This window comes from Lithobates pipiens, unplaced genomic scaffold, assembly GCF_037356315.1.
Source record: "Lithobates pipiens isolate NorthernLeopardFrog02 unplaced genomic scaffold, aLitPip1_a1.2 Scaffold_18, whole genome shotgun sequence".
In the NCBI taxonomy this organism is placed as follows: Eukaryota; Metazoa; Chordata; class Amphibia; order Anura; family Ranidae; genus Lithobates; species Lithobates pipiens.
This window is the reverse complement of record NW_027507758.1, coordinates 480793292-481946724: the sequence shown is the minus strand read 5'-3', so window position 1 is coordinate 481946724 and position 1153433 is coordinate 480793292. Positions and strand designations below refer to the sequence as shown.

Sequence of the window (1153433 nt, the reverse complement as noted above, 5' to 3'; positions counted from 1 at the left end):
TCTATTTTGTTTCAACTGGCATTCAGAATATTAATTTTCTAAACTGTGTGGAAAAAAATGAAAGTTAGAAGCTGATTGGTTTTTAAGGGCAGTGGCACCCGTTAAGATTAATCTGAGAGTCTTTTTATTAATTCCTACCATTATCTCCCATTTAACCTCTAGTGTCTGACCAGTATTTTACCACTCTGTACAGTAAAAATTTTGACTTGCTGGCAATATTATTAGGAAAATAATACTTAAAAATATGGTAAGGCTAGTATATTTTCCAGAAAAAATAGCAAATCTACCAGTGTCAGACTTGAAATTCATTAGATGCGTCATCTCTAACGCTAAAGACTCAAAAGCATGGTGAAGTAGAACAAAGAGTGTGAAGCATGCAGTCAGATTTAAAGCAGAACAAAAAAGGTAAAACTGCTTACATATAGTATCTAACAAAAGTGAGCACACCTCTCACATTTTTGTAAATATTTTATATCTTTTCATGTGACAACACTGAAGAAATGACCCTTTGCTACAATGTAAAGTAGTGAGTGTACAGCTTGCATAACTGTGTAAATTTGCCATCCCCTGAAAATAACTCACAGCCATTAATGTCTAAACCGCTGGCAACAAAAGTGAGTACACCGCTAAGTGAAAATGTCCAAATTGGGCCCAATTAGCCATTTTCCCTCCCTGGTGTCATGTGACTTGTTATGCCGCGTACACACGACTGGAATTTTCGAGGGACTAGGTCCGACGGACTTTCGGCGGATTTCTGTCGGAGTTCTGACAGACTTTCCGAATGAACAGACTTGGCCACACACAATCACACCAAAGTCCGACGGATTTGAACGTCATGACGTACGACCAGACTAGAATAAGGAAGTTCATAGCCAGTAGCGAAGGTCCGATGGAGCCCACACAAGATCGAATTGTCCGACGGACTCTTGCTGTCCAAATGTCCGGTCGTGTGTACGTGGCATTAGTGTTACAAGGTCTCAAGTGTGATTGGGGAGCAAGTGTGTTAAATTTGGTGTGATTTCTCTTACTCTCTCATACTGGTCACTGAAAGTTCAACATGGCACCTCATGGCAAAGAACTCTCTTAGGGTTTGAAAAAAATAATTATTGCTCTACATAAAGATGGCCTAGGCCAGTGATGGTGAACCTTGGCCCCCTAGATGTTTTGGAACTACATTTCCCATGATGCTCATGCACTCTGCAGTTTAGTGGAGCATCATGGGAAATGCAGTTCCAAAACATCTGGGGTGCCAAGGTTCGCCATCACTGGCCTAGGCTATAAGAAGATTGCCAAGACCTTGAAACTGAGCTCCAGCACGGTGGCCAAGACCATACAGCAGTTTAACAGGACAGGTTCCTCTCAGAACAGACCTCGCCATGTTTGACCAAAGAAGTTGAGTGCACATGCTCAGCATCATATCCAGAGGTTGTCTTTGGGAAACAGATGTATGAGTGCTGCCAGCATTGCTGCAGAGGTTGAAGGTGTGGGGGACCAGCCTGTCAGTTCTTAGACGATACACCACACACTGCATCAAATTGGTCTGCATGGCTGTCATCCCAAAAGGAAGCCTCTTCTAAAGATTATGCACAAGAAAGCCCGCAAACAGTTTGTTGAAGACAAGCAGAGTAAGGACATAGATTACTGGAACCATGGCCTGCTGTGGTCTGATGAGACCAAGATAAACTGATTTGGTTCAGATGGTGTTAAGGGTGTGTGGCAGCAACCAGGTAAGGAGTACAAAGAACATACATGAATGTGTCTTGCCTACATTCAAGCATGGTGCTGTGAGTGTCATGGTCTGAGCTCCATGAGTGCTGTCAGCACTGGGGTGCTACAGTTCATTTAGGGAACCATGAATGCCAGCATGTACTGTGACATACTGAAGCATAACATGAGCCCCTCCCTTAGGGGCTGGGCCGCAGGGCAGTATTCCAACATTATAATGACCAAAACACATCACCAAGATGATCACTGCCTTGCTAAAGAAGCTGAGGGTAAAGGTGATGGACTGGCTAAGCATGTCTCCAGACCTAAACCCCATTGAGCATCTGTGAAGCATCCTCAAATAAAAGGTGGAGGAGCGCAAAGTCTCTAACATCCATCAGCTCTGTGATGTCCCCATGGAGGAGTGGAAGATGACTCCAGTGGCAACCTGTGAAGCAACCTGTAAGGTAGTGCTGAAAAATAATGATGGCCACACAAAACATTGACACTTTGGGCCCAATTTGGACATTTTCACTTAGGGGTGTACTCACTTTTGTTGCCAGTGGTTTAGACATTAATCGGTGTGAGTTATTTTGAGGGGACAGCAAATTTACACTGTTATACAAGCTGTACACTCACTACTTTACATTGTAGCAAAGTGTCAATTTTTCAGTGTTGTCACATGAAAAGATATAATAAAATATTTACAAAAATGTGAGGGGTGTACTCACTTTTGTGAGATACTGTAAGTGCCAATGGTCCGACAAACAAAGTTCATTGCCTGCACCAGCATCTTCTCCCGGCTTCTTCCAGCTGCCGGTCTTTGGCCATCTTGATTGGCCAGTGTAGGATGATGTCACTCCCATGAATGCGCAGAAGTGCAGTCATCCCAGCACCCAGGCAGCGTGATGGAATGTAAACTGGCCTGCAGATGTGCAGCTCAGTGTACATTCTGCAATTGTCTAATTTTTTATTTTATTTTTGACCTTTGTTTAGCTTTAAGAGAAAGCAAAAGAGAGAAAGATGCCAACATAGAAGGAAGACAAAAGAAAGAAAAAGAGAAGAGATGGGGGAAGAGAAAAAGCTATCCTCACTATTTGTTACTTGATCTCCAGTAATATTTTCTGAATAAAAAAGGGGCAGCCTAGGACACACCTCCAATGTGCTGCCCATGTGTCTATATCGGAAGTCCAGATTTGATGGATGGGCTTTACTGCACTGTACTTCTCACCACTGTTTGAATATCCACCATTTTATTAACATAGCTCCCAATTTTCCTTAATTTAGAAAGAATGTCCACCTTCCTCTCTTTCCTCCTCAGTTGCCCCTCTTTGTGGTCTGATGTATAAACCTTTTTAAATTTTTTTACTATACTAAACTTTTATCCAACTTAACTATTAATGTACTAATTGTTGCAATATTGACAAAAGGTAATGGTGAAAAGTATTGTAAGTTTACCCAATCATTTTTGAGTACCAGGGAGCTTATTTGGAGTGTAGCCTTTGCCTACTTATTTTTTTCTAAATGGCGTCCCTCTTTCTAATCTCAAAGTCGAAACGTATTCATTAATGTAGATGCTTTTTACTTTCTTCAACAGAGAGTTTATGCTAGTATCTACAATGATTTAGCACTACGGTTGAAATTTGCAACTAAGAAGCACTGTCTGCTTTTTCTTGTGATTTCAGGCTTTACTTGTCCATGTTAAGAAGTTTTTCTGTGGTGGAGTTCTTATTCACCCATACTGGGTCCTCACCGCAGCACACTGCTTCAAAGGGGCTCCAAATAATGCAAAGTACTACGTACGGCTCGGTATGTACCTGTTTATCCTACCTATTTATTTGTATTGTGCTTATAATGCCACATACACACGATCAGACTATCTGGCGGACTTTACAGTGGAGGTCCGAAGGGCCCCCCCCATGTTAAGGGAACACGGCCTGGTACGGCTCAGGAGGTGGGAGGGGGTGCTTGATTGTTCCCACTCCCTTTCCTGACTGGCCGGGCTGCGTGCTCAGATAAGGGTCTGGTATGGACTTTGGGGGGCCCCCCCATGCCATTTTTTTGGCGTAAGGGGTTCCCCTTTAAATCCATACCAGGAGACAGGGCTAGCAAGGTGTCAATCTCACCAAAGGAAGCAGCGATATTAACTTCCTTCACTAGTTCCATCGACCTGAAGTCACGTTAAAATGAACGGACTTTACTCTGTGTGTGGTTCATTTAAAAAGTCCAGTGGACTAGCACACAGGCGGGCGGATTGTCCGCCGGACTGCCGAGTCCAGTGGACAATTTTGAGTCAAGAATCCCGCCGGAGCCCACACATGGACAGATTGTCTGGTGGACTCTGGTCTGCCGGACCAAGTCTGCCGGATAATCCGATCGTGTGTACACGGCATAACTTGTCCAAGAAGTATGGCAACATGCCAACATGCCAGATATGATCTTATGACAATCTGTAGAATTTTAACTTCCCCTCATAAAACAAATTTTTATTAGAACAGCCTCCGTTTAGACCAATTTGACCGATAAAAGAAATGCTATAGAAGATTTTACCTCATTGCTCTGCATTACTGGCTAGATACGGGAGAGTTATTGTTGGTTCTGTACCATACGCCTTGGTTAGGGGTCTGCTGGTTTGTCCGTCCCCTTGACACATTTCCCCTCTCTCCCCATCCTCCCTTTTTTTTTCTTCCCTTTTCACCCTTTCTTTTGATTAAATCCATAAAAAAAATTAGATGGCATTGGGAAACAGACTCTGGTTGGCAGCAGGCCTTAGAGGTCTTATATACATATTTGGCTGCAAGTCTTAATCTTTATTTTGATTTCCTTGCATTTTGTTCTGTATATCCAACGGGAGGTCGCTGGCCTTTACAATATAATTGTAAGGCAGGCAATACACCATGAGTTACAGGAAAGAAAGTCACACGATTCCCCCATCAACACAGGCAGTGTTGACAGGGTAATCAGCAATTGTCTTCTGGCAGGGGTGAGTGGTGGAAGCCATCCCCACTGGGAGAAGACAGTGATTATCACTAGCAGGTATAGCAGCCGCTAGCTATAATCACAAGAGAATTCAGCAGGCTGCTTGTACCCAAATTTCTTGCTCGATCAACTTGGTACATTCAGCCTGCCCATTAACAGTTTGAATCTCGGCCAGATTTGAAACATGTATGGCTGGCCTAACAGTCGTTGGGTTGGATTTGTCAAACTATGTATTTAAAAAAATAAAAATAAAATAAAGAATTTTCCCTGTTATTGCTTTAGAGCACATTGAATTTGAAATTATTAAAAGATGAAGAATATTTTGTCATTAAACCACTTCACTAATTTTTACAAACTTAGTGCATACAAAATAAACTGACCCAGAGATATTGTTAAAACTGTTATACTTCAGTTTTTTGCTAGTGGACTCTCTATTCAAAAGTATCAGCTAAAATAATTTAAATCTTGAAAAGATTTACATCATTTACTTGTGGGTACTTTTTAACACAACTGTGGCCTTCCTTTAAAGACTGGAAATAAAAAAAAATATTTCTGTATTTAAATTGTTGTAGTCATTATTACGGTATCATAGCTATATACCAGCTAAAAAGGTTATTTCTAATATCTACCCTCTCTTATTCTTGAAAAACATTTTATTACAGGTGAATATGACCGCCGGATTCTGGAAGACACAGAGCAGCAAATTGCAGTCACCAAGGTCATCCTTCATCCCAAATATGACGCTGCGGCAGTCAATAATGACATTGCTCTTATGCGTCTTAACCAGGCAGCTGTGTATGACAAATATGTGCTGCCCATTTGTCTACCAAGCTATGGACTTGCTGAAACAAACCTGACAGTAGAGGGCACAGAGACAATTGTAACTGGCTGGGGGTACCAGGATCAAACCTTTCGCAACCGCACGATGGTCCTTAGCTACATACAGGTCCCTATAGTCTCCCAAAAAAACTGTTCGGAAGTTATGCGTGGCAGAATAACAGATAATATGCTATGTGCAGGAACCCTGGGAGACAATAAGGATGCATGCACTGGGGATAGTGGGGGGCCCATGGTGACTAGATTTGGTGATACCTGGTTCCTTACTGGGCTTGTGAGTTGGGGAGAGGGTTGTGGACGGCTGAATAATTTTGGAGTCTACACTAAAGTTCATTATTACCTCGAATGGATCGGTCAGACAATGGCAACCTATGAGACCCAGTTAAAAAAAGTGAAGCCGAATCCAAAAGAGTCGCAAAAATAAAACGGAAAGATAATCGTCTATTAGAAAACAACTACTACAACCCATCTAAAGCCAAGTGCGATAATTTCCATGAAAAATATTGTTTTAACTATTCGCCAGCATTTTATAAAGAAATGCAATAAAGATCATAACCAAATGCCATACTTTTTCTTTATTATTGTAAAAGAATAGAGACTTGGGTGCCAATAATTGTTAAATGGCCTTTATTCACATATCAGTGTTATGTCTGTTTAACCCTTACTTGCCATCAATTAATGGTGAAGGTGTTTTTGTAATGTCCTTATAAATTTTTAGTTATACTTTTTGATTTGATAGCCTATTTTTAGCCTAAATCACAAGTAGAAAAAAAAAGGCAAAACACTCTACTAAATGTGAGTTGTGTCCCTCGTGCTGATGTTTATGTTTGTATTTTAGGCTAAACTTAGGGTTTAATATTTATCATGTATATGAAACTTATTAAAATAGTGAAAAAAGGGGGGGAAAAGAGGGGAAGGAATAGAGAGAGGGGTGTAGAGGAAGTAGGTGATGGAGGGGCGAATAGGCAAGGGGACAAGGGGGTTGCAGATGGAAGAATACTAGAAAGAAAATAGAAATATGGATAGTGACTCAATGTAAACAGTGCCTTTAAACTAGTAAAGTGCGTGATAGGCTAAATAAATAAAAAAATGTTAAAATCAATCATAAGTAAATGCCTAAGCACATAAATAATAAAATCCAAAAGCTGTGCAAAACTGCAATATAATGTGCCAAGTGAATATATAAATTAAGTGACAGTCCAAGGTATGTAACCAAATTTCAACAATCTGCATACACTCACATAAGCACAATACCATGTGGCATGCCAAGTGAAAAAGAAAACAAATCTCAATAAATCCAATAAAAACACAAAATTAGTATTCCATGCAGTGCATTACATTGTGCAAATTATGCTAGCAGCAATACAGGACGTAACCATTGCAAGTGAAAAAAATTTATAAAAAATAAATAAAACGAATAAAGTGCTAAATAATCAATATGAACTATTCAAAAAATGTAAACGTGCAGTGTTCTAAAGGAACATAAGGTGGGGATAAGGTAGTAAAAAACATCCCAGACCCCCCTAAAAACAATTTTTCATTCTTCTCTGGAAAAGGTTTTTTCCCTTGCAGACGATGCAATGCTTGTTTAAAAACTGGATGCCAGAATAAGAAAAGGAAGGATTTTACATCTACAACCACTGGAAACACGTATGAGATAAAGGATTTCATAAGTTGCAATACTGAGGGAGCGGTCTACGTGTTGTAATGTGACTGCGGCCTCCAATACGTGGGCCGCACAAAAAGACCCCTGAGAGTACGCCTGAAGGAACACGTGCAGAACATTTCAAAAGGTTTTGACAAGCATAGTGTATCGAGACACTTTGCCTCTGTCCACAATAAGGACCCATCCCAGCTGAAATTTTGGGGCATAGAACCTTACGTTAAACATTGGCGCGGGGCCATAAAGTTAGAACATTGAGCCAATTGGAATCGAAGTGGATTTTTATCTTAGACACTTTTGCACCTCAAGGGTTAAACATAGATTTTGACCTGAATTGTTTTATCAGTGATTTTTAATTTAAATATACCTACCATTCACTAGACTCCTTTCACTTTATCCAGATATTGGTTTTAACTTTGCTTTTTACTAGTTTTTTTTATCTTCACCTTTCTCACTTTTTACTATTAAGGTTTTAATCCCAAAAATATATTTTTTAACAAGCAGGGGCTGATTTAGACAATTTTTCACTATTTATTTATGTATGTGCGCATTGACGTAAACATATATATTTTCTCCCCATTTTACTTTATAGATTATATATATATCCCTGCGCGTTTTATTTATTTTATATCTGTAGATTTTTTAACTTGACTTTTTTCTGATAGTTCCTCTCTTCAATATATATAAATGTCTTTTTAATTATTTACATTTGTGATCTAAGCTGTACATGCAATTAGATTTATGGTGCTTGAGTAGACTCCTGGTGTCACTGCTCCTCTAACCTGGGCGTAGCAAATTTATGCTATTAAAACCTCCAAATCAATGCCTGTCGGTCTATTTCCGGCGACATAACTCACAAAAAATGGCCGCCACGAGACTTCCGGTTTCGGACTACAAGAAAATGGCCGCCGTAATGACTAATTTTTAGCATAAAAAGGCAATCCTTTTCTCTCTACTCATTCCCTGAAGAAGTCACGTGACGGTGACGAATGCGCAAGGAAGGAAGTGAGAGAGACACTAGGAAGGACGCTGGAACGCACCGTTCGTTGCTCTATGTGTTGCTCTATACACCGCTTTACATATTTACTCCTCAATGTGAGTACCCTGTTATTTTAATTCAATAAATTGGTTTCTTCTAAACTACTACACTATGGATTACCATCTCCTTATTTTGTGAGGCACACCTACCCTAAGGTCATAGGAATTGGAGCAAGCTATACATCATTATTTCAATAAGGCTGTAACCTCACAGCCGTGAGGTAAGGGCACATCCGTTCATTCACTGGATGACAGAAAGAAAAAGTCACTGCACCTATATGTTTGCACGTGTCACTGGAGTCTGAAGCAAAGAACTTTTCCTTTAGAACACTGCACGTTTACATTTTTTGAATAGTTCATATTGACTATTTAGCACTTTATTCGTTTTATTTATTTTTTATTAATTTTTTCACTTGCAATGGTTACGTCCTGTATTGCTGCTAGCATCATTTGCACAATGTAATGCACTGCATGGAATACTAATTTTGTGTTTTTATTGGATTTATTGAGATTTGTTTTCTTTTTCACTTGGCATGCCACATGGTATTGTGCTTATGTGAGTGTATGCAGATTGTTGAAATTTGGTTACATACCTTGGACTGTCACTTCATTTATATATTCACTTGGCACATTATATTGCAGTTTTGCACAGCTTTTGGATTTTATTATTTATGTGCTTAGGCATTTACTTATGATTGATATTAACATTTTTTAATTTATTTAGCCTATCACGCACTTTACTAGTTTAAAGGCACTGTTTACATTGAGTCATTATCCATATTTCTATTTTCTTTCTAGTATTCTTCCATCTGCAACCCCCTTGTCCCCTTGCCTATTCGCCCCTCCATCCCCTACATCCTCTTCACCCCTCTCTCTATTCCTTCCCCTCTTTTCCCCCCCTTTTTTCTCTCTTTCTCTCCCCCTCCCCCCCGCCTACTTTTTTGTACATTGCGCAACACTAAAATCTTTAAATAATATTTCTTAGGGAGTAGGTCAAGCTCCTCTCTAGTGTTTGCAGCAGTTTTTCATTTTCCCTGTTTGGTTGGTTGGCGCAGAGGTATTTTATATATCAATTATTAAAATAGTGTTTATAGTCTACACTTGTGGTTGGGAGGGAGGGACAGGTGATAAAAACATGTGGATGAGAGGCTTTTTTACTTCTCCCAACTGTTCCCTATATGCTGCTAAGGCAGCAACATGAGGATATACACGTACTGTGACACAGCAAAAATTATCCACATTGTTGCATTTTTCAGGCAGTTCCTTTCGCCAAATGCCCCCCATCCATGTGAATAGGGCCATGCCACAACCATGAAATAGGAGGGCTTAAGGCTTTGAGCCCGACAGCATGGGAATGCGGTCGCCCCTCCCTTTATTAATAAGAGAATAGAAGCAATAGTGTAAATATTTAGGGCTATATACAGGTTAATGTATTTGGGTTAATGTCCCTTTAAGAGAATGGCAAATTGGGCTGGGGGCGGGGTTAAGGGTTGCAAGGCTATTGGTGATATCCTAAATGGTCATGTGACCCATGGGGAATGTTCTGGAAAGGGGCTTATTATATATAGGAATCTCTCACAGGTGCACTCACACCTGTTCCCAGCCAAGCAGTGAAGGTGCAACAAGCTTTGCAACAAGCTCAGTGAAGGTGAAAACAGGCTCCTGAAGTACTTCATTCATGGCTATGAAAACCTTAATGAGGCAAGTGTTGGAGAAAGCTGGGGATAAAGGTGGAGAAGAAGGACTTAGAAAATGACTGGCTTCGGCAGAGAATGATAATGAGCAAAGTGTTTTGGCTGAGGTAAATTCAGTACAGTATCCGATGGTATTCCCCTGTAGTCAGAGGTAGAACAGCTGTTAATGACATTCAAAACCGCCGGACCCGCTGCCATAAACCGTCTCCGCAGCTGCTGGTGTCACAGGACAGAGAAGACAGCAGCACAGCATGGCTGAAAAAAACAGCAGCCACTATGCAGCATCAGGTCAGCTTGAGAGAAAAGATATAGAGGAGGGTCCGGTCTAGTGATGGACGAACTTCCGACGGGACGTTTCGCGAAAGCGAAATGCGAACGGACCCAAACGTTCGCGAAACCGAACGTTCGCCGCGGGCCCCATTGACTTCAATGGGAGGCGAACTTTGCAAACCTTCATGTCGAATTTGCGGCCACGTGGTAATTATTAGGGGGTAAAACGTAGTCCCACCATCTGGACAATGACATAATACATGTATGAGGTGAATTTGGGATCGATAACTACAAGCATTTTTATTTTATTTGGGAAATTGTTCTAACAATTCAGGACTATGGAGCTAATGAAGGCAATGGAGGAGAGGGAAGGTCAGGGACCAGGGTAGGCAAAGAAGAGGGTGCAGGAGATGATCACCAGCAGCGTGACATACCGGAATGACACATGCACCGTGATAGAGGCATCTGACAGCAGCACCGTAATACAGAGCACTGACAGCAGCACCGTGACATACAGCGCTGACAGCAGCACCGTGACATACAGCGCTGACAGCAGCACCGTGACATACAGCGCTGACAGCAGCACCGTGACATACAGCGCTGACAGCAGCACCGTGACATACAGCGCTGACAGCAGCACCGTGACATACAGCGCTGACAGCAGCACCGTGACATACAGCGCTGACAGCAGCACCGTGACATACAGCACTGACAGCAGCACCGTGACATACAGCGCTGACAGCAGCACCGTGACATACAGCGCTGACAGCAGCACCGTGACATACAGCGCTGACAGCAGCACCGTGACATACAGCGCTGACAGCAGCACCGTGACATACAGCACTGACAGCAGCACCGTAAGCAGCCCCAGGAGGAAGTCAGCACAGCACAGGGATGGTGTGATCCCCTCATAATAAGAACCCCCAGGAGGAAGTCAGCACAGCACAGGGATAGTGTGATCCCTTCATAATAAGAACCCCCAGGAGGAAGTCAGCACAGCACAGGGATATCATAAGCAGCCCCAGTAGAAATATGACACCGCTCAACCTCTTCAAAGAGGAGGGTAGGGGCATATAGTACGGTGTGCTTTTTTGGGTCAAGGAAGTGAGCAGACTGTACGTCAGTCCCTATACCGCTGAAGGACTGCTGCAGTATAGGGCAGCGGTCAGCAGTGGTGCACGTCAACCCTATCTATTGTGGACCGATAGCGGTCCTTACAGAACAGCAGACTGTACCGCACTCAAGCCTATGTACCGTAGCACCCTATACCAAGTTACCAGTCCTTATAAGAACTTTTGTGGAACAAGTGAGTTGTGAATGTTTAGCAGACTGCAGCAGAAGGGCAGCAGTCAAGTATAATATCCTTTCTATATTTGGAAGAAAGAATATTATACATGTACAAGCCTATTACTGTACCACTGATACCAGTCCTGAAAAGAACCTTTGTGGAACTAATAATAACAGCAAGTCTTTAAAATTACCCTCACTGCCTGACAACACTGCTTCCTTCCTGTCCCTATACAAATTGGCAAAAAAAGAGAACGATTAGTGGTTACTGGAACAGCTCTTTTGTGGACCTTGATAGTAACAGCTAATGATGATGATGATGATGATGATGATGAAAGACTAATCTGGCTGTCCCTGTAGCATACACCGTCCTTTCCCTTTCTCTAAACTAACAAAAGACACTCAGGCTGCTGCAAGAATCAGCAGCACAGCAAACCTATCAACACCTAACACCTATACCAGTCCTGAAAAGAACTTTTGTGTACCAAATAGCTAGTGGTTTATCTCTCCCTACTCCACACAGGAACCTGTCCCTATCGTAACAGAAGAAAGAATGTAAAATGGCCACCGGATCGGGTGTATTTATAGGTTAGGGGGAATGTCCAAGTGTCCATGTGCTGTCATGTCTCAATTGGCTGTCCTGTATCACATGATAAACGTGTCACCAAAGGTTAAAGTTCTTGTATACATTAAACACGTAAGTCCGCCGCGGCGAACGACGGAAAAAGGCGTTCGAACGTGCGGACCGCGAATGTCGGAAATTCGCCGCGAAACGACCGCCGGGCGAAACGTTCGTCCATCACTAGTCCGGTCCCCATCGCCGCCCAGAGGCAGTGCTGGGTGGGCTAGAGGAGCGTCAGCTATACAGAGGACAGAGGCAGTGTCTGCGGTTGTGAGGAGAGACAAACCCTGCCCAGTATTACCACAGCATGCGGCTGCAAGCAGTGTGAGTATCACAGACATCCCGCAGATGGCCACTGGAGGCAACAGAGAGCAGCATTATGCTGCTTCAGATATAACAAATGCTCCAGCGCCCCCTGGCGGTATAGGTAAGTTAGCACACACTTAATAGCATTATGGAATCCATTAACAGATTAGCTGACACTATGAATACACCTGCAATTTAAACTAGTAATTATTGTAATGTATGGTCTAATCAAAATAGACATTCTGTCAGCTTAAGCAATATAGGTAATGTTAATAACAATCAGTCAGCTAATGTTAATTCACAATATCTATTACCAGCTGAGATTAATATATCTAGCGCATCGGTACCAGAAGTGTGCTTTAAAGAGACATTACCATGTGAGATCTCGCCATTAGGTTACCACCTTACTCCTCAGACTAAGGAAAAAATATGGAAAGGTCAATTTGTACATATTCTGTCACTTAAAAAAAATAAAAAAATAAAGGAATTTGTCAATAGAAATAAAAAAATAAAAAATCAGATGAGAAAGATGAGGGTGATAGGAGAAGACCTGTGGCGAGGTCTTTTAATAATTGGTGTCAGTCATTTGCAATATACTCCAGTGTGCTAGGTGAAAAGCACCTGGAGTATTGCAGCGAGCTGTTTCAACACATGGAGCATGTGCTAGAAGCGTATAAAGTTTTGTGGGTTTAGAATGGTTTCAATATGATGAGTTCTGGGCCCCACCCTTTGATCAGGTGTTTCAAAAAGGAATTCCAATATTCAAAGCTCCCAGAGGGATATTTATGCAAAAAGCTCACACCCCAGTGAAACTAGCAAGTATGCAGCAATGGTTGGACATATATCCAGACCAGGAGACAGCCAAGTTCCTAATTGAAGGTTTCTCCAAAGGTTTCCCTTTACCAGTATTTCAGGGTGAAGGGTGTGAGCCAGTTAAAAATGTAAAGTCAGTGGATACTTACGCACACAGTGTTAAAGAGAAGTTAATTAAGGAAGGTAGGATAGCAGGTCCATTTGATTCCCCTCCTTTCTCACCGTTTAGCATATCGCCGTTAGGCATCATACCCAAAAAAAGAGAGCCAAATACCTTTCGCCTAATCCACCATTTATCATTCCCAAAAAGTAGCTTGTTAAATGATGAAATAGATGCTGGCATGTCATCAGTATCATATTGCACATTTGAAGAGGCTATTCAGCAAATTAGGAAGTTTGGGAAAGGTGCGTTGCTTGCGAAAGCAGACATAAAGGCGGCCTTCAGGCTGCTACCGATTGGCAGTAGCTTTCAACTCCTTGGGTATGTATTTTTAGGTCAAATACTACTTTGATATGTGCCTCCCTATGGGATGTGCCATATCTTGTGCATATTTTGAAAAATTTGCAACCTTTCTCCAATGGATTGTGGCTTTTCAATCTGGCTACCAAGGTATATTACATTACCTGGACAACTTTTTATTCATTGGTCCAGCGCAATTTCCTGTCTGTTATTTTATGTTACATCTGTTTAGTGCGGTAGCGCATCATTTCAGTATCCCACTAGCTAGCAAGAAAACAGTTTTTCCTTCCTCAATTATAGCATTCCTAGGTGTCAAGATTGACACTGTTAATCTGATATTTCAGTTACCTGAATCTAAAATCTTTAATTTCAGTGTTGATTAGGTGTAAAAAAGTGTTATTAAAAGAACTCCAATCTTTATTAGGCCTTCTGGCATTCGCGACAAGGATTATGGCAGTTGGTAGAATCTTCTCGTGGCTCTTGTACTTGACCATGTCAGGAATGAAATCACCATTTTCCCACATCAGATTGACAGTTGACCTCAAGGAGGACCTGTCAGTTTGGTTTAAATCCTTTGATATATACAATGGCAGATCATTTTTTCAGGAACAATTTGTGTCCTCATCCGGCCTTCAGCTATATACAGATGCTGCAGGCTCATATGGATTCGCAGCTATTTGGAAGACTCACTGGTGCTGTGGTAAGTGGCCTGTGAGTTGGGAGACGAATAAAGTCACCAAAAGCATAGTAGTGTGGGAGCTTTTCCCTTTAGTGGTTGCGACAGAAATGTGGGGTGAGCAATTTGCAAATAAAAGAATCCTGATTAATTTGGATAATAAAGGGGTCATATATGCTGTGAATTTGTTTGTCAGCCAAATCTACACAAGTGGTCAAATTACTAAGATTCTTAGTGTTTCTTTGTCTTAAATTTAATAATTGGTTAAAGGCCAGGCACGTCCCAGGGAAGGAGAATCAAATTGCGGATGCATTATCTCGATTTCAGGTATACCGGTTTCACCAACTCCTGCAGAATGCGTACAAGGAAGGTAATGTGTGTCCAGAAAATCTGTGGAGCCTAATTTAGAGGTTCTTACAAATGCGATAAGACACTCTGCGGCAGAAAATACATGAGTTGAGTACTCAACCGCATGGAATGGGTGGTATAATTTTGCTATGAAAATGGATTTACAATTTGTGTCACATTTCCAAAATCATGGCCGGTTTATCTTTTTTCTTCAAATTAAAAATATTTGTAATTAAAAAATTACGGCTATATTATTTAATACTGCATTTGTACTAGCCTTTCTGGGGCTCTCAGAATATCTGAGTTGCTGCCAAAAAACAAAAAAGTAATGGTGGGTTTACTAAAAAAGAATGTGATTGTCTCGGTCAAATTGTTCATCCCTGTGTCAAAAAACATATATTTTAGGAAAAGGCAGTTGGGTACCTTTAAGTCAATGTGGAGATGAGGATATATGTCCAGTTAGAGTCATAAATGGTTACCTGGCAGTTAGGCCAATAGGAGAGGGGAATTTATTTATTTATTTATTTTTTGGTAGATGCTGATGGGTCCCCTCTTACTCAGTATCAATTCAATTACATATTAAAGGCTTGCTTGAGAAAATTGAATTTGCATCAATTTAAATTTACGTCTCATTCTTTCAGGATCGGGGCAGCTATGGAAGCTGATAGGATGGGATTGGATGATGCAATAATCAAACGGTTGGGGAGATGGGAATCTCAACGTTTTCAGATTTATGTCAGATCTGCTCTTTTTCTTTAAATTCTAGGTAATAGAAGATATGTTTGGATCCTGAGCCACTCTTTTGTATACTGGGCTAATAAAAGAGCCAAGAAGCGCTACTATATGTCCAATTTGTCTATGGATCCTGGAGAAATTTCATGAATTTCCAGAATTTTCTGGAAAGTAATTAGAGGTCTTAAATGGGCTAATTTATTTATTTATTTTTATGTCTCTAGATTGATTGAGTCATGGCCAGTTCCAGATGCATTAACAGTACACCTAGGGGGAAATTATGTGGGGAAAGTTAGAACTCTGGACCTCATGTCGTTTTTTAGACGTGAGCTAATTAAGGTTAAGTTATCTTTTCCGAATACCAGAATTATCTTTTCGGAGATAATCCCTCGGCAAGTATGGCTCCAAGAAGTACATTTAAAAATTTTTGAAGAAAATTAGGAAGAGATTGAACAGGTTTATGGAAAAATTTATGCTGCGCATTTGGTTAAAAGATTTATGTATGCTCGAGTCCTTTAAGACTGAGCTGTTTTGAAGTTGATCGTTTGCAATATAAGAATTTTATGAGGCAATAAAATTATCTGAATATGGTTATTAATTATGCGCATTGGAGGTTTCTCATATAGACACATTAATATAGAGGGTGGTTTCCCTGGATTATATAGAGCAGATGGAGTTCACCTGTCCGATATAGGTTTAGATATATTTAATGTAGGATTGCAAAACTGCATTGAATTGGCCGCGGTTGAGGGGTAGGCCGGGCTTGAAATTCTCAAACCCGGCATGTGGGGACTTTGGTTAAAAGATTTATGTATGTTCGAGTCCTTTAAGACTGAGCTGTTTTGAAGTTGATCGTTTGAAATATAAGAATTTTATGATGCAATAAAATTATCAGAATATGGTTATTATTTATTTATTGATTTGAATATACCAATAAATGTGCAGCGGCCAATTCTTTGCCAATAAGTGTGTTGAGTATTATTTAAATAGGCTAGATAAGTTTTGGTATTCGGGGAGGGTAGGTGCAGCCTGCATTCCCATGAAATAGGAGGGCTTAAGGCTTTAAGCCCGACAGCATGGGAATGCGGTCGCCCCTCCCTTTATTAATAAGAGAATAGAAGCAATAGTGTAAATATTTAGGGCTATATACAGGTTAATGTATTTGGGTTAATGTCCCTTTAAGAGAATGGCAAATTAGGCTGGGGGCGGGATTAAGGGTTGCAAGGCTATTGGTGATATCCCAAATGGTCATGTGACCCATGGGGAATGTTCTGGAAAGGGGCTTATTATATATAGGAATCTCTCACAGGTGCACTCACACATGTTCCCAGCCAAGCAGTGAAGGTGCAACAAGCTTCCCACCCCCCCTTCCCTTGTCGCTAAGCACGTTTATGTGGTCTGTCACCCTACGTGATGTAGGGGGGACGTTTGGTTAAAAGATTTATGTATGCTCGAGTCCTTTAAGACTGAGCTGTTTTGAAGTTGATCGTTTGAAATATAAGAATTTTATGATGCAATAAAATTATCAGAATATGGTTATTATTTATTTATTGATTTGAATATACCAATAAATGTGCAGCGGCCAATTCTTTGCCAATAAGTGTGTTGAGTATTATTTAAATAGGCTAGATAAGTTTTGGTATTCGGGGAGGGTAGGTGCGGCCTGCATTCCCATGTAAAATGCATGTGGTTGTTGCGTGGTGGTTTGATATTTTGGAGGCTAAAATATGCAGGGAGGTTGTGACATAACACCTCCTCACTATCTGTCAAACAACCTCTGAAGAGCGGTCCACAGTGGATTGCACTTCAGACGCCTAACACAAATGTAAACAAGCCCTTTCTTTTTGTAGCACTGCATTTATTTTATATTAGAAAAATAATTTTTGTGTCATTATAAAAGGAAAACTTGCACAATAAAATTCACACTATGAATGCGTTATAATCTACCTCCCAGATCGAAGAACAATTTTGGTTACCATAATGCTAATTAAAGTGATCTTAAACCCGAAACCAAAAATGTAATATATTGCAGCTTACCAATCCTTAGATGGCTGCATTAGGTTTCTCTTTTTATGCTTTTTGCCCTCTGTTTTCACCTGGTGATCTGGCCAGTAACACGCCTCCTGTATTAACGTGACACCACTCTGGATGTAAGAGCACAGGGGCACCCTTAGACAGCAGCATTGTCAGTCTGGGGGGAGAGGGGAGTGTTCGATGTACTAGCAGATTTAGATACACTAACGCATTGAAACAAAACTCCAGCTCACATTGCAGTTACAGAAACAATTACAGCAACAGTTGTTTTACTTTTGAGATAAAGGTTTTATAGGTATAAATAAAATCTGCTCATTGTAAGCACCCCTGTCAATGATAAATGGTTTGTCTCATTCCTCTAACTGCTACATCCACAAGAGAGCTTATTCTGTTGATAAACAACAGACTTACTGGCAGGATCCCTAGGTTTTCCTCATGCTCAAATTAACTAAATCACACTAGTTTTTCTATATCACAGCAATTTCCCATTCTGTTCCATCCTGTTACCATGACTGTAATGTCTGCACCCTTTCTGCACCCTACATCAAGTTGGCTACTACAGATCCATCCATCCATCAAATCTTGGCCAAGTGAGCACACGTTGGCATTTTAGCCTTGGATACCAGGGACTCTGTCCTGCCTCTGATCATGACATAAGAAAAATTCACCAATTAGTTTCAAGGAGGTGCTTCAATACTGTTATACACTGCCCCAGATCTAGTATATGGCCTCAGGTTTCAGGCATGTAAGAAGGGACACAACAGAGCCTACATGGAAAGTGCACATGTAATCTGCTTTTCAAACATACTTTTATAAATACCTTTTTTTCTAGTATGAGTTTGATTGACTCTCTTCTTGACTTTTCTCTTGGCGGGTCTATTCACACAGTGCAGTGCGACTCATGCATGCGAGGTGGGGAGCCGGCTGTGAAGCCACAGAGAGTCACAGTCGGCTTCCCAGAGTAAAGATGGTTGTGCTGGGGACCCGAAACCCGGCAAGGAACCTGCCCAGGCGAGGACAGCACGGGATCCCTGGACAGATAAGTGCTATTTATTAAGGCATGATTCACACATATGCAGGTTGCAGTTTGTGTATTGAGGGTGCATGTCGTGTTTTTCAATACACATTTTTTATTCATTGAAGCCTATGGAACCAAAAACTGGAAAAAAGTCCTAGGCCCTTTCCATAAAATGCACAGATGGGAAACCATGTTAACCACCTCAATACAGTGCAGTTACACCCCCTTCCTGACCAGACCAATTTTCAGCTTTCAGCGCTCTCACAGTTTGAATGACAATTACTCAGTCATCCTACACTGTATCCATATGAAACTTGCGTCCTTTTTTCCACACAAATAGAGCTTTCTTTTAGTGGTATTTAATCACTAGTGGGTTTTTTATTTTTTGTGCTATAAATAAAATAAAACGTAAATTTTGTGAAAAAAATGCCTTTTTCTTCGTTTCTGTCATAAATATTTGCTAATTAGTAATTTTTCTTCATAAATTTTGGCCAAAATTTATACTGCTACATATTTCTGGTAAAAATAACCCACATTCGTATATATTATTTGGTCTTTGTGAAAGTTATAGAGTCTACAAACTATGGTGCCAATCACTGAAAATTGATCACTTCTGATCAGGCCTTCAGTACATCAGGTGTACCTCATTTCTTGAGACACTAACAAGTCAGGAAAGTACAAATACCCCCCAAATGACCCCTTTTTACAAAGTAGACATCCCAAGGTATTAAGTAAGTAGCATGGTGAGTTTTTTTAAGTTGTCATTTTTTCCCACAATTCTTTGCAAAATGAAGATTTTTTATTTTTTTTTATTTTTTTTTACTAAATTGTCTTATTATCAGGTTATTTCTCACACACAGCATATGCATACAACAAATTACACCCCAAAATACATTCTGCTACTCTTCCCGAGTACGGTGATACCACATGTGTAGGACTTTTACACAGCCTGGCCACATACAGAGCACTAACATTGATGTAGTACCTTCAGACGTTCTACGAGCAAAAATGACGCATCTCATTTCTCAACCACCTATTACACTTTTGAAGGCCCTGGAGTACCAGGACAATGGAATTTCCCATAAAATGACCCCATTTTGGAAAGCAAACACCCCAACGTATAATCTGTGAGGCATAATGAGTCTTTTGAACGGTTAATTTTTTTCCAGAAGTTTTTGGAATATGTGGAAAAAAATTAAAACGCATTTTTTTTTTACACAAAATTGTCAATTTATAAGATATTTCTAACACATAGCATATATATAGCAAAAATTACACCCCAAAATACATTCTGCTACTCCTCCCGAGTATGGCGATACCACATGTGTAGGACTTTTACACAGCCTGGCCACATAGAGAGGCCGAACATTGAAGTAGTACGTTCAGGCGTTCTAGGAGCATAAATGACACATCTCATTTCATTCCTACCCATCACACTTTTGAAGGTCCTGGACCACCAGGACAGTGAAATTACCCACAAAATGACCCCATTTTGGAAAGCAAACACCCCAACGTATATTCTATGAGACATGGGCTGGAGATAGGTACTCGGGTACTCTGATGGCCTGGTGACAGGTACTCGGGTACTCTGATGGCCTGGTGACAGGTACTCGGGTACTCTGATGGTCTGGTGACAGGTACTCAGGTACTCTGATGGTCTGGTGACAGGTACTCGGGTACTCTGATGGTCTGGTGACAGGTACTCGGGTACTCTGATGGCCTGGTGGCAGGTACTCGGGTACTCTGATGGCCTGGTGACAGGTACTCGGGTACTCTGATGGCCTGGTGACAGGTACTCGGGTACTCTGATGGCCTGGTGACAGGTACTCGGGTACTCTGATGGCCTGGTGACAGGTACTCGGGTACTCTGATGGCCTGGTGACAGGTACTCGGGTACTCTGATGGCCTGGTGACAGGTACTCTGATGGTTTGGTGACTGGTATTTGGGTACTCTGAAGGGCGGTGACAGGTACTCATATGGACTGTGACAGGTACTCGGGTACTCAGATGGACTGTGACAGGTACTCTGGTACACAGATGGACTGGAACAGGTACTCGGGTACTCAGATGGGCTGTGACAGGTACTCGGGTACCCTGATGGACTGTGACAGGTACTCGGTACTCTAATGGACTGTGACAGGTACTCGGTACTCTAATGGACTGTGACAGGTACTCGGGTACTCTAATGGACTGTGACAGGTACTCGGTACTCTAATGGACTGTGACAGGTACTCGGTACTCTAATGGACTGTGACAGGTACTCGGGTACTCTGATGGGCCGTGACAGGTACTCGGGTACCCTGATGGGCCGTGACAGGTACTCGGGTACCCTGATGTGCCGTGACAGGTACTCGGGTACCCTGATGTGCCGTGACAGGTACTCGGGTACCCTGATGTGCCGTGACAGGTACTCGGGTACCCTGATGTGCCGTGTCAGGTACTCGGGTACCCTGATGTGCCGTGACAGGTACTCGGGTACCCTGATGGGCTGTGACAGGTACTCGGGTACCCTGATGGGCTGTGACAGGTACTCGGGTACCCTGATGTGCCGTGACAGGTACTCGGGTACTCTGATGTGCCGTGACAGGTACTCGGGTACTCTGATGTGCCGTGACAGGTACTCGGGTACTCTGATGTGCCGTGACAGGTACTCGGGTACTCTGATGGGCTGTGACAGGTACTCGGGTACTCTGATGGGCTGACAGGTACTCTGATGGGCTGTGACAGGTACTCGGGTACTCTGATGTGCTGTGACAGGTACTCGGGTACTCTGATGGGCTGTGACAGGTACTCTGATGGACTGTGATTGACAGGTACTATGAGGGGTGGTGACAGGTCCTCTTTATTGGGGGGGGGCAATCAGTATGATTGGTGTACACTGTATGCGGTAATGAGATGTTACCGCAATCTCCTCCTCACACACGATCGGTGTGTGAGGAGGAGAACCCGGTAACATCCCGTTACCGCAGTTTGTTTACATTTTTGTGATCGGCTGTGAAAGGATCACAGCCGATCACGTGGGTAAACAGCCGGCCAATGGCTGTTTACCAGCGTCCGTGACGAGCAGTGTTCCCGGGGAACACGCCGCCACCGACGTGCACGCGCAGCGCGCTCGCGATCGCGCGCATGCGCCGTGCACGTTCGGGGTGTGACCATCTGTGACCGGCCGTGACTTCATCACGGCCGAATACGTGGTAAACAGCCATAACGAATGGCTGTTCACCCCCTTCGGTGGCGAGCGGTGTCTTCGTGACACGCCGCCACCGAAGAAACAGGGATGCGCGCACACGATCGCGCGCATTCCCTGTTTAAACAGGAGGCCGTCATATGACGGCCTCCCGCCACAATAGGTGCGCCGCCTGGCCGTCATTTGACGGCCGGCGGTCAGCAACTAGTTAAATAGACTGTAGTGTGTTTCTACAAAACTGAAAATTAACTAAAAAATGCAACAGGTGTGAACCAAACCTAAAAGTCAGCAGCTACAGTATTTGTAGCTGATGACTTTTTTTTTTTTTTACAAAGAGACTGATCCACCTTAGGTGATCAGAAAGGAGTATTGGCTTTTTCTAGCCCATTATGTGTCTTGTAAGAGACATACATTTTTACAGAAGCCCACACAGACAAAAAGAAAATGACCTCATAAGAAGGGGAAAGGAAATACAGAAAATGATATGTAATACAAACCACGGTCACAAGTTATCAGTGAGATAAAAAACAACAACCTGAGAACAGGATAGGCTGTATACACAAATACAACTGCAAACGACTACAACAAACAATACATTTTGAGGGGGTGTTGTTTATATTGAAGTGGGAAAGTACACATTTACCATGTACAGGTGTAGTGTTCCGCCCACATTTGCTACAACCCTGTGGATGATGGGAACTGTAGTTTCCTTTTACTTCAGAGAGAGAGGGAGGAGGATATGACACACTTCCTACTGTTACACCTCCTCCTCAGCAAGGAAGGTGCTGTTATCTTTTGAATTATAAAGATGATGGCATGAAATTTTAATTCGACCTTAATGGTAAGTATTTTCGAAATGTTAGTAACTGTTTAGTGTGTAACACCCTGGAGTTTAGGCAGGGATGCCCCTCACAAATGTACTTGCCAGCAGTATTTATCCTGGTTGATTGCTAGAGATCCATTGATTTCTCCCCTAGTTTGGTCTTGTTGCACTTTTACCATTAGGTGGCCATGTAGTTGATGGTACTAGATATGAGAAGGGCAACTCAAGGTCAGATTATGGGTATATGGGGTATCTCAGCCAATGGGCAGGGTTTTCTTGAATCCCCTGGCCTGCTGGGAGAGCATATATATCCGGGTGGAGTCAGGTGATCCATGTTCGGTGCCACTTGAGCGGCTGTCTGGGTGGACGTGTGTTGTATTGCCCGGGCTGCTAGGCTGGAAATTGGGCCTATCCTGGGCCAATCTGGCTGCTAGGCTGTCTGAGGGCCTATCCAGAAGCAAGAGGGCAGCGCAGGGTTGGTATTGCGGCTTGCAGTCCAACCAAAGGTGATGGTTCTGCCAGCCGGAGAACCTGCCAGTGATCGGAGGTAGAGGGGAAGCTGTCGCCAGTAAGGGACTATCCACCTTATTACCAGGGAACTCAGTGAGTAACTGCAGCAAGTATTGGAGCAGTATTCTCGCCAACAGTGAAGAATTGGGAAACTTCAGTGGGAATCAAGCCAGGGACCCAGCCAGTGGAGGTGACGCTTGCAGAGCAGCCTTGTGTGTCAAGCTAGAGACCGAGCAGGCCAGTGTGGGTGGAGCTTGAGAGATATCTAGAGTGCTAAGCTAGAGACCCAGCAGAGAAGCAGGGGTGATGCTTGCAGAAGATACCACCGTGAAAATTGGAGGAGCTCAAGGGATTCAGTGATGGTGAATCAGTGGGTCTAGAGAGAGCCTGGGAGCTCAGTGTATTGAAGATCTACAAGGAGCGATTGTAGTGAAAGTGAAGTAACTGTTAAGTCTTGTGTTTGGAACTTGTAAAGACTGTTGCCATAGGAGACAGCATTCCTGCACGTGCAGATGTGGCATCTTGCTGGATGACTTTCTCTGCATGGCTGTCGTCCTACTGAAGTCTCGGAGTCTGCCAATTAATCTTGAAACTACCTAAGGGTGTCTTGGCCTTAACTCTCTCTCCCCCAAAAATACAAAAAGGACTGTTAAGAGAAATAAAACCTCTTTTGCATTCAAGAAGTGTCTGGCGCCCAATAACTTCAGACCAAAGGAGACCTGGGGCCTTGCTAAAAGGATTTTGTGTATGGGTGGGTAGTAATGGAGGATTTTTTTGCCTGTCCCAGAGTTCTTCTTTAGGTGTACACACATGTGAGGACTGTGTTTTGCCTGCATGGGATGCAGAGGTGTGCCATGCATCTGTGTGCAGGCAGTCCCATTCATATCAATTGGGATGCGGCTACATGGACACAACCAGCACTCACATTTTGACATTTGTGTGGATGTGGGTGCATGTCCCCAAACTCACCAATGTAATCTTTAGGACACTGCTAAGGACAGATTTAAGAAGCCCATAAATCAGTATTTTTTTTTTTTTTTTCATTCAACCCTGCTGAGCTTTTTCTATCTGACAGTGGAGAGATTTCCCCAAAATAAGTTAATTGCTAGATTGCATTCTGTACAACCACCATGGCCATACATGGATTGAAATTTGGTCAGTCCCTGCTGAACCGCTAAATGTAAATCCATATATGGCAGACTTAAAGAGGAAGTAAACCCTGATGAGTTTACTTCCTCTTTTTTTCCCTGCAAAGGTAAAGCATAATGGACTACTATGCATCGCATAGTAGCCCATTATGTGTCACTTACCTGACACAGGAGCCAGCGAAGTCGCCGCTGTCCCCTGTAGTCCGCCGCATCCATCTTGCTTGTGGCGTCTCGCAGCTCCGCCGAATGACAGCGGCGAAGCCGCGATGACGTCACTCCCGCGCATGCGCACGGGAGTGGCGTCTCGCAGCTCCACCGCTGTCATTCGGCAAAGCCGGGATGACGTCACTCCCGTGCATGCGCACGGGAGTCGACAAATGCGGCAGCTCCATTCTTGGAACTGCCGCGTTTAGTGCGCCTGCGCGCCGCTGTCTACGGCGCATGCGCCGTAGACAGCGGTGCCCGTTTTCGGGCAAATATCTCCTAAACCATATAGGTTTAGGAGATATTTCTTGGACCTACAGGTAAGCCTTAATCTAGGCTTACCTGTAGGTCAAAGTGGTTTGTAAGGGTTTACTTCCTCTTTAAAGCTATACACTGTTCTGTTCATCAGAGGTTTATACTGACTATTTGTACCTGTGTTATTAAATTTACACGTATAGTGTGTAATTTATATAAGACCATCATAAGTGGCTTGCAGGCTCCATCTAGCATTCCTTTTTGGTATTGCTGCAGTTGTTCTATTTATTTAGAGTTACTATGTGTAGTTAAAGAAGTTGTCAATAAGCAGGGACTTCTGGGTAGAATTTTCTCAGGAAGTGAACCAGTCACCATTTTTACAAGACATTGCAGGAAGCAAAACATGTCTTTCTCAATCCATGGCCATCACCCCTTAGAGAACTTAAAGTATGTTTTTACTATCTGATCCTATATTGTATTTTATTGTTTCTGCAATGTATTCTGTATTGTATGAAATATTGTACTTATTGAAGTCTATTTCTGTTATTTGTAGTTTCACCTGGCTTGTTCTAATAAAACTGAGATCAAAGAAATATGGTGTCTGAAGTTATTGGGACAAGAAGGTTTAACTATATGTCCTTGAGACAGAACATACACCAGGGGCGGCCAACCAGTGGCATGGGGGCCACATGTGGCCCGCGACCTCCTGCTCTGGAATGGCAGGTTAACAAGCCCAGATCGCAGGCTGCCGACCCGTCATACCACAGCATCGGTGTTGTGAATGAAGCTGGTGGTAGAGGAAGAAAACGGCTGCAGAGCAGAGCCCATACGCTGATGCTTCCTGTACAGCACCGGCTTTTGCCACAGGCAGAGTCTATGGCAAAGTTCAGTTAACCCACAGCACTACCCTGCACCTGCGGTGTGGGTAATCAGTGTGAAAGCAGTTTAGGCCCTTATCAGAAGATCACCCCTACCCAATCGGACCCTCAATTCACCTCTACAGAGTCCGTTTACTCCCATCTGCCTCCAATACGGTCCTAAAAATCTGATAAAAAAAATGGAAGGGAGTTTGCCCCCTTCCATCTGTGTGGATCGGATCGGAGGGCCTATAGAGTAGCCGTGACCTGTCATCCGCCCTCTCCGCTTATTGTAGCCAGTGACTGGTTACCAACTTGCTTAAGTGGCCCTGGCTCTTAAAAAGGTTGGGCACCCCTGACATACACTATGCATAAGATATAGCTGCAGTTTCAAAATAGGTCTGTTGGCAGAGTGTAAAGCTGATGGACAAAGGCCAAATACATCAGCTTGTGAGCACAAAATGTTTATTGGTGAGGTCAAAGATACTATTGAACATACTGAATTAAACATACTGTATTTAGTAAGAATTTCATGAAGGTACAAGGTCCACTTCGAAGCTTAAGTGCAGGCAAACAGCTAAACACATGGGTGAAATAAATACTACATATAGGAGTTATTTTACCTTATGGACAAGTCCTGAGCCTCTAAGCCAGCAAAATGTGATTCTAAGACCCCTTCACTATAAAGCGTCACCCCCAGTCATCCAGGTGGGTGGATGTTTGCAGGTCTTTGCAGAAATTTGGCAGGGTGGAATGGCGGCTGGGTGGGTCCCCTGTACAGTTGCTCAAGTCTGAAAGCTGGAATTTCTACGGTTTCCCCCTCCATGATTTATGCCATGGGTCTTCAAACTATGGCCCTCCAGTTGTTCAGGAACTACAATTCCCATCATGCTTAGTCATGTCTGTGAATATCAGAGTTCTACAATGCCTCATGGGATGTGTCGTTTCGCAACAGCTGGAGGGCCGTAGTTTGAGGATCCCTGATTTATGATTTCAAATGTATTTCTGAATTTGCAAAAAATATTGTTACTTTTGAAAGTTCTCAATCATTTTCTTTCTCAGGGAATGATCATTTTGGTCCCAGAGAATAAAGGGTTCTGCGATTTCTATTTAAACCTCTTTACAGTTCTGAAACAAAAGGGTGATCCCATATTAGATTCCAAATAACTGAAGAGGTTTCCCGGAAGTGGTTTAACCACTAGCCCCTGAAGAAGAGTTTTAAGCGCTACAAACCTTGAAACGCGTCGGGCATCTTTTGACCCAGTTCACTACTGGCCAGATTCAAGTGGTTGTTTGTATATACATCTATATGTTGCTTGATATATTGTAGCTGTTTAACACACATATGCCCCCTACTGTGACTTTTCAATAAGTCCTATTTCTATTTTTAACTTTTCTAATAAAATAAAAATATATTTTCTAAATACTTTTTTGTCAAGGAGTTTCTGCCTTTCAATGTCCCACAAAGGAATTTTCTATATTTTGTATTCAAGTTTTTGGGATGTGGGCAGCGACTTTTCTTTCATAGATCTATGGTACTATTACAGTTATCCTCTCTTCATTTAGGGGATTTCCTGGTACTTGTGAACATAAAGAATTCATACCTACATGTCCCAGTCTTCCCTCTTCTCCAGAGGTTCCTGCAGTTTGCAGCAGAGGACCAGCATTTCCCATTTGTGGCCCTGACGTTGTCCTCTCCACAGCCCACATGACTGTTCATGAAAAGTCCTGGCTCAGATTTTGGGTCTTCTATGGACTCATGGGGTGCATACTCTTGATAGGCAGAGCCAATGTTCATGCCAGCAATTATGCAATTCGGAAGTGGCCCTCTTCTTTCCCGTAACTGCCTGGTTTCTTATATGCACTGCTTGTTTTTAACCACTACAATACAGGGCACTTTCACCCCCTTCCTTCCCTGCCCAATTTTCAGCTTTCAGCGCTCTAGCGCTTTCAGTGACAATTGCGCGGTCATGCTACACTGTACCCAAATGAAATTGTTATCACTTTGTTCGCACAAATAGAGCTTTATTTTGGTGTTATTTATTCACGACTCCGTTTTATTTTTTTTTGCGATATAAGCGCAAAAATAGCGGAAATTTGGGAAAAAAACAATATTTTCTTTTTTCTATTTGAAAAGAAATCCAATAAAATCAAATTTTGTCATAAATTTAAGCCAAAATGTATTCTGCTACATGTTTTTGGTAAAAAAAATTCCGTTAAGTGTATAATAATTGGTTTGTGTAATCACGGACATATGTACGCAAATGATCATGTACATATGTGTGCAGGTGATCACGTACATATGTGTGCAGATAATCATTGGGACATGTGATTTTAGTGGGACATATGTGGGGGACATGTTTTTATTATTAGGGACATGTGTTTTTATTATTTGGGGACATGTATGTTTTGGGGACATGTGTGTTTTGGGGACATATGTGGGGACTGTGTTTGTACTGTGTGGTGTGTTGTGTGTTTACACTACACTGATGATCAGTGAGTAAAAAGCTGTAAAAAGCAGCCCATACTCACTGATCATCAGCCGGCTGCAGTGTTCTGCTCTCCTCTCCTCAGCGGTGACTTCCGTGTGAGGAGAGGAGAGCCGATTGCCTAGCAACCGGCTGTTTGTTTACATCACATGACGGCCGTGATTGGACATGGCCGTCATGTGATCAGGAGGGCCAATCACAGAGCCCTCCTGCCGATCTGAGATGTGCCGTGTCCGGGTGACACGAGCACATCGGGATCGCGCCGCTGCGCGGGCGATCCCGCTACTCCTGAAGGACGTTCCTGAACGTCCTATCAGGAGTAGACGGCTCCCACCCGGCCGTATATATGCATTGGCCGGGTGGGAAGTGGTTAACATACAGTGCATTCGGAAAGTTTTCACAGCATTTCACTTGTTCCACATTTTGTTATGTTACAACCTTATTGCAAAATGGATTAAATTCATTATATTCCTCAAAATTCTACAAACAATATCCCATAATAACGTGAAAGAAATTTGTTTGAAATCTTTACAAATATATTAAAAATAAAAACCGAAAAAAAATCACATGTACATAAGTATTCACTGCCTTTGTTCTATACTTTGTTGAAGCACCTTTGACACCAATTACAGCCTCTAGTCTTTTTGAGGATGATGCTATAAGCTTGGCACACCTATATTGGGCAGTTTCTTCCATTCTTCTTTGTAGGACCTCTCAAGCTCCATCAGGTTGGATGGGGAGCGTCGGTGCACAGCCAGTTGGAAGATTAACTTTTACCCTAGTCTGAGGTCCAGAGCTCTCTGGAGCAGGTTTTCATTAAGGATATCTCTGTACATTAACGCATTCATCTTTCCCTCAATTCGGACTAGTCTCCCAGTTCCTGCTGCTGAAAAACATCTCCATCAGCTGACATCACCATGCTTCACTGTAGAGATGGTATTTTCCAGTTGATGAGCGGTGCCTGGTTTACTTCGGACATGGTGCTTGCCATTCAGGCCAAAGAGTTCAATCTTTCTTTCATCAGACCAGAGAATTTTGTTTCACATGGTCTAAGAGTCCTTCATCTGCATTTTGACAAACTTCAGGCGGGCTGTCATGTGCCTTTCACTGAGGAGTGGCTTCCGTCTGGCCACTGTTTAATACAGGCGTGATATGTCAAGTGCTGCAGAGCTGGTTGTTCTTCTGGAAGGTTCTCCTCTCTTCACAGAGAAATGCTGGAGCTCTGCCAGAGTGACCATCATCTTTCTTGGTCACCTCCCTGACTAAGGCCCTTCTCCCTCAATTGCTCAGTCAGTTTGGTTTGGCAACCTGCTTTAAGAAGAGTCCTGGTGGTTCCAAACTTCTTCCATTTACAGATGATGGAGGCCACTGTGCTCACTGGGACCAGCTGCAGAAATGTTTCTGTACCCTTCCCCAGATCTGTGCCTCGATAGAATCCTGTCTCGGAGGTCTACAGACAATTCCTTGGACTTCATGGCTTGGTTTGTGCTCTGACATGCACTGTTAACTGTGGGACCTTATATAGACAGGTGTATGACTTTCCAAATCATGTCCAATTAACTGAATTTACCACAGATGGACTCCAATCGAGTTGTTGAAACATGCCATGGATCTGCCACCTAGGGGTTAAAATAGTGCAGACTAATTTCAGTGATTGGTAACAGGCTGCCTTATTTAAACACCTCAGCAGCACTGTGACTTTGCTGTCTGGTCTGCAGCTCATACCTGTTCCAGTGACTGTCTGTTCCTGTGATCCGATCTGTTTCCTGTGTTTGACCCGGCTTGTTTGACTACGATTTGATCTCTGCTATCCTGACCTTGGCCTACCTTGTAACCATGCTCTGCTCTACACTGCTTGTTGCCGAACTTTGCCTGTATCCTGACCATTCTCTGCCTGTCATATATATCTACATCTGATCACCTGTTATCAAACCCGGCTTGTCTGACTACGTATTCAGTGTCTCCCCAGCTTACCAGCCTGCTTCCTGCTGCACCAGCTGAACTGACAAGACCAAAGACGAACCAGGCACCCATACACCGCCAGGCTCTTGTGACCACTGTTGCAACATCGTTGGCCCTTTAGCCGGGGTTGTACGAGACAGCCTTCCCACTGCACGTCAGGCTCATTCAGCAGGTACGTAACAGTACCAGACAGCCATGTCTGAGCCTGCAAGTGGGAAGTCGGCCATGGATGACATCTGTCAGCATCTTGCAGCCCTTAGAAAAAGGGGGTTAAGGTGCGCTATGGACACTAAATTATTGCAAAAAAAATTTTTTGATCAAAAAGACCATACAAAAAGTGAAACCAAAATGTGAAAACGTATAAACAAAACAATTAGTGATGAGAGGAGGGGCTGCCACTACCTTACATATTCAACCTGAAAGGTTGAAAAGACGTAGACAAATACTAAGGGGGTAGCTACGGCGCTCGCCTGCTATTAATTATACCTAGTCCCTGCAGGGATCTATTTAAAGAGGAGGGCCGGTTAAAAAAAAAAAAAAAGTCAGCAGCTGCAAACACTGCAGCTGCTGACTTAATAAACACACTTATCTGTCCAGGGCGCCCGCGATGTCGGCCGCCCGAGGCCGACCCGTCCCTCGGCTCTCGGGTCCCGGCGCCGCCATTCCCTCTAAGGGAAACAGGCAGTGGAGCCTTATGGCTTCACTGCCCGCTTCCTACTGCGCATGCGCGAGTCCCGCAGCTACTGCGCATGCGCGAGTCCCGCAGCGCTTTCTGAATGGGACGCGCTGTGTTCTGGAACACACAGTTCCCAGAACACAGCGCGACCCATTACCCAGAAGACGCCGCGACGAAGAGAGAAGACAGAAGATCTCCGCGGAGGAGGAAGAGGAAGATTAGGATTATGTGCCTAGCAACAGGCATTTCTGGTAAGTAAAAAGAAAAAAAAATTTTCTTTTTTTTTTTTTTTAGATTTTTTTGTCATTTTTAACATTTTTTGGTTTTCAGGGTGGCCCTCCACTTTAAGATCAAACAGTGTAACTAAAGTGAATTCTTATTACCAAATTACTTAATAGTAATTTTACACACATAAATAAAATATAAATATAAAAATAAAAATTCCACATGTGCAATATATATATATAACTAACAGATGACAATATGAAACTTGCATGAAAGTGTTATAGAAATCCTGGTTTACATTATCACAAAAATGCTATATATTAGTGCAGAAACTTCAATGTACTTTCTAAAATATTAGAAAGTGCATATGTGCATTTATGCAAATCACACAATGAAAAAAGTGCTAAGTGCTTATAAAGGTGCCACAATTTCAATATATGCTGTAAAAAAGTGCTGTGTGCTTCTATAAGTGCCGCAATATGTAAATACAGTACTTTACACTTTTTAAAGTCGCTAAATGGAAGAATGCAAATATAAGTTGATACACAAGTCCAACAGCAGAAAATTAATATCAGAAAGTCCCTCTGGAACAAAAGTGACAGTGTGCTTCAGTGCTTAGTGGGTTCCTGGATTGCAACCGGTGTGATTTCCGTGCATAAAGACAATATTCTGCACTCACCAGCTCTCCTGGCCCCTTAAGGGATTAATGCGCCTCCACAGTGTGAGCCCCTGTGTCGCTATATAGAGCTGTTCCGGTTACCATCCAGTATTTTCCTCATTAAAAATAGAAGGAAGCATACATAGTGTAAACCAGTTTAAAACCAAATTTTATTATATGCATGAAATGCTACTCACAAAAATGAAGGATAAAATAGCGCCTCAGTGTATATGCTGATCACAGCATTTGAATTCACCGCCGCCGCCATTGTGAGAGAGTGTACACCTTAGGCCACGCCCTACGCGTTTCGTCATTGGACGTCGTCTGGAGCGGCCATCTTGGTGCTCCACTCTCTTAATATAGGGTGTACTGTTTATATGGCGCATGCGCGAGCGCATGAATTACATTTTACTTGCTCAAATGAGGTGTTGAATAGACACACCTGTTTGTTGTGGGCTAAAGTTCATGTGGCGCTTGCGCAAAACCACAGCCTCTGCTATTTTCAATGGAAAGGAAGAAAAAGACACAGACAGCGGTTGTGTCATTATTGTAAAAATGAACGGCTTCATATTTTAAGTGTGCGGCAGTGGTGAAGACAAAGTTGCAATGTAAATAAAACAATTATACAATAGAATTAAAATTATAAACCCCATTATTAATCTGCACTCTAACTAAATGGAAAATAATATAAAAATAAAAATAAATGTAGAATAAAAAATAATAAAAATAAAGATAAAAATAAAAATAAAAATGGGCGCAATTAAATAATGTCCTTTGTATAAAAAATTACAAAAATCAAAAAATACATAATGATTAGAAACAGAGATGAATGAAATAAGATTGAATAAATATTAAAATAAAATAAGATAAAATGTTGGACCCTTATGGGGAAATATATGTATACATAAAAATTCCCTTTACTAGATGAGAGTGCCCCCTAGTATAAATAAGTGAAAATCCCTTGTATCTGAATCAAGTATAAATTCCTATATAGACAAGGTTGTGGAAATATACCACTAATCAAATCTTCTCATGTTACAATATTTTTTTCTTATGTTATATGTAACATTTTATCTTATTTTATTTTAATATTTATTCAATCTTATTTCATTCATCTCTGTTTTTAATCATCATGTATTTTTTGCTTTTTGTAATTTTTTATACAAAGGGGTTTCTGCACTAATATATAGCATTTTTGTGATAATGTAAACCAGGATTTCTATAACACTTTCATGCACGTTTCATATTGTCATCTGTTAGTTATATATATATATCTTGCACATGTGGAATTTTTATTTTTATATTTATATTTTATTTATGTGTGTAAAATTACTATTAAGTAATTTGGTAATAAGAATTCACTTTAGTTACACTGTTTGATCTTAAATAGATCCCTGCAGGGACTAGGTACAATTAATAGCAGGTGAGTCCCCTGCAGATACTAGGTATAATTAATAGCAGGCGAGCGCCGTAGCTACCCCCTTAGTATTTATCTTGCAGCCCTTACCCAAGCAGTCAAATCTCTACAGGGGGGTTATACACAACTGGAACAACATGTACAGACAGGGCTGGACTGGGACAGAAATTTGGCCCTGGACTTCATCCAGACCAGCCCACTTATATTTTGAGTGTCCCATCAGCACTCCCTTACATCAGAGTGTCCCATCACCAGCCCCCTTACATCAGATTGTCCCATCACCAGCCCCCTTACATCAGATTGTCCCATCACCAGCCCCCTTACATCAGAGTGTCCCATCAGCACCCCCCTTACATCAGAGTGTCCCATCAGCACCCCCTTACATCAGAGTGTCCCATCAGCACCCCCTTACATCAGAGTGTCCCATCAGCACCCCCTTACATCAGAGTGTCCCATCAGCACCCCCTTACATCAGAGTGTCCCATCAGCACCCCCTTACATCAGAGTGTCCCATCAGCACCCCCTTACATCAGAGTGTCCCATCAGCACCCCCTTACATTAGAGTTTCCCATCACCAACCCCCTTACATCAGAGTGTCCCATCACCAGCCCCCTTACATCAGAGTGTCCTATCACCAGCCCCCTTACATCAGAGTGTCCCATCACCAGCCCCCTTACATCAGAGTGGCCCACTGAGCCATTGGCCCACCGGGAAACTCCCGGTAGTCCCAATGGCCAGTACATGCTTGTGTACAGACTATAGCTACACCAGCAAGCGCTGCTGTGCCTTCTGCCTCAGTGACTGCAGCAACCTCAGTGGTGATGTTGCCCCCTGAACTCAGAGTTCCAGCACCAGAGAGATTTTCAGGTGACGGGGGGAAATTTCGATCCTTCCGTAACGCATGTGAACTGTACTTCGCCTTGCAACCTTGAACCTTCTCTCTTGAAGCCACCAAAGTAGGATTCATCATGTCACTGCTTCAGGGTGAGCCCCAGTCCTGGGCTCATCGGATGTTGGAGAAGAACAATGTCTTGTTACAGTCCATGTCTGCCTTCTTCGGCGCGATGGCTGAATTATACGACGACCCGCAACGAACCACCACAGCAGAGGCTGCCCTTCAAGCACTCCAGCAAGGCCGCAGAACGACCGAAGATTACGTTACAGACTTTATATGCTGGAGAGCAGACACACAGTGGAATGACGCAGCCCTGCAACACCAGTTCCGCTTGGGGTTATCAGAAGGTCTGAAAGATGAATTGGCACATGTCGGAGTCCCAAATACCCTTTAAGCTCTTATCACACTGACCATTCAAATTGACCAGTGGCTCCGTGAGCGACGATCCGAAAGATCAGCCCAGCAGCCACGTCCGGTCTGGATGATGCTACGGATCCCAGCTCCTACTCACTCTGCACCTGTTTGCTTCACTCCAGTTCAGCCAACTCCTGTTACTATTGCCACCGAAGCACCGGAGCCTATGCAAGTTGGCCTAATACGCCCCTCTCTGTCTCCAGAGGAACGCCTGCACCGACGACAGAACAACCTCTGCCTATACTGTGGAGAAGCGGGCCACTATGTAGGTTCCTGTCTAACCAAGACATGTAAGTGGCGGATGTTTTCTTCCGTTAATAACTTTTCTTCATCTACCAACGCCACCAACCTAACCCTTCCCATCTCTTTCCAGCTGCTAGAAAAGGAAGTGCCAGTTACTGCAATCATTGATTCCGGGGCCTGCAGTTCCTTTATCGATCTAACCTTTGCAACACAACAACATATCCCCTTAAGATCTAAAACACAAGGACTTTCTGTTTTTCTAGCTGACGGGTCATGTATCAAGTCCGGACCTGTGACCCAAGAGACAGTTCCCGTACCCGTGTTGGCCTCCTCCCAACATAAGGAAATCCTAAGCCTCGATGTCATCTCTTCTCCACTATTCCCTGTTATTCTGGGCCTACCCTGGCTGCAGGCGCATAATCCACGAGTTGACTGGGCCACAGGGAGAATTGACTTCCATTCAGCCTATTGCCAGGAACACTGCCTTCCAAGAGCCCCAGCTTCTTCTACAACACTACTTTGTGTGGACTCTGAGTCTGAGGTGCGGCAAGTTGTACCTGAACCATACCATGAGTTCCTGGATGTCTTTAGTAAGCGAGGGGCTGACACTCTTCCCCCGCATCGGCCATACGACTGCCCAATTGAACTACTTCCAGGGTCTGAAATCCCTTTTGGTAGAATCTTCCCCCTCGCTGAACGAGAAGAGGAGGCACTAAAAGAATATATCTAAGAAAACTTGAAAAAGGGGTTCATCCGACCCTCTACCTCCCCAGCAGGAGCAGGAATATTTTTCGTTGAGAAAAAGGACCACTCCCTACGACCTTGTGTGGACTATCGGGAGCTCAACAAAATTACATTTAAAAAACTGTATCCTCTTCCTCTAGTACCCAAACTATTTCAGAGATTAAGGTCGGCAACCATTTTCACCAAACTAGATCTACGGGAGGCCTACAATTTAGTCCGCATCCGTCAAGGGGATGAGTGGAAGACAGCTTTTCGCACCCAATTCGGCCACTATGAATATCTGGTGATGCCCTTTGGACTATGCAATGCCCCGGCTACCTTCCAACACTTTGTCAATGACATTTTCCGAGACTTCCTGGATATATTTTTGATTGTTTACCTAGATGACATCTTGATTTTTTCCATTTCCCTAGACTCCCACCGAGATCATGTCAAAAGGGTGCTGAGCCGACTCCGCCAACACGGACTCTATGCTAAAGGTGAAAAAATGCGAGTTTGAACGAAGCAGCATCCAATTCCTGGGACTGATAATCTCACCTGAAGGCATTAAGATGGACTCTGAAAAAGTCTTTGCTATATTAGACTGGCCTGCACCTACCAACAAGAAGGGGGTGCAGCGCTTCATAGGATTTGCAAACTTTTACAGGAGGTACATTAGGGGCTTCTCCGCTATCATAACCCCTATCACACTATGACTAAACAGAACCTCCACTTCCATTGGACACCCGAGGCACAAGCCGCATTTGATACCTTGAAGGGACAGTTTACTTCAGCACCTGTTCTTGGTCACCCAGACCCGTCCCTGCCTTATACACTAGAAGTAGACGCATCTGTAGTCACTATTGGAGCAGTCATCTCCCAACGCCAAGGCCCTAAGGATCTGATGCATCCAGTAGCCTTTTTCTCCCACAGGCTGTCTCCAGCAGAGAGAAATTATAACGTTGGGGACCGAGAATTGCTGGCCATAAAGGCGGCTTTATAAGAATGGAGGTACCTCCTGGAGGGAGCAACGCATCCCATATTGATCTATACTGACTACAAAAATCTTGAGTACCTGAGGACTGCTAAATGCCTTAAATGTCAAGCATGTTGGGCCATGTTCTTTTCCCGATTTGTTTTCCACATTACCTACCGGCCGGGCTCAAAAAATGTCAAACCAGATGCACTGTCTCGTATGTTTGATGACCCCAAGGAACCACCAGTGGCAGATACCATCTTGTCTGAAAAAAAAATACTTACTTTTACAGGGCAACCTTCTCAACCGAATGAAGCAGGCTTCGACAGATGTTCCCAGCCCTCCAGGGGTCACGCTGACACTCCAGGAAGGATTGCTGTTTAACGGAAGCAAGGTATATGTGCCTGAATGTCTACGTATCACCATTTTGGGTCTGTGTCATGATCATCCCCTAGCAGGTCATTTCAGGGTGCACAAGACGCTTGATCTCCTGAAACGTACATTCTGGTGGCCAGACCTGGAAGAAACCTGTAAGAGATACGTAAATTCCTGTGCAATCTGCAACCGGAGCAAGGGTACAAAGAACCGAGCCTGGGGTCTACTTCGGCCACTGCCAGTCCCTGACAGACCATGGATAATGATAGCCATGGATTTCATTGTGGAACTTCCCCCATCGGAAGGATGCACAGCCATCTTCGTGATAGTGGACCGATTGTCCAAAATGGCCCATTTCTTGCCTCTGAAGAGTACTCTCTCTGCCATGGAGACGGCTGAAGTATTTATCAGAGAGATTGTTAGGCTTCATGGAGTCCCTATGAACATTGTCTCTGATCGGGGGGTTCAGTTCACTTCCCGATTCTGGAAAACTCTGTGTAAAGCCCTTAAAATTGAAAGATCTTTGTCCTCCGCCTACCATCCCCAGACCAATGGACAGACGTTGGAGCAGTATATCCGATGCTTCACCACTTTTGTCCAGGGTGACTGGGTATCGCTGCTACCACTGGTGGAGTTCGCCTACAATAATGCCACTCACTCAGCCACAGGTCAGTCACCCTTCTTTGCAAATTATGGTTTTCACCCATCCTTCTTGCCCGACTTTATTCCGGAGACCACAGTTCCTGCTGTCCAAGACACAGTGGATTTCCTCAACCGCAACAATAAGTTACTTCATGAAGTGGTTACCAAGGCACAAGCAACAAGCAAGAGGGCTTTTGACAAGAAAAGAAGGGGTGAACTGATTCTCCACCCGGGAGACCAGGTATGGCTGTCTACTATGAATCTCAGGTTGGCATGTCCCTCAAAGAAACTGGCACCTAAATTTGTGGGACCATTCCCAGTCAAGAAGAAACTCAATAAGGTTGCTTATGAATTATCTTTACCTGATTCACTTAAGATACATCCTGTCTTCCATGTTTCTCTCTTGAAACCCGCAGTCCCTGACTCTTTCCCAGATAGAGTATCCAGGCCACCAGAACCTGTGACCATCAATGGCGAAGAGGAGTACGAGGTAGAGACCATCATAGACTGTAGGAAAAGAAGGAATCGGGTACAGTACCTAGCTAAGTGGAAAGGTTATGGCCCAGAGGATAACTATTGGGAGGCTGAAGAGGATGTGCACGCCAGAGACTTGGTTAATGCCTTTTTTCGCAGTCATCCACAGAAGAAAGATCTGTTGGGCACCCGGTGGTTGCCCGTAAGAGGGGGGCAATGTCATGGATCTGCCACCTAGGGGTTAAAATAGTGCAGACTAATTTCAGTGATTGGTAACAGGCTGTCTTATTTAAACACCTCAGCAGCACTGTGTCTTTGCTGTCTGGTCTGCAGCTCATACCTGTTCCAGTGGCTTCTTCCTGTTCCTGTGATCCGATCTGTTTCCTGTGTTTGACCTGGCTTGTTTGACTACGATTTTATCTCTGCTATCCTGACCTTGGCCTGCCTTGTAAACCACGCTCTGCTCTACACTGCTTGATATCCTGTTGCCGAACTTTGCCTGTGTCCTGACCATTCTCTGCCTGTCATATATATCTACATCTGATCACCTGTTATCAAACCCGGCTTGTCTGACTACGTATTCAGTGTCTCCCCAGCTTACCAGCCTGCTTCGTGTTTCCTGCTGCACCAGCTGAACTGACAAGACCAAGGACGAACCAGGCACCCATACACCGCCAGGCTCTTGTGACCACTGTTGCAACATCGGTGGCCCTTGAGCCGGGGTTGTACGAGACAGCCTTCCCACTGCACGTCAGGCTCATCCGGCAGGTACGTAACAAAACAACTCAAGGATGATCAGTGGAAACAGGATGCATCTGAGCTAAATTTTGAGTGTCATGGCTAAAGCTATGAATAATTATACTTATATACATGTGATTTGTTCGTTTTCAAAAAACTTCTTTCACATTGTCATTAGTGGGTATTGTTTGTAGAATTTTAAGGAAAATAATGAATTTAATGTGAGTACTTTGACTTATTTTAATAAAATCAGCTTGAATGGTGTTACGGTATGCGGTACCCTTGGTATTTATTTTTTCAATTGAGAACCGGAGAGTGACCAGCAGACCTGAGATGAATGATTTCTGTACCTTTTGACAGGAGCCTGTTTTAATCAAATGCTATTTTACTTTTCTAATACAGGGGATCAAATCTTTCTGGTAAGTGTGTTTAATATAGCATACAGTGGAGGAACACTGTACTGATGTGGCTCTGGGTTTGAAGAGTTTCACGTTTATTGGTTGAACCTACCGGAAGTATACACTGCAATCAACTTTCATCACATTTGTTTGTATATGGTGAACTTATTCTGTGGACTTATATTGTTGGGGATTTTCCTCTTTTATGGTGTTCATTTTCTTCTTTATGTTTTATGAATTGGTATTAATGCAGCACTTGTTTATGTGAATCGTTTATGTGAATTAATTTATTGATGTTCTAGCAGTGTGAATTTATTCCACTCATCAGTGCGATTATCATTTTCCATTTTTCCCATTCTGGGTTACCTGAATGATTTGCTTTTCAGGGAGCAATCTGTTCATCTTCTGGAGCACAGCGTATCATTCGTGGTAAAGGTGTAAGTAGAAAAGATATACTCCTGCGCTAGTACAGAGGGCCTTAGTGCGATTATCAGTGCGATTATCATTTTCCATTTTTCCCATTCTGGGTTACCTGAATGATTTGCTTTTCAGGGAGCAATCTGTTCATCTTCTGGAGCACAGCGTATCATTCGTGGTAAAGGTGTAAGTAGAAAAGATATACTCCTGCGCTAGTACAGAGGGCCTTAGTATAGATGATAGTATTTCCTGGTAGTGGAGTGATCATGCATATCCCCTAGGTCAACTAGGGGAGGTCGGAAATGCTATGTAGAAAAAAGAAGAAAGGAAGGCACGTGACTTGATGCATGAATCATAATTAGGGATGAGCTTTGAGTTTGAGTCAAACTCAAGTTCGACTCCAACATTGCCTGTTCACCGAACAGCGAACAATTTGGGGTGTTCGTGGCAAATTTGAAAAGCTGCAGAACACCCTGTACAAGTCTATGGGAGAAATCTAAAGTGCTAATTTTAAAGGCTTATATGCAAGTTATTGTCATAAAAAGTGTTTGGAGACCTGGGTCCTGCCCTGGGGGGACAAGTATCAATGCAAAAAAAAGTTTTAAAAATGGCCATTTTTTCAGCAGCAGTGATTTTAATAATGCTTAAAGTGAAACAATAAAAGTGTAATATTCCTTTAACCACTTGCCGACCGCCGCACAACGATATACGTCGACAGAATGGCACGGGCAGGCATATGGGCGTATATATACGTCCCTGCCTTCCCGCGGGTGGGGGGCCTGATCGGGCCCCCCCCCGGTGCCAGCGGCGGTCGGTATCCGTTCAGGAGCGATCCGGGATGAGGGGGCGGCCATTCGTTCATGGCCACCCCCTCGCGATCGCTCCTGACGAATGGAAGTGAGGCGTGACATCACTTCCTCTCCTGTAATGTAAACACAGGCAGAGGAAGTGATGTAATCTCTCCTCCGTGTCGGTATTTTTCGTTCCAGCACCGAGGAGAGAGGATCGGTGAGTTGCACCAACACGACACTACACAGTAGAACATGCCAGGCACACTCTCACCCCCCCAATCACCCGTGCCCCCCCAGTCACAGTGACACCAATTGCATTTTTTTTTTTTGCATTGGTGTCATTTGTGACTGTAATAACTGTTAGGGCAGTTAGGGTTAGCCCCCTTTAGTTCTAAGGTACCCCCCTAACCCCCCCCCAATAAAGGTTTAACCCCGTGATCACCCCCCGTCGCCAGTGTCACTAAGGCTGGGTTCACATTGCAGCGGTTTATGAGAACGGATGTGATTCGCACCGCACTGCAGTGCAAATCACATCCGATCTCTGTGCGATTCGAGTTCAGCCATACAGATAGTATGGCTGAATTTGCGCCGCACCCGCCGCAAATTCGCAGGGGACCTTTTTTTGGTCCGCAGCAGAATCGGATCGCATGGGTGTTCACACAATGCGATCCGAGTTTGCAGATCGCACTGCGATATGCGAACTGATCTGGGGGTGTCATTAACATTTCACTGACATTCCCAGCAGTTCGCATAGGGCAGTGTGAACTGCCGCCGGGAGGCATGCGATGCGGGAACCCGCCGTGGATTCGTGGCGTTCCTGCATCGCTCCAGTGTGAACCCAGCCTAATAAGCGATAATTTTTCTGATCGCTGTATTAGTGTCACAGGTGACGCTAGTTAGACAGGTAGGTATTTAGGTTCGCCGCAGCTTTTTAAAGCGCCAGGGACCCCCATATACTACCGCATAAAGCCCTCTGATTGCCCCCTAGTTAACCCTTTCACCAGTGATCACCATATAACTGTTACAGGTGACGCTGGTTGGTTAGTTATTTTTTTATAGTTTCAGGGCACCCGCCATTTATTACCTAATAAAGGTTTAACCCCCTGATCACCCGGCGGGTGTCATTTGTGACTGTAATAACTGTTAGGGCAGTTAGGGTTAGCCCCCTTTAGTTCTAAGGTACCCCCCTAACCCCCCCAATAAAGGTTTAACCCCGTGATCACCCCCCGTCGCCAGTGTCACTAAGGCTGAGTTCACATTGCAGGGGTTTATGAGAACGGATGTGATTCGCACCGCACTGCAGTGCAAATCACATCCGATCTCTGTGCGATTCGAGTTCAGCCATACAGATAGTATGGCTGAATTCGCATCGCACCCGCCGCAAACTCGCACGGGACCCTTTTTTTGGTCCGCAGCAGAATCGGATCGCATGGGTGTTCACACCATGCGATCCGAGTTTGCAGATCGCACTGCGATATGCGAACTGATCTGGGGGTGTCATTAACATTTCACTGACACTCCCAGCAGTTCGCATAGGGCAGTGTGAACTGCCGCCCGGAGGCATGCGATGCGGGAACCCGCCGCGGATTTGTGGCGTTCCCGCATCGCTCCAGTGTGAACCCAGCCTAATAAGCGATCGTTTTTATGATCGCTGTATTAGTGTCACAGGTGACGCTAGTTAGGCAGGTAGGTATTTAGGTTCGCCGCAGCTTTTTATAGCGCCAGTGACCCCCATATACTACTGCATAAAGCCCCCTGATTGCCCCCTAGTTAACCCTTTCACCAGTGATCACCATATAACTGTTACAGGTGACGCTGGTTGGTTAGTTATTTTTTTATAGTTTCAGGGCACCCGCCATTTATTACCTAATAAAGGTTTAACCCCCTGATCACCCGGCGGGTGATATAAGTTTGAGGGTCAGATAAGGTCTGCGTCGCCCCAGGCAGCGTCAGGTTAGTGCCAGTACCGCTAACACCCACGCACAAAGCATACACCTCCCTTAGTAATATAGTATCTGATCAGATCTATATTAGCGTCGCCAGCAGTTTAGGTTTCCCAAAACGCATTGTTAGCGGGATCAGCCCAGATACCTGCTAGCACCTGCGTTTAGCCCCTCCGCCAAGCCCAGACCAGCCCACCCAAGTGCAGTATCGATCGATCACTGTCACTTACAAAACACAACACGCATAACTACAGCGTTCGCAGAGTCAGGCCTGATCCCTGCGATCGCTAACAGTTTTTCTTGTAGCGTTTTGATACAGTCGCTGACAGCCTAGGTGCTTTTTTACCTGTGAGTCTCACTAGTGTACCCCTAAATTTAGGGGTGTCTACTTTCCAAAATAGGGTCATTTGGGGGGGGGGGGGGGTTTGTGCCATCTTGGCATTTTATGGCCTTCAAAACTGTAATAGGTAGTGAGGAGTGAAGCCAAAAATTTACGCCCTTAGAAAGCCTGAAGGCGGTGCTTGGTTTTCGGGGCCCCGTACGCGGCTAGGCTCCCAAAAAGTCCCACATATGTGGTATCCCCGTACTCAGGAGAAGCAGCAGAACTTATTTTGGGGTGTCATTTCACATATGCCCATATCATTTAGTGACAACTTTGTGAAAAAAAAATAAAAGTTTGTAATTTTCCCGCAACTTGTGCCAAATATAAAATATTCCATGGACTCAACATGCCTCTCAGCAAATAGCTTGGGGTGTCTACTTTCTAAAATGGGGTCATTTGTGGGGGTTTTGTGCCATCTTGGCATTTTATGGCCTTCAAAACTGTAATAGGTAGTGAGAAGTGAAATCAAAAATTTACGCCCTTAGAAAGCCTGAAGGCGGTGCTTGGTTTCGGGGCCCCGTACGCGGCTAGGCTCCCAAAAAGTCCCACATATGTGGTATCTCCATACTCAGGAGAAGCAGCAGAATTTATTTTGGGGTGTCATTTCACATATGCCCATAGCATGTGTGAGCAATATATCATTTAGTGACAACTTTGTGTAAAAAAAAAAAAATATATATTTTTTTGTCATTATTCAATCGCTTGAGGCAAAAAAAATAAAATATTCAATGGGCTCAACATGCCTCTTATCAATTTCCTTAGGGGGTCTACTTTCCAAAATGGGGTCATTTGGGGGGGGTTTTGTACTGCCCTGCCATTTTAGCACCTCAAGAAATGAGAGTCGTAAACTAAAAGCTGCGTAAATTCCAGAAAACGTACCTTAGTTTGTAGATGTGACAACTTTTGCGCAAACCAATAAATATACAGTTATTGACTTTTTTTTTACCAAAGACATGTGGCTGAATACATTTTGGCCTAAATGTATGACTAAAATTGAGTTTATTGGATTTTTCTAATAACAAAAATTAGAAAATATCATTTTTTTCAAAATTTGCGGTCTTTTTACGTTCATATCGCAAAAAATAAAAATTGCAGAGGCAATCAAATACCATCAAAAGAAAGCTCTATTTGTGGGAAGAAAAGGACGCAAATTTTGTTTGGGTACAACATTGCATGACCGCGCAATTACCAGTTAAAGCAGCGCAGTGCCAAATTGTAAAAAGACCTCTGGTCATTGACCAGCAAAATGGTCCGGTCTGAAAGTGGTTAAACTTCATACCTGGGGGGTGTGTATGGTATGCCTGTAAAGGGGTGCATGTTTCTTGTGCTTAGAACTGTCCCTGCACAAAGTGTCATTTCTGCAGGAAAAAAAGTAACTTAAAAGCACTCGCTGCTATAATGAATTGTCGGCTCCCGTAATACAGAGAACAGTCATTGATAAAAAAAAAAAAGTGCGGGGTTCCCCCTAATTCAATTACCGGGCCCTTCAAGTCTGGTATGGATATTAAGGGGAACTCCCACGTCAAATAAAGAAAAAAATGATGTTGGGTTCCCCCCAAATATCCATACCGGACCTGAGGGGTCCGGTATGGATTTTAAGGGGATTATTAAAATCACTGCTCCCGAAAAGTCAGCCGTTTTGCATTGATACATGTCCCCTGGGGCAGGACCCAGGTCCCCAAACACTTTTAGGACAATAACTTGCATATTAGCCTTTAAAATTAGCACTTTTGATTTTGAACCTTTCAAGTATCTTAGACTTTAATAGGGTTCGAAGTTTAGGTCTGTTCGTAGGTTCTGGTGCGAACCGAACCGGTGGGTGTTCGGCTCATCCTTAATCATAATAAAGAGTTTAATATAAACAAATGAGTTAATACAGGGTTGTAAATAATAGTAACTAACTACAATGTTGTCACTAGATCGACTGACATAAAAATAATACCCATATAAAGGATAAAATTTAATGAATACTTGGCTAATGCGCTTCGACGGTTTACCTCTTCATCAGAGCCTTGGTTCTGCGTGTTATAATAGAGAAACAACTAGATGGGTGGTATAACTGTAGTTGAATGGTGTAACCATATGAGCGAAATATCCTTCACCATAGGGATTTATCCTTCCACATCGCAGTGTTCTATATTGAACATACACCAAACAGACATATGTAAAGAATTGCAGATGTGAGAATCATAATATATAAAATGTGGATTATGAAAAACATTGATATACTTGCATATATCTATGGAAGACAGTATAAAATCTATCCAGAGTGTAAAAAAAACACACATTTATTTATATATATATATATATAGGGAATGGAGCCATCTTAATGTACACTACAGCAGTCGATTCGACTTCAAAAACGGTTCCTGCACGACGTCAATCCGACTTCTAGGTGACTTGTACCCATTGATTTCAATGGAAGTCGCCTCCAAGTCAGATGTCCATCTATATTGAAGCGACAATGTCGCCTCTCTAATATCTCTAATATCTAATTAAAAACCGGCATGGGTTCCCCCTCCAGGGGCAAACCAGGCCCTTAGGTCTGGTATGGATTTTAAGGGGAACCCCCTACGCTGAAAAAACGGCCTGGGGTCCCCCCAAAATCCATACCAGGCCCTTATCCAAGCACGCAGCCTGGTCAGCCAGGAAAGGGGGTGCGGACGAGCGAGCGACCCCCTCCTGAACCTTTACTAGGCTGCATGCCCTCAACATGGGGAGTGGGTGCTTTGGGGAAGCACCTTGTCTCCATGTTGCTGAGGACAACCCTGGCCATTGGTTGTCACGGCCTGCGAGCGGGGGGCTTAATTAATAAGGGGACTCCCAGATCCCGGCCCCCCACCCTATGTGAATGAGTATGGTGTACATCGTAACCCTACCCATTCACCTGGGAGAAAAAATTGTCACTAAAAAAACACACTACAGGTTTTTAAAGTAATTTATTAGTCAGCTCCAGGGGTCTTCTTCTGACTTTGGGGGTCTCTTCCAACTTCTCCACTCTCTTCAGCCTCTTCTCCCGGTGTCTGACCTCTTCTCCCGCTCATCCAGTTCTACCGCCTCCTGCGTTATCTTCTTCCAGCTCTTTTGCTAGCGGTGGCCTGGGCTTCTGCGTCGTCTTCTTCCCTCTTCTCTTCCTGCGATGTTGACACGATGCTCTCTCCCACTGTAATGCTGTGTGAGCGGTGTGCAGCGACATATATAGGCATGGGGCATGGTCATCCGGGGACTTGACGTCATAAGGGGCGGAGTCATCGTGTGACATCACCTGGTTACCACGCCCATATAAGTCGCTGCACACCGGTCCGGGCTGCGTGCCCGGATAAGGGTCTGGTAAGGATTTTGGGGGGACCCCATGCCATTTTTTTGGTGTAGGGGTTTCCCCTTAAAATCCATACCAGATCTAAGGGCCTGGTATGCTCTTAGAATGGGAACCCATGCCGGTTTTTTATTTAAAATTTGCCGTGGAGTTCCCCCTCGAGAGCTGATTATTCTGTGATTGGCCATGGCCAAAGTCGCCTGGCCTGGGGGCGACTTAAACTCGTGTTGTAAGTCGCCCCAAGTCGTGTTGAAGTCGCGCTGTTATTCATACTCAAGTTGTGTTCAAGTTGCCTCCAAAAGTCATGCTGGAAGTCGTGTTGCACCTGTGTGAGTAAGTTAAAAAATTAGTTAATAAGTTAAATATTGGTAATTGGTAAAACTTGAACTTCCAGGCACTGATCCCTGGCCAAGACACCTGAACTTATCACTAGATGTCAGCTGTAGTGCCAACGCTCTATCTCATCCCTATTAATTAATAAACAAATTATACCTAAAACATGTGCTGCAAAGTATTGATTAGGAAATAATTTAGTAGCACTCATGAAATAAACAAATGTAAATGAATAAAAACGTGATGGGGAAAGTTACATTCAGTATCAGCAGACCAGTGTCATCCATATTAATGTCTAGATATTTTAACCACTAGGCGTCCCCGCTATAGCCGAAAGACGGCTGCAGTGCGGTCGCCAATTGCCAGGAGGCCGTCCCGGGATGTCCTCCTGTTTACTTCCGTGTTGCGCGCTCCCGCGAGCGCGCATCAGGGAAGTTATGTGCTGGCCGTGTCCCCTGGACACAGCCAGTCATAGATCGCTGTAAACGACCAATCACAGTACTCTCCACTCCTCCCAGTGCTCCCCCCAGTTCCCTTCCCCCCCCTGGTCCCCCTTCCCCCCCAGTGCTCTCCCCCTGTTCTTTCCCCCCAGTGCTCTCCCCCCCTATTCTTTCCCCCTGTGCTCTCCCCCCCATTCTTCCTCCCCAGTGCTCTCCCCCCTGTTCTTTCTCCCCCCCCCCCCGTGCTCTCCAGCTCTCCCCATCACTCTCCAGCCCCCACCCCAGTGCTCTTTAGCCCCCCATTCTCCCCGCCCCTGTTATTTCCGGCACCCTGGTGCTCTCCAGCCCCCCAGTGCTCTCTACCCTCCGTGTTCTCCACCCCTGTTCTTTTTGGCTCCCCCCCAGCCCTCTCCACTCCCCACCCCCGTACTCTCCACTCCCCCCAGCATTTTGCCCCCACCCATGTGCTCTCCAACCCTGTCAGTACTCTCCATCCTCCATAGTGCTCTCCAGACCTCCGTGCTTTCCACCCCTGTTCTTTCTGGCCCCCACTGGTGCTCTCAAGCTCCCCCCTATTGCTCTCCATTCCCCCTGCTCTTTGTACCCCCCAGTACTCTCCAGCCCCGTGCTCTCCACCCCTGTTTTTCTGCCCCCCTCGTGCTCTTCACAACCCAACACTCTTAGCCCCCCCAGTTCTCTCAGCCTACCGTGCTCTCCACCCCTGTTCTTTTTGGCCCCCCAGTACTCTCATGTTCCCCCCAGTGCTCTCCGCTCCCCACCCCTGTGATCTCTACTGCCCCCTGCTATTTGCCCCCACCTAAGGCCGCGTACACACGCGCGGACTGTTTGCCCAACCTTGTTCGTCAAACAGTTTCGTCAAACAGTCCGCTCAAAATTTGCATGAGCGGACTTGCCCACACACGAGCGGACTGTTTCAACGAACTGTTTGCCAAACAGTCCGCTCAACTTTTGAAATGAACGGACTCGCCCACGTAAGGCGGAGGCAAATCCGCCCATTTCGAGCGCGTGTACAGGTAGGCGGAGCCCGCGAAGGAGACGTCGCGGGCTCCGCCGCCTGGAATGGGCTTAAAGGGGAACCCCAACGCCGAAAAAAATCGGCGTGGGGGTTCCCCCAAAGTCCACACCAGACCCTTGTCCGAGCACGCTACCCGGCCGGCCAGGAAAGGGGGGCGAGCGAGCACGCCCCCCCTCCTGAGCCGTACCAGGCCGCGTGCCCTCAACATGGGGGGTGCCTTGGGGAAGGGGGGACCGCGCGCCCCCCCCACCCCAAAGCACCTTGTCCCCATGTTGATGAGGACAAGGGCCTCTTCCCGACAACCCTGGCCGTTGGTTGTCGGGGTCTGCGGGTGGGGGGCTTATCGGAATCCGGAAGCCCCCTTTAAGAAGGGGGCCCCCGGATACCGGCCCCCCACCCTATGTGAATGAGTATGGGGTACAATGTACCCCTACCCATTCACCTGTGAAATAAAGTACAAAAAAAAAACACAACACAGGGAAAAAATATTTTATAGCACAGCTCCGGGGGTCTTCCGTCTTCGGGGGTCTTCTCGCCGGACTCCTCCGCTATCTGTGTGTAGCTCTTTTACTAGCGGAGGAGTCCGGCTTTCTTCCTCCCCGCCGCCGGCCTCTTCTCCCGACTTCGGGGGTCTTGTCCCCCTCTTCGGTTCTTCTGCCGGGCCACCGCGCCTTCTTGTAGCTCTTTTGCAGGCGGTGGCCCGGTCTTCTGTCGCCGCTGCCTTCCGTTCTTCTGTCGCCGCCTTCGGTTCTTCTGCCGGGCCACCGCGCCTTCTTGTAGCTCTTTTACAGGCGGTGGCCCGGTCTTCTGTCGCCGCTGTTGTCGCCGCCGCCGCCGCCTTCCGTTCTTGTTCTTCTTCTTGTTGTTCTTCTTCTTCTCCTGGAGATGTTGACTCGACGAGCTCTCCGGCCGGAATGCCAGAGCCGCGCTGTGCGGTCACTTATATAGTGACAATGGGGCGGTGTCACATGGTATATGTCACATGGGTTGGTCACATGGTGACCCCGCCCCCTTACGATGTCATAGTCCCCATGTGACATCAACCCATGTGACCAACCCATGTGACATATACCATGTGACACCGCCCCATTGTCACTATATAAGTGACCGCACAGCGCGGCTCTGGCATTCCGGCCGGAGAGCTCGTCGAGTCAACATCTCCAGGAGAAGAAGAAGAAGAACAAGAAGAAGAACAAGAACGGAAGGCGGCGGCGGCGGCGACGACAGCGGCGACAGAAGACCGGGCCACCGCCTGTAAAAGAGCTACAAGAAGGCGCGGTGGCCCGGCAGAAGAACCGAAGGCGGCGACAGAAGAACGGAAGGCAGCGGCGACAGAAGACCGGGCCACCGCCTGCAAAAGAGCTACAAAAAGGCGCGGTGGCCCAGCAGAAGAACCGAAGAGGGGGACAAGACCCCCGAAGTCGGGAGAAGAGGCCGGCGGCGGGGAGGAAGAAAGCCGGACTCCTCCGCTAGTAAAAGAGCTACACACAGATAGCGGAGGAGTCCGGCGAGAAGACCCCCGAAGACGGAAGACCCCCGGAGCTGTGCAATAAAATATTTTTTCCCTGTGTTGTGTTTTTTTTTGTACTTTATTTCACAGGTGAATGGGTAGGGGTACATTGTACCCCATACTCATTCACATAGGGTGGGGGGCCGGTATCCGGGGGCCCCCTTCTTAAAGGGGGCTCCCGGATTCCGATAAGCCCCCCGCCCGCAGACCCCGACAACCAACGGCCAGGGTTGTCAGGAAGAGGCCCTTGTCCTCATCAACATGGGGACAAGGTGCTTTGGGGTGGGGGGGCCGCGCGGCCCCCCCTTACCCAAGGCACCCCCCCATGTTGAGGGCACGCAGCCTGGTACGGCTCAGGAGGGGGGGCGCGCTCGCTCGCCCCCCTTTCCTGGCCGGCCGGGTAGCGTGCTCGGACAAGGGTCTGGTGTGGACTTTGGGGGAACCCCCACGCCGATTTTTTTCGGCGTTGGGGTTCCCCTTTAAGCCCATTCCAGGCGGCGGAGCCCGCGACGTCTCCTTCGCGGGCCCCGCCTACCTGTACACGCGCTCGAAATGGGCGGACTTTCCGAGCGGGAACAGTCCGCTCATTTCGAAAGTACAGCGGACAGGCCCACACACGGGCGGACTGTTCGCTCAAACACAGTTTCAGCGGACAGTTTTTCGGAATTTCCGAAAGACTTTGTCCGTCCAACTGTCCGCTGAAACTGTCCGCTGAAAGCCCACACACGAGCGGACTGTCCGCCCAAACACTGTTCAGCGGACAAGGTTGGGCGAACAGTCCGCCCGTGTGTACGCGGCCTAAGTGTTCTCCAACCCTGCCAGTACTCTCTGCTCCCCCTTCTCTCCAGCTCCCACCCAGTGCTCTCCACTTCCCCGGGACCAGAGGACAGGCTGACTGGGGCCGGAAAATGAGGATGGCTGAAGGTGCAGGTGGTAAGGGACCACTTCATCTCACAGCAAACAGATCCTCTGGAAGGAGCACCGTCCCCATCCAAAAAGAGAACAGACCCTGCCTGCTGCTGGCCATAATGGATATCCTGCTGGCATGCATGGTACCATACCAGGCATCAACAACACACCTTCCCACAGACAGAGACTGCAGACTGGGACATGGGGAACAGGAGGGGCTGCAATGATGGGCACAGTGAGACTGCATTCACAGCACAGCGAGGCTGCATTGATGGGCACAGTGAGGCTGCATTGGTGGGCACAGTGAGGCTGCACTGGTGGGCAAAGTGAGTCTGCATTGATGGGGACAGTGAGGCTGCATTTGATGGGCACTGGTGAGGCTGCATTGAGCTCTTGCATCAAGTCTGCAGCCAGTCTCTGACCATCTCCTGCATCACTAAGGGAGTCTGGAGAGGAGTCAAGAGTGGGAGCACCACCGAGATGGTGGTCATGGGAGAAGTCAGACTTGTGTGGACTGTGGGCAGGAGACTATAGGATAAAACCAGAGCCACCAAGCTGGAGCCGACTGACTGAGCCCTGCACAATGCACCTGAGAGGAGGTCAGTGACAGTGCCGCCAGGCCAGTCGGGGGGTGGGGGTCACTGATGTAAGGGGGTAGTGAATACAATAAAGTAAGGGGGCTTTGATATAAAGGGTTTCCTCCTTATATTTCATATCCCTATATAATACTCTCTTCATGAAATGTGATTTAAAATGTATGGTTTTCCCTTTCATGAACAAGAAAATAATGACGTTATGCTGTTAGGCTGGTATAATAATGCTGAAATTCCAGGGCTGGTTTTTATTCCCAGTCCGGCCCTGTGTGTATGTATGAGTATCTGTGTATGTGTGTATATATATATATATATATATATATATATATATGTATGTGTTTTTTTTTTACACTCTGGATAGATTTTATACTGTCTTACATAGATATATGCATGTATATCAATATATTTCACAATCCACATTTTATATATTATGATTCTAACATTTGTATTAGCGTCTCCAATTCTCAACATATGTCTATTTGGTGTATGTTTAATATAGAACACTGCGATGTGGAAGGATAAGTCCCTTCAGTGAAGGATAGTCCACTCATATGGTTACACCACTCAACTAGAGTTCTACCACCCATCCAGTTGTCTCTCTATTATAACACGCAGACCAAGGCTCTGATGAATAAGAAAACCCTCGGAATGCGTTGGCCAAGTATTCATTTCATTTTATCCCTTATATGGGTATCATTTTTATGTCAGTCCATCTAGTGACAACATTGTCGTTAGTTACTATTATCATTTTAATTTTGAATACGCAGTATCAACCCCTGTATTAACTAATTTGATTATTATAGTAAACTCTGCATTATGATTCATGCATCAGGTCACGCGCCTTCCTTTCTTCATTTTTCTATATATTCATGGTAAGCTCTCTAGAGTGGTTTGGCTGGGTCCTCAATTTCCAGAAAATTGCATTGATTCTAAGCCAGCAGTTGGAATATCTCAGTCTGAACCTGGACACTGCCCAAGTGAAGGTCATTTTGCTGCCAGAGAAATGCCTTGTTCTGAGGAATCAGTGGGCTTTTCTCAATTTCTCAATATCCCTCAATTTGTCTCTGCATGAGGATCTTTGGAAAGAAGCTTGCCTCTTTTGAGTCAGTTCCCTTTGTTCAGTGGGGTGGGGGGGCTCCCCGGGCACAACATTTAGAGGGGCGCAGTCTTGTCTTCACAGCCTGTCACCTTCCTATGTATTAGTGCAGTGCTGGGTGTACTGACAGGTACCGCTCTGCTCACTCCTTGTTTACTTCCTTGGCAGCACATAATATTGAACAGGTACCACTCTAACAAATGACAGGTGAAACCGGGGAAAGCCCCGGGCATGGACGGCTATTCCCTTCAATACTACAAGACACTTCCCCCAATACTGGGCCCACACATGGTCAACCTTTATAACAAAGTTGGCTCAGGGGGGGACACTTACGAGAGACGCGCTACGAGCCCACATCTCCGTAATACATAAGGAGGGAAAAGATCCTATGTCCTGCGGCAGTTACAGGCCAATCTCCCTGCTAAATGTGGATCTTAAACTGCTAACTAAGATACTGGCTACCCGGCTGACACACCACCTCCAACAGCTGATCAATTTAGACCAGGTCGGTTTTGTCCCCTCTAGAGAGGGGAGGGACAATACGACAAAAGTGTTAAACCTCCTGCATGTGGCACAATCCACGAACACCCCATGTGTCTTTTTGAACACCGACGCCGAAAAGGCTTTTGACAGGGTGAGTTGGACATTTATGTCTGCAGTGTTGAGACATGTAGGTCTGGGGGAGGTGATGCTCGATCGTATAGCTGGGATCTATTCTAATCTGCCCAAGTAAAAGCGAATGGGGTCCTATCAGAACCCTTTTGCATACAAAATGGTATCAGACAGGGATGCCCTTTATCCCCTCTCTTATTTGCATTGTCCCTAGAACCATTCCTATCCACTATCAGACTAAATCCAGATATTCAGGGCCTAACAGTAGGAGACACCCAGCACAAAATATCTGCATACGCTGATGACACGATGTTCACACGGACGAACCCGGCAATCCCAATGTAAAAGCCTGAGTGCTTTCACACTGAGGTGCTGGCGCTGGCAGGGCATCAAAAAAAGTCCCGCAAGCAGCTTCTTTGCAGTGCTTTTGGAGCGGTGAATACAATGGTGGGCCACCTTCCCTCGATCACAAATCTGGAGGCATGTTTACTGTTGGTATTTCGCAATGTTTGAAATGCCGTTGGTGACAGTCCCAGAGAAAAGCAGGGATGTCCCAGTATCGGGGTCAATGGTAATTCTTTGGTCGTTAAAGAGGCTTTCAGGGAGGCCCTGGAGCACTGTGTTAATGTATTTCCTTGTAGTGGGTGTGATCTAACTTCTTGAGGTAAAGAATCATAGCACCAAACTGCACTTTCTATTGGAATTACTGATTGGTTCTTTTCTATTTGCGCCCAGAGTTTAAACTCTGAGTGACGTCCCCAATCGATGATTCTACTGAGGTGGATCGCCTGGTAGTATCTGCGGATATCTGGAAGTGCTAAAGTATGAGTGTCCCCACAGTGGAGGCACATGCATTCTAATGGGTAGATGAGGTCAGGTGGACTGAAGGGGAGCCCACCCCTTCTTAAAGGTACATGCAGCACACCAAACACCCAGCATGTAGCACAATGGCAGCAAAGGTGTTGGTGCATTGCTGGACCAATACAAATACTATATGAAAAAACTCGCCACCGCCCTCATCTATAGCTGGCTATAGCAGTAAGTGGCATTGGAAGGCTAAATCAGATAACAAGGCCTGGGGATTGCCCAGGAAAAATCCAAGCCTACTTACCACCAGCTTGCAGACAACCAAATTAACCTGTCTAACAGTACGTTAAAAACAGGGGTTTAGTCTGCACGCATTTTTATTTCTCTGTATGTACGACAACTAAAATAAAGAAATATAAAAAAAAAAAAGTTTTGATTTCTTATTCACAATGTGTAATTGGCAGTGTACAGCAAGTGGCCATCAATTTGCGCAATTATTATCATCATCTTATTTCTCTTGATGTAAGAGTATAAAGCTCATCCAGGGGATTCCCTGGCCTGGTACGATTCAGGAGGGAGGGGGCCGCTCTCTCGTCCCCCCCCCCCCCCTCTTTTCCTGTGGCCTGCCAGGTTGCGTGCTCAGATAAAGGGTCTGGTACGGATTTTTAGGGGGAACCCCACATCATTTTTTTTATTTGACGCTGGGTTCCCCTTAATATCCATATCAGACCTGAAGGGCCTGGTAACTGAATTTGGGGGAACCCCACACTTTTATTTTTTTTTAATCAATGACTTTCAAGAAGTGCTCTCTGTATTACGGGAGCCGACAATTCATTATAGCCGCGAGTGATTTTATATGACTTTTTTTCCTGCAGAAATGACACTTTGTGCAGGGACAGTTCTAAGCACAGGAAACATGCGCCCCTTTACAGGCATACTATAGACACCCCCAGGTACGAAATTTAAAGGAATATTACACTTTTATTGTTTCACTTTAATTATTATTAAAATCAATGCAGTTTTTAAAACTTTTTTTTTGCATTGATACATGTCCCCTGGGACAGGACCCAGTTCCCCAAACACTTTTTAGGACAGTAACTTGCATATTAGCCTTTAAAATTAGCACTTTAGATTTTTTTAACGTTCGAGTCCCATAGACTTTAATAGGGTTCTAAAGTTCACACGAAGTTTAGGTCTGTTCGTAGGTTCTGGTGCGAACTGAACCGGGGGGTGTTCGGCTCATCCTTAGTGACCATAGCATAGAATGCTGTTGCATCCAGAGGTGGTGTTTAGCTGCCTCTGAATACAGAAAATGTTCTGCAGATATGTGCTCATGCGTAAGCAGCCTTATATGTTCATACTGAGTACTTACACCTATTTTTCTCCCATTGACCCACATTTATCAATATTTTTTAGTGTTACATTACTGATTCACCCTTCACTCCCCCTCAATGACCACTTGCTCAAGATACAATACCGCATGTTTGATTTCTGTCCCCTGTCAATATTTGTCTGGGATGATGATTAACTAGGGGTGATTGCAGACCACAGGAGTGCTGCCCACTGGTAGTGCTAAGCTACATGAATTACACATATAGGAACAGTGACTAAAGAGCCTACCTCAAGACCCTCCATAGCACTCCCACCAAGGTATGTGATGGATTACATCTTTAAACTGGTAATTCTGTGATAACATTTGTGGGGACTTAAGGAGAACATCTAAACCATGGTTTCCCTGGCACAGACACATTAGGCTGAACATGCAGCATTCAATCCTAAATTTTAGAGGTACAGTGTAGTATGTATTTACTGGTATATCTATAGTTTTTTTTTTTTTTTTTTTTTTTTTTAATAAAGTAGTGCAGAAAGCAATTAAAATGTGCAGATTTCAGAAACACATAACATGCAATGAGCGTTCCATTAATGAAAAAGGAATTCTGTTTGGTTGCCAAGGGCACTGTACTTTGTACACTGCTCTTTGCCTTATACTAACATGAATGGGTAATAAAGACTGATGCTGCATCTCATCACTGCATGCTTTCATGTCTTAACCTTGGCTCTTCTTCCATAATTTTACAAAATTCAATTTTTAAAAATAGATTACTAATCCTAAAGGACGTGAGAATCCTTTAGGATTCTTTTTCATTTTGTTATTAGATCTATTAGACCTACTGAACACTTTCACCCCCTTCCAGGCCAATTTTCAGCTTTCAGCGCTGTCACACTTTGAATGATAATCGTGCGGACATGCAACGCAGTACGCAAGATACATTTTTGTAATTTTTTTTGAGAGAGATAGAGCTTTCTTTTGGTGGAATTTAATCCCAACTGGGTTTTTTTTGCTAAACAAATGAAAGAAGGCTGAAAAATAAAATAAAAAACAAAAAAACATGTTTTTCTTAGTTTCTGCTATAAAATGTTCTAAATAAGTAATTTTTCTCCTTCACAGATGTGTGCTGATGAGGCTGCACTGATGGGCACTGATAGGCTGCACTAATAGGCACTGATGAGGCTGCATTGATATGTGATACTGATAGGCTGCACTGATAGGCACAAATTGGCAGCACTTTGGGCACTGTTGGGGCTGCACTGATTATCAGTACACTGATGATCAGTGCCCTGATTATCAGCGTAAATGTCCCCTGTGTGAATTTTCAAGTTATTGGCTGCCCCCGCGCAATGTCAGCGTGAGGAGAGGACTGCTGATAAACGGCAAATACTGTTTACGCAGTGATTAGCTGTGACTGGACAAAGCTGGTGCCGATGCATGCTGCAGAGGGTGCACAGGAGGCGTGATCATGGCAGGATGTCCATAGACGCCCTCCTGGCAATGTGAGATGGCAGTGTAGCTGTCTTTCAGCTATAGCCAAGGTTGGAGGTGGTTTAAAAAAGTCAAAGAAAAATATGGGCAACTGCCGTTGCTTGTTTCCTTTTGAAAATGCTAAGTGACTGACTTTTAGCCTTCAGTGCTTTCTGAGTCACCGACTCCATCGGGAAAGTCAGAAAAATTCAGAAAGCCTTAGGCCTTGTTCAGATGGGCACTGGCCCCCCATACTGCATGCAGTCTGCCTTTGTTTTGGCATCTACATCAACCCCAAGCTGTGTGCAGGCAGTCTATAGAGGTAGATGTAGGCACATGGACATGTCAAAGTTGGACAGCCGTGCATTCTTGCTGTGCTAGTCATTCAAAGCCATGATGTCAGAGGGTCAATGGCAGTTACAGACAGGCAAATAGCATTTTCTGAATGAAAAAACAGCAATTGAAAACGCCATATTTTTTAGTAAAAGTATCCTTTTAAATGCACATTACTAATTAAAAACTGTTGCCAGAAAACACAACAAAAGAGCACACTGTCCCATAGTTCTGGAACAATTTCACAATGTGTATTCTTTTCTTATGTTTTGTAATCATCTCATCATAAACTTACACAATGAGCTGTGACATAAACAGAATCAGCAGTAAAGCTGGGTACACATGATTAGAATATCGTACAAAAAAAAAAAATACACAGCTTTCGTCAGAAATTTTCTGAAGGTACCAGATCGTAAGATTTTCGTTTAATCAGTACAGTTTTCATCCTAAAATACAATAGAAATACAATGCATCACTTCCAAATTTCTATGCTGTCATACAAGAATTTTCGTACTTTAGTAACCTATTTGTTTTTTCGATATGAGAATAGCATGCAACAAAAAAACAAACTATCATTCATCCGATAATCTCATTGTGGGCTTAAGTATAATTTCTACAAAACAAGTATATGTATTGGAAAACTCCCACATCAAAACAAAAGCGTGTCTAAACCTAAAATCAAAAATGTTTTTAAATTGTGGCATATCAATTACATGATGTGGTGGCTGCTTTGGTTTTCAGTTATTTTGCTTTTTTCTTTCTTTTATTGTCACCTGTTGATCTGGCCTGTAACACGCTTCCTGTAATGGGGTGGCTCCTTTATCTGTGAAGGAGCAACAGAGACACCCTTGGACAACAGCGTTGTCTGGAGAGGGCAGTGTTCAGATGGACTTTAGGTGACTGACCAGGGCTCAAGTCCTGCGGGAACGCATGGGAACGGAGCTCCTGTACTTTTTCCACAGCAGGAACTCAGCAGCCGTGTCCTGCAAGACTTTGAAGTATGTGAGCTGTGTGGCAGGTGCTACACCAGCAGCCGCCGACACAGCTTGCAATAGTAAGTGCCGCACAACAGAGATGGACTGACCATTCAGGCATTGCCAGTAGGGGGCCCCATGACAGCTTCCGCTTCGATCTACCTGTCAATCACAGCTAGCTGACGGGTAGATCAGGTCCCTGCTGCTAAGAGATTGTATTTAGTCAGACCTCTCATGATGCACTCCTCCATGCCGGCCCCTCCTGATTTTCTGTCTAATCACCCCCCCCCCCCCCCAGTCTCCTGCATACTTGCTCTGTGTGTCCTGCTGAATCCCCCCCTCCTCCTCTATCTTCAGTACCATATGATAAGAGAACCCAGAGGAGGAGCACAGCTATTCTGCTCACAGGACATACAGGGGGAGAGGTGAGCTGAGGGAGGAACATCAGTTTGGGGTGGTAAGCTGAGCACAATACCTGGCAAAGTTTAATGCCAGGAAGGAAGTTTATGTGGAAATATGTGAAGGGTTGGAATAGCAGCGAGTGTGTGTTGGAGCCCTGCAGAGTTTGCAGCCTCCCCCCCCCCCCCCCAAGCTAACATACATCTCCTAAGCAGGAACACATCACTATCTCCCCAAGCATTCTGTCCAGATAATGTGCAGTTAATTGATGACCTTTTCATTTAACCCTGTGTTATCCACACTCTGTTTAATGAAAAGTGTAAACTCACCACATAAACACTCTATATACAAAATAAAATTCCCCAGTAAAGATCAGAACCTGATGTTCACATTTGCATGGAAGCACAATTGAATGAATGTTGATTATTCAGAGAATTACCGTATTTATATTTATTGAGGATTGTTGTTTTTTTTATGTACTAACAGCTAATCTTCATACACACAATATGAAAATTGGATGAAAAATACCAGGGCATTTTTTATAATATGACGCTGTTTTTGGTAAAAAAAAATCCCAATAAGCGTACATTGATTGGTTTAAACAAACATTATAGCAACTACAAGCAATGGGATATATTTATGATATTTTTGTTTTTCTATTTTTTCATACTAGTAATGACAGTGATCAGTGGCTAAGGCCGCGTACACACGGGCGGACTGTTCGTCCAACTTTGTCCGCTGAACAGTGTTTGGGCGGACAGTCCGCTCGTGTGTGGGCTTTCAGCGGACAGTTTCAGCGGACAGTTTGACGGACAAGGTTTTTCGGAAATTCCGTAAAACTGTCCGCTGAAACCTTGTTTCAGCGAACAGTCCGCTCGTGTGTAGGCTTGTTCGTCAAACAAAGTTGCGCATGCTCAGAAAGGATTTTCACGCCGAAAGCTATAATGCAGTGTATAGGACGTCGTATTTTTCGTCCCGTCGTACGTGCCGTTCACGTCATCGCGCACGGTTTCAGCAAACTGTTCGTCCGTCGTGTGTGGCCATGTCCGTCCATGCTAAGTTTGAGCGGACTGTTTGCCGAAACTGTTGGACGGACAAAGTTGGGCGAACAGTCCGCGCGTGTGTACGCGGCCTTATAGGGGACTGCAATAGTGCAGTGGACAATGTGACACTAACTGACACTTTTGACACTTTTTGGGAACCAGTGCCTTGTTTACCTAGGCAGATCCCCCATCTATGTAGTTTACCGTCGATTGGCTGGTGCCGGAAGACACAGATCGGCCTCTGCTGCACGCCCTTTGGAGGCGGAAGTCCAGAATCACGTATTTATACATGATCCGGCGCACAGCTGCCGCTCTGTAGCAGTATAACTGCTATAGGGTGGATGGCAAGCGATTAATTTATATTGTCCCATCTATTTCTGTATGTGAATGATGGCACTATAATTATTTTAGTTTAAAAAAGTACCTTTTTCCTAAACGATATATAGCTTTCACAGGAAAACATAAGCAGGAGCAGCTTCTAGTCCTCTGCTGCTGGTCACATGTTCAATATAAAAAAAATGTAATATCAATAAACTGTTTAAATTGTCATACAAATATATATTTGAAATCAAATCTTTATTATTTTTTGTCAATAACATGGTGTGGGTGGATTTCTGCCAGTCACAGTCTGTCATGCCTGTACACACGATAGGATTTTCCGATGGAAAATGTGTGATAAGATCTTGTTGTTGGAAATTCCGACCGTGTGTAGGCTCCATCACACATTTTCCATAGGAATTTCCGTCATACAAAAATTGAGAACTGGATCTCAAATTTTCCAACAACAAAATCCGTTGTTGGAAATTCTGATCATGTGTACACAATTCCGAAGCACAAAGTGTCACGCATGCTCGGAATCAAGCAGAAGAGCAGCACTGGCTATTGAACTTAATTTTTCTCAGCTCGCCGTACGTGTTGTACGTCACCGCGTTCTTGATGTTCGGAATTTCCGACCAACTTTGTGTGACCGTGTGTATGCAAGACAAGTTTGAGCCAACATCCATCGGATTTTGTTGTCGGAAAATCCTATCGTGTGTACAGGGCATTAGAATAAGAGGGAGCTGAAGCCTCCATCAACCTACCTGTAATATCCTGCCCCATTGTGTTTAGCTGGTTAGTGGGCATGGAAGGAGCGAGGGAGGAAGTGGGTTGTCATTTACCACTGTGTATACGCCCACATGCGTGACTCTATAGTTGCATGGGCTGCTCAGATGCAGTGTTAGTTTTGTTGACTAAAACATTTTCGTCTACTAACCTAAATCTATTTTGGTTGACTAAAATACAACTAAAACTAAAACAATTGAGATGACTACAATATGACTAAAACTAAAATGGCTTTTTAGTTAAAAGACTAAAATACAACTAAAACGAAAATAGCATTTTAGTCAAAAGAGTATGACTAAAACTAGATTGGAATTTGACGTCAAGATTAAAACTGGTCTGTAGTGCATGTTCAAACCTAAGTACCATTCATAATAACATATTCGAGTGGGAAACATGGGTGGCACAATGCGGAACAGGCGTGTGTGCTGAGAGCTCTGTCTGACCAGAATTGCCAGGCCTAAAACATACCAGCACCCCTGGGGAACATGGTGGTGCTTGCATTCCAGCAAAAAGAGAGGTAAACGCCACTACGGACACTCACTTACCAACTACCTGCTCAGCCTGGAACAACAAAGGGGGAAGATGTCCCAAAATGGCGCCGGCGCACGGGCTGCATCAAACAGCTCCACACTGAAACAACCACAACCACAGCCTGCAAAAGAATGCGAGTACAACTCCCCCCAGATCTAGATGCAAGTCTCCCCACCATATATGAAAAATTAGCTGATAAAATACAGCTTGAACTCCATAAATCAACAAATGCATTAACACAGATGAAGCCATACAGATGTACTAGAGACTAAGCATGAGGAACTCTCCCTTGCACACAGTGACCTCAGGAGAGATTATGAAACACTTGCTGACAGCTTTTCCTATATGCAAGCACACATAGAAGATTTGGACAACCGAAACCGCAGGAACAATATTGGAGTGCGTGGTATCCCAGAGTCCACCATAGAGCTATTCCCTGCAGTGTCAAGGGTTTTCCATATGCTCCTGCCAGATAGGCCCACATCAGCCTTTGCATGTGACAGGATCCACAGAGCACTTCGCCCCAAACCACCTCCTGATAAACCTCTGCGCAATATAATTATGTGCATGAAGGATTTTCTCACTAAAGAGGACATCATGAGGGCATCCAGAAGCACACCAAATATTGAGCTGGATGGCTTCAAATTACAAATCTATCCTGACATCTCTCCAGCCACTCTAGACCATAGACACAGGATGAAAGAAGTTACTACAATCCTGCAGACAGCCAGAATCAAATATAGTTGGCGTTTCCCTTTTAAGTTGTCGGTGATGCACAATGGCACCACGCACACAGTCTACAACATCATAGAAGGAAAAGAACTACTCATCAAGCTGGGCCTGCTAGAACCTGAACCCCCGAACCTTCTTCCTGTAACACCTCGATCTTCACCTATCTGGACTACTCCCTCCACTCGTCGTAATCCAAGGGACCAGACAAGATGGCGCCAGGACCAGGCCTAAAGAATTTTTTTTTTGTTATTCCTTTTTTTGTTTTCCTTTTTTTGCTTTTTTTTCTCCAACTTCCCTGTCATGTGCTCCAATTTAGAGTATATGACTGCCTACTTCTAAAAAGAAATTCCTAACGCTGACTTTTTTATTTTAGAGGAAAACAATAGTTGGTAAGGTAATGGGCACAATAGTCTTATAAACTTTTTAATTACTTAACCTAACTCCCCTATGGCAGCTTAAATTCTAGGAGCCATTAGACCCTATCACATAAAAACCTGCTGCAATTCTAATTTACAAAATGGGAGGCTCCACCACTCCTCCTCCAAAGCTCAACGGCACGCAAATCTTGATTTTTCCCTACCCCACGGTATTTCAAATTCTCTCAATATTAGGTATGGATCATCAGGTCACCCCTGTACTCATGGGAAAGGGAAAACAAGAGTAAGGAGTGTTGGGGTTTGCTTCCCTCCTCCCCCCTTTTTTTTTACCTCGCCCACTGTTCTCTTTTCCCTTAAGGAAATATGATTGACTTAAAGGGTATTATAGCGTTAAAGCTACATGTTTGCACTCCATAGCACCCGTTAAATCTTTATGTATATGCTTAGATTATTACTCTTAACATGCACATAGTTGATTTGTTCAAATAACTTTACCTGGCACATCCGCCACCGCTGGTTTGACCCCATACTCTCATCCGTTGCCCAGTGCGGCACCCCCATTGGTTTGGGGGCCGTGCTGGGCCTGGTTTGTGAGTTTAGGATTTTTTTGTCCTCCTTTAAAATTTGTGTAGCACTGACCCCCGAAGGAGCTGCTGGTTTTATTGGGCTTACTGTTACCTCCTTGTTTGCTTCTCCGTCTAGGGATTCCCGTGATAGATGGCCCAAAGAATGTGGAAACTGACACTGAATCTTCTTTTGGGTTATTTATTTGGAACAGAAACAGAGTCTTTCAATAAAGGGTAGAGGGTTAGGAGTAAGTTCAGGTACTTTAGACTGCAAAAATAATGGAAGTCCTTATAGAAAATCCAGAGAATAAAGACAGTTTCACAACTGGATTTAACAACCCCCAGATATACCTCCCCTCACTAGGCCTAGCAGCCGGTAGGGTGTTCGACAAAGTCTCTGCCACAGACTTGTGATGTACACTTGGGTGTTACTGAGGGATGAGATAAATTTAAAGAGCTAACATACGGTACCAGGTTCTCTCAGCCGATCTGGCGATACCATATGTGTTTTGATCCAGGTTGTGTCCTTCAACTAAGCCTCCAGGCTCCTTCAGAGAAGCCAGCCTTGCGTACGACCCTCTCCTGAAGAGTCCTCCCCTGGGGCTCCTCAGTTGCTGGACCTCTCCCTTCAGATGAGATGGCACCAGACCACCCTCAGATCAGTAGGCCCAGAAATCCAGTCAGGCCTGTCCCTGCAGTTGCGTCGCCTCGGGCTAGCCGGCCTGAGACTTGGGATGCATGGTTCCGCACCCAAGGCCAGGAGGGCCATGGGAACTGAACAGACAGAAAATAAAGGTGCAACCCCGAATCACGTGGTGCCAGTACCTTAAATACCACCTCCCAGAATGCACAGCAGGAAACACTTCCACTGGGCTTGTTCAGAGAAAACAATGGCATTCAATACACCTAGATAGACTGCGTTTCTACTCTTGCCGGCGGTGACAGCGACACCTGCGGTCAAGGAGAATCCAGTGCAACCCAGCTGGACTGGTACTGAAACCAGAAATTTTGAGAAATAGTCCTGGAACCCAACTGTGGTTTCAGGCAAATTGACTTCAAAAAAACATATTGCATGCTCGTCAGGAGCCAGCACTACATTTGTAAGGTCAGAGGACATTGAGTCCTCTGGCCCCCTTATGGTATTTTACAAACTAATTTTTGTTGCCCTTATGGCATTTTTTCTAACTAGAATATTTTCTGGACGATTCCATCCTTATATTTTTATAGGTCTACTCATGAGGAAATTCAAACTACTGTATTACAGATGTTCTCTTATCATAAGTCATAGCCTTAATCTATATTATACACTGTTTACCTCTATATGTTGTGTCGATAACAGTTATACCCTGTTATATCTTACTATATATACATTATGTACTCATGGCTCACTCCTTTCATAGGTTTTTCTATATAGTGGTTTAATAATTAGTGATGGACGAACGTTTCGCCCGGCGGTCGTTTCGCGGCGAATTTCCGACATTCGCGGTCCGCACGTTCGAACGCCTTTTTCCGTCGTTCGCCGCGGCGGACTTACGTGTTTAATGTATACAAGAACTTTAACCTTTGGTGACACGTTTATCATGTGATACAGGACAGCCAATTGAGACATGACAGCACATGGACACTTGGACATTCCCCCTAACCTATAAATACACCCGATCCGGTGGCCATTTTACATTCTTTCTTCTGTTACGATAGGGACAGGTTCCTGTGTGGAGTAGGGAGAGATAAACCACTAGCTATTTGGTACACAAAAGTTCTTTTCAGGACTGGTATAGGTGTTAGGTGTTGATAGGTTTGCTGTGCTGCTGATTCTTGCAGCAGCCTGAGTGTCTTTTGTTAGTTTAGAGAAAGGGAAAGGACGGTGTATGCTACAGGGACAGCCAGATTAGTCTTTCATCATCATCATCATCATCATCATCATTAGCTGTTACTATCAAGGTCCACAAAAGAGCTGTTCCAGTAACCACTAATCGTTCTCTTTTTTTGCCAATTTGTATAGGGACAGGAAGGAAGCAGTGTTGTCAGGCAGTGAGGGTAATTTTAAAGACTTGCTGTTATTATTAGTTCCACAAAGGTTCTTTTCAGGACTGGTATCAGTGGTACAGTAATAGGCTTGTACATGTATAATATTCTTTCTTCCAAATATAGAAAGGATATTATACTTGACTGCTGCCCTTCTGCTGCAGTCTGCTAAACATTCACAACTCACTTGTTCCACAAAAGTTCTTATAAGGACTGGTAACTTGGTATAGGGTGCTACGGTACATAGGCTTGAGTGCGGTACAGTCTGCTGTTCTGTAAGGACCGCTATCGGTCCACAATAGATAGGGTTGACGTGCACCACTGCTGACCGCTGCCCTATACTGCAGCAGTCCTTCAGCGGTATAGGGACTGACGTACAGTCTGCTAATCACTAACACACAACCTGCTTGTTCCACAAAAGTTCTTATAAGGACTGGTAACTTGGTATAGGGTGCTACGGTACATAGGCTTGAGTGCGGTACAGTCTGCTGTTCTGTAAGGACCGCTATCGGTCCACAATAGATAGGGTTGACGTGCACCACTGCTGACCGCTGCCCTATACTGCAGCAGTCCTTCAGCGGTATAGGGACTGACGTACAGTCTGCTAAACACTAATACACAACCTGCTTGGTCCACAAAAGTTCTTATAAGGACTGGTAACTTGGTATAGGGTGCTACGGTACATAGGCTTGAGTGCGGTACAGTCTGCTGTTCTGTAAGGACCGCTATCGGTCCACAATAGATAGGGTTGACGTGCACCACTGCTGACCGCTGCCCTATACTGCAGCAGTCCTTCAGCGGTATAGGGACTGACGTACAGTCTGCTAAACACTAATACACAACCTGCTTGGTCCACAAAAGTTCTTATAAGGACTGGTAACTTGGTATAGGGTGCTACGGTACATAGGCTTGAGTGCGGTACAGTCTGCTGTTCTGTAAGGACCGCTATCGGTCCACAATAGATAGGGTTGACGTGCACCACTGCTGACCGCTGCCCTATACTGCAGCAGTCCTTCAGCGGTATAGGGACTGACGTACAGTCTGCTAAACACTAATACACAACCTGCTTGGTCCACAAAAGTTCTTATAAGGACTGGTAACTTGGTATAGGGTGCTACGGTACATAGGCTTGAGTGCGGTACAGTCTGCTGTTCTGTAAGGACCGCTATCGGTCCACAATAGATAGGGTTGACGTGCACCACTGCTGACCGCTGCCCTATACTGCAGCAGTCCTTCAGCGGTATAGGGACTGACGTACAGTCTGCTAAACACTAATACACAACCTGCTTGGTCCACAAAAGTTCTTATAAGGACTGGTAACTTGGTATAGGGTGCTACGGTACATAGGCTTGAGTGCGGTACAGTCTGCTGTTCTGTAAGGACCGCTATCGGTCCACAATAGATAGGGTTGACGTGCACCACTGCTGACCGCTGCCCTATACTGCAGCAGTCCTTCAGCGGTATAGGGACTGACGTACAGTCTGCTAAACACTAATACACAACCTGCTTGGTCCACAAAAGTTCTTATAAGGACTGGTAACTTGGTATAGGGTGCTACGGTACATAGGCTTGAGTGCGGTACAGTCTGCTGTTCTGTAAGGACCGCTATCGGTCCACAATAGATAGGGTTGACGTGCACCACTGCTGACCGCTGCCCTATACTGCAGCAGTCCTTCAGCGGTATAGGGACTGACGTACAGTCTGCTAAACACTAATACACAACCTGCTTGGTCCACAAAAGTTCTTATAAGGACTGGTAACTTGGTATAGGGTGCTACGGTACATAGGCTTGAGTGCGGTACAGTCTGCTGTTCTGTAAGGACCGCTATCGGTCCACAATAGATAGGGTTGACGTGCACCACTGCTGACCGCTGCCCTATACTGCAGCAGTCCTTCAGCGGTATAGGGACTGACGTACAGTCTGCTAAACACTAATACACAACCTGCTTGGTCCACAAAAGTTCTTATAAGGACTGGTAACTTGGTATAGGGTGCTACGGTACATAGGCTTGAGTGCGGTACAGTCTGCTGTTCTGTAAGGACCGCTATCGGTCCACAATAGATAGGGTTGACGTGCACCACTGCTGACCGCTGCCCTATACTGCAGCAGTCCTTCAGCGGTATAGGGACTGACGTACAGTCTGCTAAACACTAATACACAACCTGCTTGGTCCACAAAAGTTCTTATAAGGACTGGTAACTTGGTATAGGGTGCTACGGTACATAGGCTTGAGTGCGGTACAGTCTGCTGTTCTGTAAGGACCGCTATCGGTCCACAATAGATAGGGTTGACGTGCACCACTGCTGACCGCTGCCCTATACTGCAGCAGTCCTTCAGCGGTATAGGGACTGACGTACAGTCTGCTAAACACTAATACACAACCTGCTTGGTCCACAAAAGTTCTTATAAGGACTGGTAACTTGGTATAGGGTGCTACGGTACATAGGCTTGAGTGCGGTACAGTCTGCTGTTCTGTAAGGACCGCTATAGGTCCACAATAGATAGGGTTGACGTGCACCACTGCTGACCGCTGCCCTATACTGCAGCAGTCCTTCAGCGGTATAGGGACTGACGTACAGTCTGCTCACTTCCTTGACCCAAAAAAGCACACCGTACTATATGCCCCTACCCTCCTCTTTGAAGAGGTTGAGCGGTGTCATATTTCTACTGGGGCTGCTTATGATATCCCTGTGCTGTGCTGACTTCCTCCTGGGGGTTCTTATTATGAAGGGATCACACTATCCCTGTGCTGTGCTGACTTCCTCCTGGGGGTTCTTATTATGAGGGGATCACACCATCCCTGTGCTGTGCTGACTTCCTCCTGGGGCTGCTTACGGTGCTGCTGTCAGTGCTGTATGTCACGGTGCTGCTGTCAGCGCTGTATGTCACGGTGCTGCTGTCAGCGCTGTATGTCACGGTGCTGCTGTCAGCGCTGTATGTCACGGTGCTGCTGTCAGCGCTGTATGTCACGGTGCTGCTGTCAGCGCTGTATGTCACGGTGCTGCTGTCAGCGCTGTATGTCACGGTGCTGCTGTCAGCGCTGTATGTCACGGTGCTGCTGTCAGTGCTCTGTATTACGGTGCTGCTGTCAGATGCCTCTATCACGGTGCATGTGTCATTCCGGTATGTCACGCTGCTGGTGATCATCTCCTGCACCCTCTTCTTTGCCTACCCTGGTCCCTGACCTTCCCTCTCCTCCATTGCCTTCATTAGCTCCATAGTCCTGAATTGTTAGAACAATTTCCCAAATAAAATAAAAATGCTTGTAGTTATCGATCCCAAATTCACCTCATACATGTATTATGTCATTGTCCAGATGGTGGGACTACGTTTTACCCCCTAATAATTACCACGTGGCCGCAAATTCGACATGAAGGTTTGCAAAGTTCGCCTCCCATTGAAGTCAATGGGGCCCGCGGCGAACGTTCGGTTTCGCGAACGTTTGGGTCCGTTCGCATTTCGCTTTCGCGAAACGTCCCGTCGGAAGTTCGTCCATCACTATTAATAATGGGTCTTAAAAAAATGTCCCACAATATCCAAGGGTTTAACTCCCAACACAAACGCAAAAAAGCATTCAGACACTACAAAAGACTGGGTGCTGACATTATCCTTCTTCAAGAAACCCACTTCTCCTTTTTTTGAAACCCTAGACCGCTTTAGCTCCCCCAATATAGTACTAGAAGGAGACTTTAACTTAGCCACACACCGCTCCTTAGATAGAAGCAAAGTTATTTTCACATCAAAAGCCTTCTCTTCTCTTCGTCAATTAATCTCTCACTCAGCAAATTTCAATTGATTGACTCGTGGAGAGCTCATAACATTGGCGTGAAAGCATATACCCACTACTTTCATCCTCATGATTGTTATGCCAGACTCAATTATATTTTCAGTACTCCCATCCTTTTGGCAAACTCCTCGTGAGCTCAAATCTACTCCTGTCCTTAGTCTGACCACGACATGGTTGCATTTGAAAACTCTCATGTTGGTCTTGCCCCCACCCCATATAATTGGCCTCTGAATGACTCCCTCTTATCTGATCCATCCACACTCCAAAACGTAAACACACACATAGAAGACTACTTCATTAATAACTCAACGGATGACCTCTCTCCTACCTCACTGTGGTTGGCGCATAAGATGGTTCTTAGAGGACACCTGATTAGTATTGCAGCGGCCAAAAATAAAGCTGAACTTACAGAAATTAAGTCTCTAACCAAAGACCTAGATCTCCTATACATCAAGTTAGGCCAGTCACCTTCCCCCTAAATTACAAAAGAAATTCAATCTAAACTCCAAGCTTTAGATACGATCCTTTCAGCAGACACTGAAAAATCCCTTCTATTTTCTAAGGCCAAATGTTTGCTACATATCAATTCTACTTCTAACATGTTTGCAAAAAAACGTAACCTAACAAGAACACAAACCCCCCTCATATATACAAGCTGCGTAACCAAACTGGTAACTTGGTCACTCACCCCGAGAGGTCCTAGACATTTTCTCGTCTTTTTACAAAGATCTTCTTTCGGGTCCCCAAACTCAGCCCCCTCATACCTCAATCAACTGGCTTGACAACATACATCTCCCTACCCTCAATGACCAACAAGCCTCCATTCTCAATGATCCCTGCACAGATCAAGAAATCATGAATATCATTAAATCACTTAAAACTTCAACTGCTCCTGGCACAGACGGGTTCACTTCATCATGTTATAAAAAATGGGCACCTTTACTAGTACCCAGACTAACTAAGCTCTTCAACCATATCCTTATGGGTGGCCATTTCCCTGAAGTTATGCTCCTAACTAACCTACCTCTTATCCCCAAACCTCTCAAAGACCATTCCCTCTCTCAAAACTTTCGCCCTATCTCAGTCCTTAACAATGACTTGAAAATCTTTGGCAGACTTCTCGCAGACAGATTGGCATCAGTTATCAGGTCCCTTATTCACATTGACCAATCGGGATTCATACCCGGTCAACAAATTACTGATCACATTAGACTTGTTACCAACATAGTTCAAGACACTAATCTTTCCTCACGCCCAGTCTGCATTCTCAGCTTTGATATACACAAGGCATTCAACGGTGTAAACTGGTCATACCTTAACCATTTACTTCCTAAATTTGGCATCACAGATAAATGTATCCATGGATTTAATGCCCTCTACCACCTCCCCCAAACCAGAATTAAAATCCCAGGCCACAACTCAGACTTTCTTTTCTTAAAGAGGGATTCCACCAAAAAAAAAAATATTAAAAGCCAGCAGCTATAAATACTACAGCTGCTGACTATTAATAAATGGACACTCACCGGGTTCCAGCGATGCCGGCAGCCGAGGCCGATCGATTGCTCGGCCCTCGGCTGCTGCTGCCACGATTCTAGGTGAGGGAATCAGGAAGTGAAGCGAATCGGATTCACTTCCCGGTTCCCTACTGCGCATGCGCGAGTTGCGCTACGCAATAGGAAATCTCCGCGCTGTCACTGGGACCCGTGTGTGTCCCAGCAGACAGCACGGCAGGGCAGGAAATGGCGTAGACTCCCACGGGAGTCTATGCCCGGAAGTGGGTGTAAATACCTGTCTTTGACAGGTATCTCCACCCCCCTCCCCCCTGAAAGGTGTCAATTGTGACACCGGGGGGGGGGGGGAGGGATCCGATCAGCGGAGGTTCCACTTTAGGGTGGAATCCCACTTTAAGCAGAGGCACTAGACAGGGCTGCCCCCTTTCCCCACTTCCATTTGCTCTAGCAATAGAACCCTTAGCACAAGCCATAATAAATAATTCAAACATCAATGGATACAACAAAGGTTCAAATTAATTCAAACTTTTGTAAACAAAAAAAATAACATATTCGATTTTTCACTCCAGAAGTATATACACTCTCGTGCCCCTAAAACTGCCCAAATGAGAATCCTGGGTAACACAAACACCTTTTTATATTGTGACAGTGCATCGTATGTATGTGACAAAAGTAGTTATAATTCCAGTGTACACAATCTAGGCTATACACGTGAGAGCAACTCAAAGGTAACATAGTATTTCCACAAGTCATATCCCTAGTTGTGCTTTTTAGAATAAAGTATATTGCAAACAACTTATTGTTTCTATAATAAGGATATTACATTACCATCTTGTGGTAATTTATGATTCTCAAATGATTTGTAGAAGAAATGTAGAAATATCAAGAATATTCAGTAGCACTGATAAACACTATTATTTTGATGACTATAATGTAATACAAATTCTATGTTACAGACAGGAAGAATGAAAATATTAAGCCACAACCTTTATGTTACTCTGTTACTTCTTTCCACCGTATCATGTTACAAAGGTATGATTAAATGTAAAGTATATCTAATAGCAAAGCATTTTATTTTTTGTTTGTTTGTTTTTTTATAGAGTAAGATTTAGAATATCTGAGTTTTTTTTTTGTCTAGGTTTTCACTGGGGAAATTCCTCCTCCCATTGTCACCAGGCTACAATGTGAGGAGAAATCCCAATGTTAAAGCTGTTGCCAAAAAAGAAGTAAACATTAAATATTCCAGTGGGGACTACCGTTCTGGTAACAACTAATGCCCTGTACACACGGTCGGACATTCTGATGACAAAATCCGTCTGATTTTTTCAGACAGATTTTCGCCCAAACTTGTCTTGTATACACACGGTCGCACAAAGTTGTCGGAAAATCCAAACATTCAGAACACTGTGACGTAGAACACGTACGACGGGACTATAAAGAGGGCAGTAACCAATAGCTTTTGTCTCGTAATTCATTCTGAGCATGCATGGCACTTTGTCCGCCATAATTGTCTACACACGATCAGAATTTAAACAATTGGATTTTGTTGTTGGAAAATTTTGTATCCAGCTCTCAAACTTTGTGTGTCGGAAATTCTGACAGAAAAAGTCAGATGGAGCCCACACATGATCGGATTTTCCGACAACAAGATCCGATCGCACATTTTCTGTCAGAAAGTCCGACCGTGTGTACAGGGCATAAGAGTGGATTTCTGATTACTTTGTAGAGATTTCCTCTCACTTAATTTTCTGTCAACAGGAAGTGAAGTGAAATCTCTCTGATGTGAAAGCCAGCTAAAAAAAAAAAAGCGTTGGCTATGATCTTATGTTAGTATTTTTATTTTGTACTGTTGTTTATCAGAATGCAACATCTTATATACGTAAAAGAATGATAAAAACCATACATAGAATCAAGGAAAGGTCACATTTGCGGAACCTTCAGCCAGCTGTTGGACATGTCTCCTGTTCCTCCTAAGATCTTACCACCCTGCCGCCCTAAATTCCTATTAATTGTCACAGGTTTATTGGTTGGGTTTGCATACCCATTTTTTCCCACCTATTGACAAAAGTATGTAGGCATAAGACACACCCCCGCCACGTCCCTCTTAACCTCCCTGGCGGTAATCCCGAGTCTGGCTCAGGTTGGGATTTTACTAACAGGAGCGGTAACCCCGAGCCAGACTCGGGATCGCATCGCTGGATACAGGGAGGACACAGGGAGAGTTACTTACCTTGTCCCCTGGATCCAATATCCTCCGCGCTGTGTGATCGAGCTGTCCTCCGCTCGATTCACAGTGCCGAATGCCGCCGAGCTCCGTTCCCTGCGACGTTACGGCGCACGGGAGCGGAGAACGGCGGCAAATTCAAAAAAGTCAAAAGACACAAAACACACACAGCACTGTAATCTTATAGATTACAGTACTGTATAAAAAAATTACACACCCCCTTTGTCCCTAGTGGTCTGTGCAGTGCCCTGCATGCACTTTTATATTATAAATACAGTTTTTTCTGCCTGAAATTTGGAGATTGTCCATAGCAACCAAAAAGTGTCCCTTTTTCAGTGTTTTAGGATTTGATTACATTATTGAATAATTTTTGTTATTATTTATTATATTATAAACGTTATCATACCCGGGATGTCTACTAGACTCTGATTTGAACAGATTTAAGAGAGTTATTCCTAAGAATTACAGGACTACAATATAAAACGCCAAATTTCCATGCAAAATAATTGTACCGCTTTCAGCACCTAAAACCAGAATGAATCATACTGCCAGGGAGGTTAAAGGAGAATTGTACAAAAATTATTAGTTAAACCCACAAGTGCTTTTTTTACCACTACTATTCCTTTATAGTGGTTTTTGGAATTTACAAATGCAGCAATTTCGAAATTGGATGAAAGGTTTAGCACTGTAAAAAAAATTGATAAATAAGTAGTGTATTTTATGTACAACTATATAGATCAGACCAAGATGAGGGACAAATGAGGAAGAAAGAGCGACGGAGGGACTTTGTTCTGAATGAGGGACAGTCCCTTGAAATCCGGGGCAGTTGGGAGCTATGGGTTTGTCTTGTCAGCAGCCTAATTGGTAATTAGTGATGAGCCGAACACCCCCCGGTTCGGTTCGCACCAGAACTTGCGAACGACCCCCGCGTTCGGTACGAACGTTAGAACCCCATTGAAGTCTATGGGACTCGAACGTTCGAATTGGAAAGTGCTCATTTTAACGGCTAATATGCAAGATAGTATGCTAAAAAGGGTTTGGCGATCTGCCTCCTGCCTCAGGGGACATGGGTCACTGCAAAAAAAAGTTTTAAAAACTACCGTTTTGGCGGGAGCACTGATTTTAATGACGATTAAAGTGAAAAAAAAAAGTGAAATATTCCTTTAAATATGGTGCCTGGGGGGTGTCTATAGTATGCCTGTGAAGTGCCACGTGTTTCCCGTGTTTAGAACAGTCCCTGCACAAAATGACATTAAACGGAAATAACACCATTTAAAACTGCTTGCGGTTTTAATGTTATATCTGGTTCCTGCAATATGGTTGAAAATCATTCAGAAAAATGGCATGGGTAGCCCTCCCTGCCCATTACCAGCCTATTTGGGTCTTGTACGCACATTAAGGGGAACCCTGTACCCATATTAAAAAAAAGGAAATGCGTGTGGCCCCCAGGCCCTATATACTCAGAACAGCAGTATACAGGCGGTGCAAACAAGACAGGGACTGTGTAGGTTTGTTGTGTTAAGTTGAATCTGTTTGTCATTTTCAACCGGTACATTTTTAAAGTGTAGCTCCAGTCAAAAAAAATATCTTTAAGCTTTTTGGAAAACATAGGGAAGGGTTATCACCCCTGTATAATTTGTTTTGTCGTCCATCTTTTTTCATCTCACTTGCTGTTGTCTCCTTCCGTTTGCAAGTAGGAGATGTTTGTAAATTGGATATTTGAAAGTAGGGGCCTGCCCTATATGCTCTGCAGAAATGGCGGAACAAGGTGTTGGTTTTGCAACAACATTGTAAGCCCTCAAAGTGACTCTTGGTGGCCGCTGGAGCGCCCTGCTGTGAACGATTATATCAAGAATTGTAATTACATGCCATTGTTGAACAGTGGTAGAAAAATTGACCTTTGGTGGTTGTGGTGCTGGTGCCACAACACTATAAGTCCTCACAGTTACTCTGGGTGGGCACAGGAAGGGGCCCTCCTGTGAAATATTATATCAAGAATTGTAATTACATGTCCCTGTTAAACAGGGGCAGAAAAATTGGGCCTTAGGCACTGGTGCCATCACACTGCAACCTCTGCCATACACTCTAGTTTTTTTGCAGGAATTAGCCCTGCTGCAAAGCATTGCATCAAAAATTTTACTTAAACGCCCCTGTTAAACAGGGGCAGAAAAATTGGGCCTTAGGCACTGGTGCCATCACACTGCAACCTCTGCCATACACTCTAGTTTTTTTGCAGGAATTAGCCCTGCTGCAAAGCATTGCATCAAAAATTTTACTTAAACGCCCCTGTTAAACAGGGGCAGAAAAATTGGGCCTTAGGCACTGGTGCCATCACACTGCAACCTCTGCCATATACTCTAGTTTTATTGCAGGAATTAGCCCTGCTGCAAAGCATTGCATCAAAAATTGTACTTAAACGCCCCTGTTAAACAGGGGCAGAAAAATTGGGCCTTAGGCACTGGTGCCATCACACTGCAACCTCTGCCATATACTCTAGTTTTATTGCAGGAATTAGCCCTGCTGCAAAGCATTGCATCAAAAATTGTACTTAAACGCCCCTGTTAAACAGGGGCAGAAAAATTGGGCCTTAGGCACTGGTGCCATCACACTGCAACCTCTGCCATACACTCTAGTTTTTTTGCAGGAATTAGCCCTGCTGCAAAGCATTGCATCAAAAATTTTACTTAAACGCCCCTGTTAAACAGGGGCAGAAAAATTGGGCCTTAGGCACTGGTGCCATCACACTGCAACCTCTGCCATATACTCTAGTTTTATTGCAGGAATTAGCCCTGCTGCAAAGCATTGCATCAAAAATTGTACTTAAACGCCCCTGTTAAACAGGGGCAGAAAAATTGGGCCTTAGGCACTGGTGCCATCACACTGCAACCTCTGCCATACACTCTAGTTTTTTTGCAGGAATTAGCCCTGCTGCAAAGCATTGCATCAAAAATTTTACTTAAACGCCCCTGTTAAACAGGGGCAGAAAAATTGGGCCTTAGGCACTGGTGCCATCACACTGCAACCTCTGCCATATACTCTAGTTTTATTGCAGGAATTAGCCCTGCTGCAAAGCATTGCATCAAAAATTGTACTTAAACGCCCCTGTTAAACAGGGGCAGAAAAATTGGGCCTTAGGCACTGGTGCCATCACACTGCAACCTCTGCCATATACTCTAGTTTTATTGCAGGAATTAGCCCTGCTGCAAAGCATTGCATCAAAAATTGTACTTAAACGCCCCTGTTAAACAGGGGCAGAAAAATTGGGCCTTAGGCACTGGTGCCATCACACTGCAACCTCTGCCATACACTCTAGTTTTTTTGCAGGAATTAGCCCTGCTGCAAAGCATTGCATCAAAAATTTTACTTAAACGCCCCTGTTAAACAGGGGCAGAAAAATTGGGCCTTAGGCACTGGTGCCATCACACTGCAACCTCTGCCATACACTCTAGTTTTATTGCAGGAATTAGCCCTGCTGCAAAGTATTGCATCAAAAATTGTACTTAAACGCCCCTGTTAAACAGGGGCAGAAAAATTGGGCCTTAGGCACTGGTGCCATCACACTGCAACCTCTGCCATATACTCTAGTTTTTTTGCAGGAATTAGCCCTGCTGCAAAGCATTGCATCAAAAATTTTACTTAAACACCCCTGTTAAACAGGGGCAGAAAAATTGGGCCTTAGGCACTGGTGCCATCACACTGCAACCTCTGCCATATACTCTAGTTTTATTGCAGGAATTAGCCCTGCTGCAAAGCATTGCATCAAAAATTGTACTTAAACGCCCCTGTTAAACAGGGGCAGAAAAATTGGGCCTTAGGCACTGGTGCCATCACACTGCAACCTCTGCCATACACTCTAGTTTTTTTGCAGGAATTAGCCCTGCTGCAAAGCATTGCATCAAAAATTTTACTTAAACGCCCCTGTTAAACAGGGGCAGAAAAATTGGGCCTTAGGCACTGGTGCCATCACACTGCAACCTCTGCCATATACTCTAGTTTTTTTGCAGGAATTAGCCCTGCTGCAAAGCATTGCATCAAAAATTTTACTTAAACGCCCCTGTTAAACAGGGGCAGAAAAATTGGGCTGCTGGCATCACCCAGAACCAAAAATGTTCTTCCAACATATCAGCGGAGGAGGAAGAGGATAGACAATCAACATAACAGGACAGTCACTCAGCATCAGCATAGGCAGTCTTGAAGGGATGTGGTATTTAAAAAAAAATTATTCGGTTACATCAGCTTCAGGTGCTTGGTAGCTGTGGGTGATCCAAGACTGATTCATCTTGATGAAGGTCAGTCGATCAACTGATTCGGTGGACAGGCGCACCCTGTGATCGGTAACGAAGCCACCAGCAGCACTGAAGGTGCGTTCCGAAAGAACGCTGGATGCAGGACAGGCCAGTAGCTCAATTGCATACTGTGCAAGCTCTGGCCAGTGATCCATCCTCAAGACCCAGTAAGCCAGAGGATTTTCAGTGGGAAAGGTGTCCAAGTCTGACCTTGCCCCTAGGTATTCCTGCACCATGTAAATTAGACGCTGGCGATGGGTGCTGGAACCAATCATACCTTGGGGCTGCGGACTAAAAAATTGTCTGAAAGCATCAGTCAGACGGCCACCTTCTCCACCGCTCCTTCTGACTGATGCCTCAGCAACACGTTGTCCAGGACCAGGAGTTTGTGACCTCCCAGTCTCTGGGAACGCGTTGCACAGAGCTTTCTGCAAGGCCTCCCGGAGATGTCTCATCCTCTGCTCCCTCTGCGATGGCAAGATAAGGTCGGCAACCTTACCCTTGTACCGTGGATCAAGGAGAGTGGCCAGCCAGTAATGGTCCCTCTCCTTGATCCGAAGAATACGAGGATCCTTCCGCAGGCTTTGCAGGATCAGGGAGGCCATGCAGCGTAGGTTAGCTGAGGCATTCGGTCCGGAGTCCTCTGGGTCACTAAGGACAACATGATCCGCAGCTACCTCCTCCCAGCCACGTACAAGTCCACGTGTTTCTTGGGACTGTAAATCATCCCTATAAGACTGCTGCTGCTGATGTTGAGTGCCAGCCTCCACCTCCATGCTGACACAATCATCCTCCTCCTCCTCTTCCTCCTCCTCACCCTCTTCCTGTGTGATGGGTGGCACAGCAGGAACACTGTCTGGATAAAGGGGGCCTTGAGAGGCAAGGAAGTCCTCCTCTTCCTGCCTCTGTTCTGCCTCAAGTGCCCTGTCCATTATTCCACGCAGCGTATGCTCCAAGAGGTGGACAAGAGGTATAGTGTCACTGATGCATGCACTGTCACTGCTCACCATCCTTGTGGCCTCCTCAAACGGTGACAGGACAGTGCATGCATCCCTGATCATGCCCCACTGGCGTGGTGAGAAAAAACCAAGCTCTCCTGACCCTGTCCTGGTGCCGTAGTCGCACAGGTACTCATTGATGGCCCTCTGCTGCGTGTGCAGCCGCTGCAGCATGGCCAATGTTGAGTTCCATCTGGTGGGCATGTCACATATAAGGCGGTTCTTGGGCAGGTTCAACTCCTTTTGGAGCTCAGCCAGCCGAGCACAGGCATTAAATGATCGGCGGAAATGCACACAGACTCTCCTGGCCTGTTTCAGGACATCCTGTAAGCCGGAGTACCTGCCCAAGAACCGCTGCACCACCAGATTAAGGACGTGAGCTACACAGGGCACATGGGTCAGTTGTCCCTGTCGGAGGGCGGAGAGGAGGTTGGTGCCATTGTCGCAAACCACCATTCCTGGCTTAAGCTGGCGTGGCGTCAACCACCTCTCGGCCTGCCCCTGCAGAGCTGACAAAACATCCGCCCCAGTGTGGCTCCTGTCCCCCAAACAAACCAGCGCAAGCACGGCATGGCATCGTTTTGCCTGCGTACTTGCGTAGCCCCTGCAACGCCTACGGAGCACCGCTGGTTCTGAGGACAGAGCACTGGAAGAGGCCATGGAGGAAGAAGAAGAGGAGGGGGTGGAGGAGAGAGGTGTGTCACAACCAATAGTAGCATTTTGGAGGCGTGGTGGCGGAACAACCTCCAATACTACTGCACCTTGTCCTGCATCCTTCCCAGCAGCCAGAAGAGTGACCCAATGGGCCGTGAAAGACAGGTAACGTCCCTGTCCATGCCTGCTGGACCATGAGTCAGCGGTAATATGCACCTTACCGCTGACCGCCCTGTCCAGCGAGGCAAGGACATTGCCTTCCACATGCCGGTAGAGAGCCGGAATTGCCTTCCGTGAGAAAAAGTGGCGTTTGGGGACCTGCCACTGAGGAACCGCACATTGTACAAACTCACGGAAGGGGGCCGAGTCTACCAACTGAAAAGGCAGCAGTTGAAGTGCTAGCAATTTAGCCAAGCTAGCATTCAACCGCTGGGCATGTGGATGGCTGGGAGTAAATTTCTTCCGCCGGTCCAGCAGCTGGGGCAGGGACATTTGTCTGCTATAATCGGACGTGGATGTACCACTAGCAGAGTTCCCGGAAGCACTTGGCTGTGACACACCTAATTCTACACCTTCATTCCTCTCAGAGCAGGTTTCAGAGAGGACTGAAGGTCTAGTGGGGTTGGAGATGCCAGCTGATGAGGAGCAAGGAGAGGTCCGCTTTGTTCTTTGGTGTGGGTCTTTGAGGTATGCTTGCCAACGAGCTGCATGGCAGGTCAACATATGTCTGGTCAAGCATGTGGTGCCCAAGCGGCTGATGTTTTGGCCACGTGAGATACGCTTGAGACATATGTTGCAAATAGCAGCGGTGCGATCTGATGCACTCGTCTCAAAAAAGGCCCACACCAAAGAACTTTTAGAATAACCCGCAGAGGAAGCGCTCTGCGCAGAGGAAGCGCTCTGCGCAGGCGGAGCTCTGCGGTGTGATTCAGTCGGTGTGCTGCCCCTAAGCTGGCCCCCGGAGGGCATCCTGCCTCGTTGGACATGTGCCTCCTCCTCCTCCTCCTCCTCCTCCCTCCTTCCAGGCACCCACGTGGAGTCAGTGCCCTCATCATCCCCTCCCTCTTCATCGCTGTAGCAAACCTGGCAGTATGCTGCAGCTTGTGGAACATGACTGCCAGATTGCTGTCCTTCTTGAGCATCCCCTCTCTCTGTGCTCACGCTACTGCCTTCCTCTAGCTGAGTGTCATCATCAGAGCCCACCAAACACTGGGCATCCTCCTGGAGCATGTACCCAACACTGTGCTCAAAGAGTTCAGGAGACTCCTCAGGAGGACGTGGTGGGTCTAGGGAAGGAGTCACTGATGATGACATTGAGAGGAGGGACGACGATGTGTTGGCAGCTGCTTTTCTACTACCCTGAGACTGGGTGAGAGAGGATGAGGAGGATGAAGAGGGCTTGGTCATCCACTCTACCAAGTCGTTGGCATGTTGCGGTTCAACATGTCCAGCTGCAGAAAAGAAGGACAAGCATGTCCCATGGCCACGTGCTGATGACAATGCACCGCGTCCCCGACCAGCACTGTTGTCTCTAGACACAGAGCCTGCTTGCCCTCTTTTATCGGCTCGCGCCTGTCTGCCTCTCCTTGCTGGCCTTCCAGACATGGTAATGGCCTGAAGGGAGTTGGGTAAAACAGTAGTTGGGTAGTTTATATTGTGCTGGAGGCACACAACACCCACTAACTCCTGCAGATGCCTTTTTTATAGAACAGCAGAGTTAAAGGGGTATATACAGATGTATACTGTGCTGTGCTGGAAGCACACACAACTTCCAATAACTCCAGCAGATGTCAATCGGGCCCAAATAGAGAACAGCTATGTAGGTGGATAATAGCGGTATGTACTGGGTACAGAGGAGGCACACAGCACGCACTATCTCCTGAGTGACACTGCTGACTGCAAGCTCTATTGTTAAAGATGGACCACTAGCTATATAGGTGAGGTGAATATCACGGTGTATACTGCGGTCAGGGCACGCAGACAATAACCAGAAAACAGCAGAGTTAAAGGGGTATATACAGATGTATACTGTGCTGTGCTGGAAGCACACACAACTTCTAATAACTCCAGCAGATGTCAATCGGGCCCAAATAGAGAACAGCTATGTAGGTGGATAATAGCGGTATGTACTGGGTACAGAGCAGGCACACAGCACGCACTATCTCCTGAGTGACACTGCTGACTGCAAGCTCTATTGTTAAAGATGGACCACTAGCTATATAGGTGAGGTGAATATCACGGTGTATACTGCGGTCAGGGCACGCAGACAATAACAAGAAAACAGCAGAGTTAAAGGGGTATATACAGATGTATACTGTGCTGTGCTGGAAGCACACACAACTTCCAATAACTCCAGCAGATGTCAATCGGGCCCAAATAGAGAACAGCTATGTAGGTGGATAATAGCGGTATGTACTGGGTACAGAGCAGGCACACAGCACGCACTATCTCCTGAGTGACACTGCTGACTGCAAGCTCTATTGTTAAAGATGGACCACTAGCTATATAGGTGAGGTGAATATCACGGTGTATACTGCGGTCAGGGCACGCAGACAATAACAAGAAAACAGCAGAGTTAAAGGGGTATATACATATGTATACTGTGCTGTGCTGGAAGCACACACAACTTCCAATAACTCCAGCAGATGTCAATCGGGCCCAAATAGAGAACAGCTATGTAGGTGGATAATAGCGGTATGTACTGGGTACAGAGCAGGCACACAGCACGCACTATCTCCTGAGTGACACTGCTGACTGCAAGCTCTATTGTTAAAGATGGACCACTAGCTATATAGGTGAGGTGAATATCACGGTGTATACTGCGGTCAGGGCACGCAGACAATAACAAGAAAACAGCAGAGTTAAAGGGGTATATACAGATGTATACTGTGCTGTGCTGGAGGCACACACAACTTCCAATAACTCCAGCAAATGACAATCGGGCTCAAATAGAGAACAGCTATGTAGGTGTATATAGTGGTATGTACTGGGTACAGAGCACGCAGACAGCACGCACTAACACTACTGACTGCAAGCTCTATTATTAAAGCTAGATCACTAGCTATATAGGTGAGGTGAATATAGTGGTGTATACTGCGGTCAGGGCACAGACAGTAACCACTACACAAGAGCAAAATAGTAAATCAGCCAAAAACGATTGGTGTGTAACTGTGTTGAAGGTACACAGAACACCCACTGCTTCAGATGCTAACAAACACTACACGAGGCCGCCTGAAAGGCAGCTTTATATAGTGTGGGGCGTGCACTACACAGTCTGAGCTATGATTGGCCACAGGCAGGATGCCTGTGGCCAACCATTGCTCTTCCCGCTACTGGCGCTGCGATTGGCCAAGCATGCGGGGTCACAGTGCATGCTTGGCCAATCGTGAGACAGCAATGCATTGCGCCATCGCAGTGCATTGTGGGCCACACGAATTTTGCCGCGAACGGCCCAAACGTTCGGAATTCGGCGAACGCACGAACGACCGATGTTCGAGTCGAACATGCGTTCGACTCGAACACGAAGCTCATCCCTATTGGTAATGATTTAAACCTTCAACAGGCCTTTGTTAACAGATGTCTGTCCTAAACTGTTTAGGACAGACTTTTTGTCCATGCGACATGGCTTGCCCACAATTCAGCTGTGGCTGCCACTGGTTAATTTTAGGTAAATGTAAGTTATCAGTTTGACATTATCATTGGAACAAATACGCTTTGTAAATCAATAAAGCTATGGCCTTGTACTTTCAACTATATAACTGAGTAGTATTTTATTTGGTGGTTTACGGGCAGAAATGCTTATCAGCACTATACAGATTATGCAAAAACCCAGCAGTCATACAATCTTTGCAACCCTTCTTATGCTTTAAATGAAAATCTGTGCTAGCTTTTTTCCATATGCCTAATTTCTCTTTGCAAAATCTAGTGTTAATAGAGAAGGAGAAGGCACATCATGTGCTTAGAAAACGTGCCAATCATTTCCTAGAGGAAATTCTTCCAGGAAACCTAGAGCGAGAATGTTACGAAGAAACATGTTCTAGAGAGGAAGCCCGAGAAATTTTTAAATCACAGGAGAAAACGGTACGTGAAATAAGGTTTAAAAAATACAAATATTAACAAATATATGTATATAGGACACAAAGATCCAATAAAACATCTGTAGCACCCCCCTCCCCCATCCTGACCAGTGGATGCATGTCAGGTAACCCCAGAGAAAGGGTGGGCTTGTATTTTCCCAGTCCATGCCTGAAAGTTATAGTTATAGTTTAGCACCAGTCACTTTAAGAACTTTTTTTTAAAGATTTCATTCCTCACAGCAACACATATGAGAGAGGTAGGAAATTCAGAACACCCTTACTGGCTTGCAAACTCTCTGACCACATCCATAGAACTTAGTACAGGTAAAAAGTACCCAGTTATATATGCTGCCACCCCCAAATGCACCTACCTGTAGAAGTAAATCTCCTACTGGTTGACCATGGATAACATAAATATTCATAGAGTATTACTGTGGCATCCCACTCTATTGCTAGAGGTACTAGTGACACCTACTGACAGCAGCGGATAACAGCAACACTGGGTTTAGGGGAAAACCAAATGCGTAAATAAACTAGAAATCAGCATGGCCTGTCTAACAACCAGCAAGACTCAGCCCTCGTTCACACTGAACTGATTTGTCATGCGATTTGACAGGTCAAGTCGCATGACAAGTTGCAGCCTATTGCCAGCAATGGCACCCTATCCAATCGGTGCGACGTGGAAGTAGTTCCTGCACCACTTTTGCTTATTTCAGGTGGGACTTCAATAGACATCTATGCATGAAGCCGCACAGATGTCTTTTAAGTGGAAGTTGCACAATTTCAAAGCTGTGTCCAGTGGGAACGAGGGCTCACCTCTTCTTAGACTGAATAAAAATGTGTAAATCCAAAGCGGATGATTCAGATACATGGAAAATGGCACAATAAATAATTTCCTTAACCTCCCAGGGATTCATTTTGGACTTGTTGATTGATTTTCTTATTTAACATAGAGAAAATAAATAAAGTGTGAGAAATACCGTGTTATGTTGTAAAGGAGGCAGAGCTAGGACCTACCGAAGAGAGTCCCTGAGTAATATAAGAAGCCAAGGGGCACGCCGCACATACAACCCATCAGCTTCTGCCTATAGTTAAAGTAACCGACAGCTGTTATCATTTATTCATCTATGAAATTACATTTTTGATTACTCACTGCAATGCCGACAATTGCACGGTGCACCCAAACAAAATTGACATTCTTTTTCTTGTGGTATTTCATTGCCTCTGCGGTTTTTATTTTTTGCGCTATAAACAAAAAAAGAGTGACAATTTTGAAAAAAAACACAATATTTTGTACTTTTTGCTATTATAAATATCCCCATTTAAAAAAAAAAAAAGATATTTTTTCTCAATTTAGGCCGATATGTATTCTTCTACATATTTTTGGTAAATAAAAATCACAATAAGCGTATATTGATTGGTTTGCGCAAAAGTTATAGCGTCTACAAAATAAGGGATAGATTTATAGCATTTTTATTATTATTTTTTTTTCACTAGTAATGGTGGCAAGCTGCAATTTATATTGTGACTGCGACATTATGGAGGACACACCGGACAATTTTGACACATTTTTGGGACCATTGGCATTAATACAGTGATCAGAGCTATAAAAATGCATTGATTACTATATAAGTGTCACTGGCGGTGAAGGGGTTAACACTAGGGGGCGATCAAGGAGTTAACTGTGTTCCCTGGGAGGTGATTCTAACTGAAGGGGGAGGAGACTGACTAGAGAAAGTGACGAATCGTGGTTCCTAGCTAGTAGGAACACACAATCTGTCACTCCTCTCAGAACAGAACAGGGAAGTGTGTGTTTACGCACACACTTCCCTGTTCTGTCCCTTATGCTAGCGATCGCTCGTGGCCAGTGGTCATTGTGACCGTCAGCCACGAGCACCGGCACCCCCGTTGTGCAGCGGGCGCACACGCCTGCTATTCCGTCCACAAGCCGACGTATAGCTATGGCGGCTCACGCAGGGGAGCCAACCTGCTGCAGTTGCGCGTTTGGTCGGGAATCAGTTAAATCGGACCTTCAGTCATTTTTTCATCTTTCCATCTATTAAATCTTCTGTCTTTTTTTTTTTTTTTTTAAACTTTAGATAGTAAAACATTTAGTTTCTGCCAGTGAATACCTTATACAGCCCACTTCCTGTTTCTTGTCTAGTAAAAAGTGTAGGCTTATGACATCATGCACAGGTCTCTCTCTGTCACTCTAGTGAGAGTTTGCCAGGAAGGGAGGGGGGTGAGTCACAAGAGGGCAAATGAGAGCTGCACAGCTGGAAGTGTGCCTCTTTGTAAATCCAGGAAGTGAACAGGCAGCAGCTTCAGCTGCCCACAGTTAAAATGGATGCAGCCACACTCAGTAGAGGGAGATTTCTGCAGCATATTTGGCAAGTACAGAATCACAGTATATATAAAATAATATTCAATGTGGGTGGAGGGAAGCTTCAGAATAGCAAAGATGTTTTTATTATAAATTATGTGAGCAGACTGCAGTTCCTCTTTAATAAAGTAAAGGATACCCTTCTCTTTTGATTTATGTGCAATTGCATTTTATTTTCCCTTTCTGACATAGACTGTGTCTCTTTTTTTATACATTGTAGACAGAGTTTTGGTATCACTATAAAGGTGAGTGAAGAAAACTGTTTGGCTTTGGGAAATGTTATGTTATTTTTTTTCTTTAGCTTTCAACTAATATTTAGAATATGTTTTTACAATCTATATACATTTTTGACGTGACAAAATACTCTAGAACACTGTGGGCTATCAAAAAAGACAGCAGAGTAGACTAACTTGTTTTGCAGCTCTCTTTCTCATGTAGAAACCTCAGACCTCAGGTATCTGCAACAACTTAACCATTTGAGCTCTGGTAGATTTTACCCCCTTCATGACCAGGCCATTTTTTACTATTTGACACTGCGTTGTCAAGCAACACTGTACTCAAACAAAATTTGTATAATTTTTTTCACATGTGTAAGGTGTGCTGCTTTTTATTAAAGATCTATCAGTTTCTCTCAAAGAACTCTCAGTTTCTACTCTGTACAAAGCTCCATGTTTAACAACACAGAGCTCTGGGCTGTAATTGCACAGAGCCGGAACTTGCTGAAAAGCTCCCACATTCTACAACCACAGCGGCCGCTAGGCAGGGGGCACACACGTGCATGCCCTAAACCTGGAAGTAGGCGGCGACACATGGGTTAGTCCGTTTGCCTACAGCGGCTGCTTGCCCGCAGTACATTGCGGGTGAGCAGTCGCCAAGTGGTTAAAAGAAAACATGCTGCATTGTTCCTGCACTGGACTGTACTGGATACTGTAAAGCGCACTGGAATGCACCAGAACACACCAAAAAGCACTGGAACACGTGTCCTTATTTAGGGCCAGTTCACACCATAGAAACGCAGTCCAGATGCGTTCCAAATGCTTTTCTGAATGTGCGTGTTTGACACATTTTTGATGCGTTCCAGTGCATCCCCCCCCCTTTTTTTCTTAACTTTAAAGATGTGTGTTCCAGTGTGTGTTTGGTACGTTGAGGTCAGTTCCAGTGTGTTTTTGGTGCATTTTACAGTGATCCAGTACATTCCAGTGCAGGGAAAATGTAGCATATTCTACTTTTTTCTGGAACAGGATTGCACTGGAACTGCAAGCACTGGTTTGAACTATGCCATTAAAAACATATAAACTACTTTCCATGCTTTTTTGATGCAGAAAAAAATGCACTGGACTGCATGTGGTGGGAACTGGCCCTTAACACTCTACACTCCATGTGTAGAGCCCGTCAGGAAGTTGGAGCAGTGATGCGCTAATCACAGGCAGTGAGACATTTCCCGATCTCTGCAGCCGCACATCGGAAAACGTCTCACTGCCTGTGATTAGCGCAGTGATGCGCCGACTTCCTGACGGCTATGCATGCCAAAGTTCATCCTTAGCCCTTAAGGTTAAGAAAAAAGAGGGGGAAAAATGCACTGGCCTTCATAAAAAATGCTTCAAATACGCATTGGAACGAGTCAAAAACGCACATGCAGAAAAGCATCTGGAACGCATCTGGACTGTGTTTCTATGGTGTTAACTGCCCCTCAATTCAGTTGACGGACAATTTTTGTAAAAAATTACCCATTTTGGCATATAAGAATTGAGACCTATGAAATAAGGATGCTGGGGAAATGTTATTTAAAACACTAAATGGTTTTTGGTCAACGCTATTTATTTGAAATGTATACACTTTTTAAACTGATTAAATATATATATTTCCTTTAATTCGTTCGTTTATTGTAAATTTAGCAGCAAAATGTCTAAGCCCACACTAAGAATTACTAGAAAAATACATTTAAAATATATTTTACATTTACATTAAAGCGGGAGTCCACCGGGACTCCGCGTTTTTTTTTTTTTTTTTAAAAGCCAGCAGCTACAAATACTGCAGCTGCTGACTTTTAAATAGTGACACTTACCTGTCCAGCGCGCCCGCGATGTCGGCACCCGAAGCCGATCGCTCGCTCGGCTGCCGGGTCCCGCCGCCATCTTGGGTATGGGAATCAGGAAATGGAGCCTTTCGGCTTCATTTCCCGGTTCCCTACTGCGCATGCGCGAGCCGCGCGGCGCAATCCGGACGGTCCCCGCTGCCTCTGGGAGCTGTGTGTTTCCCAGCAGGCAGCGGGGCACTTGCTGAAGGGGGCGGGCGCTTGCGGAACGGGGGCGTAACCTACGCTCGTTCCGCAGAGAGCTAGCCCGGAAGTGGGTGCAGTTACCTGGATTATCCAGGTAACTGCACCCCCCTCCCCCCTGAAAGGTGCCGATTGTGGCGCCGGAGGGGGGGGGATTCCGATGAGCGGAGGTCCATTTTAGGGTGGACCTCCGCTTTAATTTCCAAAAAAAGGGGGTTCTTTACAGATTAAAAGGGAGTTCAACCAGTATTATAAAGCTTTTTAGTCATGTGTTTTTATGGCACATCTGATTATCTTAACCACTTCCCATCCGGGCCAATTCGGGAATTTCACTCCTAAATGTAAAAATCATAATTTATCTGCTAAAAAATTACTCAGAACCCCCAAACATTATATATATTTTTTTTCAACAGAGATCCTATATAATAAAATGTGGTTGTTGTCATATTTTATGTCATAAGGTATATGAGCAGCAATTTTTCCAATGGAAGTTTAGTTTTTGGAAATAATACACTTTAATGAATTTTAATGCAAAAATATATATATATAAAACCCATTTTTTTAAGTAAAATATAAAAGATGATGTTACGCCAAGTAAATAGATACCTAACATGTCAGGCTATGTATGGTACTAATTTAGACTTACAGAGGGGGTCTAGTGTTAGAATAATTGCTCTCGCTATAACGTTAGTGGCAATACCGCTCACGTGTGGTGCAAACATTGTTTACATTTGTGGATACGACCTTCCTATGCATTCGCTTCTGCATGCGAGCACAAGGGGTTGGAGGGGCTATACATTTTTTTTATTAGTATTATTTATTTTATTTTTATTTTTTTTACACTGTCTCTTTAACTTTTTTTTATAAAATTTTTTTTATTCCTATTACAATAAAGGTAAACATCCCTTGTAATAGGAATAAGGCTTTACAGGTAGTCTTTTGTAGACATCTTGGGTCAATAAGACCACAGATATATTCACTACTCTGGAAAGCAGGAGATCAAAAAAAAAAAGCTGGTCGTTGCTTTTAGTCTCCCAGGATCATAGAGCTCTATGGTAATCCAGCGCTGCTGCTGGATTGGGTCTCCTAGTCCCCGATTACAAGGGAGAGCCTGGAGAGGTGCCATTGGATGGGGGAAGGGGGGCCGTCTCCTCCCGCTGCCTGTAAAAGCAATCCAGCAGCTAATCAACTGTTAGGATGGCTTTTACAAGCAAATATATCTGGATGATGCCTGTAGTTGCAGGCATCATCCGGATATCACCACTTCAACCTAAGGACGTCATATGACGGCTCTCTTGCGGGAAGTGGTTAATCCAAATAATTTTTTTTCTGAAAAAAAAAAAGGTATTCGTAATGGTTAAATAAAATCCCATTAGTGATATATGTTTATAGTGTTTTTTTTTTTTTTATAATGTGTTATTGTACCTTTGTAGATCTTAGCCCTTGCAAAGAAAACCCATGTCAAAATGGAGGAATCTGCCAACAGTATCACTACACATATACTTGCTTGTGCCCCCCTCGTTATGCTGGGAGACACTGTGAAAATGGTAAGTGGACTATTTTTATGTTTATAGGAAAGCTCATACAATAAACAGGCATCTAGTATTCATTCAAACATTCTTTCTGTGTATTAGAGATGGCTGCAAATTGTTGTAAAAATGTTCATTACAAAATAAATTTCACTGCACTTTATGAGTGCTGGATGCTCTTCACATGTGTTACATCAAAACCTTTCATCTCAATTACTGATGACTGATGAGCACTGTCCCTTGGACTAATTGGATGCGACCACCCCAGCTGGATGGGCACTTGGCAGAACTACAGAGGGAAGCTAATTTTCTGTCTGGCAATCTAAGGCATACATTGTATCTTTCAGAGCATTTCTACATGGTGTAACGTGACAGAGAGGATATTATGCATGTAAAGCTTACTGATCTGGGGAAGTACTATCATTTATCTAGCCACCAATGAAGTCAGTAGTTGCAACTAACAGAACAACCTTTTTCTAGTAAAACAACCTTTTCCTTCATCACGTTGTATTAAGCCAGTTTGACCTGTTTATTGACAAGCACTTTTGAACCTTTTGTCCAAACTAATGATAATCCCCAGAGTTGTCATATAACTCATCAGAAAGAAGTCAATGTATTCTCCTAATCTCGCACAAGGTACCAATAATTTATACCAATCCCAAAATACATAAAAATGACAAAAAACCCCCTGGTAGACCTATAGTGAATGGAATTAACTCTGTTTGTGCGAGATTAGGAGAATACATTGACTTCTTTCTGCAGCCCATAGTAAAAGAGACTAAATCTTTCTTAAGGGACACTAAGCATTTGATTCAACTAATAAAGGATATCAGATTGGATGATGGACCCACCTACCTAGTTACTGCCGATGTGACTTCTTTATACACTATTATCAATCATGAAGAGGCAGTTCAAGCTACGAAATGGGGTTTAAGAAATTTAAGTGATCTGAAATGTAGGCAAAGAAAGCTTATTGCTGAATGCTTACGTTTTGGTTTAGATTCGAATTACTTTTGGTTTAACAACTGTTATTACAAACAAATATGCGGCATTGCAATGGGAGCAAAATACGCACCCAGCGTAGCGAACCTATATATGGCACAGTGGGAGGAGGAAATGGTATATAAAGATCTGCCTAAACAAGTTATACTGTATAAAAGATTTATAGATGACCTTATTTTAATCTGGTCAGGTGACAGAGAAAGTCTAAATGACTTCTGTTTTAATCTCAATATGAATGAAAAAAATATTAAATTGGTGTGGGATATTAATGAAGAAAAAATAACCTTTTTAGATTTAGTGATTGAGAAAAAAGGAAATTCACTAAATACGTTGACCCATTTTAAAACAGTTGATAGAAATAGCTATCTTCCCTTAGATAGCTGCCATCATCATAGATGGCTAGATAATATTCCCAGAGGGCAATTGATCAGAATAAGACGCAACTGTTCCAATGAATCAGTGTTTTTTGAACAAGCTAAACTTATTGGGGATAGATTTATTCAAAAGGGCTATCATACTGATTTTATTGAAGACCAAATAAGAAGTGTAGCATCATTAGATAGAGAGAAATGAATACAGGACAATATATCTAAATCAGAGAAAGAAGATAGGATATCCATTATTATGGATTTTAACATTCAACATAAACAGGTAGAAAAAATAATAAAAAAACATTGGGAGATCATAAAAATGGATCGCCATCTTGGAAGCATCTTACCAGAAATACCTAAATTTGTATATAGGAGATCTCCTACTCTGAGGGATAATCTGGCAAAAAATGTCCTTGATCCTCCAAAAAAATCCTTTTCGTTCTTTGAGGGAAAAGGGTTTTAAACTTGCAAAAGGTGCTACGCGTGTAGACATATAAATGAAAATAAGAAGAAGAAGTCATTTAGATCTGCAGTAACGCAGAAAGAATATTTAATAGATGACTGTATCACCTGCCACAGTGAAGGTATGGTTTACCTATTAGAATGTCCTTGCCACATTCAATATGTGGGAAGAACGAAAAGAAAATTATGGAAAAGACTTAGAGAACATGTTCAGAACATCAAAAAAGGTTTCGACAAACATAGTTTGTCTAGACATTATGCAATATTCCATAAAAAAGATCCTTCGTCATTGACGATTTGCGGTATTCAAAAGTATAAACCTCACTGGAGAGGTGACAATAAGGTGATTAAAATTAGTCAGGCCGAATCTCGGTGGATACATGAACTCCGTACGCTAACACCTTTAGGACATAATGTGGAGTTCGATTTAAACTGCTTCATCTCTAATTTTTAATATAATTATTTCTATTAAGACTATTCGAAGTACCTGATTAAATATAGTTCCTCCTATATGGTTTTAGTATATATATAATTTATTTGTATTGTTATATAGTTTTTCCAGTACTGTATAGTTCTCGTTTTTCGGCACTTTATGGAGAATAATAATTTTTAATATACAATTTTTAAATATATTTTAAATTTTAGTTATACCCATTGATATATATATATATATATATATATATATATATATATTTTTAGGTTATTTATTTAATAAGTAATAGCTACTAATAGCCTGGAGAAATATGAATTTTTGGATTTTTAGTAATATGTGGAATAACCAGGAAGTTAGTAGTTAGATCTTTTATATTCATATGTTCTTAAAAAGATTTTTTCTCATTTTGTTCTTCAATATTTCATATATATGGTTTTATTATTTGAAGAGCAATTTTGAAGTTTAGCCACTAGATGTCGCTCTCTCTTGGTTATCATACACCATGGTTTTATTTTTATGTTATTCAGAATATATAGGCAGGAATATGCCAGTTTATATGTTTAAATATTAGGATACCTCGAGTTCTGTATATAGGCAAATACTGAAGTATGAAACGTTATTTTGAATAAGATGTATATGTGTATACGGAAGCGCCGCCGTCTGTGGTTGTTATGACGACGGCGCTGTCCGCATATAAGCTCCAATGACACCTAGTTCCTGTGACCCTTTGAAAAAGTCACGAGGTTGTGACGCAACACGTCAGGGAAGGAGCTAGGTGTTGCACTCAACACTTCCGGTCGCGGCCGAGACCGGAAGTTCGGATCTGATACGAGTTTGCTGTCATTTTTTTAAATGTAAGTGATTTTATACTGTTCCATTAAAGCCATGTTAAAATACTACACATGAGAGCCCCCCTTGTTTTCTTCCATCCCATATGTACCATCTATCTTACTGGATATATCCGGAGAATTTGAAAAAGCAATAACTGTATATGTACAGCGGTATATTGAGGCTGAATGGATGAGGCTGCAGTGAGATCTGGGTATATACAGCGTTTGTTTGCCTTATACTTGAGGTGAGAGGCTGGGGGAAACTGGTGGTGCACAAGTTGAGCACTGAAGTTTGCAGTGGATTGACACACATTGGAAATCACTTTATTAGTTTTTTATGCATGGACTTGATTTTATGCTCACTTATTTGCATGGACATTTTGCTGATGATCACCGTTTAATATTGCATTTTGCACATTATTACGTATTCTGCATTTCTATACACTTTTTGGAAATTTTTTTGGAATTTTTTGATTTTTTTGATTTTTATTTCACGGATGAATTTTTAATATATATGCACATATATGAATATTTGATATATTGTATATTAGATGCACTATATTTATTGTTCCATTGGTACACTATAGTGAGACAGATTCACTCTTGCACTTGTAGTTTATTTATTTAGTAATTATTAGTAGTTATTGCACTTTATATATTTTAGGCAGCGCCGCATTTATTTATTCCATATATATTGTCAGGTGTAGCGACCATCTCAATCGCATCACAGGGCATAGCAACTGTGGAGCTTGCAGACAAGTTAGCCTGGCTGTGCGTCCAAGGGAGATTAGGGACAGGCAAAGGTAAATGGTTATGCGAACTGGAGTGAATGATCGACTCAGTTTCATAGGTGGGCCCCTTATCCAGAGTACCACATGACCTAGAGAGTGCATCAGTCCGACTATTGCAGGACGCATCCCAGAGATTGCTATATACAGCGGGAAGAGCAGAAGATACTGGGATGGTGGTAACAGGAAGTTTCTCCTTTGGGGTACCCTTGAGTAGGCAGGAAGAGGAACAGGAGGAACCCCAAGCCAGGATCTGTCCAGCAGACCAGTCAACGTGTGGAGATTGGAGCCATAACCAAGGAAGACCTAATATGATAGGAGATAAAGTCTAGGGTAAGACAAGGAAGGATATCCACTCCTGGTGGAGTGTCCCTACTGACATCTTAACAGGAAGAGTCTGAAAGCGGATAGGGCCCCCTGGGAGAACCGTGGCATCAATCGCCAAGACCACCAATGGTGTTGTAAGGGGCAAAAGGGTAAGTCTCATGGAGGATGCAGTTTCCCAATCCATGAAATTGGCAGCGGCTCCGGAATCCAGATGTGCTGAGACTGAACGAGAGGAAGCACCGACATGAAGCAACACAGAAAGGAGAAGACGAGAAGGTGAAGGTGATATTTCAGGGTCTAATACTCCACCTTCCAGATGTATTAGCCCTGAGCGTTTTTCCGGACAAAGAGAACAAGTGTCACGGAAATGACCTTTGGCCCCACAATAGAGACATAGGCCCAGAGTTCTGCGCCTAGCACGTTCTTCGGGAGATAACTTAGTCCAGCCCAACTGCATAGGTTCCTCAGTAGGCAGGGGGTGCTCCTCGGATCGAAGAGAAGGGACTGGGGGCTCAGGCTGCCTAAAGAACGGGGAGTGCTGGCGTCTTTTTTCCAGGGCCCTTTCCTGAAAGCGAATATATCGATCTGGTTACACGAGGTGATGACACTGTCCAGATCAGCAGGAAGGGATCTTCCTGCTAATTCATCCTTCACTCTATCAGAGAGGCCATGTAAAAAGGTTGCAACTAGGGCCTCATTATTCCAGCTCAATTCAGCTGTGAGGATACAGAACTGAAGAGCATACTGTCCCACAGACGCGGACTCCTGACGGAGACGTAAAAGAGCGCTAGCCGCTGAGGAGATACGACCCGGTTCCTCGAAGATATTCCGAAAAAGTTTCAAGAAATCAGACAGGCTAAAAACCACTGGATCATTCAGTTCCCACAGAGGGGCAGCCCAAGCTAACGCCTCGCCGGACAGGAGGGATTTGATATATGCAACTTTTGCCTGATCGGACAGGAAGTTTTGGGGCTGAAGTTCAAAATGAATTGTGCACTGGCTAAGGAACCCCCTGCAAGCCTTGGAGTCCCCAGAGAAACGAGACGGAGCTGGCAGTAATAATGCATGCGTGGATGTGACTGGTGCGATAGGTGCAGCTGCTGACTGTACTTGAGGCTGCAGGTTCGGGGCTCCCAAAGAAGACTGTAGCTGCTCGAAGCGGGAAGCCAGATCTTGAAGGAATCGCATCACCTGGGTCTGATGCGATTCTTGGGTCTCAAGTCTGCGAACTAAGCCCTGCAACGGATCGACTGTAGGAAGCGGCACGTCAGCCGGGTCCATGGCTGATCAAACTGTCAGGTCACCTTGAGGTGAGGTGACAGATGCACTCCGTAGGGATCAGGAGTGCACCGCAAGGTTGTGGACCCTACGGCTGACTGCTGCAGACGGGGGCCAGATCCCACTGGGGTTAGAGTGTAAGATTCCCTGGGGCGCGGAGTCTAAGAGCCAGCAGGTGTTCACCAGCGCCTCTAGTGGTGAGGATGGACTTGGCTGCAACTGGCTCCAGGTTGCGACCCCCAGGGTCCCCCAGCTCACACCCACAGTAGGCAACAGGAGGACAGGGATAGTGAGGGACAAAGCCAAGGTCGGGGCCACAAGCAGACAGGAATAGTCAGGGACACGCCAAAAGGTCAGGATCACAGGCAAACAGGGATAGTCAAGGACACACCAAAGTCGGTAACGGAACAACAGAAGAGCACACGGCAGGTAACAGGATGCTAACACACAAAGGAATACACAATGGTTGATCAGCACTGTTGGCTTGCAGTGCACAGGTTAATATAAGGTTCCCTGATAGGGCCTGGGGGTGGAGCCATGCTTAGAGGAGAGGTTATAAAAACCACCAGGTGGAAGTGGCTGGCCTCTTAGTCTGAACACATGAGGGGAGGTAAGCAAACAGGAAGATCACTGCATAACCATGACATTAACTTAGCACGTGTGTAGAGATCTGCTGACCTTTACTGTCTGAATTTGTACAGTAAATGCCTCTAAATATATTTTGTATGCACTTACTGTCCCTGGGTTGTTGGCTTTGAAACCCCAGAAGGAGTAAGTGGAGGAAGAGAAAAAAAACACTTAGCCACATGTTTTATCTGTGCTACTAAACCCCAAGCCATGAGGGACTATTATGCAATTATTCTTATGATCTAGGAGTTTAACTCTAAATCCTTGTGACAGACAGAATTTCTCTGACCTGTCCTTGCTATCATACCACATGCACAGTTCCAGAGAGCTATTTGTGTGCTACTGTATGTATGTATGTATATATATATATATATTGCAATAGAGTTTATATGCAGTTCCTGTTATGTTAGTTATATGCAAATCTTGTTATTCTAGTGTAGCAAAGTCCCGGGGCACCTGAGGCCTAATGGTGACCACCAGGGACAGCTGACATCCTTCAGTGTCAGATCACGGGTGACTGGCAGACATCGGGTCCACCCCATCTGCTGTTTGGCTCTCCCCGCTGGCCAGTGGGCACGCACACACCCGCAGCCAACGTACAATGATGGCAATTTGCGTGAACGAGCCAACAATGGCTGGTCGGCAAGTGGTTAAAAGAGCTTTAGCCAAAGTTCTGCATTTTCATTACAATGAAAGAAATAAAAACTAACAGGAAAATTAGCTTTCTTTAGTTCCTGTCCCCAGACTCCTCCATCCTTCCTTTCCTATTCATGGATTCCTCCTTCCCTATCCCCTGACTCCTCCATCCTTCCTTTCCTATTCATGGATTCCTCCTTCCCTATCCCCGGACTCCTCCATCATTCCTTTCCTATTCATTGATTCCTCCTTCCTATCTCCAGACTCTTCCATCCTTCTTTTGATTCTTCCATCCTTCAGTTCTTCTGACTACTTGAATTTGTTGATGAAAACCATGGGCAGTAATCGCGATGCATCGCGGAATCAAATCAATTTGTTGACAGGATAATCAAATCAAGACCACTGAAAATGCTCACTTCTAATATATACCCAGGTATATGCACTCTACCAGGACTCCTATCAGGCCCTTTTGCTTATGATTCCAGTTTATACATTGGATGTAGGCACTGTTATTAATCATTTTTTTTTAAATAAAGCTTGTATTTCTATACTGGTGTGCATCTATGTAGTTATACTTAATGTTATATGCTGCTTGCAGTAGTTCTTCTTCTCCAAATTAATTTGTTTAGATTACTGATTAATTTACCAGGAAGGCAATCCCCTCTGTTCAATGTGTTGCATTTAGATAGGCCTTCTAGAGTTACATCTGACCTGTCCCTTGCACAACTGGTTTATTATATGAATTGTACAGTTTAGAATTCAAAAAATTATAATTTGGTGTTGTATCGTATGGGTTTCCACTTTTGCATGGAAAATACGTTACTTCTACTTCTGGTTTATAGGTGACCAGCAGAAGTTTCACCATTCAGACTTACACAAATGAGCTGTTCTCCCCATAAAAAACATTAAGTTTAATGGAGTGCATTGCACAAATAAGATTTAGACAAAAAAATTGCATTTCAAAAGCTACAACTCTCAGCAAAGAGAACACTAATAGCCTGGGTCTAAAAAGTGCAGCCATTTAAAGGAAATCTGCAATGAAAGGAACATGATGAATGCAATTCTCCTTATTTGAGGCACATTGCATTCGTCTTTTATCTCCAGTTTCTGTAAGAATAGCTGTAATATACCAGTCCCCTGGAGCAGGATCAGCCTTTCTTGATGGCTTCCTTGATCTGCTTGGCTACCCTACTTTCTCTCTTCTGAAATCCCCACAATCATTCTTGGTGATTTTAACATCCCTGTTAAATACTAACAATCCTTCTTCAGTACTTCGCCACCTCAACCCTTCTTTTCTCTACTCTGCTACTGACCACCTCTATGATAAAATATCATCCCTGTCCTGACCCATTTAGCAGCAACTTTTGACTACAACACTTCACTCTCATCCTCCCTAGACACACTGTCCCCCCTCACTACTCACAGAATCGGGCCCCGATCTCTACAACCATGGCAAACAGATGCCACCAGAAGTTTAAAAAACAAAGCTGTGTCATTGAGCGCCTGTGGCATAAGACCAAGTCTCATAAGGATTTCAACCAATATAAATCTACCTTCCAAAAATTACAATTCCTGCCTCCTCACTGCCAAGCAAACCTATTTTATCACTCTCATTAACAACTTATCATCCCGTCCCCACCAACTCTTCTCTACCTTTAACTCTCTACTTCCTCCTCCACTGCTTCCACCCACTAACTCACTCACTGCTCAGGAGATCGCCAATCACTTCAAACATAAGATTGATACAATTTGTAAAGGAGATCTCCGTTGTACAGATATATTCTCATCTTAATACTCATGTCCACAGGTACAATTATTACTTTCTTCACTTAACCCTGCCACTATAGACGAGGTTGCTAAACTTTTCTCTAACGTCCACCTAACCACACGCCCCCTGGATCCTGTTCCCTCGCAAATGCTATTGTCACCCTCTTCTTAATTTACACCTCCTCCCTGGTCAGGTAATAGCCTCCCTTTGCTTCCAATACTATCTGTATGCTGATGACACCCAAATCTATCTCTCTACTCCTCAGCTCACTACTTCAGTCTCCTCACACATCACTAATTTACTAACATACATATCAGCCTGCATGTCACATCACATCACTTCCACAAACTCAATCTATCCAAAACTTGAGCTCCTAATTCCCCTCTCCAATGTGCCTCTTCCCCTGGTTTCTCTGTCAAGATCCATAGCACTGCTATCCCCACATGCCAAGTTTCTAGGTGTAATTCTGGACTCTGAACTATTCTTTTGGCCCCACTTCTAATCACTGTCCAAATCTTGCCGTCTCAACCTTCGTAACATCTCCAAAATACACCCCTTGCTAACCAATGACACCACAAAGCTCCTAGTTCACTCTTTTGTCATCTCCAGCCTCGACTACTGCAACTCCCTCCTCACAGCATTACCTTTAAATAGGCTATCCCGTCTTCAGTCCATCATGAATGCTGCTGCCAGGCTCACTCACCTTACCAACCATCCAGTGTCTGCTACTCCTCTCTGTCAATCCCTCCAATGGCTTCCACTCACCCAACAAATGAAATTAAAAATACTAATAACAACTTACAAAGCCATCCACAACTTTGCCCCCAGCTACATCACTAACCTAGTCTCAAAATACCAACCTACCCATTCCCTTTATTCCTTCCAAGACTTCCTGTTCTCTAGCTCCCTCATCACCTTCTCCCATGCTCGGCTCCAGGACTTTTTTCGAGCCTTTCCTATCCTATGGAACTCCCTACCCCAATCTGTCCGACAGAGTAGGCTTTGTTTGGTTTTAGATGATCCCTGAAAACCCTCCTTTTGAGAAAAGCCTATTCTGCCCCCACTAACTTCTGTACTTTTATTTTCTCCATCAGCTCATCCCCCACAGTTATTACCCTTTGTATCACGTGACCCTCCCTCCCAGATTGTAAGCTCTAATGAGCAGGGCCCTCTGATTCCTCCTGTGTTTAATTCTATTGTAACTGTACTGTCTGCCCTCATGTTGTAAAGTGCTATGCAAATTATTGTCGCTAGATAAATCCTGTATTATAATAATGATAATTCCAGAGTTCTTTGAAGAGATGATAGCTGTCTTGCTATTTTTTACTTTAATATTACAAGAGTTATTGAATCAGAAGAAGAATTCAGTAAGCGTTAGAATTCCTATGTATATTAAAAAAATAAAAAAATCCTGATCTGCATATGTGTTTCAAGTCTGTTACTTACAAAGTATGGAAGCCATTGGATCTGTGTGACAGCCAAACAAGTAGCAATTTCAGCAGGAACTCGGCAGTGGCATTCTATATACTTCTTTTACTATAGGTTAACTTGATAATGTTACCGGCCTCAAAATGTGAATTAAGAGAGCCGATGGTTGTAGACGCGATGAGATAAGGTGATCAGCTTGGCGTGGACTGCAAAGAATCACACAAACAGCATGAGATATGACCACTGACTTTATGGCTGGAAGTAGTTTTATTTTTACATACAATACATATTTTACATTTTTATAGTCACATGTTTATAACCATTAACAATATATATAATACCGATTTTAACTAAAGTATTTTAAAACGTAGTTACAACAATGAACATTACTAAATTTAATAACATATATATCCCTGTTATTCAGTGTTATAGATAATTATCTTTATCTCTCTGGTACATTTTAAGTGTGCAATAATCATACTAGCAATGCATTGCTTTAATACAAATATTTTCATGGTAGTACTCTTTTTTAACCACTAGATGGTGCACATTGCATGTCTGTATGATGCAATACATAAGCTTTACATACAATAGGCTTTTTTCTATATTAAATAACAGAAACCATGTGCTTCTATAAATCTATGCCATTTCCAATAAATCAGGTTTAAATATACCTATTTAGAACGGTTTAGTGTTTATCATAGACATTTGTTCTGACTAATGCAGTATTTTCATGTTCTTATGCACTTTTCACTTGTTTCTCACACATGCTGTTTTAAACTTCTAATTACAGCAAAACTATAGCATAAAATCTGCTGAGACTTTTTCTGCATCTGCTCAAGATGTTTAGGAATCTTTCTATCACAGGTTAATACAGATTAGAAACAATTTAGAGTACATACCTGCAAAGAATCACACAAACAGCATGAGATATGACCACTGACTTTATGGCTGGAAGTAGTTTAATTTCCAGTCACATGGTGTGTGGCCTTATATAGACTTTGTTTGTGTACCTTCTCTGCCATCTACTGGTTATTAATAGAATAGAAGGGAGATGTTTAGAAATATAAAAAAAAAATGAATATGTACTTTGCTTTGGGGTGTCTGTTTTGTGACCATATAAACCCTAGTCCGTCACAATAACTATAAAAATTGCCCTGTCTTTCTGTTTACTAGTGCGACAAGAGTGCTGGTATAAGAATGGAGGATGCTGGCAGTACTGCACAGACACCGCCCGAGCACTCAGCGTGACCTGCTCCTGTGCAAATGGCTACACCCTGGAAGAGGATGGCAAGAAATGTGCCCCAGCTGGTAAGCTGGATAGTTGCCTAAGCTGTGCAACTATTAATGTAACACAACTCCCTTTACCTTTTACCAATTATAATTCTGAATAGGTCAAATGGTTGATAATTTTGCTAAAGTGAAACACTATTGAATGACTGTGCTTGATGCCCAGTGCCAAGTTGTAATGCTACATAGTCAACTTGGCCTTCCCACCTGCTTTTTCCACTTACTGTATTGAAGGTATAGTGAAGTCTTGATGTTCTATCTATTCTGCTATTAATATCTTTGTTTATTGTGCCAACCTGGCTGATGGTACCTCCAGAATACTTGGAAATATGCATCTGCATCTGCATCATTTTGGTCTCCCTCGTACTTACTCGCACAATTAGCCTTTGGTGTTCTTGTTACCACTGAACATGTAATAAACAAAACGAAATACACCTGCTACATGTAAAGGAAACTTTTACAAATAATTTCAACATACACTTAACATTGTTTTTTTTTTTTTCCTCTCATGAACTACAGGCATGATGGTAATGATTCAAATTTCTACTTAAATTCCAGTTAAGTTTCCTTGTGGACTGACAGCTGGTTCATCGCGCTCTCTTCTGGATCTTGAGTTGGAATCAGATGAACTCTTCAATACTGACTACAACATCACTACTCGTTCCCCACCCAGTAGGACACCAACTGTGACAAAAGCAAGAAAATTAAATGAAACACTAGAGCTATTCCTCAGTAATGAGACTGCATCAGCTCAAACAATGAACAATACATCAGCAACTACGTCATCTCAGAACTTAGGAGAAATAAAGAATGACAGCAACAGTTCATATATAAGTGTCGGTGGTTATGGTCCTCTTGAAAATTCAGTGACTAACATGAATCATACAAACAGAACAGACAATGAATATGGTTATTCTGAGATCACCCTCCCAGATGAACATGCCCGAATTATTGGCGGCATGCTCTGTGAGTTGGGGCAGTGCCCATGGCAGGTCTGTTAACCTTTAAGTAGATTTGAGATATACTATAAAATTTGTCAACTTTGATACTTGTAAAATGCAGTGATCTCTCATCTGTAAAATTTTGCAATATTATTTGGAAAGCAATCATGTTGCAGGTAAAAAAATAACCTGGTAATAGTTAATACAGCTATGCTTTTACCCGGGTGGAATATACAGCCAGTCTGCTGCTCCTTGAATTCATTATGTTTACCATGTATAATTTGTTTTATAGTCATCCCAAGGTTCCATGTCCTATGCAAACACTCTTACTGTTAAAATATTTTTTATCAGTGTTTCTCAACTCCAGTCCCCAAATATCGAACCAAGTACTGCTAACATTAAACACAGATTAAAATACCTATGCAAAATGAAGGAAGTCCTCAAAACATGACCTATTGGAGGTCTTATGGAACTGGAGCTCAAAAACACCTTCATCATTAAACACTTCACTGGCCTCAAATGCTGTATTTTTAATAGTTTAGAAAAGGACACCTTTTTTTTTTATTTGGTTAATATAAGATTTCAGATGCAAATCTTGTAACTTGGGTCATAAGCCTGATTCTTTCTTTAGCCTGAACACCTATCAACTCCAGACCTAACATTTTTCCTCATAAAACCACTTACATTTCTTGCTTTGATTGATCAATACAGAAATCTACAGTATAACATTCTTAAAGTAATCGTAAAGCAATTTTGTTTAATTAAAATAACAACCATTTTATACTTATTTGTGCTTTGTGGTAGTATTGCACAGAGCAGCCCTGAACCTCCTCTTCTGAGGTCCTGAGGTTCCCCACCAGCATTCTATGCTCCTCTTCTTCTCCATGAGCCCCCATAACAAGCCACCTGCCATGGGCACACTCATGCTGGTGTACTCCGAAGCCAGACTGTGTGCATCCATAGACTCACACAGGGTGAATTGGCCCTGCTTCCACTCCCTCCTGGATTTGACAGAGTGCAGCACTCTCAGAAAAACCCAGAAATGCAGGAAGAGAAGAGAGTGGGGCTGATGGCCGGGATAATGCTGGATCAAGAGTGGTATTATGTAAGTGTTAATGGAGGGGGAGAGGCACAGACAGTAGAAGTTTTTTTACCTTAATGCATAGAATGCATCAGTGGCGAGCATCTGTGCAGCAGGCATTCGGGCAGCTGGCATCCATGCAGCAGGCATTCTGGCAGAGGGCATTTCAGAGAGCATGCATTGGCTCCTGTGTCCTCTCCTCCTCGCTTCTGCCATGTGGCTCCTCCCCTTCTCCTAGGCTTCCGATAGGAGCACCTGTCCTTTCAGCCAATCGAGTGGCAGGTCTCATACCTGCTTCCTGATTGACCAGTGTTAGAATAGCGAATATTCATTCGCTATTCTAACACACCTATATAGGCTGTGAGCGAATTCTCTGCGTCCGGAGTCCACGCTATTTTGAAGACTATTAGAGCCTCTAGCTCTAATCAGTGCTTCAAAAAAACACGCCCGCCACTGTAATTCATGGATAAGGGGGGTGGCGCCCGTGTGCACTTAATGGACAGGCCGCTCCTCAAATTAAGGTAGAAAAACTGCCTTTAGAACCACTTTAAAGTTTAATTGAATATTCAGCTAAAAGCAGGCAAACAGATTTCAGGTTCATCAAAACTAAGCGTGCAAAGTTTGTTTTCTTTAGAAAGTGACCATAGTTTGAGTTGAAAAGCTTGTTCACTGTCAGCATGCTGCAGATTGGGACCCTTGCTTTCTGTGTGAAAGGTATGACCCCCCCCCCCCCCCCCTCCCCCAACTGCTGAGTCAGAGCTAGAGCTCTCAAATCAGCAGAAATCAGAAAATATTAGTTTTGACATGAAATTACCAAAATGGGATGGGAGAATTAAACCATAGCTGATTTTAGTAGTGGATGCTAAGGATTACTGCATTTTCCTAGTGCTATACTCCTTAAAATGTTACTTTCTTTATAATTGTTAACAAAAATTTGTACTTGTTCTGTGTTCATGATGTTGTTTCTTTCAGGTCTTAATCCGTACAATCCGAGGAGTAGATTTCTGTGGTGGGAGTCTTATTAGCGCACGCTGGGTGTTGTCAGCTGCCCACTGCTTTGAGGATGTTGTTCCTCATCATGTTACCATTGGTGAGTTATCATACTACACATAATTGGTATACTGTAGATATTGTATTTTTAAGCTGAAGACTTACAAAAATGAAATTATATATTTTTTCCATAATATTGCACAAAAATTTTACTAGCAGTCCCAAAACTGTGCTTCAGCTCCAAAGCCAGGTATAAGGTAGATGTAGAGATTGGTACTGCAACCCGGGGTGCTGATCCCCAAACAAGCGATGCTAATCCATAGGGATGAGCTTGGTGTTTGAGTCGAATGCATGTTCGACTTGAACACCGGCTGTTCGCCCATTTCCGCAAGTACCAAAAGTTATGGACCGTTCGCAACAAATTTGTGTGGCGCTCACGGCCCACAATGCACTGCGCCATCAAAGTGCATTGCTGGCTCGTGATTGGCCAAGCATGCACTGTGACCCCGCATGCTTGGCCAATCACAGCGCCAGCAGCAAGGAGAGCCATAATTGGCTACAGGCAGGATGCCTGTGGCCAATTATAGCTCAGGGGGTTTAGTACACGCCCCACACTATATAAGGCCGCCAGCGCAACGGCCTTGTGTAGTGTGTTCCGACGTGCAGGGAGAGAAGGATAGGCAGGGACAATGTGTTCTTTTCTCAGGCATCTGCAGGAGTTAAAGTAGGTGTTGTGTGCCTCCAGCACAATATACACCTGTATCTACCCTTTATCGCTGGTGTTCTCTAATACAGGCATCTGCAGGAGTTAAAGTGGGTGTTGTGTGCCTCCAGCACAGAATACACCTGTAGCTACCCTTTATTGTTGGCGTTCTCTAATACAGGCATCTGCAGCATTTACAGTGGGTGCTGTGTGCCTCCAGCACAATATAACCTACCCAAATGCTGGTTTTCCCATCTCCCTGCAGGCCATTACTATGTCTGGAAGGCCAACAAGGAGAGGCAGACAGTCATGAGCCAATAAAAGGAGAACAAGCAGGCTCTGTGTCTAGAGACAACAGTGCTGGTCGGGGACGCAGTGCATCATCATCAGCACGTGGCCATGGGAGACGCTTGTCCTTATTTTCGGCAGCTGGATGTGTTGAGCCGCATCATGCCAAAGACTTGGAAGAGTGGATGACCAAGCCCTCCTCGTCCTCTCTCACTTAGGCTCAGGGTACTAGCAAAGCAGCTGCCAACGCGTCCTCTTCCCTCGTCTCAATGTCATCAGTCACTCCTTCCCTGGACCATGTCCTCCTGAGGAGTCCCCCGAACTGTTTGAGCACAGTGTTGGGTACATGCTCCAGGAGGATGCCCAGCGTTTTGAAGGCTCTGATGATGATACCCAGCTAGAGGAAGGCATCAGCGTGAGCTGGGGATGCTCAAGAAGGAAAGCAATCTGGCAGTCATGTTCCACCAGCTGCAGCATACTGCCAGGTTTGCTCCAGTGATGAAGAGGGAGGGGATGATGAGGTCACTGACTCCAAGTGGGTGCCTGATAGGAGAGAGGAGGAGGAGGCACATCTTCAACGAGGCAGGATGCCCTCCTGGGGCCAGCTTAGGGGCAGCACACCGACTGAATCACACCGCAGAGCTCCGCCTGTGCAGGACGCTGCCTCTGCGCATTATTCCAAAAGTTCTTTGGTGTGGGCCTTTTTTGAGATGAGTGCATCAGATCGCACCACTGCTATTTGCAACATATGTCTCAATCGTATCTCGCGTGGCTAAAACATCAGCCGCTTGGGCACCACATGCTTGACCAGACATATGTTGACCTGCCATGCAGCTCGTTGGCAAGCGTACCTTAAAGACCCACACCAAAGACCAAAGCGGACCTCTCCTTGCTCCTCATCAGCTGGGATCTCCAACCCCACTAGACCTTCAGTCCTCTCTGAAACCTGCACTGAGAGGAATGAAGGTGTAGAATTAGGTGTGTCACAGCCAAGTACTTGCTGGCACTCTGCTAGCAGTACACCCACATCTGACTGTAGCAGGCAAACTGCTGCCTTTTTAGTTGGTAGACTCGGCCCCCTTCCGTGAGTTTGTGCAATGTGTGGTTCTTCAGTGGCAGGTCCCCAAACGCCACTTTTTCTCACAGAAGGCAATTCCATCTCTCTCCCGGCATGTGCAAGGCAATGTTCATGCCTCACTGGACAGGGTGGTCAGCCGTAAGGTGCATAATACCGCTGACTCATGGTCCAGCAGGCATGAACAGGGACGTTACTTATCTTTCACAGCCCATTGGGTCACTCTTCTGGCAGCTGGGAAGGATGCAGGACAAGGTGCAGTAGTGTTGGAGGTTGTACCGCCACCACGCCTCCAAAATGCTACTACTGGTTGTGACACACCTCTCTCCTTCACCCCCTCCTCTTCTTCTTCCTCCATGGCCTCTTCCAGTGCTCTGTCCTCGGAACCAGCGGTGCTCCATAGGCGTTCAAGGGGCTACGCAAGTACACAGGCAAAAAGATGCCATGCCGTGCTTGCGCTAGTTTGTTTGGGGGACAGGAGCCACACTGGGACAGATATTTTGTCAGCTCTGCAGGGGCAGGCCGAGAGGTGGTTGATGCCACGCCAGCTTAAACCAGTGTGAGGGCTTACCTAGGTTGGAGTCCATGGTGCAGAGATGTATGCTCACCCTTGAAAATACACACAGCTAGATAAGCTACCTGGGCTGTGAATCTATACACGGGGGCTTGACAGGTATAGCCAAGGGATAGTGAAAGTAAAGCTATAGTCAGGGATTCCAGAAGTCAGAATAAACGATAAGCAGAGCCAGGGTCAGAAGCTGGAGTCAGTCTTAGCCCTTGTACACACGGTCGGAGAATCCGTCGGAATGTGTCCTATCAGACCGTGTCGTCGGATAATCCGACTGTGTGTGGTATGCATCGGACTGATTCCATCGGAATATCCGTCGGACCCAATTTTCCAACATGTTGGAAATATTTCCCGACCAACTGGGCCAGTCGGACATACTCCGATCATGTGTAGAGAATTTTAATCGGACCAAGTGCCACGCATGCTCAGATTAAATTCCTACATCAAAGCTATTGGCTACTAGCCTGAATGTAGTCCCATCGTAACGAAATTACGTCATCACGTTCTGAAAGATGGGATTTTTCGCCAACTTTGTCCGACCGTGTGTATGCAACAGTTTCGGACAAGATCCGACGGACAAAATCCGACGGGCAAAATCCGACGGATTTGGTTGTGGAAATCTCCGACCGTGTGTACAGGGGCTTAGAATGCTGTAACTGGAGCACAGGAATACTGTAGCCTTAGGCAAAACAGGAGGCAATGAACTGACAAAGCAGGTGAGTGAGTGAGGCAGTGTTTTATACCTAGCTGATTAGATAACCTGCCTCAGCTGATCCAGGAGTGACAGGTACTAAACAACAAGATCCAGAGTATGGTCCTAGTGTTTTATGCAGAACTGTGCAAAGCTGGAAAGCAGACTGAAAGGAACTGAGGTGTGGCTCAGAGGTAAGGTAACAGGAGCACTAAACAAACAGTTATTAGTTCAATACCACCCAGAGCCACTTGGGGCGCGACCACACCTGGCCATCTAAAAGACACGGTAGGGACCGTGACAGCCAAGAATGGTGGTTTGCAACAATGGCACCAACCTCCTCTCCGCCCTCTAACAGGAACAACTGACCCATGTGCCCTGTGTGGCTCACATCCTTAACCTGGTGGTGCAGTGGTTCATGGGCAGGTACCCGGGCTTACAGGATGTCCTGAGGCAGGCCAGGAAAGTCTGTGTGCATTTCTGGCGATCATTTAATAGCAGTGCTCGGTTGGCTGAGCTCCAAAAGGAGTTAAACCTCCCCAAGAACTGCTTTATATGTGACATGCCCACAAGGTAGAACTCAACGTTGGCCATGCTGCAGCGGTTGCACACACAGCAGAGGGCCATCAATGAGTATCTGTGCGACTACGGCACCGGGTCAGGGGAGCTTGGTTTTCTTTCATCACGCCAGTGGGGCATGATCAGGGATGCATGCACTGTCCTGTCACCATTTGAGGAGGCCACGAGGATGGTGAGCAGTGACAGTGCATGCATCAGTGACACTGTATCTCTTATCCACCTGTTGGAGCATACGCTGCATGGAATAATGGACAGGGCACTTGAGGCAGAACAGAGGCAGGAAGAGGAGGACTTCCCTGCCTCTCAAGGCCCCCTTTATCCAGACAGTGTTCCTGCTGTCCCACCCATCACACAGGAAGAGGACAAGGAGGAGGAATGTGTCAGCATGGAGGTGGAGCCTGGCACTCAGCATCAGCAGCAGCAGTCTTTTAGGGATTATTTACAGTCCCAAGAAACCCGTGGATGGGAGGATGTGGCTGCGGATCATATTGTCCTTAGTGACCCAGAGGACTCCGGACCGAATGCCTCAGCTAACCTATGCTGCATGGCCTCCCTGATCCTGCAAAGCCTACGGAAGGATCCTCGTATTCTTTGGCTCAAGGAGAGGGACCATTACTGGCTGGCCACTCTCCTTGGTCCACGGTACAAGGGTAAGGTTGCGGACCTTATCTTGCCGTTGCAGAGGGAGCAGAGGATGAGACATCTCCGGGAGACCTTGCAGAAAGGTCTGTGCAACACGTTCCCAGAGACTGGGAGGTTACAATCTCCTGGTCCTGGACAACGTGTTGCAGTCACAGAAGGAGCAGTGGAGAAGGTGGCCGTCTGACCGATGTGTTCAGACAATTTTTTAGTCCACAGCCCCAAGGTATGATCGATTCCAGAAACCATCGCCAGAGTCTGATTTACATGGTGCAGGAATACCTAGGGGCAAGGTCAGACTTGGACACCTTTCCCATTGAAAATCCTCTGGCTTACTGGGTCTTGAGGATGGATCACTGGCCAGAGCTTGCACAGTATGCAATTGAGCTACTGGCCTGTCCTGCATCCAACGTTCTTTCGGAAAGCACCTTCAGTGCTGCTGGAGGCTTTGTAACTGATCACAGGGTGCGCCTGTCCACCGACTCGGTTGATTGACTGACCTTCATAAAGATGAATCAGTCTTGGATCACCACCACCTGAAGCTGATGTAACCGAATATTTTTTTGTTGAAATGTCACATCCCTTCAAGACTGCCTATGCTGATGCTAAGTGACTGTCCTGTTATGTTGACTGACTATCCTCTTCCTCCTCAGTGATCCTGCTGATATCTTGGAAGAACATTTTTGGGTCTGGGTGATGCCACCAGCCCAATTTTTCAGGGGCGTGTAATTACAATTTTTGATGCAATGCTTTGCAGCAGGGCTCATTCCTGCACTCCAACTAGAGTATATGGGAGACGTTGCAGGGTCGTGGCACCAGCAAGCAGTGCCTAAGGCCCAATTTTTCAGCCCCTGTTTAACAGGGGCATGTAATTACAATTCTTGATATAATATTTCACAGCAGGGCCCGTTCCTGCGCCCACCGAGAGTAACTGTGAGGACTTATAGTGTTGTGGCACCACCACCACCACAACCACCAAAGGCCCAATTGTTCTACCACTGTTCAACAATGGCATGTAATTACAATTCTTGATATAATCGATCACAGCAAGGCGCTCCAACGCCCACCAAGAGTCACTTTGAGGGGTTATAATGTTGTGGTAACACTAAAACCTTAGGCCTCCATTTCTGCAGAGCATATAGGGCAGGCCCCTGCTTTCAAACATCCAACTTACAAACGTCTCCTACTTGCAAACGGAAGGAGACAACAGGAAGTGATATGAAAAAAGACGGATGGCAAAAAAAATTATACAGGGGTGATAACCCTTCCCTATGTTTTCCAAAAACTGGAGCTACACTTTAAAAATGTACCAGTTCAAAATTACAAACAGATTCTACTTAACACAACAAACCTACACAGTCCCTGTCTTGTTTGCGCCACCTGTATACTACTGTTCTGAGTATATAGGACCTGGGGGCCCCACGCCTTTCCTTTTTTTAATTTTGGCACGAGGTTCCCCTTACTATCCATACAAGACACAAAGGGGCTGGTAATGGGCAGGGGGGGCTACCCATGCCATTTTTTTTAATGATTTTCATCCGTATTGCCAGAAGCAGATATTACATTAAAACTGCAAGCAGTTTTAAATGACTTTTTTCCGTTACATGACATTTTGTGCAGGGACTGTTCCAAACACGGGAAACACGTGCCACTTCACAGGCATACTATAGACACCCACAGGCACTATATTTAAAGGAATATTTCACTTTTTTTTTCACTTTAATCAGCATTAAAATCAGCGCTCCCGTAAAAACGGCTGTTTTTAAAGAAAACTTTTTGGCATTGACCCATGTCCCCTGGGACAGGAGCCGGGTCCCCAAACCCTTTTTAGGACAATATATTGCATATTAGCCATTAAAATTAGCACTTTTTATTTCGAACGTTCGAGTTCCATAGACTTCAATGGGGTTCTAAAGTTCGCACAAATTTTCAGTCCATTCGAAAGTTCTGGTGCGAACCGAACCGGGGGGGTGTTCGGCTCATCCCTACTAATCCATGATAGGAAGGTGCACATCAAATATATGTCCTTGCTAAAACATAGCTTTCATTAGCAGAACCAGTAAAATTGTAGCAAGGGAAGCTTACATGTTTCGCCAAACATGTAAGCGTGTTAATCATAGTACAATTAAAGCTGTTTGCGGAAAAAACACGTAAACTTCTATTAATGCAGATTTAATGGTTCTGCTAAACAAAGCTATGTTTTAGCAAGGATAAATGTTAGGTGTGCACCTTCCTATCAAGAATTTTACTGTGTGTAGTAACAAAATAATATTATATATTTTATAATTTTTACATTTCACTGTGCTCAGCTGGAAATAACTGTCAGGTTACAGTGTATTTGTCCCATTGCTTAGGGCTGTATTGTCCATAACCACATCAGGTACAGTATTTTAGGAGTTTTATGTGTATTTTGTTTTTAAATAACATTTTATATTTTGTTATATTTAAATAGATATGTGGGCATATGCTAGGAGTATTCATGTGTGGTTTCATTGAGAAGTGTTTTATTGCTATGGATCTGGATAATATTTCCATTCCATTCCATTAGGGATGGAGACATAGACCTCCCCACGTCTCATTTAAAGTCCTACATTTTCCTTTCTATCTATCTATCTATCTATCTATCTATCTATCTATCTATCTATCTATCTATCTATCTATCTATCTATCTATCTGTCTCCACTTTGAAGATATTTACTTTTACTCCCTGTTAAAGTGACAGGGCAGGAAAGGAGGGATAATCTTCCCAGCAGGGCCACAGACAACAAACAAAATCAACATTTATTAATTATTCCCAATGTATGTACAGTAAAATGACAAAAACATTTGTTGAGGTTCCACTTCAACATGACCGGGAACAACCCTGTTATGGCAAATAGAGCTTAGGAGGGTTGATTTACTAAAAGAGGCGGTTTACCTAGCAAAGTTTATGTTCTCATTGCAATATGAACATTAGTCAATAAGATGAACCTGTGTTCACTTGGATACCCAACCATGGGAACTGAAAATTGAAAAACACTTGTCCTGCTAGCATATGATATGGTATTCAAAGTGAAGACATCTTCTCCTTATTCACTAACATTTACTTTGAAAAGCGAACATCCACACCATAACTCTTTTAACTCTTTTCCCAACTGTATTTTTTCAAAGCCCTTATGTAGTAGGAGTAACATAAAAGTGTGTGTGTGTGTATATATATATATATATATATATATATATATATATATATATAGGCTTCAATCCAGTCGAACAAGACTTCTTACTGGAAGACTGGGCAGTGTAGTCCACACATGCTTTAAATTATGGCTTCCTGGAGGGCAATAACGTTCATGCCCAAGTTTTCAGAGGAACAGAAACCAAACCTAAACCAGGTATCTGCTTCTGCTTGCTCAAATCACCACACTGCAGGAACTCAAAGATGTTTCTAATGTCTATTAGGACTAGGGATGAGCTCAGGCGTGTTTGCATGCTCCACGCGCAGAGCTCGCCAGGAAGTCAGCGCAGCGCTGCACTAATCACAGGCAGTGAGACATTGCCCGATCTTTGCAGCTGCACATCGGGGCAATGTCTCACTGCCTGTGATTAGTGACTTCCTGGTAGGCTCTGCATGTGGAGCATGCGAACACGCCTGAGCTCATCCTTAATTAGGACAAATACATGCAGTGCAAGTGTGATGGCACACAGTTGAATGTTCACCAGTCTGCAATGAGTCGTGCAGTGTTTTTCTACTATGTATGAAAAGTGATGCAAGCAAGTGATGCTAAAATGATATTGCTTCATTTGCTTTTATTTGGCCATGTACAGTGTATGTTCTCTAAGTTGCTATGCTGTATCGATGGTAAGAGAAAAATTCTCTTCTCTGATATTTATCTTTTCTCTAACTTTATTTTTACCAAATTTTTAGGTGATTATGACAAAAATCTGCGGGATAGGGATGAACAGAAGATTCTCGTCTTACAAGTTTTTTCCCATCCATATTACCTGGGAGAATATTATGATCATGACATTGCACTTCTGTACTTACGCAACCCAGCTGTCTTTGGTGAATATTCACGACCCATCTGCTTGCCTAGTCCTAGCCTTGGGCGTTTACTAACGCAGGAAGGGGAGGTAGGGCAAGTAAGTGGCTGGGGAACTACACGCTATCTAGGGCGTGCTAGTCGTTTCTTACTAAAGGTCCGGTTACCTGTTGTCAGCCAAGAGGCCTGCATGGCATCCACTGAAAATGTGTTAACAGGAAACATGTTCTGTGCTGGATACAGCATTGAAGCCAAAGATGCCTGTAAAGGGGACAGTGGAGGTCCATTTGCTGTATTATACCGCAATTCGTGGTACTTGGTGGGGGTCGTGAGCTGGGGAGAAGGATGTGCAGCAGAAGGAAAATATGGTGTATATACAAGAGTGTCAAATTATATTTCATGGATAAAAGACACTATCATTGAAACAGAGGGATTTGATGAGTCACTTGTCCAGACATTATGACCTACCACTGTTATCCAGAATTTTTTTTTGTCATGTAGAATAAATTATATTAGTTCTTATATACAGAGAAAAGAAAAGATTTTGAAGTTGCAATTACATGTCTGTACTGAACTATACTGTATCTGGTAACAGAAGACTAAACTAGATAACTTTGTGCATAAATAGCTGCAAACAAAAATATACAATTTTTCAACCCTTAAATTCCTGACAGGAAGAAAAACTTTGCACCAGCTCTTAACACCCCAGCCTCCACTAGCTGTGTGTAAGTCAAGTCAGACATAGTTGGCAACCCGGTGACCAAACGGCACAGCAGATTCTTTAATTTCTTATTTATTTTTTCCAATACTTTATTTAAAGTGGAGTTCCAGCCAAATATGGAACTTCCGCTTTAAGTGTAGCTGACCCCCGACATGCCACATTTGTCATTTCGTTTTTTTGGGGAAAGGTGCGGGTGCCCTGTTTTTATGGGTGCCCAGCTCCCACTTCTTCCCCGGTGCCAGAAGGAAGATCACCTCTCCCCCTTCCCTCCCTGCAATCTTCTGGGACATGTCACAGGTCCCAGAAGTTTGCCCAGCCAATCACAGTGCACAGCGCAGCTTGCAAATGCGCAGTGCGCACCCCGCTGTGAAGCCACAGCCGGGGGTCCACGGTAACAATGCTGGTGCTGTGGAGAAGAGGGGGAGAGGAGCGGGGGAGAGGACAGGTGACTGTCTGAATATTAAAAGTCAGAAGCTACACTTTTTGTAGAAGCTGACATTTAAATGGGTGGAACTCCGTTTTAAAGAGAGCACACAGTAAATGCAGAAACCACATCTGTGATATGTATAACAAGTAACAGTTCCAACAATAATAAGTTTACAGCACAAGCAAACCTCTACATGTAAAAATGAGAACACTTAAATGAGATGCAGGCTTTGAGCATCAGGATCTAGAAAGTCTCTGTATCCCGCATGACATTTTAACAACAGTTAACAAGAACAACGAGAGACCAGAAAAGACCCTCAGGGCCTCTCAGCAAGGAAAAAGGAGGGGAAGAGAAGAAGAAAAAGAGATACAAAAAGGGGGAGAAGGGGAGAGAAAAGGAGGGGGGTTGTGGACAAAGTACCACCAGCCAGACACTCCTTCCAAGGCTGAGGAGCCAACATTGTAGTCCCTTACCCGTGGAGACTTACGTCACCAGTTCCGTGTACTCCCCAGAGGGCAAATTCTTTATATTATAGTAGGGGCAACAGCTCCAGTACACATAAAGCCACTGATGCATTTCAGCCCATAAGGGCCTTAACCATATCTATGATTAAGGCCCTTGTGGGCTGAAATGCGGCAGCGGATTTATGTGTATTGGAGCTTTTACCCCTACTGGAATATATATAAAGGATTTGCTATGCTATTTAGTCATTGAGTTGCTCAACACAGTTTACTTGACTGCGTAAATGGTTTGTCATATCAGCCTGTGCCAAAGTGCTCACTTTCACAATCCATTTTGTATTTATATGTGACATACCCAAAAAACACATAAACATACTTATAAAAAAAGAGTACACAAATCAGGTCTTCAGTACACTACTCAGCACCAAATTATCCCTTCAATCATGAGTCCCCTTCTCAGTATATACAAGCAGAACAAGATATGCAATATTATTAATAGCAATAATGCTATAATGCCAATAATCCCTTTAATCTATCAGGGATCTAGTGAGATAGCAGCCGTTTAAAGTACAATACTAGGAATAACCGTACCATACAGTGATAAAATAACCTAAAATAGAAACATATAAAAACAGTCTAATCAATAAGCATTCCAATGTTAAAACAGCACTAATGTAGGATAAGTGTCCAACTCCACAAGTGGGTGTATTATTCACTATGATGATGCAGCAAAATTAGTTTATAATAATAGGTGATCCTAGGTAGTGGATTGTATGTGCACCCTACACTGATTCCCAGTCTTCACCGCGTGAGGCACTCTCCCCCCCAATTTGGTTTGAACTCACCAAAAGGTTGAAAATAGCATGCCTTAATCAAACAATTCCTTCAGACAGACTCCCATCATCATCTTAGAGAGCAGGCAAATGTTGTACTTCAAAAGGATTCATAAAAAAGAAAAATGCTGACATAGCGTAATCCTGCTTTTATTAAAGATACCCATAAAATACAGCCAACCCTACTTCCAATCTACGTACATTTATAAGCTTATTAGATGAACATTTAAAAAAACAGAGTGTGTAGTCACCAATCCCCTGGTCCCAGACCCGCTTGTGTTACATAATGGTGTTTACGATCACTTCCTGGTTGCAAACAGCTGGTGGTGAAGCGCACTCGTCACTTCTGGTTATGCCATAATAGCCATGTGTGACGCGTTTCGTCACTTCCTGGCTTCAACAGAGGGTGCGGCTAGACCGCATTTCAGCGGAGATTATATTGTTCCACCTCCCAGATGATTGGACGACACATCGTGCCCTACCTACTCTAATTGGTGCACCTCAGAGAAGTAACACTACACGCTGGTTATCTTCCGACACACAAGGACATTACATTCAACTTGGTCATATAATACAATACCGATCATAAGTATTTACATAAGCATATGTTCAATATTCAATGTACATATTATGCTAAAATCAAAGACAATATAAAAAATATAAAATTGCATCCCAAATTAAACATAAGAGCATCACGAAGAAAGATATCCTCAATGTAAGCATATGTAAACATTTTTTTCTTTAACCGGAGATACAACACATTGCTCTTTTTTGTGCGACTTATGTACATTAATTTACATGGACATTCCAATATGTAAACTACATGGGAGGTATTGCATGTTTTAAATTCTTTTATGGAAAACTCTTTATTATTGGAAGTAGAGATAAAGTTTTCCACAGCCCTCATTGGTCTATCCACTTCCCTGCATGCACGACATTTCCTGCACGCGAAGAAGTCGTCCCTGTCCCAAAAAGAGAGAGGTCTACTAGGTGGATCAATCACCTTTTTTACTACCCTATCTCCATAGCTTAAGGCCTTCCTATAAATTAATTTAGGTCTAGATGGAATACTGTTCTCTGATCTCAGAATTAATACTGATCTCAGAATTATCCTCCATTATATTATCCAAATTTGTCTCACTATATCCCTTTTCCATAAATTTATTTTTCAAGATCAGGGCTTGGGACCTATAGTCATCATCATTAGAACATTTACATCTCACTCTCATCATCTGCCCTTTAGGTATATTTTTTAACCACATAGGGTGATGCCCACTTTGAGTAGGGAGATAACTATTAGAATCTGTGGGTTTGAAATATACCTTAGTACTCAATTTATCCTCGCATCTATATATATTGACATCTAAAAAGTGAATACTTTGTTGATTGTACTCACTAGTGAGTCTAATATTATGGGTATTGGTGTTTAATTTACTTAAAAAGTTCTAAAGGGAGAGTGATGATCCTGCCCAAATAAGGAACAAATCATCTATATACCTCCTGTATAAAATCAGTTCTTCTCTCTTTACAGAAAAGATGACTTTATCCTCACACTCTGCCATGAACAAGTTCGCTATACTTGGAGCGAACTTTGCTCCCATAGCAACGAGTAGAGTAGAACGAGCTGCTATATCAAAAATAATTATGACTCAAACAAAAGTCAAGGGAGTTACATAAAAAAACTTTCTGGTCATATGGAAGGTCGTCCCTCTGACACAATGCCCAATTCAGGGCCAACAAAGCATCATCATGCTGACAACCGTATAGAGGGACGCCACATCTGCAGTGACCAGAAATACCTCTCCCTTCCCAAATAAATCAATATCCTGTAAGAGTTGTAATAGGTTTTTTGTATCCTTCAGGTATGTTCTCGTTTGTGTCACACTTTTCTGCAGATACTTATCTAAGTATTCACCCATACGAGATGTGATTGAACCAATTCCGTTTACTATTGGCCTAGCCGGAGGACAATTTAGATCCTTATGAATCTTTGGCAAGGCAATAGATGGTAGGTATCCTACTGCTACTTGGTACAAGATATCTCTTCTCCTTGATAGAGAGAGCTCTTGTTCTGTAGGCCATCTCGACGAGTATGTTGAACTCTTCTTCATACTGTGGGGTGGGGTCCCTTTCCAACTTTCTATGTTTCATCATCAGTTAACATATCCATCAACTGACTATGGTAAAACTCTTTTGTTAAAATCACCACCCCTCCCCCTTTATCAGCAGATCTAACAAAAATATAAAAAAAATTTCCAATAGCTCTATTCCTTCTTTAATATGGCATGGATTCACATTCTTTTTTGGTATAATCAGCTCCAGATCAAGTAAAACTAGGTCTTTAAAAACGTCTAAATGCTGATTAGCTCCATTCAAAGGGTTAAATAATGATTTATTTTGCAGACCACTATCTGTGGGTACAGAAGAGACATTTGTGACTGGGTTTAAATTCTTATTCAAAAAATACTTTTTCATATTCAACCGCCTCATATATTTCTGTACCTCAATAAAGACGTTAAATGTATTTATCGGTCGCTTTAGACCGCATTTCAATCCCAGGTGTAAAATATTGGTTTCCTTATGAGTTAAGGTGACATTACTCAGATTAAATATGCCCTCTAATCTTGTTCCCTCCTTCTTTTTTTCGACCCTTCACCCTTCATCACCTATTATTATAGACTCATTTTGCTACATCATCATAGTCAATAATACACCCACTTGTGGAGTTGGACACTTATCCAACATTAGCGCTATTTTAACATTGGACTGTTTATTGATTAGACTGTTTTTGTATGTTTCTTTTTTAGAACATAATAAACATGCATGGAATTACAAGTATTTTATTTTGCATACTCCTGCCTGCTTTAACATAGGTACAAACTTACACTCCCACATCCAATGCTTCTACCTTTCTGCTCTCCCATCCTGGACATCTCAGGGTTGATCGAATTCAGTCAGGACCACCCCTAAAGGTACAGAAATTACAGTGTGCCTGGCAGGAAATGCTTGGTTGCCATTTCTTACAAACACTGGAGCAACATAAGCAGTCTTCAGACAGCACTTTTTCATCTGTTCAGGATATTTTACATCTATTGAGCTGATCTACAATTCCTGTTTCTGTGTTCATGAGTGCTTTTTCACCTTAGCATACAGAAAGACTTGTGTGTTCAAATTTGATAGCTGATACTAAACGAAGGCACAGAGGGCATACACAATACATTAAGGATTTACGTGGACATGGGACAGTACTATGAGTGCAGGAAAGGGAACTTTGCATGATCACTCTTCCTCCTCAGCAGCTAAAAGCTATCAGTACTGAGGCACAGATCCCCTGCATTTCCAATGATCCTAAATAGTGGGGGGGCACAGACAAAAACGAGACAGTCTGTTTTAGAAACTGACAAGCTAATGTACTTATTAGCATCCCAAATAAAGAGAGAGTCATAACTGTTACATTATATTTGTAAACAATTTAAATAGGTATACCATTAGAAACTACAAAAGAAAATTCAAACCGAAATAGCTGCACCTTTGTCACATCTTTTATTTCTCAAAAAGCTTTATTGTAACATTGATGAATTCACAACAGGGCCTGGCAGGGGTGAAATGCTTAAGAGCAGAAGGAGTAGGGTCTGGTGGAGGGCAATGTGCTTGGATCTGGTGTTGTGAAAGCTTTTTGAGAATAATAAAAATGGCAGAGGTATGTATTTTTCTTTTTAAATTCTGCAAGCCGGTGAAAAACGGACCCCATTTGGTCAAGCACCCATGCTAGGTGGCATTGAGAAGCTTAATTTGGCCAACACCTGCTGCCACAAGGACAGGAAGGTTGTGGATTTATGAATGGTAGCTCGTCCTGGTATTTGGGAAGATACCATGGCTGAGATGTTTCTGAAGGTAACAGGGGGTCATCCTATTACATTCCTCATGGCTCATTAGCATATGGGATGTCCAACATCTCACATACACTTGTTTGTTCCAGGTAGCACCATAAATAGTGAAGAAAGCATTAAAAAGACAGCCATGAAGTTTGCATATTGAAGAACAATCAGCAATAGCAGCTTTGATATTCTATTCTGATTCCTTATTATATTAATAAAATCCAAAAGTGGTCTTCATCCAGAGATAGGCTCCACTTCATAGGGAAGTAGGTTACTTTTCGTAGGTTACTTTTATTGAATATTTGTGTGACAGGTTTTACTTTACTGTTTATCTTTATTTTCTTAACCATGAGAACATTTCTATTTGTTGGTATACTCATTTTGTATATTTTATAAAACTTTAAATAATTATACATAAATGTTATGTTTCTATGCCTCCGTTTGGCCTATGGCCTTTTGTCAAACAACATTTTGGTTTTAGTAAACTGTTTATTGATCTTTCTACATGATTTGGTTATGCAGTTCACCCTTGTGCCTGCATATATGGATGCTATTCTCTGTCTTTTGTAGCCACTGTTTGTGCTATATTCTACTTTCATACCTGTCTATTGTTTACTTTAATGCTCAAATACTTTGTATTTGATTTGAAAACTAATAAAAATACAATTAAAAAAAAAAAAAAAAAAAAAAAATTATACATAAAGTGACATTGTACATGGATGGTGTATTGTTGATTAGTCCTGTAATCCTCATACTTAACCACCTCTCACGTGGCCTAGAGTAAAAAAAAAACACCCAATCCTGAGAGGACATCATAAGACATCCTCCCATCCCATCTCACTCTAGGGGGCATTCAGCACGATCTGTGATCCGCTGTGTCTACCATGGCACTGGTACTGGTACCATGCGATCAATGTGACCAATCAAAGCAATCACATGTCAGGTGTCAACAATGCAACAAAAGGTAGGTAGTCGGATTTCAAATACTCCTCCAGTGATCACACATGTACACTTATGTAAGAAAAAATATGTACAAAATCTTTATTTTAAACAATAAAATATTTAAAAACATGTATCAATTTGTCATGGCTTGCACACTGATACCAGCAAAACCATATCCACTACAAACATATATGGCTGTTTGCCAAGATGAAGGACTAGGGTCAACGTATTTGGTGGAAATGACCACTTCTTCATGACATCTTAAATGTACATGATCACAAAAGTAGATTCTAAGAACAAAATATAAATATGAGTACAATTTGCAGACCATCAAAAAACAATGACATATAATAATCATTGAGTCAGGGAAAAAATCAAAATACCTATCCCCAAGGAGAGACTGAGAGCGGGGGAGGGGGAGAGAGAAAACAATCTAAATATTATACCTTTTTCCGGAAGATTTCAATGTAAAAAATTTTCATGCATCTTGTAACTAAACCACGCAGTATACAGAGCTGTACTGGTGGTGGAATATCCAGTGAGGCATAATCTCAAAAAGGAAAAATCTCGCCCTGGGACTTTACATGAGGTGGGCACCGCTAAGCCAATAAAAGTAACAACAGTAAATACAGTGTATATTTATTAGTAAAAGTATTACATGCATTGATGTCATCAGAGAAAGCCAAATCATACAGAGTACATATAAATGGGTGGAATAAAAATTATAATAGTAGTAATGGTACATTTGTGTATGAACAATCACATAGCATAGAAACATCAGGTGTACCCAACATGTTTCGCGAGTCCCAGCTCGCTCTTCAGGGGTAGATGTGTATGAATTGTACCACTACACATAGCCAAACCAACTGGTGTGCAGCCTCCAAACAGCGGCGGTAGGTGTCTCGCCAGGGAGCTGAGGAGGTGAAGCCAGAAGGAACCCCACACAGGGCAGATTGGAGGGAAAGCATTGCATGGATGAAAAATGTGTATCCCTATTGGTCTGATTATGTAAGTGTTGACTCAGATCAGTATGGCTCTCCCAACAGATTTGTTTACAGGTTTCCAGTTTAGAGTTACAAAGGAGGTCTGGTGCTAGAATTGTTGCTCTCACTCTAACGCACGTGGTGATACCTCACATTTGTGGTTTGAACAGCATTTGCATATGTGGGCAGGACTTACGTGTGCGTCTACCTAGCTTTTATTGCAATATATTTACTATAGGGATGATACCCCCACTGGCACATTTTTCTAGTTGATGACCTCCTCTATATATACCCAACAAACACACAAAGAAACTCTGACAGTTGTCAATAATGGCTTTCATCCATAGCCATTATCAAATAAATAAAAACGAATTTCGGGAGTAACTAAATAAATGTATTTTTCGGACGAAAACGAAATTTCAAAACAAAATATTTTAGTGTGCACATGTTTATTCATAATTAAGGACACTGGAGGAAGACAATACACACCGATAAAACCCATGGCACTGTGAGTCTACCTTCTCTCACTTCACCTTTGTACATTGTTACAAATACTGGAAGCTGTGTGTTCATTGGATTCTCTATGAGAACAACCGCTGGAATGTAACCTAGAGACAATACTAGTTGAGGTACTTCTTGTTAGAAAATAATTTGCCTAACTGATCCGTTATTGGATCCTGCTTTCCCAGGAAGTAGACTGCTGTTAACTGTCTGTAAGTGGCTCTCCGCCCAGCAAAAAGTTTATGTTACAAAAAGTAACAAAAAAAGACAGACACTTGGTGCACCCTTGGTGGGCAATGTAAGCTGCTGCTATGTTGTCAATCATCAACTTCACATGGGTAAATTGAAAAGCCCCCATGAGCCACCTGGCCCAAGGCAGCACTAGAATGGCCATAGTATAATGTCCCAACTGCAATCCACAGGTGGCCTGGAGCAAGACCAAAAAAAAACCAAGAATACCTTAGTGGGGAGGGCCTGTCTTTTATTTAGCTAGTAAGAGGTGGTCCTGTGGGTGCCAGGTGAGGCGTTAACCCATTGTACATCCCAGGATACAGAGCTTTATGCTTACTACCGTTGGGACATCCCAAACAATATTATGAGGGTTGGGAACAGGCTCTACGGGGCTGCCTGAAGGACCTTCTGTTCAAAATTTGCACCAGTCAATACTTTAAAATTAACTTTATAGAATTTTGTAAAGGTACCAACGACCAGGTAGCTGCATTACAAACCTGAGAAGCTGAGGCCTAATGTTGAAATGCCCAAAAACACGTATGCCCCTCAAAAAGATGCACTTTTACTGGAAAAGGAGGAACTTCCCCTTGGAGGTTATAACCCAAATAAAAGTTAATTAATAATATCGGTGCTTCAAAAGTGCAAAGTGAAATAATATATCTAATATATACCAATTCATCAGTGCAAAAAAAATGTGTTAAAGTGCGACCCTAATATGAATTAAAATATATATTAAAAAAATCAACAAAGTGTGAATGTCTCATTTACAAAATGACATAGTTGTGCAATTACCATAGACTATGTAAATAACAAATATGTACAAAAGTGCAAATCTTAAATAGACACTAAAAATTATACATTTCCAAAGAAATGTCAATCGACACAGCAGTTTCTGTAAAATTCTGTGAGTTCTTCCTGTGAGTAAAGTGCAACTATAGTGCCATAAATCAATTTTCATGCTCAGGTGTCCACCATGTGGTGGACACCTGAGCATGAATATTGATTCATGGCACTGAGCACAAATTTTGCCTTCTAGCATGAGCTTTGTCTAAACATTCTAAAGCCACTTCTTTAGCTATTTAGGGTCAGGACAAAAAAAGGTAGATCAATGTCTTGATTAATGTATATGACCAAAGATCCTTAGGCAAAAATCCTAACTAGACCTTATATGGCGATGAAGATTTGTCCCAGGGTCTTCTCCCAAATATGTGCAATGGCAGCCAGACACACAGCAAGGGTCACACTACTGGCTCAATAAACAGTCAAGAGATTGCCTTTTTATGAATTTATTGCTGAGTAACTTGGATAGAACTCAAGAAGCTGTGGAATTCTCCAGACTGCCGAACAGTAATAATAGGACACTCTTCTCTCTGCAGCTACTTCTTAGAACAGTCCCCTCAATAATAGCTCAGGGCAGGAACATCACTGGAACACTAAAAGCAATGCTCCAGGCCAGGCAAGCCTTAGTATAATGCACCAGGGGGTTAGCAGCAGCAACCTTCAACCAGATGCTGCACTCAGGTCTGTAATCCCAAGTCCCTGTGTAATTGGATGCCTCTCTCCTGTGTCAGGCAGACATGTCCATAGTGGAATCCTCAGACCAGATCCTAATTGAAATCCCCTTCTTTTACCTTCAGATATTTTCAGAAGATAAGCCCCCTAGCTCTAGCTTAGCTTGGACCTTGATTAGCTCTTGGCAGCAGTCCTCCAGGCTGGGAACTTCTCCTCCTGGACAAGAACACTGACTGCTGTAGCCCCAAACTATTTATGTGCTCTGCCGCCACCTACTAGGCACACCTCCCCAGGGATTGGCTGAGACTCTATAAATATTCAGGCTATTCATTGACCTGCTCCACTCCTATGTTCTGGAGCTTCCCAAAAGGCAGGCAGAAGCTATCAAACCTACAGTCTCTGGTACCCTGATCAGTCCAAAGCAATCACACACTCCTCTACGGATTACAGAGGAGTAAGATTACTAAAATTACCTAACCAACTTAGCAATTTATTGTAGAGGGTGCTACATCTAGGACAACCTTTATGTAGAATCAAGAAAAGCACTTTACAGGACAAGGATGCCAATTTGGTACTCTATTCATCAAAAAGATCACTTTTCTGGTAAGATCAGAGAGAGAGAAATATGCTACTCGCAGGTTCAAAGGGAGAATTTTCCAGGGCTGACAACACTAGGTTCAGGTCTCGTTATATAAAAAGGCTTATGTACAGGAGGAGCTACAGTATGTGCTTGTTTGCCTGGGGGTACATGTGTATGTGCTTATTGGCCTTGTACTGCATACATAAATGCATGAATGGCAAGAATACTGGTATACCTGCATGTTTGCATACCTAGGTACTTGCATACCTAAGGGGTTGCATAGAGGTAAACCAACATTGTTTTAGGCCTGCATCCTTGGAGGACTGTATATTAGGTTGGCTAATATAGTTACTGCATTATCTACCTGTTATACCAGTTAAATGGTTCCAGAAAAGAGAGGCAGCTGGGGGAGGCAGGGGCACCACTCTCAGGTTCAGGGATCTGGCGGTGTCCACATCTCCCGATGGACAGTGGTGTCGGGTGCATCTGAGCCACTGTGGTGTTTGGCATTGCAGTGTGTCCTGTCATCTTTTGTCAGACTGCGGCTGCATCACGTTGATCATCCTGATCTTGGTTGATCGAAGCCTAAGCAGGATCAAGCCTGATTAGTATATAGATAGGAGACTGCCCTTGAATACCAGATGCTGTAAGCTTTCCCCACCTGGGTGAGGGAGGCAGCTGAGGCTGCTGTGTTTTGAGAGTCAGGCAAGAAAATCTCAAGACAGTCTCTGAGCAGGGGCGTACCTAGAGCGTTTGGCACCCGGGGCGGATCCTATATCTGGCACCCCCCCCCCCACCATAAAATGTAAAAACACCCACCGTGTCCCCTGCATACCTCTGCATCCTTCAATATCTTTTTGTCACTACTGTGTACTCTCCCTCTCCACAACTGCACCTCTGGACCCCTTTAAATTACACAGCACCCTGCACCTCTGGACCCCTTTACATTACACAGGACCTTGCACCTAAGGACCTCTTTACATTACACAGCAGCCTACACCTCTGGACCCCTTTACATTACACAGCAGCCTACACCTCTAGACCCCTTTACATTACACAGCAGCCTACACCTCTGGACCCCTTTACATTACACAGCAGCCTACACCTCTGGACCCCTTTACATTACACAGCAGCCTGCACTTCTGGACCCCTTTACATTACACAGCAGCCTGCACCTCTGGACCCCTTAACATTACACAGCAGCCTGCACCTCTGGACCCCTTTACATTACACAGCAGCCTGCACCTCTGGACCCCTTTACATTACACAGCTCTTGTACCTCTGGACCCCTTTACATAACATAGCACCCTGAACCTCCTGACCCCTTTACATTACACAGTGCCCTGCACCTCTGGACCCCTTTACATTACACAGCACCCTGTACCTCTGGACCCCTTTACATTACACAGGACCTTGCACCTAAGGACCTCTTTACATTACACAGCAGCCTGCACCTCTGGACCCCTTTACATTACACAGCTCTTGTACCTCTGGGCCCCTTTACATAACATAGCACCCTGAACCTCCTGACCCCTTTACATTACACAGCGCCCTGCACCTCTGGACCCCTTTACATTACACAGGACCTTGCGCCTAAGGACCTCTTTACATTACACAGCACCCTGCACCTCTGGACCCCTTTACATTAGACAGGACCTTGCACCTAAGGACCTCTTTATATTACACAGCAGCCTGCACCTCTGGACCCCTTTACATTACACAGCTCTTGTACCTCTGGACCCCTTTATATAACATAGCACCCTGAACCTCCTGACCCCTTTACATTACACAGCCCTTGTACCTATGGATCCCTTTACATTACACAGCACCCTGAGCCTCTGGACCCCTTTACATTACACAGTCCTTGTACCTCTGGACCCCTTTACATTACACAGCACCCTGCACCTCTGCACCCCTTTACATTACACAGCCCCTCACAGCTCTGGACCCTCTGCATGTTACACAGATCCCCTACAGTGCAGACCCCCCTCCCTACCATACAGACCCCCATCTACAGTGTAGACCCCCCTACAGTACAGAATCCTCCCATACAGTGCAGACCCCTCCACCCTATAGCGCAGACCCCCCCCTACAGTGCAGACCCTCCTACAGTACAGACCCCTCCCCCTACAGTGCAGACCCCCCTACAGTACAGACTCCCCTACAGTACAGAATCCTCACCTACAGTACAGACCCCCCTACAGTGCCGAATCTTCCCCTACAGTACAGACCCCCCCTACAGTGCAGGACCCCTTCTACAGTGCAGGACCCCCCTACAGTGCAGGACCCCTTCTACAGTGCAGACCCCCTACAGTGAAGACCCCCTACAGTGCAGGACCCCCCTACAGTGCAGGACCCCCCTACAGTGCAGGACCCCTTCTACAGTGCAGGACCCCTTCTACAGTGCAGGGCCTCCCTACAGTGCAGGACCCCCCTACAGTGCAGGACCCCCCCTACAGTGCAGAACCCCCTACAGTGCAGGACCCACCACAGTAAAGAACCCTCCTACAGTGCACAGCCTCCCCTAAGGACCCATAGTGTACCTCGAGCCCAAGGCAGCGGCATTGCAGGGGGGAGGTGTGGGCAGCACCCTAGTGGAGTGTCACCTGTCGGCTCAGTGATCCGAGACCCAGCGCAATAATCCCCTTCTCTCTGTGGTCACGTGACTCACGTTGCGCCATTCTGATCAGTCTCGGGCAGCGGCTGTCACTCACAGCCGAGCAGAGTGAAGCTGCCTCCCCCTCCTTGTCTACACAGTGCTGTGCATGGAGGAGGGGGAGGCGGCTTCACTCTGCTCGGCTGTGAGTGACAGCCGCTGCCCGAGACTGATCAGAACGGCCGCGCGACGCGACTACAGAGAGAAGAGGATTATTGTGCCGGGTCACTGAGCCGGCTGATGTCACTCCACTCGGGTGCTGCTCGCACCCCCCCCTGCAATGCCGCCCACTGCCAGTGCCTCGGGCTCTCTCTGTGTGGGCTGCGAACCTGAGGCACGGCACTGTCTGACACTTCAGTTGCGGGGGGGGGGGGCGCTGGCCTGACACCCCCCCCAGTGTGTGGCACCCGGGGCGGCCCGCCCCCCCGCCCCCCCACTTAGTACGCCCCTGTCTCTGAGGTGGTTTGTTCCATCTTTAGTCAACAGAAACCTGGTAGGTTAAGTGCACCTCTTGGGACTGTCTGGGTCTGTCACACAGTCATCAGTCTTTTGCCTTGCATTTGCTCTTGGAGCAGAAGTTATGGGCTCATTATTGTGAGACAAAAAGGAAAGCGACAGGGGAGAGAAAGGGATTATTATGGTGCAAAAAACAAAAGAAAAAAAATTTGAAAAAGAACAAAAAATTATAATATCTAATTTTTAATAAATATCACACAGAATATTAAAAGAATAACAATACAATAGACAATACAAATCCAGCATAAACAATAATGCAGTTACATACTCAAACATACAATGTATATATTCTATCCAGTTATCAGACAGCCTTAAATATAGAGCATGTTGGGCACAGATGGTATTGGCCTTTAGATTCTGTCTGATCAATCTTTCCCTACATGTTTCGCCATACAGATGGCTTCCTCAGGGGCAAATAGAATAGAATTCCAAGAAGGATAACAACAATTCTGCAAAAATAAAAATAAAAAAAACAAAACATAACAAAAGAAAAACATATACTGATTAGAATGTATGAAGAGAAAGAATTGCACAGTACATGTGGGCCAACGACATAGGCTTAGAAACATCAGTTCATCCATCCCTGCATGGAATAATGGACAGGGCACTTGAGGCAGAACAGAGGCAGGAAGAGGAGGACTTCCTTGCCTCTCAAGGCCCCCTTTATCCAGACAGTGTTCTTGCTGTGCCACCCATCCCACAGGAAGTGGATGAGGAGGAGGAGGAGGATGATTGTGTCAGCATGGAGGTGGAGCCTAGCACTCAGCATCAGCAGCAGCAGCAGTCTTGTAGGGATGATTTACAGTCCCAAGAAACCTGTGGACTTGTATGTGGCTGGGAGGAGGTAGCTGTAGATCATGGTGTCCTTAGTGACCCAGAGGACTCCGGACCAAATGCCTCAGCTAACCTATGCTGCATGGCCTCCCCGATCCCGCAAAGCCTGCGGAAGGATCCTCGTATTCTTCGGATTAAGGAGAGGGACCATTACTGGCTGGCCACTTTCCTTGATCCACGGTACAAGGGTAAGGTTGCCGACCTTATCTTGCCATCGCAGAGGGAGCAGAGGATGAGACATCTCCGGGAGGCCTTGCAGAAAGGTCTGTGCAACGCGTTCCCAGAGACTGGGAGGTTACAAACTCCTGGTCCTGGACAACGTGTTCCTGAGGCATCGGTCAGAAGGAGCGGTGGAGAAGGTGGCCGTCTGACCGATGCTTTCAGACAATTTTTTAGTCCGCAGCCCCAAGGTATGATCGGTTCCAGCAACCATCGCAAGCGTCTGATTCACGAGGTGCAGGAATACCTAGGGGCAAGGTCAACTTAGACACCTTTCCCACCGAAAATCCTCTGGCTTACTGGGTCTTGAGGATGGATCACTAGCCAGAGCTTGCACAGTATGCAATTGAGCTACTGGCCTGTCCTGCATACAGCATTCTTTCGGAACGCACCTTCAGTGCTGCTGGTGGCTTTGTGACTGATCACAGGGTGCGCCTGTCCACCGACTCAGTTGATCGACTGACCTTCATCAAGATGAATCAGTTTTGGATCACCCACAACTACCAAGCACCTGAAGTTGATGTAACCGAATCATTTTTTTAGAAATATCACATCCCTTCAAGACTGCCTATGCTGATGCTGAGTGACTGTCCTGTTATGTTGATTGTCTATCCTCTTCCTCCTCCGCTGATATGTTGGAAGAACATTTTTGGTTCTGGGTGATGCCACCAGCCCAATTTTTCTGGTCCTGTCACCAGCACCAGTGCCTAAGGCCCAATTTTTCTGCCCCTGTTTAACAGGGGCGTTTAATTACAATTTTTGATGCAATGCTTTGCAGCAGGGCTCATTCCTGCACTACAACTAGAGTATATGGGAGAGGTTGCAGTGTCCTGTCACCAGCACCAGTGCCTAAGGCCCAATTTTTCAGCCCCTGTTTAACAGGGGCATGTAATTACAATTCTTGATATAATATTTCACAGGAGGGCCCGTTCCTTTGCCCACCCAGAGTAACTGTGAGGACTTATAGTGTTGTGGCACCAGCACCACAACCACCAAAGGTCAATTTTTCTACCACTGTTCAACAATGGCATGTAATTACAATTCTTGATATAATCGTTAACAGCAGGGCGCTCCAGCACCCACCAAGAGTCACTTTGAGGGCTTACAATGTTGTGGCAAAACCAACACCTTGTTCCGCCATTTCTGCAGAGCATATAGGGCAGGCCCCTACTTTCAAACATCCAACTTACAAACATCTCCTACTTGCAAACGGAAGGAGACAACAGCAAGTGAGATGAAAAAATACGGACGTCAAAACAAATTATACAGGGGTGATAACCCTTCCCTATGTTTTCCAAAAAGCTTAAAAATAGATTTTTTGACTGGAGCTACACTTTAAAAATGTACCAGTTGAAAATTACAAACAGATTCTACTTAACACAACAAACCTACACAGTCCCTGTCTTGTTTGCACCGCCTGTATACTGCTGTTCTGAGTATATAGGGCCTGGGGGCCACACGTATTTCCTTTTTTTAATATGGGTACGGGGTTCCCCTTAATATCCGTACAAGACCCAAAGGGGCTGGTAATGGGCAGGAAGGGCTACCCATGCCATTTTTCTCAATGATTTTCAACTATATTGCAGGAACCAGATATAACATTAAAACCGCAAGCAGTTTTAAATGACGTTATTTCCGTTAAATGTCATTTTGTGCAGGGACTGTTCTAAACACGGGAAACACGTGGCACTTCACAGGCATACTATAGACACCCCCCAGGCACGATATTTAAAGGAATATTTCACTTTTTTTTTTCACTTTAATCGTCATTAAAATTAGTGTTCCCGCCAAAACTGCCATTTTTAAAAACATTTTAGGCATTGACCCATGTCCCCTGGGGCAGGAGCCAGGTCCCCAAACCCTTTTTAGGACAGTATCTTGCACATTAGCAGTTGAAATTGGCACTTTTAATTTTGAACGTTCGAGTCCCATAGAGTTCAATGGGGTTCTCACGCTCGTATGAATTTGGGGTCCGTTCGAAAGTTCTGGTGCGAACCGAACTGGGGGGTGTTCGGCTCATCCCTATAGCAGGCACAGCTCCTCCTCTCACTCCCTTCTGCCCTTGTAGCAGGCATAACTTTTTCTCCTTTTCCTCTCTCCTCCTTTTGTCGCAGGCACAAATTCTCCTTCTCTCATTCCCTTCTGCCCTTGTAGCAGGCAAAGCTCTTTCTCCTCTATCTCATTCCTCTTGTAGCAGGCATAGCTCCTCCTTCTCCCACTACCTTCTCTTTATAGCATGCACAGCTTTTTCTCCTCTTGTAGCAGGCACAGCACCTCCTTCTCTTGCTCCCTTCTCCTCTTGTAGTAGGCTAAACTCCTTCTCCTCTCACTTCTTTCTTCTCTTGTAATAGGCACAGCTCCTCCTCCTCCTCTCCCTTCTCCTCTTGTAGCAGGCGCAGCACTTAATTTTCTCATGTGCTTCTCCTCTTGCAACAGGCACAGCTCCTCCTCCTCCTCTCACTTCCTCATTCTCTTGTAACAGGCACAGCTCCTCATCCTCTCACTTCCTCATTCTCTTGTAACAGGCGCAGCTCCTCCCCCTTTCACTTCCTCATTCTCTTGTAACAGGCACAGCTCCTCCTCCTCTCACTTCTCCTCTTGTAGCAGGCACAGCACTTAATTCTCTCATGTGCTTCTCCTCTTGCAACAGGCGCAGCTCCTCCTCCTCTCACTTTCTCATTCTCTTGTAACAGGCACAGCTCCTCCTCCTCTCACTTCCTCATTCACTTGTAACAGGCGCAGCTCCTCCTCCTCTCACTTCCTAATTCTCTTGTAACAGGCACAGCTCCTCCTCTTCTCACTTCCTCATTCTCTTGTAACAGGCACAGCTCCTCCTCCTCTCACTTCCTCCTCCTCCTCTCACTTCCTAATTCTCTTGTAACAGGCACAGCTCCTCATCCTCTCACTTCCTCATTCTCTTGTAACAGGCGCAGCTCCTCCTCCTCTCACTTCCTCATTCTCTTGTAACAGGCGCAGCTCCTCCTCCTCTCACTTCCTCCTCCTCCTCTCACTTCTTCATTCTCTTGCAACAGGCGCAGCTCCTCCTCCTCTCACTTCCTAATTCTCTTGTAACAGGCAAAGCTCCTCATCCTCTCACTTCCTCATTCTCTTGTAATAGACACAGTTCCTCCAACTCTCACTTCTCCTCTTGTAGCAGGCACAGCACTTCATTCTCTGATGTGCTCCTCCTCTCACTTCCTTCTCCTCTTGTAGCAGGCAAAGCTCCTCCTTCTCTCACTCCCTTCTTTTTATAGCAGCTGGAAAGGAGAGGACAGTGTGCAGCCGGTGGAGAGCAGCTAGTGACAGGCTTGGGCAGCAGCGCAGGAGTGAGGCAGAGAGGATGAGAACAGATGGCAGACATGGCCACGGGGCTGGAGGTGGGTTTCCGGCTGAAGAAAAACCGCCAAAGGTAGTTTCCTCACCCTCGGGATGTTGTCACCCCTGTAGTGGGTGGCAGCCGGATGCAGACCGTACCCCCGCCTCACCTCTAGCGATGCCACTGAGGAAGAGGAGCTGTGTCTGCTATAAGAGAAGAGAGTGAGAGGAGGAGCTTTGCCTGCTACAAGAGAAGAAGAGAATGAGAGGAGGAGCTGTGCCTGCTGCAAGAGTAGAAGGGAGTGAGAGGAGGAGGAGCTCCTCTTGTAGCAGGTACAGCTCCTTCTCTCACTCCCTTCTGCCATTGTAGCAAGCATAGCTCTTTATCCTCTTCCTCCCTCCTTTGTAGTAGGCACAGCTCCTCCTCCTCTCATCCCCTTCCTCTTTTGTAACAGACACAGCTACCCCTCCTCTCACTCCCTACTCCTCTTGTAGTAGGCTAAGCTCCTCCTCCTTTCCCTTCTCTTGTAGCAGGCACAGCTCCTCCTCCTCTCACTGGCTTCTCCTCTTGTAGTAGGCACAGCTGCTACTCCTCTAACTCCCTTCTCTTGTAGCAGGCACAGCTCTTTATTCTCTCACTCCCTTCTGCCCTTGTAGCAGGCATAACTTTTCTTCTCTTCTTCCCTCCTCCTTTTGTAGCAGGCAAAGCTCCTCCTTTCACTCTCTTCACTTGCAGCAGGCACAGCTCCTCCTTCTCTCACTCCCTTCTACCCTTGCAGCAGGCACAACTCCTTCTCTCACTCCCTTCTGCCCTTGCAGCAGGCACAGCTCCTCCTTCTCTCACTCCCTTCTGTCCTTGCAGCAGGCACAGCTCCTTCTCTCACTCCCTTCTGCCCCTGCAGCAGGCACAGCTCCTCCTTCTCTCATCTTCTATCATCCAATCACGTGCAAGAAAAAATGTTTTTTATTTTCATTGCACGCCCCCCTCAGATTTACAGTGACTGCACTTCCAATGCACTTGTAGTGCAAAATAGATTTGCCTTTAGTAAATAAAGTATGAAGGACACATCCTTGCCATTGCTTCTGTTACATGGCCCACAAAATTATAATTTGCTGAAAATGATTGGTTAAGCCACACAATTGCTTTTTTTTACCTCTCTTTAAAAAAAATAAGAAATGCAGTGCTATAGAGGTTGTGCTATAGAGGTTTAGTGCAGTGCTATAAAGTTTACTGCAATATAACACTAAACTGCAGCTTAGTGATCATGTGACAGCATCAAAGCTCCTGCAGATTGGTTATTAAAGGGGGGTAAAGAAATGTTTTTAACAAGACGTTTATTAGCCTTTGCTCTCACTTTAAATAATCCAGACACATACATTTTAATGCATTAATATTGATTGTGTATAATTGTTTTAGCTTTTCATTATTTATTTATTTTTATGTTTTCCTATACTTGTAATATTTGTCTTTAGGCACTTAAAGATGTAAGGGCAGCTTTTGAACATAACTATGTATTGATACCGGCACTCAAAACTACCTCTTTATTACTGTGTTGGTTCGCTGCAATCCCAAATGCTCCCCCATCTGAATGAGGTAAATGTGTATATAAACTGTATTTGGGGATTGCGCCCCCTATTGCTAATAATAATACTATCCAAAATTCCTATAGTGCTTGTGCTATATATACACAGTGCCTTGCGAAAGTATTCAGCCTCCTTGAACTTTGAACTTTTCAACCTTTTGCCACATTTCAGGCTTCAAACATAAAGATATATAATTTTTATTTTTTGTGAAGAATCACCAACAAGTGGGACACAATTGTGAAGTGGAACGAAATCTATTGGATTTTTGAAACTTTTTTAACGAATAAAAAAATGAAAAGTGGGGCGTGCAAAATTTTTCGGCCCCCTTGCGTTAATACTTTGTAGAGCCACCTTTTGCTGCGATTACAGCTGCAAGTCGCTTGGGGTATGTCTCTATCAGTTTTGCACATCGAGAGACTGAAATTCTTGCCCATTCTTCCTTGCAAAACAACTCGAGCTCAGTGAGGTTGGATGGAGAGCGTTTGTGAACAGCAGTTTTCAGCTCTTTCCACAGATTCTCGATTGGATTCAGGTCTGGACTTTGACTTGGCCATTCTAACACCTGGATACATTTATTTGTGAACCATTCCTTTGTAGATTTTGCTGTATGTTTGGGATCATTGTCTTGTTGGAAGATAAATCTCCGTCCCAGTTTCAGGTCTTTTGCAGACTCCAACAGGTTTTCATCCAGAATGGTCCTGTATTTGGCTGCATCCATCTTCCCCTCAATTTTAACCATCTTCCCTGTCCCTGCTGAAGAAAAGCAGGCCCAAACCATGATGCTGCCACCACCATGTTTGACAGTGGGGATGGTGTGTTGAGGGTGATGAGCTGTGTTGCTTTTACGCCAAACATATCGTTTTGCATTGTGGGCAAAAAGTTGAATTTTGGTTTCATCTGACCAGAGCACCTTCTTCCACATGTTTGGTGTGTCTCCCATGTGGCTTGTGGCAAACTTTAGACGAGACTTTTTATGGATATCTTTGAGAAATGGCTTTCTTCTTGCCACTCTTCCATAAAGGCCAGATTTGTGCAGTTTACGACTGATTGTTGCCCTATGGACAGACTCTCCCACCTCAGCTGTAGTTCTCTGCAGTTCATCCAGAGTGATCATGGGCCTCTTGGCTGCATCTCTGATCAGTCTTCTCCTTGTCTGAGCTGAAAGTTTAGAAGGACGGCCAGGTCTTGGTAGATTTGCAGTGGTCTGATACTCCTTCCATTTCAAAATGATCGCTTGCACAGTGCTCCTTGGGATGTTTAAAGCTTGGGAAATCTTTTTGTATCCAAATCCGGCTTTAAACTTCTCAACAACAGTATTACGGACCTGCCTGGTGTGTTCCTTGGTCTTCATGATGCTCTCTGCGCTTTCAACAGAACCCTGAGACTATCACAGAGCAGGTGCATTTATACAGAGACTTGATTACACACAGGTGGATTCTATTTATCACCATCAGTCATTTAGGACAACATTGGATCATTCAGAGATCCTCGCTGAACTTTTGGAGTGAGTTTGCTGCACTGAAAGTAAAGGGGCCGAATAATTTTGCACGCACCACTTTTCAGTTTTTTATTTGCTAAAAAAAGTTTAAAATATCCAATAGATTTTGTTGCACTTCACAATCGTGTCCCACTTGTTGGTGATTATTCACAAAAAATAAAAATTTTATATCTTTATGTTTGAAGCCTGAAATGTGGCAAAAGGTTGAAAAGTTCAAGGGGGCCGAAAACTTTCACAAGGCACTGTATTTATCCCAAAAAATTAAAATCCGCAAAATGTATTAATATCTATCTACCATTTCATGGTTCAGACGACGCAGATACTGCGAAACGCATAGAGGCTGTAGGAAAAAGATTTGCTACAAGAGGAGCCAGAGACAGGTTGGCCGAGTGGAGGGAGGAAGGAACCACCTGCGGAACATCATTAGCTTGCCCAATCCTATGCTGTTTACATATGGTTGAATAAGCTTAGTGTCGGCTAGAAGACACATTGAGATGTGAGTGCAATATGTTTTTTAAGTTTTATAATTAAAGGTGAAACCGTTTTACACTATGTTGATTTCATTTACTTTTTTATGAATATACAAATAACTGAGTTGCTAAGCGGAGAGCGTATTAAGGAGTGGTTATCCATTGAATGAACCGAAGGCGCATTGTAACAGTGAAGTCTGGTGAGTGGCCATTCTACAAGTTGGTGGTGGCACGATTTGGCTTTTCTGGTGATATACTGTATGAGAACAGAAGGCTTTGGGAGGAGATTTAATAGTGGATTACTAATAAGAGAGTGAATTGGATCCATATTACAGCAGGGTGATCTGGACTAAAAAACCATTGCATATAAGGACTATCATTTAATTTTATATATATATATATATTTATTTTTATTTTTTTATTACGTATATATTTTTTTAGGGTAGATGTTTGGATTGTGAAATATTGAACACTTGGAGGGGTTCTCAGAGGTAATATTAAACCTAGAGGAATATATGTTGTGAACCATGAAATGGTAGATAGATATTAATACATTTTGCGGATTTAAATTTTTTGGGAGATATATATATATATATATATATAGCACAAGCACTATAGGAATTTTGGATAGTATTATTATTAGCAATAGGGGGGCGCAATCCCCAAATACAGCTTTTGAACATAGTTTGGCTAACTGATCTCAAACTGATGTGTACAGTGCCTTGAAAAAGTATTCATACCCATTTTCCACATTTTGCCATGTTACACCCAAAAACATAAGTGTATTTTATTGGGATTTTATGTGATAGACCAACACAAAGTGGCACATAATTGTGAAGTGGAAGGAAAATGATTAAATGGTTTTCAAATTTTTTTTACAAATACCGTATATACTCGAGTATAGGCCGACCCGAATATAAGCCGAGGCCCCCAATTTACCCCCAAAAAACTGGAAAACGTATTGACTCGTGTATAAGCCGAGGGTGAGACATGGCTGTCCATCCCTGTGTGTCCGTCCATCCCTGTGTGTGTGTCCATCCATCCATCCCTGTGTGTGTGTCCGTCCATCCATCCCTGTGTGTGTGTCCATCCATCCATCCATCCATCCATCCCTGTGTGTGTGTCCGTCCATCCATCCCTGTGTGTGTATCCATCCATCCATCCCTGTGTGTGTGTGTGTGTGTGTGTATTCATCCATCCATCCATCCCTCTGTGTGTGTGTGTGTGTATCCATCCATCCATCCATCCGTGTGTGTGTGTGTGTGTGTGTGTGTGTGTGTGTGTGTCCGTGTGTGTGTGTGTGTGTCCAGCCTACCTGTGTCCCAAGCCTCCGTCCCGAGCCGCCGTCGTCCCGAGCCTCCTCCGTCCCGTGCCGTGCCTCCTCTGTCCCGTGCCTCCTCCGTCCCGTGCCGTGCCTCCTCCGTCCCGTGCCGTGCCTCCTCCGTCCCGTGCCGTGCCGATGGATCGCCGCTCTTCTCGGCGGCCATTCTACAATTCAAAATTCCGCCTCCGCCTGTGATAGGCGGAACACTCAATTTCCCAGCAGCCTGTGTTCCGCCTATCACGGACATCCTCTCATACTCGTCCGTAGTATGAGAATGAGCGGATGTCCGTGATAGGCGGAACACTGACTGCTGGGAAATTCAGTGTTCCGCCTATCACAGGCGGAGGCGGAGAAGGAGGCGCGGCTTTTGAATTTTAATGTCCGCCATCTGTCTGCTCGATACGCTGATCGAGCAGTCAGACAGCGGTGACTCGAGTATAAGCCGAGGGGGCACTTTCAGCCTCAAAAAAGAGGCTGAAAATCTCGGCTTATACTCGAGTATATACGGTATATATGTGGAAAGTGTGGCGTGCATTTGTATTCAGTTTCCCTGAGTCAATACTTTGTAGAATCACCTTTTGCTACAATTACAGCCGCAAGTCTTTTTGGGTATGTAGGTCTCTACCAGCTTTGCACAACTAGAGAGTAACATTTTTGCCCATTCTTTGCAAAATAGCTTTGCCACAGATTCTCAATTTGATTTAAGTCAGAACTTTGACTGGGCCATTCTAACACATGAATATGCTTTCATTTAAACCATTCCATTGTAGCTCTGGTTGTATGTTCAGGGTCGCTGTCCTGCTGAAAGGTGAACCCCCAGTCTCAAGTCTTTTGCAGACTCAGGTTTTCTTCTAAGATTGCCCTGGATCTTCCCTGTCCCTGCTAAAGAAAAGCATCCCCACAACATAATGCTGCCACCATGTTCAGGGTGGGGATGGTGTGTTCAGGGTGATGTGCAGTATTAGTTTTACGCCACACAGCGTTTTGCTTTTAGGCCAAAAGGTTAAATTTTCGTCTCATCTGACCAGAACATCTTCTTCCAAATGTTTGCTGTGTCCTCCACAAGGCTTCTCGCAAACTGCAAATGGAACTTCTTATCACTCTTCCATAAAAGCCAGATTTGTGGGGTGCATGACTAATAGTTGTCCTGAGGACATATTCTCCCACCTGAGTTGTGGATCTCTGCAGCTCCTCCAGAGTTACCATGGGCCTCTTGGCTGCTTCTCTGATTAATTGCTCTCTTTGCCCGGCCTGTCAGTTTAGGTGGACGGCCATGTCTTGGTAAGTTTGCAGTTTTGCCATACATTTTTGGATGATGGATTGATCTGTGCTCCTTGAGATGTTCAAAGCTTGGGATATTTTTTTATAACCTAACCATGCTTTAGGACCAAGCCTAATTTTCCCACTTGATGTTTACAAGTTAAAATCAGTTTTTATTTTGCTAGAAAATTACTTAGAACCCCCAAACATTATATATATTTTTTCAGACACCTTAGAGAATAAATTGGCGGCCATTGCAATACTTTATGTCACACTGTATTTGCGCAGTGGTCTTCAAACTAAATTTTTGGGAAAAAAAATATGCTTTTTTGAATTAAAAGATAAGAAAACAGTAACGTTAGCCCATTTTTTTATATTGTGAAAAATAACTTTACGCCAAGTAAGTTGATACCCAACATGTCATGCTTCAAAATTGCGCCCGCTCGTGAAATGGTGACAAACTTTGGCACTTAAAAATCTCCATAATCGACATTTAAAAATGTCTACAGGGTATCAGTTTTGAGTTAGAGGAGGTCTAGTGCTATAATTTTTGCTCTTGCTCGAACGATCATGGCGATACCTCACATGTGTGGTTTTAACACAATTTTCATATGTAGGTGCGACTTACGTATGCGCTCGCTACTGCACGTGAGCACGGAGGGACAGTGTTCTTTACATTATTTTTTCTTATTTATTTCACTTTTTTTTGTAAGACTGTCCTTTAAAAAAAAAATGTTTGGATGTAAACATCTCTTGTAATAGATAAAAAAGCATGACAGGACCTCTTTGTTGTGAGATCTGGGGTCAAAAAGACCCCACATCTCACATTTACACTTAAAAGCAATAAAAAAAGTATTTTTTTTCAATAAAAAAAAAAAATGGTCCCATTAAGGCCGGAGGGGGAAATGACAGTTGATGTTGCTCCCGTCCTCCAAGAGCATAGAGTCGAGTGTGGGCCATCATTCCCTCACTCGACTTCCTGCCCATCAGGGCAAAGGATACGATTATCTCTGCTGCTACCGACGGATCTGGTAAGCGGCGGAGATTACCTTTCCCACGGCCCATAAAAGTAATCTTGGGGTGAATATGCTGCAAAGACCACTTTTATGCTAAAGCGAACTGCCCACTGTTGGAAAAAAATACCAGGGTTATGGCAGCTATCTGCTGCCATAACAACGGTATTAAACGTCAAGTAGACAAAAAGTACGTTTGAGACTTTAAATGAGGCTATTGACATATTTTATTGGCATGAAAGGATGTTGAGTACAAAACAATGGTACGAAACATGTATACAAATAACTTCATATACACACATTATATATATATATATATATATATATATATATATATATATATATATATATATATACATACACACATGCACACGTGGCATGGACATCATAAATTAACAGATATACATGTCAGCTTGGCAGCACATGACAATAAAAAGTTGTTGGTAAAATTGTGTATATATATATATATATATATATACACACACACATACACACACACACACACACACACACACGTCATCTTGACAGCACATCACAATACTGTATAAAATGATAAACATAATTGATTGGAGATAGTAGATCTGAAATGGATCCCATTGAATGCTTATAGCTACATCCTAAATGTATGAAGTGTTTAGTGTGAAAACACTTTCTCAGGGATATATAAAATGGAGTACAATAGTAGTATTTGTGGGGCCAGGGCCAGAGAGGTCGTCTGTCCCAGGAGCTGAGGTAGTCTAGAGGCACGTACCAACAAAGCGCATATGCATTGTCACCAGAACATATACAATCTCCATGGTGTATCAGAAATGATGAGCAGAAATTATGACTATCAAAAGGGCCCAATACTTTTGGAAATATATTGTATGTGTCACTTTGTGTTGGTTTATCACAAAAAATCATAATAAAATACATTTACGTTTTTGGTTGTAACATGACAAAATGTGGACAATTTCAAAGGGTATGAACACAATTATGCAACACAAGCAAACACCACTATGAGAAGAAATTCACTCCCATCTTCTAGCCTATCTCCAGAAAAAGATCTACCTTAAAGCAGTATTAAATCCAAAACAAAAAATGCAATATATTGCAGCTTATCGATCATTAGATGTGGTGGCTGCATTTGTTTTCTTTTTAGGCTTTTTTTTTTTTCACCCGTTTTCACCTGTTGATCTGGCCAGTAACATACCTGTTTTTTTCCCACAAATTGAGCTTTTTTGGTGGTATCTGATGACCTCTGCGGTTTTTATTTTTTTACTTTTTGCTATAACCAAAATCTTAATTTAAAAAAAAAAAACACTAAATTTTCTTCAGTTTAGGCCGATATGTAATCTTCTACATATTTTTGGTAAAAAAAAAAAAAAAAAAAAAAAATTGCAATAAGCATATATTGATTGGTTTGTGCAAAGTTATAGCACCTACAAAATAGGTTATTGATTTATGGCATTTTTATTATTTATTTATTTATTTTTACTAGTAATGGTGGTGCTCTGCGATTTTTATCGGGAATGCAACATTGCGGTGGACAGATCGGAGACTTTTTGGAAACCATTGAAATTTATACAGTGATCACTGCTATAAATAGACACTGATTACTGTATAAATGTCACTGGCAGGAGGCGATCAAGGGGGTTAAATGTGTTCCCTCACTGTGTTCTGTGTGGGAGGATGGGACTGACTGGGAGAGGAGACCGATCGTTGTTCCTATATACTAGGAACACACCCCATCTGTCTCCTCTCCGCTGACAGGATTTGGATTTGTGTTTGCACACAGATCAAAGTTCCTGCTCTGTCACAAGCGATCGCGGGTGCCCGGTGGACATCACTGCGGCCGGGCACGTGAATTGGCTCTTCAGTGACGGGGCGGGCGTGCCCCCTATACCCCTTAACGCGTCTGTCGTACAGCTACGCCGATTCACGCAGAGGAGCCATTCTTCCGATGTCAAACAACAGCAAGTGGTCGGCGTGTTGGTTAAGGTTGATATTCTTCCCCATTTTCCCGGGGACAATCTCTATTGTGAGGTGTAGGTAACGGCATCCCTGGGAGCTGGGTATTGTAAAATTTTAGATGCATAGGCTATAACTCGTTACACAGTGAAAGTGTCAATTCAAAGATTGCATGGCTAGCAAACTCTGTGCATTTATGGAGATTCAACCTGCTGCATACTTGCTGACTGCACCAATTGTGCTGTTTTAGATTGATGCTTGCATAGTGTGATGAATTAGAGCCTGTGCATTCAAAGTTTACACTACCCGGTTCCCAGGAACAATGCTAGACCCTGGGAATGATTAACTCTTGAAATCTGTGAATAACTTGCTGCTGACCTGATCCCTGAACTCTGTGGGTTACCTATTCCTGACAGATGAACTATCTGCATTACAGAGAACAATTTAACTACAATTTTCTAGCCTGCATCCAGAAAGATCTAACTTTAGATTGCCATTTGTTCCCTTTACCCGGGACAGTCTCCATTGTGAGGACTTGTTACCCTTGAAATCCCTGTTACCCAGTTCTGACCCCTGAACTCTCTGCATTACTAAATCCTGACCCCTGAACTCTTTGCCTTGTACACACGATTTCCACCAAAAAAAGTGGAATTTTGTCCGAAGGATGTTGGCTCAAACTTGTCTAGCATACACACGGTCACACAAATGTTGGCCAACAGCTATGAATGTAGTGACGTACTATGTGTTTTTTCAGCTCTTTAGCGTTCCTTCTGCTAATTTCGTGTTAGTAGAAGTTTAGTGAGTGTTGAATCGCACTTTTTTTTCACGTTTTTCATTTAGCACTTTTCAGTTTGTTTTTAAACGGGCGGTTGTCAACCAAACATGTTGCGGAATTGGAGGAGATAACATGTTATTTATTATTGGCCTTGGAGTTATTGCATTGACTTTGTTTGGTTGAATAATGATTTGATTTGGTATATATCCTACATTTTTGGATGCGTAGAATGCACTTTTTGGTTAAATTCTATTGGCAGATAGCATGTCTAATTTTATTTGTTTTCTTTTTTTAATGCACAATAAAAAAAAATTGTGTAGAATAATACGTGGCTATGTGTTTTACTTCATATGACAGTTTGGGAGTAGGCAGTTACATTTAAAAAAATACAATGTAAAATTGACAAGGGACACCAACATAGTTGTATCTTTGATCTCAAATCTTAAACTATGGGCTAATGAAGTTGTGTTAACTTGCCCTAATATAAAAAAATAAATAAATAAATAAAAATATTATTATTCTTGATATCAATAGAAAAAAAACCTTTGAAAATGTGTTTGCAATAACTCCATCAGTATCACCAGCTTCATTATTATACCATTAAAGAAGAGAATTGTGCTCTGCATTTGGAGATTTCATAATTTGCCACAGCACGAATCTTCTGCTTCAGAGTGAGCGAGTGTTTGTACTTTGGACTTTTGTACACACGATCAGAAAATCCGACAACACACATTTGTCCATGGAAAATTTGAGAACCTGCTAGCCAACATTTGTTGGCGGAAAATCCGACAATTGTCCGATAGAGCATACACACGGTCGGATTTACCAACAGCCTGTCATCGAACATTTCCCGTCAGAAAGGCCAATCGTGTGTACGGGGCTTTTGATTTACTTAATTCTGACCCCTGCACTCTAGGCTTGATCCAAAAACCAGAATAGTTCAGACTTTTATTTACCCATAACCTTTTAAGCCCTACCCATTGCTACCAAATTTTGGGTACACCTACAATGAATTGCGGCACTGCATCATTCCCCTTGTGGTTCCAGTAATCCATGTCCTTAGTCTGCTTTTCTTCAGCAAAATGTCTGTGGGCTTTCTTGTGCATCATTAGTGATGGACGAACTTCCGACGGGACGTTTCGCGAAAGCGAAATGCGAACGGACCCAAACGTTCGCGAAACCGAACGTTCGCCGCGGGCCCCATTGACTTCAATGGGAGGCGAACTTTGCAAACCTTCATGTCGAATTTGCGGCCACGTGGTAATTATTAGGGGGTAAAACGTAGTCCCACCATCTGGACAATGACATAATACATGTATGAGGTGAATTTGGGATCGATAACTACAAGCATTTTTATTTTATTTGGGAAATTGTTCTAACAATTCAGGACTATGGAGCTAATGAAGGCAATGGAGGAGAGGGAAGGTCAGGGACCAGGGTAGGCAAAGAAGAGGGTGCAGGAGATGATCACCAGCAGCGTGACATACCGGAATGACACATGCACCGTGATAGAGGCATCTGACAGCAGCACCGTAATACAGAGCACTGACAGCAGCACCGTGACATACAGCGCTGACAGCAGCACCGTGACATACAGCGCTGACAGCAGCACCGTGACATACAGCGCTGACAGCAGCACCGTGACATACAGCGCTGACAGCAGCACCGTGACATACAGCGCTGACAGCAGCACCGTGACATACAGCGCTGACAGCAGCACCGTGACATACAGCGCTGACAGCAGCACCGTGACATACAGCACTGACAGCAGCACCGTAAGCAGCCCCAGGAGGAAGTCAGCACAGCACAGGGATGGTGTGATCCCCTCATAATAAGAACCCCCAGGAGGAAGTCAGCACAGCACAGGGATAGTGTGATCCCTTCATAATAAGAACCCCCAGGAGGAAGTCAGCACAGCACAGGGATATCATAAGCAGCCCCAGTAGAAATATGACACCGCTCAACCTCTTCAAAGAGGAGGGTAGGGGCATATAGTACGGTGTGCTTTTTTGGGTCAAGGAAGTGAGCAGACTGTACGTCAGTCCCTATACCGCTGAAGGACTGCTGCAGTATAGGGCAGCGGTCAGCAGTGGTGCACGTCAACCCTATCTATTGTGGACCGATAGCGGTCCTTACAGAACAGCAGACTGTACCGCACTCAAGCCTATGTACCGTAGCACCCTATACCAAGTTACCAGTCCTTATAAGAACTTTTGTGGACCAAGCAGGTTGTGTATTAGTGTTTAGCAGACTGTACGTCAGTCCCTATACCGCTGAAGGACTGCTGCAGTATAGGGCAGCGGTCAGCAGTGGTGCACGTCAACCCTATCTATTGTGGACCTATAGCGGTCCTTACAGAACAGCAGACTGTACCGCACTCAAGCCTATGTACCGTAGCACCCTATACCAAGTTACCAGTCCTTATAAGAACTTTTGTGGACCAAGCAGGTTGTGTATTAGTGTTTAGCAGACTGTACGTCAGTCCCTATACCGCTGAAGGACTGCTGCAGTATAGGGCAGCGGTCAGCAGTGGTGCACGTCAACCCTATCTATTGTGGACCGATAGCGGTCCTTACAGAACAGCAGACTGTACCGCACTCAAGCCTATGTACCGTAGCACCCTATACCAAGTTACCAGTCCTTATAAGAACTTTTGTGGACCAAGCAGGTTGTGTATTAGTGTTTAGCAGACTGTACGTCAGTCCCTATACCGCTGAAGGACTGCTGCAGTATAGGGCAGCGGTCAGCAGTGGTGCACGTCAACCCTATCTATTGTGGACCGATAGCGGTCCTTACAGAACAGCAGACTGTACCGCACTCAAGCCTATGTACCGTAGCACCCTATACCAAGTTACCAGTCCTTATAAGAACTTTTGTGGAACAAGCAGGTTGTGTGTTAGTGATTAGCAGACTGTACGTCAGTCCCTATACCGCTGAAGGACTGCTGCAGTATAGGGCAGCGGTCAGCAGTGGTGCACGTCAACCCTATCTATTGTGGACCGATAGCGGTCCTTACAGAACAGCAGACTGTACCGCACTCAAGCCTATGTACCGTAGCACCCTATACCAAGTTACCAGTCCTTATAAGAACTTTTGTGGAACAAGTGAGTTGTGAATGTTTAGCAGACTGCAGCAGAAGGGCAGCAGTCAAGTATAATATCCTTTCTATATTTGGAAGAAAGAATATTATACATGTACAAGCCTATTACTGTACCACTGATACCAGTCCTGAAAAGAACCTTTGTGGAACTAATAATAACAGCAAGTCTTTAAAATTACCCTCACTGCCTGACAACACTGCTTCCTTCCTGTCCCTATACAAATTGGCAAAAAAAGAGAACGATTAGTGGTTACTGGAACAGCTCTTTTGTGGACCTTGATAGTAACAGCTAATGATGATGATGATGATGATGATGAAAGACTAATCTGGCTGTCCCTGTAGCATACACCGTCCTTTCCCTTTCTCTAAACTAACAAAAGACACTCAGGCTGCTGCAAGAATCAGCAGCACAGCAAACCTATCAACACCTAACACCTATACCAGTCCTGAAAAGAACTTTTGTGTACCAAATAGCTAGTGGTTTATCTCTCCCTACTCCACACAGGAACCTGTCCCTATCGTAACAGAAGAAAGAATGTAAAATGGCCACCGGATCGGGTGTATTTATAGGTTAGGGGGAATGTCCAAGTGTCCATGTGCTGTCATGTCTCAATTGGCTGTCCTGTATCACATGATAAACGTGTCACCAAAGGTTAAAGTTCTTGTATACATTAAACACGTAAGTCCGCCGCGGCGAACGACGGAAAAAGGCGTTCGAACGTGCGGACCGCGAATGTCGGAAATTCGCCGCGAAACGACCGCCGGGCGAAACGTTCGTCCATCACTATGCATCATCTTTAGAAGAGGCTTACTTCTGGGACGACAGCCATGCAAACCAATTTCATGCAGTGTGTGGCGATGGTCTGAGCACTGACAGGCTGACCCCCCCCACCCCTTTAACCACTTCAGCCCCGGAAGGATTTACCCCCTTCCTGACCAGAGCACTTTTTGCATTTCGGTACTGCGTTGCTTTAACTGATAATTGCGCGGTCCTGCGACGTGGCCCCCAAACAAAATTGGCGTCCTTTTTTCCCCACAAATAGAGCGTTCTTTTGATGGCATATGATCACCCCTGAGTTTTTTATTTTTTGAGCTATAAACAAAAAATAGCGTCAATTTTGAAAAAAACGCATTATTTTTTACTTTTTGCTATAATAAATTTCCCCCTAAAAATATATAAAAATATGGTATGAAAAAAAATAATAATAATAATCGCAATCAGCATTTATTGATTGGTTTGCGCAAAAGTTATACCATCTACAAAATAGGGGATACGTTTTATGCCATTTTTATTAATAATGTTTTTTTTTTTTTTTACTATCAATAGTGGCGATCAGCGATTTCTATCATGACTGCAACATGATGGTGGACACATCGGACAATTTTGACACATTTTTGGGGCCTTTGGCATTAATACAGTGATCAATGCTTTAAAATTGCATTGATTGCTGTAAAAATGTCACTGTTAGTGAAGGGGTTAATCACTAGGGGGCAGGGAGAGGTTAAGTGTGTCCTAGGGGAGTGTTTCTAACTGACTGGGGGATGGGCTTGTGTAACGTGGAAAACGATTGCTGCTTCCGATGACAGGGAGCAGACGATCAGTGTGCTGTCATTAGGAAGACCAGGGAAATGCTGTTTACTTTGGCATCTCCCCGTTCTTGAGCTGACACAATCACGGGTATCCCCACGGCGTTCGAGTCTGTGGGTCCCACAGTCACGGAAACTCGCGGCAGGAGCGCACGGCAGGAATTTCAAAGTAACGTATGGGTATGTTACTTTGCCCAGCCGTGCGATTCTGCCGACGTATATTTGCTGACAGCGGTCGGCAAGTGATTAAACTCTGCATCAATCATACGTCTTTTTCCCAAAGACAGCCACTGAATATGACGCTGAGCACGTGCACTCAATTTCTTTGGTCAACTATGGCAAGGCCTGTTCTGAGTGGAACCTGTCCAGTTAAACCACGGTATGGTTTTGGCCACCGTGCTGCAGCGCTCAATTTCAGGATCTCAGCAATCTTCTTATAGCCTAGGGCAGCCGTCATTAAATTGCGGCCCGCAGGACGCTTCTGCCTGAACCACCAGGCCGAGCTAGTGTAGAAGCAGTCATTGGTTTACTGGGACTGCGGGTTTCCGTGTGTGCGTGTGCGTCCCGCCTCCTGCTCCTCACCGCGGCTCTCACTCTCTCCCAGCTGGGCTTGTGAGATACTGTAAATATTATCGATCCTTCTAAAGGCTGGGCTAATTACACAAAGATCTTTGCATAAAGAAAAAATAGGATTTTTGTACTCACCGTAAAATCCTTTTCTCTGATGTTCATTGATGGACACGGCCTTTTAATCTTGACCTTAAGGTTATATCACCACCTTTAGCAGAGGACTAGGCAGGACACATATTAAAAAAAAACAACCCAGCACCGCCCAGGGGTGGTCCTACTGGCTGTAAACCCTCACTCTGCTTCCAGCGGCTCAGTTTGTCAAAAAGCAGTACAAACATAAGTGCTGTGTCCATCAATGAACATCAGAGAAAAGGATTTTACGACGAGTACAAAAAGCCTATTTTCTCTTTCGTTCATTGACAGACACAGCACTTTAATCTTGACCTTACGGACGTCCCCAATCAGTGTCAAAAATAAGGGGTCGGAACAGAAAGAAAATAAAACGCCACCCATAACAAAAAGAACTCCTCAAAGGAGTCGCAACCTCAAACGGCCGCCTGCAAAACCTTGCGGCTGAAGCACGCATCTGAAAATGCACCCACATCAACCTTGTAAAATTTGGTGAAAGTGTGAATGGACGACCAGGTCACCGCCTCCACACCTGGGAAATGGACGCTTGATGTCGGAAAGCTCAAGAGGCACCAAATGACCTGGTAGAAAGTGCCGTGACAGGAAAGGGGGGCACCTGCCCCCTTATGGCATAAGCCTGAACCATGATCTGTCTGATCTATCAAGAAATAGTGGCCGAATAGACCACCAGGCCCTTCTTGCACCTCGCAGATGTAATAGCCACTAGAATGACACTCTCTCAGAAAGTAGTCTATAACAGGATCTTTTTCATTTTTTCGTTTTCAAACCGCGGTTTTTGAAGCACCAAAAGCACCAGATTCAAATCCCACAGGGGCAGTGGAGGTCATACCGGAGGAGCCACATGCTGAACCCCCTGAACAAATGTACCCACCAATGAGTTGCCAACGGTCAAAAAAGACAGCCAAAGCGGATATCTGCCCCATAATGGTGATCAATGCAAGTTTCTGATCCATTCCTCGCTGCAAAAACAGCAGGATCCTGGAAACGGAATATGTACATGGACGCCACCCCATCTCCGCACACAAGGAGGATGTAGGCCTTCCACACGCAATGATAAATCTTCCAGGGAGAAGACTTCCGCGCCCTCGGCATAGTGAAGATTACAACAGACAGTCCTCGGTCCCTCAGTACCTGGCTTTCAACAGCCATGCCGTTAAAACCAGCAACGGCAAAGTAGGATGAAGTATCGGACCTTGCAACAGCAGGTTCTCCCGCATCGGCAGCCGCCAAGGAATATCTGCCACCTTTCGTATTATATCGGCGTACCAAGGACGTCGAGGCCAATCTGGGGCAATCGATAATGCCCCCATGGAGCCACCAACACATCTGGCGCATCCGCCCAGGGTTCTCTTGACCTGGCCACAAACCTCTGTACTTTCTGATTGAGCTGAAAGGTTAAGAGATCCACATCCGGCATACCTCACACCTTAGACAAAAAACTTCCGGATGCAGTGACCATTCCCCCGGTCCAGCAACTGATGACTGAGGTAGTCTGCCAGTTTTCTACACCCCGGAATGTATACGGCTGACAGAGCCGGCATGCACTGCTCTGCCCACTGTAGGATGTGAGAGACCTCCAGCGCTGCAGCTGAGCTCCTCGTCCCTCCTTGATGATTAACACACGCCATGGCATTGTCTGACTGGATCCTGACCGGACGCCCCTGCGATCCTGTGGAGAGGCACCGCCTGCTTGCCCGAAAATCCAGCACATTTATCGGCAAGTAGGATTCTTTCTGCGTCCAGCGAACCTGGGCCAACAGGATGCCCCAGTTCCCCCCCACAGCCGGTCAGACTGGTGTCCGTCGTGATCACCGTCCAATGAAGAGGAAGGAATGACTTCTCGGACCGAATGGCTGGAGACCTCAGCCAGCAGAGAAGCGAATCCCTGACTAGCTGGCTCACCCGAATTTGACAATCCAGGGATGTCAGAGATTTGTCCCATTTGGACAGGATCCCTTTCTGCAAGACTCGAGTGTGGAAATGAGCATACGATACCACCTGGAAAGTGGCTACCATGAGACCCAAAACTCACATACAAAGACGCAGCAACGACCACCTGCGGGACGTCAATAACTGCACCACAGATTGAAGAGTCTGCAGCTTGTCCGAAGGGAGAAAGACTCTCGCCTCTGAGGAGTCCAGAATCAACCCCAAGTACTCCAGGCATTGAGTTGGCACCAACACTGACTTCTGGAGGTTCAACACCCAACCAAACTCCCAGAGAGTCTGTATGGGGATCGCCACATCCTCCCTTAATTCTGAGGCAGAAGCTGCTCTTAGGAGGAGGTCGTCCAGGTAACCCACGATTGCGATCCCTCATTGTCTCAGCAATGGCCGAATTGGTAAATATAAACCAAAGAAAAGGGGGTGAATGGCACTACCTGTATACTGAAGAGCAATCTGCCAGATCGGTCTTCAGTCGCTTAAAGCAACTCAAAAATGTGGTGAGTACACAGTGAGGGTAAACCATCTACCTCTACCTCAAGAGTATAAAAGAGTGTATTGGTCCACCCTTAGCTTTATTCCCATATCAGCCAACAAACTGATCCACGTCCTAACCAAGAGAATACTACTTAAACTATACTGGTGCCTGCAATGTGACCAGAATGCTGTGATGTATACTATATATATATATATATATATATATATATATATATATATATATAGAATACCACTTAGCGATAACCTCCATAGTGCATAAATGCCAATCATCAAAATAAATATATATGCATAAAAGGTGTCCACAAAACTATACATGTTGAGATATTATCCAAAAATACAAAATCCACAAGAAAAGGTGTGGTGAACCGTTTTTTGTTTTTCAGGTTCACCACACACCTTTTTTGTGGACTTTGTATTTTTGGATATCTCAACACAAAATATAGTTTTGTGGACACCTTTTATGCATATATATTTATTTTGATGTTTGGCATTTATGCACTATAGAGGTCATCTCAAAGGGGTATTCTATATATAGTATACATCACAGCATTCTGGTCACATTGCAGGCACCAGTAGTTTAAGTATTAATCTCTTGGTTAGGATGGGGAACCCCTATGTGGGCTGTTTGTGGCCTGATAGATTTATTCACATAAGGGTGGACCACTATACTCTTTTATACCTTTGGGGTAGAGGTAGATTGTTTACCCTCACTGTGTACTCGCCACATTTTTGAGTTGCTTTAAGCGACTGAAGAGCGATCTGGCAGATCACTCTTGAGTATACGGGTACGCCATGCATCCCCTTTTCTTTGGTTTATATTTACTACTTAGAACAGGGGTCTCGAACTGGTGGCCCTCCAGCTGTTGTGAAACTACAAGACCCATGAGGCATTACAAGGCTGACAGTTACAGGCAGGACTCCCACAGGCAGAGGCATTATGGGACTTGTAGTTTTGCAACAGCTGGAGGGCCACCAGCTTGAGACCCCAGACTTAGAACTTTCATTAGGGGGTTTTATTGGGGAGGCAGCAACCTTTAGAATTGTCTTAAGCGCGGTGAGGGTCTATTTTTATCCAACCGCAGAATTGGGGCCAGCACCTTGGTGAAGACCCTTGGCGCCGTCACTTGGCCAAAGGGAAGAGCTACAAATTGGTAGTGCTCATCCCCGACCGCAAATCACAGAAACCTCTGGTGTCTGATGCATATGGGGACATACAAGATGCGTCCTTGATGTCCAGAAGATGCCAAGAAAAATCCCCTTGATGAAGTGCAGCGACCACGGAACGAACCAATTCCATCCTGAACCTTTACAAAGCAATTGAGGGCCTGGAGATCCAGGACCGGACGGGCCGCTTCCTTCTTCGGGACTATAAACAGATTGGATTAGAATCCCTGAAACCTTTCCGATGTCAGTACCGGTACTATCACTCCCCGGAGCAGTAAGTCCTGTACTGCCCCAAACAGGGCCTCCCGACGATCCGGAAGAAGATGAAGGTTGGAGGGGAAAAAAATAGGACTTTTGTACTCACCGTACAATCCTTTTCACTGTAATTCACCGACCGACACAGCTCCTCTCTGTAACTAAATGGATTTGTTAGCCTGCCATTAGAACTAGGCAAAAATTGTAACAATACACAGAACGTTAGTCCCGTCCTGGAGGGGGGGGGGGGGAGCAGACCCTGTGCTAACAACCCTCCTTGCTCCCAGGCAGAACTCAGAACATCAACAAGCAGTATAACAAAGAAAAGGAGGGGTTGGTGCTGTGTCGGTCGGTGAATTACAGAGAAAAGGATTTTATGGTGAGTACAAAAATCCTATTTTCTCCTATATTCACCGACCGACACAGCTCCTCTCTGTAACTAAATGGAACGTCCCCAAGCAGTGCCAAACGATGGGTGGGAAAAAAAACAGTATTACAACTTCATCCACCATGGCAAGTGGGAACTATTGAAACTAAACCCACAAAAACACAGCAGTTTACGGAAAACACACCGCCACATAACCAGGTATTCTTGACAAGAGAGAACCCCAACATTGCAACCTTTTGCGGAAGTAATGCAACCGTGCATTAACAAAACAGTACTGCGTTTTTATCAAAACCAGGAAAAAGCTCAATTGCAACTACACGGCTGCCTGCAAAACTTTGCGGCCAAAACAGGCATCAGCCGATGCACTGACATCTACCTTGTAGAACTTGGTAAACGTATGGACAGACGACCAGGTCGCCGCCTTACACACCTGAGCAGACGCTTGGTGTCGGAAGGCCCAAGACATTACGATTGCTCTTGTAGAGTGGGCCGAGACTGGAAAGGGGGGCACCTGCCCCTTCAAGGCGTAGGCCTGTACTGCAATCTGTCTGATCCACCTGGAATTGGTGGCCGACGAGACCGCCATTCCTTTTTTGTAACAGCCACCAAAACAAACAAGGAGTCTGACTTCCGAAAGTGAGCCGTAGCAGACAAATACACCCTCAGAGCCCGGACCAGGGAATGTAGGGCCACCTCCTTAGGATGTATTGGTTTAGGACACAGAGATGGTAACACAATGTCTTCATTGATGTGGAACGCCGAAAATCACCTTTGGCAGAAAAGAAGGTTGCGGACGCAACACCACCTTATCCTTGTGGATAACCAGATAGGGCGATTTGCAAAACAAGGCTGCCAGTTCCGAAACCCTCCTGGTCTATGTAATGGCCACTAGGAAAACCACTTTCTGGGAAAGAGCCAATTCTCAAATGGCGGTTTCTGAAGCGCCGATAACACCAGGTTCAGATGCCACAAGGGTAGCGGTGAGGCACCGGAACTACATGTCGGACCCTTGAACAAAAGTTCTCACTAGAGAGTGAGACGCCCGGGGTCGCTGGAAAAAAAAAAAGGACAGCCAAGGCTGATATTTGTCCTTTAATGGTGCTTAAGGCCAATTTCTGGTCTACTCGCTATAAAAACAGCAGGATCCTGGATATAGAAAAGGAGCGCAGACACCAACCTTTCTGCTCACACATGGAGATGTAGGCCTTACAGGTACGATGATATATCTTCAGAGAAGAAGATTTTCTTCCAGCCACCGAAACAGTGAGTCCGCCTTCCGAAAGGGAGTCATGGCAGACAAGTACACCTTCAGAGCCCTAACCACATTGAGAGCATGAAGGGCCACCTCTTTGGGGTGCTTCAGCTTAGGACACAACTATGGTAATACAATGTCCTCATTAAGAAAAGGGGAAAAAGGGGATACGAGATATCAGGAGGCACTATTGTGGCTAGTTAGTGGATATCTCAGGTATAACAGTATGAAAGGGTGCCATCATCCTTAATGAATAGAGATTACAGCGAAAATGGGTGGGGACTTTGGATTTTAGAGGCACCAATAATATGTTCAAAAGAAAATTATTTGTAATCAATCAATATTCTTTATATATAAATTTATTCCAAAAATAAAATATACAGAATAGAAAAGGTTAAAAAGATTGTTTGACACAAGAAATATGTCTACACGCATAGGAAAACTACATCAGATACACATCAAGGTCCATAAAATACAGAGATTCCAATTCTATACAGGAGAACTAGTCACCCAGAGTAGAACAACATGGATCAATGTAGATGGGTGCTAAAGTGAGGAGCTGATGCAGGATCCACAGAAATTGCCCGACATGTTTCACGTTATTAGAGGAACGCTTCTTCTGGGGCGTGGTTAAAAACACCCAAAACTTTCTGTAGGTGGCGCTGATAGTACACAATAGAGATGGTAATATACTGTAGTAACTGTTTCGTATAGGTAGAGCAATTAAACAGGTACATTCTATGCCAGCCAGAGAGATGGGGGGAATACTGATGTCCTTATTTGGTTAATTTTTATTATGCAGTGGAGTAGAGCTGCATAAACGAAGTCTTATGTGTGTATTGGCGTGAGGAATCCGCCATACCACACATGTAGCTTCGGCAAGGGTGAAAAGGCATCAAATGTCCTCATTGATATGAAAAGCCGAAACCACCTTCGGTAGAAAGGACGGTTGAGGACGCAACACCACCTTATCCCTGTGGATGACCAGATAAGGCGACTTGCATGACAAGGCCGCCAATTCCGAAACCCTCCTGGCCGATGTGATGGTCACTAGAAAGACCACATTCCATGAAAGGGCCAACAGGGGAATCTCCCTGATATTCTCAAATGCTGGCTTCTGAAGCGCCGACAACCCCAGGTTCAAATCCCATGGGAGCAACGGTGGACGTACCGGAGGGACTAATGACGAATCCCCTGAACAAAAGGTACTCACTAATGAGTGAGACACCAGGGGTCGCTGGGAAAAAAAAAAAAAAAAAAAAGACAGCCAGGGTTGAAATTTGCCCCTTAATGGTGCTCAACGCCAATTTCTGGTCTACTCTTGCTGAAGAAACAGCAGGATCCTGGATATAGAAAAGGAGCACGGATGCCACTCTTTCTCCTCACACATGGAGATGTAGGCCTTTCATGTATGATGGTATATCTTCCGTGAACAAGATTCCCACGCCCTCAGCATAGTTGGAATCACCGCGTCCGACAGACCCCGGTTCCTCAGCACCTGGCTCTCAATAGCCATGCCGTTAAAGCCAGCGATGGTAAAGCAGGGTGAAAGATTGGACCTTGAGATAGGAGGTCCTCTCGCAGTGGCAGTCGCCAGGGAGCGTCTGCCACCAGACGCAGCAGGTCTGCGTACCAGGGCCGCTGAGGGCAATCTGGGGCAACCAGGATTACTGGGATCCCCTCGGCTTCCACTCTGCAAAGCAGACGTGGCAACAGTTTCAGTGGAGGAAAGGCGTAGATCAGCTGGTACTGATCCCACGGAGCCACCAGCGCTTCCGACGCGTCCGCCTATGGATCTCTTGTCCTGGACACGAATCTTGGCACCTTCCGATCGAGGCGGGAGGCCAATAAATCCACATCTGGTGTGCCCCATTTCAAGCAAAGCAGCATGAATATCTCCGAATGCAATGGCCATTCTCCTGGGTCCAGCATCTGACTCCTCAGATAGTCCGCCTGACAATTTTCCACCCCCTGGGATGTAAATGACCGACAGGGCTGGAACATGTCGCTCTGCCCACCGAAGTATGTGAGCGACCTTCCGAGCAGCGGCCGAGCTTCTTGTTCCCCTTTGGTAATTTATGTACGCCACAGCCGTGGTGTTGTCTGACTGTATTCTGATCGGACGCCCTTGAAGACACGTCGACCACGTGTGGAGGCACAGCCTGATCGCTCTCAATCCAAGCAGCTTGATCGGCAACCTGGATTTCATCCGTCGACCAGAGGCCCTGAGCCGACCGAATCCCCATCACTCCACCCCAGCCTGAGAGACTGGCGTCCGTAGTGATCACCGTCCATTTCAGAGGAAGGAACGATTTTATGGACTGAATCACCGGGGACCTCAACCACCAGATCAGAGAGTCCCTGACTGGCTGGCTCACCTGGACCTATCGATCCAGGGACAACGGAAATTTGTCCCATTTTGCCAAAATCTCCTTCTGCAGGACTATGGTGTGGAACTGGGCATAAGGTACTGCCTCGAAGGAGGCTACCATGATCCCCAGTACTCGCATGCAAAAACGTAGCGACGACCACTTGCGGTTCATCGGGAGTTTGACCGCAGATCAGAGAGTCTGCAATTTGTCCGAGGGGAGAAAGACCCTCGCTTCCCTAGAGTCCAATAGTAAACTCAGGCACTCCAGATGCTGGGTCGGCACAACCACTGACTTCTTTAGGTTCAACAGCCACCCAAATTCTCGCAGAGCCTGCATGGTGATCGCCACATCCTCCTCTAACTCTGAGGCGGAAGATGCTCTCAGGAGATCGTCTAGGTAACCCACGATCGCGATCCCGCGTTGTTCGTAGCAACGCCAAATACTGGAGCCAGTACTTTGGTAAAGACTCGAGGGGCTTATGCCAGGCCAAAGGGAAGAGCCACAAACTGGTAATGGGCTTCCCCGACTGCCAAACGCAGAAATTTTTGATGCCGAAGGCATATGGGTATGTGCAGGTACGCATCCTGGATCTCCAAAGACGCCAGGGAGTCCCCTTGATGGAGTGCAGCGACTACTGAGCAAACTGATTCCATTCTGAACATCTGCACTTTTACAAAGTGATTGAGGGCTTTTAAGTCCAAGATTGAACGTACCCCTTCCTTCTTGGGAACCACAAACAGATTTGAGTAGGACCCCTGGAAGCGTTCTGATTCTGGAACTGGTACAATCACCCCCTGATTCAGCAAGTCCCTCACTGCCCCTAGCAGGGCCTCCTGGCGAACCGGGTATGCTGGAGGGGAAGAATCTGTTTGGCGGCCAAGAGAGAAACCATCTTGTAGCCTGTGGAAATCAGGTCGCAGACCCATTGATCGGATAACCGGGAGGTCCACTGGGCTGCAAACTCCAGAAGGCAAACCTTCATGCAGTAGCACTTTTGTTCGCAGGCTTGTTAGGTTTGCGGTTCCAGGGACGCCTTTGACCGTCCGTGGACGTCCTGTCGGGCTGGGAACGTTTTGTCAAAGCACCGGGTGGACAAAAAAGCCGCTTGTGAGCTGGAAAAAAAGGGCCCTTGCCTGCGGTGTGGCTCCTTAGCCTTCCTGGCCTGTGGGAGTAGTGTACTCTTACCACCCGTGGCATTTTTAATAACGTCATCTATCGAAGCTCCACAGAGCCGGTCGCCAAGGAAGGGAAGATCCGTCAGGGCTTTTTTGGATGCCTGGTCAGCAGACCAGAATTTAAGCCAAATCAGGCGCCTCAGCACCACAGCTGACATTGAAGCCCTGGATAACAGAGGGAGAGAGTATCCAGCGCCGCGTCAAACGTACTTAAGGCCTTGCACTAGTTGGTCTGCTAGTTCCACGCAGACAGGGGAGACGTTTTGTATCCCAATTCGCGGTGCAAATGTTTTGCCCACTTAGTCAGTGTGACACCAGTGCAGATGCCAGTACTGGTCGCACGGCTGACCCCACAACCGTAAACAAGGAACGAGCCACTGCCTCGGCCTTCCTGTCCGTGGGATCCTTGAATGCAGGTGTCCCCTCTACCGGGATCGTGGTTACTTTATTTAACCTGGATACTGGGGGGTCCATGACCAGAGGAGCCGACTATTTCTTGAAAAGGCTTTACTCAAAGGGGTAAGGCACTGCCATGTTTTTGGGGACCGAAAGGGTCCTTTGCAGCTGACCCCATTCCCTGTAGATTAACGTGTCAAAATAAGCCAAATACGGGAACACCTTTAGGTGAACGTGCTGGCTTGCGGGACCCAAAAGGGACCGATGCATCAGCAGAGGGATCCACTGGCTCCTGTATCTTCAGGGTATCACGCACAGCTGTGATAAGTGCTCCAACAAGCGCTTTGTCCTGCCCGGACCCAGACGGGGAATCATCCTCACTGTCTGAATGGTCCTGGTCAGCCTCGTCTGATAGGTCAGAGCAGGGGTCACCAGCCGCAGCAGGGCCCGAGCCTGCATCAGAGCTCTCCCCAGAGGACGGGGGGGGCCTTTTACGCACACCTTTCCTTCCATGCACCGCCTCCATTTTAGCAACAAAAGAGTTAAGGACTGCCGTCACGGTGTCCAAGGGGACAGCGCTATCCGGAGGTGACCCCGTTGCAATAGCCTGGATTTCGGGGGAAGAAACACCAGTGTCTGAAGCCATGCTGACCCTACCCTGTCTGCCACCTGCAAGGGGACTTAGGACAGTGAAGGTCCCACCCTCCTGCTGCCGCTGCGTGGGGAGGGGGGGGGGTGTATCTAGCGTCACTCACCACTCTGGAGCGTTCTGTGAATGTCACTAGCCGTGCCTGTAGTTCCTAGGTTACCCAGTTGCAGAGTGAAGAAACTGTCGGCAGCAACTGTATAGAACAGCGGTGAAACGATCTGCAGAACTTGGACCAGCATTCAGGGAAGAGCAATCCAGCATCCTGTATACACAGTGGACACAGGAAACAGCATGTGAGAGCACATGTAAAGCTGTCACAAGAGAACTGCGGTGAAAAGAGCGCGCAGGCTTAAAAAAAATGGCCGCCAATGCAATAGGAAAATCCTATAGAAGACGGCTGCTGAGGCTCACAAGGGTAACCTGCTTTTCCCACAGTCCAAATGGCCGCCGGACAGCGCCATGCGGTGACAGGAAAAAACACAGAGCAGTGCTGCCTGCATTCAGCAAGAAGACCTCCGCAGACACCTTTTGGGACCCCCCAGACCGGGACCAGCCGCACAGAGCCCCCTACAGGTGAGAGACCCAGCAAACCACACACACACACACACACACACACACACACACACACACACACACACACACACACACACACACACACACACACACACACACACACACACACACACACACACACCGCCCGCAGCACATGCAGCCCCCCCCCCCCCCGGAGGGGAGATGGGGATGTGGGAGAGAAGAGAAGGAGGTGAGGTGGCCCCCGAATTGACCTCCCAGGGAATGCCCAGCCGCTCACCCCACCGAAGCAGGGAGAGCTGTACTTACTAGTCCTGAAGAGCTGGGAGACATTCCATCACAGACCTACTCCTGCGCAGTTACAGGGTAGCTGCTGGCCCAGTATACTGTGATCCAGACATCAGTAGCCCGGTCATATGTATACCCCGGAGCATTGAAGCTCACCGACCACCTCTGGAGCCGAGGTATGTTGTGGCCTGCCGAGCCTTAGCTGCGGCCTGCACAAGCTCGATGGCCGGACTAGGGAGACTACAAGGATAACAACTAGCCTGTCACCCAGCCGGCAGTTGATAGAAGATCCCATGATCTTTCATCTTGCGCAAAAAACATCAAACCTGCAGCAAAAAAATGGACCAAAGGGCCCGCAGGGTTCCTAGGTCATTCTCCTTCACTAGGCAAAATAAAACTCCCTGCCTGGGAGCAGGGAGGGTTGTTAGCACAGGGTCCGCCAGACTAAAGTTCTGTGTATTGTGTTACAATTTTTGCCTAGGTCTCCTAATGGCAGCTAACAAACCCATTTAGTTACAGAGGAGCGGTGTCAGTCAGTGAATATAAGAGAAAAATCTGTTTGACAAGAAAAACGATATAGCCTTACGAAACCAGTTCTCAGACCCACTGGTCAGAAAGGAAGGAGGTCCATCGGACTGCAAACTCCTTAAAGGAGACGACCACCCCCCCCCCGCCCCCTCGAGAGTCAGGCAGGGGCAAACCTTCATGCAGCAACAGATTTGCTCGCAGGTTTGTTCCGCTTGTGAAACCAGGGACGCTTTTTGTCCCTCAGCGGGCACCTTGTCGGACTGGGAATGCTTACCTGCTGTCCCAGGCTTACAAAAAAGCTGCTTCTGAGCGGAAAAAGTGCCCCTGCCTGCGGCGTGGCTCCTTACCCTTTCTGGACTGTGGGAGCAAAGTACTCGTTCCGCCAGTAACATTCTTAATGTTGTCATCCAGCGAGGCTTCAAATAGCCTCTCACCTTGGAAGGGAAAATTCAACAAGGCTTTCTTAGATGCCTGGTCCGCAGACCAGCATTTGAGCCAAATCAAGCAACACAGCACCGCTGCCGATACTGAGGCTCTAGAAAGCAAAGGGGCCGTATCCAGGGTCGGATCACAGATACTTGAGGCTGTGCACTAACTGGTCTGCCAGTTCCACGCAGACTGGGGAAACCTGTTCCTTTCCCTACTCGTGGTGCAACAGCTTAGCCCATTCAGTAAGCATTTGTGACAACAGGGCCATGGCCAACACTGGCCGCAATGCTGCCCCACCAACAACCGGAGATGTCCATTTTTTCAGGAAACTCTCCTCAAAAGGGGAAACGCACCGCCATTCATCTCTGGACTGAAAAGGCCCGCTGCAGGCTTCCCCACTCGTAGAAAATAAACTTATTTTGAGAAGTTAAATAAGGAAACACCTTAGCAGTGCGGGCCGGCTTGTGGGACCCAAAAGGTACGAACACCTCTGCAGATGCCCCCGCCGTAGCCTCTATCTTTAAGGTAACCCATGCCGCTGTGATAAGTAGGGGTGCACCGAATGGGTTTTTTGGTGCCGAAACCAATACCAAAAATGAAAAATACACTAGGCAGAAAACCGAAAATGACTGTATACATTTTTATATAACACATTGCTAATAGTATTAGCAAGATTTCCATGCAGTATGCCTCTAGCAGACACGGTGCAGGAGACGGTCAGAGGCTGGGGACACGGTGCAGGAGACGGTCAGAGGCTGGGGACACGGTGCAGGAGACGGTCAGAGGCTGGGGACACGGTACAGGAGACGGTCAGAGGCTGGGGACACGGTACAGGAGACGGTCAGAGGCTGGGGACACGGTACAGGAGACGGTCAGAGGCTGGGGACACGGTACAGGAGACGGTCAGAGGCTGGGGACACGGTACAGGAGACGGTCAGAGGCTGGGGACACGGTACAGGAGACGGTCAGAGGCTGGGGACACGGTACAGGAGACGGTCAGAGGCTGGGGACACGGTACAGGAGACGGTCAGAGGCTGGGGACACGGTACAGGAGACGGTCAGAGGCTGGGGACACGGTACAGGAGACGGTCAGAGGCTGGGGACACGGTACAGGAGACGGTCAGAGGCTGGGGACACGGTACAGGAGACGGTCAGAGGCTGGGGACACGGTACAGGAGACGGTCAGAGGCTGGGGACACGGTACAGGAGACGGTCAGAGGCTGGGGACACGGTACAGGAGACGGTCAGAGGCTGGGGACACGGTACAGGAGACGGTCAGAGGCTGGGGACACGGTACAGGAGACGGTCAGAGGCTGGGGACACGGTACAGGAGACGGTCAGAGGCTGGGGACACGGTACAGGAGACGGTCAGAGGCTGGGGACACGGTACAGGAGACGGTCAGAGGCTGGGGACACGGTACAGGAGACGGTCAGAGGCTGGGGACACGGTACAGGAGACGGTCAGAGGCTGGGGACACGGTACAGGAGACGGTCAGAGGCTGGGGACACGGTACAGGAGACGGTCAGAGGCTGGGGACACGGTACAGGAGACGGTCAGAGGCTGGGGACACGGTACAGGAGACGGTCAGAGGCTGGGGACACGGTACAGGAGACGGTCAGAGGCTGGGGACACGGTACAGGAGACGGTCAGAGGCTGGGGACACGGTACAGGAGACGGTCAGAGGCTGGGGACACGGTACAGGAGACGGTCAGAGGCTGGGGACACGGTACAGGAGACGGTCAGAGGCTGGGGACACGGTACAGGAGACGGTCAGAGGCTGGGGACACGGTACAGGAGACGGTCAGAGGCTGGGGACACGGTACAGGAGACGGTCAGAGGCTGGGGACACGGTACAGGAGACGGTCAGAGGCTGGGGACACGGTACAGGAGACGGTCAGAGGCTGGGGACACGGTACAGGAGACGGTCAGAGGCTGGGGACACGGTACAGGAGACGGTCAGAGGCTGGGGACACGGTAAAGGAGACGGTCAGAGGCTGGGGACACGGTAAAGGAGACGGTCAGAGGCTGGGGACACGGTAAAGGAGACGGTCAGAGGCTGGGGACACGTTAAAGGAGACGGTCAGAGGCTGGGGACACGGTAAAGGAGACGGTCAGAGGCTGGGGACACGTTAAAGGAGACGGTCAGAGGCTGGGGACACGGTAAAGGAGACGGTCAGAGGCTGGGGACACGGTAAAGGAGACGGTCAGAGGCTGGGGACACGTTAAAGGAGACGGTCAGAGGCTGGGGACACGGTACAGGAGACGGTCAGAGGCTGGGGACACGGTAAAGGAGACGGTCAGAGGCTGGGGACACGGTAAAGGAGACGGTCAGAGGCTGGGGACACGGTAAAGGAGACGGTCAGAGGCTGGGGACACGGTAAAGGAGACGGTCAGAGGCTGGGGACACGGTAAAGGAGACGGTCAGAGGCTGGGGACACGGTAAAGGAGACGGTCAGAGTGTGGTGCTTTTTTTTACCTGTCACATTTTCCATGTACGCTTTTAGATCTTTTTTTAGATGCTAGCATTAGATCAGTATGCATCTTTTATAAAGGCGAGGTGGTATGCAGGAGTTTGATGCACTTTCATGAAAACATTTACTTTTACATGGCATGCTGGAAGTTGTAGTGCTACCTTAAACTTGTTGCTCCTCTTCCAGTCAGGGCGTGCCGAGACCTGTAGCCTCCTCCATCACCTCTCGAGTTCCCAGATCTGGAGTTTGTAGAACTCCTTGCTCTCCTCTGCTGCCGCCTTCTTCCCACCCACGTTCTTTTCCCTCCTCCTTGGACGCCGTCACACGATAGTACCTTACGCCACCACTTCACCATCTACAGCGTCCCGTTGCTAGCAACCACAGGGGGAGGAGCCGCAGCCGGATACCGACACTGTGATGGTAGATTGGGCGGGCTGAGGGTAGGGTTTTTATGAGCAGGGAGGGAAGCTGGCATTCCTATGATGAAGCAGGTGACAATCCACCCCTGGGTGGGTGTGCCCACACTAGTGCCCCTGCTAACACAAGGAGAGCAGGAAAGACACTCCCACAATGGGCGGCACCTAGGGCAGACCACGTCCCTTTTCGGTATCGGCTGTTTTTGTCATTCGGTTGAATGACAAAAAAACAAAAAAAACTAAAAAGTTTTCGGCAGCCGAAATTTCGGTGCACCACTAGTGATAAGTGCTCCTACTAGCGCTTTTTCCAGTGCTGACACCGACGCGGAGTCTTCCTCCTTACTGTCCGAATGGTTATGGTCCGCACCCTCTGAAACATCAGAACAGGGGCTGCCTGCCACAGTGGGACCAGAGTCTGAATCAGAGCTATCCCCAGAAGACGTGGGGAGGGGGAGTTTTTAACCCCTCTTGCACCCGTATGACACTTCCACCCTGGAAACAATGATTCCAGGACTGCTGACAGAGCGTCCATAGGCACCTGCAGGTGCAGGGGAACCGGTTGCTATAACGGGAGTGTTTGGAGAACAAGCGCCAGCCTCTGACGCAATGCTCAACACACGCTCACCTGTCACCCTTAGGAACCTAAGGCAAGCAAACACAAAATGTCCACCCTTCTAGCTGCCACAGACTGAGGGGCCCCCCACAGGACTCGCCACCCTGACTCAGGTGCTGCCGCCGTACGCTTTCCTGTCTGGCCATTTCGCGATGTAGAAGTCTAAACCCAGAGAAAATGGCTGCCGGACTCCCACGGCAACCATTACCCCCACATGGCGGCACACAGACACTCAAAATGGCACCAAAAACAGGAAAAACGAGCGGACCACCAACCACCCAGTGCAGCCCCCTGCCAGGACCCAGAGGACCCCCGGCCAGGTACGTGCTCCACACCCCCTATGCCCAGTCACACTGCAGTCCCTTAGAATGGTGAGGAGGGAAATAAGCAGGGAGAGAAGAAAGGGAGAGCGACCGACCCCCTAGTAGACCTCCCAAGGAATGCCCAGCTGCTCCATCCTGCCGAGACAGGTGGAACCATTCTTAAACCTCCTGCAGGGACTGCTGGACACACTCCACAGACCCATCACCTGAGCAGTACGGGGTGGCTGTGGGCCATGGCACACCGACTCGGACAGCAGTAGCCCGGTCATGTGTGCGCCCCAGAGAATATAGCTCACCGGCCACCCCTGGACCAGAACGGGACCTGTCGTAGCCGACCCAGTGCGTAGCTAAGGTCTGCAATCGCTCGATGGCCAGGCTGGGGAGACTACCAGGATCTATATTATCCAGTCTGTCACCCAGCCCAGCTGTTGATTGTAGATCACAGGAAGCAAAAACAGCAAAAAAAAGAAAAAATTCCAAGGACCATTGATCCCCACAGGGAGCCAGGTCCTTCTAGACTAGGAAGAAAAAAAAAAAAAAACTTAGCTGCTGGAAGCAGAGTGAGGGGGTATAGCCAGTAGGACCGTCCCTGGGTGGTGCTATGTTTTTTTTGTGTTCTGCCTAGTCCTCTCCTAAAGGTGGCAATATAACCCTAAGGTCAAGATTAAAGTGCTGTGTCCGTCAATGAACAAAAGAAAAAAAAAAAAAAAGTTATAATGCGTGAGAATTGGCCCTTTTCTTCTTTTAATTTTTGCAGTCCTTTAGTACCAACAGCTCACTCTGCAATAAAAGCATGCTCATTATTTTCTACAGAATCTGCCATGTTAATTTCTGTCCATCTAAGTGACCTGGGAATATACAGACACAATCTTAATTTAAAAATGTCCCCTCATTCATAAAGGTTTTAATCTTGCATGTAAAAAAAAGAAAGCCGCCCCCCCCCCCCCCAAAAAAAAAAAAAAAAAAAACACAAAAAACAAAACCCATGAAGAAATAATTTTCTATTTGCACTAGAACCACATTCTCTAAAACTTTGTATTAGGATTGTTTTAGAAAGAACAAGAAAGCATTAGAAAAACAAGATAGAATTTTATTGTCCGAAATCCAGACACTGAGGTACGAAGAGAAATTAATCTGTACAAACAGCATTAAATATGGCCCAAAAACAGGGGCCTAGTTCTCTCCACGACTGGGAAAGCACAGAAGAAGCCAGGTCTCCTGAAAGGCATAGAACACATTTACACGGAGGAGGGAAAATGCATTAAAAATATTGCAAAAGGCTCCACAGAGTCCAGTTTAGCGATAGTATAATGGGACCAACAAAGTTCATAAAGAGGCCCATCACTATCCTTGACACACAAGAGAACAGCAGGTGTCACAATGGCATCTTGTTCCCCTCTACACTGATCTTCACAGCATGGGCAGACTGGCTCTTCTTACGGATGTCTGTGAACTTCCTCATCTGTTTGTCCAATCGACTCACTCCTTTCTTTGGACCTCCCTGATAAAAAAGAAAATATTTTTTGTACACATCAGATTCATAAAAGAAAGTGCAAAAGTAAACCTTCCCCTAAAGCAATGTAGGCCTGCAACATCACTGAAAAGCAGGCACTCACTGCTGCCTTCATACGCTTTTATTTTTTTTATTAGATATTAAAACAGGATTTGCATTTGGACAGGCATCTTTGAGAAGCAACCTTAAGGTGTGATCTACTCCTCCCTTAACCTATTACTGGCTATTAAGTCTAATCCACTTTTAAAACCGTCAGTAAAGTGCCGTACACACGGGCCTAATGCCAGGTAATATTGGCCTGTTCAATAAAACCGGACCCGTGTACGGTAGCCAGTATGTCGGACGAGCATGCTGGGAAACAAGCATCCGACCAGCTCAGACCAATGGGTAAGAGTCATGATCGGAGTGTTCTGGAAGGGGGGGGGGGGGGTGGGGGATGAATCTCCCTGTCAGAACACAACAGCTCAGCGGGGGGGCTAGATCGCCGTACCAACGTCTTTGTCCAACCTCGCTGAAAACGAGAGGGGAAAAAAAAAAAAAAAAAAAAAAAGAAAGAAAAAAGTGTGTACCAGTATTAAAAGTAAATGTTTTAGTTCCCAAATCATGTCTTTGCATATCAAAATGACAGTTTTTAAAGGGTACCAGGGAGTTTGAGAAGACATTAAAAAAAGGTCTGTATAGGCACTAGATGGCATCGGCCTTCACGGACAATGCAGGTTTACATTTTTACATGGAAAAGTTTACTTTAACTGCTTGCCGACCAGCCACCGCAGTTTTACTGTGGCAGAATGGCAAGGCTGGGCGAAACATTACCTTACCTCACTTCACCTTTTGGCCACTAGGGGTGAACGTGCCCACAGCTGATGCGAGTGCCCGGCAGGCGAGACAGAGAGAGAACTGGGATCTGTGTGTGTAAACACACAAATCCCAATTCTTTCAGGGGAGTAGAGACAGATTGCATGTTCATACCAAGTATGAACACCAATCTCTTTCCTTCTAGACAGTCCTACCCCCCTACAGATAGAACACACCTAGGGAACACAGTTAACCCCCTTGATCGCCCCCTAGCGTTAACTCCTTCACAGTATAGCACTGATCACTGTAGAATTGTCAAGGTCCCAAAAATGTGTCAGAAGTGTCCAATTTGTCCACCACAATATCACAGTCCCGATAAAAATCGTACAACACCGCCATTACTAGTAAAAATAATAAAAATGCCATAAAATCTATCCCCTATTTAGTAGACACTATAACTTTTGTGCACACCAATATACACTTATTGTGACTTTTACTACCAAAAATATGTAGAAGAAAGGATATTGGCCTAAACTGAGGAAATTGGGGATATTATAGCAAAAAGCAGTGTTTTTTTCAAAAATTGTCACTCTTTGTTTATAGTGCAAAAAATAAACACAGATGATCAAATACCCCCAAAAAGAACGCTGTATTTGTGAAAAAAAAAAAAAAAAAAAAAAAAAAAAAAAAGGACGTCAAATTTGTTTGGGTACAACGTCGCATGACCACACTATTGTCAGTTAAAAGTGCCATATCGCAAAAAAATTACCTGGTCATTGAGCAGCCAAATCTTCCGGGGCTGAAGTGGTTTAAGAGGAAGTAAACCCTGATGAGTTTACTTCCTCTTTCATTCCCTGCAAAGGCAAAGCATAATTGGACTACTATGCATCGCATAGTAGCCCATTATGTGTCACTTACCTGACACAGGAGCCAGCGAAGTCGCCGCTGTCCCCTGTAGTCCGCCGCATCCATCTTGTTGGTGGGGTCTCGCAGCTCTGCCGCTGTCATTTGGCGAAGCCGCGATGACGTCACTCCCGCGCATGCGCACGGGAGCCGACATGCGCGGCAGCTCCGTCGCTGAGAATGCCGCGCTCAGTGCGCCTGCGCCGTAGACAGCGGTGCCCGTTTTCGGGCAAATATCTCCTAAACCATATAGGTTTAGGAAATATTGCTTGGACCTACAGGTAAGCCTTAATCTAGGCTTACCTGTAGGTCAAAGTGGTTTGTAAGGGTTTACAACCACTTTAAGGAGCTATTTCCAACACTGATGCCTATGGCATAGCACATACCATTTCTTATTATGAGCACACACATGCAAGTAACCACCTTATCACAACAGTCCGCAGTGCATGCAAGTTGCATGAAAGCAAATGACACAAGTATATGGCTATCAAGGAATTTTAGTAATAAAAATTCAAGACATTCCCATTTTATCATATATCCTGAAGTTGTGTTAATTTGGGCAGTGATCATTTTGTTTTATTAAACGTAATATTAAAAGCCTTGTACTGAAATATCAGGCAAGTTGCACACATTTTAAAACCAGTTCCAAGATTCTAAGAAACATCTCAATCCTGTACAGCTCAATATTTAAACACATTAGTGCACATAAATGTTCATTATAAGAATATTTCAGTTGCAATTTGTTTTCTTGCAAATGACCTCAAATGTATTATGGATACACTAATGCTTTGGTGCTTTCTGCTATTATACGGCTAAATTGTCTTTGTTATAATGGTGTTATGGTCTTGGTGCTGTGCAAAACTATCTGAACACTTGATAATCTAAAACAAACTGCTGAAAAAAAAAAAAAAAAAAAAAAAGGAAAGGGCTATAAAATGCTAAGTATCTATACAGGCTAAAAGATTAACCGACGAGTAATCTACTTTAATGTAGAAAGTTCAAAGATTGTTTAGAACAACTAGTAAATCGAGATATGGCCAAACTGATGACACACGCATACGTCAAGGCAAAACTAAATTATAGCAATATTTTGCTCCTAAAAGGGAACCCATGCTTATTAAAGTGGAGGGCCACCCTGAAAAAAAAAAAAAAAATACACAAAAAATGGGAAAAAAAAATAAAAAAAAAAATCAGAAAAAAAAAATGAAATTAGAAAATATATATTTTTTTTTTACTTGCCAGAAATGCCTGTTGCTAGGCACATCATCTCAATCTGCCTCTTCCTCCTCCGCGGAGATCTTCTGCCTTCTCTCCTCCGTGCTGCATCTTCTGGGTAATGGGTCACGCCGTGTTCTGGGAACTGTGTCCCAGAACACAGCGCGCTCCATTCACAAAGCGCTGCGCGACTCGCGCATGCGCAGTAAGAAACAGGCAGTGAAGCCGCAAGGACCCGAGAGCCGAGGGACGGGTCAGCCTCAGGCGGCTGACATCGCGGGTGCCCTGGACAGGTAAGTGTGCTTATTAAGTCAGCAGTTACAGTGTTTGCAGCTGCTGACTTAAATTTTTTTTTTTTTTTTTTTTTAACTGGCCCTCCTCTTTAAAGAGGAAGTAAACCCTGATGGGTTTACTTCCTCTTTTTTTCCCTGCAAAGGTAAAGCATAATGGACTACTATGCATCGCATAGTAGCTCATTATGTGTCACTTACCTGACACAGGAGCCAGCGAAGTCGCCGCTGATCCCTGTAGTCCGCCGCGTCCATCTTGCTGGTGGCGTCTCGCAGCTCCGACCAATGACAGCGGCGCAACCGCGATGACGTCACTCCCGCGCATGCGCACGGGAGTCGCGCCTCGCAGGTCCGCCGCTGTCATACGGCGAAGCCGCGATGACGTCACTCCCGCGCATGCGCACGGGAGTCGACAAATCCATTCTTGGATTTGCCGCATTTAGTGCGCCTGCGCGCCGCTGTCTACGGCGCATGCGCCGTAGACAGCGGTGCCCATTTTCGGGCAAATATCTCCTAAACCATATAGGTTTAGGAGATATTGCTTGGACCTACAGGTAAGCCTTAATCTAGGCTTACCTATAGGTCCAAGTTGTTTGGAAGGGTTTACTTCCTCTTTAAGCAATGCTGATGATCTGACTTAGTGGGGCGCATACTTATTAACTAGAGCAGTTACCATGTTACCAGATTCCAGAAATCATTTTTTTTTCTCTAACAAAATGAAAGCTGAACAGTTGCTATGGGAAAGAACCCTAGTTTTTGATTGCTTTAGTTTTCACAAATCAGCCACGTGATGTTAGTGGGAATGTCTCAGCAGCAGTTAAAAGGTGCATGCACAGCACACCCTTATCTTCTGTTAAGTGATGCTACCTCTAATGGAGACTCAGTGAGGTTCTTGGCCCAGTATCACAGGGGCATCCTGTTCCCCTCTATGCTGAATTTGATGGCACGAGTGGTTTTAGTGAGCCTTTTCTGTTCAGCAAAACGCCTTTTGTGCTTCTCCAGACGACTAATACCTTTTCGAGCCCCTCCAAACTGACTCAGGATTCCATCATAAGTGAAAGAACAAAGAAAAGGAGGAAAAGGAAGGGTACAGGGGAGTAGCAAAAAAAGGTTCAGCAGTAAGACACTTCCTTAGAGAGAAGTTCTATTAAAAGGCCACGCAAAGTAAGAACAGTAAAGAGAAAAGTTGTTCAAGTTTTTTATTCAAGTTTATGATCATCAAAAACATGGGCTACTAACTTACCCGAGATCCTTCCATTTCCACATTCCACTTTGGTCGGACTACATAATCCTTGTTGGAAGGCATTGGAACACGAGCACGAGCACAGAAACCTGGGTCACCGGGTCGTAACGCTCTGAACAAAATTGAAAGGACAAGGTTAGACAGACAAGCACTCCCTGTGATACAAACCCCCTTAAAAAAATATATATTTCTGTAGTTAAACTACTTTATATTACACCTTGAAATTGCAACCAAAAAACCGTAGTAAAAAAATAAAATAAAAATCATTCTATATAAAGATGGGGCAGCTGGAACTTTCTCAACACCCTCATGCAAAAGAAGATTGGGGGACCTCAGGGACGTCACATGAGATCGGAGGGACAGTCACTACTCTTGTGGACAAAATACTCTTGAATGAACCATGTCTAGGACTAAGTCTAAGTATTCCAGATGTACTGGGAACAAACCAGATTTCTGTAGATTCACCACCCAACCAAAAATTACACCATCTGATGGGTATTGGATGTCAAGGCCTGAGCTGATTGCTCTGAAAGAAAAAGTCATCCAGGTACTCCAATACGGGCAATACCCTGGGTCCATATAAACTACAGAACCACAGCCAACACACCTTGGTAAATCCTTGGGAGCATTTCAGCAAAAAGGACACTTGCTGCAAAGGATGCCCAAAATCTTGCATCTTAGTGCAGACTTAGGGGAAAATCAGTAAGCCAATCACACAAGCAATAATTAAATTTCTGGGCATTCTGCACGCAATCTGTGTAAGAAAATGACAGCATTGCAGATCGAAAATGAATGTTATCAAAAATGTAACTTTCAATTACAATGTGTTGCAATTCTTTAAGCTATATTTTATTTTTTCCCCAGCATGGAGTTATCCTTTCAAGTTGCTGAATGAAATCCTAAAACACATCATCTTAGAAACAGAAAGCTCTGGGAAACTCCTCCAGGTATTATTGTTTTTATCTGAGAATATGTTTTTCCCCAAAGTTTAATGCTTGGCAGCCACCACCCATCTGAAAAATAGTGGCCGTCTATGCTCAGACACATTGATGACCTCATCATGCATGAGCCATGCAGCTGGACCTGCCCCTAATGAGCATCACCATGCTGTAAAAACAGCCCTACATAGTACACAGGCTGTCCTACCACCAGCATGCAGTCCAAGGTCCCTTAACCACTTGCCGACCAGCTGGCGTCATCCCGTGAATTATCATAGCTGTATGACGGCTCCTTTAAGTGGGAGAGCAGGCACATGCGCCCGCTGCATTGTGGGGTGCCAATGCTTGTGGCCAGTGCTCACGATGACCGCCGGTCGCGTGCGATCGTGGGCACAAGAGGCAGAACAGGGACGAGTGTGTGTGTGTGTGTGTGTGTGTGTGTGTGTGTGTGTGTGTGTGTGTGTGTGTGTGTGTGTGTGTGTGTGTGTGTGTGTGTGTGTGTAAGCAGACAAATCCCTGTTCTGTGAGGAGAGACAGATCGTGAGTTTCTTATAGCTAGGAGCCACAATTAGTCCCCTCCCCCCACAGTTAGAACACACAGTCAGGCAACACAGTTTACCCTTTACCTGTCAGTGACACTTACACAGCAATCAGTGCATTTTTATAGCACTGATCGCTGTATAATGGTCAAAATGTGTCAAAAGTCTCTGATGCTTCCGCCATAATGTCGTAGTCTGGATAAAAATCACAGATAGCCGCCATTACTAGTACAAAAAAAAAATGCCATAAATCTATCCCCCATTTTGTAGGCTATATAACTTTTGCACAAACCAATCAATATATGCTTATTGCGATTTTTATTACCAAACATATGTAGAATATTGTGGAAAAAAATGTTCTTTAAAAAAAAAAAAAAAAAAAAAAATTGGGGATATTATAGTAAAAAAGTACAAAATACAGTTTTTTTCCCCCCCAAAACTGTCACTTTTTTTGTTTATAGCGCAAAAAATAAAAAATAAACGCAGAGATGATCAAATACCACCAAAAGAAAGCTCTGTTTGTGGGGAAAAAAAAATAGTATTTTTGTACTCACCGTCAAAATCCTTTTCTCTGAAACACATTGACGGACACAGCATCTTCATCTTGACCTTAGGGTTATATCGCCACCTTCAGGAGAGGATTAGGCAGAACATGTAAAAACAGCAAAACTGCACAGTACCGCCCAGGAGGTGGGCCTACTCGCTATAACCCGACACTGCATCCAGCAGCTCAGTTAGTCAAAAAGCACTACAAACATACACAGGAGGGGTGGGTGCTGTGTGTCAATGAACTTCAGAGAAAAGGATTTTAGTACAAAAATCCTATTTTCTCTGAAGTTCATTGACGGACACAGCATCTTCATTTTGACCTTAGGGACGTCCCCAATGTCAAAAAACGAGGGGTGGGAACAGCAAGAAAATAACTCCACCCATAACAACCAGAGCTCAACGGAGGAGTTGAAACCTTAAACAGTCGCCTGCAAAACCTTGCCTGGACCACGTCCATGGAATGCCAATCAACTTCTTTGGGGTGCGATGGCCGAGGACATAAGGACGGAAGCACAATGTCCTCATTTAGATAAAAGGCTGAAACCACCTTCGGAAGAAACGAAGGCTATGGGTGCAGCACCGCCTTATTCTTGTGGAGGACCAAGTAGGTATGGAGACTTGCATGACAAGGCTGCCAACTCAGAAACCCTCCTGGCAGATGTAATAGCCACTAGAAAGACTACTTTCTGAGAGAGTGTCAATAAAGGGATCTCCCTGTTTTCAAATGGCGGTTTCTGGAGGCAGCAGTGGTCAAAACAGAGGGGCCACATGTTGAACCCTCTGAACAAAACGTACTAACCAATGAATGAGTCACCAAATGTCGCTGAAAAAAAAAAAAAAAAAAAAAAAAAAAAGGACAGCCAAAGCGGATACCTGCCCCTTAAATGGTGCTTAAGGCAAGTTTTTGATCCACTCCTCGCTGCAAAAATAGCGGGATACTGGAAACTGAATATGTACGTGGACGCCACCCCATCTCCTCACACATGAAGATGTAGGCCTTCCACGTACAATGATAAATCTTCAGAGAAGATGACTTCCGTGCCCTCAGCATAGTGGAGATTACCGAATTCGACAGACCTCGGTCCCTTAGCACCTGACTTTTCACAGCCACGCCGTTAAAGCCAGGGTCTGTAAAGCAGGATGAAGTATTGGACCTTGCGACAGAAGGTTCACTCGCATCGGCAGCAGCCACGGAACATCCAACACCATTTGTATTATGGTAGGTGGAAAGAGGCATAAATCAGGCAATAATGCCCCCATGGAGCTACCAACGCATCCGCCCAGGGATCTTTTGACCTGGCCACAAACCTCTGTACCTTCCAATTGAGTCGAGAAGCCAGGAGATCATCATCAGGCGTGCCCCACCTTAGGCAAAGGAGCTGAAATACATCCCGATGTAGTGACCACTCCCCTTGGTCCAGCATCTGACAACTTAAGTAGTCCGCTTGACAGTTTTCTACGCCCGGAATGTACAGGGCCGACAGAGTCAGCATGCGCTGCTCTGCCCACCGCAGGATGTGAGCGACCTCCAGGGCTGCAGCCGAGCTCCTTGTTCGTCAACATACGCTATCGCTGTGGCGTTGTCCAACTTGATCCTGACCGGACGCCCCTGCTGCCTCTGTGACCATGTGCAGAGGCACCACCGGATCGCCCGAAGTTCCAGCACATTGATTAGCAGATGGGATTCATCCTGCGTCCAGCGACCCTGGGCCGACTGTACGCCCCAAATTCCCCCCAACTGGTCAGGCTGGCGTCCGTTGTGATCACCATCCAATGAAGAGGAAGGGGCAACTTCCCGGACCGAAGGGCCGGAGACCTCGGCCACCAGAATTTGACAATCCAGAGATAAATTGAAATTTGTCCCATTTGGACAGGATCTCCTTTTGCAAGATTCAAGTGTGGAATTGAGCATATGGTACTGCCTCGAAAGTGGCTACCATGAGACCTGGGACTCGCATGCAAAAAAGCAGCAACGGCCACCCGCGGGACACCAACAGCTTCACCGCAGCTTGAAGATTCTGCAGCTTGTCCGAAGGGAGAAAGACTCTCGCCTCTGAGGAGTCAAGAAGCAAGCCCAGGTACTCCAAGCGTTGAGACGGCACCAACACTGAATTCTGGAGGTTCAGTACCCAATCAAACTCCCAAAGAGTTTGCATGGAGAGTGCCACATTCTCCGTTAATTGAGGCCGAAGCTGCTCTCAGAAGGAGGTCGTCCAGGTAACCCAAGATTGCGATCCCTTGATGCCTTAGCAAAACCAGAATTGGGGCTAACACCTTGGTGAAGACCTTTGGTGCCAATGCCAAGCCAAAAGGGAGAGCTACAAATTGGTAGTGCTCGTCCCCGACCGCAAATCTCAGAAACCTCTGATGCCTGACACATATGGGGACATGCAAATATGCGTCCTTAATGTCCAGGGACACCAGGAAATCCCCCCTAATGGAGTGCAGTGACCACGGAGCGAACAGATTCCATCCTGAACCTATGTACTTTCACAAAGCTGTTGAGAGCCTTGAGATCCAGGACCGGGTGGACCCCTTCCTTCTTTGCGACCACAAACAGATTGGAGTAGAATCCCTGAAACCTTTATGGTGTCGGCCCAGGCACTATCACCCCACGCAGCAGCAGGTCCTGTACTGCCCTGAACAGGGCTTCCCGACAAGCCGGAAGATGATGAAGGTTGGATGGAAAAATTCAGTTTGGCAGACAAGAAAGAAACTATCTTGCATCCTGATGAAACCAGTTTGCAGACTCACTGGTCGGAAAGTAGGGAGGTCCAATGAGTTGCAAACTCCCAAAGGCGTTACCCCACCCGAGAGTCAGGCAGCAACAGATTTGCTCACAGGCTTGCGAAACCAGGGACGCTTTTGTCCCTCAGCTGGTACCTTGTCGGACTGGGAACACTTACCTGCTGACTCAGGCGGATGAAAAATCTGCTTCTGAGCGGAAAAGGAGGGCCCTTGCCTACGGCGTGGCTCCTTACCTTTCCTGGACTGTGGGAGCAATGTACTCTTAACCCCAGTAACATTCTTAATAATGTCATCAAGTGAGGCTCCAAACAGCCTTTCCCCCTGGAAGGGCAAATCTGCCAGCGCCTTTAGATGTCTGGTCCGCAGACCAGCATTTTAGCCAAATCAGCGACGTAGCACCACAGCTGATACTGTGGCTCTAGAGAGCAAGGGGGCCTATCTAAGGCCGCATCACAGACATACTTAAGGCCCTGCACCAACTGGTCTGCCAGCTCCATGCAGACCGGGGAAGCTTGTTGCTTCTCCAACTCACGGTGCAACAATTTAGCCCATTGAGTAAGCGTCTGGGACACCAGGGCCATGTAACACTGGCCGCAATGCTGACCCCACCACCGTAAACATGGACCGAGCAACAGCCTCGGCCCTCCTGTCGGCAGGGTCCTTGAAAGCAGGGGTCCCTTCCACTGGAGTCGTGGTCACCTTATGTAACCTGGAAACCTGGGGGGGGATTTGTCAACAAATCTGAGATATCCATTTCTTCCAGAAAGTCTCATCAAAAGGGGTAATGCACCGGCACCGCCATGTGTCTCGGGACTGAAAGGGCCCGCTGCGAGCTTCCCTACTCCTTGTAAATAAACTTATCAAAATAAGTTAGGTAGGGAGACACCTTAGCCATGCGGGCCGACTTGTGGGACCCGAAAGGGACAGACACCTCTGTAGATGCCCCCGCCGCATCCTCCATCTTTAGGGTACCCCGCACTGCTGTGATAAGTGCTCCTACAAGTGCTTTTTCCTTCGCTGACCCGGACACAGTCATTCTCACTTTCCAAACAGTACTGGTCCACATCCTCTGAAATGTGAGAACAGGGGCCGCCTGCCACAGCGGGACCCGAGTCTGAATCAGAGCATTTTTTTACCTCCCTTGCGCCCACATACCATTTCCACCCTGGCAACAAAAGGACTCCAGGACCACCAACAAGGCACCGCACGTGCAGGGGAGCCGGTTGCCATTACAGGGATGTCTGGGGAAGAAGAGCCAGCTTCTGACGCCATGCTGATCCACACTCGCCTGTCACCACTTAGGGACCTAAGGCAAGTCACACAAAATGCCCACCCTCCTAGATGCCAGACTGAGGGGCCCCCCACCCTGACTTAGGTACTGCGCTGTGCTGCCCGCTCTCCCCTGTGTCAGACAAGGTTTTCTGTGTAAAAAGCGTGCTGTTCTAGAAAGAAAAAAAGTCACCCAGTGCAAAACAAGCTGAGGCTACTAGAAAATGGCTGCTCAGGAAACAAAAAAGCCTGAGGGCGCTGGGAAAATGGCCGCTGGACTTCCAGAAAATGGCCAAAAGGGAACAAAAAAACTGGCAGTGGCTACAGGAAAATGGCCACAGTCTTTGCGGTGGCCTCCCCACATGGTGTACACACCAAAATACTCCACCACAGCCCAAGAAACAGGAAAGAGGACGAGCGGAGCGCCCTGCCAGGACTCTGAGCCCCTCCCGGAGGACCCCAAGCCAGGTACATGCACCCCACCCCCATATGCCCAGTCACACAGTGGCCCATAGCATGGGGAGGAAGGAAAGGGACAGGGAGAGAAGAAAGGGAGAGCGAGAGACCCCCTAGTCGACCTCCCAGGGAATTGTCTAGCTGCTCCATCCTGCCAAGACAGGTGGAACCATACTTACACCTCCTGCAGGGACTGCTGGATGCATTCCATGGACAGACCCATCAACCAAGCAGTATGGGGTGGCTGTCAGCCACGGCACACTGACACGGACAGCAGTAGCCTGGTCATGTGTGCTCCGGAGCATATAGGTCACCGGCCGCCCCTGGATCAGATCGAGCAACCTTCCAGAGATTTAAACCAGGGAGATTTATAGGAGCTTTATCGGCTCCTATAAAGTGGTCAACCAGCATAGGCTAGAGTAGCAAGCTAAAGGCCCGTACAAACACACATGATACGAAAACCAGATGGAAAAATTCATACGACAAGCTGCCTGACAATTTTCGGATCGTTAGTATGGTGCTTTCGACAGCCAATTTTGCTTTTTCCTCAGACAAAAGCTGGATTCGCAGACTTTAACCAGTTCCCGACCAGCTCCTGTACTTATACGTGGGCAGAATGGCACGGCTGGGCAAAGTAACGTACCCGTAAGTTACTTTGAATTTCCCACCGTGCCAGCGTGCCTGGCGCGAGCTCCGTGACTGCCCGCGGGTCCCGCAGACTGGATCCCGGTGGGGATAGCTGCGATCGTGTCACAGCGCTCAAGAACGGGGAGATGCCGATGTAAACAGCATCTCCCCGTTCTGCCTAATGACAACACACTGATCGTCTGCTCCGAGCAGCGATCAGTGTGATGTCACACACAGCCACGCCCCCAGGCAGTTAGAAACACGCCCCTAGGATACACTTAACCCCTCCCCTGCCAGTGACATTTTTACAGTAATCAATGCAATTTTATAGCATTGATGGTTGTATTAATGCCAATGGTCCCAAAAATGTGTGTCAAAATTGTCCGATGTGTCTGCCATAAAGTAGCAGTAACAGGAAAAAAAAAAAAAAAAAAAAAAAATCATTGATCTAGTAGAACAATCAAACCCAACCCTTATTGCGATTTTTTTTACCATAAATATGTAGAATACATATCGGCTTAAACTGAGAATTTTTTATATATATATATATATATATATATATATATATATATATATATATATATATATATATATATATATATATATATATATATATATATCTTTGGGGGATTATTATAGCAAAAAGTAAAAAATATTGCATTTTTCTCAAAATTGTCGCTTTAATTTTTTGTTTATAGCGCAAAAAATAAAAACCGCAGGGGTGATCAAATACCACCAAAAGAAAGCTCTATTTGTGGGGGGGGGGGGGAAAAAAGGACGCCAATTTTGTTTGGGAGCCGTGTCGCACGACCGAACAATTGTCAGTTAAAGTGACGCAGTGCCGAATCGCTAAAAGGGCTTGGTCCTTTAGCTGGGAAATGGTCCAGGGCTTAAGTGGTTAATATACACTATAGGATTGTAACAGACCTGGGAAACCTTTGGGCACTCCAAAGAGAAAAGTAATGTGGTGCACATAGTGCCCCCTCACCTTCCTGTCAAGCCCTGTTCTGAGCCACATTCTGTCTGAATAATGTGTCCGGGTTCCAGTTGAACTGAAACCTGGACACATGATTAATTATAGGAAAAAAGTAAAAAAAAAATGACTTTTTTTTTTTCAAAATTGTTGCACTGTTGTGAAGCTCTTCACTTTCAACATGAGACTAGCATGCCACAAAAAAAAAAAAAAAAAAAAAAAAAAACACGTTTGGTCATCCGGAAAGCTAAGCGTGTGTACGAGGCTTACAGCTCTAGAACGAAGCTCAAGATGAAATCTGCATACTTGGCTTGATCAGTCCAATAAAAGCAGGTAAACAAAAACAAAACTAAGAGCCACAGACATTAGAAGGCACATAGATTACTTGTATTAGCTAGTGAAACATTTACTTAAAACGGGAGTCCGCTGGGACTCCACGTTTTTTTTTGTTTTTTTTTTAAAGCCAGCAGCTACAAAATACTGCAGCTGCTGACTTTTAAAATAGTGACACTTACCTGTCCAGCGCGCCCGCGATGTCGGCACCCGAAGCCGATCTCTAGATCGTCTCTCGGGTGCTGCCGCCGCCATCTTGGGTATGGGAATCAGGAAATGGAGCCTTTCGCAGTTTCCCAGCAGGCAGCAGGGCACTTGCGGAAAGGGGCGGGCACTTGCGGAAATGGGCGTAATCTACGCCCCTTTCCGCAGAGAGCTATCCCGGAAGTGGGTGCAGATACCTGTACTGTACAGGTATCTGCACCCCCCTCCCCCCTGAAAGGTGCCAATTGTGGCGCCGGAGGGGGGGAGGGTTCCGATGAGCGGAAGGTCCACTTTAGGGTGGACCTCTGCTTTAAACTTGGTATATATAGCAATTCAAAAGCATTTCAACAATATTCTGCTTTTGTTTTTTAGACTATTGTGCTTTGAAGAGGTTGACTACAACTTCCATTGCCAAGCAGCAAAACTGAATTACTCCACAGTAAAATTATCACATAAAATTTAAAATGTTTTATATGTTTTAATCAAGAACTTTACATCTAAAATTACCAACATCACGTTAAACAGAATATACATTTAGAGAGTTGAAAGAACATTGAATTCAGTAAAAAAACTCACTTTTCTTCTCCCGTTAACACCTTTTCCAGGTCTCTCCGAGGTGTCTGGCCACCTGAACTGCAGAGAAAAAAAAAAAAAATGAACATCGATTCAAACACTGACAATATGTTACCCAACAAGATCTGTAGTTGGGTGGGGTTTTTTTATATACGATCACAGTCAAAAGGGCAATTTACCTACTCATTCTTCTGCGCTGTGGCATTTGCTCCAGATCTCTCTGCTCTCTCTCCTCTCTGGTCATCCCTTTATAGTTGGAACTCAGCCCGAAGATGGGCCGTGACCATTCATCTGAACATATCAGGAATATATTAAATCAGCCATTCGTATTAAAATATTGCACAGATCTGCTACTGCTGGTATACTTATATGGTACCGTCAGGAAAACTTGGCAACAAACATTATTGCAGCAGGTCATTCAAAGCCAGCTAATTAGGTTTGTAAAATGATCTTCAGATGGCGCTGTAACTGGACATAATAACCAGATGTCTACCACTGTACAGAAAAGTAAAAGGCATTCTACCTATTTTATATTCCATCTATCTAAATTTACAACTGTCATTTTCTGAAAGTAGTTCTAAAGTTTTCTTTTTTGTTTTACCTCAATGCATTCCCTGCATTAAGGTTTAAAATCCCCACTAACTGTTCCATTACCCTCCCTTATCCTCTCACCAATCTAGTGCTGTCACAGTTGCAGTCCTTCCCCCTTCACTTCTTGGTGTCACAAAATACACAGGCAGCAGCAAAAGACATAGGATGCTGCTGTGGTCAGTACAATCCTGTGAGGAGGGAGCAGGTGGTGTGGCCATGGACGCACACAGTCCGGCCTGGAAGCAGAAATAAAGGGCAGACAACATGGGTGGAGTACTCAAGAATAGGAGGTAAGGGACTGCTCTGCTCAATACCACTGCACAGAGCAGGCAAGTATAACTGATTTTAACCACTTGCCACCCGCCAAATAGCAAAAGGACGGTGGCAAAGTGGTTTTAATATCCTGACCGGATGTCAAATGAAGTGATCAGGATATTAAGCCGCTGCGCGCCCCCGGGGGCGTGCATCGCGGCGAACGTTGTTGCGGGGTGTCATTCTGACACACCACAACTACGATCTCGGTAAAGAGTCTGACGGAGACTCTTTACCATGTGATCAGCCGTGTCCAATCACGGCTGATCACAGTGTAAATAGGAAGAGCCGGGGATCGGCTTTTCCACACTCGCGTCTGTCAGTATGCCAGTCAGTGCCCACAATGGATGCCAATCAATGCCCATCACTGATTGCCATGCATTATTGTTTGGCACCGATTGGCATCCATCCCTATACAATACTGTACACTCCAATGCCCATCCGTGCCGCCTATCAGTGCCCATCCATGCCACCTATCCATGCCACCTATCAGTGCCTATTTGTGCCACCTATCAGTGCCTGTGTCGCATATCAGTGCCACATCATTGGTGCCCATCAGTGAAGGAGGAAACGTACTTATTTACAAAGTTTTGTAACTGAAAAAAAAAAAAAAAATCCCAGAGGTGATCAAATGCCACCAAAAGAAAGCTCTATTTGTGGGAACAAAATGATAAAAATTTAGCTTGGGTACAGTGTAGCATGACTGCGCAATTGTAATTCAAAGTGCGACAGAGCTGAAAGCTCAAAATTCATCTGGGCGGGAAGGTGTATAAGTGCCCAGTATTGAAGTGGTTAATTAAAAAAACAAAAAAAACTAAAAAGGCTTTAATATTTTTAAGCATTTGTAATCCTGTTAATTTCACTCAACATTCCTTTACTGTAAATAATAAAACTTCAAATACTCCTATTATCCTATAGCTGATGTACTATTCCAGCACATTACAATATATTTAAGTGAATTACGAGGTAACAAGCCCATGATTCTCCAATTCTCAGAGAAATGCATACTCCAATTAAATCTGCAGTACATGTGTTAAAGATTTATCCTACATACTTATTAACTTTCCAGCAATATCCTTGTTCGGTCTCGACTCTTTTGGATGCTTGTACAAATACATAACAGATCTTCCAATGCCACTGTGTTTTAAAGTTTCCTGGCTTACGCTAGGGAGCTGGGGAGAAAACACAAAAAAACAAAAAGGATGAGGGATATCAAAAAGGAAAACAAAATCAGAGCTTGGCTTTAGCCACATGTGTGAAATTAATGCAGGTGACAACATAAAAAACAGACTGCAACCTCACCTCTTGCAAGATCTTCAGCAGTTCCTCCCGGATCTTTAGAGCTGGCAAGCTTCGATCAGGAAGGGGGGTGAGCCACTCTTTAATTGCAGACATAACACCACTGTCAATAAAGGTTTCTTTCAAGTCTTGTCTAAAGGAAAATTAACAATATATATGTGGAAGAACAAATATTAAAAAATTATAGCATTTTCAGAACAGGTATATAAAATGGTATTCTTACTTTTTAAGGTGCATTACTACTGTGGGAAGCAAGGTTAGCTTCTTTAGTGCTGGTTTCTTGTTGGTGTTCAGGTTTCTGTCCTCCTGAAAAACACAATAATTAAAGCAAATCACAGATTATGATCACAAACATAAAAAAACAAAACAAAGAAAAAACAGACAATACTTGTACACATTTCTCAAATCATTTTCACACCAAAGCTACTGTAGACACCAAGATATTCCTTGCCATTTTTTGTGCAATACTTTAATGCAGCCATAATGTTGTAGCATTCAATAACAGAAATATATGTTATGGTATTAACCACTTCCGAGCGCTGATTGGACAGAAGGGGAGCCAATGAGCGGGTTGGGGGGAACCCGATGTGCGTTGGCTACCAGAGATTGCCGGTTTTGTAAATGCAATAACTTTTGCGCTTATTGGGATTTTTTTTTTTTTTTTTACCAAAAACATGTGGGAAAATACATATTTGCCTAAATTGATGAAGAAATTAGTTTTTTCATTGGATGTGCAAGTAAAAAAAAATTTTTTTTTTTTTCAAAATGGTTGCTCTTTGTTTATAGTGCAAAAAATAAAAACCGCAGGAGGTGATCAAATACCCAAAAAATAATTTAAAAAAAGCCCTATTTGTGGGGAAAAAAAAAAGAACGGATTTTATTTGGATACAGCATAGCAAGACCACACAATTGCCAGTTAAAGTAACAGTGCTGTAAATGGCCTGGTCATTAAGGGGGTAAAACCTTCCGGCCCACTAAGGAATCAGGGTCTAATAGATCAGCTCTGTACAGATCTGCATTTACAAATGCACGGGGGTTGGCTCTTCATGCTGGAGTTACAACAGGTAATGATACTGCACATTTCATTTACTAGACAAAAGCAAAGTGAGCAATGAAAATCAGAGCTAAATAGTGTTTAGTTAACTATTTAATGAGGGAAATGGAGTCTCAAATTGTGGACATAGGACATATGACATGTGCAGGATACCCTGTAGTATTATTACTATGCCTTGAGACTTTAGTTTCTAAAAAGGTAACTCACCTCTGCTGCCTCATTCATTTTCATAATCATAGCATTCACTACATCGTCCGCATCGCTTATAAAAGTGCCGCCATCACGGTTTCTCCGGCGCTTACCACTCATGCTCTTCTTCCTCTCCAACATCATTTCAAAGTCAGATTTAAAATCACCTCTATGGAAAATAGAAGACATGGCTATAATTAACAAGATTCAAATGCGCAGTGTAAAAATCCTATTTGTATTGAATTTATCAGCGAACACAGTAAATATGGTGCTTGGCATTAATATTCTGTATACATGGAGGTTAGACAGTAACATGTTCCTCCCCAACAAATAGTCCTCCTATGTTTCTCTCGAGGGGAAATGCGGTAAGAAATCAAGTGACAAGTCACAAAGAAATGCAAAAACTATTCTGAAAACACAGATATTAAAAGTAACTCAAGGCTTTCATTTTGCGTTTTTAAAACATGTCACACTCACATGCTCTGTATAATTTGTTTTGCACAGAGCAGCCCCGGTCCTCCTTCTCAAAAACCCCCTCCCCTCCTGCCAAGAGCCTCCAGAGCAAGAAGCTTGCAATGGGGCACCTAAGCAGGCTTGTTTCCAAGCTGCAGATCTGTGTGTCCATTCACAGAGCCATGGCTTGGCCCCCCACCTCAGATTTGCTCACAGCCAATGAAGAGGAGGATGGAGAGTCCCAGGAGGCTCTTGTGCACATTGCTGGATCGAGATGGGGCTCAGCTAAGTATTGGGGGGCTGGTGCACAGATGAGGTTTTTTAACTTCACGCATAGAATGCATGAAGGTAAAAAACAAAAAACACCTTAAGCCTTTAGAACCACTTTACAATTAAATAATTATACTACACCATGCAAAACCTGGAGAGAAAGTATAATTTGCCTGACCAAGCACTGGAAAGGAAGAGCAGGCAGAAGAGTAAACCATCTACGTCCTCTGTTCCTGCAGTCTAAGCAGAAAGTACAGCCTATAGACCAGAAATCTAAAAGGTGGGATGCCTGCAAAGCCAGCATAAAAGCTGTATTGTGTGATGAATGCCAAAGCAACAGCATAAAGTGCATCCAGAAAGTATTCACAGCACTTCACTTTTTCCACATGTTATGTTACAGCCTTATTCCTAAATGGATTAAATTATTTTCCCAAAAATTCTACAAAACAATACTCCTTAATGACAACGTGAAAGAAGTTTGAAATCTTTGCAAATTTATTAAAAAAACATGTTATACGTATTACGTAGTAAGGACTACTTTTCAGAGAGTGCGAAAAAGGCATTAGATCATATAAACAAATCGCCTGTCGTCCTGCATTTTACAGTGATCCTATATGAAAGTGCTATCCTCACCCCTGCTCCCACAAGCCTCCACATACTGCCCAAAAACATATTTACAGGGGTTTATCCAGTCCTGCTCAACATATCCTGCCTCACCAAGACATCTGTTAATCAAATACATCATGAGATGCATTGGTCTATATTCACTGCTTACATTTTACCAGATTTCATATCAACATCAGAGTCAGAATCTTCTTCTGCTTGTTGTTTTGGAGCCACAGGCTTCTCCCCATCCAGATCCTCTTGGTTAAAACCCTAGGAAAATTGAGAAAACCCTTGAGTGCTGCATAAACATGTACAAGAAACTCTTAAGGGGGAACCTTCTCAATTGCTTAAAGCCGATTGCTTAAATCGGCTTAAATCGGCTGATGATCACCAAACTATAATCCTTACAGAGAATAGTGAACTAGGGGAAAAAAAGGAGAGGTGCAGCACTTTGGTAGCATAAAAGTGACAAAAAATTATATCAAGGTGTAAAATACATAATATATACCTATTCTTATGCCGTTCTAATCAATAAAGTGCTTAGAAAGTGTCCAGAAAATATTTTAAACAGAGCTGCACGATTCTGGCTAAAATGAGAATCACTATTTTTTTGCTTAGAAGATAGATCACGATTCTCGCAGCGTCCTGAGATCATCTTTTACATTAAAACAAAAAAAAAATTGGGCTAGCTAACTTTACCCTTTTTTTTTTTATTAATTGAAGTGTATTTTTCCCCTCAAAAATTGCGTTGAAAGACCGCTGGACAAATACAGCGTGACAAAATATTTCCATGTTATTTCCTAGGGTCACTGAGATATATATATTTTTTTTTATATATGTTTGGGGGTACCAAGTAATTTTCTAGCATAAAATTAGGATTTATTTTGTACTCCCCGTCAAATCCTTTTCTCTGTATTTCGACTGACACAGCTCCTTTCTTAGACCATCAGGTTGTTATGCCACCTTCAGGAGAGGACTAGGCAGAACATGTTAACATGTACAACAAAACCAGGACTTTCTAGTTCCGCCCAAGGGGCGGTCCCTTAGGTAATAACCCCCCAGCCTCAGTACATCAACAAGCAGTATAACGTAAAACAAATAGGAGGGGAGGGTGTTGTGTCAGTCGGTGAACTACAGAGAAGGATTTTACGGTGAGTACAAAAAAAAAAAAAAAAAATCCTATTTTCTTACGTTCACCGACTGACAGCTCCATTCTTAGACCATCGGGATGTCCCCAACAGCATAAAAACTTCACCCACAAAAAAAAAAAAAAAAAAAGAAAGAAAGAAAGAAAGAAAGAAAAAAAAAAAAAAAAAAAACAGACTGCTCCTCAATCTGGGAGTCACTACCTTACAAAACCACCTCAAAAAGCTAGCGGTAACAAAGGCAACAGTGCATTTACTTAAAGTAACTGTGTTTTCGTAAAACAGAAAAAAATGAAGTGCAATTGCAATTACTTTGCGGCCAAAACAGGCATCAGCCGATGCACTGACATCTACCTTGTAGAATTTTGTAAAGGCGTTAACAGATGACCAAGTCGCCTCTTTACACACTTGATCGACAGATGCTTGATGTCGGAAGGTCCAAGACTTTCCAATTGACCTGGTAGAATGGGCCATGACTGGAAAGGGGGGGGGGGGGGTAGGGGAACTGCCCCTTCAAGGCGTAGGCCTGTACTACAATCTGTCTGATCCACCTGGAAATGGTGGCTGACAATACCGCCATGCCTTTGTTGGACCAGCCACCAAAACAAACAAGGAGTCTTCTGAAAGGGAGCCATAGCAGACAAATACACTCTCAGAACCAGGGAATGTAGCGCCACCTCCTTAGGATGTATTGGCGTAGGACAGAGATGGTAACACAATGTCTTCATTGATGTGGAATGCAGAAAACAGCTTCGGCAGAAAAGGTTGCGGACGCACAACCATTTTATCCTTGTGGATAACCAGATAGGGCGATTTGCAAGACAAGGCTGCCAGTTCCGAAACCCTCCTGGCCGATGTAATGGCCACTAGGAAAACCACTTTCTGGGAAAGAGTCAACAGAGGGATCTCTCTGATATTCTCAAATGGCAGTTTCTGAAGCGCCGATAACACCAGGTTCAGATCCCATGGGGGTAGCGGTGGAGGCATCGGAGGAACTACATGTCGGGCCCTTGAACAAAAGTCCTCACTAGAGAGGGAGATGCCAGGGGTCACTGAAAAAAATAAATAAAAAAAAAGACAGCCAAGGCTGATCTTTGTCCTTTAATGGCGCTTAAGGCCAATTTCTGGTCTACTCCTCGCTGTAAAAACAGCAGGATCCTGGATATAGAAAAAGGAGCGGACACCATCCTTTCTGCTCACACATGGAGATGTAGGCCTTCCAGGTACGATGATATATCTTCAGAGAAGAAGATTTTTGTGCTCTCAACATAGTTGGAATTACCGAGTCCGAAAGGCCCTGGTTCCTCAACACCTGGCTCTCAATAGCCATCCCGTTAAAACCAGCGATTGTAAAGCAGGATGGGGAAAAAAAAAAAAAAAAAAAAAAAAAAAAAAAAAAAATCGGACCTTGAGACAGAAGGTCCTCTCGTGATGGCAGTCACCAGGGGGCATCTGCCACCAGGCGCACTAGGTCGGCGTACCAGGGACGCCGAGGCCAATCTGGTGCAAATCAGAATTACTGGAATCCCCTCAGCCTCCACTCTGCGGAGCAGGTGTGGTAGTAGCTTTAGCAGAGGAAAGGCATATATCAGCTGGTACTGACCCCACTGAGCCACCAGCTGGACACGAATCTTGGCAACTTCCGATTGCGACGGGAGGCCAGAGGATCCACGTCTGGAGTAACCCATCGCAGGCACAGTAGCCTGAACACCTCCGGATGCAATGCCCATTCTCCTAGGTCCAGCATCTGGCGACTTAGGTAGTCCGCCTACCAGTTCTCCACTCCCAGGATGTAAATGCCCACTGAAGGATGTGAGCGACCTCCCGTGCGACGGCCGAGCTTCTTGTTCCTCCATGATGATTTACATCATCAAGGAGGCCATGGCGTTGTCTGACTGGATCCTGTTCCGAAGCCCTTGAAGTCTTATCGACCATGTGGAGAGGCATAGCCCGATCGCTCGCAACTCAAGCACACTGATCGTCAACTTGGATTCCTCCTCCAACCAGAGGCCCTCGGTCGACTGAACTTCTATTATGCCACCCCAGCCAGTTAGGCTGGCGTCCGTTGTGATCACTGTCCAATTCAGAGGTAGGAACGACTTCCCGGACTGAAGTGCTGGGGATCTCAGCCACCAGAGCAGGGAGTCCCTGACTGGCTCACAGGAATATGCCGATCCAGGGATAATGGATATTTGTCCCATCTTGTTAAGATCTCCTTCTGCAAGACTCTGGTGTGAAACTGGGCGTACGGTACTGCCTTGAAAGAGGCCCCCATGAGTCCCAGGACTTGCATGCAGAAGCGTAGCAATGGCCACCTGCGGTTCATTAATAGTTTTACCGTGGCTCTGAGAGTCTGCAGCTTGTCTGAAGGAAGAAACACTCACGCTTCCATAGAGTCCAGCAGTAAACCTAGGTACTCCAAGCGCTGAGTCGGTACGATCACTGACTTTAGGTTCAACAGCCACCCAAATTCCTGCAGGGTCTGCATGGTGATCGCCACATCCTCCTCCAATTCTGAGGTGGAAAGATGCTCTCAGGATGAGATCGTCTAGGCAACCTACGATCGCAGACCCGCATTGTCGCAAGCAGCTCCAAAACCGGAGCCAATACCTTGGTAAAGCCTCGGGTGGGGGCTTGCTGATGCCAAGCCAAAAGAAAGAGCCACAATCTGGTAGTGGGCATCCCCAACTGCAAATCACAGAAACTTCTGATGCAGGAGGCATATGGGTATGTGCAGGTACGCATCCTGGATGTGCAAAGATGCCAGGGAGTCCCCTTGATGGAGTGCAGCAACTACTGAGTGAACTGATTCCATTCTGAACCTCCGTACTTTCACAAAGTAATTGAGGGCTTTTAGGTCCAACATTGGACGTACCCCTTCCTTTTTGGGGACTACAAACCGATTGGAGTAGAACCCCTGGAACCTTTCCAGCTACGGAACTGGTACTATCAACCCCGAAACTCGGCAGGTCCCTTACCGCCCCCAGTAGGGCCTCCCAGCGAGCCGGGAGTATTGGTATGCTGGAGGGGAAGAATCTGTTTGGTGGCCAAGAGAGAAACTATCTTGTAGCCAGAGGAAATCAGATCGCAGATCCATTGGTCGGACAGCCAAGAGGCCCACCGGGCTGCAAACTCCCGAAGGTGACCCCTTGACACCTTAATGCGGTAACACTTTTGCTCGCAGGCTTGCGTTTCCAGGGACGCTTTTGTCCTTCAGAGGTCATCCTGTCGGGTTGGGGACATTTAGCCAAAGCCACAGGCGGACGGAAAAGCCGTTTGCGAGCAGAAAACGAGGGAACTTGCCTACGGCGCGGCTCCTTAGCCTTCCTGGCCTGTAGAAGGTAAGATAAGGTACACTTACCACATGTGGCATTTTTAATAAAGTCATCCAATGAGGCTCCAAAGAGCCACTCGCCAAGGAAGGTTAAATCTGTCAGGGCTTTTTTTTATTTTTTTTTATTTTTTTTTAGATGCCTGGTCAGCCGACCTGCATTTTAGCCAAATTGGGCACCTCAGTACCACTGCTGACACTGAAGCCCTGGATAACAGAGGGAGGGTAGCCAGGGCCACGTCACAAACGTGCTTAAATGCACCTTGCACTAGTTCTACGCAGACGGGGCAAACCTGTTCCCCCCAATTTGCGGTGCAAAAGTTTTGCCCACTCAGTAAGTGTCTGTGACAAGTGCGGATGCCGGTACTGGTCACATTGCTGACCCCACAACCGTAAATAAGAAATGAGCCACTGCCTCGGCCTACCTGTCTGTGGGATCCTTAAAAGGCAGGAGTCCCCTCTACCAGGATCATGGTTATTTTGTTTAACCTGGATACTGTGAGGTCCAGGAGGAGCCAACCATTTTTTGAGAAGGCTCTCCTGAAAGGGGTAACACACCGCCATATATTTGGGGACCGAAAAGGTCTGTTGCGGTCGACCCTATTCCTTGTATATGAACTTATTGAAATATGTCAGATATGGAAACACCTTAGTGGACCCACTACATCAGCAGAGGGATCTGCTTTTTCTTGACTTTTCAGGGTATCATGCACAGCTGTGATAAGTGCTCCAACAAGCGTTTTCTCGCACGGACCCGGACGGGGACTTATCCTCACTGTCCGATCGGTCCTGGTCAATGTCACCTGAAACAGAGCAGGGGTCACCAGCCTCAGCGGGGCCCGAGTCTGCATCTGAGCTCTCCCCAGATAGCGGGGGGGGGGGGCAGGGGCCGCTTTTTACCACCTTTGCACCCACGCACCACCTCCATCTTGGCAACGAACATGTTAAGGACCGCTGACAAAGCGTCCAGAGGCACTGCACTGTGTGCAGGCGAACCGGCTGCAATTGCCTGGATTTCGGGGGAAGAAACACTGGTTTCTGAAGCCATGTTGACCCTCCCCTGTCTGCCACCTGTTGGGGACTTAGGACAATGATGGTCCCAATCTCCTAACTGCTGCAGGCTGAGAGCCCCCCACCACAGGACTCACCACCCTGACAAAGTTCTGTGCTGTCCAGGCAGGTGTGTCTATGTCAGCTCCCATGTGCCTGTGAGAGAAAACCACGCTGTGCTGAGCCCCAGAGAACAGCTCTGAACATGAAAAAATGTTCAGGCTTCAACAAAATGGCCGCCGAGCATCCAGTATAAATAATCACAGGGAAAATGGCCGCCGGACTACAGTAACATGGAGTCAGACGATGCTGCTCCCTGGTCACACCAAAAACGGCGGCTGAGCACTGTATGCAATGAGGGACAGTGAAAACAGGCAGGCAGAGGAAATGGCGGCAAACAGCGCTACAGCGATCAGCAGACACAGCCTCCAGACACCCAGGGGAGAGATCTACAGACATCCAGGGCACAGCTACCCAGCGCAGCCCACACCCCAGGTGAGAGCCCCCCCCCCCCCCCCAGGGGGCCCCTGTCTATGGTGTACACACACACACTGCTCAGCAGCCCATGCACCACCCCCCACGGGGGTGGGAGGGAAGACAGGGAGAGAAGAGAGGGAGGTGAGGGACCCCCAAATCGACCTCCCAGGGAATGCCCAGCCGCACCGAGGCAGGGAGAGCTGTACTTACCAGTCCTGACGAGCTGGGGAACATTCCTTCACAGACCCACTCTCCGATCAGTACAGGGTGGCTGCTGGCCTTGCACACTGTGATGCAGACATCAGTAGCCCGGGCATGTGTGTGCCCCAGAGCATTACGCTCACCGGCCGCCCCTGGAGCTGGAGGGCATGTCGTGGCCGACCCAGTACTGAGCTCTGGTCTGCACACACTCGCTGGCCAGGCTGGGGAGACTACAAGGATAAGGGTATCCAGCCTGTCACCCAGCCGGCTGTTGATCACAGGATCTTAATCTTGCGCAAAGGCAAACTTCTGCAGGAAAAAAATAAATAAAAAATCCATGGACCGATGGGTTCCTCCTAGGTCCTTCTTCACTAGGCAGAAAAACTGAGGCTGCAGGAGGTAGGCTGGGGGTTGTTACCTAAGGGACCGCCCCTTGGGTGGAGCTAGCAATTTCTGGTTTTGTTGTACATGTTCTGCCTAGTCCTCTCCTGAAGGTGGCGTAACAACCCGATGGCCCAAGAAAGGAGGTGTTGGGTCGGTGAACGTAAGAGAAATATTTATTTTAACTTAAGAAACAAGTGTCAGAAAAAGATTTAGACTTTAAGTGGTTAAACTTCCTGCATTTACGCGTTCATAACGACGTCGCTTTTTGATCCTTCGATGTCGGCTCTTCCTATCATTGTAAAGCAGAATTCACCAAGCGTTGGATTGTTCACCCACTAATAGGGAACGTGAGCTGGGTTTAGACCGTCGTGAGACAGGTTAGTTTTACCCTACTGATGATGTGTTGTCGCAATAGTAATCCTGCTCAGTACAAGAGGAACTGCAGGTTCAGACATTTGGTGTATGTGCTTGGCTGAGGAGCAAATGGGGCGACGCTACCATCTGTGGGATTATGACTGAACGCCTCTAGTCAGAATCCCCCCTAAAGGTGACGATACCGCAGGTTGGCCTGGAATAGCCGGCCCCCACCACCCCTTCGACGGGGGCCGGCGTGTAGTGCCGCTTGCCTCGGGACCGGAACGCGGACGGAAGCGGGCCGCCTCTCTCCCGAAGCACATCGCATGTTCGTTGGGAACCCGGTGCTAAATCTTTCGTAGACGACCCGATTCTGGGTCAGGGTTTCGTGCGTAGCAGAGCAGCTACCTCGCTGCGATCTATTGAAAGTCATCCCTTGAGCCAAGCTTTTGTAACAAAAAAAAAAGAAAAAAAAAAAAAAAACAAAAAAACTTCCTGCATTTACAAGTTGTTCAAAAACTTGGCAGACTGCTAGAAGTTTCTCTTTAATCTAAGAAGGAAGAGTTAGATACAATGTTTCATCTTAAAAGCTTGGCAGACTGCCTGCATGTTTTCTTTTGACACCTGAGTGAGCAGATAAGTCTCTACTTGTTACATGAAAGAATGGCAAACTCTGCAATAGAGATGTCAGAGGGGTTGAATCAGATCAGGATTTTTTAAGGATTAATTGTGCAGCTCAAACGGGAATCCATGTTGAAAAAAAACATTTGAGCAAAACATTCAATCTAGTGCCCAACACATATAATCCATCGGGACCCTTTAACCACTTCAGCGTCGGAAAGTTTGCCCCCCCCCCCCCCCCACATGACCAGGCCATTTTTGTGATATAGCACTGCATTACTTTAACAATTGCGTGATGCTGTAAATTTGTGTCCCTTTTTCCTACACAAACAGAGATTTGTTTTGGTGGTGCTTGATCACCTCTACATTATTTTTTTGCACTATAAAACAAAAACAGACAGACAATTTTGAAAAAATAAATCCTAATAAGGGAATATTGACTGGTTTGCGCAAAAATTATATCGTCTACAAACTATGGGATATCTTTTTTTTCCTATTTATTGACTAGCAATGGCATGATCAGTGACTTACAGCAGGACTGAGATACTGCAGCAAATAGGACACTAAGCCTTGGTTCACATTGCAGAGATTTTGCATGCAATTTGACAAAAAGTAATTCTGTACTACTTTTGGCGAATTCGGGTGCAATTTCAGTAGACTATCTGTGCAGAAACCCGCACAGATGTCTCTGAAATCGCCACCGAAGTCGGGACTGACATGCAGGAAAGAAATCGTGCGAGCTCAGCTGAACTTGCACGATTTCATTCCTACATGTCAGTGTGAACCTAGGCACTTTTTGGGGACCAATGACACTAATAGATCAGTGCTAAAAGATATGCACATCACTGTATTAATGACACGGACAGGGAAGGGGTTAACAGTAGGAGCGATCAAAGGGTTAAAGGTGTTCCTAGCCAGTGCTTGTGTGGGAGGTGCTTCCACTAAAGGAAGGCATAGATCTGGGTCCCTACTTAGCAGAAACACAGGATAAATGTCCTCCCTACTGACAGAATAGCAGTCAGCCTTGTTTTCTTAGGCAGATCGCTGTTCTGCCTGTGTACTCGATTGGTGGATGCCGGTAGATAAAGTGTAATCACAGAGGGAGCAGACTGCTGGCGGCACATGCACCCCAGACCCAGAAATTTTAGATCACGTACTAGGTACGTGATCTGGCACAGAGCGGCTGCCCTGCCACAGTATATGTGCAGTGGGTGGTCATGACACGGCTGAAGTGCAATTTAGTGAAAACTGTAAAATGGGCAAACAGGCAGGAATTTAAATGCTGAAGAGACATGCTTTGTCTCTTCTGCATTAAAACAACGTACCTGTTTGTCCACCCTTGTACAGGGAGCCGTGCATGCGCAGCTCACAATACAAATTTGACTTTGCTAAATCTGACCAAACTCCCGCGCATGCCCGGAAGTAATGTCATCCCTGCCAATGATACCGGCCGGCGAACGAGACCCCTAGGTCGGCAATCTGAAGAGGTTAGTGGCCAGGCAGAGAGCTCGGGGATGGCGCAACGCTGGAGCTGGGGGGGATGGGGAGTACGTAGCACCAATTTAAATTGTTAGGAAGGTCCCAATGTGCTTTTTGTTGCTTTCTCAGCTCCAGTACAGTATTACAATATTGTGGATGCCTTTGGCTTTTGGCCTATGGTGGCAGAGTACTAACGTTACTGGAAAGAAGGAAGAGGAGCTACATAATCTGGGAAGGTGGAGAAGAAGAGCTAAAAGTGCATCAAGATCTTATTTTAAGTGCATTAAAGACCAAGTTACCTTTGTGCACTTTTTTTTATTCTAAAATTCCAGATCCACTATGTACCAATATAGCATTAAATGTACTTTTGCAAAAATAAAAAACTGCTTTCTATTTATTCTACACATGCTTACCTCACTCTCTTAATGGCGGTTTAAAAACACTTATCCATTACTTCTGCCTTATACCCTGGACAGACTTTAAGCCATGACACAGACACATTGATGCTATATTGGTACATAGGGAAGCTGGAATTTAGGGGGAAAAAAAAAAAGTAAAAAAGAAATAATATGGGTGAACTTAGCCTTTAAGACCAAAATTAAGGGGTTGCTAGATCTGGTGAGGGAGTTTTCAGGGGAGCATGTAGCAACACTAAAGAAGAAAAAAAAAAGTAGCACATCTTTGCAAGTGTTGAATTATTGATTTTGGGCACTGGGCTGGATTGTGTCACACATTTTTTCACACGGATTCTAGTTTAAATCCTATACAGATACTTCTCGTTTAATGACCACTCTTACGACCAGCTCTCCCCACCCAAATGACGTGCTATACATCATTGTATTGTACAGTACAGAATTTTTGTGTTCTGTACTTATGCAAGTTAAAACAACGTTACTGAACTGGAGTAGTGTGTAGACCTTTTTTTCCACAATACAGTACAGTAGTTAAGAGTGCTTAATATATAAATTACTTGCGACTTCTCGTTTAACAACCTGGTCATTTGAACAGAACCTGGTTATGTGAGGGGTACCTGTATATGTTTTCTGGACAATTTACAAGCATTTTATTAATTAGAACTTGCACATTATTTTAAGCCATAAGAATTAGTATAGATTATGTATGTTACACTTGATGGTATTTTTTGTCACCAGAGAGCTGCACCTTTTCTTTTTTCCCCAAATAGTACAAGAATGCACTATATAAATGGCAGGCAATGCCATAAAAACTTTCAAAATACAACTTGCACCTGCAGTGTGACCTGCCAGCTGATAAATCACAAAAACAGATGACAATACCAGTCTGAAAATTAAAAGCTAAAAGCTGAGCCTTCATGACCAAAGATGTAATACATATATCAGTTAGAAAATAAATACAACCTAAAATCAAACACAAAATCACTTGGACAACATGGCCAAGTCTAGACCCTGTTGATTTCTAAATAAAATAAATGAGACTTACTGTAAACTCTTCTTCCTCTTCATCTCCAGATTCTCCAAAAATATCTGCAATTAAGTTCCTGCAGAATGAGATATTAACCTGAGTCAGTAACCACTTAAAGACAGAGCCTCTAAGATTTGTTATTTACAAGTTAAAAACTTTTTGTTTTGTTAGAAATCTATCTACATACACACATATATACACACACAATGTTTGGGGGTTCTAACACCCTAGAGAATAAAATGGCGGTCATTGCAATACTTTGTCGCACAGTATTTGCGCAGCGGTCTTACAAGCGCACTTTTTTTGGGAAAAAACAACAAAAAACTAATTTTTGAATAAAAAAATAAGACCACAGTAAAGTTATCCCAATTTGAACACCATTTTCATATGCGGGCGCTGCTCAGGTATGCGTTTGCTTCTGCACGCGAGCTCAGCGGTATATATATATATATATATATATATATATATATAAATAAAGGTGTCACTTTTATTCCTATTACAAGGAATGTAAACATCCCTTGTAATAGAAAAAAAAAAGCATGACAGGACCTCTTAAATGTGAGATCTGGGGGTCAAAGACCTCAGATCTCATATTTACACTAAAAATGCAAAAAAAAAAAAATTGTCATTTGAAAAAAAAATTTAAAAGTCCCTTTAAGTGCTATGTCTACAAGGAAGGGACCTTTTGACGTCACTTCCACCCTGCAATGATGTGGCGACGGGTGGGGGCCGTCTCCATACCCAGCCAGGAGAAGGATCCGCCTCCACTGCTAACGGGCCCAGTAAGCGGCAGAGGGCACCAGAGTGTGGTGGCCGCAGAGACCACTTTTATCTGAAAGCAGACCACCCGCTGAAGAGGATACCGGGGTTATAGCAGCTAGCTGATGCCATAACAACAGTATTCCTCTTCAAAGTACAATGGGGCGATCCGTAAGTAGTTAAATCTATATTACAGTCTAGTACAGTTCTAACCATCCCCTGTGATGGGGTGGGCAACTACATGGCAAATGAGGTTTAATGTAGAAACATTTTAAAAAATGCATTTGGGTGGCAAAAATATGAATGCAATCTTTACACTGGGGGGAGAACCTCTGGGGTAACCTAAGTTAGAAAAGGACCTGGGGGTCCTAGTAGATGATAGGCTCAGCAATGGCATGCAATACCTAGCTGCTGCTAACAAAGCAAACAGAATATTGGCATGCATTTAAAAGGGGATTGACGCAAGAGATAAAACAATAATTCTCCTGCTCTACAAGACTCTGGTCTGGCTGCACCTAGAGCATGCTGTCCAGATCTGGGCACCAGTTCTCAGGAAGGATGAACATATGGAGCGAGTACAAAGAAGGGCAACTAAGCTAATAAAGGGTCTGGAGGATATTAGTTATGGCGAAAGATTTGTGAGCACTGAACTTATTCTCTCTGGAGAAGAGATGCTTGAGAGGGGATGTGATTTCAACTTATAAATACCGTCCGTACTGGTGACCCCACAATAGGTATAAAAAATATTTTTGCAGCAGGGAGTTTAACAAGACATGTGGCCACACATTAAAATAAGAAAAGAGGTTTAACCTTAAACTACCAGATGAAGTCTTTATAGACGAAACGTATAGGGTTATTACGCTTGCTAAGCCTCTTTTTACTGCACATTTTTATCTGTTCAATTGAACCATTTGTTTACAGTACTCATCTGTCTGGATGTTGGATTTTTTACTACAATAAATATCACCATTTTGTTTTTTTATCTCTTTTCTATACCTTAAACTACCATCATTATTTGGAGGATCGTGGCTGATGATCTTTGTCTTCAATAGCCTATTGGTCAACAAAAGGAGAAGACTGAGCACTTCGTCCTTGGAGTCAGATTCATGCTTATTACCCTGTGGCGAGTTGTATCTTGGATTTCCCATTGGCCAACAAAAGGAGAAGACTGAACACCTCGCCCTTGGACCCCATCCACACTTACTGCATTCCTGTCTATGCCTGATTGATTCACCTCTGCTGGCGTGTGGGTCCACCATTTAGGGTAAGAGTACCCCATCCATAATAACCCCAGAAGATGGAGGCACTATCCCAGGTGTTGCTATAACCATTGATCTTGTGTGAATATTGTAGAGATCAGACGTTTTAAATAGAAAACACCACTTTTATATAATTTTGCATGTCTGCTATGGTGTTATAACATCATGGACTCACAGTTGCTTTTACCTGTGTGTGGTGGATTGGTACTGTTAACAACCTTCAGTGGTACACTCCTGATTATATGCACTAATTATGTTTGTATTATGAACTTTATACACATGTGGTCTATATTTAGCATACAAGTTTGTTCTTTTATTCTTCACTAGAATTGCATACTGTGTGTACACTGCTGTTAAAGCATTTCCCCGTTCTGCCTCGAGAGCTGTGATCACTGTTTTGTGTGTTGAAGTACAGCCCCCTTCAGTCCCCCTAGTGGTTAACACCTTCACTGCCAGTGTCATTTACACAGTAATCAATGCATTTTAATGGCATTGATCGCTGTATAAATGGCAATGGTCCCAAAATAGTGTTAAAAATGTCCGATGTGTCCGTCATAATGTTGTAGTCCCAATAAAAAAAAAGTTTGCAGATCACCGCCATTACTAATAAAATTGCTATAAACCTCTCCCCTATTTTGTAGACGCTATAACTTGCGCAAACCAATCAATATAGGCTTATTGATATTTTTTTTTACCAATATGTAGAAGAATACATATCTGCCTAAACTGAGGGAAAAAAATGTTTTTTATATATTTTTGGGGGACATAATAGCAAAAAGTAAAAAAATGTTTTAATTTTTTTCCAAAATTGTCACTTTTGTTTATAATACAAAAAATAAAAACCGCAGAGGCCATCAAATACCACCAAAAGAATGCTCTATTTGTGGAGGAAAAAAAAAAAAAAAAAAAAAAAAAAAACTTAAATTTTGTTTGGGTACAATGTCGCACGACCATGCAATTGTCAGTTAAAGCGACGCAGTGCCAAAATTGCAAAAAGTGCTCTGGTCAGGAAGGGGGTAAATTCTTCTGGGGCTGAAGTGGTAATAATGCTAATATTGCCCTCAAACCACGTACAAATGATGCAGATCTATATTGGACTGGGTCAAAAAAAAAAAAAAAACAAGCCAACCAAAAAACACCTTTTATAAACAGGCAGTACTCACTCTTCCTTCTCATTTCCAGATTCACTGTCACTGCCAAACAGTTTCTTGTCTGCTCCCTTTGGCTCCTCCTTAGATTTATCCCGGTCTTCATCCTCGCTGTCAGATGACATTGCCTTCTTCTTCTGAGGAGTTTTCTTGGAGTCCGATTCACTGTCAGAATCTTCCCCATCAGAGAGAATACGGCTCTTTTTATTGGCTGTATTAGACATGAGAATGAGTGCAGGCTGTTAATGCTCAGTTACTACACATTCTATATAAAATATAAACACGTATAACAAAGTCATACAATCATATGCACAACTAGGACCAAATTTGTTCTTTCGAAAACGTATAATTGCTGTGACTATCTTGTTGTTGGCATCTACTGTCATGGTAAAGTGGTTTGGAGCTAGCAGATTGTGTAAAATGTTTTTTAGTCATAAAAAGTGAATACTGTCACAGTTTGTACTCAATTGGAGAAGATCTCAGCAGAACAGAGTTTTTTTTTTTTTTTTGTGAACAGAAATCTGAGGATTGTTTTTCAACACCTTGTTAAAATCTATGCCACGAAGAATTAAGGTGAAAAGTGGTCCGACCCGGTGCAAGCAAGGTGTGCCTAATAAAGTGGCCGTTGAGCATATACACTATATTACCAAAATTATTGGGACATCTGCCTTTTCACACACATGAACGTTAACGGAATCCCAATCTTTTTGTAAAATCTTTTTTTTACTGAATTTCCGGTGACATACAAAATCGCCCATGCAGGGGCCAAACATTTCCCACACAGGGGTAATCTTCCAAATGTGGCAACAGGCCACAAAAAGGCACATTACATAACATATATCCTGCCTCTGATGCAGCAACCGACCGCAACAGGGCAAATGAACACAAACATAAACTTATCTATCTATACCCCACTGTGGGGAGAGGATATTGTAGGATAATGCGTGCTAAGTATTAAAATGACCGGATAAGGTGTCATAAGAGCAGGTGGGTCAGCCTATAACCGTACTACATCCATAACGAACTATGGGTTATTCACTACATCCGTTGCAGTAGTGTTATCATCCAACCAGCAGTTCCACACCTTCTCAAATTTCTGTGGGCAACCCCTGTTCAAGTAGGTGGCCCTATAGAGGGGTAAGCTAGCGTTCACCAGGTTTTTCCAGAATTTAATAGAGGGGGGAGACGATTGTTTCCAGGTCATAGTGATGACCTTGCGTGCATAGTAGAGCAACAGGGATATGAGTGTTTTCCTAGCCCGGAGGATTGACATTTGTTCCACCAGCCCCAGCAGGCAATATTTAGGATCGTAAGGAATATTAACCTCAGTGGTCTGAACTATCACCAGGAGAACCTCTTTCCAAAAGCATACAATCGCTGGGCAAGCCCTGAAAATGTGAATGAAGTCTCCCGGCTGATAGGAGCAGCGCCAGCACTCCGGGGAGTGCGTCAGCGACATCTTGTGCAGTCTGTGGGGCGTGTAGTGGACTCTGTGTACAATTTTGTATTGGACCAATTTGTCCCTGGCTGAAACCAAAGGGGAGAACAGAAAATCCCAAATCTCCCTCCAGTATGTCCACCACCCATTTCCTGCGGCGGGAGGACAGCTCGGGGACGGCAGCAACCAGTAGGGACCCGTAAATCTGAGACATGGGTTTCTCCAGGTCTTTTACCCGAAGGATGGACTCAAGCTCAGAGTACTCCAGTACGACCGGTTGTCCCAAAAATTGACAGCGATAAGCATGCGCGACTTGAAGATAACGGAAGTGGGCCCATGTAGGCACATTAAATTTATCACGCAGGATATGAAAAGGAGTAAGTTCCCCGTTGGTAACGACATGCTCGAGCATCAGTATTTTACACTTGGCCCAGGCCTGAGGGTCCGGGATGGTATTAAACTGCGGAAGGCTAGGATTCAGCCACAGGGGGGTGTGAGGAGACCAGGAGTTCGGCAGGGATGCCCTCAGTGCCTCTCCTGCCCTCCACGCCCTTAAAGTGGTGCGCATAGAAGGGGTGAGGCAGTGAGTTTTTGGCCCCCTGGAAACCAACCCCCTTAAGGCCCCCAGAGACCCCACTATAGCTGCCTCCAGGACCGTTGCAGCATTGGTCAAGTCCGGCTGCAGCCACCAGTGGACGGTTACAAGCTGGGTGGCTAGGAAATATTTGTGACAGTCAGGAAGAGCCAGACCCCCACTACCCACAGGCCTGGTGAGCGTGGTGTATTTGAATCTGGGGAACTTGGGTCCCCAGATGGAGAGAAAAAGTTGTTTCAGAGAGTTAAAGAAGGCTTTAGTCAGAAATTGTGGGGAGTTCCTAAATATGTATGTAAGTTTGGGAAGGACCTTCATTTTAAGAAGGTTTATGCGGCCAATAAGAGAGAGAGGGGGAGATTGCCCCAAGCCTTTAATTTGGACTTGATTTCTATCAGAACAGGTTCAAGATTGAGCCAGACAAAGTCCTTGCTCTCTCTTGAAATGACAATACCCAAATAGGTAAACCTATCCACCCATTGAAGCATGGTGGAGGATGGTGAGGTCCTGGCCCCCTCGTCCACCGGAAAGAGCTGAGATTTATGCCAATTCACCTTCAACCCAGTGAAGGCAGAGAAGGCATCCATGATTCCAAGTGCGCCCTGCAGAGAGTCACCGGGATCATTTAAAAAGAGCAGAAGATCATCCGCATAGAGGGCCATTCTCTCCTCCAGCCAGCCCACCCGAAGACCACGGACCTCGGCCGAACTTCGAAGAGCCTCAGCAACAGGTTCCATGGCCAGGGCGAACAAGGCCGGGGAGAGAGGGCACCCCTGCCTGGTGCCCCGCTGCAGGGGGAACGAGGGCGACAGGGAACCAGTTTAATGCATGCCATAGGACCGGTGTTTAGTGTGCGTATCCAGGCAATAAACCGCAGTGGAAAACCCATTCTTCTAAGGACCTCCCACAGATACACCCATTCCACTGATGGAATCCCAATCTTAGTCCCTTTGCAGCTATAACAGCTTCAATTCCGGGAAGGCTGCCCACAAAGTTTAGGCGTGTGTCTATGGAAATGTTTGCCCATTCTTCAAGAAGCAAATTTGTGAGGTCAGGCACTGATGTGGATGAGAAGGCCTGGCTTGAAGTCTCCGCTCTAACTCATCCCAAAGGTGTGCTATCGGGTTGAGGTCAGGACTCTGTGCAAGCCAGTCCCGTCCACCCCAAACTCGCTCATCCATGTCTTTAAGGACCTTGCTTTTATGCACTGGCCCATCATCATTTGGTGGAGGGGGGATTATGGTGTGGGGTTGTTTTTCATGGATCGTTCTTGGCCCCTTAGTTCCAGTGAAGGGAACTCTTAAGGCTTCAGCATACCAAGACATTTTGTACAATATCATGCTCCCAACTTTGTGGCAACAGTTTGGGGATGACCCCCTTCCTGTTCCAATATGACTGCACACCAGTGCACAAAGCAAGGTCCGTAAATACATGGATGAGAGAGTTTGGGGTGGAGGAATTTGCCCTGCAGAGAATCCTGACCTCAACCTGATAGAACACCTTTGGGATGAATTAGAACAGAGACTGCGAGCCAGGCCTTGTTGTTCAACATCAGTGCCTGAACTTATGAATGTGCTTCTGGAAAAATGGTCAAACATTCCCACAGACACTCCTAAACCTTGTGAACAGCCTTCCCAGAAGAGTTGAAGTTGTTATAGCTGCAACTCAATATTGAACCCTACAGACTAAGACTTGGATGCCATTAAAGTTCATGTGCGTATAAAAGGCAGATGTCCCAATACTTTGGTAATATAGTGTATATTACACACACACACTCACTCTATAAATATAGAATACCTGGCTTATCTGCAGCTTCATCATCTTCACTGTCAGAAATAATGTTTTTTCTTTTTGAAACCTTTTCTTCTTCACTGTCAGAAGTCTTCTTTTTCTTTGTTTTTTCACTCTCGCTATCATCACTTCCAGAACTGCGGCGTGGTGACCTTTTCTTTCTGTTCTTTGTTCGTTTTCTTTCCTCCTCTTCATCACTGTCATCTGATGAAACTATTTTTCTTTTCATCCTTGGAAACTCATCTTCTGAATTATTGTCAGCTTGCTTAGCAGGTGTATCATCTTCTGAGTCACTATGTGCTGGTTTGGAAGGACGTTCGTCTTCAGAATCACTATTTACACGTTTCACAGGTGCTTCATCATCTGAGTCAACAGCTGCTCGTTTAGATGGCGCCTCATCCTCTGAGCCACTTTCTGCTTTTTTGGAAGTTTTACCCTTTGCGCCACGTGCTGACTTCTTGCGACGTTTGGCTACACGTTTAACAGGAGCTTCGTCCTCAGAGTCACTAGCTGGTCCCTTCTTAGGAGCCTCATCTTCAGAGTCACTAATAACTCGCTTTGCAGGAGCTTCATCTTCTGTGTCGCTGGCTGTTCGTTTTGAAGGAGCCTCATCTTCTAAATCACTATTTGCTTGCTTGGCAGGAGCCTCATCTTCCGAGTCGCTAGCTGCCCGCTTGGCAGGAGCCTCATCTTCCGAGTCGCTAGCTGCCCGCTTGGCAGGAGCCTCATCTTCCGAGTCGCTAGCTGCCCGCTTGGCAGGAGCCTCATCTTCCGAGTCGCTAACTGCCCGCTTGGCAGGAGCCTCATCTTCCGAGTCGCTAGCTGCCCGCTTGGCAGGAGCCTCATCTTCCGAGTCGCTAGCTGCCCGCTTGGCAGGAGCCTCATCTTCCGAGTCGCTAGCTGCCCGCTTGGCAGGAGCCTCATCTTCCGAGTCGCTAGCTGCCCGCTTGGCAGGAGCATCATCTTCCGAGTCGCTAGCTGCCCGCTTGGCAGGAGCCTCATCTTCAGAGTCGCTAGCTGCCCGCTTGGCAGGAGCCTCATCTTCAGAGTCGCTAGCTGCCCGCTTGGCAGGAGCCTCATCTTCAGAGTCGCTAGCTGCCCGCTTGGCAGGAGCCTCATCTTCAGAGTCGCTAGCTGCCCGCTTGGCCGGTGCATCATCTTCCGAGTCGCTAGCTGCCCGCTTGGCAGGTTCATCATCTTCCGAGTCGCTAGCTGCCCGCTTGGCAGGGGCCTCATCTTCTGAGTCACTATCCACATGCTTGGCTCGAGAGTCACCTTCAGAATCACTAGCTGCAGTTTTACCTTGCCCTTCATCATCAGAATCATTAATGTGCATTTTACTGGGTGTGTCCTCATCAGAATCACTTCCAGAATGTCTAGCTCTTACTTCTTCCTCTGAGTCACTGGCTCCTCCTTTTACAGGCGTATCATCATCACCACTGTTTTTTTGCCTGGTTGGCTCATCATCTGAATCACTGGCAACGTGATTTTGAGCATCTTCATTGTCAGAGTCACTAGCATTACGATTATTGCTACCATTCTCTACATCACTGGAGGTTCGCTCCCTAGGTTCATCATCTTCTGAATCATTTGCTTCATTCTCAGATCCGCTGCCTCCTCCTTTCATGTCTTCATCGCTGTTGTCATTCTAAAAAAAAAAAAAAAAAAAAAAAAAAAAGTGTCATAAGTATTTATAAAGTATAGCCATTACCTTTTGTACCACCACCCCCTCCCTTTAGAATGTAAGCTCTACGAGCAGGGCCTTCCTGTACCTTTTGTTTTGAACTGTACTGCAATTGTGTTGTTCCCCCTACCTATACATTGTAAAGCGCTGCGTAAACTGTTGACGCTATATAAATCGTGTACAAGTAAGTAATCTTGCAAATATTAAATATCAAGGTAAAGAAAAAAAAAAATTACATATTTGTAACACATGCACATTACCCTATGTTTTACCATTTAAACATGCCCCAAATACAGAAAAATACCTGTTTGTGTGCCAGAAATATAACTTCCTCATATTGGAGTACAGTACAAGACACAAGGTTTGTATTCATAGACCATTGTTTTACGCAGGCTGTCGTCACATAATTGGACACTGGTAAAAACTAGCTAGGACCATTCCCATTTAGGCTGGGTTCACACTGCAGTGATGCGGGAACGCCGCGAATCCGCGACGGGTTCCCGCATCGCATGCCTCCTGGCGGCAGTTCACACTGCCCTATGCGAACTGCTGGGAGTGTCAGTGAAACGTTAATGACACCCCCAGATCAGTTCGCATATCGCAGTGCGATCTGCAAACTCGGACAGGAATCGGATCGCATGGTGTGAACACCCATGCGATCCGATTCTGCTGCGGACCAAAAAAAAGGGTCCTGTGCGAGTTTGGGGCGGGTGCGATGCGAATTCAGCCATACTATCTGTATGGCTGAACTCTCATCGCAGAGATCGGATGTGATTTGCACTGCAGTGCGATGCGAATCACATCCGGTTTTCGTAGCCGCAGCAGTGTGAACCCAGCCTAAAGGCTGATATAAACCTACTCACTCCATAAGACTGCAGTTATTTTTTTTGCAAGCAATAAGGAATGACCAGAGAAGACATAGGGTAGAGTGGGAGGAAGGATGTCTCAAGAGAGCCAACTTTCAAAACAAGGGAACCAGCTGCCAGGTACACCCTGAGAGCCCTGACAACCGTCACTAACAATCACTAACCACTTGCTAACTGGGCACTTAAACCCCCCCTCCTGTCCAGAGCAATTTTCAGCGCTGATGCACTTTACAATTGCGTGGTCATACAACACTGTACCCAAATGAGCATTCATTTGGTGGTATTTGATCACCTCTTTGTTTTTTATTTTTTGTTAAAAAAAATTTAAGCGACCAAATTTTTTAAAACATTTTTTATATTTTGTTATAAAATTTTGCAAACCAATTTTTCTCCTTCATTGATGTAAGCTGATGAAGCGGCACTGATGGACGGCAATAATGGGCCCCGATCGGTACTGGTTGGTTACACTGCTAAGGTGGTACTGGTGAGTACAGATGAGGCCGAATCGCCTCTTCCTCTTGCACATAAGCCAGTGATGGCCTTTTTTTTTTCTCCTCATGCTGTCAGAACACATCTAGGTGACACACAATTAACCCCTTGATTGCCCCCTAGTGTTAATCCCTTCCCTACCTGTGACATTTACACAGTAATCTGTGTATATTTATAGCATCGATTGCTGTATAAATGCCACGGTCCCAAAAAATGTGTCAAAAGTGTCCGATCTGTCCGTTGCAATGTCACAGTACCACTAAAAATCGCAGATCACTGCCACTACTAGAAAAAAAAAATATATATATATATATATTTAACAATGACAAATCTTTCCCATAGTTTGTAGACGCTATAACTTTTGTGCAAACCAATCAATATACACTTGAAATTTTTTTTTACCAAAAATATGTAGATTACATATTTGCCTAAACTGATGAAGAAATGTTTTTAAAAAAAATAAAAAATACAAAAAAAAAAACATTTTTGGGGATATTATAGCAAAGTGTAAAAAAAAAAAATTTCGCTTTTTTTTGTTTATAGCACACAAAATAAAAACCGCAGAGGTGATCAAATACCACCAAAACAAAGCTCTATTTTTGTGAAAAAAGGATGCAAATTTTGTTTGGGTACAGCATTGCATGATAAGAGAAGTTCCACCGCTCTAGGCACACAAAAATAGCTTCCCCAGGCAGAGAGATCCGGGTGCGAGCCACAGCATACAGACAATGTAGGTAATTAGAAGACTGGACGGCCGCACTCCAAAACAAAATCGGTGCTTTTATTTAAAAAAAAAAATAATATATCACAGGAACACAAGTGACATCACAGCAAGAAGCAACAACAGCCAACGTGTTTCACACTACAGAGAGTGTTTATTCATAGCTTTGGGTACAGCATTGCATGACCGCACAATCATCAGTTAAAAATGGTAAAAAAGTGAAAAAGTGCTCTGGGTAGAAAGGGGGTAAAATCTTCTGGGGCTGAAGTGGTTAAATACTTCCATACTTTCAGTGGTGATCTCTGAATGATGCCTGCAGCTGTTTTTTCCTACGGGCGATTCCCTGCTCCGCAAAAAACGTCCTTTTCTTTGAACGCTCCATTTTTTGTCTGAACAAGCTGATATGACTTGTCAAGCAGTTGTCATCTGTTCAAAGGGCATTCTCTCAGAAGCATTGTAGCTTGTCAAATTGCATTTTAACAAATTCCAGCTTTTTTTTATGTTCTGTCAATAGTGGCGTCTTCCTCTTTTGATCCCACTACTGCTTAAGAAGCAACGAATGGTACGATCAGACACTGATATACCTTGTTTGTATACAGTACTTATAGAGGTGTGGGTGTATACAATAAAAAAAAAAAAAAAAAAAAAGGGGGGTTCCATAGACAAAGAAGAAATAATGTTCTTATCCCTTAACATTAGGTAGGTGCTCAAACAATATAATCAGGGGAATTAGTGGTACCTGGGCACTGCAAATAAACTCACTCCCCATAAACGAATGTACCTTCAGCTTGTATCTTTAGAAGAAGTTTTCTTTGACTCCTTTGTCTAGCATTCACACTATACTAGTTTAATCTGGGATTGATTATCCGCTTGCATTTAAAAAACAAACAAAAAAAAAAAAAACACCAACCTTCCACTGTCTCCACAATCTCTAAACCCATAGCTGCTTGCTATAGGGGCAGACACAGACAAGAAGCCAAGAGTGCCAGTGGGGGACCCCAGAATTGAAGAGAAACGGCCGCTCCGCACAGAGCAAGTATAAAATATTGTTATTTTAATTAAAAAAAACGAAAAAAAAAACAAAAAAAAAAACACACAAACAACTTTACAATCACTTTAGGTTCATACGAAAAATTACCCTTAAAGTGTGATTACTTGTGCTTCACTACCTCATATCGATGCACTGGACTTTCAACATCTGATCCATGTTGTCTGTTATCATTTCCCTCATCATCAGAGTCACGCTCATCTTGAACTGGGGTTGCACCACCATCATCTGCAACAAGATACAGAAGTTACTAGATAATACAAGAAATAATTAGAAGCAGAGTGGCTTTGATTTAAATCAAGTCGATTTAAATCACTAGTAAAAAAGGCTTGATTTAAATAATATTGCAAGAGCAACTGTCATCTCTGTCCCGCAGTGGCTCCTCCTCTGACCCGCTGTTGATTTACAGTCCCATTAATGGGACATCTGATGATGCTGCAGTGACAACAAGGTGAGGGACGTGGTCGCAGCAGGTGATTGGATGCTTGCTCACATGGCTGCCATAATGGACCTTAAATAACAGGTGCTCTTTAAATGTAAGGACTTATTCTTGCTGGTAGTTAGAATCTTTAATATCTGCAAACAAAATGAAGGTTTCCTATTTAGAATAATAAGCCGTCAGATTAGTAAACCAGTGGTATCAGAATCCATTCAACCATACAGTTTGCAATGTACTTAGATTTGCAAATCGGGATAAAGGAATATTCCTGAACTTTGTTTTATCTCATGGTTACTGTGAAATTGTGTGAATGCGTCAATGCAGTGCATATTATCTCAGCTTGCATTCATTGAACGAGTTTACCAAAAATTTAAATATTGCAGAAAATAAAGCCTCATGCTACATAACTAAGCTCCATTTCATGCTGAATAAACTCAATTATTAACGTATCTTAAATAGATTTTTATTCCAAAAAGCATTTTATTAAAATAAAAAAAACATAGGATTTAATTGCTTGCCGACCGGCCGCCATCATTGTACGGCGGCAGGTTGGCTTTTCTGTGTGAATCGCCATAGCTAAACGTCGGCTCATACAGGCGCAACTGCGGGAGGGTGACCGCAGGTCAAGCAGACTCAATGTTCTCCGGCGACCCACAATCGTCTAGTACAGAGGCAGAATGGGGATCTGCCTTTGTAAACAAGGCGAATCCCTGTGCAGACAGGGGACATGACAGATCCACTGTTCCCAGTCATCAGGAACAGTGATCTCTCATGTCCCTGGCAGCCCACCCCCCACAGTTAGAACACACTTAACCACTTCCCTATCAGTATAATTTTTACATTGATCAGTGCATGTTTGTAGCAATGTAATAATGTCACCAGTCCCCAAAAAGTGTCATTTGGGGTCAGATCGGTCTGCTGCAATCCTGCCAAAACTCGCAGATCGGTGCCATTACTAAACAAAAACAATAAAAAATAAATAAATAAAAAGTCCCTAAATCTATCCCATAGTTTGTAGACGCGATAAACTTTTCCACAAACCAATCAATATACGCCTGTTAAGATATTTTTCTACATATAGTAAAAAAATTAAAAAATAAATAAAAAAATCCCATCAGCCTAAACTGATCAATAAATTTTCTTGGGATATGCATTACAGCAAAAATTTAAAAAAAGTTTTTCAAAATGGTCTCTTTGTTCATAGCGTAAACATAAATTGTGTGGGTACAGAGTCGCAGGACCATGCAATTGTCAGTTAAAGCGACGCAGTGCCATATCTAGGGCTGAAATAACTAATCGATTAATCGACAACTAATCGATTATGAAATTAATCGATTACTATTTTGATAATCGACTAATCGGCCAGTAACATAATGGGGTTAAAAAAAAAAAAATGAGCCCTTTATAGTACAAAAAGAGCAAATTGCTACTGTAAATATTACTTTCACTGTTCTACAGTAAAAAAAAACCCTTACAGTAGTGATTATCTGCTTTTTTTCCTACTATAAAGGGCTAATTTTAGGTTTTTTAACGCCATTATGTTACTAAACATCTTAGAACTAGTTCACATCTATGTGATTATTGGTGCTTTTTGCAGAAATGCACTACAGTTCATTTACATGGTTTCCTATGGGACACGTTTACATCTGAAAGGGTCAGGGACATTTAACGCAAAATGGTGCTTTATTGGTTCAATATATTACAGTGGAGAAGCTGCAGAAAAGCATGTAATGCGTTTTTGCAGCAATTTGTGCTTTTTAATCTGCCCAAAAAAAATTAAAATCTCAGTAAAATCATGTGCACAAAAATCAAAACGCACTGCAGAAACAGATCAAAAGCAAACTGCATAGGTGTGCACCGAGCCTTATGCTGGCCACACAGATCAATTTTCAGATGAGAATATTCAGACGAAAAATCTTTGTACATTGGCTTAATGAAATAATTTTGTTTGAAATTTTCACTTTTTTTAACATTCTGTTTTTAAAATGAATGTCATTTCTGAACGAAAACCATACACTGTCTGAAAATTCCTTTGACTAAGACGTTTTCTATTATCATTTCCAAAATTTGACCCACTTTTTTTTTTAAGGTTATTAACCGATTAATCGATCGAAACAATAATCGGCCAACTAATCGATCATGAAAATAATCATTAGTTGCAGTCCTAGCCATATCGCAAAGACTGGCCTGGTCATTAAGGGGACAAACCCCTTTTGGGGATGAAGTGGTTAACCACTTATGGACTGCCCACAGCAGTTTTACGTTGGGACCCATAGCTTGTTTACATTCCTTGTAATAGGAATAAAAGTGACAATTAAAAAAAATAAAAACCGTGTAAAAATAAAAAATAAACGGTAAAATAAGATTTTTTTTTTTTTAAATGCGCCCTGTCCCGCCGAGCTCAAGTGCAGAAGTGAACGCATATGTGAGTAGCACCGCATATGAAAACGGTGTTCAAACCACACATGTGAGGTATCGCCGTGATCGGTAGAGTGAGAGCAATAATTCTAGATATACTGCCCTGGATCCAAGGTTCAAGTCCCTGCCCTATGCCAGAGGACAAACAGTGACCTCACCACTGAGATTGTGGGAAGTCTGGGCACTGAAGACTGCGATGAGGTAAAGAAAAAGATTTAAAAATGATAAGTTTAAATCTAAATACATTTTTAATTTTCGTAATAATGGCTTATTAAATGTTATTATTTTCATGTTTCATAGACATGAAAACTGTGGCAATATTATCGCCACAGTTTTTATGTCTATGAAACATGAAAATAAATGGGTTTAATTAATCAACAATTTTTTTTCTGCAAGGTAAAGCCGCAGAAGCAACAGGAGCAAACTTGGACTCATCTTCTCCTCCACAAAAGAAGTCAGTGATGGCAGAGCTTTTTGGAGAGACCTTTGCCAGCAGACAAGAGGAGGTGGCATCCTACCCGCTGGCAGCAAGAGGCATTACAGTGGATGGTGAAAAGCAAGGAGTGTAAATACCCTCATATGTGCCAGGCTCTTCAGTTCCTTACAATTGAGTGTTCTCAACAGCAGGGGACATAGTGACTGCAAAGAGGTCCGAACTCTCCCCAGACAATGTAGACATCCTTGTCTTTTTGAAAAAGAATTTGAAATTATAAGCTCAGGAATGCTTTGCTTTCTTTTATTCTTTGATAATGTGAACATACTAGGCTTTCACTATCCATGTTTCAAGGAAGATGATGTGCCTTCTTATGTTGCACTTTAACCACTTCCCGACCAGCGCACGACGATATATGTCGACAGAATGGCACGGGCAGGCATATTGGCGTACAGGTACGTCCAATATTCGATGCCGCCCTGCCATCGGGAGCGCGCCGCCGCCGGCGCGCTCCCGCGCTGGTCGGGACCCCTGTGAGTCCGGTCGCGGGACCCGATCGCCGCGGGCATCCCCGCGATCGTCTCACGGAGCGGCCGAATGGAGGAAATGCTGTGTAAACAACATTTTTCCATTCTGCCTAGCAACTAGTGACACTGATCTCTGCTCCATGTGATTGGAGCAGAGATCAGTGTACACTAAATGAAAGCCCAACCCCCCCACAGTTAGTAACACACCCCTAGGAACACTTAACCCCTACACTGCCACCCACTGGTTAACCCTTTCACTGCCAGTGTCATTTACACAGGAATCACTGCATTTATATAGCAGTGATTACTGTATAAATGACAATGGTCCCAAAAATGTGTCAAAAATGTCCGATGGGTCCCCGACAATGTCGCAGTCACAATAAAAATCGCAGATCGCCGCCATTACTAGTAAAAAAAAAAAAAAATAATAAAAAAAAAAAAAAAATGCTATAAAACTATCCCTATTTTGTAAACGCTATAACTTTTGCGCAAACCAATCAATAATCGCTTATTGCGATTTTTTTTACCAAAAATATGTAGAAGAATACGTATCGGCCTAAATTGAGGGAAAACATTTTTTTATACATTTTTGGGGGATATTATAACAAAAAGTAAAAAATAATGCGTTTTTTTCAAAATTGTCGCTCTATTTTTGTTTATAGCGCAAAAAATAAAAACCGCAGGGGTGGTCAAATACCACCAAAAGAAAGCTCTATTTGTGCGAAAAAAAGGACGTCAATTTTGTTTGGGAGCCACGTCGCACGACCGCGCAATTGTCAGTTAAAGCGACGCAGTGCCGAATCGCAAAAAGTGGTCTGGTCTTTGACCAGAAAATTGGTCCGGTCTGAAAGTGGTTAAGTTGTTTTTGGCTCATTGCCCATTGGTCCATGTTTAAAAGGAAGGCGATGTGCCTTTTTATGTTTTACTTTAAGTTGTCTTTCATTGTGTTAATAAGAGGATATTATGCCTTGTGCACTTGATTTTATATATTTTCAAGTCATTTAAAAGTGTTAATAAACAGACAAAAACAAAACTTATGTTCATCGGGTCTTTTTTTTTTTTGCTGATCCGAAAAATTATCCGCTCCGTGACTCTGATCCAAGGAACGATCCGAACCTTAAGTTTTTTGATCCGTTGTACCCCTATTTGCAACCAAACCATGGTCAGGTAGACCAACTAAAATTTTAGCCACAACTGACAGGAAAATTGTTTGGAAGTGCCCCATCATCATTGGTTTTCCTGGGAGGGAGGGGGGAGAATAGTCAGTGCCCCATTGGTGTTCCTGGGAGGGGTAATAGGGGCCCATTGGTGTCCCGGGGAGGGAATAGCACCCCGCCATTGGTGTCCCCAGGAAGGATAACAGTGCATATAAATATAAAAAAAAAAAAAATCATTTATTTTTTTATAAAAAACTGTACAATACATAATATTACACCCCGTCTCCGCACTTTTTTTGTTTTAACTTCTAGCTGCAAATTTTTTTTATAAAAATGGCAGAGGGTGCTGCTGACCCAATGACCTCACACCTCAAATGGGTGTGCGACCCAAATCTTCTAAGGCATGGGAGCATTTTAATTGAAATGCTGCAAAGAAGGTGGTCACCTGCAAACTTTGTAAAATTGAATTTGCATGGCACGGAAGCACAACAACGATTAACAAGCACATGAAGCGGAAACATGTGGGGTTCACAGTGGAAGGCGAAACAGGACGGCAAGTTAAACCCGAAATTATATATAGAGTTACACAGAAATAGCTTTTCCTGCAATCTAATCAATCATACATATCTTTTTCATTGCAGAAAGAAACAGCGCACCATGACAGAGTTTGTGCAGCAAAATTGTCCGTGCACTCCCCAACAATCAGCAGTTATAACAGATTCTGTCATGAAACTGCTATTCACCGACATGCGGCCACGGTCCATGGTTGAAGACCGAGGATTTAAAAGCATGATCAGTGTACTGAACCCTGGATATACTTTACCATCAAGAACCTATTTTACCAAACTAGTGGAGAGAAAGTACCAGGAGGCATTTCAGAATGTGAAGGATGCCATCAGAGCTAATGAAAGCAGAATTGCCATTACTGCAGACATATGGACAAGTATAGTGACTGAGGCTTTCCTTGGCATTACATTCCACTACATAGAGGATTGGAAGATTTCTATCTGCCTCACTACCATGCCTCTGGAAGACAGACATACAGCAGCAAATATTGCAGAATGGTTGGAGGAGGTCACTGAAAAATGTGAAATTCCGGCTCAGAAAATAATTGCCATTGTGCATGACAATGGAGCAAATATTGTGGCTGCTGCGAATATCCTGGCGGACAAGCATGGCTGGGCCAGTATCCGCTGCACTGGCCACTCCTTGCGGCTGGTGATCAGTGCTGCGTTAAAGAATTCTGGAATTGAGTGAGCCATTAGTGCTGCAAGAGGACTAGTTGAACATTTAAAAAAATAAAAAAATAAAGTGAGCTAGCCAGCAGCAAATTGAAGGAGAAACAAAAGCAAACTGGTACATCTGAGCACAAGTTTCTTCAAGATGTACCGTATATACTCGAGTATAAGCCGAGATTTTCAGCCTCTTTTTTGAGGCTGAAAGTGCCCCCCTCGGCTTATACTCGAGTCATCGCTGTCTGCCCGCTCGATCAGCGTGTCGAGCAGACAGACAGCGGCCATTCTATGATTCAAAAGCCGCGCCTCCGGCTCCGCCTTCGCCTGTGATAGGCGGAACACTGAATTTCCCAGCAGCCTGTGTTCCGCCTATCACGGGCATCGTCTCATCCTCGTACTACGGACGAGGATGATACGACGTCCGTGATAGGCGGAACACAGGCTGCTGGGAAATTCAGTGTTCCGCCTATCACAGGCGAAGGAGGAGGCGCGGCTTTTGAATTTTACAATGGCCGCCGACGAAGAGGGCACGGGACGGAGGCAAGGCAAGGCACGGCACGGGACAGGACGGGACGGGACGGGACGGGACGAAGGCAAGGCACGACACGGGACGGAGGCTCGGGACAAAGGCTCGGGACACAGGTAGGCTGGACACACACACACACACACACACGGATGGAGACACACACACACGGATGGATGGATGGATGGAGACACACACACACACAGGGATGGATGGATACACACACACACACAGGGATGGATGGATGGATGGAGACACACACACACACAGGGATGGATGGATGGAGAGACACACACACACAGGGATGGATGGATGGATGGATGGAGAGACACACACACACAGGGATGGATGGATGGATGGATGGAGAGACACACACACACAGGGATGGATGGATGGATGGATGGAGACACACACACACAGGGATGGATGGATGGATGGATGGAGACACACACACACAGGGATGGATGGATGGATGGATGGAGACACACACACACAGGGATGGATGGATGGACACACAGGGATGGATGGACGGACACACAGGGACGGACGGACACACAGGGACGGACGGACACACAGGGACGGACGGACACACAGGGACGGACGGACACACAGGGATGGACGGACACACAGGGATGGACGGACACACAGGGATGGACGGACACACAGGGATGGACGGACACACAGGGATGGACGGACACACAGGGATGGACGGACACACACACAGGGATGGACAGGCATGTCTCACCCTCGGCTTATACACGAGTCAATAAGTTTGTCAGTTTTTTTGGGGGTAAATTGGGGGCCTCGGCTTATATTCGGGTCGGCCTATACTCGAGTATATACGGTAAGCACAAGATGGAATAGCACTTACTATATGGTTGAACGACTCGCTGAACAAAGGTGGCCGAAAAACTCTGTCTGACCCATCAGTTACACAAAGAGGCAAACATTATCTGGACTTAAAACCAGACCAGTGGAGTATTCTTGAAGAACTTTCCACTGCTCTTAAGCCCTTTGAATGTTGCCTTGAACCCATCCCAAACACTGTAATCCTTTCCTCTGCCCTGGACCCACGATTTAGAAGACAAAAATTTTTATCACCAGAACAGATCATAAACGTGCAGGCAAAAGTACAGACAGAGGCACTTGCTTTCAGAAGTGAGGTGCTGGTGCAGCAGCAAATGACCACCACGTCACCTGTAACTAGAGATGCTGAGCCTTCAACATCTACAGCATCTCATTCTCTACTTGACATACTCCTTGAGTCTGGGGGCAGCAGTGAAGAGGAGGGGCAACTTGAGGTGGATATTCACACACCAGTGCAAAATGAAGTTCAGGGCCTATTTTGCTGGGAAGCCACCTCCGAAGGAGGGAAACCCTTTGAATTGGTGGAAGGGTAACCAAGATAAATATCCTACTTTGGCAAAACTTACGAAATCCTTCTTGTGCATCCCAGGCACCTCCACTCCATCGGAGCGCCTCTTTTCTGCTGCAGGCAACATCGTTTGTAAAAAAGAGAGCCAGCCTTAGCCCCAAGCATGTTAACTTTTTTACAATCAAATGCAAAGTTTCTTGAACAGCTTTAGTTCACCTCTTCTCAGAATGTTTTTGCACTGCTGCAAAGTTATGTAATGTTAAACGTTTTTTATTCTACAGTTTGAGTGTAACACTCAGTTTTTTCATTATTACTTTTAAATAAATAAAAAAATGGCACATTACGTTTTTTATGATTTTATCCGAATAATCGAAAAAATAAATCAGCCAATTAATCGATTATGAAAATAATCGTTAGTTGCAGCCCTAGGTATGGCTGTTTCAAGATGCACAATAAGGAGGCAGATGGGCTGTATGGTCGAGTCGCCTGAAGAAAGCCATTACTGCACAAATATCCCGCTTACAATATGCCAAAAAGAACAGAGACAACCCTCAAACCTTCTGGCACAAAGCCATTTGGAGTGATCAGACCAAAAATCAAGCTCAACAAGGCCTGTGATGTCAACATAGTCAACAAGGCCTATGATGAAAGGTAAACAATTCCTACTGTGAAACACGGAGGTGGATCGCTGATATTTTCGGGATGTGCGAGCTACAAAATGCACAGGAAATTGTAAAAATTGATGGCAAGATGAATGCAGTATGTTATCAAAAAATACTGGTGGACAGGTGACCGACGGGACAGCGGCATACTTATATAGATAAGTGGGAGCGGGATTTGGGGGAGGCCATACCTTTGAAGACATGGCAGCTTGTTTGGTCCTGGGCATCTAAGAGCTCCATATGTACCTTGTATAAAGAAAACCAATATAAAAAAGGTCATGCTTCACTCGTACCAAACCCCGGAACTCCTCCACTCGATTTACCCATTAGCCGATTCCCGATGTTGGCGTTGCCACAGAGCGGTGGGTATGCTGCACCATATCTACTGGACTTGCCCACAGATCATCCCTTATTGGGAAACAGTTCAATCCTTACAAGCCGTTTTTGGGGGTGCAACTACCATTAGACCCTTAAAAATTGAAAAAAAGAGGGACACCCCCCCCCACTGGTCGAACTGCATACCAGAATTAGGGACATCAAACTGATGGAATATATTACAGCCTCCCTAAATAATTCTCTTGACAAACATAACAAGATATGGGAACTTATGTTATGGGGATATCCCCTGTGGGGGCTGCGGGAGGGTTCGAGGTCAGGTGGGCGTTCTCCTTTTTCTTTCTTACCCTCTCTCTCGCTTAATCTTCCGTTTGTCTTGTGTCTATCTATACTAGTCCTCATGTCCTTACCTATTTTTTTCCCACCTCCCTGCCATGTTAATCTAGGTCACATAATTATTGCTTGGATCAGCGGTATTACTCAGGTCTTGAATTCCGCCTTTAAATATGCCTAGGTGGTCATCTAATGTTTAAGTTTTTTGTTTAGTTTTTTTCCATGTTCCCGTTACGTAACCTACTGACCTCTATGGACGAGTCTACAGGTATATGCAACTGAATGGATGTATAGGCGGATAGTTGAAAGTTGCACAACACGATGAGTAACTTTGCATGTGACAACCTCTTATCACTTACTGTATCTTTTAATTTCCCTGCATCTTTGTTGAAGATTGGAAAATCAATAAAATGTCAGTTTAAAAAAAAAAAATACTGGAGGAACATCAGTCAGGAAGCTATGAATGGGACGTACTTGGACATTCCAACATGACAATGATCCAAAACACAAGGCAGAGTTGCCTTGCCTTTCAGCTGCTAGTGGGGCGCTTTTAACCCCCCAAAAAAAGGTTAAAAACTCCCATTCTGCTGCATTTTTCAAAGCAATTTTCTGCCGCTGCCCATTCATTCCAATAGGCAGGGCGTTTTGGGAGCGCTAAATACAGTGCTCCCACCCGGACCCGAAAATGCTGCATGCAGGACATCCCGCAAGTGCACCGCCTGAGTGTGAAAAGTCACATTGGAATAAATGGGAGGCTATTTTCAGGCGCTTAGCAAAGGCTTTCCAGCGCTAAAGCATCTGAAAACCGCCCCAGTGTGAAAAGGGTCATAGGTGAAGGGAACTAAAAAAAAATAAAAAATAATAATAATAATAATAATAATAATAATAATAATGTTGCATAAGTGTGCACACCCTTAAAACGAATACTTTGTTGAAACACTCAGTCTTTTTGGGTACGAGTCTATCAGTATGGCACATCTTGATTTGGCAATATTTGCCAAAAAAAAAAAAAACATTCCAAATCTGTCAGATTGCGAGGGCATCTTCTGTGCACAGCCCTCTTCAGATCACCACACAGATTTTCAATCGGATTCAGGTCTGGGCACTGGCTGGTCCAATCCAAAACTTTAATGTTCTTCTGGTGAAGCCATTCCCTTGTTGATTTGGATGTATGCTTTGGGTCATCATGCTGAAAGATGAAGTTCTTCTTCACCGTCAGCTTTCTAGCAGAAGCATGCTTCGTGCCAATATTGACTGGTGTTTGGAATGGTTTATAATTCCCTCTACCTTGACTAAGGCCCCTGTTCCAGCTAAAGAAAAACAGCCCCAAAGCAGGATGCTGCCACCACCATGCTTCACTGTGGGTATGGTGTTCTTTTGGTGATGTGCAGCGTTTGTGTCAAACATATCTTTTGGAATTACGGCCAAAAAGTTCAACCTTGGTTTCATCAGACCATAACACATGCTTTAGGGAGACTTCAAATGTGTTTTTGCTAAATTTAGCCAGGCTGGGATGTTTTTCTTTGCAAGAAAGGGCTTCAGTCTTTTCACGCTACCCCATAGCCCAGACATATGAAGAACACAGGAAAATGTTGACCCGTGTACCACACAGCCAGAACTTGCCAGATATTCCTGCAGCTCATTTATTGTTGCTGTAGGCCTCTTGGCAGCTTCCCTGACCAGTTTTCTTCTAGTCTATTCATTAATTTTGAAGGGACATCGAGTTCTTAGTAATGTCACTGTTGTGCCACATTTTCTCCACCTGATGATGACCGTCTTCACTGTGTTCCATGGTATATCTCTAATGCCTTAGAAATCCATTTATACCCTTCTCCTGACTGATGCTTTTTAACAATAAGATACCTCTGATGCTTTGGAAGCTCTCTGCGAGTGCGACTGCTTAATTCTGAACACAGTTACATCCCCAGTTATATGAGGGTGTGCACACTTTTGCAGCCACATTATTTTAGTTTTTTATTTTTACTCCCTCACCCCTAAAAGATTTCAGTTTTCAATTGAGTTGTATGGGGAAAGGGAATGGCACACACTGCAATAAGATAAATGCTTGTCAAAAATTCTTTAGTGTCACCATGCCAGACAGATATAACAGGAACAGGGTTGACGTTTCATACAAACATATTGTGCTTGTTCACACTATATTTTCCATAAAGAATTTGAGAAGCATTCATCTTATTGCAGTGTGCGGCCATTCCCTTTCTTCATACATGTGCTATTAGTGGTGGCGATGCTGAACCTTTGACCAGTGTGTATTTTTGTCTGTACATTGAAGGTGAAAAAAGTTCTGAAATGATTTATCTTTGATAGAGATATATAAGGGCTGTTAATGATTAAAATTTTCGATTAATCGATTTTTTTTTTTCTATCGATTCATTTTGATAACGCACATACAGATCCAACTACTTTTAGCTGATCTCCTTGCATTGCAACTCTGCATTAGTCAGTGGTAAATGTGGTACACACTATATACAATCACCCGACACTAGTTAGTTTCCACAATCCATGGCTTAACTTCACAGTTCACACACATACGTTTTAAATTCAAACTGTAGCACTGACGCAAGTTTTTTTTTTTTTTTTTTAGTAAAAAACTTTAAGAAAAAAAAATGTAGAAAGTTAGTTTAACGTTAATTATAAAACTTATCTAGCATATTGACTGTCAGTCACTTTATAGTAGGCAAGTGGGCATCACTTTACCTAGTCACGCAGACATACCAGAGTGTTTACAATGTTAAAAACTGAGGTTATCAAATTTGCCTACACTTAGCTCACTGAATGATCACAGTTAATCACATCCATATTTACCATCACTGTCCAGGCTGTCCGGTGACGTCACGGACATCAACGTCACCGGACTCCTCCCCCCTTCCCTTTGTTAGCAGACGGTGACATTGATGTCCGTGATGTCACCGGATCTCCGATGGAACTCCCTGAAGACTCGGAAGCCGGCGGAGAGGTGAGTACCGAACAAAGGAATTTTGATCAATTGAAAAAAATTAATGATTAATCGAGGAATTAATCTTCCCAGCCCTAAATTATATACACACATACCACTTCTTTTTCTGCATATATGGATGCATTTATCTTTTGCAAAAGGTGGATTTACTCCCTTAATGACCAGGTCATTTTTTGCAATACGGCACTGCATTTAACTGACAATTGCGCAGTCGTGCGACGCTGTACCCAAACAAAATGTATGTTCTTTTTTCCCCCCACAAAGAGCTTTCTTTTGGGGGTGCAAAATGATATTAAACCTACAATTTTTATTCTTTAAAAATAAAAAACATGTTATACATACCTGCTCTGTGTAATGGTTTTTCCTCTTCTTGGATCCCTTGCTGGTATTCTGGGCACCTCCCCCCTGCTGAGTGCTCCCATAGCAGGCTGCTTGGGACATAGTGCATGGCTCAGTCCTGCACCCTGGCTGTGATTGACAGCAGCAAGAGCCAATAAGGAGGTAGAAACCTGGGAGAGCAGCTGCTCTTGTGCACATCGCTGGCTTGTGATCAGGCTTGGGTAAGTACTGGGGGGCAGCAGGGGAAGCTGCATGAAGGTAGAAAACCTTGAGCCTTTAAAACCACTTTCATCTAGCCATACATTATACAATTTCCTTTAGATTTACCTTCAACTAGTAAGTGCTAGAGTCTGCCAGATTGCATACAACTTGAAAGTGTTGAGTTTTAACCTTATATCACATGCTTTTGGTACAGCTAAAGGAAACTTATACAAGAAATTTGTATAATATATGGCCAGCCTAAGAACTGATTCAAGCTGGCAACGCCAATCCCGCATTTACCGTATATACTCGAGTATAAGCCGAGATTTTCAGCCTCTTTTTTGAGGCTGAAAGTGCCCCCCTCGGCTTATACTCGAGTCATCGCTGTCTGCCTGCTCGATCAGCGTGTCGAGCAGACAGACAGCGGCCATTCTATTCTAATTCAAAAGCCGCGCCTCCGGCTCCGCCTTCGCCTGTGATAGGCGGAACACTGAATTTCCCAGCAGCCTGTGTTCCGCCTATCACGGACATCCGCTCATCCTCGTACTACGGACGAGGATGAAAGGATGGCCGTGATAGGCGGAACACAGACTGCTGGGAAATTGTGTTCCGCCTATCACAGACAGGGAGGCGCGGCATTTGAACAGGAAAATGGGCGCCGACGAAGAGCGGTGATCCTGGGACGGGACCGGACGGAGGCTCGGCTCGGCTCGGCTCGGGACGGGACGGGACCAGACGGAGTCTCGGGACGGGACGGGACCGGACCGGACGGAGGCTCGGCTCGGGACGGGACGGGACCGGACGGAGGCTCGGGACCGGACGGAGGCTGGGGACACAGGTAGGCTGGACACACAAGGCCTCACACACACACACACACACACACACACACACACACACACACACACGGATGGACACACACACATGGATGGACACACACACAGGGATGGATGGATGGATGGATGGACGGACACACACACAGGGATGGATGGATGGATGGATGGACGGACACACACACAGGGATGGATGGATGGATGGACACACACACACACACACACAGGGATGGATGGATGGATGGATGGACACACACACAGGGATGGATGGATGGACACACACACAGGGATGGACAGGCATATCTCACCCTCGGCTTATACACGAGTCAATAGGTTTCCCAGTTTTTTGGGGGTAAATTGGGGGCCTCGGCTTATACTCGGGTCGGCCTATACTCGAGTATATACGGTATATGCTTTTAGAGCACAATATATTAACATATCAATTAGGGGGTCGATCAACATCGGTTTTTTCAGGACTGATACTGATTTTTCAGCCGCCTTTACATCCCTTTCACACCAGGGCGTTTTGCAGGCGATATAGCGTTACAATCCGCCCTAAAGAAGCTGCACCATTGTATGTAGTGTGAAAGCCCAGCGGTGCGCTGGCAGGACATCAGGGAAAAGTCCTGCCAGCAGCTTCTTTGGAGCGGTGAAGGAGCAGTGTGTTTACCGCTCCTCCACCGCTGCTCCCCATTGAAATCAATGGGGCAGTGCTGTAATACCGCCGGCAAAACGCCGCTATTGCGGCATATTGCCGGTGGTTTTAACCCTTTCTCGGCCACTAGCGGGGGGTAAAAGCTCCCCGCTAGCGACCCAAAATGCGCCGCAAATCCGGCGGTAAAACTCCGCTAAAAATAGCTGCGTTTTACCGCCCACGCTAATCAGCGGTGTGGTGTGAAAGGGGTGTTAAAGCTGATTGCCAATATCAGGTGTCAATATTCTGTACATCACCGTCAACTGCCACCAGATGCAGCGTGTCACTTGCCACTGTTACCCATATGCAGCTGTCACTTCTTAACCTCCCTGGCAGTATGGTTATTTCAGATTTTTGGTGCTGAAAGCGGTACAATTATTTTGCATGGAAATTTGGTTTTATATATTGTAGTCCTGCAATTCTTAGAAATAATTCACTTAAATCTGTCCAAATCAGAGTCTAGTAGACATCCCGGGTATGATAAAATTTGAAAAACAAAAATCATAAAATTAAAATATAATAAACTAATTATACCAAATAATAAAAATTATTCAAAATGTAATCAAATCAAAAACACTGAAATTTGCTCAGCAAAATTGTCACTGCCATTACTTTTCAGTATTTGATGACGATTTCCCCACAAATCACTATCGCTCAATTCTGTGAGTGATTCTAATTTATTATCGCTGTTTTCTAGCTGGTCTAAACCCGCTTTTGATGTAAAAAGGACAGTTTTGGTTGCTATGGACAATCTCCAATTTCCAGGCAGAAAGAACAGTTTTACTAGGGATGCACCGAAATTTCGGCCGCCGAAACATATTGGCCAAAAATGCCCTTTTCGGCAATTTGCCAAAAGAGAAAAACGGCCGATAATGGAGTGGAAAATGGGGCGTGGCCTGGACTCCACCCGCCGCATCGCCCATCATGGGGGTGTCCTATAGCGCAGGAGAGCCGCCTCTGCAGCCTGTTTGATCACAGCGCCAGGAACATCACAGCTTTCATTTCAATAGCTGTGTGTTCCTGGCTGCTCCGTCACACACAGCCCCTTCCCCTTGTCCGGGCACTTTGATAGACAGATGATCTGTCCATCAAAGTGCCCGGACAAGGGGGGAGGAGCTGTGTGTGACGGCGCAGCCGGGAACACACAGCTATTGAAATGAAAGCTGTGATGTTTCCAGCGCTGTGATCAAACAGGTGGCGGAGGCGGCTCTCCTCTCTTCCCTACACAGGCCGACTGCACAATGGGATACTCTGGCTGCAATGGGGCACAGGCACACTGGCTGCAATCGGACACACTAGCTGCAAAATGAGATACTGGCTGCAATGGGGGACACCTCCTGTACCGTGTCCCCAGTCTCTGACCATCTCCTGTACCGTGTCCCCAGTCTCTGACCATCTCCTGTACCGTGTCCCCAGTCTCTGACCATCTCCTGTATAAAAATATTTTTTTTTAAATATGTTTCGGTATCGGTTTTCGGCCTAGTGTATTTTTCATTTTTGGTATCGGTACCAAAAAACCCATTCGGTGCACCCCTAGTTTTTATATTATAAAACTACATGCAAGGCACGGGACAAACCACTAGGGACAAAGGGGATGTGAAATAATTACATACAGCAATGTAATCTGTAAGATTACATTATACTGTATGTAATGTGTGTGTTTCACTTTTTGAATTATTTTTTATTTATTTTTTTTAAACAGGAGTGCTTTGTTGTCATATACATGTATACAGAATAATGAAACAAAAAAAACAGGGGAGTAGCCCACATCACAGTTGGAAAAAATAAAAAGTTACTATACAGTACAATGCAGATTGCCATACAAGAAAACACACAGTCTTGGCATAGCTCCTATCGTGTAATCAATCATAAAAGGCATTACTCAGATTAAGTAGGTGTACCCAGGCGTAGGCCCCCCCGGGCATGTAGAGGGTGAAGGAGAAAGTGGGAGGAGGGACTTTTTGAATTTGGTGCTGTTCTCCGTCCCCGTGCGTCGCAATGCTTGCAGGAAACGGATCTTGGCTCCGTGAGAGATCGAGCGGAGGATGAGCCACTCACACAGCGGGGGGACATCGCTGGATCCAGGGATAAGGTGAGCATACGCATCCTGGATCCAGTGATGTGATCCTGAGTCTTGGTTTGGGTTACCGCTAATGCCACTGAAATTTCACCCCGAGCCAGACTCAGGAATACCGCCAGGGGGGTTAAACTACTTCTTGCAGCCTCTCCCCAGCGGCGTCCGAACGAGTAAACGTCCACATGTGGGCGGGCAGCAAGAGATGACATAACTATCAAATCCCCACTCCACTGGAGCAGCTGCGGGGGTGCTGACTGCCCGGCAACCATTGAAGTACAACCGGGAGTGGTGCTGAGAGTATCCAGTGTTCGTTCAACAACTGAATAGCAATGTAAAATTGACAGCAAATCGCTGCTAAAAGTAGCGTTCCTTTACCACCGATGCACCCTTTCACACTGGGGCGGTGGGTGCATCGCCGGTAAAGCGACGCTATTTTTAGCAGCGCTTTACTGTAAATTTCGCATCGCTATTCAGCCACTAGTGGGGCGCTTTTACCCCCACTAGCGCCCGAGAAAGGGTTCAAACCAATGCAAAGCACTGCTGCAGCACTTTGCCGGCGGTATAGCCGCGCTGCTCCATTAAATTTGCTCCATCTGACTTTTGTTGCCTGAAAGTTTGTCCGTTCCACAGTCAACAAAAGTCAGATGAAAATCGAAAATGTTTATCCGATGGAGCGTACACACCTTCAGACGTTGCTCCAAAAGAGCAAACTTGCATGTTTGTTGTTAAAAAGTCTGATTGTGTGTACGAGCCTTAAAGGCAAAACTCCACTTTTATACGTTTGGATCAAGCTGACCCAAAACAAACTATTACTGACCGATAAATCTGCTGTCAGCGCTGTATAAACTAGATTTAGCATCTGCTATATACAGTGCTGTGTGCAGGCAGCGCTAGGGGGGGACTTCCCATTCCTGGAACAAAACTGAGTCAGGCCGAGTGCCGCTCAGCCATTCCCATGAAGCCTTGTATTTTTATGAATGAACATAAGACTTCCCCGATTGGCTGGGGGAAAAGCGGCCAGATAATGCCATAATCTCAGAAGTCATAGCTGGGAAGAAAAAAAAAGGTAGCGCACACACACACACATAAGTGGCCAATCATTCCCTGGATGAAGCACAGCGCTCCTCTGACACAAGCCAGGGGGATTCCACACTCCAGGCTTGTACACTGGGACTCTTTACACCACAATCTCTGCATTCACTCTATGTTTTCTTATTTATTTTAATTATTAAATGTATTAATTTATTAATAAATATTAATTTATTTTATCTTTATTAGGATGTTTTTGTTCCTGTGCATTTGCAATGCAGATTTTTTTTTTCCCTTGCATACGCGTTTGTAGTGCATTTGAATGCATCTGATGTAAATGGACCCTTAAAGTTCCAGCCAAGTCCCATGTAATGGTCAGCTCTGCCATTGAACACAATGAGTGTAGAGATCACATACTCACCTACCTGTGTACTGACTACAACCGGCCCAAGCACTGTGCGGGGGATAAACAGAGGACCCCAGAGAAGCACAGCTTTCACCTCTATAGTGGGAGAGCTGGTATCAGCCTCACAAGCCTGGATACATATGGGACCCAGAGCAGATAACGCGCTTCACAGTCCCGCCTCCCCTCTTACCTGAGTGTTCGGGGCTGTAATAGTCCGCTTCCATTGCTCTGCTTCTCCAAACGCTACTTACACTTCCCACCCCCTTACCGGCAGCACGGCTCCGCAGACAAACCACCAGGCCGCAAATCACCGGGTCACGCGTGCGCACTAGAATCCACAACTACAGGGTCACCAGAGAGGAAGGGGCCGACTCGCTGAGTAACACGGCTTGTCACGTGACCCCTTCTATCATGGTGGCGGGAATGGGAGAGGCGTCGTATGTACAGTGTGTGGAGATTGTGAGCAGACGTGGCCGCAGCACAAATAGAGACGTGGGCCGCCATTCATTGTTTTTCTTTCTTTTTTTTTATTTGTAATGTTAGTTCCCGGGATAGGTATAGAAAGGTAAACACCTCCAGTGGTTGTGTAATGTAAAACAATTGTGCTTGTTTGGTGTCATTGGGCTCTGGTTACACAAATCCAACACAGCTACCAAGTTTTTCCAGAAAGAAGGACATTCTCAGCACTGAGTTTTCATAAAAGACGATTGAATTGGAATTGGTAACATTTCCATTTATAGTATTAACCACTTCAAGACCAGGCCTATTTAAGACACTTTATTGCTTACATGTTAAAATCAGTAGTGACCCTAGAGAATAAAATAGCAGTTGTTGCGATATTTTATGCCACACTGTATTTGCTCAGCGGTCTTTCAAACACATTTTTTTTTTTTTAAATACATTTCAATTAATAAAAAACAGAAGAGTTAGCCCATCTTTAGTATAATGTAAAAGATGATGTTACACCAAGTAAATAGATACCGGACATGTCATGTTTTAAATTATGTATGCTTGTGGAATGGCGACAAACTACAGTACTTAAAAATCTCCATAGGCGACATTTCAGCCCCAGATAGGGTTGCCACTTTTTCTTCAACCCGAACCTGAACACTTTAGCGGCGCACATTCATTTTTTTCTTTTAACCGATTAAAACCGCCTCACGCGAAATACGTCGACGGCATGGCTGGGCACTCTAAGTGCCCAGCCGTGGGTCGCGCGGTGCACTCATGACCCAGTCCTGAGCTCTGTGGACCGCATTGCCGCCGGTGTCCCACGATCGGGTCACAGAGCTGAAGAACGAGGAGAGGTAAGTGTAAACAAATCGCTTCCTAGTGAGCCTGTCACTGATCGTCTGTTCCCTGTTATAGGGAAATACGATCAGTGACGTCACATGCCAAGCCACGCCTCCCTACAGTTAAAAAAATACACACACTTAACCCCCTACACTACCCCCTAGTGGTTAACCCCTTCACTGCCAGTGACATTTTTACAGTAATCAATGCATTTTTAATCGCACTGATTGCTGTATTAATGCCAATGGTCCCAAAAATGTGTCAAAATTGTCCGACGTGTCCGCCATAATGTTGCAGTCACAATAAAAATTGCTAGTAATCACCGCCATTACTAGTAAAAAAAAAAATATATTAATAAAAATGCCATAAAAATATCCCCTATTTTGTAGACGCTATAACTTTTGCGCAAACCAATCAATAAACGCTTATTGCAATTTTTTTACAAAAAATATGTAGAAGAATACGTATCGGCCAAAACGGAGGGAAAAAATGTTTTTTTATATATTTTTGGGGGATATTTATTATAGCAAAAAAGTAAAAAATATTGAATTTTTTTCAAAATTGTCGCTTTATTTTTGTTTATAGCGCAAAAAATAAAAACCGCAGAGGTGATCAAATACTACCAAAAAAAAGCTCTATTTGTGGGAAAAAAAGGACGCCAATTTTGTTTGGGAGCTACGTCGCACGACCGCACAATTGTCAGTTAAAGCGACACAGTGCCGAATCGCAAAAAGGGCTTGGTCCTTTAGCTGGGAAATGGTCTGGGGCATAAGTGGTTAATATACACTGTAGGATTGTAACAGACCTGGGAAACCTTTGGGCACTTTTTTTGGAAAGACAAAACACTGAGCTATTCTTATATATATGTAAAGAATATATGGACAGCTGCTAACACAACATCAAGGTATAGAATGTGACGTGATAAGTATTAAATAAAAGTGTAGCGCTTTAAAGACATGGCATATTTACTGCCAATATTACAAATATATATGTTCAACAAATATTCTCAATGTGAAATGGTGCACACACCAAGCAAAATACTATTTGCTATATACAATTATACAGTTGAAATTCAAAAGAAGTGGGTAAAAAAGAATAAAAACGTGACAATAACAAAAGTCTCTTAAATGTCCGTGTATAATTCACAAATGTGTGGAAAGGATCCTACACCTCCTCCATAGAAAAACCGTGCAGTCACCATGTGAGATCCCTCCACCAAGCGAAATGGACGCTTACCGGATTTAGTGGATCCACTCAAATTTATATTTGGAGGATCACATCAGCTCGTACATATATGTAGACTCCTTCAATATTGCACTTTCCAGAGGGATTTCAAATGTGGTTATTCCATTCAAAAAGGTGATTTATCTCCAGCCATATAGGTCCACAAGGATAATAGAGCACATATAAAGAGAAGCAGGGACCACAATAGTGTAATTTCCGTTTTCGTATAAACAATTTAATAAAAGGTTATTAAATTCACATGTATACAGAAGATTAAGCGCTTTTCAATGTAAAATCAGGCTGCAGTGAAGCCCCGACGCGTTTCGTCATGGTACCCCAGATGATGTCTTTTTATGACGAAACGCGTCGGGACTTCACTGCAGCCTGATTTTACATTGAAAAGCACTTAATCTTCTGTATACATGTGAGTTTAATAACCTTTTATTAAATTGTTTATACAAAAACGGAATTACACTATTGTGGTCCCTGCTTCTCTTTATATGTGCTCTATTATCCTTGTGGACCTATATGGCTGGAGATAAATCACCTTTTTGAATGGAATAACCACATTTGAAATCCCTCTGGAAAGTGCAATATTGAAGGAGTCTACATATATGTACGAGCTTATGTGATCCTCCAAATATAAATTTGAGTGGATCCACTAAATCCGGTAAGCGTCCATTTCGCTTGGTGGAGGGATCTCACGTGGTGACTGCACGGTTTTTCTATGGAGGAGGTGTAGGATCCTTTCCACACATTTGTGAATTATACACGGACATTTAAGAGACTTTTGTTATTCTCACGTTTTTATTCTTTTTTACCCACTTCTTTTGAATTTCAACTGTATAATTGTATATAGCAAATAGTATTTTGCTTGGTGTGTGCACCATTTCACATTGAGAATATTTGTTGAACATATATATTTGTAATATTGGCAGTAAATATGCCATGTCTTTAAAGCGCTACACTTTTATTTAATATTTAAAACCTTTGGGCACGCCAAAGAGAAAAGTAAAGTGGTGCACATAGTGCCCCCTCACCTTCCCATCAAGCCCTGTTCTGAGCCACATTCCTGTCTGAATAATGTGTCCGGGTTCCAGGTGGACTGAAACCTGGACACATGATCCAAACCCAAACTGCCCGGGTGAATCCTGGATAGGTGGTAACCCTAGCCCCGGCAGATTTGGCTGCTGAATGACCGGGCCATTTTTTGGGATTCAGCAATGCATCCCTTTAACTGACAATTGAGCAGTCGTGCGGCGCTGCACCCAAACAAAATAGTTTTTTTCCCCCACAAATAGAGTTTTCTGTTGGTGGTATTTGATCGCCTCTGTGGTTTTTATTTTTTGCAATATAAACAAAAAACAAGCGACAACTTTGAAAAAAAACCCACAATATTTTGTACTTTTTGCTAAATATCCCCTTTTTTTTGTTTTAAAAAAAAAGCTAATTTTTTCTCAGTTTAGGCTGATATGTAGTCTACATATTTTTGGTAAAAAAAAATAGCAATAAGCATATATTGATTGGAAAGTTATAGCGTCTACAAAATAGGAGAAAAATTTATAGCATTTTTATTGTTATTATTTTTTTTTACTAGTAATTGTGGCGATCTGCGAATTTTATCTGTGACTGCGACATTATGGCAGACAGAGCAGACACTTTTGACACATGTTTAGGACCATTGGCATTTATACAGCGATCAGTGCTCTAAAAAATGCACTGATTACTGTAAAAATTTCACTGGCAGGGAAGGGGTTAACACCAGGGGGCGATAAAGGGGTTAACTGTAGGGGGAGGGGACTGACATAGAGGAAATGACAGATCGTGGTTCCTTGCTGTTAGGAACTCATGATCTGTCACTCCTCACAGAACAGAGATATGTGTTTAAACTTTACACACACACATCCCTGTTCTGCCTTTCGTGCCCGCGATTGCTTGTGGCTGGTGGCCATCGCGACTGTGGGCCACGAACATTGGCACCCCCGCCATTTATACAGTGTCACTCAGGGTCAAATTTGTTCACCGCAATCCCGCTAAAAATTGCAGATCGCCACCATTACTAGTAAAAGCAATAACGAAAAAAAAAGTCCCTAAAGCTTTCCGCTGTTTTGTAAACACTATAACTTTTGCGCAAGCCTATCACTATACACTTATTGCAATTTTTTTTACCAAAAATATGTAGCAGAATATATATTGTCCTAAACTGATAAATACATTTATTTATATATATATATATATATATATATATATATATATATATATATATATATTGTACAGGACGCCGTGGCTGGGTCCTGGAAGGACGCTATATTTCCCCTCTGTTTGGGTTGTGGTCCTTTTAAATGAATAAAATTGATTAACCCACCTGTTAAGGGAGTGCCTTTAAAAAACAAGACAGGAAGTGGTAGGTGGGTGTGGAGGAGTGGAGAACACATGGTGGATGGTGGATGGTGGATGGTGGATGGTGGATGGCGTTTGGCGTTTGGCGTTTGTTTTGGGTTGCAGCAACTGAAGGGGACAGCAGTGTCCTGTTTGGAAGGCTCCTGGCAGGGGAAGCTACCTGCCATCAAGATCAAGCTCTGTTTCTGATAAAGACAGCTGTTCTGGACTTTGCAAGTCGGTGAGACTACAAATCTTTTTCCTTTTGTTTTTGGCTGCTGTAAAGCTATTTAAGTTAATAAACCCTTTGTTGTATGAAAAGCCTGTGTCCTGCGATCTACTTGGTCCCCCGAACATTACAAGTGGTGCTCGAATGCGGGCAGGACAAAGTAACAGGCGTTTTCTTGCTATATTTTTTTTTTTTTTTGTTTGCTGCATTGGATCTGAACTGACATTTAAAGGGACAGTACAGTGAATTTATGTCCTGGGTTAAAGCTGCACAACTGTTGAAAGCTGAAACAATGGAGGAGCTAATTAAACAGCTGTCCTTAGCTAATATACAAGCGCAGACTCGCCATGAGGAAGCTAATCAGCGCTTAGCAACCCAGCTGGAGGTACAAAAAACGCACCACAACGAGTTGGTGGCCCAGTTAGCAGCCCAGCTAGCGACCCAACAAGAGGTTATGCAGGCTCAGATGGTGGCCTTAAAAGAAGCAGTGCAGCAGCTTTCTCAGGGCCGTGAACAAGTGGCCGTTGCCCCTGGCAACCAGGTGACCATAAGGGCAAGCCATTTTTTGCAGAAGTTGTCCCTGAGTGATGACGTAGAGGCGTTTCTGGCAACATTTGAGAGGACGGCAGAGAGAGAAGGGTGGCCCCAGGACCAGTGGGCCGGCTTAATTGCGCCTTTCCTCACCGGAGATTCTCAAAAAGCCTATTTTGACCTACCACCAGAAGATGCTAAAAATTATCAAAAACTAAAGGCAGAAATACTGGCTCGGTTGGGGGTGACTACGGCCGTTCGGGCCCAACGAGTGCACCAATGGAAGTATCGTTCAAACCGGCCACCGCGATCTCAAATGCATGACCTGGTGCAACTAGTAAAAAAATGGCTGCAGCCCGAAGTGTTGTCTGGCCCCCAAATTGTGGAGCGGGTCGTGCTGGACCGATACTTAAGGTCACTGCCAGATGACCTTCAACGGTGGGTCAGCCATGGAGACCCCAAAACCGCGAACTGCCTTGTTGAGATGGTGGAACGATATACGGTGGTGGAGGATCTGCTTGGCCCCACCAAGCGTCAAGGGCCCAGTCTGCCACGGCCCTTCCGACCAACTGCCGCCCTTCGAAAGGATGTCCCCAGGAGCCCTGGAACCAACACCCCGGAAGGCCAAGAGTCACACCCGTTACCCCCTCAGCGACCTGTTCCTGATCGGAGAGGAGGGGATGTACAATGTTGGCGATGTCATGCCTGGGGCCATACCCAGGCCCACTGCCCATTGCAGGAAGAACCTATGGAATGCGGGGTTCTTCGGAGGGAGTCTTTTTATGCCCATAAAGCGTGTACAACACATCTTGACCTTGGAGAGGGGAAGTTTGAGTGTGAAGTCCAAGTGAACCACCACCCTGCACAGGCTTTGCTGGACTCTGGAAGCATGATAACCCTGGTTCACCCTAGAGTAATTGGGAAGATCGGTCCGGTAAGCAAAAGGTTGCGGGTTGTGTGCATTCATGGGGACACTAGAGAGTACCCTCTCATCTCGGTGTCCATCTCCACAGCATGTGGCACTGGTACTCGAGGTGGGGGTGGTAAAGAACTTGGTACATGACGTTATCATAGGACGTGACTGTCCGTTATTTACAAAACTTTGGAGACAAGGAGAACTGTCTGAAAGGTCCAGAGACTGGGAAGAAACTAGTCCCTCTGTTCCTGTTGTTGAGGGTAATAACCCTGAGATGCCACATATTCGTAATATGGACCCAGTTGATAAAAACGCCAAGACTTTGGTTAATAATGGTGAAAATAGTGCTGATACTGTTAAGGATGTCAATATGTGGGGTTCTCAGACCTACCTGAACACTGAGGGGGGGGAACCTTCCCCCGCTTCAGGTAATGCTGGGGGAAGAGGATGAGGAAATGGCCTCTACCCCTGACTTGCCAGATTTAGGTGTTCCCCAGGGGACATTTGGTACTGCCCAGATGCAGGACCCCACTTTGGCCAGGGCACAGGAACAGGTTGTAGTTATAAATGGGGAGCCCCAAGAGCCAGGTGCTAATGAGCGGTGGCCACATTTTTCAATATGTAATGAATTGCTTTATCGGGTTACTAAAGTGAGAGAAAATGTGGTAGAACAATTATTGGTACCCCAACAGTATAGACGCAAGGTCCTGGAACTGGCCCATGATGATGTTTTAGGGGGACACCTGGGAGTTGAAAAGACGGAGGCACGGATCGCCGACCGGTTTTACTGGCCAGGCTTGAAAGCTGAGGTAAGAAGATACTGTACCTCTTGTCCCACCTGTCAGTTGACCGCTCCGGCGACCCATTTCCGGAGCCCGTTGGTCCCTCTGCCCATAATTGAGGTCCCATTCAAGAGGATAGCCATGGATATAGTGGGTCCCTTGGTAAAGTCGGCTCGAGGTCATTCTTACATACTGGTGATCCTCGACTATGCCACTCGATATCCTGAGGCGCTACCCCTGCGGAATACCTTCTCTAAGGCTATTGCATGGGAGTTATTCCAGTTGTTTACACGGACAGGTTTTCCCAAGGAAATTCTCACAGACCAGGGCACCCCGTTTATGTCGAAGGTTATGGCTGATGTGTGCAAACTGTTCCGGATTAAACAGCTGCGCACATCGGTCTACCATCCCCAAACAGATGGATTGGTAGAACGTTTTAATAAGACCCTTAAGTCTATGCTCAAGAGAGTGGTACAAAGGGATGGGAAAGACTGGGACTGCCTGTTACCAGCCCTCCTGTTTGCTATCCGAGAAGTGCCCCAGGCCTCCACTGGGTTTTCGCCTTTTGAATTGGTATACGGGCGGAGACCTCGTGGATTACTGGACTTTGTTAAAGAAGAATGGGAAAGTGAACCAATTCAGCATAAAAGTGTTCTTGAATATGTCTCTCAAATGCAGGAGAGGATCCGAACTGTAATGCCGCTAGTTAAGGAACATTTACAAAAAGCCCAGGAGGCTCAACGACGGGTTTATAATAGGGCAGCCAAAATTAGGAACTTCCAAGTGGGGGATCGAGTAGCAGTGTTGATTCCCACTGTGGAAAGTAAGTTCTTGGCCAGATGGCAAGGCCCTTTCGAGGTTGTAGAAAAAATGGGAGAGGTAAATTATAGAGTCCACCAGCCAGGCAAGAGGAAACCCTTTCAGATATATCATGTAAACTTGTTAAAGCCCTGGACAGACAGGGAACCAGTGACCTCCCTGGCTAGTACAAAACTTGAGCCTCGGGTTGGGGTGGAGAGTGTCCAAGTAGCAAATACCCTGTCTAAAACCCAAAGTCAGCAGGCAAAGGAGTTCTTGCAGAGAAATAAAGAAAAATTTTCAGACTTGCCAGGGCTCACTAGTGTCATAGAGCATGATATTGTCACAGAACCAGGAGTCAAAGTTTTTGTCCGGCCCTACCGCATCCCAGAGGCTCAGAGGAAGGCCGTTTCAGAGGAAGTAAAAAAGATGTTAGACCTAGGGATTATTGAGGAATCGCAGAGTGAGTGGTCGAGCCCGATTGTGTTGGTACCGAAGCCCAACAGGACTCTGCGATTTTGCAATGATTTCCGGAAACTTAATTAAGTTTCCCGGTTTGATGCCTACCCCATGCCCCGGGTAGATGAGCTTATCGAGAGACTAGGTCCAGCCAGGTATATCACTACGTTAGACCTTACCAAGGGGTATTGGCAAATACCGTTGACTAAGGCCGCTAGAGAGAAAACAGCTTTTTCTACCCCAGAGGGGAGTTTTCAGTACAAAAGGATGCCTTTTGGATTGCAAACTGCTCCAGCCACGTTCCAGAGAGCAATGGATAGGATTTTACGACCTCACCGGAAGTATGCCTCAGTATACTTGGACGATATAGTCATTTTTAGCAAAGACTGGGAATCACATTTGCCCAAAGTGCAGGCAGTGCTGGACTCTCTTTGGAAGGAGGGGTTTACAATAAACCCTGAAAAATGTGCTTTGGGAATGGAGGAGGTGAAATACCTGGGTTATATCGTGGGTAGAGGGGTAGTGAAACCTCAGGTCAACAAGATAGAGGCTATACAGAATTGGCCCCGCCCCCTCACAAAAAAGCAGGTACGTGCATTCCTGGGCATAGTGGGATACTACAGGAGGTTTGTACCCAACTTTGCCACGTTGGCGGCTCCGTTGACCGATCTGACTAAGGGTCGGAAATCGGTCATGGTGGAGTGGAATGCAGACGCTGAGAAGGCTTTTTTGGAGCTCAAGGCGGCGCTGTGCCAACACCCTGTCCTTGTAGCACCCAATTTTTCAAAAGAATTTGTTGTCCAGACTGATGCTTCCGATGTAGGATTGGGAGCGGTGTTGTCACAGGTTATTCATGGCGAGGAACACCCGATAGTCTTCGTCAGCAGGAAGTTAACACCAGCGGAGAAAAACTATGCCATAATTGAACGAGAGTGTCTGGCCATTAAGTGGGCTCTGGAATCCCTCAGATATTACCTTTTGGGAAGGAAGTTTAGGTTGATTTCTGACCATGCCCCTTTAACATGGCTGAGACAGGGAAAAGGGACTAATGCCAGGGTTACCCGGTGGTTCCTGGCACTCCAGGAATTTAAATTTGTAGTAGAGCATAGGCCCGGGAGACTGCATCAAAATGCAGATGCCCTCTCCCGAGTCCATTGTTTGTTTGAGCTTCACTGTTGCCTCCACCTCCTTGGCGTTGGGGCACAGGGGGGTGATATGTACAGGACGCCGTGGCTGGGTCCTGGAAGGACGCTATATTTCCCCTCTGGGTTGTGGTCCTTTTAAATGAATAACATTGATTAACCCACCTGTTAAGGGAGTGCCTTTAAAAAACAAGACAGGAAGTGGTAGGTGGGTGTGGAGGAGTGGAGAACACATGGTGGATGGTGTTTGGCGTTTGTTTTGGGTTGCAGCAACTGAAGGGGACAGCAGTGTCCTGTTTGGAAGGCTCCTGGCAGGGGAAGCTACTTGCCATCAAGATAAAGCTCTGTTTCTGATAAAGACAGCTGTTCTGGACTTTGCAAGTCGGTGAGACTACAAATCTTTTTCCTTTTTGTTTTTGGCTGCTGTAAAGCTATTTAAGTTAATAAACCCTTTGTTGTATGAAAAGCCTGTGTCCTGCGATCTACCTGGTCCCCCGAACATTACAATATATATATATATATATATATATATATATATATATATATATATATATATATATATATATATATATATAAAATTTGGGATATTTATTCTAGCAGAAAGTAAAAAATATTGTTTTTTTTTTTTTTCAAAATTGTTGCCCCTTTTTTTTTTTTTATGGTGATCAAATACCACCAAAAGAAAGCTCTATTTGTCAGGGAAAAAAAGGATGTCAATTTTGTTTGGGCACAGTGTCACACGACCGCACAATTGTTAAAGCGATGCAGTGCTGTATCGCAAAGAATGGAATGGTCATTAGGACCCCTTTCACACCTGGGCGTTTTCAGGTGCTTTAGCTTAAAAAAAAAAAAAAAAAAGCGCCTGTAAAGCACTTGAAAGAAGCCTCATCTGCAGTCCCAATGTGAAAGCCAGAGTGCTTTCACACTGAGATCCCTTTCACACTGGGGTGTTTTTCAGGCACTTTAGCTTTAAAAAAAAAAGTGCCTGTAAAGCGCCTGAAAGAAGCTGCAACAGCAGTCCCAATGTAAAAGCCAGAGTGCTTTCACACTGAGGCGCTGCGCTGGCAGGGCGTCAAAAAAGTCCTGCAAGCAGCTTCTTTGTAGCGCTTTTGGAGCGGTGAATCAGGGATCACCTAAAAGCGGAAAGAGTGGGAGATAGCTGGACAGATTAGGGTAGTTAGGCTCTATAGAAGTACTCGAGACATACATGGGAGGAGGAGGCAAGGGACCTAGAGAGCATGAAGTCTTGAGAAGCGGAGAGGACGGTTTGGGTGATATTTGGAGACAAGATTGGTGATTTAGCTTGGGGCAGAGTTGCAAATGGCTTTGTATGTTATTATTAGTGTTTTAAATTCTATTCATTGGGCAATGGGAAGCCAGTGGAGTGGTTAACAGAGAGGGGTAGCAGACACTGAACGGTTGGCAAGGTGGATGAGTCTAGCAGAGGCATTCATGACAGACTGAAGAGGGGAAAGCCTGTGAAGAGGTAGGCCAATTAAGAGAGAGTTATAATAGTCAAGGTGAGAGATAACAAGTAAGTGAATAAGTTGCTTAGTGGTTTCAAGGGTCAAAAAGGGGCATATTATAGAGATGCTATGGAGGTGAAGTCTACAAGATTTGAACAGTGATTGGATTTGGTGCCGAAAGGACAGGTCAGAGTCCAGGGTTAGACATAGCACCCTTGCATGAGGGGAGGGACTGATGGTTGTATTATTGGCGAGTTTGGCGATGAGTAGTGAGAGAGAGTTGGTCCTGGAAGCCATGGGAGTTTATCAAGTAACTGTAGGAGGAGGTGTAGATGGAGAAGAGCAGGGGTCTGAGTAAAGAACCTTGGGGGGACCCCTACAGAAAGGAAGTGGAGAGTAGGAGACAGTTAGAGGCAACACTAATGCCTCATACAAACGATCGGATTTTCCGACGGAAAATGTGCGATGTGAGCTTGTTGTTGGAGATTCCGACCATGTCTATACCATGTCTATACTCCATCGGACATTTGCTGTCGGAATTTCCAACAACAACTGTTTGAGAGCAGGTTCTCAAATTTTCCGTTGTTGTCGGAAATTCCGTGCGTGTATACCCAAGTCCGAGGCACAGGATTCCACGCATACTCAGCATCAAGTAGGAGATGGAAGCGATCGGTCTGGTAATACTAGCGTCACACTGCAAATTTTTCATTCTTTCAATGCAGCGCATTCTCTTCTTCTTTATAATGCTAGACTAATGAAGTTGCACTGCTGCTGATATTCACACACATTTCTGACAAACTGAGTTCTTTATTATTTCTCGTGATCTCCTGAATAATCTTTTTTATTTTTTTCCCCAGATCTCCAGAATAATGTTTATTATTTTTTTAGAGTGATCTACTTTTTTATTATTATTATTTTTATCAAGATCTCCTGAATTTTTTATGTTTTTTTTTTTTTTTTTATTGTGATCTCCATAATATTTTTTTGTCGCTTTGTGTGTCAAGTTACCATAACACCATTATTATCTTGTTTTTTTTTTTTTTAACCTCAAAGAGGTTGGTTGGTGTTGGTGTCCCTTGTTAATTTGGCCTTGTATTTTTGAAAAGTATCTGCCTACTCACAAACCAACTGTCCTTTTTAAACTAAAACACAAGTATTTGTAAAAAAAAAAAAAAAAAAAATAGTAATTTATTAGGGGTCATAACAAAATAAAGAGAAGGGCAACACTGGATAAACAATTGGCAAAATTGGTAGCCTGAGGATTCCATTTAATAGGGAGAGCACAATACGGTCCAGGACTCTGAGAGATCGGGAGCAGCAGCAGATGACATATATGTCCCCAGGCTGTGTTTTTTTTTGCCAGACTAGACTGAACCCAGGCCATCACTTCCTTCCAGGCTTTGGCAGAAGGTGGAGGAGGAGTATGGTCCAAACACTGACTCCTCCACATCTGAGTCAATACTTTGTAGAACCCCCTTTCGCTGCAATTACAGCTTCAAGTCTTTTTTGGGGATGTCTTTACCAGCTTTGCATAGTTACATAGTTTGCACATCTAGAGAGTGACGTTTCTGCCCATTCATCTTCGCAAAATTGCTCAAGCTCTGTCAGATTGGATTGAGTGTGTCTGTGAACAGCAATTTTCTAGTCTTGCCATAGATTCTCAATTGGATTTAGGTCTGGACATTGACTGGACCATTCTAACACATGAATATGCTTTGATCTAAACCATTCCATTGTAGCTCTAGCTGTATGTTTAGGGTCGTCTGAAAGGTGACCCTTCGCCCCGTCTCATGTCTTTTGTGGTTTTCTTCTAAGATTGCCCTGTATTTGGCTCCGTCCATCTTCCCATCAACTCTGACCAGCTTCCCTGTCCCTGCTGAAGAAAAACATCCCCACAACATGATGCTGCCACCACCGTGTTTCACAGTGGGGATGGTGTGTTCAGGGTTATGTGCAGTGTTAGCTTTTCGTCACACATAGCCAGGGCTGAACTTCATTCAGACTGGCCCACTTTAATTTTGCACACACGCACAAAAACAGTATATAAACTATACGCAATTGCGCAAAAAAGTAAAAACGTTCCACTGTAAGTATAAACAGCTTTTTTTTATTCTTTATTTAGAGAAAAAAATACATTCCAACATTACAGATACCTTTAGAATGACATGATTTAAATGAATGACTTACATCAGGGTCCCCAGAGAGCCTCCCTCTTACCCCAGGGTCCCCAGAGAGCCTCCCGTCTTGCATCAGGGTCCCCAGAGAGCCTCCCGTCTTGCATTAATGTCTCCAGAGAGCCTCCCTCTTACATCAGGGTCCCCAGACAGTCCCTCGTTACATCAGGGACACCAGAGAGCCTTCCCCTTACATCAGGGTCCCCAGAGAGCCACCCCCTTACATTAAGGTCCCCAGAGAGCCACCCCCTTACATTAAGGTCCGCAGAGAGTCTCCCCCCTTACATCAGGGTCCCCAGAGAGTCTCCCCCCTTACATCAGGGTCCCCAGAGAGCCTCCCTTTACATCAGGGTTTACAGAGAGCCCCCCTTACATCAGAGTCCCCAGAGAGCCTCACTCTTGCATCGGGATTCCCAGAGAGCCTCACTCTTGCATCAGGGTCCCCAGAGAGCCTCCCTTACATCAGGGTCCCCAGAGAGCCTCCCCTTACATCAGGGTCCCCAGAGAGCCTCCCCTTACATCAGGGTTCCCAGTGAGCTCCCCTTATATCAGGGTTCCCAGTGAGCCCCCCTTACATCAGGGTCCCCATAGAGCCTCCCCCTTATGTCAGGGTCCCCAGAGAGCCCCCCTTACATCAGAGAGCCTCCCACTTACATCAGGGTCCCCAGAGAGCCTCCCCCTTACATCAGCGTCCCCAGAGAACCTCCCCCTTACATTAGGATCCCCAGAGAGCCTCCCCCTTACATTAGGATCCACAGAGAGCCTCCCCCTTACATTAGGATCCCCAGAGAGCCTCCCCTTACATCAGGGTTCCCAGTGAGCCCCCTTAAGTCAGGGTTCCCAGTGAGCCCCCCTTACATAATGGTTCCCAGTGAGCCCCTCTTACATAATGGTTCCCAGTGAGCCTCCCACTTACATCAGGGTCCCCAGAGAGCCACCCTTACATCAGGGTCCCCAGTGAGCCCCCCTTACAACAGGGTCCCCAGAGAGCCTCCCCCTTACATTACGGTCCCCAGAGAGCCACTCCTTAAATCAGGGCCCCCAGAGAGGCCCCCTTTACATCAGAGTCCTCAGAGAAGCCCCCCTTACATCAGAATCCCCAGAGAGCCTCAGTCTTGCATCAGGGTCCCCAGAGAGCCCCCCACTTACATCAGGGTCTTCAGAGAGCCTCCCCCTTACATTAGGATCCACAGAGAGCCTCCCCTTCATCAGGGTCCCCAGAGAAGCCCCCTTACATCAGGGTCCCCAGAGAAGCCCCCTTACATCAGGGTCCCCAGTGAGCCCCCCTTACATCATGGTTCCCAGTGAGCCCCCTTACATCAGGGTCCCCAGAGAGCCTCCCACTTACATCAGGGTCCCCAGTGAGCCCCCCTTACAACAGGGTCCCCAGAGAGCCTCCCCTTTATGTCAGGGTCCCCAGAGAGCCCCCTTTACATCAGAGAGCCTCTGCCTTACATCAGGGTCCCCGGAAAGCCCCCCACTTACATTGGGTCCCCAGAGAGCCTCCCCCTTACATTACGGTCCCCAGAGAGCCACTCCTTAAATCAGGGCCCCCAGAGAGGCCCCCTTTACATCAGAGTCCTCAGAGGAGCCTCAGTCTTGCATCAGGGTCCCCAGAGAGCCCCCCCTTACATCAGGGTCCCCAGAGAGCCCCTCCTTACATCAGGGTCCCCAGAGAACCTCCCCCCCTTTACATCAGAGTTCCTAGACCTTCATGATGCTGTTTATTCACTAGGATTCTCTAGCAAGGCTCTGAGGGCTTCACAGAACAGCTGCATTTATACTGAGATTCAATTACACACAGGTGGACTCTATTTACTAATTAGGTGACTTCTGAAGGCAATTGGTTCAATTAGATTTTAATTAGGGATATCAGTGTAAAGGGGGTTTAATACAAATGCACACTGCACTTTTCAGCTATTTCATTTGTAAAAAATTTTGAAAAACTTTTATCATTTTCTTGCCACTTTGTGTTGGTTGATCACATAAAATCCTAATAAAATAGACTTACGTTTTTGGCTGTAAAATGTTGAAAATCTCAAGTGGTATGAATAATTTTTCAAGGCACTGTGTACATAAAGAGAAGGTATAATGTAAATTAAACAGTCTGTTTTAGGAAGTGTAAAGGGAACTGTAGTTTAGCATGCATATTTCTTACATGGGTATGTACCCCAACATATTGCACCTCAAATTCATATTTAGACTGCTGTGTTAATTAAACATTTCACAATGTCTCATGTCAGTGCAGTAGTTAATCCCTCTCTAGCAGACATAGGGAGGGGGAGGAAGTAAGAATGTCAGAACATAATGGGATTTCCTAGTAGGGAGCATTGACCTGTTTTCAGCTCCACCACACAGAAGCCTCTGATGTCTGTTGCAGTTACTGCATCCAACAGATAGTGCATCAATGGAATTCTACAAGTGTCTGCTACTTGTTTGCAAAAATCAACTTTATTTCCAGTCATTTATCTGATATTACACGTATATTTAAGTAAGTACATATTTTGCTGTACACATTTGTCATGTTACAATGTTTCTATTGAATTGTGTTTTTTCTTTTATGTACGAGCATTGTTATGTGGTTTAGATTGAATTGAAGAGATGTTTTACAGATTAACAAACATTTCAGTTGGCATTTGTACAGTAAAGTAGCAAAGTTTGCCTGTTTCTTGAATGAGTAAATCAGCATAGTTTATGATACAATTTTCATTAGTTATATGGCTTACTTAGTGTTTTATAATACTTTAGTGTGAACAAAGTAAGATTAACCAATTTCAAGCCTAAAGCTGGCTATACAGTAGTAGATTTTCAAATGAACGTTTGTATGAATACTCATACAAAAATTCTTTGTACATTTGACTAGACGAGTTTTGTTTGAAAAGAACTTCAAAATTGTATTTGCTTTTAAAATGATTGTAATTCCCTGAACAAAATCCACATACACTGCATGAAACTTGTTCACTCGAATAATTAGAAAATTTAGCAAACATACTTCAAATCATTTTTTTTAAAACAAAATTCTGCTACTGTATAACCAGCTTGACAAAACAGAGAATAGTGTATGTGGAAAAAAAGTAAAGTTGTTGTTGTTTATACCAATCAGTTTCTGTGGAAATCCGTAGACAAAATTTGATAATGAAGAAATGGCTAAGCAAGCATACTGTATACAACGGCCAATTCATGTTAAAATTATTTTAAGTATCGGTGCGCCGAATGGAAATTTTGGTGCCGAAAATGGAAGATACACTAGGCCGAATACCGATACCGAAATTACAGTTTAAAAAAAAATATATATATATATATATATAATTTTTTTTTTTTTTTGATATATAAAATTCAAAATTGTGTTATATTTTTTATTATTCATATTTCAACTTTTAATTATCATGAATTTTATGAATAAAAAAATAGTACAATCCAGTGAAGTAAAATAAGCCACATAAATTGGACACAGAAAATAAAATAAAATACAAACTTAAATAAAGAAAGTGATTTAAAGAGGGATTCCACCTACAAAAAAAAAAATATTAAAAGCCAGCAGCTATAAATACTACAGCTGCTGACTTTTAATAAATGGACACTCACCTGTCCCGGGTTCCAGCGATGCCGAGGCCGATCGATCGCTCGGCCCTCGGCTGCTGCCGCCACCATTCTAGGTGAGGGAATCAGGAAGTGAAGCAAATCGGCTTCACTTCCTGGTTCCCTACTGCGCATGCGCGAGTCGCGCAGCGCAATAGGAATTGTCCGCGCTGTCTCTTAGACCCATGTGTGTCCCAGCAGACAGCACGGCAGGACAGGAAATGGCGTAGACTCCCACGGGAGTCTATGCCCGGAAGTGGGTGTAAATATCTGTCTTTGACAGGTATCTCCACCCCCCCTCCCCCCTGAAAGGTGCCAATTGTGACACCGGAGGGGGGGAGGGTTCCGATCAGCGGAGGTTCCACTTTAGGGTTGAACCCCGCTTTAACTTGCAGTAACAGTACACATATGCTGCTGCTGCACATTGCACAATAATAAAAAACTAAATAAAATATTAACAAAAAACAGGCATAATATATGCCAAAGACTAAGAGCCTCTACTTGAGTAGACGTACGGTATTTGCACTGATTACTTTATTGTTCAAAAATAGAAGAACCATATAACAAGACAGACGGTGTACGGGCTATTATACACATCATATTAAGCCGTCAGTTCTGTATCAAAGCTTGTTGTCAAAGTAAAACATCAGCTTTCAGTCCACAATACATCATCAATCACATCACATAATGGGAGTGGGACAACTGGAAAACCCAACAACAGCCGAAGGTGTTTCAAGGACTTGCCTTTTCCTTAGAGCCAGAGCTCTGAGGAGACATGGCAGGGCAAGTCCTTAAAACACGTTGGGTTTTCCAGTTGTCAGCCTGTTGAGTTTTCCAGTTGGCCTAGGCTATAGGTGCTGATGTGATGTATTGTGGACTGGAAGCTTACTTTGACGACAAGGTTGATAGAGTACACCTGTTGATTTGTTGTATATTACTTAAGTTACCATATTAACAAAGAGAGGTCTTCCTTAACCACTTCAGCCCTGGAAGATTTGGCTGCTGAATGACTGAATGATTAGGCTGCTGAATGCTAACTGACAATTGCGCAGTTGTGCGACGCTGCACCCAAAACAAAATTGACATCCTTTTTTTTCCCACAAACAGAGCTTTCTTTTTGTGGTATTTTATTGACTCTGCAGTTTTTAATTTTCTGCTATAAATAAAAAAGAGCGACAATTTTGAAAAAAAACACAATATTTTATATTTTGCTATAATAAATATCTCCATTTTTTTTTTTTTTAAAGCTATTTTTCTCTTATATTCACTGACCGACACAGCTCCTCTCTGTAACTAAATGGGTTGTTTAGCCTGCCATTAGGAGAACTAGGCAAAATTGTTACACAATACACAGAACTTTCAGTCCTGCCCCAGGGGGAGGACCCTGTGCTAAGCAACCCTCGCCACTGCTCCCAGCAGCTTCAGTTTTTATTTTGCCTAGTAAGGAGAATGACCTAGGAACCCTGTGGGCCCTTGTGGTCCATTCTTTTGATGTAGGTTTGATTTTTTTTGCGCAAGATGAATGATCATGAGATCGTCTATCAACTGCCGGCTGGGTGACAGGCTGGTTAATGATTATCCTTGTAGTCTCCCCAGTCCGGCCATCGAGCGTGTGCAGGCCGCCGCTAAGGCTCGGCAGGCCATGACATGCCTCAGCTCCAGAGGCGTTCGGTGAGCTTCAATGCTCTGGGGTATACATATGACCAGGCTACTGCTGTCTGGATCACAGTATACCGGGCCAGCAGCTACCCTGTAACTGCGCAGGAGTAGGTCTGTGATGGAATTTCTCCCAGCTCTTCAGCTCTGGTAAGTACGGCTCTCCCTGCTTCGGTGGGGTGAGCAGCTGGGCATTCCCTTGGGGGTCGATTCGGGGGCCACCTCACCTCCCTATCTTCTCTCCTAATCTCCCCTCCTTGCCCCCTCTGAGGGGGGTGGCTGCATGCGCTGCGGGCGGTGTGTGTGTGTGTTCCCTGGATTCTCACCTGTGGGGCTCTGTGCGGCTGGCGTTGGTCCTGGTCTTGGTCTGGGGGGTCCCAAAAGTGTCTGTGGAGGTTGTTCTGGCTGTAGGCAGGCAGCACTGTTCTAGGTTTGTTCTGTCACCACATGGCTGTGGGAAAGACTGTATTCCCCTTGTGAGCTTCAGCAGCCATCTTCTTTAGGATCTCCTATTAGTTACATTGGCGGCCATTTTCTTGAAGCCTGAGTGCTCTTTCGCCGCAGTTCTCTTGTGGCAGCATTACATGTGCTCTCACTTGCTGTTTCCTGTGTCCACTGTGTGTACAGGACGCTGGATGGCTCTTTGCTGAACGCTGAAACTAGCTCTGCAGAACGTTTCACCGCTGTTATAAGCAGCTGCTGCTGACACAGTTTTCTCCTCTCTGTAACTGGGAACCTCCAAGGGACTACAGGCACTGCCAGTGGCATTCACAGAGGCCCCAGGTTGGTGAGTCTAGTGCTAAGTACCCCCCTACACGGCGGCAGCAGGGTGGTGGGACCTTCACTGTCCTAAGTCCCCTTGCAGGTGGCAGATAGGCTAGGGTCAGCATGGCTTCAGAAACTGGTATTTCTTCCCCTGAAATCCAGGCTATTGCAACCAGGCCACATGTGGATGGTGCAGTGCACGTGGGCACCCTGACGGTGGTCCTTGGCGCTTTTTTTGCAAAGATAGGGGTGGTGCGTGGTAGTAAGGGTGCATGTAAGAGGCCCCTGCCCCCCCTCCTCTGGGCAGAGCTCTGATGTAGGCTCGGGCCCTGCTGCGGCTGGTGAACCCTGCTCTGACTTATCAGACGAGGCTGACCAGGACCATTCGGACAGTGATGATGAGCCCCGTCCGAGTCTGTGCCTGATAAAGCGCTAGTTGGAGCACTTATCACAGCTGTGCGTGATACCCTGAAGATCCAGGAGCCAGCGGATCACTCTGCCAGTCCCTTTTGGGTCCCGCAAGCCAGCACGTTCACCTAAGGTGTTCCCTTATTTGACTTACTTTGACAAATTCATCTACAGGGAATGGGGTCACCCTCAACGGTCCTTTTCGGTCCCCAAAAATTTGGCGGTGCGTTATCCCTTTGAGGAAAGCCTTCTCAAAAAGTGGTCGCCTCCTCCGGTCGTGGACCCCCCTCTGTCTACGTTAAATAAAGTAACCACGATCCCAGTTGAGGGGACTCCTGCATTCAAGGATCCCGCGGACAGGAAGGCCGAGGGGGTGGCTCGTTCCTTGTTTACAGTTGTGGGGTCAGCCGTGCGACCTGTACTGGCATCCGCACTGGTGTCGCAGACACTGACTGAGTGGGCAAAACTTTTGCACCGCGAATTGGGAGAACAGAATGCCTCCCCTGTCTGCGTGGAGGTAGCAGACCAACTAGTGCATGGCCTTAAGTAAGTTTGTGACGGATACTCTCCCTCTGTTATCCAGGGCTTCAGTGTCAGCTGTGATGCTGAGGTGCCTGGTTTGGCTAAAATGCTGGTCTGCTGACCAGGCATCCAAGAAAGCCCTGACGGATCTTCCCTTCCTTGACGAGCGGCTCTTTGGAGCCTCGTTGGATGGCATTATTAAAAATGCCAGTGGGGGTAAGAGTACTCTACTCCCACAGGCCAGGAAGGCTAAGGAGCCACGCCGCAGGCAAGGGCCCTCTTTTTACGCTCACAAGCGGCTTTTTCATCCGTCCTGTGCTTCGTCAAAATGCTCACGGATGGTCAGAAGCGTCCCTGGAACCGCAAGCCTGCAACCAAGAGTCACCGCATGGAGGTTTGCCCCCACCCATGTCTCGGGTGGGGGGTCATCTTCCGGAGTTTGCAGCCCGGTGGGCCTCCCGGTTATCCGACCAATGGGTCTGCGATCTGATTTCCTCAGGCTACAAGATAGAGTTTCTCTCTTGGCCTCCAAACAGATTCTTCCCCCTGCAGCATACCCGTGTCCCCGGTTCGCCGGGAGGCCCTGTTAGGGGCGGTAAGGAACTTGCTGAATCGGGGTGATTGCACCGGAATCGGAACGCTTCCAGGGGTTCTACTCAAATCTGTTTGTGGTTCCCAAGAAGGAAGGGGTACGTCCGATCTTGGACTTGAAAGCCCTCAATCACTTTGTAAAAGTGCAGAGGTTCAGAATGGAATCAGTTCGCTCATTAGTCACTGCGCTCCATCAAGGGAACTACCTGGTGTCCTTGGACATCCAGGATGCGTACCTGCACATACCCATATGCCTTCGGCATCAAATATGTCTGCGTTTGGCAGTCAGGGAAGCCCACTACCAGTTTGTGGCTCTTCCTTTTGGTCTTGGATCAGCCGCCTGAGTCTTTACCAAAGTTCTGGCTCCAGTATTGGCATTGCTGAGACAACGTGGGATCGCGATCGTGGGTTACCTGGACGATCTCCTCCTGAGAGCATCTTCCGCCTCAGAGTTAGAGGAGGATGTGGCGATCACCATGCAGACTCTGCGAGAATTTGGGTGGTTGTTGAACATAAAGAAGTCGGTGATTGTGCCGACTCAGCATCTGGAGTACCTAGGCTTTCTATTGGACTCCAGGGTAGCGAGGGTCTTCAGTCGGCTCAGGGCCTCTGGTCGGTGAACGAGTCCAAGTTGCCGATCAACCTGCTAGAATTGAGGGCGATCAGGCTGTGCCTCCACACATGGTCGACGGGTCTTCAAGGCCGTCCGACCACGATACAGTCAGACAACGCCACGGCTGCGGCATACATAAATCACCAAGGGGGAACAAGAAGCTCAGCCGCTGCTCGGGAGGTCGCTCACATACTTCGGTGGGCAGAGCGACACTTTCCGGCTCTGTCAGCCATTTACATCCCGGGGGTGGAAAATTGGCAGGCGGACTATCTGAGTCGGCAGATGCTGGACCCAGGAGAGTGGGCGTTGAATCCAGAGATATTCAGGCTGCTGTGCCTGGAATGGGGCATGCCAGATGTGGATCTATTGGCCTCCCGTCTCAATCGGAAGGTGCCGAGATTCGTGTACAGGACAAGAGATCAGTGGGCGGACGCGTCAGACGCGCTGGTGGCTCCGTGGGATCAGTACCAGCTGATCTACGCCTTTCCTGCGCTAAAACTGTTGCCACGTCTGCTTCGCAGAGTGGAAACCGAGGGAATTCCAGTATTCCTGGTTGCCCCAGATTGGCCTCAGCGGCCCCGGTATGCAGACCTGGTGCGTCTGGTGGCAGACGCTTCCTGGTGACTGCCGCTGTGAGAGGACCTCCTATCTCAAGGTCCAATCTTTCACCCTGCTTTACCATTGCTGGCTTTAACGGAATGGCTATTGAGAGCCAGGTGCTGAGGAACCAGGGTCTGTGGGACTCTGTGATTCCAACTATGCTGAGGGCGTGGAAATCTTCTTCACGGAAGATATACCATCGTACCTGGAAGGCTTACATCTCCATGTGTGAGGAGAAGGGGTGACATCCGCGCTCCTTTTCTATATCCAGGATCCTGCTGTTTCTTCAGCAAGGAGTAGACCAGAGATTGGCATTTAGCACCATAAGGGGCAAATTTCAGCCCTGGCTGTCTTTTTTCAGCAACCCCTGGCATCTCACTCATTAGTGAGTACCTTTGTTCAGGGGGTACGACATGTAGTCCCTCTGATGCATCCACCGTTACCTCCGTGGGATTTGAACCTGGTGTTGTCGGCGCTTCAGAAGCCACCGTTTGAGAATATCAGGGAGATTCCCCTGTTGACCCTTTCACAGAAGGTGGTCTTTCTAGTAGCATATAAAACTATCTCCCTTGGGGGGAACACAAGGAAGGTTCACCTCCAAAGAAAACAAGGGAGAAAAACAGCTACTTTAGGCTGCAATAAATAGATCTAAATAGATCAATAAAAAAGCGTTCTTTAATTAGCGAAAAATATCGTAATTGCAAAAATTCATAAAGTACAATGACTAGTTCATAAATAATCCTAAAAATGTTTGATATACACTATTGACTTCACACCACCTAAGTGACTATTCAAAAGTTATTTCCATAAACCTACAACCAATATAAAAACTACACATACAAAACAATAGACCACCATAAAACATATACACAGATGGAGGTACCTCACACACCAACCATATCCTGAGATTCCAAAGGGTACAATAGTCCCTTTATGTGTAATCAAATAATAAATAATTCAAAATAATTGGAGTCTCAGCACATGGATTTCCCAGGAATAGTGAATGTCTGGACAATAGTAAAATAGTCCATTTCTTCTTCAACTAGGGAAATTTCTGCTCAGTTAAAAGCTAATTTTTGATTTTGTTTTAAATTTTGATACTTTTCAGGTGTCAGTTGATTTCCAATTTTTCAGGACGTTGAATGCAATTTAAGCAAATCCTCAGTTTAATCAAAGTCCATTGCTCTAAACTAATACCAGTTTTCCATTGCACTATTAAACAGTCAATCGATATTGTTCTTAGTTGTCAAGATAACAAACTGTAGTGCTTCTGAGGGGCATGTAACACAATGTTTCCTTTTGTATACCGTGCACAACTGCATGTATCAATATTCATCAGTTTTTTATATACTTAGCTTTGAGATGGTTTTCCAAGAACTGCTAGCAGATTTCAATAATATATAGGCTCCTCTCAGGTCGCTTCACCTCAATGATATAAGTCAATTGCTGATATCCCGATAGGCAACCTTTCTTGTGTATGATATCAATTGTAATCTATGGTCATACACAGATCCACTTGTCGGCCAATTCAAGTCAACGCCCTGCTCTTTAAACAAGCTGAATATTAGGCTGGCTCGTAATTCAAGTGGCAAAGTCTAGGTCGGTCGTTAACGGGATCGATATCGCCTGTTTTAAGGCTGTATTATTCCGCAATCAAGCAGCCTCTGTTGTTCAAAAAGGAGCACCGGACATAATAGAGGACTAGCTCAAGGGCTAAATGGTCTCCAAGCCAAACAGACGTTCACTCTCCTTGATGGCAATGGTGTAGTGAGAGTATACCTGCCGTTGTTACGTAGACGCGTTTCACAACATCATTGTCACGTAGCTTAAACTGGTCTTTCTAGTAGCCATCACATCGGCCGGGAGGGTTTTCGGAATTGGTGGCCTTGTACTGCAAGTCGCCTTATCTGGTCATCCATCGGGATAAGGTGGTGTTGCGTCCGCAACCGTCCTTTCTACCAAAGGTGGTTTCGGCTTTTCATATCATCATATGGTTAGAGCTCTGAAGGTGTACTTGTCTGCTACGGGCTCCCTTTCAGAAGTCAGACTCACTGTTTGTTTCGGTGGCAATTTTGCCTAGTTCTCCTAATGGCAGGCTAAACAACCCATTTAGTTACAGAGAGGAGATGTGTCGGTCGGTGAATTACAGAGAAAAGGATTTTACGGCGAGTACAAAAATCCTATTTTTTATCAGTTTAGGCTGATATGTATTCTACATATTTTTGGTAGAAAAAAGTATACAAAATAAGGGATAGATTTATACCATTTTTATTTTTTACTAGTAATGGCGGTGATCTGCGATTTTTTTATTGGGACTTCGACGACATGGCGCACACATCGGACACTTTTGACACATTTTTGGCACCATTGGCATTTTTACAGTGATCAGTGCTATAAAAATGCACTGATTACTGTAAAAATGTCACTGGCAGGGAAGGGGTTAACACTAGGGGCGATCAAGGGGTTAACTGTGTTTCCTGTGTGTGTTTCTAACTGTAGGGGGACTAGAGGGAATGACAGATCGTGGTTCCTAGCTATTAGGAACTCATGATCTGTCATTTCTCACAGACCAGAACAGGGATTTGTGTGTTTACACACACACACGTCCCTGTTCTGTCTCTCGTGCCCGCGATCGCTCATGGCCAGCGTTTATCACGGCCATGAGCATCAGCACATTTGCAGTGTTTTTCCGATCCCGCGAGCCAACTTACAATGACAGCGACTCGAGGGATCATGCCGACCTGCCACAGTATAGTGATGGCAGCTGGTCGGCAAGCAATTAATGCACTAGGCTGGGGCGCCTTCTGTCTTGTTTTATTTCAGACAGTGTAAGTATATCCACTGATTTCCCTAGTCATAAGACAGGGTATCAAGGCGAGGCATGTCCAGTGAAGCGAGCAGGGAAAAATATAGGCAGCAGTCTGAGGCCCACTTCCAAGCACCAGGGATTGTGAAGTTAATTTACTAAAATTGGAGAAAGATTTAAAAATTTAGCGCAGCTGAGTACATAAGGCTAGCTAATGAGCTTTGACGTTCTTCGGCTTGTTCAAAGCTTTGATAACCATCGACTTCCAGTTTTTTTTTATTATCAGAGCTGCACCAGATTTTGCACTTTTCCAGTTTTAATAATAGTAAATGAATTGGACATTTAATTTCATATCCCTTTACTTTAATGGCAAAGTTACTGTGCAAAACAAACTTTTATAAAATTAACCACTTGCTTACTGGGAACTTAAACCCCCCTCATGCCCAGACCAATTTTCAGCTTTCAGCGCTGATGCACTTTGAATGACAATTGCGCAGGCATACAACACTGTACCCAAATTTTTATCATTTTTTTTCCCACAAATAGAGCTTTCTTTTGGTGGTATTTAATTACAGCTAGGAGTTTTATTTTTTACTAAACAAACAAAAAAAATGCAAAAAAATAAAAAATCATGTTTAATAGTTTGTTATAAAATTTTGCAAACAGGTCATTTTTCTCCTTCATTGAAGTGCGCTGATGAGGCGGCACTGATAGGCTGCATTGGTGGGCACTGCATTGTCTGCACTGGTGGGCACTGATAGGCATAGTTAAGGCGGCACTAATAGGCACAGATAAGGTGGCACCGATAGGCACAGATAAGGCAGTACTAATGGGCACAGATAAGGCGGCACTGATGGGCAAAGATGGGCACAGATAAGATGGCACGGATGGGTGGCACTAAGGGGCACTGATAGGTACCACTGATAGATGGGACTGATGGGCACTGATAGGTGGCTCTGATAGGTGGCACTGCTGGGCACTGATGGGCGGCACTGATGGGCACTGGTAGATGACACTGATGGGCACGGATATGTGGCACTGGGGTGCAGCACCGTTGTTGAGGCAGACTGTGGGCACTGCTGGGTGGCACTGTGGGCACTGCTAGGTGGCACTATGGGCACTGCTGGGTGGCACTGACGGGGGGCACTTATTTTTTAATGAGGTGGCACTGGCAGGGGGCAGGTGGGCACTGGCAGGGGGCAGATGGGCACTGGCAGGGCTGGCAGTGATCGGGACTGATGTCCCGATCACGGCTGCCGGTGATCGGCTCTTTTTTTTTTTTCTCCTTGCGCTGTCAGCGCGAGGAGGAATAATAGCCGATTACTGGCTCCGTTGTATCACATGATCAGCTGTCAATGGCTGACAGCTGATCACGTGGTAAGGGGTCGGTATCGACCCCTTGCTCGGATCAGTGATCAGGTGAGTCTCATAGACTCGCCGATCACAGAGCGCGCCGCGTGCGCCCCTCAGGGTGCGGGCAGGCCGCTCGTGCACGGGACAACGTCAATAGACGTAGTCCCGGCAAAGGAGGTCCGCGCTGTAGCCGTCATTCGGCTATAGCGCGGGTCTCAAGTGGTTAAAGAGCAACTAACCATAACAGAAATATGGCAGGAAGCCGTAATATTATATAACATTTATGATATTTGTTTTTATTATTTATTTTCAACTTAAATGAGAACTAATTTCCCTAAGTTCTCTCCCTAAGGTGTCAGCGGCTGCATGTGCATTAAAACTGTATGTATGTATATGTAATATGTAGCTGCATGTTACACACACCCTGGGTATGGGCGGAGTCTTCCCGGAACAGTCTGGTCTACAGCAGTGGCGGTCAGCCAATCACAGCAAGCAATGTAGAATGGTCTGTTTATGGAAGTCTCCACCCATACCTGGAACACAGTGCTGTATACTGTATGTATGTAGCCAGCCACAGATACACAACAAAGATACATACAGTTTTGCACATGCAGCGGGCTGACAGCTTTGGGAGAGAGAGACATAGGGGGTTATATACGAAAGGCAAATCCACTTTGCACTACAAGTGCAAAGTGCACTTGAAATTGCACTCAAAGTGCACTTGGAAGTGCAGTCACTGTAGATCTGAGGGGAAGATCTGAAATGAAGGGAAGCTCTGCTGATTTTATCATCCAATCATGTGCAAGCTAAAATGCTGTTTTTTATTTTCCTTGCATGTCCCCCTCTGATCTACAGCAACTGCACTTCCAAGTGCACTTTCAGTGCATTTTCAAGTGGACTTTGCACTTGTAGTTTGCACTTGTAGAGCAAAGTAGACATGGGCGCCGTCAATAAATTCGTTTAGTTCTGTTCCGTTACGGTTCGTATTAAAATTAATTTGTACTTCGTATTTCGTGTTCGAAATTCTGTTTCATTTCGTACGAAATACGAATTGTCGTTCGGTTCGTTAATTTGTATGAATGTTCGTTACGATGAATTTAAAGGCAAAAATATACCTCAATATGATAGTCGATGCTGATGGAAGTTTGGTTTTTATCCGAAATACGAAATTCCGTTGAAGAATTTCCTATCCGAAATACGAATTTTCATTAGATGAGAAAGAGAGAAGCGGATTGTCTGCCATGCACTGCTAGTCCAGTTTTCGCCTGCTCCTCCTGGGGCTGCTTATTATGAGGGGCTCCCACCATCCCTATGCTATGCTGACTTCCTCCTGGGGCTGTACCTCTGCTGTGCATATTATGAGGGGCTCCCACCATCCCTGTGCTGTGCTGACTTCCTCCTGGGGCTGCTTATTATGAGGGGCTCCCACCATCCCTGTGCTGTGCTGATGTCCTCCTGGGGCTGCTTATTATGAGGGGCTCCCACTATCCCTGTGCTATGCTGACTTCCTCCTGGGGCTGCTTACTATGAGGGGCTCCCACCATCCCTGTGCTATGCTGACTTCCTCCTGGGGCTGCTTATTATGAGGGGCTCCCACCATCCCTGTGCTGTGCTGACTTCCTCCTGGGGCTGTATCTCTGCTGTGCATATTATGAGGGGCTCCCACCATCCCTGTGCTGTGCTGACTTCCTCCTGGGGCTGCTTATTATGAGGGGCTCCCACCATCCCTGTGCTGTGCTGACTTCCTCCTGGGGCTGTACCTCTGCTGTACATATTATGAGGGGCTCCCACCATCCCTGTGCTGTGCGGACTTCCTCCTGGGGCTGCTTACTATGAGGGGCTCCCACCATCCCTGTGCTGTGCTGACTTCCTCCTGGGGCTGCTTATTATGAGGGGCTCCCACCATCCCTGTGCTATGCTGACTTCCTCCTGGGGCTGCTTATTATGAGGGGCTCCCACCATCCCTGTGCTGTGCTGACTTCTTCCTGGGGCTGTACCTCTGCTGTGCATATTATGAGGGGCTCCCACCATCCCTGTGCTGTGCTGACTTCCTCCTGGGGCTGCTTACTATGAGGGGCTCCCACTATCCCTGTGCTGTGCTGACTTCCTCCTGGGGCTGTACCCCTGCTGTGCTCAGTATGTCAGTACAGCACAGGAATGGTGGAAACCCCTCATAATGAGCACAGCAGAGGTACAGCCCCAGGAGGAAGTCAGCACAGCACAGGGATTGTGGGAGCCCCTCATAGTAAGCAGCCCCAGGAGGAAGTCAGCACAGCACAGAGATGGTGGGAGCCCCTCATAATATGCACAGCAGAGGTACAGCCCCAGGAGGAAGTCAGCATAGCACAGGGATGGTGGGAGCCCCTCATAATAATAAGCAGCCCCAGAAGGAAGTCAGCATAGCACAGGGATGGTGGGAGCCCCTCATAGTAAGCAGCCCCAGGAGAAAGTCAGCATAGCACAGGGATGGTGGGAGCCCCTCATAATAAGCAGCCCCAGAAGGAAGTCAGCATAGCACAGGGATGGTGGGAGCCCCTCATAGTAAGCAGCCCCAGGAGGAAGTCAGCATAGCACAGGGATGGTGGGAGCCCCTCATAATATGCACAGCGGAGGTACAGCCCCAGGAGGAAGTCAGCACAGCACAGGGATGGTGGGAGCCCTTCATAGTAAGCAGCCCCAGGAGGAAGTCAGCACAGCACAGGGATGGTGGGAGCCCCTCATAATATGCACAGCAGAGGTACAGCCCCAGGAGGAAGTCAGCATAGCACAGGGATGGTGGGAGCCCCTCATAATAAGCAGCCCCAGGAGGAAGTCAGCATAGCACAGGGATGGTGGGAGCCCCTCATAATAAGCAGCCCCAGGAGGAAGTCAACATAGCACAGGGATGGTGGGAGCCCCTCATAATATGCACAGCAGAGGTACAGCCCCAGGAGGAAGTCAGCATAGCACAGGGATGGTGGGAGCCCCTCATAATAAGCAGCCCCAGGAGGAAGTCAGCATAGCACAGGGATGGTGGGAGCCCCTCATAATAAGCAGCCCCAGGAGGAAGTCAGCATAGCACAGGGATGGTGGGAGCCCCTCATAATGAGCACAGCAGAGGTACAGCCCCAGGAGGAAGTCAGCATAGCACAGGGATGGTGGGAGCCCCTCAAAATAAGCATAATGACTGAGTCGTCGATGCGACGACAACTGATCCGAAATTCATAAACAAAAGTTCGTATTACGTACAGAATTCGGACGCATGGCAATTCGTATTTCGGATCCTTCTGAACTTACGAATTTTGGGAAATTCGTACGAATTTGAGATTCGTACGAAACGAATCGCACATGTCTAGTGCAAAGTGGATTTGCCTTTCGTAAATAACCCCCATAGTTTGGCCCAACAAGAAACTATGTGTACAGTAGTTCAAAAGCTGGAGTTCTCTTAAATTGAAGTGCAAAAAAAAAAACTGCAGAAGAACTACAATGAACATTGAACAACCAATGGCACAACTAGACAATTGATTGGAGCATACTATGTTCCAATTGTGTTCAATAGCACAGTCTCACTCTAGTCTATACCAATTAATTTACTATGTTCAACATAGTAAACCAATTGGACTGTGCTACTGATTTCTAATTCTATTTCAGAGTAAAAGTGGCAGATTTCGTTTTAAGAACAAAAGTTGTTCAGCTTTCTCACAGGAGAGACTGTTCCTCTTCTCATCAAGAATATGAGATGCTATACTGAATAGTCTCTCACTCTCTGTACTGGTGCTTGGGGCAGATAAATATCTATGTGCAATCTGTGCAAGCAAAGGAAAACATTGTTTGTTGATGCGCCAGTACTCAAGGGGATTGTCGCTTCTGGTGATAGTAGTTGCACTTGTTGTGGCACTGCTATGGATCGAGGTGGTGCGTTCATGTAAAATTCCTTCAAACATATCAGATATCGAAGGAGTGTGTTCCTCTTTACTTTTATGAGGCTGTTTCTCTGGTATACTTTCCTCTGTGCTACACCTCGAAACTCCTTCACCAGATCACCTCCATTTGTGCCTGTATAATGTCCTGTGCACGCTGCTTTTTCTCTACATTAAAAAAATAATGATCTTTAAATCAAGGATCTAGAAATGTTGCAATGCAGTAAAGCGTGTTGGATTTGGTGTCTTGAAACCAGTTGTTAACGGCCTCCAGTAGAGTGGTTTTAGCCGTTTTTACACCATGGTCAGTTTCTGCCTCTTTTCCTAGCAGACGCTTCAGTGCAGCAATCAAGGGAATAACTTCAGCAATCGAAGCATTATATGAGCTTATTTCTTTTGTCAACTTTTCAAATGGAGATAGAAGAGACAAACTATTTTCAACTAACATCCACTGATTTGCACTCAATGTTGCCAGCAGCTCATAGTCTGCAATGTATGCAGCCAAAACACGCTTTTGTTCAAAAACTTTGCAGCATATAGTAGGTGCTGTTCCAACAAGTGGCTACACCTTTCTGCAGTCATTTCCATGTCATTCCAAACTGTATCTGCAAAGCTTGTAATCTGGAATAAGCAAGCAGAGAATGCTTAAAGTGACCCACAATTTTTCTTCTTTTTGATATGATTCCAGATATGGTGCGCTGACTCAGCAATCCCTCATTCGCAGCCAATTGCAGCGTGTGTGCCATACACTATATGCTTTTAAGTTCACTGTCCTCCATTGCCTTTGCCATGTTCCACGCATTATCTCGGACAATCAAATGCACTTTAGGTTTCCTCTATGTGACAAGTGTCAAGCATGGTTTTTAAAGCGTCAGATATTGCTGTTGAAGTATGTGATCCGAAAAAGTCACGTGCGCTAAGTAGGATGTTTTGCAATTGAAATTTGTCATCTATCCACTGCGCTGTGAGGCTAAGCATGCTCGTTGGACTGACGTCTGAACTCCAAATGTCGGTAGTAAAACAGATTGTTATGATGTCGGTAGTCATGAGCTCATGAACGTGTTTTCTAACACCGCAAAACATTTCAGGTAGACAGGTATCTGCAAAGTAGCGTCTCCTGGGTATTGTGTAAAGCGGCTCAATATGCTGCATGAGCCTATGGAATCCAATGTCCTCCACAACAGAGAATAGCTGGTAGTTTAACCACTTGACCACTGGGCACTTAAACACCCTTAACCACTTAACAACCAAGCCAATACCCTGCAACACTCTGCAATACCCTGCAACACTCTGCAATGCTCTGCAACACCCGCCAATACCCTGCAATGCTCTGCAACACCCGCCAATACCCTGCAACACTCTGCAATGCTCTGCAACACACGTCAATACCCTGCAACACTCTGCAATGCTCTGCAACACCCGCCAATACCCTGCAATGCTCTGCAACACCCGCCAATACCCTGCAACACTCTGCAATGCTCTGCAACACCCGCCAATACCCTGCAATGCTCTGCAACGCAAATACTCTGCAACGCCATACTCTAAGATACCCAGCCATACTCGGAGATACCCAGCCATACCCAGCCATAGTCGGTAAAACCCTGCAATACCCAGCCATAGACATCCCCCCCTCCCGCCGCCCTCCGGTGCTTCTACCGACTTGCCAATACGATCAAAGCCAGAATCTTTTTTTTTTTTTTTTTTTTTCTGGCTTCCCAGCTTAGAGGTGAGATGCGGGGTCTTATTGACCCCACATCTCACTGTAAAGAGGACCTGTCATGCCATATTCCTATTACAAGAGATGTTTATATTCCTTGTAATAGGAATAAAAGTGATCAAAAAATTTATTTTTGGGGCAAAAAATGTCAAACTAAAATAAATAAAGTAAAATGAACAATAACATTTTTTTTTTTTTTTTAAAGCGCCCCTGTCCCCATGTGCTCGCATGCAGAAGCGAACGCATACGTAAGTCCCGCCCACATATGAAAACGGTGTTCAAACCACACATGTGAGGTATCGCTACGAACGTTGGAGCGAGAGCAATAATTCTAGCCCTAGACCTCCTCTGTAACTCAAAACATATAACCAGTAAAAAAAAATTAAATCGACGCCTAAGTAGCGACGTTTGGCGCCATTCCACGAGCGTGTGCAATTTTGAAGAGTGACATGTTGGGTATCTATTTACTCAGCGTAACTTCATCTTTCATATTATGCAAAAATTGGGCTAACTTTACTGTGGTTTTTTTTTTAAGCACAAAACTGTTTTTTTTCCAAAAAAAAGCATTAAAAAAATTGCTGCGCAAATACCGTGCCAGATAAAAAGTTGCAACGACCACCATTGTATTCTCCAGGGTGTTTGCTAAAAAAACATATATAATGTTTTGGGATTCTATGTAATTTTCTAGAAAATAAATGATGATTTTTACATGTAGGAGAGAAATGTCAGAATTGTCCTGGGTGCTCCAGAACGCCTGATGGTGCTTCCTGCATGCTGGGCCTCTATATGTGGCCACACTGTGTAAAAGTCTCACACATGTGGTATCGCCGTACTCGGGAGTAATAGCAGAATGTGTTTTGGGGTGTAATTTGTGGTATGCATATGCTGTGTGTGAGAAATAAACTGATAATATGACAATTTTGTGAAAAAAAAAGTAAAAAAAATCTTGATATTGCAAAGAATTGTGGGAAAAAATTACAACTTCAAAAAACTCATCATGCCTCTTACTAAATACCTTGGAATGTCTTCTTTCCAAAAAGGGGTCATATGGGGGGTATTTGTACTTTTCTGGCATGTTAGGGTCTCAAGAATTGAAATAGGCCATCAGTACTTCAGGTGCGATCAATTTTCAGATATTGGCACCATAGCTTGTGGACTCTATAACTTTCACAAAGACCAAATAATATTCACCAATTTGTACTTATTTTTACCAAAGATATGTAGTAGTATAAATTTTGGCCAAAATTTATGAAGAAAAAATTACTAATCTGCTAAATTTTATAACAGAAACAAAGAAAAATTCCTTTTTTTTACAGAATTTTCTGTATTTTTTCTTTTATAGCACAAAAAATAAAAAACCGAGAGGTGATTAAATACCACCAAAAGAAAGATCCATTTGTGTGAAAAAAAGGACAAAAATTTCATATAGGTCCAGTGTTGCATGACTGAGTAATTGTCATTCAAAATGTGAGAGCACCGAAAGCTGAAAATTGGTCTGATTATTAAAGCGGGATTCCACCCTAAAGTGGAACCTCCGCTGATCGGATCCCTCCCCCCCTCCGGTGTCACAATTGACACCTTTCAGGGGGGAGGGGGGTGGAGATACCTGTCAAAGACAGGTATTTACACCCACTTCCGGGCATAGACTCCCGTGGGAGTCTACGCCATTTCCTGCCCTGCCGCGCTGTCTGCTGGGACACACACGGGTCCCAGTGACAGCGCAGAGATTTCGCTTCACTTCCTGATTCCCTCACCTAGAATGGTGGCGGCAGCAGCCGAGAGCAGAGCGATCGATCGGCCTCGGCTGCTGGCATCGCTGGAACCCGGGACAGGTGAGTGTCCATTTATTAAAAGTCAGCAGCTGTAGTATTTATAGCTGCTGGCTTTTAATGATTTTTTTTTGGTGGAATCCCTCTTTAAGGGTGTTTAAGTGCCCAGTGGTCAAGTGGTTAATAACCAGACCAATTTTCAGCTTTCGGGTGCTCTCACATTTTGAATGACAATTACTCAGTCATGCAACACTGTACCCATATTAAATTTTTGTCATTTTTTTCACACAAATAGAGCTTTCTTTTGGTGGTATTTAATCACCACTGGGTTTTTTTTTTTTGTGCTATAAAAAAAAAAAAGACAGAAAATTCTGTAAAAAAATGAATTTTTCTTTGTTTCTGTTATAAAATTTAGCAGATTAGTAATTTTTCTTCATAAATTTTGGCCAAAATTTATACTACTGCATATCTTTGATAAAAATAAGTACAAATTGGTGGATATTATTTGGTCTTTGTGAAAGTTATAGAGTCCACAAGCTATGGTGCCAATATCTGAAAATTGATCACACCTGAAGGACTGACGGCCTATCTCATTTCTTGAGATCCTAACATGCCAGAAAAGTACAAATACCCCCCATATGACCCCTTTTTGGAAAGAAGACATTCCAAGGTATTTAGTAAGAGGCATGATGAGTTTTTTGAAGTTGTCATTTTTTCCCACAATTCTTTGAAAATCAAGATTTATTTTCCTTTTTTTTTTCACAAAATTGTCATATTATCAGTTTATTTCTCACACACAGCATATGCATACCACAAGACATTCCAAGGTATTTAGTAAGAGGCATGATGAGTTTTTTGAAGTTGTCATTTTTTCCTACAATTCTTTGCAAAATCAAGATTTATTTTCCTTTTTTTTCCCACAAAATTGTCATATTATCAGGTTATTTCTCACACACAGCATATGCATACCACAAATTACACCCCAAAACACATTCTGCTATTACTCCCGAGTATGGCGATACCACATGTGTGAGACTTTTACACAGCGTGGCCACATACAGAGGCCCAACATGCAGGGAGCACCATCAGGTGTTCTGGAGCACCCAGGCTAATTCTGACATTTCTCGCCTACAGGTAAAAATCATAATTTATTTGCTAGAAAATTACATGGAACCCCACAACATTATATATGTTTTTTTAGACCCTAGAGAATACAATGAAAAAAAAAACAGTTTTGTGCTAAAAAAAAACTAAATAGTAAAGTTAGCCCAATGTTTTTGCATAATGTGAAAGATGAATTTACGCTGAGTAAATAGATACCTAACATGTCACCCTTCAAAATTGCACAGGCTCGTGGAATGGCGCCAAACATCGCTACTTAAAAATCCCCATAGGGGACGCTTTCAATTTTTTTACTGGTTACATGTTTTGAGTTACAGAGGAGGTTTAGGGCCATAATTATTGCTCTCGCTCTGACGTTTGCAGCGATACCTCACATGTTTGGTTTGAACACCGTTTTCATATGTGGGCCGGACTTATGTATGTCTTCGCTTCTGCATGCGAGCACATGGGGACAGGGATGCTTTAAAAAAAAAATTTTTTTTTTTATTGTTCATTTTACTTTATTTATTTCAGTTTGACATTTTTTTCCCCAAAAATACATTTTTTGTTTTCAAATCTTCTTTTTATTATTTTTAAAAATTTAACCATAATACATAATGGTTCATTTACATCATCATACATAAAACCTTCTCAATATATACCACATTTATTAACATCCAACATACCGCCATACACTCAGAGAAGAGAAAAAAAAAAAAAACCAACCCTTGCTTCTTATTATCTTTCTTACCTTTCCCCCTTCCTCCCCTATCTCCCCTCCCCCCTAATATCCCTATTACACCTCTCTAATCCTCTCTCTCTTCTTCCCTCTCTCCCACCTTTAAATTATAAATATTCCTTCAATCCATTAGAGAACTTAAATTCTTCCCATTGTTTCCATACAGTTGGTAGTTGATTATTTATATATCCTTCTTCTCTTATTTGTTTTTCCATGAAGCATATTTCGTTCATTTCACATATCCATTCCCATATTGTTGGGCTCGCTATTTCTTTCCATTTACATGCTATTATTGTTCTAGCTGCTGTTGTCATATGTTGTATTATCCCCTTTTTCATACTATCCACTGTATCTGTCGTAGGAGAGAATAATGCTACCTTCACATCTGGAACCATTTTTTTTTCCAGTCACTTTTTGGTATATCTCGAAAACACTTAACCAAAAGTTTTTTACTTTCTTACAACTGAACCAAATATGCTCCATTGTCCCCTTTTCTATCCCACACCTCCAACATTTATCTGTATTTCCTTTTATTCATTATTTTTAATGCCACTGGGCTCCAGTACCACCTCATTGTTACTTTATAGTTTCGTTCTTGATGTTTTAACGCCGTTGAGGTTTTGTGTATTATTCCTAAGATTTTTTTCCATTGTTCTTCTGCAATTATCTCTCCTAGTTCTTCTTCTTCCCACTTTCTTATTCCTGTTAAGTCTCTAATATCTCCTGTGGGTAACAGCGATATATATATTTTAGATAGTTTATTCTTATAATTCTGCTCCTTTAATATTATCTGCTCAAATTTAGTTAATGGTCTATTTATTAAACTTTTGTTTGTTTCAATAAATGTTTCTAGTTGATGATATTGTAACCAGTGTTTTTTTATTTCTAATCCAAGATCACTTAAACTAGGCATATTTCCATCCACCAGGATCTGGACCAATCTTATATTCTACATCTTGTTCCATTTCAAATAGCTATCGCTTTCCACTGCTGGCTTAAATTCTGGGTTGGACATCAATCGGGACAAAGGTCCAGTCCTGGAGGATAGCTTTCCTTTTTTCAGCACTGCATCCCATATTTTTAAAGTAGCTCTCGCGAAGATTGGTAGTTCCTTTTTCTTTCCCCTTAATTCAGGTCTTATCCATGGCAAGAATTTTAGCTGTGTACCCGCAATATCCTCTTCCAACATTACCCATTGTTTATTTTTACTATCATGTTGCCAATTTATAATTCTAACCAGTGATGCCGCTTGCATATAATTTAAAAAATCAGGTAGTCCCAAACCTCCATTTTCTTTTGTTCTAGTTAGTGTTTCTCTTTTTATTCAGGAGTTTTTTTTGCCCATATAAAACTACTTATAGACTTCCTTAGATCTATCATTATCCTCTTAGATGGAGCGATAGGTAACGTTTGGAATACATACAAAATCTTTGGCACAATTCCATTTTTACTATATTTATTCTCCCTAACCATAAGTGTGTTATTTTTTCGTATTTTTGCAATTGTTTTATTACTTTACGTATAGTCACATTATGATTGAATTCCTGTATCTGCTTCAAGTCCTTCGGGATCATAATGCCCAAATATTTAATCATCTCTTTCTGCCATTTAAACGGGAAATCTTTTTGTAAAAGTAGTTGCATTTCTTCTTCTAAAGTAATATTCATCATTTCTGATTTATCGTAATTTACCAAGTTACTTAATTCCCCAAATCTATCAAGTTCTTTTATTATATTAGAGATTGTTATAATAGGGTTTGTTATATATATGTTGACTAGTATTTATGATTATGTGCATACACCTCAATCATTGTAGTAGTATGGACATATACATATCTAGATGTTATATATATGTTGACTAGTATTTATGATTATGTGCATACACCTCAATCATTGTAGTAGTATGGATATATACATATCTAGATCTGAGAGATCTTGTACAACAGAGATAGTTCAATCAGCAATACACATTTATTTATAGGGTTACATAATATATACAAATTACACACCAGACAGTATTTACATCACAATATACAGTGTAGGTCCCCTGGCTTACATGATATTTACAAATTACTCACAGAACCATATTTACAATACAATATAAGGTGCAAGTTCAGAGTTAGATTACCTGTTAACTTCAGGTCAGCCCATGGTGACTGCCGTGTGCTCCCACACCAGAGTGAGTTGGCTTGCTCACAAAGCATTATATCCCCCCCCCCCTACTTTCTGTAGTGTGGCTAATATAATTCTCCCTAATTGGTCACTGTACCTAGTCAATGTATATTGGGAACAGCCTGATTGGATGAGTCAACGAAAGCTGTTGTTTACTTCCCAGGTGAGATGTTATCAGGGAAAACAAAAGGCCAAGCTTTGAAGTTGAACCAATTACAGTAACACCAACACAAACACTCAATACTTTAAATATATATTTAAATCTAATGGAAATATATTTCTAATTACAATATTGTACAGGTATTAATGGAGATTTCACATAAACTCATAAGGCTACAGATGGCCCCTTGTGGCCAGTTGAGAATATGAGACTCGGCCACACATAGAATAATGGTTTATGTGCAATCTTCTTTAATATTTTGAACGTTTGGCTTTGCCCTCTGAAATGAAATAAAACTCTTTGAGAAGAAAAAAAAAACTTTTAAACTCCCCATCTCTACAGTTCACATTTCTGGATCCCAGTATCGGTAGTCCTCACTTGTTCTGAATGTAATAAGTCCATAATAAAATCATAGGATATAAAACACAATAAAAAAAACAAGAGGGATAAAAAAAAACCATGAGGATCCTTGTATTCAACCGTCCAATAATGATAGTGTGAAAGTCAATAATGTCAATCTGGTCATGTTGCCCTTGCTTCTGGGACAGCCTTCCATGGTGATTCCCGTTGGATACCGCATACAGTAATGGCCTTTGGATCAGCTTTCCCGGCTAAGATTATACTTTGTTAATGTGGACAGAGGTAGAGAAAGAAAACCACAAGTACATTTGAGACACATGCATTCAAATTAATGCTCGTCTGGTAAGTCTGAGCAGTTAGGACCTTTTATTAGAATTACCATAGATATACTGCGACATACTAATGAGACCCCTTTCTCAGTGACATGTGTAACAATTTGGTTACAACCTTCAGCCAGGTGTCTGATTTCCATCCCCCATCTTTCTTCCTCCATGGTCATATGCCTGCAAGTAACTCTGCTCTGCCTTCTGCTGTATACCACTGTGTGTCTGTGTATGACCCTTCAAGTGTGCAGGGGGCTCTTGTTGCCATCGCAACTCACCCCTAACTCCTTTAACTGAAGCTATGTTCAGTGCTGGTCCCAAACATTGGGCATACCGCTCCGTCCTTGGCTACCATGTGTAGCTACTGCACGAGCCCTGCCTTTAGCAGGCTACGGAAGAGGTCATCACTTTAAGAGTTCTCATTGCAGATTAGGCAGTGTCGCCTACGCAGACAAACATGACTGGATTTCAGAATACAGATAGGTGTGATGTCACCAGTCACTAGTGGCTTCAGGAAAAATCTAACAAATACTCTTGAGTACAAATGTACTATACTCCCTGCTATTTGCCAATCACTATGAGTCTCACAAGTCCCAGTATATCTATGATATTCACGCAATGCTCTTTGAACTTATTATGGCACAAAAAGGAAAAACTGAGCAACATAAAAAAAAGAAAAATGATCAATGACCACATCTGATGACTGCCCAATATTAGAACTGTAGAGAGGATTGTATGTCACATATACACAGAAAATAGTCACATGGTTGTAGCTAAACCCTAATGTTACTATTGTCATGATAATAGCTACAATGACCTAAATTCATATAAAACAATTATCCAATGTCATAAGAGAAAAACAAAAACTGTCGGATACTCGACCCATCCCCAAAATGCTAAAGGGAAGCTTTTAATATTCTATATCAACATTTGTAATTGCGTTAAATGTTCTCCATATAATGTTCCCCATACTCCCCTCTTTTTTTTTTTTTTTTTTATTTCACCATAGGCAAGCCAAACTGAAGAATCACCAAAAAAAAAAAAAAAAAGGTGATATAGGAAGTAAAGAATAAAAAAATAGTTTTCCTTAAGAGAAAAAGGAGAAGAAAAAAAAAAACTAAACAATAAAAAAACTATTCAGATTGAATGCTGCCCTAACCTTTAATTTGTTAAAGAGCCTTGAATCTGTAATTGTGTTAAACAAAATGATTGAATCTGCCTTCAAACATTACGCAACACCTTCTCTCGGTGGTGATTAACATATTAATTGACTATCAGTGCAAAACAATTTGCAAGTCAAGCAGGCCACAAAAAGTTGTATTAGAGAGAGTAGGACCTCTGTTTATTGACACAGACCGCCCCCAAGAAATTAGAATTTAGTTAGGCCTGACTGAAATTAATTCCATTCAAGGCTTCTCCTTAAAACCAACATAAAATTATGTTTTAAGGTCCTCATCTGTGTTTCACAATACTTTGCCCCGTCTGGGTCCAATCATCCATCCTTGTTTGGGCAGTTACCCTAAAATACAAAACTTAAAAATCATTAACACCTCACTGTACCTCTGTGAGAGGTTCATAATTGTCTAGAATAGTAGTGGATGCTTGGAACAGACTTCCAGCCAAGGTAATGAGTCTATACTTTGACAGACCAAATATGGAAAAACTGGGAGGGTTTGTAAATACTTAAATTCTAAAATGACAACATGTAGATCTATAACCTTCACACATATTAGCATCACATGAGTTAATTGGAAGGAAAAACAAAACACAAGACCTACTGAATCCATAAGATGTCACAAGGTGCAAAGTAATGTATCATGTAGTTTCCGAGTGTCAGAGTGAAAGACCCTTCACTCTAAGCCACAGGAAAGGAGAAAACAAAAATATACACAACATCCCTACAGTTCCTCATAGTTATAGGGATTGAGATTTCATATTTGTGCACAGGTTATTTATTCGCAAGTACATTTAAACTTGTAAAAAAAAATTATAAATTTAAACTGGTACCAGTATTGAGCTCATTTCCAATGAAAAAAAAAATTATAAAATAATCATAAACAGTACAACGCATGCGCATTAGTCTGATCACACTTATTTATGGCCATAAAGCAATGTTGAGTACACCCCAAAAAAAATCTTTGTTTACACATGGACAGTTCATACCCATGCATTCCATCACTCAAACATACACATTCATTTCGATTGCATCCCATACATCCTGGATAGCACTTTGGTAATTGCAAATTAATTGTTATGTGTTTCTGCAAACGGGAGAGAGAAAAATAAAAACAACAACCAAGAACACCAACCCAAAACAAAAAATAAAAATAAACTGAAGCAAGAGTAAGTTTCTGTACTAAGCAACACTTGTACCCTATACCTTTTGAATATTTATGGCAGTCTTCTGATCCTTTGGGGAAGATAAACACCTATATTACTAATAACCAAGTTTGAATACCTAGCCTAATATACATTACCTTAGGTGTATGTATTTATGTATATACATCTATATTGATACACCTGCTTAACATGTAAAAACTTTTTCATGAGCTCCCTGCACCTGGAAAATATAACTTACACAAAAGTTATTACCCTTTTCCCTTTGGCACAAAGAAAGCAAACACTACCACATTGTTACATTTACATATTTACATTGGTATATGTTCACTGACATCCGCACTTGGATCTGGGGAAAATAAATTACTCAGATCATAGACATCTGAATGACACATTAGATCTGGTATTTCTTTCACTGTTTCTACATTGCTTATATTTAAGTTTTGTTCCCCGTAAGGGGAAGTCCTAGCAGATAATAGATAGGTTGGGCCTCCCTCCTGTATTTTCTGTTTGAATGGAATAGACGGTTTTCTGTGGGGTCTTAACAATTTGATCAAAAGATTTTTTTATTTCTTTCAGTTCTTTATTACACTGTACCACATCTGCATGGCATGCTTCATATTTTTCCTTAAGAACATGTTGTGTTGTTTCCATTATTTTATTGGTATTTTCCCAATTATGAATATGTGACTTCAGTAGCTCAATCTCATTTTCAAGAGAGGTAATTTTGGTTATTAACGTAAGTTCTTTCAGAACTGATCTCCTGTGCTGTAATCTGAGATCGCTTTCCATGGTATTTACATTCAAAGGGGAGCATGAGGCTATTTGCCTTTGACTAGTAACTGTGGAGCCATGCCTACAGATCTTATCTTTGGAGGCATTGTAATTGTAATGATGTCTCTTTCTGTTTGAAAAGGTGGCCAATTCTCCTGTAGTGTGACTTGCTAAACAGGTATTGTTTGTACTCTGGTGATAAATCTTTGATTTCACAGAATTAGACCTTCTGGCTAAATGAAAATAATTGTGCATACAATCCATGATACATTGATATGAATCTTTAAGAGGATTTATAAAAAATCCACATTGAATTTTAAATTTTGGATGGGCATTAGATATTAGGAGGGTTTTGTACTCTGGGTCCTCTCTGTTTACATTTCTCCGTTTGCCTACATAGTAAGCTGACCATAGCCTGTTTGCATAAAGAAGTGGATTCTCATTATTTTCCTGTTTTGTTCTAAACGCCGCTATTAAGCCTAGGTCAAAGGGATATAATATTTTTAGCAGTTCATCTACAGTTTCATTGTAATCTGCTCTTCCTTCTTTAACATGGTCTGGTAAGGAAGACCATGTGTCTAAGTTAACTGTTAATAGTAAAACTTTAACCTGATCTCTAGAGTTGGCAACTCCCAGCAATTTACATCGTTGCAAGACATTATCTGCATGAAATGTTATGTGCACTCCTGGCAATAGTTTGCCAATATTGTTAGCTACAAGTAGCACATTTTCTGAAGACTGTCTGTCCTCCCTATCCATCTTTTGTGCTGTACTCTCAATTCCTGTTACATGCACTTCATTCACTGCAGGAACCATCTTTCAAACTTTTTTTTTTTTAATCGACTGAATCTTCATGCATAGAAACATTGGGCAACAGCTGTTTTCATCTCCTTCTAATGTATCTGGACTCTTCATGTACAAATTCTATATTATATTTAGCTTTTAACATAAGTGATGTGTTCCTTAGTATACTAACAGTAGGCTTCCTAATGATCACACACTGTACAACACAGCTATTTTTTATAGCTCATTTCTATATTGAGCACATAGAGCACCCAATGTTACTTTTTAGCATTCAGATGAAAAACCCTTTCATAGTGTGCCTTTTGTAGATATTGCAACCCCTTGAGATATTGCTGAAAGAGACCACCAATTTTTCCTGTCCCTTCGTCGGTCGCCATTTGTTGACTAGTATTTATGATTATGTGCATACACCTCAATCATTGTAGTAGTATGGACATATACATATCTAGATCTGAGAGATCTTGTACAACAGAGATAGTTCAATCAGCAATACACATTTATTTATAGGGTTACATAATATATACAAATTACACACCAGACAGTATTTACATCACAATATACAGTGTAGGTCCCCTGGCTTACATGATATTTACAAATTACTCACAGAACCATATTTACAATACAATATAAGGTGCAAGTTCAGAGTTAGATTACCTGTTAACTTCAGGTCAGCCCATGGTGACTGCCGTGTGCTCCCACACCAGAGTGAGTTGGCTTGCTCACAAAGCATTATACCTCCCCCCCTACTTTCTGTAGTGTGGCTAATATAATTCTCCCTAATTGGTCACTGTACCTAGTCAATGTATATTGGGAACAGCCTGATTGGATGAGTCAACGAAAGCTGTTGTTTACTTCCCAGGTGAGATGTTATCAGGGAAAACAAAAGGCCAAGCTTTGAAGTTGAACCAATTACAGTAACACCAACACAAACACTCAATACTTTAAATATATATTTAAATCTAATGGAAATATATTTCTAATTACAATATTGTACAGGTATTAATGGAGATTTCACATAAACTCATAAGGCTACATATAGTAATAAATCATCAGCGTATACTGCCAGCTTATACTCCTTATCTTTATTATTATTTTGATCCCCTGTATGTCTTTATTTTTCCTTATTGCATTAATTAGGTGTTCCATTACTATTATATATAATAGAGGGGATAGGGGGCACCCTTGACGGGTCCCATTTGATACCTTTATATACTCTGAGAGCATCCCGTTTATTCTTACTTTGGCTCTTGAATTGGCATATAATGCCATAATCCTGCCTAGCATCCTAGGGCCCAATCCTATCTGTAATAATGCCTCCTCTAGGAACCGCCATCCCACCCTATCAAAAGCTTTCTCGGCATCTATAGTTAATAAACAGGCTGGGATGGCGGCTCTCTGAACATGCTCCATCAACGTGCATTATTATGTTATCCCTATTTTCACGCCCCTTTATAAACCCTGTTTGATCTAGCTTTATATATTCCGGCAGTTTTTACTTAATGTATGGTCTTTTTCTGATTTTGGGATAAGTATAATATGAGCTTCTGTACTCTGTGGTACAAAAGTTTGCGTTTTGGTTATGGAGTTATATGTTTTTTCAAGTAAAGGTATAATTAAATTTTGAAATTGTTTATAAAACCTTTATAAAACCTTGCTGTATAGCCGTCTGGTCCTGGGCTCTTTCCCAGGGCCATTTCGGCTATTGCCTATTGTATCTCTTCCCTTGAGATTTTTTCTTCCATTTCCTCAATTACTTCTCTAGAGAATCTAGGCAAAGCTGTTTCATTAACATATTTTCGAATCTCTTCCGCCCTTTCCTCTTTTTTATTTTCCTGCTGTATTTCTATATTATATAGTTTATCATAATAGTTTTGGAATGTTTTTATGATTTCAGTTGGGTCGTATGTTATTTCCCCATTTGTTTTTTTTTCTTTTTTTTGCATCAGTATATAGCACGCCGTAATCTCTCATCAACAAGTTGTGACAAGCTTTGCGCCCTTATTGCTTTAGTTCCCTTCTACTTATCGCCACCATTTTGTCTGTTGGCAGTGCTACTTTCACATCACATGCAATCCTTTTTTTTTTTTTCCAGCATTTTCCTCTATTTTGTTCTTACTTTATTTTGTTAAGGTTTCGAAAAATAAATGTATTACAAAAATATACTTCCTATTCCATTTCCTTATATAACCCCATCCCCCCCCCTCGATCCCTCACCCCCTCCCTCCCCTCTCTCTCTCCGTCTCTCTCTCCCGCTCCCCCCCTCACCTCTCCTCGGGTCCACTCATTCTGAGATATTCCCTTGTTTTCTTAAACTCCAACCATTTTCCCCATTTAATATAATGAGTTTCCACTTGGTCCGCTCTTCTAGATATTGATTCCTCCATTGATCTTAACCACTCTATTTTACCTAACCATTCCCTCGTAGATGGGGGTTCGAGAGTGCCCCATCTCTTTGGGATCAGGCTTTTTGCGGCAATCAATAAATGAGGAATCAGTGAGTTTTTATATTCCCCTAATGTTTTGTCGGTATCATGGAACAGACATGTCCACGGCTCCTTCTTTACCTGTTCCCCTGTTATCCGGTAGATGTTTTCTATTATTTTCTCCCAATATGGGGCAATCTTTCCACACTCCCACCAGATGTGTGCAAAAGTTCCCACCTTGTCGCAACCCCTCCAGCATAATGCTGATATGTCCACCCTCCTCTTATGCGCTCTTTGTGGAACGATATACCATCTTGCCATTAATTTAAATGACATCTCTACTGACATGTTATCCTTAGATATTGTACCTGCTATTCTTAAAATCTTCTTTGTACGTTCCTTATCCCCCAGAGTACCCAATTCTTCTTCCCATTTTTTCAGGACTAGCGGTTCCCCTGGGTCCTTTTCCTCCTCTAGAATTTTATAAATTTTGGACATACTTTTTTTTTTTTTGCAGCTCGAGTCTGAAAGCATTCTCTCCATAGGTCTAAGATCTCCTTCCCCACGAAGTGGCCGCGGTAGGGTCTGAACGATATGTTTAATTTGTGCATATCTCCAACTATCTAGTTTCCTACATCCCCATCTTTGTCTTATTTCACCTAAAGTGCAAAATCTGTCCCCATTCATCACATCTTTCAGCAAAATTTCATCCTTTTTTGCCCATCTGGTAAAGTAAACAAATTCCTCCTTCCCTGGTTTAAAAAAACTTGTGTCCAATAAAGAAATCAAAGGTGAATTATATTGCCAATGGTTTAATTCTCCCACTTTATCCCATATTTTAAACAAATTAATAGTCAGTGGATTAGTGCTACTCCCCAAATCACGATAATCCCGTGGTATCCAAATCCTTTTTCCTAGATTAACTCCGCTTTGTGTTTTCTCTATATTTACCCACCCTTTATCCCCTTTGTCATACACCCAGTCCGCCACTCGTGAGATTACTGCTGCCTGGTAATATCTTCTGAAGTTCGGGGCCGCTAATCCCCCTCCTACTTTCCCCCTTTCTAGAGTCGCATAAGAGATCCTGGGATTCCTACGTCCCCATATATATTTTAAGGTTAGGGTTTTAAGTTTCGTAAAGAACTCCTGCGGAACTTTTATTGGGATCATTTGGAACACGTATGTCAGTTTTGGTAAGATAAACATTTTTAACGCGTTAACTCTCCCTATCAACGACAAGGGTTTATGGCTCATGCTTTTAATACATTCTTTAACCCTATTTAATATATCTGTATAATTGGCTGCGTATATAGATGACAGTGTGGGTGTAATTCTAACGCCCAAGTACCCAAGCTCTCCTCTACACTAGATAAAGGGGAAGGACCTCTGGAGTTCCTCTTGTTCTTTTTTTGGTACTGTTATGTTCAAAATGTCAGTTTTTGACATATTGATCTTAAAATTTGTCAACTTCCCATATCTGTGGATCTCCTTAATTATGTTTGGCAGAGTCATCCTGAGTTCTGAAGCATAGAATAATATGTCATCTGCATACGCAGACACCTTATACTCCTCTCCGCCTATTCTCACCCCCCTTATATCTCCATTTTTCCTGATTGAGGCCAGCAAGGGTTCCAAGGCCAATACAAACAGCATTGGAGACAGAGGACACCCCTGTCTAGTTCCATTATATAACTTTACTACCGGGGAGAGGTTACCGTTAATTTTAATTCTTGCCATCGGGTGGGAATAAAATGCTTTTATCCATCGCAATGTTTTTTCTTTTAACCCCAAATGTCCTAAGGTCTCAAACATGAAGCCCCAGTCAACCCTGTCAAATGCTTTTTCAGCATCCACAGATAACAGGGCGACCGGGGATCCGCTGCTTTCCACCCCATGAATCAGCATTAGGGTTTTAAGGCAATTATCCCTCCCCTCCCTGCCCGTAACAAACCCCGTTTGGTCACTATGGACCCATTGGGGTAATAATGGTTTCAGTCTTTCTGCTATCACTTTTGAGAATATCTTCACGTCCGTATTCAGAAGAGAGATTGGTCTGTAACTCCCAGGGGTTGTTGGGTCCTTCCCCTCCTTTAATATCAAAGTGATATAAGCCATCAATGCTTCTTCCCTCAAATCTTCCCCATCTGCGACTGCGTTCATATACTCACATAATTTGGGCGCCAGTATCTTTTCGAACTTCTTATAATATAGGATTGGAAACCCATCCGGGCCTGGGCTCTTCCCAATTGCCATTCCCCTTATTGCCCTCACCACCTCATCTACCGTTACCGGTGCCTCTAGCCTTTCCAACTCATCCTCTGGGACTGTAGGGAGATCTATCCCTTTTAGATACTCGATGGTATCCTCCTTGTTTCTACTTTTCTCCTTTCCCTGTCCTACCTTATATAACTGGCTATAATAGCCATGAAAAAACGTCGCAATTTCAGGAGTGGAGTGCTTCATTTCCCCCTTTTCATTTTTTATTTTTGATATGAAGGACGCATTTCTTCTCTCCCGCACTACTCTCGCTAACCATATCCCGGGTTTGTTCCCCTCCTGATATCTTATGCTTTCTGCCCAGTGATTAACTCGCACCCTTTCCTTCTCCAATAGACCTTCTAATTCTAGCTTCTTATCTTTCAGCTCTACTTTCTCTGGGATCCCTTTTGGTCTTGTTTGTTGCTCCAATTCCCAAATCTCCTTATTTAAGTCTTGTAGCCTTTTCCTTATTTCCTTTTTTTTCCCTGTCCCAATGCTTATTAAGATTCCTCGGATAAATGCTTTATGGGTCTCCCATATCGTACTCCTCGTAACCTCTGGAGAGTCATTTCTTATAAAGAACTCTTCTAGCTCTGTTTCAATTCTACTTCTAGTCTCCGGGTCCTGTATCAACACCTCATTTAATCTCCATGTCTCTCTTTTGGCCTGGTCCGTTACCAGCTCCAGCTGTGCCATGACCGGGGCATGGTAGGACAAGGAAATAGATTTTATTACTGTATCTTTGAGTGCTGGGAGCATTTGATGTTCAATCAGAACATAATCAATTCGGGTGAATGTTCCGTGCACCGATGAGTAGAAAGTATAGTCTCTGCTATTCGGATGTTTAATCCTCCAAGCATCAACTAACTGAAATTCTGAGAGCAGGGCTTTTATTTTTTTATATCTGAGCCCCGACCATCGAGGGGACCCCGCTGAGGAGTCCACCCGAGGGTCGACGCACATATTCAGGTCCCCTGCCACTATCAATTTACCCTTTCTGAACTCTGCTAATAGGTCCAAGACCTTCCTTAAAAATTTATCTGGGTCCCTGTTTGGGGAATATATGTTCGCAAAGGTGTATACTCCATCCAACATTCTTCCCCTTATGAACAAAAATCTCCCTTCCGGGTCGGCCATTTGTTTCTCAACTTCAAACCTGACACTTCTCTCAAAGCCTATTGCTACCCCCCTAGCGTAGCTTGTTGTAGAGTCGCCGTAAAACCATGTTGGGAACCTCCAAGACGTCAGTCTCCCTTTAACCTCATGTGAGATATGTGTTTCCTGCAAACAGATCACATTCGCCCCATACAATTCTAACTCCTTGTTTACTCTGAATTTTTTTTGGGGCGTACTTATACCCCTCACATTATATGTTATCAATTTCAACCTTGTCATATCTCACTCCACCCCTCCCCCTCCTCTCTCCCCCCGCCCCGCCAGGGGGGGCAACATCCACCCCCCCGTCGGGGGTCAGCATGGGGAGAGAGAGGAGGGGGAGATGAGAGAGCGCGAGAGAGAGTGCATAAACCCTGTCTGAGAGAGAGATTACCCCCTATCCCACCCCCTCACCTCCTTCCCCCCCCTCCAGCCCCCACCCACCCTCCCCCTTCCCCCTCCTCCTCCATTCAGAGGAGTGAACAATTTCCATTTTTGTTCCTCGCTTAGGCGTCCCGGTGACCCACTGGTCACCTTTTTCATGCCTAGCATTCTTTGAGAGGACCGCCTCATTCACAGCCTATCAACGTGCTTGCGCTCCCCCCCACAGCCCACCTCCCCCTCGCCCCCCAGTGATGGTAGTTATACCCCGTCCCTCCCCCCCTGTCCCTGGCCCGAGACCACTGCATAGCTCCGCTAATTCCTTCATTCCCGAGCCCTTCCTCCCATCCTGGTAGTGCTGGTGGGGGGATTTCTAACCTATTACAGAAGTCCATTAAGTCCTCTGGGAACCTTAATACTGCGGAGCGGCCGTCTCTCCTTCCCCTAAGAGATGCTGGAAATCCCCATTGATAGGGAACATTTAATGACCTCATCAGATCTGTCAGGGGTTTAAGGAGCCTTCTTCTCCTCAATGTTTCCCCTGCCAGATCCGAGAATATCTGTAACTCCGACTCCTGAAACAGAATTTTATCCATCCTTCGGATATTCTCCAATACTAACGCTTTTTCCTCATAAAAATGGAATCTGATTATTACGTCTCTTGGTTTTTCTGTGGCTTGGGCCCAGTATCCCGCGACTCGATGTACTCTGTCTATTTTTAATTTTTCATCCTCCGCCCTACCTAGAATGGGATTGAACAAGTCCTGCATCACCCTAGGGAGCTCTTCGTTTTTAAATTTTTCTTCTAGACCTTTTATCCTCAAGTTTTTCCTTCTTCCACGATTTTCTTGGTCCTCGATTTTATATAGGATCGATCTGTTTATTTTTTGGGCTGATTTCACTTGTTCTCTTAGGTCCCTCATATTCTGTTCATACCCATTCGTTCTTTCCTCCATCTCTTCCACCCTACCTAGTACTCAGCCAATACCTGCCTTTATCCCGGCTATATCGGATTTAAGTGACGTTTCAACCTTAGTCAATGCCTCTGTAAATATCTCTCTCAGCATACTCAGGCTCACTTGTGGCTCTGCCAACACTGGGGCTCCTTCTAATTCGGGTTGGATTTCGGGTAGGGGGGAGGCCTCTCCTTTTCTCCCCAATTCTTCCCTTCTTTTGACCTTGTCTTCATCTCGGGAGCTTACCCCCCCCATCCTGGTGCGAGTTGGGCATAAGTCCTTAGGCTTTTCCACTCCCCGCCCTTCTCCCGTGTCCATAGTTTTACTAGTGCCCGCACCTGATTTTCTTAATGTCTTCTGGCTGGGGGTTTCCTGGCTGCTTTCCATCGTACTTGTCTCCCCCACCAAATATCGTTGTATCCCCCCGGGCTAGCAGGCCCCGTACCCCCCCTTTTATTCGTCTTCCCCGGCATTCTCCTTTTGTAACAGATTAACTCCAAGAACCAGGGCCTTCCCCTTTCCTATAACTCTTATGGGGTCCGGATTGATTACGTCACTTTCTGGGGGTGGGGTACCTCAATCCCTTGTACCAGTATGCCAGCGGGCAATGACAGTACAGTTAACGGGCAGAGGACACCAGTCCAACTCGTCGCCCAAGGCTCCGCGCCAGGATTCTCCCTCTCTCTTTTTTTTTTTTTTTTTTAGCCGCAGATATTGGCCATAAGTTAACTCAAGCACTCGCCACCTGTATCAGCCCGCAAAAGTTGCTGTCAAGGAGTGCTGGACAAACAATGGGCGGAAGGATAGACAATTGTAAAATGAGCGCAAATCCAGACCGCTATTTTATACCTCTGTATAAGACTTGTATGTAGAAGAGAAAAAAAAGAAAAACTCTGCATAACATTGCTAATTATCTGTCCTTCAGATGTCCATCCATTCACCTCTCACCACTCCTCCCCCTGCAGGGTTTATGTCCAGCTGATCAGGCAGTGTTGGTAACAATCTGGTGGTCTAGTAGTAGGTGTCACGTTAACAGCAGTCGTTAGCAGGCTTATATATATATACACCTTACCACTTTCCAAGAAAAGTCATTACAGTAATAGCTTCTAGTCAATGATGATGACAAAATATCCAGCTGTCCATCTCCCCTCCTTTCATCCACACAGATTGCTCACCTATCACTGCTCCTCCGCTCTGTCACTGATTATCTCATTCATAACCTTACCGACCTATGGGGGGGTGGAAAGGTCCGTGCCGTCAGGCCGACTCCGTGGTAAGGGAGGGGGGTGCAGAGCTTCGCACAGGGCTGCCTTCCTACCGCTGTGTCTCTGCTTCACGAGGGAGCGCTCTCTGCTCGCTCTCTCTCCTGTCTTGATCCGTCTGCCTCGTGGAGGCGAGCAGCTGACGGCGGGTGGGCGGAGCGGGCGATTCAGGAGGCATGGGGCGGGGGCGGCAGGGGAAGAGGACGCGAGTCGCTCCGGCGGCTGCTACGTGTCAGTGGCTCCTCCCATCTCATTTCCCCATTTGTTTTTAAAATCTTTACTATAGATGTTGTGGACTGTTGATCCCTCAATGTTTTTGTCAATAATTTCCCCGTTTTATTTCCGTGTTGGTACCATTGTGTTTTGTTTCTGTCCCTTATACGAAGAGACTCTTCATCAAGCACGGCTTGCAGCTCAATTCTTTTATCTTTTAAGAGTATATTATCCTCTGACTTCATATTCTGTTTGTGTTTACCTTCCAGTCTCCCAATTTCCAGCAACAGTTGAGTTTTCCTTTGCTCTTTTTCCCTTTTTACCCTACATCCGTGCTTGATGAACAGTCCCCTTAACACGCATTTTAAAGTTTCCCACTGCATGGGAGGTGAGGTATCATCTTTATCATGAATTAACTGAAATTCCCTTATCGCTCGCTGAATATCCTCCGAACATTTTTTATCTTTAAGCAGGTTATCATTCAGACTCCACCTTCCTCTTGTTTTTTTATATTCCGTTATTTCTAATTCTAGATATATCGGTGCGTGATCTGACCATAAAAATCCTCCTATGTTTGTTGTTGGATTCATCAATAGCCCATATTGATTCAAGAAAAAATAATCTATCCTATGATAAGAGTCATGAATATTTGAATAGTATGTGTAGTTATTTTCCTTTTGGTGTTGTGCTCTCCATATATCAATCATTTGATATTTATCTAATAGTTCTTTAAATTCTTTTAGTTGTTTATTTTTTCTTTGAGAATTGGTGTTAGTGGTATCCCTTTTCATATCCATTATAAAATTCAAATCTCCCCCTATTATTATTGTTCCTTCTGCACTGTCCAATGCGTTCCTCAGGATTTTTATCCTTGTCTTAATCTGTTCATAATTTGGTAGATAAAGGTTAATAATTGTAACCATCCTCTCGAATAGCTTAACCTTTACAACTGCAGACCTGCCATCTTTTCCCTTATGTTCCTGAACTATTTGATATAACAAATCTCTATGAAACGCTATTGATACCCCCCTTGATTTGGAATATGGGAATGTATCATGAATCCACTTAACATAGTTCTTGTTAGTTAATTTCCGAATGTGGTCGGAACGAAAATGCGTTTCTTGTAATAGGACTATTTTTACCTTTTGTTTATGGAAGAAGTTTAAAATTTGGTTTCTTTTTGAGGGAGAATTAAGGCCTCTTGCATTGAAAGAACAAATTTTCAACCCCTCCATTTTTCAAGGGGGGGGTGTACTATTCCCGGGAGGGATCCCACCTATTATCTAAAGAGTAGGGAGACAGAGAGAGAGAGAGAGAAAAAAAAAAAGAAAAAAATATGTTTTTGTTTATCACCCGCACTTAAACCTAACGCCCCTTATCCCTAGTTTCCTCCCCACCCCCCCTTATCTCTTCTCCACTCACTCCCCCCCCCACTCGCTCTTTCTCATTCACTACCCTATAACTAACGACTTCAATAAGTCTAACTTACTTAACAAGTAAGATCCCTATTAGGAGGGGAAATATCGGAACTGCTGGTTTAGATTAGCCGTCCAAAGTTTTTTCCCATGCCACTTATACCACCTATCTATTCATAACTAGCTCCCTACTTATGGCTTCTATTGCCCTTTGGCTTATCCCTTACCTTATATCCCTAAGCCTCACCCCTCTTACCCTTGACCCCAACGCTAAAGGAAAAAGAAAAAAAAAAGGGGGCCAAGGTCACAATCTGGGAACGAATGGCACGAGGATGGGGCGAGGGGGAGAGAAAGAGGAGGGAAAGAAAAAAACATTTCTCTTTCTCTTTTCTCCCCCTCCTTACTTTTATTACTCGTGTTTTATATCAACTACAATTACTCTTTAAATCACCCCCACCTCCCTTTATTTAATCTTTTAACTGTGAAAAAAAAAACAAAAAAATAAAAAAATAAGGAAAAAATTTCCATCTATATCTGTGTATTCCCATATATTCATATATATATATATATATATATATATATATATATATATATATATATATATATATATACATATTATTTATTTTATTAATCGTGTTTTATATCGACTTCATTTACTCTTTAAATCACACCCACAAATAAAATTGCCATATTTCAATATATCAAAAAACCTCCTCATCCCTTTTACCCCTAATTGTGACAAAAAAAATAAAATAAAAAAAATAAAAAAATAAAAAAAATTATAATAATTAAGCATGTCAAAAACCTACTCCATTTTAACTCTTATTTATAGCAGGGGGGGGGGGGGGGTGAGAAGAGAAAAAAAAAAAACAATAAATAAATAAAATTTAAGTTAACAATACTTCAATATATTAAAGACCTACTCATCACTGTTACCCCTAATTGTGAGAAAAAATAAAAATTTAAATTGACAATATTTCCATATATTAAAAACCTACTCGCCACTATTACCCCTGATTGTGAAAAAAATAAAAAATAAAGGGTGAATGATATTTCTTTCCCTCTTCTCTTTTCTTAACAATACTCCAGCTTATCAGAAACCCCCTCATCCCTTTTACCCCTAATTTTTTTTTTACTATAATTCAACATATTAAAACCTACCTACCCTTTTAACCCTTTGTTTATAGTGAAAAGGAGAAAAAAAAAAAAGGAAAAAAAAAATTATATAAGTAAATAAATACATAAATATTATTTAAAGAAAAAAAAAAAAGAAATAAATAACCCTTAATAACCATAAATCACAAACTAACCCCCCATCCCTAAATACCCCCTCCCCCTCCCCCCATCCGTTTCCTCAAATCCCTATAAGTCTTTTACAAATTTTCTGTAAGGTTTTGGCCATTCTGGTAAGTCTACTGGTGAGAGACCAAGAGCCTTTACGAATTCCGGTAAATCTTCTAGATTCCTGTAAACTACTGTCAAACCTTCATAATAAACTTGTAATTGAAATGGAAATTTCCATCTGTACTGTAAGTTCCTTTTTCTAAGTTGCTCCAGCAGCGGTTTTAATGCTCTTCTTTTGTCCAAAGTATATTTGGATAGATCCTGAAAAAATGTCAGTTGTTTCCCTTCATATTCTATATTCTCTTTATGTCTTATTGCAGTCATGATTTTATCTTTTATTCGTGCAATTTACAGATGACGTCTCTAGTTTCACCAGGTTTTACCCTTCTCACTCCAGCTAATCTATGCGCCCGATCAATCACCAGATCATCTATGGACAAATCCTCATCCAGCCTTTGGAAGATCCCCTGTAAAACCGATATCAAGTCCCTTGAGTTCACATTTTCATCCAGACCTCTAATTCTTATATTATTTCTTCTACTTCTATTTTCCTGTTCATCTAAAGCAGTTCTAACTTGTACTAAATCATTTTCCTGTTCGTGTAGTCTCTCTTTTAGTTGAGACATCTCTTGCTCCATATTTGTCATTCTTACATCCAGTTTGCCTATTATCTCCTGTGTTCTTTGGGTAGATGTTTTAATCTCTTGTATTTCAGTTTTATAGGTATCCTCCAATCTGTGTATATATTGATCCATGTCTGCCCTAGTAGGGAGGGAGCGAATGTATGTCCTTATGTCCCAACTTTCATTATCTCCTTCCCTTTGTTCTATTAGTGATCCCATTATCTCTATTGGTGAGCTGTTCCTGGGGTGACTCGTTGTTTCCTCTCCTAGTGTCCCCAAAGACGCTGACGTTTCTGTTTCTGTCATTTCTAATAATTCCTGTGATGTTTGTAGCGTGTGCCCTATATGTGATGTTTGCTGAGGCGATTGAGATTGCCCCTGTACCTCTTTCTGTGGATGCATTTGCTGAAAAAACTCCTTGATATCAGTAGTTTGGCTGGCTTGGGCCCCTGTGGTGCCTTTATTTCTTTATTTTTTTATTTTTTTTATTTTGGGGTGTTTTACTACCCCTCTTTGGTGCCATACCTTGTCCTTTAGCTTTCCTGTGGGGTTTTCGGCCCTTTTCTAAAAACCGTTAGTGTCCCTTTAAGAAATTGCAATGCTTGTCAGCAATGGTCTTTAATGATTACTCAATATCCAGTATATCTCAATAGCATTTAAATATAGTCCTCGTATATGCAAACAGTCCATAACAGTCCAAGCTAGATTAACCAACCCTTTATTTTTGTATGTTTAGCATTTTGGGTTTCTAAATTATTTGATCAATCACACTCCCTTAGTTAACCCCTTAGTCTTAACAGCAAACCGACCGACCAGATTTTAATTGCTTTTATATTTCAGTGCACGTTCCTTTTTTTTTTTTTTTCCCTTAACTCTTTTCCAGGATCCTTTCTCTTTTCTTTATTAATATGTATGCAGTCTTTTAACCTTTGGCATCAGAAGTTTTTTTTTTTTTTTTTTTAGCTCGCTGTCCTTAATTCAATATCTTCCATTCTTCCATTATGTTTCCTTTCCTTTTTTTTTTTTTTTTTTTGCTCGATTTCTTTACTTTACCCTCGGGTTCCTCTGGCTCAGCCCTAGAATCCCCCGAGGATTTCAGCTCTCTGCCTCCTCTTGCGGGCTCCCCGCCGCTTCCCCCGAGATTTTACCTGCTCTCCGCCTGGATCCTCCGGGACCGCCGCCGCATGGATGGTCAAACGGCTGTCGGCATCGGGCCGCCGGCTTCCGCCCACGCACCGATACCCTCGCCGGACCTCCTCCACCTCCTCGGCTCAGCTGCGTCTCGTTCCACGGCACTCCACAGGCTGGCTCGGGCTTCCTTTACTCCACCTCCATTGGAGCTTCAGTGACAGGTTGCAAGAGAGCACAGGCGTCCACAGCAGCTGCGCAATTAAAGCAGGTAGGACAGCGTAAGAATTAAATCTTTCCCCGCCGAGCATAGAGCATGCTTTCTCATCTAGGTATAAGCTGGTAAGCGTCTTCTAATCCATACAGCCATATAATTCAGGCTAGAGCAGCAGCAGCAGCAACATTAGGTCCACTCTACGGAGCAACAGCCATCTCCACCAGCAGCTCCGTAGAGTGGACCTAATGCTGCACTTTTATTCCTATTACAAGGAATGTAAACATCCCTTGTAATAGGAATATGGCATGAAAGGTCCTCTTTACAGTGAGATATGGGGTCAATAAGACCCCGCATCTCCCCTCTAGGCTGGGAAACCTGAAATAAAAAAAAATAAAAAAACGATTCTGGCTTTGATCGTATTGGCGAGTCGGTAGAAGCACCGGAGGGCGGCGGGAGGGGGGGGGACGTCCCCTCTCGCCTCCTGTAAGAACGATCAAGCAGTGGAACAGCCGCTATGATTGTTCTTATGGTGTAGGGAATCGCCGGCTGAAAAAGCTGATATCTGAAAGATGCCTGTAGCTACAGGCATCATTCAGATATCGCCGCACAAAGTCAAGGACATCATATGATGGCCGGCGGGCGGGAAGTGGTTAAAATGCATTTTTTTTAACACAAAGTTGTCCATTTATACATTTTTTTTTTTTTTTAAATCAAATAAGTTTTTATTGCAAAACATATATGGTACAAACCAAACATAGACAAAAAATACAGTCGTACAGCAGTATTGGTTCTTACGTCTAAAGGAATACTGGAAATACAAAGTACAAATTGACCCGGTTTGTAGACCGCTGAGACATAGGAAATGTCATTAAAACTGAAAAATAAGAAAAATAAACCGAGAATATAAACAAAAGTGGCATTCTCTCTGAGACCATATTGCATTTTGGGACAGCTATATAAGTACAATGTTATGCACAACGTCCAGCATCCCTCTACCCAGTCCTGCTGGTCCCTCTTCTTACCCCTCATAAATGCCGGGTGAGGGAGAGACATAGAATTAGCCCCATGAAGAGATCAAGATTGTCTATGTACCTCCATGCACATGCCCCTGGACCCACATTCAGCCCTGTAAAAGTCTGTCCTGTATAAGTTGGTGGGGGGCTAGCCCCGGAACCTCGAGCCATCCCTTCCACATAGCATTAAATTTGTGCGGTGCGTTTCTGTGTTGGTATGTTATTTTTTCCCTGATCAGCATCTGGTTCACTTGGTCCGTCCATTGCTGCCTGGTGGGAACCCTGTGTGTTATCCACAATCGTGCTATTAATTTCCTGGCCACATATAATAACCGAATAATGGCAGTATGAGCCGAAGGCGTTAACGATTCTTCGTCTAGGGCCCCCAACAGGCAGACCAGTGGACACCGCGGAATACCAACAGAGAATACAGAAGAGATAGTGTCAAGGATCTCATCCCAATACCTTTTAAGTTTTGGGCACCTCCAGAACATATGCAGGAGATCCCCATGGTCCCGCATACATTTTGGGCAAAGGGGGGATCCCCTAACACCCCAGCTGTGCAGTTTAACTGGCGTCCTATAAACCCTATGCAATAGATATAGATGGGAGAGTTTATGGGAGGCCGATACCGACACCAACGGAGCGGAGGACAAGCAAAGGTTCCAGGTCTCCGCGTCCATAGGCCCCAGGTCCGCCTCCCACTTCTGCCGACATGGGAGATGTGCCGGGTCTTGCATTGCATCAAGAAGCATGTCATACGCCCTAGATATCATACCCTTTCGTTCAGTCTGCATGAATATCCCATGTACTATAGCATGATCCGTCAGGCAAAGCTGCATACTGCGGGCTTGCGCCTGTAGCGCATGTCGTAACTGTAAGTATTTAAAAAAGTCCCTACGCGGTATGCCAAACTCAGCCTGTATTTCCATGAAGGACTTCAGCACCCGGCCACTATACAGCTGCGAGAGGTACCGGAGGCTGCTCCTTCTCCAGTTACCAAATCCCTTGAGCTTAAAAAGCTTGCCATAGTTAGCGTTCCGCCAAATAGGGGTGAGACCAAGGAAGCCACATATTTGTAGCAGTCGTTTAACATGGGACCATAGGGTATTCAGTAATATAATAGTTGGGGAACTCCTGTCCATATGAGGGAAGCCTGCTTCCAACCTGGACAATGCTGTGTCCGGGGCGACAGTGTCATCAAGTATTCTACGTATCGGGTCCAGGGGATCATCCGACCCCCAACCACCTAAGTGTTGAAGCTGCGAAGCCAAGAAATACAATCTAGCATGTGGTAGTGCCAACCCCCCCTCGTCCTTTTTATATTGCAGGGTAAGTAAACTAAGCCTGGCCGCCTTCCTACACCATATTAATTCCCTAAACTGAGAGTCAATTTTATCGAACCAACGTTTCGGAATCCAGGTCGGCGAGTTATGACAAACGTAGAGCAATTGCGGAGCCCATACCATTTTGATGAGATTCACCCTTCCCACTACCGATAGCGGTAGTCTGCACCAAGTTTTACATTTCTCCCTGAACTTAAGTAATAGCGGTAGAAGATTCAGATTGGCGTAGTTCGTCACCTCGGGGGATACCTGTACCCCCAGGTATTTAAAGGACGCAACCGTCTGTATCATGTTTGCGCATGGGGGTAGAGGTGCCGTTAAAGGGGATAAGGGCATTAAGACAGACTTGTCCCAGTTTATCATGAAACCGGATAATGTACCAAATAGGTTAATCAAGTGCATAGTTGCTGTTAGGGAACCCTGTGTGTCCCCCAGGTAAATAAGTGTGTCATCCGCGTATAGTGATACCACATCCGTCCCAGTGGGCCTGCAGAATCCAACAATGTCCGGAGCCGACCTCATTCTTGCTGCCAGTGGTTCGAGCGCCATGGCAAAGGGCAGGGGCGGACTTTTGCTTGATCCCTCACAATCAACTACACGCAGTGGTAGACTCCGCTATAGGACACATTACATGGTCAGACCATGCCCCTATCTACCTTACATACACACTCACTGGTCGAACGGCGTTTTATTCGCGGTTCTGGCGGCTGAATGAGAGCCTCCTCCAATCGCCTGAGATACTAACAGAAGTGAACAAATCGCTGGAATTATATTTTCGGGAGAACGACACCCCTGACTGCGATCCGGGATCGCTGTGGGAGGCGCATAAGGTTGTCATTAGGGGGCTCTTGATCAGCCACGGGGCACGTATAAAAAAAGAAAGATCCGCAACTCTGCGTACACTCCTAAACACCCTAGCCTCTCTGGAGGCACGACACAAACACGCCCCTTCTCAGACCTTAGAAGCAGAATTGAACACGACGCGCAAACAGATTACGGACCTGCTACACTACAGGGCTAAGGCAGCGGTGCAACGTAGCCGGCAAATTACGTATGAATCCGGAGACAAATGCGGGAAGTCGCTAGCTAGAACGATTCGTGTACAAAAACAGGCAGCCTACATTCCTTATATTGCGGGCTCGGACGGCCAGAGGGCTGCCCTGCCGAAACATATCTCGACGGCTTTTTGTGACTATTACAGCAATTTATATAACCTCCCACGAGTAGGCCCTTCCCAGACTGTAATCGATGCTTACGTAGCATCTTCCCAGATGCCCTCTCTCCCGCGGAAGTAAGGGAGGAACTTGAAGCACCGATAAGTTTAGCAGACCTTCAGACTGCCATTAGTGCTATGAAGCCGGGGAAGGCCCCGGGTCCGGACGGATACACTTCTCAATATTATAAGACGTTGTTCCCCGTCCTGGGTCCACGCATGGTGAGATTCTTTAACGCTGTAAGTGCAGACACAGCCCTACCTAGGGATCTGCTAAACGCACCTATCTCTTTAATCCCCAAGGAGGGTAAGGACCCCTCCGGATGCGGGAGTTATAGACCCATCTCCCTGTTGAACACGGATTTAAAATTATTCACTAAAATTCTATCGACACGACTTGCCCGCCACCTGCAGACACTAATCAACTTGGATCAAGTCGGTTTTATACCTAGAAGGGAAGCGCATGATAACACTATAAAAGTTCTAAACCTACTTCACGTGGCCAGTACTAAAAAGTCCCCATGTGTATTTCTTAGCACAGACGCTGAAAAAGCGTTCGATAGGGTGAGCTGGGCATTTTTGTTTTCGGTACTCCGTCATATTGGCCTAGGAGATAGAATGCTCACCTGGATCACCAAATTGTATTCCTCCCCCACGGCACAGGTGAAAGCTAATGGTATCCTGTCGACGCCCTTCCCTATCACAAATGGAACGAGGCAAGGGTGTCCTCTATCACCCTTACTCTTCGCACTCTCGCTAGAACCCTTCCTGTGTAACATTAGACGAAACCCTGACATTCAGGGTATTCAGGTGGGTGCCTTGCACTGTAAAATCTCGGCGTACGCGGATGATTTATTGTTCACTTTGACCAACCCCACAATCTCACTTCCCAACCTCCTTAAAGAATTCGAGGCGTATGGGGAGTTATCGAATTTAAAAATCAACTATTCTAAATCGGCAGCCATGGGTGTAGCTGTTCCCCCATCAATCATGCAATCTATGCAAACCCACTTCACCTTTAGATGGACAAATGTGGCTCTGAAATATTTAGGGACTCAAATCCCCACGGACATCACACGAACGTTCGAGTTGAATTTCCCACCACTCTTGGTCACAATCCGCTCACTCCTGAATGGCTGGTCCAGGGGTCTCCATTCGTGGTTTGGCAGGTGCAACCTCCTTAAAATGTGTATACTGCCTAAGATCCTCTTTCTGCTCCAGGCCCTTCCAATACATATCCCATTATCATTCTTCAAGCAAACACACACCCTTTTCATAAGCTTTATCTGGGCCGGAAAAAAACCTAGGATTAATAGACACCAGATGTCCCTCCCCAAACACCAGGGCGGTCTGGCAGTCCCTGATATTAGGCGGTACTTCCAGGCGACGCACTTGGGTCGCATCCTGGACTGGAGACGGAACGGCGGAGTTAAACTGTGGGTACAGTTGGAACAGGCTCAGACAATTGTCCCACTGAAAGGCGCGCTATGGTGCTACGACTCCTTCCCCTTGGACACGAAACATCACCTCCTCCTGGGGACCATGCTGCGACACGGTAGACAGGTGGCTGTACAACACTCACTAACCTCGCTTAAATCCCCTCTTTACCCAATACTGGGTCACCCAGATTTTGCGCTGGGCCTTCACCCCAGGGAATTTGCTGCTCTGCGTGACAAAGCTTTTGATCATGCAGCTAAATTTGTGATACAGAACCGTTGGCCTACTCTCGCGGAACTATCCGACGGAACGGGTGAGTTCCGACTAAATTTCTGGAAGGCGGTGCAGATACACCACTTCCTGCACTCGATCCCTGAGCCCCAGGACTTCTGTCGTCCACGGACAGTATTTGAGGAGCTTTGCGTAGGCACCGAACCTTTGACTAGTACGCTATCCAATATGTATGTACTACTTAACTCACCCGCCGCTCAACCACACCTGATTGGCCTGGAAAAGTGGGAGAAAGACCTAGACCGAACATTCTCAGACACGCAAAAACAGAGGATGATTAGCTGCGCGGTTACAACGTCCATATGTACTAGAATACAGGAGACAAACTATAAAGTTCTCTATAGGTGGTATCTCACTCCTTCAAGACTTCAAAAATGTTTTCCTGACGTCTCGGACCGATGCTGCCGCTGTGGCGAGGAAGAGGGCACCATGCTCCACATTTTTTGGACTTGCTCCAAGCTCGGAGATTATTGGGGAGCAGTGAGGCGCATTGTTCAGAAATTTGCGGAATATACAATCCCAGATGACGCCGCCTTCTTCCACCTACACCTGTCAGCTATCTCCCTAGAAAAATATAAAAAGTCATTAGTACGCCATCTCTTGAATGCAGCGAAGTCATGTATTCCGCTTAGATGGAAACAGTCCCCGCCCACTGTTACAGATTGGCTGCACAAAGTGGAGGAAATTAGGAAATTAGAGGACTTGGCCCTTACGGCACAGCATAAAAGTGAGCAATTTACGGCGACGTGGGCAATATGGATTGCCTTTATATATTCGGAGGAGGGGACCGCACTACTGGGTTCGTAGTGGCCTTGCGACGGTGCGGGCCCGCGGATAGGGATGACCATCTCCCTGGCTGATGCCCCCCCCCCTTCTTTTCACTCTCTCTTTTCTCCCCCCCCTTCCCTGAAGAGTATATGGAAAATGGAAGGGAGGTTCCCGTCTTGGACTTGAGTAATTACGGTGGGATGATGGGTGGCTTAGCGCATTATCCCGGTTTACTGGCAGTTCACTGTGAGACGCCTGGCCCTGTGATTTTGCTAGTACTGTTTTTAAGTTATGCAAGCACTTCATATGTATGTACCTCTGTATTGATTGTACTGTCGGGATACCTCCCTTTATGTGGTGTTTAATAAAAATTTATATTTGAAAAAAAAAAAGGGCAGGGGCGACAAAGGGCACCCCTGTCTCGTGCCTCTATACAGCATGAATGGTTCGGAGAGTTCCGCATTCGCTCTAATTCTAGCCGTAGGCTTAGCATATAATAGTTGGACCCAGCTAATAAATGTACTGCCCAACCCCATCCTTTCCATCACTTTCCACAGATAAGGCCATTCAACACTATCGAAGGCCTTAGCTGCGTCCAGCGAGAGGACGGCCTGATTACCGGGGTTATCCACAGGGACCTGTAGGTTAAGGAATAAACGGCGAATATTTAGGGCAGTCAAACGTGTGGGAATAAACCCTGATTGATCCCTATGGACCAGTTTATGTATTACCAGGGACAATCTCGTTGCCAAGACCCGAGCAAATAGTTTAACATCCGTCGTGAGCAAGGAGATGGGCCTGTATGCGTCCGGTGATGTCGCTACCTTACCCGGTTTTAGGAGTACAATTATGATTGCTTCGTTCATAGAAGCAGGCAGAACCCCTGTCTCTAGGGCGTTGTTAAACACTTTCAAGAGAGTGGGCAGTAGAACACCAGCGTAACGCTTGTATACCTCGGATGGGAGGCCATCCGCCCCCGGAGCTTTATTATTATGGGAGTGTTCCAGTGCAGAGGCCAATTCATCCTCTGTTATGGGGGCATTCAACAGCTCCCCATCCGACGCAGACAAGCATGGGATATCACATCCGTCCAGGAAGCTCACAATCTCCCCGTCACCGGGCTGCACTTTGGATGAGTACAAGTCTGCATAAAAGGACCGAAATATCTGTAAGATCCCAGGGGCGTCCGAGTGGGTCACCCCCTGCGAATCGCACAGCGAGTGAACCATAGGTGTAGAACCCTGAGCCTTTGCCAGCAGAGCCAGCATATGACCTGTCGATTCCCCTTCCTCAAAGTGTGTTTGTTGTAGGAAAAATCGTTTATTTTCTGCCAGTTGCAGAGCCACCTGTCTGGACATAGACTGCGCCTCCAACCAAGTTCTCTTTGTGTCCTCTGAGGGGTTGGCAATATAGGCCTGCTCTGACTCTCTGAGTGCCCTACCGACCTCCATTTTCCAAGCTTTAGTATTCTGTTTTATACCATTTATAGTAGTGATAAATTGCCCCCTAAGGAAGGCCTTAGCTGCATCCCAGACTACATCTATAGAGGCCGAGTCTAAATTGTCCTGCAAGAAGAGTTTAAGGGTACTCGCTATGGGGTCAGGCTGCGGAAAGAGTGTAAGCCAAAAGGGGTTAAGCTTCCAACTCCTAGGTGCGAGGTCAGTAGATAGGGACATCTCAATCCACAAAGAGGAGTGGTCGGATATGTGTCTATCCCCATACCCAGAGTCACTAATTAGGGGGAGAAGGGCGGAGTTCCCCAGTCCCAAGTCTATTCTAGACAAGCTCCCAAACGCTGGAGAGCAACAGGAGTACAATCGGGTGTGGGGGTGGGTTCTCCGCCAGACATCCACCAACCCAAGTTCAGCTAATAGGGCAGCAAAGGGAGTATCACCATTAGGGCGGGAGGGGACCAAAGGAGGCGTTGGAATCTTATCCCACATGCCATTGACATAGTTATTAAAATCGCCCATCGCCAGTAGGGGTATGCTAGGGAACTGTGCCATAAACCCAGCGAGGCGCCTGAGGATCTCAGCTGAATACGGAGGTGGGATATATACGTTGGCGATAAGGCAATGTACAGTAGCAATCTTACACAGCAAAAAGATGTACCTCCCCCCTGGGTCAATAACCTGTTGGGAGCAAGAGAATTGGGTATGTTGTCTAATTAGGATACTCACTCCCCTTGCATAAGCAGAGTATGTAGAGTGGAATTGCTGGGTATACAGTCTAGGCCCAAGGCTATGCGTACCATCAGGAGCAAAATGTGTCTCCTGCAGACACACAATTCCAGCCTTCATATCTTTGAGGTGTTTTAACACCGCCAGCCTTTTTACCGGGCTGCCCAGCCCTCTGACATTCCAAGAGAGAAATCTAACCTTTGCAATCAGGAATACAAAACATAAGTGTAGATAGGAGTGACCTTATTAACATTCGTAAGCAACTAGGGTGGAAAAATGCATTTAACACATATATAACAACAACAAGCGACTGATAAGTCGCATCACCTGAGATGCCCCAAAAAGGGGGAGAAAAAAGTCCTCCATGAGCAGCAGTACCGAGGAAAAGTCGCCCAGACGGGTGCAGATATGCTGGGATATAGTCCGTGTCCATTGTGGTCCTGAGAGAGAAAAAATTAAGTAAAAGGAAAAAGAAAAGAGAAACAGTTAAACAGCAAAAAACTGTGGTATCTTCTGTATCGAAGCCCGCTGAGCTCCCAAATGGGAGAAGCAGCAGTCTAATAGCCCCCATCCGGAACTCTGGGGCGGGGGGAAGGCCATGGAAACACCCATAGAAGACTCTTCTAGATGGCAAACAGGGTTTCACATGTGCAGGCATCATGTAGCTCTGGTGGGTCTGTAATGGAGCCATAAACCTTTGCCTTCCGCCGGGCCTGAAGAAATGTAAGTCCAGTCATCTTGTCTGAAGGTTTCACTATCGTAGAGGAGATCTTTGAAGCTTGGCGGCTTTGAGTGTGTTGTGCTCCTGGTCAAGCCACTGTGCCGCCGCCGCAGGGCGATCAAAAAAGTGTGTAGAGCCCAGAGCCGTAACCCTGAGCCGGGCCGGATATAGCATACCATATTGAACGTTAAGGTCCCGAAGGCGTCGCTTAACCTCAAGAAATGTTGCACGCTTTTTCTGACGCTCTGCTGAAAAGTCCGGAAATAGCGAAATCCTGGAGTTCTCAATCTCTGACAACCCCCGCGCTTTAGAGAGAATGGTGTCCCTGTCTCTATAGTTGAGGAGTTTAAACAAGAAGGGCCTGGGGCGGTTGCCCGGAGGTAGGGGGCGAGACGGTACCCGGTGGGCGCGTTCCACAGCAAAAAGCGGTGATAAGGAGTCCTTACCAAAGGTGGCCATTAACCAGTTTTCAATAAAGTCAACCGGGTTTTTACCCTCAACACGTTCCGGAATCCCCAGAGCGCGAATATTATTGCGTTTCATGCGATTTTCCATCTCATCAAGTCGCATAGCGTGCTGTTCAGTAAGATGGCAATTATATTTCAGATCCCTTTGCATGGGGGCCAGATCATCTTCTACTGTGCTCAGCCTGCCTTCAAGGGCAGCTGTCCTCTCCCTTAGCTTTTGCATGTCATGGCGGACAAAAGTTATTTCAGCCTTAACCCCTCTGATGTCCTCTGAGAGGGCTGCAATAGAATGATTACAGGAGGTAACAGCAGCAAATATGTCCCTTAGCGTAGGCTCTCCCTCTGGTACTGGAGAGGGGATGGTCTGTGTCTCAGGCCTATCACTGTCTCTAGGTGTACTCACTGTGCGCCATGCTGCGGACAATCCATCATCATCCTCCAAGGGGACTGTGTCATCTGCCTCAGGAGAACTTCCAGGGGTAGCTTGAGGTGAGGGCTGGCCAGCCAGGGCATCTTTATTCAATTTACCACCATAGAGGAGCTTTTGTGCTGCTTCCTTGTACTGGTCTCTGGCTGCACGCCGAGCGCCGGCGCCATCTTGGCCTGGGGGGTCCGTCAGCCCCTTCCCTCCGGTATGGCGTCTGGACATCACAGCGGGGGTCCCGAGATATGTCGCGGTGGTCCGGGATGCTTCTCCTAGCGTGGCAGGAGGTAAGGACTCCAAAAATAGCTTTTCAGATCAGACTATAAGGATGTAAGCACGGATGGCCGGCGGAGCTCAAGGCATGCACGTCCTCCTACATCAGCCGCTAAGCCACGCCCCGTCCATTTATACATTATTTCTAACACATAGCATGTACATACCAAAAATGACACCGCAAAATAGATTCTCCTACTCCTCCTGAGTACGGCGATACCACATGTGTGAGACTTCCACAGCCTGGCCACATACAGAGGGTATCACCGAGTATGGCTGAGCATGGCCGAGTATGGCTGGGTATTGCAGGGTATCACCGAGTATGACTGAGCATGGCCGAGTATGGCTGGGTATTGTAGGGTATCAGAGTATGGCTTAGCATGGCCGAGTATGCCTGTGTATTGCAGAGTATCACCGGGTATGGCTGGGTATTGCAGCGTATCACCGGGTATGGCTGGGTATTGCAGCGTATCACAGAGTATGGCTGGGTATTGCAGGGTATCACTGAGTATGGCTGGGTATTGCAGAGTATCTCCGAGTATGGCTGGGTATTGCAGAGTATCTCCGAGTATGGCTGGGTATGGCAATTTATGGCAGAGTATTGGCAGGGTATTGCAGGCTATTGCAGAGTATTGGCAGGGTATTGCAGAGTATTGGCAGGGTATTGGGTATTGCAGAGCATTGGCAGTGTATTGGCAGGGTATTGCAGAGTATTGGCAGGGTATTGCAGAGTATTGGCAGGGTATTGCAGAGTATTGGCAGGGTATTTCAGAGTATTGGCAGGGTATTTCAGAGTATTGGCAGGGTATTGCAGAGTATTGGCAGGGTATTGGCAGAGTATTGGCAGGGTATTGGCAGAGTATTGGCAGGGTGTGGCAGAGTATTGGCAGGGTGTGGCAGAGTATTGGCAGGGTGTGGCAGAGTATTGGCAGGGTATTGCAGAGTATTGGCAGGGTATTGCAGAGTATTGGCAGGGTATGGCAGAGTATTGGCAGGGTGTGGCAGAGTATTGGCAGGGTATTGCAGAGTATTGGCAGGGTATTGCAGAGTATTGGCAGGGTATTGCAGAGTATTGGCAGGGTATTGCAGAGTATTGGCAGGGTATTGCAGAGTATTGGCAGGGTATTGCAGAGTATTGGCAGGGTATTGCAGAGTATTAGCAGGGTATTGCAGAGTATTAGCAGGGTATTGGGTATTGCAGAGTATTGCTGGGTATTGCTGGGTATTGCTGGGTATTGCTGGGTATTGCAGAGTATTGGCAGGGTATTGCAGAGTATTGGCAGGGTATTGCAGAGTATTGACAGGGTATTGCTGGGTATTGGCAGGGTATTGCTGGGTATTGGCAGGGTATTGCAGGGTATTGCAGGGTATTGCAGAGTATTGCAGGGTATTGCAGAGTATTGGCAGGGTATTGGGTATTGCAGGGTATTGGCAGGGTATTGGCAGGGTATTGGCAGGGTATTGGCAGGGTATTGGGTATTGCAGGGTATTGCAGGGTATTGCAGAGTATTGCAGGGTATTGCAGAGTATTGCAGGGTATTGCAGAGTATTGCTGGGTATTGCAGAGTATTGCAGAGTATTGGCAGGGTATTGCAGAGTATTGGAAGGGAATTGAGGGGTTCATTTTTGGTGAGCAGCGATGTGGGCACTGCAGATCCAGCCCACAGCACTGCTGACACCGATCTCTTCTCCCTCCGCTGTACCAATCGGTACAGAGAGGGGAGGGGGGAACCGGCGTCATAACATGACGCCGGTTTGTTTACAAGTGATCGCTCTGTCATTTGACGGAGCATTCACGTGGTAAACAGCCGCAATGCTCACGGATGCTCTAGAGTGCGCGCGAGAGCGGAATTCTGGGAGGATGTCATATGACGGCCTCTCAGAGTTAAACAACCGCCCTGTAGCCGTCATTCGGCTATGGGCCGGTTGTTAAGCGGTTAATGCAATAAATTCCATAATTTTATCTGTAATGCCGTGAGCTCTGGCCCTGAGGCACTTTTTGGAAGCGGTACTGTTTTCTTGTATTCTGTATGCTTAACTGGATGACGTGTTTTCAGGTGGTGTATGAAACCTGTTGTTGAAACATGCCTTGGCACTGTACCCCCTCTTGAAATTTCTGCTGAGCAAAGACTGCAGATTGCAAATCTGGGGTCTTTATCAGAAACTTTAAAATATTTCCACAATGCAGACATGGTCCACCTTTGCTGGTAGCATAGAAAAATAGCATAGAATGATCTATAGTGGGAGTGAAATCTGAGGGGGGAAAAAAAGGACTAAAATCAATCTAAAAAACTAAACCCCAGGCAGCTATAAAATAAAACTAAACCTAACCACCCATCTTTTTTTTCACAGTGAGTGCACTTCTCTTGCCATGCACTGCAGTACATCTGACTTGTACCGAAGAATATATATTGAATTTGATTTGATTGCATGCTATTTGTGAGATATAATATATTCAGTATTATATTGCTGTATGGTGCATACTGTCATGTTTAAAAAAATGAATGTGCTTGTCAGTGTAGTATTAGTATAACATATGAACAACTGAATGCTATATAAATGAATTGGCGGCGCTCTATAAGTAGTACCTAAATAAAATATAATTATTACCTGGCCTGTTAATTTAGCAGTAGAAGAACTAGTAGAAGTAGAGCTAACTATAATACTACAAATACACATACAGCTGAATATCTCTATTTCAATAAAAAGTTTGTATTGCATATTATTATATAGTACTAGGTGGATTGTTTGTCACTGACAGTAGTTAAAGAGAATGTTCACCAGCGTATACTAGTAATAGTAGCCATTCAGGAGAGACGGTGCCATGTGCAGCCCTGTATGCAGCCCTGTATGCAGCTGTCTCCCGAGTCACAACTGCATTTAGTCTCAACCACGAGAATTGTCCGCGGGGAAAGTGCTCCCAACTCCAGCAACAGGGAACGCCAGTGATAGTGAACTCCAGGGTCTCCACCACAGGGAACCTGCTCACGAGTCTAGAGTCTTAACCACAAGGAACGTGCATGATGTCACACGTTGGTTCCTCGCACCGCTACTGTGAATGCTCAATTTTCAGCATCATTATGGCCAGTTGTTTTTATTTCGGCAATGTACATCTGAATTGTACCAAAGAATATATATTGAATTTGATTTCATTGCATGCTATTTGTGAGATATAATATATTCAGTAGTATATTGCTGTATTGTGCATACTGTCATGTTTAAAAAAATTAATGCGCTTGTCAGTGTAGTATTAGTATAACATATGAAGAACTGGATGCTATCTAATTGATGGCCCTCTAGTACTAGGTGGATTGTCTGTCACTGTCAGTAGTTAAAGAGAATGTTCACCGGCGTATACTAGTAATAGTAGCCATCCAGGAGGGACGATGCCCTGTGCTGCTCTGTATGCAGCCGTCTCCAGCAACAGCGAACGCCAGTGATAGTGAACTCCAGGGTCTCCACCGCGGGGAACCTGCTCACGAGTCTAGAGTCTTAACCACAAGGGACATGCATGATGTCACATGTCGGTGGCGCACCGCTACTGTGAATGCTCAATTTTCAGCATTATTATCGCCAATTGTTTTTCTTTCGGCAATGTGCCGAAAACACAATTTTCAGCGATATGTTTTGGAAGCCAAAATTTCGGTGCATTCCTAATTTTAAGTAATCTACAATTAGAAATCACTAAAAAGTATGTATAATTTTATTCTGTAACCAATACATGTGGACGATTTGATTTTCTGTCATTTTTGTTATCACATCATTTTATAACTTAGAAAAGCCATTTATTATGAACTACCTAAATGCAAATGGAAATGAAAATTTGCAGTGAATGGGATAGGGAAACTTGTAAAAGAACTGCATCATTTCAACCAATCTATCAGAAACTACTGTATTAAAGGGATTGTAAAGTGAATTTTTTTTTTTTTTTAAATAACAAACATGTTATACTTACCTCCACTGTGCAGATCGTTTTGCACAGAGTGGCCCCGAACCTGCTCTTCTGGGGTCCCTCTGCAGCTGTCTCAGCTTCCTCCCACAGGTGCTTCTCACGTTCATGCGAGCTCCCTCTCATGGTGAGAAGCATCTGTGGGCGCGCTCCCGTGATACAGCCGGCGGCTATAGCCGCTCGCTGTATCACACGGCCCTGGCGCTCTGCGTCAGAGGATGTGATTGACAGCAGCACGAGCCAATGGCTGTGCTGCTTTCCATCCATCCACACCAGCCAATCAGCGGCCAGGCTGAATGGTGGAAAGGACGTCGAGGGACGAGTGCGGGACTTTCGAGGGGTGAGGTAAGTAAAACGGGGGGGGGCTGGAGGCGCAGGCAGTGTCAGATGTTTTTTCACCTTAATGCATAGAATGCATTAAGGTGAAAAAACATTTACCTATACAACCCCTTTAAAACGGAGGTGTGTCCAAGTCCGTTCGTTCAGGAGGTCCATCTGACCTCCTCCGAAAGTCCTTCGGGAAGACCGTCGGACCTAGTCCGTCAAAGTCCGGTCGTGTGTATGCGGCATAAGATGGAACCTTTGGAGTACATTAGGTAAAGCTTATAAGCTCTTCCCTTGTTTAACTTTTTTGGTTTAAATTTCAGATTGTCAGTCTGAGATTGTTGGTACAATCCTGATGTCACTATGAAGCTGGACTATGGTAAGCATTGTTATAGTATATATGTGGGAAATGGATGATTGACATTTAGGCACAATAAAGCACATGTTACCCTAACATTTCCTGTTATGTGCCTGCTGTATCATATATTTGTGTGAGAAATTATCCTGTTCTATTTGTATTGTATCCTTTGTGTGAAATACCCGGTGTTCCTGCCAGTCAAAAATATGTAGAATACATATTGGCCTAAACTGGTGCATAATTATTATTATTTTGGATATGTATTATAGCAGAATTTCCCCAAAATTGTCAGGCTTTTTTGTTCATAGTGCAAAAAATAAAAACCGCAGAGGTGATTAAATACCACCAAAAGAAAGCTCTATTTGCTAGAAAAAAAAACAGCATCAATTTTGTTTGAGTACAACGTCGCACGACTGCGCAATTGTCAGTTAAAGCGGCACAGTGACGTATCGCAAAAAATGGTCTGGTCATTAAGGGGGTAAATCCTTCCACGGTTGAAGTGGTTAATATAAGATGGCAGTAACTTGCACAAGTTAAAGTGGTTGTAAACCCTTACAAACCACTTTGACCTACAGGTAAGCCTAGATTAAGGCTTACCTGTAGGTCCAAGAAATATCTCCTAAACCTATATGGTTTAGGAGATATTTGCCCGAAAACAGGCACCGCTGTCTACGGCGCATGCGCCGTAGACAGCGGCGCGCAGGCGCACTGAGCGCGGCATTCTCAACGACGGAGCTGCCGTGCGGGAGTGACGTTGCGGCTTCGCCGAATGACAGCAGCGGTGCTGCGAGACCCCACCAAGAAGATGGATGCGGCGGACTACAGGGGACAGCGGCGACTTCGTTGGCTCCTGTGTCAGGTAAGTGACACATAATGGACTACTATGCGATGCATAGTAGTCCATTATGCTTTGCCTTTGCAGAGAATGAAAGAGGAAGTAAACTCATCAGCGTTTACTTCCTCTTTAAATACACAAATTTAAAGAAGGGAAATCCAGACATCCAAAGGGCAGTGGTAAATGCAACCTAATCCAGCAAATATGCAGACAATAACAGTTCTTTATAATGACAGGGAACATTGGGCAAAATAACAAAAATTAAAAAGACCTAGCAGAGGGGATAACGAACGACTAAGGCTAGATTCACACTTGCGTGGCTCCCCAAGCCGCATTTTGCCTGGACACAACAACCGATTCATTTGAAAGGGCTGTTGTGCCTTCAGAAAATGCAAGGAAATGGTCCCTGCACTTTTTCTGAAAACAGCCCACATGGAAACCACAAGTGCAGTGCCGTTCCCAGTACAGTTAAACTGCGCTGTTTTCCAGTGCATGTGGGTGCCATTAGGATTATTGATACCCCCACGCATCTGCTGAACAGCAGCATGTATTTCTGTGCAGGTGGTTGCAGCTGCGGGGGCAGGTGCGGACCCACAGTGGCAACCAGTAGCGGCCTGTTCATTAGGGGCACACAGGTGCCACCCCCCATTCATGCATCTGGCCCCCTGATCTACATTCAGGACGCCAGTCTATGGATTCCAATGGGGGGTGTCTTTTTGAAGCATGTGATTAGTGCCAGAGACCCTAATAGGCTTCAAAAAAGGGTGAGCTCGGGGCACAGAGCACTGCGTCCCGATCCCACCCAGTTGTGTAGCGATAGCAAATTAATCACACTAAATCTCCTCCCCGCCAATCAGGAAGCGCGTCGTGAAACTGGAATCCATGTGTCCCAAGCCCAGCATGTAGATTAGGGGCCGGGTGCATGGATTAGGGGGGCGGCTTGCCTGCTCCCTGCATGAGCGGCCCCCACTGGTAAGTAAGTGCTTTTCTGGCAGACCAACAGATGGGGCTGAGAGCGTACAGGTGTGAGGGGGACTGAGAGTATACAGGTGTGAAGGGGGCCGAGGCACTAAAGGACTTGGTGGGATGGCTAGTGAGCAGATTCAGTGGGACGGCCAGTGAGCGGGCACTGGAGAATGTTGGCGGTCAGGCTGGGGGGGGCAAGCCTAAAGCTGTGAAAGGGGCCCCACAATTTGTGATGGTTGCCCGGCCTGGCTCAGCCTCACAGCGAGCCACTGAGAGCCTGAGCCAGCCACTCTCGCCCCCTCCACATCCCAGTGCTCCAGTGAGCGTGAGGGGGCAAAGCAGATAGCGGTGACTGACAGTTCACCAGCTCTCTGTTCAGGGAGCTTGGAGAACCAAGCAATCAGCAGTGTTTGATCGCTCGGTTCTCAGTGTTAGAGCCGTCTGCGAACAGATGCAGAATTGGACTGATGCTGCATCCACCTAGGTAAAAAAAAATTCCCATACTTCTCTTTTAAAGTGGAACTAAATTGTATCTGAGCACCACAAACTAAAAATTCTATTTAAAGGATTTTTAATATTCAAAGCAAAAGCAAAGCAAATGTACTCTTTCATCCATGTCTCTATGCTTTATTTGTTGGCATTTATATATGTTGCTTTGAAAAACAACCCCCAAGCCTTTCTAGCTGTGGCCATCTTGAGTAAGAGCAGATTATTTTTATGTATTTACTTCCTGAAATTCATTGGCCCATAGCTCAGACATGCAGGCAGGAGGGTGTGCTTAGCAGCAGGAGGGTATGCTTAGTAAAGAAAACCTCTCCTTCCCTCCTCCATATAAAAGAGAAAAAAAATGCCCATGAAGACTCCTGGGGTGTATAACAAAATTTTGGCCAAGTCCATAAACCAGGAAGCAACTTAAGAAATTAAAAAAAAAATGTTTAAAATGAGAAAATATAATATGCCATTATATCTCTTTCCTAATGCTAGCAGCATAAGGATTAAATATAATTAATGTTGATTTAGATTGAGTTTCAGCTTTAAACCCTCTTGAGCCCAGAGCATTTTCTTTTTGCCTTTTGGCAATGTCTTGGTCCTGCATAATATATCTTTTGTAGTCTACCCTAACATATTATGCATTGTTTTTGTCGGAACAGATAGGGTAGCAAATTTGGCTACATCTTTTTTTACTGCTTTGTTTTGTATTTTGAATACATATTAAAAAAAATTGAAAAAAATAATTTTTCTTATATTCACCGACCAACACAGCTCCTCTCTGTAACTAAATGGGTTTTATAGCCTGCCATTAGGAGAAACTAGGCAAAATTGTTACACAGTACACAGAACTTTAATCCCGCCCGGAGGAGCGGGCCCCGTGCTATCAACCCTTCCCACTGTTCCTAGCAGCTTCAGTTTTTATTTTGCCTAGCAAGGAGAATGACCTAGGAAACCCTGCGGGCCTCTCGGTCCATGTTTTTGCTGCAGGTTTGCTGCTTTTTGCGCAAGATGAGAGATCCTGAGATCTTCTATCAACTGCTGGCTGGGTGACGGGCTGGTTAAGGAAATCCTTGTAGTCTCCCCAGTCCGGCAATCGAGCGTGAGTAGGCCGCACCTATGGCTCGGCAGGCCACGACATACCTCATGCTCCAGAGGTGGTCGGTGAGCTTCAATGCTCCGGGGTATACATATGACCGGGCTACTGATGTCTGGATCACAGTATACCGGGCCAGTAACCTTCCCTGTAACTGCGCAGGAGTTGGCTAGCACAGAATGTCTCATAGCTCTTCAGGACTGGTAAGTACGGCTCTCCCTGCTTCGGTGGGGGGAGCAGCTGGGCATTCCCTGGGGGGTCAATTCGGGGGCCACCTCACCTCCTTATCTTCTCTCCTAAGATGTGGATCTCCTGGCTTCTCGACTCAGTCAGAAGGTATGAAGGTTCGTGGCCAGGTCAAAAGATCCCTGGGCAGACATGGCAGATGCATTGGTGGCTCCATGAGGGCATTATCGGCTGATTTATGCCTTTCCCCTACCCAAATTTCTATCACGTCTGCTTCGCAGAGTGAAGGCCTAGGGGATTCCGGTGATTCTGATTGCCCCAGATTGGCCTTGGCGTCCTTGGTACACCAACATAGTACAAATGGTGGCGGATGTTCCTTGGCGGCTGCTGATGTGAGAGCACCTTCTGTCACAAGGTCCAATACTTCATCCTGCTTTACAGTCGCTGGCTTTAACGGCATGGCTGTTGAAAGCCAGATGCTAAGGGACTGAGGTCTGTCAGATTCAGTAATCTACACTATGCTGAGGGCACGGAAGTCATCTTCTCTGAAGATTTATCATCGTGGAAGGCCTACATCTCCATGTGTGAGGAGATGGGGTGGCGTCCGCGTTCATATGCAGTTTCCAGGATCCTGCTGTTTTTACAGCGAGGCGTGGATCAGAAACTTGCCTTAAGCACCATTAAGGGGCAGGTATCGGCTTTGGCTGTATTTTTTCAGCGACCTTTGGCGACTCATTCATTGGTTAGTATGTTTGTTCAGGGGGGCTCAATATATGATGTGGCCCCTCCGGTTCGACCACTGCTGCCTCCGTGGGATTTGAATCTGGTGCTCTCTGTGTTTCAGAATCCGCCATTTGAAAACATTAAGGAGATCCCCTTATTGACACTCTCTCAGAAAATATGTCGGGGGGACCCTTTAGTTGTTAGTTTTTCGTGGTGTAATTCCTATTTTTAACAATGAACAATATGTATGTTTTATATGTATTACAATTTTTATTTTTATTTCATGTACGTGTTATTGTATCAGTACCGAGATAGTCCACCTAAAAGATAGTCAACCTCAGCATATCCATAAAGCTGGTCAGCAGAGGGAAGCATGAAGTGCTCTAGAATTTCCTGGTAGAGGGCTGACTTTGGACTTGAGAAAACACAGTGGACCAACACCAGCGGATGACAAAGCTACCTAAATATCACTGACTGTGAAAACTTTACACTGGACCTCATGCAACTTGGATTCTGTGGCTCTCCACTCTTCCTCCAGACTCTGGGACCTTGTTTTCCAAATGTAATGCACAATTTTACACAGTCAGTGATGATTTGGGGAGCCACGTCAGCTGCTGGTTTTGGTCCACTGTGTTTTATCAAGGCCAAAGTGCAGCCCTCTACCAGGAAATTCTAGAGCACTTCATGCTTCCCTCTGCTGACCATCTTTATGGAGATGCTGATTTAATTTTCCAGCAGGACTTGGCACTTGCCCACACTGCCAAAAATACAAATACTTGGTTTAATGGTCATGGTACCACTGTGCTTGATTTGCCAGAAAACTTGCCTGACTAAAACCCATAGAGTATCTGTGGGATATTGTGGGATAAGAGTAAGATGAGAGACACCAGACCCAACAATGCAGACAAGCTGCAAACTGCTGTCAAAGCAATCTGGGCTTCCGTAACACCTCAGCCTGCCACACTGACGCAGTAATTCATGCAAAAGGAGCCCCGACCAAGTATTGGTATAGTGCATATTATACCGTACATACTTTTCAGTATGCCAACATTTCTGTATTCAATTTTTTTATTGGTCTTGTATAATATTATAATTTTCTGAGATATTCAATTTTGGGTTTTCACTAACAATATATCACTGTGTATAACGTATTTTTATAAAATATGAGTTTCACTTTTTGAATTGAATAGCTGAAATAAATTAACTTTTTGATTCAAATTTTTTGAGATGCACCTGGAGGTGTGTGTATGCACTATAAATAAATATAAACAAACAAACATATGCACACACACACGTGCCTTTGAGCTCTTCGGTGCACATCCTAAGGCAATTGGCTGTGCACACCTACAGTTTACATACCCTGGCAGAATTTATGATTTCTTTTCTACTTTTCAGAGAATATGAACAATAACACAAAAACTTTTCTTTAAATCATGGTTAGTGTTTGGCTGAAGCCATTTATTATCAATCAGCTGTGTTTACTCTTTTTAAATCATTATGGCAACAGACACCCAAATGACCCTGATCAAAAGTTTACATACCATGGTGATTTTGGTCTGATGACATGCACAGAAGTTGACACAAAGGGGTTTGAATGGCTCTTAAAGGCAACCATCCTCACCTGTGATCTGTTTGCTTGTAATTAGTGTGTGTGTGTGTGTGTGTGGGCATAAAAAGTCAATGCGTTTCTGGACTCTTGACAGATCCTTGCATCTTTCATCCAGTGCTGCATTGACACTTCTGGATTCTAAGTCATGGGGAAAGCAAAAGAATTGTTAAAGGATCTGTAAGAAAAGGTAGTGGAACTGTATAAAACAGGAAATGCATATAAAAAAGATACCCATGGCCTACGCTTGGCGCTGAGCAGACGTGTCTAAGGAGATCTCCGTCCAGCCATCGGCCTAAAACCCTCTGGCAATGCCAACTAAAACATAAAGACCCTGCTCAGCACTCGGTAAGTGGTCCGGGAAAGGCTCGGTCATGCAACGACCCCCCACAGGCTCCATCAAGCGGTACCTGGCCGTGGAAACATCTAGCCCTGCCATGCGGAGTGGACAGGTCTGATCCTTGAAGTCGATTGCATCTCCCTTCTCAAGCGCGGCATCCGTTCGGGAGAGCTCTCCAGTATTCTCCTGCTGCTCAGAGCTCATGGAAGACCCTGGATCCCTGGCTGACCCCACAATGTTGTCCCTGGTGAGTGGGCTAAAAAAAAGAACTCTCATGTATGTTCCATAGCATGGAGAAATCCATTAAGAAAGAAATCACAGCAGTGAGATCAGACATGTCACACCTGCTAGCCAGAATTGAGAACACAGAGCAGCGCCAATACTCACAGAAGGCACCCATTAAAGAACTGAAATAAACCGTCATCCACTTAGCATTTGCCCACCGCTCCTCACTGTATAAGTAAAATCGCAGGAACAATCAGCATTTCCGGAGGTTGCCAGAGGCAACCAGAGATAACGATCTCAGTCCGCGGTATCCTGAACACCATTCTTGGTAACCCTGTCAATGACCCGTTAAGATTTGATCGTGTTCACCACGCTTTGAGACCATGCAATGTTACCACTGACCTACCCAGGGATGTTATTTGCTGCCTTCGCTATTTTGAAGATAAAAACGGCATTATGGTCAAATTGCAGAGCACCCCAAACATTGACTTTGACGGGGCCGTTATTAACATTTTCCCTGACCTCTCGAAGGAAACTTGGAGCGTCGCAGAGCCTCCTAGAGCAACTGAGAACAGATGGGGTCATCTACAGGTGAGGCTTCCTCGCATGCTTGATTGCTACTAAAAATGGCTGCTCTTTCACACTCCGATTCCCTGAGGAACTCCCTAACTTCCCCTGTGACCTCGACATTCCTCAAATGGATCTCCCAGGATACTCAATACCAACGTTATGGGACCCCCTCTAAAAAGAGGCACACAGCTACACCGGGCTCTTCCCAGAAAAATGGATGAGATGCTCTCTACATATCCCCTTTGCGCTCACAGTTACTGTGGCGGTTGCACTGTCCACAAGTTTTTTTTTTTCTTGCTTTGCACCACCTATCCATCTCAGCTCGCTTCTAGAGCACGGATGCCTGATTGATATCGGACACTAACCCAGGTTTTTCCCCTACTCCTTACTACGTTGTTGAAATATTACTTACTGTGGTTCGCTTCACTTATATTATGTAGTTCATGTTTTAGCATTGCTAGAGTTTGTTTTGTTCATATGCATTACATAGGACGCATGCTGACGGGGCCCTGAATGCTGTTTTTACCTTTTCCTATGTTCCTTGCGCCCCCACCTTTTGGGGTTGGTGAGTGTGGGCAGCCCACACACAATGATTGTCAGACTCTCCCTAGACAGCAGGATTCTGTGCATTTACCTTCTGATCCCTTTTAGCTTTTTAGACTGTAATTGTCTACTCTATACATGTTTCCTCTCTTTCTTTTTCCTCTCCAGGTTTATCCCCTTTCTCCTCACTCCCTCCTAACCCACACCCCCTCCTCCCCCCCCCTTCTTTGATGGTATAAATGGTTTCAGGAGCTGAGGGTCTATACACCGCTGATACCATGGTCGCTTCATATAATGTAAGGGGCCTAAATGTAGCTGGGAAAAGGCATTAAGTACTGTGGGAACTGAAAAAATCTTCCTGCTCCATTGCCTTTCTTCAAGAGACACACTTGACACATTCAACCCGGTCAAGTGGCCATTCGGTTCAGAAGCAGTGTAGCCTTTCGACTCACTGACATGTTAACTTATGATTATGGCCACTTTCTCTTTCTCAATGACATTATAGGCAACACTCAATGCACCCTAGCGAATATCTATAGTCCAAACCACAACCAACCCGCCTTTATTACCCAAACTCTCTCTAAACTATCGCACTTCGCGGAAGGGGTTATTATCCTGGCAGGAGATCTAAATATGCCACTAGACCCCATTATTGACACCTCACAGGGTCGCTCGAATATCCCATTTAAACGCCTAGCCCATGTTAAAAAAAAAAAGATTTCTTGAACTTCAACTGATAGATGTGTGGAATTTAATTCAACCCAAAGATAAAGACTATTCCCATTTCTCCAAAATACATCAATCCTACTCCAGAATAGAAATTTCTCTATAGATCACTTCCACCTCCCTCTTCTGCTTTCGGTCTCTATAGGCATTGCATCTATTTTCATGCGCTTGGCCATGCCCACTTTGCCTCAACGCACCTATGATTGGAAACTCAATGACTCTCTCCTCTCCAACCCAACTAAAGTCTCCATGTTATCTTCATCCCTGACTCTGAGAATGCATCTCCCGAAACGGCCCCCTCGATTCTATGGGAAGCCCATAAGGCTACGAGGAGAGGTAGACTCATTGAATTAGGTGTCAGGAAAAAAGAGAGCATGGTCAACAACTTAAAGTTCTTCAACAGGTCACGGACTTAGACAAACAACACAAGCTATCATTACACACCTTGAAGCCCTTACACTCAAAAGAGAAGAGCTTAAAGCCCTCCTATACTTGGAAACAAAAAATAAATTTCCCCTTATTTTGCAGAAATTCTATGAATGGGGGAACAAACCCAGCAAACAACTAGCTAGAACCCTCCATGTAACAAAGACACAATCTTTTATCCCCAAAATAAAACTCCTAACTGGTGAAATGGCACACACCACCCCTCAAATCTCTAAAGCCTTCAGAGAGTTCTATGCTGATATCAGGGAATTATTAGACCAGACTGTGTGACCTGCACAGAGGAAACCCAAAACGCATGTAGGTGAAATAACAAAAGTGTTTATTATAAACGATAAGAAAGTGAAAACAAACAGTGCACTACCAACCACAAACAACAAGTAATATATATACAATAAATAGGAAATACCAGAGTCGTCAACAAAAGCCAGGCCGAGGTCATACACCGGGGAATTAGTAGATGGGTAAGGAAGGGGAACCAGCAGGAGAGGGAGAGGACGGATGGATGGGCTGCAGAGCAGGGATCTTAGGTAACAGGAGACAAGAGGGACAGGTCCAGGATGGGCTCAGGATCAGGAGGGATCAGGTCAGGTAGATACAGGCTCAAGGTCCAAGTTCAGGCAACAAGATCAGGGCACATGGAGAGAGCGATACCAAGTCAAGGATGTGAGGGCTTGCCGGGTATTTATAAGACTACCAATGATTAACCTCACGTAACAGCTGAGCGCAGAAGGTGCTGTCTGCTCCACACTCCCCCGAGTACACCCGCTGGTGGGCACCGGTACTACAGCCCAAGGATCCAACAGTGCCACCAGGAGGTAGGTCCTCTTATTACAGGCCCTGGGTGTTAGAAGACACCCGCTGGTGGACACTGGTACTGCAATCCAAGAGACCAACAGCGCCACCAACGGGTGGACCTTTTCATGACAGTACCCCGCCTCAAAGGAGCGGCCTCCGGACGCTCCAACTAGGTGTAATTGTCCAAAGTTAATGGCCTTAAACTGCACAACGGATGAGGGCACGTCAAGCTGGGTACCGGGTACTTCAAGGTGGGCAGCGGATACTTCAAACCGGACAGTGGCCACATCAGGGCAGACAGCGGCCACATCAGGGCAGACAGCGGGCTCCGGGTCGTCGAGCTGGGCAGCAATCACCGGGTCGTCGAGCTGGGCAGCAATCACCGGGTCGTCGAGCTGGGCAGCAATCTCTGGGTCCTTAGGCTGAACAGCAAGTACTGTAAGGGCAAGCTGGATCACAGGCACTGGCTCAGCAAGCTGAGTAACGGGCCCCGGCTCAGCGATCTGGACACCAGGCACTAGTCCGGCACGCTGAATAACGGGCACAAGCTTAACAGGCCAGGTAATGGACACTGGTTCAGAAGACTGGGTAGCAGGCACCGGCTCCACAGACTGGGTAACGGGCACCGACTCCGCAGACTTGGTAACGGGCACCAACTCCGCAGACTGGGTAACGGGCACCGACTCCGCAGACTGGGTAACGGGCACCGACTCCGCAGACTGGGTAACGGGCACCGAAACTTCAGGCTGAGACACGGGCACTTCAGACTGGAACACCAGTATCCAAACATCAGGCTGGGAAGCTGGCACATCAGACTGGAAATCCGGCACATCAGACTGGGAGGCAAAGACATCGAACTGGAAGGCTGGCACATCAGACTGGGAAGCAGGAACATCAAACTGGAAGGCTGGCACATCAGGCTGGGAAGAAGAGACATCAATCTGGGAAGCTGGCAAATCAGGCAGGGAAGCTGGCACATCAGGCTGGAAATCTGGCACATCAGACTGGGAAGCCGGAACATCAAACTGGAAGACTGGCACATCAGGCTGGGAAGTAGTGACATCAATCTGGGAAGCTGGCACATCAGGCTGGGAAGCTGGCACATCAGGCTGGAAATCCGGCACATCAGACTGGGAGGCAGAGACATCGAACTGGAAGGCTGGCACATCAGGCTGGGAAGCAGAGACATCAATCTGGGAAGCTGGCACATCAGACTGGAAATCTGGCACATCAAACTGGGAGGCAGAGACATCAAACTGGAAGGCTGGCACATCAGGCTGGGAAGCAGAGACATCAATCTGGGAAGCCGGAACATCAGACTGGGAAGCCGGAACATCAGGCTTGGAAGCAGAGACATCAATCTGGAAATCTGGCACATCAGGCTGGGAAGCTGGTACAGCAGACTGGGAAGCCGACACATTGGAATGGAAGGCAGGCAGCAGGACATCAGACTGGAGGGCTGGCACGTCAGACTGGAAGGCAGGCAGCAGGACATCAGACTGGAAAGCTAGCACGTTGGACTGGAAGGCAGGCAGCAGGACATCAGACTGGAAGGCTGGCACGTTGGACTGGAAGGCAGGCAGCAGGACATCAGACTGGAAGGCTGGCACGTTGGACTGGAGGGTAGGCAGTGGGACATCAGACTGGAAGGCTGGCACGTTGGACTGGAAGGCAGGCAGCAGGACATCAGACTGGAAGGCTGGCACGTTGGACTGGAAGGCAGGCAGCAGGACATCAGACTGGAAGGCTGGCACGTTGGACTGGAAGGCAGGCAGCAGGACATCAGACTGGAAGGCTGGCACTTTGGACTGGAAGGCAGGCGACAGGACATCAGACTGGAAGGCTGACACTTTGGACTGGAAGGCAGGCGACAGGACATCAGACTGGAAGGCTGGCACTTTGGACTGGAGGGCAGACACTAGGACGTCTGGCTGGGTAGCTGGAACTGGGACGTCCGGCTGGGTAGCTGGAACTGGGACGTCAGGCTGGGTAGCTGGAACTGGGACGTCAGGCTGGGTAGCTGGAACTGGGACGTCAGGCTGGGTAGCTGGAACTGGGACGTCAGGCTGGGTAGCTGGAACTGGGACGTCAGGCTGGGTAGCTGGAACTGGGACGTCAGGCTGGGTAGCTGGAACTGGGACGTCAGGCTGGGTAGCTGGAACTGGGACGTCAGGCTGGGTAGCTGGAACTGGGACGTCAGGCTGGGTAGCTGGAACTGGGACGTCAGGCTGGGTAGCTGGAACTGGGACGTCAGGCTGGGTAGCTGGAACTGGGACATCAGGCTTAGGTGGGCCACCGGGTACAACTGGCATGCATGCAGGCTGGACCGGGTTGGTTGGTGCGGAGGCGGGTTGGGTTACTGGCAGGATTGTGTGGGTCGGAAAGAACTTTTGTTTCTTTTTTGACTTAGCCACTGCAGCTTTGTATGTAGGTGCAGGGCTGTAAGAAAAAAAAGTATCTGGGCAAAAGGAAGACCAAGGAACCATGGCAGGAGGTGGGTTTTGTGGGATTGTTTCAGGTGGTGAAGAAGAGGCAGGTGGATTGAAGGCAGGATAGGTGCTACACTTGGTGACAGGATAGTAGCATTTGGTAGGAAGTAGAGTAAACTGTGCTGTAGCTGAGGTTGCCATAGGCAATGAGGAGATAGATACTTGGGAAGGCAGGTGATTAATGACAGGGCTGGAATGTTGTGGCTTAGCTAAACCAAAAACGCATGTAGGTGAAATAACAAAAGTGTTTATTATAAATGACAAAATGAAAACAAACAGTGCACTACCAACCACAAACAACAAGTAATATATACAATAAATGGGAAATACCAGAGTCGTCAACAAAAGCCAGGCCGAGGTCATACACCGGGGAATCAGTAGATGGGTAAGGAAGGGGAACCAGCAGGAGAGGGAGAGGACGGATGGATGGGCTGCAGAGCAGGGATCTTAGGTAACAGGAGACAAGAGGGACAGGTCCAGGATGGGCTCAGGATCAGGAGGGATCAGGTCAGGTGGATACAGGCTCAAGGTCCAAGTTCAGGCAACAAGGTCAGGGCACATGGAGAGAGCGATACCAAGGCAAGCATGTGAGGGCTTGCCGGGTATTTATAAGACTACCAATGATTAACCTCACGTAACAGCTGAGCGCAGAAGGTGCTGTCTGCTCCACACTGCCAGAGTACACCCACTGGTGGGCACCGGTACTACAGCCCAAGGATCCAACAGTGCCACCAGGAGGTAGGTCCTCTTATTACAAGCCCTGGGTGTTAGAAGATGCCCGCTGGTGGAAACTGGTACTGCAATCCAAGAGACCAACAGCGCCACCAAAGGGTGGACCTTTTCATGACAGCTGACCTTTACAACGTTAAAGGCGGCTTAGCATACCTATCTCGGAAAGAGAAACGCAAATGCATACTCTTATGTGAAAGCGGCAAAACTTCCCAAACTCTCCCGAACGGTCCTTAGAACTATGGAAACAGACTTCTCTATTGAAGAATTCCAAACCGCACTAAAATCGTCACCCACAGGTAAAGCCCCTGGCCCAGATGGGTTTATGGTTCTACACTACAGAACATTTAGTGACATCCTACTCTCACCGCCAACTCAATTTCCAACACATTAGGTTTACGCCAGGAATCCCTCTCTGCCCATATTACAGTTATCCCTAAACCCGATAAAGATTCTACCCTGTGTAGTAGCTACAGACCCATCTTTTTACTAAATATAGACACTAAACTTTATGCCAAAGTCTTCTTCTCCTCTGCACTGATGCGGAAAAAGCAATAGCAATAGGGTGGGCTGGGATTATTTTAAGACAACCCTACGCTATTTTGGTTTGGGGCCCAAGATGTACCATCGCATTTCTTCCCTGTACTCTCACCGATCGGCACATATTCGTATTAACAGCTCTCTAAGCGACCCATTTACTCTATATAATGGTACCAGACTAGGTTGCCCCCTATCCCCCCTCCTCTTTGCCATCACCCTAGAACCTTTTCTGGCCACATTTAGACATCTGTAATCTAAATCAGAGATCCTAAACATATCTCCTGCTCAGAAGCCAACCAACTAAAACCTCTCTTTCCTTTCTGCTGGGAAACAAAGAGCATAAAATACCTGGGCATAAATCTCACCCCCAGCCTCCATTCTCTTTTCAAGCATAATTATATCCCCCTATTGAATAAGATTAGAGCAGACTTCTGGAGTTGGTCTCACTTATCCCACTCCTGGTTAGGTAAAATAAACATCACTAAAATGAACATCTTGCCCCGCATACTCTTTATTTTTCAAATGCTACCATTGGGTGTTCCTATAAGGTTCTTTTCTATACTTCAAACGGAGATCTCTTGCTTCATTTGGAGACCCAGCCATCCCAGAGTGGTACTCTACTGCTCCAAGTGCTCTGGGGGGTTGGCTCTACCAAATCTTAAAGTGTATTACCAAATGGTTGTTTTATCACGTGTGGCTGATTTTAAGTACGCTACCTCTTCCAAACTATGGGTCCAACTAGAATATGCCTTATGTGGTTCAGACTTACCAATTTTCCAGTGGATACCCCGCTCTTCCAGAGCCATATCCACATATGCCTCACCCATCACCACCTCTTCCCTTGACATATGGGATGCACTACACAAAAGATTCTCCTGGTCATACGACTCCCCCCTGATGCCGCTTCTGCACCACAATCACTTTTTGCCTGGTTCCATGGATCCGGGGTTGAAAACTTGGGTACCAGAGGAACCCCACCTGCTTCACCATGTCCTCTGTTCAAACAACCTCAAGCCACTATCTGAGATACTGGGCCCAAAGCCCATCACATTTATGGACAAATGGAGATATAACCAGATTTAATGCTTCCTCCTGACATTCCCACAGTCACTACGAGGTATACCAGATCTAAATGGGATTGAACTCTTGTTCTACCACAAGGACCCTCCGCTACACTGCGGTTTTGCAGTTCTACAAAGCCCTTCATGAACTACAATGCCCTTCATATCTGGAATTTCTCCTTGAATCCCCTATTACCAATAAGCAAAGGGATAAAATCCTACAGCTTGCACATGTTTCCTCCTTAGCCTAGAGAATGATGGAAACCAACTACAAACTACTCGCTAGATGGCATTATACTGCCTCCAAGTTGCACCGATTGTTCCCCTCCAGATCCCCGTTATGTTGCAGGAACTGTGGAAACAATGCTACTCACGCTCACATTTGGTGGACCTGCCCTCTAATCCACCCTTATTGGGCCGACATTCTCAGGATGATACACCTGATAACAGACATCCACCTTCCTAATGACCCCTGGTCAACACTTTTTTATTCCAGTCCTGAGCCAATTGGCAAGTATAAATGTATAAAGTATTACCCACCACTTGCTTTCTGAAAGCAGCTAAGGCTCTCATACCGGCCTTCTGGGGCCAGCCATTAATTCCACCCATAAAGATCTGGCTACATAAGTTCAGTGAGGTCTGTCTGATAGAAGACCTTACCCATATTGCCAGAGGAGACATTAAATCCCATACATTAACTTGGACCCCATGGATTGAATTTACTTACACCTCTTGCTACCAGGAGACCATTTCCACAACACCACAAGATGTGCAACCTAGTAATACGACTATCTGAACTTATCCACCAACACAAATTTAAGTAAATAACATGCTGTTGTTGATATATATGGGCTTATCTCCTGATCGTTGATGCATTTACCAGCACCCCCCCCCCCCCATACCCTCCTGCCTCCCCCCCTTTTTTCTTTTTCTCCCCTTTTGCTCATTGTCTGTTACTTTCTTTAATTACAACTAATAACCAATAATAAGTCACGTGATTATGTCTCTGTTGGCTCTAATGCCCATCTAGATCTAGGCCTCCACTCAGGTCACTGGCTGTAGATCCTTTTTTATGAAATCTTCATGCTCTTAAAAACCTTTGGATATGTTCTGTTTATATGTTAGATCCCATGAGTATGTGAGCTCCTGTTCATTGTACAAATGACTGTTCTGAATACCCTTGTATGTTCTGCCTGTTCCCTTCTTCAATAAACCGATATTAAACAAAAAACATATATCCAAGGAATTGAGAATCCCAAGAAGTGGAAAATGAGGGGTTCAGTTGAAACCAAACCAAGGTCAGGTAGACCAACTAAAATTTCACCCACAACTGCTAGGCAAATTGTTCAGGATGCAAAGAAAAACCGACAAATAAATTCAGGTGAAATACAGGACTCTCTGAAAACATGTGGTGTGGCTGTTTCGAGATGCACAATAAGGAGGCACTTCAAGAAAAATGGGCTGCATGGTCGAGTCGCCAGAAGAAAGCCATTACTATGCAAATGCCACAAAGTATCCTGCTTATAATACGCCAAACAGCACAAAGGCCAGCCTCAAACCTTCTGGCACAAAGTAATTTGGAGTAATGAGACCAAAACTGAGCTTTTTGGCCACAACCATAAACGCTACATTTGGAGAGGAGTCAACAAGGCCTATGATGAAAGGTACAGAGGTGGATCTCTGATGTTTTGGGGATGTGTGAGCTACAAAGGCACAGGAAATGTGGTCAAAATTGTTGGCAAGATGAATATCAAAAATACTGGAGGAACATGCACTCCTCAACCAGGAAGCTGCGCATGGGACGTACTTGGACATTCCAACATGACAATGATCCAAATCACAAGGCCAAGTTGACCTGTCATTGCCTACAGCAGAATAAAGTGAAGGTTCTGGAGTGACCATCTCAGTCTCCTGACCTCAATATCATTGAGCCTCTCTGGGGAGATCTCAAACTTGCAGTTCATTCAAGACAGCCCAAGAATTTACAGGAACTGGAGGCTTTTGCCAAGAGGAATGGGCAGCTTTACCATCTGAGAAGATAAAGAGCCTCACCCTACAAATACCACAAAAGACATCAAGCTGTCATTGATGTTAAAGGGGGCAATACACGGTATTAAGAACTGGGGTATGTAAATTTTTGATCAGGGTAGTTTGTGTCGCCATTATGATTTAAAAAGAGTAAAAACAGTTGATTGATAATAAATGGCTTCAGCCAAACACTAACCATGAGTGAAAGAAAAGTTTTTGGGTTATCATCCATATTCTCTGAAAAATGGTCAAGAAGGCATAAATTCTGGCAGGGTATGTAAACTTATGAGAACAACTGTATGCTAAGGGACATTGCTCTGTTCTGCTGCTGTTGTGAAGAAGTCTTTATCTGGATGTCATATACACAACCCACCGCTCCTAAGTATTTCTTACTAGCAATTTGAATAAAAGACAACCGGTCGTCCCTCAATCCCCCCTCCCCGTTTTTTTCCTAATTTCTCCTACTTCTTTCTTTCCAGCCTACCACTCACTTCTCCAAGCTTAATTCCTTTTATTCCTTCTCTGACTTCTGCCCCTACCTAACCCTAATGTCCATCTACCTTCCCCCCCTCCCCCCATTTTCTCTATGAGAGCTCTCAGTGTTGCATCCTTTCTTGTTACATGGCCCCTTCTTTTCTTCTGAATCTGCTAATAGTCAGGCCACACCTTAAACCCTTACCCCTCCTAGACACTTTGATCTCTCCCAATTTTTGACCTCTTAATATATACTATACTTCATAGTATGTTAATGTCTGCATGATGTTTTTGTCTCCCCATGTGTTTGCCATCCCAAACTCTGTAATCTTCAATAAAACATTTGTAAAAGAAGACCTAGGTGCAGACCTTTCAACCTAGTTTAATTTTTCATGAAACATGACTAGTAATGTTACACAACACATCTGAAATGGTTAACAGCCATTAATTTATGGCTATGTAAATGAGGCAAGGAACAGGAATTAGCCTGCTAGCAAGGAGGGTAAAGTCCAGCGATAAATGAGACAGTGAGCAGTGACATGTAAATCCTTTTCCTGGGAATCTTGGCTGAGAAGCACACATAAGGTAAAGAAAAACTTTATATAATATAGAAAAGTGCATTTTACTTAGTGATAAAAAACATATCTCATTTCAAGGGAATGGAGTGTGCTACATTTTGTACTTGCTCATCTTCAACTTCGGACACACCACCATAGATTTCCAAAGTGTTATACTGTTTGGTATGCAATTCTAAATACACAGGCTTAGCAAAATGGGAAGCAATGTGTGGCTAGATTAGTAGTTAGAGTGTCTTTGTCTGCTAAATATCGTTTTTACTTCTTAGCAGCATTAAAATGACATCTTGAAAATGAGGCTTGCATTCATTATTATATTAGAATTATATTGTGCAAATATTGCTAAGAAACAGGGTAAATCTTTAAAAATAGGGATTAGGGAGAGTCGCATCTGTAGAACATAAGTCAATATCTCTACCAAATGATAAGAGCAATAAACAGCAACACAGTTAAGTATTTATTCTGCATCAACCTTCTGACATGGTTTGAACAATAAAATTACCCAGGCTTTAAAACATTTGAGCGTTTCAAGTTATGGTTTTACAAAGGAGGCCTTTTGTGTTGTTTGCAACATTGGCAAATATTAAGTGTTCTGAGTTTCCTGGTAAACTAACATGATCAGTGTCAACTAACCACAGGGTTGCCTGTTACGCAGGGAAAACATTAGCCAAATCTAAGTTAGTTAATATTGTATTTATTTGTCTGTAAAAATGCAATTCCCTGTGCATAAAAAAAAAACATCAGGGAGGTTGTATAGAAATCAATCGGTTGATTGACTTTTGTACAACCTCCCTGCCCATACATGGATCGCAATTTGGCTGGTCCCTGTATGACTACCTTTACACCCATACAATAAACTAACATTTCTGGACACCTTATTTTCACACCTATATAAACTTCTTGGACATACCTTTCCAAAACTATGGCCATTAATATGGAGTTACCACCTCATTTGTGTGTATAACAGCCACAACTCTTTTTATAAGACTTTCTACAAGATATTGAATGTGTTTGGGAAATGTTATGCACATTTAACCAAAAGTAAATTTTTGAGGTCAGGTACCTGGCTTACCATTGACATTCCAATTTATTCCAAGGTTTTTTGTAGGGTTTAGTTTAGGGATCTGTGCAGGCCACTCAAGTTACACCACACAAGACTTGTAATACCATGGGAGTGATTTACTAAAGGCAAATAGGCTGTACATTTTGCAAGGAAAGTTGCACCATGTAACAAAATTTCCCCTAGAGCTGAGTGAATGTGGTACATTTTTACTTTGCAAAAAATACCCAATTTGCTCTCCTGGGGGAAATTTTAAGTTTACAAGAAGGCTGGAGGAGTATTTAAACTAGGATCGAGGGGGGAGGGTGAATTAGAATATAATGGGGCAGACAGGTAAGACCCTAATGGTGGGTGGAATAGGGGAATGGCAGGGGATAAGATAAGTCTGGACAAATAGTTGAGTTGGAAGCTATGGTGCACAAAGAGAACTATGATTTAATTGTAATTGCTGAATCTTTGCTTTATTCTTCTCACAAATTGGGCTATTATTATTGCTGGCTGTGCTCTCTTTTGGAGACACAGGGTAAAATGTAAAGGTGGTGGTGTCTGCCACAAGTGATCACAAAACAAGTATGAAAGAGGACCTTGTTGATGGATGATGCTGAAGCATTATGGAGGAAACTGTCTATGAGTGGGAGTACTTCAAAGTTAATTATTGGTGTTTGTTATAGGCCATCAAATGTTATTGAGGCGGAGGAGACGAAACTACTTAAACAGAAAGAGCTGCAAGGGCTGGGACATTGATGATAGTGGGGGATTTTAACTGCCCTGAAACTGATTGGAGTAATGACACTGCTGGAATGGTTAAAGTGGGAGTAAACTCCCTTTGTTAATTTTTACCTTATTATAGGCTAACCTATAGGTACAGTAAATATCTCCTTAAATGTGCACCGTTTAGGAAATATTTACTTTAGAAGTAGCCATTGACGTCACCGTTGCAGATGCTCTGAAGAAACTGCATGCCAGTGCTGGGTAAAAATGGAAGGGCGCCGCTGGACGGCTTAATTTTCACGGAAGTCTGTCGTAACTGTGCTAGTATGCAGTTTTTTGGGGTTTTTTGCTGCGGTTTACCACCGCTTTAAAAAGGTAGAAATTTATAAGCCTAAGAAAATTTTATGCTACACTTGATAGAAGCCCCAACTTGAAATCATGCTTTTCTGGACCTGTTAATCTCAAACCACGCAAAGCTTATTACTAATGTTCAAATAAAGGAACTCCTGGGTAACAGTGACAATAACATGATTTCATTTAATGTTAGCAATAAGAACATACTGGAAAGATAAAAGTACTTAAGGCTTGTGAATGACTTAAGCGTGGGAGGGAATATTGTTATTGAAGAGCACAGGACAGAAATTGGAATTCTTAAAGCTTAAAGGATAAGTCCACCTTTGTACAGAAAATAATAAATGCACATCTTTTTCCAGGTTAAAAAAAAACGTGCATTTATTATTTTTTTGTATTAGGAACCTGTAAAACATTGCACCAGTGATCAGGAGATCGCTGATGCCATGCATATCCACACTGTCATTGTATGGGCTTACCTGTACATCCCATATGGGTAAGCCAATACTCGCTGACAGGAAGACTCAATGAACTACCACAGTGCTCCACAGCACCATGGTAGTTCATTGAGAACTACAAGCCAACAGCCACTAAGCTGCTTGTATGTCATTCATACACACAGAGCTCTGTGCATGAATGACGCGTCTGTGTGGGAGGAGGCCAGCACAACGGTGCTGCTTTCAAAAACTGACAGTACGGGAAAACGTTCAGGGAGGGTGGCAGCAGTTGGTGGCTGCAGCACTGGGAACATGTTACATGTTCCACCCTGAAATGTAACATGTTCCCAAAGATGAACTTATCCCTTAAGTTTAAAAGGCTAAAAATAAAACGAATGTGGCTCATGGCCAAAGGTAAAAAAAACAAATTATAAATAATAAGAAAAAAGCACTATATATATATATATATATATATATATATATATATATATATATATATATCTATATCTAAATCTATATCTATATATGAAGAAACACTATCATTATTTAAAAGTTACAAAAAATATAGCACAATATGTAAAAAGGAAATCAAGGTTGCAAAAATTAATAGCAAATGTCAGGTTGCAAAAGAGAGTAGGTGGCTGGGGACAAAGAGAAGGCAAACTTATTAAATACCTTTTTAAGCTGTATACAAAGGAGCACGGGAGAGCTGAAGTCCATAATAGGGATAGTATTGACATACAGTGCCTTAAAAAAGTATTCATACCCCATTGAAATGTTCCACATTTTGTAATGTTACAACCAAAAACTTAAATGTATTTTATGTGATAGACCAACACAAAGTGGCGCATAATTGTGAAGTGGAAAGAAAATGATAAATTGTTTTCATTTTTTTTACAACTAAATATCTGAAAAGTGTGGCATGCATTTGTATTCAGCCCCTTTTACTCTGATACCCCTAACTGAAATCCAGTGGAACCAATTGCCTTCAGAAGTCACCTAATTAGTAAATAGAGTCCATCTGTGTATAATTTAATCTCAGTATAAATACAGCTGTTCTGTGAAGCCCTCAGAGGTTTGGTAGAGAAACTTAATGAACAAATAGCATCATGAAGGTCGAGGAACACACCAGGCAGGTCAGGGATAAAGTCGTGGAGAAGTTTAAAGCAGGGTTATAAAAAAATATCTCAAGCTTTGAACATCTCACAGAGCACAGTTCAATCCATCATCCGAAAATGGAAAGTGTATAGCACAACTGCAAACCGACCAAGACAAGGCCATCCACCTAAACTGAAAGGCCAGGCAAGGAGAGCATTAATCAGAGAAGCAGTCAAGAGGCCCATGGTAACTCTGGAGGAGTTGCAGAGATCCGCAGCTCAGGTAGGAGAATCTGTCCACAGGAAAACTATTAGTTGTGCATCCCACAAATCTGGCCTTTATGAAACAGTGGCAAGAAGAAAGCCATTGTTAAAAGAAAGCCATAAGAAGCCCTGTTTTCTAGAAGTTATGTGGGGGACACAAACATGTGGAAGAACATGTGGAAGAATATGCTCTGGTCAGATGAGACCAAAATGTAAATTTTTTTTATCCTAAAAGCAAAACTATGTGTGGAGGAAAACCAACACTGCACATCACCCTGGACACACCATCCTCACCGTGAAACATTGTGGTGGCAGCATCATGTTGTGGGGATGCTTTTCTTCAGCAGGGACAGGGAAGCTGGTCAGAGTTGCTGGGAAGACGGATGGAGCCAAATACAGGGCAATCTTTGAAGAAAACCTGTTAGAGTCTTCAAAAGACTTGAGACTTGGGCAGAGGTTCACCTTCCAGCAGGACAACGACCCTAAATTACAAATAATTTGAAAAAATTAAAAGAAATACAATGGATTGGTTTAGTTCTAAACATATTCATGTGTTAGAATGGCCCAGTCAAAGTCCAGATCTGAATCCAATTGAGAATCTGTGGCAAGACTTAAAAAGTGCTGTTCACAAACGCTCCATATCCAATCTGACAGAGCTTGAGCTATTTTGCAAAGAAGAATGGGCAAAAATGTCGTTCTCCTAGATGTGCAAAGCTGGTAGAGACATACACAAAAAGACTTGCAGCTGTAATTGGAGCAACAGGGGGTTCTACAAAGTATTGACAGGTCTAACAGACATCTGGACATGTCAATGCCCAAGGTGATGTAGACTGCTTTAATGGATCCAGCTCATGAGAGGAAAAAAAACACAGGGAATACCACCATTCTGCTTCCCTTGGGAACAATCGGTGGGTTGACTCTTGCTGTGTCCGTTTACAGCAGGAGTGGGTCCCCGGAGGCACATGTGTACAGGTATGTGATTCTTCACAGGAGAGCCGCCTTGCCACGGTATATATATATATTGTATAGTATACAGCCGACAAGTGGTTAAGGAGGAGTGAGCTCCCCCAGGCAAACCTGCCCTTAATTAATCCATTGCTACCCTGTTTCCCCGATAGTAAGACACCCCCGATTGTAAGACATATCGGGAGTAGTGATGGCCGAACGGTTCGCCCGGCGGTCGTTTCGCGGCGAATTTCCGACTTTCGCCGTCCGCGGGTTCGAACGCCTTTTTCCGTCGTTCGCCCCGGCGGACTTACGTGTTTAATGTATACAAGAACTTTAACCTTTCGTGACACGTTTATCATGTGTTACAGGACAACCAATTGAGACATGACAGCTCATGGACACTTGGACATTCCCCCTAACCTATAAATACACCCGATCCGGTGGCCATTTTACATTCTTTCTTCTGTCACTGTAGGGAAAGGATCCTGTGTGGAGTAGGGACAGAGAAAACGCTAGCTATTTGGTACACAAAAGTTCTTTTCAGGACTGGTATAGGTGTTAGGTCAGCAGCCTGAGTTTCTTTTGTCAGTTTAGATAAAGGGACAGAGCGCTGTATGCTGCTATTTTAGGGACAGCTCAGCCAGATTAGTCTTTCTTCATCATCATCATCATCATCATCATTAGCTGTTACTATCAGGTCCACAAAAGAGCTGTTCCAGCTAATCGTTCCAGCCTACTCTTTTTTGCCAATTTGTATAGGGACAGGCAGGAAGCAGTGTGTCAGGCAGTGAGGATAATTTTAAAGACTTGCTGTTACTATTAGTTCCACAAAGGTTCTTTTCAGGACTGGTATCAGTGGTACGGTAATAGGCTTGTACACGTATAATATTCTTTCTTCCAAATATAGAAAGAATATTATACTTGACTGCTGCCCTTCTGCTGCAGTCTGCTAATCATTCACAACTCACTTGTTCCACAAAGCTCTTTATCAGGACTGGTAACTTGGTCTGTCTAGGGTGCTACGGTACATAGGCTTGGGTGCGGTACAGTCTGCTGTTCTGTAAGGACCGCTATCGGTCCACAATACATAGGGTTGCCGTGCACTACTGCTGACCGCTGCCCTATACTGCAGCAGTCCTTCATTGGTATAGGGACTGACGTACAGTCTGCTAATCACTAACACACAACCTGCTTGGTCCACAAAAGTTCTTATAAGGACTGGTAACTTGGTATAGGGTGCTACGGTACATAGGCTTGAGTGCGGTACAGTCTGCTGTTCTGTAAGGACCGCTATCGGTCCACAATACATAGGGTTGCCGTGCACTACTGCTGACCGCTGCCCTATACTGCAGCAGTCCTTCATTGGTATAGGGACTGACGTACAGTCTGCTAATCACTAACACACAACCTGCTTGTTCCACAAAAGTTCTTATAAGGACTGGTAACTTGGTATAGGGTGCTACGGTACATAGGCTTGAGTGCGGTACAGTCTGCTGTTCTGTAAGGACCGCTATCGGTCCACAATAGATAGGGTTGACGTGCACCACTGCTGACCGCTGCCCTATACTGCAGCAGTCCTTCAGCGGTATAGGGACTGACGTACAGTCTGCTAAACACTAATACACAACCTGCTTGGTCCACAAAAGTTCTTATAAGGACTGGTAACTTGGTATAGGGTGCTACGGTACATAGGCTTGAGTGCGGTACAGTCTGCTGTTCTGTAAGGACCGCTATCGGTCCACAATAGATAGGGTTGACGTGCACCACTGCTGACCGCTGCCCTATACTGCAGCAGTCCTTCAGCGGTATAGGGACTGACGTACAGTCTGCTAAACACTAATACACAACCTGCTTGGTCCACAAAAGTTCTTATAAGGACTGGTAACTTGGTATAGGGTGCTACGGTACATAGGCTTGAGTGCGGTACAGTCTGCTGTTCTGTAAGGACCGCTATCGGTCCACAATAGATAGGGTTGACGTGCACCACTGCTGACCGCTGCCCTATACTGCAGCAGTCCTTCAGCGGTATAGGGACTGACGCACAGTCTGCTAAACACTAACACACAACCTGCTTGGTCCACAAAAGTTTTTATAAGGACTGGTAACTTGGTATAGGGTGCTACGGTACATAGGCCTGAGTGCGTTACAGTCTGCTGTTCTGTAAGGACCGCTATCGGTCCACAATACATAGGGTTGCCGTGCACTACTGCTGACCGCTGCCCTATACTGCAGCAGTCCTTCATTGGTATAGGGACTGACGTACAGTCTGCTAATCACTAACACACAACCTGCTTGGTCCACAAAAGTTCTTATAAGGACTGGTAACTTGGTATAGGGTGCTACGGTACATAGGCCTGAGTGCGTTACAGTCTGCTGTTCTGTAAGGACCGCTATCGGTCCACAATACATAGGGTTGACGTGCACCACTGCTGACCGCTGCCCTATACTGCAGCAGTCCTTCAGCGGTATAGGGACTGACGTACAGTCTGCTAAACACTAATACACAACCTGCTTGGTCCACAAAAGTTCTTATAAGGACTGGTAACTTGGTATAGGGTGCTACGGTACATAGGCTTGAGTGCGGTACAGTCTGCTGTTCTGTAAGGACCGCTATCGGTCCACAATACATAGGGTTGCCGTGCACTACTGCTGACCGCTGCCCTATACTGCAGCAGTCCTTCATTGGTATAGGGACTGACGTACAGTCTGCTAATCACTAACACACAACCTGCTTGTTCCACAAAAGTTCTTATAAGGACTGGTAACTTGGTATAGGGTGCTACGGTACATAGGCTTGAGTGCGGTACAGTCTGCTGTTCTGTAAGGACCGCTATCGGTCCACAATAGATAGGGTTGACGTGCACCACTGCTGACCGCTGCCCTATACTGCAGCAGTCCTTCAGCGGTATAGGGACTGACGTACAGTCTGCTAAACACTAATACACAACCTGCTTGGTCCACAAAAGTTCTTATAAGGACTGGTAACTTGGTATAGGGTGCTACGGTACATAGGCTTGAGTGCGGTACAGTCTGCTGTTCTGTAAGGACCGCTATCGGTCCACAATAGATAGGGTTGACGTGCACCACTGCTGACCGCTGCCCTATACTGCAGCAGTCCTTCAGCGGTATAGGGACTGACGTACAGTCTGCTAAACACTAATACACAACCTGCTTGGTCCACAAAAGTTCTTATAAGGACTGGTAACTTGGTATAGGGTGCTACGGTACATAGGCTTGAGTGCGGTACAGTCTGCTGTTCTGTAAGGACCGCTATAGGTCCACAATAGATAGGGTTGACGTGCACCACTGCTGACCGCTCACCTATACTGCAGCAGTCCTTCAGCGGTATAGGGACTAAGAGTTTTGTCACAGGGTCATTTAAAAAATGACATGCAGAGGAAGAGGCAGGCCCTTCCGCAGGGGTGGTAGGGGTAGGGCAGGAGCAACAGGCTTGAGCCAAAGTGGGAAGTTGCAGAAGGTGCGTTCAATTACTTTAAAGGATGCACCAGACTTGGTTGAGTGGCTCGCTCAGCCTTACTCTTCTGCACCCTCCTCATCCTCTCGATCTGCACCCTCTTCTTCACTCTCTGCTATGTGCACCCCCAAAGACACTACCACCAACAACACGACCACCACCACCACCACCACATACCTTCCGCTTGAGTCACTGGAATTATTTTCCGATCCATATCAAGAGGACATTTCTGATGCGCAGCCACTCTTGGTATTGGATCAGGAAGAGGAGGTAGCAACAAGCGCTACTCAGCAGTCTGACGCCAGTACCCAGATCAGCCCAAGGAGGAGGTTGGTCCCCGGTGTTGCTGCCTACTCTACTTATAGCGGTGGGGAAGGTGACGTTGATGATGACGTGTCTAGTGATGTCACGTGGGTGCCCACAAGAGAGGAAGAGGAGGGGAGTTCAGAGGGAGATATGGACCAGCAGATAGGGAGGAGAAGCAGCAATGACTTACATTGCACAGCAGGGACAAAGCAGACTGCAAATGTATCAGGAGCGAGTCATCGACCATGTACGGTCACATCTGGCGCTCCCAGGACACCGGCACATGGCTCCGCAGTGTGGGCTTTTTTTAACGTGTCCGCTGCTGACAATAGCGTTGCCATCTGCAATCTTTGCAGTCAACGCGTTAGTCGCGGTAAGCCCAATACTCACCTAGGGACGACCGCCTTAAGAAGGCACATGAGCAGCCATCACCGAGCCCAGTGGGAGCAACGGAACACACAAAGCCACACTGCAGGCTCTCACCGTCCAGCCTCGTCTTCTACTTCTCCTTCTCCTCTCTCCTCACAATTGTCCTCCACTCCACCTTCCATCACGCCAAGCTCACATTTTTCTGCAAAAAGGCAGGCTTCCGTGGGCCTAATGTTTGAGCGTAAAAAAATGATGACGCCGGATAACCCTCTTGCCCAACGGTTGGCGGCTGGCTTGTCAGAACTCATAGCCCGCCAACTACTGCCATATAAACTGGTGGACTCGGAGGCCTTTCGCAAATTTGTGGCCATTGGAACACCACAATGGAAGGTCCCAGGAAGGAAGTATTTCTCAGAGAAGGGCATCCCAGAGCTATATGGCCATGTTCAGCGGCAAGTGAATGTATCTCTGGCACACAGTGTCGGTGCCAAGATACATCTGACCACAGACACGTGGTCTAGCAAACACGGGCAGGGAAGGTATATCAGTTTTACTGCCCACTGGGTGAACCTTCTGACGGCCGTCAAGCATGTAACCCGTGGCACCCGTGTAGATTTGGTTTTACCGCCACGGATTGCATGCAGGCCTGACTCTTCTTCTCCTCCTCCTACTCCATCCTCCTCCCTCTCCTCCTCAGCTGCCTCCTCCTTTTCCGCTGCTAGCGTCTCTTCCACTGCACCGCCCAAGCTCCCCAGAACCTATTCCACATGCCAGGTGAGACGTTGCCATGCCGTGCTGCGTCTGTTGTGCCTGGAAGCAAAGAGCCACACTGGCCCGGCACTCCTTTCAGCTTTGCGTTCACAGGCAGATGAGTGGCTAACACCGCTCAATTTGACAGTTGGTAAAGTGGTGTGTGACAACGGTGCCAATCTGCTTAGCGCATTGAAACAGGGCAAAATCACGCACGTGCCGTGCATGGCACACGTCTTAAACTTGGTCGTGCAGCGATTCCTTGTCAAATACCCTGGGGTCCAGGACATCTTGCGGCAGGCAAGGAAAATCTCGGCCCATTTCAGAAGATCTTACACGGCCATGGCTCGCCTTGCTGACATTCAGCGGCGACACCATCTGCCGGTCAGACGTCTTATTTGCGATTGCCCGACGCGATGGAACTCAACCTTCTATATGCTTGATAGGCTGCTCCAGCAGAAACGTGCAGTTAACGTCTACCTGTATGAACTCTGCGAAAGAAACGGTTCTGGGGAGCTGGGTTTTTTTTCACCGCGCCAGTGGCTGCTCATGCGCGACACATGCAGACTTCTGCGGCCATTTGAGGAGATCACCAAACTGGTCAGTCGCAGCCATGGCGCCATCAGTGACATGGTACCTTATGCCTTCTTTCTGGAGCGTGCATTGCGTCGTGTCATTGATCAGGCTGTGGAGGAGCAGGAGCGGGAAGATGAGGAAGTCGCAATGCTGGATGAATTCCCAGGGGGGGCTACTCTATCTGAGACAAGTCAACAACAGGAGTCTGATGAGGAGTCAGAGGAGGATGGTGCCGGGGCGGATGAGCAGGAGCAAGAAGAGCATGCTTTAAACCTTTCTGGGATCCCTGTTGTGCGAGGATGGGGAGAGGAGAATGAAGAGGACGACATTATCCTGGATGATGAGCAGGAGCCAGGCCACCACACCGCTTCCACTTTAGTGCAAATGGGGGCCTTCATGCTCCAGTGTTTTAATAGGGACCCCCGTATAAAAAGCATGAGGGTCAAGGACCAGTACTGGGTGGCAACGTACTTAGACCCCCGGTACAAACACAAAATGGCGGAAATGTTACCGCCGTCGCAGAGGGCTGTCAGAATGCAGCACTTCCAGGCCTTGCTTCGAGAAATGCTGCATTCTGCTTTTGCGTGCGCTGGCAGAGGAGCAATTCCCACTCCCAGAGAAGGATTTGCGGGTACCAATCCAACAGCGCCTGCAAGAAGAGGCCGGTTTGAAGATGTGTTGGTGACTTCGGATATGAGGTCATTCTTTCAGCCGACCCATCGACAGGTGTCATCCGGATCCAGCATCAGGGAACGCCTAGACCGTCAGGTGTCCGACTACATTGGGTTAACGGCCGATGTGGACGCTCTGAGGAGTGATGAACCCCTAGACTACTGGGTGGGCAGGCTTGACCTCTGGCCAGAGCTTGCCCAATTTGCAATCGAACTGTTGGCTTGCCCCTCATCCAGTGTCCTGTCCGAAAGGACGTTCAGCGCAGCAGGGGGGATTGTGACCGATAAGCGTACTCGCCTAGCTCACCACAGTGTTAACTACCTCACATTTCTAAAAATGAATGAGGCATGGATCTCGGAGGAATTCAACACATGTGATCAGTAGACCATGTATATGTCTATAAACAATTTTTGGAATCAAGCACACAGACCTTCTTAATTCATTTGGCTCACTTCCCTGACCCAAAAAAGCACACCGTACTATATGCCCCTACCCTCCTCTTTGAAGAGGTTGAGCGGTGTCATATTTCTACTGGGGCTGCTTATTATGAGGGGTTCCCACCATCCCTGTGCTGTGCTGACTTCCTCCTGGGTGTTCTTATTATGAGGGGCTCCCACCATCCCTGTGCTGTGCTGACTTCCTCCTGGGGGTTCTTATTATGAGGGGATCACACCATCCCTGTGCTGTGCTGACTTCCTCCTGGGGCTGCTTACGGTGCTGCTGTCAGCGCTGTATGTCACGGAGCTGCTGTCAGCGCTGTATGTCACGGAGCTGCTGTCAGCGCTGTATGTCACGGAGCTGCTGTCAGCGCTGTATGTCACGGAGCTGCTGTCAGCGCTGTATGTCACGGAGCTGCTGTCAGCGCTGTATGTCACGGAGCTGCTGTCAGCGCTGTATGTCACGGAGCTGCTGTCAGCGCTGTATGTCACGGAGCTGCTGTCAGCGCTGTATGTCACGGAGCTGCTGTCAGCGCTGTATGTCACGGAGCTGCTGTCAGCGCTGTATGTCACGGAGCTGCTGTCAGCGCTGTATGTCACGGAGCTGCTGTCAGCGCTGTATGTCACGGAGCTGCTGTCAGCGCTGTATGTCACGGAGCTGCTGTCAGCGCTGTATGTCACGGTGCTGCTGTCAGCGCTGTATGTCACGGAGCTGCTGTCAGCGCTGTATGTCACGGAGCTGCTGTCAGCGCTGTATGTCACGGTGCTGCTGTCAGCGCTGTATGTCACGGAGCTGCTGTCAGCGCTGTATGTCACGGAGCTGCTGTCAGCGCTGTATGTCACGGAGCTGCTGTCAGCGCTGTATGTCACGGAGCTGCTGTCAGCGCTGTATGTCACGGAGCTGCTGTCAGCGCTGTATGTCACGGAGCTGCTGTCAGCGCTGTATGTCACGGAGCTGCTGTCAGCGCTGTATGTCACGGTGCTGCTGTCAGCGCTGTATGTCACGGAGCTGCTGTCAGCGCTGTATGTCACGGAGCTGCTGTCAGTGCTGTATGTCACGGAGCTGCTGTCAGCGCTGTATGTCACGGAGCTGCTGTCAGCGCTGTATGTCACGGTGCTGCTGTCAGCGCTGTATGTCACGGAGCTGCTGTCAGCGCTGTATGTCACGGAGCTGCTGTCAGTGCTGTATGTCACGGAGCTGCTGTCAGCGCTGTATGTCACGGAGCTGCTGTCAGCGCTGTATGTCACGGAGCTGCTGTCAGCGCTGTATGTCACGGTGCTGCTGTCAGCGCTGTATGTCACGGAGCTGCTGTCAGCGCTGTATGTCACGGAGCTGCTGTCAGCGCTGTATGTCACGGAGATGCTGTCAGCGCTGTATGTCACGGAGCTGCTGTCAGCGCTGTATGTCACGGAGCTGCTGTCAGCGCTGTATGTCACGGTGCTGATGTCAGTGCTCTGTATTACGGTGCTGCTGTCAGTGCTCTGTATCTCCTGCACCCTCTTGTTTGCCTACCCTGGTCCCTGACCTTCCCTCTCCTCCATTGCCTTCATTAGCTCCATAGTCCTGAATTGTCAGAACAATTTCCCAAATAAAAAAAAAATGCTTGTAGTTATCGATCCCAAATTCACCTCATACATGTATTATGCTATTGTCCAGGTGGTGGGACTACGTGCTACCCCCTAATAATTACCCCGTGGCCGCAAATTCGACCTAAAGGTTTGCGAAATTCGCCTCCCATTGAAGTCAATGGAGCCCGCGGCGAACGGTCGTTTTCGCGAACGTTTGTGTCCGTTCGCGTTTCGCGTTCGCGAAACGTCCCGTCGGAAGTTCGTCCATCACTAATCGGGAGTTTCAGAGGGGTCGGCTAATATAAGCCGTACCCCGAAAGTAAGACATATGTCTTACTTTCGGGGAAACACGGGGGTATTGCCGCCTCCCTCTCATCTAGCTGCGCGCCGCCTCCTGCCCACTTCCGCACCGTCCCCCTCTCCATACGTCGCCGCGTCTGCCATTTCCCTCTGATCTTAATGAGCGCCGCCTCCTACCCACGCCTGAGCCGTCCCCCTCTCCATACGTCACCGCGCCGTCCCCTGCACTTGTCACTGCCGCCTCCTGCTTAAAATACGGTAATGCACACAGTATTAATCATACATCAGTAAAACATACACACTGGCATACTGGGGTATCATCTGCTGTATGTAACCCAGTGGGTATCAGCAGGTGTCACACTGGATTAAATACAGCAGGTGGTACTGCATCACACATAAATCTGTTTTATCTTCCAGTATTCCACTGTTCGTTCTTACCATTTTTCATTGTTTTACATGTTATGCAATGTTGTAACAAGACATTCTTGGCACTTCCTTTTATAAAACTGTTTTGTGGTGAATACAATACTGTTCAGGTTGTTAATAAATGTTAATTTTATGGTTAAAACAAAAAATTAGACAATTTTTTTCCAATATAAGACATACCCCGAAAGTAAGACATAGTGGGGCTTTTGGGGATAAAAAGAAAGTAAGACACTGTCTTACTTTCGGGGAAACACGGTATACATACTACGACTTGGAGGCTCTCAAAAATATAGAAATAGGACCACAGTATACAGAGGAGCCTTGACGTGGGCACTATGAGCTCCACATAGAGTATATTTGCAAATGTATGCAATGACACTCTCTGTTTTTACCATGAATTGTTGGGGTCAATTTGGTTTGTTTGCAGGCTGTCTTGTTTGTTTCTCATTAAAGTCATCAGGAAGCCACCCAATCATTTTTATGCCCCCCCCCCCCAGAAGCAATGGCAGCATCCACGCTACTTACCACTTGTCTTCCATTTCATTGGGGAGCCCAGGACTGCAGGAAACGGCTTCCTTGGTTGGTAAAATGTAAAAAACACACACCCCACATAAAAAGAGCAGTTCAGGGCGAGCAGGTGTATGTAAACATTAGTTGCGCCACACATGTGAGGAATCATTGCGAACATCAGACTGAGAGCAATAACTCTGGGGTCATAGTGTACAGTTGACCTGTAAGGCTTTTAAAATGTTGCCTGTGGAGAAGTTTGGGCAACATAGTTTTTTGCAATTCCTCAGACTTGACGTCTTTGGTATCTATTTAATCAGCGCAACACAGCCTTTTATATTTTACTTTAAAATGATGTATAACATTGTGTGTTTTGCACCAAAATTCATTTTGTGTATTTTTTACTGAAAATATGCATTAGATAAATAACTGCGCGAATATCATGCAACATAAAAAATTGCACCTTCCACTACATTTTCATCCAGGGTCTCTGCTTTCATAAAATATATACTTTATAGAGTAATTTCTAGTAAAAAGTGCAGATTTTAATGTGTGCAATATGTGAAAAATTTTCCCCAGTAGACATGTGGTTAGGTTGCAAAGGCAGCAGAAGAGGGTGTACACATGCCAAGGCTGCAGCATAACCCCCTGTCATGTTTGGCAGGCAGTACCACCCACCAAACATGATCTATTCAGGTGAATGGGGCTGTGCTGCAACTGTATGAAATGCACGTGGTTGCGGCATAGTGGTGTTAGCTTTTAGAGGTTAAAAACAAGCAGTAAGGAGGCGGCATAACGCCTCATTTATTATTATTATCATACAGGATTTATATAGCGCCAACAGTTTGCACAGCGCTTTACAAAATGAAGGCATCCATTACAGTTACAATGCAATTTGGTACAAGAGGAATTGGAGGACCCTGTTTGCTAGAGCTTACAGTCTAATATGGAAGGTCAAGTGATACAAAAGGTAATACAGTTGCAAAAAAAGTATGTGAACCCTTTTGGAATGATATGGATTTCTGCACAGATTGGACATAAAATGTGATCTGATCTCCATCTAAGTCATAACAATAGAAAATCACAGTCTGATTAAACTAATAACACACAAAGAATTAAATGTTACCATGTTTTTATTGAACACACCATATAAACATTCACAGTGCAGGTGTAAAAAGTATATGAACCCCTAGACTAATGAGATCTCCAAGAGCTAATTGGAGTGAGGTGTCAGCCAACTGGAGTCCAATCAATGAGATGAGATTGGAGGTGTTGGTTACAGATGCCCTGCCCTATAAAAAACACACACCAGTTCTGGGTTTGCTTTTCACAAGAAGCATTGCCTGATGTGAATGATGCCTCGCACAAAAGAGCTCTCAGAAGACCTGCGATTAAGAATTGTTGACTTACATAAAGCTGGAAAGGGTTATAAAAGTATCTCCAAAAGCCTTGCTGTTCATCAGTCCACGGTAAGACAAATTGTCTATGAATGGAGAAAGTTCAGCACTGCTGCTACTCTCCCTAGGATTGGGCATCCTGTAAAGATGACTGCAAGAGCACAGTGTAGACTGCTCAATGAGGCGAAGAAGAATCCTAGAGTGTCAGCTAAAGACTTACAAAATTCTCTGGCATATGCCAACATCCCTGTTAGCGAATCTACGATATGTAAAACACTAAACAAGAATGGATTTCATGGGAGGATACCACAGAGGAAGCCACTGCTGTCCAAAAAAAACATTGCTGCACATTTACAGTTTGCACAAGAGCACCTGAATGTTCCACAGCAAAGTTGAGTTGTTTGGAAGAAACCCACAACACTATGTGTGGAGAAAAAGAGGCACAGCACACCAACATCAAAACCTCATCCCAACTGTGAAGTATGGTGGTGGGGGCATCGTGGTTTGGGGCTGCTTTGCTGTGTCAGGGCCTGGACGGATTGCTATCATTGAAGGAAAAATTAATTCCCAAGTTTATCAAGACATTTTACAGGAGAACTTAAGGCCGTCTGTCCACCAGCTGAAGCTCAACAGAAGATGGGTGTTGCAACAGGACAACGACCCAAAGCATAGAAGTAAATCAACAACAGAATGGCTTAAACAGAAGAAAATACGCCTTCTAGAGTGGCCCAGACAGAGTCCTGACGTCAACCCAATTGAAATGCTGTGGCATGACCTCAAGAAAGCGATTCACAACAGACATCCCAAGAATATTGCTGAACTGAAACAGATCTGTAAAGAGGAATGGTCAAGAATTACTCCTGACCATTGTGCACGTCTGATCTGCAACTACAGGAAACATTTGGTTGAAGTTATTGCTGCCAAAGGAGGTTCAACCAGTTATTAAATCCAAGGGTTCACATACTTTTTCCACTTGCACTCTGAATGTTTAAATGGTGTGTTCACTAAAAACATGGTAACATTTAATTATTTGTGTGTTATTAGATTAAGTAGACTGATTTTCTATTGTTGTGACTTAGATGAAGATCAGATCACATTTTATAACCAATTTGTGCAGAAATCCATAACATTCCAAAAGGGTTCACATACTTTTTTTGCAATTGTAACTGTGGGAGATGGGCTGATGGATAAAGTAAAAACACAGTGTATTAGTTATAATCAGGGTGGGCTTCTTTAACCCCTTCCCGCCTGCCATATAGCTAAATGACATCGGCAAAGTGGTTGTGTTATCCTGACTGGACGTCATATGAAGTCTTTCAGAATAAAAAGCCATTGCACGCCCCCCAGGGGCGCATATCATGTCGATCGTTGTTGCGGTGTGTCAGTCTGATGCACCGCAAAACCGATCTAGGTAAAGAGTCTCTGACGGAGACTCTTTATCATGTGATCAGCCATGTCCAATCACGGTTGATCACAGTGTAAATAGAAAGTGCCGTTGATTGGCTTTTCCCTCACTTGCATCTGTCGGCTGCTCCTCTGATGGGGGGTCTGTGCTGATTATCAGTGCAGCCCCCCCCCCCAGGATGACCACCAGGACCACCAGGGATGCCCACCACTAGTCACCACCAGGTATGCCACCCATGGCCACCAGGGATAACAATCAGTACCCACAATTGATGCCAATCAGTGCCCACAATGGATGCTTGCCAATCTGATGCCCATCAGTACTATCCATTAGTGTACATCAGTGCCCATGAGTGCTGCCTTTCAGTGCCACCTATGTGTACCCATCAGTGCTGCATATCAATGCCACCTATCAGGGCAACATATTAATGCCCATCATCAGTGCCACCTCATCAGGTCAGTACAGCCTCATCAGTGAAGGAGAAAACCTACGTATTTACAAAGTTTTGTAACAGAAACAAAAAAAAACGTTTTTTCTAAATTTTCGGTCTTTTTTTTATTAGCAGAAAATAAAAAATCCCAGAGTTGATCAAATACCAGCAAAAGGAAGCTCTATTTGTGGGAACAAAATTTAGTTTGGATACAGTGTAGCTTGACCGTGCAATTGCCATTCAAAGTGTGACAGCGTTGAAAGCTGGAAATTGGTCTGGGCAGGAAGGTATATAAGTGCCCTGTATTGAAGTGGTTAAAGAGAAGGGTTTTCTGGGTTTGTCTAAAGATGAATAGATTAGGAGATTTATTGTCTACCAATTACACTCTGAAAAGTGATCCATCACTGATTAGCCCTTCAAGTAGGAGTAAACTCCCATGTAAAATGTTTACCTATAGGTAAGCCTATAACAAGGCTTACCTATAGGTACAGTAAATATCTACTAAACATGCACTGTTTAGGAGATATTTATTTTAGATGCAGGTGGTGACGTCACCAGCGCATGTGCTCTGAAGGAACGGCATGCCCGTGCAATTCCTTCTGTGCCGTTCCTTCAGAGCCGTTCTGTAAACACTGATTCCTGCGCGATTCATAATTCAGAAGCCCGCAAACCCGGAAAGAAGACTGGGCAAAGAGGGGAGCGCCTTTAGCGGTGACAGCGCACCGCTGGAGGGCTTCATTTTCAAGTTAGTCATAATGTGCTAGTATGCGATGCATTTTGTGTGGTTCACTACCACTTTCAGAGGGCTAACAGTGTGTGTAAACTAGCATATACTGAAACATTATATTTTAAGCAGTTAAAAATACTTCTATTTTTGCTGTGATATGTAACATTATTTTGATGTAATACCTGAAACCTACTCTATATCTTTTATCTGACAAAACATTAACACATTTAAAATGTTAGATAATATAGTAGACAGAAACAACGCATAGTTTAAGACTCCATGCACATTTAAGCTCATAAACGGCCGTTTTTGGGAGTTTAGGCATTTTTTTTTTTAACAGCCCATAAACTCCCCTCTATGTTATCCTATGTGTCCATGCACACATGGACATTTTTGGACATTTATCAGCAGCGGAGTTTTTGGGCTGTTTTCTGAACACCATAAAATCGCATTCAGGAGTCGTTTTTAAGACCACAAAAAAGCGCTAAACACAGATAAATGCTCAAAACCGTGGTTCACCATAGTTTTTTAACATTTTTGATCCATTAAAAAAAAAGCTATTAACGTGCAAAAATAATAAAAAATGTTGCAAGACACAGAAAAGCTGTCCAGTTTTACAGCTTTTTTACATTTTTAGTATGCAATGTGGTGCTACTTCTGACTGCACAGTATCACAGTTTTAGAAAATATTCTGATTGTTTTTCAAACTTGTTCTGACTTCACAGATGTTACCTTTTGTTTTAAATCAACATGTATTATATTAGCTACACTCCCTTGGTAAATTTACCTTGATTATTGCCCTCATGGGACAGAACTCTGCCTGGTGATTTTGATGTAAACAGTCTCCCATTTCCATGCTGTGCCTTGAAAGTCTAGGCAGCTTGTTGTATTGGATGATAGATGGGCAACGGAATATAGGAATTTACATGATAATTGTGACTAAAGCTGTCCATGCACTCTAATATCTCTCTATATGACTTAGCCGGTAAAGGTGCAACATATCAGAGAGGGGTAGTCTCTAGGCAAACATGAGCTGTGTTGTATGATTGAATAATAAAACTTTACTGAGCTGCGTGACATTATTGGTCTGCAGCTCCTCCTTTTCCACCACTAGAAGTATTACATTTTCGTCAAGTCATTAGTGGGGTCAAATCAATATTCATTTTCAACTAAGGTGAAGAGAGATTTTGAAGCAGCAGAATGGATATTTTCTCGAACAAACAAATTGATAACAGTGATTATGATTTTCAGGAAATTACGTTAATTCTAAAATTGAATGTTAGGGCCGGTTCACACAGCGAGGTGATGCGAGGCGACACGGCTCGCCTCGCCTCGCTCCCGCAAGTCGCCCCCGTTCTGTACAATGGAACCGTTCTGAGAGGAGCGACTCGAGTCGCTCCGACTCAGAAAAAAGGTTCCTGTACTACTTCTGGGCGACTTCGGGGGCGACTTGCATTGACTTCTATACAGAAGTCCTCTGCAAGTCGCCGCTGAGGTCCCCGCAGGTCGCGGCGAGGCAAGTCGGAGACGCCTCGCCGCGCCTCGCTGTGTGAACCGGCCCTTAAAGAGGCAGTAAACCCTGGTGGGTTTTACTTCCTCTTTATTTCCCTGCAGATGTAGGCATAATGGGCATCGCATAGTAGCCCATTTTGTGTCACTTACCTGAAACCGAAGCCTGCGATGTTACTGCTGTCCCCACTAGCAGCAAGCGTCCATCTTCACCCCTCTTCCTTCCGGGGCCACAAACTCTGGCTCTGTGACTGTCCGGAGTCATGTGACATCACTCCCACGCATGCGTGCGGCAGCCGCCAGTCACAGCATAACTCCTATTAGAAGAGGCGTGATCTGTCCTTTCTAAAGTGCGTATGAGCAGTAGTCATTGCGTTTTTGTAAATATTTCCAGCACCTACAGGAAAGCCTTAATATAGGCTTACATGTAGGTAAAAGTTGTTGTACAGGGTGTACAACCACTTTTGCTTCGTGGCAAAACTGGGTACAGATGACTTGCAATCCTCTACTGTACCAGGTAGAAGTCTTCATTAAAAAAAATGTTCAGGTTTACATCCACTTTAAAGTTTAAAAGCAGCTCAGTAATTGGCTCATCTATCTGCACACCGTATTTTCCTGCTATCTGCATGCTTCTTTTCAGCACATCAACTGATTGGCTCTTTTTGTGCTTCTTTATCTCACATTTCAGCCCTGTTGTGCCGGGACTTCAGGAGTCTGATACCTAGGCAATTTCAGGTACCTGAATTATGAACAGTGGATATAGAAAATAATCAAATTTTGTTGCTTTGCCGCCTGAAATGAAGGCAGCCACAGATTTTGCTTTTTCCAGCTGTAATTACTCAGTGCAACTTATAACATCCAAGTGAAAGATATAACACCAATATGTCAGAAAATAATAAAAAAAAAAATCAAAAACAGAATCACTGAGTTGGCAAAAGGATCACCCCCCTCCTAAAAATGACTTGTAAACTCAATCAGGTGTAGCTAATCACCTTCTCAGTGGCACACAAAGCCATTTGACTTTCAACTCTGATCAGCTGTAGTAATTTTGGTTAGCTTTCCTGGTGCATTTTAGTCACTGGTAGTGAAGCAAACAGTTGACTATGGGTGGCAAGGCAATGTCAAAAGGTCTCCAGGATAAAGTTGTGGACAGGCACAAGTCGCGAGATGGATACTGAAATCTAATGCTAAAAGAAATATTATCCGAGGGATGGTTACAGATTGCCTCTGTTTATTGGATATATGTATTAACTTGTCTATTCCTATAGTTAGCTAGTCTATTAAAACTCTAATAATATTACTGTTGATAAGCATAATGATATAAGGTTAGCTATGAAAACAAACACTGCTTAGTAAAACAACGTCTTATTTATTTCCCAAGAAAATAAGAAAATGTTAACATGAAAACACTAAAGGAAAATATTATAGAGCATATAACAAAAGAACATCAAATATAATTATCGCAAGGCTGTCCTCTAGATATTGTCTTATCGGCTGGGTTCAAAAATGGTAACAGAGAGCCATGAGGTTCAGAGAACCATCAGGCAAGAGCCAAGAGTGAAAAGGAATGATTTCCCTTCTGTGTGCACTTTTTACGCATTCATTCAGACCCGCTCGTAACCACACTCCACTAGCCTCCTGTCCAATGAGATATTGTCAAGAGGCAGCCCTTTTAATATATTATATTTCTGTACGTCCTGCTGTATTGGCCTCTATGGGCAGTATGCATCCATGGCTTAGCTGGCTCTTTGAACTTCTGTAGCAGGACGTTCATCAATCATCTTATCAGCCATGGTCCTTTTTGAAGCTTGCTTGCAGAGTGCTAATCAAGGATTTCCATCTGATTACACCAGTTGGACTGGAGCCAAGCTTTTGTTTTACAAAGCTTTGATGTGCAACTTGTTACATTCCCAAGGCCACCTGTCTGCATCAACCAGGAAATGAAACTCCTAAATATGATATTAAACCATGTTACCTTCCAACAGATACAGAAAAAAATGCATAGGCTTTAATCAATGTCTAGAAGCACAGGGAAGTCTATTTTTAAGAAGTGAAAGGATCAGGACGTTGCTCCAAACTGGATAAAAGAGCCAAGAGGAAACAGGTCATAGAGGCTACCAAGAGGCCTGCAGCAACTCTGAAGCAGTTGCAGAAATGTATGACAAAGAGTGGTCATTGTGTGCATGTGACAACAATATCATAAATTCTCCACACATTTGGCTTGTATGGGAGGGTTGCAAGAAAAAAGCCACTCCTCCTGAGGCCACATGGAAAAAGTGTTATGGTCAGATGAGATGGAAATCCAATACAGCTCACCATCTAAATAACACCATTCCTACAGTAAAGCATGGAGGTGGTAGTATCCTGTTATGGGGGGGTGGGGGGGGGGGGTTCTCTGCAACAGGGACTTGAACAGGAAGGGAAAATGGAGGGGGCAAAATAACATCAAATTCTTGAGGAAAATTTGCTGCCCTCTGCCAGAAAGTTGGCAATAGAAAGAAGGTTTACCGTCCAACATAACAATGACCAAAGCACACGGCAAAAATAATCACACAGTGGTTGAAGGAGAAAAAGGTGAATGTCCTTCCATGGCCTATTCAGAGCCCAAACTTAAACCCCATTGACAATCTGTGCAATGACTTGAAGACTGCAGTCCACAAATGGTCACCATCAAATTTAACTAAATGTGAGCAGTTCTGCAAAGAAAAGTGGGCAAATATTGCAAAGTCTAGATGTGCAAGGTTAGTAGAGACATATCCCAAAGACTGTAATTAAAGCAAAATGTGCTTCAACAAAATACTGACATAAGGGGATGATCCTTTTTCTAACTCAGTGATTCTGTTTTTGAGTTCGTTTTTTTCCTGACATGTTGGTGTTATATCTTTCACTTCGATGTTATAAGTTGCACTGAGTAAATACTGCTGGATAAAACGAAGACTGTACCTGTCTTCATTTCAGGCTGCAAAGCAGCAAAATGTGATTATTTTAACCACTTGCCTACAGGGCACTTACACCCCCTTCCTGCCCAGGCCGTTTTTTAGCTTTCAGCGCTGTCGCAACTTTGAATGACAATTGCACGATCATGCTACACTGTACCCTGTTAACATTATTATAATTTTCTTCACACAAATAGAAATTTTTTTTTGGTGGTATTTAATCACTGCTGGGTTTTTTATTTTTTACTAAAAAAGAAAAAAGACAAAAAATTTTAATTTTTTTCACTTATGCCCCATACACATGATTGGAAATTCAGCCAGCAAAAGACAGATGAGAGCTTTTGGTCGGAAAATGCGACTGTGTGTATGCTCCATCAGACTGTAGCTGGCCGAATTCCCACCAGCAAAAGATTGAGAGCAGGTTCTATATTTTTCGGTCAGAAACAGTTCTATTGGAAATTCTGATCGTCTGTAGCAATTCCTATGCGCAAAATTCCTACGCATGCTCGGAAAGAATTCGACGTATGCTCGAAGGAAGCATTGAACTTAATTTTCTCGGCTCATTGTAGTGTTGTATGTCACCACGCTTGAGCGGAATTCTGTCAGAAAAAACATCCAATATTTTTCCGATGGAAAATCCGCTCGTGTATACGCGGCATGAGTTTCTGTCAGTAAATTTTGTAACTAAGTAATTTTTCTCCTTTACTGATGTGTGCTGATGAGGCAGCACGGATGGACACTAATAAGCTGAACTGGTGGGCACTGATGAGGCAGCACTTACGGCCACTGATTAGGTGGTAATAATATGCCGCACTTATGGGCACTGATAAGTGCCACTGATGGGCACTGTTAGGCGGCACTGATGGGCACTGTTAGGTGGCACTGGTTTGCTCTGATAGGCGGCACTGATAGGCAACACTCATGGTCATTGATGGGCAGGAATGATAGGCGGGACTAATAGCCAGCACGGACTGGCATCACTAATGGGCACTGATTGGTGGCACTTGTGGCAGGCACTGATTGCTGGCAGTGGTGGGCACTCATTCGTATGAATTTCCAAAAATTCGTACATTCGGAAGCATCCGAAAAACAAATTTCTATGCTTCCGAATTGTATACAAAATACGAAGTTTGGTTGACGAATTTCGGATTTAAATTCCATTACAATGGAAACGTAACTGGTGTTTTGTTGACCAATCAGAGGTTTTCTTCTGCTGCTGAATGAGGGTTTGGAAAATTACCTTTTTTAATATGGGAGTGGGAGACTGGTACTGGTAGTCGATGGGAGATTCAGAATCGGACAAAATAAGAATGTTCGTTAATATCATTTTATCATTGTCATAATAATTACGATGATTCGTTATGATGAAGTTAAAAACCCAGTAAGTCAGCACAGTACAGGGATGGTGGGAGCCCCTCATAATGAGCACAGCAGGGGTACAGCCCCAGGAGGAAGTCAGCGCAGCACAGGGATGGTGGGAGCCCCTCATAATGAGCACAGCAGGGGTACAGCCCCAGGAGGAAGTTAGCACAGCACAGGGATGGTGGGGGCCCCTCATCATGAGCACAGCAGGGGTACAGCCCCAGGAGGATTACGCTGACCATGACCGTTCGGACAGTAAGGATGAGTCCCTGTCCGGGTCCGGGCGCAAAAAAGTGCTTGTTGGAGCACTTATCACAGCTGTGCGTGATATCCTGAAGATTCAGGAGCCAGCAGGTCCCCCTGCTGATGTACCGGTCCCTTTTGGGTCCCGCATGCCAGCATGTTCACCTATGGTGTTTCCGTATCTGACAAGTTCACTTACAGGGAATGGGGTCGCACGCAACAGACCTTTTTGGTCCCCAGACACAGGGCGGTGCGTTACCCCCTTTGAGGAAAGCCTTCTCACAAAGTGGTCGGCTCCTCCGTTTGTGGACCCTCCAGTATCCAGGTTAAATAAGTAACCAGGATCCTGGTAGTGGGCACTCCTGCATTTAAGGATCCCGCGGACAGGACGGCTGAGGCAGTGACTCGCTCCTTGTTTACGGTTGTGGGGTCCGCTGTGCGACCAGTACTGGCATCCACACTTGTGTCACAGACAATGACTGAGTGGGCAAAACTTTTGCACTGCGAATTGGGAGAGCGTCAGGCTTTTCCTGTCTGCGTGAAACTGGCAGACCAACTAGTGCAAGGCCTTATGTATGTTTGTGACGCGGCCCTGGATACCTCCCTCTGTATCTACAACTTCAGTGTCAGCTGTGGTGCTGAGGCGCCTGATTTGACTGAAATGCTGGCCTGTTGACCAGGCATCTAAAAGAGCCCTGACGGATCTTCCCTTCCTTGGCGACCGGCTCTTTGGAGCCTCTCTGGATGGCATTAGTAAGAAGGAGGAGGAGCCATGCTGTAGGCAATGGCCCTCCTTTTTCCGTTCACTAACGGCTTTTCCGTCCGCCTGGAGCTTCAGTATAACGCCCCCAGCCCGACAGGACGACCACGGATGGACAAAAACGTCCCTGGAACCACAAGCCTAATAAGCCTGCGAGTATAAGTGCTACCACATGAAGGTTTTGTCCCCACCCATGTCTCGGGTGGGGGGTCACCTTTGGGAGTTTGCAGCCCGGTGGTCCCCTCGATTTTCGACCAATGGACCTGCAACCTGATTTCCTCAGGCTACAAGATAGAGTTGCTCTCTTGGTCGCCAAACAGATTCTCCCCTTCCAGCATACCCATATCCCCGGCTCGTCGGGAGGCCCTCTTGGGGGCAGTAAGGGATCTGCTGAGTCGCAGGGTGGTTGTACCGGTTCCGGAATCAGAACTTTCCAAGGATTCTATTCTAATATGTTTGTAGTTTCCAAGAAGGAAGGGGCACGTCCAATCTTGGACCCAAAAGCCCTCTATCACTTGTTAAGGTGTAGAGGTTCAGAATGGAATCAGTCGCCCAGTAGTTGCTGCACTCCATCAAGGGTACTCCCTGGCGCCCTTGGACATCCAGGATACATACCTGCACATACCCATATGCCTGTGGCAGCAGAAGTTTCTGCGATTTGCAGTTGGGGAATCCCACTACCAGTTGTGGCTCTCCTTTTTGGTCTGACATCAGCCCCCGAGTCTTTACCAAGGTTTTGGCTCCGGTTTTGGTGTTGCTACAGGCAACGTGGGATCGCGATTGTGGGATATCTAGACAATCTCCTCCTGAGAACATCTTCCACCTCAGAGTTAGAGGAGGATTTAGCGATCACCATGCAGACTCTGCGAGAATTTGAGTGGCTGTTCAACCTAAAGAACTCGGTGACTGTACCGACTCAGCGTTTGGAGTACCTAGGCTTGCTTCTAGACTCCGTGGAAGCAAGAGTTTTTCTCCCTTAAGACAAGCCGCAGACTCTCAGATTCAGATCCGTGGTAAGACTGCTGAGGAACCGCAGGTGGTCGTCGCTTCACTTTTGCATGCGAGTCCTGGGACTCATGGTGGCCTCCTTTGAGGCTGTACCATTTGCCCAGTTCCACACCAGAGTCCTGCAGAAGGAGATCTTGTCTAAATGGAACAAAGCTCAGTTTTCCCTGGATCGTCAGATTCAGATGAGCCAATCAGTCAGAGAATCACTGATCTGGTGGCTGAGGTCCCCAGTGATTCACGCCGGAAAGTCGTTCCTACCTCTAAAGTGGACAGTGATCACAACGGACACCAGCCTTTTTGGCTGGGGTGGAGTAATGGGTTCAGTCGGCTCAGGGCCTCTGGTCGATGAAAGAATCTGAGTTGCCGATCAATCTGCTCGAACTGAGAGTGATCAGGCTGTTCCTCTCCACATGGTCAATGAGACTGCAAGGATGGCCGATCAGGATCCAGTCAGACAATGCCACTGCATCACCAAGGGGGGACAAGAGCTCAGCCGTGGCACTGGGGGTCGCTCTCATACTTCGGTGGGCAGAGCGACATGTACCGGTTTTGTCAGCCATTTACATTCCCGGAGTGGAGAACTGGCAGGCGGATTATCTGAGTCGCCAGATGCTGGACCCAGGAGAATGGGCATTGCATCCGGAGGTATTCAGTTTGCTGTGCCTGAGGTGGGGCACACCAGATGTGAATCTTCTGGCCTCCTGTCTCAATCAGAGGGTGCCAAGATTTGTGTCCAGGACAAGAGATCCGTGGGCGGACGCATCAGAAGCGCTGGTGGCAGGGGCGTGGCCTGACCATGGAGGAGTGAAGACGTGTGTCTCCTCAGCTCCGTCTCACCGCCGCATGTTAACAGCGCACGGAGGGTGAATCTGTCCCCATCCTCACACGGAGATGTCCCACAAGCACCGGGCGTCATCCCAGCACTCACGGGTGGATCGCTCGCGGCAAGCACAGCTGGACAATTTCTTCCCGGGGCAGGAGGAGAAGGGCCGGGAGGCCTCCAAAATGGCGCCGGCCGGCAAGGCCCTGAAAGCTGGCAAGGCAGCGCCATCCACGGCCACAAAGTCGCACCGGAGGGATGCCTCGCCGATACCTTCTCCGCAGTCGGTGAGTGATTCGGCCCCCCCGACCTCCCCACGGTCCCCCGGGTTGCTGCCAGAAACCCCTGACGAACCGGACCCCCTGGCTGATGCGGACATCAGGCGCCATATTCTGTCCCTCCCCACCAAAGCTGACCTGGAGCGCTTTGCAGATAGAGTGGAGAAGGCGTTTAAGGAGGACATTGCACAGCTTAAGGCAGACACAGCACACCTGGGGGGTAGGATGGAGTCCCTGGAGCAGAGATTTGAGGAGGCTCTCCCTGCTATAACTATGCTGCAGGACCAATGTGATGTACAAGGCCGCCAGATTGAGGCCCTGCTTTGCCAGTTAGACGACGCCGAGAACCGCAGTCGCAGAGCTAACATTAGGATTCGGGGCCTACCTGAGGCCACGGGAGCTAGGGACATTGTTCCTACCCTGGAGGGTGTTTTTAAGGAGATCCTAGGCTTACCTGCTACGGCTACTGTGGAAATTGACCGTGCACATAGGGCCTTGAAACCCCCATCTCAAGATGTGAACAATCCCAGAGACATTATCTGTAAGCTACATAAGTATACGCTGAAAGATCGAATAATGCAGAAAATGAGAGGGAAACCCTATTTTGATTTTGATGGTGCACACCTGGCTTTTTACCAGGACATCTCAAGGCGCACTCTTATGCAACGCAGGGCCTTGCGCCCACTCCTGCTGGCTATTCAAGAGGCTGGACTGCCATACCGCTGGGGGTTTCCCTTTGCCCTACAAGTTACCAGGGACGGTAAGACCGTGACTCTCCGCACTAAAGATGACCTCCCACATTTTTTGGCTGCTTTGGAGCTGGAACAGGTAGACTTCCCGGACTGGAGGAACCCTTCGGACTTTGCAGCTTTTAGATTACCGACACCGCAACCGTGGCTGCCCGCTAGAAGTCAGAACCGCAGACGACGCCATAGGAGACAATCCAGGGATCCTTCCACGGACACTGCTGCCCTGGGTCCCTGAGGGTATCAAACCTTTCTCCCAAGGACAGGCTCCTGTGATCTGAAGAACTCAGGGTTGACTTGACCTGACTTACTTGGAACTCCCCACGGCACCCTGTGCTGGTTCAGGTTTTTGGTTCACACTGGCAGTTAATACAATTTGTTTTGTGTTTTTTTTCTCTCTTTTTAAAGGCCATAAAAATTTTGTTTTCTTTATTTCTATGGTTCTGCCGTGGGGACCCTGTGAACTGTTAATCAGAACTGTTACTCATTGCTGATTCATGTGTTTTTCCCCTCCTCTATCGCACTAAGTCAGATGCGGTGGGCGGAGATGGGGACCTACTTCCCTCTTTGTTATGGGATTCCACGTACCCCCAGTAGGCTGCCCGTTTTTTTCTTTTTTTTTCTTCTGTACGGGCTTAGATCCTGATGGGGATCTGGAGTTGTGGCTCGGGCCCCACCCCCCCTTTGGGGGGGTGGGGACCTCGCCACAGCTTTTAGTTTTTTTCTACCTCTAGCCGGCCTCGGCCGCTATGTTTTATCAGTTGTACCTTGTATATCTTTAACATATATGTTTTTTCTTCCCCTTTTTCTTCCCCTCTCTTCTCTTGACTGCCCTCCTCTTTTTGACTCTTCTCTTAGTAGGTCTGCTCTGATGCTCAGCCGTCTGCACCGGGCGCACCACCACTTTGCGAGCATGTCCCTGCCTGGACTTTTGGAATGGCTACATTGCGGGTAAGGACTTACAATGTTAGAGGCCTATGCTCCCCTCATAAGCGTAGTAAGCTCTGGGGGGAACTGAAGCGGCTGAGGTCGCAGGTGGTTTTCCTTCAGGAGACTCACTTTACACATCAGTCGTCCCCTAAATTGCCCACCCATCTCTTCAACCAATGGTTTCTCAGCAACTCTCCCTTAGCTAAATCGCGCGGTACAGCCATCAGCATACATAAGTCCTGCCCCTTCCAACCTTCTGCTCACAGGGTTGACCCCCAGGGCAGGTATGTTTTCTTGAAGGGCACTATAGCTGGACAACTCTATACGTTCGCGACACTTTATGCCCCTAACGCTGACCAACTTACTTTTATTGACCGTACCTTGGACCGTCTAGCGGAGTTTAGGGAAGGTTTTCTAATTGTAGGAGGAGACCTTAACGTAAGCCCTGACCCCCAACTTGACACATCCCATGCGAGACCCTCTCATTCCTATAAATTCCTTAAACATTACCGCAAGACTTTGCAATCCCATTTTCTCTCGGACAGCTGGCGGACACTGCACCCCTCTGGTAGGGACTATAGTTATTATTCCACGGTACATGATGTATACACACGGATTGACCACATCTACGTTGACCGTAATATCCTGGAACTCCTTCAGTCCGCGACCATAGACGTTATTTCCATCTCAGACCATGCTCCAGTGACGGTGGCCTTTGCCCTGCCCATGGTTCAGCAGAGGGCCTGGACATGGCGGCTTAACGATAATCTATTGGATGATGGCATAGCGGTGAAGGAGGTCACGGATACGCTGACTAATTACTTTAAGGAGAATACACCGGCTGAGATAGGTGAAGGGGTTATATGGGAAGCTCATAAGGCAGTAGTTAGGGGGGCATTAATCTCTCAGGGGTCTAGGCTTAAAAAAGCTCGTCAGGCGGATTTTACGCGGGTGTATACTGCCCTTCAGAAAGCTGAACTTGCTCATAAGACTAATGGGAGTCCGGAGGCTCTGTTGGCCCTGACGGAGCTACGGGAATTATTTTTGCGGTTATTAGACCGCCAAGCCCGCAAACAATTTCGCTTCTTGGCTCATAAGTATTATGAACACGGGAATAAGTGCGGTCGGATGCTAGCTCGTGCCCTCCGTAAACGCCAGGCCCAGACCTATATTCACAAATTACACGATTCGGCAGGGGTTCCGGTTGTCCAATCCTCTAAAATAGCGGCCGGGTTCCGTGACTATTACACAACATTATATAACTTAGACTCTACAACCTCCCCCGCGACCCGAGTGGATAGACTCAAGGCGACCCGTGCCTACCTGGCGGCGGCTGATCTGCCGAAGCTTACTGAAGAACAATCCGCTGCCCTGGAACTCCCAATTACGGTGGAGGAGATTGGGGCCACGGTGGAGTCCTTGCCCAACGGTAAGAGTCCTGGTCCGGACGGATTTACTAAGGTTTACTATAAAACCTTCCTGCCCCAGCTACAGGCTCCCATGTGTGCCTACTTTAATGCTATCGCTGGGGGCAGTGCCATCCCCCCGGAAGCCCTTCTGGCGCATATTACTGTGCTGCCGAAGGAGGGCAAGGACCCCACCGTCCCCCAGAGCTACCGCCCTATTTCCCTTCTTAATTTGGACATAAAGATCCTGACGAAAATTCTAGCAAATAGGCTGAAGCTCCTTATTCCTGGCCTGGTCCACCCGGACCAGACAGGCTTTGTTGCTGGGAGGGAAGCCAGGGATAACTCCCTTCGAGCGGTCCATCTTATTCACTGGGCCCGCTCCCGCCCGGTCCCGCATCCATATATTGTGCTGTCTACGGACGCTGAAAAAGCCTTTGACCGCATAGACTGGTCCTACCTAACAGAGGTACTTCACTCCATACAACTGGGCCAGCGGATGTTGACGACAATCGCAGCTCTATATTCCACACCGTGTGCTCAGGTCAAAGTGAATGGGATTCTGTCGGCCCGGTTCCCCATTAGAAACGGCACGAGGCAGGGGTGTCCTCTTTCACCCATCTTGTTTGCCCTGGTGTTGGAGCCGTTTCTCCGCACGGTGCGGGCTAGCCCTGATATTAAGGGCCTCCAAGTTGGCAACACAGAACACAAACTCTCGGCTTATGCTGATGATGTGTTGTTTCACCTTACGGACCCCCTGCTCTCTCTGCCAAACCTGATGAGGGAACTGAAACTTTTTGGGTCATTGTCTAATTTTAAGATACATTTTTCAAAGTCGGAAATACTCCCTATCCACTTAGCCCCGCATCTTATAACATCCCTCAAGGCAGCTTTTCCCTTCGTTTGGACGACGTCTTCCCTGCGATACTTGGGAGTGCATTTAACGAACCGCTACGATACCCTGTACTCAGCTAATTACCCACCCTTACTGGATGCGATTAAAAGAGATCTTTTACAATGGACGGGGACGGCGTTTACATGGTTTGGGCGGGTGAGTGTCATAAAGATGAATGTTCTACCCCGTGTACTTTTCTATTTACAGATGCTTCCGATCCCCTTGCCCAAACACTTCTTTGACCGCTTGAGTAGTATGATGTCTCGCTTTATATGGAACGACCGTAAACCTAGAATAGCATTACGGATACTGCGTCGTTCAAAGAGGTGGGGTGGACTGGGTGTCCCCGACGTCAGACAGTACTATCAAGCGGTGGCCCTCCAGAAGATTCTAGACTGGCATTTCCATTCTCGAACTAAACTTTGGGTCCCTTTAGAGAAGTTTCTGGCGGGTAGGAACTTGGCTTACGCGCCCTGGCTGCCCCGGGTATATAGGGGCCTGGCGGAGACGACCTCCCCTCTGACGACCCATGTGTTCTCAGTTTGGGACAGGCTCAATGCGACACTTAAGCTGGCCCCCCCTATGTCCCCGGTGGCCCCATTGGGTGGTTTCCTATGGTTCCCGCCGGGAGAACAGATGGGTTTCTTTGGGAATTGGGCTGATGATGGGAACGCTAGTTGCAGGCAATTCTTGAGGGATGGTGGACTTATGCCGTATGAGGCCCTGCCCGTCGGTAGCTGTGGCTCCCGAATGAACTTCTGGAGATACCGACAACTACACCACTTTTTTCAGACACATGGTAACACTATTAGGGATCCCCGGACCCTTACCCCGTTTGAGCGCATCTTTCTTGCAGAGGAGCCGACTCCACACCTGGTTTCTGAGTTATACCGGCTGTTGGACTCGGCCAGCTCCCAGACTACTCCTGCTTATATTAGACGGTGGGAGACTGACTTGGGGATGACGTTCACGGAGACGCAGTTAGCACACCTTTATTCCCTCACCCATTCGTCCTCTAGAGACTCCAAGGTTCAGGAGACCAACTTTAAGTTATTAGCACGCTGGTACCGGGTGCCGGCGGACTTGGCTTGTATTTACCCCTCCGTATCGGAGTCCTGTTGGAGGGGATGTGGACAGCGAGGAACTCTAATTCATGTGTGGTGGGAGTGCCCCCTAATTCGTCCCTTCTGGGAAGACATACAGGGTCAAGTGAAGGCTGTGACCGGGATTGAGGTCCCTCTCTCGCCGCTGCACTTCCTTCTGCAGGTGCCCTCGGTCCCGCTTAGGGTTTATAAGAATTCCGTGTTGGCACATTTGCTGAATGCAGCCAGACGCCTGATTCCGTTATATTGGAAGCGGCCTGGAATCCCCACTCGAGAAGAGTGGTGCAGGGGAGTGCATGCGGTGAAAGAGGCGGAGCACTGGGTCGCTACCTGTAAAGGCTTAGAGGACCGTTTCCACGATATCTGGAGACCTTGGTCGATGTATGCGTCGGATCCTAACCATATGCCCTCCAGTTTAGACGTGGCTCTGCTGGAACTGGCAGACCCCACCCTTAGAACTCTTAGACTAGGCGGAGCTCGGGGGGGGACTGGATCTCCTCCTGGAAGCTCTTAGCGAAGGCATAATGCTTGTGAATATTGAAGCTGGGGAGTGGTGTGCCCGGTGCGGAAGGAGCGGACATTTGGTGACTATGCTCAGGTAAATTGACCTACTTTTCCCATTCTCTTCCTGTCCCTATCGTTTTTCCTTTCTACCCCTTGCTGACCTTTTCTTTTTCCCCTTCTCCTTCCTCATCTTTCCACCTTTCTTGGGTCAGAATGTCATGTAGCCTGAACTGCCGAAGCGAGTAGGTGGTGGGCTGGGATCCCTTTGTTGACGCTTGGGATGCCAGGAAGGAATTTCTGGGCTTGGCAGAGGGCGGCGTTCCGGCAGACCCTCTGTGGTGACACCAGCTCCCGGGATGCGCTGGTGGTGGAGGGGGCAGCTGGCGGCTGTTGAGGCCCCCCCCCTCTACCCTAGTGCCGGGACGGTGTCCATTTCTCAGGTCCCTTCCTGCCGGGTTTTGTCCCACTATTGGTTGAGGTACTTGTTTCCTTTTTCACCCTGGCACTTATCGGGGTTTCCCAGCCCACCTGCTATGTATGTATATACCCAAGACATTCTCCTTCTCTTTATGGCTCTAAGACCTTTCTCTTTAAGTCTGTTTAAATGTTCAACTTACATGCTGTTATTCAAGCACTAGAATGGCCTTTTTTTTTATTCAGGCCGATAAGTATTGCACTTCAATGTGATGTTGGACCAGTACTGTTTTTTATGTTTCTGTTTCTGTTATATTGCAATAAATACTGATTACACAAAAAAAAAGAAGCGCTGGTGGCTCCGTGGGATCAGTACCAGCTGATCTATGCCTTTCTTCCACTGAAGCTGTTACCATGTCTGATTTGCAGAGTGGAAGCCGAGTGGATCCCAGTAATACTGGTGGCCCCAGATTGGCCTTAGCGTCCATCGTACGCGGACCTGGTGCGTCTGGTGGCAGACGCTCCCTGACGACTGCCGTTACGAGAGGACCTTTTTGTCTCAAGGTCCGATTCTCCATACTGCTTTACCATCGTGGGCTTTAATGGCATGGCTATTGAGAGCCAGGTGTTGAGGAGCCGGGGTCTGTTGGACTCTGTGATCCCAACTATTTTGAGAGCACGGAAATCTTCTTCTAGGAAGATATATCATCGTACCTGGGTGGCCTGCATCTCCATATGTGAGGAGAAAGGTTGGCATCCGTGCTTTTTTTTCCATATCAAGGATCCTGCTGTTTCTTCAGCAAGGAGTAGACCAGAAATGGGGGTTAAGCACTATTAAAGGGCAAATTTCAACTTTGACTGTCTTTTTTCAGTGACCCCTGGCGTCTCACTCATAGTGAGTACCTTTGTTCAGGGGGTATGTCATGTAGTCCCTCTGGTACGTCCACCGTTACCCCCATGGGATTTGAACCTGGTGTTATCGGCGCTTCAAAAACCGCTGCTTAAAAATATCAGGGTTTTTCCCCTGTTGACTCTTTTTCAGAAAGTGGTCTTTCTAGTGGCCATCACATCAGCCAGGAGGGTCTCGGAACTGGCGGCCTTGTTTTGCAAGTCGCCCTATCTGGTTATACATAGGATAAGGTGGTGTTGCGTTCGCAACCGTCCATTCTACCGAAGGTGGTCGCGGCTTTTCACATTAATGAGGACATGGTGTTACCATCTCTCTGTCCTAGGCCAAAATACCCTAAGGAGGTGGCCCTTCATGCTCTGGGCGTGGTTCGGGCTCTGAAAGTGTATTTGTCTACCACTGCTCCCTTTCGGAAGTCGGAGTCGCTGTTTGTCTCGGTAGCTGGTCCCATCAGCCACCATTTTCAGGTGGGTCAGACAGGTTGTAGTACAAGCCTACACCTTAAAGGGGCAGGTGCCCCTCTTTCCGGTTACGGCCCACTCCACAAGGGCAATCGGAACATCTTGGGCCTTTCCGACACCAAGCGTCTGGTGCCCAGGTGTGTAGGGCAGCGAACTGGTCGTCTGTCCACACGTTTACCGAATTCTACAAGGTAGACGTCAGTGCATCGGCTGATGCTTGTATTTGGCCGCAAAGTTTTGCAGGTGGCTGTATAGTTGCAATTGAATATGCAATATTTTACCTTTTTTCCTGGTTTTTCGATAAAAACACAGTACCTTTAGGTTAATGCACTGTTGCATTACATTCTGCAGTTTTTTGTGAGGTTGTGGGTAGTCACTCCTGTTGAGGGTACCCTGATTTTGCGGTGAATTTCTCCATGCACTGTTCTTTTTTGTGGGTAAAGTTTCACTTGTTCCCACTTGCCACGGTGGATGAAGTGTTTGTGCTGTTTTCCCACCCCTCGTTTGGCACTGCTTGGGGACATCCCAATGGCTAAGAGAGGAGCTGTGTCGGTTGGTGAATATAAGAGAAAATAGGATTTTCTGTACTCACCGTAAAATCCTTTTCTCTGTAATTCACTGACCGACACAGCACCCGCCCCTCCTTTTTCTTTACGTTATACTGCTTGTTGACATACTGAGGTCTGCTAGCAGGCAGGAGATTTGATACCTAAGGGACCGCCCCCATGGGTGGAACTGAAAGTTCTGAGTGTTGTATTAAAACTTTGCCTAGTATTTCTCCTAGAGGTAAGGTATACAACCCAATGGCTAAGAGAGGAGCTGTGTCGGTCGGTGAATTACAGAGAAAAGGATTTTACGGTGAGTCCACTGATCCCCGCTGAGCAGGAGGATGGCAGGTCTGTGCCTGCTCTGCTTATGCATATCCTCTATGGGCGGCGGTCAAATGTAAACGGATCCTAGAGCAAGCACAGCACTATTCAAATGAATGGAGAAAAAAGTGATTGTAAACCTTTCATTTTTATTTATTAAAATAATAAACATGTCATACTTACCAGCTCTGGGCTATGGTTTTGCTTAGAGCAGCCCTGATCCTTCTCTTCTGGGTCTCCCTGCCCAGCGCTCCTGGCTCCCAGCCAAGTGCCTCCATTGGAAGCTACTTCATATGGGGGACTCGTGCATGCTCAATCCTAAGCTGGGTTGTTTGCGTCTATTTAAACACACATTCCGGCTTGACCCCATCCCTCTCTTTCTGCTCACAGGTTTTGACTGCCAGCCGCTGTTCTCAGTCAAGCCTTTAAGACAGGGAAGAGGGGCGAAAGCGCTGCTGCAGACATGCACAGCATTGGACATTGATTATTATTATTATCATACACGATTTATATAGTGCCAACAGTTTGAGCAGCGCTTTACAATGTAGGGGGGGAACAGCACAATTACAGTACAGTTCAGTACAGAAGGGACAGGAGGGCTCAGGTGAGTATTTGGGGGAGCAACTATTAAAAGTTTTCTTTTACCTTAATGAAAAGTAATATTATGGTTTTGCACAGAGCAGCCCCGATCTTCCTCTTCTCCAATCCCCTACAAGTGCTCCTGGATTCTTCCCTCTTTGAGTACCCCCCACAGCAAGCGGCTTGGGGGGGGGGGCTACTTGTGTGTGCTCAATCCTGAGTTGACACACATGATGTGGTACGACCCAGTCCTCTGCTCCCTATTAATGGGTTTGATTGACAGCCAATGGCTCCTGCTGCTCTCTGAGTCCAGTGGGGAAGGAGAGCAGCACTGCTCCTCTCATGTACAGCGCTTGACCAAGATTGGCTCAGGTAAGTATTTAGTGGATGCTGCACCTAAAAGGTTTTGTACCGCAGAGAATGCATTACGTTAAAAATCTTTAGCCTTTAAAACTACTTTAACCACTTGCCTACCAGGCACGAACACCCCCTTCATAACCAAGCCATTTTTCAGCTTTCAGCACTGTCGCACTTTGAATGACAAATGCTGGGTCGTGCTACACTGTACCCAAACAATTCTTGACCATTATTCTTGACCATAGGGTTGTTACGCCACCTTCAGGAGAGGACTAGGCAGAACACATGTACAAAAAAACGGAACTTTCTAGGGGCGGTCCCTTCAGTAACAACCCCCCAGCCTGCTTCCTGCAGCTCCAGTTTTTTTCTGCCTAGTGAAGGAGATGGACCTAGGAACCCTGCCGGACCATCGGTCATGGGATTTTTTTGCAGAAGTTTGCCTTTTGTGCAAGATTAAGATCCTGTGATCTACTATCAACAGCCGGCTGGGTGACAGGCTGGATAGCCTTATCCTTATAGTCTCCCCAGCCCGGTCATCGAGCGTGTGCAGACCATAGCTACGTGCTGGGTCAGCCACGACATGCCCCTCAGGCTCCAGGGGCGGTCCCGTGAGCGCAGCGCTCCGGGGGGCACACATATGACCGGGCTACTGATGTCTAAGTCACAGTGTGCCTTGGCCAGCAGCCACTCCGTACTCTTCGGGAGTGGGTCTGTGATAGAATGTTCCCAGCTCGTCCGGATAGTAAGTACAGCTCTCCCTGCCTCAGTGGGGCTGAGCAGCTGGGCATTCCCTGGGAGGTCGATTCGGGGGTCCCTCTCTTCTCTCCCTGTCCCTATCTCCCTTCCCCCGTGGGGGATGCTGCATAGGCTGCTGAGTGGTGTGTGTGTGCCATATGATAGGGGTCCACTGGGGGGCTCTCACCTTGGGTGGGGGTCTGCTCTGGGTGGCTGTGTCCCTGGGTGGCTGTGTCCCTGGGTGTCTGTTGTCTCCCCACTGGGTGTCTGGAGGTCTGCACATGCTGATCGCCATAGCACTGTTCTGCCGCCATTTTCTCTGTGGTTTTTAACTATCCCTCTCTGTGTACAGTTGTTTGGCATCCATGTTTGGTGGGGACTCAGTGAGAAGCATGGTCAGGAACCATTTTACTGTAGTTTGGCGGCCATTTTCCCTGTGATTATGTCCTTTTATACTGGGTGCCCGGTGGCCATTTTGTTGTAGCCCAGCGTAGTTTTTATGTCCAGTGCTGGTCCCTGAGGCTCAGAACAGCGCGTTTTTTTTCACTTTTTCAGCTAACACAGGACACAGGCACTACTAGCTGAACGGCGCAGAACTCGGTCAGGGTGGTGAGTCCTGAGGTGGGGGACCCTCAGCCTGCAGCAGCTAGGAGGGTGAGACTATACACCTGTCCTATCTGTGGTAGCCCAGCGTGGTTTTTATGCCCAGCGATGGTCCCTGAGGCTCATAACAGTGCATTTTTTTCACTCAGAAACCTGTGAGCTGACACAGGACACAGGCACTACTAGCTGAAGGGTGCAGAACTCGGTCAGGGTGGTGAGTCCTGTGGTGGGGGCCCCTCAGCCTGCAGCAGCTAGGGGGGTGGGACTATACACCTGTCCTAAGTCCCCAACAGGTGGCAGACAGGGTGGGTCAGCATGGCTTCAGAAACTGTTGTTTCTTCCCCCGAACTCCCGGCAATTGCAACCGACTCGTCTGCAAACAGTGTAGTGCCTTTGGACGCTTTGTCAGCGGTTATTGATACATTCGTTGCCAGGATGGAGGCGGTGCGTGGGTGCAAAGGTGGTAAAAAGTAGCCCCTGCCCCCTCCCCCCCCATCCTCAGGGGAGAGCTCTCCGCTGAGACTGGTGGCCCCTGCTCTGTCATTTCAGATGATGCTGACCAGGACCAGTGAGGACAGTGAGGATGAGTCCCTGTCTGGGTCCGCGCGACAAAGCGCTAGTTGGAGCACTTATCACAGCTGTGCATGATACCCTGAAGATTCAGGATACAGCAGATCCCTCTGCTGATGTAGAGGTCCCTTTTGGGTCCCGTAAGCCAGCCCGTGCTCCTAAGGTGTTTCTGTATCTGACTTATTTCGATAAGTTCATATACAAGGAATGGGGTAGACTGCAACAGACCTTTTCGTTCCCAAAAAGTATGGCAGTGCTTTACCCCTTTGAGGAGAGCCTTCTTAAAAAATTGTCGGCTCCTCCGGTTGTGGACCCCCCAGTATCCAGGTTAAATAAAGTAACCACAATCCCGGTAGAGGGGACTCCTGCGTTTAAGGACCCCACAGACAGTAAGGCCGAGGCAGTGGCCGTTCCTTGTTTAGGGTTGTGGGGTCAGCAATGCGACCAGTACTGGCCTCTGCACTCATGTCGCAGACACTGAATGGGCAAAACTTTTGCACTGCGAATTGGGGGAGCAACAGGCTTCTCCTGTCTGCGCAGAACTAGCAGACCAGTTAGTGCAAGGCCTTAAAGAGGGATTCCACTGGAAACAAAAATATTAAAAGCCAGCAGCTATAAATACTGCAGCTGCTGACTTTTAATAAATGGACACTCACCTGTCCCAGGATCCAGCGATGTCGGCAGCCGAGACGATCAATCGATCCGCTCTCGGCTGCTGCCGCTGCCATTTTCGGTGAAGGAATCAGGAAGTTAATCGTTGTGGCTTCACTTCCCAGTTCCCTACTGCGCGTGCCCGAGTCCCGCAGCGCAATGGGAATGGTCCGTGCTGTCTCTGGGACCCGTGTGCCTGTGAGCAAAAGTGCTACTGCATGAAGGTTTGCCCCGCCCGTCTCACGGGTGGGGGGTCGCCTTCGGGAGTTTGCAGCCTGGTGGGCCTCTCGGCTGTCTGACCAATGATTCTGCAAACTGATTTCCTCTGGCTACAAGATAGAATTCTTCTCTTGGCCACTGAACAGATTCTTCCCTTCCAGCATACCCTTACTCCCGGCTCGCCGGGAGGCCCTCATGGGGGTGGTAAGGGACCTGCTAAGTCGCGGGGTGATAGTACCTGTTCCGGAGTCGGAAAGGTTCCAGGGGTTCTACTCCAATCTGTTTGTAGTCCTCAAAAAGGAAGGGGTACATCCAATCTTGGACCTAAAAGCCCTAAACTGCTTTGTGAAAGTACAGAGGTTCAGAATGGAATCAGTTCGCTCTGTAGTCGCTGTACTCCATCAAGGGGACTCCCTGGCATCTTTGGACATCCAAGATGCGTGCCTACACATACCCATATGTCTCCGGCATCAGAGATTTCTGCAATTTGCAGTAGGGGACACTCCCTACCAGTTTGTGGCTCTCCCTTTTGGCTTGGATTCAGCACTCCGAGTCTTTACCAAGGTATTGTCTCCAATTTTGGCGTTGTTGCGACGAAGCAGGATCGCGATCATAGGTTACCTAGACAATCTCCTCCTGAGAGTATCTTCTGCCTCAGAATTAAAGCAGGATGTGGCGATCACCATGCAAACCTTGCAAGATTTTGGGTGGCTGTTAAACCTATAAAAGTCGGTGCTTATACCGACTCAGTGTTTGGAGTACCTAGGTTTACTGTTGGACTCTATGGAATCGTGAGTGTTTCTCCCTTCAGACAAAATGCAGACTTTCAGAGCCACGGTAAAACTATTGATGAACCGCAGGTGGTCGTCGCTACGCTTCTGCATGTGAGTCCTGGGACTCATGGTGACCTCCTTCGAGGCAGTACCGTAAGCCCAGTTTCATACCAGAGTCTTACAGAAGGAGATCTTGATGAAATGGAACAAATCTCTGTTATGCCTAGATCGGCAGATTCGGGTGAGCCAGTCAGTCAGGGACTCCCTGCTCTGGTGGCTGAGGTCCCCGGCGCTTCGGTCCGGGAAGTCGTTCCTACCTCTACATTGGACAGTGATCACAACGGATGCCAGCCTGACCGGCTGGGGTGGAGTACTGGAAGTACAGTCGACCCAGGGCCTCTGGTCGGGGGAGGAATCCAAGTTATCGATCAATGTGCTCGAGCTACTAGCGATCAGGCTATGCCTCTCCACATGGTCGATGAGACTACGAGGGCGTCTGATCAGGATCCAGTCAGACAATGCCACGGTATATGTCAACGGCATATGTCAATCACCAAGGAGGAACAAGAAGCTTGGCTGCAGCACGGGAGGTCGCTCACATCCTTTAGTGGGCAGAGCGACATGTACTGGCCCTATTGGCCATTTACATCCTGGGAGTGGAAATCTGGCAGGCGGACTACCTAAGTTGCCAGATGCTGGACCCAGGAGAATGGAGGCTGCATCCGGAGGTGTTCAGGCTTCTGTGCCTGCGGTGGGGCACACAAGACGTGGATCTCCTGGCCTCCCGTCTCAATCGGAAGGTGCCGAGATTCGTATCCAGGTCAAGAGATTTTTCGGCAGACGCATCAGACGCGCTGGTGGCTCCGTGGGGTCAGTATTGACTGATCTACGCCTTTCCTCCGTTAAAGCTACTGCCACGTCTGCTCCGCAGAGGGGAGACCGAGGGGATTCCAGTAATTCTGATTGCCCCAGATTGGCCTCGTGCCCCTGGTATGCCAACCTAGTATGCCTGGTTGCGGATGCTCCTTGGCGACTACCGATGCGAGAAGACCTTCTGTCTCAAGGTCCTATTCTCCGGCCTGTTTACCATCGCTGGTTTTAACAGCATGGCTGTTGAGAGCCAGGTGCTAAGGAACCAGGGCCTATCGGACTCGGTGATTGTTGAGAGCACGGAAATCTTCTTCTCGGAAGATATATCATCGTACCTGGAAGGCATACATCTCTATATGTGAGGAGAAAAGATGGCGTCCGCTCACCTATTCGGTTTCCAGGATCCTGCTGTTTCTGCAGCGAGGAGTAGACCAGAAATTGGCTTTAAGCACCATTAAAGGACAAATATCAGCCTTGGCTGTATTTTTTCAGTGACCCCCTGGCATCTCACTCTCTAATGAGCACTTTTGTTCAGGGGGTCCAACATGTAGTTCCTCCGGTGCGTCCACCCCCCTGGGATCTAAACCTGGAGTTTTCGGCACTTCAGAAACCGCCGTTTGAGAACATCAGGGAAATTCCCTTGTTAACTCTTTCCCAGAAAGTGTTTTTTCTAGCGGCCATTACATCGGCCAGGAGGGTTTCGGAACTGGCGGCCTTGTCTTTCCAATTGCCTTATCTGGTTATCCATAAGGATAAGGTGGTGTTGCGTCCGCAACCTTCTTTTCTGCTGAAGGGGGTTTTGGCGTTCCACATCAATGAAGACATTTTGTTACCACCTCCGTGTCCTAAATTGACACATCCTAAGGAGGTGGCCCTTCGTTCCTTGGACGTGGTCTGGGCTCTAAGGGTGTATTTGTCTGCCACAGCTCCCTTTTATAAGTCAGACTCTTTGTTCGTTTTGGTAGCTGGTCCAAAAAAAAGGAATGGCGGTCTTGTCGGCCACCATTTCTAGGTGGATCAGACAGATTGGGGTCCAGGCCTATGCCTTGAAGGGGCAGGTGTCCCCCTTTCCTGTCATGGCCCACTTGGTCGTCCGTTCACACCTTTACCAAATTCTACAAAGTGGATGTAAGCGCATCGGCTGATGCTTGTTTTGGCCACAAAGTTTTGCAGGCGGCCGTGTAATGTTGCAATTGCACTTATTTTTTTCTGTTTTTTTAAAAGAAAATACAGTTACCTTTGAGTATTATGCACTGTTGCATTGTTGGCCGCAAGTTCTGATGTGGCTAGATAAGGTGGTGACTCCCCTGTTAGAGAGCACTTGTGGTCGTGGGTGAAGTTTTTTTATTCTGGTTCTGGTCGTGGGTGAAGTTTTTGTTTATGCTGTTTTATGCTGTTTCCCACCCCTCCTTATGACACTGCTTGGGGACGTCCCTATGGTCAAGAATAAGGAGCTGTGTCAGTCAGTGAATGAAAGAGAAAATAGGATTTTTGTACTCACCGTAAAATCCTTTTCTCTGAAGTTCACTGACTGACACAGCACCCTCCCCTCCTATTGATTTCCGTTATACTGTTTGTTGACCTACTGAAGCTGCAGGAAGCAGGCTGGGGGGTTGTTACTGAAGGGACCGCCCCTTGGGCGTAACTATAAAATTCTGTTTTTTGTACATGTGTAACATGTTCTGCCTAGTCCTCTCCTGAAGGTGGCGTAACAACCCTATGGTCAAGAATAAGGAGCTGTGTCAGTCAGTGAACTTCAGAGAAAAGGATTTTACAGTACAAAAATCCTATTTTTAGTTTTTTTTTTGTCAGTAAATTTTGTAACTAAGTAATTTTTAGCCTTAACTTATGTGCGCTGATGAGGCGGCACCGATGGGCACTGATGAGGAGGCACTAATGTGCCGCACTGATGGGCACTGTTAGGTGGCACTGATGGGCACTAATAGGCAGCAGCGGCGGGCACTGATAGGCATGGATAGACACTGATGGGCATTGATGGGTAGCACTGATTGCCAGCACAGACTGGCATGGCTAATGGGCACTGATTTGTGGTATTGTGGGCACTGATTGCTGCCACTGGTGGGCACTGATCATTGGAATTATTGGGCACTGTATGCTGGCATTGGTGGGCACTGTGTTTTAGTGCTTTTTTTCTATATTGTAATCAGGGCACTGATGATCAGTGCCCTGATTACTTCCCTAGCTGTCCCCCTGTGAGGAGATGCAACTGATTGGGCAGATTACCGGCATCTCCATGTTTACATGTGACTGTGTTTTCGATCACATGGTTAAAGAGCCGTGGATTTGAACTAGCGACCTTATTTCTGCTAGGTGAAAGTGCTAACCACTACACCACTGTGCTGCCCTCAGAACAAAGGTTTAAACAAATAAATATAGTATACCTTCCTATCCATTTACTAATGCTAGCAGCATAAGCATTAAAATAAGGTGTTAAACACAAAACCAAAAATGTAATATATTGCAGCTTACCAATCATTAGATGTGATGGCTGCATTTGTTTTCTTTTATTTAGTCTTTTTTCCCTCTGTTTTCACCTGGTGATCTGGCCAGTAACACACCTCCTGTATTAGAGTGCCTCCACTCTGGAGGAATAAGAAAAGGAGGCACCTTTGGACAACAGCGGTGTCAATCTTGGGGTAGGGGAGTGTTACATGAACTAACTGTCAGAAACCATGAATCAGACTGAGACAGAAGTACAGTTAAATCACACTTGTGAACAAGAACGGATAGTTAGACAACCCAAAACGTCAGGGAGCCAGAGATGAGCATAGTAGAACAGCAAGCAGGATCTGGAGCCAGAAGGAATGTCAGCCAAGCAAGTCTTTAACAGGAACACAGGAGAGTATCTCTAGAGATGTGACCAAGGCGAAAGCAGAGATCATCTGGACTGGACGGCTTAAGTAGGCAGGACTGATGAGCAGGCTATAATCAACAGGTGAGTCACTGTGGAGAGATGGGAGCTGGCAATTAGCCGACAGCTGAGGAGCCAGCTTTGAGAAGGAAGGGCTGAGCCCAGCCCTGACACTAACCGATTTAACTACACTTAAAGTGATTGTAACATCTCACAGCCACTGTGCCCATCGATTGCCGCCATTGTGCCCATCGATTGCTGACATTGTGCCCATAAAACGCTCCCACTGTGCCATCAAATGCTGCCACTGTGCCCATCAAATGCCACTGTGCCCATCAAATGCTCCCATTGTGCCATTAAATGCTACCACTGTGCCAACAAATGCTGCAACTGTGCCCATCAAGTGCTGCCACTGTGCCCATCAAATTCTCCCTATGGCTCTAATCAGGTGCAAAAACACCCCTGCCGCTGTAATTCAGGTGCCATGGGACCAAAAAGAGGCTGGGCGCCTGAATAGGGGGTGGAAGCAGCTGCCGTAGATAGATTCATGCATTTCATGAATTTATGTATTGGTGATAGAGGGGTGGCTGAAGAGAAGGGGTGGCTGGCGTGCGCCCTAATGGATGCACCGCCACTGATGTGCAGTGGTTTTGCACAAGGCAGCCCGGATTCTCCTCTTCTCTGGTCCCTCTTCGCTGCTCCTGCCCCCCCCCCGTCGAGTGCTCCACAGCAAGCTGCTTGCTATGGGGGTATCCGTGCCCAGATGCAGCTCCGTGTGTCCATTCAGACATGGAGCTGCCACTTGGCCCCGCCCCCTCTATCCCCTGATTGGCTAACTGACTTTGATTTAATATAAAAAATATTGCGCTATACACATAAATAAACACTGGCAGCCAGCACTACAATCTTAACAAAAATTGTGTGACTGAATAAAGTGAAAAGCAACGCTAAGAATCAAATGTTGAGTATTGACATATCAATATACCGTGATATTCAAAATAAATAGTGATCAGCATATACAAAAAACTCTGATATCGTGTACAGATGACCAGACGTTCCGGCAAACTAGGTCCGAAGAGATTAGTCCGTCGGACAATCCGATCGTGTGTGGGCTAGTCCGATTGTTTTTTGTAAAATAAATCTGACGGACCTAGAAATAGAACATGTTTCAAATCTATCCGACGGACTCAATTCCGACGGACTAAAATCAGAAAACCTGTTCTGGACTGGCTATTGAAATTGCTTGTTTAGTTCCATTTACATCATCACGGTCAAACCCAACGGGCTTTCGAAAGGACTTAGTCCGTTCGTGTGTAGCCGAGTCCATTCGTTCGGAAAGTCTGTCGGAACTCCGCCGAAAGTCAGTCGGAAAGACCATCGGACCTAGTCTGCCGGAAAGTCCGGTCGTGTGTACGTGGCCTAACACTATCATCTGATTGATAGTGTCTCTAAATAAAGTGCACTGTGCAAATTGTAAATCAACATTGGTAGTATAGTAGTCCCATTGGCGATTAAAACATTAATCCATTAGTATATATTGATGGGAAAGAATCCAGTAGTGCAGGGCTAAAGGAGGCACCGCTGTGTGTGCATCCACCACCCAAGATTAAATACGCTTACCAGAAGGTAGCATCAATCAGGCCTGTGATATCAAAGCTCTGGATAGCGAGTGGTGCAATTCCTCCTCCTCAGCTGAGCCACCTCAGGCAACCTCGTCCCGGCATGTGAGAATATGGATCAGGGTGGCAATGTGCCAGATGGTAAAAAACCTTCTTCCACCACAGAACCATTTGGTAGGTTTATAGTTAACTGTATCCATAAAAAACAACATAAAGCCTCCACATAGTGAAAAACCATATGATTACGGGTTTATTTTGAATAAAAAGGCTTTACATATATTCCAAGATCTATTGCATCAAGTAAAAAAATCTCCTCTGTGATCACAAAAGCATAAAATTCAAAAAGGCGCAATGGCATGGAAAGGATTAATCAAACCCAACACGTTTCGCCTACAAAGACTTCAGCTGGAGTATGAGTCTATTGCCATGCACTGCGCAATAATATGTACTCAATAATCAATAATATTTAAACCAACCTGTATACAACATAATGACATGTGGCCATATTCAGCATGTGTGTTCCAAGCCTCAATGTGGCCACCAATGATGATAGGTGCTAAACTACAGCAAGGCTTGGATAGAGTCAAGCTCCAGATGTCACTTAACTGCACAGCCACACACAACATGGTATACGGCGTGTGTTCCAAGCTTCAATGTGGCCACCAATGATGATAGGTGCTAAACCACAGTGAAGGCCTGGATGGAGCCAAGCCTCAATGTGACCACCAACAATTGTAGGTGCTAAACCACAGTGGATTCACTATATGGACCACTTATGTATTTATACATGGTGATCATATACTCCTTAATCTCCTTTTCTCAAGAGAGAATAAATTCAGTTCCTCTAATCTTTCCTCATAGCTGGGCTCCTCCATGCCTCTATCGGTTTGGTTGCCCTTCTCTGCACTTTCTCCAGTTCCCCAATATCCTTTTTGTGAACTGGCGCCCAAAACGGAACTGCATATTCCAGATGAGGCCTTATTATATCTATATATAGATAAAAATGATATCTATATCTCTCTGGAGGAGTCCATACCTCTCCTAATACAAGAGAGAATTTTGCTTGCTTTGGAAACCTCAGCTTGGCATTGCATGCTATTATTTAACGTCTTATCTACCAGAACACCCAGATCTTTCTCCACCATTGATTCCCCCCAGTTGTACTCCCCCTAGTATGTATGATGCATGCATATTCTTAACCCCCTAAGTACATAACTTTATTAAACCTCATTTGCCAGATAGTTGCCCAATTAAACGGTGCATTAAAGAGGAAGTAAACCCTGATGAGTTTACTTCCTCTTTCATTCCCTGTAAAGGCAAAGCATAATGGACTACTATGCATCGCATAGTAGTCCATTATGTGTCACTTACCTGACACAGGAGCCAGCGAAGTCTTGGTGGGTCTCCGTGGGTCTCGTAGATAGCAGTGCCCGTCTTCGAGCAAATATCTCCTAAACCGTATAGGTTTGGGAGATATTTCTTGGACCTACAGGTAAGCCTTAATCTAGGCTTACCTGTAGGTCAAAGTGGTTTGTAAGGGTTTACAACCACTTTAAGGTCAGCTTGTAAGTTGAAAACATCCTGTAAGAATGTTATTCCACTGTAGGGATGAGCTCAGGCATGTTCACATGGTCCACGTGCAGAGGCTGCCAGAAAGTCGGCGCAGCGCTGCACTAATCGCAGGCAGTGAGACATTGTCCTGATGTGGGGCTGCAGAGATCAAGCAATGTCTCACTGCCTTAAAAGTATAATTTCAGTCTTTGCAGATGACACCAAGCTATGCAGTAGAATAGGGATGAGCTCAGGCGTGTTCACATGGTCCACGTCCTGGCGGGCTGAGCAGGTGGACCATGCGAACATGCCTGAGCTCATCCCTATTCCACTGCATAGCTTGGTGTCATCTGCAAAGACTGAAATTATACTTTTAATCCCAGACCCTATATAATTTATAAATATATTAAAAAGTAAGGGTCCCAACACTGAACCTTGGGGTACACCACTGATAACCCTAGAAAATTCAGAGTAATGCTGCCCATACACTATACGAAAAATTGGCCGAACCCATTTTCGGAAAAACTAACATTCGGCCACGAGCATAAAACGATAGTGCCATCATGTAATGACCGATAAATCATTCAGTGGATATAAGTGAATGCATTTTTTTTTTTAAATATACCTAGTGCAGACAGTTCGGACGGGAAACACATTAACCTTTCAATTTATCATTCGTTCGGCAGAAAATTTCCAATCCTGTCCTTTGTTTTTTCAGCTCAAAAACGTCCCAACGATTATAGATTTTGTGCCCGTTAACTGACTGAAAAATGAACGAACTGTCTAAATGACTGAATTTCCGATGTTTTTTTGTATAGTGTATGGCCAGTATTAGAATCATTAACCACTACTCTACTATGGTCCTTTAGCCAATTACAAACTGATTTTTCCAAGCCTGTAGACTTAAACCTGCACCTTATTTTTCATTGTCAAAATATCAGTTTATTGTGAAAGATAAGCATGGTACAGAGATACAACCGGGTGTGAGGTGGTACATAATAAAGGCAAAAAAAACAAAAATGTATATTCAAACTGATAACAGTAGCATTGCATCAATAATAGTTATGCTAGTTTCCTTGCCACTAAAATCTTTAGTTATCAAGTGCAGGGCAGATAATGTAGATTGTTGAGAGATATTGAGCTAAGTCTAATGCCCTGTACACACAGTCGGACTTTCCGACAGAAAATGTGCGATCCAATCGCGTTGTCGGAAAATCCGATCGTGTGTGGGCTCCATCGGACCTTTTCCGTCTGAATTTCCGGCACACAAAGTTTGAGAGCTGGATCAAAAATTTTCCGACAACAAAATCCGATCGTTTAAATTCCGATTGTGTGTAGACAATTCTGATGGACAAAGTGCCACGCATGCTCAGAATAAATTATGAGACGAAAGCTATTGGCTACTGTCCCGTCTATAGTCCCGCTGTATGTGTTCTATGTCACCACGTTCAGAGCGATCATATTTTCCGACCAACGGATTTTGTTGTCGGAAAGTTTGACTGCGTGTACAGGGCAGGACTATAATGTACCAAGAGCGGACCTTACTATACCCTTACAGCCATGTGTGGGGAACTGTGTCAAAGACTTTTGCAAAATCCAAGTATACCACATCCACAGCCACCCCTCGGTTCAAGGTACCTCCTCATAGAAATAAATCAGATTTGTCTGACAACTTCTGTCTTTCATCAATGCGTGCCGTCTGTTGCTTAAAATATTTTTTCCAGCTACATTAACTGTAAAAACGTTATTCTAAAAGGAAAAAAAACTGTTTGCTATAACTGCTTGTAAAGTATTAGCTGGAGTTTAGCTTCAAATTGTTAGTGTATCTAAATCTGCTAGTCTATCTAACACTCCCCTTCCCCCAGATTGACAATGTGCCCCCTGTGCTCCTTCATTCACAGGAGGGGCTCCAAATTTTATTAACCACACACACACATACTTTATATAAAATTGTATATTCTGCAGAGAAAGCCTTGTTATTGAAAAAAAAAAACAACATGCTATCAATTACTCACTTATATCTATGTATCTCATATATTTATCATTTTATTTCCAGAAAATACAACAAATACAAAATATTGAAAAGAAATGGTTATTCTTCGAAAGGTATGACTATTCTTTACTCACTTTTCACGAAAGCAAATGTGGCCTTTCAAAGCCTTTAAAACCAATCCAACTTTTAAAATACTCATGTTTGGTATATAGTTCTTGTTCAGATTTCTTTTTAGGCAATATTTTATAGATTTTTTTCCCCCCCATCTTCCCTAACGTGTGCTTGTGTGGTTAGGTCATACAAGCTGCCATTACTGATCCTTTCTTCTTAAAAATGCTAGTTGCTTGGCTTTGAGTTTAATCTCATGGCTTTAGGCTGCATTCCCACTAGTGTGACACAAAAGTCACGCAATTTTGAGTGCGACTTTCATGCGACTTTACACTCCCTGGCACTCAAGTCACAAGAAAGTTGCATGAAAGTTGTGCAGGAATCTTTTCCAATCCGCTGTGACTTTAGGTCGCATAGGTGGGAGCAGGTACCATTGAAATAAATGGGCGGCAACTTGTCATGCGACTTTATGTCCAAAGAGAAAAGGGATACCTGTTCTCAAAGCCCAATAGCTTATACATGTATTTAAACTATCAGATACTAAAGAGGTGTGACAACACATTAACACTACAAATTCTAGATAGACCCTCTGCACACTGTTACACCCTTCCCAGCAAACTAAGCAATGAAAAACACGAAAATGAAATATCCCTGCTTTTCATTGCATAGTTTGCTGGGAAGGGTGTAGCAGTGTGCAGAGGGTCCATTCAGAATTTGTAGTGTTTGTGACCAAAGTCACATGAAAAGTCACGCTAGTGGGAACGGAGCCTAAGGCCGCGTACACACGCGCGGACTGTTCGCCCAACCTTGTTCGTCAAACAGTTTCGGCAAACAGTCCGCTCAAAATTAGCATGGACGGACATGGCCACACACGACGAACGAACAGTTTGCTGAAACCGTGCGCGATGACGTGAACGGCACGTACGACGGGACGAAAAATACGACGTCCTATACACTGCATTATAACTTTCGGCGTGTAAATCCTTTCTGAGCATGCGCGGAACTTAGTTTGACGAACAAGCCTACACACGGGCGGACTGTTCGCTGAAACAAGGTTTCAGCGGACAGTTTTTCGGAAATTCCGTAAAACCTTGTTCGTCAAACTGTCCGCTGAAACTGTCCGCTGAAAGCCCACACACGAGCGGACTGTCCGCCCAAACACTGTTCAGCGGACAAAGTTGGGCGAACAGTCCGCCCGTGTGTACGCGGCCTTAGTGTTTTCTAAGCCACTTATCCAGAACAAACATGCAGATACATACTCCTGTCTTCACTTTAGAGCTGTCTGTTTTCAGCCAGTGACATAGAAAGCACTGAACCTAGAGACAGCCAGCAGTGGTGTTCTTAATGTTTCTGTCGGTATAGGCTTCTTCTGACTACGTCAGTACTGTAAAATTTCACCTCTTCATTACCATGCAATTTTTCTGTTTTCAGTTCTGTGATACAGTGCCTTGAAAAAGTATTCATATCCCTTGACATTTTACACATTTTGTCATGTTACAACCATAAACATAAATGTATTTTATTGGGATATTATGTGATATACCAACACAAAGTATTACATAATTGTGAAGTGGAAGGAAAATGATAAATGGTTTTCCAAATTTTTTAAAAATAAATATCTGAAAAGTGTGGAGTGCATTTGTATTTAGCCCTCTTACTCTAATACCCCTAACTAAAATCTAGTAGAACCAATTGCCTTTAGAAGTCACCTAAATAGTAAATAGAGTCCACCTGTGTATAATTGAATGTCAGTATAAAGAATACATATGTGAAGCCATCAGAGGTTTATTCAGTGGCAGCCCGTCCAATAGGGACGCACGAGCACCGCCCGCCATCCATGCGTTCAGCCCCCTGATCTACATAGAGGGCACTGGGCCATGAATTCCAATGGGGGAGGGGGGTTAAGCATGTGATTAGTGCCAAAGGCTCTAATACACTTCACAAAAGGGTGGGCTTGGGGCGCAGTGCACTGCGCTCCGAGCCCAACCAATGAATATTCGCTATTCTCACACTAATCCTCCTCCTGGCCAATCAGGAAGCGGGTCGTGACCTGGTTGGCTGAAACGAAAGGCAATACTATTGGATGTATAGCGCCTAGGAGGAGGAGAGAGGTGACGCATGGTGGAAGGCCAAGGAAAAAATAGCGCCTGTAAAGAGCCTCTCCTGTCTCTCCAGTCTGAAAGCCCAAGGGCTTTCACACTGGTGTGGTGTGCTTGCAGGACAGTAAAAAAGTCCTGCAAACCGCATCTTTGCAGCGCTGTAGGAGCGCCCCTGCCCACTGAAAACAGAGCTGCACTTTGTCTGCGGTTTTAACCCCTTTTTGACTGCTAGCGGGGGTTAAAACCACCCCGCTAGTGACCAGATAGCGCCGCTTTACCGCCAATGCCCGCCCCAGTGTGAAAGTAGCCTAAGTCTTGCACTGCACAAATCTGGCCTTTATGGAAGAGTGGCAGCAAGAAAGCTATATTAATGAAAGAAAGCCATAAGAAGTTACATTTGCAGTTTGCGAGGAGCCATGTGGGGGACACAGCAAACATGTGGAAGAAGGTGCTCTGGTCAGGTGAGAACAAAATTGAACTTTTTGGCCTAAAAGCAAAATGCTGTTGTCACGTACCTGGTTGGAGGCCGAAATGGCGAGAGGGCTCCCCTTGCGGCTGAGTGCAGTACACCCCTGAAGTTGGGTACAGAGGGTGTAGTGCCCAGAGAAGCACAGGTTGCCAGATGGATTCCGGAGATAAGAGCTGGTGGGCACCTGAAGGACACCAGGTAATGCAGGAAGCACAGCAGAGTTAAAGTCTATAAGAATCCTTGGTAATACTTGGCAAGGTGTGCATAAGGCGCAGTAGTGAAAGCCAGGCCAGGGGTCAAACACAGTAGATCCAGCAGGAGGATGAGGCAGGTTGCAGAAACGGGACAAACCAAAGGTCTGGTATCAGGAAGCAGGCAGGAACAGGTAACTGTAGCGAAGTCCGTAATACTAGCCGGGATCAGGTATAGGAGAAGACAGCAAGTCGGTAAAGCAAGCCAGGGGGTCAAAACCAGAAGAGCAGATCAGACAGGTCAGGAACAAGCCGGGTCACAACAGGAATCCAAATAGTGCTTTCACAGAGGTTCAGGGACACAGGAAGACTGACAAACCAGCAACTGCAGACACCAGCAGACTTCCTTATATAGGACCATGTGACCTGCTGGTAGAGATACTGGGTCCTAAAGTCCTTCTCCTGCCAGAGATTCTGGGTCCTAGAGCCCTTCTTCTGCTGTTGGCTCCCTGACAACTGACACTATAGCCAGTTCTCCTACGGACATTTCCCTGACAGTGCCCCCCCCCAAGGGGCAGCCTCCGGATGCCCCAACGGGCCAATGCTTCGGGATGTCTTCTGTGAAAGTCTCGCACAAGTCTAGGAGCATGCACATTGTTTTCAGGCTCCCAGGAATTGTCTTCGGGAGGGTACCCCTTCCATTTGATTAGGTACTGAACCTGCCTACCCCTCCTCCGGCAATCCATAATGGCTTCGACCTCAAATTCTGTTTCCCCTTCTACCAAGACTGGAGGTGGAGGTGGCTCTTCTCTTCCAGGGAAGGGACTGGGTACAGCTGGTTTAAGCAGGGATATGTGGAACACCGGATGGATCTTGTAAGTATTGGGTAGTGCCAGCTCAAAAGCCACCGGATTTATCTCTCTTTTGATTTCAAAGGGACCGATGAATTTGGGTCCGAGCTTCCGGGAGGGACATGAGAGCTTGAGGTTTACTGAAGAAAGCCATACCTTGTCCCCAATCTTAAAGACAGGATTCCTTCTTCTTCTCTTATCATGGAACTTTTTATAGTCCTCTTGGGCTTTTCGCATGGCCTCCTGTAGCAACCTATAGTTGGATTGAATGAACCTTAATCGATCCTGGACAGCGGGAGCAGAAGTTTCAGGTATAGTATTTGGAAGGAAGGAGGGATGGAATCCATAGTTTGCCCAGAAAGGGGACTGATTGATTGCTGCATGCAAAGAATTATTGTATGCAAACTCAGCACAGGGAAGAAGGGAGATCCAGTCATCCTGCGAGCAAGTACAGAAACACCGAAGGTACTGTTCTAAGGTCTGGTTAGTCCTCTCTGTTTGACCATTGCTCTGAGGGTGGTAAGCTGAGGAAAGACACACTTCTATTGATAGAGATTTGCAGAGATCTCTCCAGAACCTGGAGGTGAACTGTACCCCTCTATCGGAGACAATACTATCTGGTAATCCATGTAATCTGACAATCTCTTTAATGAACATGTTTGCTGTGTCTGAGGCGGAGGGTGTGCCAATCATCGGAAGGAAGTGTGCCATTTTGGAAAGGCGGTCTACCACCACCATGATGGTGGTGCATCCCCCAGAGGGGGGCAGGTCTACTATAAAGTCCATGGATATTTCTTTCCAAGGTTGTTCAGGAATGGGTAATGGCCTCAAAAGTCCCCATGGCTTGGCATTGCAACCCTTGCTGCGCTGGCATATGGTGCAAGAGTTCACATACTTTCTGCAGTCCTGTCTTAGGCTGGCCCACCAAAATGAACGCTGAACGAGTTCAGTGGTTCTTCGTATCCCAAAATGCCCAGCAAGTTTATGGTCATGTGAAATTTTTAGAACCTGGAGTCTGACTGGCTGGGGAACAAAAATTTTATCCTGGTGCCACAAAAATCCATCTTGATTTCTCAGTGAGGAAACTTCTGATCCAGAGCACTGGGTTGAGGCTTTCTTGATTAAGGTCTTTAAGTCAGGTTGGATAAGCAAAAAATTCTGGGTAGATAGGATCGTACTTGGCTCTGTCATTTCAGGGGTGTCCGGAAACATTCGGGAGAGTGCATCTGCCTTCCCATTCTTGGAACCTGGCCTATATGTAATATGGAAATTGAACCTGGAGAAGAACAGAGCCCAGCGGGCTTGCCGAGGTCTTAAACGCTTGGCTGTTCTGAGGTACTCCAGGTTCTTATGGTCTGTAAAAATCATAATGGGATGAGCGGCGCCCTCCAATAAGTACCTCCATTCTTCTAGGGCAGATTTAATGGCCAGAAGTTCTCTATCTCCCACGTCATAATTTCTCTCTGGTGGGCTCATCTTTCGAGAGAAAAAGGCTACGGGGTGAAGAAGAGACTTAGGTCCCTGCCGTTGGGACAGGATTGCCCCTGTAGCAACTTCAGAGGCGTCCACTTCCAATACGTAAGGCAGGGTCGGATCTGGGTGCCGTAGGATTGGGGCGGAAGTGAACAGGTTCTTTAATTTGTCAAAGGCTGTCTGGGCTGCTGGAGACCACTGGAACCGGACCTTCTGGTGGGTCAGCTGAGTGATGGGTGCTATGGTGGTGGAGAAATCCTTCACAAACCTCCTGTAGAAGTTGGAGAACCCCACAAAGCGCTGAACACCTTTCTTGTCTGAAGGAGCTGGCCAGTCTAGTATTGCTTTCACCTTCTTTGGGTCCATTGAAATTCCTTCTGTGGAGATAATGAGACCCAGGAATTGAATAGATGTTTTTTCAAAATCACATTTGTCTGCCTTAACATATAGTCCATGTTTTCTCAAGGTTGAGAGCACCTTTTTTACGTGGATTCGATGAAGCTCCAAAGAGGCAGAGAAAATGAGGATATCATCGAGGTATACGATTACAAAGTAATCCAGGAATTCCCGAAAAATGTCGTTCACTAGATGCTGGAACGTGGCTGGGGCATTGCATAACCCGAACGGCATCACAAGGTATTCAAAGTGGCCGAACCGTGTCCGAAATGCTGTTTTCCACTCATCACCCTGGCGTATGCGGACAAGGTTATAAGCGCCCCTCAAATCCAATTTAGTGAAAATCCGGGCGGTTCGGAACCTTTGGAAGAGTTCAGGAATGAGAGGGAGTGGGTATCTGTTCTTTACAGTGATCTTATTGATTTCTCTGTAATCTACACATGGCCGCAATGTACCATCCTTCTTCTCCACGAAGAATATACCTGCCCCAGCAGGAGAAGAAGAGGGTCGGATAAACCCCTTTTCAAGGTTCTCGTGAATATATACTCGAAGGGTCTCCAGCTCATTTTCAGATAGGGGGAAGATTCGTCCAAACGGGATCTCGGCCCCTGGGAGTAGTTCAATTGGACAGTCATAAGGCCGGTGAGGTGGGAGGACATCGGCCTTTTTCTTGTCGAAAATGTCTATAAACTCATGATAGGCTGGAGGAACATACTGGAGATTACTGAGAGCAGGTTGCACCGCCAGACAGCTAACAGGCTTACTGGAGCTGGGAGTAAAGCAATGCTGCAGGCAATATACTGAAGAAAGAGAGATTTCCTTCTTGGCCCAATTGATCTGTGGGTTATGTGCCTGCAGCCATGGAATTCCCAAGATTATGGGAAACATGGGGGAACATAGGACATCAAATCGGACAAATTCTTGATGGCCGGTATCTGTGGTAGTGAAGATGGGCATGGTTTCCTGGGTGACAACTCCAGAACTGGGCAGGGAACCATCAGCCAAAAGAACCTCAAGTCTTTGCTTTTTTTCATAGAGAGGCACACCAAGTTTCTTAGCCAGAGACAAGTCCATAAAACAGCTACATGCCCCAGAATCAATGATTGCTTGTAGCCGAATCTCCCTTTCTGCCACTTGTAAGGAGATGGGGAGAACAAGGTAAGAATGGCAGGATCCAGAGACTTGGAGATATGTGGAAGTTGGTGGGTAGACCTTACTGGGTCTTATGGGGCAGCTGCGCAAAAAATGTCCGGCCCCTCCACAGTACAGGCAGAGATTGGCCTGTTGGCGGTGTTGTCTCTCCTCAAGAGTAAGGGAGGAACGGGCCAGGCCAACTTGCTTTGGTTCCCTTCCAGAAATTGCAGGGCAAACAGATGTGGGTGCTACAGCAGGAGAAAACTTGGGTAGCATCTGTGTAGGCTGGAAGGATTGAGCACGTTCAGACCGCCGCTCCCGCAGGCGCCTGTCAAGCTGAATGGCTAGGTGAATAAGTCCATCAAGAGAGTCAGGAATAGCAACTCGAGCCAGTTCATCCTTAAGGATCTCAGACAGTCCTTGGCGGTACTGGAACCTGAGTGCTGCCTCATTCCAGTTAGTGTCAGTGGACCATCTGCAGAAATCAGCGGTATAATCTTCCACTGGGCGTTTTCCTTGCCGTAGAGCAACTAAGGCAGATTCAGCGGAGGCCGCACGCTGGGGGTCATCGTACAACAGAGTCATGGCCTCAAAGAAAGTGTCCATAGTATTCAAAGCAGAATCTTTTTGTTCCAGCAGGTTATGAGCCCAGGCTTGGGGTCCCTCAGATAATAAAGAAATGACAAATCCTACTTTCACAAACTCAGAAGCAAAAGTTCTAGGTTGGAGGGCCAGGTACAGTAGGCAGGCATTCTTGAAGGCCCTGAACTTTTTTCGGTCACCGGAGAATCGTTCGGGTGTAGGTATTCGTGGTTCAGGAGGAGGCAAGGAAACTGGAACCGTATTAGAGGAGGATGAACTAGAGTCCACCAAAGCTGGAGCAACAGGCAAATGCTGCAGCCGACCCTCCAACTGGAAATAGCCGTCCTGGAGCTTCTGTACAGCTTGTGTAAGGGTGGTGACTTGCTGACACATCACTTTGAGCGGGGAAGCACCTCCGTCGGCCTCGGTCATGGCTGGTTTGTACTGTCACGTACCTGGTTGGAGGCCGAAATGCCGAGAGGGCTCCCCTTGCGGCTGAGTGCAGTACACCCCTGAAGTTGGGTACAGAGGGTGTAGTGCCCAGAGAAGCACAGGTTGCCAGATGGATTCCGGAGATAAGAGCTGGTGGGCACCTGAAGGACACCAGGTAATGCAGGAAGCACAGCAGAGTTAAAGTCTATAAGAATCCTTGGTAATACTTGGCAAGGTGTGCATAAGGCGCAGTAGTGAAAGCCAGGCCAGGGGTCAAACACAGTAGATCCAGCAGGAGGATGAGGCAGGTTGCAGAAACGGGACAAACCAAAGGTCTGGTATCAGGAAGCAGGCAGGAACAGGTAACTGTAGCGAAGTCCGTAATACTAGCCGGGATCAGGTATAGGAGAAGACAGCAAGTCGGTAAAGCAAGCCAGGGGGTCAAAACCAGAAGAGCAGATCAGACAGGTCAGGAACAAGCCGGGTCACAACAGGAATCCAAATAGTGCTTTCACAGAGGTTCAGGGACACAGGAAGACTGACAAACCAGCAACTGCAGACACCAGCAGACTTCCTTATATAGGACCATGTGACCTGCTGGTAGAGATACTGGGTCCTAAAGTCCTTCTCCTGCCAGAGATTCTGGGTCCTAGAGCCCTTCTTCTGCTGTTGGCTCCCTGACAACTGACACTATAGCCAGTTCTCCTACGGACATTTCCCTGACAGCTGTGTGTTGCGGAAAACTAACATTGCACATCACCCTGAACACAGCAGGGACAGGGAAGCTGGTCAGAGTAGATGGGAAGATGGATGGAGCCAAATACAGAGCAATCTTTGAAGAAAACCTGTTAGAGTCTACAAAAGACTTAAGACTGGGGCGGAGGTTCACCTTCCAGCAAGGCAACAACCCTAAACATACAGCCAGAGCTGCAATAGAATGGTTTACCGTATACACTTGAGTATAATCTGAGTTTTTCAGCACATTTTTAGGCTGAAAAAACCCCCCTCGGCTTATACTCGAGAGAGGGTGCCCATTTGCAGATTTACCTTTGATTACTAAAACAACATGTGTCTCCAGCTGTGTCATGCCCATCTGCAGCTGTACCTTTGATTACTAAAATAGCTGGTGTCTCCCGCTGTGTAATGCAGTCTGTTCGGTGGCCATCCATTGTAACAATGCCCTGCCTCCTCCTTGTCCATAATAGATGGAACACTGAAACGATGCTGGGAAGCTGTATCAGTGTTCCATCTATCACAAACGAGGAGGAGGTGGGGCTTTGTTACAATGGATGGCCGACGAATATACTGCATGACACAGCGGGAGACACCCGCTGTTTAGTAATCAAAGGTACTGCTGCAGATAGGCAAGACACAGCGGGAGCCACCCACTGTCTTAGTAATCAAAGGTAAAGCTGCAGATGGGCACTGATGATACAGATGGGCACAGTGAGGCTGCAAATGGGCATTGTTTACCCAGTAGCTGCTGCATTTCCCACCCTAGGCTTAGACTCGAGTCAATATGTTTTCCCATTTTTTTGTGGTAAAATTAGGTGCCTCGGCTTATATGCAGGTCGGCCTATACTCGAGTATATGCGGTAGATAAAAGTATATTCACGTGTTAGAATCGGTCAAAATCCAGACCTAAATCCAATTGAAAATATGTTGCAAGATTTCAAAATTGCTGTTCACAGACACTCTCCATCCAATCTGACAGAGCTTGAGCTATTTTGCACAGAAATATTTGCAATAATTTCACTTTCAAGATGTGCAAAGCTGGTAGAGACATCCCCAAAATGACTTGCAGCTGTAATTGCAGTGAAAGGTAGTTCTACAAAGTATTGACTCGGGGGCTGAATACAAATGCATGCCACACTTTTCACATATTTTTAAAACTTATAATTTTCTTTCCACTTCACAATTATGTACCACTTTGTGTTGGTCTACTTTAGCACATAAAACCCCAATAAAATACATTTATGTTTTTAGTTGTAACTTGACAAAATTTGGAAAATTTCAAGGGGTGTGAATACTTTTTCAAGGCACTGTACTTTGACTGACAATGACATGATCAAGTAGCACTCTACCTGAGTGTTTTTTTAATCAACGTTTTGAGACATGTAAAGCTATATTTTGGTGGTATTTAGTAACCACTGGGTTTTTATGTTTTTTTTATTATTATAAAAAGGAAAAAAAAATCCTTTTTTTTTAGTGCCACAAATTTTGAAAGTAAAAACAGGTCAGCACTGAGGTACAGACGTACGGCATTGATGAGGGTCTATGTACAAGTCAGATAAAACGACAGCAGAAGGGCATGTACAGGCATATTAATGTACCTGTACATTGCCCTTTAAGATGCTGCATTGCAGGTGCGACGCCCACCGCAAGCTCTGTGAGCGTGATCGTGGGTCCCACAGACTCTATGTCTGCGGGGATACCAGCGGTTGTCTCACAGAGAGGAAGAACGGGTAAATTCTGATTTAAACAAGCATTTCCCCATTCTTCCTAGTGACAGGACACTGATCACAGCTCTGATCGGGAGCAGTGATCAGTGTCTTGTCACACGTAGCCCACCCCCCCTCACAGTTAGAATCACTCCCTAGGACACACTTAACCCATGCAGCGCCCCCTAGTGGTTATCCCCTCCACTGCCAGTCACATTTACACAATCAGTGCATTTTTTATTTTTTTTAAACAATCGGGTCTTCTTTATTGAATAAAACACAGAGCAGAGAAAATACGGCTGATCAGTGCATTTTTAATCTCACTGATCGCTGTATAAATGTGAATGGTCGTAAAATAGCGCCAAAAGTGTCTAATCTGTCTGCCATAATGTTGCAATCACAATAAAAATCGCAGATCGCCGCCATTACTAGTAAAAAAAAGGATTAATAAAAATGCCATAAAACTATCCCCTGTAGACGCTAAAACTATCCCCTTTTGTAGACGCTATAACTTTTGCGCAAACCAATCAATCAATGCTTATTGCGATTTGTTATTACCAAAAATATGTAGAAGAATACATATCGGCCTAAAATGAGAAAAAAAAACTTTTTATATCTTTTTTGGGGATATTTATTATAGCAAAAAGTAAAAAATATTGAGTTTTTTTTTCAAAATTGGCGCTCTTCTTTGGTTTATAGCGCAAAAAATAAAAACCACAGAGGTAATCAAATACCACCAAAAGAAAGCACTATTTGTGGGGGGAAAAAAGACATATATTTTGTTTGGGAGCCACGTCACACAACTGCACAATTGTCAGTTAAAGCGACGCAGTGCCAAATCGCAAAAAAAGATCTGGTCTTTGGCCAGCCAAATGGTCTGGGGCTGAAGTGGTTAACTCACATAATTTTGCTGGTCTGCTGCATAGTTTAAAAAGATACAAATGATGACAGAAACAACTCCAGTTGGTAGCATTGTGTAGGCATAGCACAGGGAAAAAATTATCAATCAACCTCAATTCAGAGGTTCTCAGTGCTGGTTTGCTACAATGCAGCAGATTCCAGTGCAAGAGTAGTGGGTGTACAGATGGGGTTAGAAAATAAAAAATGCTGTGCCAATAAATCTCAAATATTCAATTATAGAGTAGCTAGAATCATCAGCATCATATACTGTAAAAAAAAAAAAAAAAAAAAAAACATAACCATTACATAGCTCAACAAACCAACAATTTGTAAATTAATGATATCAAATGCCACATATAAATTGCATCACTCATACTGTATATACAATGTAAATACCATAAAATAGTTAAATTACACAGTGAAAATCCTCTAATCGTGAATATAGTCTGTGCGCAAAAACATAAAAAAAACACACAACACAGTCCATATTATAGATAGTCACAAAATAGCAAACTATACACATGATTTGAGGATTTTTACTGTATGAATATTTTATGGTATTTATATACATAAGTGTTACAATTTGTATAAGGGGCTTTTTATCTCATCTATCATTTATTTTACACTTGCATGGAATTATTGGTATGTTTATGTACAATAAGATATTGGGTTATGTAGATGTTACAGTATATGTTTTAAGAAGGGACAATGTACATTTTTATTTTTATTTTATTATATTTTAGGTTTACATTAGGAAGGATTTGTGTATGGTTTAATCTTTGGCACTTTTTGTAGAGAGCTCTCTACTAACTACTATTGATTTGTATTAGGCCGCGTACACACGGGCGGACTGTATGGCCAACTTAGTCCGTCAGACAATCCGACAGACAGTCCGTCCTACTTTCGAATGAACGGACTTGACCACACACGATGAACAAACAGTCCGTTGGAAGCTTGCGCGATGACGTGTACAGAACGTACGACGGGACTAGAAATCGGAAGTCCAATACACAGCAATGCAACCTTTCGCCGTGTAAATCCTTTCTGAGCATGCGCCATACTTAGTCCATCCAACTAGCCTACTCACGAGCGGACTGTCCGCTGAAACCAAAGTTGGACGGACAATATTACGGAAATTCCGAAATACTTAGTCCGCCAGACTGTCCGCTGAAAAAGTCCGCTGAAGCCCACACACGAGCGGACTGTCCGCTGAAATGTGTTTCAGCGGACTAAGTTGGACAGACAGTCCGCCCGTGTGTACGCGGCTTTAGACTTCCTGGCACAGCGTTGTGCCTGAAAAATGCAAACAATTATTTAAAATGGCTAGGCCTCAAGAAAATGAATTACTACATAACAATCGGTACACTGATTGTGTAGCTGTATGTTATTTTGTCAGACTGGTGACTTACTGCTTGTCCTGGGATTTTTTGGGAGGTGACAGATTTTCATTCAGTTGTCTGCATAATGTAAATCATTTAATTATCAGTTAAGTATTGGTTACTTGCTGTTATTTAATAGTGTTATCTCTTTTAGTATAATGTTTTACATGCCTTTAGTTACTTTAAGCTCCAAAGTCTCATTGAGAGCTACTGTGCACTGCACACTGTTAATTGCATGCTTCTTCTTTACAGTGATATTTGTCTAGCTTTTTGTCCTTAAATATTTTTTTTTGTCCTAGTCACTCGGTACCAGTCTACAAGTCCAAACTAATCTAATCTCAGCCACCCCATGGCCTCAGTTGAGCAGGCCATTAGTGCCTCCTTTAAACAGGCCAGTATGAATCATTAATAGGCTTCCCAGTAGAATAGTGCATAGTATTATAGCGCTAGCCCACCTTACCTTCCCCTGTTCATCTACCCATTTTCTTCGCTTTAGTCATAGTAATTTATACAAGAAGTTAACTTTTTTTGTTTTTAGTCTTGTGTTATCACTTAGGCCTTAGGTGCTGTGCATTTTTTGTGTGAATGGTTTGCAATTTCCATGCGATTTTAGTGCAGTGAATTCTTGGGATGCGATTTTATTACTTGGGATTGCTACTATTGCTACTGCTACTACTGTCCTGGACAGGAGGGGAATACTTTTTTCTATTCAAGTCTAAAGGCCACAAATCACACTGCATTGCATCAAAGTAGTACAGGACCCTTCCCCCAAGTTCACATCTCAGTTGTGCTGCATTGATATGAACAGCCACCATTGAAAACAAAGCTATTTCCATTGTCATATGATTCGGTGTGACTCAAGTCACATCAGGAATCGCACTAGTGTGACCCAGGCCTTAAATGCGCTTTGATTTTTAAAAATTAACAGTAGCATATTTTTAACTGGGATATGAGTAATGACTTTGTTGCTGTTGGTAATTTATGACTATAGTACAAAGCCAAGCCTAACAAGCACATGGCCCTTCATAAATTGTAATGTTTCAGAGTGAGGCCAAGTAAAATATTAATACATTCTCAGCATTTTAATTTCTTCCACCTATGATGGAAGGAAAGAAAACTGCATAATGTATTGCTTGCTTAGGACTTTCCAGAAATTCTTATAAGCAGTCATGACACCTTCTCTTGAGAAACATCTGAAAGGCATGCACAAAAGACTTGAGACTGGGGCAGAGGTTCACCTTCCAGCAGGACAACAACCCTACTATGAAAAATATATTTTTCATTTTACATTTTACATATGCTGTATGAAAGGTAACACATAACAAAGACATAGTGGGGAATTCTCAAATTTAACTGCAAAAGTGGAAATATGCTTTACAGTATTTACATTTTCAGTTCAGAGAGTTAACTGTAGTAATAACAGGGGCATTAACTGTCAATGTCTATATTCCTGCAGACCTCAGGTGTCACTGACAGACCTCTCTACAGTCCTGCGGCTCTTTGATGTTTGCTGTCTGGCCCTTGGGTCCCAGAAACCAGTGCTTATCAAAGTATAGCACTGCACACTTGGGGGTTACTTAGAATTGCATGTTCATCTGTGCCACTTTGACCCTGTAAACTTTCCAGCCCTCCTGACACTCTAGGTTCAGACATGTTATATGTACCTTTAAATAACACAGAATACAATGCAGATTGATTATCTCTCTGGGATTTGCCTTTTTCAAAAGGGAGAGTCTTGTAACAGGGTATTAGTCAGGTAGGTCCTGGGTAAACAGCCAAAACTCAGTTGAAAAGATCCCCTGTGACAATTAACCACTTCAGCAGAATTTACCGCCTTCCTGACCGGGCCATTTTTTGTGATTTGACACTGCGTCGCTTCTACAATTGCGCGGTCATGAGACGCTGTACCCACACAAAATTGACATCCTGTTTTTTTCCTATAAATAGAGCTGTCTTTTGGTGGTATTTGATCACCTCTGCGGTGTTTATTTTTTACGCTATAAACAAAAAAGAGAGACAACTTTGAAAAACAAACATTTTTTTTTTTACGTTTTGCTATAATAAATATCCCCAAACATTTCTTCATCAATTTTGGTCAATATATTATTCTACATTTTTTTGGTAATAAAAATTGCAACAAGCGTATATTGATTGGTTTGCGTAAAAGTTATAGCGTCTACAAACTAAGGGAAAGATTTATGGCATTTTTTTGGCATTTTTATGGCATTTTTATTATTATTATTTTTTTTTTTACTAGTAATGGCAGTGATCTGTGATTTTTTTTATTGGGACATTGTGGCGGACAGATCAGACACTTTTGACACATTTTTGGGATCATTGATATTTATACAGCGATCAGTGCTATAAAAATGCACTGATTACTGTGTAAATGTCACTGGCAGGGAAAGGGTTAACACTAGGAGTGATCAAGGGTTTAACCCTGTTCCCTTAGTGTGTGTTCTAACTGTAGCGGGAAGGAACTGACTAGAGGAGACGACAGATTGTTGTTCCTAGCTAGTAGTAACACACAATCTGTCTCTCCTCTCCTCACAGAATAGGGATTTGTGTGTTTACACACGTCTCTGTTCTGGTTCTCATGCCCACGATCACGCGTGCCCGTGTTGCTAGGACACGGCAAAACCGCGATCTGTGTAAATAGCTGCTTTTTAACCATGTGATCGGCTGTATCCAATCACAGCTGGTCACATCTACACAGAGATGCCGATAATCGGCGCTCCTCACCTCACACTGACAGAGTGTGAGGAGAAGAGAGCCAATCAGCGGCATCTCCTCACAGGGGACAGTTAGGTATGTAATCAGGGCACTGATCATCAGTGCCCTGATTACAATTAAGTGCCCACCAGTACCAGCAATAATTGCCCACCGCTGTCAGAAATCAGTACCAATCGGTGCCCACAATTGCCACCAATATGGGCCTACAAGTGCCAACAATCAGTGCCCACAAGTGCCAGCAATCAGTGCCCATTAGTGATGCCAGTCAGTGCTGGCTATCAGTGCTGCCCATCAATGCTCATCACTGTGCCCATCAGTGCCGCCTATCCATGACACCTATCTGTGCCCAGTGCCCACCAGTGCCACTCATCAGTGCTCATCAGTGCCCATAAGTGCGGCATATTCGTTCCTCCTAATCAGTGCCCATAAGTGCCACCTCATCAGTGCCATCAGTGAAGCCTATCAGTGCCCATCAGTGTCGCCTCATGAGCGTCCATTAGTGAAGGAGAAAAATGACTTTTCTCTTTCATTCATTGATGGACACAGCTCCAGTAATCTTGACTGTAGGGTTATTATGCCACCTGCAGGAGAGGACTAGGCAGAACATGTAATACATGTGAAACACAACAGAACTGTACAGTTCCGCCCAGGGGACGGTGCCCCTGGTAATAACCCCTCAGCCTGCTTCCTGCAGCTCAGTTTTTTTCTGCCTAGTGAAGGACCTAAGCTCCCTGCCGGGACCTGGGAATTTTTTCAGTTTTTTGTCTTTTGCGAAAGATTTTAAGATCCTGTGATCATCTATCAACAGCTGGCTGGGTGACAGGCTGGATAATATAGATCCTTGTAGTCTCCCCAGCCTGGCCATTGAGCGTGTGCAGAACCTAGCTATGCACTGGGTCTGGCCACGACATGACCCTCAGACTCCAGGGGCGGCTGGTGAGCGCAATGCTCCGGGTCACACATATGATTGGACTACAGATGTCTTTGTCACAGTGTGCTGTGGCCCGCAGCCACCCCGTACTGCTCGGGAGTGGGTCTGTGATGGGATGCCTCCAGCTCGTCCAGATGGTAAGTACAGCTCCTCCTGCCTCGGTGGGATTGAGCAGCTGGGCAATCCCTGGGAGGTCGATTAGGGGGTCCCTCTCCTCCCTTTCTTCTCACTCTGTCCCTATTTTCCCTCCCCCTGTGGGGGATGCTGCATGACTGGGCTGTGTGTGTGTACCTAAGCCATGGGTCCTTCAGGGAGCTCTGATCCTTGTTTGGGGGTTGCACTGGCTGTCTGTGTCCCTGGGCTGTCTGTGATCTCTCTGCTGGTGTCTGTGGGCTCTGCTGCATGTGCTGCCGCCATAGCGCTGTCTGCCGCCATTTTCTATGTACATTCACTGTGTACAGTTGTTTGTCGGCCATTTTCTGTGAGTCTTTGTGAGAAGCATGGTCAGTGGCCATTTTCTCAAAGTTTGGCAGCCATTTTCCCTGTGATTTTCCTCTATACAGGGCACCCGGTGGACATTTTTTTGTAGCCTCAGCGTGGTTTTTCTCCTCAGCGCTGGTTCCTGTACCTCAGAACAGTGATTGAGCACCTTGTTCTAAGGCCCCAAAGGTGGCAGATAGGGTGGGTCAGCATGGCATCAGAAACTGGTGCTTCTTCCCCAGACCTCCCTGCAATTGCAACCGGCTCTTCTGCAAACAGTGCAGTGCCTTTGGACGCTTTGTCAGCGGCCCTTGAAATGTTCGTTGCCAGGGTGGAGGCAGTGTGCGGGCGCACAGGTGGTATAAAATGGCCCCTGCCCCCCATCCTCCAGGGAGAGTTCTGACTCAGACCTGGGCCCCGCAGTGACTGGTGGCCCCTGCTCTGATGTGTCAGAGGACGCTGAGCAGGACCGATCTGACAGTGAGGATGATTCCGCGTCCGGGTCCGCACAAGACAAAGTGCTAGTTGGAGCACTTATCACAGCTATGCGTGATACCCAACAGACCTTTTCATTCCCAAAAACAATGGTGGTGCGTTACCCCTTTTAGGAGTGCCTTCTTAAAAAATGGTTGGCTCCCCAAGTCATGGACTCCCCAGTATCCAGGTTAAATAGAGTAACCACAATCCCGGTAGAAGGGACTCCTGCATTTAAGGACCCTACTGACAGGAAGGCCGAGGCAGTAGCCCGATTCATGTTTACGGAAGTGGGCTCAGCGATACGACCAGTACTGGCCACAGCATTGGTGTCGCAGACACTTACTGAGTGGGCAAAACTATTGCACCGTGAATTGGAGAAGCAGCAGGCCTCTCCTGTCTGCATGGAACTAGCAGACCTGTTAGTGCACGGCCTTAAAGAGGAAGTAAACCCTGATGGGTTTACTTCCTCTTTTTTTCCCTGCAAAGGTAAAGCATAATGGACTACTATGCATCGCATAGTAGCTCATTATGTGTCACTTACCTGACACAGGAGCCAGCGAAGTCGCCGCTGTCCCCTGTAGTCCGCCGCATCCATCTTGCTGGTGGCGTCTCGCAGCTCCGACGAATCACAGCGGCGAAGCCGCGATGACGTCACTCCCGCGCATGCGCACGGGAGTCGCGTCTCGCAGCTCCGCCGCTGCCATTTGGCGAAGCCGCGATGACGTCACTCCCGCGCATGCGCACGGGAGTCGACAAATTAGGCAAATCCATTCTTGGACTTGCCGCATTTAGTGCGCCTGCGCGCCGCTGTCTACGGCGCATGCGCCGTAGACAGCGGTGCCCATTTTTGGGCAAATATCTCCTAAACCATATAGGTTTAGGAGATATTGCTTGGACCTACAGGTAAGCCTTAATCTAGGCTTACCTGTAGGTCAAAGTGGTTTGAAAGGGTTTACTTCCTCTTTAAGTACGTCTGTGCACATACTAAAAAAATCTATTCTCTGTCATCTTTTTAACGCTGCTAAGGCATGTATTCCTTTATGCTGGAAATCTACACAAGCACCATCTATTGGTATGTGGTTTAATAAAGTAGAGGAAATTAAAAAAACGGAGGAATTAATCTGCATAAAACGCCATCAAAAGGAATGATATATTCAAACTTGGACACCTTGGAATATATACAGTGCCTTGTGAAAGTATTCGGCCCCCTTGAACTTTTCAACCTTTTGCCACATTTCAGCCTTCAAACAAAGATATAAAATTTTAATTTTTTGTGAAGTGGAACGAAATCTATTGGATATTTTAAACTTTTTTAGCAAATAAAAAACTGAAAAGTGGTGTGTGCAAAATTATTCGCCCCCTTTACTTTCAGTGCAGCAAACTCACTCCAGAAGTTCAGCGAGGATCTCTGAATGATCCAATGTTGTCCTAAATGACTGATGGTGATAAATAGAATCCACCTGTGTGTAATCAAGTCTCTGTATAAATGCACCTGCTCTGTGATAGTCTCAGGGTTCTGTTGAAAGTGCAGAGAGCATCATGAAGACCAAAGAACACACCAGGCAGGTCCGTAATACTGTTGTGGAGAAGTTTAAAGCTGGATTTGGATACAAAAAGATTTCCCAAGCTTTAAACATCCCAAGGAGCACTGTGCAAGCGATCATTTTGAAATGGAAGGAGTATCAGACCACTGCAAATCTACCAAGACCTGGCCGTCCCTCTAAACTTTCAGCTCAGACAAGGAGAAGACTGATCAGAGATGCAGCCAAGAGGCCCATGATCACTCTGGATGAACTGCAGAGAACTACAGCTGAGGTGGGAGAGTCTGTCCATAGGACAACAATCAGTCGTACACTGCACAAATCTGGCCTTTATGGAAGAGTGGCAAGAAGAAAGCCATTTCTCAAAGATATCCATAAAAAGTCTTGTCTAAAGTTTGCCACAAGCCACCTGGGAGACACACCAAACATGTGGAAGAAGGTGCTCTGGTCAGATGAAACCAAAATTGAACTTTTTGCCCACAATGCAAAACGATATGTTTGACGTAAAAGCAACACAGCTCATCACCCTCAACACACCATCCCCACTGTCAAACATGGTGGTGGCAGCATCATGGTTTGGGCCTGCTTTTCTTCAGCAGGGACAGGGAAGATGGTTAAAATTGAGGGGAAGATGGATGCAGCCAAATACAGGACCATTCTGGATGAAAACCTGTTGGAGTCTGCAAAAGACCTGAAACTGGGACGGAGATTTATCTTCCAACAAGACAATGATCCCAAACATACAGCAAAATCTACAAAGGAATAGTTCACAAATAAACGTATCCAGGTGTTAGAATGGCCAAGTCAATGTCCAGACCTGAATCCAATCGAGAATATGTGGAAAGAGCTGAAAACTGCTGTTCACAAACGCTCTCCATCCAACCTCACTGAGCTCGAGCTGTTTTGCAAGGAAGAATGGGCAGTCTCTCTATGTGCAAAACTGATAGAGACATACCCCAAGCGACTTGCAGCTGTAATTGCAGCAAAAGGTGGCTCTACAAAGTATTAACGCAAGGGGGCCGAATAATTTTGCACGCCCCACTTTTCATTTTTTTTATTAGTTAAAAAAGTTTCAAAAATCCAATAGATTTCATTCCACTTCACAATTGTGTCCCACTTGTTGGTGATTCTTCACAAAAAATAAAAATGTTATATCTTTATGTTTGAAGCCTGAAATGTGGCAAAGGGTTGAAAAGTTCAAGGTGGCCCGAATACTTTCGCAAGGCACTGTATATTTTTTCCAATGAGGGACGGACCCTGTTTGAAAGCGATAGGGCAGACTAAATAAAGGTAATTTAAAGGGGACCATTTAGATTAACAGTGTAAAGGGATTTCTCTTGAGACTGAGTAGCACGGGAACGGGAGCACGCTCACCGCCACCGGGTTTTGTGTTTTTTTATGTGTTTTGGGGTGTTAAATTAGGGAAAATTTGAGGCAAGAAGAACTGGGACATACGTAGTAACAGGATATAATTTAATGGTATAGACAGTTAGTTATGGAGAGATATAATAAAATAATAAGTTGATTGATGGGAATGGTGGGGAGGTATATTATATATTACACTAAGGATTGAAATTGTGGGACTTAGAGGAGTGATATAAGTTCGATATATATATGTTGGAACGGTCGATATTATCATTATATATACCTCCAAATATTAAGAAAAGATGTGTTTCTTTTGTTCTGTTCTGTTTTGGTGTTTTTCTTGTCTTATGAAATAAATAAAAGATTAAAAAAAAAAAAGTACGTCTGTGGCGTGGCCCTGGATACGCTTCCCTTGCTCTCCAGAGCATCAGTTTCGGCAGTGGCGCTGCGGCACCTGATTTGGCTGAAATGCTGGTTTGCAGATCAGGCATCTAAAAAAGCCTTGATGGATTTACCCTTCCTTGGTGAGCGACTATTTGGAGCCTCGCTGGATGAACGTCACAGGTGGGAAGAGCACTTTGCTCCCACAGTCCAGGAAGAGTAAGGAGCCACGCCACAGGCAAGAGCCCTAATTTTCCGCTCAAAAGAGGCTTTTTCGTTCACCTAGCGAGCAAAAGTACTACCTCATGAAGGTTTGCCCCCCCCTTCACTTGGGTGGGGGGTTGCCTTCGGGAGTTTTCAGCCCGGTGGGCCTCTCGGCTGTCCGACTAATGGGTCTGCAAACTAATTTTATCGGGCTACAAGATAGAGTTCCTCTCTTGGCCACCAAACAGATTTTTCCCCTCCAGCATACCCTTACTCCTGGCTCGCCAGGAGGCCCTGTTTGGGGCAGTAAGGGACCTGCTCAGCCGTGGGGTGATAGTGCCTGTTCCAGATATGAAAAGGTTTAAGGGATTCTATTCCAATCTGTTTGTAGTCCCCAAAAAGGAAGGGGTACGTCCAATCTTGGACCTAAAGGCCCTCAATTGCCTTGTGAAAGTACAGAGGTTCGGAATGGAATCAGTTCGCTCCTTAGTCACTGCACTCCATCAGGGGGACTCCCTGGCATCTTTGGACATCCAGGACACCTACTTGCATATACCCATATGCCTCAGGCATCAGAGGTTTCTGCGATTTGCAGTAGGGGAAGACCACTACCAGTTTGTTGCTCTCCCTTTTGGCTTGGCTTCAGCACCCTGAGTCTTTAGCAAGGTATTAGCTCCAATTTTGGCGTTGTTGCAACAACGTGGGATCGCAATCGTGGGTTACCTAGACGATCTCCTTCTGAGAGCAGCTTCCGCTTCCGAATTAAGGGAGGATGTAACGGTCACCATGCAAACCCTGCAGGAATTTTGGGTGGGTGTTGAACCTCAAAAAGTCGGTACTTGTGCCGACTCAATGCCTGGAGTACCTAGGCTTACTGCTGGACTCTGTGGAAGCAAGAGTGTTTCTCCCTTTGGACAAACTGCAGACTCTCAGAGCCACGGTGAAGCTGTTGATGAACCACAGGTGGTCATCTGCATGCGAGTCCTGGGCCTCATGGTGGCCTCCTTTCGAGGTGGTACCATACGCCCAATTTCACACCAGAGTCTTGCAGTCGGAGATATTGGCAAAATGGGACAAATCTCCATTATCCCTGGATCGGCAGATTTAGGTGAGCCAGTTAGTCAGGGGCTCTCTTCTCTGGTGGCTGAGATCTCCGGTCCTTCGGTCCGGGAAATCATTCCTACCTCTTCTTTGGACAGTGATCACAACAGACACTGGCCTGACCAGCTGGGGTGGAGTACTGGGAGTACAATCGACCTAGGGCCTCTGGTCGTGGCAGGAATCCCAGATGCTGATCAGTGTGCTCGAACTTCGAGCAATCAGGCTATGCCTCTCCACATGGTCGATGAGACTACGATGGCGTCCGATCAGTATCCAGTCAGACAACGCCATGGCGGGGGCATATGTCAACCATCAAGGAGGAACAAGAAGCTTGGCTGCAGCACAGGAGGTTGCTCACATCCTTCGGTGGGCAGTGCGGCACATACCGGCCCTGTCGGCCATATACATCCCAGGAGTGGAAAACTGGCAGGCGGACTATCTAAGTCACCAGATGCTGGACCCAGGAGAGTGGTCACTGCATCAGGAGGTGTTCAGGCTTATTTGCCTGCGGTGGGGCACACCAGATGTGGATCTCCTGGCCTCTCGGCTCAATTGAAAGGTGCGGAGGTTCTTGTCCAGGACAAGAGATCCCTGGGTGGATGCGTCAGACACGTTGGTGGCTCCACGGGAGCAGTACTGGCTGATTTACACCTTTCCTCTGCTAAAACTGTTACCAAGTCTGCTCCGCAGAGTGGAGGCCGAAGGGGATTCCAGTGATACTGATTGCCCCCGATCGGCCTTGGTGTCCTTGGTATGCCGACCTAGTACGCCTGGTGGTGGACGCTCCTTGATGGTTACCGATGCGAGGTCCGATTCTCCATCCTGCTTTACCATTGCTGGTTTTATCGGCATGGCTGTTGAAAGCCAGGTGCTAAGGAACTGAGGTCTGTCTGACTCTGTGATTTCCACTGTGTTGAGGCCACGAAAATCTTCTTCTCGGAAAAAGATATACTATCGTACGTGGAAGGCTAATATCTCCATGTGTGAGGAGATGGGGTGGCGTCCGCGCACCTATTCCGTTTCCAGGATCCTGCTGTTCCTACAGTGATGAGTGGACCAGAAACTGGCCTTAAGCACCATCAAGAGACAGATATCAGCCTTGGCTGTCTTTTTCCAATGACCCCTGATGTCTCACTCTCTAGTGAGCACCTTTGTACAAGGCGTCCGGCATGTAGTCCCCCCGTTGCATTCACCCTTACCTCTGTGGGATCTAAACCTAGTGTTATCTGCTCTTCAGAAAATGCCGTTTGAGAACATCAGGGAAATCCCTTTGTTGACGCTCTCTCAGAAAGTGGTCATTACATCGGTCAGGAGGGCTTTGGAAATGGCGGCCTTGTCTTGCAAGTCGCCCTATCTAATTATCCACAAGGAAAAGGTGGTGTTGCATCCGCAACCTTCTTTTCTACCAAAGGTGGTTTCAGCTTTTCACCTCAATGAAGACATTGTGTTATCTCTGTGTCCTAAACCGACACATCTTAAGGAGGTGGCCCTCCATTCCCTGGACATGGTCCAGGCTCTAAGGGTATATCTGTCTGCCACGGCTCCCTTCTGGAAATCAGATTCTCTGTTCGTTTCGGTAGCTGGTCCAAAAAAAAGGACTAGCGGTCTCATCGTCCACCATTTCTAGGTGGATCAGACAGATCGTGGTCCAGGCTTATGCCTTGAAGGGGCAGATGACCGCCTTTCCTGTCACGGCCCATTCCACCAGGGCAATAGGGACATCTTGGGCTTTCCGACATCAAGCGTTAGTCGCTCAGGTGTGTAAAGTGGAGATTTGGTCGTCCATTCACACTTTTACAAAGTTCTACAAAGTTGATGTAAGTGCATCTTCTGATGCCTGCATTGGCCGAAAAGTTTTGCCATGTAATGTTGCAATTTTACACTCTTTCTTCTGTTAAGAGAAAGTTACCTTTTTGAATGTTAATGCACACTGCTGCATATGTTGACTGCAAGTTCTAATGCGGTTAGTTCAGATGGTGACTCCCCCGTTAGGGAGCAGGAGGACGTCCCTATGGTCAAGATTACTGGAGCTGTGTCCGTCAATGAACGAAAGAGAAAATAGGATTTTTGTACTCACCATAAAATCCTTTTCTCTGAAATTCATTGATGGACACGGCACCCTCCCCTCCTATTGTTTTACGTTATAATGCTTGTTGACGTACTGAGCTGTAGGAAGCAGGCTAAGGGGTTATTACCAGAGGGACTGCCCCCTGGGTGGAACTGTACAGTTCTGTTGTGTTTCACATGTATTACATGTTCTGCCTAGTCCTCTCCTGAAGGTGGCGTAATAACCCTATGGTCAAGATTACTGGAGCTGTGTCCATCAATGAACTTCAGAGAAAAGGATTTTACGGCGAGTACAAAAATCCTATCACTTACAAAATGTACTTTGTTTAAGAAAATGATAACAATTTCACATGGTTACAGTGTAGCATGACAGCACAATTGTCATTCAAAGTGTGACAGCACCGAAAGCTAAAACATGGCCTGGGCAGGAAAGGGGTGTAAGTGCCCTATATTGAGGTGGTTAATGTATTATGCTTTGAGTAATATGACATGAGAAAAAAAGATTACAAATAACGATTCATACCATGCATGAAGGGAGTAAGGGCCACGGATGGAAATGTCTTTGCTCTTTATTACCCCAAGCTATTTACAACTGCACACATGATATTGCAGGTTGTCCTTTGTCATTTACGTAGTCTGGAATTAACAAAACACATTCCTTAGAAACGTCACTCCACTTTTGTATCTAGGATACAAGAGCAATTTAAAAAATACATTAATTTGTTTGCTTTATGGATGTGGTTCTATCTTACATACAAGTAGATATCAGATTTTAGCAAGCAAGGCAAGCAAAGTTTGGAATTATATGAGTTGTTAATGATTATGGCAACTGTGACAGAACCAATCCCACACTCCGATTGAGTGCTTCCGTCAGTATACCGCTTCCTAAGTCTGAATATAGTGATCAGATATTCCAACCGCTCACAAGCACAAAGCAAGACGACACTTGCTTAGCTGCTCAACATGGATTCATTTATTAGAACCAAAATGCCAAGTATTTATAATACAGTAGAAGACTAAAACCTAACCTAATTAGCATGAGCTAATTATCTAAATCAACACTCAGACTAGTTGACTGAGAGATAAGACTTTTCAGCTCCTAACTCACTAACAATTCAATAAACATTACCATAAACATAAACACAGGGTTAATTAGCACAAACAACGATGTGTGAATACTCAATACTCAGACTAGACTCATTTACACAACAGACAGGTGGCTGGAGTTCATGACATTAGCATCTAACAGTTTGTGTCCCAACAGCATGAGACAACACACATTATATATACATATATACAGCATTGAATCTGACTAGCACAGATTATAGTGGGGTTCTCATTCACCCTGTGCACCTTAAAATCCAGGGCCCATAATCCGTCGGCAAGAGGCTCGCATTCAGTCCTCTCAAAAAGCCTGTGTCCCGGCTAGGTCTGTCACAGCGACAAATTTGTTTGTCACTGAATTTCATTTTATTGTATACTCATAGCTGTTTACTAAAGGATGGTTACAGCCTTTTCAGTTGTTTTTCTGTTTCTTAAAGCTTTAAATAATTTTTTACAAATAAATAAACTGCATAAAATTAAAAAATCTGCATCACAACCAGGCTACCGTAGCCTATTAGCCAAGCACAAAAGCAAAGAAACATTATTGCCTATATAAATTTTTTTTCTGAACTTTTCTATATAACTTGTATTTTAGTTTCACTCTTTTTGCACAAAGGTTTGCTGCATGCCATGTGAAACATGGTCCAAAAACATCGAATCTACACCACATTACTAGCCTAACATTACATTACACATTACATCAAGCCTACTAGTGCCTAATGCCGCGTACACACGGTCAAACTGTATGACGTACTTAGTCTGGCGGAAAAGTACGCCAGACTGTCCGTCGGAATTTCCGAACGGGCTACTTGCCTACACACGGCACTTTTTGAGCGGACTAATACGGTGTACTAAGTCCGCCGTACTATCCGCCCTACTTTTGAAATGAACGGACTCGCCCACACACGCGGAGGAAAGTCCGCTCATTTCGAGCGCGTCTCCAGGTAGGCGGGGCCCGCGAAGGAGACGTCGCTGGCCCCGCCGCCTGGTATGGACTTAAAGGGGAACCCCAACGCCGAAAAAAATCGGCGTGGGGGTCCCCCCCAAGTCCACAACAGACCCTTGTCCGAGCACGCTACCCGACCGGCCACGCTACCCCCCTCCTGAGCCGTACCAGGCCGCGTGCCCTCAACATGGGGGGGTGCCTTGGGGAAGGGGGGGCCGCGCGGCCCCCCCACCCCAAAGCACCTTGTCCCCATGTTGATGAGGACAAGGGCCTCTTCCCGACAACCCTGGCCGTTGGTTGTCGGGGTCTGCGGGCGGGGGGCTTATCGGAATCCGGGAGCCCCCTTTAATAAGGGGGCCCCCGGATACCGGCCCCCCACCCTATGTGAATGAGTATGGGGTACAATGTACCCCTACCCATTCACCTGTAAAATAAAAGTACAAAAAAAAAACACAACACACGAGATAAAATACTTTATTGCACAGCTCCGGGGGTCTTCCGTCTTCGGGGGTCTTCTCGCCGGACTCCTCCGCTATCTTCTTGTAGCTCTTTTGCTAGCGGAGGAGTCCAGCTTTCTTCCTCGCCGCCGGCCTCTTCTCCCGACTTCGGGGGTCTTGTCCCCCTCTTCGGTTCTTCTGCCGGGCCACCGCGCCTTCTTATAGCTCTTTTACAGGCCGGTCTTCTGTCGCCGCCGCCGCCTTCCGTTCTTCTTCTTCTTCTTCTCCTTCTTCTCCAGGAGATGTTGACTCGGCGCTCTCTCCGGCCACAATGCCAGGGCCGCGCTGCGCGGCCACTTTTATAGGGACAAGGGGCGGTGTCACATGGCTTTATGTCACATGGGTTGGTGTCACATGGTGACCCCACCCCCTTACGATGTCACAGTCCCCATGTGACATCAACCCATGTGACCAACCCATGTGACATAAAGCCATGTGACACCGCCCCTTGTCCCTATATAAGTGGCCGCGCAGCGCGGCCCTGGCATTGTGGCCGGAGAGATCGTCGAGTCAACATCTCCTGGAGAAGAAGGAGAAGAAGAAGAAGAAGAACGGAAGGCGGCGGCGGCGACAGAAGACCGGGCCACCGCCTGTAAAAGAGCTATAAGAAGGCGCGGTGGCCCGGCAGAAGAACCGAAGAGGGGGACAAGACCCCCGAAGTCGGGAGAAGAGGCCGGCGGCGAGGAAGAAAGCCGGACTCCTCCGCTAGCAAAAGAGCTACAAGAAGATAGCGGAGGAGTCCGGCGAGAAGACCCCCGAAAACGGAAGACCCCCGGAGCTGTGCAATAAAGTATTTTATCTCGTGTGTTGTGTTGTGGACAAGGCACCCCCCCATGTTGAGGGCACGCGGCCTGGTACGGCTCAGGAGGGGGGGGTGCTCGCTCGCCCCCCTTTCCTGGCCGGCCGGGTAGCGTGCTCGGACAAGGGTCTGCTGTGGACTTTGGGGGGACCCCCACGCCGATTTTTTTCGGCGTTGGGGTTCCCCTTTAAGTCCATACCAGGCGGCGGGGCCAGCGACGTCTCCTTCGCGGGCCCCGCCTACCTGGATACCCGCTCGAAATGAGCGGACTTTTCTCCGGGCAGGAAAAGTCCGCTCATTTCAAAAGTACGGTGGACTTGCATACACACGGCCGGATTGTCCGCCGAAATGCGAGTACGACAGACAGAATTTTGAAAAAAACGAAATTCTTAGTACGCCGGACTGCACGCTGAAAAAGTCCGCTGAAGCCCACACACGAGCGGACTGTCCGCTGAAATGTGTTTCGGCGGACTAAGTAGGCCATACAGTCCGCCCGTGGGTACGCGGCATAACATTTACTCCTACTATAGTGAAACTCATCTAAGCATTGGAATAGCAAGTGATGTGTAAAGTACTTGAGTTATCATACAAAAAATATATCTACCTATATTCTGAAAACAGGGAGAACATGTGTGGTTCGAAATTACTTCTGAAAGCAAAGTGCACATCGGTGCAGTGGTTAAAGATTCTCACAATGGAGAGACAATGCTTGAAGATGATGATGGCAAGGTAAATGCTCTGTCTATTCACTCCGTTTGTCTGTCTATCCATAGTCAGTTTGTGCTCCAAGAAAGAAGATTTAGATTTTTAGTTTTGAATGAAGTAGTGGGGGAATTTGTCTCCTGCTCAGCAAAAGAAAGAAAATGTTTCTAGCATGCTCATAGACAGCAGTAAAATAATTACATCCATTTCAAGCCTTTTCCAGCTTTTTCCACTTTTTGTGGTCTTTGTCTCAAATGGAGAGTTTCTCATTATTGCCCAACAGAAATATAGACAGAATAAAAAAAAAAAAAAATCTCTCCTACGCTATGAAAAACAAATGTGAAATTGGCTGCAGTTCCACAATAACAATAACATTTGAGAACTGAGCTACGAGCAGCCCTGCACAGGTAGTTGTACATAATTTAACCTCTACGTTTGAGTAATATAAACTAGTGTCTGAGTTACATCAAATTTTACAAGGATGATAAATATAAATAAAAGTTTTACATACAGTATCTCACAAAAGTGAGTACACCCCTCACATTTTTGTAAATATTTTATTATATCTTTTCATGTGACAACACTGAAATGACACATAGGGGTTCACCCTGAGCACATATTATATATTTTTATTTGTGATGTCATCATGGAGGAGTGGAAGAGGACTCCAGTGGCAATCTGTGACGCTCTGGTGAACTCCATGCCCAGGAGGGTTAAGGCAGTGCTGGAAACTAATGGCGACCACACAAAATATTGACACTTTGAGCCCAATTTGGACATTTTCCCTCAAAATAACTCAACACACAGCCATTAATGTGTAAACTGCTGGCAACAAAAGTGAGTACACCCCTAAGTGAAAATGTCCAAATTAGGCCCAATTAGCCATTTTCCCTCCCCGGTGTCATGTGACAACGCCTCAGGTGTGAATGGGGAACAGGTGTGTTAAATTTGGTTTTATCACTCTCACTCCCTCATACTGGTCACTGCAAGTTCAATATGGCACCTCATGGCAAAGAACTCTCTGAGAATCTGAAAAAAAAGAATCGTTGCTCTACATAAAGATGGCCTGGGCTATAAGAAGATTGCCAAGACCCTGAAACTGAGCTGCAGCACAGTGGTTTAACAGGACAGGTTCCACTTAGAACAGGCTTTACCGTGGATGACCAAAGAAGTTGAGTGCACAAGCTCAGCGTCATATCCAGAGGTTGTCTTTGGAAAATAGATGTATGAGTGCTGCCAACATTGCTATTGCTGCAGAGGTTGAAGGGGTGGGGGGGTCAGCCTGTCAGTGCTCAGACCATACGCTGCACACTGCATCAAATTGGTCTACATGGCTGTTGTCCCAGAAGGAAGCCTCTTCTAAAGATTATGCACAAGAAAGCCCCCCACAGTTTGCTGAAGACAAGCAGACTAAGGACATGGATTGCTGGAACCATGTCCTGTGGTCTGATGAGACCAATATAAACTTATTTGGTTCAGATGATGTCAAGCATGTGTGGCGGCAACCAGGTGAGAAGTACAAAGACATGTGTGTCTTGTCTACAGTCAAGCATGGTGGTGGCAGTGTCATGATCTGGGGCTGCATGAGTGCTGCTGGCACTGGGGAGCTACAGTTCATTGAGGGAACCATGAATGCCAACATGTACTGTCACATAATGAAGCAGAGAATGATCCCCTCCCTTCAGAGACTGGACCGTAGGGCAGTATTCCAACATGGTAACGACCCCAAACCTCCAAGACGACCACTGCCTTGCTAAAGAAGCTAAGAGTAAAGGTGATGGACTGGCCAAGCATGTCTCCAGACCTAAACTCTATTTAGCATCTGTGGGGCATCTTCAAACAGAAGGTGGAGGAGCACAAGGTCTCTAACATCCACCAGCTCCATGATATCATCATGGAGTAGTGGAAGAGGACTACAGCGGCAACCTGTGAAGCTCTCATGAACTCCATGCCCAAGAGGGTTAAGGCAGTGCTGGAAATAAATGGTGGCCACACAAAATATTGACACTTTGGGCCCAATTTCAACATTTCACTTAGGGGTGTACTCACTTTTGTTGCCAGTGGTTTAGACATTAATGGCTGTGTGTTGTGTTATTTTGAGGGAAATGTCCAAATTGGGGCCAAAGTGTCAATATATTGTGTGGTCACCATTAGTTTCCAGCACTGTCTTAGCCCTCTTGGGCATGGAGTTCACCAGAGATTCACAGGTTTCCACTGGAGTCCTCTTCCACTCCTCCATGACAACATTACAAATAAACATATATAACATGCGTTCAGGGTGAACCCCTAAAGGGGCTTTATAAAAAAAAAAGGTCACAATACTTATCATAAAGTTCTGCAAAAAGTAATATAATATCCAACAAGGTCCATATGAGATACAATTAAAAGTCAGTGCAGGACCAAGTGGGAGAGGAATAGGTCACAGGTCGAAGTCTGTAATGCTGGTCTACTCAGGGCTAAAGCTTTTCTTAGGGGCAAAGCTGGCTCTGTAGTTGATGCATGAAAAGACAGAATGAAGAGCGCCTCTAAGTGTAGTATTTATTAAACATGGCAAGGATAGCAATGTGTGGGAGGGAGGGAGATGTGATATTGGCTCATCTGTTGGTTAAAACGTCCCGATGAGGAAAGTTCAGCCTGCTACTCCAGGGAAGCCAAGAACGCGGTGTCACAAGGAAAGAAAGAAAGAAAGGACACCTTTACTCTCTGCTTCTTGAGCAAGGCAGTGGTCATCTTGGAGGTGTATTTGGGATTGTAATCATATTGGAATACTGCCCTACTGCCCAGTCTCCAAAGGGAGGGGATCATGCCTTGCTTCAGTATGTCACAGTACATGTTGACATTCATGGTTCCCTCAATGAACTGTAGCCCCCTGGTATCGGCAGCACTCATGCAGCCCCAGACCATGACACTCCCACCACCATGCTTGACTGTAGGCAAGACACACTTGTCTTTGTACTCCTCATCTGGTTCACGCCACACACGCTTGACACCATCTGAACCAAATAAGTTTATCTTGGTCTCATCAGACCACAGGACATGGTTCTAGTAATCCATGTCCTTAAACTGGTAATACATTACACAATTTTCTTGTTCGATTTCCTTTAGATTTACCTTCAACTAGTAGTGCAAGGGCCTGCCTGATTGCTTAAAACATTGAAAGTGTTTAGGTGTGACCTCCTATTATATGTTTTTGGTAAATATAAAGGAAAGCTGTAGAAGTAAATTGTATAATGTATGGCCAGCCTTAGTCTGCTTGTCTTCAGTAAACTGTTTGCGGGCTTTCTTGGGCATCATCTTTAGAAGAGGCTTCCTTCTGGGATGACAGCCATGCAGACCAATTTGATGCAGCTCCCCATTCACACCTGAGACCTTGTAACACTGATGAGTTACATGACACCGGGGAGGTAAAATGGCAAACTGGGCCCAATTTGGACATTTTCACTTAGGAGTGTATTCACTTTTGTTGCCAGCGCTTTAGACATTAATGGCTGTGTGTTGAGTTATTTTGAGGGGACAGCAATTGGACACTGTTATACAAGCTGTACACTCACTGCTTTACATTGTAGCAAAGTGTAATTTCTTCAGTGTTGTCACATGAAAAGATATAATTAAATATTTACAAAAATGTGAGGGGTGTACTCGCTTTTGTGAGATACTATATTATAAATATATAAATTATAAACTGTATCCAAGTTTATTGTGGAATAAAGATCATAATTCAATCTTATTGGTATTGATGCTTACAAACATACAACTACATGCATACATTTTTAACCCTATTCTCCTAGTCTCTCCTACATAAAATATCACATATACAGTGCCTTGAAAAAGTATTCATAAAAGTATTCATACCCCTTGCAATTTAACACATTTGGTCATGTTAAAACTAAAAACTTAAATGTGTATTGTTGTTATTTTATGTGATAGACCAACACAAAGTGGCACATAATTGTGAAGTGGAAGAAAAATGATAAATGGTTTTCAAATTGTTTTACAAATAAATATTTGAAAAGTGTACCAAAATTTGTATTCAGCCCACTTTACTCTGATACCCCTAACTAAAATCTAGTGGAACCATTTGCCTTAGGAAGTCACCTGATTATTAAATAGAGTCCACCAGGGTGTAATGTAATCTCATTATAAATACAGCTGTTCTGTGAAGCCCTCAGAGGTTTGTTAGAGAACCTTAGTAAACAAACAGCATCATGAAGACCAAGGAACACACCAGACAGGTCAAGGATAAAGTTGTGGAGAAGTTTAAAGCAGGGTTAGGGTATAAAAAATATTCCAAGCTTTGAACATCTCATGAAGCACTATTAAATTTGTCATCTGAAAACCAAGACATAACCGTCCACCTAAACTGACAGGCCGGGCAAGGAGAGCATTAATCAGAGAAGCAGCCAAGAGGCCCCATGGTAACTCTGGAGGAGCTGCAGAGATCCACAGCTCAGATGTGAGAATCTGTCCAAAGGAAAATTATTAGTCATGCACTCCACAAATCTGACCTTTATGGAAAAGTGGCAAGAAGAAAGCCATTGTTCAAAGAAAGCCATAAGAAATTCCCATTTGCAGTTTGAGAAGCCATGCGGGGGACACAGCAAACATGTGGAAGAAGGTGCTCTGGTCAGATGAGACTGAAATGTAATTTTTTGGCCTAAAAGCAAAACTCTATGCGTGGCAGAAAACTAACACTACACATTACCCTGAACACACATCCTCACCGGGAAACATGGTGGTGGCAGTATCATGTTGTGGGGATGTTTTTCTTCAGCAGAGACAGGGAAGTGTGTGAGAGTTGATGCGGAGATAGATGGAGCCAAATACAGGGCAATCTTAGAAGAAAACCTGTTAGAGTCTGCAAAAGACTTGAGACTGGGGCGGAGGTTCACCTTTCAGCAGGACAATGACCCTAAACATACAGCAAGAGCTTAAATAGAATGATTTAGATTAAAGCACATTCATGTGTTAGAATGGCCTGGAGATTAAAGTCCAGACCTAAATCCAAATAAGAATATGTGGCAAGACTTGAACATTTTTGTTCACAGACACTCTTCATCCAATCTGACAGAGCTTGAGCTATTTTATAAAGAAGAATGGGGAACAATTTCACTCTAGATGTGCAAAGCTGGTAGAGACATACCCAAAAAGACTTGCAGCTGTTATTTCAGCGAATGGTGGTTCTATAAAGTATTGACTCAGGGGGGCGGAATACAAATGCACACCACACTTTTCACATTTATTTGTAAACAATTTTGAAAAACAGTTATCATGTTCCTTCTACTTCACAATTATGTGCCAATTTGTATCGGTCAATCACATAAAATCCCAATAAAATATATTTACGTTTTTGGTTGTAACACGACAAATGTGAAAAATATAAAGGGGTATGAATACTTTATCAAGGCACTGTATTTATAGCAATGTTAACATGTCATGCTTAATACAAAAGGGTAACAGAAATTAAGCAAAGACATTATCTTTACAGTTGTCAAGAGTTGGGAAGTGTTAAAACCACTACAGTATTAGTTTTTTTTATGGCTGTCTATGTTGCTATTTGGTTAATCACCCCCACTTTTTGTGCACACACAAGGACAGATAAAAGGAAAATCTCTCCAACATGGATACCATAGAAAAGAGAAAGTTAGTCAATGTTATATAGCTGTCTGTGTCCTGGTTGGGTTATTCCTCATTTCCAGTTTGGTCCCTGAGATAAGAAGTGATTGGACATCTATCCAACAGGGACACAGATAACAATAACAACTCAAAAGAGGTTCTAGTTTTTGCCCACTCTATCCAAAACTTAAAAAACTATTTGGTTGCAGTGGCCCTTTAAGCCACAAAAATATTGAAAATGCTATTAATATATTTGATATTAGTGAATATGGTTTTGTCTGTCTCAGGAACACTGGATCTCTGCCCAGAACATTAACCGCATCCATCCCATGCATCCAAGCTCAGCCCAGGGAGTGGAAGATATGATCAGACTGGGTGACCTTAATGAAGCTGGTATTGTCCACAACCTGCATGTCCGATACAAAGATAAAAAAATATATGTAAGAAAACAAGACTTAGAAATATCTGTTTATCTACAATTGCTTGGCAGAGGAAAAGAAGGCACATGCTTAAAGGTGCAGATTTTCAGAAGCAGTAAATGGACTGGGCATGGTGGAAACTTCCATGTCAAATACAGTGGATTATGTGATGTGCTGTACCCAATAAGAGGGCTTATGTTGGATGTATGTAGTACATGCAGATAGATCCACACATTATAATAACTGATCAGTGTTCTAAGGGGTGGTACTTTTTTTCTACTCTGATCTTTTAACTCTACTATACAATTCCATAAAAATATACTGAATTGTTGCGGGTCCCTTTTCCTTGTCTGTGCATCTTTTGGCATATGAATATGCTATTTCTTGGGTTAAAAAAATGTAAGAACACATCTAATAGGTCATTGAAAGCCACTGCTTTTTCATTCTTATACATTTATAAGTAAGGGACAGTTCTTGATTTGAAGGTTACCTGAGCTACCTGCAATTTTCCTGCAAATACATTGGAGTAGGATTGTGGTTCTTATTTATTGCTTAATCCTCATTTTTTTTTGTTTTTTTAGTCGGGTCATGAGGTGCAAATTACTTTGTCATAATGTAATTACCTGTGTTTCAGACATACACTGGCGCTATCTTGGTAGCTGTTAATCCATATGAGGAGCTCCCATTCTATGGCACAGAACAGATCAAAATATACAGGAATCGGCGGATTGGGGAACTTCCTCCACATATCTTTGCATTGGCAGATGCCTGTTTCTTCAGCATGCAGAAAAATAATAATGACCAGTGCTGTGTTATCAGGTATGTCAGAAATAATCAGTGTGATTAGTCACAGGACACTCTAGTTGTTGAGCTCAAATCATCATTACAGTTAGAATGTAATTAGGTCATTTAAAATCCAGGAATACTATACAACACAGTAATGCTATGCAACTATAATCTCATAATGCTTTGGGGAGAGTAGAATCATATTATAAAGTATGCAGCAGGAGAAGTTGGATATTTTTCTGTTGTATAAAAGATATGTAAGTTGCCAGGGGCTGACACAAAACAACACTTTCCACCAATATCTATACCTATATTTCTTGCTTATTTCTCTAATAACGTGTACTTCAGATTGTTTGTATTAAACCATCTTGTTATGTGAAACATTTTAGGGAGTTTGGTTGGCTAAATGAGCTCTGTTTTAGGGTATTGCCTACACTTATTTGGTTGAACAGATTTTTATTATTGACAGAGAATGATAATAGTCTCAATATCCCAAACATTTGACACATGGTTGATACTCAAGGAGACATGATCAATCTACATATCCAAAATGAGACCAAAAATTGATTATCAAAGGCACATACGTTTTGATGTTTTTTTTGTTTTTTTTTTCAAAAAGAGTAAAATAGCCCAGTAACTATACAATCCAACCATCTTGTTATGTGAAACATTTTAGGGAGTTTGGCTGGCTAAATGAGGTCTGTTTTAGGGTATTGCCTACACTTATTTGGTTGAACAGATTTTTATTATTGACAGAGAAGGATAATAGTCTCAATATCCCAAACATTTGACACATGGCTGATACTCAAGGAGACATATCCATCTACATATCCAAAATGAGACCAAAAATTGATTATCAAAGGCATATGTTTTTTTTTTTTTTCAAAAAGAGCAAAATAGTCCAGTAACTATACACAGCGGCTAAATAGTGAGAAAACTGTCATCTTCCTTCATGCTGTATGAAAGATAACTCTGTAGGAAGCTAATCAATGCTTTTATATAGAAGTTAGAATGATATGTTTTTTTATATAAAACACAAAACTGGCACTGAAGTGATAAAACAAGTAAATAAATGATGATAAATTATATGTTGCAGGTGCTGCAAAAAAAGTGCTATAATTTTAAATACGATAAACATGTGGGAGCAGAGCTAGCAAATGGAATCAATGGATTTGGATTCATGTTAATGACATTTGGTTATCATCAATAATCTTAGGAATTTCACTAATTCTATATTTATGGTATTTGTTCACCTATTTACACATGTTGTGTTTCACTTTCTATTTGCTAGTGCTGCTCCCACATGTTTATGATATGATTTTTTAGGCTTGTTCGTTATTATTTTTTAGGAACTTTTTTTAGCCAATATCTATTAAAAATCAGACAATCTACAAATACAAAAACTGGTAATATGTAATGGATGTGAACAGCTATCCACAAATTCATTGTTTGGTCTACACTATTTATTTTAGTGGAGAGTCTGGAGCAGGGAAGACAGAGAGCACAAAGCTAATGCTGCAGTTCTTTGCATTATCAACTGGGCAGCATTCTTGGATAGAACAGCAAATTCTGGAGGCCAATCCGATCATGGAAGGTAAACAGACTAAATAGAGATATGGAGCAGTGGTCTTAAAGTGATACTAAACACACACTGTTTAATTTACATTGTCTATTCTATTTCTGTATGTGGAAGATGGCACTGTCATTATTTTAATAAGTACCTTTTTTCTAATAGACATACAGCTACCATGTGACCCAGCTCTTTTCCAGCCTGTCTGCAGGGAAACAGTGGCAGGAGGAGCTTTTAGTACTCTGCTGCCGTTCACATGTTCAAAATAAAATAAAAAACAGCCTTTGGTATGCATAGTAAACATAAATAATATCAATAAACTGTTTTGAATCATCATACAAATATATATTTGAAATCAAATCTTTATTATTTTTTGACAATAATATGGTATGGGCAGGAAGCCTGTGTCTTAGAATCAAGATGTAATTTCGTTATCGTATATCACGGGACACAGAGCCACAGTAATTACCGTATGGGTTATATGGCACCTTCAGGTGATGCACACTGGTACACCCTAGACAGAAAGTTCAATTCCCCATATACAGTGGTGTGAAAAAGTGTTTGCCCCCTTTCTCATTTCCTGTTCCTTTGCATGTTTGTCACACTTAAGTGTTTCGGAACATCAAACCAATTTAAACAATAGTCAAGGACAACACAAGTAAACACAAAATGCAATTTGTAAATGAAGGTGTTTATTATTAAAGGTGAAAAAAAATCCAAACCATCATGGCCCTGTGTGAAAAAGTGATTGCCCCCCTTGTTAAAACATACTATAACTGTGGTTGTCCACACCTGAGTTCAATTTCTATAGCCACACCCAGGCCTGATTATTGCCACACCTGTTCACAATCAAGGCATCACTTAAATAGGAGCTGCTTGACACAGTAAGGTCCACCAGAAGATCCTTAAAAGCTACACATCATGCCGAGACCCAAAGAAATTCAGGAACAATTGAGAAAGAAAATAATTGAGATCTATCAGTCTGGAAAGGGTTATAAAGCCATTTCCAAAGCTTTGGGAATCCACAGTGAGAGCCATTATCCACAAATGGCGAAGACATGGAACAGTGGTGAACCTTCCCAGGAGTGGCCGGTCGCCCAAAATTACCCCAGGAGCGCAGCGACGACTCATCCAAGAGGTCACAAAAGACCCCACAACAACGTCCAAGGAACTGCAGGCCTCACTTGCCTCAGTTAAGGTCAGCGTTCATGCCTCCACCATCAGGAAAAGACTGGGCAAAAATGGCCTGCATGGCAGAGTTCCAAGGAGAAAACCACTGCTGAGCAAAAAGAACATCAAAGCTCGTCTCAATTTCTCCACAACACATCTTGATGATCCCCAAGACTTTTGGGACAACATTCTGTGGACCGATTAGACAAAAGTGGAACTCTTTGGAAGGTGTGTGTCCAAGTATGTCTGGCGTAGAAGGAACACTGCATTTCATAAAAAGAACATTATACCAACAGTAAAATATGGTGGTGGTAGTGTGATGGTCTGGGGCTGTTTTGCTGCTTCAGGACCTGGAAGACTTGCCGTGATAAAAGGAACTATGAATTCTGCTGTCTACCAAGAGATCCTGAAGGAGAATGTCCGACCATCTGTTCGTGTACTCAAGCTGAAACGAACTTGGGTTTAGCAGCAGGACAATGATCCTAAACACACCAGCAAGTCCACCACCGAATGGCTGAAGAAAAACAAAATGAAGACTTTGGAGTGGCCTAGCCAAAGTCCTGACCTGAATCCTATTGAGATGTTGTGGTATGACCTTAAAAAGGCCGTTCATGCTCGAAAACCCTCTAATGTAACTGAATTAGGACAATTCTGCAAAGATGAGTGGGCCAAAATTCCTCCAGGAGGCTGTAAAAGCCTCATTGCACGTTATCGCAAACGCTTGGTTGCAGTTGTTGCTGCTAAGGGTGGCCCAACCAGTTATTAGGTTTAGGGGGCAATCACTTTTTCACACAGGGCCATGATGGTTTGGATTTTTTTTCACCTTTAATAATAAACACCTTCATTTACAAATTGCATTTTGTGTTTACTTGTGTTGTCCTTGACTATTGTTTAAATTGGTTTGATGTTCCGAAACACTTAAGTGTGACAAACATGCAAAGGAACAGGAAATGAGGAAGGGGGCAAACACTTTTTCACACCACTGTAACTCCTCCGCTTACCGGAAGTACCTCAGTTTTTTTCATTTTTTCGCCAGTGTCTTAAGTGTTGGTCACGAGTAAAGATGTGCTGTGCTGAGCTCCGCTAGAAAAATCTTTGCTGAGGCAGCCCATGCAACCGAATCCATTCGAAGTGTTATTTCAGGCCAAACTGAATGGTACCCAGGCCTCGTGGCGGAAGAAACAAGGTCTTGCCTGTAACGCTTCTCTTTTTAGAGAATGAAAAGAAGTTCCTGGATGGCCGCTTGTCAGATAAATGGCATCTTTATTGGTCAATAAAATCCAAATGCAGTCACATATCAAATATAGAAAAACCAGATAAAAAATCGAACGCATTTCACGCCTTGTTCTGGTGCTTATTCATAGCTATAAAGATGCCATTTCTCTGACGTGCGGCCATGCAAGGAACTTGTTTTCATTTTCTACACTGCGCAGAGCCAACACCTGAGTGTCTCATTAGGGTCATACGTTGGTGGTGTGTCGTGAGAGGCTGGATCGGTATCCCTTTTCATTTGAACTTTATCTTTTTAGAGAGCTGGACCCTGGGATCCAGTGCTTGTTTTTTCAGCCATATTTCCTGGCAAGGTGCTTTACAGGTCCAGGGGTGTGGATCCCCCGATAAAAAGGGACCCCGGTCCCTGAAGGTTTTTTAAAATGGAGCCCACTGTGAGTGGTGAAGATTGGTCTGTCTGGTTTTACCACATAACCCTGCAGCTGGATAAGGTAAGGGAGATTCCTAAGGAATTTTTTTAGTTCTTGTGGGGTTTCTCCTTTAAATAAATGTTGTCGTGCCTAAAGTCGCCACTGGGGGCTGTTAAGAGCATGTACCTGTTTCCATGCTTGTCGGTCTCGCTCTGTGTCCATACAAGCTGCACGCTTCCTCCAGCCCAATCCCTAGGTAAGATGTGGGCAGTGTTTTTTTTTCCTTTCAAATGTCCCCTACCTGGACAGAGGTACCTCTTCTCTCCAGGAGACATGGGCCAGTCAGCGGTATGCAGCACCGCCAGTTATTCGCCCTTCACCTCTCCTCCTCTCCTCCACCCCAGCCCCGCCTCCACATGTGATCTGGTCGGATCGGAGCCCGCTCGCGTGGGAAAACAATCTTTTTTGAAAAAATTGGGGGGCGTGGTGGGAAGTCAGATGGAAGGGGGCGGCGCTTAGCAAAGCGTTGACATACCTCAGATGTTCACAAATGCATGGCTGTGTCTGCTATAAAGTGCACCTTTTTTCAGATGCATTCAGCTGACGGAGGGACACAGAGCAGGTGGGGGCATGTGAGTGCTGGTTACACAGGCATTCCCAGGGCACATTTATTTACCATCAGGCTGAGCATTAATAGCAGTTACAGTTTCTGGACTATTTGCTCCGCAGTGGGTGCATTTTTTCGGTAGTACCTCTGCATTTGTGCTTGGCACTATGACCAGAGGGAGAGGTACAAATACCTAAAAAGACAAGAGCACAAAGGGGTCTCCTTCAGGCTCTAAGGGCCTTCCCTCTGCAACACCATCCCCCCTGAAAGACCTAGGGAGGCTGGTCAGAGCGAGCCATCGGGGTCATCAGGGGTTGCAATTGCTTCCGACAGTCCCTGTCTATACTACTGAGGAGGTTTTTTTCCTCAGCCATGATTGGATTAGAGGAAAGATTAACGGCTTTAATCGCATCTTCACAGAGTGGAAGAAAACGCATTAGGTCCCCTTCTACTACCCAGGACCCTCAAACAGAGGAACAGTGGGAGAGGGAAGATGAATCCCCCTCAGGGAACCGTGAAGAGACTGATGACTCCTCTTCCGAGAGATCAAGTGGGGAAGGACCTTTTTCAACTTCACAAGCACGAGAAATTGCTTCTGCATTCTCTTACTGAAATGGTCCGCTCCTCATTTAAGCCACCCTTAACTGAGTCAGTTGAAAAGCCAATTTCTTGTTTGGGTTCACTAAAACCTCCTCAGGCTTTGCATTCCATTCCTGTCCATTCATTGCTGGAAAAGCTTATGTATTCTGAGTGGGATCACCCAGATAAGCATTTTCCCTCCCCGTCTTTCAGGACAACCACAATGAGAGACCTTGGCTCCTCCTTTTCCTTGGAAACACTGTGCCAGCCCCCATCAATTTTCACCCCCCCCCCCCGCCAGCCTTAGTTATTTGTGTTTCCCCTGGTGGGGAAACACTGCACAGAAACCTGGCCTAACAGTCAGAGAGACTGGGGGCTGTATTTTTATAGTACCTGCTATGGAGACAGGGGTTCTCCCAGGGAGGTGACATGGTACTCTCCGGCCGCATTATTGCCTCCCCTGCTTCACCGAGCGCAAGTAGAAGACCTGGGGACCCGCTATCATAGCTGCAGGGCTTTTTTGGGAAGCTTCATTTTTCCTCCTGTACAGGGTACAGGCCGCTGAATGCAACCAGGTGGGCCGGACGGCGGGTGACGTCATTTCCGGTGGGGTGGGGGAAGTTTTCCCTTCGAACTGCAACTTCCGGTTCCAGGTTTCAGGGCTGATAGGGGGCCAGACAGAGGCTGGGGATGACTCAGAGCACAACACAGGAGGTGTGAACACTCCACAGGCAGCACCACCAGCATGTCGGAAGCAGACGCTCAGCGATGACAGCTCCAGCCATCAGAAGGTAAGAGCACCCTGGAGAACGGTCCTCGCTGCCTAGGATTTCTTCTCCCACCATGGTTCCTGTAGTGGGGGGGGAACCCCTCTAGGGAGTCCAAGTCTCTTATTTTTTAAGAGAAGGGACTAGGTACTCCCCATGGTTTCTCTGTGTGGTGTCTTATGGGGATAATTTTTGTGCTTTTTTTTGTATGTATTTCAGAAAGCTACTGAGAAAAAATCCTCGCATAGCTCTAAGAGAAAGTGCGCCTCCTGTAGGGACACCCTAGGGAAGACTTGGAAAAAAAATTTATGTGAGGATTGTATTGATGCTCTGGTTAGGGAAAGGGTATCAGAGCAGGAAACTGGGTTAACAGCATCGGTTAAAGAATTGTCCTCAACCTTTCAGTCCTTTAAAACTATGTTTGAGGGCTTACAATTTCTTGCTAATCCCTCACCTGCAACACAGAGCACAACCCCACCCCCAGAAGAGGGCTCTGTATCTTCCCTACCTATACCCTCTGCTTCAGCAGAGGAGACTGCGGGGCTTCCAGAGTGGAGGCTAGGGAAGAACCAGACAGTGCTACCTCTGGTTCTCAGGACAAATCTGAGGGAGAGAACCGGGACGGGGAGTCTAGGAAATCCTCAAGATACAAGCTGTCCATTGATGAGGTAGAGGACCTTTTGAGGGCAGTCTATACCACCCTGGGTATTCAGGTGGACAAGAAGCCCCTATCGCTCCACGACCAGATGTATAAGGGCTTGGGAGAACAGAAAAGGAAAGTTTTCCCGGTCCACAAGATCCTGGTAGAGACGGTCAGAATGGCAGGATCCTGAGCGGAAACCCTTCTTTTCCAAGTCCCTGAAAAGAAGATTTCCGTTTTCAGATGCCCTGCATCAATCTGGAACAAAAACCCCAGACTGGAAGCAGCATTCTCGCAAGTTTCCAGAAAAATAGATCTGGCCTTCGAGGATTTAGGGGCTCTAACAAATACCATGGACAAGAGAATTGATTCTCTTCTGAAAAAGGCCTGGGAATCAACTCTGGGTAATCTGAAACCAGAGATGGTGGTCACAGTGGTGGCTCGCAATCTTGAACATTGGCTTACACAGATCCAAGCCCACATCAAGGCAGGTACGGCAAAAGAAACCATTTTGTCATCCTTTCCGACTATTTTGCATGGGGTTGCATATATAGCGGATGCTTCTGCTGAGTTGGTTCGCATATCTGCCAGGGCCGCTGCATTAGCCAACTCAGCCAGAAGGGCCCTCTGGCTCAAAACATGGCCAGGTGACAATGCCTCTTAGATTAAATTATGTGGCATTCCGCTGACTGAGGACCTTCTGTTCGACCCAGGCTGGGAAATGGTATTAGACCGTACGGCCGACAAGAAAAAGGTGTTCCCGGTGAAAAGGAAACCCCCAACTCAGACCAAGAGAGGGTTTTGTCCACAAAAAAGAAAAACCCTCCAAGCCTGGGGGGGTGGGGGGGGGAAGAAAACCTGGGGCCAAAGGTGCAATGGCAAAGGAGGAGCGATTTTTCGCCCTCCTGAGTAGCCCCGTAAAAGCCAGTGACCCACTGGTCACAGTGGGAGGAAGACTGGGGACCTTCCTTCCACAGTGGGAAATAATTTCCCCCAACCAATTTTTCCTGGGGATCATAAGAAGAGGGTACTGCCTAGAGTTTACAGAGCCCCCTCCACGATGAAGCCTAGTCAAGTTTCTCCCCAGATGTGCGGCAAAGGCAGAGGCCCTCTTGGGGGCATTAAAGGAACTAGAACAACAGAATGTAGTTTGCAGGATTCCAAAATGGGACTAACAAAACAAACCCTGACAGGGCTAGGATGGCTACTAAATCTGGAAAAATGCATTTTAATTCCAGCCCAGCAAATCTCCTATCTGCTGTACCTGCTGGACTCAACACAGCTGAAAGTTTTTCTCCCAGCAGAAAAGATACTAAAGTTGGACAGAGCAGTAGCTTCCCTCCAAAGCAACCAACAGGTATCGATAAGGAAAGCAATGTCAACCCTGGGTCTATTGACCTCTGCCATCCCGACAGTCCAATGGGCAGGCCTACACTTCAGTTCCCTGCAGGCTTTTATTCTAAAAGTGTGGGATCACAGCCAGGAGTCTTTATACGCTCTGCTTTCAGTTCCTCCTCGGGTCAAAAGATCCCTCTGGTGGTGGAGGAAGCAGTTAAATCTGTTGCGGGGGGGGGGGGGCGTGGGTTCGACAACGCACTAGAGCGGACGTGAGCTCCGGTGCCGACACAGCTAATTCAGCTTTATTATTGCGATTCCCTCACAGCTACTTCACCCGAAGATGCGACGGAAGACAGACAAGTCCCTAACCAAGAAGGGTGCCTCCACGGGGTCCATTAAGAGATTCCTCTCCGCGGAACCCGAAGATGCGGAGGAGCAGGACGGCCTAGGCCGCTCACCACACTGTGCGCTACTAGGAGTGAGCCCCGCCTCCCGCGATAGGCCGGAACGCAGACCACGCTCGCCTGACTCCTTCACCGACTCGGGAGGGGAGGAGGGCCTGCCTGGCACAGCCAGAGCGGCGACGAAGATGAGCGACCTCCCAACCAAATCTGACCTGGCATCTATGCTGCTAAACCTGGAATGGGTCATCGAGAAAGAGGTCTCCGTGGTCCGCTCGGACCTGTCTTAGGTACTGCTAAGGGTGGAGGAATCCGAACAGCGCTTAGACCAACATGCGAGTGCCATTCGGACACTGCAGAAGACCACCCGCCAACTTGCCATTGCACACCGGACGATCCTCTACTAAATCGAGGACCAGGAGAACCGCAACAGGCGTAACAATATCTGGATTAGAGGCCTGTCTGAAGCGACCGGAGACTATGACCTACTACCGTCCATCAGAGGCATCTTTAACGGCCTCCTAGGCCGAGCGGCGGATGCACCCTTGAAAATAGACCGGGTGCATAGAGCCCTTCGCCCTCGCAACCTCACTACTGACACCCCGCGTGATGTCATTTGCAGGGTCCACCATTATCCAGAGAAGGAGATGATATTGCAGAAGGCCAGAGGCACCACGCCATTTGACTTTGACGGTGCGATGCTCTCCTTTTTCCCCGATCTGGCGAGGGAGACCCTGGACAGACGCAGGGCCCTGCGTCCCCTTACGGAACTGCTCTGGGCGGCCTCCATCAAATACAAATGGGGCTTCCCTGCGGCCCTGATTGCCTCGGCAGACGGTAGAACCGCGGTCCTCCATTTCCCAGAGGATCTGGTCAGATTCTGCAAGGACTTAAATATCGCTGTCCCGGACCTGCCTGGCTGGCAGGATGGCATTCCACCCTTACCAGGCGGCATCAACCACGGTTGGCAAAGAGCGGGCCGCAACCAACGCGCCTCCAACCAGGATCACTAACCTTGAACCCACAGAGAACTATGTCGCTTTCTTATCCAACCGGAGCGGGTTCCTTGGCTGCTACCGCAAGTATACCCCCTTTTTTTGTTGACCCCCCTTTCTTTTTTACCTGGGATCACTTTGTTGCCCTATGGGAGCTAACAACTGTTGTGAGTGTCGCACTCTCCCTGCCCCGCACATATGCTAAGCCTGACTTTTTACCACGGCTGACAAGCCCTACTGCTATGCGGGTAGGTTACTGACTGCCTGCTGTTCCCATGGGCTAAATTGGGGGACCCCGCTCGGGTTTGGACATTGGGTTCTTTTTGTTTTTGGTTTGGTTTTAGTTACTTTTATCTAATTTGTTTCTCTAGATCCGTGCCCTGATTTATGTATTTCTTTTTCACCTACACTAGGATGCTGTGAGTTTTTGATGCGGTGTCAGTGCCGGGCCACTGGGACGCTGCTCGGATCCCCATGGCGTGGTTTGCGCCCAGTTGCCTGAGCTCCGCCTCCCCCTCTCAGGGCGGGATGCCATTTGGCGTGGGGTCCCGGTGCCCTAGCCCCATATGGGGTGACGGGTGCGGGGTCCCTGAGCCGGACGTGCACCGCACTTTTGCACTGCATGATTATGCGTGCACCAATAGCTGTTGTTAGACAGTGTTTATTCTGGTATTTATGTATTCTACTCTCTCTCCTGTTATTCTATCTTTCTTCTCCTTGCTCTTCTTCACTCTCTCCTTTTCTGTTCCCCTCCTTTCCCCTGCCTCTCTCTATATCCTCTCCTATACCCCCTCACCCATTTAGACTTGGTTTTGTACTAATGATATTATGGTGTTCGCGGTTCCACTCCTTGAGACCCCATGGCCACGGTGAACCTTGTATCTTTTAATATCAGGGGCCTACATGCCCCAGGGAAAAGACACAGCCTGTACAGGGAGCTGGGTCGCCTGCGGGGGGACGTGGTCTTCCTGCAGGAGACCCACCTCAAACATACGACCCTGGTCAGACTACATTCCCCGAAGTACCCCACATGGCACTATAGCCTTTCAGATCCAGCTGAACACTTCTTGTTCCTGAGGGGCACCCTGGGCAGCATGCCATGCACTCTGGCTACACTTTATTCCCCCAATCGGGATCAAGCGGGTTTCATTGCCTCCACACTTAACTCCTTGCGGGGTTTTGCCCGTGGCTGCATCCTCCTAGCGGGCGATTTTAATGTTTCGTTGGAACCTACTTTGGACACCTCTAGGGGTGGCTCGTCCTTATCCTGCAAAAATTTTTAATTCATCTGTGCATGGCTCCATGACTTACAGCTGATGGATGCTTGGAGGATTAATCACCCGCGACAGAGATTTTACTTATTATTTCATGGTACATCAAATGTATTCTAGAATTGATTTATGCTTCATTGATCACCAACACTTACCACTAATACTGAGATCAGGCATAGAAACCTCCCCCTTATCGGACCACGCCCCCATTTCCCTAACTATTAAAGTAGTACTACCCCCTAAATCCACTAATTGGAAGTTAAATGAGGATCTTATATCTGAGGAGTTGGACAAAAAATTAATAGGCGAGGAATTGGAATTTTATTTTAAGACTAATGTAAGCCCTGATGTTTCCCCTGGTGCAATATGGGAGGCCCACAAGGTATTTATTAGAGGTAAACTTATGGAATTGGGGTTAGGAAAAAGAAGGAGCGTAGACTACAACAAACCACATTATTGCAGGAAATTAAACGCTTAGAGCGACAACACAAACTAAATCAGGCCCTGGCTCTTTTCCACACCCTGACTGAAAAACGGGAGCCGCTGAAGTCCCTCCTACACCTGGAGCAGAAACAACGCTCTCGGCTGGTATCCCAACGGTTTTATAAATGGGGGGATAGACCCGGCAAGTTGTTGGCCAACTCCGTGAGACAGCGGAAGGCTGCAGCATTTATTGCTAAAGTCAAAACCCCCACAGGAGCTATGACGTCCGACACTCCACACATAGCCAAGACGTTTAGAGAGTTCTATCAGCGTCTATACCACGTACACCAGGCTGTTAGCAATAAAAAAGCTAGAGGGCAACTCATCCGTGAATATATGGCCCATGCAGACCTCCCTAGACTCCCCATGGAGACCTTGGCTTCCTTAGAGGGTGAGTTTAGGCCGGCGGAGCTCCTAGGTGCCCTGAAAGGTATGGCCTGTGGTAAGGCCCCGGGGCCTGATGGCCTTACGGTGGCTTACTATCGCTCCTACGCTGACATACTAGTCCCCAATTTGGCTACCTATGCTAACGGGACATTGACTGCCAGAGCTCTGCGTCCGGAGACTACCCATGCTCATATTACGGTTATCCCCAAGGCGAGGAAGGATCCTAGTGATTGCGTGAGTTACCGCCCCATTTCACTATTGAATATTGACGCAAATATTTATGCCAAAGCTTTTGCAAACAGAATGCTCCCCCTGATCCCGCAGTGGATCTCGCAGGACCAAAGAGGATTCGTCCCGGGAAGGGAGGTGCGGGACAACTCCCTGCACACTCTTTCCTTGATGGCACATGTACGGCGGACCTCCCAGCCCACCTTGTTACTCTCTACAGATGCTGAAAAGGCGTTTGACAGGGTGGACTGGAAATATCTCATGGCGACGTTATCTCACCTCGGAATCGGCCCCTCTTTGCGAGCCCAAATCTCGGCATTATACCAACAACCCACTGCCCAACTACGAATTAATGGAACCCTAAGTGACCCCTTCACCTTACACAATGGCAGGCGCCAGGGCTGCCCACTTTCTCCAATTCTGTTCGCGATCTCCTTGGAACCCTTTCTCTCCATTGTTAGGCAAAACCCAAATGTACATGGTATAGCAGTAGGCAAGACGGAACATAAGTACGCAGCATATGCGGACGACATACTATTCTATATTCAACAACCCCTAATTACTCTCCCAAATCTTATGTATGAATTCTCGGCTTACGGTACGGTTTAAAATTTTTAAATTAATATGTCCAAATCGGAATTATTAAATATATCAGTCCCCGCACGCTCTGTGTCACACTTGAAACAGGCCTTCCCCTTTACTTGGCAGACGAGAAGTATGAAATACTTCGGTATTTACCTTACGCCCACCCCGCTGACTCTCTTCCATACAAACCTCCTGCCCCTCCTTAACACACTTCGGTCAGATATCCAGAAATAGTCCCAGCTGAGGCATTCTTGGATGGGGAGAATTGGGATGGTTAAGGTGAATCTGCTGCCCAGGGTGCTCTTCATGCTTCAGATGATCCCGTTTGGGATACCGGTAGGTTTCTTTACGATATTGAACACTATGGTGTATAGATATGTATGGAATAGGAAGAGACCCAGGCTCCCTAGATCCCTACTTATCTGCCTTAAGTGCGATGGAGGGCTAGCGGTACAGGATTTTAAGCTTTACTACCGCTCCATTGTATTAACCAGGTTCTCAGATTGGAAATACTGCAAGGATGCCAAATTGTGGGTTGATTTGGAGGCAGATCTCAGTGGTACTGAACTTTCTACATTGATGTGGATACCGAGGAAATACCAAACCTTGTCAGCCATTACATCACCTTTAACACGATCAACCCTTATGGTATGGGACTCCCTGTGTAAGGCCGAGGGATGGGCGTACAACTCACCTTTGATGCCCCTGACGGGGCACAACTATTTTCCACCTGGCAATATGGATCCCCAAATTCACTCCTGGCATCTGGGAACTAAAACTTACCTGCATCAGGTTGCTGGCTCCTCCAGCGTTTTACCAATTTCTAACATCATGGGCACCTTTCCCATCTCTTATATGGATCGTTGGAAATACCGCCAATTGGTGGCCTTTGTTCACTCACTCCCGCAACCCATATGCTCCTTCACTGAGCTGACTCCGCTGCAGGTCACGTTCTCAGATGTTCATCCAATAGAGAGGCCAATTTCATATTTTTACCATGCATTACCTCAACCAGAACCCCTACATTCCTGCACAACTGGGAACTGGATCTTCAAATGGAACTCTCTCCGACCCAAAAGTCCACTATTCTCACCTTGGCACACACTTCCTCTGGATCTTCTAAAATGTCGGAAGTGGCATATAAACTCTTGACCAGATGGCACTACACGCCTGTGATACTTCATAGGTTCTTCCCCCAGATGTCACCACTATGTTGGAGGGAGTGTGGGGAGAGAGCTACTCATGCTCACATTTGGTGGCATATGGTTCATATATTTTATTGTACATGCTTCTTTTCTTCAATAAACATTGATTAAAAAAAAAAAAAAAAATCTGTCACAGGGGCGCCTGTAGATCATTCCAATGTCCAGAGTGATTACCACAGACGCAAGCGGCAGAGGCTGGGGAGCTCACTTGGAGTCTCGGCTGGCACAGGGGATGTGGAAAAAAGATTAGCTCATGAGGTCATCTAACTGGAAAGAACTAAAAGCAGTTGGATTGGCTCTCAAAGTCTTCAGAGGGGAAATCCCGGGCCAACATATCCAGGTATGGTCAGAGAACTGCTCGGTCATTGCTTATATAAACAAACAGAATGGCACGAGGAGCATAGTCCTGTTGAGTCTAGCAACAGAGATCCTGAGCTGGGTAGAAGCCAACACACTTTCCCTTTCAGCAGTGTTTCTGAAGGGGGAAGAGAATGTAGTGGCCGACTTCCTCAGCCGAAAGCAACTGAGAGAAAGCGACTCAATCAGATGTTCGACCTTATAGCCAGGAGATTGGGCCCCCCAGAATTGGGCCTATTTGCTTCAGGGAGCAATGCAAAAACCCCATGCTTCTTCTCACTAAACAGATGGGAAAAAGCTCTCGGAGTAGATGCCCTGACACAGAGCTGGCACTTCAAAACTTTTTTTTTTTTAAATCAGAAAAAGTTTTATTGTGTCTCACAAAGTACAGTGCCTTGCGAAAGTATTCTGTCCCCTTGAACTTTTAAACCTTTTGCCACATTTCAGGCTTCAAACATAAAGATATAAAATTAAAATTTTTTGTGAAGAATCACCAACAAGTGGGACACAATTGTGAAGTGGAACAAAATCTATTGGATAATTTAAACTTTTTTAGCAAATAAAAAACTGAAAAGTGGTGCGTGCAAAATTATTCGGCCCCTTTACTTTCAGTGCAGCAAACTCACTCCAGAAGTTCAGCGAGGATCTCTGAATGATCCAATGTTGTCCTAAATGACTGATGGTGATAAATAGAATCCACCTGTGTGTAATCAAGTCTCTGTATAAATGCACCTGCTCTGTGATAGTCTCAGGGTTCGGTTGAAAGCGCAGAGAGCATCATGAAGACCAAGGAACACACCAGGCAGGTTCGTAATACTGTTGTGGAGAAGTTTAAAGCTGGATTTGGATACAAAAAGATTTCCCAAGCTTTAATCATCCCAAGGAGCACTGTGCAAGCGATCATTTTGAAATGGAAGGAGTATCAGACCACTGCAAATCTACCAAGACCTGGCCGTCCATCTAAACTTTCAGCTCAGACAAGGAGAAGACTGATCAGAGATGCAGCCAAGAGGCCCATGATCACTCTGGATGAACTGCAGAGAACTACAGCTGAGGTGGGAGAGTCTGTCCATAGGACAACAATCAGTCGTACACTGCACAAATCTGGCCTTTATGGAAGAGTGGCAAGAAGAAAGCCATTTCTCAAAGATATCCATAAAAAGTCTCATCTAAAGTTTGCCACAAACCACCTGGGAGACACACCAAACATGTGGAACAAGGTGCTCTGGTCAGATGAAACCAAAATCGAACTTTTTGCCCACAATGCAAAATTATATGTTTGGCGTAAAAGCAACACAGCTCATCACCCTTAACACACCATCCCCACTGTCAAACATGGTGGTGGCAGCATCATGGTTTGGGCCTGCTTTTCTTCAGCAGGGACAGGGAAGATGGTTAAAAATGAGGGGAAGATGGATGCAGCCAAATACAGGACCATTCTGGATGAAAACCTGTTGGAGTCTGCAAAAGACCTGAAACTGGGACGGAGATTTATCTTCCAACAAGACAATGATCCCAAACATACAGCAAAATCTACAAAGGAGTGGTTTACAAATAAACGTATCCAGGTGTTAGAATGGCCAAGTCAAAGTCCAGACCTGAATCCAATCGAGAATCTGTGGAAAGAGCTGAAAACTGCTGTTCACAAACGCTCTCCATCCAATCTCACTGAGCTCGAGCTGTTTTGCAAGGAAGAATGGGCAAGAATTTCAGTCTCTCGATGTGCAAAACTGATAGAGACATACCCCAAGCGACTTGCAGCTGTAATCGCAGCAAAAGGTGGCTCTACAAAGTATTAACGCAAGGGGCCGAATAATTTTGTACCCTTAAGAGTGAAGTCTCAGCTCTTTAGAGAAATCCATGGCTACCAGCCCATGGGTGGTCAGATTTTTCAAAGCTCTAGCAAGACAGAGGCCAGTGCAGGTTCCATCCTTCCGTAAGTGGGACCTTTCCCTGGTCTTACAGGCTCTAACGGAGCCTCCCTTTGAGCCTTTAGAAGATTTTTCTCTAAAGGACCTAACTTACAAAACTTTTTTTTGGTGGCAGTGACCACTGCTAGGAGGGTCAACGAAATAGAGGGTCTTTCAGTTAGACCCCCCTTTTGTGTTATTTTTTCAGATTGTGTAGTTTTTAAGACTGATTCAGCTTTTTTACCGAAGGTGGCTTCAAAATACCATAGAAGCCAGGAGGTAATTTTGCCCACCTTTTGCCCTAATCCCTCAAGCGAAAGGGAATTTAGTTCCATTCTTTAGACCTAAGGAAATGTATCCTACGATATTTAGAGCTGACAAAGAGTTTTAGAAAGTCAGACTCTCTGTTTATTTTGTTTGGTGGTGCAAGGAGGGGGCAGAAGGTGTCTAGACGCACCATTGCCAGATGGCTCTGGGTAGCCATTAGCCAGGCCCACAAACTGGGAGGTAAAGAGGCTCCCATGGGAATTAAAGCACACTCTACTAGGGCTATGGCACTTTCGCAGGCAGAAAGAGCTGGAGCAACGCCAGAGCAGATCTGCAAGGCTGCAGTATGGTCCAGTTATACCACCCTTGTGAAACATTACAGAGTGGATCTGGTATCGAGAAATGAGCAGGCGTTTGGGCGAAAGGTTCTGCAAGCCGTTGTCCCACCCTAAATTGGTATGTGCTCATCTATCCTCTCATTGCGGCTGTCCTGAAAGATGGGGAGGGAAAATTAGAGTTACGCTTACCGGTAACGTCTTTTCCAGTAGTCTTTCAGGACAACCATAGTTACCCACCCAAATTTTTTAGGGGGGTCTTGAGGAAGACCTAAACGCAGGCACAATAGTAACATGTGATGGTATGATGTTATGGTGTTCTTGTGTATCCTCAGCTAAGGTGCTCTAGAAAAGCCTCAGGCTGGCAGGGGGAGGTGAAAACTTATGGGAGCTGGCGCAGTGTTTCCAAGGAAGAGGAGTCTCTCATTGCGGCTGTCCTGAAAGACTATTGGAAAAGACGTTACCGGTAAGCGCAACCCAAATTTTTTCCCCCCTGAAAAGTTTTCAATACTTTATCTTATGGAGGAAAAATTTACTAAGATGTGGAGTATAACAGCAATTGATGCTGCTACATCCTCTGTGAATAAAAGTTTGACTTGTCTGGTTGACAATGCGCAAATGTTTAGGGATTCAACTGATAAAAAATTGGAATTCCTGTTAAAAAACATTTTCTCCTTGGCAGGTTCAGTTGCTCAACCTGCAGTGGCAGCAATGGGAGTATGTCAATCCTTGAGAGATCATTTGAAACAATTGCTCAAGGTTTTCCCTGAACAGCAGGCCCAGGATTTAGCAGAGCTGCCAGCGGCTTTGTGTTTTGCAATTGACGCAATCAAAGATTGTATTCTTGAAACCTCCGCCTTATGCTTGGGTTGGTACATATGCATAGAATCCTATGGTTGAAAAGTTGGTCAGCTGAAGCGCCATGCAAAAAGCTCCTGACTGGTTTTCCTTGGTGAAAAAAAATCCACAGTGAAAATCTGTTTGGGTATTATTTGGACAAATATATCCAAAATATATCAAGTGGTGAAAGTACCCCTATGCCAGTTAAGAAAAAGAGTAAACGTCCCTCATTTAAATGGGCTCTTTCTCCAGTGCCAGGGGCATCAGCCTCCAGGCAGTCGCGATGGCCTCCACTGTCAGTTTCAAGAGGTAAACCTCAGGGTCAACCCCAGAGGCAAAAGAAGTCCTGGGGGAGGAAACCTTGCAAGACAGAACGCTAAAGCCTCTTTATGAAGGGACGCCCCCGCTCTTTCGAGTGGGGGGAAGACTTCTGCAGTTCTCAGGGGTCTGACAGGAACAATTTTGAGACAGATGGGTAGTCTCCACAATAGCTCTAGGTTACAAACTAGAGTTCAGAGAATTCCCGGCTCCTCATAGACATGTGCGGTTCGTTTCGTACGAACCGAAAATGCGTACGAATTTCCGAAAAAATCGTACATACGGAAGCATCCGAAATACAAATTTCTATGCTTACAAATTGTATACGAAATACGAAAGTTCGTTGATGAACTTTGGATCCAAATTCTGTTACAACGGAAACGTGACTGATGTTTTGTTGACCAATCAGAGGTTTTCTTTTGCTGCTGAGTGACGGTTGGGAAAATTGCCTTTTTTAATATGGGAGTGGGAGACTGGTACTGGTAGTCGAGGGGAGAGTCAGAATCGGACAAATTAAGAATGTTCGTTAATATCATTTTATTATTGTCATAATAATTACGAGTATTCGTTATGATGAAGTTAAAAACCCAGGAAGTCGGCACAGCACAGGGATGGTGGGAGCCCCTTATAATGAGCACAGCAGGGGTACAGCCCCAGGAGGAAGTCAGCACAGCACAGGGATGGTGGGAGCCCCTCATAATGAGCACAGCACAGGGATGGTAGGAGCCCCTCATAATGAGCCCCGCAGGGGTACAGCCCCAGGAGGAAGTCAGCACAGCACAGGGATGGTGAGAGCCCCTCATAATGAGCACAGCAGGGGTAAAAACCCCAGGAAGTCAACACAGGGATGGTGGGAGCCCCTCATAATGAGCACAGCAGGGGTACAGCCCCAGGAGGAAGTCAGCACAGGGATGGTGGGAGCCCCACATAATGAGCATAATCAGTCTCCGACTGCCATCTTGAGAAAGGTATTTTTTGCTTTTTAAATTCATCATAACGAACGTTTGTAATTGTTTTACGAAAAGTTAACAAACCTAACGAAAATTCGTATTTCGTAGGAATCCAAATTGGATTTCGAATTAACGGCTAATACGAAATGGAATGGAATGAAACTAATTTATTGATGGCACACATGTCTAGTCAGTACGCATGCCTTTCAGCACTAGAGTCACAACCAGGACACTATCTGCATGAGGTTTGCATGTCCTCCATGTGCTTGCATAGTTTTCCTCTGGGTAGTCTGGTTTCCTCCCATACATAAAGCAGAACTTCAGTCATTTTTTCATCTTTCCATCTATTAAATCCTCTTCCCTTGTTGTTTTAACTTTGGTTAGTAAAACATTTTACGAATTAACGGCTAATACAAAACGGAACAAAATTAAACGAATCAAATTTATTGACGGTGCACATGTCTAGCGCCTCATTTCCTCAGGTCAAATGTTCCCAAAGATCTAGAGAAAAAGAGGTTTCTTCTCAAACGTTAGACCAACTTTTGTCGCAAAAAGTGACCATTGTGGTCCCCAAGGAAGAGCAGGGGTTGGGGTTTTATTCAAACCTTTTCACGGTTCCAAAAACAAATGGAGATGTCAGACCCATTCTAGATCTCAAAGATCTAAATCGGTTCCTAAAAATTCGCTCTTTTCGTATGGAACCAATCTGATCAGTGTCTCCATCCTACAAGGAGGAGAACTTCTGGCATCAATAGACATCAAGGATGCATACCTGCATGTACCCATCTTCCCCACTCATCAGAAATATCTGCGCTTCGAAGTGCAAAACCTTCATTTTCAGATTGTAGCTCTGCCTTTCGGGGGGAGCTACTGCACTTCGGGTGTTTACAAAGGTCCTGGCCCCTCCTCTGCCCAGATTAAGGGCCCAAGGTGTAACAATTATAGCTTACCTAGATGACCTGCTCTTGATAGATCGGTTGGTAGCCCGATTAGACCAAAGCATGGTCACCATAGTCAACTACCTGGAATACCTAGGTTGGGTCCTTAACCTAGAGAAATCTTCTTTAAAGCCAGTAAGGTACTTGGGTACTGTTTATAGATACAGCCCAGAAAAGGGTGTTTTTACCCCAGGCAAAGATCAGCGCTATAAAGAAAATGGTTCAGGTGGTCATGGTGAAGAAGGGTCTTTCTATTCACCTTTGTATGAGGTTATTGGGGAAGATGGTGGCTTCATTCAAGACAGTTCCCTATGCTCAGTTTCATTCGAGAATGGTGCAAAACAGTATCCTGTCTGCTTGGAACAAGAAGGTCCAAGCACTAGATTTTCCAATGCGTTTGTTGCCAAAAGTGCACCAGAGCTTCGTTGGTGGAGGATATCCTAGAATCTGCAAAAGAAAAATCCTTCTTACCAGTTACCTGGAAGGTGGTAACAACAGATGCCAGCCTTTTGGGTTGGGGAGCAGTCCTGGAAGAGGCGTCTGTCCAAGGGAAATGGTCCAGAACTGAGAGGACCTTGCCCATCAACATTCTAGAGATTCGGGCAGCACACATAAGCCTAAAGGCCTGGACATTCAGGTTGCGGAATTTTCCTGTCAGGATTCAATCCGACAATGCCACAGCAGTGGCTTAGATCAATCACCAATGGGGCACCAGAAGTCAGGCAGCCCAGGGAGAGGTAAACCATATTCTAAACTGGGCAGAAAAGCATGTGCTGTGCATATCGGCAATCTTCATTTCAGGGGTCCTTAGGCCTCCTGGTTTTTCATGTATATAAATGCTACCATATAGGCAACGTAATTTTTAATTTGTCAACAGTGACTTCTTGAAGTCTTGTTGTGTCTTTTGCCTCACGGAATATGTCGACTAAATGTGTAGATGTATAAGAAAATGACGTGACTTGTTGTATGTAAAGGAAGTTTGCCATAAATAATAAAGGAATTTAAAAAAAGAACAAGGGATCCACTCGCATGCGGGACAGATGTGTTGGTGACCCTGTGGGATCAGTTCTCACTGATTTATTAATTCCCTCCTATTCTGCTGCTACCTTGTCTTCACATGATCAAGCTGGAAAGGAAGTCGGTAGTTCTAGTTGCCCAAAAGATCTTGGCATGCAGAAATGTTAAAGATGCTGGTAGGGGCCCCATGGACCCTGCCACCACATCCAGACCTGCTATCACAGGGTCCAGTGTTCCATCCTACTTTACAAATGCTAAATTTAACAGTTTGGCTATTGAAACCCATATTCTTAAGAATCATGGGCTTTCAGGCTCAGTGATATCTACTTTGATTAATGCAAGGAAGCCAGCTTCCAGAGTCATCTATTGTGTGAATCCAGGGGTTGGCATCCCAGAAAGTATGTCATAGGTAGAATTCTTGCCTTTCTGGAAATGGGGTTAGAGATGAAGCTGGCCTTGAGTACTATCAAGGGCCAGGTCTTGGCCTTATCTGTATTGTTTCAATGTCTGCTTGCTTCGCATTCTTTGGTCCCCCAAGCTTTATACAAGGGGTAACGCGGCTTAATTCACCAGTTAGAGCACCCCTGAACCCTTGGGACTTGAATTTAGTTCTGTCGGCATTACAGAAACAGCCTTTTGAGCCAATACGACATATTCCCTTGGTCCCTTTGACAAGGAAGCTAGTTTTTCTGGTAGCCATTTCTTCTGCAAGAAGGGTATCAGAATTGGCAGCTCTTTCTTGTAAAGAGCCATATTGAATCGTTCACAAGGATAGAGTAGTTTTGCATCTTCATCCTAGCTTTCTGCCAAAGGTGGTTTCAGGTTTTCATATAAACCTGGATATTGTTCTACCTTTATTTTTTCCAGAACCCTATTCTACGAAAGAAAAGTCGCTACCTTCTCTGGATGTAGTAAGAGCAGTCAAAATCTATTTGAAGGTGACTGCTCAGATTCGCAAAACAGATGTTTTGTTTGTATTGCCTGAAGGTCCTAGAAAGGACAGGCAGCGTCAAAATCTACTATTGCCAAATGAATTCGGCAAGTAATTATTCAAGCTTATGGTTTGAAGAGGAAAGTTTCACCTTTTCAAATCAAAGCGCACTCCACTAGGGCTGTTACTGCTTCATGGGCAGTGCATCACCAAGCCTCCATGGCTCAAATCTGCAAGGCCGCAACTTGGTCTTCAGTCCATACATTCACCAGATTCTATCAGGTGGATGTAAGAAGGTATGAGGATATCGCCTTTGGGCGCAGTGTGCTGCAAGCAGCAGTATAAGTCCTCAGGTCTGATTGCACCTTACTTTTGTGTCTCCCTCCCCTCAGATAGCAGAGCCCTCAGTAATTGCAATTACTGTGGCTCTGTGTCCCGTGATGTATGATAAAGAAAAAGGATTTTTATAACAGCTTATCTGTAAAATCATTTTCTTGAAGTACATCACGGGACACAGAAGTCCCTCCCCTCTTTCTGGTTACACGTGTATTGCTTTTCTAAAAAACTGAGGTACCCCCGGTAAGGGGAGGGGTTATATGGGGAATTGAACTTCCTGTCTAGGGTGTGCCAGTGTCCATCACCTGAAGGTGCCATATAACCCATGCACTAATTACTGTGGCTCTGTGTCCCGCGATGTACTCCAAGAAAAGGATTTTACAGGTAAGCTGTTCTATTATCCCACCAAATTGTGTTTAGCTGGTTAGTGGCATAGAGGAGGAGGGAGGGAGTGGGCTGTCATTTACCATTGTGCATATGCCCACAGGTGTAAGTCACATGGGCTGCTCAGATGTGATGGAGAGTAAATGCTCAGCATAGAATCTCACTGAAAACTGAGCATATGTAGAGCTGCCAACACTGCTCTGCAAAAGCCCCAACAGTAGTGGGGACATAGAAAGAAGGGGGAGAAAGAGAACAACAGTATTAAACAGGATTTTTGCAGAATACAGAAAACTAATCCCATAGAGTGAGTATGAACAGCATGTAATACAGCATTTATTGATAGTTTTTTTATGATGTGGGTTTAGTTATATATTAAGAACAAACACTTGCAGGTCATCCTGAGCATTCTGGTGATTAATACAAATAAAAGCAAGTAAATACATAATATACTGTATATATTTTTTTCCTTTTTTTATTCACATATGATACCACCTTCAATTTTAAAAGGCATATTTTGTGGGTTGTTTTGTGTAAGTTTTGACCTTACATTTGCTTTGTTTTACTTTTCAGCCTTTGGAAATGCAAAGACTATCAGAAATGACAACTCTAGCCGTTTTGGCAAATACATAGAAATTCACTTCTCCAAGGACAGTGTGATTGAAGGAGCTCGTATTGACCAGTTTCTCCTGGAAAAATCACGTGTATGCAGGCAGGTCTGTCAGCCTAGACATCAATTATCTACTGCTACCTTATAGCTTGGAAATGAGAGAACTGTACCATTGTGTATAAAAATCTGTCTGAAACTGGCAACACATATTAACCACCTTCAGACCGGACCATTTTGCTGGTCAAAGACCAGACCACTTTTTGCGATTCGGCACTGCGTCGCTTTAACTGACAATTGCGCGGTCGTACGATGGGGCTCCCAAACAAAATTGACGTCCTTTTTTTCCCACAAATAGAGCTTTCTTTTGGTGGTATTTGATCACCCCTGCGGTTTTTATTTTTTGCGCTATAAACAAAAATAGTGCGACAATTTTGAAAAAAACGCATTATTTTTTACTTTTTGTTATAATAAATATCCCCCAAAAATATATAAAAAAACATTTTTTCCCTCAGTTTAGGCCGATACGCATTCTTCTACATATTTTTGGTAAAAAAAATCGCAATAAGCGATTATTGATTGGTTTGCGCAAAAGTTATAGCGTTTACAAAATAGGGATAGTTTTATAGCATTTTTATTAATAATTTTTTATTATTATTTTTTTTTTACTAGTAATGGCGGCGATCAGCGATTTTTATTGTGACTGCGACATTGTGGGGGACCCATCGGACATTTTTGACACATTTTTGGGACCATTGTCATTTATACAGTAATCACTGCTATATAAATGCAGTGATTCCTGTGTAAATGACACTGGCAGTGGGTAGCAGTGTAGGGGTTAAGTGTTCTTAGGTGTGTGTTACTAACTGTGGGGGGGTTGGGCTTTCATTTAGTGAACACTGATCTCTGCTCCAATCACATGGAGCAGAGATCAGTGTCACTAGTTGCTAGGCAGAATGGAAAAATGCTGTTTACACGGCATTTCCTCCATTCAGCCGTCCCGTGAGACAATCGCGGGTATGCCCGCGGTGATCGAGTCCGTGGTCCCGCGACCGGACTCACGGGGGTCCCGACCAGCGTGGCAGGGCGGCATTGAAGACTGGATGTACATGTACGCCAATATGCCTGCCCGTGCCATTCTGTCGACGTATATCGTCGTGCGCTGGTCGAGAACCGGTTAAAATCAGATTTTTCACTTTTATTTTGATTTATCAATAAATAGATTTTGTGCTTTGCATATTCATTGCTGTTGTGTTTCAGTTTAAATATACAGTAAATCAATTAAGTATTATTTATATACTGTATTTTCTTTTTCATTTTTTATTGGATCCAACTGTGGAAAATTATTGATTCAAAAGCATTGCTAGTATGCTGTGCTCCTTATAATCTGATATTTAAAATAAATTTAAAGGAAACAGTATAATATCAGCTGTGTGCATTCCATAATACAGGACTGTACAATTGCAGTTGTGTGAATTCCATTATACTGAAGTGTTTGCCAGTTAATCAGGAGTGAAAAATAAGATGTTTTGGCAACCATATCTATATTACCAACTCTGTAGCAGAAAACTATATAAAGCTGGTAGTTCAAAACACTGTCAGGCTAGGTTCATACATGTGCGTCTGCATTTTAATTTTTCATACATTTCATATATGCTTAATTTCCCATCTGTATTTTTTCCAAGATGCACAAAATAAAAAAATAAAATAAGCTCCATAGAAATTAACAGTAATCCTTTAGCCATTCATTGTTGTGTGTCAACCAAGCCGCATACAGTTGCATGGGGTGTGAACGAGAACTCACTTTCAGCACTTTCACACCTTGTGGTTGGATAGCATGCAACCTCTGGGGCCACTTTTAGTGTGCCATCTACTATCTAGACCCACTCACGGTCGTACCCACTATAAATATTAGAAATTCTGGGTATAGGGAAACAGTGAATACTCTGTTATCAGTCCCACAGTGCTTAGATAATTTTCTGTGTGTCCTTTTGCGAGGCCCAAGCAGTGGCTTGTGGAGTTAATGGGAATGCCTAGCAATGCACATTTAAACTTTCAAATACGGTACATTGATATTTTTATAGCATTTTAGGAGGATGCTGCAAGAGAGGTGATTGGTGGTCAGGCACATTAAAGGTTCTGGGTACCTGACTGCATGGTGCCTTCTACTTAGCTTCTGGGTCACTTTGATTTGTGTGACCCCATACTAAGCTTACTGTGAGTTTTTGATAATGATATAAAGTATAAAAACAGAAGTGTCATGAATAAATTGTGTTGTTTTGTGTATGTATAGTAGTATGTATGTATAGTAGATGGTTGCCTAGAGAAAAGCGTGACAAAATCATTAGCATGTGCTAATTTTGCCTACTTCAGTCACTCTTACACACAATCATTTACAGTGCCTTGATATTTATACCCCTTGAAATTTTCCACATTTTGTCATGTTACAACTAAAAACGTAAATGTACTTTATTGGAATTTTATCTGATGGACCAACACAAAGTTGCACATAATTTTGAAGTGGAAGGAAAATGATAAATGGTTTCCAAATTTTTTACAAATAAATATCTGAAAAGTGTGGCGTGCATTTGTATTCAGCTACCCTGGTCAATACCTTGTAGAACTTGCGCTGCAATTACTGCTGCAAGTCATTTTGGGGATGTCACTATCAGATTTGCATATCTGGAGAGTGATATTTTTGCCCATTCTTAAAATAGTTCAGGCTCTGTCAGATTGGATGGCGAGCATCTGTGAACAGTAATTTTCAAGTCTTGCCACAGACTCTCAATTGGATTTAGGTCTGGACTTTGACTGGGCCATTCTAACACATGAATATGCTTTGATCTGAACCATTCCATTGTAGCTCTGGCTGTATGTTTAGGATCATTGTCCTGCTGGAAGGTGAACCTCTGCCCCAGTCTCAAGTCTTTTGCAGACTCTAACAGGTTTTCTTCTAAGATTGCCCTGTATTTGGCTCCATCTATCTCCCCATCAACTCTCACACACTTCCCTGTCTCTGCTGAAAGAAAAGCATCCCCACAACATGATTCTGCCAGCACCATGTTTCACGGTGGGGATGGTGTGTTCAGGGTAATGTGCAGTGTTAATTTTTCGCCACACACAGTGTTTTGCTTTTAGGCCAAAAAGTTCAATTTTGTTCTCATCTGACCAGAGCACCTTCTTTCACATGTTTACTGTGTCCTCCACATGGCTTCTCACAAACTGCAAACGGGACTTCTCATGGCTTTCTTTCAACAATGACTTTCTTCTTGCTATACTTCCATAAAGGCCAGATTTGTGGAGTGCACGACTAATAGTTGTCCTGTGGACAGATTCTTCCACCTGAGCTGTGGATCTCTGCAGCTCCTCCAGAGTTACCATGGGCTTCTTGGCTGCTTCTCTGGTTAATGCTTTCCTTGCCCAGCCTGTCAGTTTGGGTGGACAGCCATATCTTGGTAGGTTTCCAGTTGTGCCATACTCTTTCCATTTTCGGATGATGGATTGTACAGTGCTCCATGAGATGTTCAAAGCTTGGAATTGTTTATTTATTTAACCTAACGCTGCTTTAAACTTCTCTGCAACTTTATCCCTGACCTATCTGTTTTTTCCTTGGCCTTTATGATGCTGTTTGTTCACTATGGTTCTTTAACAAACCTCTAAGGGCTTCACAGAACAGCTTTATTCATACTGAGATTAAATTACACACAAGTGGACTATATTTACTAATTGATTCTACTAGATTTTAGTAAGGGGTTTCAGCATAAAAGGGGCTGAATACAAATGCCTGCCACACTTTTTAGATATTTATTTGTAAAAAATATTGAAAACCATTTATTAGTTTCCTTCCACTTTATTTGCCACTTTGTGTTGATCTATCACATAAAATCCCAATAAAATACATTTAAATTTTTGGCTGTAACATGACAAAATGTGGAAAATTTCAAGGGGTATGAATACTTTTTCAAGGCATTGTAGGTGAAAATAGTTTTTACATGATGTAGTAATTTAATTACCCTCATTCTTGTCGTTTATCAGGCTACAGGAGAGAGAAACTATCACATATTTTACTGCATCTTACTCGGCATGAGTTCAGAACAAAAGAAGAAGCTAAACCTTGGCAACTGTTCAGACTACAAATATCTCACTGTGGTATTGTCACTCACTTGTGTGCCTCATATTTTCCTTGATGACTATATTTACACAATCTTTTATCTAGATAACATTTTAAATTAACAAGAGAGGAGTAGAACAGACTTAAAACTGAGGAAAAAGTTTACTACTTGAGTTATTAGCTTCTTTTTGGCACGTGTGTTTGTATATTGTCTTACCTTTATGATGATAGCAATGATTTACTTAGATGTAGACTGATGGATCTTTTTCCACATAGGCTGATCATAGACAGGTAGATGTGTCTTTGAAATGGTGGGCAGGCAGACATCTGTCCATCATCAACACCGCTTATCATACTATGACATGCCCAATGGGCAGAAAAAGTCCAGGCTCCCTAACTACCTTAGGTTCATTATTAAATGGCCTAATTCTCACCTGATCATAACATTTAGAAGCCAGATCAAAGAGGCACATAGCGATTTATGGCCAGCTTAATAACCTCCACATGTGGTTAAAGTGACTTGGAACTTTACTTAATGGCTAAGGGTGTGCCAAGGAACTGTTTGAAGCATGGACATGTTTCATGATGGTCTGACCAGAGAGCTATATCAACACAATTTATTTATTAAAATGATCCTTAACACTTGTAGTGTATTGCCCAATATAACTTTATTTTCTCAGATCTAGTGAGTGTACAACAGTATTTCATGGCGAAAAAAAAAAAAAAAAAAAAAAAAATATATATATATATATATTTTTTTTTTGTGCTATCCATTTAGTTTATAAGCTAGCTAGTGAACACAAAATCATCAGCATGATTAGGCTTTCACTATGAAGTACCAGCCACAGAGTAACTACCTGATTATAGTTTTAGTGATCTTCAGAGATCACAATTGTTTTTTTTGTAGAAATCTTGAGAAAAACAATTGATTTAAATCAAATTCCTCCTGATCCTACTCTAGGGCAACTGCATAGAATGCGATGGGCGTAATGATACCAGGGATTATGCTCAAGTCCGCTCCGCCATGAAGATTCTTCTTTTCTCTGAGCAAGATCAGGCTGACATAAACAAACTGCTTGCAGCTATTCTTCACTTGGGCAACGTGGAGCTTCAAAGTATGTAATGTAAAAATAGGTTTTATTGAGTTGTGTAAATATTTTTGTACATGTTACAAAAGTAGTGAAGATGTTTTATATTGTTCTGGGAATGCCCCGTGATCGTGTCATATTGGCATGCTGTTTTTGCTGAAATAAACCTTAGACTACAACTGACCCTAGTACCCACTCCATCTCTAGCATTGCTGGGAATCCCAGATGACGACCAATGCTCTCATCACTCTTAGGCCGCGTACACACGGGCGGATTGTCTGCCCAACTAAGTTCGTCAGACAATCCGACAGACAGTCCGTTCAACTTTTGAATGAACCGACTTGACCACACACGATGAACAGACAGTCCGCTGAAAGCTTGCGCGATGACATATACAGCACGTACGACGGGACTAGAAATACGACGTCCAATACACTGCAATGCAACCTTCGGCCGTGTAAATCCTTTCTGAGCATGCGCCATACTTAGTCCGTCCAACTTGCCTACACACGAGCGAACTGTCCGCTGAAACCAAGTTTGGACGGACAAAACCAAGTTTGGACGGACAAAATTACGGAAATTCCGAAAGACTTAGTCCGTCAGACTGTCCGCTGAAAAAGTCAGCTGAAGCCCACACACGAGCGGATTGTCCGCCGGAATACGGTTCAGCGGACTAAGTTGGGCAGACAATCCGCCCGTGTGTACGCGGCCTAAGCTTCTCATAGCGTATATTTTTTACTATGCAAAGAAAGAAATGGGTGTCCTCGGCCAAGCCTGAGGTGTCTGCCTGGGAAGCTATGATTGATGCAGCTTTAACCCTATATAAAATGACCTACTTCAACAGGGGCTGTCACTTGAAATTTGATAAGGTATGGTCCTCTTGGACCTTGACTTGAGTTCTTCTACAATGGTGTGTTTTGTTTGGGCACTGGACATAACGTCTTCTCTAAACTTGGAAGTTTCACTGGAAGCACTATACTATGTATTGTTTTTTGGTTTGGTTTTTGGTTTGGTTTTTGATGTGATCTCTTTTGTTCTTGCAAAGGACTGACAAGTCCTATATGTCTGTGTTCTAAATATATTACCTTTATGTGATTTGAAAATGGAGAACTACTATTTCTTTATACTGCTGTGTAACCTGCAATTATCAATATGTTGATACTTGAAATACATTTTTCATTTCCTGATTACATATTCCTTTAAATATGACTTTAAATATACTCCATATGAATCAGTAAGACACTTCATCATTGCCAATTCATTTTTTTAAGGGCCCCTTTTGAGTCAATAAAAAAAACTTTTGAATGCCCCGCAAAGGATCTTTATTCATGTACTAGTAGTTGCACGTGGACATCTGAATGAATACCCCTTGAAATTCAGGCCGAGGTTCATGTAGTCCGCTATACAGTGTATATGTACTTTAGTATTTTTATTTATATTTTTCTTCCCACATTAATAATAGCGGTATATATCTGTATATGGTCATGTTGGTTTATTGGTGTTTTCAAGGTTCTTATACTTCACAGAATACACTTTTTTATATGATCTGAATTTTCTTATTGAACATTGTTCATATGCTATGTGAAGTTATCTTTTATTATTTCTGTCCTATACCGTTTATCCCAAACCAGAAGAGCCTGGTTTCTCACAAAGGAGCCTCCATTTTTGATGATGTTGTCTTTAACATAAGTTTGTCATAAGCAAATAAACCCTTTGTCATATGCAAAAAAGCCCTATGTTGATAATAAGCAACATAGGTTTATACTGCCGCTTACAGGAAAAATAGACACTAGGCACATAAAAAACTGTAAGTGCCGATTCACACAGGGGCAGCTTCAAAGTCGCCCAATTCGTAAGCAACATAGGTTTATACTGCCGCTTACAGGAAAAATAGACACTAGGCACATAAAAAACTGTAAGTGCCGATTCACACAGGGGCAGCTTCAAAGTCGCCCAATTCGTGTCTGACTCTGAAAATGCCCTGTACAGCGCGACTTGCAGAACGACTTCTGTATAGAAATCAATGCAAGCCGCTCCGAAGTAAACCCAAAGTAGTACAGGAACCTTTTTCTAAGTCGGAGCAACTTGAATCACTTCTGTTAGAAAGGTTCCATTGCAATGAATGGAGCTTGACTTGTCAGGTGGCTAAGTCGCCTGACAGGTCGCCCTGGTGTGGACTGCCACTAAGGCAGCCCCCTTGAGACTATAACCTCTCATACATGCTCAGTTGTAGCAAGCAACCAGTCCAAAGGGAGAATGGCATATGTAGGGAAGGAATACAAAAAATCCTCTGCTCTCTAGTATCCATTGAGGGACACAGTCTGATAATTGGTAACCTAGGGATATCCAAAAGCAGTCAAACAGCAAGGCACACTAGGCACACTAAAACAATACAGTAGGGAACCAGTCCAACAAGAAGAAACAAAGGGGAAAACAAGAATTAAATAGCTGTTTACAGAACCTTTCAACCAAAACTAGCTTCTGCCAAGTTGCGGTGCTTTATCAAATTTTGAAAATATTTGTAGAGAAGGCCAAGTTGAAGCATTACAGATCTGAGACAGAGAGGCCTGATGACTAAAATCCCAAGAAGTACTTTACAGCCCTAGTTTATTTTGCAACTCAAGCCTGCACAGCAATTTGTCAAATCTATTCAGAAATAAAGGATCTAGAGGCTGGAGAATGTCTTTTTGGTCCTACTAGAATAATAAACAGCGAATCAAATCCATCTATCTAAAAGAAGCATTGCCTAGGAGGTAAATACTGATGGCCATCGCCACAGGCAATGGAGAGAGATCTCCTTGAGGTGAACAAGTGTCGGACACAGGGAACGGAACAAAATATCCTCATTAGGGTGAAAAGTTGGTAAAAAAAAAGGAGGTCCTGGTTTACAAACAACCTTGTCTTTATGTAAGATCAAAGCACAATACTCTGAAACCATTCTGGACAGAGTGCTGTCTACAGAAAAGGCTACCACATGGGATAGAAATGCAAAGTAGAAGTCCCGAATAGGTTTAAATGGAAGTTATTTGCAGCACCGACAACACTCAATTTAGAAGGCAAGTGTGTTTTCAGGGAAAGATCTAGTATCCTGATTGCCCCTTTAAAATGGCCCAATAAATGTCCCCAAGAGATTCATACTTAACTCCTTACCTCGATCTGACAACCATAATCTTCACAAGCCTTCTGGCTGCCCCTGCACACTAGAGCCTCATAGAAAGCTATAGGGCTTGTCCAACTCCAAGTCTAGCCAAGCTGTTTGCTGAAAAAGAAGTCTTGCAAAAGCAGCAGCACCACAAAGCTTATCTGCCACCACCAAAAGCTTCCAGTGTCATTCCTTATGACTGAGGCTACCCCTGTGGGGAGAAAATGTGTGGAAAGACAGAGAGTTTGGGCGTGTACATGCAAAATCTAATCAGTGCTGCATCATGAGAAAATCCACCAGGGAAGAAGCAGTTTGAGCATACATTGCCCAACTGCCAGAAACTAACACAAGAACCTAGAAACGGATGGATCCAGAATCTAGTCTTGGGAGGGGCACTGCCAGAAAATAAATTTTTTTGCAGTCAATTTATCTGGGCAATATCTGGTGTCTGCGCTTCAATCATCACGACACCATGGTTGATATGTTGTCAAGATGATTGAAGCACATTATTTATATTATTACATTGTTATATAAAATAAAATAGTTAAACTCACCATAATGCAGAATCAGTGGGAGCCCTGAGTGTGTCACTTGCCACGTCTCCTGCCTTCAGATGCGGATTGCCATGTCGACTGCCACCAGATGCAGATTGTCACTTGCCACGTCACCTGCCACAAGTTGCGGAATATCACTTGCCTGCCACCAGATGGGGATTGTCACTTTCCACGTCTCCTGCCACCAGATGCAGATTGTCACTTGCCACGTCACCTGCCACAAGTTGCAGATTGTCACTCGCCACGTCACCTGCCACTAGTTGCAGATTGTCACTTGCCATGTCATCTACAACATGTTGCGGATTGTCACTTGCCACGTCACCTGCCACACATTGCGGATTGTCACTTGCCTGCTACAAGGTGTGAATTGTCACTTGCCTGCTACAAAGTTCGGATTGTCACTTGCTGCGTTGCTTATCTGCTACAAGGTATGGATCGTAACTTGCCTGCTACAAGGTGCGGATTGTTACTTGCTGTGTCCCAGAGTGAAGGCAGGCATCAGAGAGATGATGTAATCTCTCTGCTGCCCATGTCTGCACAGTGAGGGTGGAGCTGCGGTGATGCAGGGCGGGTGGTGAGAGATGATGTCCATGAAAGATGACTGGTTTGCCTTCCCTCTCACCTGCTGACTGGCCTGTTCGTCCACTCACTCACCCACCCGCTGACTTTCCTGCCTGCTCACTCACCCGCGACCTGCTGACTGGTCCGCTCTCTCACTCACCCACCGACCCGCTGACTTTCCCGCCCACTCACTCACCCGCCGACCCACTGACTGGTCTGCATGCTCACTCACCCGCCGACTCGCTAACTGGTCTGCCTGCTCACCCGCCGGTCCATCACTACTTTCTCGCGGGGGAGCGGGATTGCCCCGTTGTCACCCCCCTGGATCCGCCCCCTGTACGGAAAGCAATAAAGAGGAAGATTTCTCAACTTGTATGTCTAGGACTAACAATCAAAAAATACACCCAGGCTTATGCCACTTAAGTGAGTGTTCAGAAATGAGGACAGATGAAACTGCCACAGCTTTGGTTCCAAAAAAACTCACTGAAGAATCCCCAAGTACTGGTTGGACCTGAAACTGGAACACTGATAAGTTGTCACTGCCATACTGCTGGACTGTCACAGAACATCAGTATACTTAAAGTGTCATTAAAGATTATTTTTTGTTTGCTAAAATAAAAAAAGGTCTAATATACACCTTCTGTCTGCTCCTTCTTTCTCTGGGTGCCCTCTTAGAAAACCATGTTCTATGGGGGCACCCATGGGAGTGCGCTCCTGAGCCTGGCTGTGTGCATAGACATATTGTACATAGCATTACTCAGCCACACACCCCTCCCCCTCACTTTCTCCTCACATGATTTGACTGTCAGCAGCGGGATCCTATGGCTTCCACTTCTCTCAAAGGTTTCTGTGAGACCAGAATGAGGGAGCAGCAGTGCTGCAGTAGAGACAGTACTGGAGCGTGAGAAGATGAAGTGTTTAGGGATGGGAGGGGATACACAGGTATTGGAAGGTTTTTTACCCTAATGCAGAGGATGCATTAAGGTAAAAAAAAGTTTGCGTTTAGAACAACTTTGTAGTCGATGGCTAAATGGAGAGACTTCCAGCTACAGTAGCTCTTGATAGTAGAGAAAAATCTTCCAGTTCAAATCAAAAACATAGCAGAATGAAAAGAGTATACTAAGCAAAACTGGGCATGTGAGGGGTTATAGTCCCAGGAAGAGTGGCCTCCAGTTTTCTGTGTGCCTAGAGTCTGCTTCTCCTATAGGCAGTATAACCCTAGCTTTCTTACTTTGAAGCTGTGTCAGACAACAGACATTTTATAGCTTTTTTTCTGATAAGCTTAAAAGATTGTTCCCTCATAAGCTTTAAAGTGATTGTAAATGCTCTGTTTTAAAAAAAATAACAAACATGTTATACTTACCTGCTCTATGCAGCTGGTTTTGCACTGAGTAGCCCTGATCCTCCTCTTTTCGGGTCCCTCTTTGCTGCTCCTAGCCTAGGATTGCCTGAAAACCCGGGGACACGCACAACATATATCCAGCGCCTCTGTCCTGGTTTGTCCCGTTCTCCGCCCCGTAGCTTTGTTTACTATGTGGCAGGAGGTTGCTGTGTGCCTCTCTGCTCCTCTCCTACATTTGTCTGTGTAAGAGCTCCTCCTCACCTCATGGAGCCTCACCCTTTTCCTGCTCCACCACAGCTGGAAAGATGAGATATTGAGGTGACTGGGGAGCCCGAGACCTCCTCCGCACAGTGAGAACCCAAAGGTATGATCGCAGCCACCCTTCTCTGTCAGCTCCCCTCCTCTCTGCCAGCCCCCTCCTTTCTGTCAGCCCCAAACTTTCTGTCAACCCCCCTCCTCTCTGTCAGCCCCCCTCCTCTCTGTCAGCCTCTCCTCTCTCTGTCAGCCCCCCTCTCTCTGTCAGCCCCCTACTCTCTGTCAGCCCCCTTCCTCTCTGTCAGCCCCCCTCCTCTGTCAGCCCCCTCCTCTGTCAGCCCCCTTCCTTTGTCAGGCCCCCTCTTCTCTGTCAGGCACCCCCCTCTCTGTCAGCCCCCTTCCTCTCTGTTAGCCCCCTCTTCTCTGTCAGCCTCCTCTCTCGGCCAGCCCCCTTCCACTCTGTTAGTCCCCCTCCTCTTTCAGCCCCCCTTCTCTGTCAGCCCCCCTTCTCTGTCAGCCCCCTCCCTTTGTCAGCCCCCCTCCTCTCTGTCAGGACTATATTGTACATTATACACGCCTGCACTATATACACTATATTGTACATTACACATGCCAGCACTAGATACACTCAATTGCTCATTACACATACCTGCACTATATAAACTACATTGCACATTACACACACCTGCACTATATACACTATATTTTTCATTACACACGCCTGCACTATATACACTATATTGTACATGCCTGCACTATATACAATATATTGTACATTACACACTAAATATACACTATATTGTACATTACACACACCTGCACTATATACACAATATTGTACATTACACACACCTTCACTATATACACTATATTGTACATTACACATGCCTGCACTATGTGCACTGTATTGCACATTACACAACCTGCACTATATACACGATATTGCACATTACACACACCTGCACTATTTTGCACATTACACACACCTACACTATATGCAATTAGCTACTCACACTGTTCACCGATGCACGTGCTGCATTACTACTCCCCAAGGGCACACAGAGGTTTCCTAGGAATTTTACAATCTCATAGTGTATGCTACAAAAAAAATGGCAAGCCACGCTGAAGTGTTTGGGTTTGGCTCGAAGAAAAGGTGGCAATCCTATCCTAGCACCTCCCTCCTTTGAGTGCACTTCAGCCAGCAGCTTGCTACAGGGGGCACCCAAGCCGAGTAAGAACTCCATTTATCCTTTCAGACACGGAGCCAAGGCCTGGCCATCCCCTCTCTCCCCTGATTGGCTGACTGACTTTGACAGCCGTGGGAGCCAATTGTACCCCTGCTCTGTCTCAGTCAATCAGGAGGAGTGTCCTGGATGACTGAGGGGATTGTGGGCATCGCTGGAGAAAGAAGGAGCTGAGGTAGGTAATAAGGTGGGTGCTGCTACACACAGAGGTTTTTTTTATCTTAATACATAGAACATATAAAGATAAGAAACCTTCTGCCTTTACAACACGTTTAAGTATAATACCTTTCAGTTATGGCAAAAACTGATATATAATTTATTTTTCTGATTCAGAAATTACATTTTTAATCTTTTTTTAGTTCAATTTAACATTTCTGTGATTATTTGTATTATGCTTTGCCTCGGTTTTTAGTTTTACTGAATATAGATATTGTCCTCTTGTGACTTGTAGGTGCAATGTATGGAAATCTTGACAGCTGTGATGTCCGTGAGTCCACCCACTTGTCGAATGTAGCTGCTATGCTTGAGGTATTTATAAACATATTTTATTATCTCTCATCTCGATACCTTTTGTAGTGGTCAGTTTGGTTACACAGATATGCAGAGAAAGGCACTTCTAAGTGCAATATGTCAGCAATTGGATGATCCTGAGTCCTCATGCACACTGGACGTTTTTGGATGTTTTTACAGCTGCTGTTTTTGGCTTCAGGTGTTTTTTCTTTTTCTACAGTCAATAAACTTTCCAGCATGTTACCTTATGTGTCCATGCACACCTAGGCTGTTAAAATAAAACCTAGTGGGTTTTGAGAGGAGTTTTTCAGCTGTAAAAACGCTGTCAAAAAATACAGATAAATGCTCAAAAACACTGCTCACCAGCGGTTTTTAATGTTTTTATCCCTTATTAATAGCAGAGAGGTGGATTCTGTCTAAAAAAAAAAACATGAAAACAGCTATTGCAAAAATGCTGAAAAACACTGAAAAATGCACTACAAAGCTACTGCCATTTTTATAATGTTTTTAGAACGTCTAGTGTTCATGAGGCCTGAATGTATATAGCACCCGGAGGACTCTTCTAGCAGAAACGCTCCTACTTACCACTTTCCATGTTTGGTTACACAGGCCAATTGTGAAGGAAAAGTATGACCCGGTAATTAAAAAACTTGATTTGCTATTCATTTCTGAAGGGTTATTCATATGGTATAAGCAGATTTCATTTTGACTAGAAAGTTATTTTGGACTTTTGAACTGCTGCATTAGTTTACTGACTATAGGTATAGCTGTGAATCTTTCTGTTATTAAAAAGGTGTGTTCTTTGGGGACATGGCTAAAGTATTGCCTGGTAAGACATGTCCCGCTGAGCTCTTGTATCTGGTCTTTATTTCAAATAGAGTACACACTATGTCCCCATGATTTACATTTTACATGGGTTGCTCATTAAAGGAACCAAAAGATCTTCTGGATCCCCAGTGTCTCATCCAAAAGCAATCCACTATTTTTTCTACTCCAATGAGAGGCTAGAAACCATGCTTAAAATGGTCCCTAGAGAACACAGCTGCACCTAGCTCCAAGTGACTTGCCAAAGCGCCTAACAAAAATGTGTTGTGCCTGATCTTAGCAGTAAGTCCCACATTTTGCAGAAGTCTGATGTGAACTTGGTGCCTTAGTTACCACAAAAAAAAAACAGAAATGAATGTCCTGCGTGAGCTTATTACCTCCTAAGAAAGACATATAAACACTCTTGCACACCACAGTCACATCAAAGCAATTAATGACCTCCGGAGAGAGACCTCCACACTTCACGACTTGCATTAAAACCGTTTAAAAAGCGATCTCAGAGCTTACCCAATCCCTGCAAGTAATGCACAAAACTAAGGCAACTCAACAGTCTAGCCTAGATGTTGTTTGGTCTTGCCTGGATAACCCGAAGAAGAAGGCATGGCAGGAAGAATATTCGCTTAAGGGGCATACCAGGAACCACTGGTCCTAATGACCTGAAAGTGACAGTGAATGCCAAATATAACACATTGCTTGAAATATCAGTGAGCGAGAAGATTGTACTAGACCGCCTGCACAGTACACCGTGACCTAGATGCACAAACCTAAAGAGGCCTAGGGATGTCCCATATAAGGGTCCATGTTTTCAAGGAGGAAGAAAAGCTTATGTTGGTCATAGAAAAAAAATAAAAAGACAGCGCAGGTATGCTTTTTACCAGACCTGTCTCCCCACACCAGGTCTTCTCACAAAAGCCCTCTAAGAAGCAGGTGTCCAGTCAGAGGTGTAGCTTCAAGCTTGTGGGCTCCGATGCAAAGGTGGACCTGGGCCCCCACACAAAAGTTGACCTGGGCCCCCAGCACTACTTCCAACGTGACTGCAAATATATACACCGCACGCCAAGATACTCAAAGTGGCTTAAGAGTTTTGAGTTCCTAGAGTTCCTCTTTACATCAGAAGACAGGGATCACTGCTGGAGAATCACAGGACAGGGACCCCTTGCAGGGCTCCTTTCCCAACCCAACACTGTATACAGCTTCCTCCCCTCCACATACACACACTACACAGGGCTGAAATCACATTCCTTTACACACAGTCTGTCAGTCTTCGCAGGGCATATCTGTTTTTTATGTTGCTCTTCTGACCTGTGAAATTCTCTGGTCGGAAAGGCAGTGTAGTTGCAGTAGGCAGATACACCCTATGCAGATCGTGGCTGACAGGCTGTGTTGTAAAGGAATGTGATTTCAGCCCTGCGGAGAAGGAACAGTACAAAGTGCTGTAATGGGAAAGGAGCTCAGCATCCGGGAATATCATGCAGGGTGGAGGGGGTGGTCAGGGGGCTTGGGAGGGGACTTAGATCTGGGAGGGCAAAGCCATGAGACACAAAACCTGAAGCAGGGGGGTACAGAGAATCCCAGCTGGTGACTAGGAGAGACACTGAGCAGTGTCATACCTCACCAGTGACATTGGTTCCATTGTGACTAAAGGACGGTACGCTCCTCCTCTTGCCTCACTGAGCTTGGTTACCATTTCATGTTGCCAGCACACAGCACAGACACTTCCCCATCCTGGGCTGTTCTCACCTTGTGCTACTCTCCATTCAGGAAATGTCTCACAGCTTCTCCCCAGCCAATGGGAACAGAGGGGTGGGAACTGTGGAAGGCAAAGTAGAAGCCCAGTACTGGAGCTTGGCTGTGGGGCCCCAGTGCAGATCGAAGCTGGATTTTGTGGAGGATATGATAATATGACAGGGAGGCTGCAGGGGCCTCCTGGAGCTAGGGGCAGGGTTGCGATTGTGACCCCTGCAACCCCTAATGCTACACTCATGTGTCCTGTATTGATGGACTTGCCACTTTCATCTATGCCAGATGGAATTAAATTGCTGACACTCTTCGATCTCCTGCAGACCTACACAAATTCTTGAAGAAGTTGAACCTCCAAATAGAAATATGGCCATTCAGTGACTTGAAAAACCCTCCACAATCTATCACAATCTCTGAGGCACAGATGATTTTATACAACAGCTGATACTCGAGCACCTAACTGCAGCCAAGTAATACACCACTTCCCTTAGCTGTATCCTGTCACTGGAGATCCTCAAAAAACTATACTTGTTCCTAGGTTTCTTTTTTTACTTACATTGTATGCTATACACAGTGTATATGTACACGTGTATCAGTTTTTGGCAACAATAAAAGGTTAAGGCTCGGTTCACACAGGGGCAGCACGACTTGCAGCACGACTCACAGACGCGACCTGCACACGACTTCAGCGGCGACTTGCAAAACGACTTCTGTATAGAAGTCAATGCAAGTCGCCTGAAGTCGCCCCAAAAATAGTACAGGAACCTTTTTTCTAAGTCGGAGCGACTTGAGTCGCTCCTATTAGAACGGTTCCATAGTACAGAACGGAGCACGACTTGTCAGGCGGCTAAGTCGCCTGGACAAGTCGCCCCTGTGTGAACCGAGCCTTAGAGCACTATGTTTTTCTCTTGCAGCTTAATTGTTTTATTTTATTCTGTGTACAAGATTGTTGGGGGATATTATTAATTCTGTCTCAGTGGACACATCTCCCTCTCAAACACAGCAAATGAAATGAGAAATGCTCAGATGTCTCATGTATATTAGACTTTAATGCTAGGAGACTGTTCCTACTCCTGTGACACACTACTACTTAATATCTGCCTTGTCTTATTAATAATATTACTATAAACTGACTCTTGCTGCACGCTTTCTCTTGTGGTGTATCAGGCATTTATCCCACTGGGCTTGTTTGGACCTGACCTTCTCAGGAGAGAGACAAGTTGTGTTTGGCATGCCTCCTCTGCTTATGACCTGTTTGAAAATTGTCTGCTTCCCTGCTGCCAGATCTCATCCCCCTTTCCCCTCTCTTCTTATTTAACCTTTACCTGCACCCCCTCTCCCTTCTATGTACCCCTAATTACCCATTAGGCCAATTTAGGGACCAGGTCCCAACAAGCATTGTGCTTTAATTTATTTTGATAGGTCTAATCCTATATGAAATCAGTATAACTGGGCAGTGAGTGCCTTACAGTTATAGGACAGCGCCAACCTTTTATACAATATGGATCACTGGGTTCATAAGAGCCCTCTAGACTTGGAATATGTCTATGCCCCTACAGAATATAACTTGTTGACATATTCTGTATTTTATCAGAAAGGTCATTGCACATCCTGCTGCACCTTTGAGCTATATGGGAGAAGGCCATTCTTTGCTTCCTTGCCCTGTGCCAAGACATGCATCTACTCCTTAAAGATGGGTTATTCCTGCTTCTTGTGAATGCTGCCCCTTGGACGCACTGATGCAACCTCAACTAAAAGTTGAGAATTTACCTTTTAGCCCCAAGGATAGAAATTTCTAACTCACATTTTATCACATCTTTCCATGAGCCCAACAGGATGCACTTGAGTCTCCTATCCACCTTTCCCACATAGCATAATTCCAGTCTCATAAGATGCCCAATGGAGGTTCTTGCTTAATTCCCAATGGCTAACATACAAATTCTTTGGGTGAATGCAGCAAATAAATGTCCCCAATTCCTTTACAATATGCATAAACTGAAAACACAAATTGATAAAACTCCTGTATTATACAACCAATTCTTGTTTAAATGGGTTCTTAGCTCCAATCCTTGATAAAATCTTGGGGTATAGTTATAGGTCTCTACTCATTCTTGTTTTTGGGAAATAATTGTTGAATGCATTGATCACAAGGGTGCATATGTCTTCCTCAAATGCTCCACCTTTTAGAAGATAATTAATTTGGCCAGCATATACCCCTTCAGCCCCAGAAGGATTTACCCACTTCCCGACCAGGCCATTTTTTTGTGATATGGCAATACGTCATTTTAACTGACATTTGCATGGTCGTGTGATGTTGTACCCTAACTAAATTGACTTCCTTTTCTCCCCATAAATAGAGCTTTCTTTTGGTGATATTTGATCACCTCTGCATTTTTTTTGCGCTATAAACCAAAAAGAGCTACTTTTTTTTTTTACACTTTCTGCTATAATATATATCCAAAAGAAAATTAAAAATAAATGTATTAATCAGTTTAGGCAGATATATATTCTACATATTTTTTGGGGGGAAAAAATCACAATAGGCGTATATTGATTGGTTTGCGCAAAAGTTATAGCGTCCACAAACTATGGAATAGATTTAGGGACTTTTATTTATTTTTTATTGTTTTTACTGGTAATGGCAGCAATCAGTGTTTTTTCTTTTTGGCAGCGACATTGTGGTGGACAAATCTGACCCCAAATTACACTTTTTGGGGACCAGTGACATTATTACATTGATCAGTGCTATAAAAATGCACTGATGAATGTATAAATGACACTGCCATAAGCACTTAAAGGAGCTGATGTACAATGACAGCGATTTGTGTAGTTGTAAAACTGCAGTGGCTGATTTGCAACTGGTTAACCAAGGTCATATCTGTGCCTTGTTGTTCACTCTTATTCACGTGTAACTCTTCACAGGGGAAATACTAATCTTGGGTGGTGATTTTAATTTTGTTATGAATCCTTCATTGGATACCACCTCATGCAAATCTTTCTCGTTCTCCTCACTAAACAAAGAAAAATTGTCTCAACTTATTACAACTTGTTAACATCTTTCAGATTCAACACCTATGACTAAGGATTGTATACAGTATTTTCAAACATACATACAGTTGTGCTCATAAGTTTACATACCTTGGCAGAATTCATGATTTCTTGCCCATTTTTCAGAGAATATGAATGATAACACAAAACTTTTCTTTCACACATGGTTAGTGTTTGGCTGAAGCCATTTATTAGCAATCAACTGTTAACTCTTTTTAAGTTCATAATGGCAACAGAACCTACCCAAATGACCCTGATCAAAAGTTTACATACCCCAGTTCTTAATACTGTGTATTGCCCCCTTTAACATCAATGACAGCTTGAAGTCTCTTGTGGTGTTTGTGGATGAGGCTCTTTATCTTCACAGATGGTAAAGCTGCTCATTCCTCTTGGCAAAAAGCCTCTTGGGCTGTCTTGCATGAACCTTGACTTTATTCTTCTCAGAAACCATGAAATCAGACCGAGATAGAAGTACAGTTAAATCACACTTGTTTAATAATAAAAGTAAAAAGAACAAACATAGTCAAAACATAGCCAAAGTTCAGTCACCGGAAAGGATAGTCAGCCAAGCCAGAAGTCAGGGATCAACGTAGTGGAACAGCAAGCAGGATCCGGAGCCAGAAGGGATGTCAGCAAAGCCAGTCTTTAAATGAGAACGCAGGAAATGATTGTTGTGATGTTGACCAAGGCGAAGGTAGAGCTGCTCTGGACTGTAAGGCTTAAGTAAGCAGGACTGACCAGCAGGATATCAACAACAGCTGAGTAACTGTGGAGAGAGATGGGAGCTGGCAATTAGCTGACAGCTGAGCAGCCAGCTCAGAGAAGGACAATTCTGCTGTAGCCAATGACAGGTCGACTTGGCCTTGTGTTTTGTTGGAATGTCCAAGTATGTCCCATGCACAGCTTCCTGGCTGATGCATGCAAATGTTCCTCCAGTATTTTTTGATAACATACTGCATTCATCTTGCCAACAATTTTGACCAAATTTCCTGTGCCTTTGTAGCTCACACATCCCCAAAACATCACCGATCCACCTCCGTACCTTTCATCATGGGCCTTGTTGACTCCTCTCCAAATGTAGCGTTTATGGTTGTGGCCAAAAAGCTCAATTTTGGTCTCATCACTCCAAATGACTTTGTGCCAGAAGGTTTGAGGCTCGTCTCTGTGCTGTTTGGCGTATTGTAAGCAGAATACTTTGTAGCATTTGCATAGTAATGGCTTTCTTCTGGCGACTCGACCATGCATCCTATCTTCCTTCAAGTGCCTCCTTTTTATGCATCTTGAAACAGCCACACCACATGTTTTCAGAGAGTTCTGTATTTCACCTGAAGTTATTTGTGGGTTTTTCTTTGCATCCCAAACAATTTTTCTGGTAGTTGTGGCTGAAATTTTAGTTTGTCTACATGACCTTGGTTTGGTTTCAACAGAACCCCTCCTTTTCCACTTCTTGTTTATAGTTTGAACACTGCTGATTGGCATTCTCAATTCCTTGGATATCTTTTTGTATCCCTTTCCTGTTTTATACAGTTCAAATATCTTTTCCCGCAGATCCTTTAACAATTCTTTTTCTTTCCCCATGACTCAGAATCCAGAAACGTAAGATGCAATGGCGCAAGGGTCTGTCAGGAGTCCAGAAATGCATTGACCTTTTCTGCACACACACTAATTACAAGCAAACAGATCAGAGGGGAGGATGGTTACTTTTAATAGCAATTCAAACCCCTTTGTGTCAACTTGTGTGCATGTTATCAGGCTAAAATCACCAGGGTATGTAGACTTTTGATCTGGGTCATTTGGGTAGATTCTGTTGCCATTATGATTTAAAAAGAGTAAACACTGCTTCAACATTATATGGGCACCCTAGATGGACTATGTTTCCGACCCAGGGCATGCATCCTCTAGTCTAGACTTAGCAATGCTGGAGTTGGCAGAACAATCCCTTAGAACCCGCCCACAACTAGGCATTTAGGGAGTAGAGATACACCCTCTTGTTGCAATATAGCCTTCCCCACTTCCACAGGAAGTTGTCCAGCCTTGGTGCGGCTCACTCGATGCAGGTCTGAAGATTCCACATAAGAGTACAGGTATGCTCCGGTCTCCTCCTTTCTCTAATCTCTCCACCTCTCTTTTCTCTTCTCCTCTTTATTTTTTGGAACAATGTAAACACTCCTTGTTATGTGGGTTTGGATCTCCACCTCACATTGCAATAGCTGGACTTATGGCTCTAGTGCCTTGCCGCTGCAAGGGAGGCCTCCCTACCAGGGGATGGCATTGCTTTTCCCTTTCAGCGCCAGATGTTTGTATTGGGCACTCCTGACTCGGACAGTGTGCTGGGAGAGGTTAGCTGGAGGCTAATTTGGCCCCCCTTACCCGGTGTCACTGCCGACAGGATGCCCCTATATCCTTTCTTGAATTTCCAGCAGCATGGGCAGACTTAGTGCTGTCTGTAGGGCTTGCTACGGCCCCCATATATAGCCTTGTGCAATTTTAGGATGTTATCCAATGAATGTCACTGCCACAGAAATGTCCCTAACCCCCCATGAGCAAAAACCCTGTATTATTGCTTAATAACATGACAAACGTTGTTCTCCTTCTCTTTTACTTTATTCCCCTGCTTGTTTGTATGTACCTTTTTTATCTTTTTGATACATGCCTATTTCGGTTTAATTCTCGACTATCTGAGAATGTTTGCTATAACATGATATTTTTGTCCTAAATAAAGATTATACAAAAAAAAAGAGTAAACACAGTTGCTTGATAATAAATGGTTTCAGACAAACACTAACCATGAGTGAAAGAAATGATTTTGTGTTATCATTCATATTCTCAGAAAAATGGCAAAAAAATCATAAATTCTGCCAGGGTATGTAAACTTTTGAGCACAACTGTAAATCCTATAGCAAAATCTACTTTTTCCTTCCTACACACCATGCTCTGTCATGGTCCCCTTACACCAAAATTGACATATCATCTGACTCCTCCCCAACCATATTCGCATTACAGATCCCTGACACTATCAAATCTCCCATTAAATGGAAGCTAAGCAAAAAGCCTCTTACAAACAACCCCTCCACATCCAACCTATGGGACCTGAACAAAATATAGCAGCTAATTGATTTGAAGACCCTTTCACACAGGGACCATGCTATGAGTATTTTTAAGAGTATGGGAACATATTCATCAATTTTCTGGCTTACTCTATACAACACCTAAGCGCTTCTACATACATTCTAGAACTTAATTCCAATAACTCAGTTGTAGTCCATAGGGTGGGACAAATTGTTGCAGAATTCTAATGTTTCTTGACGGTTTTATATAATATTCCACAATCACAGTCCTCTGCCACAGAAGAAGCCTTACAAAGATGAACTTAATAACTATCTTAAGCATACCACTTTACCTCACTTACCTATTGATATCGCCACTGAATTGATTCATCCTGTTACAGATAAATTTTACAAGTCAAATAACCTCCCCTCCGTTAAAAGCCCTGACCCAGATGGCCTGACTAATATATTTCCTAGGCACTTAAAAGACTGCTTGACATTCCTACAGCAGATCTTTAATTCTGTTGCTAAAGTTTGCCCATTTCCAAAAGCTGATATAGTAGTTGTGACCCATGAAAGATTGGTGTGCCGCTCAGGCTTGGTCAGCATGGGTATTGATGATAGTGGGGCGCTGTGAATACTATTTAAATGAAAACCTAAATAAATTGATGGGTAAACAAATTCAATAATTATACAACATATATATATAGTGGATCACTGTGAACAAATACTAGTAATTAATAAATATACATACAACATATATATAGTGAATAACTGTGATTAATTATAAGTATGAATAGTCCATATTCTTCAGTGAATATTCCAAAATAAAACACGATTGGTTCAATCAATAAGTGTAGATATCCTCCACCGCTTATAGACATCCACACTTACCCAACTCACCAGACAGCCATGACTTCTTTAGCTGAAAAGAAGGTCAGAAATCATTTGTGCTACAATCTTGCAGCCTGATATGGAATCACAGACTTTCCAAACTGTGCTCTCATCTTCACCACAGAGGGTACATGAGATGAGAAAAGGCAAGGAGGATCCAATAGCGTAATATTGCTTATTTTATTAAAACATAAATAGTCATAAAAATGCTTACATTAGTGTCTGCCTGTGTCCTGGCACTGGGAGGTAAAGCGTGTTGGTCTAATGGACGCCGCAATGTACCCTGCTCACGCTGGGAATCTGCGTGCGTTCCACCGATTTAGCTAAGGTCATGGCTGTCCTGGTGAGCAGGTAATTTTACATAAGCATCTTGGGTGTCTGTGGATGTCTATTTGCGGTGGAGGATATCTACACTTATTGATTGAAAACTCTGAAACTCTGACCAGAGGAGAACACTGCTGATTTGACTCAGATGTGAGGTGGGCAGCCTGTGATACTGGTGGAGGAAAGCACAAGCATTTTGAATTTTTTGCACCGTTGATGTATCGATTCTATGAATTCACTTAAATCAGTCAGAGATGCTATATATGAACTTTCAGCAATATGTTTATTGATTAACATTTTTAAATTTTTATTATTATTATTGATGTTTTTTTTATAGAGCAGCACTGTCTATTGATTATTTGCACCTTTTAAGTGAAGTAAGAACACTTGTTAGTGATAGCAGCTATTATTAATTATTAAAAATGTATTTACATCACTTTATTTCATGATACTGCACAAGTTGATATTCACTTTATATAATTCACCTTGCCTAACCAGAGGTAACCAGAGGCACACTGCAGTAAGTTTTATAGCATAATAAAAGACAAGATATCCCCCCTTGAGTAGTCTAATAATATACACTGCAGAAATATACCAAATTAGCCATCATTGAGCTGAGGTAGCCTATCCATGGTCAAATCCACCAGAGCTAGCCTCGGAACATCCAACCAGGGTTCCTATAACCTCTCAAATTTATGCTCATTTCCCCTATGATGGTATATAAGCTTTTCCATTCTTAACAGCTCACCAATATTCTTGACCCACTCTCTCACACAGTAGGGGGAGCCTCCGACTTCCAGTGTACCATGATCAGTTTGCGTGCCTGGAACAAAGCTCTGAGGATAGCCTCCCTGGTATACACTTCCCAGTCGTACTTTTCTAATATACCCAGTTAGCAGGCTTTTGGGTCTATGGGAAGGACCACCTGGAACACAGAATTAATCTGCCCAGTAAGAATGAGGTTTCAGACACCACCACAAAAGGTGTATTAGGTCACCATGGTCCCTCTTACACCTTGTGCAAGTAGAGTCCGATCTTAGGCCCATGAAGTGGAGCCTGTGAGGAGTAAAATACACCCTTACAAGGATATACAGTTGAGTTAACCTTTGCAAAACATTTAACCCCCGAAGGAGCTGCTGGTTATTTTTGGACTTACCGTTACCTTCCGCTCTCCTTGATGCACATCTAGCAGATGTCCCATGGTAGATGACCCAGTAACTTGAGACTGACAATAAATCAACCTGAATGGATTTTATTTGCAAACTCAAACCATTGAACAGTCTTTTAACTTGGGATCAGAGGGTTGGAAAGGAAATTCAGGTACTCTCAATGTCAAAGTCCAAAAAACGTTAAAGAACTTGTTTACTGTGACTGCATCCAAAGAATAGCCATTCACACCTGGATGAACACTCAGGTTGGACAGTCCCTCTCTCACAAGGCCTAGCAGCTAACAAGGAACAAAGTCTTTGTCACAGACTGTCAGGGCTGGCTTAGCCCTTCCTTCTCTGGGCTGGCTGCTCTGCTGTTGGCTAATTGCCAGATCTCGTTTCTCTCCACAGTTACCAGCTGTTCCTGATCATGCTTGTCTGATCTGCCTACTTAAAGCTGTCCAGCTCACTTAACCTCTGCCTTCGCCTTGATCACATCACAAGAAACCATCTCCTGTGGTTCTGTTTAAACACTGGCTTGCTGACATCCCTTCTGGCTCCTTAACCTGCTTGCTGTTGCTCTACTTGGATCCCTGACTTCTGGCCTGGCTGAATACCTGATCTGGTTATTGAACTCTGGACTGGCTGACTACTCGATCCGGTTACTGGACTCTGGCTATGCTTTAACTACGCTTTTTCTATTTACCTTTTTATTTTTATTTAATAAACAAGTGTGATTTAATTGTACTTCTGTCTCGGTCAGATTCATGGTTTCTGACAGTAGACGAAGGCCATGAATTCAGAAGATACAGTCAATACACTTGTTAGTAATATTTTTTCCAGATTGGATGAGCAAGATCACTGCATTGATCAGTTTGCCATGGCATTACAAACGCTCCTGAGTCACACGGCTCACCTGGAATCCTCCATGGTGGCTGCTCCGGTACAACCTGAGTTGCAGGCCGTCCCTGCTGCTGCGCCAGTCTCTGTGCAGGCACCCGCTTCGAGTATTACCTCTATAAGAGGTATGTCTGGTTCTGCTCCTTTTCCCCAGCGATTTGGGTGTGATCCAGTTCAATGCAGAGGGTTTCTCAATCAGGTTGAGATATACTTCGAGATGCTGCCCCAGGCGTTTCCCACGGACAGAAGCAAAGTAGGTTTTGTGATATCTTTGCTTTCTGAGAGAGCCTTGGCCTGGGCTAACCCTCTATGGGAGACGCAAAAACCTGTTGCCTTGAGTTACCCTGAGTTTGTAGCCTCCCTTAAAAGGGAATTTGACGTTCCCGCATGCTCCGCTTCTGCTGCCGAGTGCCTCATGTCCATCAGAGTATGAGAACTGTTGCCAACTACGCCATTAAATTCCGTACTCTGGCAGCAGAGGTTTCTTGGAACAATGAGGCCCACGTGGCTGCTTTTTCTCATGGTCTCTCGGATTCCATCAAGGAGGAGATAGCAGCCCGAGATATACCCACTGAGCTGGAGAACTTGATCTCGTTTGCCATCCTCATTAACTCCAGACTCAGAGAAAGACTTTCTCTTAAGGAACGCTTGCGAAAGCCTCCTGTACGCTTGACTCCAAGCTTTGTAGTCCCACCCATGCCTCCTTCACCTCCCATGCCTTCTGGTACCAAGTCGGTCAGTGAAGATGAACCCATGCACCTGTGCTTCACACATCTCTCTGCAGATGAGAGAGCCTTTAGGAGGAGGGAGAGATTGTGCCTTTATTGTGGCCAGGCAGGTCACTTTTTGAAGTCTTGTCCTACCCATCTATGGAACGCCCGAGACCTTAGGTGGCGTTGTTTCGTCCCCAGTTATCCAGAAGGATAACCCCCTGGTTTTTGGTCACCCTTTCTTGGGCTGAGTCATCCATCGAGATACAGGCTCTAATAGACTCTGGGGCTGCAGGCCTGTTCATTGATGCTGCATTTATTTCGCAGCACTCTATTCCGCTGCAGCTGCGTGACACTCCACTTGCCATTGAGGCTCTTGAAGGGAGACCTGTACAGCCTGCCCATGTGACTCATGAGACGGTTCCATTGTCCATGGCCATAGGGACTCTTCACCATGAGATAATCCAATTCCAAGTTATTTCCTCACCCAGGTTTCCGCTGGTTATTGGTTATCCTTGGTTACAGAGGCACAACCCCTCTTTTGATTGGTTTCATGCTGAGGTTCTCTCCTGGTCACCACAATGCAGTGAGACATGCTTCCTGAAGGTATCCAAGGTCCTGTGCACATCTTCACTCCTCTCCCTGCCGGGAGGAGTACCGCGATTTTAGCGATGTCTTTGATAAAGGTCAAGCCGATAGTTTGCCTCCACATCGGTCTTATGATTGCGCAATTGACCTTCAACATGGTGCCATACCTCCTTGTGGCCGGGTTTACCCTTTGTCGGTCTTGGAGAATAAGGCCACGGAGGAGTATGTTGCTGACGCACTTTCTCGAGGTTTTATCCGCAAATCCTCGTCTCCTGCTGATGCTGGTTTCTTCTTTGTGAAGAAGAAGAGCGATGAACAGAAACCTTGTATAGATTATAGGGGTCTCAATCATGTCACGATTAAGAATGCCTACCCAATTCCATTGATTACAGAGTTGTTTGACTGCCTCAAGGGAGCAACAGTTTTCACGAAGCTTGAATTGAGAGGGGGATACAATCTCATGTGCATTAAGGAGGGCGACGAGTGAAAAACTGCGTTTAATACCAGAACAGGCCATTATGAATACCTGGTAATGCCTTTTGGCCTTTGTAACGCTCTGGCAGTTTTCCAGCAATTTATCAATGATGTCCTCTGAGATTTGTTGCAGTTATGCATGGTGGTTTATCTAGATGATATCCTCATATTTTCCAAGTCCCTGGAAAGCCACCACACAGATGTCTGTCATGTGCTTCAGAAACTAAGAGAGAACAATCTCTATTGTAAGCTGGAAAAGTGCGAGTTCCATCGTGAACAGGTTACATTCTTGAGCTATGTCATTTCCACTGCTGGTTTTTCGATGGACCCAGAGAAACTTTCGGCAGTCCTACAGTGGCCTTGACCTGTGGGTTTATGTCCTCTGCAGCATTTCCTGGGTTTTGTGTCATGGTTATGCAATAGAGTTGGTCTGCTTACCTGTTTCCATGTGTTCATCTCTAGAGACCAGCCGACCCTCACCTGACTGCTTTTGTAATCCATCCTCTGGCATGACTCCACCCTAGCTCCTATCAGAGAACTCTATATTAACCTGTGCACTGCAGGCCATCCCTGCTGATCAACCATTGTGTATTCCTTTGTGTGTTAGCTTCCTGTTACCTGCCGTGTGCTCTTCTGTTGTTCCATTACCGACCTTGGCGTGTCTTTGACTATCCCTGTTTGCCTGTGATCCTGACTTTTTGGCGTGTCCCTGACTATTCCTGTCTGCTTGTGGCCCTGACCTTGGCTTTGTCCCTCACCATCCCTATCCTCCTGTTGCCTACTGTGGGTGTGAGCTGGGGGACCCTGGGGGTCGCGACCTGGAGCCAGTTGCAGCCAAGTCCATCCTCACCACTCGAGGCTCTGGTGAACACCTGCTGGCTCTTAGACTCCGTGCTCCAGGGAATCTTACGCTCTAACCCTGGTGGGACCTGTCTTCCATCCGCAGCAGTCAGCCGTAGGGTCCACAACCTTGCTGTGCATTCCTGATCCCTACGGTGTGCATCTGTCACCCTGCCTCAAGGTGACCTGACAGTTTGATCAGCCATGGACCCGGCTAACGTGCCGCTTCCTGCAGATGATCCATTGAAGAGCTTAATTCGCAGACTTGAGACCCAAGAATCGCAGCAGACCCAGGTGATGCAATTCCTTCAGGATTTGGCATCCCGTGTTGAAGAGGTTCAGGCCTCATTAGGACCCCCGGTTCAACAACCTCAACCGCTATCTGCTGCTGAACCTATCACATCAGTTGCAGCCACACATTCATTACAATTACCAGCTCCGGCCCGTTTCTCTGGGGACTCCAAGGCTTGCAGGGGGTTAGCCCTGTGCCAGTGCACAATTCATTTTGAACTTCAGCCCCAAAACGTCCTTTCCGATCGGGCGAAAGTAGCATATATTATATCCCTCCTGTCCGGCAAGGCACTAGCTTGAGCTGCCCTTCTGTGGGAACTGAATGATCCAGTGGTTTCTAGCCTGTCTGATTTCTTGAAACTTTTTTGGAATATCTTCGAGGAACCGGGTCGTGTCTCCTCAGCGGCTAGCGCTCTTTTACGTCTTCGTCAATAGTCCGCTTCTGTGGGACAGTATGCTCTTCAGTTCCGTATCCTCACAGCTGAATTGAGCTGGAATAATGAGGCCCTAGTTGCAACCTTTTTACATGGCCTCTCTGATAGAGTGAAGGATGAATTAGCAGGAAAATCCCTTCCTGCTGATCTGGACAGTGTCATCACCTTGTTTAACCAGATCGATATTCGCTTTCAGGAGAGGGCCTTGGAAAAAAGATGCCAGCAGTCTCCATTCTTTGGGCAGCCTGAGCTCCCAGTCCCTTCTCTTCGATCCGAGGAGCGCCCCCTGCCTGCTGAGGAGCCTGTGCAGTTGGGCTGGACAAGGTTGTCTCCCGAGGAACGCGCTAGGCGCAGAACTCTGGGCCTATGCCTCTATTGTGGGGCCAAGGGTCATTTCCGTGACACTTGTTCTCTTCGTCCGGAAAAACGCTCAGGGCTAATACATCTGGAAGGTGGAGTATTAGACCCTGGAATATCACCTTCACCTTCTCGTCTTCTCCTTTCTGTGTTGCTTCATGTCGGTGCTTCCTCTCGTTCGGTCTCAGCACATCTGGATTCTGGAGCCGCTGCCAATTTCATGGATTAGGAAACTGCATCCTCCATGAGACTTACCCTTTTGCCCCTTACAACGTCATTGGTGGTCTTGGCGATTGGTGGCACTGTTCTCCCAGGGGGCCCTATCCGCTTCCAGACTCTTCCTGTTAAGATGTCAGTAGGGACACTCCACCAGGAGTGGATATCCTTTCTTGTCTTACCTAAGGCTTCATCTCCTATCATATTAGGTCTTCCTTGGTTACGGCTCCATTCTCCACACGTTGACTGGTCTGCTGGACAGATCCTGGCTTGGGGTCCCTCCTGTTCCTCTTCCTGCCTACTCAAGGGTACCTCAAAAGAGAAACTTCCTGTTACCACCATCCCAGTAACTTCTGCTCTTCCCAATGTATATAGCGATCTCTGGGATGCGTCCTGCAGTAGTGGGACTGATGCATTCTCTAGGTCATGTGGTACTCTGGAGGAGGGGCCCACCTATGAACCTGAGTCGATCATTCACTCCAGTTTGCATAACCATTTACCTTTGCCTGTCCCTAATCTCCCTTGAACGCACAGCCACGCTAACTTGTCTGCAAGTTCCACAGTTGCTATGCCCTGTGATGCGATTGAGATGGTCGCTACACCTGACAATATTAGTCAGTCGGCCTCTGCACCAGTTATGCCAGTCCAGCCCATGCCCAATGATCTTCCTGCTTCTTGTTCAGGACCTTCAGTGACCCGGCCTCACCCTACTGCTACTATGTCCGTTCAAACCCGTTTAAGAGGCTCAATCCATCCTTTGGATAGACTGCCACATTCGGCCAGGTGGGGTTTTCAATCTTTTTCTCAGGGTTCTCTGCATTCTGTTTGTGTTTCAGCTATCCAGCTTGACTCTTGTGACATGTCACCTTCTAACCAACCTGACCTCTGGGTTCCACTGACCTCTGCCCAGTCTGGTGGTCCTGTTCTAGATGCCCAGCTCATCTTTAAGGGTCTGGGGGACCCTGCTCAGGCTCCTGATCTTCTCATGCCCTTACCCATTCCTAAAAAGGCTTTAGTCCTCAAGTCCTCTCGTCCTCTTCCTACCTCGGTTCCAGTCTCTGAGGATAATCTAAAATACAAGGTTAGTCAAGTTTTGGATTCCTGGCTCTGTAAAGGCATTCTTCAGTACCTCGTACATTGGAAAGGGTTTGGCCCTGAGGAGAGGTCTTGGATCACTGCATCTGAGGTCTTTGCTCCTAGTCTGTTGAGGAGGTTCCATCTGGAGTTTCCCTTTAAGCCTGGAACCAGGCGGGGGAGGGGGAGGCCTCGTAAGAGGGGGGGTACTGTCATGATTATGCAATAGAGTTGGTCTGCTTACCCGTTTCCATGTGTTCATCTCTAGAGACCAGCCGACCCTCACCTGACTGATTTTGTAATCCATCCTCTGGCATGACTCCACCCTAGCTCCTATCAGAGAACTCTATATTAACCTGTGCACTGCAGGCCATCCCTGCTGATCAACCATTGTGTATTCCTTTGTGTGTTAGCTTCCTGTTACCTGCCGTGTGCTCTTCTGTTGTTCCGTTACCGACTTTGGCATGTCTTTGACTATCCCTGTTTGCCTGTGATCCTGACCTTTTGGCGTGTCCCTGACTATTCCTGTCTGCTTGTGGCCCCGAACCTTGGCTTTGTCCCTCACCATCCCTATCCTCCTGTTGCCTACTGTGGGTGTGAGCTGGGGGACCCTGGGGGTCGCGACCTGGAGCCAGTTGCAGCCAAGTCCATCCTCACCACTCGAGGCTCTGGTGAACACCTGCTGGCTCTTAGACTCCGCGCCCCAGGGAATCTTATGCTCTAACCCTGGTGGGACCTGTCTCCCCTCCGCAGAAGTCAGCCGTAGGGTCCACAACCTTGCAGTGCATTCCTGATCCCTACGATGTGCATCTGTCACCTCGCCTCAAGGTGACCTGACATTTTGCCAGCTACTATCGGAAGTTTATTCGTAACTTCTCATCTCTGGACAAGCCCCTGACTGATATGACCAGAAAGGACGGTAACCCACAGAATTGGTCTCCAGAGTCCATTAAGGCCTTTGAGACTCTGAAGGCTGCCTTTGTTTCTGCTCCTGTGTTGGCACATCCTGATCCTACATTGCCTTTTATTCTAGAAGTTGATGCTTCTGAGACTGGAGTTGACGCCCTTCTGTCTTAATGTTCTAACTCTGAGAGCGCTATGCATCCGTGTGGCTACTTTTCCAAGAAATTGTCACCTGCTGAGTACAATTATGAGATTGGTGACAGAGAGCTGTTGGCGATCATTTTAGCCCTGAAAGAATGGAGACATCTCCTTGAAGGTACCACTGTGCCTGTTCTTGTTCTTCCTGACCATAAGAATCTTGTCTGAGGCTAAGCGACTCTCTCCCAGAAGAGCACGATGGACTCTTTTCTTGTCAAGCTTTAATTACATTGTCTCATTCTTACCTGGTACTAAGAATGTAAAGGCTGATGCCTTGTCACAACAATTTTCCTCCACTTCCAAGTCGGAGTCGGTTCAGGTTCCTATGAGTCCTCCTGATCGTATCTTGGCTACGGTTCGCACCAGTCTTACTTCTCCTTTGGGTGACAAAATTCTTGCTGCTCAGGTCCATGCTCATCCTGAGAAACCTTGTGACCACTGCTTTGTCCCAGAGAGTCTCCGTATTGCTGTGCTCCAGACGTACCATTCTCCCAAGGCAGCTGACCATCCTGGGAAGAATCAACTCATTTGGGCCATTTTCAAACAATTCTGGTGGCCTAGTCTATAGGCAGATTTACTGCCTTTGTAGCTGCCTGTCCCGTGTGTGCTCAGAGTAAGACTCCATGACACCTTCCAGTGGGCCTCCTACAACCCATACCCAATGGAGAGAGGCTTACATGGGCTACCCAAGGTGATTGTCTCGGACAGGGGCAGTCAGTTTGTCTCCCGGTTCTGGTGAGCCTTTTGCTCACAGTTGGGACTCTAGATTGCGTTCTCTTCTGCGTATCACTCGCAGTCTAATGGGGCTGCAGAGTGAGCCAATCAGTCCTTGGAGCAATTCCTACGTTGCTATATTTCTGACCACCATAACAACTGGTCAGACCTATTACCATCGGCAAAGTTTGCTCACAACAGTGCCTTGAATTGTGCCTCCCATTTGTCTCCATGAATCCTGAATTATGGTTTCCAGCCTTCCATGCCGTCTGACTCATTTGTTCCGCAGAGTATTCCTGCATTAGAGCAGCATCTCCGTGGTCTTCGTCCCACTTGAGTACAAGTCCAGTAGGCTTTGTGTCATGCTAATGATAGGTACACACTCCATGCTGACCGCAGACGCCTGCCTGCACCTTCCTACCAGGTTGGGGACAGGGTCTGGCTGTCATCTCGCAACCTTCGGGTTCGTGTTCCCTCACTGAAGTTTGCACCTCGGTTTATTGGACCTTTCCGTATCCTTCATACGATTAACCTAGTGGCTTACGTGTTGGACCTTCCTCCTAGTATGCGTATCTCAAATGTGTTTCATGTCTCCTTATTGAAACCGTTGGTCTGGAACCGATTTACCATCTTGGTGCCACGCCCTTACCCTATTCAGGTTGAGAACCATGAGAAGTATGAGGCACAATCCATTAATATAAAGTAAAAAAAGTTACTAATGTGCTCCACCCAATTAATAGCCCTACTGAATATCTACTAATCAGATAACTGAAGGGAAGCTGCCAACATAAAAAGTGATCTCTACACCAATAAAGAAATATTTTAAAAGGAATATGTGGCGCTACCTAAAAACTACAAATTATATATAATGAAAAATACGTGAAAAATATACAAGAATAAATAAATGCAATGATAACCATCTGCAAAAAGCAATTGTGCAAATCACGCAAAAAGTGCAAAAAATATCCACACATAAATAAATATCTGAGAAATACACACAAAATGTGCAATGAATATAATCTATATAAAGTGCAAATACAATATATATATATATTAAAGTGCAAAAGTTCCATAAAGCACACAGATGATCAGTGCAGTGCAATCTCCAATAGAGGGCAGTGATCATATGCAAAGACCATATAGGGAGATAAAAGCTGTAACAACTCCAAATATGTGACAGTCCACCGATGATTCAGTGCTCAGCTTGTGCACCGCCTGTTTCCCCCAGCCTCTCACCTCTCACCTCAAATATAGACCATTAAAGGCCAATACAGCACTGTACAAACAATGATGACCCTCTGCCTCTTCTTTCCCTCCTCGTTAATTCAGTCCATCAGTATAGATATTTCACCAACCATATATTAGATGAGAAAGGGACAAAGGGGGGGGGGGGGGCTCCCATGTGTAGTATATCAAATAGAATGTTTATTAAAACAATATCCACACTTACATAATAGCAGCAATCGCGAATCGGTAAACAAGGAAACTTCCGGTCTCGGCCGCGACCAGAAGTGACACCTGGCTCCTCCCTGACGCATTGCATCACATCCATGTGACTTTATCAGGAGCCCGCCTCTACGCTTAAATAGTGCCCATCGCTTCCCGAAGGGAGGCATCCGTATCTCCTATCATATGAAGCGTGTCGTCAGCATACATCACCTTCTCCTGAACATTCCCGTATCTGAAGCCAACAATACCGGGGTGGGTCCTGATCTTAATCGCCATAGGCTCTATCACCAATGCAAACAAAATGGGTGATAAAGGGCACCATTGCCTAATACCTCTCCTCAAAGAAAAGGTGTGAGATAGTTTCCCAAATTTCCTAATTGTGGCCATTGGTTGCGCATATATAATAGGGTGACCAAATATCCCCGGTTTCAGGGGACAGTCCCCAGATTGAGGACCCTGTCCCCGGACCATTTCGGTCCCCGGTTTTGTCCCTGGATTTGACTTCAACAGGAGCTGGGGCAATTTTCAAAGACAGTCAGTGCAGAATAAAAAAAGAAATCCAATTTCTGTGTCCCTTTCTGATGATGATGTGCTGGTCAGAGCGGATGGACTATTTCTTCAGTTTCTGGCACATGCCCATTCAGCTCTGCTTACATGTTCTTCTGCCTTGTCTCAAATCCCGGCCAGCCGCCTGCCTGATTATCTCCTTGCCTTCCCCGACAGATTAATTTCCCTTCCGCTCCCCAGCCAGTAGTAGCCGGGGCCCGAGGACTGAGATCTGAGCGGCTGTGAGGCAGGTGGCGGCGGCGATGGGCAGATAGAGGCAGCTGAGCTCAGCGAACAATGTCCAGCAGCAGGAATGGAGGGGAAGCAGATTGTGGGGCTGCCAGTGGCTTCAACTGTGTCCATCTCTCTGGTATAAGGGATGATATCAGAACTCACAGGCAGCAGGCACTTATTGGTCATAAGTTAACAAAATCAGCACCCAGCAGCAAACTGCCTCAAATCAATAGAGGACTGGATGACCACTAACTCCCTCCAGCTGAACTAATCAAAGACAGAGCTTCTTATCTTACACCCAAATCATAAGCCCGCAACCAAAACCTCCTGGTCTCCACCAACCGTCTTTGGGCAGACTATCTCCCCAAAGACCAAAGCGAAGAGTCTAGGGGTTATTTTAGATGCACAAATGTCAATGGATGCGCAAATAGGATCTGTAGTCAGGGGATCTCACCATCTGCTGCACATGCTTCGCAGACTCATCCCTTTTATCCCAAAGAATGACAAAGCAGTGGTAGTTGGAACAATCATTAATTCACGACTGGACTACGCAAATTCACTACATAGGATTACCACAATATCAACTTGCGCGATTACAACTGATCCAAAACACGGCAGCAAGGTTGATAACAGGAAAAAATCCTGGGAATCCATCTCTCCTTCGCTGAGGAGCTTACATTGGCTAACCGTAAAAAAATCGGATCACATTCAAGACCCTTTGCCTCACCCACAAATGCGTGCATGGAGAAGCTCCACAATACCTAATGGAGAAAATAAATCATTACACACCAAACTGCAGTCTTCGATCAGCCAACAAAAACCTCCTCCTCGTGCCCAAAGCCCGGTATAAATCCAAGGGGGATCGGAGATCCGCTGTCCAAGGGCCTCGGCTATGGAATGCTCTACCAATCAACATCCGCCTGGAAGAAAATCACCTGGCTTTTAGGAAAAAACTCAAGACTTTCCTCTTTTAGCAGATGATCAAAGCTTGCCACAGCGCCTAGAGGCGATTCAATTCGCATTGTGCGCTATACAAGTATTTCATTCATTCATTCATTCATGTTATGTGACACACTGTGACAGAGCCAGCCAGAGCCATGATAGAGTGCCCGCTGCCTTTGATCACTTATATACGTATATCCTGCATTTCTGGGTGTCAGAGCCAATCTGAGGATCCGGCGGACTGTAAACAAGGCAGTTCGCCATTCTGTCAGTGTGGAAGTCATTGATCCTGTGTGCCTGCAAAGCAGGTACAGGGATCCATGTCTTCCCTTAGTAAAAGCACCTCCCCCAGAGAGAAAACACTTGTTAGGCACACGTTTAACCCATTGATTGCCTTAGATGTTATCCCCTTCCCAGCCAGTGTCATTAGTACAGAGACAGTACATATTTTTAGCACTGATCGTTGTATTAGTGTCAATGGTTCCCACAAAGTTTAAAAGTGTCCCTAATGCCGCGTACACACGAATGGAATCTTTTCATCAGATATTCTGATTGTGTGTGCCTCATCTGACTTTTTTTTTTTCTAAAATTCTGATGGACCTAGAAATAGAACATGTTCTAAATATTTCCGACAGAACCATTTCCTGGTGGGAAAATCGCTCGTCTGTATGCTGTTCCAACGGACCAAAAAGGACGCATGCTCTGAAGCAAGTACGAGACGGAAGCTATTGGCTACTGGCTATTGAACTTCCTTTTTCTAGTCCCGTCCTATGTGCTGTGCGTCACCACATTCTAGACTGTCAGACTTTGGTGTGATCATGTGTAGGCAAGACAGTTTCAGTGGAACTCCGTCGGAAAAACTTTCAGAGTTTATTCTGACAGGAAAACCAGTCATGTTTACACGGCATTAGTGTCCGATTTGTCCACCACAATATCGCAGTCGTGAGTCGATGATTGCTGCCATTACTAGTAAAAAAAAAGTATGTCCCCAGATATCATTTTAAAAATCTGGTCACCTTAATATATAATAAACGTACCCACAAGATGTACTGTGGATAAAACCCAAAACGTACTAGTACCACCCATAAGTAAGCCCAGTCAATGCTATCGAAAACCTTTGTGGCATCCAAGAATAGCAATGCCCTGCTGACAACATTGTCAGCTGTAGACTGTATGTTCAGGAAAAGCCTTCTTATATTAATTGCAGTTGACTTGTTTGGTATGAAACCAGCTGTTGTTGTGCCCGATTGATGTACGGTAATAACTCCATTCCGTCGGAGCGCCAAAACCTTTGCTGGAATCTTTACATTGCACTGTAAAAGCAAGATTGGTCTATACGATCAACAGCATGCTTCTGCAGATCCTTCTTGATTAGGAATAGTATGGAGCAGGGTTACCTCCATCTATATATTCCAATAATGAAGCATTTAAAGTAGACCATGCCATTCGTAAAGACAATTCCATCCAGAGAATTAAGCTTGGCAGATGAGTACTTCTGTGCATCTCCAACCTGAGGATTGGGCTCCCATCTTTATTACATTAGTTTAAACTCTGTGGTGTGGTCAGTTTTTCTAACTTAAACTTACAGAAAACTGAAGCTCTAAACATATATCTACCCCTGGCAGAAATTCTGCATATCATATCACATACTTAGGGTTATATACAGTATTTCATTTGATCTGTACAATCTAAACTATAAACCGTTACTTAGTGATATGATACTTAATTTGCCAAGCCTCAATCTTGGATGAAACTCCACTACACCTAGTTTGGCAGAATTGTTCTCTTTAACCACTTGACCTCTGGAAGGTTTTACCCTCTTCATGACAGGCTATTTTTAGCTATTCGGCAAAGTGCTACTTTAACTGTCAATTGCTAAACCATACAATACTGTACCCAAATGCAATTTATATCATTTGTTTCACACAAATAGAGCTTTCTTTTAGTGGTATCACCGCTGGATTTTTTATTTTGTATTATATAAATAAAAAAAAAAAAACATTTTGTGAAAAATATATTTTCTACTTTCTGTTATAAAATATATCCAATGAAATCAAATTTCTTCATGCAAGAGACTTTTTTGCAGCCTAGGCAGCTACAGTGGCCCAAAGTCCAATGAGCACATTCAGGTTTTCAAGGGGCATTAATTATGCATTGGATTTTCTGACTACTTATCACATTTTCTAAGGTCCTAAAATGCCAGGACAGCATAAACCCCCGCCCCCCGAAACGCCCATTTTGGAAATTAGACACCCCAGAGGCATGTTGAGTCTTTGGAATATCTTAATTTTTGCTGCAAGTTTCTGTAAACTGAAAAAAATTTATTTTATTTTTACACAAAGTTGTTACTTTACTGAGATATTTCTCACACACATAATAGTTAGATGTGGCATTACACTCCAATACACATTCCTCTACTTCTCCTGAGTATGAGGATATGTAAGACATTTTAGGAGCCTAGCCACTTACGGGGGCCCAAAATCCAATGAGCGCCTTCAGGTTTTCAAATGGCGTAACTTGCACATTTGATTTTCTGACTACCTATCACAGGTTTGGAGGCCATAAAATGCCAGGCTAATACAAATACCCCACCAAATGACCCATTTTTAGAATTTAGAAACTCCAAGGAATTTGATAAGAGGTATGGTGAGTCTTTTCCAGATCTCTTTTTTTTGTCAAAAGGTTTTGAAAAATTAATATTTTAGTTTTCTTTCTTCATTTTCCAAAACCTTGTTAGGGCGTATACACATTTGCAAAGTTCTGGGACAGGTAATTTATGAGAGGTCATATTTTTTTCAAGCTGATCATAATCAGGGACTCAGGGCCACCCGGGGGATGACACAGGTTATTGTCACTGAAATTCATAAAACATATCATCATCTTGTCTCTTTTCCTGGCCATTGCAGTAGAGAACATGGGCATATGATGGATCGGGTCTGTAGACCAATATGATCGCAATTTGTTATTTTTTTGTAATGCCTATGTTAAGAGCTAAGCCCAAAAATATTTTAAATTAGGAAAACGTGATTGGTTTCCACTCGAATGGCCTGGCAAGCCTGTGAATTTGGGTTGGCGATGATGTACTGTAGGGCATAAACATTAGTTTGGTCCACAATCAAATTATAGAGGTCTTCTGTAAAAATCAGATCAAAATAATCAAGGGGCTTTGTTAAGTTGGCCGTTTCTACCTGAACCCCTGGCTGGGCTGTGGATTGGGGGATAATGGTTGCTGCTGAATCTGAAGGCGGCTAATTAGGGCAAGCACCTGTGGAAGGCTCTACAGGCCTGTGCTCGAATTCTTAGTGGCTGCAGTTGCATTACTCACTAACTACAGGTTCCTAGTGGCAACCATGGGAAAAAGCTGTTGGCTAGCAATCAGGGACTGCTTGCATGCTAGAAGTAAAATGAACTGCTAGTGCTAGCATAGATCAGGCCTGTTCATGCTAACCATGCAGTCTTGTGGATAATGTATCAGAGGTGGCTGTGATCAGAAATATTATACTGACACTGCACTTGTTGTGGGGGGGACACAAGTGCTGGCAGTGATCTGGCTAACACTGTGTTTTTGGGGGTGGAGCACCATCAGGTAGTCGCATACTGGGCGTAGGGCAGCCTCCCAACATCCCTGCCTCCTGGAGTTCCTGCGAGACAACGCGCCTCTGAGACGAGAAGCGTGATGGGCGGTGCGTGGGCCTTGTACTCTTGTACTCACGCTGAAGCACCCGGAAGGACTGCGGAGAGGACCATCCGTACAGCCCCTCGGGGAGGAGAACCTGTCATTCCCCAGATCATAAGCCCCACAGAGGTAAGGAGGGAGAGAACCTGGACGGGACCTAGGAGACCGGCGAGCGCGGCTGCAGGCGATCACTACGGAGAGTGGCAGGAAGGTATGGAGAGAATGCCGGTAGATAGGTGATCTGCTGGGATAACCCGTGTCCCACGCCAAGCGCGATATTGCCATTTCGGCATCCGTAAGCACCAGTGAGCTGGGAGAGAAGCGTCGGGGAGGGCCACCCAACCCCCGGAGTCACCCAACCCCCGGCGAGGGAGAGAGAGGAATCAGCTGAGCATATAAAGGAGAGGCTGCCGACATCCGAAAATGGACGGGTGAGTGAACTGTGTAAACTGTCAATTGCACTGCTGGTAAACACGTTTTAGCTGATGTTGGGAAGGCCAGGTTGAGTGTGCCGCACCAAGTAAGTCAGTAAAAGAACACTGAATAGCAATCAATGAAGGACATTTTTTATTTTTTTCTTTGCCGCTTCCCTCCGCTTAAAAGGTATTGGAAGGACATAATTGCTATAATAAGTATATGAGCTTAAACCCCAGACACATTACTCCGGAGCATCCAATAATCATCAGAGTACAGTTGGGGAAAGCTTCGGAACTGCTCTGCTCGGAGCATAGTGCTACCCCAAACGTCAACATTATATTGTTACACCATTTCTATTGCAAAACGGGACTCTCATATCACCTTTTCAGAGATCCAGGGGGTTAAATCCGCAGTACATCTAATAGAGGTGGAGTCCGATTTTAAGGTGGCATGGAAGGTCTTCAAATTTGTGCCCCCCCTTTTTTCCTTTTTCCAAGCAAGGACCTACCCCCAGCATTCTTATCAACACTGCAGCCTAAATTGGTTACGGAGAGCAACATTGCCACTGCCACTATCAAGAGAGACTTCCCTACATTCCAGAAAGGTTTCCCACACTTTACTCAGCGTTGTGAGACCTTTTGGAAATCACAGGGATAACCCAAGTGGCGAATCGGGAGGAGGAGAAGGTTAAGGGACTAGGCGGATACAGGGCTGACCCCATTAGTAGAAGTACAAAAGAGAGCGCTATAAGGAGTAAAAATCACTTGTTCATCGGTTGACGTGGCTGCTGTAGGCCTGCCCTAGACGCCTGGGAGGGATTGAAGTGGGGTTGTGGCATTGAGACCAAAGAACTTATTAATGTAACATTTGCAGAACCAAGGTCTTAAAGCCAAGGAAGAAGCGGAGGTGGATAAAGGAGAAAACAAACAAACTAGAAAGTAGATATGGACAAGATTTAAAGACTCCCCCAGATAACATTTGCCAGTAGTTGTCAGTATATGTGGGAAGTGTTTTTTCTCTCCCCCCCCCCTTTTTTTTTTCTTTAATATTGTTGTACCCTTATTTATTGTTTTGCCCCCCCCTTTTTTTTTTTTCTCTTTTTTTTCTCACCCTTATGGAAACCTAACCGTATTGTACTTACCGGTGCTCAGTGGCTAGTGGCACGTGGGAGTAATTGGACCGTAAGAAAGCGGGAGGGTAGAAGAAGTCCACACTAGAATTCGAGAAGCTGGGAGAAGGACGGGGGAGATTCTGGGACACCCGTAGTAGATAACATGGACGTAGTGTAAGAGGGGAGAAGGGAGGAAGGGAGAGAAGGAAAGGAGCGGGACAGTAGAAAAATCTTGGGTGTAGCTAAGGGGGAAAAAATGAGGGGAAAAACAAAAACAGGTAAAAACGCTCCACCGGTATCAAGCCCGGGAGGGATTCAGGAGGTATATGGTAAGCAATACCAGTAATACCAGCACAACAGAGGAGGGGCAAAATAGTCCTAAGTTAGGAACTGTGCGGAGGTCAGGATTAAGTAGACAGAAGACAGTGGAAGAAGGTAAAGGGGGGGAAAGTAAATGGTGTAAAAACAGGGGGGACAAAAGATGTAAGTTTTACCCCACAAAGTAGTGGCATAGCTCACCAGGAAAGAGAGGAGAGGAGATCAGTAGAAGAGGAGGTTGGTGAGGAAGGGAGCTTGCGACTCGCACCCCAGGAAGAATCCCCTTCCACAAAGGAGATGTTAAGGGAGATGTTCGCAAAATGGAGGAGTCCCTAAAGATAAAAATAGCAGGGGTAAGGGCAGACATAGGTCTAGTACTGGAGAGGGTAGAGGAGATAGAGGAAAGGTTAGACAATCAGGACCAAAGGATGGATGAGATAACAGAACAAGTCCAGAATCTCCAGAAAACGAACAGATTTATATTGTAAAGCGCTGCGTAAATTGCTGGCGCTATATAAATCCTGAATAATAATAATAATAATAATCCCTCCTGTATAAACTGGAGGACCAAGAGAATAGGAGTAGGAGGAAGAATGTCCGTATTAAAGGTCTCCCGGAAAAATACAGTAGCGGGGAACTGGGCAATATAGTGCAGCAGGTATTCAATCCGCTATTAGAAAGAGAGCCAGCTGAAACCTTAAAGATAGATAGAGTCCATAGGATTGCGCAGCAGAAGGCAGCAAGGGAGGATTCCCCACGAGATGTGATAGTGAGGCTTCATTACGCAGAAGAGAAAGGGCGGATAATGGGGAAATTAAGGACACAGACAGGGGTGGCCTTTGAGGGCGCAAAGCTGCAGGTGTTCTCGGATCTGGCAGCAGAAACATTAAGGAGAAGGAGACTATTAAAACCTTTAACTGAACGGATGACCGCTTCAGGAATCTCCTACCAGTGGGGTTTTCCAGCTTGCTTGAAGGGGAAAAAAGATGGACGATCTGCAGTTCTGCGCTTTCCTGAAGACCTGAGAGGGTTTTGTGAACATCTGGGTATAACCCCCCCCCCCCCCTTTACCAGGTTGGCAGGAGGAAAAGGAAGTTAGGCCTCCTCAAAGGAAGTTGAGATGGCAGAGAGGAGAGGGGAGGAATGAAGGGAGGAAGGCGAAATAGTATTAGAGAATAGGTAAAACAAGGGTGTGGAAGGGTCCGCGGGAGCAAAGGGCGTGGGGTTAGTGGGAAAGGAGGAGGTAGGGAGGTGGGAGGAGCCCTCCAGTTGGGGAGAGGGGGGGAGGGGGGGTTGTTGTTTTTTTTTGTGGTGTCTTTTCACACCCTCTCTGTCCCTCAGCAAAATGCCCACTGGGTCAGCCTACATAGATCGGTTAACCAATGGAAAAGCAGTAAATGGTAGTTATTAATGTGATATCATATAATGTGAGGGGTTTAAATTTAAAGGAAAAGAAGGTACAAAATTAGCAAGGAGCTCCAATTTATGGGGGGGGGATGTAGTATGCCTCCAAGAGACGTACATCACTAATAATTCAGGGATAAAATTGACATCATTCCAATTTCCACCCTGGTTTTACGGGGACACACCATCTGCTCACTCAAGAGGAGTGGCCATTGGTTTCGATAGATCGTCAAGGTTTGAAATTGAGGAACGTTTGGCTGACCCAGAGGATAGATACTTATTTATAAAAGGGAAATTGGGGGAAATGCATTGTACTATAGTAAATGTGTATGCACCAAATAGAGATCCAGATAAATTCTTAATGAAAGTATTAAAAAGATTGGAGGAGTTTAGAGCAGGTAAAGTGATTATAGCAGGAGACCTGAATTGGTGTCTAGATCCCAAGATTGATACATCGGGGGGGGGGGGGTGCACGGGTGTCAAAACAGAGATACAGAACAGTAAATAAAGCATTGACCAGTGCCCAGTTACAAGACGCATGGAGGATTAGTCACCAAAAAGAACGGGACTATACTCATTTCTCGGCGGTACATAAAACTTTTGCAAGATTAGATTATATACTCATAGAGCATCAATTAGTGGCTAAGCTGAAAAAAGCGGAAATTAAACCTATTACTCTGTCAGATCATGCCCCTATATGGGGATAGGTAGAGCCTGGAAATTGAATAACTCACTCATTCAAGAACAAGGGGTGAGCAGTAAAATTGAACAGGAACTGAGGAATTTCTTTGAGCTCAATGAAACAGCAGAAATCTCAAAACCTACTGTCTGGGAGACACAAAAGGTATTCATTAGAGGCATTCTGATTGGGATGGGAGCAGGGATAAAGAAGGAAAGGGAGAAAAAGAAAGTTCAATTATACAGAGAGATTGAGGAATTGGAGCAAAAAAACAGACCTAGGGGGCTTCAGGAGAGTCAGGAGTTACAAAAAAAAGGGATTTGGAAGAGCTCCTGGAGCAAGAGAGGAGAACAGCTTTTTATAAAATAAATAAGGAGAGATACCAGTGGGGGAATAGGTCAGGTAAGTGGCTGGCAAGAAATGTAAAATAACAGAAAAATAGAACTTACATACCAAAGATTAGGGACACAATTTTCATACTTATTATAGCGCTCTGTATAAAATAGGAGTAAGAGGGGGTGATGGGGGAAAAAGGAAAGAAGCAATAAGGGAATACCTTAGGAACATGGACTTCCCAAAAGGAGAGAGGGAAGAGATGGAGGCACTAGAGGCCCCTATCTCAGTAAGGGAAGTAGAGAGAGTAATTAAAGAGGTAGCCCCTGGAGGGAGTCCCGGGCCAGATGGATACTCCATCCTATATTACAAAAAATTTCAGAATTTTTTAGCACCAAAACTCTGTGAATATTTTAATGCGGTTGGCGAGGGGGAGCCTTTTCGTAAAAAGGCCCTCCTGGCCCATATAGCTTTGATCTTAAAGGAGGGTAAAGACCCTGCAGCCATGGAGAGTTATCGGCCGATATCATTATTAAATACTGACGTAAAAATGTATGCAAAAATAATGGCAGATAGATTGAAAACACTCCTCCCGGGTTGGGTGCATACTGACCAGGTGGGGTTTGTGTAGGGACGAGAAGGGAGGGATAACTCCTTGAAGTCTATCATCTTGATCCAGGAGGCAATTATAAGGAAGACCCCCACAGTGCTTCTGTCTGTTGACGCCGAAAAAAGGCCTTTGATAGAGTAGATTGGGAGTTTATAAAGGAGACCTTAAAATACATAGGACTGGGAGAGAGAATGAGGAGATGGATTAAGGCGTTATATACTCAGCCAAATTCTAGGATCAGAGTGAACGGGTCCCTGTCTCATCCCCTTGAATTATTCAACGAGACAGGGATGCCCGATATCGCTAATTTTGTTCGTGGTTATCCTGGAGCCCCTTTTAGTAGCGATTCGAAGGAATCAGGCTCTTCGGGGAATCTGGGTGGGAGGGAGAGAATACAAGGTATCTGCATTTGCAGATGACGTATTGCTATACATAGCAAACCCTAGAATATCGATCCCCACGGCCCTTAAAGAACTAGAACAATATGGACGACTTTCAAATTTTAAAATAAACCTTACGAAGTCAGAAATCTTAAACTTGAATTTACCAGACATAGAACAGAAAGCGCTGTCCACAAGCCTTCCCTTCAAGTGGTGTAGAAGAGAGTTGAGCTACCTGGGTATAAAATTAACGGCACAAGGGTCTAATTTATATGAAGCTAATTATATTCCCCTCTTAAATAAAATTAAGGTGCATATGAATAGCATGAAGTACAAAGCATTATCATGGATGGGTAAAATAAATGCAATAAAAATGTTTATATTTCCAATTGTAATTTACACATTTCAAATGATACCTGTCCCGCTACCGACAAGTTTTTTTAGAAAGTTAAAATCCTTGGTCGTGTCATTTATATGGGCCCCGAAAAGGCCACGCATCGCGTATAACGTTCTTGTGAAAGAAAAGGACCGAGGAGGAGTGGCATTACCAGATTTTAAAAAAATATTATGAGGCGATAGTAATATCCAGAGTAGCGGACTGGTTACACAATCAGAAAGAGAAGAGCTGGGCGGAGTTAGAAACTAGACTGTGTGGGAGGGATATAGCAAAAATGGTATGGATACCACCGCAATGGCGGAATTTAGGAGTAAGCACTAGTTATATAACAAGACATACACTAAAAATTTAGGACAAAATTAATAAGGTACATAGCTGGACTCACAATTCTCCATTAATGTCACTCTTGGACACAATTTTTTTTTTACCAGGGAAGGAGGAATGCCTATATTTTAGTAGATGGGCAAAGAGAGAGGAAATAACACTAGGGGAGGTGATTAAAGGGAATAGGTTATATACATATAGCGAAATTACACAATAGTGGGGACACAAACAATTGGATAGATGGAGACATACTCAATTATTGCACTTCACACAAGGGCTCCCACAGCCTTTACGAGGAAAGACACTTTTAAGACCACTAGAGAAATTGCTTAAGGATGCACAATGTTTAGTGAAAAGGGTATCGAAAATGTTTAAAATATTAAGGCGGGAGGCAGAGATGGAGTTGCTGGCATATCTGGGAAAATGGGAAGGGGAATTAGGGTCACTAAGAAATGAAGAGCACAGGGTGAAAATACTTAAGATGACTCATATGCTCCCAAGAGATTCCCGTACGCTTGAAATGTCATACAGATTAATAGCAAGGTGGTATATGACGCCCCATAGAATGCGGAGGCTCAGAGGGAATGAGCAATCAACTTGCTGGAGGGAATGAACAGAGCAGGGTTCCCTCAAACATCTATGGTGGGATTGTATTAAAATAACCCCTTACTGGGATAAAATAATAGAAATCATATTTTTGGTGACAGGAAATAGGATTAGAAAATGCCCATGGGTATGTTTATTCCACGACACAGAGAAAGGAGTATCGCAATATAAGGGCACGATAGTCCCGCACTTGTTGAATGCAGCCAAAGCGTTGATCCCATGCCATTGGAGAACTACACAGGTGCCAACAATAATGGAATGGGTGAAGAGGGTGGAACAAATTAGGTTAATAGAAGAATCGATACATAAAACGCAAGCCACAGAAGGGAAATATCAAGGGATATGGCAACAGTGGCTGACATTCCGTGAGAGGGGGGACTGTCGTGCAATATTGGAAGGCTAAAGCCGCGTACACACGGGCGGACTGTATGGCCAACTTAGTCCGTCAGACAATCCGACGGACAGTCCGTCCTACTTTCGAATAACCGGACTTGACCACACACGGATGCACAAACAGTCCGTCGAAAGTTTGCGCGATGACGTGTACAGCACGTACGACGGGACTAGAAATAGGAAGTCCAATACACAGCAATGCAACCTTTCGCCGTGTAAATCCTTTCTGAGCATGCGCCATACTTAGTCCGTCGAACTAGCCTACTCACAAGCGGATTGTCCGCTGAAACCAAAGTACAACAGACAATATTACGGAAATTCCGAAATACTTAGTCCGCCAGACTGCACTCTGAAAAAGTCAGCTGAAGCCCACACACGAGCGGACTGTCCGCTGAAATGTGTTTCGACGGACTAAGTTGGCCAGACAGTCCTCCCGTGTGTACGCGGCTTAAGGGAACAGAGAGGGAGGTGAATGAGAAAGGGGAGAGAGGGGGCAGATCTCTCCCTCTTTTTTTTTGCCCCAGGGTGGAGGGAGGGGGGGAAAGGATATGAGAGGGTTGCTTAAGTGAAATGTAAATGTGTAAAAGTGGGGAAAGAAGACCCCTCTCAAAAAAAAAAGTGTATTACAATTTTGTATAAAGTTGTTTGTATAAAGAGGAAAAGGAAAAATAAAGAATATAAAATAAAAACACTGTGTTTTTGGGGGCATTATACTATTGAGGACACTAGTATCGATCTAACCGTGACCAGGAAAACTAACTGACACTGGATGAGAGGCACACTAACTGACACTGGATGAGAGGCACACTAACTGACTCTGGATGAGAGGCACACTAACTGACTCTGGATGAGAGGCACACTAACTGACTCTGGATGAGAGGCACACTAACTGACTATGTTGGTGCTAGAGACATTAATACAGTGATTAATGATAATACTGTACACTATCACTGTACTGACACTGGCTGGGTGACTGGGGTGATCAGGAGGACAATCAAGGGATGAATTGTGTACCTAACAAGTGTATGTGTGCTCATTTTACTCACAGACTGGCTGGCTTTTGTCCCTGACCTCAGCTCTGAATGGTAAGTGAGATCAGGAAAAATAAACCAGCCAGTTCTGTGTTTACAAACACACTGATCTCTGTGCTGTGGTTGGCCACAGCTATCAGTAGGTTCACAACCAAAATCATTGGCTGGGAGCCTACTGACAAACTTGCTGTGTCCAGCCACAGCATGAGCAGCAGCGGGCACGTGCATGAATGACTGCAAATTTGGAAGTTCTCCCACAGCGTATAGGTACATTGTGGGGGGGGGGAACAACAGAGCTACCAGCCAGCAGTAAAAGTGCAGTAAAAGTGCTGTTGGTCAGGTGATTAAAATGAACCTTCTCCCATGCTTTCTACCCATCTTTAAAATAGTGCCAATCCCTCTCGCAATTTTTTTCTTTTCTAGCCTAGATTTTAGATATACCGCGATATAAGATCTTCACTAAGAAAAATAGAACATGGACGAGTGGCTTTGCCAATGTTGAAATAAAATGAAATGTAATACAAAGCTCTTTCTCTTCTGAAAAAAAATACCTGCTCAGATACGTTATCTAGAGCATTTTGTCCTAGACACTGGTATCCACCACAACTCCCTTCATCCAGGAATGGTTATCAGAATAATGCCATTTAATGAGAAAGATGAACTGATAGCCCATCACTGTGATACCCATGACTCATTTAGGAATAAACTCATAGGTTATAATCATGGGTTTGAACTAGTTCAAATCCCTGTCATCAGCCTGAAAATATCTGCATATTCTGTAAAGAAGAACTATAGGCAAAACTTGATTTTCATTTCATTTTTTTCAAGGGAAGGTTATAACGCCTGTCAGATTTGATTTTTTTTGGGTGAATCTTTCTAACACAGATGGCAATAAAAATCTGACAGGTGTTCTATTCCCTCACCCCTCTGTCCAAAACAAAAAAAAAAGTTTTGCCTTTAGCTATACTTTACTACTGCTCTTTAAATAGAGCTTGAAGTTCATAATCACAAACTGGGGCCTTCTCCCCTTCTTTCCCTCAATCCACCCCTCCCTTGTTTATACCCCAACTTTTTGAGATGGGAACGAGGAACACCTATTAGCAAAAGTAAGTAGGCTAATACCACGCCCGCTTGAAGAACAATTATACAAACAAAAAGTGCTTTTTTTAACACTTTTCCTTTATACTGGCCTTTGACATTTACGAATGCAACAATTTAGAAATTGGATGAAAGGTTTAGCACTGGAAAACACTTTTTGAAAGCTAAATAATGCATTTTATATATATAGATCAAACCAAAATGAGGGACAAATGAGGAGAAAAGAGGGACTTTGTTCCAATTCAAGAACAGTCCTTCTAAATCAGGGACAGATGGGAGCTATGCTTGTTCTCATATGATTGAACCTTAATCTAACCCACATGGATCTGCCTCATCCTGTTTACCTCCCTTCCACCTCCTGTAACTAACACGCTCCCACTGCACTCAGGTGTCCAGTAAACTCAACATATTTTTTTATTTTTCATGTGTTAGTTTGGGATTTTTATCAATACAATCATCAAGATAGCAATTGTAAATAAAGTTTACGCTTATTTTATTCTGTTAAACTTTCTTTTTCATTATCAAACTATATGGCACTGGGGCTGCGCACGACCCTTTTTTTGCATTCATCACGAATCTTTAGTGATTCGATTCAATTGACAAACTATATCCGCTACAATTTGATAACGATTTGCTATGGTTGACAATTGTTTCCGTCATTCGTGTGGGATGCGGTACAAATGTTAATTAGTAGCGATCGTTGTGTTGCCTTGTTGGCTGTGCACAACCTGCTTTTTCCATTTGCTACAATTCGTTAATGTTTTCGATATAATTTGACAACTATATCCGTTACAATTCAATAATGATTTGATAAGGTTCCGAGCATTCACGATTCGATATAAATGTCAATTATTAGTGTTGGTTGCTTTGCCTTGGGTGTACTGAGGCTGCGCATGAACTGTTTTCCTATTCATTATAATTCGATAAGTGATCAGATATAAGCGACGATTATGAGTGACCCAGTGCGCTTCCTGAAGACGTTAATAACGAAACGTACGTCGGAGCGGCACTTGATCACGCTATTCGACGCCATTTCCGGCCCTCTGGTTCGTCGGTCTGCAGGCCTGGAACGCACGCCAATATCAAATGCGGAAGAATTTTTCCTTGAGTTGGAGAGTGATTCATTTTTTTTTTTAATCAGAAAAAGTTTTAATTAGAAAACATAATAATACAAGACATCCATGACATCGACCACGCAATGCACCAACGTACAGAGTATGGAATCTGGATAACAAACATAGTCCCCACATAGGGACTAAATCAAAGGGGTACAATAAGTTTGAATAAGTGAAACAGAAGCGTTGGTATATAAACAAAATAAAAAAAAAGTTGTCAGCAGTCAGGACATCCTCACAATAAACAAAAGGGGAGGAGGAGAAGCTTTCCGTTAATTTACATTTCTTGATTTTTCGTTGTCTGTTTATGTTAGACAAAAAAGAAGAAGAAAGAAAAAAACAGTATTGGGGGGGGGGGGGGGGGGGAGAAAGAGAGTCAGAAATCCCTGAGAATCCTAACACATGGGAGTAGTAGTCTGCATAGTACCCTCACCCTAGCATCATTCAATAACATGCCCCAAACAATTGTGTACAGAAGCTCTAGACAGGTAGTATAGATCTCATGGTAGAGGTTAAGGTCGGGTCAACCCTGCAGCAACCTATTTTGAATTAACTGGTGCGGTGCCAGGCCCGGCAGGTCCAGCCAGTCCTGCCATAGGTTATAAAACTTTTGGGGGGTGTTCCTATGTTGGTATGTCAGCTTTTCACGTATCAGCATCCTATTAACCTGATCAATCCACTGTTGCCTGCTGGGTACCCTGGGCGTGATCCACATCTGGGCTATCAGTTTACGGGCTACATAAAGCAACCGGAGTATCGCCGTGTGGACGGCTGGGGTTAGGGACTCTTCATCCAGGGCCCCCAGCAGGCAGATTACCGGATTTGTGGGAATCACGACTCTGAATACCTGATTAATAGTCTCCAAAATCGCAGTCCAATAGCGAATCAATTTAGGGCACTTCCAGAACATATGGAGAAGGTCTCCATGGTCTCTTTTACATTTAGGGCACAAGGGCGAGTCCCGAAGGCCCCAGTCATACAATTTAGCCGGCGTCCTGTAAGCTCTATGTAGTAAATAGAGATGTGAACGTTTTTGGGAGGCTGACACTGACACCAGGTGAGGAGAGACAAGACAAAGATCCCAAGTCTCTCCATCTATCGGTCCTAGGTCCCCCTCCCATTTACGCCTGCTCGGCAATGTAGCTGAATCTTGGAGCGCACCAAGAATAATGGCATACCCCTTTGAAATGGAGAGTGATTCTTTTGGTCAGAGCGAGCAGTCCCAGTGCCAGGCCAGGCACCTAACCATGTAAGGAGCCTTTTGGCTGTCTGTTCTTTTACTTATTTTTTATTAAAGTCAGTATTATGCTATGGATTTTTTTGTATTTTTTCACATTTGCCGCTTGAGTCTGTGAAGAGAGACACACCATCTACCATCATCTGCATTGGTATCCATATGAGCAGGCGTTATCCTGTACAAGCATTGTTTGACTTACTTTTTAATTAAAGTGGTCAAATGGATCTGGTAAGCAGTTTGGATTTGTATCCTCACTACTGGTGTAGTTCTACGTTCATGGTGGAGGGAGTCGCAAGTTCTCTTCCGACTTGTTGCTAATCGTTGCTATATCACGATTATTATTTGTTTTCCACTTTCCGAATCAGCAGAATTCGACAGAATTCATTCTTTGTAAAGACACGTTATTGGGACTTTACATTGTTAATTATTATTATTATGTATGGTGGTTCACTGATGTCCACTATTTCTCCAGTATAATCATTGTTATTATATATGTACTTTTTTTCACTTTGGTGATGTTCACATTATTTTAAGCACTTTTCTTTCAGCCATTCTGATTCAGTGGTTTTGAAAAAATTTTTTTTTGCAAATTAGTGGTTTAGATTAATATATTTTTTACAGAGCGCCCTTAATCATTGTTATCACTCTACAGGTGTTTGTTTCACTTTTCTAGGGAGCTGATTTTTGTGTATATTTCTTATTTGTTTTTGTTCACATGGCGCGGAATTTGAGCAGTTGAATTGCAACTGCCTTGTTCAAACTATATGCATTGGCTGAAATGTGGTCACCTTGTTTCACACTTTTGTACCCTCATCCCCTTTATCCTCTATTTTAACCACTTGCTTACTGGGCACTTAAACCCCCCTCAGTCCCAGACCAATTTTCAGCTTTCAGCGCTGATGCACTGAAAGCTGACAATTGCGCGGGCATACAACACTGTACCCAAATTAAATTTTTATCATTTTTTTCCCACAAATAGAGCTTTTTTTTGGTATTTAATTACAGCTGGGAGTTTTATTTTTTGCTAAACAAACAAAAAAAGATGCAAAAAAAAATAAAAAATCATGTTTAATACTTTGTTATAAAATTTTGCAAACAGGTCATTTTTCTCCTTCATTGAAGTGCGCTGATGAGGCGGCACTGATAGGCTGCACTGGTGGGCACTAATAGGCTACATTGGTGGGCACTGATAGGCTGCATTGGTGGGCACTGATAGGCTGCATTGGTGGGCACTGATAGGCTGCACTGGTGGGCACTGATAGGCATAGTTAAGGCGGCACTAATAGGCACAGATAAGGCGGCACCGATGGGCACAGATAAGGCGGCACTGATGGGCAAAGATGGGCACAGATAAGATGGCACGGATGGGTGGCACAGATGGGTGGCACTAAGGGGCACTGATAGGTACCACTGATAGATGGGACTGATGGGCACTGATAGGTGGCACTGATAGGTGGCTCTGATAGGTGGCTCTGCTGGGCACTGATGGGCACTGGTAGATGACACTGATGGGCACGGATATGTGGCACTGGGGTGCAGCACCTTTGTTGAGGCAGATTGTGGGCACTGCTGAGTGGCACTGTGGGCACTGCTGGGTGGCACTGTGGGCACTGCTGGGTGGCACTGTGGGCACTGCTGGGTGGCACTGACGGGGGGCACTTATTTTTTTATTATGTTCAGTGATGAGGGGGCAGGTGGGCACTGGCAGGGGGCAGGTGGGCACTGGCAGGGCTGGCCGTGATCGGGACTGATGTCCCGATCACGGCCGTCGGTGATCGGCTCTTTTTTTTTCTCCTCGCGCTGACAGCGCGACGAGGAATAATAGCCGATTACCGGCTCCGTTATATCACATGATCAGCTGTCATTGGCTGACAGCTGATCACATGATAAGGGGTCGGGATCAACCCTTTACTTGGATCGGTGATCAGGCGAGTCTCATAGACTCGCCGATCACAGAGCGCGCCGCGTGCGCCCCTCAGGGGGGCGCGCAGGCCGCTCGTGCACGGGACTACGTCAATAGACGTAGTCCTGGCAAAGGAGATCCGCGCTGTAGCCGTCATTCGGCTATAGCGCGGGTCTCAAGTGGTTAAAAAATGTATGTATGTATATACACACACACACACACACACACACACACACACACACACATATACATACACACACACATACAGTTAGGTCCATATATATTTAGATTTTTCCAGGAATTTATCAAAACATTCTCAAGTTATAGTTATATAATAGATAAGGGCTCAAAGTGCACACGTTCAGGTTTAATTTGATGGTATGTACATACAAATCGGAGGAAGGATTTAGGAATTGCAGCTCTTAAGAATAGCTAACTAGGGATGCACCGAATGGGTTTTTTGATGCCGAAACCGATACCGAAAATGAAAAATACACTAGGCCGAAAACCGAAACCGATACCGAAACAGCACCGATACCGAAAATAACTGTTTTTACAAAATATTTTTATACAGGAGGTGGTCAGAGACTGGAGACATGGTACAGGAGGTGGTTAGAGACTGGCGACAAGATACAGGAGGTGGTCAGAGACTGGCAACATGGTACAGGAGGTGGTCAGAGACTGGCGACATGGTACAGGAGGTGGTCAGAGACTGGCGGCATGGTTCAGGAGGTGGTCAGAGACTGCTGGCATGGTTCAGGAGGTGGTCAGAGACTGGCGACATGGTTCAGGAGGTGGTCAGAGACTGCATGCATGGTACAGGAGGTGGTCAGAGACTGGGGACATGGTACAGGAGATGGTCAGACTGGGGACACGGTACAGGAGATGGTCAGACTGAGGACACGGTACAGGAGATGGCCAGACTGAGGACACGGTACAGGAGATGGCCAGAGACAGAGGACGTGGTACAGGAGGCATCCCCCTTTGCAGGCCAGTGTCCCCCATTGCAGGCCAGTGTGCCCCATTGCAGCCAGTGTGCCCCATTGCAGCCAGTGTGTGCCCCATTGCAGCCAGTGTGTGCCCCATTGCAGCCAGTGTGTGCCCCATTGCAGCCAGTGTGTGCCCCATTGCAGCCAGTGTGTGCCCCATTGCAGCCAGTGTGTCTCATTGCAGCCAGTGTGCCATTTTGCAGCCAGCCTGTGCAGTGAAGAGAGCCGCCTCCGCCGCCTGTTTGATCACAGCGCCGGGAACATCACAGCTTTCATTTCAATAGCTGTGTGTTCCCGGCTGCGCGCCGTCACACACAGCCTCTCCCCCTTGTCCGGGCACTTTGATAGACAGATCATCCGTCCAATCCTGCGGATGATCTGTCTATCTAAGTGCCCGGACAAGGGGGAGGGGCTGTGTGTGACAGCGCGCGGCCGGGAACACACAGCTATTGAAATGAAAGCTGTGATGTTCTCTGCGCTGTGATCAAACAGATGGCGGAGGCGGCTCTCCTGCACTATACACCCCCCATGATGGGTGTCACCAGGGGCGGAGCCCGCCCCACCCAGGCCACGCCACATTTTCGGCTCCATTATCGGCCGTTTTTCTCTTTCGGCAAATTGCCGAAAAGGGCATTTTCGGCCGATATGTTTCGGCGGCTGAAATTTTGTTGCATCCCTATAGCCAACCCCCCCCCCCCCCCCTTTTTCATGGGACCAAAAATAATTGGACAATTTCATCAAAAGCTGTTTCATGGCCAGGTGGGGGCTACTTCTTTGTTATTTCTTCATCAATTAAGCAGGTAAAATGTCTGTAGTTGATTCTAAGTTTGATATTTGCATTTGGAATCTATTTCTGTGGACCAAAGGCTTCAACAGCTAAACAAATCCATCAGAGAGATAGCAGCAACGTTAGGATTGTCCAGATCCTACCAGATCCAACAGTTTGGTACATTCAGTGGAAAGAAGAACACGCTGGTGAGCTCAGCAGCATAAAAAGACCTGGATGTCCATGGAAGACAACAGTGGTGGATGATCGCAGGATCCTCTCTGTGGTAAAGAAAAACCCATTTACAACATCCACACAAGTTAAGGGCACTCTCCAGAAGGTGGACGTATCATTGTCAAAGTCTACAATCAAGAGAAGACTTCACAAGAGCAAATACAGGTGACTCACCACAAGGTGCAAACAATTCATAAGCCTGAAGAATAGAAAAGCATTTAAAAAAAAAGTCAGACCAGTTCTGGAAAAGCATTCTTTGGACAGATGAAACTAAAATGAACCACTTCTGGACCAGCCGCCACAGTTATACTGCTGCAGGTTGGCTCCCCTGTGCGAAGGCTCTTTAAGTCGCCTTTGGTGGCCCGAATCATGTCCCCGGAGCCTATACGAGTGCCCTGTGGCCGCATTGACCACCGGGCACCCAAGATTGCTCGTTACAGAAAGAGAACGGCTCTCTCAGGGAAGATGAGACAGATCTTGTATTCATACCAAGTATGAACACCGATCTCTCTCTTTCCCTAGTCAGTCCCAACCCCCTACAGTAAGAACACACCTAGGGAACACAGTTAACCCCTTGATCGCCCCCTAGTGTTAACCCCTTCCCTGCCAGTGTCATTTATACAGTAATCAGTACATTTTTCTAGCACTGATCACTGTATAAATGTCACTAGTCCAAAAAATATGTCAAGAGTCAGATTTGTCCGCTGCAATATCGTAGTACTGATAAAAATCACAGATCACCGCCATTACTAGTACAAAAAAAAATAATAATAAAAATGCCATAAATCTATTCCCTATATTGTAGACGCTATAACTTTTGTGCAAACCAATCAATATATGCTTATTGCTATTTTTTTTTACCAAAAATATGTAGAAGAATACATATCGGCCTAACCTGAGGAAACTATTAATGTTTTTTTTTTAATTTGGGATATTTGTTATAGCAAAAAGTAAAAGATATTGTGTTTTTTTCAAAATTGTTGCTCTTCTTTTGTTTATAGCACAAAAAAATAAAAACCACAGAGGTAATCAAATACCACCAAATGGAAATTTTGTTTGGGTACAGCATCGCACGACCGCGTAATTGTCAGTTAAAGCAACGCAGTGCCGTATTACAAAAAATGGCCTGGTCATTGAGCAGCCAAATCTTCCGGGGCTGAAGTGGTTAATCTGTACCAGAATAACGGGAAGAAAAAACTGTGGAGTAGGACAGCTCATGATCCAAAGCACACAACGTCATCTGTAAAACATGGTGGAGGCAGTGTGATGGCATGGGCATGCATGGCTTCCAGTGGCACTGGGTCATTGGTGTTTATTGATGATGTGACAGAAGACAGAAGCAGCCAGATGAATTCTACAGTGTTTCGAGATATACTGTCAGCCCAGATTCAGCCAAATGCAGCAAAGTTGATTGGACAGGTCTTCCCAGTACAGATGGACAATTGGTCAAAACACACTGCAAAAGCAACCCAGGAGCTTTTGAAGAAAAAGAAGTGGAATATTCTGCAGTGGCTGAGTCAATCAACTGATCTCAACCCAATTGAACATGCATTTCACTTGCTGAAGGCAAAACTAAAGGCAGAAAGACCCACAAACAAAGAACAGCTGAAGACTGCTGCAGTCAGAGCCTGGCAAAGCATCAGAAAGCAGGAAACCCAGTCTTTGTTAATGTCCATGGGTTCCGGACTTCAGGCAGTCATTGCCAGTAAAGGATTAACATTTTATTTATGACTACTGCTATATTAATTTGTCCAATTACATTTGAGCCCCTAAAAATTGGGGGGATTGTGTATAAAAATGGTTGCAGCTCCTAAAATTTGTACTTGATATTTATGTTCAACCCCTTGAATTAACACTGAAAGTCTGCATTTCAAATTCATTTGAATTGTTTTGTTTTAATTTTATTCCGGTGGAATACAGAGTCAAAAGTATGAAAATTGTGCCCGTGTCCAAATATATATGGACCTAACTGTATATCTATATACAGTATCTCACAAAAGTGAGTACACCCCTCACATTTTTGTAAATATTTTATTATATCTTTTCATGTGACAACACTGAAGAAATGACTTAAGCCGCGTACACACGGGCGGACTGTCTGGCCAACTTAGTCCGCGAAACACATTTCAACGGACAGTCCGCTCGTGTGTGGGCTTCAGCGGACTTTTTCAGCGTGCAGTCTGGCGGACTAAGTATTTCGGAATTTCCGTAATATTGTCCGTCGTACTTTGGTTTCAGCGGACAATCCGCTCGTGAGTAGGCTAGTTCGACGGACTAAGTATGGCGCATGCTCAGAAAGGATTTACACTGCGAAAGGTTGCATTGCTGTGTATTGGACTTCCTATTTCTAGTCCCGTCGTACGTGCATCACGCAAGCTTTCGACGGACTGTTTGTGCATCCGTGTGTGGTCAAGTCCGTTCATTCGAAAGTAGGACGGACTGTCCATCGGATTGTCTGACGGACTAAGTTGGCCATACAGTGCGCCCGTGTGTACGCGGCTTTATAATTGTATAACAGTGTCAATTTGCTGTCCCCCCAAAAATAACTCAACACACAGCCATTAATGTCTAAACCTCTGGCAACAAAAGTGAGTATACCCCTACGTGAAAATGTCCAAATTAGGCCCAGTTAGCCATTTTCCCTCCCTGGTGTCAGGTGACTCATTCGTTTTACGAGGTCTCAGGTGTGAATGGGGTGCAGGTGTGCTAAATTTGGTGTTATCACTCTCACTCTTTCATACTGGTCACTGGAAGTTCAACATGGCACTTCATGGCCAAGAAATCTCTGAAAATAATTATTGCTCTAAATAAAGATGGCCTAGGCCAGGGATATCCAAAGTTTTTTCAAAGAGGGCCAGATTTGATGAAGTGAACATGCGTGAGGGCCGACCATTTTGCCTGACATTCTTTGAACCATTAAAATTCAGTCTAAGTGTGTTCGTCCGAGCACTAATACACGGCCCAACAAGAATTCTCTTGCCTTTGTGGCTGTGTGTGGTGAAGAGATGAACTCAAGTGTATTATTTGGATACACCGTATTTATTGGCGTATAACATGCACCTTCACTTTAAGAGGGAAGCTTCAGGAAAAAAAACCTTAACATTTTAAATAAAGACCTGTGAAGCAAAATAAGGGTCAGTGCCCATCTGCAGACCCACAATTGCCAGGAATGTAGCGCCCACCATTGCCAGGAATGCTGCCACCATTGCCAGGAATGCTGCCACCATTGCCAGGAATGCAGCCACCATTGCCAGGAATGCAGCCACCATTGCCAGGAATGCAGCCACCATTGCCAGGGAATTCACTCACCATTGCCGGGAATTCACTCACCATTGCCGAGAATGCAGCCACCATTGCCAGGAATGCAGCCACCATTGCCAGGAATGCAGCCACCATTGCCAGGAATGCAGCCACCATTGCCAGGAATGCAGCCACCATTGCCACAAATTCACCCACCATTGCCAGGAATTTCACCCACCATTGCTAGGAATTTCACCCACCATTGCTAGGAATTCATTCACCATTGCCAGGAATGCTGCCACCATTGCCGGGAATGCTGCCACCATTGCCGGGAATGCTGCCACCATTGCCGGGAATGCTGCCACTATTGCAGAGAATGCAGCCACCATTGCAGAGAATGCAGCCACCATTGCCGGGAATGCAGCCACCTTTGCGGGGAATGCAGCCAACATTGCTGGTGATTTCACCCACCATTGCTAGGAATGCAGCCACCATTGCCAGGGATTCACTCACCATTGCCAGGGATTCACTCACCATTATCGGGAATGCAGCCACCATTGCCGGGAATGCAGCCACCATTGCCGGGAATGCTGCCACCATTGCAGAGAATGCTGCCACCATTGCAGAGAATGCTGCCACCATTGCAGAGAATGCTGCCACCATTGCAGAGAATGCAGCCACCATTGCCGGGAATGCAGCCACCATTGCCGGGAATGCAGCCACCATTGCCGGGAATGCAGCCACCATTGCCAGGAATGCAGCCACCATTGCCAGGGATTCACTCACCATTGCCGGGAATGCAGCCACCATTGCCACAAATTCACCCACCATTGCCAGGAATTTCACCCACCATTGCTAGGAATTCATTCACCATTGCCAGGAATGCTGCCACCATTGCCGGGAATGCTGCCACCATTGCAGAGAATGCAGCCACCATTGCAGAGAATGCAGCCACCATTGCCGGGAATGCAGCCACCATTGCCGGGAATGCAGCCAACATTGCTGGTGATTTCACCCACCATTGCTAGGAATGCAGCCACCATTGCCAGGGATTCACTCACCATTGCCGGGAATGCAGCCACCATTGCCGGGAATGCAGCCACCATTGCAGAGAATGCTGCCACCATTGCAGAGAATGCTGCCACCATTGCAGAGAATGCAGCCACCATTGCAGAGAATGCAGCCACCATTGCCGGGAATGCAGCCACCATTGCCGGGAATGCAGCCACCATTGCCGGGAATGCAGCCACCATTGCAGAGAATGCTGCCACCATTGCAGTGAATGCTGCCACCATTGCAGAGAATGCAGCCACCATTGCCGGGAATGCAGCCACCATTGCCGGGAATGCAGCCACCATTGCAGAGAATGCTGCCACCATTGCAGTGAATGCTGCCACCATTGCAGAGAATGCAGCCACCATTGCCGGGAATGCAGCCACCATTGCCGGGAATGCAGCCACCATTGCCGGGAATGCAGCCACCATTGCCGGGAATGCTGCCACCATTGCCGGGAATGCTGCCACCATTGCAGAGAATGCAGCCACCATTGCAGAGAATGCAGCCACCATTGCCGGGAATGCAGCCACCATTGCCGGGAATGCAGCCAACATTGCTGGTGATTTCACCCACCATTGCTAGGAATGCAGCCACCATTGCCAGGGATTCACTCACCATTGCCGGGAATGCAGCCACCATTGCCGGGAATGCAGCCACCATTGCAGAGAATGCTGCCACCATTGCAGAGAATGCTGCCACCATTGCAGAGAATGCTGCCACCATTGCAGAGAATGCAGCCACCATTGCCGGGAATGCAGCCACCATTGCCGGGAATGCAGCCACCATTGCCGGGAATGCAGCCACCATTGCAGAGAATGCTGCCACCATTGCAGTGAATGCTGCCACCATTGCAGAGAATGCAGCCACCATTGCCGGGAATGCAGCCACCATTGCCGGGAATGCAGCCACCATTGCAGAGAATGCTGCCACCATTGCAGTGAATGCTGCCACCATTGCAGAGAATGCAGCCACCATTGCCGGGAATGCAGCCACCATTGCCGGGAATGCAGCCACCATTGCCGGGAATGCAGCCACCATTTCCGGGAATGCAGCCACCATTGCCGGGAATGCAGCCACCATTGCCAGGAATGCAGCCACCATTGCAGAGAATGCTGCCACCATTGCAGAGAATGCTGCCACCATTGCAGAGAATGCAGCCACCATTGCAGAGAATGCAGCCACCATTGCCGGGAATGCAGCCACCATTGCCGGGAATGCAGCCACCATTGCCGGGAATGCAGCCACCATTGCAGAGAATGCTGCCACCATTGCAGTGAATGCTGCCACCATTGCAGAGAATGCAGCCACCATTGCCGGGAATGCAGCCACCATTGCCGGGAATGCAGCCACCATTGCAGAGAATGCTGCCACCATTGCAGTGAATGCTGCCACCATTGCAGAGAATGCAGCCACCATTGCCGGGAATGCAGCCACCATTGCCGGGAATGCAGCCACCATTGCCGGGAATGCAGCCACCATTGCCGGGAATGCTGCCACCATTGCCGGGAATGCAGCCACCATTGCAGAGAATGCAGCCACCATTGCCGGGAATGCAGCCACCATTGCCGGGAATGCAGCCACCATTGCCGGGAATGCAGCCAACATTGCTGGTGATTTCACCCACCATTGCTAGGAATGCAGCCACCATTGCCAGGGATTCACTCACCATTGCCGGGAATGCAGCCACCATTGCCGGGAATGCAGCCACCATTGCAGAGAATGCTGCCACCATTGCAGAGAATGCTGCCACCATTGCAGAGAATGCAGCCACCATTGCAGAGAATGCAGCCACCATTGCCGGGAATGCAGCCACCATTGCCGGGAATGCAGCCACCATTGCCGGGAATGCAGCCACCATTGCAGAGAATGCTGCCACCATTGCAGTGAATGCAGCCACCATTGCCGGGAATGCAGCCACCATTGCCGGGAATGCAGCCACCATTGCCGGGAATGCAGCCACCATTGCAGAGAATGCTGCCACCATTGCAGTGAATGCTGCCACCATTGCAGAGAATGCAGCCACCATTGCCGGGAATGCAGCCACCATTGCCGGGAATGCAGCCACCATTGCCGGGAATGCAGCCACCATTTCCGGGAATGCAGCCACCATTGCCGGGAATGCAGCCACCATTGCCAGGAATGCAGCCACCATTGCAGAGAATGCTGCCACCATTGCAGAGAATGCTGCCACCATTGCAGAGAATGCAGCCACCATTGCAGAGAATGCAGCCACCATTGCCGGGAATGCAGCCACCATTGCCGGGAATGCAGCCACCATTGCCGGGAATGCAGCCACCATTGCAGAGAATGCTGCCACCATTGCAGTGAATGCTGCCACCATTGCAGAGAATGCAGCCACCATTGCCGGGAATGCAGCCACCATTGCCGGGAATGCAGCCACCATTGCAGAGAATGCTGCCACCATTGCAGTGAATGCTGCCACCATTGCAGAGAATGCAGCCACCATTGCCGGGAATGCAGCCACCATTGCCGGGAATGCAGCCACCATTGCCGGGAATGCAGCCACCATTGCCGGGAATGCTGCCACCATTGCCGGGAATGCTGCCACCATTGCAGAGAATGCAGCCACCATTGCAGAGAATGCAGCCACCATTGCCGGGAATGCAGCCACCATTGCCGGGAATGCAGCCAACATTGCTGGTGATTTCACCCACCATTGCTAGGAATGCAGCCACCATTGCCAGGGATTCACTCACCATTGCCGGGAATGCAGCCACCATTGCCGGGAATGCAGCCACCATTGCAGAGAATGCTGCCACCATTGCAGAGAATGCTGCCACCATTGCAGAGAATGCAGCCACCATTGCAGAGAATGCAGCCACCATTGCAGAGAATGCAGCCACCATTGCCGGGAATGCAGCCACCATTGCCGGGAATGCAGCCACCATTGCCGGGAATGCAGCCACCATTGCAGAGAATGCTGCCACCATTGCAGTGAATGCTGCCACCATTGCAGAGAATGCAGCCACCATTGCCGGGAATGCAGCCACCATTGCCGGGAATGCAGCCACCATTGCAGAGAATGCTGCCACCATTGCAGTGAATGCTGCCACCATTGCAGAGAATGCAGCCACCATTGCCGGGAATGCAGCCACCATTGCCGGGAATGCAGCCACCATTGCCGGGAATGCAGCCACCATTGCCGGGAATGCAGCCACCATTGCCGGGAATGCAGCCACCATTGCCAGGAATGCAGCCACCATTGCCAGGAATGCAGCCACCATTGCCGGTGATTTCACCCACCATTGCCAGGGATTTCACCCACCATTGCCAGGGATTTCACCCACCATTGCTAGGAATTCACTCACCATTGCAGGGAATGCTGCCACCATTGCCAGGAATGCAGCCACCATTACCGGGAATGCAGCCACCATTGCCAGGAATGCAGCCACCATTGCCAGGAATGCAGCCACCATTGCCAGGAATGCAGCCACCATTGCTAGGAATGCAGCCACCATTGCTAGGAATGCAGCCACCATTGCCAGGAATGCAGCCACCATTGCCAAGGATTCACTCACCATTGTAGAGAATGCAGCCACCATTGCCGAGAATGCAGCCACCATTGCCGGGAATGCAGCCACCATTGCCGGGAATGCAGCCACCATTGCCGGGAATGCAGCCACCATTGCCGGGAATGCAGCCACCATTGCCGGGAATGCAGCCACCATTGCCGGGAATGCAGCCACCATTGCCGGGAATGCAGCCACCATTGCCGGGAATGCAGCCACCATTGCCGGGAATGCAGCCACCATTGCCAGGAATGCAGCCACCATTGCCAGGAATGCAGCCACCATTGCCAGGAATGCAGCCACCATTGCCGAGAATGCAGCCACCATTGCCGGGAATGCAGCCACCATTGCCAGGAATTTCACCCACCATTGCTGGGAAATCATTCACCATTGCCGAGAATGCTGCCACCATTGCTGAGAATGCAGCCACCATTGCCAGGAATGCAGCCACCATTGCCAGGAATGCAGCCACCATTGCCAGGAATGCAGCCACCATTGCCAGGAATTCACTCACCATTGCCAGGAATTCACTCACCATTGCCAGGAATTCACTCACCATTGCCAGGAATTCACTCACCATTGCCAGGAATTCACTCACCATTGCCAAGAATTCACTCACCATTGCCAAGAATTCACTCACCATTGCCAAGAATTCACTCACCATTGCCAAGAATTCACTCACCATTGCCAAGAATTCACTCACCATTGCCAGGAATTCACTCACCATTGCCAGGAATTCACCCACCATTGCCAGGAATTCACCCACCATTGCCAGAAATGCAACCACCATTGCCAGGGATTCACCCACCATTGCCAGGGATTCACTCACCATTGCCAGGGATTCATTCACCATTGCCAGGGATTCACTCACCATTGCCAGGGATTCACTCACCATTGCCGGGAATGCTGCCACCATTGCCGGGAATGCTGCCACCATTGCCACTATTGCCAGGAATTTCACCCACCATTGCTAGGAATTCACCCACCATTGCTAGGAATTCACTCACCATTGCCGGGAATGCTGCCACCATTGCCGGGAATGCTGCCACCATTGCCGGGAATGCTGCCACCATTGCCGGGAATGCAGCCACCATTGCCGGGAATGCAGCCACCATTGCCGGGAATGCAGCCAACATTGCTGGTGATTTCACCCACCATTGCTAGGAATTCACTCACCATTGCCGGGAATGCTGCCACCATTGCCAGGAATGCTGCCACCATTGCCGGTAATTTTACCCACTATTGCTGGGAATTTCACCCACCATTGCCAGGAATTTTACCCACCATTGCCAAGAATGCAGCCACCATTGCCAAGAATGCAGCCACCATTGCCAGGAATGCAGCCACCATTGCCAGGAATGCAGCCAACATTGCCAGTGATTTCACCCACCATTGGCAGGAATGCAGCCACCATTGCCAGGAATGCAGCCACCATTGCCAGGAATTTCACCCACCATTGCCAGGAATGCAGCCACCATTGCTAGGACTTCACTCACCATTGCCAGGAATGCAGCCACCATTGCCAGGAATGCAGCCACCATTGCCATCAGTGCAGCCATGGAGGGGGCAGGACGAGCGCCAAAGACATCCTGCAGGAGAATCTCCTGTTTACACAACTGGCCTCTTTACGAGAAAGTCCCGCCTCCTTTGATGGACAGAATAGTCGTCCAATGGCAGAGATGGGACTTCCTACTACAGAGGCTGCCGTGTAAACAGGCATGGTGGCCAAGATTATACAATGGTTTAACAGGACAGATTCCACTCAGAACAGGCCTCAGCATAGTCGACCAAAAAAGCTGAGTACACATGCTCAGCGTCATATCCAGAGGTTGTCTTTAGGAAAATAGACGTATGAGTGCTGCCAGCATTGCTGCAGAGGTTAAAGGGGTGCGGGCTCAGCCTGCCGGATGAGCCTGACATGCAGTGGGAAGGCTGTCTCGTAAAACCCCGACTCAAGGACCACCGGTGTTGCAACAGTGGCCGCAAGAGCCTGGCAGTCCCTGGTTCGTCTTTGGTCTTGTCAGTTCAGCTGGTGCAGCAGGAAACAGGAAGCAGGCTGGTAAGCTGGGGAGACACTGAATACGTAGTCAGACATGCCGGGTTTGCTAACAGATGATCAGATGTAGATATAGAGTGAATGGCCAGGATGCAGGCAAAGTTTGGCAACAGGATATCAAGCAGTGTAGAGCTGAGCGTGGTTACAAGGCAGGTCAGGGTCAGGATAACAGAGATCAAATGTAGTCAAACAAGCCGGGTCAAACACAGGAAACAGATCGGATCACAGAAACAGGAAGTCACGGGAACAGGTATGAGCCGCAGATCAGACAGCAAAGACACAGTGCTGCTGAGGTGTTTAAATAAGGCAGCCTGTTGCCAATCACTGAAATTAGTCTGCACTATTTTAACCCCTAGGTGGCAGATCCATGACACAGCCTGTCGGTGCTCAAACCATACGGCACACGCTGCATCAAATTGGTCTGCACGTCTGTCGTCCCCAAAAGGAAGCCTCTTCTAAAGATGATGCACAAGAAAGCCCACAAACAGTTTGCTGAAGACAAGCAGACTAAAGACATGGATTACTGGAACCATGTCCTGCGATCTGATGAGACCAAGATAAACGTATTTGGTTCAGATGGTGTCAAGTGTGTGGCCGCAACCAGGTTAAGAGTAAAAAGACAAGTGTGTCTTACCTACAGTCAAGCATGGTGGTGAGAGTGTCATGGTCTGGGGCTGCATGAGTGCTGCCAACACTGGGGAGCTACAGTTCATTGAGGGGAGCATGAATGCCAACATGTACTGTGACTAGGGATGAGCCCGAACACCCCCAGTTCGGTTCGCACCAGAACTTTCGAACGGACAGAAAATTTGTGCGAACTTTAGAACCCCATTGAAGTCTATGGGATGCGAATGTTCAAAATAAAAAGTGCTAATTGTAAAGGCTCCTGCCCCAGGGGACATGGGTCAATGCCAAAATTTTTTTTACAAACTGAAGTTTTTTCAGGAGCACTGATTTTAATGACAATTAAAGTGGAAAAAAAGTGAAATAGTCCTTTAAATATCGTGACTGGGGGTGTCTATAGTATGCCTGTGAAGTGGCACGTGTTTCCCGTGTTTAGAACAGTCCCTGCACAAAATTACATTTAACGGAAAAAAAAGTCATTTAAATCTGCTTGCGGTTTTAATGTCATGTCTGGTTCTGGCAATACGGATGAAAATCATTGAGAAAAAAATGGCATGGGTAGCCCCCCTGCTCATTACCAGCTCCTTTGGGTCTTGTACGGATATAAAGGGGAACCCCGTCCCCAAATTAAAAAAAGGAAAGGCGTCTGCCCCCAGGCCCTATACAATCAGAACAGCAGTATACAGGCGGCGCAAACAAGACAGGGACTGTGTAGGTTTGTTGTGTTAAGTAGAATCTGTTTGTAATTTTGAACTGGTACATTTTTGAAGTGTAGCTCCAGTCAAAAAATCTATTTTTAAGCTTTTTGGAAAACATAGGGAAGGGTTATCAACCCTGTATAATTTTTTGGGCCGTCCGCCTTTTTTCATCTCACTTCCTGTGGTCTCCTTCCGTTTGCAAGTAGGAGACATTTTGTAAGTTGGATGTTTGAAAGTAGGTTGCCAAAACACTGTAAGCCCTCAAAGGGACTCTTGGTGGGCGCTGGTGCACCCTGCTGTGAGCGATTATATCAAGAATTGTAATTAAATGCCATTGTTGAACAGTGGTAGTAAAATTGGGCCTTTGGTGGTTGTGGTGGTGGTGCTGGTGCCACAACACTATAAGTCCTCACAGTTACTCTTGGTGGGCTGAAAAATTGGGCCTTAGGCACTGCTTGCTGGTGCCACGACACTGCAACCTCTCCCAGATACTCTAGTTGTAGTGCAGGAATGAGCCCTGCTGCAAAGCATTGCATCAAAAATTGTATTACATGCCCCTTTTAAATAGGGGCTGAAAAATTGGGCCTTAGGCACTGTTGCTGTTGCCACGACACTGTAACCTCCCCCATATACTCTAGTTGGAGTGCAGGAATGAGCCCTGCTGCAAAGCATTGCATCAAAAATTGTATTACATGCCCCTATTAAACAGGGGCTGAAAAATTGGGCCTTAGGCACTGGTGCTGGTGCCACGACACTGCAACCTCTCCCATACACTCTAGTTGGAGTGCAGAAATGAGCCCTGCTGCAAAGCATTGCATCGAAAATTGTAATTACACGCCCCTGTTAAACAGGGGCTGAAAAATTGGGCTGGTGGCATCGCCCAAAACCAAAAATGTTCTTCCAAGCTATTAGCAGGATCATTGAGGAGGAAGAGGATAGTCAGTCAACATAACAGGACAGTCACTCAGCATCAGCATAGGCAGTCTTAAAGGGATGTGACATTTAAAAAAAAATTATTCGGTTACATCAGCTTCAGGTGTTTGGTAGCTGGTTGTGATCCAAGACTGATTCATCTTTATGAAGGTCAGTCGATCAACCGAGTCGGTGGACAGGCACACCCTGTGATCGGTTACAAAGCCTCCAGCAGCACAGAAGGTGCGTTCCGAAAGAACGCTGGATGCAGGACAGGCCAGTAGCTCAATTGCATACTGTGCAAGCTCCGGTCAGTGATCCATCCTCAAGGCCCAGTAAGCCAGAGGATTTTCGGTGGGAAAGGTGTCCAAGTCTGACCTGGCCCCTAGGTATTCCTGCACCATGTAAATCAGATGCTGGCGATGGTTGCTGGAACCAATCATACCTTGGGGCTGCGGACTAAAAAATTGTCTGAACGCATCTCCACCAAAGCCTCAGCAACACGTTGTCCAGGACCAGGAGTTTGTAACCTCCCAGTCTCTGGGAATGCGTTGCACAGACCTTTCTGCAAGGCCTCCCGGAGATGTCTCATCCTCTGCTCCCTCTGTGATGGCAAGATAAGGTCCGCAACCTTACCCTCGTACCGTGGATCAAGGAGAGTGGCCAGCCAGTAATGGTCCCTCTCCTTGATCCGAAGAATACGAGAATCCCTCCGCAGGCTTTGCAAGATCAGGGATTACATGCAGCGTAGGTTAGCTGAGGCATTCGGTCCGGAGTCCTCTGGGTCACTAAGGACAACATGATCTGCAGCCACCTCCTCTCATCCACTTACAAGTCCACGGGTTTCTTGGGACTGTAAATCATCCCTAAAAGACTGCTGCTGCTGATGCTGAGTGCCAGGCTCCACCTCCATGCTGACACAAGCCTCCTCCTCTTCCTCCTCCACCTCCGCCTCCTCATCCTCTTCCTGTGTGATGGGTGGGACAGCAGGAACACTGTCTGGATAAAAGGGGCCTCGAGAGGAAAGGAAGTCCTCCTCTTCCTGCCTCTGTTCTGTCTCAAGTACCCTGTCCATTATTCCATGCAGCGTGTGCTCCAACAGGTGGACAAGAGGTACAGTGTCACTGATGCATGCACTGTCACTGCTCACCATCCTCGTGGCCTCCTCAAATGGTGACAGGACAGTGCATGCATCCCTGATCATGCCCCACTGGCATGGTGAAAAAAACGTGCTCCCCTGACCCTGTCCTGGTGCCGTAGTCCCACAGGTACTCATTCATGGCTCTCTGCTGCGTGTGCAGCCGCTGCAGCATGAGTTCCACCTGGTGAGCATGTCACATATAAGGCGATTCTTGGGCAGGTTCAACTCCTTTTGGAGCTTAGCCAGCCGAGCACTGGCATTAAATGATCAGCGGAAATGCACACAGACTTTCCTGGCCTGCCTCAGGACATCCTCTAAGCCCGGGTTCTAGCCCAAGAACCACTGCACCACCAGGTTAAGGACGTGAGCCACACTGTCCATCCGCTGATAATATCTGTCTTTTGGTGGGCAGTACTGAGGTCCACCAGCAGGCGTCTCCTGGCAGTTTGGAACTGTCAGGAGAGCTTTTCCCTGCTGATGTTATGTCACCTTTGGGCTGCAGTACTGGCGTCCACCAGAGAATGGATCCTGGCAGTGTGGAGCAGACAGCACCTCCTGCAATCAGGTGTCACTTGAGGCCAATCACAGGCCTATAAATAGCTGGCAAGCACTCACATGTTTGCCTTGGTATTGTCCTTGTGCCCTGACCTGCTGCTGTGTGATCTGAACCTGTTCCTGTGCCCTGAACTTGTGATTCTGTTTCCCTGTCCTGGTCCCTACCCTGTCCCACCTGTTTCTGTCATCCCTGCGCTGCAGTCTGATCCTTCCATCCTCTCCCTGTCCTGTGTTCCTTCCCCCATCGGCTGATCTCCCCGTGTATGACCCTGGCCTGGCTTCGTTTATGATCCTGGTATTTCCAATTTTGTACATATCTGTCTGTTGTTATTTGGGAGTCTCTGTCTGTTGATTGGTTTATTGCATTGTGGTTGTATTTATATTATTCACTTCCCTTAATAAATCATATTTCACTTATACACGTTTGGGTTTCCTCTGTTGCAGTCCACACAGTTCTGGTCTTCTCTGGTACATGACACACACAGGGCATATGGTGTCCCTGTTGGAGGGTGAAGAGGAGTTTGGAGCCATTGTCGCAAACCATTGGCGTCAGCCACCTCTCGGCCTGCTCCTGCAGAGCTGACAAAATATCTGCCCCAGTGTGGCTCCTGTCCCCCAAACAAACCAGCACAAGCATGGCATGGCATCTTTTTGCCTGCGTACTTGTGTAGCCCCTTGAATGCCTATGGAGCACCACTGGTTCCGAGGACAAAGCACTGGAAGAGGCCATGGAGGAAGAAGAAGAGGAGGGGGGTAGAGAGGTGTGTTACAACCAGTAGTAACATTTTGGAGGCGTGGTGGCGGAACAGCCTCCAACACTACTGCACCTTGTCTTGCATCCTTCCCAGCTGCCAGAAGAGTGACCCAATGGGCCGTGAAGGATAGGTAATGTCCCTGTCCATGCCTGCTGGACCATGAGTCAGTGGTAATATGCACCTTACCGCTGACCGCCCTGTCCAGCGAGGCATGGACATTGCCTTCCACATGCTGGTAGAGAGCCGGAAGCACCTTCTGTGAGAAAAAGTGGCATTTGGGGACCTGCCACTGAGGAATCGCACATTGCACAAACTCACAGAAGGGGGCCAAGTCTACAAACTGAAAAGGCAGCAGTTGAAGTGCTAGCAATTTAGCCAAACTAGCATTCAACCGCTGGGCATGTGGATGGCTGCAAGTGAACTTCTTTCGACGGTCCACACCTAATTCTACACCTTCATTCCTCTCAGTGCAGGTTTCAGAGGACTAAAGGTCTAGTGGGGTTGGAGATCCCAGCTGATGAGGAGCAAGGAGAGGTCTGCTTTGGTCTTTGGTGTGGGTCTTTAAGGTATGCTTGACAATGAGCTGCATGGCAGGTCAACATATGTCTGGTCAAGCATGTGGTGCCCAAGCGGCTGATGTTTTGGCCACACGATATACGCTTGAGACATATGTTGCAAATAGCAGCGGTGCGATCTGATGCACTCGTCTCAAAAAAGTCCCACACCAAAGAACCTTTGGAATAACACAGGGGCAGCGCCCTGCACAGGCGGAGCTCTGCGGTGTGATTCAGTCGGTGTGTTACCCCTAAGCTGACCCCCGGAGATGTGCCACCTCCTCCTCTCTCCTATCAGGCTCCCACATGGAGTCAGTGACCTCCTCATCCCCTCCCTCTTCATCACTGGAGCAAATCTGGCAGTACGCTGCAGCTGGTGGAACATGACTGCCAGATTGCTGTCCTTCTTGGGCATCCCCTCTCTCTGTGCTCACGCTACTGCCTTCCTCTAGCTGGGTATCATCAGAGCCTTCAAAACGCTGGGCATCCTCCTGGAGCATCTACCCAACACTGTTCAAGCAGTTCGGGGGACTCCTCAGGAGGACATGGTGGGTCTAGGAAGGAGTGACTGATGACATTAAGATGAGGGAAGAGGACGCGTTGGCAGCTGCTTTTCTAGTACCCTGAGCCTGGGTGAGAGAGGATGAGGAGGGTGAGGAGGGCTTGGTCATCCACTCTACCAAGTCTTCGGTATAATGCGGCTCAACATATCCAGCTGCCGAAAATAAGGACAAGGTGTGTCCCATGGCCACGTGCTGATGATGATGCACCGCGTCCATGACCAGCACTGTTGTCTCTAGACACAGAGCCTGCTTGTCCTTTTTTATTGGCTCGTGACTGTCTGCCTCTCCTTGTTGGCCTCCCAGACATAGTAATGGCCTGCAGGGACATGGGAAAACCAGCAATTGGGTAGCTTTAGGTGTACACTGAGCAGATGGCACAGTACACCAACTGTAATTACTGCAGCTACCTGTCTGTGTTACAGAAACAGAACAACACCAGCAATAAGGGGTAGCTTCAGGTGTATACTGTGCAGGAGGCACACAACACCCACTGTAAATGCTGCAGATGCCGGCATTACAGAACACCAGTAATAAAGGGTAGCTTCAGGTGTATATTGTGCTGGATGCACACAACACCCAATTTAACTGCTGCAGATGCCTGTATTACAGAACACCAGTACTAAAGGGTAGCGTCAGGTGTATATTGTGCTGGAGGCACACAACACCCAATTTAATTGCTGCAGATGTCTGTATTACAGAACACCAGTAATAAAGGGTAGCTACAGGTGTATATTGTGCTGGAGGCACACAACACCCAATTTAACTCTTGCAGATGCCTGTCTTACAGAACACCAGTAATAAAGGGTAGCTTCAGGTGTATACTTTGCTGGAGGCACACAAAGCCCACTTTAACTCCTGCAGGTGCCTGTATTGGAGAACACCAGCAATAAAGGCTAGCTATAGGTGTAGATTTACAAACAAAAATTGACCAAAACCTTCTATCGTTACTGTTGCTATTTATAGTAACGAGAGAAAAGAAAGAAAGGAAAAGGAATAAACCTTCTTATGTCACTCCTCGCAAATCTAGGAGGCTACTGTCATAGCCAATACAAAACATAAAGAGAAAGGGGTTTTTCTCCCCCTCTGAACTCTATTAAGAGAAGAGATGTCCAGAGAAGGACAAAGGTAGCTACTAATGGCTATAGCGTACAAATAAGGAATTTGGCAACAATATCAATAACCAAAACTAGTTTATTCCTATTATACAAAAAGTAAAACTGACCCAGCAAATTTGCTTCACTAGAAGTCAATCCCACGTGTCTCAATAAATAGTCCCTTAAATAACCAAATATTCCCAGACAAAATTCACAGACATCACAACGCACATAAATAGCTACAGGTGTATACTGTGCTGGAAGCACACAACACCCACTTTAACTCCTGCAAATGCCTGTATTAGAGAACACCAGAAATAAAGGGTAGCTACAGGTGTATACTGTGCTGGAGGCACACAACACCGACTTTAACTCCTGCAGATGCCTATATTACAGAACACCAGCAATAAGGGGTATCTTCAGGTGTATACTGTGCTGGAGGCACACAACACCCACTTTAACTCCTGCAGATGCCTGTATTAGAGAACACCAGCAATAAAGGGTAGCTACAGGTGTATACTGTGCTGGAGGCACACAACACCCACTTTAACTCCTGCAAATGCCTGTATTAGAGAACACTAGCAATAAAGGGTAGCTACAGGTGTATACTGTGCTGGAGGCACACAACACCCACTTTAACTCCTGCAGATGCCTGTATTAGAGAACACCAGCAATAAAGGGTAGCTACAGGTGTATACTGTGCTGGAGGCACACAACACCCACTTTAACTCCTGCAGATGCCTGTATTATAGAACACCAGTAATAAAGGGTATCTTCAGGGGTATATTTTGCTGTAGGCACACAACACCCACTTTAACTGCTGCAGATTCACAAGAAAAGAACACACTGTCCCTGCCTATCCTGCTCTCTCCCTGCACGCCGGAACACACTACAAAAGGCCTCCGCGCTGGCGGCCTTATATAGTGTGGGGCTTGTACTAAACCCCTGAGCTATAATTGCCACAGGCATCCTGCCTGTGGCCAATTATGGCTCTCCTCGCTGTCGGTGCCGTGATTGGCCAAGCATGCGGGGTCACAGTGCATGCTTGGCCAATCATGAGCCAGCAATGCACTGCGATGGCGCAGTATGCATTGTGGGCCTGAGCGCCACACGAATATGGCGCAAACGGCCCACAGAGTTCTGGCTTTGCCGAACGGGTGAACAGCTGGTGTTCGAGTCGAACACCAAGCTCATCCCTAACTGTGACATACTGAAGCAGAGCATGATCCCCTTCCTTCAGAGACTAGGCAGCAGGGCAGTATTCCAACATGGTACCGACCCCAAAACACACCTCCAAGATGACCACTGCCTTGCTAAAGAAGCTGAGGGTAAAGGTGGTGGACTCCAGTGGCAACCTGTGAAACTCTGGTGAACTCCATGCCCAGGAGGATTAAGGCAGTGCTGGAAAATAATGGTGACCACACAAGATATTGACACATTTGGCCCAATTTCGACATTGAGGGGTTTACTCACTTTTGTTGCCAGGGGTTTAGACATTAATGGCTGTGTGTTGAGTTTTTTTTGGGGGGGACAGCAAATTTACACTGTTATACAAGCTGCACACTCACTACTTTACATTGCAGCAAAATGTAATTTCTTCAGTGTTGTCATATGAAAAGATATAATAAAATATTTGCAAAAATGTGAGATACTGTATATAGATATATATACACAGTGATATCAATTTTTTTATAAAAGATATAGACTTAAAGGATGACTTGTTGTTTTATTTTTTGTATATATACAAGTGAATGTTGTCAGCCTAATATTATTATATTTTTTAACAATATGTTTTATTGTTTGAAAATCCATTTTCTATGTATACTTTGTTATTTCACATGCATATGGCCATTGTTGCTTATTATATATGTAGGCACTGCTTCCTGCTTATTTATCAATTTTGCACTATGGCTTTGTCTCAGGAATTATTAATGTTTACTTTGAGGACAAGATCTTTGATCATCTCTTCTGTTTTCATGTAGGTCAATGCAACGGAATTAAGAGATTGCCTTATCAAACACACCATTATAGTACGAGGAGAAAGTGTTTCCATGCCTTTGACATGCTCCCAGGCATCTGATGGCAGAGATGCTTTTACAAAGGTATTAACATTGTGTTCTGAAATGCTTAAGTACTAGTTTTTCCCCTGCAGCTATTACCTTTTGTACCACCCCCCTCCCTTTAGATTGTAAGCTCCATAAGCAGGGCCCTCCTATTCCTTCTGTACTTAACTGTGTTGTAATTGTACTGTCCCCCCTTTATATTGTTAAAAACCGTTGGCAAAGCTGGGACGCTGTGTAAAATCTACATGAAAAAACATAATGCAATGAATTTCAAATCTCATAAACCCATTTTTTATTCACAATATAAAATAGAAAACATATCAAATGTAAACTGAGAAAATGTACCATCTTTAGAAGGAAATAAGATAATTTGAAATTGATGGCAGCAGTACGTCTCAAAAAAGTTGGGACAGGGTAGCAAAAGCTGGCAAAGCAAGTGTTACTAACAAGGAACAGCTGTTTTGCAACTAATTAGGTTAATTGGCAACAGGTCAGTAAGTAACATGACTGGGTATAAAAAGAGCATATTAGAGAATCAGAATGTCTCAGAAGTAAAGATGGGCAAAGGTTCACCAATCTCTGAAAAACTGCATCTAAACATTGAACAATTTTAGAAAAAATATTCCTAAATGTAAGATTACAAAGACTTTAAATAGCAAGGGAAAAAATAAAGAAAAATGCCTGTGAGCTTGATTTGTTTAGGTCGCCATGAAGGCTGCCAGCCAGCTAGAACCAGATGCTGTGGACCAGAAAGTAGACTTTCGTTTAAAAAAAGAATGCCAGGGATACTAGAGGGTTGTGTACTGCAGCTTATTATTCTGGTGAAACAGTATGGGTTAAATAACCAGAATCAGAATAAATGCTTGATAAATAATCAATAATACATCAATCATCCAAAAGCCGAAATAAACAACCCGGATATTTTGGCTAATATAAAACAATGAAAACTCACTGGCTGAGCTAGGCTGCCTCCTCAGTGTCAGGCTGGGAACCTGGTAACTGTGAAGAGACTAAGGGAAAGAGAGAGGTGCCAAAGCTGCCATATAGTGTAGTAATATTAGTTATTGACATAGTTAAAATAAAATCATTGCACTCACAAGTGATCAACAGGTCTGGTCATATCACAGTTAACCGAGTGGCCAACTGGGAGAGGGTTGCAGCTTGGATAGATGTGGAACTCCAGAGCCAGGAAGTGTGTAAGTCGCCACTCTGCACCACTGGAACCACCAGAAGTCTCTCACCAGGGATAGGATCGCTGGAGATGCCACTCTTAACCGTGATATGCCCAGACCTGCTTAACTCTTGTGAGTGCAATGATTTTAATTTAACTGTGTGTCAGTAAATAATTTTACCACAATATACGGCAGTTTTGGCGCCCCTCTCTTTCCCTTCTTCTCTTCAAAGACTTTAAATATATATTTTCATCTCCATACAAAATATTATCAAAAGATCCTAAAATTTGGAGAAATCTCTGTGCACAAGAGACAAGGTCGAAACGCAATATTGGATACCCATGATCTTGGGGCCCTTAGACGGCACGGCGTTAAACACAGGCATGATTCTGTGATGGATATCACTGCATGGACTCAGGAATACTTCCAAAAATCACTATCTGTGAAAACAGTTCACAGTGGCATCCAAAAATGCAAGTTAAACTCTGTCATGCAAAGAAGAAGCCATATCTGAACATGATCCAGAAAGACCACCATCTTCTCATGGCCAAAGCTCATTTAAAATGGTCTGTTGCAAAGTTGAAAACTGTTCTGTGGTCAGACAAATCTAAAATGTTGTATTATTTTTGGCACCACATCCGCCGGATTAAAGAGACAAGGGACCTTCCGGCATTTTAACAGCACTCAGTTTAAAAGCCTGCATATCTGATGGTATGGGGGTGCATTAATGTGTATAGAATGGGCAGCTTGCACATCTGGAAAGGTGCCATCAATACTGAAAGATATATCCTGGTTTTAAAGTAACATATGCTTCCATACAGATGATGTTTTTTTCAGGAAAGCCCTTGCATATTTCAGCATGACAATGCCAAACCTCATACTGCATATACAGTATGAAAACAGCACAGCTTCAAAGTAGAAGAACCCGGGTGCTTAATCATTTCCCGCTCGGCCTATAGCAAAATGACGGCCGGGCAGTGGTTCAGTTATCCTGACTGGGAGCCATATGACGCCCTGCAGGATAACAGGCGACACGCACCCGTGAGGGCACGCATCACGGCGATCGGTGGTGCAGTGTGTCAGTCTCAAGCCGGTGGAGGCTCTTTACCACAAGATCAGCCTTGTCTAATCACGGCTGATCACGATGTAAACAGGAAGAGCTATTGATTGGCTTTTCCTCACTCACGTCTGACAGACACCAGTAGAGGAGAGCCGAACAGCGGCTCTCCTGACGGGAGATCTGTGCTGATTGTTTATCAGCACAGCCCCCCTCGGATGCCCACTTCAGACCACCAGAGAAGCCTCCAGGACCACCAGAGAAGCACATAACATGTGGATGGCCAGGTAAAATCCTACATGGCTATCCATATGTGCCAACATATGCCCAATCAGTGCCCACAAATGGTCACTGACTGGCAGCATTATGAAAACAAAAAAAACAGTGATGCTCAGCAATGCCACCCATCAGTGTCATCAGTGCCACCTATCAGTGCCCATCCATGCCCATCTATCAGTACCCATTCATGCCACCTATCAGTGCCACTTATAAGTACCCATCAGTGCCACCCATAAGTACCCATCAGTGCTGCCTATGAGTTCCCATCAGTACCGCCTATCAATGCCCATCATCAGTGCCACCTCATTGGTGCCCATCAGTGCCGCCTTATCAGTGCCCATCAATGCAGCCATATCAGTGTCTGTCATTGAAGAAGAAAACTTACTTATTTACAAAAAAATTTAGCAGAAACAAAGAAAAACTTAAAAAAAAAAATCCCGGTATTTTTGTTATTTGTTGTGCAAAAAATATAAATAGCAGAGGTGATCAAATACCACCAAAAGAAAGCTCTATTTGTGGAAAGAAAATGATAAAAAATGTGTTTGGGTACAGTGTAGCATGACCGCGCAATTGTCATTCAAATTGCGACAGGGCTGCAAGGTGAAAATTGGCTTGGGCAGGAAGGTGTATAAGTGCCTGGTATTGAAGTGGTTAACTGGCTTGTCTGCAGTCCAGATCTTTCACCAATTGAAAATATTTGGCAAATCTTCTTCCGGTGTTTCTGCTGGAGGGAGGGGGGGTAGGTTTAGGTCGCCTGCTTCTGCAGGGGGAGGGGGGTTCGTCCACCTGGTGGCTCCAGGGGAGACGCTTCTCCCGCCCGCCTCCTTCTCCTGGTGGTTCTGCCGGGGGAGGGGGGAGGTTTTGATCGCCTGCCGAGGGGAGGGGGGGTTAGTCCTCCTGGTGGCTGCGGGGGTAGATGCTTCTCCGCCCGCCTCCTTCTCCTGCTGGTTTTGCCAGGGGGGAGGGGGGAGGATTCGGTCGCCTGGTTCTGCCGGGGGAGGGGGGGTTCGTCCGCCTGGTGGCTGTGGGGGAGATGCTTCTCCCGCCCGCCTACTTCTCTCGGTGTTTCTGCCCAGGGGGATTCAATCTCCTGCCTCTGCCGAAGGGAGGGGGGGTTCGTCCGAGGGGAGGGGGGTTAGTCCGCCTGGTGGCTGTGGGGGAGAGGCTTCTCCCGCCCGCCGCCTTCTCCCAGTGTTTCTGCTGGGGGGAGGGGGGATGTTTAGGTCGCCAGTTTCTGCCGGGGGAGGGGAGTTTGTCTGCCTGGTGGCTCTGGGGAGCTGCTTCTCCTGCCCGCCTCCTTCTCCTGTTGGTTCTGCCGGAGGGAGGGGAGGATTCGGTCGCCTGGTTCTGCCCGGGGAGGGGGGTCCATCCGCCTGGTAGTGGTGGTGGTCCTCATGCAATTTACGGTTCTCACGCATGTATGGTTTCCCACGTAATTTTTCGGTTTCTCATGCTATTTTTGGTTTTCTCATGCTATTTTTGGTTTTCTCATGCTATTTTACGGTCTCATGCAATTTATGGTTCTCATGCAATTTACGGTTTATCATGCAATTTACGGTTTATCATGCAGTTTATGGTTTCTCATGCAGTTTATGGTTTCTCGTGCAATTTACAGTTTCTCATGCAAATTTACGGTTTCATGCAATTTGCGGTCTCATGCAATTTACAGATTATTATATAATTTATGTTTTTCTGCAATGTGTGTGTCTTATGCAGTTGACATTTCATGCGATTTACGGTTTCTTACGCAATTTACAGTTTTCTGCAAATTACGGTTTCTTATGCACTTTACAGTTTTCTGCAATTTACGGGTTTTTTTCGCAATTTGCGTTTCTCGTGCAATTTGCATTGCTCATGCGTTTTGCGTTTCTCAGGCGGTTGGCGTTTTTTACACGTTTTATGGTTCTTATATGGTTTTCATGGAATTTATGGTTCTCAGGTTTTACATTTTCCCATGGAATTTGCGTGTCTGATGCAATTTACGTGTCTGATGCAATTTACGTGTCTGTTGTATTTTACATGTCTGATGCAATTTACGTGTCTGTTGTATTTTGCATGTCTGGTGCAATTTACGTGTCTCAGGCAACTTTTATGTTTTTTTTTCGTTTCGTATGTTTCCCATGTTTCTCACATTTTTCCCATGTTTCTTACGTTTTTTCCCATGTTTCTTAAGTTTTTTCCATGTCTCTTACGTTTTTCCCATGTTTGCTATGTTTTTCCCATGTTTCTTACGTTTTCCCTTGTGTTGCGGGTTACATGTCATTGCCCTTCGTTCGCTGCATTTCCGTTAGCTGGTACTTACATCCAGGATCTGTCATGTCTACAGGCCCATACGGGCTGAGGTTTCGTTGTTAATTGATTGTCGTCCCACAATCTTCTCGTCTGTAGTCACATCATACGTATACATTCACCATTACACCTTTTACTACTACCCACCACGGTCTGTGGGTACCTTAGCCCTGAGTGTTCGTTTTAATTTCCTGTCTTGGCACTGCAGGTTGCTCCGGCTCACTGCTGCATTCATTAGGGTGGTGTTATCATCAGGTTCACATTCATGCACTGTTGGTCCTGTCATTTCGGCACCCAAATCTTTATACTTATTTAAGTAAGTCCTTATACTTATCAGGTACCAGGGGGATTGTTGTGTCACGGGCGGGTTGTTTTATTAGGTTTTCTCGTTGTTTCATACAGCTGGGTTGTCCATGTTCTTCCACCGCAGGTTACCCATCACACCTATGGGTTTAACAGATTGAGGTGATCGTTTTTAATTGGCTTGTTCGGTGGCATGTCTCCTCATCTGTTCTTACACTACTCACATTTTGTTTGAACTCATGTTTCTCAGGCAGTTAGTTTCTCATGCGGTTAGTTCTTATGCAAGTACGTTTTTCATGCAATTCACGGTTCTCATGCAATGTTACGGTTCTCATGCAATGTTACATTTCCCATGCTATGTTTCGTTTCTCTCTCGCTATGTTACGTTTCTCACGCTATGTTACGTTTCTCACGCTATGTTATGTTTCTCATGCAATGTTACGTTTCTCACGCAATGTTATGTTTCTCATGCAAATGTTACGTTTCTCATACAAATGTTTTGTTTCTCATGCAAATGTTTTGTTTCTCATGAAAATGTTTCGTTTCTCATGTAATATTATGTTTCTCATGCAATTTTATGTTTCTCTCGTTTTCTAGATTCTCTCGTTTTCCAGGTTTCTGTCATTTTTCCAGGTTTCTCATGTCCCCAGTGTTTTTCTCTCGTGTCCCCAGGGTTTCTCTTGTGTCCCCAGGGTTTCTCTCGTGTCCCCAGGGTTTTTCTTGTGTCCCCAGGGTTTCTCTGGTGCCCCCAGGGTTTCTCTTGTGCCCCCAGGGTTTCTCTAGTGCCCCCAGGGTTTCTCTTGTGCCCCCAGGGTTTCTCTCGTGCCCCCAGGGTTTCTCTCGTGCCCCCAGGTTTTCTCTCGTGGTTTCTTCGATTCACGTTCTCATGTAACCTGCGTTTCTCATGCAGGGGGGGGGGGGGTATTTTTCTTGCAGCCTCTGTTCTTATGCTGCTCATGTTTATCAGCTCATGCTACTCATGTTTCTCGCTCCGTCACGTTTCCTTCTAGCAGGTTGCAGGCTTGTCACAGGTTTCTTTGTCTGCTCACGTTTCTCTCACTAGTTGTGTTCCTGACCAGTTGGGTGTCGTTCCACACTACCTTTTTATTTCCTAGCTGCGTCCGGCCAGGAGTTGCGCAATGGTATGGAACGATTGGTAAATCAGCCTATTGCAGCTTTCACTGGCTCAGGGGCTTTGGTGGATCCCGGGACCCTCTCGGGGCTCGGGTCGGAATCAGTAGGCTAGGGTCTCGGAAGCAGGTACCAGCATTGCACTTTCTCTTCAGTTCCAGTTTCGTGGTGATTTGGTTTTCCATTTGGCTGTCACAGCATCCTTGATCATTAGGTTTGGTTTTAATACCAGGAAGGCTCTTGATACTGCTTGGCATGTTTTCCAGGCTCTCCGGTCTAGGTTTCCAGTCCTGATGGTTAACATCCAGTTTCTATTGTCTTTTTGTTTTTTGCCTCTTCCAGTTTGTAGGCCCAATTTTGAAAAAAAATGCATTGTTTTTTACATTTTGCTGTAATAAATATCCCCCAAAAATATATATAAAAAAACATTTTTTTCCTCAGTTTTGGCTGATACGTATTCGTCTACATATTTTTGGTAAAAAAACCCTGCAATAAGCGTTTATTAATTGGTTTGCGCAAAAGTTATAGCATTTAAAAAATAGAGGATAGTTTTATGGCATTTTTATTAATATTTTTACTAGTAATGGCATCGATCTGCGATTTTTAACGTGATTGAGACATTATGGTGGACACATCAGACATTTTTTACACATTTTTGGAACCATTGTCATTTATACAGAAATCTGTGTTATACAAATGCACTGATTCCTGTGTAAATGACACTGGCAGTGAACCAGATGACACTAGTGTTAACCACTAGGGGACAGTGTAGGGGTTAAGTGTGTCCAGATGAGTGTTTCTAACTGGGGGGGGGGCATGGCTACGTGTGACACATCACTGATCTCTGCTCCCAACACAGGGCGCAGAGATAAGTGACACTGTCACTAGGCAGACCGGGGAGATGCTTGTTTACATCGGCATCTCCCTGTTCTTTCTCTCTGTGAGGCGATCACGGGTATCCCCATGGCGATCGAGTCAGCGGGACCCACGACCCAACTCACGGAGCTTGCTGCGAGCGTGCCCCCTGCCGCCTCTTAAAGAGCAACGTACAGGTACGCTAGTTTGCCTATACAAGCCCTTCTGCCGGCGTATATTGTCATGAGGTCAGTCGGCAAGCGGTTAACTGTTAATTGCCCGGTCATGCAATGCTGTACCCAAACGAAATTTGCATACTTTTTTTCTCACAAATAGAGCTTTCTTATGGTGCTATTTGATTACCTCTGCGTTTTTTATTTTTTGCGCTATACACACAAAAACAGTGGCAATTAAAAAAATTTTTTTTTTTCGTTTTTGCTATAATAAATATCCCCAAAAATGTTTTCAAAAAACAAATTTCTTCATCAGTTTAGGCCAATATATATTCTAATATATATTTTTGGTAAAAAAATTACAATAAGCGTATATTGATTGGTTTGGGTAAGCGTTATAGCGTCTACAAACTATGGGAACATTTTATGGCATTTATTTATTTATTTATTCTAGTAATCTGCGGTGATCTGTGATTTTTATAGGACACTTTTGACACATTTTTGGGACCCTAGACATTTATACAGCGATTAGTGCTATACAAATGCACTCTAGGGGGTGTTTAAGGGTTAAATGTGTGTTCTCTCAGTGTATGGGGATAGGACTGAGTTGGAGAGGAGACATTTTGTTCTTCCTACTTACTAGGAACAAACGACATGTCTCCTCTCCTCTGACAGCACAGGGATTTGTGTGTTTACACACACAAATCCCCGTGCTGGCACTTGTGCATGCAATTGCGCGTGGTCGGTGGCGATCGCAACCACCGGGCCATGCGCAACGCGCCCCCCACTGTGCAGTGGGCGCGCGCCCATTCGTGACTCTTAAAGGAACCCTGTATATGTACGGGGTTTCGCGCAGCGGTGCCATTGTGCCGCAGTATATGTACGGGAGCCGGTCAGGAACCGGTTAACACTCAACTTTGCAGTGAGCATGCATAATGATAAGTTAGCAAACAAATGTGTTACATGTCACACACACTTTGAGAGGCTTGATAGAGCACTTGGTGATCTTGCTGGCCCTGGGTCACAGCTTAACCCTGTCTAGTGGGTTTAACTAAAGTTCATAGACTAAATCGCTGTATCATAGTGTTTAAGTAACATCCAGACTTCTGGTGTGTTTTAGGATCTCCTAGTAAATAAATGTAAGTTAAGAATATATGGTAACACTTAGCCTTGTACACGCGATCGGAGATTCCGACGGAATGTGTCCGATCGGAGCGTTTTGTCGGATATTCCGACTGTGTGTGGTCTACATCGGACTTTTTCCGTCGGACCAAATTTTCCAACTTGCCGGAAATATTTTCAGACAAAATGCTTCGATCATACATACTCCGATCATGTGTAGAGAATTCCGTTCGGACAAAGTGCCACGCATGCTCAGATCAAATTCCTACATCAAAGCTATTGGCTACTAGCCTGAACGTAGTCCCATCGTAACGAAATTACGTCATCACGTTCTGAAAGATCAGATTTTCGGACAACTTTGTCCGACCGTGTGTATGCAACAGTTTCGGACAAGATCCGTCAGTAAAAATCCGAGGGACAAAATCCGACGGATTTGGTTGTCGGAATCTCCGACCGTGTGTACAAGGGCTTACATTTAATCAAATGAGTCTCATGGGGAAAATATTGATATGATTTATTTTTTAAAGGGCTATTGGAAATGAAGATTGGCTGCACAGAAAGAATACATTATTTAACAGGCAGACCCTTTGTCGATTTACTTATATTCCTCGCTAGTGCTGTAGATTAGGGTTCATCTATCATTCTACAAATTTAAACCTATAAAGTTGAAAATTTATTTGAATATTATGGGAGAAGAGCACTACATAAATTGTGTTGTACTGTACTAGTATTATATTGTTTTATATTATATAACAAACAAAATTGTTTTATTATGTCCATAGATAACATAGATAACATTCCTGAGTACACAGTTTGAAGAAAAACAGAACAGTGATCATCTACATAACAGTGTCGTGTTTATATTGTCTATTATAGGGCATTTATGGGCGAATGTTCATGTGGATAGTAAACAAGATCAATGAGGCTATTTTCACGCCGATGCCCAAAGAAAGAGCAAATGAACGCAGGTCTATTGGCTTATTAGACATCTTTGGTTTTGAACATTTTAATACAAACAGGTAATTTATAAAAGAAAATAGAATTGAATTAGTCTTCATGTAGCAGTATCCAGTGTCATGGAATAAAACAGGGCAGGGCTAGTAGAAGGAAGATATTGGTACATTGCTTGCCCAATATTATTAGATAAAAAAGATGAATGTGTATTCTCGTGTCTTTAGACCAACTGCAGCCGCATTTTTTTTTGTTTTGAACAGGGAAAGGGTTACAACATACATCAGTGTTTAAATTATGTCTTTCTCCTTGCTAAGGAGATTTCAGCTCACTTCCTGTTCTGACATGGCGTTTCTTGACAGAAAGTGAGGGAATCAGCATACAGAGGAATGCAATCCTGACAGAGGTGCGACACCTTCCTCGTTCTACTAAAAATTTGTTTTTGGCTGTCCATTAATGGGATTTCCCTGTAATTATTTTCCTATCTGGGTGAGGAGAATCTAAGAAAAGACAGCAATACACAATTCACAGAGATTTTAACCCTGTTTTGACAGATGTGTTGTAATGCATATTACGTTTTCTTTTTCTTTCTTTCTCTTTCTTTCTTTGCTTCTTTTTTTATAGTCCAAGCAAAATAATTGGACATCTGGAAATCAAATATTTTCTTTATAGGCTGTTTTTTGGGTGCAAAAAAAGTATAATAAAACTGATTTTTTTTTTTTACTTTAGAAAAGTTAGAAAAAAGAGGGATCAGAACATCTGTCAGGTTTTTAATGTTCTCTGTGCCCCTGTTATTTTGGGTTGTCACCAGAACAGATATAGAGGAGACATTTATCAATGGGGACACTACTTCTGGTGCCCCTGGTGACAACCAGGTATTCCCTCACTTTTGAGGAATATCCCCTTACTTCTGTTTTCACAGGAAGTGAAGGGAAATCTCCCCAATGGTACACAAATGGCACAAGAAAACTGACCGGGGCTATAATCCTCCCTTCCTTAAACATGTTGTGTTACTTTAGGCCAGCCATAGATGGATTGGATGACAACGAGTTCAGCAGGGACTGGCTGAAATTTGATCCATCTTGGCCAGGCTGATTGTACCCAAGTCGATCCTTTGATCGACTTGAGTACAACCTACATGTCGGATTTTATGCATACAATTATTGCCAGTGGCTATAGCCACTAGCAGTAATCACTGTGTTCCCCTGGATGGGGAAATCAAGCATAATTATGGTTGCAGGAAAGAAAATCGCATAACCTATACCCTGATTTTTTTTTTTAATCAGAAAAAATGTTTATTATGCCAAAAGTCAGCAAAGCTATAATAAAACAAAAGACAAACCATTGGGTATTGTATACTGCACTCCATCAGGGGACATAGGACTTATTTCTGAGAGCGTCTTGCATAAAAGTAACTAGAACCAGTAGTTCCCCTACATTGATAAATATCTCCTAAACCGTATAGGTTTAGGAGATATTTCTTGGACCTACAGGTAAGCCTTAATCTAGGCTTACCTGTAGGTCAAAGTGGTTTGTAGGGGTTTACAACCACTTTAATATGAATAGTTGCCAGACTTTAGCTGAGTAGCTCTTAACCAGTAATGCCATGTTCACATGACAGGTCTTTTTCGACAGCAAAGTTCAGATGGAATGAATCCGTCAGACAATTTGATCGTGTGTGGGCTTCATCTGACCTTTTCTGACGAAAAATCTGACGGACTTTAGAAATAGAACATGTTTCAAATCTTTCCGCCGGAACCAGTTCCTGTCGAGAAAACCGCTCGTCTGTATGCAGGTCTGACAGACCAACAACGACGCAGGGGCAGCTATTGGCTACTGGCTATTGAACTTAGTTTTTCTAGTCCCGTCATCCGTCCGTCGAAAAGTCAGTCAAAAAGTCTGTCAGAGTTCATTCCGAAGGAAAGTCCGGTCGTGTGTACGCGGCATTGAAAAAAAAGTTTCCCCACTTTTAGGGAAAAGTTTCCTGTTCTATTTGAACTGTATTATAATCAGCATAAAGCAGTGTATTTCACAAAAGTAAAAGTCACAATTAGTTAAAGCCATTGGTTTAAAAACAAAAACCTGCTTCTGATTTTTTTAAAGCACAGAATACTAGATAAAGATAATTCTTTCTCTCTGCTGAAGCACTGTTTTATGTGTAATTCAGAATGAAGGGAACTCATACAAGTTAGGGTTGTATTAACTAATCACATATTGTAAACTGTATTTGACCTTCATATCTAGCTACAGTGGTTTGCCCCCTTCCTCATTTCCTGTTCCTTTGCATGTTTGTCACACTTAAGTGTTTCGGAACATCAAACCAATTTAAACAATAGTCAAGGACAACACAAGTAAACACAAAATGCAATTTGTAAATGAAGGTGTTTATTATTAAAGGTGAAAAAAAATCCAAACCATCATGGCCCTGTGTGAAAAAGTGATTGCCCCCCTTGTTAAAACATACTATAACTGTGGTTGTCCACACCTGAGTTCAATTTCTCTAGCCACACCCAGGCCTGATTATTGCCACACCTGTTCACAATCAAGGCATCACTTAAATAGGAGCTGCTTGACACAGTAAGGTCCACCAGAAGATCCTTAAAAGCTACACATCATGCCGAGACCCAAAGAAATTCAGGAACAATTGAGAAAGAAAATAATTGAGATCTATCAGTCTGGAAAGGGTTATAAAGCCATTTCCAAAGCTTTGGGAATCCAGCGAACCACAGTGAGAGCCATTATCCACAAATGGCGAAGACATGGAACAGTGGTGAACCTTCCCAGGAGTGGCCGGCCGCCCAAAATTACCCCAAGAGTGCAGCGACGACTCATCCAAGAGGTCACAAAAGACCCCACAACAACGTCCAAGGAACTGCAGGCCTCACTTGCCTCAGTTAAGGTCAGCGTTCATGCCTCCACCATCAGGAAAAGACTGGGCAAAAATGGCCTGCATGGCAGAGTTCCAAGGAGAAAACCACTGCTGAGCAAAAAGAACATCAAAGCTCATCTCAATTTCTCCACAACACATCTTGATGATCCCCAAGACTTTTGGGACAACATTCTGTGGACCGATGAGACAAAAGTGGAACTCTTTGGAAGGTGTGTGTCCAAGTATATCTGGCGTAGAAGGAACACTGCATTTCATAAAAAGAACATTATAACAACAGTAAAATATGGTGGTGGTAGTGTGATGGTCTGGGGCTGTTTTGCTGCTTCAGGACCTGGAAGACTTGCCGTGATAAAAGGAACTATGAATTCTGCTGTCTACCAAGAGATCCTGAAGGAGAATGTCCGACCATCTGTTCGTGTACTCAAGCTGAAACGAACTTGGGTTCTGCAGCAGGACAATGATCCTAAACACACCAGCAAGTCCACCACCGAATGGCTGAAGAAAAACAAAATGAAGACTTTGGAGTGGCCTAGCCAAAGTCCTGACCTGAATCCTATTGAGATGTTGTGGTATGACCTTAAAAAGGCCGTTCATGCTCGAAAACCCTCTAATGTAACTGAATTAGGACAATTCTGCAAAGATGAGTGGGCCAAAATTCCTCCAGGACGCTGTAAAAGCCTCATTGCACGTTATCGCAAACGCTTGGTTGCAGTTGTTGCTGCTAAGGGTGGCCCAACCAGTTATTAGGTTTAGGGGGCAATCACTTTTTCACACAGGGCCATGATGGTTTGGATTTTTTTTCACCTTTAATAATAAACACCTTCATTTACAAATTGCATTTTGTGTTTACTTGTGTTGTCCTTGACTATTGTTTAAATTGGTTTGATGTTCCGAAACACTTAAGTGTGACAAACATGCAAAGGAACAGGAAATGAGGAAGGGGGCAAACACTTTTTCACACCACTGTATAATTATTTTATTAGTGCATAAAACTACTATTCTAAAGAATATCCCCTTGTTTTTCACACTTTGGTGCAAGAGGTGTTCATGAAATATTTTGATTGAAAGGAACAAGAATGTACAATGTTCCGCATTTGTGGTTTATTTATGTCAAACAGCCCTTCATTTTAGCCATAATAGTACTATGATATCCACATAATTCTCTTCTCAGCTTTGAGCAGCTCTGCATCAATTTTGCAAATGAGCATCTACAGCAGTTTTTCGTGCGTCATATATTCAAGTTGGAGCAAGATGAATATGCTGCAGAGCAGATACAATGGCAGCTTGTGGAATTCTCGGACAACCAACGCACACTTGATATCATTGCTCTACGGCCCATGAACATCATCTCACTTATCGACGAGGAAAGCAAATTTCCCCAGGTAAGGCTCTAGCAAAAATCATCCAAAAAATGAAACCTGACAGAACAATTTCAGTTAAATGTAACCAACCACTACTAGCTATACCAGGATCTGGATAAAAGAGAACTCACAGACATTATATTTTACATTTTACATCTCAGGAAAAGTAAAACCGAATGTATTGCTATTGTAGGCTAAATATAACAGGATGCTTACATAATTTTCATTATAATATATGGGACCTAATATAGTGACACCTAATAATCTGAAAAAGAAACAAGGGGAGTCTTCTCCTAAAAATTCCCTGCACCTTTAAAGCATTGGGTGGCCAGCATCACCCTCACTTTCTCAGCCAGATGCTGGAAGGGCCTGTGCTCCTTGTGTGCTTAGCCACCTAGAATTCTGGACCCCGATGTGGACCATGTATAAGTTAAAAAAAAAAAAAAAAAAAAAGACAAATGCATAAAAAAACTTTACATGGAGTTAAAAAAACATACTTTTTTGTAGTAGCAAATAGAAACAAATACTTTATCTTGTTCTTACAGTTGTATGGAAATGATATAAATACTAACTAGATGACCTTTAATGTGACAAAGCACTGTGTTTTCTAAAAAATAAATGTTTTTTTTAATTCCTGTTTTGCATCTCCGTGTTGCTGATCACCTGCAGTATTTTTATATTAACTTTCTGTCTACATGCATGCTCTCCAGCTGTGTTTATATGTCATTAATCAAGGTAGACTTCCTGATGGTGACAACAGTGGACCATGTCTGCACAATAAACATTGACATGGACACTTCTAGTCTCCATCAGAAACACATTTGACAGGCTGACAATGCATGTGAGCAGTTGGGAATGGGGGTAGAAAGTTGGTATGCCTCAAAAGAAAGTGCATAAACAAGGACATTTATAGCAGTATCACCGGTTCCTATTTTAACGAAAGCTGTAGATTAAAAAAAGATTGTAAGTGACTTTTGAAATTCACATTATGTTAAAAATTTGATTTTTGTGGTTGGGTTTACATCTACATTGCTTGACCTGTGGATAGCATGTAGGATTAGACTTTTTAGTGTGTATTTTAAGGTAATGCAATGATACAATTACTCAAATCACTATATTGCCACATCTGTAAATATACTTAAAAGCAAAAAAAAAAATACATGTAGAAGAAACAGAATGAATACAAGTTTGGGTTTTCATCAGCAGCCAATCAGATTGATTCTCCTTGAAGCTCAGGGTACTGCCTTCATAACCTTTTCCATTTGAAAACTGTTTTTTATTAGATCGTATCCTACATGTAAGGTTGCACACTATCATACTGAAATTTGTAATCACCTATGATTTTTTCTTTTTTTTGTAGGGAACAGATGCTACCATGCTGACCAAACTTAATAGCATTCACAGCAAAAGTAACATTTACATTGCATCTAAAAGTGTGCATGACACAAAGTTTGGAATAAACCATTTTGCAGGAATTGTATATTATGAAACAGAAGGTGAGCATTAGTCACAGGAGTGTGTAAGCAGGTTGTGTCAATGTTGGTTCAGTAGGTTACCGGCTGGCCCAGGCTGGGGGAAAGGGTTAAGTTATGTGTGAAGGCTGAGGTCCGATAGCCTCGGTTGGTTATGTTCCTGCTTTCAGCTCATATCGGGATGGCTGCGCCTTTGCAGTCCACTGAAGGCACCATGGTTCCCGGAGGACACCCAAGTCATGGATATTACCAGCATGGACTATCACCTCATGGAGGTATGCCTGGGGAGCCACACAACTGTGGTTAGGGTTAGGAAATGGACATTGTTCATATTGGACTGTTGAATTTTCTCCATTAACATTACATTAACTGTTCTAAGCCTGGCCTTAAGTTATTCAAAGGGGTACATGTGGGTTCTGGCATATCCAAAGAACCAGGGTCTGTAAAGCACAAAGGGATATGAGGGTCAGTTACTACAAAAGAGTTAGGACAAGACAAGGAAGAGAAATGCAGTTGCTAAGAGCACAAGTTCCAGACACCAAGCGACCAGTCATTAGGCATGGTATCTGGTCCTCCAGTATTGAAGGGATCGTTGTCTGGCCCCCTCCCTTGTGGTCGGTATCTAATAGCAACCAGATCTGAACTCACATTAGAGCGATCTATGGCCTGGTCACGAGGTACGTAAAGGAAGGAGTTCATGAGCACGTATCAGGCCTGCTCTATGTGCTCAGTAGGATTCTGTTACTGAGAGTGAGGTAACAGAGGTACGCTGGACTGGTGGAGTGGGCACAGACTCAGCACATCCCTCCTAATGCAACATCTTCTAAGTTGCAGTGTGTAATGATTTTGGATAGCACTTTTCAGATGAGCTCTGTACTTTAAATACTGTGCACAGTGGAGGCTTATCTCTATGTCAGGAAACGCATTAATGTTAGATTGTCTACATGACTGCAGTCTCTGCCTGGTCCCGGGCATTGATGATTGTGCTCTGCACGGCTCATGTGTAAGGTAAAGTCTACAGGTTTGGAAATATCAGTTTGTAAATGGATAGAAAACTGGCTAAAAGATAGAATTCAGAGAGTAGTGGTTAATGATTCTTCTGATGACTCTGACTGGTGTAAGGTTATCAGTGGTGTACCCCAAGGTTCAGTGTTGGGACCCTTACTTTTTAATATCTTTATAAATGATATTGTGTCTGGGATCAAAATTAACATTTCCGTGTTTGCAGATGACACCAAGCTATGCAGTTGAATAACGTCCTTACAGGATGTCTCCAGTTTACAAGTCGACCTCAATGCTCTGTCTAATTGGGCGACTATGTGGCAGATGAGGTTTAATGTTGAGAAATGTAAAGTTATGCACTTGGGGGCTAAGAATATGCATGCATCATACATGCTAGGGGGGGTACAACTGGGGGAATCCATAGTGGAGAAGGATCTGGGGGTTTTGGTAGATCATAAGCTCAATAATAGCATGCAATGCCAAGCTGCAGTTTCTAAAGCGAGCAAAGTCCTTTCCTGTATTAAGAGAGGTATGGACTCCAGAGAGAGATATCATTTTGCCCCTGTTCAAATCATTAGTAAGACCTCACCTGGAGTATGCAGTTCAGTTTTGGGCACCATTTCTCAAAAAGGATATTGGTGAACTGTAGAAAGTGCAGAGAAGGGCAACCAAACTGATAAGAGGCATGGAGGAGCTCAGCTATGAGGAAAGATTAGAGGAACTGAATTTATTCACTCTTGATAAGAGGAGATTAAGGAGGGATATGATCAACATGTACAAATATATAAGGGGTCCATATAGGGAACTTGGTGTCGAGTTATTCACTTTACAGTCAACAAAGAGGACAAGGGGGCACTCTTTACGTCTAGAAGAGAAGAGATTTCATCTCCAAATACGGAAAGGTTTCTTCACAGTAAGAGCAGTGAAAATGTGGAATAGACTCCCTGCAGAGGGGGTTATGGCCAGCTCAGTGGATTGCTTTAAGATGGGCCTGGATTATTTCCTAAGTGCACATAATATAACTGGGTACTAACATTTATAGGTAAAGTTGATCCGGGGAAAATCCGATTGCCTCTCGGGGGATCAGGAAGGAATTTTTTCCCCTGCTTTAGCAAATTGGATCATGCTCTGCTGTTTTTTTTTTTGCCTTCCTCTGGATCAACTGTGGGTATAGAATTGGGTATGGGCTGGTATGATATTTATTATATATATATATTTTTTTTGGTTGAACTGGATGGACTTGTGTCTTTTTTCAACCTGACTAACTACAGTATGTTACTATACATGGAAGGTACCAACAGGTGATTAGCTCACCCTGGGCCAACAGGTGATTAGCTCACCCTGCAATTTTCAGCAAATTTCTGTGACTAGAATGACACGTGAGTCAGCCTATACAATGTAATGACAGGAGGCATCAGCTATTCATGGCTATTTGCACAGCCAGCGATTACATGCGGTTAGGGACAGGTGACCACGGTTGGACGCTGTCTGCATACATCCATTCATGATCACCGCAGGTAATCACTGGCTGTGCAGACTATCATGAATAGCTGCAGCCACCGTCAGCCTGTCAGTTAATTGTATGGGCTGAGCAGCTGTAGCTATTCATACACACCTGTCATTCCAGGCACAGGATTCAGAGATTCTTGCCGCTGGAAGTGGCAGGGTGTGCTAATCACCCGTGTGAATGTAGCTTTATAAGAAGACAAGACTCTATAATCTATTGCCAAATTTAAGTCATTTTTAAATTTTGGTGACCACCACATTTTATATTATCATTGTCTGCTGTGTAAAACCAATTTTAACTGATGTGAGCTGTGATAAAGTGCTAAGATTCAGATTCAAGATTTGTGGATAATCATAACCTGCATGAAATTCAATATTTTACATTTGCGCTTTAAAAATTGAGTTGCTCTGTTATAGCACATTTAGAGCTACCCTTCTTACTGAGACTTGCCAATACTGAGCCCAGATGGTAGACACCATTCTCCCTCTCAATCCTCTCTCATTCACCCCACACACACACACACACACATGCTTTTCCCTACCCAACTATGCTATCTACCTAACCTCCCCAAACTACATTACCCTTTGAGGAACCCAAATAGAGAAGAGGTTACTTTAGAAGTAACAAACCATGTCACACCAAAACAAGTAACAACCCTTGAAAAAAAGTTCTTAACAGAAGTTTATTGAATATTCTGCATTACCAAACATGCATGTTACAAGCAACATTAGAGTTGATAATGCTGTACTTGTATTCAATGAACAGATTCTGAAAAAAACAATGCAGTTTTATGGATGCATAATCTATTTATTTCTTATTTAGGATTTCTGGACAAGAACCGTGACTTGCTGAGTACAGATTTTATCCTTATGATCCACTCTTCTACCAATAAATTCTTGAAGCAGGTCTTCCAGCTAGATAAAAGTGCTAACAATGCTTCCATTCGTGGAATTATCCGAAACGCAGGCTTCAACAGCCAGAAGGTACTCCTCATTTAGCTCACTGCCTGTAAAGGCTTATTGGGCACATTAAAATGAAACTTGAATAACTTGGGAATTTGTCTTTTTGTTGTTTTATGCACTTTTTGCACGTCTCTGAAAAAATTAATTGTACAAGTTAATACATTATTATTTACAGTTTATTTGCCAAAATAGCTATTTTTAGAGCTCCCTCCTTCCACAGAAACCATTGACCCAACCCTTGATTAACCCTTTCATGACTAAGCCTATTTTTCGCATTTGGTGTTTACAAGTTAAAATCCATATTTTTTGCTAGAAAATTACTTGGAACCACCAAACATTATATATATTTTTTTAACAGAGACTCTAGAGAATAAAACGGCGATTGTTGCAATATTTTATGTCACACGGTATTTGTGCCGCGGTGTTTTAAATGCAACTTTTTGGGAAAAGGGACACTTTCATGAATTAAAAAAAAAACAAAACAGTAAAATTATCCCATTTTTTTTGCATAATGTGAAAGATAATGTTACGCCGAGTAAATAGATAGCAAACATGTCACACTTTATATTTGCACGCACTTGTGGATTGACGACAAAGTACGGTACCTAAAAATCTCAATAGGCGACGCTTTAAACATTTTTTTCGGTTACCAGGTTATCGTTACAGAGGAGGTCTAGTGCTAGAATTATTGCTCTCGCTCTGCCGATCGCGGCGATACCTCACATGTGTGATTTGAACACCGTTTACATACGCGGGCGCAACTTCCGTATGCGTTTTCTTTGCTTCGCGAGCTCGCTTTAAAAAAATTTTTTACATTTTTTTATTTATTTTAAAATGACTAAATTGTTTAAAAAAAAAAAAAAATTTGATCACTTTTATTGCTGTCACAAGGAATGTAAACATCCCTTGTGACAGTAATAGGCGGTGACAGGTACTCTTTATGGAGGGATCGGGGGTCTAAAAGACCCCCCACCCCTCCTTTACACTTCAGTGTATTCAGATCGCCGAAAACGGCGATTCTGAATACCGGATATTTTTTTAAAACCGGCGCGATTGGCAGCCGAGTAAACGGGAAGTGACGTCATGACGTCGCTTCCGTGTTTACTATGAGGAGACTGGAACGAAGCCGATTACGGCTTCGTTCCAGTTCCTCCCCAGCGGCCGGAGGCATCGCACCAGGAATCAGTGCTCCCGATCGAGTGGGAGCACCGGTAACAGCGGCGGGAGGCGACGGGAGGGGGGGACGTCCCCTCCCGCTCCTCCAGCATAACAGCCGAGCGGCTTTTAGCCACATCGGTTGTTATGGCTGGATAGCCAATCGCCCGCTGAACAAAACGGTACTGGGATGATGCCTGCAGGTGCGGGCATCATCCCGGTATACCCCCCGAAAGCCGAGTACGCACATCTGCGTACGCTCGGCGGGAAGGGGTTAATATACAGGCCCACAATGCCCAATAGAGCAATGCTTTCTTTATCATCATTGCTCTACACTGATCTTCCTTAAAGCTCCTTCATCCCATAACATACCTATCGTTTCCCTGCTGCAACCCCTAATTTGCTCCTTAGCGTCTCAACTGTGACATGGGCTGAAGAAGGGAGTGAAATGTCACACAGAAGCATTGACGTATAATGAACACAATTGCCCGGGCTTTCAACTGAGAAGTAAACCAGGATTTTCTATGGAAAGAAAATACCATAAATCTAAAAATAGCTAGTAATAGTAATAAAAAAAAAATCAAAAGAAAATGTCATACCCTGCGTTAAACTGAATAAAAATGTAAAATAGAACTACGGGTCCTTTTGACAGTAAAACCTATTTTCATGTTGCATAAATAATAAAGTAGATATAAAATCAAAAAACACTGCACTGTCAAAATATCCAATAGCAGCTAACACAACAAAATAGATATCTTTGTTCAAACAGTGAAAAAATTACATAAAGTGTAGCGCATACAGCGCTACACTTTATGTAATTTTTTAATAAAGTAGATATAAAAAAACATTGTACCTATTTTCTCTTAAAATTGCTTGCTCCTGGTTGTGCCACTTCACTTCTTCTTTTTTTTTTGTAGTAATGAAATGTGACTACTACTGTTACACATGCAGAGCCAGACAACTGACTATACAAGATTTTCAGTATAAATGAAAACATTCACATAAGCCAGGAACTCAGTATATTGTATTACCATATATGCATATATGGGAAGACAGCGTATTCACCAGTTAGGACGCAACAGTTCAGGGAACAAGCCCACACCAGTTGGGTGGGGTGCAGGGCAGGGAGGGGGGAGAGAGTTATTCTAGTTATAGTTTTGTTGGGTTTTTTTGTGCATACCATATTCGGACAGTAGGTACCGCCTTGTGGAAAGGGGTTATGTGAATTGTTATATATGTTCTGCAAGATATTCATATTGAAATACATGATTTTGCTAATTGATTTCCATGACTTTCCGCCATGACGTCTTTAAAGTTTATCACATGGAATGTGAGGGGTGTACGCGAGAAAATCAAGCGCCGCGGTCCTCGCTTTCCTCAAGAAACAACATGCAGATGTAATAGCCTTGACAGAAACGCATATTGAGGGGAGCATTCAGATGGCACTTCGTCGACCATGGGTCGGTTAGGCGTTTCATTCTACCCACTCATCTCATGCCAGAGGGGTCTCAATTTTGGTTGCCAAATCAGTACATTTTGAGTTGGGTGAGTTATCCACTGACATACAGGGGCAGTATGTATTTCTCTCAGCTAAATTATATGGTGAACCTCTCCTTATATTGGCTTTCTACATACCTCCCCCGTTTAACATCACCGTAATTAAGGACGGATTGTCCTTAATGGCCCGTCACCCCACAATACCTGCAGTCTGGATGGGCGATTTAAATTCTACACTAAACCCAACTCTTAACAGGTTGCAGTTGATTTCGTCCACCCTGAACACTCCCAATGAAACTAAATTATCTAGGCTCATCTCCACCTTTCATTTAACGGACACCTGGAGACACAAATTCCCACACGCGCGCTCCTACTCCTGTTTTTCATCCACACATAATGTCCCGCATAGATCTCATACTTGTCTCTCATAGTTTAACACCTCGCCTGGTGGAGGCTGCATTCTGTCCCAGGACACTCTTGGATCATTGTCCCTATTGGATCACATTGAGTGTCCCAATATTAATAATAGACCGCCAAGGGCTTGGCGCTTGAACCCGTTCTGGCTCTCGCTCCTACCGGAAGATGATGAGCTTGAGAACAAATTTAAGTTATACTTTGTGAAAAACGATGATTCAGCATCACCCTCTGTGGTGTGGGATTCATTCAAGCTCTTCGCCCGTTTGGTGTTGATCACCAGTATTAATAAGATTAAGGTGGATGCCGCTGTTACCTTCGGTAAGGTGATGGCGGATTTGTCCGTTGCTGAGCGAGAGTTTTCTGTGGATCCGACTCCTGCGAAGGCTGACACGCTTAAATTACACACTAGAGCAGCTACCCAACTCCAATTTCAAAAGGCCAGGCAAAAACAAGATGTTTGAACATGGGGAGAAAGCAGGCAAATTACTTGTGTACTTGGTGCATAGTGAAGACAGACCCCCGGTGGTGATTAGACTGCATGGCTCTGGTGGACAAGAAATCACAGACCCACCTACAGTAACCTCCATGTTCAGAGATTTTTTCGCTGATCTTTATAAGACAACAGCTCCCGCTGAGACAGACTCGATGTCTCTTTTTTTTAGAGATATTGATCTCCCGCAGCTCTCAAATGAACAGGCATTGTATAACCACCTCTTTGAGTCACAAGAGCTGCCTTCGTCCATGACAGAGGCAACAATAGTCCTCATCCCTAAGCCAGGGAAAGATCCAGGGTACCCAGAATCTTACCGCACCATATCCTTGCTACAAGTGGACTGAGGTCAAACATGCGAGACTGCCACCCATTGGCCACCACTCTATTCGTGGGTGCCCGGTACAGTAATTGAACCAACGGATATATTTGGGACCAAAGCCATAGCCCTCCAAGCATCTCCAGAGATATCTCCATGCTCCACTCGAACGCTTTTGCCGTATCTAGGGTCACCACCACCCACATTCCCACCTCTTCATGTGTGGCTTGCATGTTGATAAATAACTTCCCAAGATTGAATGAGGTGTTCCTACCCGACATGAAGCAAGGAGAGGATGACCTGATTGAGCCTAATAGCCAAGACAAAATACTAGCCAAAGTCCTCATTCAATCTTGGGAAGTTATTTATCAACATGCAAGCCACACATGAAGAGGTGGGAATGTGGGTGGTGGTGACCCTAGATACGGCAAAAGCATTCGAGTGGAGCATGGAGGTATCTCTGGAGATGCTTGGGGGGCTATGGCTTTGGTCCCAAATATATCCGTTGGTTCAATTACTGTACCGGGCACCCACGAATAGAGTGGTGGCCAATGGGTGGCAGTCTCGCATGTTTGATCTCAGTAGAGGCACGAGATAGGGCTGCCCATTGTCCCCATTACTTTATGCATTAGCGGCAGAACCCCTTGCGATATCCATCCGAGCAGACCCAGAGATTAGAGGACTGAGAGTGGGCTCCTTGATTGAAAAAATTAGCATGTATGCAGATGACAAGCTATTATACCTGGCTGATTCGGGCCTGTCCCTACAGACTGCACTCTGCACAATAGAGCGATTCGGTCTGTTCTCAGGGTTAAAAATTAACTGGGATAAGTCACAAATCCTGCCCCTCGACAGCTTCCCGCCCTCGGAACTCCAAGCCAACTTACCACTACAAAGAGTCAATGTCATCAAATACTTAGGGATACAAATCTCTAGGTCCCCCGCAGATTATATTTCTCTCAACATAAAACCCCTCATCTCCCTAGTTAAAACTAAAGTGAGGATTTGGTCTCAGCTTCCACTTGGGGTTTGGGGTCCCATAAATTTAATTAAAATGGTCCTGCTTCCCAAGATTCTCTATGTACTATGGCATACCCCCGTATTTCTCCCCCTGAAATATTTTAAGTCTTTGGGGGCCCTGTTAAAACCTTTTGTGTGGGGTACCAATAGACACAAACTAGCGTGGCAGACCCTTAAAAATCCAACTGAGCTGGGAGGCATGGCTCTCCTCGATTTCAATTTATATTATGTGGCATCCCAGCTATCGCAGCTATTCCACATTGACAAGACGGATAGTCAGAGATTTCTAACCCTTCTATGTCCCGGGTTGGCGCAGCACACCAAAGACCCACTGTGCGCGATCGCAGTGGGTGCGCGGGTGTTGGAGCGAGGGGAACATAAACACACAAGATTATATCAATACAGGAGAATATGGGACCTAGCCTCTTCTAAACTTGACATTCCACGACATAATGATTACACGCCGCTGTGGCACAACAAACACCTACCCGAATTAACCAAACTGCAAGACACAAGTTTATGGGCCAGACAGGGAGTGTTCTTTTTACATCATATACTAAAAGATGGACGCCTTAAAACCTTTGATTTGCTTAAAGAGGAATTTACCCTCCAAAACCTATTGTTCTTTAGATTCCTGCAACTCCGCCATGCAACACAGTCGCAGTTTCCTGACTCAATCCCAGAATCTGCCCCTAATGCCGTCATGGCAGTGATTAAGGGCACAGACCCCCATAAGTTAATTTTGTCATTTTATAACATGCTCTCTACCCCCATATCTACCAAAATTGCATATAACTTGAAACCTAGGTGGGAGAGGGAATTGGGCTCAATGACAGATGAGGAGTGGGGGGAGGCGCTGGAGACATGCAGGGCAGTATCCCCTAAATTGTCAGACCGTTTGTCACAGCTTTATATTCTGCACAGAGCGTATCTTACACCCCTCAGGGTGGCAAGGTACAAACAAACTCAGTCCACAATGTGCTTGCTGTGTGGACTGGAAACAGGGATTTTTTCAATCTGATTTCTGCCTGTCCCAAGATCCAGGGACTATGGAAGCAAGTAGTAACATTCCTTCATGGGCTCACCCCTAGCACTTGACCCAAAACAGTGCCTCCTTGGAATCCTTCCTGATACCATTGACAAGTACACCAAAATCTTTCTGCATGAGACACTATTCTCAGCTAGGAAAATAATAGCCAAAAAATGGATGAGACAATCACCCCCAAGGATGGTAGAGTGGAAACTTGAAGTGAATACTACTTTACCGTACAAAAAATGTATATACATTAACAGAGGCTGCCCCGATAAGTACAATAAGATATGGGATCGCTGGTTACAAGAGTCTGATACTTGTGTGTAGCATAGCAAAATCACAGTAAATTGAAGCAACTACTATGCCATATACAGTTGAATGTGATACTCCATTTATTGTAATATATGCTTTTATAGAACTCATTCTTATAACTTATCTGAACTATGCAATGCAAAATCTTCTTTGAGTATGTATATGACATCAATATACCATGTATGCACCGTATGTTTAATAAAAACCTATGTTTAACATAAAAAAAATAAAAATAAATGAAAACATTCATATAGTTTCTAAGGGCAGAGATAGATCTCCGAATTTAACCTATCAGGGCAAGTAGGACAACCATAAGTATTGGAACATTACATAGTATTAGGACAACACGACCCATGTTTGCCAAGTAGAAGTTCATTCTAAATTAAGCAGTGTTTAATCCTTTGTGTCCTCTGCTCACCTCCAGATCTCAGACACAAACAAGTCTTTACCTACTCTTGGAGGACAGTTCAAGCAGTCACTGGAACAGCTGATGAAAATTCTGGGAAATTGCCAACCGTACTTTATTCGTTGTATCAAGCCCAATGAGTTTAAGAAGCCATTGGTATGTGTGACCTGTTTTGTAGGTTTGTTTCTAGAGTTGTATATACATATATAAATATATTTGAGAGTAATGTTAATCATCTCCATCTTCATGGTCACTTTTCAGTTCATTACACATCATTTTGTGCATATTAAAATAACACACAGGATAACATGCTTCTCTAGAAGCCTGACGCGAACATAATCTTTTGGCATAGATATTTGAGCACACCTTTTCCGGGTTATCTCAGTACCAAATTCGGTCTTGTAATTTCAGACAAATTTTTTTTTAAATTGTTTGGAACAATATCTGTATCTTTAATGGTATCATTTTTTATTGTTATTGTGATCACTGAAATTATTATGACAAATCTTGAGTTTGGGGTTAGGTTTAGGTCTAGGTTTAGGATTATAAATAGGGGTTCAGCTGAGTTTACAGACCAGTTAACTTACTTAATATCCTTTTTTCAGTGTGGTAAATTAATTTTGTTTGTGATAATTGTGCTCAGGAATATTGTACCAGATACATGAAAATGATATAGGGAAATACTTTTAGTTAAGTGGTAAACAACTAAAATATATCTAAAGCCTTTTTTAACTTTTCAAGGAGTAGGGAATTGTTAGAACCTCTGTCGAGCACTTTTGCTGTCTGTGTCTCAACAGGAAGATTTACTTTAACTTCCTGTGTTGGAGGCATAACAGTGAGTTAAAGAAAATCTCTCAGAAATAAAGGAAATCCTCTTTTGACAGTTATTATCTGAACAAGTGTCCCCAATGAAATATTTTCCTTTCGCTTCCCCTCTCGTTTAAGCAGCAACTTTAACATTTTGAATTTTGTCTCTAAATAGAGTCAATCTCCCAATAGAGACATAGCAATAAAAACTTAACAGGGGTTTTATCCCTTCCTTACCATATCCAACAAAAAAATGTTTTTAGATACACTTTTAAGCCCCATACACACACTATCAGATTTTCTGCTTATTTTTGCTGCACATTATGAGGGGATGGCAGTGTATATAAGTAGCGGTGAGACGTCCTGTCTCTGCCCCTTATTGATGAAGTCACGCCCATTTGACGTAACTCGTATAGGGGGAGGAGTCATAGTTGGTGATGTCATCCTGCGAGTATCTTGTCTTATCTTGTGTTTTTGAGTCCGTACTGCTGAGGTGCTTTGCTTTACCGGAATTACCTGAGGGAGGTCTGAGACTGGTGAAGCCAGTAAGGAGAAAAAGGGTGACACAGTGGAGGAGAGCACCAGCACTTGCAATTGTTGCACACATTTGGTCAAGTTTTCAATTTGGAAGAAACTGAAGACTCATATCACTATTAATCTTAGGAATATGGACTTTTATGTTTTATCATTTATCACTATATTGATACTAAATGTAAATAAGCCTTAGCGCTGATATTGCAAATATGTAGAGATAAGATATAGCGATAAAATTAATAGAAAAAACCCAAATGACCATGCTGCGACCATGTCAGTATTCTGTCACTTTAAGGTTAATATTATATCTAATGGTGCGCTCAAGTCAACTTTCTATTACATTGACTGCTCAAAAAAACTATAAGTGCTTCACACGAGCCCACAATGGCTGGGGCTCCCTTACCAATATGTATCAAGCTATAGTCACCCCTGTGCAAATATACAAAAATAATGTGCAAAACTTATGTAAACAAATATCAAAAGTGCAAGGTGCTGTGCAAATAATGCAATATTAAATATATGCAAACACTAGTATATACCGGGAAATATTTAAGTGGCAAATAGTAAATCTATTAAAGTGCAAATGTGCTGTTTCCCATCATCACACCTGCTAATTAGCGTAAGATTGCAGATAAACCATATATAATCCAAACAATCATACAAATAGCAAAGATAAATATATATATGTATCTGTGCAGACAACTAAGGCCTGAATATTGAGTTCGACCTTAATTGTTTTTTTTCAGATTTTTAGTTGATTTTATACATATAGTTTTAAGATTGCCAATGATGTTTTGTATGATCTTAGTATTTAAATCTAAATACATGGGATATGTATTATATCATTTATTGTTAATTTTTATTGTATCAATACAAGGAGGTTTGAAATAATTATAGTGATATTATAAGTTCGTAATCACTACCCACCTTAAGTTTCATTGATTCTTGATGCTTGTGTATGTATATCTGGGTGCTAATAACATGCTATCCACTAGATGGAGATACTGAACAGATGTATTTGGTTGATAATGAGTTGTGGTTCTCTGTATTTTCTCCACTAGAGGGATATGGATAATGAACTGTTTAGTAATATACAAATACTAAATGTTTTATAGGTTTTAAATATAATGTTTTTTTTTAAATGGTTGTTGTATTAAAAGTGAATTTTATATGGAAGAATGCTGAACAATATGATGCTACATCGGAGAGATCTAATGCCGCGTACACACGGTCGAATTGTATGACGTACTTAGTCCATTGAAACACATTTCAACGGACAATCCGCTCGTGTGTGGGCTTCAGCGGACTTTTTCAGCGTGCAGTCCGGAGTACTAAGAATTTCGGTTTGCACAACAATCTTTCCGTCGTACTTTGGTTTCAGCGGACAATACGGTCGTCAGTATGCTAGTCCGACGGACTAAGAATGGCGCATGCCCAGAAAGGATTTACAGGGCGGAAGCGCTCTGTCTTGTAAAACTAGTGTTCGTATTGAAGCTAGCATATTCGTCATGCTGCTAATTTTGTGTTTTTTTAATATAGCACATTCTTTTCTTCTTCATAATGCAAGAAAAGTGAAGTTGCTTTGCTGCTTATATTCACACAGAGTTATCACAAATGTCTTTATTCATCCTCATCCTATGATTAATATTCCAATTCGAGAATAAATTAAAAAAACAAAAACGGACGAATTAAGCTGAAGTCTGAAAAGCGCGAATCGTCTCTAACCAAACTTCCACTAACGCAAAGTCAGCAAAAGGAGCCCAAAGGGTGCTTTGCTGTGTCTTGGACTTCCTATTTCTAGTCCCGTCGTACGTGCTGTACGTCATCGCGCAAGCTTTCGGCGGACTGTTTGTGTATCCGTGTGTGGCCAAGTCCGTTCGGTAGAAAGTACGCCGGATTGTCCGCCGGATTGTATGACGGACTAAGTACGTCATACAATTCGACCGTGTGTACGCGGCATGAGTCACTATGGCAACCGTCACACTGTTTGCGCTATATATAAACAGCATGAGCGCTCACATGGCTACCCTTGATAAAGTCATGCGACATATGATGCAACGCGTCGGGTGGAGCCAGTGACGTTACCCGTTTGGAGCCTTTGTGAACACAGCTAGCAGGGAAGCCTGTGTGGGGAACGCCTCCTTCCAGCTGATTGTTTGAATGCGCTACTTGGCGGTCATGGTTATGTGAGTGAAATTGTTATGTGTATAGCACGCAGGAATGGTAATCATTGTGTAATGAAAGCTTTCTTTATTTAGTGCTCAGGCCTGGGATAATACTATCTGCTCAGACCTGGGATAATACGATCGTGATTAATATTGTTTGGAAAAGTGTTCATACTTTTGAATAATACGATCGTGAGTAATATTACTTGGAGAGCTATTGTGAAGATAGTAGTGGCACCCTCTTTTGATCGTGACCCAACTGCATTTGAAGCTGCATATGGATATGGATTAAGTGACTATCGTATATGCTAATCTGTGGTCATAGATTGATTTTAAGTATTTTTTGAGCATAGTACACTGCTATAGTTGGCTGCACAGATACATATATATATTTATTTTTGCTATTTGCACGATTGTTTGGATTATATATGGTTCATCTGCAATCTTACACTAATTAGTAGATGTGATGATGGGAAACAGCACATTTGCACTTAATAGATTTACTATTTGGCAATTAAATAGTTCCTGGTATATACTTGTGTTTGCACATATTTAATATTGCATTATTTGCACAGCACCTTGCACTTTTGATAAGTTTTGCATATTATATTGTATATTTGCACAGGGGTGACTATAGTTGATACATATTGGTAAGGGAGTCCCAGCCATTGTGGGCTTGTGTGAAGCACTTAGAGTTTTTTTCGACTTGAGCGCACCATTAGATATAATATCATTTTTATATTGATATTATAGCACTGTTTTGGCTATTCATTTGGTCAGTGCCAGCAGCAACCAGGTGGAGGTGTAATTTTGCACCTATTTGTCAATTTACACTAAAATTGTATTTTTGCACATTTTTTATTCACAGGTTGGATCTATTATATGTTTAGTATCAATTTAAATATTGCACACTATTATGATTGCCAGAACAGCACTGTTTTGGTATATATGTTGATTAATGTGAAGTGTACATGGTTTCAGTGTTAGCAGCAGCCAGATGGAGGTGCATTTTGCAACAATTTGCACAAGATTGTATTTTTTCACAATTTATTTACAGGTTATATATTTTCAGCACTATTCTTTATATATATAATTTTTATTGATATGAGATTGCGCTGATAGAAATTCTGTGTTGTATTGGTTATAGTTTTATGTTTTAAAAGTAGGGGTGGACTGCCAGTTCAGTCCAGTCCAAACCTTGTTCCCGGCTGCAGTGAGAAGAGAAACAGTTAGCAGTGGTGTTACTACTGCTGCTTAATGTAACAGCTTCCTGCTGGAGCCTCCTGGTTGTTGGGGAGCTGGTGGCTGACGGTGTCCTAAAAACCTGTTATATCCACCTGATCCATTCAGCTGTCATCTGGGGTTTCCTGGCTTACAGGTAATTGTAATAAACGGGAGCGGGGGCAGTTTGAAAAAAAAAACTCAAAACATTGTGGAGTTCCCCCCAAATTTCATACCAGATCTTTTGGGCATGGTATGGATCTTAAGGGGAACACTTACACAAAGTGTGGTCCCCCACAAAATCCATGCCAGACCCTTATCTAAACATGCAGACCAGGTAAGGGGAGGGAAGACTGTGTGCCTCCCTTCCTTTCAAATCATACCAGGCCACATGCCCTCAATATGGGGCGGGCACCTTGTCTGGATGTTGATGTGCACAAGGGTTTCTTCCCTACAGCCTTGACTCAAAAGGTTGTAAGGAATGCGGGCAGAGTTCTTATAAGAATCTGGAAGCCCCCCTTAAAAATGGGGGGCATCTCTAGATGCTGGCTTCCTTCCATGTGAATAAGTGGCACATAGCACCCCTTCTCATTCACAAAACAAATGTAAATGGCTAATAAAGACACACACATTTTTTTACAAGTCCCTAAAAATTTTTTAAAAATACCAAAAATGTAGTAGAATGTAAATCCATAAACAATTATGGCATCCATTAATGCAGATCCTTGTCAACAGCATCAAATATAAGCAGAGGGATTTTGGTCTCCCACGTGACATTGACCAAATATGGACATGACCATATTTGGCCAGTGACGTCATAGATTCATCATTATTGACTAGGATCTGCATTGCTGGATGACAGGATTGACAATGGATTTACATCACGGGACATTTTTTTTTTAACAAAGTATTTTTCAAAAAGTGTATGTCTTTATTTACTATTTACATTTTTTTATGAATAAGTAGGGGTACTTTGTACCCTTTATTCATTCACATGGGGAGAGGGAGCTAGTGCCTTGGAGCCCCTTTATTTTTAAATGAGGCTTCTAGATTCCAAAATGCCCCTGCCCACAGATCCTCACATCCTCACATACTCCCAACATGGGGACAAGGTGCTTTTCCATGTGGTTGCCCTCTGTTAAGGTATCCTCCCCATGTTGACAGCAGGGGGCTTGGCATGGTTCAGAAAAGAGGGTGCATGCCCATCTCCCTTTTTTCTGGCCTGCTAGGCTGCATGCTCACATAATGTTCCGGAATAGATTTTGAGGGTCCCTGAGTTTTTTTATTAATTCCTTTTTTTTTTGCCTTGAGTCTCTCTTGACATCCATACAAGACCATTATCAAGGATAAGGATCTGGTATGTATTTTTAGGGGGAACTCTACATCTTTTTTTTCTGTTGGGTCCTCATTACAGTACATCTATATTATAACCTTGTCTAAGATAATTAGGTTATTTATGGTGGGCATGAATTACATTTCTTTGTCGGTTTTTCTGTAGTAGGCTACATACAGGTAGGTTAAGAAAATACCCAGGCATACTGTTTAAATAAGTTGTACATTTTAAAGTTTCACTTTAAGCATAACTTAATTTTCCTCAAAAAAATTTTTTTGCTTTGGTACATGTTCATATTTGTGTATTTAGGAAATTTACTAGACTTACATTCCGGGTCAAAATAGGATTGAGGCTACAATGAATTGATTGAAATGGGTTTAGGGTTAGAGGGTCCACAAGGGTAGCATTAAAATATCTTCAGCAATAAAACATGTTTTCCTTGTGTTTCCCAGCTCTTTGATCGCGAGCTTTGTATTCGGCAACTAAGATACTCTGGAATGATGGAGACCATACGAATCCGAAAAGCAGGATACCCAATCCGTTACATCTTCTCCGATTTCTTTCACAGATTTCGAGTATTGCTGCCATTAAGTTCTGAAAGTCGCAAGATGGTAAATATATCACCCAGTCTGATAAATGATAATGTATAATATTATAAAGACTAGCAACATTGAAAACCTTATATTTAAAAGCCCAGCTCCTGCCCAAACTAAAACAAAGCATCTTGGACTGGGCTGGTAAATTTGCAGTAAGTCAAATAATTGCGTATTGTCTACTTACTTTATAAAACTTTTAGTTTGAGGGGTTTTAATCAATGAATTGAAAGCACGTCATTCCAAAGCAAAGAGTGAAACGTACAAAATCACATTACTAGGACCAGTAGGATTTTTTTTTTTTAACAATATATTTTGATTGAAGTTTAAAGATGTTTACAAAGAGAGAGGAAAAATAACATTAATCAACAGAATAGTCTTACTGTCATCCTCATAAGATCAATCATAAATGACAATTAAGAATAAGCCATTTCAATAATGTTGTACAATAAGTACATCAGGGAGAGAGCCTAATGAAGTTAGTCATAGATTTGTAAAGGTAAGATCCATTTATTAAGGGTTTCTTGGGTGGAAGAGTTTGGACCATCACCAGTCTAATGAAAAAGGGCCAAGAGCGGCCTAGGGTTTAATAAAAAAGTGAGTTAAAGAAATAAAAGATAACTTTAGGAGAGAGGGGTTAAGCAGGAGATGGCTGCCCAGATAAGAGATTCACTCCTTCAGAGTATCAGAGTAAACAGACGTTGGCAGGGTAAAAAGTTGTAGCGTTAAAAAAATCAAAGTGAGCTAACAGTAATGTAGTAAAGGGATCATCACGTTAACAGGCTGTGAAATTCAAGGCCATTGATGAACAGTATCCAAGGAAGCCACACCTAGAACTGTGAGTATCTGTCATACAGGTGTGCCATAAATTTTTCATATGGCTTAAGATATTCAGTTTATCCCCCCATTTCTTCACTGTTATTCCCATATTAGTCACCCTGAGAATAGGGAATGTTTTATATATATATATATATATATATATATATATATATATAGATCTTGTAATGTTCGGGGGGACCAGCAAGATTGCAGGACACAGGCTTTTCACACAACAAGGGGTTTATTAAACTTAAACAGCTTTACAGCAGCCCAAATACAAAAGGAAAAGGTTTTTAGTCTCACCGACTTGCAAAGTCCAGAATAGCTGTCTCAATCAAACAGTACTTGATATTTTATGGCAGGTAGCTTCCCCTGCCAGGAGGCTTCCAGGCAGGACACTGCTGTCCACTTCTGTTGCTGTAACCCAGAACAAACACCAAACACCATCCACCATGTCCTCTACACTCCTCCACATCCATCTACCACTTCCTGTCTTGTTTTTAAACACACTTCCTCTGACAGGTGAGTTAACCACTTTTGTTCCATTAAAGGGACCACAGTACAAACAGAGGGGAAACATAGCGTCCTTCCAGGACCCAGCCATGGCGTCCTGTACATATCCCCCCCCCCGTGCCCCAACGCCAAGGAGGTGGAGGCAACAGTGGAGCTCAAACAATGGACTCGGGAGAGGGCATCTGCATTTTGATGCAGTCTCCCAGGCCTATGCTCCACTACAAACTTAAATTCCTGGAGTGCCAGGAACCACCGAGTAACCCTGGCATTAGTCCCTTTTCCTTGTCTCAGCCATGTTAAAGGGGCATGATCAGAAATCAATCTAAACTTCCTCCCCAAAAGGTAATATCTGAGGGATTTCAGAGCCCACTTAATGGCCAGACACTCTTGTTCAATTATGGCGTAGTTTTTCTCCGCTGGTGTTAACTTCCTGCTGAGGAAGACTATCGGGCGTTCCTCACCATGAATAACCTGTGACAACACCGCTCCCAATCCTACATCGGAAGCATCAGTCTGGACAACAAACTCTTTTGAAAAATTAGGTGCTACCAGGACAGGGTGTTGGCACAGTGCCGACTTGAGCTCCAAAAAAGCCTTCTCAGTGTCTGCATTCCACTCCACCATGACCGATTTCCGACCCTTAGTCAGATCGATCAACAGAGCCGCCAACGTGGCAAAGTTGGGTACAAACCTCCTGTAGTATCCCACCATGCCCAGGAATGCACGTACCTGCTTTTTTGTGAGGGGGCGGGGCCAATTCTGTATAGCCTCTATCTTGTTGACCTGAGGTTTCACTACCCCTCTACCCAGGATATAACCCAGGTATTTCACCTCCTCCATTCCCAAAGCACATTTTTCAGGGTTTATTGTAAACCCCTCCTTCCAAAGAGAGTGCAGCACTGCCTGAACCTTGGGCAAATGTGATTCCCAGTCTTTGCTAAAAATTACTATATCGTCCAAGTACACTGAGGCATACTTCTGGTGAGGTCGTAAAATCCTATCCATTGCCCTCTGGAACGTGGCTGGAGCAGTTTGCAATCCAAAAGGCATCCTTTTGTACTGAAAACTCCCCTCTGGGGCAGAAAAAGCAGTTTTCTCTCTAGCGGCCTTAGTTAACGGGATTTGCCAATACCCCTTGGTAAGGTCTAATGTAGTGATATACCTGGCTGGGCCTAGTCTCTCAATAAGCTCATCTACCCGGGGCATGGGGTAGGCATCAAACCGGGAAACTTCATTAAGTTTCCGGAAATCATTTCAGAATCGCAGAGTCCCATTGGGCTTCGGTACCAACACAATCGGGCTCGACCACTCACTTTGCGATTCTTCAATAATCCCTAGGTCTAACATCTTCTTTACTTCCTCTGAAACGGCCTTCCTTTGAGCCTCTGGGATGCGGTAGGGCCGGACAAAAACTTTGACTCCTGGGTCTGTGATAATATCATTCTCTATGACACTAGTGAGCCCTGGCAAGTCTGAAAATGTTTCTTTATTTCTCTGCAAGAACTCCTTTGCCTGCTGACTGCTGGGTTTTAGACAGGGTATTTGCTACTTGGACACTCTCCACCCCAACCCGAGGCTCAAGTTTTGTTTTGTACTGGCCAGGGAGGTCACTGGTTCCCTGTCTGTCCAGGGCTTTAACAAGTTTACATGATATATCTGATAGGGTTTCCTCTTGCCTGGCTGGTGGACTCTATAATTTACCTCTCCCACTTTTTCTACAACCTCGAAAGGGCCTTGCCATCTGGCCAAGAATTTACTTTCCACAGTGGGAATCAACACTGCTACTCGATCCCCCACTTGGAAGTTCTTAATTTTGTCTGCCCTATTATAGACCAGTCGTTGAGCCTCCTGGGCTTTTTGTAAATGTTCCTTAACTAGTGGCATCACAGTTCGGATCCTCTCCTGCATTTGAGAGACATATTCAAGAACACTCTTATGCTGAATTGGTTCACTTTCCCATTCTTCTGTACCACTCTCTTGAGCATAGACTTAAGGGTCTTATTAAAACGTTCTACCAATCCATCTGTTTGGGGATGGTAGACCGATGTGCGCAGCTGTTTAATCCGAAACAGTTTGCATACATCAGCCATAACCTTTGACATAAACGGGGTGCCCTGGTCTCTGAGTATTTCCTTGAGAAAACCTGTCCGTGTAAACAACTGGAATAGTTCCTGGGCAATAGCCTTAGAGGAGGTATTCCACAGGGGTAGCGCCTCAGGATATCGAGTGGCATAGTCGAGGATCACCAGTATGTAAGAATGACCTCGAGCCGACTTTACCAAGGGACCCACTATATCCATGGCTATCCTCTCGAATGGGACCTCAATTATGGGCAGAGGGACCAACGGGCTCCGGAAATGGGTCACCGGAGCGGTCAACTGACAGGTGGGACAAGAGGTACAGTATCTCCTTACCTCTGCTTTCAAGCCTGGCCAATAAAACCGGCCGGCGATCCGTGCCTCCGTCTTTTCAACTCCCAGGTGTCCCCCTAAAACATCATCATGGGCCAGGTCCAGGACCTTGCGTCTATACTGTTGGGGTACCAATAATTGTTCTACCAGATTTTCTCTCACTTTAGTAACCCGATAAAGCAATTCATTACATATTGCAAAATGTGGCCACCGCTCATTAGCACCTGGCTCTTGGGGCTCCCCATTTATTACTACAACCTGTTCACGTGCCCTGGCCAAAGTGGGGTCCTGCATCTGGGCAGTACCAAATGCCCCCTGGGGAACACCCAAATCTGGCAAGGCAGGGGTAGAGGCCACTTCCTCATCCTCTTCCCCCAGCATTACCTGAAGCAGGGAAGGTTCCCCTCCCTCAGTGTTCAGGTAGGTCTGTGAACCCCACATTTTGACATCCTTAACAGTATCAGCACTACTTTCATCACCATTAACCAAATCCTTGGCATTTTTATCAACTGGGTCCATATTACGATCATGTGGCATCTCAGGGTTATTACCCTCAACAACAGGAACAGAGGGACTAGTTTCTTCCCAGTCTCTGGACCTTTCAGATAGTTCTCCTTGTCCCCACAGTTTTGCAAATAACGGACAGTCTCGTCTTATGATAACGTCATGTACCAAGTTCTTTACCACCCCCACCTCTTGAGTACCAGTGCCACATGCTGTGAAGATGGACACCGAGATGAGAGGGTACTCTCTAGTGTCCCCATGAATGCAGACAACCCGTAAAATTTTGCTTACCGGACCGATCTTCCCAATTACTCTAGGGTGAACCAGGGTCACCATGCTTCCAGAGTCCAGCAAAGCCTGTGCAGGGTGGTGGTTCACTTGGACTTCACACTCAAATTTCCCCTCTCCAAGGTCAAGATGTGTTGTACAGTCTTTATGGGCATAAAAAGACCCCTTCGAAGAACCCCGCATTCCATGGGCTCTTCCTGCAATGGGCAGTGGGCCCGGGTATGGCCCCAGGCATGACATCGCCAACATTGTATATCCCCTCCTCTCCGAACAGGAACAGGTCGCTGAGGGGGTAACGGGTGTGACTCTTGGCCTTCCGGGGTGTTGGTTCCAGGGCTCCTGGGGACATCCTTTAGAAGGGTGGCAGTTGGTCGGAAAGGCCGTGGCAGATTGGGCCCTTGACACTTGGTAGGGCCAAGCAGATCCTCCACCACTGTATATCGTTCCACCATCTCGACAAGGAGGTTCACAGTTTTGGGGTCTCCATTGCTGACCCACCGTTGAAGGTCGTCTGGCAGTGACCTTAAGTATCGGTCCAGCACAACCCGCTCCACAATTTGGGGACCAGACAACACTTCGGGCTGCAGCCATTTTTTTACTAGTTGCACCAGGTCATGCATTTGAGACCGCGGTGGCCGATCTGGACGATACTTCCATTGGTGCACTCGTTGGGCCTGGACAGCCGTAGTCACCCCCAACCGAGCCAGTATTTCTGCCTTTAATTTTTGATAATCTTTAGCGTCTTCTGGTGGTAGGTCGAAATAGGCTTTTTGAGGATCTCCGGTGAGGAAAGGAGCAATTAGGCCGGCCTACTGGTCCTGGGGCCACCCTTCTCTCTCTGCCATCCTCTCAAATGTACCCAGAAACGCCTCTACATCATCACTCAGGGACAATTTCTGCAGAAAATGGCTTGCCCTTACGGTCACCTGGTTGCCAGGGGCAACAGCCACTTGTTCATGGCCTGGTTTTTTGTACCTCCAGCTGGGTTGCTAAGCGCTGATTAGCTTCCTCATGGCGAGTCTGCGCTTGCATATTAGCCAAGGACAGCTGTTTAATTAGCTCCTCCATTGTTTCAGCTTTCAACAGTTTTGCAGCTTTAACCCAGGACATAAATTCGCTGTACTGTCCCTTTAAATGTCAGTTTAAATCCAATGCAAAAAAAAAAATGGCAAGAAAAACGCCTGTTACTTTGTCCTGCCCGCATTCGAGCACCACTTGTAATGTTCGGGGGGACCAGCAAGATCGCAGGACACAGGCTTTTCACACAACAAGAGGTTTATTAAACTTAAACAGCTTTACAGCAGCCCAAAAACAAAAGGAAAAGGTTTTTAGTCCCACCGACTTGCAAAGTCCAGAATAGCTGTCTCAATCAAACAGTACTTGATCTTTTATGGCAGGTAGCTTCCCCTGCCAGGAGGCTTCCAGGCAGGACACTGCTGTCTACTTCTGTTGCTGCAACCCAGAACAAACACCATCCACCATGTCCTCTACACTCCTCCACACCCATCTACCACTTCCTGTCTTGTTTTTAAACACACTTCCTCTGACAGGTGAGTTAACCACTTTTGTTCCATTAAAGGGACCACAGTCCAAACAGAGGGGAAACATAGCGTCCTTCCAGGACCCAGCCACGGCGTCCTGTACAATCTATATATAGCTATACATATATATAGATATATATACACATACACATATAGAAATATCCTTTGAATCGAGATGCTAGATTAAGTGCAGGTGCCTATTTGTCACATATTTTAGGTGCTGCAAATTTTGGAAAGCTCCTTTTTGTTGAAATAATTGATATCAGAACTTTAGATTTATTAAATTATGGACACGTATAGCCTCATGTTGTTGTGTAAAGTTTTTACTATACCGTTTGCATTGTTTGCCTTTCTCTTGCAAAATATATAAATATATAAATTTCTCTTTATTAGTGGGATCACCAGGCTTGCAGTGTTGATATTTGTGGTGCTGTTATTGGAAAACATGAAGACTGGAAAGTAGGAAAAACAAAACTTTTCCTAAAGGTAATAATTAATAATACTTTCTACAAATGTAGTTATAAATGTAAAAGTATGTATCTAACCCTTCGCTGCCAAAGCCGTTTTTGTTTTACATGCATAAAAATAATCATTTGAATCCTATAGATTGGGTAAACCCCCAAACAGTATATCCCTGTATTTCCTGAAAGCAGAGACCCTGAAAAATAAATTATAAAAGCTCTTACAGGCCATTAGTTTAAAGTTAAAGTGATTATAAAGGCAGAAGGTTTTTCTTGTTCATACATCACGGGACACAGAGACTTTGATAATTACTTACCGTATATACTCGAGTATAGGCCGACCCGAATATAAGCCGAGGCCCCCAATTTACCCCCAAAAAAACTGGCAAACTTATTGACTCGTGTATAAGCCGAGGGTGAGACATGCCTGTCCATCCCTGTGTGTGTGTCCGTCCATCCCTGTGTGTCCGTCCATCCCTGTGTGTCCGTCCATCCCTGTGTGTCCGTCCATCCATCCCTGTGTGTGTGTGTGTCCATCCATCCATCCATCCCTGTGTGTGTGTGTCTCCATCCATCCATCCATCCATCCCTGTGTGTGTGTGTCTCCATCCATCCATCCATCCATCCCTGTGTGTGTGTGTCTCCATCCATCCATCCATCCCTGTGTGTGTGTGTATCCATCCATCCCTGTGTGTGTGTGTGTCTCCATCCATCCATCCATCCGTGTGTGTGTGTCTCCATCCGTGTGTGTGTGTGTGTGTGTGTGTGTGTGTGTGTGTGTGTGTGTGTGTGTGTGTGTGTGTGTGTGTGTGTGTGTGTCCAGCCTACCTGTGTCCCGAGCCTTTGTCCCGAGCCTCCGTCCCGTGTCGTGCCTTGCCTTCGTCCCGTCCCGTCCCGTCCCGTCCTGTCCCGTGCCGTGCCTTGCCTTGCCTCCGTCCCGTGCCCTCTTCGTCGGCGGCCATTGTAAAATTCAAAAGCCGCGCCTCCTCCTTCGCCTGTGATAGGCGGAACACTGAATTTCCCAGCAGCCTGTGTTCCGCCTATCACGGACGTCGTATCATCCTCGTCCGTAGTACGAGGATGAGACGATGCCCGTGATAGGCGGAACACAGGCTGCTGGGAAATTCAGTGTTCCGCCTATCACAGGCGAAGGCGGAGCCGGAGGCGCGGCTTTTGAATCATAGAATGGCCGCTGTCTGTCTGCTCGACACGCTGATCGAGCGGGCAGACAGCGATGACTCGAGTATAAGCCGAGGGGGGCACTTTCAGCCTCAAAAAAGAGGCTGAAAATCTCGGCTTATACTCGAGTATATACGGTAGTGGGTTAGATAGTCACCATCAGGTGATTGAACAATGGCAACCCTAATTACAAGGCGAGTTCCACCCCTATATAACCCCTCCCAGATGGAGAATACCTCCGTTTTTTCGCCAGTGTCTAAGGTGGTTGGTCACGCTAAAGATGTGCTAAAAAGAAAGCTCCGCTTGATGGTCTCTGCGGGGGCCTAGGAGCTATACAACCGGATCCATACTTCGGGCCAATAAATATGCCTAAGATGGATAGTACCCGGGCTTCGTGAAAGAAGAAACAAGGTTTTGCCTGTAACGTCTCTTTGAGGACTGGGCTCTGGGATCCAGCGCTTTGGTGCACAAATTTAAGTTGCGCAAAAAGTTTTCCTGGCAGAGTCTTCTACAGGTCCAAGTACGAGGATCCTGTGAGTAGGAACCCTGAAGGTGGGCACAACACTACCCACTGTCATGGGTGAAGGTTGGATCTGTCTGTTCTCAGCAGTTCTTGCGGCCGGGATAAGACCCAAGTGAAGACAATCCTATAGTATATACATTATGGATTATCTTCTTTTGAGTATTTTGCACGTCTTTCCTGGTTTCTGCCACTAGAGGGATTAAGAAACATACCTGGTGTATACTAACATGCCTTCCAGGGTACATGCTCAGTGAAGCTGGTCTGGTCTATGTGCGTACAGGGGGTGCACTTTTTTTACGGTCCTACGCACGAGCAGGGGGTGCGCTTTTACTGTGAGGAAAGAGGGGTGCACATGCGCAAAGCAGCTATGTTTTAAGCCCAGCACGCCAGAGCTCCTGTAAGCAGTGGGACACAGAGCTGTGGACAGTAAGCATCTCAGTGGATTCGGATCCAGGCATACCTAAGACACCTACTTGGCATCAGGTTGTGCAGACTGAGCTAATGTTTATATTGTAAGACTAAGGCACAACAGTGGTTCCATTTGTACTAGTACCTCTGCTTTGCAGCTTAGGACTCTGTCTCCTCGTAAGAGGGCTTCAGGGGGAGGTAAAAGAGGCACTAAAAAAACACGCCTACATCGAGGGGTTCTGGGCATGCCTGCAGGATTCCATCCCCCCTGAAAGACTGGAGGCAGCCTCACAAGATGAGTCTGTGCCCCTGTCAGGCTTTGCAGCCTCTCCCAATGTTACAGTCCCTGTATATGTCACTGAAGACACTATGAAGGCTGCATTGGATGGTTTAGAAGGAAGGATTACTGCTTTTATCACCGCTTTCTTAAAGAAGGAGCGGTCAGATGATTCAAGGAAGAGGAGAAGCTCTCCTCTGCCTCTCAGGCCCTCAAAGTGCAATATTATACTGAGTTGGTGCATACCACATATAGATTGCCCTCTGCTGAGGCTGCCATATCCTCTGTTTCCTCCTTGGGATCCCGGAAATCCCCACAGGCTGCGTATACCTTCCCAATTCATCCCTTGCTGAAGAAGTTGTTGTATGATGACTGGGGTCACCCAAAAAAACTATTTTCTCCTCCTAAGAGGTTTTCCATGCTTTGTGCGGTGAAGGAAAAGTTCACCAAAAATGGGGGGTGCCAGCAATAGATGCAGCTATTTCTTGTGTGAATAAAAGCCTGACCTGTCCTGTAGACAATGCTCAGGGGTTCAAAGATCCAACTGATAAGAAGCTGGAAACTTAATTTAAAGCCTCCTATTCTATGGTTGGCGCTGTGGTCCAGCCTGCGGTCGCAGCAATCGGCATGTGCCAGTTCATCAAGGAACAAATGAAGCAGGTGCTTAGCCTCCTCTCCACTGAGGAGGGCGAGGTTTATACAAACCTTCCTAAAGCCTTGTGTTTTGCAGTTGCTGCCATTATGGATTCTGTTCAGCAAGCACCCCGCCTTTCCCTCCTGCTGGTACACATGTGCAGGGCCCTTTGGCTTAAGCATTGGGCAGCTGAGGCTTCATGCAAAAAAATATTTCAGTGGGTTCCCATTTTATGGGGAACGCCTGTTTGGGGATGATCTGGACAAATATATCCAGAAGATTATCGGGGTAAGACCATGTTGTTACCAGTTAAAAAGTAGAATAAACATCCCTCATTTGGACGTTCTCTGTCCCCAGCCCCTGGAGCCTCGACCTCCAGGCAGTGGCGATGACCTCCCCCAGTCCAATATTAGGGAAAAGGTCCAAGGCCAAACCCAAGGGCAAAAGAAGTCTTGGGGTCCAAGATCTGTTAAACAGAACCCCAAAACCTCCCTATGAAGGGGCACCCCTGCTCGGCTGAGTGGGAGGAAGGCTGCTGCAGTTTGCAGGTGCCTGGCGGGAAGAGATTCAGGACAAATGGGTAACCTCCACGGTGTCTCTGGGCTACAAGTTGGAGTTCCGGGAGTTTCCACCATCTCGTTTGCTAGGGTCAAGAGTCTCCAAAGATCCAGAAAAAAGAAGACCCTTTTTTCTGGCCTTAGAACTTCTACTATGACAAGTGATAGAAGGGGGGGTTTGGGACTTTAGATGAAGCACAAGTAGTGTGCACATGGCATGAGCATAATAAAAGAGTACATATATAACAGCACATGATTATGGTGGTAAGTAGATAGAATAATAATGAGAAGAAAAGACATTTTGGAACTTTAAATGAGGCAGGAACCAAAGGGGTAACTGCCTCCATCCCTATCAGCACAAAAGGAAGTCAAGTGACTGGGAAATACTGTTTATTCATGTTGTATAATCTAACATACAACTAAATGGGTATATAACCTCCAAAAGCATTTGATCATTTACAACATAAGTTACATAGTAGTCCGCAATCATTGAAACAGTTGTAGAACAGACAATGGATACACTTTTATAAACATAGGTAAATTAAAAACAAAACTAAATATAACAAAAAAAAACAAGAAGAGATGAGAAAAAGAAATAAAATAGATAAAAAGAAATAAGCATGTTTCATATACTGAATGATTGTAGACATGAATAAAACCGTAGAGAACATAAATTGGTCCATGGTAGAATGGTAGTAAAATGTAAGGCTTGACGTGTTTCGCGGCCTTATAGTTGCTCATCATAAGCATAAACCATGGAAAATATCTAAAAACAAAAAGTATTAATTCTAAATGCTCAAAAGCGGGGAGATGACGTAGGAACGCTCTAGTAGGAGGGAGGGGTTACGAGGAGGCTGAGAAGGAGAAGGCGTGCGGCGTGCGGAAGAGGAATGCAGAGCGGGAATACGCCAGAGGGTGAGAGGCTCCGGCTATGAATGACAATGCCGCAAATCGCCGCTCCGGAATCTGCCTACCCACCGGTCGGAGATAACAGCTGACACCGCTCTCCTCTCTGCCGCCCCCCATCTCTCTGGAATGTGCAGCTCAAAAGAACGTGGAAGGATGCTTGCAGGCTAGCTGGGATAACCGGAGGGAGACAACTGAAGGCAATCAGATAAGATAAGTGCTGTATTCCTCTACAAGTATTAGTGCTCCTAAATAAATAGTTTGTCTAAACTGTCAGGGGTAAAGAAATGCCTGTAACAGCAGTAAAGGGGCAGCATGAAGGATGACAGATATTTTCTCTGGGACACATAAATATTGTGCTTGCTGTTGGGACTATTTGTAATTAGATACTAGATACAGAGACACCAGGCTATAAACGTGTCAGAGGAATTGTATGAATATCATTAATGCATTGAAAGTGGGCAGCATGACATCAGACCGCTCCCCTCCGTCCTCCCACCTCCTCGGAAGCAGCATAACAGCAGTTTAATAGAGCGCGGAGGATTATTTGCAGGCTGGGACGAGCCGAGGAAGATAAACGAGTAATAGATAAGTGCTATATATCTCTGCAAAACATAATTGTCTTAAATAAAATCCTGCCTAAACTACTGCGGTTAATAAAACTGGAACAAGAGTAAAAAGAAAGCATGAATGATAATATACGCTTTACCTGGGACATATAATCCAGATTAACACTATGCTTGCTACTGAGACTCTCTCTAAACAGATATAAGATATAAGATATTAGGTGGGAATGAGGGGAACGCCCAGGGTAAATGTATGAATATTACTAACCATATTGAAAGCGGTTAATGGGAATGAAATAAGTATGATATTTGATATATTTGATTGAATGAAAGAACATCTCCTTAGCTGCCAATCTTTTCAGAAAATTAATCTGGATCTTTAAATGCAACGATAAGAGTATAATATAAGGTAATCCCCCTGAAAAAAAGAATCGCATGGTCACTTAAAAACTGCACACTCCCCAACATTTGCGCAGAGGTGTAACTCGGTTGAGCAATACAGATACAGCTCGCAGGAATTTATATGAAGGACACCATATGCATGGAAAGCGATCCTATTTTCCTTTTTTTTTTCTCTCCCAGGGAGCCCAGTAGGAAGTTTTCAGAGTAAATATAACTATATTAGTGCGTATGTCCCTATAGAATTGGATGACCTGCTAACAAAGAGGTAAAACACCAGGAGAGGCACAATAGCGAGGGAAACCCACTACTAACCCATAAATGAGATACTATGGCATGTGACCTATAGGTGTGTATTAAGGTAATTGGGACGGAGGACACTATTACGTAATAGATAAATCCTACTGGGGTGTCACATATTTTTATATTGGACTCTCTCTCTCGGTCCCAAAAAAAAAAAAAAAAAAATCATAATAAATGTTTTGGACAGAAATTACTTGCTCCTAACTGACCACGAATTAGGAGGAGAAACATTTATAGCAGTATAACGGCTGACAGACTCAGGGGGGAAAACCGCTCAGCTATACTCAAGGGGCTCTACCCTGGCAGATATACTTAAGGGGCTGATCGGAGGGAAATTTCCGTTGTAAAACCACCTGTCGTGGAAAGAGGACGTGAGGAGATCAGCAAACTGGGGAGACGACCACGTGAAACAAAAAAAAGCAAAATGAGTAGAGCCTCAAAGCAAACTGCCAAGGGGGGCCTCAAGACCCCAAAAAGTTCCATCACGGAAAGCACCATAAAACAATATATGACCCAAGGAGCCAGCCCAAGAGGAGGAGGAAAGGAAAAGGTACCTCCAAATCAGGGGAAAAATAGGGGGGCGGAAAAAACAGTAAAGGAGACCCCGGATCAATCCAGAGACGAACTGACAACGGAGAGCGAATTGGAACTAAGTAAAAATGAAGATCATAGGACGGATGATCTGGGAATAACAAAAGGTGCCATGAGGGAGATGCTCCAAAAAATGGAGAATTCTATAAGATCAGATATTAGTATGCTAAGAAGTGACCTTGGGCATTTGCTAACGAGAGTTGAAGCCGTGGAAGAAAGAACTGAGAACCAAGAACAGAAGTTAAACAAAGTACAGACGCAAGTCAATTCAATCTTTCGGAATCAGAGAAGAATTCTTTATTGACTTGACGACCAGGAAAATAGAAATAGAAGACTAAATCTGAGAATAAGAAATGTCCCAGAGAACAAGAAAGAAGATTTAAGGGAGGTTCTGAAAGATATACTTCGCCCCATACTGGGAAATGCAGAGGAGGCACTCCCTATGTTAGAAAGGGTGCACCGGGTCGGGAGGATAGGATCTGAAGAAACAGGAAGGGGAAGACCCCGTGATATTATCGTAAGGTTTGAACACTATGAAGATAAAGCGGAGATCTGGAGAAAATTAAGGGGAAACCCCCCATTAAAATACGTGGAAACAGAAATACAAATCTTCCCGGACCTAGCATCTGAGACCTTATCCAGAAGACGTCTTCTGAAACCTCTCTTGGAACAGATGAAAGTACGGAATATTAGATACAGATGGGGCTTCCCGGCTTGCCTGTTGGCATTTAAGGATGGAATAACAGCTAGATTAAGCTTCCCTGAAGAGTTAAGAGAATTTTGTGAAAAACTGGAGATTCAAACTCCAAGTTTACCCGGCTGGACAGATGAGCTTGAGGAAATATCTTAAATGTCACTAATCTTAAATGTTAAAATAGAAGAGGAAGAGATAAAAATCTCGGGGGAGATGGGGGGGGAGGGGGGGAGAGGGAAGGGGATGTATGATGTCTGACCGGTGGGGGGGCAGTCCCACTCCCCCCCATTTGAGGAGATACAGCAAAGAAGGGAGGGAAAGGAGGCAATAGGCGAACCCCACCTTAGAGCATGAAGACTTAGAAATGGCCAGAGATTTGAGGCCAATTGATAAGTCGAGGGCCGTATGGTGGCCAAAACCAGGGGGGGGAGGGGGGGGAGGATGGGGAGGTGGGTGGGAGAGGGGGTTATGGGGGGGAAGGGGAGGGAGGGAGATGTCAGTAGTGAAACCCTGAGGGGAAAAAAAAAAAAGAAAGTATGGCCAGGACAGAGAATACGGATAAAAAGAAATTGGAATTCAATTTCCTGTCTTATAACGTTAGGGGGCTCAACACAGCAAAAAAGAGGCACAAAATCCTGGTAGAATTAAAACAACTAGAGGCAGACGTGATCTTTCTCCAGGAGACACATATAACACATACATCAAGGTGTAGGCTCTACTCTAAAGACCACCCAAAATGGTACTATGGGGATACGATCTCAAAGAGGGCAAGAGGAGTAGCGATAGGATTTGGTAAAGATATTCGATTCACTGTAGAAGGAAGAGAAGCAGACCCAGAAGGAAGATACTTATTTTTGAAAGGAAAACTAGGAAATATTAGGTATACATTGGCTAATATTTACTCCCCAAATAAAAACCCTATAAATTTTTTAAAGGGAATACTGGCCAAAATACAAGAATTTAAAAGTGGACATGTAGTCATAATGGGAGACCTGAATCTCTGTCTAGACCCTGTGCTTGATAGTACGTCCCGGGTACTGGGAAGGAGTAGTACTCAATTAAAAAGGTTAACTCAATATTTGAATAAAAACCAACTAGTAGATGTATGGAGGGCACAACACCCCAAAATAATGGACTACACATTCTTCTCCCCAGTACACGGGACGTACTCAAGGATTGATTATATTCTCGTGGAACATAGAGTCCTAGAGATGGTTCTAGAAACAAGTATAGAAATAACAACACAGTCAGATCACGCGCCTATAAAAATGAAAATGCAGATTCCCGGACAAAGTAAATGTGCCTCCAGGTGGCGATTAAACGATACGCTGATTCTTGATAAGGAGGGGGGGGAAGTAGTGAGTAAGGAATTAGAGAAGTACTTTCTGATTAATGAGACCAAAGGAATCTCTGGGCAGGCTCTGTGGGATGCCCATAAGGCGTATATTCGGGGGATCTTGATCGCACGAGGCTCGCAGAAAAAAAAAGAACGCGTAGAAAGGGGTAATAAACTCAGAGAGGAAATTCTCAGAATAGAACAACAACATAAAAGGGGGTTTGCAGATAAAAAGTTATACCAAAAATTAATGTCCAGGAGAGAAGAACTACGTGGGTTAATGGAACAAGAAACTAAAAAATATTATAACCAACTTAATAAAGTGAGGTATCAAGAAGAAAACAAACCCAGTAAATATCTAGCTAGGATGCTTCAAAAGAAAAAAGCTATGAACTACATAGAGAAAATTCAAACAGAAACCGGGGACATGGTATACTCCTCAAAAGAAATAGCCGAATCATTCAAAACATATTACGGGAAATTATATGCGGTAAAAAAACAATTTGACAAACAAAGAAGGTAAACCAAAAGAAATTGACAAATATTCAAATAAGGCGAGACTCCCCAGGATCAGTGAAATTGATAAAGAATATTTAGAAAACCCCATAACGGAAGCAGAAATAAATAAGGCATTAGCGGAATCAGCCCCTGGGAAAAGCCCCGGACCAGATGGTCTGACAATTAGTTACTACAAAAGGTTCAAGAATATTCTAGTACCGAAACTCTGTAAGTATATGAACGGGATTGGGACAGAGTATGCCATGAGTAAAGAGGCGCTATCTGCCTCAATAACGATCATACGAAAAGAAGGAAAAGACGAGACTAAGTGCGCCAGTTACAGACCAATATCACTCCTAAATGAGGACACTAAACTGTTTGCTAAGGTATTAGCAAATAGAATGAAAAAAGTAATGAATATACTGGTACATCCGGATCAGACTGGGTTTATCCCCGGGAGAGAGGGAAAGGACAATGGGGTGAGAACCTTATTGATTCTATCTCAAAGGAAGAAGACGGAACCCCCGGCTCTACTATTGTCAACAGACGCCCAAAAGGCCTTTGATAGAGTCGATTGGGAATTTATGTTCCAGACAATGGATAAAATGGGCATTGGCCCCAGGATGGCCAAATGGATTAAAATGATGTATGACCACCCGACAGCGACTGTAAACATTAATGAGTTACCCTCCTCTTCCTTTGAGATGGAAAATGGGACCAGACAGGGATGCCCACTGTCACCCCTTCTTTTTGTGCTCTCGTTGGAACCCCTACTCGCGACAATCAGAAACAACCCGGAAATAAGCGGAATTAAGGCAGGGCAAGAGGAACATAAACTTGCAGCATATGCAGACGACGTACTGTTTTATATAAGTAACCCGGTAGATTCTCTGCCCAAGATAACAATGGCCCTGGACGAGTACGGGAAACTATCAAATTTTAAAATTAACCAAACAAAATCTGAAATCCTCAATATAAACGTAGGTGTGATGGAAGTACAACTAATCCAAGAACAAAGTAAATTTAAATGGACTAAAGATTTGAAATATTTGGGAGTAAAATTGGCAAATACTCTGGATAAGATATACCGCTTAAATTTTATCCCTTTACTAAATGAAATAAAAACTGAATTCAGAAGAGCAAGTAATAGACCGATCTCTTGGATAGGTCGAATAAATGTGTTCAAAATGTTTATTCTTCCAAAAATTGTATATAAATTCCAGATGTTGCCAGTTGAAATTCCACCTAGCTATTTCAAAAAATTAAAATCAATAATGAGTAAATATATATGGAACAATAAAAAACCTAGGATCTCCCACGGAGTATTAAAACAAGAAAAAAGGGAGGGGAGGATTAGCGGTCCCTGATTTACAATACTACTATCAGGCAGTAGTTCTATCAAGAATTGTCGAATGGGTAAAAGGAAAAAAAAAAAGAGGAAAAAAGATGGGTCAATTTAGAATACATATATAGTAAAGCACAATTAAATAAGATAATATGGAACCCCCCAAAATACAGGGCACTAGACATAGACACAAATAAGATAACACAGATTGCACTGAAGATATGGGATAAGGAGTATAAAAGATTAAATGGACACTATAATTCACCACTGATAACTTTAAAAGACAATGAATACTTCCCCCCGGGTAGAGGGGTGATAGGAGGGAACTGGATAAGACTTGAGGGGTCACAAATAAAAGATATAATTAAAAAAGGGAAACTTCTTTCACATGAAGAGTTAGTGCACATGGGATTTATGAGAAGGGATAGGTGGCGATATCTCCAGCTGACCCAATTCATAGAAAAACTACCCCAGCCGATTAGATCTGAAGAGGATTTGACAGGGGTGGAACAACTTTGTATGGCTGACAGAGCAAAGGGTATAATATCAAAGCTATATGGGCTATTGATACGGGCCAGCTGGAAAGATACGCCGCCATATATAAACAAATGGGAAAGGGAACTGGGGTCACAAAAGGGTAAAGAAACAATAAATAAAATACTAAAAATGACACACTGCTCGGCAAGGGATAATAAAACAGCTGAGATGAACTACAAACTTATCTCCCGATGGTATAACACTCCGGATAAGGTATCTAAATACCAACAAGGCGGGACCGCCGAGTGCTGGCGGGGCTGTGGGAAAACAGGTACCATGACACATATTTGGTGGGAGTGTGCCAAAATCAAGGTATATTGGGAAAAGATCCTCCAAATGATAAAGGAAATAGCTCAAACAACACTGAAACCTGACCCCTGGATAGTACTCTTTCATGGCACGGAGGGTGGGGTTAAACAATATCAGGATACAATTATCCCGCACCTATTAAATGCTGCGAAAAAACTGATCCCTAAAAAATGGCGAGAGGTAGAGTGCCCAACAACATGGGAGTGGGTAGATGCGGTAGAAGAAATATATAATATGGAAAGCCTGAGTCTGAGAGAAGAAGAGGAAAGGGTAACATTTCTAAAAAAATGGAGAAGTTGGAAACAATTTAAGCGAGACTGGAGTTTTTCCGCACAATTAAGACCATAAAGATCAGGATATCAGGAGCAGGGACACTACTGACAAGGGGATAGGGGAGGGGGGGGGGGGGGGGGGCGTAGCATAACTTTAATATAACTTTAGTGAAATAATGGGAGTAAGAAATAAGAATTGTTTTAAGAATATGAAATAAAAGTGGTATATATATATATTTTTTTATATAAGTAAGTAATTAGAAAAAAAAAAAAAAATAAATGCTCAAAAGCATAATTGAATTTAGTTACGTAAATAAAAGAAAAAAATTGTATATAAAGGTTTGTTACCAGGTTGCATATTGAATCTGCATCTGCGCAGCGGCAGTGCAGCATCGAAAGTCGCCAAAAAATTGCAAGGTCTCATGTCCAGGCACTGTGGTCTCCAAAAGGGTGATAGCAACCCTGTGAAAGGAAAAAGCAGTGAGCCTGATGGAAAACCTAAGATGCAAGATAAATGCATAAGAAAGAAAGGTGAATAGTGTAGAATATAAAATGATTATACAGGTGAATATAATGAGTGAGGTGAGCGGTGAGTGATAAAGGGTGTAAAGGAAAAAGAGAAATGGAAGAAAAAAGAAGAGAAAAAAAATTATATAGAATTAAATTTTAAGTTATTAGAAAATGATGACAGAAACACAGGGGGTGATAGTGAATAAATACCTATGAATTACAGATGGAAAGAATGATCAATGTAAATGGAAGTGATCCAGGATGTGTGGAGTGAGAGAAGTGCCTGTGAACTGACCCAACAAAGGTGCCTAAGTAGCTGCATCTACCACAACCCCGCCCCAAGTGTCAGTTGGACAGACATCAATCAAGAGAGGAACGCTTTCACCTGGGCGGCTCAGCCGTCAGGCGATTAGCTCCTGTTAACCTCTCTCGTGTGTCCGCCAATGGGGGACACTTAGACAGGGGTGGCGTGCCACATAAACGCAGCATGATGTTAACATGTGGAGATGGTGCATCCTCCCATCCAACCTCTAAAAGGGGGGGGGGAGGGGAAGGACGTGCTGCACATCACAGTGTTTGGACCAGAGACCGAGACAAACAAATCGACAACGTCAATAACGCACACACAGATGCGCCGATGCAGACATAGGACTGGATAAAACAAGCCTGGATAAAAAAAAATCAAAAAATATATAAGGGAATACGTGATTCTCTATAATGTTGGGGAAAAAGAAACCGAAAAAAATGTTTTAAACATTAAACAAAAATGGATTTTAACTAAAACATAATGGAAATCCATGGCTGTGCGTGAGTTTAAGAAGGCTTTATAATAGACTGCTGTTATGTGCTCCATCCCTAATTGGTTTATAATGAGAATAAAGGAAATTTTGGGACTTTAAATGAGGCAGGAACCAAACGGGTAACTGCCTCCATTTCTATCATTGACTAAAATTGAGAGCAAGTGGTGTGACTTTATATGAAGCACACAGCACAAAAGGAAGTCAAGTGACTGGGAAATACTGTTTATTCATGTTGTATAATCTAACATACAACTAAATGTTGTATGTTAGATTATACAACATATAAACCTTAGGTTGTAAATGATCAAATGCTTTTGGAGGTTATATACCCATTTAGTTTTATGTTAGATTATACAACATGAATAAACAGTATTTCCCAGTCACTTGACTTCCTTTTGTTCTGCTGTGCATCCACACGGCGAATATGCATCCACCAAATAAGAAACAATATAGTATATTTGGATACATGGAATAGTTCAACAAGTATGATTCCGTATGAGATGTAGCTGGGGCATCAAAACATAGCTTGATGCGTTTCGTGGATATTTCTCCAGTCATCAGGAGCTGATGCAGTCAAAATTCCTATGGAATATATATATATATATATATATATATATATATATATATATATAATGAATCATACTAATATTGTAAAGGAAGTAACAAAATAAATAGGCATTTTGGTGTATATAGATAATTGATCAAGCACACTCACCAACCCAGACAGCGCCTGCAGTGCCCCATGGTGGGCGCAAGATGGGCCAGGAGCATAACTTCTCCATGGGAGCTGAGGCAGCATATATGTGGATGCAACATCGGCAGAGTGGGAAGGTACACAATAGCTGAGGTAACCACAAACAAGAGTAGGCTGTACTTATTGGAACAAGTGTATCTGGGGACAAAACATTAAGTATGTGTATAACTTATAATTGTAATATTTTAGGAATGGTAATAATTAATGGTGAACCCAGTAAGTTCCATAAAAAATGTTGATATGCAAAGGAATAATGCAAAATTAAAAAGGCTGTGTGTGAAAGTGCTGGCACTTTAATAAATGTGACAGATACAAGGATTAAGAAAAAATTACTGAAAATTGGGAAAAGAGAGATACAAGTGAGGGGAGAGTAAGGGGACCCCATTAAACACAAAACAAAAAAGCAAAAATCACCAAAAAAGAGAACCCTAAAGTTGCACCCAAACACCACCAGCAAAGCATAGAGCTGGTGTGCAGTAACCCCAGCAGGAGACCAGCCATATACATAGCTCTCCACATGTGGGATATATATATATGCCACCAATGCCACGTGCGTGAAAACGTGGAGGAGGGGCCGCACCTGGGCCAAACACCCATTCAGCGGTCGGCGCAAAAAACTCCTCCATGGAGACACGCGGGTCTGACCTCTAGACATCGGCATGATGATGTAATGACTGACGTCACACACACTGCGTTGGGGACATGTCGCTGATGCACAGAGGGGCATCCGCCCGAACCTCCCGATCACTGTATGAAAGGGGAGGAGGGAGGACTCACTGGCGCATCGCAGCTCCCACGGAGAAGAGAGAAACCAGCACCACTCAAACGCTCCAACCAGCCACACGGGCACAACACTGACCAGGTGAAGAATATGCATGGGTCACCTGTGAATGAACACCTATGTGGCGCATTAAATCGGTGCCAGGAATGCTGCCTTTAAAGAATACCATGTACACAACTAGCTTAATATAAATACACAAGAACAGTATATATGAATATCAACGGTATATAAACCTTAACATGAGGTACCCTATAAATGAGGGCAGACCTTGCACAGGGAAGGCAGGGGAACACTGCTAATCCCATTTATCCAATCCTGGTAATTGTGTGAAAGTAGGGGTGTTTTGGGACTTTAGATGAAGCACAATTAAGTGCCTCCATCCCGGTAATAGGTAAATATAAAGGGATTCCAAGGGGTGATTATAGAAGTGACCCCAGAAGAGCAAGGCTCGGGGTTCTACTCAAACCTCTTTATGGTTCCAAAACTGAACGGGGATGTCAGACCTATTCTAAAAAACCTGAATCAGTTTTTAGACATTCGCTCTTTCTGCATGGAGTCAATCCGCTCAGTAGTTTCCACCCTTCAGGGGGGAGAATTCTTCGCATCAATAGACATCAAGGAAGAATATTTACATGTGCCAATATTTCCCGCCCACCAAAGATTTCTAAGGTTTACGGTGGATCAGTACCACTTTCAATTCATGACCCTACCTTTTGGTCTTGCTACAGCACCTCGAGTGTTCACAAAAATTCTGGCCCTGCCCTTGGCAAAACTAAGGGCTCAGGGCATAACAGTGACAGCTTATCTGGATTTGCTACTTAGAGTACTTAGGGTACCTAGGCTGGGTCCTCAATCTAGAAAAGTCTTCCTTACAGCCCCAAAAAGGCTGGAGTATGTGGGCATGGTCATAGACACAGTCCAAAGCAGAGTATTTTTACCCAGGTCAAAAGCCAAAGCCATAAAGGATTTGGTCCAGGTAGTCATAGCAAGGAAAAATCCCTCCATTCAACTATGTATGAGACTATTAGGGAAAATGGTGGCCTCTTTCAAGGCTGTTCCTTATGCCTAGTTTCACTCAAGGCCTTTGCAGAGCAGCATCCTTTATGCCTGGAGCAAAAGAGTACAAGCCTTGGATCTTCCAATGTGCCTATCCCATGGGTACGCCAGAGCCTCAATTGGTGGTTACTAACCAAGAATCTAAGGGGAAAATACTTTGTTCCAGTTACTTGGAAAGTGGTAACCACAGATGCCAGCCTAGGCTGGGGACCGGTTCTGGAAGAAGCTTCCACCCAGGGAAGAGGGTCCAGAGCTGAAAGGCTCTTGCCCATCAACATTCTGGAGATTCTGGCAATTTGTCTAGCCCTCAGGGTCTGGACTTGTAGGTTGTAGGGTTGTCCTGCCTGGATACAGACCGACAATCCTACGGCAGTGGCCTATATCAGTCACCAAGGGGGCACCAGGGGTCTGGATGCCCAAAAATAGGTGAATCGCATTTTTTCGTGGTCAGAGAGGCATGTTCCCTGCCCATCTGCGGTCTTCATTCCAGGGGTAGAAAATTGGCAGGTGGATTTTCTAAGTCACCAGCAGCTGTGCCCAGGAGAATGGTCTCTACACCTCAACGTATTTCAGACCATATTTCGAAAATGGGGTACCCCGGATATAGACATGTTGGCTTCCAGGTTCCACAAGAAACTGGACAACTTTGTGTCAAGAACAATCGGATCCACTAGCACAAGAGTTAGATGCCTTAACAATTCTATGGGATCAGTACTCTCTGATCTATGTGTTCCCTCCGGTTCCACTTCTCCCACGAGTCAAAAGGGAAGAAAAACAGTAATTCTGGTGGCTCTGGGTTGGCCCAGGTGACCTTGGCAATGCGGAGATCATAAAGATGGCAGAAGGAAAACCTTGAGTTCTTCCGCTGTGCCCAGATCTACTCTCAAAGGGTCCAATATTCCATCATGCCTTACGAAGTCTGAATTTGACGGTTCGGCGGTTGAGACCCACATTTTGAAGGGTCGTGGCCTCTCAGGGCCAGTCCTGTTAATGCTAGAAAACCGGCTTCCAGGCTCATCTACTAATGAATCTGGAAAGCATATGTTTCCTGGTGTGAATCCAGGGGGTAGCATCCTAGAAAGTATGCCATTAGCAGGATTCTTGCCTTTTCTTCAATTAGGTGTAGAAATTAAGCTGGCCTTGAGTGCTATCAAGGGCCAGATCTCGGCCTTGTCAGTATTCTTTCAAAAAACGCTTGCCTCTCACTCGCTCATCCAGCCCTTTGTTAAGGGGGCACTACGCTTGAATCTGCCGGTTAAACCTCCTGTGTGCCCATCGGATTTGAATTTGGTTTTGTCTGTTTTACAGGTACAACCTTTTGAACCATTGCACCATTCTTCTTTAGATCTTTTGACACAGAAGCTGTTTTTTCTGGTAACCATGTCCTCGGCTAGATGTGTATCGGCGTTAGCAGCTCTTTCTTGTAAAGATCCATATTTGATTATTCACAAAGACAGGGTAGTGTTACTTCCTCACCCGACTTTTCTGCCTAAAGTGATTTCAGGATTCCATCTGAATCAAGATGTGGTCCTACCGTCCTTTTTTCCAGATCCGCAGTACACAGAGGAGAAGTTGTTACAACACAGATGTTGTAAATGCAGTCAGAATCTATCTTCAGGCAACGGCTCAGATACGAAAAACTGATTGTCTATTTATTCTGCCAGAAGGCCCCAAAAAGGGCCAGGCAGCGTCAAAATCCACTATCTCTAGATGGATTCAACAGGTTATTGTTCAGGCGTATGGTGTAAAGAAGAAGATTCCTCCTTTTTAGGTTAAAGCGCACTCAACTACAGTAGTTAGTGCTTCATGGGCAGTGCATCACCAGACCTCCATTTCTCATATCTGCAAGGCTGCAACTTGGTCTTCAGTCCATACATTCACTAGATTCTATCAGGTAGATGTAAGAGGGCATGAGGATGCTGCTTTCAGGCGCAGCATGCTGCAGGCAGCAGTATAGTTCCTCTGGTCCGTTGGCGGTCTATATTTTCTAATCTGTGTCTCCCTCCCCTCAATTTGGGCATTGCTATAGGACATCCTACTAAGTAATTATCAAAGTCTCTGTGTCCCATGATGTATGAAAAAGAAAATAGTTTTTTTTAAATACAGCTTACCTGTAAAATCCTTTTCTTGGGAATACATCACAGGACACAGAGCTCCCGCCCCTCTTCGGGATTATACGTTGGGATACTTATTGTTTTGCTACAAAACTGAGCTACTCTCCATATGGGAGGGGTTATATAGGGGAGGAACTCGCCTTGTAATTAGGGTTGCCAGTGTCCAATCACCTGATGGTGACTATCTAACCCATTAAGTAATTATCAAAGTCTCTGTGTCCCATGATGTATTCCCAAGAAAAGGATTTTACAGGTAAGCTATATTTAAAAAGATCCTACTTTTTTATCCTAATGCATTCTATGCATTAAGATAAAAAGCCTTCTATGTGCAGCAGCCCCCTTATACTTACCTGTGCCCCATCTCTATCCAGCGATTTCCATGAGCCCCTCGGCTGTCCGGGACTCTCCCTCCTGATTGGCTGAGACACAGCAGCAGTACCATTGGCTCCTGCTGCTGTTAATCAAAGTCAGTTAGCCAATCAGAAGAGATAGAGGGTGGGGCCGAACCACAGTTCTGTGTCTAAATGGAAACACGGAGCTGCAGCTCGACTCAGGATGCCCCAATAGCAAGCTGCTTGCTGTGGGGGCACTCGACAGGAGGGGGTGGGCATCTAATATGTGTAATGGAATCAACATTTTCATACATACGTGTCCCTGGCATGTGTGTTTATTTACATACGTGCATAGAGCCCAACATTTTTGGAAGGTTTTTAAGTGCTTGGGTGTACTTTTAGCTTTTTATTTATTTTTCACCTAACGTTATTGATAGCACAGCCAGACCAATAGACCGCTATATGATAATATACTGTATATATTGTGACAGGTTCTCTTTATTGAGGCATCAAAGGTCTTTTAGAACTGCAGCTATTGATCAGTGTATTCTGGCAGAAAAGGGTGCATTTCTGCGGAGGGAGGCCTGCTGGTGGGAAAAAGAAACTAGCAGCGTATGACCAGCCTTAGTTCTGCTTCACCATTGGAGTTTCCTTATCCTGGGATATCTGGGTGACATCCTGCTAAAGGAACAGTCAGTTCAGACCCTGACAGTGGTTGGGATCAATCTAAATCCCCAGAAGTCAGCACTGGAGACAACCCACCGATTGTAGTATCTGGGCTTGATCTTGAATGTGGATTGTCCAGGATTTTCCACCACCAGAAAAGCTCCTGGCTCTCTGCTCCCCCATTCAGACCCTATGGTCCAGGAGCTGTCCCACCATTCCCTTTTACATGAGGGTTTTGGGCCTAACAGTAACCTCATTTGAGGCAGTATCATATACCCAATTTCAGTTCATACCGTTGCAACTCACACTCAGCGTGGGTCAAGCAGACTCAGTCTCTGGACCAGCACAATGGGAGGTGTCCTGCACAGGCTCCACATGTGTGACTAGTAAAACTAGTCAAACCAGGTTTGCCCGGGTGGGGTATGATATCCAATATGTTGTTGGAATTGGAGAGCGCCTTTCTCACAGTGACTGGGAAGGTGATCACAATAGATGCCAGCCTGGGGGAGGGGGTGTCCTGGATACTCTCTTGGTTCACGGGTATTTGGAAGAAGCCCAGCTTCTGATTTATAACCTGGAACTCAGGGCAGGCTCTCTCGTAAAACACTTAACCTCTTGGTTGCAAGGTCGCCTGATCTGGATTCAGTCAGGCAATGCCACAGTAGTGGCCTACATCAACCATCAGGAAGGCAACAGATGTTGCTCATATCAAACAGAAGTCTATTTCTTTCTGGCTTGAACAGTAATCCAAGTTCCAGCCCTGACCGCAATACATATTCCAGGCAAAAAAAAGACGAACTTCCTCAGCCATCAACGTCTAGAGAATTCCAGAGAATGGTCCCTCTACCCAGCGGTATTTTTAGCCCTCTGTCGCATGGAGTATTAGGAGTTTTGATCTAGTGTATATCCAGGAGGCGTTATGTCTCTACTATCAAAGCTTAGGTCAAGGCTACTCTGGTGAGCATCCGCGCAGAGCTTGGCCCTCATCCGAGTATATGAATATATTCCATAGCTGCCGGTTTTTGGAGAATGTCTCCTGCCTGTTTTGAGCTGTGAGAATGAGATCTTCCACTTTTTTAATTTCCTTTACCTTTTGGAGCCTTAAGTCAATGGTTGGTGGGTGTGGGGATTTCCAGTGGAGCGGAATGCAGGCTTTGGCTGCATCTAGAAGGTGGCGAATCACGGATTTCTTGTAGACTCTTTCGGGAATGTTCGACGCATGTAAGAGGAAGAATGCTGGCTTGTCTCAGATGTTTCGATCTTTAAATTTTTGCATCTCCTGAACTACCCGCCAAAAATGTTTTAGTCTAGGGCACAGGGTCGGAGCTACCACTAGGCAAACTAGGCAGCCGCCTAGGGCGCACAGATGCCTAGGGGCACCCGGCCGCTGGTTTCCCTACACGTCTGCATGCTCTGCAGCATGTAACTAACTCAGGCCAACCAGTAGTGTAATTAGAGGAGCAGCACTGGAGCCAGCGCTAGAGGAAGCCGAGCCAATGCTTCCTGTATAGTGGTGCCTTCTGTCACATGGGCAGGGCAAAGGGGGTGGAGTCAGGGGTGGAGCCAATGGGGCAGCAAAATGAGGTTTCACCTAGAGCAGTGATGACAAACCTTGGCACCCCGGATGTTTTGGATTACCCATGATGCTCATGCACGCTGCAGTGTAGTTGAGCATCATGGCAAATGTAGTTCCAAAACATCTGGGGTGCCAAGGTTCGCCATCACTGGCCTAGGGTGTCATAAATCCTTGCACCAGCCCTGCTAGGGCATGACCAGAAAATGTGCACCAGAGTCCCCTTGTCTGACAGCACCAACATAGTTCAGATGTTGCCGGGAAGAACTTGTGTAGTAGTGCTGGGGTTCTGTACCATCGTGATAGAATCTCCTGAATAGAATCATGATAGAGTCTCCTGAATTTTAGTACCGATTGAGGATTTGTGCGTGAATCTAAGGCTAAGCTGTCTCTTGTGCATGTCGAACCTGCAATCTAGCTCCCTTTTCCACTTGAGTAGTCCCTCGGGTAGAAATTCTGCTGATGGTGTATTTAAGAGGCTGTATGTAAGCAAAAGCGTGTGTGGTAGCACTCCAGAGTCAGTACAGGGCTCTTCAAATGTTGTGAGTGGTTGGCTGCTGTCGGTGGGGGGCTATATGGAGTTAAGGAAGTGGGGCAGCTGAGGCGATCTCAGGAAGTCTAAGCGGAACTGGCCTGTGGGGTCAGAGAGTTCTGTGATCGTTTTCCAAAGCCCTCCAGAGCTAAAGTGCGAGGCTTGGTGTAGGCCTGTGTCATTCAGACCCTGAAAGACTGCATCATGTAAGCCCGGTGTAAACTGGGCATTCTCTAGTAAGGGGTATATAGGGGAGTTTGGAGAGGAGGGGGATGGTAGTGAAACAAGCTGGGCACAGATTCGTATCAAGTTACCTATCAATGGGTGATGTTTGAGTTTCTGTGGGGAGGGCCGAAAAACACCATGGGGTTTTTCCAAGCGGAAGTATACTTTGGTGCCGACACTCAAGACCAAATTATGGACTCAACTAGAGCAAGCACAATCTATAAGCCTTCCCATGTGCACTGCCTGGTGGTAGGCCCGAATATCTGGCAGTGCTAGACCTCTGTGTTGTTTAGGGAGTACGAGTAATCTTTTGGTAAGCCGAGGCCTTTTCTGGTCCCATATAAACTCTGTGAGTGGTGATTGCACTTGTTTAAAGTAGGTAGCAGGTTTGTGGATAGGTAAAGATTGCATAAGGTAAAGGAATTTAAGGAGGATAGTCATTTTCAGGATGCTGCAGTGACCGAGCCATGAATGTAAGCCCGTGTGCTATTGATCAAGTCAAGTTTTAACTGTTTTCAGAAGAACTTAAGTTCGTAAAGTTGTGAGAATGTTTGGGGGATGTGCGTTCCCAGGTATTTCAAGGCAGTATCAGTCCAGTTCAATTTAGAGCTGGAACAGAGGTGTATAAGCTGCAAGGGTTGTATCCCCATACCCATTGCCTCCAACTTGGAGAGATTGATTTTTAGGTTAGAGAGCACTCCGTATGACATTCTCTGCTAAATCTTCCAAGCCCACGGCTTCTGGGATTCCCCGCAGCCGCAGATTGTTTAGGCGGCTGCAGTCCTCCATTTCTTTCAGGTGGAGTTGCATCTCCTGTGCCTCTACTGATTGAGTGTCTTGCATACATTCCAGGGCCAGTACCCGGGTCTCCAACGAGCAGACCGAGGTCTCTCCAGTGGTCACACGGTCCGTATGGGCCTGCGGCTCAGTTTTTACCTCTCGTATATCCCTGCTATGAGCTTCTTCTATACGCAGGATCAGGACGTCAATGTCTGACCGCGTGGGAAGGGCCTGTAGTATGGGGCGGAGTTTCTCGTCCAGGCAGCTCTGGCTCTGTGATGTGTCAGCCATCACAGGCCATATGGTAAGGTGACCAGATTTTTAAAATGAAATCCGGGACATACTTTTTTTTACTAGTAATGGCAGCAATCAGCGACTCATAGCAGTACTGCGATATTGTGGTGAACAAATCAGACACTAATGCCATGTAAACACGACCAGTTTTCTTGTCAGAATAAACTCCAAAAGTTTTTCCGACGGAGTTCCACTGAAACTGTTTTGCCTACACATGATCACACCAAAGTCTGACCGTCTAGAACGTGGTGACGTACAGCACATATGACAGGACTAGAAAAAGGAAGTTCAATAGCCAGTAGCCAATAGTTTCCGTTTCGTACTTGCCTCAGAGCATGCGTCGTTTTTGGTCCGTTGGAACAGCTTACAGACGAGCGATTTTCCCGGCAGGAAATGGTTCTGTCGGAAATATTTAGAACATGTTCTATTTCTAGGTCCATCAGAATTTTCGAAAAAATAAAAAATTCAGATGAGGCACACACACGATCAGAATAGCTGATGAAAAGATTCCGTCTGGCTTTTTCTGTCAGACATTCCACTTGTGTGTACGCAGCATTAGTGACACTTTTGATACTTTGTGGGAACCAGTGACACTAATACAGCGATCAGTGCTAAAAATATGTACTGTCACTGTACTAATGACACTGGCTGGAAAGGGGATAACATCTAGGGCAATCAATGGGTTAAATGTGTGCCTAACAAGTGTTTTTTCACTGTGGGGGAGGTGCTTTTACTAAGGGAAGACACAGATCCCTGTACCTGCTTTGCAGGAACACAGGATCAATGTCTTCCACACTGACAGAATGACGAACTGCCTTGTTTACAGTCCGCCGTATCCGCTGATTGGCTCTGACGCCCAGAAATGCAGGATCACGTATATAAGTGATCCTGCACAGCGCGACCCCCCTGTAGCAGTAAATCTGCTATCAGGCAATCGGCAACTGATTAAGATCATCAGCATTATGATAACTCATAGGCAGCGGGCACTCTATCATGGCTCTGGCTGGCTCTGTCACAGTGTGTCACATAACAAGGCTGCTGGGTGCTGATTTTGTTAACTTATGACCAATAAGTGCCTGCTGCCTGTGAGTTCTGATATCGTCCATTATGCCAGAGACGGACACAGTGAAATGTAGTCTATTCACAGACACCCCCAAAGCACACCTGTGTTGAAGCCTTGAAGGCATTGGCAGCCCCACGATCTTCTTCCCCTCTATTCCTGCTGCTGGACATCGTCCGCTGAGCTCAGCTGCTTCTCTCTGCCCATCACCGCCACCACCTGCCTCACAGCCTCTCAGATCTCAGTCCCCGGGCCCCGGCTACTACTGGGTGGGGAGTGGAGGGAAATGACTCTGCCGGGGTAGGCAAGGAGATAATCAGGCAGGCGGCTGGCCGGGATTTGAGCCAAGGCAGAGAACATGTGAGCAGAGCTGAATGGGCATGTGCCAGAAACTGAAGAAATAGTCCATCTACTCTGACCAGCACATTATCATCAGAAAGGGACACAGATAATGGAAAAAATACACCCACCTAAGCTAGTAGTTTTTTTTTTTATTCTGCACTGACTGTCTTTGAAAATTGCCCCAGCTCTTGTTGAAGTCAAATCCGGGGACAAAACCAGGGATGGAATTGGTCCGGGGACAGGGTCCTCAATCTGGAGACTGTCCCCTGAAACCGGGGACATCTGGTCACCCTACCGTATGGGTCTCCAGGAGGTTGTCCGGTCCCAGAGAAGATGCAGAGTGGCTTGCTAGCGGTGTGTTGTTGTCCGCCGCCATGCGGATCGCACGAGGTACAGCTACTATGGCGCACTGATGAGGTTCACAGTGTGTCCCTGAAGTAGCGCTGGATTCCGGATTGGAAGGTCTGGAGTCGGGTTCCATGGGTCGCCGATCTTGTCCTGTATCGCTTAGGGGTGCTCATGCCATGCTCACATGAGGTGAAAACTGTGTGATGGCCATTACAAGTCAAGCTAAGCCAGGAGCTCTTCCAGTGCACGTCTTTACCTGGCCATTGCTAAGCCACACCCCCTAGCTTTTTTTTTTTTTTTTACCTGTTGTTATGTGGACCTGTTAGAATTTGTTTGCTTTGCTACCCACTGCTAATTTGGATTGCTTTTGGATGTCCCTTGGTCCAGGACTTTTATTCCTTGTCCTGTAATGTATGATTAAGAGAATAGGATTTTTAACTTAACTGTAAAATCCTTTTCTTGGTGTACATTACACTTCTTGTGTCCTGTAGGGGGAGCGACAAGGACATATCCAGGTACTGATGTGTAGAAAAAGATTTGAACCGTCATGATTGACAGCCCGTTATGTTACAGTAAGTGGTGGCGCAGGTAAAAGCCAGTTGAACCACATTTTCCAGAATTGATCCGGCCCCTGATTTAATGAGGCAGTGGTTTCCTCCATAAGCTGGATTTCAATATATTTAGTAAACCACACACTGATATGGGGAATGTGGGGATAACTACCTTTTACATAAAAAGTTATAGGAGTAGCAAATGCTTATATCAATTCATCGATATGGGGGTGAGATGCAAAAGAAAAATGCTGCATCATCAGACATTTAAACATCCATTAGTTTCATAGTCCAGTGTTTAACCTGTGTCCAGAAACCTTGTATGACAGGGCAAGGCCAGAAAACCCAAGAGCATCGACATCTCCAACGTAGTGGAGAACTCAGAGGGAATACTTTGTGAAAGATCCGGGGGGGGGCTGTACCATCTAGCTAGAATTTTGTGCTCAGTTTCTTGGGTTTTACAAGAGATAGATGCCTTATGTGTCATTTGAGGAATTCTGTCTCTTTGATCGGAAAACGTTATGCCAAGATCTCATTCCCATTTGGTCAGGTACCTTGGAGGTGGAAGATTCTGTGGGTAGGCCAGAATACGGTATGATTGTGATAGCCCATGAGAAACTTCCTCTTTCTCTAAGCATAGGTTGTTTAATGCAGTGGGGGGCGGCAGGAACAATCATTTTCCCCAGTTATGAGTAACAAATTGGCATTGCTGCATTGCCTTTCACATAGGCAAAGGAGTTTCAAACATAGCCTGAATGTCTGATAAGGAGCGCCGATGTCCCTCACTGTGAAAGTGCAAAACCCTGAACCTACGTTCCCGAAGGGTGGCTAAAAATGACCCATCTTGTAACCCTGGGACAAATGGTTATACCAGAGAGGGTCGGAGGTGACAAAATTGAACCCCCCCCCCCCCCCATGTTGATCATCACTGTTAATGTGACATGGTAGGCCTCCCAACAAACACTCTGAGAATGCTTGCTCAAATTGTACCCATCTCTTCTCTAGCTCCGGAGCACACCAGCTTTAAATCTGGGTCATGTGGGTTGCCCTGAGATTTTTGTGTAAGTCAGGCAGTCCAATGCCTCCTAGAGATTTTGGTCTAGTCGAGTTGTTCATGAAGCCTAGAGACCTTTCCTGCCCATAAAAATCTCCCAAACGAACTTCTCAGCTGTCCAAGAAAAGATCCCGGTATATTTATTTTGTGGACCATCAGGAAAAGTTTTTTCTAACTTGATAGAAAATGTTTGCAAGACCCAGTCCCGCTACTGGCGGACTTTACTGGCACCCACATGAGTCAAGTATATATAAAAAAAATCAAACAAATTTCTTTAAAAAAAATCATGCATCATGTGTTTATTGATTCTTTAAAGAAAATACAGCCATAATGTGATACATTTGTGCCACTTGGGACTACCATACATACACCGCCTATAAAATTATCTAGACTTCAGATGCAGAAAAAAGGATGTATTCGTATTTCATGCGCTTGGTCAACACGTTTCGCTGATTGAGTAGCTTCTTCAAGACCAATCAAACAATGTATGATTATGCTGCTGAATGGAATAAGATACATATCAATTTGTTACACATATATTTTTTTTAAAAAAAGAATATATATAAATATACAATATATACAGTGCCTTGAAAAAGTATTCATACCCCTTAACATTTTACACATTTTGTCATGTTACAACCGAAAACTTTATTGAGATTGTATGTGATAGACCAACACAAAGTGGTACATAATTCTGAAGTGGAAGGAAAATGATAAATGTTTTTCAAAATGATTACAAATAAATATGTGAAAAGTGTGGTGTGTATTTGTATTCAGCCCCCTTTACTCTGATACTCCTAACTAAAATCTAGTGGAACTGCCTTCAGAAGTCAAATAGAATCCACCTTTGTGTAAATTAAGCTCAGTATAAATACAGCTGTTCTGTGAAGCCCTCATAGGTTTGTTAGAGAACCTTAGTGAACAAACAGCATTATGAAGGCCAAGACAGGTCAGGGATAAAGTTGTAGACAAGTTTAAAGCAGGGTTATGTTATAAAAAAAAAATCCTAAGCATTGAACATCTCACAAAGCACTGTGTAATCCATCATCCCAAAATGGAAATAGTATAGCACAGCAAACCTACCAAGACATGGCCATCCACCTAAACTGACAGGCTGGGCAAGGAGAGCATTAATCAGCGAAGCAGCCAAGAGGCCCATGGTAACTCTGGAAGAATTGCAGAGATCCACAGCTAAGGTGGGAGAATCTGTCCATAGGACAACTATTAGTCGTGTACGCCACAAATCTAGCCTTTATGGAAGAATGGCAAGAAGAAAGCCACTATTGAAAGAAATCCATAAGAAGTCCCGTTTGTAGTTTGCAAGAAACCATGTGGGGACACATCAAACATGTGGAAGAAGGTGCTCTGGTCAGATAAGAACAAAATGTAACTTTTTGCCCTAAAAGCAAAACGCTCTGTGTGGAGGAAAACTAATACTGAAATCACCCTGAACACGCCATTCCCACCGTGAAACATTGTGGTGACAGCATTATGCTGTGGGTATGCTTTTCTTCATGTACAGGGAAGCCGGTCAGAGTTTATGGGAAGATGGATGGAGCCCAATACAGGGCAATCATAGAAGAAATACTGTTACAGTCTGCAAAAGACTTGAGACTGGGGTGGAGGCTCACCTTCCAGCAGGACAAGACTCTAAACATACAGCCAGAGCTAAAATGGAATGGTTTAGATCAAAGCATATTCATGCGTTAGAATAGCCCAGTCAAAGTCCAGACCTAAATCGAATTGAAAATATGTGGCAAGACTTGAAAATTGGTGCTCTCCATACATTCTGACAGAGCTTGAGCTATTTTGCAAAGAATGGGCACAAATTTCACTCTCTACATGTGCAAAGCTGGTAGAGACATACCCAAAAAGATTTGCAGCTGTAATTTCAGCGAAAGGTAGTTTTACAAAGTATTGACTCAGGTGGGCAGCATACAAATGCATGCCACACTTCTCACATATTTATTTGTAAAACCGTTTATCTTTTTCCTTCCACTTCACAAATATGTGCCACTTTGTGTTGATCTATCACATAAAATCCCAACAAAATACATTCACATGGGGGCGTGGCTTGGCTGGGTCCGGAGATGGCCGCTTAAGTAAAGAGCTCCCGCATTCTGAGGACTGACTACTGCACCTTTTGGGGAACCGCTGCATCTTACCACCATGGGTAAGTCGAATAGGAGTACCTCAGCCTCCCGGACACCGAAAGAGACTGGAACGCAGTTCGGCCGTAATATCCCCGAGCTGTTCCGCTCCCTCCGCTCAGATAACCACGAGGCTGCGCAGGCCTCAGGCCCTTACTCTCCGAGTCACGGCTCGGACTCACTGTCGGAGGAAAGAGAATAACAAAGCAGGCGATCGACTCCCGCGGTGAGCCTCTCTGACCTGCAGAGGGTCGCTGCCGACATTACTAGCAACATCACTAGTACTCTTTCGGCAGCCATTCTTGACCTAAAGAGGGACATTCAGGCGGTGGCTACCCGACTAGCTGACGTGGAACAGACCACACAACTACACACCGCTGCTATAAAACAAGTGCAACGCACGTATGACTCGCAACTTGCTTATCTATTTGACCTTCACCGTCAGGTCGAAGACCTCGATAACCGGGGACGTAGGCACAATGTGAGAGTCAGGGGGGTACCCGAGAGCCTGGAGGCCGGGTCCCTGCCACAAACAATATGTGCCATTTTTAACGATCTGCTGGATCGTCCAGCGGGCTCACCGATCGAGATGGAGAGGCTGCATAGGGCCTTGCGACCCCCACCTCGTGATGGGGAGCCCCCTAGAGACGTAATATGTTGCATTGTAAACTTTCCACTAAAAGAAGAAATATTGCGGAAGGCTAGGGAAAGGGGCCGGATACTACATAACGGTACTGAAGTTAAGCTTTTTCAGGACCTTTCCCCAACTACCCTTCAGAATAGGAGAGCTCTTCGCCCTCTGCTGGATCAACTGAGATCACGCAACATTCCGTACCGGTGGAAGTTCCCATTCGGCCTCTCGGCAGCCTCCAGGGGTCGCACCGCTCTTCTACGCTCACCAGATGATTTGGCAGCCTTCTGTGAACAACTCGATCTACCCCTGACGGAGCTTCCAGACTGGTGTGCTTTCCACTTCCCGTCGGAACCATGGCGACCGGTGTCACACAGCCCTTCTCCGAAAGCACAGAGGCACCGCTCAAGGCGTCGAGGACCGGACCATTCTTCACCCGATGCTCATGCATCCCGCCGGGATCCACAGCACCGCACACCGGGACCTCCTGAGACCCCTCACAGGGATCGATAGGAAGCGTGCGTTGTCTCCAGGACCATAAACCTTGCCTGCCTGTAAGTGCATACTTAATGACTTTTGCTGTTGATCTGTGCCTGCTTGTTCTAGTCAGCCCCTTGCCAACCGAGATGGTGACGTTATCTGCTTAACCCTAGGGGCCGCGCTATCCTGATCACAAGGCTGTTAATAGCACTCTGGCTCATAGTAGCACAGAGAGACTAGGTTGATTGTATGTACAAGACCCCTTGAATGTTGCCTAAGACTCCTAAACTCCCCACTGAGCTGAAGCCAGCTGACCTCATCCCATTGCGGGGCAAAACCCATCCACATCTGCTGACATCAAGATATAGGTCCCAGTGAAACTGCAGGTGCTTGCACAGGCCGCAGACACCGGCACACAGACGGCCACGATCTTGCAGAACAAGCATTGGCATGGATTGGGCCCCCCCCCCCCCTTTATTTTTATTTTTTTTCTTCTCTCCCCCTTTGCTATCTTTATATATAATTTTTAAAGAACTCTGTGTTGTATGCTACATGGACTGAGCCCCTTTTTGCTGGCTCAGATTATAGCTTACGTAGCCTAATAACGGTGGTACTTCCGCAGCCTTGGGACTAAGTGGCAGCCCTCATCCCTTGCATCAACTACCCTACCCCCCGGTACTTTTCCCTCCCCCACTGGAAGAAGAGGGAAAGCAGAATGAAGAATGAAGAGACCTGAAATCTGAAATCCCCCCCCCCCTTTATTTTTTTTGTTGTTTTTTTTTTTCCTACAAATTTTTGTTTATATATAACTACACCTGCTTATGTGTAATGAAGCTTTTGGGCCTTGCCTGCCCCATGGATTGACGATGCAATGGTGCTTGAATGCTGCCCCATCCCACACCTGCAAGCACTCCCATATTGGGGTACACCAATAATATTGTACATCTAGCAATACAGGCCTATTCAGGAATAGATCACAGTTGTAAAGGGCTCCTTTGGCCTACATGCAGATCTACATACCAAAGGCATTGTCAACCCATGGATGTTCCTTGTAAAAAAGAAAGGGAGGGGAAAAAGAGAAAGAAGGGGAAAAATAATTCTCTGAGTTTTTTGTTTATCTCCTAGCTGTGGGGGAGGGATCTCAGCTAATGGGCCCCTGCCTTGTTGAGGAGGGGAGGGCTTAAGAGTCCTCATGTTTTTTGGTATAGCACGGTGATAACCTCACTACGCCCCCTATTCTACTAGCTATAGTACATCTCAATTTCTAAGAGACCTCTGTATAAACTTGGATCTAGACCCGTGGCCCCTGTCCTGGAATCCCCAAGATCACTGGGTTAGGACACTCGCTTCCCTCCAGGGCCGTGTTGACTGGTTCAGCTGAGCTCAGGACGGACTTGATTGTCTTCCCATAAACATGTATGGGTATATTACCCGCCCCCCAAGATGCCACTCCAGCCCCACTACTGATCCGGCCGAACCCCCACCCCCCTCCCCCCTTTTTTTATTTATTTTTTATTTTATTTTTACTTTTTCCCTTTGCAGGGGCCACTGGCTAGACTATGTTTCGGGTGTTAGAATCAAGCCTTCTCTCGAGAGCAGTTAATTGTCGCAGTATAGTACCCCTCTTGCTATATATGGTATGACACTTGCAGGCTGGTAATAATGTTGATCTATTTCTTTCTGGTTTTTCTTTTTTGTTCCTTGTTTTTTGTATTGGAAGTTATGGGTTAATCTTATGTTGTTCAACCTGGTTCCCCTACTTCTCCCTGTCTTATGCTCTGTTGTTCCCCACTCAGCTACTGTTCTCTAGCTCCTCTAGATTGCGGAAGCAGATGTGCCCAGACATTATCAGTGTCCCCCTGCAGCGGATCTATGAAACTGGACCGCTGACCCTCCAGCTCCTTATCTCTCAGGTGGAGCGGTGTTTCCGTCTCCACCTCTGGTAACCTTCTTGGATCCACACCTCGTGGTGCTCACGATCCTCTCCCCCCCCCCCTTTCTTTCTTTCTTTTTTTTTCTTTCTTTCTACCCTCGCCTCTTGGGTCATCTCTCTCTGTCTGTTTCTACCCTCTTTTCTTTCTCATTCTTTCCTCCCCCCCCCCCCCTTCTTTCCTCTTTTTTTTTCTCTCTTTTAATCTTCCTCCCCTTCTCTCTTCCCTTCTGATACCTGCCCTCCCCTTCTCCCCACCCCCCCCTTCCCCACTAGTCACACTTACCCACCCCTCAGCGCAGCCACCTCGGTATAGAGAGGCACTTCTTTATACATTGAACAAGTGTACATAGAAGCTCGTAGCTTTGCTCTTGGATCTCCTCATACCATGCAGATGGACCCGCAGAGTCGCGGTTCTCTCTCGCTGAAGTGTGTGTCGCTCAATGTTAAAGGTTTAAATGTCCCCAAAAAACAATCGCATGTTATGTCCGCCCTTACTAAACACAAAGCTCAGTTTATTTTTCTGCAAGAAACCCACTTCCGCTCGAATTCCATTCCCAAGCTCACTAACCATGTTTACCACACAGCTATCCACTCCTCAAACCCCTCCGCAAAAACTAAAGGAGCTTCCATCTTAATATCCAGGCACGCACCCTTTCAAATCTCAGACTCACTGGTGGATCCGGAAGGCAGGTTCGTTTTTATTAAAGGCCGTTACGCTTCAAAACCACTAACATTAGCAAATATTTATGCCCCGAATGAACATCAAGTTTCTTTCTTTAGAAAGCTTTGTGACCTTCTACTCTCCTTCAGGGAAGGCATAGTCCTCCTCGGGGGAGACTTTAATGTCCCACTGAACCCGGACATTGATACCTCATCTGGCACCTCCTCACTGCCCTACCGGGCCCTCCGACAAATTAAATTACGGCTACAGGACCTAGAACTACATGACACATGGCGTACGTTGTTTCCCACGGTTAAAGACTACACCTTCTATTCCAACCCATTCCAAAAATATTCCCGCATAGACTACTTTTTCCTCTCTCAACCTGACCTGACATATCTTACGCATTCGACGATAGAACCAATGTACCTGTCGGACCATTACCCTATTACGGTCTCCCTGACCTTTCCAGACTCAGCCCCAAGATCTAAAACCTGGCGATTAAATTCTGCATTACTCAAAGACGTGGAATTTGCCACACGCTTAGAATCCCGAATCCGGGAATATTTTTTAGGCAACGCCTCGACAGTTGCATCCCCAATCACTCTGTGGGAGGCACACAAGTGTGTCATACGGGGGGAACTATTAACACAAGCAGCGAAAGTCAAAAGAAATCACCAGGATTCTATACTAAAACTAATAGACAGAATTAAACACCTGGAAGCCTCACATAAACATTCTCAATCACAGCGCTCTTTCCAAGAACTGTCTCACACACGCGCCCTGCTGCTGGAAGAGTTAGGGAAACGCACAAGACGTCGCTATGTTCTTCATCAGAGAGTCTTTTACGAGCAGGGCAATAAGTGTGGACGACTATTAGCTAGAGTAGTGAAAGCCTTTAGACCCTCCAACACTATACACCAGATCCAGAGTCCACAGGGCACACCTTGCTTTAAAAATGAAGACATCGCAAAGTGTTTTGAGAATTACTACAAAAAACTATACAATTTACAACCTACCACCCAGAACCCGGGTTGGATAAATGAGAGGAAAGTGGCCATTAGGAATTTTCTAACTCAATACTGCCCAAATGCTCTCTCAGGTGAACAAGCTGCAGATTGGAGCGGCCTCTTTCCATGGAGGAGCTCCAGAACGCATTAAAGCAGATGAAAACGGGAAAGAGCCCGGGCCCTGACGGGTTTACATTACAATATTATAAATCCTTCTCCACCGTACTGTCACCACAGCTAATAACTACCTTTAACGCCATGGCAAACCCTAAGATCTCAGTCGGACGCATGCTAGAGGCCCACATTACGGTTATACCGAAAGAAGGAAAGGACAACACACGACTACAGAATTACAGACCCATTTCCCTCTTGAATGTAGATATCAAAATTTATGCCAAAATGCTAGCGAATAGACTATCCCCACTTTTACCCAATCTTATCTCTTTGGATCAGGTAGGCTTTGTCCCTGGAAGGGAGGCTAGGGACAACACTATCAGAGCCCTAAACCTTCATCACTGGCTTTCAACATCCAACACTCAGGGTTTCTTCCTATCTCTAGACGCTGAGAAGGCGTTCGATAGAGTGGCCTGGGATTACATGCACGAGACCCTGAAGGCAGTGGGCCTCCAATCTCGCATGCTGGCTCATATCTCATCGCTATACTCTTCTCCGAGTGCGAGTGTGAGAGTTAATGGCCACCCATCGGACGCCTTCTCCATAGGTAACGGAACACGCCAGGGCTGCCCCCTGTCCCCGTTAATTTTTGTCCTGATATTAGAACCCTTCCTCAATAAATTAAGAGATAATCCCGATATAAAAGGCCTCTGGATACAGGATAGGGAATAAAAAGTAGCTGCCTTTGCAGATGATATTCTGCTGTCCCTCACCTCTCCCCTTACCTCTATTCCTAACCTGCTGAAGGATGTAGAACATTTCGGAACCCTGTCCCACCTAAAGATTAATTATGCGAAATCCCATGCCTTAAATGTCTCCCTACCCGTAACAGAAGTAGCACGTTGCCAGGAATCCTTTCCTTTCCTGTGGAATCAGAAAGCCATTACGTATCTAGGCATTCAAATCACAACAAAATTGACTAACCTTTACAACGAAAATTTCCTGACAGCCCTGAAAAAAGCCCAACAAGACTTGAAAGACTGGGGGAACCTTAATGTCTCATGGTTCGGCAGGTCAGCCCTTTTGAAAATGATAGTGTTACCACGACTCCTATATCTCATCCAATGCATCCCCATCAGCCTCCCAGTATCCTTCTTTGCAACATACAAGTTAGCATCGTCATTGTTTATATGGAGGAACTCCCCGCCACGCATTAAATATACACGTTTAACACGCCCCAAACCCAGAGGTGGTATTGGGCTACCAGACCTCTATAACTATTACTTGGCAAGCCACCTTACTCGACTTGTCGATTGGCGCATTCATGAGGCTGGTAAGATCTGGGTGACACTGGAGAAATCTTTTACGCATCTCCCTCTTAGGTCCTTGCCCTGGGTTCCCTCCCGACTTTGGCCTGTAGAGGTCGGGGCACACCCAATCATCTACCCATCTTTAGAAGCCTTCAGAAAGGCAACAAAATCAGCTGCGCTTTCCTCGGTGCCCGGTCCCCTGACACCTTTAAGGGGGAACCCCGGCTTTACACCGGGTATCTCATTCTCTTTTCTTAGACAGGCGTGGCCACAGGAGGAAATCCTAGCTCATCAGTTCTTTGCCCGAGGAGCCCCTCGCTCCTATGAGGATTTAGTAGCGACGTCCCCTTCCAATTCTTTTCCATTCTGAATATATAGACAGATCCGACATTTTCTCTCCACTAAGGCCGCGTACACACGCGCGGACTGTTCGCCCAACTTTGTCCGTCCAACAGTTTCGGCAAACAGTCCGCTCAAACTTAGCATGGACGGACATGGCCACACACGACGGACGAACAGTTTGCTGAAACCGTGCGCGATGACGTGAACGGCACGTACGACGGGACGAAAAATACGACGTCCTATACACTGCATTATAGCTTTCGGCGTGAAAATCCTTTCTGAGCATGCGCGCAACTTTGTTTGACGAACAAGCCTACACACGAGCGGACTGTTCGCTGAAACAAGGTTTCAGCGGACAGTTTTACGGAATTTCCAAAAAACCTTGTCCGTCCAACTGTCCGCTGAAACTGTCCGCTGAAAGCCCACACACGAGCGGACTGTCCGCCCAAACACTGTTCAGCGGACAAAGTTGGGCGAACAGTCCACGCGTGTGTACGCGGCCTCAGGCGACGACAGAGACTTGGACAAGACACCTGACTCCATTTGAGTCGATCTGCACGCGCCTCCCCCCACAAAGACACCTGATCTCCGGTATCTATGAGATACTTATGGATGAAGTCCCTAGTTATCCGGACCCAGCTCGCGTAGCTTGGGAACGTGACCTTCAGGTACCTCTCACAGACGATAATTGGGCCCTTATCAATGAATACGTCCACAAGGGATCTCTTAATGTTGCCATCCAGGAAAACTGTTATAAAATTGAAACGCGTTGGTATAGGACTCCTTCACTTCTACATAAGTTTTCCTCATCCATTCCAGATACATGCTGGAGGTGTAAGAAGGCGAAAGGAACCATGCTCCACATATGGTGGGAATGTGAATGCCTTCAGCCATTTTGGAAGGAGGTGCATGAGCTTATTGCCCACATCACGACTTACACTTTAGATTACTCTCCAGCACAGTACCTCTTACACCACACCCACCTGACCAAAACTGAGTACTATAAGTCCCTCGCCATGCACATGGTAAACACGGCGAGATTATGCATCCTGGCACATTGGCGAACTGCACACACTCCAACAATAGGTGAATGGTTTTTGAGGATTTCCAGTATAGAGGAAATGGAAGAACTAGTACATATTTCTCAGGAACGTATTCAAAAATTTACAACAACATGGGCCTGCTGGATCCACTTTAAATCTATGCAACGCTTTCAGACTTATGGCACTTGAGCATTAGTTGCTGCCGAAATATACCGAGGTGGTTAGCCCGCTCTGGATCATATTGCCTATGGGCATATGACCTTGATAGCAACTATACCTTACACCCCCCCCCCTCCCCTTCCCCTTTTCCATCCCCTGTCCCTTTTCTTGCTCCCCATTCTCCCCACCCCTCTTTTCCCTCTTCCTTCAATATTCTTCCCCCCCTCTTTAAAATCTATCCTCCCTTCCTACTCGTGCACCCCCCCCCCTTTTTTTTTTTTCTCTCTTTATTTCTCTTTTTACTTCTTCATTCCTCACTTACTTTTCTATCTTTTCTCCTACCAAGTATGACAACGTGAACCCCCTTCTGGTTCTGAACTGCTAAGAGGGATTCCCAACGGGCTTAATATCCACATTATTACCATACTTCATGCCGATGCACTGGAATCTCTGCAGATAATGTTTCTTGTTTTCTGTTCTGAACGTTTAAGCTGTTATGTGCAAAATCTAATAAAAAATTCTTTGTGGAAAAAAAAAAAATACATTCACATTTTTGGTTGTAACATGACAAAATGTAGAAAATTTCAAGGGGTGTGAATACTTTTTTCAAGGCATTGTGTGTATATATATATATATATATATATATATATATATATATATATATATATAGTATCTCTTAAATCACTCACAGAATGTATGGCGAAGAATCACTTGTGTCAATGAAAGCCTGGGGGGAGGGTATAGGGGCTAAGACTCCTCAATAGTTCTTAACCACTTAACAACCGGCCCATAGCCGAATGACGGCTACAGGGCGGTTGCTTAACTGGGAGTCTGTCATATGATGTCCTCCCAGAATTCCGCTCTCGCACGCCCCCTGGGCGCGCACTTGAGAGCATCCGTGACCGCCGGGTCCACAGGACCTGGTGCATCACAGATCATGCTGATGATGGAGCAATCACTTGTAAACTTGTAAACAAACCGCCGTCATCACATGTCGGTACAATGAGAGGGGAGAGATCAGAGATCGATGTCAGCAGTGCTGTGGGCTGGATATGTGCCCATAGCCCTGCTCACCAACAATTAACCCCGCAATGCCCTGCTAATACTCTGCAATGCCCTGCAATGCCCTGCCAATACTCTGCAATACCCTGCAAATACTCTGCAATGCCCTGCCAATACTCTGCAATACCCAGCAATGCCCTGCCAATACTCTGCAATACCCTGACAATACTCTGTAATACCCTGCCAATACTCTGTAATGCCCAGCAATGCCCTGCCAATACTCTGCAATACCCAGAAATACTCTGCAATAGCCTGCAATACCCTGCCAATACTCTGCCATAAATTGCTGTACCCAGCAATACTCGGTGATACCCTGCAAAACCCATCCATACTCTGCAATACCCAGCCATACTCGGTGATACCCTGCAATACCCAGCCATAGTCGGTAATAACCCAGCCATGCCCGGTGATACTCTGCAATACCCTGCAATAACCAGCCATACTCGGTGATACCCTGCAATACTCGGTGATACCCAGCCATACTCGGTGATATCCTGCAATACTCGGTGATACCCAGCCATACTCAGCCATGCTTGGCTGTACTCGGCCACTGTATGTGGCCAGGCTGTGGAAGTCTCACACATGTGGTATCGCCATACTCAGAAGGAGTGGGAGAATCTATTTTGGGGTGCCATTTTTGGTATGTACATGCTATGTGTTATAAATATTGTATAAATGGCCAACTTTGTGTTAAAAAAAAATGCATTTTAACCACTTCCCGCCCGCCGGCCATCATATGACGTCCTTGACTTTGTGAGGTGATTCCCTATACCATAAGAATGATCATTGCGGCTGTTCCGCTGCTTGATCGTTCTTACAGGAGGCGAGAGGGGACGTCCCGCCCCCCCGCCACCCTCCGGTGCTTCTACCGACTCGCCAATATGATCAAAGCCAGAATCGTTTTTTTTTTATTTCAGGCTTCCCAGCCTAGAGGTGAGAGGTCTTATCGACCCCATATCTCACTGTAAAGAGGACCTGTCATGCCATATTCCTATTACAAGGGATGTTTACATTCCTTGTAATAGGAATAAAAGTGATCAAAAATGTATTTTTGGGGAAAAAAGTGTCAAACTAAAATAAATAAAGTAAAATGAACAATAAAAATAATAATAATTTTAAAGCGCCCCTGTCCCCATTTGCTTGCATGCCGAAGCGAACTCATATGTAAGTCCCGCCCACATATGAAAACGGTGTTTAAACCACACATGTGAGGTATCACTGCGAACACTAGATCGAGAGAAATAATTCTGGCCCTAGACCCCTGTAACTCAAAACATGTAACCAGTAAAAAAAATGAAAGCGTCGCCTATGGGGATTTTTAATTAGCGACTTGTACTCGTAAACAAACCGGCGTCATCTTATGATGCCAGTTCCCCCCTCCTGTCTCTGTACCTATCGGTACAGTGAGAGGGGAGAGATCGGTGTCAGCAGCGCTGTGGGCTGGATCTGTGGGTCCCATAGTGCTGTTCACTGACAATTAACCCCGCAATGCCCTGCTAATACTCTGCAATGCCCAGCAATGTCCTGCCAATACTCTGCAATACCCAGCAATGCCCTGCAGATACTCTGCAATACCCTGCAAATACTCTGCAATGCCCTGCCAATACTCTGCAATGCCCTGCCAATACTCTGAAAGACCCAGCAATGCCCTGGCAATACTCTGCAATACCCTGACAATACTCTGCAATGCCCTGCCAATACTCTGCAATGCCCAGCAATGCCCTGCCAATACTCTGCAATACCCAGCATTAATCTGCAATACCCAGCAATACTCTGCAATAGCCTGCAATACCCTGCCAATACTCTGCCATAAATTGCCGTATCCAGCAATACTCGGTGATACCCTGCAATACCCATCCATACTCTGCAATACCCATCCATACTCTGCAATACCCAACCATACTCGGTGATACCATGCAATACCCAGCCATAGTCGGTAATACCCAGCCATACCCAGTGATACTCTGCAATACCCAGCCATACTCGGCCACGCTCAGCTATACTCTGTGATACCCTGCAATACCCAGCCATACTCGGTGATACCCAGCCATGCTCAGCCATGCTTGACTGAACTCGGCCTCTGTATGTGGCCAGGCTGTGGAAGTCTCACACATGTGGTATCACCATACTCAGGAGGAGTAGGGGAATCTATTTTGGGGTGCTATTTTTGCTATGTGTTATAAATATTGTATAAATGGCCAACTTTGTGTTAAAAAAAATGCATTTTAACCACTTCCCGCCCGCCGGCCATCATATGACGTTGATGATTCAGATATCAGATTTTTCAGCCGGCGATTCCCCATACCATAAGAATGATCATTGCGGCTGTTACGCTGCTTGATCGTTCTTACAGGAGGCGAGAGGGGACGTCCGTCCCCCCCCCCCCCCCCCCACCACCCTCAGGTGCTTCTACTGACTCGCCAATATGATCAAAGCCAGAATCGTTTTTTTATTTTATTTCAGGCTTCCCAGCCTAGAGGTGAGAGGTCTTATTGACCCCATATCTCACTGTAAAGAGGACCTGTCATGCCATATTCCTATTACAAGGGATGTTTGCATTCCTTGTAATAGGAATAAAAGTGATCAAAAAATGTATTTTGGGCAAAAAGTGTCAAACTAAAATAAATAAAGTAAAATGAACAATAAAAATAATAATAATTTTAAAACGCCCCTGTCCCCATGTGCTCGCATGCAGAAGCGAACGCATATGTAAGTCCGGCCCACATATGAACACGGTGTTCAAACCACACATGTGAGGTATCGCTGTAAACGTTAGAGCGAGAGCAATACTTCTGGCCCTAGACCTCCTTTGTAACTCAAAACATGTAACCAGTAAAAAAATTTAAAGCGTCGCCTATGGGGATTTTTAAGTAGCGACGTTTGGCCCCATTCCATGCACGTGTGCAATTTTGAAGGGTCACATGTTGGGTATCTATTTACTCGGCGTAACTTCATCTTTCACAATATGTAAAAACATTGCGCTAACTATACTGTTTTTTTTTTTTTTAAAGCACAAAACTGTTTTTTTTCCAAAAAAAGCATTTGAAATATTGCTGCGCAAATACTGTGCGAGATAAAAAGTTGCAACGACCACCATAGCATTCTCTAGGGTCTTTGCTAAAAAATATATATAATGTTTTGGGGTTCTATGTAATTTTCTAGCAACTAATTGATGATTTTTACATGTAGGAGAGAAATGTCAGAATTGGCCTGGGTGCTCCAGAACGCCTGATGGTGTTCCCTGCATGTTGGGCCTCTGTATGTGGCGATGCTGTGTAAAAGTCACACATGTGGTATCGCCATACTCGGGAGTAGTAACAGAATGTGTTTTGGGGTGTAATTTGTGGTATGCATATGCTGTGTGTGAGAAATAACCTGATAATATGACAATTTTGTGAAAAAAAAAGGAAAAAAAATCTTGATTTTGCAAAGAATTGTGGGAAAAAATTACAACTTCAAAAAACTCACCATGCCTCTTACTAAATACCTTGGAATGTCTTCTTTCCAAAAAGGGGTCATTTGGGGGGTATTTGTACTTTTCTGGTATGTTAGGGTCTCAAGAATTGAAATAGGCCGTCAGTACTTCAGCCGTGATCAGTTTTCAGATATTAGCACCATAGCGTGTGTATAACTTTCACAAAGACCAAATAATATCCACCAATTTGTACTTATTTTTACCAAAGATATGTAGTAGTATAAATTACCAATTTTTACCAAAGATATGTAGTAGTATACATTTTGGCCAAAATTTATGAAGAAAAATTACTAATCTGCTAAATTTTATAATAGAAACAAAGACAAATTCATTTTTTTACAGAATTTTTCGATATTTTTTCTTTTATAGCACAAAAAAAAAACTCAGCGGTGATTAAATACCACCAAAAGAAAGCTCTATTTGTGTGAAAAAAGGACAAAAATTTCATGTGGGTAGTGTTGCATGACTGAGTAATTGTCATTCAAAATGTGAGAGCACCGAAAGCTGAAAATTGATCTGGTTATTAAGGGTGTTTAAGTGCCCAGTGGTCAAGTGGTTAATATTGTAATAATAAAAGTGGGTATAGACATAACAATCCCTTATAAAGAGAAAGGGGAACATAGTTAGGATACCACAGGAGGCACCATAGAAGGAGACATATTTGGGTTATTACCTATGAATTTACTGGTACTAAGATATATATAAACTATATTACAGGGCACTATTCATAAGTATCCCTATATGTTTTGACCTCTTAATTTGGTCTCTTTGACACCAGGAACCTGTGTGCTATCTCTAGAAGGGTATTCTTTTATCATACATGGATACTTATATATATTGATTTGATATAGAGCAAGGGTTGGTCCTAACTATGTTTCAGATTTCTCCTTATAAGGGATTGCTCTGTCTATACCCACTTCTAGCATTACAATATTGAGAACTATTGAGGAGACATTCATTGACACAAATGACTCTTCGCCATACATTTTGTGAGTAATTAAAAAAAAAATGTTTGTATGTGTAATAAATTGATATGTATCTTATTACATTCAGCAGCATATGATACATTGGTCCTGAAGAAGCTATGCAATCAGCGAATTGCACTGACCAAGCACATATATTACAAACACCTCTATTGTTTTTAATCTGAAGCATGGATAATTTTATAGGAGGTCTATGTATGGTAGTCCCAAGTGGGACAAATGTATCACATGGCTGTATTGTCTTTTAATGAATCACCAAACGCATTTTCCATGATTTTTTTTAAAGAGATTTGTTTGTACAATAAAGTTTTGATATATTTTTTATATATACTTGACTCTGTCTCATGTAGATGCCAGTAAAGTTTGCCAGCAGCAGGACTGGTTCTTGCAAACATTTTCTATTTAGATTTGGGATGTGGCACAGGTAGAGGTTTTCCATATGTTGTATCTTTTCTAACTGGAGCCAAGAAAGGGGGAAAATTTGTAGCAAAAGTATCCCCAACTGCTGGAATGAGAAAAATTCCCAGATATTTAAGGTGATGTGGATTCCATTTAAACAGGAAGTATGAGCAAAGGCTTTCAAGCATCGATCACAAAAGATTTACGTTCAGCGCTTCTGACTTTTGTAAGTTTACCCTAAAATGAGTTTGGCATGTGGCTGAGGTTCAGCTAACAGATTAGGTAACAAAATTATGCGGTGAAGAAAGAAGATTGGACAGCTGCACACCCATATAATGCAGATAAAATCTTCTTTATCCAAAAAATCATCAATAAAAACAGGCACAATGCATTTTGGCAGGGGGAAAAAGAATGGATGCGTTTCACATGTTTTGTTTTTGAATCAAAAAGGTTTTTTATTGCTCATGAAACATACAATATGATCATAAACGAATCACAGTATACTTTGTTTTGTCATTGAATTGTCCAACATACAATCCTTGGCTACATCTTACAGTGTATATATTTAGCCTCTAATCAGAGTAACATCCTGCATACCTGGTTGGATTTTTCGTTTTATGCTACGTTTCCAGCCCTTAACATCTAATCAGCGTTTCCTGTGTCTCTGCCTTTGCCCTAGCATGCTTTCTGATGTCAATCCTCGGAGCTTATTCCTGGTGTATCCAGCCATGCGTCCCATAGCCTATCAAATTTCCCAGGTTTTACCCTGTGCTGGTATATGTACTTTTCCATAATGAGTGTGCTTCCCATGTGTTGAATCCATGTTGTAACCTTTGGTGGCACAACCGATTTCCAGCTCATAAGAATTGTTTTCCTAGCCTGAAATAGTGGTCTGGCAAAAGCCATCCTCATCACCTCCTCCAGGATCGCTCCCTTCATAACCCACAGTATGTAGCCTAGTAGATCAAGAGGAACGTTGGTCTGAAACACCCTATTAAGTGTAGCTAGAACCTCCGTCCAATATCTGTGGAGTTTGGGGCAACGCCAGAGGAGGTGAATCAGGTCCCCAGGCACTGCTCTACACTTGACACACATCGGGTCGGGTGCTCTGCCCATTTTGTAAAGCTATACTGGGGTATAGTGCGCTCTCAGTAGTTAATATAATTATAATACCTTTTGTGACACATTCAAGGAGCATGTATTAACTGCCTGCAGGGCCTCCTCCCACTGTTCCCTTGTTATGAGACCCAAATCTGCCTCCCACTGTGTCGCTGCTTTCATGGGGTGTCCCTCCAGGAATGACAATAACAGCATATGGTAGCATTGAGATATTATACCTTTTGTGTCTGATGTATCCTGCAACATATGAAAGAGAGGAGTGGGGGACTGTACCCAGTCCACTACATCTCCATGTGCCCTGACAGCATGTCATAGTTGTAGGTAATAGAACAGCATGCTGCATGGTAGTGCATATTTAAACTTTAGGTCACTGAAAGAAAGTCTCATTATGGAAAACATGCCTTAAGTGTGTTATTCCCATAGGGTGTCACCTTGGTCCCTGTTGGATTTTGGCAAGTTCTGTGTATGTTTTTGTTAGGTGGTTCAGCCGGCGTCAGGGATTCATGCAGTTGAAAACGAGGACGCAGTTGGTCCGCATGCCTTCTGCAAATGGAACCATCTTCCAGGCAGACCCTATACATCTTGGGTCCCAAAGTCCCTGCAATGACAGCAGGAAGCCAACGGGTGTTGGAAGCCCCATAAGATCGGGCCCATACCTTTTGTTGGGTTGTGAATCGGGGGATCTCATGGTGTTTGACCATCTTGTCCTGGGACTGCAGTACATGTTCCTGGACTGTTTGAGGGCGGAGCATGTCCAAAACAGTCCATGGCTGCCAACCCAGAAGAAGTTCTGCTGGAGTTTTCCCGGTGGTTGCATGTGGTGAAATAGCGCTTAAAAGTCTGCACAAACTGCTCTGCTTGACCATTTGTAGCTGGGTGGTAAGGTGCGGTCAACTTGTGCTTGATGTTGTGGGCAGTCAAGAAACGCTGAAACTCCTGACTGGTGAATTGTGCACCATTGTCTGTGATGATTTCTCTGGGGTATCCAAATGTAGCAGCGAGATGTAACAGTATGGACCTGTTGCCTTAGTTGTTGGCTGAGAAACAGGAATTACCTCAGGCCACTTTGAATGGGCGTCCACTATGATCAAGAAGGTGTTTCCTCTGATCGGACCTGCAAAGTCCAAGTGTAGGCGAAACCAAGGAACCGTGGGTCAAGTCCAGGGCTGGACGCACCCTCGAGGAGGGTCTCTTGCAGTTGGTGCACATCCAGCACAAGCATTCACATATGTTGTGATATCTGAGTCTATGTTTGGCCACCACACATAGCCTCAGACCTTTAGTTTCATACGTGTGCCCCCAGGATGACCAGTATGTAGCAAGTCCAGAATGGGTCTCCGGAATGATCACTCGGTCTCCCCATAAAACACAGTTGCAAGCCACAGTTGCTTCCATACGCCTACGGAAATAAGGTTCATAATCCTGTGTGACGGTTGCAGGCCAACCGGACCGTACCCAGGAGAGTATTGTTTTCAGAAAGGTATCCTTGGCTGTATGGGCTGCTATCTCCCCAGAAGACAAGAAAGACAGGCTGGTATAATGACAACTCTTGACCGGTGGAGAGGAGTCCATTGACCTCCCTGTCAGTGGGGACATTGCGTCCACATTAGCATTGGCCTCATGACCGCGATACTGGATTTTATAACTGTATGCTCCCAAGAACAGGGCATAGTGTTGAAGGCGGGCCGCAGTAGTCTGAGAGATGCCTTTATCAGGGCTAAAGATCTGAAGGAGTGGTTTATGGTCAGTATGGTGAATTTCCTACCATACAGGTAAAGATGAAACTTCTTAATTGCCCATATCAGCGCAAGAGCCTCTTTGTCAATATGTGAGTAATTGCTTTCTGCTTTTGTCAAAGACCTGGAGGCAAATGCCACTGGTTTTTCTGACCCCTCTGGTAAGATGTGAGACAGTACAGCCCCCAGACCATAGGGTGAGGCATCACAAGCCAAGGTCAGAGGCTTCTGGAGGTCATAGTGAACAAGCATGCGTGACGCCAACAGCTTCCGCTTAGAGACTTCAAAAGCATGTTGGCATGCAGCCGACCAGTCCCATCTGGATTGTTTCTCCAAAAGCTTGTTCAACGGAAACAAGGTGTGTGCCAGATCTGGCAGAAATTTGTGGTAATAGTTCAGCAAGCCAAGGTATGATCGCAGCTGCTGGACATTGGTTGGGGCAGGAGCTTTGACTAAAGCATCAACCTTGGCTTCTGTGGTGTGTATACCGTCTGCATCCACAAGGTGGCCACAAAACTCCAATTTAGGCACCATGAATTGGCATTTTGCTAAGTTCACTTTCAGACCCTGCTTTTGGAGTCTTTCCAACACAAGCTCCACGTTTCGCTTGTGTTCCTGGTCAGTCCGTCCCATAAAGAGCATGTCATCTAACAGGCACTGCGTGAAAGGAATGTCCGCCAAAATCTCATCCATCTTTCATTGCCAAATGTCTGGGGCAGAGGCTACACCAAACACCATCCGATTATACTCATACAGTCCCTTGTGGGTGTTGATGGTCAGAAACTTGTGGGAAGAAGGATGAACCTCAAACTGTAAATATGCTTGTTTGAGATCAAGCTTGGTGAACTTTTGCCCCCCTGCAAGAGAGGCAAAAATGTCATCTACTCTGGGTAGAGGATACTGGTCTATTTCCAGTTGGGAGTTCAGTGCCATGCGGAAATCGCCACAAATGCGTAAGTCCCTATTCGCTTTCTTTACTGGTACAACAGGTGATGCCCACTCGCTGTGCTTTACCTTTGAGATGACACCTTGTTCCTCCAGCCGACTTAGTTCTGCTTCCACTCCTGCTCGGAGTGCGAAAGGTACTGTGCGAGCTTTGAAGAACTTAGGCTGGGCGTTTTTGTTTCAGCTTGAGTCTCACACAGTCATGCTTTATTTTCCCCAACTGGTCATCAAAGATCTTTGGGAACCGCTGCTTCAGGGACACCACCCATCCCTCATTATCTCCTAATGGAATTGTCAGTGTTACAGGGATTTATGGCGATGTTTGGCATACCAAAGTGAGCAATCCAGTCTCTCCCAAAGAGAGAGGGTCCCCCATTTTCTAGTATATATAATGGCAGTCTCTTTGTCTGACCCTTGTACAACACATGCACTTTTGCATAACCCAGTGGGTGGAGTATCTGCTTTGAGTATGTCTGCAGTTTGATTGGCATTGGGCGGACAGTTGTTCGGGCCTGAAGTTGTCTCCATTGTTTCTGAGTGATAACTGAAACTGCCGCTCCTGTGTCTACATCCATCTTTAGTTTCTTTCCCTCAACGGTTACCTCTACAGTCATTGCAGAGGGTGCTGAATGCATATGATGTATGTCTAATCTGTGGAGCACTTCCTCATCCTCTGACTCAGATGATGATGTATATCTTGCCACCATATATGTCTTTGTCTTTGGGTTCAGAAGTTGTTTATCTCGCACCTTCTTGCTCCGGCAAACTCGTTTCAGATGGCCTGTTTTACCACAATTATGACAGGTCTGATCCTTAAACCGGCAGACTTTGTGATCATGGTCTGTATTCCCACAACGGTAGCAAGCAGACTCCCGGCTTTGTGGGGGTCTGTATTTCCAGTTTGCAACTGTGGGCTTGACTGCTGTTCTGAAAACTTCCTGTTTCACCTCTTCCCTTCTGCCCTGGGGGTTCAATTCCTCTGTATCTTTTACAGCCATTTCCATCATTGAAGCTATCTCAATTGCCTCTGTTAACAGTCTCTTTTGGCTAGAGTCACAATTCAGTCCCATGACAAACTTATCTCTCAATGCAGTAGGTAGGTACTCCCCAAAAGAACAGGTAGAGGCTAGTCTGCGAAGGGCGAGCACACAAACTTTAATTTCTTCACCTGGCTGCTGCTGCCTCTGATAAAAACTAAATCTTTCTGCAATCTCTAGTGGTTTAGGCTGGAAGTGACCCTCTAAAGCCTCATGCACACGAGACGCAGGTGAAAACTCTGCTCAAAAAAAGCTGAAACGCGCGTTTAGAAACGCGCGTTTTGCCACGTTTGCATGCTGCGTTTAGCCGCGCTTGCGTTTATAAGCATTTATAAAGATAACATCATGTAGACCCTCCCCAAGCTCTCAAAGCATGTTTTTTTTAACTATTTCTGCTATTTTGATCAGAGTGAGCAGCAGCAGCATAGAGAGCATTTGTACACTTGCATTTGCCTCTCTTTCTGTGGTATATATTTTCAAATGGATCCCATATTGAATATATGTCAGGAAATGCTCCTGATGTTGCTCTTGATGAGACAGCATGTCATCGCAAATTTCGTGAGAGGTCCAGAGTCAGAGCTCGTCGATATTGGACCCATCCGTTGATGGGACAGTGAATGTCTGTTGGATATTTCACAAACATGTATGTGTAGCTGCGTACCTACCCCGACAAGTCGGGTTACAAAATGTCATTCTCTAATGCAGAAAAGTGCATGACATTTTGCGATATGTTATAGTGCTAGTTCCACAGTGTCTGCATACCGAATTTGGGGTTCCTGGCAATAGGTGGCCCCAAGATATTGGCCCCCAAAGTCGGATCACAAAATGTCATTCTCAGATCATATTTCTGAGTTTTCAGGTCCAAAAAATTGGGTTCCTTTAAAAACGCTTATAAACGCAAACGCGGCTAAACGCGGGTGCTGCGTTTTGCCGCATTTAGCCGCGTTTTGCATCTGAAACGTGGACATTTTTGCGTCTGAACCCATTTTTTTGCATCTGAAAAAACGAGGTTAAATGCAACTGCATAAAAACTGCAAAAAACGAGACTGTGTGCATGGACATAGGATAACATTGAATGAGTTCAGGGGCAGTTGAAAAAAGTGTCCAAAAGCATCTGAACACGTGTTTAACTGCGTCTCGTGTGCATGAGGCCTAACAGTGTCAGGAGCTCTGCCAATGTCTTAGTTGCTGGTTTTACAGGGAAAACGAGATCCCTAAGCCCCTGTACACACGGTCGGAGATTCTGCCAACCAAATCCGTCGGATTTTGTCCGTCAGATTTAGTCTGACGGATTGTGCCCGAAACTGTTGCATACACACGGTCGGACTAAGTTGACGAAAAATACGATCTTTCAGAACGTGATGACGTAATTTCGTTACGATGGGACTACATTCAGGCTAGTAGCCAATAGCTTTGATGTAGGAATTTGATCTGAGCATGCGTGGCACTTGGTCCGATCAAAATTCTCTACACATGATCGGATTACGTCCGACCGGCCCAGTTGGTCGGGAAATATTTCCAACATGTTGGAAAATTGGGTCCGACGGAGATTCGGACGGAATCAGTCCGATGCATACCAAACACAGTCGGATTATCTGACGACACGGTCCGATAAGATGCATTCCGACGGATTCTCTGACCGTGTGTATGTGGCATTAGAGTGTCATATGTCTGAGCACTGACCACTGTCAGAAATACTGCTACTTGCCTTTCACCTGGGATGGCATTTGCATTGAAATACTGTTCCAGTCTCTCAACCCAGGAACTCCAGGATGTCTGTTCTCCATCAAATTCACTTAATGTCCCGATCAATGCCATTTTCCTGCTGGGATCTGTGATTGCTTTAATCCAGGTGACAATCCACAGTGTCTTTGTCTCTCTCTCAGACTGATAGACACTTTGTAAATCCCATCCTCGTCGCCACTGTTATATCCTTGAGTTGTGAGAGACACAAAACTCTGGTCTGGAACAATGGATGTTTATTTCAGTACTCAGTGTACACTGCAACATGCATCTCAGGACAGTACATCTTATTCGGCTGCTTACATGTGTTCCAAGATGCCTACTATGCCCCTTGACCCTTGTCATCACTCCTGGGTGGAGCCAGCCTTAAAGTGACAGTACATGTGGAACCCTTCAGGTATAACAGTTTTGTTTCACCAGAGTGGGCTGTAAGCTGTATACCCCGTTACGTTCTGTAGCTGTTTAGCTTTGTTCCACACCTTCTGAAGGTGTGTGTAAGTGAAGTCATTTGTTTGTTAGGCCGTTGAAACTGCTGAGAATCTAGGCCAGTGATGGCGAACCTTGGCACCCCAGATGTTTTGGAACTACATTTCCCATGATGCTCATGCACTCTGCAGTGTAGTGGAGCATCATGGGAAATGTAGTTTCAAAACATCAGGAGTGCCAAGGTTCGCCATCACTGATCTAGGCTCTCAGGTACCGGCTCCGCCCCTGAACCAATCAGCATAAGTTTAGCCGATGAGCCTACCGGAGCGGGAGCCATAGCATCTATCAAGTGCTGTAACTGTGCAGCCAGGTAGTATATCCAAGGGTTATGGAGAGCGAGACCCCCTCCCTCCTTTGGGTACTGTAGCTGTTCTAATTTAATCCTGGGGGTTTGGCATGGCATAATAATAACCTAAATAGAGAGTTGACCACTCTAAATATTTTTAGTGTAATAACTACTGGCGTGTTGTGTAGCATGTACAAGAACGGAGGCATTAGGATCATCTTGACAAGGTTTGTCTTTCCTGCCAGGGACATTTTGAGTTTGTTCCATATTTATTTTGTCTCTAAAGTGGGACAATAGGGGATATATATTCAGTTTACAAAACTCAGTAAGTTTGGGGGAGATATATATGCCTAAGTATTTAAAGGAGGTCACTACGGGCCCCGGGCAATAAAGTCACATCAGAGCTGACTTAAGCCGCGTACACACGTGGCGGACTGTCTGGCCAACTTAGTCCGTCAGACAATCCGACGGACAGTCCGTCATACTTTCGAATGAATGGACTTGCCCACACACGGCACTTTTTGAGCGGACTAATACGGCGGACTAAGTCCGCCATACTATCCGCCCTACTTTTGAAATGAACGGACTCGCCCACACACGCGGATGAAAGTCCGCTCATTTCGAGCGTGTCTCCAGGTAGGCGGGGCCCGCGAAGGAGACGTCGCTGACCCCGCCGCCTGGTATGGACTTAAAGGGGAACCCCAACGCCGAAAAAAATCGGCGTGGGGGTCCCCCCCAAGTCCACAACAGACCCTTGTCCGAGCACGCTACCCGGCCTGCCAGGAAAGGGGGTCGAGCGAGCGCCCCCCCTCCTGAGCCGTACCAGGCCGCGTGCCCTCAACATGGGGTGGTGCCTTGGGGAAGGGGGGGCCGCGCGGCCCACCCACCCCAAAGCACCTTGTCCCCATGTTGATGAGGACAAGGGCCTCTTCCCGACAACCCTGGCCGTTGGTTGTCGGGGTCTGCGGGCGGGGGCTTATCGGAATCCGGGAGCCCCCTTTAATAAGGGGCCCCCGGATACCGGCCCCCCACCCTATGTGAATGAGTATGGGGTACAATGTACCCCTACCCATTCACCTGTGAAAAAAAGTACAAAAAAACACAACACAGGGTTAAAATATTTTATTGCACAGCTCCGGGGGTCTTCAGTCTTCGGGGGTCTTCTCGCCGGACTCCTCCGCTATCTTCTTGTAGCTCTTTTGCTAGCGGAGGAGTCCGGCTTTCTTCCTCGCCGCTGGCCTCTTCTTCCAACTTCGGGGGTCTTGTCCCCCTCTTCGGTTCTTTCCGCCGGGCCACCGCGCCTTCTTATAGCTCTTTTACAGGCGGTGGCCCGGTCTTCTGTCGCCGCCGTCGCCGCCGCCTTCCGTTCTTCTTCTTTTTCTTCTCCAGGAGATGTTGCCTCGACTCTCTCTCTGGCCGGAATGCCAGGGACGCGCTCCGCTGCCACTTATATAGGGACAATGGGGCGGTGTCACATGGCTTTATGTCACATGGGTTGGTCACATGGGTTGATGTCACATGGGGACTATGACATCGTAAGGGGGCGGGGTCACCATGTGACCAACCCATGTGACATAAAGCCATGTGACACCGCCCCATTGTCCCTATATAAGTGGCAGCGGAGCGCGTCCCTGGCATTCCGGCTGGAGAGAGCGTCGAGGCAACATCTCCTGGAGAAGAAGAAGAAGAAGAAGAAGAAGAACGGAAGGCGGCGGCGACGGCGGCGACAGAAGACCGGGCCACCGCCTGTAAAAGAGCTATAAGAAGGCGCGGTGGCCCGGCAGAAGAACCGAAGAGGGGGACAAGACCCCCGAAGTCGGGAGAAGAGGCCGGCGGCGAGGAAGAAAGCCGGACTCCTCCGCTAGCAAAAGAGCTACAAGAAGATAGCGGAGGAGTCCGGCGAGAAGACCCCCGAAGACTGAAGACCCCCGGAGCTGTGCAATAAAATATTTTAACCCTGTGTTGTGTTTTTTTTGGTACTTTTATTTTACAGGTGAATGGGTAGGGGTACATTGTACCCCATACTCATTCACATAGGGTGGGGGGCCGGTATCCGCGGGCCCCCTTATTAAAGGGGGCTCCCGGATTCCGATAAGCCCCCCGCCCGCAGACCCCGACAACCAACGGCCAGGGTTGTCGGGAAGAGGCCCTTGTCCTCATCAACATGGGGGCAAGGTGCTTTGGGGTGCCCCAAGGCACCCCCCCATGTTGAGGGCACACGGCCTGGTACGGCTCAGGAGGGGGGGCGCTCGCTCACCCCCCTTTCCTGGCCGGCCGGGTAGCGTGCTCGGACAAGGGTCTGTTGTGGACTTGGGGGGGGACCCCCACGCCGTTTTTTTTCGGAGTTGGGGTTCCCCTTTAAGTCCATACCAGGCGGCGGGGCCAGCGACGTCTCTGACGCGGGCCCCGCCTACCTGGATACCCGCTCGAAATGAGCTGACTTTTCTCCGGGCGGAAAAAGTCCGCTCATTTCAAAAGTACGGCGGACTGGCACACACACGGGCGGATTTTTCCGCCGAAATGCGAGTCCAGCGGACAGTATTTCCAACATTCCGAAATACTTAGTCCGCCAGACTGCACGCTGAAAAAGTCCGCTGAAGCCCACACACGAGCGGACTGTCCGCTGAAATGTGTTTCGGCGGACTAAGTAGGCCAGACAGTCCGCCCGTGTGTATGCGGCTTTAGACCAATTGGTGGTAAGGCAGGAAAAGTGTCAGAAATTTGTAATAAGGGACATTACATGAGCCAATAAACAGGGGCGTACCAAGCGATTAGCAAGACTGGCTCCCACCAGGGGCACAGGCAGGGGGGGCGCCAATTAGCAGTGTTTCAGTCACTTCAACACAGGCGCCAAGCACTGCTGCTTGCTGCTGGGCTAGTGGGCTGGCCAAGTGGCGTACTAAGTGGGGGAGGGCAGGCCGTCCCGGGTCATGGTGCCACACTCTAGGGGGCTGTCAGGCCGGCCGCCGGCGCCCCCCTCCGCCCCCCCTCTGCAACTGAAGCGGAGACTGACTGTCTCACACAACCGAGCAGAGTGAAGCCGCCTCCCCCTCCTGTGTCACTGTCTACACGTGCTGAATGCTGACTGTGCATGTCCCACGCCGCGCTGATGCTGATCATCTGAGCCGAGGTACAGTAACATTATGGGTCCGAAGGGGGGGTCTGTATTGTAGGAGGGGTCTGAACGGTGGGGGGGGCTGAACTGTAGGGGGGGTTGTATTGTAGGGGAGTCTGAATGGTAGGGAGGTCTGAACTGTAGGGGGGTCTGTATTGTAGGGGGGTCTGAACTGTAGGAGGGTCCGCACTGTAGGGGGTGGTCTGTACTGTAGGGGGGTCTGCACTGTGGGGGGGTCTGTTCTGAATGGGGGGGTCTGTGTAGCATGCAGGGGGTCCAGTGTCTGTGTAACATACAGGCATCTTGAGCTGTGGGGGGCTGTGTAATGTAAAGGGGTCCAGTTCAGAGGTGCAAGGTGTTGTGTAATGTAAAGGGGTCCAGAGGTGTAGGATGCTGTGTAATGTAAAGGGGCCCATAGGTGCAGGATGCTATGTAATGTAAAGGGGCTCAGAGATGCAAGGTGCTGTGTAATGTAAACGGGTCCAGAGGTACAAGGGCTGTGTAATGTAAAGGGGTCAAGAGGTGCAGGGTGCTGTGTAATATAAAGGGGTCCTTAGGTCAGACAGACTGACTGATCAGAGTGCTGCCTGAGAGCATGAGCCTAGGCTGAGCCTGCTGCGGCTGGCTAACTCTGAGTGTGCCTGCCTGGTGTGGTGGTGCTAGCTAACTCTAAGACCACAAAGCAGAGAGGAGGTAACCCTCCTCCTCCACTCTGAATGGCCAAGGCTTCAGACGCCAGCATTCAGCCCCCGGGGGGGGGGGGGGGGTACCGATACAGATTCTCACCAAGGCCGCTGGAGACCTTAGGTATGCCTCTGCCAATGAATCATCCACGTCTTCTAAAAAGAGGAGCATATCATCAGCGTAGACCATTATTTTATCTTTACTTACTTTATCTGTGGGCAAGTCCTCACCTGTGCCGGGAGGGGCTCAATGGCCAGTGCAAAAATCAGGGGAGACAGGGAATACCCCTGCCCAGTGCAAAGGCGTATGACAATCTATCAGATGTATGGCTGCCTATAGCATGTCGTATAGTAGCCTCTCCCATGTGATAAACCTGGACCCAAATCCATACTTAGCTAATACAGCCCACAGATACAGCCAGCCGACAGTGTCGAATGCCTTATTGGCATCAAGAGACAACAGTGCTCTATGGCCGGTTGCATCTGATGGGGTCTGCATATTTAAATATAGTCATCTGAGGTTGGTCGCTGTGGACTTTTGTGGCATGAAACCTGCCTAGTCTGGGTGGATGATGGACAGAATAACCTTGTTAACCCTTATGGCCAGTAACTTGGCTAGTATTTTTATATTGCTTTGCAGTAGCAAGATAGGCCTATAAGAGCTCGGCTCTACCAGGTCTTTTCCAGGTTTAAGTAGTAGTATTATGTTTGCCCTTGTCATGGTTATAGATAGCTGTCCTGATTTAAATGATGAATTAAAAACTTCAAGTAACTTGGGTAAAATCACTTCAGCGAATTGGGTGCAGACCTCCATAGGGATCCCATCATCCCCCAGAGCTTTACAGATAGGAAAGGGGGCAGCGGCCTCTTTCAACTCATCCAGCGTTAATGGAGCTTCCATCACCATGCGTGCCTGATGGGTCAGAGCTGGCATGGATATAATGCTTAGATAATTTTGCAGTGCCTTTTCAGTGTAGTTATCGCAAAGGTTTGTATAGGTCAGCATAGAAATATGCTAGTTCAGTGATTATTAGCATGGGTTTGTCCACCAATCACCTCAGGGAGCTACTAATTGCTCCTATGGCTGGAGTTGATTGTTGAGACCTGGCAGTTCTAGCCAGCAATTGGCCGTTTTTCCCCTTCCTCATAAAATGCATGTTTGGTAAAGAACCGTTTACGTTCTGCGGTGGAGGATCTCAAAAGGTCCAGGGAGTCCTGGCCAGAAATCCATGCCTCCCTTGCAGATTTTGACGGATCCATGACATATGCAAGCTCAAGCTGTCTCATCCGGTCTTCCACCCATATCAAAAGAGCTGATGAGTTGTATTTTATGGCCGCTATTTCAGCTATGAAATTACCCCTGAGACAGGACTTAAAGGGATCCCATCTTAGTGTAACATCTGTGTGCAATTGGTTATTATAAATGTATTGTTCTATAGGGATGAGCCGAACACCCCCCGGTTCGGTTCGCACCAGAACTTTCGAACGGACCCCACGTTCGTTACGAACGTTAGAACCCCATTGAAGTCTATGGGACTCGAACGTTCGAAATGGAAAGTGCTAATTTTAACGGCTAATATGCAAGATACTGTCCTAAAAAGGGTTTGGGGACCTGGCTCCTGCCCCAGGGGACATGGGTCAATGCCTAAAATGTTTTTAAAAATGGCCGTTTTGGCGGGAGCACTGATTTTACTGACGATTAAAGTGAAAAAAAAAAAGTGAAATATTCCTTTAAATATGGTGCTTGGGGGGTGTCTGTAGTATGCCTGTGAAGTGCCACGTGTTTCCCGTGTTTAGAACAGTCCCTGCACAAAATGACATTAAACGGAAATAACACCATTTAAAACTGCTTGCGGTTTTAATGTTATATCTGGTTCCTGCAATATGGTTGAAAATCATTCAGAAAAATGGCATGGGTAGCCCTCCCTGCCCATTACCAGCCTATTTGGGTCTTGTACGCATATTAAGGGGAACCCTGTACCCATATTAAAAAAAGGAAATGTGTGTGGCCCCCAGGCCCTATATACTCAGAACAGCAGTATACAGGCGGTGCAAACAAGACAGGGACTGTGTAGGTTTGTTGTGTTAAGTTGAATCTGTTTGTAATTTTCAACTGGTACATTTTTAAAGTGTAGCTCCAGTCAAAAAAACTATTTTTAAGCTTTTTGGAAAACATAGGGAAGGGTTATCACCCCTGTATAATTTGTTTTGTCGTCCATCTTTTTTCATCTCACTTGCTGCTGTCTCCTTGCGTTCGCAAGTAGGAGATGTTTGTAAGTTGGATGTTTGAAAGTAGGGGCCTGCCCTATATGCTCTGCAGAAATGGCGGAACAAGGTGTTGGTTTTGCCACAACATTGTAAGCCCTCAAAGTAACTCTTGGTGGGCGCTGGAGCGCCCTGCTGTGCACGATTATATCAAGAATTGTAATTACATGCCATTGTTGAACAGTGGTAGAAAAATTGACCTTTGGTGGTTGTGGTGCTGGTGCCACAACACTATAAGTCCTCACCGTTACTCTGGGTGGGCACAGGAAGGGGCCCTCCTGTGAAATATTATATCAAGAATTGTAATTACATGTCCCTGTTAAACAGGGGCAGAAAAATTTGGCCTTAGGCACTGCTGCTGGTGCCACCACACTGCAACCTCTTCCATATACTCTAGTTTTTTTGCTGGAATTAGCCCTGCTGCAAAGCATTGCATCAAGAATTGTACTTAAACGCCCCTGTTAAACAGGGGCAGAAAAATTGGGCCTTAGGCACTGGTGCTGGTGCCACCACACTGCAACCTCTGCCATATACTCTAGTTTTATTGCAGGAATTAGCCCTGCTGCAAAGCATTGCATCAAAAATTGTACTTAAACGCCCCTGTTAAACAGGGGCAGAAAAATTGGGCCTTAGGCACTGGTGCTGGTGCCACCACACTGCAACCTCTGCCATATACTCTAGTTTTATTGCAGGAATTAGCCCTGCTGCAAAGCATTGCATCAAAAATTGTAATTAAACACCCCTGTTAAACAGGGGCAGAAAAATTGGGCCTTAGGCACTGGTGCTGGTGCCACCACACTGCAACCTCTGCCATATACTCTAGTTTTATTGCAGGAATTAGCCCTGCTGCAAAGCATTGCATCAAAAATTGTAATTAAACGCCCCTGTTAAACAGGGGCAGAAAAATTGGGCCTTAGGCACTGGTGCTGGTGCCACCACACTGCAACCTCTGCCATATACTCTAGTTTTATTGCAGGAATTAGCCCTGCTGCAAAGCATTGCATCAAAAATTGTAATTAAACGCCCCTGTTAAACAGGGGCAGAAAAATTGGGCCTTAGGCACTGGTGCTGGTGCCACCACACTGCAACCTCTGCCATATACTCTAGTTTTATTGCAGGAATTAGCCCTGCTGCAAAGCATTGCATCAAAAATTGGAATTAAACGCCCCTGTTAAACAGGGGCAGAAAAATTGGGCTGCTGGCATCACCCAGAACCAAAAATGTTCTTCCAACATATCAGCGGAGGAGGAAGAGGATAGACAATCAACATAACAGGACAGTCACTCAGCATCAGCATAGGCAGTCTTGAAGGGATGTGGTATTTCAAAAAAAATTATTCGGTTACATCAGCTTCAGGTGCTTGGTAGCTGTGGGTGATCCAAGACTGATTCATCTTGATGAAGGTCAGTCGATCAACTGATTCGGTGGACAGGCGCACCCTGTGATCGGTAACAAAGCCACCAGCAGCACTGAAGGTGCGTTCCGAAAGAACGCTGGATGCAGGACAGGCCAGTAGCTCAATTGCATACTGTGCAAGCTCTGGCCAGTGATCCATCCTCAAGACCCAGTAAGCCAGAGGATTTTCGGTGGGAAAGGTGTCCAAGTCTGACCTTGCCCCTAGGTATTCCTGCACCATGTAAATCAGACGCTGGCGATGGGTGCTGGAACCAATCATACCTTGGGGCTGCGGACTAAAAAATTGTCTGAAAGCATCAGTCAGACGGCCACTTTCTCCACCGCTCCTTCTGACCGATGCCTCAGCAACACGTTGTCCAGGACCAGGAGTTTGTAACCTCCCAGTCTCTGGGAACGCGTTGCACAGAGCTTTCTGCAAGGCCTCCCGGAGATGTCTCATCCTCTGCTCCCTCTGCGATGGCAAGATAAGGTCGGCAACCTTACCCTTGTACCGTGGATCAAGGAGAGTGGCCAGCCAGTAATGGTCCCTCTCCTTGATCCGAAGAATACGAGGATCCTTCCGCAGGCTTTGCAGGATCAGGGAGGCCATGCAGCGTAGGTTAGCTGAGGCATTCGGTCCGGAGTCCTCTGGGTCACTAAGGACAACATGATCCGCAGCTACCTCCTCCCAGCCACGTACAAGTCCACATGTTTCTTGGGACTGTAAATCATCCCTATAAGACTGCTGCTGCTGCTGCTGCTGATGCTGAGTGCCAGCCTCCACCTCCATGCTGACACAATCATCCTCCTCCTCCTCTTCCTCCTCCTCATCCTCTTCCTGTGTGATGGGTGGCAGAGCAGGAACACTGTCTGGATAAAGGGGGCCTTGAGAGGCAAGGAAGTCCTCCTCTTCCTGCCTCTGTTCTGCCTCAAGTGCCCTGTCCATTATTCCACGCAGCGTATGCTCCAAGAGGTGGACAAGAGGTACAGTGTCACTGATGCATGCACTGTCACTGCTCACCATCCTTGTGGCCTCCTCAAACGGTGACAGGACAGTGCATGCATCCCTGATCATGCCCCACTGGCGTGGTGAGAAAAAACCAAGCTCCTCTGACCCTGTCCTGGTGCCGTAGTCGCACAGGTACTCATTGATGGCCCTCTGCTGCGTGTGCAGCCGCTGCAGCATGGCCAATGTTGAGTTCCATCTGGTGGGCATGTCACATATAAGGCGGTTCTTGGGCAGGTTCAACTCCTTTTGGAGCTCAGCCAGCCGAGCACAGGCATTAAATGATCGGCGGAAATGCACCCAGACTTTCCTGGCCTGCTTCAGGACATCCTGTAAGCGGGGTACCTGCCCAAGAACCGCTGCACCACCAGGTTAAGGACGTGAGCTACACAGGGCACATGGGTCAGTTGTCCCTGTCGGAGGGCGGAGAGGAGGTTGGTGCCATTGTCGCAAACCACCATTCCTGGCTTAAGCTGGCGTGGCGTCAACCACCTCTCGGCCTGCCCCTGCAGAGCTGACAAAACATCCGCCCCAGTGTGGCTCCTGTCCCCCAAACAAACCAGCGCAAGCACGGCATGGCATCGTTTTGCCTGCGTACTTGCGTAGCCCCTGCAACGCCTACGGAGCACCGCTGGTTCTGAGGACAGAGCACTGGAAGAGGCCATGGAGGAAGAAGAAGAGGAGGGGGTGGATGAGAGAGGTGTGTCACAACCAATAGTAGCATTTGGAGGCGTGGTGGCGGAACAACCTCCAACACTACTGCACCTTGTCCTGCATCCTTCCCAGCAGCCAGAAGAGTGACCCAATGGGCCGTGAAAGACAGGTAACGTCCCTGTCCATGCCTGCTGTACCATGAGTCAGCGGTAATATGCACCTTACCGCTGACCGCCCTGTCCAGCGAGGCAAGGACATTGCCTTCCACATGCCGGTAGAGAGCCGGAATCGCCTTCCGTGAGAAAAAGACCTGCCACTGAGGAACCGCACATTGTACAAACTCACGGAAGGGGGCCGAGTCTACCAACTGAAAAGGCAGCAGTTGAAGTGCTAGCAATTTAGCCAAGCTAGCATTCAACCGCTGGGCATGTGGATGGCTGGGAGTAAACTTCTTCCAGCGGTCCAGCAGCTGGGGCAGGGACATTTGCCTGCTATAATCGGACGTGGGTGTACCGCTAGCAGAGTTCCCGGAAGCACTTGGCTGTGACACACCTAATTCTACACCTTCATTCCTCTCAGAGCAGGTTTCAGAGAGGACTGAAGGTCTAGTGGGGTTGGAGATGCCAGCTGATGAGGAGCAAGGAGAGGTCCGCTTTGTTCTTTGGTGTGGGTCTTTGAGGTACGCTTGCCAACGAGCTGCATGGCAGGTCAACATATGTCTGGTCAAGCATGTGGTGCCCAAGCGGCTGATGTTTTGGCCACGTGTGATACGCTTGAGACATATGTTGCAAATAGCAGCGGTGCGATCTGATGCACTCCTCTCAAAAAAGGCCCACACCAAAGAACTTTTAGAATAACGCGCAGAGGCAGCGCTCTGCACAGGCGGAGCTCTGCGGTGTGATTCAGTCGGTGTGCTGCCCCTAAGCTGGCCCCCGGAGGGCATCCTGCCTCGTTGGACATGTGCCTCCTCCTCCTCCTCCTCCTCCTCCCTCCTTCCAGGAACCAACGTGGAGTCAGTGCCCTCATCATCCCCTCCCTCTTCATCGCTGTAGCAAACCTGGCAGTATGCTGCAGCTTGTGGAACATGACTGCCAGATTGCTGTCCTTCTTGAGCATCCCCTCTCTCTGCACTCACGCTACTGCCTTCCTCTAGCTGAGTGTCATCATCAGAGCCCACCAAACACTGGGCATCCTCCTGGAGCATGTACCCAACACTGTGCTCAAAGAGTTCAGGAGACTCCTCAGGAGGACGTGGTGGGTCTAGGGAAGGAGTCACTGATGATGACATTGAGAGGAGGGAAGACGATGCGTTGGCAGCTGCTTTGCGACTACCCTGAGACTGGGTGAGAGAGGATGAGGAGGATGAAGAGGGCTTGGTCATCCACTCTACCAAGTCGTTGGCATGTTGCGGTTCAACATGTCCAGCTGCCGAAAAGAAGGACAAGCATGTCCCATGGCCACATGCTGATGACAATGCACCGCGTCCACGACCAGCACTGTTGTCTCTAGACACAGAGCCTGCTTGCCCTCTTTTATCGGCTCGCGCCTGTCTGCCTCTCCTTGCTGGCCTTCCAGACATGGTAATGGCCTGAAGGGAGTTGGGTAAAACAGCAGTTGGGTAGTTTATATTGTGCTGGAGGCACACACAACTTCCAATAACTCCTGCAGATGGCAATTGGGCTCAAATAGAGAACAGCTATGTAGGTGGATTATAGTGGTATGTACTAGGTACAGAGCACGCAGACAGCACGCACTATCTCCTAACACTACTGACTGCAAGCTCTATTATTAACGATAGATCACTAGCTATATAGGTTAGGTGAATATCGCGGTGTATACTGCGGTCAGGGCACGCAGACAATAACCAGAAAACAGCAGAGATAAAGGGGTATATACAGATGTATACTGTGCTGTGCTGGAGGCACACACAACTTCCAATAACTCCTGCAGATGGCAATTGGGCTCAAATAGAGAACAGCTATGTAGGTGGATTATAGCGGTATGTACTGGGTACAGAGCACGCAGACAGCACGCACTATCTCCTAACACTACTGACTGCAAGCTCTATTATTAAAGATATATAAATATAGTGAAGTGAATAGTGAATATAGTGGTGTATACTGCGGTCAGGGCACAGACAATAACCACTACACAACAGCAAGATAGGAAATCAGCCAAAAACGATCGGTGTGTACTGTGTTGAAGGTACACAGAACACCCACTGCTTCAGATGCTAACACACTACACGAGGCCGCCTCAATGGCGGCCTTATATAGTGTGGGGCGTGCACTACACAGCCTCAGCTATGATTGGCCACAGGCAGCCAATCATGGCTCTCCTCGCTGCTGGCGCTGCGATTCGCCAAGCATGCGGGGTCACAGTGCATGCTTGGCCAATCATGACCCACAATGCACTGCGCCATCGCAGTGCATTGTGGGCCGTGAGCGCCATGCGAATTTTGACGCGAACGGACCAAGTGTTCGGATTTCGCCGAACGGACGAACAGCCAATGTTTCGAGTCGAACATACGTTCGACTCGAACACGAAGCTCATCCCTATTGTTCTATTTGTTTCACCACTCGCTTGTGGGAGGTAAAACGTTTTAGCCAAAAGGCATTCAGCTTCCAGGGGGCTCTGGGCAGAGAAGCAGCTGGACAGGTAATTAAGTGTGCAGCCAGTGGGGTCCGATACCCCCCTAGGAAAATATTTCACCCTGGTGACCATATTTAAAATTTGTGGAGACCCTAAGCAGAGGTCAATACGGGAGAGGGACCTATGTGTTTTAGAGCAGCATGATAATTGTTTGGTTGTTGGGTGCTTTGCACTCCATGCATCTGTCCAGCCCACCTCCTGCAGTAGCCGGCTCAAAATGGTGCCTCTGCCACCCATGGGGGGCTGAGCTGGAGGATGTCTATCCAGTCTGGGATCAAGGTATCCACTAATGTCTCCCTTGATCATGATGGGGACATCAGGTTTATCGACCAGGTATGACAGAAGAAGCTGCAATATCTCTCTAGAAAATGGGGAGGGGGTGTACACAAAAGCAAGTATCACATTTAAAGTAAACAGCCTGCAGTATAGGAATATATATTGACCCAGAGGGTCTATGGTGGAGTTCAATTCCTGGTAGGCTAAGGACTTGTGTACCAGTACACTCACCCCGCGTGAGTATGCAGAGTGAGTGGAGTGAATATTGTAGGAAACTAACCGGATCTTGGGTTTTAGAGCAGGGCGCAACAGCGCAACTGGTGAAAGTAGAAAGAACAATCCCGAACTGCTCTGTCGGGTATTTACTGCATACCCACATGGGGTGAGGGCAAACCGCCACTTACCACCCTCATGCCAAGAAACGATCAATGAACTTGTGCCAACCGGGCACCAATAAACACGTCCCCACAACTGGGACATAGTCTAGTTTCGTGAAAGCGTTTCACATATTTAATACGTGCTTTGTCAAAACCATTTGAACACAATCACCATACACAGATATATATATAAAATATCACATGATTGCACAAGTGTAACTGATGAAGTGGTGAGGTCCGATGATATCTTTCAGCTGTTCCCACTTGAAAAGGAGAAAAAAACACTTCTGGTGCACCCATTAGATAAATATAAACAGCAAAATCTGAAAAACTGAAGCGTAATAATAAAAATATGCATTATATATTACAAAGGAGTAAAACAACATAAGGCTGTGCACATCCCGTTGAAAGCAAAAATCAAAACTTTCTATATAATTAAACTCCTGAAAATAATACTTTTCTTTTTTCCAAAACATAAATAAAAAGGTAAAAAGAAAACTCTGTCTCACCTGTGGAAACCTACACACCACTACAGGTGAGGGTGAAAACAATGCCTCTTCCATATTCAACACACCGAAAAAATGTATGTTCATATATATTCAAAATCCCTGTATCAAGGATATATAGGAGAGGTGGAGACAACTTTAGAATTCTCTGTAAAAGAAACATTTTTGGGATATTTTCCCTTCAAACGAGGATTCCAGGAGGTTTAAACTTTAAGTGGGATTTGACTCACTTTAAGGCTGGGTTCACACTGCTGCGGGGGGAGATCCGGATGTGATTCGCACCGCAAATCACATCCGATCTCCGTAGCGATGCGAGTACAGCCATACAGATAGTAATTCGCATCGCTCCCGCAGCAAACTCGCACGGGACCCTTTTTTTGGTCCGCAACAGAATCGGATCGCATGGGTGTTCACACCATGCGATCCGATTCCTGTGCGAGTCGGCAGATCGCACTGCGAAATGCGGACGGATCTGGGGGTGTCATTAACATATCATTGACACTCCCAGCCGTCCGCATAGGGCAGTGTGAACTGCCGGCGGGAGGTGTGCGATGCGGGAAAACGCCGCGGATTCGCGGCGTTCCCGCATCGCAGTGGTGTGAACCCGGCCTTATGATTAGGATAGTGCTTTTTCCATTTCTTGTTTTTTGTCATACCTTATATGAACTTGTGGTGATTTTTGCCTTTCTTCCACATTATATATGTCTCCTTTTGAGTTTTTGGACAGTAAAGTAAAATATTAAAAAGGTAATGTAATAATTATTGTATATATTCTTGATACAGGGATTTTGATTATACATGTACATACATTTTTTCGCTGTGTTCAGTATGGAAGAGGCATTGTTTTCACCATCACCTGTAGTGGTGTGTAGGTTTTCACAGGTGAGACACAGAGTTTTTTTTCACCTTTATTTTTTATTTATGTTTTGGAAAAGAAAACTATTATTTTTATTAGTGTAATTATATAGAATTTCCAGGATGTGGGCTCTGTTTTGCTTTTTGCTTTCAGCAGAATGTGCACACCCTTATCTTGGTTTTCTCCTGTGTAATATACAATGCATATTTTTATTTTTGTTATTATGTTTGTTTTGCAAATTTTGCTTTTTATATTTCTTATCGTACATCAAGGGACCCAGAGCCATAGTAGTTACTATGTGGGTTATAAGCCATGTTTAGGTGATGGACACTGGCACACCCTGAATTAAAAAGTGCACTCCCTATATAACCCCTCCCACTGGTGGGAGTACCTCAGTTTTTTTGCCAGTGTCTCAGGTGTTGGTCACAATTGAAGATGTGCTATGCTGAGCTCCTCTTGAGCAATCCTTACTGGGGCTAGCCATGCAGACCGACCGGATCCATTCAAAGTGTCTTTTTGGCCGAATTGAATGGTACCCAGGCCTCGTATCCGAAGAAACAAGATTTTGCCTCTAACGCTTCTCTTTTTAGAGAGCTGGGCCCTGGGATCCAGTACTTTTTGGTAGTAAGGCCATAAAGTTTAACTGGTGGAGGTGCTATAACAGGTCCAGGATTGTGAGTTTCTTCGAGGATGCCCAGCTCCTGAAGGTTTAACATAACCCACCATGAAGGATGAAGATTGGGTCTGTTGGTGAGAAAACTCTGTGGCGGGAAAGGTAAGTGGAGTTTTCTAAGAATTTTTTTTAATTTTCTTATGAATGTTTCCTTTAAATTAGTAACTGCTGTCATGCCTATGTGTCACCACTGGGGGCTGTATTGACCACTTACGTCTCATGTGTCTCAGAGAGCGCATGTTTTTCTCCAGCAAATAGCACATTTCTCTCCTCCGGTCAGCAGCAAGACCTCCGGTAAGTCTGTGGGGGTTCCTCTCCCCACCAGACCCCCCCCCCTCCGCCATTCCTCCTGGTGGATCCCATGGGATCAGGAACCTGCTCTCATGTGAGAAAAAGCTATTTTTAAAAAAGGGGACGGGGCTTAGCGCAGCATTGGCATCCTCCAATGTCCAGCGTGGGAAGGTCTGTTTTAAGCACCATTTCTGTTATTACATGCTGCAGGAGAGACACAAGAGCAGTGAGGTTGGTGACACAGGCATTTATTGACACATTTACTGCTGCATCAAGCTGAGCATTAATAGCAGTAACAGAGCTGGACTATTACTCAAGCAGCGCATGCATTCCTTCTGGTACCTCTGCTTTGTGCATTGGGCTTTGGTCAGAAGGGGGGGTGAAAAACAAAATAAAAAAACACCTCAATAAAGGGCTCTAGAAAGACTTCTATAGTCACATGGAAGCCTAGATCCATCCCAGTAAAGATGGCATCCTCCCCTAACATGGCTGGTCAGAGTGAGCCGTCAGGAGGGGCAAGAGTTGCAGCTGCTCTTAACACTGCAGCCCCTGTGTATATTACTAAGGAGGTTTTTTCTTCAACCTTTTTAAGCTTGAAGCAAAAGTTTGATGCTTTAATCGCATCCCAGAGTGGGATTAAGCATAACAGATCCCCATCCATTGCTTGCGACCCTCATACTGAGGAACTAGGAATGACAGATGAAGAATTTCTCTCAAGGACCAGGAAAAGGCTGAGGTCTCTTCTTCCGAAGAACCCGATGTGGAGTATCAGGCTCACAGGAAAGGTTGTTTACAGTCTCTCACTAAATTGGTCCGCTCCACATTTTTACTGCCAGTAACACAGTCAGTCGATGAGCCCACTTCTGCTTTGCAGTCACTAAAGCCCCCTCAATCTGTTCATGCTTTTCCTATCCATTCATGGCTAAGAAAGCTTATGTATTCTGAGTGAGAGAACCCAGATAAACAAGTTTTTCCTCTGAAAAATATCTCAATACTTTATTCTATGGCGGAAGGGTTTTATGGGAAGTTCCAACAATTAATTCTGCTATATCCTCTGTAAACAAAAACCTGACATGTCCATTAGACAATGCTCATATGCTAAATGGTCCAATAGATATGAAGTTAGGGTTCTTTTAAAAAAAATATATATATATATTTCGCTTGCAGGTTCAATCATTCAGCCTGCGCTGGCAGCTTTCAGAGTATCTTAGTCCTTAAAGGACCAGTTTATAGAGGTATTCAAAGTTATTCCTGATCAGAAGGACCAGGATTTGTCTGGCATATCATAAGCATTCTATTTTACAGTTGATGCTATGAAAGATTCTATTCTCCAGGCCTCAGGGCTCATGCTAGGGCTGGTACATGTGCATAGAATCCTATGGTTGAAAAATTGGTCAGCTGGAGCGCCATGCACAAAGCTCTTGGCCGGTTTCCCTTTTTAAGGTGAACGGTTATTTGGAGACGATCTGGATAAGTATATCCAAAGAATTTCTAATGGGAAAAGTTCCCTTTTTTTCCGATTAAGGAGAAGTTTAAATATTAAATGTGCTTCTTTTCCAGTACCAGTGGCATTTGCCTCCAGGCAGTCTCGACGCCCTCCACCGCCAGGTTTCAAGAGATTAACCTCAGGGTCAGTTCCAGGGCCAAAAAAGGACCCGGGGGAAGAAACCCACAAAACAGAATACTAAAGCCTCCTTATGACGGTGCACCCCTGCTCGCTTGAGTGGGGGGAAGGCTTCTTCAGTTTTCAAAGGTCTGGCAGGAACAATGTCAAGACAGATGGATGGCTTCCTCAATTTCTCTAGGTTACAAACTAGAGTTCCGAGAGTTCCCGTCTCCTCGTTTTCTCAGATCAAATGTTCCCAGAGATCCAGTGAAAAATAAATCTCTCTTTCTGGCTTTGGATCATCTCTTGTCTCAAAGAGTGATATCGGTGGTCCCATTGGACGTGCAAGGTTTGGGGTTTTATTCAAACTTGTTCACAGTTCCAAAACCAAACGGGCATGTCAGACCCATTTTAGATCTTAAAGACCTAACCCAGTTTTTGAATATCCGTTCTTTTCACTTGGAGTCAATCCGATCAGTAGTCTCCATCCTACAAGGGGGAGAACTTCTGGCATCAATCGACATCAAGGATGCTTATCTCCACGTGTCGATTTTCCCCGCTCACCAGAAATTTCTACGCTTCAAGGTAGAAAATCTTAATTTTCAGTTTGTAGCTCTGCCTTCATCTAGCTGCTGCACCTCAAGTGTTTATAGAGGTCCTTGCTCCTTCTTTCGCCATGTTTAGGGCTCAAGGTATAACAATATTAGCCTACTTAGACAATCTACTCTTGATAGCTCAATCGGTAGCCTGCTTAAATCCATAATTTGAATGCCACAGTCAGCTACCTGGAATACCTAGATTGGATTCTCAACCTAGATAAATCCTCCTTAGACCATCAAGGAGATGGCAGTACGTGGGGCTGATCATAGATACAGCTTAAGAAGAAGGTGTTTTTGCCCCAGGTAAGGATCAGTTCTATAAAGGAACTGATTCAGCTGATCAAGACAAAGAAGAATCCTTCTATACGACTTTGCATGAAATTGTTGGAAAAGGTGGTGGCTTCTTCAAGGCCGCTCTTTATGCGCAGTTTCATTCAAGACTGCTGCGAAACAGTATCTGTTTGGGAAAAATCTAAACTTCTCCCTGTAAGCATATAATTTCTTTGCACTTAAAAGCACAAAAAGCCCACTTATATAATGCCGGGAAAGCGCACCCTTCTTTCTCTCCAAGTAACACAAACAGTTGTTGATATCACCTTGATCTCAGTATAAAATCCTAAACAAAATAGCCAAGTGGCTTTTATTTATACTAAACACATCGACAACAAAAGAGGCTGCTAACTTCAGAATCAGCCAATCAGACACTTGTATTCATTCAAAAGAACCAATGACACACATGCATATATTCAAACAGAAATACAGTAGTGTCGTGTGCAGACGGTGGTGTGCAAAACCATTTGACAAGCACATGGTTCCGAACACAACCTTGTGCACATTCCCACTGCTACCAGTGATGCGAGACATACCAAAATATGGCCCAGTGGGCCATATTTTTGTATGGTTATACTATGGTTCCCAAATACACCGATCTGCTTACTTAGGAGTTTATATGCGGTCGACATGGAGTGGACAGTTCCTTGGTGAGGCATAAACAAACAACCTTAAAAGAGCAAACTGATCCGCCGTGTCCAAGGGAAGGTTTCTGCATCCAGTGGTCTTCCACCAATGTCTGTATGTGCGAATACCCTCACATGAGTGTATTGCAGCAAAACTGACACTGGGGGGCATCTGACAACATACATTAATACAATTTTCCACAACATATCCTGTCAACTTAAATCTGTTTATCCCCCAGAGTGTGTCAGAGCCTCAAGTAATGGTTGATAGCCAAGAGTCTTCAGAAAGGAAAATCCTTTCTATCAGTTACCTGGAAGGTGATAACAGATTCCAGCCTTCTGGGCTGGGGAACAGTCCTGGAAGAAACATCTGTCCAAGGGAAATGGTCCAAATCAGAGATGACCTTGCCCATTAAAATACTAGAGATTCGGGCAGTACGCCTGGCCCTGAAGGCCTGGACGCTCAGACTACAGAATTGTCCTATCAGGATCCAATCCGATAATGCCACAGCTGTGGCCTATATTAGTCACCAAGGGAGCATGAGAAGTCGTGCGGCCCAGAGAGAGGTGGATCATATTCTATCTTGGGAAAACAACATTCCTTACCGATCAGCAATTTTAACATTCCAGGGATAGAGAATTGGCAGGTGGACTACTTGAGTCACCCACAATTGTTCCAGGGAGAATGGTCCCTCCACCTCGACAGTTTTTTGTCAATATCCGGACGTGGATCTGTTTGTGTCCAGGTTCAACAACAAGGTCGACAACTTTGTGTCAAGGACAAGGGATCCGATGACATACGGAACGGATGCCTTGGTTTTTTCCGTGGGATCAGTTTTTCATTGATCAATGCATTCCCTCCTGTTCTGCTACTTCCGCTTTTTCACGCAGGATCAAGCAAGTAGGGAAGGAGGTGTTTCTTGTGGACCCAGCGTGGCCCAGGAGATCTTGGTTTGCCGAGATCATAAGAATGGCAGTGGGGACCCTTGGAGCCTACCTCTATGGCCAGACCTTCTCTCGCAAGGTCCAGTATTCCACCCAACGTTACAAACGATAAATTTAGCGGTTAGACTATTGAGACCCAAATTCTGAAAGATTGTGGGCTGTTAGCTTCAGTAGTTTCTACTTTTGGTTAATGCTAGGAAGCCGGCCTCCAGAGTCATATTCTATAAAATCTGGAAGGCATATGTCTCCTGGCGTGAATCCAGGGGTTGACACTCCAGGAAATATGTCATAGGTAGGATCCTTGTATTCCTACAGATAGGATTAGAAATTAAGCTGGCCTTGAGTGCCATCAAAGGCCAGATGTCGGCCTTTATCTGTGTTTTTCTCTACGACCACTTATTAACACTCTCTGGTTCGTAACTTTATTCAGGGGGTAACGTGGATTAATCCTCCAGGTAGGTCTCCCCGAACCCTTGGGACTTAATTTAGTCCTGTCGGCTTTACAGAGGCAGCCTATTAAGCCAATACGAGATATTTCCTTGGTCCTCTTGATGAGGAAAATTTTTTTTCTTGGTTGCCACATCTTCTGCAGGAAGAGTATCAGAGTTGGCTGCTCTTTCTTGTAAAGAGCCATATTGGTTTATTCTTAAGGATTAGGTTGTATTGCGGCCTCATTCTGTATTCCTACCGAAGGTAGTATCAGTTTTTCATTTAAACCAGGATATTGTTCTGCCTTAATTTTTTCCAGAACCTCATTCTATGGAAGAAGATTACAACATTCTCTTGATGTGGTGAGAGCGGTCAAGGACAATGATCCGAATAAGGATATTGTTTTGCCTTAATTTTTTCCAGAACCTTGTTCTATGGAAGAAGGTCATTACATTCTCTTAATGTGGTGAGAGCGGTCAAGGTCTATTGATAGTGACCGCTCACATTCATAAAACAGATGTTTTATTTGTGTTGCCAGACGGTCCTAAAAAGAGGACAGGCAGCATTGAAATCTACTAATTTAAAATAGATTTGTCAAATGATTGTTCAAGCTTATGATTTAAAGAGGAAAACTCCGCCTTTTCATATTAAAGCACACTTCTCCATGGCTGTTAGTGCTTCTTGGGCAGTGCATCACCAAGCCTCCATGACTCAGAACTGCAAGGCTGCAACTTGGTCTTCAGTACAAACTTTTACCAGATTATGTCAAGTAGATGTAATAGATCATGAGGATTAGTGATGGACGAACGTTTCGCCCGGCGGTCGTTTCGCGGCGAATTTCCGACATTCGCGGTCCGCACGTTCGAACGCCTTTTTCCGTCGTTCGCCGCGGCGGACTTACGTGTTTAATGTATACAAGAACTTTAACCTTTGGTGACACGTTTATCATGTGATACAGGACAGCCAATTGAGACATGACAGCACATGGACACTTGGACATTCCCCCTAACCTATAAATACACCCGATCCGGTGGCCATTTTACATTCTTTCTTCTGTTACGATAGGGACAGGTTCCTGTGTGGAGTAGGGAGAGATAAACCACTAGCTATTTGGTACACAAAAGTTCTTTTCAGGACTGGTATAGGTGTTAGGTGTTGATAGGTTTGCTGTGCTGCTGATTCTTGCAGCAGCCTGAGTGTCTTTTGTTAGTTTAGAGAAAGGGAAAGGACGGTGTATGCTACAGGGACAGCCAGATTAGTCTTTCATCATCATCATCATCATCATCATCATTAGCTGTTACTATCAAGGTCCACAAAAGAGCTGTTCCAGTAACCACTAATCGTTCTCTTTTTTTGCCAATTTGTATAGGGACAGGAAGGAAGCAGTGTTGTCAGGCAGTGAGGGTAATTTTAAAGACTTGCTGTTATTATTAGTTCCACAAAGGTTCTTTTCAGGACTGGTATCAGTGGTACAGTAATAGGCTTGTACATGTATAATATTCTTTCTTCCAAATATAGAAAGGATATTATACTTGACTGCTGCCCTTCTGCTGCAGTCTGCTAAACATTCACAACTCACTTGTTCCACAAAAGTTCTTATAAGGACTGGTAACTTGGTATAGGGTGCTACGGTACATAGGCTTGAGTGCGGTACAGTCTGCTGTTCTGTAAGGACCGCTATCGGTCCACAATAGATAGGGTTGACGTGCACCACTGCTGACCGCTGCCCTATACTGCAGCAGTCCTTCAGCGGTATAGGGACTGACGTACAGTCTGCTAATCACTAACACACAACCTGCTTGTTCCACAAAAGTTCTTATAAGGACTGGTAACTTGGTATAGGGTGCTACGGTACATAGGCTTGAGTGCGGTACAGTCTGCTGTTCTGTAAGGACCGCTATCGGTCCACAATAGATAGGGTTGACGTGCACCACTGCTGACCGCTGCCCTATACTGCAGCAGTCCTTCAGCGGTATAGGGACTGACGTACAGTCTGCTAAACACTAATACACAACCTGCTTGGTCCACAAAAGTTCTTATAAGGACTGGTAACTTGGTATAGGGTGCTACGGTACATAGGCTTGAGTGCGGTACAGTCTGCTGTTCTGTAAGGACCGCTATCGGTCCACAATAGATAGGGTTGACGTGCACCACTGCTGACCGCTGCCCTATACTGCAGCAGTCCTTCAGCGGTATAGGGACTGACGTACAGTCTGCTAAACACTAATACACAACCTGCTTGGTCCACAAAAGTTCTTATAAGGACTGGTAACTTGGTATAGGGTGCTACGGTACATAGGCTTGAGTGCGGTACAGTCTGCTGTTCTGTAAGGACCGCTATCGGTCCACAATAGATAGGGTTGACGTGCACCACTGCTGACCGCTGCCCTATACTGCAGCAGTCCTTCAGCGGTATAGGGACTGACGTACAGTCTGCTAAACACTAATACACAACCTGCTTGGTCCACAAAAGTTCTTATAAGGACTGGTAACTTGGTATAGGGTGCTACGGTACATAGGCTTGAGTGCGGTACAGTCTGCTGTTCTGTAAGGACCGCTATCGGTCCACAATAGATAGGGTTGACGTGCACCACTGCTGACCGCTGCCCTATACTGCAGCAGTCCTTCAGCGGTATAGGGACTGACGTACAGTCTGCTAAACACTAATACACAACCTGCTTGGTCCACAAAAGTTCTTATAAGGACTGGTAACTTGGTATAGGGTGCTACGGTACATAGGCTTGAGTGCGGTACAGTCTGCTGTTCTGTAAGGACCGCTATAGGTCCACAATAGATAGGGTTGACGTGCACCACTGCTGACCGCTGCCCTATACTGCAGCAGTCCTTCAGCGGTATAGGGACTGACGTACAGTCTGCTCACTTCCTTGACCCAAAAAAGCACACCGTACTATATGCCCCTACCCTCCTCTTTGAAGAGGTTGAGCGGTGTCATATTTCTACTGGGGCTGCTTATGATATCCCTGTGCTGTGCTGACTTCCTCCTGGGGGTTCTTATTATGAAGGGATCACACTATCCCTGTGCTGTGCTGACTTCCTCCTGGGGGTTCTTATTATGAGGGGATCACACCATCCCTGTGCTGTGCTGACTTCCTCCTGGGGCTGCTTACGGTGCTGCTGTCAGTGCTGTATGTCACGGTGCTGCTGTCAGCGCTGTATGTCACGGTGCTGCTGTCAGCGCTGTATGTCACGGTGCTGCTGTCAGCGCTGTATGTCACGGTGCTGCTGTCAGCGCTGTATGTCACGGTGCTGCTGTCAGCGCTGTATGTCACGGTGCTGCTGTCAGCGCTGTATGTCACGGTGCTGCTGTCAGCGCTGTATGTCACGGTGCTGCTGTCAGTGCTCTGTATTACGGTGCTGCTGTCAGATGCCTCTATCACGGTGCATGTGTCATTCCGGTATGTCACGCTGCTGGTGATCATCTCCTGCACCCTCTTCTTTGCCTACCCTGGTCCCTGACCTTCCCTCTCCTCCATTGCCTTCATTAGCTCCATAGTCCTGAATTGTTAGAACAATTTCCCAAATAAAATAAAAATGCTTGTAGTTATCGATCCCAAATTCACCTCATACATGTATTATGTCATTGTCCAGATGGTGGGACTACGTTTTACCCCCTAATAATTACCACGTGGCCGCAAATTCGACATGAAGGTTTGCAAAGTTCGCCTCCCATTGAAGTCAATGGGGCCCGCGGCGAAAGTTCGGTTTCGCGAACGTTTGGGTCCGTTCGCATTTCGCTTTCGCGAAACGTCCCGTCGGAAGTTCGTCCATCACTAATGAGGATATTGCCTTTGGGCGCTATATACTGCAGGCTGCAGTATGCGTCCTTGAGGTCTCTTGGTGCCCTACTTTTGTTGTGTCTCCCTCCCTTCAGTTGGCATTGCTATGGGACATCCCACATAATAACTACTATGGCTCTGTCCCATGATGTACGATAAGAAAATAGGATTTTTATAGCGGCTTACTGTAAAATCCTTTTCTTTGAAGTACATCATGGGACACAGAGGTCCCTCCCTTCTTTGGTATACACGTGTATTGCTATGCTACAAAACTGAGGTACTACCACCAATGGGAGGGGTTATATAGGGAGTGCACTTTTTAATTTAGGCCGTGCCAGTGTCCATCACCTGAAGTTGGCTTATAACCCACGTAGTAACTACTATGGCCCTGTGTCCTGTGATGTATTTAAAAAAAAAGGATTTTACAGGTAAGCTGTTATAAAAATACTATTTTATCTCATGGAGGAATGGGTGCACCAGAAGTGGTTTCCTCTCCTTTTCAAGGGGGAACAGCTGATTGATATCATCGGACCTCACTACTTCATCAGTTACACCTGTGCAATCTTGTGATATTTTGTATATACAGTTGTGTGAAAAAGTATTTTCCCCCTTTCTGATTATTTTTTTGCATATTTGTCACACTTAAATTACTCAGATCATCAAACAAATTTTATTATTACACAAAGCCCATATAACCCAAATAAATACAAAATGCAAATTAAATGATGGTTTAATTTATTAAGGCAAAAAAGCTGTACAAACCTGCCTGGCTTTATGTGAAAAAGTAATTGCCCCCTAAACCTAATAACTGGTTGTGCCACCCTTGGCAGCAACAACTGCAATCAAGCATTTGTGATAAATGGCAATGAGTTTTTCACATTGCTGTGGAGCAATTTTGGCCCACTCTTCTTTGCAGAATTGTCTTAATTCAGCCACATTGGAGGGTTTTCCAGCATGAACAGCCTGTGTAAGGTCATGATACAGCATCTCAATTGGATATAAGTCCGGGCTTTGACTAGGCCACTCCAAAGCCTAAATTTTGCTTTGTTTGAACCATTTGGAGGTGGACTTGCAGTTTCAAATCATGGTCCTGCTGCATAATCCAAGTGTACTTGAGCTTGAGGAACTGATGAACTGATGGTGGGACATTCTCCTTTAGGATTTTCTGGTAGAGCTCAGATATCACCATCAATTATGGTAAGTCGCCCAGGTCCTGAAGCTGCAAAGCAGACCCAGACCATCACGCTACCACCACCATGTCTGACTGTTGGTATGATGTTGAAATGCTGTATTCGTTTTATGCCAGATGTAACGGGACACACACCTTCCAAAAAATTACATTTTTGTCTCATCAGTCCACCGAATATTTGCCTAAAAGTTTTGGGATAATCAAGATTTTTTTTTTTGGTAAATGTGAGATGAGCCTTTGTGTTCATTTCGGTCAGCAGTGGCTTTGGCCTTGGAACTCTCCCATAGATGCCATTTTTGTCCAGTCTCTTTCTTATTGTTGAATCATGAACACTGATCTTACCTGAGGCAAGTGAGGCCTGCAGTTCTTTAGATGTTGTTTTGGGTTCATTTATGACCTCCTGGATGAGTAGTCGTCATGCTCTTGAAGTAATTTTTGTAGGCTGACCACTCCTGGGAAGGTTTACCACTGTTCCAAGTCATCTCCATTTGTGGATAATGGCTCCCCCATGGTTTACTGGAGTTCCAAACCCTTCCTAGACTGATACATTTACACTACTTTGTTTCTAATCTGTTCTTGACTTATTTTTCGATTGTGGCATGAAGTGTGGCTTTTTGTGATCTGTTGGCGTGCTTCACTTTTTCGGACAGCTTCTATTTATGTGATTTCTTGATTCAACAGGTCTGGCAGTAATCAGGCCTGGGTGTGGCAAGTGAAATTTAACTCAGCTTTCCAAAAAATTGTGATTAATCACAGTTCATTCATGATTCAGCATGGGAGGGAGCAATTACTTTTTCACATAGGGCCAGGCAAGTTTAAACAGCTTTTTTCCCTTAATAAATGGAATAATGATTTTAAAACTGCATCTTGTATTTACTCGGGTTATGTTTGTGTAATATTAAAATTTGTTTGATGATCTGAATCATTTAAGTGTGAGAAATATGCAAAAAAAATAAAAAAAATAAGAAAGTGGCAAAGTTTTTCCCCTGCCAATATGCCTTGTGCCTGTTCTTATTGATGATGTTTTGAATAAAGAAGCTTTTATCTGCATTATATGAGTGTACAGCCGTCCAATCTTCTGGAGCAGCAGGATTGTTTTTACTTCTGTTTTGAAGTTATGAGGTGTGTTATAAAAAATAATAAATCATTGACATACCCTGCCTCTTTATGTTCCCCTAAGTTTTTAGGAATGCCCCAGATATTGGGGTTCTTCCAAATCCAGCCCAAAAGGGGCTCTAATGTCAAAATAAAAATAAGGAGAAACAGTGGGCACCCCTGCCTAGTGCCGTTATTACATCAAAAGGGTTAGATAATGATCCGTTTGTTTTAAGTGTAGCTTTTCGGTTACAATATATTGCTCCTATCTACTTCAGAAAATTCACCCAGTCAAACACCTTTTTGGAGTATGGGGAAAGGAGCATGAGCGGCAGTGTCTTAGTACGCACTCAGTGGATGGCGTTTATGGACCGAGTTTTATTGTCTTTTACTTCTCTTTGGGGCATGAAGCCCACTTGGTCATGATGATCATGTTTTTGAATCAGGGGTAACAACCTAGCTGCTAGAATTTTAATAAACAATTTTAAATCTGCATTTAACAAAGAAATTGGGAATTCCTTTCTTTTAGTTGTACAGACAGCAATAAAAACAATCCCTACTCTATCCAAAATGTAAAAAATGTTTTTGACATTGTGCACATGTAAAAAAAGCTAAACACTATAACCACCTCCAGCTAGCAATTGTGCTAATGCCAAAATTAGCCTGCATGTATAGGACGATATAGTTCTGAAAGGGTGGGTAACTGAATAGTAAGAACCTTGCTGCTCTCAATATATTAACAGGTACTGGAAAGTGAAGAAAACAAAAAGAAAGAGAGAGAGCACTATGAGCCTGTGCACGCTCTCTTTCTTTTTTGTTTAAAAAAAGCAAAACAGAACACATAATTAAATGAGCACATTTTTATTGACTCAGATCACCGGTCATAATTATACATATTGCATACAGCGGTATAAACTTGGAATGAAAACTAAGAATTTAGTTTGCTCTGTTATTATATTTACTCTAGATATGCTCAAATATATCACAAAGTCCGAAATATTAGTGCACATTTTTATTCTAACATGTACATAACAAGCCTTACAATTAAGTACTGTTCAATCAGTGTGTGTATATATAAATGTTTCTGCCAGATATTTTTTTCCTAATTTACAACTAATATAGAAGTTTTTTTTTTTTTTTGTTCAGGATTTCCATGACACCAAACTGGAGGTGGAGCGTGAAAAAGCTCTTATTCACAAAGCTGTCATTATTCAGAATGTTTTAAGAGGGTATAAAGACAGGTAGAGTACACATTGCATGTTAGTATTGTTGTACTTTCTTTTCTTTCTCGTGACTGTACTGTGTTCTGTCTCAGCAGTGCAGCAGACTATTAACAGGTCACTATCGTTAATAATCACACAAGCTTTCTGCTCTAACCCCTCCCACTATTTCCTAAAGTGGAAGTAAATTTAAAGCGGGAGTCCGCCGGGACTCCGCGTTTTTTTTTTTTTTTTTTAAAAGCCAGCAGCTACAAATACTGCAGCTGCTGACTTTTAAAATAGTGACACTTACCTGTCCAGCGCGCCCGCGATGTCGGCACCCGAAGCCGATCTCTAGATCGTCTCTCGGGTGCTGCCGCCGCCATCTTGGGTATGGGAATCAGGAAATGGAGCCTTTCGGCTTCATTTCCCGGTTCCCTACTGCGCATGCGCGAGTCGCGCTGCGCAATAAGGACGGTCCCCGCTGCCTCTGGGATCTGTGTGTTTCCCAGCAGGCAGCGGGGCACTTGCGGAAAGGGTTGGGCACTTGCGGAAAGGGGCGTAATCTACGCCCCTTTCCGCAGAGAGCTATCCCGGAAGTGGGTGCAGATACCTGTACTGTACTGTACCTCCCCCCTGAAAGGTGCCAATTGTGGCGTCGGAGGGGGGGAGGGTTCCGATGAGCGGAAGGTCCACTTTAGGGTGGACCTCCGCTTTAAGCTGTTACTCATTGTGAGCAGGCAAACGGTTTTCTCTTTCATTCATTGATGGACACAGCATCTTGACCTTAGGGTTGTATCTCCCCATCAGGAGAGGACTAGGCAGAACATGTTAAAAACAGCAAAACTGCACAGTACCACCCAGGGGGCGGTCCTACTGGCTATAACCCCTCACACTGAATCCAGCAGCCCAGTTTTTTTCTGCCTAGTGTAGGAGCAGGACCTGGCTCCCGGTGGGACCATTGGTCCTGGGAATTTTTTCTTTTTTCTGCATTTTTTATTCCTCTGATCTACAATCAACAGCCGGGCTGGGTGACAGGCTGGATAATATAGATCCTGGTAGTCTCCCCAGCCTGGCCATCGAGTGTGAGCAGGGTCGGTCACAACATGCCCCGTCTGATCCAGGGGCGGCCGGTGGGCTATATGCTCCGGGGGACACATATGACCGGGCTACTACTGTCCGTGTCACAGTGTGCCATGGCCGTCAGCCACCCCGTACTGCTCGGGTGATGGGTCTGTCCGTGGAATGTGTCCAGCAGTCCCTGCAGGAGGGGTAAGTATGGTTCCACCTGTCTCAGCAGGATGGAGCATCTGGGCATTCCCTGGGAGGTTGACTAGGGGGTCTCTAACTCTCCCTTTTTTCTCTCCCTGTTCTTTCCCTCCTCCCCATGCTATGAGTCGCTGTATGACTGGGCATATGGGGGTGCAGTGCACCTACCTGGCCGGGGGTCCTTCGGGGGGGCTCTGAGTCCAGACAGGGGGCTGCGTTGGGTGTTGAGGGTCCGCTCATCCTCTTCCCTGTTTCTGGGCCATGGTGGGGTATTTTGGTGTGTATGCCATGTGGGGAGGCCGCTGAGCGGACTGCGGCCATTTTTCTGTAGCCACAGACAGTTTTTTCCTTTTCGCCCATTTTCTGGAAGTCCGGCCATTTTCCCAGCGCCCTCAGACGTTTCTTGCTGAGGCGGCCATTTTCTAGTAGCCTCAGCTTGTTTTGCCTCTGGCTCTAGGTGACTGTTTCTTTCTAGAACAGCGTGCTTTTTACACAGAACACCTTGTGGCTGACACAGGGGAGACCGGACAGCAAAAGCACAACGTGGTACCTGAGTCAGGGTGGTGAGTCCTGGGGGGGGGCCCCTCAGTCCGTGGTAGCTAGGAGGGTGAGCATTTTGTGTGACTTACCTTAGGTCCATAAGTGGTGACAGACGAGTATGGCTCAGCATGGCGTCAGAAGTTGGCGCTTCTTCCCCAGACATCCCTGTTATAGCAACCGCTTCCCCTGCACCTTCAGTGCCTATGAACGTTCTGTCGGCAGTCCTGGAGTTTCCAGGGTGGAAGCGGCATGCGGGCTCAAGGGGGTAATAAATTCCCCACCGTCTTCTGGGGAAAGCTCTGATTCAGACTCGGGTCCCTCTGTGGCATTTGGCCCCTGTTCTGACATATCAGAGGATGTGTACCAGGACCGTTCGGACAGTGAGAATGACTCTGTGTCCGGGTCAGCGCAGGAAAAAGCGCTTGTAGGAGCACTTATCACAGTGGTGCGAAATACCCTAAAGATGGAGGATATGGCAGGCGCATCTACAGAGGTGTCGGTCCCTTTCGGGTCCCACAAGCCGGGCCGCACTGCTAAGGTGTTTCCTTACCCAACTTATTTTGATACGTTTATTTACAAGGAGTGGGGAAGACTGCAGCGGGCCTTTTCAGTCCCGAAAACGCATGGCGGTGCATTACCCCTTTGAGGAGAGTTTCCTGAAAAAATTGACATCTCCTCCAATTGTAGACTCCCCAGTATCCAGGTTAAATAAGGTAACCACGATTTCGGTGGAAGGAACCCCTGCTTTCAAGGACCCTGCCGACAGGAGGGCCGAGGCAGTCGCCCAGTCCATGTTTATGGTGGTGAGGTCAGCATTGCGGCCAGTGTTAGCCACGGCCCTAGTGTCCCGAACACTTACTGAATGGGCTAAATTGTTGCACCGGGAGTTGGAGAAGCAACAGGCTTCCCTGGTCTGCGTGGAGCTGACAGACCAATGGTGCAGGGCCTTAAGTATATCTGTGATGTGGCCTTGGATACAGCCCCCTTGCTCTCTAGAGCCTCAGTGTCAGCAGTAGTGCTGCGTCACTTGATTTGGCTGAAATTGTGGTCTGCGGACCAGGCATCTAAGAAGGCACTGGCGGATTTGCCCTTCCAGGGAGAGAGGCTATTTGGAGCCTCGCTGGATGACATTATTAAGAATGTTACTGGGGGTAAGTTGCTCCCACAGTACAGGAAAGGTAGGTAAGGAGCCATGCCATAGGCTAGGGACCTCCTTTTCCGCTCAGAAGCAGATTTTTCGTCCGCCCAGGTCGGCAGGTAAGCGTTCCCAGTCCAACAAGGTGCCCACTGAGAGACAAAAGCGTCCCTGGTTTCACAAGCCAAACAAGCCTGCAAGCAAACCTGTTAACACATGAAGGTTTGCCCCAGCCCGACTCTTGGGTGGGGGGTCACCTTCAGGAGCTCTCAGCTTGGTGGACCTCCCTACTTTCTGACCAGTGGGTCTGCGAAATGGTTACATTAGGATATAAGATATAAGAGTTTATTCTTGTCCGCCAAACAGATTTTTTCCCTCTAACCTTCATCTTCTTCCCGCTCGGGAAGCCCTGTTCGGGGCAGTATAGGACCTGCTGCTGCATGGGGTGATAGTGCCTGTATCAATGCCGGAAAGGTTTCAGGGATTCTACTCCAATCTGTTTGTAGTCCCAAAGAAGGAAGGGGTCTGTCCAGTCCTGGATCTCAAGGCCCTCAACAGCTTTGTGAAAGTACAAAGGTTCAGGATGGAATCAGTTCGCTCAGTGGTTGCTGCACTCCAGGGGGATTTTCTGGCGTCCCTGGACATCAAAGACACATACTTACATGTCCCCATATGCATCAAGCATCAGAGGTTTCTGCGATTGGCTTTTGGGGATGAGCACTACCAATTTGTAGCTCTCCGTTTTGGCCTGGTGTCGGCACCTTGGGTCTTCACCAAGGTGCTAGCCCCAATTCTGGCTTTGCTAAGGCAGCGAGGGATTACAATCGTGGGTTACCTGGAAGACCTCCTTCTGAGAGCAGCCTCCGCCTCAGAATTAAGGGAGGATTTGGCAATCACCATGCAAACTCTTCAGGAGTTTGGTTAGGTACTGAACCTCCAGAAGTCGGTGTTGGTGCCTACTCAATGCCTGGTGTACCTGGGCTTGCTTCTGGACTCCTCAGAGGCTAGAGTCTTTCTCCCTTCGAACAAGCTGCAGACTTTTCAAATTGTGGTAAAGTTGTTTTTGTCCCGCAGATGGTCATGGCTGCGTTTTTTTCATGCAAGTTCTGAGTCTCATGGTAGCCACTTTCAAGGCGGTACTGTATGCTTAATTCCACACTCGAGTCTTGCAAAAGGAGATCCTATCCAAATAGGACAAATCTCCGTTGTCCCTGGATTATCAAATTCAGGTGAGCCAGCTAGTCAGGGATTACCTGCTCTGGTGGCTGAGGTCTCCGTCCCTTCGGTCCGGGAAGTCATTCCTTCCTCTTATATGGATGGTGATCACAACAGACACCAGCCTGACCGGCCCAGGGTCGCTGGACGCAGGAAGAATACCACCTGCTGATCAATGTGCTGGAAATTCAGGCGATCAGGCGGTGCCTCTCCACATGGTCACAGAGGCTGCAGGGGCATCTGGTCAGGATCCAGTGGGACAACGCCACGGCGGTGGCATATGTCAATGATCAAGGAGGAGCACGGAGCTCGAGTGCAGCACTGGAGGTCACTCACATCCTGCGGTGGGCAGAGCGGTGCGTGCCGGCTCTGTCGGTCGTGTACATTCTGGGCATAGAAAACTGGCAAGTGGACTACCTAAGTCGTCAGATGCTGGATCAAGGCGGAATGGTCGCTGCATCCTAATGTATTTCGGCTCCTTTGCCTAAGATGGGATATGCCAGACAGTGGCGGAATTATAGGGGTCGCCAAGATCGCCATGGCGACCGGGCCCTTTGCTGCAGGGGGCCCGGAGGGGAGGCTGAGAGGAGCTCCCCGATCATCAGCCATACTGAAATACCGTATATACTCGAGTATAAGCCGAGATTTTCAGCCTCTTTTTTGAGGCTGAAAGTGCCCCCCTCGGCTTATACTCGAGTCATCGCTGTCTGCCCGCTCGATCAGCGTGTCGAGCAGACAGACAGCGGCCATTCTATGATTCAAAAGCCGCGCCTCCGGCTCCGCCTTCGCCTGTGATAGGCGGAACACTGAATTTCCCAGCAGCCTGTGTTCCGCCTATCACGGGCATCGTCTCATCCTCGTACTACGGACGAGGATGATACGACGTCCGTGATAGGCGGAACACAGGCTGCTGGGAAATTCAGTGTTCCGCCTATCACAGGCGAAGGAGGAGGCGCGGCTTTTGAATTTTACAATGGCCGCCGACGAAGAGGGCACGGGACGGAGGCAAGGCAAGGCACGGCACGGGACAGGACGGGACGGGACGAAGGCAAGGCACGACACGGGACGGAGGCTCGGGACAAAGGCTCGGGACACAGGTAGGCTGGACACACACACACACACACACACACACACACACACACACACACACACACACACACGGATGGAGACACACACACGGATGGATGGATGGATGGAGACACACACACACACAGGGATGGATGGATACACACACACACAGGGATGGATGGATGGATGGAGACACACACACACAGGGATGGATGGATGGATGGATGGAGACACACACACACAGGGATGGATGGATGGATGGATGGAGACACACACACACAGGGATGGATGGATGGATGGACACACACACACACAGGGATGGATGGACGGACACACAGGGATGGACGGACACACAGGGATGGACGGACACACAGGGATGGACGGACACACACACAGGGATGGACAGGCATGTCTCACCCTCGGCTTATACACGAGTCAATAAGTTTGCCAGTTTTTTTGGGGGTAAATTGGGGGCCTCGGCTTATATTCGGGTCGGCCTATACTCGAGTATATACGGTAGTCTCTATGCAGGGAGCTTCTCACATTAGGCTAAGTGAAAGCACAGTGTGTGCTCTTTGTCTCCCCCTACAGTGCAGTACCCGGCAGGAAGAGCCAAGTTAAATGTCTGCCGTTTTTTTTTTTAGAAGACTACCTACTGTATTTTTGTGTGTGTGAGCATGCTTGTATGTGTGTGTGTGTGAGCATGCTTGTATGTGTGTGTGTGAGCATGCATGTGTGTGTGAGCATGCTTGTATGTGTGTGTGAGCATGCTTGTATGTGTGCGTGTGAGCATGCTTGTATGTGTGCGTGTGAGCATGTGTGTGTGTGTATGAGCATGCTTGTGTGTGGTGTGAGCATGTTTGTGTGTGTGTGTGTGTGTGTGTGAGCATGCTTGTGTGCTTGTGTGTGTGAGCATGCTTGTATGTATGTGTGTGTGAGCATGCATGTGTGTATGTGTGTGTGAGTGAGCATGCATGTGTGTGTGTGTGTGTGTGTGTGTGTGTGTGTGTGAGCGAGCATGCATGTGTGTGTGTGTGTGTGTGTGAGCATACATGTGTGTGTGTGTGTGTGTGAGCAAGTGTGTGTGTGTGCGAGCATGCATGTGTGTGAGCGATCATGCATGTATGTGTGTGAGCATGCATGTATGTGTGTGAGCATGCTTGTATGTATTTGTATGTGTGTGAGCATGCTTGTATGTGTGTGTGTGAGCATGCCTGTATGTGTGTGTGTGAGCATGCCTGTATGTGTGTGTGAGCATGTGTGTGTGAGCATGCTTGTATGTGTGTTTGTGTGAGCATGCTTGTATGTGTGTGTGTTCATATATGTATGTGTGTGCATGTGTTTATCATCCCCCTCTCTCCAGCCACCCCCTCTATGACCAATGGATAGATTCATGCATAGCATAGCATGAATCTATCCATAGCCACTGCTGCCGCACCCATATTTAGGTGTCCGGTCCCTTTTGCGGTGCGTGCCGGCTCTGTCGGTCGTGTACATTCTGGGCATAGAAAACTGGCAAGTGGACTACCTAAGTCGTCAGATGCTGGATCAAGGGGAATGGCCGCTGCATCCTAATGTATTTTGGCTCCTTTGCCTAAGATGGGGTATGCCAGACAGTGGCAGAATTATAGGGGTCCCAAAGATCGCCATGGCGACCGGGCCCTTTGCTGCAGGGGGCCCGGAGGGGAGGCTGAGAGGAGCTCCCCGATCATCAGCCGAACTGAAATTGGCTCTATGCAGGGAGCTCCTCACATTAGGCTAAGTGAAATCACAGTGTGTGCTCTTTGTCTCCCCCTACAGTGCAGTACCCGGAAGGAAGAGCCAAGGTAAATGTCTGCCGTTTTTTTTTTTTATAAGACTAGCTACTGTATTTTTGTGTGTGTGAGCATGCTTGCATGTGTGTGTGTGAGCATGCATGTGTGCGTGAGCATGCTTGTATGTGTGTGTGAGCATGATTGTATGTGTGTGTGTGTGTGAGCATGCATGTGTGTGTGAGCATGCTTGTATGTGTGTGTGTGTGAGCATGCTTGTATGTGTGTGTGAGAGCATGCTTGTATGTGTGTGTGTGAGCATGTGTGTGTGTGTGTGAGCATGTGTGTGTGTGTGAGCATGCTTGTATGTGTGTGGGAGCATGCTTTTATGTGTGTGTGAGCATGCTTGTATGTGTGTGTGTGTGTGAGCATGCATGTGTGTATGTGTGTGTGAGCGAGCATGCATGTGTGTGTGAGCATGCATGTGTATGTGTGTGTGTGTGAGCATGCATGTATGTGTGTGAGCATGCTTGTATGTATATGTGTGTGTGAGCATGCTTGTATGTGTGTGTGTGAACATGCTTGTATGTATGTGTGTGAGCATGTGTGTGTGAGCATACTTGTGTGTGTGTGTGTGTGTGTGTGTGTGTGTGTGTGTGTGTGTGTGTGTGAGAGAGAGCATGCTTGTATGTGTGTGTGTTCATATATGTATGTGTGTGCATGTATGTGAGTGTGCATGTGTTTATCATCCCCCTCTCTCCAGCCACCCCCTCTATGACCAATGGATAGATTCATGCATAGCATAGCATGAATCTATCCATGGTCACTGCTGCCACACCCATATTTAGGTGTCCGGTCCCTTTTGCGGTGCGTGCCGGCTCTGTCGGTCGTGTACATTCTGGGCATAGAAAACTGCCAAGCGGACTACCTAAGTCGTCAGATGCTGGATCAAAGGGAATGGTCGTTGCATCCGAATGTATTTCGGCTCCTTTGCCTAAGATGGGGTATGCCAGACAGTGGCGTAATTATAGGGGTCGCCAAGATCGCCATGGCGACCGGGCCCTTTGCTGCTAGTGGCCCGGAGGGGAGGCTGAGAGGAGCTCCCCGATCATCAGCCGAACTGAAATTGGCTCTATGCAGGGAGCTCCTCACATTAGGCTAAGTGAAAGCACAGTGTGTGCTCTTTGTCTCCCCCTACAGTGCAGTACCCGGCAGGAAGAGCCAAGGTAAATGTCTGCCGTTTTTTTTTTTATAAGACTAGCTACTGTATTTTTGTGTGTGTGAGCATGCTTGTATGTGTGTGTGTGAGCATGTTTGTATGTGTGTGTGTGAGCATGCTGGTGTGTGTGAGCATGCATGCGTGTGTGTGAGCATGATTGTATGTGTGTGTGTGTGTGTGTGTGTGTGTGTGTGAGCATGCATGCGTGTGTGTGTGAGCATGCTTGTATGTGTATGTGTGAGCATGCTTGTATGTGTGCGTGTGAGCATGTGTGTGTGCGTGTGTGAGCATGCTTGTGTGTGTGAGCATGTTTGTGTGTGTGTGAGCATGCTTGTATGTGTGTGTGAGCATGCTTGTGTGCTTGTGTGTGTGAGCATGCTTGTATGTATGTGTGTGTGAGCATGCATGTGTGTATGTGTGTGTGAGCGAGCATGTATGTGTGTGTGTCTGTGAGAGAGCAAGCATGTGTGTGTGTGTGTGAGCGAGCATGTGTGTGTGTGTGTGTGTGTGTGTGTGTGTGTGAGCGAGCATGCATGTGTGTGTGAGCATGTATGTGTGTGAGCATGCTTGTATGTATGTGTGTGTGTGTGTGTGTGTGTGTGTGTGTGTGTGTGTGTGTGTGTGTGTGAGCATGCTTGTATGTGTGTGTGAGCATGCTTGTATGTGTGTGTGTGAGCGTGCTTGTATGTGTGTGTGTGAGCGTGCTTGTATGTGTGTGTGTGAGCATGCTTGTATGTATGTGTGTGTGTGTATGTGAGCATGCTTGTATGTGTGTGTGTGTGTTCATATATGTATGTGTGTGCATGTATGTGAGTGTGCATGTGTTTATCATCCCCCTCTCGCCAGCCACCCCCTCCATGACCAATGGATAGATTCATGCATAGCATAGCATGAATCTATCCATGGCCACTGCTGCCACCCCCATATTTAGGTGTCTGGTCCCTTTTGGGGTGCCGGGCGCCTGAATTACAGCAGCGGGGGGTGTTTTTGCAGCACCTGATTAGAGCCATAGGCTCTAATAGGCTTCAAAATAGGTGAACTGCGAGCGCCCTGCTTGACGCTCACAGTCTACCCAGGTGTGTTAGAAAAGTGAATTAATATTCACTTTCCTAACACTGAACCGCCTCTCCACCAATCAGGTGTGCGGGTCTGTTACCCTGAACAGATAGGCTGAAACGATAGGCGCAGCTATTGGACCCCTATCAGGAGGAGAGGACGGGAGATGAGGATGGCAGGAGATGCATGGAGGACCCCGCTTATGGCCGTTACCCGCTGCCCCACTAAGACAGGGTAAGTGGCATGCAGACAGTGAGCGGGCGGTGGGGATTCACAGTGGCAGCATTTGATGGGCACACCAACAGCATTTGATGTGCACAGTGGCGGAATTTGATGGGCACAGTGGCGGAATTTGATGGGCACAGTGGCAGCATTTGATGGGCACACTGGCGGCATTTGATGGGCACACTGGCGGCATTTGATGGGCACAGCGGCAGAGTCTTTTTTCTGAATTTTTCAGTTTGCTTGCGCCCCCCTAAAAATTGTGAGCACCAGCTGCCACTGGTTTATATGTGTGTGCATATGTGCATTTATATATATGTGTGCATTTTTATATATATATAATATTATATGTGTGTGTGTTTATATATGTGTGTGTTTACATGTATGTATGTATGTATGTATGTATGCACATTTTATGTAAAATGCTGTTTCCCCCGAAAAGCGATCCATGCTCAGATCGCTTTTCAGGGACATTTGACAGGCGGTAGAGAGGCAATATGTTGCCTACTGACCACCTGTTTTAACCCCTTAAATGCATCATCACTATGCTGCAACTGCATACAGTGCACACAGTTGCAGGGGGTTGGAGTGCAGCCCCATTCACCTAGGGGTATACTTCAAGGGTGCCCTGACTGGAAAAAGATTGTGAAACACCGACATAGAGGAACCCATCTTTCCATTTTACAGATTGGCCTCGGCGTCTGTGGTATGCCGACATAGTACGAATGGTGGCGGATGTTCCTTGGTGGCTGCCAATGCGAGAGGACCTTCTGTCGCAAGGTCCAATACTTCATCCTGCTTTACCGTCACTGGCTTTAATGGCATGGTTGTTGAAAGCCAGGTGCTAAGGGACCAAGGTCTGTCGGATTCAGTAATCTCCACTATGTTGAGGGTACGGAAGTCATCTTCTCGGAAGATTTATCATCGTACATAGAAGGCCTACTCCTCCATGTGTGAGGAGATGGGGTGGCGCCCACGCACATACTCAGTTTCCACCATCCATATTTTTGCAGTGAGGAGTGGATCACAATCTTGCCTTAAGCACCATTAAGGGACAGATATCAGCTTTGGCTTTCTTTTTTCAGCGACCCTTGGCGACTCATTCATTGGTGAGTACATTTGTTCCGGGGGTTCGACATGTGGCCCCTCCAGTTTGAGCACCGCTACCTCTGTGGGATTTGAATCCGGTGCTCTCGGTGCTTCAGAAACCGCTGTTTGAAAACATTAGGGAGCTCCCTTTATTGGCACTCTCTCAGAAAGTAATCTTTCTAGTGGCTATTACAGCTACCAGCAGGGTTTCCTTATGTCCTCAGTCGTCTCACCCCAAAGAGGTTGCTTTGTATTCCTTGGATGTGGTCTGGGCCCTGCTGATGTATCTGTCTGCTACAGCTCTTTTTTGGAGGTCAGACTCGCTGTTTGTATTGGTGGCTAGTCCGAAGGAGGGCCTGGCAGTTTCGTTGGCCATCATTTCGGTGGATCAGACAGATCCTGGTTCAGGCTTATGCCATAATGGGGCGGGTGCCCCCCTTCCCTGTCACGGCACATTCTACCAGGGCAATTAGTGCCTCTTGGGCTTTCCGACATAAAGCATCTGTTTCTCAGGCGTGTAAGGCAGCGACCTGGTCGTCCATTCACACTTTCACTAAATTTTACAAGGTTGATGTGAGCCCATCTTTGGATGCTTGTTTCGGCCGCAAGGTTTTGCAGGCGGCTGTTTAAGGTTGCAACTCCTCCATTGAGGAGCTCTGGTTGTTATGGGTGGAGTTATTTTCTTGCTGTTCCCACCCCTCGTTTTTGACACTGCTTGGGGACGTCCCTAAGGTCAAAATGAAGAGGCTGTGTCTGTCAATGAATGAAAGAGAAAATAGCATTTTTTTACTCACCGTAAAATCCTTTTCTCTGAAGTTCATTGACGGACACAGCACCCCCCCCCCCCTATTTATGTTTGTACTGCTTTTGACAAACTGGTCTACTGGATGCAGTGTGAGGGGTTATAGCCAGCAGGACTGCCCCCTGGGTGGTACTGTGCACTTTTGCTGTTTTTAACATGTTTTGCCTAGTCCTCTCCTAAAGGGGCAATATAAGGGGCGATATAACCCTTAGGTCAAGATGAAGATGCTGTGTCTATCAATGAACTTCAGAGAAAAGGATTTTACGGTGAGTACAAAAATCCTATTTTTTGCAGAAGAGATATCAATGGTCTCGTCTGCAAAAAATCCACTTACTTGCCCATTCTGAATGCTCCCTGGCATGTAAACTGAGCTTTGCATGTGTACCTGCCAAATTCCTGTGTGCTGGGATGATGTCACTCCTTTGCTAGCGCAGGAGCCAGTCATCCCGGCACAATGAAGAAGAAGCTGGTGCTGGCAAAGGACATTGTAGGAAAAGTAAGAAAAGCTCTCTTTAGTTATGTTTTGAAGCTCTTAAAGCAAAAATGCTACAACATTTCCTCACAATAGCATTACACAGAACAGAACAAACATTGCCCACCCAGTTACACTTCAAAACTTGATAACATTATAAAATACATAGTCAGTCATGTGCCTAGGTAAAATTTAGGTGTGTTCTGAACACTCTACAGTTCGTAAGAATGGAAGTGGTTGTCCAGGCCTCCAAATATTTGTGGTTGTGAGGTCGAGCTAGAAGCATCATCCTAAATAAGCCTATAAGGGGTAGTGTTCTGCCTTACCAAATGTTCTGTCTCAGAAGTGAAAACAGACTGTTAGGGGGTTATCTTTATTAATCAAACAAACTTCCTGCTCCTACAACTCCTACTACTACTGTAATATGCATTTTATGAAGAAAATAATGTGGATTATGAATGCTTTGTTTTTTGGTGGCACTAAGTCACATACTGTACATAGTTACATAGTCAAACTGAAAGGAGACACATCTAGTTCAACCAATAAAGAATGTAATAAATAGAAATTTTTCATATGCACAATCTACAGTTGCTCCTTTGGGAAGGAAAGAAAACCCTATGAAGCATGGTCCAGTTCTCTCCGGGGGGCAAAAACCCTTCCACATCCCCCAAGAGGCAATCAGATATTCCCTGGATCAACCATCTCTGGTGTTATTACCTATAAATGTTAATATCCAGTTATAGTTTGTGCATTTGCGAATGCATCCAGCTCTTTTTTTTATAACAATCTATTGTGCTGGCCAGAACTAGTTCTTAAAGGGAGTCTATTCTACTATTTTGCAGCACTTACTGTAAAATTCAGCTAATCTTTGCTCATAGCTGAGCTCCTTCATGCCTCTTATCCATTTTATTGCCCTTCTCTGAACTTTCCCCAGGTCTCCAATATCTTTTTTTTTTTAATTGAAGGCCAAAACTGAGCTGTATTATTAATGATTTGCACAGGGGCAAGATTATGATTCTCTCTCTCTGGAATCTATACTTCTTTTAATACAAGAAAGTACAGGGGTTGTACAAAATTATGATAACAAAAACAAACAGTCAGTTGAGCATGTCGACTGCGCTTTTGCTTATCAGATGACGTTTTCCCAGAAAATGTAAATGCCATCATAACCTTTGATACTGTACCTTGCGACACCGCAAATAAATTGGCAACTTCAGTCACAGAAGTACCAGATAAGTGGCCACCAACAATTTACCCTCTTTGAAACTCAGTAAGCTCTGACATGACTCCGTATTACTAGCAGTGCATGCAGTGAATGATGAAAGTAAGGCTTCCCACCTGTTTGCTAGGTGTGTCCCATCACACAGCGGAAGAAAAAGTATGTTACATCACTTCCACTTTCAATGAGAAACACGTCGTCACTTTAACACCTGCAAATCATGAACTGTAGTGTTTCCATATTTTTGTCCAACCCTTGTTTTTTGTTAGCTTTAGAAAATTCAGCTTAATATTGCTGATCTTTAATCTACCAGAACACCCAAGTCTTTCTATTCCATAGACTCCTCCAGCTGTTCTCCTAAAATGTATGATGCATGCATGTTTTTAATCTCCAAGTGCATAACTTTACATTTATCAATATTAAACCTCATTTGCCACATAGTTAGCCAATTAAATAGTGCATTTAGGTCAGCTTGTAACTTGGAGACACCCTGAGACATTATTCCACTACAAGCTTGGTGTCATTTGCAAACATGATAACTCTATATAATTTATAAATATGTTAAAAAGTAAGGGTCCCAATTATGAACCTTAGGGTACACCACTAATAACCTTATGGCATTCAGAGTATGAATTATTAATCATTACTCAGAATAACATCTTTTTAGCCAATTTTCTATCCATTTACAAACTCAATTTTCTAAGCCTGTAGATTTCAATTTCTACATTAGCTGTGTGGGGAACTATGTCAAACTCTTTTGCAAAATGCAAATATACTTTATCCACAGCCAATTCTTTGTCTAAGGTTTGCTTACTTCCGCATAAAATAAATCAGATGTGTTTGACAACACCCACGTGTCCTCAAAAAATTGAGCTTTGTTATTTCAAAGCCATTGTTTCAAATTTTGAGGGATTTTATAACCATTTGACCTCTGCAAGATTTACCTCCCTTCATGACCAGGCCATTTTTGTCGATACGGCACTGCCTTATTTTAACTGAAAATTGCACGGTCATTTGACACTGTACCCAAATAAAATTTGTAATTTTGTTCCCACAAATATGATGGTGTTTGATCACCCACTGCGGTTTTATTTTTTGAACTATAAACAAAAAGAGACCAACAGTTTTAAAAAGTTGGGGGGGGGGGGCAGATGTGGCAGTGGAGGGGGGATGCAAACAAGCGGAACTTCCCCCTTTGAGTGAAGTTCCGCTATATTAAGAGTTAATATTACTATGTTGCATGTAACACAGATATATGAGCTGTACCAGTGTCATTGGACCCAATATACATACGGTGGGAGGGGGAAGTAAAACACCCAGGACAGACAGTGACATTCAATTATTCTACATAGCTGCTTTAGGCAATAACAGATTTCATTAAACAAAAAAGCAGAAGATGCCACCATCTAAGTGTATCAGTTTATTAAAAACTGTTTAAAAAATGGTTAAAAATTAACTCACAATTGTAGAAGAAAGACAGGCTCATGGTCAGCTCATCACCAGACTCTGGCTAGTGGTTAAAGACCGATGATGAGTCTTTCTATCTTCTACTCTTGTGAGTGAATTTTTAAACATTTTTTACACTGTTTTTAATAAACTGATACACTTAGCCCTTGTACACCCGGTCGGAGAATCCGTCGGAATGAGTCTTATCGGACCGTGTCGTCAGATAATCCGACTGTGTGTGGTATGCATCAGACTGATTCCGTCCGAATCTCCGTCCGACCCAATTTTCCAACATGTTGGAAATATTTCCCGACCAACTGGGCCGGGCGGACCTAATCCGATCATGTGTAGAGCATTTTCATCGGACCAAGTGCCACGCATGCTCAGATCAAATTCCTACATCAAAGCTATTGGCTACTAGCCTGAATGTAGTCCCATCGTAACGAAATTACGTCATCACGTTCTGAAAGATCGGATTTTTCCCCAACTTTGTCCGACCGTGTGTATGCAACAGTTTCGGACAAGATCCGACGGACAAAATCCGATGGGCATAATCCAACGGATTTGGTTGTGGAAATCTCCGACCGTGTGTACAGGGGCTAAGATGGTGAAAACTTCTGCTTTTTGTTTATTGTAATGCACAGAGATCATCCAATACTCTGCTAGAAGAGCTGCAGCCATCATACAAGTGATTCTCCCTAATTGGACCGATTTACCTTGGGACTTTATTCTTCTTCTTTTTGGGGCATTACATTTATTTTTCTGTTTGGATTATCATCATTAACTGTTGATAAAAAAACAAGTGCCATGAAGCATTCCCTCAAGCGCTCACAATCAACTGCTGAAGTTTAATATCAATTTACTGTGGGTGACTCTTGAAGCTGTTAAGAGGTGATATACAGGAAATATACAACTGTCATTGAATTCATGGAATAGGTAACGCACAAGTTCCAATGGAAAGGGGAGGGGTGTATTGGAATATAAAAGATGATCCTCAGCTCTCAGTAATTAAGATCAAGAGGAGATCCACAGTACAATTGCAGTAACCAGGGTGCTGGATCATAAATAAGCAACATTTATTAAAAGTAGCAAATCATTTACCGTTGGCTTAGAGCTGGATGATTATCACTTACTGTTGGTTTACTAACTAAGTTGGAAGCTTTTACCCTCCTAATTTGCAGGAAACAGTTTCTTAGACAAAGAAAGGCTGCAGTGAAGATCCAGGCAGTGTGGAGGGGATTCCATAGCAGGAAAACATATCTGAAGGTACTATTTTTCATGTTTTCGAACTTTGTAATCCAACTGTTTTGGTTTGTGTAGCATCTAAGTCAACATGTGGATTTGAATAAGGTGTGAATGCAGAATTTGGCTATATGTGAACATTTTCACCTGTCACTTTCTTGTGCCTTAGATGCGACATGGTTTCCAGAGGTTGCAGGCACTGGTGAGAAGTAGACAGCTTCGCCAGCAGTATAAGAAATCTCAGTTGGTCATTACAAAACTACAGTCAAGATGCAGAGGTTATCTCCTGCGACAGAAGCTTGTTCGAGAAAATAAAGCAGCATTGGTTATACAGACTTACACCAGGGGTATGCTGGCTCGTATGAGTTACCAGAAACAAAAATACAATGTAAGAATAATCAGTTTATATAACAAGCAATGTTACTGCTTTCCTTTTTGTGTTAGAAGCTCTGTTGTTGAAGTAGAATTGTAAAGTATGGAACCAGGCAGAACTTAAGTAATGCAGGTTTATTAACAACTGATAACATACAGGTTTATGTTCAAAGTATTACAACATACAGGTCTCATTTATACAGTTTCTTACATTGCAAGCATATTAGATATAGGTATTCTTATTCCCTAACCAAATTGAAACAATTGTGAATTGTTCTCACCTTGAACCAGAATGGGTCTTTTCTGACAATTCTTGGTAACCCGTCATCTGCTAGGGACCAGATGATTGGCGAGTGGTCCAGTCCACTCACAGAGTTCTGGGTTCCAGCTCAAACAAGTTTGTGAGGGAAATTCACCTGAGACCACACTCTGGAACAGGTTAAGAAGTCTTCTCTGACTCGTACAAGGATACAAGTTTCGGACAGATATTTGCCCATTGACCTCTATGACCCTTGCAATAGGGTAGCATACACAGAGTTCAGCCTTATGAGCTCCTATCTGACTTGTCTGACTAACAATTGTAGAGCTTGCATTTATATACCATTTTTACAAGCCTTATCTTAATAATCTCGCCTACATATGATTGGACGCTAAGATCTACCTCAATGTGACCAACCATAAATCTGACACCTTTTCTACAACCAGATAAATGTAATTACCCTGAGAATTCCTATATGTTCATTAAAAATGATTTACAACTGCTTTTGTCCAATTAAAGACACCTGTGTAGAGACAGCCTGGCACCCAGCTGTGTTATCAAACCTTCCTTATCTTTTTAAGATTTAACTAAGTTCAAGAACTACAAATTTACGACCTTGAGAGAATGAACTTTCAATAACCCCACCAGATGTGTTATATGTGTTACTGTAGAATCCTATGTGTAAAAGTACTGTATCACCTACAATATATATACATATATATACACACATATATGCAAGGCCATTTACTTATTCAATATTGTCAAATTATTAACATACATAGATATACATAAATATATACTTATATATAATTCCTTCTTCAATGTATTTTAACAGTTTTAATGAGGGCTCAAGCAGACCTTTGTTTGACCCTGTCAAACTTAATTTAATGTTCTTTACATAACTTTTCTGTATTCCACCTAATTGTTTTAACCACCTGTTTTTCTTATCTTTGACGCTGCTTATCTTATCTCTTATTATTTATGCACTGTCAAGTGTTTTCTTTTCTAATTAGTGTTTACTTAAAAACTAAAACAATGAACTTTCACCCAGTAAACTATCTTATAGAAAGTATCAGAAAGAAGCAGAGAGGTAATCTAAAGTTCAACATTTAAAATGAAATATTTCTAAATCTATGGAAAACAAAGTATACGTTATTAAAGAATAATAAGTGTTGCTTTACATATTGAATAATAATATTGATAAGACCACTACTATAAAATAAAAACAATAATAATAATATGAATAGTAATATGAATAATAATAATATGAATAACATAAAATATATATTGGTTAATATGAAATTCTACTACATTGTCTTTAAAGATGTATTGTTATTGGTAACAGGGGTTCGTGAGTCAGCAACAATTGGCCATGCAAGAGCAAAGGAGGATGAAGCAGAAGGAAATGCTTCAAGCCCAAGAGAAGGAAAACATGGCCATGGTGGAGCAAGTCTTTGGTTTTTTGCCTGATGATGTAGGTACCAAAACTGTTTATTGTTAAGGAAGGACTCTGTAGTGGAATATAAGTACATGTTTGGTAGCTATGCTGAATTACAAATAACTATCCTCTTTTCTTTCCAGGACATGGATTCTCCACAGTTTTTGATTGAAACAGACCTAGATGCACTGCCTCTTAAGCTGGGAAAAGACATCGACCACCTGACAGAATTTACTTTTCCCAAGTTTGCTGCAACCTACTTTCAGGGCTCAGCAACGGATAACCATATACGAAAGACAATACACCAGCCACTTCTATATCATGAAGACCAAAGCGATGTTCTGGTACTGGTTACAGTTTTGACAATTATCCTTGTGTTTCAGTCTGTTCTTCTAGCTCAAGAAGTTAAAGAAAAAGCTGTAGGATGAACCAGTATTTTTTATATGCAGAAGTAGCATGTTGGCAGACAACAGCTCCCAGCCTAACTGAGCCTGAACATAAGCTCATTCTGTCTCTTAACAAGGGGTGGAATTCACACACTAAAAATCATATTTAAATTGTCCCGTGTTCCAAAATACACTTACCGTACCTTTTCATTGATTTCTAAATGGTAAAAGGCTATTAAAATAATATGTCCGTTTTTGTTTTTGTTTTTTGTTTTTATGTACATTTATAGGATAAAAAACAATGTTATTTTCTGTTTTAGGCCTCATTAGCTGTTTGGAAAATTATATTACGTTTTATGGGGGACCTTCCTGAACCGGTATTATATGCTGCCAGATCTGCAAGCCAAGGCAGCTCTGTGATAACACAGATTTATGACACCTTAACCAAGAAAGACAAAATTCAAGCTGGAATAAAGGCCAATATGCAAGGAGTAAGTTAAAAGTAAATGTATTTTCCTGTATTTTCATAGTACCTTGAGGCAAAATGGAAGGGCCTTGGGTAAAACTGAGACAAATCAGGGTAAAACCTTGGCAGTTCTTGCTTGGAGTCTATTTTTTTTCTCTGAAATGATGCAGGGATTTAAGTTGCTTGACATCTAAGCACATTAGCTTGCTATTTTGCTAATGCAGAGTAAAACATTAAAAACAGCATTTTCTTTTTAATGCTTGGGGAGCTGAGTAACTTTTTATTCATAATCTAATAGAAAGAATTTTTTTTTAATGATTTCTTATTTTACAATATACAAAGTTATATATATATATATATATATATATATATATATATATACACACACACACACAATATACACATGTAAAGTTACATAAAAGTAGGTAGGCAACGTTACATTACAAGGCACATAACAGAATTGCAAGCCATTTAGAGTGGTCTGTAGTAAGAGTATCAGACAAAACACATCCAGCAGCTTAATTGTGTACAGTAGTAGAACATTAGCATCTTTAAAGCAATGCACATGCAATTACCATCCTTGGATGAGATTTCTCTTTTGTAAATAACAATGAAAAAAAAAATAGAATATTAACACTTGGGTTGGGAAAGAAATAACACAGAGAAAGAAAGTAAATCCTAGTACACACTATAAGAAAATAGAACAACCAATCGTATCATAATGAACCAAAGTGGTTGAAAAGCCTAAACATTTCCATGCATTAAGGTAAACATTTTTTAGGTGTCAGCATCCCCCCTTACCCCCCCTTCTACTTACCTGAACCCGCTTTCGATCCAGCGCTGTGCATGTCCTCTCTACCCTCACTTCAAGGTCTCGCTGGCTTTGCTGGGGCATTTAAAGCCATTGGCTCCCAGTGCTGTCAATCAAAACCAGTGACAAGGGAGTGGGGGCGGGACCGAGTCCTGCTGTCTGTGTCAATGGACACAGCAGCAGGGATCTGTGCGAGCATGCGTGAGTACCTCCCATTGGGTAATTTATTCAAGTTTAAAAAGCTACAAAATGCGCCAAATAGGCCTAAACAGCATTTAAAAAAAGCATTTTTTTAATTAAAAAATGTATGTATTTTGTGGCCGGCCGACCCGCTACAGTACACACGCCCGTGCTTGGGAACAATGGGATGTAGTGCACGTGACATCAGTACATCGCTCCTCTCTCCCACTGAAGTCATTGCACGCTACGCCCCGTTGTTCCCAAGCACGGGCGTGTGTACTATAGCCGGCCGGCCGCAAAATACATACATTTTTTAATTTCAAATTATTTTTTTTGATGCTGCTTACGCCTATTTGGCTCTTTTTGTGGCTTTTTAAACTTGAATAAATTACCCAATGGGTTTTACATATGGTTGTCCACTATTGTCTTCTTCTGAGCCACGTTTGATCCGCCACACACTGAGCTGCATCCAAGCTTGCATCTGATGTTTGGGTCTGCTGTTGTCCGGTTCGGGAGATCTTTCCATAGACACGCCGACTGGATCGGGACTGGAAACCCATTGAAGAAAAGGCCCTGGCTGCGTGTTAGCCACAGGCATTATCTGCCTGCCAGCTGGTAAGCGCACATCTATGCAGTGGTGGGTTCACAAAGGAAGTCACAATTTGTTTTGCCAGAAAGGTCACAATGTTTTGGAACCAAACACAAGTCGTTATCTGTATCAATCTGATAAAGACGTTTTTGAGATTTGTTTATTAACATTGGACTTTTTCACTTTTTTCTATTTTTATTTATTCCATGTTGATCATTCACTATATTTACAGAGTATTCAATTATATCTGCATTACCTAGTTTTGTTTTAGAGCGCAGCTATTTTTGTTTTTCCACAACCAAAATCGTAAATGTATTTTATTGGGATTTTATGTGATAGACCAATACAAAGTGGCACATAATTGTGAAGTCGAAGGAAACTGATAAATTGTTTTCAACATTTTTTACAAATAAATATCTGAAAAGTGTGGTGTGCATTTGTAGAACCACCCTTCGCTGCAATTACAACTGCAAGTCTTTTTGGGGTTGTCTCTACCAACTTTGCGCATCTAGTGAGTGAAATTTTTGCCCATTCTTCTTTGCAAAATAGCTCAAGCTCTGTTAGTTCGGATGGAGAGCATCTGCGAACAGAAATTTTCAAGCAATTTTCAAGTCTTGACACTTCTCAATTAGATTTAGGTCTGGACATTAACTGGGCCATTCTAACACATTACTATTATATTATATTATACACGATTTATATAGCACCAACAGTTTTTACACAGCGATTTACAATGTATAGGGGGTGACAACACAATTACAGTAGCCCTTGTACACGCGGTCGGACATTCCGACAACCAAATCAGTCGGATTTTGTCCGACGAATTTAGTCCGACGGATTTTGTCCGAAACTGTTGCATACACACAGTCGGACAAAGTTGTCAGAAAATCCGATCGTACTTAAGGTGATGACGTTTTTTTGTTTGGACGGGACTACGTTCAGGCTAGTAGCCAATAGCTTTAGTCTAGGAATTTGATCTGAGCATGTGTGGCACTTTGTCTGATCGGAATTCTGTACACATGATCGGACAAAGTCCGATTGGATCATGTTGTCGGAAAATTTTATAGCCCAGCTGGAAAACTTAGTCCGTTGGAATACTCCGACGGGAACAGTCCGATGGAGCCCACACACTGTCGGATTATCCGACAAGGCGGTCCTATCGGACATTGTCCATCGGAATGTCCGATCGTGTGTACAAGGGCTTACAGTTCAATACAAAAGGTACAGGAGGGCCCTGCTCCTAAAGCTTACATTCTAAAGGGAGGGGGGTGGTGGTACAATAGGTAATAGCTGCAGAGAATGATTTGATGGGGGTGGCATGAATATGAATATGCTTTGAGCTAAACCATTACATTGTAGCTCTGACTGTATGTTTAGGGTCGTTGTCCTGCTGCAAGGTGAACCTCTGCCCTAGTCTCAAGTCATTTGCAAACTCTAACAGGTTTTCCTCTAAGATTGCCTGGTAGTTGGCTCCTTCCATCTTCCCATCAACTCTGACCAGCTTCCCTATCCATGCTGAAGAAAAGCATCCCCACAACATGATGCTGCCACCACCATGTTTCATGTCAAAATGTGTGTTCTTCCACATGGCTTCTCGCAAACTGCAAATGGGACTTCTTAAGCCTTTCTTTCAACAGAGGCTTTCTTCTTGCCACTCTTCCATAAAGGCCAGAATTGCATGACTAATGCCGCTTACACACGATTGGAATTTGGGCCAGCAAAAGACCGATGAGAGCTTTTCATCGGAAAATGCGACCCTGTGTATGCTCCATCGGAAATTTGCTCGCCGAATTCCCGCCAGCAAAAATTTTATAGCATGTTCTCAATTTTCCCGATGGAAAAACTTTCTATCGGAAATTCCTATTGTGTGTATGCAATTCCGACGCGCAGAAACTCACACATGTTCAGATTCAACTACGAGATGGAAGTTATTCCTTACTAGGTATTTAACTTCCTTTTTCTAGTCCCGTTGTACGTGTTGTACGTCACCGCATTCTTGGCGGTCGGAATTTGGTGTGACAGTGTGTAGGCAAGACAGCTTGAGCGGAATTCCATCGGAATTCCGACGGGAAAACCATCAGAGCTTTTTCCGACGAGAATTCCGATTGTGTGTACGTGGCATAATAGTTGTCCTGTGGACAGATTCTCCCACCTGAGCTATGGATCTCTGCAGAATTACCATAGGCCTCTTGGCTGCTTCATTTTGGTGAATGCTCTCCCTGCCTGGCCTGTCAATTTAGGTAGACGGCCATGCCTTGGTAGGTTTTCAGTTGTGCCATACTATTTCCATTTTCAGATGATGGATTGAACGGTATTTTGTGATATGTTCAAAGCTTGGGATATTTATTTTATAACCTAACCCTGCTTTAAACTTCTAGACAATTGTATCCCTGACTTGTCTGGTGTGTTGCTTGGCCTGCTTGATGCTGTTTGTTCACTACGATTTTCTAAGAAACTTCTGAGGGCTTCACAGAACAGCTTTATTTATACTGAGATTAAATTACACACATGTGGACTATATTTACTAATTAGCTGACCTCTGAAGGCAATTGGTTCCACTAGATTTTAATTAGGGGTATCAGAGCAAAGGGGGCTGAATACAAATGCACGCTACACTTTTCAGATATTTATTTGTAAAAACATTTGAAAGCCATTTATCATTTTCCCTGCACTTCACAATTATGTGCCGCTGTGTGTTGGTCTATCACATAAAATACATTTATGTTTATTTTCTTACATCAAGGGACACAGAGCCATAGTAATTACTATGTGGGTTATATTGGACCGACAGGTGCCGGACACTGGCATGCCCCTAAAGGCGTGTACTCCCCTATATAACCCCTCCCATTACTGGGAGTCTTCAGTTTTGTTGCCAGTGTCTAAGGTGTTGGTCACAAGTTGTGCTGTGCTGTGCTGTGCTGTGCTGAGCTCCACGGGTAATAATCATTGATGAGGGCTAGCCATGCTGACCGGATCTGTTCTGATATCTTTTCATGGGCTAAATTAATGATACCCGGACCTCGTATCCGAAGAAACAAGGTTTTGCTTACGAACGCTTCTCTTTAGAGAGCTGGGCCCTTGGATTCAGTACTTTTTGGTAGTGAGGACATAAAGTTTTACTGGCAGGGTGCTGTCGCAGGTCCAGGATTGTGCGATAACCTGAGAGTTCTCCGGTTCCTGAAGGTTTCCTATAAGGTCTCAGAGCCTACTGTGAAGGGTGAAGATTAGGTCTTTATCTCTGATAAAACCTTGCTGCGAGGATAAGGTAAGGGAGATTTTCTCAGGAATTTCTCCTTCTATGTATAGTGTATAGTGTTGTCATGCCTATGTGTCACCACTGGGGGCTGTATTGAGCATTCACCATCCTGACGCTGGAAACAGCAGAAGCCTTCACTCTCCTGTCCTCTAGTCGGAACAGACCCTCTGGTAAGAAAAGGGGGGTCTGGTCTCTTCCTGTGCCCCCAGATTGGCTTTATTTCCCTTCAGGGGGCATGCCAAGACAGTTGCCTCTCTTTAAAAAAAATATATATATATTTATATATATATATATAAAGGGCAGACCGCGGCTGCATCAGCGGAGGATTTACCCCCCCCGCCATGCTTACAGGTCCACAGGATGCTGATAGCGTGGGAAAACACCTTCCTGAAAGGAGGGGGGCGTAATTCGTGGGGGTGTGGCTAATGGCGTCAGATGCCAGCCACACATGGAGGAAGCTGGTCCCAGAGCTGTATGTGTCAAAGCTGCTGCTGGCTGTGGAGGGGCAGAGCAGGTGGATGGCTTGGTCAGGTTAGTGTACACAGGTTTATTCCTTTGACACATTATACTTTGCTGTAGCTAGGGTTAATAGCAGCTAATGGTGCTGAACTATAGCCTAGCAATGTACATTTTTTGGCATAGTGCCTCTACTTGCTATGCTTCAGGCTAATGGGACCAAGAACCTCTCCAAAAGGTTATTTGTTTTGCACTGTAAACTAAATGCATTTCCAAAGAATGTCATCCTCCTCTGAAAGGGATACGGCTAGTCAGATTGAGCCATCAAGGGTAGAACTTCAGTCCCTGTATATATCATACAAACGGGTTTTTTTCTTCTACCATTTAAAAATTTGAAAGAAGATTAATGCTGTGATGTCTCTCCATAGTAGGACTAAACATAGCAGATTTCCATCTAGTCCTCAGGGCCCTTTTGTTGAGGTGCAGGAGGCTGGGGATCAGTTTGATCTTCCCAAATATTGGAAGATACTTATTTTTCCCCTTCGGAGGATCCTAACAGGGAGGGAGAAGCGTCACAAGTCAGGTGCTTGTGTACTCCCATACTTAACCCCTTTGTTGCCTGCAGCCCTGCTCTTGAGGTATCTACCTCTAATTAAGTTCATTAGAACCTCCCCCACCTGGGAATGTTTTCCTATTCATGCATAGCTTATGTATTCTGAATGGGAACATTTCTATGAAGAAATGGGGGGTTCCAGCAATTGATGCTGCAATCACCTCAGTGAGCAGAGTCTCACATGTTCGGTGGATAATGCACTGATGTTAAAGGATTCAGCAAATTAAAGTTGGAACTTCGTTTTAAAGACAAGATGTCTTTTGCAGTTCTTGCTGCAATTGGTGTATCTCAGTCTATTAACCCTTTAACGTCTGCTCCACCATTTTGGTGGAGCACATTTTGAGTCATACTAACTCATTGAAAAATGTGGGTGGCTTACATCAATCACCAGGGGGGCACGAGAGGTTGTGCAGCCCAAAAAGAGGAGAATAATGTTCTAGCTTGGGCAGAACACAACACTCCTTGCCTATCGGCAATTCTCATTTTTCAGGCGTACTACTTGAGTCGCCAACAATTATTTCCAGGAGAATAATCTCTTCACTCCGACATCTTCCTTGCGATATGTCAGAAGATGGGGTATTCCAGACATGGACCTATTCGTGTCCAGATTCATTAACAGAGTCAACAATTTTATGTCGAGAACAAGGGGTCTGCTAGCAGGCGGAACAGACGCATTAGTCTTCCCATGGGATCAGTTTTCACTGATCTATGCATTTCCTCCAGTTCTGCTACTTACGCGCCTTCCCTGCAGCATTAAGCAGGAACAAAAGGAGGTGATTCTGGTGGCCCCAGCGGGTCCCAGAAGATTTACTAAGATTGGAGTCCTTCAGACTGCCATTATAGCCAGACCTTCTTGCACACGGTCCGGTATTTCATCCTACCTTATGGACGAAAAATTTGACAGGTCTGACTGTTGAATCCCATTCTATAAAAGATCATGAGTGATCTCCTTTGGTAGTGTCTACTTTGATTAATGCATTGAAGCCGACTTCCAGAGTCACTTACTATAGAGTCTGGAAGGCATATGTTTCTTGGTGTGGATCCAGGGGTTGGCACCCCAGGAAGTATGTCATAGGCAGGATTCCTGATATCCTGCATATGGGATCTGAAATTAAGCTGGCCTTGACTTCTATCAAGAGCCAGATCCCGGCCTTGTCATTTTTTTTATATGGCCTCTTGCTTCCCACTCTTGGTGCGTAACTTATTCAGGGGATAACATGGTCTATTTCCCCTATCAAAGCACCTCTAAATCCTTGGGATTTAAGATTGGTCTTATCGGCTTTGCTGATTCAGCCGTTTGAATCTTTACGAGAAATTTCCTTGGTTCTTTTGACAAGACAGATAATCTTTTCTGGTTGCCATTTTTTCTGCTAGAAAAGTATCGGAAATAGCGAAAAGTATCGGAAATAGCGGCTCTGTCTTGTAAGAGCCATATTTCATCATGCATGGATGAGGTGGTTTTATGTCCTCATCCTGAATTCTTACCAAAAGTGGTAACAGGTTTTCATTTAAACCAAGTTATTATTCTTCCTTCTTTTTCCCCAGAGCCTTAATCTAGGAAAGAGAGGGCACTACATTCTCTTGATGTAGTAAGAGCGATCAGAGTCTATTTAAAGGCGACCGCTCGGGTTCACAAAACACAGGCTTTGTTTGTACTGCCAGAGGGTCCAAGATGTGGACAGGCAGCATCAAGATCCACTATTTTTCAAATGGATTTGTCAAGTGATTGTTCAAGCTTCAGCTTAAAGAAGAAAATTCTTCCTTCTCAGGTTAAGAGCACACTCATCCAGGGCGATTAGTGTCTCTTGGGTGGTGCATCATCAGGCCTCTATGGCTCAGATCTGTAAGGCCGGGACTTGGTCTTCGGTTCATATGTCAGATTTTATCAAATCGATATTAAAGGTCATGAGGATATTGCCTTTGGGCGCAGTATACTGCAGGCTGCAGTATGAGTCCTCTGGCCTCCTGTTTTTTGTTCTGTCCCCCCCCTTTCAGTTGCCATTGCTATGGGACATTCCATATAGTAATTACTATGGCTCTGTGCCCCCTGATGTAAGAAAAGAAAATAGGATTTTTATAACAGCTTACATGTAAAATCCTTTTCTTTGATGTATATCAGGGGACACAGAGGTCTCTCCCTTCTTTGGGATACACTTGTATTTCTTGGCTACAAAACTGAGGACTCCCAGTAATGGGAGGGGTTATATAGGGGAGTACTCGCCTTTAGGAGCGTGCCAGTGTCAAGCACCTGTTGGCCTATATAACCCACATAGTAATTACTATGGCTCTGTGTCCCCTGATGTACATCAAAGAAAAGTATTTTATAGGTAAGCTGGTTGTTACATGACAAATTGTGGAAAATTTCAAGAGGTATGAATACCTTTTCAAGGCACTGTATCTTCCAGGTTCAGGGTAAATGCAGAGTTCCGAACCAGAGACATCATAAATGTAGGCAGTTTGTCATAGTGAGAAATGCAGTCAGTTTTAGCTGCAATGTTCAGGGTTGGGCCATTGATGGGTGACGTAAATAGTGATTTGATGAATGTGACTTCTATTCATGATGGGAGGGATATTGTTGAATTTGCCTTCTCTAAAGAGAGTCACTGTTTGTATGCTGAGTTTCTAGAGTTGGAGAAGCCAATGCCCTCCGTGAATGTTAATTTAAGTGAGAAACTTGCAGGATACCCCATGGGGTGGGATTTGTACCATAGAAAACCCAAGAATATTTAGTGAAGAGACTTTAGGAAAATTGGAAATGTTTGTAAAAGATAAAACTATTTGTTTAAAATTGCATTGAGATTCTGTTTCTCTCCTAACAGCGGCACAATAGGCATGTGACCAAAACATACTTAACTACTTCCTGACCGGCGCTCACCAATGTACGTCGGCAGAATGGCACAGGCAGGCATATTGGTGTACAGGTTTGTCCATTTCTATATGCCGCCCTGCCATCGCATGCACGCCGCCGGCGGCGCACTCCCGTGCCGGTCGGGACCCCCGTGAGTCCGGTCGCGGGTCCCACAGACTCGATCGCCCCGGGGATACCCGCGATCGTCTCACAGGGAGGCTGAACGGGGAGATGCAGTTGTAAACAGCATCTCGCCATGCTGCCTAGCAACAAGTGACGCTGATCTCTGCTCCATGTGATTGGAGCAGAGATCAGTGTTCACTAACACAAAGCCCAGCCCCCCACAGTTAGTAACACGCCCCTAGGAACACTTAACCCCTACACTGCCATCCCCTGGTTAACCCCTTCACTGCCAGTGTCATTTACACAGGAATCAGTGCATTTGTATAGCACTGATTGCTGTATAAATGACAGTGGTCCCAAAAATGTGTCAAAAATGTCTGATGTGTCCGCCATAATGTCGCAGTCACAATAAGTGACTAGTAAAAAAAAATTATTAATAAAAATGCCATAAAACTATCCCCTATTTTGTGAACGCTATAACTTTTGCGCAAACCAATCAATAATCGCTCATTGCAATTTTTTTTACCAAAAATATGTAGAAGAATACGTATCAGCCTAAACTGAGGGAAATTTTTTTTTTAATATATTTTTGGGGGATATTTATTATAACAAAAATTAAAAAATAATGCGTTTTTTTCAAGATTGTCGCTCTATTTTTGTTTATAGCGCAAAAAATAAAAACCGCAGGGGTGATCAAATACCACCAAAAGAAAGCTCTATTTGTGGGAAAAAGGGACATCAATTTTGTTTGGGAGCCACGTCGCACGACCGCTCAATTGTCAGTTAAATCGACACAGTGCTGAATCGTAAAAAGTGGTCTGGTCTTAAGCCAGCAAAATGGAAAGTCTGAAAGTGGTTAAAATAACTACTGTAAAATAATTATAATAAAATAGTAAAATAATACAGTAAAATAATATACTCCCACAGCAACTGATCATCTTGAAAGTGACACACATTTCCTGGCCAGATTTGACATGGTATAGAATATCTCACTGATTGCATCACAGGTCCATATTTCAGACCAGTCATTTATCCCTATAATAAACATGCAGAGTGAGAAAGTATGTTTACAGTTTTTTTTTTTTTTTTTTAAATATCTCTTTATAAGTTTTTTTACATATCCATTATACATTGCTCTCTTATGAGCTTCCATAAAATCCATTCATAGTCATGTCCTCAAATACTACAAAATTATGCATATACATTTATACATTCATATTCCTCTTACCCCTTTTTTTTCCCCTTTTGGTGGGGCTTGTCCTATCTCCATGCTATTTTATTCTGATGCCGTTATGGAATTTTCTATCCAACTTGCCCATACTCTCTCATATTTCTCTCCGTGTCCTCTACTCCAACATGTTTCCCTATATAGTAGTAGATTAGTGTTAACGTTGGGGCTCCCGCCTTCTTCCAATTCAGCACTATTGTCTAGCATGTCTTCCCACTTATATTTGTCATCATGTTGGTGCCATTTCTCTACATGATACAGCGGAATTCGAACATTTGCGGCCATCTGACTTCCCACAAGGAATTTGAGGTTTCTGCCTATGCAGATGATCTGCTTTTATATCTGACCCAACCTCTGTCTTCTCTCACCAAATTTCCTTAAAATGATTCTAAAGGCTGAAGGTTTTTTACCTTGATGCATTCTATACAAGAAGGTAAGAAACCTTTTTCAGCAGCCCACCCAGCCCACCTAATACTTACCTGAGCTCCCTCTCGATCCAGCAATATACATGAGATCACTGGCTCTCCAGGGACTCTCCCTCCTCATTGGCTGAGACAGCAGTGAGAGCCTTTGGTTCCCATGGCTGTCACCCTCAGCCAATAAGCCAATGAGGAGAGGGGGCAGTCCAAGCCACGGCTCTTTGTCTAAATGGACACGCAAAACAGAGGCTCGTAAGTGAGCCTGCTCGGGTGCCCCCATTGCAAGCTGCTTGCTCATGGGGCACTCGACAGGACAGAGGGGCCATATGACCCGAGGAAGATCGGGGCTGCTCTGTGCAAAACCACTGAAAACCAAGTAAGTATTATATGTTTGTTATTTTAAAAATAAAATTGTCTTTGATATCACTTTACGGCATTGGATGAGTTCCAGAATATCACATATTTTAAGATTAACTACTCCAAGTCCTGCAGGCCCTAAATATCCCTTTACCTCCAGATAGCATAAACCAGTGATGGCGAACCTTTGTACCCAAGATCTTTTGGAGCTACTGATCCCATGATGGTCAACTACACTGCAGAGTGCATGAGCATCATGGGAAATGTAGTTCCAAAACATCTTGGGTGCCAAGGTTCGCCATCACGGCCATAGCCCAATGTAAACAAAATTTCCCCTTTCAATGGTTATCGCACTCCATTAAAGAGGAAGTAAACCCTGATGGGTTTTACTTCCTCTTTATTATATATTAAGCCTAATGGGCTAGTGTGCGTCGCAGACTCTGGCTCTGTGCCTGGCTGGAGCCGCATGACGTCATACCCGCACATGTAAGCGGGACCTACCAGTCAGGGCACACAAAGAGGAAGAAATGGCACGGAGGCCATTTCTTTACTGGGCACTACAAGGTAAATATCTCCTAAACAGCGCACATTTCAGTACATATAGAAAAGCCTTATTATAGGCTTACCTATATGTAAAAATGTCTCAGGGGGGTTTACAACCACTTTAAGTACCTGGTGATACATTTACCCTCCGTGCTTTCTGATCCCTACCCAATTAATTTTGCCTAACTGGCTATGTCATATGGAATGATTTACACACCTGCTACCAAATGCAAATTCTACTCGTTCGGCCGAGCGCCCATAGTCAAAATAAACATATTATACTTATTCCAAACCATACCGATTCTATTACCCTGTCACTTTTTTGCCGCGCTCTGACAAAAACATATAATTTTTCTGTGGCACAATTAGAGCCCCAGAGTGAAATACGGCATACTTACACTTGCTAAAGACAGGGGCATCGGCTTCCCGAATATGCAAAAGTACTACTGGGCCTATCACCTATAACGTGTTGTAGACTGGTCAGTACACTCCTCATTGAACGACTGGTCCTACCTTCAGATCCGACATTTCATAAACGATACCCATATGTGTGTGCCTGTCGCACTAGGTCCCCGATGAACATCTCTTCTACCCTACCTACCCACAGACCCATCTCACCTCCAGGACTTATTCTATCTTGCTCTCTGATACACTTCCTGGAGGTGACACTGCATAGGAGGCCTGGAATAATGACTTGGAGACTGATCTTACGGAGGAGCACTGGTCCTGTATAAATTCCAATCGCCTGAAAGGGTCTATTGTTAACATTTAGTAAATTAATTATAAACTCTGTAGCCATTGGTATCATACTCCGATGCGTTTCTATGCTATTTTTCTTGATGTTCTGCAAAACTGTTGGTGCTGCCACTCTGACAAAGGGGAGCTTTTACCCATTTGGTGGTCCTGTTCCCAGATACGCCCCTTCTGGCTGGATGTACACTCTACGATTAAACAGATCACAGATCGGGACTTACATTTTGAACCAGCCACTTTCCTTTTACATCATACTGACAAGTCTCCCTCCAAATACAAATGATCCCTTACCAGCCACATGCTTAATGCCACCAAAACATTCATTCCTAGATTATGGAGATTGACAGAGACACCGGGATTCTCTGACTGGCTTCATTGCATTGATCAGGTGGGAGAACTGGAAGAATTGGTACATAGGAGTAGAGAAACTGTCTTTGTTTCTATCCACCTGGAGGGGATGGTTTGTGTTTAAAGACTTGGATCTTTACAAGCGGCATCGCTCTTCCTGAATGAAATGATCCAGGCTCTGAACTCCACCTCTGGTGGGACTCCTGCCGGTCACTTATGCGGCAGAACGGCCAGTACACCCAGGGAGCCCCTTTTCACTCCCTTCCACTCCCCCTACTCATTCCCCCGATTATATCCATTTTAACACCCAAACCCTCCTTTTATCTCTATTTTATCATCCTCTGTTCCTCCTTTGGTCTCTCACCCCCCTTACCCTCCCCCTTTTTTTGTCTTTACCTCTCTCCTCTCTTTTAAACTCCCTGACCGCCCTTCCTTGGACAACCTCCCCTGTATATTACACCATGATACTCGTCCACTCTGTTACTGAGGTATAATCTTCTTGCTAATGTAAGCCTTTTTGTTTTGTTCTACATTGTTGGTCATGCCCTCCTTAATAGTTGTTGTTTGACATACTGTACCCTTTGGATGGTAACCTGTACCTATTTTTTTGTATTGTCTGGCAAAAAACATTATAATAATGTCAGGATACTGCATAAACAAAAGTGGCTCCATCATTTTGGAGAAAAACATATAGGCATTGTCGGGGGGGGGGGGGGGGAGTGCACTGTAGGAATATGTCTGTGAGAAGTAATAACTACCAGTGAATGTTATGCTCTGTACACACAATAGGACTTTCCGACAACAAAACCGTGGATTTTTGTTTCAAAGGATGTTGTCTCCCACTTGTCTTGCATACACACACGGTCACACAGATGTTGGCCAACAATTATGAACATAGTAACGTACAAGATGTATGTGATATCTCCATTACGAACACTAGTTTTACAAGACCAATCGATTCTGACTTGATTCCGAGCATGCGTGGACTTTTGTTCCGACGGACTTGTGTGCACACGATCGGAAATTCCGGCAACAAACATTGGTTGGAGGAAAATTTGAGAACCTGCTAGCCAACATTTGTTGGTGGAAAGTCCGACAACAAATATTCAATGGAGCATACACACGGTCGGACTTTCTACCAACAAGCTCACATCCAACATTTGTTGGCGGAAAATCCGATCATGTGTATTACATTTACTTGTTACTTAGCATCCATGCACTTCGTGTATAAATATACTGTATATCTGATTTGGACTTATAAACTGAGATCGTATGTACACTTTTACAGTCACAAAGAAACAATCCAAGAGTGAATTTTTCCAGAGAAATTTCCTCCATGAAGCTGAAACGATCTTCAAAATTAGCTGTACAGGTAAAACATAAAAGACCATTAGAAAATAACTTCGTTTACTGGTTTTCACTCTGTGTATCCGATCCATACAAAACCAAATTTTTAAATTTATTGTTTATAATGTTAAAGGTTTCAAATCAGCTGAGCAGTGGAAAAGATATATCAGATGATGAAAGCTCTCTGATAGATAAACCCATGTCCATGTTGGAGAAACTACATTTCATTGCTGGCAATGGAATCCTGCGTCCTGAAATCCGGTGAGAATCATTTTTACATACTTGCAGTCCACATACATCTAACACAGTGAGGTTGATTTACTAGCCCCCCTTGAGCCGATTCAGTTCGCATTTGTAGCACTATACAAGTCATTCATTCATACTAAAACTGGAGAGTGCAAAATCTGGTGCAGCTGTGCATGGTAGCCAATCAGTTTCTAACTCCAGCTTGTTCAATAAAAAATAAGTTCACCTTTTAACAAAAAATAATAAATGCACATTTTGTTTGTCGTTAAAAAATTTAGCATTTGCTATTTTTTTTTCGGAGCCTGTAAAGCATTGCAGAAGTTATCGGCATATCGCTGGTACTATGCAGGACTCCTGCAGACCTTTCAGTGTATCGTTTGTTCGCACTTTGGGCAAGCAGATACTGACAGGAAGAACTACCACAGTGCTCAACAGCAAGCCAGCAGCTGCAAAGCCTGTCGGGACATGTAGTCTCCTGTTTACAAAGGACTGTAAATGAATGATGTGGACGAATGGTTGGAGCAAAGCCCAGCAAATTTGGAATGTGCAACATCCTGAGGCCCTGCCAGGCAACGCTCCCCAGCACTTTTGGCTCCGCCCCCAGAGCTGCCTCCAGAGCTTTCTTATGGGGACCCCACCAGGAAGCTCCGGAGATGGAGTGAATCACGTCAGGGGCTTGGCCTGGCGGAGGTTCAGGCTGAGACTGCCATTTACCATTACACAGCGAGTCTTGTCTTAATGTGCGGCTCTCGGGACATCTACATACTCTTCACCACTGTCCGGAGCAAAGGCAAGCTCCCTTCCCCGTCAGCACTGGTCCGCATGGAACATGTAACATTTTCCAAAGGTGAACTTATCCTTTAAGCTTTAACAAGAAAACCTGGAAGCTGCTTGATTTCTATGCAGAGCTGCACCAGATTTTGCACTCCCCAGTTTTAATAAATCAACCCCAGTATGTCTTTAGAAAGGCTATCTGTTATTTTTCAAGGGGTTGAAGAGTAATTACACCTATCTGTATTGATGATTATCAAAGAGTTGGTACTGTGAAGCCTAATATATGTCTGTATGTCTGCATTTCTGTACATTTGGTAGAATGAACTTTTAACGTATATCATCTATACAGTATGTATCATTCATTTTCACATCAGTACTGTTTTTTCACTTAATCTGCTTTCATAATATCTTCTTTGATCACTTATGAGCAAATCAAGTGAAAGTGATGTTGGCAACAGACTCTCTGCAGCTCAAGTAACATACAGCCGTCATCTTGTTTTCTTGAGGCTCCTTACTGGCGGTGTGTACACACCAGTGGGTGACCTGTAAAAAAATAATAATGTAGTAATAATGTGGTATTTTGGATTCACATCCTGGTTCTAACTTTTGCTGTTTCAGTCACAGACATGTTCAAAAGAGAACCAGAATATATGAAAAAATGCATTTCATATACAGTATATGCTTCTAGGAGATCATGGACACCTAAAAGGAACCTGGGTGCATCATTGAAAGTTTTTATCTTTGCTGAACTACCAAAACATTGGCAATTCACTAACAATAGGTACACACTGTAAGAGCCAGTATGTTAAAAAAAAAAAAATGTTACCACAAAATGTAATATTTCTGATATGTCTGGTGTAAAGTGTACTTTTGTTAAAAAGTATCCGGTTTCACTTTGCATTGCTTCCTTTGTGTGAAATACTGTACCTGGTGTTCATGCCAGTTCTCCTGCTGTCCTATTTCAAACTGACCACACTAGGCATGAGAGCACATCTGTCCCAGTGTGATCAGTTTTCTGGCTAAGCTGGGAGAACAGCCGGCCTGTCCTCCAATGGTCGGACTTGTGCTGACAGACCCACCTTGCACAGCCTTTTATTGAGAAGATCAGTGTACAGCTCTTTCTCCACCCCCAGCTCTTTAATGCCGCGTACACACGACCGGACTTTCTGGCAGACTAGGTCTGAAGGAATCAGTCCATCGGACAATCCGATCGTGTCTGGGTTAATCTGATTGTTTTTTGTTATAAAAATCTGACCGACCTAGAAATAGAACATGTTTCAAATCTGTCCGACAGACTCAATCCCTATCGGGGAAAATTGTTCATCTGTATGCTGGTCCAACGGACCAAATACGACGCTAGGGAGGCTATTGGCTACTGGCTATTGAACTTCCTTTTTTAGTCCCATCTTACGTTATCAGGTTCAAAAAGAACTGACTTTTGAACGGACTTAGTCCGTTTGTGTGTGGCCAAGTCCGTTCGTTTGGAAAAGCCCGTCGGAACTCCGCCGAAAGTCAGTCAGGAAGACCGTCGGAGCTAGTCTGACGGAAAGTCCGGTTGTGTGTACGCAGCATAAGCCCCTTATGCAGCTGAGTAGAGATCATGTGATCACTTATAAAAAAAGAAAAAAGTATTTATAATATATGTGTATATACTGTTTATATATAGTTGTGCTCATAAGTTTACATACCCTGGCAGAATCTATGATTTCTTGCCAATTTTTCTGAGAATATGAAAGATAGTGTTTGGCTGAAGCCATTTATTATCAGTCAACTGTGTTTACTCTTTTTAAATCATAATCGCAACAGAAACTACCCAAATGACCCTGATCAAAAGTTTACATACCCCAGTTCTTAATACTGTGTATTGCCCCCTTTAACTTCAATGACAGCTTGAAGTCTTTTGTGGTATTTGTGGATGAGGCTCGTTATCTTCTCAGATGGTAAAGCTGCCCATTCCTCTTGGCAAAAAGCCTCCAGTTCCTGTAAATTCTTGGGCTGTCTTGCATGAACTGCATGTCTCCCCAGAGTGGCTCAATGATATTGAGGTCAGGAAACTGTGATGGCCACTCTAGAACCTTCACTTTATTCTGCTCTAACCAACGACAGGTCGACTTAACTTTGTGTTTTGAATCATTGTCATGTTGGAATGTCCAAGTATTTTCCATGCACAGCGTCCTGGCTGATGAATGCAAATATTCCTTCAGTATTTTTTGATAACCTACTGCATTCATCTTGCCAACAATTTTGACCAAATTTCCTGTGCCTTTGTAGCTCACACATCCCCAAAACATCAGTGATCCACCTCCATAGCATTCATCATAGGCCTTATTGACTCCTCTTCAAATGTAACATTTATGGTTGTGGCCAAAAAGCTAAATTTTGGTCTCATCTCATCACATAATGACTTTGTGCCAAAAGGTTTGAGGTTTGTCTCTGTGCTGTTTGGCGTATTGTTAGCAGGATACTTTGTGGCATTTGCGTAGTAATGGCTTTCTTCTGGCAACCATCTTTCTTTAAGTGCCTCCTTAGTGTGCATCTTGAAACAGCCACACCACATAATTTCAGAGAGTCCTGTATTTCTCCTGAAGTTATTTGGGTTTTTCTTTGCATCCCAAACAATTTTCCTGCAATTGTGGCTGAAATCTTATGCCGCGTACACACGAGCGGACTTTTCAACATCCAAAGTCCGAAGGACCGAGTCCGTCATACTATCCGATCGTGTGTGGGCTGCAACGGACTTTTGATTCACCAAAGTCTGACGGACTTTAGAATATGGAACATGCTTCAAATTTTCCCGAAGGAACTCCGCCGGACCCGGTCCCCTTCGAAAACTCCGCTCGTGTGTATGCTACTCCGACGGACTAAAACCGACGCTAGGGCAGCTATTGGCTACTGGCTATGAACTTCCTTATTCGAGTCGGGTCGTACGTCATCACGTTCGAATCCGTCGGAGTTTAGTGTGATTGTGTGTGGCCAAGTCCGTTCGGCCGAAAAGTCTGTCAGAACTCCGTCGGAATTCCAGCAGAACTCCGACGGAACTCCTTTGGAAGTCTGTCGGACTTAAGTCCGCTCGTGTGTACGGGGCATTAGTTGGTCTACCTAAACGTGGTTTGGTTTCAACAGAACCCCTCATTTTCCACTTATTGATTAGAGTTTAAACACTGCTGATTGGCATTCTCAATTCCTTTGATATATCTTTAGATCCCTTTCCTGTTTTATACAGTTCAACTACCTTTTCCGGCAGATCCTTTGACAACTATTTTACTTTCCCCATGATTCAGAATCCAGAAAAGTCAGTGCAGCACTGGATGAAAGATGCAAGGGTCTGTCAGGAGTCCAGAAACTCATTGACCTTTTTTACACACACGCTAATTACAAGCAAACAGATCACAGGTGAGGGTGGTTACCTTTAATAGCCATTCAAACCTCTTTGTGTCAACTTGTGTGCATGTTATTAGGCCAAAATCACCAGGGTATGTAAACTTTTTATCAGGGTCATTTGGGTAGTTTCTGTTGTGATTATGATTTAAAAAGAGTAAACACAGTTGATTGATAATAAATGGATTCAGGTGACCGTAATGACAAAATAGCAGACTTCCTTTCCCAATACTGCCCGAAACCGATCACACCTCAACAAGCGCAGGCCTTAGAGCTTCCTCTCTCCTCAGAGGAACTTTTATTAGCAATTAAACAAATGAAGGTGGGAAAAAGCCCGGGTCCGGATGGTCTACCTCTTATATACTACAAAACCTTTACAGACGAACTGACGCCTCCCCTACTACGGGCACTTAATACTCTAGCAGACCCCAACACCCCTCCAGGCCGCATGCTGGAGGCACACATAACAGTTATCCCCAAATCCGGCAAGGACCCAACGCAGGTATCCAACTACAGGCCCATTTCGCTACTTAATGTGGATATTAAATTATATGCAAAAATGCTTGCCAATAGAGTGCTCCCCCTCATTCCCGGCCTGATTTTCTCCGACCAGGTAGGCTTTATCCCCGGCAGGGAGGCTAGGGACAACACCATACGCACACTGAATCTACACCACTGGTTTACCTCTACCCTATCTCAGGGGTTCTTTCTGTCCCTTGATGCGGAGAAGGCGTTTGACAGGGTGGCTTGGGACTATATGCAGGCAGTACTGAAGGGAGTTGGACTCCTACCACGCATGTGCATGCATATTGATGCCTTATATATATATATGTATGCGAACCCTTCAGCCAAAGTGAAAGTCAATGGCCTCCTGTCGGACGCCTTCTCCATCAGCAACGGGACGCGTCAGGGCTGCCCCCTGTCGCCCTTAATCTTTGTTTTGACACTTGAGCCCCTACTCAATAGACTAAGAGCCAACCCTGATATAAAAGGGGTGTGTAGTGGGCGATAGGGAGTTCAAGGTAGCAGCGTATGCGGATGATATCCTGCTCTCACTGCAGTCCCCGCGCACGTCCTTGCCTAATCTCCTCAGTGATTTGAAACAGTTCGGTGAATTGTCAAACTTAAAGATTAATTACTCTAAATCGTACGCCCTTAACGTCTCCCTTCCCCTGCAAGAAGCAACTCACTGTCGGGATTCCTTCCCATTTAGGTGGCAGAAGGATAGCATCCCTTATCTGGGTATCCAAATCACAAAGAAAATTTCTGAGTTGTACAAACGAAATTTTCTACCCGCGCTCTCCAAAATTCAAACGAAACTAGCAGACTGGGCCAACTTAAATGTCTCCTGGTTCGGCAGGGCGGCGCTGGTAAAGATGATGGTCCTCCCCCGGCTCTTATACCTGATGCAAACAATCCCGATTCACCTCCCTCCCTCCTTTTTTGCAACGTATAAAAAGTCCTGCACTACGTTTATCTGGAAGAACTCGATCCCGCGTATAAAATACTCCCGCCTAACTCGGATTAAGACAGGGGGGGGGATTGGCCTCCCTGACCTTTCTAAATATTATTTGGCCTGCCACCTAACCAGGGTGGTGGATTGGCGGATCCACAAGGTCAGGAAGGCGTGGATTGCTCTGGAACAGCATTTTGCGAACGGAGTGCTCCACTCCCTCCCCTGGATTGCCCCGACCCATTGGAACCCGGCCATTAAGACACACCCTTTTATCTTTCCTTCCCTGGTGGCCTTCAACCAAGCGTTACGTCTATACAAAATCTCCTCGCGACCGGGACCCATGACTCCCTTGCGCAGCAACCCGGAGTTTAGCCCGGGAGCAGGCATTGCATTCTTAAGCAGAGAGTGGCCTCATGCGGAGGTTCTAGCACACCACTTCTTTCACAAAAATAGACCACGCTCCTATGACAACCTAGTGGCACTCTCCCCGACCCTCAGCTTCCCCTTCTGGTCGTACAGACAACTGAACCACTTCCTGGCCTCGGTGAACCCATCTACCACGTCGTCCAGACAACTTCTCCCATTTGAACGCCTCTGCCCAAGCACCACTCCTTTGCGACACTTAATCTCGAGCATATACGTACTTCTACAGGAGGAGACGGACCCGGCACTGATGACTTCCACGCGTAGCTCCTGGGAAAAGGATTTGCAGGCCAACATTACCAATGAACAGTGGGAGGATATATTTACTTATGTCCATAAAGGCTCGATGAACGTGGCCATCCAAGAAAATGGGTATAAGATCGCTACTAAATGGTACAGGACTCCTGCCAGACTACACAAATTCTCCCCTACGATTCCCAACACATGCTGGAGATGCCAGACGGCGATAGGCTCAATGATTCATATATGGTGGGAATGCCCCTTGATACAACCCTTCTGGAAGGAAGTTCACTCCATTATCGCACAAGTCACCACCTACACCTTAAATTATAACCCAGCGCAATATCTCCTTCACCTTACGACTCTACCTAAACGGACCTACCTTAAATCATTAGCCATGCATATGGTCAACGCGGCCAGGCTGTGTGTTCCTACACACTGGCGATCTACCGACACCCCTTCTATTAGGGAATGGCTGACCAGGGTCGCTAAGATAGAGGAGATGGAAGAGCTGATATACACCACTCAAGACCGATTACAGAAATTCTCGACTATTTGGGCGTGTTGGAAGCATTTTCAAACCACGGATAGATACAAAACATTCTTTCCCCTACATATATAAACCAAAGAGGCGCACGGTCGGCGGGGGCTGGGGGGGGACACCTACCCGCCCCCTCCTCTTCTCCCCCCCCGAGTTCCTTACTTTCTTTCTCCCTTTACCCCCCCCCCCCTCAATCCTTTTACCCCCTCACATTCTCTCAGTCAAACCTGGAATATTTCATTCTATGGGGCTTGAATAAAGCAGCCGTTTGTTCTCCCACTCGGTCATGAGTGTCGGGAACTACGCCACCCCACGCACCCTAGCGGGTCCGGAAGATACCGGTCCTGAAGGCTGGGGACTCTGGCCCAGCACTACCCGGCACGACCTGAGTAAGCCTCTTTAAAAGATAGGTCCACATTATTTCTGTGTTTGCTAATCAGTTGTGCCTCTGTATAGCAATGTTCTATTAGCCACGACCAATGTAACAGGGTAATAGCGCTGTCTGTATTGCGAGTAGCTAAGGTCGTGGCAGCTCCTTGTGTTTATGATGCTTATATGACTTGCACGTTTGTATGTCTTGCATTTTTTCAATAAAATCTTTTATGGATAAAAAAATAAAAAATAAATAAATGGATTCAGCCAAACACTAACCATGAGTGAAAGAAATTTTTTTGTGTTATAATTCATAGTCTCTGAAAAATGATCATCAATTCTGCCAGGGTATGTAAACTTATGAGCACAACGGTATATATATAATATAGATATACAACACACACAAACACACAAATGTTTTGCCTTTCATTTCTGTTTTATACTGAATGGGTTGTTTTACAAGGTAGAGGTTCACATGCACTTTAATTTTGTCCTCAATCGGTTTCTTTTACAATAATTCTGACTTAAGTGTTAAGCCCCAAACACAATCAGATTTTCTGCTGATTTGTTCCTTTAGATTTACCAAAACCATATAATATAAAGTCAAACCTTAGGAGTTTCAATTTGTATGCAATCAGGCAGGCCCTTGCACTATATGATTTTGGTAAATCTGAAGTAAAAATCTGCAGAAAATCTGATAGTGTGTATGGGGCTTTAGTATACTGATTACAAGATGCACTATCACAGATGTCAAATTGATCAGGAAAAAATCATTGCCTTCTATCTTGTATTTTAGAGATGAGATATACTGCCAGATCTGCAAGCAGCTCTCTGGAAACAACAATAAGTCTAGTTATGCTCGTGGATGGATACTGCTGTCTCTTTGTTTGGGCTGCTTTCCACCTACAGAAAGGTTTTTGAAGGTAAATGTCTTAATGGGGTCCTATAGTAGCAAAATTAATAACCAATTAAATATATAACTTTAAAGTATTCACTGCTCGCTAAACCTGTAAGGCTGAGTTTTGCTAAAACCTTAAATGTAGTTTGTGATTGCAATTTCCTTTTATGACCAGTGTTAATTTTATCCCAGTATATATATTAGATTTGTTTTTTGAATTATCATGCTGCATCTGATCAATATCCCTGTTAATATAAGAACCAGTTCTCTTAATAATAATGATAATTGACTCACATCTGTAATGGAAGGTTTTTAAAAGGTGTTTTACTTTCCCTCAAAAAGTGGAAGATATGTGGTTGTCATGCCTTCAGAAGAGCTGAGTGCACCAGTGTGCACCAATCTATTGCAGAACTTTATTTGTTAAACCAGACAGGTAACAGCGCTCTCTGCAGGTACAACACCAGGTCCACTCACAGGTGCCAAGGCTCAATGTGTCCCAACACACTCCAATGCAAATTTGATGCATTTCAGCAATAGCCTTAGTCGTAGCACTACGACTAATGCTATTGCCGAAACGCGTCAGTTTATTGTTTTATTGTCACTCTGATGTACCAATAAACAACACTTTAAGGATTACAGTGTTGCCGGCTCTTCTTACTACTGTTTTATTTGGTAAAAGACAAATCCACTTTAATAGTGGTTAAAAAATTGCATCTCATCCAACATGGTGAAGTTGCAGTATCTCTCTGGGTTAACAGCATTTATTACACCAAGATGCCGAAAACACGATGAACTGCAGTTGTCATATGTAGGTAGGATCATCACAACCTTGAAAAAGTGGTTTGGTGAACACCGTAGGTTTGTAGAGGAGGACAGTATTAAACAAAGTGATGAGACATTTTGTTGAATTCCATAGCAAATCACAGGGTCTAAATGTTTGGGTGATTGTGCCCATTTCCAATGAGTACACTCTTGCAGAATGTTTTAAAAAACGATGTGAATGAGAGATTAATTATAGATTAGGGCAATGAGGGATCAAGACTAGGCACCACATCCCATTAGATAAATAGGGACAACTGGTAAAGAACAAGCGGACTTTAAAGGTGCCAAAAATAATGTACAGAATATGTATATAAGTTTTATTAAATATAAGTTTATTTAAAATGACAGTAAATGTTAAAAAAGAATATAATTCATACGACAGTGCAGCCATTTCTTACTTACATGTTTCGCTCAGAAGAGCTTCCTCAGGAGCTTTTGAAAGTACTGTATGAAGTTAATACAGATGCTTGAAGTCACAAAAACACTTGAATTAATTGAATAGCTCCGGTTCCTAGACTGTAGCCTGGGTTATACGGGCAGATATGCAACCATAGGGAGAGGATAACATTCTTATTCAGGGTTATAAAAATATAGGACCAATACATTCCTTAATCCCCAAGAGAACGGACATGGTTTATTGCTGGGATGTCTGGTAGAGAAAACAGCAGATGGTATTTGCTGGAACTTTACAAAGCCCAGACACAGATTAACAGCACTCCTGCTGCAATGTCTGTTTTCTTGGGAGATCAGCCAGCACAGTCATGTTGCATGGATCCAAAAGGGAACTTGCTGTGAAGGGGGAGAGAGGGGAGAGACACCCTCTCTCTCTCTCTCTCTATCAAAAAGAATCCCTGTCCACATTGATTCCACATATGTGAATGAGAGATACTGAATCTATACCCTTGATACCCTTAGTCCAAGAGGTTTGAAGGAGGAAATTTAGGTTACTACAAATATGTAGGTTTCATGTATATAACTGGTCAAAAAACCCATAGAACTTATACCTTGAATACCTTCAGTACAAGAGGTCTGAATTAGAAAATTGAAGCTGGCATAACTATTCAGGCTCCACATATACTATAAATGTTTACTGTTTTCCTCCTTTTTTTCTCTTTCTTTTTTCCCCATTAGATATATAATATATTACAATAATAATCTGATTTGATTTCCCTTGTTATACAAAAGAATAATTTATAATTTCCACCTATTGTGCTTCATATTGTATATATTTTCATAGATTTTTTTATATATTTTTATTTATATATTTTATTTTTTTAACATGTATTTATTGGTGTCTCCATCACTTATACAATATTTTATTTAAGATTAATATGATACTATTGGTAATTCCATTATTCATGTACAAAAATTTATGTTGTTTGATTTTATTGGATTCTATAGTATCCTTTATGAAGTATTATAATAACACAATAGTTGATGTGTATCATTTTATTTATTTATAGTTTAATGAATTTCTCTGGATTATTGAATGTGTTTTCAGATTAGTACGCAATACATGAAATCTGATAATTAATTTTACATTATGTTCAGTTATGCTGGGTTTTGTAGACCTTTGACAGCATAAGTAGAGTCTTTCCAATACACAGCAGAGGCTTGAGAAAGGAGTGTTGAAGCTCCAAAATGTGTATCCACACCCCTCTATTTCTTCCTTGCAATGAGGGAAGTCATTAACCGTCCAACAGCTGCATTCCATCATGGTTCTGGCCTCCAGGCGCGTGAAGCTTACTGCTTACAGCCTCATACCCAGTCAGCAGTGGTACATTGGATGTTCTGGTGTGATAGAAGCTTTTAACCCAGAAAGGTATTGCTGCCACTTTATCATGTTAGATGAGATGCGTTTTTTTCCCCGCAATCAGGGCAGCCATCATTATTGGTGAGGTCCCTTACATAGCTGTAGGCCTACCCCCCCAGTCTTGACCACCAACATTCTCCAAGGCCAGCTGGACGTCCGACCGAAGCCGCCCACTGGCTATCCCACCGAGTCCTTTAGTGCAAAAGTGTGTGCCAAGTCACCAGTGCTTTCAAGATTCAACAGTAAGGAATTATATTCTGGCAAAAAATATGAAGCCTGCCATCACGACAAGGTGGACTCTTTTGAGCAGAACCCTACACTAACACTAACTGCACTACTTTTTGAATGACCCCCTACCCCCCCCCCCCCAATCTACCCTTCCGGATCTAAGAAAACAAAAAACCTCTAAACAAAGACTAATATATTCAGCAAAGAGACATCCCAGTCCTGCAAAGAGGCATCCAAATCCAGCAGAGACAGTCCAATCCAGCAGCAGCCCCACTCACGCCTGTACACACTCAGCCCCCTTCACACCTGTACACACTCAGCCCCCTCACACCTGTATGCACTCAGCCCCTCCTCACACCTGTATGCACTCAGCCCCCCACACCTGTACGCACTCAGCCCCTCCTTACACCTGTACACACTCAGCCCTCCTCACACCTGTACCAACTCAGCCCATCCTCACACCTGTACGCACTCAGTCCCTCCTCGCACTTGTACACACTCATTACCTCCTCACACCTGTGCGCACTCAGTCCCTCCTCACACCTGTACACACTCAGCCCCCGTCACACCTCTATGAACTCAGCCCCTCCTCACACCTGTACACATTTAGCCCTCCTCATGCCTGTTTAGCCCTCCTCACACCTGCTTTCAAGATTTAACAGTTAGGAATTATATTTTGGCAAAAAATATGAAGCCTGCCATCACGACAAGGTGGACTCTTTTGAGCAGGACCCTACACTAACACTAACTGCACTACTTTTTGAATGACCCCCTACCCCCCCCCCCCCAATCTACCCTTCCCTAGCAGATCTAAGAAAATAAAAACCTCTAAAACAAAAACTAATCTATTCAGCAAAGAGACATCCCAGTCCAGCAAAGAGGCATCCAAATCCAGCAGAGACGGTCCAATCCAGCAGCAGCCCCACCCACGCCTGTACACACTCAGCCCCCCTCACACCTGTACACACTCAGTCCCCTCACACCTGTATGCACTCAGCCCCTCCTCACACCTGTATGCACTCAGCACCCCCACACCTGTATGCACTCAGCCCCTCCTCACACCTGTATGCACTCAGCACCCCCACACCTGTATGCACTCAGCCCCTCCTCACACCTGTACGCACTCCACCCCTCCTCACACCTGTACACACTCAGCCCTCCTCACACCTGTACCAACTCAGCCCATCCTCACACCTGTACGCACGCAGTCCCTCCTCGCACCTGTACACACTCAATACCTCCTCACACCTGTGCGCACTCAGTCCCTCCTCACACCTCTACACATTCAGCCCCCTTCACACCTGTATGCACTCAGCCCCTCCTCACACCTGTACACATTTAGCCCTCCTCATGCCTGTATGTACTCAGCCTCTCCTCACACCTGTACGCACTCAGCCCCCTTCACACCTGTATGCACTCAGCCCCTCCTTACACCTGTATTCACTTAGCCCTCCTCACACCTGTATGCAGTCAGCCCCCTCACACCTGTATGCAGTCAGCCCCCCCACACCTGTATGCACTCAGCCCTCCGCACACCTGTACGCACTCCACCCCTCCTCACACCTGTATGCACTTAGTCCCTCCTCACACCTGTATGCACTCAGCCCCTCCTCACACAAGTTCACACACTTACACATGTACCCACACACACACTCTTTACTTGTACAACAGCCCTTACTTGTAAGGTGGTCTTCATAGTCACAGCTCTTGTTTCCGCTGAGACACAGAGAGCACAGTCCACAATGGTACAGGCAGCACATATGAAGAGTGCATTTGCAGAAAGTAGCCAGAGGTGGCAGCAAAGAGCTACCATCCAATATGAGCTCAGTGACAGAACAGCAGCAGCTGCCGAATCACATGCATACATACATATTATGTAGTTTATTTAACTGCTTAAGGAGCAGCCACCACAATTGCACTGTGGCAGGTTGTGCGAATTGACATCATTGTAGGTCGGCCATTTTAAATAGAATAGCAGGCACGTGCACCCACGGCGCAACGCCAGAGCAGTTGCACATGGCCAATGGCTATGATGTCCGCCAGCCACCCGTGATCGCTCCAAAGAGTGAAAGAACGGAGACCTGTTAATGTAAGCATTCCATTGTGTCAGGGGAGTAGCGAGTGATCTTCTGTTCCTAGTGATTAGGAACAGCGATCTCTCTCTACTCTTAGGCAGCCCATCAATCATACAGTTAGAAACACCTCCAAGGGAACACACTTAACCCCTTGATCACCCCTGTTAACCCCTTTCCTGCCAGTGTCATTTATACAGTAATCAGTGGATATTTTTAGCTCTGATCACTGTATACATTTCAGTGGTCCCAAAAAAGTGTCAAAAGTGTCCAATCTGTCTGCCGCAATGTCGCAGTCCTGCTAAAAATCACTGATCACCGCCATTACTAGTAAAAATAAAAAATAATAATAAAAATAATAAATAATAAAAATAATAATAAAAATGCCAAAAAATGTATCTATTTTTGTAGACACTATAACTTTTGCGCAAACCAATCAATATACACTTATTGCAATCGTTTTTTTTACCAAAAATATGTAGAAGACTACATATTGACCTAAACTGATGAACACATTTTTTTTTTCAAATATTATTATGGATTTGTATTATAGCAAAAAGTAAAAAATATATATTTTTTTCAAAATTGTCATTTTTTTTCTGTTTATAGCGCTAACAATAAAAACCGCAAAGGTGATCAAATACCACCAAAAGAAGCTCTATTTGTGGGAAAAAAAGGACATCAATTTTATTTGGGTACAGCGTCACACCGTTGCGCATTTGTCAGTTAAAGCAATGCAGTGCCGTATCCCAAAATAAATGGCCTGGTCATTAAGGGGGCAAATCCTTCCGGTCCTTAAGTGGTTAATAAATATGGAAAAGAAGTTATAGGTGGCCCTGTGCAAGTGGCTGTAGGTTACTAAATGGAAATGCTGCCCCTACTGATACAACCAACCGAGTGGAGTATATGGTAAATAAAGAGTTAAGACAGTAGGTGTGGCGCTGTTCTTATGAGTAAAACAATTCTTTAACTAATAATCTGAGTGCTCCAATATCACACTCTAATCAGTGGCTTTAAACCCAAATGTTGGGTTTTATATAAATAAACTTTCCTTGGTACAAAATATATAAATATGTAAAGTGACTGGTGCTTTTAATCCTGCTAGTGATCTAGCAATTAATTATAATGTTTTCTAAATTCATATGACATATGGTGGCATTTGTGCAATTTTAAATAAAGTTACTAGTGCCCTGGTGAAATATTTTTTTTAGATATACACAAACCATTTAAATACATAAACACAAACGGGCTGATTTACTAAGATGAATGCGCTGCGCCGGTTCATACCTCAGTTTGTGCGCCAGATAAATTATTAAGTGAGTGTATGAACATAAGCGCAACAGATGATAATATGCCGGTGTACGCAATAATAGCATCCCATTGATAATAGCGCACACTGTATCATTAACAGTCCATTCACACAGGGGCAACACGACTCCCAGCGCTACTTTGGGAGGCAACTTGGACACGACTTGAGTGTAAATCACAGTGCGACTTGGGGCGACTTACAACGCGACTTTAAGTCGCCCCCAGGCCAGGCGCCTTAAATTTAAAAAAAAAACGGCATGGGTTCCCTTTCAAGAGCATACCAGGCCCTTCAGGTCTGGTATGGATATTAAGGGGAACCCTGTGCCAAAAAAAAGAAACATGGAGTGGGGGCCCCCCTCAAAATCCATACCAGGGCCTTCAGGTCTATCATGGATTTTAAGGGGAACCCCGTGCCAAGACAATAATAAAATGGCGTGAGGGTCCCCCTCAAAATCCATACCAGACCCTTATCTGAGCACGCAACCTGGCAGGCCGCAGGAAAAGAGGAGGGGATGAGAGAGCGCCCCCCTGAACCGTACCAGGCCACATGCCCTCAACATTGGGAGGGTGATTTGGGGTCCCCCCTAAGCACCTTGTCCCCATGTTGATGAGGACAAGGGCCTCATCCCCACAACCCTGGCTGGTGGTTGTGGGGGTCTGTGGGCAGGGGGGCTTATCTGAATCTGGAAGCCCCCTTTAACAAGGGGACCACCAGATTCTACCTACCATTTCACCAAAAAAGTGACAAAAGTGTTAAAAATGACAAGAGACAGTTTTTGACAAGTCCTTTATTAAAGTCTTTATTAAAGTCTTTCTTCTGGTCTTCTTCCTTCTTCTTTCATTCATCCTTCGGTTTCTTCCTCCATCTTCTTCTTCCTCCGATCCTCTGCTTCTTGCTCCAGTGTTCTCCTCCGGCATCTTCCTCCACGGCATCTCTTCTTCCTCGCTTCGTTCTCGGGCCGCTCCGCGCAATGGGAAGCTTCCACTGTGTGACGCTTCTCTTCTTCTGACAGTTCTTATATAATTGAGGGTGGGGCCACCCAGTGACCCCGCCCCCCTCTGACGCACAGTTCCGTTATATTGCGCGGAGCGGCCCTGCATTCTCCCTGCTTTCTTGGTGACAGCAGCTAAACAGCAGGTAAACTAAAACCTCCACATTGCGCCTCCTCTCTTACCGGGCACGGCATGGAGGTTTTAGTTTTCCTGCTGAGGGGACAGGTTTTTTAAGGCAGCTAGCTGGGCTGCCTTCTGGCGGCGCAGGCCCTGCCTGTGCCTCTCTAAATGTTGCACCCTGGGCGACCGCACTGACTGCCTCCATGTTATTGCATGTATCCTATGATGGACATTTATATTTAATTTTGCATCCTTGTTTTTAGGCAGTTTAAATTTGCGCTTTACCTTCAATTTTGCGCCATTTGCCCTATTTTTTTTTTAGAGATCGCATCTTATATCCCTCCACTTTGCTTTTTCCAAGGCAAATGCTGTGTCTTTATCCCTCCATGTGAATTCATATTAGTTAATTGTGGATGTACAGACATTACCATATTTCTGTTTCATCCAAAGATCATTATTTCTCAAGCAAGTCTGTCGCACCTATCATGTTATCAAGTCTTTGGTTTCATTTTTATTCTACAAATGTATATGTGGGTTCTAAACACATAACACACATAAAGACCCCTTTGTTTTAGACTAGAAAACCTTGCAAATTAGATCATTTTAACCAGACTATTATTGCATTTCCTTTTTGCAAGTGCCAAATATGTTTGGCACTTCTAAAGAGGACTGCCCAATAATAGCATTCAAATGCATTTAAAGGTCATCATGTGAGGAAGAACAGGAACTATACTGTCTTCACAGAGAGCACTAGCAGCTAAACTCTTCTCTGCAAACGTGATTATCTTCTTCTTTAATAATGAAAGACTTTTAACCTTTCAAGTAAAAGTGTAGTGTTAATAGTCATTTTATCAGTTCTAGTAGTATCACTCTCAGATGATGTTCTGTCTTGCATGCTACTGCCATCATATTTCTTTCTGAGTCTCATATTATTGGTATGGAGATCCAGGTGACTGGGGAAGAGACAAATGCTTATTTAAAGCCACTTGTTCTGGTGTCAGCACAAAAGAGTAAAAAACATAAAAAAAAAAAAAAAGCTTCAATAAATTGTTTAAAGAGTATAAATAATGGATGGACATACCATTCCATATTGTATGGATTGAGTGAACTGCCCACATATAAATGTTATCTGCTTCTCTTTCATATGGTAGCAAAGTACTCATAGAATTGCTCTTGCCACTGTCCAGATGCTTCTAGTGCTAGCCAGTTTGGCAATTCCCAATTCTAGTCATCCATTCATACATTCAATTATATTATGTAGCTGCTCAACTGTTTCCCATCCATGACTTGCTCAAACTGACAAGTGACAGAGCCTTTATTGCTACAGAAGCTGCTATTTTGACCTAATTTGAATCCCCATATAATTCTGTGTACCGTAACAGATAACTAAGTGTAACAGCGGGTGACCTACTAAAACTCCTTAGCTATGTCAGCACAACTGTCTGTAGGTCTGATTTGTCACTCTCCTTTAATATTCCCATATGGGACAATCCATACCAGTCGAAGTTCCTTTTACTGCGGTTTGGTCCTCTTTAGGTCTCAAATTCACCTACAAAATCTTCACTGATGGAACATTCAGGAGCTTCCAAACTATGCAACTAGAGTATGCACTCCTCGCCAACAAATTCCTGGGGCTCATAGAGGAACTCCAAATCCCTGCATATTCTAAGATCTTTCTACGGGCCTTGTACTTTTATGGCAAAAAGAAAAACTCACTTGAATGAGTTCCTCCTCCCATCTCTAACTAAATGAGATTGATTCATTCTGCCCTTATATTTTGTCATTTAATATATACCAACAGGGGTTCTCCCTAATAGTTTTACAAAATGTGTGGCCTGTGGTCTAAATCCGCACTTACAACATAATGAGAACGCCAGGGGTCTACACTATTGTTTGTCGATACACCCTACCCTACCATGGCTATTGAAACTGTCTGCTTCTAAATGAAGGGAGGACATGAGTCTGTATAATTTAGTTGTTTCCAGACGTGCATTTTGTTTCATTCCGAATCGAAATTCGGATGAATTTTCATTATTTGGACATTCGGATGCATCTGAATTACCGAATTACAATGCTAACAAATTCAAACGAAATTCAAATCAAATTTCAAAAATGACATTTTGCGACCTGAATTTGGGGCTTCTAGCTCCAAGTGACCCCGAGTTATGGGGCCCCAAAGTCAGGGTGCAAAATGTCATTCTCTGCTGCAGAAAAGTGCTTGACATATTGTCCATATCTCGGGGTCACTTGATGCTAGGAACCAACTTGTGGCAGGTGACGTGGAAAGTGGACAATCCACAACTTGGTCATGTGGCACTCATGGCAGGTCACGTGGCACTCGTGTCAGGTGTCATGGCAAGTGGACAATACACAACTTGTGGCAGGTGACGTGAGAAAGTGGACAATGACATACTGCATACTGTATGTACATGCCTTGCGATCGACATCCGTGACTTCTTCAATCAGGCTTGCTGACAACTTCATTGATGTGATAAATATAAATGAAATAAGATGTGTGTGTTTTTTTGCACTGGTACACTGCAAGTATGAGAAGTTGACGTGACAGGTGTATATAAATAAGTAACTAACCATCTTCCAAAATTTCTAATTCAAATAGAAAAGATTTGAAAAAAATATAATTTAATAGAATAAAATAGAAAGAATATACAACCATCTTCTGAAATTCAAATTTCAAATAGAATAAATTAAATTTGGATAGAAAAGATTATAATAAAATAGAAAATAGACTAGAAAAACGATAGAACAGAACAGAATAGAATATATTATATTTTATTCGGTATCATTATATACTAAATTCGAATTTCGGAAGATGGTGGTTTATATATATATATATTTGGTGGTTGGTTGATGGTGGTTATATATATATATATTTCTTTCCAACATTCGAATTTCGTATAGAATGAATTTGAATAGAAAAGATTAGAATAGAAATAGAGAATAGACTAGAAAAACAATAGAAAAGAATAGAATATATTATATTTTGTTCTATTATGTTCTATTGTTTTTCTAGTCTATTCTTTTATATTCTATTAAAATCTTTTCTATTAAAGTCGAAATCATTATATACTAAATGTGAATTTTGGAAGATGGTTATAGACTAGAAAAACAATAGAACAGAATAGAATATAGATACTATCTATTTCATTTTTAATTTCTTTTGCAGATTGCTATTTGTTTCCATAAGATCTCCTGCAGACTATTAGCATCTATTTCATTTTTTGCAGATCTCCTGCAGACTATAGTATCTATTTCGTTTTCTCACCAGATCTCCTGCAGACTACTAGCATCTATTTATTTTTTTATCAGATCTCCTGTAGACTATTAAAAGCCATTTCACTTCTTTTTTTTTTTTTTGCAGATCTCCTGCAGACTGTTAGAATCAATTTCATTTTTTTGGAGATTACTATTTATTTCCATCAGATCTCCTGCAGTATATTAACATCTATTTCATTTTTTTGCAGATCTCCTGCAGACTATTAGCATCTATATCTAAAGGAAATGACTGTTCTAATGCAAAAAAAGAAAAATGAAATAGATGATAATAGTCTGCAGGAGATCTGTAAAAAAACGAAAGAGATGTTAATATACTGCAGAAGATCTGATGGAAATTATTATTATTATTATTCAGGATTTATATAGCGCCAACAGTTTGCGCAGCGCTTTACAATATGAGGGCAGACAGTACACTTACAATACAAATCAATACAGGAGGGATCAGAGGGCCCTGCTCGTTAGAGCTTACAATCTAGAAGGGAGGGTCAAGTTGAAACAAAAGGTAATAACTGTGGGGGGTGAGCTGATGGAGAAAATGAAAATACAGTTAGGTGTGGGTGGGGTAGGCTTCTCTGAAGAGAAGTGTTTTCAGGGATCGTCTAAAAGCTAATAAAGTAGGAGATAAGCGGACAGATTGGGGTAGGGCATTCCATAGGATTGGGGAGGCTTTGGAAAAGTCCTGGAGGCGAGTATGGGAGGAGGTGATGAGGGAGCTAGAGAGCAGGAGGTCTTGAGAGGAACGAAGAGGACGAGTAGGTTGGTATTTAGAGAAGTTAGTGATGTAGCTGGGGGCAGAGTTGTGGATGGCTTTGTATGTAATAAATAATAATAAATAAATAATAAATAAATAGTAATCTGCAAAAAAAAAAAATTGATTCTTACAGTCTGCAGGAGATCTGCAAAAAAAGAAATAGATGCTAATAGTCTGCAGGAGATCTGGTGAGAAAACAAAATAGATACTAATAGTCTGCATGAGATCGGCAAAAAAAATGAAATAGATGCTAATAGTCTACAGGAGATCTGGTGAAAAAACGAAATAGATACTAATAGGCTGCAGGAGATCTGCAAAAAAATTAAATAGATGTAATGAAAGAGTATCTATATTCTACTCTGTTCTATTGTTCTAGTCTATTCTCTTTTTCTATTCTAATCTTTTATATTCAAATTCAAATTCATTCTATACGAAATTCGAATGTCGGAAATATATATATATATATATATATAACCATCTTCCGAAAATTGGAATTTAGTATATAATGATTTCTATTTTAATAGAAAAGATTTTAATAGAATATAAAAGAATAGACTAGAAAAACAATAGAACAGAACAGAATAAAATATAATATATTCTATTCTGTTCTGTTCTATCGTTTTTCTAGTCTATTTTCTATTTTATTATAATCTTTTCTATCCAAATTTAAAATTAATTAATTAAAAAATTTGAATTCATACTATTCGAAATTCAAATTTATTCTATTCAAATTCAAATTTTAGAAGATGGTTGTATATTCTTTCTATTTTATTCTATTAAATTATATTTTTTTTTCTATTCTGTTCTAATCTTTTCTATTTGAATTTGAATTTTGGAAGATGGTTAGTTACTTATACTACTTACTTATATATATCTGTCACATCATCTTTTCATACTTGCAGTGTACCAGTGCAAAAAAAAAACAAACACACATATTATTTCATTTATATTTATGCTATTAATGAAGTTGTCAGCATGCCTGATTGAAGAAGTCAGGGATGTCGATCGCAAAGGCAAGTGCATATACTGTATATCATTGTCCAATTGCCACATGTTGTGTATTGTATTTGTCCACTTGCCACGTCACCTGCCACAAGTTGTGTATTGTCCACTTGCCACGTCACCTGCCACGTCACCTGCCACAAGTTGTATATTGTCCACTTGCCACGACACCTGCCACGAGTGCCACATGACCTGACACGAGTGCCATGGGACCGGCCATGAGTGCCACGTGACCAAGTTGTGGATTGTCCACTTGCGACGTCACCTGCCACCAAGTGACCCCAGATATGGGCAATATGTCAAGTACTTTTCTGCAGCAGAGAATGACATTTTGCGACCTGAATTTGGGGCCACATATCTCGGGGTCACTTATAGCTAGAAACATCAAATTTGGTATGCAAACACAATAGAGCTAGCACTACAACATCTCCAAGTTTGGGCACCAAGTGACCCCGAGATACATCGCCCTAAATTCGGGTCGCAAAATATTTTCTAATCTGGTTAAAATAGTTTAGAATGCGGTTGAAATAATTTCGAATCATGTTGAAATCATTTCGAATTCAGTAGAAATATTTTTGAATTTGGTTGAAATATTTTCGAATGCGACCGATTTTTCGAATTTGGTAGAAAATTAAACAAAATCCGAAAACGAATTTAACAAATATAACTAAACAAAATTAATTAATTGACGACTTAAAACGAAACAAAACTAAACAAATTTTTTCCTTTTGCACATGTCTAGTTGTTTCCTTATTTCTCATATGCTGTACATGTAACATAAAGTACCTTATGGTTTGTGGTTTGTGTTTTGTCATGCATTGCATACATAACTGTTTTGTTTATTTGTATAATCAAATAAAAAAAAATCATCTTTATAAAAGTTTAAATAAATAAATAAAACTAATTTAGAAAGCGCGTTGTGTTTGCTGCATTAATTGCTGTAATACTAATGCATTACTTAGAGCAACAGTGCAAGAGTTGTGGATCAATTTTCATTTTCCATGAAGGCCTCCTGCGCAATATATATAACATTTCAAATAGCGTATCTACATTGTTTATCAGAGTTAAGCATTCCAACATGCTTTAACCCGTATCAAGTGAAAAACAGACACATTTATATGTGGAGAAATCCTACTTGCTGGCATATTTCACAGAGAAATTGCAGACACTATTGGAGAAAGGAGCCTTCAGAAGAGTTCACCCACAGCAAGTGCAAATAAAAGCTTGCTTTCCCTGCTTATCTTGCACTTGCGGGATAGTTTCAAAGTACTAAACTGATTGTTTTGCATTGAGATTCTCCAAGCCTAGACTGCCTTACTGGTTTTAACTTGCCATTCTGATTGTTTTCTTTCTGGTAGTACACAGTAACTGCACACTTTAAATGTGGTTAAAGCATGACATAATTTATATTCTGTTCTTATAGTACTTACAGAACTTTATACGCGGACAGCAGATAGCACACAGTTCTGTGTGCATGAAACAGCTGAATCGTGTTGCAGCTAATGGAGTCCGTTCAGAACCCCCCAGCTGGCTAGAACTACAGGTATTCTTTATATAGCTTATAGCTGATCACTTGCATTTACGATAGGCAATTAACAATTGTAACCCTTGAGATTACAAAGCATTTCCTTCTCCTTTCATTTTATTTCTTGCATGTCCAATTATATATGCTATTTTTTTTATATTGTTGGTTACATTGTGGTGTTGAATGTCCTTAAAGTCATCAGTTCATCATTGCATGGTCCCCTGGTGCCCATGCCATACTTTCACCTACCTATTTTGCAGCCCTGGGATCCTAGCAGCCAGTATTCAGTGTTGCTCATGCCTAGGTGCTCTAATCTCCAACACCTCCTGAATGTCTCCTCCTGACAGTCTCCTGTAGTAAGTCTATATGCTCTGACAGTATCCTTAAAGAGGTTGTAAACCTTCCGTTATTATTTGTACCTATAGGTAAGCCTAGAAAAAGGCTTGCCTATAGGTACTGTAAATATCTCCTAAACGTGCACCGTTTAGGAGATATTTATTATATACTGCGCCGATGATGTCATCGTTGCATGCGCTCTGATTGAACGGCTGCCCATGCCGTTTCCTCAGAAGTCAGTGCCACGACCAGCTCGGGCCAGTCGCGCAGCTGGAGTCCGCAACCCCAGAAGGAAGACACAGGCAAAGATTGGTGTGGTCTCCAGCACAGACGAAGCAGGCTTCATTTGCAGGTAAGTGTCACATAATGTGCAATACATACTAGCACATTATGCCTTTACTTTGCAGGGATGGAAAAAAATAAAAAATGTCAGAGTTTACTTCCTCTTTATGGCTATGCTCACACTGATCCGACATGAAAGTCATATGAATTCTGATCCAAATTTGCCCTACGACTTCATGTGCGACTTCCATGGGACTTCAGTTAATGGGATCCGACTTTGATCCGACCATACCAAGACCTTTGAGTCTGGTATTGATCTTGAGGGAGGAACCCCATGCCAAAATTGGAAAAAAATGGCTTGGGTCCCTCCCAAGACCGTAACAGACCAAAGGGTTTTTAAGGGGAGCCCCCGCGCCAAAAAAAAAAGTTTCCCCCAAAATCCATACCAGACCCTTATCTGAGCATGGAGAAGGTCAGGAAAAGGGGGATGAGCAAGTGCCCCACTCCTGGACCATACCATGCCACAGGCCCTGAACATGGGGGGGGTGCTTTGTAGTGTTTCAAAAAACAAGAGACTGTTTTGGAAGAGTCCTTTTTTAAAAAGTAAGAATTTCCCCCCTCATGTGTCTTCTCCCTCTGCTTCATCTCCCTCCACTTCTAATTCCGCTTCTTCTCTCTCCGGTTCTTCTCCTATTTGTTGTAACACTACACTTTTTTGTGGTGAGTGGGTAGGGGTGCAATGTACCCCATACTCATTCACATGTGTGGCAGACTCTGGGGGCCCCCTTGTTAAAGGGAACTTCCAGATTTCAATAAGCCCCATGCCCGCCGACCCACACAACCACCACTCAGGGTTGTTGGGAAGAGGCCCTTGGGGACAAAGTGCTTTGGGGTGAGGGGCACAGAGCCCCCCTGACCCCAGAGCATCCACCCCCCATGTTGAGGGCATGTGGCTTGGTATGGTCCAGGAGGAGGGCCCTTTCCTGACCTCCTGGCCTGCATGCTCGGCTAAGGGTCTGGTATGGATTTTGAGGGGGACCCACGCTGTTTTTTTTGGCATGGAGTTTCCCTCAAAATCCCTGCCAGACCAAAGGGTTAAAATCATGCCCAAGTCAGACCAAAGTAGTGCAGGGAGCATTTTCAAAGCCAGACCAACACAAGTCGGACCAGTTAAGACGGCTCTTATAGGGAACCATTGATTTTAACAAGTCATACGGAAGTCGGATCGCACATGCCAGATCAGTGTGAACTGGCCCTTAGACTGTGCCAAGATTATGTGCTTTTAGTAGTGTATAGCTACAATTGAAGCTCCCAATATCACTCTTAAGGCTTGTTTTGATGTGCTTTGAAGTTTTAGATACCATGGATGCTCATTAACATGCCTACCATATTAAAATGCATTATTGACATGTTTTACATGCTTTTCAGACACCTTCTCTATGTTAGTTTTCTATTTTATGGATTCTTGTACTATCATGTTGGCTAGTAAATTTTTAATGTATCTCAAACGTGCTGTAAATGGCATAGCAATGTTTGTGCATTTACATTGACATGAGTGGAGGCATTTGGAAAACTGCAAAGCCAGACATTCATGAGGCTTTAAAAAGGCATATGAAATACCTGCTTTTGACGCTTGTGTAAACTTAACCTCACAGTAGGTAATCTGTGGGCATCCACACTGTATTCCTCTACTTACAGTTTCTCATAAGCGTTGTAGGAATCTCACTCCTTTTATGATATGAATTAGGGCTTAAACTGAAGAGGCAAGTATTGGAAATTGTCAATCTTTTTTTAGAAAATCTTTATTGATTTTGATAAAAAATACAAATTGTTGATTTTATATTGGTGCCTTCACAAGTGGTTTAGTGATATGATTAAATTTTTTGCTTATGCTTTTCCCTCTCTATCATATTTCTGACTTATACAGCAAATGAAGGGAGCGGCATCTCTAGAAATACCTATCAAAATCATGACTGGAGAAACTGTAGTCATCCAAGCAGATTCTGCAACAAATGCAAAGGAGGTCTGCAGGAGTATATCTCAGAAGCTAAAGCTGGTGGACACTTTTGGATTCTCGGTTTACATATCAATTTATGACAAGGTGCTTTAAAAGCTTTATTATCATATACATTATGTGTTGAAACTACTAAAGGCTGATTTAGGAAATAAGAGATTTAAACTTAAATATATGTTTCTCTGCAGGAATACATCTTGTTCATGGTATAGCTTCACAGATAAATGTACTCATTGAGACATATAAATATATGACTTTAGGCTGCATTCACACTTTCACGTAGCGGGAACAAGTTTTTGGTAGAGCAATTTTCATGCAATTCTGCATATCACATAGGGCTAGCCTATTCCCTTGAATGGGCTGCCCTATTCACAATTGTTGCCCAAAAAAGAAGCTTCTGCTCCTTTTTGGGCAAGAAGATTTATTCAGTTTTTAAAGACACCTTTTGATGCGATTCTGAAGTGCAGCATTTGGGATGCCATTTAGAATGGCGTCTAAACATGCATTGCCCGTTTTGCACCAATTGCCCTGCAATTTGGAATTGCAAGCAGACTCTATTTACCCTTTTCCTCTAAAGTGCCTGCCTATAATATGCTGTCAATGAGGAAGGAAGAGAATTCCCAGGAGGTGCACATCCCACAAAACCCTCATGAAAGGATTGGAAGCAGCCACAGCCTAGACTCTGTCCAGGCCACACCCCTGACATATTTCCCCCCACCCATGGGGCTTAGTCATGGGAATCATATAATATGGTGCAATCACATGCTGTAAACGGCAGAGATATTAGGAAGAGACAAAGTACCAAAGCTATTATCTGTATGTAGCACTGTGCCCCGAAGGAGCGGCTGGTTTTCTTGGGCTTACCGTTTACCTCCTCCGCCTTGTAGCTTGTCGTTCTTGTCTAGGGGTTCCCGAGGTTGATGGCCCAATAACTGCAGAGACCGACACTTGAATTCCTTTTTGGAATTTTTATTTGCTTAAAACGTTGAACAGAAACACAGTCTCTCAGTTGGGAATAGAGGGTATAGGTATGGAAGCTCAGGCACTTTGAAACTGCTGACACTTAATAAATGTCTCTCTCTAAGTAATTCAGGAAGTAGCCACTCGCAACTGGATATTTCCACTGTCGGATAAATCCTGGTTTATGGACTTAGCAGCCAACACATGACTCAAACTAGCAAAGTCCCTGCCACAGACTTGATTGCAAACTTTTAGGTGAAAACAGAAAGTCTCACAGGAACTTAGTTGTAACAGAAGGGTAGAAATAGGAACCTTCTTGCTGTACCAGTATCTTGCAGCCGGTCTGGCGATACCGTAAGAAATGTGGATTCAGTTAGTGTCCATACAGCTCAACATCCAGGCTCTTACTGAGCAGCCAGCCTCGTGCATGGCCCTCTTCTGAAGAGTCCTCCCCTGGTTGCATGACGAGTTGCTGGGCCTCTCCAAAACCCGAGATGGCACGGAACCACTTTAGAATCCTCCTTTCATTTACTGTGCCTTGGACTAGCCAGTTTGGAGACTCAAAAATGGATGGATCCGCACCCCAGGCCATGAGGGCCTCTGGGGGCTGGTCACGAGCACCAGGACCAAGTAGTAGGAGCATACTTCTGGACCGGAACCCAGAACCACGTGACTTCAGCACCTTAAGTACCCTCTCCCGGAATACACAGCGAGACAACGCACCCACTGATTGGCTCAGAGAGAGAGATTGGTACCTGATGCGTCCAACCAGACTGCGTTCCAATGCCTGTCAAAGGTGCCAGCTACACCTATGACCAGGCAGAACATTAGTACAGCCCAGCCAAACTGATGCCAAAACCACAATTTAGAACAATTAACCCCAAGACTCAACTATAGTCTTGGAAAAAAACTAAATTTACAGACATAGCACGTACTCTTCAGGAGTACCGGCGCTACATGTAACACAAACATTGCTGATAATGGCATGTGCTCAGAGGTACAGTGGGACCAGTACTATCTAGGTCGGGCATGATGAGCAGCTTAAATGAGCTTTCAGGAGGGTAATGACATAATAAATTCACTCAAAGAAAAAGGGCTAAGCCCTTGTACACACGGTCGGAGATTCCGACAACCAAATCCGTCGGATTTTGTCCGTCGGATTTTGTCCGACGGATTGTGTCCGAAACTGTTGCATACACACGGTCGGACAAAGTTGTCGGAAAATCCGACGTGATTACATTATTTCGTTACGACGGGACTACGTTCACGCTAGTAGCCAATAGCTTTGGTGTAGGAATTTGATCTGAGCATGCCTGGTACTTTGTCCAATCGGAATTTTCTACACATGTTCGGAGTATGTCCGATCGGAGCATTTTGTCGAAAAATTTTTTACCAACAAGTTGGAAACTTCTCAGACGGAAACAGTCCAATGGAGACCACACACAGTCAGAATATCCGACAAAACGGTCCGATCGGACCCATTCCGTCAGGAAACTCCGACCGTGTGTACAAGGGCTTAGAGGGACTAAAACTAGAAAAAGCTTGGTGCCTGGAGTTGGGCTTTAAGGTTTGCAATGCTGCAGCAAAGGTAGATTATATCTATAGGTATCAATGTCACAGAAACTGTCTCACCAACTGCATTAAGGCCTTTTTGCATTGTGACTGCAATATAAAGTTTTACTTTGCAGTGCTTTTAAGAATGAGAATGAAATTTCAGATTGATGGTGGCATATTTGCCTTGATCAACTACTGTAGTATTCTGAAGGAGGCATAATTTAAACCCCCTCCCTGTATAAATGAACCCTCCCTGTAACTCTGACCGTAACTGTAGTCTTCCCTATGACCCTCATACTAACCCTTCCTTAAACTGGCTGTAAGCCTCTGACATGAAATACAACAAAGCATATCCCTCTATAGTGTGTACTTGTCTCAATCGCGGGCACCATTTTTTTCTGCTGCCTCATTCCTCTGCTATCTGCATGAGTCACTTCTGACAGCTTTTCCTGACACCAAGAGCAAAAAGTTGACAAGGGAGGGAGATCCAGCACACAGCTTGTGATTGACAACCTCAGCTCTCTTCCTGTTTTTCGTGTGAAGAAGAGCTTTCCTCATCCTCACTGAGCTCTGCAAAATGTAACTTTAGATCCCCGCCACCTGCTTATTAAAAGCTCAAACAAGATGTATATATTCTGCACTTTGAATGGCTATAGAGGACAGAGGGCTGCAGATAGACAGATACAACCTATGTAAAAGGATTTGTTTCATCTCTGTGTATCATTTGAGGCCAGTCACTTCATGGGGTATATGTATGTGTTTACAATCACTTTAACTAAACTTAGCTCCTTTTCTCCATTCTCACTTTTCCTCCATCAGGATCTTTTGTATCAAAGTCCTTCACTTAAACATGGCAGTGCTGGGATTTCAAAGACTCATCTAATGCACAGATTAAACTAAGCATAGGAAGCACCATTGCAAACCGTTAAAATAATTTTCAGCATTTAGTAAGAGAATATAAAATGGAATTGATATTTTCTGCCTTTTTTATTGATTATTTGATTGACTTCTGTGGTTTTCAGCCATGTTTTTATTTCTTTGTATAGTGCTTTGTTATTGTTTTATGGGATGTAGCACAAATGTACAAGTGGGAGTCATTTTGATTTCCACACTGAGATGTTTGTAGTAGACAATATTTCTCTCTATCTCCGATGTTGTGATAAACTTGGCAGGCTGCCAGGATTTTTTTGTCAGCTGTCAGAAGTGAGCAGAGAACTCTCTGCACTTGTTGCATAGAATCGGGAAAATGCTGTTTTAAGATCGTAATGAGAGTTTAATCGCGATCTCGATACTATAATGATTAATCGTGCAGATCTACTACAGAGGTTTATATTTAGTCCTCCTGAATGTTTTTAATGCAGTAGTCTAAAACATGGCCTTACTGTGTTCCTTCCCTGTGTTTCAGGTGTTGTCACTGGGAAATGGGTCAGAGCACCTGATGGATGGTATCTCTCAGTGTGAACAGCAAGCCAGAGACAAGGGCGAACAAGAGAAACACGCACCTTGGCGACTGTTTTTCCGAAAGGAGATTTTCACACCATGGCATAACTCTTCAGAGGATCCCATTAGCACAGACTTAATGTATAACCAGGTCATACGTGGCCTGTGTTTTGGAGAATATCGCTGTGAGAAGGTGAGCTTTGATAAACAGTTATTATTTCATGCAAAGACAAATTGTGTACGAATTAAAACACTGAAATATATGCATTTTTTGTCCAAGTAAAAATTATATTTCAGTTTTTGTGTGGATGCAGTTAGTCTGAATCACTCAGAGACATTTCATATATCTGGGGGACTCAATCTGTACATACATTTCCAGCTCTGTATCCCTCACATCCTTGAAACATTTTTTGTATTCTTTTATTATACATTAGTGAGAATGCACAAAGTGGTTTGTAACTTGTTCACATGGCTTCATAATGACGCAACATGGGGCAGAGCAAGGAAGTGACTGAGAGGAACATTGTTTTTACAGTTTTTTCAGTCATTTAGTATTCAGTTTATAAAAATAAACTTGCATGGGTGCAAACATCTCTTCTTGCAGATTTCTGTAAAATAAAATCTTGCAAATATAATTATTATATATATATATATATATATATATTTTTTTTTTTTTTTTTAAATAAAAAATAAAAAAAGACAGCTAATTGTAGAACTGGGCCTGTGAGTGTAAAGATATCCTTTAGTAGTGTCTCAAACTTACAGTATCTGCAAAACTTTTGAATGCAAGCACATCTTCGATTGGTATAGTGAGCTGTTTGTTTAAGACTGAGATAGCAGGATCAACTACTGGAACAGAACACTTTTTAGTGAACTCTTTTTCCACTGGATAGTATTCAGCAATGCTGTTTATTATATTTGTTTATGAATGGGGAAAGCCTTTACAGATTTTTCAGGTTTCTTTCTACACAAAGGGCCATGGCGAGATAAAGGAGAATTAATTTTAACAATGCTGAGGCTTTTGCGCAAACAGCATATTCACATTAGACCTAAAACCAGAGGTGTAGCTAGAACCTTCAGGGCCCTGGTGCAAGAAATCATAAAGGGCACCCGACCTGAGCCATTCCCTCCAAGCCCAAAGCCCTTCCAACTGATCCCATGACTCTTTACAGCCCACAGTGAATCCCTTTCACAAGTTGTGTAGTCCTTCAGTCTTGGGCTTCGCCATAGTGGTGGAAGCCCGGGCCCGGTCACAATGGACGTGGTCAGTAGAGCAGTGGACATGGTCAGTAGAGCAGCGGACGTGGGTAGTGGACATTGTCAGTAGAGCAGTGGACATGGTCAGTAGGGCAGTGGACAAGGTCAGTAGGGCAGGGGACATGGTTAATAGGGCAGTGGACGGGGTCAGTAGGGCAGAGAATGGGGTTAGTATTTTTTTTTTTTGACCATTTTATTTTATAATTTTATTTTTTATAGTTTTTTTTTTTTTTTACAGTTTTTGCTGGGAGGGAGGCAGTGGAGGGCAGTGTGGGAGGACAGCATGATGGGGGGGGGGGGTAGTATGGGAGGGAGTAGAGTGATGGCAGCACACCTGGAACACTGTGCTCCTTGTAAGCCACTGTCTGTGGCTTACAAGGAACCGATCCTGCTCCTACAATCATTGAAAGACCTGCTGGAGACAGGAGGAGAACAGAGGAAATCGGTTCTCCTATATGCCACCCCGCTGGCCCTCCTAAACAGCCTGGTGCTAGCTGCATCCAGAGTGTAAAGAGGCAAACAGTCTTCCGTACCTAGGACCGCCAGCTCTGCCTCTCAGCTCCGCCCCCCAACTCCGGCTCACACAAGTGTATACAAAACTGAGTGGGGAGCCGCACAGGCCCCCCGCAGCCTAGGGCCGAGTGGCGATCGCGACTCTTGCACCCTCTATAGCTACACCCCTGCCTAAAACAAAATATATGCGGTGCTACTTTTAACTAAATATGTGTACTTGATATACGCAATGCCCAATAAAGTGTTTAGCTAATACTTATGTTACCTCTTCAGTGCTATTTGTGACCCAATAAATAAACAATTAAATCAATTCATAATATTAAATTGCTCCGTGACCAGGTGTCAATTCATATACAGAAATTCATGTATATAATAAAGTGCTTTGTGCCTAAAATAAATCAGAAAAAATCCATAAACATATATATAGTCCACGAGAAAGAGGAGAAAAAGAGCAGTGCCGCTCTAAGCCTAATAAATTAATAAAAAATTTGCTTTAATTATCTTTAAAATACACTCACATTTTTTTAGTGGTGATCAAGCATTTGGTTATAGTTTAGTTCTCTTCAGCTGTGCTGGGTAGTCCTTTGGTTCCAAGCTGGGCAGCAGTAATATGTCAGTCTCCGCCCGCTCCAGTGGTGTCCGTAGCTCTGAGGCTGGAGGTTGTGTAGAGGTGTAGAAGGAGGGCAGTTGGCATCTCTCTCTGCTAAGCAAGAGAGAGGTGTTCTGAATATTCTCCTTAACTTTGAATGTGCCGTACTTCATTGTTATCATTAAAGCAAGTATGTCAGTGGTTAGTTTGTATCTAATCCCTGTCTGTATTTTTTCTTGTGGCTTACTACATTGTGAAGTTACTTAATTATGGTGCCAAGATATTTCCACTGTATATATACTCATATTTCTCTTGCAGGAGGAAGACATGGCAGAGTTGTTGTCTAAACACTACTATATTAAATATGGTGTGATTTTGAAGGATGAGTTCATACAACGTGCTCTGAAAGACTGCATACCATCAAAGCAACTGCCCACTAAAGGCAATCACTGGGCAAATTTGTTGAAAGAAAAGCATGCTACGGTAATACTCTTGGCAACAATTGCTTTGACTAGCATTTATATATGTTTATTTAGTTATATGTTAGTAGTGATGTTTATCCCCACAGTCCAACAAGTTAAAAATGTATGTAAGCAAAAAACCTTAAGATGAGTACAAAACTTAAAGTATATGTAAACCCTTACCTTGTAAAAGAACCCATTCAGTTTTAAAATAGAAATTAAAGGCAAAACAGCAGCACACTGGTCTTCCCAGTTAATGGCTGTGCAAGGGAGGGGGTTCTGAACAAGTCTGATCATTGGAGGAGAGCATGCTCAGTTCCTAGGACAACTAGAAAACTGACCACGCCATGCTTAAATGCCCAGTATGGTCAGTTTTTAATAGGAAAGCAGAGGGTCTGGCAGGGACATTGGGTATTTCACACAAAGGATGCAATACAAAGAGAACTGTATACTTTGTCATACAAGTACATGGTACAGCAGGCACATATCAGGAATATGAAATGTTGGGTTTACATATTCTTAAATGAGTGCATGAAAAGCCTATGAATAAAGGGTGGGTTATTACTTTTCCAGGATCAAATTCTTATTTTGACTATCTGCGACATCTGCTTTCAGTCTTAACTGTAATTTCCTGCATAGTCATGCTGCCCTTCGATTGTCTATGCCTCAGGTTTACCCCACTGTCCATCATTCAATTGCTGTGTCTGTTCTGTACCAATCTTTTATAAAGCTACACCCTGCTGTGAGGTCATCCTCAATATTAGTCTAACCACTCTCTGCCTAAACTTTCTGCTCACGCCATCTTCCACCAACTGTGTCCCCTCCATATTCCTTCCACCCACTTTGTATATGTCATTGTCATCGCACTCTGTTCACTTAATACACTCTTTTTGTTCCATCTTCTGCTCTCAACACCTTTAGCTCCACTTTGCTAACATCACCATTTGCCCTACTCTGTCCAACCTATGCTCTAAGGCCCCTTTCACACTTTGCAGGCATTACAGCGCTAAAAATAGCACCTGAAAAGCACCCTTAATCAGCCACTGCTGTCTCTCCAATGTGAAAGCCCCGAGGGCTTTCACACTGGAGTGGTGTGCTGGCAGGGCCCCAAAAAATGTCCTGCTAGCAGCATCTTTTGGAGCGGTGAAGGAGCCGTGTATACACCACTCCTAAACCGATCCTGCCCATTGAAATCAACTTGGCAGCGCAGCTATACCGCTGGCATAGTGCTGCTGCAGCGAGGCTTTGTGGGCAGGTTTAATCCTTTTTCGGCCGCTAGCGGGGCTTAAAACCGGCCTGTTAGTGGCTGCAAAGCACCGCTAAAACAATGGTAAAGCTGCGCTAAAAATAGTGCCGTTTTACCGCTGACGCCGCTCCCACCCCAGTGTGAAAGGTGCCTAATTGTTTCAGCCTTTAGACCCCTTTCACATTGTGCCACCCCGGGCATCAGCGGTAAAGCGGCTCTATTTTTAGGGCCGCTTGGCGTTTTGTCAGCGGTATGACAGCTCTGCCTCAAAGAAGCTGCTGGCAGGACTTTTTCTGACGCCCTGCCAGCGCAACACTCCAGTGTGAAAGCCCTTAATACTATAGCGCCTGCAAAATGCCCCAGTGTGAAAGGGGTCTTACAGCTTTTCGACCCCACACTGGCCATACAACTTCTACATAGTAATGCCCAAAACATCTTCTACTCCATGCTGTCCACTTTCAGCACCCTCTCACTACACCATGCTTTTCATCTGCAAGGTTTGAGTTTTCCTAGGAAAATATGGACTGTTCAGTGTCAAGTGATTTATGGAATTACTGAGTGGTCATCTACAGTATTCTCCTATAGCAAGGTCTATCCCCAGAACAACCATGTAAGTCTCCATTCCTGGCAGCAATGCTACTCAGGCTCAATTAATATCTAGGGACACAATAACTCTAGTCAAAGTGACATTTGACGCTGCCTTTAAAACGATGCATATATAAAGTGTTTCGGATCCCAGACAAATGTCTGACCGAGTTATCTGCACCTGGTCTAATTCAAATGTCCATGCATGCATGTTTAGAAGGAGTATGTTGACACACACTGTTCAGTGAAAAGCTTCCTTTATTGCTCTGAGCACATAGCTTCCTTTATAGTAAAGAATGACTCATTATTTGCAAAAGCATCATCTCAGGTGTCACGTACCTTTAAGGCAGAGCCCAGAGTGCAGGGAGTGGCTACTCGTAGACCTCTGACTCAAGAGACCCTGGTAGTGATGACAGGGGCTCAGGAGCACAGAGGGGCACAAGTGCCTGACTGGATGGTAGGTGTAGGAAGCAGCAGACCGTTGATGGTGGAGGTGTATTGTAGTCCAGTATCGGAATGCAGGCAAAGGTGAGGTAGGGTTCAGCAGATAGCAGAAGGATTCCTGTAGTCCAGCAACGGGATGCAAGTGATCGCAGGGAACAGCGAACAACGGAGGGGTACTGTAGTCCGACAGCGGATGCAGGTGCAAACGGAATACTGCGGAAGTGGGAAGAGTCTAGTAGTCTGCAGCAAGAGGTAGAAGGCTACAAACGCAGAGAGAGTAACAGCCGGGTATGGTGGAAGACTGGGAGGTGTCCTGTAGTACAACAGCGGTGAACAAGCAACTTACAGTTGACGGATGGTGTAACAGTCCAGGTCAGGCACAGGCGGGCAGATCAGGTACAGAAACGGAATCCAGAAGAGTAGTCGGGTACAAAGCCAAAGTCGGGGGGCAGGCAGCAAACAGCAGAGTCGGGAACAAGCCGGGTTCAATACGGATCAGGATACGGATGCAGGTTCAGGTTCAGATACAGATTACCAGGAAGCACGGGAACGCTGTTGATCAGGCAGCAAGGCAGTGAAGCATGGATCCAGTTTAAATAGCGCTATTGGCGCCAATTTGCGTCAAACGGCCGCGCGCGCACCCGCGTGCGCGCTCCCGTGCGCACGCGCGCACCGCTGATCGCGGTAACGCTCCCGAAATTGCGCAAAAGATCTCCTGCGACTTACGCCGTTCGGACGTCCGTGAGGAGGATCTTCCTGACATCAGGTGCATTCCATGCTGTCAAGCAGAGATTGAAGGACTCTTATCTAAGGGGTCATCTGGCCAATTTCATCCAAGTTTTCTGCTGATGGCTTGTGGACTCCTGGACTCACTCGATGGGAGGGGGGTCTCTGGGTGAGGCATTTTGAGTAAGGAGATTTAGCATGTATATGTATACATAATAGAAATAGTAATTTAATCAATCCATAACAGTCCCCCCTTGAAATGTCTATTTCCTAATCTGTCACTAGTAGGTGGTCTAACTCATCTGTCCTCATGTGCCCTGGAACTTTTTTCTTGCTGTACGCTAGATGGGTGATGGCTGGCCCATCACCCCCCTTGCCACAGTCTTTGCACGTGGATGTCAGATGCTATCCCTATGGCTGAATGATCTTATAATTTGTAGATATGGGAAGTGACTGTAATGGGCATAGGGCTTTTCATAATCCTCATCTTCTGTGTCCTGGAGCATCATCACTGGGGTCTCTTGGTCAACTGTTTTGCCTAGAAATTTCTTTACACACGGGATAACACAACAGAAATAGCTAGAAAGATCAGAATAACTAGTATTAAAGTACCTATCCCAGCCTAGGTCTTCTGCCAACCACTCAACCACCCAAACCACGGGTCCCATGGCTGATCTATACCTGAATTCTTCTTCAGCTCTACAGATAGGCTTTCAAACTTTTTTTATAACCAAGGTGACCTTACCATTTGGACCGGTGTTGTCAGAAATGTATGTACAGCATGTCCCTGTACCTTCTATCATTTTACAAATGCCCCCTTCTCCGCTAAAATCATGTCCAAGGCCATCCTATTCTGAAATGTCATGTAAGATGTGGGTGCTAATTGGTCAGCAATCCCTGTAGGGCATCTCTGGTGTAATTTAAAAACCACTGCTGGTTGTAATATATGTAATGTATCCAGTCTACATTTTTGTTGACAGCGATTATGAAAATAAGAGACTCAAAACCTACCTTAACTTGGTCTCGGGCTTTAAACTCATCCCTTGGGACCCCTATGGCATCTATATGCACATGTGGGTCAAAACTTCCCTCAGGAGCACTCCTCTTAGTGATAGCCATCTGTTGGGCCATCACCAGATTTAACAGGAAAAGGATATGCAATATAGACATCATGGTGCAGTCAATGTTTTGTCCTCCAGACTTGGGACACTGGAAGGGGTGGATTCAAGTGTTTTTCCCAGCCAACTTTACAGATGTGGTTGTGGTCAGCAGGACCTGGAAGGTTCCATCATATGTTGGTTCAAGAGAATGTTTTCTCACAAATTTCTTTACCAGCACCCATTTCCAGGCAGTATTTGGTGTGTTGCTGTATCTAGTTCAGGATCTGGAATGGAATAAAACACCTGGGCACGTATTTGAGCTAATTCTCGTGATAATGTGGTTATATAGTTAGTCAACACATCAGACTGCAGTTATAACTGTTGTGGAAAATAACAACCAAGTCCAGGGGCTAAACCAAACAAAACCTCATAAGGGGATAGGGAGTGTTCTCTCCTTGGTGTGTATCTGATGATGAACAGGGCAATGGGCATACCAGTCTCTTGGGCCATTTTTAACATTCGGTCTTTAATGTGTTAATGATTCTTTCTACCTTGGGGGTGGTAGGCTGTGTGAAACTACTAAGGTGTAATCAAATGTCCACTCTTTGGCATTTGGATGTGGTCAATTTTTATCCGCTGGAAAGGGTACAAGGGCTTTGCCAGGTGTTTCTGTGGCGTCTTCTCTGTGCGTCCCAGCTTACACTTTTCACAAATGGTGCATGACTTACAGAAGTTGCTAGTCAGTGGAGTCATTCCTGAAGCTACATAGTATTTGTTGTTGAGGGAATTCATAAGAGTCTTTGACAGATGGGCAGCTCCATGTGCCCATTGTACCACAGCCGAGTACATATTCCTGGGTAAAAAAGGTTTCTTGTTGCACTCGAATAGTCCATCCTTGAGGGTTGCTCCCCTCCGCTTCCAGCTTTCCTTCTTATCCGGACTTGCTGCTTCTTGTAGTTCTTTCAGATAAACTCTGTCCACTGGGAGAGTCTGTAGTCCAAGCACAAGGTGGTCTTCTTCTACCACTCTACTTTCCACTTCTCGTGGACTGCTGGCTGCCTGTTTGGCAGTTAAATTGGCTACATAATTGCCTCAGGCTTCCTTCAAGTTCAGTTTGCCATGTGCTTTTACTTTCAGAATAGCCACTTGGGTTGGGAGAAGTAAGGCGTCCATCAGGTCTTTAACAGCTGAACTGTGTTTCACAGGTGTTCCTGCAGCTGTCAGGAATCCTCTGGCCTTCCAGATAACACCAAAGTCATGTGCAAAGCTGAAAGCATATCTTGAGTCTGTATGAATGTTGGCTCTTTTTCCCTCTGCCAGTTTATATGCTGTAGTGAGTGCTTGCAGCTCTGTCTCCTGTGCAGACATCCCCGGTGGTAAGGCTTCAGCTTGTAGAACCGTGTTAGGTCTGGATTCTGCAGGGGTATTTCATTCACGTTGGGGAGATGTGTGATTTCCAGCCACATTAACTGAGTCAGTCATGGGATGTACTCACCTCCTCCTCTATTCCCCCCTTGGGAAGTGGAAAAAGGGTTCAGTGTTTGACAACGTAATAGAGTAATGTTGTCCGGTTGAAGGAGGGAACATTGGTGTCTCAAATGTCTGGCAGTGGACAGATGTTTCGGCTGGATTTGGTTGAGTATGGCAGCAATGTCCCAGATGTTCGGATACAAAGAGCTTGAGCGTTTTGCATGAAGATGTACAGGGTATCAGGGCTCCATTTGACACGAGGGCCTTGACATGCTTTGAAATAGCTGCAGATTGGGTTAACTTTAGAGGGTTTCCAGAGCTCAAAGTTTCAACTGCACCATGACTAGTGGCACCTTTAAGTGTCCTACATCCTCAGGTAACACCCAGTGGAGAAGAGACAGTAACACATCCATCTTCGGAGAAGACAATGGAAGCCTGAAGTTTGGACAGTACATCTGCTCCCAAGAGATTGAGTGGACAGGTGGAAGAGACAACGAATTTAGCAAGAAGGTCTGGGTACTTTCCAACTTGTAGGGGGCGGGTCAACTGGTCTGGGAGTTCCATCTATGCCCACACAACATATGTCAATATTGGAAAGGTAGCCGTGGTCAGGTAAATCCTCTTCTCTAATTACGCTTCTGGCTGCACCTGTGTCGCTTAGGAAAGTGGTTGGATGTCCCTCAATGGGTAGGGTCTCCCTCACTAATGGGCCTCCTGAGTTCTTTGAAGAGGTTGCCCTGACTTGGGTTAGTGACACAGGCTTGCCCAATTCCTAGCATAGGAGATCCAGGTGTTTCGAGGTGGGACGTCCAGGATTTTTACAGGTAAGAAGGTGCTTTTATTGAATTTAACAGAGGTAGTTTACAGCATATGCATTTCAAAAAAGTAAGCAGCAGTACATAACATAATGCGGCAGAGCAGATTATAATAGGGAACCATAAGAAGCCAATAACACAGTGAACTTTATATGCATTAGCATACATAATCAGGTTACACATAAACATTGGCTGGTGCATTCAGTGTCATAAGGCGTCACTTCATGGGTACACGATATCACCTTTATGCGAGGGGGAGAGACGGATGTCAGTCTGCCCCCGGCTTACTGCAAGTGGCAGCAGTACTCAACCAGGTGTCCCAAATTTTCCCATACTTGGCCGGGCATCCTCTGTGAGCATATATTTCTTTTTTATAAGGAAGGACCTTATTAACAGCAGATATCCACTCATTCAGTGTGGGGAGTATCGCCTGGAGCCAGCGTCTTGCAATAAGCAGTCTAGCTGTATACAGCGTTTCCTGAAGAAATATCTTGTGAAACTTATCCGAATCTGGATCAGGGAAAATTCCCAGTAGACACTGTTTAGGACATAGTGTCAGAGGCGATCCCATCTCGTCGTGAATAAACCTAACTATTTGAATCCAGTAGTCCTGAATTATTGGGCATAACCAAAGAATATGAAAAAATGTGCTAAGGGGACTATTACATCTGGGGCAGAGGGGGTTGTAATTAGGTTTGTATTTTACTATACGGGTCGGTGTCAGGTACGCCCTGTGTAATATGTACATTTGCGTCAGGCGGTCATATAATCTGGTGGAAACGTTTTTACAGGTCCCAAGTGCATCTTCCCACTCGTCCTCCTCCAGCTCCCCGACATCTCTGAACCAACGGTCCTTCAGCCTGTGTGCAGTCAATGCTGCCTGAGGTCTGAGAAGTAAATGGTAAAGTGTTGAGGTTAGCTTGCGGTGGTCCTACCCTAAAAAGATATTGACCATGTCTAGGCAGTCAACACTGGGGGAGTCCACGCCAAACTGTGTCTGTAGTGCGTGGCGGAGCTGGAGGTAGCGGAAGTGCATAAAGTTGGGGAGATCAAACCCCTCCTTTAATTGTTGAAATGTTTTTAATATGCCCTCTTGATAAACATCCGACAGGTAGCGCACCCCCCATTGAAGCCATAACTGTTGGTCCGGTAACCCCTGTAACTCTGCCAGGGCGGGGTTATCCCAAAGAGGTGTATGGGAGTCTGGTCATGGGAGATTTAATCTACGTTTCACTACCTCCCATACCCTGAAATGGTGGTATAGCAGTCCCTTCCTATCTCCCAGCCCCCCACCACCCACGCTGTCCCTAAGGATAATTTGAAACGGGTGGGTAAGTCCTCGACCGCGGGAGGAGTAGATGAGTGTCAGGTAACGGTCCCGGTCTTGTTTATGCAGATGGTAAAAGTGAGAGAGTTGAGCCGCCCATCTCAGTGGGGTTTTTCAGAGATTGCCATGACAACTTATGGCGGTTGGTGCCCCAAACAAAGGAGTTAAGGAGAGCTTCAATTGATTTAAAAATTCTGAGGAGCAGGTAACTGGGGGCGTGCCACAGGACATATAAGAATCCAGGGAGCAGAATCATTTTTATTAAATGAATCCTCCCCATTATCCCCAGGGGTAATTTGGCCCACGTCTGGATTCTAGTTTTCATATGTGCGATAAGGGGCTCTATGTTTAATTTAATAAAGTCTTCTGGGGAGCGGGTAATCACGATGCCTAGGTATTTCATGGAGCTCACTCTGAGGAGCGGGGAGGAGGCCTGCAATGCTGTGGGGGGTCCAATGTCAATGGGGAGTATCTGGGACTTATTCCAATGTGCCAAAGGACTGAATGATCTCAAGAGTGGCTTGGAGGGACGGGCCCGTGTCGGCGAGGTAAAGCAGCATATCGTCTGCATAGAGGCTAATCCTCTCCTCCAGGTCTCCACGCTGTAGACCCCTAATTCCTGGGTGAGCTCTGATGGCAGTTGCCAAGGGCTCTACAGCCAGGGAGTACAGTAGTGGGGATAGGGGGCCCCCCTGCCGCATACCCCTCGAAAGAGGGAATGACTCCGAGACCCGTCCATTGACCAAGATCCTGGCACTAGGGTGCTGGTAGAGGAGGTGGATCCACTTAATAAAGTGCGGTCCGAACCCAAAGCTTGACAGGCATTTCCACAAGTATCTCCACTCGACAGAGTCGAATGCTTTAGCGGCGTCCAGGGACACCACTGCCCTGGAGCCGGTTAGGTCATGTTGCGCCTGGATTTTCATTTCCTTAGATTATATGCCGTATTTTTAGCAGGCATAAACCCAGTTTGGTCAGGGTGTATTAATGTGGAAATCACTGAATTCAAGCATATCGAAAGAGCCTTGGCCAGGATCTTGATATATAATTGTAACAAGGAAATTGGGCGGTAGGACTCAAGGAGCTCTGGATTTTTGCCTGGTTTGGGAATAAGTACAATATTGGCTTCGCTCATGGAAGGGGGCAAGGACTCAGACTCGTATATGTATAAATATAATTCATGGAGTTTAGGGACCATAGTTTCCGCGTGTGGGGTGTAAAATTCAAGGGGAAGACCGTCGGACCCGGGTGTGACATCCAGGATTTTGATATTGTTGCTACTGCACACGGTACTCCGGTCGGGCCATGGTGAGGCCTTTTCAGATTGACTCCTTGAGGCCTGCCAAGAAGGCTGAAGACAGCATATAGCTGTGTGCCATATTATGGCTTATGAATCTCAAATCTGAAAAAAACTTGTGACAGTCTGGTGTAAAACTTTTCTACTGACTCCGTTTTGTCTTGAGTAACATCTTGGATACCTGAAGCTTGATCAGCCAGTCTGCCCCTTGTCCACTCGCGCAGCTACTCACAGAATTTCACACCAGAATGAAATGTATTGTCATCGACAATCCTTGCATCACGGAGACTTTTCTCCATGATGTGCCAGTAAGCATCTCCAGCTTTAATTTCACATAAACTCACATAAACTGACTAGATCAATCCATGCTGCTAAGTATCCATGCTGCTAAGTAGGGTTTTTTCCACTGCATATTACTCAGCAACTTCCTCTCCATCTCTTCTATTAATTGTTTCCTGTGAGTGGTCTTTGCCACATTTAAAGTAATCAAAACATTCTCAGCCTTTTCTTTCATTAAAATTTGCATATTTCTTCATAACATCCATTCTAAACATATCTTCTCTTTTGTACTGTTTCCTTGTCCAACTACTGTTTTTCCCAACTTGCACAATTCATTTAATATTCTAGCCTGCTACAATAATAACTAAATCAACCTGGTCCTGTATATCCCACACATGCAAACATCACATATTATACCAATAATCTCACAGCCTGTCAACAGTTAACATCCCTACAGACAGTCTCTCATACGGGAATCTGAAGGGAGGGGCCACCTCACTCCCTGCAGTGAAGCACAAGGGTGGGGTTGAGGAGCATAACTGCAGAATGCTTCTGTCATGCTCCAATATGATTCTTCAGGTTTATTTTTCTTTTAACTCTGTGATACTTCTCAAACATATGCATTGCCTGATAAAATTCTATTTTGCTAGACCCATCAGTGATATGCATTATAAAAATTTTGACAGGCTTATAACTATAGCTTCATCATCATACTTTCAAAAAAAATCCTATATTTTCTGCCATTCCTCTGGCTGAAATACCCCTGGAGGAATGGTGATGCCACAAATCTTCGCAAAATAATTTTTTTGCTTTTTTAACATAATTCCCCCCTCTCTCTCTCCATGACTAAGCCACATGCAAGTTTCCCTTTCTCTGGCTTAACCAATTTCTGCCCCATTATTTTCTGTCTTGATGAGTCTACTCAGGATTTTAGACGGGTCAGGAGGTTACTTTGGATTCTGAAAGGGTCTGTTAATTCCTCTATTCATCATCTGGTACCGGTTCAGACTATATCACAATCTCAAGTTAACGAGGACAAAACAGATAGTAAGACAAAGAGAGGTTTTGTCTACAATGCTCGACTGCCACCTGGGTTGCCCCTGATGCATCTTCCCAAAACGTAGAGTTAGTCACGGTTCTGCCTGTCCGAGATGGCCCCAGAATACGGGTCGGGTAGTGTGTGACCACTCACTTCCCTCAACAAGACATTCAACAGACAGATAAGAAGTACAGTAGTTAATATTCAAAAATGCTGAACATCAATCCACAAACACAATTATAACATGACATTTGCATGAATTGTGATAGATGTGTATGCTTGAATTATAACAACCACACAGCCATGCTACCTGTGTCCCTGACACCCCCTTCTGGATGACGTGCTACACCGCACCATCACCTTTAACAAAGGAGTTTATCCACGTCCCTGACACCCCCTGTTCCTGATGCCCCCTTCTGGGTGAAGTGTTACACCGCACTAACACCTTTCCGAAGGAGTTTGACCCAGCTGTGTGTCAATCACTTTCAACATCATACACCATGTATCACAGACCCACACAACACAATCACAGAATCATACAACACAACAACTCAATGTTTTTACAAGCTGCAGATAATCAGAATACAAGTTCAAATAATGGACCTCAGGCAAGTATTACTATTAAACAAAGAATACTACTAAGTCTTTAATAGAGATGTGGTTGTATACAGATGGCTATGTCATACCTTCTTTGCTAAAGCAATATGGGAAAAAATAGGATACAAAGAAGCCCCTGGTCTCCCACAGAGATCAGCTAGTTTTTGCTTAAACAATGCAACCATTAGAACCAGCAACTCCATTTATATGATGAACTAGCAAAAGGTTAAGCCAGGCAAAATGAGTGCCCAGAGGTTTGACAGACAATTTTACAATTTTGGTGTCCATACCCAAAGTCTAGAAGACCCACCTTTATCTCAAGATATAGTCCACTTCTGCAGTCAATTCTTCTGTCCTAAGCTGTTATACATCTGCAGCTGTCACATCTTTAAGGCCCATACACATGATTGGACTTTTTGAGAACAAACATGCAAATTAGCTGTTTTAAGGCAACATACGACTGCGTGTACGCTCCATCAGACAAACTTTTTCGGTTTTCATCGAACAAATGTTGGCTGTGCAAACAGACAAACTTTTCGACAACATAAGTCTAATGGAGCAAAGTCTGATTATATGTACAGAAAACCATCGGACTTTACAAACACAACAATACAGAAGTTGACCAAAGGTGGCGGTAAAGAGCAGAAAAACCACGTGATTTGGTGAAAGTTGGCTGAAAAAGTCAGATCATGTGTATGCTTAACAAGTTCACGACCAACGCCCTTTGTACAGAAATCCACTGGAAAGTTTGTTTAAAGTCCGATCGTGTGTATGAGGCTTTATATGAAAGATGCTTTAATGCTTAATTATATTCTGTCGACTTTCCTCCCTATTTCTCTATTCCAATCACTCATCTTTTTTTATTATAGTAACGTAAACTTTGCATATTTGTTTTAGGTATAAGTTTGCTTCAAATAAAGTAGCGAAAGGTTAGAACGTCTGAGAGATTTTTCATGCTATATTTATTCATTATAACAATTTTTTTCACCTTTTTGTACTGTCTGACACATGGACACATCTGGACAGGGGAAAACTTTATGGGAACAGCAATAAAGTCTTGACAGAGATTCTAAACCAATTCTCATTGTACTATAAAATGTGCTTTTATTTGGGATATCTCTCTACACTTCCTGTTTTGTCTGACTTCTATCAAAAAGATAACCGTTACATGGCTTCTGTTTTTACATGTGACAGCCTGCCTCCCAACAGCTCACACAGATCTGATCTCCTGAGCGACCCCCTCTGAGTGCAGGAGGGGGACAAGATAGATGCAGGTGTCTGGGGTGCAGTGCAGATCCCAACCCCCCCCCCCCCCCCCACTGAATGATCTGCCTGCAATGAGAGAGGCAAAGCCACTTAGAGTGTGCGGGGAGGTACTAGAGCTGGCTGAGTGCTTCATCTTAACACAGCAACACAAGTAAGACATTTAGAAGATGGCAAAGCTTTTAAGGTGGGTGGGGAGAAGATGGGGCTGTGGAGAGGGGTGTTGCATGCAGAGGTCAGAGCTGATGAGGGTTGAAAGTGAAACGAAGAAAAGGGGATGCAGAGGTAAGCAGCTGTGGAAGAAGGCTCAACTCTGCACTCTGTGTGTAGTGCACCCCTGAACTGTGCACTCTGTATGCAGTGCACCCCTGAACTCTTCAATATGTACATAGTGTACCCCTGAACTTTGCACTCTATTTGCAAACCCCCTCAAACTCTGCACTCTGTATGTAATGCACTCCTGGTATTTATCTTCAAGACTCTTCCAATGTTAGTCACATTTGACCACGCCCACTATTTGATGGGGTTTGGAGGGTGTGTGTGTGTATGGGGGGGGGGGGGTCATGGTTAAGTTCCTGCACATATTTTCTGAGAAAAAAAGCGAGAAGAACTCATACTTATACAGGTACACACATAATAATCAAAAGTTCCTATTCTATTCAAAACAAAAACGTTTAGCTAGAGTGGAGCTTATGCTATGCCTGTGTAACCCCTTGTTCAGCTCCCACACAGGCTTTCCTGCCTTAAGCCTATAGGACTGTGTACAAACTTTCCCTTGGATTTTTGTACAAAGGGCGTCGGCCCTGAACTTGTATTGCATACACACAGCAGGACTTTTTCAGCCAACTTTCACCAAATCATGTGGTTTTTCTGCTCTTTACCGCCACCTTTGGTCAACTTCTGTATTGTTGTCTGATCTTTTGCATTGGTTCTGAGCATGCCTGTTTGTACTTTGTACAAAAGTCCTATGGTTTTCTGTACACACGATCAGACTTTGCTCCATCGGACTTTTGTTGCCAGAAAGTTTGTCCGTTTGCACAGCCAACAAAAGTCCGATGAAAACCAAAAAAGTTTGTCAGATGGAGCATACACACAGTCGGATGTTGCTCCAAAACAGCTAATTTGCATGTTTGTGGTCGAAAAGTCTGATCGTGTGTATGGGCCTTTATGCCTCTGAGATAATTGGAAGTAGCTGGAGCACTACATGAAAATACTTTCTAAAGCACCATACACACGATCAGACTTTACAAACTTTCCCATGGACTTTTGTACACAGAGCGTTGGCCGTAAGTTTGTATTGCATACACACGATCTGACTTTTTAGGCAACAAACACGAATGTAGTGACGTTTCAACGTACTGACGACACTTCAAAAGAGGACATTCAATTACTCCAGCGTCACCTTTGGTCAACTTCTGTATTGTTGTCTGATCTTTTGCATCGGTTCTGAGCATGCGTGTTTGTACTTTGTACAAAAGTCTGATGGTTTTGTGTACACACGATCAGACTTTGCTCCATCGGACTTATGTTGTCAAAAAGTTTGTCCGTTCGCACTGCCAACAAAAGTCCGATGAAAACTAAAAAAGTTTGTCCAATGGAGCGTACACGCGGTCGGATGTTGCTCCAAAACAGCTAATTTCCATGTTTGTTGTCAAAAAGTCTGATCGTGTGTACGGGCCTTTAGAGGAATAGTTGCTGACTTTTTACAAACCTAACATACTGTAGCAAGTATTAGGTGGTCTTTCAATTTACGTTTATGTGTTAAAGGCTCAGTATGTGACAAGTAAGACTCCAGTACCAGAAGTAAAGGAGATGGTGGTGGATTACTCATGGCTGCAGTGGCCACTGTTGTTTTCAAAGTTCTTTGAAGCATCCAAGTTTTCTGGTAAGATAGACCTCTACTATAGCCAGTCTTTCATTATACCTGTTGTTTGCTTTGTCATGTTTATTCATCTCAACTATCTCCCACTTCTTTTGCAGGCCCTAGTATCAACAAGAACCATTTTATTGTTGCAATAAACTGGAAGGGGGTTAGTTTTCTAGATGAAACCGAAAAGAAACTACTGGATCTTTCTTTTCCTGAATTAATTGGCATACATACTAAGAGGTGAATTCAGCCTGAGTAGTGATATACCCTGTGATTTTGTTTTAGAATTTTATTATTATACAGGATTTATATAGCGTCAACAGTTTGTGCAGCACTTGGGTGAAATAAAGGGGGATAGTAGAGTAAGGGCCCATTCACACCAGAAACTGCACATACTGTAGCTGTGCGATCTTGACTGCATGTCTACATGCATTTAAAGCGTGCTTGATGTGCACTTGAGGTACACTTGAATGCGTTTTGAACTGTGTTTAGTACTGCATTTGCAGTGCATTTTGCTATAAGTTTTTGGGCTTGGCTTTCCTGGCTTAAAGGGTTGCTGGCAGTGCATTTACAGTGCGTTTTTAGCTCATTCCCTGCATTTGCAGTGCAGAAAATTGCAGCATTCTCTACTTTTTTTTAACTGCACTGTAATGATGTGAACTTTGCCCATAGGATTCCCTTGATTTTGGGCTGTCTATGCAGTTGAAATGTAGTTCAACTGCATCCAATGTGAAAGGGCCCTTATAATACAATTCAAGAAAAGAGGGTTAGGAGAGCCCTGCCTGTGAAAGCTTACAGTCTAAAGGGAAGGGCGATACAAAGGGTAATAACTGTGTGGGGATGAATTGTTAAGGAAAGCAAGCTAAGCTACTGGTATATTGATGGTGGCAGAGAAATATGAGGTCATTGATTTGGAAATGCTGTCTTCATTGGCTATATCAATTTTACTGTGTCCTTATTAATGTTATTTTAATGTTGGAAAAAATAAGGAGTGAAAATAGATTGAATCGATAAATATAGACAGAACCGTCTTGGAGAACAGACATTACAACTTAATTATTTACGTGGAGAACTATTGTAAAATCATAAGATATGTTTTCTAATTCTCTTTTAGGGCTGCAAAGCAGTTTGGTCAGTGCTGTGTTTTAAATACAGTTCGCGGAGAACAATTTGTCCTAACAACACAGAACAGTGAAGAAATCTCTAAGCTGCTTCTTTACTTTGTGGATGGCTTGAAAACCAGATCTGTATATGTGGTGGCCCTTCAGGACAGCTCCCGGACAGCAACATTGTACAACAACAAAACAGGCACGAGCTAATGTCCCTTGCTTTGTAAACACTAGAAACAGCAAACATTAGGGCCGGTTCACACTGCGGCGCGAGGCGAGGCGACACGGCTCGCCTCGCCTCGCTCCCGCAAGTCGCCCCCATTCTGTACAATGGAACCGTTCTGAGAGGAGCGACTCGAGTCGCTCCGACTCAGAAAAAAGGTTCCTGTACTACTTTGGGGCGACTTCGGGGGCGACTTGCATTGACTTCTATACAGAAGTCCTCTGCAAGTCGCCGCTGAGGTCCGTGCAAGTCGCGGCGAGGCAAGTCGGAGACGCCTCGCCGCGCATCGCTGTGTGCACCGGCCCTAACATTAAAATGTATCTAAAGCCAAAACTTCTGTTCCATTTTAGACAAAGTAGGATATGCATAAAACCTTTGCTGTTTTTTTTTCTTGGCACTTTAGTCCCATTGGAGAGACCTCCCCTAATTTCCTTTACTGGATGTAGAATTTCTCTGTGTGAGGGAACTCAATAGGTGTCACTGAAACAGGTGTTTCCACTGGGTGATTATTCTATATTCCTTTTCAGCTATACTTTACAACTCTGGACTTTCTCCTTAATTAAGTCCCAGTGATAATGGTCACCAGGACAAATAGAGAGAACAAATCTCTCCTGTGGGGACACAGACAGCAATAAAGACTGAACAGGGGTTCTAATCCTTCCCTATTCCATCCAAAGCCACACATAGCTTTGGGCTTTATATAGAATCTAAGGGGCTTTTAACTTACAACTTTTGAAGTAAAGCACTTTGGAAAGTACAGTTCTTTTCTGCATCCTAAAGAGATTTTATATCAATAAATAATTGGAATTACTTCTACGGCTATGCAACAATATACGCCACTTTGAAAAAGATGTAGCAGTTCAACCACATTAGGAATCCTGTAACCTTGTAATGTGTGCTAGCCAACCAAAAACACCCTGGCTTTTTTATGGGAGTGTAGGAATGTTTCATACCTTTCGTAGGAGGACTTATAATACAGTTACGTATTTTTCCATATGCACTTTTTTATATTAAAAGTAGCAACTGTCATTATTTCTTCACAATTTTTAGTCATTAATTGTTTCTCTAATAATGTGCACTTAAGGAATGTTTCCATCAAACAATCCTATGATATTTCTCCTCTGTCAAAACATTTGTTTGTGACACCTGCTTTTTCCAACATGTAAACAGATTTTATTGCTTTCCATGTCGGTGAGAAACGTTGTATATGCATTGTATTGTTGCTAACTTCATGAGGTCTGTAGTAAGATAAGTGAAACCACCAACCTATCGGGCTTCATCAACCATTCATTTAGTGTAATCATTATGAAGAATGAATTATGATCTCTTGCTAAAGGTTACAGCAGTTGCTTCTTGTCTTATCAAATGTTTTAAATGAGGCTTTCTTTGAGACTCTATGTAAACACACGCAAGGTAAGATTGCTATTGGCAGATTTTTTTTATTTATTTTTTGCTATTGCCAGATTTTAGTTTGTTGGCTGTATGCACCATCTTACCTATTGGAGCATCATTTTTTTTTATCTGACACATGCATAGGTTTTAATTTACTTCAGATGACAGAGGATGCAGAATGTGCTTAAAGAGATAGCGTTTTTCTATTATTGTTATTTTTACAAACTATCATTATGATATTAACACAGATATATTATTCTTTCCCTAGATGAACCTGAGCTTTTAAGTTTTCAGAGTGGAGACCTTCTGCTGCTTAACAAGAGTCCAGAGTTCCAATCAGGGCCCAACTGGATCTTTGCCAAGAATGAGAGGACTGGCAATAGCGGGGCTGTGCCTCTGGATGCCATCCATATTGTACCAATCCTTAGTAAACCCACCCCTGAGATAATTGTAAGCTTCTGTACAACTTTTTAACTTTGAAACAAACCGGCTTATTAACAAAAGTGGTGCGGGCAGCTGATGATGTTTAGTAGCAAATATAATTCAGACAGATTTCTTGATGAAATCAGATCAGTGAAAGATAAATTCTGGGTAGTAGTGTTGGTAACTTTTCTTTGTGTTTTAGTTGTACTATTGAATAACCTAAATAGGGCTTAATAAAATTCTGTACTACATTAGGAATACAAAATTGTTCATACATACAGGAATTGTCTTCAATTTGCAGTGAATATGTGTATGTGCAGCAGCGGAACTATAGGGGTCGCTGCAGTCGCACTTGCGACTGGGCCCTGCCGTTCTGCCGCTGTGGGGGGGCCCAAGACCTGGCATTTCCCCTGCACCTCTGGCTGGCACTTTAGAAAGCACTGGGGGGAGGTGGAAAGCGGCGATCGGCAGCTCTATGGTGCCTGTGAGCGGCAGGATCTGCCTGGGGCTTGTAGTTCTCTCTTCCCGAGTGTCAGTGTATACAGTGGAGAGGAAAGGGGAGGGGCCTCTGACCCTGGAATGTATCAGTTTCACTTTCAGTGAGTTACGCTGCTTGTACACTGTTTCTGATACATTCCCTGGTCAGAGGCCCCTCTCTTCTCCACTGTATACACTCGGGAGAAGAACTACAAGCTCCAGGGAGATCCCCCTGCCTATGGACACCATAGAGTTGCCGATCGCCGCCTCCCACCTCCACCAGCCAGGTACAGGGAAACCTCTGGAAGGGGGGGTCAGCTGTCTGGGTACCCTGATGTAAAGGGGGGCCCTCTGGGGAGACTAATGTAAGGATGGGGCTCTCTGGGGACCCTTATGTAAGGAGGGGGCTCTCTGGGGACTCTGATGTAAGGGTGGGCTCCTTGGGGACTCTGATGTAAGGGGGGGCTCTCTGGGGACCCTGATGTAAGGAGGGGGCTCTCTGGGGACCCGGATGTAAGGAGGGGGCTCTCTGGGGACCCTGATGTAAGGAGGGGGCTCTCTGGGGACCCTGATGTAAGGAGGGGGCTCTCTGGGGACTCTGATGTAAGGAGGGGGCTCTCTGGGGACTCTGATGTAAGGAGGGGGCTCTCTGGGGACTCTGATGTAAGGAGGGGGCTCTCTGGGGACTCTGATGTAAGGGGGGCTCTCTGGGGACCCTGATGTAAGGGAGGCTCCCTGGGGACCCTGATGTAAGGGAGGCTCTCTGGGGAACCTTATGTAAGGAGGGGGCTCTCTGGGGACCCTAATGTGGGGGGAGGCTCTCTGGGGACCTTGATGTAAGGGGGCTCTCTGAGGACCCTTATGGAAGGGGAGGCTCTCTGGGGACCCCTTATGGAAGGGGAGGCTCTCTGGGGACCCCTTATGGAAGGGGAGGCTCTCTGGAGACTCTGATGGAAGGGGAGGCTCTTTGGGGACCCTAATGTAGGGGGAGGCTCTCTGGGGACCTCGATGTAGGAGGAGGCTCTCTGGGGACCTCGATGTAGGGGGAGGCTCTCTGGGGACCCTAATGTAGGGGGAGGCTCTCTGGGGACCTTGATGTAAGGGGGCTCTCTGGGGGCCCCTTATGGAAGGGGAGGCTCTCTGGGGACCCTGATGTAGGGGGAGGCTCTCTGGGGATCCTGATGTAAGGGGTGGCTCTCTGGGGACCCTAATGTAAGTAGGAAAGTTCTCTGGGGTCCCTGATGTAAGTGGGGGACCCGTACTCAGATATGTAATGACATTTTATATATATATATATATATATATATATATATATATATATATATATATATATATATATATATAATCTCTAATATACATGTGTATGCCCGCCCAAGTGTATGACTTTCTTTTCTTTGCTGCTATGGGCTCTAGCCCCGAGATCTTTTGTAGACCCAGCAACGTCCCTGGTGGGGGCCCTTCATGGTTTCTTGCACCTGGGCCCTGAAGATGCTAGTTACACCTCTGTGTATGTGTAGAATTGTGTTTACTTAGTGATACATTCAGAAAGAGCAGCTTCAGCCAACAAATAAAGTTAGACAGTAAACTACTAGTAGTGTCTAAGAAACACTGCAATTGTCAGAAAATCCCTTCATCTTTGTTGTTCAAAAAGCAAGTGCAGTCAGTTTTGCTGAGCTTGAAAGTTTTTTTTTTTTTTTTAGATAGAACTACAACATCGTGTCACATAATTCTGTGTTGTGCAGAACTTGGTGTATAACGAAAAACAAACAAAAGAGGGAGCACCAGCCTAGTGCATATCCCACAGCATTTCTTTATGATCAACAAGAATAATACTCACAAATTTGTGAATTAAAATCCTTCATCAAGCTACTCATCTATGACCCAGTAGTCCTGGACTAAGCACACTCCAGAGTGCAAAGGGACCTCACTAGGATCCTTTATGCTAACGCGTTTTGAAGGTAACCCCTTCATCAGAGCCGAAACCTGTCTGTCTGTTTACATCCGAATCCCTCTGATCAGTTGGAATTATGGAAAACAGGACCACTATCCATCTTGATTTGGCAGACAGGATCAGATCGGATGGCAGCAAGTATCAGCGGACACTAAGGATGAGAACTTGTGAACAGGCAAAAAAATTTGACGAACACATGAGCACCATTAAAGTCTCTGGGACACGAACATGAAAAATCAAAAGTGCACATTTTAAAGGCTTATATGCAAGTTATTGTCATAAAAAGTGTTTGGGGACCCGGGTCCTGCCCCAGGGGACATGTATCAATGCAAAAAAAAAAGTTTTAAAAACTGACGTTTTTCGGGAGCAATGATTTTTATAATGCTTAAAGTAAAACAATAAAAATGAAATATTCCTTTAAATATCGTGCCTGGAGGTTGTCTATAGTATGCCTGTAAAGTGGCTCTGTTTTCCCATGTTTAGAACAGTACCACAGAAAAATTACATTTCTAAAGGAAAAAAAGTAATTTAAAAGTGATCGCAGCTGTAATGAATTGTCGGGTCTCGGCAATATAGATAAAACTAATTGAAACAAATGGCAAGGGTCCCGTCCCCCCAGTCCATTATATGAATATTAATGGGAACCCTGAACCAATTTTTTTTTTAAATGGCGTAGGGGCCCCCCCAAAATCCATACCAGACCCTTATCCGAGCATGCAACCTGGCAGGCCGAAGGAAAAGAGGGGGGATGAGAGAGCGCCCCCCTCCTGAACTGTACCAGGCCACATGCCCTCAACATGGGGGGGATGCTTTGGAGTCACCCCCAAAGGACCTTGTCCCCATGTTGACCCTTGCCTGGTCGTTGTGGGGACCCAGGTCCCCAAACACTTTTAATGACAATAACTTACATGTAAGTCTTTAAAATGAGCACTTTTGATTTTTCATGTTAGTGACCCATAGATTTTAACAGGGTTTCGAATTTGCCGTGAACATTGCATAATGATCGTTGTTCATCAAACATCCGAACAACCAAAGTTTGGCCCGGACTTATGCTCGGGCCGAACCGTTCGCCCATCCCTAGCGGACATGTGTCCACTGACATCTGCCCCTCCATAGAGGACAATGCAGGGTTGGATCGGGTCTGCCTCCGTTTTTCAGGCGGATCTGATCAGACAACCCGTGGGAAAGGAGCCTAAGTTCGTTTAAAAAGAAACTCACATGAGAGAAACATGAAGCCTGCCACTGCTGTCCTCTCGTTTTTAAAATGATTTTTACCTGGCTGTTATCCTCATGCTTTGGCTTCAATAGTTTGAGTTTCTGACAAATTCCTTTGCAAAGTGAACAGCCTATGTGTCTTCAGTAAATCAACTCCAATATATTCTTATTTATTGTCTATTAATAAATGTTCAATGGGGTTGATTCAATAAATGCAAAAAGGCTGTTCACTTTGCAAGGGAAGTTGCACTTTGCAATGAAATACCCTGGAGCTTAGTGAATGAGGTGAAGATCTTCCCTTGCAAAGATTTAGTAAATCAATTATAATTTACCTCCATAATATTGTCAACCTGTCATCCCGTAACAAAAGAGAACTGCAAATGAGCACAAACAAACACTGGGGTTGTCAACCATTGCTCCACATATTAGTTGAAATGTCTGAGTTAATTTGAGAAAGATATGTGCCTATACAAAAGAGATGATCATCAACCATTTTGGTTAGTTATGGTTGGAATAGGAAGAGCTTTTATGCCTTTTGGCATATTGCAGACACCTTCTAACCAATCACTTTTGAGGAGGGAATGGCTGACCTGCATTTTCTTGATGCTTTTTCTTTGATCTGCCATACTTGAGCTATTAAAAAAATATATATATCATTCCGTGCTGTAAAATAATATAATGTGAAACAATTCAATAAATGATTAGTGCAGCGTTATAAAACTGCTGCTGCATTTATCAAAATGTGCCACTCAAACACATAAAAACAATCAAACAACAAAATGAAAACTATATTCATATATACAGTGGGTATAGAAAAGAATCACCATTACTTTAGCCACTTAAGGATCGCATATATACGGTGGCAGGGCGGCCCTATTGCACAAAATAATTTACCTGTACGTCATTTTGTGCAAAAAATACTGTTGCCGAGTGTACGCGCACACTGCACAGCAGGGGAGCCGATTCCACCGGGCACCCACGATCACTCCTCAGAGAGGCAGAACGGGGATCTGACACTGTAAACAAAGCAGATCCCTGTTCTGCCAGGGGAGTACAGTGTTGTTGTCTGTTCCTAGTGATCAGGAACAGCAATCTCTCTGTACTCCCAGTCAGTCCACTCCTCCCACAGTTAGAAAGTACCTCCCTAAGACACACTTAACCCCTTGATCACCCACTAGTGTTAATCCCTTCCCTGCCAGTGTCATTTATACAGTTATCCGTGGATATGTTTAGCTCTGATCACTGTATTAATGTCACTGGTCCCAAAAAAAGTGTCCAAAAACAGAATCACTGAGTTGAAAAAAGGATCACCCTCTTGTGTCAGTAGTTTGTTACCACGTTTTGCTTTAATTACAGCTTTTAGTCTAATCAGTGCCAATCAGTGCCCACAATGAGCATTACTGATTGGCAGGCATTATTGTTTGGCACTTATTGGCATCCATCAGTACAATACATTACAGTACATCAGTGCCACCTATCAGTGACCATCCATGCCGCATATCAGTGACCATCCATGCCGCATATCAGTGCCACCATCAGTGCCACATATTAGTGCCCATCATCAGTGCCCATCAATGCCACCTCATCAGTGCCACCTCATTGGTGACACCTCATCAGTGCAGCCTTATCAGTGCCCGTCAGTGCAGCCCCAACAAAACTTACTTATTTACAAAGTTTTGTAACTGAAACAAAAAAAATATTTTTTTCAAAATTTTCTTTTTTTTATTTGTTTAGCAGAAAATAAAAATCCCAGAGGTGATCAAATACCACCAAAAGAAAGTTCTATTTGCGGGAACAAAATTATAAAAATTTAGTTTGGGTACAGTGTAGCATGACCGTGCAATTAAATAAAGAGTATGGAAATAAGAGATATCAAAGAACACTTCGTGGCTAGATAGTGGATATCTCGAATATACCAATGTAAAAAGGTGCCATCATCCTCAATGAATAGATTTTGAAACAAAAATAGGTGGGGACTTTAGGATTTTAAAGGCACCAATATATTCAAAAATGTAAAGGATAATAATTTGATAATTTTTATGTAAATTTATTCAAATATAGAAAAGACATACAAGATAAAGTAGTTAAAAAAGTTTTTTGACACAGAAAATGTATCCACGCATATAGGGACCTACCACAGCATTCATATCAACAAATCAGTAGTATAATTACAGGAGGTCTTATCAACCAAAAACATATAAATCAGTATATATAAATGCTATAGTGATGAACTGATGTGGCATCCATACAACTTGCCCAAAGGGGAGTCTGGTAATGGTGCGTGTCTGCACCTAGCGCATCAGGTGTGCTCCGGATCCCCCGCCGCGCCAGTAATGCCACCGCCCGCAGTTCTCCTCAAATCCGTTCCCGGTCCGAGCCTCGCCGCTTAGGTGGTGGGTGCTCCCTCCTCTCCCCGCTCTCTCCCCTCCCTCCGGTCGGGACATACCGTGAGACGCCAGCCGGATGTCCGGCGGAAGATTGGTCTCCTGTTTGCTGGAGGCGAGCTCAGTGTGGTGACGGACGAGCTGGGAGGTACACCGGCATCAATCGGATGCCGAGACCCCTGGCCGCTCGGAGTTCGGTAAATTTCGGAAGGCAGACGAAAAACGCCGGACGCCCTCTGCTGGGCAAGGAGATACGCCACACCCCGAGGATACTGGAAGGTGATTTAAAAATAACAAAGAAGGTCAGTAGAAATTGTGGGAGAATCCCATGCATTTGCAGCATTAAAGCGAAACTTCCTGAAAGCAAGTAAGGGGTAAGTGGATATATGTTATAACATACTAAGCATACTAAGCACTATAACCTCTGTAAATAACAGGACTGTGGAAGACCCCCTATTGAGTATATAATCAGGAGGCAGGTATCCAAGTCTCGGCGCATAATAGAGCAAACAAACAAGCTATGTGTTATAAAGTGACCCACGTAAAATAAAAATAAATAAAAAAGAGAGCTTCATATATTAAGCAAATCCTTCGGAATATCAGTGAAAAGTGGAGAGGAAAAATGAGCAGGGAGAGAGTAGAATAACGGTGTACTATTGTAAACCTGACTGCAATACTGTGATACCGCGACAGTAAGAAAATATAAAATCGCACTGCAGGGGATCGCAAATATTATCAGATAGTACTCAGAACAAAGAGTGAGCCTAGATACAACTAGGAAGAGAGACACTCTAAATTGGTACCAAGGAAGTAATCTAACAAAGAGAGAAGAAAAAGAAGAGATTCATCTAAACAATAGCAACAAGGGTGTCCCGCCATTTCCGTGACAGATGAAGGGAAAGTCAGCGAAGTCAGGGGCTATCCCGAAATCCCCGCGCCGGAGCTTGGTCACTAGCCCTGGTGCAATGAATAAATATGTCACGCAGACAGTGGCAATGGCCAAATAACAAGCTGAAAAGCAACAATATACAAGAACCCAACAGGCTGAGAATAAAACAGACAAACAGACTGAGACAAAAGGGAAAGAGAAAGAGATAAGAAAGATAAAGAGAAAAGAAAGCATCAAATGCAAAACACCTCCGCACAAGATCTAGATACACTACCTGATATACCACCTGAGGAAGAGCCTGACCAAATACTTGAATCAGACCGAGATACAGACACTATACTAACCCATCTGACTTAAGAAGATAATCTCCAAGCATTGCCCACTAAAAATGAGATAATCTCTATGTTCGCAGCCCTGGAAAATACCATGAAAACCGAAATGGAAAGATTACATAAAAATCTCGGACATATTTTGGAAAGGGTAGAAGAGGTGGAAAAAAAAGTGGAAAAGGATACGAATACAATAAATAAATTAGAAGAAGAAATACAATATCTAAAAAAAGCACAACAAGATCAAGCATACAAAGCCGAAGATCAAGAAAATAGAGACAGAAGAAAAAACTTAAGAATACGCAGAGTCCCAGACTCACAACAACGAGAGGATCTGACAGATATAATCAAGAAGATCTGTAACCCCTTAATGAACAAAGATATAACTAATGCGATAAATATAGAAAGGGCGCATAGAGTAAGGAAACCCAAGGGTCTCCCACAAGAAATGCCATGGGATATTATAGTGCGATTTCAAAACGAAGAAGAGAAATATCAAGTATGGAGAAATATAAGATCAAAAGCACCACTAAGATATGAAGGAAATTACATTCAGATATTTCAGGACCTTTCACAAGAAACCCTAAGGAGGAGAAGAGCCCTAAAACCGTTACTGACAGTGTTGACAGAGAATGGAGTTCAATATAACTGGGGCTTCCCTGCATGCTTAATAGGGGGAAAAAATGGTCAGACAGGAAGACTGAGACATATTGAAGAAATAACAGAATTTTGTAGAAAATTAGATGTTCCAGTACCGGGGGGGGGGGAGTGGGGGGGAGACGGGGCAGGGGAACTAGTCCCTCCCCCCCTTCCATGAAGAGGGGGGGAGTGGAAGAGACATGTGAAATATGGAAGGGACAGGGTCCCAATTCTTTGGATGTTTTCCCCGGTTCGTCTCCCCTTCGCCCCTCCCCCTCCCTCCCCCTGGCTTTTGTCTCTGGGGGGGGGGCGAGTCGGGGGGAGGGGGGTGGGGAAGGTGTGGCGGGGGACAGGATGCCCCTGGCGTGCGAGATTACCACCTCGCTAGCAATAGGCGAGATGGATGATGGCACTGCCAAACAGAATTCCACCCCAGGGCCACGGGACAAATGGAACGAGGGTGTTCCTGATAAAATGTCCCGGACCAGTGGGTCAATTTTACATCAAAAGAGGGGGCAGGGAGGGGGGAAGGATGGGAGGGCAAAATCTGTTGGCACGAATCCACTAGAGGTAGTAAAAAGATACCTAGCCTGGTATAATCCTGGAGCTTAAAATAGCAACATATAATGTGAGAGGAATGAATTCTCCAAAGAAAAGGTATAACATTCTTAGGGAGTTGGAGGGATATTCTGTGGATATTGTTTTTTTACAAGAAACACTATTATCTTTAGATTCCAACATTAGGTTATGTACAGTAAAGTTTCCAACGTGGTATTATGCAGACTCGCCGAGCAGGGGCTCTAGAGGAGTAGCAATCGGGTTCTCTAAAAATGTCAATTGGAAAGTAGAGGAAATGAAAGTGGATCCAGAGGGGAGGTTCTGATTCTTAAAAGGTAACATAGCAAAAAAAAGATATACATTGGTGAATATCTATTGCCCCAATAAAGGCCCAAAAAAATACCTAAATCGAATCTTGAACACACTAGAGACATATAAACAGGGTCATATGATCTTGGCCGGGGACCTAAATTTTCCAATGGACCCGACCATAGATAGTACAACACAAGGTCTTTCTCAAGAAAACAAACAACATAGAGCTCTAAAAAAGAAGATACACACACAACAACTTATGGATACTTGGAGAATATTTAACCTAGGAAAAAAAGACTATACATATTATTCTTCAGTCCATGATATGTACGTGAGACTAGACTACATATATGTAGACCATGAACTGTTAGAAAATATAATAGAGGTCAAGATAGGAAATATAAATATAAATAAAACTCAAAGAGCTAGAAACGGAGAGTAGAAAAGGGATATGGAGACTAAACGAGTCTCTATTAGAAAACGTTGAAATTGAGAACATCATAAAAGTAGAGATTGAACAATACTTTAAAATTAATGAAACAGATGAAATCCCTAAAGCTACCCTTTGGGACGCTCATAAAGCTCTGATCCGGGGGAAATTAATTTCCATAGGAGCCGAGAAAAAAAAAGAAAGTGAAAAGAAACTCAATGAATTAAAAAAAGAACTTTACGTACTAGAACAAAAGCACAAAAGCCAATTAGACAAAAACATATATAAAGAGATTACCCATAAACGCACACAACTAAACGACATGATGGAATTAGAAGCAAGAACAATATATAAAAAGGTAGCCAAAGAAAGATATATGTGGGGAAATAAAACGGGGAAACACCTGGCCAGATTAGCAAAGGAAAAAAAAGCCTCAAATTACATAGAAAAGATCAAAAATGTGCATGGGGAAACGAAATTTAGAACATCGGAGATAGCAAATGCTTTTAAAACATATTATAGTGCCCTATACTCAATAAGGAATACTGAGACAGATAAACAGAAAGGGGATCAGAAAAACTAAAATTCAAGAATATCTGAGTGAGATAGATCTATCTAAAATAACCCCGGAGATGTCTAAGAGCCTAGAAGATCCGATCACACAAGACGAAATTGAGAAAGCAATAAAGGAAATGCCGAACGGGAAAAGCCCAGGACCAGATGGTTTCACCATCAGGTACTATAAGAAATTTAAGCAACAGCTGGTTCCAGAGTTATGTAAATTCTGGAATAAACTAGCAGAGGAGGAGGTTATGAGGAAAGAATCACTCTTGGCAAATATCACAGTTATTCCAAAATCTGGTAAAGATAGCTCTATTTGTTCCAACTACCGCCCAATAGCGCTATTGAACACTGATACCAAATTATACACCAAGGTATTAGCCACAAGAATAAAAAATCTATTGCCAGAATTGATCAATGGCGATCAAGTGGGATTTGTACCAGAAAGGGAAGGCCGAGACAATAGTCTCCGGACTTTGTTACTTATTGGGAAAGACAAAGAAACCAATCCCCCAATGGTTTTAATCTCGATCGACGCCGGAAAAGCTTTCGATCGGGTGGACTGGTGCTTCATAATGGAAACTCTAAAGAACGCTGGCCTAGGCCCAAAAATGTTGAAATGGATAAATAATTTATACACTCAGCCGTCAGCTAGAATGAGGGTGAACGGGAGTATGTCGTCCACATTTGATATGTCAAATGGTACAAGGCAGGGGTGTCCCCTCTCGCCCTTACTATATGTCATTGCTTTGGAGCCATTATTAGCAAGGATTCGCAATAACACTGATATAGGAGGGGTTAGAATGGGGGGAGAAGAGCATAAAGTGGCGGCATATGCGGATGATATACTCCTATACATGACCAATCCACGACTGTCGCTACCCAGTTTAATAAAATAAATCAGAGACTATGGTGCTCTCTCTAATTTTAAAATAAATCCAATTAACACAGTTATTCTGAATGTAGGATTAGATAATAGGGAAGAGAAAATGATACAACAAGAATTCCCCTTTACATGGGAAAAAAAAGAAATACCATACTTAGGGATTAAAATCACAAAGACACTTAACGGGCTATACCAAGCTAACTATATTCCACTTGTAAATGAAATCAAAACACTGATGGGAAGAATTAATATATTGAAGATGGTGGTTTTACCAAAAATTACATATAAAATGCAAATGCTTCCAATAAATATCCCAAATAGTTTCTTTAAAATAATAAAAACTCTATTCTTAAAATTTATATGGCAAAATAAAAAACTTAGGATAAAATATAATATATTAACTAGAAAAAAAATAGGGGGGGGGGGAATGGCACTACCAGACACACATAGATATTATCTTGCAATTATTTTAGCGAGAGTGGTGGAGTGGACAAATCCAAGCACTTAAGAGAAATAGGTAAAAATGGAGGAGACACTGAATGGTTCACAATTACAAAAAAATATATGGATTCCACCAAAATTTAGATTAGTTAGTAGTAGGGTACACGAAATTACTTTACTTTAAAAAATGGGATATATAGAAATTACTTTACTTTAAGAAATGGGATATAATACACCAGAAAAATAAATGGGTATATAACTCACCACTAATCCCTTTAGAGGGTACGATTTTTTTCACCCCAGGAAATGGCACACAATTAGGGAAACAAATGAAGGATTTACGAATAAAAGATATCACGCGGGATGGGAAATTAATGTCAAAACAAGATTTAATTAAGAAGCATAGTTGGCAAACTTTAAGGGATTGGGAATACCTACAGATTCAACATTTTATTAATTCTATCCCAAAACCAATAAGAAATGAAAACATGTTAACACCAATGGAAAAACTATGTTCAGGGAAACAGTAGTTAAACATAGTCTTTCACAGGTATATGATATGATTGTCTCTCTGAAATAGAAGGTCAAGGCACCATACTATCCATAGTTAAATGGGAAAAAGATTTGGGCTTCAAAGTAGATGAGACCCAGATGATCAATTTTGTGCATAGCTATGTATCAGACACAAGATCAATAGAGGCTAATTATAAATGCCTGATGAGATGGCATTTAATACCAGATAAATTACATAAAATAGATCCCTCCAAACCTTTGCAATGTTGGAGAGACTGCAAATTACCCGGAACAATATTCCACTTAAAACAATACTGGCAAAATATAATAGATTACCGTATTTATCGGTGTACACGCACAGGTGTATAACACGCACATTCATTTTAAGAGGGAAGTTTCAGGAAAAAACTTACATTTTTGTATTGGCGTATAACACGCACACGCTATTTGCACCCAATTTTCATGGTGAAAAAGTGAGTGTTATACGCCAATAAATACAGTATATAGAAATAATAACAGGGGAAAGATTACCTCTAGGCCCTGGGGAGTGTTTGTTCCTAGGGGCTGATGAAAAAACCAGTAAGCAATTTAAAAAAAGAATAAAAAACACGCTAGTTCCTGTTTTGCTCAACGCGGCAAAAGCCATAATACCTAAAAATTGGCGACAGGTAAAAAAAAACCCCATTAAAGAATGGATACAAAGAATGGAATACATCAATAATATGGAATATCTAAGTAAAATGGAGGAAAACAAAATGAAAAGATATTGGGTAATGTGGGAAAAGTGGAGAATATTTAAAAAGACAAAACATTATATACAAGCATTAACAGAATAAGAGGTAATGGATTCAGGGAGGGCCAACAGATATTGGGAGAAGAGGGTTGGGGGGGAGGGACAGAAAAAATAACTAAAAATAGCCTAGTAAATAAGACAAGCTATCTCATATATAAATGTAAAAGTATTTAAGGAGATGTTTTTCTTTTTTTTTAATCTCTCCCTATTGTTTTATCTTTTTGATATGTAATAAAATTTAGATAAGTAACAAAAATAAGGAAAGAAGGGAAGAGAAGGAAAAGAAAAGATTGCCACAATGATGATAAGTAGAAATAAAGGGATTCTGAGCGTCAAGCTGATTTGAATCCGTCATAACAAAGTGACTTACTGAGATGGCAAAGAAAAAAAAAAAATGTTGGTATGAACAAAGATTTAAAAATAAAATATCCACACATACCTCATCTGTAGGAAGGAAAGTAGCTCTTGCAGATGGACATTCAGAGAGGATGGAGTGTACCCAAAAGGGCTAAATCAGGCCAACAGGTAAAAGCCTAGAATAAACTGAAAAGGGGATAGTATATGATTGAATCAATCATATGATATAAATACCTACTGCACCCTAAAATGCAGTGTAGGACTATATTTTAAGTCACAAATATCATTATAGGCTGGGCATAGACTCCCCAAGATCATTATCAAGGAAATATATATATATATATATATATATATATATATATATATATATATATATATATATATATATATATATTAAGGACGTGGCAGAAAAAGACTGGCTTTACCTCTAGTATGGAGTACAGATAAAAACCATTCACTCAATGCTTGCAGCAGCATAAGACTGGACACACAAGCGTCTGTCTTATATGGTGCTGCTGAGTGGAAAAACCCACTACAGCTGACTGCTAAATTAGGAAAGGAGCTGGACGAAGGAGATGCCCTCCGAGTCCATGGCATGCAGACCCGCCTCCCAACCCCACAAGCAGAGACGACGCTGGAATGAAACAGAGTTGTGACGTCTCGATGAAAGGGGGCGTGTGTACATGGTGGGCAGGTGACTGGCGTCCACATCGGCGGCTCACGACACAGTGGGTGTCATGACAAGGAGGAGTAAAGTCGACTGTGTACACCCAAATCACAAGAGGCCAATTGTATCAATTCCAGTAGAATGACGCAATGGCCCCCGTGTGCCGAGTGAAGGACATTGTCCCAAACAACACATCTCTTCCCAACTGCCAGGGTTTTGGTTCTGATCCGCAGCAGCAAAATAAAAAACCCCAGATAGAAAAAACATACAGACACAGGAAAAACAGAAGGAACAGCATGATTATAAATATAAATACAAATCTAGATATAAATAAGTTATCGTTAAAGATATTCAAGAAGAGTGTATATCTACTTATTAGGAAATTCAAAGCCCTTCTACACACGGTCGGAGATTCCGTCGGAATGTGTCCGATCGGAGCGGTTTGTTGGATATTCCGAATGTGTGTGGTATGCATCGGACTGTTTCTGTCGGAATATCCATCGGACGAAATTTTCCAACTTGCTGTAAATATTTTCCGCCAAACTGCTCTGATCGGACATACTCCGATCATGTGTAGAGAATTCCGATCGGACAAAGTGACACGCATGCTCAGATCAAATTCCTACATCAAAGCTATTGGCTACTAGGCTGAACGTAGTCCCATCGTAACAAAATTACGTCATCACGTTCTGAAAGATCAGATTTTCCGACCATGTGTATGCAACAGTTTCGGACAAGATCCGTCGGACAAAATCCGACGGATTTGGTTGTCGGAATCTCCGACCGTGTGTACAAGGGCTAAGACCATGAAACCAAAAATCAAGAAATCGAAGACATACAAATTTGACAAGCATTATATATCCAATATTCCATATATGAAAAAAGGGTTTGTGACCTATATAACAATATACCTAAAGGGGAGGGATTTGATACATTGACAGACTTAATTAAAAAAGAGAGAAAATATTGATAAACAAATTATTCATGATGTTTTATATTGTATCATAGGCCAATAAGCCTAATTGAAGATATTCAGAATGAGTGAACCTGACTTGCGTCATTGAGGTCACATTCTGATCCCCATAGCCATCCAAAAAGGGTCGGAACGAAATAGCATCGCTTAGGCCCGGGGGTCTTGTTGCGTGAAGGTGAAAGATCCATTTCTGTTCTTTTTGCAACAGGACCTTGTTCCAATCGCTGCCATGCAAACCCGGGTGTACCCGATCCAAAATCAGAAAGGACATTTTTGGAAAATTTCCAGCATGTATATTCAAAACATGTCTGCCCAAAGGGAGGCTGGGGTTACATGATTTCATAGAGGTTATATGTCAATACGTTCACCTCCAAAATTCCAGGCTTGTCCTGCCCACATAAAAACATGTACAGTCGCATAACAGCAAGTAGACCACGCCAAGGGTTCTACAATAAGCGTAATATTTTTCACCATTTGGTATTCGTATATTCTGCTTGGTGTTGTTGCCTAGTATTTATGATTATGTGCATACACCTCAATCATTGTAGTAGTATGGACATATACATATCTAGATCTGAGAGATTTTGTACAAAAGAGGTAGTTCAATCCGCAATACACATTTATTTATAGGGTTACATAATATATACAAATTACACACCAGACAGTATTTACACCACAATGTACAGTGTAGGTCCCCTGACTTACATGATATTTACAAATTAATCACAGAACCATATTTTAAATACAATATAAGGTGCAAGTTTAGAGTTAGATTACCTGTTAACTTCAGGTCAGCCCATGGTAACTGCCGTGTGTTCCCACACCAGAGTGAGTTAGCTTGCTCACAAAGCATTATATCCCCCCTACTTTCTGTAGTGTGGCTAATATAATTCTCCCTAATTGGTCACTGTACCTAGTAAATGTATATTGGGAACAGCCTGATTGGATGAGTCAAAGAAAGCTGTTGTTTACTTCCCAGGTGAGATGTTATCAGGGAAAACAAAAGGCCAAGCTTTGAAGTTGAACTAATTACAGTAACACCAACACAACACTCAATACTTTAAATATATATTTCCCTCTAACTTAAATATATTTCTAATTACAATATTGTACAGGTATTAATGGAGATTTCACATAAACTCATAAGGCTACAGTGTTCATAAACTGGCAATAAGCGCCCCCCCCCCCCCCCCACACACACACACACACACACACACACATTTGAAGGTTCCAGGGCACTTACAGGGATCTAGCTTTCCCCCTTCCCCCAAATATTCGCTCATCACTAGTTGGTTCCTTAGTGATTTTGCCCATTTCAAAGTAAAAGGGATTGTCTTGTACAAAGGGACCAATGGTAGGATCCAATTTCAATACATGCCAGTATCTTTGAATGAAGTTTTTGATGCTTGTATGTAGGTTTGAAAATTTAGTAATAATTCGGATTGGATTGGTTTTATTTTTGGCAGACTTGGGGTTTTATATAAGAAGAAGTTTCATCATTTTCAACCTTGAAACGTGTAGGGCTTTTCTTGTCCTAGACTAATTGTCAGGACAAAGTCAAGTGGTTGTTATTGTATCATTTCAATATTTCCTGTTATTTTCACATACTTTTAAGCTCATGTCTAGTTTTAGAACAGGCTCTTTTATAGGTGAAGAATGTAGATATATCTACTATTCTTGTATCTCAGGGGCGTTTCTGGATGAATAGCAAAGTCTTTGCGTAAATATCTCAGTGTCCTCTCTCCTAGAGGGTGTGTAAAGGTGAAGTGTGTCTGTCTTTATCCAAGGCCGCATCTCCACCTTACTTTTAGGAATTTGTTTCATGTTAGAAATTGTAGAATACTTAGTTTGTTCAATACTTCAAGAAAAGTTGTTTTATTCTTCATAAAGTTAAGCAAAGACAAGACTTACATAATGACATCTGATAACATATGGTATGGTGATGGCTTCAGAAGGAGGAAGAGATATCAGATGTTGCAATGTTACATTCTCCAAAGTGTAGAGTTTCTTCCCTTTCTTCCCACCTCTCTTCCCTCACTAGCCATTCAATCATAAATTCTTATACTGTTTCATAATGTTATGTCAGCATATCCTAGAGCAGTGATGGCGAACCTCGGCACCCCAGATGTTTTGGAACTACATTTCCCATGATGCTCGACTACACTGCAGAGTGCATGAGCATCATGGGAAATGTAGTTCCAAAACATCTGGGGTGCCAAGGTTCGCCATCACTGTCCTAGAGTAACACCCATGTTTGCATATAAGCTTATATGGCTTTGGTTTAAAGTTAAGTTACATAACTCCACCCATTTTCCTGGCATAGTAACTCAGAATAGAAGTACCTACACAGCAAAACAACTTCTCTCTGCCCTCTGTCCAGTAAACTTCAGACACTAACACTAATTACATTATAACATTCAAGTGTTTCATATATTTTTCAGAAACTTTTATCACTTAAAATATTAATTAACTCGCTGCACACACGGAGCAATCCGCCGCCATCCGCACCGCTGTTCCGGATTCCCGACCCGAGACACACATCATCGGGTCCGGGACACTCTGCAGCTTCCCCCCAGGTGGTTATTGAAGGAATTTGGAGCCGTCGAATCCCGCGGGCCGCGAGGAGAACCGGCGCCGGCCGGCGCCATCTTGCCGCCTCGAGGCCTCCCGTTTGCAGCCACACAGAGCCGCTCAGGCAGGTAGGGGACTTTCATCTACACCCCCCTGCCACTCATCTATTGCTGGGGGTCGCTCCGGTGGGATTCTGGGGCCCGTGGGACGCTCGGGGAGGCCGCGGCAGGCTCCGGCCTAGTGCGGCCTAGTGAGGCCTATGGATCCCCGGCCTTTCCTGATCCAGCCACCTGCGGGAGAGCTCCGAGGCCGGCCCGGCCTCCTACTATACATTTCACCCGGCCAAGTAGCCGTCCTGGGGGACGTGGAGTGAAGATGGGCATGTGAAACCGCAAGCTGGAGCTCTGCAGGAGCTAGCCAGGGAACCGGCCGCAAACTCAAACTTGTCAGACGTGGTGGAAACTACATGCCAGGAGGGCGCAGGCACCGGCGGGCCTCGGGGACACCGTCAGGACACGGCATAAGCAACTACTTTCTTCGCCACCACGGGCTCGACTCCCCTGCCGTACCAGCCAAGATGGCGCCGCAGCGCCTCTCATCCACACAAGGTATCGCTTCGCAGGAGACGGATGGTGCAGCAGGGACAGTTTCATCCCACCCGAACCCCCCTCGATCCGAAGCATCTTCTTCCCTGGCCCCCTCCCCTGCCTCACCGGCCTCTCCAAACCTGGACGTTCCCTGCGGTCTAACAGGCGGGGGGGGCACGGGGACTGGGGTGGACGGCCCCTGGCGGGACTTAGTGGCAGGCCTGCCGTCCAAGCAGGACCTGCAGGAGATGGCCGCTTCCATTGTTAATGCCCTGTCTCGCGAGCTACACGACTTGCGCCAACAAGTGGACACTGTTGATGAACGGGTCACCGCACTGGAGACCTCCAGCTCTTCCTCGGAAACCCGCTTGGCCGCCCTTGAGAGCGGGCAGCAAGCCTTGCAGCGACATTTGATTGAAATGCAACTTTGCGTAGATGACGGCGAAAACAGAAGTCGGAGGCACAATCTGCGCCTCCGGGGCATCCCGGAGGCGACTATGGGACCTGACCTACGTACAACGGTGGTGGCCATACTGAATCAAGTCCTTGGGAAGCCCCCAGGTACTGACCTGGAGCTAGACCGGGTCCACCGAATCCCAGGCCCCAGAGTGACTCCGTCGGCATCCAGGGACCCAGGAGCAGCAGACCTACCCCGCGACGTGCTTTGCAGAGTGCACTTCTTCACTGTAAAGGAGGAAATTCTACGTCTCGCTTGGGAAAGGGGCCCTATCGATTTTGATGGAGCTCATATCAGGATCTACCTGGATGTCTCCAGGCAAACGAGAGCCCTCCGGGGTCTTATGCGCCCCCTTCTTGAGGTGATCCGCATGGCCGAAGCTACCTATCGATGGGGCCACCCCTTTCATCTAATAGTCCGGAAGAGGGGAGCAGAGTTTTTTCTTCGCTCTCCTGATCAGTTGCCGAACCTCTTTGGGTTTCTTGGTAGGCCTGCCGTTTCAGTTCCTAACTGGTTTGACTATTTGCTTTCCCAGGAGGCAATCGGACCACCATTGCCAAGGCCGCAGCGTGTGCGCCGTCCCCGGTCTCGTGCGCCCAGCAGAGAGGACACTAGACGTCATCCACTGGCTTCGGAGGACTGATCCTACCCCTGTCCGGGGTTGGGTAAGCAGCTGAACTTTTTCCTCATTGCTACTGTGCTACTTCATGCATTCCTTGGTTCCCAGGACTGTGTCGGTGATGACTGGTGGGGTCTTACTGTAATTGATATTGCTTGTCCCCTTTTTTCCTGTATCCCTTGTTAGTTGCTTGGATGGGGATGGGGTTACTCTTCTGTGTTGCAGGGGGGGGGGGAATTTGTGTCATGGGTGAGGGGTGGGGGGTTCATGCGGGGGGATGGGTTGGTCCGCCTGCCCACGGCGTAGCTGGGGCCCTGTGCCCTCTCCTCCCCCCAGATGCCCGACAGTTGGGATGCCCTTGGTCCTTCTGTGGTGCCCTTACTCGCCCTCACATAGTCATGCCTCACCCGGCAGGATCCGGGGTGCTGGCCCCTCCCTGCGGCCCTTTTGCTCCCTTTTATGAGTCACCCCCCCCACACTGATAATGCTTTGGGCGCGGACCTACCGATCATCCCCAGCTTGCTGACCACCATGGGAATCCTCATGTCCTGATTGGGTTGCTCCTGCTCCACTGTCTCCGGTCCCAGTCTTGGGACCCGGGACAGTGTCATGGGTGGCCGGTTATGTTATGTCATGTTATGATGTGATATGTTCTGCCAGTGTTGACACCTGTTATATATTTTTATGTATTAATGTTTTGTTCGCAGTGTAGTTTTCTAGATTTTGGTTCTCATTGGCTAGTCTCCTGCATCTCCAATGTCTCTATCCCTGATTTTTATCTCTCCACGATCTCTCGAGTGTCCATCTTCGGGAATCCCAGCGTTTTTCTTTTGTTTTTTTACTCCCCCCCACGTTAGGGTGGGCCCTGGTGTGGACACCTAGTGTGCCCAATCGTAGGGCTACGAGTTTAAGTAGCGATCACCGCTGACTCTCTTTTTTTTTTTGCCCCCCTCTTTTCCCTGTCCCGTCCCCGGTGATCCCCTTCTCCCCTTTTCTCCTCTGTTTCCCTTTCTCTCCCCCCTCTTCCCCTGTGTTCTCTGCCCACTCTCTTTTGGGGCTCCTGTGGGTTGTTCCCGTGCCGCCGGGGGGGCAGCGGGTTGGGGATTGCCGAGCTCCTTTGCCGTTGGTCTCCAGTGAGGTGGAATGGGTCTCCTTAAGGTCACGTCCCTGAATGTGCGGGGCCTCAACACCCCGGAGAAGCGCTCGCAGCTGTTGACGAGCCTGCGCAAGGGTGGGTCGCAGGTAGCATTTTTGCAGGAGACGCACTTTTGCGCGGGTTGCACACCCAAATTTACCAATGGGGCCTTCCCCTGGGCCTACCACAGCGTTTCTCCGATCTCCAAATCAAAGGGGGTGAGTATCTTGATAGCCAGATCTGTTCCATGGTGTATCGAGGCGCAGCGGGCGGACACACAGGGCCGTTTTATCTTTCTGAAGGGGACGGTGTTTGGTAGGCAGGTTACCTTTGCCAACGTGTATTTTCCGAACACTGACCAGGTGCAGTTCATGCAGACTCTTATCTCTGAGTTGCTGGAGTTTGCAGACGGGCTGCTGGTTTTTGGCGGGGACCTTAACTTTGCCATGGACCCGGCACTTGATGTATCTAGGGGGGCTTCCCACTTATCTTATGCGCGCTTAAAACGACTGAAAACGGAGCTCCAGGCGCTGCGCCTGGTCGACCCGTGGCGGTTGCTGCACGCACAAACCAGAGATTACACCTTTTTCTCGCAGGTCCACCATACGTACTCCCGGTTGGACTACCTATTGGTGTCGCATAGGGATCTGCCTGCGGTGGTATCCGCCTCCATTGACGTTATCTCGTTCTCTGATCATGCGCCCGTCCACTTAACCCTTCAGTTGGGGTTGGTATCACGTCCCCCGCCATCCTGGAAACTTAACGAGGCCTTGCTCCAGTCTGGGGATGTTTGTCTGGAGGTCCAGACATCGTTGCGGGAGTACTTCTCTATTAATAGGGCCTCGGTGGCTAACCCCCTTACTGTATGGGAGGCGCATAAGGTGGTGATTAGGGGCGTGCTGATGAAAATAGGGGCTCGTCTTAAGCGGGAGAGGATGAAGCGCACGGACGAACTCCTAGCCACGATCCGGAGGCTGGAGACCCAACATAAGGCGCACTTGGCACGGGCGGTTTTTCAGGATCTCCTTAAAGCTCGTGAAGAACTGCGCTCCCTTTTGTTCCAGAAGACTAAACAAAAGCTGGCTTGGGCCCGTCGGACTATGTTTGAGTACTCTAACAAACCGGGGTCCTTGCTGGCGAGGGCCTTGAGGGGCCCGCGAACCCAGACCTACATTCCCCATATTAAATCGGCATCCGGTCAGAAGCTGAGCAGGTCAGAGGACATAGCGGCCGAATTTCAGGCCTACTATGAAGGCCTCTACAATCTGAGGGGGCCCCCTGCGCCTGACCCCCTTGGGGCGGAGGGCACGAATCCTCGGTCGTATTTGGCTGCCTCGGGTATGCCCTCCCTCCCGGGGGAGGTACGAGCTGAGCTGGAGGGACCCATTTCGGTTGAGGAGCTGGGGGTGGCTCTGGCGGAGTCTAAGCCTAGAAAGGCTCCGGGCCCCGACGGTTTCACACCAGCGTATTACAAGACCTTCTTTGGGATACTGGGGACGCCCCTGGTCACTGCCCTCAACTCTCTTGCCGAGGGCACTTCCTTTCCGGTGGACTCCCTCAGAGCCCATATCTCCCTCATTCCGAAGGAGGGAAAGGATCTACTGTGCTGCGGCAACTACCGTCCAATCGCTCTGTTAAATTCGGACCTGAAGCTCTTTGCCAGAATTCTGGCGAACAGGCTGCTCCCGCACATCCCTAGCCTCATTCATAGGGACCAGGCCGGATTTGTCCCGGGGCGTGAACCCCGGGACAACACCATTAGAGTTCTCAACTTGGTCCACGCGGCCAGAACCTCCAAGCGAGCCCTCCTCCTGCTGTCCACTGACGCAGAGAAGGCTTTTGACCGCGTGGACTGGTCATTTATCAGAGCTACCCTGGAACATATAGGACTGCGCCACTCCATGCTCCATTGGGTTTTGTCCCTTTATTCGAGCCCTACTGCGGTGGTTAAGGTTAACGAAACGAGGTCTCCCTATTTTTCTATCAAGAACGGCACCCGACAGGGTTGTCCCCTGTCCCCGTTGATTTTTATTTTGGCTCTCGAACCCTTTCTGTGCCATATTCGGTCAAATACAGCCATTGCTGGTTATGCAAAGGCGTCGGGTACCCACAAGGTGGCCGCATTTGCTGATGACCTAATTTTCTTTTTAACAGATCCCCTTACGTCTTTGCCTATCCTGCTGTCCTCCTTGGCGGAGTACGGTTCTCACTCCCTTTTCCAAATTAATCTAGCTAAATCCTCCATCCTTAACATTACCGTTGGGGATGAGGTGGCACGGCACTTACGGGGGGCCTATCCGCTGAAGTGGGCTACCAGTCATATCCGTTATCTCGGTGTTGAGGTTACCCCTGACCCGGCGTCTCTCTATGCAGCCAATTTTGTACCTCTGGTGGACCGCCTGAAGGCTGATCTCTTGCACTGGCATTCACTAACGCTGACGTGGTTCGGTCGGTGCAGTGCGCTTAAGATGACTTTGTTGCCGAAAATTTTGTATCTGTTGCAGGCATTGCCAATTTACCTTCCTTCCACCTTTTTCAAGCGGATAGACTCCATGTTCCGTGCGTTTATCTGGTCGCACCGGAGACCACGTCTTAGATTGCAGCTTCTGCATCTGCCTAAGCACTGGGGTGGAGTTGGTCTTCCGGACGTGAAGACATACTACAGGGCAGTCCACTTGTCCAGGCTGGTGGACTGGCATTGTCATGAGGGGGCGAAGCTTTGGGTGGCCATGGAGAGGGAGGACTCGGGGGACACGATCGGGAGCAGGCCCTGGTCATCAGCGCCTTTGCCAAGGGCTATACTGGATCATCCCACATTGGGTGGCACCCTGCGGGTGACGAGGGAGGCCTTTCGGAACTCGTCGGTGTCCCCGGTCCCCTCCCCCATGGTGCCAGTTCTGGGAAACCCGGACTTTATACCGGGCTTTCAGAACCCCTGCTTTCATCGTCTGCAGATGGGTGATAGGCGGCGGCTGTGTGACTTTATCGGCCCGGATGGTCGACTCGCCCCGGAGGCAGGGCAGAGGGCAGTGGACCCCCCACTGGACTTTTGGAGCGGTCTGCAATTGAGGAATTTCTTACGTAATTGTTTGCGGACGCCGGGCATCTCTCGCCCCCTCACGGAGTTAGAGCGTATCTGTCACCGGGGGGAACTGGTGCGGCACTGCCTCTCGCTCCTTTACTCTGCCCTGATTCGTCCGGCTGAGGGGTATGTCCCCCCGTATGTGGCGAAGTGGGAGGCAGAGCTCGGCACCCACTTTACTCCAGATCAACAGCAGAAAATTCTCCATTTTGCACAGAAATCCTCTATGGCCACACGGGTTCAGGAGACGTGCTACAAGATCACAACTCGGTGGTATAGAGTCCCATCCGTTCTCCACCGCATCTTCCCCCAGGTGTCGGCATGTTGCTGGCGTTGTGGGGAGGCAGAGGGAACGATGCTGCACGTTTTCTGGGCCTGTCCCAAGCTGGTACCCTTCTGGCACGGGGTGACCGACACGATCAGTCGTCTGACTGGTGTTTCTCTGGAGGGGAACCCTGCGGCCTGCCTGCTGCACTTGTCGGACCGTTCCATTAAAAAGTACAGGAACTCGTTGACTATTCAGCTGCTTAACGCGGCGAAGGCCTGTATCCCTCTGTGCTGGAGATCGGAGAACCCACCGGCTATGGCTCTATGGTTCTCTAAAGTGAATGAATTAAGAGATATGGCAGACCTCACAGCGACGCTTCATAATAGGGAGGAGGCCTTTCGTGAGACTTGGAGGCCTTGGAATCATTTCACCTACACTGAGGCTTACCTTCGGGTGGTAGCTTTAAATGCCCGTTGAGAGAGGGTCTCTGTCGGCTGGCTTCGCTCCCCCCCCCCCCCCCCCCCGCGGTCCGGTGGTACTCACGGTCCCTGTTTCGCTCTTTTCTGTTTGCCTTCCTCGCTTTCGCTCGCCTGGAGCCTTCTCTGTGTTTCTTCTACGTGGTCTGTCTCTCTGTTCTGATACCCCTTCCTTCTCCCTGGCTCCCCTTTCTCTCTGTTTCCCCCTGTAGTCTCTTCCTTCCGTACCCCCCTTTCCCCTTACCGTTTTGCTTTCTCAGCCTTTATTTTTCATGCTTAGATCCTGCCGGTTAGCCCTGGCGGACAGTAGTGGGTTGTGGGCTTCCCTGGGACTGACCGGTTTTCAACGAGTGTTTGTTCTGTCCGCCTGGGGCCCCGGCTCATCGCCCATCTCCCTCCTTTTCCCTTTCTTTATAACACAAAAAATGTGTCCATCTCACTGTAATACATGGCCATGCGATGATTGCTGCTCACCTAGGTGGGATTGGTTTGCTAATTGATGTTGGAGGTCTGGAGAAGGACTCTAGCCCCCGGTCTGGGAATGTTTTTCTTGTTTCGTTTTAAGCCTGTGTTGGGGGTGGTCTCTATATATGTCCCACCTGAGTGATACTGTAAGCTCTATGTTTGAAATTCTGTATGTTTTATTATGATTGTCCATGTGCCTGTTATTTCTTCCGCATTAAATAAATAAAATATTAATTAACTCAAAATCTTCTAACAATTCCCCCTCAATGCACTTTAATCAACAAATAAAATAAGTGCTGTCATCTTAAATAATAAATGTCTCTGATCTTCTTTTTTTTCAATACAAACAGTACAATAAACATTAATACAATTTAGTGTACCAGATATTGTACATAATTATTTTCCAAAACTCTGAAATATTCATATGAAAAATATGTAACTATTTCATTCCACTGAGAAAATATAAATTATTATATTATTTATTAATTTAAATTCATTCTCCATCTACAGTGCCTTGCGAAAGTATTCGGGCCCCCTTGAACTTTTCAACCTTTTGCCACATTTCAGGCTTCAAACATAAAGATATAAAATGTTAATTTTTTGTGAAGAATCACCAACAAGTGGGACACAATTGTGAAGTGGAACGAAATCTATTGAATTTTTGAAACTTTTTTAAATAATAAAAAAATGAAAAGTGCGGCGTGCAAAATTATTCGACCCCCTTGCGTTAATACTTTGTAGAGCCACCTTTTGCTGTGATTACAGCTGCAAGTCGCTTGGGGTATGTCTCTTTCAGTTTTGCACATCGAGAGACTGAAATTCTTGCCCATTCTTCCTTGCAAAACAGCTCGAGCTCAGTGAAGTTGGATGGAGAGAATTTGTGAACAGCAGTTTTCAGCTCTTTCCACAGATTCTCGATTGGATTCAGGTCTGGACTTTGACTTGGCCATTCTAACACCTGGATACCTTTATTTGTGAACCATTCCTTTGTAGATTTTGCTGTATGTTTGGGATCATTGTCTTGTTGGAAGATAAATCTCCGTCCCAGTTTCAGGTCTTTTGCAGACTCCAACAGGTTTTCATCCAGAATGATCCTGTATTTGGCTGCATCCATCTTCCCCTCAATTTTAACCATCTTCCCTGTCCCTGCTGAAGAAAAGCAGGCCCAAACCATGATGCTGCCACCACCATGTTTGACAGTGGGGATGGTGTGTTGAGGGTGATGAGCTGTGTTGCTTTTACGCCAAACATATCGTTTTGCATTGTGGGCAAAAAGTTTGATTTTGGTTTCATCTGACCAGAGCACCTTCTTCCACATGTTTAGTGTGTCTCCCAGGTGGCTTGTGGCAAACTTTAGAGGAGACTTTTTATGGATATCTTTGAGAAATGGCTTTCTTCTTGCCACTCTTCCATAAAGGCCAGATTTGTGCAGTGTACGACTGATTGTTGTCCTATGGACAGACTCTCCCACCTCAGCTGTAGTTCTCTGCAGTTCATCCAGAGTGATCATGGGCCTCTTGGCTGCATCTCTGATCAGTCTTCTCCTTGTCTGAGCTGAAAGTTTAGAGGGACGGCCAGGTCTTGGTAGATTTGCAGTGGTCTGATACTCCTTCCATTTCAAAATGATCGCTTGCACAGTGCTCTTTGGGATGTTTAAAGCTTGGGAAATCTTTTTGTATCCAAATCCGGCTTTAAACTTCTCCACAACAGTATTACGGACCTGCCTGGTGTGTTCCTTGGTCTTCATGATGCTCTCTGCGCTTTCAACAGAACCCTGAGACTATCACAAAGCAGGTGCATTTATACAGAGAATTTATTACACACAGGTGGATTCTATTTATCACCATTAGTCATTTAGGACAACATTGGATCATTCAGAGATCCTCGCTGAACTTCTGGAGCGAGTTTGCTGCACTGAAAGTAAAGGGGCTGAATAATTTTGCACGCACCACTTTTCAGTTTTTTATTTGCTAAAAAATTTTAAATTATCCAATAGATTTCGTTCCACTTCACAATTGTGTCCCACTTGTTGGTGATTCTTCACAAAAAATTAAAATTTTATATCTTTATGTTTGAAGCCTGAAATGTGGCAAAAGGTTGAAAAGTTCAAGGGGGGCGAATACTTTCGTAATGCACTGTAAATCGTGTAATATTAAAGATTTTCTTCCTTCGACTTCATATATTTATTTAACTTCTTGTGAAACTCTTATAACTTTAACCATATCATTTAATTATTTTAATATAAAGAAGAAATAAATATCTTTGAAATATCAAATTATATTGCCTTGTAATATAAATTATTAATTAATAAATAAAATTTCTTCTGTTCCTGGAAATTTCAATAACTAAATAACTTCTCCAATGTAAGTTTTTATACATTATCCTTGACACTGAACAATTATAAACATAATAAGTAATCTACTCTTCTGTAGATACATAAAGAACATAACTTTCCCTTTATTAGATTGTAATTTTTTTTATCTATCTTTCTATTTATCTTTCTATTTATCTATTTATCCATGACCAGCAAGCAACTATTTCTATTTCCACTTTTTTTTTTTTCAACATTCCATGTTATTTAAATCAACAATAACTCTGTTTAGACACATGAAATCATTTTCTTCCACACAAGCCTGTATATAATCTAATTATACCCCTCATTTTTCCTTTTATCTTATCAAATTCATCATTATTCAGACAATTCATAAAACATTCCCATATGAGAATCACATCCCAACTCCCCCTCACTTAACGATCGACCAATCTATATGTTGCTTTTGATGCAAGTCCATGTGAATAAATCATTGAAGTTTACCCAAAAATGATAGTCCTTGATAAGATAATCAAAAAAATTAATTTTGAAAAAAACAAAAAGTAGTAACAAATAGAAGTTTAGTTGTGCTTGTTGCATTGTCATGGAAGAATTTAAAAAAAAAGTCCAGAAAAGAATAGAATCATTTTATTTAAATTTAGAAACAAAAGACATACTGTATCAATAAAAATAAATAAAAACAAGTATCAAATTCTTATAAAAAATTATGTTTTTCTAAGTAATTTTCATTAATCAATATAAACCATTCTAGACTGATAAACCTTTCTGTGTTTACCCATTTTATTCTTATTTTTACCAATTCTTTTTATTTTTACCAATTCTTTTGAAACGAAAATCTATAATTCCAATGTACCTTAAAAATAACAAAATAATCTTCCCTATTGGCATGCCAATTTATATCTCAGTTGGCATCTCTGTTGGCATCCCTGGTACCTTCAGATCTATAATTCTTAACCATAAATTTAGCTACTGGAATACATTACTAAACATACTCATTAGAAATAGAAATCTCATTCAAGACATAATTTCTGTTTAAATTTAGCAAACGCCTAGACATGTTTTGAGAACAAACTTCTGAAATACCTGTACCTGTTGTTTGCAACGACGCTTCTTTCTATACAGCAGATTATATAAATAACTAAGTAAGCTAATCTCAAAAGACATCCTGTCATTAACTCAAAAAGTTAACAAACCCTATGTTTAGAAAATAATAACATTTTTAAGCTAAAACTATAGCAGGTAAATAAGTCACCCAATCTTTACCCTATTCTTGAATCACCTTACCGTATTTAGACTTTATAATACTATTCATACGTTCTACAATACGTTTCATTCATATTCATACGTTCTACAAGAAGATAAGAAACAAAAACTTTACTAAATACCTAAAATTGCATACATGTCCTTCATTGCCTGCCCTATAAAATTTTAAATCGTTATCTGGTTCCATGGTTTGAAATCCAACCCCAATGGAATATGACATAAGTTCACAACAACCTAGATTTTGTTAAAAACATATTTTTTTCTAGAATTACCTCAATTCATTTATCAAAAAGAAACATGAGCTAAAAAAAAAAAAACATCCTTGTATCCTCCTTTAGCAGGTGAAAAAACTAATATAATCAATGTATATAGATTTGCCAAATTCCTCAATACTTTGTAGTATCAGGTTACTCTTTCCTTTTGGATTGTTCTAATAAGTAAATAAAACAATATTCAAAAGTTTGATTACAAAGAAGACCCCAGAAGTATTGCACCGGATATACCCACAAGTATCGAATTTGTGCTGGCGCTGTCAGGGAGCCGAGGGCACTCTGTTACATATATTTTGGGATTGTCCCGGAGTAAAAGATTTTTGGAAGATGGTATCGGAAATAGTGAAGGAAATAACAGATGTGTCTCTTGAGGAAAATCCGGCAGCTTTTCTACTGCATGATGTTCCGTTATCCATAGAGAAATATAAAAAGTCTCTTTTAAGGCATTTGCTTACAGCAGCAAAAGCATGCATTCCAGCTTTATGGAAAACCACGGTGGCTCCAACCAAATCACAATGGATGAGCAGGGTATCGGAGATTCAACAAATGGTAAAATTTGACTATGATACTTAGAGAGCAAGAAGATAGGTATCATGAAGTGTGGAAGCCCTATATTATATATAGGGAACAAAATCCTTACGGTTTTTTTTCTTTTCTTTTTTGTGGGAGGGGGTAGGGGAAGGGGAGGACAAAAAAAATTGTATTTATTTATTTTTTTCCTTTCTCTCTCTCTTTCCTTTTTTTTTTTTGTTTGTTTCTCTTTCTTTAAGACAGATAACCAGGGCAATCACAGGTTAAGGAAAATGTAATAGTGAGTAGAAGGAAATATGGAAATGTAATAGAATAAATTAAGCACGATTAAATGATGAATGGCACTGTGTTAAAGCAGTAGTAAACCCGCTAATGTTTTTTTTTTACCACCTGCAAAGCAAAAGGCATAATAAGCTAGTATGCACCGCATACTAGCTCATTATGAAATACTTACCTTAGAACGAGGCCCCGATATCTGGCCCGATCCACGCTGAGGGAGCTGACATGCTCCCTTGGCGTTTCTTCCGGGTATCGCGGCTCCGACGCTGTGAGTGGCCGGAGCCGCGATATCGTCACTCCTGCGCATGCACGCGGGAGATTTCATCCCGGCCGAGTCCGGCCACTGCCGGACTTTCAGCCGAGAATCCCCTTGTGCGCATGCGCCGCTGCAGTCAGCGGCGTATACCGAGGGGAATATCTCCTAAACCAGGGATATGCAATTAGCGGACCTTCAGCTGTTGCAGAACTACAAATCCCATGAGGCATAGCAAGACTCTGACAGCCACAAGCATGACACCCAAAGGCAGAGGCATGATGGGACTTGTAGTTTTGCAACAGCTGGAGGTCCGCTAATTGCAGATCCCTGTCCTAAACCGTACAGGTTTAGGAAATATTTTTTTTACCTACAGGTAAGCCTTATTATAGGCTTTCCTGTAGGTAAAAGTAAAAAAAAATGAGTATACAACCACTTTAAACATAAGATGTAGGTGTGTACGTGTTTAGATATGGAATACTGTATCACTATATTGCGAAAATAAAGAATAAAAAAAAAAAAGTTTGATTACAAAGCATTCTTAAATGAGTAGTTCAGAATTTATTTCATTAGCTTAAACAAAAAATCAATCAGTCAGTCAGTCAGGTACCTGAATATGCAAAAATAAATATTTTCATTTAAAAATAACTCTATCCATTATTGTTGGAATCAATTATTTTTACAATAACTTTTATCTCCCCTATCAGTCTGTACTGATTCTGACTAAGACAAAATTTCATAGTCCCCTTCTTTATCCTGTGACTAAATTAAATCAAAAGTAAAGTAATAATTTTACCAGATTATTGTATTTTTCTTTACGCTGGCAATTGCTTTAATTTTGTAAAAAAACACTAAGCTCCTCTGCTTCTGGTTTTGGAATTTTGCCTTCTTTGGGAGGGGGTGGATCCTGGTGTCCTCATACTTGCCGAGTCTTCTCTCCCCTATGAAAATGTAAAAAAAGACCAATTATCACACAGAGGGCAGAAATAGGAATATGAAACATTGCTTGGAAGTGTTGTACAATTGTGTTTTTTGTCCGAGTTCCAAGGTATACTTACCTGCAGAACGATGTTTCTTACGAACGAATGAAACCATGAACTTGAAAGTGGCCATTTTAAAATGCACAACATGAAATCAAAGCACATGGAGCATGTATGCAAGCAATAATAATCATGAAAACACGACAACTACTTACTTTTTTGAAGAACACGCTTGATCCTTCTGTACTGATCGTGCTCCCTCAGTTTCAGGTCTGACCAGCGTTTTCTCAGTTGATCCTTGGATCGGCGTACCCCAAAATTCTTCTGAAGACTCTTCACAACTTTAGTCATGATCTTGGCCTTTCTGATATTTGGGTTTGGGTAAGGTCCATACTTCCCATCATAGTCGGTCCTGTTCAATATGTCCACCATCTCCAACATCTCTCCAAAAGACATATTTGAGGCTTTAAATCTTCTCTTCCTGGATCGGGACGTTTCAGGCTCTGGGCCTTCCTCACCTTCCTCCTCATTAGTGGAACTCTGATTGCGCACCTGCATTCTCTTCGCCATGTGCTCTCCCCAATGCGCCGAAAGCGAAGGGGTGGGGAATAGTCTAGAAAGAACGTCAGGGGTGGGCTGAGTTTCACACATGCGCACTGTATATAAAACGCAACACACGTGTGTTGTCCGTACGATCTGTGAACAGAGTGAGGAGCTGGCGCGATGATTGTGCAAACGAAGGTAAAATTTTAAACTTGGTACATCACTAGACTAGACTGCTTCTATCTAGGCTGATGTTGGGACAAGATTAGGAGGGTTTATCATGACATTATTAGTATTTTATGGTTTGTCTTGTGTTGTGTCTTGCAGAGAAGATGGATCCATTCAAAAACCCCAATTTTATGGGTCTATTCCTGGAACTGTACAGGGAGATGCCCTGCCTGTGGCAGATCAACAACCAGTTTTATTACGACAGAAGAAAGAGGAACGCAGCGCTGGAAAAACGTCTTTCTTTGGTGCAGGTCATGGTCCCCACGGCAGACATGGCCTATGTGTATAGGAAAATTCGTGTAATGAAGAGTTCATATCTCAGGGAGAGAAAGAAGCACCTGGAGTCCTTGAGATCAGGAGATCCAGATGCCATTTATTACACCAGGATGGTTTACTTCCAGAGGCTGCATTTTCTGGTCGACCAGGGGGTACCCAGGCCACCACTCTCCAGTGTTCCTTCAAGGCTTCCTTCACCCCCAGCTGAGGCTTCCAAAGTCCAACCTGGGCCTTCCAGGCTGCAACATGTGGTGGGGCCCAGCTTGAGACAGGTATTGCATTGTTGAACATTTTTCTTGTGGTACATTGAATGATGTTAACTAGATATTATTGATCAGTAAGTTGTGATTTAAGTGGTTTAAATATCAATAGACAGTAGTGACCAAAAATGATTGGGACGAGAATGAAAAATGCTGGGCTCAGAATGATAGTCTGTTCTATTTGGTAACATTCAATTTGCAAAAGTCATGAGCTAAAAATTGTGTGATTGATGAGCAAAAAACTAAAACTATGTCCCATTTTCATACACAGGAAGACCTCAGTCTGGGGAAGGCTGTGGCAAGTGGCAGCCAGGGGGTCGACCAACGCCCTCCTTCTCCTCCTCCTGCCACAACTACAGGAGCCCATGCCTGGTAAGAAGTGCCTAAGGAATACGAGAGAGTGATGGCTTGGGTTCAGTCTGGTCTGAAAGAAGATGCAGCCTCTTGAAGAACCACATCCTGGGGACATAGATGGCATCTGCTTTTCCTGATCTCTAGGACTTCTGGACCAGACTTCTCTCCCTGAGATATGTACTCCTCAGGCCACCAATTTATATTTTTCTAATTAGTTCATGTCTGCCCTGAGGGCCAAAGGCTGCGCCAAAGTAACAAGTTTCTCCAGCGCTGCCTTCCTCTTTTTAGTTGTTTGAGACCTAAATAAAGGTTTTTTTTATTTGAAGAAATACTTGAGTATGTGTTTTCCTTCCAAGAGGGCTGTTTATTTGTGAGCAGGCAGGTACATTTCAAAAATACAAAGTGAAATTAATAACAAGGGGCACCAACACTAAACAACCTCCTGTAGATTAAAAAAGAAAATAGTAAAAATATAATAATGTTGTTGTGGTAAGTTTACACACAAAACACACCCCAAAAAATGGAAAGATGAGCAAAATTACAAAAAAGGAGATGTTCATGAAAAAAAACAAACACAAAATTCACCCAAAAAACAATAAGCAAAAAATAAAATTGTGTAGATGTGACGAATTCAAAAATTGTATTGCTGAAATGAGTAAAAAAGAGTCAGGAAATATGTTCGGGAGAAGTGTGTGTGAGACTATGAGCATCAAAAGAAGTTCATTCTTGCAGCATTGTGAAGAACAAGAGAATGCGCTTCATGAAAGAATTTTTAACATTGCAGTGTGACGAATGTGCTATATCGATTACGAGCAGTAGTTTTACCTGAGCGAGAGCTACCATGTCCGAATTTGATTGTGAGCATGCGTGGCACCTTGTCCGTCGGAGTAGGCTACACATGATCGGAGTATGTCCGGTAGGAGCATTTTGTCGGAAAATATTTCTGGCAAGCTGGAAAAGTTGGTCCGTCGGATATTCCGACGGAAACAGTCCGATGCAGACCACACACAGTCGGAATATCCGACAAAACGCTCCAATAGAAAACATTCCGACGGAATCTCCGACCGTGTGTACAAGGGCTAACATGTAGAATGCTTGAACAAAGTCTCTGCCACAGACTTGTTGTAGAACACTTGTTGAGTAAAGTCTCTGCCACAGACTTGTTGTAGAACACTTGTGAATAAAGTCTCTGCCACAGACTTGTTGTAGAACACTTGTTGTAACTGAAGGATGTAGACAATTTAGAGAGCCCTCATATGGTACCAGTATCTTGCAGCTGGTCCGGTGATACCGTACGAGTGTATATTCACTTGGTGTCTTTCAACTAAGCCTCCAGGCTCTTTCTGAGAAGCCAGCCTTATGTGTGGCCTTCTCCCGAAGAGTCCTCCCCTGGATGCTTCTTGCTGGGCCTCTCCACAAATGAGACGGCACCGGACACCTTTGAATCCTCCTTCCAGTTACTTTGCTTCGGGCTAGCCAGCCACAAGACTCAGAATTGGATGGATCCACACCCCAGGCCATGAGGTCCATGGGGGCTGGTCAGGAGGACCAGGACCAAACAGACAGAAAGATCTTCTGGACCGGAACCCAGAAGCACGTGATGTCAGTACCTTAAGTACCCTCTCCCAGAATGCACAGCAGGATGACACTCCCACTGGGCTGGTTCCGAGAAAGAATGGCACTCAATGCGCTTAGCTAAACTGCATTCTCACACTTGCCAGAAGTGACAGTGTCACCTGTGGCCAAGCAGAACCCAGTGCAAGCCAGCTAGACTGGTACTGAAACCATAATTTGATATAATTAAGCCCAAAACCAAACTGCGGTTCTAGGAATTTTAAATAGAAAAAAACCATAGCGCATGCTCTTCCGGAGCCGTCGCTACACTTTTTTCTCTGAAAGCTTTGTTGTGTCCCCTTTTATGTGTTTTAGAATGACACAGGGACAAATTTCTGAGCCTTGAGATGTTAACCATCCCATGTTATCCTTTTATATAAACAAACACATTCACCCCTTGTTCAGTATGTTTGTTCTATGGGCGTTTTATTATTTTGCTGCTGCGGATCAGAACCAAAACCCTGGCAGTCGGGAAGAGATGTGTTGTTCGGGACGAGGTTCTTCACTCACAGGGGCCATTGTGTCATTCTGCTTGAATTGATACAATTGGCCTCTTGTGATTTGGGTGCACACGGCCGAGCTTACCCCTCATTGTCATGACACCCATTGCGTCGCAAGCCGCGGACCCCGGTCACCCACCCACCATGACGGCACAACGCTGTTTCATTCCAGCATCGTCTCTGCTTTTGGGGTTGGGAGGCAGGCCTGCTTGCCAGGGACTCAGAGGGCATCTCCTTTGTCCAGCCCCTTTCCTAATATAGCAGTCAGCTGTAGTGGGTTTGTCCACTCAGCAGCACTATATAAGACAGACGTTTGTGCGTCCAGTCTTATGCAGCTGCAAGCTTCGAGTGGATCGTTTTTATCCATACTCCAAACTACAGGTAAAGCCAGTCTTTTTCAGCCACATCCTTACTATATATACCTATATTTCCTTGATAATGATCTTGGGGAGTCTATGCCCAGCCCATAATGATATTTGAGGCTTTGCTTTTTAACTCCACAGTGTGCTGGACTTATAATATAGTCCCACACTGCATTTTAGGGTGCAGTAGATATTTAAATTATATGATTGATTCAATCATATACTATCCTCTTTTCAGATTATTCTGGGCTTTTACCTGTTGGCCTGATATAGCCCTTTTGGGTACACTCCATCCTCTCTATGCATGTCCATCTGCAAGAGCTACTTTCCTTTCTACAGACGAGGTATGTGTGGATAGATTAATATTTTTAAATCTTTGTTCATACCAACACTGAGCATGATTATTATTATATCCCACTATCCCACAATAACATAAGGTTTTTTCTATTTCTTTTTGTTTTTCCTCCTTGATTTTGTCTGCTCTATTACTCCCCTCCTTCTCCAGATGTTAGGCAAGTAAGGGGTAATTTTGGTCTGTGGTCTTTATCTTGGTCGTGGGGTGCCCTTTGTGTCTGGCCCTGATCCCAAAAACTCTTCCCATGGGGGTTTTCTCCATCGGTCTGATCCTTGGCAGCGAATCCTATCCCCGCTTTTTTCAAATTGGATGCTATTCGGTGACTGTTAAGGAACTGTACGGCTAGGGGATGCGAGAAGGCAGGGGCGAGTGCAGAGGAGTTCCATGAATGCTTCTGTATGTGTGAGTTGGCAGCTGCTGCTCTGTGTCATTGAGCTCACATCGGGCTCTTTGCTGCCACCTCTGGTCATTTCCTGCATGTGCATCCCTCGTGTGAACTGCCTGTACTCAGTGTAATGCATGCTGGACTACAGCTCCTATCTGTGTCTCAGCCACATGTGGAAATAACTGTTGGGACTAGGAGGACCACCTTACAAGTACAGGTTGTACAGGTGAGGGGGGTGGCTGTGTGTGTACACATGCCCTGTGTGTATTGTGTGTGTACGTGTGTGTGTACATGCCTGTGTGTGTGCACATGCCTGTGTGTGTATATGCCTTTGTGTGGCCGTATGTGTCATATATACACATATGAGGGGGGCTGAGAGCATACAGTTGTGATGGGGTCTGAGAGTATACAGGTGTGAGGGGGGCTGAGAGCATAAAGCTGTGAGGGGGGCTGAGAGCATAAAGCTGTGAGGGGGGCTGAGAGCATACAGCTGTGAGGGGGCTGAGAGCATACAGGTGTGAGTGGGGCTGAGAGTATACAAGTGTGAGGGGGCTTAGAACGTACAGGTGTGGGGGGGCTGAGAGCGTACAGGTGTGAGGGGGGCTGAGAGGATACAGGTGTGAGGGGGGCTGAAAGCGTACGCGTGTGAGGGTGACTGAGAGCTTACAGGTGTGAGGGGGACTGAGAGCGTACAGGTGTGAAGGGGGCTGAAAGGGTACAGGTGTGAGGGGGGCTGAAAGGGTACAGGTGTGAGGGGGTCTGAGAGTGTAAAAGTGTGAGGGGGGCTGAAAATGTACGGGTGTGAGGGTGACTGAGAGCTTACAGGTGTCAAGGGGGCTGAGGCACTGAAGGACTCTTGGGAGGACTAGTGGGTGGATTCGGTGGGACAACCAGTTGGTGGGCCCTGCGGAATGTTGGTGGTCAAGCCTAAAGCTTTGTATGGTGCCCCACAATTTCTTATGGCTGCCCTGCATACATGTGTGCAGTAGTACAAAAAGGGGAAGTTTGGGACTTTAAATGAAGCACTTGGATAGTGGAGGAGAATTTTAACCATGTTTATTTTATTCATTATTCGATAAAAAACTATTTATTATAAATAAATCAAATTCATAGTATGTATAGGTATCATTACAATAAAAACATGATATATAGTATCCACATATAGCTGCACATGATAATAATAAATAAATTAATTGAGTAATGTGGCATAATAATGCCTATGACAGCAAGCCCGACATCGACAGATGTATCCATATGGTAAATATGCATCCAATAGATGTAAAAACCAAAGTCAATTTATAGTAAATAGTCAAGAACTGATAAGTCTGGTTCCGTATACAGTGTAACTAGGACATCAAATTAAAAATCTCAACGCGTTTCGTGGGTGTCTCCCCACTCATCAGGAGCTGATGTTACCACAAAGTTCCTATAGAATAAAGTAGGAAATATATAAATAATATACTGACCAATAGATAGAAATAGACTCATGAGAATATGATACAAATAGGTAGTTTGGCCAGGGCGGACTCACCAGTCCGGACGACAAGTGCAGCGCGCGGCGGTGGACGCTGGGTGGGCCAGGAGCACACTCCCTCCACGGGAACTGAGGCGGCAAAGAGATGGACGCGATATCCGGCACGGAAAGAATGCACCAGCATAGGAAAGTGTACCCAAGGATGGAAAGTGTAGCAATTGTTGAAACCAAAATATCTGGGGACAAATTAGTGATTATAGGTATGCACGAAAATGATATTGTTACAAAGGAATTGAAAATAAAAATAAGTCCCACTGTAACCTAACTGGGTGAAAAACAAAAAACAGTGTGATGCTGTGTTGTGGGTGTGTAAAAATAAATATCATCTTGATAAGGTGTAAGTAAGGGGGAATGAATTGAATGTGTACATAGAAGTATGAGTGCGTGAATACAAGTAGGTGAAGGAATTATGGACAAGGTGTGTGTAGGTGGTGATAGACAAGAGGGAAAGACGAAATTACCCATGAGCAAAGATATGTACGTTTAAATAAGAAGAAAGAAAAAAGGAAAAGTTATGCACCTGGATATCGCTCCTAGAACAACGACCAGCAGACCAGACAACTGGTGTGTACAGACCCCATGCAGAGACTAGCCGTGCTGGCAGCTAGCTCCGAGTGGGGTTTAAATATGCCGCCAACACCACGTGCGTGAAACAGAGGGGGAGAGGTAGCAACTAACCCTGGTCATCAACCAGCAACAGGCGTACCAAAACCCCCTCATGGAGACACGGAGAAGGAAATCCCCGAACGTCGGCGTGATGACGTCAAAGCTCACGTCACACCCTCGGCGTGGGTAACGTGGCGCCGATGCGCAAAGTGGAGTCCACCCGAAACTCCCAATCAAAAGTGAAAGGGGAGGAGCTGCAAGCTTCGAGTGGATCGTTTTTATCCATACTCCAAACTACAGGTAAAGCCAGTCTTTTTCAGCCACATCCTTACTATATATACCTATATTTCCTTGATAATGATCTTGGGGAGTCTATGCCCAGCCCATAATGATATTTGAGGCTTTGCTTTTTAACTCCACAGTGTGCTGGACTTATAATATAGTCCCACACTGCATTTTAGGGTGCAGTAGATATTTAAATTATATGATTGATTCAATCATATACTATCCTCTTTTCAGATTATTCTGGGCTTTTACCTGTTGGCCTGATATAGCCCTTTTGGGTACACTCCATCCTCTCTATGCATGTCCATCTGCAAGAGCTACTTTCCTTTCTACAGACGAGGTATGTGTGGATAGATTAATATTTTTAAATCTTTGTTCATACCAACACTGAGCATGATTATTATTATATCCCACTATCCCACAATAACATAAGGTTTTTTCTATTTCTTTTTGTTTTTCCTCCTTGATTTTGTCTGCTCTATTACTCCCCTCCTTCTCCAGATGTTAGGCAAGTAAGGGGTAATTTTGGTCTGTGGTCTTTATCTTGGTCGTGGGGTGCCCTTTGTGTCTGGCCCTGATCCCAAAAACTCTTCCCATGGGGGTTTTCTCCATCGGTCTGATCCTTGGCAGCGAATCCTATCCCCGCTTTTTTCAAATTGGATGCTATTCGGTGACTGTTAAGGAACTGTACGGCTAGGGGATGCGAGAAGGCAGGGGCGAGTGCAGAGGAGTTCCATGAATGCTTCTGTATGTGTGAGTTGGCAGCTGCTGCTCTGTGTCATTGAGCTCACATCGGGCTCTTTGCTGCCACCTCTGGTCATTTCCTGCATGTGCATCCCTCGTGTGAACTGCCTGTACTCAGTGTAATGCATGCTGGACTACAGCTCCTATCTGTGTCTCAGCCACATGTGGAAATAACTGTTGGGACTAGGAGGACCACCTTACAAGTACAGGTTGTACAGGTGAGGGGGGTGGCTGTGTGTGTACACATGCCCTGTGTGTATTGTGTGTGTACGTGTGTGTGTACATGCCTGTGTGTGTGCACATGCCTGTGTGTGTATATGCCTTTGTGTGGCCGTATGTGTCATATATACACATATGAGGGGGGCTGAGAGCATACAGTTGTGATGGGGTCTGAGAGTATACAGGTGTGAGGGGGGCTGAGAGCATAAAGCTGTGAGGGGGGCTGAGAGCATAAAGCTGTGAGGGGGGCTGAGAGCATACAGCTGTGAGGGGGATGAGAGCATACAGGTGTGAGTGGGGCTGAGAGTATACAAGTGTGAGGGGGCTTAGAACGTACAGGTGTGGGGGGGCTGAGAGCGTACAGGTGTGAGGGGGGCTGAGAGGATACAGGTGTGAGGGGGGCTGAAAGCGTACGCGTGTGAGGGTGACTGAGAGCTTACAGGTGTGAGGGGGACTGAGAGCGTACAGGTGTGAAGGGGGCTGAAAGGGTACAGGTGTGAGGGGGGCTGAAAGGGTACAGGTGTGAGGGGGTCTGAGAGTGTAAAAGTGTGAGGGGGGCTGAAAATGTACGGGTGTGAGGGTGACTGAGAGCTTACAGGTGTCAAGGGGGCTGAGGCACTGAAGGACTCTTGGGAGGACTAGTGGGTGGATTCGGTGGGACAACCAGTTGGTGGGCCCTGCGGAATGTTGGTGGTCAAGCCTAAAGCTTTGTATGGTGCCCCACAATTTCTTATGGCTGCCCTGCATACATGTGTGCAGTAGTACAAAAAGGGGAAGTTTGGGACTTTAAATGAAGCACTTGGATAGTGGAGGAGAATTTTAACCATGTTTATTTTATTCATTATTCGATAAAAAACTATTTATTATAAATAAATCAAATTCATAGTATGTATAGGTATCATTACAATAAAAACATGATATATAGTATCCACATATAGCTGCACATGATAATAATAAATAAATTAATTGAGTAATGTGGCATAATAATGCCTATGACAGCAAGCCCGACATCGACAGATGTATCCATATGGTAAATATGCATCCAATAGATGTAAAAACCAAAGTCAATTTATAGTAAATAGTCAAGAACTGATAAGTCTGGTTCCGTATACAGTGTAACTAGGACATCAAATTAAAAATCTCAACGCGTTTCGTGGGTGTCTCCCCACTCATCAGGAGCTGATGTTACCACAAAGTTCCTATAGAATAAAGTAGGAAATATATAAATAATATACTGACCAATAGATAGAAATAGACTCATGAGAATATGATACAAATAGGTAGTTTGGCCAGGGCGGACTCACCAGTCCGGACGACAAGTGCAGCGCGCGGCGGTGGACGCTGGGTGGGCCAGGAGCACACTCCCTCCACGGGAACTGAGGCGGCAAAGAGATGGACGCGATATCCGGCACGGAAAGAATGCACCAGCATAGGAAAGTGTACCCAAGGATGGAAAGTGTAGCAATTGTTGAAACCAAAATATCTGGGGACAAATTAGTGATTATAGGTATGCACGAAAATGATATTGTTACAAAGGAATTGAAAATAAAAATAAGTCCCACTGTAACCTAACTGGGTGAAAAACAAAAAACAGTGTGATGCTGTGTTGTGGGTGTGTAAAAATAAATATCATCTTGATAAGGTGTAAGTAAGGGGGAATGAATTGAATGTGTACATAGAAGTATGAGTGCGTGAATACAAGTAGGTGAAGGAATTATGGACAAGGTGTGTGTAGGTGGTGATAGACAAGAGGGAAAGACGAAATTACCCATGAGCAAAGATATGTACGTTTAAATAAGAAGAAAGAAAAAAGGAAAAGTTATGCACCTGGATATCGCTCCTAGAACAACGACCAGCAGACCAGACAACTGGTGTGTACAGACCCCATGCAGAGACTAGCCGTGCTGGCAGCTAGCTCCGAGTGGGGTTTAAATATGCCGCCAACACCACGTGCGTGAAACAGAGGGGGAGAGGTAGCAACTAACCCTGGTCATCAACCAGCAACAGGCGTACCAAAACCCCCTCATGGAGACACGGAGAAGGAAATCCCCGAACGTCGGCGTGATGACGTCAAAGCTCACGTCACACCCTCGGCGTGGGTAACGTGGCGCCGATGCGCAAAGTGGAGTCCACCCGAAACTCCCAATCAAAAGTGAAAGGGGAGGACCCGCTGGCGCATCGCAGCTCCCGCAAGGAAGGAAAAGACCCAGCACCGCCCAAACACCCAATCGCCCCACACGGAACAACATCAGCCGGCCAGTGGGCGTGTACCAACACCGTATAAATGTCTCACACGGATACTTAGTCATCAGGGTTTGGTACACGCCCACTGGCCGGCCGATGTTGTTCCATGTGGGGCGATTGGGTGTTTGGGCGGTGCTGGGTCTTTTCCTTCCTTGCGGGAGCTGCGATGCGCCAGCGGGTCCTCCCCTCCTCCCCTTTCACTTTTGATTGGGAGTTTCGGGTGGACTCCACTTTGCGCATCGGCGCCACGCTACCCACGCCGAGGGTGTGACGTGAGCTTTGACGTCATCACGCCGACGTTCGGGGATTTCCTTCTCCGTGTCTCCATGAGGGGGTTTTGGTACGCCTGTCACTGGTTGATGACCAGGGTTAGGTGCGACCTCTCCCCCTCTGTTTCACGCACGTGGCGTTGGCGGCATATTTAAATCCCACTCGGAGCTAGCTGCCAGCACGGCTAGTCTCTGCATGGGGTCTGTACACCCCAGCTGTCTGGTCTGCTGGTCGTTGTTCTAGGAGCGATATCCAGGTGCATAACTTTTCCTTTTTTCTTTCTTCTTATTTAAACGTACATATCTTTGCTCATGGGTAATTTCGTCTTTCCCTCTTGTCTATCACCACCTACACACACCTTATCCATAATTCCTTCACCTACTTGTATTCACGCACTCATACTTCTATGTACACATTCAATTCATTCCCCCTTACTTACACCTTATCAAGATGATATTTATTTTTACACACCCACAACACAGCATCACACTGTTTTTTGTTTTTCACCCAGTTAGGTTACAGTGGGACTTATTTTTATTTTCAATTCCTTTGTAACAATATCATTTTCGTGCATACCTATAATCACTAATTTGTCCCCAGATATTTTGGTTTCAACAATTGCTACACTTTCCATCCTTGGGTACACTTTCCTATGCTGGTGCATTCTTTCTGTGCCGGATATCGCGTCCATCTCTTTGCCGCCTCAGTTCCCGTGGAGGGAGTGTGCTCCTGGCCCGCCCAGCATCCCCCGCCGTGCGCTGCACTTGTCGTCCGGACTGGTGAGTCCGCCCTGGCCAAACTACCTATTTGTATCATATTCTCATGAGTCTATTTCTATCTATTGGTCAGTATATTATTTATATATTTTCTACTTTATTCTATAGGAACTTTGTGGTAACATCAGCTCCTGATGAGTGGGGAGACACCCACGAAACGTGTTAAGCTTTTTAATTTGATGTCCTAGTTACACTGTATACGGAACCAGACTTATCAGTTCTTGACTATTTACTATAAATTGACTTTTGTTTTTACATCTATTGGATGCATATTTACCATATGGATACATCTGTCGATGTCGGGCTTGCTGTCATAGGCATTATTATGCCACATTACTCAATTAATTTATTTATTATTATCATGTGCAGCTATATGTGGATACTATATATCATGTTTTTATTGTATTGATGCCTATACATACTATGAATTTGATTTATTTATAATAAATTGTTTTTTATCGAATCATGAATAAAATAAATAAACATGGTTAAAATTCTCCTCCACTATCCAAGTGCTTCATTTAAAGTCCCAAACTTCCCCTTTTTGTACGTATCGATTACCGGGATGGAGGTACTTAATTGTGCTTCATTTAAAGTCCCAAAATTCCCCCCTCTTTGCATATGTGTGCAGTAGTATGTATATATTATTATTAAACAGGATTTATATAGCGCCAACAGTTTACGTAGCGCTTTACAACTTGATGGTAGACAGTACAAATACAATACACTTTAATACAGTAGGAATCAGAGGGCCCTGCTCCTTAGAGTTTACAATCTAAGAGGGATGGTCAAGAGATACAAGAGGTAATAACTGTGGGCGATGTGCTGATTGAGAAGATAAATGTACAGTTGTTAGGTGGGGGCCATATAGGCTTCTCTGAAGAGATGAGTTTTCAGGGATCATCTGAAAGTTGATAAAGTAGGAGAAAATCGGACAGATTGGGGTGGAGCATTCCAGAGGATGGGAGAGGCTCTGGAGAAATCCTGAAGAAGAGCATGGGATGAGGTGACAAGGGAGTTTGAGAGCAGGAGGTCTTGGGAGGTGCGAAGAGAACGATTAGGTTGGTATTTTGAGACTAGGTTAGTGATGTAGCTGGGGGCCAGGTTGGGGATAGCGTTGTAAGTTATAGTTAGTATCTTGAATTTAATCTGGTGACTGAATGGCAGCCAATGGAGGGATTGGCAGAGGGGAATAGCAGACTCTGAGCGGTTTGTGAGGTGGATGAGTCTGGCAGCAGAATTCGTGATGGACTGAAGTGGGGATAGCCCATTTAGAGGTAAGCCAATGAGGAGGGAGTTGCAGTAGTCGAGGCGGAAGATGACCAGGGAATGGATTAGAAGCATTGTGGTGATATTGGTTAGGAAGGGGTGTATCTTGGAGATGTTGCGGAGGTTGAGGCAAATTTTGGATAGCAATAGGATGTGGGGCAAAAGGTTAGTTCAGAGTCCAGGATTACACCTAGGACCTTGGTGTGGGGGGACAAGTTGATAGTTGAGCCGTTGCTATTGACAGAGAAATCAGGGGAAGTGGCACCTGAGGGAGGAAATATCATGAGCTTGGTTTTAGATAGGTTGAGTTTGAGAAAGTAATGTGACATTCAGGTTGATATGTCTGCTAGTAAGTTGGTGATTCGTGAGGAGACAGATGGAGAGAGCTGGAGGATGGAGAGGTAGATTTGGGTGTCATCAGCGTAGAGAAAATTACAGATTAAATATGTACTCTCACAGGGTGACACTGTGAGTGTACAGATAATAGTGTGCCAAAGTCCCAACAATGAGTATAGATAAAATACAAAATTAATGGACATGGACTTTAAAAGCACACGGGTAGGTCAACTAGAGATAGTTAAATATATTTATTAATGTAAAAAAAAATAGGAAACAGTTATCACATATAAATACATATATTTAGAACATTTTATAATGTGTACCCCCCCCCCCCCCCACAGACACTCTGATACCACTTAAGACTGAAAAAGATAAATTGCTACATCCAAACAAGTAGAATTAGCTGTTCCTGTAGTATAAAAATATAAACGTATATGTAGGATACTGTGGGTCAGGGTGTGGGTCCGGGTATAACATGTTCATTTATTCGCTCAACATGTTGCGCGTAACATTATTCTTCCTCAGGAGCTTAAAGTTCTATTAGATACATATAAAGGGAATAACAAATACAAATACATTTTATTGACATAACATACATAATTTAAAAAAATATATATATATATACAGTGCCTTGCGAAAGTATTCGGCCCCCTTGAATTTTTCAACCTTTTGCCACATTTCAGGCTTCAAACATAAAGATATAAAATTTTTGTGAAGAATCACCAACAAGTGGGACACAATTGTGAAGTGGAACTAAATCTATTGGATAATTTAAACTTTTTTAGCAAATAAAAAACGTGGTGCGAGCAAAATTATTCGGCCCCTTTACTTTCAGTGCAGCAAACTCGCTCCAGAAGTTCAGCGAGGATCTCTGAATGATCCAATGTTGTCCTAAATGACTGATGGTGATAAATAGAATCCACCTGTGTGTAATCAAGTCTCTGTATAAATGCACCTGCTCTGTGATAGTCTCAGGGTTCTGTTGAAAGCGCAGAGAGCATCATGAAGACCAAGGAACACACCTGGCCGTCCCTCTAAAGTTTCAGCTCAGACAAGGAGAAGACTGATCAGAGATGCAGCCAAGAAGCCCATGATCACTCTGGATGAACTGCAGAGAACTACAGCTGAGGTGGGAGAGTCTGTCCATAGGACAACAATCAGTCGTACACTGCACAAATCTGGCCTTTATGGAAGAGTGGCAAGAAGAAAGCCATTTCTCAAAGATATCCATAAAAAGTCTTGTCTAAAGTTTGCCACAAGTCACTTGGGAGACACACCAAACATGTGGAAGAAGGTGCTCTGGTCAGATGAAACCAAAATCGAACTTTTTACCCACAATGCAAATGTTTGGTGTAAAAGCAACACAGCTCATCACCCTCAACACACCATCCCCACTGTCACACATGGTGGTGGCAGCATCATGGTTTGGGCCTGCTTTTCTTCAGCAGGGACAGGGAAGATGGTTAAAATTGAGGGGAAGATGGATGCAGCCAAATACAGGACCATTCTGGATGAAAACCTGTTGGAGTCTACAAAAGACCTGAAACTGGGATGGAGATTTATCTTCCAACATGACAATGATCCCAAACATACAGCAAAATCTACAAAGGAATGGTTCACAAATAAAGGTATCCAGGTGTTAGAATGGCCAAGTCAAAGTCCAGACCTGAACCCAATCGTGAATCTGTGGAATGAGCTGAAAACTGCTGTTCACAAACGCTCTCCATCCAACCTCACTGAGCTCGAGCTGTTTTGCAAGGAAGAATGGGCAAGAATTTCAGTCTCTCGATGTGCAAAACTGATAGAGACATGCCCCAAGCGACATGCAGCTGTAATCGCAGCAAAAGGTGGCTCTACAAAGTATTAACTCAAGGGGGCCAAATAATTTTGCACGCCCCACTTTTAATTTTTTTATTAGTTAAAAAAGTTTCAAAAATCCAATAGATTTCGTTCCACTTCACAATTGTGTCCCACTTGTTGGTGATTCTTCACAAAAAATAAAAATGTTATATCTTTATGTTTGAAGCCTGAAATGTGGTAAAAGGTTGAAAAGTTCAAGGGGGCCGAATACTTTCGCAAGGCACTGTATTTAAAAGTATTAACAAATATAGAAGACCGCTATCTATAGGCTCAGTTGGCTAAAGGCTCCACCTAAAGGAAACTGGTAACCTGCCCAGAGTCAGGAAGCAAAGTCTCCCAATTTGGACGTGCATATATAGGATAATGTATGAAAAAAGTATTTATTTAAAAAATATATATTTGTATATTTATATAGATTGGAGCTGAATGTATTCAGCAGGACTGGGATTAACTACGTATCCACTGAAGGCTGGGTAAGAATATCAATAAGATTAAAAATAATTTTAAAAATATGAAAGGTTGATATAAAAATATCAACAAAAATATAAATTAATAAGCAAGCTGGGACCAGTGAGTAATAACTAGTGCTAGAAAGTATCCATCAGTGCATGCTGGCTCAATATAGAATAATACAACTTGTGAGGATAGAAAATATATATATATAGATAAAGATGTTAAATAAGACACAGAGAGGCAATAGATAGACTAAGTCGCAGGGCTTACCATATAGTCATTCAAAACTAAAGTAACGAAGTAGCGTATTGCTGGTGAGCAAGACATTTTTTTAGATACAGAGATGTCCCAAGGAGAGTTAGGTATTAGCACAAAGATAAAGATGCAGGGCCGGTGCTACCACTAGGCGGACTAGGCAGCCGCCTAGGGCGCACTGCAACCTAGGGCGCAGCCACAGTCCCTGGGAGGAAGAAGTTGAGGAAGCATCCAGCAACACGAACAAGCCGGCGGGAGAAGGAACTGACAAGCTGGCTGGCCGGCCATGGTGGCAGGGATGGATGACAGCAGTGGCATAGTAGCGCTGCGCTGGGGGGGGGGGGGGGGGGGGGGTAGCCGGTTCGCTCACCCCAGATCACATTACACAGGATCTTGCCGGAGACACAGGCACCGCCGGACAGCACAGCTTAGAGAGAAACAGCGGCTTTGCAGTGAACAGGAGGCGGGGCTGGGGGATGTCATGATCTCTTCTATCAGCGGAGGGCTGGAGGAGCAAGCGATGATCATGAAGCACGCGGGACCAAGTAAGTCTATGCTTTGAAAATTTCAACACACACAGGGACAGGAGAGTAACGTGGGTGGAGGCATCAACCCCTTACTGTGTGTTCTATCAACGATGAGATCAGAACCGCAGGGCTTCCACACACCAGCCCACTCCCCCCCACCTGTCATATAGCTATGCCATCCTGGGTATCATGATCCCTGTACACTACACCGCACACTTCTCTGTACACTCCACTGCACCGCACACCTCACAGCCCACCTCCACTACACCTCACATCTTCACCACACCTCCACTAAACTGCACACCTCCATCACACCGCACACCTCCACTACACCGCACACCTCCACCACACCGCACACCTCCACCACACCGCACACCTCCACTACACCGCACACCTCCACCACACCGCACACCTCCACCACACCGCACACCTTCACCACACCGCACACCTCCACTACACCGCACACCTCCACCACACGCACACCTCCACCACACCTACACCGCACACCTCCACTACACCTCACAGCACACCTCCACTACACCGCACACCTCCACCACACAGCACACCTCCACCACACAGCACACCTCCACCACACAGCACACCTCCACCACACCGCACACCTCCACTACACTGCACACCTTCACCACACCTTCACCACACCTTCACCACACCTCCACTACACCGCACACCTCCACCACACAGCACACCTCCACCACACCGCACACCTCCACCACACCGCACACCTCCACCACACACCTCCACCACACCGCACACCTTCACCACACCGCACACCTTCACCACACAGCACACCTTCACCACACCTCCACCACACCTTCACTACACCTCCACCACACACCGCACACCTCCACCACACACCGCACACCTCCACCACACACCGCACACCTCCACCACACACCGCACACCTCCACCACACAGCACACCTCCACCACACAGCACACCTTCACCACACCTCCACATCCACCACACAGCACACATCTTCACAACACCTCCACCACACAGCACACCTCCACCACACAGCACACCTCCACCACACAGCACAATTTCACCACACAGCACACCTCCCGCACACCTTCATCACACCGCACACCTCCACCACACCACACACCTTCACTACACCTACACTGCACACCTCCACCACACCTTCACCACACCTTCACTACACCGCACACCTCCACCACACCTTCACTACACCGCACACCTTCACTACACCTCCACTACACTGCACACCTTGACTACACCACACCTTTACTAGACTGCACACCACCACAGGGGGGGTCATTGGAAGGCGCCACAAAAATCTCCACCCCCACCACCTCTACTGTATAGTCAGGGGTGGAGCCAATGGGGGCGGCAACATTAGGTTTCGCCTAGGGTGTCAAAAATCCTTGCACCAGCCCTGTAAAGATGCACCACTGTTCCAACAAAAGCCAAGTTGTATTTGAGAAACCTGGTAGGATATTGTAGAGACATACTGGCTCAGCATTCAAGGGCGCTATTACCTACAATGTAGAGCAATGAGAAAGCATCAAATGAATGTTAGATGAGTGTTAGATAAAAGTTTAGCAACCTCATTAGTAGTAGCAGGGTTAAATGAGGAAAGTAATGATTGTATCTGTGGAAGTGGTGTTTTGCATAGGGAGGTTTTTCCACGTTAGAGATCTCCTCATGAATTCTATCAATCTTATTTTTGAAGTGATTGGCCACCTCGCAGTGAGTCAGTTAGAGGGTGGAGGCAGTGGAGGACAGAGTGGAGTGTTGAAGGTAGAGAAGAGTTGATGTGGACTGGATGAGAAGGTGTTAATGAGTGTGATAAAGTAGGTCTGTTTGGCCTTAATTATATTTTCCAATTTCATAAACATTTCTTGTATTTCGCCTTTTGTTGGTATTTGGGAGGTATCCCTCTGCTCCTTTCTTTTGCCTTCCATGTCTGACTCCATCTCCTCTCCGGAGGTGTCACCCTGTGTCCCGGTTGATTTTCTTGCCTCCTTCCTCCTCTCTCGTATGCCCTGCTGTTTTTTTTCTATGCCAGGACTTTTTTGGCTTGTTTCTTTAAGGTACTTCTGGATCGTGCTTGTATTTAAACTCTCTTTAGGGGCTTTGGGGTCATTAGCTTTTGGGTTTCTTCCCCTCATGTTGTCCCTCTTTGTCTTTCTCCTCCCCAGGGTTCCCCTTTCGCTTAATTGTAACTGAGAAATAAAATACGGGAATAGAGGGAAAGTACCAGGAGGCAAAATAAAATAAAATAAGATACTCCTTTCCTTTATGCCCGCCGTTAACCTATATAGGTATCAGGGATCTCTTCACTAATGGTCAACCAATGGAGCGCTCTGATCACAGTAGCAGTGGGAGAGACCACCTGTTCTTCTCCGTGACCTAAAGTATCTCCCTTATATGTCCATGCCTTAAGCAGTAGGGGCCAAAAATATAAGAAAAAAAAAAAAAAGAGAGAAAACCCCCTTTTCCTTTGTCACATTAGTGTATTCCCCAAATGAAGATATGTTCAAGGGACTAAAGGTGCAGTCTTCTTATACAGAGGAATTACTCAGCGCTATATTTGATACCTTCGGTCCCTCCTACAATAAGGGAACCCTGATGCAGCTCTCAGTCTTTATCATCCTCGGCTTCTCCTCTCATTCTATACTAGGGCGTAAAGTCTGGACTGCGCCGACCTTAAACACAGTGGGTACCCTTAAACTGGGCTATCTTGTTTTAATTCAGGCCATACAGAGGAGAAAAAAGAAAGGGAACAAGCACCATTCAAAAATGTTTCAAAGTTCAAGGCTGTACTTTTCAAGGCTTATTTAGCATGTAAATATTGACATATATTTTCAGGGAAATACTTATCAAGAGCTCAGCTTAGTTTTCAAGTCCGTCAGCTACCTCCAGCCAATTTGCTCCTGAACACGTGTTTTTATAAATGCACGTTTCCACTCCATGTAGCGTAGGTCTGCAGGCTTCCTATTAATGCTTGCTCTCCTGTTTTACTCCTGTATTGCTACTGCTATGTATTTAACTGGTCATGATATAACAGTCCGGATGAATGAAATGCTTGGATCTGACCTGTTTGTAGTCTTCCTTGCTAGCAGGCTCCTCAGCTCACAGGGATATCACAGCATCACAGCATCCGGTGGATGAGTATGGGGGGGGAGAACCGGGGGCTCCGTTCGCTCCAGCGAGATCCTCCGTGCCGTCTGCCGGCGGTGTTCCTCCGAGTCTCGCTGGGGGAGTTCTCAGGCTCGTGCGTGCGGACGTTCGAGTGCGGGCGATGGGGTTAGAGCAGGCATCATTACGAAGCGCTGCGCTCTCTCACCGCTCTCAGCTCCGGTTGGTACGGCGGATCCTCTCCATCCACTAGCGTGGAAGCCGCTGTCAGGCCCCTCCCCTCTCACGTACGCCGCATGACGTTTCAACCGTAAGGGCGGATATGGGCCACCTGTTAAGGAGGATAGAAGAAACAGAGGAACTAACGGGTAAACAGGCCCAGGAAATACTGGAGTTAAAAGCGCAGTCTAGAAAGATGCAAGAGGCTCACAGGGATATCTTATATAGAATGGAGGAACAGGAGAACCAGAGCCGACGTCAGAACCTGAGGATTAGAGCCCTACCTGAACAACAGGGAGAAGACCTAGGAGCAAAAATGGGGACGATATTTAACCCTATACTAGGAAGAGAGGAAGGTGAAGAATTAAAGATAGATCGTGTACACAGAGTGAGGAAACCTCCAGGATTAAGGGAAGAGGTACCAAGAGATGTGATTATAAAATTTCACCTCTATGAGGATAAAGCCAAGATATGGAGCAAACTAAGAGGACTGCCTTCATTACAATATGAGGGGACAACTCTACAAGTCTTTGCAGACCTCTCTGCAGGGACCCTGGCACGGAGAAGACAATTAAAACCTCTATTGGAACAATTGAGAAGAGCAAACATAAGATACAGCTGGGGGTTTCCGACAGCTCTGTTAGTTCAGAGAGAGGGAAGGACTATCAAGTTAAAGTTCCTAGATGAACTAGAGGACTTTTGTAACAAACTGGGAATTTCACCTCCCAAGATCCCCCGAGACTCACGTGAAACTTAATGTCAATGGTCGCTGGTCAATAAGGAGGGGAGGAGGATGATAGTTTTTCTCGCTCTGGTTCTAGTTTGTGCTGGGTTTTTTTTTGTTGTTTTTTTTTTGGATGGGGGTGGAGGGGGGAGGGAGATATTGGGGGGGAGGGGGGAGGGGGTGGGTCGGACAGGAGGAAGGATTGGATGGGCTGACCCGGGCTCCACCACTCCTTGTCTGGAGAGGGTGACTCCTTTTCCCTAGGGGTAGGGGGATAAGGGGTACAGAAGTGGAAGACCGCAGTTGGAGTCACACCCTAGTAGGTATTGCTTGCAGAGGGGAGCTGTGCCCCCCAATGTCAAGTAAAGGCCAGGATTGGGCCAGAGGATGGGGAGGGTGGAGGGAGGAGGGATGGGGGGGGGGGAGAGGTGGGAGAAGAAATGCCTTGCAGAGGGGGGGAACGAAAGAAAAGTGAAAATTATGGGTAGGGTAAAAAGGTGTAGATTAAGCATGTCATCAGACAGTCTTGGATGACCGAGGTAAAATTTATGTCATACAATGTAAAAGGATTAAATTCTCTTAACAAAAGGTACAAACTCTTAAAGGAACTGCAGCAATACAGAGCAGAAGTGGTATTTTTGCAGGAGACCCACTTAACCCAGGATACGAATATTAAGTTATACTCTGATAGCTTTCCGACTTGGTTTTATGGGGACTCCCCAATAAGGAGGGCTAAGGGAGTGGCGATTGGATTTGAGAAACACAAAAGATTCATTCTGCTCAATAGGCTGACTGACCCTGAGGGCCGATACTTGTTCCTTAAGGGAGAACTAGGAAATAGGGTGTTTACTCTTGCAAATGTATATTGTCCAAATAAAAATCCCTTAGGATATATGAAACAGATTTTACGGAGATTAGCAGATTTTAAATCAGGTGATGTAATTTTAGCAGGGGATTTTAATTTCTGTATGGATCCGGCCATGGATAGTACGTCCCGTGCAAGAGGGATGAATGAGAGGACTCTGAAAATAATTAAACATCGCCTGAAACAACATCAAATGATGGACGTATGGCGGATTCAACATGAAAAAATGAAAGACTATACTTTCTATTCCCCCGTGCATGGGACGCATTCTAGGCTGGACTACATATAGGTGGACCACAGGCTGTTAGAGAAAGTCTCAGAAACAAGGATAGGAATAGTGTCTCTGTCAGATCACTCTCCAGTGATAATGAAGATGAAGATACCTGGAATACATAGACAACCTTTTACATGGCGATTAAATGAAAATCTCTTACAGGACAAAGAAACCGTAGAGATAATTCGGAAAGAATTAGAATTCTACTTCTTGACGAATGATACAGGTGAAATTTCGGGTGCCTCCCTATGGGAAGGACATAAAGCATACATCAGGGGTATCCTCATCTCCATAGGCGCAAATAAAAAAAAAGTTAGAATAGAGAAAAGGGAGAATCTGATAAAAGAAGTTCACAGATTAGAACAAGAGCATAAAAAACAAAAGGGCCAACAGCAGGAACTCTTTCACCTATTGATCAACAAGAGAGAGGAACTCAAGGACCTCATGGAGCAGGAAGCAAGGAGGGCACATGAGGGGAGAGTCAGAGAGAGACATTATGGGAAAAATAAAACTGGTAAATATCTAGCGAGACAGTTAAAAGGGAAGAGGGGGACTAACTTTATTGATAAAATTCAGGATAAGAATGGGAAGATGGTCCATACTACTAAGGAAATTGTGGAGGTATTCAGGCAATATTACGAAGCCCTGTACAATGTAGGCCAAAAAGGGGGGCGAGATAAAGGGGATGAGGAAATTATTAAATAATTTTTGTATGATACTAATTTACTGTACTTACAAGAGAGTGATAGATATAATATAGATAGATCTATTACAGAAGAGGAAATTTATAAAGCGTTAAAGGATACGGCATCGGGCAAAAGTCCGGGACCTGACGGGTACACGACTATTTACTTTAAAAAATTTAAGGAGATCTTAGTCCCTAGATTATGCAAATATATGAACGGATTAGGTACAAAATATGAAATGAAGGCTGAGGCCTTGCGGGCCTCGATCACGGTAATACCGAAGGAGGGGAAGGATCACTTACTCTGCTCCAGTTATAGGCCGATAGCATTATTGAATGTGGATACAAAACTATTTGCCAAAATACTGGCGTCTAGACTGAAGGAAAAGATGAGCGAACTAGTGCACCCAGATCAGGTCGGATTTATACCCGAGAGAGAAGGTAGGGATAATGGAGTGAGGGCATTACTCCTCCTCCAGGCCCTAAAAAACAGTGGGTCCCCAGGTCTATTCCTGTCTATAGATGCTGAGAAAGCATTTGACAGGGTAGACTGGGGACTCATGATAGAAACGTTAGAAGTTATGGGTATAGGTCCGAGAATGATCCAATGGATCCAGGTACTCTATAACCATCCGCAGGCCTCGGTAAAGATTTATGGAGAATCCTCTCCCCAATTTCAAATGAGAAACGGCACTAGACAGGGGTGTCCATTGTCCCCACTCCTTTTTGCCTTATCTCTGGAGCCGTTACTGACCTTTATCCGAAACAAGCAGGATATAAAGGGGATCGGGTTCGGAAGGGACGAACACAAACTCGCCGCTTATGCGGATGATGTGCTCTTTTTCATCACCAATCCTAGGATTACGATTCCGAACTTGCTGAGGGCGTTGGAAAAATTCAGCAACATATCGAATTTGAAAATAAACCTCGGCAAGTCCGAAGTTATGAATGTTAATATCAGTAACCAGGAAGAGGAGAAGCTCCGGGCAGAATTCCGCTTCCCCTGGCGTAAGGAGATTAAATATTTGGGAGTCTATCTTTCGGATACCATTAGGAAAATACATACGAATAATTATATCCCCTTACTCGGTGAAATTAAAAGAGAAATAAAAAAAATTTCAACATGTCCCCTCTCCTGGCTAGGACGGATCAACGCAGTTAAAATGATATTGGTCCCGAAGATTATATATAAGTTTCAAATGTTGCCCATTCCGCTCTCTCAGGCCTACTTTAGATTATTGAAAAATATAATTTCTAAGTACATATGGCAACATAAAAAGCCGAGAATTGCCTTGGCGGTGTTAAGCAGGGGGAAAAGACAAGGGGGATTGGCAGTCCCGGACCTAAAAAGATACTACAATGCAGTGGTTTTGTCACGAGTAGTGGAATGGGCGAAAGAGGTAAACGAAAAGAGATGGGTGAGTGTAGAGAACGCAATGAGTCAAGCACTTTTAGGACGCACAATATGGAATCCTCCACAGTTTAGGTCAATAGGACCAAACGCACACGAGATAACACGTTTAGCATTAAAGATTTGGGATCGAACACATTCACAAAATAACTGGGGGTACAATTCACCCTTGATTTTTCTTAAAGAAAATGATTATTTCACACCGGGAAAACAGGAGGTGGGGGGTAATTGGATAATAAAAGGAAACGCACAATTAAAAGATATACTAGTTAACGGTAAAATAGCCTCATTTCAAGCACTGAGTGCGGACACAGAAATTATGAAGATCGATGTATGGCGGTTCCTCCAGCTAAGTCACTTTATCTCAAATTTACCTCAGCCAATCCGTAGTGAAGAGGAATTGAGACCTCTGGAGCGGCTATGCCTGAGAGAAAAATCAAAAAAAAATATAACCCGATTATATAAGATTCTCTCAGAGGGAGATGAGCTGGAGGACCCACCATACATCCAAAAGTGGGAAAAAGAGTTGGGGTCACAATGTAGCACACAAATTCGCAAGAAGATATTTAAACTAATTCACTCTGGGGTAGTAGATAATAAGTTGATAGAGACAAACTACAAGTGCTTAGCAAGGTGGTACGCGACACCCGATAAAATGGCCAAATTTGTAGTAGAGCAATCTGCGGATTGCTGGCGAGGGTGTAAAAAAACTGGGACTATGGCCCATATTTGGTGGGACTGCCCCATTATTAAAAAATATTGGAGGAAAATCTTAGAGATAATAAAGGTTGTAACTAAAAAGGAAATAAGAGAAGATCCGTGGACGGTCCTATTTCATGGGACAGAGGAACCCATAAAGCAATATAAAACCTCGTTAATTCCCATACTGCTAGACACCGCCAAAAATTTAATCCCAAAAAAATGGAGAGAGAACGTAAGCCCTAAAATATCAGAATGGATTTTTCGTATAAATGAAATACAAAAAATAGAACATTATAATGAAGGGGATGAAGACCTAACAGTTGAAGAGGGGGGCTTAGATAAATGGGCATCGTGGGAAGAATTTAAAAAGTCTTGGAGATACGTAGAGGAAATTACACAATAAATACAAGAAGAAATTAATACCCGGTCAGAAACAACGGACATAATTATGGAACCCATTAGAAATCTGCAAGGAAAGGTGGGGGTGGGTAGGGGGGGGTGGAGGAAGGCAGAGGGGTATTTAATGTTATGATGGCGTAGGCATAAACCACAAAGAAATTAAGAAATGTTTGTATATATGTGTAATAAGGTTTTTTCTTGTTCTAAATTGTTTTATATACACTTTGCTGGAAGAAAAAACAAAAACAAATTTGAGATAAATAAAGAATAAAAAAAAAAAAAAAAGTAGGTCTGTTTGGCAGTGTGGAGGCAGGAATAGTATTTTAGGAGGTCAGATTTATATTGTGTGAAGTCTTCCTGGAACTTAGTCTTATGCCACAGATGCTCAAGTGCACAGCTACGTTTTCTGAGACTTCTGGTGTCGTCTGTTTGCCAGGGTTGTAGCAGTTGGGGCCTAATTCTGTGTGTAGCAAGTGGGGCAAGCTTGTCTAGGGAGGAAGAGAGTGAGCTGTTGTAGATGAAAGTGGCTAGTTTGGGGCAGGACAGGGGTGAGATTTTATCACAGAGGTGATCAGTAGCAGAGTACAGAAGAGAAGGGTTGAGGTGGCGAAGGTTTCTACATGTAACTGTTAGGCAGTTGGAGGGAGAGGAGGTGGAAGACAGGGAGAGAGCAAAACTAACAAGGTGGTGATCAGAGAGTGGGAGAGGATTGTTGGAAAGGCTGCACAGAGGGCACAGATAGGAGAAGACACGGTCAAGGGTGTTGCCATTGGAGTAAGTAGGAGCCTGTATCCATTGCTTCAGGTCAATGAGGTTAGACTGAGAAGTTTAGAAGTAGTATAGTAGTTTTAATGTTAACAGGGATGTTGAAGTCACCAAGAATAATTGTGGGGATTTCAAAAGAGAGAATGTAGGACAGCCAGGCAGAGAAGTCATCAAGGAAGGCTTATACTGGTCCAGGGGGGCAGTAGATGAAAGCAATTCTTAAAGAAATAGAATAGAGAGAGAATAGACAAATGCAATGTGCCTCAAAAGAGGAGAGTGTCAGAGAGGGAGGTGAGTAAAGTACCTGATAGGTGCTGCATGGGGCTAGAAGAATTCCCATTCCACCTCCCTTCCGTCTATTTGGTCTGGGGGAGTGAGTCCAGAGAAGGCCACCATGGGAGAGGAAAGCAGGAGAAGTAGTATCTGATTCATGAAGCCAGGTTTCAGTAATGGGAAGTAGGTTAAAGATATTTGTGATAAAGCGATCGTGGAGGGCAGTGAGTTTGTTATAGACAGAACGTCCGTTCCAAAGGACACAGGAGAAGGGGAGGCTGGTTTTGGAAAGAAGAGGAATAGAGACCAAGTTATGTGGGTTGCGACTGCTGACAGAGGGTATAGGGGGATGGGAGCATTGGTCAAAGACAGATGATGGCAGCCTAGGGTTTGGGGATATGTCACCAGATATGTCACCAGAGATTAGGAGAAGCAGGAGGGTGAGGGAGGTAATGTGGGCATGTGATTTATATGAAGAGGCATTCCTCAGAGTTCTGAAGGTTATATCAGTATTTGGATGTAGAATGAGCAAGAGTTGGTAGGTGCAGTAGTAGGGAGAGGACAAAATGCAGGGTGATATATATAAGCAGGGGGGTGGAGAAGAGGGGTGAAGGTAAAAGGGTTTGAGGAGAGAGGACACAAGTGTCAGAAGGATTGGTAGAGAGCGCATGTTACCGAGTGGAAGGAGAACTTAATAGAGAGACAGGGTCACCTGCAGTCTGTTAGGTGCTTTCCAGCGCAGTTTGCTATGTATGTTTGATTTGCGCAATCGCTGAAGTGCAGAAGCCTTAAGGATAGAAGCCCCTGCAATGTGCTCCCCCAGCAATGTGCTGACCCCTTAAGGGTGCTCAAATTTATACTGTTACAAGGGTGGGGTGGAAGTAGCATGCTTGTGTGCCCGTTTTGCATACATGTCTGTATGTTGCAATCGTGTATATGCAAATATAGCTAAGCACTTTAATGAATGCCATGCAGGCGACTCGTCAGCTTTACGTATACAGGGTATAGAGAAGATAGTGGTACCAAAAAGAGGAGGCGATAAGTTTAGATTGCTATGTAAAAAGGAAGTATTCTGGATCTTTTGAATGAATACTAGGAAACCTGCAGGTCTCAACTTTGAATAGGATATTTCCTATTACTATGAATGAGATAATAATTATTTATAGCCCTGGGTTTCTTTATATCCATTTTCTGCTCCATTGTACTTTGACATTTATTCATTTTTTGATTTTTGCTTCACTTTATATATATATTTTTTCAATGCCATTTTCAATATTTTTTTGATATCTGTATACTCTCCAGCTGATACCCTATTGCGTACATGTGTGTAGTATGTATATATGCATGTAGCATGCTTGTGTGCATGTGTTGCATGCATGTATATGCATATATGCATGTAATTTTTCAGTTAAATAGCAACTTTTCCATTATATATATATAAATATATATATATTTTTTATGGACATTTAGATATTGATTGTCCATTTTGGTTGACATGTGGCATATTATATTACATGTTGTTGTTGGAGATATATATATATATATATGTCATTATTTGTGCTTTCAGGGTTTTTGGCCTGTTATTCTGACAGGTTTTATATGGTACGTTCTCATTAGGGTTGTGGCTCTGTGAGACACAATGATGGTGCTTGATTGCCCACATCTGTGTCTCATTAGCTACGCTGGGAGTATTGATCTAGGGGCTAGTTAGACCTGAATTAATATTATATATATATATATATATATATATATATATATATATATATATATATATATATATATATATATATATATAATAACCGCCAAGAATGGGGTGAAACACATTAGTTGTATTCTATACCCCTCATTTGTACATTGTGGATTGTCGTCATGAATTTTCTACATCAATAAAGGTGATTTTATGGAAGTGCAGCCAGCCAGACTTTTTTCACATGGGGATTCCTGTGATATACAGGGCCAGCACCCATCAGTGTGCAGTGGCATCTGAAACAGTGGAGACTCACCTGGCGCCACGTTCGACTCTCTCACATGCATTTTGTCCTGATTGGACGTCTTCAGGAAGCTTGACCTAGTAATAGTGGGTCAACATGATCTGGTGAGTGGATGTACATGTGGGGATACCTGGAGCACTTTTTGAAACAAAAAAAAAAAATATGAAAATTTCCTGTTTTTAAGGGCACCAGCACGGGTTCAATAAGATAACATGTTTTACAGTGGGATCATTATAGGACCTTGAAATAATCATGGACACATACTTTTGTTGCAAACTAGCACTTGTTTGTCAAATTGTGTATATATTTAGCAGCGCAGTTTTTGTTTTGTTATTTGATACTTGAGCCATTGTCAATATTTTCTGCTCTCAGAAGAGACAAAATGCTTAGTTACAGATAATGATTAAATTCTCTGTTATTTTTTTTAATATGAGAAAGTTAATGTGTGCCAGGCCTTTATTATGGTCACCAGTAGACTAAATAGAAATTATAGGCTATCATGTAAACTTATCTGGATATTTTATAATGCTATATTTTGTTACAGAATGGCAGGTTATATTTTCTTTACCTCTTATGAATTTTAAATATACTCAAAAACGTATTTGTCCATTCTGTTTCAGCGACTAATTGCAATGTCTCCAGAACAGCGCAAAACAGAATTTGTTAATACTCAGACTGATGAGTTTGGTGAGCAAGAAGAGGTAAAGCCATACACTTTGGAGGAGTTTGCTATGCAGTATTTCAGGTATTAAAAATAACACCAACAAAGAAACACAGCATCCACACTCAGATTATATCATAATGCCATATACCCTGTATAAATATAATTGATTTGATGATGACATTATGTGTACTATGCAGGCCTCCAGAAGCCGAGTCTGTTTCCAGGGCCTTTCTTCAGAGATCACGAGCTAAGACTCAACTCTGGGCTTACTCCAGAGAGCCCCTCAGACAGCCTCTGCTCAAGAAGGTGTGTGATATTATTGATCTACAGGATTATGCCTGCCAAGCTTTCACTGATATCCTTTACTAATGCGTCAGACTAGTACTAATATAAAGTATATGACCTAGGAAGTGGATTCAATTAAACATATTTAAAGTTATTTAAAAGAAAGAAGCCCGTTGTGAAAAAAATATGAAGATTGCTTTTGCTTACACACACTTGCTTTAATGTTCTTAAAACATTCACTATATGCTGTTTTTTTTTTTTTTTTGCACTTTATTAAACCTTAACATGCTTTACCTATCATGAAGTACATGGGTGACTATCCGTCAAAGCAGGCTCGCTCCCCTGTGGAACTTACAGATCAGATATTCTCAGGCCCCATACGTGAGGAAGCTCTAAGAGACGAAATCTATTGCCAGATAATAAAGCAAATGACAGGAAACAACAACAGGTAATACAAATAATGTAATGTAATGTAAACAAATTCATTGTTGTATAGATATGGGACTATAGCTGGCTATACACTGATCAAAAGTCTGACTGTTCAGTAGGGACGAGACACATTTTGATCAATATGTGGCCTTCCCTGCTTGAAAGAAGTAAATTGTTTGATCAATTTTTGTTAAAGGAATATGTTGGAAATTTTTTGTTGATCAGCGACTGCAGTGTATCCTGATCAGTCTGTTCTGACCATGGTAGGCTCAGCTGTTAGAATACAGTGTCCTAGCAGGGGTTTTCCTCCATCCATCTAATTTTGTGTGGATGGAGGAATCTGCTTTTTGGGAAAGAAATATCACTGTATGGCCAGTTCAAGTTTGTAAGTTAATGAAAACAAGCACAAATGGTTTACGTCTGTGTGAAAGAGATATTTATAGTTGCTAGAAGGAGAAATATTGTTCAAAGCTAAGAACAAAGCCAAAGCCAAGACCTTTTTCTCTTTTGATACCAATAATGTAACTAAAACGAGGGCCTTGGAATATATTTTGGGGAACATGGGAGGAGGCTCTAACAAATAACTACACCATTTCCCAAGTTCTCAGACACTGAATGGCTTAGTAATTTGCAGGTATAAGCACCAATGTTTTGATGGCTTCATTCATATGTCAATAAAACACATCAGAAGTAGCCTATTATCTGAATTTTCCCACCAATTCATCTATGACAGCCTTTGTTTATCTCTATGATATTTGTAGCTTTTATACCTATGTAGTGCATGTTAGTACTGTGGTCCATTTATATGAAAGAAATGCAGCGCTCTCACCAAGGGAGTCTCCTAAGTATGAAGAGTCCACAATAGGGTGCTCTGGCTATTGTGTTCTCCGGGCAACACTAGGCAACAATCAAGATAGAAAAATCTGGGAACTTCATTTCCATATACAAAATGTAAACGTTTATTGGTACATGTAAAAAGATACAAGGGCTGGAACGTTTTGGCACACTGCCTTGGTCACAGCACACAGATAAAAATGACAAACACTCTATATACGGTATAGTAAACAGGAATGGAAACAACCCCACCCACCGCATGAGCAATAATCCAATCATGCTAATGAATCTGTCGGAATGCCCAGCTGATGGAAGTGGAGAGGTAAAGAAAGATCATATACCACTAGTGAAAACATCAAAATATAAACAAAACAAAAATTTAAAATAAAAATGAAATAAACCATGAAGAAAAATCAAAAAGGAAAAAGGGAGAAAAACAAATATAGGAGGAAAATAATAACAAATAATTCCAAATATCTTTATAAACACTAGCATATGAAAAAGTGAGTTGTAACATATATAGATGGGTATGAAGTAAAAAAGATTTTGTTCCTTTATTTATAATTACCAATTCTATAAAAATCCATATACAAGCCCCTAGCACTACTAATTGAATGTTACAAAAAGCTGAAATAAAGGTTTAAAAAACAGCTAATCTTGACTACTATTTTAAAAAGAACTCCACATCATATCTGTTATGTGTATGTGGATCTCCGAATACACCTCCCTGCCGCCCCCCCCCCCCCCCCCCCCGTTCGGTTCGCACCAGAACATGCAAACAGGCAAAAAAATTTGTTCGAACACCGTTAAAGTCTATGGGACACGAACATGAATAATCAGAAGTGCCCATTTTAAAGGCTTATATGCATTGATTTTAATAAAGCTTGAAGTGAAACAATAAAAGTGTAATATTCCTTTAAATTTTGTACCTGGGGTGTGTCTATAGTATGCCTGTAAAGGGGCGCATGTTTCCCATGTTTATAACAGTCTAACAGCAAAATTACAATTCTAAAAGACAAAAATGTATACTATAGACATACTATAGACACCCCCCAGGTACAAAATTTAAAGGAATATTACACTTTTTTTTTTTATATTGTTACACTTTTTTTTTATTGTTTTCACTTTAAGCATTATTAAAATCACTGCTCCCAAAAAAACTGGCGGTTTTAAAAAAATGTTTTGCCTTGATACATGTCCCCTGGGGCAGGACCCGGGTCCCCAAACACTTTTTATGACAATACCATGCATATTTCGAATTTGCTGCGAACACCCAAAAATTGTACGCTATTCGGCGAACTGGCAAACAGCCAATGTTCGAGTCCAACATGAGTTTGACTAGAATATAAAGCTCATCCCTGCTGGCAGCATTAATTATTGCATTCTAAGGGGGGGGGGATCTTCATGGTGTAACAATACAATAACACGGCAGGAGTGATTCCCTCATCCACATCGAAAGTGTGGATATTAAAATCTGATTTTTCGTTCAATCCACTGGTTAAACAAAGCAAATGATTAATGGCCTGCCAAACTCCACAGCAATAGCTATAAAAAGAAAGCCCACCACACTCATTGAGTGTTGCTGCTCTCCAGAGTATGAAGGCAAATATTACAATTACACCAGTACTTCATTAGATGGTCAATCTACCCAAAACTGTTTTATAACTCTAGACTGGGCCATAACTCCCCACCTTTTTTCTTTTATGTCTTTATACATACCTTTTTCCAGGTGTTTCTGGTATAGTCTTTTAATATTTTGGGTTAGGCTGCAGAAAATATCTTCATGTAATGATGAGAGAGCAGCAGGCTCTGGTGAGCCCAGGGCACATTTTTGACATGTGTCCTGGAAGCATCTTTAAACCCATAAAAATTAGAGTTACACTTACCGGTAACATCTTTTCCGGTAGTCTTTCAGGACAGCCACATTGAGAGAGACCTTGACTCCTCTTCTTCCTTGGAAACACTGCGGCAACACTGCGAGCCCCTCTGGTTGGCTGGGGAGCCTCAAGAACACGCTAATAACATACTATCACATATTAATATTGTGCCTGCGTTTTAGGTCTTCCTCAAGAACCCCCAAAAATGCGGGTGGGTAACTAGGCCTGTCCTGAAAGACTACTGGAAAAGAGGTTACCAGTAAGCATAACTCTAATTTTCCCTCCCCGTCTTTCAGGACAGCCACATTCAGAGGATAAGCGAGCACTTACCACTCAGGGCGGGACAACGGCTTCTAAAACCTTTCGTCTAAAGGCCTGCCTACTAGCCGATACCAAATCCACTCTGTAGCGTTTCACAAATGTGGTAAAACTGGACCATACAACTGTCTTGCAGATCTGCTCTGGCGTTGCTCCAGCTCTTTCTGCCTGAGACGCTGGCATTGCTCTGGTAGCGTGTGGTAGAGTGTGCTTTAATCCCCATCCCCACAGCTTGTAGGCCTGGCTAATAGCTATCCTGAACCATCTGGCAATGGTGCCTTCTGTCCCTTTCTTGAAAAGGAAAATGCATTAAAGAGAGAATCTGACTTCCTAAAACACTTTGTCAGCTCCAAATATCACAGGATACATCTCCTAATGTCCAAAGTATGGAACCTAAATTCCCTTTCGTTTGAGGGATTAGGGCAAAAAGTTGGCAAAATTACCTCCTGGCTTCTATGGTATTTCAAAAGCCACCTTCAGTAAAAAACCCAGGTCAGTCTTAAAAACAACTTTATCCGGAAAAACAACACAAAAGGGGGGTCTAACTGAAAGTGCCTCTATTTCACTGACCCTCCTGGCAGTGGTCACTGCCACCAAAAAAAAAACAGCCTTATAAGTTAGGTCCTTTAGAGCACAATATTCCAAGGGCTCGAAGGGGGATTCAGTCAGAACCTGCAGGACCAGGGAAAGGCCCCACTTAGGGAAGGGAGGACCCTGCGCTGGTCTCTGTCTAGAAAGGGCTCTGAAAAATCTGACCACCCAGGGGTTGGTGGCCAGGGATCTCTCTAGGTACACGCTAAGTGCAGAAACTTGGGTCCTAAGGGTACTGGTGGCTAGCCCCTTATCTGCCCCGCACTGCAGAAACTCCAGGACTGCCACAGGGCTCTGCACCTTAAAAGAGTTCTCTAGGCACCATACTCTAAAGCGCCCCCAAACCTTTTGGTATATTTGGAGCGTCTCCTCCTTTTTACTATTAAGGAGGGTGGCTACTAGTTGTTCCAAAAAGCCTTTGTTTTTTAGTATCTCTTCTTTAGAAGCCAGACCACTAAGTTCCAGTGGTCTACCTGGGGACAGAGAACTAGGCTATGTTGATAGGAGATCCTTTCGGGGCGGAAGGAGCCAAGGAGGTTCCTCTGCCAACTGCCCGAGGATTGAGAACCAAGCCCTTTTTGGCCAGTATGGAGCCACTAAAATCAGAGTGGTGTTTTCTACCTGAAATTTCCTTAGCACTGCCGACAGAAGCACCGGAGCACCTAGCGTGTTTTCCCATCTGCTAAGAGAGAAGAAATATGAGGTCTTTGTATTGCTCCTTGAGGCAAAAAGGTCCACCTCTAGGAGGCCTCATTTTCTGACTATGAGGTTGAAAACCTCCTGATTGAGTACCCAGTCTGCCTCTCTCAGCTTCGTTCGGCTGAGGAAATCGCTCCTCCTTTGCCCTTACCCCTTTGGCTCCAAGTCTTTTTCCCCTCTGGTTTCGGAGTTTTATGCTTTTGAGGATGAAATCCCCTCTTGGGTTGGTTTGGGGGCTTTCGTTTCACTGGGAACGCCTTCTTTTTATCAGCGGTACAGTCTAAAACCGTCTCTAGACCTGGGCCAAGGAGAAGATCCCTGGTCAGTGGAATGCCACATAGTTTGATCTTTGAGGCATTGTTGCCTGGCCATGTTTTGAGCCAGAGGGCTCTTCTGGCTGAGTTGGTTAACGCAGCGGTCCTGGCAGATATGCGAACTGACTCAGCCGAAGCACCCGTTATATATGTTACCCCTCGCAGAATAGCCGGAAAGGACGACAAAATAGTCTCTTTTGCCATACCTGACTCCATGTGAGCCTGAATTTGAGTCAGCCAGTGCTCGAGGTTTCGTGCCACCACATTGACCGCCATATCTGGTTTTAGATTACCTGGGGTTTATTCCAATGTCTTTTTTAAGAGGGAATCAATCCTTCTGTCCATGGTATCCGTCAGAGCTCCTAGATCCTCAAAGGCCAGATCTGTGTGCCTGCACACATTTGCGAGAATGCTGCGTCCAATCTGGGGTTCTTGTTCCAGATTGAGGCAGGATCGTCTGAAAATGGGAATCTTCTTTTCAGGGACCTAGAAAAGAAGGGTTTACTTTCAGGATCCTGCCATTCTTTTTTGACCGTTTTTATTAGGACCTCATGAACAGGAAAAACTTTCTTTTTCTGAACCGTGATAGTTTTACCCAACAAATGGGCCCATTTGCTCATGTACAGATGCATAGTCTCAGTTAAAGGAGTTGACCCATGGAGGATTGTGGAAATTAGATGTGACTGGTGGGGACCTTGGGCACAAAGGTGTTCAAAGGAAGTGAGTTTGTCAAGTGTTAGAGATGAAGATTTGGAGTAAAAGAAGTGCCTGACCTGTAGGTAAAAATAAAACATATGATTGGGTATATCAAATTTATCTCGTAACATCTCTAAAGCGTAAAGCTTCCGTGTAATGGGATGCACTAGGTTTCGGAGCTCAAAAAGGGGTGGTTAAGCCATGCGGAGACCCTGCCCAGGGACAGACTATCTGGTATAGTTGGGTTATACAGCACATTCGCGAGGGGAGGTCAGGCTGAGGCGAGAGAGTATCTCTTTTGACATTTCTGGCAGATGTCCAAAGTAAAGGACATTGGAGCCATGCACTGGCACTTAAAAGTGACATCCAGGGAGGGCAGGGCACCCCAGAGTAAGGAGCATGGATGGGTTGGGTATAGAACTCCCTTCTCAATGGCCGCCCACTGACTAGTTGCATGTAAGGAGGACCATGTAGTAATAGCTCTCAGGTGTGTAGCATGGTAGTACTTAACAACATCCCGGGAGCACCCAAACCACCCCTGGATCTGGGCGCGATCACCACCGAGCTCGCTAGACGATGGAATTTGCCATCCCATATAACTTTTAGAAAATACCTCTGAAGTACTTTGAGTTATGAGGATGGGATGGCAACGGGCAGCGATTCAAAGTGTAGAGTAAGCTGGGTAAAATTGAAATTTTTAAGACATTAATCCTTCCCAACAGGGACAGGGGATACTTTGTCCATGACAGCAGGGATCTATTTATATCCTGAACCAGAGGGGGGAAATTAGCTGAGTATAGATAAGAGTAGGAAGGAGTGAGAGAAACACCCAGATATTTAAGGGAGACACTACACCATTTATAGGGATATGTTTCCTTGAGCTGGGAGAGTAGTGCTGCTGAAATGTGTACGAGCAGTGCTTCAGTTTTGGAGGTGTTAACCTTATAGCCAGATATATCTTCAAAGGAGGAGAGTAATTTATGTAGCAAGGGGAGAGAAATAAGTGGATTAGTAATAGTGAGCGGGACATCCTCTGCAAAGAGTAATAACTTGTACTCCCCCTGTCGCATCACCACCCCACGTATGTCTTGGTGAGATGGAATGGCCTTGGCTAGGTGTTCAAGACATAAAATAAAAAGTAGCGGTGATAAGGGACACCAAGTTCCATTCGTCATGGGGAAGCGAGGTGACATGAAGGATGACATCTGCACCTGGGCCGTGACTGTCGAATACAGGGCTCCCAAAGCGCTTAAAAAGGGGCCAGTAAAACTGTATACTTTTAGTGTAGCAAACATATAAGGCCAGCTCAGCCTATTGAAGGCCTTCTGTGCGTCTAAACTTAGAATTAATGCTGAACATTTGGATCTATCTAGGAGGTCTATCAGATCAATTGTGAGTCGTGTATTGCCTCCCGCATGGCTGCTTGGGACAAACCCCACCTGATCTCTTTGGATTAGTTTAGGGATAAGGCCGGACAATCTAAAGGCCAGGATTTTAGTGAATATCTTATAGTCTGAATTTAGAAGGGCTATAGGTCTATAGCTGTCAGGTATAGAAGGGTCCTTACCGGGTTTAGGGATGACTGAAATGTAAGAGTGGGAGAAATGCGGGTGGGGGGTTGTGCCCTTGAGTAGGGAATCAAATAGGGTCAGCAAGTGCGGACTTAATATATCAATGTAGGTCTTATAATATAAATAGGGAAGACCATTAGGGCCAGGGGATTTATGTGAAGGGAGATCCCTTATTATAGCCAAGAGTTCATCTGCCGTCATGGCCTTATTTAAGGTCTCTAAGTCTGATGGCTAAAGTTTGGGGAGTTTTAAGGTGGAGAAAAACTTCTCAAACTCATCTTGAGTGAAATGAAAATGATTCTCCGGAGTCAGGCACTTGTGTATTTTATGGTAAAATTTACCAAAAATGTCTGACATCTCACGAGGGAAATGTGTCTTGGTTCCGTCTGACCGCAAAAGGAAGTCAGGAAATTAGTTAAATGGGCATGGGCATAGCTTGTTAACCAACTTTTTGTGAGGTTTATTGGAAAATTCATAGAATTTTTGCTTTGTCCAAAGCAGGGATTTAGCAGCCTTATCAATTTGCATCATTTTAATTTGTTTTCTAAGTGAGATGACCCGCCGCAATTTTGACCGTATGAGTTCATCTCTATTCGTTTTTAATCTGGAGCTTTCAGCCATGCAGGCACCTCGGCCTTGTGCACTTCCCACAGGGTAGAAAAGTCAGAGACCGTCCCTATTTAATTGAAAAAATTCTGACAGACCCTTTGCCAAAGTAGAGCGTGAGATTTCAGACTGTAAAAGATGGTTGTTAAGCCGCCAATGACAGGATCTAGGGTAAACCTGAGTGAGCATGAGGTCCAATATGATGGGGGCATGATCTGACCAAGTAATAGGCATCACATCAGACTCAACCATATAGGGGATGAGTGGGGCCGAAATAAAAAAGTGATCCAGCCATGAGTACATCTTGTAAGCTGGGGAATAGAAAGTGAATTGTTTAGCGGAGGGGTGTTTAATCCTCCATGAGTCGAAGAGCTGATGGGGCCTCGATGGAAGGAGTTAGCTTGGGACATGAGCTTCTTAGAGGGTGTGGTAGAGAACAATGTTTGCCTATCTCTAGTGGGGGACATGACCAGATTGAAATCCCCACCAATTATCATAAAAGGCTATGCTCAGAATTGGGGGGATTCAAAAAAGCCATTAAGGAAGTCCATCTGATTGGTATTATGAGCATATAGATTGACAAGGGTTAGGGATATGTTTAAGAATTGGCAGTCTAGGATGAGGAACCTCCCATGGGGGTCAGCATGAGAGCTCCTAACCTTGATGGGGCATGACCTTTTAATCAAGATCGCCACTCCTGCCCTGCCGTAGAATCAGAGGCAAGGAAGGATGTGGGGAAATGCTTGGAGGCGAACTTAAGAGAGCAACCCGCCCTGAAGTGGGTTTCTTGTATCATTATCACGTCTGCGCCTGAGGTCCTGAACTCCTTCAGGGCCAGCCAGAGTTTACGGATAGAGCCCAAGCCCTTGACATTATATGACATAATTTTTAGAGCCATATGTATGGGTTGAGTAGGAAAGCTTGGGTACGAGGTACAAAATTATAAACAGAAAAACATAAACAACAATGGGACAGATAGCTGTCTGTCAACAAGCATCATCAATAACAATCACTCTTTGATAACTGGAGGAACCTGGGTATACCCTGTAACAATTCGGCCACAGGCTACACCAGTATAGGCTTTGCACTATCAGTCCGTGGAACTGATCTATAGAGGTGGACATAATAAAGAAAGTGACATTAAACATTAACAAAAACAATAGGAAAAAAATAAACTGAAGATCTCAAAGACCTGAGGGTACATATACCTCAGGAGACCCAGAATACAAACCAAGGTCAAGGGGGGTCGTGGCCAAACGGCTACCAGAAGATTCTGCATGGGTAAATGGGGAGGTCCAACTGCTCACCTTATGAACTCGATAACATTCAAGGTAAATTGACAACAGGAATTCGTTGATAACAAAGAAGACCTATGGGTTGGGTAAGTAGGGCTCTACCCTGAACAAAGGGCAGGGTAGATGTCAAAACTTTATATAGCCAGAACAACAGGATCGTTTCTCTTAATTCTGTTAGGAAATGGAAATGCAGGTAGCATTAGGGGATGGGTCACAGAAAAGCCATTGGAGAGTTCAAGGGGGTTGTTTGGAGGAACGTAGATGCTGGGGTGTGGAGGTGTGCTTCTTAGGTTTGCCCCTCACAGGGTCCAGATGCGGCTTGGGGTGTTGGGAATCGGGCAGTTCTGGACAGCAGAAGAGTGCAGGTCATCATCTGGTAGCAGGGGCAGCCCAAGGTTTTTTAGAAAAGCTTCGCTCTCATGTAGATCTCATAGGGTATATTGGGCTACATTTTTGGATACAACAAGGCGAAAGGGAAAACCCCAGTAGTATGGAACCTTGTGATGTTGTAAGTGGGAAGTAATTGGGTGCAGGTTCCTTCATTTAGCCAGGGTGATGGGAGAAAGATCACTGAAAATTTGCAATTTTGCCCCTTTGTAGACAATTTGGGAGTTGTTGCGTGTGGCCAGGTTTAGTGCCTCTTTACTTTCAAAGAAGTGAAACCGCACTATAACATCCCTGGGCCTAGCTCCAGCTGGAGGTTTAGGAGCCAGTGATCGATGAGCCCTGTCCAGGTGCCAGTCTATGTCCACCACCGTTGGAGCAAGTGTGTTAAAAAGACCCAGAAGATAGGTGCGCAGGTCAGGGTCACCCACCGACTCAGGGATGCCCCTAAAGCGCAGATTCTGACGTCCTTCTCTATTTTCCAAATCCTCCTGCTGTAGTTGTAATTGGGAGACAGAAAGGCGTAAATTATGGTTTTCCTCTTCAATAGCCTGGACATAGCTAATCATCTTATCAAATTTGTTTTCAAGAAGTATCTGTTCGCTTCCTGAGATGGTTTATTTCCCTTCTCAGTTCCACAGCTAGTTTGCTCACCTCAGCCGAGACATTGCTTGTAATTTGTTGAAGTAAAAGCTGTAGTTTAGCATCCAGTTTGGCGTCTAAAATGTCTGGGGTGAGGATCCCCTGTGGGGAGGGTGGGTTCAGGTCAGGACCTTGGGAGGTGGCAACTGAAAGACTATCAGGATTCTCCACTGCCAGGGATGGATCCATGGTGGCAAAGGGATCTGCGGGGTAATTTGAGGGAGGCAATTGGGACCTAGTAACAAAGCAGTCCATATTAGGCCCGCTATACTGTCCAGACAAAGATTGTAATACTCCTGCTGCTGGCCAATTTTGCCCATGGGGTGATCAAGTATGGTAAAGTAAGGATACGCTTACTCCCGGAGCTTTAACTGGCTAAAGTAGTGTTGCAGGGGTCTCGGTGAGCAGATAGGACCATGAGCTCACTTAAATATAATTTTGTGCAATGGGTGCTGCATCCATTATGCTTTAGTAATCCTCCATTCCCCCATCAGTTGTAGTGTAAGTGAGTGGGGGAGTACCTGGAGTAGTAAAATGGCCCCGTGGGTAGGCCGAAGCCACGGTCTGTCCTGAGGATAGTGCCCAAATACTCAGGGCTCTCCTTCTATGTGGTCAGGGCCCTCTCAGCCAGCCCAGGGCGTGCACACCGCCAGTGGCTCGAATATAGTGTCACCCCCGAAGGTCCCAGGCCTGTGGGGAGCCAGGGACCAGCCCCCCCAGGTACTTACTGTGTCCAGTGGCACTGCTCTCCGAAGGCCCCGAATCTTCCGGCAAACACCCGGGCTATCCTCTACCACCCAGCCGGCCTGTCCAGAGCATTGGGGTGAAGGGGATGATCCATCTCTGGACGGAGGGATGGATTGCAGCAATCCTCCGCCGGGTACAAGGCCCCAAGATGGAGCTGGATATCCCGCTGTCCTTATCCAGATGCAGGCTCCAGGGACAGGCTCTGGGCAACCAAAAACAGCCGATAGTCAGTCGAGGACATAGCGGGGTGAGTCTAGGCACTAATGCCAGTGAAGTGGAGGCTCGCTGATTAGTGTAAGCCAAGGATGGCAGCAGATCGGTATCTGTGCAGAGCTCAGCTCCCATTCGTCCTTCCCGCTGGATGTCCGGACACGCCACCCCCTGGTGTACCTGCTTCTAATCAAAACTGCTTTACTCTGCATTTTGAATAGTTATTTCTAGTTATCTCTATCAGAAAACCCACTGCAGTGCTTAGCTTATCTGCATATAAATTAAAACTCTATTCATCACAGAAACTGAGGCTGTCATAACATGTCTTGCTGTATATAAAATACTCAGTGACAAGCTGTATCCATCTGACAAGCATCATTACCCAGAAACATTAGCCTTAAAAAATAGACTGATATTAGTTCATCTATTTTATGAAGCAGCCTCGAATGCATTAATATTATGGACATTTCCATATCTTAATCTGAAATCCGAAATTTTTTAAAAATTTACTAAAACAAAAAATTTTAGTTTCATTTTAGCAAGCCCTTACATAAATACGACAGCTGACACAGAATTTATGGACTAGTGATGTAGTATACATTAACAGGATAGATAATGTGCAATAAACCTGCTACAATTCTCATTTATACATGATGATTCTCCTTTTCTTTTTTTTTTAAATATATAAATCCAGCTCCCCTGTGTACCAATATACCATTAATATACCTCTATTGCAGAAAGATACCAGATTTTTTTATTTTGAGAACAAGGCCTTACCTTAGTAATTAAGAAATGGTGTTGCGCTCCAGCTAAATAAATCTAATTAAACTAAAATAAACTAACATGTACTCAAGTACCAACCAAACAAAAATAAAATAAAGTAAAATGTGGAACTGTATATTTAAATAAGCTCAGACAATGTGCATAAATTCCAAAGTGCAATACCACAGGTCAGATTGTGCACTTAACATAAAAAACTTGACATAAAAAACTTGGTAAAAAAAAACTTGGTAAAAAAGATCTTCTATTGATGATAGTGAGATAGTGTTGAGTGCACACATATATAAATGATATGGTACGGAGAAAAAAATAAAAATAAAATGTGTCGTTATACAAGTGTAATACAAATCAAAAATTGCACAAAATGCTAATAGTCCATGTGCAGTGTACCATGTGTATGAACAGAATACTAATAGTCCATAAACAGTGAAATGTGTTTTTGAACAAAAGCTCCAAAAAAATATATATATAAGGTGAACTACAATTATACAGAGAGCATGTCCATTTGGTGGTAAAATATGTCCATTTAGTGATAAACAAAGCAGTATCCTGCGTGCTCCAAAAACAAGAAGTGAATTCCACCAGTGCTCCTATGCGTATTGTATCCTCACACTAGGTGCAGTAATTACCTTACCTTACTGCTGTAAGGTAAACAGCATTTCCAAAGTAACGCTTGTTGTCCAGTAATGCAGGTACAATAGGTGATGTAATCCTAGACTCTCATTCACCGTGGACACGTTGTAGCATGCAGGAAAAACAAGGGGAACACTCCAATGGTGAAGTATGTATTCACAATTTATTGGGTATAAAACGAAGATGTAGGTACTCACATTTAAAACAATAATAAAAAAGCACAGCTAAACGAACGCGTGTCACGCTCGTGCTTCCGGACGTCACTTCCGGTGTCCTTACTGGCCAATTGTGTTCCTACGCGTATCGTCAATAGACTTCATCAGGGAAAGTCATTTGACGATACGCGTAGGAACACAATTGGCCAGTAAGGACACCGGAAGTGACGTCCGGAAGCACGAGCGTGACACGCGTTCGTTTAGCTGTGCTTTTTTATTATTGTTTTAAATGTGAGTACCTACATCTTCGTTTTATACCCAATAAATTGTGAATACATACTTCACCATTGGAGTGTTCCCCTTGTTTTTCCTGCATGCTACAACGTGTCCACGGTGAATGAGAGTCTAGGATTACATCACCTATTGTACCTGCATTACTGGACAACAAGCGTTACTTTGGAAATGCTGTTTACCTTACAGCAGTAAGGTAAGGTAATTACTGCACCTAGTGTGAGGATACAATACGCATAGGAGCACTGGTGGAATTCACTTCTTGTTTTTGGAGCACGCAGGATACTGCTTTGTTTATCACTAAATGGACATATTTTACCACCAAATGGACATGCTCTCTGTATAATTGTAGTTCACCTTATATATATATTTTTTTTGGAGCTTTTGTTCAAAAACACATTTCACTGTTTATGGACTATTAGTATTTTGTTCATACACATGGTACACTGCACATGGACTATTAGCATTTTGTGCAATTTTTGATTTGTATTACACTTGTATAACGACAAATTTTTTTTTTTTTTTTTTTTTTTTTTTGTTCTCCGTACCATATCATTTATATATGTGTGCACTCAACACTATCTCACTATCATCAATAGAAGATCTTTTTTACCAAGTTTTTTTTACCAAGTTTTTTATGTCAAGTTTTTTATGTTAAGTGCACAATCTGACCTGTGGTATTGCACTTTGGAATTTATGCACATTGTCTGAGCTTATTTAAATATACAGTTCCACATTTTACTTTATTTTATTTTTGTTTGGTTGGTACTTGAGTACATGTTAGTTTATTTTAGTTTAATTAGATTTATTTAGCTGGAGCGCAACACCATTTCTTAATTACTATCACTTAATTTGGGAAGGGTTTACACCCCTGCTGGTGTTTTGCTGCAACCACACTAGTTCTAGGACACATTGATAGGCGCGAGAATACTTTCACTTCCAAGGCCTTACCTTAGCCCTTGTTGTATTTCTTAGAACGCTTCAGAGACTCCCTGGTATACAGACAGAGACAGAGAAGCCAGTAAGACACAGGAAGGAGTTCTCCATGCATGCATTTGCCTGGCTTCCCCAGCCTTCCTTCAGACGGGCTCAGGCTGCATGCTAAATTTGCTGTTGCCACATGCAGCCCACAGGACACCCCTGATGTAGTGCAAGGGCCTGCCTGATTGGATAGATAATGTGTCCTCCTATTATATCCTTTTGCTAAATCGAAAGGAGATTGTACAATCAGATAGTATAGTTTATGGCCACATTTATACACCTAAAATTACCTAGTTGCACTTTCACTGTCATTAATTGTTAACGGCACACCCAACACAGAAGCAAACACACATTTTGCAACATGAAAAAACAAGTGACAAATGCAGTAAAAAATTTGCAACTCATGCACCACGCCAAAATGTCCCACTAGCTATTTTGCCACATGTAGCGCAGCCCATTGAAATCAGTGCTCATGCACCGTAGACAGCGGCCTAAAGGCGCACTGAGCATGCTGCTGCTAAAGGCCATATGCCGTTAGTGGCGGCTCCTATGCACATGCGCGGGAGTGACGTCATCGTGGCTCTGGCCAATCACAGTTCCGGAGCCACAATACACAGAAAGAAGATGGACACTCCATGGAAGAGGGGACAGCGGTGACATTGCGGGCTTCTTTGTCAGGTAAGTGAGACATAATGGGCTACTATGCGATGCATAGTAGCCCATTATGCTTTACCTTTTCAGGGAAACAAAGAGGAAGTAAAACCCACCAGGGTTTACTTCCTCTTTAAAGGGCAACAATTATAAACCTAATACAGGACAATTTTATGGTCCCGTTTTTTGAGACCCCAACCAGGAATGATGCTCTGTTGGACCTGGTAATCTCAAACCATGCAGAGCTTATTACTAAGGTTCATATAAAGGAACATCTGGGTAGCAGTGACCATAACATGATTTAATTTGATGTTAGCTGTAAGCAAAAAACACATACCAGAAAGATAAAAATACTTAACTTCAAGAAAGCAAATTTTCCAAGGATGAGGGCTGCTCTCCAGGACTTGGACTGGGAGGGAATATTGGCATCAATAGGCACAGAACAGAAATGGGAATTCTTCAAAGCGACTGCTTGTGAACTCACTGCAAAGTATATTCCCATGGGCAATAAGTTTAAAAGGCTAAAAATAAAACCTATGTGGCTCACGATCAAAGTTGAAAAAGCTATAAACAATAAGAAAAGAGCCTTTAAAAAATATAAAAATGAAGGAACACTAGTTTTGTTTAAATGTTACAAAGAATATAACAGAATATGTGAAAAGGAAATCAAGGATGCAAAAACTCAAAACGAACGACAGATTGCAAAAGATAGTAGGAGAAACCCCAAAAAATACTTCAAATATATTAATAGTAAAAAGGTCAGGTTTGAGCATGTAGGCCCTTTACAAAATAATCTTGAGTGGAGACAAGTTGAAGGCAAATGTATTAAAAACTTTCTTCAGCTCTGTGTATACAAAGAAGCATGGGGGAGCTCATGGCCATAATAAGGGTAGTAGTGACACAATGGCTCAAAAGGGATATGGTCCAGAAATAAAGGTGGATAAAGCACCTGGACCAGATGGCATTCACCCACAGATCCTAAAAGAATTGAGCTCTGTAATTTCAAAGCCATTGTATCTAATTTTTAGGGACTCATTAACCACTTGCTTACTGGGCACTTAAACCCCCCTCCTGCCCAGACCAATTTTCAGCTTTCAGCGCTGATGCACTTTGAATGACAATTGCATGGCCATACAACACTGTACCCGAATGATATTTTTATCATTTTTTTCCCACAAATAGAGCTTTCTTTTGGTGGTATTTAATTACAGCTGGGAGTTTTAATTTTTGCTAAACAAACAAAAAAAAATGCAAAATAAAAAAATAAAATAAAAATCATGTTTAATAGTTTGTTATAAAATTTTGCAAACAGGTCATTTTTCTCCTTCATTGAAATGCGCTGATGAGGCGGCACTGGTGGGCACTGATAGGCTGCACTGGTGGGCACTGATAGGCACAGTTAAGGCGGCACTAATAGGCACAGATAAGGCAGGACTGATGGGCACAGATAAGGCGGCACTGATGGGCAAAGATGGGCACAGGTAAGATGGCACTGATGGGTGGCACTGATGGATGGCACGGATGGGTGGCACTAATGGGCACTGATAGGTACCACTGATTGATGGGACTGATGGGCACTGATAGGTGGCACTGATAGATTGGACTGATGGGCACTGATAGGTGGCTCTGATAGGTGGCACTTCTGGGCACTGATGGGCGTCACTGATGGGCACTGGTAGATGACACTGATGGACATGGATATGTGGCACTGAGGTGCAGCACTGTTGTTGAGGCAGATTGTGGGCACTGATAGGTGGCACTGTGGGCACTGATGGGTGGCACAGTGGGCACTGATGGGTGGCACTGATGGGTGGCACTTTTTTAATATTTAGGTGGCACTGGCAGGGGGCAGGTGGGCACTGATGAGCTGGCCGTGATGGGGACTGATGTCCCTCTCACGGCCGCCAGTAATCGGCTTTTTTTTCTCCTTGCGCTGTCAGCGCGAGGAGGAAAAATAGCCGGCTCTGTTGTGTCACATGATCAGCTGTCATTGGCTGACAGCTGATCACGTGGTAAGGGGTCGGGATCGAACCCTTGCTCCGATCTGTGATCAGGCGAGACTCATAGACTCGCTGATCACAGAGCGCGCCGCGCGCGCCCCTCGGGGGGCACGCAGGCCGCTCATGCACGGGACGATGTCAATAGACGTAGTCCTGGCAAAGCAGGTCTGCACTATATCTGAATGACCATCTCTAGAGGTTAATGACGGGAATAGTACCACTGGATTGGCGTAGGGCCAATGTGGTGCCTATATTTAAAAAGGGAACAAAGTCTTTACCAAGTAACTATAGACCTGTTAGTTTAACTTTTATAGTCGGAAGGATACTGGAGAGTTTAATAAAAGACCACATAGACGAGTTCTTGCTTTAAAAAAATATTTTAAGCAACAGACAACATGGATTCATGAAAGTCAGAACAAACCTAATTTCTTTTTATGAGGAGGTAAGTAAAACCTCGGACAGAGGGGTGGCAGTGGATGTGGTATACTTGGATTTTGCAAAAGTGTTAGACGCAGTTCCCTACACATGGCTCATGTGTAAGGTAAAGTCTACAGGCTTGCAAATATCAGTTTGTAAATGGATAGAAAACTGGCTAAAAGACAGAATTCAGAGAGTAGTGGTTAATGATTCTTACTCTGAATGGTTTAAGGTTATCAGTGGTGTACCCCAAGGTTCAATGCTGGGACCCTTACTTTTTAATATGTTTATAAATGATTATACAGAAAAGTAACATTTCTGTCTTTGCAGATGACCCTAAGCTATGCAGTGGATTAACATCCTTACAGGATGTCTCCAATTTACAAGCCAACCTCAATGCACTGTCTAAATGGGCGACTGTGGCAGATGAGGTTTAATGTTGATAAATGTAAAGTTATGCACTTGGGGCCTAAGAATATGCATGCATCATACATACTAGGGGAAGTACAACTGGGGGAATCAATGGTGGAGAAGGATCTGGGGGTTTTGGTACATCATAAGCTCAATAATAGCATGCAATGCCAAGCTCTGGTTTCCAAAGCGAGCAAGGTCCTTTCTTGTATTAAGAGAGTTATAGACTGTATAGAGAGAGATATCATTTTGCCTCTGTACAAATCATTAGTAAGACCTCATCTGGAGTATGTAGTTCAGTTTTGGGCACCAGTTCTCAAAAAGGATATCGGGGAACTGGAGAAATCGCAGAGAAGGGCAACCAAACTGATAAGAGGCATGGAGGAGCTATGAGGAAATATTAGAGGAACTGAATTTATTCACTATTGAGAAGAGGAGATTAAGGGGGATATGATCACCATGTATAAATATATAAGGGGTCCATATAGTGAACTTGGTGTTGGGTTCATCACTTTACGGTCAACACTGAGGACAAGGGGGCACTCTTTACCTCTAGCAGAAAAGAGATTTCATCTCCAAATATGGAAGGGTTTCTTCACAGTAAGAGCTGTAAAAATGTGGAATAGAGCTCCAGAGGTGGTTCTGGCCAGCTTGGCAGATTGTTTTAACCACTTCCCGACTGGCGCACGCCGATGTACGTCGGCAGAATGGCATGGGCAGGCAAATGGGCGTACCTGTACGTCCCTTTAAACTTGCCGCCCTGCCATTGCGAGCGTGCCGGTCGGGACCTCCGTGAGTCCGGTCGTGGGTCCCGCAGACTTGATCGCTGCAGGCATACCCGCGATCGTCTCATGGGGCGGCTGAACTAAGAGATGCTGTTGTAAAGAGCATCTCCCAGTTCTGCCTAGCAACAAGTGACGCTGATCTCTGCTCCATGTGATTGGAGCAGAGATCAGCGTTCACTAAAAAAAGCCCAGCCCCCAACAGTTAGGAACACTTAACCCCTACAATGCCACCCACTGGTTAACCTCTTCATTCCCAGTGTCATTTACACAGGAATCACTGCATTTGTATAGCAGTGATTGCTGTATAAATGACAATGGTCCCAAAAATGTGTCAAAAATGTCCGATGTGTCCGCCATAATGTCGCAGTCACAATAAAAATCACTGATCGCCGCCATTACTAGTAAAAAAAAAAAATTATTCATAAAAATGCCATAAAACTATCCCCTATTTTGTAAACGCTATAACTTTTGCGCAAACCAATCAATAATCACTTATTGTGATTTTTTTAACCAAAAATATGTAGAAGAATACGTATCGGCCTAAACTGAAGGAAAAAAATGTTTTTTTATATATTTTTGGGGGATATTATTATAACAAAAAGTAAAAAATAATGCGTTTTTTTTTCAAAATTGTCGCTCTATTTTTGTTCATAGCGCAAAAAATTAAAACCACAGGGGTGATCAAATACCACCAAAAGAAAGCTCTATTTGTGGGGAAAAAAGGACATCAATTTTGTTTGGGAGCCATGACTGCGCAATTGTCAGTTAAAGCAACGTAGTGCCGAATCGCAAAAAGTGGTCTGGTCTTAAGCCAGCAAAATGGTCCAGGGCTGAAGTGGTTAAGAAAGGCCTGGATTCTTTCCTAAATGTACATAATATAACTGGGTACTAACATTTATAGGTAAAGTTTATCCAGGGAAAATCCGATTGCCTCTTTGGGATCAGGAAGGAATTTTTTCCCCTGCTGTAGAAAATTGGATCCTGCTTTTCTGGGGGGGTTTTCGCCTTCCTGGGTATAGGATTGGGTATATGGAATTCTATGATATTTTTATTTTTATTTTTTTTATGTTTTTTATGGTTAAACTAGATGAACTTGTGTCCACTACTGAGAAGGCTGTCTACAAGTTTTAGGAGTGTGTCTATGGGAATGTTTGACCATTCTTTCAGAATCACATTTGTGAGGTCAGGCACTGATGTTGGATGAGAAGGCCTGGCTCACAGTCTCCACTCTAATTTATCCCAAAGGTGTTCTATTTGGTTGAGGCAGGCCAGTCATGTTCCTCCACCCCAAACTCGCTCATCCATATCTTTATGGACCTTGCTTTGTGCGCTGGTGCATTTCCCCAAACTGTTCCCACCAAGTTGGGAGTATGAAATTGTCCAAAATGTCTTTGTATGCTGACACCTTAAGTGTTCCCTTCACTGGAACTAAGGGGCCAAGCCCAACACCTGAAAAACAACCCCCCACACCATAATCCCCCTCTACCAAATGATTTGGACCAGCGCACAAAGCATGGTCCATAATGACATGGATGAGCGAGTTTGGGGTGGACCTCAAACTGCTAGAACACCTTTTGGGATAAATTAGAGCAAAGACTGTGAGCCAGGCCTTCTTGTCCACATCAGTGCCTGACCTCACAAATGCGCTTCTGGAAGGATGGTCAAACATTCCCATAGACACACTCCTAAACCTTGTGAACAGCCTTCCCAGAAGAGTTGACTCTTTTATAGCTACAAAAGGTGGGCCAACTCAATATTGAACCCTACAGACTAAGACTGGGATGACATTAAAGTTTATGTGCGTGTAAAGGCAGGTGTCCGAATTCTTTTGACAATATAGTGTATCATAGAAAGCGAATTGAACTTGTGATTTGATAAAAGTACCATATATATTTTGAGGGCCTGTCGGTTAGGCCCTTGGGGCCCATGATGGTTTGTATGCCACTAATAAGGCTAGGCATATAACGATTGTGACAGGTTTCGTTTTACTACAATTGTCCACAGAAAAAATTGTTTCACCATTTAAAAGTTTAATTCTTCTATTCTGATCTTATATATATATTATACCATCATAACTGTCATCATACCTTTTCAACTGCTGAATGTCAGTTTGTGTTTAATTCCAGCTATAGCATGACCAGTGGATGGCAGTTGCTTTGGCTCTGTACAGGGCTGTTTCCACCCGGCAAAGTTCTCTTGAACCATGTTCAGAAATTTACTGAGAATCGTCGAAAAGAGCCACTAGCCAAGGATTGCAGAACAAGGATGCAAAGAGTGCTACAGTAACATCTATTCATTTTTATATACCGTAGTTTTTTTTTACCAATACACACACATGTAAAGAAACTCATCAGTGCCTAGGCAGAACTTTACCGTGGAAAAGCAGTACTTTACCCACACAACATGATAAAAATATTTTTTTTTAGCAAGTAACATACATTCCACATTAATAATTATGTTACCAAAATGTGTGTGTGCTGTAAATTGCCTCCACCATTGTTACTGTTTCTTCTTGCTGGAGGCTGCCCAGATCCCCAGAGTAGCAGTAAATCTTTAGGCTGTCAGCAGATTGGCCAAATAGTGCCTAAAAATAGACTGAGCATGTGCATAACAGGATAGGCCAGTGTATTACTGTATTTTAAACAGTATAGTCACTTATTTCTATAATTTTACATAGCTATGCCTGCAAAAGGGGCTAGCCTGAATAGATCTAGCAGGACTTAATTTTCTGCCTAAAGTTCCACTTTCATTTGCACAAGGTTTTGTAGAAAAACAGTTTAAAATAGGGTCTCATTCACACAAGTGTACTTCAGCATACATCATGTGTTCCATGCAGTCTCATTTGTGTCCGTTCAGAAGCAACAGCTGCACAGATACAACCACTGCTCCCAATTTTAAATCCGCATGGGTGTGTATCCCCGAACTCGCATTGTCTGTGTTTGGGGCCATACACCCACACAGAGTACAAATTGGCAGCAGTGGCTGTGTCCATGCAGTTACTGCGTCCTAATTGACATGAATAGAACTGGCTGCTCGTGAATGTGCAGAGCACCTGTGTATTCTATGTGGGGCTAAGGCGTTCCTCAGATGGATGTATGCTTAAGTACACCTTTGTGAGCAAGGCCTATCACTCTTGATGTTTCATCCATTTAGTCACATGTAATGTTATACGTGCTGTATATATCAACCGTAGGGAACATTTAGGCAGAAAGTTTACAAATGGTTTGGTAACTGTACTTAAACAGTGTTAGGGAATTAAATTTAACTCAGTATTATAATGTATAAAGGTCAATCCTAACTGTTTATTCTGTGTCTGACAGAACTGGTGTCAGGAAACACCCCCCTCACTTGGTGGAGGTTGAAGCCATAAAACAGATGAGCACCAAGATCTTCCACAAAGTGCTCCTGCCAAATGATACAGAAGAGGTATGAGTGCCCTCTGAGCACATTTGTGATACCTCAGTGCTTGTCATTGACTTTGTTTACCTCCTGAACTAATGTGTATGTGTATGATCAGCTTTTGTACTGTAAGGCAGCTTTCCTGATCAGTGGAGTGTACCTGAATTTCTCTTTTTTTCCTCCAGACAATTGAAGCTAGGACTAACACCAAGGTGAGAGAAGTTTGTCAGACTATTTCCAGCAAACTGCAGTTAAACTCTTGGGAGGGCTTCAGCATCTTCTTAAAAATAGGAGACAAGGTAATTTTAAAAATATTAATCTTTTTCCACTTTTTTTCATACATGATATATCATATTGATGTTAATATATATAGAAGGTGAAGTCCTCATAACTTTGTCAATAGCATGCAGACAATAGGCTCACTCTAGATTTTCTTTTTTTATTACAAACATATTTTACAAAACTTCTTTATACACACAACTACAGCCTTAGCAACCTATGTGGCTGCTATGGGGCCTTATGGCAGAGGGGAACCTAGTCTGTGTCTGTAAAGGGAAAATGAAAAAAATATATATATATATTTTGCTCTCATTAGCTAACGAATGTGTTTCTGTACACTGATCACACATTGATCCACCTGCCTAACTCATCTTAGGTTGATCGTGAATCTCCTCTTATTTGTAACACAGAACAGCAGTTTATGAAGAAGAAGCTACGTTTCTGATAAGCTTTTCCAACACCCCCAAACTATGGAATGTCTCATTCCATTCAGATGAGGCCATAGATGGTGGGATTTTCGATTCTCCCATCAAAACAGTCTGTTGATGGGGAAATCCCTCCCGTAGAGTGATTGTGTTCTCCCGGCGCACGTGGGGAGGGCAGGCAGGTATTGTTTTGTGTCGCCGAGAGAACACCCACTGGCAAAAATCGCATGCTGAAAATGCAACATGCTGGCTGGATCAACTTGGATACAATCAGCCTACCCATAGATTATTTGAATCTTGCCCTGACCCTGCTAAAACAGCTAGGATTCGAACCGTCTATGGCCGCCTTAAGTTTCAAATGTGTCAACCTGCTTCTTGCACAGTCTTCAGATGTTTTATTCTGGTGTTCCCCTTTTTTTATTTTTTTTATAGTTTGTACATTTCTGCCAGCGGCAGTACTGAATTTAAAGTGCACCAAACACCACTTTTCATTAATTTCATCCAATCACACATTTCCCAGTTTCTATAAAATTTGGGTAACCCCCCCACCCCATCATATCTGGGAGTCCAACAAGGAGAGGCAGACGTTCCCATGCCATTATGAGGGGGCCAGCAGTGTCTGTGTCCACAGGCAAAGGTGGATGTAGTTCATCCTCAGGCAGGGCACATTTTTCTCTGTTTAGTGATGTTGCCGTGCTATGCAGCCACAGCATGCAGAGGCGTGGGGAACTGGCTTAGTAAACCATCCTCATCTCCTCATCCTCTATGACCCAAGCTGAGACTATTGCGCAGTCCACCGCAGCTGACAGAGTGGCTTATTCTGTCTCCTTGTCCACAGCTACTCCTGCCATAGCTTCAACATCCCATCGGCAGCATCTGCATCATATGCTAGAAGATTATCTAGGGGCAAAAACAGACTTGGAGAGCTTCTCGGTAAACGATCCACTGGGTTACCAGATCATGAGAATATACTACTGGCTAGAACTTGTCTGGTATCCAATTGAGCTGCTGGGCTGCCCTGCATCCAGTGTGCTTTCCAAATGGGCATTCAGTGCTGCTGGAGGTTTTGTGACAGATAAAAGAACGTGTCTGTCCAAGGATTCCATTAACATTTGTCAAAATGAATCAGTCCTGGATTAGCAGCAGCTATCAAGCCCATCATGCTTATGTCGCTGATTAAGTGTTTTTTATCAATCTGTACTCTCTGCAAGACTGTCTAGGCTGCCTAGCTTTGTAGGTGTTGATTTTATCTTGAAGTAATTTTTTGGTATAGGTTTAATGGCCATAATTAAAAAAGAGATATGGGTTTATGTTTTTTTTTAAATTTATACTCAGAGCTCCATGAGCAGAGAGCTGGTGACTGTCAGTCACAGCTCTTTGTTCTACCCCCTGTTCGCTTACTAGAGTGCTGGGCTGGGGGGAGGAGCGTGGGCAGCCTAGGCCGGGGGGATAGGTAGCAATCTCACCCTGGGCCGCTCTGATGCTTGGTAAAAAGGCTGCGCTCATGGCTGGGAAATGAGGGGCCAGTGACACTATGCACAGCCACCGGCCGTTGCTTTCAAATGCTGTAGTGGAGGGATAGGAATATGCCTGCTAGAACTTTGGTTCCAGCCCAGGGACAAACATTGGGAGCCGAGAGGTAAGTGGTGACGCTGCTTGGACAGGGTTAACACGGCTGCCGCTCACCTCCCGCTGTGCGTCCATGACCTGTGTCTCCTCCGAGGTAGATGGCTGCAGGGCCAGGGGCCAGGGGTCAGGAGTATGTAATGTACAGGGTGCAGAAGTATGTAATGTACAGGGTGCAGGAGTATGTAATTTACAGGGGGCAGGAGTATGTAATGTACAGGGTGTAGAGCTCAGGAGTGGGTAATGTACAGGGTGCAGGGGCCAGGAATATGTAATGTACAGGGGTCAGGAGTAGGTAATGTACAGGGTTCAGGGGTCAGGAGTATGTGATGTACAGGGGTCAGAAGTATATAATGTACAGGGTTCAGGTGTGAGGAGTATGTAATATACAGGTTGCAGGGGTCAGGAGTTTGTTAGGGACAGGGTTCAGGGGTCAAGAGTATGTCATTTTACAGGGGCAGGGGTCCGGAGTGTGTCATGTACATGGGTGAGAGTCATGGTACAAGGAGGGGGTCCCATGAGGACCAGAGTGAATGAATGTTCACTGTACACTCTGTTAGTCTCTAATAGGACCTGGGGGGGGGGGGGGCATTCGAACAGACTCTCTGTTGTACTTTGTACAAAATGTGGGAGTGAGGCCAGGGGAGGGTCATGGACAGGGCAAGGGGGGTCATGGGTGGGGCCTGATGAGGGCCCTTGATTAATTTGGATTGGGGGCCGTGAGTGTTGTCAATCCGCCCTTTTTTTGGGGTGGGAGGTTAATTAATCTAAAATACTATTTGTTATATGCAGCATGGAGGAGGCTGGTGTATTGCTATTGGTCACTGATGCATTCGTGACCAGTGCCAGTTAATTAACCTCTTTGTGCTATATTAGCAGTGGTGTTAGTGTTAATTAACTAATTAGCACTGACACTGGTGCCACTGCCACTAATGCAGCATAAAGGGGTTAATTAACAGCCACTGGTCACTAATGCATCAGTGACCAATAGCAATACATCAAGCTCCTCTATGCTGCATATAACAAATAGCATTGTAGATTAACTAGTTGCTGACCGCCGGCCGTCAAATGACGGCCAGGCGGCGCAGCTATTGTGGCGGGAGGCCGTCATATGACGGCCTCCCGTTTAAACAGGGATGCGCGCGATCGTGCGCGCGCATCCCTGTTTCTTCGGTGGCGGCGTGTCACGGAGACACCGCTCGCCACCGAAGGGGGTGAACAGCCATTCGTTATGGCTGTTTACCACGTGATCGGCCGTGATGAAGTCACGGCCGATCACAGATGGTCACACCCCCTACGTGCACGGCGCATGCGCGCGATCGCGAGCGCGCTGCGCGTGCACGTCGGTGACGGCGTGTTCCCCGGGAACACTGCTCGTCACCGACACTGGTAAACAGCCATTGGCTGGCTGTTTACCCACGTGATCGGCTGTGATCCTTTCACAGCCGATCACTAAAATGTAAACAAACCGCGGTAACGGGATGTTACCGGGTTCTCCTCCTCACACACCGATCGTGTGTGAGGAGGAGATTGCGGTAACATCTCGTTACCGCATACAGTGTACACCAAACATACTGATTGCCCCCCCCCAATAAAGAGGACCTGTCACCACCCCTCATAGTACCTGTCAATCACAGTCCATCAGAGTACCTGTCACAGTCCATCAGAGTATTTGAGTACCTGTCCCAGCCCATCAGAGTACCCGAGTACCTGTCCCAGCCCATCAGAGTACCCGAGTACCTGTCCCAGCCCATCAGAGTACCCGAGTACCTGTCCCAGCCCATCAGAGTACCCGAGTACCTGTCCCAGCCCATCTGAGTACCCGAGTACCTGTCCCAGCCCATCTGAGTACCCGAGTACCTGTCCCAGCCCATCTGAGTACCCGAGTACCTGTCACAGTTCATCTGAGTACCCGAGTACCTGTCCCGGCCCATCAGAGTACCCGAGTACCTGTCCCGGCCCATCAGAGTACCCGAGTACCTGTCCCGGCCCATCAGAGTACCCGAGTACCTGTCACGGCCCATCAGGGTACCCGAGTACCTGTCACGGCCCATCAGGGTACCCGAGTACCTGTCACGGCCCATCAGGGTACCCGAGTACCTGTCACGGCCCATCAGGGTACCCGAGTACCTGTCACAGTCCATTAGAGTACCGAGTACCTGTCACAGTCCATTAGAGTACCGAGTACCTGTCACAGTCCATTAGAGTACCGAGTACCTGTCACATTCCATTAGAGTACCGAGTACCTGTCACAGTCCATTAGAGTACCGAGTACCTGTCACAGCCCATCTGAGTACCCGAGTACCTGTCACAGTTCATCTGAGTACCTGTCACCGCCCTTCAGAGTACCCAAATACCAGTCACCAAACCATCAGAGTACCTGTCACCAGGCCATCAGAGTACCTGAGTACTTGTCACCAGGCCATCAGAGTACCCGAGTACCTGTCACCAGGCCATCAGAGTACCCGAGTACCTGTCACCAGGCCATCAGAGTACCCGAGTACCTGTCACCAGGCCATCAGAGTACCCGAGTACCTGTCACCAGGCCATCAGAGTACCCGAGTACCTGTCACCAGGCCATCAGAGTACCCGAGTACCTGTCACCAGGCCATCAGAGTACCCGAGTACCTGTCACCAGGCCATCAGAGTACCCGAGTACCTGTTCCAGTCCATCTGAGCACCCGAGTACCTGTCACAGTCCATCTGAGTACCCGAGTACCTATCTCCAGCCCATCAGAGTACCCGAGTACCTATTTGCAGCCCATGTCTCATAGAATATACGTTGGGGTGTTTGCTTTCCAAAAGGGGGGCATTTTGTGGGTAATTTCACTGTCCTGGTGGTCCAGGACCTTCAAAAGTGTGATGGGTAGGAATGAAATAAGATGTGTCATTTATGCTCCTAGAACGCCTGAACGTACTACTTCAATGTTTGGCCTCTCTATGTGGCCAGGCTGTGTAAAAGTCCTACACATGTGGTATCGCCATACTCGAGAGGAGTAGCAGAATGTATTTTGGGGTGTAATTTTTGCTATATACATGTTATGTGTTAGAAATATCTTATAAATTGACAATTTTGTGTAAAAAAAAAATGCGTTTTAATTTTTTTCCACATATTCCAAAAACTTCTGGAAAAAAATGAACCGTTCAAAAGACTCATTATGCCTCACAGATTATACGTTGGGGTGTTTGCTTTCCAAAATGGGGTAATTTTATGGGAAATTCCATTGTCCTGGTACTCCAGGGCCTTCAAAAGTGTAATAGGTGGTTGAGAAATGAGATGCGTAATTTTTGCTCATAGAACGTCTGAAGGTACTACATCAATGTTAGTGCTCTGTATGTGGCCAGGCTGTGTAAAAGTCCTACACATGTGGTATCGCCGTACTCGGGAAGAGTAGCAGAATGTATTTTGGGGTGTAATTTTTGCTATATACATGCTACGTGTTAGAAATATCTTATAAATTGACAATTTTGTGTAAAAAAAAATGCGTTTTAATTTTTTTCCACATATTCCAAAAACTTCTGGAAAAAAATTAACCATTCAAAAGACTCATTATGCCTCACAGATTATACGTTGGGGTGTTAGCTTTCCAAAATGGGGTGATTTTATGGGAAATTCCATTGTCCTGGTACTCCAGGGCCTTCAAAAGTGTAATAGGTGGTTGAGAAATGAGATGCATCATTTTTGCTCCTAGAACGTCTGAAGGTACTACATCGATGTTGGTGCTCTGTATGTGGCCAGGCTGTGTAAAAGTCTCACACATGTGGTATCGCCGTACTCGGGAAGAGTAGCAGAATGTATTTTGGGGGTTAATTTGTTGTATACATATGCTGTGTGTGGGAAATAACCTGATAATATGACAATTTAGTAAAAAAAAATAAAAAAAAATAAAAAATCTTCATTTTGCAAAGAATTGTGGGAAAAAATGACAACTTAAAAAAACTCACCATGCTACTTACTTAATACCTTGGGATGTCTACTTTGTAAAAAGGGGTCATTTGGGGGGTATTTGTACTTTCCTGACTAGTTAGAGTCTCAAGAAATGAGGTACACCTGATGTACTGAAGGCCTGATCAGAAGTGATGAATTTTTAGTGATTGGCACCATAGATTGTAGACTCTATACCTTTCACAAAGACCAAATAATATATACTAATGTGGGTTATTTTTACCAAAGATATGTAGCAGTATAAATTTTGGCCAAAATTTATGAAGAAAAATTACTAATTAGCAAAAATTTATGACAGAAACAAAGAAAAAGGCATTTTTTTCACAAAATGTATGTTTTATTTTATTTATAGCACAAAAAATAAAAAACCCACTAGTGATTAAATACCACTAAAAGAAAGCTCTATTTGTGTGGAAAAAAGGACGCAAGTTTCATATGGATACTGTGTTGGATGACTGAGTAATTGTCATTCAAAGTGTGAGAGCGCTGAAAGCTGAAAATTGGTCTGGTCAGGAAGGGGGTGTAACTGCACTGTACTGAGGTGGTTAAAGTGGTTGTAAAAGTTTTTCTTTAATTTATAACAATAACAAACTTGTCATACTTACCTGGGTTTTGCACAAAACAGCCCAGGCTCTTCTTCTGGCATCCCCGCCGGCACTCCAGGCCCCTTCTTTTCATCCTGCCGCCTGTCACCTTAAAATCATCACATAGGGGACTTTTTTCCCCTATATGACGAAAAAAAATAACTTAAGGAAAAAAAAGTTACACTCAAGCACATAAACCCCTGTCCCCACAAAAAATGTTTGAAGCCCCTCCACCCCCACATAAACACTTGTAGAATGTAAAGGCATGCCTCAGGGGAGCCTAGGCATGAAAATATTGATTGCGATACAAGTTACATATTACCATGCACGCCAGAATGAGAGCAACACAAGACCTCCTCCGTAACACTAAACTGATACCTATAGGGGGCTTTTGAATCTTCACCTATAGAAAATATGGGGTATTGAAGTTTTCCACCATTTCACACATGGCGGAAACCATTTTTCACACATTTCACACAAAATTAAGGTTTGACATGTTTGATCTATTTACTCAGTGAAACATCCTCTTTTATATATTACCAAAAATATGGGTAGTTTATTGTGTTTGTTTGCCCTAAATTTCACTTTGGTGTGTTTTTTTACAGAAATGTTGTGTTTCCTAGACCTTTGCAGCAATATCGTGTGACATAAAAAATTGGAACTACCACTATTTTATTATCTAGGGTGTCTGCTTTCAGGAAATATATAATGTTTGGGGGTTTTGTGTAATCTTCAGGCCTAAAATTATTTTTTAAAAGTGTGTGCACAAAACGCAAAAATGGCTCTGGCAATGAAAAAGGTAAACTTACATGAATTCCAAAAGTGGGAGTTGGGAGGAAGCAGGGAAGAGGGAGAGTGGGGCCAGGTCGCTCCACCATGGACATCCGGGTTCTACTTGCCCTGGGCCAAAAATTGCCAGTCAGCCCCTGCCAGGGGCTCTGGAGGGCCACATTGTCCTTCCCCACCTTTGTGATCATGGAAAATTTTAGACTGTTTTCCTTGAGCCATCACTTTTCCACCACCAGCTCTATGGACCACTTGACTGGTCTTGCCCCCAAGCCTAAGGCTGCCAGCCCTCCCCTGGCTCAAGCTATCAGTGGCTCGCTGAGAGGCTGAGCCGGGTGTCGGTCCAGACTCTGGTCGCGATGATGCAGAGCCTGGACCGACTTCTGTGACATCAGCCAAGAGCAGACTTCAGCTCGTTCTCTGCTGAAAGCAGGAGTGCAAAACGCACTGCACTCCTTTGATCCATAGGAGGAGTACAGCCAAACGAGCATTAGCTGTACTTCTCCTTTAATACCCAAGGACCAATTTTTCCACACCTGTTTGACAGATGCATATAATTTTAATTTTTTACAGCAAGGCCAATTCTTGCTTTCATCAAGAGTGCCTCTATAGGGGTTACAGTGTAAAGGCACCACCAACACCCAAACAACAATTTTTCCTCAACTGTTTGACCAGGGCATATAATTTCAATTTTTTTACAGCAAGACCAATTCTTGTTTTCATCAAGAGTGCCTCTATAGGGGTTACAGTGTAAAGGTACCACCAACACCCAAAGCTAATTTTTTTCCGCACCTGTTACTTCTATACAAAGTCTGCAAAAGAGACACCAGACTTTATCCATAAAAATATTGTTAATCTTGGCCTGAGTGTACTATAATTTGGCTTCACATAAGGCTTGTCCACCTTGGTGCAAAACTTTGTTATTTCCATCCAAAGTCTGCCAAAGAGAAACCAGAATTTATCCAAAAAATCTCTAATCTTGTTCTGAGTGTGCTAAATTGTCGATTCATCATATGGACTGGCCCCCCAAGCCATTGTTTACAAAATAAAGAAAGCTTGCAGTAAAAATCAATTTAAATGTCATTTTTTTTTTCTTTTTTTTTTTTTATAAATGTCAGTTTTGCTATAGCAGGTTTTAGTACAGATGCACGACTTTACAGGCAGACTAGGGGGGCCCCAGGTACTATATTTAAAGTAATTTTTCATATTTATTGTTGAATTTAAGAATCATTAAAATCCCTGCTCCAAAAAGTTGCACTGGTACCTGCCCCCATTTAATAAGGTTAGCAGTTCGGGTCTGAAATTTTGCAATGTTTGAGAGTTCTAGTGTGAACTGAACTGGGGGGGTGTTTGGCCCAACTCTACTCCTAAGTTATAATTGTTTGATGCAGGTTATCAGTATGAATGAGCAAGATTACTTCTTTGATTCACTGAGGCAGCTGAATGACTATATCCGGAAAAGCCGTCCCACTGCAGGTGAGCTAAGCACTTGTTTTCTTAGTCTAAAGAATTTCTCTTGTTGTTTTACAATTGTATAGAGATAAAACAAATATATGATTAGAAATTACTGTAACCATACTGCATGTTTTTCCCATTGAATAACATATGGTTTAAGTTTTAGAGGTTGGTTTACCAAGGGCAAATAGGCTGTTCACTTTGTAAGGGAATATGCGTTTCAAAAATTTCCCAATTCAGTGTGCAATGTAATTTTTTTTTTTTTAATTTGTATTTTTGCTTGCATAGCATGTCAGCAGAGCTTCCATGTCATTCACAAAGCTAACAGAAAATTCCCTTTTCAAATGAACTTCCTTTTTGCTTATAATTCAATTCCTAATTATCAAAAATTTCCATAGTGGTCATACACAGTGGATAAAGAAACGTATACCGTATTTATCAACGTATAACACGCACCAGCGTATAACACGTACCCCAAGTTTAGGAGGGAAGTTTAAGAAAAAAAAACTTACATTTAAATGCCCATCAATGCAGCCTTATCAGTGTCCATCTGCAGCCTTGTCCATCATTGCACCCTTGTCAGTGTCATTTGCAGCCTTGTCATGCAGCCTTGTCCATCATTTGCAGCCTTGTCATGCAGCCTTGTCCATCATTTGCAGCCTTGTCAGTGTCCTATGCAGCTTTGTCATGCAGCCTTGTCCATTGTTTTCAGCTTTGTCAGTGTCATTTGCAACCTTGTCCATCATTTTCAACCTTGTCAGTTTTTTCTTGCAGCTTTTCCTTTTAAGAATGGCGCCGCTGGATATCCTGTGTATCTCAGCGGCGCTCAGTAGTTCTTGTCGGCTTTCGGCTGCCGAGAAGGGCCGAAAGTGCTGAAAGCTACCCAGAGGCTCACAATGGCTGGGGATTGACGTATAACACGCATGATTTTCCCCTGATTTTAAGGGGGAAAAAGTGCGTGTTATACGCTGATAAATACGGTATATCTCCTAACCATTATTAAGTGCTTTGAAACATGCCCATAGAAAACCTTATCAAAGTGTAAATTTGCTACTGTAGAACTTTCTTATGCTGAATTGCACATGTTCAGCAGATAGCTTTCACATTTATTTGCTTTTCACTATGTTAAGAAAATAATTAAGAAAATAATTTATTCAGTTTAAGTATCTTAAAAATTTTTACTTTGGTAGATAATTGTTTACATGAGTTTATGTACCAAAGGAAACTCAGAAGCCTTACAACTGCTGAAATAAATATTTGGTGGCTATGGATACCTCTATTTATTCCATATATGTATTAACTTTAATTATAGTCTATTTCTATAATTAGCTAGACTATCAAAGCTCTGATAATGTAACTGGTGATAGTACAATGATATAAGATTAGCTATGAAAATAAACACACTGCTTAATAAAGCAACATCTTATTTATTTCCCAAGAAAATAGGAATGCTAACATAAAAACTCTAAAGGAATATATTACAGAGCATATAACAAAAGAACATCAAGATACTTTACATAAGGTCGTCCTCAGTGGTCAGTATTCTTCAGCTGGGCTCAGTGGCAAGAGAGCTATCAGGCAAGAGAGCCATGAGACAAGATAGGGATTTTTCCATTCTGTGTGCACTTTTAAACTGAATTCAGACCCCGCCCCCCATACACCACACCCATCTAGCCTCCTGTGCAATGGAAAAGAGGTGAGATTATCTGTCCATCCTCCAGGAAGCATGCTGTACTGGGGCAGCGTGTGTCCATGATTTACAGATATCCGACCCTAATCAACTCTTAATAGACTTATATGTCTTTGATCTTCTGTAGCTCAGCCCATCAGTCATCTTGGCAGCAGTGGCTCTCTTTGAAGCTTTGTTTGCAGACGTGTTAATCAAGCACCTTAATCTTTATCACACCAGGCGGTATGGAGCCAAGCTCTACTCCCCTGCCAGGTGGCATGAATCAACACCCTTCTGGGTCAACTTGCAACTTCCAACTTAGGCCACCTGGCTGTATCAACCAGAAAGTAAAACTCCCGAAATATGATATTAAATCATGTTGCCTTCCAACAACTGCCAAACTTCACACACGAAGCCCCAATTTACACCTGAGTGTTTTTCAGCATTTTTTCCTCTACTCACTACACAAAATCATATTCTTTCTAATTGTCCCTGTTCACATTTGTACACTCAGTCACCCTATGCACAAAAAAGTACATGTTCTTTTTTTTTTTTTGCGTAGTCAGGCATTTTTGACTCCGTAGGATTCAATAGAAATGCCCGTAAATGCTAGTTTTCATGCATTTTTATGCCTGAAGAATTCCTCTCCTGCAATCAAACTGCTCTCCTCCCATTGCCAGACCCAGAAATCAAACTTCTGAAGCTTGATACACACGAAAAAAATGTCTATAATATGTCTATATAATGCCTGAGACTCTGTGAATGCAAGCAAAGTCCATTCAACAAAATCAATAGGTCCAACTGATGCATTTTGGGGGCCAAAATATTCCCCATCACTTTCCGCAAATCAGGACCTCTATTGTATGCAGGGATTGCTACTTGGTGGAATCAGTTGGATAATATAATTATGGTACTTAAACTCACAGGAACACTCTTCGGCAGCTAGCACTTCCCGCACCAGCTGTCCTGAGAATTCAAGTACCAAAATGTTATTATCCATCCAGTAGCCATTCTGCATACAACACAAGCTCTATTGAGCTCTATTGAAAATGGCAGTTTTGGGCCCCTGAAACACTTTGGCTGTATCTACAAATGTTATTAAAACAATTTTATTGGAATACATTTTTTTTACATTAACCTCTTGGCGTGGTGTTCCTGTTATTTGCCCTTTCTTCTACTCCATCCTGAAGTTGCTTTGAAAGCCCTTCTTAGCCCCTGTACACATGGTCGGACATTCTGCCAACCAAATCCGTTGGTATTTTGTCCGACGGATTGTGTCCGAAACTGTTGCATACACACGGTTGGACCAAGTTGTCAGAAAATCTGATCGTTCAGAACGTGATGATGTTATTTCATTATGACGGGACTACGTTAGGCTAGTAGCCAATAGCTTTGGTGTAGGAATTTGATCTGAGCATGCGTGGCACTTTGTCCGATCGGAATTCTCTACACCTGATCGGAGTATGTCCGATCGGACCAGTTTGTCGGAAAATATTTCCAAGAAGTTGGAAAATTGGGTCCGACGGATATTCTGATGGAATCAGTCCGATGCATACCACACACAGTCGGATTATCCGACAACACGGTCCGATAGGACACATTTCGACTGATTCTCCGACCGTGTGTACAAGGGCTTAAAGTGTTACTAAACCCAGGACCCTACATAAAGTAAATAGCAGTCTTATGACTTCTATCAGTGTCTGGTTAAAGCTTGTAGAGGGAGTTTTCATTCTACTCTGGCTGTCCTATGAGGCTGCAGGACTCTTGACCATCTGTCTGGACCTGATCTGATTGGCCCTGTGCTGATCACATGCTCCCTCCTAAGAAAAAAAGAAACTCTCTAACAATACATACCAAACTGAGTATGTGCAGCTTGTCCTCAAGGCTCTATTCTATCAGGAGATGTATTGGGGATGCTGGAAGAAGCGGAGGATCAGAGGAGACAGGATCAAACTGCCTTATTTACAGAGTGCAAAGGATTAGGTTCCACAGTGAGTATAACAAGCATTCTTTACTGCATATACAGACTGTTTTTACTGTTGTGGGTTTAGTAACACTTTAACAGCTTAGTAACACTTTAATCCAAGGTTAAAACGCCATAGTTACCCAAATCTACATTACCTGTGAAAGTAAAACCACCCTGAGGGTGTCAACTCTCCCTTTCCTCAAATGATTTCACTCACTCCCAGCACCTAGTAGTGCATAGCAGTATCAAATAACTGAAGCTATTTATTTTCCGCTTACCTACAGGACTGTTATTGTGGAAGCTGGTAGGGCAAACAGTGGACAGGCCAATCACTATCATATTTCAGGTGACCACTGACCCCTGCCACTCAAGCTGAAGTGCCAGGCTTAGACAAATTAATGGTAACTAAGGGAGTAAAAATAAGTGTTCACAAGTTATAATATTTTAAGAATATTCAGATTTGTACGTATACCCAGTGGATTTCTTTAACGCTAAAACAAAATTATATGTTTTTATTGCTTTGACTTCTTCTTCTAAAAGTATTTAAAATGTCAGTTGTGAACCTATGCCATCTTCCTTATCTGTGTAATATAAGCTCATGGCTTACCAGCACTTCTGAAAGTCATGTTGACTTATAGATACAATGTTGAAATAAGAGGGTTTACTGGCTAGCAAATCATTTACATTGGATGTGTTATCAGCTGTCACTGGAGCACATGCAATGCTCAAGAGTGAGCATCTAAAGCCTGGTACACCCTTCATTTTTTCTGTAAAACTGGCCGATACTGGCCAGTATTTGGCCCGTGTGTACCAAGCTTAAGATATGCTGGTAAGTTTATTATGTAAGCTGTGCCTGTTTTAACATGTTATAAAAAAAGGAATGCTATATGAGCGTTTCAGGTCATAATGTTCCTCATTCTAAATGGTCTCTGTAATTTCTGAGAATAGGGAAATGGATTAACAGCATCATGTCTTATCTAGGGGCACCTACATTTTCCAGTTTCCAGTTGTATTTTATGCGGAAGTTGTGGGTCAATGCCAACCCGGGAAAGGATATTAAAGCTGATTGCATATTTCACTATCATCAGGTTAGTAATACCAACAGCAAAGTCTAATCTAGGCTGTTGTAGTTAAGAGAAAACTAAAATAACTTTTTTTTCTAATGAAATTTTATATTCAGGAGCTTCCAAAATATTTGCGTGGATACCACCGCTGCTCTGTAGAGGATGCTACAAATCTAGCAGGCCTGATATACAAAATACAATACAACAACGACCGTACCCAGCTTGCAAATCTAAATAAGATCCAGCGAGATTTAGTTCCAGAGTACCTGCTGCGCCTTGGCACACCAGAAGAGTGGAAGAAGGTCTGTAGTGTATTTTTTCTGCAACTGTTCACATTGCCATTAAATGATTTCTGTTGTATTAAATGTTTTGCTATGAAAAATTGTTTTGGAATGTAACTTTTATTTTTTAATAAGGCTGTGCTGTCATCAATGGGGTGGGCCAGAAGTCAAGCACAGAAGGTGGGAGGGGGTGTACCAGACATGATGAAAACTCCAGCATTAACTCCTACATTAACTCACAAGGTCTGAGTTAAAAATATAGTTACAGCTAGTAGTTATACATATGATAATGTCTAACAGTTTAAACATTTTAGTAATCATATTCCTAGTAGCATTTACAAAATCACAGTAGGAAGGGGGGGGGGGGGGTTAGGAAAGGAGGAGAAGAGAGGGGAAAAAAAGGGGGGGTGACATGAGAGTTTAGTTCTGGTCTCTTGTTTCTGTGCCTCACAATTAATAACCTTGCCTCGTAACCTAATTGCAAAGAACAGTAGGGGGGCTTTGAAGTCTATATTTTAGTTGCCCAGCTCACATTTCTTCCGCTATCTGCAGTTTAGACACTCATTCTATGCTCAGTTTGGTACCTCCAAGCTTACCCTTTGGGCAGGTGACCTTGAGGCTTTACTCCATGATGACACAGGTGCAGTTCTGTTGCCTTGTTTGAATGCCTCGTTGGCCAATGTCCCCCAAATGGATGGTGATTGGGATAATATTTTGGAGGCCCCCTTCATTAGACTGCTATCTGCTAGAGACCACCTCATTCATTACAAGTTCCTGAACAGAATATTTTTGGATATCTAGAACCTATCCTTCAGTCCTCAGGTTTCTGGCATTGTTCTTCTCCCAATGCCAACTTCATTCATATATTTTGGAAGTGTGCAGCCACCCAGCAATACTGGCTTCAGATTGTCCAGTGTATTCAGTCTGTCACAACTTTGGTAATACAGCCTTCTATTGAAACCTGTTTACTGAGTTTGATGGATTCCCTATCCCCCACAAACGTTATACGCACCTCACTTTATTATTTTTCTATGCTAGGAAACGCATCATCCTCTTGTGGAAAAAAAGTTCCATCCTTGTCTACCTGGAAAGCGCTGATAAATAAGGCCCTGCCTCTTTACAAAGCTACATATGCCAACAGGGGGGTACTTGCCAAATTTGAAAAGGTTTGGGGAGGGTGGGCTAACTCTGTGTCTACAGTCTCTGATTAATATGTTGTACCTTATGGTTCCACTTGTATTGGTACTGGCTTGCCTGTGGAGCCCATTAGTTGGTCTTCCGGGTCTCTTATTTGAGCCACCTTTCCTGAGGTGACCATGCTATACAGCTCTCTTTGGGTCCACTGATGTTAGTTTTGTAATCTGTTAACTAGCAGTGGTGGATGTGTAACCCTTTTAATAACCACTGTGTGCATGTTATTTGTTATCTGTAATACCTGAGAATGAAGATACTTGTTATGTATGATGTTATGCTGGCTGCTGGTGCTGTAGCACTGAAATGTTTGTCTGTCATTGACAGTCTGTAAATATTGTTTAAATGTTTTTATTTTTTGTTTAAAAGCAATAAAAAGAATTTTCAAAAAAAGAACAGTAGGGAGAGGGCTAAACCCCACTTCCCTTTCTGAGGTCGGTATTTGTGTATTAATACCCTAGGATTGGAGGCATCTGAATATATTTTCTGAATATATTTCACAGAATACAATTTTTTTTTGTGTGGACAGAACATCATAGCTGCTTATAATAAACATGAGAAGAAAACAGTGGATGAAGCGAAAGTGTCATTTCTAAAGCATATTTGTAGATGGCCAACATACGGCTCTGCCTTCTTTGAGGTCAAGGTGAGCATATAGAATATAGGTTACATTGAAACTTCTGGGGCTGCAGACTGTTCTGGCTATTCAACTATCTGAACGAACATGTTCCAGGAAGTTTATATACTAGAGTGGTTGAGACTTTATAACATACAGATTATAGTGAGATGGGACTAAAGAAACCAGAAATCCCACAACTGTAATCAGTGCACACCACAGTAAAGATTTTCTAAAACATGTCCTATTACATCACATATTCGAAAAATAAGAGAATTGTTGCTTATTTCATGACAGCGGATAGAGCCATATAAATCATTCTTTTACCCCCAAGACAGCCAAGTGCACATCCATAACCCCGGCAGTATAGTGCAAAACATAGCCTGATATTATAAAAACATGCATTATATAACTGCATAAAGCCTTTTTGACCATCATCAGTGCAGTGTTTGGAAACCATGGCTTTTAAGGTATATCACTACATATTAGTTGTTTATAAAAGGATCAAAACAAGTAGCACCCTAACAAACATTTTGAAAATTAACACAGATTTGTATGTGGTCCAGCTACATTTCTAGTCTATGGTCATTCAGTTTGGAAAATGTTCTTTATTTCTTGTGTTATTATTTCTTATATAGAATTCAAAGTATAGAGTTGCCCACCATTCTGTTTTCCAGGGGCAATCATCATTTTGAAGATTTTTGCCTGAGATGTTTTTGTTGATTATCCTAATTTTGGGCTTCATGCCGGCCATACATGGATTGAAATGTGGCCAGTTCATCAGGGACTGGCCAAATTCCGATCCATGTATGGGCAGGGTGATCGAATTTTGTACAACCACCCCATTGGATTTTTGCTACTTGATCAGTGTATTCTGATGGTGGGGCTGTCAGAATAGAATAGCTCAGCGGGTGGATACCTCTATCCACATTGAGTGTCGTTTTTTTTGGTTCAGAAATTACAAATTTATGGGCTGCCTCAGTGTCACGTCCAATTTTTGCCTATATATTGAAGTTGTGCTGGGTTTTACAGAGTCACTGTCTTCTGAGATAGCACTGTTTGTTTAATTTTATGCCCCTGGAAAACAACTTTTAAATGCTGGCACTAGGATAGTAAGTTTTCTCCAGGATACAGCAGATTGACATTAACAGTATCTCACAAAAGTGAGTACACTCCTCCCATTTTTGCAAATATTTTATTATATCTTTTCATGTGACAACACTGAAGAAATTACACTTTGCTATAGTGAGTGTACAGCTTGTATAACAGTGTAATTTTGCTGTCCCCTCAAAATAACTCAACTCACAGCCATTAATGTCTAAACCGCTGGCAACAAAAGTGAATACACCCCTAAGTGAAAATGTCCAAATTGGGTCCAAAGTGTCAATATTTTGTGTGGCCACCATTATTTTCCAGCACTGCCTTAACCCTCTTGGACATGGAGTTCACCAGAGCTTCACAGGTTTCTACTGAAGTCCTCTTCCACTCCTCCATGACAACATCACGGAGCTGGTGAATGTTAGACACTTTGCGCTCCTCCACTTTCAGTTTGAGGATACCCCACAGATGGTCAATAGGGTTTAGGTCTGGAGACATGCTTGGCCAGACCATCAACTTTACCCTCAGCTTCTTTAGCAAAGCAGTGGTCATCTTGGAGGTGTGTTTGGGGTCATTATAATGTTAGAATACTGCCTTGCAGCCCAGTCTCCAAAGGAAGGGGATCATGCTCTGCTTCAGTATGTCACAGTACATGTTGGCATTCATGGTTCCTTCAATGAACTGTAGCTCCTCAGTGCTGGCAACACTCATGCAGCCCCAGACCATGACACTCCCACCACTATGCTTGACTGTAGGTAAGACAGACTTGTCTTTGTACTCCTCACCTGTTTGCCACTACACATGCTTGACACCATCTGAACCAAATAGCAAAATGTAATTTCTTCAGTGTTGTCACATAAAAAAAGTTATAATAAAATATTTCCAAAAATGTGAGGGGTGTACTCACTTTTGTGAGATACTGTACATAACATAGTCCGCAATAAATAACTGATGTTGATAAGTAGTTTCCACACCACACCGCATGCAAAACGTGTGACCAATCCCCCATAGCGTATGCACTCACCGACACTTATTGCCTCACACGGCCATGTTTGGCTCAAAGGCGATGTACACCTCAGGGTTGTGGATACTCCAGCACTGATCTTTAATAGGTGATTTACAGATCTCCCGTATGTATAAAACAAAAATGAACACTCCAATAGCGCAATCCAATTTGATCAAATTATAAAACCTTCAAATATTGCACACACAGGTAACACATAATTGATTTCTCTTTATAGCGCCACTGTTTACCTTACATACATAATGATTAATTAATATCCTTTGCTCAATGTAAATTATTTTTTTTGCACTTAAATTATAAAATACATATTTAATTTTATATCATGCAGACAAAAAAATATAATTTCATTTTTAACAGTTCTCATATTTTAATATGTAATTAATGCATTTACAAAATTAGACCAGAACCCAATGGACTCTTTAGTGCTCATTAATAATTACCTTTTAAAAGATGTAGCTCTTACTGAAGACCTATTTTTTTTAATTTTTAGATACTTTCCCTTAGTTCAAGCCTTCTATGAGAAACTACAGAAACTGTACTTTTGTTCTGTCAGTATGAAGATTATATCCATAAGACTAGAGATTGTTGCTCTGAATTATGTGTGATATATTAGTGGGGAAATAATTTTTAATAAAGCTTTCTTAATTATATAATATTTTTTTTGTCTTGTAGCAATGCTCCGACCCATCATATCCTGACATAGTGCTCATTGCGATAAACAGGCTTGGAGTATCACTTTATCACCCAAAGACAAAGGTAAAATAATTAGGTCTAATGTACAGAGGCTTCTAATCTCAGGTAATGCAGCAGGAGTCCCTTGCCATCCTTGTGTTTTTATTCATCTTAAAAAATAAATGTATTTAAAACATGTTTTAAAATCCAATATATTAGGATATTTAATACCTACAACTAGAGATGTGCTGAAATTTCGGCTGCCAAATCATATCAGCCGAAAATGTCATTTTTAGCACTTTGCCAAAAGAGAAAAAGGTGTCGATAATGGCTCTGAAAATGCACTAGATTTTGCCATGATTTTAACATGATTTTACTGTAATTTGCCATGATTTTACCATGATTTTACTGTCGTAACACAGGTGCTTTATTGATGCGTTAAATGCATTTAAACAGGACGGTGCAATTTTGGTGCGTTTTTTTGTACACTAGAATGTGTCAGTAGCCTGTTTGAGATGGTTTTTGTTATATGTATTTTATATTTTAAAAACGTCAAAATACTTACCGTAATTTTCCTTTCCTGATGGACTCCATGGCAGCCAACGTGTGGGTTTAGTCCCGCCTCCATTACCCTATAGGACGATACTCCCATGAATCTTTGCTCCCTGCCAGAGGCCGTGTTCGGTAACTATCCTACTCCAGCCATTTGGGAGGGAACTCCTGCTGCCATGGAGTCCATCAGGAAAGGAAAATAACGGTAAGTATTTTGACATAAATTTTCAGTTTTCCTGACAGACTCCATGGCAGCCAACGTGTGGGAAATAACTTGCCAAAACACACCCAGGTGGGCAAAATGCTGCTTAACAAAGATTTATTTGACACCTTTAACCGACAAAACTTTAACACCAAAGTCAACTGAGGATAGAGCCGCCAACTCAACAGAATAATGAGACATAAAGGTGTGTATTGAAGTCCACGAAGCCGCCCTGCATATCACGTCAGGAGCCACATGGCGAGAGGCTGCCCACGAGGCTGCCCACGAGGTAGAAAGACTTCTAGTCGAATGCGCCGTCACCGCCTGAGGAGGAGTCAAGCCCTTTTCTCTGTACGCCCACTGGATTGCTTAAACTATCCATGCCGCAATTGACCTGACTGATGCTCTAGTGCCCTCCGGAATGGAGCTGTAGCCTCCAAATATAGCTTTAGTGAGCGCCCAACATCAAGTGGATGAACTTCCGAGGATCTGAATGTGGGTAGAGAGATTTCCTGATTTTCATGAAAAACCGAGGTGACCTTAGGGTTTGAACCCAACATTGGAACTAGGACCACCCTGTCTGGAAAAAAAGTTAGAAAGGGTTCTTTGACTCCTAGAACCTGAATCTCTGATACTCGTTTTGCCGAGGTGACCGCCACCAGGAATGCAGTTTTCAAGGTGAGTTCTCTGATGGAAAGAGCCTTGTTGAAATGAGAAAAAAAGTCCAGAACTAGAGGCAGATCCCATTTAGGGAATCTTGGTTTTCTCTGGGGTCTCAATCGTACTGCGCCTTTGAAGAACTGCTGGATAAGGGCATGCTTGGCCCACGGAACCCCTGTAAATGGAGATAGCCGAGACTTGAACCCGAAGGGAACTAACTGACAAGGGTAAGTCCAAGCCTGATTGCAGGAAACCCAAAACGTCTTGAACTGCAGGTGAAACATAGGAACTAGTTCTGGAAGACATATTAGATACAAATTTGGCCCAGATCCGTTCATACACCTTAGGAAACCCTAGTGCTTCCAGCCTTCCCCTCTCAAGAACCAGGCCCTCAACTGAAGGTGAGCCGGACATGGATGGAGAATCGAGCCTTGGCCCCGTCTGGATGGGAGAGGAACTGGGTCCCGAAAACTGAGGAGGGTTAGGAGAGGAAACCAAGGCCTGTTGGGCCAATGCGGAATTATTGCCAACACCTCCACTTCCCCCCATCTGAGTCTCTTCAGGAACTGAAAGATAATTGGAATTGGAGGGAAGGTGTATGCCTTGTGGAACCACCACTGCTCTGTTAGGGCATCTATCCCGTAGGCCTGCGGATCCTTGAACCTCGAATAGAACCTTGTTAGCTTCCTGTTGAAAGGGGAGGCAAAGAGATCTACTTCTGGAGAAATCCCCAGGGATAGAACCCACTGAAACACATCTTCATGAAGGGCCCACTCATTGTTGTCCAAGTGGACTCATGAGAGAAAGTCCGCTTGGACGTTGAGAACTCCAGGCACATAGGCTGCTGTTAGGTTGGCCAGATTCTTCTGGGCCCAACGCATTATTGGATCCACTTCCCGCAGCAGAGACCGACTTCTGGTGCCCCCTTGCTTCCTTACGTATGCGACCGCAGTCGTATTGTCCAGCCTGGGGACTATGGATGCTCCCACTATCAGATGCGAAAATGCCAACAACGCTAAGAAGGCTGCTCGTAGTTCTAGCACATTTGACACTATTCCCCGAGAGGGAAAGTCCCAAATGCCCTGAGCCACTTCCGATAGACAATGCGCCCTCCAGCCCCTGTTGCTGGCATCTGACGTCACTGAGATCCATTTGATTGGAAGAAGGGAGTGGCAATTCAACAGGTTCTCCCGACGAAGCCACCAGAGGAGAGAAACTCTCATGGTCTGAGTAATCTCGATGGACTGGACCTTTTCTCCCGACCATTGGCGAAGAAAACCCATTTGAAAGGGGCGCATCCTCCACTGTGCCCACTTCACCATCGGTATGGTGGACACCATGGTGCCTATGATCTTTAGGCAATGAAGAGCACTGAGACGAGACGAAGAGAGGGCCAGGTGGATCCTGTCCCGTACTACTGCAACCTTCTCCTCAGGCAGAGAGATGGTACCTTTTGCCGTATTGAACAGAGCACAGAGGAACACGAGAGACTGTGTAGGAACTAACTGTCTTTTCTCCAAATTCAGGAGCCACCCGAATTCCTTGAGGGTTGCGATAACTTGATCCCTGTGTTTCAAGAAACAATCCTTGTCCTGAGCCAGAAGAAGCAAATCGTCCAGATAATGATGAATCCGGATTTTCCTGATCCTCAACAATGCTACAACTGCTAGAAGGACCTTCGAGAATGTGCGAGGGGAGGTTGACAGACCGAAAGGAAGGCAGGTAAACTGTAAATGAAGCTGGCCAATGGAGAAACGAAGAAACTGTTGGAACTCTGTGGCCACCGGGACGTGAAAATAGGCGTCTTTGAGATCTATTGAGACAAGCCAGTCCCCTGGCTGCACTGATTGTTGAATCGTGGACAGAGTTTCCATTTTGAATTTCTCCTTTCTTATGAAGCGATTTAGAAGCGTCAAGTCTATTACGGGTCTCCAAGTACCGTTCTTTTTCTGGACCAGGAAAAGAGGGGAATACATTCCCATGCCACGTTGGTTGCCTGGAACAGGAATAGCGGCGCCTTGATCCAACAAAGATTTTATGTAGGCTAAAAGAATTTGTCTTTTTTCTTCCGACCTTGGAATAGATGTAGGAACACACTTGAGTTTGGGGACACTGCTGAATGACCAAGTGTGCCCGAAGGAGACCGTCTTGATGGTCCAAAAATCCTGGATCGGGGCCGCCCAGACGTGCCGAAAATGGAACAAATGAGCTCCCACCCAGACCGCCTGGACGGGCCCGATCTCAAAAGGATTAAGTAGGCTCCTTTTCCCCCATCAAACTGCCCTTTGCAGATTTTTTGAGAGATGTCTGTCTGGACCTCCAAGATCTGGAAAATTCCCATCCAGGCCTGTAAGTGCGTGCCTCCCTGGCACGGTCTTGACCCTGCTTTCTTGGGAACGATCTCCTTTGACTCTGCAGGCGCCTATCCTGGGTAAGAAACTCTGACTTACCCCCGGTGGCCCGAGTTATAGCACTATCCAGCTTATTGCCGAAAAGGGAAGAACCATCAAAGGGAATACGGCACCAAACCTGCTTAGAAGCGGGATCGGCTAGCCAAGGACGGAGCCACAGGGCACGTTTGGCAGTTACAGATGAGAGCATAACTCGAGCCACCAGTTGGATAATATCGATCGAGGCCTCTCCCAAGATAGCCGAAGCCAGTCTTAGTTCTTGAATGGGAGAACCCTTGGCAAGATCTTCTGAGACGTTTCTGAGTGTTTCATCAACACTATCAGACCAAACTTCCATCGCTCTAGACAGAGCTGCTAAGGCCAGAGCTGGTTTACAGGCCATGCCAGCCGTAAGATAGATCCTCTTCAGGTCAGAATCAATTTTCCTGTCCAGAGCATCCTTAAAAGAGACTGTGTCCTCAAGAGGAAGGGTCACATGTCTGACCAGTCTCATTACTGCCGCATCCACCAGAGGGGAAGACTCCAAATATTTAACTTCTTCCTCCTTAAAAGGGTAAAGTCTCTGGATCTTAGATAAAAGAGAATTCTTTTTCTCTACCTTGCTCCACTCATCCGAGATCACTTCTCCCAACTCTGAGAGGAAAGGGAAGCTAATACGCTCCTTCTTTAATTGTTTAAAAAACTTTCTTTGCTTCGCCGGAGCCACTACTGGCTCTTCCCAGTTCAGCGTTTCCTTGATGGCTTTGACCAAAGAAGGAAGCAAGGCAAAGTCAAAACCCGAACCAGACTCTTCTTCCTCAGATTCACTATCTGAGAGGACAGCAGACGGATGGCTAGGCAAAGAGGAATCCCATGTGTCCTGGGCCTGAGCATCCCTCCCCGGAGACCTTGGAGACTCTATGGGAGACAAATGGGGGGCTTCAAATTTCTTTAGACTGTCCTTGACCAATCTTTCCACCATAGACTTCAGCTGTTGGTCAGAGTCATTCCTTTCACCTGTCGCTTTAACATAACAGGCATCATAAAGGGGCTTGTCAGCAGGAACCTGCATCCTGCACCCCCAGCATAAACCTTCAGCTGCGTGACTTGGACAAGCTGTAAAAGGGCGGGAAGGTTCCCGGCTACGGAGACTAGTTCTCGCAGGAGAATCATGACGTCTGGATCTGGAAGAGGAATGCTGGTGGTGGGACTTAGACGAATCACTTCCTCGGTGAGAACTTCGGCATTGAGTAGACCTAGAAGGGCTGAAAAAGGGAGAAACCAGCAGTGTTAGTGGAACATCCCCTAATGTTCCACTGTCGTCGCCCCCCCCCCCCCCCCCCCCCCCCGGCAGGTAACCCAAAAAAAAGTACCTGCTACGAGAGGGCAGGCCACTAGCAGGCGGCGAGGCATCCAAAGGATCCATCAGGGCTGGAAATAAAACAGCTCCAATTAAACACAGAGAACAGCTAGGATAGGCAAAGATAAACTAACCCATATGGCATTGGCATGGAATGGCACTGCAGGCTTTACAAGCATCCCAGAGGCTCTGCAAGCTGTTCTCTGTTTTTAAAACTCCCGCTTTAATGACGTCACGAATTACGCCATGAAAATGCTAGTGCGCATGCGCGAAGCCTGCAACGCACATGCGCGAACCAAGCCTTGTCCTCACGCCGGTCTCGCGAATGCACAGAACGACCGAGCCGCGAACGAAGAAGTAGCTGGGCGGCTGGAACGCAAGGAAACCAGCCGCCCAGCTTGCCAGATACATCGCAAAGTGATGTATGGGGGAAACAAGAGACACACAGCACGAAAACAAAAAACATACAGAAAATGACACAGAATGGTTGCCATGGACAAACATAAAGCTCACCACTCCTGTACATGAACACCAGCCAAGCTGTGGGCTGCATCTGCGGTGCCCACATCGCTGCTCACCGAATTTAACCCCTCAATTCCCTGCCATTACTCTGCAATACCAGCTAATATTCTGCAGTACCCTGCCATTGCTCTGCAATACCCTGCCATTATTCTGCAGTACCCTGCCATTACTCTGCAGTACCCCCCATTACTCTGCAATACCCTGCCATTACTCTGCAGTACCCTGTCATTACTCTGCAATACCCTGCAATACTCTGAAGTACCCTGCCATTACTCTGCAATACCCTACCATTACTCTGCAGTACCCTGCCATTACTCTGCAGTACCCCCCAATACTCTGCAGTACCCTGCCATTACTCTGCAGTACCCCCCAATACTCTGCAATACCCCCCAATACTCGGCAATATCCCCCAATACTCTGCAATACCCCCCAATACTCTGCAATACCCCCCAATACCCGACAATACCCCGCAATACCCCCAATACTCTGCAATACCCCCAATACTCTGCAATACCCCCAATACTCTGAAATACCCCCCAATACTCTGCAATACCCCAAATACCCCACCAATACCCCGCCAATACTCTGCAATACCCTGCCATAAATTGCCATACCCAGTCATACTTGGAGATACCCTGCAATACTCAGCCATACTCGGAGATACCCAGCCATACTCGGTGATACCCTGCAATACCCAGCCATAGACGCCCCCCACCCCTCACCGCCCTCCGGGGCTTCTACCAACTCGCCAATACGATCAAAGCCAGAATCTTTTTTTATTTTTTTTATTTCAGGCTTCCCAGCCTAGAGGTGAGATGTGGGGTCATATTGACCCCCAGATTTCACTGTAAAGAGGACCTGTCATGCCATATTCCTATTACAAGGGATGTTTACATTCCTTGTAATAGGAATAAAAGTGATCAAAAATTTATTTTTGGGGAAAAAAATGTCAAACTAAAATAAAGTAAAATGAACAATAAAAAAAAAAAAAAATTTAAAGCGCCCCTGTCCCCATGTGCTCGCATGCAGAATCGAACGCATACGTAAGCCCCGCCCACATATGAAAACGGTCTTCAAACCACACAAGTGAGGTATCACCGTGAACGTTAGAGCGAGAGCGATAATTCTAGCCCTAGACCTCCTCTGTAACTCAAAACATGTAACCAGTAAAAAAAATGTAAAGCTTCGCCTATGGGGATTTTTAAGTAGCGACATTTGGCGCCATTCCACGGGCATGTGCAATTTTGAAGAGTGACATGTTCGATATCTATGTACTCAGCATAACTTCATCTTTCACTTTATGCAAAAATTGGGCTAAATTTACAGTTTTTTTTTAAGCACAAAACTGTTTTTTCCCCAAACAAAATGTGTTCGAAAAATTGCTGGGCAAATACCGTGTGAGATAAAAATTTGCAACAACCACCATTGTATTCTCCAGGGTGTTTGCTAAAAAAACATATATAATGTTTTGGGGTTTTATGTAATTTTCTAGCAAATAAATGATGATTTTTACATGTAGGAGAGAAATGTCAGAATTGTCCTGGGTGCTCCAGAACGCCTGATGGCGCTCCCTGCATGTTGGGCCTCTGTATGTGGCCACGCTGTGTAAAAGTCTCACACATGTGGTATCGCCGTAGTTGGGAGTAATAGCAGAATGTGTTTTGGGGTGTAATTTGTGGTATGCATATGCTGTGTGTGAGAAATAACCTGATAATATGACAATTTTGTGGAAAAAAAAAAAAGTTAAAAAAATCTTAATTTTGCAAAGAATTGTGGGAAAAAATGACAACTTCAAAAAACTCATCATGCCTCTTACTAAATACATTGGAATGTCTTCTTTCCAAAAAGGGGTCATTTGGGGGGTATTTGTACTTTTCTGGCATGTTAGATTCTCAAGAATTGAAATAGGCCATCAGTACTTCAGGTGTGATCAATTTTCAGATATTTGCACCATAGCTTGTGGACTCTATAACTTTCACAAAGACCAAATAATATCCACCACTTTGTACTTATTTTTACCAAAGATATGTAGTAGTATAAATTTTGGCAAAAATTTATGAAGAAAAAATTACTAATCTGCTAAATTTTATAACAGAAACAAAGAAAAATTCATTTTTTCACAGAATTTTCGGTCTTTTTTCTTTTATAGTACAAAAAATAAAAAACTGAGAGGTGATTAAATACCACCAAAAGAAAGCTCCATTTATGTGAAAAAAGGACAAAAATTTCATATGGGTACAGTGTTGCATGACTGAGTAATTGTCATTCAAAATGTGAGAGCACCAAAAGTTGAAAATTGGTCTGGTTATTAAGGGTGTTTAAGTGCCCAGTGGTCAAGTGGTTAAATAAAAGGCAGTTTTATCAAAAGATTTTATGTTATGAACGCTCTCTTTCTCCGATCCTCCGTTTATGTATGAGGACACGTTTGCGAGAGTGGGTACTGTGAGGATCTGGATTTTTTTGGAGTGGAGCCAATTATCACTGTGAGGATCAGTATATGTGCAGTTGCTGGTTTCTAACTTGATCAGCCTATGTTTCTGGTGAGTGCATTTATTGAATGGTGAAGGATCACATTGGGTGTGATATGCACAGTGGCATGAAAGGCACTTTTGGAGAAGTTTAATCACATTTATTACAGTAGATATTTTGGCTATTGGGACTTTTTTCTTTTTTCTTTTTTTCCTTTCTGTGTTTCTAACACTACAGAATTATTTTTTGATGTATAGTTTTTTGCAGCACTTTTTATTATGAGCAGATATATATGCACTATAACACTTTATGATTATTTATTTGGTTGCACATACAGCACTTTATGATTCATATTTGTTATGAACACTTTTTTTTGTAAATGTAAAAAAAAATGTATTTCTTGCACCACCACTTTATAGGAGGTTGGTACACAATACAATAAGAGATATTCATTAATTATTTGGGGTGTGGTAGCATATAACCTAGAAGGTGGGCTGTGACCCCTGTCTGGTTTCTGTGGCACTGTTATTTTTACTCTTAACAGTGTGAAGACATACATAGAATTTAAAAGGATGCATTTTTCCTGAGCTAAGGGTGCCGATAATGGCCAACAATAAATTCATATTTATTTAATTTCATGATATTAATTAAAAAGTTGAATATAATACAATTATATATTAAGAAAATGAATATTTTTTTACACTGTGTACAGGACGCCGCGGCTGGGTCCTGGAAGGGCACTGTTTCACCTCTGTTTGGACTGTGGTCCCTTTAAGGGAACAAAAAGTGTTAACTCGCCTGTCAGAGGAAGTGGGTTTAAAACAAGACAGGAAGTTGTAGATGGGGGTGGAGGAGTGTAGAGGAGACGGTGGACGGTGGATGGTGGATGGTGTTTTTTGTGTAAAGCAACAAAAGTAAACAGCAGTGTCCTGCCTGGAAGCCTCCTGGCAGGGGAAGCTACCTGCAGCAGAAACCAAGGACTGTTTAACTGTGATAGCAGTTCTGGACTATGCAAGTCGGTGAGACTGAATTCTCTTTCTTTTGTTTTTGCTGCTGTAAAGCTATTTAAGTTTAACCACTTCAGCTCCGGACCAATAAACACCTTAAGGACCAGAGGTCTTTTTGCAATTTCGCACTGCGCTGCTTTAACTGGTAATTGCGCGGTCATGCAATATTGCACCCAAACGAAATTTGCGTCCTTTTCTTCCCACAAATAGAGCTTTCTTTTGATGGTATTTGATTGCCTCTGCGATTTTTTTTTTTTGCGATATAAATGGAAAAAGAGCGAAAATTTTGAAAAAAAATGATATTTTCTTCTTTTTGTTATAAGAAAAATCGAATAAACTAAATTTTAGTCATACATTGAGGGCAAAATTTATTCAGCCACATGTCTTTAGTAAAAAAAATGTCAATAAGCGAATATTTTTTGGTTTGCGCAAAAGTTATAGCGTCTACAAACTAGAGTACATTTTCTGGAATTTACACAGCTTTTAATTTATGACTGCCGATCTCATTTCTTGAGGTGCTAAAATGGCAGGGCAGTACAAATCCCCCCCAAATGACCCCATTTTGGAAAGTAGACACCCCAAGGAAATTGCTGATGGGTATGTTGAGCCCATTGAATATTTATTTTTTTTGTCCTAAGGGATTGAATAATGACAAAAAAAAAAAAAAATTTTTTTTTTACAAAAAGTTGTCACTAAATGATATATTGCTCACACATGCCATGGTTATATGTGGAATTGCACCCCAAAATATATTCCGCTACTTCTCCCGAGTATGGGGATACCACATGTGTGGGACTTTTTGGGAGTCTAGTCGCGCACGGCACCCCGAAAACCAATCACCACCTTCAGGATTTCTAAGGGTGCAAATTTTTGATTTAACTCCTCACTACCTATCACAGTTTCGAAGGCCATAAAATGCCAAAATAGCACAAAACCCCCCAAAATGACCCCATTTTGGAAAGTAGACACCCCAAGCTATTTACTGAGAGGCATGTTGAGTCCATGGAATATTTTATATTTTGCCACAAGTTGCGGGAATATTACAAACTTTTTTTTTTTTTGCACCAAGTTGTCACTAAATGATATATTGCTCACACATGCTATGGGCATATGTGAAATGACACCCCAAAATACATTCTGCTGCTTCTCCCGAGTACGGGGATACCACATGTGGGGGACTTTTTGGGAGCCTAGCCACGTACGGGACCCCGAAAACCAAGCACTGCCTTCCGGATTTGAATATAAAATGCTATAAAAAACAAACTAACCAGAGTCACCCGTAACACTTATACGGTGATCAGTGGTGAAAGGGTTAACTAGGGGCAATCAGGGGGTTCAAATTTTTATTAGGTAGTATATGGGGGTCCCTGGCGCTATATAAAAACCTGACGGGGAACCTAAATAACTAACTGGCTAACCAGCGTCACCAGTGACACTTATACTGTGATCGCTGGTGAAAGGGGGTGAAAGGGTTAACTAGCAGCAATCAGGGGGTTAAAACCATTATTGGGTAGTATATCGGGGTACCTAGCGCTATAAAAACCTGGCGGTGAACCTAAAAAAATAACTAGCTACCTAGCGACTGTAGCGACACTAATGCAGCGATCAGAAAAACGGGGGGGGGGTTTGTGTGCCTGTGTGTACCTACATGTCAGTGTAGTGTTGGTGCACACTTACTTTTAGTCTTCTCCTCGTAGTCCGGTCAAAAAGACCGCCCCGAGGAGAATGACATCACTTCCTCCTTCCTGTGTAAACAATACACAGGGGAGGAAGCTTCTCATTGGCCAGGAGCGATCCAGAGGGGGTGGCCGAAAACCAACGGCCATCCCCTCATCACGGAGCGCTCCTGGACCGAATCGGACCGCCGTAAACAGCGGGAGGGGGTCCGATCGGACCCCCCACTCGCTGGAAGGCAATCACGTAGATGTACGTGATTGTGCCTGCCTGTGCCATTGTGCTGACGTACAATGGCAATACGGCGGTCCTGAAGTGGTTAATAAACCTCCTTTTGAGTGAAAAGCCTGTGTCATGTGATCTAGTAAACTGACATTCAAAGGGACAGTACAGTGGATTCATGTCCTGGGTTAAAGCTGCCCAAGCCCTGAAATCTGAAGTAATGAAGGAACTAATTAAACAGCTTTCCCTGGCTAATATGCAAGTGCAGACCTCCCATGAGGAAACTAATCAGCGCTCAGCAACCCAGCTGGAGGTACAGCAAGGAAATACTCGCCTGTTGGTGGTCCAGTTGGTGGCCCAGCAAACAACCCAGCAAGGGGTTCTGCAGGCTCAGGTGGCTACCTTAAAAGAAGTAGTGCAGTAGCTTTCTCAGGGTCGTGAGCAAGCGGCTGTTGTCCCTAGCAACCAGGTGACCGTGAGGGCAAGCCATTTTTTGCAGAAGTTGTCCCTGAGTGATGATGTAGAGGCTTTTCGTACTACATTTGAGAGGACGGCAGAGAGAGAAGGGTGGCCCCAGGACCAGTGGGCCAGCCTATTTGCTCCTTTCCTCACCGGAGATCCTAAAAAAAGCCTACTTCGAGCTGCCACCGGATGACGCTAAAGACCATCAAAAACTAAAAGCAGAAATACTAGCTCGTTTGGGGGTGACTACGGCCGTTCGGGCCCAACGAGTACACCAATGGAAGTATCGTCCAGATCATCCACCACGGTCTCAAATGCATGACCTGGTGCAACTGGTAAAAAAATGGCTGCAGCCCAAAGTGTTGTCTGGCCCCCAAATCGTGGAGCGAGTTGTGCTGGACTGATACCTAAGGTCACTGCCAGACGACCTTCAATGGTGGGTCAGCCATGGAGACCCCAAAACAGTGAACCTCCTTGTCGAGATGATGGAACGATATACAGTGGTGGAGGATCTGCTTGGCCCTACCAAGTGCCAGGGGCCCCGTCTGCCACGGCCTATTCGAACAACTGTGGCCCTTCAAAAGGACATCCCCCAGAGCCCTGGAACCAACACCCCAGAAGGTCAAGAGTCACTCCTGGTACCTCCTCAGCAATCTGTTCCTGTTTGGAGATGAGGGGATGTACAATGTTGGTGATGTCATTCCTGGGGCCATACCTGGGCCCACTGCAAGAGGAGCCCGTGGGATGCGAGGTTCTTTGGAGGGGGTCTTTTTATGCCCATAAAGCATGTACAACACATGAGAACACAGAGAAATTTGAGTGTGAAGTCCAAGTGATCCACCTCCCTGCCCAGGCTTTGCTGGACTACGGACGCATGGTAACCCTGGTTCATCCTAGAGTAATTGGGAAGATCGGTCTGGTAAGAAAAACTTTATGGGTTGTGTGTATTCACGGGGACACTAGAGTGAGTAGAGTGATGATGAAAGTAGTGCTGATACTGTTAAGGATGTCAAGATGTGTGGTTCACAGACCTACCTGAACACTAAGGGGGGGGATCTTCCCCACTTCAGGTAATGCTGGGGGAAGAGGATGAGGAAGTGGCCTCTACCCCTGCCCTGCCAGATTTGGGTGTTCCCCAGGGGGCATTTGGTACTGCCCAGATGCAGGACCCCACTTTGGCCCGTGCAGGGGAACAGGTTGTAGTAGTAAATGGGGTTTCCCAAGAGCCAGGTGTGAATGAGCGGTGGCCACACTTTGCAGTATGTAATGAATTGCTTTATCGGGTTACCAAAGTGATATAAAATGTGGTAGAACAATTATTGGTACCCCAACAGTATAGACGCAAGGTCCTCGACCTGGCCCATGACGATGTTTTAGGGGGACACCTGGGAGTTGAAAAAACGGAGGCACAGATCTGGCCAGGTCGGAAAGCAGAGCTACCTCTTGTCCCACCTGTCAGTTGACCGCTCCCGTGACACACTTCCGGAGCCCTTTGGTCCCTCTGCCCATAATTGAGGTCCCATTTGAGAGGATAGCCATGGATATAGTGGGTCCCTTGGTAAAGTCGGCTCAAGGTCACTCCTACATACTGGTGATCCTCGACTATGCCACCCGATATCCTGAAGTGCAACACCTGGGGAATACCTCCTCTAAGGCTATTGTTCGGGAATTATTCCACTTGTTTAGACTGACTTATTTTCCTAAGAAAATACTCACAGACCAGGGCACCCCATTTATGTTGAATGTTATGGCCGATGTGTGCAAGCTGTTCTGAATTAAACAGCTGCGCACATCGGTCTACCATCCCCAAATGGATGGGTTGGTAGAACACTTTGTTGTGCTTTTTAAGGAAATTTCCCGCACAATATTTACTAATTAATTTTTAACGAAGATATTTTTAAGATACAGAATCAGTCTATATGACACAGTCTATACATGTGAAACTTATTCACGGAGACGAGTGATCATACAAAATAGCTACATTTATTGGTTGACAGAAAACAACTATTTACATGAAATATTTAAATACAGATAGCATTTCTCGATCATTTTGACAATTAATGGAAAACACCCTCAAACTGGGTGTAGTAGTACCTTGGACACAATTATCACCATTTTCACTTCTCGGTAGAATCAATAACCTTTTGATACTTGACAATTAAACAGAGTGTCTGTATTTCACACGTCCAACCATTACTATACTGCAGGTAAGTAAGTGGTTAACAATGTGAAATAAATTAGACATTTGTTTGTCAATAAAATTGGCATCTATGCAAAAAGAAATTTATAATGAAAAATAAATTTAGAGAAAAATCTAAAAGGCGGTTATTGATTCGGGAGAAATATTTTCAATAATAGAACATTCAAAAAATCTATATTTAAGAGAACATAGAATAGATGATAAACATATATTTACCCATTTCCAATATGGCTACTAGTGTGGATTGTTGGTTACCAGGAATTTTAAGATGGCTGCCATGGCTTTCAACATGGATTCTCTTACAGAGGAATTACTTTGTGTGACCTCCGAGTTCCAAGTAGCAGGGATCTTCATGAATGTAAAAATGTGTATTCATGCATGTCTTCCAGTGTCCCTTCTCAGGGGGGGTCCCTAAGCTTCCCCCTGACTCTCTCCCCCCAGCTCTCCTCCGAGCTTTCCTTTCCTCTTCTATGGCCATCTTTCTAGTTTCTTAAATATCCTCTTAAACAAAAAGATCATAAAATTATACTAAGTTCTGCCCAGAGGGTAGGTGTCCCTTTCCTATTGGCCGGCAGACTTATGGGAACACCTTTCCCAGTAGTCTCGTGATTTTATTGTAATAGCACCTAAAACCACCAGGTGTCTCACATGTGTTTGGTGTTTTATCTCTTTAAGTTAATATTTTTATTTCTATAATATGCGTTCGTTGTTTATATATGTTCTAACGAATATATCTTGCGTGTTTAGGAATGATAGTATAATATAAAATACACTTAACATAATTTTGAATAATCACTTGCATAAAATGGTGATATATATGTATATCAATGTATATCTGTTAATCTTTAGTCCATTTAGAAAGGACCCAGGTTAGATATATATCAAACAATATCACATACAATTATTATCTATATGGATACATGCATAATTTGGGTATCCAATCAATATTTGTTTATCTAAACATAGGTTAAATTCTTATACAATTATAATCTTGATTATATGTTTTTCATAATACTAATTTGTTGCTAAAACACTTCTACTTATGATCACACTTTCATATATAATCTCTCCATGACAAAGTTCTTTAGATCATTAGATACTAAAATTATAATCTCTGTTGTGACCTATGGATAATTTAAATGGCTTAGAAAAATATGGATGATACTGGTATATGAATCTTACAGCATGTTTTGAGATGAACTCTGAGCTTCCAATAAATGATTAAATGACTTAGTTGTGTCCTTCAATAGGTTTTGTTGGATAAGGTGTCAGCTATCTGCAGAGTTGTATATTGTCCAAATAGTCTTTTTACTTACGCACAATGGGGTTCTCTAGTTAAGGGTTATTTCCATGCGATAAATACTTATGCAAGTTTGGTCTTCTCACTCTAACCAACAAAATAAGTAAACAGCTTTTTGTTTGGTGACAGAAAATACCATTGTTTCAGCGAGTTTCTGTCCCAATGCATGCTTGTAAAAGTTTTCAATAGTTGATGTAGTAAACATGAGATCATGTATTTTGTTTTCTCCAAGAGGGTAATAGTTCAATGATAGCAAAATCGTGGTTCATCTGTTCTTGAGGCCTAAACAAATCTCACCTCTCTGACAGTAAATATTAAATGTATTATTATTATTTTTTTTTTCTTAATGAATTCACAACAACTTTAATAAGACCCTTAAGTCTATGCTCAAGAGAGTTGTACACAGGGATGGGAAAGACTGGGACTGCCTGTTACCAGCTCTCCTGTTTGCTATCTGGGAAGTCCCCCAGGCCTCCACTGGGTTTTCACCCTTTGAGTTGGTATATGGGCGGAGTGCTCGCGGACTACTGGATTTTGTTAAAGAGGAATGGGAAAGTGAACCTATTCAGCATAAGAGTATTCCTGAATATGTCTCCCAAATGCAGGAGAGGATCCGAACCGCGATGCCACTAGTAAAGGAACATTTGCAAAATGCCCAGGAGGCTCAACAACGGGTCTATAATAGGGCTGCTAAAATAAGGAACTTCCATGTGGGGCAACTGAATGATCCAGTGGTTTCTAGCCTGTCTGATTTCTTGAAACTTTTTCGGAATATCTTCGAGGAATCGGGTCGTGTCTCCTCAGCGGCTAGCACTCTTTTACATCTCCATCAAGAGTCCGCTTCTGTGGGACAGTATGCTCATCAGTTCCGTATCCTTACAGCTGAATTGAGCTGGAATAATGAGGCCCTAGTTGCAACCTTTTTGCGTGGCCTCTCTGATAGAGTGAAGGATGAATTAGCAGGAAGATCCTTTCCTGCTGATCTGTACAGTGTCATCACCTTGTGTAACCAGATCGATATTCGCTTTCAGGAGAGGGCCCTGGAAAAAAGACGCCAGCACACCCCATTCTTTAGGCAGCCTGAGCCCCCAGTCCCTTCTCTTCGATCCGAGGAGCACCCCCTGCCTACTGAGGAACCTATGCAGTTGGGCTGGACTAAGTTATCTCCTGAAGAACGTGCTAGGCGCAGAACTCTGGGCCTATGCCTCTATTGTGGGGCCAAAGGTCGTTTCCGTGACACTTGATCTCTTCGTCCGGAAAAACGCTCAGGGCTAATACATCTGGAAGGTGGAGTATTAGACCCTGAAATATCACCTTCACCTTCTCGTCTTCTCCTTTCTGTGTTGCTTCATGTCGGTGCTTCCCCTCGTTCGGTCTCAGCACATCTGGATTCCGGAGCCGCTGCCAATTTCATGGATTGGGAAACTGCATCCTCCATGAGACTTACCCTTTTGCCCCTTACAACGCCATTGGTGGTCTTGGCGATTGATGGCACTGTTCTCCCAGGGGGCCCTATCCGCTTCCAGACTCTTCATGTTAAGATGTCAGTAGGGACACTCCACCAGGAGTGGAGATCCTTCCTTGTCTTACCTAAGGCTTTATCTCCTATCATATTAGGTCTTCCTTGGTTACAGCTCCATTCTCCACACGTTGACTGGTCTGCTGGACAGATCCTGGCTTGGGGTTCCTCCTGTTCCTCTTCCTGCCTACTCAAGGGTACCCCAAAAGAGAAACTTCCTGTTACCACCATCCCAGTATCTTCTGCTGTTCCCGCTGTATATAGCAATGTCTGGGATGCGTCCTGCAATAGTCTGACTGATGCACTCTCTAGGTCTTGTGGTACTCTGGATGAGGGGCCCACCTATGAACCTGAGTCAATCATTCACTCCAGTTTGCATAACCATTTACCTTTGCCTGTCCCTAATCTCCCTTGGATGCACAGCCAGGCTAACTTGTCTGCAAATTCCACAGTTGCTATGCCCTGTGATGCGATTGAGATGGTTGCTACACCTGACAATACTATTCAGTCGGCCTCTGCACCAGTTATGCCAGTCCAGCCCATGCCCAATGAGCTTCCTGCTTCTTGTTCAGGACCTTCGGTGACCCGGCCTCACCCTACTGCTACTATGTTCGTTCAAACCCGAAGAGGCTCAATCCATCCTTTGGATAGACTGCCTAATTCGGCCAGGTGGGGTTTTCAATCTTTTTCTCAGGGTTTTCTGCATTCTGTTTGTGTTTCAGCTATCCAGCTTGACTCTTGTGACATGTCACCTTCTAACCACCCTGACCTCAGGGATCCACTGTCCTCTGCCCAGTCTGGTGGTCCTGTTCTAGATGCCCAGCTCATCTTCAAGGGTCTGGGGGACCCTGCTCAGGCTCCTGATCTTCTCATGCCCTTACCCATTCCTAAAAAGCCTTTAGTCCTCAAGTCCTCTCGTCCTCTCCCTACCTCGGTTCCAGTCTCTGGGGATAATCTAAAGTACGAGGTTAGTCAAGTTTTGGATTCCGGGCTCTGTAAAGGCATTCTTCAGTACCTCGTACATTGGAAAGGGTTTGGTCCTGAGGAGAGGTCTTGGATCACTGAATCTGAGGTCTTTGCTCCTAGTCTGTTGAGGAGGTTCCATCTGCAGTTTCCCTTTAAGCCTGGACCGAGGCGGGGGAGGGGGAGGCCTCGTAAGAGGGAGGGTACTGTCATGGTTATGCAATAGAATTTGTCTGCTTACCTGTTTACATGTGTTCTTCTCTAGAGATCAGCCTACCCTCACCTGACTGCTTTTGTAATCCATCCTCTGGCATGACTCCACCCTAGCTCCTATCAGAGAACTCCATATTAACCTGTGCACTGCAGGCCAACCGTGCTGATCAACCATTGTGTATTCCTATGTGTGTTTAGCTTCCTGTTACCTGCCGTGTGCTCTTCTGTTGTTTCGTTACCAACTTTGGCGTGTCCTTGACTATCCCTGTTTGCCTGTGATCCTGACCTATTGGCGTGTCCCTGACTATTCTTGTCTGCTTGTGGCCCCGACCTTGGCTTTATCCCTCACTATCCCTATCCTCCTGTTGCCTACTGTGGGTGCGAGCTGGGGGACCCTGGGGGTTGCAACCTGGAGCCAGTTGCAGCCAAGTCCATCCTCACCACTAGAGGCTCTGGTGAACACCTGCTGGCTCTTAGACTCCGCGCCCCAGGGAATCTTACGCTCTAACCTCCGTGGGATCTGTCTCCATCCGCAGCAGTCAGCCTTAGGGTCCACAACCTTGCGGTGCACTCCTGATCCCTACGGTGTGCACCTGTGACCTCGCCTAGGTGAGCTGACAGTCCCTCTGCCACACCAATCATCCCCCCAATGTCTGCCCTGTCCTTCTCCTCCAGCCCGTGTTCTCTGGCCCCCTGTCCTCCTGCCCACACTGCGTATGCTGCTTTTTATTTTATCGATGCCTGGGGCCCACTTTTTATCTCCCAGCCAATCACCTGACTTGAATCCAATTGGAAATCTATGGAAAGAACTAAAGATCAGAGTTAAAAGAAGAGGCCCATGGAACCTTCAAGATTGGAAGAATGGGAGAAAATCACAACTGCACAATGCATGCAACTAGTTTCTGTATACAGGAAGCGTCTTCAAGCTGTCATTACCAACAAAGGGTTTTGTACCAAGTATTAAATACATTTTAGTTAGCGTGTGCAATACTTTTTCCCTGTGTAATTCCATTTAATTACACATAACTGCATTTCTGAACTTATTTGTTTTGGTTTCTTTGGGATTGTTACCTACATGTGGTCAAAATTTCACGTCAATAACACCTTTACCTAGAAAAATGGTGACGTGTTCCGTACTTATTTTACTCGCTGTATCCTAAAAATATTGTTTGAATGTAAGTAACATAACCTAAAAAAAACGCTTTAGTGAGTTATAGTGAGTTAGATTTTTGTCTACGATAATTAATCCAAAAAAAAAGGTAAAATGGCCGCTCACCATAAAATGAAAAAATTGAAATAAACAAATGCTGGAGTGTTAAATGTGCCTAGAGTTTATACGTGTTTATAAATGTTCATAACCATTTAACAGCGTTCAACGGTTTTTGTGGTCAGAATTCCCGCTCCTGAGCACGATTTGAAAGTGTTTAGAAAACAGCCTATAAACTCCTTTTCTGACAAACTGCTAAAAATGTCCATGTGTGCATGGACACATAGGGTAACATAGAGGGGTGTTTAAGGGCAGAAAAAAAAAGCCCTTAGGGTCCTTTCACATGGGGTGGATCAGTGCTGATCCGCCCCGTGGATATCCGTTTGCTCAGCGGGGATCACTCCGTCGATCCCCGCTGAGCAGGGAGATGACAGGTCTGTCTCTGCACACTGAGCAGGGACAGACCGGTCACAGCGCCGCTCTCCCCTATGGGAGATCGGATGACGACGGACCGCAGTGTCCATCGTCACCCGATCCGATCCGCAGACGGATGGAAAAATAGCTTTTTCCTCCGTCACACTTTTTCGGATCGGAGCGGGTCGGATGTCAGCGGACATGTCACCACTGACATCCAACGCTCCATAGAGCTCTATGGAGCATCCGTTCAGGTCCGCCTGAAAAACTCACAGGCGGGCCTGAACGGATCGTCAGTGTTAAAGGGGCCTTACTGAGTTTAACAGCAGCAGTGTGCATGAGGCCTTAAACATATACAGTGCCTTGAAAAAGTATTCATACCCTTAAAATTTTCCACATTTTGTCATGTTACAATAAAAAACATAAATGTATTTTATTAGGATTTTATGTGATAGACCAACACAAAGTGGCACATAATTATGAAGTGGAAGGAAAATTATAAATAGTTTTTACATTTTTTAACAAAAAAAATGTGAAAAGTGTGGTGTGCATTTGTATTCAGACCCCCTGAGTCAATACTTTGTAAAACCACCTTTCGCTGCAACTACAGCTGCGGGGTATGTCACTTCCAGCTTTGAACATCTAGAGAGCAAAATGTTTGCCCATTCTTACATAGCGAGTAAATTGCATTAACATTTTTGGCACCCGAATGCATAACTTTACATTTTTCAACATTAAACCTCAATTGGCATGTAGTTGTCCACCACATTTATTTGTTTCGGTCTTCTTGTAGGCTTTCCACATGTCCTTCTTAACTTGTATCATCCGCAAATACTGAGATTGAGCTGTTTATCCAATCCTCCAGATCATTTATGAATTAATTAATTAGGATTGGTCCCAGGACAGAACCCTGGCTGACCCCACTTTCCACAACGGACCATTCAGAGTACTCCCCATTTATCACCACCCTTTGGATTAGCCCCTGTAGCCAGTTTTCAATCCAGGTACTCACCCTATGGTCCATGCCGACAGACCTCAGTTTGTACAGTAAACATTTGTGGGAAACTGTATCAAATGCCTATGAAAAATCCAGATACACCACATCAACGGGCCTTCCTTCATCTAGTTGGCAGCTCACGTCTTCATAGACGGTTAACCACTTCAGCCCCGGACCAATTAACAGCCTAAGCACCAGAGGTCTTTTTACAATTTCGAACTGCACTGCTTTAACTGGTAATTGCGCTGTCATGCAATGTTGTACCCAAACGAAATTTGCGTCCTTTTCTTCCCACAAATAGAGCTTTCTTTTGATGGTATTTGATTGCCTCTGCGATTTTTATTTTTTGCGATATAAATGGAAAAAGACCGAAAATTTTGAGAAGATATTTTCTACTTTTTGTTATAAGAAAAATCGAATAAACTCAATTTTAATCATACATTTAGGGCAAAATTTATTCAGCCACATGTCTTTAGTATAAAAAAAATGTCAATAAGCGTATATATATATTGGTTTGCGCAAAAGTTATAGCGTCTACAAACTAGAGTACATTTTCTAGAATTTACACAGCTTTTAATTTACGACTGCCTATCTCATTTCTTGAGGTGCTAAAATGGCAGGGCAGTACAAACCCCCCCAAATGACCCCATTTTGGAAAGTAGACACCCCAAGGAAATTGCAGAGGGGCATGTTGAGTCCATTGAATTTTTTTTTTTTGTGTCCCAAGCGATTGAATAATGACACAAAAAAAAAGTTTACAAAAAGTTGTCACTAAATGATATATTGCTCACACATGCCATCGTTATATATGTGGAATTGCACCCCAAAATATATTCTGCTGATTCATCCTGAGTACGGGGATACCACATATGTGGGACTTTTTGGGAGTCTAGCCGCGTACGGCACCCCGAAAACCAATCACTGCCTTCAGGATTTCTAAGGGTGCAAATTTTTGATTTCACTCCTCACTACCTATCACAGTTTCGAAGGCCATAAAATGCCAAAAAACACAAACCCCCCCCCAAATGACCCCATTTTGGAAAGTAGACACCCCAAGGAAATTGCTGAGGGGCATGTTGAGCCCATTGAATATTTTATATTTTGTCACAAGTTGCAGGAATATTGCAATTTTTTTTTTTTTTGCAGAAAGTTGTCACTAAATGATATATTGCTCACACATGCTATGGGCATAAGTTAAATTACACCCCAAAATAAATTCTGCTGCTTCTCCCGAGTATGGGGATACCACATGTGGGGGGCTTTTTGGGAGCCTAGCCACGTACGGGACCCCGAAACCAAGCACTGCCTTCCGGATTTAAATATAAAACGCTACCAAAAAAAACTGTTAGCGATTGCAGGGATCAGGCCTGACTCTGCGATCGCTGCAGTTATGTGTTTAGTGTTTTGTAAGTGACAGTGATCAATCGATACTGCACTTGGGTGGGCTGGGCGGAGGGGCACAACGCAGGTGCTAGCAGGTATCTGGGCTGATCCCGCTAACAATGCATTTTTTTTGGAACCCTAAACTGCTGGGGATGCTAGTATAGATCTGATCAGATCAGATATTGATCTGTTCAGATTCTATACCACTACGGGAGGTTTATGCTTTGCGCGTGGGTGTTAGCGGTACTGGCACTAACCTAGCGGTGATCACTGGTGAAAGGGTTAACTAGGGGCAATCAGGGGGTTCAAATTTTTATTAGGTAGTATATGGGGGTCCCTGGCGCTATATAAAAACCTGGCGGTGAACCTAAAAAAATAACTAGCTACTTAGCGGCACCAGTGACACTAATGCAGCGATCAGAAAAACGATCGCTTAGTGACACTGGCAAAAGGGGATGAAAGGGTTAACTATGGGCAATCAGGGGGTTAAAACCATTATTGGGTAGTATATCGGGGTACCTAGCGCTATAAAAACTTGGCGGTGAACCTAAAAAAATAACTAGCTACCTAGCGACACTAGCGACACTAGCGACACTAGCGACACTAATGCAGCGATCAGAAAAATGATCGCTTAGTGACACTGGCAAAAGGGGGTGAAAGAGTTAACTCTAGGGGCAATCAGGGGGTTAAACCTTTATTGGGGGGTGGTAGGGAGCTACCCTGGACCTAACACAAACTGCCCTGACAGTTTTTACTTTTACAACTGACACTGACTGCAGTGATCAGTAAATAAATGATCACTGCAATCAGTGACACTGTGACTGGGGGGGGAGGGGGGGGGGTGATCGGGGGGGGTTTGTGTACCTATGTGTGCCTATGTGTTAGTGTAGTGTTGGTGCACACTTACTGTGTCTTCTCCTCGTAGTCCGGTCAATAAGACCGCCCCGAGGAGAATGACATCACTTCCTCCCTGCCTGTGTTTACTATACACAGAGGGAGGAAGCTTCTCATTCGCCAGGAGCGATCGAGAGGGGATGGCCAGAAACCAACGGCCATCCCCTCATCCCGGATCGCTCCTGCAGCGAAACAGACCGCCGCATCCAGCGGGAGGGGGTCCGATCGGACCCCCCACCCGCTGGAAGGCAAGCACGTACATGTACATGCCATTGTGATGACGTACAATGGCATGCGGCGGTCCTTAAGTGGTTAATAGTTTGGTCTTGCAAGAGCGATTCTTCATGAATCCATGCTGATTACTGTTAATGATACCATTTTAATTACTAAAATCTTGTATATAGTGCCTTATCATCCCCTAAAAATAGCTTGCAGACTACTGATGTTAGGCTAACTGGTCTGTAGTTCCCGGGATATATTTTGGCCATTTTTAAAATATTGGTGCCACGTTGGCTTTTCTCCAATCAGCTTGTACCATTCCAATAAGTAAATAAAGAATATATTCAAAACCTTCACCATCTCTGTCTTTTGTAACCAAATTCCCTTCATCATCCTTTATGGGGCCAATATGATCTGGCCTCTCTTTCTCACTATTTATATACTTAAAGGATTTGTTGGGATTTTTTTTTACTCTGCTCCACTATGTGCCTTTCGTGTTCTATCTTAGACACCCGGCTTGCACCCTTACATTTCTTATTGCATTCTTTGTAAAGTTGGAATGATGATAATGACCCCTCAGCTTTGTATTTTTTGAAGGCCTTATCTTTTGCCTTTATATGGATTTTTATGTTGGAGTTGAGCCACCCAGAATTTTTATTAGCTCTTTTAAATTTATTTCCCCTTGGAATGCACTGAACGATACCTTCATTTAGTATGCTCTTAAAGCACTCCCATTTTTCCTTTGTGTTCTTTGTTCCTAGGATTTCATCCAATTTATTATCTTCTAGCAAAGTGCGTAATTTAGGGAAGTTGGCTCTTTTGAAATTCAGTGTCTTTGTATTACCCTTGTGCTTATTATTTCTGTGATTTATACTGAACCTAATTTACCTTTGGTCGCTGTTTCCTAAGTTGCCCCCTATTTCCACATTTGCGATTAGGTCTGTATTGTTAATAATTAGTAGGTCTAGCAACGCATTGTTTCTTGGTGCTTTTACCATCTGACCCATGAAATTGTCCTGTAAGACATTTAGGAAACTATGAGCCTTAGACGAATGTGTGGTACCTTCCGCCCAGTCTATATCTGGATAGTTAAAAATCCCCCATTATATTGACACTTCCCATCCTTGCTGCCATTCTAAACTGCGATAGGAGGTCCGCCTCCCCCTCCTCCCTCTGATTAGGGGGCCTATAGCATACGCCAAGCATTACTTTCCCCATTTGTTTCTTCCCTTTGGAGCTCCACCCCCTCCCTTGCTCCATTGGTGATGTCATCCCTCACAATCACTTGCACATCATTCTTGATGTACAGGCATACCCCTCCAACTTTTTTACCCTCCCTATCTCTGCGATATAGTGAATACCCCTGGATGGTTGCCAACCAATCATGAGAGCTGTTAAACCAAGTCTCTGAGATTCCCACAAAATCAAAATCCTCCTCGTACATCAGCAGCTCCAGTTCCCCCATCTTGTCAGCCAGACTTCTAGCATTAGTTTACAAGCTTCATAGTTTTGTCTGGTTGTATACTATCTCTTTGTTGGTAATGAGGTTGCAATTTGGATTTGTCAAGTTACTTATCTTGGGTTTAGGTATTTTAGTCTCCTTACCCCCTAATGCCCCCAATATTAACCGCTGAACCTTGTTCAACGCTGGCTATATCTACATCCAGACCCTCCCCGTCACCTAGTTTAAGAGCCCCTCTAACTTTTTGGTCATCTTCAGCCATCTTCTCTCTCAGCTGAGCTGCACCCTCCCCATTTCCTCTTGTTTGTTGGTGGTGATGGTGTATTCAGGGTGATGTGCAATGTTAGTTTTCTGCCACACATAGCGTTTTGCTTTGAGGCCAAACAGTTACATTTTGGTCTTATGTGACCAGAGCACTTTCTTCCACATGTTTGCTGTGTCTCCGACATGGCTTCTCACAAACTGCAAACAGGACTTCTTGTGGCTTCCACAAGAAGCTTTCAATAATGGCTTTCGTCTTGCCACTCTTTAATAAAGGCCAGATCAGTAGAGTGCATGACTAATAGTTGTCCTGTGGACAGATTGTCCCACCTGAGCTTTGGATCTCTGATGCTCCTCCAGAGTTACGATGGGCCTCTTGGCTGCTTCTCTGATTAATGCTCTCCTTGCCCAGCCGGACGGCCATGTCTTGGTAGGTTTGCAGTTGTGCCATACTCATTCCTTTTTCAGATGATGGATTGAACAGTGCTTCATGAGATGCTCAAAGCTTGGGATATTTTTTTTCATAACTAACCCTGCTTTAAAATTCTCTTTATCCTTGATCTGAATGGTGTGTTCTTTGGCCTTCATGATGCTGTTTTTTTAATAAGGTTCTATAACAAACTCTTGAGAGCTTCACAGAACAGCTGCATTTATACTGAGATTAAATTGCACACAGCTGGACTCTGTTTACTACTTAGGTGACTTCTGAAAGCAATTCATTCCACTAGATTTTAGTTAGGGGTGTCAGAGTAAAGAGGGCTTAATGCAAATGCATGCCACACTTTTCAGATATTTTTTTGTAAAGCATTTTGAAAAACATTTATCATTTTTCACTTCTCAATTATATGCCACTTTATGTTGGTCTATCACATAAAATCCCAATAAAATAAATTTACATTTTTGGTTGTAATATGAAAAAATGTGGAAAATGTCAAGGGGTATGAATACTTTTTCAAGGCACCATATGTTATCACATTCTTCATAGGTAATAACCTTGTGTTATTAACCACTTGCCACCCGCCATATAGCAAACTGATGGTGGCAAAGTGGCTTTGATATACTGACCGGATGTCATATGACGTTGCCAGGATATCAATCCCCTGCTCGCCCTCGGGGACGTGCATCACGGCGATTGTTGTTGCGGTTTGTCAGTCTGACACACTGCAACTCCAATCTAGGTAAAGAGTCTTGGACGGAGACTTTTTATCACATGATCAGCTGTGTCCAAACACGGCTGATCATGATGTAAACAGGAAGAGCCTTTGATCGGGTTTTCCTCACTCGCGTCTGTCAGCTGCGAGTAGAAGAGAGCCAATCTGCTGCTCCTCTGACGGGGGAGGGTCTACACTGATTATCAGCACAGCCCCCCCCCCCCCCCCCCGAGGATGCCCACACTGGACCCCCAGGGATGCCACCAGGACCACCAGGGATGTCACCACCAGGTATGACACCCTAGACCACCAGGGATGCCAATCAGTGCCCACAATGGATGCCAATCAGTGCCTGCAATAGATGCCAATCAGTACCCGCAATTGTCATCACTGATTGGTATCCATCAGTACCATCTATTAGTGTACATCAGTGCCCATCCATGCCACCTATCAGTGCTCATCCGTGCCACCTATCAGTGCCCATCCATGCTGCCTATCAGTGCCCATCTGTGCCGCCTTTCAGTGCCACCTACAGTACAGACCAAAAGTTTTGACACACCTCATTCAAAGAGTTTTCTTTATTTTCATGACTATGAAAATTGTAGATTCACACTGAAGGCATCAAATGAATTAACACATGTGGAATTATATACTGAACAAAAAAGTGTGAAACTACTGAAAATATGTCTTATATTCTAGGTTCTTCAAAGTAGCCACCTTTTGCTTTGATTACTGCTCCGCACACTCTTGGCATTCTGTTGATGAGCTTCAAGAGGTAGTCACCTGAAATGGCTTTCCAACAGTCTTGAAGGCGTTCCCAGAGATGCTTAGCACTTGTTGGCCCTTTTGCCTTCATTCTGCAGTCCAGCTCACCCCAAACCTTCTCGATTGGGTTCAGGTCCGGTGACTGTGGAGGCCAGGTCATCTGGTGCAGCACCCCATCACTCTCCTTCTTGGTCAAATAGCCCTTACACAGCCTGGAGGTGTGTTTGGGGTCATTGTTCTTTTGAAAAATAAATGATGGTCCAACTAAACGCAAACCGGATGGAATAGCATGCCACTGCAAGATGCTGTGGTAGCCATGCTGGTTTAGTATGCCTTCAATTTTGAATAAATCCCCAACAGTGTCACCAGCAAAGCACCCCCACACCATCACACCTCCTCCTCCATGCTTCACGGTGGGAACCAGGCATGTAGAGTCCATCCGTTCACATCTTCTGCGTCGCACAAAGACACGGTGGCTGGAACCAAAGATCTCAAACTTGGACTCATCAGACCAAAGCACAGTTTCCACTGGTCTAATGTCCATTCCTTGTGTTCTTTAGCCCAAACAAGTCTCTTCTGCTTGTTGCCTGTCCTCAGCAGTGGTTTCCTAGCAGCTATTTTACCATGAAGGCCTGATTCACACAGTCTCCTCTTAACAGTTTTTCTAGAGATGTGTCTGCTGCTAGAACTCTGTGTGGCATTGACCTGTTTTCTAATCTTAGCTGCTGTTAACCTGCGATTTCTGAGGCTGGTGACTCGGATGAACTTATCGTCCGCAGCAGAGGTGACTCTTGGTCTTCCTTTCCTGGGGCAGTCCTCATGTGAGCCAGTTTCTTTGTAGCACTTGATGGTTTTTGCCACTGCACTTGGGGACACTTTCAAAGTTTTCCCAATTGTTCGGACTGCTGACCTTCATTAAAGTATTGATGGCCACTCGTTTTTCTTTACTTAGCTGCTTTTCTCTTGCCATAATACAAATTCTAACAGTCTATTCAGTAGGACTATCAGCTGTGTACTGTATCCACCTCCTGCACAACACAACTAATGGTCCCAACCCCATTTATAAGGCTTGAAATCCCACTTATTAAACCTGACAGGGCACACCTGTGAAGTAAAAACCATTTCAGGTGACTACCTCTTGAAGCTCATCAACAGAATGCCAAGAGTGTGTGGAGCAGTAATCAAAGCAAAAGGTGGCTACTTTGAAGACCCTAGAATATAAGACATATTTTCAGTTGTTTCACACTTTTTTGTTAAGTATATAATTCCACATGTGTTAATTCATAGTTTTGATGCCTTCAGTGTGAATCTACAATTTTCATAGTCATGAAAATAAAGAAAACTCTTTGAATGAGAAGATGTGTCAAAACTTTTGGTCTGTACTGTATGTGTACCCATCAGTGCTGCATATCAGTGCCACCTATCAGTGCCCATCAGTGCCGCATATTAGTGCCCACCATCAGTGCCGCCTTATCAGTGCAGACCCATCAGTGCCCATCAGTGAAGGAGAAAACTTAGTTATTTACAAAGTTTTGTAACAGAAGCAAAAAAAATATTTTTTTCTAAATTTAAAATTTTTATTTGTTTAGCAGAAAATAAAAATCCCAGACATGATCAACTACCACCAAAAGAAAGCTCTATTTGTGGGAACAAAATGATAAAAATGTAATTTAGCAATTGTCAAAGTGCGACAGCGCTGAAAGCTGAAAATTGGTCTGGGCAGAAAGGTGTATAAGTGCCCGGTATTGAAGTGGTTATGTTTGAATGGGATGTTTCCCATTATTATGACTATTGAATGTCTCATTTCATTCTAGTATTAAATAGATTTATATATTAGTGCTATGTCTATAATGTGTTTTGAATGATTTTCATTATTTTCTAATAAATGTTTAAGCTGGTTGTCTGGTTCTATGATCTAGTAGGCTAGCAATATAAATGAAATTGTGTCAATTGTTTAAACTTTTGATAATTGTGAATATACTGAAGTGTAGATATACTGTATAATCATAGATCTAATATTAATGTATGTTTTTCCTTTACCTGGAATTATGGATTTAAAATGATGAATAATATGTTGTAGTTTTTATTAAAAACACTAGGGTTTAATTTGTTTATTGTGATTGACTATACTGCATGATACACTTGGAGAACAACGATTATTGTTACAACAGAGTTGCTTGTTGGTAAACTTGCTATGGCTAAGAGAGATTGAATATAGAATACCAACTTCATGCTGTTGTGTGGAATTAGTGCTTGAGATTGGTCACTGTGAACTAGTGGGAAGTTAACCATGAGAATCGTCCACCCAGCTCATTAAGGCATGCTGGGAGAAGGCGGTGTGTTTTAGATCTGGATATGAGGACTGTCTCACTGTGCTTTATTCCCTCTTTGATTAAGCTCCTTTTGGAAGTGAAATGCACTCGGTTGTTTGCACCAGGTGGACTTGTCTGGGCATTGTTTTTTTTCTCAATAAACCTAACCTTAGCTTTTATGGTGAGCACTATGGCGAACAGGAGAGGGGGTGAAGCCTGTAGTGGAGCACAATCTTTTTTAAGTAAATTAGTCCAAACCACTTATCCTTGCTGGCAGCATTAAGTTGAATTTTAATGACTTGGCCCTATATTATTAAATGCTTTTACTGTATGCATTCATGTTCTGTGTACACCCCGCCCTCTTATAAACAAAGAAAATATTTTTGCTAGATATGTATAATGTAAATCATGCATATTCACTATAAGGCACAATAAAGTAGGCTCAAACTGTATCTTTGTGAATAGGTTGTATTGTCTAAGAACAGAATACTAAAAGCCAGTGGCGTAACTAGAACCTTCAGGGCCCCGATGCAAGAAACCATGAAGGGCCCCCCTGAACCCCAGCCAGGGCCCTTCCCTCCGAGTTCAGCGGTGGAACTCCAGGGTGTGGTCACAGGTATGACCTTTGAGCCCTGTAGTTCCACCACTGGTATCAGTAGTTTTTTTTATTATTTATTTTTAGGTGCCCCATTGGGGGACTGTCCCTAGGCAGGATGGGGTCCCCGTCTCCAGAAGAGATGAGGTCCTTTTCTCCAGGGCAGATGAAGTTACTGCCCCCATGTTGGCCTGGGCTCCATCCAGTGTGCTGAACGGGTGATCAGCATATCTCCCAGAAAGACCTTTCATCATCTGTGTATGACAGGGGAGGAGGGGGGCTGGCAGACAAGCCTGCAGTGTCCTCCGGGGAGCTGTCTCTCATAGGGCTGGGGTGGGACTCTGGCTGGGGAGAACAGACATCGGACTGAGCGGCAATGCATGGAGCAGGAGAGGGGTACTCTGAGGATCCAGCTGAGGACACAGGTCATGCGGGGAATGCACAACTAAAGAGCAGCCAGTGCGATAGTTGAGCATGGAGCTCTGCTAGTCACCCTCCAGCCACCCGTGTGCATGGTGCACTGGTACCCCTAGCTGCCTATGCTGCTGCCGGCCATATGTAGAGGGGGCTGCATGGGCCCCCTGCATCATGGGGCCCGGTTGCGGTCGCAACTGCTGCACCCCCTATAGTTACGCCCCTGCTAAAAGCTTAGGTCTCATTTTCTGCCAGAATATGACATTTTAATGTCTATTGACTTGCCAGCATGGGGGAGATTTACTAAAACTGCTACACACAGAATCTGGTGCAGCTGTGCATAAAAACCAATCAGCTTCTAACTTCAGCTTGTGCAATAAGGCTTTGACAATAAAACATAGAGGCTGATTGGTTAATATGCACAGCTTCACCAGATTCTTTGTGCATCCATTTTAGTAAATTTCCCCCTATATCACAGTGCTACAACAGCTTGCTTTCAAACTACGAGTGTTATGTTACCATGTCTAATGCCCAGTGCGATGCATACTCTGCTTATGGCCATATTGGTATCTAACATCTTCATTTTGTCCACCAGGAGTTGCTGGTCAATCACCCTTTGAACAAGATTTCTCGCTGGAACAGTGGCAATACATACTTCCAGATGACAACTGGAAGCCTTGTGAGAGACAACAAGATCCTGTGTGAGACTTCATTGGTATGTATGCATTGTGTCTCTAACCAATAAAAAAGTTGTAGCCCTTTCCACTGAGAAAAATTGTGATAGGACCGAATGAAATAATCCTGCCAGGTGTAGATCAGCATCATATATAGAATATGCTAGGCTCACGTGTCTCACCACTTTGAATTCGCTTGTGTAAGCAACCAGAGATGTGGCATTGTGAACAGGCAAAATTCAGCACAGGGATGTGGTGGTGTATGGATTTTGGAATTCTGCTTGTAAGTAATCAGTAATCAATTCAAGTGATTTATGTGGCACTAGTATGAGATTTCCATTGTCATATCTGTCTGTAGAAATCTGTGCAATGGAATTCAATCCTTTTGACTTAAGACAAAAAAAGAGAATCTTCAGAGTAGACCATCAGTTCACCTTTATTTTAAGTGTAACAAAAACAGAATACTGCAGCTTACCAAACTTTTGATGTGATAGCTGCAATGGTTTGAATTTCTATTCCCTTTATTTAGTCCAGAGATCCTGCCGGTAACATACTTGCTATCCAAGGGAGACAATACTCACCATACTGCACTATTAATCTAGAAGAGGACAACAGAACAACTCTATCTCTCCTCTTTTCATTAACATGGGGGGGGGGGGGTATTCTGTAGTCCATAGTTAGAACTTCTTGCAAGATCAACAGTTTTTTTTTTTTCATTTATAGAACAGTTATGCAAAAACACTTTCAATGGTATATTTAACAGACAAAAAGGATGCAAATATAAGAAGTTAATTTGTACAGTTCATATACACTTCATGCTCTTATCAACATTTGTTGGTTTTATTTTGAGTATATTGGTTTTAAGGTCCCACTGACTCCAGTTTATAATGTTTTTATTTTATAATGTTGTAGTATTTTGTTGCTGTTGGTGCATATTTAAAGGACTTCTGTTTTCATATTTGCAATGATAATATCTTTATCTTTGTTTAACGCCAACCCTTTCTATGCTCTTTTCCTATCTTGCATCGTTTCTGCGTAGTCCATTAAACGGTGTAGTGTATGCTTGTTCTGAAGAGTGTTGAGAAATGATCACTGCTTCTGAAAGAGATTCTTTCTATTTTTACTTGTTATTAATATGCTAATTATTATCCTGCAGGGCTATAAAATGGATGACCTGTTGACATCGTACATCAACTACTTTCTGTTAAAGCAGCAAAATGCAAAGGATCCATAGTGCAGCTGTTCTGAGACTTCTAAATATACTCAAACTGAGAAATGAATTGTAGCCAATCTGTGCCTGATGTTGAGTTCAAAATAAAACATGGCAGTCAGAATGGTGACTACAGAAACCAGTCTATCCTTAAATCACCAGCTGGCACCAGCATCTGTCTTATCTGTACTGATAAACATTAGTGCCTAGTGTTGTATTCCGTTAAATGAAGAGAGAAATCTATTTTGTGACAAGCCATCTGGGAGACTTTTGTAATGTCTTTAATTTAACACTGATTACCACAAGAAATATCTGTTCATTGACAAATAAATTGCCAGCCTCCAGCAAAGCAGATGTGCAATGCCTGGCCTTTGTACAGAGCATCCCTGTGCCACATCAGTGCCAGAACCAGTAAACGTCACAAACAATTTCAATTCTTAAAGGCGTTCTATGGTCACAGCATACAGCACTCACTTTATAACATCAGCATTGTAATAGCAATACAGTCAGTAGGTATTTTTGACAATCTGATATATGTTTACTTGAAAAATCTCCTTTCATGCTGCGAGCACTGCCTGTGTGATAACCTGTGCCAGGTTATCTCTTTCACCCAACTTGCTGGATTTCCTGCATACAATACTGATACAGCGCCTAGAGGCGATTCAGTTCGCATTGTGCGCTATTTAAGTATTTCATTCATTCATTCATTCACTGATCTGCTTTTTCATTTAGATTTCTATGGACTACATGTCCCATGGTATCTTGCTCTCTGCAGCTGTGATTCCTGTACTTATATTGCCTTCTGGTGCTCCTCCTCTCAGCACCCCTGTTTTTCAGAAGGCAGTTTATGTGAATTCTGTGACACAGCAGTGCCTATTTACAGGGCATACTAAATACATGTCAGGAATCAAAGAAGTAATTGTGTGGGATTCACAAACGTTTACAAACTTCAAGATCATTCAGATTGTAAGGCGAAGGCAAGAAATAATTCAAATGCAATGTTTAAATGAATATATGATTTGAAATTTTGATCATAGATACTGATAATGCTATAAGTGCTTAAAGTGTAAGTAAGTCATCCACCAATTCCCTGCATCAAACTGCCAGATGATTCAGAAAACCTCTCCCCCTTGTAGCAAAAGAATACTTAAGTTCTGGCTATAGAATCTAACACATGTTGCAAATACTTTAACAGCTGTCACTTAGTAGTCGACAGCAGCGTTTCTCAACTCCAGTCCTCAAGGTTGCCCCAACAGGTCATGTTTTCAGGATTTCCCTCAGATGAAAGAGCTGTGCTAATTACTAAGGCAGTGAAACTGATCAAATCACCTGTGCAAAATAATGGAGAGCCTGAAAACTTGACCTGTTGGGGCACCTTGAGGACTGGAGTTGAGAAACACTGGTCTACTACAGGACCTTTCATTTATTCAAGCTTACATATTGCTTTCAAGTAAATCTCCAACTGGTAAGTAATTGCCAGGAAAGCAGGCAGTATCTGCCCTTCCAAATAGTAATAATACTGATTTGCATATATCACTGCAATTACCAGCCCCCCTCACAGTACAGCTATTAAGCCACCTTCAGGACACCTCCCGTGACTTGGCACCTGTTGCCAGCAACCATTTTGCTGTGAGTTTGAAAGCCTTATACGCTGGTGCCTTTATCAGAAACAACCTATGCAACGAGCATAAAAAAAACCTTGCAGTACAGGACAGACAATAGGATTTGTTTATGTGGCTAATGTAACAATAAAACAGTTTTGAAATATATATGTGTAATCATTAGTCTGTTCTCTGTTATTCAATTTATATACTGAAGGTCACTGCACACTACAGTAGGTCAAAAGGCTATTAAACATCAACAAGTAGTTTCATGACTATATAAAGGCATAAGACCTCAGGTTGGGTACTTTCACACTGGTCAGAGAACTCTGAGTTGACTTCCCATGGCTTATAAAAAAGCATACCTCAGTTTTTTGCTTGTGCCCTTGGAGGTTGGCCATTTTTTCTTCACCTCTGATGATAAAAGTCTAACCATTTATTGGCTCCCTTTTTTATTTATTTTTCAACGTTTTTAAATTAAGATTCCTTGCTAAATTGTTGTGTAAGCTGGTCTCTGCACAGTAGCTATCACGATCAGCCTTTCCTCAGCCATACCTGAAGCCACTGGAATGGATTTTGTGGGGCTAGCCTGGAAGTCATCTATGGGCACTGGGTGGGTGATTTCCAGCCCCTGCTCTTGTAACAAATGACTTTCAATAAAATTGGTATACAGGACAAATAGAAAGGGTGGTTCTCTAAGGGGGGCACAGGCAGCAATAAAAACCTGACAGATTTTGTAATCCCTCTCCCATTTATCCAAAACTAAAAAAAGTTTGCCTTTAACTATACTTTAAACACTTCCTGCCTGCCATATAGCAGAATGACAGCCGGAAAGTGGTTTCATTATCCTGACCAGGCGTCCAGCAGGATAAGCCACAATCGAGTGCCCGTGGGGGCACACAGCACAGCGATCATTGGTGCTGTGTGTCAATCTGACACACCACATCACCGATCTCGGTAAAGAGCTTCTGATGTAGGATCTTTACCATGTGATCAGCTGTGTCCGATCACAGCGTAAAAAGGAAAAGACGTTTATTGGCTGTTCCTCCACTGACAGACGCGAGTAGAGGAGAGCTGCTCTCCTAACAGGGGGGTCTGCTCTGAAAGCTGAAAATTGGCTTGGCCAGGAAGGGGGGAAGTGCCCTGTATTGAAGTGGTTAAAGCATAGAATGCATTAAGGTAAAAAAAAAAAAAAAAACTTCTGCATTTAGAACCACTTTAATTTGGCATGCTAGGTTTGACAGGACTATCTGTCAAATATGCCAATTAAAGTCAATTAGGCACCACACAATTGCAAGTTAAACACTTGGCATGATGTTTTTATGTCAAAAATCCCTAATCCGCTGGAAGAAAAAGCAAAAAAAAGTCAGTTAGGTGGTGGCAGGGTAACCTCCTGAACCCTGGAAGTGGCTCTTCTGCTGCCTGGCTCTGCCCACTGCCAATTGCTTTTTGGAGGGCAATAGAAACTACTGCCCATATGAAAGAGGTCCAACTCATTGGGGCTGTTTTCTTAAGCTGGAGCAAATAAAGTTGAAGCAGTGTTGCTATCTAGAACCAAACAGGTCCTGTAAATACAAAAAAGTGGCTATGGGTAACTGACCCATTTATGTTCCTGATTTTGTCATTTTATCCTAACACATTGATGGGAATTTATATATAGGAGTGAAACCAGAAGCCAGAATCTGGAGCAGCAATCTGTTTATATCTTTAATTTTCAAAGCGTATCTGAACAAACTGAAGCTAGAAGCTAATTGACTACAATGCACAATGGCTTCATATTCTGGCCTTCCCCCTCAGTGTGTCCTACCCTGTAAGTGTAAGGCAGTGATGTATCTTGGTCTTTGCAAAGTTCTTTTAATGACTACAGGTAACCTCTAAAAGAGACATCTCTTACTGATGCTACTTGTATTTCCTACCTAAAGCCCCATGTTCTGCCTTGCATGACCAGAATGCTGTTTGGCAATGTGTATGCAGCTGTGCTGGACAGCAGAACAAGATGAGTATGTGTGAAGCCAGCACATGACAGGGGCTCTTTGATGAGGGGGTTATTATTGGTAATGGCATACAAGGAATGATAGTTTCATCTGACAAAAGTCATAGCCCCCTCTAGCATGTCCCCCCAAGTAACTATGGCAACAGTGCACTCTTCCATTCCCCAGACACACTCCTCTCTTTGTCCTACTGTGAAAAATGCTGCTGTTCCAATGTGATTGAGGGGTGAGAGAGCGAACAGAAATGTGAGGGCGCCCGCCTCTCTATTCAAAGACCTGGATAGCCTACCCTAACAGAGACGCACAGTCCTACTTAAACTAGGGCACGCAGATCAGAGAAGATCATCAGCTATTAAGTGAGGAACTGGGCTTGAAGATTTGAGTGAGCTTGTAAGTATATTACTTTCAGTCAATATGTTAGTTGAATAATACATGTAATATGCTACAAGTATGAATGTATATTTTACCTGGGCTTACATTATCATTAAATTTGTGCTGTATGTTGAGATTACTATATTATTTAGCAGACCATTCATTTTCATAGTTCTAATTATGTGTGCACAAATTTAAGAATCGCAAGATAGGCACAAATAATCTATATTAGACAAAATTTCAATAGGAACCTTTACAACTTTTTTTAGTTTTAGTTCATTAACGACAGTTAACATTTTTATTTAGAATCAACCTGGATTTTTAATAATGTGTGCATTTTCCTTTTCATTTTTATACTGGGCAGCACAGTGCCTTTTTGAATGGCACTTCTGCCTTGCAACACTGGGGTTGGTTCAGATCCCCTCCTGGATGTTATTTGCATGGAGTTTGCATGTGCCCTCTGTGCTTCTGTGGGTTTCCCACCACACTCCAAAGACATATTGGCAGGTAATATAGCCCTAGTGTGTGTGTGTGTGTGTGTGTGTGTGTGTGTGTGTGTGTGTGTGTGTGTGTGTGTGTGTGTGTGTACATGGGAGATAGGCACCCTAGATTGCCATCTCTTTAAGGGCAGGGAATATTGTGTCTATACACAACATGTAAAGTGTTGCGTAAATTATTTGTTATGTAAATGCCTGCAATAAATAAATATTTGGAAATCAGTAGCAGAATACAAAGTAGGAATGGGGCAGGACTATTTAATGATCATTTTTAATGATGGGGAAAAAATTTCAACATTAGTTGATGTGCATTAAATGTACAATATCATACTATTTATAAATGTAACAAGGATTTATGTCCATATATATACACACACACACATACAATATAAAGCTCTCTCTTTTTATACATATACAGTGTGTGTATATAGATATTTATATATTATTGTGACGATCCAGGGTGATTAGGTTCAAGTGGTGCATGCAATTTTCCAGAAACATGCCACTCCAGACTTGCGTTTTAGGGCATGGCAGCCCACTTTTATTTAAAGGTAACAAAAAAGTTCAAACAAACAATCTTCCCTCGCAGGCGGTTCCACCATCACTGTATAACCAAACGATAGCCTCTTGGCTTACCCACTGTCAGCTTCGTGCTGTTTTGGTCACAGGCTACACCTGCCTGATACATACGTACACACAGACTGCCACCTGTAGTCTTAGACTCCGAGACCTCCTGTCTCTTTCTCCTGAAGCCGTCTCCTACTGGAACCTTCCCGACCTCCTAAGCCAGACTTCCTGTCTGCCGGGCAGAGCTGTCTCCAAGCCTGAGCACTGACTTCTATTCCTGGGATGTTTGTGAACCCAGCCTACAGGTGTGCAGTTAGAATTCCTGCCAAAATCAGGCAAACACTGCACATTTGCACCTGTGACATGGGGGTTGCATCTCCACATATCCTTCCCCCCCCCCGTTTTGCACCAGAGGGAGAAATACAAAACCCTTCTTCCTAAAGGGGCACTCCACCCACCTCTTTTTCTGGGTACGTTTCCACCAGCACTTCACCTTGGCACCTCTGTGCCTACTATCAGCAGCAGGAGTCTTAATCTGCCCAACCTTTTTTCTAAAGGGGCACTCCACCCACATCTTCTTCCGGGTGTACTTCCACCAGTACTTCTTCCTGAACCGTGGGCTCCCACTAACCTCTCTATCCCTTCTACCTTCTGGCCATGGGATCATCCTTTTTTTTTTTTTTCCCCATAGACCCACTCTCCCGGGACTGTTGGGGACCAACTTCCATGAAAGTTCTCAGGGACTGACCCCTCTCACTACCTGACCCAACACTGGCCAACAACATCCATTTCCCAGTTTAACTAATCCCTGTGTGGTTACCCTTGGCAACCAAACCATCTGAACTCAACACCACATCCTTCTGTTTAACCTCAATAGCAATGTTCCATAAGGGGTTATTCAACGCAATATTATCATTGTCATCAGGACTTCTTGTCACCTTCTTTGCTAGGACAGTGTCTATGGAGGGACCATCTACAGGCAGGCAGTTGTTCCCTATGGGACCTTCCCACAGTTTCACATCGCCCCCTGTTGTCCAACACTCCATCAGTGACTGTTCTTGCACAACACTTTTTCCCACACCAGTCTTTTTAACCATTTCTTTGTCCACTGGTATTTCCGATACCTCTGCCTTTTCTAACAGGGCTCCAGAGTGCTTGTCATACACAATCTTTGTATGAAGCAATCCAGCACACTGTGAGACAACTTTCCACATCAACACAAAACATTTCATTAAACGATTTAAGCATTTGCGATTTCTGAAAAGTACAGCCTCAAATATCCAGCTCCAACCAGCCATACCCCGTGGTACCAGTTCTCCAAACACAGGAGAGGACAGCAGGATATATACTGGCTGTACACTCCATGATGCTAACATTTCCTTAAGCATGTCTCTCACAAAATACAAATTTTCTCTTTTTTCCCCATTGTGGACACAATTTCCGCTGTGCATTTACACTCGCTGGGACCTTCAGTCATGAGAGGATTAGTCTCTGCAACAACCTGTACACCTTGGCCTATAGGCTGTTCTGCAGACACCTCTCCTGACACAGCAGCCATAGCATCCACTACTCTTTTAGCCGCAAAAGCTTTTTCCAGCATTGCTATTAGTCTTTTGGCCAAATCATCCCAGTAGGTATTGCTCTTTTAGACTAAATCATCCCAATGAGACCTGGACAGACCAAGAGGCTCAACAGCATCTGAAACACTGCTCTTGTCAGTTTTACACTTCTCAACATTAAACACATCTCTTTGTTTTACCCTGCATTGTGGCCACACATTTTCAACCACACCATGTTGCTGTACCCCACCCTCATCAACATGAGCAGATGGAGTTTCATTGCAGACCTCAAGCTTTTTAACTTTAACACTTGCCTCCCCACTGAACAGGGCACTGCAGCAAGGCAAGTCCTTTTTAGCACCAACAGGGGATCTCCCATTTGGGGTCACTTCCACCCCCGTGTGCATAGTCACATATTCAGTCTCTCACCCAGTCTGCAGACTTGGAATCACAGGCATTGCTATGGGCAACCGCTCTCCTCTTGGACTTCCAGTTAACCTGTTACTCTCTCCTGCTGTATTTCTCCATGCAGTTACCAGGTGAAATGAAAGACGCCTGGGCTTCCCAGCCCTCTTTGTGGGAACAGTGAGCCACCTCTTCATAGGAGCCCCACCATCCAGATGACACTTCACTGGTTGCTATGGGAGACTGCCTTCCACCATTGGCCATAGGTCATTCGACCAACGTTGCCTTTGTTGCTACGGCAACAACATGCATCTTTGCAGCAACAGATGCAGAGTTCCTTCAAAAAGTTTTTTGCCATACTGTCTCCTTACAGCTGAGACACAGCACCCATCACTTTGCTTCACACAGCAAGAGCAATATACCCAGTCTCTGACACTCACAGTTTCCGGCATGCGAGGATCTGGACTGACACCATCCATGCCCAATGCCAATTTCTCCACCAATTGTAACGATCTGGAGTGATTAGGTTCAAGTGGTGCACGTTCCAGAAACGTGCCACTCCAGACTTGCATTTTAGGGCATGGCGGCCCACTTTTAGTTAAAGGTAATGAAAAAGTTCAAACAGTAATCTTCCCTCGCAGGAGGTTCCACCATCACTGTATAACCAAACGATAGCCTCCTGGCTTACTCACTGTCAGCTTCGTGCTGTTTTGGTCACAGGCTACCCCTGCCTGCTACATACATACACGCAGACTGCCACCTGCAGTCTTATGCCCTGAACACGGTCGTAAATTCCAACGGAAAAGGTCCGATCAGATTATAATGTTGGAAAATCCGATCGTGTGTGGGCTCTATCGGACTTTTTCCATCGGAAATTCTGATGAAATATTATTAAAATTAGTATTTTGCCAACATTTTTGTACCTTTTTCAGGCATTACCTATTGTAATCCCGGCAGTTTTTTTTCTTCAAATCCGTACTCTTTTTACTAAGTTCATATGGGCGAATAAATGCCACAGGATCAGTAGATGCCTTTTGAGGTTATCCAAGTGCTTTGGTGGTGTAGCAGCCCCAGATGCATTTAAATATTATCAAGCAGCCCATCTTGGCAGAATGATCGACTGGTGCAGACACACAGAATTCCAACTCTGGATAGACATAGAACAACAATCTAGCCCGATACCTTTGTGTAGAGCACCCTGGTGCTACTTAGTCCTCCCCGCCTCTCTCAAAACACATCCTATTATAGGTCCCACATTGCGGATGGGATATGGATTATGTCAGAACTCTAAATGTTCTACGATGCAATCACCCCTGTTCCCAATATTGGGAAACACCAGTTTCCCTCCAGGCGTGGAATCAGGTGCGTTTAACAATCTAATAGAGAAGGGCTATTTTCAGGCATCGCACTTTTTGGACCATGACAATTGGCCTACGGTGGCAACATTGACGTGCGGTATGAATAACATTTTTGGCAGGTGTTGCAGATATGCCACTTTTTTAGGTCCTTGGGATCACCAATAAACTATCTGCACCAATTAACTAAATTTGAGTTATACTGTAATGGAAAAGAACCCCTTCCTCGGTTAATATCTAAGATATATGCCTTGCTTAGGATGCCTTCAGATTATTTTGTGATGCCAGGTATTGGTAAATGGGAGAGAGACCTAAATAGAACTTTTAGCCCAACAACAGAATATTATCTATCTCTCCTTGAATTCTTCAATATGCACACGGATTCAGGATTCTAATTATAAATTATTGACACAATGGTATTATACCCCGGCAAGACTAAGTAAATTTTCTCCAGAGGCCTCCGATGGCTGTTGGAGGTGTAGAGAGGATCAGAGGACATTATTGCACATATTTTGGTCCTGCCCTAAGATTAGACAATACTGGCTGGAGGTACAGAGGATCTGCCAAAAGTTTACAGATTTTCCAATATCAGACGACCCTGCTTTTTTTTCTGTTTCATTGCAGGTATATAAAAGATCTGTGCTATGTCATTTGGTCAATGTAGCTAAAGCCTGTATTACTCTCCACTGGAGGGATTCTAATCCCCCTTTGATAGCTCAGTGGCTAAATAGGGTAAGAAAGATAGGGGCCATGGAGAACCTGGTGTTGTCAGCACAAGATAAAAAAAAAAGCAATACATGATAACATGGGTAGAATGGGATCAATTTGTATACTCAGAAGAGGGGAGGAGACAGTTGGGGAGCATATCTGGGGAATGAGGTGTCTTGCGCCTATGTGTCCTTGTTTTGACCGCACATCTCCTCTGGGATGGTGGAGGGACCCCCCTTTTTTGGGGGGGGGGGGGTATATTGATTCATTTAGTTTTGAAGGTTGGGGTTTAGTAAAAGTTCAAATGAAAAGAAGGTCTGAAGAGTCCATGGAGGTGAAAGTTGAAGTAGTGGCAGAGATACTCTACTTTTTCCTTGTTTTTCCTTTTTTTCTTTGTGGAGACATACACATAGGTATTGGTGAATGAGGATGTATATATGTTCGTTTATATAATCATGGAATAACAAGTTAGTATGAAATGAATATCAGTTAAAAGAAAATGTGTATGTCATTGCTGGAAATGTGATATGACATTTATAGTGAGCAACACAACCCCAAAATATTTAAAATAATCCAGAACCCCCAACATGACCCGCTCCAGTATATGCCAAACATCCTACTTTTCTTTATACCTCTCCTGAGCTTAGTAAATAAACTGTTGTGAAGGGTTTGCTTAAATAATTGTATGTAATCAGAATGGCAGAGAGCATTTTGTACCTACTGGAGTAGGTCACGTTGAACATTGCTGAAAATGCTTTAGGTGTGTTCTTTGTCCAAAACAAAAACTATTGGGTAATAAAACACAGTAAATATTAGCATGTTCTCATATTTATACTTAAAATTATTGCACAGGCTAAAGGTTATTTACCTTATTCTGAATGAAGGTAACCCCTCCCCCCCCTTATTACTTACCTAAGCCTGATCTTGATCCAGCGCTGCTCTCTCTATCTCCTCACAAAACTCAGGGGCAGCAGCAGAAACCACTGGCTTCTGCAGCTGTCAATCAAATCCTGTGAGGAGGGGGAGGGAGATGGAGCCGAGCGGCACTGTTTGTGTATATCAATAGACAAGCAGCTTGCTATGGGGGGCACTCTGAGCGGAGAAGGAGCTGGCGGGGGACACCAGAAGAAGAGGTAAGGGGCCACTGTGCAAAACCATTGCACAGAGCTGGTAAGTATAATACGTTTATTTAAAAAAATAACCTTTACAATAGTTTTTACATTTACAGTCTTAAGTGAACCTGTGTCTAGATCATGCACACTGAAATATATCCATACACTGAACAAACCATTTTCGTTCTGCGCTCCTGTGACCCATTTATAGCTAACAGCGGGCCAAAACCGATCCAGGCTTGGGAAAGAGCCTGACTTAACAGTCCTGATCCATCCAGATACCTGGATAAGCAGCTGGCTCAACTCTCAGCATACCACTGGGAGACTGAGCCAGCCCCTCCCGCCCCTCCACAGTTCAGTGCTCCAGTGAGTGCTGGAGAGGCAGAGCAGAGAGCCAGCGACTGACAGTCACCGCTCTCTGCACAGAACTGAGCGATCCACAGTGTTTGATTGCTCAGTTCTTGGGATAGAGCTGGCAGGGGACAGCTGCAGCTGGTATCAGTGATGCAGCCATCTACGCAAGTTTTTTTTTTTTTTGCTATTCCTGAACTTTTCCTTTAAAATCAGGAGATTGTAATCCTCAAGGTAGAGAGAGTATAAGGGAGCTTTTTTGTACCTGCTAGGATAGGTCAGATTTCCCGCAAGCTGAATCATAACTATGATTCCCAAAAAAGTATAATATACCATAGAAAGCATGTTTGGCACACAATTACTTACAATTGACTGCTTACTGGTGCTTTTCCTAAATCCTTCCTTCTAGTCATAAAATCTGTATAATGAGCTCATTGTTAAAATTCTCAGTGTTGCAGAGAGTTTTAATGAAATGATGTTAATTTGAATTATGCCTGTGGACATATTATTTGATAATAAGGCTTTATGAACATTTTTTACCACTAAAGAGACAGAATTGTCTCAAAAGTCTGCACCCTATTTCACCCAGCTAGCCAATGGAAGGCAAACACTACACAACTCTGGAATATAGTAAGATAGGGAGTAAGCTCTGTATTTAACAACCTGTGAATACCCACACATATTTTAGCAATTTGATTTTTACTGCTTTCTCTAAGATTGATTGGTACTTGAGATGTCCAAACATGCATGTTTATGACAAGATCCTTTAGAAGACAGATCTTTTAGAATGTACATATTTCTATGTCCTTGGTTAGCGTTAATAGGATCCTAATGCAGTTATGAGTAAATGTGTAAAATGCAAATAATTTAATTGAATGCCAACTATTACACTGCTAATCAATGTCTCTATTTTTTTTTTCTAGTTGGGCACATAAAATAGTTGAAGATGAGTGGTTCACAGAACAAAATGTTTACAAATTCCTCTGTATTTTCTTTGGTGGATCCATGTGTACAGGAAACCTGGTTGGAGAATGCTCTTCTGTCTGTTTGCTACCTGATGGGCCTTTTTGTAGGAGGCCTGGGAAACATCCTAGCTCTCTGGCTGTTTGCACGAGATCGCCAACCAAAATCACCATCTGACATCTTTCTCCTCCATCTTGCACTTTCAGACCTCTTCCTACTTCTCAGCCTTCCCAACAGACTCTTATATCATCTCTCTGGAAATAACTGGCCTTTTGGCTCACTGGCTTGTAGACTGTCTGGTTTTGTTTTCTACTTAAACATGTATGCCAGTCTTTATTTTTTAGCAGGGATAAGTATTGATAGGTACTTGGCTATCGTGCACCCTCTCAACTCTGTCAAGATTAGAAAGCCCTTACATGCTCACGTTGCATGTGGCTTTTTGTGGGCTGTTGTTGCATTTGCTACAGCCCCATTACTGTTAGGCAGAGGAGCATCAATGGAAGAAAATGTTTGCCGTTTATTGTATCGAGAAACACCATCTTTGAGGGCGCTATCTTCTCTCAGTGCAGCTTTTGCCATCCCCTTCTTGGCCACAGTCATTTGCTATGGACTTATTTTAAGGCGTCTTAGAAAGGGAGGTGACAGAAAACCAAAGGAGCGTGCAGTAAAGATGGTTCTGCTGGTCTTAACAATATTCCTGATCTGCTTTGTTCCTTACCATCTCAGTCGTACCTTATACCATGTTTTGATGCCTGGTGGTGAAAGCACAGATGTGTCATCTTCCTGTGATTTAAGGCAAGGATTAGCATTGGCTAACAGATTTACATCCTGCCTTAGCACCCTTAATGCTGCCCTAGATCCTCTGGTCTATTTCTTTGCTGTCAAGAAGTTCCGTCAGAGTCTTGTTCAGTTTCCATGCAGACGGGATAGGAGAGACAATGAAAAAAAACGTGAGGAAGGCCGCACAGAGGACAGTTCACTCAGTGCCAAGACAGAAGTATAACAAAAAGTTTAAAAAAGTAGCAGATGACAGTGACAACAAATAATTAAATCACAAACTGTCAGATTTTGCCCTCATACATTAGAGGAAGAAAAAAGAAATAAGGCCTGATTTTTGGGTCGTGAAGGCTGAAAATCACATCATGTGGCAAATTTTGGAGGGGGTAAACAAGCTACAAAGACAAATCACCTAATTAATGCCTTAAACCACTAGTTTTCAGAAAAGTACCACTGACTATACAAACATTCAGTGTAACGTCATCCCTAGAGGAGCTGCTGAATCTAATGTCTCTATGTAATTTGAGATGGCACACCTGGCTCACCTAGCACTTACTGGTACACCTTGGGCACTCTAACAATTTGAATAGCAACAAATTGCAAAAAGACAACTAGCATGTCAAGGAGCACACAAGCAACACAGCAATATATTTTATATGGAGGGAATAATAGCTAAGCACTATAAATAATCTTTTCTAGCAATATGCAACTGTATGTGTAGCCTATACTTAGTATCAAGAGGGGAAAACAAGGCTTATTATAGCAGCTAAAAAGTCCCTTCCTCACTGGCAAGTGGTAGATGAGATAAGCACGTTGGGAAGCAGCGGTGGGGCCCTTTCAGAAATAACATAGTCTAGAGAAGAAAGTCAGCTTGCTGAAGTTTGAGCTCTTGCCAGTCCCACTTTCATTTCCAGAATCTCTATGCATTCACAGAGCTTCAGTTTGGTATAACTTTAGTCATCAGCAGGGGGAGGGGAGGCCCTACCAGGCAGTCCAACCACACAAGATGTTTACTGAATACCTTACACTCTCCCAGGGAGTAGGCTCACAATTTCCAAGCCAATGAAATCAAACAGCAGCTTGTGCCTTGGCTTCCTGGAAGTGTGCTTGGATGAAAGCCATTCTCAACAGGGTCCCAGGATCTCCAGCGGTGGAGTACCTTACAGAGAGGCAGCTCAGCCTCTGCACACTCCTGCACCCTCTTGACATGAGTGCCCTCACTCCTTTGCCTCATCCAGCTCCTCCTTGTCTCTCTTAGATAGAACCAGAAAGTGGCTGCCCCCACTGGTCTCCTTAAAGATGGCTGCCGCATTTCTGTATTATTAAATGTTCAATTAATGGTCTTCTTAAAGATGGCTGCTGCATTTGCTCACAAACAACGGTTCAATATAACTGTCAATTCCATAGAAGAATATTGCAGTAACAACAGAAGGAAAAGCAAATGTCTACAGCAACTATAGTCATGGCTACATCAGCTGAAACCTACATTTTTTATTTATTTTTTGCATTATAAAAGGGTTCAAAGAGGAAATTTAATTTTACAAAGTCATGTGATATATCAGGAATGTATATAAGTAATAGATGCCAATAGCAAATATATCGTCATAACAGCCCATGGGTCCTTGGGGCAAGAGGGACCTAATGCCCTATCCCCCTGTGATTCCTCCTTTCAACTAACAAACCCTAAGGCTTTACTCAGACAGGCATTGCTGTGAAAACCCCTTGCTTATCGCACATCTTACACATAGCTACTTTAAAAGATGTAATTACATGCAGACCCATACATATGGACCAGGCCTTTTTCTGACACTCTTTGTTTACCAGTAATCAGTATTCTTTTTGCTATAAAACTACTTAGAAAAATATATATTCATATTTTTTTTTGCAGAGGCCGTAGAGAATATAATGGCAGTCGTTTCAATTATTTATGTCACACGGTGACATATGCAATTAAGAAAAAATAACTAAAATGTCTTGCTTTAAAATTATGCAGAATGGTGCCAAATTGTGGTACTTAAATTTCCATAGGCGACATTTTAAAAATGTCTACAGGTTACCAGTTTAGAGTTACAGAGGAGGTCTAGTGCTAAAATTATTCCCCCGCTCTGACGTTCACGGTGATACCTCACGTGTGGTGCGAACAACGTTTACATATGTGGGTGGGACCTACGTATGCATTCACCACTGTGCACGGGGAGACGGGGAGGTGCTTAAATATTTTTTTGTTTTCACTTTTTTTTTAATTTTTACACTATCCCTTTAAAAAAATGTGTTTATCACTTTAGTTGCTATCGCAAGGAATGTAAACATTGTGATAATACAGCATGACATGTCCTCTTTTCTACTACCGCTTTAAATCATTTTTTTTCCAATACTATTTTATTAAAGGTGTTATAGGTAGAATTGGATGTCAAAAAGAAAAGCCTATGTAGTAATATATGTATATATTAAAGTGCAGAAAAGATAACAATGTCAAAGCCTCTCTTGTAAGGAGGGCAAATCCCCAACGCGTTTTAATGGCTTGGGTTCCAGCCTTTCACTCAAAACTCAATTATAGATTTCTGAAGCATATACCAAAGGGACATATGTAATGTAAACCCAATCACCTAGAATATGGGGATAATGAGGAAATGGGGGTGAGCAGGAAGAAGAAAAGCAAAAGGGGCTAGAGAGGAGTGAGTAGGAAAATAAACTAAAGAGGGAGAAGAAATAGAAAAGGGAAAAAGATAAGAGGAGAATATAGGATAAAGCCTGTAATGGGCAGAGTCACCATTGAATATGATGCATTGCAGGCACTGATTGAAGTTACTTTGAAAGAAATGTAGGATTTAGAAAGGTCAGATCTTCTAACATTTAAAAAGTGAGTTGTTATGATTAATAACTGACACTTTTTAATTTACAGGGCAGCAGGCCATTTTGAAACAATGCTTAAAATGGGAATAAAAGATTTCTGTTTTTTTTTCAAATGTTTGTTTATTAGGGGGGAAAATACATGTGAAGTTTGAACTGATTGCTGCTACAGGTTGTAAATTTACCAGAGTTTCACATGGGTTCTTGCAGGTAACCTTTACCCAAATCCCAGCTGGCAAAATTGATCCAGTGCCTCTTTATCTAAGGGCAATAACACCAAATGTGTTTCAGAACAACACCAAGTTGCATTCATGGAAGCAATTACTGGAGTTGTCTGAATCATTTAGGGGGTTCTATGCTAACCATAAAGGGGTCCTCTTGTGTGATGTGCTGTGAAGATAATTTGGCTGCTTGAGCCCTATAGCGTTTGGTAAAAAAAAAAAAAAAAAAATCTTCATCGAAATCTAGGTTCTAGATTTTACCCAAATAAGCAGAACACATTTCTGTAGGAGTCTTAAAATATATGTTAGGACCTGGAGACTCTAGTACAGGGATCTCAAACTGGCGGCCCTCCAGCTGTTGCGAAACTACAAGTCCCATCATGCCTCTGCCTGTGGGAGTCATGCTTGTAACTGTCAGCCTTGCAATGCCTCATGGGACTTGTAGTTTTACAACAGCTGGGGGGCTGCCAGTTTGAGACCCCCGCTCTAGTACTAAAAAGATACAGAGTAATTTAATTACTGCTATTCTTCAGTACCCTTTTCAGGTTTCCATAAGGCTACCCAGGGCAATAAATATGTTAAAATTATTTTATATGGCTACTAGTAAGTTAAATGATTCGCAATGGAGAGAAAATTTGAAGGATTCACATGTTGTATGAGATAAAAGACTTTATGACTTGTATACAGTAAATGTTTGTTAACTTGTCCTTAAATAAGTGGTTTAATGGGTTAGTTGCACATTTAAATTTTTTGGTTTTTCTCCTCCCAGAGGGACTTTTCTTTACTCTGAAGGCTCCATTCTACAGAATTATACACTATTTCTTGTTTCTTGTGTTTTACAAATTGCCTCCTCATTCCATACCTAATGCCTAGTCTTCCATTCCTGTCAACCATTGCTCATCTCAATTCACAGATTCTTTTAAAAGTGCCTCTGGAAACAATTTAGGCTCAGACACCTGACTGTTTACTTGCTGAAGGCTCCTTGTATGCAGAAGAAACCAACTTGATCAGCAGATCCAGGCACACAAATTTAAAAACAATAAAGTTACTTTTCAACAGTTGATGCATTTATTTGCAGTTTAACAGTCTCTGCAGCTGCCCCTGAACAGAGAATGTCATCACAACATGGTTTCCCTTCTTGCACTCTCTACTCTAAAGGAGATCCTTTCTCCTCTCCGTCCACCACCAAATGATCTTCACATCTCCGCAGAGTCGGCAACAGGCACTATTTCTAATGGTTGGGAATAGCCATCAACCAGGCACAGAATAGAACTAATGTTACCATATCAAGGAAAGTAGAGTAGATCTGCAGCTCTGCAGTTATCGACAATGCTGGCTGTTGTAGGTAATTGTAGGTGCTCGTTAGGGGGCAATGAGCTAAGTAACACCCTGGTTACATTTAAATACAAAGAAATGCCTAACATGATTTCAGTTTTCATTTCATGGAAGATTTGCTTTTCAGGTTTTCGCCTGTACTGTTAATTATGCATTAATACAGAGCTCTATAGTTCTGGCTAAAAGTGGAAATTTGGATCCCAATACTATAAATTTACACAGGCCTTCAGAGACTCACTATGAAAATCCATGAAGTTACCTTTTCTTGTTGATTTATAAAGCCTGTGTCAAAAGTATGCATCACGTACAATTACTTGTTGATGTTTTAGGAATAACTAAAACTTAACTGCACTTTTTTGTTAGGAAAAAAAAAAAACGTTCAAGTAGAACTAAAGGCAAAACTTTTTAAAATCATTTTGGATAGATTAAGAGAAGGTTATAACCCCTGTCAATTTTTTTCCCACCATCTGTGTCTCAATGGGGAGATTTACCATAGCCAAAACAGGACGTGAGAGGAAATTCCTCCAAAGTGAGTGAATGCCTGGTTGTCACCAAGGCCAATGCCACTAATGTTCCTATTCCTGTTCTGGTGACAACCCAAAATTTGTGCTTTTCTTTTACTTTCACGTAAACAGGGGAAATAGACAGCAATTCAATCCTGACAGATGTTCTAATCCCTCTCAATTCTATTAAAACATTTAGAAAAAATGTGGCTTTAGTTATACGCTACTTCTTAGCGATGCCAAATTTCACAATATCCTTATTAAAAATAAACATTCACAATTGGGAAAGCCATTATGTAGAGAATGTTATTTTTCAAATTTGCAACTATAGCTCCAGTGATAATCTGTCTTCTACAAATGGCTGCCTGCCTACCTTTAACTTTAATGTTGGGTGGCCCCACCAATTGTGAAAGCTTTTTATGTACTTTACCTTTTTTCATCCAGGCAAACTACTGCAATGAGGCATCGATTAATATTTGAATAGGTTCTTATGCAGACAAGCAAAATGTTAAAACATAGTTACAGAGGAAAGGTTAAAGGTGCTTGTAACATCACACATCAGGTCATAAAAACAACCCCTATTTAAAGGATATCCAAACCCAAAAACAATTTATTGCAGCTTACCCATCTTTATATATGACAGCTTTTCAGACTAAAATATTTTCAGGCATACAAATATGTTGTGCTCATTCAGTCTGATGTCATCAGGGGTACCGGTAGAGTGATTTTTCACTTATGTGCTTGCAGCTTTAGTTTAATTTACAATTGGTGTGCAGAGTCACATTCATTTTTTTTTTTTTAGCAAGCACAGAAAAATACCTGTTGGTTCTGCCATAAATCCAGTACCTTCTTGCAAATTGAACTAAAATACAATCAGCTTTATGCAACAGAGATGAGGAGAAGAGAGGGTGTTCTTCAGCCATGTCCTAGGGTGACAACGCTGCTCCTCTATAGGTACAGTGCAGTGAGTGAGTGTTCTTGCCCTGGAGCATAAAGTATGTAACTGGCAGGATTGCCAGATAAAAATAAAGAAAAACAATTAAAAAAGAGAACTAATGCATCCACCGCCTCAAAGGATTTGTAAGATGCAATATATTAAATTAGGCTTCAGATGATGTACATTTATGTGCTTAAAACCCTCAAAAAAAATATGCGACTCCAAGTGCATGATTGAGCTCCTTCAAATATTTAGAATTTATATGTGTTGTATATTTCTTTTTATGGTTATTTTGTATGTATATTGTATATTTAGATTGTTGCATAGTAATATGGACTTACAGTTGTGCTCATAAGTTTACACCCTGGTAAAATTTATGATTTCTTGGCCATTTTCCAGAGAATATGAATGATAACACAAAAACATTTCTTTCATGCATGGTTAGTGTTTGGCTGAAACCATTTATTATCAATCAAGTGTTTTTATTTTTTAAATCATAATGACAACAGAAACTACCCAAATGACCCTGATCAAAAGTTTACATACCCTTGTGATTTTGGCCTGATAACATGCACACAAGTTCACACAAAGGGGTTTGAATGGTTATTAAAGGTAACCATTCTCACCTGTGATCTGCTTGTAGTGTGCGTGTGTGTGTGTGTGTGTGTGTGTGTGTGTGTGTGTGTGTGTGTGTGTGTGTGTGTGTGTGTGTGTGTGTGTGTGTGTGTGTGTGTGTGTGTGTGTGTGTGTGTGTATAAAAGGTCAATGAGTTTCTGGACTCCTGACAGACCCTTGCATCTTTCATCCAGTGCTACACTGACTTTTCTGGATTCTGAATCATGGGGAAAGTAAAATAATTGTCAAAGGATCTGCAGGAAAAGGTAGTTGAACTGTATAAAACAGGAAAAGGATCTAAAAAGATATCAAAGGAATTGAGAATGCAAATCCGCAGTGTTTAAACTCTAATCAAGATGTGGAAAATGAGGGGTTCTGTTGAAACCACACCACGGTCCGGTAGACCAACAAAAATTTCAGCCACAACTGCCATGAAAATAGTTCGGGATGCAAAGAAAAACCCACAAATAACAGGACTCTCTGAAAACATGTGGTGTGGCTGTTTCAAGATGCACAATAAGAAGGCACTTGAAGAAAGATGGCTGCATGGTCGAGTCGCCAGAAGAAAGCCATTACTTTGCAAATGCCACAAAGTATTCCATTTACAATACACAAAACAGCACAGAGACAAACCTCAAACCACCTGTCACAAATTCATTTGGAGTGATGAGACCAAAATGTAGCTTTTTGGCCACAACCATAAACGCTATAGTTGGAGAGGAGTCAACAAGGCCTAATCCATTCCTACTGTGAAACCCGGAGGTGGATCGCTGATGTTTTCGGGATGTGTGAGCTACAAAGTGCACAGGAAATTGTCAAAATTGATAGCAAGATGAATGCAGTATGTTATCAAAAAATGCTGGAGGAACATTTGCATTCATCAGCCAGAAAGCAACGCATGGGACATACTTGGACATTCCAACATGACAATGATCCAAAACACAAGGTCAAGTCGACCTGTCATTGGCTACAGCAGAATAAAGTGAAGGTTCTGGAGTGGCCATCTTAGTCTCCTGACCTCAATATCATTGAGCCATTCTGGGGAGATCTCAAACGTGCAGTTCATGCAAGACAGCCCAAGAATTTACAGGAACTGGAGGCTTTTGCCAAGAGGAATGGGCAGCTTTACCATCTGAGAAGATAAAGAGCCTCACCCTACAAATACCACAAAAGACATCAAGCTGTCATTGATGTTAAAGGGGGCAACACACGGTATTAAGAACTGGGGTATGTAAACTTGATCAGGGTAATTTGGGTAGTTTCTGTTGTCATCATGATTTAAAAAGATTAAACACAGTTGATTGATAATAAATGGCTTCAGCCACACACTAACCATAAGTGAAATAAAAGATTTTGTGTTATCATTCATATTCTCTGAAAAATGGCCAAGAAATCATAAATTCTGCCAGGGTATGTAAATTTATGAGCACAAGTGCATTTAACCTTAACATTGAAATCTTGTAACAGTGTATCTTGTTGCTGATCATTGGTTTGGCATATGGTATTGTATGTCATTGTAAGCAGACTTTTTCTATATTTTTAACTGACAAAGGTTGTGAGCAGAACCTGCACTATTAAAGTGAAACCCCAGCTTCATTATTTATTCACCAAACTTCATGTAACCTTATGTTAAATCAATAAAATTCAGCTGCTTCATTTACCAATATATGCCAGTACTTTTGTGGGTTGGATGCCAGAATTTAATTTAAAAGTTCTGTGTTGCCCTTCACATTATTTCCTTGAGGCTTAATTACATGGAAATTGGCTTTGATTGGGTCTCCAATGTAGTAACCCGGAAGTGACGTTGTGGTTTACTTGGCAGCCAAAGGCGCTGATTTTAAAAAATCCAAGATATTCAAAAATGAAGATTTTGCCATTTTGAATACTTTGAAGTGTAGAGGAGGGGTTTGGAGTCTTTTGGAGCCCAGATCCCTCCATAAAGAGTACCTATCACTGCCTATTACTTTTTTAAGGGAACAGTGTAAAACTAATAAAAAATAAATAAGTAAATAAATACATTTTTAAAGCTCCCTGTCCCCACGTGCTCGTGCACCAAAGAAATCGCATACATAAGTCGTGCCCGCAAATGTAAACAGTGTTCAAATCACACATGTGAGGTATCGTTGTGATCGTTCGAGCAAGAGCAATAATTCTTGTAAAGGACCTCCTCTGGATCTCTAAACAGGTAATAGTTTACATTTTTTAAAGCGTCGCCTATGGCGATTTTTAACTACCATCATTTGTCCCTATTCCACAAGTGCGTACAATTTTAAAGCATAAAATGTTAGGTATCTATTTACTTGACGTAACATCTTTCAAAATATAAAAAAAATGGTTTTCTTTAAGCTGCAAATACTGTGCGACATAAAATATTGCAAAGATTGCCATTTTATTCTCGAGGGTCTTTGCTAAAAAATTATATATAATGTTTGGGGGTTCTAACAAATTTTCTAGCAAAAAATACAGATTTTGTAACCTCTTTAAGCCAAAAGACGGCTACAGCGTGGGCCTAAATTGCTAGGAGGGTGTCCATGTACAACCTCCCCTGCGAGGTGCGCGTGTCACGCTCTATGAACAGTGAGTCCATGAGACTTTGCTGATCATAGATCAGAGTAAGGGGCCGTTCTTGACCCCTTACCGCATGATCATCTGTCAGACAATCACAGCTGATCACATGATGTATTAACAGCTGACAGTGTGAGGAGAAAGAAAAAAGCCGATCACCGGTTTCTGTCAGAGGGACATCGATCCCGAACAGGGAGAGCCACCGTCACCCCATCTGTGCTCACCAGTGCCACCTGTCAGTTCCCACCAGTGCAAATCAGTGCTGCTTATCAGTGCCACCTATTAATGCCCACCAGTGCCATCTATCAGAGCCGATCAATGCTGCCAATCAGTTACCATCAGTGCCTCATCATCAGTGCTACCTATCAGTGTCACCTACCAGTGCTACCGATCAGTCCCCATCAGTGCTGCCTATTAGTGCCATCTATCAATGCCACCTATCAGTGCCCATCAGTACTCATTAGTGCAGCCTCATCAGTGCACATCAATGAAGGAGAAAAATTACCTGTTTGCAAAATTTTATAAGAAACTGTAGAACTAACCCCCGAAGGAGCTGCTGGTTTTATTCGGGCTTACCGTTACCTCACCTGCTTGCCTCCTCATCTTAGGGGGGGCCTGTTGGAAAGTAGCCCAAATGATGATAAATCTGACACTTAGTCCTTTTTGAAGATTTATTTAGGGATAACACCAAAGAAAGACAAAAGACACAGTCCTTCAATAGAAGGTTAGAGGATAAAGGGGAGTTCCGGCACCAAGCAATTGTGGGTTAGAGGTATTAGTCAGATCCAGAGGACAAACAGCTCCATAGACTGGATCCAGCAGTCACTGGATAGGCCCCTCTCACTTGACCTAGCAGCTGATGCGATGCTTAACAAAGTCTTTGCCACAGACTTGTCAATTGAACTTAGAGATTTTGAGAGTTTTAGGAAGAACTACCATACAGTACCAGATTCTTTCAGCCAACCCGGCGATACTGTAAGGATATTGATCCGGGTTGCATCCTTCAACTGAGTTTCCGGGCTCCTCCAGAGACAAAAGCCTTGCGTTCGGTCCTCCACCTGAGAAGTCCTCCACTGGATCGTCCAGTCACTTGGCTTTTCCCCACAGGCGAGACAGCACAGGATCAGCAGGCCCCAAGACATTCCTGGGCCTACACTCTCAGCTGGGAAGCCTCGGGCCAGCCAGCCTCGAAGCGCAGATCCATGCGACACAGGCCCCAGGCCAGGATAGCGGACCTCAAAACAGGGACCTGGAAACAGACCGAAAAAATGGTGTGTCGGTACCTTAAATACCCTCTCCCCGAATGCACAGTAGGGAAACCACACCCAACGAACCATTTCCGAGCAAGTGGTGGTATTCAATGCATCCAGCATGCTGCTCTTCCACACCCACGGTCAATTGGGAATCAGTGCAACCCAGCTGGACTGGTACAGAAACCAGAACTTTTAGAGAAATTAGTCTGAGCCAAACTACAGCTTCAGATAATTAAATTTGAACAAAAATAATAGCGTCTGGCCATCAGGAGCAGGGTGCTACATACTCCCCCCTCCGCATTAGACAATGTCCCCATCGTCTGGAAAAAAATAAAGACTTTCAGTCCTGAAAGTCTGGTACCTGAACTCAAAACTTGGACAGGGAAGGGAAAAGGGAAGGTAAAACAAACACTCAACATATTTGAATAGTTTTACATGCAAACAGGTTACATAACACATAACTCCCATTTTCTAAATCACCCACTCTCCAGCAGCTTGATAGAAGATGTTGTTGCTTTCCTGAAACAAAACACACAGGCAGAAAAACAGAAGCATACAAAATGTGTGACTATAGGAAGCAAAGCCCCATTTCAAAATAAAATAAAATGACACTTTCTTTCCAATATATTTACTGTGTGTCTAAGTGCAAAAATTCCAACCTGTTGTACAAACCTCCCCCATCTAGTGGCGAAAGCGTGGAAGAACAAGTCCTTCATACAAGTACTGTGGCCGGTAAATAGTCTTGACCCGAAGTCTCTTTCCAAGACCCCAAGACAGGGACCCAAAACAGACAAAAAAAAATGGTGTCGGTACCTTAAATACCCTCTCCCAGAATGCACAGTAGGGAAACCACACCCACCGAACCATTTCTCAGCAAGATGTTGCATTCGATGCATCCAGCATGCTGCTGTTCCACACCCACTGACGGTGACAGTGACACCTACGGTCAAGTGGGAATCAGTGCAACCCAGCTGGACTGGTAGAGAAACCAGAACTTTTAGAAAAATTTGTCTGAGCAAAAACTACAGCTTCAGACAATTAAATTTGAACAAAAATAATAGCGTCTGCCCATCAGTAGCAGGGAGCTACAAAACTATGAAAACTGGCTTTTTTTTTGTTTTATTTCCAAATTTTCTGTCTTTTTTTGTTATTTATTTATTTAGCAAAAATAAAAACCCCAGTAGAGATTAAATACCGTACTTGGCCAGGGGACTGTCTGACTACTCTCCGGTGCAGCTTATGCCACGTACACACGTATCAGACTATCGGACAAACCGCCGGACTGTCCGCCAGACTTTCCGAACTAGCTACCTGTCCACACACGGTACTTTTGCGCCAGACTAGGGTCAGCTGACATAGTCTGCTGTACTTTTGAAATGAACAGACTTGCCCACACACATGGAGGAAAGTCAGTTCATTTTGAACGCATCTCCAGGTAGCCAGGACCAGCGAAGGAGGCGTCGCTGGCCCCGTCACCTGGTATGGAGTTAAAGGAGAAGCCTTACGCCGAAAAAACAGCGTGGGGTACCCCTCTAGGTCCATATCAGACCGGATTGTTTGATCGTGTGTACGCGGCTTTAGCCTGAATTTTCATAAAACACACCTACCTATACATTGGAAGCTGAACCCGTTTTGGCTACAGCTATTCAATGACACTGACAACATGCAGAGACAAATTAAGTATTTTTTTGAGACCAACAAACTCTCGGCTGCACCGGGGGTGGCAAGGGATACTCTTAAAGCATTTATTAGAGGTATGTGCATAAAATAATTTCATATAATTAAAACTAAGAGCAGACAATGGGCCAGGGATGTGAATCAGGCGGTGGAGCTAGGGGAGGAACTATTCCTGCGAGATCCCACGCCTGAACATGAGAGACAATGGACAGACGCACAGTAAGGATGAGCCGAACACCCCCCCGGTTCAGTTTGCACCAGAACTTTCGAAACGGACCGCAAATTCGTACGAACTTTAGAACCACATTGAAGTCTATGGGACTCGAACGTTCGAAATTAAGAGTGCTAATTTTATTGGCTAATATGCAAGATACTGTCCTAAAAAGGGTTTGGGGACCTGGCTCCTGCCCCAGCGGACATGGGTCAATGCAAAAAAAAGTTTTAAAAACTGCAGTTTTTTCGGGAGCACTGATTTTAATGACGATTAAAGTGAAAAAAAAAAGTGAAATATTCCTTTAAATATCGTGCCTGGGGGTGTCTATAGTATGCCTGTGAAGTGCCACGTGTTTCCCATGTTTAGAACAGTCCCTGCACAAAATGACATTTAACGGAAATAACGTCATTTAAAACTGCTTGCGGTTTTAATGTTAAATATGGATGAAAATCTTTGAGAAAAATGGCATGGGTAGCCCCCCCTGCCCATTACCAGCCCCTTTGGGTCTTAAATGGATATTAAGGGAAACCCCGTACCCATAATAAAAAAAGGAAATATGTGTGGCCCCCAGGCCCTATATACTCAGAACAGCAGTATACAGGTGGTGCAAACAAGACAGGGACTGTGTAGGTTTGTTGTGTTATGTAGAATCTGTTTGTAATTTTCAACTGGTACATTTTTAAAGTGTAGCTCCAGTCAAAAAATCTATTTTTAAGCTTTTTGGAAAACATAGGGAAGGGTTATCACCCCTGTATAATTTGTTTTGCCGTCCATCTTTTTTCATCTCACTTGCTGTTGTCTCCTTCCGTTTGCAAGTAGGAGACATTTGTAAGTTGGATGTTTGAAAGTAGTGGCGGAACAAGGTGTTGGTTTTGCCACAACATTGTAAGCCCTCAAAGTGACTCTTGGTGGGCGCTGGAGCGCCCTGCTGTGAACGATTATAGAATTGTAATTACATGCCATTGTTGAACAGTGGTAGAAAAATTGACCTTTGGTGGTTGTGGTGCTGGTGTCACAACAATATAAGTCCTCACAGTTACTCTGGGTGGGCACAGGAACAGGCCCTCCTGTGAAATATTATATCAAGAATTGTAATTACATGCCCCTGTTAAACAGGGGCTGAAAAATTGGGCCTTAGGCACTGGTGCCACGACCCTGCAACCTCTCCCATATACTCTAGTTGTAGTGCAGGAATGAGCCCTGCTGCAAAGCATTGCATCAAAAATTGTAATTAAACGCCCCTGTTAAACAGGGGCAGAAAAATTGGGCTGATGGCATCACCCAGAGCCAGAAATGTTCTTCCAAGATATCAGCGGAGGAGGAAGAGGATAGACAATCAACATAACAGGACAGTCACTCAGCATCAGCATAGGCAGTCTTGAAGGGATGTGATATTTCAAAAAAAAATTTGGTTACATCAGCTTCAGGTGCTTGGTAGCTGTGGGTGATCCAAGACTGATTCATCTTGATAAAGGTCAGTTGATCAACTGAGTCGGTGGACAGACGCACCCTGTGATTGGTAACAAAGTCACCAGCAGCACTGAAGGTGCGTTCGGAATGAACACTGGATGCAGGACAGGCCAGTAGCTCAATTGCATACTGTGCAAGCTCTGGCCAGTGATCCATCCTCAAGAACCAGTAAGCCAGAGGATTTTCGGTGGGAAAGATGTCCAAGTCTGACCTTGCCCCTAGGTATTCCTGTACCATTTAAATCAGACGCTGGCGATGGTTGCTGGAACCGATCATACCTTGGGGCTGGGGACTAAAAAATTGTCTGAACGCATCGGTCAGGCGGCTACCTTCTCCACCGCTCCTTCTGACCTATGCCTCAGCAACACGTTGTCCTGGACCAGGAGTTTGTAACCTCCCAGTCTCTGGGAACGCGTTGCACAGACCTTTCTGCAAGGCCTCCCGGAGATGTCTCATCCTTTGCCCCCTCTGCGACAGCAAGATAAGGTCGGCAACCTTACCCTTGTACTGTGGATCAAGGAGAGTGGCCAGCCAGTAATGGTCCCTCTCCTTGATCCGAAGAATGCGAGGATCCTTCCGCAGGCTTTGCAGGATCAGGGAGGCCATGCAGCGTAGGTTAGCTGAGGCATTCGGTCCAGAGTCCTCTGGGTCACTAAGGACAACATGATCCGCAGCCACCTCCTCCCAGCCACGTACAAGTCCACGGGTTTCTTGGGACTGTAAATCATCCCTAAAAGACTGCTGCTGCTAATGCTGAGTGCCAGGCTCCACCGCCATGCTGACACAATCCTCCTCCTCGTCCTTTTCCTGTGTGATGGGTGGGACAGCAGGAACACTGTCTGGATAAAGGGGGCCTTGAGAGGCAAGGAAGTCCTCCTCTTCTTGCCTCTGTTCTGCCTCAAGTGCCCTGTCCATTATTCCATGCAGCGTATGCTCCAACAGGTGGACAAGAGGTACAGTGTCACTGATGCATGCACTGTCACTGCTTACCATCCTCGTGGCCTCCTCAAATGGTGACAGTACAATGCATGCATTCCTGATCATGCCCCACTGGTGTGATGAAAACAAACCTAGCTCCCCTGACCCTGTCCTTGTGCCGTAGTCGCACAGGTACTCATTGATGGCCCTCTGCTGCGTGTGCAGCTGCTGCAGCGCGGGCAACATTGAGTTCCACCTGGTGGGCATGTCACATATAAGGTGGTTCTTGGGCAGGTTCAACTCCTTTTGGAGCTCAGCCAGCCGAGTGCTGGCATTATATGATCGGCGGAAATGCACACAGACTTTCCTGGCCTGCCTCAGGACATCCTATAAGCCCGGGTACCTACCCAAGAACCACTGCACCACTAGGTTAAGGACGTGAGCCGCACAGGGCACATGGGTCAGTTATCCCTGTCGGAGGGCGGAGAGGAGGTTGGTGCCATTGTTGCAAACCACCATTCCTGGCTTAAGCTGGCATGGCATCAACCACCTCTCCTGCAGAGCTGACAAAATATCTGCCCCAGTGTGGCTCCTGTCCCCCAAACAAACCAGCGCAAGCACGGCATTGCATCGTTTTGCATACTTGCGTAGCCCCTTAAATATCTACGGAGAGCTGCTGGTTCCAAGGACAAAGCACTGGAAGAGGCCATGGAGGAAGAAGTAGAGGAGGGGATGGAGGAGAGAGGTATGTCACAACCAATAGTAGCATTTTGGAGGTGTGGTGGCGGAACAACCTCCAACACTACTGCACCTTGTCCGGCATCCTTTCCAGATGCCAGAAGGGTGACCCAATGGGCCGTGAAAGATAGGCAATGTCCCTGTCCATGCCTGCTGGACCATGAGTCAGCGGTAATATGCACCTTACCTGCTGACCGCACTGTCCAGCGAGGCATGGACAGGGACATTGCCTCTTTTTCTCACGGAAGGCGATTCCGTCTCTCTACCGGCATGTGGAAGGCAATGTCCCTGTCCATGCCTGCTGGACCATGAGTCAGCAGTAATATGCACCTTACCATGAGTCAGCTGTAATATGCACCTTACCTGCTGACCGCACTGTCCAGCGAGGCATGGACATTGCCTTCCACATGACGGTAGAGAGACGGAATCGCCTTCCGTGAGAAAAAGTGGCGTTTGGGAACCTGCCACTGAGGAACCGCACATTGCACAAACTCATGGAAGGGTGCCGTGTCTCCCAACTGAAAAGGCAGCAGTTGAAGTGCTAGCAATTTAACCAAGCTAGCATTCAACTGCTGGGCATGTGGATGGCTGGGAGTGAACTTCTTTTGACGGTCCAGCAGCTGGGGCAGGGAAATTTGCCTGCTACAATCGGACATCCGTGTACTGCTAGCAGAGTGCCCGCAAGTACTTGGCTGTGACACACCTAATTCTACACCTTCATTCCTCTCAGTGCAGGTTTGAGAGAGGACTGAAGTTCTAGTGGGGTTGGAGATGATGAGGAGCAAGGAGAGGTCCGCTTTGTTCCTTGGTGTGGGTCTTTAAGGTACGCTTGCCAACGAGCTGCATGGCAGGTCAACATATGTCTGGCCAAGCACGTGGTGCCCAATCAGCTGATGTTTTGGCCACGTGAGATACGCTTGAGACATATGTTGCAAATAGCAGTGGTGCTCACGCTACTGCCTTCCTCTAGCTGGGTATCACCATCAGAGCCTTCAAAATGCTGGGCATCCTCCTGGAGCATGTACCCAACACTGTGCTCAGTTCGGGGGACTCCTCAGGAGGACATGGTGGGTCTAGGGAAGGAGTGACTGACGCGTTGGCAGCTGCTTCGATAGTACCCTGAGCCTAGGTGAGAGGATGAGGAGGATGAGGAGGGCTTGGTCATCCACTCTACCAAGTCTTCGGCATGATGTGGCTCAACACATCCAGCTGCCGTAAATAAGGACAAGCGTGTCCCATGGCCAGGTGCTGATGACAATGCACCGTGTCCACCATCAGCACTGTTGTCTCTAGACACCGAGCCTGCTTGCCCTCTTTTATTGGCTCGTGACTGTCTGCCTCTCTTTGTTGGCATTCCAGACATAGTAATGGCCTGCAGGGAGAAGAGAAAACCAGCAATTGGGTAGCTTTAGGTGCACACTGAGCAGATGACACAGTACACCGACTGTAATTACTGCAGCTGCCTGCCTGTGTTACAGAAATAGAACAACACCAGCAATAAGGGGTAGCTTCAGGTGTATACTGTGCAGGAGGCAAACAGCACCCACTGTAAATGCTGCAGATGCCTGTATTACAGAAACAGAACACCAGCAATAAAGGGGTAGCTTCAGGTGTATACTGTGCAGGGGGAACACAACACCCACTCTAACTTCTGAAGATGCCTGTATTACAGAAACAGAACACTAATAATAAAGGGTAGCTTCAGGTGTATACTGTACAGGAGGCACATAACACCCACCTAACTGCTGCAGATGCCTGTATTACAGAAAAAGAACACCAGCAATAAGGGGTATCTTCAGGTGTATACTGTGCAGGAGGCACACAACACCCACTCTAACTGATGCAGATGGCTGTATTACAGAAACAGAACACCAGTAATAAAGGGTAGCTTCGGGTATATACTGTGTAGGAGGCACATAACACCCACTTAACTGCTGCAGATGCCTGTATTACAGAAAAAGAAAACCAGCAATAAGGGGGTATGTTCAGGTGTATACTGTGCAGGAGGCACACAACACCCACTCTAACTGATGCAGATGCCTGTATTACAGAAACAGAACACAAACAATAAAGGGTAGCTTCAGGTGTATACTGTGCAGGAGGCACACAACACCCACTTTAACTGTTGCATATGTCTGTATTACAGAAACAGAACACCAGCAATAAGGGGTATATTCAGGTGTATACTGTGCAGGAGGCACACAACACCCACTCTAACTTCTGCACTGCAGATGCCTGTATTTCAGAAATAGAACACTAGTAATAAAGGGTAGCTTCATGTGTATACTGTGCAGGAGGCACACAACACCCACTGTAAAAGCGCTAGGTTCCCAAGCAGTACAGACACTGTCCCTGCCTATCGTCCTCTTTCCCTGACCGCCGCAACACACTACACAAGGCCGCCGCACTGGCGGCCTTATATAGTGTGGGGCGTGTACTAAACCCCCCTGAGCTAAAATTGGCCACAAGCATCCTGCCTGTGGCCAATTATGGCTCTCCTCGCTGCCGGCACTGTGATTGGCCAAACATACATGCTTGGCCAATCATGAGCCAGCAATGCATTGTGGGCTGTGAGCACCACACGAATATGGCGCGAGCAGCCCACAGAGTTCTGGCTTTGCGGAAACGGGCAAACAGCACCCACTGTAAATGCTGCAGATGCCTGTATTACAGAAACAGAACACCAGCAATAAAGGGGTAGCTTCAGGTGTATACTGTGCAGGGGGAACACAACACCCACTCTAACTTCTGAAGATGCCTGTATTACAGAAACAGAACACTAATAATAAAGGGTAGCTTCAGGTGTATACTGTACAGGAGGCACATAACACCCACCTAACTGCTGCAGATGCCTGTATTACAGAAAAATAACACCAGCAATAAGGGGTATCTTCAGGTGTATACTGTGCAGGAGGCACACAACACCCACTCTAACTGATGCAGATGGCTGTATTACAGAAACAGAACACCAGTAATAAAGGGTAGCTTCGGGTATATACTGTGTAGGAGGCACATAACACCCACTTAACTGCTGCAGATGCCTGTATTACAGAAAAAGAAAACCAGCAATAAGGGGGTATGTTCAGGTGTATACTGTGCAGGAGGCACACAACACCCACTCTAACTGATGCAGATGCCTGTATTACAGAAACAGAACACAAACAATAAAGGGTAGCTTCAGGTGTATACTGTGCAGGAGGCACACAACACCCACTTTAACTGTTGCATATGTCTGTATTACAGAAACAGAACACCAGCAATAAGGGGTATATTCAGGTGTATACTGTGCAGGAGGCACACAACACCCACTCTAACTTCTGCACTGCAGATGCCTGTATTTCAGAAATAGAACACTAGTAATAAAGGGTAGCTTCATGTGTATACTGTGCAGGAGGCACACAACACCCACTGTAAAAGCGCTAGGTTCCCAAGCAGTACAGACACTGTCCCTGCCTATCGTCCTCTTTCCCTGACCGCCGCAACACACTACACAAGGCCGCCGCACTGGCGGCCTTATATAGTGTGGGGCGTGTACTAAACCCCCCTGAGCTAAAATTGGCCACAAGCATCCTGCCTGTGGCCAATTATGGCTCTCCTCGCTGCCGGCACTGTGATTGGCCAAACATACATGCTTGGCCAATCATGAGCCAGCAATGCATTGTGGGCTGTGAGCACCACACGAATATGGCGCGAGCAGCCCACAGAGTTCTGGCTTTGCGGAAACGGGCGAACAGCCGGTGTTCGAGTCGAACTTGCGTTCGACTCGAACACCGAGCTCATCTCAAATGCTGAGATCTTTTGGTGGGAAAGTTTGTTTGAATACAGTCTTAAAGTGACTACCTTTTTGGATATATCACTTTTTGAATTTCCAGAATTTCAGCTGTAACGTGCTAATAATGTAATATTGCTTATATTCATTACTGTTTTATTTTGCTTATGATAGTCATATGTTGCAAAGTTAGGAAACAAAATTCTGAGTTAGAATATGTGCTTAAGTAAGGTGTTCTGTTCTGGGACCCCTGGTTCCAATCTTTTTTTTTGTAAAATCTTTTTTATTGAGTTTTTCATTGGCATACAGAATTGCCCACGCAGGGGCCAAACATTTCCCACACAGGGGCAAACTTCCAGATGCGGCAACAGGCCATAAAAGGACACATCACATAATACACCCTGGTTCCAATCTTGCTGCAATACTGGGTTTGAGAAATATGTTCAGCTAACTATATATATATTGAATCAATATAGGTCTAGTAATGAAAACTGTTGCTAGGAAACATTTTATTTCTGCATGCTTAATGGAATTATGTTTGAATTAATGAAAGAATATTATTTTTAACACCTGCAATGGTCAAGAAAGGCTTTTCCAAAAGTCGTTTAGGTGATTCTGTAGTTATACATGTTGGCTGGGGAGTATACACCCCCACCCGATTCATGCCTCTATCCAGATGCTCTACTTGAAGATATTACTACATATTTTACATGGAAATCTTTGTTGTTCTAAGCCAGTAAGTCCTGATGAGTAGCTTTGCCAAGCCATTATCCTGGTATGACAGACGTCTCTGCTCTTCATTTTCATTGCTGAAGCAAGCTGACGGTTGAAAGGGACTCCTGGAAAAACAGGATTTTTAAAAACAGCTTACCTGTAAAATCCTTTTCTTTTAAGTACATCAGGGGACATAGAGCCATAGTAGTTACTATGTGGGTTATAGGCCACCTTCAGGTGATGGACACTGGCATGCCTTGAATTAAAAAGCGCACTCTCTATATAACCCCTCCCCCTGGTGGGAGCACCTCAGTTTTGTAGCAAAGCAATACATGTGTATACCAAAGAAGGGAGGGACCTCTGTGTCCCCTGATGTACTTCAAAGAAAAGGATTTTACAGTAAGCGGTTTTTAAAAATCCTGTTTTCTTTTCATACATCAGAGGACACAGAGCCACAGTAGTTACTATGTGGGATGTCCCATAGCAATGTCAACTGAAGGGAGGGAGACACAACAATAGTAGGGCACCAAGAGACTTGAGGACTCATACTGCAGTATACTGCGCCCAAAGACGATATCCTCATGATCTTTTTACATCTACTTGATAGAATCTAGTAAATGTATGGATTGAAGACCAAGTTGCGGCCTTGCAGATCTGAGCCATGGAGGCTTGGTGATGCACTGCCCCAGAAGCACTAACGGCCCTGGTGGAATGCCTTTAAAATGAAAAAGGAGGAATACTCCTCTTTTAAGCCAAAAGCTTGATCACTTGACAAATCCACCTAGAAATTGTAGATTGCGATGCTGCCTGTCCTCTTTTAGGACCGTCAGGCATCACAAACAAAAAAAACTGTTTTTATGCATCAGAGCGGTCATCTTTAAATGCACCTTGATAGCTCTCACCACATCAAGAGAATGTAATGACCTTTCAGAGTATGAAGTTCTGAAAAAAAAAAAAAAAATGAAGGCAGAACAATATCTTGGTTTAATATTAAAAAAAAAACTGACACTACCCTCGGAAAGGAAATTAGGATGAGGCCGCAATCCAACCTTATCCTTAAGAATAATCCAATATGACTCTTTATAAGAAAGAGCAGCCAACCCTGATACTCTTCTTGCAGAAGATATGGAAACCAGGAAAATGATGTTCCTCGTCAAGAGGACCAAGGGAAAAATCCTGAATTGGCTCAAAAAGACTGTTTTTGTAAAGCAGGACTAATCTTAAATCCCAAGGATTTAGGGGTGACCTAACTGGAGGATTTAATCCACGTTTCAACCTGAATAAGTTACGAACCAGAGAGTGAGAAGTGAGTGGTCGTTGAAAAAACACAGATAAGGCCGATACCTGGCCTTTGAAAGTACTGAGGGCCAGCGTTATTTCTAATCCCATCCGTAGGAATTCAAGGATCCTACCTATGACATATTTCCTGGGGTGCCAACCCCTGTATTCACACCAGGAGACATATGCCTTCCAGACTCATTAGTATATGACACTGGAGGCCAGGTTCCTAGCATAACCAAAGTAGAAACTACTGAAGCTGACAGCCCACGGTCTTAATTTAGAATGTGGGTCTAAATAGCCAAACCATTAAATTTAGCATTTGTAAGGAAGGATGGAATACCGGACCTTGCAAAAGAAGGTCTGGCCACAGTGGTGGGGACCAAGGGTCACCTTCTACCATCTTTATGATCTCTGCAAACCAAGAACTCCTGGGCCACAAGAATCACCTCCTTCTCTTCTTGCTTGCTCCTGTGAAGAAGGCACGGAAGCAGAACAGGAGGGAAAGCATAGATCAGTGAAAAACTGATCCCATGGAAATAACACGGCATCGATTTCCCATGCCATCGGATCCTTTGTCCTTGACACAAAGTTGTCAATCTTGTTGTTGAACCCGGACGCCAATAGACCCATGTCCGAAACTCCCCTTGGCATATTGATAGAATGATACCAGGAAGAAGGAACCATTCTCCCGGAAAAAATAGTACTCAAGTAGTCTGCCTGCCAATTCTCCATTCCTGGAATGAAATTGCTGATGGTCAGAAAGCAACATTCCTTGCCTAAGACAAAAAAAAAAATTCACGTCTTTCTGGGCCGCGTGACTTCTCGTGCCCCCTTGGTGATTAAGATAAGCCACCGCTGTGGTATTGATGGATTGAGCCTTTATTCCCAGGCAGTCTTGCATCCAGGTACTAACCAGGCCCGACCCTGCTTAGCCTCTGAGATCAGAAGAGATCGGGCGCTATCAGAGTGATGTGGCCATAGGCTGGATCCTGACAGGACAATAGTCTGAGCATCCAGGCCTCCAGGGCCAGGCGTACTGCCCGAATCTCTAGAATATTGATGGGCAAGGTAATTTCTGATTTGTACCATTTCTCTTGGACAGATGTTTCTTCCAGGACTGCTCCCCAACCAAAGGGGCTGGCATCTGTTACCACTTTCCAGGTAACTGGTAGAAAGGATCTTCCTTTAAGAAGATTTTTGGATATTGCCCATCAATTGAGGCTCTGACACACTTTGGAGGATAAACGCAATGGAAAGTCCAGAGTTTGGATCTTCTTGTTCCAAGTTGACAGGCTACTGTTTTGCAGCAGTTTTGAATGGAACTGCACATAAGGAACGGCCTTAAAGAAGCCACCATCTTTTCTAATAAACACATGCAAAGATAAATAGAAGGATACTTCTTTGTTTTCTGGGGTACAAATACCCTTTAGTGGACTGTATCTATGATCAGCCCTATGCACTGCAATCTTCCTGATGGTTTTAAGGAGGATCTTACTAGGTTGAGAAGCCAACCCAAGTATTTCAGGTAGCTGACTGTAGTAATCAGATCCTGGTTTAAATGGGCTAATGATTTACATATCAAGAGTAGATAGTCTAAGTAGGCCAATATCATTTTACTTTGAGCCTTTAACCTGGCTAAAGGAGGGGCCAGGATCTTTATACACACTCGAGGTGCAGTAGCTAGCCTGAAAAGGTAGAGCTACAAACTGGAAATAAAGATTTTCTACCTTGAAGCGTAGAAATTTCTGGTGAGCGGGGAAGATTGGCACATGGAAATAAGCATCCAGGATGTCGATAGAAGCCTGAAGTTCTCCCCCTTGTAGGAAGGAGACTACTGATTGGATAAATTCCATGCGGAGAGAAAGCCTTCTTTTTCTCTGGATCCTTAGGAATGTTTGATCTGAGAAAAAACGAGGAGATGGGGACTCTTGGAACTGCAGATTGGAGCTATTGAGGAATAGCTTCTTCCTGTCAGATCTATGAGAACTGCAGAAGAATTCCCTCTATTGAGCTAGTGGGGCACCTCCTGATAAGGGGGCTGCAGTAACCCCTAGGATTAAATCTGAGGATTACCTATTGAACCTGACCGTGGAAGCCATCATAACTGCCTGAAGGCTGATGCCCCTGGCACAAACAGAAGGAGCTTTTAAAAATAAAAATATATTTATTCCTTTACTTAAATGGAAAAAAAGGGGGTACTTTTCCCACTAGAATTTCTTTGGATGAATTGTCCAAACATCCTCAAATAGCTGTTTCACCGCAAAGGAAGATTAGCCAGGAGTATCCGAGTTTATCCTCAGCTGATGTGCATTCCTGCACTCATGCGTTTTAGCTGCTTGTGTTTAGCAACAATTTGCACAGAACTGTGTATAGCATCTGCCTATATAGGTACAAAACGCTGTTGGCATCTCAGCAGTTGTGCGTTTGGCTAGTTTAGAAGCCAGCACCTGCATGAGGACCTTGTGAAAGTTCTAAAAGGAACTCACAAGCAATTATTGCAAGCATAAAGCTGCAAGAATTCTGAGCCTGCTGAGCAGGACACCTAAATTGGCCTCACAACGATTAAACAATTGCTGTCAGTAGGCTGCTCAATCTGCCAGAGAAAAAAGTGTTTGTTTTTTTTGTTTGTTTTTAACAGGAATTCCAACTTTATTCGTTGGATGCCTAAGCATTTGAGTATTGTCTGCTAATAACAGCTCTTATTCACAGAGGATATACTGCGTTAATTGATAGTATACCATACTTAGTAAATTTCCTCCACCATAGGATAAAGTATAAAAACTTTCTAAGGAGGAAAATAACATTTATCTGGGAGATCTTCACAGATACAAAAAAGGCTTTCCCGACAATAAATGGACAGGAAAAAGCATGCACAGTCTGAGGAGGCTTTAATGAGCCCAAAACACTCAGTTAAGGAACATAAATGTGGCGACATTGAAACCAGCTGGTTCTCCTGCATTTGACACCTCAGAAGAGGAGTCATACACAGTCAGCTGAGGAAATTAGTCTTCTCCCACCCCTAGTTCCCCCGTTTGAGGGTCGTGGGCAATGATAGAGAACCTGTGCGATTAAAGTCGCTAAACTTTTTTTTTTTTAAACCCATCATGGCTGAGGGAAAAAAGACCTTTGGTAAATTACACAGGGGCTGCAGTGTTAAAAACAAATTGTAAACATTTCATGCCCCTGATGCTTACTATAACCAGTCACTCCTTCTTAGGGGAGGATGCCATCTGTAGGGATGAGTAAGCTTAGCAGAACTGGGGGGGGGACACCTTTAGCTCTATTTCTGGGGGTATTTTAACCACTTCAGCCCCGGACCAATTAACAGCCTAAGGACCAGAGGTCTTTTTACAATTTCACACTGCACTGCTTTAACTGGTAATTGCGCGGTCATGCAATGGTGTACCCAAACGAAATTTGCGTCCTTTTCTTCCCACAAATAGAGCTTTCTTTTGGTGGTATTTGATTGCCTCTGCGATTTTATTTTTTGCGATATAAATGGAAAAAGACCGAAAAGATATTTTCTACTTTTTGTTATAAGAAAAATCGAATAAACTCAATTTTAGTCGTACATTTAGGGCAAAATGTGTTCAGCCACATGTCTTTAGTAAAAAAAAAATGTCAATAAGCGTATATTTTTTGGTTTGCGCAAAAGTTATAGTGTCTACAAACTAGAGTACATTTTCTGGAATTTACACAGCTTTTAATTTATGACTGCCTATCTCATTTCTTGAGGTGCTAAAATGGCAGGGCAGTACAAACCCCCCCCCAAATGATCCCATTTTGGAAAGTAGACACCCCAAGGAAATTGCTGAGAGGCATGTTGAGCCCATTGAATATTTTTTTTTTGTCCCAAGTGATTGAATAATGATAAAAAAAATAATGATAAAAAAAAAAAAAAAGTTTACAAAAAGTTGTCACTAAATGATATATTGCTCACACATGCCATAGTTATATGTGGAATTGCACGCCAAAATATATTCTGCTTCTTCTCCTGAGTATGGGGATACCACATATGTGGGACTTTTTGGGAGTCTAGCTGCGTACGGCACCCCGAAATCCAATCACTGCCTTCAGGATTTCTAAGGGTGCAAATTTTTGATTTCACTCCTCACTACCTATCACAGTTTCGAAGGCCATAAAATGCCAAAATAACACAACCCCCCCCAAATTACCCCATTTTGGAAAGTAGACACCCCAAGCTATTTACTGAGAGGCATGTTGAGTCCATGAAATATTTTATATTTTGCCACAAGTTGCAGGAATATTAAAATTTTTTTTTTTTTTTTTGCACAAAGTTATCACTAAATGATATATTGCTCACACATGCTATGGGCATAAGTCAAATTACACCCCAAAATAAATTCTGCTGCTTCTCCCGAGTACGGGGATACCACATGTGGGGGACTTTTTGGGAGCCTAGCCATGTACTGGACCCCGAAAACCAAGCACTGCCTTCCGGATTTAAATATAAAACGCTACCAAAAAAAACTGTTAGCGATCGCAGGGATCAGGCCTGACTCTGCGATCGCTGTAGTTATGTGTTTAGTGTTTTGTAAGTGACAGTGATCGATCGATACTGCACTTGGGTGGGCTGGGCGGAGGGGCAAAACGCAGGTGCTAGAAGGTATCTGGGCTAATCCCGCTAACAATGCGTTTTTTTGGAACCCTAAACTGCTGGGGACGCTAGTATAGATCTGATCAGATATTGATCTGTTCAGATTCTATACCACTACGGGAGGTGTATGCTTTGCGCGTGGGTGTTAGCGGTACTGGCACTAACCTAGCACTGCCTGGGGCGACGCAGACCCTGACCCTAAAACCTAATTGATATCACCCGCCGGGTGATCAGGGGGTTAAACCTTTATTGGGTAATAAATGGTGGGTGCCCTGATGCTATAAAAAGCAAACTAACTAACCAGAGTCACCCATAACACTTATACGGTGATCACTGGTGAAAGGGTTAACTAGAGGCAATCAGGGGGTTCAAATTTTTATTAGGTAGTATATGGGGGTCCCTGGCGTTATATAAAAACCTGACGGGGAACCTAAATAACTAACTGGCTAACCAGTGTCACCAGTGACACTTATACGGTGATTGCTGGTGAAAGGGTTAACTAGGGGCAATCAGGGGGTTAAAACCATTATTGGGTAGTATATGGGGGTACCTAGCGCTATAAAAACCTGGCGGTGAACCTAAAAAAATAACTAGCTACCTAGCGACACCAGTGACACTAATGCAGCGATCAGAAAAATGATCGCTTAGTGACACTGGCAAAAGGGGGTGAAAGGGTTAACTAGGGGCAATCAGGGGGTTAAAACCATTATTGGGTAGTATACCGGGGTACCTAGCGCTATAAAAACCTGACGGTGAACCTAAAAAAATAACTAGCTACCTAGCGACACTAATGCAGCGATCAGAAAAACGATCGCTTAGTGACACTGGCAAAAAGGGGGTGAAAGGGTTAACTAGGGGCAATCAGGGTTTGTGTGCCTGTGTGTTAGTTAGTGTCAGTTTAGTGTTTGGTGCAGACTTACTGTGTCCTCTCCTCGTAATCCGGTCAAAAAGACCGCCCCGAGGAGAATGACATCACTTCCTCCCTGCCTGTGTATACATTACACAGTGGGAGGAAGCTTCTCATTCGCCAGGAGCGATCGAGAGGGGATGGCCAGAAACCAACGGCCATCCCCTCATCAAGGATCGCTCCTAAAGCGAAACGGACATGTACGTGCTTGTGCCTGTACATGCCATTGTGATGACGTACAATGGCATGCGGCGGTCGTTAAGTGGTTAACCCCCCTTCTGACCTTAGTCCGATGCACAAAGCAGAGGTACCATCAGAAGACATCACAATAGTTCAGCTTCAACACTGCTATTAAGGCTCAGCCTGATGCAGAAGTAAATGTGTCAGGGAGATAACCTGTTTCACCAACCTTAAATGCCACTTTTGCTCTTGTGTCCCTCCATAGTTACACCGGATACACGCGGAGGTATTTTTAAAAACAAACCCTCCTGCACTGGACGTCAGAGGACGCCGGCGCCGCGCTAAACGCCGCCCCCCGCATCACCTCCCTTCCAAAAAGAGCCTCTTTCCCATGTGAGCGGCGGAGCTCTCGAACCTGTGGGATCCCTGGAAGGAAGGAGAAATAGCGGGGGGTCACGTAAGCCCCGAGCGGCGTGCCGTTCGCAACTTTTAATTTTTTTAAATGCAGAGCTTCCTTCCCCAAAGAAGAGGGGAGGGAATTTCGGCACAGGGGGGCATCTGTGAGGAGAGAGAACCCCCCCCAGACTTATCGGAGACCTGTTGCAGAGGAGACGTATGTGCTTCCAAACACATCATGGCCCAGAGAAGCCTGAGATCTGAGTTCTCAATACAGCCTCCAGTGGTGACACATAGGCATGACAGCATTTACTAATTTAAAGGAGAAATTTCATAAGAATTTTTTTTTTTTAATTTCTTAGAAAACTCCACTTACCTTTTCCCACCGCAGGGTTTTCTGTGGAAAACCAACAGACCCAATCTTCACCCTTCACGATGGGCTCCGTTAAACCTTCAGTAGCCGGGGATCCAAAAAGGAGAACTCACAATCCTGGGCCTGCAACAGCACCCTGGCAGTAAAAATCTTACGGCCTTAATACCAAAAAGTACTGCATCCCAGGGTCCAGTTTCCCAAAGGAGAGCATTCACAGGCTAAAACATTGTTTCTTCGGATACGAGGCCTGGGTACCATTCAATTCAGCCAAGATTAGACACTCTGAATGGATCCGTCTACATAGCCAGCCCCAGCAAGGATTGCTCCAGTGGAGCTCAGCACAGCACATCTTTACTTGTGACCAACACCTTAGACACTGGTGAAAAAACTGAGGTGCTCCCACCAGTGGGAGGGGTTATATAGGGAGTGCACTTTTTAATTTAGGGCGTGGCAGTGTCCATCACCTGAAGGTGGCCTATAAACACACATAGTAACTACTATGGCTCTGTGTCTCCTGATGTATGAAAATAAATGTTCTTTTCAAATGCCTAGAGAAAGAGTCATGATACCAACCCAAAGCCTGAGAGTTCCAGTGAACACCACGAGAGAGAGAGAGATCTGAGGTACCAGCCCAAAGACCCAAAACCTAGCCCAAATGCATCAGTTCCAGCCTGTCTGTATAAGTACTGTCCCTACCAAGAGGCAAGTTTTATGGGGTGGCAAACCTCCTCTCTTGATGAGTGGGTACAGAAAAATATGGAGGTGTGTTAAAAAATTATGAAATTAAATTAAAAGAGTGAAATAATGTGGACTTTGTATAATCTGGAAATTCTATGGACATTTACAAGCCATAGAAGAGAGACTTTTTTTTTGTCTTCTTTTCTATTTTTGCTGAAGACTAATTTATTAACCAAAAGACTGTCATGCCCCCTTATTTTTTTTCATGGACATTTGCTATACAGTTGAGATAATGGTTTAAATGACCTTCATTTATCCATCATGGTCTTGTGTTATGGTAATTTTAATGTGTCTATTGTTTTTGTATATATATATATATGCTTATAAAGATCACTTATAAGGAGCACTGCATTTATAGGAAAGTAATACAGGATGAAGCATAGTAGAAGCAGGATTCATAATTGTGACATCATTTGTGACAAAGGGGTGATTGTGAAGAGTTAAATAATTGTTTAAAATAATGATGAATAATATTTCAGGCTGTAGAGTGCTACTTTAGGGCTTGTTTTGAAGCTGTTTGTTCTAAGCACATTTGGGAAAGTTATATAATAAAAGTAAAGCTAAATGAGGAACTTATAAATTCAAGAATAGCCTAGCAGCGAGACAACCAGAGGAAGCTATCAAATGAAAAAGTTTAGGTTAAGGCTATTCTATAGATCATGAATATTTAATATACTATAATATGTGTATTGTTATGATTGGTTAAATGAATAAAGAAGGTCTTCTCCTAATAGTAAAGAAAATATGTAATCTAATGCACTTATAATAATATGCATTATATTGGTATCTGATTGGTGGGCAGGGATGTAAACTTAACATGATGAGCCATGCCCAAAAACAAGTCTCTGCCCTTCACTCCAGTGTGTGTGTCTGTCTGAATAAGCAGGAATTCCAGGGCCCTGAAGTTAAGGTAAGGTTAGGGGAGGCAGATGGTAAGAATTTAACCCCTACAGGGCAGTAGGCCTAGGCAAGAATGCTGTTGCACCTAATCCACAAAGATGTGCAGAGGGGCTCTGCCCAGCCTTCATTAACCAACAGAGACTTTGCACAGATATCTGTGCATGAGCGGGCTCAGATAGTACAGAACTCTGGTATTCAATCTTCATACACACTGAAGTATCATAGCAGATGGTGGCACCAGTAAGGTGGGGTGGGGCCAGCAGTAAGGAGACAGAAGCTGCTTTTTAAAAGGATGATTCATTGAGATGCAGTGAGAAAATTTCTGCATGTTTACAAAGTGGTGTGTTTTACAAATATGCCCTGAGGAATCGAAAAAAAAAAAAAAGCTTGCAGGAGATCCTGGTCATATGAACTGTCTCGTCATGGTGTACTCTCTGCAGTATCAAGCAGAGAATATGTTGTCAGACACCACAGTCTTTAAATTACCTTTTCCATTTTATGTATCAATCATACAATGAAGAGCATAATTCACACACTGAGGTGTCAGTGCCAGAGAGTGGGTAGTTAATAAGTGTCCTATATAAACTGGTCTTCCAATGTCCTTTGAATTGTTTTATATTCAGCTGACTTGCTATCTTTTATCTCTTTCATTTCTTTACCTTATACCCAAACCAATGGCACATTCACCACACAGACAAACCAATTCTGTTAAATAAGGGTAACTGTAAGGCAAGTGTCAAATTTTTTGCTCCTGCAGTGGATAACTATAATAAAAAAAGATCATTAAGTTGTGAAGAAAAATCTTCAACAGGTATATTCTAATAAAAAGCTGAAAGTCTTTCCCTACTAAACTAAAATAATGGGAATTTTTTTTTTGATGCATAGTGTAAAATCCCTTTCTCCAAGTTCATTGGCAGGCATAGCTTTCTCTTCATTCCTGATCATAGGGACGTCCCAAAAATAAATGGGAACAGAATGAAAACAGAAGCCACATACAAAATCTGCAACAAAAAACAGGCAACCCATCAAAAGAAACCCCCATACGAGAAACCAGGAACCTCAAACAGCCTCCTGCAAAACTTTGAGGCCAAAAGAAAGCATCCGAAGATGCAAAAGCACCATCAACCTTGTAAAATATGGTAAAAGTATGCAGGTATGAGGTAGCCACCTTGCAAACCTGAGACACGGAAGCGTAATGTCAGAATATCCAAGTGGCACTAATCGCCCTGGTAGAGTATTCTGCAATGGCGAAGGGAGGAGCCTGACACTTAATGACATAAGCCTGAACCATCTGTCTGATCCAGGGGGAGAATGGAGATAGAGGCAGCCGCCAAGACTTTCTGTGGGCCATCCGTATTCACAAAGAACCCATTCTCCAGAAGGGAGCCATATTGGACAAGAAAACACAAACTGCCCTGTCTATGTAATGGAGTGCAATGCAACCTCCTTAGGATGTGAGGGATGGTGACAGAGAGAAGGCAGGACAATATCTTCATTCAGATGAAAATTGCATACCACCTTCGGAAGGAAGGAAGGATGCAGACAGAAAACCCCTTCATCCCTATGTAAGACTAAATAAGGAGACTTACGGGACAAAGCTGCCAGTTCCAATATGTGGAAGTTACTGCGATCAAAAAAGCAACCTTTTGAAAAAGCGTAAGGAAGGGAATCTATCTAATGTTCCCAAAAGGAGGCTTCTGAAGGACAGAAAACACAAGTCCCACAGTAGCAACAGAAAACACACAGGAGCTGCCACATGACCCCTTGGATAAAAGTACGAAGCAAGGAGTGAGTGGCCAAGAGATGTTGAAAAAAGATCACAAGGGCAGGGACAAGGCCCTTAATGGTACTTGAGGCAAGCACCTATGCTCAACACCCCTTTGTGGAAAGGCCAATATCTTAGCCACTGAGAAGGAGCATGGAGGGACACCCGAAGCCTCGTGCCACAAGATATAAGCTTTCCAAGTACCATCATAAATCTTCCAGGAGGTAGAATTATGGCCCTCAAGCATCGTAGGAATCACCCAGTCTGACAACCTCTGACCCTCAGAGCCTGGTTTTCAATAGCCAAGCTGTTAAAACCAGTGACAGTAAAGAAGGGTTAAAGACTGGCCTTTGGGACAGCAGATCATCCCGTAGAGGCAACCGCTGGGGAATGTCTGTGACCAGCTGCACTACAAAGTTATACCAGAATTGGCAAAGCCAATCCAGGAGCCATCACAATGACCAATATCCCCTTGGCCTCTATGCTGTGCAGCAGACAAGGCAGTGAAACTGATCAAATCACCTCTGAAAAATAATGGAAAGCCTTAAGGACTGATGTTGAGAAACACTGCTCTAGAAACACAATTTTGATTATCCCATCTCTGGTCTTGTTCCATTGCCCACCTACATTGACTTGGCTACCTCTGGCCACCTGCAACCCTCATCAGTATCAGCTGCTTAGAAGTGTGAAACATTGCCTAGTTGCTTTCTGCTACATGGTACAACATGTCTTTCACATTGATGCACAAAGGACATCAGCTGCAATGGGTGACCTCAGCCTAGTACAAATGTTTAAGGCTCTAAGCTCAGTTCTATGCTATGCTCATTAGAGTCTAGCTATAACCCTTCTGAGCTTTCAGCTATTTTTCGTGCCAGAGGTCCCTGTTACCATCTCCAATTCTGATTCAGAGTCCTCACAGTGTACTTCTAGAGAGGCTGTTTTGTGCTACCAAAAGATAACAGATTTACAAGGGGTTGTTTCTAAGCTGGTTGATACTTTGCGTGTTACTCTGCATTTAGAAGTTCTGCCTGCTGTTTCAGGCCTAGGGTCTTTTAGAACTCCCACAGCTGCAAACAGCGTTACATTACACCCTCTTAAGTCATTCCTTTATGAACAACCTCAATAATCCACACCTTCAGTCCCGCAGTAATGTTCAAAATAGCGTTTGGGGACACTGTTTTGGTTCAAACCACCCTCAATGAAACGCCTATGTTCACCAAAGCGCTTACGTAGAGGCCTGATGGTCCTACCTACATAAAATAAACCACATGGGCATGCCAAACAGTATACAACATACCCTGTAGAGTAGTTATAAAATTTATTGATGGGATATGTTTTACCTTTTACTGTAAAAGGTAATTACATAGACAACATATGGTCGTTACATAGACAACGTTGTCATTATTTAGGGATACTACAGTTGATATTGACACTGCATTTGCGGCACCATTGTAACAACAACTCTCTGGGACTCTCCTTCACCTATGTGCAAGACAGCGAGAAACTTGCCTTCTTAGATTTGGAGTTGGCTCATGACAACTCCCATATCTTTGCCCAAAACTTCACCAAACCTAAAGCTGGTAACTCCTATATTCACTTCAAACCGGTCACCATCCTAGATGGATCCAAACTGTCCCAAGGAGTCAATACCTTTGTAACAACTGCACTCATGAGAAAGATTATATTACACATGGGAAACTCCTCATATGGTCGTTACATAGACGACGTTGTCATTATTTAGGGATAGTACAGTTGATATTGACACTGCATTTGCGGCACCATTGTAACAACTCTCTGGGACTCTCCTTCCCCTATGTGCAAGACAGCGAGAAACTTGCCTTCTTAGATTTGGAGTTGGCTCATGACAACTCCCATATCTTTGCCCCAAACTTCAACAAACCTACAGCTGGTAACTCCTATATTCACTTCAAACCGGTCACCATCCTAGATGGATCTAAACTGTCCCGAGGAGTCAATACCTTCGTAACAACTGCACTCATGAGAAAGATTATATTACACATGGGAACCTCCTCACTGAAAAATGTATTGAAAAGCGATATCCTAAACCCCTTGTTCAGGAGGCCTTTCAATTTTACCTACCCCCGACCTGTAATACCAAGAGAACCTCGGTATCCAATCCCATACAGACCCTTCGATTTACCACACAATTTCATGATAAGCATTAGAAAATGGAAAATATTTTGTGTAAGCATTGATCTGTACTTTTGGAGGATCCTTTTCTATCATCTTCTTCCATCTCCATATATCCAGAAATATTAAAAATAAACTATCTTCCAGCAAACTTAAAAAAAATTTCAGGACCCTTGCACCCAACAAACCCTCATCCCTCTCACTGGCATGTAAAGCTTTATGCCTCACTTGTAAATTTGTCCAACATGGCCAGAAGTCATTTACAGTAAAAGGCAAAACGTATCCCATCAATAAACTTTACAACTGCTCAACAGAGTATGTTCTATACCAGTGATATGCAATTAGCGGACCTCCAGCTGTTGCAGAAGTCCCATGAGGCATAGCAAGACTCTGACATTCACAAGCATGACACCCAGAGGCAGAGGCATGATGGGACTTGTAGTTTTGCAACAGCTGGAGGTCCGCTAATTGCATATCTCTGTTCTATACTGTTTGACATGCCCTGTGGTTTATTTTATGTTCATTGAGGGTGGTTGAGACCAACACAGTTTCCCCAGACACTATTTTGAACATCACCAACAGTCAACAGTCAATCAACAGTGAGAAACTTGAGACTCACTCTCTATTATAGACATATTTTATGAGATGAGTCATATAGCACCCATTACCTTATGTTGACTAGACTGGTAACATGCAAGGTAGATTTGGACATATGTTTGTCTGGTAATGTGTGTGTATATGCATCTGTGTATATGTGTGTGTGTGTATATATATATATATATATAAATAAATATATATATATATATATATATATATATATATATATATATACTGTATATAAATCTCTATCTTGCATTCATGTATACATGATTGTATAATATTTATTATTTTACAGGGGATCCTTAAGGTCACCTTCTCCCTCGTGGATATTCGATCCATTATGATTTTTTTTAGAGGGGGGGGGGGTCTTTGTATACATGTCTTCCACTTTACAGGAAGTACTATATATCTGCCAGAAATATTTATATATTATGTTTTTATCCATTTTCCTTCCGTTTTTCATATACTGTTGTCCTTTGTAGTAATTTTTATATGCATTTTATATATTGTTTTAATATTTATTTAAAAAAATACATTGCCTGTCTGATATTCTAATTATGATGTTTTTTTTTATGGTACTGACAATCCTTGTAGTCCTCTGGCATCATTCCCCATAGGCTATTTAATGACAAGCATGCCATTACCAATGTAGGCCTGTAGAAGGAGCCAAATGCTCAGAGCACGTAGCCTTGCCTTTCACTTGTCGGTGATCTCCTGTCTCCGTTTGACGACGTCATACCCGTGGGACAATCAACGCTGCGACTTCCAGGAGTCTCCAGGAACTGTCTCTCTCTCCAACTGAGTGGCTGGAAACCACCCTGGGAAGAAAAAAATGGCTGCACACCACAGGAACATTCCAATGAATTTATTCCAAAAATAGCAAATGACAGCCAACAAAGGCAGAGTGTCTGAACCCAGGAGATGACACGTGCGTTTCACACTGACATCAGTGCTTCTTCAAACCACCCTGCACACCTATGATATTCTCATGATGTAGTCCAGATGACAGCCTGGAAATCTATATATAGATAAGCCCATTTACATTTTTACCTTGTAAGTGTTCTTAATCCTGTTTTTAAGTAATAAATACCTGGGATACTACACTTAGGTAGCACGTACTTCCCTCTCTCTTCTTGCTTCTTTTGATTTTAACAGAGCCATCACAACTCTGAGGACAGCAACCGCAGATGGTCCCTTATCTACAACCTTAGAAAATACACACCAACTCAGCCCAGTGATCCTTATAGACTGCCTCTTTATCCCATATCATGTTTATATGTTTTTAAAGACATTTCTCCTAGTTGGTCTGACTGTTTGAATACAACTCCATCTCCTCCTTATACTGAATAAACTTGAATGACTGTTTGCCCTGTGTAGACAGTGAGCTTAATTTGTGCAACTGTCTCACTTCAGGTTAAACCCCCTTAATGAGGACCTTGCCATCACCAGGGTAGGCCCTCTATTCATTGAGCGTTTGGATTAAATGTCTGGAGCTTTGCATTTTATCTGTGGCAGCCTGTTGCAGGCATCTAAGCTTAAATCTGGCAAGGCGCCAATGTCCATACACATGCTTAAAGCGGGAGTCCGCCGTTTTTTTTTTTTTTTTTTTAAAGCCAGCAGCTACAAATACTGCAGCTGCTGACTTTTAAAATAATGACACTTACCCGCCCAGCGCGCCCGCGATGTCGGCACCCGAAGCCGATCTCTCGGGTGCTGCTGCCGCCATCTTGGGTATGGGAATCAGGAAGTGGAGCCTTGCGGCTTCATTTCCCGGTTCCCTACGGAGCATGCACGAGTCACGCTGCGCAATAAGGATGGTCCCCGCTGTCTCTGGGATCCGTGTGTTTCCCAGCAGACAGCGGGGGACCTTCGGAAAGGGGCGTAGCTTCTGCAAATATCTATGCCGGAAGCGGGTGCAGATACCTGTACTGTACAGGTACCTGCACCCCCCTCCCCCCTGAAAGGTGCCAATTGTGGCGCCGGAGGGGGGGAGGGTTCCAATGAGTGGAAGCTCCACTTTAGGGTGGAGCTCCGCTTTAAGGCACTTTGCCTTTGACTACATGCCAATGATACATCAAACCTTTTTGCCCTTCGAAGGCAGATGCCTCTGCAAACCTGCTCTTGATGTCATTAGCAATGCAACAGGCAGATGGAGTGTGCCATTATATCGCAGGAGGTCGGTGGAAAGGGCGCAATGACCCCCTTTTCCTTCATCCACTACAGCATTAGTAGCGCATAGACAGAGACTTCCCATCATTCAAGCTGTAGCACTCAAAGCCATAGGTCTTCTAATCCCTATGCTTATCCTTCTGCATGAAGGTGCACAACTACTTAGAATTTGGCTGCTCAAGTCATCGCTTGTAGCCTTCAGCCCAGACCCTTGAATTAGGTCTCCTTTAGCTGCCTTCACCCTACTGTGCATTTATCCAGGCTTGCTGGGTTCCCTGCATGCAGATACCTCTGATTACTATCTTTGTAGGAATCAGTCCTTGGGAATGATATAGCACTCAGACTCACATGCCCTACCACAGGGAAGTCCATGTTACTCAGATGTGTTTATACCCCTTTTGATGCTTGACATTCTTCAACTCCATCCCTCCTTAGATGTAATACTTGACCTACAAAATCGACAGGGATCAGTCCCGTCTGCTTTCTTTCTTGGTAAACACCTGACCCTTTTTGCATTCACTAGCAGCCTTGGACTCTGCTTGTAGCACAGGTCCTTATGTCCATCCTAGTGCTTTTTCCTATCATCCCTATTGTTGCACATTTCAGAGAGCACTTGTACGGTCAGTTTCCTGAGCATCCTATCATTTGCAAACTTTTTTTAGAAGTGAAGTGCCACGTAAACAGCGCTGCTAGCCTGGGTTCACCATTGATTGAGGCTGTTTATTTCACATTCTCACTGAGTCCACTTTCTGTGGACCTTTGACTTATTCCTTAAGTATACAATAGTAGACTTTTTCATCCTTTCAAGTTTTGTGGAATTCTAGTATGGTCTTTAAGTTCCTTTCAGCCTCTTGCCCTGTGTTATGGAGTCTGTTCTCTGAAAAATAGATCAGGTCTTCTTAAACCAAGACGTTCCAGATTTTATTTTCCAGTTTCTGGTGGAGTTTGGGATTGTTACGTTCCCCTAACCTGGGAGAACCTCTCTAATGGACATATCTCAGCCTTTGAGGCTGGTTCCTGGAACTGGTTCTAGAGTCCTCCGGGGATTCTTCTGCAGGTCTGTGTTTTGACCTGACCTTCGCTGGACATTACATGGGTGCTGTGCAGCCCTCACCCTTAAAGGCTTGAGAAATGTTCCTTGTGACAACTCAGGTGTCCCGCTTCCAATACTGGACAACAGTGAGTGTGTCATTCGCAACTGCATGCTTTCCTAGAGCCAAGATATGGCCTTCAGGATCTTCTAAACTGATGGTATCTACATTGAAGGGCTATTTTTCTGCTTGCAGGGAATTATATATTGCTAGTGGACAGTCAGCAGTCAGAGCTTGGTGGAACCCTACTGAACATTTCCCTATGGGGGTTAGAGCAAACCTGGTGGACCTCTGAATAAGTCACCGTAGATTGCTTATTTTTGTCCTCAGTCAGGCTCAAGTTCCTATGATGAAAAATGAGAAATGCAAACTGAGAGCCCAATGAGATAAATAGCATGAGGTTACCTCCATACGTAATGGAAGGGTGTGGTCACAAGGCGCATACTGTCACAAAAAGTAAAAAAATTAGATGGTTTTTTTTTGTACTCACCACAAAATCCTTTTCTCTGTAATTCACCAAATGACACAGCTTCTCTCTTTCAACCATTGGGTTGTTATTCCACCTTCAGAAGACTAGGCATTACATGTTAACATGTGATAATGAAACTATAACTTTCTAGCTCCGCCCAAGGGGCAGTCCCTTAGGTAACAACTACTCAGCATGCTACTACAGTCTCAGTACATCAACAAGCAGTATAACGTAAAGAATAATGAGGGGCGGGTGCTGTGGCAGTTAGTGAATTACAGAGAAAAGGATTTTACGGCGAGTACAAAAAAAATCCTATTTTCTCTTATATTCACTGACTGACACAGCTTCTGTCTTTAGACCATTGGGACAGCCCCAAGCAGTGCCAAAACGAGGGGTGGGAAAATAACATAAAACTTCATCCACCATGGCATGTGGGAGCTAGTACAAACTTTACGCACAAAAAAAACTACAGTGTGTGGAAAAACCACCACAACAGGGTGCTCCTCAACGGAGAAGCACTACCCTCCAACCGCACCAAAAACTGCAATAACGAATGCAACAGTGCATTAGCTTAAAAGGTACTGTGTTTTTACCCTAAAAACAGGAAAAAAAAAATCAGATATGCAATTGCAAATATACAGCCGCCTGCAAAAGTTTGCGGCCTAAACAGACATCACCCAACGCACTGACATCTACCTTGTAGAACTTTACAAACATGTGGACAGATGACCAGGTCGCCGCTTTACACACTTGAGCGACAGACGTTTGATGTTGGAAGGCCCAAGACATTCCGATTGCCCTCGTGGAGTGGGATGTGACCGGAAAGGGGGGCACCTGCCCCTTCAAGGCATAGGCTTGTACTACAATCAATCTTTCTGATCCACCTGGAAATGGTGGCCGACAAGACCGCCATGCCTTACTTGGACCAGCCACCAAAACAAACAGCGAGTCTGACTTCCGGAAGGGAGCAGTGGCAGACAAATACACCTTCAGAGCCCAAACCACGTCCAAAGCATGAAGGGCCACCTCCTTAGGATGTGTCGGCTTAGGACACAGAGATGGTAACACAATGTCTTCATTGATGTGAAACGCTGAGACTACCTTCGGCAGAAAAGACGGTTGGGGACGCAACACCACCTTATCCTTGTGGATAACCAGATAGGGCGACTTGCAGGGCACCAGAAAGACCACTTTCTGGGAAAGAGTCAACAGGGAAAACTCTGATATTTTCAAATGGCGGTTTTTGAAGCGCCGATAATACCAGGTTCAGCTCCCAAGGGGACAAGTGGACGCACCGGAGGAACCACATGTCGCACCCCTTGAGCAAAATTACTCACTAGAGAGTGAGACGTCAGAGGTCGCTAAAAAAGGACAGCCAAAGCTGATATTTGTCCTTTAATGGTGCTTAATGCCAAATTCTGGTCCACCCCTTGCTGAAGAAACAGCAGGTTCCTGGATATAGAAAAGAAGTGCGGATGCCACCCTTCCTCCTCACACATGGAGATGTAGGCCTTCCAGGTACGAAGATATATCTTCCGAGAAGAAGATTTCCGCGCTCTCAACATAGTTGGGATCACCGAGTCCGACAGGCCGCGGCTCCTCAAAACCTGGCTCTCAATAGCCATGCCGTTAAAGCCAGCGATTGTAAAGCAGGATGGAGAATCGGACCTTGAGACAGACGGTCCTCTCACAACGGCAGTCGCCAGGGAGCGTCTGCCACCAGGCGCACTAGGTCTACATACCAAGGACGCTGAGGGCAATCAGTATTACTGGGATCTCCTCGGCTTCCACTCTGCGAAGCAGACGTGGTAACAGTTTCAGTGGAGGAAAGGCGTAGATCAGCTGGAACTGATCCCACGGAGCCACCAGTGTGTCTGACGCGTCTGCCCAAGGATCTCTTGTCCTGGACACGAATCTTGGGACCTTCCGATTGAGACAGGAGGCCAGAAGATCCAAGTCTGGTGTGCCCCACCACAGGCACAGTAGCCTGAACACCTCCGGATGGAACGTCCATTCTCCTGGGTCCAGCATCTGATGACTTAGATAGTCCACCTGCCAATTCTTCACACCCGGGATGTAAATGGCCGACAGGGCCGGTACATGTCGCCCTGCCCACTGAAGTATGTGAGCGACCTCCCGTGCTGTGGCTGAGCTTCTTGTTCCTCCTTGGTGATTGCCGTATGCCACAGTAGTGGCGTTGTCTGACTGAATCCTGATTGGATGCCCTTGTAGTCTCATTGACCATGTGGAGAGGCATAGCCAAAATGCTCTCAGCTTGAGCAGATTGATCGGCAACTTGGATTCCTCCAACGACTAGAGGCCCAGAGTCGACTGTACTCCCATCACTCCACCCCAGCTGAAAAGGCTGGCGTCCATTGTGATTACTATCCAGTTCAGATGTAGGAACGACTTCCTGGACTGAAGCCCCGGGGACCTCAGCCACCAGATCAGGGAACTCCTGACTAACTGGCTCACCTGGATCTGTCGATCCAGGGACAACAGAGATTTTTCTCACTTTGTCGAGATCTCCTGCAGGACTCTGGTGTGGAACTGGGCATATGGTACTGCCTCGAAAGAGGCCACCATGAGTCTCAGGACTTGCATGCAGAAGCGAAGCCATGACCACTTGCTGTTCATCAGCAGTTTTACCGCAGCTCTGAGAGTCTGCAGCTTATTTGAAGGGAGGAACACTCGCTTCCATGGAGTCCAGCAGTAACCCTAGATACTCCAAATGCTGAGTCGGTACTATCACCGACTTTTTTTAGGTTCAACAGCCACCCAAATTCTTGCAGGGTCTGCACGGTGATCGCCAAATCCTCTTCTAACTCTGAGGCGGAAGAAGCTCTCAGGAGGAGATTGTCTAGGTAAACCAGGATCGTGATCCCACGTTGCCATAGCAACCCCAACACAGGAGCCAATACCTTGGTAAAGACTCGGGGGCTGATACCAAACCAAAAGGGAGAGCCGCAAACTGGTAATGGGCTTCCCCGACTGCAATTGCAGAAACTTTTCATTCCGGAGGCATATGGGTATGTGCAGATACGCATCCTGGATGTCTGATGCCAGGGAGTGCCCCTGATGGAGTGCAGCGACTACTGAGCGAACTGATTCCATTCTGAACCTCTGCGCTTTCACAAATTGATTGAGGGCTTTTAGATCCAAGATTGTAGTTCCCAAGAAGGAAGGGGTACATTCAAACAGGTTGGAGTAGAACCCCTGGAAACATTTCGATTCCGGAACAGGTACAATAACCCCCAATTCAGTAGGTCCCTTACTGCCCCCAAGAGGCCCTCCCGGCGAGTCGGGAGAACGGGTATGCTGGAGGGGAAGAATCTGTTTGAGAGGAGGAACTCTATCTTGTAACCGTAGGAAATCAGATCGCAGACCCATTGGTCAGACAGTCAAGAGGACCATCGGGCTGCAAACTACTCGAAGGCGACCCCCCCACCAGAGTCATGGGTACTATTGTTCGCAGGCTTCTTAGGCCGCGTACACACGGGCGGACTGTCCGCCCAACTAGGTTCGTCAAACAGTTTGACAAACAGTCCGTTCAAAAATGAGCGGACTTGACCACACACGACGAACGAACAGTCCGCTGAAAACTTGCGCGATGACGTGAACGGCACGTACGACGGGACGAGAAATTCGGCGTCCGATACACTGCAATGCAACCTTCGCCGTGTAAATTCTTTCTGAGCATGCGCGAGACTTAGTTTGCCGAACAAGCCTACACACGAGCGGACTGTTCGCTCAAACCAAGTTTCAGCGGACAGTCTTACGGAAATTACGAAAAACTTTGTTCGTCAGACTGTCCGCTGAAGCCCACACACGAGCGGACTGTCCGCTGAAACACTGTTCAGCGGACAAAGTTGGACGAACAGTCCGCCCGTGTGTACGCGGCCTTAGGCTTGCGGTTCCAGGGACGATTTGGTCCTTCAGCAGTCGTCCTGGGGACATTTAGCCAAAGCTCCGTGCGGACGAAGAAGCCATTTGTGAGCAGAAAGAGAGGGCCCTTGCCTATAGGGTGGCTCCTTAGCCTTCCTGGCCTGTGGGAGTAGAATACTCTTACCACCTGTGGCATGCTTAATAATGTCATCCAAAGAGGCTCCAAAGAGCCGGTTGCCAGGGAAGGGAAGATCTGTCAGGGCTTTTTTGAATGCCTGGTCAGCAGACCAGCATTTCAACCAAATCAGGCACCTCAGCACCACTGCTGACACTAAAGCTCTGGATAACAGAGAAAGGGTACCCAGGGCTGCGTCACAACGTACTTAAGGCCATGCACTAGCTGGTCTGCTAGTTCCACGCAAACAGGAGAAGCATGTTGTTCTCCCAATTCGGGGTGCAACAGCTTTGCCCACTCAGTTAGTGTCTGCGACACAAGTGCGAATGCCAGTACTGGTCGCATGGTTGACAAAACAACCGTAAACAAGGAACGAGCCACTGCCTCGGCGTTCCTGTCCATGGGATCCTTAAATGCAGGAGTCCCCTCTACCGGGATCATGGTTACTTTGTTTAACCTGGATACTGGGGGGTCCACGATCAGAGGAGCCAACCATTTTTTGAGAAGGCTCTCCTCAAAGGAGCAACGCAACACCATGTATTCGGGGAACGAAAAGGTCCGCTTCGGTCGACCCCATTCCTTGTAAATGAACTTGTCAAAATAAGTCAGATACAGGAACATCTTAGGTGAATGGCTGGTTTATGGGACCCAAAAGGGACAGCTACATCAGCAGAGGGATCAGCTGGCTCCTGAATCTTCAGGGTATCACGCACAGCTGTGATAAGTGCTCCAACAAGCGCTTTGTCGTGCACAGACGCGGACGGGGACTCATCCTCCTGTCCGAATGGTCCTGGTTAGCGTCATCTGAAATGACAGAGCAGGGGTCACCAGCCTCAGCAGGGCCTGAGTCTGCGTCAGAGCTCTCCCCAGACAGGGGGGCAGGGGCCGCTTTTTAGCACCTTGCGCCACCACGCACTGCCTCCATCTTGGCAACGAACGCATTGAGGACAGCCGACAAGGAGTCCAAGGGCACTGCGCATTCCGCAGGCGAACCGGTTCAATTGCCTGGATTTCAGGGGAAGAAACAAACACCAGTTTCTGAAGCCATGCTGATCCTACCCTGTCTGCCACCCGAAGGGGACTTAGGACAGTGACAGTCCCACCCTCCTTACTGCAGCCGGCTGAGGGGCTCTTTCCCGCAGGACTCGCCACCCTGAAAGGTTCTGCGCTATCCAGCAGGTAGTGCCTGTGGTCTCTGTTGGCTCCCAGGTGCAGAGGAATCAGTTCTGTGTTGGTGGAAGATGCTGCTAATGGCGCTGAAACCACTCTGCAATGTGCTCAGGCTCAAAGAAAATAGCCGCCCAGCGTCCAGTATAAACACATAAAACACAGGGAAAATGGCCACCAGAGCACAGGGGCACATGCTCCTGCTAGAGAATGCTGAAAAAACGTGTTCAGGCTTCCAGAAAATGGCCATCGGCGTCCAGTATAAGGACAAATCACAGGAAAAATGGCCACCGAAGCCCAGGAGAGCATGCTTTGCCTTGCCCACACCTAAGATGGCCGCTAATGCAAAACCATGAGGGACAGAGAAACAATGGTGGTGAAACAGCACTGCAAAGGACACAGGAACAGCCTCACAGGCACCTTCCCTGGACATGAAAACAGGACTCAGAACACAGCCAGCCAGTGCAGCCCCCCCCCAGGTGAGAGCCCCCCCGGAGAGCCCCTGCACAGACACACACACACCGCTCTGCAGCATCCCCCACAGGGGGGGGGAGATAAGGACAGGGAGAGAAGAGAGGTGAGGGACCCCCGAATCAACCTCCCAGGGAATGCCCAGCTGCTCAGCCCCACCAAGGCAGGGAGAGCTGTACTTACCAGTCTTGAAGAGCTGGGAGACATTCCATTACAGACACACCCTCTGATCAGTACAGGGTGGCTGCTGGCCCGGCCCACTGTGACGCAGACATCAGTAGCCCGGTCACATGTGTGCATAAAAACTCACCGACCACCTCTGGAGCTGAGGTACATCGTTGCCGGCATAGCGCGAAGCTGCAACCTGCACACACTTGATGGAAAGGCTGGGGAGACTACAAGGATAAGGGTATCGAGCCTGTCACCCAGCCAGCTGTTGATAGCAGATCACAGGATCTATCACCTTGCGCAAAAAGCCAAGCTTCTGCAGAAAAAAAAAATGGGCCCGTCAAGGTTCCTAGGTCCTTCTCCTTCACTAGGCAAAATAAAACTGAGGCTGCGGTAGCATGCTGAGGGGTTGTTACCTAAGGGACCTCCCCATGGGGGGAACTATAAAGTTCTAGTTTTATTATCACATGTTAACATGTAATGCCTAGTGTTTTCCTGAAGGTGGCATAACAACCCAATGGTCTAAAGAGAGAAGCTATGTCAGTCGGTGAATATAAGAGAAAAAAATATTAAATTGTACACAGCCAGGGGTCATCTCCTCATTCCAATTTATTGTAAAAATTTTGAAACAGAAGCACAAGAAATGACTCTTAGACATACATCTAACCTCCCTCACAGTGTCCCAACACATGTTATATATCACCAACCCCCGCATGTGCAAGGCCCCACTAAAACTAACCCAACCCTCTCCTCCCCCTGCACTACATGGGACCACTAGACACCTACCCTTCAGAGCTGAAACCAAAAAACTGTAAAGCACCCCCCAACAAAGATGGTACCCCTGATGTAGCACCTGTATTCAAAATACCCAGAGATGTTATTGGGCCAGATAGCTCCCAGTACCGAATAGAAAGCTCTGCACCTTATAGCCACATTGGGCAAATGCAGTAGCCTGATCTAAAACAGGAAATATTGGAGGACTGACTGATAGGTGACCACCCATATGAGAACACCTCCTAATTGTGTCACAGGACCAAGTCCCGAATGAACTGGTGTGGAGAGTCCCAGTGAACCTGTCAGGAAGACAGCAACAAGAGATGTAAATATAAGCTGGTTATTGTAGAATACGAAAAGTCTCTCTGCAAGATGGAAAGGCCCCGCTGATCATCCCACCAAAGACAAGAAAAATGGGAAACTGTCCGCAAATATGGAGTACAAGCAGTCAACGTCACATGGGAGCATAAGTGATTACATCCGATCAGGCCAGAGAATAATTGGGTACCCCGTGTGAACTGCAGATATGGTAGGTCATGTAATAAAGAGTGTACTCACTGTCCTGCTTCCTCAAATGATGACTTTGTATTAGTGAGTGATCAATTTCATCCGCTACTCCGAATCAACAGCTGGATGAGTAAAGTTGAATTAGCTGCGCTGTGGGTCATGCAAGTGATGCTCCTCAGTGAATCCTGTAAGCATATCATTCCTATATAGACTCCATAATAGGCAGTGAATGAAATCTTGTGTGCACTGCAAGGCAGCTAATGTACGCCCATTCAGGCCAGCCATAGGTCATCCAATATCAACAAGTCCCGTGCTGGTTACTTCCTTGGGTTCCTCTCAGACGGCTTGGCATACGGTACATCAAGGGCTGGGGGGGGTCCATTCCTGTGTCCAATTTAGTACAGGAGGAGGGGGTTGATTTTGTTTTAGTGGGGCATTGCACATGGAGGGAGGGAGGGGTGATCTATAACATATAGGGGGGTGGTGGGACAATGGGGAGGAGATTAGAGATACGGTATGTCTAAAAGCCATTTCTTGTGCTGCAGTTTCAAATAATTTTACAATAAGTTGGAATTAGGAGATAACCCCTGGGTGTACACATTTTATTATTATTTTTTCTTTTGTGTCAAGTTCCCAGTAGTAGCATTAGGATGTAATTCCCTTCTAACCTTTCTAATGCTGTATGTAGAGGGATCTCATGCAGGGCTATTTCATGGCAAGATTGGTTGCCTGATCAGACAAGTTTTTTCCTCAGTGTAGTCTCTTTCCCTGACGTAAAGGGTTAAAAATGCAAGCCTTGAGCCTTATTGAAGGCTTGGTTTCCACTATTGCAACCCCAAAGTCACGCAATTTTTTGCTGCAACTTGAAGCAATGCCTGTGTATTCTTGAGGTCTATGGCCCTCAAGTCGCATCAAAGTGGTACCAAAGTAGTGTAGGGACTACTTTGAAGTCGCGCAGATATGAACAGTACTCATTGGAAATCATGGGAAACGACTTGTCATGCGACTTTGCAGTCCCAAGTTGCACTAGTGGAAACCGAGTCTAAGCATACACCCATGTGAGGACTGTGTTTTCCCTTCATGGACTGCATCTGCATGCAGGCAGTCCCCATTTATGTCTATGTGGACACAGCAGCTGTTTCTAATTTGACATCCCTAAGGGAGTTCCCAAACAAAGCGTGTTCAGAGACTCGCAAACACACGGATGTCAAATTGGGAGGCAGCAGCTTGCCCATGCAGCCACTTGACATGAATGGCATTGCCTGCACGCGGATGGACATTATAAAGATTTTCTGTAAAAAATGGCTGGAAAGAAGAAATTCTACCCAATTTTAACTGGCATGCTATACAGGGCAAAATGACAGCAAGAGGTGTGAAGGTCCCAGGGCCCTGGGGCATTTAATTACACATCTGCCTCCAAGTTTGATTACGCAGGCATCTGCAGTTACTTTTCCAAAATCTCCCTCATCCAAGCAAGCAGTCCTGAAAGATTCCCTTTATTATTATAACTAAGGATGAGCGCCGGCGTGTTCGCACAGCCCACGCGCAGAGCCCGCCAGGAAGTCGGATTAGCTCATCCTTAATTATAACTGCCACAAAGTCTAGTGCTCTAGATAATTTGTCTCTGATTAAAAAATAAACCAATATACTACCCTCATCTCTTCTGGTAAAATTCTGAAACATCTACACATTTATCCAAGAATGCTACTGGAACCTCTTCTTTTTATCGACTATATGAAAATATGTAGAAAATGCGTTATGTATGTACTGTATATACACATGTACTCGTAAGAACTGGGAGTGTTTAATGTGGTGCAACTGAAAGGGAAGAGCAGTTCCTATAATAATTTATAATAACTATAAGAGCATTTATCTTAAACAAATAAAGATATTATTCAGCAATTTTGTGCAGACTATCCAGTAGCTAAGTCCTTGTGGCAAAAGGGTGGGAGGAAGCACCTGAGTAACTTATAAAGGGCTCTAAGCAGAAATGGTGGTAAAGGGTGCAGCCTGTGGTGTGATGTAACACCTGGTCATCCACCTGACACAAAACTCTGAGTGGTTAAGTTTTAGCATCAAGTTTGAAAAGTTTACACTAATAGTGAATACATTCCAAACACAGTCCTTTACCGTGATGGTCAGAGATACAGGGTGACCTTGTTTTACCTGTCCAAAGCATTGCATAAAGTGCCAAAGTGAGCACCCCTGCAGGAGGCAGTGCCTGAAGCAACATTACAGCTGTCTCCACAGCATTGGACGCAGGTGTGGTTGTCAGTGTTTTTACAGAGGTTGCACCAAAGCGAAACCACTGCTTCAACTGTTGTACTAGAAGACTGAAGAATCCAAAGAAAAAATAAACTAGTTAGGCTAAGAGTGATTTCTCCGTAAGCAAGAAGAGGTCCATAAGCTTAGCAAGAAACTGAGGACTCATTGAGTGGGGTAGTGTAAAATCAATCACAAGAAGGTACCAACCTATAAATACTCAGCCTGTGTCCTGTAGTGTACAATTAGGGTATGAAAGACAAGTCTACTAATGTGTCTGATCTATTGTCCCACCCACACAGTGGCCAGAAAGGGCGACTGTCACCTCATGCCTACAATTTGCTTAGGGGAGCATTGAGAATCATAATCAAACCATAGTCAAATGTACTTTAGCATACTTACTAACAACATATTGTTCAACAAAAAGGAAATAAAGCAAGAAGAAAAATGTTTACATTATTTGTTGAGAACTTTACATTCCGCATTTCTTACAAAAAAAAACAAAACGTAACAACTATTTAACTGACAAACTGTACAAACTTTTGCAGTTTTTTGTTTTTTCCTCCTAGGATTTTGAAGGAAAAAAGGGCAGGAAGTGACAGCTGTGAGGACCTTAGCACTGATGGAAAAGGACTTAAAAGAAAAACAAATATGGTTGGATTGCTTTTTTCCCTGGAGTTCTATGATGTTTCCAGTGTTCCAGCAATGAAAATAGTTATAGTCACAAGCACAATCCTCTTCAGCACTGATGTCACTGCCATCCTTAAAAGTCCTATGTTTGGTCCAATATGGACTCTTTATCGACTCCTCCCACCTCCGCTGCTACTTCCACTCCCCCGAGAGCCTCCTCTCCACTGACTAGAGTTTATACTGCTGTTAGATCCAGATCCTCCCCGGCCCCAATTTGCCCGGGAACCCCTAGTGGAACTCTCCTCATGTTCTTGGGAGCTGGAACGGCTAAGTCTTTGTGATCGTGGTGGAGGTCCAGACATTTCACGGGCTGTATGATATAAAAATAAGACAGGGGAGAGAGTAAATACCTAGACACTTTATGGTTTTAGATGTGTTAGGTTAATTTCTTTAAAAAAAAAGAAAAAAAATCATATTTTTAAATACCAACACCATAATCACAGAAATAGATTGTAAATAAAAGTACAATGGTGTCCGTTACATTAATCAGCCAGAAAACATTGCTATGTTCACCTTCGTTGAACTTTATTATTAGAAGTCTGACTTCCATGGCCATCAAGCGTGCTTTTATAGGATGGGGTCAGGCAGGAGGGGCTTAGCTCAGAACTCAGGACCTTGATAAAAAAGTCAAAGTGCAAACAGCTTTTTGGATAATAAACCTTGTGGTACCCTTTAAAGGGGTGGTTCCCAACTCCTGTCCTCAGGACCCACTAACATGCCAGGTTTGCAACATAACTGAAATACATCACAGGCAATATTAATTGCTGCTCAGTGATTGCAGTATTCTAGCCTGCATCTCCCCAAGGTCATACTTAAAATATGGCCTGTTCGTGGGTCCCGTGTTGAGAAACACTGCTTTAACCACTTGCTTACTGGGCACTTAAACCCCCCTCAGTCCCAGACCAATTTTCAGCTTTCAGCGCTGATGCACTTTGAGTGACAATTGCGCGGGCATACAACACTGTACCCAAATGAAATTTTTATCATTTTTTTCCCACAAATAGAGCTTTCTTTTGGTGGTATTTAGTTACAGCTCGGAGTTTTATTTTTTGCTAAACAAACAAAAAAAGATGCAAAAAAAAAAAAAAAAAAAAATCATGTTTTAATAGTTTGTTATAAAATTTTGCAAACGGGTCATTTTTCTCCTTCATTGAAGTGCGCTGATTAGGCGGCACTGATAGGCTGCATTGGTGGGCACTGATGGGCTGCATTGGTGGGCACTGATGGGCTGCATTGGTGGGCACTGATAGGCTGCACTGGTGGGCACTGATAGGCATAGTTAAGGCGGCACTAATAGGCACAGATAAGGCGGCACCGATGGGCACAGATAAGGCGGCACTGATGGGCAAAGATGGGCACAGATAAGATGGCACGGATGGGTGGCACGGATAAGTGGCACGGATGGGTGGCACGGATGGGCACTGATAGGTACCACAGATAGATGGGACTGATGGGCACTGATAGGTGGCACTGATAGGTGGCTCTGATAGGTGGCACTGCTGGGCACTGATGGGCGGCACTGCTGGGCACTGATGGGCACTGATGGGCGGCACTGGGGTGCAGCACCTTTGAGGCAGATTGGGTGGCACTGTGGGTGGCACTGTGGGGTGGCACTGTGGGGTGGCACTGTGGGTGGCACTGTGGGTGGCACTGTGGGTGGCACTGTGGGCACTATGGGCACTGACAGGGGGCACTGACGGGGGGCACTTACTTTTTCTTTTATTTTACTTCAGGATGGCACTGCGGGAGGCAGGTGGGCACTGGCAGGTGGCAGGTGGTAGCTTGTATTGCTGGCCGTGATCGGGACTGATGTCCCGATCACGGCCGCCGGTGATCGGCTTTTTTTTTCTCTCCTCGCGCTGTCAGCGCGAGGAGGAATAATAGCCGATTACCGGCTCCGTTCTATCACATGATCAGCTGTCATTGGCTGACAGCTGATCACGTGATAAGGGGTCGGGATCGACCCCTTACACGGATCGGTGATCAGGCGAGTCTCACGGACTCGCCGATCACAGAGCGCGCCGCGCGCGCCCCTCAGGGGGCGCGCAGGCCGCTCGTAACCAGGACTACGTCAATAGACGTAGTCCCGGAAATCTAGGTCCGCGCTAATGCCGTCATTTGGCAATAGCGCGGATCTGAAGTGGTTAAAGTGAATTTGACAGACGTTTAACATCTAATAAAAGTAAGACTTCTAAAAATAGAGTGTACGTCTAGGTTCTGTGGAAAACTACCCTCATTTGTCTCTAAATATTAAAAAAGATGTTTGGGATTCCAAAAAATAGGATTTTTTGCACTCACCGTAAAATCCTTTTCTTTGTAATTCACCGACAGACACAGCTCCTCTCTTAGCCATTGGGTTGTTATGCCCACCAATAGGAGAATACTAGGCATTACTTGTTATACAACACTCAGAACTTTCCAGTTCTGCCCAGGGGGCGGTCCCTTGGGCAACAACCCTCCAGCCTGTCATGCAGTCATTAGTATGTCAACAAGCAGTATAACGTAAAGAGAAAAAGGAGGGGCGAGTGCTGTGTCGGTCGGTGAATTACAGAGAAAAGGATTTTATGGCGAGTACAAAAAATCCTTTTTTCTCTTATATTCAAAGACCGACATAGCTCCTCTCTTAGCCATTGGGACGTCCCCAAGCAGTGCCAAACGAGGTGTGGGAAAACAGCATAGAAAACTTCATCCACCATGGCAAGTGGGAACTAGTGAAACTTTACCCACAAAAAAACAACAGTGCATGGATAAATCCACCACAAAACCAGGGTAACCTCAACAGGAGTAACTACCCACAACCGCACCAAACTGCGGAATGTAATGCAACAGCACATTAACTTAACTGTACTGGGTTTTTATCAAAAAGACAGGAAAAAGGAAATATTTTGCATATTCAACTGCAACTATACGGCTGCCTGCAAAACTTTGCGGCCAAAATAGGCATCAGCCGATGCACTGACGTCTACCTTGTAGAACTTGGTAAACGTGTGGACAGACGACCAGGTCGCCGCTTCACATACCTGAGCGACAGGCGCTTGGTGTCGGAAGGCCCAAGGCGTTCTGACTGCCCTTGTGGAGTAGGCCGTGACCGGAAAGGGGGGCGTAGGCTTGCACTACAATCTGTCTGATCCACCTGGAAATGGTGGCCGACGAGACCGCCATGCCTTTCTTTGAACCATCCACCGAAACAAACAGTGAGTCTGACTTCTGAAAGGGAGCAGTGGCAGACAAAATACACCTTTAGAGCCCGAATCACGTCCTTAAGGTGTTTCGGCTTAGGACACAGAGATGGTAATACAATGTCCTCATTGATATGAAAAGCAGAGACCACTTTCTGCAGAAAAGACTGTTGCGGACGCAACCAGATAAGGCGACTTGCATGACAAAGCCACCAGTTCCGAAACCCTCCTGGCCGATGTGATGGCCACTAGAAAGACCATTTTATGGGAAAGAGTCAACAGGGGAATCTCCCTGATATTTTCAAATGGTGGTTTTTGAAGCGCCGATAACACCAGGTTCAGATCCCACGGGGGTAACAGTGGACACACCGGAGGGACTACATGTCGCAACCCCTGAACAAAGGTACTCAATAATGAGTGAGCGGCCAGGGGTCGCTGAAAAAAATAAAAAAAAATAATAAAAAAAAGACAGCCAGGGCTGATATTTGCCCCTTAATGGCGCTTCAACGCAATTTCTTGTCAGAAAAGGATGCCATTCTTTCTCCTCACACATGGAGATGTAAGCCTTCCAGATACGATGATGTATCTTCTGAGAAGAAGATTTCCGTGCCCTCAACATAGTTGGGATCACCGAGTCCGACAGACCCCAGTTCCTCAACACCTGGCTCTCAATAACCAGGCCGTTAAAGCCAGCGATGGCAAAGCAGGATGGGGAATCAGACCTTGAGACAGAAGGTCGTCTCATAACGGCAGTCGCCATGGGGCGCCTGCCAACAGGCGCACTAGGTCTGCGTACCAAGGCCGCTAATTCAACCAGAATCACTGGAATCCCCTCGACTTCCACACTGTGGAGCAGACGTGGTAACAGTTTCAGTGGAGGAAAGGCGGAGATCAGTTGGTACTGATCCCATGGAGCCACCAGCGCGTCCGACGAGTCTGCCCACGGATCTCTTGTCCTGGACACAAATATCGGCACCTTCCGATTGAGACGGGAGGCCAGAAGATCCACATCTGGTGTGCCCCACCTCAGGCACAATAGCCTGAACACCTCCGGATGCAACGCCCATTCTCCTTGGTCCAGCATCTGGCGACTCAAGATAGTCTGCCTGCCAGTTCTCCACTCTCGGGACGTAAATGGCCGACAGGATCGGTACGTGTCGCTCTGTCCACCAAAGTATGTGAGCAACCTCCCGTGTGGCGGCTGAGCTTCTTGTTCCTCCTTGGTGATTGACTTGTGCCACAGCCGTGGCGTTGTCTGACTGGATCCTGATCGGAAGCCCCTGTAGTCTCATCGACCATGTGGAGAGGCACAGCCTGATCGCTCTGAGCTCGAGCAGATTGATCGGCAACTTGGATTCTTCTGCCGACAAGAGGCCCTGAGCCGACTGAACCCCCATCAGTCCACCCCAGCCGGATAGGCTGGCGTCCGTTGTGATCACTGTCCACTTCAGAGGTAGGAACGGCTTCCCGGACTAAATCACCAGGGACCTCAGCCACCAGTTCAGGGAATCTGACTGACTGGCTCACCTGGATCTGTCAATCCAGGGATAACTGAGATTTGTCCCCCTTTGTCAAAATCTCCTTCTGCAGGACTCTTGTTTGGAACTTGGCATATGATACTGCTTCGAAGGAGGCTACCGTGAGTCCCAGGACTTGCATGCAGAAGCGGAGCGATGACCACTTGTGGTTTTATCAGCAGTTTTACCACAGATCTGAGTCTGAAGGGAGAAAAACTCGCTTCCCTGGAGTCCAGCAGCAAGCCCAGGTACTCCAGATGCTGGGTCGGTACAATCACCGACTTCTTTAGGTTCAACAGCCAAATTCTTGCAGGGTCTGCATGGTGATCACCACATCCTCTAATTCTGAGGCGGAAGTTGCACTCAGGAGGAGATCGTCTAGGTATCCCACGATTGCGATCCCACGTTGCCACAGCAACGCCAAAACTGGAGCCAATACCATGGTAAAGACTCGGGGCGGCTGATGCCAGACCGAAAGGAAGAGCCACAAACTGATATTGGGTTTCCCCGACTGCAAATCGCAGAAACTTTTGATCCCGAAGGCATATGTGTATGTGCAGGTACACATCCTGGATGTCTAAGGATGCCAGGGAGTCCCATTGATGGAGTGCAGCGACTACTGAGCGAACTGATTCCACTCTGAACCTCTGCACTTTCACAAAGTGATTGAGGGCTTTTAGGTCCAAGATTGGACGTACCCCTTCCTTCTTGGGAACTACAGATTTGAGTAGAATCCCTGGAAACATTCCGATTCTGGAACAGGTACAACCACCCCCTGACTCAGCAGGTCCTTACTACCCCCAAGAGGGCCTCCCGGCAAGCCGGGGATACGGGTATGCTGGAGGGGAAGAATCTGTTTGGCGGCCAAAATAGAAACTATCTGGTAGCCTGAGGAAATCAGATCGCAGAACCATTGGTCAGACAGTCGAGAGGACCACCGGGCTGCAAACTCCCGAAGGTGACCCCCCACCCAAGACATGGGTGGGGGTAAACCTTCATGCGGTAGCACTTTTGTTCGCAGGCTTGCGGTTCCAGGGACGTGGTCGTCCTATCGGGCTGGGGACGTTTAGCCAAAGCTCTGGGCAGACAAAAAGCTGTTTGTGAGTGAAAAAGAGGGCCCTTGCCTACGGCGTGGCTCCTTAGCCTTCCTGGCCTGTGGGAGTAGGGTACTCTTACCACCGGTGGCATTTTTAATAATGTCATCCAACGAGGCTCCAAAAAGCCGGTCGCCAAGGAAGGGAAGATCTGTCAGGGCTTTCTTAGATGCCTGGTCAGCAGACCAGCATTTCAACCAAATCAGGCGCCTCAGCACCACTGCTGACACTGAAGCCCTGGGTAACAGAGGAAGAGTATCCAGGGCCGCGTCACAAATGTACTTAAGGCCTTGCACTAGTTGGTCAGCTAGTTCCACACAGACAGGAGAAGCCTGTTGCTCTCCCAATTCGCGGTGCAACAGCTTTGCCCACTCAGTGTCTGCGACACAAGTGCGGATGCCAGTACTGGTCGCACGGTGGCCCCACCACCATAAACAAGGAACGAGCCACTGCCTCGGCCTTCCTGTGCATGGGATCCCTAAATGCAGAGTCCCCTCTACCGGAAATCGTAGTTACTTTGTTTAACCTGGATACTGGGGGGTCCACGACTGGAGGAGCCGACCACTTCTTGAGAAGGCTCTCCTCAAAGGGGTAACGCACCGCCATGGATTTGGGGACTGAAAAGGTCAGTTGCGGTGACCCCATTCCTTGTAAATGAACTTGTCAAAATAAGTCAGATATGGGAACACCTTAGATGAACGTGCTGGCTTACGGGACCCAAAAGGGCCTGCTACATCAACAGAGGGATCCGCTGGCTCCTAAATCTTCAGAGTATCATGCACAGCTGTGATAAGTGATCCAACAAGAGCTTTGTCGCTCACGGACCTGGACAGGGACTCATCCTCACTGTCCGAATGGTCCTGGTATGCGTCGTCTGACAAGACAGAGCAGGGGGTCACCCATCCTCAGCAGGGTCCGAGTCTGCGTCAGAGCTCTCCCCAGAGGACGGGGGAGCAGGGGCCGCCTTTTTTGCACCCTGTTGCCCATGTGCCGCCTCCATCTTGGCAACAAACTAATTGAGGACCGCCGTCAGGGTGTCCAGGGGCACTGCGCAGTCCGCAGGCGACTGGTTGCAATTGCCTGGATTTCAGGGGATGAAATACCAGTTTCTGAAGCCAAGCTGACCCTACCCTGTCTGTCACCTGAAGGGGACTTAGGACAGTGACAGTCCCACCCTCCTTACTGCTGCTGGCTGAGGGGCTCTTTCCCGCAGGACTCACCACACCCTGAGGGGTTCTGTGCTATCCAGCAGGTAGTACCTGTAGTCTGTTGGCTCCCAGGTGCAGAGGAAACCGTGCTGTGTCAGTGGAAGCAGCTGCAAATGGCGCTGAAACCGCTCTGAAGTGTGCTCAGTCTTCAAGAAAATGACCACCCAGTGTCCAGCATAAGGACATTAAACACAGGTAAAATGGCCGTTAGAGCACAGGAGCACATGCCGCCGCTAGAGAACACTGAAAATGTGTTCAGGCTTCAAGAAAATGGCCGCCGGTGTCCTGTATAGGGACAATAACAAGGAAAATGGCCCCCGAAGCCCAGGAGAGCATGTTTTCCCTTGCCCACACCTAAGATGGCCGCCGAATGCCACAGCCATGAGGGACAGGGAGAAACAATGGCGGTGAGTACAGCTCTGCACAGGACACCAGCATAGCCTCACAGACACCTTCCAGGGACATGAAAAACAGGACCCAGGACTCAGCCAGCCAGTGCCACCCCCCAGGTGAGAGCCCCCCCGGAGAGCCCCTGAACAGACACACACACACACACCGCTCAGCAGCATCCCCCCAGGGAGAGGGAGAGAAGAGAGGGAGGTGAGGGACCCCCGAATCGACCTCCCAGGGAATGCCCAGCTGATCAGCCGCACCGAGGCAGGGAGATCTATATTTATCAGTCCTGCAGAGCTGGGAGACATTCCATTACAGACCCACTCACTGATCAGTACAGGGTGGCTGTTGGCCCGGCACACTGACGCAGACATCAGTAGCCTGGTCATATGTGTGCCCCGGAACATAAAAGCTCACCGACCACCTCTGGAGCTGAGGTTTCGTCGTGGTCTGCCTAGTGCAGAGCTGTGGCCTGCACATGCTCGATGGCCGGACTGGGGAGACTACAAGGATAAGGTTATCCAGCCTGTCAACCAGCCGGCTGTTGATAGCAAATCACAGGATCAATCATCTTGCGCAAAAAGTCAAGCTTCTGCAGAAAAAAAAATAAAAACACAGACCAATGGGCCCGCAGGGTTCCTAGGTCCTTCTCCTTCACTAGGCAAAATAAAACTGATGACTGCATGGCAGGCTGAAGGGTTGTTGCCCAAGCGACCGCCCCCTGGGCGGAACTGGAAAGTTCTGAGTTTTACATAACAAGTAATGCCTAGTATTCTCCTAGTGGTGGGCATAACAACCCAACGGCTAAGAGAGGAGCTGTGTCTGTCGGTGAATATAAGAGAAACACTTATACTAACCAAAGTGGATGCAGCACCGATCCTAGCTGCATCTGTCCCCCACCGCTTCTAAAACCAAGAACTGAGCAATCAAAGATGGCTGATCATACAGTTCTCGATCTTCTGTGAGCAGAGAGCCGGTGACTGTCAGCAACCGACTCCCTGCTCTGCCCCTCCAGCGCTCACTAGAGCGCTGATCTGTGAAGGGGTGGGAGCAGCTGGCCCAGTCTCCCAGCAGCGCTGAGAGGCTGAGAAAGCTGCCGGTCCAGGCATCTAGTTGGATCCCGACTGTAAAGTCAAGATCTTTCCTGAGCCTGGCTTGGCTGGGTGACGGTAGCTAACAGCAGACTTTAGCCCGCTGTCGGCTGAACACAGGTTACAGCAGTGCAGAATGAACTGCACGTATGCAATCTCCAGGAGAAGTAGGGGCCAAAAGAGCTTTGGCCCTACTTCTCCTTTAACATTGCCTGGCTTAGAGCATTTTACATCCAATATAATAAATTACAGATTTTGATGACAGATTAATTTTAACTGAAAATAGACAATTCTCTACAGATTTAGCGCTCTTTTTTCTTAGTAGTTCACAAAACAACTTCTCATTCTGTAGAAATCATGTTTACCTTTCCCAGGGTCATCTCCTGGGCCTCCCATTGCATCCATATCTCTATGATCAGGGGTTCCAGGCCCATCATGCCAAGGTCTTTTGCGTGGTGGTAGAGAAGCCATGTCCATGCCTTGTAAAGAGGATGAACGCTCCCTGCTGGCTGGAGAGTGACTTTCTGGGGTTGGAATGTCCTGCTGAGGACTGCCCTGAAAGTGATCTGGACCTGATGGAGAAAACAAGAATGTACATATACAAGATAAGCTTATTGGAAGAGTTTTTCTCAGACAGTGGAAGTTGTAAATACAAAAGAAAACAATTTATGTGCAAATAATTTATATGTAACAAATGCATGGAGCATTCTACTTTAACAATGTTTATATTAGTATACCATAATCGTTTTCAACAGATAGCAGGCCTTCAGTAGGCAAGATCACTTCTTAGGTGTTTTTTTAATGGATTAAAGCAACTATATAGAAAATTCCATTTTGTTTAGCAGTTCTATTTTATAAAGCAAGGCATGTGACATTCAAAAGTGTTGAATCATTCTCCCTATAATAAAAACACAAGGCAGGGACACGGAAAATGTTGACTAGATGATAGGGGCTTGAAATGTACCATAAAATTAAAAATCCAACAGTATATGTATGATGTTACACTGACTAGAAGCTAAATATTTACACTGTAAGATGTAACCAAGGATTGTATGTTGGACAATTCAATGAGCAAACAAAGTATACTGTGATTCATGTATGATTATATTGTTTGTTTCTTGAGCAATAGAACCTTTTTTGATTAAAAAATAAATAAAAAATGAATTTCTTGGGAAGATTAGTGTTCAGTGAACGTCACAATGACTACTGTATAAATGTATTAAAAAAAGAAATTAATCAGATGCCAAACCACAAAAAAAATATGTACACTTACTGTAAAATAAACCCTAACCCTTTCATGGTTTTGTACGCATTACAAGGTAAGGTGAGGATATCTTGTTCATGACAGAAAAAAATAAAATAAGAAAAACCAAGGTCTTCTTTAAAGATAGTGGAACAGTAAAATCCTTACCCCCATCTCTGCTTTGCTCTCGAGACTGGGGATTAGGCCCCCGATCTGAAACCGGAAACCGATCTGGGGTGGGCAGAAGTCCTTTTCTTGCTTCTGGTTGAAAAATACAGGTAACAAAAAGGCATCAACTGTACTACCAGTCCACCAACCAAATTACATCTATAGTAATAGTTCACAAAACGGCTTACATAATGATATGGCAACTAACCTCTCTGAGAACCTCGACCGCGCCCTCTACCAGAATCCCGCCCTCTACCAGGTTCATCCTTCATATCATAGTTGTCTTCAGGACCAAATTCATCTGAATTAAAGAATCCTTCCCTTCCTCTAGAGCCACGACCCTCGTGTCTTGGAGGACCAGACCTGCGGAAACTAATTTTAACAAAACAAATGAAAATCAGTCTTAAAACAATAAAATGTTTGAAACATTTTGGTTTGACTAGTTTAAGTTATAATATGCATCATGTATTTTAGAGAGTAAGCACCAAATGTTGAACCAAAATCATATTTTTACAAAGGTTTTGATGCGTGAGAAGACTTTTTTGTATGGTTCTACATAGAACCTGGATGCTCCCAAAGGATTCCATGTAACTAATGCCATAGTGAAGAACATGTCAGATTTCCAAATATGCAGCAGGTAAACATTTACAGAGATGGCAGTGATGATTCCTGTTTGCACAGGTGGACAAGAGAGGTATATCTGTACTGAGACTAAAATGATGACTCCTCTGCCCTGCAGGGAAGGGGTGGGGATGTAGGGCTCTATTAAGATTCCACTGATGATTACCTGCCCTACAATGGGTGGGTGGTGGTGGGAGTAGGTTATTTCTTCATTAAACAGCTATCCAGCAGGCATGAAAATTTAATTTACAAAGGCATAAAATATCCCCAATAGACATAAATTAGTGCATTTGTTTAGACTTGCTTATGGTCATATGCCAGTTGTTAATTTGAGAATGTTACCCCAACATTTCATATTCCTGATATGTGTCTGTTGTACCATGTACTTTTGTTCTTTGTATTACTTTCTTTGTGTGAACTTCCTAGTGATCCTGCCAGTCCCCCTACTTTCCCATTTCAGCTGGGAAGACCAGTGTACTGCTGTTCTCCAAACCCCCTCAGCTGAGAACAGAGGTCATGTGATCACAAAAAACCCCCAGAAAAGTCTATTTATGTAAAATATATAATATCTCTCTATATATATATATATATATATATATATATATATATATATATATATATATATATATATATATATATATATATATATATATATATATATATATATATATATATATATATATATATATATCCCCAATCTAATCTATCCTTTCGATCCATCTAATCTATCTAATCTATCTAATCTAATCTATCTAATCTAATCTATCCTATCTAATCTATCCTATCTAATCTATCGATCCTATCTAATCTATCGATCCTATCTAATCTATCGATCCTATCTAATCTATCGATCCTATCTATTCTATTCTATCCTATCTATTCTATTCTATCCTATCTATTCTATTCTATCCTATCTATCCTATCCTATCTATTCTATCCTATCTATTCTATCCTATCTATTCTATCCTATCTATTCTATCCTATCTATTCTATCCTATCTATTCTATCCTATCTATTCTTCTATTCTATCTATCCTATCTAATCTATCCTATCTAATCTATCCTATCTAATCTATCCTATCTAATCTATCCTATCTAATCTATCCTATCGATCCATCTAATCTCTCCTATCGATCTATTCTATCCTATCTAGTCTATCCTATCTATTCTATTCATCTAATCTATCCTATCTAATCTATCGATCCTATCTAATCTATCGATCCTATCTATTCTATCCTATCTATTCTATTCTATTCTATCCTATCTATCCTATCTATTCTATCCTATCTATTCTTCTATTCTATCTATCCATCTAATCTATCCTATCTAATCTCTCCTATCGATCTATTCTATCCTATCTATTCTATTCATCTAATCTATCCTATCTAATCTATCCTATCTAATCTATCGATCCTATCTAATCTATCGATCCTATCTAATCTATCGATCCTATCTATTCTATCCTATCTATTCTATTCTATCCTATCTATTCTATCCTATCTATTCTATCCTATCTATTCTATCCTATCTATTCTATCCTATCTATTCTATCCTATCTATTCTATCCTATCTATTCTATCCTATCTATTCTATCTATCCATCTAATCTATCCTATCTAATCTATCCTATCGATCCATCTAATCTCTCCTATCGATCTATTCTATTCATCTAATCTATCCTATCTAATCTATCCTATCTAATCTATCCTATCTAATCTATCCTATCTAATCTATCCTATCTAATCTATCCTATCTAATCTATCCTATCTAATCTATATATCTATCCTATCTATCTACATACATATACACACATACACACATACGCACACAGTATCTCACAAAGGTGACTAAACCCCTCACATTTTTGTAAATATTTTATTATTATTTTAATTATCTTTTCATGTGACAACACTGAAGATATTACACATTGCTACAATGTAAAGTAGTGAGTATACAGCTTGTTTAACAGTGTAAATTTGCTGTCTCCTCAAAATATGGAGACATGGTTCTAGTAATCCATGTCCTTAGTCTGCTTGTCTTTAGCAAACTGTGGGCTCTCTTGTGCATCATCTTTAGAAGAGGCTTCCTTCCTGGGATGACAGCCATGCAGACCAATCTTATGCAGTGTGTACCGTATGGTCTTAGCACTGACATGCTGACCCCCCCCCCCCCCCCCCCACCCCTTCACCCTCTGCAGCAATGCTGGCAGTATTCATACATCTATATCCCAAAGACAACCTCTGGATAGGACGCTGAGCATGTCCACTTAACTTCTTTGGTCAACCATGGCGAGGCCTGTTCCGAGTGGAGCCTGTCCAGTTAATCCACTGTATGGTCTTGGCCACTGTGCTGCAGCTCAGTTTCAGGGTCTTGGCAATCTTCTTATAGCCAAGGCCATCTTTATGTAGAGCAATGATTCTTTTTTTTGCAGATCCTCAGAGTTCTTTGCCATGAGGTGCCATGTTGAACTTCCAGTGACCAGTATGAGAGAGTGATAACACCAAATTCAACACACCTGCTCTCCAATCACACCTGAGACCTTGTAACACTAACAAGTCACATGACTCCAGGGAGGAAAAATGGCTAGTGAAGCTCAGTTTGGACATTTTCACTTAGGGGTGTACTCACTTTTGTTACCAGCAATTTAGACATTAATGGCGGTGTGTTGAATTATTTTGATGGGAAAGAACATTTACACTGTTATACAAGCTGTACACTCACTACTTTACATTGTGGCAAAGTGTAATTTTTTCAGTATCGTCACATGAAAAGATATAAAATATTTACAAAAATTTGAGGGGTGTACTCACTTTTGTGAGAGATATATATATTTCTTGGAATACATTATAGGACACAGAGCCTTAAGCATTTACTTAGTGGGTTATAGCTACCTTCAGGCGTTGACACTGGCAGACCCAATACAGGAAGTGGACTCCCCTATATAACCCCTCCTCCTTCCAGGAGTACATCAGTTTTTGTAGCCAAGCAATACAAACAATATACTTAAACCCCATAAAATAAGAGGGGCGGGACCTCTGTGTCCTTTGATGTACTCCAAGAAAAGGATTTTACAGGTAAGCTGTTATAAAAATCATATTTCCTTTATCGTACATCATAGGATACAGAGCCTTAAGTATTTACTTAGTGGGATGTCCCATAGCAATTCTACTTGAGGGGAGGGAGACAACCCGTAGGGCATCCCCAGACCTTGAGGACTTATAATGCCTGCCTGCAGCACACTGCGCTCAAAGGCGATAGCCTCATTCCTTTTTACATCCAGTTGCGGACTTTCAGATCTGAGCAAAGGAGGCCTGGTGACGCACTGGACGCTCTGGTAGAGTGCATATTAACTTGAATAGGGGGAATTTTACCCCTTAAAGCGGGGTACCACCCTAAAGTGGAACTTCCGCTCATCGGAACCCTCCCCCCCTCTGGTGTCACAGTTGCCACCTTTCAGGGGGGATGGGGGTGCAGATACCTGTCTAAGACAGGTATTTGCACCCACTTCCAGGCATAGACTCCCACGGGAGTCTATGACTCTTCCTGTCCCGGCGCGCTGTCTGCTAGGGACACACACAGGTCCCAGAGACAGCGCGGACCATTCCCATTGCGCTGCGCGACTCGCACAGGAGGTAACCGGGAAGTGAAGCTGCAATGCTTCACTTCCTGATTCCCTCACCCAGAATGGTGGCAGCTGAGCGATCGATCGGCCTCGGCTGCCGACATCGCTGGATTCTGGGACAGGTGAGTGTCCATTTATTAAAAGTCAGCAGTTGCAGTATTTGTAGCTACTGTATTAATATTTTTTTTCACAGTGAAATCCCTCTTTAAATCATAAGTTTGAATTATAACTTGCCGAATCCACTTAGCAACAATGGATTTCGACACTGCCTAACCTTTTTTAGGACCCTCTGGCAACATAAATAAGACATCGGTCTTATGAATCTGAGCAGTTTTCTTTGAATAGATTTTTACTGCTCTCACTACATCAAGACAATGTAGTGACTTTTCTTCCCTAGAACATGGTTTTGGGAAAAACGATGGCAGGACAATATCTTTATTCAGATGAAAGCCTGAAACCACTTTTGCAAAAAGCCTGGACGAGGGCGCAACACCACTCTGTCCTCATGAATAATCAAATATGGCTCTTTACAAGAAAGAGCAGTCAATTCTGAAACCCTCCTTGCTGAGGATATAGCAACCAAAAATATCAGCTTCCTAGTCAGGACAAAGGGAACATGCTGTAATGGTTCAAATGGCGGCTTTTGTAACACTGACAAAACTAAATTCACGTCCCAAGGGGTTAAAGGTGATTTAACTGGTGGATTAATCCGCGTCACCCTTTGCATAAAACTCTGGACTAAAGAATGCGTAGCAAACGGTCTTTGAAATAAAACCGATAACGCTGAGACTTGGCCCTTAATAGTACTTAGAGCCAACTTCATCTCTATGCCCAATTGTGGAAAGGCAGGGATTCTGCCTATAATATATCTCCCAGGGTGCCAACCCTTGGATTCACACCAGGAAACATAAGCTTCCCAAACTCTAATATACAGCTCCGGAAACTGGTTTTCTTGCATTGATTAAAGTTAAGATAACAGACCTGGAAAGCCGACGCTTCTTCAGAATGTGGGTTTCAATAGCCAAGCTATTAAATTTTGCGTTTGTAAAGTAGGATGGCATATCAGCTCCTGCGATAGCAGGTCTGGCCTTAGTGGGAGAGGCCAAGGGCCCTCCACTGCCATCTTTACAATCTCTGCATACCATGACCTTCTGGGCCATGCTGGTGCTACCAGAATTACCAGTTTTCTTTCCAGCTTGATCCTGCAAAGAAGGCAGCAACTGAATCAGGGGAACAGTGTAGATCAGTGAAAACTGATCCCACGGAGTTACCTTTTGCGAGTGGATACCTTGTTCTGGACACAAAGTTGACTAACTTCACGTAGAATCTGGACGCTAGAAGATCTATGTCTGGAGTCCCCCATCTTTGGCAAACAGCCCAAAACATTTTGGGGTAAAAAGACCATTGCCCTGGGAATAACTGCTGGTGACTTAGATAGTCCGCCTGCCAATTTTCTACTCCCGGAATGAACATTTTTGATAGGGATGGGACATTCCTTTCTGCCCAAGTTAGGATATGGTTCACCTCTCTGAGCTGAGAGACTCTTGGTGCCCCCTTGGGGATTGATATAGGCCACAGCCGTGGCATTGCTGGATTGAATCCGGAATGGACAATTCTTTAACCTGGAAGTCCAGGTTTTCAGAGTCCGATACACTGCCCGAATCTCTAGGATGTTGATGAAAAAGAGAAGAAGAAGGGGGCGCCTCTGGGTGTAGATTTTTAAAAGGCAATTTATTCACAGGTAAAACAAACAGATGATGCACTCACATTTTCCAAGGCATAAAAAGGCATGTAGAATACAAGGGGGGCAGTTTTTTCATCTGATTCGTCCGTCACATAGGATCCGGTCCGCGGGTGTCATGTTGTCCTCTCCTGGCGTTACCACGAGTTTGTTGTTAAAAAATGCCGGCTTGGTGGACGCAGAGGATGTGTTTCCAAAGCGAGGCTTGGTTAGCGGTGACATCAGATTGGCCTGATGAAAGAGCGCGGTCGTCTCTCCACCTCAACCTGAACGCTCAGGAAACGTGTCGCCCGCCGTGACGTCACAACCCCGCGACCCGCGTGTCACCGCTAACCAAGCCTCGCTTTGGAAACACATCCTCTGCGTCCACCAAGCCAGCATTTTTTAACAACAAACTCGTGGTAACGCCAGGAGAGGACAACATGACACCCGCGGACCGGATCCTATGTGACGGACGAATCAGATGAAAAAACCGCCCCCCTTGTATTCTACATGCCTTTTTATGCCTTGGAAAATGTGAGTGCATCATCTGTTTGTTTTACCTGTGAATAAATTGCCTTTTAAAAATCTACACCCAGAGGCGCCCCCTTCTTCTTCTCTTTTTCTGCAACAGTCTAGGAGCCTGGTTTCAGCTCCCTGTGGTGGCAGCCCTGCATTCCAAAGACCCACTCAAAGAACGAAAGACACTTTCACGGGACTTGAGAACTAAAAGTTCTCATTCATATCATCGTCCAATATAACTTTATACAGACAGCCCTCTGGAGTATATTATTTTCTGATCTTTTGCGCCTCTACTTGTCGTGTACTCTAGGATGTTGATGGGCAGGGCTCTTTCGAGTTTTGACCACTGTCCCTGGACAGTCGTCTCCTCTAGTACCGCTCCCCAGCCTGAGAGGCTGGCATCTGTCAATACTACTTTCCAGATTATTGGTTTGAATGATTTCCCCTTCAGCAAATTCTGTCTTCGTAACCAATGAGGCTTTGAGACACTCTTGGAGACAGCCGCATTGGCAAGTACAAAGCCTGGATCATCTTGTTCCAAGCAGAGAGTATTCTGTTTTGCAACAGTCTTGAATGGAACTGGGCATAGGGGACTGCTTCGAATGCTGCTTTCCTAACAACCACATGCAAAGGCGAATTGAAGGATTTGCTTTTGATCTGACCATCCGCACCAGCTCTTGTATGGAGTTGAACTTTGCTGGAGGCAAGAACACCCTTTTCTGAGCTGCATCTATGATCAGGCCTAAGTAATCCAGCCTTCTTACTGGTTTTAAGTAAGACTTCTCTAAGTGGAGGATCCAACCGAGACTTTCCAGGTAACTGGTCGTAATGCATTCGCTTTTCTTTAAGTGGGTCACTGACTGGTCTATTGACAATAGATCATTAGGGTATGTCAACACTGTTATGCCCTGTGCCCTCAACCTGGCTAGAGGTGGGGCCAGTATTTTTGTGAATACCCGTGGTACTGTGGCTAGCCCGAAGGGTAAGGCCGCAAACTGAAAGTGCCATCTTTCCACTTCGAATCAGTGAGCAGGAAATATAGGGACATGCAGATATGCGTCGCTGATGTTGATGGATGCCAGAAGTTCTCCGCCTTGTAGGATGGAGACCACTGACCTGATCAACTCCATTTGAAATGAGCAAATATTTAGGAAACAATTTAAATTTTTTAGATCCAGAATGGGCCTGACATCTCCATTTGGTTTTGGTACCGTAAAGAGATTTGAATAGAAACCTAAACCTAGTTCTTATGTGGGGATCTGCATGATTACCCCCTTGAGTCAATAATGAGTCTAATGCTTGAAACAGGGATTGTCTTTTCCCAGGATCCTTGGGAATGTTTGATCTCAGAAAGTGAGATGGTGGAAACTCCCAAAACTCGTTTGTTGCCTAGAGTCACTGTGGAGAGAGCCCATCTGTACTGAGTTTCCCTCTGCCAGACTTTTGCGAAATGCAGAAGTATTCCCCCCACCTTCATGAAGAGGTCTTAGTATTCTGCTTTGTAGTCTTGCTGCTCCAGGTCTTCTTTTGAACCTGGGCCTGACCCTGCGATTTTCCTATGGAATAAGACAGTGGAAGCCATCGCTACAGCCTATAGGCGGATGCGCTTGACGCAGGAGAGAAAGGCTGTTTAAATGAAGGACGTTTGTACTATATTTAGACTGGCAAGAGAGTACTTTTTCCACTGGAAATTGTCTGGATGTATTTATCCAAACACAGCCTTTTTATCAGCTTTTCAGATTTATGCTTGTTTAAACATAACATGTATCCCTATCCACTCAGTTTCCCCATTTAGGGGGAGATGAGACCCCCCCTCCAGCTGTTGAGACACGCGCTGTATTAGCACAGATTTAAACAGGATTTATACACTATTACTCCCTCTAGAGGAGTTTTTAAGGCATTTTACAATATAATTGAAAGAAAAGTCATAGGTGGACTTTGCAGTTCCTATGCTTTCCTCTTACCTTTTCCTCACCGCAGGATACTGCTGTAAACAGACAGATGCATACTTCACCCATCACGGCGGGCAGTGTGGCTAAACCTTCAAAGACTGGGGCCCTTTTAATAGGGGTTCCACTCCTTTGGACCATTTATAGCACCCCTCAGGACAGCTTTAGGTAATGTAGCAAGACCAAAAAGAGTCCTGGTTCCTAGGGTCCAGCCCTCAAAGAGGAGAGTTACACGCAAAACCTTATTCTTTTATGTGAGGCCCAGGTACCATCATGGAGATGCAGTGGCGGGATGGATCCGGTTGTGGAGGCTTTTTAAATCCAGCATGGATCCCGCATGGAGCTCCGCAGAGCACATCTTCACTCGTGCCTACACCTTTAGACACTGGCGAAAAAACTGAGGTACTCCTGGAAGGAGGAGGGGTTATATAGGGGAGTCAACTTTCTTTACTGGGTGTGCCAGTGTTAACACCTGAAGGTAGCTATAACCCAATAAGTAAATACTTGAGGCTCTGTGTCCTATGATGTACGATAAACGTATTTTATTGGGATTTTGTGTGATAGACCAACACCAAGTGGCACATAATTGTGAAGTGAAAAAAAAACGATAAATGGTTTTCAAATTTTTCTACAAATACATATCTGAAAAGTGTGGCATGCATTTGTATTCAGCCCCCTTTACTCTGATACCCCCAACTAAAATATAGTGGAACCAATTGCCTTCAGAAGTCACCTAATTAGTAAACAGAGTCCACCCGTGTGCAATTTAATCTCAGTATAAATACAGTTGTTCCGTGAAGCCCTCAGGAGGTTTGAGAACCTTAATGAACAAATCGTATCATGAAGTCCAAGGAACACACCAGACAGATCGGGGATAAAATTGCGGAGAAGTTTAAAGCAGAATTAGGTTATGAAAAAAATCCCAAGCTTTGAACATCTCAAGGAGCACTGTTGAATCCATCATCCAAAAATGGAAAGAGAATGGCACAACTGCAAACATACCAAGACATGGCCAACCACCTACACTGACAGACTGGGCAAGGAGAGTATTAATCAGGGAAGCAATCGAGAGGCCCATGGTAACTCTGGAGGAGCTGCAGAGATCCACAGCTCAGGTCGGAGAATCTGTCCACAGGACAACTACTAGTCGTGCACTCCACAAATCTGGCCTTTATGGATGAGTGGCAAGAAGAAAGCCATTGTTGAAAGAAAGCCATAAGAAGTGCCATTTGCACTTTGCAAGAAGCCATGTGGGGGGCACAGCAAATATTTAGGAGAATGATCAAATCATTCAGATGAGGCCAAAATTATACTTTTTGGCCTAAAAACAAAACACCATGTGTGGTGGAAAACGAACACTGCAAATCACTCTGAATGCATCATCCTCACCGTCAAACAAGGCGGTGGCAGCATCATGTAGTGGAGATGCTTTTCTTCAGCAGGGCAGGGAAGATGGTCAGAGTTGATGGAAAGATGGATGGAGCCAAATACAGGGAAAAAGCTTGGAAGGAAACCTTTTAGTCTGCAAAAGACTTGACTGGGGTGGAGGTTCACCTTCCAGCAGAACAATGACCCTAAACATACAGCCAGAGCTACTAAGGAATGGATTCAATCAAAGCATATTCATGTGTTAGAATGGCCCAGACAAAGGCCAGACCTAAATCTGATGGAGAATCTGTGGCAAGATTTGAAAATTGCTGTTAACGGATGCTCTCCATCCAATCTGACAGAGCTTGAGCAAAGAAAAAAATGTCACTCTATATGTGCAAAGCTGGTAGAGACATACCCAAAAAGACTTGCAGCTGTAATTGCAGCAAAAGGTGGTTCTACAAAGTATTGACTCCGGGGGGGCCGAATACAAATGCACGCCACACTTTTCAAATATTTGTAAAACATTTGGAAAACCCTTTATAATTTTCCTTCCATTTCACAATTATGTGCCAGTTTGTGTTGGTCTAGCACACAAAACTCCAATAAAATATATTCACATTGTTGGTTGTAACATGACAAAATGTGGAAAACATCAAGGGGTATGAATACTTTTTCAAGGGACTGTACACTTTAAGCCAGTATTCAACTTGCAAGTAACTTCAGTCATTTCAATGTTATACTACATGTCTGATATAGTCATCCATATATAGTCCCTGCAATCAAAATACAACTGTTTTTTCTCCAGTTGAGGTTAGGAAATAAAGGCAGACACTGGATTGGAAAAAACAGACTCCCTTCACTCCTATTCTTATACGTCTACCTGTTTACAAACATTTGTTTTTTAAAGCGGAGTTCCATCCATATAAAAGTCAGCAGCTACAAAAAGTGTAGCTGCTGACTTTTAATAAATCGCACACTCACCTGTTCCATGGTCCAGTGATGCGGGCAAAAGAAGCTCCGCTCCTCTCCCCGGAAAATCTGACTGTAGGTGCCCAGCTGTGGCTTCACAGCCGGGAACGCACTGCACATGCACAAGGCACGCTGTGATCGGCCAGGCAATCTCCTGGGACCTGTGACATGTCCCGAAGATTGCATGGAGGGAGGGGGGAACTTCCTTCAGGCGCCGCAGAGCCTGGGAGGAAGTGGGAGCTGGATGCCTCTAAAAAGAGGTTATCTGCTCCCCTCCAAAAAAAATTACATGCCAGTTGTGGCATGTCAGGGGGTCACCTTCCCTTAAAGCAAAAGTTCAATTTTTGGGTGGAACTCTGCTTTAACTCTATGGTTGAAAAACATATGATGCATTAGGGATTGTTGCTAAGCTAGAGGGAAAAGGATCTTATTGATCGTCCCTTATAAGCAAATTTAATTTTAATCTTTGTGCTACTATATATTACCTTTCATCTCTTTGTCCACGAAACCTTACATCCTCTTCCCTGGGATACTGGTCATCAGAGTGCCTCCGCCCCTCCCATCGGGTTGAATCTCTTTCTCGATCAGGGTAATCTCTTTGATTGGGGGGATATTGTGGGCTAGAACCTCCTCGTCTCCATTTGTCATCTGGTAATGCAGGACCTCCACCTCTCCCATCAAACTCATGTGCACGTGGTCCAAATCGATCATCTGTGAAGTACTCATCAGATTGCTCGTGTACCTCAGGAGCTGTACCTCGTCTGTCAGGAGGCGCTCTACTGTCTCTGGATTCCATCCACTCTTGGCCTCCTCGGAAAGGACTTGGCTCACGTCGTCGTTCAGGCTGGTGGTTTGTAGGGCCACCACGTACATCACCTGAAATTAAATGGGGAGTTTAAATTTTGCTCTTCTTTTTGGAATACTGTAGCCTTAGTGTTAATTTTCAGATATTCTCCGCCACTAATAATGTTAGATCAAAAAAGTGTGGGAATAAGAAATTGCCCAACAATACCACAACATTAAAAATTACTACAAAAAAAAAAATCATACCTTTATTAGAACTTGGTCCTTGTCCATGTGGAGGTGCACGACCCTGTGGTCCTAGGCCAGGTAACAGAGGAGGTGGAGCCTGGCCTTTGCCACCCTTTGAAACAAATAGAATACCAAGTTAAGTTTCTACTAGGCTTTGCACTTCATTATCATAGGTATGGTTGTGTGTATAAATGATACAGCCAGTTGAGATCTAATATATTAAAACTATTAGGTCTCATTCACACAATTTTGTGTCCTATGCTGCTAAGGATCAGCGGTTCTCTGCAGCAGGTATGTACAGGTGTGTGCGATTAGCTGCAGCCAGCAGCCTGTATAAATCAAAGACAAGATGACTATGGTTGTGTAAGTGCAGATGCCAGCTGAAGCTCAGTAGAAGTTAGTGATGCAGCAGGACAACGACGCTGAAGTTGCCCAGCAGAGCTCAGACCTTAACCCCATAGAAATTCTGGGGAACAACTTCAGCATAGCTGTTCACACCAGACATCTTACAAATGTGTCGGAGCTGAAGCAATTGTGTTAAGAGGAATAGTCAAAATGTTCCTCCTGAATGTTGTGCAGATCTGATCCAGAGCTACTGAAAGCACTTGCTTGAAGTCATTGATGCCAAAAGAGGATTGGCCAGCTATCAACTTCAAAGGTTCACTTACTTTTCCCCTCAGCACTGAATGTTTATTGGGTGTGTTCAATAGAGACACACAAAAATGGGATTTTTGTACTCACCGTAAAATCCATTTCTCTGAGTTCGACTGACAGCGCCTCCTTAATCTTGACCATTGGGTTATATCGCCTCTGCAAGAGTAGGACTAGGCAGAACAAACACCTGACTACGCCCATGGGCTGTCCTCAGTCAGTATATAACCCCCTCCCTACTCTAGGTATTCAGATTAGTAGCAAGCAGTAATAGAAGTATCAAAAACTCTATAGAGGGGTGGGCTGTGTCCGTCAATGAAGTCAGAGAAATGGATTTTATGGAGAGTACAAAAATCCCATTTTCTCTTTCGTTCATCGACAGACACAGCGCCTCCTTAATCTTGAACTTTGAGATGTCCAAAAGCAGTGCCAAATAAAAATGAGGGGTGGGCAAAATAACCAAAGGCTAACCACAAGAGCCCCAACCAGGACACAAGTGCCCCATCTGAAACAAAAAAACATTTAAAGAAAAAAACACCCCTTATGAGGGAACCCCTCCCTCTTAAACAGCAGCTTGCAAAACCTTGCGGCCAAAAGAAGCATCTGCAGTTGCCAAAATATCTACTTTATAGAATTTAGTGAAGGTATGCACTGACGACCAAGTGTCCACCTTGCAAACCTGTGATATTGACTCTTGATGACAGAAGGCCCAAGAGGTACAAAGCTCCCGAGTAGAATGTGCCGTGACAGGGAAAGGAGGAACCCCGACCCTTAATAGAATAGGCCTGAGTCAGAGTCTGTTTGATCCATCTTGAGATGGTAACCAAAGAAACGGCCAGCCCTTTCCTTGGTCCTTGTGTAACCAAAAAAAAGTGAGTCTGACCTGCGGAAAGATTCAGTGGATTCCAGATAGACCCGAATCGCACAAACCACATCCAAGGTATGCAAAGAAAAATTCCTTGGGATGAGCTGGCTTGGGACACAAGGACGGTAACACTATGTCCTCATCCAAATGGAAATCAGACAACCTTGGGCAAAAATGACAGACAGGGACGAAGAATCACTTTATCCCTATGGAGTACTAAATAGGGACTACGACAGGATAATGCTGCCAGCTCCGAAACCCTGTGAGCCAAGGTAATAGCCACCAGGAATGCCACCTTCTGGGACAACGTAGGTAAGGGAATCTCCTGAATATTCTTGAATGGAGGGTTCTGGAGAACCGATAACACCAAGTTTAAATCCCATGGTGGCAAAAGAGACCATACAGGCAGAGCCACATGCTGGACTCCTTGAATAAAGGTACAAACTAAAGAGAAGGGCTAGGGGTCTCTGAAAGAAGACTGCTAAGGCAGACACCTGGCCCTTGATGGTGCTCAAAGCCAACTTCTGTTCAACGCCCTGTTGAAGAAAAGCCAATATCTAAGCCACAGAAAAGGATCGAGGATGAACACCAATCGACTCACACCAAGAAATGTACGCTTTCCACGTACAATGGTATATTTTACTCACAGTAGACTTCCTCGCCTTCATCATAGTAATGATCACTGATCCCGACAGACCTCTATCTCTTAGTACCTGGCTTTCAAGGGCTAGGCCTTTAAAACCAGTTACTGTAAAGCAGGATGGAAGCTCAGCCCTCGGTACAACTGGTACTCTTTTAGAGGTAGCTTCCAAGGGACTTTTATGGCCACAGGAAGATTTTTGCCCTTGGTTCTTCACAGGCACCACAGAAGAGGAAGGCGCTGGCCCCACAGAGACACTAGGACAACTGCAGCGTCTACCAGAGGAACTTGTGAGGTTGCCACTAGCCTCAGTTACTTCCCGTTGAACTGAAACTGTTGAAAGGGCCAACGTTTGAGAAGAAAAACTACTAACCTGGTCAGCATTCATTCCAGAGTCAGACCCAGGAAGCCCAATTTCCTGGACAGGGCTAGAGGGGACCTTGGGTAGTTTAGACGTCACCCGAACCTTTACAGGAATTATACCCACACAAGGAGACACAGGGCCCCCCAGAAGTAGACAAATTCTGCCCCCCTTCTTTGGCACCCCAAAAGGTTAAATTCTTAGACTCCCTTAATGCTCACGAAGGAGGTCCATGAATCTGGAAACCAGCGAAGATGTCCCCCCACCCCAGTAATGGGTGAGGGCAGAGGAGTATTGTTAGTGGATCCAGAGAAACCTGCTCTAGGCTTACCAGACCAAGATTGCTGGGAACTTCCTGGGGAAGACTTGAGATCTGTTTCCTTTACCTGGAGCCTGGAAGAATTTCTTATGGGCTGAGAAGGAAGGCCCCCATCTGAGACAGGGCTCCTTCCCTTTCCTAGATTGAGGCAGGAAGGTACTCTTTCCCCCCATGACCCCCTTAATGAGGTCATCCAGGGTAGCCCCAAACAAGCGGTCGTCTTGTAAGGGCAGATCAAGGAAAGCTTTTTTTTTTTTTTTTTTTTTTAGAGGCTTGGTCAGCCGACCAATTCTTAAGCCACAGTACCGGTCTACTCACCACCGCTGAAACAAAAAGCTTGTACAGCACAGGAGCTGCATCCAAGGCTGCATCACAAATATACTGTAGCTCATGGATCAGCTGGTCCGCTAAATCAACATAAGCAGAGGGAACATGCTCACTACCTAGACCCTGGTGCAAAAGCTTGGTCCATTCAGTTAGGGTCTGCAACACCAGGGCCGAGGCCAAGACTGGATGCAATGCCGATCCAGCCATAGTAAACATTCTGCGTGCCACAGCCTCCGCTTTCCTGTCAGCCGGGTCCTTATAGGACGGGGATTTTGCTACTAGGATCACGGTTGCTCTATTCAACCTGGAAACAGGAGGGTTCACCACTGGTGGGGTAGTCCACTTTTTTAAAAGTGATTCTTCAAAGAGGTAGCGTACTGAGAAACGTTTGGGGACCACAAAGGGTGGTTTTGGTTGTTCCCATTACTTATAGGTAAACCTATCAAAATAAGGCAGATAAGGAAACACCCTTGGTGTGCAAGGAGACTTACGGGATACTAATGACTCAAGGACCACCGTCCATGCAACCATGGGAAGCTGGGGTTTTGAGGGGCCTGCCACCTCCATGAGGGGGATCATTGGGTGAGATGTGACCCTGAGGCTCCATAAGAAAGAAGACCCCGTAGTACAAAGGAACTTTGGCACCACTAAGGGACCCCAATAACCAGGGTACCCATCAGCAGAGAGGGAGATACACAAGGACACCCAAAGACTCACCCTACCAAACGGAGGAGCGTTGCAATTCGGACACAGCAACACCAATGTCAGCATCCCCTTCATATATCCCAGGACAGGAAGAGAAGCATAGAGGAGGAACTCTGGCATCTCCATGAGGTTCTGGACCTCTCTAGTGTCTCACTAGACTAATGAAAAATGGCCGTGACATAATTGGCTACACAAACATGGCTGCCAGCTGGAGACCAGCCAGACCAACGTAAAATGGCTGCCATGACCTCATTGGCTACACAAACATGGCCGCCAGCCGGAGACCAGCCAGACTAAGACGTGATATCATCAGACCACCCAAAAATGTCCGCCACAGCTGAAGCATGCTGCCAGGATCCTCTGTGCCTTCCACATTGCTGCACCGTCTGCAAGGGGACCCCCTTCCAAAAAGGTACTGTACCACCAGGCAGGATGAACATTTAAGGGGACACCACCAGGGCAGGACACACACTCTCTGCTGCCTGCCCTGGGACTCCCACCAATCCGTTGGGGAAGGGGGAAGCCCAGTTTAACCAGGGGACTTTAGGATGGGAGGAGGGATCCTGCAGGCAGGTCCGACCATCCCTGGAGGGTACCAGCATCCACTCCAAACACCACACACAAGGGGGAACTGTACCTACTGAGCCATGGTGCTGGTGACCCTCCAGACAGAACTCCTCACCACTGAAGTGGGGGGCTGTCGGTCAAGGGACCACAGCCCGTTTGTATGGGACTCTGCAAGACGTTTAACTCGTGGGCCAGCCCTCATCCATTGAGGCTATGTCGTGGCCAACCTAGAGCATAGCTGCAGTCTGCATGTGGCTGGAATGGGGAGACTACTGGATCTAGATTATCCAGCCCGTCGCTCAGCCTGGCAGTTGATTGCAGATCTCCCAGCATAAAATGCATGTAAAAAAGACAAATTAAAATTTGCTAGGACCCAAAGATCCCAGCAAGGAGCTAGGTCCTGACTAGACAGAAAAAAACTGAATACCTAGAGCAGGGAGGGGGTTATATACTGAGGACAGCCCATGGGCATAGCCAGGTGTTTTTTGTTCTACCTAGTCCTATTCCTACAGAGGCGATATAACCCAATGGTCACGAATAAGAAGACGCTATGTCCATCCATGAACGAAAGAAATTAGAATAGTTTTTGTGTTAGCAGTCTAAGCACATTGTGTTTGTCTATGTTGTGGTGCTTAGATGAGGATCACATCACATTTTATGGCAAATTACTGCAGACAACCAGTTAATTCTAAGGGATTCACATACTTTCTTGTGTATACACACACACACACACACACACATATATATATATATATATATATATATATATATATATATATATATATATATATATATATATACACACACACATACATACATACATACATACACACACACATATATATATATATATATTTTGTATTTATTGTGGCAGAGCGTTGCCCTGCCAGGGTCTAGGAGGAGGGTGTTCTGGGCTTTTAGTAGTGACCTGACCATGGTTCTGGGCTCCACCCCAGCATATAGGAAGTCTGAGTACCAGGAGTCAGGAGGGCTCCACGGGGGAGCCAGTGCAGCAAGAGGCTGCTAGCTGTGTGCACCAAGGTGGTCGGTGAAACAGTCTGTAGGAGACAGACAGACAAGGGCCAGAGCTGCAGTGCTGCAAGTGAGAGCCAACTAGGCTGAATATAGTTTTGTTGATGAAAAGGAATGCTGAAACCCCTGCGAGGGAAACTTATCTTTGTTTGTTGGACTTTCTTTTAATAAAAATGGGCAAACAAAGCCCTTAAAAAGAACCAGCGAGTGGCGGTGTCCTTCAAGCTCTACATTTTATGCTAATCCTAATATATACACATACACACATACATACATATACACACATATGGCCATAATTGTTGGCACCCCAGAGATTTTTCCACAAAATCAAGTATTTCTCACAGAAGAAAAGTATTGCAGAAACACGTTTTGCTATACACATGTTTATTCCCTTTGTGTGTATTGGAACAAAACAAAAAAAGAGGAAAAAAAACAAATTTGGACATAATGACAATGTCGCACAAAATTCCAAAAATGGGCTGATCAAAATTCTTGGCACCCTTTTAAAATTGTGGATAAATAAGATTGTTTCAAGCATGTGATGCTCCTTTAAACTCACCTGGGGCAAGTAACAGGTGTGGGCAATATAAAAATCATACCTGAAAGCAGATAAAAAGGAGAGAAGTTCACTTAGTCTTTGCATTGTGTGTGCCACACTAAGCATGGACAACAGAAAGAGAAGAAAACTGAGGACTTGAGAACCAAAACTTGTGGAAAAAATATCAACAATCTCAAGGTTACAAGTCCATCTCCAGAGATTTAGATTTGCCTTTGTCCCATGGCACTGTAGCTAATTTCTCTGGGCGTGGACGAAAGAGAAAAATAGATGAAAGGTTGCAATGCAGGATAGTCTGGATGGTGGATAAGCAGTCCCAAACAAGTTCCAAAGAAATTCAAGCTGTTCTGCAGGCTCAGGGAGCATCATTGTTAGCGCGAACTATCCATCGTCATTTAAATGAAATGAAAAGCTACGGCAGGAGAACCAGGAGGACCCCACTGCTGACACAGACACAAAAAAGCAAGACTACAGTTTGCCAAAATGTACTTAAATAAGCCAAAATCCTTCTGGGAAAACGCCTTGTGGACAGATGAGACCAAGATAGAGTTTTTGGTAAAGCACATCATTCTGTTTACCGAAAACTGAATGAGGCCTACAAAGAAAAGAACACAGTACTTACAGTGAAATATGGTGGCGGTTCAATGATGTTTTGAGGTTGTTTTGGTGCCTCTGGCGCTGGGTGCCTTGAATGCGTGCAAAGCATCATGAAATCTGAGGATTACCAATGGATTTTGGGTAGCACTGTAGAGCCCAATGTCAGAAAGCTGGGTTTGCGTCCGAGATCGTGGGTCTTCCAGCAGGACAACGATCCCAAACATACATCAAAAAGCACCCAGATATGGATGGCAAAGCGCTGGAGAGTTCTAAAGTGGCCAGCAATGAGTCCAGATCTAAATCTCATTGAACACCTGTGGATAGATCTTAAAATTGCTGTTGGGAAAAGGCACCCTTCCAATAAGAGATGCCTGGAGCAGTTTGCAAAGGAAGAGTGGTCCAAAATTCCAGGTGAGAGGTGTAAGAAGCTTATTTTTTTCCAAAGGGTGTGCAGCCAAATATTAAGTTAAGGGTGCCAAAATTTTTGACCAGCCCATTTTTGGAGTTTTGTGTGACATTATGTTCAATTTGCCTTTTTTCCTCCCTTTTTTTGTTTTAATACACACAAAGGGAATAAACAGGTGGATAGCAAAACGTGTGTTACTGCAATACTTTACTGTGAGAAATACTTGATTTTCTGGAAAAATTTCTGGGGTGCCAACAATTTAAGCCATGAATATATTATATAAACACACACACACACACACACACACACACACACACACACACACACACACACACTATTACCAAAAGTATTGTGATGCCTGCCTTTACACGCACATGAAGTTTAATGGCATCCCAGTCTTAGTCCATAGGGTTCCATATTGAGTTGGCCCACCCTTTTGCAGCTATAAACATCTTCAACTCTTCTAGGAAGGCTGTCCACAAGGTTTAGGAGTGTGTCTATGGGAATGTTTGACCATTCTTCCAGAAGCGTATTTGTGAGGTCAGGCACAGATGTGGACGAGAAGGCCTGGCTCCCAATCTTCGTTCTAATTTATCCCAAATGTATTCTATGGGGTTGAGGTCAAGACTCTGCAGGCCAGTCAAGTTCTGCCACCCCAAACTCTCTTATCCAGGTCTTTATGGACCTTGCTTTTGTCCACTGTCATGTTGGAACAGGGAGGGGGCATTCCTAAACTGTTCCCACAAAGATGGGAGCATGAAATTGTCCAAAATTGTCTTGGTATGCTTATGCTTAAGAGTTCCCTTCACTGGAACTAAGGAGCCAAACCCAACCCAACACCAAATGATTTAGACCAGTGCACAAAGCAAGGTCCGTAAAGACAAGGATCAGTGAGTTTGGAGTTGAGGAACTTGACTGGCCTGACCTCAACCTGAAAAAACACCTTTGAGATGAATTAGAGAAGAGACTGCAAGTCAGGCCTTCTCGTCCAACATCAGTGCCTGACCCCACAAATGCGTTTCTGGAAGAATGATCAAACAATCCCACTGACACTCCTAAACCTTGTGGACAGCCTTCCTAGAAGAGCTGAAGCTGTTATAGCTGCAAAGACTGAGCCAACTCAATATTGAACCCTGCAGACTGAAACAGGGATGCCATTAAAAGTTCATGTAAAGGCATGTGTCCCAATACTTTTGGTAATAAAGTGTATGTTTATATGTAGTTATGATTTGTGCACTAATTTTTTGCAATGAGAGAACCGTAGAGGGTTAACTGCTGAACACTAATGTGAACCGGGACTAGCTTGTATTCACACCACACAGACAAAAAAAGAAGATGGCAAAGATAGCAGAAAATAACCAGGCAACTAGCATTTTCAAAGTAGGTTGGTAATGGCAGAACTCTTATTTCTCTCATTGCAGGTTTATTTTAACACTTCCCCTTCTTTAGTAATACACAGAGTGAAGCATGTACTACTTTTTAATAATGAAAATGTAGACTGCCCAAATTAACTTTCATTTTTAATTGGCTACATTCCAAACACATCAAAACAAAAAGGTGTGCAAAGTCTTAGGCCCCTTTCACATGATCGGCCCACTTGGATCCGCCTGTCCGTTTTTCAGGCAGATCCGATCGGGCCACCCATTGACTTCTATGGGCAGGCGGATATCAGCGGAGATGTGTCCGCTGACACTCGCCTAACATCCAATCCATCAAGATTCACTCAAAACAGACAGATCCAATACAATCGCAATCCATCCAGCGGATCAGATGAAAACAGACAGGCTGTCCATTTTCATCCGATCTCGCCATAGGAGGACAGCAGCTCTGACAGGTCCGTTCGTGCTCAGTGAGCGGAGATGGACCCGTCATCCACCTGCTCAGTGGGGATCAACTGAGCGTTTCCAGCTGAGCTAGAAGAGTCCATCAGAACGGATCGGCTCCATGTGAAAGGGGCATTACAGTTTGTTTTATTTAATAATGAGTATTTCCAAAGTAGAAAGTTCTATCCTCTGCCAGCATGCTGCAGAGAAAGTCCCTCCTGCTGAATCACAGCCAGAACTTTCAGATGAAAAACTAAGATATTGAACACCTTGTTTTGATGGACCTGGTATTTGTTTAGCAAATTCAAACTGAAGTTTTATTTTGGCTTTATGCTGAGAGCAATACAGCGCTGTCATTGATGATCTAGCGCTAAACATGCTAGTTGCCTGTCATACCAATTTCTATGACTTTAATACTTTTGGAATCACTAACCTTGAATAAGCATGCAGTAAAGTTAGAATCTCTAATTTGCATAACTGGTTTGGTTTCAAAATTAAAAAAGGAAGAAGTCAGTTTGTGGGGAAAATTCAGACTATATGATGGTTTCTTGGATAATGGATGGCTTTCCACTGAGTACTGTCCACAACAGGGGGCTTACGATGTAAGCTGCTAACGCATACCAAACATTTTGCTAACTTTGTCTAGAGCTTTTTTTCTCCCCCTCAAGCAACTTTGTAAGGAAATCTCAAACCTGTTGCCCCTCTAATTGAAAAATGAGCCATTTTCTAAAGGGCTCATTCACACTATACATGCATGAAAACTGATGGGAACTGATGGGGGAAAACTCTGCAGATTTAGCTTGCCAGAGACATGAGTTTACATTCGTTTTCATGCACGTTTCAGTGAGTTTTTATGCATGTTGACAGCCGTTTTCACAGTCCATATTACCATCACACACATTCCTAGAATTAGCTGTTAAGGTACTAGGTGCTGTAGCAACCACCAGCTGGATACTGGAACATATACAATAGAGAGTATATATTCACCAGCACACCATAGATTTTCAATTACGTCCAAACATTTTTTTATTGAAGAAAGATCATATCACAAACCGTGTAGTGCAACATTTCAGAGCCACATAGGATCCCTTCCCAGGCATTGAGATTTTTCTTCCATGAAAAAAACTTTGGAAGTAGTTGAAGATCCTTTGTGTGCTAGTGAATATCTACGTTATATCATGACATCAGTTTTCATTCCCATCAGTTATAGGCCCTGTTCACACCAATGTTGATGTCATGTCGGTTTTTTTCTGTGCAGAAAAGTGCATAAACGTGGCACTTTTCTTTTTTTCCTCTGCAGAAAAAAATTGCCACATGATATCAGTGTTGTGGTGTGAACAGGGCGCATATAGAACATTTTTTTTGTGCCCTTACAAAACGCGTTCAGAAAGACTGACATCTCTGCACCATGGTGTGAATGCGGCCTAAGTGCTTCTAAAGCCAAAACATATTCTATCGATTTCCCCCCCCAAAGCATACCATAAAAATATCCTTATACAAATCATGTGAAAAAAATACCACACTAAATCCAGTTTAATATATTGTAATCAGACTCATCCCTCTGGTCCAAAAAACATTTTTGGGGATAGAGTAGGGAAGGGTTAAACATCTTTTTGTTATGGTTTTGTCTGTTTCCCATTTAAATAAAAAGTGTCCCCATTAGAAGAGAACACCTCTGACACATTTTATATTGCACACTTTCGGTTAAAGCAGAGTTCCGCCTGAAATTCTTTTTTTTTTTTAAAGTCAGCAGCTACAAATACTACAGCTGCTGACTTAAAATAAGGACTTGATGTCCTCATCCGAAAATGACCCGCCCCTTGGCTCCAGGTATAGGCACTGGCATTGCTAGTAAGGGAATCAGAAAGTGAAGCCTTGAGGCTTCACTGCCTGGTTCCCTACTGCGCATGCGCAAGTCGCGCTGCACGTTCTGAGCGGTCCTTGCTGTCTTCTGGGACCTGTGTGTCTCCCAGAAGATAGCCAGGGGGACGGAGGAGGGGCTGGACATGGCGTAGCTCACAGCAGATACTTTGATGATCTTTTGCTGGAAGTGGGAGCAAATACCTGTATTAGACAGGTATCTGCTCCCCTCTCCCTCCTGACAATGGAGGTTCCTTTTGGGTGGAACTCTGCTTTAAGGTGACATCAGGACAAATAGGGGGCAAATCTTCAGACAGACAGCAATAAAAACCTGAAAGGAGTCACATCTATTCCCTACTTTATTCAAAAATTAGAACTTTGGCATTAGATACACTTTAAAGTGGTTCTGAAGGCCTTTTTTTTATATTTTTTTTTTTTTTACACCCTAATGCATTCTCTGCATTAAAGTGAAAAAACCTGGTTAGTGCAGCTCTACACCGCCCCCACCCCCAAAAATATTTACCCACCCAATATTAATCCAGTGCTGTGCATGAGCGCAACAGCTCTCTCCCTCCTCATAGGGCTCAGAGACCGCTACAGGAGCCCTTGGCTCTTGCTGCTGTCAATCACAGCTAGTAATGAGGGAGCAGGTCCAAGCTGCACTGTGTGTCTATGGACATGCAGAACCAGCTTGGGGGCGAACACACACACACACACACACACACACACACGAGTGCCCTCATAATGGTAGACCAGGCTCTGTTCCACACCTCTAGATCAATCTGCACATTTGTTATTTCAAGCAATAACATGTTCGTTATTCCAAAAAAAATAAATGTGGGGTTTACAATCACAAAGAAGGTTAGCATAAAAAGATTTGTCAAAATATTATAAAAACAAAACAAACAAAAAAAAAACATCCATACTCGCTTCCATGCTGGAGCATCTATGTGATGCTGCAGTTGTCCCACACTGACTCCAAGACTTGAGTGATGACATGACTGTTGATTAGTTCTCAGCAGTGGCAGCTGGTGACGTTTTAGGATGAGGGGCGCCAGACCCCAACCCTCCCACTTCTCATAAGCCCCTACTTACAGAATCCACCCAGTCTCCTGTAATCCACTAGCTTCCACCCATAGTGTCAGCCCCAGTACACAGTACACAGCCCCAGCACCACAGGGCAGACTACACAGCCCCAGCACCACAGGGCAGAGTATAAAGTATACTCCTGACCAGTATTAATCATCACTCACATAACTGTGTCCTTTTTAGCATTACACTAGCGATGAAAATATTTGTTATTCAACAGTGATGCACTGACACAGATAACAATTCTTTAATGTATTAATTCTGTGTAGACTAATACTGGAACACTGCATTTGACAAACCCACCAACAGCACCCTAGGAATAAGACCATTTTTTCCTTTTTTGTTAGTCTGACTGCGTTTGTACCATTCAATTTCCATGTGCAGGAAATTGCACCTTGTATTTCAGTGCGTTTAGGAGCCAATGGTACCCTTGCACATTTTCTGTGCAGCTGCTTGCCCCCCTTCCCATCTTCTCCAACCACAGTATTGCCCCCTTCACACATTCTCCCCCCGACATTGCCTCCTTCACATATCTCCTCCCACAGCACTGCCCCCTTTTACATATCCCCCCCACAGCACTGCCCCTTTTACATATCCCCCCCCCCACAGCACTTCCCCCTTTTACATATCCCCCCCACAGCACTGCCCCCTTTTACATATCCCCCCCACAGTACTGCCCCATTTTACATATCCCCCCCACAGCACTGCAACCTTCACATATCCCCATGGTTCTCAACCTGGACAGGGGGAGGACGAGGCACCAAGGTGGTAAGGCGGTTGCAGCCCAAAGGTTGTAATAAGGAGACATGAAATACATTTGAGATACACATATTAGAAGGAAGGTCCAATAAGCCACTGAGTTAATCCTGCAAAGAATACGGAGAGGCCCAATAAACCAAAGTGCGTACTTTAGAGAGGGAACATGAAGTCGAAGGTTGCGAGATGACTGCCAAACCCTGTCCCCAACCTAGTAGGAAGCCACAGGCAGTCGTCTAGTAGGAATTGCTCCAAGGACCGATTGGCTCATTCTCTGGCCCCATAAGACTGTGGGTGATAGAGGAGAAAGCAAGCAGAATTCCAAACGGTGCACAAAAGGATCGCAAGAACCGGGAAACAAACTGACTACCCCTGTCCGAGACAATCCCTTTTGGTAGCCCATTTAAGCGGAAGATCTCCCGAGTAAAAATGGAAGCCAGTTCCTTAGAAGTGGGCAACTTCTTAAGTGGAATACAATGAGACATTTTCAAGAACCGGTTAACCACCATAAGGAGAACTGTGTTGCCCTGGGAGTTGGCTAACTCCACAATTAAATCCATAGATAGGTGGGGTCCAGGGCCTCTCTCCATTGCGTATGGGTTGTAGGAGGCCCACTGAAAGGTGCTGTGGAGTCTCACTCTGAGCACACATGGAACAGGCAAATATGAAGGCTGTTACATCAGCACATTGACTAGGCCACCAAAATTATTGTGAAATGGCCCAAAAGAGTTGATTCTTCCGAGGGTGGCCAGCAGCCTTAGGAGAATGGCAAGTCTGGAGCACGGCAGTACGGAGACTCTGGGACAAAGCAGCAGTCACAAGGTTTTTCAGGAGGAGCATGGACCTGAGCAGCAAGGATTTGTCACCCAAAGGAGATGCGAGACTGGTGTGAACCGTAGCCAGAATACGTTCAGGAGGAATCACAGGAACCAGAACAGATTCCATATTGGAAGTGGAGGAAAATTGTTGTGACAAAGCGTCAGTCCTTACATTCTTAGTACCAGCATGGTAAGAATGAGGCAATGTAAATGAAAATAGATAAGAAAAGAGCCCATCGCACCCTTCTGGGAGAGATGCGTTTAGCCTCAGACAAGAATGTGCGATTCTTATGGTCAGTAAGAATGAGAACTGGCACAGTGGTACCTTTGAGGAGATGCCCCTTCTTTCAGGGCTAAAATGATAGCCAACAGCTCTCTGTCACTAATCTCATAATTGCACTCCACAGGTGACAATTTCTTGGAAAAGAAGCCACAAAGATGCACAGCGTTCTCAGAGATAGGATGTTAAGACAGAAGGGCATCAACTCCAGTCTCAGAAGCATCAACCACAAGGATAAAAGGTAAGGTAGGATCAGGATGTGCCAACACAGGAACAGAAACAAAGGCAGCCTTGAGACTCTCAAAAGCCTTAATGGGCAACGGAGACCAACTCTGTGGGTTACCGTTCTTTCTGGTCATATCAGTCAGGGGCTTGACCAGAGACGAGAAGTTATGAATAAACTTCTGATAACAGTTGGCAAAGCCAAGAAAACACTCCAGAGGACGTAGACCCACTCGTCGGGGCCACTGTAGGACTGCTGAAAATTTCTCTGGGTCCATTGAAAAATCTGCAGTGGAAATGACATAACCCAGGAATTTAACCTGTTCACAATGGAATTCACACTTCTCCAATTTACAATAGAGCTTGTTCTCAGTTTCTAACGCACATGAGACATGGGTGTGGTGGCTCTCCAGGGACCACCACACATAACTAACAAATCTCGGAGGACAGATAATAAATTCCACTCGTCGCCCTCCTTAATCCGATTGAGATTGTATGCCCCTCTCAAATCAAGCTTTGTGAAAACGGTTTCTCTCTTGAGGCGGTCAAATAACTCCATAAATCAACGGAATCGGATAGGCATTCCTAACTGTGAAACGATTGAAACCCCTATAATCAATACAAGGTCTCAGTTCACCACTCCTTTTCACAAAGAAACCAGCACCAGCAGGAGACGAGGATTTGGGGATGAAACCTTGAGAAAGTGCATCTGCAACAAACTCCTCCATGGCTTTATCCTCCAATCAAAAGAGGGGTTGTGCCTCTGTAACCAAGGATAAACCATTACCAGTGGAAACTTGAAAAAATTATTTGTGATTGAATTATCTCATGGTGAAGAGCCCCTACAGCCATGGACAACGGAACAGTCATGAGTCACATGGGCAGGCTGTAGAGGTCTCCCGTCAAAAGCCTCAATGGCAACTGGAGTGTCACGCAGCTGCAGGGGAATCAAGTGCTTCGATACAAAGGCAGCATCAATGAACAGGCCTGCAGCCCCAGAGTCGATTAGAGCCTGGATCTCGACGGACGACTTAGCCCAAGAAAGAGTTACCAAAATCAGGGGCTTATCATTCAAGATAACTGGGGACGAAACAACGCCACCTAAGGTCTGTCCATGACAGGACCTCAAGGTTTGGGCGTTCCCTGGAGAGGTAGGACAGTATTTCAAAAAGTGACCTGCCTGGCCACAATAAAGGCACAATCTCTCCCTTCTCCTAAGGGTTCTCTAATCCGCAGAGACACGCGTGAAGCCCAAGTGCATGGTTTCCTCTACACTAACCAACTCGGTACCAGGAGGCATGGAAATGAGGGAGACAAGGGTGGAACTGCAAAGCTTGGAGACAAATGTACAGGAGGCTTCTACACGCGCTCCTTAAAAAAATAAAATAAAAAAAAAAGGCTTTGTGTCTGGAGTCAACGAGGATGGCAAACGTGATTAACTTCTCCAGTTCAGTGGGTATATCTCAGGCTGCTAGCTCATCCTTGATGGTATCTGATAGACCATGAGAAAAAGCAGCCACAACGGCCTCATTGTCCCACGCAACCTCTGCTGCCAGAGTACGGAATTCAATGGCGCAATCGGCAAAAGTTCTCATAATCTGATGGACATGAGGCCCTTGGAAGCAGAAACGAAGCATGCGGGAATGTCAAATACCCTTTTAAAAAGGAGCCACAAACTCAGGGTTACTCAAGACAAGACAAAAGGTTTTTGCGTCTCCCATAGAGGGTTTGCTCAGGCCAAGGCTCTCAGAAAACAAAGCTATCACAAAACCTACTTTGCTTCTACTCGTGGGAAACACCTGGGGCTGCATCTCAAAGTATATCTCAACCTGGTTGAGAAACCCTCTGCATTGACTGACTGGATTGCCCCCAGACCTACCTCTTATAGAGGTAATACTCGAGGCGGGTGCCTGCACAGAGACTGGAGCAGCAGCAGGGACGGCCTGCAACACAGGTTGAACCGGAACAGCCACAGGGGAGATTCCAGGTGAGCCGTGCGACTCAGGAGCATTCGTAATGCCATGGCAAACTGATCCATGCAGTGATCCTGCTCATCCAATCTGGAAAAAATATTACCAACAAGCGGATTGACTGCATCTTCTGAATTCATGGCCTTCACCTACTGTCAGAAACCATGAATCAGACAGAACAGTTAAATCACACTTGTTTAATATTAATAAAAAAGGTAAACCGAGTAAACATAGTCAAAACATAGCCAGAGTTCAGGAACCAGAACGGGTAGTCAGACAAGCCAAAACGTCAGGGAGCATAGTAGAACAGCAAGCAGGATCTGGAGCCAGAAGGAATGTCAGCCAAGCAAGTCTAACATGAACACTGGAGAGCATCTCTAGAGATGCAAATAGGCGAAGGCAGAGATCATCTGGACTGGACGGCTTAAGTTGGCAGGACTGACGAGCAGGATATCAACGGGTGAGTCACTGTGAAGAGATAGGAGCTGGCAGCTGAGCGGCCAGCTCAGAGAAGGAAGGGCTAAGCACAGCCCTGACAGCTGGTCCCACCCCCAGTTCAGAATTGTTCCTCCTTCCACTCCGCTAATGACAGCGGAGGAGGCTAGGGACAAAAGTAGTGACAAAATGGCACGATCGTGGCGGTCCATAAAGAGCAGCAGCTCTGGCCAGACGTGGACAGCAATTTAGTAATGCCCGCTCTACATGCTGCAGTAGATAAAGGAGAAGAGTTTGTTATGCCCTTCCACTTCCTGTATTGAGGTAGGCACACCATCTGACTACAAGTAGCACGGTTAATAACAAAGTTAAGATCAGAACTAAGGAGGCAACTTCCCTTGAAGGACAACCCAGTCAAATGTTGCTTGGACATATCATTGGCATCCCAAGCACATAGCCAAAGTGCCCTGTGCTTCTAAACAGACATCAGGGCCATGCAAGAAACATGCACTGACACTTAGAATGGGCTGTCCCAGCTACAGCACAAAGCTCCAGACATTTGCGCCAAATGCTCAATTGAAAAAACGGCCTCAGGTGGTAGGATCCTCATTGAGGGATTTAATCAAAAGTGATAGTTTTACAAATCAAGGGCATTTCCAACACAAGGCAGAATGTCATTCGAGTTTATTCAAACAGGGATCCAAGCAGATAATTATGAGATTCTGCCATGTTCTCTGGAGGGACCCAAGCTCTTACAGGGCATTTTCAGCCTCCATAAAGAAATGACCCAAACAGTGGGTATAATTTTAAGGTCTTTGCAGCAGTGGGAGCTCTGAAAAACACAGCCAAAATGCAGGGTAGCAACCAGGTTAACGCACATAAAGTGCTTTACGGCTAATGGAGTACACAAAGGTCTATAAAGTAGCACAATGGAGTCCAGACTAGCCTTGCCATCTTCCAGAAAAGGAGGGTTCGGGAAGAACATCCAAAGCTGTTGCTGAGGATATGCCTATCCGGATAGCTGCTATGTAGAGACCAGCTCAAGAAGCGGTGTGGAAGTCTTGAGAGAAGTCATTGAGAAAAATAATCAGCGGTCTAAGAACATTGATTCTTTAATTCTATTTAAAAAAAAAAAAAAATATGACAATAGAAGGCTAGCAATAAAACTGAGGCATGCTGGATTGAAGAGGGGTTACATAGGGACTGGCTTATAAAAAAATAAAAAAAATTATATTTGCCAGTGTCCCAGTCCCCTATATGCCACAGTAAAACATGATTGATTTTTGAATTCCTGCATCCCTCAAATGAATGATAACATAATTATCTTTTTTTTTAAACATAAAAAGGAGCTGCTAATGAATTTTTTGTTTCACTGATAACATCTAGTTAATTTTGCCATCACAGCTGTCTAATCACTTTCTGTGAATTTTCCCCAGTATAAATGTTTGCTGGCTACAGCAGCAAGATTATCAATTTTGCATATCTGTGCAAACCCAATATGCAACCAAGAGTAAGAGGGCCTAAAAGTGCCAAATGTCTTATTAACCACTTCCAGCGGGAGAGGTGAGGGGTTTATTTTCTTCTGTGCAAATGCATAATTTACATTTTATTGTTAGAGACAGTTGCTTTTTTTTTTTTAAAAAATGTCAATACAAATATTTTTTTGCTAAGTTTTTTAATTTGAACAAAAGAGGATAAATTAGAAAACTTGGTCACATGCCTGTCCCAAACCTGTGACTGAACAGTAAAAAAGTAGCAGAATATTGATAGGTCATTCTGCTCTCCTCTCCTGTGCCTGTTCCTATTCCAAACATGTGTGAGCAACACTCCAAAATGGTTCCTACTGATATCCTCTTAACAATCACAGGCTAAATGCTGCTGTACAGGGATTACAAGAGGCTGACACCTCAAGTTTAAAGCGCTTACACTAGCTGTATTTTAAACCACTTGTCCCCCAGATGATTTACCCCCATTCATGACCGGGCCATTTTTTGCAATACGTCACTGTGTTACTTTAACTGACAATTGCACAGTCATGTGACGCTATTTTTTTATATTTTTGGTCTATAAACAAAAAACAAAACAAAAAAAGAGGCCATTTAGAAAATGCAAACTTTTTTTTACTTTCTGCTATAAAACATACCCAATAAAAAAAATTGTAAAAAAAATCTAAAATTTCTTAATACATTTAGGCCAATATGTATTCTGCAACACATTTGTGGTTAAAAAAAATCCCAATAAGTGTATATATTGATGGTAGATGCTATAACTTTTGCGAAAACAAAACTATGGTACTGTCCTTGTACTTCTGACACTGGCTGGGAAGGGGTTAACCGTGTGCTGCTTTTACTAAGGGAAGCGATAGATTTTATTCCCTGCTTAGCAGGGATACAACATCTATCACTTTCCCCCTGTCAGAACGGAGCTCTGCCTTTTTACATAGGTAGAGCTCCTTTCTGTGTCTCTGCCTGACAATTGGCGGGTGCGGGCGGACATCCATTGCTGGGAAACCGCAGATCAGCATTACTGAGTAATCACAGCAGAAGCGGTCTGCAGCCCCTAAGATGCAGAATCATATATCAGTATATGTGTTCCCTGAGTGGTTAAAGTGCGCATCATGATCTTTTAACCCCTTAACACTGGTGCCTCATGATCTTTTAACCCCTTAGCACCGGTGCCTCTGGGCCCTTTAAGAGATTTTAGATGCCGGGAGGCAGAGGTGGGGATTTCGTTCATGTGACTGCCATGACTGACTGTCATAGGATCAGAAAGCTCTCGATCAAGGTTTGTTACCCGCCAGTAACTGTGCTGGGAGTGGGAAGGGTGAATGCTCTCTGCACAGCATTGTTTACATTTTGTTATGCACATATGCAGCCTCTCTGCGTTAAGGCCCACCCGACAAGAGGCGTATATATGCGTACGGCCAGCATGAAGAGGTTAATGAACATGTAACTACATTAATCTGTGTGTTCATATACCTGCAGCTTTAACCCCTTCACAACAGCTGCCCTTTTAGTGGGCTTTAACCGCTTGCCGACCACCCGCCGCAGATGTACTGCGGCAAGATGGCTCGGCTGCGCAAAACACCAGACCAGTATGGCAATTTGTGCACTAGCTTTCCTGGGCTCTGACTGAGCAGTGGGGGAGCCAATCAGCGCGTCCAGCAGACTATGTTCTGCCAGCTGCCCGTGATCATTCCCTGCAGAGACAGAACAGAGATCTGCCGAAGTAAACAAGGCAGATCCTCTTTCTGTCAGAAGATGACACTGAGATCTGTCTATCCCCAGTCACACAGTGATCCATACAGTTAGTAATCACAAACAGGAAACAGTTAACCACTTGATCATTCCTGATGTTAACCCCTTCCCTGCCAGTGTCATTAGTACAATGTGATTGCATTCTTTAGCACTGATCACTGTAATGTCACTGGTTCCCCAAAAAAGTATCAAAAACGTCAGTTAGGTGTCCGATCTGTGTGCCGCAATGTCGCAGTCTCGCTAAAAATCACTGATCGCCACCATTACTAGTAAAACATAATAAAAATGCCATAAATCTATTCAATATTTTGTAGACACTATAACTTTTGCACAAACCAATCAATATACGCTTATTGGGATTTTTTTTACCGAAAAATATGTAGAAGCATACATATTAGCCTAAACTGATAACTAAATAAATGTGTTTTTATATATATATATATATATTTTTTTTTTTTTTTTGGATATGTTTTGTAGCAGAACATTTTGAAAAAATTGGTGGTCTTTGTAGCGCAAAAAATAAAAACCGAAGAGATTATCAAATACCACCAAAAGAAAGCTCTATGTGTGCGAAAAAAGGACGTAAATTGTTTGGGTACAACGTTGCAAGCCCGTGCAATTGTCAGTTAAAAACGCAGTGCCAGATCGCAAAAAATGGCCTGTTCATTACAGGTGTAAAGCCTTCCGGGCTGAATTGGTTAATGTCTGGAGGCAGAGCAGCTTCCTGATCAAGGGTCCACTGCAACAGCTTCTCAGTGCGTCATAACAGATTGATGCCACTCCAAGCCTACAGTATCAGTCTACCAGGTGCACACTGTATAAAGGTACTAGCAGAGAAAGAGCATGCACTCTAAGGAACAATATAACATACAAGTATCGCCGCACACTGTAAATAACTCTGGTGTGACCTAAATGAAAGACATGCTTTGGCTCAATTCCCTGTGCATTGGTCACATCCCTCTGACATGTTGTACCAAAATTGGGCACAATTATAGAGGTAAGCCTGTCCTGTGGAATTATATGCAATCATGGAGCGATACTTGTATGCTACATTGGCTCTCACAGTGGTCACAGAAGCTATTAACTAAGTTTTCAAAGCGCTTTCAGTACATAAAATCACACCACAATAGACTAATATGTGTGACGTCTGGGCGGAAAAGCCTATGTCCCCCTACCACTGCATACATGAATTACACAGTCAGGAATAGGTTAAAGTATAACTAAAGGCAAAACAGTTTTTTTTTTGATAGAGTGGAGAGGGATTAGAACACCTGTCAAGTTTTAATTGCTGCCTGTGTCCCTGTTCGGGAGATTCACTCTCTCGATTTGTCCCGCTTACCATTATTATTAAAAGTGAAAGTAAAAGAAAATCCTAAATTTTGAGTTGTCTCCAGAAAAGTAATACAGGGGAAATTTTCCAATGGGGACACTAGTTATGGTGACCTGGAGTCCCCAAGGAATTCTCTTAATTTGCAGGGATTTACTCACGTTTCCTGTTTGACTAAGACAGCATGTGAATGGAAATCTCTGCAATGGGACACAGATGGCGAAAAAAACAATCTGACAAGGGTTATAACACCCCCTTGCTCTATCCAAAATGAAAAAAATAACATTTTGCCTATAGTTCTGCTTTAAGGGAACACCAATATGAACATACCTTGTAATGTTGCGTAGACCTCTAAACTATACAATCTAATATTTTCAAAAGAGCTATTAACATACAGACTTTCCGGTATCCAAAACTAGTTTGTTGTCTATGACAACATCCGTTCATATACATATGTATGGATAGGGACAATGACAAGTAACTTTTCCTTTACAGAAAGGGCCACAGTTTTTTTTTTTTTTCAGAAAATGCTCATGGATCTTAGCCAACAGGAAGGTGAGCTCAAGCCTTCTCCTGTTCATCCAACTAGATGATACACAAGAAAAACTTGACACTGAGCTGTACATGAACATTTTTAATCTTGAAAATATCAGTAAAAGACAAAGAAGCAAAAGGGGGAAAAAAAAGTAAATTCCCTAGCACAGTTCTCTCCATCCTTACACATCATAGCTCTTATAAGCCTGGTACACACTAATAACTTTTTCTGGGTTGAACAAAAAAAGAAAACCTGACAGCTCTGTTCGGAGCTGCTGTACGAACAGCCTGTCGGACCGGCTGTCAGCCAGTTTTTATTGAACCGGCTGATGTCTCCCAACATTCGGCCCGTGTGTACTAGGCATTATTTTGGGAGTATCTAATTACTATCTGTTATGGCCCAGTTTTTATGTCTCCCCTTCACCTCCCTACATAAACTTGTATGCAGCTGTTGAGCAGGGCAAATGGAAATACTATACAGTGTCAAAGTGGAATAATTCCTCCTAACCTTCACAGCCAAGGAAGCTGCCATCTTTACCTCTGTATGATCTGCAGTTACCATGGTACTGCACATGTGAATAACTATGGCACCATTTTGATGGGTATACAGTTTGACTGACAGCACAAGCAACTGTGACAGTTGGCATTCACTGCATGCCTTGAATGTAAATGGTTTGGGAAATGGTTTAATCAATTTTTATTTAAGCACTTGGGTACCGCGCTATTGCAAAATGACGGCAATAGCGCGGACCCACATTTTCGGGACTACGTCTATTGACGTAGTCCCGGTTACGAGCGGCCTGCGCGCCCCCTGATCGGCGAGTCCGTGAGACTCGCCTGATCACCGATCCGTGTAAGGGGTCGATCCCGTCCCCTTATCACGTGATCAGCTGTCAGCCAATGACAGCTGATCATGTGATAAAACGGAGCCGGTAATCGGCTAGTATTCCTCCTCGCGCTGACAGCGCGAGGAGAAAAAAAAAAGCCGATCGCCGGCGGCCGTGTTCGGGACATCAGTCCCGATCACGGCCAGCAATTTAAACGGACACCTGCCCCCTGCCAGTGCCCACCTGCCACCCGCAGTGCCATCCTGAAATAAAGTAAGTGCCCCCCTGTCAGTGCCACCCAGCAGTGCCCATAGTGCCCACAGTGCCACCCAGCAGTGCCCACAGTGCCACCCAGCAGTGCCCACAGTGCCACCCAGCAGTGCCACCCACAGTGCCACCCAAAATCTGCCTCAAAGGTGCTGCACCCCAGTGCCGCCCATCAGTGCCCAGCAGTGCCGCCCATCAGTGTCCAGCAGTGCCGCCCATCAGTGCCCAGCAGTGCCACCTATCAGAGCCACCTATCAGTCCCATCTATCTGTGGTACCTATCAGTGCCCATCCGTGCCACCCATCCGTGCCACTTATCCGTGCCACCCATCCGTGCCATCTTATCTGTGCCCATCTTTGCCCATCAGTGCCGCCTTATCTGTGCCCATCGGTGCCGCCTTATCTGTGCCTATTAGTGCCGCCTTAACTATGCCTATCAGTGCCCACCAGTGCAGCCCATCAGTGCCCACCAATGCAGCCCATCAGTGCCCACCAATGCAGCCCATCAGTGCCCACCAATGCAGCCTATCAGTGCCGCCTAATCAGCGCACTTCAATGAAGGAGAAAAATGACCCGTTTGCAAAATTTTATAACAAACTATTAAAACATGATTTTTTTTTTTTTTTTTTTGCATCTTTTTTTGTTTGTTTAGCAAAAAATAAAACTCCGAGCTGTAACTAAATACCACCAAAAGAAAGCTCTATTTGTGGGAAAAAAATGATAAAAATTTCATTTGGGTACAGTGTTGTATGACCGCGCAATTGTCATTCAAAGTGCATCAGCGCTGAAAGCTGAAAATTGGTCTGGGACTGAGGGGGGTTTAAGTGCCCAGTAAGCAAGTGGTTAAATAAACTGTCAAGTGACAGGGTCTCTAAGGAGTACAGGTCACCAAAGGTGATTTTCATGTTGCAAATCATCACCACTTGTGTCTAATTCTACCTGCTAGTTGCAAAATTTAAGAAGAAAAAAAAAGTACAAAAGGTCACAGGCAGGTTAGGACAGCTATATAAATTGTGCAATGACAATCAGCAAAATTTAAACAGTAAGCAGGGCTGAGGAACTTTGTAAAAGCAAAGGATATATAACCAAGGAAAGTAAAAAAAAAAAAAAAAAGTAACTAAAGAGAACTAGTCTTAGGCTCTTATGCGGTCACTTTAGTCCATGTTTATTCTGTATAACCGTGTGCTCTTTCATACAAAATGATTTTATCATGTAGCTTTTATTAGGGCCTGTGTCGACGGCATCAGAGTGACATCAGTTTGAGATTCTTCCAAGATCATGCAGAATTCCTTGCATTTTAACCAACCTACCTTGTATCAATCCTTTTAATGTAAAACAAAAGCCCTTGACACAAGCCCTTACTTACCAGCCTAAACATTTAGCTGGAATATCAAAGAATTCTCAAGTTTGACGTCTGACAGATGGGAGACAGCGTATGACATGTGGCAGTTGACTCTATGATAGCCTCAGCAATGGCAGCTTCAATATTTCTATCATGTCATATGATAGAAACTAACCATCGGCCATCTCCTTTTTTGAAAAACTGTCGACTATTTTAAATGCATAAGGGAGAACCATATCTGAAGAGACTAATGTATGAGAAAGATATAAAGCTTAATTCACAAAACTTTAACACTAGCCAAAGGCAATCCATTTTCAGCCATTTGACTAGTTTTCAAATTATTAAGTTATTCGTACTTGCTCTAAAATCTCTCGGAGTCCACTGTAGGACTCAGGAATTCAGAAACAGTCCAGTTATACTGCTGCCTACAGGAAGTTAGGACATTGGCACATAGAAAAATTGTTACCCTCCTCTACCAAGGACGCTTCAGTGTCGTGGAAAAGCAGTACCAGGGCAAAAAACACAGATGAGTGGGACTTGTGTACCTCAATGGACTCCAATAAATTTTTTATTTTTTTTTTAAGATTGGTACAATCTTATTTTCTCTCTCTCATTCACTAAAGAACACAGCAATCCAGAAATATTCAGAAAGAAATCCCACAGGGTGGACAACAACCACTGACAGGCAACATAAAGAGATTGGGAAGAGTCTATAATTCAGAACTACCTGAAGGACTAATGCCCAGTTCTGAAACTGAGAAGAAGCCTCCTGCAAGCACAGGTGTGCTCAGCCTATTGCAATAGGGTGTGCACATCTAAACTCAAACACACGTGTGTATGTATATAGAGAGTATGTATACACACACACACACACACACACACACACACACACACACACACACACACACTTTCATAAAAATGTAAAAAATAAAAAAATTTAATTAAGTTAAAAAATGTATTGAAGCATTTTTTTTTTTACTGCAAGCTTTTTAACTTATCAAAAATTTGGTGAGGCCAGTCAGTGAGCAGTGTGCGGCGAGGGCAGCCAGTCAGTGAGCGGCGAGGGCAGCCAGTCAGTGAGCGGTGTGCGGCGAGGGCAGCCAGTCAGTGAGCAGTGTGCGGCGAGGGCAGCCAGTCAGTGAGCAGTGTGCGGCGAGGGCAGCCAGTCAGTGAGCAGTGTGCGGCGAGGGCAGCCAGTCAGTGAGCAGTGTGCGGCGAGGGCAGCCAGTCAGTGAGCAGTGTGCGGCGAGGGCAGCCAGTCAGTGAGCAGTGTGCGGCGAGGGCAGCCAGTCAGTGAGCAGTGTGCGGCGAGGGCAGCCAGTCAGTGAGCAGTGTGCGGCGAGGGCAGCCAGTCAGTGAGCAGTGTGCGGCGAGGGCAGCCAGTCAGTGAGCAGTGTGCGGCGAGGGCAGCCAGTCAGTGAGCAGTGTGCGGCGAGGGCAGCCAGTCAGTGAGCAGTGTGCGGCGAGGGCAGCCAGTCAGTGAGCAGTGTGCGGCGAGGGCAGCCAGTCAGTGAGCAGTGTGCGGCGAGGGCAGCCAGTCAGTGAGCAGTGTGCGGCGAGGGCAGCCAGTCAGTGAGCAGTGTGCGGCGAGGGCAGCCAGTCAGTGAGCAGTGTGCGGCGAGGGCAGCCAGTCAGTGAGCAGTGTGCGGCGAGGGCAGCCAGTCAGTGAGCAGTGTGCGGCGAGGGCAGCCAGTCAGTGAGCAGTGTGCGGCGAGGGCAGCCAGTCAGTGAGCAGTGTGCGGCGAGGGCAGCCAGTCAGTGAGCAGTGTGCGGCGAGGGCAGCCAGTCAGTGAGCAGTGTGCAGCGAGGGCAGCCAGTCAGTGAGCAGTGTGCGGCGAGGGCAGCCAGTCAGTGAGCAGTGTGCGGCGAGGGCAGCCAGTCAGTGAGCAGTGTGTAGTGGGAGGGATGGGAGCAGTTCTCCAGTTCTTTGTGTGCAGTGTAAGGGTTGAAGCAGCACAAATGGAGTATGGAGGGAATTCCTGCAGGGAAAGCATAAACCTCTCCCCATTAACCACTTACCCCATGGCTGAAGGATTCCCAGGCTGTCATCTCTGCTCTGCCTCCTTACCAGTTTCAGCTGCTCGATGAGCCAGGGCAGCCACATGAGAGTGTTCATGTGGGATATTTTGGCCACACCCTGCCGACCACCTTGTCAGCTAGGGGAGATACTGCACAGCTGAGTGTCCCTGCCGACTGCAAGCCTCAGCATACTGTGTGCCAGGCAATAGAGCCGTGGGAGAAAGTCAAAAGGCAGACCTTGCTGACCCAATGACAGAGATGGTCGCAGAGATAGGGGTGAACCCAGGCAACCTCCTGGAGCTGCCCCTGGATTAGGGTGTGCCCAGGAACACCCCCTGCGCAGACCTATGCCTGCAAGACAGAGGAAGCTGTGAACCCCTAAGAAATGGCCACAGAAGATCAACCTGACCAGGACAGAAGAGATCACTGCCAAAGAGGAATTACTTTAGCCAAAGAGGAATGACTTTACCCAAAGAGGAATGGAACCTGAACCAGAGAGGGGAAGTAAAACCAAAAACCCACCAAGCACAAGTGGAACAACAAAGCTACTTTATAAGGAAGCAGCAAACCAACAGCATAGCGCGATTAAAAACAAAACAAAAAAATAAATAAAAAAAACACACTGGAATAAAAAAAGGAAAAGAAAAGCCCACAAGAGAAGACCTGCTGGTCAACAAGTGAAGGCCCAAGCCTTACACTGACAGGCTTTAGGATGCAAGGAAGGTAGATAAGTCAAAAATTTGGCGAAAATAGAATATAATATTTCATAAAAATAGCTAAGTGATCCCCCTGAGACAGGTAGAGAACTCAAGGGTACCAAGCCTGAAGTCAGTCAAACCTAAAAAAAGGAATATGGTGCAAAAGAAGTACCCCTACAAAGATAGGCAGGGATTAAAAGTATATCACAAGTACATACCGGTGCAAAGGAACACCAAAACAGCAAGAGGATAAACAAAACCATCAACATCAAAACCGAGAGGTGTGTCTAGGGTCTGACAGAAACTATGCAGGACTGGCCTAATCTTAAGCACAGAACATGGTTCTAAAAATCTCTTGACCTGGCCCTGGTCCTAAGTATTTTTAGTTATGGAGTGATGGGCTGAAAACTTAGTTGCTTGACTGAGGGCAGAACCAAACATAGAATCAGGGGAAACATCCTCAAAGAGGTTGCAGATCAGCCACACAAGGTGGACTGTTTAAGTAATCAGATCCCACAAGTTTTTGCAGATACTCTGAAGCAGGTACCCCCTTTAGAAAAACACTGGTTTGGGTCACAAAATGACCAAGGGGATGGGAGGACCACAGCTATGAGGATCAATTACATAGATTACAGTTTTTCACATTGGAGAAGAGGCACTTACAAGGGGATAGGATTACAATGTCTAGTAACTATAATTGGCTTATGCTTAGGTTCCCGAAGAGGACATGTGGCCATTATTTGAGAAAGGTGTAACTTCAGATTTTGGAAAAGCTGCTTTTACGGTTTGAGCAATACAAATTTGAAACTCCCTTTCCCAAAAAATAGTACTAGCTGAGTGTGTTGATTTTATAAAATGTTTAGTGGTCTTACTCAGGAAGCAGAATATAGAGGGCTATTTGCTAGAGAATAAAAATAACAGCTATGCATAGTTTTAACTGGATGGGCCTGTATCTTTTCTTCAGCCCAAAAAACTATATAACCCAACATGGTCTGCTTGCTGACAATCCAGGGGGCAGGGTCTCAGATGACTTTGAATGCTGCCCAACACAACATCATAAACTTACTTGGTTAGATTTTTTTTATTATTCTTTGTAAAAAAGAGTTTACACTTAGTGAGCATATGTGGTAGAATAAAAAATGTACAGTATCTTTACTGGACTTTTATAAAAGTTATCTTCCCAAAGAAAAATATCTCCCTCTTCCAAGCACGCCTTATCCATGTCATCAGTTTTCAGTAGCACCTATATTTGTGAGCAAATATTTTCAAGGATTAAACACATGAAGGGCAAAATTAGAACCAAAATATCTGATGCGCACCTTGAGAATTCATTGAGCATTGCTACTACATCCATCGAAAAAGATATTGATGTGTTAGTTTATCAAAAACATAGCACGATATCTGACAAAGTTCTATGTTGACTTCTTTCACCTTTATAATAAATGATAGTACAAAAAAAAAAATCGTTGTATTACTCGGGTACATTATCTAGATCAGTGATCGTTAACGTGTGATCTGCCCGACTTTTTCTGCCCATCAGCTATCCTTATTGTTAGTGTGTCTTATGTGTGGCCCAAGTCTTCTTGCATTGTGGCCCAGGAAGGTCAAAAGGTTGCACACCCCTGACCTAGTTGATGTCCAACAGAGTCCAACTCAGGAAACTGACTCATTGTGAGATCCTCCAGTGAGGAAGGAGCTGTATTTTCTGGGAAACCAAACAAACCATGGGTATGTAAAACAAAATCAAAAGAAATTCCCAACTCAACCCAACTCAGTTTTACATGTGTTTCCCTTCCATGTGTTCCTTGCTGCAAAGGCCAGTTATAGGTGAGGGTAGTGGCCATTTGTTTAAACCATGGGTGTGGGTTCACCCCAGCAACTGTGATCCCCTCGAGGTATAGGGGGAATCACCCTATTCACCTAAAATGACTGATGGGACGTGCCAAAGACTTCCTGCATAGAGGCTTTCTGAAGGTCTTGACCAAAGCACATGATCCCAGCAATATAAGGGGAGGCTAAAAAGGACCAAGAAGAGGAGGAGAACATAACATGCTGGAAGCTTGTTTCCCTAATGCTCTATATTCCCCCGATGGGGAAGAAAGGGTAATTTCCATGACAGATAAAGGGTCCAGTGACATTATTGGATATTATTTTAGGGAGGGTTTAAGTTGAATGGCTTCGCCCACTGGTTCCCAATAGTTACCAACAATAGACACCTGCAGGAGCTTCAAAAGAGTTTTGAAGAACCGACCCTCTTTAGAGAAGGTTACCTGAACAATCCACAATGGAATGCCAAGAAAGGTACTAGTGTATACATAGGGTCCAGCACTCCAAGACATAGCAGGTGTCTCTTAAGGACATTAAAGGCCCAGGTTCTCATTAGGGCACAGAACAGCAGACCTAATACCAGTCAGTCATGTAGCTCAGGAAGTCCCCTGGAGAGGAGGGATGCGGAGGGGTACCAGGTACCACAGGAAATTCAATAATATCCAAGATAAAGAATTCTCCCGAAAAGGGAGTGGAAGTGCCGAAGGAGTACATCTCCAGATGCTGAGTTACCACTTTGACAGGGGCAAGGGGTTCTAGGATATCAGGAAACCCAGAAAGGCCTGGGAACACGTTTTTTGCACAAGAAGGGTATTGAAAGGCAACTGAAGGAAAAAAATGTTGGCCTGTGGGCTAAAGAGGTATACAAATAACTAAATGCCAGGGAGACATTTGAAAAGTCTTGGCAGCTGCAGGAGCTCTATAAGACTGGAGCAGAAGGCGGATCATCCAAAAGTAGGGTAATACGCAAAGAATCAAAGTTTGAAAAAACCCTTGTAAATCTGAATGAACAGCAGGAGACTGCGGTGACTCAAAAGTCTCCTCAGAGACGGACTCTAGGGACTCTAAAATTGAATTAGAAGTAGCAATGGACCACAGCTTCAACAGTAAGTGTCGATGGGGGAATACTTCCCACACAGCTATTGTGTTCTGCCAGCAGGGAGCCTTCCCTGTCGGCAGAATACAATGATCACTACAAGCTGCTTTACCTGCCGGCAGCGATTGAATGCATAAAATCCGACAGGCTGGTTGTACCAAAGTCAATTGATGGATCAACTTCGGTACAATCAGCTTGCCCATAGATATATCGAACCTCGCGCCAGTCTCTGCTGACTAGTTGGGATTTGATCCATTTATGGCCAGCTTAAGAAAAAAAATCCCCTATACTATCAGAGGAGTATAGGTTGAGGTTACCTGCGGCAGAGGGGTTGTCTTCTATGTTGCTTCTACAAAGCGAAATCTATTTCCAAAGTGAGGCAATGCCTCAGGTACCGTACTTAAAAACTCAGACAGCTGAGTGAGATAGCACCAGATCAGCCTCACACACCAAATCCTTAGAGACAGGGTCATGACCTGGGACTATGCCACGGCTGCAGACCTGGAAAGTGGTCTGTGGATAACTAACAGTACACATAGGTCTGGAAATTTCCAAATGCCCAGAGATCGCATACCAGACTAGTCCAGCATGACCCTAATGAAATGCCAGTTGAGATAATTGCTATATAGGAACCAGCTGAAACAGAACCACAAAGCAGAGAAAACTAGCAAAAACAGACTTTCAAAGGAGCTGAAAATAAATGCCCAAACTCCTAGGACACTAGCAAAAACAGAGGCATGCTGGGTAGAGGAGGGGTTATATGGGGCCTGGTTTAAAATGTTTTAGATTTACCAGTATCTTAACATCCCGTAGACTGTTTCTGAATTCATGTGTCCCTCATTTGATAAAAAAAAAAAAAAAAAACTTTTTGGAAATAATGACTTAACCTGGTGTGTTGGCCTCATCAATGAAGCTCTATATGAATGTATTTAAAAAGGTAAGAAAAAGGCTAGGACGTGCAGTAAACCTTACAAAGCACAGATCAGGTGAATGCCGTTTACTGTAGTTAGGGCAATCGACTGTGTTTTGCTGCACTACGCATACTATGTTTTGGCTTAAGCAAAGGGTAAAAATCTTCTCTTGCTAGCTAGACAACAGTGCCCAAAAATGTACTTAGGTGATTAGACAATAAAAAGACATCTACCTGAAATAAGAGGCTTTCCATAGTACAGATTTCACTTGATGCAAAAATGTAAAATTTATTGTTACTGAAAATGCAATACCTTTTTTCTTTTATAAATATAAGCCATATAAATATATTTTTTTACTCAACATTGACAACAGACATTGTAAGGTTCAGTAGATTCACCTGCAGCAAAACTAACTGAAAAGAGTAAGGTACGAAACTTTACAGACTTGATGGCCTTTAAATTGTTTTGTATACAGTCAGAAGCAGTTTAGTATGGAAATACTGGAATGGAATACTGTGCCCTCTACGTTCAATTTGCAGAGTCAGGCTTTTTTATGCATATTACAGACTATTAAATTGGTAACATATTACTAAAATTGTGACTGGAATCAGTTAAACTGCTCCTAAAGGGACTTGGTAGACTGTATATGCAAATTTTTGTAATTTCTTTCCTAAGCCCACTTCTGAAATTAAAGGGTAAGTGAAAATATAAGTTAAAGCTCCTATCCTACCCCACCTTGCCCTCCTAATCAAAAAAAAAAATTTGATTATAGAGCTTAGATTCAGACAAATTATTCCCCAATAACCCAGTCTACTCACAGTTTAAAAGCCTTCTGACTCGTGTCACCTGTTCTCCCTCAAGATCATTTTCAGCTCAGCAGGCATGTGCTGGGTTTGAATAATGGCTGTTTTGTATCTGACTTAACAAATGTGCCCTGACCTGCCATTAGGAGCTGGGCTCAAAGCATGCATAATGAGTGAAATACAAAGTCAAGGAAGAACAGGGCACTAACAGTTGGAAATGCTGCCTGGCCCTTGGCAGGCTGTGCAGTAAGCATATCAGTGCTGTATTATCATCTTTAAATATGATCAGGAGAGTGGCGGGATTAGATGAGACTCATTTACAAATTCAGCTACCCTTTAATACTGACGTCTCCTAGCAAAATATTTCCTGTCAGTATTAAAGGCAGTTACCTGGTTGAAAGGCCTAGGACCATCTCCCAATAAAGAGGCTTTCTGTGATGGGGGGTGGGAAGCCCTCGGTGGGTTCTGTTGGGAACTTCCTGGCTGTCCTTGGGGCACTGATTGTCCACGAGTATCTTGAGGTAGTCCTAAATTTGTCCCTCTGCTTTGAGGACCTCTAATTTCATGAGGGCCACTCATATCTGGAGGTCCTCTAACCTCTTGAAGATTACGCAAATCCTGAGGACCCCTCATATCTTGAGGACTTCGTATGTCTTGAGACGCATGCATATCAGATGATCCCCTTGAGTCCGGTGTACCTCTCATATGTTGTGGACCGCGCAAGTCATGAGATCCTCTAATTTCACTTGATCTCCTCATGTCCTGAGGTCCTCGCATCTCTGGTGGAACCCTCATATCCTGCTGACCACGCATTTCTGGTGGCCCTCTCATATCATGAGGTCCTCGCATATCATGTGGCCCTCTCATATCAGGGCCACCTCTCATATCCTGTTGGCCACGCACATCAGGACCACGCATTTCAGGACCTCCCCTCATATCCTGTGGACCGCGCATTTCAGGACCACCCCTCATATCTTGTGGGCCACGCATTTCAGGACCCCCCCTCATATCTTGTGGAGCGCCTCTTATATCCTGTGGGCCACGCATTTCTGGTGGTCCTCTTATGTCAGGAGGACCTCGCATATCCTGGGGTCCACGCATTTCAGGAGGGCCGCGCATATCAGGTGGACCTCGCATATCCTGAGGTGCACGCATGTCAGGGGGACCACGCATATCTTGAGGTGCACGCATGTCAGGGGGACCACGCATATCCTGAGGGCCACGCATGTCAGGTGGACCTCGCATCTCTGGAGGTCCCCGCATTTCTGGAGGACCGCGCATATCCGGGGGACCACGCACATCAGGGGGAGCTTGAATATCCTGGGGTCCATGCATGTCTGGAGGGCCCCGCATATCTGGGGGGCCACGAATGTCATATGGGCCTCGCATATCAATAGAGTTACGCATATCAGGTGGCCCCCTCATGTCCTGAGGGCCACGCATGTCTGGTGGTCCCCTTAATTCCTGAGAGCCACGCATATCTGGTGGTCCTCGCAAGTCTGGGGGACCTCTGATATCCTGAGGTCCATGCATATCTGGAGCCACTCTCATATCCTGAGGAGGACCTCTCATGTCAGAAAGGCGAGGTGCATGTACTTCAGGAGGTCCTCTCATATCTTGAGGTCCACGCATATCTGTAGGGCCTCTCATTTCCATTGGTCCATGGCCAATTAATGGTCCAGATGGACCTCTTAAGTCTTGTGCTGGATGTCCCATAAGCATACCTTGATTAGGCCCCTGATTATCCCGCAGTCCATGAGGGCCTTGGGCTCCTCTAGGAGCCACACCCATAAGTGGCCCCTGAGGACCCGGTGCTCCTTGCATGCCATGATGAGGAGCCTGTACTCCTAGAGGACCTTGTGTCACTTGAGGACCCAAATGACCTGGTGGCCCGGGAGCAGCTTGAGGACCCTGGGGTCCCATTGGTCCATGAGAAACAGGAAGTCTGGGCATTCCAGGATGCATTTCTTGAGGTCGTATATTCTGTGGTCCAGGACCCATGAAACCCTGTGGACCTGCAGATAGCGGAGGCCCTTGTGGTCTAAATTGTCCTTGAGGGCCAGGTGGCATGCTCATTGTCATCTGTTGGGGTGGAAGAGGTTGCTGGAAACTTATTGGAGGTTGAGTCTGTGGGCCAGGTGGAAAAGCAGAAGGCATCTGAGGAGGTACGCCCAAAGGAGAAGCAAGTCCCTGTGTCTGACCTGGAGCCTCTGCCTGCTTCTGGGCTATTCTTTCAATTTTCAGTTGCTGAAAAGAGAAGAAATCATGAATGTATAAACTTGCAACACTAACAAAGTAAATATAAATGTACACAATAAAAGGACACACTATAAATAGAATATTTTGTGAAGACGGAAACCCTAGGCAACTAAAAAAATATCCAATGCATTGGACCATGTCTTCACTGGGTAACTTCTGATTTTGGTCTACAGGAATGAAAAAAAAAATATTTTACTTACCCGTTCCTCTCCACAACTAGACCGCTTCCCACAGCTGCTTCTCCCTCACGCTCCAGAGGTCTAGGGTTCTGACATCAAGACCAAAGCAGGGTCTATAGCTCTGCACTGGACGAGATGCCAAAGGACAGTCCACCTCCAGAGCGTGGGAGAGTGCCCTCTGCTGAGGAAGATCAGGTAAGCAAAACTCTTTCTCCTATCCCCTAGGCAAAATGAGCTACTAACCCATGAAGTGTAGGTGCATGCTGCTAGGGATAGGTTTTTAGCTGCCCAGAGTGCTTGTGCTTTAAGCAATTTTTTGGTTGGAGCAGTTAACTAAATAGAAGGTACTCACTGCATATTTGGAACATTTAGCAGTTGTAAGACACATCTACAGAAATATTTTTATGCCTACCCACTATCAGGTATATAAGCATAGCAGGACCAGGTGTAAGTTGTACTATTACTTTTTTTTTTACAGTGGGGCCAAAAAATATTTAGTCAGCCACCAATTGTGCAAGTTCTCCCCCTTAAAAAGATGAGAGGCCTGTAATTGTCATCATAGGTATATTTCAACTATGAGAGACAATATGTGGAAACAAATCCAGACAATCACATTATCTGATTTTTGAAAGTTTATTTGAAAATTATGGTGGAAAATAAGTATTTTGTCAATATCAAAAGTTCATCAATACTTTGTTATATATCCTTTGTTGGCAATGACAGAGGTCAAACGTTTTCTGTAAGTCTTCACAAGGTTGTCACACACTATTGCTGGTATGTTGGCCCATTCCTCCATGCAGATCTCCTCTAGAGCAGTGATGTTTTGGGGCTGTCGCTGGGCAACGTGGACTTTCAACTCCCTTCAAAGGTTTTCTATGGGGTTGAGATCTGGAGACTGGCTAGGCCACTCCAGGACCTTGAAATGCTTCTTGCAAAGCCACTTCCTCCTTCGTTGCCCGGGCGGTGTGTTTGGGATCATTGTCATGCTGAAAGTCCCATGCCTTTGCTGATAGGAGGGGGTTTTCACTCAAAATCTCACACTACATGGCCCCATTCATTCTTTCATGTACACGGATCAGTCGTCCTGTTCCCTTTGCAGAGAAACAGCCCCAAAGCATGATGTTGCCACCCCCATGCTTCACAGTGGGTATGGTGTTCTTTGGTTGCAACTCAGCATTCTCTCTCCTCCAAATACGATGAGTTGTGTTTCTACCAAACAGTTCTACTTTGCTTTCATCTGACCATATGACATTCTTCCAATCCTCTTCTGGATCATCCAAATGCTCTCTAGAAATCTCAGATGGGCCTGGACATGTACTGGCTTAAGCAGGGGGACACGTCTGGCACTGCAGGATCTGAGTCCCTGGCGGCACAGTGTGTTACGGATGGTAGCCTTTGTTACATTGGTCCCAGTTACGTTGCCTAGCTCTCTGCAGGTCATTCACTAGGTCCCCCCGTGTGGTTCTGGGATTTTTGCTCACCGTTCGAGATCATTTTGATCCTATGGGGTGAGATCTTGCGTGGAGCCCCAGATTGAGGGAGATTATCAGTGGTCTTGTATGTCTCCCATTTTCTAATTATTGCTCCCACAGTTGATGGAGGTCTACAATTTTGTTTCTGGTGTCCTTAGATAGCTCTTAGATAGCTCTTTGGTCTTCATCATAGTGGATTTTGGAGTGTGACCATTTGAAGCTGTGCACAGGTGTCTTTTATACTGATAACAAGTTCAAACAGGTGCCATTAATACAGGTAATGAGTGGAGGACAGAGGAACCTCTCAAAGAAGAAGATACAGGTCTGTGAGACAGAAATCTTGCTTGTTTGAAGGTGACCAAATACTTATTTTCCACCATAATTTGCAAATAAATTCTTTAAAAAAAAAAGAAATGTGATTGTCTGGATTTGTTTGCACATTTTGTCTCTCATAGTTGAGGTATACCTATGATGACAATTACAGGTGTCTCTCATGTTTTTAAGTGGGAGAACTTGCACAGTTGGTGGCTGACTAAATACTTTTTTGCCCCATTGTAGCTGTAGAATCATGATTTTTGTTTTCTCAAAAATAACATAAACGCACAAACACGCTGCTTAATAAAAATAGGTTGGATTGTACTAATTGGCACATGTATGGGAAAACACATGATAGTTTAGACTTGATTGTATGCTTGTATGGCTGAAGAGTGTAAAGATTGGCCTGTGGGTGTGTGTGTGTGTGTACAGCCAACAAGACAAAACTCTCACATTTACACAATTATATTAACATTGTGCATATTTATAACAAAAAAACAACATACTTCCAGCAGCTGGGGGTTAGTATACTGTAGTGCTGCCATTTCCTGCTCAATCTCAGCCTGGTTCTTCTTCTTCTCATCGGGTTTCACCTCCTCTTTCCGCTCAGGAGCTACTTCTGAAGATGGCATAAGTGGTACTTTATTCTGCAACCATGCCTATGTATAAACAAAGACAAAATGGTCATTGTGTATAATGTTATAAGATGTAAATTGTAATTTGTAATAGGGCAAGATCTTCACAGCTACACCAAGAGAGAACATTGACTCTCCATTTTTTGCTGCCCAATTAATGTAAAACATAATGGTTACCTCAGTTGGGCAAAACTGAATTTTCTCTTCTCAGAAGTCCCATAAAGATATAAATTGGTACCCTATTGGTCTATTCTGTCAAATGTTGCGCTCTGCCATTTCCGTATGCGTGCAGGACCTACATGTGTGTTCTCCTTTGCACGTAAGCACGGGGAGTTGGAGGCGCTTTACTTTTTTTTTTTTTTTTAATTATTACTTTGTTTTTACACAGTTCCATTTTTTGGAATCAACTTTATTGCTATTACAAGGTATGACCAACATCTCTTGTGATAGCATGGGCAGGTGGACAGGTTCTCTTTATGCAGAGATCTGGGGTAAGACCCCAGATCTCTCCTCTGGCCTCCAAAGCATCTGATCAAACAGACTGGTTTGATCAAATGCTGTTCCAGACAGTATCAGGTTGTAAATAAACTGGAAGTGACAAAATTCTCATTGCTTCCGGCTTCTGATCTCATAAAGGGGAAGGAACATCATCAGTTCCTCTCTCCCTGTTCAGTGGCAGCTGATGCTGCGGGTTGGATCAGTCCTGTGCTCCCTGATATGACGGAAGAGGGCAGGAAAGGCGATGGCGGGGGGTGGTGATACCTCCATTTGCCACCTGTAAAAGTGATCCAGCGGCTTTATAGGTGTAACATGGTGATAGCCTCAACCATGATCCCTGTATAACCACCTCAATATGAGGCCTTATTTATATGTACGGCGGGACAGAGGTGGTAAAAGTGGCAACTTAAGGCTTACCCTCCTAAATTTAGCCCTTAACACTTAACCTATCATACATTACTTAGCTTACCAGGGAGCAGCTACACTACAACTGGCAGATCATGCACTTAAAAATACCTAATGCTGGCACCAGGCTCCAAGAGCAAACAATCCAAATACACTGTACCTTGCCTAAAGGCAAACTCTCTACACTTCTTTCCCATTAACATTTTTGTTCATGTGTGCATGGCTGCTAATTTGAAACCACACCAACAAGTCAGTTTCCAAAAGTGTTTCACAGGAAAACAATAAGATGGGTTTCGAAAAAGTGTTCTAAAAATAGTTTTGCACTAACTTGTTGAAACTGAGCAGGGATGGGCTTTGCATATGGAACCTTCTTTTGTGGAACTTTCTTCTGATCTTTCTGCATCAGCTCATCCATTCCCCAGTCCAAACCAGGGATGGTCATCTCCACAGCACTTGCCTCTTCTTTCCCTAAAAATACATAAAGGCATGTTACACTCAGTTCCCAACACAGATGAGAGAAAAACAACTCTTACATAGCCTTACCCATTTGTTCTTGTTCCATTGCTATTTTCAGTTGTTCGGGAATACCCATTCCTGGAATAACTGCAAGATTGTTTGGCTCAACATCGTCTGAAGAGGAAAACATCACATTATATTCATTATCGGTTCACAAATTGTATATTCATGCACGCAATATATAAAAGGAAAAAATAAAAGATTACAATACAAACTAATACATCTAATACAGCTGTATGTGGCTGCACATCTAAGCACTCCTAACTTATATCCATGTTGATTGTATGTTTAACACACATTAAAGGAAAGTTTGAAAAATGGAAAACTAAATACTGAACAATTTCTGCGTATTTAGAAAATACTCAAGTTTCCTAAATTTTTACTACACAACAAATACAAAAAAAAAAGAAAAATACCAAATTATAACATTTGTATTCTCAAAAAGGTCCACATGTAGATAAAAAAGCTTTCACAAAGAGCAGAAATTGCACTCTTCACAGCCTAAGCTAGTCTTTAAAAGAGGTGTGGGATTCCCCCCCCCCCCAAACATACTTACCTAGGGAGAGGCAGCATCAGTCCCCCGCCCACACTAACACTGAGCAGAGAGCTTGTGACTCTCACTTATTGGAGTGCAGGACTGTGGAGGGGGTGGTTCTCAGGTTCTCATTGGCTTACTGAGAGACAAAGGCTCTCAGGTTCTCAGTAGCTCACTGAGAGACAAAGGCATAATGAGCTAGTATGCATTGCATACTAGCTCATTATGAAATACCTTGCTTACATTAGAACCAGGGTCGTTGGAAGGGGGTGGCTGAAGCCCTGAATGCCTCCCCCTATAGCCTCGAGTGTCAGCTCTGCAGGGTAGACGAGAGCACCGGGACCAATCTGATCCTGAGTGCAGCCGAGCGTGGCCAAGTGCGGCCGAGTGCCAGAGCAGGTCCCGCCTTCTGGAGCCTGCACGTCTACGATGGACATCCCACTGGTCCAATGCCGGTGTTCTGCCCAATTGAGTCCGACCATCGATATGTGTCCGTTCCGTACTGCGCATGCGCAGTACGGAGCAGACGAAGCTTCGGAAAATCTCCGAAGCTGAACGGCGCCTGCGCCGTGAGTGGAGGAGGTAGCCCCACTATCCAAGCGGACATAGGGTTTAGAATTTTAGAGGGCCCCTCGCGGGCGAGCTTCGCTCGCCACGCTTCGGGCTCGGCCTCGCTGCGCTCGGCTCTTTTTTATTCTAACTCTATGTCCACTTGGATAGTGGGGATAGAACCTGGACTCACGGCGCAGGCGCCGTTCGTCCTCGGCAATTTTCGGAATCTGTGCTCCTGTGTACTGCGCATGCGCAGTACGCAGAGGACAGCATCTGATGGAGGACCCTATTTTACAAGACACCGGGACCGCGGGACATGCGACGTCCATCATAGGCGCTGTTGGCTCCAGAAGGCGGGAATTACAAAGAGGCTGCCGTGCCACATCCCCGCTTGGCACTCTTCTCCTCCTCGGCTCCTCCTCTGAGGACTGGCTGCTGTGACACCACAGCTCAGACAGGTCAGTGTGTGTTAAATGTCAGTTGTAGGTAGGTCAGTGTGTGTTAAAGGTCAGTGTAGGTAGGTCAGGCAAGTCAGTGTAGGTAGGTCACTACCATTAGTGTATATATATGTCCAGTGTATGTAGGTCAGGCAGGTGAGCGTAGGTAGGTCACTGCCTTCAGGGTAGGTTAGTGTATGTAAGTCACTACCGTCAGTGTCACGGCCCAACCAAAAAAAACCTGCGTCACGTACAACACCCCCCCCCCCACGTTTCCAGCTTGGACTCTGGGCTGAAACCCCTGGTCTTTTGGCCACCTAGCAACGCCCCTGCTTAGAACGATGCCCTGGATCAGTGTCGGCCCTCCGAATACAGCGCAGACATTTTCCACTGGAGCTACTTCCGGGTTCGCGGTTCTGGGGCTGTGGATTGGCCAGAGCTGCGATGACGTCACCCCCGTGCATATGAGATGCCAGTCACGGCACGACTCCTGAAAAAAATGGCACCAGCAGCCCATTTCTTCAGTGCGAATGCGCTGATGTCGGCAGCAGCGCATATACTGAGCATCTCCTAAACTGGGCAAGGTACCTACAGGTAAGCTTTGCTATAGGCTAACCTGTAGGTAACAGTGGTGTAACAGGGCTTACAAACACTTTAAATGTCTTTTGTAGAATTTGATAAGATGACCAGGATCTATTTGCCAGCATTAGACATCTTCAAAAACATTAACAAAACACAGACACATGGGGCCAACAAATAATGATATTGTGGGTCACAGTTTAGTCACCTAACACTAAAGACAGATACAGCGTAACTGCCAAAGACAGCAGGTAGTGGGGATCGGTGATAATTACCATATTCCACCCCATCCTCTGACATGCCAGGGAGAAGATTCAGATTGTAACGGTCTCTCATTTTGTCCCCAGGACGATTTCTAGTCCAGAATTTGCTGGAACAAAATGTAAGATAAGCATCATTCACATTCACCATTGATTTTGTTTCCAGTGGGTGAAGAATAACTGATGAAATATACCTGGTGTGATCATTAGATCCAGAGCACAGAATATGTCCAAGAGGGTGCCAAGCAAGACTCCATATCATTCCTTCATGAGCTATCTCCATACCACCCACTTCTTTCTCTATTCTATGATAGAGGAGCAACACATGTATCAGTGCACTGAATAAGTCCAGGGTGACCACCATTAGGTAGCTACACATGAGAAATACATACCCAACATTCCAGAACAAAAGAGAACCATCAGAGCCACCACTGGCAAAAAGACCTTCATGTACTGGATGCCAGGCCACAGCTAAAAGAGGTAGAATTTAACATCAATTTATGGTTCTCTGGTCAAGAAAGAAGTACCTGCTATAACCAATCAGATCCCATCAGATGTACTGATCTGATGTCAATACATTCTGTTTGACTGCTGTATGTTACTGCACTTCTCTCCTTGCGTGGTTGCATGTTCTGTTCACATGAAAAAATTAGGAAAGGGTAGACTGACCTGTAGCTTCTTTTTTGTGGCCTCTGAAAACTTGCAACTCCTCACGAAGGTTGCGGATATCAAACAGTTTGCAAAGATGATCACGTGATGCTGTAAGTAACCAGTTTCCATTCAAATTCCACTTAACCTCCATTACAGTATTCTTATGAGCATGTCTATTGGGGATAGAATGGAACATCTATGTAAACGTTGCTCAATGATTGATTTCTAAATGCACAGTATGCAATCAGGTTTTGTTTTCTACTCTTGGGGAATACTGGTTTAAGGAATCTGACTGAATGTTACAACAGCCTCAAGTCTGGTCTAAATTTAGTTTTTCCAGGTTTCATAAATTACGCCGAAGGTAGTAAACATTGTACGAGGAACAAGTAAACAAGCAAACCAACTATAATGTTGTGAACAGAAATAAAATTATACAGTGCCTTGCAAAAATATTAAAAAATATTCACCCCTTTGGCGTGCTTACAGTTTTGGTCCATTACAATGTGGAATATTGATTTTTTGAGAGACAAACATGTCAAGCAAGAAAACAGAAATCTTCAGTGGGTATAATTATTCAGCCCCTTTGCAATGAAACCCCTAAATAAGATGTTATAAAACTGTGTGCAAAGTCTCACATGATCTGTCACATGAAGTCAGGATAAATACAACTGTTTTGAAGGGTTTCTGTGACTACAGCAACACTAAGCAAGCAACAAGATGAACAAGGAGCTCTCCAAACAAGCCAGAGACAAAGTTGTGAAGAAGCTAAGATTAAGGTTGGACTAGCTATGAAAAAAAAAACGGAATCTTTGAACAACCCATGGAGAACCATTTTAAAACAAAATGGAATAACATGGCATGATTACAAACTTTGAAAAAATAAGAGGGTGTGCTAATCTAGTGCATTCACTTTGTGAAAGTGTTATTTTATAAAAGACACAGATGTGTACTCACAATGTCAGCAATAAGACATCAAAATCCATATATGCTTGAAGCAGTCTGGTCATCTAGACAAGTCCCAAAATGTGAGAAGACCATCCAAATTGCTAAAGCGCATCAAGATGGATCCCTTCTTCCTCAGAGCCAACATTGGATGGAGCAAGATTGGTCTTTATATAGCATATAGAACATATCACATGGTGCCCCAACTAGGTTTTTCCTGACAGTAGGTGGGTATAAGATAGCATGGGATATTCCATTTGTTAGATCTATGTGTATACACGTCACATACAAAACACCTTCCTATTTAGTAACAGTACCAAACATTGGACAACTGTCAGGAGGAGCCTAGCTGGGGCACCATGTGATAGCTTTAGTCTTTATATAGCAAATAGAACATATCACAAAGGCAACGCACTAGTAGGTTGGTGCACCCTCTGTTCCTTGTTTTTGCAGTATTTCCTTTGGGTTTCCCCAACCTGCAGGGGGTAGCAAAACATGTGCAAAAGTGTATCTGCTGAAGAGTAAGGATTGACTTTGGCCAGTGCACTTCGAGTGTAGGAGATTGGTCTTGTTATGATTACAAACATGGCAAAAGTTGGTCACAAACCAAAACTTACAGACCGTCCAAAAAGGGCATTAAAAATACCAAAGACAACACTGTAAGGAGCTGCAAAGATCTACAGTGAAAATGGGAATATCTGTTCACAGCACCACTTTAAGCACTGCAGCTCTGTAAGGTTTTACCCCTGTCATGACCAGGGCATTATTTGATATTCAGCACTGTACTACTTTAACTGCCAATTGCGCGGTCATGCAACACTGTACGCAAATTACATTTTCCCCATACAAATAGAGCTTTCTTCTATTGGTGGTATTTGATTACCACCAGGTATTTTATTCCTTGTAAACTAAAAAAAAAGGACATTTTTTTTAAAATAAATACTACAATATTTCTACTTTGTTATAAAACATATCCAGTAAAATCAAATCTCTTCATAAAAATTTAGGCCAAAATATATTTCTTAAAAAAATATCCCAATAAGTAATTTATTAATTAGTTTGTGTGAAAGTTATAGCATCTACATACATATATAGACACACACACACACACACACACACACACACTATACATACATATACATATATATATATATATATACATATATATATATATATATATATATATATATATATATATATATATACACACATATACACACATATATACATATACACACACACACACACACACACACACACACACACACACACACACACACACACACACACACACACACACACACAAAACTGACCCCCGAAGGAGCTGCTGGTTTGATTGGGCTTACCGTTACCTTCTCCTCCTCGATTTGTGTCTAGGGGTTCCCGTAGTGGATGGCCCAGTAACTTGAGAGACTGACGACAAATCCACATAAAGGGATTTTTATTTGCAAGAACGTAGACAACGAACAGTCTCTTAAATTAGCATCAGAGGGTTAGGCAGGAAGTTCAGGTACTCTTAGTGACAAAGTCAATAATAAAGGACTTGCTTACTTTGACTAAATCCAGAGAATAGCCATTCACTACTGGATGTTCAATCAAGTTGGATAGTCCCTCTCTCAAGTCTTCTCTTCTCTTTTTTTCTTGTGGTCCTCTACCCCCTTGTTCGTGTTGGTACTACCCCTATTCCTTATGTTCAGCATACACAACCTGGATACTGTACTGGTTAGTGTTTTTTTTTTTCCCTTTTCTTATCTATGGATAATAGTCTTTACTGATTGTTAGATGACTGAGATGTCGATATATTAATTTCAATTTGATTTTTGTTTCAATCTCAGATTTCCAATTTCTGATTACTGTTTTATGTGAATTATACATACCCTGATGAAGAGAATTTATCTATTTAAGATCTCGAAACGCATTGGGATTTTTTCTTCGTCCACTGTAATGTACTGTAAAGCAGTTGGATTGTAGGAGAACTACAGAAAGACAGGAATGAGCTATGTCTAATTTAATAAAGTTTTTGTGTGATCTTTTTTACCGTATGTAAATATATGAAATCTGTATTGTAATATTTATGTCAACACTGTATGTGCTGTTATCTTATTATTATAATTAAAATGATATGTTTTATTATATTCTGTATATTTTCTTGGCCCCCTGCCCACTTTAAAGTCCTTTTTCTAGAGGAGACAACCTGGTTTTCAAATTATCTCTCACAAGTCCTAGCAGCCAACAAGGTGCTTAACTCAGGAACAAGTCTCTTCCACAGACGTTGTTGTAGAACATGTAAGAAACTAAACTTGTAGAACACTCGTGTGATACCTGGATCTTTCAGCCAGTTTGGCGATACCCACGAGACTGGATTCACTTAGGTACTTCAGCGCCTCCAGGCTTTTGCTAAGAAACCAACCCGTACGTGCCCTTCTTCTGAAGAGTCCTCCCCTGGATAGCTATGAAGTCACTGGGTCTCTCCCAGACCGGAGACGGCACCCAAACACCTCAGAATCCTTTAGTTTCCTTTCCTCGGGCTAGCCAGCCCCGAGACAATAAGTTGGGTGGATCCGCACCCCAGGCCATAGCATTCCTGGGGGCTGGTCAGGAAGACCAGGACCATGGAGTCAAAACATCCTTCTGGACCGGAACCACGTGACATCTGCATCTTAAGTACCCTCTCCCAGAAAGCACAGCTAGAGTGACACTCCCACTGGGCGGGCTCAGAGAAAGAGTAATCTTAAAGCACCCAGACTGTGGTTCCATGCCTGCCAGGAGAGACAGTGCCCCCCGTGGCCAGGCTGAACATCCTATAGTCCAGTCAGACTGATGCTGAGGTCCAAATTTAAAATAATTGTACCCAAACCAAACAGCAGTTCAGGTATAACCTTAAATTTCAAAAACATAGCGCATACTCTTCAGGAGCTAGCGCCACACACACACACACACACACACACATATATAAGATGATGCACAAGAAAGCCCGCAAATAGTTTGCTGAAAACAAGCAGACTAAGGACATGGATTACTGGAGCCATGTCCTGTGGCCTGATGAGACCAAGATAAACTTATTTGGTTCAGATAGTGTCAAGCGTGCATGGCGGCAACCAGATGAGTACAAAGACAAGTGCGTCTTGCCTACAGTGAAGCATGGTGGTGGGAGTGTCATGGTCTGGGGCTGTACGAGTGTAGCCTCAGACCATGTCACTCCCGGCACTGGGGAGCTACAGTTCATTGAAGGGAACCATGAATGCCAACATGTACTGCGACATACTGAAGCAGATAATGAGCAACATGAAAACGACCCCAAACACACCTCCAAGACTACCACTGGCCAAGCATGTCTCCAGACCTATTGAGCATCTTTAAATGGAAGGTGGAGGAGCGCAAGGTCTCAAACATCCACCAGCTCAGTGATGTCATCATGGAGGAGTGGATAAGGACTTCAGTGGCAACCTGCGAAGCTCTGGAGAACTCCATGCCCAACAGGGTTAAGGGGGTAAAACCTTGTGTACGTTAAAAAAAAATGGTTTTCATTCAATTTTTCTTAACGAACCAATCATCGGATGCAGCAATGTGCTGTTTTTTCGTCCTGCAAAGTAGTAAAAAACAGCACATTGCTTAGTAAAAACAGCACACAGCACACACAGTAACACATGCTGGGCACACATTTAACCCCTTGATCGCCTTAGATGTTAACCCCTTATCCGCTAGTGTCATTAGTATAGTGACGGTGCATACTTTTTAGCACTGATCACTGTATTGGTGTCACTGGTTCCAAAAAAATTGTCAAAAGCGTAGTGTCCGATTGTCCGCCACAATATCGCAGTCGATCACCGCCATTACTAGTAAAAAATAAAATATCCCATAGTTTGTAGACGTTATAAATTTTGCACAAACCAATCAATATACACTTATTTTTAGTTTAAAAATAAATAAATTACAATATGTAGCAGAATACATATTGGCCTAAATTGACAAAGAAAATTTGATTTTTTAACATTTGTTTATTGGATGTGTTTTACAGCAGATATTAGAAAATGTGTTTTTTTTTTTTCAAAATGTCAGTCTTTTTTGTTTAAAAAAATAAATAAAAAATGCAGAAGTGACCAAATACCACCAAAATAAAGCTCTACGCATTAAAGCATTGCAGGTACCTTTTCAAAGTCAATGATTTTCAAAGTCGCGTAGATGGGAACGAGTTCCATTGAAATCAATGGGCTGTGAAAGTCACATTAGTCGCACTAGTGGAAACAGAGCTTAAAGCCTCATACACACGATCAGATTGTTGGCCAACCAAGCATCTGATTTTTGTCCAAAGGGCGTGTTCCAGGAACTTGTCTTGCATACTAACGGTACACAATTGTCGGCCAACAAACACATATGTAGTGACATACTACGAGGGATTTCAGCTCTTGAGCGCCACCCTTCTGTTAATTTCATGTTTGGTGAACATGGATTCCGAGAATGTGTGTTTGTGTACGGATGATACGAAAATCAGATTACAGACTGATGTCCGCCGAAAATTTATTAGCCTATCATCTAACATTTGTTGGCCAAAAGTTGGACAACAATTGTCAGTAGGAGCGTACAAACGGTCAGATTTTAGGACAACAGTCTGTCACAGACAATCCCCTGCCAACAAATCGGATTGTATGTATGATGCTTTAGTGCGGTTGCCTGTACTATGATCATTGTAGACTGAGCTGAGACCCCAGAGCACTTCCAGCTACAGACAGCCACTATGAGAGAGATAGTCTCCTCCTCTTCCTCTGGAAACACTGCGCCAGCCCATAAATTCTCACTTCCCCTGCCGGACCTCAGTTTATATTGAGCATCTCCGGCCAGCTGGGGAGACACAAGAACACATTAATAACCTGCTTTCAAATACCATTATCATGCTGCGTTCTGGTCTTTTATAAGACTCCCCAAATTTTCGGGTGGGTAACTAGGGCTGTCCTGAAAGACTACTGAAAAAGACGTTACTGGTAAGCGCAACTCTAATTTTCCCTATTCGTCTTTCAGGACAGCCACTATCAGAGGATAAACGAGCACTTACCAGTTAGGGTGGGACTACTGCTTGCAAAACTTTTCACCCAAAGGCCTGCTCACCTGCCGACACCAGGTCCACTCTGAAGTGTTTTACGAAAGTGGAGTAACTGGACCATGTTGCTGCCCTGCATATCTGTTCTAGTGTTGCTCCCGCTCTGCCTAAGAGGCTGCCATAGCGCTGGTAGAGTGTGCCTTAATACCCACTGGGATTTCTTTCCCTGCAACTGAATAGGCCTGCTCAATGGCTACTCTGAGCCATCTAGCGATAGTGCGTCGGGACACTTTGCATCCTTTTCTGGCCCCCGGAAAACAAAACAAATAAAGAGCGTCTGACCTTCTTAATGCTTTGGTCAGCTCTAGGTAGTGTAGGATACATCTCCTAACATCCAAATAATAAAATTTAAATTCCTTCTCTCCTGAGGGATTGGGAAAAATTGAGGGTAAGACTACCTCCTGGCTTCTATGAAAGCCAGATGCCACTTTAGGCAAAAAGGCCGGATCGGTCTTTAAAACTATCCGATCTGTGAAAATAACGCAAACGGTTGGTCTGACTGATAATGCCTCAATCTTGCTGACCCTCCTGAAGTGGATCTTTCGCATCCAAAAGCAGCGCAAAACTCCCGTTTTTTTTCTCCCTGAGAAGAGAAGGGAGCTTTAGGGGTGGACGCTTTGACCTAGAATTGGCATTTCAGGACATGCTATGCCTTCCCACCTCTGGTGGTGTTACCAGCAGTTCTGAGGAAGTTTCAAATGGAAAACACATCTGATTCTTGTGGCACCACATTGGCCCAAGAGGGCATGGTTCTCAATAGTAAAACAGCTGACAGTTACAATCATGGTTACCACAGGCAGAGGCATGATGGGACTTGTAGTTTTGCAACAGCTGGAGGGCCGCCAGTTTGAGACCCTTGGCGTAAACCATTAAATCCTCTAGGGGAAGTGAAAACAGAAGGCAGCCTATCTTGAGGATTTAATGGTTTACGCTTTTTTTTTGTACAGGGGTTTTTCGCTTAAGAGGAAATGATTTTTTTCCTGTCCGCTGTGCGGTCTAGAACAGTCTCTAGCCCTAAGCCAAAGAGGAGGTCTCCCGTCAAGGGTATCCTGCACAATTTGACCTTGGAGACGCTATCCCCTGGCCAGGTCTTTAGCCAGAGGGCCCTCATGGCTGAATTGGCTAGGGCTGCTGTTCTGGCTGACATGTGGACAGACTCTGCCGCGGCGTCTGCTATGTATGCGATACCTCGCTGCATTGTAGGGAAGGAAGACAAAATGGTTTCCTTATCTGTGCCAGCCTCAATAGGTTGTTGGATCTGTGAGAGCCAGTGCTCTAAATTGTGAACCACTACTGTAACCGCAGTTTCTGGTCCCACTTTTTTTTTTAAGCAGAGAGTCAATCCTTTTGTCCATGACATCTGCCAAGGCCCCCATATCTTCAAACGCCAGATCCATGTGTTTGGAGACCTGGGAGAAAGCGGCATCCAATTTAGGGCTTTTATTCCAAATGGATGCCGGGTCCTCTGAAAATGGGAATCTTCTCTTTAGGGATCTAGAAAAAGAAGGGCTTTCTTTCTGGATCTTGCCACTCCTTTAACTGTTTTCATCAATACCTCATGTACTGGAAAAACTCTTCTCTTTTGTTCCTCCAAACCCAAGTACATTTGGTCATGAAGGGCCAGGGTTTTTTTATCCGCCTGGATACCGAGGGCTGTATAAATTGCCTTTAAGAGGTCCTCTACCTCATCCAGGGACAATTCATATTCATTTCCTGGACCCCCCATCCTGGTCCTCCCCCTCTGAACCCTCCTGGAAATCAGAAGAGGAACTGTCTGGTTGTCTCTGTTCCGTCCCTGAAGGGCCTGCAACCTCTGTCCCCCCTGTAGTAGCAGGTTGAACCGGAGCAGAACTCTGTGCTAGAGGCGGGGTTGTATCCTGGGAAGCCAGACCAGTGGGAAGTTGAAACTTTTTAAACAGGGATCTAAATGAAGGGAAGGTGGACGAGAGCTCTTTGACTGAAGCTGCTAGTCCTGACTCCTGTTCAGATTCCCTTTCTTTAACAAGGGAGTCTATGCAGTCTCTACACAACACCTTTGTCCACGATTCCCCTAATATGTCCCTTCCTTTTAGAGCTATGCGTAGATTTTGTTTTTTCTGCAGCTTTCTGAAATACATGTACAAAAAGAAAAAAAACAGGAAAAAAACTGTCACTTTAAGGTTCAGGGTACTGGGAGTCCACTAGACCCCTTTTAAAATGCAGGAATCTGAGCCTCCGCCCCACCCCCCAGCCACCCAGAGGGTCTGCCCCCCTACTGATAGGAACCATACATGGAAGGGCAATCCTAGATAGAGAGTACCCCTCCCCAGGGTGCTCTTACCTTAGAAATGCTGGAGGTAGTGTCCATTGGATGAGCATCTGCTTCCGACATGACTGCAGGTGGCTGCTTACTACTGAGTCTCACGCTGCCTGTGCGTGTTCCCGACTCGTCTCCAGCTTGTGCCCAGCCCTCCTATTAGCTCCGTGACCCGAAACTGGAAGTCACGGTCGTTTAGGTCAAGCGTTCGTTTCTGCCGGAAAAGAAGTCACCCGTCGTTCGCCCCGCCCAGTTCCAAAAAATGTGGTCTGTACATAGTACAGGGAGATCCAAACGGCTTGCCTGCTGCGTCCCTGTAGACGCGATAGGAGTCCCCCCAACAACCTGAAGCAGTGCTTGCCTAGGAAGGGGTGGCAACACCTGGTGGGGTAAGAAGCCCACTTTCTCCCTAGGAAGCCCTTGCTTCTCTTTACAGGATTCGGGAAAAAATGGACACAGCCTCCCTGACTGACCGGCCTGGTCCCTGCAAAGTGTCTCCCTGCCGGAGGAAACACAAACAACAGAGGTCCGGCAGGGGAAGTGAGAATTTATGGGCTGGCGCAGTGTTTCCAGAGGAAGAGGAGGAGACTCTCTCTCTCATAGTGGCTGTCCTGAAAGACAAATAGGGAAAAATGTATTTTAATTCCAGTTTCAATTCAACTAAACAGGAAAAACAGGGTTTCAGACAGGTTCATTGGTATTGTGGGGGTGTGAAGGTACTCTGAAGGCAAAATGTAGAAGCAGAAACTGTGTTGAGCATTCAGGACAGGGTATTGGGGTGTCCATATTGAAATGGTAATGAGTCTGGTAATTCCAGGAGTTTGCCTCATAGTTCTTAGTCATTACTACTCTATGGTCTTGAACGTATGTAAAGGCCATTAAAACCATGTTATGGAATGGTTTTGTGTTTCCTTGATGCTGTTGAAACTCCATTGCTTTGTTTGTTAACTTTCGTATACCATAATTTCAAGGAGAAAGGGTTCGCGTCCAGCAGTGCAAGATACATTCCCATGCTGCATTAGGTGTATGATTGGTGATTGCTAGTAACTGTGCTTGAGGATGATGGTCATGTGAAGAAGAGGCTGCTAGGCAATCTTTCTGATCTACAGTTGGCATTTTAATAATTATGTGGGTTACTTTTCCCAAGGAACTGAAAAAAACACCAGGAACTCCTAGGACAAGGAAAATGTAATCAACTGCATTCTTACATTGCCAGCATATGGGAGAAGTATTCCAAAGAGCCCTAAAGAGCATCAACAGGACTCTGTACTAGGTAGTTTTTTAAATCCAGCTTCTTGTATTTGAAATGTATGCTGCTTTTTGTGCATAAGAATGAATGTTTATTGTTCTGGCATGAAATTGGTCTTAAAATCTTTTTCCCTTTTTGAGAAAAGGTGGTGTATATGATACCAATGGAGTAATTAGCATAGTTTAGAAATCTGATAATGAATCTCTGAGTATTCTGGACTGTAGGAACAACTCCTTGAAGGGGTAAGCTTTTTGAATCACTGTATTGCATCTGATGATCACAGAAAGTATCAATTTCACAACTTACCCGATCTACAACTGAAGCTCTACCAAATCTGGATCTCCCACAAAGGTCTTTATTACCTCTGGCCCTATAAAATGTGTCAGCTGGTATTGGTTAGTTGTGGAAAGGAATACAGATTTTCAAAAGATAGGCATGAGCGACTTCCCACAACTAAAATCATATGTGAGAGATAAGACCTCATTAGGTGACCTCCTGTTTTCTTCATCCCTTTTAGGCTGGATTTACACCATTGCGAAATGGATGCGGAGATACCGCATCCAAGTCGCAATAGCAGGAGATTTTGACCAGCTTTCTATGGAGCAGGTTCACATATCTCCGCAGAAGGTCCGATGCGTTTTGCAGAAAAACGCTGTGTGTCTTTTTGTCTGTTTCAGGTGCGAATTCAGCCCAAAATTCGGACTGAAATTGGAGCTGAAATGGTGAACCAGCACGCACCGAACCCCTGCTGTGAGCCGCATGTGTATCATATGTGAACCGAGCCTCAATGTGCTACTGATAAGAGGATGGTTCTTGATTTGTTAGGCTGTTTAACCAAGGAAAATAAAGTAGCAGAATGGTGGATACTTATTTTTTTCATACTGCTCCAGTGCTTCCAATTCCCATGTCTACACAAGCCTAATTATGTCATATGCCTTTGCTGCAGAAGCTCCAGGAGAATAATCCAGATGTCTTTTAGAATTATCTCCGGATGACGGACCCCCGCTTTCATCAACTCTTGGCATTGTTGACCACTTATATTAAGAAGCCGGACACATGCATGAGGAGTATATTTTATTTTTTGGTTGAATAATGATTTGTTATATCTTCTATATTTTTGGATGCATGGAAGTCTAAATTTGATTTGTTTTCTTTTTTTAATACACAATAAAAATTGTGGCGAATACTACTTGGCCATGTGTTTTACTTCAAATGACAGTTTGGGAGTAGGCAGTTACACTTAAAAAAAATAATACAATGTAAAATTGACAAGGGACACCAACACAGTTGTATCTTTGATCTTAAAAACTGCAGAATAATGGTGTTGTGGTAACTTGCCAAAAAAAAATAAAAAATTATTCTTGATATCACTAGAAAAAAAAAAAAAAAAAAAGTATTTGAAAATTAGTTTGCAATAATTCCGTCAGTATCACCAGCAAAGCATGAACCAAAATCAGGGGGCCCGGGGGAAAAGTAAGGCTCACTGAGGAACAAAACGCCACTAGTACAAAAAAATATGAAAAATATAATTCATTAATGATTCTAAAAAATATGCTCACTATCATATATATAGTACATTCATTATTTAAATACCACTAAAATATACTAAGAAATAAATATGAAAGGGCCACCATTAAAAAAACTGTAAAGTTAGCTGTTGTAGATCGAAAAACAATCTTCAATCCCAACAGGCACTGACACAGGAGGAACAAATACACACAAAACACAGTGCTTATGACAAACATAAAACACAAACGTCCAGACGCCAGTGGGATCCGAGACTGGTCCCAAATAAACGCCAAGCGGCTGAATAACCAGCCAACAATTGGCAATATGGGGCCAGGGTCAGATCCCCCCCCGGTGGCTCGAGCCGAGAATAAAAAAGGTATAATCAGAAGCTAGCAAGGAAAGCAGTCATCAAAAAACTGGAATCACGTGATCAAATGCTGATAGTAACCCCACTCATTGAATCCAAAGAAGAGCTCAGTCTCATGTCCATTTTAGTTCTTTCCTCCAATGAGACAGTAATTACTATAGTATGATAGGACACAGCACAGCAATGGATCGTGGGGTAATCCTGTGGGGGCACTGAAAACATTTAAACTGAAAATAGCGCTATACATCCATATCAGAATTCCATATGTGAATCACTCTTCCTTTTTCAATATGGAGATTGACAGTCTTATAACAATTGTTTAACTTCCGATATGTGCATGTTTCTTAAACTGGAAGATGACATAGCGTTAATATTGATGACTTAACTACACTGGGATGTATGTGCTTGCTGGGTCAATATTAAATTCACACAGCTCCACTCTGCCTAAATGTATCGTCCCTGTCATACATAACAGTACAGAGGTACCTCAGCTGGTATGAGACCCTGCGCGTGCTGACTCCGATATAAATTATGAGCAAACTCCCAGGCTGCTTCCTGTATGCTTCTGTGGATTCCCGTGTAGTTCACCGGCCGGCACACAGCCTAATGGGGGATCCCCATCGCCGCTCGGCAGTGTGGCATTCAGGCGGAAACAACGTCAACAAACAATGTGTAGCATCATCTGGATCTGGTTTCTTAATGGTGGCCCTTTCATATATATTGCTTAGCGTGTTTTAGCTGTATTTAAATAATGAATGTAATATAATTATATATATATATATATATATATATATATATATATATATATATATATATATATATATATATATTTATTAAGCATATTTTTAAGAATCATTAATGAATTACATTTTTCTTTTTTTTTTTTTGTACTAGTGGCGTTTTGTTGCTCAGTGAGCCTTACTTTTCTCCGGGCCACCTGTCTTTGAGGACCCATGCTTTTGGTTCATGTACTGTGTTAAGAGGTTAGAGGACAGCCCCACACATTATCCACTACACGCAATTTCAGTAGACCTGCTTTTTCCTTCTTTTTTCACCAGCTTCATTATTATCCCATTAAAGAAGAGAATGTGCACTGCATTTCGAGATTGCATAATTAGCCACGTCACAAATGTTAATTCTCCATTACGAGCGCTAGTTTACAAGACCGACAGCTTCTGAATCGTCTTTGCTTCCGAGCATGCGTGTTTGTATTTTGGACTGTCGTACATATGCTCGAAAAATCCGACCACAGACCATGGAGAATTTTAAAACCTGCCATCCAACATATGTCAACACAAAATCCGACAAATCCGATGGAGCATAGAAACTGTAAGATTTTCCGCCAACAGCCTATCATCACACATTTCCCATCGTAAAATTAAATTGTGTGTACGCGGCTTAACTTGCCAATTCTACGCTGTTCTGTTGGAGCCTCGTAAGGAATGTTAAGATGTTGGCTTTGTAGCTATTGTCCAAGAATTTAGTAAGGAGAATTTGTAAATACTTTAATGGTGGCACTTTGATATTTTAATGTGAAGATATATGTGTTTGAGGGTATACTTACACTAGGTCCAGTTTAACTGAACCATACCAGAGTCTGAGTTTCCCCTCTCCCTCACTGGTTTGCACTCACACTGGTTTGTAAGGAAGTGTTCTGAGGAATGCTTACAAGTGTTCCTGGGCACACTCCCCTGTTAACCAGACCAGTGATCCCCGTTTCACTAAACAGTTCTCCACAGTTCTCCAAGGAGAGAACTGTGCTCCAGCACAGATTGCATTTACACTGCAGCAAACCGTACAAGATCCAAAGTGAACTGCACCTGGGGCCACCTATTCCAAGTGGTATCATGCTTATCCGGTTTATGCCACAGTTCAGAATACTCACACTACACAAATGAACCAGTCTGTTTATTTTTAAGACATGGGAAGGAGTCCTTTTCCTTTCCGTGACACCTATCAAAAAGATCTTTTCGTCTACAGGCCCATTAGGTTAGCTCTAGCTCTGCGTCAAGCTGAAGTTTCTAGATTCTCCAAACATTCCAATGGAAAGCTCACCAGGGGAAATATGAAAATGTACTTCACAGAAGGGGAAAGAAGGGTTCAACTTACAGCAAATATACATTAAGGCCACACACTGTACACTGGACGTTGGCTGTAGCTACAGAATGAGTTTTGCAGCGATTTTGCAGTAGCGTTTTTGAGACTAGCGTTATTTAAACTATACTCACAAAGTTTATGGCTCAAAAACGCTCATAAATGCCAAATAGCCGAGTTTTTTTTAAGAGTTTTTCAGCGTTAGCGTTTTCACAGCTGAAAAACGCCTCTTCAAACCCGCTACTTTCCAGTCAGAAAACACTCCTCAGCAAAAACGCTGATAAAAGCCTATGTATGCATAGACACAAAGGATAACATACTGGGAGTTTACTGGCTTCAGAAAAAAACACCTCAAGCCAAAAACAGCAGCTGTAAAAATGTCCAGTGTGCATGAGGCCTAAATCTCAAAGTTAATAAGCTCACCAATTAGGAAGCAATTGAACAAAAAAGGTCTATATTCAGGGTATACTTTACTAGAGTTAGCCACAAACTTTCCATAAACCAAAAACTCATGCGTCTTGTTTAAAAATACCTCGCTTGGTTATAGGCTGATTAACTTACAGTGTTGCAAGACTCTGTCCATTCTTGGGATCCCAAAATTTGATAGGCTGTTGACTATCTTTACTTCCAGACACCAGAAGTCCTTTGGTTGGATGCCAGTCAACACATTTCACATCAGCTCCATGCCCTGAAGGTGAGACAGTTTTTATTTATTGTAATTGTAGGCCAACAAGAATCAGGGGCACCCTGCAATGTTTTGCTAGGTCACTCTATACTATAAAAAAATAAACACATTTATATCAACCAATGATATGTAAACCTTCTGACATGCGGTGTGCTGAAAAACAGGATTTTTAAAACAGCTTACCTGTAAATCCTTTTCTTTGATGTACATCAGGGGACACAGAGCCATAGTAGTTACTATGTGGGTTAATAGGGCACCTTTATGTAATGGACACTGGCATACCCTAAGACCAGACGTGCACTCCCTATATAACACCTCCCAAAACTGGGAGTACCTCAGTTTTGTCGCCAAGAAATACAAGTGTATACCAAAGAAGGGAGGGATCTCTGTGTTCCCAGATGTACATCAAAGAAAAGGATTTTACAGGTAAGCCGTTTTAAAAATCCTTTTTTTTTCATACATCGGGAACACAGAGCCATAGTAGTTACTATGTGGGATGTCCCATAGCAATGGACACTGAAGGGAGGGAGAGAACAACAAAAAAAGGTAGGGCAAAGGAAAGGAGACTAGAGGACTCATACTGCAACCTGAAGTACACTACGCCCAAAGGCAATATCCTCATGACCTTTAACATCGATTTGATAAAATCTGTTAAAGACCAAGTTGCGGCCTTACAGATCTGAGCCAGAGAGGCCTGATGATGCACCTCCCAAGAGGCACTAACCTCCCTGGTAGAGTGTGCTTTAACATGAAAAGGAGAAATTTTCTTCCTAAGACCATAAGCTTGAACAATCACTTGATGAATCCATTTGGAAATAGTAGATTTTGATGCTGCCTGTCCCCTTTAGGACCTTCTGGCAGAACAAAACATCTGTTTTGCGAACCTGAGCGGTCGCCTTTAAGTAGACTCTGATCGCTCTTAATACATCAAGGGAATGTAGTGCCTTCTCTTCCCTAGATTGAGGCTCTGGGAAGAAAGAAGGTAGAATAATATCCTGGTTTAAATGAAAACCAGTCACTGCCTTTGGTAGGAATTCAGGATGAGGACACAACCACCTTATCCTTATGAATGATCAAATATGGCTCTTTACAAGACAGAGCCGCTAGTTTCGATACTCTTCTGGCAGAAGAAATGGCAACCAAAAAGATAAATTTCCTTGTCAAAAGAACCAAGGGATTTTCTCGTAAAGGCTCAAAAGCCTGATTTTGTAAAGCCGATAAGACTAAAATTTATATCCCAAAGATTTAGAGGGCCAGACAGGGGGATTGATCCGTGTTACCCCCTGAATAAAACTATGCACTAGAGTGAGCAGCAAGAGGCCATTGAAAAAATAATGACAAGGCCGAGACCTGGCCCTTGATAGTACTCAAGGCCAGCTTCATTTCCATTCCCATTTGCAGGAATTCAAGGATCCTACCCATGACATACTTCCTGGGGTGCCAACCCCTGGATCCACACCAGGAAACATATGTTTAGCGTCCGAAGGAAGGATGGAATACTGGACCTTGCACGAGAAGGTCTGGCCATAATGGCAGGGTCCAAGGGACTCCTACCACCATTTTTATGATCTCGCCAAACCAAGATCTTCTGGGCCACGCAGGGGCAACCAGAATCACCTCCTTTTATTTCTGCTTGATCCTGCGAAGAAGGCGCGGAAGTAGCAGAACTGGAGGAAACACATAGAGAAATGAAACTGATCCCATGGGAAGACTAATGAGTCTTTCGCATGCTAGCGGATCCCTCGTTCTTGACACAAAGTTGTCAACTTTGTTGTTGAATCTGGACGCGAACAGGTCCACGTCCAGAATACCCCATCCCTGACATAATCGCTAGAAAGATGTTGGGGTGAAAGGACCATTTTCCCAGAAATAACTGTTGGTGACTCAAGTAGTCTGCCTGCCAATTTTCTATTCCTGGAATGAAAATTGCTGATAAGCAAGAAATAATGTTTTCTGCCCAGGCTAGAACATGATTCAACTCTTTTTGGGCTGCACGACTTCTTGTGCCCCCTTCGCGATTGATGTAAGCCACAGCCGTGGCATTGTCAGATTGAATCCTGACAGGACAATCACGTAGCCCGAGTGTCTAGGATTCCAGGGCCAGGCGTACTGCCCAAATCTCTAAAATGTTGATGGGCAAGGTTTTCTCCGACTTGGAACATCACCCCTGGACAGAAGCTTCTTCGATGACTGCTCCCCAGCTTAGAGGGCTGGCATCCGTTTTCACCACTTTCCAGGATACTGGCATAAAATTTCCCCTTTTGGAGGTTGCTGGATATCAACCACCATTTTAGGCTCTGACGTATGTCGGGATAAACGTATTGGAAAATCCAAAGCCTGAACTTTCTTGTTCCAGACCGACAGGATGGTGTTTTGTAGCAGTCTTGAGTGAAACTGCGCATAAGGGACAGCCTCAAAAGAGGCCACCATTTTTCCTAGCAATCTTCATGCACAGGCGAATGGAAGGATTTTTCTTTGCTTTGACAAGTTGAATTAGTCCTATTATGGAACCGATTCTTGTCTGGGGTAAGAATACCTTCTTCTGTATGGTATCTATAACCAGCCCCAAGTACTGTAATCTCCTTGATGGTTTTAAAGGAGGATTTTTCTAGGTTGAGTATCCAACCCAGAGATTCCAGGTAGTTTACAGCTCTGATTAAACTTTGGTTTAGACCAGAGACTGAATGGTCTATTAAAAGTAGATTGTCTAAATAGGCTAGGACAGTTATGTCCTGAGCCCTTAATCTGGCTAAAGGAGGTGAATCTTTGAGAACACCCGTGGCGCAGTGGCTAGACCGCATGGCAGGGCCACAAACTGAAAATGATTATTTTCTATCTAGAAGCTTAGAAATGTCTGGTGATTGGGAAATATCGGCACGTGGAGAAATGCATCCTTGACATCGATCAATGCCAAAAACTCCCCTCCTTGCAAGACGGAAACAACCGATCGAAACGATTCCATGCGAAAGGACCGGATATTTAATTGCCAGTTCAAGTCTTTGAGATTTAGAATGGGTCTTACCTCTCCCCATTTGGTTTTGGAACCGTGAAAAGGTTTGAATAAAAACCCGAGCCCTGTTCCTCTAAGGGAACCTCTGATATCACCAGGGGATAAGAAATGATCCAGAGCTAGAAAAAAAAGACTTCCTTTTCTCTGGATCCCTGGGAACATTTGATCTTAGAAAACGAGGAGAAAGAAATTCTCGGTACTCTAGTTTGTAACCTAGAGAAACTGAGGAAGCCACCCCTCTGTCTTGACATTGTTCCTGCCAGATCTTTGAAAATTGCAGAAGCCTTCCCCCCAACCGAGCAAGCGGGGGCGCCCCTTCATAAGGAGGCTTTAGCATTCTGTTTTGCAGGCTTTCTGCCCCAAAACCTCTTTTGACCCGGGTGCTGCCCTTGGAGTCTTTCCCTTGAACCTGGCGTTAGAGGCTGTCGAGACTGCCTAGAGATTGACGCCCCTGGCACAGGTGAGGAAGCGCGTTTAAAAAGGAGAAATGTTTAAACTTCTTCTTTACTGGTAAAAGAGAGCTTTTCCCATTAGAGATTCTTTGGATGCATTTATCCAGGTCGTCCCCAAATAGCCGTTCACTATGAAAGGGGAAACTGGCCAAAAGTTTCTTACATGGTTCTTCGGCTGACCAGTTTTTCAGTCACAGAACTCTGAGAATGCACTAGTCCTAGTGCATAAGCCGTGAGGCTTGAACAATAGAATCCTTCATAGCATCTACTGTAAAACATAGTGCATCTGATAAGCCAGCCCATTGCTGGGCTTACTGATCAGGAAGAATCTTAAGTATCTCCACAAACTGTTGCTTAATGGACAAATACACCAATTTCCGCAAGAACCGGCTGCACTACTGAACTTACTAGAGACAGTTTTTAAAAAGAAGTTCCAACATTTTATCTGTTGGATCTTTTATCATCAGCGCATTGTCCAATGGACAAGTGAGATTGTTGTTTACCGCGGCGATTGCAGCATCAATTGCTGGAACCCCCCCCCCCCCCCATTTCTTATAGAAATCCTCCTCCATAGGATAAAGTGTAGAAAACTTTCTGGGAGGAGAATACTGTTTATCCGGGTGTTCCCATTCAGAATATATAAGCTTTTTTAACCAGAAGTAGGTTCATTAAGAGACTGCGCTGCAGGCAACAAAAAGGTTGAATGAACCAATTTAGTAAGATTGTACAAGCAAACTGTCCTGTGATACTACTCCCTCTATATTAGGATACTCTGAAGATATATTAGTATCTTCCAAATCTCATGGAAGATCTTCCTGTTCCCCTGCCCCTTGCACCTCAATATCAGGGTCCTGAGCACTGGATGGGGATCTGCTACGTTTGGACCCACTATGAAGAGTGATCATAGTATCAATCTTTTCCAAATTAGAAATGGTAGAAGAAAAAAACCTCCTGTGTGATATATATAGGGGCTGAAGTGTCCAGCACTGCTGCAACATCATTCTCCCCTCATGGCTCAATATGACCGGCCGCATCACTCTCAGAAGCGAATGACATTCTTTTGGAAATGGATTTAGGTTGTTGTGAAACCATTGAGCCCCTAGAACCCTTTGAGGAGTTCCTGGTCCCTCTTCCACTCATAGCCTGAAGCACAAAGCAGAGGCACTACCAAAAAGAATGTACACTGCTAGGCTATAGTCCAGCACTACAAAGCGGCTATTAATGCCCAGCCTGAAACAGTAGTGTCAAGGGGGATGCCTGTGTCACCAAACCTGAAGTAAGCCACCTCTGCTCGTGTCCCTCCACAGCCAGCAGCAGCACACAGAGTGTGCTTTTAAAAAATTCCTCCACGTGTGTCTGGTGTTGGAGAATGCTAACGCCATTAGCCCCACCCTGATTATGGCCCCTCCCCTATTTTTAAAAGAAAGGGTTTTCCCGCGTGAGCGGTGGACTTTAGGCGCCTAGCATACAGCTGACATGGCGGAGGGGTAAAAAAACACAGCTGATCGGCCGCATTTTAATTTCTTTTTTTTTAAGTAAATTCGGGCTTACAAGTCCCGAGGGGGGTAACTTCAACGTGGGGGCCGCAGTTGGCGAGACCAGTCCCCCCTCTTGCTTACTGGAGGGATCTGATGCTTTGGCCAGAGGAGGAAGCAATGGCTCCTGACACAGCGCCGTTTCCAGCATAAGGCGGTGAGTGCTCAATACAGCCCCAGTGGTGACACATAGGCATGACAACATTATATACTTAAAGGAGATATTCATAAGAAAATCCAAGATATTTCTTAGATAATTCCAATTACCTTCCCGCCGCAGGGTTATCTGAGATAAACCCAATCTTCAACCTTCGCGGTGGGCTCCGAAACCTTCAGGAGCAGGGGAACCTAGAGGTTACCCACAATCCTGGACCTGCAACAGCACCCTGCCAGTAAAAACTTTATGGTCTTACTACCAAAAAGTACTGGATCCCAGGGTCTAGCTCTCTAAAAAGAGAAGCATTCACAGGCAAAACCTTGTTACTTCAGATACGAGGCTCGGGTACCATTCCTTAGGCCCATTAAAGGACACTGAACGGATCCGGTCAGCATGGCTAGCCCCAGCAAGGATTGCTCCAGTGGAGCTCAGCACAACACATCTTTACTGGTGACCAACACCTTAGACACTGGCGAAAAAATGGAAGTACTCCCAGTTGTGGGAGGGGTTATATAGGGAGTGCACTTCTGGTCTGAGGGCATGCCAGTGTCCATCACCTAAAGGTGCCCTATTAACCCACATAGTAACTACTATGGCTCTGTGTCCCCTGATGTATGAAAAGAAAGGCCTTTTCCCATGCCAAGATTTTAGTAAGTTTAACTGATCTGAGTAGGTTTCTTTAGTCATTTCAAACAAGATGGATGTTTGGATATGACACACAAAGAATTAAAGGGCACTCACAATAAGTGTACAAAAGAGAATGGAGAATCATTGCTAAAAAGAATCTAGCATGGCACAGATAAAACCACAAAATGTGCATTTCCTCAAATGAAGCAAGTTAACGTCTGGCTGTTAATATGGAACTAAAGTCAGAAAAGAAAAAAAATTACATACAAATGGCTCTTTTTGGCAGAAGAGGCATGCAATCCCACACTGGCCAATCGGGAGGGCCAAAGACTGGAACCTGGAAGAAGCCAGGGAGAATATACTGACACCAGCAATGGACCTCACAGGCATCAGACCTGAATCTATTGAATAGAGGTGAAAAATCCTGACTTTAGTTCCACTTTAAGAGATGCCTCAATACAAATGTAGTGGAGTTTGTGTACACAAAAAATTACTTCTTCACAGCAGTGAGTTTATGAACAAGGGTTTTATCCCTCCCTACGCTATCCAAAAAAAAAAAAAAAAGCTAAGACAAAACAAAATAATTTTGGATATAATAAAACTTTAATGTTTTACAAAAAAAAAACAAAAAAAAAAACGGGGCTGACATTGTTGACCTCCTTCTCAACAAGATTAATTTACTTCCCATCTCTTCTGTGTCACAGACAACTCATTGCTGATCCTCCCACTTGCTTCATTGAGGTAAAGTTCTGAAGCCAAAGCATCATAACAGCCAGACAACTAGCATTTTCATAGGTCAGCAATGGCCGCTTATGCATTTGCATTACAGGTATATCTCATTGATAATGATGGGAAACCTTGCTTCCACTTAAAATTACTGACATTTACTTTTTATATTTAATTTAGCAAGCATATTGTATGCATTCGACTGATGCAAACAATATCCTTCAATGTAATAAGCTCTTCTTCAAGGTGTCTTTTTTGCTGACCTACACTGTAGCCAATCTAAAGTCACTGCAAACATGTCTGAATGGATCTAGGAAATGTACACATGATCCGCTCCCGAAACAAATTTATGCAAGGCAAAAGTCCATGATGAATTGATCACTGTAAGGAACAGGAACTTCAGTAATCTTTTAGAAGATACAAGAGACTTGAGACGTATTTTATAAATAGGTACACAACAAATTTAGTATCTTCATTTCAATTATTTTATTTCAGAGTTTTTGCTTGCGGTAAAAACCAAAATGTTTAATATTCCTTTAATTCAAGACAACAAAAGAAATACATTATTGGTAATTAATCTCATCTTTACAGTTTAATACTATGCCAAAAGAAGTTAAACAATTGCATACACAACATTGTCTTTTTTAAAGCGTGCCACTCATAATCAGGGACATTATACATACAATAGCCATGTTATTCTTCAGCTCATTGCAAATTGTGATTTTACTAACCAAAAAAAATTATATATATTTTTTTTTTTATCAGTTTGTTTAGAACTGCCTTTGTTGTAAAAGTCCCTTCCTTTCTATGAAACTTCAGTTTTGGTAAGGTGAGAAAAAAAAAAAAAAGGTCTCCATATAAAATGAAATACACAGGTTTTTAGATGATGTTAAGTATAGATCCCCACCTCTGTCAGTAGATTGATGTAAGCATTGCTACATGTCGCAAAATTACTCCAAATTGTCAGGATGCAACTTTATAATTGCTGCCCGCTTAGTATTGTAAAAGGAAAAAGCTATTCGTATTGTAGCATACATTGTTTAAAAATAAAGTAATTGCTTTATTATGTTTTATATTTAAATTAACAAATTTAAAGAGAAAACCAAGTTTTCACATTCCTTTAGGCATCCAAGATTCATAAGTATCAAAATATTTTACCAATAATTAATCTGTTTCGATCTTAAAAGATTTGGAATTTCTTGGAATATATTTGAGTGGTGGTCAGTAATCTCCAGTGTGTCTAGTGGTGGAAGTCATCTCTCTCTTCTATATCACATGCCTTGGGTGCATCGTTCGTCATTTCACATTGATGTCATTACACTAGATGGACTTTGTTGTTATTGTTACTTTTTATTCAATCACATGGTTTAGAAACTAGTGCAACCTATTTATTGAAAAGCTAATATTGTTGTTTGTATCTCACAAGAAGTAGTGGCTGGGTTTCACTTATTCACTTTGATAGCACAGTAATTATATTTTGTTTGTATAAAACAAAATGTATGCATCTAAGTTGCATACAATGCTTGTTTTAAAAATAAAATGAATATGTTGAACAGCACATTTTCAATATCATACCAAATTGGGACACAGGGGAGGGACCTTAGGCTGATGATAGTGCAGTTAAATGTTTTTCCATGGCACTATGATGCCAATACAGCTTTTCCCTTCACTTTCCCTTCTGTTTACAATTAAAACGTTCCCAAGGTTCTAAAATCTTTGTGTATATGTTGTATCTATATACTGTCCATACACAGTATATCTGCCAGACTACATAGCATATCAAGTGCTATATAAACATGCTTGTGGTGTCAGATCATGCTTAATCTGAAATGGTGTTGGTTCCTCTTTGAAAATTCATGTAGCGGTTATACCTAATGTGACACTGAACTTTAACAGTAACCAAAGTTTTTAAGATGGTGGCAAGCTTTATAGAAGAAAAAACGGTCATTCAAATATTTGCTTTCAGAGAGCATTCAAAACCTACCTCGCAATATTCTCTCCTCATGACATCGAAGAAAGTCCCAAATCCTAACTGTGCCGTCATCTGAACAGGTAGCAAATTTATTATCCGTAGGGGAGAAACTGTTGCATGGAAACAAGCATTATAGGAAAATGTCAGAAACAACGAAGCACTCAATGCTCCTTATAAATTGAAACAACTTCTCTGCATATTATGGGGCAGGCTTATATTTCATGCCAGCAGTTTAACTTTTAAACTTTTTAAATCCATAACCAACAGAGGAAATCTTAAGGCTTCATGCACACAGGACATTTTGCAAACTCTTCGAGCAGCCTTTCCCCCTGGCAGCAGCGTTTTGGCAGAAAAAAGGCCTTAGGCTTGTAAAAGTGTAAAGGTTTTAGGAGCGTTTACAGACATCAAGAGCTCGGGCATTAATTCATTTCATTGGCCAGAATAATATTTATAGAAATGAACATTCAAGAGCTAAACTGTGCGTAGTGTTAAAGGTGCGTTTAGTAGCATCAAGCATTTGTTTTCGCCAAAACTCTGCTGCTCCTGGACACACTGGCAGAGGGTTTTTCCTGCCTCTAAACACTGCTAAAGCATGCAGGGGAGTTTAGAAGCAGACAAAAAAGCCTGATGTCCCTAGAAGCAGCTGCAAAAACGTCCAGTGTGCATGAGGCCTAAAGAATAGTAAGACATTCCATTTTGGACACACTGGGATTGATTTACTAAAGGCAACAGGCCTGTTTAATTTCAAAGAAGTTTTGCCCTAGATTAGTGAATGTGATACAAATACACTCTGCAAGGTGATCATCTTATTTGCCTTTCATAGATCAACTGAACTAAGTCTGTTAAAAGTAACTTGTACTCCATTAAAAAAAATATATTGGTAATTATTCTACTGAGAAGGCATACAATGCCCGACAATACTATCAAAAAATCTGTTCTGTAGTCCTGTACAGTGTCATATCACTTTGTTACTGGGGTCTCATTTTCCGTGGGAATTCAACAACAAACATGAAGTTCTTCCACCAATGGCTATGTGGTTCCAAGCTCCCCATAGTGTTAATCTTTGCAGTTGAGCATCTTTGAATTAAATACTAGACTAGATTAGGGCTCACAAATTAGCTAGTTGGAATAACAGGCCATGTTAACTGCTTTGAAGGGTCATATTTTAAAGGCTTAACCCATCCAATTTAAATTTGGGCAAGATAAAATTATCCAAGTAATTCTGCCACCTGGACATGCTTCCTGAAATTAAGTTGTTGAATAAATTTTAGCCCTTCTGCCACCACCACCGTTCTCTGTATTAATGAAACATCACCGGTTGAAGATGCTTATGCATTAGACAAATCTAGATGCGTCAGATGTCTGGCCCTCCACTGCACTCTGTGGTTCCTTACGTTGAACCTTAAATGAATACAGGACAAGGATAGTGAACAGAAAGCAGTAAGTGACCAGGCATCAGATACATGTAGAAGCATGTAGGATGCTGAAGAATATTCAAACCGTGATATTTCATGAATACAGAGAGCAGCAGCATAGGCAGCGATATTTTTTTACTTTATTTGGCGTGTGTGCCGATAACAGGGTCCTTTTAAAGTAAAGTTGCCAGGCTAGTTTAAGAGACTATTCCAGTCTAACAAAATTTCTGTTACAAAAACATTCAGGGTTCTACTGCATATATAGGACCGAATGTAAATTTACAAAACAAGTCAACATTTCAGACCCAGTGGTCTCATTCAGATGCACATTCCTATCAGAATGTCGTTCCTAGATTTTGAATTATTCATTTATAAAAATTGGAAGTCCCAGAGCCCCTTGATGTCAATTATATTAGAAATAGACTTTCCCAGGATGTAAACCATACAAATTAGATTAGGCCGCTTCAAGAGATACACATATCATCTAAAACTACCTTTGTTCCCTAGAAAACACACTATGCATGACATAGTTATACCCTGTTAAAGGTGCTTGAATTCTCTGAGGTTAGCAATAAGCCCTACCCATCAGCCACCCACCCCCTTGCTCAATGACAGTAGTTCAGTGACTGCTGAGAGAACTCTTATTAGTTGGGGGAAGGAGTGCATACAGGATAGTTCAAGGTATGAAAAAAAAAAAAAAAAAAAAGGGGGGAAAAAGGAACAATGTGGTGTTTGCTTTTAGACCTTATTTCTTTAAAGTTTAAAACAACTAGTTCACTCTAGGATATATATATATATATATTTTGTGTGTGTGTGTGTGTGTGTGTGTGTGTGTACACACACATACATACAGATAAGGCCGACACCTGGCCCTTGATAGAACTCAAGGCCAGCTTCATTTCTAATCCCATCTGTAGGAATTCAAGGATTCTATTTCCTGGGATGCCAACCCCTGGATTCACACCAGGAGACATATGCCTTCCAGAATCTATAGTATATGACTCTGGAGGCCGGTTTGCTAGCATTAACCAAAGTAGAAACTACTGAAGTTGACAACCCATGGTCTTTCAGAATGTGAGCCTCAATAGCTTAACCGTTAAATTTAGCATTTGTAAGGTAGGATGGAATACCGGAACTTGCGAGAGAAGGTCTGGCCACAGTGGTAGGGTCCAAGGATCCCCTACCACCATCTTTAGAATCTCAGCAAATCAAAATCTCTGGGCCACAAGAAATCGCCTCCTTTCATTCTTGCTTAATCTTGCGGAGAAGGCACGGAAAAGCCGAACAGGAGGGAACGCATAGATCAGTGAAAACTAATCCCATGGAAAAAAAAACAAGGCATCTGTTCCGAATGCCATCGGATCCCTTGTCCTAAACACATCTTGTCGAGATGGTTGTTGAACCTGGATGCAAACAGATCCATGTCCAGGACTCCCCATTTTTGACATATTAACAGAAAGATGTCGGGGTGAAAGGACCATTCTCCAACAATTGTTGGTGATTCAAGTAGTACGCTTGCCAATTCTCTATCCCTGGAATGAAAAATTAATAAGCAAGAAATGTTGTTTTCTGCCCAAGAAAGAATAGGAGTCACCTCTCTCTGGGCCATACGACTTCATGCCCCCTTGGTGATCGACATAGGCCACTGCTGTGGCATTATAGGATTAGATCCTGACAGGATAATTCCATAGTCTGAGCATCCAGGCCTCTAGGGTCACGTGTACTGCCCGAATCTCTAGAATATTGATGGGCAAGGTCATCTCTGGTTTGGACCATTTCCCTTGGACAGACGCTTCTTTCAGGACTGCTCCCCAGCCCAAAAGGCTGGCATCTGTTACCACCTTCCAGGTAACTGGTAACCAATTGAGGCTCTGACACATTTCGGGGGATAAACGCAATGGGAAGTCCAGAGCTTGGACCTTCTTGTTCCAAGTTGACAGGATACTGTTTTGCAGCAGTCTTGAATGAAACTGTGCATAGGGAATGGCCTTGAAATAAGCCACCATCTTCCCCAATAACTTCATGCAAAGTCGAATAGAAGGATTCTTCTTTGTTTTGACCAATTGAATCAGTTCCTTTATGGAACTGACCCTTTCCTGGGGCAAAAACACCTTCTTCTGAATTGTATCTATGATCAGCCCCAAGTACTGCAATCTCCTTGAAGGTTTTAAGGAGGATTTCTCTAGGTTGAGAATCCAACCTAGGCATTCCAGGTAGCCGACTTTGGTGACCAAACTTTGGTTTAAGTGGGCTACTGACTGATCTATCAAGAGTAGATCGTTTAAGTAGTCTAGTATCGCTAAACCTTGAGCCCTTAGCCTGGCTAAAAGAGGAGCCAGGACCTTTGTAAACACTCGAGGTGCAGTAGCTAGATCGAATAGCAGAGCTGCAAACTGAAAATGAAGATTTTCTACCTTGAAGCGTAGAAAATTCTGGTGAGCAGGGAAAAAAAATCGGCACGTGGAGACAAGCATCCTCGGATGTCGATTGACAACAGAAATTCTCCCCCTTGTAGGATGGTGACTATTGGTCAGATTGAGTCCATGCGAAAAGAACGGATATTCAAAAAACGGTTTAGATCTTGGAGATCTCAACTTGGTCTGACATCCCTGTTTCGATTTGGAACCGTGAAAAGGTTTGAATAAAACCCTAATCCTTGCTCTTCCAAGGGGACCATCGATATCACTCTGAGACAAGAGATGATCCAAAGCAAGAAAGACTTTTCACTGGATCTCTGGGAACACTCGACCTGGGAAAACGAGGAGATGGGAACTCTAGTTTGTAACCTGGAGATATTGAGGAAGCCACCCATCTGTCTTGACATTGTTCCTGCCAGATCCTTGAAAACTGTAGAAGCCTTACCCCCTCTCGAGCGAGCGGGGGTGTCCCTTCATAAGGAGGCTTTAGTATTTTGTTTTCTGGGTTTACTCCCAGGTCCTCTTTTGACCCTGGGACTGACCCAGAGGTTTACCTCTTCACTTGACGGAGAAGGCCATCATCGGTGCCAGGGGCATCAGCCTTGAGGCAGTAAAGAAGCATGTCTAAAAGAATAATGCTTAAACATCTTCTTAACCGGAAAAAGGAGACTTTTCCCATTAGAAATTCTTTGCATATACTTATCCAGATGGTCTCCAAATAACCGTTCCCCATGAAATGGGAAACTGGCCAAGAGTTTTTTGCATGGTGCTTCAGCTGACCAATTTTTCAACCATAGGATTCTATGAACATGTCCCAGCCTTAGCATGAGCCGCGAGGCTTGGAGAATAGAAGCTTTCATAGCGTCTATTGTAAAACACAATGCTTTTGATATCCCAGGCACATCTTGGGCCTGCTGATCAGGATAACCTTGAGTACCTCCATAAACTGGTCCCTGATCGCTGCCAGTGCAGGCTGAACCTGTGAGCGAAATAGTTTTTTTTTTAAAAGGAATTCCAACTTATTATCTGTTGGACCCTTTAGCATATTTATCTGGGTGCTCCCACTCAGAATACATAAGCTTTTTAAAAACCATAAATGGATATGAAAAGCATGAACCCGATTAGGGAGGGTTTAGTGAACCCAAACCAGAAGTGGGCTCATCGACTGACTGCGCTGCTGGCAGTAAAAATGTGGAGCGGACCAATTTAGTGAGAGATTGTACCAAAAACCTTTCCTGTGAACCGGATCTTTCCGTATTAGGTTATTCGGAAGAGGAGACATCAACCGTTTCCTGGTCCCCTGAGAGAAATTAGTCATCTCTCGTCCCTTGTTGCTCAGTATGAGGGACCTAAGCAAATGGACGGGGACCTGTTAAGCTTAGTCCCACTTTGGGATGTGATCAAGCTAAAATGTTGAAGAAAAAAACTCCTTCGTAATATATACAGGGGCTGCAGTGTTAAGAGCAGCTGCAACACTTGCCCCTCTGACCAGCCATATTACTCTCAAGGAGAGAATGCCATCTTTACCGAGATGGTTCTAGACTTCCATGTGACTGTAGAAGTCTTTCTAGAGCCCCTTTTTAGCAAAAAAATTGTGCTTTTTAAAACACTCCTTCCCACGCTGGGCATTGGAGGATGCCAACACTGCGCTAAGCCCTCGCCCCCCTACAGCCCTTCCCATATATATATATATATATATATATATATATATATATATATATATATATATATATATAAGAAAAAGCCCTTTCCCATGCGAGTGCAGGCTCAGATCCTATGGGATCCACAGGGAGGGAAGAAGGAATGGCAAGCGGGGGGGCATCTGGAAGCCGCCGAGCGGTATGCAGTTTTCTTTTTTTTTCAATTTCCCACTTTCCCCGAGAAGAAGGGAAGAAAAAAAATAGCATGGGGGCATCTGGTGGGGAGAGGAATCCCACCCAGACTTACTGGAGGTCTTTCTGCTGGCCAGAGGAAGAGAAACCTGCTGCTTCCGGGACACAACCTGGTCTCTGAGAAGCATGAGATTTAAGTGCTCAATACAGCCCCCAGTGGTGACACAGCGGCATGACAACACTTGCTAAATTTAAAAGGACACATTCATAAGAAAATTAAAAAAATTTCTTAGAAAACTCCACTTACCTTTCCTGCCGCAGAGTTTTCTGTGGTAAACCAACAGACCCAATTGTCACCCTTCACGGTGGGTTTAGTTAAACCTTCAGGAGCTGGGGATCCTCGAGGAAACCCACAATCCTGGACCTGCAATAGCGCCACCGCCCGTAAAAAACGTTATGGCCTTAATACAAAAAAGTACTGGATCCCGGGGTCCAGCCCTCTAAAGAGAAGCGTTACAGGCAATACTTAGTTTCTTTGGATACGAGGCCCGGGTACCATTCAAGAGACACTTTGAATGGAACCGGTTGCATGGCTAGCCCCAGCAAAGATTGCTCCAGTGGAGCTCAGCACAGCACATCTTCACTCTTGACCAACACTTTAGACACTGGTGAAAAAACTGAGGAACTCCCAGCAGGGGAGGGGTTATATAGGGAGTGCACTTTTTGTCTGAGGGTGTGCCAGTGTCCATCACCTGAAGGTGGCCTATAACCCACGTAGTAACTACTATAGCCCTGTGTCCCGTGATGTACGATAAGAAAAGATGATGTCAGATGAACTGGATGAAATCCGTACAACATAGGGTGTGCACCCCAAAGTTCAAACAAGCACGAGGTGCTCTGTGCTCAGCGGCTTCCTGTTCATTCACAAACCGAACCACAGTAAACATTAAGACCCCTTTTAAACTGAGGTGCTTTTCAGGCGCTTTCACGCTAAAAAAAAAAAGTGCCTGAAAAGCTCACGAAAACCTATTTCCATTAAAATCAATTAAGGCTTTCATGCTGGGACAGTGTGCTGGCAGGGCAGTGAAAAAACACCTCTCTCTATTGAAATGAATGGAAAGCTCTTCAAAGGCACCTGAAAATCTCTTCAAAAGTGCTCAGTGTTTTACTGGCAGTTTAGAAGTGCTTCAGTGTGAACTTACTTCTAGGCACCGGAAAATGTGAGCGGTATCTAAACAGCGGTTTTAAACAGGTTTTATTAAACTTTTTGCATGATGAATTTCCTCTGTTTTGGTCCCTCTATGCATGTGCATTTTGTTACAAAGATTCTTCATGGTTTATGCACCCTTTTCAAATAATTTATTTGTATCTGTACAGGGTTTTTTATATAAACACAGACTTCTGTATGAGAAGGACTTACTATCTTGAGCACCGGCACTTTATTCACTAATTTTTTTATTTTTTTTTTACAAAAATATCAAACATGTTGGCGATTAATTTTTAATTTAGCAAGATATATAGTTTTGGATATACACACACTGAATAGATATAGAGGTTAGTGCGCTTTATTACATTTTTATCTATCAAATCAATGTGCATACATGAAGAGAGCACTGCTTCCCTTGATTTATTGTGAATCATTGCGTAGGTGTTAAACATTAGACTTAACCAGACATGTAGCCAGATATAAAAAATGACCCACTTAAAAACAGTAAGGTTAGGTTTCCACTATTGCGGCCCAAAAGTCGGGCGACTTACAGTGCGACTTTGCAATGAGATTTTTGATGCAATGTCATGCGACTGTTGAGAACGATGGGAGAACAAGTTGCACGAAGTCGGAACAAAGTAGTACAAAAACCTTTTTTGGCATTGCTGCGCCTTGAGTCATACCAATTAGAACAGGGACCATTGATATACATAGGATTTTGACTTGTCATGCAACTTCACGTGTCAAGTTGCACAACAACTCGCAGTAGTGGAAACAGAGCCTTGTGTATACAAAATAGCCTAACATTTATTGCTAAATATTGCCTAGTTATATAATAGGCCTTTGATCGGGATAAGAAGGAGCAGAACTATAATTAGACCATATACTACACTGCACATTACAGAGGGATGGCTCAATATTCAATCACAAGATGGTACAGATCATGATCAAGCTGTACATGCTGTCTGACAGGGATATTTAAAATTAGAAAAACACCATTCTTTTACAGGAAAGTCCGCACACTCCTGTTTCAGTTGTAAATTTAGCCATTTGCCTTTACTTTCCCTTTAAACATTACCAGCGATTACATTTTGCAAAGTTCTAATAAATTCATCACTATATGCTTTATTATTTTAAAATGACACACACCCAAAATTGTTGGCACCCCAGAAATGTTTCCATAAAATCAAGTATTTCTCACAGAAAAGTATTGCAGGAACACGTTTTGCTCTACACGTTTATTCCCTTTATGTGTATTGGAACAAAACAAAGGGGGAGGAAAAAAAAGCAAATTGGACATAATGTCACAAAACTAGGTTTTGAACACCACAGGTGTTCAATGGGATTTAGATCTGGACTCGTTGCTGGCAACTTTAGAACTCTCCAGCGCTTTGTTGCCATCCATTTCTGTGTGCTTTTTGATGCATGTTTGGGGTCATTGTCCTGTTGGAAGACCCAAGATCTCAGACGCAAACCCAGCTTTCTGACACTGGGCTCTACAGTGTGACCCAAAACCCTTTGGTAATCCTCAGATTTCATGATGCCTTGCACACATTCAAGGCACCCAGTGCCAGAGGCAGCAAAACCACCCCAAAACATTGAACCTCCACCATATTTCAATGTAGGTACTGTGTCCTTTTCTTTGTAGGCCTCATTCCATTTTCAGTAAACAGTAGAATGATGTGCTTTACCAAAAAGCTCCATCTTGGTCTCATCTGTCCACAAGACATTTTCCCAGAAGGATTTTGGCTTACTCAAGTATATTTAGGCAAACTGTAGTCTTGCTTTTTTGTCTCTGTGTCAGAAGTGGGGTCCTCCTGCGTCTCCCCTGCCATAGCGTTTCATTTCAATTAAATGTCGATGGATAGTTTGCACTAATGCTCCCTGAGCCTGCAGGACAGCTTGAATTTCTTTGGAACTTGTTGGGACTGCTTATCCACCATCCGGACTATCCTGCATTGCAACCTTTCATAAATGTTTCTCTTTCGTCCACATCCAGAGAGAATAGCTACAGTGCCATGGGTTGCAAACTTCTTGACGTTGCGCACTGTGGACGAAGGCAAATCTAGATCTCTGGAGATGGACTTGTAACCTTGAGATTGTTGATATTTTTCCACAATTTTGGTTCTCATTTCCTCAGACAGTTCTTTCTCCTCTCTGTTGTCCATGCTTAGTGTGGCACACACAATGCAAAGACTAAGTGAACTTCTCTCCTTTTTATCTGCTTTCAGGTGTGATTTTTATATTGTCCACACCCGTTACTTGCCCCAGGCGAGTTTAACCACTTCCCGACCAGCGCACGACGATGTACGTCGACAGCATGGCACGGGCAGGCATATTGGCGTACATGTACGTCCAATATTCGTTGCCGCCGTGCCATCGGGAGCGCGCCGCCGGCGGCGCGCTCCCGGGCTGGTCGGGACCCCCGTGAGTCCGGTCGCGGGACCCGCGGACTCGATCGCCGCGGGCATCCCCGCGATCGTCTCACGGAGCGGCCGAATGGAGGAAATGCTGTATAAACAACATTTTCCCATTCTGCCTAGCAACTAGTGACGCTGATCTCTGCTCCATGTGATTGGAGCAGAGATCAGTGTACACTAAATGAAAGCCCAACCCCCCCACAGTTAGTAACACACCCCTAGGAACACTTAACCCCTACACTGCCACCCACTGGTTAACCCTTTCACTGCCAGTGTCATTTACACAGGAATCACTGCATTTATATAGCAGTGATTACTGTATAAATGACAATGGTCCCAAAAATGTGTCAAAAATGTCCGAAGGGGTCCCCGACAATGTCGCAGTCACAATAAAAATCGCAGATCGCCGCCATTACTAGTAAAAAAAATAATAATAAAAAATTATTAATAAAAATGCTATAAAACTATCCCTATTTTGTAAACGCTATAACTTTTGCGCAAACCAATCAATAATCGCTTATTGCGATTTTTTTTACCAAAAATATGTAGAAGAATACGTATCGGCCTAAATTGAGGGAAAAAAATGTTTTTTTATATATTTTTGGGGGATATTTATTATAACAAAAAGTAAAAAATAATGCGTTTTTTTCAAAATCGTCGCTCTATTTTTGTTTATAGCGCAAAAAATAAAAACCGCAGGGGTGATCAAATACCACCAAAAGAAAGCTCTATTTGTGGGAAAAAAAGGACGTCAATTTTGTTTGGGAGCCACGTCGCACGACCGCGCAATTGTCAGTTAAAGCGACGCAGTGCCGAATCGCAAAAAGTGGTCTGGTCTTTGACCAGCAAATTGGTCCGGTCTGAAAGTGGTTAAAGGAGCATCACATGCTTGAAACAATCTTATCCACAAATTTGAAAGGGTGCCAAGAATTCCGACTAGCCCATTTTTGGAATTTTGGGTGACATAATATCCAATTAGCTTTTTTTGTTTTGTTCCAATACACACAAAGGGAATAAACATCTGTATAGCAAAACGTGTTACTGCAATACTTTTCTGTGAGAAATACTTGATTTTCTGGAAAAATTTCTGGGGTGCCAACAATCTCTGCCATGACTGTGTGTAATAATAATCTCATGCGATGCTGTACACAAACAAAATTTACGCGTCCCCCACAAATAGAGCTTTCTTTTGATGGTATTTGATCACCTCTGCAATTTTTATTTTTTGCACTATAAACAAAAAAGAGCGACAATTTTTAGATTTCATGAGCCACTTTGAATGCTTTCATGAGAAAGGCAGCTGCTGGATAAATATAAAAAATATTGGAGGTTATGGCCAATAGCTTCAGCCATAATCCCAGGAAACCACTTGCAAACCGCAACATATATACGTATTGCAGTTGGCAAGTAGTTAAAGTTCTTTTCTTCCATTAAAACAATTCTTCTTTACCAACTCTGTCAGTGCTTTATAGGCATCAGAGTTTGGTCTCCCAAATTTGCAAATATATAAGTGAAACTCGCACCTAGAGTAAAAATATTAAATACAATGTATCCATACAGCAGCTGTTCAAGTGATCGTAGAAAAACAATAGTAAACCAATATTGAACTATACATAATAAGTATCAAAATATATATGTGGAAATGAACGTGTATTAAAGTCCATAAATAGATTAAACTTCTTGTTCAAAGGAAACCGTTATTAGTGTCCCATGGAATGAAATGACTATTAATTGGTTGGAAGTACAATCAACAAAGACCCTCCTTACCTTACAGCAAGAGCTGTCAAAAGCGATGTATGGTCTGAGTAAACCGAGGTACTGGAAATATCTCCCGTCAGTGTCTTGTGGTCCATGGTCCCAGGAAACAGCTCATAGAATACCTCCACTCTCCCACACTACACGAGATCCAGACCTCAGATCTCAACGATCATAGGCTCCACACCTGAATTCCAATAAGCAGCTCTACGCACTATCCCTGCTCCAAACGAACAACCATAGAATGTTCATGAATAGAATAACAGGCTCCACATAGCGTAAAACAGTAGGCTCTTTAATAAAAATTTAAAACAAACGCAGTTCTCAAGCAGGTTATATGGAAATCGACAGCTTGCTACAATCAAAGGTAATCAAAGTCCTCACGAACTCTACAAAAAATAAAATTATTAAAAGCTTGCTGTATACCATATAAAGCTTGATGCAACATACAACACATCAGAAGCTTCTGATGTCATTTGCTATGACAAAACATGTCAAGCTAGGATGCAAGGTGCGTTGGATCAAGCTTTAGATGGTGTACAGCAAGCTTCTATCGATTTTCTTTTAGAGCGTTTGTGAGGGCTATGAATGATTAACTTTGTTTGTAGCAAGCTGTCTATTTCCATTTAACCTGCTTGAGAACTGGAATGTTTTTAAAGTTTTATTAAAGAGCCTACTGTTTTATGCTATGTGGAGCCCGTTATTCTATTTTTGATCATTTTATGGTAGTCCATTTGGAGCACAGATGGTGCAGATAGCTGCTGATTGGAATTCAGGTGTGGAGCCTGTGATCGTTGAGATCTGATTGCAGTCTATCTAGTATAGTGTAGGAGAGTGGAGGTATTCCTCGGAACCGTTTCCTAGAACCACAAGACACAGACGGAAGCCATTTCCAGTACCTCGGGTCACTCAGACCATAGAGTGCTTTTTACTGCTCTTGCTGTAAGGTAATGAGGGTCAACTTCATTCGGAGAGTAGGGACCTTCACTTTATTTATCAGTTGGGAGCACAATATTTTTTTTCATTCCATGGGATACTGAGCACGGATTCATTTGAACAAAAAGTTTAATTATGGACTTTAATGCACATTTCCACATTTATTACTTATGTATAATTCAGTATTGGTTTACTATTGATTTAATATTGTTTACTAATTTTTGTACCAGGCCCGAAATTTGTGAGGCTCCTTGTGCTTCTTCGCTCCCAGGTTTATTACCAGGTGGATGTTCAGGCCTCTTCTGATGCCAGTTTCGAGCAGAAGTTGTTTTGGAGCCCTGTGTCAGTTTGTTTCTGTGTTGCCAATCCATCAGTTGCATTGCTTTTGAACATCCCAATGGTCTAAAACTATGTTCCTGCAGCCTGTAATGCATGATTTAATAAAGAGGATTGTTTACTTACCAGTAAAATCCTTTTTTTTGGAGTACCTCTACCTGTTTTTACAATTCACTCTGTATTGCTTGCCACTAAAGTGAGGCGTGCTGGCAGAGTGTGTGAGTGTATGTATATATATATATATATATATATATATATATATATATATATATATATATATATATATATATATATATATATATATATATATATATATATATATATATATATATATATATATATATATAGTATATGCATAACCTGATCGTCCAAGACCAAATTCCTGTAATGTACTCTACAGCCAATTAAAAATTCCTATTATATGCACGTCTGTAATCAGCATGGTGCGCGCAGTCTGTTGACCAGCCTTTATATGCATTTAGAACCTGTCAACTCCTGTAGTAGCAGCAGAAATACTGGACAGGAACATATGCTAGCATACATTTCTTTTGTCGTGTTCACCATTTATTTAGCCGTGATGCACGTGGCCTAATCACTTACTAAAAAGTTTAAGCATGTACATTACAGAATATTTGAAACGGCTTGTTTTAATGACAAACCTAATCAACATTGTTCAAACTATTATTGCAACCCAACTGGTAACAGTTCAGGCCACAGTTATACATATGCATGCATTTACAAGTGTTTTAATGTACAGTATTATACAGTGCAGGTGTGGCCTTGCGGTGAAATAGAAAGAAAAAAAAAATATCAGATGTTGTCAAACTTTCCAGTTATTGTCCACCCTAAAAAACACCTACTCCTATGTAACGAAGACAAGGATCAAGGTTGGTGGTTGTTGTCCAAAACGAGAGAGAGTATCCTAGGGTGAAAATGCTGTTCCTTAATAGAGAAGTGTTATCACCCTAGGACAGGAAGTAGGTTACTGGCAGGATCAGGTAAAAATGAGAAAAAACCCTGAAAAAGGGGGGAAAAAAATAAAAAAATAAAAAAAATAAAAAAATAAAAAAAAACACTGCCACCACATTGAAGGAATGGAAAGATGATTTGGGGTTTACATATGTTTAGAACTATGATCAAATTCTTAAAAAGTGCAGCCCTGTAATGAAAAACAAAAATGACCTTTTACCTTACCCAGAGTCAGCTGCTGGAGCAGCAGAGATCATATCCAAGGTAGCGGCATCCAGCAGCAGTCTCAAGGCTGTTGCCATCTACAGACAGGAGGCTTTTACAGGTAAATATGTCTAAAACAGGTTAAATGCACATATACCCCTATAGGAAGGATGTTGATAAATTGTCCGGCAACAGGGTAATGGTAAAGAATTAAATCCAACATGCAAGCTTTCGCTTACTTTGATTAAAAGGGAAAAGATGACCTCAGGCTCACAATAAAAATGTTTTTAGGTGATCTCTGAAAACACATCTTCAGAGATGCTCACCTACTAAAAAACTGTACTTTTGCTTTATTAATTTACTCATCCCTAACAGTTATTAACGTTTGTATTACTTGACCCTCCCTTTTAAATTGTATGCTCAAACAAGCAGGGCCTGCTGCTCCCTCTTGTATTGAATTGTATTGTGACTGCACGGTATCATATAATATCAATAAAATTAGAAGTTTAAACCGTTGCGTCAGGGTGTAAAACAAGGTGCTTCCACCTCTGTCATCTGAAAAAAAAAAAAAAAAAAAACAGAAATCAGGAAGCATGACTATTAACCTTTCAATTTGCTTGGGGCAGAGGTTATGAATAGGACAGCATGGAACCAATAGTAAAATAAAACTCAGTTTAATGGTAATTTTGTGTTTGCTCTAACACAAACATTGTATTTGAATAAGTATTGTATGTTAACAGCCTAACCGAAAGCAACACACTGATTATCACCTGGTTAGATTTTGCACTGTTCACATTAATAGTTGACCCAACTAATTTAAACAGGGGTCCCCAACGTCCGGGCCATGGACCAGTACTAAAACAGAGACCTTGGTCCGTGACAGTTCTGTCCAGATTGCGGCGGTGCCACTTTGCAGCCTGTGTGTTCTCTTCCAGCTCTCCCCCCCCCAGCGCAAACGATGATGTCATTCTATAAGCAGGGCGGGGTGGGTGGGGCGCGCGAAAGCTTTTTCATATTAAGCAGATAATCACCCGCTTGTTAAAATAGGCTGGGCAGGTCATCCTGCCCCCCCTGATAGGATGACAGACATCCTAAGGCAACTTGGGAGAGGACAAACAGGCTGAAAAACTGCCTCTGCCCTGATGAAGGTAGGGCTGGGCAGGGGAGGCAGAGATTGAAAAGGGGGCAGTGAAGTAAGAGGGGGGGCACGACTGCAGGGGGCACTGTAATGTAAAGGGATGCTGTGATAGGAAAGGGACTGCACTGTAAAAAGGAGGAATTGTAATGATTACAGTGCAGGCCACTTTACATTAATGTAAAAGAGGATGGCACTGTGATATAAAAGGGGACTGCACTGTAAAGGGGCACTGCGATGTGAAAGGGAACTGAGCACACTGTGGCATTGCTTTAAAGTAGGAATGTGGACACACGATTTAAAGGGAGGGATTGTGACGTAAACAAGGGTTGTGATATTAAGGGGCTGAGGACAGAATGTGAACCCCAACCCCCCCAGTAAAATTGGCTACAATGGTCCCTGGTGCCAAAAAGTTTTGGGATTGCCGATTTAACACATTCGAGGTTTAACCACTTATGGACCACCTGCCATCGTTATACGTCACCTGTTTGAAGAGGGATATTGTTATGTTAGACGCTAGCTGCCATAGCCCCGATATCCTCTTCTTCAGTGGGTAATCCGCTTTCAGATAAAAGTGGTCTCTGTGGCGGATTCACCACGAGATCACTTTTATCATCGGTGGGAGAGGACCCCCGGACTCCTCCCCGCTGATAGCAGCGGAGGTGATAGCGGCTGCTCCCGTCTGTGGTATGGAGCTGAGTGAGGGGAAGATGGGGGGCCCCTCCCCACCTGTCTCCATACCATTGCAGGACAGAAGTGACATCAAAACGCCCATAGCGCTTAGAGACTTTTTTTTCTTCATTTTAGTGTAAATATGAGATCTGAGGTTTTTTGATCCCAGAACTCATATTTAGGAGGTCCTGCTTTTTTTTTTTTTTTTTCAATATTACAAGGGATGTTTACATAATTTTTGTAGTTTTTAAAAGTAGTGTGTAAAAATAAAAAAATACATATTTTTTTTAAACCAGTTCCCTGCCGCCGTATTGTAACATGACGGCCGCAGGAACCGTTCCTCCCTCTGGGTGGGCATCATATGATGTCCTCTGCTTCTCTGAGCACCCGCGATCGCCCAGTAACAGAGGCGGGACATGGATCTGTTTGTGTAAACATATAGATCCACGTCCTCTCAGGGGAGGAACACCGATTGGTCTCCTCCACCCACAGTTAGAATCAGTCCCTAGGACACACATTTAACCCCTTTAGCGACCCCTAGTGTTAACCGCTTCCCTGCCAGTCACATTTATACAGTAAACTGTGCATTTTTTATAGCACCGATCACTTTATAAATGCGAATGGTCCCAAAATAGTGTCAAAAGTGTTCAATCTGTCCGCCGCAATGTCAGTCACAATAAAAATCTCAGATCACCATTAGTAGTTAAAAAAAAATAAAAAAAATAAAAAATCTATCCCTCATTTTGTACAGGCTATAACTTTTGCACAAACCAATCAATATACGCTTACTGGAATTTTTTTTTTTTTTTTACCAAAAATATATAGAATACATATCGGTCTGAACTGAGGAAATTTTTATTTTTTTTAATAGTATATTTATTATAGCAAAAAAGTAAAAAATTATGTGTTTTTTTCAAAATTGTCACTTGTTTATAGCGCAGAAAATAAAAAAAAAATGACAGAGGTGATCAAATACCACCAAAAGAAAGCTCTATTTGTGGGGAACAAAAAAAAACTATCAAAATTTAATCTGGGTACAACGTCGCAATTGTCATTCAAAGTGTGACAGCACTGAAAGCTGAAAATTGCCCTGGACAGGAAGAGGGTGAAAATGCCCTGTATTGAAGTGGTTAAACGCGTTCCATCCCACCAAGCTCGCGTGCACAGGCGAACACATTCGTGAGTAGTGGCTGCATATGAAAATGATGTTCAAACCGTACGTGAGGCATCACTGTGATCGGTAGAGCAAGAGCAATCATTCTAGCCTTAGACCTCCTGTGTAACTCAAAACATGCAACCTGTAGAATTTTTTAAACGTCGCATATGGAGATTAAGGGTAAAAGTTAGCCGCCATTCCACAGGCGGGGGCGCAAATTTGAAGCGTGACATGTTGGGCATCAATTTACTTGGCATAACATCTTTCACAATACATAACTTTACTGTTGTCTTATTTTTTTAATTCAAAATAATATTTTTTTGAAAAAAGTACGCCTGTAAGACCCCTGTGCAAATATGGCGTGACAAAAAGTATTGCAATGACCACCCCATTTTAGTATAATAGAGATATACAGTGCCTTGCGAAAGTATTCGGCCCCCTTGAACTTTAACCTTTTGCCACATTTCAGGCTTCAAACATAAAGATATAAAATTTTAATTTTTTGTGAAGAATCACCAACAAGTGGGACACAATTGTGAAGTGGAACGAAATCTATTGGATATTTTAAACTTTTTTAGCAAATAAAAAACTGAAAAGTGGTGCGTGCAAAATTATTCGGCCCCTTTACTTTCAGTGCAGCAAACTCACTCCAGAAATTCAGCGAGGATCTCTGAATGATCCAATGTTGTCCTAAATGACTGATGGTGATAAATAGAATCCACCTGTGTGGAATCAAGTCTCTGTATAAATGCACCTGCTCTGTGATATTCTCAGGGTTCTGTTGAAAGCGCAGAGAGCATCATGAAGACAAAGGAACACACCAGGCAGGTCCGTAATACTGTTGTGGAGAAGTTTAAAGCCGGATTTGGATACAAAAAGATTTCCCAAGCTTTAAACATCCCAAGGAGCACTGTGCAAGCGATCATTTTGAAATGGGAGTATCAGACCACTGCAAATCTACCAAGATCTGGCTGTCCCTCCAAACTTTCAGCTCAGACAAGAAGACTGATCAGAGATGCAGCCAAGAGGCCCATGATCACTCTGGATGAACTACAGCTGAGGTGGGAGAGTCTGTCCCATAGGACAACAATCAGTCGTACACTGCACAAATCTGGCCTTTATGGAAGAGCGGCAAGAAGAAAGCCATTTCTCAAAGATATCCATAAAAAGTCTCGTCTAAAGTTTGCCACAAGCCACCTGGGAGACACACCAAACATGTGGAAGAAGGTGCTCTGGTCAGATGAAACCAAAATCCAACTTTTTGCCCACAATGCAAACCGATATGTTTGGCGTAAAAGCAACACAGCTCATCACCCTCAACACACCATCCCCACTGTCAAACATGGTGGCGGCAGCATGGTTTGGGCCTGCTTTTCTTCAGCAGGGACAGGGAAGATGGTTAAAATTGAGGGGAAGATGGATGCAGCCAAATACAGGACCATTCTGGATGGAAACCTGTTGGAGTCTGCAAAAGACCTGAAACTGGGACGGAGATTTATCTTCCAACAAGACAATGATCCCAAACATACAGCAAAATCTACAAAGGAATGGTTCACAAATAAACGTATCCAGGTGTTAGAATGGCCAAGTCAAAGTCCAGATCTGAATCCAATCGAGAATCTGTGGAAAGAGCTGAAAACTGCTGTTCACAAACGCTCTCCATCCAACCTCACTGAGCTCGAGCTGTTTTTCAAGGAAGAATGGGCAAGAATTTCAGTCTCTCGATGTGCAAAACTGATAGAGACATACCCCAAGCGACTTGCAGCTGTAATCGCAGCAAAAGGTGGCTCTACAAAGTATTAACGCAAGGGGGCCGAATAATTTTGCACACCCCACTTTTCATTTTTTTTATTAGTTAAAGTTTCAAAAATCCAATAGATTTCGTTCCACTTAACAATTGTGTCCCACTTGTTGGTGATTCTTCACAAAAAATTAAAACTTTAGATCTTTATGTTTGAAGCCTGAAATGTGGCAAAAAGTTGAAAAGTTCAAGGGGGCCAAATACTTTCACAAGGCACTGTATATCTATATGAGAGAGATTATATATTTGGGGGTTCTAAGTAATTTTCTAGCAAAAGAATGATTTTACCCTGTAAGCAAGTCTGAAAAATAAAAAAAATAAGCCCCGTTTTAAAGTGGTTAATATGAGGTTACGATTAAATTACAGACATGGAGGGACCAGGTGTATTTTTTTTTATTACAAGTGCCACTAATTAATTTTGTTCCATACAAACTGGAAACTTTTCTCCTACAATCAGAATGTCTACATAATGCATGTCAGTCTGGCCATACACAGACAGAAAGCGATTCAACACCTCCACCGATTGTACAAGTGCAACATCTTTCATTACAACTATTCATTTTCCAAACCGACATCTACTGGACTTGAACTTCAGGGTGGTCCACCATTAAGCTAACAGAAAAGTTATCTTGCCTCATTAACCACTTGACGACCAGTGACATTGCTAGACTTCAAGTGGTTATATTGGGATGATGCCAATTGCAGGCATTATCCCAGTAATTTTTTTTTTTTTGTTTTCAGCTCTCTTGGATTGCCTTTATCACAACGATCGTGGTATGAGCAAATGCTTTTAAGGGCAGAGGAGGGATCTGAGGTCTACGTAAAGAGTACCTGTCAGTCACCGCCTATAGCTATCACAGGGGATTGCTATCACAGAGGATATTTATATTCTCTGCGATAACAAAAGTGATAAAAAAATTTCAAGCGGCAATGTCAAAATAAATAAAATAAAAAGCAATTTAAAGCGCTCTCAGTGCACAGGCGAACACACGTCAGTCCAGCACACACAATAAAGTGTGTGTGTGTGTGTGTGTGTGTGTGTGTGTGTGTGTGTGTGTGTGTGTGTGTGTGTGTTCTCAGTAATTTTGTAGCAAAAAATACTGAATGTTACCAGAAAGTGCCAGAAAAGACCAGGTCTTCAAGTGGAGAATTTGGGTATGATTTTCCAAACCTAATTTAAAAGGTCCAAAATTAACAATGTGTGTTCCTATAGAACAGACTATTAACAGATGAAAATTAGAAAAATCTCTTAACCACTTCCCGACCGGCACACGGCGATGTATGTCGGCAGAATGGCACGGACAGGCATATGGGCGTACAGGTACGTCCCTTTAAGAATGCCACCGTGCCATCACACGTGCCAGTCGGGACCCCCGTGAGTCCGGTCGCGGGTCCCGAAGAATATCGCCACAGGGATCGTCTCGCGGGGAGGCTGAAAGTTCTGCCTAGCAACAAGTGACACTGATCTCTGCTCCCTGTGATTAGAGCAGAGATCAGTGTTCACCAACACACAGCCCACCCCCCCCCCCCCCACAGTTTGTAACACGCCCCTAGGACACTTAATCCCTACACTGCCACCCCCTGGTTAACCCCTTTACTGCCAGGGTCATTTACACAGGAATCAGTGCATTTGTATAGCACCGATTGCTGTATAAATGACAATGGTCCCAAAAATGTGTCAAAAATGTCCAATGTATCCGCCATAATGTCGCAGTCACAAAAATCTCTGATCGCTGCCATTACTAGTAAAAAAAATTTTTTATAAAAATGCCATAAAACTATCCCCTATTTTGTAAACACTATACATTTTGCGCAAACCAATCACTTATTGCAGATTTTACCAAAAATATGTAGAATACGCGTCGGCCTAAACTGAGGAAAAAATGGTTTAGTTTTTTTTTAATCTATTTTTGGGGGCTATTTATAGCAAAAAGTAAAATATAATGTGTTTTTTTCAAAATTGTTACTTGTTTATAGCGCAGAAAAAAAAAAAACGACAGAGGTGATCAAATACCACCAAAAGAAAGCTCTATTTGTGGGAAAAAAAACAAACACAACAGGACATCAACTTTGTTTAGGAGCCACGTCGCACGACAGTGCAATTGTCAGTTAAAGCGACGCAGTGCTGAATCGTAAAAAGTGGTCTGGTGTTAAGCCAGCAAAATGGTCCGGTCTGAAAGTGGTTAAAAAAATACATAGAAAACCTAACATTGAATTCTTAGAAATGAAAAAACTAGCCATATAGCCAATAATTTCTATTAAAAAAAATAAAAAAATAAAAATGGGAGTGGTCAGTAAAATGAAGAGGGCAAATTTTTTTTTTGATTATACAGTGCTCAGCATAAATGGGTACACCTCTTTTTAAAAAGATTTTAATCAATCTCTCAATGAAGACAAGAACAATTTCCAAATTTTTGACAAAACTGAGTTTTATAAAGCATTTGTTTCTCTCATTACATGAAAGTAAGGTTAAAAATAACTTGGATTACAAAATCCTCAGTTTTACTCAAATTAGTTGATGCAAAAATGAATACACCCCACAACAAAATTTACAAATCTAATATTTTGTATGACCTCCATGGTTTGCAAGGACAGAACCAAGTCTAGGCATGGAATGAACAAGTTGGCGACATATTGCAACAGCTATCTTTTTCATTCAAGAACGACCTTTTAGAGTCTGGATGGAGAGTGATTCTCAACTTGTCTCATTAGAATTACCCGTAGGAGTTCGACTGGGTTCCGATCAGGAGAAATACTTGGCCATTGAATTACATTCACCCTTGTCGAGGTGTTAAAGTGGTTGTAAAGGCACAAAGGTAGCTCTTCTGTGTGAAGCAGCAGCCCTCTCAAATACCTGAACGCCACCTCGATCCAGTGACATCCACCAAAGCCTCACCTCTCTGGGGACTCACTCCTAATTGGCTTTTGGCAGCAGCAGGAGCTATTGGCTCCCACTGCTGTCAATTACAGACAGTGAGCCAATCAGGAGATGGCAGGCGGGGCTGAGCCACAGCTCCGTGTGTGAATGGACACACAGCCCTGGGTCAGGCGTGCATCTGCTTGGGTGCCCCACAGCAAGCTGCTTGCTGTGGGGGCACCCAACAGGAGTTAGGAGCGCTGGTGTGAGACAGAGAAGAGGAGGGTCTGGGCTGCTCTGTGCAAAACCATTGCACAGAGCATGTATGTTAGAAGACTTTCACTGGGGTGTATTCATTTTTACAACATTCGGAATGTGTAGGGGAAAAACTGTGTGCAAATTAGCTAATAGTTTCCAATCAATGGCCGCATTTGTGGGGGTATTTTGTAGTATAGCGTCCTACAGAAAATATGTTGATGCTGAAAGGAAAGTAAAGGTTTTCTGACAAATCTGATGGGGTGTACTCATGCTGAGCACTGTATATGAACTCAACAGCCAAATAAATACCATATCATTTAAATTTGTAAACTCTCCCTAAGGCTGGGTTCACACTGCTGCGGGGGGGAGATCCGGATGTGATTCGCACCGCAAATCACATCTGATCTCTGTAGCGATGCGAGTTCAGCCATACAGATAGTATGGCTGAATTCGCATCGCTCCCGCAGCAAACTCGCACGGGACCCTTTTTTTGGTCCGCAACAGAATCGGATCGCATGGGGGTTCACACCATGCGATCCGATTCCTGTGCGAGTCGGCAGATCGCACTGCGATATGCGGACGGATCTGGGGGTGTCATTAACATATCATTGACACTCCCAGCCGTCCGCATAGGGCAGTGTGAATAATGCGATGCGGGAAAACGCTGCGGATTCGCGGCGTTCCCGCATCACAGCGGTGTGAACCCGGCCTAAATGTGTTTAAACTGTAGAAAAAAAAAAAAACAGTAAAACAAATAAATCCTTATAATTATGAAACACCTTGTGCACAATCACTGTCAATATGGTAAAATTACATTTAAAGCAGAGTTCCGCCCAAAAATGGAACTTCCGCTTCAAGGGAAGGTGACCCCCAAACATACCCCATTTAGCATGTAATTTGTTTTTTGGGCGGCGAAAACCCTCTTTTCAGGGGGTTCCAGCTCCCACTTCCTCCCGGAGCTCCGCGGTGCCCGACCAGTCACAGCGTGGCTTGTGCATGCACAGTGCGTGCCCGGCTGTGAAGACACAGCCGGGAGCCCACAGTGACAATGTCGGTGCCTCAGAGAGCGTGAGACTAGCGGGGCTTCGTTCACCCGCATCGCTGGACACTGGGACAGGTAAGTGTCTGATTATTAAAAGTCAGCAGCTGCAGTATTTGTTGCTGACTTATTTTTATTTTTGGAATTCCGCTTTAAGCAATTGGTACTGTATTCTGCAAATAGAGCAATCGCTGCACATAGAAAAATACATTGCAACCGTTTACCTACAATGAATACAAAAAGTCTACACAAAGACGACTGCTCAGGGAGGCTGCCAAGAGGCCTACAGCAACATTAAAAGGAACTTCATAAAATATCTATCAAGTACTGGTACACGACCAGTACTTGATAGATATTTCTATCAAGTACATGTGACAATCTCCCGTATTTTTCATATGTCTGGGTTATGGGGTAGCGTGGCAAGACGGAAGCCTTTTCTTAAGATAAACATCGAAACCCCGCTAAATTTTGCAAAAATACATCTAGTCTCCCAAAAGCATGTGAGAAAATGTGTTATGGTCTGATTAAACCAAGCTTAAACTTTTTGGCCATAATTCCAAAAGATGTTTGGTGCAAAAACAACACTGATCACCAAAAGAACACCATACCCACAGTGAAGCATCATGCTTTGGGGATGTTTTTCTTCACATGGAACAGGGGGCTTAATCAAGGTAGAGGGAATTATAAACAGTTCCAAACACCAGTCAATGTTGGCACAAAACCTTCAGGTGTCTGCTAGAAAGCTAAACACGAAGAGGAACTTCATCTTTCAGCATGATGACCCAAAGTATACATCCCAAACAAAGGAATGGCTTCACCAGAAGATTAAAGTTTTGGAATGGCCCAGCCAGAGCCCCCACCCAAATCCGATTGAAAAATCTGTGGGGTGATCTGAAGAGGGCTGTGCAGAGGAGATGCCCTCGCAATCTGACAGATTTTGCAGTTTTTTTGCAAAGAAGAGTGGGCAAATATTGCCAAGTCAAAATGCTGATGGACTCATTCCCAAAAAGACTGAGTGCTTTAATAAAATCAAAAGGTGCTTCAACAAAGTATTAGTTTAATGGTGTGCACACTTATGCAATCAAATTAGTTTAGTTTTTTCAAATATTTTATTTAAGCCAGAAAGGCAAGATCCATGGACAATACAGTAAATGACGAAAAAATTGTGATGCAATGGTATATATAACATATGGCTGCGAAATCCAAAATTATACACAGTGATCAATACATCCTCAGCAGATATGGAACTCAAGGTAAAACCTTCCATTAGCCCACAGGGAGCTGGGAGTAATGGAGAACCATATACATTGAGAAACCAGGAAGTGCCTATTTTCCGCTATCAATTGGATATTTGTAGAGAAGAAAAAAAAAAAAAAGGGGGGGGGGGGGTGAAGAGAAAGGAAGATTGTTAAAAGATAGAAAAAGTGAGATATATGGGTAAGAAGAGAGAATGCAGAGAAAGGAGGAGCTGGGGGGGGGGGGGGGGGAGGATCATTGCTGGCTTCACCTTACAGATTGCCAGGAAGTCCTTCTGAAAGGATTACAAAATAGCCATGAAGCAGTCGTTCATTCCTCAAAAAAGAACTTTCCCATCTTCAGATTAGACAAACATATTTCAGAACATTCAGGTTTTGGAGTACCATTCACGTTGATGCCAAGCTGTGAGGCTTAGGTCCTCCATTTTATTTATTGTCTCTACTTTGCAAAGCCATAGACCAACAGTTGGTGGCTGTGGACATTTCCAAGTCAAGGGGATACACAACTTAGCGGCGTCAAGGATATGGCACACAACGTAACATTTGTAAGCTTTAGCTGGGATGGTGGAGACATGGAGGAAGAAGGCCAGGTCATCCGGTACCTCATGATCTGTAAATTTTTGAACAATCCTACGGACCTCTTTCCAATAGTTTGCAAGTTTGGAGCAGGACCAAAAGAGATGAATTTATGATTTTTTGTTTACTTCCCTCCACCTAAAAGATTTCAGTTGGTTGTTAAAACTGCGTTGAACAGTTTATAGATTAAATGATTAATCTGTGTCTCTTTTTTTACATCACACACACCTGACATTTTAAAAAGGGGTGTGTAGAAGTTTTATATTCACTGTATATAGTTTCTAGAGAACCCTAGGTCATTCTCTACATCCAAAAGAGTTTAAGATTTGCTCTCACACACATATTTGCTTACAAAACAGAAAATATTTGTGGTTTTACAAGCAATTGCAAAATTAAAAAAGGAGCTACTCCGGTAATCTTAAACACTACAATCCAACCTTTAAAAGGAGAAGTTCAGCCAAAGCTTGTTTTGCAGTTCCTTTTGCACTCCTGTGATCCTTTTTCAGCAGAGAGCAGGCTGAAGTCTGTTCTCTGCTGATGTCCCCGATTTCAGTCCAGGCACAGTGACAATAAAAAGTCTGGATCTGCCCCTGTACTGACACCCGTCTCAGCCTCCCAGCGAGCCGATGGAAGCCTGAGACGGCCACTCTGCCCTCTCCACAGCCCAGCGAGCTGTGACTGAGTCTACAGCTCTCTGCTCACGGAGCTCTTAAAACCAAGCGATCAGCGGTGTTCTACACTGAGAACCGAGTGATCGAGGCACCGGGGGACAGCTGCAGCATCGGACAAATACATCAATCCTTTACTTAAGTGTCACTTTGAACCAATGAACTAAAAGGGGTAAGTAGGTTGTTTTTCGCCATGTTTTGCTAAAAGACCTTCTAGAATATTGTGGGCTAAAAATCTCTCTTGTTTCTCATTACACATTTCCAACTTTTTTTTTTTTTTTTAAAGAGGCCTGGCAAGTTATTTTGCATGGGTGATAAATTAAGACATGTGCTTTAACACAATACGTTAATCTGTTTTCTGTGCAAAAGCAATATATGCCATTTTAAAGGAAAATGTCCGTATCAGGATTCCCCGACTTATCACAGGTCTGAGAAAAGGGGGAATTTCACAATAGTAAGTGCAACCATTCTACTACTTGAGCAATTATTCTACTGAAAAATCCTCAAAGCCCAAGCTGCTTACATGCAGACTGTGTAAACTTTGCAACGGTTTATTTTTTCCCAAAGCATTTAAGCCACGAAGACTGAAAGTGATTGTTTCTAAAAAGGTAAAAAAACAAAAAAAAAACCCACACACAAATGTGTTATGCTTACCTGCTCTGTGTAAGGGTTTTGCACAGAGTACCCCCGATCAACCTCTTCTGTGGTGTCTCGCCAGCGCTTCTGGCTCCTCCATTGGGTGCCCCCAAACAGAGCCCCTTCCAGGGTCAGGCTGCTGTCTCCGTTGACACAGACAACAGGACTCAGCCCCGCTTCCATGTCATGATCTGATTGACAGAAGTGAGAGCCAAAGACTACTACTGCTATCTACCTAATGAGGATAGAGGCTGTGGCTGGAGCCGCTGGGCTTGTGCATATCACTGGAACGGATGAATAGAATACAGGGTGAAAAACCTTAAATTTACAATCCCTTTAATATTGGGATATCCTTTCACGATCAGTACAGAGAAACGGAGGGTGTAATCACCTCAAACCTAGGGACTTTCACCCCCTTCCTGCCAAAGCCAATTTTCAGCTTTCAGTGCTGTCGCACTTTGAATGGTAATTATTCAGTCATGCAACACTATATCCATATGAAATTGTAATCATTTTTTCACACAGATAGAGCTTTCATTTGGTGGTATTTAAACCACTGGATTTTTTTTATTTGTTATGCTACAAATTTTTCTTTATAAATGTTGACCAAAAATGTATGCGACTAAATTTCTTTAGTTAAAAATAACCCAAATCAGTGTATATTTGGTCTGTGTGAAAGTTAGAGTACACAAGCTATGGTACAAATCACTGATGTACAGATAGCCTCTCTCATTTCTTGAGAACCCAACATGCCAAGACAATACAAATATCCCCCAAATGACCCCCTTTTGGAAAGAGGACAGTCCAAGGTATGTAGTTAGAGCCATGGTGGGTTTTTTTTAAATTGTAATTTTTTCCCACAACTCTTTGGAATATGAATGAAAAAAAAAAAAAAAAAATTCTCTCACCCATGGTTATTTCTCACACATGGCATAGACATACTTGCAACTACAACTCAAAACACATTCTGCTACTCCTCAGTATGGCAATACCACGTGAGGCTTTTACAGTCTAGCTACAGACCGGCACAACATCCAAGGAGTACCTTCAAGCTTTATCCACTTTAAAAGCGGTGGTCCGCCCACTGCTGCAAAAATGAAAAGCCAGCAGCTGTGGCTTTTAATAAATTGGACACTCACCTGTTATGGAGTCCAGCAGTGTCGGCACCGCAGCTGTTTCCACCAGCTTTCAGTGCATGCCATCTCCATTGTGAGTAAGGGAACCCGGAAGTGAAGTCTGACAGCTTCAGGCCAGGAACCCTACTGCGCATGGTCAAAGTTCCGCTCCTCTCTCCTACTGCCCCGCCGGCAGGAGGAGAGAGCCCAGGTGGTGACGTCAAAACCAGCGGAAGTAGGAATAGGAGACCTGTATTAGACAGGCACCCTGTCCCCCCTCCCCCCAAAAGGGTAACATATGGTGTTGCGTCAGGTAAATACCAAACATTTCACGCTTTAAAATTGCGCACGCTTGTGAAATAGTGCCAAACTTTGGTATTTAAAAATCTCCATAAGCGACGTTTTATAAGCCTTTATTGGTTACCAGTTTAGTTACACAGGCGGTCTGGTGCTAGAATTATTGCTCTCGCTTAGAAATTAATGGCGATACCTCACGGGTTGTGCGATCGACGTTTACAAATACGTACGAAACCAATGTGTGCATTCGCCTTTGAATGCAAGCACTTTAAATTTTTTATTAGTGGGACACTGACGGATGTTGACTGTCCACCAGTAGACACTGACAGATGTTGTAATGGAACACTATTGCAGATGTTTTTGTGCATTAGTAGAGGTTTATGGGAAAGACAGATGTTTTGTGCCCTTTACATATGTTGTCGGGACAGGAGTGCTTAGTGTACAGTGTGGGGATGGCTGCAGCGTGTAATCTGTGATAGCTCTCTGTGTAAAATCATCACTTAAACAGAGCTGTCAGTGCAGGCTGCAGCATCCCCCGCTCTCACTGAGCTCAGCGGGGAGAAACACAGGAGACACGATCCTCAATTTACACTGTGTAAAGGCTGTGATTGGACACAGCCATAATGTGATCGCATCCATATCCCGATCTGCGATGAGCTCTATCCGATTGGATCAGATTGATGAAGGACAAGCCTTCAAAACATGTCAGTTGCAGAGAAATTGGTGAGGTCCTCCTTTAGCTAGAAGCTTTGGCAAAGCCAGGAGATTGTAGCCACATGTAGTGGCTGGATGAGCGCATGCACTATGTTTGTGAGTAGTTAATTTTACATTTCATTTGCAATAAGATTGTTGGATAATGCACTTAGGCCAATGCATCCCCTGTTTTTATCAAATTTTCCCCACAGTGTTCTGAGGACAACCCCAGTCCTAAATGGCAGCAGGATTCCAAACTTATATCCACCTCTGGCTAGAGTTTTCTAACTTGGACTATCATTCCTATGTGCAGGAGAATATTGTCACTGAAATTTGTTTTAGTTGTCTGGCTCTTGGATTTTTCAGCCCCCGCATAAATCTCAAGACAGCAAACTGTATCTAACAAATTAAAAAGAAAACTTAAAGACGAGCTATGTAACAGACAACAAAGTTGTAGCACAGACCAATCCTGAACCATATACATAGATATAAGTGTGACCCTTTACCACCCCCTCCTATGCAGCAATACGTCCAGGCTTGACTAGCATTTGCTCATACGCAAAACTTGCATTTTGGGTTGGATAGTAGGCTTGCTTATTCCTATGAGATAATACAATTAAGGACATACAGAGCAAAAAAGGTACGAGCTAACAGCCAATGCTGGTAAAGAGGTTTTATTTACATATTTTCTACCTTAACACTTAAATGCTTTACAGGCCATCTATCTACAGTCTCAAAGTGTAAGATGCCAAAATTTCATGCAACAGCTCAGGTTTGTTTTTTTAACAGAAGGATCAGCTCAGATATTTAGGTATAAAGAAGTGCAATTCTTCTTTTCACTTGGGATTCTATTAAAATATTAGAAACATGCACTGTTAGAGAGCAAAAACTTACATAATATTTATTATATGTGGCAGCCAGTTCACCATCAAGTGTTCATCACCCTTTGTCACAGTTCTAAATCAGTGGCCACCTGTATATTTGCTAGACTGAGTTCTGCTTGCTGTACAGCTGATCTCCAGTTCTTCAATCCAGGTTCCAGTGGCATCCGCCATTTAGAGATGTGGGTCAACAATTTTAGCAATACTACTGATTTCTATATGAGAACAGAGTGCTTGCTCACTATCATAAATCAATCTCAGAGTAGAAACCGAAAGACGTTAAAAGGATAACTTTGCATTCAACCTCTACACTGACCACTGTCATTTAAGTATGCAAACAAGAACTTGAGTCTTTTCTTCAACTTTTCCGATCTGCATAGTTGTTCCACTTCAATAATAGAGGTGTTGATTTACCAAAACGAATGAGTGCAAAATTTGATGCAGCTGTGCATGGTAGCCAATCCGCTTTTAACTTCAGCTTGTTCAATGAAGCTTTGACAAAAAAATCCTGGAAGCAGATTGGCTTGTATGCAGAGCTGAACCAATTTTTATTTTTTTTTTAAATCAAAGATTCTTCGGGGTGTTGCTCTCTCTCCACCCCACCCATATTATGAACCACATAAAAGGACCACCCTATAGCAGTTTTACTGCTACAGGGTAGCAACTCTGCGCTGGATCATGTATACTATATTATATATCATACACACACACACACACACACACACACACACACACACGAGATCAGGCTTTTCTGAGTAGGGGACACACATGCACACCAATAGCTTGGAAGGGAAGGCAGACTTGATGTCCGCCGGTACCCGCCGATGATCCAGTAGAGGCAGAACGCTGGTCTACCTATTTTAACAAGGCAGATAGCCATTCTGTCCGTAGGAAAGGCATGGATTCCTGTTCCTGCAAAGCTGGGACATGGATCCATGCCTTCTCCTATTAAAAGCACTTCCCCCACTGTAGAAAACCACAGGCCATGCACACATTTAACCCTTAAAGCGGTAGTAAACCGATAGCTTTTTTTTCTCCTTTAAACTTGTAAGTCTATATCATAGTGTGCTAGCATGCTTCGCATAGATAAAGCTTACCTTAGAAAGAAGCCCTCCAGCGGCACGCTGTCACCGCTGAATGGGGCCCTCCAACATGGCTGAACCCTTAAACCTAAATTAAACTATGACCCAAACTAACCATGGAAACTAAACCATAAACCTGATTTTGAAACTTAAAGCATGTTAAAACACACCCAATTCGTATCCTACCCCACCCAAGCCACAGTTAAATTTTCTTTTCTTTTTTTTTTAAAACACAGCAGTAAAACATGCCAGTGAACCAATAATCAGAAGTGCTTCCTAATGCTCTCCACCACTCGCGTGGAGATGTGCTTTAATTCTTAACAGTTAATTTACCTTAAAGTTAACCTCTAATCTGTATTCACCTTGTCTGCAATGAATATAAATCAGGTCATCCTGATGCCTGCTCTCCTATCCGGTTTGACTACAGCAGGTGAGTGTGTGGGGGGAGCCCACAGATTCCAGTACAAAATTTCCAGTTTCCCTCAATCATTACAAGGGTATATCACTATCCCTAAACGAATGTTTCAGATACAGAAAAAGGCATGTTTAGAAATATTATACACTGTGCATTAAAAAATAAGAACTATAATAAAAAGGAAAAGACATGGGTATGATTTGCTTCACAAAAGTAGCTTATGTGTAGAGTTTGACTCAGCCTTAGGAACTCTTCACTTGTGCTTGGCGAAGCATACAAAATAGACAAATATTTTGGGTGCCCGTCAGATGTATGCCCCTTACTCCTATATGCCCAACTATACTACTGAGAACCCCCATGTATACATCTGAAATTAAAGGGCATTTAAAAGCTCCAACTACGAACTTAGTGTTTGCTACCTTTTGGTCTGTTGAATATACCATTAAAAGCATTTTGTACAGTAAGTGAAAACATACATATCGGCCGATTGTCGGAAATTCGGTGCGCTAACAAAGCTGCAGGATTGTTATCAGCCCTGTTTATGTTATTTCTGGACACTGTAAAACACCTGTCCACTGTTATAGAGAAAGCTACTAGTCCTAACAAACTTCAATGTTTAAGCAATGCTGCTTGCCCCTCCATGAATACAGTAAGCGATTTTGTCCCACTAGGAAAGATGCACTAATGGCAGGATCACGAAAGAAAAATAAATCAAAAAAAAAAAAAAAAAGGGGGGGGGGGGAGGAGAAACTTTTCTATAAATACATACATAATAAGGCAGCAATCCCCAATATACTTACTATGTATTAAAGATAACGTGTTTGTTTTTATTTCTTAATTTTACTACTTAATTTTTGTACTTACCATAAAATCCTTTTCTTGGAGTCCATTCAGGTACACCGGAAAATCTTAAACTTTTCGGTCATACTGTCACCTACAAGAGGATTATACAATACCAAACTGTGGGAGATTATCCTGGGCTGGCCTACAGTCAACCCAACACCCCCATGCATAACCCACCTGTAGATATCAGTATAATCGTAAGGGTTAAGATTTCCTGTGTCCCCAGTGGATGACATCAAAAACTTAATTTCATTTTGTACTAAAATTATAACCCTGAAGTGATTCTCAAACCTCATACAAAAATTGCGATGGGTGACTTCTATAGATCCGGTCCCATCTGTGTGTGTGAAGAATGAGTTGTGTTTGCTTTGGGCGTTTAATTTTATTTGTTTTAGGTTAGTTCTTAATGTACAATTTACTTTTCCACTAATCCTTGTTATGGTCACAAGAGGCAGATGGTATTGAGCTGTGCTTTAAAATAAAAAGGCATAATACAGTGGGGATCGAAAGTTTGGGCACCCCAGGTAAAAATGTGCATAACGAAGCCAAGGATGGAAAAATCTCCAAATGGCATCAAATTACAGATTAGACATTCTTCTTAGGTCAAAAAAGTTAGATTTTATTTCCATCATTTACACTTTCAAAATTACAGAAAACAAAAAAAATGGCATCTGCAAAAGTTTGGCCACCATGCAGAGTTAATATCTTGTACTGCCCCCTTTGGCAAGTATCACAGCTTGTAAACACTTTTTGTAGCCAGCCAAGAGTCTTTCAATTTTTGTTTGAGGTATCTTTGCCCATTCTTCCTTACAAAAGTGTTCCAGTTCTTTGAGATTTCTGGGCTGTCTGTCACGCACTGCTCTTTTAAAGTCTATCCATAGATTTTCAATAATGTTTTGGTCAGGAGATTGTGAAGGCCATGGTAAAACCTTCAGTTTACGCCTCTTGATGTAATCCCCCGTGGATTCCTTCTACTCGTGAAAATGTTCCCTGTGCCACACTGGCTGCAATACAACCCCAAAGCATGATTGATCCACCCCCATGCTTAACAGTTGGACAGAGGTTCTTTTCATTAAATTCAGTGCCCTCTCTTCTCCAAATGTACCTTTGCTCATTCTGGCCAAAAAGTTATATTTTAACCTCATCGGTCCACAGAACTTGTTTCCAAAATGCCTCAGGCTTGTCTATATGTTAATTTGCAAAGATCAAACACTGATTTTTGTGGTGAGGACGTAAAAGAGGTTTTCTTCTGATGACTCTTTCACGAAGACCCTATTTGTACAAATATCTCTTTATAGTGGAATAGTGTACCCCAAATCCAGTGTCTGCCAGATCTTTCTGGAGGGATTGTGCAGTCAAACGTGGGTTTTGAATTGCTTTTCCTGTCGCATCATGGCAGCATACACTCTGGGGTTGTGACTCTGCCCCCACAACCTAATAGGACCACATAGCTATAAGATGAAGACACCCCCCCGCCCCGGTATTCTCTTACTTCTCCTCACCTGTTGGGACCGCAGGGATCATCGCCCTCTTACCGCTTCGCCCCAGCCAGGTTCTAGCCTCTCCTGGGTGGAAGTCCTTACTGGTACAGCCTCTAAAGGAAGCTAAATGGAAGGAACCCCACTCTGGTGATCTCTGGGGTATGAATACTTTTTCTCTGCAAACAGAGCATTGCCTCTATAGCCATTGGAAGTAAGCCTTAAACAGGCTGAAGGCATAAAACAAAAAGATTGGTCTTTAAGCCTTAAACAGGCTTAGTACCTGCGGTGGTCTCCGGTTTTCCTCTTCCCTCCTGATGTCACTCTGTCTGCAGCTTGACAGCATACACTCTGCCTTCAGTATCTCTCGTTACCTTAGGTTGTCTGGTGCCTTTACCCCAGTGTTGCCTTTCTACCATATTTTACTTCCTTTTCCTGAGCTCTGTAGTCCCACAGCATCATCATCTTCCTGGTCACTCTGCCGCTTTGCACATGCTCTCTGTGCACTTTGGGCAGCCTGTGTAGGTCTATGTCTTTTCCCTTTTCCCAAGATGGTGCCGGCGGCGGCACGGCCCTACTGAGCATGAGCGGGTGGGACGTGACCCCAGCTCTAATTTTAAAAGGGGAAGATGCCTTTTTTTAATGCAGATGCCTTTTTTGTGCTCAGCTGAATTTCCTGACTGCTGCATTTTTGTTTTTTCTGCCCCAGTGTTTGTTTGGTAAGCATCTCCCCTGTATTTTTTCTACTCTCTATTCCACTCTTGTGGCTTTACCTTCCTTACCCTTTTTGTGTTACCTGCGTCTTCAGGCTTCCTCTGTTCCCTATCCATGGAGACCACTGCTCCAGCAGATCACCACCAGCATAGTAGGTAAGTGGGGAGGAGTTTGGCAAGTAGAGAAGATCGAAAAAGATAGGACGCAGTAACGCTACCTAAATGGTTAGCCCCATCAGGTCCACAAGATCTCGCAGAGATTCCTCGCATAGAAGCCGCTCTGGCCATAGGCGGAGCCATTCGGGCAGAGGAAGTCGCTCAGGAAAAGGGAGTCGCAGGAGGAGTCGCTCCAGGTCTCGTTCAAGGCGCAGCCATTCCCGCCGACGATCCCCTGATCGGAGGCGCCATTCACCAGCACGCCACTCCCATCCTTCTGAAAATACCTGCTGGGTATGCGGGGCCATAGCCCTTCCAGACAGGTTGGCATGCCACAGGTGCTTTGAAGAAGCCACCAGAGAAAAAGGGCAAGAACTCACGGAGTCTTCTGCCCCACGTATCACTCCGGACATGGAGTTCTCCACGGGGTGCTTCCAGAGAGCATGATTCTCCTTCAGATGAGGAAGAACTAGAGGCTTCAGCGGGCTTTGACTTCTCCATAATAGAGCCTTTTGTGAGTTCAGTGAAGGAGGCCATTAGCTGGGAGGAACCCCAGGAGGCCCAACCCAAAAAAGGAGAAAATATTTCCCGAACCTGAAGAGAGAACCCAAAGCCTTGCCCTTTATTGATGAGTTGGAGGAACTTATCAGAGACGAGTGGTAGAGACCCAAGAAGAAAGCAAGTCTTAATCGGCTTGCCAAACTATATCCTCTAAAAAGGAGGCTAAAATTAAATCTTGTGTCCCTGCCAGTGGTGGATGCATCCCTCATGCGCCTGGCCAGGCACTGTACACTCCCTTTCAAGGACGTCCTGGATAGGAAGATCGATACTGATCTCAAAAGAGCTTACCTAGCAGCAGGAGGCGTATGCAGGCCAGCAGGGGTTCTTGCAGCTGTGGGTAAGGCTATTGCCAGTTGGTCAGCAAGCACAGAAAAGCTTGTATCAGAGGGCGCTGATCAGGACCAGATAGTTAGGGCCCTGCAAGAACTAGGCCTTGCAGGGGATTTTGTGGCAGAGGCATCTGTGGATGCCATTAAGCCTGCATCCAGGGCTATGTTGTCCTCGGTAATGGCAAGACGGGCTCTCTGGCTCAAACCCTGGGCAGCAGATCCTGCTTCCAAGTCCAATTGGTGCCTCATCCCGTATGATGGAGAGAACCTTTTCGGCGCCAAATTGGACTCTGCTATTTATAAGGTCACAGGGCTTATCCCCTTGGATAGAAAGCCAAAGCTTCAGAGGCCTCCTCCATTTAAGCGTAACCTCCCGGACAGGTACAGGGATGCCAAGTCCTACAGGCCTGGTAGGGAGTACAGAAGGAACTGGAAGGCCCCTCAAAACGTCCTTCCTGAAGCTCCAGAAGCCCAGGACCCCAACATCTACTGACCAGAAGTCCTTTTGAAGGTACGTCTGCCCAGCCAGCAGTGGTGGGGGCCAGACTTTCCCCAAGTTCACGCTGGTCTGGGCGGAAACGATAAGCGACCCGTGGATGTTAACCACTATTCACGTCGGGCACAGATGGTCATTCTGGGGTCTTCCCCCGGGGGACCATTTTTGCCCAACAAACCTCCCGTCATCCCGGCAAAAAAGAGGTTAGCCTTGACTCGATATGTTCAGGATCTGCACCAAAAGGAAGCAATTACGGAGGTGCCCCTATCCCAAAGAGGTTGGGGTTCTATTCCCCTCTATTTCTAGGAAAAAAAAAAAATTTGGGGGACCTACGTCCGGTCCTGGATCTAAAAAAATGTAACCGCTCTATCCAGGTAGAAGCATTCAAAATGGAGAGCCTCCAGTCTATCCTCCAGGCCTTAAATCTGGGGGACTGGATGCTCTCCATAGATCTACAGGACGCCTACCTCCATATCCCTATCCATTTAAAACTCCAAAAGTTCCTCAGTTTTGCACTAAACCACAGACACTTTCAGTTCCGAAGTCTTCCATTTGGAATTTCTACGGCTTCCAGGACCTTTACAAAGGTCCTCCTTCCAGTTATCGCGCATCTGAGGGAGAGGGGGCTGCAAGTCCACCATCATCTGGACGATATTCTCCTCCTCTCAGACAGCCGGGAGTCTCTGTTACAACATCGGAAGATCCTCATCTCCACTCTGCAGAATCTGGGATTGCTGATAAACTGGGGGGAAGAGCCAGACTCGGCCCACCCAGAGAATGATCTTCTTAGGAGCCCAACTAGATACCCAGTTGAATACAGTGCAGCTGCCTCCGGAGAAGTCTTCCCTGTTGATCAGGAAGGTGAAGAAGGCCATTTTAGCAAGATCCGACAGCCAGAGTATGCCTCAGCCTTCTAGGCTCCCTATCAGCAACCATTCCTATGGTCCGTTGGGCTCAGTGGCACACCAGACCTCTGAAGAACTCCTTCCTACATCAGTGGGATGGTTCATCTATGACCCAGACGATCCAGATCTTGGAGACAGTCAGGCGCTCATTGCGTTGGTGGACTTGTCCCCATAACTAAAAACAATTGCAAACAGTCATTCCTCCTCAGGAGGTAGTGACCACGGACACCAGTCTAGAAGGTTGGGGAGCCCACTACCAGTCCCATGCAGCGCAGGGCCGTTGGCCTTTCGAAGTACAGGACTCTGTATCAAACGTGCTGGAGATGAGGGCGGCCCTCCAGGCCTTCAGCTCCCTTTTAAGGGGGAAGCAGGTCCTCTTAAGGATGGACAACAAAGTTGCTATCACCTCCAACGACGAGTGGTCCCGGAGCCCTCAGGCCTTCTCCCTCATCTGTCAGACCTGGGGTCAACCAGACAGACATAGACCTTGCATGCGACTCCGGCAAACAAAGTGCCGAAGGTTCCCGTCGAGGTTTCCCTTTCACTCAGCGGAGGGGACAGATTGCTTCCAGCATTCCTGGAATTTCCATCTCGGGTATATCTTTCCTCCGACTCCCGATAGCGAGATTTCTCTTAAGGCTCAAGAGACCAACAGCATTGGTGATGGCGGCGATTCCTTTTTTGGCCCAGGAGGCCATGGTTCACCACCCTCCTACAACTGAGCATGGCAGACCCTCTTGCTCTTCCCCGGTCAGCCGACTTGCTCTCACAGGGCCAGCTACTACCGTCTCAGGACCTTGGCCGGGATCTGTCCTCCCTTTCGGCTCCTTGGATCCTAGAGTTCCTGCAATCAGGCTTAGACAAAAGTCTTAGCTCTAGTACTCTGAAAGTTCAGGTGTCAGCTCTATCCGCCCTGACAGGGGTTAAATGGATCCCCTTGTTATGCAATTTCAGAAGGCCTGTCTTAAACTAAGACCACCTAGGAAGCCCTCCTTTCCAACATGGGACCCATCAGACCTCTTAGAGGTACTATCCAAAGAACCCTTTTTTACGCTGGAAAACATCTCCCTCTGGCATCCGACACTAAAAGTTGCCTTCCTGGTCACAATCACATCAGCGAAGAGAGTTTCAGAGATGCAAGCATTACTGATTAAGGAGCCGTATCTGATAATCCATCTGGACAGGGTAGTTCTAAGACCCTCGGATCGCTTTATCCCAAAAAGGTGGCATCCTCTTTTTACTTCAACCAGATCAACTTGCCAGCTCTTAACACAGACCAGGGCGACCCTCATCCTCTGGATGTAAGGGGCAACATCATAATATATCTTTCCGTGTCCGAATCCTTTATCATTCCCTACAGCCTTAGGAGAGGTCAAGCAGCATCGGCCCGAACCATTGCCTCCTGGTTGGTGAAGACCCTTAAAAAGGCCTACTTGCTGAGTGAGCTGCAAATTCCTGAAGACCTGAGGGCTCATTCCACCAGAGCAGTGGCCACCTCCTGGGCAGCATATTGTAGGGTCTCAGCGGAAACCATCTGCAGAGCGGCCACTTGGTCCTCCAGGAACACCTTTATCTCTCACTACAAGGTGGACTCAGCTCGGCTATCAACAGTAGAATTTGGAAAGTCCATTATTCAAGCCATCTCTTCTATTCCTTGCTAATAAACATTTACCTTTGCATCTTCCACCCAGTCTGCGAATTAATCCCCAGTGTGTATGCTGTCATGATGCGACAGCAAACCAGAAAATTGTATACTTAGCTTTCCGTAATTTTTCTTTCCTGTCGAATCATCATGGCAGCATACAATATCCCACCCACAAAGGGGATTATTATATACAGTGTGTGTGTGTGTGTGTGTGTGTGTGTGTGTGTGTGTGTGTGTGTGTGTTCATCCTATACCTATGTGATCCTATCAGGTTGTGGGGGCGGAGTCACAACCGCAGAGTGTATGCTGCCATGAAGATGCGACAGGAAAGGAAAATTACGGAAAAGTACACAATTTTCCGGTTTCTCACAATCCTGCGAGCTGTTCTGTCTGATATTTTTCTTGGTCTTCCACATCTTGCTTTAACTTCCACTGTTCCTGATGACTGCCATTTCTTAATTACATTCCGAACAGAGGATATTGACATCTGAAAACGCTTTGCTATCTTCTTATAGCCTTCTCCAGCTTTGTGAGCGTCAACTATTTTCAGTTTCCTAGACAACTACTTATAAGAAACCATGGTGCCGATTGTTGGGGCAAGGTGCAGATGAGTCTGGCAATTTAAAAACTTTGAGATTGACATCACCTGGTCTTCCCAGAGCATGATTGGGAACAATCCATGACACTGGCAGGTCTCAGCTTTGCAAAGGGGGCAGTGCATGCTATAGATTCTGCAGGGTGCCCAAACTTTTGCAGACATAATTTAGTTTTCTGTAATTTTGCAAGTGTAAGTGATGGAAATAAAATATAACTTTGACACATTATAAGAATGTCTAATCTGCATTTTGATGCCATTTGGAGATTTTTCCATCTTTCCTTGGCTTCGTTGGACACATTAATACACATTTTTACCTGGGGTGCCCAAACTTTCGATCCCCACTGTATACATAAACAGTAATTTTATGTTTGCGTCTGCCTTAGATCTGCTTCAGACAGCTCAGATTAAGCATTGCCTACAGCAGCATGGTGGTTTAGTGTTTAACTCCAGGGCACCAAGTGTACTGTATATAGCACTTGGTTTCTAACCTGCACGGTCACACAGGGACGGAAACACAGTGACTTGCTGGACAGGCAGAGTAGACACACCAGGGACTACCTGTCAGAAAGAAGACACGCATTTCCCCCCCCCCCCCCCCCCAGTGCTCCTTTAAAGAAAAAAAAAAAAAATGACAACCCTCTCGCTAATGAGGGGTTTACACGTGGACATGCTGTGGACCTTTCCAGGAAAGAACATCCATTCCTGAAATCTGACAAGGCTTGATCCTGCAAGCATTGAACCTACAGCACCAATTTTCTTCAAAAAGGGAAGTTGTCAGTATCCCGCAATGGGTATGTCAGACACAAAAAAAAAAAAAAAAAAAAAAAAGGACCAAGTGGAACACAATAGTATATTATAAAAAAAAAAAAAAAAAAGACATTAAAGCAGAGCCCCACCCAAAATGGCGCTTGTGCTTTAAGGGAGTTGAGCCCCTGACATACCACATTTGTCATTTTTTGGGGGGGGTCCCAGTTTTCACTTCTTCCTGGCGCACCCCCCTCCCTCTCAGCAATCTGGGATATGTCCCAAATGATTACCCAGCCAGTCATGTTGCGCGGCTCAAGCATGTGCAGTGGCTGCCTGGCTGTAAAGCCACAGGCGGGAGCCCACACTTCCAATGCCAGCGCCACAGAGAGGAGGGGGAGATAAGTGGGGCCCTGGGACAGGTAAGTGTCCGATTATTAAAAGTCATCAGCTGCAGCATTTGTAGCTGCCGACTATTTTTTTTTTTTTTTTTTGCAGAACTCTACTTTAAGTGTAAGGAATCTGGCCTCAACTGGTGTCCATAAAAGAAACTCCAATGATTTGACCTTACAAATCACTGGGATTCCAGACAGTAGCTGCTGGTTCGCTCAAGGGATATCATGTAAATGCCCTTGGAACAGTTTGTACTAGTATAGGTTGGGGGCACCTGTTGCAGCAGGGCTCCTATGTGGTAATGCTGAATCTGCATGGTGGAGATGCAACTAGCGCAAAGTGCTAAACACATTTAGGCAGCTAGTGCTGATAGGGGTCAAAAAGAATGAGGTAATCAGGTTACCATAGGTTAGTTAAACCAGAATTCCAGGTGGTATTTTCAATGCAGGAGCAGCAGAGGGACAGTGCTTCAACAGCTCAGAATGGTGGGAAATAAAGGTATGGAGCGCAAATAGTGATGGCCGAACGGTTCGCCCGGCGGTCGTTTCGCGGCGAATTTCCGACATTCGCGGTCCGCACGTTCGAACGCCTTTTTCCGTCGTTCGCCGCGGCGGACTTACGTGTTTAATGTATACAAGAACTTTAACCTTTGGTGACACGTTTATCATGTGATACAGGACAGCCAATTGAGACATGACAGCACATGGACACTTGTACATTCCCCCTAACCTATAAATACACCCGATCCGGTGGCCATTTTACATTCTTTCTTCTGTTAAGATAGGGACAGGTTCCTGTGTGGAGTAGGGAGAGATAAACCACTAGCTATTTGGTACACAAAAGTTCTTTTCAGGACTGGTATAGGTGTTAGGTGTTGATAGGTTTGCTGTGCTGCTGATTCTTGCAGCAGCCTGAGTGTCTTTTGTTAGTTTAGAGAAAGGGAAAGGACGGTGTATGCTACAGGGACAGCCAGATTAGTCTTTCATCATCATCATCATCATCATCATTAGCTGTTACTATCAAGGTCCACAAAAGAGCTGTTCCAGTAACCACTAATCGTTCTCTTTTTTTGCCAATTTGTATAGGGACAGGAAGGAAGCAGTGTTGTCAGGCAGTGAGGGTAATTTTAAAGACTTGCTGTTATTATTAGTTCCACAAAGGTTCTTTTCAGGACTGGTATCAGTGGTACAGTAATAGGCTTGTACATGTATAATATTCTTTCTTCCAAATATAGAAAGGATATTATACTTGACTGCTGCCCTTCTGCTGCAGTCTGCTAAACATTCACAACTCACTTGTTCCACAAAAGTTCTTATAAGGACTGGTAACTTGGTATAGGGTGCTACGGTACATAGGCTTGAGTGCGGTACAGTCTGCTGTTCTGTAAGGACCGCTATCGGTCCACAATAGATAGGGTTGACGTGCACCACTGCTGACCGCTGCCCTATACTGCAGCAGTCCTTCAGCGGTATAGGGACTGACGTACAGTCTGCTAATCACTAACACACAACCTGCTTGTTCCACAAAAGTTCTTATAAGGACTGGTAACTTGGTATAGGGTGCTACGGTACATAGGCTTGAGTGCGGTACAGTCTGCTGTTCTGTAAGGACCGCTATCGGTCCACAATAGATAGGGTTGACGTGCACCACTGCTGACCGCTGCCCTATACTGCAGCAGTCCTTCAGCGGTATAGGGACTGACGTACAGTCTGCTAAACACTAATACACAACCTGCTTGGTCCACAAAAGTTCTTATAAGGACTGGTAACTTGGTATAGGGTGCTACGGTACATAGGCTTGAGTGCGGTACAGTCTGCTGTTCTGTAAGGACCGCTATCGGTCCACAATAGATAGGGTTGACGTGCACCACTGCTGACCGCTCACCTATACTGCAGCAGTCCTTCAGCGGTATAGGGACTGACGTACAGTCTGCTAAACACTAATACACAACCTGCTTGGTCCACAAAAGTTCTTATAAGGACTGGTAACTTGGTATAGGGTGCTACGGTACATAGGCTTGAGTGCGGTACAGTCTGCTGTTCTGTAAGGACCGCTATCGGTCCACAATAGATAGGGTTGACGTGCACCACTGCTGACCGCTCACCTATACTGCAGCAGTCCTTCAGCGGTATAGGGACTGACGTACAGTCTGCTAAACACTAATACACAACCTGCTTGGTCCACAAAAGTTCTTATAAGGACTGGTAACTTGGTATAGGGTGCTACGGTACATAGGCTTGAGTGCGGTACAGTCTGCTGTTCTGTAAGGACCGCTATCGGTCCACAATAGATAGGGTTGACGTGCACCACTGCTGACCGCTCACCTATACTGCAGCAGTCCTTCAGCGGTATAGGGACTGACGTACAGTCTGCTAATCACTAACACACAACCTGCTTGTTCCACAAAAGTTCTTATAAGGACTGGTAACTTGGTATAGGGTGCTACGGTACATAGGCTTGAGTGCGGTACAGTCTGCTGTTCTGTAAGGACCGCTATCGGTCCACAATAGATAGGGTTGACGTGCACCACTGCTGACCGCTGCCCTATACTGCAGCAGTCCTTCAGCGGTATAGGGACTGACGTACAGTCTGCTAAACACTAATACACAACCTGCTTGGTCCACAAAAGTTCTTATAAGGACTGGTAACTTGGTATAGGGTGCTACGGTACATAGGCTTGAGTGCGGTACAGTCTGCTGTTCTGTAAGGACCGCTATAGGTCCACAATAGATAGGGTTGACGTGCACCACTGCTGACCGCTCACCTATACTGCAGCAGTCCTTCAGCGGTATAGGGACTAAGAGTTTTGTCACAGGGTCATTTAAAAAATGACATGCAGAGGAAGAGGCAGGCCCTTCCGCAGGGGTGGTAGGGGTAGGGCAGGAGCAACAGGCTTGAGCCAAAGTGGGAAGTTGCAGAAGGTGCGTTCAATTACTTTAAAGGATGCACCAGACTTGGTTGAGTGGCTCGCTCAGCCTTACTCTTCTGCACCCTCCTCATCCTCTCGATCTGCACCCTCTTCTTCACTCTCTGCTATGTGCACCCCCAAAGACACTACCACCAACAACACGACCACCACCACCACCACCACATACCTTCCGCTTGAGTCACTGGAATTATTTTCCGATCCATATCAAGAGGACATTTCTGATGCGCAGCCACTCTTGGTATTGGATCAGGAAGAGGAGGTAGCAACAAGCGCTACTCAGCAGTCTGACGCCAGTACCCAGATCAGCCCAAGGAGGAGGTTGGTCCCCGGTGTTGCTGCCTACTCCGAGATCTCTACTTATAGCGGTGGGGAAGGTGACGTTGATGATGACGTGTCTAGTGATGTCACGTGGGTGCCCACAAGAGAGGAAGAGGAGGGGAGTTCAGAGGGAGATATGGACCAGCAGATAGGGAGGAGAAGCAGCAATGACTTACATTGCACAGCAGGGACAAAGCAGACTGCAAATGTATCAGGAGCGAGTCATCGACCATGTACGGTCACATCTGGCGCTCCCAGGACACCGGCACATGGCTCCGCAGTGTGGGCTTTTTTAAACGTGTCCGCTGCTGACAATAGCGTTGCCATCTGCAATCTTTGCAGTCAACGCGTTAGTCGCGGTAAGCCCAATACTCACCTAGGGACGACCGCCTTAAGAAGGCACATGAGCAGCCATCACCGAGCCCAGTGGGAGCAACGGAACACACAAAGCCACACTGCAGGCTCTCACCGTCCAGCCTCGTCTTCTACTTCTCCTTCTCCTCTCTCCTCACAATTGTCCTCCACTCCACCTTCCATCACGCCAAGCTCACATTTTTCTGCAAAAAGGCAGGCTTCCGTGGGCCTAATGTTTGAGCGTAAAAAAATGATGATGCCGGATAACCCTCTTGCCCAACGGTTGGCGGCTGGCTTGTCAGAACTCATAGCCCGCCAACTACTGCCATATAAACTGGTGGACTCGGAGGCCTTTCGCAAATTTGTGGCCATTGGAACACCACAATGGAAGGTCCCAGGAAGGAAGTATTTCTCAGAGAAGGGCATCCCAGAGCTATATGGCCATGTTCAGCGGCAAGTGAATGTATCTCTGGCACACAGTGTCGGTGCCAAGATACATCTGACCACAGACACGTGGTCTAGCAAACACGGGCAGGGAAGGTATATCAGTTTTACTGCCCACTGGGTGAACCTTCTGACGGCCGTCAAGCATGTAACCCGTGGCACCCGTGTAGATTTGGTTTTACCGCCACGGATTGCATGCAGGCCTGACTCTTCTTCTCCTCCTCCTACTCCATCCTCCTCCCTCTCCTCCTCAGCTGCCTCCTCCTTTTCCGCTGCTAGCGTCTCTTCCACTGCACCGCCCAAGCTCCCCAGAACCTATTCCACATGCCAGGTGAGACGTTGCCATGCCGTGCTGCGTCTGTTGTGCCTGGAAGCAAAGAGCCACACTGGCCCGGCACTCCTTTCAGCTTTGCGTTCACAGGCAGATGAGTGGCTAACACCGCTCAATTTGACAGTTGGTAAAGTGGTGTGTGACAACGGTGCCAATCTGCTTAGCGCATTGAAACAGGGCAAAATCACGCACGTGCCGTGCATGGCACACGTCTTAAACTTGGTCGTGCAGCGATTCCTTGTCAAATACCCTGGGGTCCAGGACATCTTGCGGCAGGCAAGGAAAATCTCGGCCCATTTCAGAAGATCTTACACGGCCATGGCTCGCCTTGCTGACATTCAGCGGCGACACCATCTGCCGGTCAGACGTCTTATTTGCGATTGCCCGACGCGATGGAACTCAACCTTCTATATGCTTGATAGGCTGCTCCAGCAGAAACGTGCAGTTAACGTCTACCTGTATGAACTCTGCGAAAGAAACGGTTCTGGGGAGCTGGGTTTTTTTTCACCGCGCCAGTGGCTGCTCATGCGCGACACATGCAGACTTCTGCGGCCATTTGAGGAGATCACCAAACTGGTCAGTCGCAGCCATGGCGCCATCAGTGACATGGTACCTTATGCCTTCTTTCTGGAGCGTGCATTGCGTCGTGTCATTGATCAGGCTGTGGAGGAGCAGGAGCGGGAAGATGAGGAAGTCGCAATGCTGGATGAATTCCCAGGGGGGGCTACTCTGAGACAAGTCAACAACAGGAGTCTGATGAGGAGTCAGAGGAGGATGGTGCCGGGGCGGATGAGCAGGAGCAAGAAGAGCATGCTTTAAACCTTTCTGGGATCCCTGTTGTGCGAGGATGGGGAGAGGAGAATGAAGAGGACGACATTATCCTGGATGATGAGCAGGAGCCAGGCCACCACACCGCTTCCACTTTAGTGCAAATGGGGGCCTTCATGCTCCAGTGTTTTAATAGGGACCCCCGTATAAAAAGCATGAGGGTCAAGGACCAGTACTGGGTGGCAACGTACTTAGACCCCCGGTACAAACACAAAATGGCGGAAATGTTACCGCCGTCGCAGAGGGCTGTCAGAATGCAGCACTTCCAGGCCTTGCTTCGAGAAATGCTGCATTCTGCTTTTGCGTGCGCTGGCAGAGGAGCAATTCCCACTCCCAGAGAAGGATTTGCGGGTACCAATCCAACAGCGCCTGCAAGAAGAGGCCGGTTTGAAGATGTGTTGGTGACTTCGGATATGAGGTCATTCTTTCAGCCGACCCATCGACAGGTGTCATCCGGATCCAGCATCAGGGAACGCCTAGACCGTCAGGTGTCCGACTACATTGGGTTAACGGCCGATGTGGACGCTCTGAGGAGTGATGAACCCCTAGACTACTGGGTGGGCAGGCTTGACCTCTGGCCAGAGCTTGCCCAATTTGCAATCGAACTGTTGGCTTGCCCCTCATCCAGTGTCCTGTCCGAAAGGACGTTCAGCGCAGCAGGGGGGATTGTGACCGATAAGCGTACTCGCCTAGCTCACCACAGTGTTAACTACCTCACATTTCTAAAAATGAATGAGGCATGGATCTCGGAGGAATTCAACACATGTGACCAGTAGACCATGTATATGTCTATAAACTATTTTTTTAATCAAGCACACAGACCTTCTTAATTCATTTGGCTCACTTCCTTGACCCAAAAAAGCACACCGTACTATATGCCCCTACCCTCCTCTTTGAAGAGGTTGAGCGGTGTCATATTTCTACTGGGGCTGCTTATGATATCCCTGTGCTGTGCTGACTTCCTCCTGGGGGTTCTTATTATGAAGGGATCACACTATCCCTGTGCTGTGCTGACTTCCTCCTGGGGGTTCTTATTATGAGGGGATCACACCATCCCTGTGCTGTGCTGACTTCCTCCTGGGGCTGCTTACGGTGCTGCTGTCAGTGCTGTATGTCACGGTGCTGCTGTCAGTGCTGTATGTCACGGTGCTGCTGTCAGCGCTGTATGTCACGGTGCTGCTGTCAGCGCTGTATGTCACGGTGCTGCTGTCAGCGCTGTATGTCACGGTGCTGCTGTCAGCGCTGTATGTCACGGTGCTGCTGTCAGCGCTGTATGTCACGGTGCTGCTGTCAGCGCTGTATGTCACGGTGCTGCTGTCAGCGCTGTATGTCACGGTGCTGCTGTCAGCGCTGTATGTCACGGTGCTGCTGTCAGCGCTGTATGTCACGGTGCTGCTGTCAGCGCTGTATGTCACGGTGCTGCTGTCAGCGCTGTATGTCACGGTGCTGCTGTCAGTGCTCTGTATTACGGTGCTGCTGTCAGATGCCTCTATCACGGTGCATGTGTCATTCCGGTATGTCACGCTGCTGGTGATCATCTCCTGCACCCTCTTCTTTGCCTACCCTGGTCCCTGACCTTCCCTCTCCTCCATTGCCTTCATTAGCTCCATAGTCCTGAATTGTTAGAACAATTTCCCAAATAAAATAAAAATGCTTGTAGTTATCGATCCCAAATTCACCTCATACATGTATTATGTCATTGTCCAGATGGTGGGACTACGTTTTACCCCCTAATAATTACCACGTGGCCGCAAATTCGACATGAAGGTTTGCAAAGTTCGCCTCCCATTGAAGTCAATGGGGCCCGCGGCGAACGGTCGGTTTCGCGAACGTTTGGGTCCGTTCGCATTTCGCGTTCGCGAAACGTCCCGTCGGAAGTTCGTCCATCACTAAGCGCAAACACTCCAACCTCATAGCATTCAGCCTTTTCGCAACAAGCCTGAAAGAGGAGTAATTTTAAACAGAGACCAAAGACCCTAGTGAAGAGGTAGTTCCCCTTTTCTTGGCCCACATCTTAGAGAGTTGTCAGACCAGGTCATACCCAAGAATGCACCCGGCTCTGGGCCTGGAGTGCGCTCCATGGATAACTTAACCAGTACACTCTGGTCTGGAAAACACCACAGCCCTCGGTGCCAAAAGATTACATTGAAGGCTACCCTCGCAATGTGGTACAACACTCCAGCTGGGTTCACACCATCTTCGCATGTGGCTCACAGCAGGGATCCGATGCGTCCTTCATCCTTTCAGGTCCGATTTCACAACGAATATCTGGCTGAATTTGGCCCAAAAGATGCACAGGGCTCCTGTGCAAAATTTGCACTGGAGATATGTGAACCCGCATTAGTGTGAACTCAGCCTGAAGCTAACCAAAGGTCAATCTGGTCAGCTATGTATAAAGACCACACACAATCCTTAAGCAGATGTCTGACAGTCCTGAGCATTTGAAAAAGGTTAAAAACCGAAAAGGGAACTGAAATACAACCTGCAATTATTTCCTCTCAGTAAAAATATGTACATATTACTTTCTGCCACCATGAGGCACCTTCAGTCAAGGTAACAACGCATTGGCGTTCACTATATACCAATGCTTTGGATGGATTGTTCCGACAATGACTACCGTGATATGAATCAAAATAACACTACTTTTTTTTTTTTTTTAAAGAAAAGATGCCCCTATTCAAGAATGCACACACCTTAAATGCAGAGAACTCCAGAACTAGCTAAACGTCCATCAATCCCCAATTAGATGAACAGCAGACTACTTTGCAACGATGCATACAAATTTGGAACATGCAAACTCTTCCTACTAAAAACGAACAATTACCGACCACAAGTAGAAAAACTGCTGAGCAGAATAAAAATGTACGCAACTATGTGCAAATAAAAAACAAAGCAAAATATTTTTGGCTGGATTCACACAATAGCATTAAACACTGTTCAAGTGTACATCTTTAGTCACATACTTTACTGCATTCTGAACACAGGAAAATAGCAAAAAAGGTACAATGCAGTACAATCAGGCAGGGAAAAAAGTGAAGTAATTCTGCTTAGCAAGTCTTCAGATGCCATAAGCAAGTCTTGACCATTTATTTGGTTCAGCAGTAACCAAGGCAATACAGACTAATCAAGACTAAAACAGTGAAGAAAAAGCAGCTCAAGAATAAAAGTACATCTCTGTCCAAAGCACTGACGCAGAAAAGGCTTTAGATCCCTTTCACACTGAAGAGTCGCTTAAACAGCGCTAAAAGCTCCAGTCGTTTTTGTGCACTTTTCAGGCGCTGGAGGGTGTTTTTTTTTTTTTTTTTTTTTTAAACGTCACATGATGGGACCTTAAAAACAAAAATAATGCAAAACACCAATTTTGCAGTGCTTATTACGCACTTTTAAGGCGATTTGGAAGCGCTGCCCATTCATTTCAATGGGCAGGGCTGTTTTTTGGAGCGCTTTTTACAGTGCTCCGAAACCATGCCAAAGATGCTGCTTGCAGGACTTTAACGTCATGCATGTGAAATGGGAGGCAGTTTTTAGACGCGTTTCAGACTATTTGTAGCGCTAAAATACCTGAAAACTCAATGTGTCATTGCTGTCCATTCAACATCTGATGTACAGGGTGGGTACTACAGGAGGCTAGAAAGGAAAGATAGCGACCAATTTTTAATGACTGCTTAGCAACTGCATGAAATGGGAGGTAATTTTCTTACAGTGCCATTTTATATATGCTAAATGAATTCAATACTTTTAGATGGAACATTCAGGTTACACCACACTAAAATAGGAGCAGAGATAATGCTGTAGAGGTTGTCTGCTGAGTTATGGACAGCCACAGGTTCTGAGTCTGCAAGGTACTGCAGTATTTCACAACCTGGAGGGAACAAGCCTTTCCACTGGCCCCTGACCAGCATGGGTATTCAGCACAATCTATTGCAGAAAAAGAAAACAGTCCACTGCTGAGAACTGGAAGTCTGCCACAGGCTGGAAGAATTCTGGCCAGAAACAACTTACTCAGACTGATGCAGTACATGCACAGTTACCACCTTTCTGCTCTTCTGACTGAGAAGAGGGATGCATTTTTCAACAAATTACTCAATTGCATTTTTCTTGCATCAAGCTGTTGAGAGTGGGGTTGGGATTGAAAAACTGCTTACCTGTAAAAATCCTTTTCTTTGATGTACAGGGGACACAGCCATAGTAGTTACTATGTGGGTTATAGGGGCACTGATAGGGTGTGCCAGTGTCCATCACCTAAGGCAAGAAGTGTACTCCCTATATAACCCCTCCCACTACTGGGAGTCCTCAGTTTTGTAGCCAAGCAATACAAGTGTATACCAAGAAGGTCTGCGTCCCCTGATGTACATCAAAGGATTTTACAGGTAAGCTATTTTAAAAATCCTGTTTTCTTTTCTTACATCAGGGAAATTAGTCATAGTAGTTACTATGTGGGATGTCCCATAGAAATAGCAACTGAAGGGAGGGAAACAAAAAAGGAGGCCAGAGGACTCATACTGCAGCTTGCAGTAAAGTGTGCCCGAAAGCAATATCCTCATGACCTTTAACATCGATTTGATAAAATCTGGTAAACGTATAAACTGAAGACCAAATTGCAGCCTTACAGATCTGAGCAATAGAGGCCTGTTGATGCACAACCCAAGATGCACTAATCACCCTGGATAAGTGTGCTCTAACGTCAAAAGGAATAATTTTCTTCTTTAAGCTGAAACAATCACTTGACAAATCCATTTGGAAAATTGTAGATTTTGGACGCTGTCCACATTTTGGACCCTCTGGCAGTACAAACAAAACACGTTTTGCGAACCTGAGCGATAACCTTTAAATAGACTGATCGCTCTTACTAAATCAAGGGAATGTAGTGCCTTCTCTTCCCTAGATTGAGGCTCTGGGGAGAAAGAAGCAAGAATAATATCCTGGTTTAAAATGAAAAACCTTTTACCACTTTTGGTAGGAATTCAGGGTGAGGACATAAAACCACTTCATCCTTGTAAAGAGCCATATTTGATCATGTATAAGACAGAGCCGCTAGTTCCGATACTCTTCTAGCAGAAGAAATGGCAACCAAAAAAGATCATCTTTGTCGAAAGAACCAAGGGAATTTCCCGTAAAATCTCAAACGGCTGATTCAGCAAATCCGATCAGACCAAATTTAAATCCCAAAGGATTAAGGAGGTGCCTTGTTACCCCCTGAATAAGCTACGCACCAAGATTGTGAAGTCAAGGCCAGCTTCATTTCAGATCCCATTTGCAGGAATCAGGGATCCTGCCTATGACATACTTCCTGGGGTGCCAACCTCTGGATCCACACCAAGAAACATATGCCTTCCAGACGCTATAGTAAATGATTCTGGAAGCCGGCTTCCTGGCATCAAAGTAGACACTACTGAAGGAGATCACCCACCATCCTTTATAAAGTGGGATTCAACAGTCAAACCTGTTAAATTTTTCGTCCGTAAAAGTAGGATGAAATATCGGACCTTTGTGTGAGAAGGCCTGGCTATAATGGCAGAGTCCAAAAGGACTCCTAATGCCATCTTTATGATCTCGGTAAATCAAATTATCCTGGGACACACTGGGGCCACCAGAATCACCTCCTTTCATTCCTGCTTGATCCTGCGGAGAAGGTGCTGAAGTAGAAGAACTGGAGGAAATGCATAGAACAGTAATAACGGATTACATGTTAAGACTAATGTGTCTGTTCCACCTGCTACCGGATCCCTTGTTCCAGACATTGTTGTTGAATTTGAACGCGAATAGGTCCATGTCTGGAATACTCCATCTCTGACATAATCGCTAGGAATATGTCAGGGTGAAGAGACCATTCTCCTGGAATAATTGTTGGCAACTCAGGTAGTCCGCCTGCCAATTCTCCATTTCTGAAATGAAAATTGCAGATAGGCAAGGAATGTTGTGTTCTGCCCAAGCTAGAACATTATTCACCTCTTTTTGGGCTGCACGACTTCACGTGCCCCCGTGGTGATTAATGTAAGCCACCGCCGTTGCTTTGTCGGACTGAATACTGACAGGACAGTCCCATAGTCTGACCATCCAAGATTCTAGAGCCAGATGTACTGCTCGAATCTTCCAAAATGTTAATAGGCAAGGTCCGCTAACCTGGACCATGTCCCCTGGACAGACTTCTTCCAGGGCTGCTCCCCAGCCTAGAAGGCCGTCATCTGTTGTCAATACTTACAAGGATACAGGTAGAAAATATTTTCCCTTTTGCGGGATAACCAATTTAGACTGACTGACTTACAACTTAGCGTATTGTAAAAAAACCAAGGCCTGAATTTTTTTATTCGAGACTGACAAGATGGTGTTTTGAACCAGTCTTGAGTGAAAACTGCATGAGGGACGGCCTCGAAGGAGGCCACCATTTCCCTTAAACTCATGTACAGTCAAATGGAAGGATTTTTCCTTGTTTTGACAAGTTGAATTAGTCCTACAAACGGAACCGATTCTTGTCTGGCGTAAGAATACCTTCTTCTGTACGGTATCTATAATCAGCCCCAAGTACTGTAATCTCCTTGATGATTTTAAGGAAGATTTTTCTAGGTCGAGTATCCAACCCAGAGATTCCAGGTAGTTACAGTGATCAGACTCTGGTTTAGACCTGAGACTGAATGATCAATTAATGATGATTTAAAAGGTAGATCGTCTAAATAGGCTAGGACTGTTATGCCTTGAGTCCTTAATCTGGCTAAAGGAGGTGCCAGAATCTTTCAGAACACCCATGGTGCTGTGGTTAAACCGAATGGCAGGGAACACAACTGAAAACAATGATTTAGTATTTCAAAGTGCAGAAATTTCTGTTGAGCGGGAAATATTGGCACGGAGATATGCATCTTTGATATCGATTGAAGCCATAAAACTCCCCTCCTTGCAGGATGGACACAACCGATCGGATTCCCTCCATGCGAAAGGATCGGATGTTTAAGTGAGGATTCAGATCTTTGAGATCTAGACTGGGTCTTACATCTTCGTTTGGTTCTGGAACCGTAAAAGGTTTGAATCAAAATCTGTGCCCTGTTCTACTAAGGAAACCTCCGATATTACTTCTGGGATAATAGATGATCCAGAGCCAGAGAGAGACCTCTCTCTGGATCCTTGGGAACATTTTCCCTTAGAAAACTAAAAAAAACAGGAGACGGAAACTCAGAACTCTAGTCAACCTAGAGAAAAAACTGCAGAAGCCACCCATCTGTCCTGACATTGTTCCTGCCAGATCTTGAGAATTGCAGGAGCCTTCCCTCCCCCGCCACCCGTGCGAGCGGGGGCACCCCTTCAGGAGGTTTTAGCATTCTTTGTGGGCTTTCTGCCCAAAGATCTTTTCTGACTATGGTGTTCCCCTTGGGGACTTCCCCTTGAACATGACGCTTGAGGACGTCGAGACTGTCTAGAGGCTGATGCCCCTGGCACAGGAAAGGCAGCACGATTAAAGAAGAATATTTGAACTTTTTCTTTACTGGTAAAAGAGCTTTTCCCATTAGCGATCCTTTGGATGTACTTATCCAGATCATCTCTAAATAGCCAGTTTTCCCTTTCATTGTAAACGGGTAACAGCTTTTTACATGGTGCTTCAGCTGACCAATTTTTCAGCCACAGAACTCTGCAAGAATGCACTAGTCCAAGCATAAGCCATGAGGCTTGCATCCTACTGTGAAACAGTGCGTCTGATCTACTAGCCCATTGCTGGGCCTGTTGATCAGGCAGAATTTTAAGTATCTGCAAACTGTTCCTTAATGGACTGAGATACACAAACTGCAGCAAGAACCGGCTACGCTACCAAACTTGCTAAAGACATTGTTTTTAGAAAGGAGTTTCAACTTTTTAGCTGTTGGATCCTTTAACATCAGTGCATTACCCACCTGACACACGAGATTCTTGCTCACTGAGGCGATTGCAGCATTAATTTCTGAAAACCCCCCTCCCCATTTTCTTTCATAGAAATCCTCTTCCGAAGGATAAAGTGTGGATCATTTCTTGGAAAGATAATTCTGTTTATCCAGATGTTCCTATTCAGAATACATAAGCTTTTTAAATATATTTGCTGGCGAAGTGAGCACCCCGAATAGGTAAAAACATCCCTAAATGGGGGAGGTTTTAATGAACCCAATTAGAGGTAGGTTCCTCAAGAATCTACGCTGCAGGCAGCAAAGAGGGACACAAGCAAACTGTCTTGTGATGCTATTCCTTCCATATTAAGATCCTCAGAAGAGGATAAATAATTATCTTCCAAATATTTGGGAAGATCTACCTGATCCCCAGCCTCATGCACCTCAATAAATAAATAGGGTCCTGAGCCCTAGATGGGAATCTGCTATGTTTAGCCCCACTATGGAGAGACATCATAGCATCCATCTTCTTTCCAAATTACAAATGGTAGAAGAAGAAAAAAACCTCTTGTATGATATATACAGGGACTGAAGTGTTTTATGCAACAATTTCCCCTGACGGCTCAATCTGACCAGCCGCATCCCTCTGAGGAGGATGACATTTTGGAAATGGATTAAGTTTATAGTAAAACCATTGACCCCTTTAGAACCCTTAGAGGAGTTTCTGGTCCCATTACCACTCATAGCCTGAAGCATAAAGCAGAGGCACTCAAAAGAATGTACAGTGCTAGGCTATAGTCCAGCGCCATTAGCTACTATTAGTCCTAGCCTGGTAAAAGTATAATGTGTCAAAAAGGGAAGTGCCTGTGTCACTAACCTGAATAAGCCATTCTCCTGCTCTGTCCCTCCACAGCCAGCAGCAGCTACACATACACAGCACGTTTCCCACACGAGCGGCAGCTCAGGCGTCCTGAAAAAACAGCAGACCTGGTGGGGGGGGGGGGGGGGGGGGGGGGGTAAATCCTCTGCTGAGTGGCCACGCGTTCTCTCCCTTATTTTTTAAACTACAAAAATGGAAACTGCTTTTATATCAATCCCCCAAAGGGGATTGATCAATATTGGGGGGCGCAGGAGGAGAACCAGACCCCCATCTTACCGAAATATCTGTTGTGTGAGTGCTCAATACAGCCCCCAGTGGTGACACATAGGCATGACAACATACATAGAAGGAGAAATTTCTGAGAAAATCTCCCTTACCTTTTCTTCGAAGCAGGGTTTATCGGAGATAAAAACCCAATCTTCACACTTCGCGCTGGGCTCGGAGACCTTTAGGAACAGGGGAACCTCAGGTTACCCATAATCCTGGACCTGCAACAGCACCCTGCCAGTAAAAACTTTATGGCCTTACTACAAAAAAAAAAAAAAAAAATATATAAAGTACTGGATCCCAGGGTCCAGCTCTCTGAAGAAACAAGGTTTTGCTTGCAAAAGCTTCTCTTTAGACACTAGGCCCAGGTACCATCCATTTAGCCCATGAAAAAGACATCACAACGGATCCGGCCAGCATGGCTAGCCCCAGCAAGGAAGCTTCCAGTGAAGTGAAGCACAGCACATGTTTACTCGTGACCAACACATTAGACACTGGCAAAAAAACAAACAAACAAAAAAATAAAATAAAAACTGAGGACTCCCAGTAGTGGGAGAGGTTATATAGGGAGTACACTTCTTGCCTCAGGGCGTGCCAGTGTCCATCACCTATCAGCGCCCCTATAACCCACATAGTAACTATGGCTCTGTGTCCCCTGATGTAAGAAAATAAATGTATTTGTCATGCGTTTACTGTGCGCTCATATCAAATGATATTAGTCAACTGCTTTTAGGCACATCTTATACTTCTGACATACTTTTGTCAAAAGTTTTACTATGCTAGAGCAGAAACAAAGTTTCTCATTACATATTTGATAAAAGTTGTAAAGTCTATGGCATTATGTACTTAAAATGTACACAACTCCATAACAATAAAACGTCCCCCATTTGCTTCTTTTTGGTCTATTGGGTATACCATTCAACAGATTATCTATGTTTTAGAAGTGCAAAAAAATAAAAAATAAAAACACACGCACACACACACACACACCTTATCTTAGGGCCAGCTCACACCAGAATGTGGTGCTGGAAAGGCACATTTCCCACAGATTTCAAAACGCACTGTCTTCAGTATTTGTGGGTACCAGACCACCTGGTACTGCAGTACCATGAGATTTGGTGCGATACATTTGTCAAAAGTAGTGCATGAACTACTTTTTGTGTGATCCTGTACAACTAGCAGCCCATTCATTTTAATGGGCTGTAAAAAACGTACTACAATTATACAGGAATACAGACCTCATTCCTGTGCTATTCTGGTATAAACCGACCCTCAGTCCATGTCTTCATCTTAAGACTACAAGTCAATTAATGGCTATGCTTTGGATATCGGGATAAATACATACAGATACATTGGGATAAATGTAGTTTGGCAACTGAGCAGGACTGACAAATGTTCTTGGTTGTCAGCCTATAATAGGATATTAAGAGTTGAGTATTTCTAGCAGATCAGGTATTCTTCTGTACTTGCATGGTCTTTAAAATAAAAAAGACAGGAAATGTGCATGTATTGATGTACTGTATTTTTTTTTGCCTTGAAATAAGCCTTAGAATGATACTCCATTCCAAATAATTTTTCTTCAATGTGCATTTGTGTGAAAAAAAAAAAAGTTTTTGTTTTAAAAATGCTTAGTACTGCACTAGTTTTGACATTGTAAAGACAAGATAAGACTTTACATATGCAGCAGCAGTAGCATATATGGCTTGTTTGGGGTTTAAAAATTAAAACCCTATTCACACCAGTTGAACGCTTTAGTTTGTATGCTTTTAACAGGATTTCGTGCCATCAATGGGCCTTCCAATACGTACAACACAACTCAAAGCGTGCGATTTAGATTTTTAAAAAGAAAATCATAACACACAAATGCACTAGTAAACAGTAATATGTAGGAGTTAATAAAGGACTTGTGTTATTTGAAAGCATGTCATTTAGGACCTTTCTGAACCTCTGGGCTGCATGCTACTTATATGTCAAAAGGGAGTTGGGTCTGAGAGGTACAATGATTATAACTGTGCTCTGAAATTGTGAATAAGGATCCTTTCACAGGGCTGTTTGGCAGGCTCCTCTTGCTCAGCAGGGCATCGATCCACTGATCCCTGCTAGGCAGGCAGATGACAGGTCAGCCCCCGCTCTGTGCAGAGACTGACATGTGAAGAGTCCCGTTCTCCTCTATGGGGAAATCAGATGAAAAAACAGCACCTGTCCATTTTCATCCGATCTGCCAGATGGATTTTTATTTTATTTTTTATTTATTTTTTTAGAGGTCCAGACATCATTTATATGCATTAATTCACTATCCTATTTTGTTGGTCTATTTGTAGAGACAAAGTCATTCACTGTGTATAGATAGTACAGACTCCAAGGACCTCACAAGTACCAAAGGGCTACATGTGGCCCTAATGGCCAATTCACGCATTTTTCCACACTGGAAGATCATCAGTAACCGTTTGTTCTAACGGAAAACAAAACAATACTATGCACACTGAAAAGCAGGCCAGAGCTGTGCTGCAGTGATCCAGTGCACTGGGCAGGATCACATGGCACTAAAAAATGTTAACAAAATGTAAATATGGAGCAGTGCGATGTGCTGAATCACACACCACCTCCTACTGCCAGCTTACTGCAACTGGTACGGACAGCTGACACACAGTAATACGCTATGGTTTACCGTGCAGCAGTTGTCCATTTATGTGCGACTGGTGCCCTAAGCCACAGGGGCTGGGCACCATGGCATTAAAGCAATCAACAAGTTAAAACAGGAAGGGAAAAAGGTTGTCCTCTCCCATGATGCAAGACTTAAAACCAAGTGTGGCTCTCTTACAGAAAAGCTTTAACACACCCTGTGGGGTGTTAACACATGCATGTTAATGTGCTTTGTATGACAGCACAAACATTTCAAACAGGTAAGCAACAAACCCTAAAACCAGGTAAGGACCGTATTTTCTCACACAATGCACAGATTAAACTCCATCTGCATTGGAAAACAAACTCTCTGGATTGCCATTCAAAAGTCCTGAAAAGGGTAGAAATCAAATGTGTATAGTGTGTAATGACAATACACACAAACAAAAATAATTTGCAATATCTCTTATTGTGCAATGTCTGAAGTAAAGTCAGTGTCAAAAGGCTGTGGCTCTAGCTGGCCTTTTTCCTGCAGGAGATTAATTGAAGCTGTGTGCATTTATGTATGAGAATATCAATCTGTGGCCATAAACCTGACCTGGCTTTAACCTCATGCAAAATTTGAGCTTTGTAGTGCAGGTCAAATTATGGGGGGGGGGGGGCCACATTTTGGGGGGAGTCTATAGAGGTCTTAATATTTTAACAAATCTGATTGGATTTTTTTGACATGGACTTTCACAATAAGAAATATTACATGTTTTTTCACTATTAGACTATTACATTTGTTTTTAAGTCTTAGGTTTCATAATCTTAAGTTATTTTGTTTTTTTACTTGAGTGTAGCGCTATGCTTTCTGCGATTCTATTTAATACACATTTTTGTGCTAGAAGCTGTACTTTGTTTCTGGCAATTGCATTCAAAAATCCTTTACAGTAGCTGTCCATAAGGATTTTACAGAAAAGTTTAGAACTGTGAGCCGGGGGCGGACACACAATAGGAGGCTACCGCACTAGCGCAGCACATGCACTGAAGATTTGCTGGCAAAACAAAAAGCAGAGACTGCTGGCATGACTGGGGTAAGTAAACTTCTGACGGCAGGTAGGCAAGCATGAAATCAAGTGTGAACAGGCCCTAAATTCCTTTTACAGGTAATGCGTCATGCATCAATCACATAAGATGTAGTTCACGATATGCTTCCCACATTTTCACCCAAAAAATAATTGTTTCAAATTTTCTTTTTATTATTCTTTTTCAAAATTAACCATAATACATTCTGGTACAATTACTACATCATACATAAAAAACTCTCTCAATATATAATACATTTACTAACATATCCCCATACACTCAAAAAAAAAAAAAAAACCCCACCCCCCCTCTTCTTAACATCTTTCCATCCCTTCCCCCCCTCCCTATCTATCACCCCTCCCTCTAATATCCCAATTCCCCCCTCCTATCCTCTCTCTCCCCTCCCCCTCCCCCACCCCACATTATAAGTATTCCTTCATTCCATTAGAGAACCTAAACTCTTCCCATTGTTTCCATACAATTGGTAGTTGATTATTTATATATCCTTCTACTCTTATTTGTTTTTCCATAAAGCATATTTCGTTCATTTCACATATCCATTCTCCTATTGTTGGACTCATAGTTTCTTTCCATTTACGTGCTATTATTGTTCTAGCTGCTGTTGTCATATGTTGTATTATCCCCTGTTTCATATTGTGTACTGTATCTGACGTAAGAGAGAATAATGCTATCTTCACATCTGGAGTCAGTCTTTTTCCAGTCACTTTTTGATATATCTCAAAAATCCTTAACCAGAAATTTTTTACTTTCTTACAACTATACCAAATATGCACCATTGTCCCTTTTTCTATCCCACATCTCCAGCATTTATCTGTGTTGCCTTTATTAATTATTTTTAGTGCCACTGGACTCCAATACCATCTCATTGTTACTTTATAGTTTCGTTCTTGATGTTTTAATGCCGTTGTGGTTGTGTGTATTATTCCTAATATTTTTTTCCATTCTTCTTCTACAATTATCTCTCCTAACTCTTCTTCCCACTTTTTTATTCCTATTAAGTCTCTAATATCTCCTGTGGGTAACAGTAATTCATATATTTTAGATAGTTTATTTTTATGGTTCTGCTCCTTTAATATTATCTGCTCAAATTTAGTTAATGGTCTATTTATTAAGTTTATATTTGTTTCAATAAATGTTTCTAATTGGTGATATTGCAACCAGTGTTTTTTTATTTCTAATCCAAGATCGCTTAAACTAGGCATATTACCATCCACCAGGATCTGGATCAGTCTTATATTCTCCATCTTATTCCATTTCAAATAGCTAACACTTTCCATTGCTGGCTTAAATTCTGGGTTAGATATCAATGGGGACAAGGGTCCAGTCCTGGGAGGATAGCTTTCCTTTTTTGAGCACCGCATCCCATATTTTTAAAGTAGCTCTCACAAAAATTGGTAGTTCCTTTTTTTTCTCCCTTAGTTCAGGTCTTGTCCATGGCAGGAATTTTAACTGTATACCTGCAATGTCCTCTTCCAGCATTACCCATTGTTTATTTTTACTGTCATGTTGCCAATTTATAATTCTAATCAATGACGCCGCTTGCATACATTTTAAAAAATCAGGTAAAGCCAAACCTCCATTTTCTTTTGTTCTAGTTAATGTTTCTCTTTTTATTCGGGAGGTTTTTTTTGTCCATATAAAACTATTTATAGCCTTCCTTAAATCTATCATTATCCTCTTAGATAAAGCAATGGGTAGCGTTTGGAATACATATAAGACCTTTGGTAATAATTCCATTTTTACTATATTTATTCTCCCTAACCATGATTGTGTTATTCTTTCATATTTTTGCAGTTGTTTTATTACTTTACGTATAATCACATTATGATTAAGTTCTTGTATCTGCTTCAGATCCTTCGGAATCATAATGCCCAAATATTTAATCATCTCTTTCTGCCACTTAAACTGAAAATCTTTTTGTAAAAGTGATTGCATTTTATCTTCTAAAGTAATATTCATCATTTCAGATTTTTCGTAATTTACCTTGAAGTTACTTAATTCCCCAAATTTATCAAGTTCTTTTATTATATTAGGGATTGTTATAATAGGATTTGTTATATAAAGTAATAAATCATCAGCGTATACTGCCAGTTTATACTCCTTATCTCTAATTTTAATCCCTTGTATATCTTTATTTTCCCTTATTGCATTAATTAGATGTTCCATTACTATTATATATAATAAAGGAGATAGGGGGCATCCTTGACGGGTCCCATTTGATACCTTTATAAACTCTGAAAGCATCCCGTTTATTCTTACTTTGGCTCTTGAGTTGGCATATAGTGCCATAATTCTGCCTAACATCCTAGGGCCCAGTCCTATCTGTAATAATGCCTCTTCTAAGAACCGCCATCCCACCCTATCAAAAGCCTTCTCAGCATCTATAATTAATAAACAGGCTGGGATGGCGGCTCTCTGAGCATATTCCATAAGCGTGCATGTCTTTATTATATTATCCCTGGTTTCTCGCCCTTTTATAAACCCTGTTTGATCTAGCTTTATATGTTCCGGCATTCTTGGGGTTAATCTATTAGACATAATTTTTGAATAAAGTCTAATATCAATATTTGTTAATGAGATGGGGCGGAAGTTTTTACTTAATGTATGATCTTTTTCTGGTTTCGGAATAAGTATAATGTGAGCTTCTGTACTCTGTGGTGCAAAGGTTTGCGTTTTAGTTATCGAGTTATATGTTTTTTCAAGTAAGGGTATAATTAGATTTTGAAATACTTTATAAAACCTTGCTGTATAGCCGTCTGGTCCTGGGCTCTTTCCCAGGGCCATTTCGGCTATTGCCTGTTGTATCTCTTCCCTTGAGATTTTTTCTTCCATTTCCTCAATTGCTTCTCTAGAGAATCTGGGCAAGGCTGTCTCGTTAACATATTTTCGAATCTCTTCCCCCCTTTCCTCCTTTTTATTTTCCTGCTGTATTTCTATACTATATAGTTTATCATAATAATTTTGAAATGTTTTTATAATTTCAGCTGGATCGTGTGTTATTTCCCCATTTGTTTTGAAGATCTTTACTATAGATGTTGTAGGTTGTTGGACTCTCAATGTTTTTGCTAGTAGTTTCCCCGGTTTATTTCCATATCCAAAAAATTGCACTGCACATACACTATTCTCACTTTACAGTCATAGCCATACATTGTAAAGTATAGTCTCATGCTAGGCTACTTTAACCACTTCCCGACCGGCACACGCCGATGTACGTCGGTAGAATGGCACAGGCAGGCAAATGGGCATACCTGTACGTCCCTTTAAAATTTGCCGCCCTGCCGGTCGGGACCTCTGAGTCTGGTCGCGGGTTCCACGGACTCGATCGCCACGGGCATACCCGCGATAGTCTCACGGGGCGGCTGAACTAGGAGATGCCGTTGTAAACAACATCTCCCAGTTCTGCCTAGCAACAACTGACACTGATCTCTGCTCCATGTGATTGGAGCAGAGATCAGTGTTCACTCAAAGAAAGCCCAGCCCCCAACAGTTAGTAACACTTAACCCCTACACTGCCACCCACTGATTAACCCCTTCACCCCTACATGTGTATAGCAGTGATTGCTGTATAAATGACAATGGTCCCAAAAATGTCCGATCTGTCCGCCATAATGTCGCCGCCATTACTAGTAAAAAAAAATAATAAAAATGCCATAAAGCTAACCCCTATTTTGTAAACGCTATAACTTTTGCGCAAACCAATCGCTTTTTTTACCAAAAATATGTAGAAGAATACGTATCGGCCTAAACTGAAGGGGGAAAAAAATTTTTTTTTTTATATATTTTTGGGGGATATTTATTATAACAAAAAGTAAAAAATGCTGTGTTTTTTCCAAAATTGTCACTCTATTTTTGTTTATAGCGCAAAAAATAAAAACCGCAGGGGTGATCAAATACCACCAAAAGAAAGCTCTATTTGTGGGAAAAAAAAAAGGAATGGCAATTTCGTTTGGGAGCCATGTCGCACGACCGCGCAATTGTCAGTTAAAGCCAGCAAAATGGTCTGGGGCTGAAGTGGTTAAAGGACAAGTTCATCTTTAAAAAAAAAATATATATATATTTTTGCAGGGCAGTTTTTTTTTTAAATATCGTGCATTTCATATTTTCTGTATTAGGAGCCTGTAAAGCATTGCACCAGCGATCAGATCACTGATGCAATGCTGGTCTCCTCCTACACCGGTGTATCCGCTTACCCATACATCCTGTCAGCCAATATTTGCTGACAGGAAAAGTCAATGAACTACCACTGTGCTCCACAGTGCCATATTAGTTCATTGACAACTATAAGCCGACAGCTGCCAAAGCTGTCGGCCATTAAACTTTATTCATACACAGCGCTCTGTATGAATGACGCGGCCACGTGGGTGGAGCCCGGCATGGCACTCTGCTTTCAAAAACTGATAGCTAGTACGAGTCCCTGTACTGCTGCCACATGTAACATGTTCCCAAAAAGTTAACTTATCCTTTGTAGGTTACCCAAACATTTCAGATTTCTTGTATCTGGAGGTACCATGTACTTCCTGTGCTTTTTGCAATGCTTTCTTTTTGTGAAATATATGGTGATTCTGCCAGTCACCCTGCTGTCCAGTTTCCAAACTGACCATGCCAAGTCATGGAAGCACATCTATCCCAGCGTGGTCACAATTTGCTTTTTTCCAATAGTTGGCAGAACTGTACTTCAGTGGTCAGACTTCTGCTAACACTCCCCCATGCACAGACTCCAGTCCCTCCCTCCCCCCCCCGCAATATCCTGCTCCTCAAAGTACATTTCTCTACATTTTACACAGGACTTTCTGCATTTCCAACCCCACCTCTAAGCCCCCTATGCAGCAGAGAACGGCATAGAGGTTGTGCAATCACTATATATATATTAAAATAAAAATAAAATAGAGTGCATTTTATATATACATACACACTTTGTCTTTCAATTTAAACTGAATTTGTTGTACAAGAAAAAGATTCAAATACACTTAAAGCGCCGCCCCTCGAAAGTTCTGCCCCTAAGTGTGCTAAAATGTAAAAAGTCAGTAGCTACAGTATTTTAAAATTAATATAAATTATTCAGCCATAAACATTAGATCAGCTTACACTAACACACAAGTGCCACTACAGAAGTAAGCATCTAGCGGTTGAAGTTTTCTATTGCTTTTGACATATCTTACTTAACTGACGAGATTTGATGAGACAAGATTTGATTTGACTTTTACATTTTCCCCAATACCTATGTTTTTATAAACAGGATATCCTTTGAGCAATGAAATTTAACAAATTGGAAAAAAATAAAAAATATAACTAAACTAAGAACTATATCACAGTTGCAATGCGGTGTTTGCTACATGTCAAAATGACCAAAATGTTTGTCAAAAACACAACTTGACTTAATTTGCATAAAACACATTTTTGCAGTCCTTTTGTGTTTGAAATATTACTGTGACAATTCAACTCAACTTGAGCTGAAGTTATAGTCGGTACTGTGCAAACGTTTTAGGCAGCTGTGAAGAAAAGCTGTACGCAAGAATGCTTAAAAAAAAAAAAAAAAATTATATAGGTTTTGGGTTTATCACTTAACAAAATGCAAATTGAGCAAAAAGAAGAAAAATCTAAATCAAATCAATATTTGGAGCAACCACCCTTTGGCTTGAAAAAAAAAATAAAAAATCAGCAGCAGTTCAAACACTTGCACAAAGTCAGGGATTTTGTAGGATTAGGGTCAGGTGTACGATTAATAAAATTAAACCAAGCAGCTGCTAACGATCATCAAATTTTATATGCAGATTGAAACAGTCAATGCTTAAACCAGAAACAGCTGTGTAGGAGGCTTAAACTGGTTGAGGAACAGCCAAACTCTGTTACCAAGTGCCGGTTCACACTAGTGCGTGCGAGAACCCTGCAAATCAACTGCGGGTTCATGCATCGCACCTGACATGCACGGCAGTTCACACTGCCATATGCAAACTGCTGGGGAGTGTCATGTTAACACCCCCATTTCAGCTGGCATATCGCACTGTGAACTGACAGTTCGGACATTAATCGGATCGCATATGTGTGAACACACATGCAATCAGATTCTGGTGCGATAAAAAAAAAAAAAGGGATCCTGTGCGTGTTTGCACCGAATGTGGTCCAATATCAGCCATACTATCTGTATGGCTGACATCGCACCACACAATGTAAACTGCAGTGGCGCTGCAAATTACATGCGGTGTCTGCTATGGCAATAGTGTGAACCGAAAGTCAATTTCCTGTCACACGCCATGTAGATTGAGCACAGCAACAAACACAAGGTGGTTGTATACTGCATTAGCAAGATCTTTCCCAGGCAAAGAATTCAAAGCAGACTGGGGTTTTAAAATGTGCCGTTTAAGCTTTTTTTTTTAAATAAAAGCACGAAGAAATGTGCAACGTTGAGGACCGTAAAAGCCGGAGTCAGACAAGGAGACAATGCAGCAGGTGAAAAATTCAACATTGGAAGAGGTCTATCAGTGTCATCAGTACAGAACTGGCAGAAAACAGTAGGACCCAGGTAAACCCATCTACTGTCCGGAGAGGACTGGTCGGAAGTTGTCTTCATGGAAGAATTGTAGCCAAAAAGCTATACCTTTAGCATGGAAACAAAGCTAAGTGACACAACTATGCACATAAAAACATAAGAAATGGGGTGCAGAAAAAGGTCAGCAAGCAAAAAACTTTAAATATTTGGCTGTAGCAGGAAGCTGTTTGTTCACCTAAGGGGATCAATGAGTGTCTGCAGGCAAAAGTGAAGCAAGGCGGGAGTCCCTTGCAAAATTGGGGCTGCAATTCTGAAATGGGGTTGGACATTTGGTCAGAATCAATGCAGAGGAATACAGGCATATACTTAATCCATCATGCCATAGCATCAGGGAGGTGTGTGATTGGCTCAAAATTTACCCTGCAGCAGGCCAATGACCACAAACACACAGTCAATGCTATTAAGAATTATCTTCAGCGTAAAGAACAAGGAGTCCTACAAGTGATGGTTTGGTTCCCACAAAGTCCTGATCACGTGGAGTCCTTTCTGGGATTACATGAAGATAGGGGAAGATAGGGGAAGATTTGAGGCAACCTACATCCACAGAAGATCTGAGGGGAGTTCCCCAAGACATTTGGAACAACCTACTTGCCGAGTTCCTTCAAAAACTGTGTGCAAGTGTACCTAGAAGAATTGATGCCGTTATGAAGGGTGGTCACATCAAATATTTGTATTGCTCTTCTATTTACAGCATTTTTCGCACCTGGCTTTAACTGTAGCACAGTAGTATGGAGTAGGTATACTACAATAAAATATTTACTAAACCCATGCTGTGTCATGCTCTAGTGACAGGAAAAGAGGTTGCATGTAACAATATGGATCCAATAGTCTATATAAGGAGTATGCGGCTTAGGATGGGAACACTGCCTTTCAGGGTCTGGATGAAGAAGCAGAATTGCCACCCGATGACTTGAAGTGGTTGAAAGGAGGCAGGATTAAGAATGCAATGCAAGCCTCCACAGCAGAAAAAAAAAAAAAAAGCAAAAAAAACCACACAACACTCTGCCTATATTGTAATCATTGAACAGTTCACCTTTTCAAATAGTCTTTATATACACACCTTAAATAAAACTAGAACCTGAGTGAAGTTGAAAGTAAAACCTCCAGCAGCCTGCATATTAGATCATTTTCTTTACTGGGCACCCCAGGAACTTCAAAACCACAAGTGCTCCATTATGAAAATACATAATTTAAAAGCATGTAATCAGTACTAACCAATTGCAAGACAAAAAGAAGGATCAAGCATCTCACTTTTCAACTACAATTGGCAGCAATATTTTAATTTTGTAGCTCCTGAGTGTTAAAAATTTAAAATTATCTGCACCCTGGAGGTTTGTACTATTCCACATAGCAGCCAAATCAAGTACAAGTTTACTTTAACATCGGACCGACGCCGCCCTTTGCAAAGAAGCCATTGTGAAATAATCAAAGCGTGCTATAAGAATGTAAAATTGAGTTCTTAAGAATGTGCATGTCATAAGAAGTATGAGGGCTACCGTCGAAGGCCACCGCCTATAAAATGTAGATGCTTGGCTGTGTGTTTTGTATGTTTCAGTCACATGCTGAAAGAAGGGTTAAAAAAATAAAATAAAAAATAAAAGAGCGTATCAACTACTTATCACAACTGCTCTGGGTCAGCAGTGAAGTTACATAGTAAGGTTGAATATAGACACCCGTCCATTCATTTCAACCTGAGTGAGTGTGGGTGCATGTCCACAACCCCTATAAATTGTGTCCCATCAAGATACCCAACTATTATTTAAGGTACCCATATAGCACCGTCAATTTTTAAACAGTGCCACACACACACACACACACACAGGTCCCCACCCCCAAGGAGCCCACAATCAAAAGGTCCCCAACACACACCCATACAAGTCAATGCTTCAGAATGACAGCCAAAGAACTAGCATTCCTAAAGGTTCAGCAATGGTAAACCCATAATTCAATGGCAGTGCCCATTTAATTCTATTAGTGTTTAAAATGGCCTAGATAAAAATAAAATATTGCATGAAGTGGAGCAATTGTAGGATGCAGGATTACGTAAATCAAATTAGACACCAGGAAAACCTTTTAAAAATCCAATACGGACTACTTGGCTCTTCAGATTTTTCCAGCCATGGCTTAGGTTCTTCTTTAATAGTTTCCTTTCCTACCTTCTTAAAAAGGAACCTAAAACAAGTTTTTAAACATCCCTCAAACATCAGCTTCTAGTGTTTTGGGGTACATATGAAAGAATAAAACCAGCCATACCAAATGTATGTGTTCAGCAAGTATAAGATGGAATTCTTCCTTTAAATGGTTACCTTAAGACAGGAGTTATAATAATTACTAGTATATTACAATGCTGATGGTGTTGATATCAATACAGTTGAGATGAAAAGCGGCTGTTGCAATTTCTGCGATTTGATCAAGTAAATCAACATACACATATTTAGTGATGTTACCCACGTAGGAAAAAGCTGCACCTCAAAAACAAAAAGTAACTGAGCACTTCCCTGTAAAATGACATCTCACATTTCTCCCCACATTTCCTGTAGGACTTGGCATTCTGGGAGCAGTTTTTTTTATTGCCATGGAACATGCAATGTCAACTTTTGTATTTATGTCTGTGTGCTTTATTTAGCATCTGTGAACTATTAAAGGCACAGAATTCTTTATTTATAAAGAAAATGTCTCGGCATACACAGTTTGTGTGAAAGGGTGTATACAATGCTGTAGGAGGGCAGGATAAAACACAATATAGGATGTGTAGAGGCAGTTTACAACTGAATAAGCCTGTCCCCCCACACAGCCCAAGACAGCCCAATAAAGAATTACAACAGTAAAGATTGATAACAACAACAACTATGGAAAAGGTTAGATTGGTTATAAACCTGGCTTCTCTAATCGCCTCCTTATGTGCCTGGAACATCTTGACGTTGTTCATGTTAGACTGCCAGTACTTTACATATCCACTGTGGTCAGCAGTCAGCATCCACATGTCATTGTGTGACCAGGTCATAGCTCGGACAGGGCTGTCATGAGCCTGAATATAGAGGAGACAAAAAATGCAAGACCATTATTGCCCAATTTAGAAACTGTACAGAATAGCAAAATCTATTTTAAACACGACCCTTAGGAATTGAATAATGGAAGCTGCCATCAATGACATCTTTACATTTCATAATATATTATATATAGCTTACTCTGCACAAGCAGCTCGCTGGCAAAATGTGGTATGCTTGAACATTTAAGCGATAGCAACTCCCATGTTTCTGAACTGACAGATTACCTTAACATATTCAAAGAGCTGCCTGCGTGTCTCCAGATTCACCACCTAATTTATTCTAAGTTTGAATCTGATGAGTGGCAGTTTAGGAAAAGTTATCAGTGGCTTAAAACTACACTCTAGCTTTTCATACACTTTACATAGTTAATTCGCTGGATGTGCTGTATAAATTGTATGTAGCTGAAGCTACAGACGTTGTGAAATCAGCCACCTCTGACACAGCCAGCCAATCAGAGGAGGTTTTGTATTCACTGCTACAATACAAAACTCTCGGAATGGCTGAGCGCCGCTGTGATTGACGCCACTGTGTCCCGGTATAAGACTTGAAGTCCTGGCTCCAACCTGGAGCACAATGCGGTATGATGTATGTAGCCTCAACTACATACAGTGACCTCACGTTAGTGAGAGACCTGGCTCGTTAGGGCCAGCTTGACCTAAACTATGTAAAGTGTATGGAAAGCTGGAGTTCGGCTTTAAAATAATGATCATATTACTGAAGAAAAATATCTTCTGCAGAGAACCCTGGGGGGGAAAAAAACAAAGCACACACACACACACACACACTTTAAAATTAATATTTGATTAAATGTTTGTTTTATTACTGTCAAATTTATTCCAAGCCTGCCTCTCCATATGAGCTCTATGTGACATATTGTAGATCTCACATCAACCTTTTTCCAAGCTACAGCATAGACTCTACAGGTTTTCCTTTTCTCTGGAAGCTTGACAGTACTGCAAATCAATTTTCGATTCCATAAAAAGGAAAATACAAAGTCTATCACTTGCATGGATAGGTTTATTATATGGTACAGGAAAACATACAAGTACAGTACAACTTGGCCAGACAACTCCAAGGCCACAACTGCCATTTATTTTCTGATTAGACAGCAGTTTGATAGAACAGGCTGACAGTCTAACCTGAAGATTAAGACCCCATTGACACCACGCCGCCCATAGCGTCGGCGGTAAAACTGCGCTATTTTTAGCGGTGTTTTACAGTCACATTTGCAACGCATTTCGGCCGCTAGCGGCCGAGAAAGGGTTAAAAACGCCAGCAATATGCCGCAATAGCGGCGTTTTGCCGGCGGTATTACAGCGCTGCCCCATTGATTTCAATGGGGAGGAGCGGTAAACACACCGCTCCAAAGAAGCTGCTGGCAGGACTTTTCCTGATGTCCTGCCAGCGCACCGCTGCAGTGTGAAAGCCCTCGGGCTTTCACACTACAGACAATGGTGCAGCTGTTTTAGGGCTGATTGCAGGCACCATTTCTAACGCTATAGCGCCTGCAAAACACCCTTGGTGTGAAAGGGCTCTAACAGGCCAAACAGAATAGATTGAGAAAGTGGGGGTGGGTTGAACACCAGCTGAACTTTTTTTTTTTTTTTTTTTAAACATTAGTGAGATTGAGAAGAGTTGCTGACCCTTTTTAAAAGGATAATTTCAAGGGTTTAAGGGCTGTATGTGTCCCTTGGACAAAATGGGATATCAGTACAAACCACCACAAAGTGAGGGGAAGTCTACACTTCTGACTAGACTCAAGCGTCCACACAAAAAAAAAAAAAAAAAAAACCCACACATACCCTGTGTCAACCATCACTTAGTAAAATTTTATTTCCCCCTCTGCTCTGCTGACCAGGGTTAACAGTATAGGTAAATACAAATGGACTAATTAAAGCGGAGGTCCACCCTAAAGTGGACCTTCCGCTCATCGGAACCCTCCCCCCCTCCGGTGCCACAATCGGCACCTTTCAGGGGGGAGGAGGGTGCAGTTACCTGGATAATCCAGGTAACTGCATCCACTTCCGGGATAGCTCTCTGCGGAAAGGGGCGTAACTTACACCCCTTTCCGCAAGTGCCCGCCCCTTCCCGCAAGTGCCCCGCTGCCTGCTGGGAAACACACAGATCCCAGAGGTAGCGGGGAGCGTCCTTATTGCGCAGCGCGATTCGCGCATGCGCAGTAGGGAACCGGAAAATGAAACAGAAAGGCTCCATTTCCTGATTCCCATACCCAAGATGGCGGCGGCAGGACCCGACAGGCGACCTAGAGATCGGCTTCGGGTGCCGACATCGCGGGCGCGCTGGACAGTTAAGTGTCACTATTTTAAAAGTCAGCAGCTGCAGTATTTGTAGCTGCTGGCTTTAATATAAAAAAAAAAAAAAAAAACGCGGAGTCCCGGTGGACTCCCGCTTTAAAATCCAACAGTGGTTCTAATCTGGAGGTTAAGTGAGATCTCCAAGATTCAAATATGCTTTATACATAAAAAAAAGGAGCCACTACATGTCCCTTGCACACAAGGCTGTCTAGGTTCAACGCGTCCCCCTGGCGTTTTAGCGCACTTGGAAGAGAAAGGCATAGTATCCAACCCCACTGCCTGCAGCTGGTCACCATCAAAGTCTATGGCAGGCTGTAGCTGAATAGTGTACCAAGTGATAAAAGCATTTAGTACCCGGTGCATTTGGGGACAGATGCATTAAAAGGCAGGTCCAGTCATTTATTCCTGAACTCAATGGAACCCTTTCTTGCCAAGCACATCTGCACTTAAATGGCCTTGTCTGCAAGGGGCTTAATACTCCCTACTGAAGTTTTTAATTTATATATTGTGGAAAACCAAGCATACTCCATATATTGACATGGGCATGAGTCAGATCATCACCTGTAAAATTCAAGAGATGTATGAAGTACTTATGTAGTTCAGCCAGCCAAAACAGAACGGAGTAATAAGCACTTTGTTCTTTTGTATGTGTAGAATGCAGCTAATTATGCGGCCTCATTCTATTTTCATGAATAAGCAATGCAACAAAACTCACTTTAGTTTGACACTCATGGACTAGAATATACTACAGATTATTGGAATGTCTACCTTTCTATGACAACCCTTGTGTTATTATCTTAGGTCTATTCAGGCCATCCGATTTGTGTCAAAAACTATGATGTTCGAGTACGTCCCTAATGCTAATTTTACTGTAAAACAAAGATATATTTACCACTAAATTCACTTAGGTTAAACAAATTTGAAGAAAAATATTTACTCGAAAATAATTACGTTTGCACATAAGCATAACAGGGCACCTAGGACAAGTAGTTCAATACAAACCTGTAAAATAGTCTCAAAATTAAATGTCAGCCCATTCCATAAGGTGAACTCTCCGCTTGAAGCTCCAGTAACTAATCGGCGACCCTCAGGAGTCCACTGAAATGAAAGAACATAATATAACTAAAGCCAAGACTGTATCAAACATTAACAGACTGCTATAATCCTACACCACTTTCTAAGGATACTTACTCGAACTACAAAGACAGGGCATTTCACTTTGTTGGTGGAGGTTCGCACAAACTTTGTAGTGACTGCATTCAGTGGATTGTTAAGCATCCCAATAGGAGGAACCAGCTAAAGAAAAAAATAAATAAATAATTAAGGAAGGATACAGGAACTGTATTTTTTACATTTTGTTTGGTTGATCACAGACATCAGATGCCTACCTAAGGTAAGGGATCCACTAAAAGGAGACAAAAAGCGTTTTGAAAAACAAAAAAAGCTTTTGCTACGGGAAAGACCTAAAAACCTCTGCCTGACCTGTTAGCAAATTTTCTTAATGCATTCCAACTTTACATCCAAGTGATTTCACGATTTACATATATTTTCTCCCCGTCAGAGCACAAATGAACTCAGAGTAAGCCACCATAAAGGCTGGAGCAGGCATTACAGACTGGTGATACATGTTGTAAGATGCAGTCAATACTATGATGTTAATTAACAAAATGCCATTTCCTTTCACAGAAACAAAAAAAAGGGTTATTTTATTTTTCTGAAATTAAAAAGGTGCAGCCCTCAGCATGTATATTAAAGCGGGAGTCCACCAGGGCTCCGCTTTTTTTTTTTTAAAAGCCAGCAGCTACAAATACTGCAGCTGCTGACTTTTAAAATAGTGACACTTACCTGTCCAGCGCGCCCGCGATGTCGGCACCCGAAGCCGATCTCTAGATCGACACTCGAGTGCTGCCGCCGCCATCTTGGGTATGGGAATCAGGAAATGGAGCCTTTCGGCTTCATTTCCCAGTTCACTACTGCGCATGCGCGAGCCGCGCAGCGCAAAGAGGATGGTCCCCGCTGCCTCTGGGATCTGTGCGTTTCCCAGCAGGCAGCGGGGCACTTGCGGGAAGGGGCGGGCACTTGCGGAAAGGGGCGTAAGTTACGCCCCTTTCCGCAGAGAGCTATCCCGGAAGTGGGTGCAGTTACCTGGATTATCCAGGTAACTGCACCCCCCTCCCCCCTGAAAGGTGCCGATTGTGGCACCGGAGGGGGGGGGAGGGTTCCGATGAGCGCAAGGTCCACTTTAGGGTGGACCTCCGCTCTAAACATATACGATGTTTATTATTCTACTCAGTCTGGCCCACCGTTTTGAGTTTGAAATGCCTGGGCTAGACAATCTCATACCCAAGCACACTGCTAAAAATTGTCAAACAGAACCCGTCAGGATTACATTGAAGAAAACTGATAAAGGACAATTTTGTCCTCCACCAGCTTAGAATGTCTCCGTTAAGACATCTGAACTAAGGCATAAAACCGATCAGCGTATGTGGAGGCGATACAGCAGTCAAGTAGTACTGGGTTCTCTTATTAGAAAGCTAGTAGGCTCTTCAAACAACTTATTAAAAGCAACGCATTTTTGTAAACTACTACTAAAATAAAAATTACAAAATCAGGAAAAGGATATAAAAATGGTAAACAACGTTTATCGAAATAGAAAAAGCTAAGTATATGTAGGGCAACACTCACATCATTATAGTAACCAGCATCTGGCTGGATGGCTCTCATGTCTCTCTGATCTCTCTGCCATACTCGGTTCTGAAAAAGAGGAAAACATGTTAAAAGATTAAAACATAAAAAGGAGGATGATTAACTAAAACCATGTGTTGCTACGAATGTAAAAAGGATAGATATTGATATACACACACATACACCTTCTCCTTTTAAAAGCAAAAGCGGAGTTTGCACCCAAAAGTGGAACTTTCGCTTTAAGTACCCCTCGCCTCGACCCCACCTTCCGACCGCCTAAGCGATTCCTAGGCGGTCCCTCCCTCCCAGTAATGTTCTGGGACACGTGACAGAGGTCCCATAACATTGCCTGACCATTGATGGAGCACAGTGAGGCTCGTGTGCGGCTCTGAAGCCATCAACTCACAGCTGGGCGCCCACACTCACAATGTCGGCGCCACAAAGAGGAGGGGGGAGAGAATGAAGACTTTGTGCTGCCACATCGCTGGACCGTGGGACAGATGAGAAGCTATAAACTTATGAAAGACCAGTGGGACTCTGCTTTAAGGCCCCTTTCGCACAGGCTTTCAGATCAGGTCTGCCTGTCAGGTTTTCAGGCAGACCTGATCGGACATACCATTCAACCCTATGGGGAAGCGGATGTCAGCGGTGACATGTCCACTAACACCTGCTGCTATCCGTTCCTGTCCGTGAAATCCAGATGGATGGTGACCTATTTATCCATCCATCCATCCGATCGAATGAAAAAACAGGAAGGTGGTCCGTTTTCATCCGATCTCCCCATAGAGATTGCGGTGGCTCCGACAGGTTCGTCTCTGCACAGTGAGAGGAGACAGGCCGATCCCCCGCTGAGCAAAGCTGAATCCGTTGAGCGGATCCGTCAATGTGAAATAACCCTTTGGCTTCAGTGTGGTGGGTTATATGCAACTACTAAACCCTCATAAAACAATGTTTTTGCAAGGTAAAAATGGACCCCAACTGTGCACGACTGCGAGCACGTCGGTGGCGGCGTGTTCCCGGGAACACCGCTCGTCACCGACGCTGGTAAACAACCATTGGCCGGCTGTTTACCCCGTGATCGGCTGTGATCGTTTCACAGCCGATCACTAAAATGTGAACAAACCACAGTAACTAGATGTTACCGGGTTCACCTCCTCACACACCGATCGTGTGTGAGGAGATTGTGGTAACATCTTGTTACCTCTTACAGTGTACACCAATCACACTGATTGCTGCACCCCCCCCCCCCCCCCCAACAAAGCATACCCATCACCAAGCCATCAGAGTACCAATCTGCTGCCCATGCCTCATAGAATATATACATTGGGGTCTTTGCTTTCCAAAATGGGGTCATTTTGTAGGCAATTGAACTGTCCTGGTGCTCCAGGACCTTCAAAAGTGTGATAGGTAGGAATGAAATGAGATGTGTCTTTATGCTCCTAGAACGCCTGAAGGTAATACAATGTTTGGCCTCTCTGTGTGACCAGGCTGTGTAAAAGTCCTACACATGTGGTATCGCCATACTTGGGAGGAGTAGCAGAATGTGTTTTGGGGTGTAATTTTTGCTATATACATGCTATGTGTTAGAAATATCTTAAAATTAAAGTCTGTGTAAAAAAATAGCGTTTGTTTTTTTTTTCCACATTTTCCAAAAACTGGAAAAAATAAAAAAAAATCAACCGTTCAAAAGACGCATTATGCCTCAAAGATTATACGTTGGGGTGTTTGCTTTCCAAAATGGGGTCATTTTATGGGAAGTTCCATTGTCCTGGTACTCCAGGGCATTCAAAAAAGTGTAATAGGTGGTTGAGAAATGAGATGCTTCATTTTTGCTCGTAGAACGTCTGAAGGTACTACATCAATGTTGGTGCTCTGTATGTGGCCAGGCTGCGTAAAAGTCTCACACGTAGTATCGCCATACTCGGGAAGAGTAGCATAATGTATTTTGGGGTGTAATTTGTTGTATGCATATGCTGAGTGTGAGAAATAACCTGATGACAATTTTGTGAAAAAAAATAAAAATAAAAAAATAAATCTTCATTTTGCAAAGAATTGTGGGAAAATTCTTAAAAACTCACCATGCTACTTAATACATTGGAATGTCCACTTTCTAAAAAGGGGTCATTTGGGGGGAGGGGGGGGTATTTGTACTTTCCTGACTTGTTAGTATCTCAAGAAATTATACACCGATGTACTGAAGGCCTGATCAATTTTCAGTGATTGGCACCATAGTTTGTAGACTCTACAACTTTCACAAAGACCAAATAATATACACTAATGTGGGTTATTTTTACCAAAGATAGGTAGCAGTATAAATTTTGGCCAAAATTTATGAAGAAATATTACTAATTAGCAAAAATGACAGAAACAAAAATAAAAAAAAATGGAATTTTTCCCACAAAATTTACGTTTTATTTATAGCACAAAAATAAAAAAACCACTAGTGATTAAATCCCACTAAAAGAAAGCTCTATTTGTATGGAAAAAAGGACGCAAGTTTCATATGGGTACAGTGTTGAATGACTGAGTAATTGTCATTCAAACAGAGCGCTGAAAGCTAAAAATTGGTCTGGTCAGGAAGGGGGTGTAAGTGCACTGTATTGAGGTGGTTAAATGTGCACCTCATTTTTCATTGACTACAAATGAAGTCTTCTTACTGCATTGCCAGACACATACCTTAACAAGACCGGATGATTGTCTGTCTTAGACAAACCCCCTGGGCTATAGGGAGCTGCTATGCAGCCAATTTCATCTGGATTGGAAAGGGTTACTTGCAGAGCCCACTGCATATCTATGCGCAGTAAACAGGACTCCAGAATTACCATGCATTAAGTATGTAGATCGCTTAGTGTCTGTAGTGTGATCCAGACTATAGACAGGTAGCATTATCTTCTTATATCTGAATAAGAAAGGATTTTCTGCAAAGAAATTTCTCTGTACTCCCTTGTTCACATTGAATCTGGGGATTTAATAGCTCCTCTGCAAACTGTATACTTTAAGTCATTGTGTTACTCTGCATGGAAGCATGGTATCACAATGAGTACTGCCACCTTAATACGTGTTTTTTTTTTATTTTTTTATGCTCCTGTATCCAATTCACTGCGAAGTATAGGTAGCTTTGGTTACCGTAACCAAAGCTTCAGCAACATAAGCAGGCAACCAACATTCACAAAAAAGAGGTGGTAAGCAGTGGCAGCCTAAATTAAAGCTTTCATGATATCTTCTCAGTACAGGTTTCTGTAAACCTATGTAGGCGGTCACTGTTCTCCTAATCCAATGGCTTCAATGCTTCTCAAATCAGTGACCCAGAACAAGCAAGTGACCCCCCCGCCCCCCCCGCACTGCATACTATTCTTAAAATTTCCTGTGACTAGTTTTTTTGGACCAAAGTGGTCCAAAACTATTTTGCTTGCTGAACTGGCTAAGCTTTAGCAACATACAGTACACGATTCCAGCGCTGTATGTACTGCATGTAGCTTTAGCTCCATACAGTACACAGTCCTGGGTTATGGCTTTGAGACAGACTTTCCATCTCACACCGGGACCAAAGAATCAGTCTGAGCGGCACTCAGCCACTCATAGGCAGCCTTGTATTCTGTGATTGAATACAAAGCCAACTCAGTTTAGCAGAAGCAGGCTCCAACTCAGTCAAGCAGATGCTTTGTATTTACAGAATACAAAGCTTACAATGAATGGCTGAGCACAGCTATACACACACACACAGCTCATCTCGGAAAGCGAGCCCGCACATCTGCTTCCATAGCAAGCAGCTTGATATTGGAGCAGACACAGAAGAGAAGAAACCAAAATCGCTGGGTGAGGTTGTGTGATGCCAGTCCTCAAAAGGTGCCCCGACAGTAGAGGTCGACCGATATGGGTTTTTCTCTGGCCGATGCCGATATTTAGAAATCATGGCGGCCGATAGCCGATATATGATGCCGATTTTTTTGGGCCGATATGTTAGGCCGATTTTATTTTATTTATTTTTTTCCTTTTTTTTATTTTTTTTAATTTTTTTTTAATCCCCCTTGATCTAACACACCTTTCCCACTGGGGTGTTTTTCAGGCGCTTTTGGGCTAAAAATAGCGCCTGTAAAGTGCCTGCAAAATGGCTCCCCTGCAGTCTGTGTGAAAGACAGAGTGCTTTCACACTGAGGCGATGCAAGCAGCACGTTTGGAGTGGTGTATACCGCTCCTCCACCACTCCTGCCCATTGATATGAATGGGCACCACTGCCGAAGCGCATGCAATGCGATTTGGCAGCAGTGCTTCATGGGCGCATTTAACCTCTTCCTTGGCCGCTAGCTGGGTTAGATGTGCCCCACTAGCAGCCAAATAGCACCGCTAAAAAGATGGTAAAGAGCCGCTAAAACTTGCGTTTTACCATCAACGCCTGCCCGCTCCAGTGTGAAAGCAGTCTTCATAAGTGATACAGAAAATTTCTTACATTTAAACATTTATTAAACAAAACAAACCTCCAATCAGTTTACTTGTATGTATGATTTAGTTAAAAAAAAAAAAAAACTATATATTAAAGTGGAGGTCCACCCTAAAATGGACCTTCCGCTCATCGGAATCCTCCCCCCCTCCGGCGCCACAATTGGCACCTTTCAGGGGGGAGGGGGGTGCAGTTACCTGGATAATCCAGGTAACTGCACCCACTTCGGGGATAGCTCTCTGCGGAAAGGGGCGTAGATTACGCCCCTTTCCGCAAGTGCCCGCCCCCTTCCGCAAGTGCCCCGCTGCCTGCTGGGAAACACACAGATCCCAGAGGCAGCGGGGACCGTCCTTATTGCGCAGCGCTACTCACGCATACGCAGTAGGGAACCGGGAAATGAAGCCGAACGGCTCCATTTCCTGATTCCCATACCCAAGATGGCGGCGGCAGCACCCGAGTACCGATCTAGAGATCGGCTTCAGGTGCCGACATCGCGGGCGCGCTGGACAGGTAAGTGTCACTATTTTAAAAGTCAGCTGCTGCAGTATTTGTAGCTGCTGGCTTTAAAAAAAAAAAAAAAAAAAAAAAAAACGCGGAGTCCCGGCGGACTCCCGCTTTAAATAAAAACAGATAGTCAAAACTTTTGGACGAAAATAAAAATAAAATGGGCTAACTTTACTGTTTTTATTTTTTAAATAGTGTATTTTTTTCCCCAAAAAATGCATTTGAAAAGACCTCTGTGCAAATGCCGTGTGACATAAAATATTGCAACAACCGCTATTTTATTCCCTAGGGTCTCTGCTCAAAAATATATATAATTTTTGGGGGGGTCTAAGTGATTTTCTGGCAGAAAATACAGGATTTTTACTTGTAAGCAACAAGTGTCAGAAAAGATTTAGTCTTTAAATGATTAAACTGAGAACTTCTACACACTGAGATGACTTCATTCATTCAAGTGTAAACATTGTATCATTTTGTTCTTTTCTTGGCAGCCTGCCCAGAGAGGAGGAAGACGTTTCTATGGCAACTTACACTGACTTCTATTAGAGAAGTCATTTATATTGGCTTTTTACCAGCACAATCGGCCGATGCCGATTAAAAAACGGCAAATATCGGCCGATATATCGGTCGACCTCTACCCGACAGGTCATGTTTTCAGGCTTTCCCCTTCATTTTGCATAAGTGGTTTGATCAGTTTCACGGCCTTAGTAATTACCACAGCTGTTTTATTTGAAGGAAATTCTGAAAACGTGACCTGTTGGGACGCCTTTTGATAAACACCGCTATAACACATAGCCCTACCCTAGCTTGCCCTAAAGCTAAAATTAAGCCCTGCGGCAACAAATTTACTTTATCCAGAGCCTAAAGCTTCTGCGCCTAAAGCAGGTTTTTGGAACCTATAGATATGCACGGAAACTGCATTTTTTTTTCTTGCAAAACAGTGCTATTCCCAGTTGATCTTTAGTGGACATACAATATTAGTGTGAGCCTAAAGCCAAAACTGACAGCTCCACCATTTCGGGAGGCACCATATGAGGTATTCAAAATCCTAACAGAAATGTGCAGCTACCTTCAAGCAGCACAGCTAACATAACAAACATGGACATTCACTATCCAAGGAACAGTAAGAGAATGCTGTCCACACCAGCATATCTGCCCTGTGGGGCAGGGACCAGGAGTGTTGAATTATGGCAGCAGTAAAGAGTTTCCACTGTCAGCACTTTATATAGGATAAAGAGGTGCCTGCTTCCAAAACAGCTGGATGAAGGGTCAGGTAAAATAGGACTAAAGGGAAACTGTAGATTAGCAAAACATTTATGAACCACTTTGGTGAGCAAGGAGAAATTGGACAGTGACAGCATGTGATAATAATCTATGGACTTTAGAGCTACTTAGCCAGCTACTGCTGCTATCCAGAGTAAAGTATCAGGTGTCTTGGGGGGGGGGGGGGGGTGAGCATACATTTCTAATCACATTCCAGTAAACGATTGTACATTACCTCCAAATATTTGATAACAGATGGGTTGTAGTCTATAGTCTTACGATTCACAGCCTTTCGCATACGTTTGCCATCAAATGTAAGCTGCTGCATAGCCTGCTGTTGTGCATAATCAGGACGTTTATAGAAAAGCTGACGGGGAGCCTGGTGTTGGAAGCGTGGCATATGGAAGAAACGCGGGGGAGAACCAATCTCAGTTGCCATTGTGATGTTTATTTGGGGGGTGGGAGAACCTTAAACACAAACAAATAAGAAACAGTATTAAAAAGATACATTAATATGAATAGAGACTATTTGAAATAAAAGGGTCAATCAAGATAATTGTTTTTAAAATGTGCTTAAAGTATACATAAACCTTTACAGTGTAAGACAACCCATGCAGTTTAAAATGAAAGGCAAAATGTGCGACTCACACTAGCCTCCCCCTTCCCACCCAACCCCCCCCCCCCCCCCCCCCCCAAGTGATAACTCCCTCTGTTCAAGTGCATAAGCTGGATTGCTTTGCAGATGCTACAGCGCTAAAAATAAATGCCAGCTGCGGTCTCTCCAGTGTGAAAGCCGAGGGTTTTCACACTGGAGCGGTGCGTTTGCAGGACAGTCAAAAAAAGTCCTGCGAGCCACATCTTTGGAGCGATGTATTTACCAATCCTAAAGCGCCCTACCAACATAACGGTGCAGCGCTGTTTTAACCCTTTTAGGCCACTAGCAGGGGTTAAAACTGCCCTAATGGCCAAATAGCGCAGATAAGACGGTCAAGTGCCTCTAAATATAGTGCAGCTTTACCGCCAGCACCTGCAACGCCCTAGTGTGAAAGTAGCCTTACAAGTTCTAAATTTAGAAGTGTTGTGCAACTCTTTAACCCCACACCCCCAATATATTTTTAGCTACAGGACAACGACGCCTATTGACTTAATTTTGGGTCCTCAGCAGTGACCCAAGTTGGTCACATTTCATGCATTTTTCATTCTACAAAAAACCTTAACGTGATTGTAAAGGCTTGTTTTAAAAAAAAAAAAATAATTTTTTGTTTGGGGGCTCCATGTAATTTTCTAGCAAAAAAATTACATGTAGGAGAGAAATGTCAGAATTGGGCTGGATGGGAAGTGGTTAAGGCAGGGGTGCCCAACCTTTTGAAGAGTAAGGGCCACTTAAGCGACTTGGTAACCAGTCGCAGGCCACAATGAGCTGAGTGTGCAGACAACAGGTCCGTGTACACAACTCGTATGCAGAGCAGACACAAACACAGCCCACTCTACTCTATGTGCCCTCTGATCTGCCCAGATGGAAGGAGACAGATCACCCTTCTGTTTTTTTTTTCTTTTAGCAGATCGGATTGAAGGTATGCAGGTGTAAACAGACACAAGTCTGTTTACATTTGCCGCTCCTTAGGGGGTGAATAGAAGGTCTGATTGGGTTGGATCGATCATGTGAAAGGGGCCCAAGGCTGCTTTCACACTGATGTGCTGTGGTCTACCCAGAGCAGTGCACCTCTGGCTTTCCTGTGGGTAAGCTGCACTTTGCCATAGAATTCTATTACATCCTGCAGGTGTTGTGCACTTTTTGAAAGCGCGCCAAACCCGTAATACGAGAGGTTTATGGCTCAGTGCAGTTTGAAAGCAGCCCCTTAACCACTGCAGAACAGATATGCCCATATATACACACTGCGATTATAGAATTAAACATAACTTTAATAAACAGTCTTCAATTTGTTGCTGTTCCAGGTAGAGTGCATTTGGTATCAGCCTGGCTGTGACAGGGGGTGGCGCTATACAAGAAGCATCGTCTTATGTGGCTCTGCTATGCAACCACTGGCTTCCTCTACAATTGGCTTCATTCACAACACTGCTGCTCTGGGATGCCAGGTCGGGAACCCACGATCTGGGTTTGCCAACCAGCCATACCAGAGCAGGAGGTCACGGGCCACTGATTGGGAAACCCTGGGTTAAGGGCTCAGGAGGTCTCACCTCTAGCAAAAAAATAAAATAAAACACACACCATATGAATATTTATGAAGCTGACAGTTACTCATCAACACAATATGTAAACATGTTTGTGCAGCCTAAAAGTAAAAAAGTTGTCTTAGGACCTCATTCATGTGCAGTTTTCGTATGGAAAGAGATTGTAAAAAAGGCAGAAAAAAGGAAAGAGGAAAAAAAAATGAAATAAAATAAGTCAGCAGCTACAATTACTGTAGCTGCTGACTTTTAATATATGGACATTTACCTGTCCAGGGAGCCCACGATGCCGTCACCCCAGCCGATCTTCAGATTGGCTGTTGCAGCCATCTCCACTAAGAGAAAGCAACAGCGAAGCCTTTCGGCTTTACAGACGGGTCCCTACTATGTGATGTGCAAAGCAAGCTGCACTTTCTAATAGGCCCTGCAGCAAAAAATAAATTAAAAAGGGGGGGGGGGGGGGAACAACGACAATGTAACCTCGACCAAAGATGAACTTCAGTCTGCAAATTAAGTCAGTTTAACCACTTAAAGGCCAGGCTTTTTTCTGACACAAGAAAAAAAATCTGTATTTTTTTTCTATAAAATTACATATTATAACATTATATCATTTTTTTTTTGGCAGAGACCCTAGAGCATAAAATGGCAGTCACTGCAATATATTATGTTGTCAACTATTTTGATAATTGATTAGTTGGCCTGCATACAGAATGCATCATTTGTATACATGCAAGTACATGAGAACTTAATGTGTGAGGAGCAATGCCTCCTGGGGCATGTAGTCCTGGGCAGCAAGTGAGTGGTTCTAAGAGAAGAAGTTTTTTTACCTCGCTATAGGGGCACGCTATACGAGCACTCTGAAAGCAGGAGGAGCCAGAAGCGTCGGTGGGGGACCCTAGAAAAGGGGAATCAGGGCTGCTCTGTGCAAAATCATTGCACAGAGCAGGCAAGCATAAACAGGATTTTTTTTTTTCTTTATAGTCCAAAAATGAAGCGACAAAAAAAATAAAGGAGAGAATACATACATACATACATACATACATACATACATACATACATACATATACACACACACGATAGATTTATGAATTTCCTTTTTGTTTAATAGCAATGGCGGTAATCAGATTTTTAGTGGGACTGCGACATTGCGGCAGATAGATCGGACACTTTTTGGGACCATTGACATTCATACAGCAATCAATCAGTGCTTAAAAATAAAAAATATGAACCAATTACTGTGTAAATGTCACTGGCAGGGAAGGAGTTAAACGTGTTCCCTGGGAGGGGGTGGACTGACTGGAGGAGAGAGATCACTGTTCCTAATGACTAGGAACAGACAGACAATCGATCTCTCCTCCCCTGTCAGAACCGGGGATCTGCATCCATGCAGCGGGCACGTGTCTGCTATGCCTTTTAAAAAAGCAAACATACACCCCTACAGCAATCTGCGGGAACAATCCAACCTGCCACAGTATAATGATGGTGACTCGTCAGCAAGTGGTTACAAGTGGTTAAAATGAAAGATTTTAAATCTCCCAATTAAAGATCCCCACATATCCTACTTCTGGGTGAAAATTAAAAGTTACAAATATATATTATACACACACACACGTTTTACAGTATAAATGAACCCTTTAAAGTAAGTAATTGTCTGCATTGTAGCATGTATAAAACACTGCTGCATTTGTAGCTTAACCTCCCTGGCGGTAATCCCGAGTCTGGCTCGGGTTGGGATTTTACTAGCCAGACTCGGGATCGCATCGCTGGATGCAGGGAGGACACAGGGAGAGTTACTCACCTTGTCCCCTGGATCCAGCGATGTCCTCCGCGCTGTGTGATCGAGCTGTCCTCCGCTCGATTCACAGTGCCGAATGCCGCCGAGCTCCGTTCCCTGCGACGTTACGGCGCGCGGGAGCGGAGAACGGTGCCAAATTCAAAAAAGTAAAAAAAGACACAAAATACACACAGCACTGTAATCTTACAGATTGCAGTACTCTATTAAAAAAATTACACACACCCTTTGTCCCTAGTGGTCTGTGCATGCACTTTATTATAAATACTGTTTTTTTCTGCCTGAAATTTGGAGATTGTCCATAGCAACCAGAAAGTGTCCCTTTTTCAGTGTTTCAGGATTTGATTACATTATTGAATAATCTTTATTATATTATAAACCTTTATCATACCCGGGATGTCTGCTAGACTCTGGTTTAAACAGATTTAAGAGTGTTATTCCTAGTGTTTAACTAATGCTTTTTTTTTTTTTTTTTTTAATGGATCAGCACGCAGCAGTAAACTATGCCATGGGCCCAAGCACACAATGTTCAAAGTCCTGCAAATAAGATATAATTCACTTGTGCAATTGTCATTCAAAGCTGAAAATTGGACTGGGCAGGAAGGAGGTGAAAATGCTTGGTATTGAAGCGGTTAAATACTACTCTCTCGTACAATGCTAGTGCTAAACAAACAGAACTGGAGGCAGCCAACAGCTCAAGAGACCTTACGCATGAAGTCAGCATTAGATGAGACCTGAACAACCACATGGTAAAATATGGGGAATGTGTAAACAGAAGACGACCAGATGACACCCCTCCAAAAATGGCAAATAGAAGCCCAATGCAGAAAGGCCCAAGAGTCTTCCAGATATAGTAGAGCAGGGGTTGACAAATTGGCTTGGAATCTAGGAGCCAGCTAAAAAAGTTAGGAGCCAGGTCCTTGACAGTGATTTGGACCTGTCCCTGGCCTGACATGGAGACGAGTGAGGGGAAGATAGCCCCCAGCCCCCACCTGTCTCCAAGTCATTGCCCATAGCGCTTAGGAGGGAAATTTGATTTATTTTATTCAAATGAAATTTTTTTTTTTAAATTGCATTTTGGTGTAAATATGAGATGTCAGGTCTCTCTGACCCCAGATCTCATATATAAGAGGACCTGTCATGCTTTGTTCTATTACAAGGGATTTTTACATTCCTTGTAATAGGAATAAAAGTGACACTTTTTTTTTTTTTTTTTAAAGAACAGTGAAATAAAAATAAGTTAAAATTAAAAAAAAAAAAAATTTTCTTTAAAATGCGCCCTGTCCCACCAAGCTTGCGTGCAGAAGCGAACACATATAAAAGCAGTTTTCAAACCAACACGTGAGGTATTGCTGCGATCGGAAGAGTGAGAGCAATAATTCTAGCCCCAGACCTCCTCTAACTTAAAACTTTCAACCTGTAGAATTTTTTAAACGTCGCCTATGGAGATTTTAAAGGGTAAAAGTTTGTCGCCATTCCATGAGCGGGCGCAATTTTGAAGCATGACATGTTGGGTATCAATTTACTCGGCGTAACATTATCTTTCACAATATAAAAAAAAAATTGGGCTAAGTTTACTGTTGTCTTATTTTTTTTAATAAATTATTTTTCCCCAAAAAAGTGCGCTTGTAAGTCTGCTGTGCAAATACGGTGTGACAGACAGTATTGCAACGACCACCATTTTATTCTCTAGGGTGTAAGAATAAAAAATATATATCATGTTTAGGCGTTCTAAGTAAAGGGAAAAAGATAGGCTGGCATGCAGGGGAAGCTCCATTAGCATTGCTGGTTGTCATTCCAACGGCCACCACAAGAGGGCGCCAGATTCCAGAAGGAACCATAGGATCGCAGAAGGCCTCAAAGCCGGGGGCTCAATTACCGGCCGCGCGGCCCGACGCGATCACGCCAGGGGGGGTCCACGGCCCCAGGTCGCTAAATCTAGTCGCAAATGCGACCTGGGCCCGGGTTTTGTCGAGCCCTGTAGTAGAGAAGGGGCGTCAAACTCCAATTTAATTGCAGGCACACCAGTATGGTTGCCCTCAAAGGGCTGTTTGTATCTGGAGTGCGCTGAGTGCAGAGTTTAGGTGTGCTCTACGTGCAGGGCTCGGGCCCAACCCCCAAAGCTTCCTCACATCTCTCTCCTACCTTGTCCGTCACTAGTAGTTCCCAGGGTAGGCTGCATGGCCCGCCTTGCAGGGAGATCATTCTCTCCCCCAGATTCTGGAGATCTGCTCCCACCATGAGTGCATGCAGGGATCTGTATGTTTCAGAAGCCAAAGCTGTCCTTTGTAACATAGGTTTCTGTGTTTACAAGTGAAAGGCAGGAGCAAAGGGTGAGAGCAGGAGGTGGCAGAATAGAGTCCTGCCACGTTCTGGCTGCAGAACTAGGTGCAAGGACGTGGCAGAATAGAGTCCTGCCACGTTCTGGCTGCAGAACTAGGTGCAAGGACAACCTGACAGGCCCTAGGCAAGCCAGATTTGACCTGTAGACCTTGTGTTTGATGTGTGTAGGGTGACTTGACAGAAGGGGCAGAACTTTTTCTTTAGGAAAAAGTTCTAAAAGAAACACCACTAAATTCAGTGTTTGATGAAAGAATAAGCTGAAATGTAAACCAACTAAGCACATATGTGCAGTAAACGGAAGTTTCCCCTTTAGTATACTGTCGCTGGACAGGAGACTGGAAATATAGAAGAAGTGTACTGGGATAAGTGGTTAGAACGTCCACCCTGGAGCCCCTGGCTTATATCCCAGTCATAATCCTATCTGCATGGAGTTTCCTGTGACTTCTTCAGAGTATTCTGGTTCTCTCCCAAACAAGCTGGCAGGTTAATTAGCTAATGTCAAAACTGGCCCCTTGCGTGTACTTTTGATTGTGAGATAGGGACCTTAAGAGTGCAAGCTCCTTGAGGGCATAATGATATCAATGTACAAAAATTGTTGGCGACCCATAAATAGCTGTAATAAATGAATGTGCCGTTTGAGGAAAAGGGCTAAATAACCTTAGGAAGGAAGGAGGCCTCAAAACCACTTTATTATGGTATAAGACCACATAGTAAACCTTATAGAACAAGGATACCAGCTCAGAGACACCTCGCAGAGGTGATGGCAAGAGGGAAAGCAATCTTGTAGGTGAGAGCAGGAGTACCCCTAATGGGTTCAAAAGGCCATCTTTGAAGAGCCATATTCAAACCTCAAAAAGTCACAGGTGACTGCACCGGAGGAGACCCCTTGCAAAAGGTCTCAATAGGAGGCTAGTAGTCTTTGGGATTATATCTCAAGAGCAGAGATTTTCCCATTGATGGAACTTTTATGCATAAAGTAGAGCTGCACGATTCTGGCCAAAATGAGAATCAAGATTTTTTTTTGCTTAGAATACAAAGATCACAAAGCTTACGATTCCCAAAGTGTGAAATCTTTCACATTATACAAATAAAAAAAATATTGGGATAACTTTACTGGTTAGTGTTTTTATTTTTAATTCATTAAAGTGCAATTGTTTCCCCCAAAAAAAAATTGCATTTGAACAACTGCTGCGCAAATAAAGTGTGACAAAGAATTGCAACAACCACCATTTTATTCTCTAGGCTCTCTATTAAAAAAAAAAAAAACTAAATTTCTAGCAAAAAAAAAAAAAAAATATATATATATATATATATATATATATATATATATATATATATATATATATATGATTTTAACTTGAAACCAAATGTCAAAAGAAGGTTTAGTGTTTAAAGTGGTGTTGCCACCAAAAAATAAAAAGTTGCTTAAAATTAGTTAAAAATAAATAATAAAAATTGGAAAAAAAAATAATTTGTTTTACTCACCTCTAAATACCTGTTGCTAGGGGGTCCCTCGTAGTCTGCCTTCTTTCTTGCCCAGGCTGGTGACATCACTTCCCCTCATGCCGCACATTCACCTGGGACCCATCACGTGTCCCAGGTGACTGTGCGGCGTATCACGGCGCCCTGCGCCGCTCGCGCAGTGGGCGCCCGGCTGTGAAGCCACAGCCGGGTGTCCACAGTGCGCATGACGCCATGAGCACAGCAGGGAACGAGGGGGGGGGGGGCTTTGTTCCCCCGCATCGCTGGACCCTGGGACAGTTAAGTGTCCGATTATTAAAAGTCAGCAGCTGCAGTATTTGTAGCTGCTGACTTTTTTTTGGGGGGGGGGTACCCCACTAAGTTTCCCTCATTTTCACACCAAGTGTATTCATTTGATCTAAAGGACAGCTTGTTACAATGTTTATACAGTTTCATTGCTAAAGAATGTTGCGATTCTTGGCAGACTGCATGTTTTTGTACAAGGGTCTCAGCTGCCTGGGACTCTGAGATATCAGCCAATTTGGCCTTTGGCTCCTGCCAAAGTCAGTGAGCCAATGAGGGAGGACGGGCAGAGCCAAACCACAGCTCCGTGTCTGAATGGACACATGGAGGAGCTGCTCGGCTGCCCCCATAGAAAGCTGCTAGCAGTGCCATCCATTAACGACTAGCCATCCAGAAAATTGACTCCCGTTCATGACCAGGCCCTTTTTTGCTTTCTGGCACTGCGTTATTTTAACTGACAATTGAGCGGTCATGCAACACTGTAACCAAATAAAATTTATAGCATTCATTTAACACAAAAAAAGCTTTTTGGTGGTATTTTTTGCACTATTAAAAAAATAAAAATAAAAACCCACCACACATGAAAAAAGACTGATATTTGTTATATAGACTTTCTGCTATAAAAAGCATATCCAATAAAAAAAAAATAGAATAAAAAAACATTTCTTCATAAGTTTAGGCTGTAAAGTGAATTTTTAAGTTCTGTATACAACTGTATTCTATTTTGTATGTATTGCACACTGCCCTCACTGTGCACACGGTACCAATAATGTTTTCAGTACGTTTGCATTCTTTCGATTCCTGATCATTATTATTCTGCCTATGCTACACCCCTTATTACCATAGAAGTACAATTGTCATATTAATGTGATACCTACGTAATCACTTAGGTATAAAAACCATCAAATGCGTCATAAAGCAGAACAGTTATTTGGAAATATGCGAAGTGTATCTTTAGTGTCTGTTCCCTACTGCAGTAGTTAATTTAGAACCAATCAATATGAGGGTAGGAGTTGCCCATCTATAAAATTCCATGTCAAGATCAATATGTATTCCACTACATATTTTTGGTAAAAAAAAAAAAATAATCCCAATACATACACAGTTACAGTTAGTAAGGCTGAATAAAGACACCAACCCATCCAGCCCCAATTGTCCCTATCCCTGTACATTGCACACTCACATCCGTCCCTACCCTCAAGGAGCCCACAATGCAAAGTCCCCATTCATATACTAGGGCCAATTTACCTATCTGCATGTCTTTGGAGCATGGGAGGAAACCGGAGTACCCGGAGGAAACCCAAGCAGGCAGAGGGAGAACATGCAAACTCTAGGCAGGTAGTGACGTGGTTGGGATTCAAACCAGCGACCCTTCTTACTGCTTGGCGAGAGTGCTACCCACTACACCACTGTGCCGCCCCCAGATTGATTTGTTTGCACAAAAGTTATGGCATCTACCAACTACGGTATATACATACACACACGTAAAATTTGTATTTATTTTTATACTAGTAATGGCTGTGATCAGCGACTTACAGCAGAACTGCAATAGTATGGGTCGGCAATCTGACAATTTTCACTTTGCAAGAACCAGTGATACAAATACAATGATCAGTGTTAAAAATACACCGTCACTGTACTAGTTATGTAGCAGGAGGCTGTATATTCTGCAATATTTACATTTTTGGGTAAACTCATTCAATGAAAGCCAAGATAGCATGCACCGCATTGATGAATTTACACAATTTCACACTAAACAGGAGATAAAAAAAAAAAAAAAGTCCAGGAAGATTCTTTTATCCCATTGTTTTGCAAATCTATGTACACTACAAAATGTATGCTTGAATCAGATCTGATATCACTGTTTTACTAACCTGACAGCTTATTCTAAATAGGAAACCTTCATTTTTTTTGCAATTATTAAAGAAACTACCAGCAAGAATAAGTCCTTACATTTAAACGGCACCTGTTATTGGGCATCCACTCACCTGCTGCCGCTGTGTTCCTCACCTTGTTGTGTTACTGCCACATCACCTGCTGTCCCATTAGTGAATGAGACCATCGGTGAGTTAACAGCGGGTCAGAGGAGCCACTGCAGGACAGAGATGACAATTGCTCTTTAAAAATGAAGATTTAAAATCGAGTCGATTGAAATCAAACCATTTTACTTGTGATTTAAATCAAATCCACCCCGCTTTCAATTATAGTGTAAATTTGGCCCATGAAATCCAGCATAGATGTAGAGAGCTCTTGCCTGGGTACAGTAAAGGAAGGGCCCATGCCCAACAGAGCTAGGGTTGAGTCCATTAAAAGGGCATTTTTCAGGGCAGTGATAGTTTGACAATTATTTAATATTTGGTGGTAGTGCAACACTACCCAATACACTTTTGCATAATTTGTAAAAAACATACAGAGCTCCCTTTTGGTGGCATGTAATCCCTTACTTTGTTTTCTAAAACATATCAAAATAACACTGGGATAGCATGTAGTAGGGGTGCAACGGATCGTCACCGATCCATGATCCAAACAGGTCACCCTGTTTGGATCGGCACGCGCCACAATCCGCGGAGCGCTCCGCGGTCTCGGCCTAGTTCCGAAGCGGCAGCCATCTTGGTGCACCCGTCGGCGTTTACAGTGTGATCGCTCCGTCAAATGACGGACTGATCACTTGTAAACAAACCGGCGTCCTGATGATCAGTACAGTGGAGAGGGAAGAGATGGGATGGCAGCAGCGCTGTGGGCTTGATCTGTAGAGCCCACAGCGCTGCTCTGAGACAAGGGCAGCCATAGCTATTCCTCCATACCCAGCCACACCTGGCCATACCCAGCCTATATTACAGTGGGGGAGATGTATATTACAGTGGGGACTATATGGTGGTGGAATTTTCACAGTTTTTTGCAAATTCATTATTTGTTGATCCGAAAAATGATCCGATCCGTGAGTTTTTTGATCCGTTGCACCCCTAGCATCGCTGCCACCACAGCCTGTGGCACACAGCAGATTGATACAAAAAAAAAAAAAAAAAAAAAAAACACACCCTAACACAGAGGTTGCACTATGGAATTTGTTTTGTTTTTCTTTGCTGGATAACATGCATCACGGAGGCAAAGTGTTTGTACTAGATCTTTGCCAATATGCCCTGTGGTTCCTGAACACCCATGAATCTTACAGCGGAGATCCTTGCCGATGTTCCTCATGGTTTAAAAGCCTTGGAGAGATCATAGATGATCTTGATATACAGCACTTGTAGCTTGGGAGCTAGCCAAATGGTAAGAGGCTGCATATGATTTGGTGGTGGTGGGGGGTCACTAAACTCATGATCACAGGATGACGCCATATACATGCACAACTTTTGCACTTGTATGGCGTCATCGCGCAATCATCTCTGCATCTAAGGATCACGTGATTGCACATGACAGACACGCGATTCATGGTTAACGCTGCCTATAGTGCCATTTTTTGAAAGCGCAATACTTTACCTTTTTCTAAATAAATGTGAAGTTTTAAAACGGAGAGTAGTAAATCTGTGTGCTTTTTCTTACTGCATGTATGCTGTGGGGATTATAAATTATTAATCCATCAGGGTAAGCGGCAGTTTGTCTTCAACCTACTGGTAATTCAGGGGTCACAGCAGTGAGGTAAGAAGCTAATCTACAGGGGTGGAGAAATCACACTTTGCATTAAATGTTTGCAGGATCGAACACCAATGTAGTGAAAATGATCACAATATTGCTTCAGCAGTCTCTTGTTAGGGGGGGGGGGGGGGGGGAATAAAAAAAAAACCTCCCTCTTCTAATTAGGGATGTGGCAGTGTTCAGAATAATCACAATCACATTAAGGCTCGGTTCACACAGGGGTGACTTGTCCAGGCGACTTCGCCGCCTGACAAGTCGCGCCCCGTTCTGTACTACGGAACCGTTCTAATAGGAGCGACTCAAGTCGCTCCGACTTAGAAAAAATCCCACTTAACACACTGTACAAAACCACTCAATTTCCTCTTTTGACCTTGCTACTTCCGAAGAGGCCGCTAAAGTTCTCAGAAGTCCACCTCCCCTCTGGATCCTGTTCCCTCCCAACTACAGTCACCCTTCTTCTATCCTATGGTCACACACACACACACACACACACAATCTTCAAACCTCTCCCTCTCTGGCACCTTCCCCCTCCCCTCTAAAAGATGCCCTGATCACCCCCATACTTAAAAAGCCCTCAACGGACCCCACCAGCCTGAAAAACTTAAGACCCATCGCCTTTGCTCCTGTTTCCATCAAAACTGTTAGAACGCTTAGTTTACAACTGTCTGAGCTGCTACCTCACCAACTACAACCACAATCACAACCTTATTAACCCCTTAAAGTCTAGCTTTCGCTTACTCAACTCCACACTCCTACTCGTAGACCTCTCTGCGGTCAACGATACGGTTGACCATCCCCTCTTCAAAAAACTCCACTCTTGGCCTTTAAGACTCTGGTCTTTGTTCTGCTCCTATCCATCACAGCACTCCTTTAGTGTTACCTATAACGGTTTCCTCATCTCCCTACTTCTGTAGAGGTACCTCAAGGTTCTGGTCTTGGACCCCTCCTCTCCATTTGCACCTCCTCCCTCAGAACTTGATAAACTCCCATGGCTTCCAGTAACATCTCTATGCTGATGACACACAAATGTATTGCTTTACTCCTCACCTCACTCCTTCAGTATCCTCTCCCATTACTAACTTATTAACCAATATATCAGCATGGATGTCAGCCCACTTCCTCAAACTTTCAAAAACTGAGCTCATGATGTTTCCTCCTGCCCCCGACTTCTCCATCAAAATATCAATACAACCATCAATCCCTCCACTCATGCCAGGGTCCTAGGTGTAATCCTGGACTCGGACCTCTCCTTTCAGCCACAAAGCCAATCGCTGCCCAAATCTTACAGACGTCAACTCCGTAACATTAACCAAAAATATGCATTTTTAACCATTGAAACCACAACGCAACTTATTCACTCCCTTGTCATCTCGCCATGACTATTTTAACTCCCTCCCTGCAAGCTAGAATACCCTACCCCAAATCTATCTATTTTTAGGTGATCCCTGAAAACGTTCAGAGAAGCCTACCCTGCCTCCATCTAACAACTGTTCTTTTATCTTCATCAGCTCATGCCCCACAGTGAGAGAGATCGATCGAGATTTTATTTAGGCAAAAATAAATTGAATACTTGAAAATTTGCAGCTACAGGCATCATTCAGATTTTTTTCCAAGCGGGAGATTCCATGCATGATAAGAAAGAATGGGCTGGCGCCGGATGACGATGATAATTTCCGGTGATTACCAGTCATCTCTATGACCGTCGGAGGCTCCCGGAAGTAAACGGCCACGATCGCGGCTGTCAGCATGAGATCCGAATTTTTTCTCTATCCCATGCTTTCCAGCCTGGAGGAGAGATGTGGGGTCTTATTGACCCCACATCTCTCCATAAAGAGGACCTGTCACACACCATTCCGATTACAAGGGATGTTTACATTCCTTTAAATAGGCATAAAAGTGATATATATATATATATATATATATATATACATACACATACATACACACATACACATACATACACACACACACTTTAACCAATGACAGGTCCTCTTAAATATGAGATCTGGGGTCAAAGTCCTCAGATCTCATATTTGGGCTAAAATGCAAAAAAAAAAAAAAAATAAAGAAAATCTGACATTTAAAAAAATATATAATATATAATATATTATATATATATATATATATATATATATATATATATATATATATATATATATATATATATATATATATATATATATATATATATATATATATATATACACACACACATATACACACACATATACACACATATACACACATATACACACATATACACACATATACACACATATACACACATATACACACATATACACACACACCTTTAAGAGGTATGGGTGGAAGTGACGTTTTGACGTCACTTCCGCCCTCCTATGGTATAGAAACGAGTGGGAGCCATCTTAGCCTCACTTGTCTCTATGCCCAGCAGATGAAAGGACCCGATCGCCTCCGCCGCTACCGACGGCTCTGGTAAGCGGCGGAAGGTGCGGGAGGGGGGTGGCACCTCTCCCGCTGCCGATAGCGGTGATCTGGCGGCGAATCCGCCAGAGACCACCGTTATCGTACAGCCGACCGCCGCCTGAAGAGATGGATCTCTCGGTTGTGGCAGCAGCTACCGAGATATCCCTCTTCAAAAATAGGACGTACATCGTCGTGCGGCGGTCGGCAAGTGGTTAAAGTACTGAAGTATGGCCCCATTCCATGAGTGGGCACAATTTTAAACCGAGACATGTTAGGTATCTATTTACTTGGCGTAACATCTTTCACATTATAAAAAATAAAAAAAATAAAAAAAGGGGGTTAACTTTACCGTTTTGTTATTTTTTAATTTATGAAAAGAAAAAAAAAAAAAAAAAAAAGCGTTTAAAAAAAGGGATTGCGCAAATACTGTGCAAGATAATAGGGTGTCTGATTAAAAACAAAAACAAACACATAATATGTTTGGGGGTTCCAAGTCATTTTCTAGCAAAAATAAATAATGATTTTGACATGTAGGAGAGAAGTGCCAGAATAGGCCCGGTATTGAAGTGGTTAAAGAGCATCTGTCATTTCAAATCCATCTTGGCAGTGCCTGTTAGCGGGCATCCACTCACCTGCTGCCACACGTCACTGACCTTGTGGTGTGTCACTGCTGCATCACTATCACATTAAAGTGAATGGGACTGTTGGTGAGTTAACAGCGGGTCAGAGGAGCCGCTGCGGGACAGATGACAGTTGCTTTTTAAAAATTATGATTTATATCAAATCCACTGTGGTTCCTGCCCCACAAATAAATTCTGAAACTTGACCAACCACTCTTTTAGCCGTTTCAAAAAAAATAAATAAATAAAAAAGCCTTAGAATGCAGATTTGATAACATTCATCACAGCCAGCACGCTGTGGCAAAGACGCTGCACGGTTTTCTGGAAAACCCATTGCAGGAATGTTTCCGGCAGTGGCAGTCAGCTATAAAGTACATTGCTTCACAAGGGGACTACGTTAAAGGTGACAATAGCCGCTAGTGTATAGGTAAGCAAGCGTGTTTATTTCTGCAGATTTTGTAAGTTTGCCCACTAAAAAAATAAAGGGTCTATAATTTTTATCAGGTGTATTTTTAAGGCCCCTTTCACACAGGCACTTTCGCTCTATATAAAAAAAAAAAAAGAGCTCCAAAAAAACTGCTTCCCATTAATATCAATGGATGTTTGCACACTGGGGAGGTGAAAAAAAGTCCTGCAAGTAGCATCTTTCGAGCATGTTTGGAGGACGCCGGATCCTCTTCTCGGGTCCCTCTTTGCTGCTCATGGCTCCTCCCTCCTATCAATGCCCCCTCAGTCAGCAGCGTCCTTTGGGGGCAACCAGAGTCATAGCTCTGTCCTTTCAGCCCACCCCCTCTCTCCCCCAGCTGTCAGTCAGCCAATGGTGCCACTGACTCCTTTAATGATAGACAGAATAAAAAAAATAAAAAAAAATAAAAAAAAAAAGCACACACAACACACACACACACCACATGATACAAAATGTTAAACATTGAGTTGAATTTCAGTAAACAAAGGTATTTTACCCCCAAGAAAAACATGACTTTGTACTTGGTGGAGAAACCTTTGTTGGCAAGCACAGAGGTAAGATGTTTCTTGTAATTGGTTACCAGGTTTGCACACATCTCAGGAGGGATTTTGGTCCACCCTTTACAGATCTTCTCTAAATCCTTAAAGAGAGATTCCACCAAAAAAAAAAAATATTAAAAGCCAGCAGCTATAAATACTACAGCTGCTGACTTTTAATAAATGGACACTCACCTGTCCCGGGTTCCAGCGATGCCGGCAGCCGAGGCCGATCGATAGCTCAGCCCTCGGCTGCTGCCACCACCATTCTAGGTGAGGGAATCAGGAAGTGAAGCGAATCGGCTTCACTTCCCGGTTCCCTACTGCGCATGCGCAAGTTGTGCCGCGCAATAGGAAATCTCTGCGCTGTCACTGGGACCCGTGTGTATCCCAGCAGACAGCGCGGCAGGGCAGGAAATGGCGTAGTCTTTGACAGGTATCTCCACCCCCCTCCCCCCTGAAAGGTGTCAATTGTGAGACCGGAGGGGGGGAGGGATCCGATCAGCGGAAGTTCCACTTTAGAGTGGAATCCCGCTTTAAGGTTTCTTGGTTGTTGCTTGACAGCTTGAAGTTTCAGCTCCCTCCATACATTTTCTATAGGATTAAAGTCTGGAGACACTGCACGGTTTAGGAGATATTTACCATATATGCTTGCGCTGACCACCTCGGTGCATGCGCACTGAAGAAACAGCCCAGTTGTGCAGTTTCTTCAGCAGCACCATGACCAGTGGCTCCCACACACATGCACGGGATTGACGTCAACACGACTCCAGCCAGCCAATCACAGCGCCGGAGCCCACAATCCCAGAAATAACTCTGGGAGACATGTCCCCGGTCACAGTGGTGTGCGGGGACACAGCAACAGCGTCGATCTAAGGCATTTCATAATGAGCTAGTATGCAATGCATACTAGCTCATTATGCCTTTGTGTTAAAGGATTTTTTATTTTGGGTTTACAACTACTTTAATGCACTGCTTCTTAACCACTCTGTTGCCTTGGCAGTATGTTTTAGGTCAGTGTCATGACGGATACATGGCTCCGTCCATAGGACCCTCAATGTGGCAAAATCAATCTGCATCTTTAGCAGAGAAACAGCTCCAAAGCATCTTTCCACCGCCGTGCTTGACTGTAGGGATGGTGTGCTTAGGGTCATAGTCAGCACTTCCTTCCTCCAAGGATGACAAGTTGAGTTAAAATGGTTGCAAAAACTCAGGGACAACTTTGCTGCTTACAACATCTCCTTAAACTATACGGTTTAGGAGATATTTGCAAAAAAAAAAAAAAAAAAAAAAAAAGACAGTACCGATGTCTAGGGCGCATGAGCACCATAGACAACAGCGCGTGCCGTTTCTGAGGGCAATCGTGCTGTCACTGACGGCTCCCGATATTTATACTAGCTCATTATGCCTTTGTCTTGCAGGGTATATTTTTTTTTCCCCAGAAGGTTTACTTTCTCTTTAATGCCAAAGAGCTAAAGTTTGGTCTCAACTAACCACAGTACTTTCTTCCATTCCTTCTCTGAACCATTTAGATGTTCATTGGCAGATTTCAGACAAGCCTGTACGTGTGCCTTCTTGAGGAGGGGGACCTTGCGGACACTGCAGGATCCGTATTGTACTACTAATGGTTTGTTTGGCGACTATGGTCCCAACTGCCTTGAGATCATTCATAAGCTCCTCCTGTGTAGTTCTAAGCTGATCGCTCACTTTTCTCATAATCATTACCCCACGAGACGAAATCTTGCATGGAGCTCCAGACCAAGAGATCGTTAGTTTGAGCGATTATTCAGAAAAGGAAGAAATGCAAACAGTTATCTCCTTCTCACCAAGATTTTTGCCGATGATCTTGTAGCTCGTGCCAGCCTTGTGCAGGTCTACAATCTTGTCCCTGATGTCCTGTGACAGCTCTTCGCAGTTGCCCATAATGATGGGTTTGAATGAAAGATTTCGTGTACAGGGTGATTAAATACACACACCCCCTTAGTCGTCATAAGGCGTACCTTCTTAAATGGACAGGACTAATCTGTGTACCACATGAGCACATACTGCAGCCCAGCTGTGGGAGCCAGAATTATTGTGGGCTTGAAGGGGGATCAAATACTTATTTCTACATTTTTTTATTTTTACTGCAAATAAATTTATAACATTTTCATCATGTTTTTTTTCTGGATTTTTGGTTGATATTCTGTCTCTATCCTTTAAAATAAACCCTTCATTTTTTGTAAGTGGGCAAACCTACAAAATTTGCAAGGGAACAAATAATTATTTTTCCCCGCAGAATCAAGCTAAACAGCATTAGCATTACTCTACTTATTACTGCAAATCTAAGCAAAAAAATTGCCCAACTGTCTAAATATAATGGGGAATTAAAAAAACTGGAAAAACCAAGGAGAAAAAAAACAAAAAATAAAAAAAAACACACCCTACTATAAACATCTGCAATGTACTGGATGTTTTTCGATAAAATAATTTGTACGGGACTAACAGGTGTTTGTACTGCAAGTGATTATTTGCATCTTCCTTTCGGTGGCTTCATAAAGCCCTCATACTTTTGGTTATGAAAATTGAATAAGAATAGGATCGCCAACCACAACTTAAAAAAAAATATATATTTTTTTTTTTTACATATGAAAAAAAACACAACATTTTTCCTAGAATATTACTTAGAATTAGAGCTGCACAGCTGTTAAGAATTGTTATCGTAATTTTTTTTCTTCCCCCTTGACAAAGTATTTCCCCAATTCTTTCTATGCAGAGAAATCTCTCTGATCTACTAAAGCAAACAGCCATCAAAAGGTAAAAAAAAATAAATAAAAAAAAAATAAAAACACACACCACGGGTAGTTTGCAAAGAATCACAACATTCTTTGTTTGGTTTCAAGTAAAAAAAAAAAAAAATGTTGCTAGAAAATAACTTAGAACCCTCAAACACTATATTATATATCTATATCTTACAACGGATCGTCACCCTGTTCGGATTGGCACGATCTGGAGAGCTCCGATGCCTCAGCATTAGGAAAGGCCGAAGCTTTGGCCTAGCTCTGGAGCGGCAGCCATCTTTGTACACCCGGCGGCCGTTTACAATGTGATTGCTCCGTCATTTGATGGAGCAATCACTTGTAAACAAACCGGGGTCATGTCATGACGCTGATACCTCTCTACCTTCTGTGTACTGATCTGTACAGTGGAGGGGAGAGATCGAATGGCAGCAATGTGGGCTGGATCTGTAGAGCCCACAGCGCTGCTCTGTGACAACTGCAGTCATAGCTATCCTTCCATACCCTGCCGATTTTCTGCCAATACCCTCGTCATATATTCGGCCAATAATACAGTGGGGGAGACTACATGGTGGAATTTTCACAGGTTTTTGCACATTCAATTATTATTTGCTGATCCGTAAAATGATCCAATCCATGAGTTTTTTGATCCGTTGCAACACACAAACATATTTAGAGACCCTATAAAACAAAATGGTGGTTGCAGCTAGAGCTGCCACGACGAGTCAACGTAGTCGATTCCGTTGACTACAAAAATACTTCGACATGCGGGCAGGGCATTAATGTGTCACAGTGCTCAGTATCTCCCGCTCTCCTCCGTGCTGCCGTCCCCCTCCGTGCAGCAGCTGCCCCCCTCTGTGTCGTGTCTCTCTCTCTCTCTCTCTGGAGAGCGGAGGTAGGAGCCGGTAAACCCGAGTCCTTCGTTTTCAGAATGGACATTCACATAACTGAAACATTGTAACCGCCTGTGATTACGATGTTTCAATTAATGAATGGAGAGAAGCCGCTGTCTTCTCTCCATTCATTATCAATGCAGCAGAGGAATCTCTGTCCCCTTTCCCCATCTCAAATGGGAGATTTCAGAGGTCTGTTAAGACCCCTGATCTCACCATAGCACCCCCCCCCCCCCCCCAACAGGGCTGATAAAAAAAATAATCATAAAAAAACAAAAAACACACTGACACTATCCTATAGATATATATACACACACACGTACATACTTTTATCTTAAATAAGTACATAAAAAAAAAAATACACACATCTATGTATGGGTGTATGTAGGTGTGTGCGCGCGTGTATGTAGGTGTGTGTGTGTATGTACGTATGTGTGTACTAGTTATATTCTTTTATCTTACTTTTTTTATCCACTTATTTTTTGTAAGGTTATCCAAAGGATTATTAGCCAATCAAAAAAAAAAAAAAAAAGTCAGGTGCAATTGCCATTTATATACACACGCATGACCTAAATACGTTTGCATTTGCTGTGTATACACAGGGGGTAAAGGGGTGCCTTTACTTTTTTTTTTTTTTTTTTTTTAAGATATTATATTTTTGGTTTTACAACTCCCCAATTTAACTTTAATGCCATCAAAGGGGCTAACAAGTCCCATATGCGATTGCTTTGGGCAGGTGTAAAGTTTTATTGGGTCTATTAAACCCTCAATCTTTCCTGACAATCAAGCACGACTACTTTCCTGGTTGTAGCAGCCAGGGAATGACAGCTCTGAAAGTAAAAAGTGATGAAATGATTGTCACTTATGGGTTCATTAGTCACAGGGGAGATCGGCGAATGGGTGTTCTTTTATTGTAGCACCTAAAAAAAAAAAAAAAAAAAATATTGCGTGCATCAGAAAGTATACCGTTGGTAGTAAATTACCACCACAAAAGGTAATTAATTGAAGTATACCCATCACAACAGAAATATGGGAGGCCCCTTAAGCAATTACAGTAGAGGGCAATGTATGCAACAATACAGCACAACACATGCCATACATTGCAGAACACACCATTTATAAAATATAAAAAGATAAAAAGCGTGGTCCAACTTTTCATCCGCTAAGGTTTTTTTAAAACTTCCATTTTTCATTTGAATAAGCCTAGAGCTTCATGTCAGGATGAGTTTACACAGCCGAATAGAGAGGCTCAAGGCTGGGGTGTGGTGCATCCCTGTTCACAGTTTCAGGTCCCATTTTTGGTCCACATTTTTGGCTAAATTCAGACCAGAAGACACACGATGCCTGTGCAATTCACGCAGGAGATGGGTAAACTGGCTCCATTGAGAGCCGTTCACAATCTCCTGACATGTGAACCGATGTGTGTTTTTCCGCATCCAATTCACAATAATGTCAACCCAGCCCTAAAGTGGACCATCACTCTTGGAGTTTTAAATAAAGAAAAAATACTTTTCTATGGCTCACTTTTGCCTTTTCTCACCTAGATTTGGAGTTTGCAGGCAACTCCAACAGCGCTGGGTGCACACATGTGGCTACACCAAAGCATGCACACCCAGCGTTACGTACCCAGTTTCATATTGTTTGCATGTTTCCATAGTAAAATAACAGAAATCCAGTTAAAAGCGATAAGTGCACATGCACACAATTCACAGATTCTATTTACATGTTGCCAACACTACAGCAACAGGAGAAGAATTATCCCCAGGTACAGTTCTGGGTGCACAGGCACTTAAAAGACAAGTGGACAGAAAACAAGATACCCTTTGCAAAGGACAGAAAAGGACAATGGCACCCACTGCCAAAGGGAAAGAGCAGAAGACAACCGCTGCTCTCGTGCACAGCGGTGAAACACTGGGCTCAAGGAGGATCCTGGATGTTTTTTCATCTTAATACAAAGGATGTACGATGATTAAAACAACCTTAATGTTTTAGAACCACTTTAAGTCTAGGTTTATACCTATGGGTTTTTAGTGCATTTTGTAGCTTGCAGAAATGCACTACAGTCCATTTAACATGGTTTCAGAGGGTACATGTTCACACCTATGTGAGTTTTTCAGCCAGTGCGTTTTTGCAACGGGTCAAGGAATTTTTCCTGCAGCAGATTGTGTTTTGCCTGCAATCAAGACCCACATCAAAACAGCATGTGTTGTGTTTACATTTTTTCTCCCCCTCAACACATTTACCTGGTTGTTAAAGCGGGGTTCCACCCTAAAGTGTAACTTCCGCTCAACTGAACCCTCCCCCACTCCGGTGTCACAATTGCCACCTTTCAGGGGGGAGGGGGGTGCAGATAACTGTCTAAGACCGGTATTTGCACCCACTTCAGGGCATAGACTCCCATGGGAGTCTATGCCTCTTCCTGTCCCTGCGCGCTGTCTGCCGGGACACACACGGGTCCCAGAGACAGCGCGGACAATTCCTATTGCGCTGCGCGACTCGCGCATGCACAGTAGGGAACTGGAAAGTGAAGTCGCAATGCTTCACTTCCTGATTCCCTCACCTAGAATGGCGGCGTCGGCAGCAGCCGAGCGATCGATCGGCCTCGGCTGTCGACATCGCTGGATCCTGGGACAGGTAAGTGCCCATTTATTAAAAGTCAGCAGCTGCAGTATTTGTAGCTGCTGGCTTTTAATAATTTTTTTCACAGTGAAATCCCTCTTTAAGGAGTAGGCCGGGAAACCGGCCACCGTGTCCTTAATAACCAATGGATGAGCCAACAACTGAATATAAAAGCAAGCATTGCCGAAAATAAAGCACGGAGTCCCCCTAAAAATCCATACTAGACCCTTATCTGGGCACGAAGCCTGGCAGGTCACGAAAAGTAGAGGACAAGCAAGGTCTCTTTAAAGAAACTCACCAAAAAATGCATCACATAGAGAACTTTCTTAAAATGACCCATAAAATAATTCTAGCCCACACAAAAGTAAATGCACCCATGGGGAGCCACCTATGCATGAAACTGTCACATGCGCTACACATAACATATCATTGCGCACAAAGTGAGATAAATAACAAAACCAGTGGTCCACAACCTCTCTACTACCAGGGACAGGCAGTGTGTAAGACAGCCCCTCTACAAAGCGGGGGGATATATTTGATTAGGACATAAATTGACTGTCCTAGACAAATGAGTCTTACTAGAGTCTGCATATGGGTTAGTGCACACTGTAGATGAGCCAAAAGCAGTCAGGGGACAGGAGTGATATTTCCAGGAAATAAATCAGAGCAAAGAGCAGGTCTCCTGGACAGAGTGGTTTGTCAGGACATACCACACACAACAATGTGTCAGTTAAAGAGTAAAAGTGATTGCAGGGACACTCCAGGACCCCCTAGAGGAAAAAAGGAGGGGGGCTGGAGTGAGCAGTTCAAACTTAACATTTACCAGCATAGTTGATCCAGAAATGCAAGAACTGAGCAAAACCATGAGGACACTAGATGGGTTTTGGGGGCAACCTGTCATCTCAAGGAGACTGGGGTGTTGCAACCTTAGTCTCACCTGTCCCCTGACACCTCTCTTCCCTCCCCTTATTTGTGACTACAGAGAGGGAAAGAAGTAGTGGCACTGGGGGAAAGGGAGCAGGTGTCCTCCATTGGTCAAAGGGTGGAGTGCAGGTTGGACTAGTTTTCTCCCCTGCCGCCCCCGCAGGCCAGAGACCACCACTGGTCCTGTGTCTCCAGGGGTTGGGGACCCCTGCTCTAAACTGATGACATGTTGCCAAAACAAATAGGAGGGGTGAATCTCTCCAATGGGGGCACAGACAGCAAGAGAAACTTGAAAGTGTCTAACCCACGGAAAGGCAACCTAAAGTACACATGCCAAAGTGTGCTAGCGTTACATTTTTCAGTGCCACCCAGAAGCATGTCAAGTGACGTGTGCAGTCTCAGACTGGCCCAAGGAAGGATCTCCCGATAGAAATTTGTTCTCTAAAATAGAAAGCCACTGATCCAGGGACAGATGAGAGATTTTGATTGGTGAAAATACACACATGGCAGCATGTGGCCAATCAGAATTCCTCTGATCCACCCCAGAAGCAAGCAGTGAAAGTAAAGTGAGGCTTCAACTGTAGTTATATTACTTTTCATGGTCCGCCCCTTTTTTTTCTCCCTGGTGATAGGGCCAGTAATATACTTCCTGTCTTAGGGTGTCACCACTCTGGATGAGGGAGAACTGGAGACACCTTTGGACAACAGCACTATCAGTCCAGGGAGAGGGGAGGGGGGGGTAGTGTTAGACTAGCAGAATCATATGGAATTGACTAACAAGTTAAAGCTGAACCCCAGCTAAATATTTTTTTTAACCACTTGCCGACCGCCTCACGCCGATGTACGTCATCAGAATGGCACGGGCAGGCATAAGCACATATATGTACGTCCTTTGCCTCCCGCGGGTCGGGGGCCCGATCGGGCCCCCGCCCGGTGCCTGCGGCGGTCGGTTTTCGTTCGGGAGCGATCCCGGACGAGGGGACGGCCATTCATTCATGGCCACCCCCTCGCGATCGCTCCCGACGAATGGAAATCCCCGGTGACATCACTTCCTCTCCTGTAATGTAAACACAGGAGAGGAAGTGATGTATTCTCTCCTCCGTGTCGGTATTTTTCGTTCCGACACGGAGGAGAGCGGATCAGTGAGTTGCACCAACACATCCCACACACAGTAGAACATGCCAGGCACACTCACACCCCCCCTTTACCCCCCGATCACCCCCCCAATTACCCCTGCCCCCCAGTCACAGTGACACCAATGTCATTTTTTTTTTTTTTTTTTTTTTTTTTGCATTGGTGTCATTTGTGACTGTAATAACTGTTAGGGCAGTTAGGGTTAGCCCCCTTTAGTTCTAATGTACCCCCCTAACCCCCCCAATAAAGGTTTAACCCCGTGATCACCCCCCGTCGCCAGTGTCACTAAGGCTGGGTTCACATTGCAGCGGTTTATGAGAACGAATGTGATTCGCACCGCACTGCAGTGCAAATCACATCCGATCTCTGTGCGATTCGAGTTCAGCCATTCGCCGCACCCGCCGCACCCGCCACACCCGCCGCACCCGCCGCAAATTCGCACGGGACCCTTTTTTTGGCCCGCAGCAGAATCGGATCGCATGGGTGTTCACACCATGCGATCCGAGTTTGCAGATCGCACTGCGATATGCGAACTGATCTGGGGGTGTCAGTAACATTTCACTGACACTCCCAGCAGTTCGCATAGGGCAGTGTGAACTGCCGCCGGGAGGCATGCGATGCGGGAACCCGCCGCGGATTCGCGGCGTTTCCGCATCGCTCCAGTGTGAACCCAGCCTAATAAGCGATCATTTTTCTGATCGCCGTATTAGTGTCACAGGTGACGCTAGTTAGGCAGGTAGGTATTTAGGTTCGCCGCAGCTTTTTATAGCGCTAGGGACCCCCATATACTACCGCATAAAGCCCCCTGATTGCCCCCTAGTTAACCCTTTCACCAGTGATCACCATATAACTGTTACAGGTGACGCTGGTTGGTTAGTTATTTTTTTATAGTTTCAGGGCACCCGCCATTTATTACCTAATAAAGGTTTAACCCCCTGATCACCCGGCAGGTGTCATTTGTGACTAATAACTGTTAGGGCAGTTAGGGTTAGCCCCCTTTAGTTCTAAGGTACCCCCCTAACCCCCCCAATAAAGGTTTAACCCCGTGATCACCCCCCGTCGCCAGTGTCACTAAGGCTGGGTTCACATTGCAGCGGTTTATGAGAACGGATGTGATTCGCACCGCACTGCAGTGCAAATCACATCCGATCTCTGTGCGATTCGAGTTCAGCTATACAGATAGTATGGCTGAATTCGTGTCGCACCCGCCGCAAACTCGCACGGGACCCTTTTTTTGGTCCGCAGCAGAATCGGATCGCATGGGTGTTCACACCATGCGATCCAAGTTTGCAGATCGCACTGCGATATGCGAACTGATCTGGGGGTGTCATTAACATTTCACTGACACTCCCAGCAGTTCGCATAGGGCAGTGTGAACTGCCGCCGGGAGGCATGCGATGCGGGAACCCGCCGCGCATTCGTGGCGTTCCCGCATCGCTCCAGTGTGAACCCAGCCTAATAAGCGATCGTTTTTCTGATCGCTGTATTAGTGTCACAGGTGACGCTAGTTAGGCAGGTAGGTATTTAGGTTCGCCGCAGCTTTTTATAGCGCCAGGGACCCCCATATACTACCGCATAAAGCCCCCTGATTGCCCCCTAGTTAACCCTTTCACCAGTGATCACCATATAACTGTTACAGGTGACGCTGGTTGGTTAGTTATTTTTTTATAGTTTCAGGGCACCCGCCATTTATTACCTAGTCTCACTAGTGTACCCCTAAATTTAGGGGTGTCTACTTTCTAAAATGGGGTCATTTGGGGGGGGGGGGTTTGTGCCATCTTGGCATTTTATGGCCTTCAAAACTGTAACGCCCTTAGAAAGCCTGAAGGCGGTGCTTGGTTTTTGGGGCCCCGTACGCGGCTAGGCTCCCAAAAAGTCCCACATATGTGGTATCCCCGTACTCAGGAGAAGCAGCAGAATTTATTTTGGGGTGTCATTTCACATATGCCCATGGCATGCGTGAGCAATATATCATTTAGTGACAACTTTGTGAAAAAAAAAAAAAGTTTGTAATTTTCCCGCAACTTGTGGCAAAATATAAAATATTCCATGGACTCAACATGCCTCTCAGCAAATAGCTTGGGGTGTCTACTTTCTAAAATGGGGTCATTTGTGGGGGTTTTGTGCCATCTTGGCATTTTATGGCCTTCAAAACTGTAATAGGTAGTGAGAAGTGAACTCAAAAAATTACGCCCTTAGAAAGCCTGAAGGCGGTGCTTGGTTTTCGGGGCCCCGTACGCGGCTAGGCTCCCAAAAAGTCCCACATATGTGGTATCCCCGTACTCAGGAGAAGCAGCAGAATTTATTTTGGGGTGTCATTTCACATATGCCCATGGCATGCATGAGCAATATATCATTTAGTGACAACTTTGTGAAAAAAAAAAAAAAAAAAAAAAAGTTTGTAATTTTCCCGCAACTTGTGGCAAAATATAAAATATTCCATGGACTCAACATGCCTCTCAGCAAATAGCTTGGGGTGTCTACTTTCTAAAATGGGGTCATTTGTGGGGGTTTTGTGCCATCTTGGCATTTTATGGCCTTCAAAACTGTAATAGGTAGTGAGGCGTGAAATCAAAAATTGACGCCCTTAGAAAGCCTGAAGGCGGTGCTTGGTTTTCGGGGCCCTGTACGCGGCTAGGCTCCCAAAAAGTCCCACATATGTGGTATCCCCGTACTCAGGAGAAGCAGCAGAATTTATTTTGGGGTGTCATTTCACATACGCCCATAGCATGTGTGAGCAATATATCATTTAGTGACAACTTTGTGTAAAAAAAAAAAAAAAATTTTTTTTTTGTCATTATTCAATCGCTTGAGGCAAAAAAATAAAATATTCAATGGGCTCAACATGCCTCTTATCAATTTCCTTAGGGGGTCTACTTTCCAAAATGGGGTCATTTGGGGGGGTTTTGTACTGCCCTGTCATTTTAGCACCTCAAGAAATGAGATAGGCAGTCGTAAACTAAAAGCTGCGTAAATTCCAGAAAACGTACCTTAGTTTGTAGATGTGACAACTTTTGCGCAAACCAATAAATATACAATTATTGACTTTTTTTTTACCAAAGACATGTGGCTGAATACATTTTGTCCTAAATGTATGACTAAAATTGAGTTTATTGGATTTTTCTAATAACAAAAAGTAGAAAATATCATTTTTTTTCAAAATTTGCGGTCTTTTTACGTTTATATCGCAAAAAATAAAAATCGCAGAGGCAATCAAATACCATCAAAAGAAAGCTCTATTTGTGGGAAGAAAAGGACGCAAATTTTGTTTGGGTACAACATTGCATGACCGCGCAATTACCAGTTAAAGCAGCGCAGTGCCAAAGTGTAAAAAGACCTCTGGTCATTTACCAGCAAAATGGTCCGGTCTGAAAGTGGTTAAAGCAGAGCTAAACTCCACAATACTTATGTCCTGTCGACAGTCTGACATCTTCTACTCTGCTTCTTCCGGGTGCCAGGCTGAGGCTGTTCTCACTAGCTGCTACGTGATAAGGTTAATCCTGCAAATGCACAGGAGTGAAGACATCCTGTAACAAAAGCACTGTGCCACAGTGTTGATTGAGCTGTGCAGCTCAGTGCAAGTTTCACAGAAAGCCTAGAGCAGGCAGGTAGATTTCTTTTTTACTGAAGAGACATTGCATGTCGCTTCTGCAATAAACAACCTGCCTGCTCGCAGCTTTCAAAAGCAGGAACGTAGATCTGTTTTAAGCCATTATGGCAACATTTTTTTCTTTCGGGATAAAAGATTGACAAATATAAGCTGACCATTGTAATCTCCTCTGCCAGTGTTAAAGAGGAAGTAAACCCTGATGAGTTTACTTCCTCTTTCATTCCCTGCAAAGGCAAAGCCTAATGGACTACTATGCATCGCATAGTAGCCCATTATGTGTCACTTACCTGACACAGGAGCCAGCGAAGTCACCGCTGTCCCCTGTAGTTCGGCGCATCCATCTTCTCGGTGGGTCTCGCAGCTCCGCCGCTGTCATTCAGCGAAGCCGCGATGACGTCACTCCCGCGCATGCGCGCGGCATTGCGCAGCATCTTCGTCATCGAGGGTGCCACGCTCAGTGCGCCGCTGTCCACGGCGCATGCGCCCGTCTTCGGGCAAATATCTCCTAAACCGTATAGGTTTGGGAGATATTTCTTGGACCTACAGGTAAGCCTTAATCTAGGCTTACCTGTAGGTCAAAGTAGTTTGTAAGGGTTTACACCCACTTTAAAAGCAGAGTTTTACCCATAACAATTATATAGATATTATATATACTCTTTAGCAAGGAACATACAGCCCACGTTAAAAACTTCCCTTTTCCTTCCCAGCCTTTTAAGAGCTTCTGCATGCTGAGAAGCAGGCATTCGGGTCAGATGACCGCTGTGAATGGCTGCCACAGCATTCAAATGACCAGAAAGCTCCCAACTGCAAGTATGCAGCGATATCACCTTTGTGATAAAAGCACACTACATCGCCCCCTGTCACCAGGCTCTGTATGCCAAAGTGCTTCAGTTTAGTATGTGGGCAAGTGTGACTAGGCCTTTAACCGCAACACTGTAAAGCAGGGCTCGACAAAACCCGGGAGCCAGGTCACATTTGCGACTAGAATTAGCGACCTGGCGCAGCACAGCTGGGGGTATCCTTTCTCCATGGATCCCCCCAGCGGCCGTAATTTAGGCCACGGCTTTGAGGCCTTCTGCGGTCCTATGATTCCTTCTGGAATCTGGCGCCTTCTTGTGGTTGCTGTTGGTATGACAACCAGCAATGCTAATGGAGCTTCCTCTGTTTTTTTATTGCCTGCCTATCTCCTTCCCTTTATTTAGAACCCCCTAAACCAGGGCTTGACAAATTTGCTTAGACTCTAGGAGCCAGCTGAAAGAGTTAGGAGCAGTTATTTAAATCCTCTAACCAGCGCCCAGAACTGCATGTCTGGGGCATCAGACAATAAGAATTGCTCATGCCTGATGCCAAGAGAAAAAGACAATATAAAAAAAGAAAAAAAAACAACTTTTGTTATAAGTTTTTGCAAATAAGTTTTTTTCTCCTTCACTGATGTGCTTTGATAGGCGGCACTGAGGTTGGAACTGATGGGCACTGGCAGGTGGCATTGATGGACACCAATAGGCAGGTGGCACTAACTGGCATTGGCAGGTTGAACTGCTTGGCAATAACTGGCACAGATTGGCAAGTGGCACTGGATGGTTTCACAGCCAATAGTGTAACTGTATGCTCCCTGCAGTGCTGCACGGAGAGAGAGAGAGAGAGAGAGAGAGAGAGAGAGAGAGAGAGAGAGAGAGAGAGAGAGAGAGAGAGAGAGAGAGAGAGAGAGAGAGAGAGAGAGAGAGAGAGAGAGAGAGAGAGAGAGAGAGAGAGAGAGAGAGAGAGAGAGAGAGAGAGAGAGAGAGAGAGAGAGAGAGAGAGAGAGAGAGAGAGAGAGAGAGAGAGAGAGAGAGAGAGAGAGAGAGAGAGAGAGAGAGAGAGAGAGAGAGAGAGAGAGAGAGAGAGAGAGAGAGAGAGAGAGAGAGAGAGAGAGAGAGAGAGAGAGAGAGAGAGAGAGAGAGAGAGAGAGAGAGAGAGAGAGAGAGAGAGAGAGAGAGAGAGAGAGAGAGAGAGAGAGAGAGAGAGAGAGAACACATTCAGCGTGATGTCAGAAGACGGGACCCAGCAGCTATCCAGCCAATGATTGGGCTGCTTAAGAAAGGGGAGGGGGCCACATACACATATTGGCCCGCCCAGATCCCACCATCGGCTGGTGTTGGAAAGCTGTGTCCCGCCCACCCCGACATTCAGACTCAATTTTGACAGCTCCTCTCTAAACACATTTTAACACACTGCGGCGCTGCTCTGCCAACAGTGTGTGGAGAAGGGAGGAAGATGTCAGAGGCTGCTGAGCTGCTCTTCCTGCTCCATCCCAACTACCAGACAGTGCTCTGTGTCTGGAGGCACCAGACGCAGAGCAACAGAGGCACCTGTCAGTGACAAAAACCCAGGAGCCAGGGCACAACTTCTAGTCGCAACGGCGACTAACACCCTAGAGAATAAAATGGTGGTGGTTGCAATACTGTCTGTCACGCCGTATTTGCGCAGCGGACTTACAAGCGAACAGTAGTTAGCCCAATTTTTTTTATATTGTTAAAGATAATGTTACGCCGAGTAAATTGATACCCAACATGTCACGCTTCAAAATTGCACCCGCTCATGGAATGGCGACAAACTTTTACCCTTTGAAATCTCCATAGGCGACGTTTAAAAAAAATTCTACAGGTTGCATGTTTTGAGTTACAGAGGGAGTAGACCTCCTCTAACTCAAAATATGCAACCTGTAGAATTATTGGCTAGAATTATTATTATTACTCTCGCTCTACCGATCACAGCGATACCTCCTATGTGTGGTTTGAACACCGCTTTAATATGCGGACGGGACAGGGCGTGTTTAAAAAATGTTTTTCTTTTTTCTAACTTTTTTATTTTATTTTTCACTGTTCTTTTAAAAAAAAAAAATTGTGTCACTTTTATTATTACAAGGAATGTAAAAATCCCTTGTAATAGAAAAAGCATGACAGGTCCTCTTAAATATGAGATCTGGGGTCAGAGAGACCTCAGATCTCATATTTACACTAAAATGCAATAAAAAAATAAATGGTCATTTGAAAAAAAAAAATAAATAAAATGTCCCTCTAAGAGATATGGGCAATGACTTGGAGACCTGTCCCCTCACTCGTCTCCATGTCAGGCCAGGGACAGGTCAGGATCGCCGTTACCGACCTGGCTCCTAACTTTTTAGGCTGGCTCCTAGATTCCAAGCAAATTTGTCATGCCTTGCTGTAAAGGAGTGGTTGTAAAGACAAAGTTTTTCTACCTTAATGCATTCTTCGCATTAAGATAAAAACCTGCACGAGAAACTCAGCTGTCCAGGACTCCCCTGCTCATTGGCTCCTCAGAGAGCAGCACGGCACCATTGGCTGCCACTGTGGTCAAAGTCTGCTAGCCAATGAGGAGAGCAAGGGCACAGCTCTGTGTGAATGGACACAGGGAGCTGCAACTCATAGCAACTGCTTGCTGTGGGGTCAGGAGCACCGAAGAGGCATCTGGGCTGCTCTGTGCAAAACCACTGCACACAAAAAAAAACATCTTATAAAAAAAAAAAAAAAAAAAAAAAAAGGTCGGACATTTGGCGTGTGTATGTATGTATGTATGTATGTATGTATATGTCGACCGTAAACTTGGCAACGGGCCAACTCCTGATCAACGCTCTCAGATCTGCACTCACTGCCATACAGTGTTTGGGGGGGTGGCATCATCTCCCAGTCAAAACACAATAGCTTAGTGGAGGAGATCGCTGTACTAATGTTGGATGGTTAGTAGTGTCTCCGACCAGAGCTGACAGTTTTTTTTTTGTTCAACCCGATGGGTTGTGCAAAAAAAAATAAAAAAAATTCTAGTATGTACCCAGCTTAAAGCGATAATAAAGTCCCTTTTTTTAATCACTTTAAGCTGGGTACACACTAGAAGTTTTTTTGCACAACCCATTGGGCAGAACGAAAAAAAAATAAAAAAAAATAAAACTGTCAGCTCTAGTCGGAGACACAGCACTAACCATCCAACATTAGTACAGCGATCTCCTCCACTGAGCTATTGTGTTTTGACAGAGATGATGCCAATGGCGGTGAGATCAGATCTAAGAGCGTTGATCAGGAGTCGGCCCGTCCCCGAGTTTACAGTCAACATATAAATACACACATGCACCAAATCTTCGACTTTTTTTTTTTTTTAAACCAGCCGATGCCTCCCAACAACCAACCCACGCGTGCCCGGCTTTAGGGCGAGTTTACACATAAATGCAGTGCGGGAAAGGCACATTCCTAACATGTTTCCTGCACCACTTTCAAAAAGTCCCCCCTTAGCGATTTACTGCAGGTGCCAACACAGATCACAAAGTGCATTTGTGGGCACCAGAACTACAGTATCATGTGGTCTGGGGCAGTGCATTTTTTTTCTAAATTAGTTAATGTGCTAATTTTCTTGCATTGTGGTGCGATTTGCAGCCCATTCATTCAAAACAGCACGGCAATGCACAAGAACACGGACCACATTCCTACAGGATTCTGTTTTGAACTCTGCCTGCATGGAAATGGAAAGAGTTGTACTACAGGTATCACACAATTACTACAATACATTGGAGGAAATATACTAAAACAGGAGCAGGCAGAATCTGAAGAAGCTGTGCAAGGCAACCAACCAGCTTCTCTCTTCAGCATGTCTTGTTGAGCTTTTACTAAAAGCTAGAAGTTGATTGGTTAGCATGCACATAAACTCCAGAGACTGGCTGCTTTTTAAGTTGTCAGTGTATTTCACCAGTGGACTATTAAACCGATGGAAAGAACCAGCTAAAGCACCTTTGCTTACTCCAGCGTCGGCTACGACAAGCACCTCCCTGCCAGAGTCCATAGGCCTCAGTGAGGCCGCCTCCATGACACCCCTCAGCCTTCTCACTTCCACACACACTCCGGAAGGTGAAAGGAAGCTCTCCGCTCACCACACAGGCATGGCGGACATATTGTCCTCAATGGCGTCAACTTTCTGTCTCATTTGGGCGTACCGGAGACGAGTGTGGACGCTCTACAGCAAAGGGAACCCACCGCCTCTCAATTCATAGAGACCCGGTCGTGTACATGAAGCTAATAAGGAAAGATACAGTCCGAGTACCGCTCCCCGGTCAACATTTAGCTCTTACACACCCCTTACGGCCACGACTCTGCTGCCTACACCGTTCTTCAAGCCGTTCCTTTCCGGTTCCGGTCGCGGCCTTTCTCTCTCAGCCGTGCTAAACCGCGGTCGGCCATTAATCACGTGACCTTACTGTGCCCGCCCCTTCCTACACCATACAACACTCGCTGCTGCAAATCACGCTTGCAGACTTTTTTTTTTTTCCCCCAATTTGTGAACTTTATTAACAACAACAACAAAAAAAACTCATACAGACTGGTGGTTAATTTTGGAGGGCCTCAAGTCCATGATACAAGAGATGGTCATAGACTGCAGCCCCTGACATCACAAAAGGACCGCACGTACAATAGGGTTGCCACCTTTTCTTTAAGTCAAACCCGAACACTTTAGCGCCACGCAGCAATTTTTTTTAATAGTATAAACTATACATATATTTTGCTATTAAATAACATTTCTAATCATATGAGGTTAATCACAAGAGTTCCCCTTTACATCAGAGTCCGCAGAGTTCCTCTTTTACATCTGAACTCACAGAGTTCCCTTTCACTGTAAGGGGGGGGGGGGGGGACTCTGCAGACTCTGATGTAAGGGAGAACTCTGGGGACTCTGTCATAAGGGATGCTCTGGGAACCCTGATTTAAGGTGGAACATTGAGACCTCTGATGTATGGAGAAGACTCTGATGTAAGGGGGAACACTGTGGCCTCTGGTGTAAAGGGGAACTCTGATGTAAAGGGTGCTCTGAGAACCCTGACTTGCCTTAGTGTATTCACTCACTCACTCACTCCTTGGCAGTCAGCACCTTCAAATTTCCAGCCCCAACTTTCCATTTCTGAGGCACAGCGCCGGGGATTGGAGTGTGGGCAGACACATAGGTGTAGGAGTGTTTGGGGGGGGGGGGTGGAAGCTGCAGGGAAGCCATAGTCAATCTAAATAATGTGTCCGGGTTTCAGGCAGTCTGAAACCCGGAGGCATGATTCGAAACCCGAACTGTCCGGGTGAATCCTGGACAGGTGGCAACCCTAACATACAATTCAGTGTTAAACTGGCTACAAATTATACTATTGTATTGTAAATGTTCCTTTAGATTTACCGAAATCATATAACATTATGTCAAAACTAAACACTTTCAAATTATATTTATTCAGGCAGGCCTTTGTACTACATAGTTGAAGTTAAGTCTAAAGGAAATTGAACAAAAAAAAAAGGAATAATGTGTAGCCAGTTTTAGAGACAGCAGATGTTCAACAGGATTTAATCAACGTCTATGGCAGTGATGGCGAACCTTGGCACCCCAGATGTTTTCGAACTACATTTCCCATGATGCTTTGGCACTCTGCAGTGTAGCTGAGCATCATGGGAAATGTAGTTCCAAAACATCTGGGGTGCCAAGGTTCGCCATCACTGGTCAATGGGCATGAAACAAGGGATGGTCATGTTACAATAGATGATCAGAGACTGCAGATATGAGACATGCTACAAGAAATGGTCAGAGACTGCAGACATGATACAAGAGATGATCAGAGACTGCAGACATAATACAAGAAATAATCAGAGACTGCAGACATGATACAAGAAATGATCGACGACTACAGACATGATACAAGAGATGATCAGAGACTGCAGACATGATACAAGAGATAACATAAACAAAAAGAGTCATTGGCGCACAAACGAATATTCCCTTTGTTAAGAACAGTTATCCATATATTAAGATACTCGTTATTTAAGATGATGTCCAATCGTTGGTATCAATGTGCAGCTGTTAAACCACTTTGGACTTGGTGGAATAAGACAAAAAATAAACAATCAAAAAACAGCGCAACAAAGAGACTTGTGATATGGTGTGAGAAAACACATAAAAAACATTTATTAAATATGAAGAAAACAATGACAAAGACATCTGATCCTCCTGGGATCTTAAAAGCATAAAAACCATCAATCATAAAAAGATATATAAACTGACAGATGTTTTGTGATGAATCACCCCTGGAGTCTTTTGTTTGTGACTTTAGGATGATAGAAAAGCTGCACTGCCACCAATCAGCTGGAATATGGGGGACTTGGTAATTGTGAACAATCCTCCAGAAAGGGGAGAGGAAAAAGTTGATAAAGTGCAGATGAATGGAACTATGTTCCTGGAGTCACTCACTGTTAGTAGATGGACTGTGGCGCTGCCGCTCTGAGCCTGTGTAGTGGAGGGGAGATGTTCTATCCTGCTCCGTGTGTTAATGCAGACTCTGGGACGGAGGTGCGGTGCACGCTGAGTTGTATAGACTGAAGTTGGGCGCGAGGTGGCGTCCGCCTAGCGTGACTGAAGACCTGGAGCGCAATGCACAAGTCTGACGTGTCGTGCCGTCTGTCCGAACGGCTGGGTGTCACGTGAAGAGCTCCGTAGTGAGGAGGGTTGCCATGCCGACTGACCTGCTTACATGTTTCGCGCGCATGCGCTTTTTCAAAGCTAGGGCGGCATAAGGCAAGGAATAAGAGGCATTGGGTTGTGTGAAGGGGGCGGAGAAAGTGAGGTGGGCTGGATTAACCCTTTGTGTGTAGATTTGGGCTGGAGGTGTTTAAGCATTGATATGTGTCTATGTGGAAAGTAGTTAGCTGGGAAAATACTGAGGAATGGATAGGTGTGTGGGATAAAAAATATATATATATGTAAAAAGAAGTTTTTATCTACATAAAAAATCTATATATAAAAAAGGAAAAATCTACACATAATGAAAGAAAATAAAAGAAGGAATATTTAAAAAATATATATATATAAAAAATATATATATATAAAAAATGGGGAATGAAAATGTATTGGAGAAATTTATGAATATATAAAAAGTATATTGTATAGTGAACAAATAAATAATTAATTAGATGAAAATTGAAAAAATTAATAAAAAATATTTTAATTTATTTGAATAAATTGTATGTGAATAAATAAATAAATAGATCAATAGAGGGCCCCATCTGTATATAGTAATTGGGGCTCATGTTTAAAAACTGCCCCATGGTGACGGCTCTCCGTTTATCAGATCCGTGTATTAACGGAAAATACTACAAACGATAAATGATATATATATTAAGTGGTTTAACAGCTGCACATTGATACCAACGATTGGACATCATCTTAAATAACGAGTATCTTAATATATGGATAACCGTTCTTAACAAAGGGAATATTCGTTTGTGCGCCAATGACTCTTTTTGTTTATGTTGTGCGTTGTATGGACTTTTTTTTGGCTGCCAATGAATAGAACATGCGATGTCTTTACTATTACTCTCTGCATAGTGATATATGAAAGAAACCAAAGACTCATTTATAAGCTTGTGTAGAAATCTACCTCACATTAAGGACAGTCGTTAATCACTGTGGACTTTTTATGATTGTTTTTCATAATGGATCGTACTGACCGTTTATCTATATTTAATAAATTACAAGAGATAAGGGCTGATAGCATCACTCATGCTATACCCGAGTCTAGCCTCCACAATAAAGACCTTCCACATACTGAAGCATTTGAAATACAAATGAGGAAGGACTTCTTAAAACTTCAAGATGCCAAACAATATGAGAACGTACAATGGTGGGATTTAGCATTCCTACAAAAATATTTGGAACTAGGCATTACCCCTAGGGGCCTTCGGATAAAGAAGCAATGCAGTTTCTTGGACGAAGACCTCTCAAAGGAATAGCAATTGATTTCCAAATTTTGTACCACCAAATCGATTAAAATACTAGTACAACAACGGGAACGTAAACTTAGATCAGCAGGGGAATCAGTCAGGGTAAGAGAACAAGTCATTCAGGATTTCAGTACATCCTGTCTTTTCACAAAATGGATGGAAGTTCAGGATAAAAATATTAAAAAAGATGAAGACCTCATGATCAGTAAAAAAAACAGCAAATTAGAGAGAGACATTATGGATTACAAATCAGGCCATATTTTCGAATGGAAAAAGAGAAACACAACCTCTCCAATGAACCATACGCAACACCAGTCAGGTACCGACCATGCTCGTACACACCAAAATATAAAAGCCCCACATAACACCACTAAGATTAAAACTAAAAAGAATAAGTCAAATAGGTCAAATAGAGAAAAGAACCTCACTACCAACAAGGGAGTTAAGAGGAACAGTGGGTACAACCAGTCTAAGACCGGTAACCTTGGGTATCAAAAAGAGAAAGGTTGCGCCCCCGACCCCCCTCGGGCCTAAAAGAATATCCAACCACTCAAAAAAATGGTGCGGATCACACTCTCTATACAATAGCCAACTCCCCAACAATTGACACTTCACCTAGCATTCCCATAACCTCCACACGGTTGCCTGAGCAACCGGATGTCAACAATTGTAGATTGCCCATCTTCTCTGTAGTCACATCAAACAAATATAGCCCTTTAGCAAAAGACTTGGACAAATATATCAAAGAAGGAGCCCGTCCCAAATCTAGTGACAGGGTATGTACTCTGAATGAAAGTAAGACAAAAGACAGTACCACAGAGATACCTCCCAATTTTGAGGAAGGTTTTTTAGTTCTATCTCCAAAGGGAGTCACGTTCACAAAAGAAAAGAGAAAACTAGAAGAGGCTGCAGAGGAGGGCAAAACAAAAAGGAACGGGTAGAGACCCAATAGAAAAAAAAGCACCATAAAAATCTTCAACTTATCATCACACACCCTGACCCCATACGAATTAGCATTACTGAAAAAAGGCCTATGTTTTTCACCATCTACAGGACCAAACAAATTTGGCCTCTTCAAAGATTTGAACAAATTTGTTCGATCCCTCACTCTAAAAAGACACTTTGCAAAGAAAACCACCAACAACAAAAAAGGTGATCTGATACCAGAAATAGGCGAAACAAATATAAACTACACCTCTCAGGATGACATCTTAAGAATCCTTGAAGAGTTGTGGAGTGAGAGTAACATCTCCAGCCAGACACAGTACCCCTTTATAGAGCCAGCAGTAACACATACCAACCTAAAACCAGTATCCACTTTTAAGCCCCGTACACACGAGAGGGATTAAGTCTGACAGACCTCCAAAGGAGTTCCGCCGGAGTTCCGACGGAGTTCTGGCGGACTTTTCGACCGAACGGACTTGACCACACACCATCACACCAAACTCCGACGGAGTCGAACGTGATGACGTACGACTGGATTCGACGTAGGAAGTTCATAGACAGTAGCCAATAGCTGCCCTAGCGTCAGTTTTAGTCCGTCGGAGTAGCACACACACGAGCGAATTTTTCGAAGGGGACCGGGTCCGGCGGAGTTCCGTCGGGAAAATTTGAAGCATGCTTCATTTCTAAAGTCCGTCAGACTTTAGCGAAACTAAAGTCCGTTGCAGCCCACACACGATCGGATAGTCTGACGGACTCAGTCCGTCGGAGTTTGGATGTCGAAAAGTCCGCTCGTGTGTACGGGGCTTTAATCCAACCCAATCTAAGGGGCCTTATATAGAAACTTTCTATCAAGCGGTCTATAAAGAACTTATAGAGTTATGCAACACCACTGACAACAACAAAAAACAGAAAAATTTAGACAAATCAGAACAACAAGCCCTTTCAGATCTTACTACCAACAAAGACATTGTGGTTAAACAAGCTGACAAAGGAGGTAGTTTGGTCATACAGGATATGGGCGACTACCTGGGTGAAGCCAATCGTCTGTTATCCGACACGACAACATACCAAAAACTCACAACCGACCCCCTTCCAACCTATCAGTGTGATCTGATCACTATGATAGAGAAAGCTCAAAAAGATGGGGTACTGAACCCTAAAGAAAAGGGTTTTCTCCTGCCCAAAGTCTGCAGCACTCCATACTTTTACCACTTTCCTCCAGGAAGACCAATAGTGGCTAGTATCAACAGTTTTACCAGTGGTCTATCGGCCTACATAGACCACATTTTACAGCCCCTGGTGGTTCAACTTCCCTCATATATTAAAGACTCTAGCAACGTGATAGAAATCATGGGAAACTATAAATGGTCTGATGACTATATGTGGGCTTCTTTGGATGTCAATTCTCTTTATACTTCCATACCTCATGAAGTTGGACTCACCACAGTACAACATTTTCTGAGCAGTAATGAAGATATGAATTCCAAACAGACCGAATTTTTACTATTGAGTATAGAGTTCTGTCTCAGACATAATTATTTTACCTTTCTAGACCAATTCTATCTTCAGCTCCAAGGCACAGCCATGGGAGCCAGTTTTGCCCCGGTATATGCCAACCTCACCATGGGCTTCTGGGAAGAACAAAAAATCTGGAGAAACAATCCCTTTGCCGAGCATATTGTGTTTTATGGTCGATATATAGATGACATCCTGTTCATATGGAGTGGCGGAGTTGAGATTTTCTCCTCCTTTGTCAGTTTTTGCAACGATAACCCCATGGGTTTATCCTTTACATCAGTCATCAACCATAATCAGTTGGTCTTTTTGGATCTTGTTTTATCTCACGATGAACAGAAGGTCACCACTAGTAATCACATCAAACCCACGTCTGGCAACTCTTACCTTCATTACAAGAGTTGCCACCACCCGGTTTGGAAGAAAAACATCCCCAGTGGCCAATTTCAGAGGCTGCGCAGAAACTGTACCTCAACAAATGACTATATACAACAAGGCCAACAGATGGCAAAAAAGTTTATAGAAAAAAGCTATCCAGAAGACCTAATCACACAGGCCTTCACAAGACACATAATCAAGCACTCACCCACCAAAAAGGACTCAAAAAATTCTACAAATGAGTTTACTACGGTCAGGTTCATTTCCACTTTTAATACACAGTATAAACACATTTCTAAAATAATTTTTAAACATTATGATATCTTAAAACTCGATCCAATTTTAGCACCATCTCTTCCGCCCAAACCTCAAATCACCTTTAGATGATCCCGCACAATTAAAAACATCATCGCCCCGAGCAAACTCACTAAATCCAATAGAAATCATAATAAAATATTCTCTGACATTAGGATGTATTTTGACAATAGACATGGGATTTTCCAATGTCGCAAAAGAGGCTGCCTAACTTGTCAATCCATCCCAAATGGCCAATTCATCATTACTACACCTAAAGGTAAAACTTTCGAAATAAAACAATTCATTACGTGCGCCACTGAATACGTGATCTATGTCTTATGTTGTCCCTGCAGCCTCCTTTATGTAGGTCGCACCATGCGGGCTTTACGTGTCAGAGTGGGGGAACATCGCCGCCTGATCAAAAAGGGTTGCATCAAACACAGCATCCCACGCCATTTCCGCCAGTTCCATGATAAAGATTTTTAAAAAATTGAGGTTTTCGCCATTGAGTCCGTCCCGAAGGGAACCCTAACGGATAATGAAAGGTTTTCCCTCCTTTGCCGAAGGGAAACTTTTTGGATATATTTGATGGGTTCCCTTTCGCCGGACGGCCTCAATGAAGAAATTGATGTTTTAAGCATAACCGTTTGATATAAGTCACCCAGACACCAATATCATTTATCGTCTGTAGTATTTCCATTAATACACAGATCTGATAAACGGAGAGCCGTCACCATGGGGCAGTTTTTAAACATGAGCCCCAATTAGTATATACAGATGGGGCCCTCTATTGATCTATTTATTTATTTATTCACATACAATTTATTCAAATAAATTAAAATATTTTTTATAAATTTTTTCAATTTTCATCTAATTAATTATTTATTTGTTCGCTATACAATATACTTTTTATATATTCATAAATTTCTCCAATACATTTTCATTCCCCGTTTTTTATATATATATATTTTTTAAATATTCCTTCTTTATTCCTTATTTTCTTTCATTATGTGTAGATTTTTCCTTTTTTATATATAGATTTTTTATGTAGATTAAAAACTTCTTTTTACATATATATATATTTTTTATCCCACACACCTATCCATTCCTCAGTCTTTTCCCAGCTAACTACTTTCCACATAGACACATATCAATGCTTAAACACCTCCAGCCCAAATCTACACTCAAAGGGTTAATCCAGCCCACCTCACTTTCTCCGCCCCCTTCACACAACCCAATGCCTCTTATTCCTTGCCTTGCCGTATGCCGCCCTAGCTTTGAAAAAGCGCATGCGTGCGAAACATGTAAGCAGGTCAGTCGGCATGGCAACCCTCCTCACTACGGAGCTCTTCACATGACACCCAGCCGTTCAGACAGACGGCACGACACGTCAGACTTGTGCATTGCGCTCCAGGTCTTCAGTCATGCTAGGCGGACGCCACCTCGCGCCCAACTTCATTCTATACAACTCAGCGTGCACCGCACCTCCGTCCCAGAGTCTGCATTAACACACGGAGCAGGATAGAACATCTCCCCTCCACTACACAGGCTCAGAGCGGCAGCGCCGCAGTCCATCTACTAACAGTGAGTGACTCCAGGAACATAGTTCCATTCATCTGCACTTTATTAACTTTTTCCTCTCCCCTTTCTGGAGGATTGTTCACAATTACCAAGTCCCCATATTCCAGCTGATTGGTGGCAGTGCAGCTTTTCTATCATCCTAAAGTCACAAACAAAAGACTCCAGGGGTGATTCATCACAAAACATCTGTCAGTTTATATATCTTTTTATGATTGATGGTTTTTATGCTTTTAAGATCCCAGGAGGATCAGATGTCTTTGTCATTGTTTTCTTCATATTTAATAAATGTTTTTTATGTGTTTTCTCACACCATATCACAAGTCTCTTTGTTGCGCTGTTTTTTGATTGTTTATTTTTTATGATACAAGAGATGATCGGAGACTGCAGACATGATACAAGAGATAGTCGGAGACTGCAAACATGATACAAGAGATGATCAGAGACTGGAGACATGAGACATAATACAAGAGATGGTCAGAGATTGCAGACATGAGACATAATACAAGAGATGAACAGGGACTGCAGACATGATACAAGAGAAGATCAGAGATTGCAGACATTATACAAGAGATGATCAGAGACTGCAGACATGATACAAGAGATGATCAGAGACTACAGACCCAATACAAGAGATGATCAGAGACTACAAACATTATACAAGAGATGATCAGACTACTAACATTATATAAGAGACATGATACAAGAGATAGTCAGAGACTGCAGACATAATACATGATACAAAAGACTATCAGAGACTGCAGACATGAAACAAGAGATAGTCAAAGACTGCAGACATGATACAAGAGATGGTCAGAGATTGGAGACTTGATACAAGAGATGATCAGATACTGCAAACATGATACAAGAGATGATCAGAGACTGCAGACATGATACAAGAGATGGTCAGAGACTGCAGACATGATACAAGAGATGATCCGAGACTGCAGACATGATACAAGTGATGATCAGATACTGAAGATATGATACAGAAATGGTGGTTTGTATTAAAGTGTTCCTCCGTTTAACCCCCATATTAACACTTAATATACTCTAATCGGCCTTATTAACTCCTAATTCTCCTTCTCCATTTAATTATTATTTTCAGACATAAGGACTACAACAAGCACCTCCCTGCCAGAGTCCACAGGCCTCAGTGAGGCCGCTTCCATGACACCCCACAGCCTTCTCACTTCCACCGACTCCGGAAGGTGAAGAGATTCCGGATGTTGGAATACAATGTTTATTTGTATTTTATGCAACAGCAACTACATCAATATCAGTATTTAGTAAAGATATATTCTTCAGCCAGTAGATGGCAGTGTTTATAAGTCTGGCTGCATCTTTGGTTAAACGCTATGGTTAAAGAAGGCACTGCACTAGTTAATACATTAATTGGTGCGCAGGAAAAGTCATTAATTGAAAGTGTGAACCGGCGCACATTGAAGCACAAATAACGATAATAAATACCCCCATATGTAAACTGCAACTGGCACTAGGGTAACTGCGGTTTTCTAATTGATAATAGTGCATGCCCAATACAATTGGTTAATTTCATCTCATTGGATGCGTCTTGTTAGGCAATTAGTAAGTGTTTTTAGTTAATTAACCCTTTTGATGCTAATCTCATTCCTATTACTTCTAATATAGCTTTGAAATTTTTTTCTTATTTTTTTACCCAAATCTTTCAAAACATTACAAAGAACAGAGAAGTGTTTCTAAACCCAATACATTTATATTTTCAGATCTTGATCTTTAAAGGTGACCATACAGTGCAATCTGTTAGATCTTAAATAAATTAGATTTAGCACAAGAGCCTGTTCGATTTCCTATATTTTGAATTAATTGTTCAAGAGTTGTACTGAGATTGGCCAATCAGATTGCATAGTGCATTACCATCTTAAGTGCCAAATTTTAACTGTAGATGTGCCATAATAACCCACTTATATCTTCCTAAATTAGAGATGGACGAACTTCCGATGGGACATTTCGCGAACCGCGAACATGGCCAGAAGTTCGCGAACTACAAAGTTCGCGACGGGCCCCATTGACTTCAATGGCAGGCGAATTTTAAAAACCGACAGGTCATATTTCCAGCCACAAAATAATTACTAGCTGTGCACACATAGTCCCACCACATGGCCACTGACATAGCACATGTATGAAGTGAATCTAAGATCGACAACTACAAGCATTCTTTTTTTATATGTGAAATTTTGACAATTCAGGACTCAGGAGCGCATGAAGGCAATGGAGGAGAGGAAAGGTCAGGGTAGGCTATGACGAGGTTGCAGGAGATTATCACCAGCACCGTGATATAGAGCACTGACACCAGCACCGTGATATAGAGCACTGACACCAGCACCGTGATAGAGTGCACTGACACCAGCACCGTGATATAGAGCACTGACACCAGCACCGTGATATAGAGCACTGACACCAGCACCGTTATAGAGTGCACTGACACCAGCAATGTGATATAGAGTGCTGACACCAGCACCGTGATATAGAGCACTGACACCAGCACCGTGATATAGAGCACTGACACCAGCACCGTGATAGAGTGCACTGACACCACACCAGCACCGTGACAGAGAGCACTGACACTAGCACCGTGATAGAGTGCACTGACACCAGCCCTGTGATATAGAGCACTGACACCAGCACCGTAATATAGAGCACTGACACCAGCACCGAGATAGAGAGCACTGACACCAGCACTGTGATATAGAGTGCACTGACACCAGCACCGTGATATAGAGCACTGACAGCAGCACTGATACCAGAAACTCGCTGCTGGGTACCAAAAATATGACACTGCTCAACCTCTTCAAACAGGAGGGTACGAGCATATAGTACAGTGTGCTTTTTTTGTACAAGGAAGTGAGCCAAATGTAGAAAAAAGGTCTGTGTGCTCAATTAAATAAATTTTTTATAGAGATATACATGGTCTACTGGTCACATGTGTTGAATTCCTCCGAGATCCATGCCTCATTCATTTTCAGAAATGTGAGGTAGTCAACACTGTCGTGAGCTAGGCGAGTGCACTTATCGGTCACGATCCCCCCTGCTGCGCTGAACGTCCTTTCGGACAGGACACTGGACGAGGGGCAAGCCAACAGTTCCATTGCAAATTGGGCAAGCTCTGGCCAGAGGTCAAGCCTGCCCACTCAGTAGTCCAGGGGTTCATCACTCCGCAGAACGTCCACATCGGCCGTTAACCAGATGTAGTCAGACACCTGTCGGTCTAGGCGTTCCCTGATGCTGGATCCCGATGAGACCTGTCGATGGGTCAGCTGAAAGAATGACCTCATATCAGAAGTCACCAACACATCTTCAAAGCGCCCTCTTCTTGCAGGCGCTGTTGGATTGGTACAGGCAACTCTTTCTCTGGGAGTGGGAATTGCTCCTCTGCCAGCGCACGCAAAAGCAGAATGCAGCATTTGTGTTTGTACCGGGGGTCTAAGTACATTGCCACCTAGTACTGGTCCTTGACCCTTATGCTTTTTATACGGGGGTCCCTGTTAAAACACTGGAGCATGAAGGCCCCCATTTGCACTAAACTGGAAGCGGTGTGGTGGCCAGGCTCCTGCTCATCATCCAGGATAATGTCGCCCACCTCGTTCTCCTCTCCCCATCCATGCACAACAAAAGGGATCCCAGAAAGGTTTAAAGCATGCTCTTCTTGCTCCTCCTCATCCGCCCGGCACCATCCTCCTCTGACTCCTCTTCAGACTCCTGTTGTTGACTTGTCTCAGATAGAGTAGCCCCCCTGGGAATTCATCCAGCATTGCGACTTCCTCATCTTCCCGCTCCTGCTCCTCCATGGCTTGATCAATGACACGACGCAATGCACGCTCCATAAAGAAGGCATAAGGTACCATGTCACTGATGGCACCATGGCTGCGACTGACCAGTTTGGTGATCTCATCAAATGGCCGCAGAAGTCTGCATGCGTTGCGCATGAGCAGCCACTGGCGCTGTGAAAAAAAACCCAGCTCCCCAGAACCCGTTCTGTCACAGAGTTCATACAGGTAGACGTTAACTGCACGTTTCTGCTGGAGCAGCCTATCAAGCATATAGAAGGTTGAGTTCCATCGCGTCGGGTGACCGGAAGATTGTGTCACCGCTGAATGTCAGCAAGGTGAGCCAATGGCCATGTAAGATCTTCTGAAATGGGCCGAGATTTTCCTTGTCTGCCGCAAGACCCCAGAGTATTTGACAACGAATCGCTGCACGATCAAGTTTAAGATGTGTGCCATGCATGGCACGTGCGTAATTTTGCCCTGTTTAAATGCGCTAAGCAGATTGGCACCGTTGTCACACACCACTTTACCAACTGTCAAATTGAGCGGTTTTAGCCACTGATCTGCCTGTGAACGCAAAGCTAAAAAGGAGTGCCGGGCCAGTGTAGCTCTTGGCTTCCAGGCACAAGAGACGCAGCACGGCAGAGCAACGTCTCACCTGGCATGTCGAATAGGTTCTGGGGAGCTTGGGCGGCGCACCGGAAGAGACGTTAGCAGCGGAAAAGGAGGAGTCAGTCAAGGAGGAGAGGGAGGAGGATGGAGTAGGAGGAGAAGGAGAAGAAGAGCCAGGCCTGCATGCAATCCGTGGCGGTAAAACCAAATCTACACGGGTGCCATGGGTTACATGCTTGACGGCCGTCAGAAGGTTCACCCAGTGGGCAGTAAAAGTGATATACCTTCCCTGCCCGTGTTTGCTAGACCACGTGTCTGTGGTCAGATGTATCTTGGCACCGACACTGTGTGCCAGAGACACATTAATTTGCCGCTGAACATGGCCATATAGTTCTGGGATGCCCTTCTGTGAGAAATCCTTCTTGGAACCTTCCATTGTGGTGTTCCTATGGCCACAAATTTTCGAAAGGCTTCCGAGTCCACCAGTTTATATGGCAGTAGTTGGCGGGCTATGAGTTCTGACAAGCCAGCCGTCAACCGTTGGGCAAGAGGGTTATCTGGCGTCATCATTTTTTTTACGCTAGAACATGTGGCCCATGGAAGCCTGCCTTTTTGCAGAAAAACGTGAGCTTGCCGTGATGGAAGGTGAAGTGGAGGACAATTGTGAGGAGAGAGGAGAAGGAGAAGTAGAAGACGAGGCTGGACGGTGAGAGCCTGGAGTGTGGCTTTGTGTGTTCCGTTGCTCCCACTGGGCTCAGTGATGGCAGCTCATGTGCCTTCTTAAGGCGGTCATCCCTAGGTGAGTGTTGGGCTTACCGCGACTTATGCGTTGACTGCAAAGATTGCAGATGGCAACACTATTGTCATTAGCGGACACGTTAAAAAAAGCCCACACTGCGGAGCCATGTGCCAGCGTCCTGGGAGCACCAAATGTGACCGTACATGGTTGATGCCTTGCTCCTGATACATTTGCATTCTGCTTTGTCCCTCCTGTGCAATCTAAATTCTTCCTGCTTCTCCTCCCTATACTATGCTTTCTATATGTGCAAGTATTTTATACGTGTATTACACACCTTTTTATTGCACACCAAATAGTACACCTATACCAGTCCTTACAAGGACCTTTGTGGACCAAGTAGCTAGTGATTTGCAGACTGTACCTCAGTCCCTACACAGATAAAGGACTGCTGCAGAATAGGGCAGCAATCTGCAGCAGTGCACCACAACCTTCCAAATAGTACACCTATACCAGTCCTTACAAGGACCTTTGCGGACCAAGTAGCTAGTGATTTGCAGACTGTACCCCAGTCCCTACACTGATAAAGGACTGCTGCAGAAAAGGGCAGCAATCTGCAGCAGTGCGCCACAACCCTCCAAATAGTACACCTATACCAGTCCTTAAAAGGACCTTTGTGGACCAAGTAGCTAGTGATTTGCAGACTGTACCTCAGTTCCTACACTGATAAAGGGCTGCTGCAGAATGGGGCAGTAATCTGCAGCAGTGCACCACAACCCTATATATTGTACACCTATACCTGTCCTTACAAGGACCTTTGTGGACCAAGTAGCTAGTGATTTGCAGAATGTACCTCAGTCCCTACACTGATAAAGGACTGCTGCAGAATAGGGCAGCAATCTGCAGCAGTGCACCACAACCCTCCAAATAGTACACCTATACCAGTCCTTACAAGGACCTTTGTGTACCAAGTAGCTAGTGATTTGCAGACTGTACCTCAGTCCCTACACTGATAAAGGACTTCTGCAGAATTGGGTAGCAATCTGCAGCAGTGCACCACAACTCTCCAAATAGTAAACCTATACCAGTCCTTCCAAGGACCTTTGTGGACCAAGTAGCTAGTGATTTGCAGACTGTACCTCAGTCCCTACACTGATAAAGGACTGCTGCAGAAAAGGGCAGCAATCTGCAGCAGTGCACCACAACCCTCCAAATAGTACACCTATACCAGTCCTTACAAGGACCTTTGTGGACCAAGTAGCTAGTGATTTGCAGACTGTACCTCAGTCCCTTCACTGATAAAGGACTGCTGCAGAATAGGGCAGTAATCTGCAGCAGTGCACCACAACCCTATATATTGTACACCTATATCAGTCCTTACAAGGACCTTTGTGGACCAAGTAGCTAGTGATTTGCAGACTGTACCTCAGTCCCTACACTGATAAAGGACTGCTGCAGAATGGGGCAGCAATCTGCAGCAGTTTACCACAACCCTATATATTGTACACCTATACCAGTCCTTACAAAATGCTACTTCAAAGATGTACGGCTTCAGAAAACACTTAAAAATCTAAATTGCAGCTGCAAGATTTTAACCCAAAACAAAAAATAGCCTGCCACCCCGATACATCAGTGGCGTAGTGTGGGGGGTGCTGTGGCCCCTGGGTGTGACATTTAGCGGGGCGCAATTTCGTGCCAGTAGTGTCACCTAATTTGATTTTCCTGTGTCCCCGGCGCTCCGGCCGCCATGTTTAGTGTCCGGGTCCCTGTGATTTGGCGTATGGGGGTCATGTACGGCATGGGGCTGGCCTGTCTGCAATCGCAGTTGCTCCTGAAGTCCCACCTCGGCACATGACTCCCATACGCCCAATCACAGTTCGCCAGGAAACACTGAACATGACGGCTGGAGCGCAGGGGAGACAAGCACTGGAAAGTGTGAGCCGCTGGGGCCGCTGTCTTCTCCTCCTCTTCCTCCTCCTATGCTCCGGTGTCCGGACCTATGCAGGACATGAAGAAGAAGGTGAGGAATGGATGGACAAAGGCTGGGGGGGGGGGGGGGGGCGCCGTATATGAAGTGTCAGTATAGGAAGATTGTAGGCAGGACAGTATAATGGTCAGTGTAGTGTAATGTACTGTGTAGTATAGTCAGTATAGTGGTCAATGTAGTGTAGTGGACAGTATAGTGGTCAGTATAGTGGTCAGTGTAGTGGACAGTATAGTGGTCTGTGTAGTGGACAGTATAGTGGTCAGTGTAGTGGACAGTATAATGGACAGTATAGTGGTCAGTGTAGTGGACAGTATAGTAGACAGTAAAGTTGTCAGTGTAGTGGTGTGGACAATATAGTGGTCAGTGTAGTGGTGTGGACAGTGTAGTGGTTAGTGTAGTGGTGTGGACAGTAGACATGTGCAGAGTAAAATATTTCGTTTCGGAATTTCGTTTTCGTCCGAAAACTTAATTTATTTAGTTACTCCCGAAATTCGTTTTTATTTATTTAGTTTTTCGTCCAAAAATCCACATAAATTACGGTCGAATCTGTCTTTGAAGGCTTATGGTGTCTGTCGCATGTATAAAGAAGATTCGACGGAGCTAGTATATAGCATACTTTAGAACCCTATTAAAGTCTATGGGACTCCAACGTTCAAAATCTAAAGTGCTAATTTTAAAGACTAATTTGCAAGTTACTGTCCTGTTTGGGGACCCGGGTCCTGCCCCAGGGGACATGTATCAATGCAAAAAAAAGTTTTAAAAACGGCAGTTTTTTCGGGAGCAGTGATTTTAATAATGATTAAAGTGAAACAATAAAAGTGTAATATTCCTTTAAATTTCATAGAGGGGGGGGGGTCTGTCTATAGTATGCCTGTGAAGGGGCGCATGTTTCTGGTGCTTAGAACTGTCCCTGCACAAAGTGTCATTTATGCAGGAAAAAAAGTCCTTTAAAATCACACGCAGCTATTATGAATTGTCGGCTCCGTAATACAGAGAACACTCATTGAAAGTCATTGATAAAATAAATAAATAAATACATAAATAAAAAAGCGTGGGGGTCCCCCAAATTCAATTACCAGGCCCTTCAGGTCTGGTATGGATATTAAGGGGAACCCTGCCTCAAATTTAAGAAAAAATTGACGTGAGGTTCCCCCTAAATATCCATAACCAGACCCTTCAGGTCTGGTATGGATATTAAGGGGAACCCCGCATCAAATTAAAAAAATAATTGACGTGGGGTCCCCCTAAAAATCCATACCAGACCCTTTATCCGAGCACGCAACCTGGCAGGCCACAGGAAAAGAGGGGGGGACAAGAGAGCGCCCCCCCTCCCTCCTGAACCGTACCAGGCCACATGCCCTCAACATTGGGAGGATGCTTTGGGGGTCTGTGACCCCTCAAAACACCTTGTCCCCATGTTGATGAGGACAAGGGCCTCATCCCCACAACTCTGGCCGGTGGTTGTGGGGGTCTGCGGGCGGGGGCTTATCAGAATCTGGAAGCCCCCTTTAACAAGGGGACCCCCAGATCCCGGCCCCCTGTTTGAAATGGTAAGGGGGTACAAAAGTACCCCTACCATTTCACAAAGAAAGTGTAAAAAATAGTTAAATAAGACAAACACACTTTTGAAAAATTCCTTTATTAAAAATAAAAAAAAAATAAAAAAAAGATTCCAGCGGTGCTAATCCACTCTTGCTATCCAGCGACGGACGGTCATCTCTCCAGCGATGGCTGATCTGAATCTGCGCAGCGAATCCATCCTTCTTCTGTCTCCACGGAGGAGACACTGCAAGGATTCCGGCGGCCTGACGTTTCTTATATATGGAGGGCGGGGCCTCCCGTCACCTGACCCCGCCCCCCTCTGACGCAAGGGGAAACCCGGGGTTCCCTGTGACGTATGGGTGACCCCGCCCCCCTCTGATGTAACGGAAACTTTCCTGTGTTACATCAGAGGGGAGCGGGTCACCCATACGTCACAGGGAACCCCGGGTTTCCCCTTGCGTCAGAGGGGGGCGGGGTCAGGTGACGGGAGGCCCCGCCCTCCGTATATAAGAAACGTCAGGCCGCCGGAATCCTTGCAGTGTCTCCTCCGTGGAGACAGAAGAAGGATGGATTCGCTGCGCAGATTCAGATCAGCCATCGCTGGAGAGATGACCGTCCGTCGCTGGATAGCAAGAGTGGATTAGCACCGCTGGAATCTTTTTTTAATTTTTTTTTATTTTTAATAAAGGAATTTTTCAAAAGTGTGTTTGTCTTATTTAACTATTTTTTACACTTTCTTTGTGAAATGGTAGGGGTACTTTTGTACCCCCTTACCATTTCAAACAGGGGGGGGCCGGGATCTGGGGGTCCCTTTGTTAAAGGGGGCTTCCAGATTCTGATAAGCCCCCCGCCCGCAGACCCCCACAACCACCGGCCAGGGTTGTGGGGATGAGGCCCTTGTCCTCATCAACATGGGGACAAGGTGCTTTGAGGGGTCACAGACCCCCAAAGCATCCTCCCAATGTTGAGGGCATGTGGCCTGGTAAGGTTCAGGAGGGAGGGGGGGCCGCTCTCTCGTCCTCCCCTCTTTTCCTGCGGCCTGCCAGGTTGCGTGCTCGGATAAAGGGTCTGGTATGGATTTTTAGGGGGACCCCACGTCAATTATTTTTTTAAATTTGATGCGGGGTTCCCCTTAATATCCATACCAGACCTGAAGGGTCTGGTTATGGATATTTAGGGGGAACCCCACGTCAAATTTTTTCTTAAATTTGAAGCAGGGTTCCCCTTAATATCCATACCAGACCTGAAGGGCCTGGTAATTGAATTTGGGGGACCCCCACGCTTTTTTATTTATTTATTTATTTATTTATTTTATCAATGACTTTCAATGAGTGTTCTCTGTATTACGGAGCGGACAATTCATAATAGCTGCGAGTGATTTTAATGGACTTTTTTTCCTGCATAAATGACACTTTGTGCAGGGACAGTTCTAAGCACGGGAAACATGCGCCCCTTCACAGGCATACTATAGACACCCCCCCCCCCCCTACGAAATTTAAAGGAATATTACACTTTTTATTGTTTCACTTTAATCATTATTAAAATCACTGCTCCCGAAAAAACGTCCGTTTTTAAAACTTTTTTTTTGCATTGATACATGTCCCCTGGGGCAGGACCCGGGTCCCCAAACACTTTTTAGGACAGTAACTTGCAGAATCTTTTCTCTCTGTCAAATCTTTTTTCTCTGTTGAATATTTTCTCTATATAATCTTGGACTAATAGAGGTAAGGTTAGGCACATTCGACCACAGGTTCTATAGACAGATTGTTATTGTTAGAGTCACATCGAATCTCCTATTCTATATCGAACTGTTGTAACAATGAAAATGAAAATAAAGCATTTATTTATGTCGGATCTTTCGTTTTTCGGATTCTGTGCTTTCGTTATCGTTTGTCAAAACGAAAATAGCTGAAATTCGGACGAAAATGCATTCGGACGAAAACGAATGCACATGTCTAGTGGACAGTATAGTGGTCAGTGTAGTGTAGCGGTCAGTGTAGTGGACAGTATAGTGGTCAGTGTAGTGGACAGTATAGTATAGTGGACAGTATAGTATAGTGGTCAGTGTAGTGGACAGTATAGTATAGTGTAGTGGACACTGTAGTGGTCAGTGTAGTGGTCATTGTAGTGGACAGTGTAGTGGACAGTATAGTGGTCAGTGTAGTATAGTGGTCAGTGTAGTGTAGCAGTCAGTGTAGTGGACAGTATAGTATAGTGGTCAGTGTAGTGGACAGTATAGTGTAGTGTAATGGACAGTGTAGTGTAGTGGACAGTGTAGTGCACAGTATAGTGGACAGTATAGTGTAGTGGTCAGTGTAGTGTAGTGGTCAGTGTAGTTCTCAGTGTAGTGAACAGTATAGTATAGTGGTCAGTGTAGTGTGTAATTGTCAGTATAGAAATCAGGTAGGTCAGTACTATTGTATTTGAAGGGACTCGGGGAGTGCTAAAAGTCTGCAGGTTAAGGGCGCAAATTACTTGTCTTACCTCGGGTGCTGACAACCCACGTTACGCCACTGCATTGCCTTAACAGACCCAAGGCTTAAAATGAGAACCCCCATGTGAAAAATACTACCCCAAACTAAAAAAATATTGTGCCCCTCCCCCTACACTAACAAACCCCTAGCCAAACACACAGCAAGCCAGCCCATGAAAGGGGGGTGGATGCTTGGGGGCAGGAGGGGCTCGGGCACCTCAAAAGTCAACCACCTTGTTCCCATATTCAGGGGGACAAGGGCCTCTTCCACACAAGAAACCCCCTAGGCTGGGGTTGTGGGGGATTCAGACAGGGGGCTTTATGGAATGTGGAAAACCCCTTTAAACTAGTGGGTACAAGGTGCTTTGTGGTTGGTATTGGGCTGAGACCACTATGCTCCAAAGGCAGCCAGCTATGTTGAGTGCATGTGGCCTTGTATGGTTCAGGAGGGGGTTAGGCAATCACTCTTCTCGCCCTTTTCCTAGCTGGCCTTGTTGTATGCTCTGAAAAAAAGATGTGGTTTGGATTGGTGAAGGCAGCTCACAGCCTTCTGAGAATAGAATGGAGTGTGGAGCCCCCCTTCAAAAGCAAAAGTTAGCCCATGGAAATCCAAGAGATTAGAGAGGGGACACAAGAGCATTATAGAATGGAGCGTGGAGTTCCCATTTAAAAGCAAAAGTTAGCCTATGTAGATTCAAGGTGTTAGAGGGGGGAGACAAGAGCCAAGGTCCTGTGCACCTCTTCATTCTCCTCCCTGCTTGAGGAGCATTGTGACTTTAGCGATGTCTTTGACAAAGGTCAAGCAGGTAGTTTACCTCCACATCGGTCATATGACCTTCAGTCTGGTGCCATACCCCCTTGTGGCCGGGTTTACCCTTTGTCCGTCTTGGAGAATAAGACCATGGAGGAGTATGTTGCAGACGCACTTTCTCGAAGTTTCATCCGCAAATCCTCATCTCCTGCTGGTGCTGGTTTCTTCTTTGTGAAGATGAAGAATGTTGAACTGAGACCTTGTATTGATTATAAGAGTGCACACCTATAAGGGAGCAAAGCTTTATTTGAGAGGGGGATAAAATCTCGTGAGGATTAAGGAGAGAGCGACGAATGTAAAACTGCGTTTAATACCAAAACAAGCCATTACGAGTACCTCGTAATGCCTTTTGGCCTTTTTTTTAACAATGTCCTCCGAGATTTGTTGCAGTTATGTGTGGTGGTTTATCTCAATGATATCCTCATAATTTCCCTGGCGAGCCACCACACAGATGTCTGTCATGTGCTTCAGAAACGAAGAGAGAACAATCTTTGTTGTAAATTGGAGAAGTGCGAATTCCATTGTGAACAGGTTAAATTCCTGGGTTATGTAATTTTCAGTGCTGGTTTTTCGATGGACCCAGAGAAACATTCAGCAGTCTTACCGTGGCCCCGACCTGTGGGTTTACATCCTCTGAAGCGTTTTCTTGGTTTTGCCAACTATTATCAGGAGTTTATTTGTAATTTCTCATCTCTGGTCAAGCCCCTGACTGATATGACCAGAAAGGATGGTAACCCATTGAGTTGGGTCCATTAAGGCCTTTGAGAGTCTCAAGGCTGTCTTTGTTTCTGCTCCTGGGTTGGCACAGCCTGATTCTAAGTGACCTTTTATCCTTGAGGTTGATGCTTCTGAGACTGTAGTTGGCACCCTTCTGTCTCAACATCCTACCTCTAAGAGCGCTATGCATCCTTGTGGCTACTTTTCGAAGAAATTGTCAGCTGCGGAGTGCAATTATGAGATTGGTGACAGAGAGCTGTTGGTGATCATTTTAGCCCTGAATGTACACATCTCCTTGAAGGTACCACTGTGCCAGCTCTAATTCTTACTGACCATAAGAATCTCACATTCCTGTCTGAGGCTAAACTCCTCTCTCCCAGAAGGGCGCGATGGGCTGTATTCTTGTCAAGTTTCAATTATATTGTCACATTCTTACCAAGTACTAAGAATGTAAGGGCTGACACTTTGTCATGACAATTTTTCACCCATTTCCAAGATGGAGTCGGTTCCGGATCCTGTGATTTCTCTTGATCATATTCTGGCTACGTTTCGCACCAGTCTCACTTCTCCTTTGGGTTACAAAATTCTTGCTGCTCAGGTCCATGCTCCTTCTGAGAAACCTTGTGACCGCTCCTTTATCCCAAAGAGTCTCTGTACTGCTCCAGACATACCATTCTCCCAATGATGTACATGCCCCTGTCCTCCTCCATGATTCCATAGACGTTTTCCCCTCAAATCTGGTGGTCCTCCAAGGGGGAGGGGTCATTGAGGAGGGGATACTGTCAGGGCTGGCCGCTGAGCCGCTGAGCTGTCGGCTAATTGCCAGTTTCTATCTCTCCACCAGGACTCACCTGTTGATATCCTGCACATCAGTCCTGCCTAATTAAGCTGTCCAGCCCAGATGATCTCTGCCTTCGCCTTGGTCAACATCACAGAAACTGGTTTTAGTGCCTCCAGCGGCCTAGTACACCCTGGTCGTAGACAAACCACCACTGCAGTATCACTTGGTGATGTGAGTCCCATAAGTGCAGTTCAAGCTGGTGCAGTGGCTAGCACAAGTAGTGGCCCGCAGCCACCAAGAATTACAATGCAGGCCTGTAGAGCTCATAGTGCCCTTCCTGATGCGCTTGCAAATCCTGATTGGCCGCCCACAGATTCTGTAGCGCCTGTACTTCCCCCATTCACTGGGAAATCTGGAACTCAGGTGGAAACAACAGATTTAACGCCCCTTGAATTTTTTGAGTTGTTTTTCACGGAAGATCTGTACAGATCTATTGTGGACCAAAGCAATTTATACGCTGGCCAAATTATCCTCCAAAACCCAAATTCACCTCTTGCCAGACAATTTTGCTGGAAACCTATAACAGTTCCTGAATTTAGGACCTTTCTGGGCCTATCCCTCAACATGGGAATTACTAAAAAGAGTGAGTTGCAATCATATTGGTCCACTGATCCAATTCACCAAATGCCTGCGCTCTCTGCTGCCATGGCCAGGGCTAGATACGAGCAGATATTGTGAATCATGCATTTCAATGACAATAAACTGTGTCGTCCTCGGGGTGACCCTGAATATGATGGGCTCCATAAAATTCAGCTCTTCGTAAATAAAACAACTTCAACGTAAAATTGGCAGCCTTGTTTATCCCTGATCAAGATGTCTGCATGTCCCTGATTACATTTTCTATCAAAACATTTTCAATTACATTTAAATGTCATGAACCTGCAGCAATACTTTCATTCCCTGTCTGGCTGCTTACCTCTGGTTGTGTATCAGCCTTAGGGCCTCCACTCTCACACCTGTCTGCTTAAGTAATCTTCGCTCAAGCATGGCTCCACCACAGCCTCTAACTGGGAACACTATATTAACCTGTGCACTGCAAGCCAGCCTCGCTAATCAATACTGTGTATTTGGCTCCCTGTGTGCTTATTGCCGTGTGCTCTACGTCTGATCCTGTTTACCGTCCTTGGCTTGTTCTTGACTATCCTTGTCTGCTTCATACCCTGACCTTTAGCATGTTCTTTGTCTACCCCTGCCTGCTCATTGCGTTGACCTTTTGGCTTATTTCCTGACTATCCCTTGTTGTCCCAGTCTGCTGTTTCCTATCTATCTTCCAGTAGCCTACCGTGAGCGTGAGCTGGAAGACCTTTGGGGCCGCGACCTGGAGCCAGTTTCACTGCAGTCCATCCTAGAGACTCTGGTGAACACCTGATCCATGTTTGTGCTGCAGAGGACCAGCTTTTCTGAACCACCCAGAGCTCCACCCGCGGCAGTCAGCCGTATGATCCACTACCTTAGCGCAGGTAATGGATTCCAGGGAGAGGTCATCGTAGCCCTTCTGTATCCAGGAGGTGCTGTGGCCCATATTCCCAATCCAGATGCAGTGAGCCGGTTGCATGAAAGGCATTTTCCGGATGTTCGGATGTCTTTCCTGGTACCCCCAACGAGCACCCCAAAAAATATACAATGTCTGTGGCAAGCCTGGACACAGGCAAGACACTATTTTTGTCCCTCCTGTCCTGGCGAAACTGGTCTTTGCATCAGTGACTGTTTCCGTCGCTACCACACACTAGTAGAGTATTAGTATAGGGTACAGGATGGCACAGTCCTAGGGCACATATTCATACAGGGTCTCGAAAGATGTTAGATGGCCATCGCATTTTGAGAGACCCTAAGCTGGAACGTTATAATAAAAGTAAAAAAAAAACAAAAAACGAAAAAGATAATTATATATATATAGATATATATCTATATATATCTATATATATATATATATAGATATATATATATATATCTATATATATATAGATATATATATATATATATAGAGCCAAAAAGTTGTTGTTTTATTGTTCTTAGTAAATAATAAACTCTGTGCCAAAAATTATATATAACTAAAGTGAAAATTACATATATAAATAAGTGAAAACAATTAAATATACCAAATTTTTTATATATCATACATCTGACAATACGGGGAGGAAATTTTTTTGCTAGTCTGATCCAGCTATCCTATGTGAACAGGCACATTCCTGTACAAGCGCTTATGACTTCTTTTTCATTAAAGAAGTCATATATCTCTGGTAAGCAGATACATTATTCATCACGGCTGGGTGTCTTTTCTTCTCTCTGGTGAAAGACTTGTTTTGCGTAGAAGGATTGCACAGTTTAAGTGGAAGATTTGAAAGCATTTACCACTGTTGTGGCTACTTAATTGGGACTTGTTTTATATATCAGTTTTTTGTTTTTTTGTGGACTTTTCTTGTCACAACTATTACTCCATGTTATTTTGGTGTAATAATCTATTTTATCACTTGCATGTGTGTGCATTTATGTTGTGATGATATCAATCTAAATTTATACACTAGTTTATTTTTATACCTAGCGCCCTCTATATTTATTTCCATTTTTATTGTTCTTACTGTTTTACTGTATTTTATGCTGTACTGTAATGTTTTATTGTGTTTGCTTGCAGGTATGTCCTACTGTTTTACTGTACTGGTACTGTGATTTATTGTTAACCTTTGTTTGCTTTGCAGGTACGCCATTCAGCTGCAGCACTGATTTATTTGTTTTGACAGCAACAGGGTTTGGATATGTAAATCCGTGACTCCAGCCATATGGGAGGTGATTTCAGCACCACAGTAAAAAAAAAAGCGCATATATGCAGAAGCATTGGGGCACGGGTGGACATAGGAGTGGATCGCCCCTATGCTTCGACATATATTTTTATTCACTTTTCTTGGCAGAGATTTCTTCATCCACATCAATGTGAATGGAGGAATCTGTTACAGTAGGTTCATTTTTTCGTTCAGCCCATTGGCTGAATGGAAAAAAAAGAATGGTGCATGTATGCCCATAATTAAAGTAGGTGGATGCAGGGCGGTATTCTAATAGTGGGCATACCACGATCAATCAATGTGAATCTGCATGAAAAAATAAAAAATTACAATATATGCCAATCAAGGACTAGAGATGTATTGGTATGTTGCTGGACTTTGAGTGGTTATACCGGAATGATGCCTGCAGGTTTAGGTATCATCTTGGTATTGTTTTGTTCACCCAGCAGTCGGCTTTCATGTAAAAGCAATCCTAGTGGCTAATTATCTGCTAGACTGCTTTTACAAGCAGTGAGAAGAGATGACCCCCCTCCCTGGTTTTCTCTGGCTCTCCTGTCCCAACGGGGAACCCAAGAATGCAGCTGCTGGTTTCGCCAGCTGACAGAGCTTATCGGAGACCAGAGCGGCTCCAATCATCTCTATGACCTAAGAAACTGGAAGCTACGAGCTTTTAATGACTTCAGTTTTACCGGATATAAACAGCACCATTGGGAAATTGGGAAAGCATGTTATCACACCAATCTTGGTGTGGTCGGATGGTTTAAGGGCAGAGGAAAGATCTAGAGTCTAATAGACCCCAAGTTTTTCAAAAAAGATTACCTGTCACTAGCTATTGCTATCATAGGGGATATTTTTGGTTTTCTCAAAAAGATGTTATTGAAGCAACAATAAACATACAGTCCAACAAATTGATTTCCACACCAAGTATTGATATAGAAAGTTCAGCATATTAGATATCAGCTATATTATCACAATCCACTAGTACAAATGAGAATTGCAATACATCTCTACAGGTCTCTGCTTCCCTCCCTATTCCGCCCTTGCACTCTCAGCCCCCTTTACCTAACCTCCGACTTTGTTAGCTATATGTAGTAGAGCAGTGGTCATCGAACCTGTCCTCAGGACCCACTAACAGGCCAGGTTTTATGTATTACCTTGGGGAGATGCAGACTAGAATACTGAAATCACTGAGCAGCATATGATATCACCTGTGATGTATTTAGTTATCTTGCAAACATGGCCCGTTAGTGGGCCCTGAGGACAGGGTTGATGACCATTGTAGTAGAGTACACAGAGAACAAAAGCAACATTTATACATTAGAAGTAGGGGTTACTCTCCGTATTATGTAAACAGTCCATCTAAGCCCTTGTACACACGGTCGGAGAATCCGTCGGAATGTGTCCTATCGAACCGTGTCGTCGGATAATCCGACTGTGTGTGGTATGCATCGGACTGATTCCGTCCGAATATCCGTCGGACCCAATTTTCCAACATGTTGGAAATATTTCCCGACCAACTGGTTTGATCGGACATACTCCGATCATGTGTAGCAAATTTTGATCGGACTAAGTGCCACGCATGCTCAGATCAAATTCCTACATCAAAGCTATTGGCTACTAGCCTGAATGTAGTCCCATCGTAACGAAATTACGTCATCACATTCTGAAAGATCGGCTTTTTCGACAACTTAGTCCGACCGTGTGTATGCAACAGTTTCAGACACAATCCATCGGACTAAATCCGACGGACAAAATCCGACGGATTTGATTGGCAGAATCTCTAACCATGTGTACAGGGGCTAAGACCAACTCTACTGGGCTAAGGCTGAAAGTATCCATCCATGGGCACCATAGGGTGTTGAATTTTTCTGGGTCGACCCCAGTGCTGGAAAATATACTTCTCCAACCGCAGGGTGCCCCCCATTTGAGTTATCCATTCTTTTAGAGTGAGAGGCTCCCTCCCCTTCTAATGTCCAAGCATAAGTTTACGTGCTTGAAACAACGCTGTGGCTATGGCTTGTTTAGGGATATTTTCAATTGAGAGGTCACCTAAAATTCCTAAAATGCATGGCTTAGGGTCCATCGGCACAGCAACCTGAAATGTTCTATTGATGGTAGCAACAACCCCCGACCAATAAAGATGTAGCTTGGGGCAGTGCCACAGTAGGTGGATAAGGTCACCGTGGTCACTGGAGCACCTAGTGCATTCTGCGCTTTCTCTGAGACCCATCCTGTGCAGTTTTGCAGAAGTAAAGTGTACCCAAAATACAATGTACAGTTGGGATAGGCATTGCGCCACATTTAGAGAACAGATCTGAACTGCAGGGACTCCTCCCACCGATCTTCCTCAAATGCACCAACATCACTTTCCCATAGGGGTGTCACCTTGGTAGAGAAGCCCTCCAGATGTGTGGATGAAAGCATGGCATAGCACTGGGATATGAATCCCTTGAAATGAGAGACCTCTGTCATGCAGTGAAAAATGGGGGCCGGAGATTGTATCCACAGAGTTTCCTCTGACTGGGCCCTAACTGCAATATGCAATTGAATATATGGGAAATAAATAAATTGGGGAAGGTTGAATTTAGCCTATAAGGATGTAAAGGAGTTTTATTTGCCGCTTGAAAAGATGTGAACCATAATTGTAATGCCACACTGCTTCCGTCTTGTTCCACTCGGCAATGATCGAAGTTCCTAATAATGGCCATTGTCCCAGATAGGGCTAAAACCCATAATCCATTGATGTCTTGCAGCTGTCTGGCCTTATTCCATACCTTCTGCATTAATACATAGGTGGTAAAAAGTTTGTTAGACTTAGCGTAGGACATAGGTTTACTCCTGTGACGTGACACAACATAGCTGTGGTTGGGTCCGCCCTCCACTCCAAGTTTACCGACTCCATGGGCAAAGCCCGAGCAATGTGTTGCAGTTGAGCTGCCAGGTAATATAGCCAGGGGTTGGGCATAGCCAATCCCCCACTCTCTTTAGGTTTTTGCAGTTGCTGGAGCCTGACCCGTGGAGGCTTATTGAGCCAAATGAAAGATCTGAACAGCAAGTTTTTGATTTGGAAAGTTTTAAGTGGGACAACCATGGGTGCATTATGCAGGATGTAGAGGAAAAGTGGCATAAAAAACATTTTTATGAGGTTGACTCTTTCCACTAATGATGTCTTTAATTTTGACAACATTTTGGTTTTATCCTTTATTCTGCCTAATAATGGTGATAAATTAAGGGAGACATTGTCTCGAGGTTGTGGGGTAACAATCACTCCTAGGTATTTAAAAGAGGGGTCACTGGGATGTTTTGGAGTGTGTTTCCCTGATTGTCTGTTGGGGAGTCTAACAACAGTATTGAGGATTTATTCCAATTAATCACCAGCCCAGATTATGCTCCAAATTTTGTGATGACTGCCATGGACTTCCGTAGGGATGCCTTTGCGTCCCCTAGAAGTAACATGGTGTCATTGGCATAGAGCATGAGTTTTTCATGGATCTTGCTGTATTTCAAGCATTCGATGGAGTGGTTGGTCCAAATCATGACAGCTAGTGGCTCTATGGCAATGGCAAACAGGAGAGGGGACAGTGGGCAGCTTTGTACCTCTATATAAGGGGGAGGGCATGGAGACATGCTGATGGCTGCCTGGGGGGAGCTGTATAATAATAGCACCCAGGATAGGAACTAAGACAGGGCCGAACCCTAACTTCTGCAAGGTGACCCATATGTATTGCAATTCCATGCTACCAAAGGCTTTATGGGCATCTAATGACAGCAAGGTCCTGTCACCCATGTTGTACGCCCAGGACTGTATATTAATGAATAATCTACACACATTAATCGCAGTAGACCTCTCGGATATAAAGCCCGATTGGTCTGGATGGATAATTTTCAAGATTATCTTATTTAGTATCATGGCCAGGACTTTGGCGAGGATCTTAATATCTAACCGTAGAAGGGATATGGGTCTGTATGAGCTCAGGTCCAACGGATCCTTGCCTGGTTTGAGCAGTAAGACAATGTTATCTTTGGTCATAAAATCAGGAAGACTCTTGCTTTCTCTGGCCGCATTGAGCACCCTAAGAAGTTGGGGCAATATAACCTCTCCGTACTTCTTAAATACCTCCACTGGAAGTCTGTCTGCCCGGGAGTCTTTGAGTTTGGGAAAGAGTTGACCGCATTCAGTAATTCTTCCTCGGCTATGGGAGAGTCTAATAACTGCCTCTGAGAGGCTGACAGACATGGCAGCTTGATCCCTTGGAGGAAATCCTGCAATTCTCACAATGTGTAATCCTGCCTAAACCGATACAAATCTGAGTAGAACCCCACTAGCTCCTGCATAATAGTATTAGGGTCATTCACCACCTTCCCCTCACCATTGCACCCCCCCCCCCACATCCCTTATTAACTCTGTTAAACTTTGCTTAGACGGACGGCAGCAGAAGGTGCATATTTGTGTACACATGTGTGACCTGTGACTGTTCACAGTAAACTCTCAGTATATTAATACCTGTGCTGTGACCAATAACGGCAGCAAGATCTCAGTAAATCCATGCCTGCGACCGATGATCGCTGTATGATCTCCGTTAACATACATCTGTGATTGATAATCATGGTGTGATCTCAGTAAATTCATACCTGTGACTTATTAATGCAGTATGATCTCAAAAAAATTCATACTTGAGACTCATGATAATGTGAGAGAATTTATACCTGTGACTGATGATTGTATGAATTCATAAATGTGACTGATGATCGCTGTATGATTTCAATAAATTCATATCTGTGACTGATGATCCCAGTATGATTTCAAAGAATTCATACCTTTGACAGATGATCTTGGATGATCTCAGAGAATTCATACCTGTAACTGATGATTGTGGTATGATCTTATACTTGTGACCAATGATCGCAGTATAATCTCATACCTGTGAATAATGATCACAGTATGTTCTCATACCTGTGACTGATGCTTGCACTATGATTTCATACCTGTAACCGATGGTCGTAATATGCTCTCATATCTGTGACTCATGATTGTAGTATGATGTCATAGCTGTGACCCGTGATTGTATTATAATGTCATACCTGTGACCCATGATTGTAGTATGATGTCATACTTGTGGCCCATGATCGTAGTATGATCTCATACTACTACACAGAATGTGTAGCTTGGTATATGATGTGCGGAGCCCGGTGTATAATGTGCAGCCTGGTATATTATGTGCAGAGCCCTGTGTATATGATGTGTAGAGCTCTGTGTATAATGTGCAGCAGGGTATATGATGTGCAGAGCCCTGTGTATAATGTTCAGCCTGGTATATGATGTGCAGAGCCCGGTGTATAATGTGCAGCCTGGTATATGATGTGCAGAGCCCTATGTATAATGTACAGCCTGGTATATGATGTACAGAACCCTGTGTATAATGTGCAGCCTGATATATGTGCAGAGGCCTGTGTATAATGTGCAGCCTGTATATGTTGTGGATTCTATAAGGGGTGTGGTTTATGAGAAGAGGGAGGGGGCAAATGTGGAGGGGCGGGGTAGTACGCCCCCCATCCTAAAACTTCACCAGCCGCCACTGGTTATAGATCAGGTACCTCAAGGTCTCCCTCTGCCCAGCCGAGCAAGAGAGCAATGAAGGCCCATGTAGGCCTCAGAGGAAGGGCCACACTGGGGGGTCAGAGTGTCTCCACATGGTGAGGGCGCTGTGATACGATGTCTGGAAAAGATTGCTGGAACCATAATTGTAGATAACCTGAACGAAAATCAAGAATAACATAGAAATAACTTTGGCACTGTCATCACCTCAATGGAATAGAGCAATCCCCTGGGGTATGAAGTCCCTTAGAGGGATGCTAGCAAGTGATGCGTCATTCCAGTAGGAAGAAACAGGTTTCACTAGAGTTAACAGCCTATGATCAGCAGGAGTTTCCAGTCTGACCAATTGTAAGGACAACCGTCCAAGAGATATTGAACATGCTTTCAATTTGTAATCCACATACACAATACAATTGGTCGAACATGGTTAGGTATTTTGGTCTTCCATACTATGTCCTGTGCACAGCCAAGTACATCTAGGTGCGTGAGTCCTCCGCTGCCACATTTTTTCTGGTTTGTCGAAGCCCTTGCTCATTGGTATCCAACCAGTCAGAGTCCTCCGCAGTATTTCTGCTGAAAAGTCAGGGTAGAAGGAGATTCGGGTGCCATTAAATTGGATGTTATGGCATTCCCTGGCCAACCGGAGTACAGTCTCCTTGTCCGTGAAGTCGAGAAGTCTGGCGAGTAGAGTGTAGGGCAGGTGGCCTGGCAGGAGAGGCCTAGGAGGAACCTTGTGAACACGCTCCACAGAGTACATTAGTGTGAATGCTTTCTTCCCAAATGTGTTAAGCAGCCATTGTTCCACGAAATTCCATGGAATCCCTCCCCTCCACCTTCTCCAGGAGCCCCACTATCCAGATATTGTTTCGCCGCAGGTGATTTTGGATATCATCAGTGTCGATGGGGGTAGCTTGCCCTCTATGTCACTTATGCGGCCCTCTCCCTAATTTTTTGCATGTCATGACAGATCAATCCCACCTCCTCCTTCAAGCCACCAAAATGTTCCTTTAACATATCCACTGAGGCTGTACATTTACACTTTCCTGCTGCTCACTTAATTCCAAGGGGCCCTGTATACACTGCTCTTCCTCCTGAGTATCATGGAAGATAGTGGGGTTGGTATCTAAACTCCCCTCCAGGGAAGTAAACAAAAAGTGTCAGAAAGGTGGTTCAAGTAGTTAGAAGAGTGGGTAATGTGTGGCATAAGCTTCTAATGTTGGGCATAAACCCCCCCACCCCAAATTACCCCATTTTGGAAAGTAGACACCCCAAGCTATTTTCTGAGTGGCATGTTGAGTCCATGGAATATTTTTTACATATATATATATATATATATATATATATATATATATATATATATATATATATATAATTTTACACAAAGTTGTCACTTAAATTATATATTGCTCAAACATGCCATAGGTATATGTGAAATTATACCCCAAAATACATTGTGCTGCTTCTTCTGAGTATGGGGATAACACGTTTGGCAGTCTAGCCGCATACAGGACCCCAAAATCAAACATCGCCTTCAGGCTTCCTAAGGACATAAATTGTTGGCTTCACTCCTCACTACCTCTCACAGTTTCGGAGGCCATGAAATGCCAAAATAGCACAAAATTCCCCCAAATTACCCCTTTTTCGGAAAGGTATTTGCTAAGAGGCATGGTGAGTATTTTGCAGCTCTCATTTATTTTGAAAAATGAAAAAAGGAAATGTATTTATTTAGTTATTTATATATCATTTAGTAACAACTTTGTAAAAAAAATAAAAATAAAATTTTTTTTTTGTAATTTTCCCAAAACAGGCAGCAAAATATAAAATATTCCACGGACTCATCATTCCCAAGCAAATAGTTTGGGCTGTCTATTTTCCAAAATGGGATATTTTTTTTGGTGGGGTGGGGGGGCTGCAATCTTGGCATTTCACTGCCTCCAAAACTGTGATATGTAGTGAGGAATGAAATAAAAAATGTACACCCTTAGAAAGCTTGGAAGCGGGGATTCGTTTTCAGGGTCATGTACATGGCTAGGCTCCCATGAAGTCTCACATATGTGGTAACCCTGTACCCAGGAGAAGCAGCAGAATGTATTTTGGAGTGTTTTTTTTTTGTCATATTTCAACCACTTGTGATAAAAAAATAAAATAATCAATGGGCTCAACATGCCTCTCAGAAATTTCCTTGGGGTGTCTACTTTCCAAAAAGGGGTAATTTGGAGGGGTTTTGTATTGTCCTGTCATTTTAGCACCTAAAGAAATGAGATAGGCAGTCATAAACTAAAAGCTGCGTAAATTTTGCAGTAAATGGGGGTGTGGCCGGGACATGGCTGAGTGAGGACACATAGTACACGCGCTCGAGGCACTCCATCAGTTACAGATTGACCCCTCTAATATGACTTGAATAAGCGGCATGATTCTGGCTAAACAGCGGGACACTACAACCCCCCGTAAGGCAGCAAAAATAAGTGATACTAAACCTGAGATTCAGCATTACTTCACGGTCCCACAGAAACAAGGATCCGGGAATAAAATGTCAAATTTAAGACAGGCTGTGGGATCTCCAAAAGCAGTGAGTATCATACCTGAAAGAAAATCAGAGATTGGATAACACAATGGAGATTCGGGAAACTGTGGTTGCGGATGGAGCGAACCGCTCTATACAGAGATTAGTAACTCCTAGTAACATAGAAGAGGATCTAAGGACATTAATAAGCACTACCAATGAGGACAGACATAGAGGCTCTTATTTACAAAGTGGAGAACGCTCATCGTATGGAAATACAGCAGGTGGTCCTAAATCCTTATGCCGCATACACACTATCGGACTGTCCGGCGGACCAGAGTCCGTCAGACAATTTGATCCTGCATGGGCTCCAGCTGACTTTTTCTTCCCCAAAGTCTGGCGGACCTAGATTTAAAACATGTTTTAAATCTTTCTGCTGAAAGTCTGCCGGCCCCAGCTCCCATCGGGAAGTCCGCTCGTCTGTATGCTGGTCCGACGGACTTTCCAAATGAACGGACTTGACCACACACGGACTAAAGTATGGACTAGAGAAGGAAGTCAATCTCGCCACTTTCATCAGCAAGATTGACACCTTTTGAGCCCCGTAGCCTGGTATGGGTTTTAAGGGCAACCCCCTACTCCAAAAAACGGCGTGGGAGTCCCCCAAAGTTAATACCAGACCCTTATCCAAGCACGCTGCCTGGTTGGTCAGGAAAGGGTGTGGGGACGAGCGAGCACCCCCCTCCTGAACCTTACCATGTCCTCAACATGGGAGGGTGGGTGCTTTGCGGAAGGGGGGTGCCCTGCGGTCCCCCCACCCAAAAGCACCTACACGGTTTAGGAGATATTTGGCGAAAGACAGGCACCGCTGTCTACGGCGCATGCGCCGTAGACAGTGGCGCGCAGGCGCACTGAGCGCACCGCCATCAACGGCGATATGCCGTGCGTGGCGGCTCCCATGTTCATGCGCGGGAGTGATGTCATCGCGGCTTCGCCGAATGATAGCGGCGGACCAGCGAGACCCAGAGAAGATGGATGCGCCGGACTACAGGGGACAGTGGTGACTTCGCTGGCTCCTGTGTCAGGTAAGTGACACATAATGGACTACTATGCGATGCATAGTAGTCCATTATGCTTTGCCTTTGCAGGGAATGAAAGAGGAAGTAAACTCATCAGGGTACTTCCTCTTTAAGTCACTTGGTGGCCGATACAATCTGGTGAGCGTTTTGATATACCACTTCGGGTGAAGCACTTTATTTGAAGCATTTGCACTTTTATGACATGGTGACTGGAGCATATTTAGATGATTCACAATTTATTGCTTATGGCAATGTTTGATATAATGATGGACTTTTATTTTACGTTAATTTAATTCATATTAATTTATATTCACTTGATATTATTCAGCTTGTTTGTTATTGCACTACTGTTGCGCCCTTTACTGTTTCACTTTATGTATAACTACTCCCTTCAATTAGGCCAGCACTCATAGAATTGTAGGAATAGAAGCTGAGTGCTTAAAGCAGAGTTGCATTTAGGCCTCTTTCACACTACCCATCCGTTCAGGTCCGCCTGTTGATTTTTCAGGCGGACCTGAACGGATGCTCCATAGAGGTCTATGGAGCGTCAGATGTCAGTGGTGACATGTCCGCTGACATCCAACCCGCTCCAATCCGAAAAAGTGTGATGGAGGAAAAACCTACTTTTCCATCCATCATTGGATCGGATCGGGTGACGATGGACACTGCGGTCCGTTGTCACCCGATCTCCCATAGGGGAGAGCGGCGCTCTGACAGGTCCATCCCTGCGCAGTGTGCAGAGACAGACCTGTCCTCTGCCTGCTCAGCGGGGATCGACGGAGCAATCCCCTCTGAGCAAGCAGATATCCATGGGGTGGATCATCACTGATCCGCCCCCTGTAAAGGACCCTTAGGCAACCGATCTGATAGTCCATGCCACGGCGGCAAATTTAAAGGGACGTACCTGTAGGCCCATTTGCCTGTCTGCGCCATTCTGCCAACGTACATTGGTGTGCGCAAGTCGGAAAGTGGTTAAATTAACAATTGGAGGGACTAGAGTAACTTTGGCCTCCTATTATGCACCTAACATTCAGCAGGACCTTTTAAAAAAAAATACATTAGATAAACGAATGGAGTTTACAGAAGGACAGTTGATTATGGGAGGGGATCTGAACATCCCCTTGATACCCAATGAAGATACCGCATTGAGTGTATTGTTAGTTACACCTAGTACAAGGAGGAGGATCTCCCAGACAATTGCAGGAGCGACAATAGTGGATATATGGCTCCTTTTCCACCCAGGGAAAAGGGACTATACCTTCTTTTCCAACCCACATAAAGTATATTCACGTATTGATTATTATTTTATTCCGCATAAACAATTACACTGAGTTGTGGAGGTTTCCATTGGGTGGATCACTTGGTCGGACCACGGGCCAATTTTTCTAAAATGTAATTTTGTTGACAGTTGTTGCTTAGGTCCCATGATGTGTAAACTCAAGGAAAGCCTCCTACAGGACCCCTTGGTGATAGAGGATGTACAGAGGGAGGCAAAATGTTTTTTTTCAGACTAATGATAGCCCAGAATGTGTTCTTGGAGTAATCTGGGAAACCCACAAAGCAGTAATATGAGGTGTACTAATTAAGCATTGGGTAAGAATTAAGAAGGAAGGGGAAGAAAATTTATCAATGATGTTGTCAAATATCCTTTGATTAGAGGCACAACACAAACATGCCCCTACTATAGAAATAGAACAAGAACTCTTAAGTACACGTAGACAAGTGATTGATTTACTCCAGTACAGAGCTAAAATGGCACTTCAAGTAGGATGTAAATGTAGTTACGAGTCTGGTAACAAATGCAGTAGACAACTTGCAAAAGCCTTGCATGAGATGCATTCAGCGATGTACGTTCCTTCAATCTTAAATACCAAGGGAGAAGAAATTAAATTACCTAAAAAAATCGCTGAGGTGTTTGAGGATTTCTACTCCTCACTTTATAGTATGAATCTGGATGTAACAGAACAATCGGTGATGGTGGACTATTTGGCAGCATGTGGAATGCTGAGTCTGATGTGACGGACTGGGGTTTATATGATCAGAAAACAGACACCCCAAAGCAAAGTACATATTCATTTTTTTTTTTATATTTCTAAACATCTCCCTTCTATTCTATTAATAACCAGTAGATGGCAGAGAAGGTACACAAACAGAGTCTATATAAGGCCACACACCATGTGACTGGAAATTAAACTACTTCCAGCCATAAAGTCAGTGGTCATATCTCATGCTGTTTGTGTGATTCTTTGCAGGTATGTACTCTAAATTGTTCCTAATCTGTATTAACCTGTGATAGAAAGATTCCTAAACATCTTGAGCAGATGCAGAAAAAGTCTCAGCAGATTTTATGCTATAGTTTTGCTGTAATTAGAAGTTTAGAACAGCATGTGTCAGAAACAAGTGAAAAGTGCATAAGAACATGAAAAAACAGCATTAGTCAGAACAAATGTCTATGATAAACACTAAACCTTTCTAAATAGGTATATTTAAGCCTGATTTATTGGAAATTGCATAGATTTATAGAAGCACATGTTTTCTGTTAGTATTAAGAAAAAAACCTATTGTATGTAAAGCTTATGTATTGCATCATACAGACATGCAATGTGCACCATCTAGTGGTTAAAAAAGAGTACTACCATGAAAATATTTGTATTAAAGCAATGCATTGCTAGTATGATTATTGCACACTTAAAGTGTACCAGAGAGATAAAGATAATTATCTATAACACTGAATAACAGGGATATATATGTTATTAAAATATAGTAATGTTCATTGTTATAACTACGTTTTAAAATACTTTAGTTAAAATCTGTATTATATATATTGTTAATGGTTATAAACATGTGACTATAAAAATGTAAAAGATGTATTGTTATGTAAAAATTAAACTACTTCCAGCCATAAAGTCAGTGGTCATATCTCATGCTGTTTGTGTGATTCTTTGCAGTCCACGCCAAGCTGATCACCTTATCTCAACGCGTCTACAATCATCGGCTCTCTTAATTCACATTTTGAGGCCGGTAACATTTTGGGGGCTCGTCCGGGATTCGTTGTGTTACCAGTGAGAGGGAAGCGCGAGACAAGCGTGAGCCTGCTACAGAGCTACAAGGAGAGTCGTGAGAGTCGTCTGCCTCGTGAGTGCAAGTCTTCAGATTGCAACAGAGATGGCATCTCCTCATCGTGCGCTGATGTGGGATATCCGGAAACAAATTCATCTGCTTAATGAAGAACAGCTGCATAGCCTCGCTATTACGCTGGAAGATGAAAGAGACGTGGACGTTCCATCAGTGACTGGTACCAACGAAATGGAACTTGTTGAATTTATTAAAGACTACTTGAGAAGTGATCAGCTGGAAAAGTTGGAAGACCAAGGTATGTCTTACCTACTCATCATCCAAGACAAGATCAATGAACTAAAACTTAACAAGGAAAGTACACCAACTGTGGACATTGCAACCGCTGCAAAAAAAATAAGTAGTGGGACTGCAAGGACTGAACAGGTATCGGAGGTGGTGAGGATAACTGATGTTATTGCTTTATTGCCACGTAGAGAATTTAAAATGCATGGTGGTGTAATTTCAGATCATGGTTCGGACATGAGTTACAGTAGCGTGTGCAGACAAATTGACGAGGGTCTAACAGAAAAATTCCCTGAATCTGAAATTATACGCACAGTGTTGAGAATAATCAAACCTGGTAATTTTAAAGATATGTTGACTGACAAAGATGATCTTACTGTTGCTGAATTGAAAAGGTTTTTGAAGTCACATATGAGAGAACGAAGTGGTAATGAGTTATTTCAGGACCTTAGCAATGCTGCCCAGCAAGAAAGAGAAACAGCACAACAATTTGTTTACAGGCTAGTGGGGTTAAAACAAAAAGTTCTGTCTACATCACAACATGATAGGCAAGAGTTTAACTATGACAAAAAACTGGTGCAAGGCATATTCCTTCATACACTCTATCAGGGACTAAATGAGAAAAATTCTAATGTTAGACGAGATATCAAGCCTTATGTGTCTGATTTGACAGTAACGGATGACTTTATCATAGAGCAAGTCACCAGATCAGTTGATGAGGAAACAGAAAGGCAGAGACGCTTAAACAGTGCTCCTAAACATAAACCTATTACTGTTCATTCATCACAGACACCAGGTAATAGTGAAAAAGACACCTTGCAAAAGAGAGTTGAGGGAGATGCTAGAGCAAATCACACTGCATTAATGGAACTAACAACACAGGTCTCTGCTCTCACAAAGAACCTGGAAAAGATGATGAAGCTAACTCCTATTGTTGGAAACCAAATGACTAAGCCACTAACCAATGTTCAAGTTCCAGATACAACTCACTGCAAGCCCAGGTGTGATGATTGCATTAAACGAGAGAGTCAGAACTGCTACCATTGTTTCTACTGTGGTTGGACAGGACACAGAGCGGTTGATTGCTTGAAGAAAAGAAGGCAGTCGGGAAACGACAGACGGTCACTGGGAAAGGGACAACCAGTGACCACCTCAAATGATCTGTCCCATGCTAAGGTAAACAGGGTATTCACCCACCGGTCAACTAGAACACTCCCAAAAGAGAATGGATTCTCCAAACACGTAGCACAATTAATTGGAGGAAAATGCCTACTGTCATGTCGGATGAATGGTGTTCCGGTTGACATGTTGATGGATACAGGAGCTCAGGTCAGCATTGTCGGGAAGGCATGGTTAGAAAAGTTTCTACCCAGCGTCTCCATTAGGCACATACAAGATTTACTTTGTGATGACAACTTATCCATTACAGCTGCAAATGGTTCTATCATTCCATTCATCGGGTGGATTGAAGTCTGCCTGGAATTCAAAAGTAGTGGACATGGAAACTTAGCCATTTATGTGCCAATGCTGGTGAGTGACTGCTGTAATGACAATCCAATTCTTGGGTTTAATGTTATCGAAGAATTGATCAGAGAAAACCGTGACCGACCAAACAGCACCCAAAACCTGACTATCTTGCTGAGTGAAGCTATAAAAGTAAGACAGAGTGTAGCGAATAACATTGTCAATGCTGTCAGTCAAGCAACTGACCCAGGAGAAATATTCGATAGTCGTATGGTCAAAGTGGGGAAGAAGGTACTCCAGATTAAAGGAGGCGAGCTCTGTGAAGTCAAATGCAGAATTAGAGCGTGGCCAAAAGGAGGAATCATGCCATTTGAACCACTTCCCGAATATCCAGTCGAGGAAGGACTTGAACTATTTCCTTCAGTGGTAGATGTGCCAAATGGGTTCTCTAAACTGGTGAAGATACCTATACTGAACCGTGCTCAACATGACATCTACCTTCCACCCAGAACAGTATTGGGTACCATTTCTCCAGCAGCTGAGATTCTACCATTGTCTCCAAACAAAGACGATGGAAAGGGAATTGACCAGAAGAAAAGGGTGTTTCATGTAAACCAGTTGAATCAAGTGGACACTGGAAATCAGCTACCCACTAACAAATCTGTTAAGTGGCACCCACCTGTAAATTTGGAAGATCTCTCAGAAGAAGAACAGGAGATAGCGAGACAAATGTTATATGATGAATCAGATGTCTTTGCTCGAGATGAGGGAGACATAGGATGCATCCCTAACCTGAAACTGAGGATAAATCTGAAAGATGAAACTCCTGTCCAGAAACGCTACAATTCGATACCGAAACCCCTATACAAAGAAGTGAAAGAATATATCCAAAACCTTCTTGACCGAGGTTGGGTAACAAAATCTTCTTCCGCATACTCATCACCAGTTGTTTGTGTTCGAAAGAAGGACAGTAGCCTACGACTATGTGTTGACTTTAGGGAGTTAAACCGAAAGACTATCCCAGATAGACATCCACTACCCAGAATACAAGATCTGCTGGATAGCTTAGGAGGATTTACGTGGTTCTCAATCCTGGACCAGGGTAGTGCGTATCATCAAGGCTTTGTGCATGAAGACTCCAGACATCTGACGGCTTTCAGCACCCCCTGGGGACTCCTGGAGTGGAACCGTATTCCATTCGGATTAACGAATGCCCCAGCAGCTTTTCAGAGATGCATGGAGAATGTATTAGAGGGCATCAGAGACAAATGTTGTTCTCCATACTTGGATGACGTACTTTGCTACTCCAAAACTTTTCAGGAGCATGTCAATGATATTAGGCAAGTGCTTAGTCGAATGCGTGAGCATGGTATCAAACTTAGACCGAAGAAGTGTGAACTCTTTAAACGACAGATTCGATACCTTGGACGAATGGTGTCAGAAGAAGGCATAAAAATTGACCCAAAAGATCTTGAAGCGGTATTACATTTGAAAAGGAAAGAACCAAAAACAGTGGCAGGAGTCAGATCTTTGTTAGGATTCCTGAGCTACTACAGGTCCTTCATTCAAGATTTCTCTCGACTTGCTAAACCACTGTATGAACTTTTGCAGAACACTGAGAAAGAATCTGCTACATCCATCCCCAAAAACAATCGGAGGGAATCTATAAAGAAAAACGGGAACAAAGCACAAGTGCCATCTAAAACACTGATTCAATGGACACCCAAACATCAAGCTGTAGTATCCAGACTGGTGGACATGCTAACCAATCCACCAATTCTAGCATACCCTGATTTTGATTTACCCTTCGTCTTACACACTGATGCTTCCAATGAAGGCCTAGGTGCTGTACTATACCAACGACAAGGAGAAAAACTTGGTGTTATTGGGTTTGGCTCCAGAACATTGACTCCAGCAGAGCGCAATTACCATCTTCACTCTGGTAAACTTGAGTTTTTAGCTCTCAAGTGGGCAGTCTGTGACAAATTCAGAGATTACTTGTACTACGCTCCAACATTCACCGTTTACACAGACAACAACCCATTGACATATGTATTGAGTACTGCCAGACTGAATGCTGTGGGTCATCGCTGGGTTGGCGAGTTGGCTGATTTCCACTTCGATATCAAGTACAGGCCAGGTAAACAGAATGCAGACGCAGATACACTGTCACGATTTCCGGTGGAACTCACGAAGAATCTGAGTGAGTACACAGAGCTTGTACCATCTGAGGTTGTGTCAGCTATGTGGCAAGGGAGCAAAGCTGTTGACGAAGAAGAGGCATTATGGGTGGCTTCATTGACTCTTCACTCAGAAAGTGATGTGGCCGAAGAATTGCTGAAAGGACAGACAATCTGCCCAATGACTCAGGAGAATATCAGAGCATTACAACAAGACCATACCAACATTAGAGAAGTGGTCTGGCTTAAGGAGAACGACTGGATTCCAAACCACAAAGAAAAGGAGAGTATGACCAGCAAAACAAGACGTTTGATACATGAATGGAATAAACTCAGAGTCGATGAAGGAATCCTCTACCGACACTCTGGAACCCGAAAACAGCTAGTTCTACCAGAAAAGTTAAAACCATTGGTCTTAAGAAATCTTCATGATGACATGGGTCACATTGGTACTGAGAAGGTAACCCACCTAGCACGTGAACGATTTTACTGGCCATTTATGCAAAGAGACATTGATGAATATGTGCTGAAGAAGTGCAGCTGCATCAAACGAAAGCGTCCAAATATCACCGAAAGAGCACCTATGGGTTTGATTACTACCAGTTCACCTTTGGAGTTAGTATCCATTGATTATCTTCACTTGGAGAAAAGCAAAGGAGGATATGAGTATATACTTGTAATAATTGACCATTTCACACGCTTTGCACAAGCGTATCCAACTAAGAACAAATCTGGAAAAACGGCGGCAGAAAAGATCTTTCAAGATTTCATACCACGTTTTGGCTATCCAGAGAAACTCCACCATGACCAAGGAAGAGAATTTGAAAACAACTTATTTCAGATATTGCAACGATTGGCAGGGATTTCTCATTCAAGAACTACTCCATACCATCCACAGGGTAACCCAGTGGAGAGACTGAACCGTACTTTGTTACAGATGCTTCGCACCTTAGAGGAAGAGAAAAAGTCAGATTGGAAAGAACATCTTCCACATATGGTTCATGCATACAATTGCACCAGGCATGAAGCCACAGGATACTCGCCATTCTTTCTATTGTATGGAAGATCTCCTCGTTTGCCAATTGACCTAATGCTCAACCTAAATTTGGAAAAGGAATCAGAAAGTCAACCAACATTTACTCAGAAATGGGCATCTAGAATGCAAGAAGCTTACAAAATCGCATCCGAGAATTGCAAAAAATCATCTGCTAAAGGGAAGAAGTACTATGACAAACAGATAAAAGGAGCACCTCTTCAACCGGGTGATCGGGTCTTAGTACGAAATCTCTCTGAAAGAGGAGGACCTGGTAAACTTCGTTCATACTGGGAAGAATCAGTACACAAAGTGGTAGAAAGAATCAAAGATGGGCCTGTGTACAAAATTCAGCCTGAAAGTGGTAAAAAGACTATTCGAGTACTGCACAGAAATCTTTTACTACCAGTAAATGACCTACCAATTGAAGGACACATTCCAAGAGTACCGATGAAACAAAGACAATCAAGTAACAGAAAGGAAACCAGAATGGATCTGGACCAGGAGGAGGAATGTTCAGATGAAGAAAGATGGTATTATCCTTATATACCAGATACTACAGAAAGTCATGATTGTGTTGTGTCTCAACCAAACTCTCAAAACGTACAGAAAATCCCATTAAGAGTTTCTGCTGAAGAGTTCTATCCTACAACTACCACACCCAATCTTGAACAAGAACAAAATGATGGAACAGTAGTTGGCGACCAAATCTGGGCTACAGACATGGTGGGACTAGACACTGCAGAATTACCCTCAGTAAGTCAAGACTTACTTGTGAACCAAGATATGCAAATGGAGAATGATGTTGATGGAGAAGACTCAACTCCTGTCAGAAGATCTACCAGACAAGCTAAGCCTAAAGAGATCTTTACATATGACACACTAGGTCAGCCAAGATACATACCAAGTCAGATTCACACCATGCAAATTCCTACAATGCTAGCTACTCCCAGGTCATGCCAGGTAGTTAACGTAGCTCCTTGGTGGCAACAAGTACCTATTTGGGTTACTTAAATCACTAAATAGTGTTCAGATACCAATTGAGTTTAATGTCGGGAGCCATTAACTGAAGGAGAGGAGAGTGTGACGGACTGGGGTTTATATGGTCACAAAACAGACACCCCAAAGCAAAGTACATATTCATTTTTTTTTTTATATTTCTAAACATCTCCCTTCTATTCTATTAATAACCAGTAGATGGCAGAGAAGGTACACAAACAGAGTCTATATAAGGCCACACACCATGTGACTGGAAATTAAACTACTTCCAGCCATAAAGTCAGTGGTCATATCTCATGCTGTTTGTGTGATTCTTTGCAGGTATGTACTCTAAATTGTTCCTAATCTGTATTAACCTGTGATAGAAAGATTCCTAAACATCTTGAGCAGATGCAGAAAAAGTCTCAGCAGATTTTATGCTATAGTTTTGCTGTAATTAGAAGTTTAGAACAGCATGTGTCAGAAACAAGTGAAAAGTGCATAAGAACATGAAAAAACAGCATTAGTCAGAACAAATGTCTATGATAAACACTAAACCTTTCTAAATAGGTATATTTAAGCCTGATTTATTGGAAATTGCATAGATTTATAGAAGCACATGTTTTCTGTTAGTATTAAGAAAAAAACCTATTGTATGTAAAGCTTATGTATTGCATCATACAGACATGCAATGTGCACCATCTAGTGGTTAAAAAAGAGTACTACCATGAAAATATTTGTATTAAAGCAATGCATTGCTAGTATGATTATTGCACACTTAAAGTGTACCAGAGAGATAAAGATAATTACCTATAACACTGAATAACAGGGATATATATGTTATTAAAATAAAGTAATGTTCATTGTTATAACTACGTTTTAAAATACTTTAGTTAAAATCTGTATTATATATATTGTTAATGGTTATAAACATGTGACTATAAAAATGTAAAAGATGTATTGTTATGTAAAAATTAAACTACTTCCAGCCATAAAGTCAGTGGTCATATCTCATGCTGTTTGTGTGATTCTTTGCAGTCCACGCCAAGCTGATCACCTTATCTCATCGCGTCTACAATCATCGGCTCTCTTAATTCACATTTTGAGGCCGGTAACACTGACAACTATCACACAGCTGACAACTATCACACAGGAGGAGTTGGAATTACCAATTACACTAGAAGAACTACAAACTGTAATAAGAACAGCAAAGATGGGAAAGGCACCAGGACCAGATGAAAAAAGTTATACATAAAGTTGCGCTAAATATGCGTGAAATCTATAGTGAAAAAAGTAATAAAACGCAGTATAGATTATATAGAAAAAGCAAATAAATCAAAAAAACACCATATAAGAAATTCAATCAAAAAAATAAGTCCTTATAACCAAGAAATCCTGGTTCTAACTAAAGAATAATGAACAGGGAAATCAGTCCTTTTCAAAAGTTTGATGAGACCTTCCTGGTTTTGCCAATATCGCTTCCAGACCGGAAAAAAGTTTGACTCTTACCACAATGGGTGGACTCCCAATCAACGGAGTCGTTAGCGCTGGCAGACAGCCCTCTGCAGGGTTCGCTTATGCGTATTCCGTTCCCACACGCTGCTGGGGGCGTGAGTACGTGCAGGTCATCCGAATGCTACTGACCCAGGCCGAAGAGTTCTGGAACCAGAAGATCGTCCTGCTTTTCCTTTTGGTCATCACGAAGAAAAGGCAAGGTGGCCATCCGATCACTATGAGTTCCTGGAGTTGTCTAAAGCTCTCCAATGAGTTGTCAAATACGAAGGTTTGTCAGTGAGCAAACCTGTAGTGAAACATAAAACGCTCGGGCCACCCGGCCACGAGCGAGGGGAAGGGGAAAACAAAAGTGGACTCCGATCGTGAACGTACCGTTAAACAATCGACAAATTTATTAAATAAAAAATACATACACAGCAGACCAAAGGTATGACCCAAAATGGCCCGATTATAACAAATAAAAAAATATGCATAAAAAACGGTTAAATTAAGAGCAAATATACACCCGTGCTGGGGAATATTCTAAGCGTGGTGGTATCAGCACAAACAGCCTGACATGTTTCGTAATAACTTACATCCTCTTGGTGCCCCAAGAGGATGTAAGTTATTACGAAACATGTCGGGAGGCGAAGTAACAGTTGTTTGTTTGCAAGGTGATAGAAAAAACCTTAACTACAGCTAAAAGTCATGCTACCACTGCAGACTTTTAGTGATTCTCAAAATGTGTGCCTTGGCACACTAGTATGCCGTGTGAGATTTGCAGGTGTGCTGTGAGAGTTTTGAAAAATATTTAAAATTGCTAGCATTTTGAAACCTTGAACATATTGAAAAATGAAATGGTAAATCAATGTCGCAAAAGTAAAAAAAGTAACATATATAAAAACGCAATCTCTGTCAGTCATTTATTGGTTCCTTTCGTAACACATGACTTGTGCGAGATCTTGGGAGAACTCGATCGCTGTAATTATATTATAATAATAGAGACAGTTCCATTACAACTTTGATGCTTAGAAATAAAGTTTGTTCATTGTTTAGCGATGGAGAAATACTTAATCAAGTCTGGAACTCTGAAAGAGAAATGCTGCGTACAGACGATCAGACATTCCGACAACAAAATCCTGGATCTATTTCCGACGGATGACGTTGGCTCAAACTTGTCTTGCATACATACAGTCGCACAAATGTTGTCGGAAATTCAGATTGCCAAGAACGCGCTGACGTACAACACATACGGCGGGACTAGAAAAAGGAAGTTCAATACCAAGTGCACCACCCTTTGGGCTCCTTCTGCTAATCTCGTGTTAGTAGACGTGTTAGGACCTGGGCTTGAACCTGGGACCTTTGGTGTGTCTGGCAGTGACTCTGCTTGCTGAGCCACCTGGAATGCTGGACAACTCCTTGGACTATTCCTTGAGTGATCTTGTCTTGAATCTTGTTTGCCTTGAACCTTGAACCCTTTGCTCCTCCCATGAACTTCCTGATTTAAGCCATGTCTCTGCACTTCCTGGTTGCCAGAATATTGTGCCTTCACCAGCCAATATCTTGCTTCTATCTCTCCTGCTGCCGACCGTATCCTCGCTACCTTTCGTTACCGACATTTGGCTTGTTCCTGGACTACGCTTCTGCTGAATCCCAACCTGCAACTATTGGTTACCGACTTTGGCTTGTTTCTCAACTACGCTTCTGCTTGATCCCTACCTGCTATATATGCTACCAGAACCCGGCTTGCTCACCTCCTGGTGGGGCTATCCTGAGGACCGCGACCTGGCACTAACACGCAGCCAAGCCCATCTCCACCTTCGGGAGCTCTGGTGAATACCGGTTAGTGCCTAGACCCCGCACCTCAGGTGAACCCGTGTCATCAGCCAGGGTGACCTGTATGAATATTTGCTCTGCTGCTATAGCTACTGGCCTCTGAGCCTGACTCCAGACCTTGACAAGAAGTTTGGTGAGAGACGATGCACGCTTTTCAGCCTCATGCTTTTCAGTCCGTTACTGCTCTTCCGTTTGTGCTTGTGGGTTTTTATCTGTTTTTCAGTGCATGTAGTCAGTTAGTATCTGGTTTTCAGTGAGATCTTGTCCGCTCGTTTCTGATTTTTAGCTTGCTCTTCTCAGGCCTTTCTGATTTTCAGTGCGTTCTGTTAGTTCCTTCTGACCATCCGACCGTTTTGAAGCCATGTTGTGGGTACGCACTCATCGTAGAGTTTGTGCTATTTGGGGGCTTGGTGTTGGGGTTCTTGCTTTGACCTAAGTCCAGTCCATGAACAGGGGGAGGAGGAGTTCATGGACAGAATTGATTGCTCCAGCATGACAAATTCTCGCACATGCCTTTGCTGCGGGAGATCCAGGAAAATAATACTGATGATTTCAGGAATTATCTCCAGGTGACGGACCCCGTTTTCACCATCTGTTGGCTTTGCTTTGCCGTTATATTACGAATAAGGACACCTGCATGCGGCAAGCCATAACTCCTGAACAGAGGCTAGTCACCACGATGAGGTACTAGGCGACAGGGAGAAGTCTGCAGGACATCAAGTTCTCGACAGGCAACTCACCCCCAGGCTCTGGGAATCATTATTCCAGAGACCTGTTCTGCCATCATTCAGGTCCTGCAGAAGGACTATATTAAGGTAAGTTTTATCCTTTGAAAAAAGAAGATAGTTGGGACTTTATATGAGGCCATGACCATCCGGTACATTGGTCTCCATCCCTAATCGATTAAAGAAACGGGGGAATGGGGGCAGGCGGGGCAGTGGGACTTTGTATAAGACATAGCACTAGGGCAGAATGAGTCATTCATAGTAAGTATAATTAATATTTATTTGATATCCAATAGGGGCACAGTGCAATGATGCCAATTATTATAACAATAAATAGGGTTCAGAATGAATAAAACATGATTGGTCTATCACATCATAGTAAAATTAATAACATAGTAAACGCTGTAACACATGATTAATAATAGTAGCATCAGCAGTACACCCAACATGGATATAACCAAAAACGTATTCAGTAGAATTGATGACTCAAACGATCAAAACGTTTTATCCTTTAACATCACATTATATGAATTTAATGTTTGCTAATGTATTGTATTTCTTTCATCATTCCCCAATTACCATGATTGTAATATGCTGTGTGTGTCCTCTTTGTCCTCATGAATGCTGGAAGATTTAAAAGTTCCTTTTTGTCCTTCATGCATATTTGCCTTTACTAACCTCCCCAGCAAGCTATCCTGGGCTCATACACACCTAGCCTAGTCACTTAACAATGTATTTTGTCAGCTACATTGTAGTGCTTTACCCTAAACACCCCCTAAAATGTGTTTAAATGTTATTGTTGTCCTTCAATACAGGCATAGTGCCAGAGGCTTTTTTTGGGGGCCCTAAACTCATTTGAAAACCTCCCTTCCGCCCAACCGCTAAGTCAGCCGATACCAATCCTCTATCTGCTGACTTTACCAAACCCATACACTATACCTACCTCTTTTGTGGTCAGTTTTATGGATGAATTCACCAACGCATGTAGTAAAAGGGCCTGCCTGCATACTTTCAAATGGTACTGTTTAAAGTTCTGTTCTCCTATTATCTTGATAGGTAATTGCAGAATGTAAAAATGTGCTTATATTTGTACAGTGTGTATTCATATTTTTGTATTATGACACTTGTCAGTGGGTTGCCAACAGTGTAAATAAGGAGTGGCTGGCCAACGTAACACACATTATGAACGCATTCAGCTCTTAATGAAGTGGAGATGGTTACCTGTCTAAAACATACCACCTCCTCTAAAAAATTTTACAATGGGCCATCAGACGCGGTGAGGAATCTGATAAGTGGACCTTATATTTTTGAATTTAAATACTCATTAAAATCAATGTTATACTGATGATGGCCAAGAATGTTTGTGTCTAATCTGCTTGCAATATTATGTGCAAAAGTACTATTTCTTTTTCTTGTTTCACTCCACGGTTTCCTTCAACGCCACAGGAATGGCAGACCGTGGCCTCCCAATTTGCCCAGTGGTGGGACTTTCCCAACTGTGGAGGGGCAACTGATGGAAAACATGTCCACATTGTCCCACCCCCCCAACTCGGGGTCATACTATTATAATTACAAGGGGTTTAATAGTATAGTGATGATGGTAGTGGTGTCGGCGACATACAAGTTTTTGTATGTGGACATGGGGAAGAATGGCCGGATGTCGGATGGTGGAGTCTTTGCCCAGACCGAGTTCTATGGATGGCTCCAGAGTGGTGGCTTGGGATTGCCACCTCTGGAAGAAAACATGGCTGATCTACCATTCGTCTTTGTCGCTGATGAAGCGTTTGGGCTTGGTGAACACCTGATGCGGCCATTCCCCATGAGGACCCTCACCCCGGACCAGAGGGTTTTTAACTACCGGCTGGCCAGAGCCAGAAGAGTGGTGGAGAATGTTTTTGGGGAAAATGGCCAGCCAGTTCCACCTATTCCTGACGCCAATCAACATGGCAGAATATAAACTAAACCATATAATAATTTCATGCTGCATTCTACACAACTTTCTAAAGAGAAATGCTATGAATTATATCCCCTCAGTTGGGTTGAGGCCGGATTTCAAGAACATACAACCCTGACGGCACATGAAGCTGGCCGTCCTGGCTTGCCCCCCCCAAAGAGCCTGCGAGGTCTGTCAAAAATATATGGAATACTTTGCGGGTAGGGCGGCCATTGATATGCCAGAAAATGTTTGAGAAACATTTTTAAAATAAATTATTTTTTAAACTGAAATAATATTTCATTTGATTTACTGCTTGTGTTTCTTTTAGCTGTCTACTAGGTTCTCCAATGGGCTTTTCTTTTTGGCCATTTTCTTCAATAGTGCAAATGTAATTTATTTGATACATGGGTTGAAAATCTCTTCTTTAGTTAATTATTATGTTGTGGGTCTGCTATATACACACCTTGTTTTTGTTTTAATGTATGTAATGCATTAATGCAAAAAAAAAAAAAACATATCCTTTTCAGCACCATGAATTAATATTTTTTTTGAGTCCCGAAAATGGCCTGATTTAGGCAAATTTTAGACCACTGTGAGTGTTATTTACTAAAGGCAAATCCACTTTGCACTACAAGTGCACTTGAAAGTGCACTGAAACTGCACTGAAAGTGCACATGTAGTGAAAAGCGGATTTGCCTTTAGTAAATAACCCCCATTGCCACTGTAAATACCAACTTACTCCAAAAACTGGTATTGAGCATTGAAAGAAGAAGCCACACATTGTTGAGTAGAAAACATTTTACTTAAAGCACATTCACATGTGCGTTAGAAAAGGTTTAGGTTTGACAGTACAAATTGCCTTTGTTTTAAACTATAAAACATACACAACTGTAAGAGAACTGCTATGGCGCACACACGCGCGCTCACGGGCAACAGCGGACTTCCAGGGTGCTGATGCTCAAGCGTGTGCGCAACGGACTACGTGCATGTGCAGGAGTGCGTCCCTCACGGCCCATTTAAGGGGTGCTCTGACTCACATACAGTGCTGACTGGTCTTCAGCTGTGTTGTGATCCTTGATTCCTGTTATACCCTGCCTGATACCTGTTGCTGAACCCAGCTTTCCCTGCCTCTGGACTCTGATTCATTCCTGATTACCGGTTACTGATCTCGGCTTCTATTTGACCTTGCTTCTGCTTATGCCTTTGTACCTCACAGCCCGCCTGTTACCGAACCTGGCTATTCTTGAGACCCTGCTCCAGCTCTTCACCTGGCTGAAACACTGCCTGTTGTCCTGCCTCTGCCACCGAGCCTACTACTCCATCTGCAAGTTCTGCAAGCAACACCTACAGGCACTCGTGTTCCTCCTGGACCTAGCCTCCATCTGTCCCACCTTCAGTGGGGCTTGGGCTGGAGATACAAGGGAGGCTGACCTTGTCATATCAGACTCCTACCAGGTATGTGATAGTACCAGTCAGCCAGGGATGGAGTCTGAAAGGGAGGTCTCCCCACCAGAGGACATTTTCAAATCAATTTCTGCACTAACATCTGTCATGCAGGACTTACAGAAGAATCTTAGTTGCATGGAGGAGCGACTTTTGGACAAGATGAATGATGCTTCAGTCTGTACTTCACTTTCAGCTACAGATTCTTCTACTCAAACAGAGTTTGGCTTGTTCAGTGAGGCTACTCCCCCTCCAGAACCCAGGGTGCCTGTTCCTGAACGATTCTCCAGAGATCATAAAATGTTTCAAACTTTCTGGAATTCCTGTGAACTTTATTTTTCTCTGCATCCCCAAACCTTTGTATCAGAGGACATCAAAGTGGGATTTATCATCACACTATTATTGAATGAACCACATACCTGGGAGCATCACCTCCGGGAGCAACATGACCCTGTTCTGGCGGCCCCCGATTCATTCTTTGCAGCTATGGCTCAGCTTTATGCCGATCTCTTCTGCCAACAGACTGCAGAATCCAGGCTCGGAAAGCTGCAACAAGGCCCAAGGCATGTTGAGGACTATATAACTGACTTTCGTGTCTGGAGTGCTGACACTCAATGGAATAGTTCTGCACTTCGCCATCAATTTCGTCTTGGTCTCTCTGACACCCTAAAAGATGAACTTGCCAGAGTGGGAGTACCAACCTCCCTGGAGGATCTTATCAGCTTAACCACCAAGATTGATCAGCGATTACGGGCGAGGCAATCCGAAAAGCTTGAAGGAATCCTTTCTGTGGCTTCCAAGCCCGACGTACCTGCTTCTTTATCTGCTACATTTCCCAGCAAGAAGGCACACCATAAGGCCCACCACAGGAGTTTTCTGGGATCACCCCTCTCCCCAGCTGAGCGCCTCCGATGACAACATGCCAATCTATATCTTTACTGTAGGGAGGCTGGCCACTTTGTACATTCTTGCCCAGTAAAACCCAGCAGAGCTTGCTCCCATCAGTCTCATATGATACACCTTCCTACTAAGGATCAGCCACATGTCTTCCCTCTGAATTACCCTTCCGTTGTCCAAAAGATCAGTCTCTGTATCAGCTATCATAGACTCTGGGACCTGTAGCTGTTTTGTGGATTCCGCATTTGTTTCTCTTCATCAGCTCACTGTGTGTGCCAAGAAGCAAGGATTCCATGTTCATCTGGCTGATGGCTCTGGTATCAAATCAGGCCCAGTTACACAAGAAACTGCACCTATTCTCTGTCAAACTTCCTCAGGTCACCACAAATTCATTCAGTTGGATGTTATAACACCCATGTTCCCTGTCATTCTCAGCATTCTGTGTTTAAATGCACATAACCCACACATTAACTGGCTTACAGGTGATGTCAACTTTTAATCCAACTACTGCCAGATGCATTGTCTTCCGGAAAAGACTGTCAACACCTCTCCCCTCCTGAGTCTACATACTGACCCGGACACTGTAAAGTTGATTCCTGCTGCCTATCATGAATATTTAGACGTCATGAATATTTAGACGTATTTAAAAAGAAGGGTGCAGACACTCTTCCTCCTCATAGGACATATGATTGCCCTATTGAACTTTTACCAGGGGCCGAGATCCTGCTTGGCCAAATCTACCCTCTTTCCAAGCCTGAACTAGAAGCCCTGTGGGCCTATTGACGAAAGTCTTGAAACACAGTTTATCCGGCCATCCATATCTCCAGCAGGTGCCGGTATTTTCTTTGTAGATAAAAAGGATCATTCTTTAAGGCCGGTATCCCCTTCCTCTGATCCCTGAACTCTTTCAGAGATAGCGGGGGGCACGAATATTCTCCAAACTTGTAAGGGGAAGAAAGCAGATCTGGCGCTATACCTTTTAAGACTTAAATATTGGTACGGAATAGAAAAAATTGGTATGAAATAGAAAAAAATTATGCACCTATTAGTTCACCTATGGTGTCACAATGGTGCTAAAAGATTAAAAATATGTGAACAAGAGTGAAATTATAAATAAACATAAGTGTTTCATAAGGTCATATTGGTGAAAAAAATGTTGATAAAAGAAAAAATAAATAAAATATATTTTATATATATATATATATATATATATATATATATATATATATATATATATATATATACGTGAAAACAATATATATATGTGAGGAAAAAATATATATATATTGTGTGAGGGGTAAGCTCGGCAGTGGGTGTGTGTGACCCCCTGGATGGGTTCACAACACAAAATCAGGCACAGCAGACAGCGTTGTAGGTGCAAAAAAAACAGAAGATGCAGTTTATTTATGCTACATGCAGTGAAACATATAACAGCCAAACAAAAATAAAACATGAAAATAAATCCTGGTCAGCTTGACCTCTAATTACACACTTAGATTCCCTGTCTAACAACTGAGTACAGCCTTGTGCTGCACCAGTCCTTGTCTCTGTTGTAGAGGTTTGCCACACAGGCGTTAACTCACCGCACAGAACAGGTATCACACTCCCCAGTCTATACAACACAAAACTGGTTCCAGGATGGAGCATCTCCCTAAGCATGCTGGGGTTTTTTGTAGAGGCCTTAATGAGCCCATTTACTTCAGCTGGGCTCATTAACTCTTCCCCTCTAGTTGTAAAAGTCTGCATAAAGCCTGAATCTAGGGCACACATATTTCCCATCCTGGATACAACCAAGTGACTTTACCTGCCTGCTGCCACATACCCCCCCCCCCCTCTTGTTTCAACCTTGGGGTTGTAACACAAGCAGTCAGACACGCATGTATCCGAGACAAAGCTTCCACATTCCCCATTTTAACACCAGGGCGATGCTTAACTGTAAAGTTAAATTCCTGTAGGGCCAGGAAAACCTATTTACCCTTCTATTGGTCTCCTTGTTTTGAGCCATCCACTTTAAAGGAGCGTGATCAGTCACCAGGTCAAAGTGCCTACCTAGCAGATAGTACCGAAGGGAATCTAGAGCCCACTTCACTGTTAAACATTCCTTCTCAATCGTGGAGTAATTTACCTCATGGGACTTCAACTTCCTGCTGAGGTAAATGACTGGGTGCTCTTCCCCGTTCCAGACCTGGGATAACACTGCTCCTAACCCAACGTCTGATGCATCAGTTTGTACCACGAAGTCCTTAGAGAAGTCTGGTGAGTACAACACTGGCTGGCTACATAAGGCTGTTTTTAAGGACTGAAATGCTTCTTCAGCCTCTGGGGACCATTTAACCATGACCGACTCTTTCCCTTTTGTCAGGTTGGTGAGGGGCACAGCCTGAGAAGCAAAATGGGGAATGAATCGTCGATAATAGCCAGCGATTCCCAGAAAGGCTCGTACCTGTTTCTTGCTGTTGGGACGTGGCCAACTCTGTATGGCCTCGACTTTATTGACTTGGGGTTTTATCACCCCCCTCCCAATAGTGTACCCAAGATATTTAGCCTCCTCCTGTCCAATGGTACACTTCTTTGGATTGGCCGTAAACCCAGCTTCCCGGATAGAGTCTAGGACTGCTTGTACTTTTGGCAAATGTGAGACCCAGTCTGTGCTATGGATAATCACATCATCCAGGTAAGCTGCAGCATATTTCTGATGGGGCCTCAGAATCTTATCCATTTTCCGCTGGAATGTTGCAGGTGCATTCTGTAACCCAAACGGCATTCTCTTATATTGGAATGCCCCATCTGGGGTTACAAACGCAGTTTTCTCCTTGGCCGACTCGGCCAGGGGAATTTGCCAATACCCTTTGGTGAGATCAAGAGTTGTCATATATCGGGCTGTTCCCAGCCGGTCAATCAACTCATCTATACGCGGCATGGGGTAGGTGTCAAATTTTGTAACTTTATTCAATTGTCGAAAATCGTTACAAAACCGCCAGCTCCCATCAGGTTTGGGCACTAGTACGATAGGACTGGACCAGTCACTCTGGGACTCCTCTATCACACCCAATTCCAGCATCCTTTGAACCTCCCCACGTATTGCCTCCCGTCGGGCCTCTGGTATTCTATAAGGTTTTAGTTTTACCCTTTCTCCTGGTGGGGTGATAATGTCATGCTCTACGCCAGATGTTTGTCCCGGCAGCTCAGAGAAAATCTCTTTGTTACGAAGTACAAACTCTTTAACCTCCTGTTGTTGGGCTTTCGATAAGGTGTCTGCTATTCCAACCTCAGGAACTAAGCAATCAGGCTGTGCTTGTGACAAAGTCTCTGCGACTAAGGATTCCCTATCCCTCCAGGCTTTCAGCAGATTGACGTGATAGATCTGCTCCGGCTTTCGCCTTCCTGGCTGTCTAACCCTGTAGTTCACCTCACTAATTTTTTCAATTACTTCGTATGGACCTTGCCATTTGGCCAGAAATTTGCTTTCAACCGTAGGGACTAGCACCAAGACCCTATCCCCCGGGGAAAAAGTACGGGTCTTGGCCCCACGGTTGTACACTCTCTGCTGTGCTAACTGCGCTTGGGTCAAATGTTCCTTTACGATTGGCATTACCTGTGCAATTCTATCTTGCATCAGGGCGACATGCTCAATCACGCTCCTGTGAGGAGAACTCTCATTTTCCCAAGTTTCCTTGGCGATATCCAGCAGCCCTCTTGGGTGTCTCCCATAGAGCAACTCGAAGGGTAATGGCAAACATCAGATAGGGTATTAGACAGTCCCAATTCTTTCCATCTCTATCCACTACCTTCTTTAACATTTGTTTTAGGGTTTTGTTGAATCTTTCAACCAACCCATCTGTTTGGGGGTGATACACAGATGTATGCAATTGTGTCACTTTGTACAACTTGCATAGTTCTTTCATAACCCTGGACATAAAGGGTGTACCTTGGTCCGTAAGCAGTTCCTTACAAATACCCACGCGGCTAAAAACAAGAGATAGCTCTTTGGCTATAGTTTTGGCCGAGGTATTTCGAAGAGGAATTGCTTCCGGATAACGGGTAGCATAGTCCAATATAACCAAAATGTACTGATGCCCCCTAGCAGACTTCATTATCGGACCCACCAAAACCATTGCGATCCTCTCAAAGGGGACCTCAATGATAGGAAGAGGTACCAGCGGGTTACTGAAATGTGGCATAGGTGCCGACTTCTGACACACAGGGCAGGAGGAACAATAATTTTCTGTTTCCTTCATGACCCCAGGCCAATAGAATCTCTGCAGTACCCTCTCTCTGGTTTTCTCGGTCCCCAGATGACCTCCCAGAATGTGCCCATGGGCCAATTCTAACACCAACTTCCTGTAAGGTTTGGGCACCACAAGTTGCTCAATGGTTTCTTCTGCCCTTTGAGACACCCGATACAGCAGGTCCCTTTCCATAGTGAAGTACGGATAAGTGCAAGTCTTATCTGGGTTCACTAACTCGCCATCTATTTTCACCACATTTTCCTGTGCCTTTATCAGGGTGGGATCTTTTAACTGTTCTGTGGCAAAATTTTCCCTGTGAACCTTAAGATCTGAAAACTCCACAGACGGCGTGTTTTCATCTGAGGATGTTGGCTCCTCCCCAGTTTCTCAAGTTTCCCCCGCCAATACCGACAAGGGAAATTCAGGAGAGTCCTCACCACTCCCAGAGGAATTCTGGTCATCTTCCTGGTCTATAGGGGCACCAGTGGGGGGCTCAGGACAATCCCAGAGTTCCCAGAATTTTGGAAAATCCCTTCCCACAATAGCATCATGTGGTAAGTGAGACACTAACCCCACCTGATGAGAGAGGTTACCTTTGGGGGTCTCAAAAAACACTGAAGTTACAGGATACTCTCGGGTGTCCCCATGCACACAAATAACAGCCACCTTGTTCTTCCCAGAGACCTCTGTAGTAACTAATTCAGCTTTTATCAATGTTACCAGGCTACCTGAATCCAGTAACACATCAACATTTCTACCATTAATACACATTTTACATAAATGTTTCTCAGGTCCCCGAATGGCAGTGCATGCAACTGTCGCAAACAGCGACTGACGTCTCTCCCTTATAAAGTCACATTGCATAGGCTCATCCACAACTGGGCAATTGGCTGCAATATGTCCCTCTTGCCGGCAGCGGTAGCAAATAATCTTTTTCGCTGCCTCTTGCAGCCTGGGCTTCCCGGGCTGCTCCCGCCAGACCTTAGGTAGAACTCCCATCCTCTCACTCTCTCCACCCTCACCCCTTGGAGTCATCTTACCCGCTACTGGGGATGATCTGGTCTTAGGATGGAAAGTCCGTGAGTCCCTGGAAGAGGTGGTCAAGTTCTCTGTAGCCAAGTACCTCTCAACCAGATCCACAAGTTTATCTGCATTTTCTGGGTCTCCATGGCTTACCCATTTTTGGATGGCAGTAGGAAGAGCTCTCAGGAAACGATCCATAACCACACGTTCCACAATGTTTGGTGCGGTCAAAATCTCTGGCTGCAGCCACTTCCTGCTCAGGTGAATGAGATCATACATTTGAGATCTGGGGGGTTTTCCAACCTGAAAAGTCCAATTATGCACACGCTGAGCCCGGACGGCCAGGGTGACACCCAGCCGTGCCAATATTTCTGTTTTTAGTACCACATAGTCTTTTGCTTGGTCAGGCTCTAGGTCATAATAAGCTTTCTGCGATTCCCCAGTTAACAGAGGGGCCACCAGTCCAGCCCATTGCTCCTTAGGCCACTTTTCCCTTTCAGCAGTCCTTTCAAATGTGGTCAAAAACACCTCCAGATCATCCTCTCCAGTCATTTTTGTCAGTAAACGGCTCACACCAAAGGATGCGGTATTATTGTAACCACTTGCTTCATTGGTCTGCGGACGTTGCTGTATCAATGTCTCTATTTGCTGTTGAAAACTCTGCTCTTGCTTCTGCAACAGGTCAATGAAGCGGGCTTCAGATTGCTGCTGGGCTTGTTGCTGAGCTTCCAGACTCTGCTGCAAAGTTGCATTTGTTTGCTGCTGGGCTTGTTGCTGAGCTTCCAAACTCTGCAGGTGAGCTTTCTGCTGAGCTTCCAGACTCTGCTGGTGAGCCTTCTGCTGAGCTTCCAGACTCTGCTGCAAAGTTGCATTTGTCTGCTGCTGGGCTGCAAGGCTCTGTTGTTGAGCTGCAAGGCTCCTTTGTAAACCCGCATTTGTTTGCTGCTGATTTGCATTTGCTAGAGCCAGCTGTCTCAGTATCTCCTCCATGCTGGCCTTAAAAAAAATAAAAAAAAATAAAAACTGCCAAAATTCTCCACCAACTGTGAGGGGTAAGCTCGGCAGCGGGTGTGTGTGACCCCCTGGATGGGTTCACAACACAAAATCAGGCACAGCAGACAGCGTTGTAGGTGCAAAAAAAACAGAAGATGCGGTTTATTTATGCTACATGCAGTGAAACATATAACAGCCAAACAAAAATAAAACATGAAAATAAATCCTGGTCAGCTTGACCTCTAATTACACACTTAGATTCCCTGTCTAATAACTGAGTACAGCCTTGTGCTGCACCAGTCCTTGTCTCTGTTGTAGAGGTTTGCCACACAGGCGTTAACTCACCGCACAGAACAGGTATCACACTCCCCAGTCTATACAACACAAAACTGGTTCCAGGATGGAGCATCTCCCTAAGCATGCTGGGGTTTTTTGTAGAGGCCTTAATGAGCCCATTTACTTCAGCTGGGCTCATTAACTCTTCCCCTCTAGTTGTAAAAGTCTGCATAAAGCCTGAATCTAGGGCACACATATTTCCCATCCTGGATACAACCAGGTGACTTTACCTGCCTGCTGCCACAATTGCTATATGTGTGTGTTATTGGTGACCGGTGAGGGTATATATCCTTTGCAGTCACCCTATACAATTCTTATATGAAAGTGCATACATAAAATTGGTAAATAATGATACAATCAAATATCAGAAAATGCAAACTGTGAAAACACACAATAAACAATCAATAAGTCCTCCGGAATGCAGGTGCAAGAAAGCACTTATGCCCCGTACACACGAGAGGACTTATGTCCGACAGACTTCCAAAGGAGTTCCGCCGGAGTTCCGCCGGAGTTCCGACGGAGTTCTGACAGACTTTTCGGCCGAACGGACTTGGCCACACACGATCACACTAAACTCCGACGGATTCGAACGTGATGACGTATGACTGGACTAGAATAAGGAAGTTCATAGCTAGTAGCCAATAGCTGCCCTAGCGTCGGTTTTAGTCCGTCGGAGTAGCATACACACGAGCGGAGTTTTCGAAGGGGACCGGGTCCGGCGGAGTTCCTTCGGGAAAATTTGAAGCATGCTTCATTTCTAAAGTCCGTCAGACTTTGGCGAATCAAAAGTCCGTTGCAGCCCACACACGATCGAATAGTCTGACGGACTCAGTCCGTCGGACTTTGGATGTCGAAAAGTCCGCTCGTGTGTACGGGGCATAAGAGTTTCCAAAAGTCCCAAAAGTTTAAACAGATAACTTGTGCAGGAGATGTGTGATTAAAAATTAAGATCTTCCCAGTGCACGTGACAGAAACTGGTAATGCCCTCACCAGACACCCTGCCCCTGCAGGGGTAGTATAGCCTCCACAGTGTAAGCCCCTGCGCCGCTGTTTGGTTCTCTGGGGGGTTTGTTTGTCATCCGCTGGGAGCACTTCATTAAGGTTCTCAATAAAAAAAGAGGAGTCTCCATAGTGTGAACCGTTTCAGTATAAGATTCTTTATTAGATAAATGAATTGTACTCACATTTAGCAAAGTAAAATCACGCCAAAAGCATGAAACCATCCTATGACTGCTAGCCCTTGTACACACAGTCGGACATTCTGACAAGAAAATCCGTCGGATTTTGTCCGAAACTGTTGCATACACACAATCGGACAAAGTTGTCAGAACATCCGATCGTACTTAACGTGATGACGTTATTTCGTTAGGACGGGACTACGTTCAGGCTAGTAGCCAATAGCTTTGGTCTAAAAATTTGATCTGAGCATGCGTGCCACTTTGTCCGATCGGAATTTTCTACACATGATCGGACAAAGTCTGATCGGATCATTTTGTCAGAAAATTTTATAGCCCAGCTGGAAAACCTGGTCCGTCGGATACTCAGACGGAAACAGTCCAATGGAGCCCACACACTGTCGGATTATCCAACAACACGGTCCTATCGGACATTGTCCATCAGCATGTCTGACTGTGTGTACAAGGGCCTAGAGCTGATAGTGGATGGTGCATGTCCCATGGCCACGCCCTACGCATTTCGTCACAACAACGTCATCTGGAGCGGCCATTTTGGTGCACCTTTCCCTTCATATAGGGTGCAATGCTCTACTGTGCCTGCGTGGCACACAAATCGCCATTTTAGTTATGGGAATACCAGCCTAATGACTTTGAGGTGTGCGCCCATGAGGGCGGTCCCCAGCTGCGTAACGAGCATAGCTCGTAATGGTAAGAGTGAGTAATGTGGAACATTGCATCCCATATATGTACAATACGATGCTACCAGCAGATAGAAGATGGCTAAACTGGCGATTTGTGTGCCGCGCAGGCGCAGTAGAGCAATGCACCCTATATGAAGGGAAAGGTGCACCAAGATGACGTTGTTGTGATGAAACGCGTAGGCTGGCCATGGGATGTGCACCATCCACTATCAGCTCTAGCAGTCATAGAATGGTTTTATGCTTTTGGCGTGATTTTACTTTGCTAAATGTGAGTACAATTCATTTATCTAATAAAGAATCTTATACTAAAACGGTTCACACTATGGAGACTCCTCTTTTTTTATTGAGAACCTAAATGAAGTGCTCCCAGCGGATGACAAACTAACCCCCCAGAGAACCAAACAGCGGCACAGGGGCTCACACTGTGGAGGCTATACTACCCCTGCAGGGGCAGGGTGTCTGGTGAGGGCATTACCAGTTTCTGTCACGCGCACTGGGAAGATCTTCATATTTAATCACACATCTCCTGCACAAATTATCTGTTTAAACTTTTGGGACTTTTGGAAACTCTTAGTGCTTTCTTGCACCTGCATACCTGAGGACTTATTGATTGTTTATTGGGTGTTTTCACAGTTTGCATTTTCTGATATATGATCGTATCATTATTTACCAATTTTTATATATATATATATATAATATAATATAATTTTTTTAAATTCTGTTTATTAAACTTTTTCCTTTTCCACAGAACATAAACAACAAAAGTTGGACCCTGTTAACATAACAGTAGCCCAACCAATTGGCCGCGTAGGGTCTAACATCCTAGTGCTAACAAATCTCTACTATCTAACCCCCCCTCCAACCCCACACCCCAGTTTGTCACAGCTCAGCCCCTCTATTACGTGGATTACTACCTGGGATCTAGGTTCCTTTCAACCTCTGGTTAAATTATACCTGTATGCGTACATTTTCAGTAGCCCCTGCTCCAGTTCTCAAGTTACTTATTACAATTTGTTACAATTTGTGCATTCCCCGTTTTGTTGCCTCCACTCTACTATTTCGGCGTTTTCCTCAGTTATGTGTTCCCATGTCTACCCCCATCAAAGTGTGTCCCCAGGAGCTCATGGCTTCCTTACTCAGCCTACAGTACTGTCCGATTCGTACCAAGCCCTCCAGACCTTATCAAATTTCTTTCCACTTCCCCTCACCCTGTATGTTGTTTTATAATACGGTAACATAGAGTTGATTAGATGTTTCCAATAAACAATATCCGGGGGCCTGTTTGTTCTTACACTTAAGTAAAATGGCCTTTTTACCATAGAATAGCAGGATGTTGAGCAGTGTTCTCAACGCCCTGGAAGGAACCACCTCCTCTACCAGCCCTAGCAAGCAAACCCTCACCGTCAGGGGAATTGGCACCGCCAATACTTCCGAGATACACATGGTAACCTTCTGCCAAAACCTCTGAATGTGCGTGCAGCTCCAGAATACATGGTCAGCATCGGCCGGAGAGAAAGCACATCTCCAACACTCTGCCGCTGTTAGTTCATATATCCTGGCTATTCTGGCCGGCATGTAGTAGCTTCTATGTAGGAATTTAAATTGGATCAGGCGGTCCCTAGCTGATACGAGATGCTGAAAGGGCTGGGTCCATAGATCATCCCAGTCCACTGCTTGAATATTGGGGACTTCCACTTCCCATCTGGTCCTGCACTTAGTAACCGCTTTAGGTGAGCGTTTTAAAGAGTTCTTTGTATGTTATGGAGAGCATTTTAGACAGGTCCTCCCTGGATAGCAACGATTCGAGTGTCGAGGGTAGAGATTCCACCCTCAACTCCCCAAATTGAGCCTGGTATGCGTGTCGAATTTGAAAAAATAGGAGTTGGGCAAGTCATGTCTATTCTGCAGCTATGAAAATGTTTGCAAGTCCCCCAGGTGAGTAATGTCCCTGAGTGTCTTTATTCCCTTAATAACCCAGACCATAGGATTGAGCAAACCATAAAAATGAGGGAGTCTCCTATTCATCCATAATGGGGTGGAGGGGGACATACCTGCATAACTAGGGGCTGCCAATTTTAGTGCCTTCTCCCATGCCCTAATCGTGGCTGTCATTGTTAGCGTGATGGGCAGATCCGAATTGGTTCCCTCTAAAAAGTGCCAGACGTAGACTTTCATACGATCCTAGATGAGCGGCCTCCAGTACAGTGGCCGCGTCTCCTTCGTCGGATATGAGCCACCTACGCACGAACACCATCTGACCCGCAAGGTAGTATTTGAACCAGTCTGGTACTGCGAGCCCACCCCCGTCATTCGGCTCTTGAAGGACCTTCATCCCTATCCTAGGCGGTTTTGGTGTCCACAGGAATGCATTGACAATACTCTCCATTTGTTTAAAAAGGGTCATTGGTATTCAGACTGGTGCTTGCCGGAGATAATAAAGGATTACCGGAAGTATTTTCATTTTTAGTAAGCTGATCCTGCCCATAAGTGACAGGGGCAGTTTAGTCCAGGCCTGCGTTTTTTGCTTAAGGATCCCTATTAAGGGGAGTAAGTTGAGCGAGAGATAATCTCGCACCCGTGGAGTGATCGTCACTCCCAAATATTTAATAGAATCCACCCACCGAAGTGGCAGGTCTGAATCCGCCCTGTCTTTGGCCTGTACGTCCAATGGTAGGATGGACGACGAATATATGGCAAATTTCTCAAAGATAGCCAATACCACCCTCAGGGATTCCTCTGGGTCACTAAGAAACAGTAGCATGTCATCTGCATAGAGGGCCAGTGTTTCTCTAATAGACCCCACTCTGATAGCCAGCACCTCCTCCGCAGACCGGAGTGCGATGGCCAGGGGCTCCATTGCCAGGGCGAAAAGAAAAGGGGACAACGGGCAGCCCTGCCTGGTGCCCCTGCCCACCGCAAAAAACTCAGAGGTCCGGGATCCCATTCTGATGGCCACCTTGGGATTTTCGTACAGCATGGCTACCCATTTACGAAACTGTGGCCCAAAGCCCATGACCTCTGACACTTTAAGCATATACTCCCAATCGACAGAGTCAAACGCCTTTTCTATATCAATGGACACTACTATTCTACTGTCAGAGTCAGTTTGTGGTAGTTGTAGATGGGTAAAAAGTCTTCGTATGTTCCTGTCTGTCGATTTGCTGGGCATGAAGCCCGTCCGATCAGTATTAACTACCGTTGGAATGACTTTGGCTAATCTGATCGCTAGAATTTTAGTGAGGACCTTAAGATCCGTATTTAGGAGTGCTATGGGACGATAGGACGCGCATTCCGTGGGATCCTTCCCTGGCTTTTGCAGTAGTATCATGTAAGCCTCTAACATGGAAGTCGGCAGGGAGGAGACGTTAAGACAGTGTTGCAGCAGCCAACTGAATCGCGGGGCTAACAGCTCCACGTTGGTCTTGTAAAATTCCATGGGAAAACCGTCCGGGCCCGGGGCTTTGTTGGGTGGGAACGAAAAGATAGCAGTCTGGATTTCCTTAACCACTACAGCCCCGGACCAATAAACACCTTAAGGACCAGAGGTCTTTTTCCAATTTCGCACTGCGCTGGTTTAACTGGTAATTGCACGGTCATGCAATATTGCACCCAAATGAAATTTGCGTCCTTTTCTTCCCACAAATAGAGCTTTCTTTTGATGGTATTTGATTGCCTCTGCGATTTTTTTTTTTTTGCGATATAAATGGAAAAAGAGCGAAAATTTTGAAAAAAAATGATATTTTCTTCTTTTTGTTATAAGAAAAATCGAATAAACTAAATTTTAGTCATACATTGAGGGCAAAATGTATTCAGCCACATGTCTTTAGTAAAAAAAATGGCAATAAGCGTATATTTTTTGGTTTGCGCAAAAGTTATAGCGTCTACAAACTAGAGTACATTTTCTGGAATTTACACAGCTTTTAATTTATGACTGCCTATCTAATTTCTTGAGGTGCTAAAATGGCAGGGCAGTAAACCCCCCCCCCCCCCCCCCCCAAATGACCCCATTTTGGAAAGTAGACACCCCAAGGAAATTGCTGATGGGTATGTTGAGCCCATTGAATATTTATTTTTTTTGTCCTAAGGGATTGAATAATGACAAAAAAAAATTTTTTTACAAAAAGTTGTCACTAAATGATATATTGCTCACACATGCCATGGTTATATGTGAAATTGCACCCCAAAATAAATTCCGCTACTTCTCCCGAGTATGGGGATACCACATGTGTGGGACTTTTTGGGAGTCTAGTCGCGCACGGCACCCCGAAAACCAATCACCACCTTCAGGATTTCTAAGGGTGCAAATTTTTGATTTCACTCCTCACTACCTATCACAGTTTCGAAGGCCATAAAACGCCAAAATAGCACAAAACCCCCCGAAATGACCCCATTTTGGAAAGTAGACACCCCAAGCTATTTACTGAGAGGCATGTTGAGTACATGGAATATTTTATATTTTGCCACAAGTTGCGGGAATATTACAAACTTTTTTTTTTTTTGCACAAAGTTGTCACTAAATGATATATTGCTCACACATGCTATGAGCATATGTGAAATGACACCCCAAAATACATTCTGCTGCTTCTCCTGAGTACAGGGATACCACATGTGTGGGACTTTTTGGGAGCCTAGCCGCGTACGGGACCCCGAAATCCAAGCACCGCCTTCAGGATTTCTAAGGGCATACATTTTTTATTTTACTCCTCACTACCTATCACTACCTATCACAGTTTTGAAGGCCATAAAATGCCAAGATGGCACAAAACCCCCCCAAATGACCCCATTTTGGAAAGTAGACACCCCAAGCTATTTGCTGAGGGCCATGTTGAGACCATTGAATATTTTTTTTTGTCCCAAGGGATTGAATAATGACAAAACATAAAATAAATTTTTTTTTTACAAAAAGTTGTCACTAAATGATATATTGCTCACACATGCCATGGTTATATGTGGAATTGCATCCCAAAATATATTCCGCTACTTCTCCCGAGTACGGGGATACCACATGTGGGGGACTTTTTGGAAGCCTAGTCACGGGACCCCGAAAACCAAGCACTGCCTTCCGGATTTAAATATAAAATGCTACCAAAAAAACTGTTAGCGATCGCAGGGATCAGGCCTGACTCTGCGATCTCTGCAGTTATGTGTTTAGTGTTTTGTAAGTGACAGTGATCGATCGATACTGCACTTGGGTGGGCTGGGCAGAGGGGCAAAACGCAGGTGCTAGCAGGTATCTGGGCTGATCCCGCTAACAATGCATTTTTTTGGAACCCTAAACTGCTGGGGACGCTAGTATATATCTGATCAGATCAGATATTGATCTGTTCAGATTCTATACCACTACGGGAGGTTTATGCTTTGCGTGTGGGTGTTAGCGGTACTGGCACTAACCTAGCGCTGCCTGGGGCGACGCAGACCCTGACCCTAAAACCTAATTGATATCACCCGCCGGGTAATCAGGGGGTTAAACCTTTATTGGGTAATGGTGGGTGCCCTGATGCTATAAAAAGCAAACTAACCAGAGTCACCCGTAACACTTATACAGTGATCAGTGGTGAAAGGGTTAACTAGGGGCAATCAGGGGGTTCAAATTTTTATTAGGTAGTATATGGGGGTCCCTGGCGCTATATAAAAACCTGACGGGGAACCTAAATAACTAACTGGCTAACCAGCGTCACCAGTGACACTTATACTGTGATCGCTGGTGAAAGGGTTAACTAGGGGCAATCAGGGGGTTAAAACCATTATTGGGTAGTATATGGGGGTACCTATAGCTATAAAAACCTGGCGGTGAACCTAAAAAAATAACTAGCTACCTAGTGACACTAATGCAGCGATCAGAAAAACGATCGCTTAGTGACACTGGCAAAAGGGGGTGAAAGGGTTAACTAGGGGCAATCAGGGGCTTAAAACCATTATTGGGTAGTATATCGGGGCACCTAGCGCTATAAAAACCTGGCGGTGAACCTAAAGAAAAAACTAGCGACACTAGCGACACTAATGCAGCGATCAGAAAAATGATCGCTTAGTGACACTGGCAAAAGGGGGTGAAAGGGTTAACTCTAGAGGCAATCAGGGGGGTTAAATCTTTATTGGGGGGTGATAGGGGGCTACCCTGGACCTAACACTAACTGCCCTGACAGTTTTTACTGTTACAACTGACACTGAATGCAGTGATCAGTAAAGAAATGATCAATGCAATCAGTGACACTGTGACTGGGGGGATCGGGGGAGGTTTGTGTGCCTGTGTGTACCTACATGTCAGTGTAGTGTTGGTGCACACTTACTTTTAGTCTTCTCCTCGTAGTCCGGTCAAAAAGACCACCCCGAGGAGAATGACATCACTTCCTCCTTCCTGTGTAAACAATACACAGTGGGAGGAAGCTTCTCATTGGCCAGAAGCGATCCAGAGGGGGTGGCCAGAAACCAACGGCCATCCCCTCATCTCGGATCGCTCCTGAAGCGAACCAGACCGCCGTATCCAGCGGGAGGGGGTCCGATTGTAATGACGTACAATGGCAATACGGCGGTCCTTAAGTGGTTAAGCGTGATTTTGGAATCAAGGGTCAAACAGTCCTCCTCTGCCAGTCTTGGGATGGGCAATCCCCCTAGCAAGGAGTCTAGAGCTCCAGGGTCATTCCCAGGAATGGGAGCATATAGCTTTGAGAAAAAAGTCACAAACTCCTGCATTATCAATGTCGGGTCAGTAACTAAGTCTCCGGTCCCATTTCTAATCGTGGGTATATGCACCAGGGGCGGCTGATCAGCCATCAACATCGCCAGAAGCTTGCCATTTTTATCCCCTTCAGCAAACACCCTATGAGCATTATTAGTCCATTCAGAGCTAGTCATTTCTTTAATATGAAGAGACAGACGCCTCCTTGCCGCTAGTAGGTGTTCAAGCGAGGCCCCCGTAGGGGAACCCGCATGAGCATCCGCGCACTCCCTCTCCTGCTGCTTCAGCAGATTGAGTTCCTCATTTTCATTTACCTGAGTTGTTTTTATAGCCGATATACATTCACCCCTTGCAACTGCCTTAAAGGCATCCCAGACCATGTGTGGGTCCGCGGAATCCATGTTCTCCGACCAGTAATTTTTTAAAGGAGGGCTCGAGTTGGAAAAGCACCTGCTCGTTCTGTAGCCAACTCGCAGACAACCTCCATCCCCTCCTCCCAGACCCTGCCGGAAAGGACAGAGTGAGGGAGAACGGATTATGGTCCGACAGACCACCCGGTAAGTATTCCACCCTCTCCACATTTTGCATCAATCTACCATTTCCAAAGGCCAGATCAATTCTCGCCGTCGACCGATGCGCGGACGATATGTGAGAATAACATCTAGCCGTCGGATGCTTCCACCTCCACAATTCATTCAGCCCCACCACTGAAGCCCAGCTCATCAGCTCTGTTGAGCTCCCCCTGCCCAGGTTGGAGGAGTCCAACACCGCATCTAATGTGGCATTGAAGTCCCCCAACACCACCAGGGGCAAATGCGTAAACTCTGCCAGGCGGGCAAACATATCATACAATAATTGAACCTGAAACGGGGGGGGGGGGGGCACATAAACATTTACCAACAATAGCTTCTGGTAACACACCTCCAGCACCCCCGCCACATATCGTCCCCCCTGGTCTGCAATAACCTGATGGACCGTGCATGCAATGGCCTTGCTTATAAGCACCGACACTCCCCTCGCAAATGTTGAGTATGTGGAATGTAGAGCTTTCTGAATCCATGACTTCCGCATAGTCAACACTTTGGCTCCATCTAGATGAGTTTCCTGGAAAAAGATTATATGTGGTTTTGATTGTTCAGATATTGGAAAACCGAGGCCCTTCTAAATTTGTGGTTCAGGCCTCGGACATTCCAAAACTCAATCTGTAATCTATCCACCATCATCCCACAACATTTTAACATGTATACCATCCAGTGTGCCCATCTCCCTCACAGTCTGGACTACCGGTACCATTATAGAATACTGTAACATAAGGAACCATACCCCATTCCCGAGTCCCTGAGCCGTGACAAACCAAATTCCCCCCCCCCCCCAGTACCATTCTTACAACCAAACCAAAGTGTCCTGATATTTAGCTTCCTCCCATAAACATAACAGCAAAAACTTGCAGTGAAGTCCAACCTCTGTAATTGAAAGTCTGGCAAAGTCTCCTCCGTCGTATCTTCTTCCACCCTAAGCTCCAGGGAGTAGAAAATTTATGGAGTGCAGCAAACTCCAGGGCACAAACTTGTGCTGACAAACAACAATAATAAAGTGAAAAAATGAAAAACTGAGGCCGCGTACACACGGGCGGACTGTTCGCCCAACCTTGTCTGCTGAACAGTGTTTGGGCGGACAGTCCGCCCGTGTGTGGGCTTTCAGCGGACAGTTTCAGCGGACAGTTGGACGGACAAAGTCTTTCGGAAATTCCGAAAAACTGTCCGCTGAAACTGTGTTTGAGCGAACAGTCCGCCCGTGTGTAGGCTACTTTCGAAATGAGCAAACTGTTCCCGCTCGGAAAGTCCGCCCATTTCGAGCGCGTGTACAGGTAGGCGGGGCCCGCGAGGGAGACGTCGCGGGCTCCGCCGCCTGGAATGGGCTTAAAGGGGAACCCCAACGCCGAAAAAAATCGGCGTGGGGGTTCCCCCAAAGTCCACACCAGACCCTTGTCCGAGCACGCTACCCGGCCGGCAAAGAAAAGGGGGGCGAGCGAGCGCGCCCCCCTCCTGAGCCGTACCAGGCCGCGTGCCCTCAACATGGGGGGGTGCCTTGGGGAAGGGGGGGCCGCGCGGCCCCCCCACCCCAAAGCACCTTGTCCCCATGTTGATGAGGACAAGGGCCTCTTCCCGACAACCCTGGCCGTTGGTTGTCGGGGTCTGCGGGCGGGGGGCTTATCGGAATCCGGGAGCCCCCTTTAAGAAGGGGGCCCCCGGATACCGGCCCCCCACCCTATGTGAATGAGTATGGGGTACAATGTACCCCTACCCATTCACCTGTGAAATAAAGTACAAAAAAAAACACAACACAGGGAAAAAATATTTTATTGCACAGCTCCGGGGGTCTTCCGTCTTCGGGGGTCTTCTCGCCGGACTCCTCCGCTATCTGTGTGTAGCTCTTTTACTAGCGGAGGAGTCCGGCTTTCTTCCTCCCCGCCGCTGGCCTCTTCTCCCGACTTCGGGGGTCTTGTCCCCCTCTTCGGTTCTTCTGCCGGGCCACCGCGCCTTCTTGTAGCTCTTTTGCAGGCGGTGGCCCGGTCTTCTGTCGCCGCCGCCTTCCGGTCTTCTGTCGCCGCTGTCGTCGCCGCCGCCTTCCGTTCTTGTTCTTCTTCTTGTTCTTCTTCTTCTTCTCCTGGAGATGTTGACTCGACGAGCTCTCCGGCCGGAATGCCAGGGACACGCTCCGCTGCCACTTATATAGTGACAATGGGGCGGTGTCACATGGTATATGTCACATGGGTTGGTCACATGGTGACCCCGCCCCCTTACGATGTCATAGTCCCCATGTGACATCAACCCATGTGACCAACCCATGTGACATATACCATGTGACACCGCCCCATTGTCACTATATAAGTGACCGCACAGCGCGGCTCTGGCATTCCGGCCGGAGAGCTCGTCGAGTCAACATCTCCAGGAGAAGAAGAAGAAGAACAAGAACGGAAGGCGGCGGCGGCGGCGACGACAGCGGCGACAGAAGACCGGGCCACCGCCTGTAAAAGAGCTACAAGAAGGCGCGGTGGCCCGGCAGAAGAACCGAAGGCGGCGACAGAAGAACGGAAGGCAGCGGCGACAGAAGACCGGGCCACCGCCTGCAAAAGAGCTACAAGAAGGCGCGGTGGCCCGGCAGAAGAACCGAAGAGGGGGACAAGACCCCCGAAGTCGGGAGAAGAGGCCAGCGGCGGGGAGGAAGAAAGCCGGACTCCTCCGCTAGTAAAAGAGCTACACACAGATAGCGGAGGAGTCCGGCGAGAAGACCCCCGAAGACGGAAGACCCCCGGAGCTGTGCAATAAAATATTTTTTCCCTGTGTTGTGTTTTTTTTTGTACTTTATTTCACAGGTGAATGGGTAGGGGTACATTGTACCCCATACTCATTCACATAGGGTGGGGGGCCGGTATCCGGGGGCCCCCTTCTTAAAGGGGGCTCCCGGATTCCGATAAGCCCCCCGCCCGCAGACCCCGACAACCAACGGCCAGGGTTGTCGGGAAGAGGCCCTTGTCCTCATCAACATGGGGACAAGGTGCTTTGGGGTGGGGGGGGCGCGCGGCCCCCCCTTCCCCAAGGCACCCCCCCATGTTGAGGGCACGCGGCCTGGTACGGCTCAGGAGGGGGGGCGCGCTCGCTCGCCCCCCTTTCCTGGCCGGCCGGGTAGCGTGCTCGGACAAGGGTCTGGTGTGGACTTTGGGGGAACCCCCACGCCGATTTTTTTCGGCGTTGGGGTTCCCCTTTAAGCCCATTCCAGGCGGCGGAGCCCGCGATGTCTCCTTCGCGGGCCCCGCCTACCTGTACACGCGCTCGAAATGGGCGGATTTGCCTCCTCCTTACGTGGGCGAGTCCGTTCATTTCAAAAGTTGAGCGAACTGTTTGGCAAACAGTTCGCTGAAACAGTCCGCTCGTGTGTGGGCAAGTCCGCTCATGCAAATTTTGAGCGGACTGTTTGACGAAACTGTTTGACGAACAAGGTTGGGCAAACAGTCCGCGCGTGTGTACGCGGCCTGAAAGAAAAATTGCAACAGGCTCCAATTCGGCTCAGGAGAAAACCCTCCTCCCCTCAGGAGAAGCCATAGTAAAGCAGTGTGTGTCCTTTATGATCCACTGGGTAGTCTTGCCCCACTTCCATTACCTCCAGAGTTATGCACTGTTTAGGGACCCTCGCCATTCCGATAGGCCAGTACCGTTAACACTGCATTATGGTCAGGGTCCACCCGCCTCCCCAGGAACAAGGCCTATTAGTTCTGTTGGAAAGGTATGGGGACCTTTCTGTCTACCGGATGTCCTGGTGAAGACATTTCTGCGTCTGCCTGGCCGCTCCAAGCGATAATAATCTCTGACACCAACCCAGGGAAGCGGGAGGATCCGTCCCGTCTCTCATATCATCTGATGGAGCTCCTCCGCTGGGGAGGATTCCCCAACACATGTTAGACACACAACTGTCGAGTGTCAGAAAACTTACAATTCTCAGGATTCCTGTCCTTTCCCGGGACAACACAATGGGAACCGTGCAACAGGCACAACGTACCTTAACAGACTTGTGGGTTAGTGACCCAGAACGCACTGTCCCGTGTCTTTAAGCCAATTCTTTGTCCATCCAGTCACAGGCCTCCACAGGGTTGTCAAAAAAATTCACACTGCCTTTGTATTGAATCCTGAGCCTGCTCGGGTAGAGCATGCTATATTGAATCTCCTTGGCACGGAGCCTCCTGCGGACATCTGTGAAGGAGCGGCGTTGTTGTTGCGTGGCGGCTGAAAAATCCGGAAAGAGCATCAGTTTGGAATTTTCATAAAGCAGCACTTGTGTTCTCCTGGACTTGGCTAAGACCATGTCTCTATCCCTGTAGTTCAAGAACCTTACAAGAAATGGTCGTGGAAATGCGCCCGTCGGTCTCCTGCCCGTGAGGACCCTATGGGCCCTTTCAACAACATAGGTGGGGGGTAAATCTTCCAAAGATAGCAGCGTTTTGAACAGAGTCTCTGCAAAAACCACCGGCTTGTCCCCCTCCAATCCCTCGGGCAGTCCCACCACCCTGACATTGTTTCTCCTTTGGCTGTCTTCAGCGTCGTCAGCTCTGCGCTGGAGGGACCGCACCATGTCACGGAGTTACGCTATATGGGTTTCCTACGTGTGCGTGGTGTCCTCAACTCCGGACACCCGGTCCTCCACCGTGGTGAGCCTGCCCCGTATCTTATCAAGATCATGCCTTATCAAGGTACATTCAGATGACAAATGATCAATGCGCCCCATCAGTTCAGACTTACTGGCGTTTATGGCCTCTAGAATATGTCGCATAATCGCCTCCGTGTCCATCACCACATGCTGTTCATCGGCCTGTTCACCGTCTGCTCACAGCTCTGCCGCAGTGCCATGCTGCTCCATCCCGTCCCTCGGCCACGTGGCGCTCTGCTCAGCCCTCTGTGAGGACAAGATGGCGGGGGCGGGACTTCCGTCCGTCTCCTTCGTGGAGCGAGTGCGGCGTTGCTCTTTCTGGATCTTGCGCTGCTTTTTAGAGGCAGATGAACGCATGTCCTGAGTCTGCTCACCTTCCCCCGGACAATGGTGCCTTTTATTCCCGGATTTCTGCACTCCAAAATCACGGATTTATGCAGGATGTGCGGAGCTGTGGAGAAAAGCTGGCTGCCTCGATCACATCCGGTCACGCCCCCTTCATAGGCAGCTTTTTATATATATATTTTCACACACATATATATATATTATTTTTTTATTTTTATTTTTTTTAATCAACATTTTTTTTCACCAATATGACCTTATGAAACACTTATGTTTATTTATAATTTCACTTGTGTTCACATATTTTTAATCATTTAGCACCATTGTGACACCATAGGCGAACTAATAGGTGCATAATTTTTTCTATTTCATACCAATTTTTTCTATTCCGTACCAATATTTAAGTCTTAAAGGTATAGCGCCAGATCTGCTTTCTTCCCCCTACATCCAACATATTTTCACCCAGTGGGTGGTAATATTAGGTAGAGGCAGCTCATACCACTAACACATCAGTTTTATCCATAGCATAATTTCTCTTCTCCATTCTTTATTCTCCAAAGTTGACTTAAGAGGTGCATATAACCTAGTCAGAATTAGGGAAGGAGATGAATGGAAGACGGCCTTCCGAACATGCTTCGGCCATTTTGAATATTTGGTCATGCCATTTGGGCTTTGTAATGCCCCAGCCACATTCCAGCACCTAGTAAATTATGTTTTTTTGGGATTATCTTGACTTGCTTGTCATTGTTTATTTAGATGATATTCTTATATTCTCTGAATCTGTTGAATCACATCAAATTCATGTAATGAAGGTACTGGGCCGCCTCCGGGAACACTGTCTTTATGCAAAGGCTGAAAAGTGTGACTTTGAAAAACAAACCATACATTTTTTGGGACTTGTTATCTCGGCCAATGGTATCTCAATGGACCCGCAAAAAGTTACATCTGTTCTGGAATGGCCTGCCCCTACAGACAGAAAAGCTGTTCAGAGGTTTGTGGGATTTGCTAATGTTTATAGGAAATTTATCAAGAACTTCTCGGGTCTTATCACTCCTATCACACAATTAACCAAGCAGCACATTTCCTTTCCACTGGACACCAGAAGCCCAAGAAGCCTTTGAACAATTAAAACCTTTATTTACCTCAGTCCCCATCTTGAAGCATCCTGATGTGGGAGACCACGAGTTGCTGGCTATCAAAGCTGTGCTTGAAGAGTGGCGTTACCTCTTGGAAGGAGGTTTTACCCCAATCCTCATCTTCATAGATCACAAAAACTCAGAGTATTTGAGGACAGCCAGACTAAGGCCTTAACAAGCAAGGCGGGCACTGTTCTTTTCTGGTTTTATGTTCCACATCACTTACCGTCCTGTGGATTCCCGCATGTTTAATGACCCTGTGAAATCCTTGGAACCCCGATTAACATTCTCCCAGCCAAGAATTTTTTACTCCTTCAAGCTGACCTGATGTCACAAATATAGGCAGATGTGGCAAACCAACCACCTTCCCAGGACTTGGCTCTTCAATTAAGGAACGGCCTTTACTTTCATGAAGAGCAGATCTTTGTCCCTGAAAAATTCAGAGTTACCATTCTGAGACGCTGCCATGACCATCCCCTAGCAGGGCATTTAGGAATCTATAAGACTGCCAATTTGATCTCTGGTACCTTGTGGTGGCCAAATTTAATGCAGGACTGCAAGAAATATCTTAAATCTTGTATCACATGCCTTCAATATAAAACAGACAGAACCAGAACTTGGGGACTCTTGGAGCCTCTCCCTGTACCTAAGAAACCATGGAGCATGATCTCCATGGATTTCATCATAGAGCTCCCCCCATCTGAGGACTTCACCACCATTTTTGTTGTGGTAGATCATCTAACTAAGATGACTCATTTCGTATCCTTACAAGGAACTCCTTCTGCCACAGAGACTGCCTCAGCCTTCATCAAGGAAATTGTTGAACTACATGGTATTCCTGATAGCATTATCTCCGACTGAGGGGTACAATCCACCTATAGATTTTGGAGGGCCTTATGTGAAGCACTAAAGATTGAACTCTGCCTCTCCCCAGCTTACCACCCACAAACAAATGGACAGACTGAAAGAACCAACCAAACCCTCGAACAGTACTTACGGTGTTTTTCCTCCTTTGCTCAAGATGATTGGCTATCTCTCCTTCCACTTGCAGAATTCTCATACAACAATTCCATCCATTCAGCAACCAATATTAATGCGGTAGCATTTGAACTGGTGTTACCCAAAAGTTTGAAGATACATCCAGTATTCCATGTTTCTTTATTGAAAACAACGGTGCCAAATCCCTTTCCAGACAGTGTTTCTGTAATTCTTTTCCTCCGATTCTCGTAGGAGGTAATGAAGAATTCGAAGTGGAGGCTGTGTTGGACTGTAGACTTAGGAACAACCAGACACAGTTCCTTGTCAAATGGAAAGGCTACGGCCCGGAGGAAAATTCTTGGGAACCAGCTTCAAATGTACATGCTCTAAGACTGGTGCAAGCCTTCTTTCAATGCCACCCATAAAAAAGAGCCCCGAAGGGCATCCAGGGGCTGCCCATAAGGGGGGGCAATGTAAGAGAACTGCTCTAGCGCACACACGTGAGCATGCGCACACTCACGGGCAACAGCAGTGTAAGAGAACTGCTCTGGTGCACACACACACTCACGGCCAACAGCAGTGTAAGAGAACTGCTCTGGCGCACACACGCACGCTCACGGGCAACAGCGGACTTCCAGGGCGCCGGTGTGCACGCTTGTGCGCAACGGACTACGTGCACGCGCAGGAGCACGTCCCTAACGCCAATTGGCTCCTAACAGCCTATTTAAGGGGTGCTCTGACTCACATACAGTGCTGACTGGTCTTCAGCTGTGTCGTGATCCTTGATTCCTGTTATACCCTGTTATACCCTGCCTGATACCTGTTGCTGAACCCGGCTTTCCCTGACTCTGCCTCTGAACTCTGATTCATTCCTGATTACCATTTCCTGATCTTGGCTTCCATTTGACCTTGCTTCTGCTTATGCCTTTGTACCTTGCAGCCTGCCTCTTACCGAACCCGGCTATTCTTGAGACCCTGCTCCTGTTCTTCACCTGGCTCAAACATTGCCTGTTGTCCTTCCTCTGCTACTGAGCCTACTACTCCATCTGCAAGTTCTGCAAGCAACACCTACAGGCACTCGTGTTCCTCCTGGCCCTAGCCTCCATCTGTCCCACCTTCAGTGGGGCTTGGACTGGAGATACAAGGGAGGCTGACCTCATCATATCAGACTCCTACCAGGTACGTGGCAACATCTCAGAAACTTACAAAGTTCAACTTTGACAAAGTGAAGGCAATATCAGACATTAGTATGTCCAAAGGACACAATTAAAAATATGAAACATTGCTTGGAAGTGACATACAATTGTCTGTTTTGGCAGAGTTCCAAGCTGAAGACATTATTTTTTTCACTTTCTAAAGCTAGAATACTTACCTGTTTTGTGAGTTTCACACATGGAGACACCCCTCGTATCTACTGCAGCACCTGTGTGGGACACGCTAAAAAGGATGTTCTGGTGTCCCACACTAGTTCTCCTGTGTCCAGATGTGTAAACAGCTGCTCAGTGTCCTCTCCTTACACTGAATCAAGTTTGCATTTCATTCTAGTTACAAACCAATCTAGACAACAAACTTCTATTAAGACAAATAGGCATTAATAAATGTAGTTAACCAGCATCTGCCAAAAACATTGTATTAGTGAGCGAACAAACAATGTTTACTATGAACGATTACTGTGCACACAAACCTGAAACTTGTCATTTTAAACCCCATTTTAAACTGTACAACAATAATGAAAAGCACATGGAACAGCACAGACGTAATAATAATAATAGGAACACACAACAAACTACTTACTTTTTTGCAGCACTCTCTTGATTCTTTTGTACTGATCCTGCTCCCTCATTTTGAGGTCTGACCATCATTTCCTCAGTTGATCCTTGGATCGCCGTACTCCAAAATTCTTCTGCAGACTTTTCACAACTTTAGCCATGATCTTGGCCTTTCTCACATTTGAGTTTGGGTAAGGTCCATGCTTCCCATCATAGTCAGCCCTCTTCAAGATGTGGTTCAATATATACTGCACTGTGTTTATCAAGCCGCCGACACAGCTTCTAGACAAGAAAGCACCAATAACAAAAGAAAAATAAATGTGTAGCGCTATGATAAAGAATAGGGATGAGCCGAACACTCCCCAGAACTTTCGAACGGACCCAAAATTCGTACGAACTTTAGAACCCCATTGAAGTCTATGGGACTCGAACGTTCGAAATTAAAAGTGCTAATTTTAATGGCTAATATGCAAGATACTGTGTTAAAAAGGGTTTGGGGACATGGCTCCTGCCCCAGGGGACATGGTCAATGCCTAAAATGTTTTTAAAAATGGACGTTTTGGCGGGATCACTGATTTTAATGACGATTAAAGTGGAAAAAAAAAGTGAAATATTCCTTTAAATATCATGCCTGGGGGTGTCTATAGTATGCCTGTGAAGTGTCACGTGTTTCCCGTGTTTAGAACAGTCCCTGCACAAAATGACATTTAACGGAAATAACGTAATTTAAAACTGCTTGCGGTTTTAATGTCATATCTGGTTCCGGCAATATGGATGAAAATCATTGAGAAAAATGGCATAGGTAGCCCCCCCTGCCCATTACCAGCCCCTTTGGGATATTAAGGGGAACCCCGTACCCATATTAAAAAAAGGAAATGCGTGTGGCCCGGGCCCTATATACTCAGAACAGCAGTATACAGGCGGTGCAAACAAGACAGGGACTGTGTAAGTTTGTTGTGTTAAGTAGAATCTGTTTGTAATTTTCAACTGGTACATTTTTAAAGTGTAGCTCCAGTCAAACAATCTATTTTTAAGCTTTTTGGAAAACATAGGGAAGGGTTATCACCCCTGTATAATTTGTTTTGCCGTCCATCTTTTTTCATCTCACTTCCTGTTGTCTCCTTCCGTTTGCAAGTAGGAGACGTTTGTAAGTTGGATGTTTGAAAGTAGGGGCCTGCCCCATATGCTCTGCAGAAATGGCGGAACAATGTGTTGGTGTTGCCACAACATTGTAAGCCCTCAAAGTGACTCTTGGTGGTGCTGGAGCGCCCTGCTGTGAACGATTATATCAAGAATTGTAATTACATGCCATTGTTGAGCAGTGGTAGAAAAATTGGGCCTTTGGTGGTTGTGGTGCTGGTGCTACAACACTATAAGTCCTCACAGTTACTCTCAGTGGGCACAGGAATGGGCCCTGCTGTGAAATATTATATCAAGAATTGTAATTACATGCCCCTGTTAAACAGGGGCTGAAAAATTGGGCCTTAGGCACTGGTGCTGGTGCCACGACACTGCAACCTCTCCCATATACTCTAGTTGTAGTGCAGGAATGAGCCCGGCTGCAAAGCATTGCATCAAAAATTGTAATTAAACGCCCCTGTTAAACAGGGGCTAAAAAATTGGGCCTTAGGCACTGGTGCTGGTGCCACGACACTGCAACCTCTCCCATATACTCTAGTTGTGGTGCAGGAATGAGCCCGGCTGCAAAGCAGTGCATCAAAAATTGGAATTAAACGCCCCTGTTGAACAGGGGCTGAAAAATTGGGCTGGTGGCATCACCCAGAGCCAAAAATATTCTTCCAACATATCAGCGGAGGAGGAAGAGGATAGACAATCAACATAACAGGACAGTCACTCAGCATCAGCATAGGCAGTCTTGAAGGGATGTGATATTTCAAAAAAAAATATTCGGTTACATCAGCTTCAGGTGCTTGGTAGCTGTGGGTGATCCAAGACTGATTCATCTTGATGAAGGTCAGTTGATCAATTGAGTCGGTGGACAGGCGCACCCTGTGATCAGTAACAAAGCCACCAGCAGCACTGAAGGTGCGTTCCGAAAGAACGCTGGATGCAGGACAGGCCAGTAGCTCAATTGCATACTGTGCAAGCTCTGGCCAGTGCTCCATCCTCAAGACCCAGTAAGCCAGAGGATTTTCGGTGGGGAAGGTGTCCAAGTCTGACCCTAGGTATTCCTGCACCATGTAAATCAGACACTGGCGATGGTTGCTGGAACCGATCATACCTTGGGGCTGCAGACTAAAAAATTGTCTGAATGCATCGGTCAGACGGCCACCTTCTCCACCGCTCCTTCTGACCGATGCCTCAGCAACACGTTGTCCAGGACCAGGAGTTTGTAACCTCCCAGTCTCTGGGAACGCGTTGCACAGACCTTTCTGCAAGGCCTCCCGGAGATGTCTCATCCTCTGCTTCCTCTGCGACGGCAAGATAAGGTCGACAACCTTACCCGTGTACCGTGGATCAAGGAAAGTGGCCAGCCAGTAATGGTCCCTCTCCTTGATCCGAAGAATACGAGGATCTTTCCGCAGGCTTTGCAGGATCAGGGAGGCCATGCAGCGTAGGTTAGCTGAGGCATTCGGTCCAGGGGTCCTCTGGGTCACTAAGGACAACATGATCCGCAGCTACCTCCTCCCAGCCATGTACAAGTCCACGGGTTTCTTGGGACTGTAAATCATCCCTACAAGACTGCTGCTGCTGCTGATGCTGAGTGCCAGCCTCCACCTCAATGCTGAAACAATCATCCTCCTCCTCATCCTGTGTGATGGGTGGCACAGCAGGAACACTGTCTGGATAAAGGGGGCCTTGAGAGGCAAGGAAGTCCTCCTCTTCCTGCCTCTGTTCTGCCTCAAGTGCCCTGTCCATTATTCCACGCAGCGTATGCTCCAAGAGGTGGACAAGAGGTACAGTGTCACTGATGCATGCACTGTCACTGCTCACCATCCTTGTGGCCTCCTCAAATGGTGACAGGACAGTGCATGCATCCCTGATCATGCCCCACTGGCGTGGTGAGAAAAAAATGAGCTCCCCGCTCCCTGTCCTGGTGACGTAGTCGCACAGGTACTCATTGATGGCCCTCTGCTGCGTGTGCAGCCGCTGCAGCATGGCCAACGTTGAGTTCCACCTGGTGGGCATGTCACATATAAGGCGGTTCCACGGCAGGTTCAACTCCTTTTGGAGCTCAGCCAGCCAAGCACAGGCAATAAATGATCGGCGGAAATGCAGACAGACTTTCCTGGCCTGCTTCAGGACATCCTGTAAGCCCGGGTACCTGCCCAAGAACCGCTGCACCACCAGGTTAAGGACGTGAGCCACACAGGGCACATGGGTCAGTTGTCCCTGTCGGATGGCGGAGAGGAGGTTGGTGCCATTGTCGCAAACCCCCATTCCTGGCTTAAGCTGGCGTGGTGTCAACCACCTCTCGGCCTGCCCCTGCAGAGCTGACAAAACATCTGTCCCAGTGTGGCTCCTGTCCCCCAAACAAACCAGCGCAAGCACTGCATGGCATTGTTTTGCCTGCGTACTTGCGTAGCCCCTGGAACGCCTACGAAGCATCGCTGGTTCTGAGGACAGAGCACTGGAGGAGGCCATGGAGGAAGAAGAAGAGGAGGGGGTGGAGAAGAGAGGTGTGTCACAACCAATAGTAGCATTTTGGAGGCGTGGTGGTGGAACAACCTCCAACACTACTGCACCTTGTCCTGCATCCTTCCCAGCTGCCAGAAGAGTGACCCAATGGGCCGTGAAAGACAGGTAACGTCCCTGTCCATGCCTGCTGGACCATGAGTCAGCGGTAATATGCACCTTACCGCTGACTGCCCTGTCCAGCGAGGCAAGGACATTGCCTTCCACATGCCGGTAGAGAGCCGGAAATGCCTTCCATGAGAAAAAGTGGCGTTTGGGGACCTGCCACTGAGGAACCGCACATTGTAAAAACTCACGGAAGGGGGCCGAGTCTACCAACTGAAAAGGCAGCAGTTGAAGTGCTAGCAATTTAGCCAAGCTAGCATTCAACCGCTGGGCATGTGGATGGCTGGGAGTGAACTTCTTTTGGCGGTCCAGCAGCTGGGGCAGGGACATTTGCCTGCTATAATCGGACGTGGGTGTAATGCTAGCAGAGTGCCTGGAAGCACTTGGCTGTGACACACCTAATTCTACACCTTCATTCCTCTCAGAGCAGGTTTCAGAGAGGACTGAAGGTCTAGTGGGGTTGGAGATCCCAGCTGATGAGGAGCAAGGAGAGGTCCGCTTTGTTCTTTGGTGTGGGTCTTTGAGGTACGCTTGCCAACGAGCTGCATGGCAGGTCAACATATGTCTGGTCAAGCATGTGGTGCCCAAGCGGCTGATGTTTTGGCCACGCGAGAGATACGCTTGCGACATATGTTGCAAATAGCAGCAGTGCGATCTGATGCACTCGTCTCAAAAAAGGCCCACACCAGAGAACTTTTAGAATAACGTGCAGAGGCAGCGCCCTGCACAGGCGGAGCTCTGCGGTGTGATTCAGTCGGTGTGCTGCCCCTAAGCTGGCCCCTGGAGGGCATCCTGCCTCGTTGGACATGTGCTGCCTCCTCCTCCTCTCTCTTACCAGGCACCCACGTGGAATCAGTGCCCTCATCATCCCCTCCCTCTTCATCGCTGGAGAAAACCTGGCAGTATGCTGCAGCTTGTGGAACATGACTGCCAGATTGCTGTCCTTCTTCACGCTACTGCCTTCCTCTAGCTGAGTATCATCATCAGAGCCTACAAAACACTGGGCATCCTCCTGGAGCATGTACCCAACACTGTGCTCAAAGAGTTCAGGAGACTCCTCAGGAGGACGTGGTGGGTCTAGGGAAGGAGTCACTGATGATGACATTCATAGTTTCATAGTTAGTAAGGTTGAATAAAGACACCAGTCCATCCAGTTCAACCTTAGTGAGTGTCTACAATTATCCCTATCCCTGCACACTCACATTGGTCCCTACCCTCAAGGAGCCCACAATCCAAAGTCCCCATTCACATACTAGGGCCAATTTTGGACAGAAGCCAATTAACCTGCCTGCATGTCTTTGGAGTGTGGGAGGAAACCGGAGTACCCGGAGGAAACCCACGCAGGCACAGGGAGAAGATGCAAACTCCAGGCAGGTAGTGTCGTGGTTAGGATTTGAACCAGCAACCCTTCTTACTGCTAGGTGAGAGTGCTAACCACTACACCACTGTGCCACCCATGACATTGAGAGGAGGGAAGACGATGCGTTGGCAGCTGCTTTGCTAGTACCCTGAGCCTGGGTGAGAGAGGATGAGGAGGATGAAGAGGGCTTGGTCATCCACTCTTCCAAGTCTTCGGCATGTTGCGGCTCAACATGTCCAGCTGCTGAAAAGGACAAGCGTGTCCCATGGCCACGTGCTGATGATGACGATGCACCACGACTAGCACTGTTGTCTCTAGACACAGAGCCTGCTTGCCATCTTTTATTGGCTCGCTCCTGTCTGCCTCTCCTTGCTGGCCTTCCAGACATAGTAATGGCCTGAAGGGAGATGGGAAAACCAGCAATTGGGTAGTGTATATTGTGCTGGAGGCACACACAACACCCACTCCTGCAGATGGCTCAATTAGAGAAGAGCTATGTAGGTGTATATAACGTTGTATACTGAGGTCAGGGCACGCAGACAGCACGCACAATCTCCTACAGATGACTGCAAGCTCTATTTAAAAAGAGCAAGATAGCTAGCTATATAGGTGGATGTAGCGGTGTATACTGCGGTCAGGGCATGCAGACAGCACACATAATCTCCTACAACTGACTGCAAGCTCTTTTTAAAAAGAGCAAGATAGCTAGCTATATAGGTGGATATAACGGTGTATACTGCGGTCAGGGCACACAGACAGCACGCACAATCTCCTACAACTGACTGCAAGCTCTATTTAAAAAAAGCATGATAGCTAGCTATATAGGTGGATATAGCGGTGTATACTGCGGACAGGGCACGCAGACAGCACACACAATCTCCTACAACTGACTGCAAGCTCTATTTAAAAAGAGCAAGATAGCTAGCTATATAGGTGGAGATAGCGGTGTATACTGCGGTCAGGGCAAGCAGACAGCACGCACAATCTCCTACAACTGACTGCAAGCTCTATTTAAAAAGAGCAAGATAGCTAGCTATATAGGTGGAGATAGCGGTGTATACTGCGGTCAGGGCAAGCAGACAGCACGCACAATCTCCTACAACTGACTGCAAGCTCTATTTAAAAAGAGCAAGATAGCTAGCTATATAGGTGGATATAAAGGTGTATACTGTGGTCAGGGCACGCAGACAGCACGCACAATCTCCTACAACTGACTGCAAGCTCTATTTAAAAAGAGCAAGATAGCTAGCTATATAGGTGGATATAGCGGTGTATTTTGCGGTCAGGGCACGCAGACAGCATGCACAATCTCCTACAACTGACTGCAAGCTCTATTTAAAAAGAGAAAGATAGCTAGCTATATAGGTGGATGTAGCGGTATATACTGCGGTCAGGGCACGCAGACAGCACACACAATCTCCTACAACTGACTGCAAGCTCTTTTTAAAAAGAGCAATATAGCTAGCTATATAGGAGGATATAACGGTGTATACTGCGGTCAGGGCACGCAGACAGCACGCACAATCTCCTACAACTGACTGCAAGCTCTATTTAAAAAGAACAAGATAGCTAGCTATATAGGTGGATATAGCGGTGTATACTGCGGTCAGGGCATGCAGACAGCACGCACAATCTCCTACAACTGACTGCAAGCTCTATTTAAAAAGAGCAATATAGCTAGCTATATAGGTGGATATAAAGGTGTATACTGCGGTCAGGGCATGCAGACAGCACGCACAATCTCCTACAACTGATTGCAAGCTCTATTTAAAAAGAGCAAGATAGCTAGCTATATAGGTGGATATAGCGGTGTATTCTGCGGTCAGGGCACGCAGACAGCACACACAATCTCCTGCACTACAGAAGAGCAAGAACGCAAAATCGGCCGATAACGAACGGTGTATACTGTGTTGAAGGTACACAGAACACCCACTAACTCCTACAGACGCCAACACACTACACAAGGCCGCCGCGCTGGCGGCCTTATATAGTGTGGGGCGTGTACTACACAGCCTGAGCTATAATTGGCCACAGGCATCCTGCCTGTGGCCAATCATGGCTCTCCTCGCTGCTGGCGCTGTGATTGGCCAAGCATGCGGGGTCACAGTGCATGCTTGGCCAATCATGAGCCAGCAATGCACACACGAATTTGGCGCGAACGGCCCATAACGTTCGGTATTCGCCAAACGGGCGAACAGCCGATACTCGAACACGAAGCTCATCCCTAATAAAGAAATAAAATTATACGAATCACCATATGAATCATTCAAGCAAGAAGAACCATATTCCTTAATATTGATTATACATAGGAACCAAAACCTTAGTTGGAAAATTAAATAAACATTGGAATATACATATATGTGAAAATATATAAATGAAAAAAATAATTGACAAATAATCAGAAAAAAGTGCTTGTGTCAAACAAGTCCCAAAAATATAATATCCAATGGTGAATTTGTAGAGAGATCAATTTTCCCAAAAGCTACTTTCAGAATCAATGCATGCTCTTCTAACATGCAACCACCGTGGGAATAAAGGAGATTTACCAGAGGACTTGGACTTAGTCAGACATACGTATCCCAAGTCTTGTGGGCTTTGTATACTGGATCTATCCGATAAGTATGGATATTCCTTGGACTCAGCTTGTACAACCACATCAAAGTAGGTGAGAAAATCGTTACTGTCCGATGTGAGATGGAATGATAATCTCGTACATGGAACCATAAAAGTAGAAACCCGACATAGCGTAATATTGTCACGTAAAAATTTTAATAATTAAAGGTAAAAAAAGACTCACATTTTGTTGGTATCAAAAAAGCGACATGTACATGAATATAGAAATAGCGGTGTTTGCAGAGGAATCCACCCGAAGTGTTTCAACTAAGGATTTGTCATCTGGGGTGTGGACTCCCTCTGCCTGCACCGCTTATAAAAGGATCACGTCATTTGGGACGCCAATCGAAATTCCCGTCTGACGTCACTTCTGGTAATAAACCGGAAGTGTTTGTCTCGTGGAGAAAAACCTATTTAACCATTAAATAGCCCCATTCGGAAGTAATCAACAGTAACCCAAATCGCTAACAATAAGTTAATTTATGGCCGATCGCGCTCTCCAAGCCTCGTTTTCAGCGCGATAACAGCCAATCACTGCTACATAATCACGCCTCGCTTTGAAAGCGAGGTGCGGATGGCATAATGTCCGGTCTGGCATTCTTAGCCAAGCCTCAATATAAAAAAGAGGCTTGGCTCCCTTTCTCCAGCATTCTTACATGGGAATAACCGGACGATGCCGTTTAACTATATAGTTGCCATGTAGTGTTTGCCCTCATAAAGAGAGGGAAAAAAAAGGGAAGAAACTTTATTTTTATTTATTTTTTATTGTTTATTTCTTATTTTCATTTATTTTTTTTTATTTTTTTTATCTCTAATTTTAATTTTATTTTTATTTATTTTTGTTTTTATTTTTATTTATTATATTTTTTTTATTTTTTATCTCTTATTCTTTATTTTTTTCATTTCTTATTTTATTTCTAATTTTATCTATATTCTTTTATTGTTTTATTTCTTATTTTTGATTTTCTGTATTATTATTTATTTAAATTTTTTCTCTTTTTTCCATTTTTTTCTGCTTTTCATTTATTTCCATTCTTGTTCTATATATCTTAGACATTATTAATATCTTTTCTCCTTCTTGCAGTTATTTACTTTCTCTATTTTTCATTTCTTTGTTGTGCATAATTTTTTCATTTTACACATTTTTTCTTTCTCAGGTTCTTCCCTTTTTTTCCTCTTTATGAGGTCTAACGCTACATGGCAACTATATAGTTAAACGGCATCGTCCGGTTATTCCTATGTAAGAATGCGGGAGAAAGGGAGCCAAGCCTCTTTTTCATATTGAGGCTTGGATGCTAAGAATGCCAGACTGGACATTATGCTATCCGCGCCTCGCTTTCAAAGCGAGGCGTGATTATGTAGCAGTGATTGGCTGTTATCGTGCTGAAAACAAGGCTTGGATAGCGCGATCGGCCATAAATTAAACCAGATGGTTTTAACCATATAAACAAGACTGTATACAACATTTCGGGTTAATTAACTTATTGTTAGTGATTTGGGTTACTGTTGATTACTTCAGAATGGGGCTATTTAATGGTTAAATACGTTTTTCTCCACGAGACAAACACTTAGTTGAAACGCGTCGGTTTGATTCCTCTGCAGACAGCGCTATTTCTATATTCATGTACATGTCGCTTTTTTGATACCAACAAAATGTGAGTCTTTTTTTACCTTTAATTATTAAAATTATTACTTGACAATATTACACTATGTCGGGTTTCTACTTTTATGGTTCCATGTACGAGATTATCATTCCATCTCATATCGGACAGTAATGATTTTCTCACCTACTTTGATGTGGTTGTACAAGCTGAGTCCAAGGAATATCCATATTTATCGGATAGATCCCATATACAAAGCCCACAAGACTTGGGAGACGTATGTCTCACTAAGTCCAAGTCCTCTGGTAAGCCTCCTTTATTCCCATGGTGGTGGCGGTGTTGCATGTTAGAAGAGCCCTCTTCAAGATGTCCACCATCTCCACCATCTCTACAAAGAATATATTTGAGGCCTTAAACCTCCTGAATTGGGACATTTGTGGCTCCAGGCTTTTATCGTCCTCCACGTTGCTGCTTTCCTCTGCATGCACATGCTCTTTCTTCAACATGTTCTCTTTCACTGCGCCAAAAGAGAAGGGGCAGGGAATATACTAGAAAGAAGGTCAGGGGCGGGTGGAGTTTCACGCATGCACAGTTTATATTAAGCGTAACGCACGTGCATCGTATGTACGATCTGTAAGCGGAGGACGGAGTAGCGGAAGCGCCAATCATGCTAACGAAGGTACCATTTTAACTTGGGGCATCAGTGGCCTATACTGCTTATAGATTGATGCCTATATTGGGACAAGATTCGGGAGTTTAGCCTGACATTAGGGTTTGTCTTGTGTTGTGTCTTGCAGATAAAATGGATCGATTCAATGATCACATCTTCCTGCCTCA

General features: G+C 44.3%; 6 protein-coding genes across 10 annotated transcripts in view; 4 read left to right on the top strand and 2 right to left on the bottom strand.

Annotated features, from left to right (window-relative positions):
- The window catches only part of PROC (protein C, inactivator of coagulation factors Va and VIIIa), a 106437-nt gene extending 100357 nt beyond the window's left edge, over positions 1 to 6080 (top strand). Inside the window, exons 8-9 of the mRNA XM_077488418.1 lie at positions 3390 to 3513; positions 5346 to 6080. Coding sequence (XP_077344544.1) covers positions 3390 to 3513; positions 5346 to 5944 — 723 coding nt within the window. The 3' untranslated portion in view covers positions 5945 to 6080. The remainder of the gene's footprint in view (positions 1 to 3389; positions 3514 to 5345) is intronic.
- Positions 6081 to 54482: 48402 nt separating this feature from the next.
- On the top strand, positions 54483 to 117775 carry LOC143988675 (coagulation factor X-like). Of its 2 annotated transcripts, XM_077488416.1 has the most exons (9): positions 54483 to 54605; positions 70095 to 70170; positions 81226 to 81380; positions 83980 to 84004; positions 87471 to 87584; positions 98693 to 98827; positions 99365 to 99798; positions 101801 to 101918; positions 110266 to 117775. In XM_077488416.1, exons 2-9 carry the CDS (start codon positions 70104 to 70106, stop codon positions 110841 to 110843), a joined length of 1626 nt encoding a protein of 541 aa, XP_077344542.1. In that variant the 5' UTR covers positions 54483 to 54605; positions 70095 to 70103; the 3' UTR covers positions 110844 to 117775. The 2 variants fall into 2 exon arrangements, with proteins under 2 accessions (XP_077344542.1, XP_077344543.1); XM_077488417.1 differs by lacking the exons at positions 81226 to 81380; positions 83980 to 84004.
- Positions 117776 to 161032: 43257 nt separating this feature from the next.
- Positions 161033 to 220528, bottom strand: IWS1 (interacts with SUPT6H, CTD assembly factor 1). Of its 2 annotated transcripts, XM_077488414.1 has the most exons (15): positions 220361 to 220528; positions 202304 to 202410; positions 197381 to 199022; positions 193569 to 193764; positions 190406 to 190463; positions 180075 to 180175; positions 178595 to 178745; positions 177557 to 177639; positions 177337 to 177466; positions 177089 to 177206; positions 175311 to 175422; positions 175135 to 175191; positions 165923 to 166034; positions 165547 to 165711; positions 161328 to 161464 (listed from the first exon to the last, which is right to left on the bottom strand). In XM_077488414.1, the coding sequence occupies exons 1-14, from the start codon at positions 220392 to 220394 to the stop codon at positions 165583 to 165585; spliced, it is 3030 nt and encodes a 1009-aa protein (XP_077344540.1). In that variant the 5' UTR covers positions 220395 to 220528; the 3' UTR covers positions 161328 to 161464; positions 165547 to 165582. The 2 variants fall into 2 exon arrangements, with proteins under 2 accessions (XP_077344541.1, XP_077344540.1); XM_077488415.1 differs by lacking the exon at positions 165547 to 165711 and having other exon boundaries at positions 161033 to 161464.
- Positions 220529 to 290729: 70201 nt separating this feature from the next.
- On the top strand, positions 290730 to 814132 carry MYO7B (myosin VIIB). Of its 2 annotated transcripts, none has more exons than XM_077488413.1 (48): positions 290730 to 290771; positions 357014 to 357063; positions 384653 to 384760; positions 390634 to 390786; positions 391400 to 391584; positions 393024 to 393145; positions 414571 to 414713; positions 418640 to 418753; positions 419677 to 419830; positions 427353 to 427429; positions 487089 to 487208; positions 496427 to 496569; positions 500563 to 500773; positions 502113 to 502248; positions 505556 to 505716; positions 512363 to 512500; positions 518857 to 519015; positions 525467 to 525559; positions 600256 to 600350; positions 615993 to 616077; positions 616223 to 616441; positions 618030 to 618158; positions 618266 to 618466; positions 618829 to 618999; positions 632787 to 632870; positions 632979 to 633106; positions 641072 to 641198; positions 655000 to 655119; positions 657647 to 657820; positions 661653 to 661880; positions 664365 to 664529; positions 678463 to 678580; positions 678676 to 678802; positions 679677 to 679870; positions 681555 to 681736; positions 739964 to 740088; positions 740205 to 740362; positions 740587 to 740740; positions 760736 to 760891; positions 761930 to 762035; positions 762194 to 762307; positions 771046 to 771130; positions 775726 to 775832; positions 775925 to 776110; positions 777810 to 777926; positions 780691 to 780774; positions 811075 to 811194; positions 812310 to 814132. In XM_077488413.1, exons 2-48 carry the CDS (start codon positions 357046 to 357048, stop codon positions 812385 to 812387), a joined length of 6372 nt encoding a protein of 2123 aa, XP_077344539.1. In that variant the 5' UTR covers positions 290730 to 290771; positions 357014 to 357045; the 3' UTR covers positions 812388 to 814132. The 2 variants fall into 2 exon arrangements, with proteins under 2 accessions (XP_077344539.1, XP_077344538.1); XM_077488412.1 differs by lacking the exon at positions 290730 to 290771 and adding an exon at positions 308117 to 308203.
- A 1615-nt stretch (positions 814133 to 815747) lies between these two features.
- GPR17 (G protein-coupled receptor 17) lies at positions 815748 to 831137 on the top strand. The gene is made up of 2 exons (XM_077488411.1): positions 815748 to 816345; positions 823805 to 831137. The coding sequence occupies exon 2, from the start codon at positions 823828 to 823830 to the stop codon at positions 824845 to 824847; it is 1020 nt and encodes a 339-aa protein (XP_077344537.1). The 5' UTR covers positions 815748 to 816345; positions 823805 to 823827; the 3' UTR covers positions 824848 to 831137.
- Positions 831138 to 871893: 40756 nt separating this feature from the next.
- On the bottom strand, positions 871894 to 1067624 carry WDR33 (WD repeat domain 33). 2 transcript variants are annotated; one of them, XM_077488410.1, is made up of 22 exons: positions 1067493 to 1067624; positions 1034859 to 1035091; positions 1028422 to 1028490; positions 1026928 to 1027032; positions 1026739 to 1026834; positions 1023248 to 1023399; positions 957042 to 957139; positions 948427 to 948553; positions 934332 to 934486; positions 934055 to 934133; positions 933857 to 933967; positions 933678 to 933772; positions 931327 to 931413; positions 931112 to 931251; positions 929752 to 929904; positions 925411 to 927267; positions 893853 to 893946; positions 893288 to 893678; positions 882239 to 882402; positions 882031 to 882123; positions 880985 to 881191; positions 871894 to 872447 (listed from the first exon to the last, which is right to left on the bottom strand). In XM_077488410.1, the coding sequence occupies exons 2-22, from the start codon at positions 1035060 to 1035062 to the stop codon at positions 872245 to 872247; spliced, it is 4680 nt and encodes a 1559-aa protein (XP_077344536.1). In that variant the 5' UTR covers positions 1035063 to 1035091; positions 1067493 to 1067624; the 3' UTR covers positions 871894 to 872244. The 2 variants fall into 2 exon arrangements, with proteins under 2 accessions (XP_077344536.1, XP_077344535.1); XM_077488409.1 differs by lacking the exon at positions 1067493 to 1067624 and adding an exon at positions 1067151 to 1067277.
- Between the last annotated feature and the right edge of the window lie 85809 nt (positions 1067625 to 1153433).

What these genes read in the sequence shown, in the direction of transcription:
- LOC143988675 (XM_077488416.1), top strand. Translation starts at nt 70,104, where the DNA reads ATGAAAATATTAAGCCACAACCTTTATGTTACTCTGTTACTTCTTTCC. An exon ending in GTTTTGGTATCACTATAAAG is followed by an intron (nt 84,005 to 87,470) that starts GTGAGTGAAGAA and finishes GTACCTTTGTAG; the next exon opens with ATCTTAGCCCTTGCAAAGAA. An exon ending in CAAGAAATGTGCCCCAGCTG is followed by an intron (nt 98,828 to 99,364) that starts GTAAGCTGGATA and finishes CTTAAATTCCAG; the next exon opens with TTAAGTTTCCTTGTGGACTG.
- IWS1 (XM_077488414.1), bottom strand. Translation starts at nt 220,394, where the DNA reads ATGGAAGCGGACTATTACAGCCCCGAACACTCAG. An exon ending in AAGAGGAAGAAGAGTTTACA is followed by an intron (nt 180,176 to 190,405) that starts GTAAGTCTCATT and finishes CAATTTTCCTAG; the next exon opens with GGTTTTAACCAAGAGGATCT. An exon ending in TGGAAATGGAAGGATCTCGG is followed by an intron (nt 165,712 to 165,922) that starts GTAAGTTAGTAG and finishes ATCCTGAGTCAG; the next exon opens with TTTGGAGGGGCTCGAAAAGG.
- MYO7B (XM_077488413.1), top strand. An exon ending in CAGGCTTCAACAGCCAGAAG is followed by an intron (nt 505,717 to 512,362) that starts GTACTCCTCATT and finishes GCTCACCTCCAG; the next exon opens with ATCTCAGACACAAACAAGTC. An exon ending in TGCCAAATGATACAGAAGAG is followed by an intron (nt 762,036 to 762,193) that starts GTATGAGTGCCC and finishes TTTTTCCTCCAG; the next exon opens with ACAATTGAAGCTAGGACTAA.
- GPR17 (XM_077488411.1), top strand. Translation starts at nt 823,828, where the DNA reads ATGAGTGGTTCACAGAACAAAATGTTTACAAATTCCTCTGTATTTTCT.
- WDR33 (XM_077488409.1), bottom strand. Translation starts at nt 1,067,226, where the DNA reads ATGGAGGCGGCCTCACTGAGGCCTATGGACTCTGGCAGGGAGGTGCTT. An exon ending in AGAGGATGGGGTGGAATATG is followed by an intron (nt 931,414 to 933,677) that starts GTAATTATCACC and finishes TTTCCTCTTCAG; the next exon opens with ACGATGTTGAGCCAAACAAT. An exon ending in GTCCTAGGCCTTTCAACCAG is followed by an intron (nt 893,947 to 925,410) that starts GTAACTGCCTTT and finishes TTTGTTTCAAAG; the next exon opens with GGTGGCAAAGGCCAGGCTCC.